Source organism: Geotrypetes seraphini, chromosome 9 (genome assembly GCF_902459505.1).
Source record: "Geotrypetes seraphini chromosome 9, aGeoSer1.1, whole genome shotgun sequence".
In the NCBI taxonomy this organism is placed as follows: Eukaryota; Metazoa; Chordata; class Amphibia; order Gymnophiona; family Dermophiidae; genus Geotrypetes; species Geotrypetes seraphini.
Window position 1 is genome coordinate 173,599,623 of NC_047092.1, and position 849,968 is coordinate 174,449,590.

The window sequence follows — 849,968 nt, forward strand, 5'->3', positions numbered from 1 at the left end:
TTGAGTGGTTTTAGGTTATACATTTTTACTATAGCCAGAAAATGGCTGTTTTCCATTTTTCCCATTGATATGATCCAGGTCAGTGTGTATTCACTCTGCTCAGTATCTCTCCTCTCTCTCCACACTCCCCACACCCAGGCACTTCACTCATTGGATAAGACTCTTATCTGTACCCTTCTCCTCTACAGCCAACTGCAGAGACTCCGTCCCTTCTACTTTGCTGCACCGTATGCCTGGAACAAACTGCCTGACTCGATAGGCCAAGCTCTGTCTCTGGCGGTATTCAAATCCAGACTCAAAGACCACTTCTTTGAAGATGGTTTCAATTTCAGACACCAACCTACCTGCTAAGCACCAATATCTGTCTTATCATTCCCTCTGTAATTCCCCCACCCTGAGCACTATGTATAGATGTACCTTCTTGTCCAGTTTGTCTGTCTTGACTAGATTGTAAGCTCCTTAGAGCAGGGACTGCCTCTACTGTGTTTTGCTGTACAGCACTGAATATGTCTAGTTGTGCTAGAGAAAGGATTAGTAGTGGTAATATTGCAACCAAAAATGGCCTATTTTCCAGGGTGACGGGACGAAAGCGCACGAGACTTCAGCGTGCCGACATTGGAGTTCAAAAAATTTGGCACAAGACCCAGCGCGCTGCCAAAAAACTTACTTTTAAAGAGCTCTGGGGGTGTGGGTGTGGGGGAGACCCCCACATTACTTCATAGTCTTTGCGCTGTCGTTGGGGGGAGGAGTGTGTGAGGGGGGGGGGCAACCCCCCACATTATAGAGAAAACTTAACTTTTTCCTAAAAAATCAGGGAAAAATTAAGTTTACTCTATAATGGAGGGTTCCAACCCCCCCCCCCCACAACAGCAGCACGAAGAGTATGAAGTAAACTGGGGGGGGAGGGGGTGCCCCACTCACACCCCGCGTCGTAGCTCTTTAAAAGTAAGTTTTTCGGCGGTGCGCTGGGGTCTTACGCCGAATTGTCTGCACTCCAATGTCGGCGCGCTGAAGTCTCGCGGTCAGATTTCCCAAGACATGTCTTCCTTTTGAGGACATGTACGGGGGTCCGGACGGCTTTTCAAAACCCGTCAGTTTGTCCGGGTTTTAAAAAGCATCCGACATCAGGACGACATCCGCGCGCGTGTACACGGATGCCATCCCAACACACGAACAGGTTTACGGGGGTGGGGCTGGGGGGGGGGGTGACATGGGCGGAACCCTATATATATCCATACACATCCCCGACTAATTTTGGTGAAAGGAAAGTGGTGGGAGGTGAGAGGTCACAGCCACCGATGCCACCCTTTGAGCCCCCGTGAAATGAAATGTAAGATGCCAGCGATGAGCTACACCGCACTCTGCAAAACTGTGGACCGTGTCGTCTGCGGGTTCCTCCTCTCTTCGGTTAAAGAGAGCAAAGAATGCTTTCATCTGGAACAAAGAAGTGCTGTTTCTAAGTGTACAGTAGTCCAAAGGATGTGATGTCAGTTGACAGAAAAACAGGTAAGTCAGGAAGCAGGATGCAAATTGCTCAGAACAGAGACTAGGTATAATGTTACAGCTCTACAGCAGGGCTTCAGAAGGTCAAGAGCTGTGCTGGGGAGATTATTTCTTTTTGTTCCTCTCAATGAAGTAAACATGGGAGAAAATGAAGCTGTCTCATTGCAAGGTAAGGCACTGACAACGTGCGAAAATGGGTTTTGAGTTTCTAAACAAGGGTCGTCTTCGAACCTGGTCTGCAAATCTTTCATACTGCTTAGACCAGCCTGGTGTGTTGGGGGAAAGGAGGGAGGTGGGGGGGGGGAGGAGGGAAGTGGGGGGGGGGACCAGTCGGTGTCATTGCTTTCTCCAGGTTCAGGGCTGGCTTGCAAGCAGTAATAACTGACAACACCAATATCTCTGCAGGGCTAGCCAGAAAAATATGCCTAAAGCTAGAACAGTTTCCTGACATGTATGCTGCAGCGAAGTGAGAATTTAATAGCACTGGAGGGTTGCCATTGTTGATATCCCATGTTTACCTTTCAGTCAATGTTCCTGAGTTTGTTCTTGTACCTGTCAAGGCACTATTCGTTGTTTCAAAGAGGAGGGTTTGGGGGTTTTGCTTTTCAGAGTGGCTCGATCTTGCTGGGAATTTTAGGAGCTGTGCTCTTGGTGAAAGAGCAACGTTTTATTGGTGTGTACAAAGAAAAGAAAAAGTTGGCTCCTTTTCAGATTTTTCAGTCTGTTTTTGGCCAATCCATGAACTTAGGCCATTTTAGCAGTGAAGGCACGTACGAATCTTCTGATGCTTGCTATATACCAGCTTTCAATTCGTAAATTTTGAAATGTTATGCGCGAAACGTCGATTACAAAAGATACCTGAACAGAACTCTAGCCTTCCAAGCAGGTCATCTAAATGATTGGCTGAGCAATATTTTCTCGCGCTCCTCATCCCACCTAAACTGCAGAAAATTATTAAAAACTAATCTATTTAACCGATTTGTAGCCTAAGACACCTTACCCTACCCTTGCTCCCCAAGACCTCTCTCCGTACCGTCTTTCCCGATCTCCTTTCTTTGACCCTTATTGTACCAGTTGCTTGCTTACATATATTAATTGTATCTGTATCTGCTGATTATACCCATTCACTGATTGTCCAGCCCTTCTTTATTGTAAACCGCCTACAACTATTACAGCTTTGGCGGTATATAAGAAATAAATTATTATTATTAATATTATTACATGCATAAAATTTCCCTGACCAAATATGCAAACCAAATGTGCTTCCTAAGAAATTTTAGAAATGAGGATGCAGGGCCCAACTCCTAACCTTCTAATATTTTCGATTGTGACTAAGGGGCCTTTATACTAAACAGTTAGTACATGAGACAGCATATGATAACTGTTATATATAATGCGTACCTTATAGAGGATCTTGCTAAGTACTGTTATGATCGGTGCCAATTTTATATGCATGATATATAGAGTCAATCCCTCGGCCCTAGTAAATTTTCAAGGAGGTTGAATTTCAGACCCATTGTTTTTAGTTTAAGTTTTACTTATGTGTTTACAAGGGGTTGCTGAAATGTTCTCAGCCTAACCAACCAACTTCCTAAATTCTGAAAAGAGTTTTATCTTATTTCGTAAAGTGCCAATTTACAGAAACAAAATTCTATGTTTTTGACATTGTTTCAGATCATTGATTGAACCATAACCACGTCATTCTCTTCTTGGTTGGGCTGAGAACTTTTCAGCACTCCCTCATAGCAGCATTCCACCTCATAGCAGCATTCCAGAGCTGAGATTGTGATGTCATAATGCCTCATTCCACCAATAAGAGCCAACTTCCAAAGTGATGTCACAATGGTTTGATTGTCCTATACTTGGCTCACTGTTATTACATATGAGGGGGTGCTGAAAAGTTCTCAGCCCACCCAGCCAACTCCCTAAATTCTGAGCGTTACTTTTCCACTGTAGCTGAAAAGAGTGTTATCTTAGTTCGTAAAGTGTCAATTTACAGAAACAAAATTCTATGTTTTGACATTGCTTAAGATCATTGATTAAACCATATCGACCTCATTCTCTTCTCAGTTGTGCTGAGAACTTTTCAGCACCCCCTCGTATCTATCAAAGAAGTCTAATGGAGCTCTGTGCATTTTTTGGCTCTGTCATCATGTAATGTTGTGGCCCACTAGGGATAGCATTTGCATTCATACAACCGTTTGTGTATAAAGGTTGCCCATGCCTCTTCAAGCTCTATTAGAACCATTCTCTTGTTCAGGCTATGACATTTTCTATCCTCCACAACTAGTCCACTTATGGCAGTAATATGACAATAAAGCCATCTCCCAAGCTAAAACGTTTCTAGATAGAATGTTATCATTCCAGGCAGCTAGGCTGAACACATGGCTTGGAAAACCCATACTTAAGGCCACTACATACGCTGACTTTAGAAAATCCCTGAAAACACGATTGTTTCTAAATTCTAAATTCCCAACCCACCTCATCCTCTCTACAGCCCTCTTCTCTACCTTGCCTCCTTCCCAATTCAAGATTTGAGACTACATTTCCCATAATCGCAATTTTTTTTCTGGGGAGGGGAAAATAAAAAAAAACATATTTTTTACCTCCCTGCCGCCTTCCCGGCCTTACCTGGTGGTCTAGCGGGTTTTCGGGGCAGGAGCGATCTTCCTACGCTCCTGCCCCGTGCAGATCGCCATGAGGAAATGGCTGTAGGGAGTTCCCGTCATAGTCTCGAGAGACTACGGGAACTCACAGCAGCCATTTCCTCATGGCGATCAGCACAGGGCAAGAGCGTAGGAAGATCGCTCCTGCCCCGAAAGCCCACTAGACCACCAGGTAAGGCCGGGAAGGCGGTAGGGAGGTGGGGGTGGGTCAGAGCCGGATAATCGCGGTTTTTTGCCATTCGCGGTCCGGCTCTGCCCATATCCCCCGCGAATAACAAGGGAGAAGTATAACTTATACTCTCTTTCCACCTTGTATCCCATGTACTGACAAAATGTATCTTTATTGTAAACCGCTTTGAACTTCACGGTATAGCGGTATATAAGAAATAAATTATTATTATTATTATATGTAGGGTTACCAGACATCCGGATTTCCCCGGGGACCTGTCCGGGGGTCCGGATGGCTTTTCAAAACCCGGCACTTTGTCCAGGGTTTTGAAAAGCTTTCCTTCAGGCAGAAGGGCATCTGCACATGCGTGGATACGTTGAGATGATGTCACACACGCATGTGATGTAATGGTGTCGCATCCGTGCATGCACGGATGTGCTGCCTGATGAGAGCAGGCAGCAGGGGGTGGGATTGGAGGTGAGGGCTGGGGCAGGATTGGGGGCATGACAGAGATGGGGAGGGCCTGGGGGGGGGTCTAGGGGTCCGGATTTTCCAGATGGAAAATCTGGTAACCCCATGGGAAACTCCGGTCCTCGAGAGCCATATTCCAGTCGGGTTTTCAGGATTTCCTCAATGAATTTGCATTGAAAGCAGTGCATGCACATAGATCTCATGCATATTCGTTGGGGAAATCCTGAAAACCCAACTGGATTGCAGCCCTCAAGGAGGGACTTTGAGACCCCCTGATTTATAGGGACTAGACTGCAGACATGGGAAACTCCGGTCCTCGAGAGCCGTATTCCAGTCGGGTTTTCAGGATTTCCTCAATGAATTTGCATTGAAAGCAGTGCATGCATATTCATTGGGGAAATCCTGAAAACCCGACTGGATTGCGGCCCTCGAGGAGGGACTTTGAGACCAATGCCCTATATGTATCCAGGGAACCCACATTTTTATTCTGTATATTTGTTTGCCCTCTACTACTGACTAAACCAAGGCTTTCCTGATCTGTCCTGGAGACTTCAAACTCACTGGCATTTAAAGGATATTGAAATGAATATGCATGTCCTTGTCTCCAATGTATGTAAATTTATCCCAGGAGTCAGTGATAGAGGGATACCTTGGAAAAGCTCTGTGATAAAGGAGGAGAGTGTGACACAGTGGTTAGCGCTACAGCCTCAGCACCCTGAGGTTATGGGTTCAAACCCTGTGCTCCTCCCAGTGACACTGGGCAAGTCACCACCTCCCCAGGTCTTTGCGCTGTCGTTGGGGGGGAGTGTGGGGGGTGCAACCCCCCACATTATAGAGAAAACTTAACTTTTTCCTAAAAAATTGGGGAAAAATAAAGTTTACTCTATAATGGAGGGTTCCAACCCCCCCCCCCCCAAATGGCAGCACGAAGAGTATGAAGTAAACTGGGGGGGGGGGGGGGTGCCCCACTCACACCCCGCATCGTTGCTTTTTAAAAGTAAGGTGTTTTTTTTTTTTTGTGAGCCCACCAGGACAGATAGGGAAGATGACTAAAGTACCTGTATGTAGGTAAACCACTTTGAGTGTGGTCGTAAGACTACAAAAAGGCAGTATACAAGTCCCAATCCCTTTCCCTGTCTCCAGAAAGAGAAAAATGACTGGCCTTCCCGTGTCAAGAAAGTCTTTCAACAGCTGTGCAGTTGCACTAGAGCAGTGTTTTTCAACCTTTTTACACCTATGGACCGGCAGAAATAAAAGAATTATTCTGTGGCCCGGCATCGGTCTGTGGACCGGTGGTTGAAGAACACTGGGCTAAGTCGTGGGCCAGACCCTGCCCATTTCTACCCAATCTCCACCCCAGACCCCACCCCATAATAGTACTAATTGCACCTTGCACGTCCCGTGCCTCATCTGGAAGCCTTCCCTCTGACGTTGCAACGTCAGAGAGAAGGCTTCCGGTTCAGGCGCAGGATGCCCATAGGAGCCACTGCCCATGGCTTTGTGCACTGAATCAGTGAGGAAGAGGGAGCTGGCTCGAAGATAACGCCGCATCGGTCGAACCGTGGACCAGAGGTTGAAGTACACTGTTTTGGGCCTGATGCACATGCTGGCCCTGTGGGGCTGGCAGGAAATTTCTGTGGACCAGTACTGGTCCATGGACCGGTGGTTGAAGAACACTGCACTAGAGACCTCAGTAGGCTTATCTACCGAATGTTGCCGAAATATTTACATTTTCATGCTGGATGTGTTTGATCCTCCAGTGCAGGGTGTGAGTGCAAAATAGGTAAAAGTAAACAGACTACAATAGACCTTTGGCTGTTTAAAATGAGTGTAACAGGGAGGTGCTTCCTCTTCACTTGTAACTGTTTCTGCAAAAGAGGCCAGGTCAACACTTTGGTTCGATTTCTGTCTTGGATGTGAAACAACATATGATCCATAAGTTTTCTTTAAATTCAACATAAAAGCTCTTAATTTCTAAAACTCAAAAGGGCAGTACTTGGACGCCCAGCTGCTACATGGACATAAACAGATGATTTGTCCACATACAGATGTTCATACCTGATGGTCACTGACCTGCCCTTTTAGATAGGGCTACTGGATATGTGGTCCTGAACTTAAATGGATAACTTATGCATTCAAGGTAGGATTGCAATTTGTGCAGCCCGTCTACATGAATAAAAACTTAAGAGTTGCCATACTGGGTCAGATCAAAGCTCCATCAAGTTCACTATCTTGTTTCCAACAGTGGCCATCACAGGTCCCAAGTACCTGGCAGAAACCAAAAGACTAGCAAATTGTGATGTCATAATGCCTCATCCCAGCAATGCCTAAGAGCCAACTCATCAGTGATGTCACAATGGCTTGATTGTCCTATACTTTTTGGGACAGACTGAAGGTCCATCAAGCCCAGTACCCTGTTTCCAACAGTGGCCAAACCAGGTCCCAAGTACCTGGCAGAAACTCAAAGAGTAGCAACATTTCAGAGCTGAGATTGTGATGTCATAATGCCTCATTCCACCAATGCCTAAGAGACAAACTCATCAGTGATGTCACAATGGTTGAACTGTTCTATACTTGGCTCACATAAGAACATAAGAATTGCTGTACTGGGACAGACCAAAGGTCCATCAAGCCCAGTATCCTGTTTCCAACAGTGGCCAATCCAAGTCACAAGTACCTGGCAAGATCCCAAGAAGAAAAACAGATTTTGGGCTCCTTTTACAAAGGCACGTTAGGGACTTAACGTGCAGAATAGCACGCTAGCCGCTACCACTTCCTCTTGAGCAGGCGGTAGTTTTTCGGCTAGCGCATGCTCTAAAAACGCTAGCGTACCTTCGTAAAAGGAGCCCTTTATGTTGCTTATCCTAGGAAGAAGCAGTGAATTTCCCCAAGCCATCTTAATAATGGCTTATGGACTTCTCTTTTAGGAAACTATCCAAACCTTTTTTAAACCCTGCTAAGCTTGTTGCTTTCATCTCATTCTCCAGCAATGAATTCCAGAGTTTAATTACACATTGAGTGAAGAAATATTTTTTCCTGTTTGTTTTAAATCTTCTACTTAGTAGCTTCATCGTATGCCCCCTAGTCCTAGTATTTTTGGAAAGCGTAAACAAGCGATTCACATCTACCCTTTCCACTCCACTCAGTAGTTTATAAACCTCTGTCATATCTCCCCTGAGCCATCTCTTCTCCAGGCTGAAAAGCCCTATCCATTTTAGCCTTTCCTCATAGGGAAGCATTTATTTTGCCTGCTCGTATGTTATAAGATCTGGGGCAGGACTTGACGGGTATTGCAGTGACACGTATTTTGATTGTTGTGTTTGCTTAGGTTGCTTGTGTTGATATGTTTATTTTATTATGTGTATCACTTATGAACCGCCTAGGTATTTAGGTAATGTATAATTTTTTAAAATAAATGAATAAATAAAGATGCCCCATCCCATGTACCATTTTCATCACCCTTCTCTATACCTTTTCTAATTCCGATATATCTTTTTTTGAGATGTGACACCCATAATTAAATACAGTATTCGAGGTGCATTCACACCATAGAGCAATATAAGAGCACTAGTATTTAAGCCCGTTACATTAACGGGTGCTAGAATAGATGTGTCTGTCTGTCTTTCTCTCTCTCCTTGGCCGCTATCTGTCTGTCTGTCTTTTTTTTTTCTCTATCTCTCTCTCTCCTTGGCCACTGGCTGTCTTGTCTTTCTTTATTTCTGTCTCTCTCCTTGGCCGCTATCTATATGTCTTTTTTTTTGTCTCTCTCTCTTCTTGGCCGCTGTCTATCTGTCTTTCTCTCTCTCATTGGCCGCTATCTGTCTGTCTGTCTTTTTTTTTTCCTATCTCTCTCTCTCTCCTTGGCCACTGGCTGTCTATCTGTCTCTCTCCTTGGCCGCTATCTATCTGTCTTTTTTTCTGTCTGTCTCTCTCTCTCCTTGGCCGCTGTCTACCTGTCTTTATTTCTGTCTCTCTCCTTGGCCGCCATCTGTCTGCTGTCTCTCTTTTTGGCCGCTATCTGTCTGATTCTCGTGCCCCTTCTCCCACCTACCTTTCTTTATTTCTGTCTGTCTGTCTATCTCCCTGCCCCCCTGCCTGTCTGTTTCTCGTACCCCTTCTCCCACGTACCTATTTCTTTTTTTTTTAGAGTGCAAAGGGCAACCGGCGCAGGCTCGAGATGTAGGAAGTGCAGGAAAGCGCCACACACGCTGAAATCCGCCACACGCATGCGCCACTTCTACCATGTCTCTGCCATGGAGCTACGGATCACGGAGGCAGGGATCATGGCGGTGGAAGTGTGCATGTGCGCTTAGGGTTTTATTTTTATTGATTATAACATTCTTTGTATGCCGTTCTTGACCGCCGCTGCACAGTGAGCTGAGGGTGTCAACATATCCTCAACCATGACACCTAGATCTTTTTCCTGGATGGTGACCTCTAACGTGGAGCCCTGTATCACATAATTATAATTCAGGTTCCTGTTTCACCCATGCATCATTCTATTCAATAACTAGTTTCAAAACATAAAAAGGTTTTTGAAGTGCCTACAATGAATGCAGAAAGGTGTATTTTAAGCAAAATTACTTTCTAATTATCCTCATCAAAATTATAGAATACAGAGTGCAAACTTTCCTTGTGAAAGTGCATAGCAATTTGAAAGAACATTAACAGATAGTGTTACCAGGTTTTATCTTAAAAAGAAGTTTCAGCCGTGAAGTCCGGTCACTTCTAGTTCTTAGTTTGAGTGTGCAGTAGAGCTTTTCAGAAACCCGTGATCTCTTTTGCAATATTTTTGTTTTACACATGCTTTGAATGTCCGAACTGATTTATTGCAAGCAAACTCAGATCCACACTCACACCCACTCAGAAACATATTGTATGGAATTAAAACAAAACAAAAAAATAGAGCTTATAGTACATCCAGTGTATTAAACTGATACAAGGGCTGTCAGAGTCAGTATAATAGAGGGAGTAAAGCTGTGAACCTGGAGATCTCGCATTAATCTCCCCATTTAGTGACCCTTTGATCTGGCCCTGCGGAAGTGTTCAAAGCATCATTCACAGTAGTAAGTCTATGAGGGGCAAAGCATTATATCTTCTAAGCTGACCTGACTATCTTTTTTTTTGCACAATGAAACACAATGCGTCAAGCTGTGTGTCTCCAGATACCTGGCCATTTATGAGGTATATTTGAAAGCAATCTCAAACAAGGAAGGCTTTTGAACCAGCCCCTTGAGCTTTTTTTTATAGTTCTCTACACCGACATGCAAGATACCTACGTTTGATTCACAGGTAAGATTTCTGTCCCCAGGGGCAGATGCAACTTAGAATCATAGTGAGACTCTAAGCAAAAACTATATGCCAGACTTACTGTCCGCTTGAACCGAGTTCTGGAGGGAGCTGCAATGTGTGGCTCCCAGCCAAAGGCTATTGATTTCTCACTTTTTTTTTTTTTATTTGATTGCTCATCTTTGCAAACCCAAGACTGAGGTGAACTGTGTTCGGGTGCACTTGGTATTTCCATGCCCCAGAAAGCTTCCAGGCTCAGAGACTGATATATAGTCAACTGTGTGATTGGAAATGAAAGGTTAGAAACATAGAAACATAGAAATAGACGGCAGATAAGGGCCACGGCCCACCAAGTCTGCCCACCCTCTCGGTGAAGAAGTATTTCCTGGTGTCACCGTGTAGTTTCCCACCCCTGATTTTCCACGGATGCCCTCTTGTTGCCGTGGGGCCTTTGAAAAAGAAGATGTCCTCTTCCACCTCGATACGGCCCGTGAGATATTTGAACGTCTCGATCATGTCTCCCCTCTCTCTGCGTTCCTCGAGTGTGTATAGCTGCAATTTTTTCAGCCTTTCCTCATACGGGAGATCCTTGAGACCCAAGACCATCCGGGTGGCCATACGCTGGACCGACTCAAGTCTCAGCACATCTTTGCTGAGACTCGAGTTAGTCATTGTGGGCTGAAAGAGACTAATTCCAATTGAGCTGGAAGGCTAAAGGAACAGGAGGAAATATTGACACCTCACCCCCAGGGCCGGATTAATGGGTAGGCCCAGTAGGCACATGCCTAGGGCTCGAACTTCTGAAGGAGGGCAAAAAGACGACTCAGCAATTTTTTATTTATTTATTTTTTTTCAAACGGCGGCAGGGCATGGTGGGACGGGGTAGGGGGCCCAGTGGACTTGTGTGCCTAAGGGCCCTTGACGAATTAATCCTGCCCTGCTCATCCCCCTCCCATATAAAGGTAGGCAATCGTGGGAGGATTTGAATTGGTGACTGATATTTGATCACAAGTAATAAACAGTTTCCAATTAAGAGTTGGGGGAAATGGTGTGGTGGCCGTGTTAGTCCACTTTCCAAGGCAGTATACAGAAATAAAACAAAAAAAATCAAAGGAAATAAGATGATACCTTTTGTCAGTTGGACTAACTCATTGCATTTTATGATGAGTTTCCGAAGGAAACCCTTCTTCTTCAGATCAGAAATAAGCAAATGTTGAAAGTATTGGTATATATAAGGAAAACATGAAAGCATTTCAGGGGTAGGAAGAGGGAGAGGTGGGTGGGCAGGAGTCAGAAAGGTGGCAGGGCAGTTTTAAATGTGTTTATAGTGGGAAATAAAGCCCAGATCTCTATTAGATCCTGTCTAGTAGGTGTCAAAATACCTTATTTGGATTTCAAAGATTTTACGTTCTTGGATTGTCTTAAAGTTCCCTTTTAGTATTCTCACCATAAAATCATTGGTGCAGTGGTTCATAGACAACGGCGCGAAAGACAAAGGCGCGCCCGGACAATTGAACGCAGCGCGGAGGCGCGTGCCGCTCAGAATTACAGTTTTTAGGGGCTCCGACGGGGGGGTTTTGTTGGGGAACCCCCCCACTTTACTTAATAGACATCGCGCCGGCGTTATGGGGAGCTTGGGGGGGTTGTAACCCTCCACATTTTACAGTAAACTTAACTTTTTCCCTAAAAACAGGGAAAAAGTGACGTTTTCAGTAAAATGTGGGGGGTTACAACCCCCCAAGCCCCCCACAACGCCCCCACAACGAGGCGCAATGTCTATTAAGTAAAGTGGGGGGTTCCCCCCCATGCCCCCCCGTCAGAGCCCTAAAAACAGTAATTTTGAGCGGTGCTGCGCTCAATTGTCTGGGCGCGCCTTTGTCCCGGCACGCTTTTGACCTGACAACGGTGCAGTGGTCAGTTTTTCCAATATGTAGTCCGAGAATACTAAAAGGGAACTTTAAGACAATCCAAGCATGTAAAACCTTTGAAATCAAAATGCTATTTAAGAGGTTCCACTTGCCTGGTTAGCTCTGTAGACTCTGGCACTGATTATCTCCTGGCTTCTCCCAGAGTCCATCCTCAAACTGGCCACTAGTGTCCAGACAGTGGAATGGTCTGGTTAAGTGTCACGCATATCCTCTCCTGAGCTGCTCAACACAATTTATTCAGGTGGGAACTTTTGCTACCCGGATAAATTGTTAGCTTAGCGGGGTGTAAAAAAAGACTTGGATAATTTCCTAAAAGTCAATAGGCCATTATTAAGTTGGCTTGGGGGAAATCCACTGCTTATTCCTAGGATAAGCAGCCTAAAATCTGTTTTACTATTTGGGATCTAGCTAGGTACTTGGGACCTGGGTTGGCCATTGTCGGAAACAGGATACTGGACTTGTTGAACCTTCGATCTGTCCCATTATGGCAATGCTTTTCCCTCATCAGTTGGATTATTGCAAGAAATAAATTGCAAGAAATAGTTTCTTTCTACAACAAGACTACCTTTCTACAGTTTCAAAAATCTTGTAGTGCTTTCTGTGTCTTTCTACTTGTGTCTCTCTGACATATATTTGTTCCAGTAGCCCTGGGACATCAATTACAGTAGTTAACGATGAACAAGTATTAAGGTTATTTGCCTACAGTATTTTAGAATTGTTCAAGTAGCATTTTTTTAAAAATCAAACTGAGTCCCAGAAGAAGAGGTTAGAACTCCCGTACCTAAAGAGCATGTCCTATAAACTAACACAGTGGTTCTTAACCTGGGTTCGACCGAACCCCAGGGGTTCGGTGAGTCAGTCTCGCGGGTTCGGCGGAGGTCAAAACACACCTCCGACTCCTATAGCGCTTCAGTCACGTTCATTCATCTATCAGTTATTCAGTGATTTTGATCAAGACTGATCGTGCTCTCGGTTTCTTGATCTATCAATCTGTAACTAACGCCTTATAGACATCAATCAATTCCTGATCAAAATTTGTGATTTAACTGATAGATGATTGAACGTGACCGAAGCGCTTATGATTCGTGATGATACGCCTCGCTTGTCCATAATTGGCTGCAGGTGATCACGCAACATCGCTTGGCCTATCTGCGCTGCAGGGGATTTGATGCGCACAGTAGTCGAATTGTAACTGTTGTGATGGTACGTCGTGTGATACCTATCTTAATATTTTAATCCCTTACTAACTATGTCGAGCAAAATACGAAAGTGGTCGGACGAATATGTACAATATGGATTCACATGTATAACGGAACGTGATGGGAGTCGGCGTCCTAATTGCATGACCTATGTTTTGAATTTGTAAAAATCATATTTTATTTTTCCAATAAAGAAAGGTTCGGTGAACACGCATATGAAACTGGTGGGGTTCAGTACCTCCAACAAGGTTAAGAACCACTGAACTAACATATCCAAATATTTTAGAATCTGGAGGGTGAATAGAAGGAAAAAAAAAAAAAAATTTTTTAATTCCATGTACTTTTGAAAGGTTTTGTAAACACAGATATTTGTGAGATACTAGGCAACGGAAAAGAAACTGTTTGGAAAGGTATTCAGAGCATGCATGAGGAAGTCTGTTCCAAATGCTTTTGTGTCAGCCCACAGACATGCTCTGAAACCCTCAAGTGCTTATGTACCTTTCATTCACCTCAGAGTGAACAAAGTGAGACCGAGGTCTTCTAACTATCTATACAGCATGGTACCTCATTTATATCATAGGATTTAGGACCTAAGCATTGTCAAACTGACTCAGACTAAAAGTCTGTCTAACCGCAGTGTCCTGCTTCAAACAGAGGCCAAGTCAGGTCACAAGTATTTGGAAGTATCCCAGAAGTAGCAATGTTCTGTCCTACCTATCCTCAGGTGTACCTTGATAATGTTTTATGGAATTTACCTCCAGAAATCTGTATGAGGTTTTTTTTTTTTTAAATTTTTTTTAATTTTTTTAAACCCAGCTACGCTAACTGCTTTTACAACATTGTCTGGCAATGAGTTCCAGAACTTAACTATGCACTGAGGCCCAAACTGTATATGAACTGACCAAAATTGTGCACATAGCTGGTTTGCATGCACAACCTAATTGTTTAACAAGCCAATTGGCAAGTAACACCTAATCATTGACTCTGGCACTAATTAGAAGTTAAGCGCACAATTTCATAGGCACTTTCTATAAAGTGCTGCCTGTCACTTCGAGTGTGCAAATCGAAAAACGGGGCATGGTCAGGTGTGGAGCACAGATGGATTGTTGGCAGTGGTGTGGTAGGGGGGGGCGAGGGGACTGGTAAGCTCCTGGCGCTGTTGGTGGGGGCGCTGGCACCCCTCCATGCGCATGCCCCTATACCTCTAGCTGAAATTGTTGCTCACGGCGGTCAATATCATGCTCTTCGTGACCCCGTCGGCTCTCCCACTGACATCACCCCTCTCCCCGCCCCCTTCCCAATGTCTCCACTGCCTTGGAAGAGATGGTATTATAGGGGGCCCTCTTAATATTTCAACCTGGGGTCCATTTGGTCCCAGCTATGCAATTGATTTCCTTAATGTTTCTTAAAATCAACTCCATAACTTGCGGCAAAACTAATCATTGAACCAAGGTGACCTTGTTGGATATATTTGTACAAGATTGTTATGTTATTTTATGTTTTACATTTATCTGATTGCACTGGCAACAATTCAAGCGAACTTCCGATATCAGTCAGCAACTTTCAAAAGCCAGTCATTTGCAAGAATCAATCCCGATGTAATCTGATTTGCCAATTGAAACTATTCTAATAATGAAAGGGAAGGAAAAAAAGATACTTTATGGGGTTGCTGAGGAAAACTGATAACGGTTAACAAAGATTGGCTGATGAGCATAAAGAGATAATGTGGACCTCTTTCTTGCAACATTATACAATATATATATTTATATCTTGCCCTTACAGTTTCTATACATTAAAACAAATAATAATAAAAATTGTAAATCCACCTCATTCTCTTCTTGGTTGGCCTGAGAACTTTTCAGCATCCTCTCGTAACCAGAGCTGAGATTGTGATGTCATAATGCCTCATTCCACCAATAAGAGCCAACCTCATCAGTGATGTCACAATGGCTTGATTGTCTTATACTTGGCTCACTTTTATTACATATGAGGGAATGGTGAAAAGTTTTCAACCCAACCAACCAACTTCCTAAAGTCTGAGTATTATTTTACCACTGTATCTTTTTTTTCTCATTAAGTGCCAATTTGCAGAAACAAAATTCTATGTTTTGACATTGTCTCAGATTGAACCATATTCGTGTCTTTCTCTTCTCGGTTGGCCTGAGAACTTTTCAGCAACCCCCTGATCCTCTGTTTCCTGTCTTTTAGTAAGTTTCTGATACAGAAGAGGGCGCTGTCTCCTAGCCCATGACTTTTTAGGTTTCCAGACTAATCTCCCATGGGGGACTTTCTTAAATCTAATCTAAAGATTTTAAAAAAGAAGTGAATGAAATTTAGCCTAGCCTTGCACAAAATGGGCTCATCCCTGCCGGGACAGACAGGGCAAAAATACTTCAGTACCTGAATAAATTCATGTAAACCGTTCTGAGCTCACTTGGGAGAATGGTATAGAAAATTAAATAAATAAATAAAAAGTCCTCTGGGCAGGCTATTTAAATATTGTGAATATAACAAGGTTTTCAGAGTTTTCCAAACAGTTGAAAAGAGCCTGTTCTAATAGAACAAGGAATTGCCTTCCAGATCTCTGTTAACCTAAAAGTATAAGATTTATCAAGTTTCCCAGCCAATTTAATTCCCTTAAAAGAAGGGAACGAGAGTTTATACTTCAGGCCATGGAGACACTTGAGAGGGTTCAGAGAAGAGCGACAAGAATGATAAAAGGTATGGAAAACCTTTCATATGCAGACAGGCTAGAAAGGCTGGGGCTCTTCACCCTGGAGAAGCGGAGACTCAGAGGAGACATGATAGAGACTTAAAAGATCATGAAGGGAATAGAGAAGGTAGAAAGTGACAGATTCTTCAGCCTATTGGGAACTACAAGAACAAGGGGGCACTCGGAGAAATTGAAAGGGGACAGGTTTAGAACCAATGCGAGGAAATTTGTCTTCACTCAGAGGGTGGTGGACACCTGGAATGCGCTACCGGAGGATGTGATAGGACAGAGTACATTAAGGGGATTCAAAGAGGGATTGGACAAGTTCCTGAAGGATACGGGGATTGAAGGATATAGACAGAGGTAGAGATAGGATCATGAAGGGGTATAGATAGAAGAAAAATGGGGATTAAAGAGTTTTAGACAAAGGATCACTTATAGGTCATGGCCTGATGGGCCGCCGCGGGAGCGGACTGCTGGGCGCGATGGATCCCTGGTCTGACCCGGCAGAGGCAACTTCTTATGTTCTTATCAATAACATGACCTTTGAGCATTCCAGTGTAACGGAATCAGTGATTTGAAGATTCCATTTAAATTGGATCCTAAAATAGATGGGGAGCCAATGAAGTTTTCTCAACAAGGGCTAAACATGATCAAACTTTCGTTTCCCGACAATCAATTTCGCCGCAGCATTTTGTATCGGCTGGAGACGCTGTAAACTGCTCTGCTTAAGGCCCAAATAAACAGAACTGCAAATCCAAATGCCCTATATGAATTGCTTAACCTTTGTCCATGTCTGTTTATGTCTTCCAAAGAATTGGAATCAATCTGTAAGGTAAGGCTTCCTTTGCCAAACCTTGTCAAGTTCTTCGGACTCAGCTGCGTCAATGAATGGGACCAAGTTTTCTCTGTATTTTTTTTACTTTTTTGGGTCACTTATTTTCAAATCCTCATTATCTTCTTTGCTCCACTTATTTCTATGAAGTGAAGTTCAACTATGCAAAAGACATAAATATATAAAATTATATATATGTCATTATGAAGACACGTCTGACAGTGCTCTTAACAATGTTTTGCTGATGCAAATGGTTTTTCCCCTTCACTGTTCCTGGCTTACTAAATTACATGCAATAGCTATAAAATCCTTTATATTATCCATAAACATAATAAAAAAATGCTAGGCCACATAACTTTGCTTTAGTCGATAATTCTAGGCCTAGCCTCTGGGTTGAAAAGAGAATAATTCTTGTTGCACATTTTAATTGTGCCATAAACTTTGGGAAACAGCTATTGATCTCGAGCATCTGGCATCTGAAAAGTTGCTTTCTTTTCGTCTTACTGCATAGCTAAAACTCTTGCGCATGAGATTAAAACGATAGAAGAAAACTGAACAGTAGATATAACAAACACAAGTCAGTAAAATTATCTTTTCAATTTGCTTTTTAACCACAGAAAACTTTTTTTTCTAATTGCAGAAGACCATTCATTTTCCACAGTGGTTGCACATTTTAAATCCACTTGACAGAACTAAATATGAGAAATCTTGTTCTTTGTTTTTTTTTGTTTTTTTTAACTAGATGTTGGAAATAATCTGTATTACAAAGATTTGATCACAGCTAAAATGACAGATGTCAAAATAATTGAAAACTAAGAAAAAACTGTAGGCAATATGTACAAAATTCAGGCTATGTTTCTTATATCAAATGCGGTCAATAATACCACCTTTTTACAAACCAAGGGACCCGACACGGTCCGTGTTTCGGTAAACACGCCTTCCTCAGGGGTCCATGGTTGATAAGGTTTTAAGACAAACTGCAATTTAAATTGATAATGAACAAAAGCCAATGCAATCAATGGACGCGAGCCGACAGTTCCAACACAAAATGGATACCGGAGCAAAACATACGTCTAAGGCCAATTTGGGGGTATGGCGTTTGCTCCGGTATCCATTTTGTGTTGGAACTGTCGGCTCGTGTCCATTGATTGCAGTTCATTATCAATTTAAATTGCGGTTTGTCTTAAAACCTTATCAACCATGGACCCCTGAGGAAGGCGTGTTTACCGAAACACGGACTGTGTCGGGTCCCTTGGTTTGTAAAAAGGTGGTATTATTGACTGCATTTAATATTTACATTACATTAGGGATTTCTATTCCGCCATTACCTTGCAGTTCAAGGCGGATTACAAAAGAATTATCCAAGATGTGTTACAACAAGAACTTACAAAAAATAAAAATAAAAAAATTGGCCTTTTTCAAAAAGAGTAAGAAATGGGTAAGGTTATTTGTTTGGGGTAGTTGGCTTTAGTGAGAGGTGGAGTTTGAGACTTGCGGTATTATTTCTTTTTTCAGAGTTTTCTTGAAGGGTATGAACATAGCCTGCATTTTGTACATATTGTCTGCAGTTTTTTCTTGTTTTTTGTTGGTTGTACTGCAGTCTCCGTTGGATTTTCCTTTTGTTTGCCAGATGTCAAAATAATTACATCCTTGGCTAAACATTTATCTGAGGTTTTATACCAGGAATGGTGAGCTTCGTTTCTTCATTTTTCTTTTCTGTAGCTAGCTGGTGCGGGTGGTTGTAGGCACCGGGAGGCGAGCGGAGAGGAGAGAGGAGCAGCGTGGGCGAGGGCAGGCAAGTCAGAAAGACAGGCGGACAGCGTGGGGTAGCGGCGAGAGGAAGCTCCGCCCACCCCGCAGCGTCGGCAAGCCCAGACTCCCCCTTAAAAGGGAGGAAAAGGCTGAGCCTGGGAAGCTTCGTTTCTTCATTTTGACCTGACACCGGGAAAACAGCTTTGATGACTACAAATAGTACAGAATACTGCAGTTAAATTTCTATCTACAGCAAAAAAAATTTGATCATGTAACTCCTCTTTTGATTTGCTGCTCACTGATAACCGATTACTCAGCACGACACTAACATAACATAAGAGTTGCCATACCGGGACAGACTGAAGTTCTATCAAGCCCAGTGTCCTGTTTCCAACAGTGACCAACCCAGGTCAGAAGTACCTGGAAAGATCCCAAAAGAGTAAAACAGATTTTATGCTGCTTATCCTAGAAATATGCAGTGGATTTTCCCAAGACCATCTTAATAATGACTTATGGATGTGTAGAAATTATCCAAACCTTTTTTAAACCCTGCTAAACTAACTGCTAAGTTACTGTTTTATAATAGTAGTGCACAAATCACACTTACATTTAGGTGCCAAGGTTATAGAATTTAGAGAATATAGATTATTGTGATTAATAATAATAATAATAATAGTAATAATAACTTTATTCTTCTATACCGCCATAGTGAGATGACTTCTAGTCATATTTACCCTTTTAGGGGGGCCCTAACGCAGCTTAAAATGGTGTACTGTGAGACACACTCAGGCTTCCTGAGGTAATTGCCAAATGTGTGCTGCAAAAAGAATAGAAATAAAGTGTCCCCACTGTAATTTTTAAAACTATCTTTGCACTAATGGCTAACTTAGCATTAACCCCCTCTTCTATTAAACTGCGCTAGCGGTTTTAGCACGGGGAGCTGTGCTGAATGGCCCACGCTGGCTCCCGACGTTCCAGATTTCTTCCACTCTCTGGGTGAAGAAGAACTTCCTTACGTTCGTACGGAATCTATCCCCTTTCAACTTTAGCGAGTGCCCTCTCGTGCTCTCTACCTTGGAGAGGGTGAACAACCTGTCCTTATCTACTAAGTCTATTCCTTTCATTATCTTGAATGTTTCAATCATGTCCCCTCTCAGTCTCCTCTTTTCAAGGGAGAAGAGGCCCAGTTTCTCTAATCTCTCGCTGTACGGCAACTCCTCCAGCCCCTTAACCATTTTTGTTGCTAGGCTGACCTACAGCGCCTGTCGGAGAATAATTAAAACCGTACTGTTTGACAGATTCATCTCCTAAACAGAAGCCACACTAAATTCATAAATTTATATTTTCCTTCTGTCTATTTCTTGTGTAATATGTTGTACCCTCACTTTTTGCATTCTGTAATTCGCTGATGGTCCAGCCCTCTTTGATGTGAACCGCCTAGAAGTCATCTGACTATGGCGGTATAGAATAATAAAGTTATTATTATTATTATTATTCACTGGACCCTTTCAATTAGTACTATGTCCTTTTTCATGTACGGCGACCAGTGTTGGAGTTAGTACTCCAGGTGGGGGCGCACCATGGCTCGGTACAGCGGCATGATAACCTTCTCCGATCCGTTCATGATCCCCTTCTTAATCATTCCTAGCATTTTATTGCACTGCTTTATGAACTAATAAACATATTGCATTGGGTTAGATTTAGACATCTCACTTGCCTCTCTTAGTTTATTCTATAGTGACACCTCTGCAATTGATATTGCATAAACCTTTGTGTTTTCAAAATGTGCTTGTGAAAACCCATTTAGGGGTCCTTTTACTAAGGTGTGCTAACCGATTTAGGGCGTGCTAATTGATTTAGCGTCTGCTAACGATTAGTGCACACTAAATGCTAATATGTAATGTAATGTAATGTAATTTATTTCTTATATACCGCTAAACTCCGTTAGGATTCTAAGCGGTTTACAGAAAATAGACAATAGTATGCATTAAAATTATAAGTAATATAGGTTTACAGAGAAAATATACATTAAAGGATACAATAAAAATAAGATGAATAAATAAAGATAAATAAATAAAGAATAGGTACTTAGAACTTCCCTTACTGTCCCGAAGGCTCACAATCTAACTGAAGTACCTGGAAAATTAACAATTAGTTGAGTAATAAAAGTAAGAAATAGAAATAGAAGAAAAAAATAAGAAAATAAAAATTCCAACAAGACTACATTGATCCAAGGACTTTGAAAGGTAGAAAAGAAGAGAGATAGGAATAGCTGCAGAAAGGGGGAACCATTGAGCAATAGAATTCTGGAGAAATTCAAATGTTAAAAAATAAAACAAAACAAGGGGCAAATCAATGAATGAAATTAACAATGAAACATAAACTGGAAAAAAAGTGACAAATAAAAAATCAGAACAGTCGTATTAAAGTCCAGATTGAGATGACTTCACTGTTAGGCCGCCAAATTTCACCAGGTATCATCCAATTCTTGCCAACACATCGGAAGCCCCAAATCCAGTGTCTCTGCTTTTCGAACTCGACCGAGAAGTTCACATCCTCCTCCTGCATGCCAAACCTGATGAATTTGTCTCTTTTTGTCCATATGTCCATCAATAATAATAAAACCCTAAGCACGCGTAGGTCCGTGGCAGGTAGGAGTGCCCATGCGTGCTTAGGGTTCTATTAGCTTGGGAGGAAATGCCCGGGGCATCCGGAACACAGAGGGATGGCAGTGATGCCCAAAGCTTTGGGATGCCCAAAGCTTCCCTCTGACGCAGCTTCCTGTTTCCACCTGGGCGCATGGTGGGGCGGGGCAGAGGGCCCAGTGTACTTGTGCCTAGGGGCCCTCGACGAATTAATCCTGCCCTGGCTCATGCTTATCAGTAACCTTATTATTGAATTCACTCTCCTAAATCAGACATGAGGAAACACAGGCCTGCAATGTTACATTGTCACTGGACTCTGCTTGGCAATTCACTGAATTACCCTAAATATTTTACATTCTCAGCTTTTCAAAGCTTATCCATAGAAAATCTCAAGCAAATGAAGGTATAAGTGTGGCAATTGATGGAAAATAATAGCTGGCACAGGGAAAGCGTAATCATCAGTCGTCAGTCTAAATCCCGTACAACCATCTTCAAAATTACCTTCAAATGAATCCCATTCTTTTGAAAACCTCGTTTCATGGTTATAGCTAATCTATTTCACAGAAAGAAACGTTCTCCGTTAAGTGATTGATTATACGGCCTTTCCCAAGCTTCTTTCAGCATCACCTATCCACAGCGCAGTCAGGCTGTCAGTCCAGCGGTGGGATGAAGAATACACTAAAGTTGACAGATGAAATCCACCAGGGACTTCCTCTGGTGTCGGAGAGACACAATGATTGTCATCTTAAAACCTTAAGAAATAAGACACCATTGAAGCCATCACCCCACCTCAGTGTAGGGCACCGTTCTTATCTGCCCAACCACCTGGGTTCTAACTGTATTAGTATTCTGGTCCAGTGCTCTCTTGTCAAATGGTACCCAGAATAAATATTTAACTGCATGTCTGTTTTATTAATAATACACTGCTAAAAGCCTAATAGCTGTGTTTTATTTGTTTATTCAAATCAACAGTAATTCTTCAAAATGGAAGGCTTGAAAACGTGTGCTGCAACAATATTTATCTATTTTGGTAAATAGAAATAATTATATTTAATTGATTATTTAGGGGTCCTTTTATTAAGGCGTGCTAACTGATTTAGCGCATGCGAACCAATTTAGCATGTACTAACTGATTTAGCGTCTGCTAAAGATTAGCGTGCACTATAAATGCTAAGGCACCCATTGAATATAATGGATGCCTTAGCATTTAGCGCGTGCTAATCTTTAGCATGCGCTAAATCGGTTAGCGTGCACAAAATTAGCACACTTTAATAAAAGGATCCCTTATTTATTTAAAAGATTTATTATCTGTCTAAAATCCACAATCGCTCATCTATCGTTCTAAGCATAATACAATCAACACATAATCATCTTATGTTTAAGTCAAAACTTACTGATTGCCAGTGGTGTAGTAAGACAGGGTTGGGGCGGACCACCCTGGGTGCTGGCTTGGTGGGAGCAATGGCACCTTTACACCCCCCACTCCTACCCTGCCATGCATGAGCCTTCACTTCCCCCACCACCACTACCGTACCTCTAGCTCTTAGCTCCAACCTGCTGCTCATGCCAGCCTTTTCAGTTAGAGTGATAGGATTCATCCCCCCCCCCTATGAAATAAAGTGCACTTGGCCTGACTTTAAGAGTTTTGCAGGCCTCTCTCTGACTTACTACTCCCCAAAGTATCAAAAAGGTCCTAAAGAGATCAAAGAAGTCTTTTAGTTAAGAGCTCTCTCCTTAAGCAAATATATGCAAATTATATAGGTAGTTCTTTAATGCTGAGCCTTTACAAACTCTTCCTTAGAACCTGGCTTACTAGGCCAACATTCCTCCCCTCAAGGGCCACCTGTGGAGTCTGATCTCTAAGAAAGTCCTCAGAATTCAATCTGCCTGTGGACCTCGAGAATTGGAATTGAGTAGCCCTGTCATAAACCATTTGGCCTTGATGCAGAGAGTTATGTTGACTTAAGGTGTGTGTGTGTGTGTGTGTGTGTGTGTGTGTGTGTGTTAGGTGCCTTCAAGTCGAGTTCAAGTCTTAATGACTTAATGAGATAAAGATCTAAAAAGAGGTTGGTCTAGTGCTAGTCCGACAAGATCTTCCAGTGTCATCTCCATGGTTGTTGTCAACGTGTCCAGTCACCTAGTTGCAAGTTGCCCTCTTCACCTTGTTCCTTCTTATCTTTCAGGAAGGCTCTGAAAACAGTCTTGTTCGCCAGACATCTTGGAAATTAATTATTCTATCTTTTCCAAATTAGATTTCTTTTCCTCTGTTCTTTTGTATTACTCTATTCTTAATGTTAACCGAGTCGAGCTCCAAATTGGTTGATGACCCAGTGTATAGTTTTAGTTTAGTTTTCCTTTGATCTTCCAAAATATGATGTCCTTTTCCAATGATCTCTCTCTTCTAATGATGTGACCAAAATAAGACCGTCATAACTTCATCATTGGAGTGATATAGCCAGTTCGATCTCTTCCAGAACTGATTTGTTAATTCTTCTGGCAGTTCATGGCTCACACAAAATCCTTCTCCAGCACCGAAGTTCAAATGAGTCCATCTTCTTTCTATCTTGCTTCCGTAATGTCCAACTTTCATATCCATAATTGACCACTGAGAAAATGGACCAGCCTAGTCTTCGTTTTAAGTGCTATTTCTTTGCTTTTAAATACTTTGTCAAAAGCCTTCATTATAGTGTGACCAATCGCTATTCTGCAGCGTATTTCTTCCCTAGTAGTGGCTCACCAATAATGAGATGTCAATTTAAACACCTTGCCAACTCTGCCTTCCTCCCCGTGGCCAGCCAGTTCAAGCCCAGCTAACAGACCCATAACAATTCTGTATATTTTCTTGGATGTTAGAAATTATTTCCATCGTTGGAAGTCCTTGATTCCAGTTTTATTTTAAGTACAGTGGACTTGTGTATATAGATTAATCAATGCTGCTATTTCTTCTGCTGCTTTTGTAAAACTGGATCTATTACTTCATTCGATAGTCTTTAATCAGGAAGAACAGCTGAGTTTATAGCACAGGTACTGTAAGTGCTCAAACATCTATTAAACCACTATGATGAACATGTCATTTCCAAATACTTTATATATTTCTTCCTGTATAATTAACTCATAAGGGAATTTGAAAAAGAGCCTTTTAAAGCAGATTGATCATTTCAGAATATTTTATGGTTCTGGAATAAAAGGACACGGGAATCCCACTATCTGACTGCATGACACTGCCGCATAATTTAATTTTCAAAAAGTCAATAAACTTTCCTTTGACGGATATAAGAACTGTAAATAAATGTATTCAGAGTGAAAACACATTAAGCAATTATTTACTATAATTAAGTCTCCTGAATAGATGGTTTTGCAGCGGTTATTGCATCTGTGGTGTAACAGGTATCTTGCACATCTGAGAACAAAATACTTCTTGAACTCAGAATTTTGAAACAGGCCAAATCTGGGGGCGTGGCTTGGCGCTGAAGCGGAATGGATGCAGCGGAATGGAAGGAAACAGCTCTAACATCTCAAATACCCTCCTTCCTCCCTCTTCCTGCCACACAGAAGCTACCTGATCTTCTCTTTACCTTCTCTAGAAGCGACCAATGATCTTCCATTGTAACCCTCCATTTATAACTCTTTTGTAATCCGCCTTGAACCGCAAGGTAATGACGGAATAGAAATCTCTAATGTAATGTAATTTAACGGCTCTCTCCCTTCGCTTTTTATTTGTCCTAATTGAAAGGAACTGCATATACTTATCTTTTGTTTTATTTCCCGCTAGTAAGAAGTTTGGAATAAAATACAATGTACGTATATTGGAGGTTCATATACCTTTCTCATATGGCACGGTGATATGTGGAACACACATTGCTTCAGTAACCTTATTGTCGGGAGTGGCGTTGCAGTTAATAGTCAAAAACTGGAAAGATTTCACTTTTTTGAACTTTCATTTTTGGTGGGAAACAGTATGCCTTTATTGTCGATATGAAACTAATTTAGCTGAAAGATCTGGGAATGTGGTCCCCTTTGTAGAAATTTGGGGCCCTTTAGAGGGTTTTGTTAAGCAATGTGTGTGATTGTGTGAATGACCTGCCAGAGAAATGGGAGGGAGGTAGGGTGCGGGGTTTGGGTAAAGGAGGGATGGGTGGACAAGTTGTTGATGTGTTTTTGCTAGGATTTTCTTAATGCATGTATACCATATTTTCACGCTTATAACGCGCGTGCTATACAAGATTTTGCAAATACGGAATAACCATGCGCATTATATCCATGATCGCGTTATACATTTTTTTTTTTTACATTGCCACTCTGTCGCTAGAGAAGGGAAGAGGCAGCCACGTCAGCCAACCAGGCAGGCAGCCTTGCGCGCCGCTCTGCTGCTACGGAGGCAGCTGGAGACAGCGAGTCCTGCTTCCCACACGAACATCATCTTCCCCGTGGGCCAGACACAAGCAGCAGCCTTCGGAACTGGAAGCCGCTGAGAGTCCCGGCATGGCGGCCCTGACAAGAGAGTTAGCAGGTAGCGGCAAGGCAACAGTGGCAGCAGCGGCTAGTTCCAGCCTCCCGCTCTCCTCCCTCCTTTCCCCCATGGCAGCGCTGGGTGGCACATTCGGGCTTCAGCCGCCTTGCCGCTCCTCTGACTCCCTTCGCCTCAGCCCCCGCAGCAGGCAGGACATGGAGGAACAGGCCTGTCAAGCTGCGCTGGAGGAACTAAAATAAGGTACAGGGGAGAGGAGCGTGGTATATGCATGTGCGCGCTATAACGAAATTTTCTTACATAAATGCCTTGTTCCCACGCGCTATACCCGTGTGCGCGTTTTACACATGTGCGCGTTATATGCATGAAAATATGGTACATAGGTTATGATCTATGTGAACTGCATCATTCTGTAAAGATGTTTAAATTTAATAAAGATTGAACTTAAAAAATAGAACAAGAGAAAGAAACAGACTAATTAGATGTTTCCCCATCTCTCTCTCCTGAGCAATGATCTGTAAATTGCAGTCGTATGACCTACAAGTGAGAATCCAAAAGGCAAAATGAACTACAAGTTACTGTAACTTGTAATATATTACACAATAACCAATTTTTTTTTTTTTTTTTTTGCGACTCCGATGCGGATGGCGTCCTGCTTGCTTCCCAGTGTCTTGGAAGATGGTTGCCACAGGCATCACAAGTGACGTTAGCGTCGGGGGCAGATCGATTTTCCCATGCCAGGCCTGACTCCGCTCCTCCATTGCTTTTTGGGCCAATGCAGTTGTTTTGGAGGCTTCATCGGGTGGCTCCTGGTGGGTGAGGGCTGCCCCGATATCCTGCCTACTTCCCAGTGTCCTGGAAGGTGATTTGTCATGGGCATCACAAGTAACACCAGCATTGAGGGGTAGAATGATTCTAACTCATTTCTCAAATTTGTTTAAGAACTTTTGAAGTTGGCACAAACTCATTGAAAAACATCTTCCTGCACTGGATACTTTAAATCACGTTAATTATCTCCTAAGGGGAGAGCCTCAGATCCCCGTGCGTTGCCAGATTTTTACAACTGCACTAGAAAGGGAATGAATCCTCACTGGCTCTTGATCCGGTGACGGGACTAAATCGCGCGAGACAACGGCGCGCCGACAACTGAGCGCAGACAACTGAGCGCAAGGTTGACGGCGCGCCGAAGAAAAGCACTATTTTAAAAGGCTCCGACGGGAGGTGTGGGGGGGGGGAACGCCCCCCCCCCCCACTTTACTTAACAGACATTGCGCTGGCGTTGTGGGGGGTTTGGGGGGTTGTAACCCCCCCCACATTATACTTAAAACTGAACTTTTTCCCTAAAAAACAGGCAAAAAGTTTGGTTTCAAGTATAATGAGGGGGGTTACAACCCCCCAAACCCCCCATAACGCCAGCGCGATGTCTATTAAGTAAAATAGGGGGGTTTCCCACCAACATCCCCCGTCGAAACCCTTTAAAATAGTGCTTTTCTTCGGCGCGCCATCAACCTAGTGCTCAGTTGTCTGCGCGCCGTTGTCTCGCGCGATTTTGTCTATGAACCCTTGATCCCCCTCCTGTCCTGCGGAATAAGAATTTTTCTTCAAAATTCAATCTTTCTTCAAAGTACAATTTAGAACATCAAAAAAAAAAATCAAGCAACTTAGCTTCATCAGCAAGGCAGGGTAAATCGTTAATGATTATTGAATGTCACTGCATCCCTACCAGTCCTCGCCGACGTCAAGCTAGCTGCCGTTTTGCCCACAAGCTGCGTCAGGGCTCCGGACCAATAATTGAGGCTTGACGCCAGCGAGGGCTGGTGGGGATGCAGTGACTTCCTCGTAGAAGTGCTCCCCGATTGGTGGATGTGCAGAGCTCTCCCAGTAGTGAGCTTTTGACGTGAGACCTCCCCTCAAGAATCTCATTGGCTCAGGCCTGCCACCACTCACTGCGGCTATGCAGAGGAGCGCGGGAGAGACTGGGCAGCATAACTGTGCAGCTCCGGAGCCAGACTACCTTGCAATAAACTGCTTCAGCCCAGCAGGTGCCAACATTAAATATGTAACTTAAAAAAAAAAAGGGCAGAGGGGGAGAGAATTGTTGCACCGGGCATCTTCTTTCTCTTTGTCAAATTCTGCCTTAAATCTACTTCTTTGGGATAGCATTTTGTTGATATGCCAACCCCCACCTGACTGGGGAGAGGGAGGAAGAAGGGGTGTTGGGTTTCATGCCTGTTCTGGCAGATGTCTGACTTTGTTTTGAATTTTCTTTAAAACTCAATTACATAGTAACATAGTAACATAGTAGATGACGGCCGATAAAGACCCGAATGGTCCATCCAGTCTGCCCAACCTGATTCAATTTAAATTTTTTTTTTTTAATTTTTTCTTCTTAGCTATTTCTGGGCAAGAATCCAAAGCTTTACCCGGTACTGTGCTTGGGTTCCAACTGCCGAAATCTCTGTTAAGACTTACTCCAGCCCATCTACACCCTCCCAGCCATTGAAGCCCTCCCCTGCCCATCCTCCACCAAACGGCCATATACAGACACAGACCATGCAAGTCTGCCCAGTAACTGGCATAGATCAATATTCAATATTTAATATTATTTTCTGATTCTAAATCTTCTGTGTTCATCCCACGCTTCTTTGAACTCAGTCACCATTTTCCTCCCTACCATCTCTCTCGGGAGCGCATTCCAAGCATCCACCACCCTCTCCGTAAAATAGAATTTCCTAACATTGCCCCTGAATCTACCACCCCTCAGCCTCAAATTATGTCCTCTGGTTTTACCATTTTCCTTTCTCTGGAAAAGATTTTGTTCTACGTTAATACCCTTCAAGTATTTGAACGTCTGAATCATATCTCCCCTGTCTCTCCTTTCCTCTAGGGTATACATATTCAGGACTTCCAGTCTCTCCTCATACGTCTTCTGGCGCAAGCCTCCTATCATTTTCGTCGCCCTCCTCTGGACCGCCGAAAATGATAGGAGGCTAAACTAAAATCAAAACTGTCTGAAGTAATTGCTGCTTTTTATGGGGGCAGGTAATTTTTATGGGGGGGACGGAGGGGATTCCTTGCGGGGGCCGGGTGGGGCCGGAGGAGATACTGGTGGGAAGGGGCGGGGATGGGCGGATTTCTGGCGGGGACAGGCAGGATTCTGGCGGGGACGGGTGGGATTTCTGTCCCTGCACAACTCTCTAATGAGAAGCTTTCCCTTTGTTGCCCTCTGCTCTCTGTGCCTGATCTTTGCTTCAGTGGATTTTGGTGAACAAACAGAGGCTCTAGCCATCATTCATTTCCTGATAGGGGCATTTTCTGCCGGGTGTTGTTAGTGTTCTAGTTAGTGAAATTTACTGATGGATGCTCCTAGTTCTTAATTGCAAACTACCACACTAACCACTTAACTCAGGGCACTGCAAATGCCCGCACTGGGGAAAATAGTCCATGCATTCTAACTTAGGGAACATAAATGTGTTTTCCTCTCAAAATAAAAGCTGACTCTTGATGTTAACAGCTGGAGTTCCCTTCTTTTTAAAAAAAATTAAAAAAAATTGTTTCTTCCTTGAACTTTATAGCTCGAGGCAATAAGGTACTCAGTTTTTATGAAATCATTGCATCACTAGTTTTACTGCTTGGTATATTTTTATTGGTTGTTCGGAGGTGTTTTAATTATTAGTTGTTGGTATTCTGAAGCATGTTGGCCAATAAACTATAAGTAGTTCTTGATATTCCCAAGTATAGCAAGCATCCAAGGTAAAATGTTAATCCTATATAATAAAAGGCTAACTCGCGCATGTGCACTCCTATTTGCGTGCTTCCATGATCTGTAGTTCCGTGGCCGCATGGGTGCGCATGCGTGAGTCCCCAGCCTTCTTCCCAGCCTACCTTGGCCGTCAGCAGCGGCGGCTCATCTCCTGTGGGGACCTGATGTGTGCTGTGTCCGTCCGTGACCGCGGCCAGTTAGGTGCATCGGGCGACAGGAGCAGCGCTGGCGGCGGATGGCGGGAGGAGGGCTCATGGTCCTGCCGCCGCTGCCACTCCTGTTCATAGCGGCCTGCATGTCGCTGACTCCCCCCCTTCCCGCAACAACCGCTACAGCTCCTGTTCAAAGCGGCCTGCTGAGCTTTGCGGCCGGCTGTAACGAACCTCGCAGGCTGCTCTCCACATGGTAGCACGTTCCCTCTGACGCGATTGCGTCAGAGGGAACATGCTACCGAGTTGGAGAGCGGCCTGCGAGGTTCTTTACAGCCGGCCGCGAACCTCAGCAGGCCGCTTTGAACCGGAGGATCAGCCACCACGGGGATCGTGAGAAGAGCCGCCGAAAAAAAACCTTCAGCCGCAGCAGGCCAGCACGCGGGAAGGGAAGGGGGAGGGGCCGAACGGAGCAGGGCAGCTCACGGTAAGAGAAGGGAATGGGGAGTGGGGGAAAATGCTTCTACTGCTTCAGCAGGGACCTGGAGGGGAAGGGAAATAACGCTGCTGCTTCTGCAAAGGAAAGTGGTGGGGGGGAGAGAAGGGAATGGGGATTGGGGGGGGAAATGCTGCTACTACTTCACAGGGATCTGGAGGGGAAGGGAAATATCACTGCTGCTTCTGCAAAGGAAAGTGGGGGGGGGGGAGAGAAGGGAATGGGGGGGTGGGAGAAAATGCTGCTACAGCTTCAGCAGGGACCTGGAGGGGAAGGGAAATACCGCTGCTGCTTCTGTAAAGGAAAGTGGTGGGGGGGGGGGAGAGAAGGGAATGGGGGGTGGGTGGGAGAAAATGCTGCTACTACTTCACAGGGATCTGGAGGGGAAGGGAAATATCACTGCTGCTTCTGCAAAGGAAAGTGTGGGGGGGGGGAGAGACAGAAATAAATACAGACAGACAAAGGAGGCTAGGGAGAGAGACAGACAGAAATAAAGACAGACAGGGGACCAGAGAGAGACAGAAAGAAAGACAGACAGACAAAGGGTGCCAGAGAGAGAGAGAGAGAAAAATTGCAGGAGGGAGAGAGACAGAAAGAAAGGAAGAAAGAGACAGGAGCAGGGAGAGAGACATAAATAAAGAAAGACAGCCAGCCATATATTCTAGCACCCGTTAATGTAACGGGCTTAAACACTAGTATTAAATATATATATATATATTTTTTTTTTTTTTTAAATACCACATGCAGAACTGATGAATTTCATACATGTTCAATTTGCATGTTCTGTTTACTAGTCAAAATAGGCCAGTATCAATATTATCTTATAAATCAAATAACGTGGTCGCTTTTCAGAGTTACCAGGTACTTAGTTCAACCACAGCCCCTGGAGCTTTTCCTTAGAAGGAGTCAGTCGATCATACATTCAAGGACTGGGGGATGCTTTGGTGACAGTAGTGGGGAGGGGGGTGTCATGCTTTGGAATAGCTTGACTGGAACCTTGCGGTTTTGTGTACCCAGACTGGGCTTTAAGAAACTATTGAAAACCTATTTGTTTGTCAACGCATTTATGTAATGGAATGCAAATGCAATCAGGAAGTAAAGCCGTGTGCATGGTTAAGGATTTGATTTATGCCTTTTGATGGTATTTTATGACGTGTAGGATTTGTTTTAATAATAATTATGTTTGTATTGTCAAATTTTATGTATGTTACTCACGTAACATATGCAGTATATACATTTTTTTTAAATAAATGTAAATAAATAAAAATGTACTAGCAAACGCTCTGCAAATACAAACATACACATAGATAATGCACTTGGCTTGAAGAGTGCAATGTATGGGCCAAAACCTGACATATACCCCTGGATTCTATATATGGCCTCTTTGAACTACACGTGCACATTTGGGCAGAGGCCCGCTTTTTGTGCAAAACTGAATTGAATAATGAGCCAATTAGCGCTAATTGGCATCTTAATAAGCAATTAGTGTTAATGGGACATTGACACTAAATTGCACTAGTATTCTATAATGTAACTTACCCTCTCTTCTATAAAGCCACGCGGTAACGGCCCCGAAGCCCATAGAGATATAAAGGGCTTCGGGACTGTTGCCACGCGGCTTTGTAGAATAGACTACTATCTATAATAATAAAATGGTAAGCGCGCATGCGCACTCTAAAGCCGTGTTCCCTGATCCGTCGCGATGTGGCCACAAGAATGCGCATGCGCGCTTACCACGCATCAGGCTTACCATCGCCCCAGCCAGCCGCCGATCGTCGCCTCGAGCGAAGTGAGGAGCCGGCCTGGGCGGCGCAAGGTCCATGCCCGACCCCGGCAATGTCTATATTCTGCCGTTGCTGCCCGGCCTCCCCAACATCCCGCGAGCCTCGGCCTCGGCAATGAGTGCGCATGCGCGCTAAGGCAAAGGCAGTGTGGAGCAATGGCTGCCAGGAGGAGGCGGGCTTGAGGCGCCTGCAGGCCACGGCGGCCCTTCCCGGTCTCCTGAGCCGCGTACTCATGCCCCGATTGCCGGCGGTGCTGTACACTGAATGTTCTGTGTTGCAGGCTTTTATGATGAGCCATCTTCAGGGCACGACCAATTCGAGCTGTCCAACTCATGAAAAAAGTGGTCCGCGTTGGGACCCAGGACCCTGAAATCTTCACAAGATAAGTGTACTACAACAGGGGTTGATGGACAGGGGAAGAGGTGCTGAAGGACAGGGGGGTGGGGGAAGAAAAAAGAAGGGAGGCCTACTGCTGGAGCAGGAAAGAGGTGATGATGGACAGGGGGAGGTAAAACAAAGGGAGAAGGGCTGCTGCTGGAGAAAGGGAGCAGAGAAGGGAGGTGGTGGAGGACAGCCAAGGAAAAAAAAAGACAGAAAGAAAGAAAGACAGACAGAAATACAGAAAGCGGCTAAGGAGAGAGAGAGAGAGAGAGAAAAAAAATGAAATAAAGACAGACACAGACACATATATTCTAGCACCCGTTAATGTAACGGGCTATAAGACTAGTATGTATATATTTTTTTCTCTTTTATATGCAATTTATTGATTAAACCAATACAAAAAATGGTTCAGGGTGATTTACAAAAAATAAATTGCTATACAACTAAGGGAAATTTACAAAGGCAAGTATCAATATCAATAACCATAACCTAACATTAACTAAAATTCCATGTCAAAATTAGTAAAGCAATATACTAATTCATACCATACAAAAAGGTTTTCAACAGCAAACTAACACAATGCTTTAGAGCAGTGATTCCCAACCCTGTCCTGGAAGACCACCAGGCCATTTGGGTTTTTGGAATAGCCCTAATGAATATGCATGAGAGAGATCTGCATATAATGGAGGTGACATGCATGCAAATCTGCCCCATGCATATTCATTAGGGCTATCCCCAAAACCCGACTGGCCTGGTGGTCCTCCAGGACAGGGTTGGGAACCACTGCTTTAGAGCATCCCACATTAGGCAAATTTTGCTATGATGGGACCACGCAAGCCCCCAACACAGCTTAGTAAAAGGGTTCTTTATTTTGATATCTTGTCCTTTCTCTTTAAAACAGTGATAAACTTGTAGCTCCTTTATGTCCAGTGGCATTATATAATGTTTTAAATATTATTATGAAGTAAAATAGACATCTTGCAATGTAAAACAGATCCATTCTACAGCATCAATTAAAACTTAATGTCATATAAATAGAACAAATGTGATCTATGCAGATGCTCGTTAATACAACTGGCACATTATTTTTTTAATTACGCTAAATTGTACTGAAATTACATGGCATCTCAGAATATGTGTAGGTATTGTTTTACATTTAAGCAAAAGCTCTGCTAGGGTGAGATAACTCAAGTACTGTGTAATGTGTCAGTTGCTAAGGAAACTATGTGTTGTTTTTCGGGATAGCAGATCCAATTAGCTGAATAAAACGTATGTAAATTCTGAACGCAGAAATGAATGCTGTTTTGTGGCTACGGTGGTTATTTGCCTACTGTTAACTCTTGCGGAAGTCAAGATTTTTCGACTTGGTTGACAGGTTAGGACAAATGATGACAGCTGGGAACCTGCAGGATTGGAAGGACTCAGAATTGGCAGATGCAAAACAGTGACTGGGATATGTGTCTGATTTCAAGAAAGCCTGGGATAGTCACATGGGATCTCTTAGGGAGAGGAACAGATAATGGCTAATACGGATGGACAGACTGGATGGGCCATTTGGCCTTTTATCTGCCATCATGTTACAAAGTTTCTGTAACCATCAAGTTCTGTGACATCACAATGCAGGTGTAAAGAGCCTTAGCCAATAGGGAGAGGAGGAGATAGTGTATGCTGCGGATGGGCCATTTGGCCTTTATCTACCATCATGTTACAAAGTTTCTGTAACCATCAAGTTCTGTGACATCACAATGCAGGTGTAAAGAGCCTTAGCCAATAGGGATAGGAGGAGATAGTGGATGCTGCGGATGGGCCATTTGGCCTTTATTTGCCATCATGTTACAATGTTTCTATAACCATAAAGCCCTATGACATCACAGTGCAGGTGTAAAGAGCCTTAGCCAATAGGCAGAGGAGATGCAAATGTTAAGAGCCTTAGCTAATAGGGAGAGGAGGAGATAGTGGATGCTGCGGATGGGCCATTTGGCCTTTTATCTGCCATCATGTTACAAAGTTTCTGTAACCATCAAGTTCTGTGACATCACAATGCAGGTGTAAAGAGCCTTAGCCAATAGGGAGAGGAGGAGATAGTGGATGCTGCGGATGGGCCATTTAGCCTTTATCTGCTATCATGTTTCTATGCTTATACATGTCCATAGAACCATAATCTCCTACAGTTGTCTCTCTCCAATTAAAACTCTAAAAACAAAATACCACAATGTGGCATGCTATTTATTCCTTGAAAGAAAACCACGCAATTGCATGCAATGAGCGAGCAACAGAATTACAAAAAGTGTGTGACTTTCCAAGTTCATCTCAGTGGGTTAAGGACCGTCAGGGGAAGCTGTAGCGAGGAGGCTCAAAAGGAGTTTGTGAAAATACTATTTTTATGGAGAGCGTGGTGGACACACGTGAAAGACATCCAGCGGCGACTGTTTTGCGTCAAACCGTGACAGAATTCCACCAAGCGTGGTGTTTGATCGAGGGAGCACAGGGGTACTAGGAGGACGAAGATAACCAAAGACCTTTGACAGCAGGGTAGGCTGATGCCTAGTACACAACTTCTAGAATAGTGATTAAGAGCAGCTGCGCACACAGTGGCGGACCTAGGATATGTGACAATCGGGGCCAATCATTTTTTAACCCCTCCCCCCATATAAAAAAATTATTTGTAATAATTTTCTTTATTTTTATATCCCATCATCCCTCTGTACAGGTTACAGTTTAACATTCACAGTGTTACAATATAACATTACATAGGGTTACAACCTCTCCAACCCCACACCGGTGCTGTGGTATAAACAAAATAAACACAAAAGACTTTTCCTCTCTCTTTTAGGTCCTAACTCATGCTTGCTGTCTAACGCTAGCTCTGACAGGACACACATTTCAAATCTGACATATTGTAATAATAATAATAATAATAACTTTATTCTTTTATACCGCCATAACCAAAAGTTCTAGGCAGTTTACACTAAAAAGAACTGGACAATCAGCGAAATACAATAATACAATAAAAAATACAAATATTTGTAAAATAGAATTTCAATAATAAAACTCACTAAGTAATAAACTTATCAAGCAAAGTGGTCTTAATTAATTTCCGAAAACTGCAATAGGATAACATAGCTTGCTGAATACATTTACCTAACCAAGATTGTTGCCTACCAGCTTGAAACGCTAGCGCTAGGGTCCTATCTAAGAAGGTCTTATATCTACACCCATTAATTTTTGGATAAGCAAATTAGTAGAAGTTTCTAGTTTCTCTTGATGGTCTATGCAACACAAAATGAGAAAAAAGGTAAGTAGGAGACAATCCTGATATCAGCTTAAATCACAAAATCTAATATAATAAAACGCTAGGCCGCGCATGCGCAATTCCATCGCGTGCGTCCGTTTTCCGTGAGATGTACAGCATCTCAGACCGAAACCCTCTCTCTCCTCCCCCGAGACGGATGTCGGACATGGCGGCTGTCGGCTCCTGCTGTTTTTTGATCTGCCCTGCTCCTTGCCTGAAGTCCTCTCTCCTCCACCGAGGCTGATGTCGGACGCGGCGGCTGTCTCCCCCGAGGCGGATGATCTTATGGGAATCAATGTTCTTCGCTCTGCCCTGCTCCTTGCCTTACTATATTTTTAAGTTGAAAGAACAGGTAGCGGCTCCTCTCAGGATCCCCACCTGCGTCGGAAGTCCAATGCAGTCGGGGATCTTGAGAGGAGCCGCCGCCGCCATGTCTTTCAACTTAAAAATATACTAAGGCAAGGAGCAGGGCAGAACGATCTTCAAAATGGTGGCAACTCGATCTCCGTTCCTCCGGGGGGGGGGGGGTCTGGGAGGAGAGGGATCGTGGCCACTCAGCGCCCCCACCGAGGAGCCCAGCAACTTTAGGCTGTCCGGGACCCGACTCATTTGCCGTCCCCCCTCTTCCCTTACCGCGGGCCCGACTGGCGATTTAAGCAGCGTGTCAGCAGTCTTCACACGCTGCTTCGGGCCCTTCTACTGCCCTGATTTACTCTGGCACGTCCGGAGCAAATCAGGGCAGTAGAAGGGCCCGAAACAGCGTGTGAAGAGTGCTGCACACGCTGCTTGAATCGCCATGTGTAGTCGGGCCCGCGGGAAGGGAAGGGGGGGTGGCAAAGGACTCGGGCCCGCGTTTGTAGTCGCGACTGTGGGAAGGGAAAGAGGGTAGAGGAAACGCTAATGCAGGCACAGGGAACTGGTGTGGGGGGAGGGAATGGAAGGGGGAGGGAATGCAACTTTGCACAGACAGACAGAGGGAGGAAGGGAGACAGAAAGAAAAGAAGAAAGACACAGGGGCAGGGAGATATACAAGAAGAAAGACACAGGGGCAGGGAGATATACAGAAGGACAAACAGACAAAGGGGGCCAGGGACAGAGACAGAAAGAAAGACAGCAGGAGTCGCGTCAGGAGGGGTGCGGGATGCCACAGAGGGAACTTTTCCAATGGGTGCAACTGGGCGGCTGTCGGGAGCCTCTGATCAGAGGCAGAGCAAGGTAAGTGTATCATAGGGATAAGAAGGAGGAGGGGGGGGAGAAAAAGGAAGGGACGCCTACTGCTGGACAGGGGGAGAAGGAAAGAGGTGCTGATGGACAGGGGGGGTGAAGAAAAAGGAATGGAGGCCTAATGTTGGACAGGGGGAGAAGGAAGGTGCTGCTGGACAGGGGGAGGTAAAACAAAGGGAGAAGGAGACCTGTGAAGGGGTGGAGGTGGACACAGGGGAGGTAAAAGGAAGGGAGAATGGACAGGGGGAGCAGGCAAGGGGTGGTGATGGACAGCCAAGGAATAAGAAAGACAGAAAGAAAGAAAGCGGCTAAGGAGAGAGAGAGAGAGAAAGAAATAAAGAGAGATACACACACACATATATTCTAGCACCCGTTAATGTAACGGGCTATAAGACTAGTAGAAAATAAAATTATTATTTCTACCTTTTGTTGTCTGGTCATTTTATTATTCAAATCATGTTGGTCCCAGGCTCTGGTTTCAGTTTGTCTTCTGTTAACTTGCTCACCAGGGTCTCCTGCCACTTTGACGTTTTCTTCTTTCTCTGTGCTCACCAATTTCTATTTCTTTCCCACTGTCTACCATCTCTCTCTCTCTCTCTCTCTCTCTCTCTCTGCCTTGTGCCCTTGGTCAGACCTCTCTATTTCTCTCCATGTAGCATCTCTCCCTTTCTCCCCTCCATTATCATGTGCAACATTTCTTTCCCTCTCTCCATGCACCATCTCTCCATGCCCTCCACCCAATGCCCAACATTTCTCCTTTCTCTCTACTCTATGCATGTCTCCCTCCCTCCACATATAGAGAATTTCTCCCTTCCTTCCATTCTACTTCTTTGTTGCATCTCCCTTCCTTTTCTCCAGCTCATGTCCAACAATTCTTCCACTCTCATTTCTCACCCCCCCCCCCAAGTGCACCAGCTTTCTATCCCTCCCTCCTATCCCTCTGTGCAGCAGCTTTTCATCCTTCCATCCCCCTGTTTAGCATCACCGGACCTGACCTCCCCCCACCAATCCCATCTCACCATGAGATTTTTTTGCAGTCTGTTCCACCAGGGCTTCTCTCTGCCGTCTCATCGGTGATGTCATCAGTGATGCACCAGAGGGAAGGCTCCGGTGGGCCATAAGAAATCTGTTCAGAGCGTTCTCTCATTGTTGGCAGCCTTAACTCACTGCTCTGCCTCCATCGGGCCTTTCTCCTGCTTCCACAAAGGCAGGACCAGGCAGAGAGGATGGCCCTATGTTCACAGACCATAACGCTGTCCTCCGGGAGCACTAGGGGTGGCCCCCTGCCCTCCCTTGGCACACCACTGCACACACAAACACTACTAGGGGCCAGTTATCACCAGTTAATACCAATTTAAGCAAAAAGCTGGCTATTAACTCCAATTAGCAGCCAGTGATTAAATTAAGTTGCACACATAACTGCCCATATTCTACTATATATGTGCACAAGTTTGCATGCTAAATCACCACTGTATTCCCCAATGCTGAAATTGTTTATCATTAATACCTGTGTATTCTATATATTTTCATCACCACTCATTTCGTAATAAATATTTTAAAATTGGTATTTATTAAAATATTTATTACGATATGAGTGGTGATGAAAATATATAGAATACACAGATATGAATGATAAACAATTTTGGCATTGGGGAATACAGTGGTGATTTAGATTTACTCCCCTTTTGCAAACTTTTATGCAAAATTGAGCCATCACAAGTTTGCATGCTAAGCATACATTTGGGCTCCCAATTATATAGAATCCAGGGGTACAATGTAGAGAGTTGCGCGGGGACAGAAATCCCACCCGTCCCCACCCATCCCCGCCAGGATCCTCTCCGTCCCCACCCGTCCCCACCAGGATCCTCTCTGTCCCCACCTGTCCCTGTCAGGATTCTCTCCATCCCCACCCATCCCCGCAAGGAATTACCTCCATCTCCGCCTATCCCTATAAAAAGCAGCAATTACTTCTGACAGGATCATCAATTCCACAGTTTCTTTTGCCGTTTTCTTTTTGGAATCTCTTTGGTGGAACCCTTTTTTTGTTTTCTGTTCGGGTAATTAACTTATAAACCCCCTCTTTTACTAAGGCTGACGTGTCCATTATATTATATGGCCGAACCCTGCTTCCAAAGCCTTCCATCCCCATGGGAGTCCCGTGGGTTAGGGGGGGATTCCCGTGGGACCCCCGCGATCCCCGTTCCCATGCAGACCTCTAGTTCAATGCACGACTAGGCACATGGAACGGCTACCACACAAGCTATCTGCAGTGGCTTAGGGATTAGTATGCACAAATTCACGCTTTAAACCCCCCCCATCCCCCATCTGTATATGTCGCCTCAAGTTACGTGTGCATAGCCGATCTGCGTGCACAACTTGATTACCAAGCCTAATGAGCACCAATAATTGGCTATTAACAACTCATAACTGATGCCACTTGGCACTAAATAGGAGTTACACGCCCAGCTTAGTAGGCACATTCTATAAAGCGGTGTGCGTCGGTTCTAGCGCGCAAATCTGAAAAGGGGCATGGGCATTAATAAAACCTATGCACACTCTTATAGCACATGCCCGATAGATGCATAGGTGAGGCACAAATATTTAGGCCTCCTTTTTCCATGGCCTAAATGGTGCACCTAAAAGTTACGACACACCCTGGCGCTTAGCAGAATTTTATCAAGTTTCAAGTTTATTAAAACATAGTAACATAGTAGATGACGGCAGATAAAGACCCGAATGGTCCATCCAGTCTGCCCAACCTGATTCAATTTAAATTTTTTAATTTTTTCTTCTTAGCTATTTCTGGGCAAGAATCCAAAGCTTTACCCGGTACTGTGCTTGGGTTCCAACTGCCGAAATCTCTGTTAAGACTTACTCCAGCCCATCTACACCCTCCCAGCCATTGAAGCCCTCCCCAGCCCATCCTCCACCAAATGGCCATACACAGACACAGACCGTGCAAGTCTGCCCAGTAACTGGCCTAGTTCAATATTTAATATTATTTTCTGATTCTAAATCTTCTGTGTTCATCCCACGCTTCTTTGAACTCAGTCACAGTTTTACTCTCCACCACCTCTCTCGGGAGCGCATTCCAGGCATCCACTACCCTCTCCTTAAAGTAGAATTTCCTAACATTTCCCCTGAATCTACCACCCCTCAACCTCAAATTATGTCCTCTGGTTTTACCATTTTCCTTTCTCTGGAAAAGATTTTGTTCTACGTTAATACCCTTTAAGTATTTGAACGTCTGAATCGTATCTCCCCTGTCCCTCCTTTCCTCTAGGGTATATATATTCAGGGCTTCCATTCTCTCCTCATACGTCTTCTGGCGCAAGCCTCCTATCATTTTCGTCACCCTCCTCTGGACCGCCTCAAGTCTTCTTACGTCCTTTGCCACTACCGCTTATTCAGGTTTCTAAGCGGTTTACAATATAAAATTACATAAAAACACGTTAAAACAAGGGATATTAAATAACATCAAAGTCTGACTTTAAACTCTGTTAAAACGTACGGACCTACATCCAAACAATAGGGTAGTGGGGAAGAACTACAATTATTATAGGAAAGGTGCCACATAGAAGGAAACAATAGGAATCTTGGAATAAAATGTTTTTTTAACTTTGCTTTAAATTCTTTTAAATCGGACTCGCTACGTAGGTGGTTAGGTAGTGAGTTCCATCAAGTAGGGGCGGTAACGGCAAAATTATTAAAGCGCAACGTATTAATTGATTTCAGGGAGGGAATAGTAAGGAGATTCTGAGATATAGACCGGAGAGATTTTGATGAGTTACAGGGAATTAAAAGTCTATGAATGAAATCTGGTTGGTTATTTGATTTTGTAGTGAATGTTAAACAAGAAATAGACTGGACTCTAAGGGGAAAAAAAACCCTCCAAAGTGTCTCAAGCCTCCCCTTCCCGCTCCCACAACCGCCAATACAAATAGCCCTGTCAATTTTTCCTACCCTTCTCAGTCCTCCCTTCACTCAGGACCCGATCAGATCTAACTAACTTAACTAAAACTTACCCCCTCTTTTACTAAGGTGCCCTCTGCTTTTTAGCGCATGGTAAATATTAGCATGTGCTAAACACCAACGCGTGCATGGTAATCCTAGGGATGCGTTGGCGGTTAGCGCATGCGTTGCTAAAACGCTTAGCGTACCTTAGTAAAAGAGGGCCTTAGTTTTATAGACCGGGTCATCAACCAAAAGGAGCTCGACTCGGGTAACAGTAATGTAATACATTACACATAGACTTGACAAGGGAAAGTAGACTAGAGTAGCTAGTTTCCAACAATCAACTTCCTTAGTTACCTCCTAGCAACCTAACTTGTGCTCCCACACTAGTAATTCTGCCCTTTCCTCGTCAACGCCAAACCCCTTCTCGCCCACACCCCCACCGCTTCATCCTTCCCAGTTTCCACCCTCATCCTTCGTGGCTTCGTCTTGGCCAACGTCAACAGTCACCCAGTTTAGCCTGGGTGGCCCTCTAATTTTCTTTCTTTATAATAATGTGGTTATTTTAACCGGGTTAGGTGCTGAGGCCTTTTCCAAACAATGCAATCACGTCTACTTTAAAATGCATCATAACTGCTTGCCCAGCAAGTATCTTAAAGAACACAATTAAATATTAGTCCGGGGAGTCCAGTCACCGCAGAAGGGAGTTTACAGGGCTCAGTTAAAAAGCGGAGTCTCAGACTGCGGCTTTGTGGGTTTTATTTTATCCAATTTATAGGCGCAATCTGAATATGACCTTCCTCTCAGAATAGCAATTTCGTCTTTAAATGCTGATCAAGGTAAGGCACAGTAATACTGCAATATGGATTTCTTTTTATTCCCAGGGCAGTGCTAGTCGCTTTTTTCAAGGACAGACATGACAGAATACGGTACTCCTGTTTCATTATTCTTGCAATATAGGTCAGAGCTAATGAGTATAACTTTCATTTTTTTTCTCTTCCATGGTTTGTGAGTTCTCAGTGTAAACTTTTAGATCATACACGCCTCCTTTTATGAAACTGTGATAGCAGTTTCTAGCGCAGAGAGCCACGCTGAATGGCCCGCGCTGCTCCCGATGCTCATAGGAACTCTATGAGCGTCGGGAGCAGCGCGGGCCATTCAGCGTGGCTCTCTGCGCTAGAAACTGCTATTGCAATTTCGTAAAAGGTTGGGGGGATAGTTTCAAGTTTTATTTAAAATTTGATTCCATCGCTTATCAAGACTTCTAAGCGAGTTACAGGTAAGAAAAAAAGGATTGAATAAACATCATTAAAATACAAATAATTATAACATAAGCATTTTAAAACAACGTTTAAAACAAATGACTTAACATGAGGCAAGTCTAACTTAACTAACATGCAACGGAAGGTAAGTGGGGAAGAACCATTAAGGAAAGTACAAAAGGTACTGGGATGCTGAAAGTTGTTTCTTATGGAAGTTAAGGAGAGATGGAAAAAAGTATCAGAGTCAAGTTTTGAACGCTTCTTTAAATAAACGACTCTTGAGAAGGCCTTTGATGCGGTCTAGGTTTTTTCTTCTCTCAAAGTTTTCGACATAGAGTTTTCAGCCTCGTATTAGCTTGTTCTGGAAAGGCCAACTAGGGTGGAGCTCAGCTTGAACACACTAGCCTATAATGTCACTGCTAAACGGAGCATCTGGATTATTTGATAAAGATCGCTCTATGTCAGTATGTTCAAATGTTTTACTGATTTTCATTTAACAGTGACTTATATTATCTCCGCAGCAATAAGGAACTCCTACAACTATTCTATTAGAAAACTCAATGTGAAATGGCTGGCTGAATAACTTAACTGATGGTTGCAATGAGCCGGGACTGAAAAATAAAACAACAACTTTCCAGAAAGAAAATCACAGTATTGTTTGAGTTTGATAGGGTAGAGGGAGTTAACTCAGTAGGTTCACTGTGTTTCTCTGAGTTTACAGCTCAGTTGGAATTGGCATTTTTTTAGGATGTGGCACTAGGAGTCTTCATTTGCAACTGTCACATTTTCCCCCGTTTCTTGCCATTTCCACATCTCATTCCAGCCAATGCATAAATCCTCAGCCAGCAGGCATGGGACCATTTACTGGGCTTCCGTTTGGAACCCTGCAATCATGAGTAGGGTTACCAGACATCTGGGAAAACCAGGACATACCCTCTTTTTAGAAGACAAGTCCGGGTGCCCGGATGGAATTTCCAAATCTGGCAGTTTGTCTGGGTTTTGGAAAGCCCCACCGTGTCTGGAGGGCGTCTGAACATGCGTGGATTGTATCACACGCATTCATGTATGCTCAGAGGCCTCCAGACCTGGGAGGAAAGAAGAGACAAGGCTGTTAGGGGGGCAGAGCTGGGGGTGAAATGGGATGGGGTTTGAGGCAGAACAGGGCGAGGCCATGCATAAATATGGTAACCCTAATCATGGGCCCTGTATCTGGCTACCAAATGTCACCAATTCAGTAATGATTATGGTTCCCTCTACTAGGGCCAGAGACATTCCTATGACATTCCCAGCCTGAACCAAATTGAGAAGGGGAAGATCTGATGCAATGATCAAACCAGAGATGTTTGATGTGGTTGTGCAAAGCACTTGGTACTTGAGCCACGGGGCCAGCCCTATATGTAGCCTTCTTACTTTAGCAATCTGGGATCTAATCTAATCTAATCTTCTATTTATGCATCACTCATACATATACATGCTCAAGGTGACTTAAGAGAAGAGGGGAGGGGAGAGAAAGAGAGGGACGGGAGGAGAGGGGAGAGGGTAGGGAAGAGGGGGGGAGGGAAAAAGTGGGAGGGGAAGGGGAGGAGGAGAGGATACAGAAGCTTATGTGTTGAACAGATGGGTTTTCAGTTTTCTACGGAAGATGAGATTGCAGCCTGTAGGAGCCTGAGTGGGTTTAAGGCTATATACATACAGTATGACACACTTCCAAGGAACAATAATGTCTTTATTAATTACAAACCTGAGCCTGTTACTTCAGAGACTCAGAGGAAGCAAAATATTCTTTCAGTTCCAATGCAATTTCCTATAAAGCCTTGTGGCTTAGAAGACCCCAGATCTGGTCATGGCTATTAGTTTCTATGCTCCAAATACTATGTGCAACAGTCTAGTCAATATACTCGGTCAAGGATGGCTTATTTTAGCCAAGCAGAGAGTGCCCGTCTCTCCTTTACATTCTCTCTTCTACTCCCTTGAATCAGTTCACTTTCCAGGGCTCTACCTTAGCCCCCAGCTAGGGATTATCTCTTCTAAGGAAGACCTCTTGTTTCGGAGCCCTTTTCTCTGGAAGTCTCTGGCTGTGGGTCCACTCTGACTGACTTTCCTCTGGGGCATATGAATTCTTCCTTGTCTGAGTCATGACTCAGCATGGTTGCTCTACCTTCCCTAAGGTAGCTTACTCTTAGTCTAGCACCAACTGCTATCCAAAGGTATAATTGCAGTATCATTGAGGGAGTGTCCCTCACTCTCTCACACAACCCAACAAACATTGCCCGTAATGAACAATTCTGATTTGTAACAACATCAAGATTCTAGATCAGTTTTTGAGGCAATCTCTGCTGTCTATCCAACAGTGTAGAAATATTCTGTTTCCTTCATATACAGCAGCAACGGGTCTATTTTTCAAGATTCCCGGAATTAATATAGCGATATCGGCAGGCAATGTTTTTTCCCTGACTTGAAGAGAAAATAAATCCTAAAAGATAATCATAGGTGTATTAAATTAGTGCAGTTAAAAACAAATTACTTCACTTGTTTTTTAGATTGCCCTTTTCATTTAAATCCTGTCTTTATGGGGAGTCATGTGATGGCAGCTACCTGAGCAGACGTCCGCTGTACTCTTTCCCTTCCTAGCCCTGCTATAACTGCATTTTTCTATGAACCATTTAGCAAGATGGACCACTGGTCTGACCCAGCAGCGGCAATTCTTATGCTCTTATGTCTCACCTCATATTTGTGCTACCGATGCTGCGGGAACAAATTTTGGTGCTGGTTGCGATGCAGGAAGCACTTGGCAGTCAGTGCTATGGCTGCTCAGACACCGCGGCCAAGCAGGCAGAAGGGCAAGGCAGCATCCGGCAAAATGGCGTAGAGCCGCTCATCTTCCCCTGCGGATCCTGCTCACCCGGCAGTGGCGTTTCAGCAAGAGGCCATCTCAGAAATATCCAGAAGCATGGGTTATAGTGGACCGCGGCAGCAGGTGAAGACAGGTGGCAGTTGGAGGCAGCAGCAGCCGAAGGGAGATATTTTTTAAGAGCGTGCTCTATAATCAGCGAATGGCATTTGTCACAAACAGCCCATTCCTACCCAGCTGCCAGTCACAGATTGTGATGGACTGCAAATGCTCTCTCCCTATTCAGACGGTAATCAACAGCACAAATAATCTCTAGCTTCAGATATTCTTATATATCATTAAACCATGTATCTCCAGTAAGCACATACATAAAATATCCAAAGCTTATTCAATTTTTTCAAAAACCTCAGAACACCACTCCAGGCTCACTTTGCTCATAGCCTTAAGCTTGACGTGTACGTTCCTCACCGGTTCAGATTTTAAAGTGCATCACTTATAAAGATTCAAATTTGTTTAAATAGTTAAATTTTCATTCTTTCAAAGAGCTTGTAAATATACTTAGCTTTTGGAATGTGGTCCAATAAATTGGGATTATCTTGCCGACATGTTTCGCCGGAGCTTTTTCAAAGGCATAATCCCTACAAAGTTAAGTTGTAAAAAGTAGCACCCCAGTATAACAAAACTAAACGCACCTCTTATTTCTACCGTCAACTTTTTAGACCACTTCTGTTCATCAAAAGATGGTGACGGCGTTTGAAGAAACAATTAAAAAACCCAACTCCCTAATCATCTGACTGTTGCTTCAGAATCCTAGCGTATCCTTAGCAGAAGGAAAGGGTAAAACCTTAAAGATATTAATTTATTCCTAGAATTTGCAAGTTGTTCCTTCTGGTACGATTGTTTGCGTCTTCAAATTCTTGTTCAAGGAAGTTCAATTTTTTAAATTTGTTTTTGAAGTTGCTTTACATTTTCGTTTGTCACATCAGTTTGTCCTATATAAGTTCCATCATCTCTCTCAGCTACTCAAGGATTTCAGAGCTGGTGCCATTTTCAGCAATTGACAGAGGAGTTTTTGATGGGGATTTTGGATCGGGCTTCTGCCTCTTACCGTATTTTTCGCTTCATAAGACACACTTTTTTCCCACCCAAAATTGGGTGAAAATTTCAGTGCGTCTTATGAAGTGAAGGTAACTTTTATTAAACACCCCCACCCTCCCCGGTGTACCTTATTAAAATGACCCACTCATTAGGGGTACGTGGGCTGACTGCTGCCCGCCTCCGCTGCCCCTGCTCCCTGCGCACCGCCGCTGTGCCGCAACTCAAAGAAGGGAAGGGAAGGGCCAGCATATAATGAAGGCTTGTGGGCTGGCGACGTGCAATTGTTGCACACTGGCCCTTCCCTTCTTTGAGTTGTGGCACAGTGGCAGTGTACCGGGGCTAGAGGAGGAGGAATCGGCAGAGGGTAGGCAGGTTTCAGCATGCAAGGAGGGAGGAAGGCAGTTTCTGGTGCGGTGGCGGTGGACCAGGGCCAGAGGAGGAGGAATCGATGGAGGGTGGGCAGGTTTCAGCGCGCAGGGGGGGAAAGAAGGCAGTTTCCGGCGCAGCAAGGAGGACGAAGGCCAAAGGCTGGAAGGCAGTGAAGGCAAGGAGGCACAAACTCGGGACATGGGAGGGAGGAAGAATGAAGGACAAAGGCTAGAAGGAAGTGAAGGGGCATGAACTCAGGACATGGGAGGGAAGTAGGTCAAAGAACAAAGGCTGGAAGGCAGTGAGTGGGAGGGAGCACGAACTTGGGACATGGGAGGGAGGGAATAGAAAGGGACAATTCTTGGGCCTGAGTGAAGGAAGGAAGGAAACTCATGAAATCACCAGACAACAAAAGTAGGAAAAATTATTTTACTTTCAATTTAGTGATCAAAATGTGTCAGTTTTGATAATTGATATCTGCTGTGTATATTGTATGTATATGAAAAATAAAATTAACAGCCTGGCAGGTAAGGGGGAGACAGAGTGCCTGGTATATATTAGTACACAATTTGGTTCAGAATGGTTTTTTTTCTGGTTTTCCTACTCTAAATCTAGGGTACGTCTTATGGTCCGGTGCGTCTTATGGAGTGAAAAATACGGAACTCGTTTTAACAGAAGCCATCTCACTCATTGAAAAGTAGATTAAGTTAGGACTTATGATGCTGATGTATGGCTTGTCCATATCCTGTCTTGTTAACATTTGTGTACTTTTGTACTTATTGATAAAATCAATAAAAAATGTTTGAACTAAAAAAGATATTAAGTTATTTTTCACCTAGCTTATTTTAGAAAGAAAATACATCCCCCTTCAGGACATTACTGTATTTCTCTCTCCCCGGAGACTCAGGCTATGCCACTATTCTGAGAAGATGAAAATAGAGGACCCCCTTTTAACTCTTCTGCATCTCACCTTTATCATGCCAAAATATAAGTCCTAATATACTACTTGGATGGGGTTTTGAATCAATGGTTCTCCTCTGCCTCTATAAATAATTTCAAGATTGAATTCTTGGCGTAGTTTTAATGATCATTTTCGTTAAATAAATGTGCTGTGACATATCTGTGTAAGTGGGAGATTATGTGGAGTTAGCAAATCTCATATTATAAAGTGTGTTACCCAGGTTTTCATTAGGTACAACAGACTATAGATCTGACTTTGAAGCAACATTTGCTTTATTCTCTTTCACTTGTTCTAGGTGGTTAATGTCATCCATGCCGATTAACTTTACATTAATCATAATAATTAGAGGCATATTTACAGAGCGTCAGAGCAATATTTCAATCACATAAACAATTAGGCAAGTCACCTTTAATATAAATGAAGCGAATTAGGTCCCTGACGTTATAAAGAAAATGAGATAGCTTCAGGAACTTGCATTGACACACCCCAAAATTCATTAGAACAATTAGGCCCTGCTGGTCATTACAATTGGTTTTTAAAATTTCCTTGGTCAAGTGGTAGCATTTTAACACATTTATTAGGTAGCAAAATTAAATTATAAAGGTAAACAGCTACAGATTTTCATGAGGATGCTTTTGCAAATGAGAAGTGTGATCACTTGCTAAATGGGGCTTTTCTGTCAGAAACAGCCTGCGTTTTAAAAAAAGATACGTATTTCATATATATATATTTTTTAATTTATAGAGGTTTGTTAAGGTTTTCATCACAATATATCAAAGGCTAGAACAAACATAAATCACATCAGTCAATGCAAGACCAGTAAAAATAAACAGGTGCATAAAAGCATCAATATATATCTATTCACCTCAGCTTTACAGTTTTTCTTTCCCTCCCTTCCCCCCTCCCCCTCCCCAGACTCCTGCATTTATACCAAGATTACCAGGAAGGACTGCCATATTTCTCTCCCATTTGGCCATGGTTCTGGTTTTCCAAGCAAATAAACATTCCATTTCACATGCGAAGCAAAGAAATGTCAGCCATCTTGTTATGTTATGTTGTGATATAGGACTTATAGTCTGCCAAATCCCAATATAAGCTGTAAGAAACTCAATTACAACAGGCAATGACGGCAAGATAATTTGCCTAACATCAGACATTAAACAAAAGTAGATCTTCAACAATTTTCTGAATAAGTTGTGCTCTCTCGTCCCTACATCGTTCCTATTCTCTCTCGTCCTCTACCGTGGCTTAGTAAAAAGGGGAGGGTTTAACTTCTTGTTAAGATACTTTTTTCCCCAAGCCAGCTTCCTTTCTGTCTTACTGCCATCACTCTCCATTCTTCACTACTCCCATCAACACAGAGCTGGATATATAGGCTTGGCACTGTCCAACTGGAACATGGTTGTCTTTGCTCTGGTTGGCTGTTACAACAATCAGAGGCTATGACTTGTGGTCAGATTGAAAGATAAAAGGGGTAGATTCCGTACAAATGTAAGGAAGTTCTTCACCCAGAGTGTTGGAAAACTGGAACGCTCTTCCGGAGGCTGTTTTAGGGGAAAACACCCTCCAGGGATTCAAGATAAAGTTAGACAAGTTCCTGCTGAACCAGAACGTACGCAGGTAAAGCTAGTCTCAGTTAGGGCACTGGTTTTTGACCTAAGGGCCGCCACGTGAGCGGACTGCTGTGCACGATGGACCACTGGTCTGACCTAGCGGCAATTCTTATATTCTTATTTAAACTGGGCACCATCTGGAATATATTAGAAATTGAGATTTATTATCCATTTGATGACACCTTCAACCAAAGCAAAAGTTTTAAATGTGAATGTGTTAGGGTTGGAGACACTGTTCCCTCTGTGTTGAGTGGGAGTCTGCCACCCACAATCCTTCCAGTAGGGGGTGCTGTTTCATTACCACATTTTCAGTAGTGAGGTACAGGCAGGCTCTGCAGGACTCCAGGAACCCCTTCCTATCCCTAACGAATGAAAGCACAATATCAAAGCATCAGCTCATTCTGACAGTAACTGCAGTTGTCGGATTCCTGCTCAGCTTAGAGGGAACAGTGGTAAGAAGACTGAACGGTGAAAGGAATAAGGTAGTGGAAACTGACTTGGAGAAAAAATAATCTTCGTACAACGTTGAATGGTTTGGACGTTTGCGATTATATTTTGATGAAATCAAATTTAGATTGAGCACCCCCTTATCCTAAGCTGCGGTAGAGGTTTCTACCACGGCCGATTGCGTTAAAAGCCCTGATGCTGCTCTGTCACTCGTTGAATTCCTATGAGCTCCCTTAAGGACACCATGATCCGCTGATCAAAATCTCTTGACCGTTCCCTCTTTGCAAATCATCAGTGCAAGAAGAGCAGAAATTTTTCCCGTAACCGCGCCGCAAATATGGAACCATTTGCCATCCTTTATTAGAGCAGAAACACGATTAGATAAATTCAAAAGCTCTCTCAAAAGTTTTCTTTGTAATGACGCATTCGAGAGCTGACGTTAGAGACAAACATTAGATCCGTCAAAATAATTAATATTTCCACAGTTATAACCAGCCTTTTCTAGGCAAGTTTCAAGTTTTATTTAAATTTGATGAATCGCTTATTATGTACTAAGCGAGTAACAATAAAATATAAGATCAACATATAATTTGATGTACAGCATTAAAATGGGTTAGACAGACTGACAGATAGACAAAAGGGAGGAAATTACAAAATTAATATTTTTCATTATTAAAAAAGATCAGAAAAAGTCAAAAATGGAAAGAACATAAGGAGGGGTGTTAGGTATGTCATTTAAAGATTAAAAGCGTCTCTAAAAAGAAAAGTTTTCAGGTTGTTTTTAAATCTGTTAAGATCTTTTTCTTCTCTTATATATAGTGGTAGGGCGTTCCAGGTCTGAGGGGCCACCACTGAATAAATATCATGGTGTCTAGTTCCAATAATTTTCAAAGACGGGACCGTTAACAGCCCCTGGGCTGTGGAGCGGAGAGAGCGTGACGTATTATATGGGATAAGCATCTGATTTATAAATTGAGGTTCATTAGTAGTCAGTGTTTTAAATACTAGAAGCAGGGTTTTATAGATTATGCGTTGATTAACGGGGAGCCAGGCTACCATTCAACCCTCCTTTACATGTTTACCTATTAAATGTTACTTTTCTATTTGTAGTTCTCCCCGCCTTCCCTTTTGTTCCTGTCTTGTTGTGGTCTGCTATGATTTAAGTGTTTTTACCCTGGTTCTTTTAATTGTAAATCACTTATAAATGTTTATAAAGCGTTTTATCAAATTTTAAAATCAAACTTGGAGACTTGGAAACTTTGGTGCTTCGTGCTACCATGGAGGACCAAAGAGAATGATCCCATCTTTTGTGGAAATTATATGCTCATGTGAAATGCTAGTGCATGCTGCCATGTTAACATCTAACAGGGCTTCGCAAATAGATCTCTAAAGCAGACATAAAATAGGGACTTTATTTTAGATGTAGTGGTTAGAGCTACAGCCTCAGCACCCTGAGGTTGTGGGTTCAATTCCTGCACTGCTCCTTGTGAATCTGGGCAAGTCACTTAATCCTCCACTACCCAAGTAACACTAAATTGTCAGCCCATAGGGACAGATAGGGAAAATGTGTGAGTACCTGATTTGTAACCTGTTCTGAGCTCCTTTGGAGAGAGGGGCCAAAAATTCAAATAAATAAATCAATGTCCTGTGTTTCAAAGTAAAACGTATCACTATGACTTCACATCCTGGTCTATTCTTTCTTAGTTACAGCATTCTCTTTCCAATGACTGAGGGCTCCTTTTACTAAGCTGCGTTAGCGTTTTTAGCGCCCGCAGCATTTTGGCATGCGGTAAACCCGCGCTACGCAGCTAGAACTAATGCCAGCTCAATGCTGGCATTAGCGTCTAGTGCGCGCGGCAATTTAGGGCTCCTTTTATCAAGGTGCGCTACGGGGGTTAGCGCGTTGGACATGTCATCACGTGCTAACCCCCGCGGCAAGCCCAGAAACTACCGCCTCGTCAATGGAGGCGTTAGCGACTAGCGCGGCAGGTGGTTGAATGCGCGGTATTCCGCGCGTTAACTGCCTACCGCACCTTGATAAAAGTGCACGCTATTATGCTTGTTAATGCCCTAACGCGGCTTAGTAAAAGGAGCCCTGAGTTTTTAAATGAATTTTTCGTACACCATTTCATACTCCTTATACAAACAAAGAGGACCCTAGTAATCGTCCATGCTTTCCGTATTAAAAGGCACAGTGCAGCCTAAGCATTCTTCAGCGGAGATTTTTGTTTAAAAATTTATCATCTAAAATTTTTCATAAATATTAAAGCAACGCATTGTGCTATTTTTCTAGCATAACAAAGAAGGAAATTATTACTCCATTCTGTGACTGGAAACCTTTCCATTTAACATTATGTGAAGTCGAGTCACAGGATATACTGTACATTTGGTTCTGCTTTTATAGATAAATTGTATATTTTTCTCATCAGTTTTCCCGATGGGGATCTATTTGATAAAGCAAGTTGAGTTTCTGTGTTTAGTTAACATGAACTTTCACAGAGACCTGCTATGTTAAATTGACATTAGCGTCCTTACGTTAAAGTTAATGCAAAGAATATAATTCAGAGACGATGGGCTATGCAGTGTTCCTACTTATTGCCCCTAGTCATTAAGTTTCTGAGTAAATGAGTCGTAAGTGCAAAGCTAAGTGCAGAATATTCACAACCAGCTCCCATCTCTATCGGGACAATAAACACTTTTGATAGCCACTCCGTGGCAGTGGTATCCTTCCAGTGTGTCCATGTGGGAGGCTGGGGAACAGAAGGAGTAGGGTTGCCATATTTTATGGCTGCAAAATCTGGACACCCTAGACCCACCCCCAGTCCCGCCCTAGCTCTGCGCCCCGCTGCCTGCTTTGGTCGGGCAGGAGGCAATCCATGCATGTGTGGTAGAGAGTTGTGCGGAGATAGAAATCCCACCCATCCCCGCCCATCCCAGCCAGGATCCTCTCCGTCCCCACCCGTCCCTGTCAGAATCCTCTCCGTCCCCATCCATCCCCACAAGGAATTACCTCCATCTCCGCCCATCCCCATAAAAAGCAGCAATTACTTCTGACAGGATCATCAATTCCATAGTTTCTTTTGTGTTTGCGCTGCTGTTTTCCTTGTGGAATCTCTTTGGTGGAACCCTTTTTTTGTTTTCTGTTCAGGTAATTAACTTATAAACCCCCTCTTTTACTAAGGCTGACGTGTCCATTATATTATATGGACGAACCCTGCTTCCAAAACCTTCCATCCCCGTGGGGGTCCCGTTGGCTAGAGGAGGGGTCCCCGTGGGAGTCCCATGGGCCAGAGAGGGGTCCCCGTAGGAGTCCCGTGGGTTAGGGGGGATTCCCACAGGACCCTTGTGGGACTCGCGGGATTCCCGTGATCCCCGTTCCCGTGCAGACCTCTAATGTGTGGATTGCCTCCTGCCCGACACGATTGAGAGGAGGCTTTTTAAATCCCGGACAAAGTGCCAGGTTTTAAAAAGCCGTCCGGACCCCTGGGGAAATCCAGATATCTGGTAACCCTAAGAAGGAGCCTCAGAGGTGTCTTTAGAGTTTGATATCACTCTCAGCCCAGAATTGTGATTTCCTCTGGAGAAACCACAAGGATAGTTTCCAGCATAAAAACTGTAGCAGTGCTGGTAGCTCTGCACACTGCTTACTTTGATGTAGTCTCTCCCATTTGACAAGAAGGATTGGCGGTAAGAGGGTTAGGTGGATCAGTCAGACATGAAGGAAGAACAGTTAGAAACAGAGAAAAAAAATGAAGGCAGATAAAGACCATCGGGTTTATATTCAGACTGTGAACGATCACCAGCAATCTTGCACAGTTGGCCGTGATTCTGGAAATTCAACGCCGGCTCCATATCTGGTCACCGGCATTAAATTTCTGGTCTACTTTTGGCAGGCAGAGACAAAGCAAGCTGTGCCAATATTCACTGGCTATTTAGCTGGCCAGGAGCCATCCCTGTCTGACTAAATAATGCTGAATATCGGACCCCATATGGTCGATCTAATCTGCCTATCCATTCTATCTTCTTCATCTCCCGTAGCGATCCAATGTACTTGTCCCAAAATTTATTGAATTCAAACACAATTTTTGTCTCCACCACCTCCACCAGGAGTCCAATCCATACATTCCCCATCCTTTCCATGAAAAAGTATTTTCTGAGGTTACTTCTGAATCTATCCCCTTTCACCATCATCCTGTGTTCCCTTATTACAGAGCTTCCTTTCAATTGAAAGAGACTCAACTCAAGTGCATTTGTAGATATTTAAATGTCTCTTATCATATCTCCTTTTTCCCACCTTTTCTCTAAAGTACAGTATATATATTGAAATCTTGAGTCTGTCTCCATATGCTTTATAGAAATCCAAACTCCTCTAAGCACAATGGTTTAAAAGGACTATCCTCTTACAAAAAATGCCTACACACGTTGTAGTATCCTAAATAAATTATCTCACGGGTAGGGAAAAAGACTTCAAGTGCTCACAGGTACTGCACATTAGATTGAACTAATGCAGTCCCTTAAATGTGAGCTGTCATTAGTCTTAACACCCCTTCCACTCCGTTTACTTCTTTTTTACTCCTGTTTCATTATTCTTGCAATATAGTTTCAGAGCTAATGAGTATACTTTCATTTTTTTCTCTTCCATGGTTTGTGAGTTCTCAGTGTAAACTTTTAGATTATACACGCCTCCTTTTATGAAACTGTGATAGCAGTTTCTAGCGTGGGGAGCTGCGCTGAATGGAAAATTTTTCTTTTCACACTATTTTTTTATTATTATTATTATTATTACAGTACTCCCCCAAAATTCATGGGGGTTCCGTTCCAAGAACACCCGTGAATTTCAAAAAACCACAAATGTGGTTTTGAGTCTGTAAAAAGGCAGGAGAGGGCAGCTGGGGCACTGGCAGATGCAGTAAATCATACCTGGTAGGCTCCGGTGGGGGGGGGGGGGGAGGGAGAGGAGTAGGAATCGGCTGTTCAGAAGGCTGATTGGCTGACTTGCGGGAGAGGAAGAATCGGCTGTACAGAAGGCTGATTGGCTAACTGAGGGGGGGGGAGGAGGAGGAATCAGCTGTGCAGAAGGCTGATTGGCTGACTGAGGGGGGGAGGAGGAATCAGCTGTGCAGAAAGCTGATTCGCAGACTCATTCCCTGTATTTTCTGACCAGAAGAGGCAGTCAGAAAATACCGCGAATAACTGAGTCCGCGAATCGTGAAATCGCAGGGGAACACTGTACATTTATATTTAATTAAAGCACTTAGCTCAAAATGAAGACTGTGTCAAAGGTTTTGCCAAAATCTAAATCTACCATATCTAGTGCCCTCCCTCTATCCAACTCTCTGGTCACCCAGTCAAAGAAAATGATCAGATTTGTCTTACAAGACCAATCTCTAGTGAAACCATATTGCCTTGGATCCTGTAATTCATTGGATTCCAGAAACTTCATTATTCTCTATTTTAAAAGGGTTTCCATTAATTTACTTATCACAGAAGTCACACTTACTCTCCTATAGTTCCATACCTCTTCCAATTCAATGGAAGCATTGAATAGATCAACCAGTAGAACTTCCCTAAGTTCCTTCAGTACCCTCAGATATATGCCATCCAAACCCATTGCTTTGTCCACCTTTAGTTTAGTAGCTTTTCATAAACAGAATCCTCTGAAAATTGTCCAGAGTCTACCACACCTCCATTCCTATTTGCATTTGTCTTCTGTGGCTCTGCTCCCAGCCCTTCAACTATGAACACAGAACAGAAATTTTTGATAAGCAATTCAGCCTTATCTTTATCAACTTCTGCATATTCCTCCCATTCATAAGAGCATAAGAATTGCCGCTGCTGGGTCAGACCCGTGGTCCATCGTGCCCAGCAGTCCGCTCACGCGGTGGCCCTCTGGTCAAAGACCAGCGCCCTAACTGAGACTAGCCCTACCAGCGTACGTTTTGGCTCAGCAGGAACTTGTCTAACTTTGTCTTGAATCCCTAGAGGGTGTTTTCCCCTATGACAGACTCCGGAAGAGCGTTCCAGTTTTCTACCATTCTCTGGGTGAAGAACTTCCTTATGTTCTTACAGAATCTATCCCCTTTCAATTTTAGAGTACCCTCTCGTTCTCCCTACCTTGGAGAGGGTGAACAACCTGCCCTTTTTAGGAGTCTCACAATGACACTTTTGCACTTCCTCCTATCACTAACATATTTTTTTTAAATGTCTTGTTTTATCATGTTGGTTATTTTTTTCTTCCATTTGCATTTTTGCTTTCCTGACTATTCTTCCAGCTTCTCATAACTTTTCCAGATATTTTTCCTGTCTTCCTCTTTCTGCAGTCGTTTTTAGTTTCTGCAATTTCAAGTGTTCCTATCATTGTGATTTATGCTACTATATTTTGTCATTTCAATTAAGTTAATTTCATGTGGATATCAGTAGATATCTCTTCATTATTCTCTATTTATATTATTTAATATAACTTATTCAAAACCAAGTGAACCCTGAAATTTATTTTCTAGTCTTTATAATTTGTGAAAAACTGCCAACAGTAAAATCTTACAAATCATAATGTGGCATGGAAGCCAATTTGAGAAAGCAGTAGAAAAAAAAATGTGCATGGGGAAAGAGAATGAGATATTGTGTTCTAAGCTCTTATGATCTCATTAATTTACATTTCAGATTTATTGCTCATTGCATAAAATATTTTTAATAGCAAAGGACTGAATGAATCTTATTTCAAAACGCTTATGTATTTTTAGATAGTAGTTTTAATTCATTAGAATCTTTTTAAAATTGCATCTTAAAAGCAGAGTAGAGGAATAGACTACGGTACTAGTTAGAACAGTGGGTTAAGAATCAGTGACTCATCAGTTCAGGTCCCTCTAATTCACCTTCTAATTTTAGGCAAGTTTCTTAACACCCGGTGACTTAGCTATAAACCTAGGGGACAGTTTACTAAAATGTGGTAAGCAGTTACCACATGAATTAGTAATCAGTAAGTTACTGCATGGTTGTGTTAGCAGTTATTGCAAGGACTTGATACTAACTGCATGCAAATGGTTGTGGTAACAGTTATTGCATGGACTTGCATGATACTAACAGTTATTGCATGAACTTGCTACTAACTGCATGCAAATGGTTGTGGTAACAGTGATTGCATGGCCTTGATACTAACTGCATGCATTGGCTTGCATGATACTAACAGTTATTTCATGGACTTGATACTAACTGCATGCAAATGGTTGTGGTAACAGTTATTGCATGGACTTGCATGATACTAACAGTTATTGCATGAACTTGCTACTAACTGCATGCAAATAGTTGTGGTAACAGTGATTGCATGGCCTTGATACTAACTGCATGCATTGGCTTGCATGATACTAACAGTTATTGCATGGACTTGATACTAATTGCATGGTCTTGATACTAACTGCATGCATGGACTTGCATGATACTAACTGTTATTGCATGGACTTGGTACTAACTACATGCAAATAAATGTGGTAACATGGGAAAGAGATGGCCATTGGGTGGGTTATGGTCAAGGATATCACCTTTCAGTTAGCACATAGCAAGTTATCCTGCACTGTCACTTACCAAGGACTACACCTGAAACACAACTATTCCACTTGGACCTTCTCGTCATCTATCACAATACCCTCACACCCCAACAGAATCCCGGAAATCCATAACATTAACTTGGAACCCCCAATTGCTGTTACTAAGGGTTCTGTGTTCTCTCACAAGACACCAGAGAACCCACAATAAGGGTTCCTTTTACTAATCCGCATTAGGGCTTTAACGCGCGAAATAGCGCACACTAGACCTTAATGCCAGCATTGAGCTGGAATTAGTTCTAGAAGCGTAGCACGCGGTAATTTCCTTAGTAAAAAGAGCCCTAAGTGGTTTGACACCTAATTACCATTACCTAATTACAAGATCTAGACGTTCATTGTGTATTGCATCTATATTTGCATTTCTTTCTGTAAAAGACTGCTTATTTAAACAATATTTTCACTGTTTTCATTTCCAGCAACTAGTTGGGACATCAACTTCTGCCAATTTAGATAATTCAAACTCTTATTTGCATTTTAGAGAACTACGGAAAACTTTTCTATGTGTTAAATTCTTGGCAAACCGATAATTTGATTTACTCAGTCTTCTTTCATTTTGTTAATTGCATGGATCTGAAAGGAATTATGAAATATATATAAATTTTTATGTTATGTTATGCAAGGAGCTGTCAGGGTGAGAGGTTAATATTATGGCTATTGGGTAGGTACATGCTAGGCTTGGCAAAATAAAGAAGAATCTCAGCTAACTGGCATTCAATTAACCAACACTCTCAACCAACCAGCAAAAAAATTGCTGGGCAAAAAAAAAAAAAAAAAAAAAGTCTCCCGCATTCTTCAGACAGCTTCCAAACAATCCCCCCTCCCTCCCTCCCTCCAGCCCTTGAAGCAGCAAGCAGCCACAAATCTCCCTCCCTCTCTCTATCTAGCCCTCGAAGCAGCAGCGGCAGTTGTCCTGACAACTCCCCTCCCTCCAGGCCTGAGGCAGCAGCAGCAGCCAATCCTGACAACCCGCCCCAGCAGCAGCACCAGCAGGTCCTGACAACCCCATCCCTCACGCCCTACCTCCCTCCCTTACTGAAGCAGTAGCAGCAGCCAGTGAACATAAGTGCCTTAAACAGGCTGCTTCCGGCCAGCCCCGGCAGGGCCTTTCCTCTGCCACATAACTTCTGACAAAGCAGAAGAAAGTCCCTGCCAGAGCTGGCCGGAAGCAGCCTGTTTACGGCACTTCTTTTGTTAACCGGCTGCTGCTACTGTTTCAGTAAGGGAGGGAGGGAGGGAGGGGGGTTGTCAGGACTGGCTCTGATGCTTAGGAGGCAGGAGGGAGGGAGGGTTGTTGTCAAGAACAGCTGCCTGTTGTTACAATATTATTTTACAGTAACTCTTGAGCAACCAGAAAAAGAGTCATCCGGCATCCACCAATCCCCTTGGGTGCCATATAGCTGCTGTACAGTATATTACAATTCTCAGGGAAATCCGGGAGTGGGAAGAGATGCAACAGAAGTGATCTTTTAATGCAGTTGAGGTATAACAGATATTTGCCTTGTGTGTAATTGCATGGGCAGATGCTGGGCATGCCCCCAACATTTATGACACGGGCTATGCAATTACCGTTGATCAGTTTTTCCAACTAATGTCCAGTAATTGCAAACCTTTACCGCATTTTTAGCACGCAGGCCCCTTAGATTGTTTATCCTCTGAGAGGTAGGGAAATTTAGCATAAATATGCCTCGTCTCGAGCTATGGTTTAAAAGGTGTGAAGTAAATCCAAATTTAAAAATATGAAATAACTGTAGTGCATTTGCCAGCTGAATCTTCATGCAATTTGCACATAAGCATTCATTTCAAAATCTTTTTTTTTTTTTTTTTTATGAAGTTAAATCCAATAAGAAATGTTTCAATACCAGGTCGGAGTGTGTGAACCTTTGTTCAAACAATCACATGCACTAACTGAGAAAAATGGGACCAGTTCAACTGCAACGATAAAGCAAATGAGTCATTTGTAGAGCTTGTTGATGGTGCTGGATGAAAGTGTGTAAACTTTCTATATTGTACTCCAAGACAGAATATCAAATAATTATTTTTTATTTATTAAAAAATTTATATACCCCCTATTCACGCGATTTACAGATTACATACAAATCAACTGACACCCTCTTAAACTAAGAAGGTGTGCTAACCGATTAGCACACGCTAATTGATTTAGTGAGCACTAAATGCTAATGCGTACATGTTAGTCTATGGACGCGTTAGCGCACCTTAGGAAAAGAGGGGGGATTAGGCTCCATATAAAGGCGATAATAAAATAGATAACAGAAATGACACGGGAAGGCATTAATGGTCGGAAGCATTTTTAACATACTCTTGGAATTCATCCTCCCCACAGTGTATCACAAAATTCCAAGAAAACACAAACAAACAATAACGGATCAGGTTTCAACAGGTTTAAAACGGGAAGACATTAATAGTCGGATACATTTTCAACATGTCATCCTCCCGGCGCAATATCATAATATTCCAGGAAAGCATTAACAAACGCAAAAAGGAAATTACTGGAACCTACCTACTGGAACAACAGACTAACTCTATCCACCTCAACCAGACACAGGAGAACCAAACGCCAACCAAAAATGTCAAACGAAGAAAAATGTATGACAACCTACTGGCCACCAGAGCAGCGAAAATAGACCGACAACTCACCAATTTGCTGACTTTGACCACAGACTACAAACCTTCCAAAAAGAAACAAAAACCCTACTCTTCAAAAAATACATAAAACCAACTTGCAATACCAACTACTCATGAGCAAACCAAAAAATGTTCAAACTATTCCCTAAATACGTCTTACCACCTTAATCGATATGTACTTCTTAATACCTTACTCAATTCTTATGTAATCCGCCTTGAACCGCAGGGTAAAGGCGGAATAGAAATCACTAATGTAATGTAATTACTAGAAGAAGACATTAGCACAGGAAGGCATTAACAAATAGTTACGTTTTCAAGATTTTCTTGAAATTAATCCTTCCAGCACAAAGTCGCAGAATACCAGGCACTGGCGGTGCATTCCAGACATCAATGTTGCCCAAATCCTAACAAGAGAAATTAAGATCTTACCCTCGAAACTCAATTTCATGCTATTTAACGTTCTCAAACATTTTCTGGGTTGGTATCTTTCTAAACACCCCTGTAATACCATCGGAGAAACATGATATGCAATCTGATGTATGATTGAGAGAATCTTTAAATGTACTCTTTCCTGCATGGCTAACCAATGCAATTGTTTCAGCACTGGAGTTATACGAGTCATTCTTGAAACTCCAGTAATCAATCTAGCAACAGAGTTAATTAACATCTCCAGCACTGATTTTTTTTTTTTTTTAATTCCCCCTTTTACAAAAGTGTGGAAGAGGTTTTTAGTGCTGGCCGGCATGCAGAATGCCACTCTGATGGTCAGCGTTCCTATGAGCGTTGGAGCAGCAAAGAGCATTCAGCATATTGACCGGCACTAAAATCCTCTTCCGCGCTTTTGTAAAAGGGGAGGGGTTGGGAGGTATTTTTATTTGCATATTATTATTTTTTTTTTTACGTTATCCAGTTCTAATCTAATCTAATCTAATCTAATCCTTAGGTTTGTATACCGCATCATCTCCACGTTTGTAGAGCTCGACGCGGTTTACAGTAGGAGAAATGGGAAGGAACTACAACAGAGGGTTAGAGGTAGAAGTGTGAAGAAAATTTAGAGGGCTTGGGATGCCAAGATATAAGAGTTTCCTTGAAGGGAGACTTACATTTTTTTTAGAAAAGCCAGGTTTTCAGATGTTTGCGGAAAACTTGGAGAGAGCTCAAGTTCCGAAGAGGGGAGGTAAGGTTGTTCCAGAGCTCAGTGATTTTCAAGTGGAGGGAGGTCCCTAGCTTTCCTGTGTTCTGTTCATATTTAGTTCTGTTCAAAAAGGGCCATCTTTAGGTATGAGGATTAGGAAAATGCTTCATCTTCCATACAATTCGATTTTTGCTATCTCTGATGGGGCTGCCAAATCAGGTACCAATTACTGTGATGACTTAAATGATAACGAAATTACATCTACGGGGATACAGAGTAGAACCAGCAGCTCATTTCACGGAAATGGCTGCTGGATGGTAATAATAACTTTTAGTCAGCATCGATCTGAACTGGTCACCTAGAGGTGAAAGTTGTACAGGTTTGTTCTTTTTCATGGCGCCTCCTAAGGTCTTTTGACAGAAATAGATTTAAGGTGGTCTATCTTTCTCTGCAGAGGTGTTCTCGTCAAAGATAAAATGCTTACACAGAGCACAAAATAATTAACTTGTGTCCCTGGACCTTGATGAATACATAAAGGACTTATTTTTCAAGAAAATAAACTTCTAAACTAACATTGTAAAGAGACTACTCTCGTGAAAAAAAAATAAAGAAAGGTAAATTGTAAAGCTGTTTATTCTAGGATTAACATATTCCTGGAAGCTTTATAATTTGCAAGGAAAAGTACAGTGTGCCTTAGCAAATATGCAAATAATCATGAAGGGCCCGAATCTCTATATGCCACCTAAAAACTGGTGTCTAGGGCAGTGCTAAGCATGATTCTATAAAAGTTATTCCACACTGTATAGAATATGATCAAAGTCTACAAAATCCAGAGTGGTGTAGAACAGCTACAAGTAGACCAATGTTTTTACTGCATCAACATTTACAAAGACTAGGGGACACTCGAAGTTACAAAGTAATACTTTTAAAACCAATAGATAGGAGGAAATAGTTTTTCCCTCAGAGAATAGTTAAGCTCAGGAATGCATTGCCAGAGGATGTGGTAAGGGCAGTTAATGTAGCTGGTTTAAGGAAAGGTTTGGATAAGTTCCTGGAGGAAAAGTCCATAGTCTGCTGTTGAAGCAGACATGGGGGAAGCCACTGCTTGCCCTGGATAGGTAGCAAGGAATGCTGCTGTAATTTGGGTTTTTACCAAATACTTGTGACTTGGATTGGCCGCCATGAAGATGGAATACTGGGCTAGATGGACCATTGGTTAGAACAGTGTTAAGAACCACTGGTTTAGATGTTAATGCTCGTAAAATGCATGTTCCCATCACTTTCTTTCCTGAATATATTTTAGAACGTGACATATTCTGACCCGGACATCTCAATTCTGATTTGGATGTTCTGTTTAAAATGTGTTACAAAATAATAAAAATGATGATAAATGGGTAAATCATATTTAATATAAATATATATCTCTGCTCTTCCCTAAGTGAAACACAGTCTCTATTTCCTCCCTTGCCAGGAGAGAAAGACAAAATACCACAGCCATGAAATTTCCTAAAGGAATGTTGTTTATCCAGCAATGGTACCTCATTCTTCTTCCTTTTGATAAAGCTATGTCAGAGACCAGATTTTGTGTTTTCCCAACATATAAAAGGTTAGAGAGACACCACATTACATAAATTGAATTGTTAGAATTATAATTAGAGAATGTTTTCAAAGGAAAAACCTCTCAAGTAACGGGATGCTCAAAGGTTTTGATGACAGCAGCCTGTGGGCATTTGCTATAGTTACTGAATTAGAAATGTCCTACAGCTAGTGACTGGGGATGAGGCCTTTTTGCATTAAGGTACATGACACAAGACAGATTTGAAGGTTTCTATCCCCTTGTCTACACAGTGGTGAGGTTTTGTTTATTAAATCAATTATGGCTTGTACGAGTGCCAGTGTTTTCCAATCTTTAAAACTGTATGAGCCATCTGCGAATCTGAGGGTTACAAACTAGCTTAAATGTATTAACATAAGAACATAAGAATTGGCATACTGGGACAGACTGAAGGTCCATCAAGTCCAGTATCCTGTTTCCAACAGTGGCCAACCCAGGTCACAAGTACCTGGCAGAAACTCAAAGTGTAGCAACATTCCAGAGCTGAGATTGTAATGTCATGATGCCTGATTCCACCAATGCCCAACAGCCAACCTCATCAGTGATGTCACAATGGCTTAATTGTTCTATACTTGGCTCACATAAGAGTATAAGAATTCCTGTACTGGGACAGACCAAAGGTCCATCAAGCCCAGTATCCTGTTTCCAATAGTGGCCAACCCAGGTCTCAAGCACCTACCTAGATCCTAAGTAGAAAAACAGAAGGAATGAGAAGAACAAAAGTTGGAGGGGGAGCGAATATTTATAAAATTGTCAAAGGTTCTAATGCTTACAGAACCAATGGCAGAGATGATTATTTTACTTGTTAATTGATCCCAGGGACTTATGCATGTTGGGTAAACAACTAGGCCAACATATACGACTCATATTAACTCCTTATCTTTCTCATCTCTCTTGATTTTCTTTCTTTTTTTGTTGTATATTTTTCTTTAAATATGTCTTGTATTTTTCCACTTTATTATTAAAGTCACCAATAGCTTCCCAAAACAATTATTTTGATTACCTTATTTCTACCTTGATCCCATCAGATTTGTGTTTTGATGTGTCTTTCAGCTAGAAAGCTCCAAGGAATACTCTAGAAAATGACATGGGGACAAATTTTTCCCCATCCCCGTGGGAACTTATTTTCCCGTTCATCCCGGTGAGTTCTTTTCCTGTCCCTGCCCCATTCTTGCAAGCTACCTGTCCTCATCTGCACAAGCCTCAAATGCTTTAAAATCATAAGCAGCAACATTCTAGAGCTCAGATTGTGATGTCATAATGCCTCATTCCACCAATCCCTAAGCTCCGTCCTAACCTGCACAAGCTTCAAATACTTTAACATAACTGTTCGAGGTTTGTGTGGTTAAGGCAGAGCTTACAGGAATGGAGCAGGGACAGCGACAAAACTTGCAGGGACGGGACAGGGAAATTGAGTTCCTGCGGGGATGTGGAAAAATTTGTCCCCGTTCTCTCTAGAATATTCTTCACTCCAGTGGTTCCCAACCCTGTCCTGGAGGAACACCAGGCCAATTGGGTTTTCAGGCTAGCCCTAATGAATATGCATGAAGCAAATTTGCATGCCTATCACTTCCATCATATGCAAATCTCTCTCATGCATATTCATTAGGGCGATCCTGAAAACCCGACTGGCCTGGTGGTCCTCCAGGACAGGGTTGGGGACCACTGGTCTATGTCATCATTTGTCCATGCAAAAAATGGTATGTTGGAAAATCTATCAGATCGTGAAAGACGAGAATTATTGAATACAAATCCAACATTAAATGCATGAGAAGTACAGCACCCATAGTAGAACATTGCAATCAGTTACAACAGTGGTTCCCAACCCTGTCCTGGAGGAACACCAGGCCAATTGGGTTTTCAGGCTAGCCCTAATGAATATGCATGAAGCAAATTTGCATGCCTATCACTTTCATCATATGCAAATCTCTCTCATGCATATTCATTAGGGCTAGCCTGAAAACCCGATTGGCCTGGTGTTCCTCCAGGACAGGGTTGGGAATCACTGCTTCACTCTAAAGAAAAGCCATATGAGAATGGACCTTCACTTATGTCACCCTTACAGGTTATTCTAAAGTGAAGGGGATTCCTCAAGGGCTTTTGATTGTTAAGGAGCCTCAACCTAAGATGTTTGATGAGCATAAATACATTCTCAAAAATTAGAACACTATCCCCCCTTTTACAAAGGCACAGTGGCGGCTACCGTGCGGCAAACACGCCAATGCCCATTAAATCCCTATGAGCATTGAAGCGATTATGTAGTACAGCCACTACCGCGGCTATGCAAAAGGAGTCTGATATTAAATAAATGTTCCTTGGATTTAATGATCTTGCTCATAGATACATTTTTTAATCTTAAATACTGTGAGTTTAGTGTTCCCTTTGGAGTGGGGGGTTGTGTTATTTTGTCTTTTCTGTCACTTTTATCATATAATGTTATGCTTTATATTTTTGAATTTTTATTATAATAAAACTTTTACTTTTGCATATTTTATGCACTGTACTTTTATTTCTGTATTTTACCCTCCCTTTTACAAAGCCATGCTAGGTTTTTTATCGCCAGCCATGGCGGTATTAGCCCGACGTTCACAGGAGTTCTATGAGTGTCAGACCTTTTACTGCCAGGGCTGGCACTATAAAAACCATGTACACACTGGTAGCCAGCGTAGTTTTTGCAGGAAGGGTGTGAAGTGGTCACATTGTTTGCAGCCTTCTGAATTAGTTGGAGCTGGCTCTTTACAGTTTGTACAGGGCATTACAGTAGTCTAGTTTAGTGCTATCATGGCGAGACTTGTCTTTTCAACATATGGAAAGAAATTTCGCAGCTGCCGCAGGGGAGAGAGACGGTTTTAAAGGAGGTACGAATTTGCGGGATCAAAGTGAGTGATGAGTCGAGCAATATCCCACGATTCCTAACCTGTGTTTTCTTCTAATACAACAAGAGCTCCTCTAGTCTACGACCAATATCTAGAGAAACAGCCTTGTTTTATAAAAAAAGAATGTCGGATCATTTTGCCAACCAATTGTGTGGCACTGTTGCTTTATTTTTAATGTAAACAAAACATACATTTTCTGCCATATCTTCTCTGCAGATCTAATAATGAGATTGCATTTGACTTTATAGTGTTTTTCTAAAATTAAAATTCTGTACAAAAATTCTCTCTCAGTGCCATTTGTATTTTACACATGAAGAGCTCTATTTACATATTATTAATTTAAATTCACCTTTTAAAACCTTCCAATGCACCCTGAAGATTAATGCAGGTAATCTACTCGTTGTCGCAAATGCATCGCTTCACTGCCTTGTAGAAAAGAAATGTAAATTGCAAACCTTAAACAAGTGAAACAAATAACAAGTTCACTGCTTTAGGCAATTAATGAATTCCAGGAAGACCCGTAGACTGCGGTGATGAGCTGGCAATTCATTTTAAGAATTTGTCCTACAACACAAATCCTAGGTCTTTTACATAGAACACATCGTATAACAGTGTAATGCAAACTACACAACACGTCTTCAATGCCATGTCTAACACATAACTTTGTACAGATAAGATGTCCATATAAATGTTGATGGATAGCGACACTGAGCCACTATGAAGGGCCCTGAAATACCTTGTGCATGTATCTCTGCATAGAAAGGTTCAATTTGTTCAAGCCATGTGTTCAATAAAATCACATGGATGGGAAAGTAAGACAGTGAAAAAGCAAGGCAGGAAGAAACTGATGTCTTCGAATTATGGTGCTGGAGAAGAATACGGAGAACAAATAGTGAACGAGACTGGCGTTCAATGCCTTTTATTGGATGTCAAGACTTGACATCCAATAAAAGGCATTGAACACTAGAGTCTGCTTCGCTGTTTGTTCTCCACTTTCATAAGAGCATAAGAATTGCCGCTGCTGGATCAGACCAGTGGTCCATCCTGCCCAGCAGTCCGCTCACGTGGCGGCCCCCAGGTCAAGTTTTTGGGAAGTTGGTATCTCCTGCTTTGGGCTGCCTGAAGAACAAATCAGTTGGTACTGGAGGAAATCAAACCTAAGATTTCCTTGGAAACCCAAATGACAAGACATCGACTTTCGTACTTAGTTTTATATTCCATCCTCCCCAGAGAGCTCAGAACGGGTTACAATGTAACATTCATAGTGTTACAATATAACATTACATAGGGTAACAATTTAACATTGCATCGGGTTACAACTCGCACTCAAGTACACTTCCCCCTCCGTATTCGTGGTGGTTAGGGGCAGAGCCATCCCGTGAATATTTTTAAAAAACGCGAATAGTATTCGGGCCGGTTCTGCCCCTAACCCCCACTTCCATCCAGCTATTTTTAGCTTGTAAGTCCCCCTCAAGCCTTTATCTGGTGGTCTAGTGGGTTTTTTGGGCAGGAGCGATCTTGCCACGCTCCTGCCCCGTGCAGATCACTCACAGGAAATGACTGCCTTGAGCTCCCGTCGTAGTCTTGAGAGATGACGGGAGCTCAGGGCAGCCATTTCCTATGAGCAATCTGCACGGGGCAGGAGCATGGGAAGATTGCTCCTGGCCCGAAAACCCACTAGATCACTAGGTAAGGCTTAAGGTGTGTGTGTGTGGGGGGGGGGGGGGTGCTTACAGGGCTTAAAATAGCCCCAAAAATGAAAATGCATTTTTAAAATTTAAAACTGCGAATAAGCGAATCCATAGATATGGAAACCGTGAATAAGGAGGGGGAAGTATAGATGTTGCTTGGTCGAAACACCAGCGGTGGCCAGCGTTTCACATAATGCTGCCTCAGGGTGTATCCCCTTTTCTAGTAGGACAATGTCCAATCCTTTCTCGAACCCCAATACCGTACTCTGCCCTATTACGTCCTCTGGAAGTGCATTCCAGGTGTCCACCACACGTTGAGTAAAGAAGAACTTCCTAGCATTTGTTTTGAATCTGTCCCCTTTTAAGTTCTCCGAATGCACAAAAAGATGCTGCCCAAAACATCTAACTTTTGACCACTTGTTATTCACTCACTTTGCACAACACAGAGCCTTACGAGGCCCCATGGGAGGTGTTTTGCCAATGAGGTTCTCCGCTTGAACACCTTATGCCACAGCCATGGCAGTGGGAGGGCTTCGTCTGAGGTTTTATCCTCTCAGTGGTGGTACATTTGACTTGTGTTATAGCTATTATATCCTTGCACGATCTATGTGAATGTGTTTTATATACAGTGTGTGGGCAGCATTTATACAAGTATCAAATAAGTTAGCCGCGATCTATAAAGGATTCTGCAGAGGCAATTACAGAGGAAGAGGGCAAAGAGAGTTTGAGGCTGAGTAGATAGGACTAGACAAAGAGGTAGAAAGCCATCATGCTTGGCAAGGTAGTAAGTCAACGCAAAAGAGGAATAATTGTTATGGATGCCATTCTATCAACAATTATTAGCTACCTGACTGAACAGGGCAACTGTTCAGAGGGTGACCTTGAATTGATGCCAACTTGATGACACTTAACCACAACCAAAAAAATAGAGGGGACCAATGATCTGCAGACAACATAGAACAGGGGTGCCCAAAAGGTCGATTGCGATCGACCAGTAGATCGCGAAGGCAACGCGAGTCAATCAAGGAGCCCATCCCGGACTCCATGCCTTCCGTTCTATCTGCTTCCCGACCCTATAAAGAGAACGCTGAAGCACCGGGCCGACCAACCTTCCTCACCAGACGTCAATTCTGACATCGGAGAGGAAGTTCTGGGCCAGCCAATCGCTGTCTGGGGAAGATGGGGAAAGTTGGTCAGCCCGGTGCTTCAGCATCATCTTTACAGTAGTAGCCTGTTCTCCGATTGTGGCGGCGGTGGCTTGGGGGAGGGAAGGGAGAAAGAAAGAAAGGGGAGGGCAGGGAGAAAGAAAGACAGGGAGACAGAAAGAAAGGGGGTATGGAGAGAAAAAGAAAGGGGCATGGAGAGAGACAGACATACAGAAAGAAAGGGGGGCAGGGAGACCGAAAGAAAGACAGACAGAAAGAAAGGGGAGGGAAGCAGGGAGAGAGGAAGAAAAAGTTGGGGGAGGTAATGAGGTCTGGAGGAGAGGAAGCATGTAGGAGGCTGAAGGAAGGGAAAAATATTGGATGCACAGTTAGAAGAAAAAAGTGCAACCAGAGACTCATGAAATCACCAGACAACAACGGTAGGAAAAATGATTTTATTTTCAATTTGGTGATCAAAATGTGTCCGTTTTGAAAATTTATATCTGCTGTCTATATTTTGCACTATGGCCCCCTTTTACTAAACTGCAATCGCGTTTTTTAACGCAGGGAGCCTATGAGCATCGAAAGCAGCACAGGGCATTCAGTGCAGCTCCCTGCGCTAAAAACCACTATTACGGTTCAGTAAAAAGGGGGGGGGGTATATTTGTCTATTTTTGTATAGTTGTTACTGAGGTGGCATTGCATAAAGTCATCTGCCTTGACCTCGTTGAAAAATACCCAGAATACAAATGATAATTAACATTTTCTCTGCGTACAGTGTGCTTTGTGTTTTTTTAAAATTTTATTGTTGGTAGATCATTTTGGCTTGGTCATTTTAAAAGTAGCTCGCAAGCTCAGAAACATAGAGTGTAGACAGAGGGGCAGATCACACATTAGAGAGAAGAGATCTTTCCAATTTCTGAATAAATGAATTTTATCTTCTCTGATGTGAGATCTGCTTCCTCAGTCTACAGTTAATTTAAACAATTATCAATGAAAATATGCATGTGCTAATGGTGAATATTACTTGATTGTTTACAGTACAGTATTTATATGCCACTTCTTCCAAAGTGGCTTCCAATAAAAACATACATAATGAAAACACTTGCTATTTATGTATCTGCACTCAGGCCTCCTTTTACGAAACTGTGATAGCAGTTTCTAGTGCGGGGAGCAACGCTGCTCCTGACGCTCATAGAGTTCCTATGAGCATCGGGAGCAGCGCGGAGGCCATTCAGCGCGGCTCTCTACGCTAGAAACTGCTCTCGCAGTTTCGTAAAAGAGGGGGTTAGACATGTGGCAAGTAACTCTATGGAGCCACTTAAAGTGGGCAGCATGTATGCATGCAAATGCTGATCGTCTAATCATTTCATGCGTATGGGAACACATATACCATAGACCCTATATAACGTAGCTCAATATAACGCGGGGCCACTTACAACGCAGTCAAGGGGTGGACCACTTTTATTCATTTGGCCACGAGGGGGTGCTCTCAGCCCAACCAAGAAGGGAATGACGTGGAGCCATGAAACTTACAAGTTATTCCACATATTTAGGCCCCCCCCCCAAGTTCAACACACTTGGCACATCATGTCTTAAGTTTCTGTAACCATTCCAAAGAAATATTTCCCCCCTCCGTATTCGCGGGGATTTAGGGCACAGCCGGCTCGCGAATATGAAAAAATCATGAATAATATTTGGGCCGGTTCTGCCCCTAACCCCCGCTTCCCTTGGCTATTTTAAGCCCTGTAAGCCCCCCCCCCCCTTTAAGCCTTACCTGGTGGTCTAACGGGTTTTCAGATAGGAGCAATCTTGCCACACTCCTGCCCCGTGCAGATCGCTCACAGGAAATGGCTGCCTTGAGCTCCCGTAGTTTCTCGAGCCATTTCCTGTGAGCGATCTGCACAGGGCAGGAGTGTGGCAAGATCGCTCCTGCCTGAAAACCCGTTAGACCACCAGGTAAGGCTTAAGGGGGGGGGGGGAGCTTATAGGGCTTAAAATAGCACAAAAAATGAAAGTGATTTTTTTTTGTTTTGTTTAAAACTGCGAATAAGCGAATCCGTAGATACGGAATTCGCGAATACAGAGGGGGAAGTGTACTCTGATGTCTGGTCACTGAAATACTGCTCCGCTGCTTCAATCACCCCAAAATTGTCAAAAATCACTAATATTCTTTATTATTCTTTGGACCCCCATGTGGATTTACTTATTATTCTTTCCATAAACTACCTTAGAAGAACCTCTTCATAGAAATAGTTAACAAATCCCAATAAATAAATAGATAACATAAGAATTTAAGAACAAAAGAATTGCCACTGCTGGGTCAGACCAGTGGTTCATCGTGCCCAGCAGACCGCTCATGCGGCGACCCTTAGGTCAAAGATCAGGGCCCTATTTGAGTCAAGCCTTACCTGCGGACGTTCTGGTTCAGCAGGAACTTATCTAACTCTTTCTTGAATCCCCTGGAGGGTGTTTTCCCCTATAACAGCCTCCGGAAGAGCGTTCCAGTTTTCTACCACTCTCTGGGTGAAGAAAAACTTCCTTACGTTTGTACGGAATCTATCCCCTTTTAACTTTAGAGAGTGCCCTCTCGTTCTCTTAAAAAATCAACAACAACAAAAAAAAAATTCCTTCAATGAATCAGAAGGAAAAATTCCTGGGATAACAAACCCCCTCCCTTCCCTTTTACAAAACGACAGCGCGGTTTTTAGTGCCGGCCGTGAAAGTAACAGCTCTGATGTTTATAGAATTCCTATCAATGTCAGAGCCAAAGAGGGGGGGGGGGCAATGGATTCACTTTTTCTCTGAACCCTCATTTAATGTGGATTCACTTATAACACCATGAGCATCTTCTCTCACATCAAGCAGCTCTATGGGGTAAAGACCTAAAACAACTCCTATTGCCCACCACTTATGAGGTATTCAGGAAACGCCTCAAAACTCACCTATTCCTGAAATACCTAGACCCACTTCCCTCCTTCCCCTCTCTTGCCCTTTCTCTCCATTGTTCCCACATCCCTTAAGTTAACTCAACTTGTACGTCAACTCAACTTGTACTTCACTAATCTTTTGTAAACCGCATAGAACTTAACGGTACTGCGGTATATAAACTGTTATTATTATTATTACAATGCGGTCAAACGCCTTGCACCCCCAGCATCAGCATTATATGAGATCTATAGCGTACGTGCATAAGTAAGAGCAATCTGGCTACATACTATTCTGTAAGTACATAATTATCTTTGATAGCACTTACCTTTACAGATGGGCGTTCACATGGACTGGGTGCACAGTCGCAACACATAATTTATAGAACGCTATCTCCCCCTCTTTTACCAAGGTGCGCTATGCTTTTTAGCGCGTGGTAAATATTAGCGCGCGCTAATCAAGCGCTAAACGCTAACGCGTGTGTTTTATCTTATGGACGCATTCGCGGTTAGCACCCGCATTGATTTAGCCGCGCTAAAACGCTTAGCGCACCTTTGTAAAAGAGGGCCTCTAATTTAAGTGTGCACCTACTGGATCTACGGCAGGTGTGAACGTTTTCATCAGTTCTACGTCTGGCATAAGTGTTCATATCTAAATGCATGCGCATGTATATACCTGGTTATGCTAACATTCTATAAAGGAAGCTGGGTGCCCTAATAGGCCCCCCCTTTATACAATTGCCCTTATGAAGGGTAATTTATAACAGGGTGCCCACTAAAGTCACTGGTTATAAAAGCTTACTTCTTTTTACGGTGTCAGGTCAAAAGCACGCCGGGACAAAGGTGCGCACAGACAACTGAGTGCAATGTGGAGGCGCGCGCCGACGAAAATGACTGTTTTAAAGGGCTCTGACAGGGGGGGGGGTTGGGGGGAACACCCCCCACTTTACTTTATACAGATCGTGTCGCGTTGTGGGGGCGTTGTGGGGGGGTTTGGGGGATTGTAACCCTCCACATTTTATTGAAAACTTCACTTTTTCCCTAAAAAACAGGGAAACAGTTAAGTTTCCAGTATAATGAGGGCGGTTACAATCCCCCAACCCCCCCAAAACGCCGCCGCAATCTGTATTAAATAAAGTGGGGGGGGGGTTCCCCAACAAAACCCCCCATCGGAGCCCCTAAAAAACTCTTTTTCTTCGGCGTGCGCTTCCGTCTTGCGCTCAGTTGTTGGCGTGCGCCTTTGTCTTCGGCGGTTTTGTCTATGAACCCTCTTTACATAATAGCAGCAGAAACGGCCGAAAATGTTTGTACATAAGACCTGTTTGCATCAGACCTTTGACTACTGCAAATGCTTTCACCTAAATGTTAGCATGGAAGGGGGACAGGAAAAGAGTTATTAATATGCAGTAAAAGGAGTCACAAATCTATAGTAATGAATTGCTTGTAAGCCACCTTCCCTGGAAAAGCGGAGACTTAGAGGGGACATGATAGAGACTTACAAGATCAGGAAGGGCATGGAGAAAGTGGAGAGGGGCAGATTCTTCAAACGTTCGAAAACTACAAGAACGAGAGGGCATTCGGAAAAATTAAGAGGGGGACAGATTCAGAACCAATGCTAGGAAGTTCTTCTTCACCCAAAGGGTGGTGGACACCTGGAATGCGCTTCCAGAGGGAGTGATAAGACAGAGTACGGTATTGGGGTTCAAGAGGGGATTGGATGATTTCCTGAAGGAAAAGGGGATAGAAGGGTACATAGTAACATAGTAACATAGTAGATGACGGCAGATAAAGACCCGAATGGTCCATCCAGTCTGCCCAACCTGATTAAATTAAAAATTTTTTTTTTTTTCTTCTTAGCTATTTCTGGGCAAGAATCCAAAGCTCTACCCGGTACTGTGCTTGGGTTCCAACTGCCGAAATCTCTGTTAAAACCTACTCCAGCCCATTTACACCCTCCCAGCCATTGAAGCCCTCCCCTGCCCATCCTTCACCAAACGGCCATACACAGACACAGACCGTACAAGTCTGCCCAGTAACTGGCCTAGTTCAATCTTTAATATTATTTTCTGATTCTAAATCTTCTGTGTTCATCCCACGCTTCTTTGAACTCAGTCACCGTTTTACTCTCCACCACCTCTCTCGGGAGCGCATTCCAGGCATCCACCACCCTCTCCATAAAGTAGAATTTCCTAACATTGCCCCTGAATCTACCACCCCTCAACCTCAAATTATGTCCTCTGGTTTTACCATTTTCCTTTCTCTGGAAAAGATTTTGGATTACTATACAGGTCCTGGACCTGATGGGCCACCGCGTAAGCGGACTGCTGGGCAAGATGGACCCCTGATCTGACCCAGCAGAGGCACTGCTTATGTTTCTTATGTTGTCAACAACTTTAGTCCATTGTTTTTATGTATTACTTGTGTAGTTAATAGTGCATTTTATGCAGTATTATATGTTCAATTAATTGTATTGCACCGTCAAAGTTTGAAAATCAATAAAGATTAAAAAGAAAAAACAAAACATTGGCCCAGGAGCGTCAAGGCAAGGCCCGATGCTGCAAAGCTATCTCTTAAAGGAACAGTAGCTATGGTAATAGTGCACCATGGGTATAATTTCTGACAATGATCTTTCTGAACTTGGGTGTGCATTCCCCTTCTGAAATAGGGCGAGTGTTGTGTTTTTCAACTTACCCTTAACACTAAAGTTGATGCTGAATAAACTGGCATCTCCCCCCAAAACCCGCTTTTCCATGGCTTCCTACATCCCAGCTGGGAGAGAGAGAGAGAGAAGTGCTCCAAAGGTATTGGGTGCTGGGGTGAATAGTTGTTTTTAGTTTTGGGGGAAGGAGAGTCAGAAAAGATATAGAAAAAGAAAACATAGACGAGGACATGGTTATGTTAAAACTTTCTGCAATGCGCTCTATTTTTTAATAAAAGGCTTTGGTTTGCATGTTAAGCTTTAACGCCTAGGCCTTTGTATTTTGTTCAGAATCAGCATAGGATTAGGTCATCTGAGGATAAAAAGAGAGAAGCAGATTGATTTTATTTCATACAATTCAAAGATTGCATTTGTCGAGAGCAATGGAAGATCTATCTCCAAGGGAATATGCAAACATTCTCTTCATACAATCCTAGGCAAGCGGAGTTCATTAGCGCGGGAACAAAATGACTGCATTTGCCTTTTGTGTGAGCTAGAAAAGGCTTCTTTTTTTTTTTTTTCCCCACATCCTATAGACAAATTAGAAAACAACCATAATCTCTGGCAATTCTACTGATGCGAAGAGGTTTATTGTATCCCTTTGTTTTGTCGTGGATTCACAGTTTTGCTAGAACAGTGACAAGCAGAATAAAGAGATTTGATTATTTAGGGTTGTGGGTTTTTGTGTGTGTGTGTTTTTTATCGTCTGATGCAGAATCATTGTTCCCTGTGATGGGAACCTGAGCAGCTATCAAGTTTACTTGAAAAGTATTAGACTGCGTGCCCAAAGAGTACTAAAGATTAGCATATCTTTAATGACGATCATTCAAAAATCCTTAAATTTTTCAAAGAATAGCCACTTGATTGGTGCCATCTACTGCATTGTGCTCTGTTATTGCAACATTTTCCGACTAACAAGGGATTTAATTGCACGAAGATTTATTTACAGAATACTAAACACATTAGTAAACTAAGCACCCAGAGTATTATCAGCTAATTAGGCACTGGAAGTGCTTATGTAATGTTACTTGAGCAATAGTCACCCTTCTGACACAGGCATTTTTCAATATTAACATTACTATTGTTGTGACTTAGGTTCGTAAGTATAACCTTGCTCTGCATTTCCCTTTATTTCAAATCTCCTTGGAAAGTTCTTTGAAAGAGGGCAATTATCATTTGCATGCTAGCTTTTTTTTTATTTAGAAAATATTTTAATTCTCATTTTCTTAGCTCCTGCGGGATTCAAAATGGGGTGCTGCTTTGACTTTGTACATAAAGAGGGGACCCAACGGGAAAATGCTGTAGTTATGATTTGGTTATATTTTTCTTTACATTATTTTGTTGTTGGTTTTTTTTTTTTGGCATTCATATATGATGGTGGCAGGACAGAGCAGCCTAGTCAGGGCAGGCCTTCCTTGCATCATTGAAATGAGGGAGTTAATTAAAAGAAAGGGGAAGGGGTTAGGCTACCACCTGCGTCTATGGCTTGGGTGTACTCCTATTAGTTATATAGGCCAAAGTCTGAATGAGATAGGGAGGTCCAACCATTACCTAGATAAGGACATAAGAATAGCCTTACTGGGTCAAACCAAAGGTCCCAGACCAGTAGCCCGTTCTCACAGTGGCCAATCCAGGTCCCTAATACCTGGCCCAAACCCAAAGAGTAGCAACATTCCATTATCTCAGAGTAAGATTCCGGAACCTCAAATAGTAGCAACATTCCATGCAGAATCCCCAAAGAGTAGCAAGATTCTAGAACCCTAAAGAGTAGCAAGATTCTAGAATCCCAAAGAGGAGCAACATTCAGTGCTACTGATCTAGGGCAAGCAGTGGATTAACCCATGTCTTTCTCAATAACAGACTATGGACCTGATTCTAGAACACAGATGGGGCCTCTTTACCTTTGGAACATATAGGCCAAATTTTAATAAGGGTGACTTGATGGGGCCTTCTTACTTTCTGATAGCAATATGTCATTACCAGTGGCATAGTAAGGAGTTTTGCGGGGGGGGGGGCAGTCCATCCCAGGTGTGGTCTTCCTAAGGGCATGGCACCCCTCCACCCCCCCCCCCTTCCTTGCTGCACATGCATGAGATTGCTGCCTGGATCGGCAACGGTGTCTATGTGTGATTGAAATATGGCCAGCGCCATTTTTTTAGGTGCTGGCCCCTTTTTGGAATCAGCCCCTTTGTCTGTAAGCTCTTCTTATCAAAAATTAGAAATATGAAGCCCAATTAAGTCTGCGTACTTGATTTAGTCCAATCCTTAGTCCAAACAATGTTGAAAAACACCAATACAGTTCAATTACTAACAAGTCAATATTCAGCTTCATCCATCCAGTAGCAATGCCAGTGCTGAAAGGGCTCCCGTTTTGCAGTATAAAACTGCTGCATCAGGGGAAAAGAATCATTGCTTCAATCTCACAGGTTTTCATTCACCGGACCACCATCCACTGCAAACGCCAACTGCTAAAAGGCCTGCCTTCCAGTCGGCACACATCTCTTTGTTGCAAACAATTTCTGGCTTTTTTTGAATACCTTCTTCCTATCTCGGATCTATTCCCATGCCATACCTTCCATTCTTAATGTTTTCTCCTTATTTTTGGCTCGGTTTTAGCCACACAATGCGTCTTAGGTCTCTGCAGGCCAAAATTGTCTATTTTGTTTAGATTTCCATGTCATTTATGGGGGTTTTCATTTTGTTCAGAAAAATTTGAAAATTTTTAGTTTTTTTCCCCATCGTCCTTGGTTAAAAACAATAGGAAATTATATGTTTCAAGTTTCAAGTTTATTAGTGTTTTTGATTAATCGCTTAATCACATTTCAAAGCGATGAACATAAATAATAAACATTAAAAATTACAATATTAAGGAGTAATACAATGTTTAACATAGACTTAAAATCAAACCAGACTATCAACAAACTTCACAAACAAGAAAAAAGGGAAAAAGGGAATTGAACTACAAAATATTATAAATAGAATAGTCAGGGGAAAAAACACAAGGTAGGGGATATAAAATTCCATAATCAAAATCAACACAATTAATAAATCCAAGAGGGAGAACTGTATGTCAGTGAATTATATGGGAAGGAGGGAATTTGGTAAATAGCATTCAAAATCCTGTGCTCCAAAAAATTGGCCCTAACACGATTCTATAAAGGGTGAATCCTTTTTAGACACAGGACTAAAAACAGCTCCTAATAGGCATGGATCAACCTAATTCTATAATTAAGGATAAGCAGCATAAAATCTGTTTTACTACCTGGGATCTAGCTAGGTACTTGAGAACTGGGTTGACAACTGTTGGAAACAGGATACTGGACTTGGTGGACCTTTGATCTGTCCTAGTATGGCAATTCTTATGTTTTTATAAGAACATATGAATAGCCTTACCAAGTCAGACCAATGGTCCATCTAGCTCAGTGGCCAACCCAGTTCACAAGTACCTGGCAACCCCCCCCCCAAAAAAAAATAAAAAAAAGTAGCAACATTCTGGAACCCAAAGAATATCAAGATTCCATATAGAATTTCAAAGAGTGACAAGATTCTGGAACCCTAAAGAGTAGTAACATTCCATGCTACCAATCCCAGAGGAAGCTGTGGCATCCCCCATGTCTGTCTCAGTAGCAGACTATGGTCTTTTCCTCGAGGAACTTCTCCAAATGTTTCTTAAAACCAACTACATTAACTGCTCTTACCAAATCCTCTGCCAATGCATTCTAGAGCTTAACTATTCTCTGAGTGAAAAAATATGTCCTCCTATTGGTTTTACAAGCATTTTCCTGTAACTTCATCGAGTGTCCCCTAGTTTTTGTAATTTTTGATGGAGTAATCAATCAGTCCACTTTTACCCATTCTATGCCACTCAAGATTTTGTAGACTTCAATCATATCTCCCCTCAGCCATCTCTTTTCCCAAGTGAAGAGCCGTTACCTGTTTAGTCTTCCCTTATACAAGAGGAGAGCCATCCCCTTTATCATCTTAGTCACTCTTCTTCGAAACTTTTCTAGTTTTTTTTTTAGATGAGGCGAATCAGAAAATAATATTAAAGATTGAACTAGGCCAGTTACTGGGCAGACTTGTACGGTCTGCGTCTGTGTATGGCCGTTTGGAGGAGGATGGGCTGGGGAGGGCTTCAATGGCTGGGAGGGTGTAGATGGGCTGGAGTAAGTCTTAACAGAGATTTCGGCAGTTGGAACCCAAGCACAGTACTGGGTAAAGCTTTGGATTCTCACCCAGAAATAGCTAAGAAGAAAAAAAAAAAAAAAAAATTTAAATTGAATCAGGTTGGGCAGACTGGATGGACCATTCGGGTCTTTATCTGCCATCATCTACTATGTTATGTTAGACTATGTCAGAATTGAATGCAATTCTGTGTGCAACTTTTAGGAATGCCTCTAATGCATGCCCCCTTTTCAGATATGTGCTATAAAAGCTGCTTGAGAATTTTTAAGTGGCAATTAAAAGATTGAAGGATGATCACCAAATTGGAGGTCCTTAGCTGAAAATATTATGTTTATTAAAATCTTTATATACTGCATATACAGCCCAAAAAGGATCAAAGCAGTTTACATTACATTACATTAGTGATTTCTATTCCGCTTGTACCTTGCAGTTCTAAGCGGATTACAGTATAAGATATCTGGACATTTCCAGGAAGTTACAATTTGGTGGACGCTTACACAGTAGATGCAGGGGAATTACAATTTAATAATAATAATAAATAATAATAATTTTATTCTTATATTCCGCCATACCCAGCGAGTTCTAGGCGGTTTACATCAGTTAGATTAGGATCTGCATAGACAAGCAGATTTACAACTATTTATCAGAATTACAGCTTTAATCGAACTGGACAGAGGATATGGAAAGTAGGGAAAAAGGGATGGCATCGTGAAGGAGGAGAAGTGGAGGGGGGGCGAGGTGTTATTGTTGGAGGGGGGGACAATTAGGGTCTTGTTTGCTGAATAGGTAGGTTTTAAGTAATTTTCTGAAGCCGAGGTAAGTGGGGGCCTCAAGTATCATTTGGGCTAGCCATGGGTTCAGCTTAGCTGCTTGGAAGGCGAAAGTTTTGTCCAGGAATCTTTTGAGGTGACAAAGTTTGAGCGAAGGGAAGGCGAACAGCTGAATTCGACGGGATTTCTTGTTGGTGCAATAGAGGTTAAAGTGGGGGACACTTGCACAGTAGATGCAGGGGAATTACAATTAAGGGAACGTTAAGTAGTGGAGGCAGAGGGGGATATTGAGGAAGGGAGGAAAAAATTGAGGATTACTAGTAGGGAGGAAGAAATTTGGGTTAGGATACTTGATAGGGTCATTGGGGAGATATTAGTAGAGTGGTAGGAGGTCAGCTGGTAGTTTGCGTTTACAATATAATTCAATCAAAATTATGAAAAGAACTCCATTGAAATAGAAAAGAAAAGGAAAAGAAGAACAAAAAGTAACATTTCTAATACATGACATTATATAACAATCTAAAATTTATAAAATAAAATAATTAATTAATTAATGAAAATAAAAAAATATAAGAATATATAAATGTAGATTGAAGTCCCAAATTCATATCCCATCAGTTTTAAAAGGCTAGTTGGGAAAAAAAAACCCGTGCCTTTAAATGTCTTTTAAAATTTTGGAAAGATTCTTCCTTTCTCAATTCTACAGGCAAACTATTTCATAAAATTGGAACTACATTAAAAAAATGCACAATTTCTGGTTGACAATCATCCCATGACAACCAATTATGCCTATACAAAATATAGAAATAATAGAAAATACTGCAATAAAAATAATTACTAAAAAGAAAAAACTTGATCATGTTACTCCTTTTTTTAAGAAAGCTCATTGGTTACCTATAAATCACAGAGTCATTAGCACTAGTGACACATAAAACATTAATGAACAAAACTCCCGCATTCGTAGAAAGACTCCTGATTCCATATGTTACTAATAGATCCCTAAGATCTGAGGAGAAATCGCTCCTTTCAGTCCATTCCCTAAGATTCATTTATATGTGGAGGGACACAATTTTCTCGTTACGGCACCACACACTTGGAATTCACTTCCGATACATATAGGGAAGAAAAATTGCTTAATAAGTTCAAAGATCTTTAAAAAAGCTGGCTCTTCAAGGATGCTTCAAATGAGTTGCTCGAACTCTATAGAACTCAAATGTTCCTCAGTGAGCTAACATCCTCTAAATGAAAATTAAGTGGGTAACAATTCCCTATCCTAATGTTCAAACCCTATGAGAGGCATAATCGAAAGGGACGTCTAAGTCCGTTTACGTCCATCTCCCAAGTCGTCCAAAGTTAAAAAGAGCCTAAGACACATTTTCGAAAGATACGTCCAACTTTTTTTTACTTTCAAAAATTGTCTAATTATACGTCCTGCCGATCTGATCGTCCAAGCCACTAAATCGTCCATCTTTATACCGCATTTCCGTCCAACTTTTGTCCAAGTCCAAAATGCCTAGAACAAGCCCTGTTGGACGTGGGAGGGGTCTGCAAAGTGATGGACTGAATACCCAGACATGCCACCTAAATAGTGGGGTACCTTACAGGGCACTGCTGTGAACTTCACAAAAAGGGTGCCATGGCTTCTCCTCACTACAGCTCCCTTATAGGTGATGATGAGCCCCCCAAACCACCTCCAGAATCCCCTAGACCCACTTATCTACCACCCCAATAGCCCTTATGACTGCAGGAGCCACTTATATGCCAGTACAAAAGGGTTTTGGGGTGTATAGGGGAGTGCAGATGTTGCAGTATCAATGCAGTGATTACAGGGGCTTATGGGCATGGGTCCTCTTCTCTATGGGTCCCTAACCCACCCCCCAAGACGACTTAAGCCGCCTCTGGGCTAGACGACTAGGCTTTTCTTATGCCAGGCGGTCAGGTGATGATGGTCTGGAGCCTGAAATTTAAAGTTGTGAATAAAATTTTTATGGGGGTTGGGGGAGATTGGTGATCACTGGGGTAGTGTGTGGGGGTCTGTGTTATGTGTTTGCAGTGCTTATCTGGTGAGTTTAGGTGGGTTTTTTTTGTGACTTAGACCATGTTTTACATGGTCTAAGTCACAACGTCCAAATTCCGTCTAGGCTCTGTTGTTAAACTTTTGGTTATACATGCTGTACGACTAAGTCTAAGCTGGCCCACGTCCCGTCCAACTCCCACCCTCGACACGCCTCCCGAAACGCCCCATTTAGCTTTGGACGTTGAGTGGCACTATGAAGGCCTAGGTCGTTTAGAAATACATCCAAAACCCGTTTTTATTTTCGGCGCTTGGACGTTTTTGAGAAATGTTTGTCCAAGTGCCGACTTAGGCCGGTTTTTGGACGTTTTTCACTTTCGATTATGAGCCCCTATATGTTCTCTCTTCTCCTAAAACATTGTAGTTCAATCTGCTTTCCTCCTGTTTCATGTATTGTTATAGTCTTAGAGTGTGTGTCTTTTTTTTTTTTTTTTAACTAAAATCGCATTGGATCGCGATATTGCGATCAAGTCAAATTTTATAATTCTTTATTCATTTTGAAACTTAAAATAGCGCATACATGAATATATTACAGAATATATTAAAAAATAGCACTTACAACTTTCAATAAAATATATGGTAAATAATATTTTCACCCCCCCCCCCCCACTTCTGTTTCCATATAATCAAGAAAACAATCCCAATATAATATCTCCCTCCCTGGATGTGTAAATTCTAATCAGAAGTAAAGGGAAATATCATTCAAGTTAGTCAATGGACTCCATACCCTTTTAAACCATTTATTACCTCCTTGCATAAATATCATTTTTTCGTATCTATAAACTAAACATAATGAGTGCCACCAAAAATTAAAATTCAGACGATCAAAATTTTTCCAATTTTTTGTGACCATTTGGGTGGCTACCCCAGTCATAATACCCAATAGTCTGTTTTTATGTTTATCTATTGGTGGCTTAAGGGATAATAATGCCCCACGGATTACTGTTTCATAAGATAACGGAATCACCGTCTCTAAAATCAAGTTAATATGTCCCCAAATAGATTTCCAGAAGGTAAGTATTAAAGGACAATAGAATAGTAGCTGATCCAGTGTCCCTATGTCCAGATGTATGTACAGGACGTTTGTGTTTGAAATTACTATTTCAAGAAGTCTCGGCAGTTTCAGGGGGGGGGGGTTTAGTGCAAGAATGAATGAATTTTCTTATGTGGACTCTTTACTCCTTATACAAGATTTGTGAGACTCCTGAGGCAGGCCCTTTTGGCTGAAACATGTAAATATCGAGTCGTTGAATGTTTTATTGAAGAAATAAAGGATGTTTGTGAAACACATTCAGTTCACCAAGTCTTCTTTGGACTTTTCCACTCCTTAGCGTTTACAGATGACAGTGCCAACATCTATTGGATTTTGAACTATCTAATTTTAAATAAACTTAAAACTTGAAAACTGTGGAAATACCAGTCGAAAAACAACCAGCAGGCATGGTATTTCCTAGATGTTTCACAATGGCCAGATTTGCCTTTTCTGTTGCCTGATGGTGGTGAAGGGATACCTTTATCTCCATACCTTTATCTCCGAAAGGGACACCAGCTATTTTTACCATATGGACATGTGCCATGACTGAGGCAAGACTGCCACTAGCAATATTCTGTTCAAACAATGAAGCCAGAAACAGATTTTCATATGGTATTCCATAAATCAAGCCTTAAGTGAAAAGAAACTCATAAAAAATGTATATGTTCGAAGACTAATACAATATTTCAACTCCTTTACCTTCCCCAAGTGTATAGATATGAATACAATTAGGAAAATGCAATGGAACTTGAGTTCTGAGAACAGTAATGAAACCAGACATTTTCTATGGGAAGTTTTGAGCAGTCACTATATTAGGGCATGCAAAAATTATTGGAAAATCTTGTCAAAATCTGCAATTCTTTAAAAGTCCATAGCATAAGAGGGTGACAAAAAAGTAGCATTCCCCATAGCAAAAACAGTTAACATTCTACTGTGACTGTGCATCCATTTTTCCTAATATTTAAACACCTACTTACTGTAACACAAAAAGCAATTTTCTGTAGCTCTCCTAGGTGGACCTATTGCCATCCATGTGCAGCTGCCTAGAATTTGCCCTGGATTTTCAGACATCTCCAGTATGAGTCGCGTTCTAAAAATCTCACTGTCTTTGCTCACAAAGGTTTAGAAATTGTGAACGCCTGGTTAATTTTGCAAGGCTGGAATCAAAAAGTACACATCCTATTGTATATACAGTATATGATCATATTGAGTTCAGTAACATAGTAAATGACGGCAGATAAAGACCTGAACGGTCCATCCAGTCTGCCCATTAGTTATACCCTTTAAAAAACACATGATTAGGTTCCAAATGCTGAAGTTGCCGTCCAAACTCACTCCAGCCTATCCAACCATCCTGTTTGCAGGATGTCTACCATAAAGTCTGGCTAGTAACATCCTCATTTTTCAAGTTAATGGAGTTCCCATTGATGCCCTCCCCAGACCGTACTAAACTAATGCATCACATATGGGACACAGACCGGCCTTAGTGCTTTAATTTACATCCTTCGTTTTCTAATTAGAGATCCTCTATGTTTATCCCAACCTTTTTTGAATTCCATCACCGTTTTCCTCTCCACCACTTCCCTCGGGAGGGCATTCCAGGCATCCACCTCCCTCTCCGTGAAAAAATAATTTCCTAACATTGCTCCTTAGACTTCCTCCCTGCAACCTTAAATTATGTTCTCTAGTTTGAACATTTTATTTTCTCTGTAAAAGATTTGGTTCTATATTAATACCTTCCAAGTATTTAAACATCTGTATTATATCTCCTCAGTCCCTCTTCTCCCCCAGAGTATACATATGGCAATAAAACAGAAGATAAGAGGGAAGCATATGGCAATAAACACCAGGTAATGCTAAATAAAGCTATCATGGCCAGTGATGATAAAAGCAACAATCTTAGTCTAGAATGGATAAAGTATATATAAAAAAATCATTGAGAGCATCCTACATTATACATTGCCTTGAATGTGCAAAATAAATCCTAATTTGATTGAGTATATTGTGTCTAACTTTGTCTTGAATCCCTGGAGGGTGTTTTCCCCTATGACAGACTCCGGAAGAGCGTTCCAGTTTTCCACCACTCTCTGGGTGAAGAAGAACTTCCTTACGTTCGTACGGAATCTATCCCCTTTCAACTGTAGAGAGTTCCCTCTTGTTCTCCCTACCTTAGAGAGGGTGAGCAACCTGCCCTTATCTAGTAAGTCTGTCCCCTTCAGTACCTTCAATGTTTCGATCATGTCCCCTCTCAATCTCCTCTGTTTGAGGAAGAAAAGGCCCAGTTTCTCTAATCCTTCACTGTGCGGCAACTCTTCCAGCCCCTTAACCATCTTAGTCGATCTTCTCTGGACCCTTTCGAGTACTGTGTCCTTCTTCATGTACAGCAACTAGTGCTGGATGCAGTATTCCAGGTGAAGGCGCTCCATGCAGCATGATAACTTTCTCCGATCTGTTGGTGATCCCCTTCTTTATCATTCCTATCATTCTGTTCGCCCTTTTCGCCGCCGCTGCACATTGCGTGGACGTTCTATTTGAGTTTGGTTGAGTAAAGTTAAGGATAGTCATAAGTGTACAGTTTGGGAAAAGATTTAGGGAACATTATGGCCGATAAAGATTGAGTGGGGTTTTTTTTTGGAATAGAGTCTTTCTATTATGCAGCACACCTGGCCCATTGGACTACTTATAACATAACATTTTATTTGTATGCCGAAAAATGCCGTGAAGTTCGATGCGGTAAACAGGAATTAAGTAGAAGACCAGGTGTTTAAATTGTTCAAGAATGGGCCTGGTTTGTGATGGATGCCAATTCAAAAGATTCCTCGATAGGACACTTTCCTTGCAAGCAGGCTTTTAGAACAACTCCCTAAGTAACCTCTTCCTGAATTCATCGACATACCGATCTTTCAGAAAAGCAATGAAAACCCACCTATTCGACACATTCGCTTGAACTCCCTTCCTTCAGAAACCTGACTCTCTCTCTCCTCCAACTTCTCCATATTCTCCTCTCTTACATCCCCCTCTATTTTCCCACCCAAACCCTTGCTATCATATCCTAATACTCATGTTCTAGCTACAAACCTGTAGTTATAGCTCTGTCTGTGCCTTGTAATCGCTTTGTTCACTGCTATACTGTATACCAGGGGCGTCCAACCTGCGGCCCCGTGAAATATTTTGTGCGGCCCCGTTCAAGGGCAATGCAGGGTTTTCCTCAGCTGCTCCCGGGTGTTTACCGTCTTGCCTGCTCCCTCCTCTTGTCTTGCTGCAGCGTTTAGGCGGCCCCAGAAACATTTTTTTCGGCCAATGCGGCCCAGGGAAGCCAAAAGGTTGGACACCCTTGCTGTATACCGTTTTGAACTGAAAAGGTATGACGGGATATAAATAAAGCCATTATTATTATTATTAGACACACGTTGCTTGCATGTTCCAATCTGCACTGCCTTTGGCGTTTGGTTTGGAGGAGAGTTCAGGGCATTTTTAAAATTTCAGATTCCGCTCACGTATAAGATTGTAATTTTGAGGCCGGTATTTTGCATGCAGGTGAAGCTCATTTGTTTGATGTATTAATGGGGATGGCATTACAACATATCTTAGCAGAATGGAAAATTAGTTCTGAATTAATTGTGCGTGTCGGTGGAATGTGGCTTGTATGATACGGAAGTTTGAAGAAGTAGCTGCTGATTAGATTGTAAGCTCTACCGAGCAGGGACTGTCTCTTGAATGTTTTAATGTATGGCATATTTTAAACAGGTTAGGGGTATATTGAATGTTTTTTTTTGTCAAATTGATGAATAAGTTCTATTGGGTGTCAGCCATTGTTAATAACCTGTCGAGATTTGTTTTTCTTATTTGTTATTGGTCAATGTGAATAAATAATTTGAACTAGAAATCAAAGGACGTGAAGAATCTGAAGAATGAAACTGACATTACATTAAAGAAAATGTTTTGGTTTACGACGATTGCTAAATACACTTTCCTAACCTATTTATGTTCTCATAATTCTAAGCCTCGGAGGATTTCAGAAAAATGTTTTGCAATTTCAGCAAATAATTGACAAAACGGAGGGTTTGTACTGTTCTCTATGCAATCAAAATTATGGAACAGAAAGCGCAAAAAATGTTCTACATTTCTGGAGACAATTGCTACAGATAATGAAGCTATTAGTCGATACTAGAAGCCATATTTTCATGGTTTCAGTGTCTTTTATTCGTAATAAGCTGTCAACAAGTTGAGATGACTGAGAAAATGATATGGTCTACAGTAGAATGGGTGACGGTGGATTTCAGAGTAACAGTAACATATACTGTAAATATATATTTCAGGACAATGGTTAGAGGGAGAGATTCATTGAGGCATAAACATTGAATACGTTTCAGAATCTACAGCAGCTTCTATTATTTTTTGTTTATTTTCAGGGGAAAAATTGCCCAGACTTGTTGGCTGTCCCTCATTTTTTATGAGTTGAGATTTTAAACTATAGAGTCCTCTAAGTCCTTTGACCATTAATAGGAACAAAGAAACATGATGGCAGAGAAAGACCAAACGGCCCATCCAGTCTGCCCATTCGCTGCATCCACTATCTCCTCCTCTCCCTATTGGCTAAGGGGCTCGTAATCGAAACAGAAATATGTCGAAAAACCGACTACGCACTATTCTATTAGGCTTGGCACCTAACTCTCACAGCATGTATCTGAAAAGAGGGCATGGCTAGGGGGCATGTCGGGGCATTTCAAAAACGTGTTCATGAAATGATAGATTTGTCTGAAGTGTGGTGAGAGCAGTTAATGCAGCTGGTTTTAAAAAAAAGGTTTGGACAAGTTCCTGGAGGAAAAGCCCATAGTCCGCTGTTGAGACAGATATGGGACTGTAGCATGGAATGCTGCTACTATTTGGGTTTTTGTCAGGTACTTGTGACTTGGATTGGCCTCCGTGAATATGGGATACTGGGCTAGATGGACCATTGGTCTGATCCAGTAAGGCTATTCTTAGGTTCTTACGTGAATCCAGTATAGGACAATTAAGCCATTGTAACATCACTGATGAGGTTGGCTCTGAGGCACTGTGGAATGAGGCTTTGTGACATCACAATCTCAGCTCTGGAATGTTGCTGTCATTGGGGTTCCAGAATCTTACTATTCTTTGAGATTCTGGAATGTTGCTACTCTTTGGGTTTTGGCCAGGTACTTAATTTAATTTAATTTCTTATATACCGCTATACCGTGAGGTTCAAAGCGGTTTACAATAAAGATGCATTAAAGATACAATAAAATAAAAATAAATAAAGATAGGTACTTGGAAGTTCTCTAACTGTCCCGAAGGCTCACAATCTAACTAAAGTACCTGAGAAAACAATTATTAAAAATGGTAAAGATAGAAAAGATAAAAAACAGAGATAGAGACAAGATATGAACATCCCAACTAGTATTCAGTGAATAAATTAAATTAGGATTAAAAAACAAATAAAATGTATGAAATTAAAGTAAATTCCAGTCAGACAATAGGATCTGATGTTAGAAGTTCATAAAGACGACATGCCAAGGAGTGAAAGCTGGTATGCTCCTTGAGTCCTGAAATATGAAGCCCAACCACCAAACAATTGCTGATACAGCTTACAGAATTGAGGTTCAGAATACAATACATAGGAAAATTAATTCTGGATACGTTACATAGGAAATTATTTCTGGTTACATTACATAGGAAATTACATTACATAGTACTTGTGACTTGGATTGGCCTCCATGAAGATGGGATACTGGGCTTGATGGGACCATTGGTCTGACCCAGTAAGGCTATTCTTATGTTCTTATGTGAGCTGAGTATAGGACAATCAAGCCATCACTGATGAGGTTGGCTCTTAGGCATTGGTGGAATGAGTCATTATGACATCACAATCTCAGCTCTGGAATGTTGCTCTCTTTGGGGTTCCGGAATCGTGCTATTCTTTGAGATGCTGGAATGTTACTACTATTTGAGGTTTTGCCAGATACTTGTGACTTGAATTGATCTCCGTGAAGATGGGATTCTGGGCTTGATGGACCATTGGTCTGACCCAGTAAGGCTATTCTTATGTGAGCTGAGTATAGGACAATCAAGCCATCACTGATGAGGTTGGCTCTTAGGCATTGGTGGAATGAGTCATTATGACATCACAATCTCAGCCCTGGAATGTTGCTCTCGGAATCGTGCTATTCTTTGAGATGCTGGAATGTTACTACTATTTGAGGTTTTGCCAGATACTTGTGACTTGAATTGATCTCCGTGAAGATGGGATTCTGGGCTTGATGGACCATTGGTCTGACCCAGTAAGGCTGTTCTTATGTTTTTATGTTCCTAAGTTGGGTGCTGGCATTTATACTTGCGTTTAGCAGACGTCGTATAGCACCAAAAGTTAGGCACCAGAGCCGCGCTGAATGCTACTCTATAAAGTGAGCGCTAAATTTCCACTGCCTTTATTGAATTTCCTTCTAAATGATTTTGGCCCGTACCTTATAGAATGCTACCTAGCGCTTATCCATATAAACGCCAATTGGCGCCAATGCTAGTATTCCATAACCTATGCGCCCTTCACGTATGTGTTTTTGTATTCTAACTATATCTTTTGTGGAAGAGTACGGTGTGTTCTATGCAGATTGAAAATTAGCAGTTCCTCCAGTGCTAAAACCTTGACATTGAACATAATTGAGGAGGTTAGTGTCATCGTGTTCATAAGTTTTACCTGTCATTTGAAGTATGACAGTACTGTAACGGCAAGACCTTGGGGATATTTGTATATTGACACTGCCAGCTGACTGTCTTGGAACGTGCCAGACAGCCTTCTTACAGACTCCGACCCTGAGATAATTAACATGGCCCTGGAGGCTTCTGTCTTTTGCTTTTCCACGGTGGTTGTTTAATAAGATACTTGCCGCTGCCTCTGATTCAGTGGAATGTCTTCGGGAGGGGGGGGGGGGGAGAAAGGTTCTTCAGAATCTTCGAAGAGATTGGATATAGGCGCTGCATTTTCTCCGGCAGTTTCTCGACTTTTCTAGCCATGGAAGTGTGCACGAAGTTACCTTTAAAACTTGGAAGGTGCCTGTTTTTATTTTCCGACAAATATCACTTTGGGGCGTGTTTACTAAAGTGCGCTAAGCAGTTAGGACTAAGGGCTCCTTTTGCGATGCCGCGTTAGTGGTTGAACACGAGTAATACTTTGCCGGCCGCGCTAGCCTTACCGGTAGTTTTTCGGCTAGCGCGGGAGATAGCGCGTGCTAAAAATGTACGTGCGATAAAGCCGCTGACGCGGCTTCGACAAAAGGAGCCCTAAATTATATATAGGGCACTCAAAAAATTGGCACCAGAAAAAGGGCTATTCTGTAAGCTTTACTTAAAACTTAGGCGCGGTTTATAGAATTAGCATTTATGCCTGGGAACTGTGACTAACCCCCCCTTTTACTAAGGTGCGCTAACCGATTAGCGCACGCTAATCGAATTAGTGTGCGCTAACGCTAACACATGCATGTTAGTCTATGGATGCGTTAGCGTTTAGCACGCGATAATTTGAGTAGCTTGCGCTAATCGGTTAGCGCACCTTAGTAAAAAAAAGGGGGTAAATTTAGGCGTGGCCATATGCGCCATGGAAAACGGGCCTACGTTTAGGCTCAGATGCCCTTATTCTAAAATTACACGTTTCCCGCCCAGTTCCACGCTCCTTTTTTCATTCAGATCCCGTGCCTAATTTTACGCGCGCAACTTGACATCGATTAGTACCAATAATTGATTGTTAAAAAGCCAGTTATTGGCATTAATTAGATTGGTATTCAGCTAAGTCGTGTGCACCAGTTTTGGCAATTTTTATAGAGTTTGGGAGTTAGTGTAAGGTTTACCAGACATCCGGGAAAATCCGGACTTTCTTATGATTTTGGGTTTCAAGATGGGATTGGATAAGTTCCTGGAGGAAAAAGGGATTTAAGGGTATAGTTAGAGGGATACTACTGTCTATACAGGACAAAATGTTTTAAGAAAAAGATCACTTACAAGTCATTGACCTGGGGGGCCGCCGCGGCAGAGACGATGTTTATGTTCTCTTTTTAGAGGACTGTACAGGTGCCCGGACAGACTTTCCAAAACCCGGCAGTTTGTCCGGGTTTTGAAAAGCCCCAGCGAGCTCCGGCCATATCTGGAGGGCCTCTGAGCATGTGTGGATGACATCACACACATCCGCGCATGCTCCAGGACCTCCAGACGCAGGGGTAGCTTGTTGGGGAAGAAGAGAGAAGGTTTGCAGGGGAGGGGGTGGGGCTGGAGGCTGAACTGGGAGAGGCTGGGTAGAATGGGTGGAGCTGGAGGTAGAGCAGGGCGGAGCCAAAGGCAGAATAGGGCAGGGCCATGTGTCCGTAGTTTTGCAGCCTGAAATATGGTAAGCCTAGGTTAGTGTAGACCAGGTCCTTGAGGGCATGGAGAAATCATTGGCCCACGTTCCTGAGGGCTCATGATGGTACCACATATAATAATCCAAACCCCAAATGTACCATTTAATGGGGAATGGCTACTGAATTCTCTCTTGCAACAAAAACTACCATGCCCCATTTCCCCAATTCCAGCAAGCCCACCAACAAACCCACACACCATCAGGGAAGGAGGGTGGGTTGCAACCTTCCCAGCGCCTGGACTCCCACACTTATTCTGTCAGCCTATCTAAACTTCCATTGCTTCAGCTCCGATTGGTGCTCTGCCTAAGGATAGCACACCCCAATCACAGTCACTTACCATCTGTTGCCAACTCTCCGCCCCATATCCACCCTGCACCCCACCTTTCCTCCCACCACATGAAATAAGCCTTGCTAATTAACCTCTCCCCCCCTTTACAAAACAGTGAAAGTGGTTTTTAGCATTCAGTGCACCAGCTGGCGCTAAAAACCGCTTTCGCGGTTTTGTAAAAAGGGGAGTAATTTAACTAATAAATTAATCATCAGGGGAAAAATTGGCTCAGTCAAGTTATGGCACCCTCACTTTAATCGTGAAGGTGCCGACTGCATTGTGGTTTTGTTCTAGATCAGGGATAGGTAATTCTGGTCCTCGAGAGCCGCAGGCATATGAGGTTTTCAGGATATCCACAATGAATATGTATGAGATGGATTTGCATGCACTTGCCTCCTTGAGATGCAGATCTTATCTCACGCATATTTATTGTGGATGTCCTGAAAACCTGACCTGCCTGCGGCTCTAGGGGACCGGAATTGGCTACCCCTGTTCTAGATAAGGCATTGTGAATAAAAAAATAATCTAAACCACTGCTTAGTGTCTGACTAATTCCGTGCTTCTAATACCATGTAAATTATACCACAAATTAGGAGCCACAGACTAGAACAGAAATACAGTTTCCCAGTTAAGCAAATACTCCACTGGTTTATCCTAAAAAATCAATAAAGTTAGGTCACATTACAAAACAGTGAAAGTGGTTTTTAGCATTCAGTGCACCAGCTGGCGCTAAAAACCGCTTTCGCGGTTTTGTAAAAAGGGGAGTAATTTAACTAATAAATTAATCATCAGGGGAAAAATTGGCTCAGTCAAGTTATGGCACCCTCACTTTAATCGTGAAGGTGCCGACTGCATTGTGGTTTTGTTCTAGATCAGGGATAGGTAATTCTGGTCCTCGAGAGCCGCAGGCATATGAGGTTTTCAGGATATCCACAATGAATATGTATGAGATGGATTTGCATGCACTTGCCTCCTTGAGATGCAGATCTTATCTCACGCATATTTATTGTGGATGTCCTGAAAACCTGACCTGCCTGCGGCTCTAGGGGACCGGAATTGGCTACCCCTGTTCTAGATAAGGCATTGTGAATAAAAAAATAATCTAAACCACTGCTTAGTGCCTGACTAATTCCGTGCTTCTAATACCATGTAAATTATACCACAAATTAGGAGCCACAGACTAGAACAGAAATACAGTTTCCCAGTTAAGCAAATACTCCACTGGTTTATCCTACAAAAATCAATACAGTTAGGTCACATTATCTAAGAACTAAGGGAATTAAAAAAAGACAAATCAATAAAGTTCTCCACAGAAATCCCTTTAAATCTATGCTCCTTCTTGAGAGCATTATGCAAGCTGGGGAAGGAAAAATGGAGAGGAAAAAATTGGCAGTGTCCAGTTTGAACATTAAAGATGGGTCTGCGGAAGGATACAGTAACGATTACTATAGAAAGGTTGTGAGCCTTGTAGGGACACTGAGACGAACGTTTAATTATACTAACTAAAGGAGCAAATGCATTACTCATTTGGGATGCTGCGTTCAATACTGAATGTGAAAGTATGGCATTAGAAATGCTACTTCGTGTAATTGCGCTTTGCCAATAATCTATATCTCTGACTAGCCCTCTGCAAAGCAGGGAGCCTGAGATAATGAGTGAAATGCTCGATACTTGATTCTCCACTCAGAGGTTCGTAAGTATGGTGGTTTCATCAAAGATCTTTATCTTTTATTATTCTAACCAAATGTACTGAGCAGTAAAAAAAGAAAAAAAAAAAAAAGACAGCTCTACAGAAATGCTGAAAAACGTGCATTTTGGGCCAGATTCTATAAGATCCGCCAAAATCACCGCTTGCCTGATTCTATAAAAGGTAGGTGCCTAAAATGTTTTGGGGGTTCTGACAGAGATAGGCGCAATTCCCGAAAGAGGGCAAATTCTATAAGAAGCGCCCGGTTCATAGACAAAACCGCCGAAGACAAAGGCGCGTGCCGACAACTGAGCGCAAGACGGAAGCGCGCGCCGAAGAAAAAGAGTGTTTTTAGGGGCTACGATGGGGGGTTTTGTTGGGGAACCCTCCCACTTTACTTAATACAGATCGCGGCGGCGTTGTGGGGGGTTTGGGGGGTTGTAACCGCCCTCATTATACTGGAAACTTAACTGTTTCCCTGTTTTTTAGGGAAAAAGTGAAGTTTTCAGTAAAATGTGGGGGGTTACAACTCCCAAACCCCCCACAACGCCCCCACAACGTGGCGCGATCTGTATAAAGTAAAGTGTGGGGGGGGTTCCCCCCACACACACCCCGTCGGAGCCCTTTAAAACAGTCACCTGGGAGTGATGGTAGACACAACATTGAAGGCGTCAGCGCAGTGCGCCACAGCCTCAAGGAGAGCAAACAAAATGTTGGGCATCATTAAGAAAGGTATCACGACCAGGACGAAGGAAGTCATCCTGCCACTGTATCGTGCTATGGTGCGCCCGCATCTAGAATACTGTGTCCAGTACTGGTCGCCATACCTCAAGAAGGACATGGCAGTGCTGGAGGGAGTCCAGAGAAGAGCAACAAAGCTAATAAAGGGTATGGAAAACCTCTCATATCCTGACAGGCTGAAAGAGCTGGGGCTGTTCTCCCTGGAGAAGCGGAGACTTAGAGGAGACATGATAGAAACCTTCAAGATCATGAAGGGCATAGAAAGAGTAGACAGGGACAGATTTTTCAAATTATGGGGGACCACGAGTACAAGGGGGCACTCGGAGAAGTTGAAAGGAGACAGGTTTAGAACAAACGCTAGGAAGTTTTTTTTCACCCAGAGAGTGGTGGATACATGGAACGCGCTTCCGGAGGCTGTGATAGGCCGAAGCACGTTGCAGGGCTTCAAAGAAGGTTTGGATAGGTTCCTAGAGGACAAAGGGATTGAGGGGTACAGATAAGAGTAGAGGAAGATTATAGGGATAGGAGTGAGAGGCAATTTATAGAAATAGTCGGGACCACTGATCAGGCAAATGGGCCTGATGGGCCGCCGCGGGAGCGGACCGCTGGGCGAGATGGACCTCTGGTCTGCCTCAACGGAGGCAACTTCTTATGTTCTTATTTTCTTTGGCGCGCGCCTCCGCTTTGCGCTCGGTTGTCTGTGTGCGCCTTTGTCAAGGTGTGCTTTTGACTTGACACCGAAGTGCCCAAAAGTTAGGCGCCTAATTAGGCACTGTTCAGCGCAATTCAAGTAAAATTGGGGTGCTGTTTAATGAATCGCGCTGAGCGGAACCTGTTTGGGAGGCGCCCAAGACATAGGCCAGCTCTAGGCACAACTAAAAGTTAGGCAGTGAGCGCTTAAGCACGCTTAAAAGCAGCGATTCTGCAACCAGGCGCCTGACATGTAGCCACGCCCACGCCTAACACGCATAGCACCTATTTTTTTGAAGGCCGCCTAAACTTTTAGAGGCGTCTTGTAACAGAATGGCGCTTTTTTCCTTTTTTTTTTTTTTTTTTTTTTCCTCCTACACCCCTGTTTTATGTTTTTTCCTAATATATGTTTTTTTTCACCAATAGAAAATATGTAACTTTTCCCCCCTTTCCTCCCTTTTCATGTTTGTTTTTAATGTATTATTTAATTTAATTATTTAACAAATATGTGTTTTATTGGTTTTTGTTTTTTTAATGTTTTTTTTACTAATATGACTGAATGTTCTTTTATAACTTGTTTTTAAGTGTACATCGCTTAGAATGTTTTAAATAGGCGATTCATCAAAAATAAAGTGAACTTGAACTTGAACTTGAACTTGAACTTTCCTCGATAGGCGCCTACGTTTCAGTTCTGATTTAAAAGCTTAATTGGGCTTGTTATTCAATCTAGATAGGCGCCTATCTAGTTGGGCGCTTCCGAAATACGGGGCCTAACATTAGGCGCTGGTTACAGAATTTGGGCCTACGTGACTCAGCTGGGATCACAAGTGGCAGTGCTGGGATTCAATCCCACAACCTCAGGGCGCTCAGCGCTGCCACTAGGCCACTCCTCGCCTAAGTTTTAGTTGCGCCTAGAGCTGGCCTATTTATCGGGCGCCTCCGCTCAGCGCGATTCACTAAACAGCGCCCGATTGAGCTTGAATCGCGCTGAACGGTGTCTAACTTTTGGGCGCTTCTTATAGAAGTTGCCCCTTAATCCTCCATTGCTCATCACTTTGAATGTGTAACCACAAAAAGGGGGTGTGCAAGTCGCATTTCTTTTTCCCCGTTATTCCAATTTCGTTGTCAAAAGCGACACGCTTTTTCCAGTTCCCCCCATTACCTCCTTTACCGTTCTCTACCCCATTCACTTTCCATTAGCCACTCTTCTCCCTTTGCGATGATGCAACAAGAAGATGAGTCGTACATCAAACCACTTCCTCCTGTTTCACTGTTCTTTGGCAGGACAGCAGAGGGAGGGGGGATGGATGCAGAGCCTAGAAGAGCAGGGAGGGAGGGGGAACAGGGTGCAGAGCCTGGCAGGACAAGGCTAGGTACTGCATTTGAATATTAATCCCCGCCCCTTGGTTTATATTCGAGTCAACCTTTTTTTCTTCTTTTCTATGGGGAAAAGGTTACCTCTGTTTATATTTGGCTCAGTTTATATTTGAGTATATATGGTCGATTTTAATTGATTTTAAACAACATGGTCAAATACTGTACTTGTTATCACCAATTAAAACAAGTTAGGTGATGGTAGTGCTCCTATCGGCAGCATGGAATGTTGCTACCCTTTGGGTTTTCGCCAGGTACTAGGAACCTGGTTTGGTCACTGTGAGAACAGGCTACTGGGCTTGATGGACCGTTGGTCTGACCCATTAAGGCTATTCTTATGTTCTTACGTGAGCCAAGTATAGGGCAATCAAGCCATTGTAACATCACTGATGAGGTTGGCTCTGAGGTGCTGTGGAATGAGGCATTATGACATCACAATCTTAGCTCTGGAATGTTGCTCTCATTGGGGTTCTGGAATCTTGCTATTCTTTGAGATGCTGGAATGTTGCTACTCTTTGGGTTTTGGCCAGGTACTAGGGACCTGGATTGACCACCGTGAGAACGGGCTACTGGGCTTGATGGACCTTTGGTCTGACCCATTAAGGCTATTCTTATGTTCTTACGTGAGCCAAGTATAGGGCAATCAAGCCATTGTATCATCACTGATGAGGTTGGCTCTGAGGTACTGTGGAATGAGGCATTATGACATCACAATCTCAGCTCTGGAATGTTGCTCTCATTGGGGTTCTGGAATCTTGCTATTCTTTGAGATGCTGGAATGTTGCTACTCTTTGGGTTTTGGCCAGGTACTAGGGACCTGGTTTGGCCACTGTGAGAACAGGCTACTGGGCTTGATGGACCTTTGGTCTGACCCAGTAAGGCTATTCTTAGGTTCTTGTGCATGGCAGATAAAAGTCAGCTGTCTATCTTGATGTGAAGAAGGGGGGTTATGAGTTACTGAGGCCATGACAGCAATCCGAGGTTTTGAGGACTTCATGGAACAGCCAAGGGAAAGATATGGTTGGCCCGGCCAATAGAACTGCTGTTTATAAGCAGGACAGGTATTCATGGAATGCTGGCACGCGGCTCTGGAGAAGGTGCGGCTCTTTGTTTCAGAGAGGAGAGAACTAGAGAAACAGTCGATTGGTTTCTGAATTAGCTCCTCTGATTCATTCACAAAGACACGTTTTGTATGTGTCGGAGGATCTCTCTAAGTTTCAGCCGTTATGCATGACTTGCTGAGTTATGTAAGAGCACACTGACCTAAAGGTAACAAGAACAAATAGTAACTTTAATAGGAAGAGCATTTCTAATGGAATGGAAAGTACTGTACTTATTTGACTCTAAAGTAATTAAATAGATAAGGTTAAGTATTTTGATTTCATTACTGAGAATGCACTACATTCATTTCATGCCCCCCTCCGATATCTGCTTTAATAAGAGAATTACCGTGTGCTGTTAAAAACCATTGCATTCACTTTTAGCGGGTAGTAATTCCTGTATTAAACTTCTAATCCAGATTAATCAATAGACTCCGCAGCCTTCTTGAAAAAGTGTGTTTTTCACACTCTGGCAAGCTTCTTTTAAGCTTCATTCTCTCTTAAACTATTTTATTGAAACTTTGCATCTAATTTGCCAGGGCTTATACTCATTTTTATTTTCATTGGGCTCTATTTTCCATTTTTTTAAATCGTCATTTGAGCATTAAAAGCGCCTTTCACCTCAACATTTATCCATGCTAGCAGTTCTTTGGCGTTCATTTTGCAGAGACAACATATTGGGTGGAATGCATCTACTCTAAGCTTCCAAAATGTTGTTTCTAAAGGATGCACAAAAAGGCAAATAGGTCAAAGGTTCCCAAGAGTGGTAGTGAAACAGTGTCCCCAGCAAAGGTTAAATCAATAACCAACACAATAATGTGTATAAGATAAATAACTGTCAGAATTTTACAAGACTTAGGTACCCTCAGTGCGTAGGGACAGCGACGGGAGCGTAGCTCCAACGCTTCATGCATCAAGGTGGCGCCGGGAAGGCGTACACCTACACACCATCATAGGGTACCAGAGTGTGTGTTTTTAAATCAAAATGACACTTAACACCAACAAAAGCAGTGCAAAATAAACACAGGGCACTATTACAGCAACCACTCAGGGAACCCCCCAGCCAACTCCCAAAAAATGAAAAAGCAAAACTTATCTTCAAAAGATTTTCATCCAATGTCCAAGGGAAGTGAGACAGGGCAGATAGAACGCCAGAAGACCAGGTTCAACCAGCCTGGTTTCGGGAACAAGTCCCTTCCTCAGGAACCCATAATTGAACAAATCAATCAATGGCAGTCCTCCAGGAGAGCTGGGAAGAAAGGTGTTATAAGGTGGTATTTTCAACTGCATAAAATATTTGGTATAATAAACATTGCCTGCATCTCGTACATAGGAGTCTGCAGTTTGTTTTTTGTTTTTGCTTTGGCTGGTGATACTGCGGTTTTCGTTTGATTCCTTTGTGTTGTTTCTAAAGGATGCCAATAGATCAGCCAAGGGTGTATTGTTCTAGAAAACCACTTTATTGATGAAAATTGCCTCAAGGGCTCAATAGACTCGACACTTGCAGTGTTTCAGTGTCTGTGCCTTTATCAAGAGTCTGGCTTGAAGGTGGCACTGTACATACATGCACTCGAGTAGATGTGCTGTGAAGGTGTCGATTGAAGCAAAAAATAAGTGTCCAAAGTGCTTAAATTAGATGGAAGCTAGGGAAGAGTGGACCCCTTACTGCTGAGGTCTCTCAGGCACTGTACTATTGTTTGCCATGCTACGCATCAATCCCACCCTGTCCTAGTCTTCAATGGTTGGAATGCAAGATGGTTGGTGATTAAGTTTAAGGGCTGCTGGAGGGAGGTTTAGGTCAACCCCTCTTTTCCCATTTCTTTATCTTCCCCTTATTTCTTCAGGCACTAAAAGGTCTGTATAGTATAATAATAATAATAATAGTTTATATACCGCAGTACCGTGAAGTTCTATGCGGTTTACAAAAGAATAAAAGAAGGTACAAATTGATTGAACTTAAAAGAGGTGAAAGCAAGTGGTTGATAGGTCAAGAGAACCGTTATTGAGGAGAGAGAGATGTGTGGGTCAGCTGTCTAGATACTTCAGGAACAGATAGTATAGTAAAAGCAAGCACCACAAAAAAGACAAAAACCTTAGGAGCAGAAGAATTAATGGAGCAAGATGCACATGAAGTGATGTGCAAATGTATACTCCAAACAAAAAAGGAAAACTTCAGTTTGTTTAAGAGAATCAAAATTACAAAAGTACAAAAAAAAAAAAACTTCTAAAGAATATAACCAACTTCTCCCACAAGACCTCATGCACCCAAGGCACTACTTAAACTTTTGTTCGTGCCCTTACTGGGACGGTGTATTCATCATTGGTTTTTAAGGAATATACTTGATTGGTAATAATTTTTAATGGCAGGCTATAAACAACAGTGTGTGATAAAGTGTAAAGGAAAAGCACTTAACTTTTGCCTGAAGGTTACCCAACTGTTTCACTATGTAGTTTCCTCAGGGCTGTGCTACTTCGATCCTTTGTATTTTCAACTACTCCACACAGCCACCTTCGTTTTTATTTGCTTTCTGCAAACTTACGGACATAAGAAGAATCGTCCGTAAGTCAAATTCTGAGAGCTATTTTGCTACTGTAAGTGAAACCAATGTAATTTTATTTTCCAAAGTACCAATTGCAGAATCATAATCCTATGTTTTGACATTGTTTCAAATCATGGGTTGACCCATGTCAGCGAAAAATATGGAATTTTCAAGTGTGGAACTCCAAGATGTCATGAAGTTCCTATTCCTACAGAAGAAAATGCCAAAGGAAAGTCATGAATATATGATGCAAACATTGAGTGACAAATGCCTATCTTACGAATAATCCACAGTGAAGAAGTGGTGTGCAAACTTTCTGCATGGGAATTTTGAGACCAAAGATGCAGCAACATCTGGGAGGCCTCAGCCGTTATCAGCTCATGAAATTGTTGACCATGTCCACGACCTGATTTGGGCATACGTATCGGCAAATATCAGCTAAAACAATTAACGAGACACAACAGATATCCAGAAAATGTGTTAGGTGTATAATCCATGAGCCGCTGGGTATGCAGAAGCTCCTGTCAGCTAAGTGGGTGCTCAAATGCTGACAAGAAATGACTTAGAGTGGACACTTCCAGGTTGATTTTGCAGCATTTTTAGTGAGCTGGTGCCAACTTTATGGAACGACTCGTTACTGTTGATGAAACATGGTTACTCCACTATGATCCTGAGACAAAACAACAGTCCTTGCAAAGGTGGCACTCAGGTTCTTCAAGGCCAAGGACATTCAAGGCCCAAAAGTCAGCAGGGAAAGGTCATGGCCACAGTGTTTTGGGATCAAGAAGGTGTTGTAATGACTGACTATCTTCCAAGGGGCCAAACAATTAATGCAGAATACTACTGTAACTTGCTATGCCAATTGAAGGAGGGTTTGAAAGAAAAAAGGAGAGGGAAGCTGAGGAAAAGAGTTCTCTTTTTGCAAGACAGTGCACCCAGAGGTGTGGCGAGAGTAGGAGTCACCCGGGGTGATGGTGCCCCACCCCTGTGCCCTCCTCTTCACCATCTGCTCCTCCATGCCCCTCACTCCTTCCCCACCCCCAAGCCAAACTCGTGTCCTCCCTTCCCCTCATTAAATCTTTGCCAACGCAAACAGCTTTTCCAGCCTGCTGCTTGTGCCAGTGTTGGCTTTCCCTCTGATGTCACTTCCTGGCCCTGCGACTCGGAAGTGATTTCAGAGGGGATCCAGGCCAGCACGAGCAGCAGGCCTGACAAAGATTTAAATAGGTACGGGTAGGGGGAAGGGAGGGCATGAGCGTGGCATGGGGTGGTGGTGGAAAGGTGCCAGCACCCCCACCAAGACAGCACCCAGGGTGGTCTTCCCCTCCTTACTACATCACTGAATGTATCTGCTCACAAGGCTTGCAAAATGATGGATGTTCTGATGCAGTTGGGAGTTTCGGTGTATTGACCATCCACCCTACTCACCAGATCTTGCTCCATCTATTTTCTGTTTCCAACACCTTAAAAAGAGTTTGAAAGGGTGACAATTTTTGAGTGATTTGGAGATGATTGCAGCAGTGGAGCAGTATTTCAGTGACCAGACATCAGATTTTTTTTTTTTTTTTGAAGGGTTATACGTGATCAGATCCTGCGTCATACTCAAGGATAGTATAACGCAGGATCTGATTACGTTGGAAAACTGGTCCTCGACATGGCAACTGGGCTTCAATGCTAAAAAATGTAAGGTCATGTATCTCGGCAGCGGAAATCCATACAGAACATACTCCTTGAATGGAGAAACGCTAGCTAGGACTTCAGAGGAACGGGACTTGGGGATAATCATCAGTTCAGACATGAAGGCTGCCAAACAAGTAGAGAAGGCCTCATCTAAGGCAAGGCAAATGATAGGATGTATCAATAGAAGCTTCGTCAGCCGTAAACCTGAAGTCATAATGCCACTCTACAGAACCATGGTGAGACCTCATCTGGAATACTGTGTGCAATTCTGGAGGTCACATTACTGGAAAGATGTGCTTCGAGCTGAGTCGGTCCAGCGGATGGCCACTAGGATGGTCACGGGACTCAAAGGTCTCTCATACGAAGAAAGACTGGGCAAACTGCAGCTCTATACCCTAGAGGAGCGCAGGGAAAGGGGTGACATGATTGAGACATTTAAGTACGTCTCGGGTCGTGTCGAGGTGGAAAACGATATATTCTTTCCCAAGGGACCCTCGGTCACAAGGGGGCACCCACTCAAACTCAGAGGAGGGAGATTTGGTGGTGACACCAGGAAGTATTTCTTCACAGAAAGGGTGGTAGATCACTGGAACAAACTTCCGGTGCAGGTGATCAAGGCCACCAGCGTGCTCGACTTTAAGAATAAATGGGACATCCAGTGGGATTCCTATGAGGGTCAAGTTAAGGAACTAGGTCATTAGCATTCAGACTTAATGGGGTGGGTCAATAGAGTGGGCAGACTTGATGGGCTGTAGCCTTTTTCTGCCGTCATCTTTCTATGTTTCTATGTTTCTATAGTAACTTCAGTCACAATTTGCAAAGTGTATTGAACTTAAGGGTAAATATGTGGAATAACTTGTAAGTTTCATGGCTCCATGTCATTCTCTTCTTGATTGGGCTGAGAACTTTTCAGTGGCCCCTCCTATTGTGATGTCATAATGCCTCATTCCACCAATGCCTAAGAGCCAGCCTCATCGGTGATGTCACAATGGCTTGGTTTCCCTCAACTTGGGCCCATTTACTACATGCATTTGCTTCCTTGATATGAAAAGTGTCAAGAAAAGTGTGGAATAACTTGTAGGTTTCATGGCTCCACATCATTCTCTTGGTTGGGCTGAGAACTTCACTGGCTCCTGCTATTGTGATGTCATAATGCCTCATTCCACCAATGCCTAAGAGCCAGCCTCATCGGTGATATCACAATGGCTTGGTTTCCCTCTACTTGGGCCCATTTACTACATGCATTTGCTTCGTTGATACGAAAAGTGTCAAGAAAAGTGTGGAATAACTTGTAGGTTTCATGGCTCCACATCATTCTCTTGGTTGGGCTGAGAACTTTTCACTGGCCCCTGCTATTGTGATGTCATAATGCCTCATTCCACCAATGCCTAAGAGCCAGCCTCATCGGTGATGTCACAATGGCTTGGTTTCCCTATACTTGGGCCCATTTACTACATGCATTTGCTTCGTTGATACGAAAAGTGTCAAGAAAAGTGTGGAATAACTTGTAGGTTTCATGGCTCCACATCATTCTCTTGGTTGGGCTGAGAACTTTTCACTGGCCCCTGCTATTGTGATGTCATAATGCCTCATTCCACCAATGCCTAAGAGCCAGCCTCATCGGTGATGTCACAATGGCTTGGTTTCCCTATACTTGGGCCCATTTACTACATGCATTTGCTTCGTTGATACGAAAAGTGTCAAGAAAAGTGTGGAATAACTTGTAGGTTTCATGGCTCCACATCATTCTCTTGGTTGGGCTGAGAACTTTTCAGCAACCCCCTCATATATAATTTACCTTGCTTACCATCTGATTTAAGGTTCCTGACATAGAAGCCGATGTACTAAAATACATTAGTGTCAGCTGTTAGCGCACATTAATAAGCTTGTGTTAATGGCCCCTCTTAATGAAATTCAAATGAGTTTAGTATTAATTTAAAAGCTTTAAAGTTGGCATGGTCGTGTGAATAGCCTCATAAAAGCAGCTACATTTCCCTGAGGTGTAGTTAAGTATTTTGTCTTAATAAGTCTGTGTTCCCTCTTTTGTATTTCTGCATGATAATGGATAACGAGTTGTTTTTTTCCCCCCTAATTTTACATATCATTATCTCATAATAATAGGATTGTGCATTAAAATTATTATGGACTTTAATTATCAAACATTGAAAGCTTTGTCTATGCACAAACTAATTTGTGCATGCAGATAGCGATTTTAATATTTGTGAATGCTTAAAAGAGCATTAGCACAATTTTGTACATTGGAATCATAGAGAACAGCTAATACAGTATATATTATTTAAAACGGAATAAGTTTCAAGTTTTATTAGTGCTTGATAAATCGCTTATTGAATATCTAAGCGATGTACAATTCAAATAAAATAGAAAGACATATACAATGACTTTAAATAAAAACATCCTGCCTCCTCTTATCCCACTGTCTTTCAACTCCTCCAGTCCCGACTCCTCCAGAACTGCCCAAAGGCTTAAACTAGCCTTCCCCTCTCCACGCGGCATCCACTATGCAGGCAAACTGGGAAAATCCCTTCTCTTCAAAATCACAGGTCTTTGGAACGACCTCACCACCCCGCTGCGGAACCTGAGCTCCCTTCAGTTATTCCGCAAACAACTGAAAACCTGGCTTTTCAGCAAATTGTAGCTCTATCCTTCCCCCCTTTCTCTCCCCCCTTCTACACATAAGTTCATGTCATCCTTTTTCTTCTTCTCTACCCACTATTTTAAGTTCTTGTAAACCGTGTCGAGCTCCATTCTCATGGAGATGATGCTCCATTCTCATGCTCCATTCTCATGGAGATGATGTAAACCGTGTCGAGCTCCATTCTCATAGATTAGATTAGATTAACATACATGAGTCGTGAGGAATGGGGGGGAAAGTTACAATATGTTTGTAGAAGAAAAAATACATTAAAGGGAAAATAACTCAAGGAAGGGAAAAAAAAAAAATTTTCGATGTCAAGCCTAGGGACAAAAAATTCTAAGTCCGGGGGTCATATATTAAAAGCATCCTTGAAAAAATAAGTTTTTAAAGCTCTTTTAAAAGAAAAGAGGTCCTTTATGTCTCTTATGTACTGGGGCATAGAGTTCCACAAAAGAGGGGCAATAATTGAAAACATGTCTTGTCTTCTAGTTCCAATAACAGTTTGCTTATTGGCGTTTATTCTTGCATTAGCCAAACGAATTGGCATACTGGCACATACCAAAGGTCCATCAAGCCCAGCATCCTGTTTCTAGCAGTGGCCGACCCAGGTCACAAGTACCTAACAAAATCCCAAGTAATAAAACAGATTCCATGTTGCTTATCCTACGGATAAAGATACGGATACTTGAGAGGGTCCAGAGGAGAGCAACTAGGATGATAAAAGGAATGGAGAACCTTTCATATGCCGAAAGGTTAGACAAACTGGGGCTCTTTACCCTGGAAAAGCGGAGACTGAGAGGAGACATGATACAGACGTCTAAAATCATGAGAGGCATAGAGAGGGTGGAGAGGGACAGATTCTTCTGACTAGCAGGGACAACAAAAACAAGAGGTCACTCGGAAAAACTGAGAGGGGACGGATTCAAAACGAATGCAAGGAAGTTTTTCTTCACTCAAAGGGTGGTGGACCCCTAGAACGCGTTCCATATGAGGTAATAGGACGGAGTACAATACTGGGGTTCAAAAAGGGACTGAAGGGGATTGCAGGGTATAGATAGAAGGTTACTCTACAGGACAAAATCGAAAAGCGTATGAGAGTTTTAGGGTAGGAGCACTATCAGGTCCTGGACCTGAGGGGCCGCCGCGGGAGCGGACTGCCGGGCACGATGGACCTCCAGTCTGACCCGACAGAGGCAAGTCTTATGTTCTTATGATTTCCTCAAGCCATCCTGATAATGCCTATGGTCTTCCCTATTAGAAATTTCCTAACCACAAAGCTGCTATAAAAATATCAACAGTAATGTTTATACACAATCAAATAATGTTTATAAATATCATTTATTTCAGTATACCCTCGAACCAAGGGCTCCTCTTACAAAGGTGCGTTAGCGGTTTTAGCGCACGCTAAAATGCCGCTTGCACAGGCCGCTACCACCTCCTTTTAAGCAGGCGGTATTTTTTTGGCTAGCGCGCGCTAAAAACGCTAGCGCTCCTTTGTAAAAAGAGACCCAAAAGTATCTCTGAGTGAGAACTAGTTTAGCTATATCTAATAAAAATTGTCTTGAGATTCTCTAATGGCCTATCTAACCCCCCCTCTTTTACGAACGTGTAGCGTGGGTTTTAGCGCCGGCAGCAACTACTCCGACGCTTATAGGAATTCTATGAGCGTCGGGGCCGTTACTGCCGCTGTTGGCGCAAAAATCCATGCTACGCGTTCGTAAAACAGGGAGTAATGTTGCAAAGCAAGATTTATAGCTTCAGTGGAAGAATATATATATATATATTTTAAATACTGTTTGGCTGTTTATAAGCCACGTGATGTCAATAAGAAAGTCTGAAAATATGGACCAATGAAGAGTGGAGTGAGTGCTCATACAATATACAGTGGTACCTCGGTTTGCGAGTAACCCGGTTTGCAAGTGTTTTGCAAGACAAGCAAAATACTCAGCCAACTTTTGACTCGCAAACCGAGCACTGCCCCGATCAACGAGCACTTACAGGGGATTCCTCTTCCATTTTCCGGCCTGCCTTCTACATTGGGTGCCTTCCTCAGGTTGGAGGACCTCTGTCTGGGCCTGCGCGGCTGGGTGCTGTCCCGCTTGCACGTTGCGTGTGACATGCACAGTGTCAATCGGTCGTGTCGTGCGCAGCGTGCAGGTGGGGCGGCGATTGGTTGCGTGGGCTCGGGTGGGGGCTCTCCAGCATGCGAGGGGCATCCGACTTGGAGGGTTGGCCGGCGGATGGAGGAGGCATCCCTCTGAAGGCACTGCGAGGCTCTACAGCGGCTGCCATCCCCCCCCCAAAGCGGCACTGTGGGGTTCTCCAGCGGCTGGCATCCCCCCCCCCCCGAAGTGGCACTATGGGGTTCTTCTTCAGATGACCGACGGAGGAGGCAGACGGAGAAGATGGCACTGCAGCACCCGGCACCCGACAGGTATAGACCCCGGGTTCTAGAACGAATCGTTGCTGTTGCCACTATTTTCTATGGGGAACTTTGTTTTGATAAACGAGCATTTTGGATTATGAGCATGCTCCTGGAACGGATTATGCTCGTAATCCAAGGTACCACTGTAATTTGAAATCAGCTCACCTTCTGAAGGGGCACAACAATTTCTTGATAAGGTTTGTGATCCTTATAGATTTTGATTAGTCCATGTTAAATTGTTTGGGAACTAGTGGATTGTGAATTGTTATGGCATAAATTTATAAAAGGCAATTTCATATAACAATATTGATAAATATAATATGAGACACATCTTTATTGAGAACAATTTATTATTATTATTTTTTTTAATCTTTATTGATTTTTAATCTAAAAGTGTCATACAATTGATCAAAACAATAGGTATTACATACATTACACTAATATCTGTACAGGTAACATATATATCTTTCAAGATTTTAAATAATCCTTCATCTAATAATTACATAATATAACATAATATATAATATAAATGAAGAATAAAGTTACCAAGATGTCCCCATCAATATTTATTCCCCTCCCTCCAAACCCCACCCCCCCATGGATGTGTAAAGGTAAATGAACAAAGTAAAGATAAGATAAATATAAATTACTAGTCTTATAGCCCGTTACATTAACAGGTGCTAGAATATATGTGTGTGTGTGTGTGTCTTTATTTCTTTCTCTCTTTCTCCTTAGCCGCTTTCTGTATTTCTGTCTTTCTTTCTTTTTCTTTGGCTGTCCACTACCATCCCGCACCCCTCCTGACGCGACTCCCGCTGTCTTTCTTTCTGTCTGTCTCTGTCCCTGGCCCCCTTTGTCTTTCTGTATATCTCCCTGCCCCTGTGTCTTTCTTCTTTTCTTTCTGTCTCCCTTCCTCCCTCTGTCTGTCTGTCCAAAGCAGCATTCCCTCCCCCTCCATTTCCCTCCCCCCACACCAGTTCCCTGTGCACCTGCCCCCGTGTCTTTCTGTCTCCCTTCCTCCCTCTGTCTGTCTGTCCAAAGCAGCATTCCCTCCCCCCACACCAGTTCCCTGTGCAGCAGCATTAGCGTTTCCTCTACCCCCTTTCCCTTCCCACAGTGGCGACTACAAATGCGGGCCTGAGTCCTTTGCTACTCCCCCCCTTCCCTTCCCTTCCCTTCCCTTGGGCCCGACTACACATGGCGATTCAAGCAGCGTGTGCCGCAGTCTTCACACGCTGCTTCGGGTTCTTCTACTGCCCTGATTTACTCTGGCATGTCCAGAGCAAATCAGGGCAGTAGAAGGGCCCGAAGCAGCGTGTGAAGACTGTTGCACACGCTGCTTAAATCGCCAGTCGGGCCCACGGGAAGGGAAGGGGGAGGCGGCAAATGACTCGGGTCCCGGGCAGCGGAAAGTTGCTGGGCTCCGCAGGCCTCCCCACCCCACCATCCTAACGTCAAACTGATACCTGAGGGCGCCCACCACCACCACCACTTCCGCAGCTTGCTCGCGCTTCGGCCGGTAGGGCCGTATTGTGAAGTGGAGAGCATGGAAGCTTTTGTGATGCGCGAACACGCGGCGCGAGTGCGCATGTCTTTCAACAGGGAGCAGGACAGATCGTAAGCCGCGCATGCGCACTTCCTATGTGTCGCTACAGCTCACGGAAAACCGGCGCACACTTAGGAAGTGCACATGCGCAGCCTAGCGTTTTATTATATTAGATTATAATTTTACAACTTTAGTCAATGGGCTCCAAACTTTATTAAATACATCACTAAATCCCCTACGCTCTGTATTAATTTTTTCATATTTTTGATATTGAGAACAATTTATTAATCCTGTCTGTCAGTGTTATTGGTCACCGTTATCATTCTGTCACTTGGGATGATTGACAGACGAATGATGCCACAACTGAGAACCCATCAATTGTCTTATCTGCCAACATAATGTATCGCTGGATTCCAGGTCAGGTCAGAGAGATGCACAAATGAATGCTTTTCCCAAGAAATGAAAGAAAAAGGAAAGCTGGATGATTAGAGGATATCTGATATTTCCTATACTTGTGAATGTAGCAAATATTTTATGATACTTATGAAATGGTATTTCTTTAAAGCATGCAGCCAGGACAGATTTAATATCAACTGCTTGTCTCTTCCAGTCAGACTTCTTGCACTTTCACATAAAGAGGCCGTATTGTGCTCTAAAACATCCGTACTACCTCTGAGTTCTCTGGATAATGGAATATTCATTGGGTTTATTTTTACAACTTCTGCTCTCTGTAGCTCACCGTGATATGCAAGGGTTCTTAACATTGTAAATCGCCTTGATCCTTTACAGACATTGAGCAATCTAGAAATCCTAGATTATATCTAATATAATAAAAAGGTAAGCCGCGCATGCGCAGTTCCTAAGTGCACGCCGCTTTTCTGTGAGCTGTAGCGACACATAGGAAGTGCGCATGCGCGGCTTACGGTTCTTTGAAAGACACGGCGGTGGCTCCTCTCACGATCCCCGCCTGCGTCGGACTTCTGACGCAGGTGGGGATCATGAGAGGAGCCACCGCCGCGTCTTTCAACTAAAAAAAAAAAAAAAAAGTCAAGACCGAAGTTTTTTTCAATTTCAGAGACGCTGCAGCGGCTCGCTCTCTCTCTCCGGTCGTCGGCGTCGTCTTCGTTCCTCTCCCCGGCACATCCGAACCCCTGTTCAACCTCCCATCCGACCCTACCTCCGGCTCCCTTAGTTCCTTGCCGCCGCTCCTCTTCTCTTCCCGCCCCGCGGTCCCAACAAACGTCCTTACTCCAGCAGGGGCCGCAGCACTCTAAACACGCTGCTTCGCGGCCTGCTACTGCCCTGATTTGCTCTGCCCGTGTCGGGCAGAGCAAATCAGGGCAGTAGCAGGCCGCCAAGCAGCGTGTTTAGAGTGCTGCGGCCCCTGCTGGAGTAAGGACGTTTGTTGGGACCGCGGGAAGGGGGCGGCAAGGGACTAAGTTAGCCGGTAGTGCTGTTTTTCTGTGATGGAGGAACACGCGAAAAGAAAACAAAATAAAGAAAACGTTGGCCCCTGCCGAAGAAGTGGAAGGTGGAGGAGGGGTGCGAGGAGCCGGAGAGCTGTATGTAAGTGTGTGTGTGCGCGCGTGTGTATAGCCGAGGAGGAAGTGCAGCAGGAGCAAGGAGGTGGGGAGAGTGGATTTCCCCTACTTGGATGTCAGGCATCAAGAGGATTGGAGTAAAAGCTTTGGTCCTGTGATCCTCACTCTTTTCCTGGGGCTACATAAACTTCTCATCCCCCAATGTTCATCTCGTACTCTGAGATTCACAAATCAAAATCTTCTTCTGATTCCCTCTATTAAAAATTTTTATTACACACGGAAAATAAATTTCTCTGTCACTGCTCCAACACTATGGAATTCTTTACCACAACCTCTTCGTGACGAACAACAACTGGATAAATTTAAGATAGGCCTAAAGACTTTTCTATTCCGTGATGCATTTATTTCAGTTTAGTATCTATTTCTCAGTTATTTTTAATTATTTAACTTCAAAAAATAATTTCAAAGACTTTTCCCCACCCAAATGTTTTTTTCCCATCCCCTCTTTCTCCCTTTTCTCTCAACATTGTAATTTTACCCTACCATCAACCTCTTCCCTCACAATCAAGTTTGTCTAGTCTATGTTTTAATATACACTGTCTGTCCTCTAAATATTGAATATATTAACTCCTCTTCCTTTTTTATATTTTTATTGTAATGTACACCGGCCAGATATTTATTTGATGGTCGGTATATTAAAACCTAATAAACTTGAAACTTGAAACTTGACAGGGGGGGGAGCAGGACATAAAGGAGAAGAGCTACTGCTGGACAGGGGGAGGAGGGAATGGGAGGGGTGCTGCTGGACAGGGGGAGATAAAAGGAGAAGGGCTACTGCTATATGGGGGGAGCAGGGAAAGGGGGAGAGGTGTTGCTGGACAGGGAGGAGGTAAAAATAAGGGAGAAGGGCTGCTAGCACCCGTTAATGTAACGGGCTAAACAACTAGTTAGATTAATATTGCAGTAATATACTCATATTCCTAATACTATTGCATATATAAGCAAGATTCTATCCACTTGAAAAATGCTAAAGACCTTTCTCTTCTCTGCGTGATTCACAAGTTGCCTATCCACTTATGTTGTCTATAATCCTAATGCAATCCACGGATTACATTGCATTAGAGACTTTTATGCCGCCTTAACCTTGCAGTTCTAGGCAGATTACAAAAGAGGTAAACTGGACCTTTCCAGAATTACAGGATCAGGTACGAGACTGTGACTTACTCAGAAATGTACATCAGGGATAAATTAACAGCATTAGTTTGTCTTGACAAATTTCCTGAATAGTATCAGTAAGTAGGTGGTCTAGTTTCACTGCCTGAGTTCTTGGTAGACCATCGTACATCTCGTGCTTTGTGCCTTTGATTGGGGGATAGGTAAATGGAGTCTGAGTTCTCCTTGGCCTGGTTGAGTTGTTCCAGAGAAGGCAATCATTCAGGTAGGTAGGGGTAGCACCATTCAGGGTTTTGACTAGTAGACAATAAAATTTGAACAATATTCATGCTTGCGTAGGCATGAGGTAGTGATGTGATCATATTTGCTTAGCGAATCTAAAAAGAAATCGGTTTTGTGCCAGTCCGGAAAGGTCCTCCAGCGTCGTCCCCAGGGCTGCTTTCAACGTGTCCAGCCATCGGATTGCAGGTCGCCCCCTCCGCCTGGTTCCTTCGATCTTCCCAAACATGATGTTCTTCTCCAGCGATCTCTCTCTTCTGATGGTGTGACCAAAATAAGGCAGTCGTAACTTCATCATTTGGTCTTCGAGTGACATAACCGGTTTGATTAGTAATTATTTGGTAGTAAGATAGCTGAGAAGTCTCATGTTCCTACATATTTATTCTACAAATGACAATTACAGAAAACATAAGAATGATGTCATAGAAACATAGAAAGATGACGGCAGAAAAGGGCCATAGCCCATCAAGTCTGTCCACTCTACTGACCCCCCCCCCTAAGTCTACTCTCCTAGAGATCCCACACCTAATGACCCAATTCCTTAACTCGATCCTCGTAGGGATCCCACACAGGCATCCCATTTATTCTTAAAATCTGGCACGCTGTTGGCCTCGATCGCCTGTACTGGAAGCTCGTCCCAATGATCAACCACTCTTTCGGTGAAGAAATACTTCCTGGTGTCACCATGAAATTTCCCGCCCCTGAGTTTGAGCGGATGCCCTCTTGTGGCCGAGGGTCCTTTGAGAAAGAAAATATCATCTTCCACCTCGACACGTCCAGTGATGTATTTAAATGTCATTCTGTTTTAGCGGCGGTTGCACTTTCATTTACACACAAAGGACTGTATTCTATAAACAACACACTAACACACCCCCACACACCCCCCACACACACCCCCACACACACACCCACCCCCACACACCCACACCCACATACACACCCACACCCACCCACACACACCCACACCCACCCACACACACACCCACACCCACACACCCACCCACACACACACACACACCCACCCCCACACCCCCACACACACACACCCATCCCCACACACACCCCACACCCACACACACACCCGCACGCACACACCCACACACACACACCCGCACGCACACACCCACACCCACACACACCCATACACACACCCACACCCACACACACCTTTTACGAAGCCACATTAGGCTTTCTTTATCAGAGTCAGTGGTGGTATTAGCTCTGATTCTCATGAGTGTCGGAGCTAATACTGCCACAGTCAGCGATAAAAAAAAAGCCTAATGTGGCTTCATAAAAGGAGTCTTAAATTAGGCAGTGGTAGGCACTTAACTTAATTATCTTTAATCAGAGCAGTAGTTGACCTCGCTGTTTTAAAACCGATTAAAAACTCATTTAAAAAGTAGGCCCCGTTATCGTGTCTACAGCAGGGCATCTAATGGCGTCTTAGGCCTAAGTAGGGGCTAGATTCACCAACCTGCCCGATCGGGCCCGATTTAGACAGGTCCGACAAATTCTGCAAGCAAAAATATGCAGATGGGGGCGATCGGAGGAACGCCCTCATCTGCCTGCCCGGATCGCTCGATAGCGATCCCAGCGCATGCGCAGACCATCTGTAGATGGTGTGCGCATGCGTTAGACCTCCGGGCCCGACATAGATTTTTTTTTTTTTCCTTTTTTTTACTGAGCATTTAGATGAGGCAGAGCCGCCATTCGCGCAAACGGGGGTGGGTTTTTTTTTTTTTTTTTGCCACATCCCACAGAATGGTCCCGGGGAAGAGAAACGATTCGCCAGATCCTTTGGGCCTACAGAGGGGATTTTCTGGTTATTAGAACCCTAGATCAGGGCCAATTAGAAAGAAAACTGTCAGTCAAGGGTAAATTGCTACATGATTAGCGAAAGGAGCCCATGGTTTTAACCCGCTTAAAGCCCGCGGGCTTGCACTGTGGGGAAGGGTGGGAGAGTTAGGGGGCAGGCAGTTGTTCGGGGCAGTTTTGGAAATCAAGAACACTTGATTCAATGTATGAAAGTTCCTATTGTCTAACTATAAAGCGTTACAGCGATTGATGAATTCTACTGGGAGGTTGATCTTGGGAATCTCACGCACAGAACATATTACCCCTGTGCTAAAACACTTTCCCTGGCTTCCAGTGTCACAAAGGGCTGGTTATAAAATGTTGTCAGTGGTACATCAGAGTACGTATGGATCTGTTCCTTTGAACTTTCAATCTTTGTGGGAGGTGCATCAGCTGAGGAGGAACTTAAGGTCTGAGGGTATTATGCGATTCACCTCTGAAATGGAGAAAACTGCCCGGTATGTTGAATCCACATTACCACATTACCAAATCTGGAGACCACATTACCAAAAAGATGTGCTGAGAGTTGAGTCGGTACAACGAATGGCCACCAGGATGGTCTTGGGACTCAAAGATCTCCCGTATGAGGAAAGGCTGAATAAATTGCAGCTATACTCGCTCGAGGAACGTAGAGAGAGAGGAGACATGATAGAGACGTTTAAATATATCACGGGCCGTATCGAGGTGGAAGATGATATCTTCTTTCTTAAAGGGCCCTCGGCCACAAGAGGGCATCCACTGAAAATCAAGGGTAGGAAATTTCATGGCGACACCAGGAAGTGTTTCTTCACCGAAAGGGTGGTTGATCATTGGAATGAACTTCCACTTCAGGTGATTGAGGCCAGCAGTGTGCCGGATTTTAAAAGGAAATGGGATACACACGTGGGTTCTCTAAGGAGGTAAAATCAAGGGGGGTAGGTCAATAGAGTGGGCAGACTTGTTGGGCTATGGCCCTTTTCTGCCGTCATCTTCTATGTTTCTATGTTTCTAATCCAGAGTGGCAATGTTATCCGTAGCAGGGGTCAAATTTTGGAATTCTCTCTCTGGTATCCTGAGGACCTGTTTCGACCGCTTACAATTTAGAAAGATGTTGAAGACGCAACTGTTTATGGAGGCTTTTTTTTTTTTTAAATATAAACAACTTGGTAGATTTATCTTAAAGGCTCCTTTTACGAAGCTGCACTAGCGGTTTTATCGCACGCACCTTTTTAGCGCTTGCTAATCCCCGCTCTAGCCGAAAAACTACCGCCTGCTCAAGAGGAGGCGGTGGTGGCTAGTGCGGCCGGAAAATTAGTGTGCGCTATTATGCGCGTTCAACTGCTAACGCGGCTTCATAAAAGAAGCCCTAAGAATTCTAAGCTGTGGTAATTGCATTTTATACACAGCGACGGCTAATGTGTACGATATTTTGAGCTCTCGGAATTATTTTGAGGGGGGATGATATTGCTATGTAATTGTAGTGTTATTTGAACGCGTTTTGTAAATGTATTGTGTACGAATTATTGTGAATGTTTTTCACTTGTTAACCGCCTAGGGCTCCTTTTCCGAAGATGCGCTAGCATTTTTAATGCACGTACTGGATTAGCGACCGCTATAGTGCACGCTAGCCGAAAAACTACCGCCTGCTCAAGAGGAGGCGTAGTGGCTAGCGTGTGCGGCATTTTAGCACGCGCTATTCCGCGCGTTAAGGCCCTAACGCGCCATCGTAAAAGGAGCTCTTAGTTTTAGGTTGTCTAGAAATATTAGACACAAATAATGCCTAATTGAATGAAGGGATCGAAGGACACGGAAACCCTTTCTCATAATCTCTGAAATCTGTTCATTAAAGGTAACAAATTATTTGTCCCCAAAATGAAAACATTTAAAAAAACAAAACAAAAATGAAAAAAAAAAAAAAAAGACAGAAAACAACATAGGAAACTAAACAAAATGAAAGTGTCTGCCCTGTACGCCCCTTGTTTCACGCCAGATGGTCGACAAGTTGAAAATAATGAATACAATTTTTTCACTTAGTAGAAATATTTCCTTAGAAAATGGGCAGAAAAGCGAGCTTTGTTAAAGAAAAAAATACATTCAGATCTTGGATTTGCAACCAGAAAACATAACTGAGCGAGCTCTTCCTTAATGTTGCACATCTGTTCCGTGATAGCTTTTGTAATGATGTCTCAACTCCCCAGTACATCTTGTTCCTGGTTTGTTATGCTTTTAAAAATCTCTTTCTGGGGTGTCTTTCAGAATGCTGCATTATATTTTCCAGTACTAGAAATGCACTTTTCAGTGGTTTGGTGTCATGGCTTCATTTATTAAGAGTCACTGAGCTGCACAAACAAGGCACGCGTATGTTATTAATGGTGCCTCTCCAGCTGTTTTGCATCTGATAGAAAGCCCTTCGCATCTGCGAATCCTTTAAAAGGCAAACATACAGCAAGCAAGTGCAGGGTCCTTTCAATGTCCCCCTCTTTTACTAAGCTGCGCTGGCTGATTTAGCGCACTAGTGCACGCTAAATGCTAACGTGTCCATAGAATATAATGAACGCGTTAGCGTTTAGCGCGTGTGCCTTAGTAAAAGGACCCCTTTATGTAGTACAAAAGAAGAATAGGGAGCATGCGTGATCACCAGTTAAACATGCAATTCTAAATCCTTATAAGGAACTGTGGGCTCCTTTTACTAAGCTGCGATAACCTTTTTAGCGCACGGTAAACCCACGCTACGTGGCTAGAACTAATGCCAGCTCAGGTGTTAGCATTTAGTGCGCATGGCATTTTAGCGCGCGCTATTTCACGCGTTAATGCCCTAATGCAGCGTAGTGGAAAACTCCAATTATCCTTATTTATTTATTTATTTAATTAATTCGTTTTCGATACCATTGTCCCCAAAGAGCTCAGAACGGGTTACAGGTTAAACATTCATAATTTCAGTACAAGTTTTTTTTTCTAATTTGACGCACAGACAGGTTAGATTTGCCATAGTTGCAGTGCAAGATTTTACAATACAAGTACCAATATACATTTGTTTGTAGTTCATCATTCAAGGGCAGAGGGTTAAGTGACGAGGTATGTTTTTATTGCTTTCCTAAAGTTAGAAACATAGAAACAGACGGCAGATAAGGGCCACGGCCCATCAAGTCTGCCCACCCCAATAACCCTCCCCTATCTTTCTCTGTGAAGAGATCCCACGTGACGATCCCATTTTGTCTTAAAATCAGGCACGCTGTTGGCCTCGATTACCTATAGTGGAAGATTATTCCAGCGATCAACCACCCTTTCGGTGAAGAAGTATTTCCTGGTGTCACCGTGTAGTTTCCCGCCCCTGATTTTCCACGGATGCCCTCTTGTTGCCGTGGGGCCTTTGAAAAAGAACATATCCTCTTCCACCTCGATACAGCCCGTGAGATATTTGAACGTCTCGATCATGTCTCCCCTCTCTCTGCAATTTTTTCAGCCGTTCCTCATACGGGAGATCCTTGAGTCCCGAGACCATCCGGGTGGCCATTCGCTGGACTGACTCAAGTCTCAGCACATCTTTGCAGTAATGCGGCCTCCAGAATTGTACACAGTATTCCAGGCAGTTGATTCCAGTGGCTTGGTATGAAGTTGGGAGTAGGACCGTCGGTTGGCGTTTTGCAGCTGAAGGGCATGACCAGGGGGCGTTTTGAGGTGTATTTCGTCCCAGGAGCGGAGGGACTGCTTTGGCATGTATGGAGGAAGCTTAGTCGTCACGTAGCATGGTGTCATGTCATGTAAGGATTTGAACGCTAGCATCAGGCCCTTGAAGATACGTTTGGCTACAGGCAGCCAGTGAGCTGACACTAGAGCCTGGGGGGGGGGGGGGTGCAGGGTCACGGACACTAAGGTTTCTTAGAAGCCTGATCGCCGTGTTTTGAGCATGCTGGAGACATTGAACATTATCGTGTCGAGTCCACTCCAATAAAAGAGGCTGAATACCAATGGGTCACCTTTGTTGTTGTGTTTGCTGTTCACTGGTGTGAAGGCAGTTTCTCCTGTTTGTTTCCAAGAATCATAGCTGGGCACCATTTGTAGAATCGCACCCAGCGACACCTAAATTGACTTAAGCCAGAGATTTCTTGGCCTAATATACTGCCACCTAAGCTGGTGCGTGCCTCGATCCACACCCAAACTCCAATCCTAACCATGCCTACTTACCAGTAGATGCCTTCGTCAAAAGTGTAGGTGCCTACCCAGTTAGGCATCTACCACCCAATTAATTTTTTAAAATTGATTTTTAATGGCACTTTCAATTATCAGCGCCAATTCAAAAAATATTAAGTTAGGCACCTAGATCAGTAGTTATCTTAGGCATCTAACTAACGAGTGGCAGTTAAGAGGTCACGAGCTCATGGCAAAATTGCTCATTTTGTCTACACCTCAGCAGCGAGATGACATTCAATACGGCGATAATATGGGCCACTGTCTCGTCTGCACATTTCCTTCGTATCCACGTTGGCTTTTATATTTTTTTTGAACAAAAGCCTCGAGGCCCCTGAGGAAGATGTTCTTTTCGAAACACGGACCATGTTGGGTCCCGTAAAACAAAAGTGGATTTGAAGCATCCAAAACGTATGTGAACTGCCTAAAACATATGTGGATTTGAACTGCTGATCGCCATTATACGACCTTTTCATTTGATTGAATAAAGGGCCTGCATCAAGTACATCAATTCTGCAGTTGCCTTTTGGGGGTTTTTTTCCATGGCAAAATTAGCGCATGGCCATAAATATCAAAAATAGGAATTTTGGCTATTGTACCCCAGCATTAAGAATGGTCTTAGCAGGAATGACCTTTGTAAGAGTGCACTAAGGCCACGTTTTATTGCTTGGTTAAAGGGCCACTATATATAAAGGAAAACATACTTTCACAACAGTTATGAACTAGTCCACATCTAGGGACGAAAGCACTATTCCTCTAAGCTGAGTGGGAGTCCACCTTCAGTTCTGCCAGTAGGGGGTGATGTTTCACCATCACATTTTCAGTAGTGAGGGAGAAGCAAGCTCTATCAGACTCTAGGGAACCTGCTGGTCCCTAGCAATTAGGGTGACCAGGTTACCCATTCCAGAAGGGAGACTTTTTTGGCCAGTCCTAGTTTTAAAATTTCATCCCAAAGCAGTGTAGCGTTTGCAGTCCATGGTTCTATCTATTGAAATCAGTGCTGCAGGTCCCATAATGCACCAGGATGAGGTTGATAGAAATCCAGGACTGGCCAAAAAGTCTCCCTTCGTGAATGAGTAACCTGGTCACCCTACTAGCAATTGAAAACACAATATTGATGCATCGCCCCCTAATCTATGAAATGTCTATAGAATATTACATTGTATTTATAGACCGGAAAACCTCGCGGATCAATGCGGTTCAAAAATAGAAAACTGGGCATTCCCAGTGAACTACAAATTAGACATCAATCAATTCAATGTTCTAAAAATTTTACAAACAAGGCTGATTTCAGGAACTCTTTGTAATGTATATAAGAACAGGACCTGCCAAATAAAGAATGTAACTCCCTATTCTTGTTAGATGAGATTGTAATGCTACAAATGTGACTTATATTGTAAATCTATGGGCTCCTTTTATCAAGCTGTGGTAGGCGGTTAATGCGCGGAATACCCTGCGTTCAACCGCCTGCCGCGCTAGTCGCTAACGCCTCCATTGACGATGCGTTAGTTTTTTGGTGTGCCGCAGGGGTTAGCGCTTGATGAAATGTCCGATGCGCTAATCCCCTTGATAAAAGGAGCCCTATGATTGCAAACTGTAACCTGTTCTGAGCTCTTTGGTGTGGATGGGTTATAAAATAATAATAATAATAATAATAATTTATTTTCTTATATACCGCCCCACCAGCAGTTCTGGGCGGTTCACAACAAGAATAAAACTGAGGACTTCAGCAAATAATATACAATTCAACAGTGGTAATACATCGTAAACAATCAATACAGCAATAGCTAATATACAATTTAAAATCCTATAATCTAAAGAAATGGATGCATAATATTAAAAAAACAGCCTGCAAAAAATTCTACTAAAAAATGGATCAGCTCTAGTTAAAAAAAAAAACAATTTAGAAAAGATTTAAAATTTAAAGGTTAAAAAATACTAATTAAACACATCACAGTTATAATCATCATTCTAGTTTTTCAAATAAATGTGTTTTTAAAAATTTTCAAAATGTAAAATAGGAGTAGGTTTCAGTGATCAGCGGGTGTAACCAGGAATTCAACTTCCCGGCCTGATACGTCAATGTCCTGCCTAGAAAAGTTTTATAACGGCAGGACCTTGGGGCAGGGAAGACAAAAATGCCTGAATTTCTGGTGTCTTTTGCTGAGCGAGACAATTTCAAATATGGAACCAAATAAGATGGCAATGCTCCAAAAAGTGCCTTGTAACATATACACCAGTGGTCTCAAACTCAAAGCCTTTGCAGGGCCACATTTTGGATTTGAAGGTATTTGGAGGGCCGCAGAAAAAATAGTTAATGTCTTATTAAAGAAATGACAATTTTGCTTGAGGTAAAACTCTTTATAGTTTATAAATCTTCCCGTTCCCCCCCCCCCCCCCGAAGGCCTGCATGTTCCCCCCTTCTTTGCAGCATCCTCCAGCTTCCCCCCTAGCCTCACGGTCTTAGTTTCAGCTAATTATCGCAGCCTGCAGAGAGGATCACTGGTGCCGTAGTGTTCCTTGCAGGCTGCCATCGGCTTCCGCAGCACATTCCCTCTGCCACGGTCCTGCCCCTCCTCTCACGTCAGGGGCAGGATCGCGGCGGAGGGAACATGCTGCTGAGAACGACGGCAGCCTGCAAGGATCACTACAGCACCAGCAATCCTCTCTGTAGGCTGCGGTAATTATCTGAAGGTAAGAGCGGGAGGCCAGGGGGGAGGCCAGAGGATGTTGCAAAGAGCGGGCAGCACTAGTACAGACAGTACTAGTACAGGCCATGGGCCGCAAAATAGTACCTGGTGGGCCACATGTGGCCCCCGGGCCGCGAGTTTGAGACCACTGATATACACCCAAACTTGAAGAACACTCTGGCCCCAAATGGCAACCAGTGCAATTTAGCATAGAAAGGGCTAACAATGTCATTTTTCTTAAGTCCAAAAATCAAACGCATAACAGCATTCTGGACCAATCGAAGTCTTTGTAAAGTCTTCTTCGGTAGTCCCAAATAAACTATATTGTAATAGTCCAATATTGATGGTACCAAAGACTGAACCAATAACCGAAAGGATTCCCCGTCAAAAAACTTCTTGATGACCCTTAATTTCCATAGTACAGCATAACTTTTTAAAATTAATAAATCAAATATATATAAACTAGTATTTTAGCCCGTTACATTAACGGGTGCTAGAAGTCTGATCGGCTCTCGTAGTCCCTTGCCACCGCCCCCCCCCCCCTTCCCTTCCCGCGGTCCCGACTCCAGCAGCGTCTGCAGCACTGTACACACGCTGCTTCGGGGCCTTCTACGGCCCCAAAGCAGCGTGTGTAGAGTGATGCAGACGCTGCTGGAGTCGGCAGGTTTGGAGTCGGGACCGCGGGAAGGGAAGAGAGGGGTGGCGGCAAGGCGAAGAACTTACTTTTACCAGAGCAGGGAGTCCAGCGCTGGCGGCCAGTCCTGCCGGCGAGTGTAGTTAGGTGCTGTAAGGCTGGGGACCCGCGCAGGCGCTCTCCTGCCACCACGGACCTACATCTCACGGAACAGGGAAAATGGAACACGCAGGTAGGAGTGCGCCTGTGCGGCTAGTGTTTTTATTATATAGGATACTGGTAGCAATGCGGCTGGAGCTTAGAAAGAACAGTGGACAAACGAGAAAAATATCATTAAATAGGTCTAATAAAGAAATTCAAAAGAGCTGCAAAAACCTACCCTTAACATATTGACAGTATTAACGCAATAACTCCACTAACCCCTCTGCTCATCCTCTTATCGCAAAGCACGATCAGATCAGGAAAGGATCCCAAAACACAAAGCTATTCTGCTGATAAGAAATTAAACATTTACAGGGAAATAAGTGATAATTTATTAATATACACAGAAGATAATGGACAGAGCAAACCTAGAGCTTTTCAAGATGCTTTCAATCAAGTTTTGTTGGAAAAGTAGAAAATCAATCTTTTTCATCAGTTTCTTCTAATGGATGAGTCCCTCAGCAAAGAGAGTGAAAATGGCCTCTATACACTGCTGACTGTTCAATACTTCAAAACGTTCTTAAAATCTATGAAAGTTTAAGAACTTCTTGGTGGCCTTTAGGGCTCCTATTACTAAGGTACGCTAGCGGTTTTAGCGCGCGCTAGACGCCAACGTCTCCATAGAGCTTGCGTTAGTATTTTTCATTTAGCGCGTGGTTTGCACGCGAGCGCACTTTTGTATAAGGAGCCCTTAAGGTTGTCTACAGCTCATCAGCGAGATGACGTTCAATACGGCGATAAACCCGTTGCTCAATAATATGGGCCACTGTCTCGTCTGCACATTTCCTCCGTCTCCCCGTTGGCTTTTATGTTTTTGTTGAACAAAAACCTCGAGGCCCCTGAGGAAGATGTTCTTTTCGAAACACGGACCATGTTGGGTCCCGTAAAACAAAAGTGGATTTGAAGCGTCCAGAACGTATGTGAACTGTCTAAAACATATGTGGGTTTGAACTGTTGATCGCCATTATACGACCTTTTCATTTGATTGAATAAAGGGCCTGCGTCAAGTACATCAATTCTGCAGTAGCCTTTTGTTTTTTTTTTCAAATGGCAAAATTAGCACATGGCCATAAATATCAAAAATATCCCAGGGCAAGCAGCAGCTTCCCCCATGTCTGTCTCAATAGCAGACTATGGACTTTTCCTCCAGGAACTTGTCCAAACCTATTTTAAGCCCAGCCACACTATCATGTATTTTTTAATGAGTATAACATATGGGCATACTGGATGGACCGTTCAGGTCTTTATCTGCCGTCAATTACTAGGGGAGTGAGCGACGAGATGGCAGATGAAGTTCAATGTAGAGAAATGCAAAGTCTTACACATAGGAAACAGAAACCCGAGGTGCAGCTACACAATGGGAGAGCTGTTATTGAGTGAGATTTCCCAAGAAAGGGACTTGGGGGTAATAGTGGACATGACAATGAAGCCATCGGCACAATGCGCAGCGGCTGCTAAGAATGCAAATAGAATGCTAGGAATAATCAAGAAGGGTATTACAAGCAGAACGAAAGAAGTTATCCTGCCGTTGTATCGAGCGATGGTGCGCCCGCATCTGGAGTACTGCGTCCAATATTGGTCACCGTACCTAAAGAAGGATATGGTGATACTCGAGAATGTTCAGAAGAGAGCGACGCGTTTGATAAAAGGTATGGAAAACCTTTCATGCACTGAAAGATTAGAGAGACTGGGGCTTTTTTCGCTGGAGAAGCAGAGACTTAGAGGGGACATGATAGAGACTTACAAGATCACGAAGGGCATAGAGAAAGTGGAGAGGGATAGATTCTTCAAATTTTCGACAACTACAAGAACGAGAGGGCATTCCGAAAAATTAAAAGGGGACAGATTCAAAACCAATGCTAGGAAGTTCTTCTTCACCCAATGGGTGGTGGACACCTGGAACGCGCTTCCACAGGGAGTGATAGGACAGGGTACGGTATTGGAGTTCAAGAAGGGATTGGACAATTTTCTGAAGGAAAAGGGGATAGAAGGGGCTAGAGGGCTAGTATACAGGTCCTGGACCTGATGGGCCGCAGCGTGAGCGGACTGCTGGGCATGAGGGACCTCGAGTCTGACCCAGCGGAAGCACGGCTTATGTTCTTATGTTCTTTTACAAAGGCGTGCTGGCCGATTTAGCGTGCTTTAAATATTAGCGCGTGCTAAATGCTAACGCATCCATTATATTCTATGAACGCGTTAACGTTTAGTGCACGCTAATATTTTGTACGCACCAAAACGGCTAGCGCGCCTTAGTAAAAGGACCCCTATGTTACTATGTTACCACATCCTCTGGCATCAAGTTCCAGACCTTAACTATTCATTGAGTGAAAAAAAAAATATATCCTCCTCTTTGTTCATTTTATTTATTTTAATTCTTTATTGATTTTCAAATTTTGACAGTGCAATACAAATATATTAAACATGAGCGTTATCCATAACGCACTTAAAATACACAAAATTAATACATTACCAATCTTTTCTCCCTCCCTCACATAACTATTACACTGCACATGCATATATTATTACAATATTATAGATAAATACCTTTAGCAAACCCAAATACCTTCCCCTCCCCCCCTCTCCCGCCCCGCCTCCATCCCGGATGTGTAAGGAATCTGTAAAAAGGGAGATACCTGACATTCATTGCAATTCAACATATGCAATCAATGGGCTCCACACCTTATTGAATGTCCTACTAGACCCCAAACACTCCGCATTTGTTCACTCTTTGTTCGTTTTAAATGATTTTCCACGTAATTTCATTGGGAATCCCCTGGTCTTTGCTCTACATACTTCTGTGCTGCATTACCTGTGGAAAAGCAATGCAAAGGTATTGAGCCAATTTTGTAGTCTGGAAGAGATAAAATTGAGTTAGGGACGGTGAGAAAGTGTTAGTTCAAATGATTTAGAAAGACCCTACATTAATAATTATACCCCTGATGTTTAGAAGCCAAGCACAAGGCAGTTCTAACAGACTGCCAATATTCTATCCTTGCTCTACACTTATAACCTTTTTGCTATCTCTCCGGTGTTTCTCAGCGAGTGTTCATGCGCTTTGATTAACTTCCTTCATATAGAGAGCGGTTTGATCTGGGGACCACTATTTCCTGCTAATGGAAATTAATTTTGTAGAGCACAGCCACCGCCATAACTCTGGTATTATTACAGGTTCCAATTCCCAATGTAGCCACTTATGAGTAACTCTGTCATAATACTATATGGTTGTTGTTAAAATCATATTTTGTATTTAACTTATTTTTAATATTTTTCCCTTCTGAAAAATGTTTACAAGTAAAAATTCATAAAAGGAGGTTGGTTGGGGGGCCAGTGTTTTAAATAACTGGCAGTGCTTGCTTCCCCATGGCATTTTGAGCCAGGTGCAAAAAAAATACGATTGACTTGCATGAATTTTCTCTCCCCTGACAACAGTTTACCCGGACCCACTATTTTTTTCCATCGTGGGTAATAATGCCCACACACTAGGGGGTCTTTCGCAAAGCTGCAGTAAGCAATATGCAAGTGCGAACCACGTTACTATAAAAAGAACATATTTTTCCACTGAAGGAGCATGTCTGGGGGAGAAAGTGGGTGTTTCTGCGCTACTCAGCGCATCTGCTTTCCTGTGCGCCATCTGATTAGCATATTAGTCCTTACCACCACTTAGGCCCTCTTATACTAAGGTGCAGTAAGCGTTTTAGTGCGCGTTTAGCACTTGCTAAATCAACGCATGCGCCAACCACTAACGCGTCCGTAGGATAACATGCATGCCTTAGCGTTTAGTGTGTGATTAGCGCGCGTTAATATTTACCGCGCGCTAAAAAGCTTAGCGCACCTTAGTAAAAGAGGGGGTTAATCTTTTCTAACCCCCACGCTATGCAGAAAATACTAACGCCAGCTCTATCGAGGCTTTAGCGTGTAGCGCACGCTAAGTGTGCATTAAAACCGCTAGCACAGCTTAGTAAAAGGAGCCTGTTAGTGTTTCACATGTGAAATAACAAGTTATGAATTCAGAAGTGCCAAATTCTACTCAAGGCTGACACAAGTGGCCAAGCAGTTTATTACAGCAGAGTTTCCGAGTTTATTAAACATTTGTTATACCGCTAAATCAAACTTCTTGGCAGTTTACAAAATATTAAAAAGGTATAACATAAAATGGTAATTAGCAAGGCTAAAAACAGAGTAAAACCAGCTAATTAGTAACAAAACAAGCAAAATCACAAAACAAAACTGGAATAAAAGGAATTAAGGTAGAACTACACAATTGATAGGAAAGAACAGAGAAGGGGAATCACAATAGGGATGGGAGACGTAAATTCTTTTGAAAAGTAAGAGAATCAAAGTCGGTACTGAATGAAAAATAAAGACAGAGGGAAAAAGTCAAAGGTTACTAAGCGCATTACTATTGTACTCTCTCTCTCCCCATTACCAGTTACGAAACTTACAGAAGTCTAGCTTTTTATATCATTTGAAATATATATTTCGAGTCCTAGAGGAAATGGTTGTGACCTCTGGTAGCTGTTGTGAATTCCGGTGATTTGTTTTTTAAGCCCTGGTAGTTTTCAGCTGTATTTGCCCTGACAACTTATACATTTGTGACCCATCATTATATGTTCATCCAGATAGTATGCTGTTAGAAAAGATATATGAAGTTCTTAAAGGTGTGCAAATAATCTGAACAAGGAATTTATTTGGATTTTGCTCGTAATTTTTTTTTGGGGGTAGCTCAATATGACACTATCTCCAAATACCTCCACAAACTTCACAGGCTACCCGTAAACGCACGTATCACTTTCATGATATCCCACATCATGTTCCATACCTTCCAGGCCAACTCCCCAGAACAAATAATACAACTCCTCTCCAAATTCCAATTCATTTCTACCAGGATCCATGCCAAGAACCTACTAATGCTCCCACCAACCAAAGGAGTCAAATTCAAATAAAGTCATAACTCCCAATTCACCTACATAGCCACCAAAATCTGGAATAGCCTCCCAATGACCATTAGGACTGACCCAAACTACCTCAGATATATCTCAGCAACGTACTACTCAACCCCCTTCGTAAATTCCACGATAACATTGTCACATTCTTTGTCTCTGAACTTTCACTAACCCCCCCCCCCTCCCTTTACAAAACTGTAGCACAGTCAAAACTATTGCCGGTTAAGTTTAGTGGGAGAATTGGCCCACCTAAATAACTCATAGCAGTCAGTGGAGAATTTCAACTTAACCTACTAAGTTATAGACGATGAAACAGTGGTTTTTAAGGTTTTGCAAACGATCCGAAGAGATAAACACGATCTAATTTGAAGAGGTACTCCATTACATATTGTGATATGCAAGGTATGCCTGCTAGGGCTGTTCCTAATATAAAGCCCATTGCTAGAGCAGATAGTGCCCATCCAGCTCTGCTAAAACCTCAGAGTAAACTTTTTTCCTGCCAATACTCCTGTGGCCAGTAGGGGGAGTACTAGTGCCAGACTGCAGGTTTCCCTTCCCCTTTGGCAATTTAAATAGCCTGATATATAGTTTTTTTAAATCATTTTTCAAAATATATGAATAAGGAAGTTATGCATTGGTTACCCGGCAACCAACACATAACCCCCGCTGAATATCAAGTCCTTTGTGTATCTCAGTAAACTATACTTATTACAAAAAAAAACAGTTGGTGTATTATGCTGGGCAACGTACTGTAGATTTGGGGGAAAAAAAACCAGCATTTAAGAAAGGCCAGAAAATATGTATACTAAATGAAAGCACGAATGCTTGTAGATATACATAGTAACATAGTAGATGACGGCAGATAAAGACCCGAATGGTCCATCCAGTCTGCCCAACCTGATTCAATTTAAATTTATTTTTTTTTTTCTTCTTAGCTATTTCTGGGCGAGAATCCAAAGCTTTACCCGGTACTGTGCTTGGGTTCCAACTGCCGAAATCTCTGTTAAGACTTACTCCAGCCCATCTACACCCTCCCAGCCATTGAAGACCTCCCCTGCCCATCCTCCTCCAAACGGCCATGCACAGACACAGACCGTACAAGTCTGCCCAGTAACTGGCCTAGTTCAATCTTTAATATTATTTTCTGATTCTAAATCTTCTGTGTTCATCCCACGCTTCTTTGAACTCAGTCACAGTTTTACTCTCCACCACCTCTCTCGGGAGCGCATTCCAGGCATCCACCACCCTCTCCATAAAGTAGAATTTCCTAACATTGCCCCTGAATCTACCACCCCTCAACCTCAAATTATGTCCTCTGGTTTTACCATTTTCCTTTCTCTGGAAAAGATTTTGTTCTACGTTAATACCCTTTAAGTATTTGAACGTCTGAATCATATCTCCCCTGTCTCTCCTTTCCTCTAGGGTATACATATTCAGAGCTTCCAGTCTCTCCTCATACGTAATTAGTTTCTACTGTTAAAGACAATCATGCTCAGTACTTTAGAATTTTTATAATTTATTCACCTGCTTTTTTTTCCAGATTATCTAGCAAAACAACACCAATCGTATGGCTCAGAACATACTCTGTAGAAGATGAATCTTAAATGACAAGGAAGACCTTTCAATATAGAATCAAGAAATAATGATAACAGTTAATATGGGTATCGGGCAGGTATCCTTTGCCTCGAGGAGTTAATATCTATATCGCCATTTCCATCTAATTGATGGATCTGTCTAATGTTTGAAAAGCGTAAAATTGCTGATGCTCAAATGATAGAATACCTGTTGTCAAAGTAGGGGTGAAAGCCGGGCCTTATCACTTGCTTTCAGTTTTAAAAAATGATTTATGGTAAATTGACTTTGAATGTTTGCATCGGAGGTCATAGTTCTACTCAGAAAGTTCATACTGCTCTATTGCTTGCTATTTTGAACATATGATTTCGTCAAAAATGTCAACTTCAAATCAGCCTTGATTCATGAAATGGCTAAAACAATGTTCTAGTTTAGACTTCTTTCTACATCTTTTTATCTTTTTTTTTTAATATCCTTTATTCGTTTTTGACATCAAAATACATTGTGCAAACATACGAACAATCAAGTAATATAACATACTGCACTCTATTTCCAACAAATAATATAAAGCTTTCTTCATCTTTTTAAATTTTTCTGTTTTATTAACTATTTTAGATATTTTAGGATTTCTTTTACTAAGCTGCGGTAAATATTTGCATTAGCAGGCCCTTTAGCAGGCAGCGAAAAGGACGAACAGAATGCTAGGAATGATAAAGAAGGGGATCACCAACAGATCGGAGAAGGTTATCATGTCGCTGTACCGGGCCATGGTGCGCCCTCACCTGGAGTACTGCGTCCAGCACTGGTCGCCGTACACGAAGAAGGACACGGTACTACTCTAAAGGGTCCAGAGAAGAGCGACTAAGATGGTTAAGGGGCTGGAGGAGTTGCCGTACAGCGATGGATTAGAGAAACTGGGCCTCTTCTCCCTCGAACATCTTTCTTCTTTGGACAATTCCATTTTGGTTTCTTAGCGTTGAAAGAGGGGCACTTTACCGTCAAATTTTGCTTCTATAGGTTACGCTATAGGATTCGCTTGATCTCTAAGTTTCTCGAGCCAAAATCATTAAACATTCTAATCCATTCCCTAATTATCGCTAAACTTGATTACTGTAATTCATTATTAATAAACATCACACAAAAAGAAAAGAAGCGCCTTCAAATAATACAGAACACAGACGTCAAACTTATTCATAGCGGTAAAAAATACGATCATGTTACTCCTTTTCTGATCAATTCACACTGGCTTCCAATCAACCACCGAATCACCTTTAAAACATTACTCCTAGTATTTAAAACCCTTTCCACTAATGAACCACAATTTATTAATAGAATGCTTATTCCTTATAATACACCGCGTTCTCTTCGGACTACTAACCAAAAGCTTATAGTAGTCCTCTCCTTGAAAGTTATCAAAACTCGACGACATGATGGCCCCGCAACTTTGGAACACTTTGCCTCAATATATAAGAGAGGAAAATGATCTTAGCCATTTTAAAAATAGCTTAAAAAGTTTTCTTTTTAAAGATGCCTTTAATCTTTAAATTATACTTAAATCTTAAAGTAGTTACCCTTCAGGTTTATACTACTCCCTTCCTAATGTTTTTTTCCACCTATGGCTCTTTTTTTCTACTTTAAAACACTGAATTGTAACTTTATTCCTCCATCCCTTGTGTATCGATCAGTTTGTAGGTTCATAGTCAGTGGCGCGCAAGACGCCAGCGTGCTGACAATCCAGTGCCGACAATTTGGTACAAGACAGAAGCGCGCAGGGGAAAAAGTAATTTTTAAAGAGCTTCGATGGGGGGGGGGTTTGGGGTGGCAACCCCCCCACTTTATTGGTTAGTGTTCACGCTGCTGTTGGAGGAGGGTTCGGGGGGGTTGGAAACCTCCATTAGAGCGAAAATTGAACTTTTTCTGATTTGTTTTGGGAAAAGTTCCATTTTCTCTATAATGTGGGGGGTTTCACCCCCCACCCCCCCCCCCCGCAACGGCAGCGCGAACACTAACCAATAAAGTGGGGGGGTTGCCACCCCAAACCCCCAGTCGGAGCTCTTTAAAAATTATTTTTTTCCCCCGCTCGCTTCTGTCTTGCGCTGGATTGTCTGTGCACTGGCGTGTGATGTGCGATTATCCCGTCACCAGTTTGTAAGTCTGTCGGTCAACCCATCATTTTTAAATTTATACCTTTTTTATTGTAACTCGCTTAGTAAATTTGAATAAGCAATTCATCAAATCAAAATAAAACTTGAAACTTGAATAAAGCAATTAGCTACAAAATTGAGCTGTGATTGATTGGAAGTATTCCTTAATGTTGAACAAAACATAAAGTTAGCAGATGTAAATTTGGAAAACACAACAACAAAATAACAATCATTGCTTTACAAATTAACAAATAACACCCCCCCCCCTCAACACACACACACACATTTTTATGAAGCTGTGTTAGGGGTTTTATTGCAGGCCACGGCGGTTATAGCTCCAGCGCTCAAAGAGTTCCTATGAGCGTCGGCGCTAATATTGCCATGGCTGGCGATGAAAAAGCCTAATGCAGCTTCATAAAAGGGAGCCAAAAAGGAGAGGGGAATAAAAACAAAAATGGGAAATAAACCCCCCTCTTTTACTAAAGGGCACTAACCGATTAGCGCACGCTAAACGCCAACGCGACCATAGACTAACATGTACACGTTAGTGTTTACCACACGCTAAATCAATGCCTAACCATGAAAGACCAGGTAGACTCCTTAATCAGAAAGGGTTTCTTCACTCTCTGGAAACTCAGATCCATTAAAGCTTATTTCAATATGTCGGCATTCAGAACCCTGGTCCAATCCCTCGTACTAAGTCAACTCGACTACTGTAACATCGCCTACTTAGCTATTTCCTAAAAAAAAATATGCGACGTGTACAACTAATGCAAAATGCAGCGGTCAGATTAATCTTCGGACTAAAGAAATTCGATCATACATCACCCTACTACCGGCAGTTGCATTGGCTACCGATGGAAGCACGCATAAGGTTTAAATTCGCCTGCTTCTGCTTTAAAGCGCTAAACGGACTTGCCCCTAAATACATAATTGACCTTTTCTCCTTCTCTGCCAACAGACACAAGAGAAGCTCTCATTCCTACTTCGTTTCCCCCCCCCAGTTAGAGGTTGTAAACTGAAAAAACACCATGAACACCTTCTTTCACATCAAGCAGCACTGTGGGGTAAAGACCTAGATCAACTGCTTTCGCCCACTACTTATGAGGAATTCAGAAAACGTCTAAAAACTCACCTGTTCCTAAAGTATCTAGACAACTGACCCCCTCATCTTCTTTCTCCTCCATAGTGATTCCTCTGTCCTATTAATCTCTTTCTCCTCAACAACGCATTTCCGGTCCTATTAACTCTCCTCTTTCCCCCCTCTTAAATTCAATCAATTTGTACCTCGCTTAATCTATTGTAAATCTATGGATTCCTGAGGGATAAAGGGATCGTGGGATACTGAGAAAGCTAACCAGAAAATAAATGGTGTAACCCAACCAGGTCGTGCAGGTGCAAGACCGGAGGGCTAGGACTTTGATAGGAAGATAGGACTCAATTAGGAAACCAAGGAGGCATGGGGGCCCCTTCTGGTGATTTAGACAGGTCGTGAACTGTTTGGGCCGCCGCGGGAGCGGACTGCTGGGCAGGATGGACCTATGGTCTGACCCGGCGGAGGCACTGCTTATGTTCTTATGTTCTTAAACCGCATAGAACTTAACGGTATTGCGGTATATAAACTGTTATTATTAAATCAATTAGCACGCGCTAATCAGTTAGCGCACCTTAGTACAGGAGGGCCAATGTGATACCATTTTATTGGACTAATACATTTTTCAATTCGCTTTCGGAGGCCAGAACCTCTTTTCTCAGGTCAGTAAAATATACTGCTGTTACGGTATCCTGTCCTGACCTGAGAAAGGGGATTTTGGTCTCTGAATTAGTCAAAAGTGTATTAAAATTAGTCCAATGAATACATCACCTGATTTTCCATTTTCTATTTATAAATAGCTATCAACGCAGCTACTTTATCCTAAAGCAAATAGAAAGGCGGTATACAAGTCCCAATCCCTTTCCCTGATGTCATAATGCCTCATTCTGTCAATAAGAGCCAACCTCATCAGTGATGTCACAATGGCTTCGTTGTTCTATACTTGACTCACTTCTGATATCGTATTGGAGGAGAGGGTGGCATAGTGGTTAGAGCTACAGCCTCAGCACCCTGAGGTTGTGGGTTCAAACCCCACGCTGTTACTTGTGACCCTGGGCAAGTCACTTAATCCTCCACTGCCCCAGGACTGTGAGCTCATCAGGACAGATAGAAAAAAATGCTTGAAGTACCTGTATGTAAACCGATTTGAGTTTGGTTGTCTAACTACTAAAAAGGTGGTATGGAAGTCCCAATCCCTCTCAATATTTCTGTATAATGGGTTTGCATATTTTGTAAGCTCTACCCATGCTCTTGACTATGAAATATGTTGTCTTCCTCAATGTGTCGTCATCCCCCCCCCCCAACTTTCCCCTGCTGAATAAATGTTCACTCAATGATACCATGCAAATCTTAGAAAAGAAGGTAGATAAGACAATGGGCATGTCCCTTACCTGTTAACATGAAGTAGGTAAGAATGCCAAAAAATATCTGTCTACACTTTAGGCAAAAGGAACATTTTTCTAGATTTTCTTCCGAGGTAGGGACATTGATGGACTATGAAAGATTGGGGGTCAATGTTCAAAATGAATTAGCTATGAAGGAGAGGTCCAGTCCAGTTAAATCGCTTATGCAGGCTATCCAGGTATCTAACCTCCTAATCCAAAACTGGCTATGTTGTGGGTGATCCAGGGATGGAGTTAGCACTTAGCTGGTTAAATGTCAATATTCGGCATTTAACCAGACAGGTTAACCAATCAAATTGGACCACATTAAACTCAGTCCTGTTGTCCGAATGAACACATCCAGTTAAGTGCTGAATATTGACCATTAACCACATAAGTGCTGGCTATCTGCAAATACTTGGACATTCGGGTTCTAGATTCTATAAAAGGCGCCGTTGTCGGCAGCTGCCTAAAAAATGGCCACCAATTGCATGCCCATCATGCAACGTGCCGTTTCTAGAATTGTGGCTTCATAAACGCTAGGTGATGGAAATGTAGGCCGGGATTTGAAAGGTCTAAATTTCCAGTGCTTACCTTTCACAAGAATTGAAGCTTTGAAGGCGTTGTACGATGCCTAATGCCACGTATGGTGTTAGCCACGCCTAAAGTGACAGGCGTCGTCAAGCGCCTCTGTAGATGGCAGAATGGTGGCCATTTTGGAGGTTCCCTTAGGCGCATCCATTTTTTAAATCAGTTTTTCATTTTCTAAGTATGGTTTTAAACAATGCGGTCAATTACCACGCCATTTATCACCAATTAAAGCAATTAAGTGAGGCGGCAGTAGTGCCTAACTTAGAGTATCGTTACTGGAATTAGGGCCTCAGTGCCAATTCCTGGGCATGGTCCAGCATTGACTACCTGGGCATAAAGCTAGCAGCAATGATGAACTTGTTCACTACTACCTGCTAAATGTTTTCATATATTAATACAAGTATCTATCCATCTAATTTGTTGGTTCTCTTGAACAGGGTCAAACACAGCCCATCCAAAAGTACATTTGGACCGCAGAATGACTGCACATACAGAGTATTTAGACGGCAGTGAACTGCATTCAACAGCACTGGAAGAGTGGGACATGGAAACTGAGTTGGAAGATCTCGGATCTGATCATTTCCAGTCAGATAATTCATTTCATCAACCCTTTGGAAAGTCAGAAAATACAGACTTGAGCTTCAGATCATTTGAACCATCAGTTTCACCCAAAGGGAGATTCCAGCGTCTTCAAGATGACCCAGACTACCTTTTACACTGTTCAAGGCCTGTACCAAAGAAGAATAACTTAAGCTTTTGTCAGATATGTAAAATAAGTTTCTCTGCTATATTTTTATTTATTACTGGACTTTTGATAGGCTATTATGCAAAGAAAGATGACCATACTTACCTTCCAGCTAATCAGACAACTTTAGAACCTCCTCTTGTTCCACATGACATTCATAGTGACCAGACTATTCTACAAAGTATAAAAGAAGAGGAAATTAAAAAGATATTCAGGTATGTATGCATTTTCAAACGTTTTCTAACAGGGGATTTAATATTCCTCCTCCTTTGTCACTGATTGCAATGCAATTGTGTCTTTAGTGGGGTCAGGTGGCTGGATGTTTATCCCTTTTGCCTTTATCCTCCCATTCCTGCATATTAAAGAGGTCTTCAGTCTCAGTCAATAGATCAAGGGATTGCCTTCAGCTCATAACTTAGACGTGGAGGATCTTTTTCGATAGGACGTTTAAGTCTGAGTTTGGACGCTTTGGGAAAGACGTCCAGGAATCCAGTAAAGAAAATGTCCATTTTCAAAACAGCAAGATGTACAGTATATCTTTTATTTTGGGGAGGCCCTTAGTACATCTGTCTTTTTTGGCCATTCTCAAATATAAAGACATCCACATGAAAAATGCAGAAAAGAAAGCTTTTTAGCATCAAAGCAGCCAGCATTCTTAGCAAACTGTTCACAGAGAGCTGAAAACAACAGAGAGGCAGTCTAGGGGGTACTGCAGTGAATGTCACATTTCAAAGTCCCAGGTAAACAAGTCACTGTAAACTGTTTATATTGTATGGTGAGCCCTCCAAAACCCACCCAAAACTTACTGTACCCATCTGTAAACCACAACAATAGTCCTTATGTCTGCAGGTGTCATCTTTATGTAGATACTATAGGTTTTGAACTGGGCTCACCATACAATATAAGCAAGTTGTAGTGACATCTGACCTGGGACTTTGAAATGTGACGTTCACTGCAGTACCCCCTAGAGCGCCCCTCTGCTCTGCTATCCTGGGCTCAGATGTCTGTGTGAAAATCTGAAGCTGTACAAAAGGGTGCTGAAAAGTTCTCAGCCCAAGAAGAGAATGACGTGGATATGGTTCAATCAATGATATGAAACAATGTCAAAAACATAGAATTTGGCACTTTACGAAATAAGATAACACTCTTTTCAGAATGTAGGAAGTTGATTGGGTGGGCTGAGAACTTTTCAGCACCCCCCTCATATGCAATAAAAGTGAGCCAGGTATAGGACAATCGAGCCGTTGTGACATCACGAGTCTGGCTCTTACTGGTGGAATGAGGCATTATGACATCACAATCTCAGCTCTGGAATGTTGCTATGAGGGGGTGCTGAAAAGTTCTCAGCCCAAGAAGAGAATGACGTGGATATGGTTCAATCAATGATCTGAAACAATGTCAAAATCATAGAATTTTGTTTCTGTAAATTGGCACTTAATGAAATAAGCTAATCCTCTTTTCTGCTATAGTGGCAAATTGACGCTCATAATTTAGGAAGTTGGTTGGTTGGGCTGAGAACTTTTCATCACTCCCGCATAATACAGGCTAGAATGCACTGGGGTTTTTTCACACGACAGCCATGACACGTAGCATGATAGAACCTAGCACTATAGACATGGAATGACAAACATTGTGTAGCAGACATAGCCTGAGAAATTGTAGCATGGTAGACATAGTTTGGCAGATATAGTGTGGAAGATACGACATATACTGTAGCAAAGTAAGAGAGAAATGGTGATAGTATGACAAAACATGGCATGGTTAGAAATTTGGGTTGGTGCCCTCTCATGGCGGGTCAAGGGAAGAGGTGAGATTTTATTACCTTCCTGAAGTTCAGTAAACCTAATGATCTTATGTGGGTAGGTGGTTTGTTCCAGAAGAACGGTAGGTAGTGCGGAGAGGGTTATCATGCCGCTGTACCGGACCATGGTGCGCCCTCACCTGGAGTACTGCATCCAGCACTGGTCGCTGCACATGAAGAAGGACATGGTACTACTCGAAAGGGTCCAGAAAAGAGCAACTAAGATGGTTAAGGGACTGGAGGAGTTGCCGCACAGTGAAAGAGAAGAGAAACTGGGCTTTTTCTCCCTCGAACAGAGGAGATTGAGAGGGGACATGATCGAACCATTGAAGGTACTGAAGGGCATAGACTTAGTAGATAAGGACAGGTTGTTCACCCTCTCCAAGGTAGGGCGAACGAGAGGGAACTCTCTAAAGTTGAAAGGGGATAGATTCCGTACAAAGTTCTTCTTCACCCAGAGAGTGGTGGAAAACTGGAACGCTCTCCCGGAGGCTATCATAGGGGAAAACACCCTCCAGGGATTCAAGACAAAGTTAGAGAAGTTCCTGCTGAACAAGAACATGCACAGGTAGGGCTAGTCTCAGTTAGGGCACTGGTCTTTGACCAGAGGGCCACCACGTGAGTGGACTTCTGGGTACGATGGACCCAACAGCGGCAATTCTTATGTTCTTATGTTTTCTGGGCAGTCTCAAGATAGAAGACATGTCCTGAGGGCGTGTGTAATTGGTTTTCTTCTTGCGAGCGAAGCGGTCAATCTGGGGCATAGGGCGGAAGTTTGGAGGCCCTTACTAGGCTTTTGAATATACATCGTTTGTTGATCAGTAGCCAGTGGGCAGCACTGGGGTAATCGGGTCTCATATGTGAAGATTCTTTAGGAGTCAGATGGCAGCATTTTGTCAACATATAATCAATAATACTCTTTCATTTGTTCAAAAATCTGTGTAATAGAAGCCATATATATATATATATTGAAAAGTAGAGCAGAAAGTGCTGACCCTTGGGGTACTCCATATGAGATTTTCACCTCACAGGATACCTCACCTCTAAATGATCTATTTTGTAAATATGATTGAAACCATGCATAGCCCAGATAATCCTAGGGAGATTTCTTAAAGGGGATGGTGCTGAATTTATAGTGACTTCCCGCCCCTAGTCTCAGACCCTTTCCCATGAAGAGACCACTCTACAGCCATGCCCTGTCATACATGCATCTGTTCTACTTTTTCCAGCTCAAACGTCAAAACGCCCTTCCCTCCAGCATTGGCTTTTTGCCTTTCTGGTAAGGCATTCTCACTTCCCTCCTCCTCCTCCTCCTTGCCCCTTCCCACTTGGTTCAGCATCTCTCACTCACTTCCCTCCTGCCCCCTTCCCTGGAGTCCTTTAAGCTTGCCCTCAATCAGTGAGCTTCCTTACCAGTTGCAAAGCCTTCTCTCTACCACTGCCAGACCTTTTGAGGGGGTAGAGACGTGAGAAATTAGCAAATTGCTGGGGGGTGGGGGTGGGGAGCAAGGAAAGGGAGCGAGAGATAAATGATGTGGGACCTGGGGGTGTAGCCAGCCCTCCAATTTGGGGGCACTTATGGGGTAGACTGGAGGTAGCGAATCATTCCTCCCCCCAAGCATATACACTAAACATAAGAGCATAAGAACTGCCGCTGCTGGGTCAGATCAGTGGTCCATTGTGCCCAGCAGTCCGCTCACGCGGCAACCCTCTGGTCAAAGACCTGTGCCCTAACTGAGACTAGCCCTACCTGCGTACGTTCCGGTTCAGCAGGAACTTGTCTAACTTTGTCTTGAGTCCCTGGAGGGTGTTTTCCCCTATAACAGACTCCGGAAGAGCGTTCCAGTTTTCTACCACTCTCTGGGTGAAGAAGAACTTCCTTACATTTGTACGGAATCTGTCCCCTCTCGTTCTCCCTACTTTGGAGAGGGTGAGCAACCTGTCCTTTGCTGGTGGAATGCTGAGTCAAATAAATTTAGCACACAAGATATTCACCGCCTTTTTGTGCTGCTTCCTTAACGTAGAAGTCAGCGGTGTGCCTTCAGCCATCTATGCTGGGACGGTTCACACAAACTTAGCTAAGAATGTGCGAGAAGTCCTGGCGGGCAGGCTGACATATAAACAGAGACCGTGCTCTCCTTCATTCATATTAGTTGACTTTCACTATTAGTTATCAAGGCTAAACTAAAGCTTAACTTTATATACACAAGAGCGCCGGTTTTCCGTGAGCTGTAGCGACACATAGGAAGTGCGCATGCTCGCCTTACGGTCTGTCCTGCTCCCTGTTGAAAGACGCAGCGGTCGCCGCCTCTCCGCTCTCTCTCTTCCTCCCCCTCCCAGGCAGATGTCGACCGTGGCAATCAAACCCGGAAAACATTTTAAGGTAACCCTTCCGGGTTTTAAGTTGGACAATGCTTCTCCTGCGGCGCGGCAGCCCGAGTCGGATGTCGGCCGCCTCCTTCCCTCCCCCACAACCCGGCCAGAGGCGCAGCCAACAAACCTACCCGGAGCCGGAAACGAAACGTCGAGGTCATCTAGCTGTGGGAGGGGCGGATGGGAGGGTCTATGGGGTCGGATGCACGGTGGCGGAGGCGGGGGAAGATGGAAACAGGCTGATCACCGGTTCTACTACACAGGGGGGATGGAAGGGGGGGTACAAATTTAAAGATGCTGCTCATTGGGTCTACTACACGGGGGGATGGGAGGGAGGCAGGCAGGCTGGCTTCGGGGGTGGGGTTGAGTCAAAGTCTGGAAGGCAGTGAGGGGGACATAGGAAGGAGGCACTGAGGGCACTAAGGACACAGGACGGATGCACTGGGATCACTAAGGACATGGGAAGGAAGAACTGGGGGCACTAAGGACATGGGAAGGAAGAACTGGGCTACTAAGGACATAGGATGGGACAGTATGGACATAGGAAGGGGGCCACTGAGAGACAGGCAGGCATGGCACAACAGAGAAATACAGAGACAGAAAGAAAGATAGACAGGGGGCCAGGGAGAGACACAGACAGAAAGAATGACAGACAGACATCATCCAAGGAGAAAGAGACAAAGAAAAAACAACAACCCCAAAATAGATGTCTACTCTAGCACCCGTTAATGTAACGGGCTAAAATACTAGTGTATTTAATAAAACTGCAATCTTATTCATTTCCATCGCCAAAACATGTTTAATCTATTGTGTGTGAATTATGGGTTGGGCCGGGTCATTGGTGCACTGGTTCCTTGTCTAAGCCTGGGGCTCTGACTTCTGTCAATTGTAATTTCATTTTTATGACATTTGCATTTCCCATTTTATAAATATTTAATTTAACTGGCATCACAATGCATAATGTTATCACCAAATATATTACATTTCTTTCATGGAATGTATGTCTCTATTATAAGCATTAATAATCATTAAAATGATGGGGCCTGAAAATAAGCAGTCACATATTATTTATATTTGATGTTTTAAGTACATTTCACTTGATTTTTTTTTTCCCAAGGAGGCAAATTCTCTTCATTGTTGCTCACACTGATATTCATTTTCAAGTAAATCAGTGGAGCAATTTAAAAAAAAAATTACACAATTAATTTTGCATTATGTAGAGTTCTTTTTTTAAAAAAAGTTATAAATTTATTTATTTGTTACATGATATAACAACTTCAAGCAAAGAAAATGCTTCAAACTAAAATTTTTTTTATCAAGCCCACGTTATATGGGGGCTGATTATCCTGAAGGAGTCACCAAGAAATTAACGGCTCCTTTTACTAAGGTGCCCTAGCGTTTTTAGCTCAATGCTGGCGTTAGCGTCTAGCGCGTGCGGCATTTCTGCGCGCGCTAAAAACGCTATCGCAGCATAGTAAAAGGAGCCCAAAAGGAATAGAAAAGAAAAGCAATATTTCACAATCTTCAAGTCAGGCAAGAAACAAAACTTCTATTTTCACTCAATCTCAACCTCTGCGTTAGTTACAGGCAATGGGGCTCGTAATCGAAAGAGAAATACGTCCAAAAACCGGCCTAAGTCGGCACTTGGATGAACATTTCCCAAATACATCCAAGTGCCGATACCAAAAACGGGTTTTGGACGTATTTCTGAACGACCTTGGCCTTCATAGTGCCGCTGAACGACCAAAGCTAAACGGGGCATTTCGGGAGGAGTGTCGAGGGTGGGAGTCGGGCGGGACGTGGGCCGGCTTAGACTTAGTCAACAGCATGTATAACCCAAAGTTATACAGGCCGCGATCGACGGAACTTGGACGTTGTAAAACATGGTCTAAGTCACAAAAACCCACCTAAAGTCACCAGATAAACACTGCAAACACATAAAACAGACCTCCACACACTACCCCAGTGATCCCTGACCCCCACAACCCCATAAAAATATTATTCCCACCTTTAAAATTAAGCCTCCAGACCATCATCACCTGGCAGCCTGGCATAGGAAAGCTTAGTCGTCCAGCACAGAGGCAGCTTAAGTCGTCTTGGGGGTGGGTTAGGGACCCGTGGAGAGAAGGACCCCCATACCCATAAGCCCCTGTAATCACTGCATTGATACTTAAACATGTGCACTCTCCTATACATCCCCAAAACCCTTTTGTACTGGCATATAAGTGGCTCCTGCAGCCATAAGGGCTATTGGGGTGGTAGATAGGTGGGTCTAGGGGATTTTAGAGGTGGTTTGGGGGACTCACTATTATCTATAAGGGAGCTGTAGTGAGATGAAGACATGGCACCCTTTTTGTGAAGTTCACAGCAATGCCCTGTAAGGTACCCCACTGTTTAGGTGGCATGTCTGGGTGTTCGGTCCATCACTTTGCAGACCCCTCCCATGTACAACAGGGCTTGTTCTAGGCGATTTGGACTTGGACGATGTGGTATAAAGAGGGACAATTTAGCGACTTGGACGATCAGATCGGCAGGACGTATAATTAGACGATTTTCGAAATGGAAAAAAAAGTTGGACGTATTTTTCGAAAATGTGTCTTAAGCTTTGGACGACTTTGAACGACTTGTGAGTTGAACTTAAACGGACTTAGACGTCCCTTTCGATTATACCCCTCTACATGTCTAATTTAGGTTTATCTTGAAGAAAAATTTCTAAAGAGTTCTTATACCAAGCGGTAGTAAGCACTTAAGACATGTTTTACTACAACTTAAAATGACTTTGCACAGAGCACACTCATGCCTCACGTGATAATTTTGGCATTGGCACTACCCATGCACTCAAAGTAGATTTTATTTTGTAGTGCTGGGGGTGAAGAGTAGGCGCGTTCGGCACAGCAAAATTACCATGCGCTAACAGATTAGCTTGGCGTTTGAGCCCTTAGGCCCATATTGTATAAATGGCACCTATCATCCAATTAATATTAATGTAAGCCAATTATGAGGTACTAATTGCTTGCTATCAACACTGATTAAGCTTTTAAAATAATTAAACCCACCCACCCCACCTTTTACAAAACTGAGATAGCGTTATTTAGCGCAGTCCGGCGCACTGAATGCTCTGCACTGCTCCCGACACTCAGAGATTTTATGAGCGTCAGGAGCAGCGCAGAATATTCAGTGTGCCAGTGTTCCGCCACTTATTTCTGTCAAATGGGATGATCAGTGACACTCAGAAAAGCACACAGACAATATAAAAGCATAGACAATAACCCTTTAATATATATATATATATATATATATATATATATATATATATATATATATATATATATATATATATATATATGAATATAAGAATAAAATAGCTTCACTGTGATCCCAGGCAACTACCATCCTTCACAATTGGGAATCCCTGCAATTGATAGGTGGGTGGACCAAAGGACTGTCCCATGATTGCAACGTCTTGGATTCTAATGTTAGGGGCAGAGTCCCGTTCTTATATAGGGTGAAAACTGCTGAGTTCATAGTTATACAGCTGATCCTGCAGTAACCAGCGTCCTTCACTACAATTCAGGCACACCCGGTCCTGGTCTTTTGTACTTTGTTTTGGCAGCACCCAGGTCACGGAGGTCAGGATAGCAGATAAGCAGACTTGTTGCAGAAACCAGCTTTCCATCTGGTTTTACTGTCCTTTTGTTGTTGTTTTGGAAGCACCCAGGTCACGGAGGTCAGGATAGCAGATAAGCAGACTTGTTGCAGAAACCAGCTTTCCATCTGGTTTTACTGTCCTTTTGTTCTCTGTTTTGGCAACACCCATGTCACTGAGGTCAGAAGGTCAGATAAGCAGACTTGAGGAGACATGTCACGTAGTATGCTGAGTTTCAGTTACCCCCTGGCCATAGGCATAACAGCCAGCCTGCACTAAAAACAGTTTTGTAAAGGGGGGGGGGGGGGTGAGTTAGGCATCTAGATTGGCTAGGCATGTAATCTAGGTGCCTAACTTTAGGCATCATTTTTACAATCTGCCAGTTAGCGCCTCCTAAGTAGAAGATGTTAATTTTTTACAGGTCTTGCCCACTAATGATTTAGAAGTGATTAAAAGAGATACATAGTGGAGGGGTTGGAAATAGAGAATGACACGGGGACAAATTTGTCCCCGTCCCCACAGGAACTCAATTTCCCCAACCAGTCCCCGCGAGTTTTGTCACTGTCCCTATCCCTGCCTCATTCCTGTACAAGCTTTAAACACTTAAGATTATAAAGCATTTGAGGCTTGTGCAGATGAGGACGGAGCTTAGGCATTGGTGGAATGAGGCATTATGACATCACAATCTGAGCTCTAGAGTGTTGCTACTTGTAGCTTGTGCAGATGAGGACGGAGCTTAGGCATTGGTGGAATGAGGCATTATGACATCACAATCTGAGCTCTAGAATGTTGCTCCTTATGATTTTAAAGGGTTTGAGGCTTGTGCAGATGAGGACGGAGCTTAGGCATTGGTGGAATGAGGCATTATGACATCACAATCTGAGCTCTAGAGTGTTGCTACTTGTAGCTTGTGCAGATGAGGACGGAGCTTAGGCATTGGTGGAATGAGGCATTATGACATCACAATCTGAGCTCTAGAATGTTGCTCCTTATGATTTTAAAGGGTTTGAGGCTTGTGCAGATGAGGACGGAGCTTGTAGGAATGGGGCAGGGACAGGAAAAGAACTCATGGGGATGGGACTGGAAAATGAGTTCCCACAGGGAGGGGGAAAAATTTGTCCCCCATGTCATTCTCTAGTAGGGATGTCACACACACAATACACGATAACCTAATAATTTCGGTTTCTCTGAAGAAAGCAGCTAAGAAAAATGTTTTTAAAAGACATTTTAAAGTCAACATTTTTCTAAAGAATGATTGGACCAGCCTTATGTCAAGGGAGATTTTATACATATTCTCTTATGTTTTCATTTAAAATATTCATTAGGCTTGTACTGTACAGTAATAACTTTAGTGACTATTCAGTGTATTGCATTTCAGAATGTATTATTATTTTCTGTAATCTGTAATTTCAGTTTTGATACATTTTAGATAACCACATTTGTTTTGCCAATTAAACAAATACATTCTATTCAGAGCATTACTAAAATTAATTTAACATCACATAGGGATTTTACTTTCACTAATAACATTTTTTTCTAATTACATTTATTTTGCTTATTATTGGAAGGCAAAATATTATTCAAGTATCCTGTTACTGTCTATTAAAGCTTTGTTTGTTTTAGTTGTAAGGTATCAGGGTGATTGGTGAATCCGAGCTTTTACTATTTGAAAACATTATGCATATTTGAATTATATAAATTCTGTTAGGCTTGCTCATATCGTACTAGAGGTCATTTACAAAGTCATGAAACGTAAAACAATGCAGCTTTATTTAGGAGGGAATTCAAAGGGGATTGTGTGGTGCAGTGGTTAGAGCTACAGCCTCAGCACCCTGAGGTTGTGGGTTCAAATCCCATGTCGCTCCTTGTGAGCCTAGGCAAGTCACTTAATCCCCTTATTACCCCAGGCATATTAGATAGATCATGAGCCCATGGGGACAGACAGGAAAAAATGCTTTAGTACCTGAAAAAAAATTCATGTAAAGCATTCTGAGTTCTCCTGGGAGAACAGTATAGAAGATTGAATAAATAAATAGTGTGAAAAGCTTCAGCCTCTGATAACCAGAGCTGGTATTGTGACATCATAATGCCTCCTTCCACCAATAAGAGCCAACCTCCTCAGTGATGTCACAATGGCTTGATTGTCCTATACTTGGCTCACTTTTACTACATTTTGATTTCTAGAGTGGTGCAGTGGTTAAAGCTACAGCCTCAGCACCCTGAGGTTATGGGTTCAAATCCACGCTGCTCCTTGTGACCCTGGGCAAATTCTATAAGAAGCGTCCAAAAGTAAGACGCTGAATTAGGCTCTTTTCAGTGCGATTCAAGTAAAATTGGGTGCTGTTTAGTGAATCGCCCTGAGCGGTACCTATTTTGGAATCGCCCAATAAATAGGCCAGCTCTAGGCACAACTAAAAGTTAGGCGCCCATGCGAACGCTTAAGCACGCTTAAGAGCAGTGATTCTGCAACAAGGCACCTAACACGTTGCCACGCCCAGGCCTAACGTGCATAGCGCCTATTTTTTTGAAGGCCGCCTAAATTTTTAGAGGCCCCTTGTTACAGAATCGCTCTTTCATGATAGGCGCCTAGGTTTCAATTATTGCTGATTAAAAAGCTTAATTGAGCTTGTTAATCAATTTACATAAGCGCTTATCTAGATGGGCGCCTCTGAAATAGGTGCCTAACATTAGGCGCCGGATACAGAATATGGGCCTTAATCCCCCCCCCCCCATTGCACCAGGTATATTAGATAGGTTGAGAGCTCACCAGGACAGACAGGGACAAATGCTTGAGTACCTGAATGTAAACCACTTAGGCTATAATTGGTATATAAATGCTAAAAATAAATAAAGAAACATAAAGCATGATGGCAGAAAAGGGCCGACGACCCAAAAAGTCTGCCCACTCAAGAACCCTCCCTCCCTCGAGAATCCATCTATTAAGCTTCCCTCCCTCCCTCGAGAATCCATCTATTCAATCCATCTATTAAGCTTCCCTCCCTCCCTTGAAAATCCATCTATTAAGCTTCCCTCCCTCCCTCGAGAATCCATCTATTAAGCTTCTCTCCCTCTCTTGAGAATCCATCTATTAAGAGAGAAAAAAAGAGAGGAAGAGAGAAAAAAGAGAAGAGAGAGAGAGAGAGAGAGAGAGAGAGAGTAAAGAGAGGAAGAGACACTAAACTAAACCTTAAGTTTGTATATTGCATCATCTCCATAAAGATAGAGCTTGGCACGGTTTACAGGTAAATTCAATAAATGAGGGAAGGACATAATAAGAAATTAGAGGTTAAGAAGAGGATAGCTAGCATTACATTTTAAATAGATAGCTTTACGTTTTGGAGAAAAGACAGGTTTTTTTAAAGATGCTTTCAGAATAATTGGAATGAGCCTAGGTTCCGCAGTGGGGCAGGGAGATTATTCCAAATCTCAGTGAATTTGAAGAAAAGGGATTTCCCTAATTTACCTGCATACATGATGCCTTTTAATGAGAATGAGAAAGAGAAAGAGAGAAAAAAAGAGAAGAGAGAGAGAGAAAAGAGAGGGAGAGAAACTAAACTAAACCTTGAGTTTGTATACTGCATCATCTCCATAAAGATAGAGCTCGACATGGTTTACAGATAAATTCAATAAATGAGGGAAGGACATAATAAGAAATTAGAGGTTATGAAGAGGATTAGAGGTTATGAAGGGGCAGGGAGATTATTCCAAAGCTCTGTGAATTTGAAGAAAAGGGATGTCCCTAATTTACCTGCATACATGACGCCTTTTAATGAGGGGAAAGATAGTTTGAGTTTGTGGGCGGATCTGGTAGTGTCAGGTCTCGAAGAATTCCAGGATAGTGGGATTAGGGGAGGAAGAATGCCATGTAGGATCTTGAAAATTAGGCAGGTCCATTTAAAGTGAATCCTAGAATCTAGGTGTCTGCCGATGACTAACTTTTGGCAGCTTTTCAAGAATCCGGTGACTAGACCGCCCCTAACAGCGACTAACTTAAGGGTTTTAATTGGTTGTGCGAGCGAACGATTAGCATGCCCTAAATGCTGACACCTATAGAAATATAATGGGCATGTTAGCATTTAGAACGTGCTGAATCGGTTAGCTGTTCATGATGGATTCCCCCCTCAGAGGCTCTTTAAGGCATGGTTAGGTGCAAATAGTCTACTGCGGAAACGCATTAAATGATGTTGCTTTGCAGTACTTTGCCTGGTTGCACGGGCTAACCTGTGCGTTACTTATTATTAGACGACACAGGAGTACAAAGAGGTAGAAATGAGGTATAACTGGTACTGGAATCCTTGCAATGGTAAGGACAACCATAGCAAATCATCCACATTATTTTCATACAGCGACCAATGTTTTCTTTATATGTCATTACGAGAAAAAAAAAAGCAGCCAAAAGTATACTGAACTACAGAAGCCTTCGTTTTGCTAAGATTGCTGAAGACTCTAAGCTGCTGATAGCATATCAGTTTTAGTGAAAAGAAGGCCTCCATCATGTGTGATTGAACTAAGAATTCTTCTGGCTGCTTTTTTTTTTGTAATGACATATAAAGGAAAAATATGGATAAGTGTATGAAAATGATTTGAATGGCATTTTGAATACTTTATTGAAGAGATCGGAGAGAAGGTTTTTTTTTTTTTTTTTTTTAGGACTTATGAATGAAAAACAGGCGAGATTTTCCAACATGGTTTTTGGTCCGAGGTCCTTTTATTCCTCGAAACCAGCGTCTCTCAAACTGTGTTCCAAGGCACAGTGGTGTGCCTCAAAGAGATTCTGGGCATGCCATGAGAGATTCCAGAATTTTACTTTATTTTTAAAATTCCCTGCATAAGTGTTCACTAGAATAGATGACGTGTACGTCACATACGCAAGAGTCTGTCAATGTTATGAGTGTTTGCGTGCGTAAGGATGCAACCGCCCAAACGATCATCATTCTTTGGCATGACTGATCCTTGAAAACTAACGGCAAAACATTTTTATTTGATCTTTATTTTAATTTTTTTTAATGTAGCAGTTATCCTAACTTGAGCAACAAAGCAATCAAGAGTTTGTCACCGTTTGGATCGTCTTATCTTTGCGAGCTTAGATTTTCAGCTCTGACATAAATGAAATTGAAAAAAAAAAAAAAAAAAGAGAACGACTGCAGATGGTGGATGATGAAATGCGTGTTTCCTTGTCGACTGTCAAGTCACGTTTTGAGTTAATTTGCACTCAAAAACAAGCACATCCATCGCATTGATTAGCAATTCTATTCTATCAACTTTAGTTTCACTGTAGTTAAAATTACAGCTCTCCCTCTGGATTCGCAGTTTCCATATTTGCGAATTTGATTATTTGCGATTTTTTTTACATCTAATTTTTCTTCTATTTTTAGGCTGTCCGAACCTCCCCGGACCTCACCTGGTGATCTAGTGGTGACGCGAGGCAGGAGCGATCGTCCTATGCTCATGCCCCGTGCAGAGCCATCATCAAAATGGCTGCTTTGACTGTTGTAAACTGGTGCTCTTAGGAATAGCAGGCTCAACTTTATGTGCTCTGCAGGTTGCCCAGAACTCGGTTGATAGGACGCTCTTTAAACTGGGAAAGCGTGAACATGTGTCAGAATGCTAAATCAAATTGTATTGGTTGAAATTAGATTACCGGATAAGTTACAAACTGCTGGTTATGATATACTTGTGTATACATGGGCTGAGGCCAAGGTATCTGGTCGATAGTATTCTACCATATGTTCCGCTCCTGAAACTCCATTTTGTGAAACGTGCTGGCTTGTTTGGTCCACTTGTTAAGCAATTGCGCTTGAAAGTGTCTAGGGCAGGGGTGGGCAAACTTTTTGATTCTTAAATTTGACAGAGGGGCCGGACTAAGAGCTTTATACAAAGCGGGTTTCAACTAGTGCATACTGTACCCGGCAGCCTCAGGGCAAGGTGTCTTGGGCTACCGGTACAAGAAAAACCTCTTGTGAGCCGCTGCGGGCAGCACAAGGAAAAATAATAAAGTGTTTAGTTAAGGACACCACCGCACCAGGTAAGTTCTTTTTCAAAATAAACTTGAGCTTTATTCCTCAAAGTAAAAATAAACATAAAGCTTTGTCAGGATGTTTCTGCTTATAACTGAGACTCAATGTCCATATGGCAAAAACTAAATAAGTTGCTAAAGTCCATCAGCATGTATCCCAAGAGAAAAGAAAAAAACTCAAAAACTCAAAACACACAAGCTTCAGAACTGTATCAATTCAATACAAGTCAGTGCAATTACACTGGCTTCTTCAGCAGCAGAGTGCTGGCCAGACAGTGTGCTCCGTGTGGTGTTAATCTGCCATAAAATTGGCCCTCTATCCCACCACTATGAACACAGGGCTAACCCCACTGTCCGGGACTGAACAGTTCACTTTCCCCACCAGGGAAAGAACCATAAACTTCCAAAAAGAAAATAAGTTCCAAAAATACAGTCCAAAAGAAAACTTCTTTAACTTTTCAGCTGGTTTAAAGATATCCAGCACAGGCAAGTAATTAGAAAAAAAAACTTTCAAAATCATTATAATAAAGTCAGTCACTTGCCTCTCACACAGCATATCTCCATGGGCTGGGCTTCACTAGGCAATTCAGTAATTGTCTCAGCATTGGCTTCCAGGTCCATATCCTGTGGCTCATCCAACAGACCAAGAGGCATGTCCTCACCAGCCTCTATTAACTCCATAGACTCTGGAGTTTGGCTGACATTCAGAACTCTCAACCCTGAGCGCTGTGACCTGTCCTCTCCAAGTTCCCGCTGCTTCTGACTCTCAAGGAACTGGGTTCTCAGATTAAGGAGTCTGCAGCCCCGCCCCAAACCCTCAGGAGGAATTGATTTCCTGTTAATCACTCTAGGCTTCCGTGGGGGATGGGAATCCTGCAGTTCTGCTCTCCCACTCCCTCTACAGGACACAGAAGGAAATTCATTCAATGACTGAAATTGTGCTTTAAAAGGGGGTAATTGCGTGGAGCCTGAACTTGACTTGTGCACTGCTCTTGGGACATTCCTAGCAGGCATAGTCTGCATACCACAATACGTAATTAAAACAAGAGTCTAGGGCAAGCATGTTCTCCTGCATAGGCCCACAGGCATGGAATGAGTTCCCTAATTATATCCGGGAGCAGGGAAATTTGTATAATTTAAAGCTATGATTGAAGAAGCTCCTCTTTTGTAAGATGAAATATGAGAATTACGTTTTTATGATAACTGTAAGCACCGGTCGCTGATGGGTTCTGATTATGCTTATGTTTATTTAAGATTTGATCTACCGCTCCTGCATTTTACTGACCTAAGTGGTTTACAATGTATCAAACTAAAATGTAATTAGGTACTTAAGAAAAACTGCCCTATTTGTCCCGAAGGCTCACAATCTAGCTAAAGTACCCGATTAAAACAAAAATATGTAATCTATTTCCAAGATCAAAAATCAAAGAAATAGAAATAATGAAAGAAGATTAAAAAATTAGAAATAAAATAAAACATATTTAAGAGATAGAAAAGTCTCTGAGATAGCTTGATAGTAAGTTCAGTCTGCAGAACCAGGTCAACCGGCCGCCACCAAAGAAGCAGGACCAGGAATCACGCCAATGAAGACCACCTTGACACCAGTCACCACTGCCTTGGAACACAGTTTGAGAGATGCTGGTTTCGAGGAATAAAAGGACCTCAGACCAAAAACCGTGTACAAGTCCGCCAAGGAGAGGGGGGGGGGGGGAGAGAGGGTAGGCCACAGGAGATCCTCTGACGCCGGCTTCGGTCTACCACTGGTGACCGCATCAGGGCCTTGCTACATCATGCTGATGGCTTCCCCCTTCTGCTGTTGGACAAGAGCCCGGACAGGGAAAGCTGTATTGAACCAGCTGACAGAATCCCCAGGAAGAGCAGGAGAGATGAAAACATTATCTGATTTGTTTGTATTGCATGTGAAGTTGTTTTAATTATGAATGAACTAGTCGTAGCCCGCTTTGTATAAAGCGGGATATAAGTCAATAAACCATAACAAGGTGGAATCAACACTTTGTAAACTTGCAGCTTGTGTTAAGCTTCTTACAAAAATGCTAAATATCTTTCTCTAGGGAAAGTGAATTGCAAAGTAAAACACCTGGAATAGACAGGACATAAGCTTGTCTAATGGTCTTACGTACCACATCTTCTGAAGGAAGATTTAATTGGCTAGAGCATAAAGATTGTATTGGCTCGTAATCCTGAATTAAATTAGACAATTCTGTCTTTGTTTCCCCCAGAAGTAATTTATGAAATGTACAAAGAGATTTAAATTGTGAAGGCCAATTCACTGATAATCGGTGACGTTCTTAGAAATATGTCTTTTTTTTGTTGCTGTTTTAAGGCCAAATATCACACGGGCAGTTGCGTTTTGCAATATTTTCAAAGGACGAAGTTAAATGTTAAGAAGCCCTAGGTAAATACTGTTGCTAGTCAATATAGGGTTGTATCAAAGTCCTCTAAGCATAAGCAATTTTTAAGTCAACACGTCAATCCTAGGGATCGTTTTGCTAAGCTGTGGTAACAAACAGCCTTTAAAGCATCCTTACGTGATTTTTTTCCCATTCACTAAGGCCATTCACTGCAGCTGTAAATTGACCGATTTTCTGGTTTTGGTATTGATGGCAATGCAGAAATATCTTAGTTAAATGAGGCATTATGATGTCACAATACCAGCACACAACCAATCTAATGTACCTGGGGCAATGGGGGGATTACGTGACTTGCCCAGGGTCACAAGGAGCAGCATGGATTTGAACCCACAACCTCAGGGTGCTGAGGCTGTAGCTTTAACCACTGCGCCACTCTAGAAATCAAAATGTAGTAAAAGTGAGCCAAGTACAGTGGTGCCTCACACAACGAACTTAATTGGTTCCAGGAGCAAGTTTGTTATGTGAAACGTTCGTTATGTGAAACACGTTTTCCCATAGGAATACATGTAAAAAAAAATAATTCGTTCAGCAGCATAAAATATGCTAAGATGACATAAAAAAGATAAATTTTTTGTTATTATTTTTATTTAGATACATCTAAAAACATACATCTCCCTGTCCTTTTACTTCCACTATCTTCCTATCCCATCTCTATTCCCTTTTGTCCCTCTCCCCATGATCAATCATCTCACCACCTCTCTCTGCCCTCACCCTCAGGGTTCAAGATTGCTTCCACTCTTTTTCCTGTTGTTCTCTCTGCCTGTCACCCTATGATTTAGCATCCCTTCTGCCCTTGTCCAATATTTCCCCTTCTCTCCCTCCCTCTCATCCCCTGCTCCAACATGTGCTTTCAGCGGCCTTCTCCCCCCTTAAGCGTCTTTTCTTCTCCACTCCACCTTTCCTCCCTCCCTGCCTCCACCTTTGTGGCGCTTTTGCACCCGACCGACAAAAGAACAGGCCCGGTCGGACAAATCTCCCTGTCCTGTAGCCGCGAATCTAAATTACCTTCTTACAGCAGCTGGATTATTGAAGCTGCTGTAAGAGGTAATTTAGATTCGCGGCTACAGGGCAGGGAGGTTTGTCGGCCGGGCCTGTTGTCGGTCGATCGGGGGACCTGACCAGCTGTGCACATTCTTCGGGGCGGACCGCCCCCTCCCCCCTCTTTCGTTCGCCATTGCCTTCTTCCTACCTGCCCTGCCGCAGCCGCACACAGCCGAACGGAAGTCTTCCTGATGTCAGCGCTGACGTCGGAGGAAGGGAGGGCTTTGCTTAAGCCCTCCCTCCGACGTCAGCGCTAACATCGGGAAGATTTCCGTTCGGCTGTGTGCTGCGACAGGGCAGGTAAGGAGAAGGGGACTACCCTCGCGGCTCGACCAACCCCGCTGCGATCCAACCCCGCAGGAACCCCGGACTTCGTTGTGTGAAACGAGGTCCGTTGTACGAATCAAGACATAAAGTTCGTTGTGCGCAGCGTTCGCTGTGCGAGGCGTTCGCTGTGCGAGGCACCACTGTATAGGACAATCAAGCCATTGTGACATCACTGAGGAGGTTGGCTCTTATTGGTGGAAGGAGGCATTATGATGTCACAATACCAGCTCTGGTTATCAGAGGCTGAAGCTTTTCACACTATTCAATTTTCTATACCGTTCTCCCAGGGGAGCTCAGAACGGTTTACATGAATTTATTCAGGTACTCAAGCATTTTCCTTCTCTGTCTCAGTGGGCTCACAATCTATCTAATGTACCTGGGGCAATGGGGGGATTAAGTGACTTGCCCAGGGTCATAAGGAGCAGCGTGGATTTGAACCCACAACCTCAGGGTGCTGAGGCTGTAGCTTTAATCACTGCGTCACTCTTTTTTGAAACTGAAGGAGATCCAAAGCCCCCAAATCCATGATTTCTTTTCTATCAAGAGCATTTGTTGGTTTGGCATTTTCAAAAACACTTTCTAAAAGAATTTTCTCTATGAAAATTATTGTAGGTATCAGGTCTCTGAAGACCTGCAAACTGCCCCCGGGTGTTTAGAATGGAGCTCTTCTGCAATACAACACTAACGGCTTGGTTTACAAAGCCTTTTGCTATGAATAGGAAAATGCTTCAGGAGGAAAGTCGCCTTGGGCTCTTCAAATAGAAATGGTTAGATAAATGTGGATAAAATAGATCATAAAGGCCTTTTATGTGCATAAAACTATGGGAATGATTTGCTTTATAACTGCCAGAACTATAGATGGGTGGAAGCATGTGTATAATGTCATTTCTTGTACATTTGAACCTATGGTGAGCAGAGACATTTACAGCAGAGAGAGAGCTGAGGCAAACTTTGGCAAGGTACTAGTGACCTGGATTGGCCACCGTGAGAACGGGCTACTGGGCTTGATTTACCATTGGTCTGACCCAGTATGGCTGTTCTTATGTTCTTACGTGAACCAAGTATAGGACAATGAAGCCATTGTAACGTCACTGATGAGGTTGGCTCTGAAGCATTGTGGAATGAGGCATTATGACATCACAATCTCAGCTCTGGAATGTTGCTCTCACTGGGGTTCCGGAATCTTGCTATTCTTTGAGATGCTGGAATCTTGCTACTCCTTGGGTTTTGGCCAGGTACTAGGGACCTGGATTGGCCACCGTGAGAATGAGCTACTGAGCTTGTTGGATCATTGGTCTGACCTAGTATGGCTATTCTTATGTTCTAATGTGAGCCATCTATAGGACAATCAACATCACTGATGAGGCTGGCTCTGAGGCACTGTGGAATGAGGCATTATGACATCACAATCTCAGCTCTGGAATGTTGCTCTCACTGGGGTTCCGGAATCTTGCTATTCTTTGAGATGCTGGAATGTTGCTACTCCTTGGGTTTTGGCCAGGTACTAGGGACCTGGATTGGCCACCATGAGAATGGGCTACTGGGCTTGATGGACCATTGGTCTTGACCCAAAAAGGCTATTCTTATGTTTTTATGTAAGCTTTGAGCTTTTATTGCATATTTTTTTGATTTTTTTTCACAAGTATACACACGGATTTTCCAAAGTTATACACTTGCTAAAGAGTAGACATAGGGGCAGCTCGTATATCTAATATAATAAAATGGTAAGCCGCGTATGCGCACTTCCTATGCATGCGTCCTTCCTATGCATGCGTCCATTTTCCGTGAGCTGTAGCACACATAGGAAGTGCGCATGCGCGGATTACGGTCTGGCCTCACGTGAGGCAAGACAAGTGGCATGCGCGCCCTTCCCTGCTCTCCACCGCTGCCGGCCGCTAGCACCCCCTGCCCTCTCCATCGCCTCCTGGCTCCAGCGGCGTAGGCAGCACTTTAAACACGCTACTTTGCGCCCTTCTCTGCCGATTTCCTGTGCCGCGTCTCTGATGACATCATCGGAGACAGACGCGGCAGAGGAAATCGCCAGTAGAAGGCCGCGAAGCAGCGTGTTTAAAGTGCTGCCTACGCAGCTGGAGTCCCAAGGTTTGTCGGCAGTGGGAGGGTCAGGAGCAGGCCGGATCGACAACGGCAGTAAAAGAAGGGGGAGGAGCCGAACGGAGCAAGGAAGATAAGGTAAGAAAAGGGAAAGGGGGAGTGGGGGAAAATGCTGCTACTGCTTCTACACAGGAAAGGGGGGATAGGAGGGAAATGCTGTTGCTGCTGCAAAGGGAAGTGGGATGGAAATGCTGCTGCACAGGGAAATGAGGAAAAATGACAGACAGACAGTGGGAGGGAGGGAGACAGAAAGAAAGAAAGAAAGAAAGACATAGGGCCAGGGAGAGGGACAGAAAGACAGACAGAGAAAGGGGGCCAGAGAGAGAGAGTCAGCGGGAGAGGGAAAGGGGGCTGCTTTGGGGGGAGGGGGTGTGCTTGGGGCAAACAGCTTTGCTCTGGGGGGGAAGACAGAAGGAGCCATGGAGAGACAGGGAGAGGGATAGGGGGCTGCTTTGGGGGGAGGGGTGTGCTGGGGGAGACAGAAGGGGCCATGGAGAGATAGGGAAAGGGGACAGACAGCTTTGCTCTGGGGGGGAAGACAGAAGAGGGCTATGGAGAGACATTTGGGGGGGAGGTGGGTGCTGGGGGCAGACAGCTTTGCTCGGGGAGGGAGGGGGAGACAGAAGGATACAGACAGCGGCCAAGGAGAGAGAGATAAAGAAACACAGACAGACAGACACATCTATTCTAGCACCCGTTAATGTAACGGGCTTAAAGACTAGTGAGTGAGATATTAGCGTAATTGGGTATCAGCTTAAGCATTATTTAAGCATCTGCAGCCGTAGACCTGACGTAACCGCGATCATGTGGTGAAAAATCAAGGAGCAAATAAGTTGCTCAGGACGTACTGTCCAAAGTGAACGTCTTGTGCTGTGCTGTGGTCCAAACAGTAATGCTTAGTAAAAGTGGGAATCAAGGACCAGGTTGCCGCTTTGTAGATGTCTTGTATCGGGATCGATTGGAAGTTTGCCACTGAAGAAACCGTAGCACGTAATCCGTGTGCACCAATCCTTCCAGGATGAGGTGTAGTGTAGCAGGATTTGATGCAATGGTAAATTCAAATACAGATGGTTCGTTTAGAGGCTGGTTGACCCGGAGCGTCTGGGTTGCAGGTGATGAAAAGCTGATTTGGATGATGTAAGTCTTCACTTTCTTGGAGGAAAACAATAGTGATTTCCTGCAGGGTATATAGTCATAGTTCCCCTGGTGAGGTATGCGGAGGAGGGAAGAATAATGATAGAACTATATTTTGATTGTGGTGGAAATCTGAAACCACCTTAGGTAGGAATTTGGGGGGGGGGGGGGCGTGAGTAGCTGAAACGGCACTGAATAGCGCTTAACTGATTAAATGTGCATATTCGGTGCAAGATAACCAGTTATCTCCGCTGAATATTCACAGTTGGTAGCTTGAGGATGGAGAATACTGTTCGGTATGCTAAATCAAGAATAATAATGATGTCCGTGGCAGGAGTAAAATTATGGAATCTCCTCCCTGGCATTCTGAGGACCTGTTTAGATCGGTCACAGTTTAAGAAAGTGTTAAAAACACAATTATATGTAGAGGCTTTCCTTTGAAGTTATGCTGAAGGGAGATGCCTAAAGGGAAATCTTATTATGGCCTATGTCTTAGATTTATTGAGAATTGATGATATTGAATTTTATTACTGTTTTGTTTTTTTTGCAATTTTTAGTGAGCTAAGCGTAGCGTATTGAAAATATTGTTGTCTTCTGAATTATTGTATTGTATTGAAAGTATTGTTATGCATGTTATCCTCTGAGCCATTGTGAATGTTTTAAATTGTAAACTGCCTAATTATAGGCGGTTAAGAAATTTTAGACATAAATAAGTTAGAAATAACATTAACTGGCTATATTGCGTGATAATCAGCAATTTTCACTGCTGAGGGACTAAGGGCTCCTTTTACTAAGGTACGCTAGCGTTTTTAACGTACGCAGGATATTACCGCACGCTACGCGGCTAGAACTAACGCCAGCTCAATGCTGGCATTAAGGTCTAGCGCGCTGTCACCGGCAGCCTTAGGTCCTGGGACACCGGTGGCAAGGGAAAACTCTTGTGAACCGCTGCGGGCAGCACAAGGAAGAAAAAAAGAAATGTTAACCGAAGGGAACACCACCACAGAAAACGCGGGGCAAACCCCACTGCCTGGGACTGGAACAGCCCTTACCCACCCAGGGGAAACAGAAAAACTCAAAACAAGCCTTTCACAGTTCTCAGAGGTGCCTCCAAGCACCCCCCCCCCCCCAATCAGGGCTACCAAAAAGAGAACTTTGAATCAGCTTAGTTAAGCAAGGTTGCAGTTATTACTTAAGCCAGGGGTGTCCAATGTCGGTCCTCGAGGGCCGCAATCCAGTCGGGTTTTCAGGATTTCTCCAATGAATATGCATGAGATCTATTTGCATGCACTGCTTTCAATGCATATTCATTGGGGAAATCCTGAAAACCCGACTGGATTGTGGCCCTCGAGGACCGACATTGGACACCCCTGACTTAAGCAGTTTCAACTACTTGCCTCTGGACCAGCAAACTTCCATGGGCAGGGCTCCATTCTGTAGCTCAGCATATGGCTCTGGCTCCAACTCCATGTCCTGAGAATCTTCAGACATGCAGGGAGGTGGTTCCACTCCAGCCTCAGTCAGCTCCATGCTTTCCATATGCTCGCATCCCTTCGGAGCTCTCAACCCTGAGCGCCGCTGCCCGTCCTCTAGCTGCTCCTTCTCCTTCTGTTTCTGCTTCTGCTTTTGCCTCTCTAACAGCTCAGCTCTCTGGGTTAACAGTCTGCAGCCACGCCCCAAACCCTCAGGTGAAAAGGATTTCTTAGGAACTAACCTAGGGCTGTGTGGTGGATGGGAAACCTGCACCTCTGCTCTCCCGCTCCCTCTATAGGTCAAAGAAGGAAAGTCATCCAACTTGTCAGTTTGGGGTTTAAATGGGACTGTTTGTGTAGTGTCTGCTCCTGAACTGTGTACTGCGCATAGGCTGCATACCACAGCGCGCGTGTGTTAAAGCCCTAACGCAGCTTTGTAAAAAGAGCCCTAAGTTTAGTGGCCAAATCGCACCACGTAAATAACAGCCCTGTCTTTGGCCGTTACAAACTTAACTTTTTAGCAGCCAAAGAAAAACCCAGAAATTAAATGCCAGTCTCTGTAAACGGCCCATAATTGAATATCCAAAGTCAACACTGACCGCGGAAGCTATCCGGACTATCTCCTGGCAGCTGAATATCGGGCCCAGGATGTTATAAGTTACATATTTAAGTGAGAGATTAGTCTGTGTCCCATGTATGCCCCACCCATTTATACACAATTTACATGCTAGGCAGAAATTCAATAAGCGGCGTTCAGAGTTAGGTGCCGGGAAGAATCTGTACCATGCGCTATTTTATAAAGATCACTCCGGGCTGATTGCCCTTTACAGAGGAGCACTTAGGGCTCCTTTTACGAAGGTGCGCTAGAGGTTTTAGGGCACGCTTAGCGCGTGCTACAATGCCACGCACGCTAGACGCTAACGCCTCCATAGAGCTGGCATTAGTATTTTCCGTGTGGCGCAGGGTTAGCGCGCGCTAAAAACGCTAGCGCACCTTTGCAAAAGGAGCCCTTAGTGTGGTTTTCCTCACCTGACTTTGCTCATGAGGAATTATGCCTGGTGTAAATCCTGGCACCCAATCAATGAAAGTGGGGTACATGACTGACCCTGTTCTATAACACCGTAACTAAATTTTGGGAACACCCCTGAACCATCCCTGTCCTTCCCAAGACACTTTAGATGAGCAGTATTATGGCAGTTCCGTGCACAAATCTTAATCCATGCCAATTAATATCAATGATTGTTAATGGCTTGTTAATTAATTACTTAGGATCCACACCCAAATTTGGACGGCCTTTATAGAATCTGGGGATAAGCCACTTAAAAGCTCCATTACAGAAGAGTGCTCAGATACCCTGCTAGTAAGGGGGGCTGAAGGGGCAGTCCGCCCTAGTCTTGGTAGGGGCTCTGGCACCTGTCCTCCTCTTTGCCCCTCCCCCTGCTGTTTATTTGCCTTCCCCCCCACCATGCACATGTGCCCTTTCCTTTCCCGCATACCTTTTTAATTTTCCCTGCATGAGCAGCATTACGAACTTGTTGCCCACATCGGTGTCGCCTCTCTCTGACATCACTTCAGGGCCCCCCGCCTAGGAAGTGGCATAATTGAAAATTAAAAAGATACAGAGGAAGGGAAGGAGGACGTGTGCGCATTGTGTGTGTGTGTGTGTGGGGGGGGGGGTTGGGAAGGAGCAGAGGGTGGGGGAGGGGCATTACCACCCTGGGTGCCATTCACCCTTGCTGCGCCACTGCTGACATACAGCCTGTTTCAGCATGGGCTTGCAGGGGAGAATGATGTTTCAGCATTACAGATCTTCCTGTCCAAGTCCCATAATCACATTAGCAAAGTAGGAACACGCAATGTGCTTCCTGTAGTATGGTGGCTCTCTTTGTGGCTCTCTATACTCTCATTGCTCCATGATTTTGTGTTGCTGTTTCCTTCTGATTGGCTTATTAGAAATAACTTCCTGGAGGAAAAGTCCATAGTCTGCTATTGAGATAGGCATGGGGGAAGCCACTGCTTGCCCTGGGATCGGTAGTATGGACTGTAGCTTTTCTTTGGGATTCTAGAATCTTGTTACTCTCTGGGATTCCAGAATCTTGCTATTCTTTGAGATTCTGTATGGAATGTTGCGTCTCTTTGGGATTCCAGAATCTTGTTAAGAACATAAGAACATAAGCGGTGCCTCTGCTGGGTCAGACCAGAGGTCCATCATGCCCAGCAGTCCGCCCATGTGGTGGCCCATCAGGTCCAGGACCTGTATAGTAATCCTCTATCTATACCCTTCAATCCCCTTTTCCTTCAGGAAATCATCTAATCCCTTCTTGAAACCCAATACCATACTCTGGTCCTATCACACCTTCTGGAAGCGCATTCCAGGTGTCCACCATCCTTTGGGTGAAGAAGAACTTCCTAGCACTGGTTCTGAATCTGTCCCCTTTTAATTTTTCCGAATACCCTCTCATTCTTGTAGTTTTCGAAAGTTTGAAGAATCTGTCCCTCTCCACTTTCTCTATGCCTTTCATGATCTTGTAAGTCTCTATTATGTCCCCTCTAAGTCTCCACTTCTCCAGGTAAAAAAGCTGCAGTTTCTCCAATCTTTCAGCGTATGAAAGGTTTTCCATACCTTTTATCAATCTTGTCGCTCTTTTCTGGACCCTCTCAAGTATCGCCTTATCCTTCTTAAGATACGGCGACCAATATTGGATTCTCTGGGATTCCGGAATCTTGCTATTCTTTGAGATTCTGTATGGAATGTTGCTTCTCTTTGGGATTCCAGAATCTTGTTAATCTCTGGGATTCCGGAATCTTGCTATTCTTTGAGGTTCTCTATGGAATGTTGCTTCTCTTTGGGATTCCAGAATTTTGCTACTCTTTGGTGTTCTGGAATCTCGCTGCTGTTTGGGTTTCTGCCAGGGACTTGTGACCTGGATTGGCCACTGTGGAAACAGGAAGCTGGGCCACATGGACCATTGGTTTGACCCAGCATGGCTATTCTTACGTTGTAACTTACCCTGCTGTAAAATTTTGCCTGTGTGCATATTTATCTATCTCCAAGAAAACCATAACATTGCAAATAATCTTTCACTGTTTCTCTACTTACAGTATAGAATAGCTTTATATTACGTTGTGGCATTGATTTATCTGATATACCTGATACAAGCACCGGCGTTCTTTCATCTTACTTGACCTCTGTTTTTTGACATCCTCTGTTTGACAACTTTCTTCATACTATGTTAATAATAATAATAAATAATAACTTTATTTTTGTATACCGCAGTACCAGAATAGTTCAGAGCGGTTTACATGACAAGAGACTGTACATCTACAGCGAAATTTACAAATCAATCAATCAATCAATCAATATAACTTAGCGAGTCGGGAGCAGGCAAGAAGGAGATGGGTTATAAACAAGTCAATCGGCGTGGCTTAGGAAGTCGGGTGCAGGTAGGTGGGAGGTGCAGGTAGGGAGAAGGCAGGTAGGTGGGAGGTGCAGGAAGGTGGGAGGTACAAGGCATAGTTAAAAGTAGAGTTACAAGGAGGGCAGGAGTCAGAGATATGTTCTAAATATACGTCCTGTCTAATAAGGGAGAAGTCACATTGCACATGCTCATTTAATCAACTTCTTGATCTGTTTCAGAATGATTTTTTTTTAAAAATATATCATCATTGTGCACAATCTTTTTTTATATACAAAGTGATTTGTTTTTATCATTCTACAGTGAACTTTGTGCTACGAAGAAAAACAAAACAAAACCCTGAACTATGGTTGAGTGACTTATTCATTTGAAGAACTATGCATATATTTTCTGTATGCTCCTTGCTTTATACAACACACTTTTCATTTACGAATCACACAAATAATTCAGGCTCTCATGTTTAAAGTGTTTTCCTTCAAATTGGGTAGGAAGGGGGTATCATCAGTTGCCATAACAACAAATGTAGCTCCTGAGAAATACTGGCCATTATTTTCTATCATGCTATCTTGTGCATTCTTTGCAAGTAGATCAGCTCGTATTCTTTCTAGTCAAGATAAAGGTTAAAAATAAAAATTAGAGACAGACGAAACAAAGCGATGATATAAACTCCACTGGAGATGGCACATCACTTATCGAGGCCATCTCCTCTTCGTGTGTTCGAATGACTGCGGTGGTGTATTTGAAATATTATGTGGCTGAAATCCACCTGCTTAAGTATTAATCGGATGAACTCTGGATGTTGGCCAGAATTCTGCTCTGCTGATACTACTTGCTTACTTGTTTGACAGCAACATCTGGTAGCACAGATGCTGAGTTCTGGAGAGCCATAATTATTATGAGAAGAGGGAGAACCTGTCACATGCACTTACTATCATGCTCCTATCACAGGTATTGGAATGAAGGGAATGATTTTGTTCTATACTGACAGCATATGTTTGGTTGGTTTTTTGTTGGGGGTTTTTTGTTGGGTTTTTTTTTTGGGGGGGGTATCCCAGCTTTGATGACAAGATGTCTAGATGGCATATAATATGCAGATTAAGAAAAATTATACAGTTGTAGATAGGAAGGTGAATAGAGAATTGGAAATGTGAATAGAAATATTTTATTATTTTTTTTTTTAATGTGGCAGTTTAATAACTATTGTAGGACAGCCAAAGTGAGGTGGATTAATCCTTTACAAAACTGATGATGGTCGACACTGTTTCACACCATATTCTAGAGACACTTATAAATTAGACGTTTGGATGTTGTGTGTTGGAAGCTGGTTATCTTGGCTTGCATTGTAACTATTGAGATACTCGTATAATATTCTTCAGTACCTCAGACCAATTATTATTTTGATGATTTGTCCCTCTTTTGTACTGTTTTCAGTACTGGGTATGTGAATATACTGTGAACTAGACGGTATAGAAATTTAAAAAATAAATAAATATTACTGGAAAATATGTATTTTTTAGCCCTTTTATGCTGGATATTATGACAGCATATTATCTTTTGAGTAAAACTCCAATTTACTAATATTTTGTTACCAGTGACCAACGCAAAAATATTAACAAATGGGCCACAAAGCTCCAGAAGGGGTCCATACACACAAGAAAGGATCAACTTCTCCACAAAGTCCCAAGTATTCTCATTGTCTCCATTGTTTGTGTAGGAATATGGAACCAAAGATGGTAGGCCATAGGACTGAATTTGGAAAGAAAGAATGTTGTATTTAAAGGGAATATAATATGTGATAGGAAGGACGTTTTCTGCTCTCAGTAGAGGAATAATGTGATCAAACTTGGAATGGCGATAAAGGAGTCTGACTGCAGTGTTCTGCATGAGCTGTAAATGGCAAAGTTGGTAGTTTGGGAGACCAATAAGAATGAAATTGCAGTAGTCAATTTTAAAGAGAACTAAGGAATGTAGAAGTATACGAAGGGAACCCATGGAGAGAAGTGAACAAATAGAGCAAATGCAATGAAGAGCAATGAAAGAGGAAGAAACCACCTTTGAAATGTGGGTGTTAAAAGATAAGGTATTGACTGCTACTACTCCAAGAATCTTACTATTTGCTATAAAAGAAAGGGTAGCACCCTTCATGGTGAAACTGGGCTGGTTTGGGAAAGATCATAACTGTTGTTTTCTGTGAGTTGCTTTTTAATTTGTTTGTTGTTAACCAGTCAGCAACCATATCTAATTTTTAAGAAATGAGAGAATGACAGCTGTGAGCATGTGAATCGAGTGGAAGAAGGAGCTGAATATCATCTGCATAGATACATAAAACATACATAGTACCATAGTAGATGATGGCAGATAAAGACCCAAATGGTCCATCTAGTCTGCCCAACCTGATTCAATCTAAACATTTTTTTTTTTTTCTTCTTAGCTATTTCTGGGCAAGAATCCAAAGCTCTGCCCGGTACTGTTCTTAGGTTCCAACTACTGACGTCTCCGTCAAAACTCACTGCAGTCCATCTACACCCTCCCACCTGGAATGCGCTTCCAGAGGGCGTGATAGGACAAAGTATTAGGGTTCAAGAAGGGATTGGACAATTTTCTGAAGGAAAAGGGGATAGAAGGGTATAGATAGAGGACTACTACACAGGTCCTGGACTGCAGGGCACGATGGATCTCTGGTCTGACCCAGCAGAGGCACTTCTTATGTTCTTATGTTCATTGAAGCTAGAGATATGATAAGAGACTTTTAGAATACTAAAAGGAATTGATAAAATCCAGCAAGATGCATCGTTATTCACGTTATCAAATGTGACTCGGACGAGAGGTCATGGACTGAAATTGAGAGGCGACGGGCCCAGGACAAATGTCAGGAAGTTCTATTTCACACAGCGAGTGGTGGGCACTTGGAACGCTCTCCTGGAGGAGGTTGTGACGGAGACCTCCATTATAGGATTCAAGGGCAAGTTGGATGCACACCTCCTTGCAAATCACATTGAGGGATATGGGAAAATAAGGTCTCATCTGGGAACACCTAGGTCTTCATCAGGAAGCACCTAGTTAAGCCTCCGCGTGTGCAGGTCACCAGACTAGATGGACCTAGAGTCTGATTCGGTGAAGGCATTTCTTATGTTCTTATGTAGCCCGCCCCAGCCCATCCCCACCAAACGGCCATATACAGACACAGACCGTGCAAGTCTGCCCAGTACTGGCCTTAGTTCTTCAATATTTACTATTATTTTCTGATTCTAGATCCTCTGTGATTGATGCAAAAGAGTCAGTGGGGCCGGAAAGATATTGAAAAGTTTGGGTCCAAGAACAGATTCAGAAAGAGCACCAGCATGACGAACAACATAATAGGGGTCTGATAGATAAGAATAGAACCACTGAAGGGGTGCGCTTGTGACTTGTAGATCTTTCAAGTGGTTCGGAGGGACAGTGTGGTCCACTAAGTCAAAGGTTGCTGACATATCGAGGGGAAAAGGAGCAGCATCACGGTTACTGTTGAAACTTTCAGCTCCTTTTACAAAGGCGCACTAAGCGTTTTCACGCGTGCTAAATATTAGCGTGCGCTAAAATGCTAATGCATGCATGTTAGCGCGCACATAGATTTAGGGCTCCTTTTATCAAGCCACGCTAGCGGGGTTAACGTGCACGACCCTTCATCGCGCGCTAACCCCTGCGCTGGCCAAAAACTACTGCCTGCTCAAGAGGAGGCGGTAGCGGCTAGCGCGGCCGGCGGTTTAATGCTCGCTATTACATGCGTTAAACCGCTAGCGCGGCTTGATAAGAGGAGCCCTTAGTGCGTGCTAAAAATTCTTAGCGCACCTTTGTAAAAGAAGGGCTTTGCCTGATGTGTTAAGGAATGATAGGGGATGAAAACCATTTTGATGCAGATGAAGTGCATTTGTACTTGATCGAAAATCAGAGAGTTGGATTGCACTGTAAGGGACCATCAGCTTGAATGTAAAGGGGGGGTCGTAGGACTCTTAGGGGTCCTTTTATTAAGGTGCGTTAACTGATTTAGCGTGATCCAAATGCTAAAGTGCCCACAGAATATAATGGATGCCTTAGCATTTAGGGCTCCTTTTACGAAGGCGCCTTAGGGCCGTAACGCGCGGAATAGCGCACGCCAGCGGCTACCGCCTCCTCTTGAGCAGGCGGTAATTTTTCGGCTAGCACGCACTAATCCGGTACGTGCACTAAAAACGCTAGCCCATCTTCGTAAAAGGAGCCCTAAGCGTGCGCTAATTTAAATAAAACGACCTCTTATAGCCCTAGATATTTCAAGCCCAGACTTCAATCAATTTAAAAAAAATAAAATAAAACTTGTTATCCCCCCCACTAGTAAAGTGATATCCATCCGTAAACTGTGCAAACATTCATTAATTCTTCAATTTCTTTTCAATCTTCAGATTATAACAAAAGAAAAAAAAAAAAAAAAAAGCTGTGAATACGTATTTTGTTTAGAACAGGGGTCTCAAAGTCCCTCCTTGAGGCCCGCAATCCAGTCGGGTTTTCAGGATTTCCCCAATGAATATGCATGAGATCTATGTGCATGCACTGCTTTCAATGCATATTCATTGGGGAAATCCTGAAACCCCAATTGGATTCCGGTCCTCGAGGACCGGAGTTTCCCATGTCTGCAATCTAGTCCCTATAAATCAGGGGTCTCAAAGTCCCTCCTTGAGGGCCGCAATCCAGTCGGGTTTTCAGGATTTCCCCAATGCATATGCATGAGATCTATGTGCGTGCACTGCTTTCAATGCATATTCATTGGGGAAATCCTGAAAACCCGACTGGATTGTGGCCCTCGAGGAGGGACTTTGAGACCCCTGGTTTAGAACTTCCTCAGCACTGAGCCGTTCAAATTACTGAGTTACTTTTGCCAAAGGCCCTTAGGGAAGAATGCAATAGACAAATACCTTAGCCAGCCACTACAAAAATACTTAAATATTTCTAAACAATAGGCTCCCAGAAGACAAAGGTCTTGATTGCTACTGATGTTGATATTGTGGTAAACAACCAGAGACCTGAAACTGGGCTGAGCCTCGAAAGCTTCTTTAAGCCGACCCATTGATGTGACTTGAATGGAGAGCATTTTTGTGAGCTTTGGGGGAGCAGCAGATTTTTGTGCTAACTTTATATGATAGTTCTCTTAGGTTTCCGTGGCTGGAGTCATGATTGTTGCTGTTTTCTGGGTCTTGCCGCCACTGAGTAGATAGAACCGACGTTTCAGCCATCATGCTGTGGCTTTCTTCAGGATATGCTAAAGAATGCCACAGCATGATGGCTGAAACGTCAGTTCTACCTACCCAGATGTGGCGATATCCGGAATACAGCAACAATCATTAAATGTTGGTTCTTTTCTGAGCCAGTTCAGTCAGATGTCCTCCTGGATCTCTTTGAATGTTCTCTTCTGTTCATAACCACCACCTTTCATATCACTCTTTAAACATCTCGACAGATACCAAAGTCTGATGGTCATACCAGTTTTCTTCTCTCCTTTGAGCTCCTCACCTGGCACTTCATTGTTATCCAGGGGTAATCTATGGGTGGAGCTAGGGCAGATCCAGAGGATCGGTACCATGGAATGTTGCTGCTTTTTGGGTTTTGTCCAGGTACTAGGGACTTGAATTGGCTACCGTGAGAACGGGCTACTGGGCTTGATGGATCATTGGTCTGACCCAGTAAGGCTGTTCTTATATTCTTACGTGAACCAAGTATAGGACAAAGAAGCCATTGTAACATCACTGCTGAGGATGTCTCTGAGGCACTGTGAAATGAGGCATTATGACATCACAATCTCAGCTCTAGAATGTTGCTCTCATTGGGGTTCCGGAATCTTGCTATTCTTTGAGATGCTGTAATGTTGCTACTCCTTGGGTTTTGGCCAGGTACTAGGGACCTGGATTGGCCACCGTGAAAACGAGCTACTGGGCTTGATGGACTTTTGGTCTGACCCAGTAAGGCTATTCTTATGTTCTTACGTGAGCCAAGTATAGGACAATTAAGCCATTGTAACATCACTGCTGAGGTTGGCTCTGAGGCACTATGGAATGAGGCATTATGGCATCACAATCTCAGCCCTGGATTTTTGCTCTCATTGGGGTTCCGGAATCTTACTATTCTTTGAGATGCTGGAATGTTGCTACTCCTTGGGTTTTGGCCAGGTACTAGGGACCTGGATTGGCCACTATGAGAATGTGCTACTGGACTTGATGGACCTTTGGTCTGAACCAGTATAGCTGTTCTTATTTATGCTCTTACGTGTGCCAAGTATATGGCAAGTATGAAGCCATGGTAATATCACCAATGAGGTTGACTCTGAGGCACTGTGGAATGAGGCATTATGACATCACAATCTCAGCTCTGGAATGTTGCTCTCACTGGGGTTCCGGAATCTTGCTATTCTTTGAGATGCTGGAATGTTGCTACTCCTTGGGTTTTGGCCAGGTATATGTGACCTGGATTGGCCACCGTGAGAACGGGCTACTGGGCTTGATGGACCATTGGTCTGACCCAATAAGGCTATTCTTATGTTCTGTTAGCAGCTGTATTCAGACCTTTAACTGGATAACAATCCAGATAGCATTAGGACAGCAAAATGGCTGCCTTAGCTGTATCCTGGTAACTACTGTATCTAGTTAGTTGTCTGAACATGACCACTAACCACTTCTGGGCCAGCGTTGACATCAGATATTCAGCACTAGACAATCTAAGGGTACAAGTGGCGAACGTTCAGCTTCATTTTAACTATGGCGGCTGGTGTTTTACTTAACTTCTGGCTTCCACAATTAAATACTGAGCCCGTTAAGTTTAGCATTTAGCTGGCCATTTCATTTTCCCCTCTGGAAACATTACCCACACTATCTAGCCAACGTATTTTTTTAGTTTCTATTAGGAAAGTACATGGGCAAAAACTTTTCTGTTTTTTTCAAATGAAATTTTCCACAAATATTCCACAAATTTTCAAAATTTTTCAGTTTTAATGAGCATTAGAACTTTTTTTTTAAACGCCCGCAAATCAATTCTATGTGTTTTAATTTATAGGTTAATATGCATTTAGGCCCAAATTCTGTAACCGGCGCCTAATGTTAGGCACCTATACAGAGCCATGGTGAGGCCTCACTTGGAATACTGTGTTCAGTTTTGGAGACCACACTACCGAAAGGACGTGCTGAGGATTGAGTCGGTTCAGCGAACGGCCACCAGGATGGTCTTGGGGCTCAAGGATCTCACGTATGAAGAAATACTAAAAAAATTACGGCTGTACTCACTTGAGGAAAGAAGAAAACGGGGAGATATGATTGAAACATATAAGTACATCACGGGAAGCATCGAGTCAGAAGATGATATCTTCTGGCTCATGGGACCCTCGACCACCAGAGGGCATCCGCTGAAAATCAGGGGAGGGAAGTTTCATGGCGACTCCAGGAAGTACTTCTTCACTGAAAGTGGTGGATCATTGGAACAGACTCCCACTCCAGGTGATAAAGGCCAGCAGCGTGACGGATTTTAAGAGAAAATGGGATACTCACGTGGGATCTTTAAGGGAGTAAATTCAGGGGAGGAGATACTTGGAATGGGCAGACTTGGTGGGCTATAGCCCTTTTCTGCTGCTTTTTTCTATGTTTCTATGTTTCTATTTCATAGGCGCCCATCTAGATAGACGCCTATCAAGGAAAGCGCAATTCTGTAACAAAGCGCCTCTAAAAATTTAGGCGGCCTTCAAATAAATAGGCGCTATGCCCATTAGGCATGGGCGTGGCTACGTGTTAGGTGCCTTGTTGCAGAACCGCTGCTCTTGAGCGCGCTTAAGCGCTCGCCTGGCCGCCTAACTTTTAGTTGTGCCTAGAGCTGGCCTATTTATTGGGCGCCTCCAAGAGAGGTGCCACTCAGCCTGATTCCTTAAACTACCCAATTTTACTTGAATTGCGCTGAACAGCGACTAATTCAGCGCCTCATTTTTGGGCGCTTCTTATAGAATTTGCTCCTTAAATACATTTTGTGTGCGCTGAGGGGTTCTTTTACTAAGCGGCAGTAAGTTCTAGGGTGCGTTAACCACATCTTAAAATACCATTGCATATACTGGGTCTTTGATGGCTATTTATCTCATTCATACTCTGGATAACCTGAAAACCTGACCGACTGTAGGGATCCGAAAGGGAAAAAGGAGCCAAAAGAATCAGCCAAAGATTGACAAGTGAAAGAATTTTATTAAAAGAACAATTTGTACAAAATAAAAATATGCTTATATTGTTCTACCATTTGCTCATGTTAGTAGAAGCCCATTTCGGCAGTGGACTGCCGGCATCGGGGGAACATTTGACCCTTGCCATAGGAGCATATAATACATCTTCTCGTAAAATAGGACGCACAGGCCTGGATTCTATAAATCACACCATGATTGGCAGCTGCCCATAAGAGAAGCGTCTAGCGTGCGTCAATCATGTGACGGTGCAGTTTATAGAATTGAAGCCATGTCACAGAAATGTAGGCCAGGGTTTTCAAGACCTACGTCTCCGGCACCTACCTGTGATGAAAATCGTGATTACAGAGGCACCTAATGACACCTATGGTGTGTTAACCATGCCTATTTTACCCATAAGTGCCTCCATAGTGGCAGGTCTGGCACCATTTGTGAAGGCGCCATCTTTTTTTAAGTGACGTTTTAACTGTTTTATCAATTATCACGTTGATTAAATGCAATTAAACCAATTAAGTTAGACAACTGTAGGGAAGTTACCACCGCCTAACTTTTGGCAGCTGATGTAGAATCTGGCCTGCAGAGCGTAAAGTTTGCTTGCCCTGGACTGAAGAATGACACGGGGACAAATTTGTCCCCGCAGAAACTCGTTTTCCCATCCCGTCCCTGTGAGTTCTTTTCTTGTCCCTGCCCCATTCCTGCAGACTCTGTCCTCATCTGCACAAGCCTGAAACACTTTCAAATCCTAAGTAGCAACATTCTAGAGCTCAGATTGTGATGTCATAATGCCTCATTCCACCAATGTCTAAGCTCCGTCCTCATCTGCATAAGCCTCAAACACTTTCAAATCCTAAGTAGCAACATTCTAGAGCTCAGATTGTGATGTCATAATGCCTCATTCCACCAATGTCTAAGCTCCGTCCTCATCTGCACAAGCCTCAAACACTTTCAAATCCTAAGTAGCAACATTCTAGAGCTCAGATTGTGATGTCATAATGCCTCATTCCACCAATGTCTAAGCTCCGTCCTCATCTGCATAAGCCTCGAACACTTTAAAATCCTAAGTAGCAACATTCTAGAGCTCAGATTGTGATGTCATAATGCCTCATTCCACCAATGCCTAAGCTCCATCCTCATCTGCACAAGCCTCAAACACTGCATAATCAGAAGTGTCCAAGACTTGTGTGGTTAAGGCACAGCTTACAGGAATGGAATAGGGACAGTGACAAAACTCACGGGGAAGGGAAAATAGAGTTCCTTCAGGGACGGGGGGAAATTTGTCCCTGTGCCATTCTCTGCTCTAGACTTCTTGATGGCAAATTGAGTGGCTCAGAAATCTATTTTTTTTAAAAATGCATATACTGAGTCCTTGATATCTATCAATTTAATTCATCCTTACCCTGGATATCCCAAAAAGCTGACTGAGTGTAGAGATCTCCAGAATATATCTGGCTCCCGTTTTTACAAATGGGGCACAGTTAGAGATTTGCAAATAGATTACAAAGATCAACCTCAAGACATATTTAACAAGCTTTCTTCTAAGCTTAAAAAAAAACAAAACCAACTAGATTTCTTAAATTTCTCCACCATTCCTTTTCTTCTTTTGTCGAGGTATAATGTCTCCTAAGCAGAGTACTGTCAAGTATTTTTCATGGAATAATAAAGGCTTAATTTATCCCTGTCAAATGAAAAGAAAAAGATCTTATTCTTTAGAAAGAAAAGTTACAGGTTGTTCTTATGCAAGAGACATAATTTCTAGTTTTTAAAATATTTTCCCGATTCCAAAAAAAAAAAAAAAAAAGCCAAGTGTGAGAGACGGTCTCGGCTGTCTGTAATAACAAGAGTGAAAAGCTGAGTGCTTTTCTACAGTAATAAATAATGCTTGTATATATTCTAAATGGTAATCAAGGTCACTACCTGGTCCCTGTTTCAAAAGGTTTTCGTTCCATTAGCACACAGTGGAAGAAAAATTCAAGAATAAAGCCCATACCTTTTCAAATCGTTTCTAATCCATTTAAATCAAAATAAATGCTAGGAAATTCTGAAGTTTCCTGCATGATTGCTTTTGAAAGTGTATTATGCTTAAATAGTGACCACATATGTTCAGTAGTAAAAACCTGTTTCTTTAAATTACGTATCATCCGTTCACTTAGTTCAATTTTAAATACCGACTCGATTACTATCCTAATTCACTCCTTAGTCATTTCCCACTTAGATTACTGTAACTCTCTTTTAAATGGACTACCCCAAAAACAACTTCGACGTTTACAACTCGTACAAAATACAGCAATTAAACTCATCTACAAAATAGGTAAATTTGAACACGTCACCCCTCTTCTAAAAGAAGGCTCATTGGCTCCCTGTCACCCACCGTATAATTTATAAAATTATTCTGCTTTCTTTTAAAATCAAACACTCCCACTTACCCTTATTTCTTGATAAATTATTAATACCCCAAAGTTCTCCTCGTTCCTTAAGATCTACTGACCAAAAACTTATTTTTATTCCATCCTTAAAAGAATCCTACTATACTAGGAAAACTAATTTCGCTATAACTGCCCCCACCTTATGGAATTCTCTCCCTCAATTTCTCCGCGATGAACTTCATTTCCCAAAATTCAAGACCAATCTCAAAACCTTCCTATTTCAAGATGCTTTTGACAAATTTTAATCTCCAATTATTAATTTTTTTTTGTTTGTTTTTTCTCTCCTTCTCTTTATTTTTTGGTCAGTTTACCTGTAATTCATAAATCTAACTTTCCTTCAGCGCATATCACTTTACCATGTACCCTTATAAGAACATAAGAACATAAGAATTGCCATCTCCGGATCAGACCCACGGTCCATCGAGTCCGGCGATCCGCACACGCGGAGGCCCAGTCAGGTATACACCTGATTGTTCTAATCACCCATATCCCTCTATGCCTCTCATAAGGAGATGTGCATCTAATTTGCCTTTGAATCCTAGCACAGTGGATTCCTTAATAATCTCCTGTGGAAGAGCATTCCATGCGTCCACCACTCGCTGCGTAAAGCAGAACTTCCTGACATTTGTCCTGGTCTTGTCACCCCTTAGCTTCAAACCATGTCCTCTTGTCCGTGTCACATTGGACAATGTAAATAATTTGTTTTTCTGCTCTATTTTATCGATGCCTTTCAGTATTTTGAACGTCTCGATCATGTCCCCTCACAGCCTCCTTTTCTCAAGGGAGAACAGTCCTAGTTTCTTGAGTCGTTCCTCATATTCCAAGTTCTCCATACCTCTTATTAGCTTCGTTGCTCGTCTCTGCACCCTCTCCAGCAGTTTTATATCCTTCTTTAGGTTGGGAGACCAATGTTGGACACAGTATTCCAAGTGTGGTCTGACCATTGCTCTATAAAGCGGCATTATGACTTTCTCCGATCTACTCGTGATTCCTCATGTTCTACCCCTTTCCCTCTATCTCATTTTCTCTAATATTATGTAACTTCTCCTCACCTCCCCACTTATCCTCACCTTCTAGTTTGTCTGTATATGTTATATATGTTTACTCTAAATATTCAATACACCTAACTATTCTCCCTTTTACCTATTTTAAATTTTATTGTTAACCGGTCAGATATTCGTTTTATGATCGGGATATTAAAAACTAATGAAACTTGAAACTTGACCAGAGAAAAAGGATGGGATTTGATAGACTGCTTTTCTCTGGTTCCATCAAAGCGGTTTACATATGCACGAGGTTACTGAGGCGCGCTAACTGATTTAGTGCGCACTAATGATTAGCATGCACTTAATGCGTCCATAGAATATAATGGTTAGCGCGCGCTAAATCAGCTAGCTAGCTAGAGGGGGACGGTATTCGGGCCCTTATTTTGTAACTGGGGGCCATGGCGAGTGAAGTCACAGGGAGCTATAGTGAGAACTGAACTTGATTGCCATGGCTCTCAGTCCACTGCACTGACCATCAGGCTACGCCTTCACTCTAGGCTTGACCATAGAGGAGTGTGGCCCCTAAGGCAATTCGGCTCCACCTCCTTCCCCAAAGGTTTAGGCGTAAGTGGGGGGGGGGGGGGAGAGGGAGTCTTCCAAGACTGGAGGGTGGAGGAGGCCGTCTGAACCACCTGCTCTTGTACCTCCTTCTTGCCGCTGCGCAAGTCACTTTTTAGTGCTGGGGTGTGTTTAGGGGTGGAGAGTAGGCATGCTCAGTGCTAATTGGTTAGCACAGCTGCATCACCACACACTAACCAATTAGCACAGCTGCATCACCACACATTAACCAATTAGCACACGGCTAATTTGTTAGCACAGCCTACATCACTACACATTAACCAATTAGCACAGCTGCATCACCACACATTAACCAATTAGCACAGCTGCATCACCACACATTAACCAATTAGCACATGGCTAATTTGTTAGCAAGCCTACATCACCACAACTAACCAATTAGCACAGCCTGCATCACCACACATTAACCAATTAGCACAGCTGCATCACCACACACTAACCAATTAGCACACGGCTAATTGGTTGGCACGCCTACATCACAACACACTAACCAATTAGCACAGCTGCATCACCACACACTAACCAATTAGCACATGGCTAATTAGTTAGCAAGCCTACATCACCACACACTAACCAATTAGCACACGGCTAATTGGTTGGCATGCCTACATCACAACACACTAACCAATTAGCACACCTGCATCACCACACACTAACCAATTAGCACATGGTTAGCAAAGTAATCTTCACCACCTAGAAAAAAGATTTTAGTAAGGGCTCCCAGGCTGATGCCACATGCTTATGCAACTGAAGGGAGGGTTCCTCATGGTTCCCCACTCTCCCTGATACTTTTTAAAACTTGTATTTTCATTCTGTGGCACAGACAATGTTCTTTAGGTTTTAAACAATTTTTGTTAATGGATGATGTGCAGATTTTGCAACCTTTGATTAATCCTGTAATAGAAACTCAGAAGGCATAGGCGATTAGTGACTTGGATGTTGGGGGAGGTTAAAGTGGGGTGGGGGTTCAGCATGGCAGTACGGGGTGTGGGGTTCCAAGTTAAAATCCTTGGGATATGTTGCCCCTCTCACTCTCTTCCCTCCAATAGTCCTCTTTCCTTCCTCCTACAAGTCCCATCCCTCACCATCAGCCCCTCTCATTCCTTCACCCCCTTAATTGCCCCATCTCTCCCTCCCCTCCCCCTTCACTAATTCACAGATAATTCCGTCAGGCCTGAGTCTGCAGCAGGAAGAACAAAAAGGAAGGGAAATCTTCCAGTACCTGTGCCCACAGGGATCTGGCCTGGCACATTATTTAATTTTCTTTGCAGTCTCCAAATTCAGAGAGATAGCGGAAGGGAAGATCACCCCTCCTATAAGCTCTTCCAGCCACGGAGGCTTCCCCTATTCTTGAAATCTTCACAACAGGTTTTTTTTTTTCCTTCCAAGCTTTTATCTGTCTTTCTTTAAGGCTTGCAGGTTAGCTAAAAAAAAACAAAAAACACTTTCTTTTCAGTACATATTTCAAGCCTCTGGAAAACATTGCTTGATTAAATTAGGAATATAGTTTCAAGTTTATTAATTTTACTATACCGACCATCGCCGAGCACCTGGCCGGTTTACAATGTTAAAAATGAAAGGTTAAAATAAATTATTATAAGGGGAGGGGAAATGTGAACATTAAATGGACAAACTACAAATACGAACATGAGCTTGAGGGGGAAGGGGGAAGGAAAAGTTAATAATTACATCATTAAAAACAAATTAAAAAGAGGAAGAGAGGGGGAGGATATAACATCAGGAAAGGAGATTGCTTCTTAAAAGCAGTTCATTATTAGTTTGCTATCTGGTGGAGAAGAAATATTTAAATGCTATGGTATGTGTCTTGGAATAAAAATGTTTTTAGCTTAATCTTGAATTTGTCGAGTAAATTTTCAAGGCGGAGTTGAGGTGGCATGACGTTCCATAAAGTTGGAGCTACAACGGAAAAATGAGTTTTTCTAGTGTGATAGAATTCTTTGATGGAAGCTATGGTCAGTAAATTCTGATCAGCCAATCTAAGAGTCCGGGAAGGGCAAAAAGGGATGATGAGTTTATCGAGAAAAGATGGGAGACGCGAAAGTTTGATTTTGTAGACCAGCATTAAAGTTTTATAGGTGATATGGTGGGTAATGGATAGCCAGTGAGCTTCTCGCAGAAGAGGAGTGGCATGATCATATTTCCCAACCTTATAGATAAATTTAATTGCCGTGTTTTGAATGAGCTGTAGACGAGTAGTTCCGTTATATAGAGAGTTGCAGTAATCTAAATGAGAAATGACCAATGAGTGATTATCTTCCTTTTAGAAATTCATGGAAATATCGGGGCTGCTAACTGGACTAAGGGCTTCTTTTACTAAGGTGTGCTATGCTTTTTAGCGCACGCTAAACATTAGTGCGCGCTAACCAGGTGCTAAACGCTAACACGTGCATGTTAGTCTATGGACGCGTTAACGGTTAGCGTGTGTGTAGATTTAGCGTGCGCTAAACGCGCTAAAACGCATAGCGCACCTTAGTAAAACAGGCGGGTAAGTCAGCAAAAAAGTATATTCAGTGGCACAACTTGATACAGCTGCTACATACGTACCCTAACTGCCTCCACAACATCTGGACAGAGCTAGTGGTCATACCGAGACAGCAAAAAGGCTTTCAGAACTTTATCCAGTCCTGAAACTGGCCAGTATCCAGGTATCACCTGGAGTACTTCGTCTGGCACTGGTTGCCGTACATGAAGAAGGACACGGTACTACTCAAAAGGGTCCGGAGAAGAGCGACTAAGATGGTTAAGGGGCTGGAGCAGCTTGAGAGGGGACATGATCGAAACATTCAAGGTACTGAAGGGGATAGACTTAGTAGATAAGGACAGGTTGTTCACCCTCTCCAAGGTAGGGAGAACGAGAGGGCACTCTCTAAAGTTCAAAGGGGATAGATTCCGTACAAACGTAAGGAAGTTCTTCTTCACCCAGAGAGTGGTAGAAAACTGGAACGCTCTTCTGGAGGCTGTTATAGGGGAAAACACCCTCCAGGGATTCAAGACAAAGTTAGACAAGTTCCTGCTAAACTGGAACGTACACAGGTAGGGTTGGTCTCATTTAGAGCACTGGTGTTTGACCTGGGGGCTGCCACGTGAGCGGACTGCTGGGCAAAATGGACCACTAGTCTGACCCAGCAGCGGCAGCTCTTATGTTCTTATGGATCGATGCTGATAATTTATTTATCGATGATTTATTTTGACCGTAGTGGCCCATGTTTTGCTTGTCCGTTGGCTGCCACTGTTAAATATCGGCAACCTGGGGGATTTTTTTTTACTACCTTATTTTAGAAATGTGAAGGATAAATATTGGCCAGCTAATGATTTATCCAACAAAGTTGATGGAACACTGATGGTATATATAATGTGGTTTAAATCAAGGGAAAAAAGACCTCAAAATACCCCAATAGTGTGATCAATGAAGTCACAACTGTTTCGGGGTTGGGTATCATCACAGGTCAAAAACCCTTGAATTTTAATGTTTTTAATTTTAATTGTTTTTTAAAAAAAAAAAAAATTTCTTTTGTGATAAATATAGTGTATATCAGTTTTCTATCAATATTTTCTTCTTTATGAGTGAGCATCAAATGACCAGCAACTATTACCGTATTTGCCGGCGTATAAGACGACTTTTCAGTACCTTAAAATCCTCCCCAAAGTCGGGGGTCGTCTTATACGCCGGGTACTGTTTACATGCCCTTACTTTACATGCCCTAACATCTCCTTCCTTACCTCCTTACGGTGCTTACGGTACTAGTAAACCTGCCGGGACATCAGCGGGGCCATGGCGGGACATCAGTGTGACAAGGGTGCCAGCTCCTTCATCCTGCGCAGCGGGAAGCAGCGGCGCTCTGGCCCCACCCCTTTTCTCTTTACTACGTCTCTCGCACATGCGGCCGTGTGTGGAGTCTAGCCCTTAAGGAAGTTGCAGGGGCGAGCAGGAGGCGTGCCGCTGTGTATGGCTGTGTAGGGCTGGCACTCCTGTCCCATTGATGTCCTGCAATTTTACAGTTTACATTAAAGGCAGTGTGTAATAAAATACATAGTGCAACTATTTGTTGTGCAGAAGGTGTGCGGAAGAAGGGGTAGTCTTATACGGCGAGTATATAACAAACTCTATATTTTAACTGTAAAAGTTGGGGGGTCGTCTTATACGCCCAGTCGTCTTATACGCCGGCAAATACGGTAATTCAATTCCATAATTATCGTCATACTTATATTTAGAAAATATTAAGCACGTATCTTAATAACCCAACGGAGACCCGGTCCGTTTCGCACCAATGGGCTTCTTCAGGGGTAACGAAAAGGCTTATCGACTTGCCAGTTGAACTTCAATTTTGCTCAAAGATAATGGTGTTTACCGCTGGTGAAATCGTTGCTCGATCAAAAAAGCATGCAGAGTGCATGAATGTCTTAGCTAAGTTGTTAGGTTTCCCGCTTTGGATTTTAATTTTCATATGCAGGAGATATGCTCAGAGCCCTAATAAAAATTTAATGTCACCAGTCCTCATTTTTCAGGAGATGCCGCTCTACCCTCAAAGGCCTTCCCACAGGAAATCACTGTTGGATTTTACAGCTTACTATACCAAAAATAGAATACCATAGTGTGAATGAAATCTGGAATGCCTTGGTACCATTAGATCAGATGGTGGATAGTCTGTGTTTGTTGGAAATGGGAAAACATATTGCATTAAGCATCTGGATATTTATTCCTTGGTGCTTTGCTTTGCATTCCAAGATAAACATATGACAAGATTTAATAAAGAAAATTAATTATAAAGTACTAAATGCAAAGATCAGGTGATCTGATTTATCCATTATTGTATACTCTTAAAATGTGATTTATAATCTATAATAATAAAACCGTAAGCGCACATGCACACTCCTACTTGCATGTTCCCTGATCCCTGATCTGTAAATCTGTGGCCGCAGGAGTGCGCATGCGCGCTTAGAGCTTTTTTTCCCCTGAAAGACAGTTTGTCTTCGTCGGCGACGTCTTTACCCCCCCCCCACCCCCCTACCCACCACACCCGAACCCCCGTTCAGCCTCCCATCTGACCCTCCCACCGTGGTCTGACTCTTCCATCCAACCCTCCCTTCCCACGGTCTGGCCGGCTCCCTTAGTCCCTTGCCGCCACCCCTCTTCCCTTCCTGCGGTCCCAACAAACCTCCCGACTCCAGCAGCAGCCGCAGCACACTAAACACGCTGCTTCGCGGCCTTCTACCGCCCTGATTTGCTCTGCCTGTCTCTGATGATGTCATCAGGGACACTGCAGAGCAAATCAGGTGGTAAGGGTTTAAGAAAATTCCGCCCACTAAGGGCTGAATATCAACTCATGCAAGTTTTGCAAATCAATTCTCCTCAGTGAGTGTCTGCTAGAAAACTATTTGTGTTCTTTGTTCACACTAATTGTTTGCTTTGCTCAGCACCCCAGTTAGGTGGAGACTTGGCAAGTTGATTAATTTTGACATTTTTTTTTTTAATTGCAATATTTTCCACACTTTTTAAAAAATAATCCTTTGGTGTTTTCTCCATTTACACATAAAGTATTTGGAACCTGTGGCAAATCTATAATTACAGTTCAGCGTCTTTTCTAATTGATACAGTTTCACCGGACTGCATACAAATTGCAGTTAGATTATTCCATTCTGTTAACTCAATAGTTTTGCATTTTATCCCAAGCATTTACAAGCTAATTAATGTGTATTCAGAACAAAATACTAGTTTCACCCACTCTACCAACATTTTGCTTCAAATATTTTCTCCATTTGATCAAAGATCTTCCCACCTGATTATGGCTCCTTAAGGGTCAATTTAGAATGTTGGATGCAAAAACAGTGATCGCGTTCCAAAAAAGAATAGGATAAACCTAGAGGATCCCATAAGGGCCGGAGGATTTATTTTTAATAATTTATATTCTGCAATAACCTACAATTCTATGCGGATTCCAAATTATTCAGGTACTGGAGCATTTTCCTCTATCTGTCCCGGTGGGCTCCCACTCTATCTAATGTACCTGGGGCAATGGGGATTAAAGGGAAAATTCTAGAAGAAGAGCCCAAAAGTTCAGCACCTAATTAGGCACAGTTCAGCGCAATTCAAGTAAAATCGGGGTGCTGTTTAATGAATCACGCGGAGCGGAACCCATTTTGGAGGCGCCCAAGAAATAGACCAGCTCTAGGCACAATTAAAAGTTAGGTACCTCTGTGAGTGCTTAATAATAATAATAATAATAATAACTTTATTCTTGTATACCGCATTACCATGGAAGTTCTATGCCAGTGTTCTTCAACCACCGGTCTGTGGACCGGTGCCGGTCCGCAGAAATTTCCTGCCGGTCCATAGGGCCAGCATGTGCATTGGGCCCCAGACAGTGCTCTTCAGCTGCCAGTCCACGGTGCGATCGATGTGGCTTTGACTTCAGGCCTGTTCCTTCTTCCTCAGTGCCGCAGTGCACAAAGCTGTGGGCAGAGGCTCCTATGTGTGTCCTACACCTGAATCGGAAGCCTTCCCTCTGACGTTGCTGAACCGGAATGAACGCAGGTAGGGTTGGTCTCGGTTAGCATACAGGTCTTTTGATCTGGGGGCCGCTGTGTGAGCGGACCGCTGGGCGTGATGGACCACCGGTCTGACCCAGCAGCGGCAATTCTTATGTTCTTATATTGTGTGTGTATATATGAAAAATGAATTGGAAAAAATGGTGTTACAACTAGTACTATTATGGGGATGGGGTCTGGGGTGGAGATGGACAGGGTCTGGCCTACGACTTAGCCCAGTGTTCTTCAACCGCTGGTCCACAAAATAATTATTTTTTTTCCCGCCGGTCCATAGGTGTCAAAAGGTTGAAGAACACTGTTCTATGCGGTTAACAGATGAACAGACTGTACATTTACAGCAAAGTTACATTTTCAGCGATGCTACATTTACAGTGAAGTTATTATTACAGCAAAGTTACATTTGAAATGAAGATACATTTGCTGTGAGTTACATACAGCGGTGATACATAAGGCAGTGTTACATATGGCGATGCTACATACAGCGATGTCCAATAAGGTAGAGCAGAGGCATTTAGAATGAGGAGTAGCGAAGACGGGATGGTTAGCTGGATTGAGTGATCCATATTGCGAAGCCATTCAGTGGCTAAAATGATTGGGGGAGTCGGAGAGACTGGGGTAAGTTGGGGTTAGAGGAGGTGGCAGGGAAGAGGGGGGGGGAAATTAGAGGAATTTGTCAAAGAGGTAAGTTTTGATTGACTTCCTGAACATTTGATAGGTGGGGGAATTGGAGATGAGTAAGGCATTTGTTCCATCTGAAAACTTGGCTTTTCTCCAAAATGTAACTCCCTCCCTCTCCATTATTCTAAGTCCCCCATTTCCTTTCTGTTTACCAACTCTCTTCCTCTTTCCATTGGAGTCCCCTTCTTGTTTTAATTCCTGTAAACCGTGTCAAGCTCCACTCCTGTGGAGATGACGCGGTATATAAACTTAAGGTTTAGTTTAGTTCCATTTGCCCGCTTGGAATGCGAGGGATCTATCGAGGAATTTCTTGTAGAGGCAGCCCTTCAGGGAAGGAAAGGAAAACAGGTAAGTGTTTCGTGTACGAGAGGGGCCTGCAATTTCGAGATGCTCAGATAGGTAGATTGGTGAAGAGCCTGCTAGGGTTTTGAAGCAGAGGCAGGTGAATTTGAAGGTGATCCTTGCCTCCACCGGCAGCCAGTGGAGTTTGGTGTAAGCGTGATTAAGAGCGCCGATTCTGCGACAAGGGGCCTAACATGTAGCCACGCCCACCCCTAACATGCATAGCGCCAATTTTTTTTTGAAGGCCACCTAAATTTTTAGAGGTGCCTTGTTACAGAATCGCTCTTTCTTGATCGGTGCCTACGTTTCAATTCTCACCGATTAAAAAAAATTAATTGAGCTTGTTGCTCGATTTAGATGGGCACCTCTGAAATAGGTGCCTAACATTAGGCTCTGGCTACAGAATTTGGGCCTAAGTGACTTGCCCAGGGTCACAAGGAACAGTGCAGGATTCGAACCCACAACCTCAGGGTGCTGAAGTTCTAGCTCTAACCACTGCACCACACACTCCCACAGGATGGAAACACGGCGCTGGACGGCCCCTTATGCCTAATGTTCCAGCTCAGCCCAGTAGAGCAGTGGCGGATATACAGTACCAAATTACATGCATTTGGGTTTCTTCTCCAGCTCACATATACCACATCCCTTTTCCAACATATTAGCAGCTGCCAGCTCTCCACCCCCACGGACTGTCTGTCCCATCTTCTAATTTTTCCTCTGGCCTTGTGAGGCATCTCGCTGCCACACCCTCACCCCTACCCCACCAGAAGATCATAAATCTTCCCGGTAAAGCCACCAGTATCAACACTACACTATCTTCATTTGGTACAGGCACCCACATTCTCTGATGCAACAGAAGTGTGGTTTCTTCGTCTGTGATTTCAGAGAAGGAAGAAAAATGAGCGGTAGTTAATGGAAGGTCAAGAGGGTGGGACCAGGCAAGGGGAGCTTCCTGAGTTGTTTGAGTGAAGGAAGAAGGGTTAGGGTTAGGGTTAGGGTTGAGCTTGAAGGTCAGGAGAGTGGACAGTGGATAGAGAAGGAGGAAGTGACTTTGCAGTGAATTCAAGGGAGATCCTGTGACCCTTGTCATGGAAGTATTCAGCATCATTTGATGAGAGAGAGACGGAAGGGTTGGGGGGAGGGGGGGAGACGTTTTAAGGAGGGAGTTCAGTGTGGCAAAGAGATGGTGGGGGTTAGAAGAAAGGAAGCTAGTTAGCTGGATGTAGTAGTCTTGCTTTACTAGTGTAAGGCAGAGGAATCAGTGCCTTCACTCGCTAAGATAGCGTGGCTTTCCTGCTGGTGGCTGCACTGCTCGGGAAGGTTTGAGATCTGTCAGGGAGCAAGAGAGGTCTTGCTGGGCAGGGGAGCAGGGCAATGGGGAGAACGTGAGAGACGCTGGCCGCAGGAAGGGAGAAGAGATGTGGGGGACTTTATAGTGGAAGGCTTTTGTTTGTTTTTTTCCAGGGGAGCTGCAAGCAGGCATCAGGTAGGTTAGAGGAGGTAGGTTACTGTGGGAGGCTTTTGGGATGGAGGCTTTTCTGGGAGAGCACTGGTACAGCATGATTTACAGTAAATCATGTTGCATCTTTTTGGGAAGCAGCACCTTGCAATGCCAACTTATCTGAGCTCTGAGTTCCTGCCCTCAAGGTCCACAAGCAGGTGTGTTTTCAAAAATATTCAATGAATACTCATCCAATGTATTTGAAAACATGTTTCTATAATCAAAGTTAATTGCATAAAAACAGACCTTATGTGACCCTCAAGGATATGGAATTGAGTAGCCCCCTTTTACCTGTGCTGTAGACCCTGTAGAACACAGTTCAATATAACACAGCATTACGTATAACACAATCAAGGGTTGGATCTCTTTTTGTGAATTATTGCCATATACATTATAAATCTGATATAATGCATCAAAGATCTCGGACTCTCAACATACACCTTATTAAGCTTACAGCACATTTCTTTGTAATATTAAGGCCACCCTTTAAAATCAGAGGCTCGGGGCACTAGTTGTGATGGCATTTCAGCCATAATTTTGACACATAAGAACATAAGAATAGCCTTACTGGGTTAGACCAATGGTCCATCAAGTCTAGTAGCCCGTTCTCACAGTGGCCAATCCAGGTCCCTAGTACCTGGCCAAAACCCAAGAAATAGCAATATTCCATGCTACCAATCCAGGGAAAGCAATGGCTTCTCCCCTGTGTTTCTCAATAACAGTCTATGGACTTTTCCTCCAGGAACTTGTCTAAACCTTCCTTAAAACCAGCTATGTTATCCGCTCTTACCACAACCTCTAGCAATGCGTTCCAGAACTTAACTATTCTCTGAATGGAAAAATATTTCTTCCTATTGTTTTTTTAAAGTATTTCCTTGTAACTTCATTGAGTATCCCCTAGTCTTTGTAACTGATGGAGTGAAAAATCGATCCACTTGTACCCATTCTACTCCATTCATGAGTTTGTAGACTTCAATCATATTTCCCCTCAGCTGTCTCTTTTCCAAGCTGAAGAGCCCTAACCTTTCAAGTCTTTCCTCATACAAGAGAAGTTCCATCCCTTTTATCATCTTGGTCATTCTTTTTTGAACCTTTTCTAGTGCCGCTATATCTTTCTTGAGCTATAGAGACCAGAATTGAACGCAATACTCCAGGTGAGATCGCACCATAGAGCAAGAGGCATTATAAAATTCTTAGTTTTGTTAACCATCCCTTTTTTAATCATTCCTAGCATCCTGTTTGCTTTATTGGCCGCTGCCACAGATTGGGTGGGAAATTTCATCCCCAGATCCTTTTCGTGGGTGCTAACCCCCAAGGTGGACCCTAGCATCCAGTAACCGTGATTCAGGTTATTCTTCCCAATGTGCATCACTTTGCATTTGTTCACATTAAATTTCATCTGCCACTTGGACGTCCAGTCTTCTAATTTCCTAAGGTCTGCCTGCAATTTTTCACAATCTGCGTGCGTTTTAACAACTTTGAACAGTTTAGTGTCATCTGAAAATGTAATCACCTCATTCGTTGTTCCAATTTCCTTATCATTTATAAATAAGTTAAATAGCACCGGTCCCAGTACAGACCCCTGTGGCACTCCACTGTTTACTCTCCTCCATTGAGAAAAATAACTCTACCTTCTTTTCCTTTTTTTTTTAATATATTTTTATTTATATTTGTTACCTAATTTGTTAAATTATATACATCAAAGAAATATTCAGAAGAAACAAGTTAAAATACAACTATATCACTGATCTAGTCCACATTAATGGAGCTGACTAGCACCTAACACAAGGATAAGAAGAAATAAATGTATCGAAAAAGTTATTGAAAAGAATTTTATCAAAAAGCAATATCACCAGCAGGCAAAAAGGCCTAAACTAGAATGTCATTTATTTTCATCAACCACTGGAATAGTTTCTGGGAACCTTGTCAGGTAGAACTTTATCTTTTAGAAAACTCTCTAATTGAGATGGATCCACAAATGTGTATTTATCTTTTCCATAAGATATCAAGCATTTACATGGAAACTCTTCCCTCTTTTCCACCTTTCTCAGGAGACTCTCATGAGGAACTTTATCAAAGGCTTTCTGAAAATCTAGATACACTAAGAACATAAGAATTTGCCTCCGCTGGGTCAGACCAGAGGTCCATCGCGCCCAGCAGTCCGCACCCGCGGCGGCCCATCAGGTCCATGACCTGTCATGTTTATTTGATTTAGCCCTATAGCCCCCTTGTTTTTATCTTTACTCTTTCCAGACTCTTATCTACCTTATCTGTATCCCTCAATCCCCCTATCCTTCAGGAATCCATCCAATCCCTCTTTGAATCCCCGTAGCGTACTCTGCCCGACCACTTCCTCCGGGAGCGCGTTCCATGTGTCCACAACCCTCTGTGTGAAGAAGAACCTCCTTGCATTGGTTCTAGACTTGTCCCCTTCCAGTTTCTCCGAGTGCCCTCTTGTGCCTGTGGTTCCCCGTAGTTTGAAGAATCTATCCCTGTCTACTTCAACCGGCTCACCTTTATCCACATGTTTATTTACACCTTCAAAGAAGTCAATCAAAATGTGTGAGGCAAGTCCTCCCTCGGCTGAACCCAGGCTGACGCTGTCTCATTAAATCATATTTGTCTACGTGTTCCACAATTTTATTTTCTATAATTGTTTCCACCATTTTGCCCGGTACGGAAGTCAGGATTAATTTCCCCTGGCACCAAGGATGTGCATTCAGACATACCAAGTCACACGCATTCAGCCCCAGACTCCACCTCGCACCAAAGCCCCCTCCTCTCATGTTATTAATGGTCATGCGCTAATTTTGCCATTAAAAACAATTATCTTAGAAACATGATGTTAAAGCCCAAATGGCCCTTCCAGTCTTCTGTCCTTCTGCAAAATCCACTATCTCTTTCTCTCCCTAAGAGATCCCATGTGTCTGTCCCAGCTTTCTTTAATTCAGACACAGTCTTTGTCTCCACCACCTCTACCAGGAGACTCATGTGAACCATTTAGTTCTTAAGAGGTATAGAAAAATTTTAAATAAATAAAATAAAATATTTCATGCATCTACCACCCTTTCTGTAAAGAAGTATTTCCTAAGATTACTCCTTAGCCTATCACCTTTTAACTTCATCCCATGCCCTCTTATTCTGTAGCTTCCTTTCAAATGAAAGAGACTTGCTTCATGTGCACTTATGCCATGAAAGTATTTAAATGTCTCTATCATATCTTCCCTCCAAAGTATACACATTGATATCTTTAAGTCTGTCCCCATATACCTTATGACAAAGACCACACACCATTTTAGTAGCCTTCCTCTGGACTGACTCCATCCTGTTTATATTTTTTTGAAGATGTGGCCTCCAGAATTGGTCATAATATTCTAAATGTTCAGTTTTGGAGACCGTATCTGGCGAAAGACGTAAGAAGACTTGAGGCGGTCCAGAGGAGGGCGACGAAAATGATAGGAGGCTTGCACCAGAAGACGTATGAGGAGAGACTGGAAGCCCTGAATATGTATACCCTAGAGGAAAGGAGAGACAGGGGAAATATGATTCAGATGTTCAAATACTTGAAGGGTATTAAGGTAGAACAAAATCTTTTCCAGAGAAAGGAAAATGGTAAAACCAGAGGACATAATTTGAGGTTGAGGGGTGGTAGATTCAGGGGCAATGTTAGGAAATTCTACTTTACGGAGAGGGTGGTGGATGCCTGGAATGCGCTCCCGAGAGAGGTGGTGGAGAGTAAAACTGTGACTGAGTTCAAAGAAGCGTGGGATGAACACAGAAGATTTAGAATCAGAAAATAATATTAAAGATTGAACTAGGCCAGTTACTGGGCAGACTTGCACGGTCTGTGTCTGCATATGGCCGTTTGGTGGAGGATGGGCTGGGGAGGGCTTCAATGGCTGGGAGGGTGTAGATGGTCTGGAGTAAGTCTTAACAGAGATTTCGGCAGTTGGAACCCAAGCACAGTACCGGGTAAAGCTTTGGATTCTCGCCCAGAAATAGCTAAGAAGAAAAAAAAAAAAAATTTAAATTGAATCAGGTTGGGCAGACTGGATGGACCATTCGGGTCTTTATCTGCCGTCATCTACTATGTTACTATGTTACTATGTAAATGAGATCTCACCAAAGTCTTATACAGGGGCATCAATACCTCCTTTTTCCTACTGACCATACCTCTCCCTATAACACCCTAGCATCCTTCTAGCTTTCGCTGTTGCCTTCTCAACCTGTTTGGCCACCTTAAGATCATCACATACAATCACACCCAAGTCCTGTTCCTCTTACATGCACAAAAGTTCTTCACCCCCTAAACTATACTGTTCCTTCGGGTTTTTGCAGCCCAAATGCATGACCTTGCATTAAATCTTAGCTGTTAAATTTTAAACCATTCTTCAAGTTTCACTAGGTTCTTCATCATGATATTCACAACATCAAGGGTGTCTACTCTGTTGCAGATTTTGGTATGCTCTGCAAAGAGGCAAATCTTACCTGACAGCCCTTCAGCAATATTGCTTACAAAAGTGTTAAAAAGAACAGGCCCAAGAAACAAACACTGATGCACACCACTGGTAACATCCCTTTCCAAAGAGCGATCTCCATCGACGATTACCCTCTGTTGTCTTCCACTCAGCCATCAGTTTGTGGCCTATACTGAGGGCACTCAGTTTATTTATTAGCCACCTGTGTGGAACGCTGTCAAAAGCTTTGCTAAAATCTAAATACACCACATCTAGCATAGTCCCTCTGTCTAATTGTCTGGTCACCCAGTCAAAGAAATTAATCAGATTTGTCTGACAAGACCTGCCTCTAATGAATCCATGTTGCCCCAGGTCCTGTAATCCACTGGATTCCAGAAATGTCATTATTCTCTTTTTTAAAAGTGTTTCCATTAATTTACTTACCACAGAATCAAACTTACTGGTCTGCAGTTTCCTACTTCTTCCTTACTTCCACTTTTGCGGAGAGAGATCCCACATGCCCTTCTTCAGTCCTGTGGTACCATTCCCGACTCTAGAGAAGCATTGAAAAGTTTAGCCATCGGAGCTGCCAGAACTTCCCTAAGTTCCTTCAGTACCCTCGGATTTACACCATCTAGCCTCATCGCTTTGTCCACCTTTAGCTAGTCGTTCATGGACACAGTCCTCTGAAAATTGACCAGGATCTACCACACCTCCATCCCAATTTGCATTTGTCTTCTGCGGTCCTACTCCTGGCGCTTCGGCTGTGAACACAGAACAAAACTATTAAGCAATTCGGCCTTTTCTTTATCAGCTTCAACATATTTCTCCCCTTCACCTTTGAGTCTCATGATACCACTTTTGCACTTCTTCCTATCACTAATATATCTTTAAAAAAAAATGTCTTGAACCCCTATTTTACCGTGTCGACTATTTTTTTTCTTCCATTTGCATCTTTGCTTTCCTGACTACTCAACAAGCTTTTCTTAACTTTTCCAGATTTTTTTTTTGTCTGTTTTCCTCTTTCTGTGATCTTCGGTAGTTTATGAAAGCTAACCTCTTTTCCCATACCTTCTCCCTTACTGCCGCCCATGGTAATATACATCCCTTCAACAAAAAAAACAACAACATATATTTTAGCGGGTAGGTAGTACACACAAGTTTGGGACTTACCACAGGACATCTTACTGCATCCCATAGCAAGACCTTTTAAGCAACAGTAAGCAGGTTCTAGCACTTACCACAGCTTTATAAAAAGAAGCCTAGGAAATCAGAGTCCCAGAGACGTTAGATCTCAAGTTTGGAATTACTGCATTTGAATGATTTTGGAGCACGTTAAGATCAACCAAAGCTTTTCCTGTGAACTGCTAAAAGACAGTTTTAGAATCGGCGCTTAGAAAACTACTTGTGCCCTGCAGGCCTCATCATCAGATTCCTTCATCAACCCCACTGGAATGATTTCTAATCCAGCCAATTCTACTGTAGTGACTCATTGGGCTCGAAAAGGTCATGAGAGAGATTTTGTAGTATTAAAGAAGATGTCACATTTGTGTTAAATAGAAGCCATTGGAGCCTTTGTGATGTGAAAGATGAGTGTGTTTAATTCATGGATCTGTAACCTTGTCACAACATAGTATAACAGATTCGACATTACCTTGTTTCTAGACAAAGCCCCACAGCTTCCTTTGCACTTCATTAGCTCAAACCACTTTTCGGAAGAATTCTTTAAGTAAATGAAGAGCTTGCAGATGTTATAAATATTTTCTCAGGAGAAATGAAGTTTTGATTACAACATCAACTTGAATAAATTAAATTATAAATTAAAGTTTATAACTTTTTTCTTGGAATAAATGTGAAGCTTTGGACTAAACTATGCTAAACTAAACTAAACCTTAAGTTTATATACCGCATCCTGTCCATAATTATAGAGCTCAGCACGGTTTACAAGAGCTTAATATCGGAAGGAATAACATAGTGGGAGGATTGATACTCAAAGTACAATGCGGGGTATTCAAAGCCATCACCCTTCCCCCAAAGCAAACAAGTAACATAGCATCTTTGGCATAACAAGGCTGCAATTATATTAACACACTCGTACATCAAAACAATAATGATAATTATACAAACAGGCTCTCCCATTTTGACCAAAATACACGGTAACCCTATGAATCCAAAACAACATGGTGACCAAGTGGTAGTCAAAATGTAAGTATGACATCTCCGTGGTGACACTGGGTTTTGCGAGTCCAAGGATCTCTCAGATTTTGACACATGGCACTCGAGAGACTTCTCAAGCCGTAGCGCAAGAGAACTTAAAACCATGGTCAAGTTCAATGTCCATAGTCCTTTGGCTGGGGCTGTTATGGGCCAAGTTGCGACAAACTATCCCTACCTCTCCCCCCCCCCTCCCCGAGCCTGTCTAAAAATAAGGGAGGGAAGGTAGGGAAAAGACCTTCCCTTGAACACAGGAAAAGGCTGCCTTCCCACCACATCACCATGCTTTCCATTGGCTCCAAGCACAACCAATCGCCTTATCCCCTGCTGAGAAATTATAAATATGGGAGAAGACTGGTAACCTTACCTAGCCCCACGTTATCCAGCCCCAGGGCTTCTTTCTTATGTCATCAGCAATGACTGCTGATCACATGAGTTTTTTTACTTGAAATTTCCTGGGCTAATGAACAAATTTGTCTCTTTAAACTAATAAACAACTAAAATTTATCTCTATGAGCTAAAGAGAGGCTACCTGCATTCTAGGGGCAGGTCCAAATGTCATGCAGATAGCAGTGATATTTGGCAGTTATCTGGATGGTTTTATCTATATAAAGTGAACTGAATAAACAGCAGTCCTAACCTATGCAGTAAGTTTGGTCCATACGTTCAGTGGTTCTGACATAGGTTGACTGAATATGTATATAAATATATCCATATATCTTTGGCCACTCATCTGGATGTTGTTCTCTATTACATTTAATCATTACAGACTGTATTGACAGTAAATTGAGTTTTTACAGTTACCAATCCATTTACAAATTACTGAACAAAAACATTTAACTTGAACAAGTTCATCTACCTTTAAATAGAAATCCTATTCACGACGGGGTCAATTTTATAATGCGTTTTCCTCATATCTTCTTTTTAGAAGTCTGTTATAGTAACATAGTAAATGACGGCAGATAAAGACCTGAACGGTCCATCCAGTCTACCCATTAGTTCTACCCATTAAAAACACATGATTAAATTAACTTGTCTCTTCTTTGATATTTCTGGGTTGTAGACTGTAAAGTCCACCTGGTGTTGTCCCAGGTTCCAAATGCTGAAGTTGCTGTCCAAGCTCTTTCTAGCCTATCCAACCATCCTGTTTTGCAGGATATCAACCATAAAGTCTGGCCAGTAACATCCTCAAGTTCCAAGTTAGTGGCGTTCCCATTGATGCCCTCTCCAGCCCATCCACTACCAACGCACCACATATGGGACACAGACCGTGCAAGTCTGTCCAGTACCAGCCTCAGTTCTTTAATTTACATTCTTTGTTTTCTAATTGGAGATCCTCTATGTTTATCCCACGCTTTTTTGAATTCCATCACCGTTTTCCTCTCCACTTCTTCCTTCGGGATGGCATTCCAGGCCTCTACCACCCTCTCCGTAAAAAAAATAATTTCCTAACGTTGCTCCTGAGTCTTCCTCCTCGCAACCTCAAATTATGCCCTCTAGTTTTACCATTTTCCAAGTTTATTTACATTTTAATATACCGACCATCATCATGTGTCTGAAAAAGATTTGGTTCTATATTAATATCTTTCAAGTATTCAAACGTCTATATCGTATCTCCTTTGTCCCTCCTCTCCGCCAGAATATACATATTTAGATCTTCCAGTCTCTTCTCATACATCTTTTTGTTCAAACTTCTTACCATTTTCATCGCCTTCTTCTGGACCGCTTCAGTCTTTTTATATCCTTCACCAGATACGGCCTCCAAAACTGAACACAATACTCCAAGTGCGGCCTCACCAACGATCTATACAGGGGCATCAACCCCTCCCTTCTTCTGCTGATTATTCCTCTTTCTATACAGCTTAGCATCCTTCTGGCTACAGACGCCGCCGTATCACATGGTTTAGATGCCTTTAGATCCTCAGACACAGTCGCCCCAAGGTCCCTCTCTCTGTCAGTGCATATCAGTCTATCACCTCCCAACACATATGGTTCCCTCGGATTTCTACCCCCCAAATGCATCACGTTCGGACGGCTTTTCAAAACCTGGCACTTTGTCCAGGTTTTGAAAAGCCGTTGAGATTGCGACCGAGTCTGGAGTTCATCTGCGCTTGCGCAGATGCGAAGCAGTGACAGCACACATATGCATGCGACGTCATCACGTCACATCTTCATGTGTGAAAATACACTCCTAACTTGGCCCCGATGAGATAACTCATACATGTTTGTGTGATTGGTCCAGGAGGGGGCACTAGCCAACTGTCTCCTCTATGGGCTAGATTCACGAACCTGCCCGATCGGGACTGACCTGTGCCCGATAGGTTCAATGGATTCTCGAAACTCAAATATGAAATGGGGGCAATTTTCTCTGTAAATGCTTGGAATCAGCGATTTCTCTTTGCAAGCTGATGTAATTTTGGGGGAGGAGCCAGCAAGCTAAAAACCGTGAATAATCGAAACCGTGAATGCTGAAACCGCGAATACGGAGGGAGAAGTGTAACAGAATTAGAAAAGGTACAGAGAAGGGTGACAAAAATGATAAAAGGGATGGATGGGACGAATTCCCTATGAGGAAATGCTATAGCAGCTAGAGCTCTTCAGCTTGGAAAAGAGATGACTGGGGTGATATGATAGAGGTCTATAAAATACCGAATGGAGTGGAAAGGGTAGATGTGAATACTAGGAGTAGGGGTGCCTGCGATGGAGCTGCTAAGTAATAGATTTAAAACAAACAAAAGAAAATATTTCTTCACATAAATTGTAATTACACTCTGGAATTTGTTGTCCGAGAATGTAGTGAAATCAGTTAGCTTAGCAGGGTTTAAAAAAAGCTTGGCCAGTTTCCTAAAAGAGAAGTCCATAGGTCATCATTAGACGGCTTGGAGAAATCCACTGTTTATTCCTAGGATAAACAGCATAAAATTTGTTTTACTATTTGGGATTGAGCTGGGAACTTGGGACCTGGGTCGGCCACTGTTGGAATATGATAATTCTTATGTTCTTATGCTTGACTAACATTAGGAACACCCATTTAGACCATTGAAAACTATTCTATTTTATAACAATAAACTTTTAGGAACGTCCGTGATCCACTCCTCCTTTTCAGATTTGCGTACCACTTTATAGAATGCGCTTACAAACAGTGGCGTAGCCAGACAGTCAGTTTTGGGTGGGCCTGAGCCCAAACTGAGTGGGCCTTTCTTTCCCTCCTTTATCACTACAAATATGTATCATTTCTATTGCAGCGCTAAACGTCCGCAGCGCAGTCCATTAAACATTCAAGGTGTTATTTCTATTCAGTCCAATCAAAGATTTACGTGCTGGTGCAAATGTTTTAAGCTTCAGATTTGGGTGAACTAAGGTCCTAAATGACAAAGAATTATATCTGGTCAAAATCCATTGGTAGTTAGTACTTTCAATTGACCAGTTCTATTTCACTAAGCAAACAACCTAAGCTTTAATAAGTCTAAAGAGCCTGGTTTTCTTAGGAACAACGATCAAAACTTTGAGTGATTTGCTTGAAGGAGTGATCTTTTGGGGAGTGTGTAGATTTGTAACAGAGTAGACACCGAAGAGGGAGTGGAAAATATGAAAAAGGATCTGTAAAAGTTAGAGGAATGGTCTAATGCCTGGCAACTAAAATTCAATGCAAAGAAATGCAGAGTAATGCATTTGGGGATTAATAGTAGGAAGGAACCGTATATGCTAGGAGGAGAGAAGCTGATATGCACGGACGGGGAGAGGGACCTTGGGGTGATAGTGTCCGAAGATCTAAAGGCGAAAAAACAGTGTGACAAGGCAGTGGCTGCTGCCAGAAGGATGCTGGGCTGTATAAAGAGAGGCGTAGCCAGTAGAAGGAAGAAGGTGTTGATGCCCCTGTACAGGTCATTGCTAAGGCCCCACTTGGAGTATTATGTTCAGTTTTGGAGAACGTATCTGGCGAAGGACATAAGAAGACTTGAAGTGGTCCAGAGGAGGGCGACGTAAATGATAGGAGGCCTGCACCAGAAAACGTATGAGGAGAGACTGGAAGCCCTGGAGGGACAGGGGAGATATGATTCAGACGTTCAAATACTTGAAGGGTATTAACGTAGAACAAAATCTTTTCCAGAGAAAGGAAAATGGTAAAACCAGAGGACATAATTTGAGGTTGAGGGGTGGTAGATTCAGGGGCAATGTTAGGAAATTCTACTTTACGGAGAGGGTGGTGGATGCCTGGAATGCGCTCCCGAGAGAGGTGGTGGAGAGTAAAACTGTGACTGAGTTCAAAGAAGCGTGGGATGAACACAGAAGATTTAGAATCAGAAAATAATATTAAAGATTGAACTAGGCCAGTTACTGGGCAGACTTGCACGGTCTGTGTCTGTGTATGGCCGTTTGGTGGAGGATGGGCTGGGGAGGGCTTCAATGGCTGGGAGGGTGTAGATGGGCTGGAGTAAGTCTTAACAGAGATTTCGGCAGTTGGAACCCAAGCACAGTACCGGGTAAAGCTTTGGATTCTTGCCCAGAAATAGCTAAGAAGAAAAAAAAAAAAAATTTAAATTGAATCAGGTTGGGCAGACTGGATGGACCATTCGGGTCTTTATCTGCCGCCATCTACTATGTTACTATGTGGTTAGAGCCACAGCCTCAGCAGCCTGAGGGTGTGGGTTCCAATCCCATGCTGCTCCTTCTGACCCTGGGAAAGTCACTTAATCCCCCATTGCTCCAGGTCCATTGGATAAAGTATGAACCCACTAGGACAGATAGGGAAAAATGCTTGAGTTCCTGAATGTAACCCACTTGACTCTAAATGGTGTTTAAATACATAAGTAAACCCAATAGGGCTGTGCAAAGTTCATGGTATCCCATGGCAGATTTTTCAAGGTTCTACAGCAGAGTTTGCAAAATCGATGGCAATTATATGACAAGTTTTTTTGTGGGTTTTTTTTTTAAATAAATGTGTATATTAAGACATTTCTTTTGTGACCAGTTACTTCATGTGCGCCTTTTAGGGGAAAAGGGACCTTAGCAATTGATGCTGGAAAAGGAGGAAGGGGATAGAGAACAGGGAAAGGAGAAAAGGTTTGGAGAATGGGAAAAGAGGGGAAGATCTCGGCAGAGTGAGAGTGGATCTCAGAAGGAGTTGCAGGAAAGAGGGAGAGGAAGATAGAAAGAATCAGGGGGAAGGCAGACAAAGCGGAGGGAAGAGTGATGGGATAGGAGGGGCCAGAAGGGATCCAAAATCAGAAAGTTCTGCGTGTAACTTCCAACTATGCCAATTACTACTTGTTAATTGCTATTTATCAGAGCTGATTAGCTTAAGTTGCACACACAAATTGACAGTGCGCAGTGATTTGCGTGCCCAAATTTGGTTGCAATGTACAGAATCTGGCCCCCTATCCTATTAGGTATCTCAGTGCTGTAGGGGAATGTCTATAATGGCATCTAGGTGCCCAGATTCCAGACAGGATATGAGCAATCTAATTGGGCCAAATGACCTATGAGTAATCAATGGTTACTAAAGGAGAGAGATTAATTCATATTTTCATTTGTCTCAATTACAGAATCTATGCTGTTATATATGGAACTTCATGCTTCCAAGTGGAACCTTTGTTGTAAAAAGCTACACAGAGCGCCATCTGGTGGCAAAACTGTATTTTCTACAAGGATGGAAATTTAATTTAGCATTTTAAATACTTTCCACGTTAATAGTAAGATAGTTTTGGCCAATATTGTCCTTTAACATAACTAAGGGCTAGATTCACTAAGCTCACCAATCAACTTCCGACCACTTAGCAACCCCTTTACGACCCGATTTTCCTCGGACCCGCGCATGCAAATGAGGGGGAATGGCATTCAAATGTAGGCACTAAAATAAAAAAGCAACACTGACTGGGCTGACCGATCCAAAAATAAGCGACTGCTTAGAACCAGTCGCTGAGGTCCTTTCTGACTGCCCTGCCTTCTGCCGTCCTGCTCTCTGCCCTGTTTTTCTGCTTTCAGCCCCAGTCTCCTGCCTGCCCCGGACTCCTGCTCTCAGCCCCGATCTCCTGCCTGCCCCATCTCCTGCTCTCACCCTGAATATCTCCTGCCACCCCAACTCACCGCCCTGCTCTCACCCTGAATCTCTCCTGCCGCCCCGACTCTCCTGCCCTTCCCCGCAGTGCAAGCCCGTGGTTTTAACCCGGGTTAAAACCACAGGCTTAGGATGAAAAAAAAAGAAAGAAAATAAATTTTTTGCTCTGCCGGACACGGAGGGCCAGCACATGTGCAGACCATCTACAGATGGTCTGCGCATGCTCAAGGATCGCTGTTCAGGAATCCAATTCAGTCAGTTGAGGGCGTGATTTCGATCGCCCTCATTTATATGAGGGTGATTCATGAATCAGCCCCCTGGAAACGGATCTAATCCGATCCGTGCCCTTAGTGAATTTAAGTTGCATGCCCAACTCTGCGAGTGGTGTGCAAATTGTGTGCAGAGTTTATAGAATAGAGTAGGTGACATGCCTAACTTAATTAACTAATGATGTGCTAATTGGTGTTAATTGGCAGTAACTAAGTTACACAGAACTACCCCTAATTGATATTCCATAACAAGTGTGTGTAAATTCCAACCTGCTGCTGGGAAATAAGGACCTGGGTGAGTCTGGGGCATGTCTAGAGGTTACACATGTGGGTTATTGAATTCTTGCAGCTATGGGCCTAAAGTTAGACTCATAAAAACAGACTTACGCTAGAATTCTATCGCAGCGAGTGCACGTACACAATTGCAATTATAGAATCCGCACTTTGTACGCAGCATCCTGGCACCCAGCTTTCAGCAAAACTTTGCAGAATCACCCCTTATGGAGGCAATTGTTTATCTGAGCGTTACTGTTCCCTCTGAGCTGAGCGGGAGTCCTCCAGCTCCATTGCTGCCAGTGGGGCGCGGTGCTTCAATATTGTGCTTTCGGTTGCTAGAGGCAGGCAGGTTCCTTGGAGGCCTGCAAAGCTTGCCTATCCCTAACTATTGGGCACGTGATAGTGAAACAGCACCCTCTGCTGGCAGGACTCTATAGGGCGGACTTCTGCTCAGCTTACGGGGAACAGTGCTGGGCCTCACAGTTTAGGCTTCTAGCCGTCACATGCTGAGGGCTAATTTTATTGCAACATCTGAGCACCAAGCTTGTTTTAGAATGACTAATGCAAATTGGCATCAACTCACTTATATGTAAGCATGACCACTTATACCAGTTCTATGGCTGGTGTAAATCTGTGCGTAGCATACATGAGCTGATGCCATGAAAATCGGTACATAACATACACACATAAGTTGGTGCTTGGCCCAGGGTCAACCCAACTGCATCCACATGTAGACCCCCTCCCCCTCAATAGAATGGTAATGGTTAAATTTGTATTTGATATAAGGCCTTTCCGCCACAGATATCAAAGGGGTTTATAATACATTGAGTAGAAACCAGGTGTGCTAAGCTTTTTAGTGCGTGCTTAGCGCGCATTAAATTTACACGCGTGCTAAATGCTAATGCATCCATAGACTAACATGCCTGCGTCACGTGATTAGCGTGCACTAAAATGCTTAGCGCACCTTAGTAAAAGGAGCCCTTAGTGTGTCCTGTGGTAAGCCTTTTTTGGCACACTAAGCCCGTGATGGGGCTTAGTGCACTTAATTAAAGGCCTCAGTGTTTTTTAACCGCATATAGCATGTGATAATTCTATAGCACGCTTTAGTATTTCTAGTCCATAGAAGAGCTGTTGCATTGTAAAAAAATTTTTACCACGCTTTTTTCTCGTGTGCTTAAAAGTCAAAGAAGAATTGATCATTAATTGAAGATATTGCTTGCACTGTTACATCATCGCTATCGACAGCAGCAGGAAAATAATTTAAAGAGAATGGGAAATGTGTGCTTCAAATCTGAGAATTTAATTCTAAAAGTATCCCAAGGGAGCTCCGAATGCCATTGAGCTGCTGAAGATTACAGCAATATGTCACATCGATGTTTTAATTGAATGTACATCACCAAACCCTTGAAAGGCTGCAGAGAGAGAGAGAGCGGAGACTTAAAACCAGGTCTCTGAACGTTGCTGCAGATTTATCGCTACATTAAAAACCATAATGCATTTGTGTGATAAAAAAATATATATATATTAAAATGTTCTAAATGAAACATGTTGGCACTAGATATAAACACTTTGGGCCAGATTCTGTAAACAGCGCCTGAATCGGCAGCTGAGCGCAAAAAAAGGCATTGGTCGCATGTCAATCATGCTTAGATTCACAGCAAAAAGATAGCGCATACGTCACACACAACGGTTTGAGTTTGGACTGTCAGAGGTATTCAAAGTATAAAGTTCAACTTAACGTATTGCTTGGACCTTAGCTCTTCATCAGTCCATATTTTAAATCTTTGTTTGCTTTTTAACTTTTTAAACATTGTTTACTCTATATTAAGACTATAAATATTCAGCGTTTAGCGCACTTTTGAAAAAAGGACCCCTATATTGCACTATATTGCCTATCTAGTCTGCTCATCCATGCCATCGTGCTCCATACTTGTCTATGGTTAACCCTACAGTATACAGTATGTACCATCATTGTTGAGCTCACAGCCTACATAATTACCCTCTTTCTTTCTTTTTTTTTTACAAAACAACGCAAGAGGTTTTTAGTGCCAACCAGATATAAGCAGTTCCTTCGTTTATAAATCTTTATTCATTTTCAAACTTACAATAAGTGTGACAGTAAGTTAAAACATTTAAACATGAAATATATCACTTAATATTCAGCATTAATACAAATCATATAACTGAACTTCCTCATTTCCCACCCTTTCATAACAAATACTTTTATATGATATAATAAAAATGATCCCCCCCCCTTGAATATTAAACTTATAAATTTAAGGGAAAAAATGGCATCTATTCATTACAATATTTTGTTAACGGCTCCCACACAACTTGAAATTTCCTTAAATACCCCTGCTGTGTAGCTATTACTCTTTCCATTTTATATATATGCAGGGCAGGATTAACCAATAGGCCAAGTAGGCACGTGCCTAGGGCCCGAAATGGTCAGGGGGGCCCGATGAAGGAGGGCATCAACATTGTTTTTTCCAAACAGCAATGGGCCCCTCCAGCATCGATCGGCAACGCGGGCCCTCCCGATCGGCAACGCGGGCCCCACCCCGATAGGCACCCCCCCCCCCCCCATCGACGGAAAGTAAGACAAGCAAGCAACGCGGGTAAGAAAGGCAACGGGAACTGTAATTGTGCAAGCGGTGCTGCTTGCCCAAAGCTTCCCTCTGACGCAGCTTCCTGTTTCCGCCTGGGCGCATGGTTTGGTGGGGCGGGGCAGGGAGCCCAGTGTACTTGCGTGCCTAGGGGCCCTCGACGAATTAATCCTGCCCTGTATATATGACACAATGAGTTCCACCAAAAATTATAATTCAGTCTACTCCAGTTCTTCCAGTTACAAGTAATTTGTTGTATGGCAACCCCTGTCATTATAAGCAAAAGCTTATTGTTATTTGGAGATATCTGACACTTTGCCCTCATTGACATGACAAATAATATAGTATCATAGGTCAATGCCACCGGGTTTTCTAATAAATAATTAATTTGGCCCCAAATTGATTTCCAAAAAGCTATAATTAATGGGAGTTCCTTAATAGAACGAATTTATCTAAAGCAATCCTTCTCTTTCTATTCCAGCAATAAATAATAGTCCCATTAAGGGCTCCTCTAACAAAGGAGCACTAGTGGGTTTAGCGCGCACGCTAGCCGGTACCGCCTCCTTTTAAGCAGGCAGCAATTTTTTGGCTCGCGCGTGCTAATCTTGTGCGTGCGCTAAAAACGCCAGCGCACCTTAGTAAAGGGAGCCCTAAGCCTAATGAGAAAATTTTGTTGGTTGGGTCGAGAACTTTTCAGCAGCCCCTCGCATGCCTGTCTTGAAAAACTGAGAGTTGGGTTTTGTTTTTTTTTCCTAAGGAAATCCCCCAAAAGATGAATTCATCTACCCTGTAGAGCAGTCTAATGTGTCGTTTCCCTTAACAGAGAAGGTCGCAGCGGCTAAAAACCGCTTCCAAGCTTTCTCCAAGGCTTTGGTGAATGACATTGAGTGTGGAATGCTTTGTAGCTCAAGGAGCAAGATTGTTCTAGCCAGCTCTCACGAGGTTCATGCTTCATCTAGCAGAAGACAACTTGAGCTACAGCTGGGCATGTCCACGGGTAAAGAAGACAGGTTTTGCTCCAGACATCTTGTTCGCTTGCTGTCATGAGGGGCTTCATTTTGGTCTTTTAGTGCTTTCTGGAATCTGCGCTAAATGCCCAGCGCTGCTCTTGACGCTCATAGGCTCCCTGCACTAAAAAACACTATTGCGATTTAGTAAAAGGGGGGCCATAGTGCAAAATATAGACAGCATATATAAATTCAGACACATTTTGATCACTAAATTGAAAATAAAATCATTTTCCTACCTTTGTTTGGTAATTTCATCTGGTTGCACTTTATTCTTTTGACTGTGCATCCAATATTTCTTCCCTTCTTTCAGCCTCCTGTATGCTTCCTCTCCTCCAGACCTCATTCCCTCCCCCAACTTTTTCTTTCTTTCTCTGTCTGTCTTTCTCTGATTCCGTGCCCCATTTTTTGCTTTGTTTCTGGTTCCCTGTCCTCCCCCCCTTCTTTCTTTCTTCCTTCCTTCCTCCGTGCCCCATTTTTTGCTTTTTTTTTCTGGCTCCCTGTCCCCCCATTCTTTCTTTCTTCCTGCCTCCCCCATGCCACCACCACCGCGGAATAGGCTGCTGCCGCTGCCGCAATCTTCTGCACGGGGCCGATCAACTCTCATCGCCTGACGTCAATTCTAACGTCGGAAAGGACGTTCCGGGCAGCCAGGCAGCGATTGGCTAGCCAGAACGTCCTCTCGATGTCAGAATTGACGTCGGGCCGCCACGAGAGTTGGTCGGCTCCGCAGGGAAGAGAAGCAGGGAGATCAAAGACACGGTGCTGGCCTGATCCCGATGGCAGCAGTGAGAAGGGAAGGGAAGCAGGTTGGGCACCACTGCTCTAGACGAGCCGCACGCTAAGGAGAACAGTTGACCGCCCCCCCTTGGTACGCCACTGGAGCAGCAGCGTGTCTGGCCGGCTCATTCGTTCAAAGCCGCGGGTGGCAGCTCCTTGCGAGATCCGCGCCTGCATCTGAAGCCTCTCTGATGGTGTGACATCAGAGAGGCTTCCGATGCAGGAGTGGATAGCGCAAGGAGCCGCCAACCCGCGGCTTTGAACGCAACGAACCGGCCAGACCCGCTGCTGCTCCAAAAGGAAGGAATTATCCAGTCCAGACCGCGGGCCGCAAATAAAACTTGGAGAGCCACATGCGGGCCGCGTGTTTGAGACCGCTGCCTTAGAGGGAACACTGCCTAGGACCCTGGGGGAGCCCGGGCCCCCTGTCAGCTCCAGGCCCCTGAATGCAGGACTGGTAGTACTGCCCTGATGGCGGCCCTGTATGAATCCCTGGAGAGTGTTTTCCCCTATAACAGACTCCGGAAGAGCGTTCCAGTTTTCTACCACTCTCTGGGTGAAGAAGAACTTCCTTGCGTTTGTATGGAATCTATCCCTTTTCAACTTTAGAGAGTGCCTTCTCGTTCTCCCTACCTTGGAGAGGGTGAACAACCTGTCTTTATCTGCTAAGTCTATTCCCTTCAACATTTTGAATGTTTTGATCATGTCCCCTCTCAGTCTCCTCTTTTCAAGGGAGAAGAGGCCCAGTTTCTCCAATCTCTCACTATACGGCAACTCCTCCAGCCCCTTGACCATATTAGTCACTCTTCTCTAGACCCTTTCGAGTAGTACCGTGTCCTTCTTCATGTATGGCGACCAATGCTGGACGCAGTACTCCAGGTGAGGGCGTATCATGGCCCAGCATGATAATCTTCTCCAATCTGTTTGTGATCCACTTCTTTATCATTCCTAGCATTTTGTTCGCCCTTTTCGCCGCTGCCACGCATTGCGCGGACGGCTTCATTGGCTTGTCGACCAGTATTCCCAAGCCTCTTTCCTGGGAGGTCTTTCCAAGTACCGCCCCGGACATCCTGTATTCGTGCATGAGATTTTTGTTACCGACATGCATCACTTTACACTTATCCACGTTGAACCTCATCTGCCATGTCGATGCCCATTTCTCGAGCATGATTATGTCACGTTGCCGATCTTCGCAATCCCCCTGTGTCTTCACTACTCTGAATAACTTCATATCGTCCGCAAATTTAATCACCTCGCTCGTCGTACCGATGTCCAGATCATTTATAAAGATGTTGAAGAGCACGGGTCCAAGCACCAAAGCCCTGTGGCACCCCACTGGTGACTCTCTTCCAGTCCAAGTATTGTCCATTGTCCCCCACTCTCTGCTTCCTATGCTCCAGCCAGTTTTTAATCTACCTGAGTATTTCACCCTCGATCCCATGGCTCGCAATTTTCCAAAGTAGTCTTCAATGAAGGCACGACGGTGTCTCCACAGAAGCATCAAGCTGCCATCTTGAATAAGCTCTGCCCCTCCCTCTCTCCTTTGACACCAACTTTATTTTATTTTAACATGCAATGGAGCCTCTTAATGCGCCAATTAGCTGTGTGTGTGTTAATTTGTAGAAATGGAAAAATTACACAGATTTTGTGAACAAGCCTTTTTTTTTTTTTAGGAACACTATGAAAACAAATGCATGTCCTTAATAGGAAATAAAGTCCAACAGTGACTGAAAACAAAGAAAATGATTAAAAATGGTCAGATTTTCAAACGGAGCGAGGTTGAAAGAGATGTTTCAGAAATCTTTGCTGTCTGGAACCAGGGCCGCTTAAATTATTCATTAATGATCTGAAACAGGGAACAATGAGTGAGGTGAGCAAATTTACAGATGGCACAAAATTATTCAAACCTGTTAAAACATGAATAGACTGCCAGGAATTGCAGGAAGACCTGAGTATTTATTTGACAAATGAAATTTAAACCAGACAAGTGCAAAGTGCTACACACAGTGGGAAAGTAATCCAGCTCTGATGCGTGTTAGTATTAATGCATTAAGGGCAATATACATTATTTAAGGTACCATAAAAAAAAAATAATCTCAGTGAGAGAACAAACATGCTAATGAGGTGTATGACATGCAAATTTATGGTAAAAAAAACAAACCAAAAAACAGCGAGAATAGGGAATTAAAGTACGCACAAAACAGTGGTCCAGAAAAAGCACCAAGGGCCTCACAGATTGCGAAAGTAGAGTTCACTTTATTGAATGACCCAACACGGGCTGTGTTTCGGTAAAGCGGCCTGCATCAGGGGTCCTTGCAATTTTAATTTGATGGTCAATTTGACACATTGGGCTCGTTTTACGAAGGCGCGGCCTTAACGCGCGGAATAGCGCACGCTAAAATGACACACATGCTAACCGCTCCCGCCTCCTCTTGAGCAGGCAGTAGATTTTCTTCTACTGCGCACTATAGCACATGCTAATCCAGTGCGTGGGCTAAAAACGCTAGCGCACCTTCGTAAAAGGAGCCCATTGTGTGAACTCTCAGAACAATCGCCACAAACATTTGGAATACAAACGCAATGTGAACTAACTTGTACTTCACCTAAACTCAGACAGCGTTCCGTGTCGGGTCATTCAATAAAGTGAACCGTGCAAATGTATGGAAAATATCTAATTAATACTGAAAAGGTTAATGCAAATTATATTGATGCATGCAGTTTGCATTAACTATTTCATTAAGGCACGAATATAATTATCCTTTAAGGCACAGTTAACATTTTGCAAAGCTATTGATAGGCTACATTGTCTTCTCCAGATCTCTTTAAAGGTCTTCTAGAAGCCAAAACTGTCCCTACTTCAAAGTGAATAAAGGCCATTATAGGCTTTTTATTCAACTGGGAGCTTACTTTGGGCTACTGTAGGCCTCTCATGCCTGCCCCCTTCCTCCATATTCTTCACCTCTGAGTTCAGTAAGCACTCTGAACCCTGATATGCCTATCCCTACCGAGATTAACAGGTCATCTGGTGCCATTTTCAAATTCAGTATGAGGGGAGAAGGGTATGAACTGTCTTCTGCCCTCAACAGCCAACCTGTAGCATCTGATCAAGCAGGCATGAAATAGGGTGTGAAGTCCTACTAAAGTCTTATGGGGACATCAAGGCTAGAGAATGACACGGTGACAAAATTCATCACCATTCCCGTCCCCGCGGATAACCGCGGGAAACCATCTTCATGTCATTCTTTAAGGAGAGAGGGAAGAATCAGAGTAGGAATGGTCACAACCACTGACCTGCAAGCTTTGCTTTGAAGAATGCTGAGATTGAGCAGCTACATTCCAGAGCAGATATTGTGATGTCATAATGCCTCATTCCACCAGTGCCTAAGAACCAATCACATCAGTGATATCACAATGGCTTCATTATCCTTGGCTCACATAAGAATCAGTGTATGAATGGCCACAACCACTGACCCCCAAGCTTTGCTCTGAAGAATGCTGGTGTAGAAGGACTGAGGCTGAAATAGACACTAAAAAATGACATGGGATTATTTCCCGCGGTTTTCCGTGGGGACGGGAACGGTGATGAATTTTGTCACCGTGTCATTCTCTAATCAAGGCCCAGAGTCCTTTCAAAATTTCAAGGAGGAAGAATGACCTGCTCTGTCAAAACACTGGGACTTTATTTAGCCAGGGGTGGGGTTATTTGGGGCTAATGTGGTCTTTATAGACACATCGGAGAGGAATTGCTTTGAGCCACAGGTGGTCATTTAAGCATATAGAAAGGGCCAGGCTGGGCTACTTTGGCTGTTGTAGGCCCTTTAAACACTGAGTAGTCTGCTTAAAATTTGGTGCTGACTAGTACGGCGCAAAACACGATTCTATAAAAGTTAGACACACTGTATTGCATCACGCTTGGAACAATTAGGCGTCCTAATTTTAGGTGCGCCTAATTTATGCCAGGGCTTTCTTTGACTAAATACCTGTCCCTAACTCACAGAGGTACCTAAGTCGAAAACACACCCATGATCCAACTCTAACCATTTTGGACTAGGCGTCTACTTTTTATAGAATTGTGCTTTATGAATTGGGTGACTAGGTTTGAATTCACCCCCCCTTTTTTCAGCTCCTCTCTTCCACGTCTTCAACAACCTCCCCCATCCTCGGTCAATTTCAGTTTTTACTTGTTACTGAACTGTTTTATTTTATTTGTTTGTAAATCTGCTGGATAACGTAGATCCTTTTGAATTGATGTAAACCGCCTAGAACTCGCTGGGTATGGCGGTATATAAAAAATAAAATTATTATTTATTATTATTATTATTAAATTATTAAAGCCAATTATGAGGAGTTAAGTGCCAATTATTGGTGCTGATTAAGTCTATTAATCATAAGGTGTCTACATCGGCAAGGTATGTTGATGTAAGCATCTAACTTTAGGCGGATTATATAGAATTTGGTAGTACACTTCCCCCTCCCCATTCGCGGTTTCCGCACTCGGGATTTCACATAAACGTGATTTTTTGGGGGGAGGGGGAAACCCCCCCATATTTTTGCCTTCCCCCCCCCCAGCATCCCGGTCTTACCTAGTGATCTAGCGGGCTTTCGAGGCAGGAGTGATCTTCCTACACTCCTGCCCCGTGTAGATTGCCAATAGGAAATGGCTGCCATGAGCTCCCGCCGTAGTCTCGATAGACTATGGGAACTCACGGCCGTCATTTCCTATTGGCGATCTACACGGGGCACGGGGTAGGAAGATCGCTCCTGCCCCGAAAGCACGCTAGACCACCAGGTAAGGCTGGGATGCTGGGGGAAGACAAAAATATGGGGGTGAGGTTTCCCCCTCCCCCAAAAAAAATTGCATTTATGTGAAATCGCGAGTGCGGAAACCGCAAATGGGAAAGGGGTAAGTGTACTACCAAATTCTATATAATCCGCCTAAAGTTAGATGCTTACATCAGTACACCTCGCCGATGTAGATGCCTTACGATTAATAGACTTAATAGACCACCAGGTAAGGCCAGAATGCCGGGGGAAGGCGGGAGGGAGGCGGGGGTGGGTCAGAGCTGGATATTCGCAGTCCGGCTCTGCCCCTACCCCCGCGCATAACGAGGGAGATGTGTATATGCAGAAATATTGCGCAGCTCCCAGAAATACATATGGTACTTGCACATAACAGGGCTAAAGAAAAAAAGAACAAGGGCCACATATTAAATGCAAATGTTCTATACATTGAGCCATATGGGGTAATTGTATATTTATTTAAAAGTTTTCTCAACTGCCTGTTTCTTCTCTTTGGAACAGTATTCCAAACTACTTACGCGAAAAACTTACACTAACAGACATCTCTTTTGCTTTTGCTACCTGATAGTCCTTTTAAGGACATCCTAGCACTTAGAAGGAGTCTTAATACCTGTTCCCCTTCCTATTGTTCTTCTCCTTTACATGTTTTCTTTTTCTTTACATATTGTAGTTCCAGCCCTCCTTTCCTTCTTATCTCTGTTTGTTAATTTTTTTGTTAGTTTATTAGTCCTTAAAAGCTAGTATTTGCCTTAGTGTTGTGTGTTTTTAAACTGTATTTTAGTTAGTAGATGGTTTTTAACATTTTTGTACACTGCCTAGAAGGTTTGATGAAGCGGTATAAGACATTTTAAATAAACCTGAAACTTGAATTATCAAAAAGCTCATTCAGTCACTGGTCTAAAAATACTCTACTTCTTCAGAGTAAAAATGAAAAGGAGACTAAATCTGCAACCCAATAATAGAATGAAGTGAAATAACAGTCTCTAAATATAGATCATAAAAAAAATGCAACTTATCTTCAACAGTAGTGTCAAAAAGTCAAGATCTGAAGACTGAGTAAATTGCGACAGGGGCCTTTTGTTTCGCAAAGTCACTGCATCAGAGGGGGGAAAAAAAGTCACTTCTCTGCTATTTTGAAAATGTTTCCAAAAAGTATCATAAAAAGTATCAAAGTATCCATTTTGAGGCGATAGGCGGTTGAATGCGTATTGGCAAGAATGGTGTAGTTCCCCCCCCCCACCCGAAGAAGATTGCGTTGATTGAAACGCTCTTGCGATTGCAGGCTGAGCGGAAGCACTGGAGTCTGAACGAGACAAATAAGATGTGTTGCTCATTGGTTTAACTCAGTGGATCATTACATGGATTGTGATAAAGTTTTACTAAATTACTAAACATTTTGGACCATCTATAGACTTTGGGTTCTACACAGATTTTGTAATTGATTTTTTTTTTTTTCAAATTGATTTAAGACAGGTGGAGGTGAGATATGATTAGGCATTGATTCTCAGGAATGGGATCTGATATAACTGGGCATTATAAGAGGTCCTATAAATTGACCAAAAACTGACCTTCCATGACCACATTAGAAATGTTGTTAAAACTACCTTTTACAGGCTGCATCAAATTCGTTCACTCTCACAATTCCTATGTCCAAAATCTCTCAATATTCTCAATCATTCTTTGGTGATCTTGATTATTGTAATGCCCTTTTTAAGGGCATTTCTCTAAATGAAATAAAACGTTTACAAATTATTCAAAATGCCTCCATTAAACTTATAACTAAAACTAGGAAATTCAATCATGTAACTGCTCTTCTTTGGAAAGCACATTGGCTCCCTATAGCTCACCGGATAACATATAAATTATGCATACTTATTTTTAAATCCCTATTTTATAAAACTCCAGCATTCATTTATAAATTATTAATCCCGTATATTCCAAATAGAACACTGAGATCCAATGAACAAAATCTATTGACAATCCCTTCTCTTAGGGTTATTAATATAAAACGGCAATTCATTTTTTCAGTCACCGCTCCTCAAATTTGGAATTCTCTCCCTATTTACTTAAGGGAAGAACGTAATCTGGAGATATTTAAGAGTAATTTAAAAACTTTTCTTTTTAGGGATGCTTTTGATAATTAGTTAACAGTCCGCTGATTAAAATTTTTATTTTATTGTTTAATATTATGATTTATGTTTTCCCTGCCTTTCGTTTTTTACCCTGATTGTCTTACTTTTCTTTAAGGAATTTGTATTTCTTTCTCCGTTTTCCTTGTGTTTACTGTTTGTTAAGTATGTCTTTTAGTCCGCTCGTATGTAAAAATTGTTAAAGTATTGTATTGTTTCCCAAATACTGTAATTTTTTTAAAATGTTCATCGCTTAGAAATGTGATTAAGCGATTAATCAAAAATTTTATTAAACTTGAAACTTGATCTGCTCCTTGAATAACTAAGATATCCTACCTATTTGAATAATTATTTTTAAGTCAACTCAGTAATGGTCTTTAAGAAAATTTAATAGTTGTGAAAATTGAGCTTTACCCAGCTATCTCTAAATAAACAAGTGACAAGTATAGAACATCCATAATTCCTTCGCACCCCTCAGATACTGTTGGTTGCCTAGTAGGACCCCCCTCCCTCCCCATTCCTGCCCCACAGCTGTGATCTCCCCCAAACCTACAAATAAATAGGTGACAAAACCTCAAAAAATCTCCTCTCATATCCCGAACAAATCATACCTCCCAAAATCATCTCTCTTCCCTCCTAACCATCCAAATTTCAGGGCAAGTCACTTAATCCTCCATCGACCCAGGTACATTAGATAGATTGTGAGTCCACTGGGACAGACAGGGAAAATGGTTGAAGTACCTGTGTGTAAATCACTTTGAGTGTGGTTATATAACTACAAAAAAAGGCAGTACAGTGTTCCCACGCGAATTCACGGTTCACGAATCGTGGACTCGCTCATTCAAGGTCTGCTCCGACAGCCTCTTCCTGTAGTAGAGTCGGGCTACACCAATCAGGAGCTGCGTGTCAAAGCAGCTCCTGATTGGTGTAGCCCGACTTTACTACAGGAAGAGGCGGTCGGAGCAGACTGTGAGTGATTTTCTTCACCCGCCGGCGCTCCAGCTGCCCTCTCCTGCCTCCCTTGCCCTTTTTTTTTTTTAAAATTCTGGAACGGAACCCCCATGTATTTCGGAGGAGTACTTTATACACATCCCAATTTTCTTCTCCTCTTCCCCCCCCTTATAATGTATTTGCATGTGCTTGTTATGTTTTTCGCTGCTTTCATCATTATTGGTTGTATGTTCCCGTTACAATTGCTAATAAAGATACTTTAAAAAAAAAATGCATTAGGGTTCTCAGTGGCTGCTACCATGATTTGTAGAAGCCCTCCAGAACCTTTTTGAGCATCAGAAGATGAGCTGCTTTACAAAGCATGACTGGCTACAACCAGTCTTCCTTCCAAGGCAAGCTCTTGAGTATCTCCCCCATTCAAATAGATTCCATTTAAAATGTCAAATGCATTTGAGCAATGATCAACTATTTAAATTTTATAGATAAATGCTGTCCACCTTCTGGCATTAAGCTTCCCAAACCTTGCAGATGGCCACAAAAACTGGGTGTGCTAAAAAAAGAAAATTTTAAAGAAGGAACGTGCAATCTGAGTTAACTTCTTGGTCACCCTAACAATTTGTTTTCGAATTAGTGGCTAACACAGGTCGATGTTGACTTTTAAAGGGGTTATTTATCAAGGAACTCTGAGAACCAGTAATTAGGCTACAGAATTTTAGCTGCAGGTGATGTAGTCCATTAAAGAGTTCATTATAGATGACCGCTTGTTAATGGAATATGACATCTCTTGAACATAGTAGCAGATGCTGAATGAAATTCTACACTTAATTAAACGGTTTGTTAACATTTGGTGATGTATGTTTCACTATACGTGATGCAGATTTCCTGTTTCTTCGAGTCGCCACAAATAAGCACAACCATAAACAGGGCAGACTTCAGATTGCTGTGATTTTTTTCCTAGGTTCTGGGTCATTTGTTTAAAAAAAAAATCAGTTAATCAATACTGTTAATCATAGTGCAAAAGTTCTTCCAACAAAATCTGTTCTGTGCTAATAAGGAACTAGCAGAAGGTTGTGGCTAGTAATTTTGGAGACCTGTCTGGTGTTAAGCTGCAGATTTGTAGGAGGACTGCTGGTCCAGTCATTTCTAATCGAATCAGGACTTCCAGTACAGGTTCAATGCAATTTACAGGCTAAGAGGTCCATGAAGAAAACATGGGGTATCTCTGGGAGGAAAACATGGGGTATCTCTGGGGGAAAACATGGGGTATCTCTGGGGGAAAACATGGGGTATCTCTGGGGGAAAACATGGGGTATCTCCGGGAGGAAAACATGGGGTATCTCTGGGGAAAAACATGGGGTATCTCCGGGAGGAAATACCAATGGACAGATTTAAAACTAACCTAGTTTAGTTTAGTTAAAAACCAATAGGCAGAAATTAGGCCAGGGTTTTCTTGACCTAAAATACCGGCATCTAACTCATTCCACATCCAAACTCTATCCCAACTATGCCTACTTTTTGGATAGGTGTGGGTAGGTGCCTCGTTGTACATGCCTACAGAGTTAGACACCTCCCCAAATGTTTTCATTTGGTTTATAATGCCTTTGTTCAATTAACGAGACCGGCTGAACAAATTAAAAAATTAAGCTAGGCCCCTAGATCAGCTAGGCGTGCGGATCTAGGTACCTGGATTAGCTAGGTGCACTGATCCAGACATCTCACTGCGGGCATCTTTTATAGAACCAGGCCCCTAATGCCGAACTTCTCAGGCGTCCATTTCTGAGCGCCATTTAAAGAATTCCCTCCTATCTGGATAGTGCCCCAGATTATCCTTAGAAACCACCTCAGTAAGGTTATTCCGATCAGAGAGCGAGCGGAGCCAGAATGGAGTTGAAACTTATCATGTATTGCAAGTGCAAAACTTGTAGCTGAATTGAAGATTTGAAAAAAGTGAAGTGAAATGAAACAGACAATCCGGTGTGGCAGCTGTCTTGGCTTTTCTAGGAGAGGCCAGCAGATAATTAAACACAATGGCATATGAGTAAATGTGGGTTGGTTAGTTTTTTTTATTTAGGTTTGCCTCACACATTACTTAGCCAAACATTTTGGCTTACCTCAGTTAAAATGGTGCTTCTACTCAGATCATCTCCTTTGGGATCTATCTCTCACTGAGTCAGGTCTGGGCAGAAATACTCCTCCCTGAGTCCCGCCCCTCTGACTCAGCACTGAGCCAAGCAGGGCACTCTGGGACCTGTAGTCTTTTGCACTTGTCCAGTACCCTCTGCTGCCCGGGGGCATAATAACAGTCCTATGTAGGGGGGAAAAAAACCTCACTCTGCTACATGAAACTCACCAATTATCAAATTTTCACTCACACTTGAGTTACTGGTCTTCACTTATCAATTTGTTGATATTCTCCTGCTGCTCTGGATCCATTCAGAAAAAATAAAAAAAGAAAAGAAAAAACAATTCAAGCAATCTGAGTAAAAACAAAAATGCCCTTTTGCTTTGCACATTATGATATGTATATGCAAGCTAATGTGATGTTTAGTTCGTAGACGCGACTAATGAATAGGAAATAAAAGGAGCAGAAAACCACCAGCTGAGCTAAAAGGTTAAACTATCTATTTTCCCCAGATTTTCTGCGCAAAGTGCTTTGTTGCTATTTGAATATAGCTCACAGATTAACAGCTCACGGTGGCCAATGCAGAAAACTACCCTGGGCAGCTGTGTGCAGTTAATGAGAGCTTTACGCAAGCTTTAGTGGGCAAATGAAGCAGAAACGGATTCAGCGCGGGCGTTAGCTCTTGTGATATACATGAGCGCACTGTGCATTAAGGGGTCCTTTTACAAAGGCGCGCTAAGCATCTTAGCTCATGCTAACTGATTTACCAAGCGTTAAACGCTAACGCGTCCATAGATTATAATGGGCATGTTAGTGTTTAGCGTGCACTAAATCAGTTAACGCACGCTAAAATGCTTAGCGCGCCTTTGTAAAAGAGGGATAAGATAAATGTTATAAATGATATGAGCTATTCTGACCCAATGCAGAGAAGTTTTAGAAGGAACAGAATGAGAGCATAACCCGAGAAAATTACCTCCAGGTCTGAGGTAATGTTAGAAGGGTTATCTTGCCATTTACTTATTTCCTCAATAAAATGTTATAAAGTAAAAGGTAGTATACAAGTCCCAATCCCTTTCCCTGATGTCATAATGCCTCATTCAACCAATAAGAGCCATCCTCATCAGTGTTGTCACAATGGCGAACAGAATGCTAGGAATGATAAAGAAGGGGATCACAAACAGATCGGAGAAGGTTATCATGCCGCTGTACCGGGCCATGGTGCGTCCTCACCTGGAGTACTGCGTACAGCACAGGTTGGCGTACATGAAGAAAGGCACGGTACTATTCGAGAGGGTCCAGAGAATAGCGACTAAGATGGCTATGGGGTTGGAGGAGCTGCCATACAGCGAAAGATTGGAGAAACTGGGCCTCTTCTCCCTCGAACAGAGGAGATTAAGAGGGGACATGGTCGAAACATTCAAGGTACTGAAGGGAATAAACTTGGTAGATAAGGACAGGCTGTTCACCCTCTCCAAGGTAGGAAGAACGAGAGGGCACCCTTTAAAGTTGAAAGGGGATAGATTCCGTTCAAATGTAAGGAAGTTCTTCTTCACCCAGAGAGTGGTAGAAAACTGGAACGCTCTCCCGGAGGCTGTCATAGGGGAAAACACCCTCTAGGGATTCAAGACAAAGTTAGACAAGTTCCTGCTGAACCAGAACGTACGCAGGTAAGGCTGGTCTCAGTTAGGGCACTGGTCTTTGACCAGAGGGCCGCCGCGTGAGCGGATTGCTGGGCACGATGGACCACTGGTCTGACCCAGCAGCGGCAACTCTTATGTTCTTATGTTCTATACTTGGCTCATTTCTGATATTGTATTGGAGGAGAGGGTGGCACAGTGGTTAGAGCTGCAACTTCGGCACCCTGAGGTTTGAGAAGGGAGGAGAGAGAGAGAGACCGCGAGAGTCCTGTACAGGTTACAGGTGAAGAGCCTACCCTGAAATCCCCTAACGTATTAGGCCAATAAACACAACTAAAGGCCTAAGATAGCTGAGAATGCTCTGACTAAAACTGTCAAGCCTTTGCACAATCTATGCTTGCTGAAATCAGCAAGCCAAGCGAAAAATGAGCGAGTGAAACGAAACTTATTCTTTTACATGGCAACTGGTGTCACATCTGCTGTAATGCCAGGGAAGTGGATCTGAGAAGGATGAGAACATGTCTTAACCAAGAATATAAAAATACATTATTTTGCAAGAATATCCTGTGATGGGCAGGCTTTTACTGGACGATGGCTTGAAGTTGCTGATGTGGTAGATTAAAGGGGCATATGCGGGAAAAGATAGATTTTCTGGTAAACAGGACATGCATATGGTATGATACAGATATTATGAACCAATTAATGAATTAACAAATGTAATGACGTGTAAGAAATAACCAATAAAGATTTATCATGTGATTTAGACCAATGTGGTGCTGGCCACCAAGAAATGTATAAAAATAGGCCTTTAAGAAGAAGTAAGCCGAACAGACATCAAAGGATCCTCAGGCCTGAAGATCACATTCTGTTACTCTATATGCTGAATGATTTATTCTTGTAAGCTGTTACTGATTTGTTAATAAATATACTTATTGATTGATACCAGTATATAGAGTGTGAGGTCTCTATCTCGGGGTAGGCCTAGACAGCTGGCCGATCTCAGGTAGTGGATTCAAACCCCACCCTGTTCCCTGTGACCCTGGGTAAATCACTTAATCCTCCACTGCCCCAGGTACATTAGATAGATTGGGAGCCCACCAGAAGAGATAGGGAAAATGCTTGAAGTACCTGTGTGTAAACCGCTATGAGTGTGGTTGTAAAGCTACAAAAATGCAGCATACAAGTCTCTTTCCCTATGCTATTTTCTTGTACATTAGATTGTTATGTTATTTTAATCTCATTTAATTTATAGTGATCGCTCACTTTAGCCCAAATCTCCTTGGAATTTGCACTATATTTTAAAAATGAGAAATCAGATCTTGTGTCCAGAAACAAAAAACAAGCAACCGAAATTCCCACACGGTTTTTCTCTGTCAATAATTACGATTTTGTTGTTGGAAAATGTCAGAATCGCTATGATGATGTTATAAAGGTTAAGGCATAGTGCTCTTGACAAATAGTGAATCAATGTTGGTTTTGTTGTTGTTTTTTTTTTATTTTTTTGTGGAGAATGTGAACAGAGCTAAAGTATATAAAATAATAATTGAACAAGTTTTCCAGCCGATCATGTTCATATCATACCATACGAGTCCATTCAGAGAAATAAAAGATGCATATTTTTAACCTTTCCTAATGTATAGAAATTTCAAAGCAATTTTAAATGATACATACCAAAGATATATTTATAACACGTAGGGCTCCTTTTACGAAGGTGCGCTAGAGGTTTTAGCGTGCGCTACACGCTAATGCCTCCATAGAGCTGACGTTGGTGTTTTCTGTGTAGCATGGGGTTGGCGCGAGCAGCATTGTAGTGCGTGCTAAAAACGCTAGCGCACCTTCATAAAAGGAGCCCATAATTCCAGGTTGCTTACAGAGCATACTACTACGGCTACTATTTACTATTTCTATAGCGCTGAAAGGCGTAGGCAGCGCTGTACATTTTAACATACAGTAGGCAGTCCCTGCTCAGAAGAGCCTACAATCTAATTTAGACAGGACATTTCAGGGTTGGGGAGGTTATAGTGGATGTAGGTATCTGACTGCATAAATTAAATGTTTGGGGCATGCGTGCGAAAGGGTGGGGATCCTGTTATTAAAAGCTTCCTTTACGAAGCCAAGCTAACGAGTGCCAAGCGGCAAAAGCCTTGGAATCCTTTAAATCCCTATGGGCTTGGGGGCAGTTCCCACAGCGGCCCACCCTAATCAGCTTCGTAAAAGAGGCCCTACATGCACTAATGGTTTAGCATATGCTAATGAATTAGTGTGCGTTGACCCCCTAAATTCTGTATGTGGCTAATGAATTAGTGTGCGTTGACCCCCTAAATTCTGTATGTGGCTCGCACAGCTGATTTGTTGGCACAACTTAATTGTTTAGCAATTGGCGCCGGTAATTGGCAATTAACAATTCATAGTTGACACGAATTGGGCACTATTTAGAACTTACACGCACAGCTTGGTTGGTGCATTCTATAAAGTGGTGTGCATCGGTTCTAGTGTGCAAATCTAAGAGGGGGTGTGGCTAGGGGGACAAGCATGGGCGAATCAGAGGCATTCCTACAAGTTAAGTGCACTGATGTAGACTATGCCCAATCTGTGCACAATTTAGGAAGAGGTATTTAGGCCTGGTTTGATTTTCAGATTGAAAAAAAATCAGATCGTGTAATGCCTTATTATAGAAAACTGCCCTGTTGAAAGCCAGAGTGTTTTTTAAAGCTAGGATGTCTGTGTTATAAAGTCTTACATGGTTTGGCTCCTGCTTATTTGATAGAACATTTTAAATTTCCAAATTCTAGATGTTCCTTCCGCATTTCAACATTATTTGAATTCCCCTCAGTCAGGGGTTGTCAATATAAAAGATATCAAAATTGATTGCTATCATATCAAGCATAGTATGGCATAGTAGTGGGGAGGAGCAGCTGCCCTGGGCGCTGTTATGGTGAGGGCAGAGGCACCCGTCCTCCTTTCCATGCCCCTTCCCCCCTCCCCACTGCTGCGCATGTGCACTGCTTTCCTTCCCCCATCCCTCTGTAACATTCCTAGCGAGCAGCAACTCCCCCCACCCACTGCTGTGCGTTTGCACTGCTTTCCTTCTCCGTCCCTCTGTAACATTTCTGGCAACAGCAACCCCCCCAAACTGTTGTCACGCCAGTGTCGGCTCGTCCTCTGACATCACTTCCTGGACCCGCCCCCAGGAAGTGATGTCAGAGGAAGAGCCGACACTGGCGCGACTGAACTTTGGGAGTTGCTGCTCATGCCAGGAATGTTACAGAGGGACAGGGGAAAGGAAGCAGCGCGCATGGCAGGGAAGGAGCGTGTGGAGGTGAGGGACGGAGAAGAGGGTGGGGGTGAGGGGCGCCCCCGCCCCCGGAAGCCTCTCACCCTTGCTACGCCACTGAAGCAGCTATCTAGGATTTTGATTTTCACCAGTTATTTTCCACTTCTACATCCTGTATGAATTTTACGAAATCAGTAAAATCTTATCCGTATAAAAAGTTATTACAAAATTATTTACATGTGAAGTTTTGTAAAGATTAACCTGTAGCTCACTGTTGATGAGGTGGGAGGTGAGAGGCTGATATGCACAGATAGGTAGAAGGACCTTGGGGTGATAGTGTCCGAAGATCTAAAGGTGGAAAAACAGTGTGACAAGGCGGCGGCTGCTGCCAGAAGGATGCTGGGCTGTATAAAGATAGGCATAAGCAGCAGAAGAATGAAGGTGTCAATGCCCCTGTACAAGTCTTTGGTGAGGCCCCACTTCGAGTATTGTGTTCAGTTTTGGAGACCATATCTGGCAAAGAACACAAAAAGACTTGAAGCGGTCCAGAGGAGGGCGACAAAAATGATAGGAGGTTTGCGCCAAAAGACATATGTGGAGCGACTGGAAGCCCTGAATATGTATACCTTAGAGCAGGGGTGCCCACACTTTTTGGGCTTGCGAGCTACTTTTAAAATGACCAAGTCAAAATAATCTACCAACAATAAAATTTTTAAAAAACACAAAGCACACTGTACGCATAGAAAATGTTAATTATCATTCCTATTCCAGGGTTTTCCAAAGAGGTCAAAGCAAATGACTCTATGCACTATCACCTCTGTAACAACCATACAAAAATAGACAAATATACCCCCCTCCCTTTTTACTAAACCACAATAGCAGTTTTTAGCGCAGGGAGCTGCGCTGAATGCCCAGCGCTGCTCTCGACGCTCATAGGCTCCCTGCGCTAAAACACTCTATTGTGGTTTAGTAAAAGGGGACCTTAGTGTAAAATATAGACAGCAGATATAAATTCAGACACATTTTGATCACTAAATTTAAAATAAAATCATTTTTCCTACCTTGTCTGGTGATTTCATGAGTCTCTGGTTGCACTTTCTTCTTCTGACTGTGTATCCAATCTTTCTTCCCTTTTTTTAGCCTGTATGCTTCCTCTCCTCCAGACCTCATTCCCTCTCCCAACTTTTCCTTCCTCTCTCCCTGCCCTTTCTTTCTCTCTGCCTCCCTTTCTTTTTTTCTGTTTCTCTTCTTTCCTTCTGTCTCCCTGCCTGCCCTTTTTCTTTCTTTCTCCCTGCCCTCCCCCAAGCCACTGCCACTGCCATTGGGGACCAGGACCCAAACCGCCACCAATAACAGGCCCGAAAGCTGATGCCGCCCCAAGCTCTCCCTGCTTCGGCCGACAAGCATTCCTCTCCCCGACGTCAATTCTGCCATCGGGGAGAGGAAGGCTGATTGGCCCAAGATCGCAATTGACCTATTGGGGGAAATGCTGCCGGGTCCTGCCTTCGCGGAAACAGAAAGTAGGCAGGACCCGGCAGCAAGAAGAGCAAATGCTTCACTAACCTGTCTCCCTCCTTAGCCCATAGCGAACGCTTGCTTCAGGGCTCTCAACATGTGCGTGCCGGCTTCCCTTCTCCCTCCCCCCCCCCGGACATAACTTCCGGTTTCGGAGGGAAGAGAAGGGAAGCCGGCATGCACACGTTAGAGCCACGGAGCATAAGTTCGCTACGGGCTGAAATCTCCAGTTTTTTTTTTTTTTTAAATGTTCAGCAGCGGCGGCAGCAGCAGATGACAGCTGGGCGGACCGCCCAGCTAAAAGGCCCTAGAGAGAACACTGGAGAGGAAGGCTGATCGGCCCGGTAGATCAGGACGGCAACACGAGTCTATCACGGAGCCCGGGATGGGCTCCGCGATCGACTCGCGTTGCCTTCCTGAGCTACTGATCAATCGCGATCGACGTGTTGGGCACCCCTGCCTTAGAGGAAAGTAGAGACAGGGGAGATATGATTTAGAGTTCAAATACTTGAAAGCTATTAACGTAGATCAAAATCTTTTCCAGAGAAAGGAAAATGGTAAAACCAGAGGACATAATTTGAGGTTAAGGAGTGGTAGATTCAAGAGCAATGTTAGGAAATTCAACTTTACGGAGAGGGTGGTGGATGCCTGGAATGCGCTCCCGAGAGAGGTGGTGGAGAGGAAAATGGTGACGGAGTTCAAAGAAGCGTGGGATGAACACAGAGGATCTAGAATCAGAAAATAATAGTAAATATGGAAGAACTAGTACACTGAAAACTCCCGTTGTCCTTTCCGTTTTCACTGTTCGGGAGTTTTCACACCCCCACTCAACGGGAGCTCGAGGACTTGTAAATGTAATGGAGGGGTTCCCCCCCCCTCCTCACAGCGCTAGCGGAAAGACTTAAAAGCGGCGGAAGCAGTGGCGTGCATATGTCCTGCGTGCAAATGTTGCTGTGGGATTGTCGGCACGCCAAAGACCGGTGTGCTTTTGACGGGTCACCTATATCTCATATCACATTCACCCTATGCCTATCTCCACAGCCCCTCTCAAACCATATATAAACCAAACTAAAATCTAACTATAAATATAGAATATACTGTATGTATCTAATGAAAAAACAAAAAAAAAAAACAAAGCCACTATTCCTAGAATAATAATATCTTTCACCTTTTAGAATCTGGCTTTGTGCCAAGCGCAGTGTTTTCTTAAAACCTTCAAACGGTGCAATTATTTTATTGTTTCAACATGCTTTCAAAGCAAGAAAAAGGTTTCAGGCTTTTGATCAATACCCCTTAGCTTCAATCAATTCAGCAGAGCCGTGTTGCACATCTTTGCATTTGAAGGAGAGGTTTTGCATATGTGCTGTCCACTTCTTGGTCCCATTATCTGCTTGAGAGGGCTTCAACGGAGAAACCCAGCAAATTTGTGAGTAGGAGATAGTCTAAACCGCCTGTTTGAAAATGATGTATCAGTAGCACATAAGACATTTCATCTCGATTTTTCACTGCTCAGCTCTAGTAAACAGGATAATTTAGTTATATAAGGGAAAAATACCTCTGGTGACCTCTCACTGTTTATCATGATTGATTCTGAAGGGAGGTCATCAAACTATTATTGAGATGTTATTACATATTGGAAGAATGTATTTCCTTTGAAGGGGCCCTTTTAGCAAAAAGTAGCTTTAGCACATGCTTACGTGGGTCTTTCCCGCTCGCTAAGAACATTTTTATTAATTAATTTATTAATTTATCCCGTCCTCCCAAAAGAGCCGCTGACGGGTTACATGGGTACATACACAGTATAGTCGAGACAAATGTGGACAAGATGTATTCGGGAAGCAAGTGGTACAATGATCGAGTTAGTGTTTCTCCGACAATCTCTATTTTGCCATACGTAACTATAATAATAAAAATAATAACTTTATTCTTCTATACCGCCACAATCTTGCGACTTCTAGGCGGTTTACAATCAAGAGTGCTGGACATTCAGCGAAATACAATAAGTAGATATTCAGAGGAAATACAGAGATCAGAGACCTCAGGAGGCAATAGTATAGAAATACAATTTGCTGAGCGAAAATGTAATATGTACATTTTAGTAGGTAATGTCCGACAGGACCTGTTGGGGATAAATAGCAACGTAGAGTTACGATAAGATGAAGATAACAGATTATATTTATAACAGTGCTGTAAGTTCAGGTGGAATAGGGAGGGGGGAGGGAGAGGGAGAGCGGGTCAATTGTTTAGGTATTTCTGGAACAGGTATGTTTTTAGGCGTTTCCTGAATTCCCCGTATGTAGTGGGCGAAAGCAGTTGGTCTAGGTCTTTACACGTGCCATAAAATGCCAAGAAATATTAATTAACTAAGGAGGCCAATTTAACACACGCTAAATGGTAAGGCGCATTTTAATAAAAGGACCCCTATACTTGCTATTGTAGATATAGACATCCGAGATACCCTAATTTTACCGTTGAGATAAAACAGACAAATATTTTATTTTTTGCCTCAATGGCCACATTCTTATTTTCAGGATACAACCCTCCCCCCCCCCCCCCCCCACATACATACACACAGTGGATCAGAATAGTGGGTCAAAACAACAATGACAAGTTTCAAGTTTAATATAAATTTGATTGATCGCTTATTTGAAGTTCTAAGCGATGTACAAATCGGTAAAATTACAATTTGGGGACAACAAAACAAACGACACAAACTAAATCTTGTAAGACATCTTAAAAACGAATATTATAAACATATTAAACAAAAGGGAAGAGAAATACAAGTTGTTTGATAGTAAGTAAGACATATATGGGAAGCTATACTGGGACAAATTTATTTACCACATAAACTCATAAATACATAATTCCTCAACCCTCCCCTCCCCCTTTTACTAAGCCATGGTAAAGGTTTCTTCTGTGGCCCAGAACGCTAAATGCTCCGACGCAGCTCTGACATTCATATGAGCGTCAGATCATTTAGCGCTCTGGGCCGCAGTGGAAACCTCTACAGCGGCTTCGTGAAAGGGAGTCTAAATAATTAAAAGGCCGACATGGCCATGTTTCACCCTCATAAGCTCTGGAATGCGTTGCCAGAGGATGTTGCAAGAGCAGTTAATGTAGCTGGCTTTAAAAAACAGGTCTGGACAAGTTCCTGGAAGAAAAGTCCATAGTCTGCTGTTGAGACAGACATAGGGCGGTAGCATGGAATGTTGCTACTATTTGGGTTTTTGCCAGGTACTAGTGACTTGGATTGGCCTCCGCGAAGATGAGATACTGGGCTAGATGGACCGTTGATCTGACCCAGGAAGGATATTCTTATGTTCTTATCAATTTAAGACAGGGAGTGTTTTGCAATCCATGGCTCTGTCGATGATCGATTTTTGTAATTCTCTGTTGGTAGGCCTTCAATTAGCCCTCCACAAGTTATTCAAAATGCTGTTGCTAGATTACTTACTAGCTGTTCAACTCATGAAAATAGTTTGCATCGTCAAGTTCATGATGTTGCTCATCGCTATCGTGGACTGGCTTTCAATCAGTATTTTGTTCTGCGTGCCCACTTCTTACTAGTTGTTTCTGCTAAGAAACAAATTCAATTTTCTGACACTCATGGAGTCTGGAGGTCATGGACTGGCAAGACAGTCACGGTTGCAGCGGTTCCTCTCTACTGCTGCTCGGGTCAGTGCCTCCTCCCAAATGGTGCCTGAACCTAGCGGTCATCTTCTTGTACTATCTCTTGAGGGACACCCTTCCTTATATGGCTAGATGATCCCTATCAGTAGGACCACTAGATTACCGCTATAGGACAGATGCCATTTTGGAGATGGGCCAACCTGGTCGCAGTGGAGAATGACCACTGCTGCTGTGAAAATGGCTTACCAGGTGTCTAGACCAGTGGGTAGGTACTGGAGGAGCTGAGGGGAAGGTAGAGAAGGAGGTAGGCTTTCTGTGATGGCGATGGGCTTTCTAGGGTAGGGGGTTGGCTTTCTGTGGCAGTGAGTGGGCCTGTTGTGACAGTGCATGGGCTTAGACTGGGAGGGTTTATGTCAGGGATTTGGGGGATGTCTGAGAGGGCCCTGGATTTGTGATGTGGGTTTAAGGGGATCTTGACTGGGGTCGGGATGTGAATTGGAGCATGGGGGAGGGGGTCAGACTTGGGAATGCTGGCTCTTGTGTCAAGGCTCAGGATCAGGGTGGTGGTAGGCTGATATGAGAAGGAAATCAGGAGGGAGGGGGGAACACCACCATGGTGCTTTCATTCTTTTTAGTCTGGGTCTGCACTATTGGCATGGCATGTAACTCGGTGACCTTCTACCCTCTGCGGTAAATGCAGGTCAGATGGTGACCACACTTCCCTACATTTACCACAGAGCATTTGTGCTTAGGGCCAGATTCTCTAAACGGCGCCCCTAGTGACGGCCACATAGAAAAGTGACAACTATGTATGTCAATCACGTGAGAGCGCCGTTGAGAGAACTGCTGCCATGTTGAATGAAGGCACCGGAAATGTAGGCCAGGGTTTTATGGGACTACATTTCCGGTGCTTATTTGCAATGAGAATTGCGTCATAGTGGCACCGACCAGCGCCTACATCAACTTCTGGTGCATACCAGAGGATGTGGTAAGAGCGGATAGTATAGCTGGTTTTAAGAAAGGTTTGGACAAGTTCCTGGAGGAAAAGTCCATAGTCTGTTATTGAGGAAGACATAGGGGAAGCCACTGCTTCCCCTGGATCGGTAGCATAGAATGTTGCCACTCCTTGGGGTTCTGGAATCTTGCTGTTCTTTAGGATTCTGAATGGAATGTTGCTACTCCTTTGGATTCAGGATTTTTGCTATTCTTTCAGATGCTGGAATGTTGTTACTCCTTGAGTTTTGGCCAGGTACTTGTGACCTGGATTGGCCACTGTGAGAACGGGCTACTGGGCTTGATGGACCATTGGTCTGACCCAGTATGGCTGTTCTTATCCTCTTACGTGTGCCAAGTAAGGACAATCAAGCCATTGTAGCATCACTGATGAGGTTGGCTCTGAAGCACTGTGGAATGAGGCATTATGACATCACAATCTCAGCTCTGGAATGTTGCTCTCATTGGGGTTCCAGAATCTTGCTATTCTTTGAGATTTTGTATGGAATGTTGCTACTCCACAGACTCCAGCGGATCCAAAATGCCGCGGCCAAGCTTATCTTTGCAAAAAGTAAATTCGATCACATCTCACCACTCCTTTCCAAGCTTCACTGGCTTCCAATAATTTCCAGAGTCCACTTCAAATGCATCTGCCTAACTTTCAAGATCCTCCACGGCATCCTTCCTCCATTAATCCCACTGTCTTGGAATTCCCCGAATCTTAGTACCACCAGACCTACCCAAAAATCAAAACTATCCTTCCCCTCATTAAAAGGCATTTCCCATCCAGGAAAACTGGGGACTTCCCTCCTCTTCAGACTCACTGAGCTCTGGAATAACCTTACCTCCCCTCTTCAGAAACTGAGTGCTCTCCAACCCTTCCGCAAACATCTTAAAACTTGGCTTTTCTCTAAAACTTAATCACTCCCTCCTCATCTGACATCCCAGCTCTTTAACATTCCTCTTTCCTCCGATCTTCATCTAACCCTTTTCTTTGTAGTTCCTTTCCCTTCACAATCCCTGTAAACCGTGCCGAGCTCTATGACCATGGAGATGGCGCAGTATACAAACCTAAGATTTAGTTTAGTTTAGTTTACTCTTTGGGATTCCGGAATTTTGTTATTCTTTGAGATTCTGAATGGAATGTTGCTACTCTTTGGGATTCCGGAGTCTTGCTATTCCTTGGGATTCTGTATGGAATGATGCTACTCCTTGGGTTTTGGCCAGGTACTAGTGACATGGGTTGGCCACCATGAGAACGGGCTACTGAGCTTGATGGACCATTGGTCTGACCCAGTAAGGCTAGTCTTATGTTCTTACTTTAGACGTAGACACCGGTAGGCGCCTCTGTGTAAGGAAGTTAGCCACCGTCATTTGTAGGCATTTGCAAGCACCTACATTTTTTTTCAAAATTAGATTTTAATTGGTTTTAAACGATAAGGTCAATTACCGCGTTATCACTAATTAAACCAGTTAAGTTAAGCGGTGATAGGACGCAAAACTTAAGGTGTGGATTGCACAACTTTGAGACATTGGGCCCTACCATACAATATGTGTTGTGTTAACTTGTGATAAATGCAAATCTTACTGTTAAGTAGAAGGAACCATATACATATGATACATATGTTTTATATTTGCTATGGAAGGGTGGGAGGGAAGGAGATAAGTTATATGATTTGGACTATTGTTGATTATTAAGTGTTTCATTTAATGTTAAAATGTTTTAACTCACTGTCACACTTATTGTAAGTTTTAAAACGAATAAAGATTTTATTAAAATAATAAATAAATAAGTAGAAGGGGCCCTAAATAGCTTATTAAAAGTTTACGCCCAGCAGTTAGTCCGGCAACAAAACTTATTAGAAAATAAATCATTCTTTATGCTGAATCACGTTATGTGACCCAGCAGATGTAAGCCCGACCAAAGCTCTAGAGAAAGTAAAAACCTCCAGGGTTAAACTAGAAACCCGGCAGGGAAAGTCCAGGATCTGGAAAGATGAAGGTGAGGAAGATAATATAAATCACCACCAGGGGAGCTCTAGAGGTCCCTGGTCGTCAGCTGACACTGCTAGGTCAGGCCACGCCCCGAGAGTAGAAAAGCCAACAGTGGCTTTCAAACAAAGCAACAGGTTGGGGAGGAAGTTTGAGCCTTGCCTCCCTAGGGTTCTTCCCAAGCCAAACAGGGTCAATTGTCCTGTCCCTATGGAATGGAGTGAGACTGACACAGCCGAGGACTTATCCAGGCTCAGTGAAGAGCCTATGGAGTTTGAAGAAGTCTGTGCTGATTTGGGAATTGATTACCCTGAAAGAATGCAGGTGGACTTAGCCGGTTGCCACAAACTGTGAGTGAGATTTCCAGTGAAATGTTTGGGTAGTGTTTTGGTTTTGTTCACTAAATCACTAGTTGGAATTATTGTGGAAAAGCTTGGAGAAGCAGGGAGAGGTTTTGCTTCCAGCTGGGAGGGAAATTTGTAAAGCTGTTTTTTTGGCTTTAAATTGCAAAACCTAGTGCTTTCTCCCTATTTCCTGGCAGTTGTCACAAACCTGCCAGAGGCTTGATTTTTGTTTGAAGCACTGTAGTATTGTTAAACAGTGCATGGGACTGTGTTTTGGTCTACTACCCAAATGACTTGAGTGAATTTTGAGACTGACCAAGAGAAGCTGAATTATCAGCCTGAGTTTATGTTGAACTTTATTTTGTCTTATTGGTTTGGACCCTTTTTCCTGGACTGTTCTTTTGGCTGCTGACATTGATATCACTGCTGATGAACTGCTTACCTGTATATTGAACCATAGTAAAGCTGAATGTTGTTTCACCCGTTTGGTTAAGGTTTTTTTTTTATTTTGAATATTAACTCCAGTCCAGCCTGCAGGATGACTCCATGTCGGGTCACACGAAAAGTGAACTGTGTTTGTAGTCACCTGTATCTTTGCCTAGCCTATGCTAGGTTAAAGTGGTGACCACAGTATAGATGAACTAAAATCCCAATTTTCCACAGAATGTGGAGAATCAGCTTTATGCCAGCAAACTAAGGGGGTCATTCGTATTCATTCCATGCAGCTCATTTCCACCTCCAAAATGAAACCAAGCTAAAATTGCAGTCTGACTCCTTAATTGGCAGCACTAACAAGTGTAATGCTGGCTTTTGCAAAGCTGTGGTAGAGGTTTTTACCATGGGCGTCAAAGCAATTACCTTGCTGGCCCGCGGTAGAAACCGCTTTCATGGCTTTGTACAAGGAGCCCTAAGTTTGCAAAATGGAGCGGCAGACTGCAGAAGAGAATGTAGCGCAGTGCTTAAAGCTATAGCTTCAGCATCCTGAGGTTGTGGGTTCAAACCCATCCTGCTCTTTGTGAGCCCAGGAGGACAGACAAGGAAAAATGCTTGAGTTCCTGAATAATTTCATGTAAACTTTTCTGAGGTCCCCTGGGAGAACAGTATAGAAAATTGAATAACTAAATAGCGCGAAAAGCTTCAGCCTCTGATCAGAGCTGGTATTGTGACATCATAATGCCTCTTTCCACCAATGCCTAAGAGCCAACCTCATCGGTGATGTCACAATGGCTTGATTGTCCTTTACTTGGCTCACTTTTACTACATTTTGATTTCTAGAGTGGCGCAGTGGTTAAAGCTACAGCCTCAGCACCCTGAGGTTGTGGGTTCAAACCCACGCTGCTCCTTGTGACCCTGGGCAAGTCACTTAATCCCCCCATTGCCCCAGGTACATTACATAGATTGTGAGCCTTCAGGGACAGACAGGGATGTAAACTGCTCTGAGCTCCCCTAGGAGAACAGTATAGAAAATTGAATAAATAAATACTTATACATGTAAGAGCCGGCTCCTCTTTGTAGAAGCTGCCGGGTTCATGTTGTTTATTTTTAAGTGTGTGTAGTTATGAAATGGCCACTTCCACTGCCTGTGCCAGGAAATATGTATGTATGTATCCTATTTTTATTTTATTTAATAATTTCTTAGATACTGCCTGCAAGCCTGAAGGCTAGTGCGGTATTGTACATTCAGGTTCTGTAGGTTCATGATTCTGTCCCTGGCGGACTTACAATCTAAATTATAAGAAAGCTCTGCTTCAGCATCTCTGGATTAACAGAAGCTTTTTTGAAATATTACTGGAACCAGAGAGTTTCACATAGATCAGGGGTAGGGAACTCCGGTCCTCGAGAGCTGTATTCCAGTCGGGTTTTCAGGATTTCCCCAATGAATATGCATTGAAAGCAGTGTGTGCACATAGATCTCATGCAGATTCGTTGGGGAAATCCTGAAAACCCGACTGGAATACGGCTCTCGAGGACCGGAGTTCCCTACCCCTGCAGTATGGCAACTCTTATGTATTTTATGTGAGCCAAATATAGGACAATCAAACCATTGTGACATCACTGATGAGGTTGGCTCTTAGGCATTGGTGGAATGAGGCATTATGACATCACAGTCTCGGCTCCTTGGGTTTCTGCCAGGTACTTAAGTCGGGACCTGGGTTGGCCACTGTTGGAAACAGGATGCTGGGCTTTGATGGACCTTCGGTCTGTCCCAGTATGGCAGGGGTAGGGAACTCCGGTCCTCGAGAGCCGTATTCCAGTCGGGTTTTCAGGATTTCCACAATGAATATGCCTTGAAAGCAGTGCGTGCACATAGATCTCATGCATATTCATTGGGGAAATCCTGAAAACCCGACTGGAATACGGCTCTCGAGCACCGGAGTTCTCTACCCCTGACTTAGATCAAGGAAACTGAGGAGCCCTTTGACTAAGCTGCAGTAAAGAGAAAAAAAAAAAGGGGGCTTGGCCCTTCCTAATGTGGACTTTCCCCACGCGCTAAGTCCATTTGTACCACAACAATAAAATAAGACATTTTCTAGTTTTAGTTTTGCAGGTCCCACCCTAGTTTTTCAATTAGAGCACGGGACTTGCAAAAATATAACAACTTTGCACTTGCCGCCTTCTATTTAGGAAGTGTTAAGGGATCTCGCATTAAGTCCGTGTTCTCCAGCTAGTGTGTTGTAATGCGAGCATGCCATTCAAGGGGGAGGCATAAAGTTTATGGAAGGTGAATAGAAGGAGAGAAGATGCCATATAGAAGGGGCAGAGAGAGGGTAGACAGTGGATTAAAGGAAGAGAGTGAGAAGAAGATGAGGAAAGCAGAAACCAGAGAAGACAAGGTAGAAAAAAATTCTATTTATTTAATTTTTTTTTGCTTTAGGGGAGATGCATTGCTGTTTCTGTGGTGTTGCAATGTATGCAAAGTCCAGCTTCTTGGTGCTTCAGTTTAATCTTTGTCTATGTATTTTTATTCTATCTCCCCATTTACAAAACTGTAGAGCGTTTTTAAGCGTTGGCATCTGAGCTGTTACCACCATGGCTAAAAACCACACTACAGTTTTGTAAAAGGGGGAGGGGTTAGTTTGTGATTACATACTAGGCGAAGGTGTTTTCTGTGTTCTGTGTGTTCGAAAAGACATGGTTTTCTGTTAGGATTGACTGTGTATGATTGATCTGTACTTGTCTGGCTTGTTTAGTTTTACAATGGGTTTATTGATGTACTGCTCACTGCAGTATGTAAGATGCTGCCTTTTCCTAGGTACACTCTTGTGTGAAGTGTGGATTGTTACTAAAAATCATGTTTTTCATACAGATGGTGGGGGTGTCAAAAAATGATGGGTCCCGGGTACCACAGAAGGCAATCCAGAGTGAACTTCATATCCCGTTTCCTACACCTTGATGAGAAAGCTACTTGATAACAACCTAGCTGTTTGGCATCTTGCCCTGTGAAGGCCTGCAGTGCCATCACTTGTAGGGGGCTCGTACCCAAGCTTAAAATTCCAATACCCCTTCTTAATTTCAACATCCTGTTTTACAGCCACATCTGGTTTTGACTGCCCCCATCCTCTGCTCTTCCCAACTTAATAAACCAAAGCACCCCTGCCAGAGCGGGTAAAATTCTCCATGAAACCTACCTGTTCCTTAACCTTCCCACCACATCTTCCACCTAGAATGTCTACAGCCTGTCAAAAATTCCCTATCAGGGCAACTTGCTCTTATACCCATCCGTCTCTGCTCCCTGCAATCAATCCTGCTACTGAATATTAAGCATAGTACTAGTCTACCTGCTCCTCCCCTTCCCCTTTATCCTGTCATTGCTTCATGGATGTGGTCTCAGCCATGTTATAATGCCCTTAGAAAAGGTTGAGGGCACTTCTAATCCATTCAGTGCCCACCTTTATCTTGAAATATACACCTATTGGTACAGGAAGTTGACAGCAGGAAGTGGGCGGATGAAGCAAGTATGATTGACAGACTCCTAAATCCTGCCAACCCATTTATGTTAATTGTGAGCCGCTTTGGCTAAAATTCTGCAGCCCCACTCATCCAACTCTTCTCAATAGCATAGTCTACTTCCTGCAGAACCCTCAACCGTATGCTACTAAATCTCCCATCCACTAAAGATCTTCTCTATAAACGAGTTTTCCACTCCATGCTCATCTTTCTAGAAGTCAAAACTTGGAATGGCCTTACAGAAAGGACCAGAACTGAACTTTGCCACATCATCTTCCGAAGAAAACTGAAAACCCATCTGTTCGATACTTAATCTCCTTTACCCTCTCTTCTCTCCCTTTCCCTTCCTCCTCTCTCTCTTCTTTTTCTCTCCCCTTCCTCTCCTTCCTCCTTATCCACCTCCTCTCTCTCTCTCCTCTTTCTCTCTCCTTTACCCTCTCCTCTCTCCTTCCTCCTCTCTCCCCTCTTATTCTCTCCCTCCTCCTTATCCACCTCCTCTCTCTCCCTCCTCTTTCTCTCTCCTTTACCCTCTCCTATCTCTTTCCTCCCTTCTTCCTCTCTTCCCTTCCTCCTTCCCTCCTCTCTCTCTGCTTTACCCTCTCCTCTCTCCCTTTCTCTTTTCTCCCTTCCTCCTCTCTCCCCTTCCTCTCCCTCTTACCTATCCACCTCCTCTCTCTCCCTCCTCTTTATCTCCCCTTTTACCTCCCTTTACAGTCGCCTTGAGCCTGTATAGGTATGAACGACGCACAAATAGAAGATTAGATTAGATAAATTAATAAATGTCATATAGGACAACCATTGACTTATAGCTTATTTTTAAAAATATAATTGAGCAGTATTCAGCTGCACCTTAATAAATTCTAGAAATCCGGTGTGCTGCTGATCCTCTGAAACCGAATGCTTCAGCATAAATCAATCTGTAAAGAGACAAAATTCGGCTTGCAGAGCCTCATCAAGTTAAGAATTTAATGGCTTGTGAATTACTTGAGCAGAATCAGAAATTAGGCCAGAGCATCTTGTAGTTGTAAACAAAGCTCTTAAAATGCATTTGGAGCACTGACAGCCTCAGTTAATGTATACAATCCGAGAAGACAGGATGGATTTCAGTATCTCTTTTGACAGGATTCACAGCAGGGCCATTTTGCTTTTCTTGTAAAAGTTTTATATCTCGTTTTTAACAAAGCAGCCTTGGAGCTCTTTATCTTTCAAAAGTATGAAGTCTGGGATTAAAAGTGTTGTTTTTGCACAAATGTCTGTAATAGATATATCTATATCTCTATATTTTTTTTGATGGATTGGCCTTGCACCCTCTTACCTACAATCTCACTTCATCCTACACAACCCCACCCAAACAACCAGAAACAAAAACATCTTTGCATACCCAAAGATTACAGGCTGCAGATACAAATCATACCTGGACAGAACCTTTAAGTTCCGAGCGAACAGACAGCAAGCTTGGCTGAAAAACTACATAAACGAACCCAATCTGACATACAGTGCATTCCGAAAAGCGATCAAAACCGCCCTCTTCGCTAAATTCATTGACTAAAACTGTCCCCTCCCTCACTAGGACTTCCCCGCTGTAAACGCCTTTTCTTTCTCTCAAGAAGCTCCTTTCATGTATTCAGGTATTCTCTACACATAGAACTCCAATTAATACGTTAGTATCAAAGCATTCAGGTACTCACTATCCATAGAACTCCAATTAATACGTAAGTTTCCCTTCTAGATTATTGTTTAATATTTAGACTCATTGTATGGTATTGTACTTAGACTTATTGTATTGTATTGTATTGAGACTCATTGTACGGTATTGTAAGTAGACTTATTGTATTGTATTGTATTTAGACTCATTGTAATGTATTGTATTTAGACTCATTGTAATGTATTGTATTGTATTGAGACTCATTGTACGGTATTGTAAGTAGACTTATTGTATTGTATTGTATTTAGACTCATTGTAATGTATTGTATTTAGACTCATTGTAATGTATTGTATTTAGACTCATTGTAATGTATTGTATTGTATTGAGACTCATTGTACGGTATTGTAAGTAGACTTATTGTATTGTATTGTATTTAGACTCATTGTAATGTATTGTATTTAGACTCATTGTAATGTATTGTATTGTATTGAGACTCATTGTACGGTATTGTAAGTAGACTTATTGTATTGTATTGTATTTAGACTCATTGTAATGTATTGTATTGTATTGAGACTCATTGTACGGTATTGTATTTAGACTTATTGTATTGTATTGTATTTAGACTCATTGTAATGTATTGTATTGTATTGAGACTCATTGTATGGCATTGTACTTAGACTTATTGTATTGTATTGTATTTAGACTCATTGTAATGTATTGTATTGTATTGAGACTCATTGTATGGTATTGTACTTAGACTTACTGTATTGTATTGTATTGAGACTCATTGTAATGTATTGTATTGTATTGAGACTCATTGTACGGTATTGTAAGTAGACTTATTGTATTGTATTGTATTTAGACTCATTGTAATGTATTGTATTTAGACTCATTGTAATGTATTGTATTGTATTGAGACTCATTGTACGGTATTGTATTTAGACTCATTGTATTGTATTGTATTTAGACTCATTGTAATGTATTGTATTGTATTGAGACTCATTGTATGGCATTGTACTTAGACTTATTGTATTGTATTGTATTTAGACTCATTGTAATGTATTGTATTGTATTGAGACTCATTGTATGGCATTGTACTTAGACTTACTGTATTGTATTGTATTTAGACTCATTGTAATGTATTGTATTGTATTGAGACTCATTGTATGGCATTGTACTTAGACTTACTGTATTGTATTGTATTTAGACTCATTGTAATGTATTGTATTGTATTGAGACTCATTGTACGGTATTGTAAGTAGACTTATTGTATTGTATTAAGACCTTTTGTTATTCGCTGAATGTCCAGCCTTCTTACAATGTAAACCGCCTAGAAGTCGCCTGACTATGGCGGTATAGAAAAATAAAGTTATTATTGCACTGCTTTCCCTAGATCAGAGCTAAGATCTTCCTAAGTCACCTGAATAACCAGCGAACTAAGGCCGGGGCGGTAGTTCTACCATTGTAATTCTGTGATAAGATTTGGTGTAATATTTCTAGTACTTTTCCCCTATTCTAACAGCTTAACACATATGTCAGCACATAGCACAGCGTGACTGGCCTCGTCTCTTTCGCTAACACTCTAGACAGGTTATTCCTAAAATAAGGGAAATGAATTGAGAAAGATTCTGAGAACTGAAGCTGCAGCTGGGTACTACAGATTAAGTACTCTTATAGATTCGCAAATTTACTACGGCGTAGTATCACCAGCAGGGCAGGATTAACCAATAGGCCAAGTAGGCACGTGCCTAGGGCCCGAAATGGTCAGGAGGGTCTGATGAAGGAGGGCATCAACATTGTTTTTTCCAAACGGTGATGGGCCCTTCCAGCATCGCTCGGCAACGCAGGCCCCCCCGATCGGCAACCCGCCCCCACCCCCCCCCATCGAAGGAAAGTAAGACAAGCAAGCAACGCGGGTAAGAAAGGCAACGGGAACTGTAATTGTGCAAGCGGTGCTGCTTGCCCAAAACTTCCCTCTGACGCAGCTTCCTGTTTCCGTCTGGGCACATGGTGGGGTGGGACAGGACAGGGGGCCCAGTGTACTTGTGTGTCTAGGGGCCCTTGACGAATTAATCCTGCCCTGATCACCAGCTTACAGGAGGGATTGCTATCACAGACCAGAACTGCATGAAAAATAGACATGCTGTAATACCGGCTTCGGTAAATGGTGTCCAAATTTGAATGCCTTCCCCCCCACACCCCCCGTCGGAGCCCTTTAAAATAGTGCTTTTCTTCGGCGCGCCGTCAACCTTGCGCTCAGTTGTCGGCGCGCCGTTGTCTCGCGCGATTTAGTCCCGTCACCTTCTAGAAATGGCCTAAAACTCTCTCTTACAACATAGCAAATGGCTCTGCAAGCCGACGCAGCAATTCGTATTGGAAAAACCTGGCCGCGTATCTGAAACCGCACTTTTCCTCCACGGGAGCAAAACATTGAACGAGTAAAAGTACGGTTTCAGATACACGGCCAAGTTTTTCCTATACAAATTGCTGCGTCGGCTTGCAGAGCCATTTGCGACGTTGTAATAGAGCGTTTTGGGCCATTTCTAGGACGATATTAGACGTTACATCATTCTAATAATAGACTCTGAAGCAGGCCCTGTTGGGCCGAAACATGACATATTAATACAAGACAATGAGCACCGGAGTCTTCCTTTGCTGTTTTTTGTACTTTCCAAGTTTTGGGAAGCAGCCATCTCCTGTTTTCTTGTGGTTATTCTATAAATCTGCATGAAATGTTTTGAAGTGTTCCTGCCCTGCTGTCCCTAGTCAGACCGCCTTTTCATTTGTGCTAAATATCACCCCCCTCCTTGTTTTCACTGAGTATCGTTCAGTCTCCCTACTGACTTTTTAAAAAGTATATTGCAAACGATTGTTAACAGAAAACTATGCTTTATGCATATTAATTCTGCAAGATGATTTCATTTATAACTCTACTGTGCCTATCTTTTCCTCTTTTCTGGTTCCAGGAATTTTACCCAGTCGTCCAGCTCTAAAAATGAAACAGACTTTGCAAAGGAACTCATGGCTGCATGGAGTTTACTTGGTCTGACAGAAGTGCAGATGCTGAATTATTCTGTCCTGCTTGAACTGCCGGGCTCTTCTCCAAATACGATCACCGAAACAAAAAGTGGCCAGTGTTTTTATCCCAGTGGACGTCAGTGTGATACAGAGTCCAAAGATCAGTCTAACCAGGATCTGCTGCATTCCTACGCTGCCTACTCCGCCAAAGGGTCCCTTGAAGTAAGACGGCCATTTTATCATGAATTCTAGCTCGAAAATCAAATAGTTTATCTAGACTTAAGAGATAAGTAGTTTGCCTGTTTACATTTCCTTCCGCTAAATTATGTTGTTACAAAAGATTTCGGTTCGTAGACAACGGCGCGAAAGACAAAGGCGCGCCCAGACAATTGAGCGCAGCGCGGAGGCGCGCGCCACTCAAAATTACTGTTTTTAGGGGCTCCGACGGGGGTTTTTGTTGGGGAACCCCCCCACTTTACTTAATAGACATCGCGCCGGCGTTATGAGGGGTTTGGGGGGTTGTAACCCTCCACATTTTACTGTAAACTTAACTTTTTCCCTAAAAACAGGGAAAAAGTGAAGTTTTCAGTAAAATGTGGGGGGTTACAACCCCCCACGCGGCGCGATGTCTATTAAGTAAAGTGGGGGGGTTCCCCCCCACGCCCCCCCCCGTCGGAGCCCTAAAAACATTAATTTTGAGCGGCACACGCCTCCGCGCTGTGCTCAATTGTCTGGGCGCGCCTTTGTCCCGGCGCACTTTTGACCTGACACCAAGATTTCTGGAGAGAACTCTCTCTTTTCAAGCTGCCGAATTGAATGATTGGTTTGGTAAAATTATGCTAGGATCCTCTTTTTATCTTGATTTTAGAAAAATATTGAAGATGCAATTGTTTGAAAAATTTGTATCCTAACTGGTTGTTTTGTTTAATAATACTATACTTCCGTCATGCAATATATCTTCTTTTAAATTGTACTTTTACTGTATGGTCGGTTCTTATTTGTTGTAATCTGCTTAGAACCATTCTTATAAGCACATAAGCAGTGCCTCCGCTGGGTTAGACCAGAGGTCCATCATGCCCAGCAGTCCGCACACGCGGAGGCCCATCAGGTCCAGGACCTGTGTAGTAGTCCTCTATCCGTACTCTTCTATCCCCTTTTCTTCAGAAAGTTGCCCAATCCCTTCTTGAACCCCAATACTGTACTAGAAACGCCTTCACCGGATCAGACTATAGGTCCATCTATTCCTGCGACCCGCACACGCGGAGGCCAAGCCAGGTGCTCCCAGATGGAGACCCTGATTACCCATATCCCTCAATGTGATTTGCAAGGAGGTGTGCATCCAACTTACGCTTGAAACCCAGAATGGTAGTCTCCGTCACCACCTCCTCTGGGAGAGCATTCCAAGCGTCCACCACTCGCTGTGTGAAATAGAACTTCCTGACATTTGTCCTGAGCCTGCTGCCCCTCAGCCTCAGTCCATGACCTCTTGCATTTTTCTTTTAAATCATATTTTCTACTGTAGGACCAATTCTTATTCATTGCATTTTGTTTTGAATTGTTTTTTCCTTTTAAATTGTACTCTCCACTGTATGACTTCTGCTTATTTGTTATAAACCGCCTAGAACCATTTTTGGTTAGGCGGTATATAAAAAATAAAATTATTATTATTAGTTGTGCTCAGAACATTTGGAGTAGTTCATTCATATTTAATCACCACGTCGGTATTAACGTACAGTTCGGGGCAGATTTTTTTAAAAAGAGTCAAAACTTTGCTGCTAAAAGCAGCGATATTGCGCAAAGTTGCCCATTTCTGAAGAGATCATGAGTTGGCATCCATGCGCCTAAGTTTAGGCGAAAAGTCACACCTCTTGCCGGGTCACTGGGTTCTTAACATAAGAACATAAGCAATGCCTCTGCTGGGTCAGACCTGAGGTCCATCGTGCCCAGCAGTCCACTCACGCGGCGGCCCAACAGGTCCAGGACCTGTGCAGTGATCCTCTATCTATACCCCTCTATCCCCTTTTCCAGCAGGAAATTGTCCAATCCTTTCTTGAACCCCAGTACCGTACTCTGCCCTATTACATCCCCTGGAAGCGCATTCCAGGTGTCCACCATACGTTGGGTACAGAAGAACTTCCTAGCATTGGTTTTGAATCTGTCCCCTTTCAACTTTTCCGAATGCCCTCTTGTTCTTTTATTTTTTGAAAGTTTGAAGAATCTGTCCCTCTCTACTCTCTCTATGCCCTTCATGATCTTGTAAGTCTCTATCATAACCCCTCTAAGTCTCCTCTTCTCCAGGAAAAGAGTCCCAGTTTCTCCAATCTTTCTCTATCTATCTATCTATCTATCTCTATTTCTGTCTCTCTCCCTTTCTCTCTCTCTCTATGCTCTTCATGATCTTGTAAGTCTCTATCATATCCCCTCTAAGTCTCCTCTTCTCCAGGGAAAAGAGCCCCAATCTCTCCAATCTTTCTCTATCTATCTATCTCTATTTCTGTCTCTCTCCCTTTCTTTCTTTCTATCTTTCTCTATCTATCTATCTCTATTTCTGTCTCTCTCCCTTTCTTTCTTTCTATCTCTCTCTCTCTATTTCTCTCTGTCTCCCTTTCTCTCTCTCTTTCTGTCCCTTTCTACTCTCTCTATGCCCTTCATGATCTTGAAGTCTCTTATATCCCCTCTAAGTTTCCTCTTCTCCAGGGAAAAGAGCCCTAATTTCTCCAATCTTTCTCTATCTATCTCTCTCTATTTCTGCCTCTCTCCCTTTCTCTCTCTCTTTCTTTCTCTCTCTCTGTCTCTTTCTATTTCTCTCTGTCTCCCTTTCTCTCTCTCTTTCTGTCCCTCTCTACTCTCTCTATGCCTTTCATGATCTTGTAAGTCTCTATCATATCCCCTCTAAGTCTCCTCTTCTCCAAGGAAAGAAGAGACTTAGAGGGATAAGCTTCGACTTCCTTCTCATGGCGTCACATTTCTAAGAGGTCAAGTTACAGCTAAGCCGCTGCCGTGGCTTAGCTGCAAGTGTCAACCTCAGCGCGTCGCAAACGTTTAAAGCTGCTGGCACACTAATCTCAGGGCTGCGGCTGAAGGGCGCCCATAAATGCACAGCTGTCAATGCAATGACATCACGCGTATTTGTGACATCATCACATTGACATCTACGTATGCACAGATGGCCTCCAGCTGTGGCCCTGAACCTCCTATTACCGCCGGTGGGGAGGGGGGTGGTGCTGCAGGAGGAGAGGCGCTGGCGCTGGCTGACTGACTATAGGACGTGTCTCGTCGCGAGAGGCGCGTCCTGTAAGCAGTCAGCCGATGCCTCTCCTCCTCGCCGGCATCTCGGAGCACACCTGAAATCCTCCAGGACACAGTGTGATTCATTTTTCTACTACTACTACTACTATTTATTATTTCTTTAGGGCTGAAAGGCGTACGCAGTGTTGTACATTCTAACACACAATAGACAGTCTCTGCTCAGAAGAGCTTACAATCTGATTTAGACAGGACATTTCAGGGTTGGGGAGATTATCGTGGGTCTAGGTATCTGACATCAGTGAGTGGGAGTTAAGAGTTGAAAGTTTCAAAAAAGTGAGCCTTTAGCTTGGATTCGAACACTGCCAGGGACGGAACATGACGTATTGATTCAGTACGGAAAAGGAAAAAAATAGGAAGGGAGGAAGGAGGGTACAAATTTAGATATTATTTAGGCCTTAGAACAGAGGTGGGCAACTCCAGTACTCAAGGGCCGGAATTCAGTCGGGTTTTCAGGATTTCCCCCATGAATGTGCATTGAAAGCAGTGCATGCAAATAGATCGCATGCATATTTATTGGGGAAATCCTGAAAAAAATGACTGGATTCCGGCCCACGAGGACCAGAGTTGCCCACCCCTGCCTTAGAAGGACCGTTAAGAGTCCAAAAGCATCAGCGAAGAGGAAAGCTTTAAGTTTGGACTTAAAACGGTTTAGAGGCATCTCTTCTCTTAAATCTCTTCGGTAATGGGCGGTGTGCTTATCCCGCTATGCTTCCACAATTGGCAGAACAACTCTGCCAAGGAATTCGCCCTGACCACCTTGTCACTGTTTCAGGCATACAGCGCCGCAAGAAAGAAGGGACAGAGTTTGGAGTTGGCAGTGGAAGATAAGAGGGCCTTGCCCGATGAGTGGAGATCACGGTGGGAGGGGTAGCATAGGGGGAGATGAGCGAGGAGAGATATCGGGTAGCTTCAGAGCGAACGCACTTGTAAGTCAGCTTGTCAAATCCTGGGTTTGGTTCCTTACACAGAACATAAGGTGTTATTTTCAGTTTGACCAACCCTTCACTCATTTAATTTTCAAATTCCAGTCGTTTGCTCGTGCTACGCACATCTTTTGTGTAGTGAATTTCTATGCCTGAGTAGGCTGCTTTTATGGCAACAAGATAATATTCGTTGCTTTTCCAAGCGCATTTTTATTTAGCGGATCTTCAAGTAGACAGGAACATTAAAGAATGCTTCTGTTATTGCAAAATGACAGTAAGAACCACTATAGTATACTTTTTGGGGTTTGACAAGGTCATTTGTTGGCTAACTGCATTCGCCTTCCTTAAGGCCTATCGGGCCCATTCATCATACGACCGCTTTATATGAGCTTTCCAATTCGTGCTTTCTGGTAACAGTTTAAACGGCATTTGTGATATCTAAAATCTGCTTTGAAAATCTACTTAGTGCCAGTGTGATGGATGGTGTGTTTCGGAACCTTTTTTTTTTTTTTGTAACGCACTGTGCATTGGGAACACGATGCTGCCGACCTCATCACAGTGACAAGGTGGTCAGGGCGAATTCCTTGGCGGGAGTTATGCAAATAATGTAGCACAAGTCAGGTCAGTGGCGGAGGACAGATGGTGTGACCCATGAGCTGTTTGAAATATACCTTTGAAAGGTAAAGAATCATAATTTTCCGTGGCTAAGCACACCGCGCATTACTGAAGAGATTTAAGAGAAGAGATGCCTCTAAACCGTTTTAAGTCCAAACTTAAAGCTTTCAAGTTTCAAGTTTCAAGTTTATTATTTTTCTTAATTAATCGCTTAATCAAATTCAAAGCGATGTACATATTAAAACGATAGTCAATAAAAAACAAACAGTACAAACTATAAATAATTACGTTGGGAAATACATATTTACATTACATAAGGTAAGAAGGGTATTGAAATACATTTGTTAAGGAAAAGCAACACAAAGGAAAAACACAATAGGGAAAACATTTAAGTAGTAAGATGTAAACTATTAAAATTACTGATTTTAAGAAATAATTAAATTAAGTATTAAAAGCATCATTAAAAATTAATGTTTTTAAATTACTTTCCTCTTCGCTGATGCTTTTGGACTCTTAACGGTCCTTCTAAGGCAGGGGTGGGCAACTCTGGTCCTCGTGGGCCGGAATCCAGTCGTTTTTTTCAGGATTTTCCCAATAAATATGCATGCGATCTATTTGCATGCACTGCTTTCAATGCACATTCATTGGGGAAATCCTGAAAACCCGACTGGATTCCGGCCCTTGAGGACCGGAGTTGCCCACCCCTGTTCTAAGGCCTAAATAATATCTAAATTTGTACCCTCCTTCCTCCCTTCCTATTTTTTTTCCTTTTCCGTACTTTACTATCAAGATTGTAGTTCCTCCTTTTTCCTTCTGTTCCAGTTTATCCTAATTAATGTGTTTGTTAACTAATTACACTTGTGATGTTTGTTTTTAGTTAGTTTACATATACTTAATGTAATGTCTGATTTTATTAATACTACTAGCTGATCATAAGAATTGCCGCTGCTGGGTCAGACCAGTGGTTCATCGTGCCCAGCAGTCCGCTCCCGCGGCGGCCCCTGGGTCAAAGACCAGTGCTCTAAATGAATCCAGCCTCACCTGTGTACGTTCCGGTTTAGCAGGAACTTGTCTAACTTTGTCTTGAATCCCTGGAGGGTGTTTTCCCCTATGACAGACTCCGGAAGAGCGTTCCAGTTTTCTACCACTCTCTGGGTGAAGAAGAACTTCCTTACGTTCGTACGGAATCAATCCCCATTCAATTTTAGAGAGTGCTTTCTCGTTCTCGCTACCTTGGAGAGGGTGAACAACCTGTCCTTATCACCCGGTCTTGCCTGGATATTTATTTATCCCGTTCTTACGGTATTGATAGACTTGTATTCAGTGATTACGGCTGGAACTTGGACTTAAACGGCATTGGGAGTGTCATCTCAGTGAGCCCGAAAACTTGGATTAGACACTCCCTTCCCACTCCCACAGTAATTTTTCCCAGATAGTAAGTCATATGTGTTCCAAGTTTGGTTGAAATCTCTCCATGTGTTTATGGATTAGACAGTAATATCTGTTGTTTTTGATAATTTTCCCAGCCCCACAGCCACTTTGAAAATTGTCCACTCCGGTATTCCACGCATTTCTAATTAATTATTGTTGATGATGGATGGGCTGCATATTTTTCAAATAAATAAACTTCAGAAAATGTTTACTGAGAAATATATTTGATTTTAACAGTTGTTTGTATAGGAGGCTAATATGTGACATATGTTAAACTATGCAGTCCATCTGTTGTGTGTGATTATCGCATTATATAAGTTTGTTAAGAATATCAAGGCCCTTTAGAATCTGCATTTAGCACTTCTTAATTTGGGCACTGGTCTTTGACCTAAGGGCCGCCGCATGAGTGGACTGCTGGGCACGATGGACCTCTGGTCTGATCCAGCAGTGGCAAATCTTACGTTCTCACACTAAGCCCAGATTCAATAAGGTATTCACTGTTCCCTCTAAGCTGAGCGGGAGTCCTCCCACTGCATTGCAGCCAGTAGAGGGCAGTGCTTCAATATTGTGTTTTCAATCACTAGAAACAGACAGGTTCCCCAGAGTCCTGCATAAGGACGTCGGTGGAATATAAGCCATGCAATAGTGTTCTGAACAGATTGAAGGGGAGAGATATGGCTGTGAGAAGCAAGTTGTAAGAAACTCTCCAAGCCCTATATGTCCTGTCTGCCTATCCAATTAGATTGAAAGCTCTTCTGAGCAGGGACTATTAGCAGTAGCAGAATGATAACCTGAGCACTGTACAGAAAATAATGCATCTTTGTTTTTCCATTGAAGCAAGTTTCGTATATGCGTGCAGTCTTTATTGACCATGATTGCACGGTCTTTACAATCATGTGTCATAAAGAAACAAAACAAAATTCAGTGAAATGCAGAAAAAATTGTGTGTCAAAACTGGAGTGAACCTGAGCGAGGCGAGGAAAACATAAGCGCAAATAAAAATGGAGCATGCTTAAAATTAAACGTGGCAGTTCATAAGGATTAGGATTGAAACATATTAGTTTTTGACATAGCTTGACAAATCGTTGCTGATGTGTTACCCCTTGACAATTTTGCCCATCTTTTTGCGAGAGGCCGGTGGTCATGGTTTGTGATTTAATATTAAGGGGAACGACGGATTTGCTGTCAGGCAGTCTAAACAAAGAACACTGTGTAATAGCCGCACGTTTGAAAAGGTCTCCACTTTCTTGTTTTCCTGGTAGCCCTAGAAGTTTCTGTTTTTACGGGTTTGAGCAAAACAACATTTGTTCTAACTTCCCTGACAGCATGAAAAATGTCGGTACAAACCTCATCTATTTATTTATTTAAAAGGATTTATATTCTCTCTTTCCAAGATGAAGATCAAAGAGGCTCACAATAAAAGCAGAAATACAATTCTAATCTTACAGAGTGCAATTTTAAGAGCCATTTCTGTTCATAAAGCAGTGTGTTTTATGCACAAGAGTGTCTTGTAAAACTCTGTCCAATGTGTACATACAGTGTTAACGTGCATGGCCACACCTTAACCCTTTCAGGACCATAAGGATCGTAGGCCAATTTTTGTGGTTTTGACGACATTTTTATGGTAAAAAGGGCTTGCAGATGCCAAAAAATTGATTTTTTTTTGTGAAATATCATTATTTTTTTTTAAAAAAATCAAACTTCTGGCTTATGGACAGTGTGGCAAGTGAATCTTCTCGTCAATCTGGCAACGACGCTAATGAATGAATGTCGGAACCAGTTTGTTTACATAAAGGCAGTATCATATGGAATCCGTACATATCAAATTTAGAACTGTAGACTATCCCAATCAAAATTTATAGGATTTTAAAGTTATGGGACAAATATGTCCCTTGGTCCTGAAAGGGTTAACCGAGAAGGGGTATTCTAATCTCAGTGGTGGGGCTCAGGGAAGGCTTTACTTTGAAAGGATGAATTTTATAAAAGGATGCATATGACAAATTTGGGAAAAGGCATTCGTTTTATAAACACAAGAAAGGGACTTGTGAACTGAGCCCCACTGCTGCGCCTTGTGATTCTGAGCTAGAGAATGACATGGAGACAAATTTGTCCCCGTTCCCGCAGGAACTCAATTTCTCCGTCCCGTCCTCACATGTTTTGTCGCTGTCCCTGCCCCATTCCTACAAGCTCTGCCTTAACTTAGGATTTTAAAGGGTTTGAGGCTTGTGCAGATGAGGATGGAGCTTAGGCATTGGTGGAATGAGGCATTATGACATCACAATCTGAGCTCTAGAATGTTGTTACTTATGATTTTAAAGGGTTTGAGGCTTGTGCAGATGAGAACGGAGATTAGGCATTGGTGGAATGAGGCATTATGACATCACAATCTGAGCTCTAGAATGTTGTTACTTATGATTTTAAAGGGTTTGAGGCTTGTGCAGATGAGGACGGAGCTTAGGCATTGGTGGAATGAGGCATTATGACATCACAATCTGAGCTCTAGAATTTTGCTACTTATGATTTTAAAGTGTTTGAGGCTTGTGCAAATGAGGATAGAGCCTAGGCATTAGTGGAATGAGGCATTATGACATCACAATCTGAGCTCTAGAATGTTGTTACTTATGATTTTAAAGGGTTTGAGGCTTGTGCAGATGAGGACGGAGCTTAGGCATTGGTGGAATGAGGCATTATGACATCACAATCTGAGCTCTAGAATTTTGCTACTTATGATTTTAAAGTGTTTGAGGCTTGTGCAAATGAGGATAGAGCCTAGGCATTAGTGGAATGAGGCATTATGACATCACAATCTGAGCTCTAGAATGTTGTTACTTAGGATTTTAAAGGGTTTGAGGCTTGTGCAGATGAGGACGGAGCTTAGGCATTGGTGGAATGAGGCATTATGACATCACAATCTGAGCTCTAGAATGTTGTTACTTATGATTTTAAAGGGTTTGAGGCTTGTGCAGATGAGGACGGAGCTTAGGCATTGGTGGAATGAGGCATTATGACATCACAATCTGAGCTCTAGAATTTTGCTACTTATGATTTTAAAGTGTTTGAGGCTTGTGCAAATGAGGATAGAGCCTAGGCATTAGTGGAATGAGGCATTATGACATCACAATCTGAGCTCTAGAATGTTGCTACTTAGGATTTTAAAGGGTTTGAGGCTTGTGCAGATGAGGACGGAGCTTAGGCATTGGTGGAGTGAGGCATTATGACATCACAATCTGAGCTCTAGAATGTTGCTACTTAGGATTTTAAAGGGTTTGAGGCTTGTGCAGATGAGGACGGAGCTTAGGCATTGGTGGAATGAGGCATTATGACATCACAATCTGAGCTCTAGAATGTTGCTACTTAGGATTTTAAAGGGTTTGGGGCTTGTGCAGACGAGGACGGAGCTTAGGCATTGGTGGAATGAGGCATTATGACATCACAATCTGAGCTCTAGAATGTTGCTACTTAGGATTTTAAAGGGTTTGAGGCTTGTGCAGATGAGGACAGGGCTTAGGCATTATGACATCACAATAAGAGGGGCCAATGAAAAGTTCTCAGCCCGACCAAGAAGAGAATGATGCGGAGCCATGAAACTTACAAGTTATTCCATACTATTCTTGACACTTTTCAGAAAAATGCAGGAATAGATCTCACAACCTGTAAAAGTATCCCATAGGCTCCTGTCATCTATCTGACTAATATCATGAAACAAAAAGTATCCAGAAAAATGTGGAATAACTTGGACGTTTCATGGCTCCACATCATTCATTGGTTGGGCTGAGAACTTTTCAGCGGCCCCTCGTACTTTTCCTAGAAGCAGCATCTGTTACCTGGATAATTAACTTTGAATATCAGACCCCTAGAGTGGACAAGCCGAGAGCGTGGTGTGGTGGTTAGAGCTATAGCCTCAGCACCCTGGGGTTGTGGGTTCAAATCCCTTGCTGCTCCTTGTGACCCTGGGCAAATCACTTTATCCTCCACTGCCCCAGGTACATTAGATAGATTTTGAGCCCACAGGGACAGACAAGGAAAATACTTGAAGTACCTGTTGTAAAACCATTTTGAGTGTTGTTGAAAACCACAAAAAGGCAGCATAACATAGAGAATGACACCGAGAAAAAATTTCCCCCGTCCCCGCGGGAACTCATTTTCCCATCCCGTCCTCACAAGTTCTTTTCCTATCCTTGCCCCATTCCTGCAAGCTCTATCCTCATCTGCACAAGCCTCAAACCCTTTAAAATCCTAAGTAGCAACATTCCAGAGCTCAGATTGTGATGTCATAATGCCTCATTCCACCAATGCCTAAGCTCCGTCCTCATCTGCACAAGCCTCAAACCCTTTAAAATCCTAAGTAGCAACATTCCAGAGCTCAGATTGTGATGTCATAATGCCTCATTCCACCAATGCCTAAGCTCCGCCCTCATCTGCACAAGCCTCGAACCCTTTAAAATCCTAAGTAGCAACATTCCAGAGCTCAGATTGTGATGTCATAATGCCTCATTCCACCAATGCCTAAGCTCCGCCCTCATCTGCACAAGCCTCAAACCCTTTAAAATCCTAAGTAGCAACATTCTAGAGCTCAGATTGTGATGTCATAATGCCTCATTCCACCAATGCCTAAGCTCCGCCCTCATCTGCACAAGCCTCAAACCCTTTAAAATCCTAAGCAGCAACATTCCAGAGCTCAGATTCTGATGTCATAATGCCTCATTCCACCAATGCCTAAGCTCCGCCCTCATCTGCACAAGCCTCAAACCCTTTAAAATCCTAAGTAGCAACATTCCAGAGCTCAGATTGTGATGTCATAATGCCTCATTCCACCAATGCCTAAGCTCCGTCCTTATCTGCACAAGCCCCAAACACTTTGAAATCATACGTGTTGGAGGCTTGTGCGGCTAAGGCAGAGTTTACAGGAATGGGACAGGGACAGTGACAAAACTTGTGGCGAAATTGTCCCCATGTCATTCTGTAGTATACAGAAGCAAACTTCTGTCCTTACTAAGAGCCGCTACTTTCTCAATTAATATCGGCATATGCTTCCGATCATCTCCAGATTGGAAGACTACCGCAATGCTCTACTAAGAATATTCATTATTTACCCATTCTAATGACCTGGATGCCTTGGCATGAATTTATTCACATTTTACTGTCATTGCCAGTCTGGTGATTTTCACACAATTACAGAGCACCCAGATGTGTTTGTAATTATGATTTGATTGTGTTTGTACATCCCTCAATTTTTATATCATCTGAACAGATTGAAAAACCCCCCAAAACAAACCTTGCTGGGGGAAGGGGGCATATTACATCATTCTTCAGTGTGTAACGACAGCAAATTCATCGAGTACATTGGAATAATGATATGAAGAGCTGTAGTCTGATAACTAGGGATTACTGTGGCAGCAGCGGTTTGGATAACAGTAGCCTGCAGGTCGAAAGCAGGGATTCCACATCCTGTCCGGAGGCATATTTAGCTTGCTCAGTTATCAGGGAATTAGGAACACATAGGGCTCCTTTTACTAAGGTGCGCTAACGTTTTTAGCGTACGCACAAAATTGCCGTGCGCTAAACCGTGCGGTATGCTTCTAGAATAACGCCAGCTCAATGCTGGCGTTAAGGTCTAGTGCGCAGGGCAATTTAGTGCGTGTTATTCCGCGCATTAAGGCCCTAACGCACCTTAGTAAAGGGAGCCCATGTTGTATGCAATCTACCTGTACTTCAGAAACGGTGATTGAGCGCTGAGGTCAGAAGGTGTACGACGCTGCTTTCACAATTCTAGTTCAAACACTACTTCTGAATATACTGGACTGTTGTACTATTGTATATTTGACAAGTACAGCGGAACTTCGGTTTGCAAGTCACGCGGTGTGCGAGTGTTTTGCAAGGCGAGAAAAAAGTATTTCCTCAGATTACTCCGGAGCCTATCACCTCGGAACTTCATCCTATGTCCTCTCATTGCAGATTTTCCTTTCAAATGAAAGAGACTCTGCAAAGAGAGGGCATAGGAAGTTTGTTTAATGAGTAGATCAGTCTGAGGGCTGTGTTTTGTACATCCCAATCATTTTCTGATTTGTTTGGTTTCAAGATTTTGTTTTTTTCTTTGATATGAATATCATTAAGAACCTGCGCTATTTGCTCATTGTTCATGCGTTCTTAAAGAATGACCATGCACTGTTTAAGTTTGGTTGCACCAGTTTTAAAGTACTGTTTGGTATGGCTCCTAATTACTTGTCTATGTGTTTTGAGAGATATAAACCTAAAAGAATAACTCGGAGGGCAATACTTATTTGTTTACTCCATTATTAAGCCTTGTCGTTACAAGAGATTCTTTGATAAATTGCTTAGTTTTCTGGCAGGTAAAATGGATTCATGGCTAAGTTCTATTATTTCTCAGGCCCATTCATACATGTCTTTTAGGAAGCTATTGAAAACTGATTTATTCGAAAAGTTTGTTGATTGGTGTTTCAGAATATGGATTGGAAATTTACACATTGACTTTGCAGTTGAACTTTTTAAGGAATATCTATCTGTTTTCACAAATGCATTTTATTTAATTATTATATAATTTTAGCTGTTTTTAGATCTCGTATTTTTATTCACTGTTTGTATATTTTTAGTACTGCATGTGAACCGCCTAGAACTGTGTGGTAAGGCGGTATATAAAAATAAAATTATTATTATTATTACTAGTCATTAAGCCTGTTACATTAACGGGTGCTAGAATACTGTTCACCCTCTATGTTGCCCCTTCCATTCACTGCCCTCTCTTCTCTTTCCATCCAGTGTGCGCCCCCTCTCTCTCTGTCCCATATGGCCTCTCTCCATCTCCTCTTTCCTTTTCCCTTGGTCTGGCATACCTTCCTCCTTCCCTCCATGCCCTGCCATCTGTTCTTCCCTCCAAGCCACTCTCCCCTGTGCTCACTTTCCTCCTTCAACTACTTCATCAGGCAACAGCAGCATTCACAATTAATTGCTGTTGCTGGCTTCAGGTATTCCTCTCTGGCGGGTCCTGTGTTCATGAAGTAGGCAGGACCCGCCAGAGAGGAAGGCCTGAAGCCGCAACAGCAACGAATTGTAAACGCTGCTGCTGCCTGAAGCACCCGAGGCAGACGGTTCTCTCCCCTCCCAGCCCAACCCCCGCTGACTTTGCGACCCTCCCGGCGAGATGACTTTAATAGCAAACCTCCCTCCAGCGTTGGCAGCCGCAGCATGCTAAACAGGCTGGTTTGCGGCTTTCTTCTGCCGTTGAGTCTATCTGTTGCATCATTGATGACATCATTAGTGACGCAGCAGAGGGACTCAACTGCAGGAGAAAGTCGCGAAGCAGCCTGTTTAGCGTGCTGCGGCTGCCAACGCTGGAGGGAGGTTTGTGTAGAAGCGATATGTGTCTATGTGTCTTCTATGTGTCTCTTCCCCTGCAGTACCTTTGCAGCACTTTGCTGCGGCGCATCCTCCCATCCTGAGTCTGTTTCTCCCGCTTTGTGTAGCCGCCGCATACGCACTCTGGCCACGGACCTACGGATCAGGGATTACAGATCACGCAGGTCTGAGTGCGCATGCGCGGCTAGCGTTTTATTATATAGGATTATTATACAACATGCTGTATTTAAGAAAACCATGCATGTATGCAAATACATGTGCACTCTTACCTGTGAACTACAATTTCAGAATGACTGCAAGATTTAAATGTTCTAGAAATTAAGTTTAAAGCATAGAGCACTTCAGCATTTGCCATGTTTTACTGCTGAGCAGATACGAGAGGGAGGGGGGATATACGAACAGAATGGAGGGGGAGGAAAAATAAAGGAACTGAAGAGATGTGGGAGTTAGGCAGAAGGGACAGGAAAATATGTTGAAAAGAAGAACAGATGGCGAGGAAGAATATTTCAAAGTTGCTGTGCAGTACTTGTACAGCCATATATGAAGTGGACGATTGTGTATGAGATGAGAGAAAATATTTTTTATATATACCAGGTCTTTTTATTGTGAGCATCCGTACCGCTACTAATGACTGGGGAGTCAATTCAGAGCAGTTTGCATGAGCTTCTGTAAAAGGTGATACAATGCATGAGCTTCTAGTACATGGGCTCTATACAGAGTTAAAGGGGCTTCTGTAGCAGTGTTACAAAGACCGGCATAATCAATCATCCTTCTTACACTTTGAAATCCTAAGTAGCAACAATCTAGAGCTCAGATTGTGATGTCATAATGCCTCATTCCACCAATGCCTAAGCTCCGTCCTCATCTGCACAAGCCTCAAACACTTTAAAATCATAAGTAGCAACATTCTAGAGCTCAGATTGTGATGTCATAATGCCTCATTCCACCAATGCCTAAGCTCTGTCCTCATCTGCACAAACCTCAAACCCTTTAAAATCATAAGTAGCCACATTCTAGAGCTCAGATGGTGATGTCATAATGCCTCATTCCACCAATGCCTAAGCTCCGTCCTCATCTGCACAAGCCTCGAACCCTTTAAAATCATAAGCAGCAACATTCTAGAGCTCAGATTGTGATGTCATAATGCCTCATTCCACCAATGCCTAAGCTCCGTCCTCATCTGCACAAACCTCAAAGACTTTAATATCATCGTTTACTGTTTGTTGCTTATTGTGAGCGTCTATGCCACTACTATTGACTGGGGAGTCAATTCGGAGCGGGTTTCATGAGCTTCTGTAAAGGTGTTACAATAGATGAGTTACAGTACAGAGTTACAAAGATCTTCTGTGAGGTGATACAATACATGGGCTCTGTACAAGGGCTCTATACAGTGTTACAATACATTGTTATTAAGAACCGGCATAATTATGCCATAATCAATCATCCCATTTATGTTACTGGAACATTGATCATCCTACTTATATGCATATGTTTATACCAAAGCAATCGTCCTACGTATATTCACATATAATACTAAGGGCTCCTTTTACAAAGGTGCATTAGGGCCTTAATGCGTGGAATAGCGTGCGCTAAAATGCCGCTCGCGCTAACCACTATCGCCTCCTCTTGAGCAGGAAGTAGTTTTTTGGGTAGTGCGCACTATAGCGTACGCTAATCCAGTGCATGCGCTCAAAACGCTAGCGCACCTTTGTAAAAGGAGCCCTAAGTTTGGTATTGCAGCTAAGTATATTAGTTGCACACCTCCTAAGGAGTTTGGCCAATTCAACTAAATATAATCTATGTACACATATCTGTATTGTGTTATATGTTTCTCTTTAAAATATTAAATAGAGCGACTAAAATGGTTAAGGGGCTGGAGGAATTGCCGTATAGTGAGAGATAAGAACATAAGAATTGCCGCTGCAGGGTCAGACCTGTGGTCCATCGTGCCCAGCAGTCCGCTCACGCAGCGGCCCTCTGGTCAAAGACCAGCGCCCTAACTGAGACTAGCCCTACCTGCGTACGTTCCGGTTCAGCAGGAACTTGTCTAACTTTGTCTTGAATCTCTGGAAGGTGTTTTCCCCTATGACAGTCTCCGGAAGAACGTTCCAGTTTTCCACCACTCTCTGGGCGAAGAAGAACTTCCTTGCATTCGTACCGAATCTATCCCCTTTCAATTTTAGAGAGTGCAAAAAAGTATATTCAGTGGCACCACTTGATACAGCTGCTACAAACGTACCCTAACTGCCTCCACAACATCTGGACAGAGCTAGTGGTCATACCGAGACAGCAAAAAGGTTTTAAGAACTTTATCCAGCCCTGAAACTGGCCAGTATCCAGGTATCACCTGGAGTACTGCATCCGGCACTGGCCATCGTACATGAAGAAGGACACGGTACTACTCTAAAGGGTCCAGAGAAGAGCGACTAAGATGGTTAAGGGATTGGAGGAGCTGCCATACAGTGAAAGATTAGAGAAACTAGGCCTCTTCTCCCTTGAAAAGAGGAGACTGAGAAGGGACATAATTGAAACATTCAAGATAATGAAGGGAATAGACTTAGTAGATAAAGACAGGTTGTTCACCCTCTCCAAGGTCACCTCCAACAGATATTCCACCAGGAATCTTTACCACTTAAAACTCCTAGCATGCAATAAAATAAAGTCTATCAGACAATTTACCTTATGCATCCAATATCAATTAGCAAAGTGCTGGAACCAACTACTGCTTACACTACGATCTTGTGACCACTATCTCGGCTTCAGAAAGCATTTCTATACTAGGACAGGATGCCAATCCTGAAATAACTGAAATGGTAATTGTAAAAGCCCATTTCTAAACTGCCTAATACAACTCCTGGGACATACTATGTATTTGTAACTATTACATTACATTAGAGATTTCTATTCCGCCTGTGCTTTGCGGTTCTAAGTGGATTACAAAATTGGGTGAAAACTGGACATTTCCAGGGAGTTTACATATCAGATATATAACATATACCTAACAAGTTTACATAACAATAGCAATACATACAAATTAGGAAGATTATTACATAACGTTGAGGGACGGAATATTCTGGTTACAGATGGAGGTTGTTTACATAGTGATAGGGGAAGCAATATTCTGATCCCGGGTGGAGGTTGTATTTTTAGGTTTCTGAGTATGATTTTGGCGAAGGTTTGAAGAATTTGGCTAGGGGATACTGTAGGGGTGGTGTTTATGAAGGGGTATGCGTGTGCGTGTAGGTTAGAATGATGGAAGGTGTTTTTTGAATAGAAGAGTTTTGATTTCTTTTCGGAAAAGTTTGATGTCTGTTGTTTTGGTCAGCAGTTTGGAGACGGTTGGGTCAATTTTCGCAACCTGTGTCGCTAGAAGGTTGTCGTAAAGTTTCTTGCATCGAGTACCATTGAGTGGTGGGTGTATGAATAGGCTTTGAGTTGTCCTTGTTCTGTGTGTGAGGTTGCGGTATAGACGGTTGTTAAGGTAACTTGGTGCATCTAACTGTATCAATAGCTGTACTCTATGAAATGTCCATGTTGAACTGTCCATTGGGTAACTGGCCCAATCTCTTGTAATAATCCAATCTTGAACTGAATAGGTAAAGGCGGAATAGAAAACCTGATTAGCATAACATATATAGAATATACCTATGAAGGTATAGTTCTAAAAAGATTTTTATTTCTTTGTTTTTAGACTGAGGTCATTGACGTGAAGTATGGAACTGTGGATGATTTAAAGAAGGCGCAAACAATTGCAAATGTGACCAACAAAATTGCATTAATGAAACTGGGCTTTTTGCCATTAATCTACAAGGTAAGTTAGAAGATTGGCGCATCAAAGGTTCATTTGTATAATTTGTTTCAAAATATACTAGCACACAAATTGACAATTAACATGCTTAAAAACATAAGAAGTTGCCTCTGCTAGGTCAGACACGAGGTCCATCGTGCCCAGCAGTTCGCACCCGCGGCGGCCCATCAGGCCCCTGACCTGTAATGTGATCCTTCTCTAATCCCTTTTATCCTTCTATCTATACTCTGTCTAAAACCTATCTTTACCCCTATTTGTATCCTTCAATCCCCCTATCGTTCAGGAATTTATCCAAACCTTCCTTGAACCCCCGTAGTGTACTCTGTCCTATCACAACCTCCGGAAGCGCATTCCAGGTGTCCACCACCCTCTGCGTAAAGAAGAACTTCCTAGCATTGGTTCTAAAATTGTCCCCTTTCAGCTTCTCTGAGTGCCCCCTGGTGCTTGTGGTTCCCAATAATCTGAAGAACCTGCCCCTTTCCACCCTCTCTATGCCCTTCATGATCTCGAAAGTCTCTATCATGTCTCCTCTGAGCCTCCTCTTTTCAAGGGAGAAGAGCCCCAGCCTTCCCAGCCTGTCTGCGTATGAAAGGTTTTCCATACCTGTTATCATTTTCGTCGCTCTTCTCTGGACCCTTTCAAGTATCGCCCTGTCCTTCTCGAGGTACGGTGGCCAATACTGGACACAGTACTCCAGATGCGGACGCACCATCGCACGATACAGCGGCATGATGACTTCCTTCTTCCTGGTCGTAATGCCCTTCTTAATAATACCCAGCATTCTGTTTGCTTTCTTGGAGGCCGCTGCACATTGCTTAGCTAGAAAATATGCAGCGATGTCTGGTACTATTATGTTAACCAGAAGCCGCTGTTCTCACAGGATTTATGAATTTCTCTGTGTATATAAAAGAAGAAATGGAGATACTGGGTTCTTCGCTCATTTAACATAGTAACATAGTAACATAGTAGCATAGTAACATAGTAACATACATAGTAACATAGTAACATAGTAACATAGTAACATACATAGTAACATAGTAACATAGTAGATGACGGCAGATAAAGACCCGGATGGTCCATCCAGTCTGCCCAACCTGATTCAATTTAATTTTTTTTTTTTTTTTTTAATTTTTTTTAATTTGCAGACTTAGAAGGCCTGATTCTGTACAGGACGCTCAGTCTCAGCAGCCGCCTAAACGGCTTTTGAGTATCACCCGCGAGCGTCCTATACAAAATTGCATCTGTCCTAACAGACACTGAACCACCCCGATTCTCTAACCAACGTCTATGTCTGAAGCTTTTCACGCTATTTCTTCAATGTTCTATACCAGACATGGGCAACTCCGGTCCTCAAGGGCCGGAAGCCAATCGGGTTTTCAGGATTTCCCCCCAATGAATATGCATTGAAAGCAGTGCATGCAAATAGATCTCCTGCATATTCATTGGGGAAATCCTGAAAACCCGATTGGATTAAGGCCCTCGAGGACCGGAGTTGCCCATGTCTGTTCTATACCGTTCTCCTAGGGGAGCTCAAAACAGTTTACAATGAATTTACTCAAGTGCTCAAGCATTTTCCCCTGTCTGTCCTGGTGCGCTCACAATCTATCTAATGTACCTGGGGCAATGGGGGAGGAGCTGTAGGCAGAACAGTGCGGGGTTATATTTTCGAGGTTTTCTTTTTCAAAATATGGTAACCCTATTGGAAGCCCTCTTAACTGGCTATGTATCTTCTGTTGAAAATTGGCCCGAACAAAGGGCTTGTGCTGCATCTTTTCAAAATCTTTCCATGCTTTTATTATAAAAAAATATATATCATTTATAAGAAATTGGATTAAGCAGCAGGATAGTAGCCATTTTCATTTCTGAAGGCTGTCCACTGTTATGATAGTATCAATGATGTATGAAAAGATATGTTAGTGTATGGAAAGTTAAGCAATAATGCATTGAAATGTTAAACAATGGCGAATGGAATGTTAATCCAGACAATGTTAAGTCTTGGAAGTGAGATCATTGATGCAGTAACTTGTATTGGAAGCCTCAAAATCTTATGAAGAAGAAAAAAGATGATTGAATGTTTCTGCTAAGACGTAGGATGGAATCGTCAAACAACTCCCCTCTGGTCGTGCTCTTACTTTACACCAATTTTCAGTGAACAGAATGAATGGGTTTCTAGGCCATAAAATATCCCTTCCTTCTCTGCTACATCATGAAACAGCTCAAATTAATATTAGATCCCTGAAGAATAGAAGAAATTTCATTTGAAACTGAGTCAGTCGTAGCAGGCGACTATAGAAACGCAAAGAAAACAGTGAAGGTGACCTTAGGTGCTCAATTTCTTTATTTTCTTTACTAGTGTTTAAGCCCGTTACATTAACGGGTGCTAGAATATATGTCTATCTGTCTTTCTTTCTTTCTGTGTCTATCCCTGTCCCTGACTCTGGCTGGCTGTCTTTTTTCTTTGTCTCTCTCTCTCTTTGGCCGCTTTCTGTCTGCCTGTTTGTTTGTTTTTTTCTTTCTCTCTCTCTCCTTGGCTGCTGTCTGTCTGGGGTTTGGTTTTTTTTTTCTTTTTCTCTCTCTCCTTGGCCGCTGTCTGTCTGTCTGTTTTTCTTTGTTTCTCTCTCACTGGCCGCTGTTTGTCTGTCTTTTTTTCTTTGTCTCTCTCTCCTTGGCCGCTGTCTGTCTGTCTGTCTTTCTGTCTGTCTCTCTGGCCCCTGTCTGACTGTCATTCTTGCTGTCTGTGTCTCTCCCTGGCCCCCTGTCTGTCTTTCTTTCTGTCTGTCTCTCTCCCTGGCCCCCTGCCTGCCTGCCTGTATTTCTCTGTTGCGCTATGCCTCCCTGTTTCTCCATGGCCCCCTTCTATTCCCCCCCCCCCCGAGCAAAGCATGATTGCTGTCTGCAACCCAGCACACCCTTCCCCCCCAAAGCAGCCCCCTTTCCCTCTCCTCCTCCACTTACCAGCATGGGACACCTCGCAGTCGTTGCTGACACAAACTGCCACTGAATTCACTGCACCCGCCCCAAGCTGCACATGCCGCAAGCCACCCCACGCACTGCAAGTCACCCCATACGCCTCAAATGGAATTTGGCACGGAGGCACACATCACGGCGGCAGGGATCATGGCCTCCTAAGTGCGCATGCGCGCTTAGGGCTTTATTATAGAGGATTGAGACTCGACACCACTGTGTTTTGGCCAAAAAGGTCTGCCTCAGGAGTCTGGCAATGTATAAAGAAATATCGAAGGCTATAACGGTAATCAACAAGATTCTCGATCATAAGTGTGCTTAAGGAAAAGAGCTTTAGTGTAATCATTAGTTGACACAATAGGTGATGGTAGGGCAGTGATCGCCAACACGCAGGCCCCTGAAGTCCTCCATTGCGGCACTCAAACAATTGACTGAAATGTTCTTCAAATCCTGTAAGTGCGTTAATTTCAATCTGCCCACAGAATATAGTAACTGCAGACATTTATGGAATTTGCTATGGTTGACAATCTAAAGTAAAGTGAATTTTCAAATATATCCTTGAAGTGTTGTAGAATCAATTAGCGTTCATTTTTAATATTTAATATCCAGTCTGAAGAAGCAGGACTGGGCGGTTTACAAAATTAGAAGTATTGTTTATCGCTTATTTATATAGGCCCTCTTTTACTAAGGTGCGCTAATCGATTTAGCACGTGCTAAATGCTAATGCGTGCATGTTAGTCTATGGATGCGTTAGCGTTTAGCGCGCGCTAATTTGGTTAGCGCACCTTAGTCTGCAATTTAGGTTTACAAAGTACAAACATACCCCCACCTTTCCTAACGCGTAGTGTGGTTTATAGCGCCGGCAGCGGCGGTAACTGCTCCGATGCTCATGGGAATTCTATGAGTGTCTGAGCCGGTACCACCACTGCCAGCGCTAAAACCCACACTATGCGTTAGTAAAAGAGGGGGATAATTATCAGAAAACATAGAAATAAACAAAACAAACTCACCTAAAATGCGCATAATTAGCATCCCAGCCTACTTAATTCGAAGCTTCCATAAATAAAGTTGTTTTCAAAACCTTCTTAAATTTCTGGATATTGGAAAGTAACCTCAATGGTCCTGTCAAATTATTCCATAACTAGTCTTTAAGCCCATTACATTAACGGGTGCTAAAATATATGTCTGTCTGTATTTCTTTCTGTCTCTCTCCCTACCCCTGTCTTTTTTTTTCTGTCTCTCTCCCTGGCCCCCTTTGTCTGTCTTTCTGTCTCTCTCCCTGCCCCTGTGTCTTTCTTCCTTTCTTTCTGTCTCCCTCCCCACTTCCCTGTGCAGCAGCCGTAGCATTCCCTCTCCCTCCATTTCCCTGTGCAGCAGCATTTTTTCCCTCCCCCTCCCACTTCCCTGTGCAGAAACCAAAACAGCATTCCCTCCCTCTCCATTTCCCTGTGCAGCAGCATTTTTTTCCCTCCCCCTCCCCACTTCCTTGTGCAGAAGCCAAAGCAGCGTTCCCTCCCCGACGCAGGTGGGGATCGTGAGAGGAGCCACCGCCATGTCTTTGAACTTAAAAATACACTATGGCAAGGTACTAAGGGAGCAGGCCAGGCTGAACAACAGCACCTTGAGGTCCGCAAGTGTGCTTACAGGAAAACAGCTTCCTTAAACACAAACACATCCTCCTCCCTCCCTTCCCTTCCTTCCCGCTGTCTGGCCGGAACTTAAAAATACACTACGGCAAGGCAGTAAGATAGCAGGTAGCAGGCCAGACCGAACAACAGCACCTTGAGGTCCGCGAATGTGCTTACAGGAAAACAGAACCCTAAGTGTGCATGCGCACTCCTACCTGCCGGGGACCTACTGATCACGGAAAACGGAACACGCAAGTAGGAGTGCGCATGCGCGCTTAGGGTTTTATTATAGTAGATTGTGCGCCTGCAACTGATAGCATCGCCCCCCTGGAAGTTTTATTGTGTATGCTAAACTGATCTGAAAAGGCTTTTTATTTGCATTCCTAAAAAAAAAAATATTTATCAAAAAATATCTTTGGAAAGGAAAAATCATAAACTCCAAAACACAGACATAGGAATTAAGGAAAGTCAATTGCGGAGGCCGTTTCACGCTAAGGATGTAAAAAGACTTGCCCCCTCTTTTATGAACGCAGAGCGGTTTTTAGTGCGGCGGTTAACTGCTCTGACGCTCATAGAATTCCTATGAGTTACCGCCGCACTAAAACCCGCATTATGCATTCGTAAAAGAGGGGATTGAAGCAGTTCAGAGAAAAGGGATTTGGGCCACAAGATGTATGAGGAGAGACTTGATGACCTGAAGACGTCCTGGAGGAAAGGAGAAATATTCCTATCGTGGCTTTAAAAAATCAGGATTGGACATCTCTGCAATATGGGTGTCTAAATGCCAGTTTTCAGACATCTAAAAGATGAACAGAATTCCTAAACTAAAGAAGTCTTGTTTAAAAAAATAATGATATAATTTTATATATATTTTAGGGGCGTAATTATCAATGTGAACTACTTGTTAAGATGTAATGCTATCATTTGTAATAATGTTACAAGTATCTTTTTAGTGATTACTGTAGGATGGTAATTATGTTATTTTTAAAAAATTTTTTTTAACTTTTTTCTAAGTCAGTTTGACATTTTGGGCTCCTTTTACGAAGCCGCGTTAGTGGCTTTATCGCACCGTGATGTTTTATCGCGTGCTAACCCCCGCGCTAGCCGAAAAACTACCGCCTGCTCAAGAGGAGGCGGTAGCGGCTAGCGCGGCCGGCAGTTTAGCGCGCGCTATTACGCGCATTAAACCGCTAACGTGGCTTCGTAAAAGGAGCCCTTTATATCAATACACAATAGTAAACAAACAAATTGATAGCGGCGAACCGGTGGATATTATATACAGTGGTGCCTCGCATAACGAACGCCTCGCACAGCGAACGCTGCACACAACGAACTTCATGTCATGATTCATACAACGAACTTCGTTTCACACAACGAAGTCGCCCGAGCTTCCACGATCGCTGCCGATGTATTGAATCCTTCCGCGCAGGCACTGCAGGCAGTCATTAGTCACTGCGCTTAACGCGTTTCACATAACGAACTTTTCGCATAACAAACTTGCTCCTGGAACGAATTAAGTTCGTTGTGTGAGGCACCACTGTACTTGGATTTCCAGAAAGCGTTCGACAAGGTTCCACATGTAAGACTCCTCAGGAAACTGCAAGGCCATGGAATAGAAGGAGACATATTAAGAAGGATAGGCAAATGGCTGGAGAACAGAAGGCAGAGAATGGGCATAAATGGGAAGTTCTCAGACTGGGAGAAGGTGACTAGCGGTGTGCCCCAGGGCTCGGTACTTGGGCCCATCTTATTTAATATCTGGAGGATGGAACATCCAGTGAGATCATCAAGTTCGCAGACGACACAAAGCTATGCCGGGCAATCAAATCGCAGAAGGACAGCGAGGAACTCCAGAGCGACTTGAGCCGATTGGAAAATTGGGCAGATAAATGGCAGATGAAGTTTAATGTGGAAAAAGGCAAAGCCATGCACTTAGGAAGAAAAAATAAGGAACACAAATACAGTATGTCAGGTGCAACTCTGGGAAAAACCGAACAGGAAAGGGACCTGGGCGTATTCATCGATAGGACCCTGAAGCCGTTGGCAGCGAAAAAAGCGAATAGAATGCTAGGCATGATAAAGCAGGGAATCACGAGTAGATCGGAGAAAGTAATACTACCGCTTTATAGAGCGATGGTCAGACCACACTTGGAATACTGCATCCAACATTGGTCCCCATACCTAAAGAAGGATTTAAAAGTACTCGAGGGGGTGCAGAGACGAGCAACGAAGCTAATAAAGGGCATGGAGAACTTGAAATATGAGGAACGACTTAAGAGACTGGGATTGTTCTCCCTTGAGAAGAGGAGACTGCGAGGGGATATGATCGAGACTTTCAAAATACTGAAAGGAATCGACCAAATAGAGCAGGATAAAAAACTATTTACAATGTCCAATGTGACAAGGACACGAGGACATGGACTAAAGCTAAGGGGAGACAGGTTCAGGACAAATATCAGGAAGTTCTGCTTCACGCAACGAGGGGTGGACACCTGGAATGCTCTCCCAGAGGAGGTAATTGCGGAATCCACCGTTCTAGGATTTAAGGGTAAGTTAGATGTACATCTCCTTATGAGTGGCTTAAGGTGACATAGGTAAGGGTAAGCCAGATGCGCATCTCTTATGAGAAGCTTAGAGTGATATGGGGACTAATACTATGCCAGGGTACACCTGGCGGGGCCTCTGCGTGTGCGGATCGCCGGACTTGATGGACCTAGAGTTTGTTCCGGAGATGGCACTTCTTATGTTCTTATAGTATTTTATTTTGTAGAGAGAGAGAGAGAGAATATTAGTAGCAAATGGCATGAAATACGATCAAGTTTTCTACCGTTTGTCCAATTATGTATAAATGCACAAGAAACATTTATGAATAAAGGTTAAAAAAAAAATCTGGTTTTAGAAATGAGCAATTGAATGAATTAGTAACATTCACATGTTTTTCTCATTTGTAAGCTGTATTAGTATGACTTTGGAATAGGAAATAGTGAAGGTCAGTGTGTTTTAATGCAGCAGATAATTCACTGTGTTCTCCTTTACTCACACTTGAAAGGTCACAGTTCATTGGGTTGAAATCTTTTTAACTTGCCTGACATTCATCTCCACCTAGTAATGCAGAGGAAGGCCATGGTAGGAAAAAAGAAAAAAGAATTTCTTGCCTAGCCTCGTATGATGATCAACTTGGAATCTTAACTACAGTATAAGGTCAAACCACCTCTATGCTCGGTGCAAATAAGGAATAATTTTACTGGTGACTTTTTTTTTTTTTTTACTAAGCTGCAGTAAGCAGTAGCATGTGCATACCATGGGACTAGAGAATGACATGGGGGCAAATTTGTTCCCGTCCCTGCAGGAAATCAATTTCCCCGTCCCATCTCCGTGAGTTTTGTCACAGTCCCTGCCCCATCCCTATAGGCTCTGCCTTAACCGCACAAGCATCGAACACTTAGGATTTTAAAGGGTTTGAGGCTTGTGCAGATGAGGACGGAGCTTAGGCATTGGTGGAATGAGGCATTATGACATCACAATCTGAGCTCTGGAATGTTGCTACTTAGGATTTTAAAGGGTTTGAGGCTTGTGCAGATGAGGGCGGAGCTTAGGCATTGGTGGAATGAGGCATTATGACATCACAATCTGAGCTCTGGAATGTTGCTACTTAGGATTTTAAAGGGTTTGAGGCTTGTGCAGATGAGGACGGAGCTTAGGCATTGGTGGAATGAGGCATTATGACATCACAGTCTGAGCTCTAGAATGTTGCTACTTAGGATTTTAAAGCGTTTGAGGCTTGTGCAGATAAGGACAGAGCTTGCAGGAACGGGGCAGGGACAGGAAAAGAACCTGCGAGGACAGGATGGGAAAATGAGTTCCCGTGGGGATGTGGAAAAATTTGGCCCCATGTCGTTCTCTACATGGGATATACTGAGGCATCTTGCGGTAAAAGCCCAAAGTGCATGCACAAAATGCATGCTAATAATTTTTTTTCTCAGGGGAGCATCTGGTGCAGTAGAGTAGTAAAGGGGTGAGTGGGGTAGGTCTGCCCTGGGCACCGTCTTAGTGAGGGCCCAGACAACCATCCTCCTTTCTGCCCTGCTCCTCCTCCACCCCCTACTGCCTCGCATGCACGCAACTTCCCTTCCCCCCGTACCTCTGTAACATTCCTGGCGTGAGCAGCTACCCCCATCCTGCTGTCATGCCAGCATCGACTCATCCTCTGACGTCACTTCCTGGACCCGTGCCTAGGAAGTGTTGTCAGAGGAACAGCCGATGCTGGCACGATAGGAGCTTGGGATTTGCTGCACGCACCAGGAACATTACAGAGGTACAGGGGAAGTGAGGTGGCGTGCACGGCAGGAGGGGGGGCAGGAAAGGAGTTTGTGGAAGTGGGGAGGGCAGAGAAGAGGGCAGGGGAAGGATGCCACCACCCTGGTTGCCTCTCACCCTCGCTATGCCACTGTTTATTGTCTAACATCACAGTTGTGTGATACATTTCAGCAAATGATAGACTTGTAGGAGATATATTTAGTGCATGTGTGGGTGAGTGATATGTAGAAGAATGACATGGGATATTAGGAAATGATAATGAGAGTCAGCCATATTGCATAGAAGTTGACAGTTTGTTATATGATTAAGGGTCCTTTTACTAAGGCGTGCTAATTGATTTAGTGCACGCTAATCGATTGAGATTAATAATAATAATAATTTTATTTCTTACATACCGCTATACCCTAAGTTCGAAGCGGTTTACAATGAGAGTCGTGTTTAGAGAGAGTACAGTGTTAACAATAGGATACAGGATCGTACAGAGTGAGCAGGTACTGGGGTGTTTACAATAAGGTACAGGATATTAACAAGTGAATAGGTACAGGATGTTTACAATAAGATACAGGATGTTACACTAAGATATAGGATGATACAATATGAACAGTATACAAGAGATCAATGCTGTTTACAGCTAGATATATACAATCTGCGTAAGAGAGGTGTACAGCATTAAGCGTTGGGGGAAGGGAAAAGGAAGGGGAAGGACTTTCAAGGGGGATTATAATTAGTAGGGGGGGAGAGCTTAGGTGGTGTTGAAGAGATTAGCGCATGCTAAATGCTAAAGTGCCCATTATAGCATTTAGTGTGCGCTAAATCAGTTACATAACATAACTTTATTTTTCTATACCGCCTTAATCAAAAGAATTCTAGGCGGTTTCCACAAAAGAGAAAAACTGGACAGTCAGTGAAATACAAAATAGTAAAAAATGAATACAGCTTGTTGTGTAAAAGACATTAAAAATTAAAAATTGTATTTTTGTCCATTTATATTAACATTTTGGAAATCCATATGGGGACAAATTAATCTAGTTTTAGATTCAAATATTCCATTAACATATGAGGCTATAATTTGTGGAACAATTTTACATGTTAAACCCACTTTAGATAAGTATAAAAGTCGTCTATTTTTAGTTCTTACAGGTATAGCCATTCAATTGATTACAAGTAATTGGAAGAATCATGATAGAATAAATTATACTTTCTGGTGGGTGAATGTGTGTACTATATACAAATATGAAAGAATTAATGCGGAGTATAGGGGACTTAGTGGAATATTCAACAAAATTTGGTGCCCATTGACTACATTTGTACAAATATAATACTGTATTTTGTCTTACTTTTTTCTTGGTTTATTTATCTTTACACATCCAGGGAGGTTGGGGGGTTGGGAGGAAATATTGATAATGATATTTTAGGTAACTTGGTTTCATATTATATTTACTTGGTTCTTATGTTATTACTATATGCAAAATAATGTAATTATTGAATGATAGTTCTGTTATCTATATAGATATTAGTGTTATGACTGAATGCAATAATATACTGTTCTTTTATTTATATAACACTGTTTTTGTTTAAAAATCAATAAAGAATTATTTAAAAAAAAAAAAATTAAAAATTGATAGGATAAGATTAGTTATGTTTAAAAAGTCAAGATAAAAGCACAGATTAAGAGATGAATTTATCAAATAATATTGTCTTGATTTCTTTTCTAAAAGCGCCATAGGACAACATGGCTCCGCTGATATAGTTACCCAACCAGGACTGTTGTTTGCCTGCTTGGAAAGCAAGCATCCTATCTAAATAAGACCTGAGGTTACAGCCTAAAATCTTCGGGTAAGCAAATGCAGTTCCTGGTTATCCGCTAGCGCACCTTTTCCTAAGGTGCGCTAGCGGTTTTAGCGGCTACATTGCCACGTGCGACACACGCTAACGCCTCCATAGAGCTTGCGTTAGCATTTTCCATTTAGCTCGGGGTTAGCGCACGCGGCATTGTAGTGCGCGCTAAAAATGCTAGTGCACCTTAGTAAAAGGAGCCCTTAGTCAAAGGACCCCACTAATTGCTAGCATGTGTTAAATCGGTTAACACACCTTAGTAAACGGACCCTCGATTGTTTTGCCTGAAAGTCTATCCAAAGGGTATGAGTGGTGTGATATACACCTAAGGGATCCTTTTATCAAGCCGCGCAGGCGTTAGCGGCTAGCGCGGCAGGCGGTTTAACGCGCGGTATTACGTGCGTTAAACCCCTACCGCAGCTTGATAAAAGGACCCCTAAGTGGTGTGATACACCTAAGTCAGGGATCTCAAAGTCCCTCCTTGAGAGCCGCAATCCAGTCGGGTTTTCAGGATTTCCCCAATGAATATGCTTTCAGTGCATATTCATTGGGGAAATTCTGAAAACCCGATTGGATTGCGGCCCTCAAGGAGGGACTTTGAGATCCGTGATCTAAGTGGTGTAATCATTTGTATTTATTGAAGTAACTTGGGTCAACTTTAATGTTTTTTTTTTTCACTCGGACATTTTTCTGAATAATTAGAACATGAAAAGGATTTTACCACTGTGATCACCTATTCTCAAGCTTGTTGAGTAAGGAAATTTTGTCAAAAGTAGAAATGAAATGTTAGTTATAAATTTAAAGCTCGCTCATTCTTATCTATCAAATTAGATGTAAAAGTGATAAACAACAAATAGGTGAGCTAAAAGGGATTGGAATAAGTGTAATCAAATACCCAGAGGCTGTAAAATCACTGATCAAATCTTTGCAGTGAGCGCGCATGTATAATAATGCGATAAAGGAGACGTTAATTCTTGTAGATTTATGGGGTAATAAGTGTTCAAACCAAATGAAATGATAGGAAATAGATCAAGGAGGCTAACAGAAAGGGAAGCATTCTCTATAATGACATTAGAGACAGCAGTGCCAATATGGCTCCATGGAAAAGGCAGCTTCGTGACATTTTTTATGAAGAGAAACTGGAAGAAATAAGTTGGAATTAATATAGCCACATTTAAATGGAATTTTTGTGTTTAAATGCATTGGTTTGGGCTCTCTAAGTATAACAAACAGTACATGGCATTATGGGAGGATTATAGCAGGGCGCTTGTGTTAATAGGGCAGGAGGAAGCTTACATTTATTTATCACTGTAACATAATATTACAAGATAAGCTCTTGTTACAGCAAAATTAGGAAATAAAGTCAACAGGAAAATATATATATACTTCCTTAGACCACAAATTTGCTAGAACCTGAAAATTTTAAATGAGGAATACATTTCTCCCTCCGTATTCGCGGTAGATGCGTTCTGGCATCAAGCGCGGATATGGAAAAACCGCAAATAACTTTTTAATATGTTATTTGCGGTTTGGGGAATGCGCCGTTGTTTTTGCTTTTGAAACCGCGAATAACCGTTCAACGGATATTCGCGGTTTCTGAGCAGCCAGACAGCGATTGAAGGAGGAAAGGCAACCCCCCTCCCCCAGAGAATGAAGGAAGCAGAAATAAATAAGACAGAGGGAAATTCTGTCTACTTGGGGCACTCGGGCTCAGATGCTGCATTCTAAAGGAGTCCCTCCCACCGAGTAGAATTAGATAGGGCACTATTACCTATTATCTGTTTCCTCCGGTGTCGGGTCAAAAGCGTGCCGGGACAAAGGCGCGCCCAGACAATTGAGCGCAGTGCGGAGGTGCGCGCTGCTGTCACCAACCCTCCACAGAGTAGGGCTGCCGGGTGACAAACACAGGGATTCTGGCGTGTCCCCTCCAACCAGGGGTACCTTCAGGACTTTTTCAGGTGGCCCTGGGCAATTGCCCGGGCCTAAGAGATGCAAGGTAAGTAACAAGGTTTCACCATATCACCAGTCAACACAAGTTCTTTAGGAAAGAATAAGTTGTTTATTCTGACCCACAGGTCAAAAGTATGCAACAGAAAACAAACATCACTTTTGCAGGTCATTCAACCAAAAATAGTAGATTTGCAAAAATAAAGCTTTACTGCAAATTCAAAATAAATCAAAACTCCTTAGGCAAACATAGCCACAGCAAACTCTGGTAACAGTTCAGCTTTTCTCTCAGCTCCCACATGCAGGCCAAAATCACACAGCTGAGACAGATAATCTAATTAGCTTCAAGAATGGGAGTCACAGCAGGATTTCTAAAGTTCCAAAAACCAAACTTAACTATGTCAGTTTGAGCTTCAGGTTCATAAACTTGCTTTTAAATCCATTCCTCAGTTTGAAGCAAGTATTATTCTTACTCTCAAAATACTTATAAAGTTCAAACATATCTTAACTTCTTCAGGCATAGTTTGCACAGCAGAAACAAACCAAACATCAGCAAAAGAAAGAAAGAAACACAAACCACTAATGGTTTCTCAGTTGCTGCATTCTTTCATGCAACTTCCATACCTTCCGTCTGGCTTTCTAACATAGGGCCAGCCAGTTCTATCTCCATGCCTTCCACACGATCTAGAACCTGGTAGTTTGAAGTAGGCAGGATTTCCTCCAAATCCTGCATGGGATAATCCAGCACGTTTTCCTCTCCTGCTCTGTTCCACAGCTCTTCACCTGCCTTGAGCTGTGGGAGTGACTCGCCCTGGTCACTCGCTCCTCCTCCTCCTGCTTGACTCAGCCTGCTTTTAAACAGATCAGAGCCAATCCCCTTCAGCCTGTAGCGGGGGATGGGTTTTGGCTCTACAGCAGCTTTTCTCTGCCTAGGTTTTTCTACTGCAGCTACCTTCCTCGTGGCTTCTCTAGCTGCTCTAAAGCCAGGAGGCTGCTGTTGCCAATCTGCCTGCCTCTGTTCCAGCTCATTATCTCCTTGGTTATGGGGGCAAGGGAGGTCAGCCTCAAGGTGAGTGCCAGAATCGATCTGGTCTGCTCTTCTGCATCCGATCCTATCAGGGACCGGACTAGTGCTGGTGCTGGGTTTGTCACACTGCTCTAAATTACTGTTTTTAGGGCTCCAACGGGGGGCGTGGGGGGGAACCCCCCTACTTTACTTAATAGACATCGCGCTGCATTGTGGGGGGTTTGGGGGGTTGTAACCCCCCACATTTTACTGAAAACTTCACTTTTTCCCTGTTTTTAGGGAAAAAGTTAAGTTTACAGTAAAATGTGGAGGGTTACAACCCCCCAAACCCCCCATAACGCCGGCGCGATGTCTATTAAGTAAAGTGGGGGTTCCCCCCCACGCCCCCCCCGTCGTAGCCCTAAAAACAGTAATTTAGAGCGGCGCACGCCTCCGCGCTGCGCTCAATTGTCCGGGCGCGCCTTTGTCTTTCGCGCCGTTGTCTATGAACCGTTTCCTCCTGACAAAAGTCTCCCACAGTTTTTTGAGCGGTATTCACTGTTCAACTAGTGAGTATTCGAGCTTCAGTCTGGTAGCGTTCCGGCTACGTCTCTGGGTATTCCAAGCCTCATTCTAGTTGCCTCTCTTACTGCTTTCTAAGCATCATCCTTGAATCACCAGAGATTTTGACTACAATCCCACAGGAATCCTGCAGCAACTTTCTTCCACAATCCCTATTCCTGTGGAGCTTAAGTGATGATGTTTTTTGAGGGGGCGGAGTCAGCCGACACCTATGGACCGGCAGAAATAAAAGAATTATTCTGTAGACCGGCAGTTGAAGAACACTGGGCTAAGTCGTGGGCCAGACCACGCCCATCTCTACCCAATCTCCACCCCAGACCCCGCCTCCATAATAGAACTAATTGCATCTTGCACGTCCTATGCCTCATCTGGAAGCCTTCCCTCTGACGTTGCAATGTCAGAGAGAAGGCTTCCGGTTCAGGCGCAGGATGCCCGTAGGAGCCACTGCCCGCGGCTTTGTGCACTGAATCAGTTAGGAAGAGGGAGCTGGCTCGAAGATAACGCCGCATCGATTGCACCGTGGACCGGTGGTAGAAGAACACTGTTTTGGGCCTGATGCACGTGCTGTCCCTATGGACCGGCAGGAAATTCTGTGGACCGGCACTGGATTAGACAACCATCAGTCTGCCCCAGTATGGCTACAGTACTCCCCCGAAATTCGGTTTTTCGCCTGTCAAAAGGCAGGAGAGGGCAGCTGGGGACGCTGGCGGATGTAGAAAATCACTCGCGGTCTGCTCCGGCCGCCGCTTCCTGATTGGTGTAACCATGACTTTAGTATGAGGAAGTGGCGATCGGAAAATACCGCGAAATACTGAGTCTGCAATACGCGAGCTGCAAATTCACAGGGGTTTACTGCATTCTTATGTTCTTATGCCAGTTTTCAGACATCTAAAACAAGAATAGACCTTCTAAAATAACGTTCCTACTTTTCTGGGGAGGCGGTCTTGGTAGGGGTGCTGGCACCTGTCCTCTTCCCTCCCCTCCCTGCTCCTTTCCAACCCTCCTACACCACGCGTTTAACCCTTCCCTCTTGAATTTTCTCTGCGCGAGCAGCATTACAAACTTGCTGCCCTTGCCAGTGTCACCTCTCTCTGATGTCACTTCCTGGGCTAGCGTGGGTGGCATTTTAGCATGCACTATTCCGTGCGTTAAGGCCCTAACGTGCCTTCATAAAAGGAGCCCTATATATTGAAAGCGTCTTGAAACACAAAAGTTTTTAGGCCTGATTTGAATTTAGACAGACAGCGTTCTTGTCTCAGATTTATAGGAAGGGAGTTCCACAGTGTTGGAACAACGATGGAGAAAATGGTTTTACATGTAGTATCGTGCACAATTTAGCGCATAGATGGGATTGCAAGGAGAGATTGCCGAGATGAACGGAGCGTCCTTGAGGTGGTATTACATTACATTACATTAGAGATTTCTATTCCGCCATTACCTTGCAGTTCAAGGCGGATGAGGAGTCGGAAATCTGTCGATGAAAGTGGGCGAGTGAACGGATTGAACTTTAAAGGCTCCTTTTACAAAGCCACGCTAGGGTCTTAATACATGGAATAGCGCACGCTAATTTGCCGCTACCGCCTCCTTTTGAGCAGGCGGTAGATTTTCAGCTAGCGCACGCTAATACAGTGCGTGCGTTAAAACCGCTGGCGCAGCTTAGTAGAAGGAGCCTTAAATGCCATGAATAATGTTTCAAAGGTGATCCTATGTGCCACCGGAAGCCAGTGAGCGTCTTTCAAAACGGATGCTACAAGGTCGTATTTCTTTGCTCTATACTTCTGAGTCCTTGGACTTAAAAAGGATAAAAGGTTAAAGGCGAAATTAAATTAAAGATACTTATAATACATAAACATGAAAAGATTGGCATTCTACCTTTCTGCATGGGTGCAAGCTTAAATTACTATTATTTATACTCTCATCAAAAATAAGCACTACCACTCAAACCATTTTTTCCCCTTCAGGTGCTTAAGAATGCTTAGACACATGCTTCAATTCTCCAACAGTAAAGCGGGTATCCAGTGGGCTATAATTTTTGGAACGGTTTAACAGCTAATTTGAATGCCTGCTTTGTTCCACTGGATTAAAGAAAAGCAATAAAAACAGCACATACTTCATATTAACCCAGAGGGAAAAAAATTGTTGCCAGAAATCAAGCAGCCATTATTATAAAAAAAAAAAAAATAGAAACCAGCACCATGGGGTTCAATTCACTCAAGTTTGGTTTATGGAAAAAGTTATTTGCTTGCTTCTCTGAATCAAAATAATCACAGAGCTCACAATCCATAGTTCTCTCCATGTGCCCTTTCAGACTGACCACTAGGTGTCGACATTGTTTATGGAGAATGAGTGCTTTTACCTGGTCTGGGAACTGTATAGATCAGGGGTCCCCAAAGTCCCTCCTTGAGGGCCGCAATCCAGTCGGGTTTTTAGGATTTCCCCAATGAATATGCATGAGATCTATTAGCATACAATGAAAGCAGTGCATGCAAATAGATCTCATGAATATTCATTGGGGAAATCCTGAAACCCGACTGGATTCCGGCCCTCCAGGACCGGAGTTGCCCACCCCTGCTCTAGAGCCTCTAGGTCAGGGGTGTCTAAGTCCCTCCTTGAGGGCCACAATCCAGTCGGGCTTTCAGGATTTCCCCAATGAATATGCATGAGATCTATGTGCATGCACTGCTTTCAATGCATATTCATTGGGGAAATCCTGAAAACCCGACTGGATTGCGGCCCTCAAGGAGGGACTTTGGGGACCCCTGGTATAGATGCTAATATGCCTTATCACCCCACATTACATTATACATTATTAGTATCATTATAATATGCATAATAATTATCGCTTTCCTGATAGGCGGAATAACTCAACTGATGCTTCTAACATCTTGAGTTGACCACAACAAACACAACATGCTATATCTTGGCAAAACAATAACTAGTTCAACATGCCTTCCATCCCCTATTCTCCACTTTGCCTCTTTCTAGAAGGTTTAATAGTACTTATGCTGCTCAACATCTTAGCAATCAGTGGAGAAAGTGTGGTGTTCAAATGTAAGAATATAAGAATTGTCCTTCAAGACCAGTATCCTGTTTCCAATAGTTTCCAACCCAGGTTCCAAGTACCTAGCTAGATCCCAAGTAGTAAAACATGTTTTATGTTGCTTATCCTAGGAATAAGCAGTGGATTTCCCCAATCCATCTCAATAATGGCCAATGGACGTCTATCTTTTAAGAAATTATCCAAGCCTTTTTTTAAACCCCGCTAAGCTAACTGATTTCACCGCATTTTCTGGCAATGAATTCCAGAGTTTAATTAGACATTGTGTGAAGAAATATTTTCTCTGGTTTGTTTCAAAATCAAATCTACTTCTTAGGGCTCTTTTTCCAAAGGCGCGCTAGTGGTTTTAGCGCACGTGCTAGCCGCTACCGCCTCCTTACAAGCAGGCAGTAATTTTTCAGCTAGCGCACGCTATAGCATGCGCTAATCATGTGTGTGTGCTAAAAACGCTAGTGCACCTTAGTAAAAGGAGCCCTTAGTAGCTTCATTGCATGTCCCCTAGTCCTAGTATTTTTTGAAAGAGTAAATAAGCGATTCACATACTCCACTCATTATTTTACCCCGAGCCATCTTTTTTCATAGCTGAAGAGCCCCGGGTGCCTCATAGGGAAGTTGTCCCATCCTTTTTATCATTTTTGCCGCCCTTCTCTTACCTTTTCTAATTCCACTATATCTTTTTTGAGATATGGTGACCAGAACTGCGCACAGTATTCGCGGTGCGGCCGTACCATAGAGCGATACAAGGACAGTATAACATTTTCATCTTTGTTTTCCATTCCTCTTATCTATTGCAGATTGAATGGGCTAGGAGACAGAGAAAGGAATTTATATAGATAGGAAGGAACTTGTAAGAATCCTATCCTCTTATGATTTAGCCTGTTGCTTCCTCAAGCCAGCATCATGGGCCCTGGGAGCTGTATTGATGGACATATTCTACTGCTAAGTGGTAGACCAGGTACAATAGTCCCCATTCATCACCCATAGGCCCTTATATGGCAGCTTGACCCCTAGTTGTAGTACCTCGAGACTAATTCGAGGGATCATGGGTGTCATTTTGAACCCTGGCCAGGAACAACTAGGGATTTTTTTTCTGCCCTATTAGCACCTGGATTTCCAGAGAATGCATAAAGTAGGCCTGGGGGGCACTTTGGCGCGGTTTTTAAATGGGTTTTTGAATGGGGGTCATGGGGGGTTCTATGGGTGTATCTTGGAGGGGAAGGTCTTTGAATGGGGTGCCAATGGGGGTAAGGTGGGAGATATGTGTCTCTGGAGAGTATCTTTGAGGGGTAAGTTTTTGTAGATAGAAAGGGGGAGAAGGGAGTCCGGACCCCTGCACTACGCTTTATTTTGTGCACATGTCCTTTTAAGTAAATGTTCCTGTATGTATCATGCTGTGGGCTATAAAACAAATAGCAGCAGTGAATGTAACGTAGACGTTAAAAATATATTTCCCAAAAGTTTGGTTTTCAAAGATCTTTGTACAGACGGAAATATATGATTCGAACTTGTTGAAAAAGTTAAACTGAAATATATTCACAGTTTAGGAACAAATCTGCCGCAGCCCTTATTTCAAACCCCCGTTATTTTCTCTGGTGCTTTCTGAAAAGTGGGGGCAGGGAAATCTCTTGAAAGAGAAAGACAGGTGCCATTTTTTTTGCTATTCAAAATAAAAAAAACTTCTGACATATGAGTTAATTAGATAAAATTGCAATGCACTCAAAATCGACATAATTGCTTTTCTTACAAAGCAAAAGACTTCAGTCTAAGTTAAAACTAAAAAATAATAATAATTCTACAGTTATTGATGAATAACTGAGGTGTGTTCCTGCCACTAAACTAAACCTTAGGTTTGTATACCGTACCTTCTCCGCAATCGTGGAGTTCGGCACGGTTTACAGGGCTGAGATAGAAAGGAACTCCAATGGAGGGTTATAGGATTAAGTGTAAAGAAGATATAGCGGGTTTTAGGATGCCAGAGAGGGGGTAGTGTTACATTTTTGAGAAAAGCCAAGTTTTCAGATGTTTACGGAAGAGTTGGAGGGAACTCGAATTTCGGAGTGGGGATATAAGGTTGTTCCAGAGCACAGTGATTCTAAAGGGGAGGGATGTCCCTAGTTTTCCAGCATGGGATATACCTTTTATAGAAGGGAAGGATAGTTTTAATTGTTGGGAGGATCTGGTGGAATTAGGATTTGAGGAATTCCAAGATAGTGGACTAACGGCAGGAAGGATGCCGTGTAGGATCTTGAAAGTTAAGCAGGCACATTTGAAGTGGACCCTGGAGATTACTGGGAGCCAGTGAAGCTTGGACAGGAGTGGTGAGACATGGTCAAATTTACTTTATGCGAAAATAAGCTTAGGCGCGGCATTCTGAATCTGCTGGAGTCTATGGAGGCTTTTCTTAGTTAGTCTTAAGTAGATAGAGTTGCAATAGTCTAATCTGGAGAGGATGATGGATTGTACAAGGACGGCAAAGTGCTTTTGTACTGCATGAATTGTAAATACCTCAAAAATACAATTTATCCACCCCTTTTTTTTTTTTTTTTTACTAAGCCACGGTAGAGGTTTCTACCGCAGCTGGGAGTGCTAAATGCTCCGACGCTCATAGAATTCTATGAGTGTCGGAGAAGCGTCGGAGCATTTAAGGGCAAATTCTATAAGAAGCGCCCAAAAGTTAGGCGCTGAATTAGGCACCATTCAGCGTGATTCAAGTAAAATCGGGTGCTGTTTAGTGAATCGCACTGAGCGGCACCTATTTTGGAGGCGCCTAATCAATAGGCCAGCTCAAGGCACAACTAAAAATTTGGTGGCCGTGCGAGCGCTTAAGCACGCTTGAGAGCAGCGATTCTGTAACGAGGCGTCTAACATGAGGCTACGCCTATTTTTTTGAAGGCCGCCTAAATTTTTAGAGGCGCCTTGTTACAGAATCGCTATTTCTTGATAGCGCCTACATTTCAATTAGTGCTGATTAAAAAGCTTAATTGAGCTTGTTATTCAGTTTAGATAGGCGCCTATCTAGTTGGGCGCCTCCAAAATAGGCGCTGATTAAAGAATTTGGGCCTAAGTGCCCCAGGCTATGGTAGAAACTTCCATCGCGGCTTAGTAAAAGAGGGCATTAATGAAGATACCAAAACAGATTTGCAATACTAGTTTTATAATTTTAATTGTACTTAATTATAAATTACCTTGAATTTAGCAAAAGTGAAATGTATTTGGTGCTATTATTAAGGTAAACAGAGAATTGCATTTGCCATTCATCTCTTTCTAATTAACATGCACCAGTGGAATAAATATAAAAATAATATAATAATAATAATAATATAATATAATAATAATAGTTTTATATACCGCAAGGCCATAAATTTCTATGCGGTTTACAATAGTTAAAAAAAAAAACCAACAAAAGAAGTTGAATAGAACTAAAAAAGTTAAAAGACAATAATTAGAGACACTAAAATGATCAAAATAGTGCATAATAAAATTTTTACAAATTAGCTTCCCAAATACTTCGAAAACAGATATATTTTTAGATGTGTCCTAAATTCCCCATAAGTGTCAGTAAGCAAAAGCAATTGTTCTAAATCCTGACCCCATAACGCTACTTGATATGAAAAAAGATTTTGATGATGTTTTTGAAGTTTACAATATTGACCTGATTCTGTAAATGGCACCTTTTACAAAGGTGCGTTATGTTTTTTAGTGCGCGATAAATATTGCGCGCTAAACCACTCGCTAAACGCTAACTTGTGCGTGTTAGCCTATGGACATGTTAGCAATTAGTGCACGCGTTGATTTAGCGTGCACTAAACACGCGCTACAATGCTTAGCGTGCCTTTGTAAAAGAGGGCCTTAGGCACCAGTAATGTAGACCAGGGTTTTACTGGACCAAAAGCAACTGCTATTGAAAACTCTGATCTGACCCTGTCCTGGAATTCTTCTTCTCACTCTTAATAAAAGTACATCCTAACAAATTACTAAGGCGTACTATCCGATTTAGCGTGCGTTAATCATTAGTGCATGCTAAATGTTAAGGCGACCATTATTATTCTATGAATTTAGCATTTAGCGCGCACTAGTCGTTAGCACGCGCTAACTCGATTAGCATGTGCTAAATCAGTTAGAGCGCGCTAAATTGGTTAGCGCACCTTAGTAAAAGGACCTCTTATTGAGTATTATTTAAATTCTCTTGGCTCTGTTTCAAATCAATCTTCGGTTTGGCCCCTATGTACCTGGTCTCCCACTTCAATTTGAGTTGCTCTATTAGACCCACATGTAAATTCCACATATTTACCCAGCCAACAAAAAAGGCCTGAACATAAGAACATAAGAAGTTGCCTCCACCGGGATCAGACCAGAGGTCCATCGCACCCAGCGGTCCGCACCTGCGGCCTGCCGTTACAAAAGATTCCTGGCAGAACTCTAGCCTTCCCGGCAGGTAAACTGAACGACTGGCTGGGTAACATTATCATGCTCTCCTCATCCTATCAAGGTTTTAGAAAATTAGTAAAAACGAAACTGTTCAACCGATTTGTCACCTAAGAATTTGTTGTTCATTATCTCTAATTCTGTATACTAAATTCATTGCTTCTGTAACTATGTCACTGACTGTCCAGTAGAGAGTTGCAAGGGGACAGATATCCCATCCCATCCCGCCCGTCCCCGCCAAGATCCTCTCCATCCCCACAAGGAATTACCTCCATCCCCACCCGTCCCCATAAAAAACAGCAATTATTTCTGACAGGATCATCAATTCCACAGTTTCTTTTGCCGTTTTCCTTGTGGAATCTCTTTGGTGGAACCCTTTTTTGTTTTCTGTTCGGGTAATTAACTTATAAACCCCCTCTTTTACTAAGGCGGACGTGTCCATTATATTATATGGACGAACCCTGCTTCCAAAGCCTTCCATCCCCGTGGGAGTCCCGTGGGCCAGAGGGGGGGGGGTCCCCGTAGGAGTCCCGTGGGTTAGGGGGGATTCCCGCGGGATTCCTGCGATCCCCGTTCCCATGCAGACCTCTACTGTCCAGCTCTTCTTATTTGTACTTGCATTCAATGTACTTGTATTCATTAATTCTATATTGTAACTATATTGCTGACTGTCCAGCTCCTCTTATTGTAAACTGCCTCGAACTACCATGGCTTTGGCGGTATAAAAGAAATAAATTATTATTATTATTATTATCTCATTTCAGTGGGTAAATGCTTTTTTTTTTTTTTTTCAGTTCTGGAAATAGTTTTTAAAAGTCTCTTCTGAATGAGCACATCTATTTTCCAAGAGGCTCAAAGAATATTGTTTTTACCACAAGGAAATTGTATTATCTTTGTTTACAGAATATGAAGACAAGGTTAAAATGGAGTTGACATTAAGTAGACTTTCTCTAACTAGAAATGTAATGGATGTGCTCATTTATTTTCTTTATAAATGTTTTCATACACTGTAACGTTGTCTATATTAGGGAAATCTCATTAGAAACGGGCCAAATTGCTGAAAGTTAATCTAATTCTTTCTGAGCTAATAGAGGTTGAATGAATGTTATCCAGAATTGAACTGGAAGGGATGATATTTGAAAACATGAAATGCAAATCATCAGCTTGATCTGTTTTACATTTTTTGGGCTAAGAAATATCCAGCTTGCACTACCGGATCTTCCAGTATATCCATAGTTCAGATTCACTAAGCAAAACCAATTGTGTACCGATCGGTTTACGAGCCCTTTGCAATCCGATTTTGCTCTGACCCGATTCATTAATCTCTGTCCCGATCATCTGCCGATCCACGCATGCAAATGAGGGGGAACGGCATTCAAATGCAGGCAGGAAGCGATTCACTAAAATAAAAAAAAGCAACACCGACTGGGCTGACCGATCCAAAAATAAGCGACTGCTGAGGACCAGTCGCTGAGGTCCTTTCCGACAGCCCTGCCTTCTGCCGCCCTGCTCTCTGCCCCGATCTGCTGCCTTATCTCAGCCCCGATCTCCTGCTGTCTCATGCCTGCCTCGATCTTGTGCTCTCGCCCCGAATCTGTCCTGCCTGCTGCCCCGACTCACCGGCCTGCCCCCGCCTCGAATCTCTCCTGCCCTTCCCCGCACTGCGAGCCTGTGGTTTAACCCGTGGGTTTAAAGCAGGTTAAAACCACGGGCTCACTGGGCTAAAAAAGTAAAAAAAAAATTGTGCCTCTTAGACGCATGCCCTCCCTTCCTCTTCTCTTCTCCCACCCTTCCTCTTCTCTTCCCCTTCTCTTCCCCTTCTCTTCCTCTTCTCTTCCCTCTCCCTTCCCTTCCCCCTCCCTTCCTCTTCTCTTCTCCATTTAAACATTTATTTGATATCCCCATGCCACAAGCTCCTCCAGTTTTCTTGCCAAGCTATAACTTTTTGGGTTGCCAGTACTTCCATTTTCTAGGTGATGAGCTTGGCCTCCTCAAAATTCTACTGCTTTTCTCACCTTATTCTTCAAATAGCGGGGACTGGCTCCCTGCTATTTTGTATTCACTGCTCTTCCTCCCTTTCTAATAAACATGTTCCTACCAGTGGATAGACAAATAGATGGATGGACTAACCTTACACAATAAACACACATTTTTTTACGTTACGGCCTAAAAATTATTGCATTTTAGCAGACCACACTACTATCAGGTTAGCTCAACTGGTTAGTAGCCAATCACAAACTATTTGAACATATATTACAATAAGTATAAACTTTCTGTAAATACGAACTTTAGTCTGATTTAGGGAGAGGAGGAAATGAATTCATATGTTCCAGAAAGGATTTGGGTTGTCAAGATTGAAGGGCGTGCAAAACATATTCCACAAAGGTGCTCCAGATTGCCTGTCTAGAGATCTGTGAAATATTTATCCCTACTGACCTACTTAACTGCTAAAACTCCAAACGTCATCAGTGGCCACCGATCGTGTATCAATCATGCGACGGCGCCGTTTAGAGAATCACACCTCCAGCAAAAGGTAGGCGCTGGAAATGTAGGGCCAGGATTTTCAAGGCCTACATTTCTGGTGCATACCTTTTGATGTGAATCTCGCCTACGAAAGCACCTAACTCCACTTCCGGCGTTAACTACGCCTACAGGGGCATTAGGTGCGATTCCAGTTCCGTTTTTCAGGCACCGGTAGACACCCAGGAATCTCTTTTAAAAGACCTCTTAAATGGTGTTTCCCTCTTAACAGGCGCTAGTAGGGGAGGGGTCCGGTCCGCCCTGGTTGCGGTCTTGGTAGGAGCACCAGCGCCCATCCTCCTCTCTGCCCTCCACCCCGCTCCTTTCCGACCTCCCCTGCCACGCAAGTGCACCCGTTCCTTCCCTCGTACCTCTTTAATTTTCCCAGGCGCAAGCAGCATTGTGAACTTGCTGCCTGCATCGGTTTCGCCTCTCTCTGACATCACTTCCGGGCCCCGCACCTAAGGAGTGACATCCGCGGGATAGCCAACTCGATGCGGGCAGCATGTTCGTGATGCTGCTCGCGCCGTGGAAATTAAAAAGGTACGGGAGAAGGGAAGGGGAGCATGTGTGCATCGAGGGAGGGGGTGTGTGTGTGGAGAAGAAGACGGGGAGGGGCACCACTAACCCTCGCTACGCCACTGCTTCCTGGCACCTAAGTTAAGGTGCAGTTTATCAAATAAGGGCCTTTGTTTTTTTCATTTATCGATGTATTTTCTCACAGACAAAAACAATGGAACATCGTCCTTGTTCAATCCACCATCCTCTCTAGACTGGATTATTGCAACTCCATCTATTTAAGCCTAACTAAAAAAAAAAACTCCATAGACTTCAGCTAATCCAGAACGCCGCAGCCAAGCTTATTTTCGCAAAAGGCAAGTTCGACCACGTCTCCCCACTCCTGTCCAAACTTCACTGGCTCCCAGTTCACTCCAGAGTCCTCTTTAAATGTGCCTGTTTAGCCTTCAAGATCCTACATGGCATCCTCCCTCCCGTTATCCCACTCTTCTGGAATTCCTCTAACCCTAATTCCACTAGATCCTCCCAAAAATTGAAACTATCATTCCCCTCTATAAAAGGTATATCCCGTGTAGGAAAACTAGGAACATCCCTCCCCTTTAGAACCACAGAACTCTGGAACAACCTCACATCCCCACTCAGAATTTCAAGCTCCCTCCAATCCTTTCGCAAACACCTGAAAACTTGGCTCTTTTCAAAAATCTAACACCTCCCGCTCTTTGGTTCTTTATCTTCCTAGCTCCTTTCCTATAACCCTTCATTGTAGCTCCTTTTCAACCTAACCCTATAAACCGTGCCGAGCTCTACGCTTGTGGAGATGGCGCAGTATACAAACCTAAGGTTTAGTTTAGTTTTAGTTTAGTTTAGTAATGTCAGAATAATTTGATTTTCCTGCTTTCCGTCACTGACTATATTGACTTGGCTTTCTCCTAGCATTCTCTCTTTTAGTGGCTTCCAACACTGAAAGCAGAACATATTGCCATCCAGATGATGTATTTGTCAGTTGCAGGGCCAGGTGTTCCACTGCTGAATATTCCTTCTGTTATGGAATTAGGCCATGATCACTCTTCTACAGATCCTGTTTCCTCACAAATGCCGCTATCCTTTGACTAAAGCACACTTATTACATACTTCAATTTTTGATGAGTTTGTTAACGATTTCAGCTAGCAACACACAGATATATAACGTTGAATAATGGAATGGGGACCGCAATCTGCCTTAATTTGTATTCATTTGTACTGATTCGTGTTGATTTGGGTTTATTTATTTCATATAACAGTTTTAGTGATATGTTTTAGAAATGTTCATTTCTTTGATGCTCTCAATCTCTGACAGTGACGGATCTGTGAAGCTGTTTTAAGACCTGCACTAAAATATGACTGTTTGCTATCAGGCTGCTTCAGAGACTTTTCTATCTCTTAAATTTGTTTTTTTTTATTTTTAATTTTTTATCTTCTTTCATTCTTTTTATTTTCTATCTCTTTGATTTATGATCTTGGAAATGTATTACATATATTTTTTTAAATAAATCTTTGTTGATTTTCAAACTTTGACAGTGCAAAACAATTAATTGAACATAAAATACTGCATAAAACGCACTATTAATACATGAAACAATCATTTTCCTCCCCTCTCCTCCCAATTATTAATACAATAAGACATATTATGTGAATACAATTATAATTAAGTAATTTTTAATACTCAAAATACATTTCCCTCCCCTCCCCCCTCCCCCCGGATGTGTAAGGAAATCTAAGAAAAGGAGAGATACATGGCCCTTATTGCGAGGTAACAAATGTATTCAATGGGCTCCACATACTTTATTAAATGAACTATTAAACCCCATACATTCCGCATTCATTCTCTCATATTTATATGTGGTACACACATTTGTCCACCAAAATGTGTAATTAAGTCTGTCATGGCTCTTCCAGTTGCGTGTAACCACTTGGATAGCTATTCCCGTCATGATCAAGAAAAGACGGCTTTTATATTTATCCAAAGTGGGCTTAACGTGTAATAAAGTACCACAAATTATGGCTTCATAAGTTAAGGGAATAGATGATTCAAGAATAAGATTGATTTGTCCCCAAATTGACCTCCAGAAATTAAGTATCAATGGACAAAAAATATTTTTATTTTAATCAGGTACTTTAGCTGGATTGTGAGCCTTCGGGACAGACAGGGTCGTTTTTCTCAAGCTCTCGCAGAATAACTCTCTTTAATTACCCATCCCTGAAATCATGTCTTTACAAGAAGTTCCTAGACAGAATGTTATCATTCCAGGCAGGCAAACTGAACACATGGCTCGTAAAACCCATTCTCAAGGCCACTTCTTACGCCGACTTCAGAAAATCACCGAAGACCCGTCTCTTTAACAAATTCTAATTCCAAATTCTTGCCCAATCCCCCTCAGCTATCCTCATCCCAATCCCCAATTCTCTTGATTTTAGATTAATTCATCCTTCTTCCCATTTGTAAAGGTATTCCACCCAAATTGTTTTCCCCTGCACCCCAATCTCTGACTAGATGCTTCCTTTTGATTCAAACCATCTTGGTTCTCTTCCATTTGCATTTTGTATCCCAGAAAGTACTTTTTCTGTTCCCCTTACATCTCATACACTCATTGTATGTATCTTGTTGTAAACATCTCTTACTTCTTGTTGTAAACATCTCTTACTCTCATTGTATGTAACTTGTTGTAAACCGTTTTGAACTTATGGTATAGCGGTATATTTTATTTCTTATATACCGCTATACCATAAGTTCATTATTATTATTATTACCTAATTTCATTTTAGTTTGATACTTTGTAAACCGCTTAGGTTCAGTAAAATGCAGAAGCGGTAGATCAAATCCTAAATAAGCATCAACATACCACCTCTTTTACTAAGGCGCGCTAACCAATTACCGCTCGCTAATCAATTTAGCGTGCGCTAAACGTTAATGCGTGCATGTTAGTCTATGGATACGTTAGCGTTTAGCGGGCGCTAATCCTTTAGCGCACCTTAGGGCTCCTTTTAAGAAGGTGCGCTAGCGGATTTAGCGCATGCTGAGCGCATGCTACATTTGCTGCGCATGCTACACGCTAACGCCTCCATGGAGCTTACATGAGTATTTTTCGTGTAGCGCGAGGTTAGCGTGCGCTAAAACCGCTAGCGCACCTTAGTAAAAGGAGCCCTTAGTAAAAAAGAGGGGATAATATTGATACGTCAATGGAAGTCCGTGAAGACTTGTTTGCCACATGAGAGATATAAGAACATAAGAAGTTGCCTCTGCTGGGTCAGACCATAGGTCCATCGTGCCCAGCAGTCCGCTCCTGCGGCGGCCCATCAGGTCCATGACCTGTAAGATGATCCTTTGCCTAAAACCCTTCAATCCCCTTTATCCCTCATCTATACCCTTACATAATCCTCTCTATACCTTTGCTGCTTTGCTGTTTGTATTTAAGTGCTTATTTGTTACTAGTATTTTAGTCCGTTACATTAACAGGTGCTAGAATATATGTCTGTGTGTCTTTATTTCTGTCTCTCTCTCCCTCCTGCTGTCTGTCTCTCTCCTTGGCCCGTCTGTCTTTCTGTGTCTCTCCCTGCCCCTGTGTCTTTCTTCTTTTCTTTCTAGCTATCTGTCTCTCTTCCTGCCTCCTATGCAGCAGCATTTCTCTCCCACCACTTCCCTGTGCAGCAGCCACAGCAGCATTCCCTCCCCCTCCATTTCCCTCCCCCCACACCACTTCCCTGTGCAGCAGCAGCGTTTCCCTTACCCCCCTTTCCCTTTCCGCGGTCTGGCCAGCTCCCTTAGTCCCTTACCGCTGCCCCCCCTTCCCTTCCCGCAGTCCCGACAAACCTGCCGATTCCAGCAGCGTCTGCAGCACTCTACACACTGCTGCTTCGGGGCCTTCTAATGCCCAGCAAATCAGGGCAGTAGAAGGCCCCGAAGCAGCATGTGTAGAGTGCTGCAGACACTGCTTGAATCGGAAGGTTTCAGGACCTGTATGCCTTGCCGGACCCGAAGCGAGCTCTGGGGGTTTTTGGTTTTTTTACATGGGCCCAGCCGGAGCAGGAGGCAGGAATTAAAGTCCGTTCTGGCCTCCGCTGACGTCGCCCTGGCCAGTTCACATCCTTCAGACAGCAAGAGCCGCCACGGCCGACAGGCTCCACGCCGCTGCGCGCATGCGCACTCCTACCTGCGGGTCCCTACAGCGCACGGAAAACGGGAGCACGCAGGTGGGAGTGCGCACGCTAATCTTGTGCGTGTGCTAAAAACGCAAGCGCACCTTCGTAAAAGGAGCCCTATGTGTACAGTACTCATAAGAATATAAGAACATAAGCAATGCCTCTGCTGGGTCAGGCCTGAGGTCCATCTTGCCCAGCAGTTCGCTCATACGGCAGCCCAACAGGTCCAAGACCTGAGCAGTAATCCTCTATTTATACCCTTCTATTCCCTTTTCCAGCAGGAAATTGTCCAATCCTTTCTTAAATCCCAGTACCGTACTCTGCCTTATAACGTCCTCTGGAAGCGCTTTCCAGGTGTCCACCACACGTTGGGTAAAGAAGAACTTCCTAGCATTCGTTTTGAATCTGTCCCCTTTCAACTTTTCCGAATGCCCTCTTGTTCTTTTATTTTTTGAACGTTTGAAGAATCTGTCCCTCTCTACTCTCTCTATGCCAGGAACCCCCCGAATCTTGAAAAACCGTGAATACGGTTTTTCATGGGGGAGACTGGAGAGGGCAGCAGGAGAGGCAGGAGAGAGCAGCCGGAGCGCTGGCGAGTGCAGGAAATCACTCACTGTATGCTCCAACCGCCTCTTCCTGCACTATGTCATGCCTTACCAATCAGGAGCTGCGTGTCAAAACAGCTCTTGATTGGATAAGGCCCGACTTAGTGCAGGAAGAAGCAGTCGAAACATACAGCGAGTGATTTCTTGCACTCGCCAGCGCTCCGGCTGCTCTTTCCTGGCTCTCCCGCTGCCCTCTCCTTGTCAGCGGTTCGTGGTCGGAAAATATAGCGAATGACCGGGACTGCAAACCACCGACTGCGAACGACCGGGAGAACACTGTATATATGTCTGTAAAGATATAGAGCTTTTTGTTGAACCTTAGTTCTTCAGTTCTCAAATGTATGCATTTTTGTCTGCCCTGTTAGCAGTTCAATTATTTTGTTTCTGAAATAAATTAAGCAAGGCTTATTGAATCCAGTCAAGCTCCTGTTTCCAGGGAATTGTTGTTCAATTCTGTTTTTAATTAGAATTGAACTTTCTGGATTTCTTTACACTAGTAAGCAAGATCTGGCAATAAAACATAAACTCCCCTTCTGTGTAAAAAGTTTCTGAAGTATATTACCTCTTTGTAGCCAGGTAATATATCTCGTTCATATTTGACTCTTCAAGCTCAGCAATAGTTTCAGCAAAAATTGTGAACTTAATTTTGAACAGAATTCAATATAAATCAAATATACAGAGACGGAAAGGGTGTGGAAGGATGGCATTTTTTTTTAATAAGGCTCAAAGATATTACTTATGTCCTTTTATTATTCCTTGCTTTATCCGTGCATCTTTCTATTTTTTTTTTTTTTTCTGTATAGATATCTTATAAAATTCTGCATTCAATAAAAATGTATCCTATTACCGTATTTCCCCATATATAGGCCGCAACTTATACATAGATTTTTCAAACCAGCCTAGTGGATGCGGCTTGCTTAAATGTGGCGGCCTATACATGGAGCAATACATCATCCCCCCCCCCCCCCCGCAAGAACTGACAGCAGCCAATCAGGAAGGGTGCGGGACGAGGCTTGAGATCGCAAACATCGCTCCTGCCCTGCACAGCGTGTAGAGGGGAGGCAGGCATGGCTGTCCAAGAGGTATTTAAGGGGGGGGGAACGATGTATAGGCTGTGTTAGCAGTTTTAGCACGCGCTTAGCGTGTGCTGCATTGCCGCATGCTAGACGCTAATGCCAGCATTGAGCTGGCGTTAATTCTTGGTGCTTAGCGCGGGGTTAAGGCGCGCTAAAAACACTAGCACACCTTAATAAAAGGAGCCCATAGTAAACGATGGCAGATAAAAACCTGCCCAACAGTCACGCTCATTATTAATTTGTAGATTAAATTATCTCTCTTTGTCATTTCTGGGACGAAGACTGTAGAAGTACAGAAAAGGGTGACAAAAATGATAAAAGGGATGAGTCGACTTCCCTATGAGGAGAGGCTAAAGCGGCTAGGGCCCTTCAGCTCGGAGAAGAGACGGCTCAGGGGGTGATATGATAGAGGTCTATAAAATAATGAGTGGAGCGGGAAAGGGTAGATGTGAATCACTTGTTTACTCTTTCCAAAAATACTTGAACTAGGGAACATGCGATGAAGCTACTAAATAGTAGAACCACCTCTCAAATCTGCGGACCACGACGCCCAACTACAAGACATTCAGGAAAGAACTGAAAACCGTACTATTCAAGGAATTTGTCAAATGATCCAACCAAGCCGTATAGACCATTCCCAGATCCCGACGCATACTATAGCTATCACCCTTGTAATCTCCCTGGGAATGTCCGGGCTAATTTCTTGTTGTAAACAGCCTTGAACTGGAAGGTATTGGCGGGATAGAAGACATCAGTGTAATGTAATGCAATTTAAAACAAACCAGAGAAAATATTTCTTCACACAACGGGTAATTAAACTCTGGAATTTGTTGCCAGAGATTATGGTGAAATCAGTTAGCTTAGCGGGGTTTAAAAAAAGGTTTGAATAATTTCCTAAAAGAGAAGTCCATAGGCCATTATTGAGATAGCTTGGGCAAATCCACTGCTTAATCCTAGGATAAGCAGCACAGAATCTGTTTTGCTACTTGGGATCTAGCTAGATACTTGGGAATTGAGTTGGCTACTGTTGGAAACAGGATACTGGGCTTGATGGACCTTTGGTCTGTCCCAGTATGGCAATTCTTATGTTCTTATGTGAGCCAAGTATAGGACAGTCCAGCCATTGTGACATCACTGATGAGTTTGGCTCTTAGGCATTGGTGGAATGAGGCATTATGACATCACAATCTCAGCTCTGGAATGTTGATACTATTTGGGTTTCTGCCAGGTACTTATGACCTGGGATACTGGGCTTGATGGACCTTTGGTCTGTACCAGTATGGCAAGGTTTTTGAGGTATATAAACTTTTATGTTATGGGTTTTTTTACGTTAAATTCTAAAACCCATTTTATACCCAAGGGTTATAGCGTTAAATGCGTTCTAATTCCCTTAACACATGTTAAGATGCATTTAACCTTAATGTGGTTTGAGAAAGTCTCCCTATAGTGTTTTCTCAATAAGGTAATGAAAATTTCTGTGCTGGAATTGCAAAGAACATGCTGTGCATGCCCTTAGCCGTTACCACATTGCCTTTGCACATACGGCGCTATATGTTTTACTGTTATGGCACGGTAACTTAGCACACTTTAATAAAGACTCCCTCCCCCCACCACCTACCACCCCAGACTTGCAAATATGTCCCAAACATTGTGTTTCCTAAACCATTTCTGTAGTCAGTGAGGGAGAGAATAGAGTTGGGGGAAAGGAGTGGATTTTTAAATAGAAGGATTGCCTGAGGATGAAACTCCTGGATTTCTCTGGAAAATTATTTTTAAATATTAGCCTCTTTCCGTTTTCTATTTTTGATATTAAAGTTTGACAATCGTGAACATTTATTGTATATTTTATAAATATACTATTCAGTGGCGTAGCAAGGGTAGAAGGTGCCCGGGGTGTTGGCACTCCCCTGCACTCTCCTCTCCTCCCCTTCACTCCTTCCAGGGGCCCCTGCCCCTTCTCACCCACCCCCACTCCACATTCGTGCTCTCCCTTCCCCCCCCCCCCCGGTACCTCTGTAAATCTCCACCAGCACAAATGACTCCTCCAGCATGTCGCTAGTGCCAGTGCTGGGTTTATCTCTGATGTCACTTCCTGGTTCCGCGACCCAGAAGTGATTCAGAGGGGAGCCAGGCTGGCGCAAGCAGCAGGCAGGAGAAGTTGCTCGCACTGACGAAGACCTACAGAGGTACGAGGTGGGAGGAGGGGGTGGCACAAGCAGGGCGTGGCAGGGCAGAGAGGTAATGTTAATTTAATTGTAGCATTAGCCTGCTTGGCAATCGTGCAGTTGTAGAATATGCAACTTGGACAGCTCATACATTTTGTGGATGGTCTGCGTATACTATACGGTACAGAAAGCATTTTCATGTACCATCATCATTTATAATGATGTACTCAAATTCACTTCAATGTTCCTGTTCAGTTCAGACACACCGAGGAAAGTGATAATTAACTAAAACGTTCATATTTAATCTTTTGGCAATCCACTGCAATCAATCCATAAGGAATGTGTCAGGCATGTAAAGTTTCCTTGGCCCTGGTAGGTAAATAAAATATATTTGTTTGGATCCTCTGAAAGCAGTCTAGACTTAATGGAACATAATAGTGTGATTTTTCTTTCCCTTAGTAGAAGGGGAATTACTCTGAGAGAGAGTCGATATATTGCCTTAAATTGATAGGTTCATTCATTGGGAGAATGAGAGATGCAAAGGACTGAAGTAAACAAGGAAGGGCCATGTGAGCATCTTTCCAATCCAAATAAATAGCTCAATATTCTGGCAAGGTAGAACAATTAAGTAATGCAAAAAAAATAAAGAAAGAAATAAAATCACAGAATAATAAAGTATGCAAAATATATGACTCCATTAAAGAGATACAGCCAGGCATCAAAATGAAATGAACCACGAAAGAAAAATGCCTCAGACAAAAGGAGACACTCTACCACCCAAGCATCATAGGCAAAAAAGACCCCCCACGTTCGTATGTAGCTGATGAGAACTTTAGAAAAACATTAGTTAGCAAAATAAAGTTTTGGAGGCTGTTCTAGGGGAAAACATCCTCCAGGGATTCAAATAGGGGAAAACACCCTCCAGGGATTCAAATAGGGGAAAACACCCTCCAGGGATTCAAATAGGGGAAAACACCCTCCAGGGATTCAAATAGGGGAAATCACCCTCCAGGGATTCAAATAGGGGAAAACACCCTCCAGGGATTCAAATAGGGGAAAACACCCTCCAGGGATTCAAGACAAAGTTAGACAAGTTCCTGCTGAACCGGAACGTACACAGGTAGGGCTAGTCTCAGTTAGGGCGCTGGTCTTTGACCAGAGGGCCGCCACTTGAGCCGACTGCTGGGCACGATGGACCACCGGTCTGACCCAGCAGCGGCAACTCTTACGTTCTTATGTTCATACTGAAAAAGCCGACGACTGTTTCGTGGCTAAATCGCCACTGCCTCAGGGCCTTAATTGAAATCCAAGCGAACCTAGAAACACAAAACGAAAATTATGTCGGTAAAGTACTCAAAAGCAACGATTATATATGAAAACAGAACAAACTTCCCTTTACTCACTGTTAGGAGATAAATCCCTCTACGTGCTGCCACAGAGAAGCCGATGCACAGTTGCGGCGGTTAGCTTGGATTTCAATTAAGGCCCTGGGGCTGTGGCGATTTAGCCACGAAACGATCAATAGGAAACCCAGGGCTCCTTTTACTAAGCTGCGCTAGTGTTTTTAAGCAAATTCGACCACGTCTCACCACTTTTGTCCAAGCTCCACTGGCTTCCGACAATCTCCAGAGTCCACTTCAAATGTGCCTGCCTTACTTTCAAGGTCCTACACGGCATCCTCCCCCCTTTTATTTCTCTTTCCTGGAATTCCTCTAACCCCAATTCCACCAGAGCTACCCAAAAACTGAAACTTTCCCTCTCGAAAAGGCGTTTCCCTTGTAGGAAAACTAGGTTCCTCCCTCCCTTTCAGAATCACTGAGCTCTGGAACAACCTTACCTCCCCTCTTAGGAATCTGAGCTCCCTCCAACTCTTCCGTAAACATCTGAAAACCTGGTTATTTTCAAAAATGTAACTCTTCCTCTCTCTAGTTACTCTGTCCTAAATTTTCTCTTCATTTTGTCTTTTCCCTTCACTGGAGTTCCTTTCTACCCTAACCCTTGTTAACCGTGTCGAGCTTTGCGAATGTAGAGATGATGCGGTATACAAAACCCAAGGTTTAGTTTAGTTTAGTTTAGTTTGCACTGCAGATTAGCGTCTGCTAACTCCAGCGCTACATGGAAAAACTAATGCCAGCTAAAAGCGTTAGCACAGCTTAGTAAAAGGAGCCCCTAGTCTTACATGTGTACCTACATAGGACAACTAATTTGGTATAAACATGTGCATTTAAGTAGGATGATGAATTATTGGCATAACCATGCCAGTATTAATAACTTTGTAACACCACCACAGAGCTCTATGTATTCCAGTATAGAGGCCATGCATTGTAACACCTCACAACTCCTTATGGTAACATCTCTACAGAAGCTAATGCATCGTATCACCTTTACAGAAGCTCATGTATTTTAGCGCCTTTGCGGAGGCTCCTGAATTGACTCCCCAGTAGAGAATGACACGGTGACAAAATTCATCACCGTTCCCGTCCCCGCGGATAACTGCGGGAAATAATCCCATGTCATTTTCTAGTGTCTATTTCAACCTCGGTCCTTCTACACCAGCATTCTTCAAAGCAAAGCTTGCGGGTCAGTGGTTGTGGCCATTCATACTCTGATTCTTATGTGAGCCAAGGATAATGAAGCCATTGTGATATCACTGATGTGATTGGCTCTTAGGCACTGGTGGAATGAGGCATTATGACATCACAATATCTGCTCTGGATACCAGAGACTGTCATTCTGTAGTGTCTATTTCAATCTCAATCCTTCTACACCAGCATTCTTCAAAGCAAAGCTTGTGGGTCAATGGTTGTGTCCAATTATACTCTGATTCTTCCCTCTCTCCTTAAAGAATGACATGAATATGGTTTCCCACAGTTATCCACGGGGACGGGAAAAGTGATGAATTTTGTCACTGTGTCATTCTCTACTCCCCAGTCATTGGTAGCGGTATAGAAGCTCTCAATAATCATAATCGTATTCTTTGTTCTACAAATTAATCTGTTGATCTGCAGTCTCACCTAGAAAAATTGAAGCCGTACGGGGGTCTCGTTATTTATTTATAACATTCTTTGCCTGCCATATGATATATCCTGGTGTATGCCAGAGATACCAGTCTGTGAAGTAGCACATTAATATGCCGTTGTCCATTAAATATTTATCATTGCTGACCACTACAGCACTTTTAAAGAAGAGGTGCATAGCCTATTAATGCTAATAGAATACATCCTTGGTCTACTGAAATGTTAATGCTATTTATCTTAATCAGAGATAATAAAATTGCATATTATTAATTTCAAAAGACAAAACGTATTATGCATTCAAATATTCATGTGCACATTGCAACTTTAAAGCTAAAGAGTTGCTTGGATGAGTACATTAGATAAATTGTGAGCCCACCAGACAGATAGAGAAAATGCTTGAAGTATCTGTGTGTAAACCGCTTTGAGTGTGATTGTAAAACCACAAAAAGGTGGTGTACAAGTCCCTTTCTCTGATGTCATAATGCCTCATTCCACCACTGCCTAAGAGCCAACCTCATCAATGATGTCACAGTACTTGCTCGCCATGGATTTACATTGTGAAGAAATACCTAAGCGAAGTAAGACAAGCGCGCGAAAGGGGAGGTGGGAGGTTACAACTGCACTGACACCTGAAAACACCAAGAGGCAACTATACAGCACAAATGAAATTCAAGAAATGAAATGTGACATTTACTGCGAGAGTGTTGCGCTGCCGATTCTTGCAGTACAGGCAACTGAGGAAATCGAGGAACACCGCGGGAAAAGCCACCCGATAAAGACACTATAGCGGTGATGTAAGAGCGCCGATGTGGTGAGAAAACGCTGTGTATGAAGGACGTACTATGTGGAAAAATTAAAAAAAATTAATCAGAATAAAAATAAAGTAGGTTGAAAAATATGTATGAAAACGATAATACTGAAGTATAAAAATAAAAAAATGGGGGTGGATGAAAAATAAACAGAAAAGCTGGGGATATGAAATGAGAAAGATATCCGTCACAAAGAAAACAAGGAGGAAAAATCTTAAGGTGATTTATAGCGACGATGGAAAAAAAAGGTATAAAGCTGAAACATGCCCCCTCTTTTACTAAGGCGCACTAGCCGATTTAGCGTGTGCTAATTATTAACGCAGGCTAAATGATAACGTGTCCATAATATTAAGCGCACAAGCTAAATCGGCTAGCGCACCTTAGTAAAAGGACCCCATGGCGAATAGATGATACTAGTGAAGTGACATTTTAATTTACCTCTCACTCACAATATATCTCATCCGTCTTTTTCAATTTCTCTGTACTTCTTATATGCATATTCTTACGTTCTTATATTCCTATAGGACCCCAGAACGCGGACCGTGTCGGGTCCATACCGCAACACTCCTACTGTGTATCATTGGATTGTTTTATCGAACTGCACCATTTATGGTGAAGACTATTTATTGGGATAACTTTTTAATAAACCAATTATAGAATCAAGGTAATCAAGCCCACAGTTTTCGTCCTTTGTACTTGGTACACAAGTCCCAATCAATTTCCCCTTTCCCATTTCCACCTACAGTTTGAAATACTGGAGGATGCCTCCATCCGCTACAAATTGCATACAGCTGTCATTCAGATCAAAAAATGCCCCACTAAGAGCCAATTATTTATTGTTCATCAACTTTCAGTATGTTTTCAATGTTGTCTCTATAGGCACCCAGTATTAGAGGTTTTTTTTTGGGGGGGGGGAAGTTCAGCCTTCTCTAACACCAGGCTTGCAAAGAAGAACAGGAACTGGATCACATTTGGGCTGAGAAAAATGCAGATCCTGGGACCAAGACTTGGCCAGAAAGCTAGAGAAAACTTGAAGCTGGAGCAGATAACTCCCATCCTCTCGTCTCTGATTGGCCAGCAAAAAGAACCAATCAGCAGCCAGAGACGGGGAAACACTTTCTCCAAGGTCTCCTCTACAAAATGGAAGGAGTAGAAGCATAGAGAGAGTAGTGTAAGGGATTTGTATGTATAATCATACTTGTTTTTATTTTGGTTTGAGGTCTTGAGCTTTGTTAGGTAGTTCTCTGTATTTCTCATCTGTTTTCCTTATAGTCCTTAGCCATTCAGGTTTTAAATTTTCCAGAATCATTTTACTGTTGTTGGTGCTACTGGTGACTGGTGCATTTAGAGAGATAGGGGCCCTAACATTAGATATCCAGGACAAGGTTTGGCAGCTCACACATAACCATTCAAGACAATTTTCTTCAGCTGGCAGGCTAAGGCAAAATGCCCAAAGATAGACCCAAATATCGGCAGATAGCCGACCAAGCAGGACTTATTGTAGTTAGCCGGGAATCATTCCAGATGGCAAATTCCTGCTGAATATCTGGGATACAGAAAATGGCTGTGTCATGAAAATTGAAGCACTTGGTTCTTTTTTTTTGTGGGGGTAAGAATTTGTTGCTTCCAAAAACTCGGTACCAAAAACAGTGCTATTCTAGTATAAGCCATGCTTAAAGTTAAGCAAGGTTTATAGGCTGGCTTAGGAACTGCAACTAAATTTAGGTGTGTCCATTTGCAACATGGAAAATATGGTGCAAATACCTGTGGTGGTGGAGACAGACTCTGAATTCAAGAAAGCCAGGGATAGGCACTTGGGATCTCTTAGAGAGAGGAAGAGATAATGGTTACTGTGGATGGGCCGACTGGATGGGCCATTTGGCCTTTATCTGCTGTCATGTTACAATGCTTCTATAACCATTAAATTATATGACATCACAATGCAGGTGTAAAGAGTCTTAGCCAATAGGAAGAGGAGGAGATAGTGGATGCTGCAGATGGGCCGTTTGGCCTTTATCTGCCATCATGTTTCTATGTCCTTGTACAATACCTGCCTGTTGCTTAATGCTTTACATTTCAAATTACTGTAATCAAGTGATATGTCTGTACCACAGTAAACTGTGAATGTAAATACCATATTTGCACCAATGATTTAGATCATTTCTGTTAAAAATAAAAGCTGATTTTGACACTCTTATGGTAAATGATCTCACGATGTGTTAACAAGGGAAAATGAGAGACGCTATAATCAAAGTAATTAAGGAAATTTGGATTTCTTTGTTCCAGGTTCTTTTCCATAGTAATTATGCACTATGTTGAATTATCATAAATGTTTAGATTAAAAGCATCCATCCTTTTGCTTTCTCCCCAGCTTTCTCTGTTAGAAGAAGCGGGCTTTGGAGGAGTGCTTCTATATGTTGATCCATGTGACTTGCCAAAGACCTCAGATGCCGAAAGTAAATCATTTTTAGTTGCTCTAAATAGCGGGGGTGATCCAACTACACCTGGGTATTCCAGTGTTGGTAAGTTGCATTAGGTTTATTTGGTTGCCTAAAAAATTTAAGGGACCCCTTTACTAAAGTGCAGTGGGTTTCTGCTCCCTAAATGCAAAAATTATGGTCCAGGAAATGCAAAGCCTGTTCAGGAAAATGCAGGGACCTTGCTCAGCGTCTGCCTGCATGGGACGGCTATTTCTGTAATAGAGCGCTTATATTTACGAACGTGCTATGCCTTTGCATGGATTGAATACTGGCACTGACGAGCGAATGTGCAGACATACATATGGATAGAGTTACCAGACATCCAGATGTACTGGTGTAGGATCATGAAATGGTTAACTGTTGTTTAAAATATTGCTCTGGCCTACATAGCTGAAAACAGTGTACAATCTATTGACTTCATCTGCCTAAAATGTATGTCCCTGCCTTACCACATTGTAAGCTGAATAGATAAGAGTTTGAGCCATGATGTACCCTGCCCTTCTGTACATTTAACATTTAGAACTGTAAGAGTTAGATAAGTGACCTGCTAGTGTGAGCTTAGGACCAATAATAATTGTAGAAAAGTTATAGAAGTAACAAATGAAAATTGTAGTTTTTGCATATATTAGTTTGCAAAAAGGGCATAAAAGTCCGTGTATTTCCTGTTTCTGACACTCTAGTAGGCAGGCTATTAACTGCACTAGAGTCTGATATACCGTAATAAATTTCTTGTACTTTCTTCACGCCTCTGACTTTGTGTGTCCAAGTGACCTTTCACTGGGACATGTCTTCTTTTTAGAGGGCATGCTCGGTTGTCCGGGTTTTGAAAAGCAAATTGCGTCGGGAGGAGCATCCGCGCATGCACGGATGCGAAGCGGTAATGTCACATGCACGTGCACTGGGGAGCACCCTGGGGGGGGGAGGATGGGGAGTGGTGTAGGCGTAACAGGGCTGGAATGGGTGGAGCTGAATGGGCCTGGGGATGGATCTAGGAGGGTCCGGATTTTACATACATACAATCTGGTAACCCTACATACAGACAATGGCGTAGTAAGGGTGAGCAGCACCTGGGGCGGTGGCATGCCTCCCCCACCCCCTTCCCTGCCCCCCTTTCATGCATGCCCCCCCTTCCCTTCCCGTTCCCCATTCCTTTTTCATTCTCCGGCATGAGCAACGTGCCCACGTCAGGGTCAGCTCACCCTTTAATGTCACTTCCTAGGGGCGGGTCCCAGAAGTGATATCAGGGAGAGCGCTGATGGCCCAATGCCGATGCGGGCATCAACCTCGTGCCAAGGAAGTAAAAAAGGTATGGGAGAAGGCAAGGGATGTGTGCATGCGGCAAGGAGAAGAGCGGGAGGGCGGAAAGGAGGAGGGGAGTCGCGCCCTTAGCGAGATGGTGCCCAGGGCGGACACCTTACTGCACCGCTGCATACAGAAATGTGGGAAGAGCGGATAGCGTAGCTGCTTTTAAGAAAGATTTGGACAAGTTCCTGGAGGAAAAGTCCATTGTCTGTTATTGAGAAAGACATGGGGGAAGCCACGGCTTACCCTGGATCGGTAGCATGGAATGGTTCTGGTATTTGGAATTCTAGAATCTTGTTACTCTCTGGGATTCCGGAATCTTGCTATTCTTTGAGATTCCATATGGAATGTTGCTACTCTTTGAGATTCTGGAATGTTGCAACTCTTTGGGTTTTGGTCAGGTACAAGTGTCCTGGGTTGGCCACCGTGAGAAGGGGCTACTGGGCTTGATGGACCATTGATCTGACCCAGTAAAGCTATTCTTATGTTCTTAATAGTCTGCTACTGTGCACCTAACAGCATGTACCATATATAAGTGACTACACTGCCCCCTCCCCATTCGCGGTTTCAGTAATCGCAATTTCACATATTCACGACTTTTTGGGGAGGGGGAAAAAAGAAAAAAAAAACATCGTTAAGTCTTCCCCCGGCATCCCGGCCTTACCTGGTGGTCTAACGGGATTTCGGGGCAGGAGTGATCCTAAGCTCCTGCCCCGTGCAGATCGCCATTAGGAAATAGCTGTAGGGAGTTCCCGTCGTAGTCTTGAGAGACTACGGGAACTCACAGCAGCCATTTCCTAATGGCGATCTGCACGGGGCAGGAGCGTAGGAAGATCGCTCCTGCCCCGAAAGCCCGCTAGACTACCAGGTAAGGTCGGGAAGGCGGGAGAGAGGCGGGGGTGGGTCAGAGCTGGATATTCACGGTTTTTCGCCATTCGCGGTCTGGCTCTGCCCCTATCCCCTCGAATCCGGAGGGAGAAGTGTATAAGTCACTCATGTATAAATCAAGGGCAGTTTTGAGACTAAAAATTGCCAAAATTGATGTGACCCATGTATAAGATGAGGCCATACACACAGGCAAATTTGATCCTCCTCCAACCAAAAGGTCTTTGTCCCTGACACACACACTTCTCCCTACCTCACTCTCATCCCTCCCCAGCCATCATGTTGTTCTCCCACCACATAGATCCATCATGCTCTCTCTGCTACCCCTTCCTCATACACATGGTATATACTGTATTTATCTCTCAGTGATCAATTTCTCACTCTAAACTTTGGCTGGTTTACTAAAGCAAAATGTATTTTCATAAATCATTCGCCCTTCCTATCCAAGGAGAATGTTTTATTCAGGACTCCGTATTTCTCAGCACACATACATTCTCCAGCTTTTCATTTACCAAAAAAAAAAAGCTATTAGAATTTCAGTCGCCAACGCTTTCTACATGTCTCAGCTAAACTTCCTCTTTGAAAAAACTGTTTGCGCCATCAGCAAATCAAATGGTTTTGGGTGCCTCCAGGACTTCTGGTTATTATCATGCAAATTTCCTGCAGGCATGCCCTCCTCTCAATGTAGTGTTCAGAACAACTTTCAACCAGCCAGAATATTTTAAACAATCACCACTACTGGTATTCATGTTTATCACTTCCCAGTCTCACTTTCATACCTCGTCCAAACTGCTTCTCTTTAATTTGAACCTTCTACCTACTCACCCTGATTTAACAGTTCTCCCCATACCAGGGACATATATAGCACTGGCTCTGTCCTTTAATGTGAGTTCTATACAGCCATATTGTTTACCCTGCTTCTATAAAGCGAACAATAACAAAAGCACGATGAAAACATACCACTCATAGATAAATGGACCCTGGTTTATTCATGGGATTTTGGAAGTCAAAATTTCTCAACCTATTGTGGCTGTATAGAGAGGTGTGACTCCAGCATTTGTATGTAGGTAGCCATTAGGCTAGTGGTATAATTGGAGGTGCTGAAATGATAGGGGTGCTCAGATTTCACCAGTATTATATAACACAGGGGTTCCCAACCCCCGGTCTGTGGCCCACTAGGGGGCTGTGGCCATCTGACATCTTTCCATCCCTCCTTCCCATCCTACACAGCAAAACCCCACCGACCTTCCCACCGTGAGGCCGACATGCCTCCATTCCAAACAGCAGCAGCAGCAGCACTGAACAGGCTACTTTGCTACCTTCCCTCTGCCACCGCATCACCGATGTTCCTGCCCCATTCCTGTAAGCTCTGCCTTAACCGCACAAGCCTCAAACACTTATGATTTTAAAGCATTTGAGGCTTGTGCAGATGAGGACGGAGCTTAGACATCGGTGGAATGAGGCATTATGACATCACAATATGAGCTCTAGAATGTTGCTACTTAGGATTTTAAAGGGTTTGAGGCTCATGCAGATGAGGTCGGAGCTTAGGCATTGGTGGAATGAGGCATTATGACATCACAATCTGAGCTCTAGAATGTTGCTACTTAGGATTTTAAAGGGTTTGAGGTTTGTACAGATGAGGACGGAGCTTAAGCATTGGTGGAATGAGGCATTATGACATCACAATCTGAGCTCTAGAATGTTGCTACTTAGGATTTTAAAGGGTTTGAGGCTTGTGCAGATGAGGACAGAGCTTAGGCATTGGTGGAATGAGGCATTATGACATCACAATCTGAGCTCTAGAATGTTGCTACTTATGATTTTAAAGGGTTTGAGGCTTGTGCAGATGAGGACGGAGCTTAGGCATTGGTGGAATGAGGCATTATGACATCACAATCTGAGCTCTAGAATGTTGCTACTTAGGATTTTAAAGGGTTTGAGGCTTGTGCAGATGAGGACAGAGCTTAGGCATTGGTGGAATGAGGCATTATGACATCACAATCTGAGCTCTAGAATGTGGCTACTTAGGATTTTAAAGGGTTTGAGGCTTGTGCAGATGAGGATAGAGCTTGCAGGGATAGGGCAGAAACAGGATAAGAACTCGCAGGGACAGGACTGGAAAATGAGTTCCCGCAGGGACAGGGAAAAATTTGTCTCAAGTTTCAAGTTTATTTAAAATTTCTTATACCGCCTAATCAAACCTTCTAGGCGGTGTACAAAAATGTTTAAACCGTCTATTAACTAAAATACAGTTTAAAAACACACAGCAACACTAGGAAAAATACTAACTTTAAAAGACTAAAAAAAAAAAAAAGATTTGACAACAAACCTACAACATTGGAAGCTGCACTAAGTCCCTTTAAATATTGTCCAATTAGGTTAATGGTGCCTCACCCTATCAAAATGCACATTTAAGTAATGATATTATTTCTTTGCTCTTTTTTTATGGTCTGCTGTAGAAAAACGAGCTTAATGTTTTGAATGTATGATGTTACCTTAAAACCATTATTGCAGTAAATCATTGTTTCTATAATAGTCAGTTCTGAAGCGTGTTTTGAAATATTAGCAAATGCTTCAGAAAAGAGATGATATAATTTAGTCATTTAAAAAATATATTACTATTATTGGGTATCATTGATTTTTGACATTCTTGCTGGATTTATTTTTTTTACCACTATTATAAAAGAACACCAGGAGCTGAAAAAAGGCAATGAATTAAAATAATACAGATTGTCAGGTCTAAATGTACAGTTCTATTCCCTTTATTTCGAGAGAAATAATTCAGCCTTAAAAAGGATTTTTTTCAGAGGACGGGGGATTAGAAAACATTTATGGAACATTTTCGATGTGCAGTCACTTGATTGTGTAATATTGTGTAACATTTTTCATAAAAAGGTCAGAGCAAGCTCTTGTCCTTCACAGAGAGTCTGACATATAAGAATATGAATGCTATATTCTTAGAACATAAATTAACTATAGTAAAAAGGCTAGCCTCCGTTGGTATTTCTAACCAAACCCTTGCATGGCTCACTTCCTACTTTACAGACCGCACCTCCACGGTAGCGTTCAATAACTCCACGTCTGCAGCTTACAAAAGTAACTTCGGCATTCCCCAAGGTTCTATAGTTTCCCCCTTACTGTTCAACATCTAACTGGCCCCTCTACTGACTCTTTGTCAATCCATTTGCTTTACTGCTTATGCATAAGCCGACGACATACAGCTCATTCACCCCCATTGATCCTTCCAACACCTCCGACATTAGCAGTATCAATTCAGAACTAGATAGAATTAGGCTATGGTTAAATGAAAACATGCTTTCCCTCAGTATTTCTAAAACTAATTGTATTCTATTACTTGGAAAGAGAATATTCATCTCACAGCTCCTTTGGCCATCAACAATACTTCAATCAAACTAGTGAGTTCAATGAAAATCTTAGGTGTTATTATAGATAATAAGTTAACTTGTTGCCCACAAATTTCTGCAGTAGTCAAAAACTGTTTCTACAAGTTACGAATGATAAGATCCCTGGCAACTATCCTGGACCAACAATCTTTAAATATTCTTATTCACTCTCTCATTTCAAAAATAGACTACTGCAACTCACTATACAAAGGTTTATGCCAGAAAGTTATCAGCCGCCTTTAGTTAATCCAAAACACTGCCATTAAAATCATAACTAATTCCAAGAAATATAACCATGTCACCCATCTATTAAAAAAAGCCCATTGGTTTCCAATTCCCCATAGAATCACTTACAAAATAGCCATCGTCACATTCAAAACTCTAAAATTCAATGAACCTGCTTTCATTGACAGAATCCTTATCCTCTATGATCCTCCCAGAGCTCTGAGATCCACCTCTCAACATCTCCTTCACATCCCCTCATTAAAAATGATCGGCACTCGTCAAACCATCTCTTTCTCAGTTACAACCCCCACAATCTGGAATTCCCTACCAAATACCCTGAGGGCCAAGAAAAACTTAGATAAATTTAAAGGTGGACTAAAGTGTTTCCTCTTCAAAGATGCCTTTGAGTAATAACCTCTTCCTTTTACCTCTTATTTTTTTCTACACTCTCTCCACTTCCAGCATCTTTTTTTCATAGAGGACCTTCTCTTTATCAAAGAGGACCTTCTCCCTCCCTCTCCTCGTGTTTCTTCCCTTTTTATGTCTGCTTTTCCTGTAAATATTGTATTTCACCAAAACTTACCTATTGTTTTTCTTTTAAATCCTTAATTTGTCTTGTCGATATGTCCTTGTATGTCCCAGTAACATTGTAAAAAGGTTAAAATTCATGATAGGCGTTTCAACAAATTTTAATAAAACTCAGAAACTTGGAAACTTTACTTTCTAAAATAACTCCTCTATATATACAGTATGGCCCTGATTGTGGTCTAGCGGTCTTTCAGGGCAGGAGCCATCTTCCTACGCTCCTGCCCCATGCAGATTGCTCATTCAAAATGGCTGCCGTGAGTTCCCGTTGTAGTCTCAAAAGACTACGGGAACTCACGGCAGCCATTTTGGATGAGTGATCAGCACGGGGCAGGAGCGTAGGAAGACCGCTTCTGCCCCGAAAGACCGCTAGACCACCAGGTAAGGTCCGAGGAGGTCCAGGAGGTAGAAGGGAGGTGGAGGTGATTCCGTTTTTAGGAAATCATGAATAATTGAAATTGCAAGTCCTAAAACCGCAAATCGGGGGGAAGTGTGGTATAATTCCCACTGATGCAGCTCCGTTCAAGAAAATCTTATTCTGTTCACAGGCGTTTCAGTATAACTTCTTTATGTAAAACGTAGGCTGTAGAATATACATTTCGTACTAAAGACAACATTTCAGTTTGACTTGAAAAGAGGTGTTTTTTTTTTCCATTGCTAAGCGCTTCAAGTCAAAAGAGGGGAAGCATAAAAGAACGTGCTAAAGGGAAAATTCACAACGTTTCTTTGAAAGATTCCACTGCATGATGTTTATGAAGTTCAGCCTTGTGAAAGGAATTCCAATTTATTTTCTAAATTTCCTTCTACATGAAGGTTTGGGGTAGAATTTCAAAAAGGTATAGGATTGAAACAATTTTTATTGATAATACAAAATACAACCAGGAAAACAATTAAGTTTCAAAAAGGTTTAATGGATTCATGTCATACAATTCAGCTTGGAGAAGGATGACTCAGGAGTGATACGATAGAGGTCTATAAAATACTGAGTGGCGTGGAAAGGGTAGATGTGAATCACTTGTTTATTCTTTCCAAAATTACTAGGACTAGGGGGCTTGCAATGAAGCTACTAAGTAGTAGTTTATTTTAAAAATGGAGAAAATATTTCTTCACGCAATGTGTAATTAAGGGCTCCTTTTACGAAGGTGCGCTAAGCGTTTTAGCGCACGCACCGGCTTAGTGCACGCTATAGCACGCGCTAGCTGAAAATCTACTGCCTGCTCAAAAGGAGGCGGTAGCTGCTAGTGTGTGCGGCAATATAGTGCGTGCTATTCCGTGCGTTAAGGCCCTAATGCGCCTTCGTAAAAGGAGCCCTAAATTGTGGAATATGTTACCGGAGAATGAGGTGAAATCAGTTAGCTTAGCAAGGTTTGAAAAAGGTTTGGATAATTTCCCGAAAGAGACGTCCCTAGGCCATTATTGAAATGGCTTGGGGAAATCCACTGCTTATTCCTAGGATAAGCAGCATAAAATCTGTTTTACTACTTGGGATCTAGCTAGGTACTTGGGACCTGGTTTGGTCACTGTTGAAAATAGCAACTTGGGCTTGATGGACTTTCAGTCTGTCCCACTAGGGCAATTCTTAGGTTCTTATATGAGCCAAGTGTAGGACAATTAAGCCACTGTGACATCACTGATGAGGTTGGCTCTTAGGCATTGGTGGAATGAAGCATTATGACATCACAATCTGTACTCTGGAATAGAAACATAGAAACAAGCAGCAGAAAAGGGCTATAGCCCCCCAAGTCTGCCCATTCCAAGTATCCCCTCCCCTGAATTTACTCCCTTAAAGATCCCACGTGAGTATCCCATTTTCTCTTAAAATCCGTCACGCTGCTGGCCTTTATCACCTGGAGTGGGAGTCTGTTCCAATGATCCACTACTCTTTCGGTGAAGAATTACTTCCTGGAGTCACCATGAAACTTCCCTCCCCTGATCTTCAGCGGATGCCCTCTGGTGGTCGAGGGTCCCATGAGCCAGAAGATATCATCTTCTGACTCGATGCGTCCCGTGATGTACTTATATGTTTCAATCATATCTCCCCGTTCTCTTCTTTCCTCGAGTGAGTACAGTCGCAATTTCTTTAGTCTTTCTTCATACGTGAGATCCTTGAGCCCCAAGACCATCCTGGTGGCCGTTCGCTGAACCGACTCGATCCTCAGCACGTCCTTTCGGTAGTGTGGTCTCCAAAACTGAACACAGTTCTCCAAGTGAGGCCTCACCATGGCTCTGTACAACGGCATCATAACTTCAGGTCTCCTGCTGACGAAACCTCTGCGGATACACCCCATCATTTGTCTTGCCCTGGAGGAAGCCTTCTCCACTTGATTGGCAACCTTCATGTCCTCACTAATGATCACCCCTAGGTCGCGTTCCACCGTGGTCCTAACCAAGGTCTCACCATTTAGTACATAAGTTCTACGCAGGTTTCTCTTACCCAGGTGCATTATCTTGCATTTTTTAGCATTGAAGCCTAGCTGCCAAGTAGTTGACCATTGTTCCAGCAACAGTAGATCGTGTGTCATATTATCAGGTAATAAGTTTTTGCCTACTATGTTGCAAAGTTTGGCGTCGTCGGCGAACAGTGATACCCTTCCTCTAAGTCCTTGCGTCATATCTCTTATGAATAAGTTAAATAGAATCGGGCCCAGGACCGAGCCCTGCGGCACTCCACTGATCACGTCCGATGCTTCTGATGGGGTACCGTTCACCACCACCTTCTGAAGTCTACCGCTCAGCCAATCCCCAACCCATGTAGTTAGAGTGTCTCCTAATCCTATCGATTTCAGCTTGTTCAGTAATCTTCGATGAGGGACGCTATCAAATGCTTTACTGAAGTCCAAATATACCACGTCCAGTGACTCTCCGGCGTCCAGTTGTCTAGTAACCCAGTCAAAAAAGCTAATCAGATTAGATTGGCAGGATCTACCCTGGGTGAACCCGTGTTGGTGTGGATCACGCAGTTTTTCTTCGTCTAGGATTGTGTCAAGATTCTGTTTGATCAGTGTTTCCATGAGTTTACACACTATAGACGTGAGACTCACTGGTCTGTAGTTTGCTGTCTCTGTCCTGCAGCCCTTTTTGTGGAGTGGGATTACGTTGGCGGTTTTCCAGTCCAAGGGGACCCTTCCTGTGCTTAGGGAAAGATTGAAAAGAACAGATAATGGTTCTGCCAGGACTTCCCTTAACTCCCTGAGCATTCTGGGGTGTAGGTTATCCGGTCCCATGGCTTTGTTTACTTTGAGTCTTGATAGTTCGTCATAGACGCTACTGGGCGTAAATTCGAAATCTTGAAACGGGTCTTTCTGGTTATCTCCTGTCTGCAGCTGTGGACCAGCTCCCGGCGCTTCGCGGGTGAACACTGAACAGAAGTATTTGTTTAGTAGTTCTGCCTTCTCAGAATCTGATTCCGCAAAGTTACCGTCCGATTGCTTCAGGCGTACTATCCCATCTTTGTTTCTTTTTCTGTCACTAATATAGCTGAAGAAAGATTTATCCCCTTTCTTAATTTTCCGTGCTAGCTCTTCCTCCATTCGGAGTTTGGCTTCTCTGACTGCTGTTTTGACAGCTTTAGATCTGTCTAGATAGTCCTCTTTCGCCCCCTCTCTGCCTAAATGTTTGTAGGTGATAAATGCGTCTTTTTTCTGTTTAACTAGGTCTGAAATTTCTTTACTGAACCATTGGGGTCTTTTGTTTCTCCTGCGTTTACTTACTGTCTTTATGTATCGGTCTGTTGCTTCGTGAAGGATGGACTTCAGAGACGACCACATATCTTCCACATTGTCAGATATTGCTTGTTTATGTAGCTCCTGATGGACAAAATCTCCCATGCGGTTGAAGTCTGTGCCTCTAAAGTTGAGAACCCTTGTTGCTGTGTTTGTCTTAGGAAAACCTTTCTTGAGGTTGAGCCATACCATATTATGGTCGCTGGAGGCCAGTGTGTCTCCTACTGAGACTTCCGTGACGCTATCTCCGTTGGTGAGAACTAGGTCTAGTAACGCCTGGTCCCTGGTGGGCTCCAATACCAATTGCTTGAGACGTGCACCCTTTATGGAGGTTAATATTCTTTTGCTGCTACCCGTAGTCGCGGAGAGTGTGTTCCAATCTGCATCTGGCATGTTGAAGTCTCCTAGCATTACTGTGTCCCCGCGCAGTGTGATGTTCTCTATGTCCTCGATTAATTCCATGTCTTTGTCCTCCTGTTGCCTGGGAGGTCTATATATCACCCCAAGGTATAGGCATTTTTCATTCCCTCTGGCCAGGTTCACCCAGAGGGATTCCCCGGTGTATCTAACATCTGTGATTCTGGTGGTTTTGATGCTTTCCTTAGTGTATAGCGCTACTTCTCCTCCCAATTTACCCTCTCGGTCGCAACGAAGTAGGTTGTACCCTGGGATAACCATATCCCACCCATGCGATTCCGTGAACCAGGTTTCGGATATCGCTATCACGTCAAGATCGGCGTTTGTTATCTCAGTCTCTAATGCTAGAATTTTATTGCCCAAGCTGTGTGCATTAACATACATAGCCCTCCATATCTGTGAAGAGATTCCTTTACGAGCTAGTGTGGCTCCTAAATTATCAGTGATATTTCTCTCTGAATTATTGTGGATATCATTGGTACTTACCTTAGACTTGGTAGTGTGAGTGTGACTTGCCTCCTCAAGGTGGTTTCTTACTGCTCTGGGATATAAGTATGTACCCTCCCCCAACTTACCTAGTTTAAAGCCCTATGGAGTAGGCGGGCCAATCGATGTCCAAATACGTTTCTACCTCTTCTGGTTAGGTGGAGTCCGTCTGGTCCTTGTAGTCCATGGAGCGTCTCGCCGTGGTTTAGGAATCCAAAGTTAATTTCTATGCACCATTCTCGGAGCCATTCGTTAGTCCATTGAATACGCTCTTCTCTAGCTCTGCCTTTGTTTCTTACTGGAAGAATTGATGAAAAGACCACCTGTGCTCCTATCTGCTTCAACTTCTTTCCCAGCGCTCCAAAATCTCTGAGGATGTTCTCTGTGGCATTCCTAGCAGTGTCGTTTGTGCCTACATGGATGAGAAACATGGGAAAATGATCATTAGGTTTTAGAATTTTGTCTAGGCTAGTGGTAATATCCTGGATCCTGGCTCCAGGAAGACAGCAGACCTCTCTTGACTGCAAATTAGGCCTGCAAATTGGTCCCTCGGTGCCCCTTAGCATGGAGTCACCAATGACTACCACTCGTCGTTCCTTCCGAGGGGGCCGGTCTGCGTGCTCTGGATTTGACGTTGTGAGCTGGGTATCCTCATGAGTCCCTTCTGTTATTTCCTCGGTGGTTCCATCCTGTAAGATCTGAAATCTATTTCTGAGAGTTAGCTGTGGTATTGATGAATGGCTATCCTGTTGAAGAGAAAAAGAAGAAGAAGAAGAGAGTGAGAATGAGGTGGGTTTACTTCGCTTGCCCGTAGAGGATGTTACTAGTTGCCAGGGGCCAGCATTTCCAATCATCTCCTTTACTCCAATCGTTGTGTTTAGTGCTGTAGGTTTGGGTGTGTCGTGGATGAACCTGTCTTGGGTTCTCTCTGTGATGTGTGACAGTTCCAGGATGGCGTCGTCGATGAAGGCCTCGTCATCCCTGATGCTCCTCTGGCGCTTTACCTCCTCCCTGAGGCTCAGTACTTCCTGCAAGATATCCTCGCCTAAGTTTCCTAGCTCCTCTGTCTGCGTAGAGACTGTAGTGCACTTTGGGAGGGGGGGGGGAAGGTCTCGGTCTGCATTAAGACCTCTGCCCTCTGATCCATGTCGCCCTCTGCCTTTTGTGTACAGACCTTGACCATCCCCTGGGTCCCTCCGGATGCTGGAGTGTCGATCTTGATTGTAGCTTTGGTACTCCGTGTCCTCCCTGCCATTTCCAAGTTAGAGGGATTTATTTCTGTAAAGAGAAAGGTTGAGATGTCAGAGAGTATGCAAGTTAGAGAGATTTATTTCTGTAAAGAGAAAGGTTGAGATGTCAGAGAGTATGCAAGGAGAAAGAGGAAGATAGAGATACTAGAGAGTTTGGGAGTGTGTTTGGCTGTATATGAGAATGAAAAGTTTAGATTAGGCCTTGTACAAGGCCCTTCTCAAGGCTTTTGCTTCTCTTTGGGTTTCTGCCAGGTACTTGGGACCCGGGTCAGCCACTGTTGGAGACAGGATACTGGGCTTGATGGACCTTGGGTCTGTCCCAATAGTGCAATTCTTAGGTTCTTATATGAGCCAAGTGTAGGATAATTAAGCCACTGTGACATCACTGATGAGGTTGGCTCTTAGGCATTGGTGGAATGAAGCATTATGACATCACAATCTGTACTCTGGAATGTTGCTCTCTTTGGGGTTCTGCCAGGTACTTGGGATCCGGGTCAGCCACTGTTGGAGACAGGATACTGGGCTTGATGGACCTTGGGTCTGTCCCAATAGTGCAATTCTTAGGTTCTTATATGAGCCAAGTGTAGGATAATTAAGCCACTGTGACATCACTGATGAGGTTGGCTCTTAGGCATTGGTGGAATGAAGCATTATGACATCACAATCTGTACTCTGGAATGTTGCTCTCTTTGGGGTTCTGCCAGGTACTTGGGATCCGGGTCAGCCACTGTTGGAGACAGGATACTGGGCTTGATGGACCTTGGGTCTGTCCCAATAGTGCAATTCTTAGGTTCTTATATGAGCCAAGTGTAGGATAATTAAGCCACTGTGACATCACTGATGAGGTTGGCTCTTAGGCATTGGTGGAATGAAGCATTATGACATCACAATCTGTACTCTGGAATGTTGCTCTCTTTGGGTTTCTGCCAGGTACTTGGGATCCGGGTCAGCCACTGTTGGAGACAGGATACTGGGCTTGATGGACCTTGGGTCTGTCCCAATAGTGCAATTCTTAGGTTCTTATATGAGCCAAGTGTAGGATAATTAAGCCACTGTGACATTACTGATGAGGTTGGCTCTTAGGCATTGGTGGAATGAAGCATTATGACATCACAATCTGTACTCTGGAATGTTGCTTCTCTTTGGGTTTCTGCCAGGCACTTGGGACCTGGGTTAGCCACTGCTGGGAACAGGATACTGGACTTGATGGACTTTCGATCTGCTCTAGTATATCAATTCTTATGTTCTTAAGCCATTGTCACACACTCAACACCTTTTCCTGAAACACACAGCTGAATTGGCAAACGTGAATAGGTTAATACTTAGCAAACACTAAACATACCCTTGATTTTTTTTTTTTTTGTTTGTTTCTTTTCATTTTCATGTGATCCACACGGAAAGCTAGATTTATTTATTTTTTTCAATTATTTCTTCAACTTCTAACTACCTCTTCTTCAAAATAGGAGAATCTCATTCCATTTTGCAATATTTCTGTCGCTTAAAATACTGTTCTGGCTTTTTGATTTTGTTATGGTAGTTAGTCTTGCTTGTGCAGAGATAATGTGCTTGTAAGATGTGAATGCCAAATTATTTTGGCTCTGGTCATGTTCGTGTAGCCTTAGACTGTCTCATTTACAGCTGACTGTCACAGTGAGGAATGTGGGAATAAATTCAATGTTGAACTCGAACCAGGCAAATTTCAGCCTGGTTTACGTTTAGCAGAGAATCCAAATTCCTCAAAATCCACATTTCCTTATTTTGCTCTCCAGAAACATCTCGGGGGGCCATTCCTTGAAAATATTTTTATAATCTTGACCTTCAATTGCAATATACATAGAAACCTGATGGCAGATAAAGGCCAAATGGTCCATCCAGTCTGCCCATCCACAGTAACCATTATCTCTTTCTCTCTCCGAGAGACCCCACGTGCCTATCCCAGGCCCTCTTGAATTCAGACACAGTCTCTGCCTCCACCACCTCTTTTGGGAGACTTTTCCATGCATCTACCACCCTTTCCGTAAAAAAGTATTTCCTTAGATTACTCCGGAGCCTGTCACCTCTTAACTTCATCCTACGCTCTCTCATTCCAGAGCTTCCTTTCAAAAGAAAGAGACTCGCCTCATGTGTATTTTTACACCACATAGGTATTTAAACGTCTCTCTCATTTCTCCTTCCTCTCCCGCCTTTCCTCCAAAGTATACAGATTGAGATCTTTAAGGCTGTCCCCATACGCCTTATGACAAATACCACACACCATTTTAGTAGCCTTCCTCTGGACCGACTCCATCCTTTTGATATCTCCAGAATTGTACACAATATTCTAAATGAGGCATCAATACCTCCTTTTTCCTACTGGCCATGCCTCTCGGGGCCACCGTAGCACAGGGAGATGAAGCGATGGGGATTGAGGCCGGCGCCGGACCACGTGGCACCGCACTCGCTCCTTCGTGGACGCCACCCCCTCCCGGGATGAGGGATCGAACTACGGGGCGGCGAAAACAAAGGGTTTTGGTGGCCGCGAGTGCAGCGGTTTCCCCATCTGCCTGCTCCTCGCACACTTACCGGCTCTTGAGTGCACAGAGAGGCGGATCAGCTGGCGTCTCGATGGGCCTGGGTTCTCGGCCGCACACTGATGCTGGTCACGCCGCGAAGCAGAAGATGAGCTGTGTAGTCAGAGGAGAGGTGAAGTCACTGGAGGTGGGCTGCTGCCGAGTACCGAAGGAAAATTATTATTATTTTTTTTTTGCAGGTAAGAAAGTCGCGTCGGTCTCCCTGGATCGCCATCGGGAAAAGGGGCGACCTCCCTTCCGCTTCCCCTTCTTCTCCTAACCCCCTCCCTTACCCTCGGCTTCCCTCGCTGATTGGTGTTTCCTACTCCTCTTCCCTTCCCCCTCCCCCCTCCCATCTTCTCGCTCCGACTTCAGCCGATTTGGCCTCGCTCCTCCCTGTACGGGATCGGAGCTTGTTCTTTTCCTACTGGCCAGGCCTCTCCCTATGCAACCTAGCAGTCCTCGTCCATATCATCCTACGACCAACAGAGTGCAAATTATAAGCCCTTCCTTAACATAGTTCTCTGCTGTTGTATATTACACATGAATACATTAATTAGGCTCATGATCGATAACTGTCTGTGCTGGTATTTTATAATGACACATTTGAGAGAAAAATATAACAGTTTTCTTAGAAGAGTTTCATCCGAGAGTGGATCAGAGTTTCTTTTTTTTTTTTTTTAACTTTAAAAGCACAACTGGAAATTGTTTTCTTTCTTCGCTCTGAGTCATTTTCTGAGTGTACCAGCCTACTTCAGAGGATGAGCTGAAGGATTTAGACACAGTTCTGTCATGCTGATAGCACTTGACCGTTGCACTTGTGTTTTCCACCAGCACACCCATGGCACGCATTGAAATCCTTTAATACACCTTCTGTTCCCAGTTGTTCCTTCTGCAGTTAATGTTTCTGATTCTCTGCATTCTCAACAATAGCTGTATTATATTCTCTAGTTCCGTGTAGTTTGCATGCCGGTTTTCAAGGCAAACAGCAGATGCCTGAACTTTGCCGATGTTTTGGAGCTTATAAACTCTGCTGGAAGTAATTCCAGATGTCTTCCATCTTTTTAGTGCAGTGTTTTGCCACATTTTTTTTCCATTTCACATTTTTTTATTTTGTATCTTTCAGTTTCGTATCATGACCCCTTGATTCTAAACTTCCCATTCTATGGAAACGCGCTCGTCCTTCTCCCAGGCACGTACCCTCAACGTCGCATTCTTTCTTCCTCCCAGGGAGGATAAAAATCAATGATTTTTTAAAAAATAAAATAAAATCATAATTTTTTAAAATTTAAATTGGATTTTTTTTTGTTTTTAGTTATTTTTTTAAATTAAATTATTTTATGAGGAAAAATCTATCTAAAGATAGTTTTCTATTTATGATACATTATAGTCCAAAAGTTATTCATCATGAAATATGGATTTGTTTTTAATTATGTAGCATGCAATGTTTAAGGGCTCCTTTTACTAAGGTGTGCTAACGTTTTTAGCACGCGCTGCATTGCTTTGTGCCAAAAACTAACGCCAGCTCAATGCTGGTGTTAGCGTCTAGCGTGTGCTAAAACCACTAGCGCAGCTTTGTAAAAGGAGCCCTAAATTTTGGGGGTAAATGAATTCCATTAATCCATTTATAATGTCACAGACAATTTTTAAAAAAAAATCTAGCGATATTATCACAGATCCTTGGTTTTGCATTTCTCAACACTGTGAATTTCAAGTTTCAAGTTTTATTTAAATTTGATAATCGCTTATATATAAGTTACTAAGCGAGTTACAATAAAATATAAAATAAACATACAATTTAACGTACAACTTAAAATGGGTTAGACGGACAGACATATAAACAAACTTGAGAACATAAGGAGAAAAGGGAGAAAGTTACAAAATTAATGATTTTCATTTTTAAAAGAAAAGAAGAAGCCATGGATGGAAGGTACATGAGGAAAGGTAAAATTGTTTGTTTGTTTTTTAATATAAATGGTGTTTGGTACGTTGGATATAAGTCATTTAAAGATTAAAAGCGTCTCTAAAAAGGAAAGTTTTCAGGTTGTTTTTAAATCTATTAAGATCTTTTTCTTCTCTTATATCAGTGGTTCTTAACCTGGGTTCGACTGAACCCCAGGGGTTCGGTGAGTCAGTCTCGCGGGTTCGGCGGAGGTCAAAACACATCTCTGACTCATATAGCGCTTCGGTCACGTTCAATCATCTATCAGTTATTCAGTGATTTTGATCAAGACTGATCGTGTACTCGGTTTCTTGATCTATCAATCAACAGCAGAAGTCACACTGATTTGCAGTAAATTTCATTATTATGTTATTAATATTCTAAATATAGGAGAACTTTTTTGTTTTCAAAATTGATATTATTTTTTCCCTCACTGTATACCTATGTTTTGAATTTGTAAAAATCATATTTTATTTTTCCAATAAAAAAGGGTTCGGTGAACACGCATATGAAACTGGTGGGGTTCAGTACCTCCAACAAGGTTAAGAACCACTGTCTTATATGTTGTGGTAGGTTATTTCAGGTCTGAGGGGCCATTACTGAATATATGTCATGGCTTTAAAATAACTTTTAAAGAAGGGACCGCAGAGATAACATGCTTCTTTTACAGAGCAAAAAAAATGTTATAAAATATACAGAGTTGAGAAAAAGACCTTAGCCTCATTGTCCCTTTGCAAATCGATGTACACAGAATCAACCCCTTATCTCTTTAGTGTTAAGTTTATATATTTGCACAAGGAATTTAGGCCCTCTTTTACTAAGGTGCGCTAACCGATTAGTGCACCTTAGTAAAAGAGGGGGTAAGCGTGAGGAAGGAGGGGCAAGCAGTAAAAATGAAGGTAAAACTTTTTGAGCAGAATATTCCACAAGTCATGGGATCTTGGTGTGTATAGCCTGAGGTTTATTATATTCTCTCCTTGGAGGAGAAAACCTATAACATGGCAGCAGGCCATAAAAGAAACACCCCCCCTCTTTTACAAAGGTGCACTAAGCTTTTTAGCGTGCGTTAAACATGCGCTAAATGCTAACGCGTGCATGTTATCCTATGGATGCGTTGGCGATTAGCGCATGCGTTAATTAAGCATGTGCTAAATCCATGCCAAAACGCTTAGCGCGCCTTTGGGAATATCTTAATGAAGTTCCTTTACCTATGAGAAAGGCAGGCATGCGTGTAAAATGCAAACATTGCAACAAGGAAATGCAAGGTCTAGTAGCCCAAATGAAACATCGTGAAACGTGCTTTGATGAATATGATAAAAGGAACATGTTTAAACAAGCAGAATCATCAGGTTAGTAAATGTTTTAATATAATCATATTTCTTGAAGACTGCCTTGCAGAATTGTCATGTTTGAGCAAAAGTTTATTTGTTACTATTACTGCATGTTACCATCATTATGATACAGTTGTTATGAAGAAATAAAGAGTTGAAGCAAACAAATATTCCTTTTTTGGGCAGTACTAAGTGGCAGTGAATACAATGAGGGATACTAAATAAGCAGAAATAGTTACTTATAGGTAGTTTATTTGATATACTTTTTTTCTTAACAAGTGTTGTCAAATCAAGGCGGTTAACAAAGTTAAAAGCAATGGGTTCAAAATAATAAAAACTAAAACCAAAAAAAACAACAACAGGGAAATTCAGGCAAACTGGGAAATAAGTAACACTAAGGCCCTGATTCTATAAAGTCCGCCTTGATTTTATAAAAACTAGGTGCCTATCTCCTGGATCATGGCCATGTTTTCAAGTTAGGCACCTATTTGTGAATCAGGTTCTGTTAGGCTCTGATATCGGCACCTAACTTTAGACCTAGAAAACCAGATATCATTGCCTAACTTTAGGCGGACTTTATAGAATCAGGGCCTATATGCTTAGAACGTCCCTATCTGTCCTAAAGGCTCACAATCTGACTAAAGCACCTGAATAAACATTTATTAACAAACTAAAGGTATAACATCAATAATAAAATGGCATTAATAATAAAATTATAGCACTGACTTTTGTTTAAGGGACTCTGTCATCAACCTAAAGGATTCTGGAAACTACCCACTTTTGAGATCACCATTTTGTTCTACAGTTTCAGAGTAATCTGTGCGGAATGGTGTTTTAGTCATATAATATACATCACATATCCACAGTGTATCCACCTAAGAAAGAAAAAAATCCAACCATCCAAGAACCACCATAGATAAGTTTTTAATAAAAACCAGCAGATTTTTTTTAAAAGAGGTAATTGATTAAAAAAAATATTGCCCTATTTGTTTATATAACAAGCTCTTCTTTCCATCTGTTAATCATTTTGATTTCAAAGGTCTTAGGTTCCTGGATTGTTTAAAATGTCCTTTCAGTTTTCTCAAAATACTAATTATCACAGTTATTATGGCTTTAAATAAATATAAATTTATAATCGTGATGTGCTCAGACCTTAAACCCTTTAAATAGTGAAGTCACTACTTAGAGTTTAACAGGGGGACCATCATAGCACTCACTAGTCCCCGACCCCTCCCTCCATGAGCATATTCAGATACTTGGTGGTACTTATCTGAATGGAGAGGTGTCTGTTGTTAGGTTTAATCCTGTTAAATCTCGGTAGTGGCTGTGTCCTAACTCATAAGGTGCCTCTTAAAATCCTGAGGTGATTGTTATAGAAATATTAGCTTCATTTCCCGTCCCCCCGACTCGAGTTTCGCCTTCTTCGTCGGGGAGGGACACTAGAAATGTAATTACAATTCGAAGGTTAAATATTTTAAATATTTTATTATTGTTTTTTAAAATCTCTATTCAATTGTAAATATATGCAAAATAGTCCAAGCATAATTGGTCAATTCACATTCAAACTGATATAGAATAAATAGAAATACCTGATACTGGCTCATTGAACCAGACTCGTTCAAAATCTGCTGGCCATCTGACTAGCTCTGTTACAGCAGTGCGTATTTAAGGGATCCTGAAACCGGAAGAGGCAGTGCCTAGAGACCCCGGATGATAACAACGCCAGGGACTTACATTCTATAGGGCCAGCCATTCAATATCGGCGTTTAAGCCTTTTGGGTGCAGGGTCTGCCAGTTATAAATAAAACGCTGTTCTTTTTGAACCAGCGTTTTAGATATATCACCTTCGGTGCTATGTATCTGAGTTAGCACAGTGTATCTAAGATCTAGCAGATCATGTGATTTATCCATCCAATGGGATACCAGGGGGGCGGATACTCTATTTCTTCTAATATTGCTCATATGTTCAATGATTCGTGTTTTAATCATACGAATCGTTTGCCCTATGTATAGTTTGTTGCAAGGACATTGTATACAGTAGATGACCTTTTTAGATTCACAGTCTGTCCCTATAGAATGGCCCTATAGAATGTAAGTCCCTGGCGTTGTTATCATCCGGGGTCTCTAGGCACTGCCTCTTCCGGTTTCAGGATCCCTTAAATACGCACTGCTGTAACAGAGCTAGTCAGATGGCCAGCAGATTTTGAACGAGTCTGGTTCAATGAGCCAGTATCAGGTATTTCTATTTATTCTATATCAGTTTGAATGTGAATTGACCAATTATGCTTGGACTATTTTGCATATATTTACAATTGAATAGAGATTTTAAAAAACAATAATAAAATATTTAAAATATTTAACCTTCGAATTGTAATTACATTTCTAGTGTCCCTCCCCGACGAAGAAGGCGAAACTCGAGTCGGGGGGACGGGAAATGAAGCTAATATTTCTATAACAATCACCTCAGGATTTTAAGAGGCACCTTATGAGTTAGGACACAGCCACTACCGAGATTTAACAGGATTAAACCTAACAACAGACACCTCTCCATTCAGATAAGTACCACCAAGTATCTGAATATGCTCATGGAGGGAGGGGTCGGGGACTAGTGAGTGCTATGATGGTCCCCCTGTTAAACTCTAAGTAGTGACTTCACTATTTAAAGGGTTTAAGGTCTGAGCACATCACGATTATAAATTTATATTTATTTAAAGCCATAATAACTGTGATAATTAGTATTTTGCCAATTAACAGAATCACAGATTAACATTGTATATTTCCCTATTTGTTTAAGTACTTTCAGTTTTCTCACCATAAAATCATTGATGCAATGTTCTGGTTTGTCGAAGTGAGAACGGGCTACTGGGCTTGATGGACCATTGGTCTGACCCAGTAAGGCTATTCTTATGTTCTTACATGAGCCAAGTATAGGACAATCAAGCCATGTAACATCACTGATGAAGTTGGCTCTGAGGCACTGTGGAATGAGGCATTATGACATCACAATCTCAGCTCTGGAATGTTGCTCTCATTGGGATTCCGGAATCTTGCTATTCTTTGAGATGCTGGAATGTTACCACTCTTTGGGTTTTGGCCAGGTACTAGTGAACTGGATTGGCCACCATAAGAACGGGCTACTGGGCTTGATGGACCTTTGGTCTGACCCAGTAAGGCTATTCTTATATTCTTATGACCTTTATCTGCTATCATTTGCTATGTTTCACTCTTTGCATTTCTGGGTGTTATTGAGTGGAGACCCAGGAAAAGGGGACTGAGTGAAAAGAGGGAGAGAGGTCCTGGATGAACTTGGCATGAGAAAGGGCAAGTGGACTTGATGGACCATTGGTCTGACCCAGTATGGCTGTTCTTATGTTCTTACGTGAGCCAAGTATAGGACAATCAAGCCTTTGTAACATCACTGATGAGGTTGGCTCTGAGGCACTGTGGAATGAGGCATTATGACATCACAATCTCAGCTCTGGAATGTTGCTCTCATTGGGGTTCCGGAATCTTGTTATTCTTTGAGATGCTAGAATGTTGCTACTCCTTGGGTTTTGGCCAGGTACTAGTGATCTGCATTGGCTACCGTGAGAACGGGCTACTGGGCTTGATGGATCTTTGGTCTGAACCCAGTAAGGCTATTCTTATGTTCTTAGTCTTAGAATGTCATGGCCTATCATGTGGGTGTCAAAACAGTTAATCATTTTGATTTCAAAGGTCTTGGGTTCCTGGATTGCTTTAAAATGTCCGTTCAGTATTCTCGAAGGCAGAACAGAACACCTCGCCTTCGAGAAAGGACAGTCAAACAAAAAAGGCAAGGGTGGTATCTTTTCAACCGGTAATAAAGTCTTTATTAAACTATTAAAAGTCCCAACAAGGATCCCTGTTTCGGCATATAAAAACACCTTCCTCAGGGCAGTCAAATAGCAGGCATACGAAATCTCAAAGATTGGTGTTCTCTCGTGGTTCAGGCTCTCCTACCCACTTCATGGTGTTCTAATTTTAAATCTTCGTGCAGCTGCCCCATCAATGAGGAAGCCTGCCCCGGAAGTAGCTCACTGACGCTGCGCAGTGGCTGCCTGAAGACTTACAATTACAATGCCAGGTGGAGGTGGGTAGGGAGTCAGGAGATGGGGAGAGGCTGCATCTGCCCTGTAGGGTTCCACCGGGGCTAGGGCGGAGCTCCTGGACCCCCCCAAACCATGCAGCGTTCTGACGTCTCTGCCTCAGATAAGCTCCTCTTAGCTGTACTCTTCCAGTGCCAATTCCTAGCAGAAAGTGGATTGTTTACTGTATTTTCACGCATATAACGCGCGCGTTATACACGATTTTACAAACCGTGCATAACCATGCGCGTTATACGTGTGAGCGCGTTTTACAATTTTTTTTTTACATTCTGATCCGGCATTCCCCCTGCGAACCGGCATCCTCCCCCCCCTGCTCGCATCACCCCCCCACCCGCGATCCTACATCCCCCCCAGCACCGCAAAGACAACTCTTACCCAATTGGGCACCGGCACCGGCACCAGCACCAATGCACAGCATGTGCCAGTGCCAGTGCCTGAAGATCCTCCCTCGTTGGTTTGGGCTGGGCTGGGCCGGGCGGTGCGAGAGAGATCCTCCTTCTTCCTCTGCCGGGCTGGACTAGGCTTTGAGCATTTGCGCATGCTCAAAGCCTTCTGGTCTCACTCTCGCCCAAACCAACGAAGGAGGATCTTCGGGCACTGGCACATGCTGTGCATTGGTGCTGGTGCCGGTGCCGGTGCCCAATCGGGTAAGAGTTGTCTTTGCGGTGCTGGGGGGGATGTAGGATCGCGGGGGAGGGTGGGTGACGCGAGCAGGGGGGGTGAGGATGTCGGTTCGCAGGGGGAATGCCGGATCAGATTATCTCGGATCAGAGGGGGAGGGGGAGTGATGCGAGCGGGGGGGAGGATGCCGGTTCGGAGTAGGCGGGAGGAGGTTTTAGCATGCGCGGTATACGCGTGTGCGCGCTATATTAACATTTTATTACATAAATTTGTGTTCCCCGTGTGGTATACCCGTGTGCGCGTTTTACACGGGTGCGCGGTATATGCGTGAAAATACGGTAGTTGATTTTTTAAAAAAAATATTCCCTCAAGGTAGGCAAGGCAAGGTATACTTAAAACTGAACTTTTTCCCTAAAAAACAGGCAAAAAGTTTGGTTTCAAGTATAATGAGGGGGTTACAACCCCCCAAACCCCCACAACGCCAGCGCGATGTCTGTTAAGTAAAATAGGGGGGTTCCCCACCAACACCCCACGTCGGAACCCTTTAAAATAGTGCTTTTCTTCGGCACGCCGTCAACCTTGCGCTCAGTTGTCAGCGCGCCGTTGTCTCGCGCGATTTTGTCTATGAACCTAGGCAGAGACGTCGGAACGCTGCATTGTTTGGGGGGTCCAGGAGCTCCGCCCTAGCCCCGGTGGAACCCTACAGGGCAGATGCAGCCTCTCCCCAGCTCCTGACTCCCTACCCACCTCCACCTGGCATTGTAATTCTACAGGCAAACTATTCCATAAAATTGGAACTAAAGGTTCCTTTTACTAAGCTGTGGTAGCGTTTTTAGTGCATGCTGCAGATTACCACGCGCTAACCCTCGCGCTATGTGAAAAAACTAACGCCAGCTCTATGGAGGTGTTAATGTCTAGCGCGCAATGCACGCTAAAACCACTAGCGCAGCTTAATAAAAGGAGCCCTAATTTTTTTTTTTTTAACATCTTTATTCATTTTGAAGCCATAACTAAGTGCAACATATAATACAATCATATTACACTATAAAAGCACTTAAATACAATTAAAATTGTAATTTATGACAAATAGATATATCACCCCCCTCCCCATAATTATATCCAAAAAGTACACTCAAATTAAGAAATTAAAAATATGTTCCAACCCACCCTGGACGTGTATGACCAAAGGGCAAAATCATCAATCACTCTTTGCAAAATTTTGTCAATGGCTCCCAAATCTTCAGAAACTTTTTGTAATGTCCCTGTTGTATAGCCATAATACGTTCCATTTTAAAAACGTGACACAGAGACTCCCACCAAAAGGTATAGTTCAATCTATCCTAAATTTTTTAAAAAATGCACAATTTCTAGTTGAGGCAAGATGAGCCTTTAGAATATTGGATTCCAATATTTGGCCACTGGTCCAAGATGTGCAAAATCACCACTTTTGGTCTATATCCTGTTTAGTTTTGTTAAATCACACTATTTTCCTTATCTCATATACCCTCTCTTTTACTAAGGGTGACGGGACAAAAGCGCGCTGGACAAAGCCGCGCTGATATTTCGGCCCTGACAATTGCACGCAAGACTCCAGTGCGCAGCTGTAAAAGTTAATTTTAAAGAGCTCCAACAGGGGATGTGGGGGGTAACCCCGCCCCCACTTTACTAAATACTGTTTGCGCTGCCATTGGGGGTGTGGGGGGTGCAACCCCCACATTATACAGAAAACTTAACTTTTTCCTAAAAAATCGGGAAAAAGTTGTTTCCTCTATAATGGGGGCTCCAATCCCCCAACCCCCCCCAACGGCAGCGCGAACACTATTAAGTAAACGGGGGGGTTCCCCCCTCACCCCCCCATCGGAGATCTTTAAAATTAAATTTTCCAGTGGCGCCCTGGATTCTTGTGCCCAATTGTCTGGGCTCAAATGGCAGCGCGGCTTTGTCCCACACGCAAATGACTGCGCACCTTTACTAAGACGCATTAGCCAATTTAACACATGCTAAACGCTAACGTGTCTGTAGAATATAATGGACGTGTTAGCATTTAGCGAGCGTTAATATTTAGCACGTGCTAAATTGGCTAGCTCGCCTTAGTAAAAGGACCCTATATTTAGCTAGAACGTGTTCTTTTCTATTTTCTAATTTCATATTCAGCAGAAATGGATCTTGAGTCTAGTAATTACTGTCCAGAGGGAGTCCAGAGAAGAGCAACTAAGCTGATAAAGGGTATGGAAAATCTCTCATATACTGACAGATTGAAACAGTTAGGACTGTTCTCCCTGGAGAAGCGGAGACTTAGGGGAGACATGATAGAAACCTTCAAGATCCTGAAAGGCATAGAGAAAGTAGACAGGGACAGATTTTTCAAACTAAGGGGAACCACAAGTACAAGAGGGCACTCGGAGAAATTGAAAGGGGACAGGTTTAGAACAAACGCTAGGAAGTTCTTTTTCACCCAGAGGGTGGTGGATACCTGGAATGAGCTTCCAGAGGCTGTGGTGGACAGGAGCACTGTACGGGCTTCAAAGAAGGTTTGGAAAGGTTCCTAGAGGACAAAGGGATTGAGGGGTGTAGATAGGTGTAGAGATGGGTTATAGGGATAGGAGTAGAGGTAAGTTATAGGAATAAGAGTAGAGACAGGTTATAGAGCTAGTCAGGGACCACTGCTCGGGCAGTGGGCCTGATGGGCTGCCGCGGGAGCGGACCACTGGGCAAGATGGACCTCTGGTCTGCCTCAGCAGATGCAACTTCTTATGTTCTTATGTTAACAAATATTGATTATGCTACATTTTTGTAGAGATTTTGAAAGACTATCACCTCACAGGCTAGAATGTGATTTTTTTTTTTTTTTTTCAAAATGCTAACGTGCTTCCAGATCTAAAGCTCCATGCCACATCAACATTATCTACACCCCTTACATAAAACTTGATCAGTTAATATATCACAAAGCTCTTTAAAATTCAGCAGATAACATTTGAAACTGAAAATCACTCATCATTCCTGGAATATACGATACCTGGAAGATCCTTTCGACCTTTAAAATACTGAGCGTGCACAAAAATACGGCTTCTCTTTTCAGCTTTAGAATGAATGAAATGTTAAAGTTAATTCTTAAATGTGTATTTTGAGTCTCGCTGTCTTGAACTGTATTTGACGAAACTGATCTTTTAAAATCAATGCTTCCAAAGTCAGCACAGGGAAGAGAAATACTCGAGTACCTGTACAGTGGTACCTTAGATTACGAGCATAATCCGTTCCAGGAGCATGCTCGTAATCCAAAATGCTCGTTTATCAAAGCGAGTTTCCCCATAGGAAATAAGGGAAACTCGCTTTGCTACGTTCCCACCCCCCCCACCCCCGATAACCAGCATCGCTCCCCCCCCCGCTCTCAAAGGCCCCCTCGCTCCAACCGGCCCCCCCCCCCGCCAATACAACTTAAATTTACCCACCTCCCCGTCTAGCACCAGCACCGGCACCAGCACGCAGGCACAGCTCGTGTGCCTAGAAGATCTTCCGGCTTCGGTTCATAGACAAAGCACGCCTTTGTCCCGGCGCGCTTTTGACCTGACACCTCCAGCTTCTGCCTGCCTTGAGCATGCATCTGCGCATGCTCAAGGACTTCTATTCTCCCTCTGGCCAAGATTCTCGGCGAGAGGGAGAATAGAAGTCCTTGAGCATGCGCAGATGCATGCTCAAGGCAGGCAGGCAGAAGCCGGAGGTGTCAGGTCAAAAGCGGGCCGGGACAAAGGCGTGCTTTGTCTATGAACTGAAGCTGGAAGATCTTCTAGGCACACGAGCTGTGCCTGCGTGCCGGTGCCGGTGCTGGTGCTAGACTGGGAAGTGGGTAAATTTAAGTTGTACTGGCGGGGGGGGGGGGGTGGGGGGGTGTGCCGGTTGGAGCGAGGGGGCCTTTGCGAGCGGGGGAGAAGCGATGCCGGTTATCGGGGGGGGGTGCTCGCAAATCGAGTCAACACTCGGTTTGCGAGTCAAAAGTTTGCTGAGTGTTTTGCTCATCTTGCAAAACACTCGCAAACAGGGTTACTCGCAAACCGAGGTTTGACTGTAAAACTAGTCTTCTGTTTCATGAAAACAGAGCATTCTTACCATCTGAGATACAGTAATTCCCTTTATTCAAAATTACTGTTTATTTTTTTTAGCATGTAAAAGCAGAAGCAGGAAAAGAAATCACATTGGTAGAAGAACAGAATTAACGGCAAAAGTGAAAAAAGAGACAAAGTATGGAGGGGAAAGATAGAGGGAGAGAGACTTGGGGGAGATATGATTGAAGTCTACAAAATCCCGAGTGGAGTAGAATGGGTACAAGCGGATTGATTTTTCACTCTGTCAAAAATTACAAAGACTAGGGGACACTCGATGAAGTTACAGGAAAATACTTTCAAAATCAATAGGAGGAAAATTTTTCACTCAGAGAATAGTTAAGCTCTGGAACGTGTTGCCAGCGGTTGTGGTAAGAGCGGATAGCGTAGCTGGTTTTAAGAAAGGTTTGGACAAGTTCCTAGAGGAAAGGTCCATTCTCTGTTATTGAGAAAGACACGGGGGAAGACGCTGCTTGGCCTGGATCAGTAGCATGGAATGTTGCTGCTCTTTGGGATTCTGGAATGTTGCTATTATTTAGGATTCTGAATGGAATGTTGCTGCTCTTTGGGATTCTAGAATGTTGTTACTCCTGGGATTCCGGAATCTTGCTTTTATTTAATATTCTGAATGGAATGTTGCTACTGTTTGAGTTTTGCCCAGGTACTAGTGACTTGGATTGGCTACTATGAGAACGGGCTACTGGGCTTGTCCATTGGTCTGGTCCAGTGAGGCTATTCTTATGTTCTTATGGAAGACCTTGTTCCTGTTCCTGATGTAAGTCAGCTACATAGTTTCCCGTTTTTGTGGGTTAACTGCGGGATGCTGTGATTCACCACGGGAACCCTTCACTGTGTCATTCTCTACCTTCAACACAGACCTCAAGGGGCTGGAACCCTCAATCCCACTAGCTCCTTACACGTCCTTGGGGGGGAAGGAAGGTAGCCAGCACCTATTATAGTCCACTGGACCAATGCGGGGTCAATCAGCCTGCATTCAAGCACCTGACAAAATTTAGGGTGAGCTGCGTTTCCAGGGGAATTCTCCCCAAGCTGACCGAAAGTCAGGTCGGCCAGGCAGGTGCCCTGAAGGGTTGACCCCCCCCCCCCCTCCAGCTACAGTCCACTGAACCAGAAACCATCCTCTCACATCAGTCCCAGGTTCTCAGGAACCTCTATAGCACCAGGAAGCCTTGATTGGATAACCCCCCTCCCCCCCCCTAATAAAACAGACGCAGAGCAGAAAAAGACACCTTTTCAACTCGTTTTCAGAAGAAAAGACTGAGGGGCACTGCACATGACACAAGGAGGAAGAGTTGAAAATGTAGACTTCTTCTGCAATCCTTTTGGGTAAACAGGAAGAACCCATTAGTCAGGACTCCTGTCCCTCCTACACTGGAATTGAAAGGGGACAGGTTTAGAACAAACGCTAGGAAGTTCTTTTTCACCCAGAGAGTGGTGGATACATGGAACGCGCTTCCGGAGGCTGTGATAGGCCGAAGCACATTGCAGGGCTTCAAAGAAGGTTTGGATAGGTTCCTAGAGGACAAAGGGATTGAGGGGTACAGATAGGAGTAGAGGAAGGTTATAGGGATAGGAGTGAGAGGCAATCTATAGGAATAGTCGGGACCACTGATCAGGCAAATGGGCCTGATGGGCTGCCGCGGGAGCAGACCGCTGGGCGAGATGGACCTCTGGTCTGCCTCAGCAGAGGCATCTTCTTATGTTCTTATGACTTGCACGGGAAACCAGTATCATTTCAACAGCCACAGATTTATCAACCAAAAGATCATTTTTCCACCTTTAAGATGCTTTCTACTGTAAAAAAAAAAAAATAAAGTACTAATTCAGATTTAATTGTAGAGAAAATCCTGATAGGTTTTTGCTTTATTTGAGGATTGTAATATCAATGCCTAAAAGATTGGAGGTTTTTTATCAATGGGGATTTTTTTTTTTTTTTTTTTTTTTTTACTAGCCATCTGCCACAGATTCCATTTTACTCCTATGGGCCCTGTTGCAGATGAAATGAGTTAATCTTTAGTAAAAGACCACCTAAGTTTGCAGATAGGATTAGTTACATTTATAATGTGGTGTTTTCCTTCGGCTTACTGTGCCGCTCAATTCTTCCTGCTGTTTTCAGTCACTTGCGTAATTGATTGTTACTGAATCCGACAAACTCTGATTAACATTTAGCCAAAATGGTTACGTTACTACCCCATGCCTCACGAGGAAGGAGTAGCGTCGCGGTTAGAGCTACAGCCTCAGCACTCCGAGGTTGTGGGTTCAATTCCCACACTGCTCCTTGTGGGCCTGGGCAAGTCACTCAATCCTCCATTGACCCCAGATACATTAGATTGATTCTGAGCCCATCAGGACAAATAGGGAAAAAGCTTGAGTAGCTGATTGTAAACCGCTTAAATAACTTTGATAGGTGGTATATAAATACCTAAAAAAAAGGGGGGGGCAGACTGTCTGGGTGCCGTCTTTGCAGGGCGTGCTAGCATCTCTCCTCATCTTCCCCCCCTGCATACCTCACCCCCCTCTTGTGTAAAGCACACTGGCTATCCGTTCCTCACCGTATCACCCACAAAACACTTCTACTAGCATACAAAACCAAACAGTGCAATTCACCAGCTCCTACCCGCAGGGCAGGATTAATTCGTCGAGGGCCCCTAGGCCCCCCTGCCCAGCCCCACTCCACCATGCGCCCAGGCGGAAACAGGAAGCTGGGTCAGAGGGAAGCTTTGGGCGAGCAGCACCGCTTGCACAATTACAGTTCCCGTTGCCTTTCTTACCCGCGTTGCTTGCTTGTCTTACTTTCTGTCGATGGGGGGGGGGGGGGAGGGGCGCATTGCCGATCGGGGTGGGGCCCGTGTTGCTGATTGATGCTGGAGGGGCCCATCACCGTTTGGAAAAAACAATGTTGATGCCATCCTTCATCGGGCCCCCCTGACCATTTTGGGCCCTAGGCACGTGCCTACTTGGCTATTGGTTAATCCTGCCCTGCCTACCCGGAATCTCCGATCCATCACTCAAAATCTATTTACAGTCCCGTCTATACGTGAATTATTTCTCGACACAACCCGTAAAACTCTCTTCTCTGCCATTGCCCCTACTCTATGGAACGCCCTTCCGTCGGACCTTAGACTAGAAACATCTCTTGAAAAATTAAAGTCTAAACTAAAAACATTCCTCTTGTGGCCCTAAGTCGCCCTAGTGGGGGGTGCACGGTATGGGGATGCCAGGCACCACCGCCCTTACTATGCAACTGGCGGAGATGAGGCAAAGAGCAAGAGGTTAAAAGCCCTTTGGCAGAACAGAACGGGGAGGCCCCAAGTAAGAATCCTCCCAGGGTGTTTTGGCTTGACTGCAGGTCCTGAAGGAAGCTCCAGGGAAGAGACGCGGCCCTAGCTCAGATGCTTCTACCCTGTGTTTGGAAGAAGCCCTTAATTGAATGTCTCCAGCATTACATATGAGGTCACTAAAGACTGCTAAGGTAGGCCAGTTATTCCTTGGCTACTGGATTTGTGATTAGGCTTGAGACAGTGATTAAATAGTGATTTGTGGAGCCTGTCAGGGACAGGACTGAAGAAGGAATGTATAGATGTGGGAATTGTTACATTTACCTTACTTACAGCCCTTGAAGTGAACCAGTTACTTATCCTGCTGACGTATGGAAATAAAAATGTTCTATATCTGTCTGAGTTTGTGAAAGCTACACTCTTCTTAATGGTAACTGACGTTGATAACTTTGCACATTGTCCAAATGGCTGTGTGTCTTTCTCAGTCGAAAGCATGTTTTCAATCTAAGCTGAGCTGTTGCCATCAATGTTCTGCCACAGTGCAAAACAGAAGTTCCCAAACAGGTCCAGCGCTGAATAGGTTTAAAATTTAATAATCTGGTGGCAATCAGCATTTAAAGAGACTCTGCAATTCATTGCCAGAGAATGTGGTGAAATCATTTAGCTTAGCGGGGTTTAAAAAAGGTTTGGATAATTTCCTAAAAGAGAAGTCTATATTCGTGTAATACAGATGCTGGTAATATAGACCTTTAAAACCATGGTCTACTTTACCAGTGCCAATGTTAGATGTAAGCTGCGATTCTGCAAATAGCGCCATTGTATGATTGATACATGATCGGTGCCGCTTTTGGGGATGGCTGCTGATCGCAGTGTTGTTTGCAGAATCTGGCCCTTAAAAACACATAAGAATATGCTAAGGCCACTTTATCCCACAGCTTCGTAAAGGGGCTCTATGTGTTTTTATCAAATAGGCGTGAAATAGATGCCTACTTGGCCAAGTGATAAAATTACCGGTATTCTTGTAAATGGCATATGCCATTAAGAACATAAGAAGTTGCCTCCGCTGAGGCAGACCAGAGGTCCATCTTGCCCAGCAGTCCGCACCCGCGGCGGCCCTTCAGGCCTAGTTGCCTGAACAGTGTCCCTGACTAATTTTGTAATTGTCTCTAGTCCTCTAATCCTATCCCTATAATCTACCTCTACTCCTATCTGTACCCCTCAATCCCTTTGTCCTCCAGATACCTATCCAATCCTTCTTTGAAGCCCTGTAGCGTACTCCTGCTTATCACATCCTCCAGTAGCGCGTTCCATGTATCCACCACCCTCTGGGTGAAAAAGAACTTCCTGGTGTTTGTTCTAAACCTTCCCCCTTTCAATTTCTCTGAGTGCCCCCTAGTACTTGTGGTTCCCCATAATTTAAAAAATCTGTCCCTGTCTACTCTTTCTATGCCCTTCATGATCTTGAAGGTTTCTATCATGTTGTAGGCTGCATAAAACAGCTAATCTATGTTTGAATTGAAAACAGGATCACCTAAGAATTGCTGAAAGCTAGTTTGAATATTACATAGTAAGATTTATTGAAGTGTTTTTAAAAGATTGCTATTTAAGAACAGAGAAAATGAGTGTGTGGACAAGTCTGATCTTCGTCTGGAGTGTCACCTCCTTGCCTTTGAATACTTTGTCGAAAGCCTTCATTGAAGATCAACCAAGTGATATTCCATGGAGTGCTTCCTCCCTGCTAGTTGCTTCTTTGTTACGGATGTGAAAGCTGGACACTACGGAAACAAGGCAGAAGAAGATTGACTCATTTGAGCTTTAATGTTGGAGAAGGATTTTAGGCGTGCCATGGACCACCAGAAGAACTAACAAATCGATGCTGGAAGAGATCAAACCGGTAATGTCACTCGAAGCCCAAATGATGAAGTTACGACTGTCTTATTTTGGTCATACCATCAGAAGAGAGAAATCACTGGAGAAGGACATCATGTTTGGGAAGATCGAAGGAACCAGGTGAAGAGGACGAACTGCAATCCGATGGCTGGACAGGTTGAAAATAACCATGGGGATGACGCTTGAGGACCTTGCTGGACTAGCACAAAACCGATTTCCTTTTAGATTTGCATTTCATCAAGTCGCCAGGACTCGAAAACGAGTCAATGGCACCTAAAAACAACAACAACAAACTGATTGAGTGAGTAACAAAATGTGTTCTCTGAAATGATTTTTATGACCAATGATTAAACGAGGCTTAGAGCCATTTAGAAGCAATTTGTTTGGAAGTGACTGTTTTCACTTATTTTAATGGCTCTCACTTTTCTGAGATCTTTTTCATCCCATTAAAAGAACAAATGTGAAAGAAAATCCAAAATAAAAATTTAAATTTAAAAACATTTAAATATTTACTAGTAGGGAAAAGTAAAATTGTTGATAGGAATGGAGAAATACCATATTTTTCACTCCATAAGACACACTTTTTCCTCCCTCAAAAAGGGGGGTGGAAAAATGGGTGCATCTTATGGAGCGAATACACCTCCCCCCTCCCCCCGGTACCTTTTTAAAGTTGCAGTGGTCCAGTGCACTCTCCAACTGCATGGCTGGCTTTGGTAGCAGAGTGAGAACAAAAAGGCAACCGAGTCACATCAAGGTTTGTGTAAGGGACGCTCAGGACGCCAAAATAGGCTCACAACTTACAAGCCAAAATGGAGAAATGTATATAATGAACGATATATAATTATATATTATACATTATATTATGTTATAGGGTGCTCTCAGTGTGAACCCTCAGTGATAGGAGCACAGCTCCGACACTTCACCTCTGGGTCAAGGCGGTAAGCCTCCACCCACACACCATCATCGAGCACCCCAAGTGTGCTGAAATCAAACAAATCAACCAATCAAAAGTGAGTAAATCAAACTCAACACAAACAACTTGAACGACCCCCACACAAACCCTGCCAGCCAGACCCCCCAAGAACGCACAACAAGATCAAAAAACCATACAAAAACTATCAAAAACTATAAAAAAAACACAGACTGAAAAACGCCAACAACCGCACCAAGAGGAAAGGTTCAACCGCGCTGGTTTCGGGAGGAGCCCTTCTTCAGGAACCTGACCCCCGACGGAACACGAACAAAGAGGTCGACTGGAGGGCGGGGTGCCCGAACAGAAGAGCACGCCGCCTAAAACGGATCTACAGGTGACGTCATGCACAAACCAACCAATCATACAACCCAACCAATCAACCAATCACACACAAGGGCGATAACCCACCCATCCATACTCAACATACAAACTAAACCAATTAAAAAGCCTCAGCCAAAGAACCCCCCCACACGCACAACACAAACACACACTGAAACCCAAAACCCGAATGAAATCCAAATGGCCCTGTTAAACAATGGTATTCCATTCCACGCCTTCATTAAGGCCGTTGGGATAGACAGATTGTAATTGGAAAATCCAATATTGTTCCCTGAGATTCAAATGGGCCTGTCTATCCCCCCTGAAATCCCAAGGAACTTGCTCAAGCACGAACCAAGACAGATCAGTGAATTTGGTAGCAGAGTGGCACGATACAGGAGCGCAACCTTTGCGTTTTCTGCCTGGTTCCGCGCCGCTCATTGATTGAAATCTAGTTAAAGGCAACCCATCAACATGTGTCAACCAAAATTGCTCCTAATCCCTACTAGAGAATGACACAGAGACAAATTTGTTCCTGTCCCTGCAGGAACTCAATTTTCCCACCCCTTCCCGCAAGTTTTGTCTTTGTCCCTGTCCCATTCCTATAAGCTCTCCCTTAACCTCACAAGCCTCGAACATTTATGATTTTAAAGGGTTTGAGGCTTGTGCAGATGAGGACGGAGCTTAGGCATTGGTGGAATGAGGCATTATGACATCACAATCTGAGCTCTAGAATTTTGCTACATATGGTTTTAAAGTGTTTCAGGCTTGTGCAGTCCTCATCAAGGTTGACACTCTGAGCAAAAAAACCTGAAACACTGATTTCCCAGAAGGTCTCCGCAGGTGAGAGAGTTTATATCTAAGAGTGTTCTTTAAATAACTGTAACCAGTGATCATGCAGCCAGCTGCATTTGTAATTATCTATAGTATGTGAAGTAGTGAATTTAGAAGTCGTAGACAGAATTAAAATAGTTTACCCCTGGAAGCACAAGTCTTTCCCTAGCAGATCTAACATCTTGAGAAGAAACTTTTTTTTCAGTTGACGCACCATTTACAGTTTATTAAAATTGTGGTCTTTGATGTATCTTCTGCATCGTACCAAGTTTCCAAGTAATATTTAAAATTTGATAATTAGCTTGTCAGTTTTCTAAGTGGCGTACATTGTTAAAATAATTAAGGATACATTAAACAAAACAGACACGGATGTACAGAAAATGTAGGGTGGGAGGGACGAACTACATCTTAGATAGGAAAGGAAGACATAAAAGGGTTTAAAAAAACAATAGGGGTGGGGCCCATCTGAAATAAAAATTACTTTTCAAATCTATAAAAAGGCATTATTAAATATAAAGGTTTTTAGATTAGATTTAAATCGTTCTAGTTTGGTTTCCGCGCATATTCTGCAGGAATGCGTTCCATGAGAAACCAAAGAAACACGGTGGAGAAGCGAAGTTCCTGATATGGACTTTATTAAAACATTAACATAGCTTTTGGCGTGCATTCCAGAGCATAGGAGCTATAACCAAAAAGATGTGTCGGAACGTGTCGGACTGAGTTGTCTCACTGAAGGAATAGATAACAGATGTTGATGCTATTCAGTGAGCAAAGTGCACAGAGAGACAATTCATACGCCTGGAATAGACTTCCTGAGTTGGTACATCAGCTCTACCTTTCATTTGAAGTGAAACTCTGCAATGAGAGGGCGTAGGATGAAGTTAAGAGGTGATAGGCTCAGGAGTAATCTGAGGAAATACTTTTTTTACAGAACATAAGAACATAAGAATTGGCACTGTTGGGTCAGACCAGTGGTCCATTGTGCCCAGCAGTCTGCTCACATGGCAGCCCTTGGTCAAAGACCAGCACCCTAACTGAGACTAGCCCTACCTGTGTATGTTCTGGTTCAGCAGGAACTTGTCTAATTTTGTCTTGAATCCCTGGAGGGTTTTTTCCCCTACGACAGCCTCTGGAAGAGCGTTCCAGTTTTCTACCTCTCTCTGAGTGAAGAAGAACTTTCTTACATTCGTACGGAATCTATCCCCTTTCAATTTTAGAGGGTGGCAGATGCATGGAACAGTCTCCCGTAAGAGGTGGTGGAGACAGAGACTGGGTCTGAATTCAAGAAGGCCTGGGATAGGCACGTGGGATCTCTCGGAGAGAGAAAGAGATAATGATTACTGTGGATGGGCAGCTCTATGACCTCACAATGCAGGTGCACAGAGCCTTAGCCTATAGGAAGAAGAGATGCAAATGTTAAGAGCCTTAGCCAATAGGGAGAGGAGGAGATAATGGTTACTGCGGATGGGCGGGCTAGATGGGCCATTTGGCCTTTATCTGCCATCATGTTTCTATGTATCTCTGGCCATATTCAAATCAAGGCTAAGAGCCCACCTTTTTGAGGCTGCTTTTAACTCTTAACCCCGTAATCACCTGTTGAGTACCCATGTTTGCTTTAAATATTCCCACAATGACAACTCCTTAATTCCTTATTTTTTTGCCTGTGTTGAAGGGATTGTAAGCTCTGTCCAGCAAGGATTGTGTGTTTTGTGTACAGTGCTGCAAATATCTAGCATCACTACGGAAAGTATAAATAGTAGTAACCAAGGTGAAACACGGGATAATAGGGCATCAATGTGTTAGGCATAATTGGACAGTGCTTTTTGGGCCAACAATTGGGAGAAAAATTAAGAAAAAGAAAAAAGTAACTAGGAATGAGAACAAAAGGTGGAAAAAAAAAATCTAATTAAAGAAAAACAAAGGGAAGAGGCATCACCACCTCCAACCTATCCATGCGCCATCTTAGAAAAAAAAAAAAAAAAAAGACATCCTAGAACCCTAAAACCATCGGCTCAATGCGCGGCGGCGGCGAGGAAAGCAAACAGGATGTTGGGCATGATTAAGAAGGGGATCATGAGTAGATCGGAAGACGTCATAATGCCACTGTACAGAGCAATGGTCAGACCACACTTAGAATACTGTGTCCAACACTGGTCTCCATACCTTAAGAAGGATATAACTCTGCTGGAGAATGTGCAGAGGCGAGCCACGAAACTTGTCAGAGGCTTGGAGAATTTGAGCTACAAAGAACGCCTCAAAAAACTGGGACTGTTCACCCTCGAAAAGAGAAGACTGCGAGGAGATTTGATAGAGACTTTTAAAATATTAAAAGGATTTGATAAAATTGACCAGGAAGCAGCTTTACTGACATTTTCAGATGTGACACGGACAAGAGGTCATAGCCTGAAACTGAGCGGCAGCAGGTTCAGGACAAATGTCGGGAAGTTCTGTTTCACACAACGAGTGGTGGGTGCATGGAATGCTCTCCCGGAGGAGGTGGTGGCGGAGACTACTGTTCTGGGTTTCAAGCGCAAGTTGGATTCACACCTTCTTGCAAATCACATCGGGGGATACGGGAAATCCGGGTCTTCAATAAGGAGCACCTAACTGGGCCTCCGCGTGTGCGGATCGCCGGACTAGATGGACCTAGGTCTGATCCGGCGAAGGCGTTTCTTATGTTCTGTAATGCATTCCTTTTACTATTTGGTTATCCTCATGGGGAATGTGATTATCTTCAATGTACTATTTTCATTCAGAAATGTGCTACAATACATCTGAGCTTCTGAACACGACTGCCTGCGATGCGCTTTCCACTTTCCTGAAGTCAGTAACGTAGCTTCCATCAAAATCCTCATTTAATATTTTCTTTTTAAGAGAGTGTCTCACTGACATTCAGACCCAAAACAGCGTAATTATAAGAGGGTTTTCTCTGGAAATGTCATTGAAATAATAATTTGCTAAGGTTTTCTTTCAAGTGATTATAGAGGAGTCTTGTTACAATGGTGGAGTGCACCAGGTTGTAATGTCGGAGCCTAATAGGATAATTAAAGTAAATAACAGATTTAGCTATGTTGACTATTTTCTCCCAAAGAAAATCCATTGACAACAGGAGTTTTCATATTCAGTTTATAATATTATAGATGTACTAATAATATTTGGATACATTCAAGGTAAACATTCAAGGAACTATTTCTAGATTCCAGCATGAATATTAAATCATTCTCTTGTAAATCTTCAATGCAGATTAAGAGCCTAGAGTGTAAGGCAGTAATATTCACAGATGGGTCTCAAGGAGCATGAACAAGTTAGGCTTTAAGGATACACCTAATGAATATGCATGAGAGAGATTTGCATGAATACTACCACAATTGTATACAAATCTATCTCATGTTTATTTAAACTAGCTGATTTCCTGGCTTTGCCCGGGTATTTATTTATTCTAATCTTCTATTAGACAGGAAAAGGAATAAAATTGACCTCACGCTGCTGTACTGTCTCTGAAGCTCTAGATGTAGCAGCTCTCTCTTTCATATACCTGGACTATTTCTGAAGCTTTAGATGTAACAGCTCTGTTGCGCATGTCTTGTATTCCTTTCCTCGGGATTTTCTTGTGTACACTGGTGTTTCATTTTTTTAGCCTTTGATTGCACTTGGCCAATTGCCTTACGTTTCCTTGGATGCATTGTTACAGCAATGACAGCACAGCACAGCTGCACTTCTTTGTGACATCATTCCACAATTGGTCAAAGCAGCTCCATCTATATAAAACAAATGTCACACATGTCACCTGCTTCCCACCCCCACAGTATTTTTCCCCAGATAGTAAGTGATATATATATACCAAGTTTGGTTGAAATCTGTCCATGCGTTTCAGAGTTATGCTGAAACATACATACATACATACATACACACATGCACACATACATCTGATTTTATATATATAGATACAATATAATTTCTTATATCCCACAATTTTCAACAGGGAATCATTGTGGCTTACAGCAAGAGGATTACATTTGAGGTGAGGTGATAGAGGCATGCAAGATTAATTAAGAGAGGGGGAAGTCTATTGGGGGAAGAGATATGTTTTTAGTCTTTTTCCTGAACTGGCAGTGTGTAGGTAGTTGTCACAGATCAGCAGGTAGGCTGTTCCAGATATGGGGTTCTAGGAACTCTTAGGTGGAGTTGAACATCCTCTTCCTCCGTACTCCATGGGAGAATGGAAACGGTATTTTAAAGTGCTTTGTGGTCCTTGAGCTAAGGAAGGTGTGTGAGACCGGTATGCTGGCCACTAGTCGGCTGGAGTTTTCCACGAAGAAGGATTTGGGAATCATGCAGGCTAACTTATAATGGATTCTTTTTTTCACAGGTAGCCAGTGTAGCTTGAGTAGCAATGGGCTAGCCCTTTCGAAGCGGTGTGATTGGAAGATCAGTCTTGCTGCTGTGTTTTGGAGTACCTTTGTAGTTCTTTTTCTGTGGTTCCATAGTATAGATAGTTGCAATAGTTTAGTTGGGTAGTAGAATGGCTTGTGCCACCTTCCTAAAGTTGCTTTGAGACAGGGTTGGCCTGATTGTTTTCAATTGTCTCAGTCTGAAGAAAAATTTCTTAGCCAGAGAGGCGATCTGGCTTTTGAACGATAATAAGGAACTCCTTATAAGGATAATAAGTGCAACTCCTAGCACCTTTGTGGAGTTCTCTATCTCAAGCATCTTACCTATGGGTAGTACTAGTTCCTTGCATATTGCATATTAAATCTCATTTCTAAAAGGTTAAGAAAATAAAAAGAGAAACCCTACTCACAATGGCTGTGGTTCAGAGCAAGTGGACATGTCTGATGCACAATTTTGACATCATTGTGACATCATCAATATGCACCTAGATGGCAGAATGTCATAAAAAAATAATAGGAACCCCTGTCTAAAAAGAAGTGCCTGTGGCTCAGTGGTTAAAGGCACTTCTTCCATAGGTTATGGGCTCAAGTCCACATAACCTCCCCCCCCCCCCCCCCCTCCAGTATCCTTAGAAGCTTCTTTTTGGTCTCATAAGAGAGTATGGATTGTGGATTTACCATTTACATGTGCACTCTTCTCATTCCAGGGTCCAGAGGAAAACTTATTTTTTACCCTGAGATGGCTATTGATGGGGCATAAATAGTTTGACATTAGATGGAGGATAATAGATTCTATGACAGTAGGGTGGGAGGGTGGTAATATACAGAAAGCTTTAGCTGTTAAAGAACAAAAATGAATATACAAACTTAAAGCCTTAGTCCCCTCAGGTTTAAATGAGGAGATTGAATGGTTGTCAATTCTTTGAATTTCCCTGCGCCGTTCGCTTTGGGGCCGGCTGAGGCTGTGCCGCGCACAGTTGCGTTGATGACATCATACGCTTCACGATGTGCGTCTGGCCAGCTGTATTTAATAGCTAAGTTTACAAGCCGCAGCCATGTTTGCAACCCGTGATAGCCCCCACATATGGTAAGCTTTTCTGTTTTCTGTGCTCAACAAATTAAGTGAATAGAGGCAGGTTATGTCAGTCTCTTATGAGAAAGTAAGGCTTAGAGATTTCAGATTTTGTTTTACAGTTTCCCTCGACCCTGAAGAAAGTTTCATTCTGATACATGCATGTTGGGAGAGGAGAATATAGGATCAACTCACTATAAGTTAAGTGAGGTCCCTTTAAATTTTATACTAAAAGAAAAATAAGATATATAAAAATAATGTATTAATAAAGATTGGACCGATGTAGAGTTTAAGCAACAGGCTTTGCTTGCCTGATTGCTGTCTGAAGGCCCATACAAAAATGATCTGCAATGAAAAAGCATTAATAATGAAGAGAAAATAAATGACAAATTGGATAGCCAGCCTTTGGTATGATAGTGTTCAAAATCTAGACAACTATTCCTATGATTTAATTGATGGTATAATAGCAGTGACATTTCTTTTCTTTTTAATATATGTTTATTGAAGGAACATCAGACATGTCTACTTGCTCTGAGCCACATCCATTGTGAGTTGGGTTTCTCTTCTTATTTTCTTAAACTTTGGTAGTGAGGTTTAGTATGCAATACATTTTATCATGTATTTTTCTATTATTATGAAAGAGGAGTCATCTTTACATCAAAAAATAGAAGGTTTAGTTTCAAGTTTCAAGTTTAATTTTATTTGATGTATCGCTTATTACAAACTAAGCGATTAACAAAGTATAACAATCATCGTTAAATTATATAATATTGAACACTAAAGGGGTAAAATGACAATATTATAATATTTCTTAACTAAGAGGAATTTGACACACAAAACAATATTGACAGACTATGACACATATGGAATGAACATGAAGATTTAAAGTTACAAAAATATTTTCCCTAAAAAGGGAGAAAGAGAGGTCTGAAAGGGGAGGGAAAAAAACAATGGGGAGGGATTGAAGGTTCTCAAAAAGAAATTGGCAATGAAGTGAGTTTAGAGGTCAAAAGAAATTTTAAAAAGAAATGTTTTTAAATTAGTTTTGAATTGGTTTAAATTCTTATGTTTTCTGATATATAAAGGAAGAGAATTCCAAGTAAGAGGAGCCACTACAGAGAAAATATCGTGGCATTTTGTCCCTACTATTTTTAGAGAGGGAACCATTAATAATTCTTGGGATTCGGAACGTAAAGAGCGATTTGAAGAATGGGGTATTAATAAACAATACATGTGCTTTGCTTAAGTAATGCATTATTAAACATAATTTCCATTATTATTAAAGAGGAGTCCTCTATGCCCCCCAAAATAGAAGCCCTGTTCACCTATATGTGAACACCTCCGGCACGCCTAAGTCACAAGTCCACCTAACTCACGCCCAACTAATGCTCAAAAGTAGACCTGGTTTTGCAAAGGAGTTCTCTTTACACCAAAAAAAATAGAAGATTTAGTATGCAATATATATAGATATATATAATTTTTTTTTCATGTGCTTTGATTGAGGAACACAGAGGCCAAAAGAGGAAATGGACAAGTGTTGAAAGTACGTTTGATTTATCCTAGAGAAATGACTGCTTATGAATCAAGGGGATATGAGTTTGGCTTTTGAACTGACATGTGGTTTAATATCTGAGTGTGTGTGCTGTAGTGGTTAAAGCTATAGTCTTAGGTTGTGGGTTCAAACCCTTCACTGCTCCTTGTGACCCAGAGCAAGTCACTCAATCCCTTTGAGCCCACTGCTTCAGGGCCTCAAGAAAGAACAGGCTATCTGTTCAGCAGTTTCTTCCTCTGCAAACTTGCAGTGTTATCCACATAAAAACATTTTTTGTTTATTAGAGTGCAAAGTTTTTCACCTGTTGTTTTTCTAACCACAATAGTGAAAGCTTTTTCTACCAATGATGTGAGGGTGGTAGAGTGTGGGTTCACATCCCCAACACTCTGAGACTTTTTCTTTCGCTGGGTAAGCAATGCTTAGTAGACAGGTGGTATCATTAATGGAGTGATTTTGTTGTTTACTTTCTTTAATAAATTAAGCCCAAATATGTTTCAGAAGAAAAAAAAAATATCCAGCTGAGAAAGATCTCAAAATATATAACCATTTCCATCTATAGTTATCATACATTTGCAGAGAAACCTTAAAAAGAAAGAACTCTTACATCCTAGAGGCAAAACCTTAGGCCTAAGATGAAGGAAGGTTTTTCTTCTCTTTGGGTTGACCTGGCTACATCTGGGAACATAGATATTGTCTGCAAAGTACAATTTCAAAAATAGCCATCTTTTGATCTTCCGAAATGAAAGCTCATTAACTTCGCAGCTCTCCTAGTAATTATCTCCTGAGAGGATTCTAAAAATCTAGAAATATCTGGACAATCTGGAGAAGTCAGTAAATAGTAATATGTATATAATTTAGTAATGCAAAATTTTCTGTAATTTAAGATAGTTAATTAAGTTCTAATGTTAGATTCTACACCTGCACTTCTGTTTCAGATATGATAAATTGTTGAGACATTCTGGGGCTGTAATTTTCTGTTGACACGGACTTGGATTTGAAGTTTGTGTTTCTTTTGGAATTTCTAATTTCTTAATATTTGGTCTTTGCATGAATGTATAGTCAAAAAAATAAAAGTAAAAAAAAACAACAATAATAAATCAAGCTCAAAACATTTTTGGAAGAGCTCAAATTATCTTATGCACTGTGTACATAGATAGCTCGATGCTGTATTAGTTTTTTGTATTTGTTACAGAATAAACATACTGCTTTGTGGTGATCATTAATTGCTGACTGTTATTCTTCAATGCAAGCTGAGATATTTCAGTAACACTGGCTCGTAATCAATTGAAGCATTGATCAGAGCATACCCTTTGATCTGCTAAATCACCAATTATTTTTATCTAAGATGACCTCAGATGGACCACTTTTAACTGCACTAAGACTAGTTCTCTGATCAATGAAATAATTAAGCACAAATTGCTCTGTGGCATTGTAGAAAATACCCTAGCAATTTGGAAGCTAGCAATTGTAGAAGCCATTTTAGAAATAACTATTACAGTATTCTATGGATCCCTGTGATTATCCAATTTTAAAGTGTGTGGATTCAGTCTACAGAGATCCTTACTTTAGAAGTCCTATTCATAATGTATACATATAAATGCTGGCATATGAGAGTGGGGCGCAGTGGTTAAACCTATAGCCTCAGCACTCTGAGGTTGTGGGTTCGAACCCATGCTGCTCCTTGTGACCCTGGGCAAGTCGCTTAATCTCCCCTTTGCCCCAGGTACATTAGATAGATTGTGAGCCCACCAGGATAGACAGGGAAAATGCTTGAGTACCTAAATAAATTCATGTAAACTGTTCTGAGCTCCCCTGGGAGAACAGTATAGAAAATTGAATAAATAAATAGTGTGAAAAGCTTCAGCCTCTGATAACCAGAGCTGCTATTGTGACATCATAATGCCTCATTCCACCAATGCCTAAGAGCCAACCTCATCAGTGATGTCACCAATGGCTTGATTATCCTTTTCTTGGCTCACTTTTGATTTCTAGAGTGGGGTACAGTAGTAAAGCGACAGCCTAAGCACCCTGAGGTTGTGGGTTCAAACCCATGCTGCTCCTTGTGACTCTGGGCTAGTCACTTAATCCCCCTACTGCCCCAGGTATATTAGATAGATTGTGAGCCCACCAGGACAGACAGGGAAAATGCTTGTAAATTCATGTAAACTGTTCTGAGCGCCATTGGGAAAACTGTATAGAAAACTGAATAAATAAATTAATGTGGTATTTACATGTGCATGTTAGAAAAGCTGATGTTAACATGTAAATCTCCACTATTCCCTTGGTTGTATATATGGCATCCAAATTTAGGCATGCTTCCAAGTTGCAAACGCAACTTATATGTCTAATGGGTTGGAGAGCTTGTAACCCTATACTTCTACTAAGACTAGTGCGCGCTAAATTGGTTATCGTGCCTTAATAAAAGGACCCTTAAGTATCTTAATAAAATATTTGGCCCACGACTTAAGCCTATGTTTTAGATTTCAGCCCCTTATGTTTGATACCCCTGATTTAAAGGTAGTGCTGCAGGAACAGTAGCTATTTTCACGGCATTGCCACAGTAATGGGGAATATCTGCCACTACTACTGCTACTGTTTATCCTCTCACCTGACGCTGACACTGACCCTGCCACTGCCGCAACCGCTGCTGCTTCTCTAGACAAAACCAAGAAAAACCCGTCGCAATGTCCTTTCTCATCCTCCACGCGGCTACCGGACCTGCCTCCCTCTGATGTCACTTCAGGTTCTGGAGCAGAGCGGGTAGCCACGAGGAGGAAGAGAAAGGACTCGCAGCATTTTGTTTATTTGTTTTTGTCTCTACTCTTTCTGCTGTTAGACTAGAGAAGCGACAATGTGTGCGGCGGAGCTGACAGCATCAGGTGAGAGGGATGCAGGAGGGGAGAGAGGGGAAAAGACACACTGGATGGAAGGAGAGGTAGACAGACATGCTGGATAAGGGAGGCAGGGGGACAGCCATGTGCCAATCAGGGCCTTAGACCTTAAGCCCCTTCTTGGTGCATCCTCGAATGCACTGGGAGGGGCCTAAGACTCTGATTGGGAGGGGCCTTAGGTGACTGAACCAATCAGAATCTTAGGACCCTCCTGTAGGTAGATTTATGGGTATAACAAAGTTACGTGCATAGCTTGTTGCTAGGCAACCCATAAACACCTCCTCGGATTCTGTATTTTTGTCAGTTTATACTAAGAATAGAGACCAGGTCTATATGAAATATTTTATTATAGAAATATAAAAATATAATTCACAAGCCAGCAGTAAATAATAACTAATTATTGTTCACAATGTCTCTGTACATACATATATACATAATTATTACACAATAATCCCTAAGTAAATGAGCAAATATAACTATTTCTTACACACTAGGTAATTCCTTGTAATAATAATTCCTGAATAGCAGCAATCTAAAATAGCTTATCACCACGGAGCTTAACTTTCCTTATCCCAAAGACAATAGAATTCTCTCTAGCCCCACTGGAAGAAAATATAATTCTTTTCTCTCACCCTCAGATTAGGCCTTAGCAGAATCAGGGAAACGGAATCCTTCTTCTTGTCAGCGCAGCAGCGGATAGAATTCTTTAGCAGCGGATAGAATTCTTTTGATCAAGAACAGTCTGTTAGTCACTGGAAAAGCTGTAAATTAGGTTTGCCTCTCAGTAACAGTTTCCTCATGTGAAGTGAAAACCAGGTCTGTTTCAAAAGCAGTTCTTTGTTTCTTCACTCTTTTGTAGAGCTAATCACAAGAGGTAACTTATCAGATTTTATTATTATAGAAGGTGTGCAGAGAGACATATGCTAAGATCCAAGCTTCCTTACACCTCAGCACAGACTAATATTAATTAGGCACCTTCTCCTAGTTCTCATCAGATGACCTCCCTCTGACCAATCCAGAAACAATCCCAATTAGCAGCCTTTTCCCAATTAGTAGCCTTTCTGTATATACGTGTACCAGCCTTCAGAGTGAGGTGCTTCAGTAGATAAGAGAGAGACACATACCGATCATGGAAGCTAATTCCTCTACAACTTTCTCAGGAGCTGAGCCGGGCAGATGTCCTTGACTGAAGAAACACAGAGTTCTTGTAAACAAGTCCAGAATGCACCTGGCAGGCAGCAGGCAACAAAGATGATTTCTTCTTTCCTCTTCTTGCAAAAGATGGTTCAGGCTTTGTGACATCATAGAGGCCTAACCCTCAGGTGTGAGAAGAAGGAACAACCCCTACACTCTCAGTGCATCCTGGGATGCACTGGGAAGAGGAAGTCTGACATTTTGAAGAGTCAGGCCTGCCGGCAGGAGGCAATTGGCCTCCCTCCTGCTTGTTATCTGAATTGGGTACGAGGGGATGGGGTGTGAGGGGGTATGGGTGACTAAGGCAGAAGGGAGTGGGCATTCTTACTGCCAAATTTTTTTTAAAGTTCAGATGGGGAAGTGTGTTGTCATTGGGGGGGGAGGTCCCAGCATGACCTTTTTTTTTAATGAACACATGCGTGTGTAACACACACACACACACACATCTGTGCACATTAAAAAAAATACGTACTACTTTTCCTGCCCCAAAGAGCTGAGCTGCAGGAGGCTGCTTTGGTGCTTGCTCTGCCACTCAGCTGTTTGTGACTTCTCCTGCCAGCTCTGTGCATGTGTCAGTTGCTTTCTCCAACAACTGATCAGATGGAATTATGGCAGACCTCCATGAAATTCATTCGCATGCAAAAGTGTTTCAATGTCGATTGCCATATTCAAATCGAATAATTTACCGGCACCACAGCAATCCATGGGATTTTAACGGCAGTTTTAGACCATCCGGTCCTTAGTCCAGTGAGTTTCCAGTTTTGTTTTGTTTTTTCCTCTCGTAGGAAAAATAGGTTTTGTCAAACTCTGCAAAAATGCTCATTGATGGCATTGATGATTTTAATGGACTGTGGCACCATTTCAAGGAAATTTACCAAACTTTTCAAGCCACCCTGGTAGAAGAATGGTTCCGATTTTTGTTGGAAAAGAAACACATATACCACTTTCATCTAGAGAATCAGTAGGAACTAGCTCAGGTATGCTCCTCACGTTCAAGAAATTGTTGAAAAATAGATCATCCTTATGTAAGCATAACTTTACTCGAGTCAACTTGAAACCTGTATAGATTTATCTGTCAAGCACGCATCCTCCAGAGAATCATCAACTTGTGTCCTTGACTTTTTAATCACTTCCTTCATTCTCTCTGCATAAACCTGAATTTCTTGTTAAGCACAATTCTTAATCTATCTTTTTCCATTTCCCAGTTGGGTTTCCCTGGCCTGTCCTAACCTCCCTGTGGTGAATAATACTCGCCAACTTCTGATATTTCCCACGACAATGGCCATTTGCCCAAGCTAACGGTGTACGCAGACTATCATTCAAAGTGTGGGGCTTCCTTTAAGAATACGGCACGTGGGACTAATATTTCCATCTAGTTGCTTTCTTCTGAAAAACTAATTACAAAACGGCCAGTGCTGCACTTTCCTACAATGCATATTTCTTTACCAATAACCCAATAAGTGCTAGAAAATAAATGTTATTTATAAGATTGCATCCCATTGTGTACATTGAATTTTAATATACTGTAGTAATTTTAAGTATATAATTAACAAGAGGGAGATACAAACATGAAAGCAGACAAATTTCTTCAGCTCATTCGTCGGTTTTATAGCACACTTTGCTTTAATAAATTAGAGTTTGATTTACCGTCTTCCCTGTTTTTATGACTAATATCACTACTTTTTATAGCTTTGTTCTATTGATGAAAGCTTTTGCTAAACAAGACCTCAATTCTGATAAAGTAGATGGCTCTTAAATCAAAAATTCTGGGTGGGGGGGAAAAAAACTTTTTTAAGAGTAGGTTTCTTGCTAGGTAGATAATAAATCACTAGATTTTATCACCTCCCATTCAACTGGATAATACTTCTCCTTTATAAATTGCCGCTGGGGATAGCAGTTATTAAAATAGGTAGAAAGAGGCAAGCATCAGCAAATAGGATTGTATTTTCTCCTTCAAATCCCAGAGCAAATTATGCCCTCTTTTGAGCAGCAAACAATTTAGACGTGTAGCTACATTTATCGGCTGCGTTTGAAATTTGCTTTGAATTTTTAGTGCCTGAAACATTGGGCTCCAGCGTTTTTAGCGCGCGCATAACGCTAATGCCTCCATTGAGCTTGCGTTAGTATTTTTCATTTAGCGCGGGGTTTGCGTGCGCTAATCTTCAGCGCGCGCTAAAAACGCTAGCGTACCTTAGTAAAAGGTGCCCATTATCTTTTTAAGTTTCTAGTATGTTCTATATGCCAGAAAGAACATTATCAGATAATGGACTTGGATAATGTTGCCCATAGTCATTCAAAAATTGTACACCGGGGTTAAACATAAATGGATTACAACCATGGGAGGAGTGGAAAGGCCTTACTACATGCAGAACAGGATTAAGGCATAGGCAAACTAAGCATGTGCCTAGAGGCTCTCTCACATATGCAAAACGCGAGACAGCCAATTAGAATTAGCCAATGGCTAGAGCTGAGAACCAAGGGAGCCGGGTTCAAATCCCACAGAGGCGTCTTGTGATCTTGGGCTATTCGCTCAGGACTAGATTCAGTAAATGGCGGTCAAATTGTGACGCGGAAAAAAAAAAATGCGCACCGGGGCCTAGATTCTGTTATCCGGTGCCTGCAAACATAGTGCCGGCCACATGTCAATCATGCCTAGGCGCCCGTTAGCAGAACCGTAGCTACTGGCACCTAAGAAAAAACTTACTCCCCTCTTCTACTAAGGACCACAACTTAACCACTGCCTAACTTTGGGACGCTGTTCCTGGAACGCGGGCCTAAATGTCCAATTCTATGTTGAAACCAAATGAGCTTATTTTAGGGGGGGGGGAAAGAAGTGAAGCTTTATTTTAACAAAGTAAATGGTTAGGGTTATACTTTAATATCAGGGTGTACAAAAATTCTGCACCTTCTCCCACCGAAGCTTTAAAAATACAAACAGTAAATCTTAAACGTATATCTAGTGAAAAACCACCAGCCAGTGAAAATCATGCAAAATGAGTCATTCGAGCTGTAAGCACCATCTGAGACACCAAATGAGCTGCTGCATTTTGGATTAAGTGAAGACAATGAAGGTACTTGTGAGGTAATCAGGCCCTTAAGAATGACAGATCTGGGTAAGGACTATTGCCTGAACAGTCTGGCCTAGCCCAGTCTGATGAAAGAAATGTTGATTCTGATGATCCACGCTCAGACAGTAGCAGGGACTGAAAGGGGGGGGGGGAATAGTCATATCTGAGGAGCCTTAGAGAGTTTTCTTCGAAGATAACAAGTTTCAAGTTTTATTAAAAATTGTTATACCACCTAATCAGACTTCAAGGCAGTTTACAAAGGTAAAAAATACATACAGAAACACATAAAATGCATAATCAAATGAACAGGGAACAATGTCGTAATAATCCACAGACACGACAGAGACAATAGGATAAAAGGAAGAACGATGTATAAAGAAAAAAAGAAGTAGGGAGAAACGTAAGGGAGGAAGGACAGAACAACCAGCAGACGTTCAAAATTAAAATGCATCCAAGATGCATCTAAGATGTCCTTAAAAAGACATAAGAACATAAGAATAGCCTTACTGGGTCAGACCAATGGTCCATCAAGCCAGTAGCCCAATCCAGGTCCTTAGTACCTGGCCCAAACCCAATGAGTAGCAACATTCCATTCAGAATCCTAAAGAACAGCAAGATTCCGGAGTTCTAAAGAGTAACAAAAGATTCCGGAACCACAAGAGTAGCAACTTTCCATGCTACCGATCCAGGGCAAGCAGTGGCTTCCCCCATGTCTTTCTCAATAACAGACAATGGACTTTTCCTCCAGGAATTGTCCAAACCTTTCTTAAAACCAGCTACGCTATCCGCTCTTACTACATCCTCTGGCAACGCGTTCCAGAGCTTAACTATTCTCTGAGTGAAAATAGATGTCCTCCAATTGGTTTTAAAAGTATTTCCCTGTCACTTCATCGAGTGTCCCCTAGCCTTTGTAATTTTTGACGGAGTGAAAAATCGATCCACTTGTACCCGTTATACTCTGCTCGGGATTTTGTAGTCCAAAGGCATCTTTGAACAGGAAAGTTTTTAAGCTGATCTTAAAGGCATTTAAAGATTTCTCCTCTCTTAGGTGGTTAGGAGCTGAATTCCAAAGCGTTGGGGCTGCTACAGAAAAAATTGTTAGTTTGCATTGTGTTGATATGTTTCGTGAGGGAACTGAAAGTAAATTTTGAGTATCCGAAGAGCCAAATGCGATGCCTTCCAGATGACATATCCCAAGACCGTCATAACCCACAAGAATCTGATTAAATTATCCATTTCATCCCAACTCCAAAAAGTCCTCTTTCTGGCATTTTCTGTAATAATGAATTCTAAGTAAGCCGCTCTTATTACCTTTAAACAGTCAATCACTTGACAGCAATTGCTGGATCACTTTCAAGAGAAATGTACAATTGAAAATTGTTGGCATAGAAACAAATTGACATCTGGCGTGCATGCATAATTTATCCCAATGGCGACTGATAAATATTTTAAAATTAGAGGGAAAGATAATGGAGCCTTGAGGCACCTCTTTGCTTACTGGTAGTGTTTCAGACTAAAAATGTTCCTTATGCACAAACTCAATATACTCAAACAGGAATTATGAACATATAAGAACATAAGAATTTGCCTCTGCTGGGTCAGACCAGAGGTCCATCGCACCCAGCGGTCCGCTTCCGTGGCGGCCCATCAGGTCCATGACCTGTAAAGTGATCTTTTGTCTAGAACCTGTTCTTCCCTAATACTTTATATCCTTCAAACCCTTTTCTTTTTTATCTATACCCTTTCTTTCTTTCTCCTTTATCTGTAACCTTCAATCCCCTTATCCTTCAGGAATTTATCTAGTCCCTCTTTGAAACCCCATAATGTAGTCTGACCTATTACACCCTCCGGAAGCGCATTCCAGGTATCCACCACCCTCTGTGTGAAGAAGAATTTCCTAGCATTGGTTCTAAACCTGTCCCCTTTCAATTTCTCCAGATGTCCTCTTGTTCTTGTAGTTCCCATTATGCTAAAGAACCTGTCCCTCTCCACCCTCTCTATGCCTCTCCACCCTCTCTATGCCTTTCATAATCTTGTACGTCTCTATCATGTCTCCTCTGAGTCTGAGTTTCTCCAAACTCAATAGATTTTAAAGAACAAAGCAAAATTGAATGATCAACCATCTCAAAATCATTTCCTTATCTTAATCTGGCCTCAAATCAATCAGCTTCACAACTGGGCTCCTCAAAGTAGATTTTCTGAAGGCCTAAAATTACTAAGATTAGGGTTACCGTATTTTACAAAGGAAAACCCTGGACACATAACCCTGCCCTGTTCCGCATCTAGCCCAGCCCCATTCCGCACCAGCCCCGCCCCCCAGCAACCCTCCTCTCTTCTGTGAAGAGCTCCGGTCACGTCTGGAGGGCCTGGAGCATGCATGGATGTGTGTGATGTCATCCACACATGCTCAGAGGCCCTCCATATGTGACCGGAGTTCATCGGGGCTTTCCAAAAGCCGGACAAATGGCAGATTTTGAAAAGCTCATTAGTCATCAGTTCTTTTCTTTTCTTTTCCTTTTCTTTCTTAGCTGTATTTAGCACACTCAAGGGGGAGGGTGGAGTTGGGGAGTAATTTTATAAGATATGTTATATTATGTTATATAACATGCGTATATTCTATTTTAGTTGAAAATGTGATGAAGAGTGGGTGGATGGGTGGGGGTTATTACACTGTTAGATTTTATGTGTTAGATATTATAGTGCTATATTGGAATTACTTGTATGATGTATTTTTGTGCACTTGTTGTTTTGATTTGAAAATGAATAAAGATTTTTTTTTTTTTAAAAAGAAAAGCTCATCCAGGAACCCAGACTGTCCTCTAAAAAGAAGACATGTCTGGGTTTTTCCAGACGTCTGGCAACCCTAACTAAGACCCACCAAATTCAGAACAGCTTTCTCAAAGAGGCAATAGAGAGTAGCACCTTTCAACCTGCAGGGGAAAATTCCAATTCAAAACAACTTCCTGTATCCCTACGTTGGTTTGACCAGCAAATGTAGAGATGCTTTTGCTCACAGTGGTACAACTTTCAAGTGCTTTCCCAAGGATCAGTTCCAGTCAGATCAAACTCCACTATTCGTGTTTATAATCTGCCACTTTACTCTGAGGCTTTTTTCTCCTCCCGGTTTACTTCCTGTCAACAGTTCCCAATTTTGGGTCCATTTACTGAAATGAGTCCTATATGATGTAGCAGTAACTGCAAATTCTTCAAGCAAGCAAGAATGATATTTTCCCTTTTTTTATAGTACATGTGCCTGATATATACAGTATACTACTTCTATTAATTACTTCTGTAGTGCAGCGCAGTACAGAGTCGCAAAGAAGACAGTCCCTGCTCGAAAGAGCTTACAATCTAAACAGACAAGACAGACAAACAGGATGACATGGATACAGTTAAGGGAAACGGTTAATCAGCTGGCTGGGTTGGAGGGCAGAGAAGAGTCCAGGACAATGAAGCCATTGTGACATCACTGAGGAGGTTGGCTCTTATTGGTGGAATGAAGCATTATAATAATAATAATAATAATAATTTATTTTTGTATACCGCCATACCCAGGGAGTTCTAGGCGGTTCACAACAAATAGATGAGTTACATACAGTGCAGTTGAAAAAGAAGAACATAACAAGACAATCGAAGGGTCAAACTAGTTTACATTGACAATTTAAGTAAGGAAGGACTAATACAGAGCATAAACGGTATTTACCGTAAAAGAGTACAATTGAATTTGTGAGAAGGGGGAGCAAAGCATATTGTATGAGTGGAGGGGGCAGGGATCATTGGGAGGGGGGGAGAAGAGGGAAAAAGTAAAGAAAGGTGGGCCGTGTTGAGGGGGGGGAGAGAAGGAATTGGTCTGATGCAGAGAAGAGAGTTCGATCTGTTTACTAATGAGGAGAGGGGGAGCGTTAAGGCGGAAGAGGGGAGCATTAAGGATTTGGTCCATTGACATCACAATCTCAGCTCTGCTTCCCAAAGACTGAAACTCTTCACACTATTACTATAAACTATTTCTATAGCGCTACAGAGTCACAAAGAAGACAGTCCCTGCTCGAAAGAGCTTACAATCTAAACAGACAAGACAGACAAACAGGATGACATGGATACAGTTAAGGGGAACGGTTAATCAGCTGGCTGGGTTGGAGGGCAGAGAGGAGTCCAGGACAATGAAGCCATTGTGACATCACTGAGGAGGTTGGCTCTTATTGGTGGAATGAAGCATTATGACATCACAATCTCAGCTCTGCTTCCCAAAGACTGAAACTCTTCACACTATTACTATAAACTATTTCTATAGCGCTACAGAGTCACAAAGAAGACAGTCCCTGCTCGAAAGAGCTTACAATCTAAACAGACAAGACAGACAAACAGGATGGCATGGATACAGTTAAGGGAAAGGGTTAATCTGCTGGCTGGGTTGGTGGGCATAGGAGAAGGGTTATGGATTGAATGCTATGTCAAAAAGGTGGGTTTTCAGTCTACTTTTAAACAAGGGAAGGGGCTTGGCGGACAGACTCGGGTAATTTATTCCATAAATAGGGGGCACCTAGATGAAAGGAACGAAGTCTGGAATTGGCAGTGGAGGAGAAGGGTACAGCTAAGAGTGGCTTATCTGGGGAACGGAGTTCTCTGGGAGGTGTATAAGGAGAGAGAAGAGAGGAGAGATATGGAGGGGCAGTAGAATGAATACACTGATGTCTAACAAACATTCTTTCAATCATATTTATGGAGAATACATGCAGGGCAGGATTAACCAATAGGCCCAGTAGGCACGTGCCTAGGGCCCGAAATGGTCAGGGGGGCCCGATGAAGGAGGGCATCAACATTGTTTTTTCTAAACGGCGATGGGCCCCTCCAGCATTGATCGGCAACTCGGGCCCCCCCAGATCGGCAACGCGGGGCCCCGCCCCCCGATCAGCAGCGCGGCCCCCCCATCGACAGAAAGTTAGACAACGTGGGTAAGAAAGGCAACAGGAACTGTAATTTTGCAAGCGGTGCTGCTTACCCAAAGTTTCCCTCTGACGCAGCTTCCTGTTTCCGCCTGGGCGCATGGAGGGGTGGAACAGGAGGCCCAGTGTACTTGTGTGCCTAGGGGCCCTCGATGAATTAATCCTGCCCTGTATACATGTAAAGAAATTTGGAGCAAACCACAAGGGTATTCATACCTAATAGAAGGAGAAGCAAAGTTATTAGTAGAGTTTTCTTTCATGCTCTTATTTTTTCAGTTATTTCTTGTATAGGTGGTAGCGGTTTAGTATCCTCTAATTAAAACAGAGGCATGTCTCTCTTAATTCATCTCTGTTCATTTCTTCCCTAAAGTTAATTGAATAGTAGCAGCTTGCTGGCTAATTTATTAGATGGTACTAAAGATGGTCAGAAGTAAAGAGGAATCAACACCATCGTACTCCAAATGTCTTTTTCAAGTACAGTATAATCAGTCGAAGCAACAAATACAGATTGATGCCAGCCGCGTTACACCATATAATGCAAACTGAAAATAAAGGGGCCCTTTCACCTTTAGGCAAGTCTTTCCCACGCACTAAGATGATTTTTACCACAGCCGTAAAATGGCCAAAATCCTATTTTCTGTATTAATGCCCATGCAGTAATTTCCCCATTAGTGTGAGAGCATCTATTGCCACCTATTTTGTAAATGATATGGGCTCCTTGCACTAACCCTGCTCTGCCAATAGTAGTAGAAATCTGGAACGCTCTTCCAGAGGCTGTTCTAGGGGAAAACACCCTCCAGGGATTCAAGTCAAGGTTGGACAAGTTCCTGCTGAACCAGAACGTACGCAGGTCAGGCTAGACTCAGTTAGGGCACTGGTCTTTTACCTAAGGGCCGCCGCGGGAGCGGACTGCTGGGCACAATGAACCGCTGGTCTGACCCAGCAGCGGCAAATCTTATGTTCTTATTGAGAAAGACATGGGGAAGCCACTGCTTGCCCTATATTGGTAGCATGGAATGTTGCTGCTCTTTGGGGTTCTAGAATCTTACTACTCTTTTGAATTCCGGAATGTTGCTACTCTGAGGATTCTCCTTGGAATGTTGCTTCTATTTGGGGTTCCGGAATCTTACTTACTCTCAGATAATGGAATGTTGCTACTCCTTGGGTTTTGGCCAGGTACTAGGGACCTGGATTGGCCACTGTGAGAACTGTTCTTGATGGACCATTGGTCTGACCCAGTAAGGCTCTTCTTATGTTCTTATGTTAGTTATGGCGTTCCATTGGACCGAAACGAAGCTTGGACAGGAACTTATTTCATTTATACCATTTCCTCTAATTTTGCTGTTTGTTTAACTTCTGCTTTTTTCTGTTATACGACTATTTTCTTTTTGTTTTCAGTTCGTTTTATTATTATTATTTGTAATTGTACATTTTACTTATTTTATTAGATCTAATGTTCCAATATTCCGATGTTTTCCCTTCTAATTTATCTTTCATACAAATGATGTCTTTCTCCACTTTAGTTTAGATCGTCAGCCCATTTGGGACAGTGAGGGAAGTTACCCCCTGTTTTACTAAGGTGCGCTATGCTTTTTAGCACGCGACAAGTATTATCGCGTGCTAAACAGGCGCTAAACGCTATCGCGTGCATGTTATCCTATGGATGCGTTAGCGGTTAGTGCACGTATTAATTTAGCACATGCTAAACACGCGCTAAACGCTACCGCGTGCATGTTATCCTATGGATGCGTTAGCGGTTAGGGCACGCGTTAATTTAGCACACGCTAAACAGGCGCTAAACGCTATCGCGTGCATGTTATCCTATGGATGCGTTAGCGGTTAGGGCACGCATTCATTTAGCACATGCTAAACAGGCGCTAAACGCTATCGCGTGCATGCTATCCTAATGGGCTATAAGACTAGTATAATAATAATAATTGTATTCTTATATACCGTCAAAGCCATAATAGTTTGAGGCGGTTTGCAATAAGAAGAGCTGGACAATCAGCGATGGTAGGCACAATGAAAAGTCAATTGAATACATGTAAGCAGGATACAGAGATAAAAGGAACTGGAACAACCAGCGCATGATCAGCGAAAATAGGCACATGTAAGCAGATATTTTTTTTTCCTCTAACTCTACTTTTCACTTCTCTATTACCCTCCAGGTACTTTAGTTAGATTGTGAGCCTTCGGGACAGTAAGGGAATTTTTCAAGTACCTTTCTTATTTCTAATCTTAATGTATATTTTCTGTAAACCGCTTAGAACCTAACGGATGTAGCGGTATATAAGAAATAAATTACATTACATTACATTACATTACAGAGTACTAAGAAGGCGTTGAGAGTTCTTGGCTAGAAATCGGTTGGAGTATAAAGAGAAAGGGCTTTAAGAGATCTTAGGTTACAAATTTGTTGTACAAGTTTGTTTTTACTAGTTTTCTAAAAACTTAAATAGGATGAGGAGTGCGTAATAATGTTACCAAGCCAATTGTTCAGATGACCTGCTTGGAAGGCGAGTGTTCTGTCCAAGAATCTTCTATATCGGCAGGCCTTTATAGATGGATGGATAAACATGTGGATTCTGCGTGTAGGCCTAATGGAACAATTCAAGCTGAAATGAGAGAGCAAGAATAGATTTGAAACAAAGACAGGCGAATTTGAACAGAACTCTTGCCTCCAGGGGCAGCCAATGCAGTTTAAGTTTCAAGTTTATTAGGATTTTATATACCGCCTATCAAGCTTATCTAAGCGGTTTTACAATCAGGTACTCCAGCATTTTCCCTATCTGTCCCGGTGGGCTCACAATTTATCTAACGTACCTGGGGCTATGGAGGATTAAGCGACTTGCCCAGGGTCACAAGGAGCAGCGTGGGATTTGAACTCACAACCCCAGGGTGCAGAGGCTGTAGCTTCAACCACCGCGCCACACACTCCTCCTCAGTTCTTGATAGTAGCGGGTAATGTGATCCCATTTTTTTAATACCAAAAATCAATCGTACTGCTGAGTTTTGAATATGGTAGTGTGTGGCTTTGGTAGAATTCTAGTCTTTATATATATATATATATCTTTATTAATTTTCAAGTATGAACAGTGCAATACATATATATAAGAACATAAGAACATAAGAAGTTGCCTCCACTGGGTCAGACCGAGGTCCATCTCGCCCAGCGGTCCGCTCCCGCGGCGGCCCATCAGGTCCGCGACCTGTGAAGTGGTTTCTGCCTATTTCTATAAACTACCTCTAGTTATATCTGTACCCCTCTATCTCCTTATCCTCCAGGAACCTATCCAAACCCTCCTTGAACCCCTGTACAGAGTTCTGGCCTATCACATTCTCTGGAAGCGCGTTCCATGTGTCCACCACCCTCTGGGTAAAAAAGAACTTCCTAGCATTTGTTTTAAGCATTTATATCTTTAAATACACAACAGAACAGGAAAAAAAAGCACCTTCTATCTTACAGAATTTAAAGTCAGCATTTCCCCCCATCCCTTTACTAAACAATGATGTAAACATAGTTTTTCATAGTACTATGAAATCTCCCCCCCCCCCCCCCCCACAAACACACCCATCCTGGATATGCATGTATATGCAAACCTATATTAAAGAGAGATATCGATTATATAGATGCAATAAAAGCTGCCAACGGGCCTCACACTAATTTAAATGCCCTATTATTCTGCGTTCATTTTTTCATATTTGTACCTAGAGCATAAGTTTCTAATAACTAGAACTACAAATGTATTTTCTAAGATGGATCCTTTTTCCAGTTCCACAACACTAAGGTACCAATTCATCATTGTTTGGTTCATCCTTTCATTTCAGGCAATTTACATTAACAGACCAAAGAGTACAACCTTCCCATATGCTTGGATAGGTTGTGCAGAAGTGCTAGAAAGCGTTAATTATGTGGCATTTCCTTAGTAGGCTTCAATACCAAATGCTAATTATATGGTGAGCAGTAGAAGTGTGAAAGACATACAGATGTAAGCAACTAATCCGTTAACTCTAGTACATTAATCATCGCAGGGATAATTAACAAGCATTGCAACAATGTAATTGTTATAAAGATTTTTGCTAAACATATATGATTAGAAGACTGATTAATCAATTATCGGCCTGGTGGGTAATTGACATCTTTGGTGGTGAGCTCATCTCCACATTCTTTGATACATGGACTGTACAAAGGGGACTTATTATAGTTCACATTCTTTCGGAGTAATGTACTAACGTGATTTAACTCATTTAGAAAGAACATTGCATTACTCATTTAACTTGACATTTATATGAAAAATTTATAAAATAATTTGAAAATGTAGATTCAGTTGGTTGACTTTGCAAATTATAATAACCAAGCCTTATTAGTTTCATGCATTTCTCTATCTGTATATATTGAAATTAATATACTTTCAGAAAAAGAAAAATGACTATACGGAGAAAAAGATGGCCCATGCCAAGTTTCCTTTCTTTTGCAAATCTGTTGATCTGGTTGTTGGGGGGGGAGTTTCCTTCACTTTTTCAGAATGAAAAATTCTATGTGTATTCCATATTTTTTTTTGACATTCTGGGGTCAATTTTCAAAGTAATTTAACTAGCCAGAAAAGGCTAGTTAAATTGCTATAGCAGGACTATCTACAGATTTTCATCACAGCCAGCTCAAAATTAAAGCCAGCCATTTTTGTGGGCTGCCCAGGATGGAGTTGACATCTGTTCAAGTGCCGAAATTCGGTACTTAACCGTCTAAGTTTAGCATTAAATCAGACTGCATAAAAGTCTGTCCTGACTCTAGGCACTTAACACCAAAAAAGATAGCTGGTTGCATAAACCATAATATTCATCTCCAGTGCCTGGGCATGACAAAGCATTGAATATCCAGGCGGTGGTATATGAAGAAGAGTGGCAGGGGCGGACCACCCTGGTCGCAGTCTTTGCATGGGGCTCCGACACTTCTCCTCTCCGCCTCTCCACGTACCACTTTAACTGCTCACCGGCACGAGCGCCATCTTCCACTTGTGGCTTGCACCAGCGTTGGCTCCCTTCTGATGTCACTTCCTGGCACAAGGGAACTGAAGCGGGTGAGAGCAGCTGGTGGAAGGTACTGCTTGTGTCGATGAACATTTCAAGAGGTATGCGGGGAGGGGGGGCAGGGGTGATCATCACCTCCTGCTTACATCACATCCAAGTTACATCAATATATCCCTGCCTGCCCCCTCTGCTCTAAAACAGGAAGTTGACTATGTATCCTCCTAGGAAGATCTCTCCAAATGGAAACTGCATGTAAACGCTCGTGCAACCATGTCATCGCTCGGCTATGGATCCAACTACCTGCACAAATAAGATCTCAGGACTCGTTGATGGCCTTCTGAAAAGCAATGACATGAAACTTGAAGAATTACATATGTAAATCTTCAAGAAAAGGAAAGGGAGGGGGAGTTGACTTAAAGTCAAATATCTGAATAGGGTAAATACTTCGAATGTCTCATTGGGAAAGAAACTGTAGAAAAGTGGTCTTCATATGAGATTCTGAGGTGTCAATTCAAGCATAGCAGTAGAAAATATTTATTCACATAAAGGCCTGTGGATGCACGATATCACTGCCCAGTAGAGAAAGAAAAAGAAAAAAATAACAACAGAGGGGCAGGTATTCAGCTGGCGACGGTAATTTTTTAGCTGTTGCCGGCGTTATTCCTGGATACAGTGGCATAGCGAGGGAGGTTGGTGCCCGGGATGGTGGTGCCCAGCACCGTCATGCCGTACACCCTCCCCCACCACTTAAGCACCCCCTCTATACTCTTTCCACCACTTATTTATTTAATTTGATTTCTAGCCCATCCTGGAGCTCAGAATGGGTTATATAAGGACACTCACAATACATTACAAAGACATTTCGAGATCATAAGCACATAGATGATTGCAGAAGGATATTCACAGTAGCTTAAAGGAAGTCACAGAGATTAAGAAAAGGCTGGTTGCAGAACAAGGTGATCATTGGAAGAAGGGAATATGGGGGGGGGGGTGTCTGGTTGTTGGTGGCAACTCAGTTGAAGGGGAAGGTCACTTATCTTAACAGTAGCCCACACTGAAAATATCCCTTCTTAAATCCCTTCACATATTTGTTTAGACCTCAGTTTTAAAGAAGTAGACTTCTCAGGACAAAACCCACAGTAGATATTTCAAACCTGCTTTCAATTTCCATGGATCCGTTATGCATTTTCTTGGATTTTCCAGAGACCAATCGCAATAAGAAAGTAAAGAGAAGACAATTAGGATTCTCCTTCAGCATTACCATAATGTTTCTCCTGGAAATCGGAGGAATTTGCCAAATTTGAATGAGGCTGGAAATCTAACTAGTTCAACTTCAGCTCAGGCTTGTTTGCTCACCATTAAATGTGAGCAAGAGTCTAGAGCAATGCGTTGTTGCATATGATTGCCTAAAAAGAAATTGATATTGTGCTAGTCCGGAAAGGTCCTCCAGCTTCTTCCCCATGGTTGTTTTCAACGTGTCCAGCCATCGGATTGCAGGTCGGCCTCTTCACCTGGTTCCTTCAATCTTCCTAAACACGATGTCCTGCTCCAGTGATCTCTCTCTCTTCTGATGCTGTGACCAAAATAAGACGGTCGTAACTTCATCATTTGGGCTTCGAATGACGTGCCTTAATAAAAGTCAACATTGACTAGTGCGGTGAAAGTTCTATAAAAGTTAGGCGCACAGCAACGCCTAAGCCAAAAACAGATACCAAACTCAAATACACGCCCACATTCTGCCTCCTAACCACTCCTACTTTTAACTGCGCGCTAGAATCAGAAAATAATATTAAATATTGAACTAAGGCCAGCACTGGGCAGACTTGCACGGTCTGTGTCTGAATATGGCCGTTTGGTGGGGGATGGGCTGGGGAGGGCTTCAATGGCTGGGAGGGTGTAGATGGGCTGGAGTAAGTCTTAACGGAGATTTCGGCAGTTGGAACCCAAGAAATAGCTAAGAAGAAAAAAAAAAAAATTTAAATTGAATCAGGTTGGGCAGACTGGATGGACCATTCGGGTCTTTATCTGCCGTCATCTACTATGTTATGTTACTATGAATCTACCACCTTGTGGTAAGTGCCGACCCATTTAGATGCCTAATATTCAATTAAGGCCAATTAAGCCTTAATTTATATCTGCTAGGTGTTCCAACTTTAGGAGGGATTTGTAGAATTTGGGTCTTTATGAAGAATGTTTTTATTTGCATAAGAGATATCCAATAAAATTTTAGCAGGGATTATGTTCACAAAGGTATGTGTATCAGCAAAAGCCTCAGGGGCTAGTCCCCCTCCCCACTTCCACCACCACCACTGCCACAACCACCACCACCACCATACACACACACACACAGTTTGGGCTCAAGTTCCCTTGCTTTAATGACTGGCGGGGATGCCCAAGGCCTGCCAGTCAAAGAGGTCTCTTGCATGAGTCCTTGCCCATGCTTTGTAGCCCTTATCATTATAATTAACAATTCCTATTTTTATGGTGCAGATATTTCTGACACATGAATAATCATTCAGTTCACCTGTTAATTGTTATTTATCCTGTTTCTCTGTTTCTTAGAGATGTTAGTATTTATAGACATCTCACAAATAACTCATCTTGGAGCATGAAGCAGAAAGTTAATGTGAAAAAGCATATGACTGAGCAAAGTGGTCTGATCATAAAAATAATTGTTGACGTTATCCCGTTATTTATAGAAACCATTTCTTATGAAGACAAGAAGCAGAAAGAAAATGTAGAGTTAGTCATGATACCCCCTTAACTTCTGTGGTTCATTTGCGTGATAGTTAACAAAAAAGAAAGAACGAGAGAGAGAGACCCACTGATCCAAAATTAATTACGCTAATATAATAGCTCAAGGAAGCACTCTAGGATTGACTTCTGACACTATGCTTCTCGAACCTGTCCTGGGGACAACCTACCAGTTGGGGGTTCAGGATATCTCTAATGAATATGCATGAGAGACATTTGCATGTAATAGAGGTGACAGGTATGCAAATCATTCTCATGCGCATTCATTAGGGATATCCTGTAAACCCGAATGGCTGGCGGTCCACCAGGACAGATTTGAGAACCCCTGCTCTAGGTCACAGGATCTTCTTGGTTATCCATACTAAGGGCTCCTTTTACGAAGCCGCGTTAACGGATTCAGCGCGCGTGACTTTTCATCCTACGCTAACCCCCCACGCTAGCCGAAAAACCATCGCCTGCTCAAGAGGAGGCGGTAGCAGCTAGCACGGCCGGCGGATTAGCACGCGGAATTATGCACGTTAAACCACTACTACGCCTTCGTAAAAGGAGCCCTAAGTCTCAGGTATCTTCAGAATGCTGGAGATCTTGTGTTTTCTCACTGATCACTCCAAAAATGTGGAAAAAGCTACCTCTGATTTTGAGAGGTAAGACCATTTTATCAGCATTTCACAAACAACTAATCACATTCTTATTTTTGACTAGAAAGGTTAGAGCTTTTCAGCTTGGAAAAGAGACGGCTGAGGGGAGATACGATTCAAGTCAACAAAATCCTGAGTGGAGTAGAATGGGTACAAGTGGATCGATTTGTCACGCCGTCAAAAATTACAAAGACTAGGGGACACTCGATGAAGTAACAGGAAATACTTCTAAAACCAATAGGAGGAAATATTTTTTTCAGTCAGAGAATAGTTAAGCACTGGAACACATTGCCAGAGGTTGTGGTAAGAGCAGATAACATAGCCGGTTTTAAGAAAGGTTTGGAGAATTTCCTGGAGAAAAAGTCCATAGTCAGCTATTGAGAAAGTCATGGAGTAAGCCACTGCTTGCCCTGGATCAGTAGCATGGAATGTTGCTAGTATTTGGAATTCTAGAATCTTGTTACTCCTGGGATTCCAGAATCTTGCTTTTCTTTGAGATTCTCTATGCAATGTTGCTACTCCTTGGGTTTTGGCCAGGTACTAGTGACCTGGATTGGCCACCGTGAGAATGGGCTACTGGGTTTGAAGGACCATTGGTCTGACCCAGTAAGGCTATTCTTCTGTTCTTATTGCTTGTGAAAAAAATTAAGATATTATTTTTTCTTTTGCTTTCTCATTTAAAATAAGAGGTGGAGGAGTTGCACGTTCTATTTATTTTGCTCTTGGTATGTTTTGTATATGTTGTCTGTCTAAATTTTGTATTTTTTATGATTAATTAATAAATTACATTGATTGATTCCATAGTAATAAATCAGTTGCATATTAATAAAGTTGAAAAAGCATTAGTGAAGTACTGGAAATTGCATATGTTCTTTATTATAATCACATCTAAGTTTTTAATTAACAGACTCAGTTGGCTACTGAAATGATCAAGAAATTCACCAATAGCAAGATAGACACATTGGCAACATGGCTTGTTTTCCAGTATTCTACAGCAATAGTTCCCAACCCTGTCCTGGAGGACCACCAGGCCAATCGGGTTTTCAGGCTAGCCTTAATGAATATGCATGAGAGAGATTTCCATATAATCTGCTCCATGCATATTCATTAGGGCTATCCTTATAGTCCTCCAGCACAGGGTTGGTAACCACTGGTCTATAGCATCTGTTGGATTTTAACAGAAATCATTGTCTTTAATGAACGCAATAACTTCCAGTCAAAATGATTTATGTCACATCCAATCTTACATCCAATACGAAAACACATTTGCAAATAAGCTTAGTTGCCATTGCAGGTTACAATTGGATTCATCATCTATTGCTGAACAATATACATAGTAACATAGTACTGCTATTACTATTAATTATTTCTAGAGCGCTACCAGACGCACACAGCGCTGTACAGAGTCACAAAGGGTAAGAAGACAGTCCCTGCTCGCATGAGCTTACAATCTAAACAGGCAAGACAAACAAACAGGATGTCATGCATATACACTTCTCCCTCCGGATTCGCGGGGGATAGGGGCAGAGCCGGACCGCGAATGGCGAAAAATCGCGGATATCCAGCTCTGACCCACCCCCACCTCCCTCCCACCTTCCCAGCCTTACCTGGTGGTCTAGCGGGCTTTCGGGGCAAGAGCAATCTTCCTGCGCTCCTGCCCCGTGCAGATCGCCATTAGGAAATGGCTGCTGTGAGTTCCCGTAGCCTCTTGCGACTACGACGGGAACTTCCTATAGTTATTTCCTAATAGCGATCTGCACGGGGCAGGAGCGTAGGAAGATCGCTCCTGCCCCGAAAGCCCCCTAGACCACCAGGTAAGACCGGGATGCCGGGGGGAAGTCTTAATGATGGGGTTTTTTTTTCTTTCACCCCCCCGCAAAAAAAATCACGAATATGTGAAATTGCGATTACCGAAACCGTGAATGGGGAGGGGAAAGTGTAGTTAAGAGGTAACGGTTAATCTGCTGGCTGGGTTGGAGGGCAGAGGAGTAGGGTTAAGGATTGAAAGCTATATCAAAAGGTGGGTTTTCAGTCTGCTTTTAAACAAGGGAAGGGGTTTGACGGACAAACTTGGGTAATTTATTCCAGGCATAGTAACATCGTAAATGATGGCAGATAAAAATTCGAGTGGTCCATCCAGTTTGCCCATTCATACATGATCCTTAAATTAATTATTTAGTTTAAATCAGTGATCTCAAACACGCGGCCCGGGGGCCACATGCGGCCCGCCAGGTACTATTTTGAGGCCCTCGGTATGTTTATCATAATCACAAAAGTAAAATAAAACCGTTTCTTGATCATATGTCTCTTTAGCTATAAATTACAATATTATTATTAAGACTTAGCTAAAAGGAAAGATTTGATGAGTTTGACCTCATGCAAAATTGTCATTTCTTTAATAAGACATTAACTATTTTTTTTTTCTGAGGCCCTCCAAGCACCTACAAATCCAAAATGTGGCCCTGCAAAGGGTTTGAGTTTGAGACCACTGGTTTAAATGGTCCTTTTTCTTAGATATTTCTGGGCCAGAAACCCAGAGCTCTGCCTGGTAGTTTGCTTAGGTTCCATCTACTGGAGTCTCCATCAAGCTCACTCCAGTCCATCTTAAACATCCCAGCCATATTCCATGGCAGTATTGTATTTTTGTATTCTACATACGTATATAATGGCAAATGCTTACGGTGTTCCCTAGTGATGTTGGAAAAACCATGGGAACAAGTCAATCATTATTTCTGACACATTTCTATAAGAAATGTCATGCGTCATCCTCCAGTGTCATAACAATCAAACAGTTCTTTTACTTTTATTACCTGGTTACCTGCATTGAACTTGCCTTTCTGCCAGTGTCAATCAAAATGATGGGACCTGACAATGAACAAAAACATTCATCTTTGTGTGCATAAAATGTGGGTTAGAACTGTGAAGCCTTTCTTCCACCATAATTTTAGACACACAAATCATAGGTAAAAATATATGCTCAGGCTTTGGCGTGGGGGGGGGGGAAATTCCATAAATGGTGCTTAGCTTAGGGCCCTAATCATGAACGCCTAGCAATTCATAACTACAATCCGTGCACATTTTTTAAAATGAGCTCAATTGGAGTGGTAATTGATCATGCCATTAAAAACCAATTTAAAAAAATTGCTTAATTAGGATTGTGCATGGAATACCGTGCGACGCCTAATGACGTCTAAGATGAGGTACCTACCAGTGCCCATCACAAGGATGCCTAGCGATAGCTAGACACCGGTAAACATGATTCTATAAATGGCGCCTTGCAAGTTGATTGACAACCGCGCTGACTGGCACCTACAAGTTAGGCATGGCTAGGCACTATTAATATAATCAGGCACTTTGGGCTTACGTCAAATCCATTCTTGGCATAAAAAACCTTCCCTCTCCCTTAGATAATTAATTATAGCAATCAGCTTATTGTTTTATCAAAAAAAATGGAGGTAAGCTTCAATTAAAAAAGGAAATGTACTTCTCACAAGGAAACAAAACATCCCCCTTTTTTAAATAAAAATAAAAAAAGAAGAAGAAACCAAACAAGTGCATTTATCTCAATGTCTGTTTCCCTTAACTCTGTAATTTTTTATTGTACATCGCTTAGAATTTTGAATAGGCGTTAAATCAAATTTTATAATAAATTTGGAAACTTGGAATGTTGGTATGGTCCTCAATGAAGACTCTCAATGAAGTATTCAACGGCAAGGAGGTAACACTCCAAACGAAGATCAGACTTGTCCACACACTCATTTTTTTAGTGGTCAGTTACGGATACAAAAACTGGACACTACGGAAACAAGACAGAAAGAAGATTAACTCATTTGAACTTTGGTGCTAGAGAAGGATTTTAGACGTACCGTGAACCACCAGATGAACAAATCGATTCTGGAAGAGATCAAACTGGCTTGAAGCCCAAATGATAAAGTTATGACTGTCTTGTTTTGGTTACACCATCAGAAGAGATAAATCACTGTAGAAGGACGTCAAGTTTGGGAAGATCACAGGAACCAGGCGAAGAGGGCAGCCTGCAATCAGATGGCTAGACACGTTGAACACAACCATGGGGATGACACTGGAGGATCTTTCCAGACTAGCACAACACAGATTTTTTTTTTTAGATCTGCATTTCATCAAGTTACTAAGACTCGTGCTCAAGTCTTAGTAACTATCCTTGTAGCTTCTTTATGAAAAATGGTGTCCTTCATGCTCCCGGTGGTAGTGGCATGGCAGTAAGGCTACCACGTAAAGAAGCCACCCTATTTTTTTTTTTTTTTAATTAAAAGGAATGGGAGTAGGGGAGATTTGATTTTCTAGAAAGATCAAGGTGAGGGGTACTGGGTGGTCAATGACGATTTTCTAAGGGGATCAGGTGATAGGAGAAAAAATTTTTTTACTGTGTGGCCTAGCCCTTTAATAGGGGGCTCAATAGTGTCTGTTATTGAACTGTTGTGGCCCAGATCATGTCCTATTACCAAATGCAGCAATGCAAAAATAAATCTACTGTTTTAGACAAACATAACATCATGCAGGTTAGTTCGTAGGACCTTAAAAATAATTTAAAAAAAAAAAAATTTGTTGCATTGTGTTTCTCTGCTACTGTATTCAACGTGAAACCAGTACTTCTTTAAGTGTATGCCTACAATAACGTACTCTATAACCTTCCTGCTAGGATTTTGCATTTATATCTCCATTTAAAGATTTCTAAGTTTAGCTCTATAGTTTTAGATAAAAGATGAAGCAGGTTGCCATAGCAACAAAAACGCCTTCAGAATAATAATACCTTATCAATGTCTAAATTACATAGAAGAGACTGTTAAGTACAGTACTCCGAAACAAACATTTTCCTGGCTTGCCAAACTAAGGATGGCACGGTAGAATAATAAGCCATCATTGATTTTGAGATAAGAAATTTCATTATAAATATATAAACTTATAAAGTGTTCTGAAACGTTCAATATCAGATTCATATTGGAGGCTATTTACTAAGCTGCATTCGTTGTTCGTCACGGGAATTATAAAGCACATTCTAACAGTTAATACAGCACCTCGACAGCATGCGATAATGCCAAAGCGGACGTCCAGTTCAGAATATGGACATCAAAGTCTGTACGTCAGACACGGACATCCATGTCTTGTGTATTTTAGAACCGGATCTGACATACAGCCTGTTCAAAAATTCATGAGAAATGGGCATCCAAATGCTGCCTTAATTCAGCGCGAACATCTGCGAGGAGTCGTCAAAAAGTTTCCCCACTTTTATTTTTTTTAAAACACTATTTATTATTATTAAATTTATTTTAGTACGTTTTTATTTGAATTTGTATTTTTTGTTGGTCTCATTTTAAGTACGTTCATTTGTAATCCGCCTAGTTGGTATAGAAATGTTTAAAATAAACAGAGAAATAAATAATAAATATCTCAAAAGCAAATCACATCACTTTTCCACATAATCACTCTGCTTTGTGATACACTTTTCCCAGTGTCCTATTAACAGGCCCTCTTACCACATATCCCGCCCCAACCATTTCCCGTGAAAATATGAAAGTGCTGCAACTTTTTGAAGAACCCTGGTATTTTACAAACCGAAAGGTCCAAACTATGAATAGGGTAAAACAAGGGACGTGGATGTTTTTGTGATATTATAAAATGGCCACCGAGACTTCTGTGTGGAGGAGGCACCTAATGGTTAGAGCAGCCAACAGAGCACAGAATAAGGGGACCAGGTTCAAATCTCACTGTAGCTGTTTCTAATTTTCTTTTTTAATTGTGAGGCCTCCAGGAACATAAAAATATCTACTGTGACTTCCTTTACTCCCTCCAGTGAAGAACTGTTCAATTGGAGCACCTTTCTTTAACCTGGATGTGCCAAGAAGCAGGTCTAAACGCCAACATCAATCTTTTTGAACATGGATACAGGGCCGCCATCAGGGCAGTACCACCAGTCCTGCATTCAGAGGCCCGGAGCTGACAGGGGGCCCGGGCTCCTCCAGGGTCCTAGGCCACAGTCTAGGGGGAGAGGCGGTCCGCCCCACGTGGACAGGAGAGAGCTGGACGGGGGACCCACGGATTTCAATATATCTCGAGCCGCGAGGCTCGTCTTCTGTTCCTGCCTGCCCTGCTTCTCACATATAGTCGATCGCAAGTGTTCCCCGAAGTCAGCGCTGACGTCGGAGGGAGGGCTTAAGCAAAGCCTGCCCTCCGACGTCAGCGCTGACGTCGGAGAATACTTCCGGTCGGCTATTTGTGCGCGGCAGGGCAGGCAGGAAATAGAAGACAAACCTCGCGGCTCGAGCTCCATTTTGCTGAGAAAGTTGCTAAGATGGGCTGGGAGGCAAACGCGGAACACAAAATGGGGGAGGGAGTGCGTTTTGGACACAAGGCATGAACTTGGGAGAGAGGAAGGGAGGGAAAGAGATGCTGAGGTGGGGGAGGGAATGGGTTTTTGGACACAGAAGGCATGGACTTGGGAGAGAGGAAGGGAGGGAAAGAGATGGTTGTGTACACGGGGAATAGAAGAAAGGAGAATTTTTGGTCATAGGGAGGGAATGAGGTACAGAAAGTGGCATACCAGGGTGGGGGGGGCGGTCCGCCCCACCCCGGGTTTACGTCCCAAGGAGGTAAACCCTCCAGTGTTCTCCCTAGGCCGGCAAACTGCGGCTCTTTAGCCACTTGAGTGCCACCGCCGCCATCAGGAACAGGCCGGCGCCAAGTTCTCCTTGCTTTTCCTTGTGGGGCCGGCCAACTCTCGCCACTCGCGTCAATTCTGACGTCGGAGAGGACATTCTGGGCCAGCCAATCGCTGCCTGGCTGGCCTAGAACGTCCTCTCCGACGTTAGAATTGACGTCGGGTGGCGAGAGTTGGTCGGCCCCGCGGGGAAGAGAAGCAGGGCGAACTCGGCGCCGGCCTGTTCCCGATGGCGGCAGTGGCAGCCTATTCCCCAGTGGCGGTGGCAGCATTTTCCCAATGGTGGTGGCATAGGGGAGGGCAGGGAGAAAGAAAGGGGGGACAGGAAGCCAGAAAGAAAGAAAGGGGGCAGGGTGAAACAAAGAAAAATGGGGCACGGAAAGAGAGAGAGAGAAAGACAGACATACAGAACGAAAGAGGGTGTGGAGAGAGAAAGAAGGGGGCAGGGTGAGAGAGAAAAACAGACATACAGAAAGAAAGGGGGTATGGAGAGAGAAAAAGAAAGAAGGGGCAGGGTGAAACAAAGAAAAAGTTTGGGGAGGGATTGAGGTCTGGAGGAGAGGAAGCATACAGGAGGCTGAAAGAAGGGAAGAAATATTGGATGCACAGTCAGAAGAATAAAATGCAACCAGAGACTGATGAAATTACCAAAGGTAGGAAAAATGGTTTTATTTTCAATTTAGTGATCAAAATGTGTCTGCTTTGAGAATTTATATATGCTGTCTATATTTTGCACTATGACCCCCTTTTACTAAACCGCAATAGCGTTTTTTAGCGCAGGGAGCCTATGAGCGTTGAGGGCAGCGTGGGGCATTCAGCGCAGCTCCCTGCGCTAAAAACCGCTATCACGTTTTAGTAAAAAGGGAGGAGGAATATTTGTCTATTTTTGTATAGTTGTTACTGAGGTGACATTGCATAAAGTCATCTGCCTTGACCTCTTTGAAAACCCGCGGAATATAAATGATAATTAACATTTTCTCTGCGTACAGCGTGCTTTGTGTTTTAAAAATTTTATTGTTGGTAGATCATTTTGACTTGGCCACAAAGGTAAGGGGGAGGGAGGGAGGGGAACTGCTGAAAGACATCTAGTAATCCTTGAAGGCTTGACTGTGCAGGGAATTATTTTTGTAAAATCATGTTTTGTTATGTGACTGGCATTATTTAGACTTTAATTTCTATGAATTAATAGAATGAAAATGATATAAATTACTTGCTTGTTTTTATGTGCGTGTGCTGAAGGAAAGTGGAGAGAGAGTGGGCTAAGGACGCTGAAGGGAAATGGGGAAGAGAGAATGGGGAGAAGACGCTGATTTATAAATTGACAATTGTACAGAATATTGTTTCTTTTTTATATTCATCCATAGCTGCATGTTAATGATGTGCTCATATGCACTTATTTATCATCATAACATATACATCATCATTAACATGCAGCTGTGGATGTGTAAGGACAAGCTGAGGAGGATGGATGGGAAGGAAGGAAGGTGCACATATCAACATATCGTACATTTTTAACATGCATGATGCAGCTATAGGCAAGCAGAGGAGGATGGGATCATACAGATGTGTATGTTCAGATATGCGCTCAGATGTGTAGTTTTTTCTGATATATTTATTAAGCTTACAGTATTTATAAAAACACATTTAATACTTGTTACAAAAAATATTGTGCAATTGTGATCTACTTCTGGCCTATAAAGGTCAAAAGAAATCCTTAACTGAGATTTTACATTCAAAAGTGAATTATAGCTACTAGCACTATTATTTATTAGTTATTTATTATGCAGATGTTTGTTAGTTTGTTATTAGTTCAGTATTAGACATATGTTAGTTTAGAATAGATAGGTATAGATTAGTTTAGTTTAGGTTAGGTTAGGGCCCTGCTGAAAGAGTCTACCTTGACGTGGTTGCAGGCTTACAAATCTTTTGGTCAAAGAGTGCGGCGACAGAGAAAAGTATGTGTGTATTCGGCCCATGGAAGAAGGGGGGGTCGGGGGGGGGAAGGGGTGCATGGGGGGCCCAATAGGATTGCTCAGTAAGGGGCCCAGAAATTTCTGATGGCGGCCCTGCATGGATAGACCCTTCCCCTTCTGCAATCAAAGTTCGATGTCCATCTTTTGTCCCTTTCTTAGTCCTGCCCAAAACATGTCCTCCTGCCATTTGGACATATTGCAGTATTAGACTCTAGACCAGGGATCTCAAAGTCCCTCCTTGAGGGCCGCAATCCAGTCGGGTTTTCAGGATTTCTCCAATGAATATGCATTGAAAGCAGTGCCTGCAAATAGATCTCATGCATATTCATTGGGGAAATCCTGAAAACCCGACTGGATTGCATCCCTCCAGGAAGGACTTTGAGACCCTGCTCTAGACCTAGTTTTATAAAATTGGGATTCGGATGTACATGCAATAGGGGCATCTAAATGCCAATTTTCAAATGTTCGAAAAGGAAACAGAGCTTCAAAATTAACTAATGTGTTAAACGTGATATGGAAAGAGGGGTACACTGGTGGGAAGAGGCAAAGATTGTGCCTTACAGTCAATGCAGAGGTCGTTAATATGTTTTAACTATTAATCCAGCAGATAATACAGTAAAGTTATGGGGCAAGTCTATAAAGTGGGCGTTAGCGTTTACACACCAAACGGATAACCTGAAATGTTATCACCAGCACCTTAACCCCAAATGGATAACCTGAAATATTATCACCAGCACCTTAACCCCAAATGGATAACCTGAAATGTTATCACCAGCACCTTAACCCCAAATGGATAACCTGAAATGTTATCACCAGCACCTTAACCCCAAATGGATAACCTGAAATATTATCACCAGCACCTTAACTCCAAATGGATAACCTGAAATATTATCACCAGCACCTTAACTCCAAATGGATAACCTTAAATGTTATCACCAGCACCTTAACTCCAAATGGATAACCTGAAATATTATCACCAGCACCTTAACCCCAAATGGATAACCTGAAATATTATCACCAGCACCTTAACTCCAAATGGATAACCTTAAATGTTATCACCAGCACCTTAACTCCAAATGGATAACCTGAAATATTATCACCAGCACCTTAACCCCAAATGGATAACCTGAAATATTATCACCAGCACCTTAACCCCAAATGGATAACCTGAAATATTATCACCAGCACCTTAACCCCAAATGGATAACCTGAAATGTTATCACCAGCACCTTAACCCCAAATGGATAACCTGAAATATTATCACCAGCACCTTAACCCCAAATGGATAACCTGAAATATTATCACCAGCACCTTAACTCCAAATGGATAACCTTAAATGTTATCACCAGCACCTTAACCCCAAATGGATAACCTGAAATATTATCACCAGCACCTTAACCCCAAATGGATAACCTGAAATATTATCACCAGCACCTTAACCCCAAATGGATAACCTGAAATATTATCACCAGCACCTTAACTCCAAATGGATAACCTTAAATGTTATCACCAGCACCTTAACTCCAAATGGATAACCTGAAATATTATCACCAGCACCTTAACCCCAAATGGATAACCTGAAATATTATCACCAGCACCTTAACCCCAAATGGATAACCTGAAATGTTATCACTAGCACCTTAACCTCAAATGGATAACCTGAAATATTATCACCAGCACCTTAAATATAATTGCGCACTTAACAGGCAGCCGGTGCAGTCGATTCAACAAAAGAGTGGTGATTGAATGGTCCTCCAGGTTGTGATTATAAATGCTATAAATACTGTATATGAAGTTGGAGTTGAGCACACTTTGTCTGGCACCTGTTCTTTGGTTTCACTATCACTTTAGAGTCAATATTCAAAGCGATTTAAATGACCAGGAGAGGATCCAGCCCATTTAAACCACTTGTCCAGGGCTTATTGGGTATATATATTGGGCATATCCTACAATTCTATGCGGGATTACAAATTATTCAGATACTCAGCGGCACTTAACCAGACTATGAAGTACCCTTGTTTTAAGGTTGCCACAACAGGCAGACACGAGCGGGCATCACGTCTGCCCATTTCCCCACTGGACCCCCAGTCAAATGGGCAGGTAAGCCTCATGGCATTGGGAGTGGCTGGCATTTCTAAGGGGCTGATGGTGAGGGGAGGCAAGGGAATCCAGTAGGGGTGGGGCTCTGCTGTTGCTTCCATGAGGTGATGGGAGTGGGCATCAGAAGGAGGTCCATATACTTTTTTTTTTTTTTTTTAATTCTTTATTTATATAATTTTACATTTTCAACAAGCATTACAATCTTGACAAAAGATCAGAATATACATAGGAAATAAAAATTAACATATGCATATGCACAAATGTATATGAAATACAAAACAATTATTTAGTCCACAAATAATGGATTCAAGACATGGAAATAAAAAATAATACATTCCACTGTAATAAGAAAATTAACCTAAATAGAGTAACAGCTCTGGTTATCCACGCTACAGCAGATGGTCAGGTCATAAATCAATGGACTAAGCAGACCCTTCCTTTGGACCCAAAAAATCTATTAATTGTTTAGGCTCAAAAAAAAGAAATTTTTTACTTTGATAGGATATAAAACATTTCGCTGGAAACTTTAACAAAAAAGTAGCTCCGAGGGCTAGGGTTCTGGGCCGCAAGGCCAAGAACTCCTTCCTACGCCTCTGAGTTTTTTGTGATAGATCAGGAAAAATCCTAACATTTGAACCCAAAAATGTATCATTTAAATGACGAAAGTATAAACGTATATTCCCTATCACTTTCCAGAGCTAGAGTCAGCAAAAGAGTAGATCTATCTGTAACCACCTCAAGAGAACTTTCCAAAAATAAAGACAAATCTACATTATCCTTAGATATTTCCTTAGGGGTCGACTCCCCTTGAGGTCGCTTTATATCCAGGTAATAAGCCCTAACTATTGGAGGTAAATTTTCCACCGGAATGGCTAGGATTTCACGAAAATATTTTCTTGCCATCTCCACTGGGGATATGACTGGACATTTGGGAAAATTCAAGAGTCTCAAATTATTTTTTCTAAGAATTTGAGGTCCATATACTTATGCAAGTCTCAAATTAAAATTAGCCAGGGACCGCTAAGCTCCAGCCGCTATCACATGCTAAACTAGTCCTGCCTTGAACCTATCTAGGCACAGAGTGACTTACAAATCATAGTTTAGATTAGAAGTTTCTGTCAGATATCTTTACAAGCGGAATTTGGGACCACAAGATTTATATCAGTCTGTTCCTCTCTTCAATGGTACCTATTCAGAATCAATTCTGCATTTGCTGGTAGCTTAGTAAACTAGCCTGTTAGTGAATTGCAAGATGCTTCTGCTCTATATCTTTTCACCAAATACTGAGACAATTTTCTGTTCCTATTTTATGACTAAACAGCCTGTAATCCAGATTAAATCTTCTTTTCAACCCAATTCTTCTTCCTTTTAGCTTCTTTGTCTTAATGAGGCTTGTGCATGCGTCACATCCACCATATTTCCTGACCAAGACAAAATCCAAAAACACATCCTAATTAGATAGCAAAGGAAACCGTTCTAATTTGAAGGGAATCGTCAGAAAAGAAATAACTGGTGACTCTAATTGGCTTCATTGAGTTATCAAGTGAAACTGGGCATTTTTTTTAAACAAATGGAATATTTTTAAAAGAAAAGAAACTCACAGGAAGATATTCAACAGAAAAGTGGCCAACCCAGGTCCCAAGTACCTGGCAGAAACCCAAAGAGAAGCAACATTCCAAAGCTGAGATTGTGATGTCATAATTAGAGAATGACACGGTGACGGTTTACCCGCAGCCACCGCATTTAAGCCGCGGGTCACCGCCGAAAACGGGGAAGAAAACTAGCAGTCGCTGCGGTGACGGGGACAAGGCCATTCACCGACCGCGGAAACGGTGAACAGGTTTGTCCCCGCGGGCCAATGTACCCCCTTCTAGGAACCGCTATTTACCTGTGTTTCACCGTGCTCCTCATTTGTCAGATCAACCCTTCCTGCCAATCGCAGCAGAAGGGTACCCAACCCCTCCTGCCAGTCCTCCCAATGGCCTCCCCTAAGATCGCCGGCAGGAGGGTACCCAACCCCTCCTGCTGGACCCCCCCCCAACGAACCCTCCCACCCCGGAACCCCCTTAGTCTTACTTTCCAAGTTGGACCGGACAGCTCCTCGCTCGTCTGGCCAGCAGGCCTGCCTCCGTCCAAATGAGGCGGGCCCGCCCCTCCCCTCCCCTGCCTCCCAATGGCCTCCCCTAAGATCGCCGGCAGGAGGGTACCCAACCCCTCCTGCTGGACCCCCCCCCCCCCAACGAACCCTCCCACCCCGGAACCCCCTTAGTCTTACTTTCCAAGTTGGACCGGACAGCTCCTCGCTCATCTGGCCAGCAGGCCTGCCTCCGTCCAAATGAGGCGGGCCCGCCCCTCCCCTCCCCTGCCTAACCCACAGGATCCTAGGGCCTGATTGGCCCCTCCTATAGCGGGAGTGGCTTTAGGTGCCTAGACCAATCAGGCCCTAGGATCCTGTGGGTTGGGCAGGGTAGGGGCGGGCCCGCCTCATTTGGACGGAGGCAAGCCTGCTGGCCATACGTGTGAGGAGCCGTCCGGTCCAACTTGGAAAGTAAGACTAAGGGGGTTCCGGGGTGGGAGGGTTCGTTGGGGGGGGGGTCCAGCAGGAGGGGTTGGGTACCCTCCTGCCGGCGATCTTAGGGGAGGCCATTGGGAGGACCGGCAGGAGGGGTTGGGTACCCTTCTGCTGCAATTGTCGGGAGGGCCGTTGGGGGGGGTCTACAGGAGGGGTTGGGTGCCCTCCTGCCGTGATCGCTGGGGGGAGGGGAGACTTGCAGCCGTAGCCGCGGTCACTATGCTAATCACGGCAGCATTTAAAGTACATGTCGTGTTTGTTTTTGCATTGCTAGCCCCAGGGGTGGTGGAAGATTAGTGATTGAAAAACTGTATGAAAAATAACTATTTTAAATTTAGTGATCAAAATGTGTCAGTTTTGAGAATTTTTATTAATTAATTTTTTCTCTGCGTGTTTTGTTTTTGTATAGTTATTAACTAATATTTAACTAAGTTTTAAAGTTTTAAAGAATGTTTCCTTTATACGTAAATAAAGAAAAGTGAATGGGATTGCAGTGGCGGTGACGGGGCGGTGAATGGGGTGGCAGTGGCGGTGACGGGGCGGTGAAGAGGATGGTGAGACGGGGACGGGGCGGTGACGGGGATGGTGAGACGGGGACGGGGCGGTGACGGGGATGGTGAGACGGGGACGGGGCGGTGACGGGGACCAATTTTTTCACCGTGTCATTCTCTAGTCATAATGCTTCATTCCACCAATGCCTAAGAGCTAACTTCATCAGTGATGTCACAATGGCTTCATTGTCCTATACTTGGCTCACATAAGAACATAAGAATTGTTGTACTGGGATAGACCAAAGGTCCATTTAGCCCAGTATCCTGGTTCCAACAGTGGCCAACCCAGGTCACAAGTGCCTGGCAGAAGCCCAAAGAGTAGCAACATTCCAGAGCTGAGATTGTGATGTCATAATGCCTCATCCCACCAATGCCTAGGAGCCAACCTCATCAGTGATGTCACAATGGCTTGATTATGTCTATACAGGCAGTCCCCAGGTTAGGAACAAGTTAGGTTTTTAAAGCTGTTCTTAAGTCAGATTTGTATGGAACGCAGAACTTGAAGATTTTAAGATTCTTGCTGCTCCCATCTGACAAAAGGGCCAACTGTCCCTACCATTTCAAATCTGACATATTGTAATCACAAAACAGAAAATAAAATTATTTTTTCTACCTTTTGTTGTCTGGTCATTATTCAGATCATATTGGGGTCCCAGGCTCTGATAACTCGCTTGCCAGGACCCCTTCTTTCTTCTTCCCTCCCTCCATCCTCCAGCTGAAGACAAGCACCTCCCCCCAGCAGTCTGAGACAGGAGGGAGCATCCACAAAGTGCAGATACTGAGGCAGGAGAGGGCCTGATGCCAAAGAGGAGCCCAACAGCGCACAACCACCGTTCCTTCCCTCTCTCCATCAGGTGCAGTGCGGCTCCGCCAATGTTAAAAGGAGCCACGTCGAAATCGGAGCCCTGCCGCTGCCGTAGCACGTTCCCTCTGCCTCGGTCCCGCCTCTCCTCTGACATATTAGTGGTTATTGTATTTCTGGAATTATATGTATAAATATATATTTTTAATTATTACCAGTTAAAGGAAAGGGGGGAGAAAATGATATATTTTAAAATATTTGTATGTTTAAAGTGCTTTTTCTGAATTGATTGTGATAATTTATTGTAGTGCACTGTTATTATTTAAAAATCAATAAAGAATTTTAAAAAAATGCTTATGTTTAATTGGGGAAGAAAACAATGAGTGACGTGTGTGTACTTTTTGAAATATGGCCTAGCTGTGAATGAGGTTTGGTTTTTTTTTAATGTCGTAAGCATGCACTGAATTTCCATAAGAACGATGAATTATTTTTCAAGTTGCTTTTTAATGGTACTATATGATGCAGCCTCTCCAATAAAGACCCACATGGATTACTACAAGCATAAAAACACCAAATAAAAGTCTCTCATATTTCATATTTAAACTGCATCTATAGAGCGGGTGATAATAGGGAGCTGCTCCTTAAACATACAGGCTCTGGTCTGCCTTTACGCCATAATTTAATCTTCCTGGTGTGCTCTGAAATCTTACTTTGAGTGACTATTCTTGGCCTAGCACTGTTTGTCAAATTTCCATTAAGCTTAAGGTGAAAAATTAATGAGCCGTTCAGTCGAGATATTTCAGAGCTAATACCATTCTCCCAGCAATGCAGCAGAAAGCCAAAGCTCTGGCGAGGCATAATTATAGTTCAGTGTTCAGTCAGATCCAACCTTTTTAATGCTGGAAAATCTTAAAATGACATTTTAGGGCATAAAGGGAATTGCTTTAATTGTGTCAATGAAAGAATCAATCATAAGGTATTCATGCTCATTCATTTTCACCTGTGGTATGCAAAGGTAACCAAAAAGGGTCTTGTGAAGGGTGACAGCCTACCGCGGTATACCGCCTGGTGCCTTGTGCATTCTTATCATTAGCACAGTAAAACAAGAGGAAAGGGATTTGGGAGTTCTGATCGACAAGTCGATGAAGCCGTCTGCGCAATGTGCGGTGGCGGCGGCGAAAAGGGCGAACAGAATGCTAGGAATGATAAAGAAGGGGATCACGAACAGATCGGAGAAGGTTATCATGCCGCTGTACCGGGCCATGGTGCGCCCTCACCTGGAGTACTGCGTCCAGCACTGGGCGCCGTACACGAAGAAGGACACGGTACTATTCGAAAGGGTCCAGAGAAGAGCGACTAAGATGGTTAAGGGGCTGGAGGAGTTGCTGTACAGCGAGAGATTAGAGAAACTGGGTCTCTTCTCTCTCGAAAAGAGGGGATTGAGAGGGAATATGATTGAAACATTCAAGATACTGAAGGGAATGGACTTAGTAGATAAAGACAGGTTGTTCACCCTCTCCAAGGTAGGGAGAACGAGAGGACACTCTCTAAAGTTGAAAGGGGAAAGATTCCGTACGAACATAAGGAAGTTCTTCTTCACCCAGAGAGCGATAGAAAACTGGAATGCTCTCCCAGAGTCTGTCGTAAGGCAAAACACCCTCCAGGGATTCAAGACAAAGTTGGACAAGTTCCTGCTCAACTGGAAAGTACGCAGATGAGGCTGGGCTCATTTAGAGCACTGGTCTTTGACCTAGGGGCCACCGCGTGAGCGGACTGCTGGGTACCATGGACCACTGGTCTGACCCAGCAGCGTCAATTCTTATGTTCTTATGTTCAATAGAAAACTGACCTGCTAAAAGTGGACTTTAAGGAGTTTTTGTATTTGTGAAACATTGTTGGTGTATTTCTTGCAAGTATATTTATCTATTTGGTATTTTAAATCCCGTCCTCTCAGGAGAGCTCGGAATGGGTTACGGTACAAGTTTACATACATATTAAAGTGAATCAATGTGAGTTGATGGCAAACATGGCATAAGAACACAAGAATAGCCATACTGGATCAGACCAAAGGTCCATCTATCCCGGTATCCCGCCTTCACGGAGGCCAATCCAAGTCACAAGTACCTGGCAAAACCCCAAAGAGTAGCAGCATTCCATGCCACCAATCCAGGGAAAGCAATGGCTTCTCCCATGTCTGTCTCAACAGCAGTTTATGGACTTTTTCTCCAGGAACTTGTCCAAACCTTTCTTAAAACCAGCTGCGCTATCCGCTCTTACCACATCCTCTGGCAACGCGTTCCACAGCTTAACTATTCTCTGAGTGGAAAAAAATATTTCCTCCTCTTGATTTTAAAAGCATTTCCCTGTAACTTCATTGAGTGTCCCCTGGTCTTTGTCATTTTTGACGGAGTGAAAAATCGACCCGCTTGTACCCGTTCTACTCCAGTCAGGATTTTGTAGACTTCAATCCTATCTCCCCTCAGCCGCCTCTTTTCCAAGCTGAAGAGCCCTAACCTCTTTAGAGCTCCTTTCACGAAGGCGTGTTAGGGCCTTAACAGGCGGAATAGCATGCGCGCTAGCCGCTAATGCCTCCTCTTGAGCAGGCGGTAGTTTTGTGGCTAGCGCACGCTAATCAGGTGCGTGCGCTAAAACCGTTAGTGCACCTTCGTAAAAGGAGCCATAGCTTTTCCTCATATGAGAGGAGTTCCAACCCCTTTATCATCTCGGTCGCTTGAGAGGACATTGTTTGGCAAAGATGGTAAAACAGTTAACAAAGCATGGTAAAGCATAACAAGACAAACATGGCGTGGCGACACATAGCATGACGCGCGTTGTGTATGACAAACGCAGTATTTATACGTGTGGCTAACATAGCATGACGACCATAGTTTGATAGATCTACAAGCATAGCATGGCAAACGCTGGGGGTCCATTTTTTCTAAGGCGTGTTAGCCGTTTCAACGGTCGCTAAACACTAACGCGTCCACAAACTATAATGGACACGTTAGCGATTAGCGGGCACTAATATGTAGTGCATGCTAAAATGACCAGCGCGCCTTCGTAAAAGGACCCCATAGTCTCTAATCTCCATTGTTTTTTGTTTTTTATATATATCATGTTTATTGAGGTCAACCAAAGCAACAAAGGGCATACAGGAAATACAAATCTAACTGGGAAATACAGATGCAAACAAATACAAGCGGCTGGGAAGAGTGCAAAAAGTGTAGGGCACGGAGTTAGCTTATGAGATGTTTACAGTAAAGTCCTGTTTTCCTACCAAATCCATGTGCGTCTAGTATTAATTTGGAACTTACGATACCACCTGAACTGACCAAGCAGGGCAAGATGGTTTACGGACTAAATACAATAGTAGGAAAGAACTACAGTTTTGATAGTGTCTAGTAATGAAAAACTTGTATCGAAAACATGTCCTGAAATTGTGGCTAATCTAGTGTAAATTGTAACCTGTTAACTATATACTATGGGGCTCATAATCGAAACAGAAATACGTCTAAAAACCGGCCTAAACTGGCACTTGGACGATCAGTAACACAAGTCGCCCAAGTGCCGATAATCGAACAGGGTTTAACACGTATTTAAGAACGACTTAGGCCTTCACAATGCTGCTGAACGGCCAGAGCTAAAAGGGGCATTTCAGGAGGAGTGTCAAGGGCGGGATTTGGGCAGGACGTGGGCCGTCCTAGACTTAGTCGTACCGCATGTATAACCGAACGTTTTACACCACTGCCTAGGTCGGAACTTGGAAGTTGTGACTTAGGCCTTCTAAATCCAGGTCTAAGTCCACAGAAGGTATCCAAAGTGACCAGATAAGTGCAGACACAAAGTACAGACCCCCACACACTGCCCCAGTGATCACTGACCCCCCACCCCCATAAAAATTGTAATACCAACTTTACATATCTGCCTCTAGAACATCAGCACCTGGCTGCCTGGCATAGGAAAGCCTAGTAGAGTTGCACAGAGGTGGCTTAAGTGGTCTTGGGAGTGGGTTAGTGAACCATAGAGAGGAGGACCCAGGCCCATAAGCCACTCTAATTACTGCATTCATGGTGAAAAATGTGCACCCCCAAACCCTTTTATACTGCCATATAAGTGGCTCCTGCAGCCATAAGGGCTATTGGGGTGATAGATAGGTAGGTCTAGTAGGTTCTGGGGGTGTTTTGGGGGGCTCACCATGACCTATAAGGGAGCTGTAGTGAAATGTTTATGTTGCACCCTTTTTGTGAAATTCACAGCAGTGCCCTGTAAAGTACCCCACTACTATGGTGCCATGTCTGGGTGTCCAGTCCATCACTTTTCTGGCCCTCCCACGCCCAAAAGGTCATTTTCTAAGCATTTGTAACTTGGACAAATTTTTGGACAAAAATGGGGTATAAAGGTGGACACTTAGCAGTCTGGACAATCCACAGCTGGACGTACAGTTGGACGATTTAAAAAAATATATATATATATATATATTGGACGTATTTTTCAAAAATGGACCTTTTTTTGTGTCTGACTTTGGGCGACTTGCGACTTAGGTCCAAAATGGACTTAGACATTTCTTATGATTATGCCCCTCTATGTATGTTAAACCTGTAACCCGTTCTGGGCTCTTTGGGGACAATGGGATAGAAATAGAAATAAATAAAAAAGTAAAGATAGAACTTATACCAACAGAAGACAGAATTAGAACAGGTACAGAGAAGAGCGACAAAAATGATAAAAGGAATGGGATGACTTCCTTATGAAGAGAGGCTAAAGCAGCTAGGGCTCTTCAACTTGGCTTAAGGATGATATGATAGAGGTCTATAAAATACTGAGTGGAGTGGAAAGGGTAGATGTGAAATGCTTGTTCACTCTTTCCAAAAATATTAGGACTAGGGGGCATATGTTGAAGCTACTAAGTAGTAGATTTAAAACAAACCAGAGAAAATATTTCTTGACACAACATGGAATTGAACCTGGAATTTGTTGCCAGAGAATGTGGTGAAATCAGTTAGCTTCGCGGGGTTTTAAAAAAAGTTTGGATAATTTCCTAAAAGAGAGGTCCATAGGCCATTATTGTGATGGCTTGTTGAAATGCATTGTTTTACTACTTGGGGGTCTAGCTAGGTACTTGAAGGACCTGGTTTGGCCACTTTTGGAAACAGGATACTGGGCTTGATGGACCTTCGGTCTGTCCCAGTGTGGGTGTCTGTCCCTGTGTGGGTGCCTGAGGGAACAGGAAACCGTCTACATTTCTTCTGAGAAACTGAGGAAAGGAAAGACTGGACTATGTGTTTAATTTCCAGGACAGTGACCTGGGCTTTTTCTACGTACTGGTGATTTGGGAACATGCAGGACTGACTCAACCTGTTGACCAGGTAAGGTATTGACTCAGACCACCAAAATCCCAGTCTAACATCTCTTCCTCTCTTTCTCTTCCCTTCCCTCCCCCTCCCATATTTTGATATTTATAGGATGAGGGGAAGGGAAGGAAAGGAAAGAAAGAGGAAGAAATTTTTTTTTTTTTTTTTAAATAGGATTTTGGTGCCCATTATCACTAGTGGGGGTGGGAGATGGAGAGATGTTAGGTTGTAAAGGGAGAGGTGTGCCGATGCAAAAGCTGGCATAGTTCCTTGAGTTGAGCTTGGGAACATGTATTGAGCCATTAGAATCTACTTCTTCTGAATCCATGTACTTCTTAGGCAGCGCTCAGCATCCTAACATTTAGGTGTTCCCAATATATGCCAGGGTTTTCTTTGCCTAAAATTAAGCGCCGATATCAGAGCCTATCAGTAGCTGATTTTGAGTTGCCTAACTCAAAAACACATCCATGATCCGCCATTAACCACACCCACTTTCAGTGTAGGCGCCTTGGGCTACACGCCTACTTTTTTTATAGAACCAAGATTTTGGAGTTAGGCGTCTAACCTTTAATTACGTCCAATTAAAGCCAATTGTGAAGTGTTGAGTGTCAGCACAGATTAAGCCTAGCACTCGATTGTAGCAGGGGCTGATACTGGTGCCTAACTGTAGGCGGACTTTATAGACTCGGGACCTCAGTGGACAGAGCCATTGTGAGAGTGGGGAAGATTTGAGAGAATGTTGCTATCTGAAAATGTTCTCCTGGTGAATATTGGTCCCAGTCCCGGTCCCAAATCAATAAATACTGTAGGGTAGAGAATGACACAGGGACAAATTTTTCCTTGTCCCCGCGGGAACTCATTTTCCTGTCCCGTCCCAGCAAGTTCTTTTCCTTTCCCTGCCCCATTCCTGCTAGCTCCGTCCTCATCTGCACAAGCCTCAAACCCTTTAAAATCCTAAGTAGCAACATTGTAGAGCTCAGATTGTGATGTCATAATGCCTCATTCCACCAATGCCTAAGCTCCGTCTTCATCTGCACAAGCTTCAAACACTTTAAAATCATAAGTAGCAACATTCTAGAGCTCAGATTGTGATGTCATAATGCCTCATTCTACCAATGCCTAAGCTCCGTCCTCATCTGCACAAGCCTCAAACACTTTAAAATCCTAAGTAGCAACATTCTAGAGCTCAGATTGTGATGTCATAATGCCTCATTCTACCAATGCCTAAGCTCCGTCCTCATCTGCACAAGCTTCAAATACTTTAAAATCATGTTTTTAAGGCTTGTGCAGTTAAGGCAGAGCTTACAGGAATGGGGCAGGGATAGCGATAAAACTCATGGGTCGGGACAGAGACATTGAGTTTCTGTGGGGATAGGGACAAATTTGTCCCCGCGTTATTCTCTACACTGCACTACTCTAGAAATCAAAATTTAGTAAAAGCGAGCCAAGTATAGGACAATCAAGCCTTTGTGACATCACTGAGGAGGTTGGCTCTTATTGGTGGAAGGAGGCATTATGATGTCACAATAGCAGCTCTGGTTATCAGAGGCTGAAGCTTTTCACACTTTGTTTATTCATTTTTCTATACCGTTCTCCAGTGTAGGGGGTCACCATTACTATCTAGGCATACACCACGGCACCCAGCTACACAAGCTGAAATTTGTAAATTAAATTTTAAAAAAATGTAGTATACTTATGCACTGGAGAATAAACCGTAGACTGACTAGAGAACATTCTCAATCATTCTGTTTGCAGACTGAATTCAATTTTAATAGGCACAGAAGTGTGGCATGTGAAGGCAGGCCAGGATCTTAAGATCTCTTCAGTCTTCCCGGTTTATTCCCTTCTGCAGTGCCACAGACCCCCAGTTGTTGTTTCCAAGAAAATGAAATGGAAACCAATCAAATATGCTCCAGGCTTTCTTCAATAAGCAATGATTCCTTAAAGCACAACAGTGGATTTTGTACGGATACAATGTTGCATTTTTCTGGTACAACAGCTGTGGACTTTTATATATCTATATATATAAAATCGGAGGTATGTATGTGTGTATGTATGTGTGTGTGTATGTGCCGCGATCACGCAAAAACGGCTTGACCGATTTGAACGAACCTTGGTATGCAGAGCCCTCACTACCTGGGGTGATATGTTCTGGGGGTCTCGCGGCCCACCTGCACACGTGGGCGGAGCTACAAACAGAAAATCATATTTCACCCATTCATGTCAATGCAAAAAATGTAAACAGCTGCCATTCTCACAGTAAATCAAAAACGGCTTGACCGATTTGAACGAAACTTGGTATGCAGATCCCTCACTACCTGGGGTGATATGTTCTGGGGGTCTCTTCACCCAAGAATTTATATGTTCTTGCTCCTGGAGGTGAAACTAAATATGTTGTTTCTAATCAAGTTTTGTGTTTGTTGTATTGTATTCGTTTTGTCAAATATTTCACATTATAATTTGAATATTGTACTTTTCATAAAGCTGTAAAAAAATAATTTCATTCACCACTATAAAGTATCTTTATTTGAATCCATTTACAGTGTTATTGCTATAATTAAATACCCATGCAACGCCGGGGCATCAGCTACTATATATATATATATATGTATATATATATATATATATAAACATGAATCATAAATGGGATTTAGGTTAACCCACTGCACTACTTATTACCAAATTATGCTAAAATAATACTTTGGGAAGTGGTTATTAAGGTTTAGTATGGCTCTAACACATGTTAATTAAAGTTATGGAATGCATAGTAAACAGGCAAGTGGGTTATCTTGGAGTGAGATGCTATGTTACAGCATTCCTGCGATGTACTTTGTTGATTTTGGAGTGGAATATACTCTCCCCTTTTACAAAACTACGAAAGAGGGTTTGGGGAGTTTTTGTTTTTTGGGTTTTTTTTTTTTTTGCAATAAATAAATAAAACAATTGCATGCAAAATACCTTTTTACTATGTAAATCGAATAATGCAACTTATGGTAAATACTAGAAACTGTGCTACTCCTGGCCAAGTACAAGCTGCAATATTTTTGGAGAAATATTCACATTCTGTTTGTAGACTGAATTTGACTTAACTAAGCATAAAAACGTGGATTTTAAAGACCAGTCTGTCCCCTTTTCCAGTGCCATAGGCCTTGATATCTCAGTCCTGCAGGGTAGTGAGTCCCGTGATACATGAATAAAAAGGCTGAGTATAAGTTTGTCCCCCTACTCTCAATGCCGTCCTGGTTTTCTGGCTTTCTACAGCTGATGTTTTGATTTATTGAAATTGCTGAAGGTACTAATTTGGTTGTCATATGGTAATAGTTACTAAATTGCTTCTTTTTTAAAATTTATTTAGATGGAATTTACAGACAAAATCAATCGAACCTCACTTCCTTGCTTGTGCAACCTATCTCTCTACTATTGGTCAAAACACTGTTTTCCTTATCGAACAACGACAGCGGACATGAATGTTTATCCCTTGATGTATCCAGGACAGGTAAAACCCTCTACATAAAGTTTTATTCGAAAGAATGTCTGTATGATAAACCGCAATAATATAGGCCCTCTTTTACAAAGGTGCGCTAAGTGTTTTAGCACGGATTTAGTGCATGTGCTAACTGCTAATGCGTCCATAGGATTACATGCACGCGTTAGCATTTAGTGCGTGTTTAGCGCGCACTACAAAGCTTAGCACACCTTTGTAAAAGAGGGGGATAGTGACATTATCTCATGTGCATATCCCCAAGACTTTAGTGAAGCATTATCAAAACCATTTGAGCGCACTTTATCGAGGCAGGTGGTCCACAAGCAGTGATATAGTAAGAGTAGGAGGTGCCCCTCGCACCCTCCTGTCCCTTCCCCCATTCCATCCCGCCTCCCATGTCACACTTGTGCTCTCCCTGCCCCTGCGCCTCTTAATCTTCACCAATGCGAGCGGCTTCTGCAAGTATGCTCCTCGCACCAGCGTTGGATTCCCCTCTGACGTTATTTCCTGGCCCTGTGACCCAGAAGTGATTCAGAGGGGACCCAGGCTGGTGTGAGAAACAGGCAGGAGTCGCTCGCGCTAGTGATGAGAATAAGGAGGGATGGGGTGTGAGGGAGGGATGGCCATGAGGGTGGTATAGTATTGTAGGGCGGGGCATAGAGGTGCCAGCGCCATCACCGACTTGGCCCCTGAGGCGGTCCGCACACCCTTTCCTATGCCACTGTCCATAAGAATCTAGTTTTGTTTGGGGAGTGAAGATTTTTGATCATGGGGTGAGAACTTAAGACTACCTGTCTCTTTAAGGATCAAGGCCTGAAGCTATGATAGTGCATGACTCTTGGGCCCTCTTTTACTAAAGTGCACTAAGTGTTTTAGCATGCGTTTAGCGTGTGCTAAATCAACGCTTGCGCTAATGCATCCATAGGATAACATGCATGCATTAGCTAAAAAGCATAGTGCACCTTAGAAAAAGAGGGGGTTGGTCATGATCATATATTACCAGGGCTGAGAAAACAAAGACTTTCTTGGCCCACCAAAATGTGCTTCCCTATAGGGTTTACTAATCTGTGGTACGCACTGCAATTAAATTAATCCTCAGGAGATAACTCGTGTTAAAATGGTGAGTTAACACAACGATTTAAAACAGGTTAGTAAATAGGCTCCTTGTTGTCGCTCTGTAGCTGCCTAACTGTTCTCTATGTTGCTGGTCAAGCATATCCTCGTGATTCTTCATAGTTCCTGTAGGTGGCGCTATCCATTGTAGTACAGTAAAACCTTGGAATTTGCCAGTGGTTTGCAAGTGTTTTGCAAGACAAGCAAAACATTTGTTTAAATTTTAACTTGATATACAAGCAAGGTCTTGCAAGACAAGTACATACAGTATACACACATCACAACTGAGCCGATGGTTCTCTCTCTGACGCTGCGGGAGTGTAGTGACTTGTTCTAAATGAGCGAGGTCTTGCAATATAAGTACGCAGAGTATTTTGTATTAAAGTTTTTGGGTTGTGGAATGAATCGTCTGAGTTTCCATTATTTCCTATGGGGAAATTTGTTTTGATATACGAGTCTTTTGGGATTACAAGCACGCTTCTAGAACGAATTATGCTCGCAAACCAAGGTTTGACTGTATTTTTTTTCTCTTGCTGTGCATCTATGCAGTGGATTTTCACTCCTATGTGTGATATTTTGCATGCCTCCATATTTCACAAAATAGAAGTCAATGCGTAAAACTACATAGACATTATTTCATTTTTAGCACTTTTATAGGCTTTTATTTCATTTTTATTATTCTATGTATCACAAATTTAATTTATAACATTTCTACCCCCACAGCCTTATTCTCTGCTGTTTACATCCATAAAATCAAATATAACAAAACATACATAAATAGGCAGCACTTAATATACTGAAAATAAAACAAGGCAATAAATAAGACACAAATAGACAATCATTACAGAGTAAACCTGAAAGCAATAGATTAGGTGCATTTAATTTATCTTTTAATAGCATATTTGGATAGCAAAGAGTAATTTATAATGGTTTAGTATTTTCATTGGCATTCATATTATGTACCTTTATATTTACTATGGGGCATCATTAGACACAGGTTATAAAGCCTATGCCCTGGATCTTTATGAATTTCCCAAATTTAGGGCTGTTGAACATGGTCTCTGTCTCCCATGATCTCCTCTGCTATATCGCATATATCACTAGTTCCAGAACGTGCCCTAAATTCTGTCCTCATCACCTTTCTGTCTCTATTCATAACTAGTGAAATAGACCCATCAGATTTTACATGAATAGACAACTGTGAGAAGTGAAATTTGAAACAACATTAATAAGGTTCTAATTGATGTTTTTTTTAAAAAAAAATTATTTTATTTAAAACACTTATATTCCGCAAATCACAAGAGTGTAATAACCCATAAATTCCTGTAGAGGGAGTTTATTTAACACTGTGTGCATAAGAACATAAGATTTGCCGCTGCTGGGTCAGACCAGCGGGCCATCATGCCCAGTAGTCCATTCACGTGGCAGCCCTTAGGTTAAAGACCAGTGCCCTATTTGAGTCTGGCCTTACCTGCATATGTTCTAGTCCAGAAGAAACTTATCTAACCTTTTCTTGAATCCCTGAAGGGTGCTTTCCCCTGTAACTGCCTCTGGAAGAGCGTTCCAGATTTCTACTACTCTTTGGGTGAAGAAGAACTTCCTTATGTTTGTACAGAATCTATCCCCTTTTAACTTTAGCTAGTGCCCTCTCGTTCTCTCCACCTTGGAGAGGGTGAACAATCTCTCTTTCTCAACTAAGCCAATTCCCTTCAATATCTTGAATGTTTCGATCATGTCCCCTCTCAGTCTCCTCTTTTCAAGGGAGAAGAGGCCCAGTTTCCCTAGCCTCTCATTGTATGGCAACTCCTCCAGTCCCTTAACCATTTTTGTCGCTCTTCTCTGGACCCTTTCGAGTAGTACTATGTCCTTTTTCATGAACGGCGACCAGTGTTGGATTCAGTATTCCAGGTGGGGGCGTACCATGGCCCAGTACAGTGACATGATCACCTTCTCAGATCTGTTTGTAATCCCCTTTTAATCATTCCTAGTATTCTGTTTGCTCTTTTCGCCGCCGCCGCACATTGCACAGACGGTTTCATTGACTTGTCTTCAAGTAGTCCCAAGTCTCTTTCCTGGGGGCTCTCTCCGAGTATAGCACCGGACTTCCTGTATTTGTGCATATAGCAGTAAGAATTACTGATGAATCGGGAAAATGGAGGGGGGCATTCCATATAGTATTTGATACTGTATGAACACACAATGCCTACAGTCAAGAGAAATACAATATCTGATGGCTCGGCATAACTAACCACAGGGGCTATTGTTCAAGTAACCAGCCCGAGTATGTAACATGAGGGGTGAGCATGTGAGGAGAGGAGTAAGTGCTCACATATGAGCAACTGTAAATAGAGTTGGAGGTCTGAGGAATAAGAGTAATGGGAGAAGTAATTAGGGGCGGAGAAACAGCAAGTAGAAAGGAGCTGATAGGTTGTGAACTGCACTCGCTCCATCCAATGAGCGAGCAGGCAGGTAGGAGGGACTAAGAAATGTATAAAACCAATGGATGTGTAGAACTTTGTGGGCCTACTCTGTCATTCTTTTGATGCAAATTGGACACCCTTTGAGACCAGGAAGAAAATAAACACTTCTCTGTTTTACCAAAGACTTCTGGAGTTTTCATTGTGATTGGGTTTATTACACAACCTTCCCACATGAGGCCAGATCTGTCTCCCCTTCTTATCTCCTACAGGAGCGCAGCCCCTCCATAGCAGTGCCCATGCAGCTTCAGAGTGCAGCGGTTTACGTTCTGTAGACTAACCTCGTGGGCAAACCCACCACAGCTGACTGTGGGAGGGCATCGTCTGTCGGTCGCCTGTGTGTTTTCAGTCCCTATTTGAGAATCTCAATTACCCATAGTGCAGTGGTCAAAGGTGTTCCGTCATATTTATCTTCTTCACTAGTTCCATACAGGCAGGTCCTCTCATCTTTTGCTTTTCCAAATGAATTTCTCCTTTCTGTTCCTTGGAATATCACAGGCCCAGCTAGATTTTACTCATCATATAACATTTTTCTTTTTAGCGCTGACCCTGTCGAATTCCCTACCTAAATCCTTATATGCTGTAGAACTAGCCCCCTGTTTTGCTAAGGCGCTCTATTAGCGCACGCTAACTGCTAATGCGTCCATAGACTAACATGCACGTGTTAGCATTTAGCGCGTGGTTAGTGCACGCTAAAACACTAACGCACCTTAGTAAAAGGAGCCCTAAGTTTGGGTTTGCTTTTTTCCCCTTGACAAATATGTTTACTGGGATCTACATGGCATGGGTTTATACCTGGTTGTCCTGTTGCCGCGGTTGTTTATCTCCTGCGTGCTTTACTCACTCGCTTGGCTTACTTTTATGCTTCCCTGTCTTTTTTGATTATGGAATTCCATTTCTATTCTTTAAAGATTTTTTTTTTTTTCCCTTCAAGTTTGTAAACCACTTTGATGTGACTTGCTAAAGTCAGAATAGAAAATACCAAATAAACTATAAACCATGTCCACACGCATACACAAGGGAGTCTTCAACAAACCCTGAACTCAGAAACCAAATTACTCGTTTTATATAAAGTGATTACCCAAGAGATTCTGTCAGTACTGCAGTTCAGTTTGTTAATCCTTATTGGACAACCGAGGAATATGATTGTAGAATGAATTTAAACTGCTACTGACCATAGTAAAGCTATGAATTGGGAGGGAGGAGGGGTTATGTTTGTTTCCTATACCTACTATTTTTTATTTTTTTTTAAACTCCAATACTCTATTCAGTCTTTAAGGGCTGCTTTTACGAATCCACGGTAGCGGCTTTAACGTGCGCAACATTTAATCACGCACTACCCCCGCGTTAGCCGAAAAACTACCGCCTGCTCAAGAGGAGGCGGTAACGGCTAGCGCGTCCGGCGGTTTAGCATGCGCTATTACGCGCGTTAAACCGCAGCTTCGTAAAAGGAGCCCTAAGTTATACTAGGTTACCCGGTATAGAAATTCTGAGGGCAAGATTCTCAAAACTTTAACGCCGTCGCTAAACTGTTTTTCCGGCGGTGTAGCCTGCACGCATTTTAGCGGCGGATTATCCAAACAGATTATTTCTGTCTTTAGTGAGGTTTCTAGCAGTCTCCGACGATGGCATGCAAATGGGCTCTTTAACATTGAAACAAGCCTTCCAGTGGATTCTTAAAAAAATTGCCGAGGCATTTTCAAAGAGCGGCGTCTGCTTTTGGCAGCAAAAAGCGGGGACTGGTCCCAGGGTGCCATTACAGTGCCAGCACTGTGGCTAATGAAAAAAAAAATGTATATCTATATATTTTTAGTGGAGGGTAGTAAAATCAGGCTTCTTTTGAGTTTTGGGGAGAGACAGGCATGTTTCGTGCGCGCTTGTTAAAAGCCAACGTTTCTTCTTGAGCACTTGCATGATACCCTTGTCTTGTGTGTTTCTGGCTGTGGGTCTTGATTAAATTTTATATTAAAAACAAATGACAAGATTTACCTGAATTACAATAGTTTTTTGGGAGAGAAAGGCATGTTTTATGCCTGACTGAAAAAAATCGACGTTGCTTCTCCCTTCCATTTTTGCAGCAGGAGAGTGTGGTTTGGGTTTTTTTGGCGGCGTTTTTCTTCGCATGTGCCCATCAGCGATGGCCACATGCAAACGGAGGAAATCTTTGCTGCTATTCACCAATCTTATTTGCATGCACAATTTTTTAAGAATGTCTGGGGTTTTTAGATTCAGTATCAAAACAGCTGCGATAGCAGACTGTCGCTTTTTAACATGGGTTTTTGAAAATCCCGGCCTGGGAATGTGATTAGGTCAGAACCTACTTGCAAGATCTTTTCAGTGTGCTCGAGATTCCATTGCCTTTGTTCAACATCAAAAGCTTAAAAAACAGGGGAATGCAGAAAGGAAACCTGGATAAACTCAGAACTGCATTCTAGATCAGTGGTTCCCAACACTGTCCTGGGGGACCCCCAGCCAGTCAGGTTTTCAAGATATCCCTAAGATTTGCATATAATGGAAGTGACAGGTATGCAAATCTCTCTCATGCATATTCATTAGGGATATCTTGAAAACCTGACTGGCTGGGGGTCCCCCAGGACAGGTTTGGGAACCACTGCTATAGATCATCTAAGGCAGTGGTTCCCAACCCTGTCCTGGAGGACCACCAGGCCAATCGGGTTTTCAAGCTAGCCCTAATAAATATGCATGAGAGAGATTTGCATACCTGTCACTTCCATTATTCCATTCATTAGGGATATCTTGAAAACCCGACTGGCTGGGGGTCCCCCAGGACAGTGTTGGGAACCACTGTTCTAGATGATATCTCAAAGATCAGTTACTTCTAGATCAGGGGTTCCCAACCCAGTCCTTGGAATGCACCGAGCCAGCCTGGTTTTCAAGATATCTGCAATGAATATGCATGAGGTGAATTTGCAAGTACTGCCTCCATGGTATGCAAATTTATCTCATTTATATTCATTGTGGGTATCCTAAAAAAAAAAAATCTGATTGGCTTGAAAACTTGTGGTCTAGACCAGTAGTTCCCCAACCCTGTCCTGGAGGACCACCAGGTCAGTCGGGTTTTCAGGATAGCCCTAATGAATATGCATGAGAGAGACCTGCATATAATGGAGGCGCCAGGCATACAAATCTGCTCCATTCATATTCATTAGGGCTGTCCTGAAAACCCGACTGGCCTGGTGGTCCTCGAGGACAGGGATGGGAACCACTGGTCGAGACCATTTCTGTCACATAGATTATCTTTATGAGGAGAAAATAGTTAGCAATGTAAACAATGGCCGCTGGTTCCCATGACATTGGACTGGGCTTCTGCTCTCTCTTCCTCTTTCCTGTTTGTACATTGTAGTTCCTTTCCTCCTTCTACTTCTGATTGGTTTTCAGTGAAGGGCAGTAAATTAACCCCCCCCCCCTGTTTTACAAAACTGTAGAGCAGGGGTAGAGAACTCCGGTCCTCGAGAGCCGTATTCCAGTCGGGTTTTCAGGATTTCCCCAATGAATATGCATTGAAAGCAGTGCATGCAAATAGATCTCATGCATATTCATTGGGGAAATCCTGAAAACCCGACTGGCATACGGCTCTCGAGGATCGGAGTTCCCTACCCCTGCTGTAGAGCATTTTTTTTTTGCGCTGGCCACATTTGTAACAGCTCCGACACTCATAGGAATTCTACGAACGTCGGAGCTGTTACCGCCACAGCGGGCACTAAAAAAAAAAAACACACTACATATTTAAGAAATTAAAGCTGACGCGGTCTAGCCAATGCAATTTTCTGAATCAGCGCCCCAAATAATCTCAGGAACGGGTCAAAAACCCAAGACACCAAGAAAATTTTTGTTGTCGTTGCTGCTGGTCTGTGTAATACAGGGGGGATTATTATTTTTTTTTTTTGGTCATGTTGATTAAAAACAACATGAAAGGCAAACGCCATGGATATCTTTTTCAAAGGATGGCTTGGTATGTAGCTTTTGAATGCAAGAACCAGCTGCTACTGGCAGCGGCAGAGGCTTGAGATCATTTATGGGGGGGTGGGGGGGGGCGGCGAAAAGTTCTCAGCCCGGCCAACAAACTTGGGACAGCCTCTACCTAGGGCTATGTACTTAGTCCAACGTTTTTCATTCCGTCGGAGCACAAAAAGTGGAAAATCACTGGGTTCCCCTCCCCCCCCTCCCATTTCACTAAACCCGCGATAGCGATTATTAGCGCAGGGAGCCGCACGGCTCCCGATGCTCATAGAGTTCCTATGAGCGTCAGGAGCAGTGCGGAGTATTCAGCGTGGCTCCCTGCGTTAATAACCGCTATCATGGTTTAGTAAAAGGGGGTAAGTGTATAGACCCTCAATGGAGACTGCCCCCCAGTTTGTTGGTTGGGCTGAGGACTTTTCACCGGCCCCTCGTATTCTTACTTTTGTAAGGGGTCCCTTTTTTAAGGCGCGCTAAATCCATTGAATATAATGGATGCCTTAGCATTTAGCCCGCGCTAATCTGTAGCGCGCCTTCATAAAAAGGACTCCTATGTGTGTCACTGTGTTCATGACCCTGTTTTTCCAATAAACGGGTGAATCTGGTCAGACGGTGCTGTCTCTGTTTCACGTCTTCTTGGACATCTCATATCTTTTTTTTGCCATTTTCAATGCTCTAGGATAACAGTTGCTATTGTTATTGTCTTTTAAATGTAATAGGTTTACAGTAATCATAAAAACTCATTTTGATCTGCCATCCTATTATTTTGGGGTTCTTTACATTACATTACATTAGGGATTTCTATTCCGCCATTACCTTGCAGTTCAAGGCGGATTACAAAAGAATTATCCAAGATGTATTGCAACAAGAACTTTAAAAAAATAAAAATAAAAATTGGTCATTTTCAAAAAGAGTAAGAAATGGGTAAGGTTATTTGTTGGGGTAGTTGGCTTTAGTGAGAGGTGGAGTTTGAGACTTGCAGTATTATTTCTTTTTTCAGAGTTTTCTTGAAGAGTATGGTCTTTATTTCTTTTCTAAAAGTCTTGTAGTCGAGGGATGCCGTCAGTAGATTGGCGATTTGGTTGTCTAGTTTGGCTGCTTGAGTGGCCAGGAGGTCATCATATAGTTTTTTTCCGTTTGACCTCCTTAATTGGGGGGTATGAGAATGGGGTGTGAGTTTTCCTATGTCTGGTTGCGGTGTTGTGGATGAGGCGGTTATTCAGGTAGCTTGGACTGTCTCCGTATAAAGTCTTAAATAGTAGGCAGTAGAATTTAAATTGTATTCTTGCTGGGATCGGAAGCCAGTGCGATTGGAGATATGTGATCATGTTTCTTTAATGAGTAGATGAGTCTTAGTGCTATGTTTTGGATAGTTTGTAGTTGTTTTGTTATGGTTGTAGGGCATGGGAAGTAATTCAATAGTGGATTGTCCTAGGGGAATAATTTTTGGTAAAGCATCAGTTTGTGGGGTTTTTGGCCAACTAAAATGTTTTTTATTTCAGAAAACCTGTATGATTGGGCATAAATGTATTATGCAATTTTGGTTGCAGAAAGAATCTCCAAGTTTTTGGCATTGGAGGAATCAATTACATCGCTTATTTTTATTTGAGAGTTGGGAGGTTCAATGTTCGCCTAAAAAAACTCATCTTTTTATGGAGGTTTGGGATCCTTATATTCAGAATCTTTCACCAAAAATATGAAGTTTGGTTATCAATGATTTATTATGAAAATTAGGTTTACTAATTACATTCCAGTTATTTATTTTAATTCTTTATTTTTGTCAACTTTCATCCAGGGGGAGGGATTTCATTTAGGGGAAGATAGTGGGTAGGGGATGGAATTAAGGGGGGTGTAGATAAGATTGAATTAATTCATATGGAAATTAAATTTGAAAGAATGATTTAAATTTGTATGAAATATGTATTTTTGTATTATCCTATTGTACTGATTATTTGATTATTTCAATAAAAATTGTTATATATAAAAACACATTTCTATGGAAACACAAATAATCCTGGGGCAATTTCAATGGACAACTTTTTTTGTGGCTAGATGGTGTGCCATCGGCTGTTGCGCTCACTTCTGGACGGCTGGACGGGCGAGTAGTTACTCAGTCCCACGAGCCTCGAAATAATAGTGAGAACGGTCCAAGGCTTAGGGCTCCTTTTACGAAGGTGCGCTAGGGCCTTAATGCGTGCAATAGCGCGCGTTAAATTCCCGAGCGCACTAGCCACTACTGCCTCCTTTTCAGCAGGCGGTAGATTTTCGGCTAGCGCGCGGTAATTTTGTGCGTACGCTAAAAACCCTAGCACACCTTCATAAAAGGAGCCCTTAAATTCAGCCAATTTTTTTATTTCACTTGCAACCCCCCCTCTCCAAACTTGACCACAAACAGTGCTGTGGGGATTGCCCGCAATCATTTACACTCTAAAATAAACATCTTCCGCTTCAAGTAGGACAAAATAATCGCTTTTCAACCCAAACAGTTTGTGGAGGGGGGGGGAACCCTCTTCTCTAGGGCAAACTGGAACATGTGCAGTAAACACTCTCCCCTGGCACCAGCCCCCCTGCCTATTTTTATATATATATATACTAGTCTTATAGCCCATTACATTAACGGGTGCTAGAATATACGTGTGTGTGTCTGTCTTTATTTTTTTTTCTCTCTCCTTAGCCGCTTTCTGTATTTGTCTGTCTTTTTTTTTATTCCCTTGGCTGTCCACTACCACCCCTTGCCTGCTCCCCCTGTCCATTCTCCCTTCCTTTTACCTCCCCTGTGTCCTCCACCACCCCATCACTGCTCACCTTATCCAGCAGAAGCCCTTCTCCCTTTGTTTTACCTCCCCCTGTCCTTCATCACCTCCTTCCTGCTCCCCCTGTCCAGCAGTAGGCCTGTCTTCATTTTTCTGACCCCCCTCCCTGTTCATCAGCACCTCTTCCCCTGTCCATCAACACCTTTTCTGCGCCTCCATTTCCGTGTGTTGCAGCATTTCCCTCCCACCCCACTTCCTTGTGCAGTATCTTCCTCCCCCCATACCTTCCTCCTGAACTCCATGTTAAAATGCTTTCTGGGTTTGGCTGCCGCAGCCTGCAGCCGCCGACAGCCGCCGCGGCCAGCAGCCACCGCGGCCGACATCTGACTCGGGCCGCCGCGGCCAACATCTGACTCGGGCCGCCGCGGTCGACATCCGCCTCGGGGGGGGGGGGGAGGAAGAGAGAGAGTGGAGAGAGTTGGGTGCGCAAGGGAACGACGGCGGCGGGGACGGCCAACTTACAGGAAGGGAGCTGCGTCTTTCAACAGGGAGCAGGCCAGACCGTAAGCCGCGCATGCGCACTTCCTATGGGTCGCTACAGCTCACGGAAAACCGGCGCACACATAGGAAGTGCGCATGCGCGGCCTAGCGTTTTATTATATTAGATATATATATATATATATATATATATATCTTTATTAATTTTCATTCTAAACACAGTGCATAAAGGAATACATATAAATAATTTGACAAACAGCATTTACATCCATCAATAAATACATGAGAAGCCATTTTCTCCCCCCCTCCCAACCATCCTAATTCCAATGTATACAATAAAACCATACAACAGTACATACATGTAATTAATAAACAAATCCTAATATAATATCCCTCTCCCTCCCCCCTTCCCTGGATGTGCAAATCAAACCGGTAATAGGACAATAATCCATTGGGATTTTCCCCTTGAAAATCGGTTTATAGGCCCATAGGAGAACGAAATGTGCTCTCATTGTAGTTTCATGCGAATTAATTTTATTTTGCATTAGGTACGTTCGTATGTTTAATCCTCACTGTGCTTCATCTCTCACAATAAATTTGACTTGCAGCCTTTAAGTACTCGCTTCTTTCAAAACCACCACCCACAAGCGAACAGCTCATGCATAGAGCCTAATGAATATTCATGAAAACCAAAACGACACGGTGCAAGCTTCCAGGGTCCCATGTTCTACTGAAGACCAATTCACATCATATCAGACAAATAAAGCTTCACCACTGTGAGGCCAAACGTGTCTGACAGTCACAAGCGAGCAACGCTCTGTCTTTCCTGAGCAGGGGAACCTGGGATTTAAACGAGGGGTTCCTTTTATTAAAATTTTATAGACTCTTCTGTGGTACAACCAGAGTGATTTACAAATTACAAACAGGTTCTTTCTCTATTCCTAGTGGACTCACAATTTAACTCTCCCTCCCCCCCCCTTTTACAAAACTATTGCACAGTTTTTAGCGCATATGAGCATCGGAGCTGTTACCTCTGTGGCCGGAGCTAAAAAGTGCGTTATGGTTTTATAAAGGGGGGGGGTAAGTGCATTGGATTTTGTACTTATCACAAGTTAACAGCAACAGTTTAATATTCGGTAAGGGAAAAATCTTTCTGCGTAAATTCAGAAGCTGTGCCATGCATCTGTTGTGCATTTGCTATAGAGAGAAGATAGCGCACAGACACACACCACATGGCACGCCTAGGTTGATGGTATGGGCCTCCGTGCTATTGGCTCGCTGTGTACAGCGGTGCCGGTTGATTATCTTGCAACAGTTCACAGTGAGGCTACCTGCACCTGGGCCCCTCCCTTGATCACCACTCGATCAGCTCTCCTCCTCAATCCTCCCATCCTTAATTATAAGATCCTAAACGCTCACGCCCCTTCACCAAGTGCCAAAGCCTCCACCTCCCCACCCAATTATAAAGTCCAACAACCCCGGCCAAGCCCTTCCTACTACACCTTTTCCCCACCCATGATCCCCTCCCCCCCAAAAAAACTCCCATCCGCCTCTAGAGTGTATCCAAATGCAAGGCCTGGTAATAAAAATTGAATTATGATACTCCTCTGAGGGCACTTTCAACAATGCTATATATTATTCAATCTCAGAGCGCTGAGTGGTTAATAAAACTTTAGTGTAGAGGCAATGACCTCAGAAACAAACCCATTTAAGACTTTAAAAATTGAAACTAAAGTTTAAAATGTTATTCTTTGTTCGACCAGTGCAATTGTTGTGTACCTGACCCGACCAAACTTCATGCAATCCGTTTTAGGTCCACATGAAACACTTTTAAGCATGTTTTAGATATCCCCATTAATAACCCATTGAAATAGTTGAAACAAGGCATTACCACTCTATAATGTTCACACCTTGGATTACCACTCTATAATTTTTCTAATGTTAAGTTAATTTTCTTGTCTATCTGAGTCTAGGAAGAAGCCTAATTATCTTGTGTACTTGAAGCTTCATAGTTAGCCCAGAGTCTAGAGTTGCATCTAAACTATGAAGCTGTTCTACCACTAAGATAGATTCATCATGTACTGTAATGCTCGAAGGAACATCTATAGAGGAATATCCTGACAATAGCATAATCCTAGTCTTAGCCACACTTAAATTTAAGTGATTTCCAGACATTCATTGGGCACTAGATTGTAAGCGTAATTTTAAAAATCTAAGAGCAACATCAATTCCCCATCTATGTTTATCAAAAATTGAATGTCATCGGCATAAGGTTCAAACTGAAGGCCTAAACAGCCTATCATCCTGCACAATGACACCAAAACCTTGGAATCCGAACTTAATCCGTTCCAGAACCACGTTCGAGTTCCAAGACAATTTTTCCCATTGAAGAGAAAAAAAACTGGATTAATCCGTTCCTTGGTCCCACAAACTCTGCAAGATCGGGCCTACCTGGAGAGAAACGGCAAGATCGGGACCCCCAGCAGCAGAGGCAGCAAGATCGGGATCCCCAGCGGCAAGACAGCGCGATCGGCAACGGCAGCTGCAAGTGGTGTTCAGCCCAAAGCTTCCCTCCCAGGCGGAAACAAGAAGATGCGTCAGAGGGGAAGCTTTGGGCTGAGCACTGCTTGCAGTTCGGATTCCAAAGCAGGGTTCAGATTCCGGGACAAAATTAAGAAAAAAAAAAAGTTCGGATTCCAAATCGTTCAAGTTCTGGGGTGTTCGGATTCCGAGGTACCACTAGACATGAACATTGAGGTACATCTGAGTCACATTCAATAACTGTGGACTTCTTCCCAGTCTGAAATGCATAATACAGTGGTACCTTGGTTTACGAGTGCACCGGTTTGCGAGTGTTTTGCAAGACGAGCAAAACATTCGCAAATTTGGTGCCTCGTAAACCGAGCTTGCCTCGCTGTACGAGCGCCCCCCCGCGAACCGGCACCCTCCCCCCCACGATCCAGCACCCCCCGCAGCCATCGGGCACCCCTCTGCCGCCACCTGAGATCCCCCAACCCACCCGAACCCTCTTCTTACTTCCAGTGTAGCCTCCGCATTGGCACCAGCATGTTAGGCCCGGCACAGGAAGCAGATTTTCGGGCACAGGACATGCTGATGCCGGCGATGACGATGCGGAGGCTACACTGGAAGTAAGAAGAGGGTTCGGGTGGGTTGGGGGATCTCAGGTGGCGGCGGGGGGGTGCCGGTGGCGGCGGGGGGGTGCTGGATCACGGGGGGGAGGGTGCCCATTCTCGGGGGGGCCTTCGGGGGGAGCAATGCCGGTTCTCGTGGGGGGGGGGGAGCAGCGCTGGTGGCCTCGGGGGGGGAAGGTTTGGGGTGGGAACATATCAAAGCAAGTTTCCCTTACTTCCTATGGGGAAACTTGCTTTGATATACGAGCATTTTGGATTACGAGCATGCTCCTGGAACGGATTATGCTCGTAATCCAAGGTACCACTGTATTTCCTTTCAGTCAAAGAGGAACCTAACCATCGAAGAACCATCCCACTTAACCCAATTGACTTTGACTGATTCAATAAAATGTGATGATCCATTGCATCGAGAGCTGCTGTTATATGCAGTGTTACTAATAAATACCTCTTCCCTTTATCAAAACCTGTTATCATTAGATCTGTTAAGGAAATCAATAATGTTTCTTTGTCATGATTCTCTCTAAAACCAAATTGGTTATTATCCAGTACAAAAAAATCTAACAAGTGGTCATATATGACCTTTTCTATCAGCTTTGACGAAAAAGCCAAAGATGAAACTGGCCGATAATTGGAAACAACTGTTATGTCGAAAGAGGAATTTTTAATCATAGGTTTTCACACCAGCTATTTTCAAGAATTCAGGCCATCAGTGATTTATTAATAATCCCGGCTGATACTACAATTCCTGGTCTATGCCTGGTCTACAAGGTTGATTGTTTATCTCTGAAAAACATTTCTCAACCTAATAGCTGCAGTGACGTAGCCAGACAGACAATTTTGGGCGAGCCTGAGCCCATAGAGGGCGGGCATCTCTCTCTCTTTCCCTCCCTTCCCCCTTCCAGCCTGTCTAACAGCCTCTCTCTTTCCCTTCCTTCCCACCCACCCCCAGTCTGTGTAGTATTTCAGTTTTTGTTCAGTTCACCAGCAGTAATTCCTACATGCTGCCAGCGGCTGACCCAGAAGCCTTCACGCATCAGAGGGAAGGCTTCTGGGTCAACCACTACTAGCATGTAGGAACTGCTACTGGTGGCCTGTGGTTGCTAGGTGGGCAAGCCTGAGCCCAAACCAGGTAGGCCAGACCTTCCCAGGTCTCCCCCATAGCCAAGCCCCTGACTAGCTGAAACTGAGTCCTTACATGCTCATCCTGTCTTAACCGTAAGGAGGTTTTATCAAACTGATTCACCACCTGTAACACTTTTTGGGAAAACCCTAATGCAAAATCTTCACTGTCTTTGTTTTATTCTCTATTCCTTTCCTAATAATCCCTGATTACTTTTTTGGCTGCTGCCACAGACTGTACCTAAGATTTCAATATATTGTACATGATGACATCTAGATCTTTTTTCTAGATGGTGATTCTTAGAGTTGCCAGATTTCCCTAGCCCCACCCCCAGGCCCACCTGGTTCCACCCATCCCCGCCCTAATCCCGCCCCCAGTCCTGCCCTAGCCCCATGCACCGTTGCCTGCTCATCGGGCAGGAAGGACATCTGTGTGTGTGCGGATGCCACGTGATGGCGTCCGGGCATGCAAGGTCTTCCTCCCTGACCCAAAGTGCCGGGATTTGAAAAGCCGTCTTGACCCCTGGACATGTCTTCAAAAGGAGGACATGCCCAGGGAAATCTATATGTCTGGTAACCCTAGTGATTCTTAATGTGGAACCTAGCATCATGTAGCTATAATTTAGGTCAGTGGTTCCCAACCCCGTCCTGGAGGATCCCTAGGCCAGTCGGGTTTTCAGGATAGCCCTAATGAATATGCATGAGAGAGATCCGAATATAATGGAAGTGCCAGGCATGCAAATCTGCTCCATGTATATTCATTAGGGTTATCCTGAAAACCCGACTGGCCTGGGGAGGAGACCTCCAGGACAGGGTTGGGAACCACTGATCTAGGCTATGAGTTTGTCTCGTAGTGAAGTTCTCTAACATTTAAGGCCTGCTGAGAGAATTATTTTCTCTCCCACTGAGATGATTCTTTGTCTCTCTGTTTTATTTGACTTCAGCACAATAGCACAAGACGGTTATAAGCAAACCGTTGTTTTACTGGTAGAGGTTATTTCATGATTTCACTGTACACTTTAATGTGTTGCCCCCCCCCCCCCCCCATGCAATTCAATTTGGAGAGAATAACTTTCTGAGAAAGAATTCAACCCCTGAGACCAATAACAAAATGATTAGTCTTATAAAAGTTGAGATCGATAGGGATCTCAACCAGTGGTCTCCTTCTGGAGAATGGAACATTGGAAATGAGTCCCAGTGGAAAGCGAATAACCCAGCTCATGAGATGCAATGTAGCAGAGGCCTAATTGATTAAATATACATAAAATGTATCTAAATCATCTCAACATACAAGTGTGATTTCAATGCCAATTTTTCAAAGGTTTTGCAAGTTGTTTATGGAAATTATATTGTACTTACATTATAGTATATCATATATTGGTGGTCTCAAACTCCAACCCTTTGCGGGGCCACATTTTGGATTTGTAGGTACTTGGAGGGCCTTAGAAAAAATATTTAATGTCTTATCAAAGAAATGACCATTTTGCATGAGGTAAAACTCTTTATAGTTTATCAATCTTTCCTTTGGCTAAGTCTTAATAATAATATTGTCATTCATAGCTAAAGAGACATATGATCAAGAAACTGTTTTATTTTACTTTTGTGATTATGATAAACATACCGAGGGCCTCAAAATAGTACCTGGCGGGCCGCCAGTTTGGACCACTGAGTTAAGGGGAACAGTTAATCTGCTGGCTGGGTTGGAGGGCAGAGGGGAGAACAGGACAATCAAGCCATTGTGACATCACTGATGAGGTTAGCTCTTATTGGTGGAATGAGGCATTATGACATCACAATTTCAGCTCTGCTTCCCAAAGACAAACAGGATGTCATGGTTACAATTAAGTCAGTGGTCTCCAACTCAAACCCTTTGCAGGGCCACATTTTGGATTTGTAGGTACTTGGAGGGCCTCAGAAAAAATAGTTAATGTCTTATCAAAGAAATGACAATTTTGCATGAGGTAAAACTCTTTATAGTTTCTAAATCTTTCCTTTGGCTAAGTCTTAGTAATAATATTGTCATTTATAGCTGAAAAGACACATGATCAAGAAACTTTTATTTTCCTTTGGTGATTTAGGATAAACATACCGAGAGCCTCATAATAGTCCTGGCAGGCCATATATGGCTCCCCCCCCCCCTGGCCGTGAGTTTGAGACCACTGTCATATATGCTTTATCATTAAGTCCCTCCTTTACATACTAATGTTTTTAGTGCTGGCTGCCACAGTAAGGACGCCAACGCTCCTAGAATTCCTATGAGCGCTGACATTCTTACCGCCACAGCTGGTGCTAAAAACGCTAGCACGGCTTATATACCGAAATCAAACAGTCTAGAATAACATTTTGTATACTTTATTTTTTATTAGAAAAGATTCAAATGACAGTTCAGACAGTCCCAGTCTACAAGACAATTTCTAACATTGTCGGTTATTTAAAAGGATCTATTTTTCCTGGTAAGTATGTATTTAGCTACTTCCTTTTCAGTGTTTAATGCTCAAAATGTATATTTTTATATATATATTTTGTTATATATTTTAATTTATAACATTTTATTGAAGGAATCAAAAAAATATACAATAATATAAAAAGATATTCATTACAATTAGATTCAGAATTATAATTTTTCCATATATATTTCTATCATTCCTCCAAAATATATTTCTATAAGACCTATTTCATTCCTCTATACACCCCCCATTCCCTTCCCCTCCTTCCCCTTTCCCCTTCCCTCCCCCCCCCCATTCTTTTAAATTCCAATTATAACATTGTAATGAAGGAATTAAGCAAATATACAATTCAAGTATTTCCATGCAAATTACTATCATCCTTCCTATTCCCTCCCCTTCCCTGGAATGGAAGGTGACACAAATTACCAGGTGTTGGAATGCAATGAATGTTTCCAAAGCTTCAGTGTAAAACATTAAGAATCATACTTCGTGCTCTAGAGGAAAGATTTTGAACATAGGGGTCCCAAATTTTCAAAAAGAGGCAAGTTCGTCTAGGAAATGGATGAATCTCCCAAACCTCAAATAAAATTAAACGATGGAGTTGGTTCCTCCAATGCCCAAGACTAGGAGGATCTTTCTGTAACCAATATTGCAAAATGCATTTATGACCAATCATACATGCCTTTTAAAATAATATGTTTCTTCCTTGTCCCAAAACCCCACAAGCAGCAGCTTTACCAAATAACACCCCTTGGAGAATCCACTAGTTGACTATTCCATAATGAACCTAAAAATAATAGGATGGTAGACCAGAATGACTTGATAAGAGGACATTGCCACAAAGCATGAGAAAGTGTATTAAGAGCTTTATTACATTTAATACAATTGGGAGAATTAACTAATCCCGCATGGAATGCTTGCGCTTGTGAGAAGTATGCCCTATGTAGCATTCTATATGTACATTCCTTCCAAACATAACCCTTAATAATTGTAGGCAATCGATGGATAGCTTGACTAAAATTGTCCAATGATATTTGAATCCCTAACTCATCACACCATTTTTGTAAAATACTATCATAAGTTCTATTGGGAACTAAACTCCACCACCTTTTATGTAACAAAGATACAGAAATTGGGACATCCTTGCATTGGTTAAAAAAATCTAGAAGCCTTTCACAAACCCCACAAGAAAGACCCAGTCTTTGTATATGAGTAACATAATGTTCTAATTACATATATATATATATATATATATATTTTAATCTTTTTTAAAAATCTTTTTAAAATCTTTGTTCTAGCATTGTGAAAATATTCAAAACTTGAGAAAGATAAGCCCTCAGAACTTTTTCTCACTTCCGAGCTCAGGACTTCCAAAACCCAGACTAACTGCTGAGATTTGGAAATCCCTTGGGGCGCCCGGACCTGTCCTCTAAAAAAAAGGACAGGTCCGGGTGTTCCCGGATGTCCTGTAACCCTAGCTTTTTTCCTCCTTTTGTGAGAAATTCCATCACTGAATGGTGCTCCAAATCTAGCAGTTTCTTACTTGATTTTGCATGAGGATTCTCCTGACATCCTGTCTCCCGGAATGTTAGACTCGCACTGAGCTGCAATTGTGCATGAGTAACCTTAAGATGTCGTAACATGCACAGACTTGTTTCAACACGCTTGCTACTTTCGTTTATACTCAGGTAGATCAATTATTGAATGCCCTTCTTTGAGGGGCATTCAATAATTGATCTACCTGAGTATAAAAGATACTATTAGATTTCAAACTCAGTGCTCTGTCCACTAGGCCAGGAGTAAGCAATTCCAGTCCTCGAAAGCCAGAGCCAGGTCAGGTTTTCAGGATATCCACAATAAATATGCATGAGATAGATTTGCATCTCAAGGAGGTAGTGAATACAGATCCATCTCATACATATTCATTGTGGATATCCTGAAAACCTGACCTGGATACGGCTCTTGAGGACTGGAATTGGCCTACTCCTGCACTAGGCTGATCCTCTACAGCAGGGGTGTCAAAGTCCCTCCTCGAGGGCCACAATCTAGTTGGGTTTTCAGGATTTCCCCAATGAATATGCATGAGATCTATTAGCATACAATGAAAGCAGTGAATGAAAATAGATCTCATGCATATTCATTGGGGAAATCCTGAAAACCCGACTGGATTGCGGCCTTCGAGGAGGGACTTTGCCACCCCTGCTCTACAGAATACTGTAAGATTCACATTTAGGCAGCTGAAATTATATTAGGTCTATGGCTGGAATATCTGTGGACATCTAAATGTAAGGCCCACCAGTGCTGGCTTCCTCATATGTATTGGGTTACCATGTGGCTCCAGAAAAAGGAGGACAGATTGAGATATCCGGGTTTTAATGGAAGTAAAACCTGGATGTCTCAATCCATCCTCCTTTTTCTGGAGCCATATGGTAACCCTACATATGTAAGAATCTATAATCAAATCTGAGTGCCCATCTGCCATTCAACAATAATCTCTCACCACAAGTCATTAAGGTGCTTTGAAAGAATCATTAATTTATAGGATTTCTCCCTTTATATGCATAACTGAATGATTATGCAAGAATATTTTGTACAAAAACACTCTTGTGTACATGCGATTTAAGTATACAGGACCTGTTTGTTTAAGATGGCGTAGAAGAGATTAGCATTTCTGTTCTGCAAAACTACTTGTTCTTTGACTAGTCCAATATCCGTGTTATGCGCTCAGCTCATATGGTTTTATTTTTATATTTAGAATTAAAGATATTCCGTTTGCTCAAGGTTTGACCTCTTTGGAAAGTCACTCATTTGCTCCCCATCTAAATTTTCCAAATTAGAGGGCATCGTGATTTATTTTTTTTTATAATTAGTCATCACACTTGCATGAATTTTCACAAACCTATTGCAGAGTTATTTAATAAAATGCTGAAGAACAACATGCTCTTGCATCGTTGGGTTATTTTTTTTTCCTCAATACATTATTTCCGATATTTACAACTAAGAAAAAGAATGTTGCTATTCCTTCGGTTTTGGCCAGGTACTAGGGACCTGGATTGGCCACCATGCGAGCAGGCTACTGGGCTTGATGGACCATTGGTCTGACCCAGTAAGGCTAGTCTTAGGTTCTTACGTGAACCAAGTATAGGACAATTAAGCCACTGTAACATCACTGATGAGGTTGGCTCTGAGGCACAGTGGAATGAGGCATTATGACATCACAATCGCAGCTCTAGAATGTTGCTCTCATTGGGGTTTCGAAATCTTGCTATTCTTTGAGATACTGGAATGTTGCTACTCCTTGGGTTTTGGCCAAATATTAGTGACCTGGATTGGCCACCAAGAGAACGGGCTACTGGGATTGATGGACCATTGGTCTGACCCAGTAAGGCTATTCTTATGTACTTATCTTATGTTCTTATGGCCCACCACCTTTATTTTGTTTTGCAGACAAATATGTCATAGTGGGTAGCCGCCACAACACTTTGAACACTTATGGTGGACAAGACTGGGCCAGCAGTACTGCAATAATTACAGCGTTTCTGCAAGCCATGCTGCTACAGGTTAAAAAAGGATGGCGCCCGGACCGGACAATTGTTTTCTGCTCATGGGGAGGAACAGCATTTGGAAACATCGGTTCCTATGAATGGGCAGAGGTACATTCATAAATAATGATAATTGATAAAACTGTAATGGTTGGGTAGGAAGGCTGGTTCACAAAAGAGTCTCCTGGAAGAGGTGGTAGAGACAGAGACTGTCTGAATTCAAGAGGGCCTGGGATAGGCACGTGGGATCTCTCGGAGAGAGAAAGAGATAATGGTTACTGCGGATGGGCAGCTCTATGACCTCACAATGCAGGTGCACAGTGCCTTAGCCTATAGGAAGAGGAGATGCAAATGTTAAGAGACTTAGCCAATAGGGAGAGGAGGAGATGGATGCTGTGGAGGGCTATTTGGCCTTTATCTGCCATCATGTTACAATGTTTCTATAATCATAAAGCTCTCTGACCTCACAATGCAGGTGCACAGAGCCTTAGCAGATAAAGACCCGAATGGTCTATCCAGTCTGCCCAACCTGATTCAATTTAAATTTTTTTAAAAAAATTTTCTTCTTAGCTACTTCTGGGCAAGAATCCAAAGCTCTACCCGGTACTGCGCTTGGGTTCCAACTGCCGAAATCTCTGTTAAGACTTACTCCAGCCCATCTACACCCTCCCTGCCATTGAAGCCTTCCCCAGCCCATCCTCCACCAAACGGCCATATATAGACACAGACCGTGCAAGTCTGCCCAGTACTGGCCTTACTTCTTAAATATTTACTATTCTGCATACATGTTAGTAACATAGTAACATAGTAGATGACGGCAGATAAAGACCCGAATGGTCCATCCAGTCTGCCCAACCTGATTCAATTTAAATTTTTTTTAAAATTTTTTCTTCTTAGCTATTTCTGGGCAAGAATCCAAAGCTCTACCCGGTACTGCGCTTGGGTTCCAACTGCCAAAATCTCTGTTAAGACTTACTCCAGCCCATCTACACCCTCCCTGCCATTGAAGCCCTCCCCAGCCCATCCTCCACCAAACGGCCATACACAGACACAGACCGTGCAAGTCTGCCCAGTAACTGGCCTAGTTCAATATTTAATATTATTTTCTGATTCTAAATCTTCTGTGTTCATCCCACGCTTCTTTGAACTCAGTCACAGTTTTACTCTCCACCACCTCTCTCGGGAGCGCATTCCAGGCGTCCACCACCCTCTCCGTAAAGTATTATAAAGTATTATAAAGTACTGTTTCTACTTTTACTCAAGTACAGTAAACCCCTCCTCCCCCACCCCGCAAATTCACAGTTCGCCAATCGCGGACTCAGTAATTTGCGGTATTTTCCGTCCGCCTCTTCCTGGTACTAAACTCATGGTTACACCAATCAGGAGCTGCTTTGACACGCTATCCGGCGTATCAAAGCAGCTCCTGATTGGTGAAGCCATGACTTTAGGAAGAGGCGGTCGGAAAATGTGCCCGGCTCCATAAGTACAATGTAAGCGCCGGCCGGCGCCTCAGCTGCCCTCTCCTGCCTTCGATCAGCTGAAAAACCGTATTCACGGTTTTTCAAAATTCGCGGGGGTGCCTGCAAAGGAACCCCCGTGAATTTCAGGGGAGTGCTGCGCTTTGAACAGCACGGCCAAGAAAAGGCATCCATGGTGAAAATGTAGAGTTGCCAAATGAACGCGAGGTCCCAGTTTTAAAAATAAGTCATTTAAACTGTTGCATAAGGATTAGAAGTTCAGATTTTATCAGACATGTGCCTGCCAGTCTTTGATTCTACTTGGCCTGTCTGCATTTTCGGAATATCAGCCCAAATCATTTTGTGTTTCCTTAAGGGTATTTCTTCTTAATTTTCATTAAACCCCTTTTTTTTTTTTTTACAAAACCGTAACGTGGTTTTTATCATCGGCCTCGGCGGCAGCAGCTCCGACGCTCACAGAATTCCTATGAGCGTCGGAGCTGTTACCGCCACGGCCAGCGCTATAAAGCACATTATGGTTTTGTAAAAATGGGGGGAGGGGGGTAAATGAGCCTGAGAAATGAAAATAAAATTGTAGAACTGTATTTAATTCTTGGATATCATTAAAAAAAATTTGCCCTGATGCAAATAGCACAATTCACAGATAGTTACTTTATGCAAGACAATTATATTTATTTATTTATTACTAGTCTTTAAACCCGTTACATTAACGGGTGCTAGATATGTCTGTCTGTCTGGGGTTTTTTTCTTTGTCTCTCTTTCCTTGGATGCTGTCTGTCTGTCATTCATTCTGTCTGTGTCTCTCCCTGGCCCCCTGCCTACCTGAATTTCTCTGTTGCACCATGCCTGCCTGTATCTCTGTGGCCCCCTTCTGTGTCCCCCCTTCCCAGAGCAAAGCATGATTGTTTTGTGCCCCCCAGCACACCCCTCCACCCCAGCAGCCCCCTTTCCCTCATGCCTGCATGTTCCGTGGCCCCCTTCTGTTCCTCCCCCGATGATTGCTGTCTGCCCCCAGCACACCCCTCCCCCCAAATCAGCCCCCTTTCCCTCTCCCCTGGTCCCCTGTTCTACCATGCCTGCATGCTCCGTGGCCCCCTTCCCCCCAAAGCATCCCCCTTTCCTCTCCCCCTGGTCCCCTGTTGTGCAATGTCTGCCTACTCCGTGGCCCCCTTCCATTTCCACCCCCTCCCTCCCATTCTTACCCTTCCTCCATGCCTCCAACTGGAGCTGGTCCTCTCAGCCCAGATCGTCGTGCAGCAGGCCCGGCGTCCTGCCCCGGTACTGCTCGCCATCGGGAAGGTGGAGAGCGGCCTGCAAGGTTCGCTACAGCGGCTGGCGAACCTCAGCAGGCCGCTTTGAAGAGGAGCGGCAGCGGTAGGGAGGAGTCGCTGGCACACGCGCCTCCAGCTAGCGCAGGCGCCGTGAGGACTGCCAGAGAAGCACACCTCACGGCACCAGCACTCACGCAGGTTCAGCAGTGCATGTGCACTTAGGGTTTTATATATAGAGATTAGTATTATGTAAATCTTTATTAAATTTCCAAACTACCATAGTGCAAACAAACAATTTCAATATACATAAAGGCCGTGCATAATAAAATATCACTGCTTTGATTGTGTTCTAGGGTCTCAAAAGAGTCCTGCAGAGAAATGCTGTGGCTTATGTCAATCTTCATAATCCTGTGAGGGGTACCTCAGTCCTGCATCCTATAGCGTCACCCTCTCTTCAGCAGCTGGCCACAGAGGTTAGAAACGTACCACAAATGATCTGATATCTGAAATTACCTCATTTGGAAGCTTCACCAGAACCAGGAGCAACGGAAGACTAGGGGGTCCAGAGGTGCCATTTTGAAGCAGCCTGTGAGGCAGGAGAGACTAGAGTTTGATCCTGTCCATCCAGTAGATACCAGGGATTAGGGTTGCCAGATTTTATTTTAGTATAATTCGGGCCCCTAGACCCGCCCACCCCAGGCCCACCAAGTTCTACCCATCCCCGCTCCATTATACCCCAGTCCCGGCCCCAATCCCATCCTAGCCCCTCCCCCGCCGCTTGTTCTCGCCCGACACCATTTTGAGGAAGCTTTTCAAAACCTGGACATAGCACTGGGTTTTGAAAAGCTGTCTGGACCCCCGGACATAACCTTGAAAAGGAGGACATCTCCGGGGAAATCCAGACATCTGATAACCCTACTAGGGATGCCCACAATAGATGCCGGGAGAAATGAAGATGGAGGTCTTCTTGGTTTGGGAGGTCTGTTCATTATATTCTATGGACACCTTAGCATTTAGCACGTGATAATCTTTAGCGCGCCTTAGTTAAAAGGACCCCTAAGTCTTTCGCTAGGGGTGTCTTTTGCCCTTTTGAACCTAGTGCTGGCTGGAGCAGGAGCAGCTGGGGCTCATTCCAGCTTGATCACACTAGGGATCAGGGAAATTGAAAGGTAGGCGTGAAGGAAGTCATCTGGAGGGGGAGGGGGTGGAACTTGAAGCGAGGGACTGATAACTGTGGTAGGGAGCACTTTACATGGGGGAAACTAGACTTGGTGGATTCTTCAGCTTCAGCTGTGGAAAGTTGTACTGGAGGGGGCCTCGAGCGGGGGTTTGCGCTTTAACTTACATTCCAGAAATATCTTTAGAGCTTGATGTCCCTGGGAGGATAAAATAACCCCAACTCTGTGCTGGGGTTATTTTTCCAGCTACAATGTGGTTTGTGGTAATAATGAGTTGCTTCTGCAATGCATTTGCACGTTTTGAATCTCAAATAGCCAGGGTTCTCGCCACACTGCAGCTTGATAACTTCCCACCTTAAAGCAGAACCATTTATCATTCGGTAAGCTTCGGGCTTTCCGTTTCATCGTATGATTTTGGAAGTGTTTAGGATGACATTTACAAGAGAAAGTGCCAAGCTGCTTACAGCTAATGAAAATAGAGCCTGTTCAGTGCAAAATGAGTGACCTTTACATTATATTACACAAAGTCCAATATCTCTAGAATTTAATTGGGACATCAAGTAAAATAAAATGGGTTTGAATTTATCAACTGTTTCCCCAAAGGCATAGGAAGACCTAAAAGCTGTAGACAAATCAAGTCCAAAAATTAGCATAGCACATTGGGTAAATTATTACCATAAGAACATAAGAAAAGCCTTACTGGGTCAGACCAATGGTCCATCAAGTCCAGTAGCCCGTTCTCTCGGTGGCCAATCTAGGTCCCTAGTACCTGGCCAAAACCCAAGGAGTAGCAACATTCCAGCATCTCAAAGAATAGCAAGATTCCGGAACCCCAGTGAGAGCAACATTCCAGAGCTGAGATTGTGATGTCATAATGCCTCATTCCACAGTGCCTCAGAGCCAACCTCATCAGTGATGCTACAATGGCTTGATTGTCCTTACTTGGCACACGTAAGAGGATAAGAACAGCCATACTGGATCAGACCAATGGTCCATCAAGCCCAGTAGCCCGTTCTCACAGTGGCCAATCCGGGTCACTAGTACCTGGCCAAAACCCAAGGAGTAGCAACATTCCAGCATCTCAAAGAATAGCAAGATTCTGAAACCCCAGTGAGAGCAACATTCAAGAGCTGAGATTGTGATGTCATAATGCCTCATTCCACAGTGCCTCAGAGCCAACCTCATCAGTGATGCTACAATGCTTGATTGTCCTATACTTAGCTCACGTAAGAACATAAGAATAGTCTTACTGTGTCAGACCAAAGATCCATCAAGCCCAGGAGCCCATTCTCATGGTGGCCAATCCAGTGAGCTAGGTTGAGAGCCACCTGGGGCAGTAGCACCCCTCCGCACTCTTTTCTCTACCCCCACCTTCACATGCTCCTTCCCTGCCCTGCGCATGCTGCTTCCCTTCCCCTATACCTCAGTAACATTCCTGGCATGAGCAGAAAACCCCAAGCTGCTGTCGTGCCAGCATCGGCTCTTCCTCTGGCATCACTTCCTAGGTGCGGGTTCGGGAAGTGATGTCAGAGGAAGAGCTGACGCTGTCATGACAGCAGATTGCTGTTTGCACTAGGAACATTAAAGAGGTGTGGGGGAAGGGAAGTATTGCACACGTGCTACAGTCGGGGAGGGGGGGGCAGGGAAAGAGTGCACCTTTGTAAAAGAGGGGGTATATCTTTTAGGCCAGAATTTGATCTTTTATGATTGATTTGAAAAGAAGGATCATTCGTAAATTTCTAAAATAAATGTCTTTAGTATGTTACGAAAAGTGGGTAGATGAGAGAGAACTCTAATTATAGAAGGAAGGTCATTCCAAACTTTTACGAATAAAAAAGAAAATGATCGACAAAAATTGGCCATGGTTTTTCTTCCTTTAACAGTGGGAAAGCCAAGTTTATATTTCTCAGATCTCCTAGAATTAGAGATTTCTTGTGAATTAAATGAGCACAAAGCAACAAAGCCAAAAGGCAAAAAAGGGGGGGGGGGGGTCCAACGATGTCTGCAGTAAAAAAACCAACCAGGAGCAAACAAACCAAAACTGCAGATATGTACAACGATGTAGGCAAACTTTATTGTGACAACCAAAGTATAATTAAAAACCTTTTTACCAAACAAGGGACCCAACATGGTCTGTGTTTCGGACAACCTTCATCAGGGGTCCTATTGAGTACAAATATAACATAAAAAAACAATATAATAATAAAAGGTAAAAAGATAAAAGTAAAAACGATCATCTTGTCGTTTTTACTTTTATCTTTTTACCTTTTATTATTATATTGTTTTACATGTTTTTAATATTGTATTTTATGTTATATTTGTACTCAATAGGACCCCTGATGAAGGTTGTCCGAAACACGGACCGTGTTGGGTCCCTTGTTTGGTAAAAAGGTTTTTAATTATACTTTGGTTGTCACAATAAAGTTTGCCTACATCGTTGTACATATCTGCAGTTTTGGTTTGTTTGCTTGTGAATTAAATGAGACAGAAACCAAAGGAGAAAAAAATACCATAGAAGATTTTGAAAATTACAGTTGCACATTTAAATTGGATTCTCCAGTAGACAGGAAGCCTGTGAAGGGATCTCAGTAAAGGTGGGACATGATCATATTTATGTTTACCAAATATCAATTTAACCACCGTATTCTGGACACGCAGCTCCTGATTGGTAAGGCCCGACTTAGGGCAGGAAGAGGTGGTTGGAGCATACAGTGAGTGATTTCCTGCACTCGCTGGCGCTCCGGCTGCTCTCTCCTGCCTCTCCCGCTGCCCTCTCCAGTCTCCCCCATGAAAAACCGTATTCACGGTTTTTCGAAATTCACGGGGGTTCTTGGAACGGAACCCCCGTGAATATCGGGGGAGTACTGTACTAGCATATGAGGTCTGACAAGTTCATGAACTCACCCTAGAAAAAATGCTACATACCTCATTGCTGAATATCACTGCAGTCACCTTCGAAGTCCTCCATCATATACAGTATGTCCACTTATGCACAGTGAGTTCCCAGCGAGGGATATACTGAGCAGGTTATGGGGGGGGAGGGATATCCAAGGCCTAGGATTGTCATCTATTTAAAGGCCTCAATCACACAAATCTGTTTCCTCTATTGGAAACCAGCTGATCATTTTCAAATCACATTCTCTCAAAACAATTTTATGACCTTGACAGAGGCCCGAGCTTGCTAAAGTGAGCATCCAATTTTCAAAGGATGAGCCAGGCAGATTGGTCGGAAATGGGACCCTTGTGCTCGTTCTCTTTTAATGCCTTGCTGCATAGCGAAGTATCTTTTGAAATTGTGCAAATTAACTCATTAGAATGTTTTAATTATGCATTAGACCACGTTACGATGTCACACACTACAGCACTGGGTAAATTCTAAAAGTGCTACATCAAACATGCAATCATCGCAAGCAAATGTTATCTGTTTGAACTTTCATAGAACAGGGGCTTAAAATTGATAATCACGCTCAAATTACATTAACCCCTTCTTTTACTAAGGTGCGCTAATCGAATTAGCGCATGCTAAACGCTAACGCATCCATAGACTAACATGCACGCGTTAGCATTCAGAGCACGCTAATCGGTTAGCGCACCTTAGTAAAAGAGGTCCTATGTAACATGATTTTTATCCTGGTCCGTAAATGTAATTTCCTAATTACTCCTACCTAAAAAGTATAGAAAACGTCTGTTATTTCCATAAAACTTTTGCTTTTGTGACCAGGATGGTCTAATTTTGCAATTTATCTATTTAAAATGTGAAAACGCCAAATTTTCATCTTTTCATTCTTGTAAAGTTAGGTTGTTTTTTGCTTAAAGGTACTATTTGGGTTAGCCCCTAAATTCATAACTGACCTTTTCTCTTTTTCAACCAATAGACATAAGAGAAGCTCACATTTGAATTTTGTCTCTCCACCGACTAGAACAGTGTTTTTTCAACCTTTTTACACCTGTGGACCAGCAGAAATAAAATAATTATTCTGTGGACCGGCGGTTGAAGAGCACTGGGCTAAGTCGTGGGCCAGACCCCGCCCATCTCCACCCAATCTCCACCCCAGACCCCGCCCCCATAATAGTACTAATTGCACCTTGCACGTCCCGTGCCTCATCTGGAAACCTTCCCTCTGACGTTGCGACGTCAAAGAGAAGGCTTCCGGTTCAGGCGCAGGACGCGCGTAGGAGCCGCTGCCCGTGGCTTTGTGCACCAAATCAGTTAGGAAGAGAGAGCTGGCTCGAAGATAACGCCGCATCGATCGCACCGTGGACCGGCGGTTGAAGAACACTGTTTTGTGCCCGATGCACATGCTGGCCCTGTGGACCGACAGGAAATTTCTGTGGACCGGCACTGGTCCATGGACTGGTGGTTGAAGAACACTGGACTGGAAGATGTAAATTTAAAATACGTCATCAACATTGTCTTTCATATCAGTAAGCATTATTGGGTAAAGATCTGGAACAATTGCTTTTGCTTACTAACACTAATGGGGAATTTAGGAGACACCTGATGTACTTAGCTAGCTGATTTGTTTAATCTTATTACACAATAATTGATCTTTAGGGCTTTCAGTTACTAGTAGCATTTTTAACGATTGTAAACCGCATAGAACTTTACGATCCTGCGATACATAAACTGTTAGCATTCTTATAAAGTCATAAAAAGCAAAATATGAGTCACAATTAACATGTATTTATGTTGACGTTATACAAAGATGAACACAGAAGATTTAGAAGTCAGTAGTTTTTCAAGATTTTCAATACTGTATATTGTATGTCACTTTCATGAATCAGCCCCCGAATGTAGTCTCCCATCATGTTCTCATTATATTGTCCTTGGTAGCGGCGTTCAGAGTCCAGTCTATCCTGGTGGAAGCGCTCACCTTGCTCCTTTGAGTATTTCTCATGTTCTCCTTGAATGCAGTGGTGCAGTAAGTGGGGGGCGGCGATGCAGTCCGCCCTGGACGCCGTCTTTGTGAGGGCAAAGACACCCATCCTCCTCTCCACACCCCTTTCTCCTTCCCTGCCCCCACAACTGCCATGTGTGCATGCCACTTCCCTTCCGCGTACCTCTGTAACGTTCATGGCGTGAGCAGCAACCCCCAACCTGCTCTTCTTTTGATGTCACTTCCTGAACCCGGCCTAGGACATGACATCAGAGGAAGAGCTGACGCTGGAGCCACAGCAGGTTCTGGGTTGCTGCTCACGCCAGAAAAGTTAGAAGTATGGGGGAAGGGAAGCGGTGTCCGCATGGCAGGAGGGGGTGGGGAAGGAGTGTTTGGAGCAGAGGGGAGGGGCGGGGCACCACCACCCAGGCACCTTTCACCCTCACTACGCCACTGCTCGAATGTGTCAAGATGAGCATCAAGGACATGGACTTACATCCTACAGCCCATGTTACTATAATTCTTCCCCAGATTCTCAACCAATGCCACATAGTTTTCAGCCTTGTGATTGTCCAGGAAGACCTGAACCACTGCAACAAAGCTGTTCCAAGCCGCTTTTTCCTTCCAATTCTTTGCACTCCAGGATCTTCTTTATCTGTGGTCCGACGAAGACACCAGCTTTGACCTTTACCTCAGACAGACTAGGGAAGACGTCTTGAAGGTACTGCCAACTCCTTTTCTAGAGCTCTGACAAATCATTCCATTAGGCCCAATTTGATGTGCAGTGGTGGCATCAGCATTTTCCGAGGGTCCACCAGTGATTCCCATTTGATATTGTTTCTCCCCATAGAGAAATCGGTTCGCTGTGGCCAATCCTGCCTTTGTTATACACTTTTGTGTCCCTGTTGTCCTAAAAGCAGAGATAGCGGGGAAACTTGGTAAAAATCGCCTTGGAAACCCATTAGACGTGCCACTATTTTGAAGTCTCCAATGACCTCCCAACCATACTCATCATACTTCAAGGCACCTAGTAAGGTCTTGATGCTGTTGCAATTCTCGTTGAGGTGCAATGAGTGAGCCAGTGGAAGAGACAGATACTTGTTCCCGTTATGGAGCAGCATGGCTTTGATGCTGCCAAAGAAGAGATGTGAATGTTTCGCCTTACAATTGCTCCAATTGCTTCAAACAGACTTGTGTCATTGTGGCAGAAGCACAGCCCCGTCTTGATGAGTGAAGAAGGTGAAAAAAGCTTGGTGACGCTTCCTCGGATCCGTGACTTCCACACTTTTTGTCCAAGTTCCACTGCTTGAACCTAGATCTCAAAAGCTCATCGCTGGACTTTGTGAGACCAAAATCTCTGTTAAAGTCATTGAGGTCTTTGCGGTTTGGATAGCATGGCGTTAAGGCCTAGCGTGCACGGCAATTCAGCATGCGCTATTCCGTGCGGTTAAAGCCCTAACGCAGCTTTGTAAAAGGAGCCCAAAACTGTAATCCGTGAAAATGGCTCTCATATACACGGCGTGCGGACCTGTCCATTCAGCAGCAGCTTCGCAGCCCTGAAAGCAGTTGGACCGCACCATTTCTCTTTCCTCCTGTTGAGTTAATGGTGATTTATAGAAACAGAAAAAGGTCAACATGCCACACACATTGGCAAAGCTTTACTTTTATTCTTCTTAATTGAAATAAAATATGTGTCCCATGTAATAAAGAATAGATTGTGCTTTCACTTTGACAGGCCCGAGCTATGAAATCATTCAGATCTCACTTGAAAAGTAATAGAAGTTATTTGTCACTCCTTAATTACACGGAAATGTCACGGAATTGTCATAAATCAAATTTACAAGGCACCTTCACATTATCTTATAAACAGCCACCTGCCCAGCTGAAATGCCGCTATCCTGCTATGCTAATATATTTAACAACAAGGGTGCCGGGGAACCAATTACATTTCTTGCTATGATATTTGAAGGCGTCAGAAAGTTATGGAGCGCAATTGGCTAGAAGTGTTTAAACTATTGGAGCCAAAGATTATCCCAATATCTTTTAAATATTAGCATTAACAAAGAGAAGAAAAAAAACCACCTGCTTTTTGCTTCATTTTTTAATCAAAATATTTTATTTAAAATGTAAATACTGTGTTTCCCCGAAAATAAGACCTACCCTGAAAATAAGCCCTAGCCCTGAAAATAAGCCCTAGTCGCCGGCAGAAGCAGCGCTTCCTTCCGCCACCACCACGTACCCAGATTTCCCACCGCCGCGCACCCTCCCCCCCTCCGCTGACCCATCTCTCCCTCCCATTTGAACCGCAAGACAGGACTACCTTATAACAAACCGGCAGCATTGGCACTTGGCAGCAATCTACACAGGCTGCTTCGCGGCCTATCTCCTGGGCGTTCCTCTGCTGATGATGTCATCAGCATGCTGAATGCCGACGCTGCCGATTTGTTATAAGGTATTCCTGTCTCACGGCTCAGATGGGAGGGAGAGATGGGTCAGCGGGCGGAGTGGGGAGGTGCATGGCGGGGGGATAGAAAGATGCTACACGGGGGATGGGAGGAAGAGAGGGATAGAAACTTCAAGGGTTCAGCTGCACAATGGATGGGAGGGAGGGCTAGAAAGATACTGCACAAGGGGATGGGGGAGAAGGGAGGAAAGATGCTGCACATGTGGGGGACAGAAAGGAAATAGGAAGAATTGGGGTGGAAGAGAGGAAGGGAGAGATGATCATTGTACACGAAAAAATAAGACCTCCCTGAAAATAAGACCTAGTGCTTTTTTGAGGCCCAAATTAATATAAGACACGGGGAAACATGGTATATGACTATACAGTAAATCGCTGTTATGTGCTAAGTGGAAATTTGTGCATGCTGTCATCAATCTGCTATTCTTTTTTGAATATACTCAAAAAACTTGGGGGGGGAATTCATCAAAGGCACTACTAGATTAATGCATTCTAATTGAGATAGCGCATGCTAATTGAGCACAGGTTAATTGAGCATACTAATTAAGATGGATTAGCACATGCTAATTGAGGTAGCGCATGCTAATTGAGCACATGTTAATTGAGCATACTAATTAAGATGGATTAGGGCATGGTAATTGAGGTAGCGCATGCTAATTGAGCACATGTTAATTGAGCATACTAATTAAGATGGATTAGGGCATGGTAATTGAGGTAGTGCATGCTAATTGAGCACATGTTAATTGAGCATACTAATTAAGATGGATTAGCGCATGCTAATTGAGGTAGTGCATGCTAATTGAGCACACGTTAATTGAGCATACTAATTAAGATGGATTAGCGCATGCTAATTGAGGTAGCACATGCTAATTGAGGTAGCGCATGCTAATTGAGCACATGTTAATTGAGCATATTAATTAAGATGGATTAGCGCATGCTAATTGAGGTAGCGCATGCTAATTGAGCACATGTTAATTGAGCATACTAATTAAGATGGATTAGCGCATGCTAATTGAGGTAGCACATGCTAATTGAGGTAGCGCATGCTAATTGAGCACATGTTAATTGAGCATGCTAATTAAGATGGATTAGAGCATGCTAATTGAGGTAGCGCATGCTAATTGAGGTAGTGCATGCTAATTGAGCACATGTTAATTGAGCATACTAATTAAGATGGATTAGCGCATGCCAATTGAGGTAGCGCATGCTAAATGCTAAAATCAGTAGTGCCCTTTGATGAATTCCCCCCCAAAACAACACTAACACCCACCCCCCCTTTTTACTAAACCGCGATAGCGGTTATTAGCGCAGGGAGCCACACCGAATGCTCCTCCTTGCGGGGGGCACTGGTACCCGTCCTCCTCTCTGCCCTCCCACTCCTTCCACACCCCTCCACTACTGCACACGCGCTCCCCTTCAAGTTTCAAGTTTATTTTTGTCTTATTGAATCGCTTAATTTAATTTGCTAAGCGATTTACAGATAAAAAATAGATACATCAGATTAATTATAAAAGGATACATAAATTTAACACATTATCATACAGAATAATAAATAAAGTCATACAAACTAACAGACACATGAGGAAAGAAAGGGTAGAACTACAATCTTATATATTAAAGAAAACATAAATGGTAAAAATACAACAGGTAGGGGAAATAAAAAGGTAAAAAAGAAAAAAATTAATAATAATCCTTAATTAAGCTCACACATTAAACGCATCTTTAAAAAGGAAACTCTTTAAGCTGCTTTTAAACTGTTTCAGATCATTTTCTACTCTAAGATACTGGGGCAAACTGTTCCATAATTGTGGGGATATTACAGAAAAAATCTCAGTGCGACGAGTTCCAATGACTTTTAGTGATGGAACTGTTAGAAGTTTTTGATCAGTGGATCTTAAAGAGCGTCATGTACTATATGGAATGAGTAATCTATTGATGAATTGGGGTTCATTTGTAGTCAATGTTTTAAAAACTAAAAGTAAGATTTTAAAAGTAATGCGATGGGCAATAGGAAGCCAATGTGACTCAATCAAGAGCGGTGTAACATGGTCAAATTTTTTGCGGTTGTGTATTAATTTGATAGCCGTATTTTGAACTATCTGAAGACGGTTTTTCTCTTTTTGGGTGACATTTATTAATAAAGAGTTACAGTAATCAAGTTTTGAAATAATTAATGAATGAATCAGTATGTTTAGTGATTTTGGCTCTAAAAATTTGGCAATTGATCGGATCATACGCAATTTGAAGAAACATGTTCTGACAGTATTAGTAATGTGTTTATGGAAAGATAACCTATCATCTATTGTAACACCTAATATTTTTAGGGATCTTACTGAATTCAATTGAACGTTATCTAGAGTAAACAGAGCATTCCACCGGGGCATGCGCACATCAGGAGGGGGCGGTGAAGGACCGGACGAGGGTGGGGGATGGAGAAGAGGGCAGGAGAGGTACACCGCCATCTCCGGTGCCTCTCACCCTCGCTACGCAACTGGTTGGAAACTAAGGTCTGTACTAGGTAGACTTCTAAGGTCTGTGGCCCAAAAAGACATTTTAATTTAATCCTGGAACTGTGATTACAGGACAGACTGGATGGATGATTTTCAAAGGATGTGCTAGGCATATTGGTCTGAAATACCATCATTTACTATGTTATTATGTATTGTCCAAGATCAGAAAGAAAGGGATCACAAAAGTGCAATATTAAACAGAACAAAAACCCAAAAAGCACAAACGGCTCAAAGAACAGTGACAATTGAAGTGACCAAACAGCCCATGTTTCGGCGTAAAGCTTGCATCAGGGGTCTATAGATAAAACAGTCCCTTCTTGCTTCAAATGCTTAGATGGCAGCAAAGTCTCACAAATCAGGTATTCGCTATTTCTTAATTCCACCACTTCAAAAAATTTGCAACGCTTACAGTGTCTCTATGTTATCAACATTTAGAAAAACAAAAACACCAGCCATGTGCTATGTTTATAAGAGACTTTGGGCTAAATTCATTAACCTGCCCAATCGTGTCCGATTCGTGTGTGATCTGTGGCAGGCCGACTGATCCATAACGGGTCCTTATTCAAATGAGGGCGATCAGAGGAACGCCCTCACCTACTGACCACACGCGATCCTGACACATGCGCAGACCATCTTCTTTGCCTGTAGATGGTCTGCGCATACGCTGGCCCTCCATGCCTGGCAGAGCTGGAAACTTTTTTTTTTTTCTTTGCTTTAAACCCGCACTGCGGGGGCGAGCAGGAGAGTCAGGGGCAGAGAGCGAGGTAGCCGAGAGCAGGATAATCGGAGCAGAAAGCAGGGCGGCTGAGAGCAGGAGAATTGGGGCAGTGAGCAGGGGGTTTTGCACAAGCGACTGCAGTCACTTGTTTTTTGATCGGGCAGCCGAGTCGGTGTTCCTGGAATTGTTTTGTGAATCGCGTCCTTCCTACATCGCATGCCGTTCCCCCTCATTTGCATGCCTGGATCGGATCAGGAGTAAGGTTAGTAAATCGGATTGGGGTTGCAAAGTGGTCAAGACACAATCGGTGTCCTTAGTGAATCAAGGGACTGTTTTATCTATGGACCCCTGATGCAGGCTTTACGCCGAAACACAGGCCATGCCGGGTCACTTCAATTAAAGTCATCTTTGTCTCTATTCTTCAAGCCGTTTGTGCTTTGGTTACTGAACAGAAAAGTTCTTTACTGCACCCTAAAAAGGTAATTCTGCATAGGTTTCCTAGGGCTGTCTAGATACCCCCTAAACTAGTGTTTTTCAACCTTTTTACACCTATGGACTGGCAGAAATAAAATAATTATTCTGTGGACTGGCATCGGTCCATGGACCGGCGGTTGAAGAACACTGGGCTAAGTCATGGGCCAGACCCCGCCCATCTCCACCCCAGACCCCGCCCCCATAATAGTACTAATTGCACCTTGCACGTCCCGTGCCTCATCTGGAAGTCTTCCCTCTGACGTTGCAATGTCAGAGAGATGGCTTCCAGTTCAGGCGCAGGATGCCTGTAGGAGCCACTGTCCGTGGGTTTGTGCACTGAATCAGTTTAGAAGAGGGAGCTGGCTCGAAGATAACGCCACATCGATAGGACCATGGACCGGCGGTTGAAGAACACTCTTTTGGGCCTGATGCACATGCTGGCCCTGTGGACCGGCAGGAAATTTATGTGGACCGGCACTGGTCCATGGACCGGTGGTTGAAGAACACTGCCCTAAACTGTACCGTTCCTTTGGGTTTTTGCAGCCCAAATGCATCACCTTTTCCTACTTTATTTATTTAAAGCCGACATATAAATCTCACTGAGTTAACACGAGAAAGAAAGGGTTTATTTAGTTACAGCAGAAAAAAAAGTGATGTTTTCCTTAAAACATGGTTTTTGTTGTTGTTTTTCTTTTTTTTTAATAAAAGCTTCCACTTGAATTATTTATTTGAATGTATTCCACATGGAAAGCAAGTTCAAAATCCCTTCAATCCTTTAAGATGAAAATTCTCTGTCACTTGAATGCATAACTGTTTTCCTCTTTGCAGGGAATGCTCCACTCTAAGCTTTTTGGTTTTTTTTTTATTTTTTTTGTAACTCCTTTTAGCTCAGCACGATTGGTTCCAGTTGCGACCTGCACTTTAGTGTTTTGAGTAGTCAATCAGCCCGTACTAAGTGTGTTCAAATGAAACCTTCCAAGTGGGATTTGCATCTGTGAGAGACAGGCTGGAATTCATCTGCATTCTCCGTTTTTTGATCATTGTCTTTAAAAAGCCTTTAAAAGAGAAAACGATTTCAAGCAATAAGATGTTCCAAAACACAGAATAGATTTGCCATTCAATGTCATTCGGTATGAAGGTTGACATGCTGGCAGTGGAAATTAATTATAAATGTTGTTAGTTTTGACAAAATGTAGGTGCTTATAAATACAAAAAAAAAAATACCAACAAACCCTACACACCAATGATCTTTGCTGCCTCTATGGCATTTTAGTTTAATTTACATGACATCAATGGGTGAAAATAGTGGAACGAGCAAGCGATAGATGGAGAATTCAATCATTGTTGCCCTATTGTTTTGTATATTTTAAAACTTTCAATAAAGATGATTGAACTAAAAAAAAAAAAAAAAGGCTGGCCACATTTTTTTTTCCCCCACTATTGCAAATAATTAGCAAATTGTCATGTGTGAGTGAATACCACGACAGCAGGCATCAATCTTTCTGAATTTGGCAGCCTTAACTCTGTGGATTGTAAGAAAGTAAAGCACACAGGTTGCCATTTAGATTAACAGCTTTGCATGCTGTTTTCGAAAGACATTTGAGCGGAAACGTTAGATCAATACCAAGAGAGATGAGGAGTGTGGAAGCCGTTATACTGCAGTGCAGACTTCTGGGGTTACCAAATGGGAACAATTTTTGAAAGGGAGATTGTAGCAGACATCCCTATCTCTACCCATTGCCCTGCCTCGACCCCACTGTCATACTATCAAATACCTTTCTTACATCGGTGACAACAGGGATGGATGAACTACAGAAAACCATTTCACTATTCTTCCTATAAATTCCTCTCTTCCCTATCAGTCACTTTCTTGTCTTAGAATGTGAAACAATACTTTAAATATTATACCAGGCCTCAGATGGAAACGTAGAAACTAGGCAGCAGATAAAGGCCAAATGGCCCATCCACAGCATCCACTATCTCCTCCTCTCCCTATTGGCTAAGGCTCTTAACATTTGCATCTCCGCTTTCTATAGGCTAAGGCTCTTTACACCTGCATTGTGATGTCAAAGAACTTTATGGTTATAGAAACATGATGGCAGATAAAGGCCAAATGGCCCATCCGCAGCATCCACTTTCTCCTCCTCTCCCTATTGGCTAAGGCCTTTTACGCCTGCATTGTGATGTCATAGAACGGTATGGTTATAGAAACATTGTAACATGATGGCAGATAAAGGCCAAATGGCCAATCCAGTCTGCCCGTCCGCAGCATCCACTTTCTCCTCCTCTCCCTATTGGCTAAGGCTCTTTACATTACATTACATAAATTCTTATATACTTCAGCTACCTTGTGGTTCAGTGCGGTTAACAGCTAAGAGATACTAACTATATAATAATAATAATAACTTTATTCTTGTATCCCGCAATACCATGGAAGTTCAATGCGGTTAACAATATAGAAACAATATAGAAATACTATATGTAGTATGATCATAATAAATTAATAAAAATATTTACCAAGCAAGTGTGTTTTCATCAATTTTCTAAAGACTGGGTAAGAGGTCGAGATAAAAGTACAGTACTCCCTCGAAATTCGCGGGGGTTCCATTCCAGGAACCCCCGCGAATCTTGAAAAACTGCGAATATGGTTTTTTTGTGGGGGGGCGACTGGAGAGGGCAGTGGGAGAGGCAGGAGAGAGCAGCCGGAGCGCCGGCGAGTGAAGGAAATCACTCGCTGTATGCTCCGACTGCCTCTTCCTGCACTAAAGTCGGGCCTTACCAATCAACAGCTCACGGCAGCCATTTCCTATGAGTGATCTGCAGGGGGCAGAAGCGTAGGAAGATTGCTCCTGCCCTGAAAACCCGCTAGATCAGTGTTCTTCAACCTTTTTACACCCGTGGACCGGCAGAAATAAAAGAATTATTTTGTGGACCGGCAAACTAATAGGACTAAAATTTATAAACCCCGTTTACGCTCCATCTCCGCAAGCTCAGTTCCCGCAAACCATCTGATCCCATCTGCACAAGCCGCAATTATGATTTTATATTGAACGTATTTTATTAAAGTATAAAAAGAAACAATATTCTGAACAATTGTGATTTTATAAATACAAATATACAGAGCACGGACCAACAAAACCCCTGTCTCCCCTCCCCTTCACATATATCCCCTCTACTATCAAGAAAACTGAACAAGCCAAGTTCATAGAAATATCATGCTAACAGAATACTGCAGTCCCCAGTTATGTCTCTAGCAGGATATATATTTCAAATCTGATATATTCTAATCACAAAATAGAAATAAAATTATTTGTTTCTACCTTTTGTTGTCTCTGGTTTCTGCTTTCATCTTCTTTTCACTCTCTTCCTTCCAGCATCTGCCCTCTCTGTCTCTTCAATCCAGCATCTGCCCCTTCCATCTACTGTCTGACATCTCCCCCTTCCATATGGTATTTGTCTTCTTTCTATGCCCCTCTCCCCTTTCCATCCAGCCTATGCCCCTCTCTCCTTTTTACACAATTCACTTCAGCTTCACTGCTCTCTTCATTTTTATCTCTCCTACACCAGATCTAGCATCTTTGTCCCTCTCAATTTTTCTGCTGACCCTCCTTCCCATCTCATTCCTATCTCTCCCCTTCCCTTCCTCTAATCTCCCTGCAAGCTGTTTCCTTCCTTTTTTCTTCTCCCTTCCCTCCTCCCCCTGTCCAGCAGTAACTCTCTTCATTTTCCTTTCCCTCCTCCCCTCCCAGCAGCATCTCTCCTTCTCCCTCCCTCCAGGTCCAGTAGCAGCTGTCCCTTTCCCCCCCTTGCCCAGCAGCTTCCCAGACTCCTTTCCCTCCTCTCCTCCCAGCAGCATCTCTCCTTCTCCCTCTCCAGGTCCAGTAGCAGCTGTCCCTTTTTCCCCCTTACCCAGCAGCTTCCCAGACTACTTTTCCTCCCCCCTCCCAGCAGCATCTCTCCTTCTCCCTATCCAGGTCCAGTAGCAGCTGTCCCTTTTTCCCCTTGCCCAGCAGCTTCCCAGACTCCTTTCCCTCCTCCCCTCCCAGCAGCATCTCTCCTTCTCCCTCTCCAGGTCCATTAGCAGCTGTCAATTTTTCCCCCTTACCCAGCAGCTTCCCAGACTCCTTTCCCTCACCCCTCCCAGCAGCATCTCTCCTTCTCCTTATCCAGGTCCAGTAGCAGCTGTCCCTTTTTCCCCTTGCCCAGCAGCTTCCCAGACTCCTTTCCCTCCTCCCCTCCCAGCAGCATCTCTCCTTCTCCCTCTCCAGGTCCAGTAGCAGCTGTCCCTTTTTCCACTTGCCCAGCAGCTTCCCAGACTCCTTTCCCTCCTCCCCTCCCAGCAGCATCTCTCCTTATCCAGGTCCAGTAGCAGCTGTCCCTTTTTCCCCTTTCCCAGCAGCTTCCCAGACTCCTTTCTCTCCCCCCTCCCAGCAGCATCTCTCCTTCTCCCTCTCCAGATCCAGTAGCAGCTGTCCCTTTTTTTTCACCATGCCCAGCAGCTTTCTCCCCTCTCAGCAACTCTCCTTACTTGCCAGCGCTGCGATTCAGTAAGGCAGCCTCGGGTCCTTTGTTGGGTCGCACCGCCTCTGAGGAAAGCGGAAGTTGCATCATCAGAGGCGGCCCGACTCAGCAAAAGCTCCAGGGCTTCCTTCCTGAATCGCTGCGCTTGTAAGGAGAGCCGCTGGGAGGGAAGAATGCACAGTCTGAGGCTCCCCATTATCTCTCCGGCCCTGCGCTCCTCGATCTTGCCGGTCCTGCGCGGACCGGCAGGAAATTGAAGAAGTTGATCTCGCCGGTCCTGCGCGGCGAGGAATTTTCTGCAGACCGGCACCGGTCCGCGGACCAGCAGTTGAAGAACTGTGCGCTAGACCACCAGGTAAGGCTTAAGGGGGGTCTAAGAGGGCTTAAAAATAACCCCAAAAATGAAAATGGATCTAAAAAAAAAAATTTCGAATAAGCGAATCCGCAGATGCTGAAACCACGTTTTTGGAGGGAGAAGTGTATATCTAGAGTTATTTATCTTCTTTTTGTTACTTTGGCCCGCTGAAAAGTGCTGAAGTACCCAATGTGGCCCTCGTGGTGAAAATTTTGGATGTCCCCGCTCTAATACAATAGAATTTGTACTTAGTGACCAATATTTTGGTGCCTAACCTTTGGTGCAGTTTATAAAATTGCCCGTGTGAGTATCTGAAATAAATGTACATCTTTGTAGAGCAGGTGTCAATTTGTGCGCCTCTATTTGTGTGTTTTGGGGCTAGACTGAGGCGCTCTTTGTAGTAAAAATCTAATATATTTCAATAACTAAAGTTATATTCTGTGATAGTTGTGCCGAGCTGAGCTTTCCTTGCATTTGCCATAAGATGTATTTAGCATATTCTCAATTCTAGTAATGCTCAGTCAAGCATTACATAAGTGGCAACATTAAGAAATTTGTGGATATCATAAGCTGGAATGTATTGAGGTGTTTGCCGGATACATTGCAATGATATGCGAACCGTGTACAGTAAATGCATCATTACTGTGAAAATTGAATAAAGCGGCCTGTGGTAAACACAGCAAGCTGCATTATTCCTGGGAAAATAAGACCAGCATAACATTGGTGTCATTTTTTTCTGGCTGGGAGTTTCGGGCTTCTATGCCACGGCCAAATGCTCCTAAAGTGCTTTTTGAAAGAGCTGACATGCAAATTCTGCAATTCCCTTTCTACTCCTTTCCCCTGATGGACCACCAATCATATACCCCCCTTTGCGATGTCCCTCGTTAAGCGAAACCATCTCTCTTGGAAGACCCTCCCTCCCAATAACCAAAACTGCCTACCCCTACCCTCAGACCTACTGTGATTTAGTAAGTTAAGGCATGATTGAACCCCATTCTCTCCTGCCCTTCCTGGTACAAGATTTTAAATGACACCAGTAACCCCAACAGAAGCCTGTCCCCTACAGGTAGTATGGTGGAACTACTGCTAGGGGAGTCACCTGGCTATTTTGAACCTAGTATTATAAGGGGTAGGTACACCTGGAGTTCACTCGTGCCCTAACCTCAGTAAATCTCAGGGATTTTGCTTGGTAGGCCTGGGGTTGGTGATTAGGGGGATTTTTAGGAAAAGTGATTTCATAGGGGGATTTTGGAGGGAGGTATATAGGATTGCCAGATTTTCCAAACGGAATAGAACATGTTATTGCCTTTTAACAAGCTTAAGGAGCAAATAACGCCCTTTAATAACTAGCCTCCAAAATGCCTTTTTAAAAATGAACATCCAGCCTTTATGCTTTGTAGTTGGTTTTGGAGTTGGCTATCTTTTAAAATTAATTTTAGACCATAAAATGTATAGCATGACAGAGCTTGGTGGGTAGCACATACCTCATTATAATCTGAATTTTATGCTCCTAAACGGAAAACACCATTGAAATGTTTTTGATCTGAGCCTTGTAGCTGTCGTACTGTGATCTTGAATTGTTTCACAGAATGTCATTAAAATATATATTATAAGCAGAAAAGCAGGAAATGTACAGACGGAGCCAGGGTTATTCGAAACTAGTCTTTCTGTACAAGTGTATGGCTAAGACAATGAGGGGCATTTATAATATAACATCTAAGTATGTATGTGGACATTTTGGGAAAAGGTCCAAAAATCCAGTTGAGAAAATGACCGTTTTCAAGGTGGAAAAAGCCTAAATTTTTGTTTCAAAAATGACTATTTTCTAGATGTTTTTGAGCATGTATCATTTTTGAAAAAAAAAAAAAGAAAAAAGTCCAAAAGAAAAATGCTAAGGGCTCCTTTCACTACTACTACTACTAATATAACAGTTTATATACCGCAGGACCGTGAAGTAAGATGCGGTAGCATTTTTAGCGCTCGCTAACCACGTGCTAAATGAACAATACTAATGCAAGCTCTATGGAGGCGTTAGCGTTTAGCGCGTGCTAGGTGCGTGCTAAAATTGCTAGCGCACCTTAGTAAAAGGAGCCCTAAGTGCGTCTATCATTTTTTGGAAAAAAAAAATCCAAAAGAAAAATGCAAACAGCCAGAATTCTTAGCAAACTGGCCACATAGCCATCTGAGCTAAGCAGAGGGGCACCCTAAGGGGTACTGCAGTGAACGACATGTAAAAAGTTCAACATAGCCCGTTTATATTGTATGGTGAACACGGCAAAACCCACCCAAAATTTACTGTATCCACCTGTACACCACTACATAGCTCTTATGCCTACAGGTACGCACAGTAGTTTATGGCTGGGTTTTGGAGGGCTCGCCATACAATATAAGCAGGATATGGTGAAATGTATACCTGGAACTTTTTTTTTTAAGTTCAAAAAGTTTTATTTATTTTAGCAAAAACAGTAATAACATAGTGGATATACGTGCAATTAACTTAGAAAAACATGGGTGTCAGGTCAAAAGTGCTCCAGGACAAAGGCGCGCGCCGCAGAAAATTACTGTTTTTAGGGTCCGACGGGGGTGTGTGGGGGGGAACCCCCCCACTTTACTTAATAGAGATTGTGCCGCGTTGTGGGGGTGTTGTGCGGGGTTTGGAGGGTTGTAACCCTCCACATTTTACTGAAAACTTCACTTTTTCCCTGTTTTTAGGGAAAAACAGTTACAGGGTTACAACCCCCCAAACCCCCCACAACGCCGGTGCGATCTCTATTAAGTAAACTGAGGGGGCTCCCCAACAAAAAACCCCGTCGGAGCCTCTAAAAACTGTAATTTTCTTTGGTGCGCGCCTCCGTCTTGCGCTCACTTGTCGGCGCGTGCCTTTGTCTTTCGCGGGGTTGTCTATGAACCAAAACATGGAGTAAAGTTGTACATCAGTATGCAGAGCGGCCTGGACGCCGATCTTATTGAACAAGATCAGTTCTTCCTCATCCAAGTGTTGGTCGTGTGATACCTGGAACTTTTAATGTGGCGTTCGCTGCTGTACCCCCTAGGGTGCCCCTCTGCTCTGCTCAGATGTCTGTGTGGCCATCTGAAGCTATCATACAGACTGGTATGTACTGTTTCTTTCTCATCTTTCGGTGGTGGGAAGGGGTCAGTGACCACAGGGCGGGAGTAAGGGGGGGTCATGCCTTAATTCCTCCAGTGGTCATCTGATCAGTTTGAGCGCCTTTTTAGCCCTTATTGATTTTTTTTTTTAAAAAGTCTAGCGCCGAACGACTAAATGGTGCCCTGGACGTTTTGTCAAAAATTTGATTTATCACTGGAAACGTCCAAGTCCTAAGCCCGCCCAAAACACACCTTCAACACGCCCCCTTTGAATTTAGATGAACAGCCTAGAAAAACATCTAAAATATGGGTTTTGAAAATAGCGATTTGGATGTTTTTAGTAAGAAGAGCGTGCTTTGTGACATTTTTCGGATGTTTTTCTTTTTTGAACATGAGCCCCCAATATCTCTGTTGCTCCAGTTTCATCTGTGATAGCAAATATTATTTTTCAGTATTAATGTATTTGTTTGCAGAATTAGAAAACATAATATCTGAATGAATGAGAATTTAGGGATTTTAATGCACCTGGGGCCAAATTCTGTAAAGTAAACCCTATTTAGATGGCGTCTAGACTCACTGAGCGCAATTCTCTATAGTGCATCTATGTATTATAGAATCGTGCTCAGCTGGATGTCTAAATGATGCATAAATGTAGGCGTCCTTTACAGAATTTACCCCCTGGTGTGGAATGTCATCACCTTTCATTCACATACACGGCCTAATTCTACCAGGTTTCTTCAATAAGTTTCCACACTTTCATATTTTTATGGGAAATGGTTGAGGGGGGAAAAGTGGTAATGGGCGTGTCGTAGAATGTCATGTGACTAATCAGTCAGGCAAGCTGGCTCACCTTGCAGGTAATGATGTAATCTACTTTTGAGATATTTAATAAATACTGTTTTTAAAAAAAATAAAAGTGCGGAAGCTTTTTGAAGATCACTCAAATATATGGCGCTTAAAATTGCATGCGGAAATTTGAATAACAAGCCAATTAGCACGGAAAACTGGGTGCTAATAATCTATTCTCAGCGCTTATTGGCATTAATTAAAATTTACATGTCACTTTTAGGCAATGGAATAATGTGTGGATCCAAAAGGGGGATGTGGCCATGAAAGGGGCATAAGAAGATTGGATGTGTTCCTGGAATTTACACACAATCTTGTGGAATAAGGGAGATTTACGTGTAATTTAGACTAGAGAATGACACGGGAACAAATTTTTCCCCATCCCCACGGGAACTCCGCTGAGTTCTTTTCCTGTTCCTGCCCCATTTCTGAAAACTCTGTCCTTATCTGCACAAGCCTCAAACACTTTATATAATCATAAGTAGCAACATTCTAGAGCTCAGATTGTGATGTCATAATGCCTCATTCCACCAATGCCTAAGCTCCGTCCTCATCTGCACAAGCCTCAAACGCTTTAACATCCTAAGTAGCAACATTCTAGAGCTCAGATTGTGATGTCATAATGCCTCATTCCACCAGTGCCTAAGCTCCGCCCTCATCTGCACAAGCCTCAAACACTTTAAAATCCTAAGTAGCCACATTCTAGAGCTCAGATTGTGATGCCATAATGCCTCATTCAACCAATGCCTATGCTCTGTCCTCATCTGCACAAGCTTCAAACACTTTAAAATCATAAGTGTTCTGATTTTGTTAGGTTTGTGTGGTTAAAATTCTCCAGGATTTGAATGTTTATTTACTCTATTCTATCCACGTATTCATGGAGAAAATACTAATCTTCATAACTTCCTTAATAATTTAATTTTAGTGATAGTGATAGCATATATAAATATTTTTTCCAGATTCTAAACTTCAGTTGTATGAAGGCATTGAAATGTGAAGAAAGCAATGTCAGTTCTGTCCAGATGCAAGGTGACGCTGACTACTTTATCAACCATCTTGGAATTCCAACTGTGGAGTTTGTATACGAGGACAACACAGCATCAGAGGTATTTGTGAACTATAAAACAGTAAGGGAAGTTATCAGTATGAGCACCATCATGATGTGCAGTTTTACTGTTAATCCCAGTAATTAGAAATTAGATCCCAGTAATTAGTAACTAGATCTCACTGCCTAAAATGGGACGTATGCTAAAATAGCATGAGTTAGTGGTTAAATAATATGCCTTACCAAAAGCCTATACTGATACTAAGCCCATAATTTGGAAGAGAATACAGATAGCTGGGATGCATCAAACACCCTTCCTTACACCAAGCAAAGCAAAGCAGAAAGCTCTTGTCTGATAACATAGAAACATAGAAATAGACGGCAGATAAGGGCCACGGCCCACCAAGTCTGCCCACCCCAATAACCCTCCCCTACCTCTCTCTGTGAAGAGATCCCACGTGGCGATCCCATTTTGACTTAAAATCAGGCACGCTCCTGGCCTCAACCACCTGCAGTGGAAGATCATTCCAGTGATCAACCACCCTCTCAGTGAAGAAGTATTTCCTGGTGTCACCGTGTAGTTTCCCTCCCCTGATTTTCCACGGATGCCCTTTTGTTGCCGTGGGGCCTTTGAAAAAGAAGATGTCCTCTTCCACCTCGATACGGCCCGTGAGATATTTGAACGTCTCGATCATGTCCCCCCTCTCTCTGCGTTCCTCGAGTGAGTATAGCTGCAATTTTTTCAGCCTTTCCTCATACGGGAGATTCTTGAGTCCCGAGACCATCCTTGTGGCCATACGCTGGACCGACTTAAGTCTCAGCACATCTTTGCGGTAATGCGGCCTCCAAAATTGTACACAGTACTCCAGATGGGGTCTCACCATGGATCTATACAGAGCCTCACAAGGTATATGAATGTTGGGTTGACATCAAAGTAAATACTAGAAGGATGTTGAAGATGAAATTGTGAGGCAAACTGGAAACAACCACAACGAATGAACACCTCACTATTTTGGGTTCAATCACAAGATGGCGGAAGCCTTCGGTATCATTCGCAACAAAATATGTGTATGTCCACTTTAGGCTCTCCTCATAGCCTCCTGATGTTAAATTGCATATTTAATTACTGCTATTTGACTTTCTATTCTTTTTTGAAAATAAATAAAGACTATACAACAGTAAAGGTTTTTTTTTTACTTATCCTTTTAATGCAGTGTCTCTAGCATGCCCCGACGGGACTCGTTTCGCCCAAAAAGGGCTTTTTCAAGGGTTCATATGGGAGCTCTTTCTCAGCGTCCTTATTCTTTTGGGGCAGATTACCTCTAGCGGATTACCTGAGTCGGCCCAGCGGATGGCCACTAGGATGGTCGCCGGACTCAAGGGTCTCTCATACGAAGAAAGACTGGGCAAACTGCAGCTCCATACCCTAGAGGAGCGCAGGGAAAGGGGTGACATGATTGAGACATTTAAGTACGTCACAGGTCGTGTCGAAGTGGAAAACGACATATTCTTTCCCAAGGGACCCTCGGTCACAAGGGGGCACCCGCTCAAACTCAGAGGAGGGAGATTTAGTGGTGACACCAGGAAGTATTTCTTCACGGAAAGGGTGGTAGATCACTGGAACAAACTTCCGGTGCAGGTGATCAAGGCCACCAGCGTGCTCGACTTTAAGAATAAATGGGACATCCACGTGGGATCCCTACGAGGGTCGTGTTAAGGAACTAGGTCACTAGCACTCAGACTCAATGGGGTGGGTCAATAGAGTGGGCAGACTTGATGGGCTGTGGCCCTTTTCTGCCGTCATCTTTCTATGTTTCTATAGAATAAGGACATTGTGAATGAGACTGAAGGCTTCTGCCATCCTTTGATTGAACCCAAAATAGCGAGGTGTTCATTCGTTGTGGTTGGCATCAAAGTCCAATATCCAGTTTCCACCATTCACAAAAATAAACAGAGCATTGAACAAGTTTATTTGCACATATCTTAGGGGGGGAAAAGCTGGTTCCTCATTCAAGTATTTTCTAATTTTCTGCAGTTTGATTTAGATTTCCATATTGTGACGGGGTGTCCGGAGGACTGCCCGGGTGTCCGGAGGGATTTCCAAAACCCAGCAGTTTGTCCAGGTTTTGGGAAGTCCTCAACCTCAGGGCCGCCTCTGGAGGGCATGTGCGGGCATTGATGCAATGATGTCATATGCATGCATGCATATGACATCATTGTGTCAATGCCCGCACATGCGCAGACACGGTCCTGAGCTCAGGGAGGTTTGTGTGGCGGTAGGGCTGGGGGCAGAGGTAGAGGCGGAACGGGGCAGGGCTGGGGCTGAACAGGACGAGATCAGGTGTCCTTGTTTTTTTTTATAGAGGAAATCTGTCAACTGTAGATTAGGAGCCTTCTGGCCCAGAATTATACTGTCCCTAGCATCCCCACCCACTGCGTAGGGGAAACAATGGAATGGAAGTGATTTTCCATCCGATTAAGTGCCAATTTACGAGCACCATAACTGGCTCTATTCCATAACAGGGCCTATTCTAGGTGCCATTTATAGAGTTTGGGGGACAGTGCACGGTAGAGGCCTGCGCTTTGATACCCACCTTTGCCGTCATCCAATAGCTATTTTGTGGTTTCCATTTACATGCAGCCAGTTTAGGGTTACCAGTATTTCCTTCGGGAAAATCCGGACCATGGTCACGCCTTCAGGACCGTCCAATTTTGCCTACGTAATGCCCTGTTCCACTCCCCCAAAGACCCATCCCCAGATGGCATCCACGCATGCGCGGACACGATGCAATGACATCCCCGTGCCGCGCACGCGCGGATGCTCCTTCCCAACGTGATTTTGTTGGGAAGCGCCGGGAAGCTTTTCAAAACCCAAAGTGCCGGATTTTGAAAAGCCATCTGAACCCCCGGACATGTCTTCAAAAGGAGGACATTTCCGTGGAAATCCGGACATCTGGTAACCCTAACCCAGTTTAACCTCCAATATAATATAGAGACAAAGACTATGACTAGTGATTAGACTCATCTAAGCCCAGTTTGGTTCCTGGTACAGTGCCATTAGAGCAGGGGTAGGCAATTCCGTTCCTTGAGAGCCGTAGCCAGGTCAGGTTATCAGGATCTCCACAATAAATATGCATGAGATAGAGTTGCATCTCAAGGAGGCAGTGCATGCAAATCCATCTCATACATATTCATGGTGGAGATCCTGAAAACCTGACCTGGCTACAGCTCTCGAGGACCGGAATTGCCTACCCTTGCATTAGAGGAACCAAAAAAGAAGAAGCAAAGCCTTGAAATACAATGAGAAAAAAATAGGAAGGAGAGGCACTGGAGACGTCACAACCAGAAAATAGAATCAGAAAATAATATTAAATATTGAACTAAGGCCAGTACTGGGCAGACTTGTGTCTGTATATGGCCATTTGGATTAATATATCCAGATAGATCTTAGTTACATTTTGATAATTGAATTTGGAACATTTTTTTTTTTAATCCCAAAAGAACTCTCCACAGAAGCAAATATTTGTATTGCCAAAGATTAAATCTCCCTTCATGAATTACTGATGAGTTTTTTTGAACACTTAATGTGAGGACGTTGCCCTCTGCGTGTCCCATTGGTTTGCTTTAATTGGTTTCAGTATCACGTATTATCTTTCGACACTTCAAGTCAAAGAATTGTTCTAAAAAAACAAAAAGAAATCTTGCATTTTCTTAGCTTTAAGCTTCACAGTTGCTGTTACACCTAGGAAATAATAAGAATTCATTGGACGGGCATACTGGCATGGGTTAGGGAAAAGCATATTCACTCCCAGTAATTAAACTGAGATCCTCCTAATTTTTCCTTGTGAAAAGCCCATGAGCTATTCATTGTGTAAAATCTACCTGCTACTATATTCATTCTAATTTCCATCTGAAAACGGGTTTAATGGTTCACACAGTGTACAGTAACCTGTCACATTAGAACAGTAAGTTTTCCTCAAGGTTGCAAGCACATATGTTGCATTTTGGGCTCCTTTTACTAGCGTGCAATAAAGTTTTGCATTTACCTTCAAATTCCATACATGGCATCTAAGGCTTTGCATACACATTGGTGCATGTAGCTGATGTCCACGCACAACTTAATTGATTAATTGGCACTGATAATTGGTAATTAACACTTTATAATTGACTCTAATTGGTACAAATTAAAATTTATACACACAATTTGTAAAGCACAATTCTATAAAAAGTATGCACCAGCTGATATGGGTGTGAGTGGTCTTGGGGGGGGGTACGGGTGGACTCCTTTTCTGGGTGGGGGGGTCCGACAGGAGGGACTGGGCATCCCTCCTGCTGATGATCTTTGGGGGTGGGTTGGGGGGTTCTGACAGGAGGGATTGGGCATTCCTCCTGCCGACGATATTTGGCGGGGGTAGGGATGGGGTTCCATCAGGAGGGACTGGGCATCCCTCCTGCTGAAAATCTTCGAGAGGTGGGGGTTAAGGCAGGAGGAACTGGGCATCCCTCCTGCCGGCTATTTTTGCAGGGGATGTGGGGTATCCGGCAGGAGGGACTGGGCATCCCTCCTGCTAACGATCTTTGCAGGGATGGGGGGGGGTTGGCAGGAGGGATTGGGCATCCTTCCTGCCGATGATCTTTGCAGGGGGAGTGCGGGGGTTTCCGGCAGGAAGGACTAGGCATCCCTCCTGCCAGTAGTCTTCGCAAGGGAGGGGGGGATGGGTTGCCGCGACCGCTCAACTTAACGAAACAGGGATATCCCTTTGCCTATAATTGTAGACAGCCTGCCCGGGATGAATTTTTTTTTTTTTTTAAATGTGCTTCCTAAAATCAGGACGCCATTTATAGAATTTACCCCTATATATAGAATTTGCATGGTTGTATAGTGCTTTGATATTTGTGTTGGAGAGCATTTTGCTAAAACAGATCTTAATGGTCACTCCCTGAATGATGTCATTTTGAAAAGAGGGACTAAAAGAAAACAGGAAAGTTGTACCCCATGCCGTAAATGCACAAGCAGAAAAAGGTGAGGATGAAAGGCTAGTCCTTCCTTAGGAGCACACAATCTTTATTGGAGAATCACATAAAATGGATTACAGCTCAGCTCGACATGGCCAGCGTTTCGACACATAAGCAATGTGTTTTCATCAGGAGTCGTTATGAATCCTCTCAAAGGCATGAGATTGACAAACAGCCGGCAGTAATCCACAAACTGAGCAATTCGCCAGAGCATTAATAACAACTCCTGATGAAGACACTTTGTTTATGTGTCAAAAAGCTGGCCATTAAAGACTGTGTGCTCCTAAGGAAGGACTAGCCTTTCATCCTCACTTTTTTCTGCTTCTGCATTTTGAAAAGAGTGTTCATCCAGTTTTACAGCATCTTGCAGTAACACCTGCCAAATAGTAATAATTTTTTTAATAATAGCACATTTGTGGTTGGGTTACTTGGAAAAATGTTGACATCCATTTTTTCCCCCAGATACAATGTATCACTTTCAAACTATCATGTATAATGTTCCAAATTCTATACGCAAAACCGCAGAGCCACTCGTAAATGTATTTATCAATTCCAGTCAATATCAACTAGAAAACTGGAGTCACTTCAACTATTCCTTCCATATCCCATATAAACGTGCATACGACTCACTATTTACTTATCTTGGTATCAAGACCCTGAACAACATAAGAACATAAGAATTGCTGCTGCTGGGTCAGACCAGTGGTCCATCATGCCCAGCAGTCTGCTCCCGTGGTGGCTCTTAAGTCAAAGACCAGTGCGCTAACCGAGTCTAGCCTTGCCTGCGTACGTTCTGGTTCAGCAGGAACTTGTCTAACTTTGTCTTGAATCCCTAGAGGGAGTTTTCCCCTATGACAGACTCAGGAAGAGCGTTCCAGTTTTCTACCACTCTCTGGATGAAGAACTTCCTTACGTTCATGCAGAATCTATCCCCTTTTAACTTTAGAGAGTGCCCTCTCGTTCTCTCTACCTTGGAGAGGGTGAACAACCTGTCTTTATCTACTAACTTTATTCCCTTCATTATCTTGAATGTTTCAATCATGTCCCCTCTGTCTCCTCTTTTCAAGGGTGAAGAGGCCCAGTTTCTCTAATTTTCTCACTGTACGGCAACTTCAGCCCCTTAACCATTTTAGTCGCTCTTTTCCGGACCCTTTCGAGTAGTACCATGTCCTTCTTCATGTACGGCGACCAGCGTTGGATGCAGTATTCCAGGTGGGGGCATACCATAGCCTGGTACAGCGGCATGATAACCTTCTCCAATCTGTTCGTGATCCCCTTCTTAATCATTACTAGCATTCTGTTCACCCTTTTTGCCGCCGTCGCTCTGAAATTAGGTTAGAAACATTCTACAACAGATTTTTTAAAAACCCTAAAAACTTTCCTCCTTGAAAGCACACACTAAATCCCATACTCAACTCAAATGTTAAACCAGCGCAGTAATGGAACCTCAAACCTCTTTCCCCATTAATCTGTTCATAACGAGGTCCTCCTCGAACAGCTATAATTCCTTCTCTAATTCCTTATATTGTAAATCGCCTTGAATCTATTTAGGCATACCGCAACTCAGAAATACTGGATTAGATTGGATTAGTTTAACTAGTACCATGCCTTTTTTTTTTTTTTAAGAGGAACTATCTAGATTTTTGCTAAGTGAAATCTACAAACACATTATAATTAAAGGCAAATATGATCATGTTACCCCGCTTCTGAAAGAAGCACATTGGCTCCCTATCACACATCGTATCACCTATGAAATCATCCTGCTGACCTTTAAAATAAAACTCTCTCATCAGCCTTCATATCTTGATAAGCTTCTCATTCCTCAATGCCCAACATGTACTCTGAGGTCAACAGATCAAAAACTCCTGCTAATTCCTTCCATAAAAGACTTATTTTACACCCGGAAAATAAATTTTGCAGTAGAATGCTCTGCCACAGCAATTCCGAGATGAACAACATCTAGATAAATTCAAGATAAGCCTGAAGACTTTTTTATTTCGTGACGCCTTTACTTGTGTTTAGAGTTTTTTTCTCTTTTTTTTTTTCTTCTTTTCTCTCTCCTTCTCTTTTCTGTTCCTCTCTTACTCAACCAACCGCTTTAAAAAAGCGACCCCACCCAATATGTTTTACCCCACTCCCACTTTCTCCTTCTCTTCTCAAAATATGTAACTTTTCCCCTCCTTTCCCTTTTTACCCTCACTTTCAAGTCTGTCTAGTTAATGTCTTTGATGTTCACTCTCATCATTTTTAAATATCTATTATTTTTTCTTCTTTTTAAAATTTTATTGTTAACCGGCCAGATACTTGTTGATGGTCGGTATATTAAAAGTTAATAAACTTGAAACTTGAAACTTGGTTCTTGTATTATCAGTCAAAATGACACAAGAAGGAACAGCGGGAGAGGGGAGATTTGATAGAGACATTTAAATCCAAAATTTGAAAAAAATGTCACTCTCCAGCAGCGGGTCCAATTTCTCAGATCCAACATTCACATAAAGAAGGTGGAGAAGAAGCCTCAGTTATATATCACGTGGCAATCATTGATGATTTTTAGGCTAGTGTTGTTTTTATCATTGACAAAAAACTCACACCAAAAAGAATGCAGGGATCCAGAGAGCATCAAAACCACTACTGTGCACAGTAGAAAAAAACTTTTTATATATATTTTCATAAATCTAATATAATAAAACGCTAGGCCGCACATGCGCACTTCCTATGTGTGCGCCGGTTTTCCGTGAGCTGTAGCGACACATAGGAAGTGCACATGCGCACCTTACGGTCTGTCCTGCTCCCTGTTGAAAGACGCAGCGGTCGCCGCCTCTCCGCTCTCTCTCTTCCTCCCCCCCCCCAGGCGGATGTCGACCGCGGCAGCCAAACCCGGAAAACATTTTAAGGTAACCCTTCCGGGTTTTAAGTTGGACACTGCTTCTCCTGCGGCGCGGCGGCCTGAGTCGGATGTCGGCCGCCTCCTTCCCTCCCCCACAACCCGGCCAGAGGCGCAGCCGACAAACCTACCCGGAGCCGGAAACGAAACGCCGAGGTCATCTAGCTGTGGGAGGGGCGGATGGGAGAGTCAATGGGGTCGGATGCACGGTGGCAGAGGCGGGGGAAGATGGAAACAGGCTGATCACCGGTTCTACTGCACAGGGGGGACGGGAGGGGGGTACAAATTTAAAGATGCTGCTTATTGGGTCTGCTACACAGGGGGATGGGAGGAAGGCAGGCTGGCTTCGGGGGTGGGGTTGGGTCAAAGTCTGGAAGGCAGTGTGAGGGACATAGGAAGGAGGCACTGGGGGGCACTAAGGACATAGGAAGGGGCACTGAGGGCACTAAGGACACAAGACAGAGGCACTGGGGGCACTAAGGACACGGGAAGGAGGCACTGGGGGCACTAAGGACACAGGAAGGATGCACTGGGGGCACTAAGGACATGGGAAGGAGGCACTGAGGGCACTAAGGACATAGGATGGGACAGTATGGACATAGGAAAGGGGCCACTGAGAGACAGGCAGGCATGGCACAACAGAGAAATACAGAGACAGAAAGAAAGATAGACGGGGGCCAGGGAGAGACACAGACAGAAAGAATGACAGACAGACAGCATCCAAGGAGAAAGAGACAAAGAAAAAAACCAACCCCAAAATAGATGTCTACTCTAGCACCCGTTAATGTAACGGGCTAAAATACTAGTATTTTTATAAATATCAAAAGAGGCCTAAACTCATAAAGACATTTTATATCAAGGCGAGTCAATATTTAAAAGGCATTCAATTAACAGATGAAAACTAGAGAGAAAAAAACTTAGCTCTGACGCCAGAACCTTGCTGTCATAACCAAACTTCGCCGATAGCAGACATCTTCAATTAAATGGCGTTTGAAGGTTGCAGCAGTAACACGACGACAGGCCAACAATTCCTACAAGATTTTGGGGTCCTTTTACAAAGGCGCGGTAGCGGTTTAACGCGCGGAATACCGCGCGTTAAACCGCCTGCCGCGCTAGCACCTAACGCCTCCATTGACGAGGCGTTAGGATTATAGGCTGCCGCGGGGGTTAGCACGTCCGACGCGCTATCCCCCGTAGCACGCCTTGATAAAAGGAGCCCTTTGTTTCACCACCCGTCCGATGGTTTCTTCAGGGACTCACAATTAATAACAACTTCCATCTGAGCAGCGTTTATTCCTAGTGTGCACAAAGGCACAGGAGAGCAAAGCACAAATAGCGAGAACCAGCAATTCTTCCGGTGTGAGTTTTTTTGCCAATGATAAAAACAACGCTAGCCTAAAAATCATCAATGATTGCTACATGATTTATAACTAAGGCTTTTTCTCCACCTTTTAATATGAGATCTGAGATATTGGACCCGCTGCTGGTGAGTGACATTTTTTCAAATTTTGGGTTTTACTGTCACTTCGATTTCTATTTGTAAGAAGGTAATTTAGATTCGCGGCTACAGGGCAGGGAGGATTGTCAGACCGGGGCTGTTGTCGGTCGGTCGGGGAAGCGCCACAAAAGTAAGGGGACCTGGCCGGCTGTGCTGCATCCAGGGTGGACCGCCCCCTCCCTTGGTAGCCACTCGAACTGCGAGGCTACTCTCCGTCTCCTTACCTGCCCTGCCTGCAGCACAGAGCCGAATGGAAGTCTTCCCGATGTCAGCGCTGATGTCGGAGGGAGGGAGGGCTTTGTTTAAGCCCTCCCTCCCCTCCGACGTCAGCACTGACGTCGGGAAGACTTCCGTTCGGCTCTGCGCTGCAAGCAGAGCAGGTAGAGAGAAGAAGAGCCATGCGACTGAGTACATCCAGCCCCACAGGAACCCCGCGACCCTCGGAGGCGTCCCCACGGGATCCCTGCGACCCTAGGGGGCATTCCCACGGGATTCCCGTGACCCTAGGGGGCGTCCCCATGGGATCCCTGTGACCCGAAGGGGGAACCCGCGGGTCCCACGGGATTCCCGTTGTCCCCGTTCCCGTGCAGCTCTCTACCTGGGATAGGCACATGGGATCTTTCAGAGAGAGGAAGAGATAATGGTTACTGTGGATGGGCAGACTGGATGGGCCATTTGGTCTTTATCTGCCATCACGTTTCTATGTTTCTATGTATAAAAATTACCTGTCATAGTATTCATGTCCAAAGCAAGACACAATAATATCATGGCCAACTAAGCTAATTTCACATAGAAAATGAAAAGACATATTTTTAGGATGGCATTTATATGTAGAGTAGTTTAGAATTCTGACAGTGTGACATTGTATCCTCTTTAGAGAGAATGCATAATGATTTTTATTTCTTTTGAAATATGCATTACTTTTGTGAAGATAACTTTGAACTTTCATTAGAGCTCTCTCAAGGCATTTTTTCCCCATTAGTGCATGAAATGTTTTTTGGTTGTTTTTTTTTTCTCTTTTTAGATTTAAAGCACTACTTGATTTATTAATTTATAGAATTATTCTTTCCATATGATTAGATTTTTTTTTTAATGTCTGTTAATATCAAAGAGAAAACTTCTTGGTACATAAAAGAGAAATGCAGCTCACTTTTGTGAAAATGGACTTCATGCAGCAGTAAAGTTGCATGTCTTTTCTTGTGTGTAAATTATTTTTGTTTTGCCTTCGTTTGAGTTTTTCTAATGTATTACATGTGCCTCTTTTTAGGCTTCATAAGAACATAAGAGCTGCGGATCAGACCTTAGGTCCATCAAGTCTGGCGATCCGCACACGCGAAGGCCCCGCCAGGTGTACCCTGGCATAATTTTAGTCACCCATATTACTCTATGCCTCTCATAAAGAGATGTGCATCTACCGTATTTTCACGTAGATAATGTGCACCCGTGTAAAACACGCACACGGGTATAGCGCGCGGGGAACACAAATCTATATAAAAAAAATTTAATATAGCGCGCACACACGTATACCACGCATGCTAAAACCTCCTCCCGCCTACTCCGAACCGGCATCCTCCCCCCCGCTCACTTACCCTCATTTTACAACTTTTTTTTTTAAATCCGATCCGGCATCCCCCCTACGAACCGGCATCCTCCCCCCCGCTCGCTTACCCGTGTTTTACAACTTTTTTTTTCAATCCGATCCGGCATCCCCCCTACGAACCGGCATCCTCCCCCCCCCCGCTCGCTTACCCGCGTTTTACAACTTTTTTTTTTCAATCCGATCCGGCATCCCCCCTACGAACCGGCATCCTCCCCCCCCCCGCTCACGTCAAACCCCCTCCCCAGTGATCCTACATCCCTCCCCAGCACCGCAAAACATGTCTTACCCGATTGGGCACCGGCACCAGCACCAATGCACAGGATGTGCCAGTGCCAGTGCCCGAAGATCCTCCCTTGTTGGTTTGGGTTGGTTTGGGCTGGGCGGTGCGGTGCAGGAGAGGTCCTCCTTCTTCCTGCGCCGGGCTGGACTAGGCTTTGAGCATTTGCGCATGCTCAGAGCCTTCTGGTCTCGCTCTCTCTGCGAGACCAGAAGGTTTTGAGCATGCGCAAATGCTCAAAGCCTAGTCCAGCCCGGCGCAGGAAGAAGGAGGATCTCTCCTGCACCGCACCGCCTAGCTCAGCCCAGCCCAAACCAACCCAAACCAACGAGGGAGGATCTTCGGGCACTGGCACTGGCACATCCTGTGCATTGGTGCTGGTGCCGGTGCCAGTGCCCAATCGGGTAAGACATGTTTTGCGGTGCTGGGGGGGGGATGTAGGATCGCGGGGGAGGGGGGTGACGTGAGCGGGGGGAGGATGCCGGTTCGCAGGGGGATGCCGATCGGATTGAAAAAAAAAAGTTGTAAAACGCGCTCACACATATAACACGCACGGTTATGCATGGTTTGTAAAATCGTGTATAACGCGCGCGTTATATGCTTGAAAATACGGTAGTTTACCTTTAAATCCTAAAACGGTGGATTCCACAATAACCTCCTCTAGGAGAGCATTCCAGGTGTCCACCACTCGCTGCGTGAAACAGAACTTCCTGATATTTGTCCTGGACTTGTCCCCCTTAGCTTCAGTCCATGCCCTCTTGTCCGTGTCACATTGGACATTGGAAATAACTGTTTTTCCTGCTCTAATTTGTCGATTCCTTTCAGAATTTTGAAAGTCTCGATCAGATCCCCTTGCAGTCTCCTCTTCCCAAGGGAGAACAACCCCAGTCTCTTAAGTCGATCCTCGTATTCCAGGTTCTCCATCCCTTTTACTAGTTTTGTTGCTCGTCTCTGCACCCTCTCCAGCAGTTTTATATCCTTCCTTAGGTTGGGAGACCAATGTTGGACACAGTATTCCAAGTGTGGTCTGACCATCGCTCTATAAAGCGGCATTATTACTTTCTCCGATCTACTCGTGATTCCCTTCTTTATCATGCCTAGCATTCTATTTGCTTTCTTCGCCGCCGCTGCGCATTGTGCTGACGGTTTCAGGATCCTATCTTATCAGTACACCCAGGTCCTTTTCTTGTTCGCTCTTACACAGAGTTGCACCTGACGTTCTATACTCGAGTTCCTTGTTCTTTCTGCCTAAATGCATCACTTTGCACTTTTCCACATTAAACTTCATCTGCCATTTCTCTGCCCATGTCTTCAATCGACACAAGTCGCTCTGGAGTTCCTCGCTATCCTTCTGCGATCTGATTGCCCGGCATAGCTTTGTGTCGTCTGCAAACTTGATGATCTCACTGGATGTTCCTTCTTCTAGGTCACTGACGAAAATATTAAATAAGATGGGCCCAAGTACGAGCCCTGGGGCACACTGCTAGTCACATTCTCCCAGTCCGACAACTTCCCATTTATGCCCACTCTCTGTTTTCTGTTCTCCAGCCATTTGCCTATCCATCTTACTATATCTCCCTCTATTCCATGGCTTTGTAGTTTCCTGAGAAGTCTTTCATGTGGAACCTTGTCGAACGCTTTCTGGAAGTCCAACTTCCTGAGACAACATGGTAGGAGCCTATTTGTAATTGGGAGAACAAATTTTAAGACAGCTGTCTGCGAACTAACTCCCCCCCCCCCCCGCCTCCCCTTTTACAAAGTCATGGTAGCTGCTATATAGCAATATAACTTAGCGCTCCTTTTACTAAGATGCGCTAGCGTTTTTAAGCGCACGCTAACCATGCGCTAAATGAAAAATTCTAATGCAAGCTCCATGGAGGTGTTAGCATTTTGCACGCGCAGCATTGTAGGGTGCGCTAAAACCACTAGCGCACCTTAGTAAAAGGACCTTTTACTAAGGTGCGCTAGCGTATTTAGCGCGCGCTAACCATGCGCTAAATGAAAAATGCTAATGCAAGCTCCATGGAGGTGTTAGCATTTTGCACGCGCGGCACTGTAGCGTGCGCTAAAACCACTAGCGCACCTTAGTAAAAGGACCCCTTAGTTCTCAAAATTTTCATACAGTTTATCACACAGTTTTTTTCAAAGTGCAAACTCTTTTTTGCCAATAATTGTGCAAACTTGTTTATGTTCAACCCTGGGGGGTCTTCAGAATGCCGGCTGGGCTCCTCATTAGTCCCGTTGGTTGGTTTGTTATATACACTTATATACACTTCAAATCATTTGTTTCATCTCCTTATTACCTAATTTTTCATTGTTCAATTGATCAATAAAACATCTAAATGCACCCAATTTTAACCACCGTGTACTTAGCTTGCTTAGCAGAAACACCTCTCCGACGGAGTATCCGTTTCAAGCCTTTCTTCAGGGAGCAGGTGAGCTTTTTAAAGCAGATTGCGGGTAAACGCTGCCTCAAACATATTGCACAATTATTGACAAAAAAAAGTTTGCACTTTGAAAAAACCGTGTGATAAACTGTATGAAAATTTAGCCTTACCTGCGTACGTTCCGGTCCAGCAGGAACTTGTCTAACTTTGTCTTGAGTCCCTGGAGGGTGTTTTCCCCTATGACAGCCTCCAGAAGAGCATTCCAGTTCTCTACCACTCTCTGGGTGAAGAAGAGCTTCCTCACGTTTGTACGGAATCTATCCCCTTTTAACTTTTAGAGAGTGCCCTCTCGTTCTCCCTACCTTGGAGAGGGTGAACAACCTGTCTTTCTCTGCTAAGTCTATTCCCTTCGTTATCTTGAATGTTTCGATCATGTCCCCTCTCAGTCTCCTCTTTTCAAGGGAGAAGAGGCCCACTTTCTCTAATCTCTGTAACACGATGAATCCTTAATTCACAGTTAAAGCCCAGCACAGCTGCAGTTTCAACAAGGCCTGCTGTGTATGTAAAAGCCCATTTTGGAAACTTCTACTTGGCTGCATCTGCATCTCGGCTCAAGGACTTTAAAACCGCCGCCGCATGTTTTGCTTTTAGCGCTGTGCTGGAAAGAAATGGGTCATTCAATTCAGTCACTCTCATATATGCATCTGAAGTTATTGTTTTTAAAGAAAGTGGCTTTTCAGAGACTGGCGATTGCTTGACCATAATTCTATTCTCCAATTAATGGATTTACGAAAGCACGTTAGGGTGCTGCACATTCGGTGTGGCAGTAGCCCAGTCTATAGTGCAGGAAGTGCAAAGACAGTGCAGTAGATAGAAGGGGTTTGCCCCGCATCTGCCCTGCATTTGGTGCACTTTCCATACAGGCAGGTAAACTTAGAAACATGATGGCGGATAAAGGCCAAATGGCCCATCTAGTTTGCCCATCTGCAGTAACCATTATCTCCTCCTCTCCCTATTGGCTAAAGCTCTTAACATTTGCATCTCTTCTTCCTATAGGCTAAGGGTCTGTGACCTGCATTGTGAGGTCATAGAGCTGCCCATTCGCAGTAACTATTATCTCTTTCTCTCTCCAAGAGATCCCACGTGCCTATCCCAGGCCCTCTTGAATTCAGACAAAGTCTCTGTCTCCACCACCTCTTCCGGGAGACTGTTCCACGCATCTCCACCCTTTCTGTAAAAAAGTATTTCCTTAGATTACTCCTGAGCCTGTCACCTCTTAACTTCATCTTATCATGCCAGAGCTTCCTTTCAAATGAAAGAGACTCGACTCGTGCGCATTTACATTACGTAGGTATTTATATGTCTCTCTCATATCTCCCCTCTCCCGCCTTTCCTCCAACGTATACAGATTGAGATCTTTAAGTCTGTCCCCATACGCCTTATGACAAATACCACGCACCATTTTAATAGCTTCCTCTGGACCGACTCAATCCTTTTTATATCTTTTTGAAGGTGCTGCCTCTAGAATTATACACAATATTCTAAATGAGGTCTCACCAAAGTCTTATACAGGGGCATCAATACCCCTTGATGCCTTCTACTTAGGGCAGTGTATCACAAACTGTGTGCCGTGGCACACCAGTGTGTCTCCTGAGATTTCAGGTGTGCCGCGGCTCACTGGGGAGGAGGAGAGGCACCAGTGCCAGCTGATGGCCTACAGGATGTGCCTCTCCCTGAAAGGGGAAATGAGACCAAAATTCTGAAGAATGCAGTAATACTATGGAATAGCTTTTAATGCTATCCGTACACTAATACAGTCAAGACGAGTGTTGGCTCGATTTGCAAGCACTCCCCTCCCCCCGATAACTGGCATCGCTCCGCCCCCATTCGCAAAGGCCCCCCTGCTCGAACTAGCAACCCCCCCCCCGCGTGAATCGTCACCCCCCACCTGAACAACTTTAACTTACCTCCCTGTCTGAGAATCTCGGCGAGAGGGAGAATTAGAAGGCCTTGAGCATGCGCAGATGCATGCTCAAGGCCTGCAGAAGCAGGAAGATCTTCTAGCGGCACTGGCACGTCCTGTGGGCTGCGTGTCGGTGCCAGACCGGGGGGGGGGGAGGGGTAAGTTTAAGTTGCTCGGGCCGGGGGTGCCGGTTCACGCAGAGGGGTGTCTTTGTGAGTGGAAGGGGGGTCTTTGCGAGCGGGGGGGAGGGGAGCAGCGCCACTGGCCTCGGGGGGGAACGTATCAAAGTGAGTTTCCATTATTTCCTATGGAGAAACTGGCTTTGATATACGAGTATTTTGGTTTCTGGAACAAATTATGCTCATAAACCAAGGTTCCACTGTATTCTCTTTTTAGTTGTGTTATTTTTATGTCCAGCTGAAGGAGTGTTACAAAAAATATAAAAATAATCTTGCAAATCAAATCAGCAACAAATAAACTTCTTGCTCCATCCATTAATGTGCGGAACAGCATGTGCTAAATTGCCATGCGCGCTAGACCTTAACGCCAGCTTTGAGCTGGAGTTAGTTCTAGCCGCGTAGTGCGGGTTTAGTGCGCACTAAAATGCCCTAAGTCTTAATAATAATTTAGTAATTTATAGCTGAAGAAACATATGATTAAGAAACGATTTTATTTTACTTTTGTGATTATGATAAACATACCGAGGGCCTTAAAATAGTACCTGGCGGGCTGCGAGTTTGAGACCACTGAGTTAAGGGCAACAGTTAATCTGCTGGCTGGGTTGGAGGGCAGAGGGGAGAACAGGACAATCAAGCCATTGTGACATCACTGATGAGGTTGGCTTTTATTGGTGGAATGAGGCATTATGACATCACAATTTCAGCTCTGCTTCCCAAAGACAAACAGGATGTCATGGTTACAGTTAAGTCAGTGGTCTCAAACTCCAACCCTTTGCAGGGCCACATTTTGGATTTGTAGGTACTTGGAGGGCCTCAGAAAAAATAGTTAATGTCTTATTAAAGAAATGACAATTTTGTATGAGGTAAAAGTCTTTATAGTTTATAAATCTTTCCTTTAGGCTGTCCTAATAATAATATTGTCATTTATAGCTAAAGAGACATGTGATCAAGAAACTGTTTTATTTTACTTTTGTGATTATGATAAACATATCGAGAGCCTCAAAATAGTACTTGGCATGTGGCCCCTGGGCCACAAGTTTGAGACCACTGCCCTATAGCGTGTAGCCTGTCTCTTCCTGTGGGATCCATTAAATATACTCTTTGAAGTTGCGCCACAATTCTTAATCCATTGAAGTATTAAGAGGAGGGGAGAGATGAGGGGTGATATATCCTGTGAATTACCTTTTTTTTGGGAATGGGACTACGTATTAGTAGGTCAAAATACCACGTATGCCAGTAAACCAGTAAACATATAGTAGAAACCCCCCACATAGGTAGGAGAATAATTTTCTTCAATTGAATTTCCACACTCCCTGCTTCCATTTCAGCTCCTGATGAGTCTATATGGGAGCTGATGCTAGAGCATGACATAAAGTGCTAGTCTAGGAAACTGGAACACCATTGAGATGAAACGTTAGAATTGTTGTAGCCAAGCCCTAAATGGTGATAGGGGGTGGAGGGAAGCAGAAAGCTTAGATTCAACTACACAGCTTTCTAAATCTAAGCTGAAGATGAGTTGCCACTCCTGTAGGGGACGAGTATGACGCAGTGGTTAAAGCTACAGCCTCGGCACACTGAGATTGTGGGTTCAAACCCGCAATGCTCCTTGTGACCGTAGACATGTCACTTAATCCCTCCATTGGCCTAGGTACATTAGATAGATTGTGAGCCCACCAGGATATACAGGGAAAAATGCTTGAGTACCTGAATAAATTCATGTAAACTGTTCTGAGCTTCCCTGAGAGAACATTGAATAAATAAATAGTGTGAAAAGCTTCAGCCTCTGATAACCAGAGCTGCTATTGTGACATCATAATGCCTCATTCCACCAATGCCTAAGAGCCAACCTCCTCAGTGATGTCACAATGGCTTCCCTGTTCTATACTTGACTCACTTTTACTACTCTTGATTTCTAGAGTGATACAGTGGTTAGAGGTACAGCCTTAGCACCCTGAGGTTGTGGGTTCAAACCCATGCTGCTCCTTGTGACCCTGGACAAGTCACTTAATCCCCTGTTGCCCCAGGTACATTAGATAGATTGTGAGCCCACCGGAAGAAACAGGGAAAATGCTCAAGTACCTGAATAAATTCATGTAAACAGTTCTGTGCTCCCTTGGGAGAACAATATAGAAAATTCAATAAAATATAACATAACATAAGAACATAAGCAGTGCCTCCGCCGGGTCAGACCATAGGTCCATCCTGCCCGGCAGTCCGCTCCCGCGGCGGCCCAAACAGGTCACGACCTGTCTGAATAACCAAAGGGGCCCCCTTGCCACCTTGGTTTCCCATTGAAGTCCTATCTTCCCATCGAAGTCCTAACCCTCCGGTCTTGCACATGCACGACCTGTTGGGTTTCTATACTTATTACCTGGTTAGCTTTCTATACCTGTGTTACATCCCAGCACCTCTCTCAGTATCCCACGATCCCTTTATCCCTCAGGAATCCGTCCAATCCCTGTTTCCCTGTATACTATAGTTATTGTCCTGCCCAGGAAGCTCCGCAATCTAAAACTGTACCTGAAGCAATAAAAAGAGAAGCAAAGTCTGAATTCCATCTTTGCTGAACCACAGCCCGTGGTTCTGTACTCTTCCTCCCCAGAGTGCGGCATTATAAACTCTCATACGCAGAAATCTTGCAGCTGTACCCACTTCAATAGCAATTCAATGCAAACAACTTTTTACAGTCATCGAAGCTGAAGTACCGTATCTCTTCCTTTTAGCATTTTTCGGATGTCATTAATGAAGGGCTTCATTGGTTGTGAATAATGCATAACATTTCCCAAATTTATTTTTTTTTAATGCAATCAAGCTTTTATTTCAATGATTCAGAATTCCCATGTTCTTCTGATAAGTTCAATGAGATGCTGCAATAAGTGGAAGGAATCTAATCAAAATAAATAGGTTGAAAGCTTCTAGAAACACTTACCAAAAAAAGAAAAAACAGACCCCCAATGTGTCAGAATTCATCAATTTATGTGTGTGTTTTCTTTAAGGAATACACAAGCGATTGAGCATAGCAAATACAGTAAATTATAGCAGCATCCACACGAAGGCTTATTCAAGTCGTTTCGTATTTGATCGGGGTTAGTCATCCGCCCGCACAGTTCCTGGCCTGGAGATAGGGAGGCTGTCAGTCTATATAATTCAATAGATTCAAAACCTTTCGCAAGCATTAACCATCCGAACTGAAAATCAGATAGAGCAGTGGTCTCAAACTCATGGCCCGGGGGCCACATGCGGCCCGCCAGGTACTATTTTGAGGCCCTCAGTATGTTTATCATAATCACAAAAGTAAAATAAAACAGTTTCTTGATCATATGTCTCTTTAGCCATAAATGACAATATTATTATTAAGACTTAGTCAAAAGGAAAGATTTATAAACTATAAAGAGTTTTTCCTCATGCAAAATTGTCATTTCTTTAATAAGACATTAACTATTTTTTCTGAGGCCCTCCAAGTACCTACAAATCCAAAATGTGGCCCTGCAAAGGGTTGGAGTTTGAGACCACTGACTTAATTGTAACCATGACATCCTGTTTGTCTTTGGGAAGCAGAGCTGAAATTGTGATGTCATAATGCCTCATTCCACCAATAAGAGCCAACCTCATCAGTGATGTCACAATGGCTTGATTGTCCTGTTCTCCCCTCTGCCCTCCAACCCAGCCAGCAGATTAACTGTTCCCCTTAACTCAGTGGTCCAAACTGGCAGCCCGCCAGGTACTATTTTGAGGCCCTCGGTATGTTTATCATAATCACAAAAGTAAAATAAAACCGTTTCTTGATCATATGTCTCTTTAGCTATGAATGACAATATTATTATTAAGACTTAGCCAAAAGGAAAGGTTTATAAACTATAAAGAGTTTTACCTCATGCAAAATGGTTATTTCTTTAATAAGACATTAACTATTTTTTTCTGCGACCCTCCAAGTACCGACATCCAAAATGTGGCCCTGCAAAGGGTTGGAGTTTGAGACCACTGAGATAGAGGGTATCATTTGCAAAAGGCTTCCTCATTCTTCAGTTGTGGGAAAGAAACTTAGGCCCTCTTTTATTAAAGTTTTAGTGCGCATTTATGACGCACTAAATCAACACGCGTGCTAAACGCTAATGCGTCCATTGGATAACATGCATGCATTAGCGTTTAGCATAGAAATATTATATCCTACACATGCATTCTCTTTATGAAATGGGGAATGTATGTGTACATATTTAATGCACCCAGATCATGCCGACCATACCCTCTTACAATGCTACCTCATATTTCCAAATAGATGCCATTTCCAATTTCCATGTGAAAATCCTATATAATAAAACGCTAGCCGCGCATGCGCACTCAGACCTGCGTGATCTGTAATCCCTGATCCGTAGGTCCGTGGCCAGAGTGCGTATGCGGCGGCCAGATCGGGAAAGCACAGCACAGCTGGCGACTACCCCCTCCCGCCCTCACTCACTGCCAAAACCACCACCTCCTCCTTCTCGCCGGCTCACCCGCGTTTAAATGGAGAGAACAGCGCTGCACTGCTGTTTTCCTTCTGATTTGGTTTCCTTGCTGACTCGGACTGCTGCTTCTTCACGTCATCACCAGTGTTGCTGTCACTATCACTGTCCTGCCCTTTTTCCATCTGTTCTCCAGAACTGCCACACGTGCCATAAACTGCCACAGGCTCCACGACTGTACGCATCGCAGAAGCAGCATTGAGAGAAAAGCGTTGCACCGCGCTACCGCTGGCTTCGGCGTCTTCTATCCACTGCGGCCAACCCTAGCGGAAAAAGGAAGTAGTCAGAGAGGGCGGGCCGCAGGGGACAGAAGACGGCAAAGCCAGCGGTAGCGCGGTGCAGCGCTTTTCTCTCAATGCTGCTTCTGCGATGCGTACAGTGGTGGAGCCTGTGGCAGTTTATGGCACGTGTGGCAGTTCCGGAGAACAGATGGAAAAAGGGCAGGACAGTGATAGTGACAGCAACACTGGTGATGATGTGAAGAAGCAGCAGTCCAAGTCAGCAAGGAAACCAAATCAGAAGGAAAACAAAGCCCGTGCTGAGGGGGCCACTTCAGAAAACAAACAAAAACAGCATGATGAACGTTGAGAAGCTAACAGGAGAGGAAGCTACGAATGAGACAGAGAGGAAGGAGCCCTGTACAGATGTTTCTGCCCCAGTGAATGGCGAATTTGCAGCCCAGCAGAATGAGAATGGTGAAGACAAGAACCGGGAAGAAGACCACAGTTTGGGTAGTGTAAAGCAAGAGGTGCCGACTGAATATACACACAATGACACACACATTGATGCTAAGATGGAAAAGTTAGGCAGTGACAGAGAGAGAGAGAGACAGATAGAAAGAAAGACAGAAAGCTGCCAAGGAGAGAGAGAAAGAAAGAAAGAAAGAAAGACAGACAGACAGACAGTGGCCAAGGAGAGTGAGAGAGAGAGACAGAAAGAAAGAAAGAAAAACAGACAGACAGTGGCCAAGGAGAGATAGAGAAAGAAAGACAGAAGGCGACCAAGAATAGAGACAGAAAGAAAGAAAGAACGACAGTGGCCAAGGAGAGAGAGAGACAGAAATAAAAAAAGACAGACAGACAGGCAGTGGCCAAGGAGAGAGAGAGAAAGAAAGAAAGACAGACAGCAGCCAAGGAGAGAGACAGAAAGAAAGACAGACACATCTATTCTAGCACCCGTTAATGTAACGGGCTTAAAAACTAGTTGCAAATAATGTTTTTAAAATGAGCCCTTCTTCTTTGAGGGTGTGTCAGTCACCCTGATAGCAAAACCTAGAACACTGTGGAGGGAATGTAGCAAATGGTGCCAGAGGTGAGAGGCCAGGATGATCGGCAGTAAGCTAGTTTTTTGCAAAAGATCTTTACAGCATGCATTTTGCACCTAGCATTGTAAATGCTGGTGCCCAACCAGTGAAAGTTAGGTGCCCAAATGACAGTATTCTACAGTATTGTTTCTAAAATCTGGGAATGCCCCCCTCGATGGACACGCTGTCTTTTGAGTCGCGCGTATGAAAATTAGACATGTATGTTATACAATAGGGTGAAGGGTAGATGCATGCATAAATCAAATTAGTGTCAATTAATTTAAGTTTAAGTTTATTTCAGGTTTCAAGTTTCAGTTTATTTAAAAATTTGATTTGATCGCAAAATCATAATCCAATGCGATTTACAAATGACAATAAAATCAGGGTAAGAAAAAGAAAAACAAATTGATTAAACCAGACAATTAATATAACTTTTCATAAAACAGACATGAGGCAAAAAAAAAAAAAAGAATTAAATACAATTCATAAACAAGTAAAAAGGACATATAGGTAATGAAACAAGAAAATATGCATAGGGGTAAAAAACCTCCGCTTGGTTAATTTCCCAGTAACTCATCTGTTATTGCCAGAAATATTGTTAAGAAAGTATTTCAAGGAGATACTTGGGAATACCCAACGCGGATAGCTTTCCAATAAACAACTATTATTATATTCCCCAGAAGAAAAAGGAAACTGTACAGGATGTGGACCATCTGGTAACAGATGATGTTAACTTAACAGAATTTTTAGAAGATTCTGAAGATGTTATTCAGACTCAATCCACAATGATCTTAACATGTATGAGTGAGACAGATAAAATGTTGTTAATGAAACTTAACTTTAAAAATAGACTGACCAAGTTCTGTGGGGATTTGGTTAGTATATTTCCAGATGTCTCAAGAGCTACTCAGTTTAGAAGGAAAGAATTTTTGAAATTGAAAAATAGAGTATTAGCACTTGAAGCATCATTTTACTTAAAGTTTCCTTGTAAATGTAAGATACAAGATACTGAATTTGTTTTTTGGGATCCCATTCAATTGCAAAAATTTTTGTTAGCTCGTGAACAGAAGTGAGATTTCTTTTTCTTTGTCTTTTTCTTTTTCATTCTTTCTTTATTGAGAAAATAGGGTAGGCAAGTCCATGTCCTAAATTTAGTAGGGAATGATTTGGGTTCCTCGGAATTCAATTCATTTCTTTGTTTTTTCCTTAAATTTAGTTGATAAAGAGCAACAAGTTTCCCCTTTTTAGTGGGCTTGTAAAGGATTGTTTGTTGTATGATTTGCTATTGAAATATTTGTATGGAAACCTTTTTTCCTTGATATCTTTATGATATTGTAAATGTATTAAACTCAAATTTAAAAAAAAAAAAAAAAAAAGGTAATGAAACAATAGAATGGGAAAAGGTTACTCGCTCAATTGTCATAAGAACATAAGAAATGCCTGCACCGGATCAGACCTTGGGTCCATCTAGTCCGGCGATCCGCACACGCGGAGGCCCAGCCAGGCCTACCCTGGCGAATACCTTGGCTACTCGTATCCCTCAATGTGTCTTTCAAGAAGATGTGCATCCAACTTGCCCTTAAATCCTTGAATGTTAGTCTGCTGTTAGTCTCCTGATTATATAGAATTTCCTGATTATATAGAATTTGAATAACTCAGTTAAAAACGTCCTTAAAAAGCCAGCTTTTCAGAAGATTTTTAAACTTACTAAGTAATTTGTCTTCCCTTATCTTGATTGGGAGCGAATTCCAGATTTGAGGGGCCGTGACAGAAATTGATTATCTAATATAATAAAGCTCTAGCCGCGCATGCGCACTCCCACCTGCGTGCGCCGGTTTTCCGTGAGCTGTAGGTCTCTTGCAGGTAGGAGTGCGCATGCGCGCCTAGCTGTGCCAGTGGCCTGCCTGCTCTCCACCTCGCGCAGTCTGGAGTTTATTTTAAAAGAACACGCCACGATGGCTCCTCCCACGAGCCGCTCCTGCGTAGGAGAAGGCTTCCGACACAGGCGCGATCGTGAGAGAAGACACCGGGCACCCTCAAACCCAAAAATGTATCAACGGGACTGCGGGAAGGGAAGGAGGGGCGGGGGGGTGGGCCAGCAAGGGACGAAGGGAGCCACGGCGCTATCCTGTCGGCTCCCACACACAACCTACTCCTCCCGCGGCCCGGACAACGAACTCCACAGATGCAGTGTGGCCAAACCAGCTCCCCGTGGCCCAGCAGAGGCCCCGCGCCAGAGTGCGTCGGCAAACGATGCAGAAGCCAGCCCCCCCCGGAGCCCAAATCCCAACAGCGCAAGGTAAAGGGGAAATGGGATCTTGAATATGGTTAGGTAAAAGCAAGGGAGAAGGGCTACTGCTGGACAGGGGGAGCCCAAGTCAGCGGCACTTAGCAGCAATGTGCGAAAATTTTAAGACAACTGGAATTCTCTCAACATTTGAGCAAATCTACTAAGGGCTCCTTTTTACGAAGGTGCGCTAGCGTTTTTAGCGCACGCACCGGATTAGCACACGCTCTAGCGCACGCCACCCAAAAAACTACCGCCTGCTCAAGAGGGGGGCAGTAGCGGCTAGGTCGCGCGGCATTTTAGCGTGCGTTATTCCGTGCGTTAAGGCCCCAACGCACTTTCGTAAAAGGAGCCCTAAATGTTTGAAGAGCAAACTCCAAATTCTGAAAGACCTCTCTTTCTCCTTTGCTGCAGAAGCCGAGTTTCCTCTCTGAGGCTATTTTTCCAGTAGATACTCTAGAAACTGAAAAATTGGATCCCTCCTTCATGCTCCATACGACCATTGCCAAGGTAGGCGTACCAAAGATTCTCATGCTATGTAGATGGTAATTTATTTTTTTTTTTAGGAAAAGTTGCAAAATGTTGGGCTCAATGTGGAGTGAGAGAAAATGCAGGATTGTGTTTGAAAATTTTCTGCTTGAAAGGCAAATGAATTCAACACGTATGCTCTTGGCTTCATCCAGCTAATTCATTTCGAGTAAATTTATATACCTACGAATATAACATAGGCACTTGTATCCATTGTATTGCCCACCCGCAGTGGCACCAGGTTAATGCTCTGCTAGGAACTTATTGAACAGGTGTGTTTTTAAGCTTCGCTTAAAATACGGTTCATAGACAACGGCGCGAAAGACAAAAGCGCGCGCCGACAATTGAGCGCAGCGCGCGCCGCCGCGCCGCTCTAAATTACAGTTTTTAGGGGCTCCGACGGGGGTTTTTGCTGGGGAATCCCCCCAGTTTACTTAATAGACATCGCGCCGGCGTTATGCGGGGTTTGGGGGGTTGTAACCCTCCACATTTTACTGTAAACTGAACTTTTTCCCTAAAAACAGGGAAAAAGTGAAGTTTTCAGTAAAATGTGGGGAGTTACAACCCCACACACCCCCCACAACGCGGCGCAATGTCTATTAAGTAAAGTGAGGGGTTCCCCCCACACACCCCCGTCGGAGCGCTAAAAACAGTAATTTAGAGTGGCGTGGCGGAGCGCGCTGCGCTCAATTGTCTGGGCGCGCCTTTGTCCCGGCGCGCTTTTGACCTGACACCACCTCACATCCCCGCTCAGAAATTCTAGCTCCCTCCAATCCTTCCGCAAACACCTGAAAACTTGGCACTTATCAAAAATCTAACACCTCCCGCTCTCTGGTACCCTTGTCCCTCCCTATCTTCTTAGTTCCTTTCCTATAACCCTTCATTGTAGTTCCTTTTTATCTTAACTCTGTAAACCGTGCCGAGCTCTACACTTGCGGAGATGGCGCGGTATACAAACCTAAGGTTTAGTTTAGTTTAGTTAAAATACTGCAAAATATCTGCTGATTAGGAGAGAACCACCTCAGCACACGACCACTGAAGTACGTGTTGCTTTGAAATCTTATTTTTATTCTAATTAAAGTGCTGTATATTTAGCTTCCAGCATAAACTCATGAAACTGCTGATGCTTCTCAGAATCATTAAAATCTATACATTTTAATAAAGTAAAAAACCGGCAACGCTGGATTACAGTAATAACATGCCGCGTCTCCTGAGGTTTCATTTTCCATCCCATTCTTTTGAAGAGAAGAATTTTTTTTTCAGTGAAGCAAAACACCGAGAAAACCACCTTTTCATCAGGTCCTTTGAATTTCAAAGCCAAGACTCGCATTTATAATTTCAGTATACTGTTCTTTTTCAATCGTTTCCCCAAGGATCAGAGATGGCTTGATATAACTAAAATGTTAAAACGATTAGACAAGATCGCTGACAAAGCTTTTACGAAGATGTGCCTTTTGGGTTAAAAGAAGTTAAGAATTTATTTCCAATTAATACAATAGGATACAGTTTTTATTTGTATACTGCCAGTACCTCCATGAAGTTCCCAACCGGTTTACATAAGTAATTATGGTGATACAAATTAAAAATTAGTGTTACAATATTTAGGAAGCATTAGTAACAAATTCACGAAATACATAGAGGGGCATAATCAAAAAAAAAGTCTAAGTCCCCTTTTGGCCTAAGTCCTTAAACGTTCAAAGCAGAAGCAGGGAAAGTGTCCATAACCAAAACAAACGTCCTTGTTTTGATTATGGCCTGCCTCTACTAAACGCCCAGATCACCACTACGTCTACAAGTACACCCCCATGACGTCTACACTTTTTGCCCATAATGAAACAAAAAAACGCCTAAGCCCCAAACGTCCAACAGAAGGGCTTTTAGGCGAAGGAGGAGAACTGATCGCGCCAGCGGCCATCAGCTCAGCGGGCCCCTTTTTCTGCACTTAGACCTGGTTTGACTTCGTCTAAGTCAAAAAGGTCTAAGTGCCAACTAGGCAACCTGTAAATGTTTTGGTTATACCTGTTCTACGCCTAGGTGTAGGTCGGCCCACCTCTCGCCCACTGCCCGCCTTTTCCCCTCCTCTAAACACGCCTCTTTTCTCTCTGTGCGTCTAGAGGCAGGGGAAAGGCCTAAGCTGGTTTTAGATACGTCTAAAAACCAGCTTTGGTTATGGGTACTTGAACAATCAAGCTTTTTGATTGTCCAAGTAGCCATTTAGGACACTTTTTAGACCTTTTTTTTATTATGAACCCCATAGGTCTTTAGGCCCCCCTGCTTTGGAACTCTTCAGCAATAGATTTAAGGGAAGAAACATCTTTAGTTAAGTTGAAATCAAAATTAAAGGCCTTCTTATTTAAGGACACCTTCGGTTTATAACCGTCCTATTAGGGACGCTCTGAGATTTAACTTTTACTCTTATTGAATGAAATATCAGGGGCTGTAAGGCTTTGCTAGAGATGTGTTGCAGTTTAGAAAATTGCTAAAAACCACATTTCTTTGTTTAAGCCTTCCGTTGATACAATGGATGGTTATATTTACTCTGGGAGATGGAATTCATCCTTGATAAGAAAGTAAGATCAAGATTTGTAATGCTGTTTTATTTTTTGGTATTTTTATCTTGTTTTATATAATTGAGAGAGATGTTATGTTTTTTTTTTAATATTACGGAGCTAATTTTCAAAAAAGATAGACGTCCAAAAGACAGCGTAAACCAGCACTTGGACATCTTACTGGACAATACGTTCAAGTGGGCATTCTCAACGCTAACTTTCTGGACGTCTAGCAGGACTTCTAACCCACTGTGTGTTCAGAGTATAAATGGGTTTGTTGGGAGGCGGGGAATGGGTGGGATTTGGGCAGGCTTAGACTTGGAAGTCCTGCAGCTATAATCAAACCTTTCCCTGGATGTCCTGGATGGAACTCAAGACGTTTTCAACTAGATCTGTTTGAGAAGCATGTAAGTGCAAAAGGGTACTCAAACTGACCAGATGACCACTGGAGAGATTAAATAATGACCCCCTCACACTCCCCCAGTGGTAATTAACCCCCTCCCACCCCAAAAAATTTGAATAAAACAGTACATACTTGGCTCTAGAACAGCAGTATGGGTTAGCCTAGTAGAGCATCACACAAGTGTCTTAAGTAGTCAGGTGGGTGGGCTAGTGAACCACAGAGAGGAGAAGCCAGGCCCATAATCCACTCTTAACTTCTACATTTATGTTGGACAGTGTGAGCCCACCAAAACCCTACAATACTGCTGTATGGGTGATACCTACAGCCATAAGGGCTATTGGGGTGGTGGACAAGTGGGTGTAGTAAGTTTTAGGGGAGTTTCACTGGGCTCACCATACATTATAAGGGGGTTATGGTGAGATGGACTTCTGGCTCGGAACTTCGTCTCCGACATCAGAATTGACATCAAGGGGGGGGGGAAGGCTTGTGCAGTCGTTGCACGCACCTGATCTGTTGCTGCGTCGCGTTGGGGAAGCAGATCACCTGTCCCGTTATCCACACACACATCTTTGGGACGCCGTTTCTGAAAACGGGATATTTCAGCGTCCCGAAGCTGTACGTGGGGACAACGGGATAGGCGATCTCAAAACGGGACGTATGGTCACATTAGGTATTACACAAAGTTCTATTCACTTGATTTTTTTTAAAAAAAATTCTATTTTTTTAATTTTGCAATTCAAGTGCAACACTTATTAAAGAAAACATAGACCATATATAAAAATTCAAAGAAATAAACAAAACCATATATATAATGTAAGTATCTATTACAAAAAAACAAAACCAAAAACAATTTAAAGAAATAATTAGAGCCAGGGGGAGATAAGATTACAGCAAAGATAGGGGTCTAAAATAGGAAAAGCATAAGTATTCCAAATAAGTTTATAGGAAAATTCTTAATAGAACTTAAGTGGGGTTCCTATTCATTTTCTCATGTCGCTCAGTGGAATCTGTCTTGATAAGAGAAAATTTATCAAATGTTCTGGGTCATGAAAAACATGTCTTTTCAGCAATCTTAATAATACATTTACATGGAAAATGAAGGAAATAAGTCCCTTTAAGGGCTAGAACTTGAGATTTAAAAGCTAAAAAAGCCTTTCTTCTCAATTGTGTGGCCCTTTTTAGGTCAAGAAAAATCAAAACCGAATGTCCCAGAAATTTAAAATCTTTGAAACGAAAGTGCATATGAACAATTCAATTTCTATCATATTTCAGGGCAAAAGAAGCTAAAAGGGTCGCCTTAGTCACTACAGGCCTAGAATCTTCAAGGAAGTCAGTAAGATCAAAACTGGCTCCTTCACTCCTTCCCTTAGTTAATTGTGTACCTGGACTTCCTGAATTAACATAGAAAGCTTTATTGATCGATGGTATTGTTTCATCCAGAATCTGCAGATTTTCTTTCAAATATTTTTTAACCATCTCCAGTGGTGAGAGGACGGGAGACTGAGGAAAGTTTAGAAATCTTAGAATGAATCTAAATTCATGAGTCTCCAGAAATACTAATTTCTGATGAATATTCATATTTTCTCTCACTAAAACTGATTGAACAGATCTACTCGCTTGCTAAGGAAGCTTCAAACTACACAAAATACAGCTATGTGTTTGATTTACTCCCTTGGGAAGTCTTTTAGGATTACACCAAGCTACATTAAGCTTCGTTTGTTACCAATCGAAGCAAGAATCTATTTTAAGATATTCTGTCTTGCTTTTAAGATAATACGTGGTCTTGCTCCTTTGTATATGGTAGGATTGCTTAAAACACTAATTATGGCACTCGAAAGAGAACTAATATTGCCATCAAGTAAAGGTGTAAAGTTAAAGAGAGTTTTTTCAGCTACTTTTTCATACAGAATAGGGGCGTACTACCAGTTAAGCACACAAGGGCTAATTAGTTCTTGTTATTGGCATTTATCTCCAATTAAATGCCAATTTAATCCCAATTAGCTAATTACGGGCTCCTTTTACTAAACGGCAGTAGATTCTTCTACCACGAGCCGACAAGGCAAATGCTCCCACGCTCCTAGCAATTCTATGAGCATCAGATCATTTAATTCACTGGCCTGCGGTAGAAACCTCTACCCCCCATTTAGTAAAATCCAGCATATGTTATGGGACTCAAAATCAAAACATTAAAACGTCCAAAAACCAGCCTAAGTCAGCTATTGGACGTCCTGATAGAAGGGACGTCCAAGTGCCGATAATCAAAACCAATTTTCTGGATTTGAGGCAGCACTTCTAAGCTGCTGTGTGTCCACAGATCAAAGAAGTGTGTTGGGAGGTGTGTTATGGGCGGGCTTCAACCTGGACATATCCCAGCCATAATCAAAGCTTTTCTAGAGGGAATTTAGACACCAGCACTTAGACCTGTTTGAGTTGCGTCTAAGTTCCACAAAGAAGGCCACTGAAGGATTTAAGGCATGACCCCCCCCCTTATTCCCGCAGTGGTCACGACCTCCTCCTATCACCCGAAGAGTGGTAAAAAACCAAAAACCCTTAGGCTTCCCATCAGCTGATCATGGCAGAGGAATCCCCATCAACTGAGCCAGTTTTGGGGATTCTTGACAGCTCAGCTGATGGGGATTCTCCCTGTTAGGATCAGCAGAGCCGCGGAGCCCTACACCCCTCTCCCTGACATCCCCCTGACATCTCTGCCCTACCCACATCCTCCCAATATTCCTGGGCCCCCCTCCCACATCCCCAGACCCCTCCTCCCTGTATCTTTGGATGAGAAAATGGCAGGAGGGAAGCACACACCCTCCTGCCTTTAGGACTACATGCTGCAAATGACGGGGCTTCTCCCTCCCAATGCATCTTAGGATGCAGTGGGAAGTCAGGGGGAGGTCTGCGGATGTCAGGGGGATGTGAGGGGGAGGGGTGTAGGGCTCCGCAGCTCTACTGAACCTGGCAGAGGGAATTTCATCAGCTGAGCTGCGAGGAATCCCCAAAACTGGCTCAGCTGATGGAGATTCCTCTGCCGCAATCAGACAAGGTAGTTGGGTGCGTCTACAAAACTTGTGTATGTATATTTTTTCACATGGACGTTTTTATTTTTGAAAATGGGCAAAAAAGGTAGACGTCCTAAGGACCAAAACTTATACCTAGCTCATTTTCAAAAATAAAAGATAGACGTTTGGCAGCTTTGAAAATGGACATTTTTCCTACTGGATTTGAGGGTGTCTTGCACAAAATGTCCAACTCAGGCTAACTTCTTTGACTAGAAAATAAAAGATATCAGATCAAACCTAGGACAATCCATACCCTTACAGTCTCTGGATTCTTCAGACCAGACAAATCTTTTATCCTTCAGCACTCTTTCTAATCTTAAACCTCCTTCCTTACCAGACCTACTCAAAGTCTTCCAATCGATAAACGCCCTTAATAACCCAACTTCCCAACCCAGCATCCCTCCTTCAATTCTAAAAAAATTCTTCCCTATTTTTGACCCATTCATTTTGGAAATGATAACAAAAAGTCTTACTTCTAATTTTGTTCCAAAAGCTTGGAAATCTGCTCTAGTTTTCCCAATACTAAAAAAACCTAAATCTAGATGAAACACATCCAGCAAACTTTTGTCCTATCGTCAACCTTCCTCTCATCTCTAAACTCACAGAAAAAGTAGTACTGAACCAGCTCCTAGAATTTCTCGACAGAACCAACATGCTTCACCCATACCAAACCGACTTCCGCTCCAACTACTCCACAGAATTATCCCTACTTGGTCTCACCTCTACTATACATTACATCCATGATCATCGAAAATCCGTCCTTATCTCTCTAAACTTGTCAGCTGCCTTCAACACTGTCGACCACTGTCAACACTGCTCTGCCCTCTTAAGGTTCACTTTCTACTTCAAAGACTGTAATTTCAAAGTCCACTCAAAATAGAAAATCTCATCTCTTATTACTCAGACTTTCAGCGTTCCTCAAGGCTCTATTCTTTCTCCTTTACTATTCAATTATTTTCTTGCCCCTCTTTTCACTCTAGCTCAGTCCATTGGCTTCACTATCTTTGCTTATGCAGATGACATCCAACTTCTTCACCCTGCTGATCCTTCAAATATTTGCGAAATACAAGAAATAAACACCAAATTTGACAAAATCAGTGACTGGCTCCGCATAAATAAACTTTCCCTCAACATCAATAAATCCTGCGGTATACTCTTCCCGATTAGGAACAATGAAATGATAAATGGACAAATCTCTATTAAAACTTGCCCAGTAAAAATGGAATCAAAACTAAAATTGCTCTGAGTTATTCTAGACAAAGATATAACCTTCCATGACCAGATAAACTCCGTCGTAAAAAACTGTTTCCTCAAACTTTGGCTTATTCGTTCTTTAACCTCAATTCTTGAAACTGATGCAATCACAACCCTCATTCACTCACTGGTCATTTCTCATTTAGATTACTGCAACTCTCTATATAATGGAATTACTCAAAAAGAATTACGTTGTCTGCAGCTCATTCAAAATACGGCAATCAAACTTATCTATAAGCTTGGGAAATATGATCATATCACTCCTCTTCTGCGAGAAGCTCATTGGCTACCCATCACCCGTCGCATCACCTATAAAACTTTAATGCTGGTCTTTAAAATCAAACTTTCGCGTCTCCCATCTTTTCTTGATAAACTCATCATCCCCTTTTGCTCTTCCCGGACCCTTAGATCGGCTGATTAGAATTTACTGACCATACCTTCCATCAAAGAATTTTACTAATTTTTCCGTTGTAGCTCCAACTTTATGGAGCACCATGCCACCTCAACTCCGCCTCGAAAATTCAGTTGACAAATTCAAGACTAAACTAAAAACGTTCTTATACCAAGACGCATACCATAGCATCTGAATATTTCCTTTCCAACAGCTAGCAGTATAAACATGAACCACTTTTAAGAAGTGGTCCCCATTCCTGGTATTTTATCCCCCCCTCTTCCCTTTAATTAATTTGTTTTTAATGATGTAATTATTAACTTTCCCTCCCCCTTTCCCCTCAAGCTCATGTTCGTATTTGTCATTTGTCTATTTAATGTTCAAATTTCCCCCTAATACCCCCTACAAAAATTTATTTTAACCTTTTTTTTTTTAGCATTGTAAACCAGCCAGGTGCACGTCGACGGTCGGTATATTAAAATTAATTAAACTTGAAACTTAGGCACACTTTTGATTATGCCCCTCCATTCTAACTGGGTGCGCAATTGTGTGCCTATCTGTAAGTGCCATTTATAGATTTGTGGGCCTTAGGATTGCAATCTGCTTGTCCATATTTTTTTCCTTTTCTTACTAAGTACACTTAAACAGTGAAAAACGCAATTCCCACTGCAAGTCAGAAAGCTACCAGAGCCTAAGTGTCACCAAGGCTTTGTACTGCCCTTAAAGAGTGCATTTGATAGCTACTTATGCGAGAGAAATACTTTTTAAATTACACTCTTGACTCTTTTAGCAACTGGCTTCGACTTGATTTGAATTATGCAGTATCTCTTGGAAGATTCACAGTAATTGGTATTTTAGTGAATATATTCCTTGAAACCAGAGTAGCTTTCTCATATCAAATTGAGATTTAGAAACTGAGAAAAATGTTAAACTCTCAGTAAAAAGCATGCTTATGTTGAAATGTGATTATCATAAAAGCAATATTTACTTTACTGAATCAGGATTTATTTATTCAGTCCCGGCTGAGAGGATGCTTTACGTGTGAAACACCCTACAAAGTAAACGTTAAAAGAATATTATAAATGGCACAGGCTAAATAAGTAGGGATGTGGGTAATTTTTATTAATACAAGCAAAACTAGTGACTGAATATCCTGACATTTGGCATTATGTTTTGTAAGTAATTGAAAGTGTTTTTGTTTAGGCATTTTGGGTTTTTTTTTGTTTTTTATGAAATGTCTTTTAGATGTGTTTTAGAACATAAGAACATAAGAAATGCCTGCACCGGATCAGACCATGGGTCCATCTAGTCCGGCGATCCGCACACGCGGAGGCCCAGCCAGGTCTACCCTGGCGAATATCTTAGTTACTCAATGTGTCTTTCAAGAAGATATGCATCCAACTTGCCTTAAATCCTGGAATGGTGGTTTCCTCCACAACCTCTTCCGGGAGAGCGTTCCAGGCATTCACCACTCGCTGTGTGAAGCAGAACTTTCTGACATTTGTCCTGGCCCTGTCTCCCCACAGCTTCAGTCCATGACCTCTTGTCCGAGTCACCTTCGACAATGTGAATAAAGGTGTTTCCTGTTCTATTTTGTCGAATCCTTTCAGTATTTTAAAAGTCTCGATCAGATCCCCTCGTAAATGTTCATTTGTAATGTAACTAGGATTGTAAAGAAGGCAGAATATGAATGAACGAATTATAACAATAATAACAACCATGCTTTTGATATTGCAATATCACATATCACACCTTGTGGAAATTAAGAATATTAGAGCATATTTTAATATAAATTCTTTCAGACTTCTTGTGCATTCCCTGGTTTTGAGCCATCTTAACCGCTGTAATATTGTGCATCTTGCCAGAGCTCAAAAAAATCTTCAAAGATTGCGCATCGTACAGGACGCTGCTGTTCGATTGATCTATAATCTGAAGAAGTATGACCATGTCGCACCTTTCTATCGAGGTTAAGTTCAAATTTGGATGTACAGTAAAACCTTGGTTTGTGAGCATAATTCGTTCCAGAAGCATGCTTGTATTCCAAAGCACTCGTACATCAAAGCAAATTTACCCATAAGAAATAATGGAAACTCAGACGATTCGTTCCACAACCCAAAAACTTTAATACGTACTTGGATTGCAAGACCTCGCTCGTTTAGAACAGTCACTACACTCTTGCAGCGTCAGAGAGAGAAGAACCATCGGCTCAGTTGTGATGTATGTATAATGCATGTACTTGTATTGCAAGACCTTGCTTGTATATCAAGTTAAAATTTAATAAAATGTTTTGCTTGTCTTGGAAAACGCTTGCAAACCAAGTTACTTGCAATCCAAGGTTTTACTGTATTTGCTTTAAGGCAACTGTCGGCTTAATACAGGAATATCTTTGGGATTCATTCACATTTACTAGTTGAAAACAATCCAGAAAATCTCATGTGTTATTCACTTTTCCGTCTGCCAATTTAGAAGATTTCATCAGCGTCTTCTGTCCTTTCAAGCAGTATTATGGAACAAGGATCTGAATCATTTAATTATGTCTTCTGACTCTTACCAACAATTTTGGCATGCTTTAAAAACATATCTTTTTATTAAATCTTTTGGAAATTAGGTAATCTTGCTTATTGTATTCACCTTGTAAATTCTTAATCTTTTGTGAACCGCATAGAATTTAACAATTTTGTGGTATAAAAGTGAGTTTTAGGTTATGTTATATCACCATCATGATAGAACTTTAATACTGTATATAAGCATGCATTATTCCACATATAAAAGGATTTTTCTTGTTCTTTTTATGGGTATGATTTGAAAGATCATAAATATTCAAGTCGGACTGATATCAAGCCTCTTCAATCATTCCGTAGATAGTAGATATGGAGGGTCATTTACGATATGCTGTCTAAATCCGAGTTTGGACCCTTTGCAGAAGATACACAAAAATCCAATACCAAACATGCCCATTTTCAAACCCGCAAAACGTCTATCTTGTTTTGTTTTTGTTTTTTTAAACGGACATGTTTCAAATGTGTATCTATCCTTTTGAGCCATTTAAAAAACAAACAAACAAAAAAAAACCCATGTCCAAAAGAAAAACACACAAAACAAGCCATTGGAATGTAGGAGGGGCCGGCATTTTGAATAGACTGGGCACACAGGCATTCCAGCAGAGCTTTGGGGCAACTTATGGGACAATGCAGTGAACTTCACATCAAAAGGTCCAGATACATATCTCATCATAACACCTTAAAGTGTATGATGAGCCCTCCAAAGCCCACCCAAAACCTACTAGACCCAACTGTACACCACCCACAATAGCTCTTATGCCTGCAGAAATCTAGGTGGGTTTTGGAGGGCTCACGTGTTCCACCATAGGTGTAGTAGTTAGAGCGGAGTATGGGCCTGAGTCCCCCATCTCTACGGTTGAGTACACCACCCACCAGGCTACTCCAGAGACCTACTTGTTCCTCTACCAGGACTGGCCATAACACCTGAAGCTATCATTAGTCAGGTATGTACTGTTTCATTCACATCTTTGGGGTCGGGAGGAGGTGTCTGGGACAGTTGATCATGGCTGTTTCATCACAGCCAGTTCATCATGGCCATTTCAGCATCATTGCGTCATGTCCGCGCATGCACGGATGCCATATGGGGCTGGGGGGTGGAATGGGGCACGATACAGGCTGAATGGGGCAGAACTGGATGAACCTGGGGGCGTGGCCATGGGTCTGGATTTTCCTTCGGGAAAATCTGGTAACCCTATGCCTTGAGTATAGGAAAAGCTGGTTCTGACAGTTTTCCCAACCCTTTTTGTCTTAGGGCCTCTTCTACAAAGCCACAGCGGCGATGATGCCATGCCATGGTACATGCACCAAAGTCCATTCAGTTCCTTATGGGCTTCAGTGCATCTACCGCAGCTTTGTAAAAGGGGTCCTTAATTAGCACATGACCCACTTTTAAAACTACTGTCACCCATTATGTAGGTGGTAAGGACTCAGATGTTATTCCTGCGCTAACCAGCTAGTATGTGCTAATATAAATATACTAACTGTGTAGCGGAGGAATCCCCTGAAGCAATAAAAACTTTTTTAATGTGTAGTTAGTGTAGGAAGCCTGAGCGAGGCCCACAGAGTGCCATTTTAAGCTGTGTCAGGCACATGTTAGTGCTTTACATAGCTTAGGGATGGTTAACAAGACTAAGAATGTTATAATGCCCCTGTATCGCTCCATGGTATGACCTCATCTGGAGTATTGCGACCAGGATGATAAAGGGGATGGAACTCCTCTCGTATGAGGAAAGACTAAAGAGGTTAGGGCTCTTCAGTTTGGTAAAGAGACGGCTGAGGAGGAGATATGATCGAAGTCTGCAAAATCCTGAGTGGAGTAGAACGGGTACAAGTGGATCGATTTTTCACTCCGTCAAACATTACAAAGACTAGGGGACACTCGATGAAGTTGCAGGGAAATACTTTTAAAACCAATAGGAGGAAAATGTTTTTCACAGAACAGTTACACTCTGGAACGCGTTGCCAGAGGTTGTGGTATGAGCGGATAGCGTAGCTGGTTTTAAGAAAGGTTTGGACAAGTTCCTGTAGGAAAAGTTCATAGTCTGTTATTGAGAAAGACATGGGGGAAGCCACTGCTTGCCCTGGATTGGTAGCATGGAATGTTGAGGATTCCGCATGGAATGTTGCTACTATTTGGGGCTCCGGATTCTTTTGTTACTCTTTGGGGTTCCGGAATCTTGCTATTCTTTGAGATGCTGGGATGTTGCTACTCCTTGGGGTTTGGCCAGGTACTAGGGACCTGGATTGGCCACCATGAGAATGGGCTAATGGGCTTGATGGACCATGGTCTGACCCAGTAAGGCTATTCTTATGTTCTTATGTAGTTAAAAGGACTCCTAAACCTTTTATGCTTTCCTCCACCCCCACCTCCTCAAATTTAGAAGCAATGACTATTTGACCTGCTACCTAGTTACTGCCTTTGCACAAAAAAAAAAAAAAAAAAGGAAATAGACCAAATACATTTGAACATACTGACAAAAAAACAAGAGAATTGAATGCTATCAAAGGTTCTGCGAACAAGAAAATGGTATATTATCTTTACTGAATCAGGGCCTTATTGATTTTTTTTGAGGAACTGCTTTGCCAGAGCTTCCTGAGAACTGTTGTCCCACTCTCATTAGCATTCTTCTGACGAGAAGGATTTAGGCAAAAGAGGACATGAAACGGCAAAGCTCGTCTAGTAAGCGACATCCCTGCTTCTACAATAAATGTCACTTGCAGCAGTTAAGGGTTGCACCAAAGTAATACCTAGCAATAAGAAACAAAATGTTGATGCTGGAACAAAGGGATCAATTTGCAGCAGCACTTTAAAAAATCCTGAACACTAAATTTTGTGACTCGTCGAACTGCAATGCTATTTAGCCGACACGGCTGAAGCTAGAGATTTAGGGCCTGTGTATTAAAGATCCACAGGCACGTTCAGGGTCTTTTCTGCATCCTAAAAATAGGTAGCAATGCAGTAAGAGGACCTCACCGGACTAGCACAAAGCCCATTTATTTTTAGATTTGTAATTCATCAAATCGCTAGGACTTCAAACATGAGTCGACGGCAGTAAGAATGCTTAGTGTTCCCTCTAAGCTGAGCAGGAGTCCTCCACCCACAGTCTCACCAACAGAGGGTGTTGTTTTACTGTCACATTTTCAATTGTGAGAGACAGGCAAGTTCTGCAGGACTCCAGGGAACATACCTGTCCTTAGCGACTGAAAATATTCCACCCCCTAGTGGTAGCAATGCAGCTGGAGGACACCTGCTCAGCTTAGAGGGAACAGCACTGTCCTGATGTTCCCAGACATGTCCTTCTTTTGAGGACATGTCCGGGCGTCCGGAGGGCTTTTCAAAACCCGGCACTTTGTCCGGGTTTTGAAAAGCCGCTTTCTCATGCGCGGACTTCCTCTCTGCCTGACAAGAGCAGGCATCGGGAGCGAGGCTAGGGCGGGACTGGGGGGGGGGGATTAGGGCGTTACAGGGCAGAACTGAGTGGGCCTGGAAGACGGGTCTAGGGGTCTGGATTTTCCGACTGGAAAATCTGGCAACCCTAATTTGAATGGTTCCTCAAGATGGCGTCTACAGCACACTAACAAGAGCTTGGGCCAGAAGTCTAATGCAGTTGAAATGATTTCATTCTGTGGCAATCTTGCATATCACAATGGCATCTTCCATTTCACCTCATCCTGGACCTCTCAAGTTGGATTTCGGGGTCTGAATTAGGAATCTATGTGGAAGTTATTTTAAGATTCAGTACTTTTCATGTTTAGGTTTAGGTTTTGTTAACATTTGATATCCCACTTAAGCATATTACAGATCTAAGCGGTTTAGAATAAAATCCAGGTACTTAGAACTTCCCTATCACAATTGAGCTAAAGTACCCGAGTAAGCAATTATTAAAATAGAAAAGATATAACAAAATTCCAAGAATGGTGACGGAAAGGTACAATTCAAATAATAAAAAAAGAAAGATAAAAGAAATAAAAAGAATAAAATTAAAATAATTAAGAGATTGGAGATTGAGCAAAATAAATTCCAATCTGGTGCTAAGTCCAATCATCAATCCGGTCCAATGGAGCTCCACATCTGCAAGGAAGTATCGACACAGAGAAGTGATGGTGGGCTGTGGGGCCATCCCTGCCAGGGGTGAAGGAATCAACGGCCGCAATCTGGGCCCATGAGCAGAAGGCAAAGAAACCAGGAAGAGGCAGGCCACGAAAGGTCATCCGACACTGTCACCAACCCACTGCACACCATCCAGGCAGGCTCCACCGATGCAAGCCAACAACACAGCCTCCGTCAACTGTCCTTGGTCCCGGCCCGCCGGAAAAGTGGTGCACAACAGTCTCCGGCGCCGGAATGAAGGAGCCAACAGCGCAGCCATCAGGTTCAACGCCATTCCCGCCAGCACGAAAGGGAAGCTGCGGTCCCCAAGAACCGCTCTAACTCAGTGCCCGATGCAAGCAGCGGCATCCACAGTGCGGCCAACAAGCGGAAGACGAGAAGAGAGAGCGCAGGGCAGAACTGGGCCCAAACAAAGCAGCCGCTCCACTCATGTGGGTTTAGAATACTTTTTACATTCCTAACGTCAGCCTTACCTTTGTGTCATTTACTATTTCTGAAACAGAATTCATGTGTCACACAAAACATGAAATTCATGGACCTTGAGGAGGTGGTGAAATCAGTCAACATGCCATGCATTATAATCTTGTCCCACCTTTGCTCAAATGTAAGAAATTGCAAAGCAAAAAGAAAATATTTGAAAACAGACCATAAGTCACACAAATTCTACTGACACAAGCCGGATTTCTTAAATAAGAACCTAAGAATTGCCATTCTGGGACATACCAAAGGTCCATCAAGGCCAGTATCCTGTTTCCAATAGTGGCCAACCCAGGTCGCAAGTACCTAGCTAGATCCCAAGTAGTAAAATAAATTCTATGCTGCAAATCCCAGGAACAAGCAGTGGATTTCCTCAAGCCATCTCAATAATGATTTAAGAACTTTTGTTTTTGTTTTTTAAACCCTGCTAAGCTGATTTCACCACATTCTCCGGCAATGAATTTCAAAGTTTAATTACACGTTGAGTAAAGAAATATTCTTATAGAAATCTGGAAATGTCTACCAGCTTGTACTAAGGTAGGCACACCGATTGGGCTTGAATTTAAACCCCCTATGACAGGGATCTCAAAGTCGCAATCCAGTTGGGTTTTCAGGATTTCACCAATGAATATGCATTGAAAGCAGTGCATGCACATAGATCTCATGCATATTCATTGCGGAAATCCTGAAAACCCGAATGGATTGCGGCCCTCAAGGAGGGACTTTGAGACCCCTGCCCTACGAAGATGTGTATGTATGAATTAATTAGTAGAATTAATGGGTTTTCTGTAGTCTAGGGTGGGCTATTAATGGAGGAAAAATTTTCTTTCCTCTTCCCTGTTCCCCCTGCAGCAATCAGCATTACTGTCCTCCACTCTCCCCCCCCCCCCCCCACCCCCCTTGAAATCACTGGATGTCTTTCCTTGCCCATTTTCATGGTTCTGGCTCTTTGCTGATGTAGGTCCTCAATGAAGTTCTGCCTTCAGTGGTATCCCCTTAGGTAACATCCTGACACTACAATGCCTTGTTAGGGCACAAAATCCTGGGTGAAAAATATGCCGTGCATTCGTAGTACAGCCGAAATTCTCAAAGTCACAGGTTGATATTACTAGTCTCATGCCTTGCAAGATCAATTTGGCCAACCAATAAACATTTTTGAAACTACTGAAGTGCTGGCAGTGCTACCAGTGGGACATCGAATTTTATACAAGTTATCTTTACTCACCTTTAAATCTTTATCATCCAAAACTCCATCATTCATTTATAAAGTTCTAATTCCATACACTTCTCAAAAAACCTTACGATCCAATCAGCAACTTTTATTAGTTGTTCCTTCTCTCAAAATCATAAATACCAGAAGACAGTATATTTTCTCAGTTACAGCACCACAAACATGGAATTCTCTCCCACTTTATTTAAGGGAGGAGAAAAACCTCGACAAATTCAAAAGCCAACTTAAGAGTTTTCTTTTTATAGACGCTTTTAATCCTTAATTGAATTGCTATTTACTCTGTACAACTCCCTTTTACTTCAGTCAGCTACATATTTATTTTGTTTTCCCATCCATTCTGTGTATTTATATTACCCCTTCTTTCCTATTATAAATTGTATTTCTTCCCCCTCTTTCCCAATGTTTCCTGTCTAGATTTGTCTGGTTTGTTTTAAATTGATTTTAATATTTTATTATATTATTGTTAATTTTTTATTATGTATTTTCTGTAAATGTAAATCGCTTAGTAGTTACGATAGGCGATTAATCAAATATTGAATAAACCTTGATTGTTGAGTGAGAAGACAGCCAAATGCAATGTGTTCACACATGACAATGTTACCAGCCCCTGGTCCAAATAATCAGTTTTATTTGGTCAGGTTTTGAACTAGTTCAGATTAATCTATGCCGCTTGCAGCTCGATCATTATACATCTGGGCAGCTTCATGGTTTAACTCCGCTCTTAATATTGACCCTATTGAGATGTCGTTAACCCCGTTCAAAGGCAAATCTTAGCAGATTCACACTTACACTCAAACATCTGCTCTGCCATCAAAACATTGTGCATATATCTGAACCAAGCAGAAGACAAGGAGGCTTCAGACAAAGCTGGATTTTATTATCCAGCAAATTATATGTTCACAAAACCAAACCTAAATTTGAAATGGGTCAGAGAAGTTTCAGTCATTTTTACCTCTCTCAAATATACCTGTGTCAAATATTTAAGCACCTGCAAACCATTTTTTTAAAAATTTAACATCTTAGGGCTCCTTTTGCAAACTTGCGATAGCGTTTTTAGTGAACGCAGAATTTTAGCGCGCGCTATGCGACTAGAACTAACGCCAGCTCAATGTTGGCGTTAGCGTCTAGCATGCGTGGCAAATTAGCGTGCGCTAAAACCTCTACCACAGCTTTGTAAAAGGAGCCCTAAGTTTTACTATTGATGCATGTTGTATAAATTTCAATTATTGTACACTGCCTGGAAGTCTGATTAGGTGGTATAAGAAATTTTAAATAAACTTGAAAACTTTATAGTCATTTTATTGTCTGGAACACTTCTACTAAGATGCAGTAAAAAGTGGTCTTAGCACACCTGCTGTTCTTCTTAAGCTGAGCACGAGTCCTCCACCTATAGTCCTGCCAATAGGAGGAGCTGTTTCACTATCACATTTTCAATAGTGAGAGACAGGCAAGTTCTGCCTATCCATAGCGATTAAAAACACACCATTCCCTACTGGTAAAAATGCGGTTGAAGGATACCCGCTCAGCATGGAGGGAACAGTGAGCACCTCCTTATGCAGGTCTTTCCCACATACTAAAGTAGGGTTACCAGATGTATTTATTTTTAAAAAAATTATATTCCGCATATCCTGGAATTCTAAGACATCAAATGAGAAATAACAAATTACCGTATTTCCACATATATAGGCCGCGGCCTATATATGGGTTTTACAAACCCATGTATGGGGCGCGGCCCAGTTATGTGGGGCGGCCTATATAAAAATTTTTAAACATCCCCACCCCGGTACCTTTTTTCGAGCCTCCTGGACGGCGGACGGCGAATCTCCAGCGGTGCAGGGCAGCCGCGATCTCTTCGACATCTGGCCTGCCCCGCATCGCTTGCTGAGTGACTGACATCAGTTCTCGTGAGTCCCATGGCTTTTTTCTTCGTATGATCTGCTTCTTGTCTTCTGTTCCACGTTGGAAAGAGTAGATTGTTTGGAAGTTACTGCAGGATGCCTAACACAACTTAGCCAAAGGGTCCCTTTGTGCTTAATAACACGAAAGGGGTAAGTCAAGGGACCTAAATGCTAAGATGGCCATTATATTCCTCTGGGCATCTTAGAATTTAGCGCCCCTCGATGAATTCCCCCTTGAATTATTAGCGACATGGGGCTAGATTCACTAACCTGCATTTCGTTCACGATCCGTGGCCGATCCGTGCAGACCCGACAAAATTCCCAAAACAGAAACATTTACATGAGAGCGATTGGATGAATTTCCCCCTCCAACTCCACGGATCGCTAGTGTGCGATCCTGATGCACGTGCAGACATCTGTAGATGGTCTGCGCGTGCGTCTAGCCGTGAGCCGCGACTTTAAAAAAAACAAAAACTTTTACTTTACTTTAGCCCAGCGAGCCCGTGGTTTTAACCCGCTTTAAACTCGCGGGTTAAAACCATGGGCTCGCAGTGCGGGGAAGGGCAGGAGAGATTTGGGGTGGCAGGCAGTACCGGGATCAATCCCACTTTGCTCCAGAGCATGCTTTTTCTTGGATCACAATAAAAAAAAAAAAAAGTCAGATTTGCATTTAGCTTTTGCATTTTTCCTCCCCTCTTCCCAAATCGACAAGAACATTTGTTGTAATTGCCAGAGGGGGGACCCGAGGCTTCCATTCCGCCAGTAGTCGCTTAAAAAATCTGTTTTAAGGGGTCGGGATGGTTAATATTTGCAGATCAGGAAGTTACTGCGATAGCCTAAGGCAGGGGTGTCCAATTTCGGTCCTCGAGGGCCGCAGTCCAGTCGGATTTTCAGGATTTCCCCAATGAATATACATGAGGTCTATTTGCATGCACTGCTTTCATTGTATGCTAATAGATCTCATGCATATTCATTGGGGAAATCCTGAAAACCCGACTGGATTGCGGCCCTCGAGGACCGACATTGGACACCCCTGGCCTAAGGGGTCAAATGGCGTCTGGTTTAAATTAGTCCTTCAAATGCTCCTGCAGCATGAAGGAGCCATCTGACTGCTGCTGATGCTCTGAGAACGGGAGATCGGACCAGAGAAACAAGGCAGAGAGCAGGGTGGCAGGCAGAGAGCAGGATTTTAGCACAAGCGGCTGGTCTTCACCAGCCGCTTGGTTTTTGATCGGCCAGCCAGTCAGAAAGTGTAGTGAATCACGTCCTTCCTGCTTTGCATGACGATTCCCCTCATTTGCCAGCCAGATTGGAGGATGATCGGGGCACAAGTTAGTGAATGGGGTCGGAGGGAAATCGGGTCGCAAAGGGCTCGAAAATCCGATCGGTACACGATCGGTTTGCTTAGTGAATCTAGCCCATGGTCATGAGGTTTCTATGACATGCATAAAGAAGGACTTAGCAGAACATTGCTTTCCTCTGAAGATCTCTTTCCAAGAGACTTTTTTTTCACCCTAATACGCTTTCATTTCTTCTTATCCACTCTTGCGTGCGCGTCTGCTTATTATTACATGTACTGTTTAAAGCCTCGGAAATGCAGTCAGAGCTATGGGCCTGATTATGATCTATCAAGTGTTTTTCCCATCGGCACCGAACGGAGGAAAACACTCGAGAAATCAGGCCGTAAGTGTTTTAAAGCCCACAACATTTAAAATATAAATTCAGTTTATAAGACCCAGAATTTCTGGCTTAGCCTGTAGTGATGTAAATGACTAATTCTTCATCTTGTTAAATCTAAACGCTTAGATTTCTCTGTAGCACTTAAGTATCTGAATAATATGCAAAGCTATGGCACGGCCTACTCAGAGGCATTAATTTAAAATTTTGATTACATAGGATATTATACGTAAATTCAGAATCAGATAGTTAAAAGGTTTCCAGTCACACAAAACATTAGATTTATCAAAAGTCAACCTGCAGTTAATATTTAGCTTTGAATTATGCTTCTGAGTAAATTGATCCATTTCAGATTTTGTTACTTATCAACTGGTTCTACCGTATGTAAGCTCCAAATTGCAATTTCCTGTTGATATGATTCCGAGGTAGAATGTTTAGATTAGAGAATGACACGGTGACAAAATTCATCACCATTCCCGTCCCCGCGGATAACCGCGGGAAACCATCTTCATGTCATTCTTTAAGGAGAGAGGGAAGAATCAGAGTATGAATGGCCACAACCACTGACCCGCAAGCTTTGCTTTGAAGAATGCTGAGATTGAGCAGCAACATTCCAGAGCAGATATTGTGATGTCATAATGCCTCATTCCACCAGTGCCTAAGAGCCAATCACATCAGTGATGTCACAATGGCTTCATTATCCTTGGCTCCCATAAGAATCAGAGTATGAATGGCCACAACCACTGACCCGCGAGTTTTGCTTTGAAGAATGCTGGCGTAGAAGGACTGAGGTTGAAATAGACACTAGAAAATGACATGGGATTATTTCCCGCGGTTATCCGCGGGGACGGGAACGGTGATGAATTTTGTCACCGTGTCATTCTCTAGTTTAGATCAAATTGCCCTGTTGAAATTATATACTTGCCGACATAAGGGCCGGATTCTGCATAGCACGCCCGGTGGCTTTTGAGAATCGCACACGGGCATCCAACTAGAATCGCATCTGTCCTCATGGTCAGATGCCTAAACCTGTCTAACACCTCAATTTTCTAACCGGCGTCCACGTCCATGAGTTGACTGCAGCAAGGGAATCTCCCTGCCGCGATCGGTTTAGCATCTGTGGCAGGGAACCCGTCCTCCCCAGTGAAGACTACCTGCAGGAGAGATGCCCAATCCCTATTGCTGCAACCCCGAATGTCCACACCACCGACTCCCAAATGTCTGCAGCAGGAGGGGCACCCATTTCCTCCTGCCTCCAACCCCAAGACATCCCCCAGCAGGAGGGGTGCCCAGTCCCTCCTGCCACCACCCCCAAGACATCCACCGGCAGGGGGAATGCCCAATCCCTCCTAACCGAACCCCCCCCCCCTGAGATATCTCCTGGAAGGAGAATTGCCCAGTCCCTCCTAACAGAACCCCCCCCCACCAAAGGCATGCTCCCGACCCCAACAATGCCCACCAGGACCCCACAGTACCTTTTTTAAGTTTGCTGGCAAGAGGGATGCTTCCTCCTTCCGGTCAGAAGGCCCACCTCCACTGAATGGTGGGCCTGCCCCTTCCCAGTGCATCATTGGATGCATCAGGGGGGGGGCCTAGGGCCCTGGTTGGCCCAGGCGCTTAAGGCACCTCCCATAAGAGGGGCTTTAGGCACCTGGGCCAACTGGAATCTTAGGCCTCTCTTCCAGTGCATTCTGGGATGTGACCTAAGACTCAAGATTGGCCAGATCCCTTAGGCCACTCCTTTAGGGAGCTGACCAATCATCTGGATGCACGTTTACAGAATCAAGCCCAAATACTCTGCCCCATGGTTCTTGGAGGATTTGAGAATCCTAAAACAATCCCTTAGAAAAAAAATAACATGACTGGTATAAATTTCCAGACTCGTATCATATGTCTGAATGTAAAACATTCTCATATTTACAGACTTATCAACTGGAAACATTGAAAGCTAAAAAGCTTTATTATGATGATGTAATTTCCAATTTGTCTCATGAATTATTCAAGATAGTAAAATGTTTAAAGTCTTTGCTTTCTACGGTATTGTATTGTGGTATATCAAGTCAAGAGTTTGCTGATTTCTGTATTAAAAAAAAAAGGTTGATGATATTCTGGGGTCTTTTGGTAATCCTACATTGCCCTTTGAACAGCCTAGTCATTGAGAGGCTAATTGAATGAGTTTTTCCAGAGGTGGCTCAGGAGCAAGTGAAGTCTGTAATGTTAAAAGTGAATTCCTCACATTGTCCATTATAAGTACTCCTGAGATTATTAAAAGCATGAAGGATTATTTATTGGCTCCATTGACTCCTATTATTAATAAATGGTTTGAATAAAACACAAACACAAAGGAAAAAATAATACCTTTTTTTATTGGACTAACTCATCCCCACCCCCCTTAAATGAAGCCGTGTTAGCATTTTTTATCACCCGGCACAGTGGCAAAGCTCAGACACTGTTAGAATTCCTATGAGCGTTGGAACTTTTTTTTAGTTCAAAAAGTTTTATTGATTTTATAAAAGATGAAATACAAAGCCAACAATATGCTCCATGGCCGATGATTTAAAAAAACGCTAATGCGGCTTCATAAAAGGGGGGTTAATGCAGCTTTCGAAGGTAGCCCCTTCTTCTTCTTCAGATAGCATGCATTTAATAATAACCAATAAATCAACTGAAAAACTCCAATAGAAACAATGCTCTGACAACACCTCTAGTATATTAATAAGGAGGAAAAGCCTCAGCCCCGACATACTGCTCTCACAGTGCTCAGGTGTCTTCTAATTGTCAGCATAAAAGCCTCCTTAAATTTTAGCGAAATGATCAAGAAATCAATATTACCATATTCTCTCTAATAATGGCCCACCCCTCTGTTTCTCCAATAATAGCTCACCCCCTAGAAGTTGCAGTAACCTGCATTGCTCTCCTCCATACCCCCTCACAATAATTGGATCCCTCTTTTTACCTTTTCTCACAGATCTAGAGCTGGGTCATTGTGGGGCATTCGGGCATGCACTGCTACTCAAAGCTTTGAACATGCGCAAGTGCTCAAGGACCTGCATCAGCAAAGAGCCAGAACCATGAAAATGGACAAGGAAAGACATCCAGTGATTTCAAGGGGGGGGGGGGGAGAGAGTGGAGGACAGTAATGCTGATTGCTGCAGGGGAGCAGGGAAGCGGAGAGAAAATTTTGCCTCCATTAATAGCCCACCCTAGACTTCAGAAAACCCACTAATTCTACTAATAGCCTGGGCAACTATTAGAGAGAATATGGTTCTTTGAAATGTACGTATCTTACTCATGCACAGTGGTGAAATATTTTCCTATTTTGAAAGATTACATTTAGAGAAGTAGAGGAGTTTTTTTTGCCTATGATACAGATTAAGAACGGCTAAAAAACTCTTTGGGTTGCAGTCTGCATATAAAACTAGTTGAGGCTTTTTTCTCCACTTTACTTAAATGGTTTTTCAAAGGATATTTCCACCACTTGGCTTATAACATTGTTGCAACATTTTTTGCTGCAGTTATTTATCTATTTAAATGTCTCTGTCATATCTCCCCTCTCCCGCCTTTCCTTCAAAGTATACAGATTGAGATCTTTAAGTCTGTCCCCATACGCCAGGGGTGTCCAGTGTCGGTCCTCGAGGGCCACAGTCCAGTCGGGTTTTCAGGATTTCCCCAGTGAATATGCATGAGATCTATTAGCATACAATGAAAGCAGTGCATGCAAATAGACCTCATGCATATTCATTGGGGAAATCCTGAAAACCCGACTGGACTGCGGCCCTCGAGGACCGACACTGGACACCCCTGCCATACGCCTTATCACGAAGGCCACACATCTTGCGGATCGCCTACCCTGTTGCTTTTTTGGGTTGTTGTGAACCGCCTAGAACAGAGCTGCCCAAGTCCGGTCCTCGAGATCTACTGGCAGGCCAGGTTTTCAGGATATCCCCAATGAATATGCATGAGAGAGAGATGTGCATACCAAGAAGGCAGCGCAGGCAAATCTCTCTCATGCATATTCATTGGGGATATGCTGAAAACCTGGCCTGCCAGTAGATCTCGAGGACCGGACTTGGGCAGCCCTGGCCTAGAACGTGGATAGTGCGGTATATAAGCTACGCAATAAATAAAAAATAAACCACATTTAGGTGAACCCTCTTAGGCTACGGAAAACCAGTCCTAAATCCCTGCGCCTAAGTTCTGCGTAGATCGGGCGTAATGCACATAACTTTTGGGAACGCCCATGATCTGCCGCTGCTCCTCCCATGGACACGCCCCTTTTCAGTTTTGCACACTAGAAGTGATGCGTAACACTTTGTACACTACGCCTAACTTCTAATTAGTGCCAACTAATATCAGTTAGTGTGTGTTTTAGATGTTAGCGCTAATTAGGCTTGTCAAATAATTAGGCTGTGCCAATTATGCTATACGCCATATACGAAATTTGGTCCTTAGTGTATACAAACAGGCCGTGTACGGTAAAATGCTGTAATCTAGTTTGCGGTACCTTGTATTTCATTCACTAAGCATGCATTAGGTCTTAACGCCCTTTAGCTAAAAGGGTTCCTCTAGTTAAAACCTTTTGTAGCTGGTTTTAAGAAAGGTTTGGACAAGTTCCTGGAGGAAAAGTCCATAGTCTGTTATTGAGAAAGACATGGGGGAAGCCACGGTTTGCCCTGGATCAGTAGCAAGGAGTGGTGCTAGTATTTGGGATTCTAGAATCTTGTTACTCTCTGCGATTCCGGAATGTTGCTACTCTTTGAGATTCTAGAATGTTGCTACTCTTTGGGTTTTGGCCAGGTCCTAGTGGCCTGGATTGGCCACCGTGAGAACGGGCTACTAGGCCCGATGGACCATTGGTCTGACCCAGTAAGGCTATTCTTAGGTTCTTCTCTTGTTAGTGGAAGAAAACTCTGCAAAATGAAAATACGCATTCTTAATTTGCGGGGTGCTAGAGACTAATTTGGGATTCCACTGTGGTTTTATAATATTTAGAGGTTGCAGCGAAGGCACCCGAAAAAGTGGTGCAAGTTAATTTACAAGTTTTTTGTAGTGAAGCTTTGTTATGAGTGTTAATATATCACACAGCCATACCATTTTAATCAAGTGAGCTATGGCGCAGTGGTGATCTAGTTTGTCACAATATTCCGTGAAACAGCTTTTAAATGAACTCTTTCCTTCTTTAATCACATAAATCTAATATGTAGAGCCATTTGTATTCCTGTGCTGTATATCTTCCTGGAGGCTCTAGTTAGCTTGTTTTTGTTCCTTCACAAGATATATGATTTACTGTAAATCAGATAGCGTTGCGTAACTTCTGGGTATGTGATTTCACCCTCTTGATTTATGCATGAGTTCTTCTGTATAATAAATTGCAAGTTAATCTCTTTTACTCTTCTGGGAAGCAAGCGTGTGTTAGGAATGGGCCTCTTTCCTGGGTGGCTTTTTGATAAACAAAAGGGCAGGCAAACCGAACAAAGACCATGAAGGCCTTTAGGGACAGGCCTCTACAAACTATTGGCACCTGATCGTGGCCTTCATTTTAAGCCTGAGACGAAAAATTAAGAATAGCCCTAGCGTTAATAGTACTAATTAAAAAATAATGTCTTGATTTTATGCTTTTATATTACTAGGTATAAGCAAGGATTTTTTGTGTGTGTGCAAGAAAGGCATCGCGCCCATTGTCTCTCTCTACTGCGGCCTTCCTCTCTAATGCACTTCCTCTTTCCTCAGAGGCAGGTTGTGATGGAGAGAAGAGGCCGGGCCAGCAACGGGGCTGTGTTTGGAAAGGTTCATAGACAACAACGCGGAAGAGAAAGGCGCGCGCCGACAACTGAGTGCAAGACGGAGGCACGCGCCGAAGAAACTTACTGTTTTTAGGGTCTCTGACGGGGGGTTTTGTTGGGGAGCACCCCCAGTTTACTTAATACAAATCGCGCCGGTGTTGTGGGGGGTTTGGGGGGTTGTAACCCCCCCACATTTTACTGTAAACTTAACTTTTTCCCTAAAAACAGGGAAAAAGTGAAGTTTTCAGTAAAATTTGGGGGGTTACAACCCCCAAACCCCCCACAACGCCCCCACAACGCGGCCCCGTTGGAGCCCTAAAAACAGTAATTTTCTTCGGCATGCGCCTCTGCGCTGCGCTCAATTGTTCGCTCGCACCTTTGTCCCGGCACGCTTTTGACCTGACACTGTTTGGAAACTGCTGCCGCTGCTGACTTTTGAAACACCAAGATGACAGTTAGACTCGGGGTTGAGGATGTTAGGGGGGGGAGATACCAGACTACGGCTAGGTTAGGGGGAGAGAGAGAGAGAGAGAGGATTAGGGGGAGAGAGAGAGAGAGAGAGGAAGGGAATGAGATCAGGAGGCAAAAGGGAGAGATGTTGGACTCTGTAGGGGTGGGAAGCTAGAAGGGGGGGAGGTGAGATAGTCTCTGGATAGAAGGGAGAAAAGGATGGAAGGGAGGGAGAGGGTGTGGCTACTGAAGGGGAGGAGTCATAGTGACCCTGCCCCTAAGGTTGCCCAGTATCAGTACTGGTACCTTTTTTCCTACAATAAAAAGTGCTGGGTATTCGTACAGGATATCTACAGAGCATTTGATCAATTTGTACTACACATATGTTACATTGCTCTTTACATGCCTTTTGATTGAATTAAAGCATGAATTAGAAATTAATCAGCTGGACAGAGTTCAAGTTGTGCAAAATCTGACTTACTGAAATAACTCTCAGCTAATAAATGTTCCTACCATAGGGTTGATATTCAAAATATTTTATCTGGGTAATAATGGGAGTTACTGGTTAAAGTTTTTGCTGTCAGTATTCCAGACCACTTAACAAATATACAGTAAAACCTTGGATTGCAAGTAACTTGATTTGCAACTGTTTTGCAAGCCAAGCAAAACATTTTATTAAATGTTAACTTGATATACAAGCAATGTCTTGCAATACAAGTACATATAGCATTTTGTATTAAAGATTTTGGGTTGTGGAACGAATCATCTGAGTTTCCATTATTTTCTATGGGGAAATTTGCTTTGATATACAAGTGCTTTGGTTCCCTTTATCCCTCTTTCTTGGAATTCCTCAAACCCTAATACCACCAGATCCTCCCACAAATTAAAACTATCCTTCCCCTCGCTAAAAGGCATTTCCCATACAGGAAAGCTAGGGACCTCCCTCCACTTCAAAATCACTGAGCTCTGGAACAACCTTACCTCCCCTCTTCGGAACTTGAGCTCTCTCCAAGTTTTCCGCAAACATCTGAAAACCTGGCTTTTCTCTAAAAATGTAAGTCTCCCTCCAATTTAGGAATCAAGGAAACTCTTATATCTTGGCATCCCAAGTCCTCTAAATTTTCTTCACACTTCTACCTCTAACCCTCTGTTGTAGTTCCTTCCTATTTCTCCTACTGTAAACCGCGTCGAGCTCTACGAACGTGGAGATGATGCGGTATACAAACCTAAGGATTAGATTAGATTAGATTATAAGCATGCTTCTGGAACAAATTATGCTCACAAACCAAGGTTTGACTGTATTTTGTTCAGGCATCAGGATGTTTTGGCCAAACGTGATCCATTTAAATGAGGAGTCCAAAACAATGCAGAAGCAAGTTTACCCCTTGGCCAGATATCAGAGATATTTGCCCACATCTAAAATTAATAGGGATGATCACTCAGAATCAATTACAAATTATATGTAGGCATGAGTCAAAAAAGGAGGTATGGAAACGGGTGAATTGGGGGCATTCCATTAAGTCACGCACTTACAGTCCATTCTTGTTATTCGCACGTTCCCAAAGCACGATTTTGCATATCTGCGGTTGCATCTACTGTGACCAATATTCCCATTGGTGCCGCTGTGTTCACATATTCGCTGACCTGCTCTAAAAAAAACCCAGTTTTCTTTGCTTTCATTTTCGCTTCACATCTTGCGTTCACGTCCAGATATGGCCCAAATGTCTAGAGCAGTGGTTCCCAACCCTGTCCTGGAGGAACACCAGGCCAATTGGGTTTTCAGGCTAGCCCTAATGAATATGCATGAAGCAAATTTGCATGCCTATCACTTCCATCATATGCAAATCTCTCTCATGCATATTCATTAGGGCTAGCCTGAAAACCCGATTGGCCTGGTGTTCCTCCAGGACAGGGTTGGGAATCACTGGTCTAGAGAGTGAAATACAAGCAACTGCAGTGATGGCCCATGCAGGAAGGCATCTGTAGCACATCTAAGGAGACACATAGAGAGGCTTGAGCATGCCCAAGGTGGGGCACGGACATGCTTAAGCATCCCTACGCATCTCCGTTGACACGAGACAAATGCCATAAATGTAGGCCTGAAAAAGTCGTCTGTTCAGGAATGGAGATGCGATTCTATAAAGGACGCCGATGCGTGATTGACCTGTGATCGGAGACCGCTTCTTAGGCGGCCACCGATATCGGCATCTTTTACGGAATCAGTCACTAAGAGCCTGATTCTATTTATGTCACCTAAAAACTTGTCGCCCCCCAAAAATCCATGCTTGGTGCTAGTCTATAAATTGCACTCCGAGTCAGGCAGGGTTTGTAGAATACACGCAGTGCCCATCTGTGCGACTAAAATCTAGGCAAGGCCATTTATGCCAACTAAAACCTGGCATAAATGTCTGTGCTCAAATGTTGCGTGGATCGGGTGTATTCTATAACCCTATGCTTAACCTTTAGGAATGCCCTTGACCCATCCATGCTCCCTCTGCTGGCTATGTCCCTGTTTAAGATCTACACACCTCTTAATAGAATTTGCTAGAAATTTGTGTGTGTAAATTCTAATTATTGGTCAAAAATTGCTTTTTACTAGGCAATTATCAATGCAGATTGGCTTCTAAGCTAATTAAGCTGTGCATGCAAATTGGCAGTGCTCACAGGTTTGCACCCACAACATTAGTCGTGGTATATGGAATCTGGGGATTAATGCACAGCTGTCAGGGGGCTTACACATGGGAATGTCATGGTTTTTTGCTGAACAGACGCCATCATGCCGATCGCAGGAAAGCAGTGAAGCCGTTTCTGCCCCCGATGAAGGACCAAAATAGAGCTGTGTCGGGCAGTTTCACCAGCTTATTGATATATGTTTTTCCTGCCATCCCACTGAAATTTGATGTATATTTTGATTTGAACATGGATTTGGACTCTTCAATAGTGGGGTTGCCTGCACAGACTGCTTCCCAGCACTTTAAAGCAAACAAATAGATCTATCCTTCATTTCATATGATTATTTCAATTTTGAATGTTTCTCAAGGCACTAGAGAGGTTTTTGTTTTACACATTAAAAAATCTGAAAAAAATCAAGAGAGATGTTATGATATATTGAACGTGTTCATTCAGGCACCAAACACATTGCTACCACATTTGAGAAACAGTCAGGATAAGAACATAAGAATAGCCTTACTGGGTCAGACCAAAGGTCCATTAAGCCCAGTAGCTCGTTCTCACGGTGGCCAGTCCAGGTCACTAGTACTTGGCCAAAACCCAAAGAGTAGCAACATTCCATGCAGAATCTCAAAGAATAGCAAGATTCCGGAATCCCAGAGAGTAACAAGATTCTAGAATCCCAAAGAGTAGCAACATTCCATGCAGAATCTCAAAGAATAGCAAGATTCCGGAATCCCAGAGAGTAACAAGATTCTAGAACCTCAAAGAGTAGCAACATTCCATACAGAATCTCAAAGAATAGCAAGATTCCGGAATCCCAGAGAGTAACAAGATTCTAGAATCCCAAAGAGTAGCAACATTCCATACAGAATCTCAAAGAATAGCAAGATTCTAGAATACCAAAGAGTAGCAACATTCCATGCAGAATCTTAAAGTCACGAGTCTTCTTAAAGTTTGTGACTTTAAGAAGAAGTACATGCTTAGCAAACCAGAGTTTTTCAAATCTATGTGACTTCACCTCCAGCTTTAAGTTAGCTGTCTTGTCAGTTCCCTGACGCAGCAAGGAAACGTGGCACGTCGGAACCAGTCACACTTTTTTCAAAGTTAAGTTTATTGTTGAACACATTTTATACTTATTACAGTGTTAGCATAGCAATTTTGGGCTAACACTTAAGTTATTGAATGTTCACATTTTCAGAGTCAGTTTTTTCTGAACACTGCAATGATTGGGTGGTGAGGCGGAGTAATCAGCCTTCATGTCTCTGAGCAGAGTTCAAAAAAGAAAAAATTGTCAATAAGTTATTTTTGAATTTACATTGTCTTGATGGCGTTGTAGTGACTTTTTCAAGTATCACTTTATCTCTTTGGTCACTCTACAATTACAACGTTGTAGTCTGAAGTATTTACCCCTGATACCTTTTGGTGACTTAGTCTCCAAATTTTTCATCTATGCAGATGACATCACAATAATCATCCCTCTAGTCTATCCCAGGAACTTCTCGCCTACATCACAAGCATACTCATTCAGATAGAACTCTGGATGCTTTCCTTCAGACTAAAACTAAACCCTGACAAAACAAAATTCTTCCTGGCCCCCAAAGACAAAATCAAAGACACCACAATCCAAGTGAAAGGATTGGTTTTCCCACTTGAACAAACATTAAAAATACTGGGAGTCACGCTAGACAAACATCTATCCCTAGAAAATCACACTGATCTCACTGTCAAGAAAAGCTTCTCGGTGCTCTGGAAGCTTCGCACCATAAAAAAATACTTTGATGACACCACATTCCGCCTACTAGTACAATCCTCTATTCTTAGCATACTAGATTACTGCAATATCATTTACCTGAGCTCCACGAAGAAAACCACCAGAAGACTAAAATTGATTCAAAACAAAGCCGTCCGCCTTATTTTTGGCCTGAACAAATGGGAACACATCACTCCTTTCTACCACCAGCTACATTGGCTACCTTTCGAATCCAGAGTCCTTTTCAAATTCGCCTGCTTCTGCTACAAAACAGTTTTTGGTCTATCACCAAGATACCTCTTTCCCCACTTCACTATGAATTGCACCAATAAGAAATCCCGCAGAATTCAGCTGTTCGCCTTCCCCCCCCTAAAATTATGTCAGCTCAAAACATTTCCTCGACAAAACCTTCGCCTTCCAGGCGGCTAAGCTGAACCCTTGGCTAGCCCAAATGATGCTCGAGGCCCCAACCTACCTCGACTTCAGAAAACTACTCAAAACGTACCTATTCCGCAAACAGGACCCTTAACCCTCATTCCCCTGCAATAAACTAACTCCTGCCCTCTCCCCCCTCCTTCTACTCTTCCCCTTCCCTCCCTCCCCTCCTTTGGTTCTCTCTCTCTCCCTCTTCCTTCCAATCCAACCTTCGTCGTTGCTTGTAACTCTGATAAATTTCTGTTAAAATGTTCCAACATATCCTTCCTCGTTGCTTGTAACTCCGATAAAATGTTGTAAATCCGTGTTCAGATCGGATCTTAATTAATTGATGTGAACCGCCTAGAACTCATTGGGTATGGCGGTATACAAGAACATAATAATAATAATATATTGGAGTTTGTATTAAATTTGAATAATCCTTGCCTCAAGATCATTGATTTCCACAGTTCCTTTGGATTTCCTTTTCTGACTGTGAAACACTGGGGCGTTTGTTGTTTATTCTTGCAAATTGTAGTAAACTATCAGTCGACCATGTTGCATGATGTGCTTAGGCACACACACAGGCGTTGGAACGGGGGAGGCCACATGGGGCCATGGCCTCCCCAAGAATTGGCAGTTGATGGTTGGTGTCCACCCTCCCACCCGTTTCCCGATGTTGTACTTTATATCTTCGGGGAAGCCGACATGCAGCGTCAACGAGCAGGCCTGCCTCGGAGCCCTTCATTCTATTTCCGAGGGCAGGCCTGCTCATTGACGCTGCGCGGCAGCTGCCCCAAAGATTTAAAGTACAACGCCGAGAGGAGGCAGGAGGTGGAGCTGGGAGCTGGTGGCGGGCCGTGCTGCAGTATTCCGCTGGAGCTTGGGCAGAGCTCCTGGCCCCTCACCCCATCAACCAAATAGCATTCCGCTGCCTATGGGCACAGGTATTTTCCTATTGTAAGTGGGTATGCTTACCTTTTGGCATAACATTGCTGCTTACGCAAGTTTCCTATAACGGCTTGGGCACACCCTTAAGCCATTATAGATTTGCCACTAAGCCCAACCTTTGTTGGTGCTTAAAATGAGGTGCCAACTTATAGACTTGCCGCTTTGGTGAAATTTTGAATACAAGTTTAGGCACTCAGCCCTAGTACATTTTCAAAGAGTTCAATTTGGGAGCATAACTCTCAAAGTTGGAAGCAGAAATCCTTTAAATATTGGGCCGCAAATGATTAAGATGCTTTGTTATGCAATATAATGAGTTGAAAACACAATTCAAAGCATTCCGTTTCAATTATCTTATTTCTGTTCTCCGTTACCTAATGTTTAAGCTCTGACTGGAAGCATTGTAGATCTGATGAGCCCACGGCATGCTTACAGCATGTGGTGATAATTAGTACATGGTAGGGTAGGTCCCTGAATTACTCCCAATTTGTTTTTCTGACAAAACACCTTTTTTTTTAGCTTTATTACATTGCAGTTTGGGATGCATTTTTATGTAGATTGCCCTGCTGGCAGGCAAGATTTGTATTACTTTTCTACTAATTCCTTTGGTTAAAACCAGCTCTTGTTGGACACAAACAATTAATCCTTTGACTAATTGCGCTACCCTTTACAAATTTTGATAGAATTCTCAACAGTAAGGTTTCTAGCTCCCATGTGTTCAGATTCAAATGTGCACATGTGAAATACAAATACAAATGTCATGACATTTAGTATTTAAGTAATATAATCAAACAGGGCATCGTTCCTATGGTATATGAAGATTCGCAGCAATCAGTGGCGTACCTAGCATATGCGACACCCGGGGCCCATCAGTTTTTTGACACCCCCCCCCCCATCTGTACGAAAAACATGATTTCTAGTAATAAGCCACATGTCACACATGAGTACCTAGGAAAAGGCAGCATTTTACAAACTGCAGTGAGCAGTACAACATCAATACACCCATTGTAAAACTAAACAAGCCAGACTAGTACAGATCAATCCTGCAGTCAATCCTAACAAAAAACCATGTCTTTTGAACACACAGAACACAGAAAACACCTTCGCCTAGTATGGAATATGTCATCACAAACTAACCCCTCCCCCTTTTACAAAACTGTAGTGTGAATTTTAGCCATGGTGGTAACAGCTCTGACGCTTATAGAATTCTGAGCATCAGAGCTGCTACCACCACGGCTGGCGCTAAAGAACGCTCCACAGTTTTGTAAAAGGGGGGATAAAATAGAAATACATAGACAAAGGTTAAAACTGAACCAGTAAGAAGCTGGACTCTGCATACAGTGCACCACAGAAACAGTGACACGTCTCCTAAAGCAATAAATAAATAGAAAATTTTTTTCTACCATTGTCTTCTGTGGTTTCTGCTTTCCTCATCTTCTTGTAACTCTCTTCCTTCCATCCACTGTCTGCTGTCTCTCTTCCCCTATATGGCATCTTCTCTCCTTCTATGCCCCTTCCAGAAACTGTATGCCTCCCCCTTCCATCTCTCCTTTCACACCCATTGGTCTGGCATCTCTCTCCTCTCCTTCCCTCTCCCACACCTCTCCTCTGCAATCCCTTTCCCTTTTTTCCCTCATTTTCCTTTTTAATTTATTTTCTGCATCTGTCTAGAGTACGTTCTTACTACCCTCTCATCAATGTCCTTTTTTACTGTCTACCTAAAGCTTGCCACCTCTTTCCCTCACCCCTCCAGTGTTTCCCTAACTCAATTCTTTTCTCCCCATCATGTGCCCTCCTTTTATTTATCCCCTCCTTCCATCATGTACCTTCTTTCTCCAACTCTTCTATCTAGTATCTTCTCCTCTCTCTGTCCACTTCCATCCAACGTCTGCTCCCCTCTTTCTCTCCTCCCATTTCCTTCCTGCATTTGCTCCCTTATCTCTCCCATCTGCACTTCCATCCAGCATAGGCTCACTACCATCCAATGTCTGCCCTTTCTCTCGCCATCCACCCCTCTTCAATCAGCATCTGCCCCCTTTCTCTCCCTCCAATATCCTTCCCCCTTATGTCTCTTCCCTTTCTCTGTACATCAATTCTATCAGCACCACCCTTCCATACCACCCTGCCCCCTTTCTTTCCCTCTACCACTCTTCCATTCCAGCAATCCTGCTCCTTTCTCTTCCTTCATGCAGCAAGGTCCTACAATGATTGCAGCTGCCAGCTGCCAGTCCACCCCACTCCAACGTACTTGATCTGGAGCGGACTCAGCAGCCGCATGCTGGAAGGTCCCGTGATGACTCGTCTGCGTGACAGCAGTGGGGGGATAGAAAGATGCTACACAGGGGATGGGAGGAAGGGAAGGATAGAAGCTGCAAGGGTTCTGCCGCATAAGGGATGGGGAGAGAGGGATAAAAAGATACTGCACAAGGGGTTGGGTGAGAGGGGAGGAAAGATGCTGCACATGTGGGGAGGGAGAAAGGAAATAGGAAGAAATGGGGTGGAGGAGAGGAAGGGAGAAATGATCATTGTACATGAAAAAAATAAGACATCCCTGAAAATAAGACCTAGGGCTCCTTTTACTAAGCCGCATTAGTTTTTCAAGTTTTCAAGTTTTTTTATTTATTCTTGATTAATCGCTTTCTCTAATTCAAAGCGATGTACAAATCCAAATTTAGTTAAAAGAGAGCAAACAAACAGACAAACCAAACATAGGGATTTACAATTCTTACAGGGGTTAAAACTTATTAAACTACATTGGGTAAAAATAGGGTTGTGAAATACATTCGTTATATAAAAGATTAAACATAGGAAAACACATTAGGAAAAATAATAACTAAAAAGTCAGGAATTAAAAGCATCATTAAATCAGGAATTAAAAGCATCATTAAATCAGGAATTAAAAGCATCATTAAAAAGAAATGTTTTTAATAATGATTTAAATTTTACTAAATCTTGTTCGTTCCGTATAAAAATTGGAAGAGCATTCCAGGTTTGAGGGGCTGTTATGGAAAATATAAATTGTCGCCTTGTGTTGATCAATTTCAATGAAGGTATTGTTAATAAATTTTGATCAGTAGATCTTAATGTTCTAGTAGGATGGTAAGGTATTAAAAGTTTATGAATAAAAGCAGGAGTCTTATATAATAGTGTTTTAAATGTAAGTAAACAGATTTTATAAGTTATTCTATGGATGACAGGTAGCCAATGTGCTTTTTCAAGTAGGGGAGTAACATGATCAAATTTTTTAGATTTTGTAATGAGTTTTATAGAGACATTCTGTATAATTTGTAAACGTTTGATTTCATTTAAAGCAATACCTCTAAAGAGAGAATTACAATAATCTATTTTTGATATGATTAATGAGTGGATAAGAATGTTTAAAGATTGTGCATTCAGAAATTTTGAAATGGATCTAATTTGTCGTAATCTGTAAAATGAAGTTTTAACAATATAACTTATATGGTCATGAAAGTTTAATTTGGAATCAATAATTACTCCTAATATTTTCGTTTTATTGACTATCTGTAAAGGAATATTTCTTATAGTAATAGGAGTGACAAGTGTGGGATTATCCTTCCAAGGAAAAATCATCAAATTTGTTTTTTTTATATTAAGGGCCAGTTTATTAGTATTCAGCCAATCCTGAACTTGATCGAGTTTCTTACTAATCTCATGTATATCTGAAATATTATCCGTATCTACAGGGCTTTAACGCACGGAATAGCGCGCGCTACATTGCCGCACATGTTAGACCTTAACGCCAGCATCGAGCTGGCGTTAGTTCTTGAAGCGAAGCGCGCGGTAATTTCCTGCGTGCGCTAAAAATGCTAGCGCACCTTAGTAAAAGGAGGCCCTAGTGCCTTTTTGGGGCCCAAAATTAATATAAGACAGTGTCTTATTTTCGGGGAAACACGGTATATATTAATGTGTTGGGAGAATGTCTTAACATGCACATTAACCGTCAGATTCTATATAGGTTTCCTAAATCAATTATTGTAGTTAACAAGCACTAAATTGGCAATAATTAGGAGTTATGTGCAGATCTATCCAGTGGCATAATAAGAGGGGGTGGAGCGCCTCAGGTGCCTTCTTGGTAGGGACGCCAGCACTTCTCAAACCTCCCCCCCCCCCCAAGCCAGGCTCATGCCCTCTCCCTCCCTTACCTCTTTAAATCTTTGTCAGTGCGAGCAACTTCACTGGCCTGCTGCTCGCGCTGTCCTGGCTCTCCCCCTGAAATCATTTCCGGGTCGCGGAGACAGGAAGTGACCCTCAGAGGGAAAGCCGATGCTGGCGTGAGCGGCCGCCCGAAAAAACTGCTCACATTGGCGAAGATTTAAAGAGGTGCAAGGGAAGGGAGGGTGCAAGTGTGGCGTGGGGGGGGCAGGGAAGGATGCAAAAGGAAAGGGGGGTCATGGGGATGCCACCATCTCAGGTGCCTCCTAGATCTGCCCTATTCCCTATCGCACGCAGACCTACATTTCATAGCATGCGACTCAAAGGGAGCATGGCCTTGGCAGCTACGAATCAGGGTTGTTCCCAGAAATTAGGCGTGATCTTGAATGCCTGCATTTACACGCCTAACTGCTTTTGCGGGCGTAGATCCTTGCGCCCAAACTTAGGTGTGAAATGCACGCTAAGCTAGTAGTCTGTTAATGGATGTTCTGTGCAGAGTACCCTTTACAGGATCCTACTTTGGCGTGGATCATCCTGGTACCTAAATTTGCCCATCATGTTTGAGTCTAGCTTTAAGGTTTTAGTCCACACCACACTATTTCTAATATTCACAAAAGACTCTCACAAAGCATGTTGAGCCTTTATTGCACAGGCTTCTGTATCGCAAATGAAAGACAACACAATCCATTTTAATTTAGCAAAACTTTCCATTTGTTACCTCTGATAATGATGTGTCACGCTCTGTGAGACTGCTCGGAGGACTTTATTTGTCTTTTTATGATATCAGAACCGTTTACCTTCGCTTTACAGATCTTGGCCATTCCAGACTTTTCCAGATAAGACAGCACTAACTAAGATTCTTCTCTGACATGGCAATTTCCTCCTGTTTCTTTGCACTTCCAGCTTAGTTAAAATCAAGGCTGAAATCTGGCATCATGAGCCTTAATTTGCAGTTAGCTGGGGAGTTCTCCACTTTTCCAATGTACCAAGGTTTCAAGGTTTTATTAAAATGTGATTTAATCGCTTATCTAATTTCTAAGCGAGTTTACAATATATAAAAAAAAAGAGCATGAACATAATAAAAATGCCATTAATAATGCCATTAAAACTTACAAAAAGAAAACAATTACAAAGAAACATCAACTAATAATTGGCATATTAAAAAGGGATAAATGAGACAGACAGACGGAAGACAAAAGGAAATAGGGTTAGAAATACAATTTGGATAGGAACGAAAGACAAATAAGGAAAAAAACAAAAGGAAAGGGCTCATTGCTGCTTAATTCCTTAAGGGAGTTTAAAAAGGATATTGTAAAATTTAAATCAAATGTTAAAAGCTTCTTTAAATAAATGACTTTTGAGTAGGCTTTTGAAATGTTCGAGATTAGCTTCTTCTCTAACAAGAGTTGGTAGGGTATTCCAAAGTTGAGGGGCTACGACTGAGAAAACGTCATGGTTTTTGGTTCCTATTATACGAAGGGAGGGGACCGTCAGAAATTTACGATTAGATGATCTAAGACTGCGGGGTGGGTCATATGGGATAAGATATTTATCAATAAATTGGGGCAGTTTAGAATGAATTGTTTAAAATGTTATGAGAGAGATTTTGTAAGAAATTCTTTGATTAATTGGCAGCCAATGGCCATTTCGAAGTAGGTAACATGGTCGTAGTTTCTAGATTTTGTTATTAATTTTATTGCGGCATTTTGAATTCTTTGTAAATGTTTTAATTCTTTCTGGGATACTCCTGTAAATAAGTTATTACAGTAATCTAATTTCACAATGATTAATGAATGTACCAGAATGTTAATGGATTTTGGTTCTAAGAATTTAGAGATTAAGTGAATCAGTCGCAGCTTGAAAAAACACATGATTTAATTACAGAACTTATATGGTTATGGAAGGTCTTGTCCAGGGTTGGGGGGCACTGTTCTGTCTTTGCTGAGTAGGTGTCCCCCACATGCAATCATGTCAGTGGGGAGTGCTGTTTCACTATTACATTTACGATATCGAGGGGCAGGCGAGCTCTTCAGGACTTTCCAGGGAACCTGCCTGTCCTTAGTAATTGGAAACACAATCTAGAACAGAGATCTCAAAGTCCCTCCTTGAGGGCCACAATCCAGTCGGTGTTTTCAGGATTTCCTCAATGAATATGTATTGCAAGCAGTGCAGGCAAATACACTGGGGAAATCCTGGAACCCCGACTGGATTTGGCCTCGAGGACCGGAGTTGTTCAGGCCTGGTCTAGGGGGTCCGGATTTTCCGATTGGAAAATCTATCAACCCTAGCTGGGGGTCATGTACCAGGTCTCATTTTGAGCCCACAATTATGGATCCTGAATCCTATCAGTCACTAGCCAGGGAGAACAGAAGGCCTGATTTGGGGTTCAAACCTGGAAATGTCTACTGGGATTGCTCAGGGATGAAATAGAAAAAAAGCTTTGAATGTTGACGTGTATGGAAATATTGCATCTTTTTAATACCCCCCATATAAAAAAAATATATTTTTAGTAATAATTCATGAGTCACACAACAAGGGTGCACCTAGGAAAAGGCAACATCACTGTTTTCCCTAATTTTGTTTTCCTTTTTTCTTTTTACATAGTCCTAGATTTTAAGGCAATCCATAGTGATTGTAATGACTCTGCTTATCATGCAGAGTTCTTTGCAATTCAGTTAAGCTAGGCGAGCGATTCAAAATTAACGCTGGCTTTTACAAAACTTTGGTAGAGGTTTCTACTGTGGGCCGGTGAGGTAAATGCGCCAGTGCTCATAGAATTCCTATAAGCTTCGGAGAATGTACCTCGCCGGCCTGCGGCTTGAAACAAGGAGCCCTAAATTTCTTTCCTTTATTTACCGTATATTTTTTATAAAGTTAGGAGAATACTTGAAGTGCCTGGATTATATTGTACCTCAAAAGAACAAATATGTGAAGAAGACTGTGATAATTAAGATCCTTTAAAAAACCGTTTTATTCTTAGGGGTAATTTTTATAACAAGTTACTTAAGCACAGAGGCGCTTATGGGGCTCATTTTTGAAACAGAAATCTGTCAAAAAGATGGCATAAAGTGGCAGATGGACTTTTTTTTTTTAAACAAAAATCCAGATCACGATTTTCAAAACTCGTATTTGGGATGTTTCTCTATGTAATTCATCAAATTGCAAAGGAGTGTGTTCGAGGCATGGTTTGGATAGAATTAGGGCAGGCTTTTTTGGGGATGTTTTTCTGTGGAAATGAACATGGACAAAAACATCCAGGCCAAAAAAATTTTTGTCTTGACCTGTTTTAATAATGACTAGGTGCTAAAAAAGGTGTCTAAACTGACTAGATGGCCATTGGAGGGATGAAGGCATGACCCCCCAATCTCCGGTGTTCACTGACCCCCTCCAGTCTACCCCCTAAGGGGTGAAATTGATAGTACATACCAGGCTCTGTGACAGCAGCAGATATAAGGGGCATTCCTCTCAGAACAGCAAGCAAACAGGTCTCTGGAGTAGCCCAGTGGTCATCTACAACCTAATCTCCATATGTAGTGGTATACCAAGGGGTGGCAGGCCCATAAGGGAGTACTCTGAAAGCTGGCATTGTAAACTTCTTAAGACAGCAGCAGCAGCATTCACAATTTGCTGCTCTGCCAGAGAGGAAGGCCTGGAATGAGCAGTGAGTTGTGAAGGCTGTGCTGGCAAATGGAGGGAGGGAGGAAGAGAGGAGAAGGGGAAAGAAATGCTGCACCCAGTTGAGGGGGGAGGAGGGAAAAGGAAGACCAGGAAAGGGAGAAGAAAGAGAGATGCCAGACCATGAGGAAGGGAGGGAGGGAAATGAAAGAAAGGAGATGCCAGGCCATGAGGGAGAGGAAAAGATGCCAGGACATGGGGGGAGGAAAGGGAAGGAGACAGAGTTATGATATAACATAACTTTATTTTTCTATACCGCCAACAATCAAACGACTTCTAGGTGGTTCACACAGAAGAGAAACTGGACAATCAGCAAAGTACAAAGTATTGAGAATCAAAGTACAACATGTTATCTAAAGTATAGACAGTTTAAAGTTATTGTTAAAAATAAAACTTCAGCTAGGAAATGAATTTATCAAATAGTAATTGGCAGACCAGGGTGAAAGGAAGGCAGGAGGGAGGAAAAAGAAGGAGAGGAGATGGCAGAGCTTGTAGGGAGAGAGGGAAGGGAAGGAGAGGAGAGAGATGCCAGGGCATTAGAACATATTTGTTATTTGAATGTTCTCGTGTGTGCTTATTCATGTGTTTCATTTGTATTTTGCTGACATTGTATTGTATCTATTATATCAATGTTCTTTCATGTTGCCTGTTATGCTGTATAGAGGGGTAATGGGTTTAATATGCTGCCTTTCTGTGGTATAGCTAAAGTGGTTTACATATAGAGTATTATATATCGGTGCTTTCTCTGTCTCCAGAGAGTTCACAAACCCAGGTTTTTGTACCTGGGGCAAAGGAGGGTTTAGTGATTTGCCCAAGGTCACAAGGACCTGAAATAGGGATCATACCCCACTCCCCAAATTCTCATCCCACTGCACTAACCATTAGGCTACTCCTCCATTTATAGTCTTCTAAAATGTGATTGTTGTACTGCGCTGTTTGTATAGTGTATCGTGATGATCCTATAATGAAGATTCAATTTGCCATCTCCACATTTACCTCATTGATTGCATTTATGATCATGTACGGTCATTTAAAAATTGTTAATGATCTTAACCAAAGTGGGTTTGTTTGGTTTTTAAACAAGTTGTACCTGGTGCACACCGCCTTAAGTAGATCTCTTCATAAAAGCTATTGATAACTCCCATTACATAAATAAAGCAATTGCCACCGTTAACAAACCCACTGAAACACTATCCAAGTCTCTTGCATCGACAGATAGCTTGAAAAGTACCTTTACATTTATCCAAAGTAGGCTCAGCTTGTAGTAAAGTACCACAAATTATGGCTTCATAAGTTAAGGGAATAGATGACTCAAGAATAAGCCTACTTTGGATAAATATAAAAGCCGTCTTTTCTTGATCACGACTAGAATAGCTATCGAAATGGTCACACGTAACTGGAAGAGCCACGACAAACTTAATTACACATTTTGGTGGGCAAATGTGTGTGCCACATATAAATATGAGAGAATGAATGCGGAATGTTTGGGGTTTAATAATTCATTTAATAAACTGTGGAGCCCATTGACTGCATTTGTTACCTCACAATAAGGGTCATATATCTCTCCTTTTCTTAGATTTCCTTACACATCCAGGATGGGTGGGTGGGGGGAGGGAAATGTATTTTGAAGATTTAAAATTACTTAATTATAATATTGTAATCATATCATATATCTTATTGTATTAATAATTGGGAGGAGGGTAGGAGAAAATGATTGTTTTATGTATTACTTGTGTAGTTAATAGTGCGTTTTATGCAGCGTTTTATGTTCAATTAATTGTATTGCACTGTCAAAGTTTGGAAATCAATAAAGATTTTCTTAAAAAAAAAAAGAAAAGTACCTTTACATCCTCAATATATGTTATCATTCGTGACAACCTAGGGATCTTGATAGTATTAGATTAAATAGGTGTTCAAAATTAGTGCCTTAAATTAATGGAATTTGCAACCTTGTAAAATTGTGCTGAGAATGCTTCAGCCAGCACTCAGCTTTAAATTAGTTTCTGCAGAACTCTTGACATTAGGTCAAAATGTTGTGATGTGGGTGTTCCTCTAAGGAATTACCGTATTTGTACAGTACATGTATATTGACCTCGCAGATTCATTTCAAACCAAAATTTCCAAACACTCTTGCAATCACATTTCTGCACTCTTCCACGAGACAGCAATGTTTCTAAAATCTTTGGGGGTGGCCGGCATCCATTGTTGTAGATGTTTTGTTTTTGTTTTTTTTAATAAATTTTTATTCATTTTTATACGTGCAATAAGTGTGATAATACATAAACACATTTGCACATTGAGAATATCACTTAATATTCAGCAATAATACCAGTCATAAAATCTTATCTCCCTCCCTTCCCACCACTTCATAGCAAGTATTTAAATTACTTTATATAAGATGCTATAGTTAAAATCGCCCCCCTCCCCCTGAAAAATGAACTTTAAGAATTAAGGAAAAAAAACATCTAATCATTACAAAATTTTGTTAATGGCTCTCACACATCTTTGTTAAAGATCTACATTGTTGTAGATGTTGATTTAGCCGTCGTTTACAGAGTCCGTCCCTAAGTGCCATGTTGCACATACGTATAAATAAGGATGCGGAGCATTTAGTAATGTGCTAAATTTTAGGGGGGAAAAACTCTTAAGTAGTACAATTAAAGAAATTTGGAGAAAATATTATTTCCCTCAATGCATAAATCCAGACAAATAAATAGATACATTCTTAAACTAGGAGGTATGGAACCTTTTATGAAGCCACATTAGCGGTTTTTATCACCAGCCATGGCGGTGAAAGTTCCAACGCTCATAGGAATTCTATGAGTATCAAAGTTTTTACTGCGGCAATAAAAAACCTTAACATGGCTTCATAAAAGGGGGGAAGGGGGTTATTATTTGTTTTGATATTTTTTTTAGAGATTGCAATATATAAGAAAATTAAAATAAATAAAATTAAAATATTTCTTTAAAGAAAACTATGAGCCATATTCAATGAAGATTTTATTTTCCAAAGGCTCAGATTGACAGCATTTTCTTAATAACACCCTGCGCCTGTTATTCAGAGATGACACATTATTAATCTTCTATTAAAATGATGACAATCCTATGCAAAGAGTGAACGAAGGAAAAAAAGACATGCTTGACGGCATCAAGCCCCTCTTTAATTGCTAATCTCCAGGCATTAAAATGCCTACATGGCGAATTCTGTTTTTATTTACTGCCTTTTGGCCGTGATTCTTGCTTTTATAACTGCCACGAAGAAGTAAATGTGAATTATTTGATTTCAACATAAAACCTTCAAAGAAGAGAAAAATTATATGTTCAAATATCATAGAAAAGAATAATTCAAAATCTAAGATGGGCAATAAAAATGTAAATATGAATTAAATTTGTATACATTTCATGAGTTTTGGGTGTATGCATTCAATCCTTTTATAAAGACATGCTGAACTTTCAAAATGATAACAAGTAATGCTTAGAAAACATAAATCTGCAACTTAAAAAAAATCTTTTGAAAAATCTTTCAGAGAATTCTAGAAGAACTTGGCATTTCACATTGTTTATAAAGTATTTTTATGTAGACCAAGTTGGGAAAAAGCCCTTTGGAAATTGCTGAAGAGAAGTTGGCCATGCTTGAAAGTATAGACCTGTCAGTATAACTTTTTCCTTTTCCTATGAGGTGGAGGAAGGAAGAGATGTGGAGGGGCATAATCGAAATGGACGTCTAAGTCCATTTACGTCCAACTCGCAAGTCGTCCAAAGTAAAAAAAACAGCCTAAGACACATTTTCGAAAAATACGTCCAAAGTTTTTTGTGTTTTGAAAATCGTCTAATTATATTTCCTGCCGATCTGATCGTCCAAGTCGCTAAATCGTCCATCTTTATACCACATTTTCGTCCAACTTTTCGTCCAAGTCCATAACGCCTAGAACAAGCCCTGTTGGACATGGGAGGGGGTCTGCAAAGTGATGGACTGCACACCCAGACATGCCACCTAAATAGTGGGGTACCTTAAAGGGCACTGCTGTGAACTTCACAAAAAGGGTGCCATGGCTTATCCTCCCTACAGCTCCCTTATAGGTTATGATGAGCCTCCCAAACCACCTCCAGAATCCACTAGACCCACTACCAGAATCCACTAGATCCACTAGATCCACTGCCACCCCCAATAGCCCTTACGGCTGCAGGAGCCACTTATATGCCAGTAAAAAAGGGTTTTGGGGGTGTATAGGGGAGTGCACATGTTTAAGTATCAATGCAGTGATTACAGGGGCTTATAGGCATGGGTCCTCCTCTTTATGCGTCCCTAACCCACTTCAAGACGACTTAAGCCGCCTCTCTGCTGGACGACTAGGCTTTCCTATGCCAGGCGGCCAGACGATGATGCTCTGGAGGCTGAATTTTAAAGGTGTGATTAATATTTTTATGGGGGTGGGGGGTCGGTGATCACTGGGATAGTGTGTGGGGGTCTGTTTTATGTGTTTGCAGTGCTTATCTGGTGAGTTTAGGTGGGTTTTTGTGACTTAGACCATGTTTTACATGGTCTAAGTCACAACGTCCATGTTCCGTCAATCGTGGGCTGTATAACTTTTGGTTATACATGCTGTACGACTGAGTCTAAGCCAGCCCAAGTCCTGCCCAACTCCCACCCTCGACACTCCTCCCAAATTGCCCCATTTAGCTTTGGTCGTTCAGCGGCACTATGAAGGCCTAGGTCATTTAGAAATACTTTAGATGTATTTCTTTTTCGATAATGAGCCCCATAGGGTACTACTCTAGACCTAACTGTTGTCTGTCCAGTACCGGCCTTAGCTCTTTAATTTACATTCTTCATTTTCTAATTAGAGATCCTCTTTGTTTATCCCACGCTTTTTTGAATTTCATCACCGTTTTCCTCTCCACCATTTCCCTTGGGAGGGCATTCCAGGCATCTACCACTCTCTCCATGAAAAATAATTTCCTAACATTGCTCCTGAGTCTTCCTCCCCGCAACCTCAAATTATGCCCTCTAGTTTTACCATTTTCTCTACTCTGGAAAAGATTTGGTTCTATATTAATGCCTTTCAAGTATAAAACAAGCTCCGATCCCAGATAGGGAGGAGCGCAGCCAAATCGGCCGAAGCCTTGTGCGAGGGGAATGGGGGGGGGAGGGAGGCCAGAGAAGGATAGGGTAAGGAGGAAGAAGGCCAATCGTCAAAGAGTAGGCTGGGGGGGGAGGAGGAGACAGACTAGGGTTGAGTGGAAGGAGGGTCGCCCCTTTTCAATCCGGCTATCATAGGAGGCAGACGCGAGTTTCTCCCTTACCTTTAACGAGCACTCCTGCGGAGAAAAAGTGGCAGCCGTCGGCAGCTTCAGCGGCTCTCAGCCACCATTGTGCACTCCCCTGCAACAGAGGCGCGCACAACGTGAGGCGTCAGGAATCCGGCGTCTGGCTTGCACTCTCCGACGGAGGCACGCACAGCGCGAGTCCCAGTGGTTAAACAAAGGGGCAGGTCACCTTGCTTGGACGGCGGGGAAGCCAGGCCATGATATTCACAGCAACGTTCTGCTGATGAGAGGACCCATCCTTGAACGGGATGGGTCCGGTGAGCAGGGGAAGCTTGTACGGCAGCCCACATTGTGAATGGATGGAGAGGCATATGCTGTGCACCTGATCATGTGGTTATATGTTGCATAGTACTAATAAGTTATATAGACATGGAGTGTTATGTCATGTTCATATGTTCAGTTTCGATATACAATTGATCACAGTTCATGAGTTGTTATTCTGCTCAGTTGATGACAGTTTGTGATGTAAATTATTGTGCTGTTATGGCTGCGGCCAAAATAAATTCCACTCTAGTTGATGAACGCCTGAGTCTCGTCATTGTCTCACGATGGACAGTGGGGGGTGGGGAGGGTGTGGAATAGAGCAACAAAAGTGCTGAGTGTATGATTTGTTAAACGTCTATTAGAGAATGACACGGTGACAAAATTCATCACCGTTCCCATCCCCACGGATAACCGCGGGAAATAATCCCATGTCATTTTCTAGTGTCTGTTTCAACCTCAGTCCTTCTACACCAGCATTCTTCAAAGCAAAGCTTGCGGGTCAGTGGTTGTGGCCATTCATACTCTGATTCTTATGTGAGCCAAGGATAATGAAGCCATTGTGACATCACTGATGTGATTGGTTCTTAGGCACTGGTGGAATGAGCCATTATGACATCACAATATCTGCTCTGGATACCAGAGACTGTCATTCTGTAGTGTCTGTTTCAACCTCAGTCCTTCTACACCAGCATTCTTCATAGCAAAGCTTGTGGGTCAGTGGTTGTGGCCATTCATACTCTGATTCTTATGTGAGCCAAGGATAATGAAGCCATTGTGACATCACTGATGTGATTGGTTCTTAGGCACTGGTGGAATGAGCCATTATGACATCACAATATCTGCTCTGGATACCAGAGACTGTCATTCTGTAGTGTCTGTTTCAACCTCAGTCCTTCTACACCAGCATTCTTCAAAGCAAAGCTTGCGGGTCAGTGGTTGTGGCCATTCATACTCTGATTCTTATGTGAGCCAAGGATAATGAAGCCATTGTGACATCACTGATGTGATTGGTTCTTAGGCACTGGTGGAATGAGCCATTATGACATCACAATATCTGCTCTGGATACCAGAGACTGTCATTCTGTAGTGTCTATTTCAACCTCGGTCCTTTTACACCAGCATTCTTCAAAGCAAAGCTTGCGGGTCAGTGGTTGTGACCATTCCTACTCTGATTCTTCCCTCTCTCCTTAAAGAATGACATGAAGATGATTTCCCGCAGTTATCCGCGGGGACGGGAACGGTGATGAATTTGGTCACCGTGTCATTCTCTAACGTCTATCTCTCCTCCAGAGTATATATATTTAGGTCTTCCAGTCTCTTCTTTTGCTTCAAACCCCTTACCATTCGTCGCCTTCCTCTGGGCTGCTTCTAGTGTTTTCATATCCTTCACCAGATACGGCCTCCAAAATAAATTTCTGTATATTTGCTGAAAACAAAAAAACCCAAGCAACTGTTTTACACTGGAATGTGTTGCGATGTACTTTCTAAGCAGTAATAAAACTCACCAACCGAAAAGAAATTGCAAATGATCATAATTACAGTATGTTAAAAAAATGTAATTTTCTTTTCTGTGTCCTAGCCGTGCCCCACGTAGCATCACATAAACATTCCTCAAAAATGAAAATATTAATTTGAAAGAGATAAGTTCTGATTCAAATACTGCAAACTGGAGTGTGATATGGTGCAAATGTGAATGTAATATTAATCTGTAAGTATACATTATGTTGATTGGATTATAGTGGTAGGTTTTCTCATTTTTTATTCAACAATCTGTTTTGTTTTGAATTTTTTTTTTTAAATACTGAAATAGCTATGTTCTAACTGTTACTGCTATGAAAAATCATTATTTAACACTTAGGGCTCCTTTTATCAAGCCGCGTTAGCGGGGTTAACACGCGCGACTTTTCATCCCGCTTAACCCCTGCGCTGGCCAAAAAAAACTACCGCCTGCTCAAGAGAAGGCGGTAGCGTCTAGCGCAGCCGACGGTTTAGCGTATGCTCTTACGTGCGTTAAACCGCTAGCGCGGCTTGATAAAAGGAGCCCTTAGCAGCGTATAATCGATGTAGCGTATGTAGTGCAATGGGCAGCCATGTAAACGCTGTCTAAGGGCTCCTTTGACTAAGCCGCATTAGGGCATTAACGCGCGGAATAGCGCGCGCTAAATTGCCCCGTGCGCTAGACGCTAACGCCAGCATTGAGCTGGCGTTAGTTCTAGCCACGTAGCGCGGGTTTAGCCCACGCTAAAACGCTGCATGCGCTAAAAACGCTAACGCAGCTTAGTAAAAGGAGCCCTAAATAACTGAGCTGTTCAGTAAAAAGAAGGAGCCATGTGCAGCTGCTCCAAGATAGGCTGAGTTTGATATCCTTCTCTGAGGGCTCTTCTGAAGCTGTCACAGGGAGTACCTTGGAATTGATGCCACTGATAGCATAAAACAGGGCTAATCAGTAATTGGGTGCCTAAAAGATGGGCGTCTAAAGAGGCAATCACATTTAGGTGCCCATTACAGAATCGTGCCTACCTAAAATGTAGGTGCCTAATGGCGCCTAAGTCCTTCTTCGCCCCTAAACATGCCTAGGACAAGGATAATTCGATCTGTTTTACTATTAGGTACTTGGGACCTGGGTTGGCCACTGTTGGAAACAAGATACTGAGCTTCATGGACCTTCAGTCTGTCCCAGTACAGCGATTCTTATGTTCTTATGTGAGCCAAGTATAGGACAATCAAGCCAAGTTTCCAAATTTCCAAGTTTAATTCAGTTTTGATTAATCGCTTTATCTTAATTCAAAGCGATGTACATTATAAAAATTACAATATAACATAGTAATACATTGAAGATTGTTGACTGAACTTAAGACAAAATGACAATACTAGAAACATATGGGAAAGAAATGGGCAAGAAGTTACAATATAAAAATAAAGATGGGGATAACATTTAGGGAAGGTACACGAGGAAGGGGTAAAGCTTGATCTTGAAATTGATTTATGATGAAATTATTGTTAATTTATAAAGGCATCATTAAATAGAAAGGTTTTCAGGTTACTTTTGAATTTCTCTAGATTGACTTCTTGTCTCAAGTGGTAAGGTAAAGAATTCCAGGTTTGGGGCGCAGTAACGGAAAAAATATATTGGCGTCTTGTGTTTATGATTTTAAGGGACGGAATTGTCAGTAGATGTTGGTCGGTAGATCTTAATGTTCTATTCGTGGTGTAAGGGATTAATGATTTATATATGAAAGCCGGAGTTTTAAGAGAAAGAGATTTGAAAGTAAGCAAGCTGAGTTTATATATGATTCTGTGAGTAACGGGAAGCCAATGGGCTTCCTTAAGAAGTGGAGTGACATGGTCGAATTTTTTGGCTTTAAAGATAAGCTTGACCGAAGTATTCTGTATGATCTGTAATCGTTTGATTTCATTTTGAGCTATGCCTTTAAAGAGAGCATTACAGTAATCTATTTTGGATAAAACGAGAGAGTGGATGAGAATATTAAGTGAATTATTGTTAAGAAATTGTGACATCACTGATGAGGTTGGCTCTGAGGCACTGTGGAATGAGGCATTATGACATCACAATCTCAGATCTGGAATGTTGCTCTCACTGGGGTTCCGGAATCTTGCTATTCTTTGAGATGCTAGAATGTTGCTACTCCTTGGGTTTTGGCCAGGTACTAGTGACCTGGATTGGCCACTGTGAGAACGGGCTACTGTGCTTGATGGACCATTGGTCTGACCCAGTATGGCTGTTCTTATCCTCTTACGTGTGCCAAGTAAGGACAATCAAGCCATTGTAGCATCACTGATGAGGTTGGCTCTGAGGTACTGTGGAATGAGGCATTATGACATCACAATCTCAGCTCTAGAATGTTGCTCTCATTGGGGTTCTGGAATCTTGCTATTCTTTGAGATGCTGAAATGTTGCTACTCTTTGGGTTTCAGCCAGGTACTAGTGACCTGCATTGGCCACCGTGAGAACGGGCTACTGGGCTTGATGGACCATTGGTCTGACCCAGTAAGGCTATTCTTATGGTCTTATGTGAGCCAAGTATAGGACAATCAAGCCATTGTGACATCACTGATGAGGTTGGCTTTTAGGCACTTGTGGAATGAGGCATTATGACATCACAATCTGAGCTCTGGAATGTTGCTGCTATTTGGGTTTCAGGAAGGAGCAGGGGGTGGAGAAGAGGAGGGGGAAGGGGCTTCACCACCCCAAGCACCACTCACCCTCTGTACGCCACTCCTCATAATAACTTTAACCCCATTCCCATCTACATGAATCATTGTTACCAATTTTGATGTCCTTTTTGCTTTCTCCCCCTCCCCCCACCCCCCACACAACAGACATTTTTATCCCTAACTCTTTCTCCAAGTCTATTTCCCACTGTCCCCTATACTTGAATTCCCTGCTTTATCTTTTATTTAATAAAACATAAATCCACATTACCAGCTGCCAGCAAGTTTTGATTCATAATAAACGGAAAAACTCACTTGACTGGAAAGAAATGATCCAAATAATTCAGCTTCTGGAAATGAAACAAACTGGAATTTTTCCCCCAAGCACATTCCTTCAAAATAAACGGCAAAGCCAGATACTGTATAGTTTAGGATGTGCAATAGCGCACTAGGCGCGTAATCTGAGATAATTTGAGTAATAAAAGACCCTATAAGCACGTTTTGCTGTCCTTTGAGCATTTCTTCTCCATTCAACAGATTTCCAAAGTTTGGAATAGATTTAGACTGTGTGAGATGTTTTCTTTTCGGGAGAATGCATGCAATATTTATGACACTTCAGGATATGATTAATATATTTTTCTCCTCTGAAACAGCAATCTGTTCTAAATTATTATGCTCTAGTTCATTTATTATAGCTTTTGAATTATCACACTCCTCTGTCAGAGAGCCCTCTACTGACCTAAAATGCATGCTGTCAGACAGCAGGCGTGCTGATTTGGTGGCTAGAATATACAAATGTATCTCACACTAATCTCTAACTGCCTTTTATGTTTCAAATGCTAAACCTTGGGTATAGAGAGGGTGAAATTAACTCTTTTGGTATCTACTTCAGTAGAATTTGTGAAAATTCTTGGTCTATATACGTAGACTGTTTTCCAAAAATCTCAATTTTATTTTTGATTAATTATAAGTTTCTAACCCCCCTCTTCTACGATAGCAGTTTCTAGCGCGGGGAGCCGCGCTGAATGGCCCGCGCTGCTCCCGACGCTCGTAGGCCCTCTTTTACTAAGGTGTGCTAAGCGATTAGCACGCACTAAACGCTAACGCATGCATGTTAGTCTATGGATGTGTTAGTGTTTAGCGCACCCTAATTTGATTAGCTATAGGAAGAGGAGTTGCAAATTTTAAGAGCCCTAGCCAATAGGGAGAGGAGGAGATAGTGGATGCTGCGGATGAGCCATTTGGCCTTTATCTGCTATCATCTTACAATGTTTCTAAAATCATAAAGTTCTATGACATCACAATGCAGGTGTTAAGAGCCTTAGCCTATAAGAAGAGGAGATGCAAATGTTAAGAGCCTTAGCCAATAGGGAGAGGAGGAGATAGTGGATGCTGCGGATGAGCCATTTGGCCTTTATCTGCTATCATCTTACAATGTTTCTAAAATCATAAAGTTCTATGACATCACAATGCAGGTGTTAAGAGCCTTAGCCTATAAGAAGAGGAGATGCAAATGTTAAGAGCCTTAGCCAATAGGGAGAGGAGGAGATAGTGGATGCTGCGGATGAGCCATTTGGTCTTTATCTGCCATCATATTTCTATGTTTCTATGTTTGGGAAGATCAAAGGAGCCAGGCGAGGAGGGCGACCTATAATCAGATGGCTGGATATGTTGAAAACAACCATGGGGATGACGCTGGAGGAACTTTCCAGACTAGCACAAAACCGATTTCTTTTTAGATCCGCAATTCATCAAGTGGCTAAGACTCAAGCACGAGTTGAAGGCACAACAACAAAGCATAAAATAAAAAAAGCGATGAAGGGTTATTCTGCAAGGCTGTGCGTAAGTTGTGTAGCAATAAATGCAAGGGGACATTCTCACTGACGGAGCAGAAAAGAGGGGCGAGCGGTGCTGCCACTTCTGGACTCAGGTTACAGGATACTGTACATTATATGCAACCTTGTCACATTTAGGTATCCACAGTTACACCAGCTCTACGGCTGGTATAAATGCAGGTGGGTTGACTTAAGGTGCGCTGATACTATCTTTCACTAGTATTTAGGTAAATGGAAGTCATTATTTCTTTCATAGGTACTATAGTTAGATTGTAAGCCCGTTGGAAGAGAGAGGGAAATTCAAAGTACGTGATTAGATTTTGGGCCATTACTTAAGTCAATTTAATTGTTTTGTAAACCACTTAAGAACATAAGAAGTTGCCTCCACTGAGACAGACCAGAGGTCCATCCTGCCCAGCGGTCTGCTCCCGCGGCGGCCCATCAGGCCTGAGCAGTGGTCCCTATTTACCTCTTGCTCCTATCCTTTGGGAGTGTGTGACACAGTGGTTAAAGCTACAGCCTCATCACCTGAGGTTGTGAGTTCAAACCCACGCTGCTCCCTGTGACCCTGGACAAGTCACTTAATCCCCCCCCCCCCCTCATTTACCTCAGGTACATTATATAGATTGTGAGCCCACCAGGACAGACCGAGAAAAATGCTTGAGTACCTGAATAACTTCATGTAAACCGTTCTGAGCTCCCTTGGGAGAACAGTATAGAAAACTGAATAAATTAATTAGGCGCCTAATTATAGATCTGCCCTCGTAAAGATGGTCAGTTAGGTAGTGAGGCCACAATCTTTATTTTTATCCACTTTGGAGATGGAAATTAGAGAATGACACGGTGCCAAAATTCATCACCGTCCCCGTCCCCGCGGATAACCGCGGGAAACCATCTTCATGCCATTCTTTAAGGAGAGAGGGAAGAATCAGAGTATGAATGGCCACAACCCGCAAGCTTTGCTTTGAAGAATGCTGGTGTAGAGGGACTGAGGTTGAAACAGACACTACAGAATGACAGTCTCTGGTATCCAGAGCAGATATTGTGATGTCATAATGCCTCATTCCACCAATGCCTAAGAACCAATCACATCAGTGATGTCACAATGGCTTCATTATCCTTGGCTCACATAAGAATCAGAGTATGAATGGCCACAACCACTGACCCGCAAGCTTTGCTTTGAAGAATGCTGGTGTAGAAGGACCGAGGTTGAAATAGACACTAGAAAATGACATAGGATTATTTCCCATGGTTATCCGCGGGGACGGGAACGGTGATGAATTTTGTCACCGTGTCATTCTCTAATGGAAATTATCAATGGAGATTAAGAAGAATGATGCTCTTAATCTAGGGTTACCGTATGGCTCCAGAAAAAAGAGGACGGATTGAGACATCCAGGTTTACTCTTTTCTGGTGCCATATGGAAACCCTGTCTTAATCCTTTATGAGAAGCCCTGGCCATAATATACACTTAGCTTGTCTAAAAACCCAGTGTCGAATGGTTTTTTTTCCAATAAATGTGTATTTCCTTTGACATACACACAGGTTTTTTTCAGACCCAGGGGGCATCCGTGGAAAATCAGGGGCGGGAAACTGCACGGGGACACCAGGAAATTCTTTTTCATTGAAAGGGTGGTTGATCGCTGGAATAGTCTTCCACTTCAGGTTATTGAGGCCAGCAGCGTGCCTGATTTTAAGGCCAAATGGGATAGACACGTGGGATCTATTCACAGAGAAAGGTAGGGGAGGGTCATTGGGGTGGGCAGACTAGATGGGCCGTGGCCCTTATCTGCCGTCTATTTCTATGTTTCTAAGGAACATCCAAACCATGATCTCAGCCTGCCTCTTTGAAATCTCTACATGTTAGGGATCTCCATATGTAAATAACAGTTTTCTGACATCACCATTTACATACAAATATGTTTCTAAAATAAACCCCTATGTTTTCTCCACATGAAGCCAATATCTTTGACTGACATTCATTACTCTTAAGCGTGCTCGGAAATGATCCAATGACAGTAGACTGAGTTGACTTACAGATCTATAAGTATCATTCTTAGATAGCATCCTGGGATTTTTAATGGGGTAATTTTTTTTTTAGTGTTTATTAAATCACATACGTGATCAGTTAACCCAAAGAAATCAATCACTGGAGAGATAGATTAGAACATTGATTTAAGCCTTGTAAGTAATAATGCTATAGGAACATACATCAAGACAGAGTAATGTAGCAAGACAGGAGAGGCCACTGATTTCTTATTTATGGTCTTCGTTTTGGGTATTCCATCCCAAGAGACCTATATTGAATTTACGTGCAAATTAAAGAAGCACTTTTCCCTTCTTAGGCTCACTCCTGAATTATTAAATATAAACATAAAGGCCAACGAATGCTTTGCTCTACACATCCAACATTCAGCTAAAAGAACATTATTGATGCAACAACAAAACACAAAATCCTGTTTAAAGTTTATATGGAAACTGATAAACTGATTGCAATTCATAATGAAAATGAACCTGCCATATGCAAAACATCTGTAATACTTGCTTTTCATATCGCCAAATATTAATATTTGTAGCAAAGTGTGAACTAATTTTGGAAAAAGATTCACTAAGGGGTAATTAGTGACCGCTGGGTTTTCCCATGCGTGGAGGCCATTTTTATCACTGTCAGAATATGGCTGATTTTCTCAAGTTTCCTATTAACCCTTTAATTGGCAGATGGTGAAACGGCCGCTTTAAGTAACTTGATGTTGAACGACAGCTACGGTGGCCAAGAGGCATTTGGAGCCATAGAAGACACGTGTTGCTTCGGAGCAACAATGCCAAATAAAGGGTTAATAATCGCACACTACTGTCTCCCTTTTCATGCAGCCAAAAAGAATTATCAATTACGCACTTACTGACACCTATTTTGTGGTCAGAAAGGCCTGTTTCGAAAAGGGGCAACTACCGATTTAGGCGCCTAACTTGATTTTCTTTAATTAGCTTAATTGGCGCTGATAATTGAAAGCACCATTAAAAAACAATTTTAAAGATTAATTAGCTAGTAAGGCCCTGATTCTTTAAAGTTTGCCTAAAGTTACGCACCACTATTGGCACCTAATTTAATGGTATGCCGTCAAAAGCATGGAGGTCAAAGGTGCGCTGACAATGCCGCGCCAACGTTTGAGCACAGGAGAAAAGCATGCCATTGCTTCCGCTGCTTGAGGCATTGCATTTTAGGGGGTATGTGGAGGGAACCCCTGACTACACTTAGAAGTCCTTGTGCTCCCGTTAGGGGGGGGTTAGGGGAACCCCCCAGTACACTGACCCCCCTTCCCCCTCCTTCCCGTTTTCAATCTTCGGGAGTTTTCAGTGCAGTGGGGGGGGGTCCCCCCCCACACCATTAGAGCGCAAAAGGGAAGGTCTCAAAGCGGCAGCGCGCTTTTCTCCTGTGCTCAAATGTCAGCACGGTGTTGTCGGCACGCCATTGTCCTCCGTGGTTTTGAGGCGTCTCCAATTTAATTGAGCAATAGACATAATCGGTGTTGATATTGGCACTCAACACTTCACAATCAGTTTGAATTGGACATCAGTGAAAATGAAGTGCCAACTCAAAAAAACGATTCTATAAAATATAGGCACCTTTCCCAAAGCGCCTACACTAAAAGTGAACATGGTTAGGGGTGTGTTTTGCCTCTTTGTGAATCAGGTGCCATTAGGCCCTGATATTGACACCTACCTTTAGGCAAAGAAAACCCTGGCATAAATTGGAGACACACAGCGATAATTTCAACTAGATACTTCCTGCAGCTGTTAATTGGTCTTTTGACCACTGGACACGTTTTGAATGTAGTCCCTATTCAGAGAACCAGAAACATCCAGCTCAAGATGGCAGTTACGGCTCCTGTGTTTTTCCTCTATATGCTTTCCGGATATGATAATGCGTACATTTCTACAAATGAGTCATTTCTTGGGGAAAAAAGGTTAAACCAGGATGTCACCTTTGATGGCTGGTGTTCCATGTGGGAGGCCTGCAATAAAGTTATGTGTATATTTTAATTAACAACTAAGGGCTCCTTTTAACAAGCCGCGCTAGCGGGGTTAACACGCGTGACTTTTCATCACGTGTTAACCCCCGTGCTGGCCTAAAAACTACCGCCTGCTCAAGGGAGGCATTAGCGGCTAGCGATTTATCGTGTGGTATGTGCGTTAAACCGCTAGCGCAGCTTGAGAAAAGGAGCCCCAAGCTTAAATATACCACAAGGACACCAACAGAATGCCCAAAGATCAGTTTTGTGCTTTTAGATTTCTGTCATAGCTTTCAGATGCTCCTGGCTGTTCCCTGACGTCCTGCGCAGCGGCCGCTAAGAAAGCGAATAGAATGCTAGGAATAATCAAGAAGGGTATTACAAGCAGAACGAAAAAAGTTATCCTACCATTGTATCGGGCGATGGTGCACCCGCATCTGGAGTACTGCGTCCAATATTGGTCGCCGTACCTAAAGAAGGATATGGCGATACTCGAGAGGGTTCAGAAGAGAGCGACGCGTTTGATAAAAGGTATGGAAAACCTTTCGTACGCTGAAAGATTAGAGATACTGGGGCTTTTATCGCTGGAGAAGCGGAGACTTAGAGGGGACATGATAGAGACTTACAAGATCACGAAGGGCATAGAGAAAGTGGAGAGGGACAGAAAGAGAGAGAGAAAGGGAGACAGAGAGAGAAAGAGATAGAAAGAAAGAGAGCGAGAGAAAGGGAGAGAGACAGAAATAGAGAGAGATAGATAGAGAAAGATTGGAGAAACTGGGACTCTTTTCCCTGGAGAAGAGGAGACTTAGAGGGGATATGATAGAGACTTACAAAGTTATGAAGGGCATAGAGAGAGTAGAGAGGGACAGAAAGAGAGAGAGAAAGGGAAACAGAGGGAAATAGAGAGAGATAGATAGAGAAAGATTGGAGAAACTGGGACTTTTTTCCCTGGAGAAGCGGAGACTTAGAGGGGACATGATAGAGACTTACAAGATCACGAAGGGCATAGAGAAAGTGGAGAGGGATAGTTTCTTCAAGCTTTCGAAAACTACAAGAATGAGAGGGCATTCGGAAAAGTTGAAAGGGGACAGATTCAGAACCAATGCTAGGAAGTTCTTCTTCACCCAACGGGTGGTGGACACCTGGAATGCGCTTCCAGAGGGAGTGATAAGACAGAGTACGGTATTGGAGTTCAAGAAGGAATTGGACAATTTTCTGAAGGAAAAGGGGATAGAAGGGTATAGATAGAGGGCTACTATACAGGTCCTGGACCTGATGGGCCGCTGCATGAGCGGACTGCTGGGCATGATGGACCTCTGGTCTGACCCAGCAGAGGCACTGGTTATGTTCTTATGTTATCTCACTGCTTTGTTTGCTTCTATCTGGAAAAAAAAAAGTTTTAAATGTGGCTTTGACATAGGATTGAGGATTGTTTTAATCGTGAATGGCATAGGGATCCTCTGGATTTCCTTAACCTTTCCAAATTGAAATAAAAACATCTCTGTTTATTGGCCAGTTTTTAGCTACAGCATTCCAGATTTTCCAGTGAAAAACCCTCTTTCATATCACTTGACTTCCATTTCCAATACAGTAAAACCTTGGTTTGTGAGCATAATTCATTCCGAAACCATGCTTGTAATCCAAAACACTCGTATATCAAAGTGAATTTCCCCATAAGAAATAACGGAAACTCAGATGATTCATTCCACAACCCCAAAATTTTCATATAAAATATTGTATGTACTCATATTGCAAGACCTTGGCTCGTTTAGAAAAGTCACTACACTCTTGCAGCATCGGAGAGAGAAGAACCATCGTCTCAGTTGTGACAATGTGACACGTGTATACTCGTATTGCAAGACTGCTCATTTAGAACAGTCAATACACTCCCGCAGCGTCGGAGAGAGAAGAACCATCGTCTCAGTTGTGACAATGTGACACGTGTATACTCGTATTGCAAGACTGCTCATTTAGAACAGTCAATACACTCCCGCAGCGTCGGAGAGAGAAGAACCATCGGCTCAGTTGTGACAATGTGACACGTGTATACTCGTATTGCAAGACTGCTCATTTAGAACAGTCAATACACTCCCGCAGCGTTGGAGAGAGAAGAACCATCGGCTCAGTTGTGACAATGTGACACGTGTATACTCGTATTGCAAGACTGCTCATTTAGAACAGTCAATACACTCCCGCAGCGTCAGAGAGAGAAGAACCATCGGCTCAGTTGTGACAATGTGACACGTGTATACTCGTATTGCAAGACTGCTCATTTAGAACAGTCAATACACTCCCGCAGCGTCGGAGAGAGAAGAACCATCGGCTCAGTTGTGACAATGTGACACGTGTATACTCGTATTGCAAGACTGCTCATTTAGAACAGTCAATACACTCCCGCAGCGTCAGAGAGAGAAGAACCATCGGCTCAGTTGTGACAATGTGACACGTGTATACTCGTATTGCAAGACTGCTCATTTAGAACAGTCAATACACTCCCGCAGCGTCAGAGAGAGAAGAACCATCGGCTCAGTTGTGACAATGTGACACGTGTATACTCGTATTGCAAGACTGCTCATTTAGAACAGTCAATACACTCCCGCAGCGTCAGAGAGAGAAGAACCATCGGCTCAGTTGTGACAATGTGACACGTGTATACTCGTATTGCAAGACTGCTCATTTAGAACAGTCAATACACTCCCGCAGCGTCGGAGAGAGAAGAACCATCGGCTCAGTTGTGACAATGTGACACGTGTATACTCGTATTGCAAGACTGCTCATTTAGAACAGTCAATACACTCCCGCAGCGTCAGAGAGAGAAGAACCATCGGCTCAGTTGTGACAATGTGACACGTGTATACTCGTATTGCAAGACTGCTCATTTAGAACAGTCAATACACTCCCGCAGCGTCAGAGAGAGAAGAACCATCGGCTCAGTTGTGACAATGTGACACGTGTATACTCGTATTGCAAGACTGCTCATTTAGAACAGTCAATACACTCCCGCAGCGTCAGAGAGAGAAGAACCATCGGCTCAGTTGTGACAATGTGACACGTGTATACTCGTATTGCAAGACTGCTCATTTAGAACAGTCAATACACTCCCGCAGCGTCGGAGAGAGAAGAACCATCGTCTCAGTTGTGACAATGTGACACGTGTATACTCGTATTGCAAGACTGCTCATTTAGAACAGTCAATACACTCCCGCAGCGTCGGAGAGAGAAGAACCATCGGCTCAGTTGTGACAATGTGACACGTGTATACTCGTATTGCAAGACTGCTCATTTAGAACAGTCAATACACTCCCGCAGCGTCGGAGAGAGAAGAACCATCGGCTCAGTTGTGACAATGTGACACGTGTATACTCGTATTGCAAGACTGCTCATTTAGAACAGTCAATACACTCCCGCAGCGTCGGAGAGAGAAGAACCATCGGCTCAGTTGTGACAATGTGACACGTGTATACTCGTATTGCAAGACTGCTCATTTAGAACAGTCAATACACTCCCGCAGCGTCAGAGAGAGAAGAACCATCGGCTCAGTTGTGACAATGTGACACGTGTATACTCGTATTGCAAGACTGCTCATTTAGAACAGTCAATACACTCCCGCAGCGTCAGAGAGAGAAGAACCATCGGCTCAGTTGTGACAATGTGACACGTGTATACTCGTATTGCAAGACTGCTCATTTAGAACAGTCAATACACTCCCGCAGCGTCGGAGAGAGAAGAACCATCGGCTCAGTTGTGACAATGTGACACGTGTATACTCGTATTGCAAGACTGCTCATTTAGAACAGTCAATACACTCCCGCAGCGTCAGAGAGAGAAGAACCATCGGCTCAGTTGTGACAATGTGACACGTGTATACTCGTATTGCAAGACTGCTCATTTAGAACAGTCAATACACTCCCGCAGCGTCAGAGAGAGAAGAACCATCGGCTCAGTTGTGACAATGTGACACGTGTATACTCGTATTGCAAGACTGCTCATTTAGAACAGTCAATACACTCCCGCAGCGTCAGAGAGAGAAGAACCATCGGCTCAGTTGTGACAATGTGACACGTGTATACTCGTATTGCAAGACTGCTCATTTAGAACAGTCAATACACTCCCGCAGCGTCAGAGAGAGAAGAACCATCGGCTCAGTTGTGACAATGTGACACGTGTATACTCGTATTGCAAGACTGCTCATTTAGAACAGTCAATACACTCCCGCAGCGTCGGAGAGAGAAGAACCATCGGCTCAGTTGTGACAATGTGACACGTGTATACTCGTATTGCAAGACTGCTCATTTAGAACAGTCAATACACTCCCGCAGCGTCAGAGAGAGAAGAACCATCGGCTCAGTTGTGACAATGTGACACGTGTATACTCGTATTGCAAGACTGCTCATTTAGAACAGTCAATACACTCCCGCAGCGTCAGAGAGAGAAGAACCATCGGCTCAGTTGTGACAATGTGACACGTGTATACTCGTATTGCAAGACTGCTCATTTAGAACAGTCAATACACTCCCGCAGCGTCGGAGAGAGAAGAACCATCGGCTCAGTTGTGACAATGTGACACGTGTATACTCGTATTGCAAGACTGCTCATTTAGAACAGTCAATACACTCCCGCAGCGTCGGAGAGAGAAGAACCATCGGCTCAGTTGTGACAATGTGACACGTGTATACTCGTATTGCAAGACTGCTCATTTAGAACAGTCAATACACTCCCGCAGCGTCAGAGAGAGAAGAACCATCGGCTCAGTTGTGACAATGTGACACGTGTATACTCGTATTGCAAGACTGCTCATTTAGAACAGTCAATACACTCCCGCAGCGTCAGAGAGAGAAGAACCATCGGCTCAGTTGTGACAATGTGACACGTGTATACTCGTATTGCAAGACTGCTCATTTAGAACAGTCAATACACTCCCGCAGCGTCAGAGAGAGAAGAACCATCGGCTCAGTTGTGACAATGTGACACGTGTATACTCGTATTGCAAGACTGCTCATTTAGAACAGTCAATACACTCCCGCAGCGTCGGAGAGAGAAGAACCATCGGCTCAGTTGTGACAATGTGACACGTGTATACTCGTATTGCAAGACTGCTCATTTAGAACAGTCAATACACTCCTGCAGCGTCAGAGAGAGAAGAACCATCGTCTCAGTTGTGACAATGTGACACGTGTATACTCGTATTGCAAGACTGCTCATTTAGAACAGCCAATACACTCCCGCAGCGTCAGAGAGAGAAGAACCATCGGCTCAGTTGTGATGCGTGTATACTGTATGTACTTGTATTGCAAGACATTGCTTGCATATTAAGTTAAAATTTAATAAAATGTTTTACTTGTCTTGCAAAACACTTGCCTATCAAGTTACTTGCAATCCAAGGTTTTACTGTATTAGATATAGTCAACAATTCACAGTCAAAACTGAACCAGATATTCCATGACATCCCATAATATTATAATATTAACCTTGGGGGGAAGGGTCTTTTTTTGTGAGGATCCCCCAGCGACTTGTGTACCATTTTGTGCTTTCGGAACTTTATAAAATTATAACACACTACCTCTGCAGAAATTGTTGGCGTGTTGCGATGTGCTTGCGTGCCCTTCCTTTTCCTGGCAACTACCATCATCAGATTTGCCAGTGTCCCCATCACACTTGTCACATGAGTTGAGACACCTCCTATCATGACTCCCAAACTCATTAGTAACACTGTGATCAGGAAAGAGATGGTCAGCTGTTTTGTCTGTTCTGATTGCTGTCTGGGCATCCTAGAAGCTACAGTTTTCCTTGCCAAATACTGTGAAACAAAACTGCTGGGATGATTGGAATGCACAACTTTCGATGCTGAAATGCAGCCATCATCAGATTCCAAGAATTCTCTCCAGCAACCAGATGTGGAAAGAATCCAGGCTTTTATCTTTCCTCACTGTTAACCTTTCTAGCATTGAAAGGGCTGAAAAGACATTCATTTTTTATAATTTCTATTTTTTTAATTTTTTTTTTTTAATTATATGGATGTACAAACATTGGCCATCTTTCAGTATCCCTAAATGTGTTATTAAATACTCAGATAACAGAGGCGGTTTTGTCGTATGGCGGTTCTACTTAGGCCATTGTATTCATTTTTTAAATAAAATATTGTCATTCCTGTGGAAAATTCATAGACCACTGATTTATTTGTTGGGATTTATTAACCGCCTTGATGAAGAGATTCACCCAAGCTAGTCTACAACAGGTGTAATATGACATTAACAACTTATACTGTGTTAACGGCGTAATAACAGAATATATAGAAATGATGCATTTTTGTAAACTTGTCATAGGCTTGCGTGATTGAGTTGCTAACAAATATGTATTACCAAGGCATAGGGGCCCTTTTATTAAACTGTAGCTTTGCTACGGCTGTGCATTAGTTGAAAAATGGAATACATGGTTACTGCAGAGTTTCTGGATTCATTTTTGGGAGTGTGCCTCCCACCTTCCAATAGAGTTAAGCAAGAAATATGCACTTATCATGCATTAAGGAGCTAGTCCGTAAGTAGGTGCCTCCATTTAGGTGTGCCAGTGCTGTGCGATGAGAGCCTATTTTCTTAACATCAACGGGGCACCCAAATTCCAGTACAGAATGCTAGTGTTACACAGTATCTGTGCACCTTTCATTTACACACTTGCTGTTACATCAGCCATAGATCTGGTATAACAGCGAGGATGTAACTTACAGTATTCAATAAGTTATGCATGGAAATAGGAGCTCGACCCACGCTTTGCCCGTGCTTACGCCCCCTTGCATTTATGCATTGTGAGGGATTAAGGGGTTTTCCCCCACTAAGAGTGCAATTTTGCCATTGGGCAGTAGGGGGCCTCAGAAAAATTGGGGGAAACGACCTGTCTGAGAATACCCTGAGCTTTGCAGCTCTGAGATCCGTTTTGAAGTGATATAGCCCTGTTAAATCAGGGGGACGGCACTTAGGCAGAGAGGAATACTTCTGCCCCAGACTGGAATCATTAGGATAGGTCCCTGAGAGAGGAGGTTCTGAGAAAGAGACTTTCACTAGAGAACCCTTCCCTGGCTGTGGGTTAAGGAGAACCCTGGGAAGCAAAGGGATTCTTATGAGACTGAGAGAGAGAGAAATCTTCCATAGCCATGGGCTGAGGAAAAGCCCTGGGAAGTCAAGAAATCTGGCAAGGACTGTTAGAAGAGCTGACAGTGTGAGATTTTTTGGTACATGGCTGAACAAAGTAAATCAGCCTTGTTATACTGAGAATTGTGGACTATGTGTGGGTCTGGCTGGAACCGAGTCCTTGACCCTTGCTCAAGAAAAATTGTTTATCCTTGAGCTAAGCAAGGATTTTACCAACCAGAGCCTGTGAGTTAACAGGTTCTGGTCTGTACTTAATTTTTGTAAAAAAATCTATTATACCTGCAAGAGTGTCCAGGTTGTTTGGATGAGTTGGCAAAGGGGTCAGGAAAATCTGAACTGGACTTGGTCACATGCACTATCACCATTACAAAATAGTGCTTAGGAGCTCTGCTGACACTTCCATGGATAAGTGTGTACTTTTGCATGTGTTGCTGGTATTCTGTAAATGTATGCATACAAGGTATAAACAAATGCAGGAATTGGTTATCAGATAGAAAACAGAGGGTAGGGTTAGATGGTCATTTTTCTCAATAGAGGAGAGTAAACAGTGGAGTGCCGCAGGGGTCTGTACTGGGACCGGTGCTATTTAACTTATTTATAAATGATCTGAAAATTGGAACGACGAGTGAGGTGATGAAATTTGCAGATGACACTAAACTGTTCAAAGTTGTTGAAACACATGCGGATTGTGAAAAATTGCAGGCGGACCTTAGGAAATTGGAAGACTGGGTGTCCAAGTGGCAGATGAAATTTAATTTGAACAAATGCAAAGAATAATCCGAATCACAGTTACCAGATGCGAAGGGTCCACCTTGGGGTATAGCGCCCGAGAAAAGGATCTGGGTGTCATCGTAGACAATACGATGAAACCTTCCGCCCAATGTGTGGCGGCAGCCAAAAATAGCAAACAGGATGCTAGGAATTATTAAAAAAGGGATGGTTAACAAGTCTAAGAATGTTATAATGCCCCTGTATCGCTCCATGATGTGACCTAATCTGGAGTATTGCATTCAATTCTGGTCTCCTTATATCAAGAAAGATATAGTGGCACTAGAAAAAGTTCAAAGAAGAGCGACCAAGATGATAAAGGGGATGGAACTCCTCTTGAATGAGGAAAGTCTAAAAAGGTTAGGGCTCTTGAGCTTGGAATAGAGACGGCTGAGGGGAGATATGACTGAAGTCTACAAAATCCTGAATGCAGTAGAATGTGTATAAGTGGATCGATTTTTCACTTTGTCAAAAATTACAAAGACTAGGGGGACACTTGATAAAGTTACAGGGAAATATTTTTAAAACCAATAGGAGGATATTTTTTTCCACTCAGAGAATAGTTTAGCTCTGGAACGCATGGCTAGAGGTTGTGGAAAGAGCGGATAGCGTAGCTGGTTTTAAAAAAGGTTTGGACAAGTTCCTGGAGGAGAAGTCCATAGGCTGTTATTCAGAAAGACATGAGGGAAGCCAGTGCTTGCTCTGGATCAGTAGCAAGGAATATAGCTACTCTTTGGGTTTTGGCCAGGTACTAGGGACCTAGATTGACTACCATGAGAACGGGAGTCTGACCATGTCTCCCCACTCCTAGCCAAACTTCACTGGCTCCCAGTGATTTCCAGAATCCATTTCAAATGCTCCTGCCTGGCTTTTAAGATCATTCACGGCATCCTTCCTCCCCTAATCCCACTGTCGTATAACTCCTCGAGTCCTGACTCTACCAGACCCGCCCAAAGGTATAAACTATCCTTCCCCTCTCTACACGGTATTCGCTATGCAGGCAAACTGGGAAAATCCTTTCTCTTCAGAATCACAGGTCTTTGGAACGACCTTACTACCCCGCTGCGGAACCTGGGCTCCCTCCAATTATTCCGCAAGCAACTGAAAACCTGGCTTTTCACTAAAATGTAATTCTATCCCCCCTTACTCTTCTATATATAAGTTCATGTAAACCTTTTTTTTCCTTCTCTTCCTATATTTTAAGTTCTTGTAAACCGTGCCGAGCTCCACAACATCCATGGAGATGATAGGGTATATAAACTTAAGGTTTAGTTTAGTTTAGGGATACTGGGTTTGATGGACCATTGGTCTGACCCAACAAGGCTATTCTTATGTTTTTATGTCCTTATACCATATTTCAACAGGTGTAAGCTTGACTTCCAAAATTAGACACAGAAATTGATGCTACATGCCCTTTGTAGAAAGTGCATAGTGCTGATTTTTGTTTTTGTGCCCATTTCTTAGTTGTTAGCATAGGTGTGCAGGTATCATTGCATAAAACGGGAACCAGTGGTAAAATAACCCATCTCACGGTAGCCACGTTAATAACTTCCTCTCTAATCTGCTTACTGGTTCTGAGTGGTTTATGAATGAAATGAAATTCTAGACGTAACTTAGGGCGAACCTCTCTGCTAGGTTCACTTCTTGCTCTGAACTTTGCCCTGCATCTGTACGTAGTATATGAAAAGCTTGATAAAGCTTATTTTCAATAAATGAAATGATCATAAATTAAGGACCCGCTTTACAAAGCTGCATTAGTGATTCTCCTGCAGAAAATGCACCAAAGCCCATAGGAATTTAATGGCTTTGGTGCATTTGCTGTGGAGGAATCGCTTCCACAGCTTTGTAAAAGGAGCCCTAAATTATTGTATCTGCAGATGGTAAGATACATATATTGCAAGTAACATAGCTAACAGTACTTAATAAATTAAATGAACTATGCTTTTATTTTCAGCTAACTGCTGCAGTAGTTTTGAAGATTGCAAATGAACCAGTTCTGCCATTTAATGCCCTGGATATAGGACTGGAAGTTCAGACCAACCTTCTAGGTAACTTTGATAGAGGCCTGGTAATTTTGTCAAATGTAATGGATTTTGAATACCACATCTTTAATTTCATTAGCAATTTTGCATTTTGCCACAGCCAGCCATGAGCCCTGTGGCGTAGCGAGGGAGGGTAGCACCCGGGGAGGTGGGGCCTGGCATCGCCCCACTTCCTATTTTCCCCCACCGCTTGAGCCCCTCCCTGCACACCTCTTGAAATGTTCGCCGGTGCTCGTGCCGGCCTCAGCTCCCTTCTGATGTCACGTCCTGGTCCCATAATCAGGAAGTGATGTCAGAAGGGAGCCGAGGCCGGAGCAAGCAGGAGGTGGAAGATGCTGCCTGTGCCAGTGAACTTTTCAAGATTGATTATATTGTGTTCAATATATTTACTATGATTTGATCTCACGTCTGGCCAGGTTTTCTGGTTATAGTTATGTGTTTTGTTTTTGTAATACTATTTCTTCTGTTACGTACTGGGGCATTGATGTCCATTTTATGTATATCACTACTGTTGTATCCAACATATGACATCCTTGCCCTTAGATTGTATATTTCAAATACTAATAAAGATGATTGAACTAAAAAAAAGAGTATGGGAGGCGCTGGTGCCACCTCCAAGAAGGCATCTGGTGCGGTCCTCACCCTGCCCTTTACTGCGCCACTGTATGAGTCCAATATGTTAAAGAACATTTGCAATTAATGGCAATTTATGCAACTCTTTTCATAGGAAATATTCCATAAAATTTGGTTATGGGACTCACTTGAATCCATAGCAAAATTTGCATAGCATCACCATTTCTCCTTGGGAAACTCTGCCTATTATTTCATTGCTGTCACCATCTTTAAAATGCTAAATTTTATTTCCCCTCCTGTAGCCCATGCTGCTGACATTCTACTGGATAATTTTAATAAAATAAAAGACAGAATGTCAAAAGGAACTTGGATCAATGACAAAACACACAAGGCAAAAGAGATCTGTAGGAAAATGGTAAAGCATAACATTTAAAGATAAATCAATTTACCACCATCAGCAATTTATTACAAGAGAACAGTGTGGGGGTGCTAAATATTTTGGGGTGGGGATTTAAATCATTTTTCTACAGATCTCATCTTTTTTTTTCTCGGATCTTGCTAGAAGCACAGTGGAAGGGCTGAGGAAAAATGGAGAACCTCAAACGAAGGTAATGGTTGATGCACAGCATTCTTTCCAGGTATATCAATCTGATAAAATGATTATCTCGCGCTTGCCTAAGGGCTGTGTCAGAGTCGGCTCTTTTGATCGATGAGCAAGCAGGCAAGTGCCAGTAAATCCAAAAGTTAGCCAGATGTGGTCTGGAGATTTGTTGCAGACCGCTATTTTTCATATTAATAGCTCCACACGGTGTCAGGTCAAAAGCGCGCCGGGACAAAGGCGCGCCCAGACAATTGAGCGCAGCGCGCGCCGCCGCACCGCTCTAAATTACTGTTTTTAGTGCTCCGACGGGGGGGGGGCATGGGGGGAACCCCCCACTTTACTTAATAGACATCGCGCCGCGTTGTGGGGGCATTGTGGGGGGTTGTAACCCCCACATTTTATTGAAAACTTCACTTTTTCCCTGTTTTTAGGGAAAAAGTTCAGTTTACAGTAAAATGTGGAGGGTTACAACCCCCCAAACCCCCCATAACGCCGGCGCGATGTCTATTAAGTAAACTGGGGGGTTCCCCAACAAAAACCCCCGTCGGAGCACCTAAAAACTGTAATTTAGAACGGCGCGGCGGCGCGCGCTGCGCTCAATTGTCAGCACGCGCTTTTGTCTTTCGCGCCGTTGTCTATGAACCGCTGCACACTAGTGAGTGAGCCTCCTATCATAACCTATTTTGTAGGTGGTAGAGACTCATGCGCTAAATCTTGTGATGACCATGTGCTAACTGATTAGTACAGAACATACCCACTTCCTGCCTCCAGATTTGTCCCCAGAGCTAAAAAAAAAATACATTTTGGGGCAAATTCTATAAATGGCGCCGTAGGCGCCCTAATAGAGCCTAAGTTAAGAGGCAAAAGCCATTTGAAACGCAACTTAAGAGGCAAATTCAAAGCACCTACCTGCGCCTAAACAAACGGCGCCAGAATCACGCCTTCCAGCACCTAACACCACGACAGGCATGGCAAACGCCAAAAGTTTATTATTTATCAAAAGCTTCTATACCGCTGCTAATGACTGGGGGAGTCAATTCATAGCGGTGTATATGAGCTTCTGTAAAGGTGTTACAATACAGAGTTAGTGTTTCCTGAGTTGGTTCTCAATACAGCCCTTTTAAACCATAATCAAACCTCTTTCTTATTTCCGCCTATAATATATAATCAATCGACCTGCTTATACATACCTAAGTGGTGTTAGGCGCCATAAAGCACCTAGAGAGAGTGATTGATCCTTGGAACGAGCTCCCGGTGCAGGTGATCGAGGCAAACAGCGTGCAAGAATTTAAGAGCAAATGGGATGCCCATGTGGGATCCCTTAGACTGCAGGGGTGTCCAATGTCGGTCCTCGAGGGCCGCAATCCAGTCGGGTTTTCAGGATTTCCCCAATGAATATGCATTGAAAGCAGTGCATGCAAATAGATCTCATGCATATTCATTGGGGAAAACCTGAAAACCCGACTGGATTGCGGCCCTCGAGGACCGACATTGGACACCCCTGCCTTAGAGGGTTAAGCCAAGGGAACCTGTCACCAGGAGTGGGATCCCTAGGACTTGGGGGTGGGTCAGTAGAGTGGGCAGACCTGATGGGCTATGGCCCTTATCTGCTGTCATCTTCTATGTTTCTATGTTTCTACGTAGGCGCAATTCATTTCAAAGCTTAGCACTGGAAATGTAGGCCTTGATAACCCAGTGCCTATCCTTGCCGGAGGCGCAATTCTCTATCATGCAGATAGATCTCATGCAGATTCATTGGGGAAATCCTGAAAACCCGACTGGATTGCGGCCCTTGAGCACCGACTTTGACACCCCTGCGAGTTAATCATTGATTCTCTAAACGGTGATTGACATACTGTCAGCAGCCACTTTTAAGGCGGCCACCGACAACGGTGACGGTTAGAAAATCCAGGTCTTTATTTTTAGCACATAGGTAGCGTGCACACATATCCCCAAATGACTGTGGAGTGCCTCAGCATACTCCACGGTAAACCATTTTATGCTGCGATAAGCATGCATTCGTGCCTAGCCCAGCTTTGTAAAAGGACCCCTTACTTGGTTAGCAGGTCTTGTGAGAGAGGTTTTCAGTGGCACTAACCAGATGGGGCCTCTGAATATGTCCTCTAACTGCCTTGACGCTATCCAAACAAGTCCATGGGTGGAGCTTGGGCGGCGCCAAAGATTATCCCAAAATGATAATGTTTATGAACGTAACAGAATAACTCTTTAGATAAACCTCCCCTCCTTTTACAAAACCGTACTATCATATTTTGTGCCAGCCACATCGGTAACATCTCCGACGCTCATGGGCCAACGAGCTGTTTTGGCTACAGTATGTGGCAGCTGCAAAAGACTGGAATAGGCACTATGGACTCTTTGTGGGACGCTATGCAGATACTTATCACCACTTTAGTTTCTGTGGTAAAAGTTGTGGAAGAGTTATCTAAGTCTAAAGAAATGGTGGAAACCCAATCCCATGAATTGTCAAAAAGCTTTAAAGATTAGCTCTCATGAAAATAAAATAGAAGATCTTCGGGAGCTGAATAATAATTTGTTGAAGGATAAGGGATTTCTTCATAGGAAGATGGAATATTTGGAGAATCAAATCTGTAAAAATTCTTTGCGGTTTTTCCATTTCCCCAAGTCACCGTTGGCATCACCTGTGGATTTGCTGCACAAGTGTACAGTATGATTGAAGTTTAGAAAATTCCCTCTGAATCCCTACTTCCAGTTATAAGGGCTCAATATTTGAATCTTCCATCTAGCTCTGATTCAACTTTTGTACGGAGTAAGGCTCAATCTGTTCTTAATTTGGCTGAATTTCTTTAATCATCATTAGAAGTTGTGACTCCGAGAACTATTTTAAGAGCAACATTTGCTCTGGAACTGGAACCATACACTTATTTCCAAGTGATGGATGAGAAGTTTTTTTGAGTCCAAACTAAGGATATTTCCAGATTTAGCTAGAAGTACCCAAAAGTGGCACCAAGAATTCTTGGCCCTTTGGCCTAGAGCTCTGGCGTTGGGGATGAAATTTATATTGAGCTTTCCTTGTATGTGTGTTATACATTTTGAGAATAAATCTTTTATGTTTTTTGAACCCAAACAGATAGTTGGGGTTTTTTTGGTGTTTAGAGAGGAAGTTAAGGTTCATTTAGCAGTTTCACCATCCACTGAAGTCATCTAGATGGGAGACTATTGTTGGTTCTTGCAAAGAGAGACAAATATACAGTACAAGCGTAAAAGCAAGTGTCTCAAAACATTTCTGAACATGTGTTAAAAGAGGCGTAAATATATGCTGTGACATGTCTCCCTGTTGTCTTTGTGTTTGTTTTCAGGGTAAACTCCTTAACACAAGTTTGGTGGGACACAGTTCATATTCGCAATATCGTGCCGATATGGCAAACTGTCTAAAAAATATGTAACGTGTATCTCAGAAGCCTGATGTGCTAGCTGAATTTCAATTACAGATCTGAAACCAGCGTCATTAAATTAACTAAGAACACTTCTTAAGTTCTCAGTAGCAAAGAAAAACTTTTTTTTGGTTGACCAGTGATTAGAGAAATGGCACAGAAATGATGTCCTTAGGATATTTTTTTCATATTTAATGTTAGTTTTCCAATCCTATGAACTTGGTGCAGCTACTAGAATGACCCTCAGATCTTTATTTTGTATTTAGGAGACAGTCTAGCCAACAATCACATGTTGGCAATGGCTAGAAGCTTAAGAGACAGCGCACAGTTATTCCAGTCAAATGAGATGCGACCAGCTAATAATCCCAAGGAGAGAGACCCCATCCGGGTTAGAATGCTGAATGATGTGCTACAACATCTGGAAAAAAACTTTTTGACAAAAGAAGCTCCTCTGGGATTTTACAGGTACATCTTTAAATATGATCAAAATTCCTGTCAGGATTCCAAAGAGTTAATATAGTGCTAGACGTCTGCAATCATGCCCTTTCTAGTAAAAAAAACTGGAGCATTCATTTATTGATTTGCTTCACCAGGCACCCTAGAGGGAGGACAATGTTTTTTTTGTTTATTTTAGTATTTATATACCACTTGTAGCCTAAGAGGTTTACATTCAGGTACTCAGACATTTTTCTCTGTCTGTCCTGGTGAGCTCACAATCTATCTAATGTACCTGGGACAATGGGGGGATTAAGTGACTTGCTCAGGGTCACAAGGAGCAGTGTGGGTTTAAACTCACAACCTCAGGGTGCCAAGGCTGTAGCTCTAACCACTGCTCCACACACTCCCCCTGCCTTTGTTGCATGTGTCCCCCCAATGTCAGTCTGGTCACTCATAGAGGCTGTGATTAGCCATAGGGAAGCACTGGAATATAAACAGGGATGGGATATTGAGAGAGGATAAGGGAAGAAGGCCAGGGAATGACATCTGATCTTTTCCTCCTCTCGCCTATCTTAGCTATCACAGTGAGTTAATTGGGTCAACTATTGAGTCCCAGAAGGAAGTGCCACCATTAAGGCCAGTCCAAACCCAGGGAGATGCAGCAGCCCATATCTAAGCAGAGGCATAGCTGGTGCTGGATATACGATTCCAGGTGGAGAATCACTGCCATTGTTCATCTGCAGAAAGACCACATGTTTATTGCAGGCTCTCGTGGGCTTCTTTAGTGGGCTTTATCCTCATACTATTGTCATCCAGATGCAGTTACCAATACAGATGCTGCTTCTTTTGTCTCTTGCACCTGGTGGTGGTGGTTGGAGTAGTGTGGCTTTTGAGAATTGGCCTGGAATGGCATGTTCCTATTGAGGTCATACCACTGCCCATATCTGAAGCATTATTATTATCCTACAAAATTTGTTAGTATGCATAGCTTATATAGATGCTGGAGGTCCAATACAACAAATAGTGAATGATAAATCTAATTTTCGTTGATATGAGCAGTCTTATATGTGTACGCATGGAGCTGACATTGGCTCATCCAGTCCCTTTTGATATTGTAGCTCTTTTTCTTCAGGATCAGTGCTTCAAGTACTCCCATCTTCCGTATGATGGTCACCACCTTACCATGCAGTTCCTCGTGTTACTAGAACCCACGTCTTATGGTATAGAGTGCTCTTTGTCAGTTGTGGTGCCAGTATATCAGTAGACGTGAGGGCAAGCTAAGATTAACAGGCAAGTGAGAAAGTCCTCATAGTACACCAGAAACCGTCACCTCAAGCCCCATTAGATGCTCATTGATTGTATAGACTTGAACAGGCCATATAATTGCCATTAGTCAAGATTTAGGACAAAGAATCCAAAGAAGGTATTGGGGGCTGTTCAGTTATAGAGTTTCCATCTAGAGTAGTCATAGCTTTTAGAATGGAGTTTGGTTATGTGCTACCCAATCGCAATGGTGGCATTCTCCAGCTTTGAGTTTTAGTTGTGGGAGAGAGTCTTATTTGTTCTTAACAGGGGATTCCTATAGCATAACTGCAATCTACCATCTGGACCATCTTGGCCCTGGTGTAGTGACAGACCCACAACCCCAGCCTTAGCTGAAAGGGGTAAGTCCACCCAAAATCACCCGGCCATGAACTGTTTGCCAGAGAAGACTGCAGTCTTGTTTGCATGACATAGGCTGATGGCTCTGGAAGTTATTATTCTGCATACACCCCCTATCTTATCTTCTAACCCATTTCTATCTCCTTACTGAAGCATGGGAGGAGGGGGTCTGGATTTATATGTGATATATACAAATAATTTGAAAGATGGGAGGTCTTGGATACCTAGGCTAGATTCCCTTGTCAGATCATTAATAAAACCATGGCCTTATCTTTATGCTCACTATGATTAAGGCTTAAGAACATAAGAATAGCCTTACTGGGTCAGACTAGTGGTCCATCTAGCCTAGTATCCTATCTTCATGGAGGCCAATCCAAGTCACAAGTACCTGACAAAAACCCCAAATAGTAGCAGCATTGTATTGTGTCATGGTGAAGAGTTGTGGGGGGGCATCCCTCCTGCCAGGGATGTTGAGGGGTTGCCGTCAGGAGGGAGTGGGCATCCCTCCTGCCAGGGATTGTTTCGGGGTTTGTGGCAGGGGACAGTGGGCATCCCTTCTACCGCAGACGGTGTGTGTGTGTGTGGGGGGGGGGGGTTGGGGTGGCAGTGGGAGTGGGAGTGAGTGAGCATCCCTCCTGCCAGCTGGCTTGCAGTGGGGTTCGGGGGTTCCCTGAGATTTCCTTGCAGCAATCAGTTTAGTGGCCACGTCTATTTGAAATGTAGGCCAGCATTTCAATGGCCTACATTTCAGGTGCCCATACGTATTTACCCCTTTATATCCTTATATATATTTTACAAAAAGCCATGCATTCAGAAAAGCCTTCTGTAAAATACTGCCAGAGTTGAGCATCGATCTGAACATTTGAATTCTGATCTCAGTGTTCTATGTAAAACAGACCTTCACACGTTTAAGAAATATCCATCTCAACGTGATTTAGGTAGACTAAGGGCCTCTTCTGCTGAACTGCGCTAGCGGTTTTAGCACTGGGAGCTGCGCTGAATGACCCGCGCTCCTAAGAACTCCTAAGAACTCTATGAGCGTTGGGAGCAGCGCGGACCATTCAGCATGGCTCCCCACACTAAAACCACTAGCGCAGTTTAGAAGAGGGGGTAAGAGTAGCCATCAGTGAAGCTGACAGAATCTGAGATACTCATTCATATTCTAGGTCACTCATGATGAGGTGAGGATAACTATAATCAGACCTTTATAATCAATCATGTTCTTATGGTACAGATAGGAGTAGAGGTAGGTTATAAAAATGTCAGGAACTACTTCACAGGTCATAGACCTGATGGGCCGCCGCGGGAGCGGACCGCTGGGCGCGATGGACCTCTGGTCTGACCCAGTGGAGGCAACTTCTTATGTTCTTATCTTCATTTATATAGATAGAGGAATCAATAAACTTGGAGAGACCATTCTTTTTTTTTTTTTAATGATCTGTGCTTTGCATACTTTTACAACGTGGAAAATTTGAGTGACTTCATCTTAGATGTTTCTGCAACACACCTTTTTTATTGCTGATAATAAATACTACATAAGAAACCATCGATATAAAGCAAAATGACACTGCAGATGTATTTTAATATAGATGAATTGGAGATTTAAGAGTTATGAATTAAACAGTCAAAGTAATCAATAAAATAAAGAATAGATTAAGGATGGGTTCAAGCCGGTGATGTAAGTAGGAGTAAGAGAAAAGAACTGTTTTTCTCTTTGAGAAATCCCTGAATGGGTGAAGCTCCATAATCTGAGGCTTGTTCCCATTTATATAATAATAAGAACATAAGAACATAAGAAGTTGCCTCCGCTGAGGCAGACCAGAGGTCCATCTTGCCCAGCGGTCCGCTCCCGTGGCGGCCCTTCAGGCCTAATTGCCTGAACAGTGTCCCTGACTAATTTTGTAACTGCCTCTAATCCTCTACTCCTATCTGTACCCCTCAATCCCTTTGTCTTCCAGGTACTTATCCAAACCTTCTTTGAAGCCCTGTAGCGTGCTCCTGCTTATCACATCCTCCAGTAGCGCGTTCAATGTATCCACCACCCTCTGGGTGAAAAAGAACTTCCTGGCGTTTGTTCTAAACCTTCCCCCTTTCAATTTCTCTGAGTGCCCCCTTGTACTTGTGGTTCCCCATAATTTGAAAAATCTGTCCCTGTCTACTCTTTCTATGCCCTTCATGATCTTGAAGGTTTCTATCATGTCTCCTCTAAGTCTCCACTTTTCCAGGGAGAAAAGCCCCAGCTTTTTCAGTCTGTCAGTATATGAGAGGTCCTCCATACCCTTTATTAGCTTAGTTGCTCTTCTCCCTCTTCCCTCTTCTAAGAGGGAAAAATCCACCTGCAGTGTCATTTTGCTTTATATCGGTGGTTTCTTATGTTGTATCTAATTGATAGGTAACCACCAGGTTTTCTTTAGTTTTTTTGATAATAAATACTTCCACAAATTCTCCTCCAAGTAACAAGTCATCCTTTGGTTGTAATATGTATTTCCATCTCATCCATAAGTGATTACACTGCGCAACAAATTTTAACTTTTTTTCTGCGGCAAGAAGAAGATGAGATTTGCTGAATAGAATTTGACATCCTGTGTATGAAAATAGCCTCAGGTTTCTCCTATCATGTATAGTTTTTGAGCAAATCACAAATGTTTATAGCATGAGAAGTCATAATGTAATGCGTTGCATCGATTTTAACTAAGAAGCGAAACCCTGATACAAAATCAATGATTGAATCTCAGCTGTGCTGATAAAGCTTCAAAATTGCTGATGATGCAATACAGTGCATTTCTGATGATGCAACAGGCCTACACAGAACTGCATATCCTATAGCACATTATTACATCATCATTAAAATTAATACTTTAGCTTAAAAATCTAATTTGAGGCAAACTGTTTTAATATTTCATTTACTCCACACATTAGAAAATATAGCGAAAATGTTAATTTTTGCATTATAATACTCTTTTTCCAAAAATAAGAAGGTTATACTGAAAAATGAAGGTCAGTTTTGAATTCAGCGACCCCCAAATCACTATAGAACACCCACTACAATTCATACCCCAAAACCTCTGTTGCACAATGTAACTAGAGCTGATATTGTGACATCATAATGCCTCATTCCACTAATGCCTAAGAGCCAACCTCATCAGTGATGTCACAATGGCTTGATTGTCCTATACTTGGCTCATTTTTACTACATTTTGATTTCTAGAGTGGCGCAGTGGTTAAAGCTACAGCCTCAGCACCCAGAGGGTTATACCGAAAAATGAAGGTCAGTTTTGAATTCAGCTACCCCCAAATCACTATAGAACACCCACTACAATTCATACCCCAAAACCTCTATTGCACAGTGTTATCAGAAATCAGCAGTGTATTTCCCAGGTCTCCAAAGGTCTTGATTACTGTAACGCTATCTACCTCGGCATTACAAAAATTTGTCTTCATAGATTACAATTAATTCAGAATACTGCTGCGAAGCTGATCTTTGGAAAACATAAATATGACCATGTGACCTCTTTGTTTCAGAGTCTTCATTGGCTCCCAGTTTATTTTAGAATTCAATTTAAATGCGCTTGTATTTCTTTTAAAATTTTACGTGGTATCTTTAATCCTCTTATTCCTTTATTTTGGAACGTTTACCGATTCTCCTTTGCAAGAGGTATCCAACAATTTAAACTCTCCCTTCCTTCTAAAAAAGAGATTAAAGGAGTCAAGATCTTCAGTCAATCTTTGGTTTTTAAATTCTCTCAACTCTGGAATGAGCTCCTCTTTTTTTTTTTTTTTTTTTTTTTTTTTAAGGAGTTCCAGTTTGTTTCAATTTTTCCGTAAATCTTTAAAAACTACTCTATTTGCCAAACATTTTGAAAATTAATTCTTTTGAAATTTTGCTATTATCTTCTATTTATCATTTGTAAATTATTCCTTGTTTATTTAATTTCTGTAAACCAAGTCGAGCCTTCTCAGAATGATGACTCGGTAGACAAAGTTAAGCTTTAGTTTAGTTTAGTTTAGTGAGACTAAGTGCAGGGTTCTCATATTTTCTAAACATGATTTCATAATAACATGGTTGTATACTTAGTCAAGGAAATGGCCATAAGTACTAGCTATTAGAAAATAATATTGGGTGATAGATTTTTTTTTTTTTTTTTTAAATCTACCTCTATTGATTTTTATGTATAGACTTTATGCCTCGCAGAATTATTACAGTAAGCATAGTTTAATACACAGGGCTGCGAGGGAAAGATGAAACTTAATTATGATCCATTGTTCAAACCCTGAAGTTCAAATCTAACAGCATAAACCTGCGGTGGCCAGCATTTGATGCATCCTCCTTCCCGTTCATTAAGCTCTGCTTGCCATGCTTAAAATTCATCCTGCATTTCTGCTAAAGCTTGATAATGTCTTCTAATCAGCATTTCGGTCCTAGATTAGATTTGTTTTATTAAATATGGTAAGCTGAGCAGACAATTAATTTTTTTTTTTTTAATAAGAACACATATGAACTTTAGACAACTTGTGGTCGCAATTAGGAAAACAGCAGCATTCGCGGGAATTATTATTAGTTTGTCTGCCCATGACAAATTCAGATTTCAATTTCAACTGAATGACAATGGAGGCTTGGTTTTGAATTTGCAATTTGCTAATATGAGTTATGATTAGTACAGAAATGAGCACAGTAAAGGAGAATAAAACAAATGCTTTGTGAAAAGAAGCTTTTAGGAGAGTGGAGCATTCATCTGCTTTCATGCCAAGTGTCTTCAAAGAAATCCCTTACCTTCTTTATCTTAGGGTTTGCAGACTTGCTTGTAATTTCCAGGAATGCCATTAGATTTCCTTCTTCATATTCTGCATGTCCAGAGAAGATAATTCAGAGAAATATGCAAAAAAAATAAGGAAACAGAGACTAAGAAGACATATCTATTTATTCAATTTTCTATATCGTTCTCAGAATGGTTTACATCAGGGGTGTCCAACCTTTTGGCTTCCCTGGGCCGCATTGGCCCAAAAAAATGTTTCTGGGGCCGCACAAACGTGCAAACGCTGAAACAAGACAGAGGAGGGAGCCAGCAAGACGGTAAACACCCAGGGGCAGCAGAGGAAAACACTGCATCGCCCTTGACCGGGGCCGCACAGAATACCTCACTGGGCCGCATGCGGCCCTCGGGCCACAGATTGGACACCCCTGGTTTACATGAATTTATTCAGGTACTCGAGCATTTTTCCCTGTCTGTCCTGTTGGGCTCACAATCATTTAATGTACCAGGAGCAATGGGGGGATTAAGTGACTTGCCCAGGTTCACAAGGAGCAGCGTAGGTTTGAACCCATAACCTCAGGGTGCTGAGGCTGTAGCTTTAACCACTGCGCCATTCTAGAAATCAAAATGTAGTAAAAGTGAGCCAAGTATAAAACAATCAAGCCATTGTGACATCACTGATGAAGTTGGCTCTTATTGGTGGAATGAGGCATTATGATGTCACAATACCAGCTCTGGTTATCAGAGGCTGAAGCTTTTCACACTATTGATTCAATTTTCTGTACTGTTCTCCCTGGGAAACTCAGAGCAGTTTACATGAATTTATTCAGGTACTCAAGCATTTTTCCCTGTCTGTACTGGCTATCTCATAATCTATCTAATGTACCTGAGGCAATTAGGGGGATTACGTGACTTGCCCAGGGTCACAAGGAGCAGCATGTGTTTGAACCCACAACCTCAGGATACCAAGGTTGTAGTTCTAACCACTGCACCCTACACTCCCTTTTCTCGTGCGTGCCTTAGTTAAAAAGACCCCTTATTGCATTACTGATTTAATCCAGTATAAACATAAAAAACCTCCTCTTTCCAATTAAGTGTTCAAGGCAAACAGCACACACAGTTCAAAACTGAATAATAATACAAATGTGCTTATCTCATATAGCAAAGTCCCCCTGACGAAGGCCAACATTTCACTGGATGCTCAATTAGGTCTTTATGTCTTGACGAAGTGGATTTGTGTTTTTTTTAAACCACAAAACATTGGCCTTCTTCAGTAGGCCTTGCTCTATGATGTAAGCAAATTTATATTAATATCTAGTTTGGGACTATGTGTGCTGTTTACCTTGAACACGTCTCACCACTTTTGTCCAAGCTCCACTGGCTTCCGACAATCTCCACTTCAAATGTGCCTGCCTTACTTTCAAGATCCTACACGGCATTCTCCCCCCTTTTATTCCTCTTTCTTGGAATTCCTCTAACCCCAATTCTACCAGAGCTACCCAAAAACTGAAACTTTCCCTCTCGAAAAGGCGTTTCCCTTGTAGGAAAACTAGGTTCCTCCCTCCCTTTCAGAATCACTGAGATCTGGAACAACCTTACCTCCCCTCTTAGGAATCTGAGCTCCCTCCAACTCTTCCGTAAACATCTGAAAACCTGGTTATTTTCAAAAATGTAACTCTTCCTCTCTCTAGTTACTCTGTCCTAAATTTTCTCTTCATTTTGTCTTTTCCCTTCACTGGAGTTCCCTTCTACTCTAACCCTTGTTAACCGTGTCGAGCTTTGCGAATGTAGAGATGATGCGGTATACAAACCTAAGGTTTAGTTTAGTTTAGTTTAGGAAAGAGGAGATTTTTTTTTAATGTCTATGATGGATTAAATCAGTAGCATGATAAGTTAGTACCTATATATCAGGGATCTCAGTCCCTCTTTGAGGGCCGCGATCCAGTCGGGTTTTCAGGATTTCCCCAATGAATATGCATTGAAAGCAGTGCATGCACATAGATCTCATGCATATTCATTGGGGAAATCCTGAAAACCCGACTGAATTGCAGCCCTCAAGGAGGGACTTTGAGATCCCTGCTATATATGGTCTGATGCTTTCTGCCATTGAGGTTATATTTATAATTTACATTTTAAATAGTATACAAGTCATCCCCGCACTCCGCTCTTGGGAATGCCAACTTTATACATAATCAAATCATATATGGAATTGCTCTCCACGTATATTTTTATATGAGTTTATGGTTGGAAATTTTGTATAAAGTGTTTTCTATAATCATTCTCCTCCATGTACTAATTTAAAAATCCTATGAGTAGTATAATGTGATGATCCAAAACCAGTATCAACATGTAAAATCATTATGGGCTCCTTTTTACAAAATATAACCAAACAGGAGAAAATCAATCTCTAATGATTTATAGATTTTTCAATTAATAAATATCAAAATCCGTAAAAAATTCCACACGGGAATTGTTCGTGTGATTTTGTGAAAAGGAGAATCTCACTCTGGCCCTGTTTTACTAAGGTGCGCTAACCGATTAACGCACGCTAATCAGATTAGCATGCGCTAAACGCTAACACGTGCTTGTTAGTCTATGGACGTGTTAGCATTTAGCACGTGCTAATCGGTTAGCGTACCTTAGTAAAACAGGGGGTATAGTTTAATAAATAAAATGATATGTAAAGTGCTCAGTATGATATACACCAGCCAAGTAAGCAGTGGTATACAGTCACCGGTTTACGAGTGCACCGGTTTGCAAGTGTTTTGCAAGACGAGCAAAACATTCTCAAAATCGGCACCTCGGAAATTGAGTTTGACTTGATTTATGAGCGCCACCCCCTGTGATTCGGCATCCTCCCCCCCCCCCCCCGTGATCCTACATCCCCCCCCCCCCGAGCACCAAAACGAAATCCCTTACCGCGATTGGGCACCGGCACCAGCACCAACGCATAGGACATGCCGGTGACCGAAGATCCTCCCTCTTCTGGGCTGGACGGTGCGTCGGAGATCCTCCCTCTTGCCTGTTCTGAATCTGAGAATCTCCGAGAGAGCGAGACCAGAAGGCCTTGAGCATGCGCAAATGCTCAAGGCCCAGTCCAGCCCAGCACAGGCAAGAGGGAGGATCTCCGACACACCGTCCAGCCCAGAAGAGGGATTATCTTCAGGCACCAGCATGTCCTATGCATTGGTGCTGGTGCCGGTGCCCAATCGGGGTAAGGGATTTCATTTCGGTGCTCGGGGAGGGATGTAGAATCGCGGGGGAGGGGGGGCAACGTGAGTGGGGGGGAGGATGCCGGTTCGCAGGGGGGGATGCCGGATCGCGGGAGGGGGGTATGGAGCAGCATCGGTGGCCTCAAGGGGGGGGGAATGGAGCAGCGCCTGTAGCCTCGGGGGGGAGGGGGGAGGAGGTGGAACGGATCAAAGCGAGTTTCCCTTACTTCCTTTGGGGAAACTCGCTTTGATATACAAGCAATTTGGTTTACAAGCATACTTCTGGAACGAATTATGCTCGTAAACCAAGGTTCCACTGTATTTAGAACATCATTGCACCAGTGACCCTCCTGACCAAATATACTACTACTTACTGAGCACTTTACATATCATTTTATTTATTAAAATATACCCCCTGTTTTACTAAAGTGCGCTAACCGCGCTAAATGCTAACGCCTCTATAGACTAAGATGCACGCGTTAGTGTTTAGCGCATGCTAATTCGATTAGCACGCGTCAATCGGTTAGCGTACCTTAGTAAAACAGGGCCAGAGTTAGATTCTCCTTTTTACAAAGCCACACGAGCAATTCCCGCACGGCCAACGCGACGAAGCCCATTCAATTCCTATGAGCTTCATTGCATTGGCCGTGCGGGAATCGCTAGCGCTGCTTTGTAAAAAGATCCCTGTATTTGTGACTGGTGCGGCCATTGATGGAGACTCGTAAAAACCATCGGATAATTTTTCTTAAAACTCATTTTGCATGTCCCCCATGCCTTCGTATAGTAAGACTAATTTGTCAGTTAGATGAAGATGCTTTACCTCCTTCAACAGGGCTGCCTAGAGAAATTAATTAGGTTTCCTAGTTTGGCACTGCACTTCTCAGGTCACTGTGAGGTGTCATTGAGACAGACCCATTCAGATGAGTGATGTGTGTTGTAATTTCATTAGTGTCTTCAATAATGGATCGCACTTTCCTTTTAGCAGACTCTCTCTGTTGCGTGTGGGTCAGACTGCCTATATGAATTATATTTCTAAGATCAAAACAGTTAAAGATGAAGGAGGATATTTAACCAGATAGGCAAGGGGTGGAAATAATGTTATTTTAAAGATGCAGGCCACAGAAAAATATTTCAATTAGAGCATAATCTAAGTGTCAGAAATTTATACAGCGGTAGCCCTGAAAGGTGTAAATAGAGATTCACGGTGCTTAGGAAGGAATATGCCAGGAGGCAATTAGGGGAAACTTCATATTTTCATAAGCACTAAATATTTATTGATTTATTCATTTGTTTATGTCTCCTGAATAGGAACATATGATCTTCATAAAATCATATTTCTTAAAGGATGTCTATACAGTATCTAAATTATATCTGTGTAATGAAAACAAGAGGGGAAAGCATGAAGGGCTATGATTTTGAGAATGCCTTCCAATATAGATTTGTGAAAAGGATATGCGTTTCCATGTGGCAGGTGGTTGGCACACACGCGAATGGATGGGGGATTTAGCATGTGTTTTTAGGCAAAGGGGACTGTGGCAGTAAGCTGGGTTGGCCACTGTTGGAAACAGGATACTGGACTTGATGGGCCTTCGGTCTGTCCCAGTATGGCAATTCTCATGTTCTTAGGTTCTTATGAAAGGCTGCTGCCAGATCAAGAGAGACTGCAAACACTAAAAAATAGCCATTGTGTAAGATTTCCAGGGTTTCACCAAGGAACAACACATGCTGTGACCTGCACAAAAACCCTGCCTAACTAGGACCCAATACTAATCTAATCTAATCCTTAGGTTTGTATACCGCATCATCTCCACGTTCGTAGAGCGCGACGCGGTTTACAGTAGGAGAAATAGGAAGGAACTACAACAGAGGGTTAGAGGTAGAAGTGTGAAGAAAATTTAGAGGACTTGGGATGCCAAGATATAAGAGTTTCCTTGATTCCTAAGTTGGAGGGAGACTTACATTTTTTGAGAAAAGCCAGGTTTTCAGATGTTTGCGGAAAACTTGGAGAGAGCTCTAGTTCCGAAGTGGGGAGGTAAGGTTGTTTTTTTTCCACCAATTGTTCGCAAACAAGTTGCTCTATCACCTTACTGGGGAAACAGAGGTTTGAAATAGGCCGGTAATTTTGTGGAACAGAAGGATCCTAGTTTATTGGATTTTAGAACTGGCAAAAATCATTGAATGTTTCCGTGATGCAAGAAAGAAAATCCCTTGTTCCAGACTCTTGCTTTGCACTTCAGAGTTACTGTTGCATTTGATTGTACTGAAAAGAATCTTTTCAAGTTAAGGACAATTTTAATTAGAAAGTTTAAGATTGCCATTATAGATCAGTGTGACAAAGAAACCTGTTATCCTGCAATCTTCAACCTGCGAGAACGAGGCCGATTATGGAAATATTTATAGTGTTGGCATCGGATTCAGCATGTTTTGAATTATGTATGACTTCTACTGCACATTATTAAATATCACCTCCTTGCTGAATCTATAAGCAATAGATTAAGGGTGATTTTACAACCTAATATGCAGCTTAAGGGGATAATTGGGTGCCTACTTAGGAACCATTTTATAAAGGCAAGTAGGTTATTTCTTCTCTTTATAAAATACTAAGAGGCCCTTTAGCTAAGCTGCGCTAAAATGTGGCTTGCGCTATGATTCAAATTATCGCTGTAGACAAACCCCCCTCTTCTATGAAACCGCCCTCTTCCCCACCCCCGCCGCTTGCACGGCTTCTTCCCTTTCCCCATACCTCTTTTAACTTCTCCTGAGTGAGCAGCACGCCCACGTTGGTGTCTGCTCGCCCTTTGTCATCCCTTTCTCGGCGCGGGTCCCGGAAGTATTCTCAGAGAGAGCGCCGATGCCAACGTGGGCAGCAACCTTGTGGCAGGGAAGAAAAAAAGGTACGGGGGAAGGCAAGGGGTGCGCACGCACAGCGAGGAGAGAAGGTCGGAGAGGAGGAGGTGTTTTGAGCCCTTAGCGAGACTGTGCCCGGGGCAAGCCGTCCCCTGGCACCCCTTTCCTACACCACCGGGCACCAGTAGGTGAAAGCAATCTCACGGATGGTATGACGCAGGATCTGATCAAGTTGGAAAACTGGTCCTCGACATGGCAGCTGGGCTTCAACGCTAAGAAGTGTAAGATGATGCATCTCGGCAGCAGAAATCCATGCAGAAAATACACCTTGAATGGAGAAACACTAGCTAGGACTTCAGAAGAACGGGACTTGGGAGTAATCATCAGTGCAGACATGAAGGCTGCCAAACAAGTAGAGAAGACCTCATCCAAGGCAAGGCGAATGATGGGACGTATCAATAGAAGCTTCGTCAACCGTAAACCTGAAGTCATAATGCCACTGTACAGAACCATGGTGAGACCTCATTTGGAGTACTGTGTGCAATTCTGGAGGCCACATTACCGTAAAGATGTGCTTCGAGCTGAGTCAGTCCAGCGAATGGCCACTATGATGGTCTCCGGACTTAAGGGTCTCTCATACGAGGAAAGACTGGGCAAGTTGCAGCTCTACTCTCTAGAGGAGCGCAGGGAGAGGGGTGACATGATTGAGACATTTAAGTACGTCACAGGTCGTGTCGAGGTGGAAAACGACATATTCTTTCCTAAGGGACCTTCAGTCACAAGGGGGCACCCGCTCAAACTCAGAGGAGGGAAATTTAGTGGTGACACCAGGAAGTATTTCTTCACAGAAAGGGTGGTAGATCACTGGAACAAACTTCCGGTGCAGGTGATCAAGGCCACCAGCGTGCTCGACTTTAAGAATAAATGGGACATCCACGTGGGATCCCTACGTGGGTCGAGCAGCACTCAGACTTAATGGGGTGGGTCAGTAGAGTGGGCAGACTTGATGGGCTGTAGCCCTTTTCAGCCGTCATCTTTCTATGTTTCTATGTTTACCAGTGTCAAACTCAAATGCCTTTATTTTCTATCCTTAACCATCATGAGATGCTGCACAGATATCCATGTGCAAACGAAACCGATCACTTTAAAATTTGTTTTGGGGTTTGTTTGTTTTTAATTATTCATTTATTAATTTTCAAATTCCGAGTACACAAGCATCCACTTGTTACGGCAATATGGAAATGATCATATAAAAAAATATAATAAATGCAAACAAATAGAGGGGCATAAGCAAAAGAAACGTCTACGTCCGATCCAGACGAATGAAGCTAGGCGCCCAAAGTCAGCAGTGGTAAAATGTCCATTCTAGAAAAATACATCTAGAATCATTTTGTTTTTGAAAATCGTCTATTTGGATGTCCAAGCCATGGATCTTCCAGACCATCAGAACGTCTATCTTTATGCCACATTATCGATCAAAAATTTGTCTAAGTCCCAAACGCCCAGAACAAGACCATTTGAACGTAGGAGGGGCCAGCAACGTGATGGACTGGCCACCCAGACTTAGCAACGGAGCAGTGGGGGCACCTTAAAGGGCACTTCTGTGAACTTCACAAAAAGGGTGCAACATAAACATCTCACCAGAACTCCCTTATAGGATACGGTGAGACCACCAAAACCCACTAAACCCACCTGCCTATAACCCCAATAGCCCTTATAATAATAATAATAACAGTTTATATACCGCAGGACCGTGAAGTTCTATGCGGTTTACAATGATTAGAAAGATGCTACAAATTGAATGGAACATTCATAGTTAGAGATTAGTGGCTAACAGTTTACGGGATCAGATTTAGGGGAGAGATTGTGATGGGAGCAATTGTACAGATTCGTTACCTAGGTAATTAAAGAACAGGTATGTTTTTAGGTGTTTCCTAAATTCGCCATAGTTATTTGCGTGTATAATTATTTTTTCCAGGTCTTTGCCCCATAAGGCTGCTTGATATGATAAAAGATGTTGATGGTGTCTCTTAAATTTACATTCTCTAGCCGATGGGGAGACGAACTTCAGGTGTGTACTTCTCTTAAGTCTGTTGGTTGAGAAGGAGAAGAGGTCACTTATATATTTAGCGGCTAGACCAGATAGTACCTTGAAGTAGAAACATCCCAGCTTGAACTTCGCACGTGCCTCCATTGGCAGCCAGTGCAGGAGTTGGTAGGAAGGGGTTATGTGATCGGACTTCTTCAACCCAAAGATCAACCTGACTGCCGCATTTTGTACCAGTTGTAGTCTCTGCATGTTCTTCTGGGAGATTGCCAGATGGGCAATGTTACAATAATCGCGATGGCTTAGTATTAGGGATTGTACCAGTATTCTGAATGATGAAGCGTCGAAGTATGCTTTAATGGACCTAAGTTTCCAGAGAGTAAAAAACCCCTTTCTGACTAGGGAGTCTACTTGGTCTTTCATGGTTAGGCCTTGGTCCAGTATTACCCCCAGAACCTTCATTGTAGGTTGAATAGGGTAGCTGAGATTGTTGATGCGCAGTGGTGTTGTAGTGACAGGTGGGTGAGGTGAGGCTATGAAGAATTTAGTTTTTTCTGAGTTAAGCTTCAGTCTGAATTCTGTGGTCCATTGTTCCATTAGGTTTAGTGCTTCTGTTGCCATGGGGGTGGTTTCAGAGGGAGAAGTAGTGAACGGGATAATGATTGTAAAGTCATCTGCATAACTGAATGATTTTATACCCCGCTGGGCCAGCTGCACGCCTAGTGATGACATGTAGACGTTGAAGAGCAATGGGGATAATGGAGACCCCTGTGGAACGCCAGATGGGTTTCTCCAGGTTTTAGAGAAGTTGTAATTGAAACGTACTTGATAGGTGCGGGACGTAAGGAATCCTCGGAACCAATCAAATACCTCTCCTCTGATGCCGATTGCGTCTAAGCATTGTAGCAATTTCTCATGATCCACCAAGTCAAAGGCCGAGCTCATGTCAAATTGCATGATTAGGGCGTTATGGCCCTTGCTGAATAAGGAGCGTAAGTAATCTAGGGTCGCCGCAATCACTGTCTCAGTGCTAAACAGAGGTCTGAAGCCAGATTGGGTTTCATGTAGTAGAGAGAACTGGTCGAGGTAGTCCATCAACTGGGTATGTACTAAACTTTCCATTATTTTAACGAAGAATGGAGTGGATGCTACCGGTCTGTAGTTGGTTACTGATGTTAGGGATTGTTTACGATTTTTTGGAATTGGGGTGATTATAATGTGACCGTTATTAGTTAGGAATTTTCCATTTTTGAAATTATTGGTCATATAGCTTCACAGTGTTAGTTTAAAGTCTAATGGGGCTGCTTTTATAATGTCAGGGAGACAGTGATCTAGAATGCAGTGAGATTTAGTATAGTACTTGTTATAGAGTTTGATGAAGTTATTCCATTCTAGATCCTGAAAGGAGTTCCAAATCATATCCACTGGTATTTCATTTCCGTGTATGTTGGCTATTTGATGTGCATGTATGTTGTTTGTCGGACAGTTGTTCCTTAGGTTTATAATTTTTGAGTCAAAATGCTGTGCTAGATCGTTTGCTGACGGTAGTTTCGTATCATGCATGGATTGATTGTGGTGTGTGGGGTCAAATAAATTTGTAACCAAGTTGAACAGTTCTTTAGTGTTGATTCCTTTCGAACTCGTATTGGATGTATTAATTTTGGATGAGTAGAATGCTTTTCGTTTTTCTTTTATCAATTGTTTGTAGTTCTTTATGTTGGATCTCCAATTGTTCCGGTCTGATATTTCTCCTGTTTTATTCCAGATCCTTTCTAGTCGTCTTACTAATTGTTTCGTTTTTAATAGTTCAGAGTCGAACCATTTATTATATTTATTTGAGCAGTTTTTACTGTTTCATTTAGGGGCAATTTTATCTAAAATGGATGTGCTTGTTTTCGTCCACTGTTCCCAGAAATCATCCCCTTCTATTTCCTCACGTAATTCATAATGTGCCCAGTATTCCTCTGGATTGATATTGCCCCTTGTGAGATGTTCTTTTTTTATCTTTGGGTGAGTTTTTGCTTTTGGTTGATTCCAGATTAAGTTAAAGTAGTAGGTGAAATGGTCGGACCAGATATCGTGGCACCAGATACCGTTGGATAAAGAAATAGAAGGATTTAGGATCCTTTGTAGACAGAGCTACCAAATCTAACTGATGGCCTTTTTCATGTGTTTGTGTGGATAAAGGGAGATTGTAATTGAGTGAGGATAGGAAGTTTTTAAAATCTTTCACGTTTGGATTGTCCTCATTCTCTAAATGTAGGTTTAACCCTCCTGCTATAATATTATAAGATGGAGTAATTGAATTATGTAGAATGAATTCGTAGAAGTCCTCTCTGGCTTTTGACCAGCTTTTTGGCGGAACATAAAATAGAATGCAGGAGAGGGAATCTATAGGTAGCACCTATATTGCAGTACAATAGGGTTTGGGAGGAGAGCGCACATGTTCCACTATAAATGTAGTGGTGAGAGTGGCTTATGGGCCTGGGTCCTCCTCTCTATGGTTCACTAGCCCACCCCCAGGCTATTTAAGACACTTGTGTGCAGCTCTACTAGGCTTTCCTATACCAGGTGCTGATGCTCTGATCTTTGTGGGGGTTTGAGGGGGTCAGTGAACACTGGGGGAGCATGTGGGGGTCTTTGTCTCTGCAGTGGTTGTCTGGTCACTTCGAATAACTTTTGGGCACTTATACCTCTTTTATATCATCTATGTCTCAACGTATAAGTTCCGTCCATGAAGTCTCATAAAACCTTCGATTATCCCTGCAGGATGACTAATATATAAGTCTAGGTCGGCCCACATCCCGCCCACATCCCATCCTAACCACTCCTCCAGATACGCCCCTTTTAGCTCTGGGCGCAGAGCAGCATTCAGAGGTCTAAAAAAGCCCCTGGACACATCCAAAATATAGGTTTGATTATCAGCACTTGGACGGCCTGTCTTTCAGGTCGGCCAAGTGCTGACTTGGGTGGATTTTTAGACGTGTTTAAGTTTCGATTATGAGCCCCATAATCTTTACAGATCCGGAAAAATGATTAATCACTGAATTAGACCACAATAAATCAAGAGGGGGAGTAAGACAAAAAGGCTAAGGAAGCCATAAGAAGAATTTATGTACTATTTTTTTTAATGTATATGTCACTGATTGTATAGTTCTTCTTTGTTAACCGCCCGGAACCTCACGGATGGGCGGTATACAAGAATAAACTTATTATTATTATTATTATTATATTGGAAAAAGGTCTCATTCTTTTCTTTAGGTAGCCTAGCTCTTTTTGTATGGGGCTGACTCCACCTCCTACCGGCGGCACACAGCGTCAATGAGCAGGCCTGTTCCTGGAAGTAGAATGAAGGGTTCCGGGGCAGGCCTGCTCATTGACATTGTGCTGCGGCTGCCCCAAAGATTTAAAGTACAACACCAAGAAATGGGTGGAAGGGCAAGCACCAACCAGTTTTGGGAGAAGCCACGGCCCCTGTGGCCTTGCCCGTTCTGGCGCCTATGGCTGGAGGGTTTTTAGTCTTGACATAAGAACATAGGAATTGCCACTGCTTAGTCAGACCAGTGGTCCATCGTGCCCAGCAGTCCGCTTCCGCGGTGGCCCCCAGGTCAAAGACCAGTGCCCTAACTGAGGTCAGCCCTACCTGCGTACGTTCCAGTTCAGCAGGAACTTGTCTAACTTTGTCTTGAATCCCTGGAGGGTGTTTTCCCCTATAACCGCCTCCGGAAGAATGTTCCAGTTTTCTACCACTCTCTGGGTGAAGAAGAACTTCCTTACGTTTGTACAGAATCTATCCCCTTTTAACTTTAGAGAGTGCCCTCTTGTTCTCTCTACCTTGGAGAGGGTGAACAACCTGTCCTTATCTACTAAGTCTATTCCCTTCAGTATATTGAACGTTTCAATCATGTCCCCTCTGTCTCCTCTTTTCAAGGGAGAAGAGGCCTAGTTTCTCTAATCTCTCGCTGTACGGCAACTCCTCCAGCCCCTTAACCATTTTAATCGCTCTTCTCTGGACCCTTTCGAGTAGTACCGTGTCCTTCTTCATGCACAGTGACCAGTCCTGGATGCAGTATTTCAGGTGAGGGCGTACCATGGCACGGTACAGCAGCATGATAACCTTCTCCGATCTGTTCGTGGTCCCCTTCTTAATCATTCCTAGCATCCTATTCATGCCGCCGCTGCACATTGCATGAATGGCTTCATCGACCTGTCGACCAGCACTCCCAAGTCTCTTTCATGGGAGGTCTCTCCAAGTAATGCCCCGGACATCCTGTATTCGTATATAAAGTTTTTGTCACAATGGAGAGTTAAATGACTTGCCCAAGATCACAAGGAGTGGCCCTGGGATTTCAACTCTGGCTTCTTTAGTTCTCAGTCTGCTGCTCTAGCCCTTAGGCTTTTCCTCCTCCAACTTAGTGCATATATACATAGTAACATAGTAAATGACAGCACATAAAGACCACTTGCACAACAGGAAGAGGAAGGGATTTGTTTTGAATTTTTTGGCTTCTTGCCAGAAGTATGGATGGAAGCTGCACATGAGCCTCATAACTGAGTTATTTGTTTAAGAAGGAGATGTGTGCCCTCAGTGGTGTGAAGTAGAGAATGACACGGTGACAAAATTCATCACCGTCCCCGGCCCCAAGGATAACCGCGGGAAATCATCTTCATGTCATTCTTTAAGGAGAGAGGGAAGAATCAGAGTATGAATGGCCACAACCACTGACCTGCAAGCTTTGCTTTGAAGAATGCTGGTGTAGAAGGACTGAGGTTGAGAATGACAGTCTCTGATATCCAGAGCAGATATTGTGATGTCATAATGCCTCATTCCACCAGTGCCTAAGAACCAATCACATCAGTGATATCACAATGGCTTCATTATCCTTGGCTCACATAAGAATCAGAGTATGAATGGCCACAACCACTGACCCACAAGCTTTGCTTTGAAGAATGTTGGTGTAGAAGGATTAAGATTGAAATAGACACTACAGAATGACAGTCTCTGGTATACAGAGCAGATATTGTGATGTCATAATGCCTCATTCCACCAGTGCCTAAGAGCCAATCACATCAGTGATGTCACAATGGCTTCATTATCCTTGGCTCCCATAAGAATCAGAGTATGAATGGCAACAACCACTGACCCACAAGCTTTGCTCTGAAGAATGCTGGTGTAGAAGGACTAAGGTTGAAATAGACACTAGAAAATGACATGGGATTATTTCCCGCGGTTATCCGCGGGCACGGGAACGGTGATGAATTTTGTCACCATGTCATTCTCTAGTGTGAAGCCTTCCAGGGATCTATGAACTGTGAATCTCTTTGTTTAAAGAGAGACGCTGGAGATTTGCAACTGTGAACTGTGAACTATGATCAAAAGGAGATAACGTGAGTGTTTGCAGAACTGCTGTGTGAAAACTTTGGTTCTGTTGAAGTCCCGGGACTGAGCAGCTAAGTACTTGGCTTGTCTATGTGTTTGTTTTGTTAAGTGTATGTTCTTTCTATTACCACATTCTTAGACACTGGAGAATTTAGTGCTTTTTGGGTTTGATTTTGTCTCTACAGCTAGCAATACCTTAGGTTTTTTTCTCCCATGGGTGGAATTTTTTCCTGGGTAAGTGCTGGCTGTAAGAGGAGCCGATGATTATAGCATGTCAGTTGTATAGCTGAATACAGAGGCTCTGGCGTTCCTGGCCAGGCCTGTAGCTCTGAGGCTCGTTTTGGATAAAAGGTTTGTTTAAGTTAGGTGAAGCCTATTCTCCCGAGTGTCTAAGTTATTTTGTCAGAGTAAGCACATAAAGACCAACCATACATTTTTCTTAGATATTTCTGGGCCAGAATCCCAGAGCCATGCCCTGTGGTGTGCTTAGGTTCCATCTTCTGGAGTCTCCATCAAAGCTCACTCCAGCCTATCTTAACCATCCCAGCCATCGAAACCCTCCCCAGCCTGTCCTCAACTGAATGTCCATACACGGGACACAGGCCGTGCAAGCCTGCCCAGGACTGGCCTTGGTTCCTTCAATGCTGTTTGCAAATTATTGTGGCAAGCTTCAAATGAGTATTGTCCCTTTTATATGATTATAGAAACATAGAAACATAGAAGATGACGGCAGAAAAGGGCTACAGCCCATCAAGTCTGCCCACTCTGCTTACCCACCCCCTGTCTATGCCCTAATGACCCAATTTCCTTATCTTGACACTCGTAGGGATCCCACATGGGTATCCCATTTATTCTTAAAGTCTGGCACGCTGTCTGCCTCGATCACCTGCACTGGAAGCTTGTTCCAATGATCAACACTCTCTCCTCCTCTCCCTATTGGCTAAGGCTCTTAACATTTGCATCTCCTCTTCCTATAGGCTAAGGCTCTTTACACCTGCATTGTGATGTCATAGAACTTTCTGATTATAGAAACATAGAAACATGATGGCAGATAAAGGCCAAATGACCCATCATAGAAACATAGAAGATGACGGCAGAAAAGGGCTACAGCCCATCAAGTCTGCCCACTCTGCTTACCCACCCCCTGTCTATGCCCTAATGACCCAATTTCCTTATCTTGACCCTCATAGGGATCCCACATGGGTATCCCATTTATTCTTAAAGTCTGGCACGCTGTCTGCCTCGATCACCTGCACTGGAAGCTTGTTCCAATGATCAACCACTCTCTCTGTGAAGAAATACTTTCTGATGTCGCCATGAAATTTTCCGCCCCTGAGTTTGAGCGGGTGCCCTCTTGTGGCCGAGGGTCCCTTGAGAAAGAAAATATCATCTTCCACTTCGACACGTCCCGTGAGGTACTTAAATGTTTCGATCATGTCTCCCCTCTCCCTACGTTCCTCGAGAGTGTAGAGCTGCAATTTGTTCAGTCTCTCTTCGTACGAGAGACCCTTGAGCCCCGAGATCATCCTGGTGGCCGTCCGTTGAACCGATTCAATTCTGCGCACATCTTTACTGTAATGTGGCCTCCAGAATTGCAGTAATCTTTTAGGGACAACTTTAGATAAGACCTTGTTGGTATGCAATCTGTCAGCTATATGCGAGAATGCTCCTTACTGATACCTGATTGGAAATGCTATATTCTATCTTGTTTTTAAAACTCCTCAAGTGCAAAAGTATTGAAATTGTCCATATTCTTATCATTTTTTTTTTTTTCTTTCAGAAACATTCTATACAGGCTGGATGAAAAGACAACCCAGTTTTCAATACTGATGGAAGCCCAGGAGCACTGGAAGCTCCAGCAGTCAAATGAGATCCATCAAGCAGCCTTGTCAAAGGTGCTGAACACTATCCATTCGGCTCAGGTTTATTTCAAAGCTGGGTTTGATGTGTTTGAGACGGCCTTAGACAGAAAGCACTGAGAAAACTTTTAGCATTTTAACAGACTCGTTTACCATTCAGTAAGCACAGCTGTCAGACCAGAATTTCTCCGAGGTCATTTTTTTTGTTTTGTTTTTAATTGGTACCTCGTACAATGACATTTAAAGGGACAGTGTCAGATTTGGTATTTGAAAATCGTTGAGACATTCATCTTGTTATCCCAGCGTTATTTGGTTACTGTCTATTTAGAAGAATCTGACATTGTTTTGGTCATATGACTGGTCTTTTATCATAGTTCAGGGCAAACGGGGAAGGAGGCCACCCACTGCCCAATCATGGATGCTTGTTGTCAACGAGAAGATAGTAAGTTGAAGCAGAAAAAAATTAACACTAGTATAATGAACACCGGTTCCGTAAAATAGTCTCTCTTCAAGATCTTTTCATGCCGTTCCTAGCTTACCTTTTTGCATTCACGGAGCTGAACATCAAGGGGACAAACCCATGCACACAAACATAAAAGGAGACAGAAATTCTGCACAAAGTACCAAAAAAGATAAATGAAGAAGAGATGACCAAGCTGTCCAACTATAATGATGTCAACATAGTAAGTATATTTATTAAAAGTGAAATATGTGCGTTATACCCAAAAAGAGCCCGACATAGGCTGTGTTTCAGCATGCCTGCATTACAGTTCTGCTGGATGTTTCTGGTAGATATGTAATCACATAGAACTCTTATTAACATTTTATCAGAAATCCGTGTTCATGTTATTGTTTATGTATATTAATTAGAAGACCACACTGTGCATGCACATCTTCAGAATCTGGTTGAGCCTTGATGCAGGCAGATACGCTGAAACAAGGCCTGTGTTGGGTCCTTTTGGGTATAATGTACATGTTTTACTTTTAATAAATACAATGTTAACATCATCATAGTTGGACATTTTGGTCATCAATGCTTCCTGTCTTTATACTAGGCCTTGCATGTTATAGATTAAAATAAGGGCAAATTCATCCTTGTCATTAATAAAAATGTAGCGTTTGTGGGTGGGTGAGGGAATAACTCTAGGCAAGATTGTGATTCTCAGATTATTTTTCCAGCCTTAACAGTTGTGTTGAATGTCTGCATTTTTTTCCCCAGTGCAGACTATCTCAGATATCTATGAAAAAAATTACTACTTGTGTTTTACATGTGTATACTCTCTTCAAGACTGAACACACAAATGAACAATATTTGTACTGAGAGATCCATCAGACACAAGAAAAAAACAAAGAATGGATACCAGACTTTTGTAAATACAATTGAATTTTTATCATTTTATCTTTGAGACCTCAGTTACTGCAAAGGGTTTATTTGTGAACTAAAAGTATTTATATTTTTTTAAGCTAATACTTTACAAAAAAGAGCTACATTTTCTATAAAATACACTGCTTACAAGATGACAGACATTTTCATTAACTTAGCATGAGATAAACACGGAGGGATATGACTGACAAGAGTATGAAGAAGATTAAAGACCAAGAAAGATCCCCAACACAGCACAGCAGGAAGGCACAAGTGGGCAGCCTTGGTAGATTAACAAGTCATCTTCTGCGCTGCTTCTGATGCTCATAGGAACTCTATGAGTGTCGGGGGCAGCGCTGAGCATTCAACGCGCTGGCCTGCACTAAAAACCGCTTCCGTGGTTTTGTAAAAGGAAGTGTGTGTGGGGGGGATAATTTAGGTAAAAAAAAAAATTATTAACATAAATGTGTGAGACAAATTGAACAAAACATCCAAAAAGTGAAACAAATGCTAAATAAACTGAAATTTTTTTCTTATGTATTAGGGCCTTGTTTAATCCAACAGGAATTAAGAAAGATTTGATTAGATGATTCAGATTTATATAATAATGGTGTGTTGTTGTTTTTTAATGAAATGCTGTTTTTAAGCTAATATTATCTTTGTCAATAGGTGTAAATAAAATTATATTTCAATAAATAAATGCTGTTTCCTTTTTATGTGTAGATAACATTATATTCCATGTTTCATGAATATTTTATGCCATATTTGTATTTTGGTCAAACAGTTCCAGACAAAATAGAGCATATGGAAATCAGTTCAAAAGATCATTTAGTTATAAATGAGAAGAGAGATTTTAAGCTCTCGTGTCCTCTGGAGCATAACATCCTACTATATATATATAATGTGATAGGCACCATAGAAATGGCAATGATATAAAATCCTTTGAGTATGTATTAAAACATACAATAAGCAGAAAATTAACAGTAAGTTTTAGTGGCAGTCTCGGTATTTCTCATTTTCTGTCAGTGCACGGTGGGCAGGCTTATTTTTATGCAAAGGATGCTGGTGGCCTGAGTTAATATGAGGATTTTAAAGAAAATTGATCTGACTCTCCCTTAATACTCGAGCTTTTGATTTCATTTCATTTATTAAAATTATAAACCACCCTATACCAAGGCAGTGTACAGATGTACATACACAATTTAAAATTTGCAGAAGACCGTATCAAACTGACTAACAATAGCAGAGTGCAAAGCTCAAGACCCCATCATTCTCTGTCCCATGTAAGCAGAGAAAAGCCACTTAAACTGGCTCATACTCTTTTATCGACATAATCCCACTGCTAACATATTCCAAGCAGTAGGAACTGCCATTGACAAGCTTCCCGTACGAGTAAGTTCATGACGTACCTCTTGACCTGATGTTATTACTAGGTTTACCAGATGTCTGGGACAGTTTTTGAAAAATGGAGGAGTCTGTTCTGGTTTAGCCGGCTCTCCTGACTCCCCCACCTACCTCCTCCCTGGGCTCAGTCGCTGTAATTGAATCTTTGGGCAGCCAACATTAGCAATGAGGTAAGCCGGCTGCCGCCAGCCTGCCCCGGAAGCTGCTTCTCCGCAGCGACTTCCTGTTCCCACGTAGAGGGGACTTGCAGAGAGGCGGCTTCCTGAAGATTCAGTTACAGCGGCCGACCTGGGGAAGAGATGGGTGGTGGAGTTGGGACTAAAGAGCATCATTGGAGGAGGGAAGGGAGGGGGGCTGGAGAAACAGCATGAAGGGAAAGGGGAGGGACTGAAGAAACAGCAAGGGGGGAGGTTGGAGAAACAGCATGAAGGAAATGGAGGGGAGGGACTAGAAAAATGGCACAGAGGAAGGGGGTAGGCTGGAGAAACAGCATGAAGGGAAAGGTTGGGAGGGACTGGAAAAATGGCACGTGGAAGGCTGGAGAAACAGCATGAAGGGGCTGGAGAAACAGCATGAAGGGAATGGAGGGGAGGGACAGGAGAAATGGCACAGGGAAGGCTGGAGAAACGGCATGAAGGGAAAGGAGGAGAAGGACTGGAGAAACGGCACAGAGGGGGAGATGGCTGGAGAAACAGCATGGATGGAAGGAGAGGAGGAGGGAGAAACAGCATGAAGGGAAGGAGGAGAGCTGGAGATGCATTAAGGAAAGGAGAGCATGCTAGAGAAAAGAGCATGGAGTAAGGTAGTGCTGGATGGGAAGGGATAGAAACAGCAAGAGACAAGGTTGGAAGGAGAGAAAGAAAGGTTACAGAGGATGGGACGGTGGACAAAAGAAATGGTGGAGTGTGGGCGGGGCTGTGGGTGGAGTGTAGGCAGGGTTATGTGTCCTCTTTATTGTCTTCACAAACATAGTTGCCCTAGATGTTACTAGCTGACATGCGTCTTCAGAACAGAGAGATCTCCTTGGAACATACCAGTGAGTCTATGAGTCAGCAAAATATTTACACTGGCATGGAGAACTTGGAATATGAGGAACGACTTAAGAGACTGGGATTGTTCTCCCTTGAGAAGAGGAGACTGCGAGGGGATATGATCGAGACTTTCAAAATACTGAAAGGAATCGACCAAATAGAGCAGGATAAAAAACTATTTACAATGTCCAATGTGACAAGGACACGAGGACATGGACTAAAGCTAAGGGGAGACAGGTTCAGGACAAATATCAGGAAGTTCTGCTTCACGCAACGAGGGGTGGACATCTGGAATGCTCTCCCAGAAGAGATAATTGCGGAATCCACCGTTCTAGGGTTTAAGGGTAAGTTAGATGTACACCTCCTTATGAGTGGCTGAAGGTGACATAGGTAAGGGTAAGCCAGATGCGCATCTCTTATGAGAAGCTTAGAGTGATATGGGGACTAATACTATGCCAGGGTACACCTGGCGGGGCCTCCGCGTGTGGCACTTATGTATTATGTTTATACCATGGAAGACAATAGTCTGAGATACCGCAGGTTGGTGACTGCTATGATATATCAAGATATAGTATAAGCACAAGTTTACCGCACTTGATAACTTCCCCTCTAAATCGTATGCTTTAGCTGGTAGATCTGCCAGAGGGTGGTGCTATTTCATGATCACATGTTCAATAGTGAGGGACAGGCAAGCTCTGCAGGACTCCAGGGAACCTGCCTGCCTGCCTAGTGACTAAAAACACAATATTGAAGTACCGCACCCTTCTGGCAGCAATGCAGTTGGAGAACTCCCGCTCAGGGCGCCTTTTACTAAAGCTGCGCTAAATTGCCCCGCACGCTAGACCCTAACGCCATCATTGAGCTGGTGTTAGTGTTTGGCATGTAGCGTGGGGTTTGTGCACGCGCTAAAAAAATGCTAGCTCGCCTTAGTAAAAGGCGCCCTCAGTTTTGTGGGAACAGAGTCCATGGCTGATAATTTTTCCCTTATTCCTCCCTGTTAAAGGACTCGTACTTTTTAAGCACTGGTTTCATTCTCCAGTTTGCTTGTTTGGTCAATGATTTGTGCTAGCCTGTTCCACTTTCTTCTACTCCTAGATATTTATGTTCACTTTCCTGTTCCAGCTCGTTATAGTGCCGTTTTCACGCAGAAAAAAAAATGTTTTCAGCTTTGCTTAGTTGCTCTTTATGAAAGATGACTTTGACGCATTCATCCAGGCCAAATGTCATCTTGATGCCTCCCGAGTGTACATAGAAGAGTTACTGTATGAGGATGCTTTGAAAAGTTTAGTAAAAAAGCAAGTTAAACAACGTACTGTAGTCTCCATCGAGGGTTATACACTTAGGGCTAGATTCACTAAACCCACCGATCAAGTTCCCACCCCTTTGTGACCCGATTTCCCTCCGACCCGATTCACTAACCTCTGTCCCGATCATCCTCCGATCCGCGCATGCAAATGAGGGGGAATGGCATTCAAATGTAGGTAGGCAACGCTTCACTAAAAAAAAACAAAAAACTGAAGGACACTGACTGGGCTGACCAATCCAAAAATAAGCAACTACAGAGGACCAGTCACTCAGGTCCTTTCTGACTGCCCTGCCTTCTGCCCCGACGTTCTTGCCCTTCACTACAGTGCAAGCCCTGGTTTTAACCTGCAGGTTTAAAGCTGGTTAAAACCAAGGACTTGCGAAGAAAAAAAAAAGGTAAAGTTTTCTGCTCTGCCGGGCACGGCGCGCCAGATGGTCTGCACAAGCGTTGGGATCGCTGTAGAGCGATCCGGGCGGTCAGTTGGGGGTGTGATTCCGATCGCCCTCATTTGCATGAGGGCGATTCATGAATCAGTCCCCCGGTTACGGATCAGATCGGATCGCCTACGGATCGGATCGGATCCGTGGCCCTGGTGAATCTGGGCCTTAGTCCAGCGAGTTTCTAGTTTGTTTGTTTTTTTTTGTATTGTAGGAAAAATAGCTTGCGAAAAAACTGGAACCTTGCTGGTGCGCTATGCTTTTTAGCGCATGCTAAATATTATCAAGCGCTAAACACTCGCTAAACGCTAGCACGTGCGTTAGTGGTTAGCGCACGCGTTGATTCAGTGCGTGCTAAATCCCCGCTAAAATGCTTAGCGTGCCTTTATAAAACAAGTCCTAAGTGTATAGCCCTCGAAGGATATGGCGTTGTTTAGCTTGATTTTTTTTACTAATTTTTCAAACCACCCTCGTACACTTACATGGGGAAAAGATGATGTCTTTTGTAAGGAGGATGGAAAAGAAATGTCCTCCGATGATGGACAGGCTGAATTAGGGGTGGTGTTGCACTCTTTCATTCTATTGATTTCTGGTTCTTCTTTTTTATGGAAATTGGAATAGGACGACCATGGGACTAAAACAGGATTGATTGTCTATCCACTATGACATACAGAATGCTGCCAGTTCTGTTGATAAAATATCAAGAACACCCTTCCCTATGTAAGAATAGCATACATTTGTGTACAAATTGTCTAGACCAGGGGTGTCCAATGTCGGTCCTCGAGGGCCGCAGTCCAGTCGGGTTTTCAGGATTTCCCCAATGAATATGCATTGAAAGCAGTGCATGCAAATAGATCTCATGCATATTCATTGGGGAAATCCTGAAAACCTGACTGGACTGCGGCCCTCGAGGACCGACATTGGACACCCCTGGTCTAGACAATCCTAAGATAATTGGCAATATTTCAATGTTAAGACAGAAACTTTTACATAGTACAGGCCTGCAAGATGATTTTGAAAGAGAAAGTCCCATAGAGTTTGCCTTTAAAAAGTCTACTGGATAGCTGGTGTTCTGGCAGTCTCTACCCCAACCGACTTTCCGGATCCAAAGTAGAGAGTTGCACGGGGACAGAAATCCCACTCATCCCCGCCCATCCTTGCCAGGATCCTCTCTGTCCCCGCCCATCCCCGCCAGGATCCTCTCTGTCCCCACCCATCACCACAAGGAATTACCTCCATCCCCGCCCGTCCCCATAAAAAGCAGCAATTACTTCTGACAAGATCATCAATTCCACAGTTTCTTTTGTGTTTGCGCTGCTGTTTTCCTTGTGGAATCTCTTTGGTGGAACCCTTTTTTTGTTTTCTGTTCAGGTAATTAACTTATAAACCCCCTCTTTTACTAAGGCTGACGTGTCCATTATATTATATGGACGAACCCTGCTTCCAAAGCCTTCCATCCCTGTGGGAGTCCCGTGGGCCAGAGGGGGGTCCCCGTGGGAGTCCCGTGGGTTAGGGGGGGATTCCCGCGATCCCCGTTCCCGTGAAGACCTCTAATCCAAAGTATTCAGAGTAAAGAAAATACCATAATGAAATCCCAGTGTCTATTTTAGTCTTAACACCCTGGTCCATCTAGTGTTATCAGATTTTTCCAAATCTGGACCCCTAGACCAGGCCCTCCCATCCCCGTTCCATTACACTCAAGCCCCACCCTAGCCCCACCCCCCGCTGTCTGCTGTCATCAGAGAGTAGGTTTGGGCCAGCCAAGCAGCGATTGGCTGTCCCGGAACTTTCTCTCCGACGTCAGAACTGACAAGGGGAAGGCTTGTGGGCCAGCGGCGTGCAATCACTGCCCGCACCTGGCTCTTCCCTGCCCAGAGTGGTGGCGGCAGCGGGGGATATTTAAATGGAGCTGGTGGGTGGCAGCGGGCGTGTGGCAGCGGCGCGGGGTGGCAGGGAGGAATCAGCGGTCAGCCCGCGTACCCCCAACAGGCGGTCCGCGTACCACAGGTTGAGAAACACTGTTCTACATTAAATACTTAAGACAGTCCCTTTTTGAATTATGAATTCATTTCACCACATATCAACACATTTTCTGCAATTTTCTGCCCGAATTATTGCAAGCCTTCGCCTGAACCAGGAATCTTGCTCTCATCAAGTTTCAAGTTTATTGACTTTTAATATACCGACCATCAACAAGTATCTGGCCGGTTTACAATAAAAATTTAAAAAAGATAAATAATTTAAAAATAATGAAAGTGAACACCAAGGACGTTAACTGGACAGACTTGAAAGTGAGGGAAAAAAGGAAAAGGGGGGGGGGGGGAAGTTACATGTTAGAAGAAGAAAGGAGAAAGAGGGAAGAGGGTAAAACATATGGGGTGGGATCGCTTTATAAAAGCGGTTGGCTGAATAAGAGAAGAAGGAAAAAGAGAAGAATGAAAAGAAGAAGAAAAAAAAAAAATACTCTAAAGACAGGAAAAGGCGTCGCTAAATAAGAAAGTCTTCAGGCTTATCTTAAATTTATCAAGTTGTTGCTCGAATCGGAGTTGCTGTGGCAGAGCATGTACCTCATGTACCTCTGTGAAGAAACAGCAATGATAAACAGACCGAGGAAAGAAAGATCAGTTGTCAAGCGGCTCCACTGCCTCTCGTCAGGAATTATCTGTTGTTTCAATGGCAGAGCTGGGCATTCTAAGCAAGGGTGTAAACAGATGCCAGTCACGTGCATTTTATCAACCCTGACAGTGTTCTTTTAAACCAGGGGTCTCGAAGTCCCTCCTCGAGGGCCGTAATCCAGTCGGGTTTTCAGGATTTCCCCAATGAATATGCATGAGATCTATGTGCATGCACTGCTTTCAATGCATATTCATTGAGGAAATCCTGAAAACCCGACTGGATTGCGGCCCCCAAGGAGGGACTTTGAGATCCCTGCTTTAAACTGACTGCACACCACGCTTTGGCTCGGCGGACGACAAGAATTCTCAACACTGCATGCGCTGCACATACCTACATTCTGCTTCCTCTAATAAGTCGGCGAAAGGTGCTGTGAATTTAATTTAATTTGTATGCGGTTTATAAACCTGCTTTGTGTGGTTAAGTGTCTACGGTTATTATAGGTATGGCCAGCTAATAGAAAATATTTAAAATAGCATTCTGTGCACTACGAATCAGAAATACAAGGCACATATTTAATACTTCAGGGCTAGGAAGCCTGTGAGTAACTGCATTTTCTTCACCGTCCTTGTGGCCAGGACTTTGCATCCATCTGTATGCATGAGAAGCAGCTCGGGTATTTTCTCCGGGAGAGACGATGTCCTACAGAGCTCCACAGCCATCAGCTCTTTATAAGAATAATCTGGGTAGGCACTACAGGTATAATTCTTTTACAGAACTGTAAGAAAGAAAAGGGAAAGGTGACCATCCATTATCAAAAGAGAATTGTAAAAAACGTATATGTCCAAAGATGAGAAAGTCGTCTACATGCTAATAGGGCAACGCCGTGAGCAAAACACACTCGGGCTGTAATGGTGCTTGATCCTGCCTGACACACTCGAAGTGCTTTTCTCAGACATATTATTAGCTTGGCAGGTAAAAGACAAGTCTGATAACAAATTAATGATTCGTTTGGACGTGACCCTAGAGGCCTAGACAGAACAAAGAGAAGACATCGGAATGATACGTTCAGAAAGGGAAAGAAAGCCATTCCAGAGGATCAATCTTCCATGTTACTTCCGTGCTGCTGGTAACCTCCATGACTGTGGTATTGGCTTTCAGCCACTGTTGACAAGCCACGTCACGCTGTGGTTATTTTTCAGTATTCAAGACATTTGCTGTTGACTTCCATGGCAACATATGTTGTGGGTTTTTTTTAATTTATCTTTATTCATTTTAAAACTTTTAATAAGTGTGATAAAATATACAATCAATTTTCATTTAATATTACTTAAAGCTCTTACAGTACTTCAAAACAAATACCCTCCCTCCTCTCACATCAGTTTTTCACTCAAAAGACCTTAAATATTCCCCCTTCCTCCTCCCCTGCCCCCCCCCCCCTGGATATGTACAATCAACAGAGGAAAAGAAAAATATTATCAATCTTTAGAGTATTTTTCTAATGGTTCCCAAACCATCCTAAATTTCTTTAAATGCCCCTGCTGTATGGCCAGAACACGTTCCATTTTGTAAATGTGACATAAAGAATTCCACCAAAAGGTATCATTTAGACCAGTGGTCTCAAACTCAAACCCTTTGCGGGGCCACATTTTGGATTTGTAGGTACTTGGAGGGCCTCAGAAAAAAATAGTTAATGTCTTATTAAAGAAATGACAATTTTGCATGAGGTCAAACTCATCAAATCTTTCCTTTTAGCTAAGTCTTAATAATAATATTGTAATTTATAGCTAAAGAGACATATGATCAAGAAATGGTTTTATTTTACTTTTGTGATTATGATAAACATACCGAGGGCCTCAAAATAGTACCTGGCGGGCCGCATGTGGCCCCCGGGCCATGAGTTTGAGACCCCTGATTTAGACGATCCCAGTTTTTCCAATCTTTTGTAATATGTCATAATGAGTAAGAGTTTATTATTATTTGATGATATTTGACTCTTAACTCTCATCGACATACCGAACAAAACAGTATCATATGACAATGCCACCAGATTTTCCAATAAATGATTAATTTGGTTCCATATGGATTTCTAAAAATTGAGTATTAAAGGACAACAGAATAGAAGATGGCAAAATATTTTAAAAACAACAAAAGTAGAATTCTCCTTTTATCAATGGTGCACTAAGCACCAAAATGCTTATTGCCAATGAAAGAAAACACCTCAGGTTAATGAAACATAGAAAACATAATGGCAGATAAAGGCCAAATGGCCCATCCAGTCTGCCCATCCACAATAACCATTATCTCTTCCTCTCTCTAAGAGATCCCACGCACCTATCCCACGCTCTACCAATTCTACATCACAGGTATAAAAAACTTTAATCAGTAGTGCTGAATATGCAATATTAGTAAACCTTTTGTGGCAAAAAACACCACTTCAACAAAGAAAAATGGGGAGAATCAACGATCCAAGTGAAAACAATCCACCAATGAAAACAAAAAACTGTGGATACAGATGTTCTGGAGATAATTTATTATACACTGACATATAAAAACATGAAAATTCAATTTAAAAAATACAATGATAAAAAAATACTGTGATAAAAATCCAACCGGACCCTACACAGTCCGTGTTTCGGCGAACACGCCTTCCTCAGGGGTCCAATGGTTTGCAAACTCACATATAAAGAATTGGACTGAAAACAGTCTATTGTCTTTAAACCTGTGAGCAAAGAACACCGCAGACAAGCTGAAGTAGCAAAAAAAAAAAAAAAACCCAAAAAAAACGCTTCTGAATCACTGAACCTTTACAGCTAATAGACAATTAAATAGTTACTTCCTCTGCTTACCATTGGTCTGACCCAGTATGGCTGTTCTTGTGTTCTTATTAGAGAGTGACACAGTAACTGTTACCGCGGTAATTCCCACAGTAATGGAAAAACATTACCAAAATTTGCCCAGTATGACTGCAGTAGTGGTTGGCAGGTCCCTAGTAGGCCATGGGAAACAGGAACCCCTGCCAGGGTAATACCGTGGCAATGGGGACCCCCAAGCCTACATTTTTACACCCCTAGTGGTCTAGTGGCTTCTCGGGGGCAGGAAAGAGCTCAACTCTTTCCTGCCCCTGATGGTGCTAGACCCACCATCCATCTCTCTTTCCCCTATCCCTGCAAGCCACACCCCTCCCACCTACTCCTTCCCCCACCCTCGTGGTGTAATCCTGTTGCAGACCCATTCCCCACATCCACCTTATCATGCAAATTTTATTCTGTTCAATATTTTGAGGGTTTTTAAATATATATAATTCCCTGGAGTGCATAATCAGTAAAAGAAGTTTATAAAGAGTGGTGCTCATGAGGGAGCAGTATTCTTTTTATGCTGCACTAAACATCCAGTATCTGAATTTTATTCAAAGCAGCTATAAACTACATGTGAATAAGCAGGGAAAGCATGCAGAGTATGACATTCTTTCCAACTTCCCTGTGAGTGTTTATACACTCCTCCCTCAATATTCACGGGGGTTAGGGGTAGAGCCGGCCCACGAATATTGAAAATTTGCGAATAACTTTTGGGCTGGCTCTGACCCACCCCGCCTCCCTCCCGCCTTCCCCCCAGCATCCCAGACCTTACCTGGTGGTCTAGCGGTCTTTCGGGGCAGGAGCGATCTTCCTACATTCCTGCCCTGTGCAGCTCACTCATACAAAATGGCTGCCGTGATTTCCCATAGTCTCTGGAGACTACAATGGGAACTCACGGCAGCCATTTTGGATGAGTGATCTGCACTGGGCAGGAGCATAGGAAGATCGCTCCTGCCCCGAAAGACCGCTAGACCACCAGGTAAGGTCTGGGGAGGTCTGGGAGGTGGAGGTGATTCTGGTTTTAGGAAATCACGAATAATTGAAATCGCGAGACCTAAAACCGTGAATCGGTAGGGGAAAGTGTATATATAAATAGGTTTAAAATGTTTATTTGCAATACCCTAGGCTTATAAAATTGCATAAAATCATGTTTCTGCTTTGAGCGGGAAGACGCAGGGAAGAAAATTAAGACTGCAGAGTCGAGGATGAAAATGAGGGGACGGGGAGGGGAAGAATTTTTGTCCCAGCGTTGCTCTCTAGTTCATATATAGAATTCCATCCATAATGTCTGTCCTGCCACAGTAAAGATCCAATTAGACTGATCTACGTGTCTCTTATAGTGGAAATCAGAATCTTGGGAAAGAAGTGTAGGGCGTTGACCTTATCTTTCCTTCTATTATTCTTAGTAGACCTTAAATCTATGAATTCTCCCCTTTTGCATGGAACACTCAAACTTATGAGTTGGGGCCTGAGGTCAGCTGCTGACCCATGGTGCTGACATCCAATTAGCATTTGGATGCAATAATAAATTGTACTGGTGAGCCAGTTTATGTGGTGGCACACAGATGTACACCGCTGACAGCATAATGCCTCCAAAGTCGACTCTATTGTAACCCGACCGCATTGCCTGTGGTATTTAAATGCATATTAACAAAAGCCCATATTTAATATCCATATTCTGCCCCAGGAGTATAAATTAACAAGCACTAGGTCCTATTTAATGAAGAATTTCTTTTTTTAAAGTTGAATGAATCATCAAGTAGAAGCCTGGCAGAAGTTCAAAGCCATTTCCTGACCTTCTCGTATTTTGGCGTCCATGAATTTTTAACGAGATGCAATATATCTGGGAAGTCTCTTAAAATTTCTCCCCATGAAATCAATCTTTGTTTTAAATCAAGCTACTGAAGAAAAAAGAATGTGTACTAATTATAACGGCAAAGAAATGTTTAATTTATATAAATGGAATGAAAAGTAGATATCCTAGTTATCAAAACCTTATGCGTTGCTTTGAAATATTAATGGTGACAGGCAGTGATCACTTCTGAAGATGGCATTCATTTTAACATAGGAAGCATGACTTTTTCTTCTATCTCTTTTGCGTTGGATGAACACAGAGGATCTAGAATCAGAAAATAATAGTAAATATTGAAGAACTAAGGCCAGTACTGGGCAGACTTGCACGGTCTGTGTCTGTATATGGCCGTTTGGTGGAGGATGGGCTGGGGAGGGCATCAATGGCTGGGAGGGTGTAGAAGATGGACTGGAGTGAGCTTTGACAGAGACATCAGAAGTTGGAACCTAAGAACAGTACCGGGTAGAGCTTTGGATTCTTGCCCAGAAATAGCTAAGAAGAAGAAGAAAAAAACAACCCAACAAATTTTTAGATTGAATCAGATTGGGCAGACTGGATAGACCATTCGGGTCTTTATCTGCCGTCATCTCCTCTTATTCCTTTATCTTGGAATCTTTTTAGATTCTCTTTTGCAAGAGGCAACCAACAATTTAAACTATATCTTCCTTCCAGAAAAGGGATTAAAGGAATCAAGATTTGTAGTCAATCTTTGATTTTTAAGTTTTCTCAACTTTGGAATGATTTTCCGTTTCTTTTAAGGAGTTCTGGTTCACTTCAGTTCTTTCGTAATTTGTATCGGGCGATGGTGCATCCGCATTTGGAGTACTGCGTACAATATTGGTTGCCGTACCTTAAGAAGGATATGGTGATACTCGAGAGGGTGCAAAGGAGAGCGACACGTCTGATAAAAGGTATGGAAAACCTTTCATACGCTGAGAGATCAGAGAAACTCGGGCTCTTTTCCCTGGAAAAGAGAAGACTTAGAGGGGATATGATAGCAACCTACAAGATCATGAAGGGCATAGAGAAAGTGGAGAGGTACAGATTCTTCAAACTTTTGAAAAATACAACAACGGGAGGGCATTCGGAGAAGTTGAAAGGGGACAGCTTCAAAACAAATGCTAGGAAGTTTTTCTTCACCCAACGTGTGATGGACACCTGAAATGCGCTTCCAGAGGGCGTGATAGGACAGAGTACGGTATTGGGGTTCAAGAAGGGATTGGACAATTTTCTGTTGGAAAAAGGGATAGAGGGGTATAGATAGAGGACCTACTGCACAGATCTTGGACCTGTTGGGCCACCGCGTGAGCGGACTGCTGGGCACGATGAACCCAGCGGAGGCACGTCTTATGTTCTTATGTTCTCCTTAAAAGAAACAGATCATTCCAAAGTTGAGAAAACTTAACAATCAAACATACTGGATGTTTAGTGCAACTTAAAAAGAATACTGCTCCCCCATGTACGAGCACCACTCTTTATAAACTTCTGTTACTGATTATGCACTCCAGGGAATTATATATATATATATATAATCCCTCAACATATTGAACAGAATAAAATTTGCATGATAAGATGGGTGGGGGGAATGGGTCTGCGACAGGGTCTTGATGCATCTGGTTAGGTAGAACCAATGTTGCCGTTATATATAAAGACAAACCGCAGACCTCACAGCACACCTTGAAGAAATCAGGACAGCTGAAACGTTGCATCTACCTACCCAGATGCGTTGATACACAGAAAACCGAAACAAGTATAGTGTGCTGTTATTTATTATTTAGTATTTACTGGTATATACCATTTATAACCTAAGTGGTTTACATTCAGATACTCAAGCATTTTTACCTGTCTGTCCCGGCGGGCTCACAATCTATCTAAAGTACCTGGGGCAATGGGGGGATTAAGTGACTTGCCCAGGATCACAAGGAACAGCAAAGGATTTGAACCCACAACCTCAGGGTGCTGAGGCTGTAGCGTTAACCACTGCGCCACTCTAAAAATCAAAATGTAGTAAAAGTGAGCCAAGTATAGGACAAAGAAGCCATTGTGACATCACTGATGAGGTTGGCTCTTAGGCATTGGTGGAATGAGGCATTATGATGTCACAATACCAGCTCTGATTATCAGAGGCTGAAGCTTTTCACACTATTTATTTATTCAGTGTTTTATACCATTCTGCCGGGGGAGCTCAGAACAGTTTACATGAATTTATTCCCTCCTCTTCAGGATCACCGAGCTATGGAACAGCTTTACTGCCTATCTTCGGAGTTCGACCTCCCTCCAACACTTCAGAAAACATCTGAAAACTTGGCTTTTCTCCAAAATGTAACTACTCCCTCCCTCTCCATTATTCTAAGTCCCCTCTTTCCTTCCTGTTTACCAAGCCCTTCTTCCTCCCATTGGAGTTCCTTTCTTTTTTTAATTCCTGTAAACCGTGTCGAGCTCCACTTCCGTGGAGATAACGCGGTATATAAACTTAAGGTTTAGTTTGGTTTAGTTTAGTACTCAAGCATTTTTCCTTTCTGTCTTTTCGGGCTCACAATCTATCCAATGGACCTGGGGCAATGGGGGGATTGAGTGACTTGCCCAGGGTCAGCGTGGGTTTGAACCCACAACCTCAGGGTGCTGAGGCTGTAGCTTTAACCACTGCGCCACACTCTCCAGATATTGCTGTATTCACTAGAATACCATGACTATGTGTCATATCTAAAAAAAAAAAAATTGGCATGAATATCTGAATTAATTTATAATCACTTTACCAGTGGGGACAACATTCTATTATCAAGTACTGAATGTGATGTTGGCCCCTTCTTTCCTTTGCTGTGCCAAATATCATTTAACAATAGCAAGAACATTTCAGCTTGCTAAATATTCATTTATGATTTAGACAATAATTAAAGAGTGTCACATCATACATAGAGAAATGCAGATACCAAGAAACTAATAGGGAGTGCAGCATCCCAAACCAAGTTTTATGATTTTTGGCTCTTCCGTCTGACAGACGTATCCTCCCAGGATATAGTGAACTTTGAACGCCGCTACCAAGGACAATATAATGAGAACATGATGGGAGACCACATCCGGGAACTGATTCGTGAAAGTGACATGCCATATATACAGTAATTGCAAATCTTGGAAAAACTACTGACTTCTAAATCTTCTGTGGTGATCTTTGTATAACGTCAACATAAATACATGTTAATTGTGACTCATATTTTGCTTTTTATGACTTTATAAGAATGAAAAGATGAAAATTCAGCATTTTCACGTTTTAAATAGGTAAATTGCAAAATTAGACCATCCTGGCCACAAAAGCAAAATGTTATGGAAATAACAGACATTTTCTGTACCTTCTCGGCATGAGCAATTAGGAAATTATACTTTCTCTTCAACACATAAGTCTGCCTTTTATGTACCTGTTCCCAGTTTATGTGATTCGCGCTGAGCTCTCTTACGTAAAATTCAGGTCATTGGTTAAAACTCATCTTTTTGGTCTACCAATATTCCATGCTACCGATCCAGGGCAAGCAGTGGCTTCCTCCATGTCTTTCTCAATAACAGATTAGGGACTTTTCCTCCAGGAATTTGTCCAAACCTTTCTTAAAACCAGATAAGCTATTCGCTCTTACCACAACCTCTGGCAATGCGTTCCAGAGCTTAGCTAAGTGAAAAATTTCCTCCTATTGGTTTTAACAGTATTTCCCTGCAGTTTCATCAAGTGTCCCCTAGTTTTGTAATTTTTGACAGAGTGAAAAATCGATCCACTTGTACCTGTTCTACTCCACTCAGGATTTTGTAGACTTCAATCATATCTCCCCTCAGCCGTGAATTGTATTCAGTTATGCAGCCGAATTCTGAATGGATCGGAAGGGAGCAAAATGGCTAAGCGGAAGGCATGAGAGTAGCGAGTTGCAGTAGTCTAAGTGTGAGGTGATGAGGGTGTGGATAAGTGTTTTGGTAGTGTGCTCTGAGAGGAAGGATTAGATTTTAGTAATATTATAGACATAGAAGCAACAGGTTTTAGCACTGATCTGGGATCCCAATTATGATCGCCTAAATTGGGGCAACCTTTATAGAATCCAGAAGTATATGTATACTTGTGTATTTTATAAGATAAAATAACAAGAAAAAAAGCACAAATGGCCTCAGCGAACAAGGACTTGTTTTTATTTACCCAGACTTGTCTTTGTTGACCCAATGTAAGCTATGTTTCAGTGTACAACTCCTGCATCAGGGGTCAGCCACAGCACAAAATGTTATTAACTCAGGAATCAGACTCAGTCCTTAAGCCAGAGCTCAGAAAGCATCCATGTCCTGTTCTTGCATTTTGTGCTTTGGCTGACCCCTGATGCAGGCTTTGTACATCGAAACACGGCTCGTATTGCGTCAGTAAAGACAAGTCCGGTCAATAAAGACAAGTCCTTGTTCACTGAGGCCCTTTGCATCTTTTTTTACTGCATTGTGTTTGCTGTACTCTGTCCCTCTCTGCACCTAATCTAACCTAATCTTTGGTTTATATACCGGTCATCTCCCAGTGGAGCTCAACTCGGTTCACATATAATTAAGACTAGAGTACACAGCAGAAACCATAGGAGAAGGAAGAACTAATTAAAAACTAAAGTATATAAGAAAAGCATAAGAAAAAAAACTATAATATCATTTCGTTGAGGCTGTAGTTAAACCATTTAAAAATTGCGAGAAGAACAAAGTTTTCAGGAATTTACAAAATAATTGCAGCTGGCCTAAAAGCCTAATGGAGTCGGGAAGTTCATTCCAGATCACTACAAACTTGAAAACAAAAGATCGACTGAGCTTCCCAGCAGATTTAATTCCCTAAAGTAGGGGTGTCCAATGTCGGTCCTCGAGGGCCGCAATCCAGTCGGGGTTTCAGGATTTCCCCAATGAATATGCATGAGATCTATTAGCATACATTTGCAGTGCATGCAAATCTATTAGCATCTATTTGCAGTGCATGCAAATAGATCTGATGCATATTCATTGGGGAAATCCTGAAAATCCGACTGGACTGCGGCCCTCGAGGACCGACATTGGACACCCCTGCCCTAAAGGAAGGGAAGGCTAACTTATATCTTTGTGTGTTTCTCAAATGGCAAAGTTTAAGGGTATTCCAACATAAGGGGACAAACACTCTTCCAGTGGCTTCAGATAAGATAAGCACACACTTCACAACTCTGGGTCTGCTCTATCTACACTATGCACCTGGCAATGTTAACATGCAGATCACATAAATGTCCAGATCCCGATCCAGATGTGCCCTTGAGTTGAATCATGGAGGGTTAAGTGACTTGCCCAAGGCTACAAGAAGCAGCCAAAGGATTTGAACCTGAGCTCCCCAAATTTTAACCCACATAAAAGTAGGCATACATAGTGGCACATATACTTATCTTTGACATATTTATCATTCGTTGTATTTATATGTATTTATTTATTTGATTGGCCTCTGGTATTGATTTATTTGTATGGCTTATGAACATTTTTTTATTTTTATATGATGTGATTTAATATGTTGTGTTGTGGTTTTTATGTTTAGTGACCCCTGATGCAGGCATTCCTCAGACACCGAAACACAGTGCTGTGTTGGGTCCACAGCTTCTGCTTGGGTGCTTTTCTGAAATAAACAAATTGGTTTTACATCGGTGATCTTCAGTGGAGTGTTCATTGTTCGTTCCCAATTCCTTTTGTACTGTTTTATACCCATGGGTTCTCTGTCCTGTTAGACTTTTTGGTGTTTACTTAGGTTGAAAAGATAGGCGACTCGGAACCTTTGTAACTGATGGAAAGTAAAAACATAAGAAATATCAGTTTTGGTTTGCCGATGTTTTGCTTTGTGGTTTCTCTTTTGTTCAGGGGAGTACTGAGGTTCCTTGCTTATTGTGGCTCAGTTAAGGATGCCATATATAGAATCCTGGCGATCAGACGTTATTGCTGATCAAGTTTCAAGTTTTATGAAAATTTTTTATACCGCTCAATCAAACTTCTAAGAGGTGTATAAATAATGAAAAAATGGTCACATTGTTGTATTATGCAAAGTTCTTTAACTATACAGGTCTTGTTCATTTACGACAGTTACGTCAGCGACGTCATGAGATTTGAAGGGCGGGCAGTCCGAAATAAAGACGACGCCATTCAAATTCGCCATTAGAATCATTTCTGCACCGGGAGAATAACATAGAAACATAGAAGATTACGGCAGATAAGGGCCATAGCCCATCAGGTCCGCCCACTCTACTGACCCACCCCCAAGTCTACTATCCTAGGGATCCCACTCCTGGTGACAGGTTCCCTTGGCTTAACCCTCTAAGGGATCCCACATGGGCATCCCATTTGCTCTTAAATTCTTGCACGCTGTTTGCCTCGATCACCTGCACCGGGAGCTCGTTCCAAGGATCAACCACTCTCTCGGTGAAGAAATATTTCCTGCTGTCGCCATGAAATTTCCCGCCCCTGAGTTTGTTTCCTGCCCCTGAATAACAACGCTTCCGGGCTGCTTGGACATTACCATTGTTGGCGGAAAAAAAAAAAGGCTTCCAATACTGGCAAATCAGCCTAAATAAGCGAGTATTGATGCACTCCTGATGAAGCTCTTGGTAGAGTGAAAGGGGGCGCTCCGTTGAGCGCATTAACACAACGCCTCATAACACAGGAGGAAGCTGTTATTTGTCAGCTTTATGTAAAGCCGGGAGAAGATTATATTTTCAATCTACGGGGGAGACAAAGCTAAGTATAGTACTTAATCAGTACTAAACTATATATGCCCCTGTAAGACTATTCTAGAAGAAACAGTAAATTAGGACGCAGGCCCTCTTTAACAAAGGTGCGCCACGTGTTTTAGTGTGGATTTAGCGCATGTTAAATCAATGCGTGCGCTAACCGCTAACGCATCCATAAGATAACATGCACGCATAGCGCACCTTTAGAAAAGAGAGGGGAAAGTGTTGAATATAAAATAGTTATTATTAAGCAAACATAAAAAAAGATAGAAAAAACAAAAGGGAACATATTAAGGATTAATGGTAGCTTTCACTAGGCTGTTATGACAAGACTTGATCTAAAATCATAGAGCCGCAAGCACTTAAGGTCACCTTTTCCCTATAAAATGTGTATAGTATCATCATCAATATACACAGTGTCAAAGAAGTCGTGTAAGACCAACTATTTCAGAAGATTACACCATCCTATAGTGTCCATCAGATAGGTTAAGGGTGATTACTCATTTATTTAGGATCAGGGTTTTAACCCTTTAATTGTCAGATGGTGAAAGGGTTGCTTTACGTAACTTGACGTTGAACGAGAGCATTTGGAGATGCAGATTTCCCATAGAAAACGGCACGCCGACAAATCCGCGCACGACAATTGCGCCCCGTGAAATGCGCACACCAATATGAATCTGCCATAGGTGGATATCTGGAAGGCCCTGATTTGCTCAGACTCTTCAGGCCCCGTCCCTTGGGAGGGGCCTGAGGCACCTCAAGCCCCTCCCAAGGGACGGGGCCTGAGGAGTCTGAGCAAATCAGGGCCTTCCAGATATCCACGAATGTAAAGGGTTCCCATAATCATCATCTAAACCTTACCCTAACACTAGATACCAAGTGAATATTTTAAGTGTAGTGGGGGGGTTTCCCCTCAAAAAAAGAGGGTTACTTTGTAACCCTCAAAAAGACAAAATAGTATCCGCTGTGGATTGTGATCGGGGAGCGCAATTGTCAGAGCGCATTTGACGAGTCGCTTAGAAAACACATGTTGCTTCTGAGCAACAATGCCAAATAAAGGGTTAAACTCTTTAAACTTTAAAACAGCTCGTGAGGGAATAACCACCAGATTTGTGCACTATGCAAGCGGATGCAATGAGCAGTGACGTTGGTCCTACAGAGAACAAAGCATTTGAAGCTGAGGACGAGGCGAGCAGCTAGGCGCGGGAGCATGAAATGACTTGAGAAACAAGAAAATGATCTGTCTGAAATTTTGGGTCCGAGAGCTAGGTAAATATATAGCGCTAGCTGTACTATGTACAGCATTCACGGCATGATGAGGATAATAAGACCCTCCGAGGCAATAATTGCTTCACTGTGGGGGAGCCTTCTGCATCTCAAATTGCTCAGCATATGGGCTTTAAATCATTTGTACTCCCGTTGGATACGACTGCCAGTAAAACAGGCAGGCAGATGAGTATTTTCAGACGTCCCCGGCATGTGACTGCAGTTAGAACTCTGCAAGCTATAGGGAGACATAACCCAACAAAGGGTAAAAAGAATCATGAACCAGAAACCTTGCAATGATGCCTTAATAGAATTCAGCTGTTAACTTGTTGGGTTGTTTGGGGGTTTTTTTCTTCTTCTTCTTTTTAAATTTGCTTGATTATAAAAAAGAGTATTTCATTTCTTTTGTGGTTTCGTTTATTGTAAACAAACGCAGTCTGGTGTGTCGCAGTGTTCTGCGGAGAACATATCAGATTCTCCAGTGTTTCTGATTCTGAACACTGAACAGAAAGAAGCAGTTAATGTGGTCTGCTGAAAATAATGAGGGAAAGCACTTAAGTGTTAAAGAGAAATTGGAATCAGTTGGCAAGCTAGGGGGAATGATGGATATGGCGGATGTTATCTTTAACTAATCTTTTCTATTGCCTCATCGGGATGCTTGCAAAATATGCATTTTGTCTAAATGAGACTACCCAGAGAGACAAATCTTTAACAAATATATTTTTTAAAATGATTGCAAATTGCCTGAGATCAGGACCTGCACTTTAATTATTCTTTTTTTGCCATTTGACAAGGTGAAACAGTCATTGTAGAGGAATGCAAGGAGGAGAGGAAAAAAAAAAAATGATCAAAGTCACCGACAAATGTTCAATAAAGTATTTGGCCTTCTTTGGAAAAAGGAATACATGGTACTTATAAGGTCTAGAATGCACTAGAGCAGTGTTCTCCAATGCAAGGTCCAGGGGCTAACGGCGGCCTCTGGAAACTTCTGGGACAGCCCTCGTCATTCTGGTGCTCTCTGACTCTCTACCCAAGCTTATAGAAGAGCCGAATGCTTGAAGGAAGGGAATGTATTTGGAATGCCCACCTCCTTGCGGACAAAATGTTTGAAGACCAGCTAGTAGGATGGATGTAATTAACACACTAATTAGAGGTGTTTAGGCCTCACGTGGTGGCTCTACTTCAGCTCATTTGGATCCAAAGTTGCCCCAACTTAAAAATTAGTGAAGACCACTGCCCTAGAGTGATAAGGTTCTTCCTCATACTATATAGGGTTTTCTGCACACAGATTAGTAAATAATTATTTACATATACAGTAAAACCTTGGATTGCAAGTAACTTGGTTTGCAAGTGTTTTGCAAGACAAGCAAAACATTTGATTAAATTTTAACTTGCAATGTCTTACAATACAAGTACATACAATATACAAGCAACACAACTGAGCCGATGGTTCTTCTCTCTCTGACGTTGCAAGAATGTAGTGATTGTTCTAAACAAGCAAACTCTTACAATACGAGTACATACATTATACGTGCATCACATCATCACAACTGAGCCGATGGTTCTTCTCTCTCTGACACTGCAAAAGTGTGGTGACTGTTCTAAATGAGCGAGGTCTTGCAATTCAAGTACGTATAGTATTTTGGATAAATGTTTTGGATTGTGGAACGAATCATCTCCGTTTCCATTATTTCCTATGGGGAAATTCACTTTGATATACGAGTGCTTTGGATTATAAGCAGGCTTCTGAAATGAATTATGCTCGCAAACCAAGGTTTTACTGTATTAGGAAAGGAAAAGCTGCTAAAAAAAAAAACGCTTGTAGAGATATGCAACTACCACATGTTATAGTCAGCCACAGGGATAGTCAACTCAGGCCTTGTAGAGATATGTAACCACCACATGTTAAAGTCAACCATAGGGATAGTCAACTCAGGCCTTGTACAGATATGTAACCACTACATGTTAAAGTCAACCATAGGGATAGTCAACTCAGGCCTTGTACAGATATGTAACCACCACATGTTAAAGTCAACCATAGGGATAGTCAACTCAGGCCTTGTACAGATATGTAACCACCACATGTTAAAGTCAACCATAGGGATAGTCAACTCAGGCCTTGTACAGATATGTAACCACCACATGTTAAAGTCAACCATAGGGATAGTCAACTCAGGCCTTCTACAGATATGTAACCACCACATGTTAAAGTCAACCATAGGGATAGTCAACTCAGGCCTTGTACAGATATGTAACCACCACATGTTAAAGTCAACCATAGGGATAGTCAACTCAGGCCTTGTACAGATATGTAACCACCACATGTTAAAGTCAACCATAGGGATAGTCAACTCAGGCCTTGTACAGATATGTAACCACCACATGTTAAAGTCAACCATAGGGATAGTCAACTCAGGCCTTGTACAGATATGTAACCACCACATGTTTGATAAAAATGTATATCATGGTTGTTATTGCTGTTGTATTTACTGTTGCTTAATAAAATAGATTTGAACGTAAAGTCAACCATAGGGATAGACAACTCAGGCTTTGTACAGATATGTAACCACCACATGTTAAAGTCAACCATAGGGATAGACAACTCAGGCCTTATACAGATATGTAACCACCACATGTTAAAGTCAACCATAGGGATAGACAACTCAGGCTTTGTACTGATATGTAACCACCACATGTTAAAGTCAACCTGATCTTACTGTTTCTGCCACGTGGGCCCGATCTTGCTGCCTTTGCCAGGGGGACCCGATCTTGCTGTCTCTATCAAATCCAGTGTGTTTATTGTTAAATTTATTGGAAAATGTGAGTTTGTGGGACCAAGGAACAGATTAATCAAGTTTTTATTATTTTCAATGGGAAAAATTATCTTGGAACTCGAACAGGGTTCTGGAACGGATTAAGTTCGGATTCCAAGGTACCACTGTCCGAGTACATACATACATACTGTGTAGTAGAAAATGGCCATTTACATGTGTAAGTGTTCATATTTGCGCCTAAACGATTAAGATTCTAGGTAGTTCCTTAAAGAATTATCCCCCGAGTGTTCACGCTGAGTGACTTTGCAAATTCAAGAGCAGTTGGTAGGACTGGAGTGTTTTTATGAACATTGCTTTCATTTTAACAGCAAGGATGTCACGCTGATATCAAGTGCTCACACTTAATTGGACTCAACTTTGTCTTTTTTTTTTTTTTTTTTGATTGCCATGTTAAGGATTGGCACTAAGCTGAAATTTAATGTTTAAAGGAGAGTGGTTTTGACCTGTCTGCAGCATAAAAGCGTGTCGTTCTGATATTCATATTCAGACCTGAGGTCTTTTTTCCTTCTTTCTAGATATCGCTTCAATTTATGAGTATTTTAATTTAAAACTTTTTATTGAAGGAATCAAATAAATCTAATATAATAAAACCCTAAGCCGCGCATGCGCACTCTTACCTGCGTGCTCCTGTATTCCGTGCGCTGTAGGTCCCCGCAGGTAGGAGTGTGCATGCGCGGCTTAGGGTTTTGTCGGCTTCAGGCGGAGCGGAGGCTGTCAGTCGTGGCGGCTGTTGGTGTCTGCAGGCCGCGGGGGCTGTTGGCGCCTGCAGGCTGCGGCGGCTGTCGGCAGCTGTCGGCGGAAGGCAGACACAAGGTAAGGGTTGCCGCTGGGCAGGGGAAGAGATGGGGGAGAAAAAGGAAGGGAGGCCTATTGCTGGATGGGGGAGCAGGAAAGAGGTGCTAGGGGGGAAGAAAAAGGAAGGGAGGCCTACTGCTGGACGGGGGAGCAGGAAAGAGGTGCTGATGGACAGGGGAAGAGACAGGGGGGAAAAAAAGGAAGGAAGGCCTTAACTCCCGCAAAGATGGTACAGACAGATCACAATGCTTAATTGAGCGGAACGGTTGAACCAGTTCACGCAGCAAGAAACCAATGGAAGTAAAACCCAGATGTCTCAATCCGTCCTTTTTCTGGAACCATACGGTAACCCTACCCAACTTGCCATCATAAACAGAGCCCCCTGATAACTCATAATTTACCAAGGGCATCACCTGATCCACTCCTGTCTTCCTCATGGGCTCCATGTCTCAACTATCAGCATCACCCCCTCCCTCCTACCAGAGAGGCAGTCGACCCCTCCCCCCGCACTTATCAAGACCATAGTTGGCGGTTTAGTGTCAGGGCAGGAATGATCCCATTTGCTCCCTGCCCTGTTGCCACCTAAATTCAATGTGGCAGTTATGAACCCTAGTAACAGTGTGACGGTACTACCTCTAGGGCTTCAAGCTGTCAAATTAGGAAGGTATTTAGAATTTCTGTAACCAGAGTCTGTGAATTCAGCCTTGGATTCATGGAACGTGGATTGCGGGGGTGCGGGGAGGGCGGTCCGCCCCAGGCACGGTCTTTGTAAAGGGCCTCCTTCCTGAGCCCCCTGCCTTGCCCAGGCACTCCTTCCCTTGTACCTTTTTAATTTTTCCTGCACGAGCCGCATTACTAACTTGCTGCCTGTGTCGGTGTCGCCTCTCTCTGATGTCACTTCCGAGCCCCGCTCCTAGGAAGTGACGTCAGAGGGATAGCCGACACGACGCGGGCAGCAAGTTCATTCTATTGCTCTCGCCTGGAAAATTCAAAAGGTACAGGGAAGGGGGCATGCACGTGCAGCCGGGGGGGGAGGGGTCAGGAAGGAGCAGAGGGGCAGAAAAGAGGGAGGGGGAGGGGCGTCACTTGCCCTTGCTACGCCACTGGATTCAGGAATGCAGAATCACTTGAATCCAGGGGCGGAATCATGTAAACTGGAGCCTCAGGAGCCAGACTCTAGCCCAGTGGTTCCCAACCCTGTCCTGGAGGACCAACAGGCCAGTCGGGTTTTCGGGATAGCCCTAATGAGTATGCATGAGAGAGATCAGCATATAATGGAAGTACCAGGCATGCAAATCTACTCCATGCATATTCATTAGGCTATCCTGAAAACCCGACTGGCCTAGTGGTCCTCCAAGGCAGGGTTGGGAATCACTGCTCTAGCACCAAAGCAGAATCAACCATGGGTTCTCTGGAGGTGGCCTTTCTGGTGTCGAGGCAGGAACAACCAGAACCAGAGTCTCTGGAACTGGAGTCTGCAGAATGATAGCCTCTGAAACCATGGCTGGAATGCCAGGATCTGGAGCCTTGACAGCAGGAGGCACCGAAGGAAAGGTACTTGCAAAGCTTTGGGCACTTCATGCAGAGATGTAAAGTAACCCAGTTCCAGGAGGTAGACGTGTTGGCCAATCCTGGTTTTCCAATTTACACCCTTAAGCATTATGGGATTAATAGTGCCCCTAAATCACTAGATCTAAGGATCAGGGTCAGCCTATACCATTCTTTACACTCAATATCAGAACCCTATATGAAAAATGATCTAAGCTCTGCAACACTACAAGGCCTTAATCGTATACACATTCATCCATGCAGTCAACCTCACAAAGGGGACACAACCAGGAAAAAGAAAAAGAAGTGGAGAGAAAGGCCTCAGTTCAGCTTCATTTGGACAAAAAAACTCCACTCCTTCAATAACTTCTCCTGCATGGAAACAAAGAATGTCTCTAAGAAAAAAAGCAACTCAAGTAGCCTGCAAAGCAGTATCAGTTAGCACGCCTCCAAAAGGAAGATGATGATATCAGTGGGTAAATCGAGCAAAAGCACTATAATCCGGCTCATAACATCAGACGCAAAAACTAGCAAAGAACATAGCTGCTACTGGCTCTTTCACCAAGGCCGGGCAGCCACTGCACCCAAAGGGGAACCCTCCGTTTCGCGTCGTCTCGCTGCGTCAGGGGTGATGATTCCGCTGCTTCACATCCAAGTGTTCCAGACCCACCGTGCTCCTCAAGCTCTCATACCACTTCACCACTTGCTACTGCTCGATTTACCCACTGATATCATCATCTTCTTTTTGGAGGCGTGCTTACTGATACTGCTTTGCAGGCTACTTGAGTTGCTTTTTTTCTTAGAGACATTCTTTGTTTCCATGCAGGAGAAGTTATTGAAGGAGTGGAGTTTTTTTGTCCAAATGAAGCTGAACTGAGGCCTTTCTCTCCACTTCTTTTTCTTTTTCCTGGTTGTGTCCCCTTTGTGAGGTTGACTGCATGGATGAATGTGTATACGATTAAGGCCTTGTAGTGTTGCAGAGCTTAGATCATTTTTCATATAGGGTTCTGATATTGAATGTAAAGAAAGATTTATAGTGCCCCCCAGTTCTACCCATTGAAATTCATGCAGCAGATCCCAGGCACCCTCTTGGAACATCAGGCCCACAGAGACGCCAAACTTGAAATCAAAACATTTCTGCCATTAGCACCTGCTTCTTACCTCTGGATGCTGAGTCAAGCTTCCTTGTTTTCTTCTCTAGAGCTAATTTGGGGTTATTTTCAGGTTGACTGGGCTGTTTGAGCAGTCTACTGCCATTTAGACTTTGAGATGTTCCTGTCACTTTTCAGCGGCTAATGGAGTTAGCACCGTATGATTATATTTTTGACATCTTATTGTTATATTTAAATGGCATTCTGGTATTTCCCAGAGATGATGAGCCATCTATGAAGTGCAGCACAACAAAGAAAAATGGGGAGACCCAATGATCCACAGTGAAAACAAAAACAAAAACTGTGGATACAGATGTTCTGGAGATAATTTATTAAACACTGACATATAAAACCATGAAAATTCAATTAAAAAAGTACAATGATAAAATATACTGTGATAAAAATCCAACCGGACCCTACATGGTCCGTGTTTCGGCGAACACGCCTTCCTCAGGGGTCCAATGGTTTGCAAAATCACTTATAAAGAATTGGACTGAAAACAGTCTATTGTCTTTAAACCTGTGAGCAAAGAACACCACAGACAAGCTGAAGGAGCAAAAAAATGCCCATCTGCAGTAACCGTTATCTCTCTCCTTATTGGCTAAGGCTCTTAACATTTGCATCTCCTCTTCCTATAGGATAAGGCTCTTTACACCTGCATTGTGAGGTCATAGGGCTTTATGGTTATAGAAACATTGTAACATGATGGCAGATAAAGGCCAAATGGCTCATCTAGTCTGCCCAACAAAGAAAAATGGGGAGACCCGATGATCCACAGTGAAAACAATCCACCAATGAAAACAAAAACAAAAACTATTTATTTAACAATGGCATATAAAACCATGAAAATTCAATTAAAAAAGTACAATGATAAAAAATACTGTGATAAAAATCCAATGAATATGTATGAGATGGATTTGCATGCACTGCCTCCTTGAGATGCAAATCTATCTCATGCATATTTATTATGGATATCCTGAAAACCTGGCCTGGCTCCGGCTCTCGAGGACCGGAATTGCCTACCCCTGCCCTAAGCGGTTCACAAAATACATACACAGTTATTAAAAACAATTCAACGAATATTTAAAAAAAAAAAAAAAAATCATACCTCTCCAACAGTATTATTTAGGGCAGTGGTTCCCAACCCTGTCCTGGAGGAACACCAGGCCAATTGGGTTTTCAGGCTAGCCCTAATGAATATGCATGAAGCAAATTTGCATGCCTATCACTTCCATCATATGCAAATCTCTCTCATGCATATTCATTAGGGCTAGCCTGAAAACCCGATTGGCCTGGTGTTCCTCCAGGACAGGGTTGGGAATCACTGATTTAGGGAAGTTCTTTTTTTTATCTCTGTCCCCCGCTTAGATTTGAGGATAAGCGGATTATAAATAATTTTAAATAAATAAAGTAAACAGCTTTCAAGGAAAGGCCTCTAAAAATAGTCATTTCTAAACCCCTTTTTAAATCTCTGAATGTCCGAGAGCATCCTAAATGACCCTGTCAGATTATTCCATAGTAGCACCCCTGCCACTGAGATTACAGAAGCCCTCATTTTTGCATAATGTACGCTTGTCAGCCCTTCACTAACTACCCGTAGTGAACCCTCTGACCTCAGGGCTCGACCTGGTCGATATGCTTCCAGCACCTGAGTCAGATACCAGGGGATATCACTTTGAAAATCAACAAAAGAACTTTATAAACACTCCGATATTTCACTGGTAACCAATGAAGTGCCCTGGTTACAGGTAAAATGAGCACTTCAGGGCAGGGGTCTCAAAGTCCCTCTTTGAGGGCCGGAATCCAGTCGGGTTTTCAGGATTTCCCCAATGAATATGCATGAGATCTAGGTGCATGCACTGCTTTCAATGTATATTCATTGGGGGATTCCTGAAAACCCGACTGGATTGCGGCCCTCATGGAGTGACTTTGAGATCCCTGCTTCAGGGCAATAGCCAGGGCTGCAAAATGCCATAGGGAAGAAGGCTTTAAAATTTGCTAGCAATTACCAAAGATTTGTGTGTGGTTTCAGTCTAAATAGCATCATGTTTACAGTCTGCTAAATCAAAGGCAACAACTGGTTTGGATTAGACAATGGTGGTTCAGAGCGCGTTCATGTTATCCTATGGACGCATTAGCGGTTAGCGCATGCGTTTCATTTGCCCGTGCTCAACGCGCGCTAAAACACTCAGCGCAACCTCTGTAAAAGAGGGCCTAAGTGTCAGAAATGTAGGCCAGGGTTTCACAGGCTTACCTTTCCAGCGCCTACGGTCCCGTCAGAATCTCAGCCGGCGGCGCAGAGTGTTGCTGAAATCCGGCACTGCCCCCTGACCACGCCCACCTCTGGGCTTCAGCGTCACTATGTGCTGCTAGCCGCCACAGACCTAGGTGCTGGTCCCAGAGGCCATGTAGCAGCACCTTTTTTAAAATTACTCTCTAATTGGTTTTAAGTGACACAATCAATTACTGAGTCGTTTAGCACCAATTAAAAGAGTAGGAGGGGGGGAAAAGAGGAAGGCAGGCAGGTATAAGCCCTCAAAGAGTGTCTGAGTGACTAGGAGAGTCCCTGGAGGCTGAGGGGCCAGTGTCAACAGAGAGTGACAGCTTTCACCTGCAAAATGAGAGTGACTAATGGCAGGAAGGTCTGCAGGACCTGTGCACCAGTAGGGCCAGAGTGACTGGTGGCAAGTTAAAGCAGCTGAGCCAGTATACAGCAGGGTGGCCAGACCACTTGGAAGGCCTGAGGGACATAGAGGGAAGCACAGTCTACACTTTTGGGTAGGCAGCGGGAAGCTAAGGGAGCCAGCTGGACCAAAGTGCCTAAAGGACCTGGGGTGACCCCAGGGTAAATGGGGGGCATATTCAAATCTTGAGTTTGAATGGCTAGTTCCAAAGTTAGCTGGACAAAGCCTCTGAACATTAACATAGTAGATGACAGCAGATAAAGACCCGAATGGTCCATCCAGTCTGCCCAACCTGATTCAATTTAAATTTTTTCTTCTTAGCTATTTATGGGCAAGAATCCAAAGCTCTACCCAGTACTGTGCTTGGGTTCCAACTGCCGAAATCTCCGTTAAAACCTACTCCAGCCCATCTATACCCTCCCAGCCATTGAAGCCCTCCCCAGCCCATCCTCCCCCAAACGGCCATATACAGACACAGAACGTGCAAGTCTGCCCAGTACTGGCCTTAGTTCAATATTTAATATCATTTTCTGATTCTAGATCCTCTGTGTTCATCCCACGCTTCTTTGAACTCAGCCACCGTTTTCCTCTCCACCACCTCTCTCGGGAGCGCATTCCAGGCATCCACCACCCTCTCCGTAAAGTACAATTTCCTAACATTGCTCTTGAATCTACCACAGTGCTTTCCCTCTATTCATTTTATACACACATGCTATGATCATATGGCAAAAATATGGTAAAAAATAAAATTTCACCACTACATTTTAGCTATGCAAATTTATTTCCATGTAGCAGATGATAAACTATGCTTCAATATATGGAAGCCCAAAAATTTTTTTAAAAAAGTTATTGTAACCAAAACATGTTTGCTACAAATTTCCCACAATATAATTCAATATAATGGGGCTGGAAAATGGTTAATGGAAATTAAAGTTTTGCTGCAGTGTTGCATCGTTGCCAAAAAGACCTCCAAGCTGCCAACGAAAATCCCAGCGTTTGCAGTGGGGGGACAAAGCCAGAATGAAAGCGACACAAGCCCAGAACATAATGATGATAAATATGTCCTGGTATTTTTAATTGCAAAGCAATCTCAGTTCCATTAGGACTGGTTTCACTGGGTTAAACTATGGTTAGCCACAATAGCCTTTTTGCATTCCTTAATTGTAAGATTTGTGGAATATGGATTCTACTGAAAACTACAGCTGGCTGCAGCCCTGCTGCTGTGTAAAAAAAAAAAAAAAAATATTTCAAGACCTACTTACCGTGAATGAGTTCAAAATGTCAATGATTGCAGTATCAGAGCCATCATTATTATTGAATTACTGTGTACGTATCGTATTCTACAAACTTCCTTTGGCAGTATGAATCTATAAAAGCTTCGAGCAGTACCGTCAAATGATTCACCAAATGAAGGTAATGGCATTCGAAACAAGACAGAGCAGAACCTGAATTAATTTCAATGAGTCGGACTTCAACATGATGGATACTGCATCAAAACAATGGCTGCTCACATCAGAGCCCTCATTATATAGTGCTGGCATCACTTGCAGCCTAGTTCGAGAGAAAGCTTGGCCTTTTAGAGGGCTGGAAAGCGATAGGGGGGGGGGGGGGAGGATGAGGGGCATAGAAGAAAACACCAGGGAGAAAACTAGAAGGTTTGCGGACCTGTCTTATCTTTATGAAATGTTTTACCTTCACCATGGAGCATATTTACCAAAGTGTGATAAGCTGTTAGGCATGGATTCTTTAAACGGCGCCTAGAGATAAGAACATAAGAATAGCCTTACTGGGTCAGACCAATGGTCCATCAAGCCCAGTGGCCAATCCAGGTCCCTAGTACTTGGGCAAAACCCAAGGAGTAGCAACATTCCATTCAGAATCCTAAAGAATAGCAAGATTCCGGAATTCTAAAGAGTAACAAAAGATTCCGGAACCACAAGGAGTAGCACCATTCCATGCTACCGATCCAGGGCAAGCAGTGGCTTCCCCCACGTCTTTCTCAATAACAGACTATGGACTTTTCCTCCAGGAACTTGTCCAAACCTTTCTTAAAACCAGCTACGCTATCCGCTCTTACCACAACCTCTGGTAACGCGTTCCAGAGCTTAACTATTCTTGGCGCAGTTGTCAATCAGCTGCTAGGTGCTGTTTATAGAATCACGCCTAACAGCGCCTTAGATGTCACTAGGCATCCTAGATAGAGGCACCACTCCGCTCCAGAATTCTTCAACCTTGCTCACCTGCTGTGCTGCTCACCTGTTCACCTGCTGTGGCCTGCTTTTGTGCTTCCATCTCTACCTGGCAATGTGGATGAGCGTGCGGAGGACTTGAGACGTACAGTGTGCCGGGAGCTCCTTCTGGTCTCCTCCACTTCTCCCTTGTTGGTGGCTGTTTCTCAGGTGCACAGCGTCGTGCCATGCCCTTGCACGCTGGGCGGGGTCTGCTTCGGTGGCATCCCGATGGCCTGTTCCACTGCTGATGCTGAGGTGTTGTCGGAGAAGGGTCTGCTGCCAACGTTATGCCTTGCCGTGAGGATCCCGAGCCTGGATGCTTGCAAGGAGTGCACTATTGGGATACTCTTCGGAATCGAATCAAATTGAATATGAATATTCAGTACAATCCTACTTGAAATATCCACAAAAGTTTCTTTAATAATCAAAAAAGGGAGAAAGTCTGAATTGTCAAACAGGGGGGGGGGGGAAATCCACCTGACATTGCTGCATTTCAGTGCTTTGAGCATCTGCCACGAGGATCAATACAATCACCGTTCCATCCAGAAATCATCCCACGTGACACCAGAAACACATCTGGGCAGATCATTAGCAAGAGTTCTCCAGGATTAAAATTACTTTAAGGGTATTTTCATCCATAAAGAGTATAGGAATGGCACTGAAGATTATTAACTCATGTCAGTGCACTAAAGCTGAGTGATGCTCCTATCAAAATACAACATCATTTTCCCATTAATTGCAGTGAAAGCGCTATTAACAGTTTTTCTTCAAAAGCTGTAATGGGAACATTTAACATTTATATTTAATCATAAGTGCATGTCTCTTAGACAGAAAATTTTACTTACAATCATTTCCTCCTAAAATGCAGAATTTACCAAATGTCGCTTCAGTATAATACCCAAAATGACTCAGATATCATGAAAAGTCAATAATAACATATAATAACCCTTTCAATTACAATTGATGCTTGATGTCCAATGGTGTAAGTAATGTAAGGACAGCATAGACTTTATATCAGATTCAAACTGAAGGAAAAAGCCTCAGACAAGGGCCCTCCCACCTCCACAAAAGTGGTTTCTTAAAGGTGGCAGAGCGGTCACCTCATTGGCAAAAAGCCTTCAACAAAAGTGAAAAAAGCTCTATACTTCACACACAAATATCTCAGGATTTGCTTTGTTTTTTCTTATATTTATGTCTGGATTTCAGCAGTGCTACTTACGGCTCAGATACCGTGTTTCCCCGAATATAATACACTGTCTTATATTAATTTTGGGCCAAAAAAGGCACTAGGACTTCTTTTCGGGGAGGTCTTATATTTTTCATGTACAATGATCATCTCTTCCTTCCTCTCCTCCACCCCAATTCTTCCTATTACCTTTCTCTCCCCCACTTGTGCAGCATCTTTCCTCCCCTCACCCATCCACTTGTGCAGTATCTTTCTATTCCTCCCCTTCCCTCCCATCCTACTGTGCAGCAGAACCCATGCAGCTTCTATCCCCCCCGCCGCCGTCACACACCCCCTCCCCTGCCAACTCATCTCTCCCTCCCATCTGAACCGCGAGACAGAAATAAATACCTTATAACAAACCGGCAGTGTCGGCAGCAATTTAGATAGGCTGCTTCCCCACCTTCTATCGCCCGGCCATTCCTCTGCCGCATCACTGATGATGTCATCAGCAACGTGGCAAAAGAATGGCCCAGGCCACGAAGCAGCCTGTCCAGATGGTCGCTGATGCTGCCGGTTTGTTGTAAGGTATATTTATTTCTGTCTCGTGGTTCGGATGGGACGGAGAGATGGGTCGGTGGAGGGGGGGGAGGGTGAAGCGCTGCTGCTGCTACCGGCGACTAGGGCTGATTTTCAGGGAAACACGGTATTTCTCATAGCCCTAAGCTTTATGCACCATCATCATTAGTCCACTCTATCACTTTGATATATATTTCAACATTTACTTACTATGTTTATCTTTTCCCCTTTTTTTTACAAAACCGTAGTGCGGTATGTAGCGCCGGCCACAGCGGTAACAGTTCTGATGCTCATAGAATTCCTATGAGCGTCGGAACTGTTACCACCATGGCCAGCACTAAAAACTGCGCTACGGTTTTATAAAATGGGGGAATTAATTAACACAGGTGCGCTAACCGATTTAGAGCACGCTATCCAATTTAACGCATGCTAATCAATTTAGCGTGCACTAATGATTAGCACACGCTAAATGCTAACGTGCCCACGGAATATGTATATGCCTTCATAAAAGAGGGGATTAGTGGCGAGCAGCGCCAAGTTCCTCCCATGGCTGCTGAAGCTCGCCGCTTTGGCCAAAGCTTCTGTCGGTGGCCCCTCCAGTTCTGATCATGGGTATGCAACTCGCTCCCCTCCCCCATGTGGGATTTGACATCTTCCCTTCCCTTCATAATCTCCCCTTGCTGGTCAGCAGCAGCAGCAGCAGTGTTGCACGTACGCTGCTTGTGGCTTGCTCTGAAGCTTTCCCTTTGGCCCATCCCACCCATGCAGAAACAGGAAGTGGTGTCAGAGGAGGTGGGATGGATCAGAGGGGAAGGTTCGTACCAAGGTGCAGGCAACATATGTGCAGTGCTGCTGCTGGGAGCCAACAAAGATTAGGGGGACACTCTAGGGGGAAATACTTTTAAAACCAATAGGAGGACATTTTTTTTTCATTGACAGAATAGTTAAGCTCTGGAACACATTGCAAGAGATTGTGGTAAGAGCGGATAGCGTAACTAGTTTTAAGAAAGGTTTGGACAATTTCCTGGAGGAAAAGTCCATAGTCTGTTATTGAGAAAGACACGGGGGGAAGCCACTGCTTATCCTGGATCGGTAACATGGAATATTGCTATTCCTTGGGTTTTGGCCAAGTACTAGGGACCAGGATTGGCCACCGTGAGAACGGGCTACTGGGCTTGATGGACCATTGGTCTGACCCAGTAAGACTATTCTTATGTTCTTACGTGAGCCAAGTATAGGACAATGAAGCCATTGTAACATCACTGATGAGGTTGGCTCTGAGGCACTGTGGAATGAGGCAATATGACATCACAATCTCAGCTCTGGAATGTTGCTCTCACCGGGGTTCCGGAATCTTGCTATTCTTTGAGATGCTGGAATGTTGCTACTCCTTGGGTTTTGGCCAGGTACTAGGGACCTTGATTGGCCATCGTGAGAATGGGCTACTGGACTTGATGGACCATTGGTCTGACCCAGTAAAGCTATTCTTATGTTCTTATGTTCAGGGTAGACCGCTGCAGGGGGTGATGTTGAATCATGGGTGGGGGGAATGATGCCAGATCATGCCAAGGACAGAGGTTGGGAGTAGAAGTGAGCAGAAAGGATGTGTGGAAGGGATAGGAGATGTTAGATAACATGATTCATTTTCTTAATTGCAATTAATTTTTAAAATCACAATTAATAATGAATGCAGTAATTACAAGATTAACTGCAATTCATTTGCAGCCCCACTCTTAACATCTAATGGCATCAAATATATTTATCTGCTGCCTTCATCCTGTCTTAAGCCTTACACCTATTCCTGACTGATAACTAGAGGAATTGGAGGCCCTGAATTATTAGCTACCAAAGAACTGATTTAACAAGGCATTGTTTTCCATTCTGTCTACCTAAAGCCCCAAAAAACAAAACAAAACAAAAAAAACCAACGTAGTAGATCAGAGCTTAAATCTAATATATCAATCTTCATTTTAGCCTACAGAAGAATTTACAATTTATCCAATAGTCCACAAAAATTAACATCTATATTGTTTGACAAGCAAAAATGATTTTATGTTCTTGTCTGTCTTGTTGACAGACTAACCCTAGTGAAATTACATTCTGCTGACAAAAAAATAAGGTTTAATACAGTTAGGTGACAAGTTTGAAATGAGAACCTTTGACAGTGGGCATTTTTTTAGATGTTTCAAAGCAAAATGCAACGAAGATTATTTGGATTGAACAAGCTAAACAGTACATTATGATCCATTCATCTTAATCTATAACTGCACATGAACTCGAAACTGACAGGACACCATAAGGTACATTTTTATCAAGGTTTCCAAAGCCTAAAGTATGCATTTACTTTTCAAACATCACAAAGAAAAAAAAACCCCAAAACCCGCCAATTTTCAAACACAGCAGCTCATAATCCGCCTCCTTTACAAAGTCACGCTAGTGTTTTTAGTGCCGGCCGATAGAAGCTGCAAGGGTTCTGCTGCACAGGGGGATGGGAGGGAGGGGGAGGAATAGAAAGATGCTGCACAAGTGGGGGGGAGAAAGGAAATAGGAAGAATTGGGGTGGAGGAGAGGAAAGGAGAGATGATCATTGTACATGAAAAAAAATAAGACCTCCCCGAAAATAAGACCTAGTGCCTTTTTTGGCCCCAAGTTAATATAAGGCCATCTGACGCTCATAGAAATCCTATGTCATGTATTCACTGTGTGTCATGGACCCGACACAGTCCGTGTTTCGGCTTGGAAGCCTGCCTCAGGGGTACAATCGACATCTGACAGCGCTCTCGTGTGGTCAGAAACAGCTATGGCAGTAAAACCGGAACAATTCGATCGCTCAACAGTTTGTCCCTCCATACGCTTTTCTAGTAGAGCACCTAACGCTGTCCACTTCATCGGAGGGACATACTTTCAAGCTAGCGGAGTTGCCATTGAAGCTGACTCCAGCCTGTCCAAACCTTCTCCATTGCTGGATTTGGACTGTGAAAGTTTGCTCATTTATATTCTAATGAGCGATCCTCTCTGTTCAATCCCATGCTTTTTTGAATTCCATCACAGTTTTCCTCTCCACCGCCTCCCTCGGGAGGACATTCCAGGCACCCTTATAGACCCGCCTCAGGGTTTATGACGATAATCCAATAGATGGCGCTCACGCAGTCCGAAAACAAATGTCTGACAATACCATGTATCAAAATATAAGTAATATCTCTCAAGTAATAATATGACCTCTCGCTCGAAAACTCCGTGGCTATGCGTCCACGAACATCAGACCCCCATTAAGGGGCTTTGTGACATTTTTGCAAATCGCATGTTAAGCACTTTTTGTCATGGTGGAGAATGAGCATGGGAAGCGTTTCGTAGCTTAGCGCTTTGATTTGTGCATATTAGATGCTTCATAAGTATTAGGTCTCCCTTTTAGTATGTATTATATCTCTCTCATTTAAATTTCAGTGCTGTTAATAAGTTACGGTATATATTTGGAACTGTTTCACGGAAGTCCTGTTATTAAGTTTCAATTTACTGATTTTATCTTTACCTCGTTCATCATATTTATGCTTATATTTGATCTTTTTACTACTGTTATGCTGTTAACAAAATAGTGGGTTTTAATGTTAAATTATACCTGCTGTACACCGCCTTCATAAAGGCGGTTAATAAATCCCAATAAATCCCACGCGCTAATTGGCACTTTTGCAGCTAGCGTGGGACTGCTTACTGCCTGCTAAGAGCTTCATCGAAATACGTGCTTGCAGGATTGTTCAAAACCTTATATACCACCAAGACCATTGTGCTCTCCAAAAGAATTACATTTGGAAGCAATGAGGGGGGACCACATTTGCTTGTGCGGGTCCAGTAGGATGGAACAAACTTGTCTCTACAGCATCAAAAAGACTTGCGTCTTTATTGGTGTCAGGTCAAAAGCGCGCCAGGACAAAGGCGCGCCCAGACAATTGAGCGCAGCGCGCGCTGCCGCACCGCTCTAAATTACTGTTTTTAGCGCTCCGACGGGGGGGCGTGGGGGGAACCCCCCCACACACTTTACTTAATACACATCGCGCCGCATTGTGGGGGATGTGGGGGGTTGTAACTGAAAACTTCACTTTTTCCCTGTTTTTAGGGAAAAAGTTCAGTTTACAGTAAAATGTGGAGGGTTACAACCCCCCAAACCCCCCATAACGCCGGCGAGATGTCTATTAAGTAAACTGGGGGGGTTCCCCAACAAAACCCCCCGTCGTCGGAGCCCCTAAAAACTGTAATTTAGAGCGGCGCGCGCTGCGCTCAATTGTCGGCGCGCGCTTTTGTCTTTCGCGCCGTTGTCTATGAACCGTCTTTATTTCCTATTTGATCTGCACATCCAGGGAGGGGGGGTAATATATTTTGTTGTATTCATTGATCGATTGTAAGTGCTGTCTATGACGTTAATTGTATGTATATATTTAAGGCACTGTTCTCGAATTGAAAATTAATAAAGATTTATTAAAAAAAAAAAAAAAAAAGAAAGACGTGTGTCAATTTTATTTAAAAAACACTTGACGTGTCAACTTTTTTTGCCACATGAACTACGTGCTCTAATGTTTGTGGTGCTTGAGTTGTTTTGAGGCCTTACTTATGCATGTTTTACCGTAATCTGCTTTGAATAAAAGCGGAATATGAATAATAAGCTGTAAGGGCCATATTCTATAAATGGCGCTATAAACCTTCGCTTTACAGAACCGCAGGGCGTTTTTTAGCGTCGGCCGTGGCGGTAACAGCTACGATGCTCATAGGAATTCCATGAGCGTCAGAGCTGTTATCGCCTTGGCTGGTGCTAAAAACCGTGCTACGGGGGTAATTTAAGCCAGGGCTTTGCAGGCCTACATTACTGGCACCTATGTTTGATGAGAATCATGTCTTTACTTTTTGATCTTCCCTCGTAGAATTCCCCCTTTGCAAAATCATAAAGGGTAAAGGGAACGGGACTTGATCCATTGCTTTCTCTGGGTTGTTACATACAATCAGAGAACTTTAAATATTTTATACAGGCATTTCTCGTATTTTGAACCTGGGGCAATGAAGTGAATTAAGTGAGTTGCCCAGAGTCACACAGAGCTACAGTAGGACTTGAACTCCCAATCTCAGGGCGCTGAGCAGCTGTTCTAACCACTATGCCACTCCTCTGCTCCCATGAGGCCCATTGTCTAGGGCAGGGGTGTCAAAGTCCCTCCTGGAGGGCCGCAATCCAGTCGGGTTTTCAGGATTTCCCCAATGAATATGCATGAGATCTATTTGCATGCACTGCTTTCATGGTATGTTAATAGATCTCATGCATATTCATTGGGGAAATCCTGCAAACCCGACTGGATTGCGGCCCTGAAGGAGGGACTTTGAGATCCCTGACTCAGAGGGACTCTCTTCTCTCTACAAAGGTCATTCATATTCTTCTAGGACAGGGGTGTCAAAGTCCCTCCTCGAGGGCCACAATCCAGTCGGGTTTTCAGGATTTCCCCAATGAATGTGCATGAGATCTATGTGCATGCACTGCTTTCAATACATATTCATTGGGGAAATCCTGAAAACCCGACTGGATTGTGGCCCTCAAGGAGAGACTTTGAAACCCTGGTCTAGCGTTACCAGGCGTCTGGATTTCCCCTGAGGGAGACTAAGGAGCAAAACCTTCATAAGAATGAAGGTGAAGACCCCCATGAGACCCCAGAAGAAATACTTAAGAGAAATATTGTGCTGCTGAATTGAACTTGCACAAGACTGATGAACAATGCAAAAAAATCATATCTCTCCTTGTCAGCACAATTAATATGCTTTTTTGACAAGTTTATCTTTGACCCAGAGACAGGCAAATATTTGCTGATGGTGACAGCATTGGATATTTCGGGACTTTCCAAGAAATGCTTGGGCCACATATCCAGGGGTCCGGACGGCTTTTCAAAACCCGGCACTTTGTCTGGGTTTTGAAAAGCTGTGTCGGGTAGGGAGGAAGTCCGCGCAGGCAGCAGGGGTGGGGCAAAGGCAGGCTTGGGGGCGGGATTAGGGCGGGGTAGGCATAACTAGGCAAGGGAGCAGGGCTAGAGGTCCTGATTTTCCGAAAGGAAAATCTGGCAACCCCTACCATTGTCTACCCATAAATAGTTTCCAAAATCACAACAGTCTGGGAAGTTTTGATTTTTTTTTTTTCCATATGCATTGAATTGAAAAGTCACCCCCCCAACACACACACACACCTTAATTTACAGTTTGTTGGATTGTTTTAGGGCCAGCTAGTTTCTTTCCTCACAAATGGACTCTTTAACTTTTGTGAACTTCTCCTTTAATCTAAATCTGTCTCCTGAAGCATAAACAATCTTCCCTGAGAGACTTGTTTGACAAGTGCACTCGTACATTTTTACCTGGCACTAATGGATTCTGTCTGGCACAATGTAGTGCAACGTAGCACAACTACAAGCAGAGATGAGAAAAGACATCTCAAAAAACTATGAGATTATATCGATTCTCTCTCAGTGAACAATATGTCTGAGGTGCGATAGTGAGGCAGGAAAGCGAGTGAGTGAAAGAGAAAGAAAAGGTGATTAGTTTTCTTAGGGTCTGCTTTCAATCTGTAGTGTTAGGTTGCTGTTTCTGTACCTGTTTTGATGAAATAAGACGGATTCTTACAAAAGGTCTTTTAAAGGCCACTCATTGGATCAAATATTTTTCTAAGGTCACTGTGTATTCTTGAATATAAATCAAGATTGGGGGGCCAAAAAAACGGCCCCAAAATGGGGTCAGTCACCACTGGCGCCATCAGTGGCGCAGCGAGGGTGTGTGGCGCCCGGGACGCGGCCCCTTCCCCGCCCTCTTCTCCACTCCAACTCCTATCTGACCCCCTTGCCACGCGCACGCCCCCCTTCCCTTCCCCCGTACCTTTTTTAATTTTACAGACGCGAACAACAGCATGAACTTGCTGCCCGCGTCGTGTCGGCTATCCCTGTGAAGTTCGTAATGCTGCTCGCACAGGGGAAATTAAAGAGGGACAAGGGAAGGGGCTCACGCGAACGCAGGGGGGGGTTCAGGAAGGAGCGGGGGGTGTTGATGAGGATGGGTGCCTGCACCCCTTACAAAGACCGCGCCCGGGGCAGACCACCCCCCTTATTATGCCACTGCATGCCATCATCCCTCTAGTGGTCGTCTGCTCAGTTTGGGCACCTTTTCGTCACTTATTCGTCGTTAAAAACAGATCTAGCCTCAAATGGCTAGATTGTGCCCCGGACGTTTGCTAAATGTTTGATTATTGCAGGAAAAACATGCAAATCATAAGCCCCCCCCCTAGCCCCACCCAAATCACTCCTCTACCACGCCCCCTTGAGATTTAGACGCACTGCAAATAAGCACCATAGCAATCCGTCTACAAGATACGTTTTGATAATAGCGAATAGGAAGGGTTTCGCGACTGAAACCTCCATCTGCCCCTTCATGCCACATTTAAGATTTTTTTTTTCTTTTCTGAAAATGAACCCCCGAACGATATTAGGTTTTCCTAAGGCAGCCAAACCGAAACCTAATGCATCTTTTTCAGTAACTTTATCAGGTCAAGGACCTAGGATTTGGAATGTGTTGCCTATTGCTGTCTACTTACCCCACCTTCCCCCTCCCCCCACTCTTTTACAAAACCACAATGCGGTTTTTAGCACCGGCCGTGACGGTGACAGCGCCGACGCTCATAGAATTCCTATGAGCGTCGGAGTTGTTACCACCGCGGCTGACACTAAAAACTGTAGTACGGTTTTGTAAAGAGGGTTTAACCTCTAACTATATGACCTTTAGAGGGGCGCTAAAACATTCATGTTCCATAATGTTCCGGTTAATAGAGGAGAATCTTTTGCCCTTGATAAAGTCATTAGAAACTGAAGACGAACGATTAATGCATGACTAACCTTTCACCTAGAGCAAGAAGTTTAATCCTCAATGATTTACGTTGAAACTAAGGTTGTCTAAATTACATTCTAGATCTTTATTTTTGTCACCTTTCATCCAGGGAGGGGGAATTGGGATGGAGGGGAGGGAAATGGGATGGAAGGAGGGGGGAAAGGAAAATGAAAAGATTTGGAAGGAGGGGGTGGGGGGAGGAAGGGTGGGGAAAGGGGAGGGCGGGGTAGGGAAGGGGAGAGAAGGGGGTGATGAGGGAATTATGGTTTATTATATAAAATTTTTGGAGGAATGATAGAATTTTATAGAATACTAGCTGATGCCCCGGCGTTGCACGGGTATTTAATTATAGCAATAACACTGTAAATGGATTCAAATAAAGATACTTTATAGTGGTGAATGAAAGTATTGTTTTACAGCTTAATAAAAAGTACAATATTCAAATTATAATGTGAAATATTTGACAAAATGAATACAATACAACTAACGCAAAACGTGATTATAAACAACATTTTTAGTTTCACCTCCTGGAGCAAGAACATATAAATTCTTGGGTGAACCCACCCTTGAGCAAGCAACATAGAGTTGTGGGCCGCGAGACCCCCAGAACATATCACCCCAGATAGTGAGGGATCTGCATACCAAGTTTCGTTCAAATCGGTCAAGCCGTTTTTGAATTACTGTGAGAATGGCAGCTTTTTACATTTTTTCCATTGACATGAATGGGTGAAATCTGATTTTCTGTTTGTAGCTCCGCCCACGTGTGCAGGTGGGCCGCGAGACCCCCAGAACATATCACCCCAGGTAGTGAGGGATCTGCATACCAAGTTTTGTTCAAATCGGTCAAGCCGTTTTTGAATTACAGTGAGAATGGCAGCTTTTTACATTTTTTCCATTGACATGAATGGGTGAAATCTGATTTTATGTTTGTAGCTCCGCCCACGTGTGCAGGTGGGCCGCGAGACCCCCAGAACATATCATCCCAGGTAGTGAGGGATCTGCATACCAAGTTTCGTTCAAATCGGTCAAGCCGTTTTTGCGTGATCGCAGCACATACACACACACATACATACATACCTCCGATTTTATATATATAGATAAAGAGTTTAACCTCATGCAAAATTGTCATTTCTTTAATAAGACATTAACTATTTTTTTCTGCGGCCCTCCAAGTACCTACAAATCCAAAATGTGGCCCCACAAAGGGTTTGAGTTTGAGACCACTGCCCTAGATAATACGTAAATGGAATTTTTAAAATAATTTTAGCATGCATTGATATATATATACAGTACAAAGAAAACCACAAAAAAACTGTGGAGTGACAATGTTCCTAAATGGACTTTATTTGAAAGTGTCAAAGTTCCAAAGGTACACTGAAATCATCCACATAAAATAATTCCATCCACATAAAAGCCTTAAAGGACCTAGTCCGCTAGGGATACAGGACCCAACACCCCTTTCTATTGCAAATGCAAGCAGTGTCTCATTTCCGGTTCACCACACAATTGTTTCCCACGTATTCACCTTTATAGGACCCCCAGGGACCCCTGAAGAAGACTTTTTGTCGAAATGCGGACCGTGTTGGGTCCTGTATCTCTAGCGGACTAGGTCCTTTAAGGCTCTTATGTGGATGATTTACTTTTATGTGGATGGAATTATTTTATGTGGATGATTTCAGTGTACCTTTGGAACTTTGACACTTTCAAATAAAGTCCATTTAGGAACATCGTCAATCCACAGTTTTTTGGATTTTCTCTGGATTTTCTTCTTTGTGGATATTTTGGGGTCAATTCCTTTAGTTTTATGTATATATACAGTACATGCATTTACATATATATATTGCTGACAAATTACCCACCCCCCACTCCCTTTTACAAAACCATAGAGCATTTTTTAGCGCTGGCCATGGCAATAACAGCTCTGATGCCACGGACGGCGCTAAAAAGCGGGCTATGGTTTTGTAAAAGGTGGGGGGGGGGGTAGTAATTTGGATCACTTTTATTAATCTATGTAATAATGAACTTGTTTGCAAAATCAGAAAACTGATAAGCCTGAAAACAGAAAATTGATGCTTAAAAATGTTTCCTAAATTCTTTACTTATGAAGCCACTTTGAAAGTACAGATGAAAGTAATCCCACCTCTCGAACGTTTAAATACGTTTAATAAAAAGCCACATAAAATTTTCAGAGCCCCTGAAAAATGCTGAACTTTTGTGAGGCCCCTTCAGGAAGAGATAGTGGATGAAGCAGGTGGGCAGACTGGATGGGCCATTTGGCCTTTATCTGCTGTCATGTTTCTATGCTTCTAAGTGGATGGCAAGTCCAATAGAAAAATCACTCTTTAAGCAATTCCAAATGTTTGATAATCTTTTTGGTGGGTCTTTTTCTAATAGCCATGATCAGTTTTTAAGCAGTTATAAGTCAATTTTTTAAAAAATTTCATTACAAGTAAAGCATTCATTCATTTAATTGTATATTTCAGAGACTACATCGCCCGAATTTAAAAAATCTTTTTTGAAATGCACTGTAGGTTCCCTGAAGCAGTACCGAAACGTGTCATGTTGGAACCCGCTAAGTTTGCCATTTATTTTCAATCTACGAGTGCATAGAGTACACCTTATAGCCTGTGTGGCATTTCAAGTTAAACATTTAACAAACATGACCATCAACTTAAAATCGTTTTGAACATGCGATGATTGGGTGGTGAGGCAGTAGTGTTGGCGTTCTCCCTTGTTATTGCCTTCATGTCTCTGAGCATAAGTTCTATCAGCGGTTGATGCACATTTGAAATGGCCTATTTTGAATGGCTTAAAGAGTGATTTTTCTATTGGACTTGATACACTTTCTTTAATCACTCAGTTCTTAGAAATATTGAGTTAATCGCCCCCATTTATATTCACTTGTCTAAGTGGATGGCGGCAGAAGATAGTGGTAAAAGGAACTCACCCTAGGGAAACAGATGTTGCCAATGATGTGCAGTATGGTTAGGTTCAAAGGCCTGTTCTTTTTAACGTTTTGTAAGCAATATTGCTGAAAGGTTGTCTGGTACGGTTTGCCTCTTTGTGGTTGATATCAAAATCTCCAATAGGGTAGACCCCCCTTGATGGTGTGAATAATATGAGGAAGGACCTAGGAAAGTATGAAGAATGGTCCAATATCTGGCAGCTAAGATTTAATGCTAAGAAATGCTGGGTCATGCATTTAGGCTGCAAAATCCGGAGGGAGAGGCGTAGTTAAGGGCTGAAGAACTTTTGTGCACAAAAGAGGAGTGGGATGGAGTGGGATCATATGTGATGGTCTTAAAGTGGCCAAACAGGTAGAAAAGGTGACAGCAAAAGTGAGAAAGATGCTTGTGTGCAGAGAGAGAGGCGCAGTGGTTAAAGCTACAGCCTCAGCACCCTGGGGTTTTGAGTTCAAAACCAAGCTACTCCTTGTGGCTCTGGGCAAGTCACTTAATCCCCCCCCCCCCCCATTGCCCCAGATACATTATTAGATAGATTGTGAGACCAACAGGACAGTCAGGGAAAAATGCTTGAGTACCTGAGTAAATTCATGTAAACCGTTCTGAGCTCTCTTCGGAGAACGGCATATAAAAATTGAATAAATAAATAGCCAGTAGGAAAAGGAGGCAATAATTCCCCTGTAGAAGACTCTGGTGAGACCACATGTAGAACATTGTGTTCAATTCTGGAGACTGCACCTTTAAAAAAAAAATACGCACATGCGCCACATGCTGCAACATTTCTCTGCCGACCACGGAGCTACGGACGCACGGAGCCACAAAGATTGAAGTGCATATGCGCGCTAAGGGTATTATTACATAGGATATACAAAAATGCAAATATAAAGAAAACCAACTTCTAAAATATAACTAGCTTCTTTCACAAGATCTCATACAATTTTAGGCTGTGATATAAATGAGCATATGTAATAAAGTGTATAAGGCCAGCACTTAGCTTCTGCCTGACAGTTACCCAACCGTTTCACTGTGCAGTTTCCTCTCTGAAAGACCAATAATGAATGCACCACCCCAGTAAGGGCACGAAAGAAGTTTCGGTAGTGCCTTGGGTATATGAGATCTTGTGAAAGAAGCTAGTTATATTTTACAAGTTGGTTTTTTTAATATTTGCTTTCTAACGCTTGTAACATGACGCATATTTCTCAGTATGTACACATTCCATTCTGTATACCTAATGCTTTTCATCCCTTATCTTTTAATTGGCTTAACAAGTTCTTTAATTTGAGGTTCCATCAATCTAGTATTTCAAGTCCAGGACTCTAGACAATGTATGATTTGTAATCTTTGATGAAACTTGATGGGTGAAGTGGAGAAAAAGGCTTGCGACTCCTTGCTTCATTGTTATTTTAATCTGACTTGCTGCAAAGTTGGACGATTCATTTTCCTTACGCTTAGTTTCTCAGTACAAAGAGTACATGGTGACTTTTCTGCAATTGTCCCTGAACGTAGTCAGTTCTCAAGGTACAAATAATTTCTCTAACACGCTGTCATGTTAAAAGCAAGGGGAAAATGAAATACATTGTATCCACTGCAAAATGAATCACTTGTGGAGAAAGCCATGCTCCTAAATTTATTTTGTTAAATTCACTTTAAGTTCTCTACATTTCTATTAGACAAAAAAGAAAAAAAAAAAAAAATTGTTGACTAGTTTTAACAAAGAGACATTAGTATGAGCCTAGCAAAAGATTTTTGCGGGTTGTCTAATTGTTATTCTCCGTGCTGTTTTCACATGATTGTTTTGCTAGCTGGATAGTTGAGGAAAAGGTACATTTCTTATCAAAGCAGATGGTGCCTTGTTAGCAATATTTGATAACTATTGAGAACAATAACCCCACGCATAGAAATGCAAACTGATTTGGATGACAGAAAGTTTCTTGTTATTTATTCATGCTAAAATATCTTCATCAAAATGCCTCTTGACTCTTCATGTCAAGGTTCAAGCAAATGTCGTACGCCAACAAAGGCCGGATTCTGTAACCCGGCGCCGTTACCATAGTAACATAGTAGATGATGGCAGATAAAGACCCGAATGGTCCATCCAGTCTGCCCAACCTGATTCAATTTACATTTTTTTAAATTTTTTTTCTTCTTAGCTATTTCTGGGCAAGAATCCAAAGCTCTACCCGGTACTGTGCTTGGGTTCCAACTGCCGAAATCTCTGTTAAAACCTACTCCAGCCCATCTACACCCTCCCAGCCATTGAAGCCCTCCCCGGCCCATCCCCCACCAAACGGCCATATACAGACACAGACCGTGCAAGTCTGCCCAGTAACTGGCCTAGTTCAATATTTAATATTATTTTCTGATTCTAGATCCTCTGTGTTCATCCCATGCTTCTTTGAACTCAGCCACCGTTTTCCTCTCCATCACTTCTCTCGGGAGCGCATTCCAGGCATCCACCACCCTCTCCGTAAAGCAGAATTTCCTAACATTGCCTTTGAATCTACCACCCCTCAACCTCAAATTATGTCCTCTGGTTTTACCATTTTCCTTTCTCTGGAAAAGATTTTGTTCTACGTTAATACCCTTCAAGTATTTGAACGTCTGAATCATATCTCCCCTGTCTCTCCTTTCCTCTAGGGTAGACATGTTCAGGGCTTCCAGTCTCTCCTCATACGTCTGCTGGCGCAAGCCTCCTATCATTTTCGTCGCCCTCCTCTGGACCACGTCAGTCGTTTCAGAATCGCGCCTATGGGAAAGCCAGGCACCAGAAATGTAGGCCAGGGTTATCTGGGGCGACATATTCGGCGTCTGTCTTTGCATGAATCACACCTCCATAGGTGCTGTAGGCTGCGTAATGCCACTTCCGGCATTGCCCAAGCCTGCTTTGGCACTCAGGAGCCAAAAGCACCTACATAGGCGCGATTCTAGCTCGTTTGATTTAAGCACCATTTTAATGGCGCCGGTTTAAGAATTTTCCCCCAAAATCTCAATCTCTAAATTTTCTGTTCAAGCAGATAACAAGATATTGAGGGTCACCTCTTAATTTTTTCGCATCAGGGTTGTTCTTTCAGAATCTCTAAATACTAGGAGGCACATTTTCATAAGAGAAAAACGTCCCCAAAATGGCAGATGTCGTGCAGGACATTCACCCTCCAGGATGTCTAAATGTTAAGGCGGCCTGTACGAGGTACGTTCTGGGTGGGATTTCGACGGGCTTAATACTCTGACGTCTCACAAGGATAATCAAAGACGTCCAGGGTGTCATTTAGACCAGTGTTTTTCAACCTTTTTACACCTATGGACCGGCAGAAATAAAAGAATTATTCTGTGGACCGACATCGGTCCGTGGACCGGCAGTTGAAGAACACTGGACTAAGTCGTGGGTCAGACCCCGCCCATCTCTACCCAAGCTCCACCCTAGACCCCACCCCCATAATAGCACTAATTGCACCTTGCACATCCCACGCCTCATCTGGAAACCTTCCCTTTGACGTTGCAACGTCAGAGAGAAGGCTTCCGGTTCAGGCGCAGGATGCCCTTAGGAGCCGCTGCCCGTGGCTTTGTGCACTGAATCAGTTAGGAAGAGGGAGCTGGCTCGAAGATAATGCCGCATCGATCGCACCGTGGACCGGCGGTTGAAAAACACGGGGCTAAGTCGTGGGCCAGACCCCGCCCCCATAATAGTACTAATTGCACCTTGCATGTCCCTTGCCTCATCTGGAAGGCTTCCCTCTGACGTTGCAACTAGAGAATGACACGGTGAAAAAATTGGTCCCCGTCACCGCCCCGTCCCCGTCTCACCATCCCCGTCACCGCCCCGTCCCCGTCTCACCATCCCCGTCACCGCCCCGTCCCCGTCTCACCATCCTCTTCACCGCCCCGTCACCGCCACTGCCACCCCATTCACCGCCCCGTCACCGCCACTGCAATCCCATTCACTTTTCTTTATTTACATATAAAGGAAACATTCTTTAAAACTTTAAAACTTTAAAACTTAGTTAAATATTAGTTAATAACTATACAAAAACAAAACACGCAGAGAAAAAATTAATTAATATAAATTCTCAAAACTGACACATTTTGATCACTAAATTTAAAATAGTTATTTTTCATACAGTTTTTCAATCACTAATCTTCCACCACCCCTGGGGCTAGCAATGCAAAAACAAACACGACATGTACTTTAAATGCTTACAATGTTAGCCTATATGGTAAGTAGACGCGGCCGCTGTACCTAATCGCGGCAAAGATCTCCCTGCCGTGATTAGCATAGTGACCGCGGCTACGGCTGCAAGTCTCCCCTCCCCCCAGCGATCACGGCAGGAGGGCACCCAACCCCTCCTGTAGACCCCCCCAACGGCCCTCCCGACAATCGCAGCAGAAGGGTACCCAACCCCTCCTGCCGGTCCTCCCAATGGCCTCCCCTAAGATCGCCGGCAGGAGGGTACCCAACCCCTCCTGCTGGACCCCCCCCCCCATGAACCCTCCCACCCCGGAACCCCCTTAGTCTTACTTTCCAAGTTGGACCGGACGGCTCCTCACACGTATGGCCAGCAGGCTTGCCTCCGTCCAAATGAGGCGGGCCCGCCCCTACCCTGCCCAACCCACAGGATCCTAGGGCCTGATTGGTCTAGGCACCTAAAGCCACTCCCGCTATAGGAGGGGCCTTAGGTGCTTGGGCCAATCAGGCCCTAGGATCCTGTGGGTTAGGCAGGGGAGGGGAGGGGCGGGCCCGCCTCATTTGGACGGAGGCAGGCCTGCTGGCCAGATGAGCGAGGAGCTGTCCGGTCCAACTTGGAAAGTAAGACTAAGGGTGGTATTTCGGGATGGCGGGGTTTGTTGGGGGAGGGACCGGCAGGAGGGGTTGGGCACCCTCCTATTGGCGATATAGGGGGCCGTTGGGGGTGCCGGCAGGAGGGGTTGGGCACCCTCCTACCAGTGAGGGCGATCGTCGGGGGGGGGGGGCGGGTTCTATTGGCAGGAAGGGTTGATCTGACAAATGAGGAGCACGGTGAAAACACAGGTAAATTGCGGTTCCTAGAGGGGGGGACATTGGCCTGCGGGGACAAATCTATTCACCGTTTTTGCGGTCGGTGAAAGGATTTGTCCCCGCGTCTGCGGCGATTTGCTAATGAGGTCACCATAACCCGCAGCCAAACCGCAGCCACGCAGTGGTTCGCTGCGGGGATCGCTCCCCGTGTCATTCTCTAGTTGCAACGTCAGAGAGAAGGCTTCCGGTTCAGGCGCAGGATGCCCGTAGGAGCCGCTGACCGTGGCTTTGTGCCCTGAATCAGTTAGGAAGAGGAAGCTGGCTCAAAGATAACGCCGCATTGATCGCACCGTAGACCGGCGATTGAAGAACACTGTTTTGGGCCTGATGTACGTGCTGGCCCTGTGGACCGGCAGGAAATTTCTGTGGACCGGCACTGGTCCATGGACCAGTGGTTGAAGAACACTGATTTAGACATTTCAAGTTAGACCTTTGATCGTAAAACCGTGAATAACCGAAACCACGGACCTCGAAACCATGAATGCGGAGGGGGGAAGTATACAAAGGTTGTTGACCAACGTCAACAACATTTGGCCTATCTCATCCTGAATACATTTGCAATAAGCCCACACTCGTGCAGGTCACCTCACCTCGATGATGTCACTTCACGACCTGGTTCTACGACTGTTATGATGTTCTCTTCCCCGTGAGCTATGAACTGATTGGGCCCTGCCACTTCCTGACTGGCAGTAAGCTGAGCCTGTTTCTCGCAGTTCTTCAAAACATGTTCTATGCTTACCCTCTGCCACCTCTTTTCTGGAAACTCTTGCACCAAGATCCATAACCTTTCTACAGACAGAAATTGTTTTTATAACGATCAGATCCTCCTGATTGAAAACCATGGTAACCGCGTGTATCAAGATTAGAATCGTCATTTCGGTGAAGGGGTAGGTGTGAGTGTTCACTTATTGCAAGACTGTGGAAAGATCTGCGTAAGGTTTCACAGTTAAGAACATAAGAACATAAGAACATGAGCAGTGCCTCCGCCGGGTCAGACCATAGGTCCATCCTGCCCAGCAGTCCGCTCCCGCGGCGGCCCAAACAGGTCACGACCTGTCTGAATAACCAGAAGGGGCCCCCTTGCCACCTTGGTTTCCCATTGAAGTCCTATCTTCCCATCGAAGTCCTAACCCTCCGGTCTTGCACATTCACGACTTGGTTGGGTTTCCATACTTATTACCTGGTTAGCTTTCTATACTTGTATTACATCCCAGCACCTCTCTCAATATCCCACGATCCCTTTATCCCTCAGAAATCCGTCCAATCCCTGTTTGAATCCCTGTACCGTACTCTGCCTGATCACTTCCTCCGGTAGCGCATTCCAAGTGTCCACGACCCTTTGTGAGAAAAAAAACTTCCTTGCATTTGTTTTGAACCTATCTCCCTTCAGTTTCTCCGAATGCCCCCTCGTACCTGTTGTCCCCTTCAGTCTGAAGAATCTGTCCCTATCCACCCTCTCTATGCCCCTCATGATCTTGAAGGTCTCTATCATATCTCCCCTGAGCCTCCTTTTTTCCAGAGAGTTGAAGGAGATTTGTTTCACTGTTGCATTGTTGTCATTTTTTTAAATGTATCATATTATCATGTTTATTTTTACTTACAGATCATAAAAGAAATCAAAACAAATGCTACGGTGTCTGCTTTGCACATCTATCACCGTCTGGTAAAAAAGAAAAGGTCTGAATTACTGTAGGAAATGAGCCCTGAAACCTTCTCAAACTAAACACAAACCTTCTTTTCCTGCATTGAAACTCAAATATTGAATGTTTCATATCAAGAGTTTGTTTTTAACCTTACCAAAATAATTGATGATTAGAGAATGACATAGGGACAAATTTTTCCTCGTCCCATCACCGTGAGTTTGGTCGCTCTCCCTGTCTCTGCTCCATTCCTGTAAGCTCTGCCTTAACCGCACAAGCCTCGAACACTTATGATTTTAAAGTGCTTGAGGCTTGTGCAGATGAGGACGGAGCTTAGGCATTGGTGGAATGAAGCATTATGACATCACAGTCTGAGCTCTAGAATGTTGCTACTTAGGATTTTAAAGGGTTTGAGTCTTGTGCAGATGAGGACAGAGCTTAGGCATTGGTGGAATGAGGCATTATGACATCACAGTCTGAGCTCTAGAATGTTGCTACTTAGGATTTTAAAGGGTTTGAGTCTTGTGCAGATGAGGAATGGGGGCAGGGACAGGAAAAGAACTCATGGGGTTAGGGAAAAATTTGTCCTCGTGTCATTCTCTAGTGATGATGTTAGTGTCAAAAGAGCATATCTGAGACTTGTACAACTTTCCTAATCAATAGCCCTGTGAAGAGCAATTGTATAGAGAGGTGTCTATCTGTAAGCATATAAATTGTACTTGTTTGGGATCTAAACTAAACTAAACCTTAAGTTTATATACCGCATCCTCTCCAGCTCAGCACAGTTTACAAAAGTTTAATAAAGGAAGAGAATAGCACATTGAGTTTGGTGGATTGAGAATAGGGGGGGGGGGGGGAGAGCGTTACATTTTTGTGAAAAGATGCTTACGGAATACAGTAGTTGGAAGGAGACCTGAGTCCGCAGTGGTGTAGTAAGGTTATTCCAAAGCCCTGTAATTCTGAAAAAGAGAGATTTTCCCAATTTTCCCGCTTAGAGGATGCCTTTTAGTGAGGGGAAGGAAAGTTTAAGTTTTTGGGTGGGCCTGGTATTGTCGAGACTCGAGGAGTTCCAAGATAGAGGGATTAGAGGAGGGAGGATGCCGTGTAGGATTTTAAAAGCTAGGCAAGAGCATTTAAAATGAATCCTGGCGATTATTGGGAGCCAGTGGAGTTTGGACAAAAATGGAGCGACATGGTCAAATTTACGTTTGGCCGCAGTGTTCTGAATTAGTTGAAGTCTATGAAGACTCTTTTTTGTTAGACAAAGGTAGATGGAATTGCAGTAATCTAGTTTAGAAAGGATGATGGATTGAACAAGGATGGCAAAATGTTGTTGGTGGAAGCAGGATCTCACTTTCCTCAGCATGTGGAGGCTGAAAAAGCATGATTTTACCAGGGAGTTGAGGTGGTCATTGAAGGAAAGAGAAGAGTCAATGATGATGCCTAGAACTTTGCTTGAGAACTCAAGCTGCAGCGTGGCTCCAGAGGGCAGTGCGAAGATGGTGGGCAACTGTTCTAATTTTGGACCGAGCCAGAGAAGTTTCGTTTTGGACTCGTTCAGTTTCATTTGAACAGAGAGGGACCAGGATTGGAGTCTATAAAAGAAAGTAGGTGCCCAGATGGGTGGTACATCGTTAGTCAAACATCTCCGCTGAAACCTGTCCACCTTGGGAGGCCCTTATAGAATTTCCTCCCGAGTATACTGATCTCTAGCGGTAGACTACCAAGATGCAATACTACTGCTATGGGTGTTATTTGAAGGATGGCTCCCTGAGTGGCCGGGAGTGACTGAGAATTGCTTCTGTCTAAAGGAGACAGATAAAAGATGAACACCTCGCCTTGGAATATAAACAGTCTTGAAGAAGGTAAGGGAGACGTCTTTTCAACCAATGGTAAAGTCTTTAATGCCAAACTGTGGTCCCAACAAAAATCCAAGTTTCAGCGTGTACAAGACGCCTTCTTAAGGGGGGTCACTCGTGCAAGGAAGTACGCTGCAGTAAAAACGCTCTTGAAGTGACATGAAGCAACGCTCAAGCGTAACACTTGTCGGGACCCCAGTTTGGAAATAAAGACTTTATCATTGGTTGAAAAGACGTCTCCCCTGCCTTCTGCTATTCTGCCTAAAGGACTCACAGATCATCCCCAGAACCCAGACCACTGCCTATTCAAAGTAGCCATTATGGGGGCATGGACAGGCCTTGGGGAGGCCTTACATCAGGGAAAAAGTTAAGGGAGGGAGGGGCTCAGAGCTGCAGGCTGCGTCTTGGTGGTTCAATGCTCCCAGACAGCAAAATAACCCCAGTAAAAAGCTGAGGTTATTTTATTGTGCTTTGGAGGCCATAATATGACTTGCAGTGTATCCCTGCAAGTCATGTTAGGCTATTTGCATAGTAATGATATGCAAAATATGCATTTGCATGTTATGCACCTCCTTACTTATTAACATGTGGTGACTTAAATATCACTGTGCTAGTTTTAGAAAAGTGATGTTAGGGCTGTTTAAGTCGCATTAAGGGCCAATTAGCGTGACTTAAAACCCTAATGCCACTTAATGAATATTTTTATATATAAACTAGTTGTTTAGCCAGTTACATTAACGGGTGCTAGCAGCCCTTCTCCCTTACTTTTACCTCCTCCCTGTCCAGCAGCACCCCCACCCATTCCCTGCTCCCCCTATATAGCAGTAGCCCTTCTCCTTTTATCTCCCCCTGTTCAGCATCACCCCATTTCCAGCTCCCCATATCCAGCAGTAGCTCTTCTCCTTTGCAGGAGCCCTTCTCCCTTCCTTTTACCTCCTCCCCCCCCCGTCTAGCAGCACCTCTTCCCTGCTCCCCCTATATAGCAGTAGCCCTTCTCCTTTTATCTCCCCCTGTTCAGCATCACCCCATTTCCAGCTCCCCATATCCAGCAGTAGCTCTTCTCCTTTGCAGGAGCCCTTCTCCCTTCCTTTTACCTCCCCCTCCCCCCCTCCCCCATCTAGCAGCACCTCTTCCCTGCTTCCCCTATCCAGCAGTAGGCCTCCCTTCCTGTTACCTCCCCCCCTGTCCAGAATCACCTCTTCCCTGCTCCTCCTGTACTGCAGCACCCCCTTACCTGCTCCCCCTGTCCAGTCCGGTGATCTCCAGCCATCAGGCTGGCTCCTGCAGGGAGTCTAGTTCCTGTCCGGTCCCCGCCAGGCGTGCGAGCCTGCTCCGCCCCCTCCCGACCTGCGGGGGGTATTTAAATTATACCCTATGGTTCCTGTTGAGGGAAGCACTCCTCACCGGACTCAGCGGTGAACTCCAGCCATCGGGCCGACATCCGCCTTGGTTTATTTTTTTTTTTAAGTTGAAAGACGCGGCGGTGGCTCCTCTCATGATCCCCGCCTGCGTCGGAAGTCCGACGCAGGCGGGGATCGTGAGAGTAGCCACCGCCGCGTCTTTCAAAGAATCGTAAGCCGCGCATGCGCACTTCCTATGTGTCGCTACAGCTCACAGAAAACTGGCACACACTTAGGAAGTGCGCATGCGCGGCTTACCATTTTATTATATTAGATGTTCTTGTGAAGGATCACCAATCAAACTCTCACCAAGATATATATTAAGCTCAATATATACCTCAAACTCCTCACCTCTAATGGATAATCTCGAGCTCCTCAGAAGTACCACCTGGGCTCAAAAGCTTTCACAGCCCTAGGCTTTATGTACGACCTCCTCACTGGAGCCGTTATCAATTTTTACTCACAAACTTTTTTTAAAAATTTTATTTAACAACCCTTCTAGCATATTTCAAGGGTACTTAGCTTTTAATTGGGGTCCCTTGAAATATGCTAGTGAGGAGGTCGTACATAAAGCCTAGGGCTGTGAAAGCTTTTGAGCCCAGGTGGTACTTCTGAGGAGCTCGGGATTATCCATTAGAGGTGAGGAGTTTGAGGTATATATTGACTTACTGAATATTGGCATTTAACCAGCTATGAGCCAACCCTCCCCCAGAAAGCCCCCAAAACAGCCAGTTTTAGCTTGGGTGCTAATAGGGCATTTTCAACTGCTCAGCCCTGGATGGGTAATTTAAACACCCAGGAGACTCTTTGCTAGGCATTAAAAATGTTTTGAATGTCAGGCCAGTGTTTCACTGAAATCGTGTCACCTTAAAAGATTCCTCGAACGAACCTTCTCTTTCCAAGCGGCCAAACTAAACTCATGGCTCGCCCAAATCATACTTGACAGCTATTCATACCTCCCCTTCAGAAAAAAGCTCAAAACTCTACTTTTTAACGGACCAAATCCCTAACGCTCCCCTCTTCCGCCGTAACGTTACCCCCTCTCCACCTTAGAAAACTGATGAAACCCCTCCTTTGCAACAGACCTATCCCTTAGCCCCCCCTTCCCCCATCTAAACCCTCCTCTCCCCTCTCCCCCCCCCCTTACTTTCCCACCCCCCCTCCAAGTTGGTTGCCCCCCCCCTTTTTCCATCTAATATGCTCTTATCTAATTTCCTCTCTTAAACTCTATTGTATCCTACTGCAGCACACTGTATGTATCCCGTATTTAGCCCTTCCCCCTCCTAAATCGTTTATGTAAACGAGTTTGTCCCCACGATTGCCTTGTTATGTTCTTCTTTTTTTCGAATCGCACTGTATGTAATTCATCTACCTGTTGTGAACCGCCTTGAACTCCCTGGGTATGGCGGTATACAAAATAAAATATTATTATTATTATTATTAAATGTTGCCACCATACCACGCACACAGATTTATTCCATATAATTCATTTATGACAGATGCAATATGCAGCTTATTAACTCTGCCATTGTTTTCCATTAATATATTTTGTGAATCAACAGTATTGATTCAAAGAGGACCACTTTGCAAGATATTCACTCATTTGCTTCTCTTTTTCTCTCCAGATATATTGCAATCTTATGAGCCTATCATTATTCAAATGATTCTGGTATCCATAAAATTCCTTATGCTCCCTCTGGGTGCTGTATTTTTTTGAAGAATGTCTTCTATTATCATTATGATGATGATACCCGGTGTTCCTGTGATTTTCAAAGGGAGGTGGCTGAAAAAGTAAGGGCAACTGATTACCATTCAAAAGGTGTAAGGGTTCTCGTAACAAGGACAGGAAAGAAACAGCCAGAAGCTCTAAAAGAGGCAAGGAAGGCAGTCAAGATCGCAAAGGTGCAAGCAGAAGGAAAAATTGGTGTGGCTACGAAGTATGGAGTCAAGGGTGTTTTTAAAGTTAATAAATCAGTGATGTCATAATGGCTTCATTGTCCTATACTTGGCTCATGTAAGAGCATAAGAGCTGCCTTACTGGAACAGATCACGGTCCATTTAGCTTAGTATCCTGTTTCTACAGTGGCCAACCCAGGTCACAAGATCCCAAAAGAATAAAACAGATTTTATGCTGCTTATCCTAGGAATAAGCATTGGATTTCCCCAAGTTCATCTTAATAATGGCTTATGGTCTTTAGTTTTAGAAAATTAGCCAAACTTTTTTTTTTAAACCCTGTTAAGCTAACTGCTTTTACTACATTCTCAGATTTTATGTATAAACAATTTTACTGATGACCAGATAGTAGATAAACAGAAATAACAAACATTACCAATAAGGTCAGGTCAAAAGCGCGCCGGGACAAAGGCGCGCGCAGACAATTGAGCACAGCGCGGAGGTGCGCGCCGCAGAAAATTACTGTTTTTAGGGCTCCGACGGGGGGCGTGGGGGGGAAACCCCCCCCACTTTACTTAATAGAGATCGTGCCGCGTTGTGGGGGCATTGTGGGGGGTTTGGGAAAAAGTTAAGTTTACAGTAAAATGTGGACGGTTACAACCCCCAAAACCCCCCATAACGCCGGCGCGATCTCTATTAAGTAAACTGGGGGGGCTCCACAACAAAACCCCCCGTCGGAGCCCCTAAAAACTGTAATTTTCTTCGGCGCGCGCCTCCGTCTTGCGCTCAGTTGTCGGCGCGCGCCTTTGTCTTTCGCGGGGTTGTCTATGAACCGTCAGGAAGAACCACTGAACTTGGAATATGTAATGCCTGCAGAAGGCTGTATCCGTTCAAAAAGTTTTGCTGAGGATTAGGAGATGAACATTACCAGTGAGACAAAACAATTATACGTGGGATGTATCTGTTGCTGGAACTGATACGTCTGAATGGCATGAAACCCAGACATGAATTGATATAAGGGCTTAGCCAATTAAGTCTCATGCGGTATCATTTTAGTCAGATACTGTATATGAAATCCTCAGATAGATTAATGACTCCTTAGGAGCCCAAACTGACATAGCTGTTACCCAAAAAAAGAAATACAATGTGAAAACCTGTCTCAAGACTTGGCAGAACAGAGACAGGAGTCAGCAAAGCGCTGTGATCTCAGATTAAGGGAAAGAGTTCAGAGCATAAAGGCGAGAAACTTGAAATAAGCAAGCGGGAAATTTGACAGCAATTAGGAAGAGTAAAATGAAGGACAAAGAAACCTAGAACATTCTGAGGAAAGACATCAGAAATGCCAAGCCGAGCTAGCACAGGAAAAGAGAAAGAGATGAAGGAAATGTTAAAAGTGGAAAGAAAGAAGGAATTGACAGAGATACGAGGAAAAGAGGGATGATAAGACAGAAATGCACTACACACAATAATGGTAAACAGAGACTGAAAAACAAGAGAAAAGCCAAATAGGAAAAAAAAAAATCTCAGGAAAAAGACAAATTTGGTATATGAGAGGATAGAACTCTCGTATGAGGAAAGACTAAAACGGTTAGGGCTCTTCAGCTTGGAAAAGAGACAGCTGAGGGGAGACATGATTGAAGTCTACAAAATCCTGAGTGGGGTAGAACGGGTACAAGTGGATCGATTTTTCACTCCGTCAAAAATGACAAAGACTAGGGGACACTCGAAGTTACAGGGAAATACTTTTAAAACCAATAGGAGGAAATTTTTTTTTCACTCAGAGAATAGTTAAGCTCTGGAACGCATTGCCAGAGGGTGTGGTAAGAGCGGATAGCGTAGCTGGTTTTGAGAAAAGTTTGGACAAGTTCCTGGAGGAAAAGTCCACAGTCTGTTATTGAGAAAGACATGGGGGAAGCCACTGCTTGCCCTGGATCGGTAGCATGGAATGGTGCTGGTATTTGGGATTCTAGAATCGTTACTCTTGGGATTCCAGAATCTCGCTATTCTTTGAGATTCTGTATGGAATGTTGCTACTCTTTGGGTTTTGGCCAGGTACTAGTGACCTGGATTGGCCACCATGAGAACAGGCTACTGGGCTTGATGGACCATTGGTCTGACCCAGTAAGGCTATTCTTATGTTCTTATTTATTTAATTTATTTACTTTTAAAATTTCTATACCGCTTTATGATCAAATAGAAACAATAAACCAAACCATAGGCACACAAAAATAATGATTTATTCGAATTGGAAAGGGGTTGGGACTTGTATACTGCCTTTTTGTAGTTTTACACACGGGTGCTTCAAGCATCTCCCTCTATCTGTCCTGATGAGCTCACAATCTATCTAATGTACCTGGGGCAGTTGAGGATTAAGTGACTTGCTCGGGGTTCACAGAAAGCAGTGTAGGGTTTGAACCCAAAACCTCAGGGTGCTGAGACTGTAGCTCTAACCACCGCGCCACAGTCTCCTCATTGCTCACATTTTTAAGCCACCCACACCTATTTGGAGGAACTTGAGCTCTGAGGGGCAGATTCTGGGAGCGGCACCTGCTGCAGCAAGCACCTACAAAATGGGTGGCTGCCGCGTGTTTGAGGCTTGTGCGGTTAAGGCGGAGCTTATAGGAATGAGGCAAGGAAAGGGACTGTGACAGGACTTGCGGGGATGGGGAAAAATTTGTCCCCGTGTCATTCTCTACACTGCACCACTCTAGAAATCAAAATGTAGTAAAAGTGAGCCAAGTATAGGACAATCAAGCCATTGTGACATCACTGATGAGGTTGGCTCTTATTGGTGGAATGAGGCATTATGATGTCACAATACCAGCTCTGGTTATCAGAGGCTGAAGCTTTTCATACTATTTTTTTATTCAATTTCCTATACTGTTCTCCCAAGTAGAGAATGACACGGGGACAAATTTTTCCCCGTCCCCACGGGAACTCATTTCCCTGTCCCGTCCCGGCGAGTTCTTTTCCTGTCCCTGCCCCATTCCTGCAAGCTCCGTCCTCATCTGCACAAGCCTCAAACACTTTAAAACGTGGTGACGGGACTAAATCGTGTGAGACAACGGTGTGCCGACAACTAAGCGCAAGGTTGATGGCGCGCCGAAGAAAACCACTATTTTAAAGGGCTCTGACGGGGTTGTGGGGGGGAACCCCCCCCACTTTACTTAACAGACATTGCGCTGGCGTTGTGGGGGATTTGGGGGGGTGGAACCCCCCCACGTTAGACTTAAAACTGAACTTTTTCCCTAAAAAACAAAAGTTTGGTTTCAAATATAATGAGGGGGGTTACAACCCCCCAAACCCCCCCCCCCACAACGCCAGCGCGATGTCTGTTAAGTAAAATAGGGGGGTTCCCCACCAACACCCCCCGTCGGAACCCTTTAAAATAGTGCTTTTCTTTGGCGCGCCGTCAACCTTGCGCTCAGTTGTCGACGCACCGTTGTCTTGCGCGATTTTGTCTATGAACCTGAAACGTAAGTGTTCGAGGCGTGTGCGGTTAAGGCTGAGCTTTCAGGAATGAAGCAGGGACAGGGAGAGCAACAAAAGTTGTGCGAATGGGGACGGGAAAATTGAGTTCCCCCTGGGATGGGTAAAAATTTGTCCCCGTGTCATTCTCTAAGGCACTGCCTGCAATTGGGACACCATTTTTAGAATCAGGCCGTCAATGCACTTGTATATTGCCTTTGGAATTGGTAACTTGTTTGAGAATTGAGTTCTCTTTATTGCTGAAAAGTGATTTTCTTTTTTCAAGTGCTATTACAATAATTGATTTCCAGGCCATGCATTTCAGTTGAACAGTTGCCTTAAACTTTTACAGAGAACATAACTTATTAGAATGCAAAGTTTATTAGTTACTGTGAATATAAACTCTTCTCTTTAATGAGTAGCTGCTACTGCAATATACTATTCTAGAGACAGTTATATAATATTCTACTAAAACCTCGCAATTTCTATTTAGCATTCCTACGGAGAGATGGGACCGTCAGTGCCTTTATGCAAAATCATAAGGCAGATGAGCTTTGAAAGATAATAGACAGCGGCCATGTGTCTGAACCTGTGTTTTGTTTCCATGGGAACTAGCAATAAAAGCGAATGCCTTTAAGATACCTCATCGTTCAACAATGGAAAATAAAGCACGATGACTTCTATACATCGTGTCCTTTAAATGGACCTGATCATCAACACCACCCCCGCAAAAAAAACAACCAAAAAACAACAAAGCCTTTAACTCCGTAAGAGCAAGGTTTATACGCCATAGCAGTCTACTAAACAATTTGTTTAACTCTGAAAGCCTTAATCATTGACGGTAGCGGTGTCAAATAAATGCAAGTCAGTTGAGTACCTTAAGACGTTCTCTTGTGCAACCCCGCTGGCCCCTCACCACAAATGACAGCAACGCCATTCAATAGTTAAGAACATAAGAACATAAGAAGTTGCCTCCGCTGAGGCAGACCAGAGGTCCATCTCGCCCAGCGGTCCGCTCCCGCGGCGGCCCATCAGGCCTATTGCCTGAGCAGTGGTCCCTGACTATTTCTATAGCTTGCCTCTTACTCCTATCCCTATAACCTACCCCTATTCCTAGCTGTACCCTTCAATCCCTTTGTCCTCTAGGAACCTATCCAAACCTTCTTTGAAGCCCTGTAACGTGTTCCTGCTTATCACAGCCTCCGGAAGCGCGTTTCATGTATCCACCACCCTCTGGGTGAAAAAGAACTTCCTAGCGTTTGTTCTAAACCTGCTTGCCTGTTTGACCTGGTTCAATCGGAAGATTCTTTGGGGAGTTAGCAGCTAATATGGATGGGCAAACTGCATAGAATACCCTGTTTCCCCGAAAATAAGACCTATCCCGAAAATAAGCCCTAGCATGATTTTTAAAGATGCTCCTAATATAAGCCCTAACCCAAATATAAGCCCTAGTTAAGATCAGCCCCTGAAGCCCCCCTCCCTCCGAATGTCCCGAACACTCCTTGACTCCATCCCTGCCTGATTCGCTGAAAAAAATCAGATTCGTTGATTCAGCGACCCCCCCCCCACCCAGGTAAGACCTGACATACCTCCGCTCTGAGGCCTCCTAAAGCAGCAGCGGCGGCAGCGCTCTGAACGGACTGCTTCACGGACCTTCCCCGCTGCAGCCTTCCCTCTGCCACATCTCCGAGCGCTGCCGCCGCTGATTGCCAGTGGATGCGCGTGTGAAGTTTAAATTGGGTTGTTTTTGTTTCAAAGTTTTGCTTGGACTTTCTCCCAAATACCTGACTGACCTCTTTACTTTTGCAAATAAGAAACATAGGAGAAATGCGCACCTGAACTTTGTCTTCCCGCCTGTTAAAGATTGCAAATTTAAAAAAACATCATCATTATCTGTTGTCCTATCAGGCAGCATTATGGGGCAAGGATTTGGAAAATCTAATCATGTCTTTGAGTTCTTATGTGAAATTTAGAAGAAATTTAAGGACATAATTGTTTCTTAAATATTTGGGTAATTAATTTTCATGTTACTATATACTTTAGTAATCTATTCTGTGAGTCTTTAACTTATATAATTTTCAATTTATTCAATTGTATAAGCTTTTGTTAACCGCATAGAACTTTACGGTCCTGCGGTATATAAGTTGATTGTTATGTTATGTTTTGGGAGGCCTCGGAGCGGAGGTATGCCAGTCTCACAGTGAGAGGATCGGTGGGGTTCTGCTGCACAGGGGGTTGGCAGGGGGGGGATAGAAAGATACTGCATAAGGAGATGGGTGAGAAGGGGGGAAAGATACTGCACATACGGGGGGAGAAAAGAAAGAGGAAGAATTGGGGTGGGGTAGAGGATAGGAAGGGAGAGATGATTGTTGTACATGAAAAAAAACAAGACATCCCTGAAAATAAGCTCTAATGCATTTTTTGGACTCTAAATTAATATAAGACACTGTCTTATTTTCAGGGAAACAGGTAAGGCCTTTATCTGTCATCTTTATCTTTCTATCTCTTCACTCCTCCCTTCCCGTCTTCATCTAGAATACAATTCTAATGCATGCCATTATCCAAATGCCAAGTCTTTGCTCCTCCCACCTACAAATACTCAGGTTATCCCTTAGTCCTTGCCTCCCCACATTTTTTTTTTTAAGTTCTTTTGCCGTATTACTTCTGCCTCCTGGGAACTCCCTCCCTCCCTCCCCCTCCCCCTTTATCTCTATTTCTTTCTCCCTTCTCACCTTCCACAATTTGAAGTTTCTGCCCCCTCTCCTACCCTTCTCTAATTCTATTTCTCTCTCCCTCTCACTGTCTTCCCAAACTTTTCCTTTTCTCCATTCACTTTCCATCACCCCAGTGGCATATAAGGGGGATGCGGGGGGTGCGGACCGTCCCGGGCGCCAAGCCATGGGGGGTGCTGGCACCTCCCTGACACCTTCGTGCTGTCCCTACCCCCTGTACTTCCATATTATCTTCACTAACACGAGCAACTTCTGCCTGTTGCTTGCGCCAGCCTGGTTCCCCTCTGAATCACTTCCGGGTCACAGGGACAGGAAGTGACGTCAGAGGGAAATCCAACACTGGTGTGAGGAGCATGCTTGTAGAAGCCACTCGTTCTGGTGAAGATTAAGAGGTACGGGGTAGAGGGAGAGCACAAGTATAGAAAGGGGGGCGGGAAGGAGCGGGGAATGGTGCAAAGAGGAGGGCATGGGGGCACTGAGGGGGGGACATCATCACCTCCTACCTTTACTATGCCACTACATCACCTTATATAAAGGCCCTCTTTGACAAAGGCACGATAAGCATTTTAGTGTGGATTTAGCGTGCACTAAATCAACACGTGCGCTAACCGCTAACACGTCCATAGGATAACATGCACACGTTAGCATTTAGCGCATGTTTAGCGCACGCTAAAAAGCTTAGCGCACCTACGTAAAAGAGGGGGGAAATCTTTTCATTGTATCCTGTTTCTCCTTTCTCCCCTTATTTTTTCCTCCCCCGTCTATCCTCTCTCTTCACGCTGAAATTTTCTCTCCCTGCTTTTTATTCCTTGTCCTCACTCTCTTTCTCTATTGTAACCTCCAGATCGGTTTTCCCTTTCCTCCTTATCTTGTGTCACACAGTCTCCATTCCCTGATTCCAGTGACATGGCTTTCCATTTCCCAAATCTCTTCTGCCATGAACTCCTGATCCTTTCTCTCTCTCTGTATTTTTTTTATTTTTATTTATGCAATTCAAGATACGGTACTCCCCCGAAATTCACGGGGGTTCCATTCCAAGAACCCCTGTGAATCTTGAAAAACCGCGAATACGGTTTTTCATGGGGGAGACTGGAGAGGGCAACAGGAGAGCAGCCGGAGCGTCGGCGAGTGAAGGAAATCACTCGCTGTATGCTCCGACCGCCTCTTCCTGCACTAAAGTCGGGCCTTACCAATCAGGAGCTGCTTTGACACGAAGCTCCTGATTGGTGAGGCCCGACTTTAGTGCAGGAAAAGGCGGTCGGAGCATACAGCGAGTGATTTCCTTCACTCGCCGGTGCTCCGGCTGCTCTCTCCTGCCTCTCCAGCTGTCCTCTTCGGGTTGGCGGTCGTAGTCGGAAAATACCGTAAACCGCCAACCGCAAATGACTGGCGGAACACTGTATACAAATCAAGCAAAATACTTGTTCCAAAAAATAGAAATGCAGCAATAACACATACAAGAAAGTAGTGAACTGAATCTCCCTCCCTCTCACGCTCTTTCTTTTTTTTTTTTTTTTAGCAATTTTAAGGCCCTAATCCAGCTTTTAGCCTATGCAAAACACATAATCACAGATTCTAGGACTGTTTGAATGTAGTTGATAGTCTGGAGATCATCTGCTTGGCCTTTCCAATTACTTTGGAAATCCAGATGTTTAAATGTTAATTGCCAAGGCAAAAAGAGGAGAGAAAGAAGCTCCGTGGAACTGTTCATTTTTTAAAATATGAATTTGTTCAGAGACAAACTATCACAAATACACACTTGGATGCCAAAGCAAAAGCCCACAACATTAGAAACCATCAGTACTTGAATATGTCCGAGTTATAAGAGAAAACTAAGGCAGAGTATTAACAGCTTACATCTGTTTCTTTGTATATTCAAGGGCATAATCATAATTCAGATAAGAATGGCTTTTTGAGGGCAGTTCTTTAACGGGGCAACCATGTAGGCAACATCTACTTTCCTTTATAGAATACTAGTATAACTGGGAAAATGCACGCCTAGAATTTAGGTATGAGAAGAGCGACCAAGATGGTAAAGAGGATGGAACTCCTCTCGTATGAGGAAAGATTAAAACGGTTAGGGCTCTTCAGCTTGGAAAAGAGACGGCTGAGGGGAGACATGATTGAAGTCTACAAAATCCTGAGTGGGGTAGAACGGGTACAAGTGGATCGATTTTTCACTCCGTCAAAAATGAGAAAGACTAGGGGACACTCGATGAAGTTACAGGGAAATACTTTTAAAACCAACAGGAGGAAATTTTTTTCACTCAGAGAATAGTTAAGCTCTGGAACGCATTGCCAGAGGATGTGGTAAGAGCGGAGAATGTAGCTGGTTTTAAGAAAGATTTGGACAAGTTCTTGGAGGAAAAGTCCATAGTCTGTTATTGACAAAGACAGGGGGGAAGCCACTGCTTGCCCTGGATCGATAGCATGGAATAGTGTTATTATTTGGGATTCTAGAATCTTGTTACTCTCTGGGATTCCGGAATTTTGCTATTCTTTGAGATCCTGTATGGAATGTTGCTACTCTTTGGGGTTCCGGAATTTGCTTACTTTGATATAATGGAATGTTGTTACTCTTTGGGTTTTGGCCAGGTACTAGTGACCTGGATTGGCCACTGTGAGAACGGGCTACTGGGCTCGATGGACCATTGGTCTGACCCAGTAAGGCTATTCTTATGTATGAGTACATAACTACATCAACAGAACCAAAAGAAAGAGGGGTCCAACCTTATCTGCAGTGGGAAAACCAATCAGGAACAAACAAACCAAAACTGCAGATGTGTACAACTTTAGCGAGATCCCTATTACATTTAGTGATTCTCGGTGCGACGATTCATTTGTTTGGTTTTATTGCATTTTTCAACATTTTTTGTGACACATGTTTTTTCCTTTTTCTACCATGGACCCCTGATGAAGGTTGTCCGAAACACGGACCATGTTGGGTCCCTTGTTTGGTAAAAAGGTTTTAATATATTTTGGTTGTCACAATAAATTTTGCCTACATCGTTGTATATATCTGCAGTTTTGGTTTGTTTGTACATAACTACATCAGTCATAGAGCTGGCATAAGTGATCATGTCTAAATGCTGGAAACACCCATGTAATTTAGAGCATTATAGAAGTTACATGTACGTATGAATTCTATCCATATTCCACCCATATACACATACCTGTAAAATGTTCTCCAAGTTAGTTATTCAAGGGCGAATCAAAAATTAAAGTCAATTGTTAAATTATGTGATAAACGGAACAGACCTAGCGAAATGCAGCATACGTACTCGTACGTTGTCTGTTGGATAGTTCGTCCTCGAGCGCAGCGCTCAACCTTTAGTCATACGGCAACCACAAAGTCAGAAACATGGACGCTCCATGGCAAGATTGCACCATCGAAGGACAACATGCAGTAGTGCGCTTTCTGGGGGCCGAGGGAGCGGAAATTCGCCGTCGAGTATTGACTCAGTATGGACATAGCGCCATGAATCAACAAAAGTGGGTGAAAAGGTTTAAAGTAGGAAGAACAGGGGTAACCGATGAAAAAAATCATTACAGCTATCTTTTTTGAATTTAGGAGCAGCTTATTTCTCATTAGCCAGTCAGCAACGTGGTAAAGTTTTTCTGAGAATGAGGACTAACTTCTATCTCCTACCACATTTCGTATTACACAGCCCCACATGGTCAACCAGAAACTGTAACATATGGTTCATAGACAACTCGGCGAAAGACAAAGGCGCGCACTGACAACTGAGCGCAAGACGGAGGCGCGCGCCGAAGAAAATTACAGTTTTTAGGGGCTCCGACGGGGGGTTTTGTTGGGGAGCCCCCCCCCAGTTTACTTAATAGAGATCGCGCCGGCGTTGTGTGGGGCTTGGGGGGTTGTAACCCTCCACATTTTACTGTAAACTTAACTTTTTCCCTAAAAACAGGGAAAAAGTTAAGTTTTCAGTAAAATGTGGGGGGTTACAACCCCCCACACCCCCCACAATGCGGCGCAATCTCTATTAAGTAAAGTGGGGGGGTTCCCCCCCATGCCCCCCCCCCCCGTCGGAGCTGTAAAAACTGTAATTTTCTTTGGCGCGCGCCTCCGCGCTGCGCTCAATTGTCTGCGCGCGCCTTTGTCCCGGTGCGCTTTTGACCTGCCACCGTAACATATTTGCATACCCAAGGATCACCGGCTGTAAATACAAATCCTTTTGGGACAGATCTTTCATGTTTCAAGCAAGCAAAAAGCAGTCCTGGCTGGGTAACTGCATCAATGGAGCCAGGCTGACCTAGGCGCATTTCGGAGACTAGTCTAAACTAAACTAAACCTTAAGTTTATATACCGCATCATCTCCACAAAAGTGGAGCTCGACACGGTTTACAGGAATTAATATAGAAAGGAACTCCAATGGAAAGGAGAAGGGCTTAGTAAAAAGAAAGAAAGAGGGGACTTAGCATAATGGAGAGGGAGGGAGTAGTTACATTTTAGCGAAAAGCCAAGTTTTCAAATGTTTTCGGAAGCGTTGGAGGGAGGTCGAACTCCGAAGAGGGGCAGTGAAGCTGTTCCACAGCTCGGTGATCCTGAAGAGGAGGGATGTCCCAAGTTTTCCTGTACGGGATATGCCTTTTAAAGAGGGGAAGGATAGTTTGAATTTTTGAGTGGATCTGGTGGAGGTAGGATTCGAGGAGAGCCAAGATAGTGGAAACAGGGGAGGAAGGATGCCGTGTAGAGATTTGAAGGCTAGACAGGCGCATTTGTAGTGAACCCTGAGGATAACTGGGAGCCACTGAAGCTTAGACAGAAGCGGGGAGACGTGGTCGAATTTGCTCTTAGCGAAAGATTAGTTTAGCCGCGGTGTTCTGAATCCGCTGAAGTCTGTGAAGACTTTTCTTTGTTAGGCTTAAGTAGATGGAGTTGCAGTAATCCAGTCTGGATAGAATAATGGATTGAACGAGGACAAAACCATACTGTTTGACAGATTCATCTCCTAAACAGAAGCCACACTAAATTCATAAATTTATATTTTCCTTCTGTCTATTTCTTGTGTAATATGTTGTACCCTCACTTTTTGCATTCTGTAATTCGCTGATTGTCCAGCCCTCTTCGATGTTAACCGCCTAGAAGTCATCTGACTATGGCGGTATAGAAGAATAAAGTTATTATTATTAAAAGGATGGACAAGTTGAATGTCGCCTGCATAGATTTTAAAAAAGTGAATCTAAGTGACTGAAGCAGAAGGGGAGCGAGACAGATGTTAAACAGTCTAGGGCAGGGGTGCCCAAATGGTCGATCGCGATCGACCAGTAGATCGCAAAGGCAACGCGAGTCGATCGCATTGCCTTAGCGGTCTTTTTCTCTCTGCTGCTTCCTCAAGCCAGGCCTGGCGCGTACAAGCGCTGGACTTACAAAACTTCACCTCCGACGTCAATTCTGACGTCGGAGAGGAAGTTTTGGGCCAGCCAATCGCTGCCTGGGTGGCCTGGAACTTCCTCTCCAACGTTAGAATTGACGTCGGAAGTGAAGTCTTGTGGGCCTGGCGCTTGTACGCGCCAGGCCTGGCTCAGGGAAGCAGCAGGGAGAAATCACGTTGGTGGCTTGGGGGTAGGGAAAGAATCGGGGAAGTGGAGAAATCGGCACGATGGCTTGGGGGGGGGCAGGAGCAGAAAGAAAGAAAGGCAGAAAAAAAGAAGGGGGGGCAGGGGGAGAGAGAAAGAAAGAAATGTTGGCTTTACAGAAGAAAAAAGTGCAACCAGAGACTCATGAAATCACCAGACAAAAAGGTAGGAAAAATGATTTTATTTTCAATTTAGTGATCAAAATGTGTCAGTTTTGAGAATTTATATCTGCTGTCTATATTTTGCACTATGGCCCCCTTTTACTAAACCGCAATAGGGGTTTTTAGCGCAGGGAGCCTATGAGCATCGAGAGCAGCGCAGGGCATTCAGCGCAGCTTCCTGCGCTAAAAACCGCTTTTGCGGTTTAGTAAAAGGGGAAGGGGTATATTTGTCTATTTTTGTATAGTTGTTACTGAGGTGACATTGTGTATTTTAAAGTCATCTGCCTTGACCTCTTTGGAAAAAAACCTGAATACAAATGATAATTAACATTTTCTCTGCGTCCAGTGTGCTTTGTATTTTTTTAAAATTTTATTGTTGGTAGATCATTTTGACTAGGTCATTTTAAAAGTAGCTCGCAAGCCAAAAAAGTGTGGGCACCCCTGTTCTAGGGCTAAGTACTAACCCCTGAGGGAAGCGGTGTGGGTAGTGAGAATGAGCCTGAGTTAAAAAAAAAAAGACTAGGACTGGCCCGTCAGATATGAATGGAACCATTGACAAGCACAGGGATCTCAAAGTCCCTCCTTGAGGGCCGCAATCCAGTCGGGTTTTCAGGATTTCCCCAATGAATATGCATTGAAAGCAGTGCATGCACATAGATCGCATGCATATTCATTGGGGAAATCCTGAAAACCCGACTGGATTGCGGCCCTCAAGGAGGGACTTTGACACCCCTGGACAAACACGATCAGTAGCATGTAAGTCATTTAGACCAGTGGTTCCCATCCCTGTCCTGGAGGACCACCAGGCCAATCGGGTTTTCAGGTTAACCCTAATGAATATGCATGAGAGAGATTTGCATATAATGGAAGTGACAGGCATGCAAATCTGCTCCATGCATATTCATTAGGGCTAGCCTGAAAACCTGAATGGCCTGGTGGTCCTCCAGGATAGGATTGGGAACCACTGATTTAGACGCTCAAGGAGACTGCCATGATCCACTAAGTCAAAAGCAGCTGCCATAGTGAGAGAAAAAAAGCACAACCAACCTCACAATTGCTATCTAGGATCATTGTTACATAGTTTGTTAGACATAATAAAGTATGTTCCGTGGAATGTTGAGGTCAAAATCCAGTTCGGCATGGAGAGGAGCAATAGAATCTGAAAGTCGATTAGCTACTACCTTTTCAGTGATTTGAGAAAGAAAGGGAAGATTAGAGATGGGTCTGTAGTTGGTTACTTAGAGTGGGGTCAGATTTGGAATCTTTAAGTATAGTATAGGGCAGGGGTGGGCAACTCCGGTCCTCGAGGGCCGGAATCCAGTCAGGTTTTCAGGATTTCCCCAATGAATATGCATGAGATCTATTTGCATGCACAGCTCTCAATGCATATTCATTGGGGAAATCCTGAAAACCCGACTGGACTCCGGCCCTCGAGGACCGGAGTTGCCCACCCCTACCCACCTCTAGTATAGGGGTTACTATTGCCCATTTCAATTAAGGAGGAAAAAGCACTGGAGGTTAAACTTGATCAACATTAGGGGGGAAATGAGTGGGTCTAAGTCAAGTGTGCCACGAGAAAGGCAGGGGTACAGTCAGTTGGAGGTGACAAAGGTTTTAAGAGCATTAATGATTTGCTTCAATGATGTGATAGAAGGAAGGTTGTATTGATTATATTTTTGTATTATCCTATTGTATTGATTATTTGATTCTTTCAATAAAAATTGTTATAAAATAAAATTTAAAAAAAAAAAAAAAAAAAGAAGGAAAGCCAGCCTGTAGGCACTAGAGAAGAAGAAGAGGCCCATCCAGTCTGTCAATCCGCAGTAACCATTATCTCCTCCTCTCCCTATTGGCTAAGGCTCTTAGCATTTGCATCTCCTCTTCCTATAGGCTAAGGCACTGTGCACCTGCATTGTGAAGTCATAGAGCTGCCCATCCGCAGTAACCATTATCTCCTCCTCTCCCTATTGGCTAAGGCTCTTAACATTTGCATCTCCTCTTCCTATAGGCTAAGGCACTGTGCACCTGCATTGTGAAGTCATAGAGCTGCCCATCCGCAGTAACCATTATCTCCTCCTCTCCCTATTGGCTAAGGCTCTTAACATTTGCATCTCCTCTTCCTATAGGCTAAGGCACTATGCACCTGCATTGTGAGGTCATCCGCAGTAACCATTATCTCTTCCTCTCTCTAAGAGATCCCATGTGCCTATCCCAGGCTTTCTTGAATTTAAACGCAGTCTCTTTTTCTACCACCTCTTCCGGGAGACTGTTCCACGCATCTACCACCCTTTCTGTAAAAAAGTATTTCCTTAGATCACTCCTGACCCTATCACCTCTTAACTTCATCCTATGTCCCCTCATTCCAGAACTTCTTTTCAAATGAAAGAGACTCGACTCATGCAAAGAAGAAAACTTCTGACATTTACAGTCTTAACCACATGACATCTAAAACTAACAAAAGCAGACAGCAAATAATGAAGAGTGTTTGTTTTCAGAACTTTTTCTGATTCTGACTTTCGGCTTCTACTTGAGACTTGCTAGCGTGGGATCGGCTTCACATAGATGTCACTGTCAAATGGTTTGTTGGAAGAAAAATAAAAGTCAGTCAACAAAAGAATATATGGTTAGCCCATTTTGTTGGGCTGGCAATCTGTTTCTTTATCAGCTCTTGGAACTTTCATGCTTTTCATCGGGTCAAATCAACATGGGCAGGTCAATAGAACGCTGGAACACAAAGAGCTTCTGAAATACTAAGTGGCCTGTACATCAAAGCCTGGGATGTAAAAAAGTTAGTGTGACCTCACAAAATATTTAGCAAGCATGTTAGACTGACTCTCAACAAACTGTGTATGACATCAGCAAAAAGAAATCCTGTGATTCAAAAGTGCTATAAACTCAAAAACACTGGCATCCGCTATAATAAAACCCTTAGCGCGCATGCGTAGTTGAAACTTCATGCGGCCATGATCTCTGATCCGTGGCTCCGTATCGCCGCATGCGCAGTAGGAGTCTTCGGCGGTTTGCAACGCGTGTGGTGGTTTCCCCAGCAACGTTCCTGCCCCGATCTCCCACGCTGGCTGACTTCTGACGACGCCTCTCCTTCTCACCCCGGGACCAGCAGCGGCAGCAGCCGCGGGGCATTTGCTAGGCCGGCCCACTTCGATAATGCGAAGCGGGCCGGCCTAGCAAAAGCCCCGAGGCTGCCCAGCCTAGCGGATGCTGGACAGTGAGCAGGTAAGGGAGAAGGGGTACTACTGGACAGGGGGAGGTAAAAGGAACGGAGAAGGGCTACTGCTGGACAGGGGAAGGGATGCTGCTGGACATGGGGGAGGGAAAAGTAAGGGAGAAGAGAAAACAGACAGGGGGCAGAGCGAAAGAAAGAAAAAAAGACAGACAGACAGACAAGGGGCAGAGAAAAAGAAAGAAAGAAATGCCTAAGTCTAAGTTAATGTAACAGGCTAAATATGGAGTCTTGTACCCAATTCGGATTCTGCCATGAAAATCTTTCACTTACTTCCATCCCCCCTCCTTACACACACTGATTTTATTATTTTAAATATATATTTTTTATTTTCAGCCTTTAAGTTTTCTTTATTAGATAAGTGTTTTCAAATTTTTTTTCTAAAATGGTAGATTCCTTAATCTCGTGTTTCAGCCTAAACGTCTCAACCCACTGATTTTCACTCGTAATGCTGGTTCACCCAACAGATTATTTCAGTAAAGAATCGACAAGACTAGTGCAGAGCATAATTCAAAAACTTGTGGTGACTACTCCCATCGTTTACATCATCAATTTAATGGAACGGTACTTAACTTAAACAACGCTGAATTATCTCTAAGGAGGGGGATGGAAGCCTGTGACATGAGCAGGAGTAAGTGAAAGATTTTCACGATAGAACCCGATTTGGGTACATGACTCCATATTTTGAGGCTTACCAACCTCTATAGAGAATACTTACATCTTTAAAGAATAACCCTACAGCATCTTATGAGGTTCTAGGCTTATACATATTATGCAGGCTCTGTCTCAAGCACCGCTATGCACCATCATAGGCGTGCATGTGTGTTTTAAATTATACAGTGCTAAATACACAAAAAGTGTCCATGCTCTGTGTAAATCATCTAACTTATTCTTGCTCGCTTGTTGCCTACCTAGCAAGATTAAGTGCTCAAGTCCTCAAAAAAACCCCAAAAGATTAAGTGCTCAAAAACTGGCGTAAATTGCGATACCTATCTCAGGCGTTTCCCGATTTTTTTCATTTTCAGTTACAGAAATTCCTTATGCTGGCAACACCATCATTTCATAGTGAAGATCCTAGCTTCTAATTTTCCAGGTTACTAGGCTCCTATGCCTGTGCGCCTACGATGGTGCATAACGATGTTTGAAACAGAGCCTGCATAATATGTATAAGCCTGGAACCCTGGTTAATTTTCCAGGGCCCCGTTAGCTTTCATAGACACACTGAGGGTACACTTAATATAATAGAAAGAATGTATGCAATTCTGGAGGTCACATTACAGTAAAGATGTGCGCAGAATTGAATCGGTTCAGCGGACGGCCACCAGGATGATCTCGGGGCTCAAGGGTCTCTCGTATGAAGAGAGACTGAACAAATCGCAACTCTACACTCTCGAGGAACGTAGGGAGAGGGGAGACATGATCGAAACATTTAAGTACCTCACGGGACGTGTTGAAGTGGAAGATGATATTTTCTTTCTCAAGGGACCCTCGGCCACAAGAGGGCACCCGCTCAAACTCAGGGGTGGAAAATTTCATGGCGACACCAGAAAGTATTTCTTCACAGAGAGAGTGGTTGATCATTGGAACAAGCTTCCAGTGCAGGTGATCGAGGCAGACAGCGGGCCAGACTTTAAGAATAAATGGGATGCCCATGTGGGATCCCTACGAGGGTCAAGATAAGGAAATTGGGTCATTAGGGCATAGACAGGGGGTGGGTAAGCAGAGTGGGCAGACTTGATGGGCTGTAGCCCTTTTCTGCCGTCATCTTCTATGTTTCTATGTTTCTATGATGGGTCATTTGGCCTTTATCTGCCATCATGTTTCTATAATCAGAAAGTTCTATGACATCACAATGCAGGTGTAAAGAGCCTTAGCCTATAGGAAGAGGAGATGCAAATGTTAAGAGCCTTAGCCAATAGGGAGAGGAGGAGAGAGTGTTGATCATTGGAACAAGCTTCCAGTGCAGGTGATCGAGGCAGACAGCGTGCCAGACTTTAAGAATAAATGGGATACCCATGTGGGATCCCTACGAGGGTCAAGATAAGGAAATTGGGTCATTAGGGCATAGACAGGGGGTGGGTAAGCAGAGTGGGCAGACTTGATGGGCTGTAGCCCTTTTCTGCCGTCATCTTCTATGTTTCTATGTTTCTATGTAATGTATAATTTTGGGATTATTTCGCAAGGGACAATTTGGTACACGTGTATTAGTGAGTCCCATATTGGGTTGACATATAGGGCTCCTTTTACGAAGTTGCATTAGGGCATTAACGCGCGGAATAGCGCACGCTACATTGCCGCCAGTGTTCCCGCTAAGCTGCGTTGGCCTGCGCACGCGCACAAAATATTACATCGCAGCGCAAAGTTTCTCTTCACAGCGCACACACGCGTCGGTAAGGTAAGGGGACGCATTGGGGGGATTGCACTTCCCCACAATTGCCATGCTTCGGTTCCTCTTCTTCCTTCCTTCCTCCCCCCCCCCGCGGGACCCTGCGGCACCATCAACTCTTACTCCCTCTAATGTCGGCCCTGCAGCTCCAGACTTCCTCGCACCTTCTCCCCTCCCCCTTTGGATCGCTATTATTTTAAATGTTATAGCCGCGGAGCTGTATCCATCAGTGGAGATGTCTAACCTCGGCCTGCCCCGGAACTCTTACTGCAACAGTGACTTCCTGTTCCTGCCTAGACGGGCGGCTGCTGCAGTAAGAGTTCCGGGGCAGGCCGAGGTTAGACATCTCCACTGATGGATACAGCTCCGCGGCTATAACATTTAAAATAATAGCGATCCAAAGGGGGAGGGGAGAAGGTGCGAGGAAGTCTGGAGCTGCAGGGCCGACATTAGAGGGAGTAAGAGTTGATGGTGCCGCAGGGTCCCGCGGGGGGGGGGGGGGGAGGAAGGAAGGAAGAAGAGGAACCGAAGCATGGCAATTGTGGGGAAGTGCAGAGCTGCAGGGAAGAGTGTTGCGGTACCCAGCTGGAGGGAGAAGGAAGATGAGGGAGGGAATTAAAGGAGATGCCAGGGCTTGGAGCGTAGGAGGAAGGTATGCCAGTCTAAGGGAAAAGGAAGGGGGAGATGTGAGAGCATGGAGGGGGAGCGAAAGATGGAAGAAAAGGAAAGGAGAGAGATGCCAGAGAATCAGGGAAGGGGAGATACCAGACTATGAGGAGAGGTGTGGGAGAGGGAAGGCGAGGAGAGAGATGCCAGACCAATGGGGTGAAAGGAGAGATGGAAGGGGGAGGCATACAGTTTCTGGAAGGGGCATAGAAGGAGAGAAGATGCCATATAGGGGAAGAGAGACGGCAGACAGTGGATGGAAGGAAGAGAGTTACAAGAAGATGAGGAAAGGAGAAACCACAGAAGACAAAGGTAGAAAAAAATTTCTATTTATTTATTGCTTTAGGAGACATGTGTCACTGTTTCTGTGAAGCATTGTATGCAGAGTCCAGCTTCTTGCTGGTTCAATTTAACCTTTGTCTATGTATTTTTATTTTATCCCCCCTTTTACAAAACTGTGAAGCGTTTTTAGCACCAGCCTTGGTGGTAGCAGCTCTGATGCTCAGAATTTTATGAGCATCAGAGCTGTTACCTCCGTAGCTAAAATCCACACTACAGTTTTGTAAAAGAGGGAGGGGTTAGTTTGTGATTACATATTCCTTACTAGGCGAAGGTGTTTTCTGTGTTCTGTGTGTTCGAAAGACATGGTTTTCTGTTAGGATTGACGGTATAGGATTGATCTGTGCTGGTCTGGCTTGTTTAGTTTTACAATGGGTGTATTGATGTACTGCTCACTGCAATATGTAAGATGCTGCCTTTTCCTAGGTACTCATGTGTGACGTGTGGTTTGTTACTAAAAATCATGTTTTTCTTACAGATGGGGGGGGGTGCCAAAAAATGATGGGCCCCGGATGTTACATATGCTAGGTACGCCACTGTATGTAAAGATACCAGAAAGCTGGCGTAGCAAAAACTTCTAAGTTTTGAGTATTTAACCCTCCCACAATCTCACGGGCACTCGTTTCAAGTTTATTGAGATTTTGATTTAAACGCAATATCAAATATTTTCAATGCGTATAACAAAAATAAATTTGGGGAAATAAATAAAACCATTTGAACCAGTGTTCCCGCTAAGCTGCGCTGGCGTGCGCTGGCGCACAAAATATTACATCGCAGCGCACACGTTTCTCGTCACAGCGCACGATCGGAAGAGGCGTACGGCAGATGGCAGGGCGGCGAGAGGAGAATCGGGCGAGTTGGCTCATAACTTGCTGGCGCCCGATATTTTTGGCTCACGGTGAAAAAAGTTTGCTCACAACACCCGCCCGCTTAGAGGGAACACTGATTGCCGCACGTGCTAGACGCTAACGCCAGCATTGAGCTAGTGTTAGTTCTAGCCGCCTAGCGTGCGGTAATATCCTGCGTGCGCTAAAAAAACGCTAGCGCACCTTAGCAAAAGGAGCCCATAGTGTGAAACATATACGGTAACTAGCAAAACATATACCCATGGCAAGTACATGGACAGGAAAGCTTCAAATCTACAGTACTTGTTTAATTCGACCCCTCCCCCCCCCGCCCCCGAGTGAGACGTCGCAGGATTCCTATTCTCTTGAATGATAAGAACTGAAATTACCAAGCCAGATTTTCTTTTTTTATTATTATTATTATTTATTGATTGATTTTAAATTTTTCCAAGAAAACGTCTTGTACAGAATATTGAGAAAGAAACAGAAATAATTGTAAACAAAATATAGATAGCAATTAGAAAATACAAATCTTAATCAATATTTTAAATCCCAAATATTAGATCCAAGATTCTTATTGAGTGAACAAATAGAAACATAGAAACATAGAAATAGACGGCAGATAAGGGCCAAGGCCCATCTAGTCTGCCCACCCTAATGTCCCTCCCCTACCTTCGCCCTGTGAATAGATCCCATGTGACGATCCCATTTGGCCTTAAAATCAGGCACGCTGCTGGCCTCGATCACATGCAGTGGAAGACTATTCCAGCGATCAACCACCCTTTCTGTGAAAAAGAATTTCCTGGTGTCAGCTCGTAGTTTCCCTCCCCTAATTTTCCACGGATGCCCTCTTGTTGTCGTGGGACCCTTGAAAAGGAAGATATCTTCCTCCGTCTCTATGCGGCCCGAGAGATACGTAACATTTAATAGGAATTTCGAGGATCTAACTGCAGTTGTAGGAGTCTTCTATTAACTTAGTTAGAGATGTTATTCTTTCCCCCTTCAAAGCTTTTCATAGAGAGGAAGCTTGTTAACTGAGAAGGTTCGAAGAATACATAAGTATTAGTTTTATATCTAACAATACATTTACAGGGATATCGCAAAATAAAAACACCCCCCCCCATCATTGTTATTCCTGGCTTAAGAAGATGAAATTGTTGTCTACGTTTTTGGGTGTCCTTAGTCACATCCGGGAACATTTGTATCTTTAATCCCATAAATTCTTTATGTCTATTTTTGAAAAACATCTTCAATAACCAGTCTTTATCAGGCAATAAAGCCACTGTTAGTATAAGTGTTGCAGGTTTTACTATATCCTTCAATGATGTTTCCAAGATTGCAGTAGTATCCATTTGCAAATCCTGTTTTTCCAAGTTTCCAAGTTTATTATATAATTTGATTAATCGCCTATTCAAAGTTCTAGGCGATGTACAAGTTGTTAAAAAATCTAAAATATAGGTAACAAATTACACAAACATACAGCTTAACAAATTAAATTGCAAATATAGACATTCATATACAAAGTTTAAATCATTTAAGTTAAATAATTTATACATACAACATCAAAACAAAAGGAAAATTATTTAGGGGTTACAATCAATGTTAAATTCAATATATTAAGGTAAAAACATTGGGAGGGGAGACAAAAATGATTAGAGATGAAATATTAGATGAAGAGAGACAAAAGAATTATGTTTATTCACTAAAAGCATCTTTAAAGAGAAAACTTTTAAGTTTGGTCTTGAATTTGTCTAAATTCTTTTCCTCTCTTCTTCTTGTTCTTTCGTTGGCATATAAAATATTTGTACAAAAGGAGGAAGTATATCTTCCGAGATGTTAAATAGTTCCATAAGATATTTTTTCACCAAGCCAGATTTCCACCCCTGAGAAAGAATAGGAATGAAACATTGTGATAACCTAATGAGAAGGATGAGTAGGAAAAAAGTCTGTTTCGTTTTCTTCCCATCGGCCTCTAAAAAAAAAAAAAACCCAACGCCACCAGTGTATTCAAAGAGATACTGATGAAATCAGAGTTTAATTTTCTCAGCTGCCTAATGAGAAATTTGACACAGTGAATGAGTTCAGTCAGCTAATATTCCAAACACCATCACAATGTGACTCCAAATGAAAGAGAGAGAGAGAGAGACTGGTGGAGACAGAAAAGACATACTAAAGCTTGGCACATTAACAAGCCACCAGGGGCTATTAATATATTTATGGCAGGCTGACCTGGTCATTCAGTGGCACTGCTGTGTGCTGCTTAAGAATCAGGATCCAAGTTCTAAGCCCAGTTAGGGCTGCGATGTTGTAGCAGGATGACAGGATGACCCAGCCACTTCAGCGTAGTCAATATTTAGCCAGCGGAAGTGAGCATTTTACCATGGAATTATTTCTGTATATTCAAAGCCGAGCCCTGTCTGGGCTTTGGCTTTGGCTATCAACACATAGCCACTCAAGTCGATATTCAGCACTTCAGCAGCCATTGGTTAGCACATAAAAACAGAATAGATTTTTATGTGGTCCCATTTATGTACCAACCCTAGCTAGGTACTTGGGACCCTGGGAAACAGTTTGACAACTCTTATTTTCTTATGTGAGCCGAGTATAGGACAATCAAGCCATTGTGACGTCACTGATGAGGTTGGCTCTTAGGCATTGGTGGAATGAGGCATTATGACGTCACAATCTCAGCTCTGGAATGTTGCTTCTCTTTGGGTTTCTGCCAGGTACTTGGGACCTGGGTTGACCACTGTTGGAAACCAGATACTGAGCTTGATGGACCTTCGGTGTGTCCCAGTATGGCAATTCTTATGTGAGTCAAGTATAGAACAATCAAGCCATTGTGACATCACTGATGAGGTTGGCTCTTAGGCATTGGTGGAATGAGGCATTATGACATCACAATCTCAGCTCTGGAATGTTGCTTCTCTTTGGGTTTCTGCCAGGTACTTGGGACCTGGGTTGGCCACTGTTGGAAACAGGATGCTGAGCTTGATGGACCTTTGGTGTGTCCCAGTATGACAATTCTTATGTTCTTAAGTGCTGAATATCAACCCTTAAGTGGCCAGGTACTAACACTGCCTCTGGAACACCCCCAACATAGCCGACTGAGTTAGGCGCTAACCACAAATTTCAGCAGCGCTTAGCCAGTTAAGTCTGTCAAAAATTAGTGGCTTGCTCCAACCAAGTGATTTAAACAGTTAATAGCCAGCAAAATTGCTTTGAATAATATCAGCTGGTTTATGATCAGTCCCAAAGTTCATATGCCAGGTGCTAATTGGAGCCTTAGTCTGTGGCCCATGGTGACAGGTTGGGTTGTTGATTGCGATATTAGATCCTGTCGTCTTTACTCATTTACCCCACTGGAAGCATATTTTTTAGAATGATTTGGCAGGTCGGGTGAGGGGTGGAGTTTGCAGTTGATGGATTCCAGCATCATAGCTCCAGTATGAGCTGGTTCTCATTGAGTTTGAAACCTAAAAGAGCAGATGGGGGTCATAGGTTTATGCTTTGCTTGACTGGTGATTATTTTAGAAGCACTCATATGTCCAAAAGGCTGCCTCTGAACATCTCCTATTACTACTACAGTGTCCCTCGCGAATTTGTGCTTTGCAAATCGCGGACTCACTCATTCATGGTCTGCTCTGACCGCCTCTTCCTGTAGTAAAGTTGGACTACACCAATCAGGAGCTGCGTGTCAAAGCAGCTCCTGATTGGTGTAGCCCGACTTTACTACAGGAAGAGGAGGTCGGAGCAGACCGCGAGTGATTTTCTTCACCCTCCGGTGCTCCGGCTGGCCTCTCCTGCTTCCCCTGCCTTTTGACAGGCGAAAAAACCCACATTTGCAGTTTTTCAAAATTCGCGGAGGTTCCTGAAATGGAACCCCCGTGAATTTCAGGGGAGTACTGTACTGCCATCAGTATTTGCAGAGCGCTACCAGACATGCACAGTGCTGTAAAGAGTCATGAAGGAGACATTCCCTGCAAAGGCGTAGTAAGGGAGTGGCACTTCACCCCAGGTGTCATCTTGGTGGGGGCACCATCAGCCATCCTTCTCTCTGCTCCCCCTGCTCCTTCCCTGCCCCCCCCCCCACTACCGCACATGTGCGCTTCACCCCTGTACTTCTTTAACTATAGGGACATGCCTGGATTCCTGCTTGGGATAGACAGCCCTGGCTTCACCGGTCTCTATCCTTTTGTGTGCCTGACCTTTTCTGCTTGCGGCCAGTGCAGCTGCTCTGTCCTCGTGTGCGACAGGGCCGACTCCAGGGTCAGAAATGTCACAATGTTCAATTGCTCACAGTTCCTTCAATTACAGCGGTTAAATTACATTAGTGATTTCTATTCCGCCATTACCTTGCGGTTCAAGGCGGATTACATCCAAACTAAAACAAAAATTACATTCAAAATTTGAAGGAATAGAATAAGCGATGACATAGAATTTTTAAGGTAATATATGTTGGGAAAAGAGTTGCCAAAGGGAAGTGGAGGTCTTTAGGAGATAAGAATAGGGTGAAATTATGGGTTTTAGATAACGTTTGGTAGATAAAAGAGTGTTAGAGAGATCTAAGGGTAAATAGAGTGTTGGATATTGGGTTGGGATTGGTTGTGCAGGATAGGTTTTATGTGTTTTTTGAAGAGTATGGTTTTGAATTCTCTCCTGAAGGTTTTGTAGTTGGACGTTGTGATCAGCGGGTTGGAGACAAGGTGGTCTAGTTTTGCTGCTCGGGTGGCCATCATACACTTTCCCTCGTATAACAGGGTGCTTATATGAGAAGTCCGAAAAGGGCCTTATTTTGTAAAGGCAGCAAAGAGTCCTATGTGATTTTATTAAATAGGTCCTCAGAACCCCCCACCCCCCAATAGCACCTCATAAAATCAGACCTAGTAAGAGGAAGGCAGTTAAAAAAAAGAAAAAAAGAACTTATGTGTGAGGTACTTTATCAAATGTAAAGTGCCTTTTGAAAATTGACCTCAGCAAATCTTTTAGGGCTCCTTTTACGAAGCCGCGTCCATGGTTTAACGCGCGTAATAGCGTGCGCTAAACTGCCGGATGCGCTATCCGCTACCGCCTCCTCTTAAGCAGGCGGTAGTTTTTCAGCTCTCGCGGGGGCTAGCGCGTGATTAAAAGTCGCGCGCGCGCTAAAGCCGCTAACGCGGCTTCATAAAAGGAGCCCTTAGTGGCCCACACAGGTCTTTTTAGGACCAGTTTCAAATTAGGCAAAATCATTAAAATCCAAGAGGTCCTTTTAGTAAGTTGCGCTAACATCCATCTTAGCATTTAGTGCACGCTAAATCGGTCAACGCACAAGTTAGCTATTCATTGAAATTTCACCTTCCATATTTTCCCATCCCTGTATTTTATATACTACTAGCTTTATAGCCCGTTACATTAACGGGTGCTAGAATATATGTGTGTGTCTGTCTTCATTTCTTTCTCTCTCTGTCTCCTTAGCCGCTTTTTCCTGTCCATTCTCCCTTCTTTTTACTTCCCCTGTGTCCACCACCACCCCTTCACTGCTCCCCTTATCCAGCAGCAGCCCTTCTCCCTTTGTTTTACCTCCCCCCTATCCATCAGCACCTCTTCCTGCTCCCCCTGTCCAGCAGTAGGCCTCCCTTCATTTCCCCCCCCCGTGTCCATCATCACCTCTTCCTGCTCCCCCTGTCCAGCAGTAGGCCTCCCTTCATTCCCCCCCCCTGTGTCCATCATCACCTCTTCCTGCTCCCCCTGTGCAGCAGGCCTCCCTTCATTTCCCCCCCCCCTGTCCATCAGCACCTCTTCCTGTTCCCCCTGTCCAGCAATAAGCCTCCCTTCCTTTTTTCCCCCCTGTCCATCATCACCTCTTCCTGCTCGCATTTCCCTCCCCCTCCAGGTCCCTGTGCAGCAGTAGCAGCATTTTCCTCCACCCCCTTCCCTACTCTTACCACGATGTGGCCTGCTCCTTTTGGCCCCTCCGCCTTCCATTCCCATTACTTGGTGTCGTCTCATACGCTTTTTTTTTTTTTTTTTTTTTACACTGAACGTTTTCACAGCTGTTTCTCCCTTTTCGACGGCTTTATTCATTGTTAGTACAGGTTTTCCATTAGTCTTGATTCATCAGCTAGTGCTCCCTAATAGGTTTGTAAGTTTCAAGCGTACCAAGAGGAACCAGAAGCCATGGCGGAGGAGCGACCTCAGCTCTTAAGGGCTTTCATGTGCCATTCATTGTATCATTTCTACGTTCTGGAGTTGTCTGAGTCACAGGTTTAGTTCTTGTGAAGTGCAGCTTTCCTTGACTTGAGCTTTATAACCATTTCTTTTATTTTCAAGGCATCAGCAGATTGCATAACCTTGAGGTTAGCCGCTGCATGAGTTACCGTGTCTAATCTGTAAATGTAGTGTTTTGTAATACAGACATTGTGTATCTAAAATGTCTTACCAAATAGATGGCACTAAGTTGCACAGAAGATGAAATATTGTTTCCTGGGACTTACATAAAAGCTTATTGAATCCTTAAGGGCGTTTCATTTATGCTTGCTTTTGTCACTTCTGGTCAAATTTTTTTACAAACAAACTGCAAAAAAAAAGGGTGGGGGGGGGGAATATTGGGCAAAACCAGTCTGATAAAACTAAAGAATAAAATTGTTATCGATGCAATCCATGAGAATATGGCTCTGAACCTTCAGAAGCATTCGCGATGGATTGAGGGTATAAGAGACAATGTTTCAACACCATCGGGGTGCTAAACCCAGTGGAAATTACTCCTCCCTGGATTTTGGGGTGCTCAAGCACCCACAGAATTGGCTCCTAGGATTGAAGAGACTATGTAGATTGTGGGTTGCTGTTTTCTCGGGCTCCTTTTACGAAGGCGCGCTAAGGTTTTTTAGCGCACGCGCAAAATTACTGCACGCTATAGCGCGCGGTAGCTGAAAATCTAGCGTTCTCAGGAATTTAACGAGCGTTAAGGCCCTAGCGCACTTTTGTAAAAAGAGCTCTTAATGTTTATGCTTCTTGAAAGCTTCTATGCCGCTACTAATTTCAAGTTTATTCGGTTTTCATATACCACTAATCAAGGTTATCTAAGCGTTTTTTTACACTCAGGTACTCAAGCATTTTTCCGTATCTGTCCCGGCGGGCTCACACTCTATCTAACCTACCTGATTGGGGAGTCAATTCAGAGCAGTTTGCATGAGCTTCTGTAATGGTGTTACAATACAGAGTTAGCATTTTATTGAGATGGTTTTCAGTACAGACACATTTATACAATAGTCAATCATCTTACGTATATACACATAATACTAGTATCATACAAGCCCTTTCTGGAAACGTCAATCGCTCCTCCTAAACTTACTTGCTCCACTTCATCACTGACGCTGAAACCGTGGATTGAAGACAAAGTTTTATTTTATTTTTCTTTCCAGCTTATGATTTATCTTTAATCTTATCTATTGTTTTGCCTTTTGTCTTTGTTTTGTTCTATTTCTATCATTTAAATTTCTCCAGAATTCTACTGTTCAACGGCTCCCCCTTCTGCTTCTATTCCTTTCTCTCCTCTCTTCTACCTTCCAAAGTATTTAGATCAATGCTGTCTTGTTAAAATGTTTATTTTATTTTTATTTTTCCTCTAACTCTACTTTTCACTTCTCTATTACCCTCCAGGTACTTTAGTTAGATTGTGAGCCTTCGGGACAGTAAGGGAATTTTTCAAGTACCTTTCTTATTTCTAATCTTAATGTATATTTTCTGTAAACCGCTTAGAACCTAACGGATGTAGCGGTATATAAGAAATAAATTACATTACATTACATTACATATCATGTACTAAGTTCATACTAAATCCTACTTATTTGCACACACAATACCTGTATCGTGTTCTGTGTTGTATTCCTAATGGAGAATATGATAAATGTGATCAATCTATACTGTACATATGTACATTGAACCCATTTGTCTATGCATTATGTATGTTTGCTTCCTGTACTCTTGTAATCCATTCCAGACAGATATCTTGGTCTTGTGTTATATCTTACTTATGGTTCTACCATGCATATGCACAAGATAGACTTTGAGCTTCAATAGTCATTATCCCACCTCAGATTTTTTTTTTTTTCTCCCTAGATTCCAGTGTCAGCTGCAGTTCGCCTTCAGCTCAAGTTTAAATTTGTATTCCTAACTTGAGCTTTCCAGTTGTAAAATAGAAATGACTCATATCTTCTGACTGCAGCTGATGGTGCATGTAGAGCATCGACAAAGGAAACGCAGTTGAGAAATAATTGAATGCATGAAGCGGGGAGTCCTGATTGTTTTGTTCCATTTATTTGTACTCATCCATCATTCATCTTATTTCAGTATGTTGATCTGCTTGAAGTTAGAACTGGATTCACTCAAACTTGGGACTAGAGAATGACACGGGGACAAATTTGTCCCCGTCCCTGTAGGAACTCGATTTCACCATCCCGTCCCCGCGGGTTTTGTCACTTTCCCTGTCCCTGCCCCATTCCTGTAAACTCTGCCTTAACTGCACAAGCCTCGAACACTTATGATTTTAAAGTGTTTCAGGCTTGTGCAGATGAGGACGGAGCTTAGGCATTGGTGGAATGAGGCATTATGACATCACAGTCTGAGCTCTAGAATGCTGCTACTTAGGATTTTAAAGTGTTTGAGGCTTGTGCAGATGAGGACGGAGCTTAGGCATTGGTGGAATGAGGCATTATGACATCACAATCTGAGCTCTGCAATGTTGCTACTTATGATTTTAAAGAGTTTGAGGCTTGTGCAGATGAGGACAGAGCTTGCAGTAATGGGGCAAGGGCAGGAAAAGAACTCTTGGGGACAGGAAAATGAGTTCCCGCAGGGATGGAGAAAAATTTGTCCTTGTGTCATTCTCTACTTGGGAGAACAGTATAGAAAATTGAATAAACAGTGTGAAGAGTTTCAGCATCTGATAACCTGAGCTGTATTGTGACATCATAATGCCTCATTCCACCAATGCCTAAGAGCCACCTCATTAGTGATGTCACAATGGCTTAATTGTCCTTTACTTGGCTCACTTTTACTACATTTTGATTTCTAGAGTGGTACAGTATAGAGAATAACACGGGAACTCAGGGAAAATAGAAACATAACTTGTGTACTAACATTTACTGCATATGTAGTTCTTTTATTGGTTTTAAGTCCCATGTAGAGAATGACACGTGGACACTTGAATTATTCTAGCAGCTGTATTTTGAATAAAATGCATCCTAGTAAGCTGTATTTGGGTAATACCCATGTATAACAAATTACAGTAGTCTAATTGAGACAATAATTAGTAACTGCACCAGAATCTTAAAATGACCAGGAAGGAAATAATTTGCTTCCACTGTCTCAAATTCAAGCTCCTGAGTGTCCATGTGTACTATATTGCATTTCAAAAAGTCCCAAGGATGGCATGAGTTCACCTGAATATAGCTTCAGTTTGGTGCTACTTGGCTGCAGGGATGCCCTTGATCTCAACCTCATGTTTTCTTTTAGTCATATTGGAATTCAAATGCAAATTAATGATTATAAACTAATACTGTTGATTCAGCACATTGTTTATAAGGTTGTTTTTGGTTTTTTTTTGGGGGGAGTGTTCTAAGGCATTCTTTAATTTTACAGAGCTCGTTCAATCTTAGTTTTTGGTCATTTAATGCCAGAGCACTCTTTTGAGAAATTTGCATCAGTGCTGAGCATGTCTGCATCATTTGACGCTGATATCTCTTCCAATGTATATATACTTTTTGCTTCCTGTTTGATAGACACACACAAATTGATTTTGGCCACCTAGAGCCAGATTAAAATTGCCCAGTATGCCAAATAAGAAATTTAAACTTAATAATCCACTCAGTATCCCAGATGACTCCTAGAGGGGCATTTTCAGTACATCTAAGTCCAACTTTGGACGTTTCCTGCAAGACGGTCAGAGTTGGAGGCGGGAAAAATGGCCATCTTTGAAACAGGCAACACCACAAGACATCCAATTTTTTTTTTGTCTACTTAGACATCTTTGCTACCAGGACATCCAGCCTTAGGATGTCCAACTTTATTCACCATTTTTGACCGCAAAACTGTTCAAGTTTGAAACGTCCTAATCCAGACCACTTGAATGTGGAAGGGACCAGCATTGTAATGAACTGGCCATATAGACATACCAATAAAGCAGTGGAGCACTGCACATAAAGGATGCTAGAAGTGCATCTCACCGTAAACCCAAAACCTACTATACCCACCTATCACTCCAATAGCTCTTATGGTTGCAAGTGGCACCTATATAGCAGTATGGTAGGATTTTGGTGGGCTAACACTTTTCACCATAAATATAGAGGTTAGAATGACTTATGGGCCTGGGTCCAACTCTCTATGGCTCACTAGCCCACCCACCAGGCTACTAAAGATACCTAATGATACTCTACTAGGTTTTCTATACCAGATGCTGCTGTTCTAGAGACAGGTATGTACTATTTCATTCAGATTTTTAGGGGGTGGGAAGGGGTTAGTGACCACTGGAGGAATGTGGGGGTATCATATCTAAATCCCTCCAGTGGTCATCTGGTCAGTGTGGCACTTAAATGATCAAACAACAGGTCTAGCTCCATCGAGGACATCTTGGGAAAGGTTTGATTATTACCACAAGGTGTCCAAGTCTAAGTCTGCCCAAAGCCTGCCCAGAACTCACCTCCAACACACACCCTTGTAGTCTTGGATGTACAGTGGGTACAACGCCTCACAAGGCATCCATAAAGATGGTTTCAAAATTCGGCACTTGGACGTCCTGGCGATTAGGAAGTGCCAATTTATGCCATTTTTTTTTTTGGTGGGGGGACATCTTAAGAGTCTTGAAAATGCCCCTCCTAATGTGTTATTTTGAACTAAGAATTGACCTGGTTTAAAGTCACTTAAAACAGCAACCGTGCCAAAGGCAACAAGAAAGAAGCAACAAGTTCCAAACTATTTCCAAATCCCCCCCCCCCCCCCCCGGTACTTCACCCCTGTTTATGCGGACCTGGGGCCACATGTTAGAGACTACTGTCCTAGATCAATTCCTTAAGGGAAATTCTCCTCTTATATTTGCATTATTTAATTCTGGGACGGACACCTATCCATTCATATGTCTACTAATTATTCTACATTTTTATCAATATGAAACACTGTTTCATTATTTACAGCTCAGGGTGTCCTTTCTTATTCAGAGGCCCGCTGTGTTGCAGCAGGAAACTTATTTAAACGTTAAGGTGGCAGCTTATTCCTTTTGTCTATTTACACTCATAATTTGGGATTGTTTAGGTCATATTATTCATAATAAATCTTTTCAAATCAATGTTTTAATCCTCCTCAGCTGGGGGCGCTCATTAGAGCATCCTCCATCCCTTTTTTTCTTTTTCGCCTTTGTTCAATACTGACTTCCTGAATTTATCTGGAAGTTGTCTTCTTTCTTTCTCTCTCTTTGGCATTATAATTATGGTAATCCCTCCGGAAAGTGTTAATTGTTATAAGGCACAGACTTTCTATTGATCGGCATAGAAATAACAGTCATAGGCAGTTAGCCCATGAGTCACATTGGAATTCAAATGCACATTAATGATTATAAACTAATAGTGTTGATTCAGCAAATTGTTTATAAGGTTGTTGGTTTTTGGTTTTTTTTTGGGAGGGGGTTGTAAGGCATTCTGTAATTTTACTTGTAATACCACAAAATATTTTACTTAGGGGGGTCCTTTCACTAAGGCGCGCTAACTGATTTAGCACGTGCGAAATGCTAATGCATCCATAGAATATAATGGGCGCGTTAGCATTGAGCGCGTGCTAATTGTTAGCGCGTGCTAAATCAGCTAGCGTGCCTTAGTGAAAGAGGGGGGGGGTTAATGCATTCCCCTTCTCAACTGAAATTAGAGCGGACTGAAGAAATGTTAAACCAATGCTTTATATCAGGGGTAGGGAACTCCGGTCCTCGAGAGCTGTATTCCAGTCGGGTTTTCAGAATATCCCCCAATGAATATGCATGAGATCTATTTGCATGCACTGCTTTCAATGCATATTGATTGGGGAAATCCTGAAAACCCGACTGGAATATGGCTCTCGAGGACCGGAGTTCCCTACCCCTGCTTTAGGGCCTGTAGATGGGAGGGACTTTATCCCCTGTCCCTTGGTGTTTGAAATGCTCTCCCTCCTTTTATTCTCACATTGCCTCCTTTTCTACTTGCCAAATCAAGGTGTGACCCTTCCCCCCCCCCCCCCCCCGGTCATAGAGACAGCAGCAAGGGTGTCAGGCACTCTAGGCCAGGGGTAGGGAACTCCGGTCCTCGAGAGCTGTATTCCATTCGGGTTTTCAGGATTTCCCCCAATGAATATGCATGAGATCTATTTGCATGCACTGCTTTCAATGCATATTCATTGGGGAAATCCTGAAAACCCGACTGGAATACGGCTCTCGAGGACCGGAGTTCCCTACCCCTGCTAAATATTGACCTAGAAGTGACTGTGCTATTGTGCTCATGGTGTCTGTCTGTCCATGGTCCTCAGTACCACTTTGTCTTCTTGGGTGCATCTATTCATGGCTGAATCAGGGATCCAGCTTCTAATGAACTCCATCCCTTACCTATGCATCTCATTTGGCTCCTATCATTGCCACAACATATACTAGTGCAGGGGTGGTGGGTCTTAAGCGTGCGAGACAAACGCGCACCGACAAACGAGCGCTGACAATTCAGCGCAGGACTTCATCGCGCCGAAGAAAAACCTTCTTTTAAAGGGCTCCGATGGGGGGTGTGGGAGGAACCCACCCACTCTACTTAATAGGGATCGTGCTGGTGCTGGGGGGATATGGGGGGTGTAACCCCACACATTATGCTGAAAACTTAGCTTTTTCCCTAAAAAATAGAGAAAAAGTTAAGTTTACAGTATAATGTAGGGTTACAACCCCCCAAACCCCCCCAACGCCAGCACGATCTCTATTAAGTAGAGTGGGGGGTACCCCACCAAGACCCCCCGTCGGAGCCCTTTAAATGAAGGTTTTTCTTCAGCGCGATGAAGTCCTGCCCTGAATTGTCAGCGCTCGTTTGTTGGCGTGCGTCTGTCTCGCACGCTTAAAACTATGAACCATATTTGAGAGTTGGGAGGTTCGAGGTTCGCCTAAAAAAACTCATCTTTTTATGGAGGTTTGGGATCCTTATATTCAGAATCTTTCACCAAAATACGAAGTTTGGTTATCAATGATTTATTATGAAAATTAGGTTTACTAATTACATTCCAGTTATATTTTTTAATTTTTGTCAACTTTCATCCAGGGGGAGGGATTTCATTTAGGGGAAGATAGTGGGTAGGGGATGGAATTAAGGGGGGTGTAGATAAGATTGAATTAATTCATATGGAAATTCAATTTGAAAGAATGATTTAAATTTGTATGAAATTTTATTGTAATTCTTATTGTATTGAATGTATTTTTGTATAAAAATTGTTATACATAAAACTATGAACCAGTGCAGGGGTAGGCAATTCCGGTCCTCGAGAGCCGGAGCCAGGTCAGGTTTTCAGGATCTCCACCATGAATAGGTATGAGATGGATTTGCATGCACTGCCTCCTTGAGATGCAAATCTATCTCATGCCTATTTATGGTGGATATCCTGAAAATCTGACCTGGCTCCGACTCTCGAGGACCGGAATTGCCTACCCCTATACTAGTGGAACATATGGATAATGCAGTTCCCAAAAGTCCGGTGCTGTTCTTTTATGTTTATTTAAATTTGATATACTGCTGAATCTTACAGTGTTCTCAGCGGTTTACATGTCTTTTACAGGTACTTCAAGCATTTTCCCTATCTGTCCCGGTGGGATCACAATCTATCTAATGTACCCGGGGCAGTGGAGGATTAAGTGACTTGCCTGCGTTCACAAGGAGCAACGAGGGATTTGAACCCACAACCTCAGGGTGTCAAATGTGCAATTAATACAAGTTCACCTAATGCTACCTCAATAGGTAGTGTTAGATGCACCAAAAGGCAAGGTGTGCTAGTGTACGTCTAGCAGCCCTATAGAAACGAGAAATAGTAGTATTTTATTAGTTTATTAGTTACCTGATATTCCGTCTATCCAGAAAATCAAACAGTTTACAATGCAGTTAAAAAATTAAAAACAGTTGTATATTAAAAAAAAAAAGGGGGACTAGAATAGACAAAATGAAACTGACATGATACAGGGGGGAAAGGGGCACAAAATTACATCGAGATTAAAAAAAAAAAAATACAACGAGAGAAAGGGAAGAGGGGAATCACGATAGGAAGGGGAAAGCTCCTTTGGAAGGATTAATCATCCTCGACTGAAACTTTCACTGACATGAAGACTGGCAATCAAGTGGAGAAAGCTTCTTCCAGGGCTAGACAAATCATGGGCTGTATCCGTAGAAGTTTCGTCAGCCGTAAGCCCGAGGTCATAATGCCGTTGTACAGATCCATGGTGAGACCCCATCTGGAATACTGTGTACAATTCTGGAGGCCGCATGACCAAAAAGATGTGCGGAGAGTTGAGTCGGATCAGCGAATGGCCACCAGGATGGTCTCAGGACTCAAGGATCTCCCGTATGAGGAACGACTGGGTAAGCTGCAGCTGTACTCACTCGAGGAACGCAGAGAGAGGGGAGACATGATCGAGACGTTCAAATATGTCACAGGCCGTATCGAGGTGGAAGAGGATCTCTTTTTCCTTAAAGGACTCACGGCAACAAGAGGGCATCCGTTGAAAATCAGGGGTGGGAAATTTCATGGCGACACCAGAAAATATTTCTTCACCGAAAGGGTGGTTGATCGCTGAAATAATCTTCCACAACAGGTAATTGAGGCCAGCAGCGTGCCAGATTTTAAGAAAAGATGGGATTGGCATGTGGGATCTCTTCATGGAGGTAGTTAGGAGGTGGGCCATTAGTGTGGGCAGACTAGATGGGCCTTGGCCCTTTTCTGCCCTCATGTTCTATGTTTCTATGTTTCTAAGCGTCTTTAAATAGGAATGTCTTAAGTTTGGATCTGAATTTTTCCAAGGAGGATTCTAATCTGAGGTCAAGGGACATAGCATTCCAAAGTGACTGAAAACATTGTCTTACTGGCAGTGGCGTACCTAGGGGGGGGGGGGGGGGGGGCGGGCCGCCCCGGGTACCAGCCCTGAGGGGGTGTTCCCGGCCTTGCCGCTCAGTCCCCCCCCACGCCCGAAGGACCGCTCGCCCCACTGACCTTCCAGCACACCTATGAAGCAGCCCGCAGCAGGATCGCGCCGTCAGCAATCCCTCAGCTGCTTGGGCGCTGCTTCCTGCGCCGCGGTCCCGTCCCTCCTCTGACGTCAGAGGAGGGGGCGGGACCGCGGCGCAGGAAGCAGCGCCCAAGCAGCTGAGGGATTGCTGACGGCGCGATCCTGCTGCGGGCTGCTTCATAGGTGTGCTGGAAGGTCAGTGGGGCGAGCGGTCCTTCGGGCGTGGGGGGGGCAGTAGCTTAAGGTAGCCCGGCGCAGGAAGCAGCTCCTAAGCAGCGCAAAGATAGCTGACGTCGCGATCCTGCTGCGGCTGCTTCATAGGTAGTGCGGGGAGGCCAGGGGGGCGAATGGTCCTTCGGGGTGGGTCGGGGCATCAGGCCTTCAGGGTGGGGCGGGCGGGCGGGCAGGCAGACTTTCAAGGGGGAGGGGGGTGACAGGCAGGCAGGCAGGCCTTCAAGGGGGGGTGCAGGTCTTCGGGGGGGGGGTGCAGACCTTCAAGGGGGTGCAGGCCTTCAAGGGGGGGACAGGCAGGCAGGCCTTCAAGTGGGGGGACAGGCCTTCGGGGGGGTGCAGGCCTTCGGGGGGGGTGCAGACCTTCAAGGGGGTGCAGGCCTTCAAGGGGGGGACAGGCAGGCAGGCCTTCAAGGGGGGGGACAGGCCTACAAGGGGGTGGGACAGGCCTTCAAGGGGGTGCAGGCCTTTGGGGGGGTGCCAACCTTCAAGGGGGGGGTGCAGGCCTTCAAGGGGGGGGGACAGGCCTTCAAGGGGGGACAAGCAGGCAGGCCTTCAAGGGGGGGGACAGGCCTACAAGGGGGTGGGACAGGCCTTCAAGGGGGTGCAGGCCTTTGGGGGGGTGCCAACCTTCAAGGGGGGGTGCAGGCCTTCAAGGGGGGGGGACAGGCCTTCAAGGGGGGACAAGCAGGCAGGCCTTCAAGGGGGGGACAGGCCTACAAGGGGGTGGGACAGGCCTTCAAGGGGGTGCAGGCCTTTGGGGGGGTGCCAACCTTCAAGGGGGGGGACAGGCCTTCAAGGGGGGACAAGCAGGCAGGCCTTCAAGGGGGGGTCAGGCGTTCAAGGGGGGGACAGGCCTACAAGGGGGTGGGACAGGCAGACCTTTAAGGGGGGACAGGCCTACAAGGGGGTGGGACAGGCAGACCTTTAAGGGGGGATAGGCCTTCAAGGGGGGACAAGCAGGCAGGCCTTCAAGGGGGGGTCAGGCCTTCAAGGGGGGGGGGGACAGGCCTTCGGGGTGGGTGCAGGCCTTCGGGGTGGGTGCAGGCATTCGGGGTGGGTGCAGGCCTTCGGGATGGGTGCAGGCCTTCAGGGGGGGACAGACCTTCGGGTGGGGGGTACAATCCTTCGGGGAGGGTGCAGGCCTTCAGGGGTGGGGTTTAGGCGTTCAGAGGGGGACAGACCTTCGGGTGGGAGGTAAAGTCCTTCGGGGGGTGCAGGTCTTCAGGGGTGGGGTGTAGCCCTTCTGAGGGGGGACAGACCTTCGGGGGAGGGGGGTCCTGGTGTAAAAGTACACAGAGGGAGAGAGGGAAGGGGGGGTTCAAAGATACGTGCATATGCCAGACTTTGGGGGTTAGAAATAATGGGTCTAAAAACAGAGGAGTGGGAGAGAGATGGTGCATAATGGGATTTAGGGAGGGAAGGAACAGAAAGGGAGAGAACTTGGAAACAGGGGATGGTGTGGAGGGGGGATAGAGATACTGGATAGGAGGATAGTTGGGAACAGAAAGGGAGAGATGGTGGATCCTGGGGTGGTGGGGAGTTGAGAAAAGGTGAATCTGTGGATGGAGACAAAAAAAAGGAAAGATGCCAGATCTCCGGGAGAGGGAAGGGAAACGGAAGGGGAGAACAGAGATGGCAGACGGATGGTTAGCACGGAGAAAGGAGACCCTGGCAAGCAAGACAACAAGAGCCTGGGACCAACAAGATTTGAATATTGATCAGAGAACAAAAGGTAGAAAAAATAATTTTATTTTCTGTTTTGTGATTACAATATGTTAGATTTGAAAAGTGTACATGAGACAGCTTGAAATGGGAACTTTTCTATTTTTGTGAATGGCAAGGCTGAGTTCAGTTAAAATATATGCTTTATAAGAAAATATAATAATGTGTTTTATAAAGTTTATAAGCATTGCTGGCATACTCGGTGAGGTGTTCCTAGTGTTGGTGGTGGTGGTAGCATGTCAGTGTGTTGAGAGGAAGAGGTAGTCTGGGAAATTCTGCTGAGCAAACTCTGGGCCCATTTCCACCCCCAGTTAGTCCACTCCACTCAACTGGTTCACACACTGAGTGGGTCTTTGGGTGTTATTTCTGGGTAGTTGTTTTAGAATCTCTTCCAGTGGTTTGTCAGTATCTCCTTCTGGTCCAAGGAAGGAAACTTTGTCAACCTTAGCATTGACCTTCAGAATATGTTTGTAACAGCGCTGCTTGTGTGGCATTAGGCTATGTAGTGATCGAAAGAAAAAAACAGACCTTTGCACATTTTTGCACTATATGGTGGGTGTATGAGGAGATTCACATTTCCTGCACAGCTAAGTCCATGTGAAGTTACCTTGTGCTGTATTTGACATCTAGCAAGGTCTCTGTTTGAAAGGAAAGATCTAAACTTAAAAATGAAGTGGCCAGAAGTTATGGTAAAAGCAGATAGTGTAGCTGGTTTTAAGAAAGATTTGGACAAATTCCTGGAGGAAAAGTCCATAATCTGTTATTAAGACATGGGGGAAGTGTCTGCTTGCCCTGGATTGGTAGCATGGAATGTTGCTACTCTTTGGGTTTTGACCAGGTATTAGTGTCCTGGATTGGCTACCATGAGAATGGGCTACTGGGCATGATGGACCATTGGTCTGACCCAGTTAGGCTATTCTTATGTTATGTTCTCATCTGTAGGGGCCTTTGTTTTCACTTCTTATTTTAATGTATTTTTTTCCTGGGAACTTATCAGTGTTTTTTTATAATGGGAACAAAAATGGAAGAGAATTAATGTGTGTGGAATGGGGGGGTAACTAATTTCTTCAGCTAAATAATTCAATCCACCTCAACCAGACATAGGAGAACTCACGCACCATTCACACACCCTCCAACCAAAAACGTCAAAAGAAAAAAACTGTTCGACAACCTCCTAGCCATTCGAGCTGCAACACTTGACCCCCAACTCTACAACCTATTGACCTCGACCACAAACTACAAAACCTTAAAAAAAGAAATAAAAACCCTTCTATTCAAAAAACACATAAAACCAAACTAACATAATCAGAACTGTCCCAAGCATCACCTGCAACTACTCCATATGTACTTCTGATGTCATGACAATTCCGACATAATTTATGTTATGTTATGTTTGGAATAATGGTTACATAAATGAGGTTCAATAAAAGAAAATTTTCACTGCCTGTTTCTATTCTGACCATTTATTCCATTTCATGGTTATTGCAAAAAAAAAAAAAAAAAATTTTTCCATGAGGGGGGGGGGGGGGTGTCAAAAAATGATGGGCCCCGGGTGCCACATACCCTAGGTACGCCACTGCTTACTGGTAGTATCGTAGACAATTTTGCAGACAGAGGGTATTGCTAATAGGTTCTGAGTATTTGATCTCAATGTCCTTGAAGGGATGTAAGGGGTAAGAAATGTATTGAGAAATGCTGGGGTGTTTATGAGTCTAGCTTTAAATGTGAGAAGAAGTCATTTATAAGTTATACGGTGTGGAATTGGCAGCCAATGGGGATGACGGGACAAAAGCGCACGAGATATCAGCGTGCCGACATTTTAGCGCCGACAATTCGGTGCAAGCCACCAGCGCGCTGCCTAAAAAGTGACTGTTAAAGAGCTCCGATGGGGGTGTGGGAGGGAAGCCCCCCACTTTACTTCAGACTGTTCGCGCTGCCGTTGGGGGGGGGTGTGGGGGTGCAATCCCTCCACATTATAGAGAAAACTTAACTTTTTCCTAAAAAATCAGGAAAAAGTTAAGTTTACTCTATAATGGAGGGTTCCAACCCCTCCCCCCCCAACGTCAGCGCAAAGAATATGAAGTAAACTGGGGGGGGGTTCCCCACTCACAACCCACGTCGGAGCTCTTTAAAAGTCACTTTTTAGGCGGCACGCTGGTGTCTTGTGCCGAATTGTGGGCGCTGTAATGTCGGGGCGCTGAAGTCTCACGCGTGAATGACTATGAACCGCCAATGGGCATCGTGGAGTAAGGGAGTTGCATGGTCAAATTTTTTTAGCTCTGTGAATGGGTTTTGTAGCTGTGTTCTGGACAATTTGGCGTCAGTGTATTTCCTTCTGTGCTATACCTTGGTATAACAAATTGCAGTAATCGAGGTGAGAGACTACCAGAGAGTGAATCAGAAAGTTAGGAGAAGGAGAAAAGATATTGAACGTATTAGCTTTAATTTGTAAAAGCATTTCTGAATGTCTGCACTTATCTGTTCATGAAAAGTAAGGTTTTGTTTTGGGTTGTGGGTTTTTTTTTTTTGTCAAGGATGACTTCCAGTAGTTTCACCTTGGTGTCTATTTGTACTGGGGTTGATTCAGTACAGATAGGCATGGTTAGATCGACCTTGCCTGTGCATGGAAACAGAACACCTTTTGTTTCTGAAATGTTTCATGCAAGCTTGTTTTGACTGAGTTTACGATTCATTTCTTGAACTTCATCTGTAGCGGTAGGGCCCAAAGAAGGTTGAAGCTGAATGTTGTCTGTGTAGGCGAAGGCAGTGAAACCTATGGATTGAGCGAGAGTCAATAGATGGGCTAAGAATAGAATAAAGAGTATTGGAGAGAGGATAGAGCCCTGTGGAACTCCATGTTTTTTTTGTATAAGAACATAAGCAATGTCTATGCTGGGTCAGATCTGAGGTCCATCGTGCCCGCGGTGGCCCAACAGGTGCAGTAATCCTCTATTTATACCCTTCTATCCCCTTTTCCAGCAGGAGATTGTCCAATCCTTTCTTAAACCCCAATACTATACTCTGCCCTATTACGTCCTCTGGAAGCGCATTCCAGGTGTCCACCACACGTTGGGTAAAGAAGAACTTCCTAGCATTCGTTTTGAATCTGTCCCCTTTCAACTTTTCTGAATGCCCTCTTGTTCTTTTATTTTCTGAAAGTTTGAAGAATCTGTCCCTCTCCACTCTCTCTATGCCCTTCATGATCTTGTAAGTCTCTATCATAATCCCTCTAAGTTTCCTCTTCTCCAGGGAAAAGAGACCCAGTTTCTTCAATCTCTCAGCGTATGAGAGGTTTTCCATACCTTTTATCAGACGTGTCGCTCTCCTCTGAACCCTCTCGAGTAACGCCATATCCTTCTTAAGGTACGGCGACCAATATTGGACTGTGTGGAAACTGTAGGAGGAACTTTAGCTACGAGCGCTTAAGCTAGCTCAAAGGCTGGTGTAAATGTTCTGCCTGACTACTGGCAGTCAGATGCGTGGAAGTGCTCCACACTCCACTGGCTCACCCATGCCTCTCCTATGTTCATGCCCCCTTTGCAGTTACATACATAAGGGCTAATTAGTGCCAATTAAAGGGGGGATTCATCAAGCTGCAGTAAAGGTTTGCCCTTTACACCATCTTGATGCCCCACAGGATTCAGCGAGCTTACAGGAATAATGCTGCTTGCGAGCCACCTTGCAAGTAGCATCGCCCCTGTGGCCCAGGAGCAATGGGCTACGCAAAGCCGCGGTCTGATGCTCCCGGGCTGCAGCGCTGAGTTCCCCCCCCCCCCCCCCCCAGTGAATGGCCTCCTTCAGGCTCACTCACCCCCCTCGCAGCTATCAGACACATCATTGGTGGTCCAGGTGGATCTTCTGGGGTCCAGGAAACTCCGTTGAGCTCTTCACCCAGAAGCGATGCCTAATTACTCTTTGCCACTCTGGCGCTGACCTCAAAATGGTGCCCCTAGCAGCAGTCTCACCTGATTACCACTAGAGGGCACATTTCCTATAATGAGAATCTTGCTCTGGATAGGTGGCATGGACTGCTGCTACTATTTCAGATTTTGCCAGGTACTCGTGACTTGAATTGGAAGACGGAATACTGGGCTAGATGAACCATTGGTCTGACCCAGTAAAGCTATTCTTATGTTTACTGAAAGCTTCTGTATCGCTTCTAATAACTGGGGAGTCAATTCAGAATGATTTACATGAGCTTCTGTAAATGTGTTACAGTACAGAGTTAATGTTTTTTGAGATGGTTTTCAAAACAGACACTTGCATATTTTGCATCTAAGTAAGCTGCTCTGTTATGCTTGTCCAGGAAGTGTGGAATATCAAGCTTAAAAAAAAAAAAACCACACATACACACATAAAACATTTTAACAGCTGTTAAGAGGATCCAAGTGCTTCTAATAACTGAAAGGTTGAGCTCTAAATAGCTACTTAGGACTCATAATAGAGAGAATTCAAAAAACAACATCAATGCAATATAAACTTTAATCCAATCAAATTGGGGAGAGTGGGGCGCAGTGGTTAAAGCTACAGCCTCAGCACCCTGAGGTTGTGGGTTCAAATCCACGCTGCTCCTTGTGACCCTGGGCAAGTCACTTAATCCCCCCCCCCTCCATTACCCCGAGTACATTAGAGAGATTGTGAGCCCACCGGGACAGACAGGGAAAAATGCTTGAGTACCTGAATAAATTCATGTAAACTGTTCTGAACTCCTTCCTTGGGAGAACAGTATAGAACATTGAATAAATAAATAGTGTGAAAAGCCTCAGCCTCTCATAACCAGAGCTGGTATTGTGACATCATAATGCCTCATTCCACCAATGCCTAAGAGCCAACTTCATCAGTGATGTCACAATGGCTTAATTGTCCCATACTTGACTCACTTATACTACATTTTGATGTCTAGAGTGGTGTAGTGGGTAAAGCTAAAGCCTCAGCACCCTGAGGTTGTGGGTTCAAACCCATACTGCTCCTTGTCACTTAATCCCCCCATTGCCCCAGGTACATTAGATAGATTGTGAGCCCACCAGGACAGACAGGGAAAAATGCTTGAGTACCTGAATAAATTCATGTAAACTGTTCTGAGCTTCCCTGAGAGAACATTGAATAAATAAATAGTGTGAAAAGCTTCAGCCTCTGATAACCAGAGCTGCTATTGTGACATCATAATGCCTCATTCCACCAATGCCTAAGAACCAGCCTCCTCAGTGATGTCACAATGGCTTCCCTGTTCTATACTTGACTCACTTTTACTACTCTTCATTTCTAGAGTGGTACAGTGGTTAGAGGTACAGCCTTAGCACCCTGAGGTTGTGGGTTCAAACCCACGCTGCTCCTTGTGACCCTGGGCAAGTCACTTAATCCCCCTCCCCATTACCCCAGGGACAGACAGGGGAAAATGGTTGAGTACCTGAATAAATTAATGTAAACAGTTCTGAGCTCCCTTGGGAGAACAGTATAGAAAATTTAATAAATTAAAATGCAAACATAAAAGCCCATACATCAACAGAGGCAGAATCAGTTGGATTTAGCACCTTCTAGTGCTTCAGTTTCCATGGCTTTATTGCACTTCTATGATTATACACAAAAGGCAATTTTTACCAAATCCGAGCATGCTTTTTATTCATGTAGAGCAAAAAAAAAACCACCCTTTTGTTTCTTTTAATGCAGGATGACCTATAGCCTTGTCTCTGCTTGCCTCTGGGATGCCATTGTGTCAATGTCACTGCTTTCAGCAAACTTGTATAATATCTTGAGCATCTCGAATATGAAAGGTTTCTTAAGTTTTTAAAGACCATCATTATTCTCTAAAACTGTCCTTCGAGCCCAGCCTTCACTTTATGTCTCTAAGGAATATGGTGAGGTGTTTATATCATCTACCGGATTTTTATTATCCCATTAAAACCGATAGCATCAAGACATATCTTCCTTCTGGCTCAGAGGCGTTTTGATCATATTCCTTCTTATCGGACATGATCCTCTAGGGTAAGTCTCTCTAGTAATCAAAATTTCACTGGGATCAATATTCTCTCAATTGAGGAATTAGAGGTAGTCATTTCGAAATACCACCTTGTCAGCACTTGCTGCGCTCAGCCTAGTTTTAAATCCTTTCAGTTAATTGCTAACTGCAAAGTGATTTAATTATCTACTGCAGCCCAAACCATTTTTAATGAAAGGTGAAACAGTTTAGAAGTAATAATAATAATAATAATAACTTTATTTTTGTATACCGCATTACCATGGAAGTTCTATGCGGTTAACAGATGAAGAGACTGTACATTACAGCGAAGTTAGACTTTTTTTTTTTTTTTTGGCATAGCTACATTTACATTTTCGGCGACGCTACATTTGCGGTAAAGTTATTTTTCAGGTCGGTTACTATTGCAGAGAAGTTACATTTGTTGTAAGTTGCATATATATAGCGGAGTTCATACGGTAGTGTTACGTACAGCGGTGAATATACTGCGGTGTTCGATAAAGCCGAGCAGAGGCATTAAGTAAGGGGGGTAAAGAAGAAGGGGTGATTAGTTGGATAGGGTGATCCATTTTGTTAAGCCGTTTGGTGGCAGACAGAATTGGAAGAGTCGAGAGACTGAGGTAAGTCAAGGTCCGAGGAGCAGGCAAGGAAGAGGGGGGGAGAAGTTAGAGGAATTTATCAAAAAGGTAGGTTTTGATTGTCTTCCTGAACATTTGGTAGGGGGGGGGGAATTGGAGATGAGTGCTGTGAGGCATTTGTTCCATTTGCCCGCTTGGAATGCGAGGGATCTGTCGAGAAATTTCTTGTAGAGGCAGCCTTTCAGGGAAGGAAAGGAGAACAGGTAGGTGTTTCGTGTACGAGAGGGGCCAGCGATTTCAAGGTGCTCGGATAGGTAGATTGGGGAAGAGCCTGCTAGGGTTTTGAAGCAGAGGCAGGCGAATTTGAAGATGATCAGTATTTAGGGAATTTTTCACTGAGAAAACAAATGTGGATATTCCACCCAAAGGAACCAGAGAAATTTGCTGACTCAGACATAAAAATTGACCAAGGTGTTGAGTGATTCACATTGTACAGGACTCGTCTCTCCCTTCCTCTCCTCCACCCCATTCTGCCTCTTTCCTTTCTCCCCCCTCCCCCATGTGCAGCATCTTTCCTCCCCTCTCACCCATCCCCTTATGCAGAATCTTTCTATCCCTCCCTCCCACCCCCCTGTGTAGCAGGACCCCACCGACCATCCCACCGTGAGACTGACATACCTCCTCTCTGAGGCCTGCTAAAGCAGCAGGGGTGGGGGTTGCTTAATCGACGAGTCCAATTTTTTTACAAATCAGGCAGCACTAGTGTCAAGGATGGAGTCAGGTAGTGTCGGGAACATTCAGGGGTCGATCTTAACTAGGGCTTATTTTTGGGGTAGGGCTTATATTAGGAGCATCAAGTCCAGCGATCCGCACACGCGGAGGCCCCGCCAGGTGTACCCTGACATAGTTTTGGTCCCCATATCGCTCCAAGCTTCTCGTAAAGAAAAGTGCATCTAGCCTACCCCTACCCATGTCACTTCATGCCACTCATAAGGAGATGTACATCTAACTTACCCTTAAATCCTAGAATGGTGGATTCCGCAATTACCTCTTCTGGGAGAGCATTCCAGGTGTCCACCACTCGTTGCGTAAAGCAGAACTTCCTGATATTTGTCTTGAACTTGTCCCCCCCTTAGCTTCAGCCCATGTCCTCTTGTCCGTGCCACATTGGACATTGTAAATAACGTTTTTTCCTGCTCTATTTTGTCGATTCCTTTCAGTATTTTGAATGTCTCGATCATATCCCCTCGTAGTCTCCTCTTCTCAAGGGAGAACAACCCCAGTCTCTTAAGTCTTTCCTCGTAATCCAGGTTCTCCATACCTTTCACCGGCTTTGTTGCTCGTCTCTTCACCCTCTCTAGCAGTATGATATCCTTCTTTAGGTATGGAGACCAATGCTGGACGCAGTATTCCAAGTGTGGTCTGACCATCGCTCTATAAAGCGGCATTATGACTTTTTCCGATCTACTCGTGATTCCCTTCTTTATCATGCCTAGCATTCTATTTGCGTTCTTCGCTACCGCCGCACATTGCACCGACGGCTTCAGTGTCCTATCGATTAATACTCCCAGGTCCTTTTCCTGTTCAGATTTTCCCAGAGTTGCACCTGACATACTATACTTGTGTTCCTTATTTTTTCTGCCTAAGTGCATCACTTTGCATTTTTCCACATTAAACTTCATCTGCCATTTATCTGCCCAATTCTCCAATCGGCTCAAGTCACTCTGGAGTTCTTCACTGTCCTTCTGCGATTTGATGGCCCGGCATAGCTTTGTGTCATCTGCAAACTTGATGATCTCACTGGATGTTCCATCCTAGGTCATTGATGAAGATATTAAATAAGATGGGCCCAAGTACTGAGCCCTGGGGCACACTGCTATATATATATATATATATATAATTTTAGTTTTTTTGCCTTCCTGCAGGAATAATGAAAATGTTTATTTTAGTAATATTTCTTTTCCCATTAAAGCAAGAGACAGTCCCAATAATGTGGGCTACAATTAATGGATGTTACTTACGTTTATTCTTTTCTTGATTCTTTTGTTATGTTATGTAACAGATAGATAAAATCATTTAAAATAATAAAAAAAAAAGACTAGAGGTACAGACTGAGTAATTTGTATACTTAAAAAGGCACACATCCACGCTTTTTTTGTCTAAAGTTTCAATGCCTTGACAATAGCTATGAATAATAAACATGTTGTTTATCGAAACTGATGACCTTGGAGTAACTCAGAATTCACCACTCCGCAAGCGCCTGCAGTGTGCATTCGGTTATTACGGTGTATTTTTTTTTTTGCTAATTATAATCCTCTGATCTACAACCCCTGCAAAGAAATAACAGCTAAGAGCAAGCATGAGATAATGAAGCTGAACTAGAAGCTATCTTCACAATAGTTTGTGAAATCGTTACTGTTTTAACACCATAGTTCCAGGATTCCGGATTCCATACTTGCATTTTTTTTTTTTTTTTAACTAACTCCCTCTTTTACAAAGGTGCACTATGCTTTTTAGCGCGCGCTAAATATTACCACGCATTAGCGGTTAGCGCACGCGTTGATTCAGCATGCGCTTTATCCACGCTAAAACGCTTAGTGCGCCTTTGTAAAAGAGGGCCTAAGCCCTGATTTAAGGCTTTTAACCACACAGGTTTAGCAAATAGCTTCCATGCTGGGAAAAATCCACACTAAAAGCCAGATTCTCTAAAGGCGCCTAAGTTAAGTGCCGCTAGGCCTCTAGACTGGTGGCAACTAGCAACGCCTAAAGTGAAATTTGCGTGGAAGTTAATTTGTTTTAATTGACACTGATGTTCTAATTGAAAATGCCATTAAAACTCATTTTAAAAATGATGAAAAAACATTACAGTTCCATGTGAATTTCAGTTAGGCACTTGGGTGATGCCTAAATCCGGTTCATAGACAAAACCGCCGAAGACAAAGGTGTGCGCTGACAACTGAGTGCAAGATGGAAGCGCGCGCCGAAGAAAAAGAGTTTTTAGGGGCTCTGACGGGGGGTTTTGTTGGGGAACCCCCCCCCACTTTACTTAATACAGATTGCGGCGGCGTTGTGGGGGGGTTTGGGGGGTTTTAACCCCCTTCATTATACTGGAAACTTAACTGTTTCCCTGTTTTTTAGGGAAAAAGTGAAGTTTTCAGTAACCCCCACAACGCCCCCACAACACGGCGCGATCTGTATAAAGTAAAGTGGGGGGTTTTTCCCCCCACACCCCCCGTCGGAGCCCTTTAAAACAGTCATTTTCTTCGGCGTGCGCCTCCGCGTTGCGCTCAGTTGTCCGTGCGCGCCTTTGTCCCAGCGCGCTTTTGACCTGACACCCTAAATCCAGGCCCTAGCCATACCTAACGACGCCTAAGTGAAAAGTAGGTGTGATTAACAACAGAGTATAGGCGTGGTTTGAGTTAGGTCAGGGGTGGGCAACTCCGGTCCTCGAGGGCCGGAATCCAGTCAGGTTTTCAGGATTTCCCCAGTGAATATGCATTGAAAGCAGTGCGTGCAAATAGATTTCATGCATATTCATTGGGGAAATCCTGAAAACCCGACTGGATTCCGGCCCTCGAGGACCGGAATTGCCCACCCCTGGGTTAGGTGCTAATAGGTGCCTGTATTATAGACCAGAAAACCCCTTGCTTACATTACAGACACCTATATTGTAGGCGCTTACGGCACCTAGCTTAAATTTTTACCGCCTTAAATTTTTACAGTCCTGAAATAATGATAACAAATCAGTAAAAACCACCTTTTTATACATAACATCGTAGGGACGTCTATCTGGCGTCTATATGGGTTTTCGGGAACGCATGCCTAATAGATGCCTACGATATGCGTGTTGTATTAGAGACCTAAATAGTGCTTAAATAACGCTGATTGCCACTTGCGCCACATGAACGTCTAAACCACGCCTAAAGTTAGGCGCACTTTACAGAATCTAGGCCATACAGTATACCCTCGCGAATTCACGTTCCCGAATTCGCGGACTCAGTAATTTGCGGTTTTTCCCTCAACCAACTTCTTTTCCTGACCAGGATTGAGCGCCGGTTTCTGTTCTGTTTATGACTGGAAGCGACAGCTAAGGATGAGCGATTCTGTGGGCAGGTGCACGTGTGTGGGAGAGAGAGGAGAGAGCCTCGCGATAATATCCAAAGGCGGGCACTTCAGCTGAAGAGGGAGAAAGAACTGCATTCGTTTGGTTGAAGCAGAAGTCTGCAGTTTTGGACCAAGCAAATAATATGTTAGAGAATCCAGTGGCTTTATCTTATGATACTATTTTATTTGGAACTCTTATGAGAGCTAAAAGCCAATTATCAATGAGAAATAACAAGCTTCTATTAGTGATGACAGGGGCTGCCAATGCCATGCAGCTTATTTTAAGAAATTGGAAAAACTGGGATAGGTTAAACTACACATTCTGGTGGGAATCCCTGTGTTATACATAAAAATGGAGCGTTGCATGGCCATACAACAGGGACACTTTAAGAATTTTATGGATGTTTAGGAGCCATTGGCTAAATCCTGTAAAGAGAAATAATTGATTTTATTTTATTGACAAGTAAACATACACATCCTGGGGTGGGGGGGGTAAGGGAAGGGAGTGGAATTGGAATTGATCCAGGGATTTTATGAATAGTTTCATGAAGGTTTTGATATATTTGTTTATTAGCTGGGAGGGGGGGGGGGAATTCCTTTGTGCAGTAATATTTGTAAGTTTGTTGAGCTTATTATATAAGGTACAAAAATGTGAATCATTTATTGCGCATTTGTGGTTTGAAAATCAATAAAGAATTTTTTTTAAAAAAAGAAGCAGTAGTCTGTCTTGTATCAGCGCGCACCTACATACATACAAGCGCCAGGCCCACAAGACTTCACCTCCGACGTCAATTCTAATGTCAGGGAGGAAGTTCCAGGTCAGCCAGGCAGCGATTGGCTGGCCCAGAACTTCCTCTCCGACGTCAGAATTGACGTCGGAGGTGAAGTCTTGTGAGTCCAGCGCTTGTACGCGCCAGGCCTGGCTTGAGGAAGCAGCAGAGAGAAAAAGATCGCTAAGGCAATGCGATCAACTCGCGTTGCTTTTGCGATCTACTGATCAATCGCGATCGACCATTTGGGCACCCCTGCTTTAAAGCTTTGAATGGACTTCTATCCATTTATCTTCTTGAACACTTTAAATTTATAAGCAGAAAATATTTACACAAAGTACGATTCTTTGACTTTCCATCAGTAAAGGAACATGTCTATAAGCGATTTTTTGGTAAAACTTTGGCTTATCAGGCGGTTGTGTGGGAAAAAGAAGTTAGTACTTCTATATCATTTTCTACTTCTCATTTGGCCTTCAGAAGAATGTTAAACATATTTGTCCGGCAAATATTTTGATTCATTTGCTGTGTTCATACCAGGGGTCTCCAAAGTCCCTCCTTGAGGGCCGAATCCAGTCGGGTTTTCAGGATTTCCCCAATGAATATACATTGAAAGCAGTGCATGCACATAGATCTCATCTAATCTAATCTAATCTAATCCTTAGGTTTGTATACCGCATCATCTCCACGTTCGTAGAGCTCGACGCGGTTTACAGTAGGAGAAATAGGAAGGAACTACAACAGAGGGTTAGAGGTAGAAGTGTGAAGAAAATTTAGAGGACTTGGGATGCCAAGATATAAGAGTTTCCTTGATTCCTAAATTGGAGGGAGACTTACATTTTTAGAGAAAAGCCAGGTTTTCAGATGTTTGCGGAAAACTTGGAGAGAGCTCAAGTTCCGAAGAGGGGAGGTAAGGTTGTTCCAGAGCTCAGTGATTTTGAAGTGGAGGGAGGTCCCTAGCTTTCCTGTGTGGGAAATGCCTTTTAGCGAGGGGAAGGATAGTTTTAATTTGTGGGAGGATCTGGTGGTATTAGGGTTTGAGGAATTCCAAGAAAGAGGGATAAAGGGAGGGAGGATACCATATAGGATTTTAAACAGGCGCATTTGTAGTGGATATTCATGCATATTCATTGGGGAAATCCTGAAAACCCGACTGGATTCGGCCCTCAAGGAGGCCCCTGGTTCATACTATGATTGATTAGCATTCCCTGGCTTGTGAACCACACAGAACCGCGAGGTAGCTGTAATATATAAGAATTCATGTTATGTTATGGTTATTGCGAATGGGCAGACTGGATGGGCTATTTGGCCTTTATCTGCCATCATGTTTCTATATTCTTAAGTCCCAGATATGGAACAGTCTAGTGGAATAATTGTGATGATGAAGAAATTAGCAAATTAGCATGAAGAAATTAGCAAATTAGCAATCTTAGCATGATTAGTACTAGGTATTCTAGAGGCTTGATTTATTCATTCATTTATAAAATTTATATTCCGCTCAATCTACAGTTCTCAGTGGAGTACAAAATCTGTGTACTGAAAAGTTCCCCGGAATGCTAATGCAAACAATGATTCGAAAATATGTCCTTTTTCCACATATGCTCAGAAGTGTAGGGGGTGTAAGGTGTGGGGTTGCTTTTTTTTTTTTTTTTATTATCTCTTATCCATTACCCTACCCTCCCTTATGTACTCTCCTTTTATGTCCTTCTATACTTTTATTATAATGTAAATTCCCCCCATAAATTCCTTATGTTTCCAGTATTGTCGTATTTGTCTTAAGTCAAGATTGTTTTATTTATTGTTGTAAAATTTTTAACAAATTAATTTTATTAACATGTACATCGCTTTGAATTCAGATAAAGCGATTAATCAAATCTTTTATTAAACTTGAAACTTGAAAACTTGAAACTTGACTTTGGCACTAAAAGGGAGTGGGCATCCCTCCTGCCGATCTTCAATTTGGGTTGGGTTGGGGAGGTTTGTGCATTTATTCTGCACATGGGCCGATTGCTACCACCAGCGAAGGGCACATGCAAATTTAGCGAACCTTCACTACTCTCCGCCAACCTCATTTGCATGCGTGCTTTTTGGAGAACGACTCTCTTTTTTTTTTTTTTTTTTTAGAAATTGCTGCAATAACGGAGGCAGCAGCGGGCCCGTCAGTTTTATAACGCAAAGCTATGGGAATCCAGCCCTTCATCCTCCATTGCCCCAAGTACAAAAGTTAGATTGTGAGTCAACTAGTCACAGATTAAGTACCTGGAAAAACTAGAGTTAAGAAAATAAACTCACCCACATCGACGTTAAACGTGCCTTTAAAAACGGGACAAAAGAATACCAAGACTCTCTGGATATATGTCAGTTATTGACCCTTCTCCCTAGCATCCATTTTTGGTCGTTCGTCCCACTCCCACTGACAAATGGCAAGGGGAATAAATAGAGTATTGCCTAAGGGCTCCTTTTACTAAGGAGCGCTATGCGTCTTAGCGTATGCTAAATATTAGCACGCACTAACCGCGCGCTAAATGCTAATGGGTGCATATTAGTCTATGGACGCATTAGCAGTTAGCACACGCGTATATTTAGCGCGCGCGCTAAACGCGGACTAAAACGCATAGCGCACCTTAGTAAAACAGGGGGTAAGTCTTTATACCACGGCAAAAAGTGAGCATGAATTCAAGCCAGCTTTCTAACACTCCTAAGCTGCGCTAGTGGTTTTAGCACACGCTTAGCGCGCGCTGAATTGCCGCGCGCTAAACCCTAATGCCAGCATTGAGCTGGCATTAGTTCTAGCCGCGTAGCATGGATTTAGCGCACGCTAAAATTCTGCGTGCGCTAAAAATGCTGTCGCAGCTTAGTAAAGCAGGGAATAAGTCTTTATACCATGGCAAAAAGTGAGCATGAAATCAAGCCAGCTTGCTAACACTCCTAAGGGCTCCTTTTACTAAGGTGCGCTATATGTTTTAGCGCAAGCTAAATATTGGCGTGCACTAACCAGGCGCTAAATGCTAACGCATGAATGTTAGTCTATGGACGCATTAGCAGTTAGCACATGCGTATGTTTAGCGCACACTAAACGCGCACTAAAATGCATAGCACACCTTAGTAAAACAGGGAGTAAGTCTTTATACCACGGCAAAATGTGAGCATGAAATCAAGCCAGCTTGCTAACAGTCCTAAGGGCTCCTTTTACTGAGGTGCGCTATGCATTTTAGCGCATGCTAAATATTAGCATGCACTAACCAGGCGCTAAATGCTAACGCGTGCAGGTTAGTCTATGGACGCATTAGCAGTTAGCACATGCGTATATTTAGCGCGCGCTAAATGCGCACTAAAACGCATAGCACACCTTAGTAAAAAGGGAGTAAGCCTTTATACCACGGCAAAATGTGAGAATGATATCAAACCAGCTTGCTAACACTCCTAAAGGCTCCTTTTACTAAGGTGCGCTATACGTTTTAGCGCAAGCTAAATATTAGCGTGCACTAACCAGGCGCTAAATGCTAACGAGTGCATGTTAGTTTATGGACACATTAGCAGTTAGCACACGTGTTTGTTTAGCGCACGCTAAACGCGCACTAAAACGTATAGCACACCTTAGTAAAACAGGGAGTAAGTCTTTATACCACGGCAAAAAGTGAGCATGAAATCAAGCCAGCTTGCTAACACTCCTAAGGGCTCCAGCTGCGATAGCGTTTTTTAGCGCACGCTAAGCGCGTGCTGAATTGCCGTGCGCTAGACCCTAACGCCAACATTGAGCTGGCGCTAGTTCTAGCCACGTAGCGCAGGTTTAGCGCGCGCTAAAAACGCTATTGCAGCTTAGTAAAAGGATCCCTAAGTCTTTTGCAAATGTGTTAACAATTTGATCTGGGTGTTATTGCATTGGGAACATGACAGATTTTTGCCTGGTAATGCTGTGCTCGAGGCTTCTCTGAGAGTTAGGTGTGTGTTTTTTAGCATCAGGGTCTAATTACCAAAATGTGCTAACTCATCTTAACCTGTGTATTCATGCGTTAAAGTATGTTCTTAGTAAACAGGCCCCATTAATCTCAACAGGACCTGTTTACTAACTTAACACATTAAATTAGATTACTGCGTTTTTGAAAAACAAAAACCGAAGTCCCGTTGACGGCAATGCTCACGGATTGCATTTGCTAAAACTTGAGAAGAGCGTGCACATTTTATTAACTGTGAGTTATGCTAATTCAATTTATACTTGATAATTACACCTGCAATGAATTTACTCATTCGGTGCTAATGCAGTTCTTGTAGCCTTTGTCTTTTTTCATCCATAAATAATCCCTAATTATTCACATCTGAAGGACAACCATTAATTTTTATACTAATTCAAAAAAAAAAAAAAATCCATTCCCCTGCTCATTACAGGTTCAGTATGCCAATAGAAAACTTCACCATAATAGTATTTTAAATTACAGCTATTTATAAGATATTAATGATATTCTCAGTATCAGTTAATGTTTGCAGGGAATATTAGAGACGGATGCAGCATGAACGCACGGGTAATTAAAATGAAGCATAATGTTGGAATATTCTATCCTTGCAGGGTGATGTACTGGGTACAAGAAAGTCCATTTCCCTCTGCTCAAATCTTGGACCTGCTAGATTGTTGGTTAGAAATGTTATCTATCGAAAGTTGCATTGGCTTCAGGTAGACGCGAGAATAATTTTTAAGTTGGCCTGTATTTGTTATAAAACGTTATGGGCTCCTTTTACGAAGGTGCGCTAAGCGTTTTAGCGTAATCACCGGATTAGCGCACGCTAGCTGAAAATCTACCGCCTGCTCAAAAGGAGGCGGTAGCGGCCAGCGCGCGTGGCAATGTAGCGTGCGCTATTCCGTGCGTTAAGGCCCTAGCGCGGCTTTGTAAAAGGAGCCCTATATGGTCTTATACCAAGTTACCTTTTAGATCACTCTGAGCTAGTAGAAACCAGACGCTCTTCACGAGACACAACCTTATTCCGTCCTCACTCCCTCCCCCCCCCCCAATAAAAGGTTGTATATACAAAAGATTTCTTAATAGAACCCTCTCCTTTCAGGCAGGACTTTGGAACAAAAGTTTCAGTGGTTTGATCTTAAATTCTTCTTACCAGACCTTTAGAAGATCGTTAAAAACGTACCGGGGGAGAGTGGTTTCAGTTATAGCCTCAGCACCTTGAGGTTGTGGGTTCAAGCCCAAGCTGCTCCTTGTGACCCCCCATTACTCCAGGTACCTTAGATATATTGTGAGCCCACCAGGACAGACAGGGAAACATGCTTGAGTACCTGAATAAATTCATATAAACCGTTCTGAGCTCCCCTGGGAAAACGGTATAGAAAATTGAATAAAGGAGGCATGTCGATCCAAGATGGCTGCTGATGCGTGTTACTGAGCAGACGCTGGAGCGGATTCCTCCTGATAGCTCATATCGCAGCAATTACTTGGCCTTATTTACCTTGAAATGCCGAAAAGAAGGGGTAGGAGCGCCGTTGTAGCCTCACGGCGCTCCAGAACAGCAACCTCCGGCAATACTGAAGAATTGCTAAGGCGAATGCAGGGCATCATGACGCCTTCGGGGACACCGTCACTTGAGACACTCCAGTCAAGCGGAATGGAGGTGTCTCGGTGAAGTTTGGAGACCACGCTGAGTCCCGACGTTAGACCTCCTCCCTAGCATCCTCGAGCTACCAGCTCCCCAGAGGTTGAGAACCTACCGGAGGTCGGGATGTGTTCTCTCCCGGATGCTACATGGAGCTGTGTGGAGAAAGCCGACTCAGGCTCACAGGCTCTGCAGGAGAGCCTGAGTATGGACGAGGTTGCCATAGCAACAGAACTTGGACCTACCCTGGCTAATGGAAGTGGAGGAGAGCTATTGGCTGGTGAGCAAAGTTTTTTACATACACACTTGCAATGTCCTATCATAGTTAAGCCCCAAGAAGTCACCTTAGATGCTTTGTGGGATCTGGTGGCCAATTTGGTGAAAACAGTGAATATCCAACACAAGCGAGTGGAGGGGAAAATAAAAGATCAAGAAAAGGAAATTATCCAGATAAAACGAGATATTGGAGATTCTAAGATATCTTTAGACAGTATGAAAAATGAATTAAAATCTTCCAAATAACTTCAAGAAACTTTAATGAAAGATAACGTGAATTTAAGAAGGAAGATTGAGACATTTGAAAACTTCTCAAGAAGAAACAATATCAGACTGATTAATTTTCCACGAATTACAACAATCGCTCCTTGTGAAATGTTAAAACTATATCTGGTGGAAATATTGGAAGTGCCTGAGGACTCATTACCTCCATTTACACAGGTTTACTATTTACCCAAGAAAAATCAAAATCAACAACAAGAAAAAAGTCAAGGACCAATAGATGTATCAGCTTTATTGGAATTATCAGATAGAGAAATGGCCACTTCGGCAACATTGGTGTCAACTTTAGGCCTGACGTTGGATAAAAATTGGATTTTGAGACTTTTCTTTAAAAATAGAGTTAAAGAATTCTTCGGATTTAAGATACAAATGTTCCCCAACTTGGCTAGAGATACACAAAGGCGAAGAAAATAATTTCTTATGTTCAAAAAGCAGGAATTATATCTCTTGGAGCAACTTTTTATCTTCGTTACCCTTGCAAGTGTATTATACAATATAATTCTCAAAAATATGTTTTCTTTGAGCCCTTCCAGCTGATTACTTTCCTCTCTATATCCCGGCTTGAGAAGGAAAAGAAAGGAGTATAGATTATAATCATACCCTCCCTTTTCTTGCGCGTGAAGCGGAAATATAAACATACCTGTAAATGAAGGAATGTGGACGTTCGCTCTCACCAGAGGCGAGAAAAATCCGCGCAAGACAAATATTCGTTATAGATCAAGTACTAGCAAAACCAGATCTTTACCTATAACGGACACGGTCAGGCAACGAAAGGAAGGCGGGCTGTTCGGAGGACATATATAATGTGGAAACGTAACCATGGTAACGAAAATGCATTCGCGTGACTTATGTTGAAAACGCAAAGAGTCAAGGGAATCATACTGAACACGCGTTGACGTGATGACGTGTTCACGTGCTGTACGTGCGTGTGTCCTTCGATGGGCAAGCGGCCTCTAGTGGCGCGCTGAATTGTCATGGCGCTGAGTTATCTTGCGCTAAATTGTCTTGCGCTGAGTTGTCGCTGCGCTCAGTTGTCTTGCGCTCAAATGTCTTACGCTGGATTGTCTTTGCGCTTACTTGTCATGCGCTCAATTGTCTTTGCGCTGAGTTGTCTGCGTGATTTTGTCTGCGCGCGATTGTCTTGGCGCGCTTTTGGCCTGTCACCATAGATTATATTAGATGCCCATATCAGTTAACTCGCATCACTTTTCCTAAGTTAGTTTTTCCCTGATTTCCCTTTTATATATTACATTTTGGATCTTTTGTGGACTTGAGCTGATTTAAATAAAATCTGATACTCTTGAAGTGTTGTCCTATTTTTAGATTTCCTGACTTAAAAAGCTTTCTGTACAAGTTTATCTTGAATTGTATTTTTTGAAAATGAATAAATAAATAAAAGAAAATTGAATAAAAATAAATATCTATCATCTAGATAAGTTAATAATTTATTAATGTTATATATCCTATATAATAAAACCCTAAGCGCGTCAGATGGAACGTGCTACCGAGTTGGAGAGCAGCCTGTGAGGTTCGCTAAAGCCGGCCACCACGATCACAAGCTGCTTTGAAGAGGAACAGGCCAGAAGACACCGGGATGGAGGAAAGGTAAGAAGCGGATCAATACCATGTGCCAGGGGGAGAGGAAAAGGGAAAGGGGGCTGCTTTGGGGGGAGGTGTGCTGGGGACAGACAGCTTTGCTCTGGGGGGAAGACAGAAGGGGCCATGGAGAGGCAGGGAGAGGGAAAGGGGGCTGCTTTGGGGGGAGGGGTGTGCTGGGGGAGACAGAAGGGGCCATGGAGAGATAGGGGGAGGGAAAGGGGTCTGCTTCGGGGGGAAGTGTGTGCTGGGGCAGACAGCTTTGCTCGGGGGGGGGGAGGGGGGGAGGTGAAAGACAGAAGGACACAGACAGCGGCCAAGGAGAGAGAGATAAAGAAACACATCTATTCTAGCACCCGTTAATGTAACGGGCTTAAAGACTAGTATATATATATAATGCACTGTGTTTTGTGGTGTAATTTGCTGTGTTTTTACAGTTCTTGCCTCTTATTGTAAACAGCACTGAACCGTGAGGTATTGTGGTATATAAATAAATGTAGTAGTATATATTTGGTTTAACTTTTAAACAATATTCTCTGCCAGAACGGTTTTGATATTACAATTTAATGATTCTCACAGACAGGCAGCTTTCTGAAGCATAGGGTCCTGTCTCCTGAAGTGTGAAATAATTTCACCAAAGTGAACTGTACATGTAAAATACGGTAGTACAAAAAGCCTCAAAACATGAACAATGCCGATGTCCAGACGGTTTCTGATATTTTCACACAGTGCTAAACTTTCTTTATAATTCTTTATTTTCATTTTATAGTATTGACATAATATTAGTCAAGACAAAGAAAAAATACAATACCAGTTCAGACTTTTAAGATGAGACAATAATCAATAAGAAAAGTGTACATTAGAAAAACAAAAAAAACAACAAGAGGTTCCTTTTCTCATCATAGAGGCAAAGTATTAAACCAAAATACAAAATTTACTAGATTGTAACATTAGACCTCAATTAAAAGGGGAGAAAGCAATACAATAGCTGAATCCTTTATCAAACAATACAAGATAATAAAAAAAAAGATGGTAGCGAGGGAGAACAAGAACCGTATTAATGAGCTGTATTGAAACAAAAATTCTCTCAAGTATTCTAAGTTTGAAATGGGCTGTGCAAGAAAGTTTGTGCAGATTTGGCATTGGTGAGCTACTGATGCAAAATCTTGGAGAGATCCTTATAAATCAACACATAAGAGAACACAAAAAGGAATGTGTGAGACGAGCTTTGTGGACTTTTTTTTTCACTGAAAACATAAGCGCCGCTCAAGAATTAGGCCCTGTTTTGCTAAGGTGCGCTAAGGGTTGTAGCGTGGGACGAGCGCACTAAATCAATGCTTGCGCTAACCGCTAACATGTCCATGTCTTGCGCAATGTTTATTGTGCAAGACGTCCGTGTCTAACCCACCCTTGAGACCGCCCAAAGCACGCCCGTAACACGCCTCTACCACACCCATCTCGTGCTCTGAACGTACAGAGGCTGGAACACCTCACTAGACGTACAGAAAGACGGTTTTGATTATCGGCACGTGGACATCCTGGCAATTAGGTCATCCGAGTGCTTTTTGGACGTCTATGTTTTTTGATTAATTCTGACGGTGACATAACTAATTTTATCATATCTAAGAAAAAAATGCAAATTATTGCATATTCTTCTGTATTAATATTATCAGATGTAGACTGCATGGTATGAGATGTATACTGCTATACTCTTTAATTCATTGTACGTAAAGCTTCTCTTTATTGTATTTACATTTTCTTTTATTGTATTCACAATCTCTTTTACTGTAAACCGCCTAGAAGTCGCAAGATAGCTGGCGGTATATAAAAATAAACTTATTATTATTATTATTATTTTCATTTTGATTTTCTTCTGTTCTGCTCAGACAGAACGCTCGCATTTGTATTCTGCTTCCCATTCTTACCGAAATATCAATTAACATAAATAGCCTACGATGTGTTCAAGCTGTGTGGGGCTTTGACCGTTGCAGATAAAGATCTTGCAGATAATATTTGCCTTCCCTTTCATTTTGAAAGGACACGAAATCCGGCCAGCTTTTTCCCTGCTGCGAATGACAAAAGCGTAAGATAGTTATATTCTGACACAAAGCGCACTCCTGTGCCGCTCTCTGAAATGTCATCGCATAGGTAGCCTGCTGGGCTCAGCTCAGAGCTGCAGTGCCAAGACCGCTAATAAAAAAAAAAAAAAAAAAGGAGGAAAGGTTAATGAAGGTGTTGGGGTTATTTATTATCTTGAATGGAAAGATCTAATTCTATCCATAAGACTTATTCAAGGATAAGCTTTTGACTATGATTTTTAATACTTTATTTTTCACCTCCTAGAATTTTGGATTTGGAAACACTAATACACATACGCTATATCGTGCTTGTGTATGTATATTGACATTAGGGAGAAACACTTAGGGCTCCTTTTTACGAAGCCGCGCTAGCGGTTTAATGCGCGTAATAGCATGCGCTAAACTGCCGGACGCGCTAGCCGCTACCGCCTCCTCTTGAGCAGGCGGTAGTTTTTCGGCTAGCGCATGATGAAAAGTCCCGTGCGATAAAGCCGCTAACGCGGCTTCGTAAAAGGAGCCCTTAGAAACAGGTGGGTCAATATTCAGGGGAGATATGATAGAGGTCTATAAAATACCGAGTGGAGCGGAATGGGTAGGCGTGAATTGCTCGTTTACTCTGTCCAAAAATACAAAGACTAGGGGACATGCAATGAATCTACTAAGCAGCAAATTTAAAACAAATTTAAGAAAATATTTCTTCACTCAATGAGTAATTCTTGTAAACTCTGGAATTCATTGACCGAGAAGGTGGTAAAGGCAGTTAGATTAGCAGGGTTTAAAAAATGGGTTTGACAACTTCCATAATTTACTCATGAAACACAAGATATCCACAAAAAGACAAAGCTGCACCCATTATAATCAGAAGATAACAACCAAAAAGTGGAACTGATACTGAAAATCATATCATTCAAATTCAAAACATCCTCAAGGTAGGAATTATTCCTAGTTCAAAAATAGCACTGGTGGCCCCTAGAGGTAGGCTCGTGGTACTGCCACTAGATATTAAGCTGCTGTATAAAGTCAAATTTCACTAGGCCCAAATCTTAGCCTGCTTGACTAACATTGCCACCTGGGTATTCCACAGCCATTTCTCTCTTCCCATTTTCTCTGTTTCTGTGAATTACATTGCCATCCTTCTAGGCTCTTCAGGTTATAATCTTGGTCATTTTTACTTCACTTTCTCTCTCTACTTATCCAACAGACTACAAAATAATTGCCTGATTTATAAGGTATATAATCAAGTTGAAATAAATAATAAGTAAAATCAACATTTCTTTCTGAACTAACTACCAAAACTCTAATCTTCCCATCGCCTCATACTTTAGACCAGTGTTTTTCAACCTTTTTACACCTATGGACCAGCAGAAATAAAAGAATTATTCTGTGGACCGGCATCGGTCCGTGGACCCGCGGTTGAAGAATACTGGGTTAAGTCGTGGGCCGGACCCCGCCCATCTCTACCCAATCTCCACCCCAGACCCCGCCCCCATAATAGTACTAATTGCAGCTTGCACGTCCCGTGCCTCATCTAGAAGCCTTCCCTCTGACGTTGCAACATCAGAGAGAAGGCTTCCGGTTCAGGCGCAGGATGCCCGTGGGAGCCACTGCCCGTGGCTTTGTGCACTGAATCAGTTAGGAAGTTGGAGCTGGCTCGAAGATAACGCCACATCGATCGCACTGTGGACCGGCGGTTGAAGAACACTGTTTTGGGCCTGATGCATGTGTTGGCTCTGTGGACCGGCAGGAAATTTCTGTGGACCTGAAAGGTCACTTGGACACACAATGTCAGAGGCGTGAAGAAAGTACAAGAAATTTTATTCACAGCATGCCGGGACCCTAGTGCAGTTAATAGCCTGCCTACTAGAGTGTCAGAAACAGGAAATACACGGACTTTTATGCCCTTTTCGCAAACTAATATATGCAAAAACTACAATTTTCATTTGTTACTTCTATAACTTTCTACAATTATTATTGGTCCTAAGCCAGCACTTATGATAGGTTCAGGGGTACAACTTATAGTCCTATAGGAAACTAGCTCATTTCTCTGCTTATCTAAATCTTACAGGTCTAAATGCTACATGTACAGAAGGGCAGGGCACATCATGGCTCAAACTCTTATCTATTCAGCTTACAATGTGGTAAGGTAGGGACATACATTTTAGGCAGATGAAGTCAATAGATTGTAAACTTTCTTCAGCTATGTAGACCAGAGCAATATTTTAAACAACAGTTAACTATTTCATGACCCTACATTCCCCCCTTTCAGGCTGGCGTACCTAAGGAGCCAAGCCTGACAAAATAAAGTTAGGGGTCAGGAAAGTCGGGGTTCCCAGTGGGTAAGGGACGATACTGGGAGAGGGCCAATGCAGCAGTGGAACGTTTGACAGCAGAGTCCATAGTTCAGTGGAGCAGCTTTATGGCTATGGGGACCATACAGGGCAGGCAGCAAAGGAGCAGAGAAGACAGGGCGGCAACCAGCAAGATGATATTCAGTGCTGAACCAGAGGGCAACCAGGAGCTGAAGGTACCAGAGATCCAGTCTGCAGTAAGATCACGTCAGGTCTGGTCAGGAACATGAGCCAGTTTGGTGATACGATCCACATCGTTCTCAATCACTTTACTCAAGTTCAAGGCAGCAGTTGGAGAGGTTGAATTTATCACAGGCACAGCAGCTAGTAAATAGTCCAAAGCTAGACGATTCTGATAAATAGCAGTGCACATTTTAGCATTCGCTCTGCCAATGGTACTCAAAGCTCGGGAGGTCTCATTGGTTATCAGTTCGAGTACAGCTTGTAGACAAATAATGCAGTTCAGCATATAGATTGGGGTCTGATAGCCCCAGGTGTCATCCTCGGTCCATGTGGCAGGTCCATAAGCAGCAATGATCCGTTCTGCAGGCCAGTCATCACCCCATTCACCTATTTTAAGGGAATTGGTGGAAGTAGACCGCTTTTGGCGACCTCTGGTGTTGAATACAGGGGCTCCCAGGTGTTCACCATCGGGAAGAAGCTGGGACGAATCATGCAAAGCACACATGTACCAGTCTAGTTAGCAGGCAATCAAGAGTAGGCAAACAGATCACAGAGCCAGTATCAACTATCAGGAGCTGACCATCATTCATAGGAAGTTCCATTAAGCAGTGTCTGAAGGGCTGAAGACAGTGGGAAGCAACAATGGAGGTTCACAAGGCCCATCGTGAAGGTCGTGGACCTGACGTAAAAGTGAGGGTCTGTGAAGTCAGGTTTAACATGTCCAGCTGCATTGCCTCCCATAGCCACTGTTCTCCCATACCAGTCCCTCCTCATACAAAATAATTGCTAACATTAAGAGTCTGACCTATAGTTTCAGCAAACTATATAAACAGATTTCTAGTGATTACAGGATATTAGTATCTACTTTCATAATTTCATAAAACTGGGGAAACACCACAGAGTGATAGACAGGAGCACATGAGTGGGATACAATTCGGACATATACATCAGTACCTGAGTCTCACCTTTTACCATCAATATACAATGCCATGCAGTCTCTGGCCTTCTGGACTTGGACATTGGCATTCCAGTTATATGGGTCAGTGATAGTGAAAACCATGGGATTACAGTAGCCTGTAGTACACAAGGGGCCGGAGCTAGGACCTATAGTAAGGGAGGCAGACGGGGTATTCTTTCTCATAAAGGACAGGCTCCACCATTAGTGAAGGTTTCCTCATAGGGGCAGTTCTTAAAGGCATCAGGTTATACAGACCTATATACTTAGCACATTTGGTATAATAACGCTGTCAATCTAGGGAGCCACACAAAACTGTATTAGGGGTAGTACCATGACCTTGAGAAACATCAAATAGTACACATGTATCACAATACAAAGACACCGGGTGAGTGGGGTCTACAATAAGAGCCTAGTTGATAAGTGGACCCTCAACATTATAAATGCAGATTTCCGTCCACTTTTAAACTTCATCACCAGTAGGTTGGAAACAGAAAATACTCTCTGATGTTTGACACTTTCTGTACTTAACTCCTTCATGCAAACAAACATCAGGCAAAGGGGCTGCACTTGTTAAGTACAATAGGAAAGAAATACAGAAGAAAGAAGCATAAGTGAGGGCAACACAAATATCAGATATAAATATACTAACATAGGAAGCTCATTTTTCTTTCAGGCACAACTTAGAAAACTTCAAACAGTTAAACTCAAGACACTTGCTAAAAGCAGTGGTGAACCACAGGCAGTCAATTAAACTCAAACACTTATAAAGAATTATATTCAGAACACCTGCTAAGTACAGTGGTAAATATTCAGAACTTTTGAGGTCTTAGAAAGCTTCAGCTGAAGATCCGTGTTGTAGTGGAACCAAGTTTCATGTCCGGACACCTTTGACAACTGTAAGAGAAGAAATTATTACAGTAAAAGGACCTATCCACCTAAGTTTCAGGGGGTCTGACTTCCAAGTTTTAGCCATACTGTATTTACAGGGACATACCCATGAACTTGTGTAGCTATCGATAGTGGGGCCCTTTCCAGGACCCATTTGTGGAGCTCTTGAAGGGCTTTAGCTAAAGACTGGACCTGACTCTGGAGGATATCTGATCCCAGAGTAGCAAAGGAACCAGGATCTGGGCTCACAATGGGTGGTTGCCGGCCGAACATGAGCTCAAATGGGGCTTAGATGGGGTGCATCTAATCTGAAAAAGAACAGCAGGCAGCAGGACAGGCCAGGATAGATTAGTTTCTTCAATTCATTTTGTGAGAAGGGTCTTAAGAGTTCTGTTTATTCTTTCGACCTGACCAGAGCTCTCAGGATAGTAAGCAGCATATAATTTCTATTCAATTTGGAGGGCCTGAGCAATTTGTTGGACAACATTGACAATGAAAGCAGGGCCATTGTCACTGCTTATAGAAACAGGGAGACCAAAGCACGGAATTATTCAGGAGGTGTTTGGTTACGTCTCTGGCGCGTTCAGTGCAAGTAAGGAAGGCTTTGACCCATCTAGTCAGGGTGTCTGTGAAGACTAGGAAGTGACTGAGGGAACGGAAATGGGCATGTGGGTAAAATCTACAGACAGAACCTGCATCGGATATGTTCCAATAGGTTGGTATCCAAGAGGTGGCAGTCATCTGATTGGGAATTTTATTCTAGAACCGACAACACACTGTCGGACCATATTCCGGACTAGCTGATCAAGGTAATTGATAAAGAAATGTCTCTTGAGAGTAAATTTTCATAGCGGGTTCTCCAGAGTGTGCCAGATCATGGCATCTTTTGACAATTGTGAGGGCCAGGTGTTGAGGAATGAATATGAGGGTACCCGCTGTGCTTGCGTTTGAAGTATCAGTGTGTGGGTCTGGATTGGCACTTGAATTGGCGCATTTTGTATCCACCCCCCTTTCAGGACAGACTGGCCCAAAATAATGCATGCCCAAGTCTGTTCCTGAGAAGCGTACTGGGGTGTAAGGGAATCCAGAAAAGGAATGATTGTATACAGAGGAGCCGAAAGAGGGGGCAGAGACTGGCAGCTCGGGCTGTGTGGTCGGCAAGGGCATTGCCACGAGAGACAAGGTCCATCACGCGTCTGTAAGCATGGCAGTGCATAACAGAAACACGTGAGGGTAGTTGTACGGCCTCAAGAAGGTCAAGAATGAGGGGAGCATAATGGATCAGGCGGCCGGAGGCTATAATGAAACCTCGATGTTTCCAGATGGCCCTATGGGAATGCAAGTTAAGGAAAGCATATTTGGAGTCAGTATATATATATTGCAAGACTGAGAGGCAGAGTGGCGCAGGGCAGAAGTGAGGGCATAAAGCTCAGCTTCTTGGGCAGAAGGGCCAGAAGGCAGGGGCCTGAGTCAGAAGTTTTTGGAGGCAGCGAAAAGACCGCTCCTGAAGTTGGGTCCAGACAAAAGGGGCTGAGTCAGCGCCTTTGGTGGAATCATACAGAGGACGAGCAATAGTGGAGAAATCAGGGATCCAGATGGGACAGTATCCTGCAATACTGAGAAAGGTGCTCAGAGCCTTGCAGTTATCAGGGACAGGGAGACTACAGACAGCCTGGACACGGGTGTAGGAAGGGACCTGGTACCCTTGGAGATTTGAAAGCCAAGGTAGGTGACACGAGGAAGGCATACTTGAAATCAATGTAAATATGGCCACAGGAAAATTTAAAAGGCAGACCCACTATCTGAAAGACTCAGATAAATAATAATAATAACAGTTTATATACCGCAATACCGTGAAGAGCTATGTGGTTTACAAAAGATTAGAGAAGGTACAAAATAATTGAACTTAAGATGTGTACTAACACATAAGAATTGTTCTCAATCCCTATTCTATATCAGGTTCCTACCCCAAAGAGCTGACTTATAAAATTAAGCTAAATGCAGTTCTGGATCCACCCACTAAGCAGGGTAGTCTGACACAAGCGCTCTCTAAAGCAGCAGTCCCTTCACTATCAGCTGACTGGCAAAAATATTTACTTCAATACAAAAGCATTCCTAAAAATTACATTGTTATACCTAAACTTACATTTTTTATATACAGAAATACAAAACAAAGTTTGGAATATACAGTAAAACTTTGGATTGCAAATAACTTGGTTTGCAAGTGTTCTATAAGACAAGCAATGATTAAATTTTAACTTGCTATACCAGTAACGTCTTGCAATACACATACATACAGTATAGAAGCATCACATTTTCACAACTGAGCCAATGGTTCCTCTCTATATGACGCTGCAGGAATGCAGTGACTGTTCCAAACGAGCAAGGGCTTGCAATACAAGTATGTATATTTTTGTACACGAGTGCCCTGGAATACAAGCATACTTCTGGAACAAATTATGCTCCCAAACCAAAGTTTTACTGTACTCACAAGTTTAAACATTGTTCATTTTTTTTTTTTTTTACAATCAACATGGGTCTCAGTAGAGACTTACTCCCCCTTCCTACAGAATTTCACAAAGGAGAGAGAGTTGCTTAAAGATCAAAGAGATCAAATTACAGATGTAGTCCTTTTCAGAACTTTTAAATTTAGACAAATAACTACTAAATTTGGACAAAGAACTTCTTTTTAGCATGGAATATAAGTTCCAGAAATCATATTTTTCATTTATATGCATTTCTGAATATGCATATACAGTTTATAACATAGCCAAAAACTTCAAATGCAAAACCACTTATCTGTTTCAGGAGAAACCACATTGGAAGTGCTACACACTTCATGGCCCTTATCAGCACAAAAGGAAAAGTACTCTCCTCTCATGCTGTGAACAACTGACAGTTTAAACTTCACTAATACATTTGGACAGACAGAACTCATAAAAAAACCCGGGATACTGCAGGACTTGGGAATCAGATGAAGGGAAGAATTTGGCAAGGTCTGAAGCAAGGACGGTGAAGGATTTTCCAATTGGAATGCAAAATAGGCTGACTGGAAGAGGAACCGACAGCAAACGAATGCATAAAAACTTGACGGGTTATGTCCTCTTCCAGGGAGCCAGAGGGGGCCAGCCCACACCAAATATCGGCCATTCTAACTGGCACAGACAAATAAGGGTTGATTTGTTAAGTATAATCAAAGACAAATTCCTTTTTTTAAAATTAGCTAACATATCAAGGGATCCCCACAAGTAGACAGACATCCCCCCATTGTGCAATGGAGGACAAAAACACTTCCCTGAATTCCTGGCCCCGCCCATCTCTGGACTAGGGAAACGCAGTACTAACAGGTCCACACTCGCTTCGTCCTCAAGGACGTCTCAGACACTCTCAAACACACAAAACACAACAGATTTCAGTTCAGTTACTCAACCAGAAAATAACAGTTCCTAGAATCCCTTTCCCACGACTTCAGCGACAGATCACGTGGCTTACTAGGCAGGAGACGAGAGACAGGATAGGGATGATCAATCCCCACTTACCAGATAGTGGCCACTCCAGGTACAGATACAGATACAGATACAGATTCTTGTACTTTAAACTGAGACTAGATAAGTCAGTTGAAGCGGTCCAACGTCCTGAGGTCTGCCAACCCCCCAAAAGGAAGGCAGCCGGCTAAGCAGACATATCAGCCGTAGGACCAGAAACAAGTGACCAATCGAGTAACCAGTGGTCAAGAGACCTTCAAGTCCCTGTTCGGAAGCCAAATGAAAGGTCACTTGGACACACAATGTCAGAGGCGTGAAGAAAGTACAAGAAATTTTATTCACAGCATGCCGGGACCCTAGTGCAGTTAATAGCCTGCCTACTAGAGTGTCAGAAACAGGAAATACACGGACTTTTATGCCCTTTTCGCAAACTAATATATGCAAAAACTACAATTTTCATTTGTTACTTCTATAACTTTCTACAATTATTATTGGTCCTAAGCCAGCACTTATGATAGGTTCAGGGGTACAACTTATAGTCCTATAGGAAACTAGCTCATTTCTCTGCTTATCTAAATCTTACAGGTCTAAATGCTACATGTACAGAAGGGCAGGGCACATCATGGCTCAAACTCTTATCTATTCAGCTTACAATGTGGTAAGGTAGGGACATACATTTTAGGCAGATGAAGTCAATAGATTGTAAACTTTCTTCAGCTATGTAGACCAGAGCAATATTTTAAACAACAGTTAACTATTTCATGACCCTACAGACCGGCACTGGTCCATGGACCGGGGGTTGAAGAACACTGCTTTAGACTAATGTAACCTGCCTTGGAACCATTTGCAAAGTTATATTCTGCTAGTGTTCCTATGCTTACATATCTCCTCGGGTCACTTTATTGATTCCCTGTCTGCTCCAGCATTCTCTTAACACGAAACACATGTATTTTACAGTTCCTTGTTACTTCTCTCATCTCTCCCTAGCTGTTCCTCAGGAACTCTTACACTGGACAACAAAGTTTTTGCTTCTTCAACACTTTGGGGTGTATCTTACAGATTTTTGGCTGCTGATCACGAAAATCACATTTTGAAATTACGTATCATAACTCTTTAAAAAAAAAAAGTACATTTTTACGATTTCTTGTTATACTTTCAGGCTAAGGAAGCCATTTTTGTCGGTCCACAGATCAGACACATCATCAATGATGAGAGATTTGAAGATCTGTTCGCTGGGCCAGAGAAAATCACCTGGAAAGCATTCAAGGATGTCGTTGAGAATTTTCTTGGCAGTTTCAGAGCATCAGATTATGTTCAACTGGTTGACAAACTTCTTAGACTAGAGCATACAAAACCGTAAAGCGTTAATATGTCGCTGAAGATACACTTTCTGCATTCACACTCAAGGCTTCTTCCCCACAAATCTTGGTGCAGTCGGTGAAGAACATGGTGAAAGGTTTCACCAGGACATTGCCACTATGGAAAAAAGATGTTAAGGCAACTGGAATCCATCAATGCTGGCTGACTATTGTTGGACATTGCAACGAGATACACCAGACACTGAATGCAAACGAAAATCGACAGGAAAATACTTTTAGCCATGGCGAACTATCATAGTGTATCAGAAACTTTGTACATTAAAACATGTTATAATCAATTAAAGATACTATTATGTTTCTCAAAATTCCTATGTGATACAGTCAGTGGGAAATTATATTTGTGTTTATTTTGAAGAGGTCTATCATAATCGCCAGTTTGTTTTAAGGAAGCAAAATGTTTGGAAAAATTTGTTGTCCAGTCTTATCTGTGCCCTTTTTCTCCACCGTGGTATAAAATATGCAAATTAGCGACTGATCCATCCTTGGCATTGTCAGGGCTCAGGCCGTAAATAAGTCTGCCCTGCATGTGGCCCTACTTCCCAGCTACTGAGATGCCATCAAAACCTACTCCAGCTCATTCCCGATCTGTCCTGGAATCAGCTTCACTTCCCCACTGCTAGAGCTACCATCAAAGCTATCTCCAGCCCATCCTGAAGAACTCTTTATATTCAGTTCATAAAGTTCCTCAAAATTGGACATGAGTGACCTCATTTTTATGTCTATGCAACCTAAATTCCAAGCCTAAACAAACATTATCTAAAACATGGTCTGGAGATTGGGGATCTCAACCACACAAAACACTTTGATGTCTTTCCTGGTATACACTGTCTTAAGACATGCCAATCCTCCACTGTGCTTCCAATCCCCATATTTTGCTCCCCACCAGATTAAACTGCACCAGTAGACATGCACAGAGCTGGATTTTTTTCCCCCCCATCTCTTGGTCCTGCTCCTTAGCTATTGGCACGCCTAAAGGTATGATGAACAGTATATGCCCTCTACCAACTCTGTACTGGGAACAAGTAGGGCAGAGAACATAACAACATAAGAAATGCCTTCACCGGATCAGACCGAGGTCCATCAAGTCCGGCGATCCGCTCACGCGGCGGCCCATTTAGGTTCTCTTATTATGAAAACCTGAAATTACCGTATCCCTCAATATGATTTGCAAGAAGGTGTATATCCAACTTGTGCTTGAAACCCCGAAGAGTAGGCTCCGCCACAACATCCTCAGGAAGAGAATTCCAAGCGCCCACCACTCGTTGTGAGAAACAGAACTTCCTGGCATTCATGTTGAACCTGCTGCCACCCAGTTTCAGGCTGTGGACCTCTTGTCCGTGTCACATCTGAAAATGTTAGTAATGCTGCTTCTTGGTCTATTTCATCAAATCCTTTTAATATTTTAAAAGTCTCTATCAAATCGCCTCTCAGTCTTCTCCTCTCGAGTGTGAACAGTCCCAGTTTCCTGAGGCGTTCTTCATAGCTCAAATTTTTCATTCCTTTGACTAGTTTCGTGGCTCGCCTTTGCACCTTCTCCAACAGAGTTATGTCCTTCTTAAGGTAAGGAGACCAGTGTTGGACACAGTACTCCAAGTGTGGTCTGACCATTGCTCTATAAAGTGGCATTATGACTTCTTCCGATCTATTTATTTATTTATTTAGATTTATATCCCGTCCTCCCAGTAGCTCAGAACGGTCTACAAGTAAACATACACAATGGAAGTAATTAGACAAATAAGATGTACAATAGGTTTAGATGCTTGGACATACAAGACTGTGCAGTGATCTACTCGTGATCCCGTTCTTAATTATGCCCAACATCCTCCATCCATTACTTAATATAAAATGCACATGAACATTCATGGAAGACAAATCTATTTATGGCAGAATAGGGACCACTTATTCACTCGCTTCCCAAGAGCACTATTCCGTAAGCTCATATCTAAATGGCACAGTGAGCAAATGAAATGTGGCATACTGTTCATATTGGATGAGCACGATCAGGATATGGGAGTGTCAAACATCACATCAATATGTACCTCTATATCAGATGTGCATGTTGATTGACAGATCTAGGTGGGCCAGGATGTCCTGCCATTCTCTCCACACTACAGCAGTGATTCTCTAGTGCTGCTTGTGGCTTCCCTGGTGCTGATTCTCTGCCACTGTCCACCCAAGCGGAAACAGGAAGTTGTGTCAGAGGGACAGCACCAAGGAGTCCTTGAGCAGCACTAAAGAATCGCTGCCACACCGATGGCTACTTTGCATTTTAAAAGGTGAGGGAGGCTTCAGAAAAGGGTGGGGAGGAGGGAAGGACATCCCAGCCAACAAGAGTCCCCTAAAGCAGCTGAAGGGAGGGATGCAGGATGGGAGGGCATGTGGTAGACTTGGGAGGGGGAGGGAGGAGGAAGGGAGAGATGTTGGATGGGGAAGGGAGGAGGAAGGGAGAGATGCTGGATGGGAAGGTGGGGAAGGGAGGAGGAAGGGAGAGATGCTGGATGGGAAGGTGAGGAAGGGAGGAGGAAGGGAGAGATGCTGGATGGGAAGTTGGGGAAGGGAGAGATGCTGGATGGGAAGGTGGGGGAAGGGAGGAGGAAGGGAGAGATGCTGGATGGGAAGGTATTTGGTGAGTGGGGAAATTGGTACACCAATATAGGTTTGTACTAGTTCTGTAACAGTATCAGGACCCTCGAATACCATTTATAGAATTGGAGCTCCCCACACTATATCAGGACACCAAAAAGGAGGCGTCACCCACGTTCAAGTGCCAGTTGTAAAGTCACCACCATGGCAACCATATAGGCAGTGAAAAATGATGAGGACAATATGTGATTAGAACTATGACTCCAAATAATGCTGGCACGATTCAATTTACCAGTCAAAATGCCTTCCCTTCCCCTCTAAGCTGCTCCAAACTCTATATACTGATCTAACACACTGAAGTTGTCGAAACTTTCACTTGTTTCTTGCCTTTTGCGGGACACAGAGCGTAGAAGTCTGTCTGACATCAGCCTCAGTTTCCTCCCTGTGTTTTTGTTTGTTTTTAAAGATTAATGTTATTTCTGTGCGTTTGAGAGAAACAATTCATAATGCAGACAAAGTAAATCATTACTACCAGAAAATAGAGATGTGCTGAAGGAATGCAAGAACATATGTAAATGAAGCATGTCATATCCTCACTGCAAGGTGAAATAGATAATGTACAGAGTTTAATGAGCTATAACAAGATTACTTCACATACAACAGCAATAAGAAATACGTAGGTGGACATGATACTAAAACAGGGTAATGGAAATCAAAATTCATTGTTAATTCGCAACAACCTATCATGCAGCAAAGTTGTCCTACTGGGACGTTTCTTTTTTCTTAGTAATTTTCATTCAATGTAATACACAAAGCAAAGAATATGGAACAATCAAATAATAGCATTATACACTTCTCTCTCAGTATTCACGGGGGATAGGGGCAGAGCCGGACCGCGAAGTGTGAAAAACCGCAAATAACTTCTCGTCCAGCTCTGACCCGCCCCCGGCTCCCTCCCGCCTTCCCCCCGGCATCCCAGCCTTACCTGGTGGTCTAACGGGCTTTCGGGGCAGGTAGAATGAGGCATTATGACATCCATTTGATTTTGTATTCTTTTACGTTTCCCTATTTTTATTTTTGTAAACCGCAGAAATGGGGCAGGGACGGTGCAGGAAATTGAGATCCAGCTTAGTAAAAGGACCCCTTTAGTGTTTCATCATATAAATATATGTTATCCATAAATGCATGGCTTTGAGTCTATGATCATCTTTTACAGGACCGAAAGGCTTGCATTTAATTATTAAGTGAGATATGACAGGGTCTTGTAATGAAAAACCATACAAGTGAGAAGACCGGCAAACTGTTCACGATGGATTTCTTGGAGAGCTTGTCAGATAGCATGCTGGCCCAATGGTGCTGTTTAAACAATCATTAGCGGCAAACAGCCAACATTGGAAATCAATCTCCCAAAAAGCGTACTGTAAAGAATAATATTCTCCTTTGTGCCTGCTGGCTCAGAAGAGAATCATTGTAATGTATGTCCTGCTACCCACATCAAAGACACAAGATGAACTCCAGAAGACCTTCCAGTATTCAACTACTGTATTTGAGATACCTGCGGAACTCATTCAGCATGTCAGACTTCCAAAAAAAAAAAAAATGCCTAACTTATGAAAGCATAAAAATACCTCTCAGAGATGCTCCCTGCATAAGGCCTCATACAATAGTTAATGACTGAATGAATTTTACTTTCCATATACACTGCAATGGGGGGGGGGGAGGAGGGGAGGAGCCACAAGTGTCATGGCACCATAAAATATTGAACACGCAATCTGGCATCTGACCCCTGGACTTCTTAGCAGTTTTGCCTGCTACAACTCCTGCTCTTTACTTTTATCAAAAAAAACTCCAGGGGTTGCTGTGTGACTGAGGGTTCTCCCGTTAAAAAATCAAAATTTTAATACACAGTTGGCCAGTTTGAGCAATCAGCAGACCTCATCTCTTTCCCTTAATCATTTTGCCTTCTTGGGGTGAGGGAGGGCTTTAGATTTTTGTGTACTTACACCTCCACTCTTTATAGGGTTCCATTTTTGTTCTTTACTTTTATCAAGCAGTAGGTCAAGAATAGGGTTACCAGATTTTATATCCGGACCCCCCTGGGTGGAGAAAGGGTTGGGGGTGGAGTTTGGGCACCCCCAAACAAAAATACTTTTCACTATCCCTGTATTTCAGAAGTAATTAGGCCACAGGTTTTTGCAGATTCAAGAACATGGAACTTGTAGCAAGAGTGTGTGATTGTGGATGTCTCATTAGCATATCATGTTTTAGAAAATTGAGATATTTCTAGAAAAATTAGGAAGTCAAGTTTCAAAGTGCTGAGGTTTTAGATGCCTAAATCAGCCCCTTTAAATACTGTCTAGGGCCCGGCCCAATACTAAAATTAGTTTAGATAGATAACTACTAGTGTTCTATAATCTTAGCCTGAAAAAGTTGCTTACATTTAGGCCCCCGGGTTTTAGAATTACAAGGTTAGTGGACTGAACATTATTACCAAATTACTCCGGGACCAACCCTTGCTCCATCCATAGGCTGCTCAAGTTCAATCCACATGAACATAAAAACATAAGACTAGCCTTACTGGGTCAAACCAATGGTCCATCAAGCCCAGTAGCCCGTTCTCACGGTGGCCAATCCAGGTCCCTAGGACCTGGCCAAAACCCAAAGAGAAGCAACATTCCAGCATCTCAAAGAATAGCAAGATTCCGGAACCCCAGTGAGAGCAACATTCCAGAGCTGAGTGTGTGATGTCATAATGCCTCATTCCACAGTGCCTCAGAGCCAACCTCATCAGTGATGCTACAATGGCTTGATTGTCCTTACTTGGCACACGTAAGAGGATAAGAACAGCCATACTGGGTCAGACCAATGGTCAATCAAGCCCAGTAGCCCGTTCTCACGGTGGCCAATCCAGGTCACTAGTACCTGGCCAAAACCCAAGGAGTAGCAACATTCCATACAGAATCTCAAAAAATAGCAAGATTCCGGAACCCCAAAGATAGCAACATTCCTGATTGTGATATCATAATTCAAGTTTATTATGTGATTTGATTAATCGCCTAATCTACATTCTAGGCGATTCCACAGTGCCTCAGAGCCAGCCTCATCAGTGATGTTGATTGTCCTATAGATGGCTCACAGAACATAAGAATAGCCATACTAGGTCAAACCAATGGTCCATAAAGCCCAGTAGCCCATTCTCACAGTGGCCAATCCAGGTCACTAGTACCTGGCCAAAACCCAAGGAGCAGCAATATTCCATGGCATCAGGGCAGTCTATAATAATTTCCTATAACATTATCCAGATAATGTATCTGAATATCGCAGATTGTTCCTCTCTACCCACTCTGTCCATCCAGTTTTTGACTCCCCCCTCCCTTTCTTCCTAACTCTTATGTTAAGATTGTAAACTGCTCAGATATACCACTTGATATGCAGGATAGCAAATGCTTAATAAACTTGGAAGCTTAATCAGATAGATGTGTTTGCATATCAGGCCACAGAATGTAGCCAGCATGAACCAGGCCTGCATCAGCTTCTCCTGAAAATTCCGAGTAAGCTATTTATAAGTTGCCGTACATATATGGATAGAGTTACTAGACGTCCGAAATTCCCCGGACATGTCCTCCTTTTGGGGACTTTTCCGGGGGTCCAGATGGCTTTTCAAAACCTGGCACTTTGTCAAGGTTTGAGGAGTAGTGGCTCGTGGCCAGTAGGGGGTGATGTTTATGGGACGGTAATGGAATGGATATCAGAACATGATGGTGCAGTATTTTTGTGGAGTTTTTCTATAAAAGTGCCTGTTTTTCATATGATTCTGGGTACTTCTAGTTAGATACAAGCATATGTGTTAGTTAAGGCCACACCCAATAGAAGCGTACGACAAACTGGTGAATAAAAATCTGAATATAAATGAAGCTAAAGCCAGAAAAACACACTACAGATTAATATAAGGGAAAGTATAATAATATTTTTTATGTACTTTGCTGTTGGGCCAGATCATGAAGGAAACCAGGGTTACATGGAATCCATTTTGGGTCTCTGTCTTTTCTATATCTTCTCAGTCTTTGGAATCCATTTTGTTTTCCAAGTCTTTGTTCTCAGTATCGTGGTGTTAATTTGATACCACATGTGCCTTAGACTGGTTAGGAAGATAATGTGTCCCAAACTAAGATATAACAGGAATTAAATATAGTTATGAATTAAAATTATGAATGAATGCTTGGCCAAGCAAGTATGAATGAAGCAAATATGATTGTGTGACTGTATTGAACAAAAGCATAGGTTTTGAAAAAACATATGATTTATCTTTGCAACCTAAAGAAATCCTAAAGCAACATCTGGAAAAAATTAAGAGTCAGACACTGTGTGTGAGACTGTCAGCTCTGGGGAAGGCCAGCCCCTCCTCCTCCCTTTTCCAGGCTAAAGCTTCTGTGTGCAGATCCATAACCTGTCAGTTTAGGGAGAGCTTCTCTTTTCCTCTAAGGCTGAGAACTTTTCAGCATCTTTTTAACAAATAATGTTCTTAATATACTTTTGTGAAAATTATGATTTATATTCTGAAACTTGAATATAAGCAAACAAATGTACTTTTCTAAAACTTTTTTCTTTGTCTAATTTTAAACACCTCCTTTATTGATCTTTATTGGTTGAGAGACTGATGATGTCACAATGAGCCAAAAGTATATAATAGAGGGTCATGAGATCCTGAGGAGAGCTCATTATTAGAAGGCCAGCATTTGGCAACTATAACGATCTCCCACTAATGTAATGGCTAATGCATTTATGCTGTATTCTTTTGGTGTGCCATGATTGGAGAAAAAAACCAATAAAATTACTGGTAACTTTACATTAGTGAAATTTTGCATGTTTTACTATTTTTCACACCTCTGAGCTTATGGCGTCAATGTCCCTTGCTCAGGTTTTGAAAAGCTTCCCCCAAAATTGTGTTGGGCAAGAGGGCAACCACGCTTGCGTGGAAGCCCTCCTGCCTGACCAGAGCAAGCAGTGGGGGCGGGGCTTGGGCAGGATTAGGGGCGGGCCTGGGGCGTAATAGGGCAGGAATGTGCAGGATTGGGTGTGGATCTAGGGGTCCAGATTTTATGAATGTAAAATATAGCAACCCTATATATGGCTATAATATAATTTGAATAAGTTCTTTAATAGTCTTATGCAGTATATTGAGATAAATGGCCATTTGAATGATGCTCTTGAAAGTATGGCAAATACAAAGCCCATGAAGCACGAAACTAGAACGTTCCCCAAAAAGTAGTTTGCAGTGCTAGGAAGGATGACTTTTACAGCTATGGAAGTAAAAGAAATTCATGCTAAATCAAATACAGAAAAACCTTGGTTTGTGAGCATAATTCGTTCCAAAACCATGCTTGTAATCCAAAACACTTGTATATCAAAGCAAATTTCCCCATAAGAAATAATGGAAACTCAGACGATTCATTCCACAACCCAAAAACTTTCATACAAAATAATGTATGTACTCGTATTGCAAGTCCTCGCTCGTTTAGAACAGTCGCCACAGTCCCGCAGCGTCAGAGAGAGAAGAACCATCGGCCCAATTGTGATGACGTGACGCGTGTATACTGTATGTACTCGTATTGCAAGACCTCGCTCGTTTAGAACAGTCGCCACAGTCCCGCAGCGTCAGAGAGAGAAGAACCATCGGCCCAATTGTGATGACGTGACGCGTGTATACTGTATGTACTCGTATTGCAAGACCTCGCTCGTTTAGAACAGTCACCACACTCCCCCAGCGTCAGAGAGAAGAACCATCGGCCCAATTGTGATGACGTGACGCATGTATACTGTATGTACTCGTATTGCAAGACCTCGCTCGTTTAGAACAGTCACCACACTCCCCCAGCGTCAGAGAGAGAAGAACCATCGGCCCAATTGTGATGACGTGACGCGTGTATACTGTATGTACTCGTATTGCAAGACCTCGCTCGTTTAGAACAGTCACCACACTCCCCCAGCGTCAGAGAGAGAAGAACCATCGGCCCTATTGTGATGACGTGACGCGTGTATACTGTATGTACTCGTATTGCAAGACATTGCTTGTTTATCAAGTTAGATTTAATAAAACGTTTTGCATGTCTTGCAAACCACTTGCAAACCAAGGTTTTACTGTATTTTGTGAGTTAGCTACCCTGAATAAACAGATTGTGGAGCTGCACTTCAGGAGAGGAATGATCACAGTTAAGGGGTCTGAGAGAGGATCTTACAGTAATGGTTCAAAGCAGATTCGGTAGGCCTGACTAATGGGAACGGCTTAAAATGAAGTGGGGAGAAATTGTGGTTAAGATGAAGGATCTCATTATTTACAGTAAAGCTGATAAGGCTCTAGAAGAGTCTGTCGCTTTAAGAATGCAGGTATGCTGATTGGTTTTTAAGAGTAGATTAGACGCTGAGTGCTCCTGACGGCTGAAAGCGTTAATGGTTTTAACGTAAGAGCAGCGAAATCTTGTCAGCATAATCCTTCCCTGGCAAATGTCTGAAACGCTAAAGCAGGGAGCAATGAGTTCATGCAATCAAAATATTTCTCTGCTGATTTTTATATTTTTTTTTTTTTGTGCCTGATCACGTGTCCATCGAAGACCTGATTTTGCTAAGGCTTTTTCTTCCATTGAGGGCTCCTTTTACTAAGGTGGGCTAGTGTTTCTAGCGCACGCTGGAAATTTACCCCACGCTACGTTTCTAGAACTAACGCCAGCTCAATGCTGGCACTAAGGTCTAGCGCGCGCTATTCCACGCTTTAAAGCCCTAACGCGGCCTAGTAAAAGGAGCCCTGAGTTAGGGATTGCAGTTCCTATTCCTTTATCTGTTTCTGTACAAGAAGGTTCTCGAAAAGACGCTGGACAGCAAAGTTCACTTTTTCACGTTTTCTTTACCCAGATTTTCAACGCTTGTACCTGAACATTGAGCTTAACCTAACTGCGCCTTGGGAATGCATTTAAGACGTGTATTTGTGTGGCATGGCTCTATCCCAAGATTTTTCAAGGGTCCGTCAGCCACAAGAGGACATCCGCTGAGAATCAGAGGCGGGAAATTTCATGGGGATACCAGGAAGTACTTCTTCACAGAAAGAGTGGTAGACCATTGGAACAAATTCCCAGAGCAGGTGATCGCGGCCAGCAGCATACAAGATTTTAAGAATAAATGGGATGCCCACGTCAGATCTTTACGAGGGCAGTATAGAGGTGATACCACCTGTGAGCAACCCCTTAGGAGTTGTTAGGGGAGGGTTAATGGAGTGGGCAGACTTGATGGGCTATGGCCCTTTTCTGCCGTCATCTTCTATGTTTCTATGTCGCCTAGAGCTGGGCACTGGAATTTTGTTTCCAGACCTCAGATTAATTGTTGCTAATAATCAATTGGCGTTGTTCAAAAGCATTAGTTAAAACCATTTAGGGGGGTCCAACTGTTCTCGCATGCCTCCCAAATAGGGATGTGCCCTTGGGAAGGGCGTGAGCAGGTCAGCGGCAGCCCAAGAAGATGCAAAATGATGTGGGGAATTACAAAACGTCCTGCGCGGGATTGCGTGCGATTGTCGGCGCATTTTTGGCCGGCGTGGGAATGACGGGCCACCCTTCTGCACTGAAGTCCTGCTTCTATAAACTGCACCTAAGTTATAGGCAGCATTAGTTGCCCTTTATAGAATCATTGCTAGCAGCGTCTTAAGCATTCTTAAGTGCTGATAGGCATTGAATCCTATTTAGAGCATTGAGATTAAGCATGAAATTACTGCATCTCAATGGCCACGAATTTGGTCTTGGAGGATGAAATGTACGTTGTCAGCATCTATGAGACAAACTTGGTTTTTTCTGTTGCATAGAGCGTTGTGGACCCCTGTTAGGTTACAAAAATTAGATAGTTCTTTGTCTAATAGATGTTGGCATTGTCATCTAGAAGTAGGAACTTTAGATCATTTATTGTTTCATTGCCCATGTATTATGAATTTTTGGAAATCAATTTGGGACCAAATTAATAATTTATTAGATAACCCAGTGGCATTATCCTATGATACTGTGATATTTGGTATGGAAATGAGAGCAAAAAGTCAGATTTCTGCGAATAACAATAAATTACTACTTATAATGACTGGTGTTGCCATTCAGCAAATTACATATAATTGGAAGGATTGGAGGAGATTAAATTACAACTTCTGGTGGAATTCTTTATGCCATATCTATAAAATGGAAAGGTTTATTGCATTACAACGGGGATATTTTAAGAAGTTTCAGGATGTGTGGAAACCATTGACAAAGTACTGTATTGTAAACATTAATTTGAATTTGTTTCCCTTATATTTATCAACTTAAGGTATAGGGAGGGGGGGTAGTTTATTATTATATGTTTTATATGATAATGGAATATATGGGATGGAGGGATGGGAAAGGGGAAGGGATAAGAATTTATGAAATATATCAATGATTGTTTGTAAGTGATGAATTTATTGTTAATATGAATGAATATATTTAACACTTAATGTATTTTTGAAAATGAATAAAGAATTAATTAAAAAAAAAAAAAATGAATCCTATTTAGGCTGGGATTGTCTTAGCCTGCACCTAAGGTAGGTGCCTAAGTCAGTCCTAAGTCAATCCATGCTCATACTCCACCCCGTAATTGGCCCTAACCACGCCTACTTGCTGGTAGGTGCCTCGGTGTAGACACCTACCGAGATAGATGACTACCGGCTAATTAATTTTATAAAATCATTTTTAATTGATTTTTAATGGCACTTTCAATTATGAGCAGCAATTAAGAAAATGAAGTCAAGTGCTTAGATTGGCTAGGGGGCGCTGATCTAATGCCTAACTATAGGCATCTCTGATAGAATCAGGGTGTGAACCCAAGTGTCCTGTATAGAATAGGGGCTTAACGTAGATCCTTTCAGCGCCATATGTAGAATTCAACCCTAGGTAAACACAGCCATTTAATAATTGTTAGTATATATAGGGCAGGGGTGTCAAAGTCCCTCCTTGAGGGCCGCAATCCAGTCGGGTTTTCAGGATTTCCCCAATGAATCTGCATGAGATCTATTAGCATACAATGAAAGTAGTGCATGCAAATAGATCTCATGGATATTCATTGGGGAAATCCTGAAAACCCGACTGGATTGCGGCCCTCAAGGAGGGACTTTGAGATCCCTGTCCTAGAGGATAGGTGCCTTTATATTAAGCCAGGTTTTACTGGACCTAATTTACGGGCGTATAAGATGCCTAGTGACGCCTAAGTCAACCATGCCTATTCTCTAACTATGGAGACCCATCAAAATTGTGCAGGACGTTGGCGCACCAATAATTCCACTCCCAACATTTGTGCACAAGACAAATGCGCACTGTTGCTTCTGCCACTTTCAGGCCTTTCCCTTTGCGCTCTGAGGGGGGCTTGGGGGGAGAACCTCCCCACTACACTTACAACTCCTCATGCTCCCGCTGGTGGGTGTGGAGGGGAAACCCCCCCACACACACACTACACTGAAAACTTCCAAAGAGCAAAAATGGGAAGGAGAGCGAGAGTTTTCAGTGTACTGAGGGGTTCCTCCCAGCAAGAGTACGAGGAGTTGTAAGTGTAGTGGGGGGGGGGGGGGGAACTCCTGTATCGGTAGCATGGAATATTGCTACTCCTTGAGTTTTGGCTGGTGACCTGGATTGGCCACCGTGAGAATGGACTACTGGGCTTGAGTTCCATTGGTCTGGCCCAGTAAGGCTACTCTTATGTTCTTATCCTACTAATCCCTTGCCCCCTTTACAAAACCGCGATATCGGTTTTTAGTGTAGGCCGGCGCGCTGAATACTCTGCGCTGTTCCCAAACTCTGAGTGTCGGGAGTAGTGCGGAGCATTCAGCACGCCGGCCTGCGCTAAAAATCGCTATCGCAGTTTTGTTAAAGGGGGGGGGGTGGAATATATAAATTAAAATTGTATTACAAGCTATGGACAAAGGAGTTTGCTGATTCAGAACCATTCTTTCTAAATTTCTTACTACCAAAATAGAACATTTTGATATGGAAATGGCCATATCTTCTCATTAAAATTATATAGATATAGATATATGAGCTAAAGGCAATATAATAAATAAAACGTAATCCTATTATTTTCTTTTTGAATGACTGTTTGTTTTTCCCACTGAAAGTCTTAGCTATGATTGATATATGCTTTATTTATATTGATGGATAATACTCTTGAAGAATGTTGACAATGATAGACAGACATCTGTTTTGAAAAGCCGGAATAGAAAGAATAAATGCATGTGGCAGGTGTTATGATGAATTAACCCCGGTAACAAGCACAACTTCAGAGATAAATTAGGTGCATACATAGACCTGCACACAGACAAAAGTTCCCTCTCTGAAATTTTTAAAGAAAGTTACCTCCCTCACTCCTCCCTTTTTTTTTTTTTACAAAACCATAGCTATAAAACTCATAAAAAAAGCAAAAAAATTTGATCATGTTACTCCACTACTCAGGGAAGCACATTGGCTCCCTGTAGCCCATCGAATAACCTACAAATTAAACTTATTAGTCTTTAAAAGTCTTCTATGTAAATCTCCCTCTTTTATTTACAGAGTTTTGATCCCCTATACTCCACTTAGATTGCTTAGATCTATTGATCAACATCTTCTGACAGTTCCTTCTTTAAAAATTATCAATCCATGGCGAAACTCAATCTTTTCCGTCACAGCACCTCAAACCTGGAATTTACTTCCAATCAATATTCGAGAAGTATTAGATTTGATTAGATTTAAAAGTAAGCTCAAATGCTTTCTTTTTAAAGATGCATTTGACAGCTGAGATAACCAGAACGTACGACCCGACTAAAGTTTTTTATAGATCTCATTATATTTACTACTCTTGCCTCCCTTCGTTTTTCCTTCCTATTGTTGTTTACCATATATGTTTTCTTTAACCTTCTCAAAATTGTATTTCTTCCCCTTCTCCTTTCCCTTTGTTTCCCATGTTTGTCTTAAGTTTTTTTTAATTGAATTGTCAGTCTCCCTCTATTAACTTATGTTTATTATCATACTATGTACATCGCTTAGATTAGAATGTTAAATAAGCGATTAATCAAATATTGAATAAACTTGGAAACTTTTTAGCGCCGGCCAAGGCGGTAACAGCGATGACGCTCATAGAATTCCTATGAGCGTCAGAGCTGCTACCGCTGCGGCCAGCACTAAAAAGGGGGGAAGGGAGTGAATCCTTAGACTGAGCATTATTCAAAAAACCTGTTTGCTGAGTCTGCACTGTTTTCAAATAATATATACCAGTACTGTGATATATTTTTTTTAATGTTAGGAATGTAAGCATCGGTTTTCTTTATTAATTCTGATAAAATTATATTCAAAAAATGCTTGACATAAGTACCAACTATCCCCCCCCCCCAAAAAAAAAAAAGGAAAAAAACAACCCCATGTAGGAATTGTAATCTCGAAAGAGTGGGGAAGGGACACAATCGACCAATTATGAGAATAAACAATTTATTGAAAGTACAACACATATAGCATATACAAAAAATATATGTAGTAAGGCCTAAAAATGTCTTTAAATCCTCTGTTTCCTGGATCCCAACAAGGTCCGTGTTTCGGCTGAAACGGCCTTCCTCAGGAGTGCGTTAATAAAGCCCAGTAGATGGCGCCAATGTAAAAGCAATCAAACCAAAAGCTGAAAAGCTCCCAAACAGTTTGTCAAGGCCTGTTTCTCACACTAAAACCAAAGATTTGCTGCAAAAAACACTGCTGCAGACATTAGCACCATCTACTGGGCTTCATTAACACCACCTCCCCTCCCCCCCCCCCCCCGAGGAAGGCTGTTTCAGCTGAAACACAGACCATGTTGGGGTCCAGGAAACAGAGGATTTAAAGACTTTTTTAGGCCTTGCTACATATATTTTTTGTATATGCTATTTGTGTTGTACTTTCAATAAATTGTTTATTCTCATAGTTGGTTGATTGTGTCCCTTCCTCGCTCTTTCTTTCAAGATGACAAAGTTATCTATTTATTCATTTTTTACATTCTGGGCCAACCGCCATTTTTAAGGTTGTCAACGGGTCCACTTTTCAGGACAGGTTAATGTAGTCCGGTGCAGTGGCATGATGCAAGAAGACGGAGCTTGGGTGGGAAACAGTGGCAGGCGTAGAAATGATAGAATACCATAATCCACACGCTTTCTTGTACACACCTTAGTATGGGCATTTACACAAGCTAGAGGGTTGGTGTAAGTGATTGTGCTTTAAATGACCGTGGAGAAATTGTCCACTTCCACTAATATTCTATATGAGGGGACGCTGAAAAGTTCTCAGTCCACCCAACGAAGCTGGGGGTAGTCTCCATCGAGGGCTATACAATCAGTCCAGCGATTTTCCCTTTTTTTTTTTTTTTTTTCATTCCGTCGTGCAAATACGAAACGAAAAAAAGTGGAAAATTGCCGGACTAAGGGCGCCTTTTACAAAGGTGCGTTAGGGCTTTAACGCACGGAAGAGTGCACACTGAATTGCCGCATGGTTGGGCTGGCGTTAGTTCTAGAAGCGTAGCGCGGGTTTAGCGCGTGCTGAAATCCTGCGTGCGTTAAAAACGCTAATGCACCTTATAAAAGTACAACACATATAGCATATAGCCCTGGATGGAGGCTGCCCCTACTTTTCAGCGGCCCCTCGTAAAGATAAAAAGAGGCCTTCTAGGCGTGAAGTGAGCACTATAAGCAGTGCTTTTAGAAGACACCCTGTAATAGACTTATTCTCAATGTGTCATAACATTAAACTTGAGTTCTTAAAGAAGGACTTTTTGAAGAAGGTAAAATGCATTATGGAAATTCACAGCACATAATGCAATACATTTTTAAACAAGTGCCAATCTCACCTAACTGCTCTTTGGAAGACTTGTTAGAAAGGATATGGCAGTATTTCTTTTACAATACGATGATAGCTAAAACATTGTGGAGAATAAATTGCCCATTTTAGGAAGGAGTCGGTGAGTAATTACGCAGAGCTCTCTAAAATCAATGTACATAGCTCAACGCATTTCTAATTTAGCTATTAAATGTATATGAACGCTTTATACATTTTTTATTCTTACAAGCAATACACTGGTACAGCTGTTTGAATGTGTTCCTTCTAATCTGGAATCAGTAGTTATTAACAGCAGTATTAACAAAACTTTCACTGGCAGTCTAAGCAAGCTCTTCTTAAGCCTTTTAAACGTACGACAACGGCTGGTGTTAAGAAACGGGAACTCTGTATTTCCCATGGGATTGACATTCATGGAAATACCTTTAAAACAAAGAGGAGGAAATATTTGTGTACTCAATGAATAGGCAAGCTCCGGAACACGTTGCCAGAGAATGTGGTAACAGCGGTTAGTGTAGCTGGGTTTAAAAAAGGTTTGGACAAGTTCCTGGAGGAAAACTCCATAATCTGCTATTGAGAGAGACATGGAGGAAGCCATTGCTTGCCTTGGGATTGGTAGGATGGAATGTTGTTGCCCTTTGAGATTCCGGAATCTTGCTACTCTTAGGGTTCTAACAGGTACTTGTGACCTGGATTGGCCACTGTTGGAACAGGATATTGGGCTAGATGGCCCACTGATCAGTGACGGTGACGGGACTAAATCGCGCGAGACAACAGCGCGCCGACAACTGAGCACAGACAAGTGAGCGCAAGGTTGACGGCGCGCCGAAGAAAAGCACTATTTTAAAGGGCTCCGATGGGGGGTGGGGGGGAACCCCCCCACACACTTTACTTAACAGACATTGCGCTGGCGTTGTGGGAGGTTTGGGGGGTTGTAACCCCCCACATTATACTTAATCCTGAACTTTTTCCCTAAAAAACAGGCAAAAAGTTTGGTTTCAAGTATAATGAGGGGGGTTACAACCCCCCAAACTCCCCACAACGCCAGCGCGATGTCTGTTAAGTAAAATAGGGGGGTTCCCCACCAACACCCCACGTCGGAACCCTTTAAAATAGTGCTTTTCTTCGGCGCGCCGTCAACCTTGCGCTCAGTTGTCGGCGCGCCGTTGTCTCGCGCGATTTTGTCTATGAACCATCAGTGACACAGTATGGCTATTCTTATGTTTTTAGCTACCACTGGTGTTATTCAATGCCAGGCCTTGTATTCTATAAGTTAGGTATGTTGCCTGCCTATTCTCCGCCTGAGTGTATGCTCCCTTTGCCGGTACACATTAATCAAATTAATTTCTAAAACAACATTTAGCACTTGGAGTTTATATGTCAATGTACATTCTAGTTGGTGAAAAAATGCTTCTTCATCCTGTGGAAGTTGCGTCCCATCAAACCTTAGTTTGAACCTATGGCATTCAGACTCCTTATCCAATCCCTAATACTTAGCACTTTAGATTACTGCAATTCAGTTCCTATTGCGGGACATCAAACCAATATACTACAAAGGCGTTCTAAGCGTTTTAGCTCTAAATCAGCATGTGCGCTAACCACTAACGCATCCATAGGATAAAATGCCCATGTTAGTGTTTAGCGCATGTTTAGCGTGTAAAAGAGGGGGTTAGACTTAAAAGAATGCAAAATGTCGCAGTACGCTGGATTTTTGATTCGAAAAAATCAGATCATATTACATTTTACTACAGAGACCTTCATTGGCTTCCGTTTGAGGCTTGTGTGTTATTCAAACTGGGCACTTAAAACAAGCTGGACTTCAGTCTAGACATTTTATGAATTATTTTTTAATTTCATTCATTGTTTTGCCCCTTTTTTTGTTTTTACTTTATTATTTAAATTTCCCCAGAATTCTATTGTTTAACGGTTCCACCCTTCTGCATCTATCCCTTTTTTTTTCAACCTTTCAAAGTCCTTTAGATTATTGTAGTCTTATTAGAATGTTTATTTTCTTATTTTTTTCTCATCTATTCTCTATTTTATTTCTTCATTACTCTACTAATTGTCATTTTTACAGGTACTTTAGTTAGATTGTGAGCCTTCAGGACAGTAAGGGAATTTCTAAGTACCTATTTTACTTATAATTTTAATGCACCCTTTTGTCTATTTTCTGTAAACCGCTTAGAATCCTAACGGAGTTTAGCGGTGTATAAATTACATTACAAATTACATTACATTACACTCTCTGCTATAAAGTCTTACGGCCAGGCGCTGGAGTATTTACTAGAATTATTTACTCTGTTTACACCAAACGTTCTTTACGCAACTCTACTCTATATGTCCTCCCCCCAGCGCGAGATTGTACTCAAAAAAGATTCCAGCAGCGTCTGCTTGCTTATCAGGCAGCGAGCTGGGACTCTTTATTCACAAAGTCTTGTTCCTATTTACCTTATACAAAACTACTAAAATCAATATTATTTACAAAATTTCTAGCGCACTAATACGATTTTATGACAAGTTTTATAGATCACTGGAAATGTCCAGTTTGTATCTTTTTGTGAACCGCATCGATCCGTAAGGTTTTGCGGTCTAGAAATGTAAATGTGATGTAATGTAGTATTCTATATCCTAAGCACATGGTTGGCATTTAACTCTAGAAGACAGTGTATAGAATTGCACTTATTATATAGTCCATGCCCATTCGCCATTCATGGGGACCTTGGGGTGATGGTGTCTGAGGATCTCAAGTTGATGAAACAATGTGACAAGGTGGTGGCCATAGCCAAAAGGATATTAGGCTGCCCAGAGAAGTGTATAACCAGCAGAAGAAAGGATGTGTTAATGCCCTGTACAAGTCATTGGTAAGGCCACACTTGGAGTACTATATTTCGCTTTTTAGGTCTGTATTTTACCGATGTAGCAAAAAAAGTGGAAAATAACTGGACTAAGTGTATAGCCCTCGAAGGAGACTGCCCCAAGGTCCCTCGTATGTGGAGGTCCCTCATATGTGGAGGACCTTATAAGAAATTGAATTACCGTATTTTTCACTCCATAAAGATACACTTTTTTCCCCAAAAAGTGGGTGGAAATAAGGGTGCGTCTTATGAAGCGAATATACTCCCCTCCCCACCCACGGGCTGTACCTTTAAATTATGGAGGTTGGTGGGCGGCTACCTGCTGATTATCAGGGCCCACGGCACACAAGCACACTAATGCCTGGACCCACGACACTTCCTAATTGTGCCGGTCGCTGGTGCTTCACTGAACGGCTTCCTGCTGTTTACCGGCATGTTGGGGCCAGCGGTGCACAAGCGTGTTGTTGTGTGGGCATGCACCACTTCTAAATGGCTGCCTCAGTTCTCGCTAGCTCTTCAGAAGAACTGAGGCAGCCATTCAGAAGTGGCGTGCACCCACACAGCAGCGTACTTGTGCGCTACTGGCCCCAACATGCCGGTAAACAGAAGGCAGCCATCCGGCGAAGCACCAGCGGAATTTAAAGGTGCTGAGGAGTATGTAAAAGTGATGATTGATTGGGGGACGGAACGGAATTTAAAGGTGTCGGGTATATGTTAGTATACAATTTGGTTCAGAATGGGTTTTTTTCTTGTTTTCCTTCTCTAAATCTGGGGTGCGTCTTATGGTGAGGTGCGTCTTATGGAGCGAAAAATATGGTATGTTTATTTTGTAATGGTAAAAATTGCCTTTTGTATTTTTTTCATGATCTCTTTCTCAAGGCGATTCTTGTAAAATGATTTGTAAAATGAGGAGTATGTAAAAGTGATGATTGATTGGGGGACGGAACGGAATTTAAAGGTGTCGGGTATATGTTAGTATACAATTTGGTTCAGAATGGGTTTTTTTCTTGTTTTCCTTCTCTAAATCTGGGGTGCGTCTTATGGTGAGGTGCGTCTTATGGAGCGAAAAATATGGTATGTTTATTTTGTAATGGTAAAAATTGCCTTTTGTATTTTTTTCATGATCTCTTTCTCAAGGCGATTCTTGTAAAATGATTTGGAATTGCATAAATATTTTTTTCCAAGCATGCCCTACATGAACAAAAACCAAAAGTTTGAGAAAACAGACATTGATCAACTTCAAATGTGACGAGAAAATCTGTGAACTCTAGGCGTTAGTAAAAGAGACCTATTACTTTGTGTTGGTCTACAAATATTCTTAGCATCCGCATGAAACTCAAGAGTTTTGATTAATTATCTTTCAAATTACAAGTGCTTAATTAAATCCCATAGATAAGTTCAGGGAAAAGTCACCCATGCAACTCATTCTGGTATTGTCTAATTAACACCAATCTATTTAGTTATCCAAACACAGAGACAATTATTTGATTTCAATAAAACATCCAGCTAAACTGGGACACAATCATCGATGAGCAATTAGAAAACCTTTGTGCATTTTAAAAGCATACATAAAGCTATGGCCAGAGATTTCACTACTAGCTGGTTCCCTGGACATAATCGCTCGAGGTTACTTTATTTCTCTTATGAAATCAAATATTTTGAAATGACAGCATAAGAAAACAATCTCCCTGATGTTTCTAGTAAAGGTATGCTAAACAGATGTAATAGGACAGAGTACGGTACCGGGGTTTAAGAAAGGATTGGACAATTTCCTGCTGAAAAAGGGGATAGAAGGGTATAGATAGAGGATTACTACACAGGTCCTGGACCTGTTGGGCCACCGCGTGAGCGGGCTGCTGGGCACGATGGACCTCAGGTCTGACCCAGCGGAGGCATTTGCTTATGTTCTTATATTATCGAGAGAAAATATTTCAAGAACTTAGCCAAACGATTAAAGATTTGTTGTCTTTAGGTTTGGATTTTTCATTAGTGGATTTTCCAGGATTATGCATGAGGATTAAATTATGCTTATTGAAATGAGCAAAAATAGAGTCTATTTCTATGGTAAAACATTGTGTTATCTGGAAAATACCTTATTTCCTTAGTAGATAAAGACAGGTTGTTCACCCTCTCCAAGGTAGGGAGAATGAGAGGACACTTTCTAAAGTTAAAAGGGGATAGATTCTGTACAAACGTAAGGAAGTTCTTCTTCACCCAGAGAGTGGTAGGAATCTGGAACGCTCTTCCGGAGGCTGTTATAGGAGAAAACACCCTCCAGGGACTCAAGACAAAGTTAAGGAAGTTCTTCTTCACCCAGAGAGTGGTGGAAAACTGGAACGTTCTGCCGGAGTCTGTCATAGGGGAAAATACCCTCCAGGGATTCAAAACAAAGTTAGACAAGTTCCTGCTGAACCAGAACATATGGAGGTAGGGCTGGTCTCAGTTAGGGCACTGGTCTTTGACCTAATGGCCGCCGCGTGAGCGGACTGCTGGGCACGATGGACCACCGGTCTGACCCAGCAGCGTCAATTCTTATGTTCTTATATATTACCACAAATAGGCAAGTAAGCTGCACTACAGTTTTCACATATTCCTTGCTTTTAGGAATTAATTTTTTCCTTATTTAGGGCCCCATTTATCACACTGCGCTGGTGTGGTAAATGTTCATACGCTTGATAAAAAAAGGGGGGAGGGGGTTAGTGTCAAATCTTTGCATAAATATTGTATTAAAAAAATCTTGCACTGTAACTATGCCGAATTTAGACAGTAATCTGTATATTATGTATATTGGTATTAGACCCCTAGTATGGGTCAAATTAGGATAAAAACTTGTATCGTAAATTAGTATTATTATTATGATTTTATATACCGCCTATCAAGGTTATCTAAGCGGTTTTTACAATCAGGTACTTAAGCATTTTCCCTCTCTGTCCCGGTGGGCTAACAATCTATTTAACGTACCTGGGGCTATGGAGGATTAAGTGACTTGCCCAGGGTCACAAGGAGCAGTGCGGGGTTTGAACCCACAACCCCAGGGTGCTGAGGCTGTAGATCCAACCACTGCGCCACACACTCCTCCTTCTGAGCTCTTTGGGGAAAACGGGATAGAAAATGAATGTAATAAAGAAATAAAATACTTTCGATTACACTGCGCAACAAATTTTAACTATTCTTTCTGGGGCAAGAAGAAAATGAATTTGACCTCCTGTGTATGGAAATAGCCGCAGTTTTCTCCTATCGCGTATAGTTTTTGAGCAGATCGCAAATATTTGTAGCATGAGAAGTCAAAATGCAACGCATTGCGCCAATGTAAGAGTTCCTATAAATATTATTTTCTAGAATCGGTTTGCTGTTGAAGTGCGTTTGTAAACGAGATTAGGAGCATCTCTATCTAATGTCCAACAATAGTCGGCCAGCATTGATGAATTCCATCTGCCCTGATATCATTTCTCCGTTGTAGCAATGTCCTGGTGAAACCTTTCCCCGTGCTCGTCACTAACACTACGAAGATTATCGGGGCAAAAAAAAAATCTAGTTTGAGGCAAACTTTTAATATTTCACTGATTGTTATAATATTTACTCCAAGCATTAGAAAATATAGCGAAAATGTTAATTTTTGCATTATAATGCTCTTTTGCCAAATATCAGAGGGATATACCGAAAAATGAAGGTCAGTTTTGAATTCAGCGACCCCCAAATCACTATAGAACACCCACTATAAGTCATGCTCCACTCTAAGTCATGTAACCAGAGCTGGTATTATGACATCATACTGCCTCATTCCACCAGTGCCTAAGAGCCAACCTCATCAGTGATGTCACAATGGCTTGACTGTCCTTTACTTGGCTCAGTTTTACTACATTTTGATTTCTGGAGTGGCGCAATGGTTAAAGCTACAGCCTCAGCACCCAGAGGGTTATACCGAAAAATGAAGGTCAGTTTTGAATTCAGCGACCCCCCCTCCCCCCAAATCACTACAGAACACCCACTATAAGTCATGCCCCACTATAAGTCATGTAACCAGAGCTGGTATTATGACATCATAATGCCTCATTCCACCAATGCCTAAGAGCCAACCTCATCAGTGATGTCACAATGGCTTGACTGTCCTTTACTTGGCTCAGTTTTACTACATTTTGATTTCTGGAGTGGCGCAATGGTTAAAGCTATAGCCTCAGCACCCAGAGGGTTATACCGAAAAATGAAGGTCAGTTTTGAATTCAGCGACCCCCCCCCAAATCACTACAGAACACCCACTATAAGTCATGCCCCACTATAAGTCATGTAACCAGAGCTGGTATTATGACATCATAATGCCTCATTCCACCAATGCCTAAGAGCCAACCTCATCAGTGATGTCACAATGGCTTGACTGTCCTTTACTTGGCTCAGTTTTACTACATTTTGATTTCTGGAGTGGCGCAATGGTTAAAGCTATAGCCTCAGCACCCAGAGGGTTATACCGAAAAATGAAGGTCAGTTTTGAATTCAGCGACCCCCCCCCCCAAATCACTACAGAACACGCACTACAATTCATGCCCCAAAACCTCTATTGCACAGTGTTATTACCGCCCCTCCCCCCACACGCACACACACTTTTACCTGAATCACCGTTTTGACATGAATAACTGAGCTAAAAGGAAAAAAATAAACTCCTTTCAAATGTGTTCAAAATCTGTTTTCTACTGCAAGAAGCAAATAATTCTACCCAAGGCGAGTCTCGCCTCGACCTAAAGCGCTGAGCAGACAGGCCAATTTTGATAGACTTTAATGAGATGCAAAACAGCTCTTTTAGCTTCCATGAATAATTAGGGTCTAAGAATATTAGTAAACTTCAGAAGCTGTAAGGAAGTAGGATGACGAGATAATAGGATGTGAAATAAGAATTGTTTAATATGTGTATTCAACAAAAGTGCTTTAATATTTAACAGGGAGTGAATGTACGACACTCAGGGCAGCTTGATATTCTTGGGTGCTTGCATTTAAATAGTCCATTAAGCCACTTCCTCTACTACCATCTATCAGTAATAATAATTAAAGGAGATTTCAAGAAGTTGGACATCAGTGCGTATAAATAATTGAGCAGATATAATATGATTTTCAAAACCTAATTTGTAAAAGAAACATTTTCCTTCCATATGTAATGATTTCTCACAGTTTAAACGGCAGTACATTAGGGTTCTTTTACTCTGTCAACAGACTGTAGAATTGCAATAGAAATTTCAATTATTTTGGATTTAAAATGCAGATGCCTTCCTACAGAATCCATCCTGAGGATGGATAGATAGATAAATTAAATAAGTACCTTAGGTTTTCGATTTTTTTTCAAATAGAGTGAATGTGGGAAAATTACTTTCACATATTTAACCCACAAAGGAGTCCCAAATAGGGATTTGTTTTTTTTACCAAACGGCAATAAAATCTGGCCTTAGCACACCCTTAATGTGGGTTTTCCCCATGGTCTAAGGCCATTTTTACCCAACTTTAAAATGGCCAATTTTCTATTTTATTGGATTAATGACCACGCGTGGATGTTTATCGGTAATTTATTTTCACATTTACGCCTAAAGATTTTGGCAAGCAGTGTCTCACTTCCGGCTCACCACACAATTGTTTCCCATGTACTCACCTTTATAGGACCCCCAGGGACCCCTGAAGAAGACTTTTTGTCGAAACGCGGACCGTGTTGGGTCCTGTATCCCTAGCGGACTAGGTCCTTTAAGGCTTTTATGTGGATGATTTCAGTGGACCTTTGGAACTTTGATACTTTCAAATAAAGTCCATTTAGGAACATCGTCACTCCACAGAGTTTTTTTGGTTTTCTCTGGATTTTCTTCTTTGTGGATATTTTGGGGTCAGTTCCTTTTGATTTTTGCTACTTAGGATTTTAAAGTGTCTGAGGCTTGCGCAGATGAGGACGGAGCTTAGGCATTGGTGGAATGAGGCATTATGACATCACAGTCTGAGCTCTAGAATGTTGCAAACACAAGCAGTGTTTCACTTCCGGCTCACCACACAATTGTTTCCCACGTACTCACCTTTATAGGACCCCCAGGGACCCCTGAAGAAGACTTTTTTGTCGAAACGCGGACCGTGTTGGGTCCTGTATCCCTAGCGGACTAGGTCCTTTAAGACTTATGTAGATGGGATTATTTTATGTGGATGATTTCAGTGGACCTTTGGAACTTTGACACTTTCAAATAAAGTCCATTTAGGAGCATCGTCACTCCACAGAGATTTTTTGGTTTTCTCTGGATTTTCTTTGTGGATATTTTGGGGTCAATTCCTTTTGTTTTTTGGTCTAAAATTCAAGGCAAAGATATTGCAAGCAGTGTCTCGCTTCCGGCTCACCACACAATTGTTTCCCACATATTCACCTTAATAGGACCCCCAGGGACCCCTGAAGAAGACTTTTTGTCGAAACGCGGACCGTGTTGGGTCCTGTATCCCTAGCGGACTAGGTCCTTTAAGGCTTTTATGTGGATGATTTATTTTTATGTGGATGAAATTATTTTATGTGGATGATTTCAGTGTACCTTTGGAACTTTGACACTTTCAAATAAAGTCCATTTAGGAATATCGTCACTCCATAGAGTTTTTTTGGTTTTCTCTGGATTTTCTTCTTTGTGGATATTTTGGGGTCAGTTCCTTTTGTTTTTTCTACTTAGGATTTTAAAGTGTTTGAGGCTTGCGCAGATGAGGACGGAGCTTAGGCATTGGTGGAATGAGGCATTATGACATCACAGTCTGAGCTCTAGAATGTTGCAAACACAAGCAGTGTCTCACTTCCAGCTCACCACTCAATTGTTTCCCACGTACTCACCTTTATAGGACCCCCAGGGACCCCTGAAGAAGACTTTTTGTCGAAACGCGGACCGTGTTGGGTCCTGTATCCCTAGCGGACTAGGTCCTTTAAGGCTCTTATGTGGATGATTTACTTTTATGTGGATGGAATTATTTTATGTGGATGATTTTAGTGTACCTTTGGAACTTTGACACTTTCAAATAAAGTCCATTTAGGAACATCGTCACTCCACAGAGTTTTTTTGGTTTTCCCCTTTTATGAAGCCATGTTAGGGTTTTCTATCACCAGCTGCTGTGGTACAAGCTCCGACGCTCATAGATTGCCTATGAGCATTGGAGGTTTTACCGCAGCGGCCAGTGATAAAAAACCTTAACACAGCTTCATAAAAGGGGGCCTTTTATTATTATTATCATTAGAGGGGAGGAATGGCCTAGTGGTTAAGGATGCAGTCTCAGCACCCTGAGGTTGCAGGTTTAAGTCCAGCGCTGCTCCTTGTGCTGAATGGTCCGTGCCGCGTCCGACGCTCATAGGAACGCAATGAGCATCGGGAGCAGCGTGGGCCATTCAGCGCGGCTCTCTGTGCTCTCTCTGCGCTAAAAACCGCTAGCGCAGTTTCATAGAAGAGAGGGCATATCAACCAGCTCCCCTTTATCCACCTGTTTATTTACACCTTCAAAGAAGTCAAACAAATTGGTGAGGCACGATCTCCCGTGGTTGAACCCATGCTGACTCCGTCTCATTAAATCCTATTTGTCCACATGTTCCACAATTTTATTTTTTTATAATCATTTCTACCATTTTGCCCGGCACTGAAGTGAGGCTTACCGGTCTGTAATTTCCCAGATCTGCCCTGGAGCCCTTTTTAAAAATCGGCATAACATTAGCCACCCTCCAATCTTCAGGTACCAAAGACTATTTTAGCGACAGGTTACATATCACTAACAGCGGGTCAGCAATTTCATGTTTGAGTTCGTTTAGTAGCCTGGGATGTATACCATCCGGTCCTGGCGATTTACCACTTTTTAATTTGTCGATTTAGCTTAGTACATCTTCCGGATTCACCAAGATTTCTTTCAGTTCCTCCGCATCATCACCCTTGAAAACCATTTCCGGTTCAGGTACATCTCTTACATCTTCTTCCGTAAAGACCGAAGCAAAGCAGTGTGGAGGAGTGTGTGGCGCAGTGGTTGAAGCTACAGCCTCGGCACCCTGGGGTTGTGGGTTCAAACCCTGCCCTGCTCCTTGTGACCCTGGGCAAGTCACTCAGTCCTCCATAGCCTCAGGTGCGCTAGATAGATTGTGAGCCCACTGGGACAGGTAGGGTACCTGAGTACCTGATTGTAAAACCGCTTAGATAATCTTGATAGGCGGTATATAAAAACCTAATAAACTTGGAAGGTCCATCAAGCCCAGTATCCTGTTTCCAACGGAGGCAACTCAGGTCAGATCCCTAAGAGTAAAACAGATTTTATGCTGCTTATCCTAGGAACAAGCAGAGGATTTTCCCAAGTCCATCTTAATAATGGCTTATGGATTTCTTGTTTATGAAATTATCAAAACCTTTTTTAAACCTTGCTAAGCTAACTGCTTTCACTATATTTTCTGGCAACACATTCCAGAGTTTAATTACATGGTTAGTGAAGAAACATTGTAGTAACTTCATTGCTTGCCCCTAGTTCTAGTATTTTGGGAAAGAGTAAACAAGCAATTCACATCTCAGTATTTTATAGACCTCTATCATATCTCCTCTGAACTGTTTCTTCACCAAGTTGAAGAGCCTAGCTGCTTTACCTTAAGAAAACTGAATCGGTCCTATGTAAAAGTAACACTCTGTTTTCAGTTATATTCCAGAAATGTGGCCGGTTAAGTCAGATAATTCAATGCCGTGGACTTTTTCCATCTTTTCTTTATCTTGAACATCAGTTAAATGTACACATCAGTCATTTCTATTGCTGGCAGAACCGAGTTAGAAATTTACAGCTGAGTTTCCCAAATAATATATTATGGTATTTCAGCATTCTTCATAACCTCGTTTAGGTCTCGGTGTCAGATTTGTTTTATTGTACGTCTTTTCTCTGAATGTCATTTGCTCAGAAAGGACAGTATATACATTTTGAGAAACAAAGAAGTAAATAGCTTTCCCCATTTCAATGGTCGCCCTATTCATTCTTTATCCTTGTTATCTGGCCTACTGCAATTTTTTATCTTGTTTCAACCTATCTTTAATGTAATATAATTTAATAAATATAATCCCTCCCCTTTTTACTAAACCACAATAGCGATTATTAGCGCAGGGAGCCACACTGATTGCTCCGCGCTTCTCCCGACGCTCATAGAGTTCTTATGAGGGTCGGAAGCAGTGTGGCGCATTCAACGTGGCTTCCTACGCTAATAACCGCTATCGCAATTTAGTAAAAGGTGGGGAGAATACTTATTTATAAGCCGATTAACCAAACAACGCTCGAGGCAAATTGCAGCACAGATTAATCATAGACATTTAACCAAAAAAGTACATTTTTACAATTTCTTGTTATACTTTCAGGCTAAGGAAGGCATTTTTGTCGGTCTTCAGATCAATGATGAGAGATTTGAAGATCTCATAGGCGGGCCAGAGAAAATCGCCTGGAAAGCATTCAAGGATGTCGATGTGAATTTTCATGGCAGTTACAGAGCGCCAAGTTTAACTTCCTGGTGTTCTTTCCCACATCTCATGTGAGGTCTGTTTGTCAATAACCCCTCCCCCCCCCCTTTCTTTATTTTATAATACAATCCTTTTGATCTTATGTTTATTTTATAAAACTTACTGTAAACCATTTAGCCAATATTTGATAGACGGTATATCAAAAATCAACAAACTTGGAAACTTACCACAGAAAGTTGTGGCAGCCATTTTGACTGTGAAGCTGACATTGGCAGGAGCAACTTGGGTTCACTTTGCTGCCCTGAGAAAACCGCTAGACCACCAGGGTTTTTAAGGTAGACTTGTTTTTGTTCAGGGGACATATTTCTGTTCAAGGGGGGAGGGGAGGAGTGAAATCGGAGTGGGTCCCGCCTTTGTTTAGGGGACTTTAGCTTTAGCTGAAAGCACACTGTGAATTTCAGCTGCAGATTCAGTTTCGGCCGAAACTGAAACAACCGATCAGAAGGTTTAAAATAGCTTTAAAGACTTATTATTTCAAACTAGTCGTTAAGCCCGTTACATTAACGGGTGCTAGAATATATGTGTGTCTGTCTGTGTTTCTTTATCTCTCTCTCCTTGGCCGCTGTCTGTGTCCTTCTGTCTGCCCCCCCCCCCACCCCGAGCAAAGCTGTCTGCCTCCAGAACACCCCTCCCCCCAAAGCAGCCCCCTTTCCCTCTCTCTAACTGTCTCTCCATGGCCCTCTTCTGTCTTCCCCCCAGAGCAAAACTGTCTGTCCCCAGCACACCCCTCCCCCAAAGTAGCCCCCTTTCCCTCTCCCTGTCTCTCCATGGTCCCTTCTGTGTTCCACCCAGAGCAAACCTGTCTGTCCCCAGCACACCTCCCCCCCAAAGCAGCCCCCTTTTCCCTCTCCCTATCTCTCCATGGCCCCTTCTGTCTCCCCCAGCACACCCCTCCCCCAAAGCAGCCCCCTTTCCCTCTCCCTGTCTCTCCATGGCCCCCTGTATTGATTCCCCTGCTTACCCTCCCTGCATCCCGGCGTCTTCTGGCCTGCTCCAGGCCACGATTGAGGTGGCTGGCCCCAGCGAACCTTACAGGCTGCTCCCCAACCCGGAAGCACGCTCCCTCCCGACGCGATCCCCTGCGTCAGAGGGAACATGCCACCGAGGCTGGAAACCGGTCCGTGAGGCCCGCCAAAGCCGGCCACGATCGCAGGCTGCCCCGAAGAGAAGGATCAGTGGCAGCAGCAGCAGTGAGCGAGGGCGGGAGATGAGGTGCTTGCTTCCGGTTGGTGAGGAGCTTGCTTCGGATTGGTGAGTGAGGAGGGGAGTGGCCAGAGTGATCCCTGGCCACCTTCTAAAATGGAACGCGGCCACGGATCAGAAAACACGGCACCAGGGATCACGATTTTTCAAGAGCACATGCGCGCTCTAGAGTTTTATTATATAGGATTGTCCTTTAATTATGACTAATCCATTTAAATCACTACTTCATAAGTTAAAGGAATCTCAGAATCTAAAATATTATTATGTCCCCAAATCGACTTCCAAAAGCGTACCTTAATAAAAGGACCGCTATGTCCCTCATTTTGTTGTGTTAAATCTCCTAGATATTACCTAAATATATCAAATGAAATAGAATTAAATTAAATTATGCATACTAATTTAAATGCTGGTGCCAGCATCTAAATTAATCCTCTTGCTTCTGCTACTAAATATATCAGCCCCTTAGTACAGTATTTGCCATATGAGCAACCTCACTTTTAAATATATAATCCCACCATATATTTATTGGGGGGGTTAGCTCCCAGCTGAAGGCCAGATAAATAAACAAGCAGAACACATGTTTTGAGAGAGCGGGTGGACGTGCGGAAGAGAACCTGCCTCCCTGAAACTGCAGACTTTGTCATTATAAGTGATGTGAGGTGGCTTTTCTCATTTAAAGCAGCCCCGTTACACAGTGACTGTGCTGTTGACACTAATAGCAGTCCATTATTCCTGGATGCCAGCCAGGTGGAGAGGTGAAGTTTGTGATTCTGAAAGCCTCTCTCTTCATAGATCATGGCCCAAAGCGGTTGCAAATCAGAGTTCACGGTCTCTAGACCTTATGGCGATGCATTAGTTTTGCAATTATCTCACTAGTCCTCAATCATTATTCAGTGTAGGTTGTCTCCCTTGCTGTTAGTAGATCACGAGCCCTCTAGTGATCTGAATTAGATTTAATTCTGTTCCCTTTTGTTTTCAAATCGCTTGCCATCTGTTGATCGTTCAAACTGAAACTTAGGTTGGAGCAATGCTATGGAACAAACATGAAATCCTTATTTCCTCTGTCTCGGGGTATCTCATTATGATGGTTTGTTGTGTCCTCGCATTTGGGTCCTGGTTCACTTATTGCATTGAATGTTCTTGCTCTTGCATAAACTAATGACATCAACATTGACTTAAAGCAACTCATTCATCAACCTAATGGATGTAGAAGTCCTTCTAAATGTATTTTCAACTATGCATCAAAGAATTATGAAATATGATGATCTTTCCAGAAGACTAGGTGAAGTCAAAATCCATGTTCCAGAGCTCCAAAAATACACACTTAGGCTCAGATTCTGTATAGGACGCCCAGTCTCAAAAGTTGTCTAAGCGGCGTATGAGAATCGCACACAGGCGTCCTATAGAGAATCGCACCTAAGCCCGCCTAAGAACCCAATTCTCTAACCGACCTCCATGTTACAGGTGGGGGGTTTGCAGGGTGTCAGCAGGAGAGATTGGGCATCCCTCCTGCTGTGATCATTTGGGAGGGAGGCTGGGGGGGGGTTCCAGCAGAAGGGATTGGGCATCCCTCCTGTTAGCGATGTACAGGGGGGATGGGTAACCGCTAAACTTATCACGGCAGGGAGATCCCTTGCCGCGATAAGCTCAGAGGCCATGTCTGCTTACAATGTAGGCCAGCCGAATACTTAAATCTCTTAATCAAAATCGGTTAGTACCGTAGTTCCACCATTCAGAGAGATATTTCTTGACCATTCACATAATTCCATTGTTTCAGTGGAGGGCTCCGAGCTATGGAACCTTCTTCTCAGCGATCTGAGACTGCAGACCCTCACTTAATATTTTTAAGAAAGATCTGAAGACTTTTCTATTCAGAGATATGATCTCCTAGGCAATTGATACTTTAAAATGCAGTGTAATCTCGTTATAACGGACTTCAAGGGATCTGGCAAAACAGTCCGTTATATCCAGAGTTGCATTTTTTTAAAACTTTATTTAGGTCAACTTGAAACAACGTACAATCAATGAACAACAGTCACTGCACAAGCATGTCAGCAAAATCAAGAGTGAAACTCGGCAAAACATTGGGGTGGCATGAAATGATTGCAAAACCAGAACCCTAAAAAATGTTCTAAAGCATTATGTCGTACTGTACTGGAAAGAAAAATACTCTGTCATTTTCTTCTGGGCTGCATTTTGATACTGTATCACAGGCACGCCACGCGCCTTGTAGGTGGAGCCTGCATGTCCATTATAGCCAAACAAAACTACAGCTAAAAGCGGCTCTGGGGACCAAATTGGTTGTCCGTTATATGTGAAATTCCGTTATATGCGAGTCCGCTATATGCGGTGCTTTTCTACATGTTCGTAAAGGCACATGGCCGGGACCAGCGGACCTCGTCCGCTATAGACAATATTCCATTATAAGCAAGTCCGTTATAACGAGATTATACTGTAATGTAATATGAGATACCTTATGTGTCTTCCTCCCCCTTTCTTTTTTGTCACAAATTGGAGTTCTTCCCTTGTACCTTTGTGTATTGTATGTTGTTTTTATTTTTATTATTACTATTTTTGTTAAATGGTGTTAATTTTATTGTACGTTGATACTAATTTTAATGTACGCCGCTTAGTGATTTGCGGGATATCAAAAAATAATAAAAACTTGAATGGGTAAAAGTGAATTGCTTGTTTACTCTTTCCAAAAAAACTAGGACTAGGGGGCATGTAATGAAGCTACTAAGTAGTAGATTAAAAACAAACTGGAGAAAATATTTATTCATTCAATGTGTAATTAAGGTCTGGCATTTGCCAGATATTATGGTGAAAGCAGTTTGCTTAGCAGGGTTTAAAAAAGGTTTGGGTCATTTCCTATAAGAAAAGCCCATAAGCCATTATTAAGATGAACCTGGTGAAATCCATTGCTTATTCCTAAAATAAGCAGCATAAAATCTAGTTTACTTTTTGGAATCTTGTCAGGTACTTGTGACCTGGGTTGGCTACTGTTGGAAACTGATTCGATCTGTCCCAGTATGGTTTATATGTACTATAATGTGGATATTCTTATGCTGCTAGGTATGTCCTAAAATCTCCCTCTCAAAAATTCCCCCTCCCCCACCATGACAGTTGTGCTTACAAAAGAATAAAATCTGCAGTCATGTAATTCTCCATATATGAAGCTTCTGGTTATTGTTTATTATATAAATTGATAGTGCAGGAAAAGGTTATCTGTTGGGGAGGTAAAAAAAATTACAGGTAAAGGATAGGAAGTGGAAGGAGACCCAGGCCCACAGAGTGTAGCTAGGCAGAACTGTACTCATTCAAGGGAGCTCTACTGTATATGATCTGATCTGAATTATACAATTCTATATATGTAATGCCCCCTTGTGGGCAACCCTGGTACTGGGGCTAACTTGCCTAGAGTCTCCCTCTGGCAGGCCCTGTAATAATTGGCACCTGGGGAAGAAAGGTGTCAGCGCATAGGATTTCCTTCCTTCCCCCCCCCCCAGGAAATTCAAAAGAAAGACCACTGTGACCAATGTTAGTTGAAATATTCAACACTTTATTGTACTGTTTACAATTACTGCTATATAAAAACATTGGAAAACTGGCGATAATCAACTTATTAACCCTTCTGAGTGATAATTCAATGAACAATCTAATAAACAGAGCAGTGATTCTTAAACCTGTCCTAGGGAGACCCCCCAGTCAGTCGGGTTTTCAAGATACCCCTAACGAATATGCATGAGCGAGATTTGCCTATAATGTAGGTAGTAGGCGTGCAGATTTCTTTCATGCATATTCATTAGGGGTATCTTGAAAACCCGACTGACTGGGGGTCGCCCAGGACAGGTTTAGGAATCACTGGGTTAGAGAGATTGTTGCAAACAAACGTTAATGTTAGAGGATGATAGTAATAAGGAACTAGAAGTCAGGTGCATTTTAGGTTCTTGCTGTATGTGATCTTGCAGAATTATCGCATCCACAGAGAAGGCGTGTAGTGATACAGATGGCTCTTCAAGCGCCGGAGACTGCTGTTTCAGTAACCCGATAGGTTCCAACTGTAGAGGAATGAATGCCAAAAAAAAGTGTTACAGTCTGGATAAAATGGTTTAACACTGCATGCCATCTGTACAACATCCGTAATTCCTGCAGCTTTCTCGATCGTTCCATGTAGTTCACCCTGGGACAATTTGTACTTGGCATAGGATAAAAATCTGACTGTTTGCAGATCATCCTGACTTTCACCTTGTCTGAGTAACTCTAACCCCCCTCTTTTACAAAGGTGCGCCAAGCTTTTTCGTGCGCTAAATGCTAATGCGTGCATGTTATCCTATGGACACGTTTGCGCAGGGGTAGGGAACTCCGGTCCTCGAGAGCCGTATTCCAGTCAGGTTTTCAGGATTTCCCCAATGTATATGCATGAGATCTATTTGCATGCACTGCTTTCAATGCATATTCATTGGGGAAATCCTGAAAACCCCACTAGAATACGGCTCTCGAGGACCGGAGTTCCCTACCCCTGCATTAGCACGCTAAATCCACACTAAGGGCTTCTTTTACTAAGCTGTGCTAGCGGTTTTCGGGCACACTACAATGCCACGCGCGCTAGACACTAACGCCTCCATAGAGAACATAAGCAGCGCCTCTGCTGAGTCAGACCAGAGGTCCATCACGTCCAGCAGTCCGCTCACGCGGCGGCCCATCAGGTCCAGGACCTGTATAGTAATCCTCTATCTATCCCCTTCTATCCCCTTATCCTTCAGGAAATCATCCAATCCCCTCTTGAACCCCAAAAGCGTACTCTGTCCTATCACGCCCTCCGGAAGCGCACTCCAGGCGTCCACCACCCTCTGGGTGAAGAAGAACTTCCTAGCATTGGTTCTGAATCTGTCGTTAGTTTTTCCACGTAGCGCGGGGGTTAGCGCACACTAATCTTCAGCGCGCGCTAAAAATGCTACCGCAGCTTAGTAAAAGGAACCCTAAATCTGCGCTAAAATACGCTAAATCCGCACTAAAATGCGTTACTGCTTAGCGTGTGTTTAGCGCGTGCTAAAAAGCTTAGCGCACCTTTGTAAAAGGGGGGTAAGAGACAAGACTCGCACTACAACATGTCAACTGTAGAAATTGCATGTCAGCTTTTCTTATTTTACTAGTCTTTAAGCCCGTTACATTAACGGGTGCTAGAATACTGTTCACCCTCTATGTTGCCCCTTCCATTCACTGCCCTCTCTTCTCTTTCCATCTCTCTCTTTCTCTCCCATATGGCCTCTCTCCATCTCCTCCTTCCTTTTGCCTTGGTCTGGCATACCTTCCTCCTTCCCTCCAAGCCATTCTCTCCCCCTCTGCTCCCTTTCCTCATTTAACTACTTCATTGGTCAGCAGCAGCATTCACAATTCATTGCTGTTGCTGGCTTCAGGTCTTTCTCTCTGGCCGGTCCTGTCTTCATGAAAAAAGGAAGTAGGCAGGACCGGCCAGAGAGGAAGACCTGAAGCCAGCAACAGCAGCGAATTGTAAACGCTGCTGCTGCCTGAAGCACCCGAGGCAGACGCTTCTCTCCCCTCCCAGTCCAACCCCCGCTGACTCTGCGACCCTCCCAGCAAGATGACTTTAATATCAAACCTCCCTCCAGCGTTGGCAGCCGTAGCACGCTAAACAGGCTGCTTCGCGGCTTTCTTCTGCCGTTGAGTTTCTTTGTCGCATCATTGATGACGTCATCAGTGACGCGGCAAAGGGATTCAACTGCAGGAGAAAGCCCGAAGCAGCCTGTTTAACGTGCAGCGAGTGCCAACGCTGGAGGGATGTTTGTACCGGTGCAGAAGCAATATGTCTCTCCCCCTCCAGTACCTGTGCAGCACTTTGCTGCGGCGCATCCTCCCATGGGGGGGGGGTTTGCATAGTGGGAGCCGGGTGAGAGCGGCGATTTCCAGTTGGGTTTTTGTTTTGTTTTTTTAAAGTTGAAAGCCGGCGCTGCAGCTCCTCTCTCGATCCTGGTGCAGTTCGAGAGAGGAGCCGGTACCATTCACGGTGAGGAAGGCCGCCGCAGCTGTGTAATTTTTTTTTAATTATTTGAAAGCCGCCGCGAGCAAGTGGTGATGTAAAACCCGTGCATGCGCAACCGTGTTTTCGCAGGGAACACGCAGGGAACACGATTTTTTAGTGCGCATGCGCGGCCTAGCATTTTATTATATTAGATGCCTGATATCAGATGTTAAGGGGGAGGAGCTGATATTCAAATATTACCCAATTAAAACCCGCATTTAAGGGCCTTCTTTACAAAGCCGCGCTAGCGTTTTTAGCGCCAGCTGCAGCGGTAACAGCTTGGATGCCCATAGGAATTCTATGAGTGTCAGAGCTGTTACTGCAGCAGCAGGCGCTAAAAACGTTAGCCATTTTGAAAATCCTCCGCTAAAATACCTGAACGCTAGAGACCACGTTAAAGTTTTGAGAATCTTCCCCTAAGTGCTAAGGGCATAGGATGAAGTTAAAAGGTGATAGGCGCCGGAGTAATCTAAGGAAATACTTTTTTTTTACAGAAAGGATGATAGATACGTGGAACAGTCTCCCGGAAGAGATGGTGGAGACAGAGACTGTGTTTGATTTCAAGAAAGCCTGGGATAGGCGCGTGGGATCTCTTAGAGAGAGGAAGAGTTAATGGTTACTGCGAATGGGCAGCTCTATGACCTCACAATGCAGGTGCACAGAGCCTTAGCCTATAGGAAGTGGAGATGCAAATGTTAAGAGCTTTAGCCAATAGGGAGAGAAAGAGATAATGGTTACTGCAGATGGGCAAACTAGATGGGTCATTTGGCCTTTATCTACCATCATGTTTCTATAACCATAAAGCTCTATGACATCACAATGCAGGTGTAAAGAGCCTTAGCCTATAGTAGGAGTTCCAACCTGTGGCCCGAGGGCCTCATGTGGCCCCATGAAGTATTTTGTGTGGCCCCTGTCGAGGGCGATGCAGTGTTTTCCTCTTCTGCCCTGGGTGTTTACCGTCTTGCCGGCTCCCTCCTCTGTCTTGCTGCAGCGTTTGCGTGTTTGTGCGGCCCCAGAAATTTTTTTTCCAGCCAAAAGGTTGGACACCCCTGGCTTGTAGGAAGAGGAGATGCAAATGTTAAGAGCCTTAGCCAATAGGGAGAGGAGGAGATAGTGGATGCTCTGGATGGGCCATTTGGCCTTTATCTGCCATCATGCAATATTGCTTTACCAGTTACTTTAAAACATCTAAGCGATTATAGGATTTTATAGAAGGATTATAGAAGTTTCATAAGCATCTGAAGACGTTCATATTTTAGAAATGTGTTCTTGCTAGATCAGAGGTTGTTTTGGAAGCTATGTACCGTATTTTCACTCATATACCGCGCACCCGTGTAAAACACGCACACGGGTATAGCGCGCGGGAAACTGTAATGTATGTAAAGAAATTTTTATATACCACGCACACCTGTATACCACGCATGCCGCCCCGACTCTCCCGTCGCTGCCCGACTCTCCTTTCGCCCGCCCCGACTCTCCTCTGGCCGCCCCTTGACTCTCCTTTCACCCGCCCCGACTCTTCTCTCCCCCTTGAAGTCCTGTCCCCCCTTGAAGTCCTGTTCCCACCCTGAAAGCCTGATGCCCCCCCGACGTCGATTCACCCCCCCCCCCGCAGGACCACTCGCACCCCCCGAAGGACTGCTCACGCTCGCACACGCACCCGCACCCGCACCCCCACCCCGAAGGACCGCTCGCACCCCCACAACCTCCCCACCCCCCCCCCATTATGTAGAAGCTGCCTACTGTCGTCCTGCTGCTTCCTCTGCCGGCGGTCCTGCCCCTTCTCTTAGCCCTGCGTCTACGCTGCTTCCTCTTCTGGCGGTCCCGTCCTTTCTCTGACATCAGAGAAAGGGCGGGACCACCGGAAGAGGAAGCAGCGTAGACGCAGGGCTAAGAGAAGGGGCAGGACCGCCGGCAGAGGAAGCAGCAGGACAACGGTAGGCAGCTTCTACATGATGGGGGGGGAGGCTGTGGGGGTGCGAGCGGTCCTTCGGGGTGGGGGTGCGGGTGCGTGTGCGAGCGCGAGCGGTCCTTTGGGGTGGGGGTGCGAGCGGTCCTGCGGGGTGAATCGGACGTCGGGGGGGAACTATGTAAAAAAAAAAGGAGATAACGCGCTCACGAATATAACGCACATGGTTATACTCGGTTTGTAAAATCGTGTATAACGCGCGCGTTATATGTGTGAAAATACGGTATACGTACAGTTTTTCAAGAGAACCCTTTTGAGGCTATGGCAAGTTATAAATACCACAGTATATGTATTGAAATGTAATAATATTCAATTCCATCTGGATAAATGTGTGTAGTCAACTCTATCCCAACAAATAGCATGCCAAATCTACTGGCATAAGTTGATATAGACAAGATATTCAGTGCAAATATCGAGCCCTTAGCCAAGTTAAAATTCTAAATATGACTCTTGCAACAATCCAAAATTTCTCTTTTGCTTAGGTGAATGCTATCTTGTGGAAATGCCTGTGAAAAATAGATTTGGGGCCAATTTCTTTTTTCATATAACTAGTGCAGTTATAAAGTAAGAAGTTCCATATTTTAAGCCTGAAGAATTAGCTATAACTCTGCAGCTATTGTAAACCTTTGCTAGGGTTACCAGAAATCTGGGAAAACCCGGACAGGTCCAGGGGGGATTTCCAAAACCCAGCAGCGATAGTAAACCTTTGCTAGGGTTACCAGAAATCCGGGAAAACCCTGACATGCCCAGGGGGATTTCCAAAACCCGGCAGTTTGTCCACGTTTTGAAAGGCCCTGAACTCGGAGCCATGTCTGGAGGGCCTCCGAGCACGAATAGATGCATTGCATTCGTGTATGTTCGGAGGCCCTCCAGACGCGGTCCCAAGCTCAGGGAAGAAGAGACAAAGTTCAGATGGGGCGGGGCTGGGGCAGAACAGGGCGGAGCTACATGTCCTCTTTCTTTTTTTTTTACCGACAATATCTGGTTACCCTAGAAAGAATATACAAGAGAGGGTCAATTGTAGAGAAATGATAGGGAGAAATTTAATTTCCGATAGGATAGTTAGATGCGCTGTTATAGAATATGCCTGAAATGAGCATTTAAGCCTGGTATTAATTAGCATAAAGGTATGGAGAACCTGGTCTATGAGGAACGACTTAGGAGACTGGGGTTGTTCTCCCTTGAGAAGAGGAGACTGCGAGGGGATCTGATCGAGACTTTCAAAATACTGAAAGGATTTGACAAAATGGAGCAGGGGAAGCAGTTATTTACAATGTCCAATGTGACACGGGCAAGAGGACATGGACTGAAGCTGAGGGGGGACAGGTCCAGGACGAATATCAGGAAGTTCTGTTTCATGCAGCCGAGTGGTGGACACCTGGAATTCTCTCCCAGAGGAAGTAATTGCAGAATCCACCGTTCTAGGATTTAAGGGTAAACTAGATGCACATCTCCTTAAGAGTGGCATAGAGTGATACGGGTAAGGGTAAACTAGATGCACATCTCCTTAAGAGTGGCATAGAGTGATACGGGTAAGGGTAAATTAGATGCACATCTCCTTTAAGAGTGGCATAGAGTGATACGGGTAAGGGTAGATTAGATGCACATCTCCCTTGAGAAGCATACAGTGGATATGGGGACTAAAACTATGCCAGGGTACACCTGGCGGGGCCTCCGTGTGTGCGGATCACCGGACTTGATGGACCCAGGGTCTGATCCGGAGATGGCAATTCTTATGTTCTTATAAATGTTCTTATAAATGCCTGCACCTCAATATCAGTCAGGAGAATGGGTGTTACACGTGATTCTATCAACTGCGCCAAACTCCAGAGGCGGTTTATAGAAACACATCTAGCGCCGACCTTTTTGGCACCAATTATTTAGGCAACATATATAGAATTTGGGCCACTAAGCTAGTAATCTGTAAAGTTGTTCCCACACAGAGCACCCTTTCCAGACTACTGTCTTAGCACAGTGCCTAACATAGGCGCCATTTGTAGAATTAGGGCCATAGGGAGAAGCTCAATAAATGGCAGCCATACTTGAAGGCATCATTGAGAGCGATTGTCAATCATCAGCTTGGTGACGCTTATAGAATTAGGCCTAGTTACACCTAAGCCATTCATAGCCATTTGGGCCAGGGTTTCTTTCTTGGCCTAAATGAGTACCTAATTTAGGCGCCTACTAACGCCTAAGTCAAACCACAGCCAAAATCCACCCGCAATCCGCCCCCTAACCACACCTACTTTCTGGTAGGCCCCTCGGGGTAGACATCTACCTCAAAGTAGTAGGCGTCAACCAACTCGGGCACCTACCAGATAACTCATTTTTAATCAGTTGTTTAATTACTTTTTAATAGCGCTTTTCAATTATCAACGCTGATTAAGCTAATTAAAAAACTTAAGGCCCTCTTTTACTAAGCCGCGGTAGAGGCCTTGGGCGCTAAATGCTCCAACACTACTCCGAAACTCATAGGACTTCATTGGAGCAGCGTGGGAGGTGCTCCGGACTACAGTAGAAACTCTATCGCGGCTTAGTTAAAGGGGGGGGGAGGGGGAAAGTTAGTCACCTAGATTAGCTAAACATGCCAATCTAGGCGCCTGACTTTTAGGCGTCTTGTATAGAATTAGGGCCTATTGCTCACATTCAATTTGCCTTTTCATGTAAATTATAACGATCACAAAAAAGCCAAAGGGCTCCATTGACTAAGCCGCGTTAGGGCTTTAACGTCAAACTGCCGCCCGCGCTAGGCCTTAACGCCAGCATTGAGCTGGCGTTAGTTCTAGCCGCGTAGGGCAGGTTTAGCGTGCGCTAAAATGCCGGGTCCGCTAAAACCGCTAACGCAGCTTAGTAAAAGGAGCCCAAAGTGTTTTGGAAGCCCCTGGAGTTTCACGCTTTCGTAGGCTTCCAACAGCAGAGAAATTAGGCTTAATGAAAACAGTCAATCACCTTTTGCCTCTTATCTAAGCTATAAAAAAAATAGTTTCCCCAAATTTAGAAACTTTGTCAGGCCTGCTGACGGCTCCTGAATCTATTGAAACGTCAACCTAATGATTTTTTTTCTCATACATGTTAATGCATTCAAAGAAGAAAAAGGAAACAAATTTTAAACTAGATTAAAATTCAATACATGGAAATGTTATTAGGTTTATATTTTTTAGAACTGCCTCATCTGACCTGTAGAATAACATACTGCATCTCTTTTGCATTATTATACCTAATTATTTTCCGCTTTCTGGTAGCCATAACGTTAAAAAAACACATTTTTTTCTAAATATCTGATGGGAAGTTGAATCATTTTTTGTACATTAAAATCCTCATCGTCGAGCGCATAACCCAATCTTCCAGCTACTGTAGTTGGTTGCTAATAGCAGCAAGAAGTACTCGTACACCTAACACGTTCCCTGGGTATCTGTGCTGTCTCGGCAATTGTTTTAGCTGAAATTAGATCACGGATAGAGTCAACAATTTCAGGAGTTGACACCATTTGAGGCCGCCTAGACCTTGCCGCATCTTCGGTCTCGAAACCTCCACGCTGAAAGTTTGCCCACCACTTCTTCACTGTGGCGCATGATAAGACACTTATTTTATTCATTGTTTTGCCACTTGTTTTGTTTTGTTCTCTTTTTATCATTTAAATTTCTCCAGAATCCTATTGTTCAACGGTTCCTCCTTCTGCATCTATTCCTTTCTCTCCTCTCTTCTACCTTCCAAAGTACTTAGATCAATGCAGTCTTGTTAGAATGTTTATTTTCTTATTTTTTCCTCTATCTCTATTTTTCATAGTAACATATACATAGTAATATAGTAGATGATGGCAGATAAAGACCCAAATGGTCCATCCAGTCTGCCCAACCTGATTCAATTTAAATTTTTTTCTTCTTCTTAGCTATTTCTTTATTACTCTCCAGGTACTTTAGTTAGATTGTGAGCCTTTGGGACAGTAAGGGAATTTTTAAGTACCTTTTCTTACTTATAATTTTAATGTATATTTTCTGTAAACCGCTTAGAACCTAACGGATTAGCGGTATATAAGAAATAAATTACATTACATTACATTACACTTGTCGCTCAATGTCTGCATCATACATTCATGGATTTACTTGGGAGTTTTCTTCTGCAAGAATAGGAACTTCATGACAGCTCACAGTTCCACAGTTGAAAATTCCAAACTTTTCGTTGGCGTGGTTCAATCAGTGATCTCAAACAATGTCAAAACATAGCATTACGATTCTGCAAATTGGCACTTTGCAAAATAAAATAGCACTTTTCAGTTACAGTGTCAAAATAACGCTCAGAATGTAGGAAGTTGGTTGGGCTGAGAAGTTTACAGCACCCTAAATATTAGTGTTCGCTAAACGCTAACACCTCCATAGAATATAATGGACGCATTAACGCATGCTAAAATGGCTAGTGCGCCTTCGAAAAAGGACCCCAATATTTGGCTGTTCTGTTTGCTAAAACGTACAAACCGCCATTTTTGAAACCTATTTTCCAGACGTATTTCTATTCTGTTCTTTTGCAGGTCCTCTAAATTTCAAGGGGACGTTCTGGAAGCGTGGTGTGGGTGGGACTAGGGCAGTCTTACGATCTGGACATTTTTCTACAATAATTAAACATTGTAGAAAACGTCCAGGTCGTAATTTGGACTTTTTGGGGGGGCTAGACCTGTGTTAACAATGAATAAGTGTCAAAAGGTTGTCCCAACTGACCACTGGAGGGATGAAGGCATGACCTCCCCACAATCCCCCAGTGGTCTCTGAACCCCTCCCAAAAGTGTGGACGAAGCAGTACATACAGTATCTGCCCTTACGACAGCTTCAGATGTTATAGCCAGTCTTATTGGAGCAGCAAGCAAGTATCTGGGGTAGCCTGGTGGTCAGTGCAAAGACCTGCAGGGAAGGGGACCCAGGCTCATATCCCACTCTAACTAGTAAACTTGTGGTGGACAGTGTGAGGCCACCAAAACCCATTAAAAACCTATTGTACTGGCATATAGGTGACACCTGCAGGCATAAGGACTATTGGGGAGGTATACAGTTGAGTAGAGTAGGTTTCGGAGGGCTCACCATACAATATACGAGGGTTATGGTGAGATGTATATCTAAGACCTCTTATGTGAAGTTCACTGCAGGTTCCCCTAGGGTGCACCACTGTTCTGCTAGGATGTCTTTGTGGCTAGTCTGCTACGAATGCTGACCCCTCCCAATGGTTGGCTTTTGTGTGTTGGTGGGGGGGGGGGCTGAAAATGGTTCAAAAAGATAGACACACTGAGGATAAACACATCTTGACTGGAGTTTTGGACATTTTTCCCAAAACATCTAAACTCAAGTTTCAAGTTTATGTAAAATATTTGATATAATCGCAATATCCAAATCCAATGCGATTTACAAAATTAAAAATAGAAAAAATAAAAAAATCTCAAACGAACAGGACATTAAAAACAATTATGACGTAAAAACACTGATGAAGAGGAGGGGGGGGGAAAAAGAAAAAAAATGGATTAAATACAATTCAAAAATAAATAAAAAGGAAGAGTAAGGAAACAAAAGGTTGGGGAACGATACCCACTTAATTTCTACTTAACAGTGTTCCTTGTCCAGATAAGTTTCAGGGAATGAGATAATGTGATTATGAGAAGGGTCAGTTAAAGGCGTCCTTAAACAGCCCCTCAACAGGTCTTCCACTTTCAGCGTCACCCCTATATACATCCTAAGAGCTCACAGTTGTACTGCAGTTGTTTTGGGGGCTCAGAGATATCCAGCAGGTGTATTTCCTTCTGGTCATCAGGAGCAGTTACGGAGTCTCATTTTTAGAATATCCATCTATATATATAAAACCCCTAGCCGCGCATGCGCACTCAACTGCGTGCTTCCGTGATCTCTGATCTGTGAGATGTAGGTCCTTGGCCGCAGGAGTGCGCATGCGCGAGTCCCCAGCCTTACTGCTTCCCAGCCGCCAGCGTTGGACTCCCTGCTCTCCAGATCCCGGTGTCGGCTCCTCTCATGAGCCGCACCAGCGTCGGAGAAGGCTTCTGACGCTGGCGGGGATCGAGAGGAGCCCTGCCACACTCGCCCAGAGCAGGCCAGACCGCGGGTCGGGCAGGGAAGCGCCAAAAGGGACTCCAGCTGCGAGCTGCTCAGTCGGACCAGGCAGGCAGCCACGTGAGGGAGGGAAACAGAAAAAAAAAAGGGTACGTGCAGGGAGAAGCTGGGCCTGCCTGTGGGAAACACGATAAGGGAAGGTGGGGGGGGGGCCTTGGAGCAGGCTACACTGCGGGAGGGAAGGGGGAGGGGCCAAAAGGAGCAGGCCACATTGTGCTAAGAGTAGGGAAGGGAGGTGGGGGAAAATGCTGATACTGCTGCACAGGGACTTGGAGGGGAAGGGAAATACCTGGAGGAAAGACACAGGGAGAGGGACAGAAAGACAGAGAAAGGGGGCTCCTTTCCCATGGAAAGACAACTTTCATGATCATATTAGTACTATAGTTAAATCTACATTCTACAGATTACGTAGGATACGATCTATTGCAAAATTTCTATGCCCTAAATCAATAAACATTCTCATTCACTCTTTAGTGATTTCTAAATTAGACTACTGTAATGCTCTTTTTAAGGGGATATCACTAAACGAAATTAAACGTCTTCAAATTATCCAGAATGTATCCATCAAACTCATCACTAAGACTAGAAAATATGACCATGTTACACCCCTTTTGATAGATGCACATTGGCTCCCAGTTATCCATCGGATAACTTATAAACTCTGTTTGCTTGTTTTTAAGTCTCTTCTCTACAAGACTTCTGCATTCATATTTAAACATTTAATACCATATCATCCATGCAGAACCTTGAGATCTAATGAGCAAAATTTATTGACCATTCCATCACTCAAGGTTATTAATACTAGACGTCAGTTTATTTTCTCTGTAACTGCTCCTCAAACTTGGAACGCTCTCCCCATTTATTTACGGAATGAGCAGGATCTGGGAAAATTTAAAAGTAATCTAAAAACATTTCTTTTTAAAGATGCTTTTAATATTTAATTAAACAGTTCTTAAACCAGCGATTTTATTTTATTGTATTATGCTCTGGTTATTTATTTCCCTATTGTTTTTTTCCTTTGTTTTGCTTTTCTTTATTAATTGTATTTCAAACCCTTATCTTACCTTATGTAATGAGTATAATGTATAATGTATTAGTTATCTACCCAATGTTATTATTTAAAGTCTGTAATGTTTTGTCTCCATTTGACTATATTTTAATATGTTCATCGCTTAGAATTTGATTAAGCGATTAATCAAGAAAAATAATAAACTTGAAACTTGAGAGAGAGAGAGAGAGAGACAGTGGAAGGGAGAGAGACAGAAAGACAGACATACATATATTCTAGCACCCGTTTATGTAACGGGCTTAATGACTAGTAATGAATATTCATCACATATATCAGGACACCTTTGATGCAAGAAGCCGGCAACCTGCACCTCCGTAAAATATTTTGGTGTTAATGAATTACCAAACTTACAATTAACCCAAACATGCAAAGCCACGTTAAATGGAAAAGTCTCATGAAAAGAACCGAACTGGGGAATTATTGCACACATTACATATTTATCACATTGACAAATTCAATAAACAAGGTCAGGCTTCTGAAAGGAGTGGAACATAATTTGATGCAGATAAATGCCAAATCAATACACTTTTTAATCATTGTTATTGCAATTAAAAAAAAAAAAAATTAAAGACAGAGAAGCCGTTGTCATGGCTTGCTTACTGTTTCTAAAGTATCTCAATATCAAAATTGGATTATTGCAACTCACTTTACAAAGGCATCGCACAGAAAGAAATTAGAAGATTACAAATAATTTTTATTGTAGTATTTTTGTATTATCACAGGAAAAAGAAAATGTGATCATGTCACACCTTTGGACTTTAGACGTCGTGTACCTGGACTTCAGTAAAGCTTTTGACAGCGTCCCACACCGCAGGCTGCTAAGCAAGATGAAATCGATGGGGTTGGGAGAGACAATAACTGCATGGGTCAAAGATTGGCTAAGTGGCAGACTTCAGAGAGTGGTGGTTAACAGTACCCCCTCTAAAACATCGGAGGTGACCAGCGGAGTGCTGGGTCCACTCCTTTTCAACATATTCATAGGGGATCTGACTCAGGGGCTTCAAAGTAAAATCACATTATTCGCCGATGACGCCAAACTATGTAATATAGTAAGTGAATGCAATTTACACAATAATATGGCGCAGGACCTGCTTGCTTTGGAAAGTTGGTCCTCAACCTGGCAGCTAGGCTTCAGCGCTAAGAAATGCACCTCGGAAGTGGAAATCCATGTAGGACGTACTCCTTAAATGGAGAAACTTTAACTAGGACTTCAGCAGAACGAGATTTAGGAGTGATCATCAGTGCAGACATGAAAACTGCCAATCAAGTGAAGAAGGCTTCATCTAAGGCAAGGCAGATGATGGGTTGTATCAATAGAAGTTTCATCAGCCGGAAGCCTGAAATCATAATGCCATTGTACAGGGCCATGGTGAGACCTCATCTGGAATACTGTGTGGAATTCTGGAGGCCACATTACCGTAAAGATGTGTGCAGAGTTGAATCGGTTCAGCGGATGGCCACCAGGATGATTGCAGGGCTCAAGAGTCTCTCGTACGAAGAGAGACTGAACAAGTTGCAGGTCTACACTCTCGAGGAGCATAGGGAGAGGGGAGACATGATTGAAATGTTTAAATATATCACGGGACGTGTCGAGGTAGAAGATGATATTTTCTTTCTCAAAGGTCCCTCGGCCACAAGAGGACATCCGCTCAAACTCAGGGGCAGGAAATTTAATGGCGAATCCAGAAAGTACTTCTTCACAGAGAGAGTGGTGGATCATTGGAACAAGCTTCCAGTGCAGGTGATCGAGACAAGCAGCATGCCAGACTAAGAATAAATGGGATACCTATGTTGGATCCCTACGAGGGTTGAGTTAAAGAATTGGGTCATAGACTAAGGGGGTGGGTCAGTAGAGTGGGCAGGCTTGATGGACTATAGCCCTTTTCTGCCATCATCTTTCTATGTTTCTATGTTTATTAAAGAATGCGCATTGGCTCCCTATCAATCATAGAATAACCTTTAAACAGGCACTAATTACATTTAAAGTTCTATTACTCAAAGCTCCGCTATTTCTTGCCAATCATCATCCCATACAATCCTTTCCGTTCTCTATGATCAGAGGATAAAAACCTGCTCACTATTCCATCCTTACGTATTATAAATACTAGGCGTAACACACTTTTTTCCGTCACAGCCCCCCCAAGCCTGGAACCTACTACCAGCCCTGGTAAGGGAAGAAAGAACCCTCAAAGTTCAAATCAAAATTAAAAAGCTACCTATATAGGGACACCTTTAATTAATTTGCCTTTGGAATCCATTCAATATTCCCACTCAAAGCAGGCAAGCATTGATCAAATAAATGTCCTTCTCTTTCATCCCTTCTCTGTTCATGTTTCTATGTTTATATAATCATAAAGCTCTATGACCTCACAATGCAGGTGTAAAGAGCCTTAGCCTATAGGAAGAGGAGATGCAAATGTTAAGAGCCTTAGCCAATAGGGAGAGGAAGAAATAGTGGATGCTGCGGATGGACCATTTGGCCTTTATCTGCCATCATGTTTCTGTGTTTCTATAATCATAAAGTTCTATGACATCACAATGCAGGTGTAAAGAGCCTTAGCCTATGGGAAGAGGAGATGCAAATTTTAAGAGCCTTAGCCAATAGGGAGAGGAGGAGATAGTGGATGCTGCGGATGGGTCATTTGGCCTTTATCTGCCATAATGCTTCTATGTTCTCTTTCCTATACCAAGTTGTAGTTCCTCCCTCCATTTCCCTCTCGTCGAAAGTTCATCTGTGATTCCCCCAAAATTGTTTGTCTCCCCCATTTTTACTTTTTATTGTCCATCGCTTTGTAATCTATGAAAAAAGCGATTTTATCAAATCTCAATTAAACTTGAAACTCATATGAGCTTTTCACATTGGGTGTGCATTGGGGCACAAAAACCTATTTCATTGTGTTGTTTTAGTGGAAGAGCGAGAAATTTGTTTCCTAGGACTGAAACACAGGTATTATGCATATGACGACCTTCATTATTGAATCGTGCATTTCAATTAGTTTTCTTTTCCTTTCAATAAATGTCACTTGTCATGGTTACATTGTTTCTTTCAGCCTTCCAAGGGAACACACTGGTAACATTAATTTAAGCCCTGCCTGTTTAGTTTCTTAATTTGTAAATTATGCTCAATAGCATATTTTAAAGGGAGATGGGTTGCTCAATGATTTAATCTTTGCATATTCACGTATATGTAGAATCAGCTCCCTGCAGTCTAAAGTACACCTAAAGTTAGACGCTGGTATCGGCATCAGTTCTAGAAAACTCAGGTGCCCCGAGTGGAGTAGAACGGGTGCAAGTGGATCGATTTTTCACTCCGTCAGAAATTGCACTCGATGAAGTTACAGGGAAATACTTTTAAAACCAATAGGAGGAAACCTTTTTTCACTCAGAGAATAGTTAAGCTCTGGAACGCATTGCCAGAGATTGTGGTAAGAGTGGATAGCGTAGCTGGTTTTAAGAAAGGTTTGGACAAGTTCCTGGAGGAAAAGTCCATAGTCTGTTATTGAGAAAGACATGTAGAAGCCACTGCTTGCTCTGGATCAGTAGCATGGAATGTTGCTACTATTTTGGGTTCCGGAACCTTGCTACTCTTTAGGTTTTTGTCAAGTACTGGTGACCTGGATGGGCCACCATGAGGACAGGCTACTGGGCTTGATGGACCATTGCTCTGACCCAATAAGGCTATTCTTATGATAATAACAAGATATGAAAAATCCAATAAAAGTCCCAAAAATCACAATCTAACATCAAGCAGCTAAAATACAGTTCAACTTAGCTGAATCCTCGTAGGTTCATGTTGAACTGTATTTTAGCTGTTTGATGTTAGATTGTGATTTTGGGGATTTTTCCTTTATTGGATTTTTCATATTTTGTATATTCCTGTTTTTGATTAGGTTTGACTTTCGGGGACTTAAAGCACCTTATAGGCATTTCCCCCCCTTTTTTAAATGCACACCTGCACTTTATATTTATTTGCACTAAAAAAAATTTTGGAAATAGGGGAACTTATGATGTATGGGGCAGTGTTTATTTAGTCATTATAAACACTTGCCTGGGGCTAACTATGATTCGAAGGGTTGACTGAACCCGTACTGAAACCCCGTTATTATTAGGGTCATCTAATTTTTGCAATATTTGAGCTGTGGGTGTTTTTCTTATTGGGCGGTAAAGGCTTTTACCAATTGTTTTGGACTACTTATTCTAAAACTACACGCGTAACTTAAACGAACACCCCCGATCTGCCGATGACCCACTTATTTCTGCGTTCCCTTTCATAACTCCAGCATAAAATTTACCCGAGCCATTCCAGCCGGGATCATGGCTTAATTTTCACATGCAATTTTCAGCACTTTTTATAGAATTAGGGGGTTAATACCATTTGCAACAATCCAACTTCTTGTATCCCACAATTTTCAACAGAGAATCAATGCAGCTCCCAGCCAGAGGATTTTACATTATTGATTCAGGTTAGAGATAAGCAAATTTATCATTCATAGATGTGATGGGTGGTTCATTCTGCTGTCCCTCAATGTCTCTCCTCTCTTCTCTCTCCTTATACACCTCCCAGAGAACTCTGTTCCTCGGATAAGCTGCTCTTCACTCCACTGCCAATTCCAGTCTTTGTTGCTTTCATCTAGCTGCCCCCTATGCCTGGAATAAATTACTCGAGTTTGTCCACCAAGCCCTTTATCTTACCTTGTTTAAAAGCAGACTGAAAACCTACTTTTTTGATATAGCCCTCAATCCATAACCCAACTCCCCCACTGCCCACCAACCCAGCCAGCTGATTAACCCTTCCCTTTAACTGTATCCATGACATCCTGTTTGTCTTTGGGAAGCAGAGCTGAGATTGTGATGTCATAATGCCTCATTCCACCAATAAGAGCCAACCTCATCAGTGATGTCACAATGACTTGATTGTCCTGGACTCCCCTCTGTCCTCCAACCCAGCCCACTGATTAACCATTCCCCTTAACTGTATCCATGACATCCTGTTTGTCTTTGGGAAGCAGAGCTGAGATTGTGATGTCATAATGCCTCATTCCACCAATAAGAGCCAACCTCATCAGTGATGTCACAATGACTTGATTGTCCTGGACTCCCCTCTGTCCTCCAACCCAGCCCACTGATTAACCATTCCCCTTAACTGTATCCATGACATCCTGTTTGTCCGTCTTGGCTGTTTAGATTGTAAGCTCTTTCGAGCAGGGACTGTTTTCTTACGCTTTGTGACTCTGTACAGCGCTGCGTGCGTCTGATAGTGCTATAGAAATAGTTCGTAGTAGTAATATTCTATAACGACATATAACTTTTAGGTGCACTCATTCATGCCAAAGAAAACTAGGCCTAAGTAACCATGTCTAACTTGTACATGCATAAATTTTAGGAACACCCGCGATCCTCCCGTGCTCCTCCCCTGGCCATGCCCCCTTTTCAGATTCATGCACTAGGACTGGTGCTCAGCGCTTTATAGAATGCGCCAACCAAATTGTGTGCGTAGCCTTTTCATTGGTTCCATTTAGCATCAATTATTGGTGCCAATTAGACCTGTTAATGAGTTGTGTGCAAAAGTTTGATGCACAACTTAAGGCGCCCTATAAAGAATTCAGGGATATGCGATTTGGGCGCTAAGGGCCAGATTCTATCAACAGCGTCTAGGTCAGGGGTGGGCAACGAGGGCCGCAGTCCCAGTAGAGTTTTCAGGATTTCCCCAATGAATATGCATGAGATCTATTTGCATGCACTGCTTTCAATGCATATTCATTGGGGAAATCCTGAAAACCCGACTGGATTGCGGCCCTCGTTGCCCACCCCTGGTCTAGGTGCACCTACATTGTAGGCACCGCTCGGCATGGCTGTCAATCAACCGCTAGGCGCTCCTTATACCACCTAGTGGTACCTAGGCATGCTTAGGCCTCCTCCAGGTAAGCACTGGTATATTAGGCCGTGTTTTACTTGGCCTAATATACCAGTGACTAACTTGGATATCAACCACGCCTATTCTCTACCCCTAATCTTGCCTACTTTTTTAAGTAATTATCATTGGGCATCGGAGGGCACCTCCCCGTAGGCATCACTAGTAGAGAATGACACGGGGAAAAATTCTGTCCCCGTCACCGTCCCGTCCCCGGACCACCATCCTCTGCACCGTCCCGTCCTGCTGGTCCTTTCTTCGCCCTGTCCCCATCTCTGCCGCCCCCTTCACCGTCCCCGCTGTCTCTTTCACCGCCCTGGCCCCGTCCCCATCTTCAGCATCTTCTCCTCTCCATCCCCCCCATCCCCAGCACCCTTCACGCGGTCCAGCAGCTCCCTCCCGCCGGCCAGCCGTGCATTTCCCTCCCTCCCTCCTTTTCCCTTACCTTTTCTTCTTGAAACTGGCAATTTCTATAAGGCTACGAGCTATATTACAGCCAAGCGTCGGGTTGCCTGCTTGAAAAGTCTCCTCCGATGCAACCGGAAGCAGGAAGTTGTATCGGAGGAGACTTTTTCCAGCAGGCAACGCGACGCGACTTCAAGGCTCCGGCTGTAAAACAGCTCGTAGCCTTATAGAAATCGCCAGTTTCAAGAAGAAAAGGTAAGGGAAAAGGAGGGAGGGAGATGCATGGACGGCCGGCGGGAGAGAATGGGTTGCCGGATCAAACGCTTGTTCACCGCGCATTCACTACTTGTTCACCCCCTGTGCTACCATTCACCGCTCCACGGGGCGGTGAATGGCCTTGTCCCCGAACTCGCGGTGACCTTTTTTTTTTGGTCACCGTTTTGGCGGGTTACCCACGGCTAGCCGCGGGTAACAGCCACCGTGTCATTCTCTAATCACTAGTCATCCTAAGAGTTCTGCTTTGAACTCTTAATTGGGTTGTTAGGGGGGGTTTGATTGGATGAAAACTGGCGTGGTTAATTACCAAACCAATTAAGCCAACTGAAAGAAAAATTGAGCCTGGATTCCGACGTTAGGCGTTGCTAGGTGTTCTCGCTTAGGGCGCCTAGCGACACCTAAAAAAGGCATCCTATACAGAATCTGGCCCTAAGGGTTATAGAATAGCGCACACCCAGATGATCGGGATGGCTGTTATTGGACTGACCTAAGGATTAGGATGCAGTGGCGGAGGTTCTATTGATAGCGCAAGAAGTCCGACCTTCGATGCAAGAACTGTTGCAAGAGAAAAGTGAACAGGAAATAGCAAACAATGATGTGCAGCTGGATATTAAACGTATCTCATAAAAATTAAATTGTGATCCTTTTACTACCACATTTCTCACCTTCTAATTAACTCTCACAACCCTTTCACGTTGCTAAAAAGTCTCCTGTGGGCCTTGAAGATTACAAAGGATTTGTTATTTCTGTCTCACCGAAGCCATTAATAACTAGCAACATGCACCAACTCACAATCTGGCATTTATGCCCATATGACTTCTTCCACGAATGTGGGAAACTATGCCAGGCTCTTGTGACTCGTCTTTAAACCATACAAATTGACACTTCTTCTGTACTCGTAGTTCTAATTCCCATCTATTCTTAGCAGGCCCCCGACCAATCCCGGTGGGGAAGGAGCAGAGCTTATCTAATTATTTCTCGAGCCGGTAGGCGGCCTGGACAACGGTGGTGTTTTCAGAGCTGAAACTTAGTAACTTCCTTAGACGTGCTACAAAAGCAGGCAACGTTCTCCGAAGGTGAAAAAGGCAACATTATTTTGCTCTGTGCAGGGACTGAAAAGCAATAGGTCTGAGAACTCTCCGCTCCAAACAGTTTTAAAAACTATTATCAATACAACACCAGTTTTTATTCATGTTTATAACAGTAATATCTCTTAATTTATAGGTCATCTTTAACACAAGATTCTGCAGGATCAAATATTTTCTCACTATATAAGCATGAGAACATTTTAAAAAATGACCTATAAACCTCTAAATTGTTACCAGTATGCTTTTGCTTCTAAAAGAAGAGCCGAAGGTCCATCAAGCTCAGTATCTGGTTTCCAACAGTGGCCAACCCAGGTCCCAAGTACCTGGCAGAAACCCAAAGAGTAGCGACATTCCAGAGCTGAGATTGTGATGTCATAATGCCTCTTTCCACCAATGCCTAAGAGCCAACCTCATCAGTGATGTCACAATGCCTTGCTTGCATATACCCTACTTGGCTCACATAAGAACTGCCATACTGGGACAGACCGAAGGTCCATCAAGCCCAGTATCCTGTTTCCAACAGTGGCCAACCCAGGTCCCAAGTACCTGGCAGAAACCCAAAGAGAACCAACATTCCAGAGCTGAGATTGTGATGTCATAATGCCTCATTCTACCAATGCCTAAGAGCCAACCTCATCAGTGATGTCACAATGGTTTGATTATCCTATACTTTGCTCACATAAGAACATAAGAATTGCTGTACTAGGACAGACCGAAGGTCCATCAAGCCCAGGATCCTGTTTCCAACAGTGACCAACCCAGGTCCTAAATACCTGGCAGAAACCCAAAGAGTAGCAACATTCCAGAGCCGAGATTGTGATGTCATAATGCCTCATTCCACCAATGCCTTTGAGACAAACTCATCAGTGATGTCACAATGGTTTTATACTTGGCTCACGTAAGAACATAAGAATTGCTGTACTGGGACAGACCAAAGGTCCATCAAGCCCAATATCCTGTTTCCAACAGAGGTCAACCCAGGTCTCAAGTACCTAGCTAGGTCCATTTTGTAGCAAACTGTCTGATCAGTATAATTATACTTCACCCTTTCCCTGCAGGCATTTTTTTAATGAGTGTCTCTCTCCCTGCCCCTTTATGCCATTGCTACTATTACTCAACATGTAATTAAACTCTGGAATTCATTGCCAGAGAATGTGATGAAATCATTTAGCTTAGCAGGGTTTAAAAAAGGCTTGGATAATTTCTTAAAAGAGAAGTCCATAGGCCATTATTAAGTTAGCTTGGGGAAATCCACTGCTTATTCCTAGGATAAGCAGCATAAAATCTGTTTTACCGCTTGGGATTTTGCTAGGTACTTGGGACCTGGGTTGGCCACTGTTGGAAACAGGATACAGTCCCTGCTTGAAAGACTGAAAGACCTTATAATCTAAACGGTCAAGACAGACAAACAGGATGCCAGGGTAGAAAATACAGTTAGGGGGATGGTTAAACTCCTGGCTAGGGTGGTGAGGAGTGGGCAGTGGGGCGTAGGGTTAAGAACTGAAAGCGATATAAAAAAGGTAGGTTTAAACAAGGGAAGGGCCATGATGGACAAACTCAGGTAGTTTATTCCATGCACACGGGGAAGCTAGATGAAAGGAATGAAGGCTGGAATTGGCAGCGGAGGAGAAGGGAACAGATAAATGCAACTTATCTGAGGAACGGAGTTGTCACCCATGCTCTTCAATCTTTACATTTCCTCCCTCGGTACCCTGTTAGACAAACTCAAAGTAACTTCATTCAGCTATGCAGACAATATCACCATACTCCTCCCCTTTGACACACAAGACCCCACCAAATCAGGCATCCTGGAAAAAACTCTAGAAGCGGTGGAAAAATGGATGACAGAACACAAACTGAAGCTCAACCCAGATAAAACTAAATTTCTACTGCTTGAAAAGGACAAAACCCCTTCTATAACTGAGCTAGAAATAAAAACCACCAAATATCCCTTACAGCCCACTCTCAAACTCCTTGGAGTAACAGTAGACAGAGGTTGCACTCTTCAGATGCAAATTAACAAAATCACACAAAAAGCATTCTTCACCATGCGCAACCTTCGCAAAATCTGAAAATTCTTTGAAAAAGAACAATTCAGACTCATAGTCCAATACCTAGTCCTAAGTCTATTGGATTATTGCAATATCCTCTACCTTTCCTGTCCCACCTACCTAATAAAACAATTACAGACAGTGCAGAGCACTGCCCTCAGAATGATCTATTCCCTTGGAAAATTTGACCACATCACCAATGCCTTCCTAGACTCACACTGGCTTCCAATACAAGCCCGCATCCAATTCAAACTATACTGCATGTTATTCAAAACATTAAACGGAATGGCACCCACCCACCTAAACAACCGTCTAAACAGGAACCTCTCAACCAGACAGAGGAGAACCCAATCCCCTTTCTCCTACCCCCCTTTTAAAGGAACTAAACGCAAAAAGATGTATGACAACTTACTAGCAACACATGCAGCTAAACTGGATCCCACCATCACCAACCTACTGACAGCTTCAACTGACCTCAAGGCTTTCCGCAAAGAAATCAAGACCCTACTATTCAAGAAATTCACCCAAACGTCCTAATCCCTCCCGTTTCCCCTCTCACCCCCTCTTAGAATCATCTCATCAAAATTGCTTTAGACCTTACGCCTTCAATTGTATTCCTTTACTGGAAAAGTCCAGCTATCTTTTTTGTTGTACTAGGACCAACTTCTTTAATTGTATTTCTCTTCCTGGAAATGTCCAGCTATCTTTCTGATGTAATCCGCTTAGAACTGCAAGGTACAGGCGGAATATAAGCATGTAATGTAATGTATAAAAGTAAGAGGAGAGATACTGAGGGGGGCTGCGGCATGAGCACACTTGTAGGTTAGTAATAGGAGCTTGAACTGCATGTGAAGGCAGATAGGAAGCCAGTGAAGCGATTTGAGGGGAGAGGATAAGCGATTTGAGGGGAGAGGATAAGCGATTTGAGGGGAGAGGATAAGCGATTTGAGGGGAGAGGATAAGCGATTTGAGGGGAGAGGATAAGCGATTTGAGGGGAGAGGTAAAGTGAGTGTAGCGAGGTTGGAAGAAGATAAGCGGGCAGCTGAGTTTTGCACAGATTGCAGGGGGCGAGGAGAGGTGGCTCCGTGGGAGACCTGTTAGAAGTATATTGCAGTAGTCTAAGCATGAGATTACAAGAGGGGTGGGACAAGGGTCCGGGCAGTGTTCTCGGAGAGGAAGGGGCGAATTTGGGCAATGTAAAGATAGAAGCGACAGGCATCGGCAGTCTGGTTCCCTTCTTCAGAGTCGTTCCCCAGGCCTGGTTTTATTCCACCCCTGCATGGGCAGGCAGGTCTGATCACCCCATTGATTTCCACAAGAAAAGCAAGACAAGGCCACATAGAGGAAGTGTGTGACACAGTGATTCGAGCTACAGCCCTGAGGCTGTGGGTTCAAATCCCACACTGCTCCTTGTGACCTTGAGCAAGTCACTTAATCCCCCATTGCCCTAGGTACATTAGATAGAGTGTGAGCCCACCGGGACAGATAGGGGAAAATGCATGATCACCTGAATGTAATGTAATGTAATGTAATTTATTTCTTATATACCGCTCCATCCGTTAGGTTCTAAGCGGTTTACAGAAAATATACATTAAGATTAGAAATAAGAAAGGTACTTGAAAAATTCCCTTACTGTCCCGAAGGCTCACAATCTAACTAAAGTACCTGGAGGGTAGTAGAGAAGTGAAAAGTAGAGTTAGAGGAAAAATAAAAATAAAAGAAACATTTTAACAAGACAGCATTGATCTAAATATTTTGGAAGGTAGAAGAGAGGAGAGAAAGGAATAGAAGCATGATGAAGTGATGAAGTGGAGCAAGTAAGTGTAGGAGGAGTGTAAACTACTTAGGCTATAAGTGGTATATAAATGCTTAAATAGATGGTGGATGATAATCTGAAGCTGGAAGCAACCCCAATAAAGCAATAAATCTATTCAATTACCCTTCTCCCAAATCTTGTCAATACAAGAAGTTTTTCGACAGAATTTTGTCATTCCAGGCCGCCAAACCGAATGCATGGCTTGGAAAACTTATACTTGAGGCCACTTCTTACAGTGGTGCCTCGCATAACGAACGCCTCGCACAACGAACGCTGCACACAACGAACTTCATGTCTTGATTCACACAACGAACTTCGTTTCACACAACGAACTTCGTTTCACACAACGAAGTCGCCCGAGCTGCCGATGTATTGCATCCTTCCGCGCAGGCACTGCAGGCAGTCGTTAGTCACTGCGCTTAACTGCCCTCTCTCACTGTATACAGTCGTCCTTTTAAGATAAACTCAATATTTTTTATAGATCATGGCTTCTAAAAAAAGCAGGAAGGTGATTTCTGTTGAAATGAAACGGGAAATAATTAGAAGGAGTGAATGTGGGGTCAAACAGTGTGACCTCGTCAAAGAGTTTGGCCTCAGCAAGACCACCATTTTCACCATTTTGACAAATTTATCTTTTTTTATGTCATCTTAGCATATTTTATGCTGCAGAACGAATTATTTTTTTTAACATGTATTGTTATGGGAAAACGCGTTTCCCATAACGAACTTTTCGCATAACAAACTTGCTCCTGGAACGAATTAAGTTCGTTGTGTGAGGCACCACTGTATTTCCGTTTGACATGTTTACATCTTAGAGGCGCGAATCCTGTTTAAGTTCTCCTGTCTGTGTTACAAATCAATATTTGGCCTAGCCTCCACTTACCTGGTTTCCCACTTCAATCTGGCAAGTTATCGGTTCATAGACAAAACCGCCGAAGACAAAGGCGCGCACCGACAACTGAGCACAAGACGGAAGCGCGCGCCAAAGAAAAAGATTGTTTTTAGGGGCTCCGACGGGGGTTTTTGTTGGGGAACCCTCCCCCCACTTTACTTAATACAGATCACGGCGGCATTGTGAAGAGTTTGGGGGGTTGTAACACCCCTCATTATACTGGAAACTTAACTGTTTCCCTGTTTTTAGGGAAAAAGTGAAGTTTTCAGTTAAATGTGGGGGGTTACAACCCCCCAAATCCCCCACAACGTCCCCACAACGCGGCGTGATCTGTATAAAGTAAAGTGGGGGGGGGGTTCCCCCCCACCCCCCCGTCAGAGCTCTTTAAAACAGTCATTTTCTTCGGCGCGCGCTTCTTTATTGCGCTCAGTTGTCTGCGCGCACCTTTGTCCCGGCGCGCTTTTGAGCCCTGACACCAAGTTATCTCAGGCCCACACGAAGAACTCATCTGTTCACCTATCCGACAATAAAAGCCTGCCACTACAAAAGATTCTTGGACAGAACTCTTGCCTTCCAGGCAGGCAAATGGAACGATTGGCTTAGTAACGTTTTCGCCCTCTCATCATCCTACTTCAATTTTAGAAAACTGGTAAAAACGAGCTTGTTCAATCAATTTGTTAACTAAGAATCTTCTCAGCTCTGCTTACTCAACCAGTAACCCTAATGAACTACATAGCTTTCATATTCCTTCATTATGTAAGATTGTATTGCTGACTTTGACTGTAACCTCTTCGCTGATTGTCCAGCGCTTCTTGCTGTGAACCGCCTCGAACTTCTATGGCTTTGGCGGTATATAAGAATAAGAATAAATTATTATTAGTTGTGTTACTGTTTTTAACTTCTCCTTGTTTTTTAACAGATGTACAGTGGTGCCTCACACAACGAACTTAATTGGTTCCAGGAGCAAGTTTGTTATGCGAAAAGTTCGTTATGGGAAACGCGTTTTCCCATAACAATACATGTTAAAAAAAATAATTCGTTCTGCAGCATAAAATATGCTAAGATGACATAAAAAAAGATAAATTTGTCAAAATGGTGAAAATGGTGGTCTTGCTGAGGCCAAACTCTTTGACGTGGTCACACTGTTTTACCCCACATTCACTCCTTCTAATTATTTCCCGTTTCATTTCAACAGAAATCACCTTCCTGCTTTTTTTAGAAGCCATGATATATAAAAAATATTGAGTTTATCTTAAAAGGACGACTGTATACAGTGAGAGAGGGCAGAGTCTCAGCGTCAAAAACTGGGACTTAACTTTTCTTTTTTTTTTTTTTCTAGCATCGGGGAAGCGGCGAGAGTAGCTCCGCCCCCCCAACGCATCAGCAGTAGGCGCCGGGCCCCTCCATAAAAGGAGGCGAGCCGACGGTCCGCCACTGCACAGGGAGCCAGGCGAAGGGCTGTGAGAGAGGGCAGTTAAGCGCAGTGAGTAACGCAGCTCGGGCGACTTCGTTGTGTGAAACGAAGTTCGTTGTATGAAACAAGACATGAAGTTCGTTGTGTGCAGCGTTCGCTGTGCGAGGCGTTCGTTATGCGAGGCACCACTGTATTCTCTTATTGATTGTTTTATTATGTATCTTACATATATTGATTGTATGCATTGCTGCTGTTGTGAACCGCTTTGAAGTTTTGGTATAGCGGTATACAAAAAAGTAAATTATTATTATTCTTCCTCGCACGCGTGCGGCAATTTCTTCACTGCCCACACATCACTTTCCTTCCTGCGTAAATGAACACCTGTCAAAATATCCTTTTTTTTAAAACCCCAAATCCAAATGTCGTTAAGCCCCACAAAACGAATTAACTCACCCAGTGGTCCCACACACACATTGAACAGCAGACGTAAAACGGACCCTTTTCAGTTAATTACAGGCTGTATTTTCAACGGAGTCAGTCAAGATCGTCACTGAATTATGCCAAGCTTCCATTATACAAAACTAAATGACATTTTGCCACAGCAAGGCTGGACTGATATGCCCATCACCGATTGCCAAATAAGCAAATTAATATAAATGCAGTTTAAACAGCAATTTATTTACAAATTTACCATACAAGCAACAATTAGTGTATTTTGTAATTGATCCTACAATAGAATTGCCTCTTTGTATATTTTTAAGATATACCCAAAACAAACCTACAGTAGAACATGCCCTTTTTTTAATCTTTATTCTTTTTTTTTTTTTAACTCACAATAAATATAACAGTGAACCAGCGATTGAAGAACACTGTTTTGGGCCTGATGCACGTGCTGGCCCTGTGGACCGGCAGGAAATTTCTGTGGACCGGCACTGGTCCATGGACCGGTGGTTGAAGACCACTGGACTAGATGGACCATTTGGGTCTTTATCTGCCGTCATCTACTATGTTACTATAGGGATGTTCCAGAAAGTTGGTTTTGAAAATCAGCACTCAAATGTTCCGGCTATTAGGCGGGTTTTTGAACCTCTGGAAGTTTTGATTATGAGCCCCTCTAGGTAGATTCCAAAGAAACATAAATTAATATAAAACAGGAAACAATAAAACCAAACATTACACATTCATAAAAATCTCATAATGGGACTAATTTATTCATCCAGTTGTTCCTAAAAAAAATATCACCAAAGACCTTCTGCAAAGCAACATGCCTTTAAGGAGTTTCAAAACAAAACAGGATCAGCTTTATTTCCTGGATTAAAAAGCAACCGTCACTGCTTTACAAAACCCAGAACTGTTGAGCGTCAATGAAAACGCAATCATGGCCGGGCTATTTGGAGTGAACAAGGCTGTACGTTATCCCATAATTGCATGGCTAGTAGCATCTCCTGCCACTATAGTATTAAATCAATGTTATCATCTTCAAGGTCCTGCCCAATAAAACTGCTGGAAATGAGGAATTAGTCTCTTCCCATCGTAACAATGAACAGTCAATCAGCAGTCATTCAAGTAAGACATTTTTTTTGCCCCTTAGCTATTTCTTTCCACGCATCAACCTTCTGAAAATCTTGAGAGTTTATAGAAAGGGTCAAATTGTAGAGCGACCCACTTCAAATCAAAATTCCGCCGACACTAAAACAGTTCACCGGGAAAGATTACAGGTCAGAGTAAAGGTTGCAAAAGTAGGTGTAAATAAGTTGCAAGATGCAAACAGAGTCTAAAAGACACCAGCTCCTTACCATGCATGAACACACGCTATTGCACATTATTTAACGCAGGTCTCGTTTTATGCAATTAGCATGCGCTAGTGCAATAGGGCAGTTTCATAAATTTAGAATGTGGCACCTTCCTCTGTTCACAGACTTCAGCATGTCTGTATGAGGAATTCAACAGGAAGAGATATTTGGGCACTTCATACATTTATATGTAATTTACTGAGCATGCTCTTAGAAACCTACTTAGGAACCTTTTACCAAGCTGCGGTAAGCACTAAAACGCGCTTACTACGGATTAAAATGACATGCTACTCATCAGGCGTGCCCAACTTCGGCCCTCGCCAGGCCAGGTTTTCAGGATTTCCTAATTCTCTGACCGCGCAGTGTTCTCTTACCCACATCCGCTCTGCAATTCGCTGATTGTATAGTGCTACTTAATGTGATTCTTGTAATTCACTGACCCTGTATCTCACCTTGTACTCTCATTGACCGTCCAATGTACTCTTATCTACCTTACCCTGTAATTCGCTGTTTGTACAGCTTTTCTTCATTGTGAACCGCCTCGAAGTCATAAGATTATGGCGGTATAGAAAAATAAAGTTATTATTATTATTATATGAATATGCATGAGATCAATTTGCATACAATGGAAGCAGTGCAGGCAAATAGATCTCATGCAAATTCACTGGGGAAATCCTGAAAACCCAACTGGATTCAGCCCTCAAGGGCCGGAGTTGTGTAGGCCTGAGGCATCCTGCAGTACTTTTGAGATGTGCACACACCACCGGCAAGCTAAAAAAAATTTTCACCAAGGGGGATAAGAACAGCCTTACTGGATCAGATCAATGTCCATCTAGCCCAGTATCCCATCTTCACGGAGGCCAATCCAAGTCACAAGTACCTGGCAAAAACCCAAAGAGTTGCTGCATTCCATGCCACCGATCCAGGGCAAGCAGCGGCTTCTCCCATGTCTGGAGAGGGGGGAGTGTCTATAGAATAAAAACACGCTTTAAATATTGGCACATGCTAAACGCTAAAGCGTAAATGTTATCCTATGGACGTGTTAGCGGTTAGCGCACGCGTTGATTTAGCGCACGCTAAATCCGCGCTAAAACACTTAGCGTGCCTTTGTAAAAGAGGGCCTTAGAGCTATGCTATAATCCATGCCAAAAGTTAGACACAGTCTATAGAATATGCGTCATTAACTATGACCGATCACATAAACTCGGTGACAAAAAAATGCTTCTCCACTCTTTGGAAACTGAAAACCATAAAAAATTATTTCGACCCTCTATCCTTCAGATTACTGGTTCAGTCGCTGATTCTATCCACCCTGGACTATTGTAACATCATCTACTTGGGGGATACCTAAAAAAACCGTAAGAAAACTGCGAATAATTCAAAACACGGCCGTCCGCTTAATATTCGGACTAAAGAAAAGTGATCACGTTAATCCCTTTTAGAAACGACTACACTGGTTACCACTCGAAGAAAGAATTCTATTCAAGTTCCCCTGCTTTTGCTATAAATTAATCTGGGGAATGGCCCCCAATTACCGCCTACCTCACTTTGAATTCTATTCCCCCATTAGATCTACCAGAAACCACAACCTGTTTGCATACCCGAAAATCGCTGGCTGCAGATATCGAACCTTCCTGGACAGAACTTTCATGTTTCAAGCTGGTAGACAGCAATCATGGCTAGGCTATCTCATCGATACCGCTAGGTTGACCTACAGCATCTTCCGGAAAGAACTAAAGACCACTTTGTTTAATTCTTGTCCTAGCCAGACACTCTCCCGCGAACATAACTTTAACACCTTATCCTGAATTTATTCCTCACACTAGGTATCCACATTCCCTGTCTGCTAAAATTCCCTCTTCATAATTGTATCCTGATATTCGCTGGTGTTTTAAACTATTTTAAATTGTAAGATGTAAAATAGTTATTTATACATTACTTGTTGGAATATTCATTTCTATCTCTATCTCTACCTCTGTCTTTTTATTTTTATCTTTACTTTTCATAAATTGTTTCTTCAGGTACTTTAGTTAGATTGTGAGCCTTTGGGACAGTTAGGAAAATTTCCAAGTACCTATCTTATTTATTTTTATCTATTGTATCTTTTTAATGCATCATTTTTGTAAACCGCTTAGAAATCTCACGGTTATTAGCGGTATATAAGAATTAAATTAAAATTAATGGCCACTCCCAGAACTAAAATTTAGGCATGACCATTTATGCCGACTAAAACCTGGTGTAAACGCCCCACACCAAAATTCTGCGTGGTTTGGATATATTCTGTAACAGAGCGCGTATTTTTTAGGAACACCCATGTACCCGATGGACACACCCTTTTTGAGATCCATGCATTGGAATTTACATTCATCACTATATAGTGTACACTTAGAAATTTGAATGCGTAAATTCTAATTAGTGATAACAATTGTTCATTAGTGGACAATTATCTGCACCGATTGGCTTGTTAAACAATTAAATTGTGTGTGCGTCTTTGTTTATGCTTTATGTTTATTAAAAGTCTTTATATACCGCTTAATTTGCCAAGCAAGATCAAAGCAGTTAACGAAACAATTCGGAAATTGAGAAGAACTCCTTAAAAAGAGAAAAGAACAAAAAAGAACAAAAGAAAAAAATCACAATATGCAAAATAACATAACTCTAACTTACTTACAATGCATCAATATACTGTATAAATAAAATCATAAAAAAGAATAATATAGTATAATACAGATTGAAACACTGAATTTAAGTCCCATCATTATAAAGAAAAGGCCAACTGAGAATAATAGGCCTTTAAATGTATTTTAAAATTTACTTATGACTCTTCTTTCCTCAACTCCATTGGTAAACTCTTCCATAAACCTGGAACCCAAAAGAAAAAATGCAGTTTCTAGTTAAAACAAGATGGGCTCTAGATTCACAGCATTTGTCCGGGTTTGGAAAGCACCAACAAACTCCTGTCAGGCACATCCACGAATGCTCCAGGCCCTCCAGACGCGACCAGAGCTTGTCGCAGAAGAGAGGAGTCTTGCTGGAGGCAGGAGAGGGCAGGACTGGAGGCGGAACGGGGCAGGGCTATGTCTGGGGTTTTCCTTTATAAAATATGACAACCCTACATCTAGTCTTTCCGTAATATTGCGCAAAGATATTGGACAGATGGTGTCAAGGACTCAAGGATGATTAATGCTACTAAAAGCACTGGTTTTCCATATATGACTGAAATGTGTCCATCTGAAAGCTGTAGCAGCAGAATAAGATGAAACGTTCTTATTTTATATCTATGACTAGCTGATGACCCGGCGTTGCACGGGTATTTAATTATAGCAATAACACTGTAAATGGATTCAAATAAAGATACTTTATAGTGGTGAATGAAATTATTGTTTTACAGCTTAATAAAAAGTACAATATTCAAATTATAATGTTAAATATTTGACAAAATGAATACAATACAACTAACGCAAAACGTGATTATAAACAACATTTTTAGTTTCACCTCCTGGAGCAAGAACATATAAATTGTTGGGTGAACCCACCCTTGAGCAAGCAACATAGAGTTGTGGGCCGCGAGACCCCCAGAACATATCACCCCAGGTAGTGAGGGATCTGCATACCAAGTTTCGTTCAAATCGGTCAAGCCGTTTGTGAATTACTGTGAGAATGGCAGCTTTTTACATTTTTTCCATTGACATGAATGGGTGAAATCTGATTTTATGTTTGTAGCTCCGCCCATGTGTGCAGGTGGGTCGCGAGACCCCCAGAACATATCACCCCAGGTAGTGAGGGATCTGCATACCAAGTTTCGTTCAAATCGGTCAAGCCGTTTTTGAATTACTGTGAGAATGGCAGCTTTTTACATTTTTTCCATTGACATGAATGGGTGAAATCTGATTTTATGTTTGTAGCTCCGCCCATGTGTGCAGGTGGGTCGCGAGACCCCCAGAACATATCACCCCAGGTAGTGAGGGATCTGCATACCAAGTTTCGTTCAAATCGGTCAAGCCGTTTTTGAATTACTGTGAGAATGGCAGCTTTTTACATTTTTTCCATTGACATGAATGGGTGAAATCTGATTTTATGTTTGTAGCTCCGCCCATGTGTGCAGGTGGGTCGCGAGACCCTCAGAACATATCACCCCAGGTAGTGAGGGATCTGCATACCAAGTTTCGTTCAAATCGGGCAAGCCGTTTTTGCGTTGGCAGCTTTTTACATTTTTTCCATTGACATGAATGGGTGAAATCTGATTTTATGTTTGTAGCTCCGCCCACATGTGCAGGTGGGCCGTGAGACCCCCAGAACATATCACCCCAGGTAGTGAGGGATCTGCATACCAAGTTTCGTTCAAATCGGTCAAGCCGTTTTTGCGTTGGCAGCTCTTTACATTTTTTCCATTGACATGAATGGGTGAAATACGATTATCTGTTTGTAGCTCCGCCCACGTGTGCAGGTGGGCCGCGAGACCCCCAGAACATATCATCCTGGGTAGTGAGGGATCTGCATACCAAGTTTCGTTCAAATCGGTCAAGCCGTTTTTGCGTGATCGCGGCACATACATACATACATCCGATTTTATATATATATAGATTACTGCTTGCTCTTTCATGCCTATGAAACTGGATTCCAAAATAAACAACGTTATTTATTAATTTATATCATGCTTTTATCCAAAGTGCTTTATAAGATCAAAACATTTACCAACAGTACAATTAATCACGCTCGAAAAGGCTGAAATCAGAAACAGGAACCATGAGGTAATATTATCGGAAAAGGCTGTGAATAGCAGGCAACACTGCATATGATTTTCCGAACAGGGACAGTCCGGGAATTGAGGGAATATCTATCGCTGTCTGATCCCACCAGGGCATCGCAATAAGACTAAACGAGAAGAAAGGATGCCAAAGAGATACGGAGTTTGTCTGCAACAGGAACTCAAAAGCACAAGGCAGGGCATCAAAAGACTACAGTTAAAACTTTCAAGGCCAAAGACAGGGATAAGAACATAAGAACATAAGAAGTTGCCTCCACTGGGTCAGACCGAGGTCCATCTCGCCCAGCGGTCTGCTCCCGCGGCGGCCCATCAGGTCCGCGACCTGTGAAGTGGTTTCTGCCTACTTCTATAACCTACCTCAAGTTCTATCTGTACCCCTCTATCCCCTTATCCTCCAGGAACCTATCCAAACCCTCCTTGAACCCCTGTACAGAGTTCTGGCCTATCACATTCTCCGGAAGCGCGTTCCATGTGTCCACCACCCTCTGGGTAAAAAAGAACTTCCTAGCATTTGTTCTAAACCTGTCCCCTTTCAATTTCTCCGAGTCACCCCTAGTGCTTGTGGCTCCCCACAGTTTGAAAAATCTGTCACAGCGGAGAGATGACCAGGAGCTTGATGTAAACTGCAGAAGGTTTCCAAGAAACTTAACAAACTGCTCTTCCACAAACATTATCTAAGCAGTGTACAATCCAGGGTAAATAAAAGTATAAATCAAAGGGAATGCCAGTTGATGATAGGACAACACACAAGACATTTCGTACCTATTCAAACATTCCAATTAGAAAGGATCAAGGTTTCAAGGTTTATTAAATATTTGATGAATCGCTAAATCTGATTACAAAGCGATGTACATAATTATAAAATTGGATAGAATTAAAAATAAATAAAAATTAAGATTAAGACAGGACAGACATTAGTTGGAGGGGAAGGAGGGTAAAAAGTTACAACTGTTATATCAAGAAAACATATAAGGGAAAAACAAAAGGAAACTAGGTAATATTAAAAGGAAAAAATCATAAAATCAAGAAAGTTTAAACGTTAAAAGCATCTTTAAAAAGGTATGTTTTCAGGGATTTTTTAAAAGAAGGGATATCTTTTTCGTTTTTGATATGTTGGGGATAAAATACACACCAAGTCTGTCTCACGTTATATACCAAACTCAATAAAATTTCTTGAACTTAAAAAAAAATATTTATCATACTAATAGACATATTCAGGTTCATGTCCTCTTCATGCCTACCCTCTGGAGAGCGAGACTGCAAAAACCTGCTGAAAAAAAGGGTTTTAGTGCTCTCCTGAAATGCAGATGGGACCGCTTGACACAGAGCTCTTTTGGTAAGGTGTTTCATCATACCGGCACTCAATCGAAGAAAGTCCCTTTGTACGTCACCTCTAATTGGTCTTTCTAAACTGCTGGAAACCGAAGTAGTGCGACAAAAGGAAAAAAAACTGCAGAGACGATGTACAAAGTGTCAGGATATTTTATTAAAAATAAATCAGTTATGGTAATCTCGATAATGGTTCTCTTATGTGACGGGCAGGACCCGACATGGGCCGTGTTTCGGAGAAACGCTCCTTCCTCAGGGGTCTGGCTGAAATAGGATCACAATTATGGAGAACCGTGGGTTTTGAGAAATTTCTAATCTTCCTGAATATAGCACAGCGTCTACAGCCACGCAGTTTCTCCATAATTGTGATCCTATTTCATCCGGACCCCTGAGGAAGAGCGTTTCTCCGAAACAAGGCCTGTGTTGGGTTCTGCACTTCACATAAAAGAACCGCTATTGAGATTTCTATACTTGATTTATTTTTAATAAAATAACCTGACACTTTGTACATCTTCTCTGCAGTTTTTTTCCTTTTGTCATTCTTCGCTTAACTGTTCACTGCAGATAGGTTGGATTGTTTTTTTAGTTTTAACCGAAGTATTGAATCACCTTTATCCCTCCTTTCCCCTAGTGTCTACATGTTCAGGTCATCAAGTCTTATATTATTACAAGCTTAATGAAAATAATGTGGTGATCTCTACTTCTTGACCATCAAATTAAGAGGTTGACATATACTGACGTGTCCCCGGACGTTGTGTAGGGGTGTTTCCTTTTTTGCACCTGAAGGTTAGGCCTCTCTGACATCATCAAGCCTGAACCACTGTTTGCAAGAAATCATTTCAGCCTAAACCTAGCAAGAAGAGAAAGAAGAAAACATCTTTGCTGTTTCTGCCTGATGCATTCTGGGTATGTACCAGAACTGTATTCTAGTCAAGGACATCCAGCTATGCCTACATGCTCAGCCTGTGTAAATCTTGGGGGAGTTATGGCTCATGTGCTGGTCTTATCTAATGAAGGCGCCTCAGTTTCACGGCCTGAGCAAGACTATACAGAAAGGCTATTCATCTAAGTTCTGTTTCTGGATTGGTCCGGAGATGTCTTCTGACGAGATCCAAGTGAAATGTGCTAATGATTAATTTAGTCTATGCTGGGATGTGAGTGAACTTGCATCTTATCATAGGTTTCTCTGTGTATCTTCTATAATAATTAAGACCTGAAAATTTACCTCTTGTGACTCTCTGCCTGAGAGAGAGAGAACTGGATTCCATCACATAAAGGAAACCTTTGCTGCCATCCTAATTTACAGCTGTTCCAGTGATTAACGGACTCTTTACTGTACCAGAAGAATTCTTATCTTCAGTGCTGAGTAGAGGATGTCTTCCCTTTCACCTGATTTTGTGCCATGGCCTAATCGGATGGTGAGAATATGGAATTCTATTATCTTATCAGCTGGGGTTAGGTAAATGAATCCTATTGTGGTTCGGGATAAGGAAAAGTGAAGCATCTTGGTTATAAACTGTAATAGATTGCTGCTAATCAGGTATTATTATTATAAGGAATTATTTAGAGTGTAAGAATTAGTTTTACTTATTTATCTAACAAGTGTGGTGTGATAATTATGTACTCCCTCTCCCCCCCCTCCTCTAGTTTCCCACTCCCCTCCATCTTATCGTCCAACCCAACTATGATAAACCTGCGCCTCCTTCTGCGCTACCTGCAATTCCGATAAAAAAAATTTTTTGTAAATCCGGGTTCAGACCGGATCCTAATGTAACGAATGTAAACCGCCTAGAACTCTTTGGGTATGGCGGGATATAAGAACCTAATAATAATAATAATAATAATATGTATTTGGATATTATGTGAACAATAATTAGTTATTGCTGCTAGCTTATGAATTATATTTTTCTATTTTCTTAATAAAAGTATTTCTCATTAGCCTGGGTCTCTGTGTTGTGTAAGTAAGCAAAGCTAGCTGAACCTGGATGAAATATTATGGTTTCCCCTAGAAAATTAACAGGCACGTATTTGTTTATGTAACTGATTAGTCATCCATGAATCTTTCTACAGTTGACATACACAAAAGGAGGACACGTCCGGGGAAATCCGGATATATGGTAACCCTATTAATATACAGACATTTTCTACCAGAGTCTGCAAAGTGGTAGAACTAGAGGACATGGACTGATGTTGCAAGGGGGCTGACTTTGGAGTAACACCAGGAAGTAGTTTTTCATGAAGAGTGTGGTAAATGTCTGCAATTCCCTCCTACAGGAGATGGTGGACAGAAAATGGTAGCAGAATTCAAAAATGCAGGGGATAAACACAAAGGATTCTATATGGAATCAAAAGAAACTTAGGGGTCCTTTTACTAATGCGCGCTAACCGATTTAGCGCATGTTAACAATTAGCGTGCGCTAAATGCTAACGAGTCCATAGAATATAATGGTTAGTGTGCCTTAGTAAAAGGACCCCTTAGTACAGGGGTAGGGAACTCCGGTCCTCGAGAGCCATATTCCAGTCGGGTTTTCAGGATTTCCCCAATGAATATGCATGAGATCTATTTGCATGCACTGCTTTCAATGCATATTCATTGGGGTAATCCTGAAAACTCGACTGGAATACGGCTCTCCAGGACCAGAGTTCCCTACCCCTGCCTTAGTAGTACTTAGACAGCAACTCCAATAACTGGGAAATAAGACTAGTGGCGAATAGACTTCTACAATCTGTGCCCCACTTATTGCTAGACAGATCCAGATGGGAATTGAACTCACAACCCTAGGATGCTGAGGCTGCTCCTATATCCACTAGGCCTGCATGTCCAAGCTGGATTTAAAGTTAACTGATGCCTAAACTGCAGTATTGGGGTAAATCTACCAACATATTTCATATTTTGTATGCCAGTCTCTAATCCCCCCTATATATCCCAGTCAGTGGCACTTAATCCGGACAGCAGGTGTTGCTATGCAAATAATTGCTTTAAAAACTCAGGCACCAAATTACCTACAAGCCAGTTTTTTATTTGATGAATGTTCAGAAAACTAGATTTTTTAATAACTAGATTTCCTCTTTATTTTCAAGGAGCAATAATGTTGAAAACTGAGACAAAGGTTGATAATCAAGTAAGTAACTGCTTGGGATCGTGTTGAGCTGGAACTCGTGCACTGGAAAATTTTTACCATAATCAAATCAGAATTTATTCCCTCTCTCTCCCCCCCCCCCCCCCACGATTACAGCTTTGCTTTTCATTAGGGAAGATGAAAAAAAATAGGTATAAAATCCAGTTAAATTCTCAAACCAAATCGCTGGTGAAGTGACTGGCTGGATACCAGCCACAAATCCCGACCAACACATGACCTTGTGTGTTGCACAAGTCATGAAAATGCAGCATACAATCATCGGATGCAAAATGAAGTCAAAGATGGCTGGTTCCAGATCATAATATCCTGAGTTATAAATTAAACATTTCCACTGCAAAACGAGGGCTACATCTTTTAAACATGGCTGTAATCAAATATTCATTGCCTTGATTATTTAAAATAATTGGGAATTTTTATCAGTTTGCTTGAGAAGCTCAAGAATAAAAAAAAATAATAATAATAAAGCCCTGCAAAGGGTTCTTAATTCATAATATGCCGTCCTCAACAGTCAGCTTTGTATAATAAGTTTCACAGCATGAAAATTCCTGTTGTAAAGAGTGGCTAGCAAGCACGACAGAAGACAGGTTGCAAACAAATAATGAGATAGAGTCCTGGGGTCTTGCTTTCTCTGCAGACATTTTTTTGTAATTTTCAATATCACATTCAGTTTATGCGTCTGGTAGCGCTATAGAAATAATTAATAGTAGTAGTTCATAATTAAAAATGGGATTTTTTTTAAAAAAGCCTATAATGGCTAACCGCAAGGACAACAAAGGAGACCAGATGGTGCTCGATCCTTTAATTTTATAACAGACTCGACACGATCGTGTTTCGGCCCCAAAAGGTCTGCCTCAGGAGTCATATTGATCTATATGTTCATGTTTTGCAATTGATTCTCTTGAAAAACACGGGGAAAGGGAAGGGGTTCCGTGCGCAGCAGGGGGGTGGGGAAGAGGGTGGGGTGGGGTGGGGCACACCGGGCGCCGCTCATCCTTACTACGCCACTGGCTCCACTGTGTGGCCAGTCTACTAAAAATGCTGGCTCCTCCCACATCCCAATGGCCTCTTCTGTACATTTTTGTTTCGGACATGTTTTTTTCTGAAATGGCTCAAAAAGATAGTCTGTTACCAAGGCGTGTGGGAGAATTAGAAGTCACAGCCAAAAAAGAGGACGTAGACATCATCGGAATCACGGAAACATGGTGGATTGAGAATAACAAATGGGACGTAGTACTGCCAGGGTACAAACTATATAGAAGGGACAGGACTCACAAGAAGGGAGGAGGAATAGCACTATACATAAAAGACACCATTCCCTCGTCCGGAGTGGATATGGACATAAAGGCGGACAGATTGGAGTCATTATGGGTTAAATTACCGGGAAGAAATGGCCTCGACATCTAATTAGGGCTGTACTATCGTCTGCCTTGACAATCGGAAGCAAACGACAAAGAACTGGCAGCAGAATTGAGGAGGGAAGGCAGAAACAGGAGCGTGATGGTAATGGGGGATTTTAACTACCCCGGGATAGACTGGAATTTTGGAAACTCGAACTGTACGAGGGAAGCAGATTTCTTAGAGGCTGTGAGGGCCTGCTTTATGGAACAGCTCGTCAAGGAACCAACGAGAGAAAATGCCACTCTCGACCTAATCCTCAACGGACTAGGGAGACCTGCAAAGGAAGTGGAGGTAGTAGGACCACAAGGGAACAGTGATCACAACATGATCCAGTACAAACTATAAGTAGGAACAGCAAAAGGGAAGAGAACCACGGTGACAACGTTCAATTTCAAGAAAGGGAACTATGATGCTATGAGAGCAATGATGAGGAAAAAACTCAGAAACAGCGCAGGGAAAATAGAAACCGCAGAGCAAGCCTGGTCTTTATTCAAGGGCACAGTGCAAGAAGCACAACATAAGTACATTCCTAGATTTAGAAAAGGGTGCAAAAAAAAACTGAACAAAGGACCCAGCATGGATAACAAATGAAGTGAAGAAAGCGATAGGAGACAAAAAAAAAACGTTCCGGACATGGAAAAAGGACCAAACCGGGGAAAACTGGAAGGAACACAGGAACTGCCAAAAAGAATGTCATTGAGTGGTTAGGAGAGCGAAAAGGGAATACGAAGAGAGGCTAGCCAGGGAGGCAAAAAATTTCAAATCGTTCTTCAGATATGTTAAAGGGAAGCAACCGGCAAGGGAGGAAGTAGGACAGTTGGATGATGGAGACAGAAAGGGAGTGGTAAAGGAGGAAAAAGAGGTAGCCGATAGGTTAAACAAGTTCTTCTCGTCAGTCTTCACAAGCGAGGACACATCCAGTGTACCAGAACCAGAAAAGATCTTCAAGGGACGCCAAGAAGAAAAACTGTTGACAATAGAGGTGAGCCAAGAGGACGTCCTTCAATAGATAGATTGAAAAGCGACAAATCACCAGGCCCAGATGGAATCCACCATAGGTTACTAAAAGAATTAAGAAATGAGATAGCAGAAATACTCTGAGTTTTCAACCTATCCTTGAAAACTGGCAAGATCCCGGAGGACTGGAGGATAGCAAATGTTACACCAATCTTCAAAAAGGGTTCGAGAGGAGACCCGGGAAACTACAGGCCAGTAAGTTTGACGTCGGTTCCAGGCAAGATGGTACAGGCAGGGCCGGATTTTCCTATAGGCTAACTAGGCTTCAGTCTAGGGCCTCAAGATCAAGAGGGGCCTACATTCAAATTGTTAGCAAAATTAAAATTACACTATTCTAAAAACAGTGAACACTGAACCGAAAATAAGGAGAAATTCTACGCTTCGGGATCGGAACCGGAACCGGCTCCAGCCGCAACAGGGCACCGACTCGGCTTCTCCCTTTCTTTTTCTTGCCCTGGGAGGAGGATCGGGGAGGTAAAGACGTCAGTCCGGAAACAGCTGGGCAAAGCCAAAACGTGGATCCGTCAGGACAGGGCGGCCCAGACTGGCATCGGAGGGGGGGTGGGGGATTTAATGGAAGGCAGGTAGGCAGGATGGCATGGGGGGGGGTCAATGGAAGGGGGATGGGAGGCAGGCGGCCCTTGGAGGAGGGGTGAGGTGAGGAAGGACGCACTGGGGGCACTATGGACATAGGAAGGGCCAATGTTGTGTGTTATGTTTGATTAGTTATTGTTACAAGTACTATATATGGTGCTGAGAATAAATGTCCAAATAAGTGTTCTCGACTTTTTTTTAATTTATTATCCGTGTCACATTTTTTATAAAGGTTAGTACCAATAACAACATGTTTCATTTAACATATTGATATATATCACAGTAATGATGTATTTTATTATCTCTCATGTAATTTACAAACTTAAAAATGGGAGGTGAAAGGGCCTCATAAGTGGAATAGCCTAGGGCCTCTTTTTATCTAAATCCGGCCCTGCATCCAGTAGTTAATTATGTAACGCAATGGGTAGAATTTTGATAGTATTTTAATTTTCCACTCTGTTTCACCCCCAACGCCCACGGATTTAGCTCACGCCACTGCTAAATGAACAGTTCATTTTCCCCGTAAGTAGCATGAATCAAATTCCCCGTATGACAACATGCATACGGATAAGGCATTACGTGCAAAAGCAACTCATTTATTTTCTGTTCGATCTTCAAATTGTGGTCTGTGTTTCCCTGCCAAATGAAAGCACTCAGGTGGTGCCTGTTTAGCTCGTCTGTAGTATAAGGTACTGACAGTTGTTTCCCCCCATGTCGGTAGGATATCTTCTGGTCCCTTAGCTTGGGTACTGATTGTAATCAGATGTTAGTGTTGCAGAACTGCCGTGCACTTTTCCCAAAGACTTCAATATTTGCAGGCAGCAGTGTGAAAAGCAATGTGGCTCATTAGCCAGCATTCTCAGTGACAGATGTAGCCTATGTTTAGGTTTTTATTGTGCATTGTCTTGTGGTTTGGGGGGGGGGGAAGAGGGGAGGTCTTGGCAATACTTTCATGCTCCATTGGGTTTGTTGCTCCCCATTTTATATCCCTCCCATATCAATTATCCCAGTCATTGCAACAACAGACATCTTGGTGGGTGGGCTAGGAGGGAACAAGCTGCTCCACCCCTCCCCTGATTCTTATCTCCCTTCCTTCCTACCTACTCTCCCACCCCCACCACTACCACCACCACCAAAGAGAAAAAATAGACCCAACAAGACCTCAGCCCATCACTTCAACTCCTGTAGACCCCCTGGATCTACCTTTATTATCCCTAGTGACCTAGGGTGCCCACTCGTTCCTGCCCATCACAGATCCAGCCTCAAAATGGTCACTGCACCTTCTGTTGGCAATTTCATTGAACTAGCTGTGAGATTGTCACTAAAGACAAGGTGGCCATTTTGAGGCCAGAGCCACAATGGACAGGAGCAAGTAGGCATCACCCCTACCCTTAGGACACAAAGGCCATGAGGAATAACGAAGCTAGGCTAGGGATTAGGAGTGGGGGGGGGTCTGTTGGCCTATTTCTACTTTTTGGAGGGCTTAAGAACTAAAGGAGAAGGGATCAGAATCAGGGGAGATGAGAAGGAAGAAGGGGGTTCTGAATTGGAGGAAGAAGTGAAGGAGGGAGGAAGATCTGAATCAGAAGGTACCATTGTTCTAGGAAGAGTCACAAGAGAGAGTGACCCGAAGATCCTTCAGGCCACTACTCAGAAGTTAACCAGACTCCGGCCAATTTTCAAACCAGTGCCCTGTTAGCTTTATACGGATAACATAGTCTGTACAAAATTAAGCAGTACCTACACCCCTGAAAATCACTTCCAGTATGTTTTACTGAAAAACTGTTTAAAGTCCAAGCTGCTTATGTACTATCACTGGCAAAAAAAACTCCACCACCACTGAAATGTAATTATCAAAAGGGTAATATACCCTTCACCGTGCACAGGAAAAGCAAAAAAAAGTTTTACTTAGCTTGGGACCATGGTCTGAAACGCCGTGCTGTGCTGGTAGAAAATGTCTGGCCAGACTGTAGATGAAAACACCATGGCACCATTTAGATGTGCAGTCCAGAATCCAAGCCCAATCCTCCGACAAGTGCCTTGTTTCGCCTCTCAAAGGGTTCCTCAGGGAATGTATCAGCTGGAAAACTTCATTCTTCTTCCGTGCACACCGGCACAAGAAATGCCCATTGCTAAAAAGGAACTACAGGATCCAACTTCCTGTAGCACTTCCGGGTTACAGCGTCATAGCAGCAGCCAAAAACGGCTGCCATTCGTCCATACAACTGCCATTCATTCTTCAAACTGTCACTCATCCAAAGAATGCCACCCACTCCACCAGCTGATTAAGGCCATTAGGCCAAATAGTATCCAAAAAGAAAATCCAGCGCTGGTGAAATTGCGCTCTTTTACAACATGCGAAACAAAAGGAGTGGTGTATGGGATGACGTGCCCTTGCGGGTTAACCTACATTGGTCACACTGCCAGATGTTTCAAGACTCGGTTATTTGAACACCGGTCCAATATCGGTCAAAAAAAAGAAGTTGACATTAGAGAATGACACGGTGACAAAATTAATCACCGTTCCCGTCCCCGCGGATAACCGCGGTAAACAATATTCATGTCATTCTTTAAGGAGAGAGGGAAGAATCAGAGTATGAATGGCCACAACTACTGATCCGCAAGCTTTGCTTTGAAGAATGCTGGTGTAGAAGGACTGAGGTTGAAACAGACACTACAGAATGGCAGTCTCTGGTATCCAGAGCAGATATTGTGATGTCATAATGCCTCATTCCACCAGTGCCTAAGAGCCAATCACATCAGTGATGTCACAATAGCTTCATTATCCTTGGCTCACATAAAAATCAGAGTATGAATGGCCACAACCACTGACCCTCAAGCTTTGCTCTGAAGAATGCTGGTGTAGAAGGACTGAGGTTGAAACAGACACTACAGAATGACAGTCTCTGGTATCCAGAGCAGATATTGTGATGTCATAATGCCTCATTCCACCAATGCCTAAGAGCCAATCACATCAGTGATGTCACAATGGCTTCATTATCCTTGGCTCACATAAGAATCAGAGTATGAATGGCCACAACCACTGACCCGCAAGCTTTGCTTTGTGCTGAGATTGAGCAGCAACATTCCAGAGCAGATATTGTGATGTCATAATGCCTCATTCCAAAAGTGCCTAACAGCCAATCACATCAGTGATGTCACAATGGCTTCAATATCCTTGGCTCACATAAGAATCAGAGTATGAATGGCCACAACCACAGACCCGCAAGCTTTGCTTTGAAGAATGCTGGTGTAGAAGGACTGAGGCTGAAACAGACACTAAAAAATGAGATGGGATTATTTCCCGCGGTTATCCGCGGGGACGGGGACGGTGATGAATTTTGTCACCGTGTCATTCTCTAGTTGACATCCTGACCCGCCATTGTGCCAAAGAACGGCATGATTTTGATGATTTTGTGTGTTTTGTGTTAGAACACAATCCTGTTACCCCCACGGAGGGACAATGTGAAGAGGCTTTTGTACCAGCATGATCAGCGCTGGATTTTCTTTTTGGATACTATTTGGCCAAATGGCCTTAATCAGCGGTTTGTAAAATGGTTATCGGGGGAGTGTAACCCATCTCTGGTGAGTAATACTTTGTAGTTAAATTTTGGGATTTAAACGTCTCTATCATATCTCCCCTCTCCCACCTTTCCTCCAAAGTATACAGATTGAGATCTTTAAGTCTGTCCCCATACGCCTTATGATGAAGACCTCGCACCATTTTAGTAGCCTTCCTCTGGACCAACTCCATCCTTTTTATATCTTTTTTAAGGTTGGGCCTCCAGAATTATACACAATATTGTAAATGAGGTCTCACCAAAGTCTTATACAGGGGCATCAATACCTCCTTTTTCCTACTGGTCATACCTCTCCCTATGGAACATAGCATCCTTCTAGCTTTCGCCGTCACCTTTTCAACCTATTGGCCACCTTAAGATCATCACATACAATCACACCCAAGTCCCACTCTTCTGTCATGCACATAAGGTCTTCACCCTCTAAACCATACTGTCCTCTCGCGTTTTGCAGCCCAAATGCGTGAACTTGCATTTCTCGTTCAGGTTGAATTTGGAAGGGGAAGGTGAAGAGCGAGCATGTTGGTTTTACATTCAAGCACCTAGGTAACTGTCCAGAAAAAAATGAGATAGGGTTCGAGTCAAGACAAACACGATCAGTCACGTTCAAGCAGGGAAAAACATACATCCAGAGAAGAGAAGATAGAATAGAGTCAGAAAAAAGTATGCAGAATTATTTTTATGCATATAAGACATATTATTATTATTATATTTAAAGAAAAGGGAGATTTATTCAAGTCAGATTGGGGGAGAGAGGGAAAGGATGAGAGTGCTAGGTTTGGTCTGAGCCAGGGTGGAAGAACCCATGTGTTGGGAATAGAGAGTTGCATGGGGACAGAAATCCTACCCATCCCTGCTCATCCCCACAAGGAATTACCTCCATCCCCGCCCGTCCCCATAAAAAGCAGCAATCACTTCTAACAGGATCATCAATTCCACAGTTTCTTTTGTGTTTGTGCTACTGTTTTCCTTGTGGAACCCTTTTTTTGTTTTCTGTTCAGGTAATTCACTTATAAACCCCCTCTTTTACTAAGGCGGATGTGTCCATTATATTATATGGACGAACCCTGCTTCCAAAGCCTTCCATCCCCGTGGGAGTCCCGTGGGTCAGAGGGGGGTCCCCGTGGGAGTCCCGTGGGTTAGGGGGGATTCCCATGGGACCCCCGCGATCCCCGTTCCCGTGCAGACCTCTAGTTGGGAACAGCATTGATGGTATCAGATATGACAGGGGCAAGGGGAATGAAAAGACTCAGGTAAGTTTCGCTGGATGTCTGCTAGTTTTATATATTTTTTTCTTTTTGCACATTAAATATTTTCTTACAATATTTAATGTAAATGTCAATTTAATTTCAAATGCTGGATAGATGGATGTTGAAATGTTCTCAGCCCAACCAAGAAGAGAATGGCATGGCTATGGTTCAAACAATGATCTGAAACAAAAGAATTTTGTATCCGCAAATCGGCACTTAATGAAATAAAATAACAGTTTTCAGCTACACAGTGGCAAAGTAACACTCAGAATTTAGGAAGTTGGTTGGTTGGGCTGAGGACGTTTCAGCACCTCCTTGTATGTAATAAAAGTGAGCCAAGTACAGGCCAATCAAGCCATTGTGACATCACTGATGAGTCTGGCTCTTATTGGTAGAATGAGGCATTATGACATCACAATCTCAATTCTGGTTGCCAGAGACTGAAACTCCACACTACGAGGGGATGCTGAAAATTTCCCAGCCCAACCAAGAAGAGAATGACGTGGATATGGTTGAATCAATTATCCGAAACAATGTCAAGACACAGAATTTCGTTTCTACAAATTGGCACTTAACGAAATAAGATAATACGCTTTTCAACTACAGTGGCAAAATGACGCTCAGAATTTAGGAAGTTGGTTTGTTGGACTGAGAACATTTCAACTCCCCCCCCCCTCCCCTCTTCATATACAGAGTCTATCCATGGTCTCAGACATATTTTACTAAGAAATGGCATTGTTAATTCATTTTTTTAGGCACTTTAATGCTGTTCATGAAATTCATTACCCAGCACGTTAGTTATATGGACAGAATTGTTTTTTGCTTCTCTGGGCAAATCCTTCTCACCCTGGCAAAGCCAAGAGCTACAGTAACCAATCGTTCATTTTTGTAGAAAAAACATTGTTGTCTACAACTCCGACACTCAAGAGGTTACATTAATATATCACAGTTATGTTATTAAACTCTTCTCATGGTTTACATAAATACCATTTACCTTGGGTATTATTGATTTCCTTTATGGCACAGAAGATTAGCAAGTAAGAATATGTTATTGATTTAGGCCACAGCTCATAAAGATTCAAAGCAAATGACTGACCACTGAATTATATATATATATATATATTTTTTTTTTTTTTTTTTTTACTGTCACATCCGTTAACTGTACAAGTTATCGAGTGTCTACATTTTAATTTGCTCTTCATTGTGAAGCAAACTTAAATGGGATGTGTCAGCGGACGGAAGAAACACGAATCCATCCCGTGTGTGATCAATAGCTGTTAAATCAAATTCAGCATTGGTCAGCTGTTAGAAAATGAAACCGTTTAAGAGTTAAATTGTTAAAAATAAAGGTTACTTTGAACCAGCTCCGTACATTTGTGACATCTAAAATTCCACGCTTATGTGGTTTACAGATATTGGCTAAATATAAAACACCACGAGAGACTCTGAGAAACTTTTTGGTATCTATTTTAAAGATTCCGGAAATTAATATTCCACCTTTTCAAAACGTTTATTATCTTAATAAGACGTTAAAAGATAGAAATGAGGCTCCTCAACAACAAGGTTTGTCTGTGGTTTTGGAAACATCAGAGATTGAAACAGTTGGGAGAGCCACACTGATTGCCTCATGTGTTCTCATCAAGATAACAACTATATTTTGAAACTAAACTAAACCTTAAGCTTATTTTTGGGGTATGCACATGATCATCTCTCCCTTCCTCTCCTTCACCCCAATTCTTCCTCTTTCCTTTCTCTCCCCCACATGTGCATATTTCCTCCCCTCCCTCCCTCCCATCCCCCTGTGCAGCAGAAGTTTGCCCAGCTTCTATCCTTCCCTCCCTCCTTCCCATCCCTTATGCAGCAGAACCTTTGCCCAGCTTCTATTCATCCGTACCTCCCTCCCTCCCTCCCATCCCTTGTGCAGCAGAATCCTTAAGCACCCCCCCCCCACCTCCACCACGCAGCTGAACCCCTGCTGACCCTCCATCCTTCTCTCCCTGCCAACCCTGAGCGAGTCCTACCTTCAACCAAAGCAGCGTCGGGCCGGCAGCACTCTAAACAGGCTGCTTGGCCTTGCCCGTCGGGGATTTCACTCTGCCGCGTTACTGATGACGTCAGTAACGCAGCAGAGTGAAATCCACGATGGACAAGGCCACAGAGGTGGAGGACCCAGGCCCATAAGCCACTCTAACCACTGCATTCATGGTGAAAAATGTGAGTCCACCAACCCCACCCCAACCCTAGTATACTGCTATATTGGTGCCACCTGCAGCCATAAGGGCTATTGGGGTAGTAGACAGGTGGGTATAGTAGGTTTGGGGGGGGGGGGAGGATTCACCATGACCTGCAAGGGAGTTGTGGTGAGATGTTTATGTGGCACCCTTTTTGTGACGTTCACAGCAGTGCCCTATAAGGTGCCCCACTATAGTTTATAGTTTATTCAGTTTTTGATTAAACGCTTTTTCGATTCTACAAAGCGTTGTACAAAGTAAAAACATTAACATTTAAACAAAAATAACAATTAAACATACTTTCCTATAAAAACTACAGGACTACCAACCGTACAAACTGGGTAGATATTGACCCGTAGGTCATAGATACATGTGGGAAGGGGGGAGCAATACAATTGTAATAGAAAAGTGAGGAACGTATAAGGGAAAAACACTTAGGAACTGGGGAACAGTATAAAATTAATAGTTAAAAGACAGTAGTTCAGTTAAAAGCATCTTTAAAAAGAAAGCACTTTAAATTGCTTTTAAAATTTTTTAGGTTTTTTTCCATTTTTAGATATAAAGGGAGAACATTCCAGATTGTAGGGGCTGTTACAGAAAACTACTCTGTTGCCACTGCTGGATGTCCAGTCCATCACTTTGCTGGCCCCTCCCACATCCAAAAGGTCTTTTTCTAGGCGTTTTTGACTTGGATGATTTTTTTGATCGAGAATGGCGGTCTGGACAATCAAATGGCTGGACGTATATTTAGACGATTCTCTAAAAAGTATATTTTGGACCTGTTTTTTGAGGGTGGACTTTGGACGCTGCCATCTTTGGGCAACTAGCACTCTAGGTCCAAAACAGACTTAGACGGGGGGTTTTTCATTATGCCACGCCTCGAGTCCAAAGTCAAATCTTACATTAGCCATAAAGCTGCTGGAAAAGTAAAGATTTTAGGCCCTTTTTAAAAGTTTTTAAATTATGCTCCCATACCTGGCCAGTTTAACAGTTTCGAATATCGGGCCCACTATGTCTTGGACCTTTTATTGCAGGCTTGAAAATGCATACAAATGTCGAATGGCTGCAAAATTAAGAAATACACAGTAACTACAGGATACCTAGCAAGTTAGCTTAGCTTTGACAAAATTGTGACTTACTGTGTTCTGGTTTTCCAGGGCAGATGGCTGTCATAAGTGCTCAGACTTAACCACTTACATTGGAGCTGTTACCACCGTGGCCAGCAATAAAAACCAGGCTACGGTTTTGTAAAAAAAGGGGGTTAAGTTAGGCACCGGTAGGTACCCTACGGCAGTGCTGCCCAAGTCCGGTCCTCGAGATCTATTGGCAGGCCAGGTTTTCAGGATATCCACAATGAACATGCATGAGAGAGATTTGCCCGCACTGCCGTCTTGGTATGCAAATCTCTCTCATGCATATTCATTGCGGATTTCCTAAAAACCTGGCCTGCCAGTAGATCTCGAGGACCGGACTTGGGAAGCCCTGCCCTATGGTGTCTAACTTAAGTGAAAACAGCCATTTAAACAGGATTTAAATGGTTTAAAAAAAAAAAATGTAGATGCCTACTGATGCCTAGAAAAATAATGCCTTCGTCACAGCTATGGAGGTACTTTACGATGCCTAACACCACTTTCGGTGTTAGCCACGCCTACAAAGTGCTTCCGTAGCAGCCATTCACATGAAACATAGGGGATGGAAAGGTGGGTCTTTAAAACCCTGCCCTACGTTTCTGGTGCCTACCTTTCACGAAGCCGCGATTCTAGAAACAGTGCAGTTGCGTGATTGATAAGCGGTCAGCGGCCTTTTTTCAGGCGGACGCCACTTGTGGCACCATTTATAGAATCTGGCCCTTAGGGATTATGTATGCGTATCGTACATGTAAAAAAAAATGTGATTGTACCCGCAGAAAAGCAGTAGAGTAAAACCTTGGATGCAAGTAACTTGATACGCAAGTATTTTGCAAAACATTTTATTAAATTTTAACTTGATAAACAAGCAAGGTCTTGCAATACAAGCATACACACATCATATTTGAGCCGATGGTTCTTCTCTCTCTGACGCTGCAGAAGTGTGGTGACTGTTCTAAATGAGCAAGGTCTTGCGATATGAGTACATACAGTATACACGTGTCACATCATCACAGCTGAGCCGGTGGTTCTTCTCTCTCTGACGCTGCAGAAGTGTGGTGACTGTTCTAAATGAGCAAGGTCTTGCGATATGAGTACATACAGTATACACGTGTCACATCATCACAGCTGAGCCGGTGGTTCTTCTCTCTGTGACGCTGCGGAAATGTAGCGACTGTTCTAAATATGTGAGGTCTTGCAATACGAGTACATACAGTATACATACGTCACATCATCACAACTGAGCCGATGGTTCTTCTCTCTCTGACGCTGTGGAAGTGTGGTGACTGTTTTAAATGAGCGAAGTCTTGCAATATGAGTACATACAGTATACACGTGTCACATCATCACAACTGGGGTTCAAGAAGGGATTAGATAATTTCCTAAAGAAAAAGGGAATAGAAGTGTATAGATAGAGGATTACTATACAGGTCCTGGACCTGATGGACCGCTGCGTGAGCGGACTGCTGGGCATGATGGACCTCTGGTCTGACCCAGCAGAGGCACTGTTTATGTTCTTATGAGCCGATGGTTCTTCTCTCTCTGACGCCGCGGGAGTGTAGTGACTGTTCTAAACGAGCGAGGTCTTGCAATACAAGTACGTATAGTTTTGGGGTTGTGGAACAAATTGTCTGAGTTTCTATTATTTCTTATGGGGCAATTTGCTTTGATATATACGAGTGTTTTGGATTACATGCATGTTTTCGGAACAAATTATGCTCGCAAACCAAGGTTTTACTGTATATCAAAATTCATTCCCATCCTAAATATATCCATAGTGTTGCATTTTTAAACCGGTTACAAATGCACACGCTATGGAACTGAGCACTTCCATTGGAAGAGGCTTTGAAAATTGTTCTCAGAGACTTTTCTGTTAAAGATCTTATAAAAGAAAAATCCCTTTGAAGAAAAATGTGAGCTCTACAGGGGTGGTTCTCTTCATGCTCCTTGACTGACAGTATTATTTGATTGTGTTACTGTCTGGATTTCAGCATGCAAAATTCCCCTTCTGAAAATTGTCAAAGAAGATTAGCTGTGGAAAAAAAAAAAAGAGAGCAGATCCTTGTTTCTAAAGCCCAGCAGGTCTCCTTCTGCATCTGCCTGCTCTCAGGTGCCAGATGCTGAGAAAACAAATCAAGCATGCAGCAACAAGAGCAGAGATAATTTGATTTAAAAATGAAAATATTAGTAAACAAAGAATCGAAAATGAGAAACTGTGATTAGCAACAACAACAACAAAAAAAAAAAAGCATAGTATCTGAGCGATAGTTGAAGCTGTTTTATCAATCCAGTATTAGAGGAACGCATCTAATCATTCTAGCTCTGAGAACGTTTACAAAGAGAATTCGCGTTGACTCATGAATATTCATGAAAGGAATTCTGAAAACCAGGACGGTTAGGTGTGCCTCAAGGAAGGGACTGAGAAGTAGAGAATGACACGGTGGCAAAATTCATCACCGTCCCCGTCCCCGCGGATAACCGCGGGAAATAATCCCATGTCATTTTCTAGTGTCTGTTTCAACCTCAGTCCTTCTACACCAGCATTCTTCAAAGCAAAGCTCGCGGGTCAGTGGTTGTGGCCATTCATACTCTGATTCTTATGTGAGCCAAGGATAATGAAGCCATTGTGACATCACTGATGTGATTGGCTCTTAGGCACTGGTGGAATGAGGCATTATGACATCACAATATCTGCTCTGGATACCAGAGACTGTCATTCTGTAGTGTCTGTTTCAGCCTCAGTCCTTCTACACCAGCATTCTTCAAAGCAAAGCTTGCGGGTCAGTGGTTGTGGCCACTCATACTCTGATTCTTCCCTCTCTCCTTAAAGAATGACATGAAGATTGTTTACCGCGGTTATCCACGGGGACGGGAACGGTGATTAATTTTGTCACCATGTCATCTCCCACCCCTGAGTTTCAATGGATGTCCTCTTGTCCCCATAGGTTCTTTAAAAAAAAAGATATCCTCTTCTACCTCAATACGGCCCGTGACATATTTGAACGTCTCATTCATGTCTCCCCTCTCTCTACACTCCTCGAGTGAGTATAGCTGCAACTTACCCAGCCTTTCCTCATACGGAAGATCCTTGAGTTATAGTAAAGGGTCAGGGGTGGAGGGCAGCCCAACCCAAGCACCACTTTGGCGGGGATGCGGATGTTGGCACTTCCCCTCTCCTCTCCCTCTGTACCTCCTCAGATCTTTGCCAGATGGAAGCAGCTTGTGTCAGCCTCATCCCTTCTACTGCTATCACTTCCTGTTCACAGGGACCAGGAAGTGACATCAGAGGGAAGGATGAGGCCGGCGTGAGCAGCGGGTAGGAGATTCTTTATGCGGCTAGTGAAGATTTGAAGAAGTATGGGAGGATGGGGAGGGCACTGGGGTAGGGTATATTGGGGGTGCTGGATGGATCCCGGGAGTACACGGTGCAGCAATGCCAGGTGCTCCCAACTGAGGCACAAACTTCCCTTGTTATGCCACTACCTGTAAGACAAATAGGCAGTTAGGGACATAGATTCGGAATCAGATAATTTTATTGGCATGACAATTTTGCATGTATTATCAGAGCTTAATACATTTACTGGTAGCAGATAAAGAGAAAAAAAAAAACAACCAACCCAGACTGAGATAATGTATAAAGTTATTTAGAGAGAGTTAGTAGAATCAGTAACCAAGAACAAGCTCCAGATTCTGGATCTGATCTGCATTGTCCCTGGTCAGGTCACATTTCTTGCATGGTGACAGGAATCAACATATTTTGCTGTCACGGCTGCTGTTTCTCCTCTTTCCCCCAGGATTTGAAGCAATTTGTCCTGCTCATTCTTTTGTGAGAAAACTTAGATTTTCTCTGTTAGTTTGGGGACATGTGTATCTCTGATGTCTTTCTATTTGCCACAGTGCGATAGGAAATGTGTTTCTGTTTCCATTCCTCCTATATATTGCGCTGCATGGAATATCTGGCTTCTTGGGTTTCCATTTCAGGATTTGACTGCCTTTTTTTCTGTTTGTAGTCTGTGTGGTCACTTACTCTGTATTTGGTGAGAGGTTGTCTGTGTTTGGTACGTGTGATGAAGGTCATGGATATTTCTGTATAATTTATTTGCAGGGATCTGTAGAAGTCCGATATGTTTCGTTTTTTGATCTGTAAATAATAGTAAAATCGCTCCACTTATTTATTTATTCATTCAATTTTCTCTACCGTTCTTCCAAGGGAGCTCAGAACGGTTTATATTAATTTATTAAGGTACTCAAGCATTTTTCCCTGTCTGTTCCGGTGAGCTCACAATTAGAGAATGACACGGTAACAAAATTCATCACCGTCCCCGTCCCCGCGGATAACCGTGGGAAATAAACCCATGTCATTTTCTAGTGTCTATTTCATCCTCTGTCCTTCTACACGAGCATTATTCAAAGCAAAGCTTGAGGGTCAGTGGTTGTGGCCATTCATACTCTGATTCTTATGTGAGCCAAGGATAATGAAGCCATTGTGACATCACTGATGTGATCGGCTCTTAGGCACTGGTGGAATGAGGCATTATGACATCACAATATCTGCTCTGGATACCAGAGACTGTCATTCTGTAGTGTCTGTTTCAACCTCAGTCCTTCTACACCAGCATTCTTCAAAGCAAAGCTTGTGGGTCAGTGGTTGTGGCCATTCATACTCTGATTCTTATATGAGCCAAGGATAATGAAGCCATTGTGACATCACTAATGTGATTGGTTCTTAGGCACTTTTGGAATGAGGCATTGTGACATCACAATATCTGCTCTGGATACCAGAGACTGTCATTCTGTAGTGTCTATTTCAGCCTCAGTCCTTCTACACCAGCATTCTTCAAAGCAAAGCTTGCGGGCCAGTGGTTGTGGCCATTCATACTCTGATTCTTCCCTCTTTCCTTAAAGAATGACATGAAGATGGTTTCCCGCGGTTATCCACGGGGACGGGAACGGTGATGAATTTTGTCACTGTGTCATTCTCTACTCACAATCTCTCTAATGTACCCAGGGCAATGGGGAGATAAGTGACTTGTTCTATAAATCAAATGCAGGAGATTTTTTTACTTTTACTTAGAAGTTTTTTACTTTTTCTTTGAAGTCTTTATGAACAGCTGATGCCGTGTCATCATTGATTCTGACGCCATAGGCTATTTAATTGAGGCTGCGCTGCCCTGCGGCTATCTTTGCCGCAGATTGAGCATTCAGTTTGATGCCGATTTGCAGTAAGTTACATTGGTCTGCACTCTGTCTGTAGTGAAAGTGGCATTCTGGCTTATTTTGATTTATTTTTTGCAGATCACGTCCTGCCCCCCTGACGCAGCTTTGAGCGAAACGCTGGTTACCATCGGCGGAGGAGGAAGGCTGAAGGGACGCTCACATAGCCCCGAACAAACGGTCCAGCACAGCTGTTTCAAAAGATAAGTTGCTGTAGCTGTATTTATAAGCCTGTTGAAAAAGTGTTTGCTGGGCTGTGTACTTTTACCACAATTTAGTGGACTTTAACGTTTATACCACTTCATTCAAAATTTAACAAGCATTTATCAACGCTGTTTAAGGAGGCTTTTTTATAAGCCAGTGAGGTATTTAGCCTTTCCAGTCTTTCAGCAAGATTTCATCTGTCTGAAGACAGGGTTAGAAACATAGAAAGTGACGGCAGATAAGGGCCCAGGCCCATCAAGTCTGCCCACACCAATGACCCTCCCCTACCTCCCTTTGTGAAGAGATCCCACCTTTTGATCCCATTTAGCTTTAAAATCAGGCACACTGCTGGCCTCAATTACCTGTATCGGAAGACCATTCCATCGGGTTCTGAGGCTTTTTTTCCTCCTTATATTAAATTCAGTAGTTGCAGTATTTCATAAAATGATTTTCAAAAAATCTTTTTAGAGTTGAGTGGGGATTAAGTGACTTGCCCAGGGTCACAAGGAGCAGCATGGGTTTGAACCCATAACCTTGGGGTGCTGAGGCTGTAGCTTTAACCACTGCACCACTCTAGAAATCAAAATGGAGCAAAGTAAAGGGCATTCAAGCCATTGTGACATCACTGATGAGGTTGGCTCTTATTGGTGGAATGAGGCATTATGATGTCCCAATACCAGATCTGGTTATAAAAGGCTGAAACTTTTCATACTATATTCATTCATTTTTCTAAACCGTTCTCCCAAGGGCGCCCAGAAGGGTTTACATGAATTTATTCAGGTCCTCAAGCATTTTCCCTGTCTGTCCCAGTGGGCTCACAATCTATCTAATATACCTGGGGTCAATGGGGGGATTAAGTGACTTGCCCAGGGTCACAAGGAGCAGCGTGAGTTTGAACCCACAACCTCAGGATGCTGAGGCTGTAGCCTCACTCGCACAGTTTGAACGTTTGCTCGCACGACGCTGGTGAGATCGCGTGAGCAAACGTTCAACCCGTGCGAAGATAGTGAGCGTCTAAAAGCCCTGAAGAAACGGTTCAGCACCGTGAAACGTTCGCTATAAATAAGGACATCACTTCAATCATATAGCACAGTGATTAGTTTTTCAGCTTAACAGCTCAGTCCTTTTTAGCCCACGCTAACCTCCGCACTAGCCGAGAAACTACCGCCTGCTCAAGAGGAGGCGGGAGCCGCTAGCGGGGCCGGCAAGTTAGCGCACGCTATTAAGCGCGTTAAACCGCTAACACGGCTTCGTAAAAGGAGCCCTAAAATTAGTTTAGTAGCAATCATTTATTCTATACGGAAGCCTTTTCTAGCCGATGATGTGGGTGGAAGTGGTTTGAGCATTTATGCTCTGCCAGAACAAACCTGAGGCTTTTTCTTCCGTTAGAATAATACTTTTAGCCTTATAAGTGGAGCAATTTTACTATTGTTTTTATCTTTGCCTCTTAATAGTTATATTGGTACCTTGGATTACGAGCATAATCCGTTCCAGGAGCATGCTCGTAATCCAAAATGCTTATTTACCAAAACAAAGTTCCCCATTGGGGATAATGGAAACTCAAATGATTCGTTCTAGAACCCGGGGTCTATACCTGTCGGGTGCCGGGTGCTGCAGCGCCATCTCCTCCGTCTGCCTCCTCCGTGGGTCATCTGACGAAGAACCCCACAGTGCCGCTTCGGGTGGGGGGGGAGGATGCCAGCCGCCGGCCAGTCCTCCATGTCGGATGCCCCTCGCATGCTGGAGAGCCCCCACCCGAGCCCACACAGCCGAGCGCCGCCCCACCCGCACGACGCGCACAACGCCGATGATTGACGCTGTGTGCGTCACACGCAACGTGCAGGTGGGACAGCACTCGGCCGCGCAGGCCCAGACAGAGGTCCTGCAACCTGCGGAAGGCACCCGATATAAAAGGCTGGCCAGAAGACGGAAAAGGCATCCCCTGTAAGTGCTCGTTGATCGGGGCAGTGCTCGGTCTGCGAGTCAAAAATTTGCTGAGTGTTTTGCTTGTCTTGCAAAACACTCGCAAACCGGGTTACTCGCAAACCGAGGTACCACTGTATATTGGTACGCTAGGGCAGTGGGACCACCAGCCAGTCAGGTTTTCAAGATATTCGTAATGAATATATGCACGAGAGATTTTATTTTTTGTTCTAGGCCACTTGTGGGCAAAGAGATATTGTTTTAATGAGGCAGCGTGACAAACCCTAACACATGCATTGTTCATAACCCGACTGCGAACAGAGGAAGGCTACAAATATGTGGTAAGTCTGTTCTTTTCCACAAAATGTTATGTTCTTATTGTATAGTGTAAACAAATCGGAACGCAGACTCGCTCAATTCTGATAGCAGAGATATACTCGTGCTGAGACAAGTTGAGTAAAAGCAGCTATACTGATATCACTCTTCAAGGAGCCTGTGAATTTCAAACACCCAGGCAGGCGGATGCCTAAAGGGGTTTGAATATCATCGCTAATTCAAAGAGAACCCAAATGGAAGAGATCTTCTTTCTTTTAAAAAAATCTTTAAAAACTCACCTTTTTAAAGATGCTTTTAATACTCAAAATTAAAAAAAATTTTAGTTTTTAATTTTTTTACCTATCCCCGTGTCCTTATGTTTTTTCTCGTATTTGTTTTTCTAGATATCACAGATGTAATCTTTGCCCTTCTTTCCTTCCCATTTCAAGTCTGTCTTGTCTTAAATTGGATGTTAATGACTTTTAATTTGTATCTCTATAATTTTATGCTTTTTTTACTTCTGTACATCGCTTTGTAAACAGATTCAGCGATACATCAAATATTAATAAACCTTGAACCTTTAATATAACATGCTGGAAACATCAAAATAATCAGACTTAAGAAAAAAAGCACTTAGCTTAACCCAACGGGAGCTCTGCCGTTTCACTCGCCGTAGCTTCCTCAGGGGTACACGAGCTCGTATAGTCTGATGTCAGCATTGCCAACGCCTGTGCCTAACTCTGGTATGCCCGCTTTCGCACAAACCTCATTGACTATGAACAGAGGCTAGACCTGCTTTAACAATGAATAAGTGCCAAAAAGATGCCCAAACTGACCACATGACTACTTGATGGATGAAGGCATGACCCCCCCCCCCCCCCCACACACACACACACACATACTCCTTTAGTGGTCATTGACCCCCCTCCCACCACGATTTACATAAAATCAAACATGCATAATGCTTAAAGCAATACAAAGAGACAAGCAAAACATCGGGATTTAAATTCACAATAAATCTTTGATCAAGGTGTGTCAGACCCGGTTCATAGACAACCCCGCGAAAGACAAAGGCGCGCGCCGACAACTGAGTGCAAGACGGAGGCGCGCGCCGAAGAAAATTACAGTTTTTAGGGGCTCCGATGGGGGGTTTTGTTGGTGAGCCCCCCCAGTTTACTTAATAGAGATCGCGCCGGCGTTGTGGGGGGGTTTGGGGGGATGTAACCCTCCACATTTTACTGTAAACTTAACTTTTTCCCTAAAACAGGGAAAAAGTGAAGTTTTCAGTAAAATGGGGAGGTTACAACCCCCCAAACCCCACACAACGCCCCCACAACGCGGCGCGATCTCTATTAAGTAAAGTGGGGGGGATTCCCCCCACGACCCCGTCAGAGCCCTAAAAACAGTAATTTTCTGCGGCGCGCGCCTCCGCACTGCGCTCAATTGTCTGCGCGCGCCTTTGTCCCGGTGCGCTTTTGACCTGACACCGTCAGACCCTATTAAAAAAGCAGGTCTCTCTGTGGGCACATTTCCTTAACTGTCCTACCAGCAAATTCCATAGCTTTACCCCAGCACAACAAAAGGTCATTGCACAAGTTTCTGCCTATTTCGGATTAACGTTGCCCCTCAGCAAAGCTGAATTTTCAAAGCGCAAAGATCTTTCGGGGTAATAAACACTCATCCTATCCTTGAAGTACGCTGGAATTGTCCCATATAAAAATTGATGACAAATCATCACAATCTTATATTGCACTTCTAAACGTCACAGGCAGCCAGCGCAATTGTCGAAGATAAGGTATAATATGAGCATGTTTTGGTGCTCCTGTGATCGGTGTTAGGTCAAAAGCGCGCCGGGACAAAGGCGCGAGCAGACAACTGAGCGCAGCGCGGAGGTGCGCGCCGAAGAAAAAGACTGGTTTTAGGAGCTACGATGGGAGGTGTGGGGGGGAACCCCCCCACACTTTACTTTATACAGATCGCGCTGCGTTGTGGGGGGTTTGGGGGTTTGTAACCCCCCACATTTTACTGAAAACTTAACTTTTTCCCTGTTTTTAGGGAAAAAGTTACATTTTCACTAAAATGAGGGGGGTTACAACCCCCCCCCCAAACCCCCACAACGCCGCCGCGATCTGTATTAAGTAAAGTGGGGGGGGGGCTCCCCATCAAAACCCCCCGTCGCAGCCCCTAAAAACAGTCTTTTTCTTCGGCGCGCACCTCCGTCTTGCGCTCAGTTGTCGGCGCGCACCTTTGTCTTCCGCGTTACTGTCTATGAACCCCTGTGATCAATCTGGCTGCAGCATTTTGTACCATAGTCAACATTACTAGATCCCTTGTGAATAAATAAATTCAATTATGTCTACAAGTATCTACCTATGTATCTAGAAAGAGAGGGAGATAAAGGCAGTCCCTGAGTTACAGACGCCTGACTTAAGTACGGCTCATACTTAAGAACGCAGTTGTGGCTTCATTTGATTTCACTGAGTAGTATTTCGAGTGGCCTAGACTCCTCCACCTCTCCTGCAGCAGATTCAGGAATGATGCCTGGCCACATTAAGAACAGTGTGTGGTTGTGCATGTTGTACCTTAGAGGGAACACTGGCTAGGACAGTTGGCTCCTTTGTCAGCTGGAAGCAGCAAGAATCTTAAAATCTTCAAGTTCTGCGTTCCATACAAATCCGACTTAAGAACAGCTTTAAAAACCTAACTCGTTCCTAACCCGGGGACTGCCTGTCTATACATAATCAAAAATCTTCGTTCGTCCCCTATATCTTTATCATAGTCATATTTTAATACTTTTTTGCGTTCATTTTTTTATATATATAAATGCACTTTTCAACTATTCATAATAAGTTATATAGAAAAAATAACTTAGCTTCTTTCAATTAATTGTTTGGATCATGTTGTTTTGAATATGCTTTCTCCAGCGTCATCGCTGGATGAATAGTTGAAAAGTGCATTTATATATATAAAAAAATGAACGCAAAAAAAGTATTAAAATATGACTATGATAAAGATATAGGGGACGAATGAAGATTTGATAGACCTTTGAGGTGCTTTTCACTTCAAGCGGTCAATCTGACACCCCCTATTTAGTACATTCCATATCACTGGAATTTTGTTATTTTGGTGATTTCGTCTTTGTTTCACATCTAAGATTTGTAAGAATATACATAATCAAGCCATTGTGACATTACTGATGAGGTTAGCTCTTAGGCATTGGTGGGATGAGGCATTATGACATCACAATCTCAGCTCTGGAATGTTGCTACTCTTTGGGCTTCTGCCAGGCACTTGTGACCTGGGTTGGCCACTGTTGGAAACAGGATACTGGGCTAAATGGACCTTTGGTTTATCCCAGTACGACAATTCTTATGTTCTTATGTGAGCCAAGTATAGGACAATGAAGCCATTGTGACATCACTGATGAAGTTAGCTCTTAGGCATTGGTGTACCTTAGAGGGAACACTGGTAGGGACAGTTGGCTCCTTTGTCAGCTGGAAGCAGCAAGAATCTTAAAATCTTCAAGTTCTGCGTTCCATACAAATCCGACTTAAGAACAGCTTTAAAAACCTAACTCGTTCCTAACCCGGGGACTGCCTGTCTATACATAATCAAAAATCTTCGTTCGTCCCCTATATCTTTATCATAGTCATATTTTAATACTTTTTTGCGTTCATTTTTTTATATATATAAATGCACTTTTCAACTATTCATAATAAGTCATCGCTGGATGAATAGTTGAAAAGTGCATTTATATATATAAAAAAATGAACGCAAAAAAAGTATTAAAATATGACTATGATAAAGATATAGGGGACGAATGAAGATTTGATAGACCTTTGAGGTGCTTTTCACTTCAAGCGGTCAATCTGACACCCCCTATTTAGTTCATTCCATATCACTGGAATTTTGTTATTTTGGTGATTTCGTCTTTGTTTCACATCTAAGATTTGTAAGAATATACATAATCAAGCCATTGTGACATTACTGATGAGGTTAGCTCTTAGGCATTGGTGGGATGAGGCATTATGACATCACAATCTCAGCTCTGGAATGTTGCTACTCTTTGGGCTTCTGCCAGGCACTTGTGTCCTGAGTTGGCCACTGTTATGTGAGTCAAGTACAGCCAGTCCCCAAGTTACAGATGCCTGACTTAAGTATGAGCATAGACTCCTACACTTCAGGAATGACGCATGGCCGCATTAAGAACAGTGTGTGGTTGTGCATGCTGTACCTTAGAGGGAACACAGGTAGGGACAGTTGGGAGCAGAGGTAAGCAGCAAGAATCTTGAAATCTACAAGTTCTGAGTTACATACAAATCTGACTTAAGAACAGCTTTAAAAACGTACCTCGTTCTTAACCCGGGGACTGCCTATATTGGGATTACAATTACAGCCAGATTTTCATTATCCCATTTTCCCCTGCATTAGTAATTGAGCAATGCATTTGTTAACAAGCTGAAAGACTCTTTGGTTCAGAGCTGGCTTAGCGCATGTGCTCTCTCTGTGAGCTCTGATCAGAGTCCTGTCATTATTCTTCAAGCCACAGAGTGTAATTTACTCAATGAGCACATGAAAATGTTATGTATAAGTTGAAAGGAGAGACGGAGTCCCTTAGAATTAAGTCATCTGCTAAAATCGTCCACCTGTAGCATTTGATTAATAAAACCAGTCTGGAAGGGTTAAGAGAACACCTCTTACCGATTGCTTGCTCCGCACATAAGTACAACGGTGTTGATAAAAAGCTTATTAAAACATTATATGAGGCTTCTGCCAACAGCTAATTGGTCAATATTGTTGCAGACACGTGAAACAAAAACAAATTTGCTTTTCATTTACTGCTGATGAATAAACATTATTGCTAGCCTACCTCGGTAATTTACGCACCCATGATATCTTAAACTAATTTGCGTGCTGTTACCATGTCTGAAATGCCTCTCATCTGTAATTATGTTTGGCATGAAGCAAGATGGTAATGTGGTGCCCTAGCAGGATGTGCTTTATCTGAAAATTAGATAAAATACCATTCTAACTGAATGCATAACAAAAGATTTGAACGTTGCTGTGTCTTAATCAAATTCCAGGCATCATTAAAGGAAGGAAAGGAGAGGCGGAAAGAAACTTTAGATTACCAGATTATGAGAAACAGTTTTCGCCAACTCAAGAGTGGACAATCTCAACTAATTACAACTCCTGGCCTTTCAAACAAAATGAAGGTACACGATCAGTGTGCCCAAAATTCAAAGAATTTTCTACTTTCTAGTAGGTTCTATAGGCATAATTCACATACTTGGGTATTTTCAGTACTTCTCTGAATAAAACGGTGTCATTTAACTCACTATGGAGGCCATTTTAGAAGCCCTGTGTAGCATTTCTAAATGTAAACAATATCACGTACAAGTAGATATTAGCAGGCGGTATTCTGTATCAGCTGGAGTCTCTGCAGACTAGTCTTGGATAAGCCCACGTACATTGAATTGCAGTAGTCTAGATGTGCTAGAATGACTGACTGAACCAAGATGGAGAAATGCTGTTGATGAAAAAGCACTCGAACTTTCCGCAAAACATGGAGACTGAAAAAACTTTTTTTTTTTGTACAAGAGAATTATCTTGATCCTTAAATGTGAGTGAGGAATCAATGAGAACGCCTAATACTGAAGAGGAAAACTACTACTATTTATCACTTATAAAGCGCTAAAAGGCATACACAGCACTGTACATTTTGACATTTAATAGACAGTCCCTGCTCAGAAGAGCTTACAATCTATTTTGAACAGACAGACATGACATATGGGGTTAGGGATGTAGAACCCAAGGTGAGAGAATTAGGAGTTGAAAGCAGTCTCAAAGAGGTGGACTTTGAACTTGGCCTTGAACACTACCAGAGACAGAGCCTGCCATAGGGATTTGGGCAGCTTGTTCTAAGCATATGGCACAGCAAGATAGAAGGGACGGAGTCTGGAGTTGGCAGAGGAAGAGAAGGGCACAGATACGAGGGACTTACCAGCTGAGCGAAACTCTCGGGGGTTGGAGGGGGACATAAGGGGAGAGAAGTGAAGAGAGAAGTGAGGACCAGTTGAGTGAATGCATTTGTCAGGCAGTAAGAAGAGTTTGAATTGTATCCGGAAATGGATGGGAAGCCAATGAAGTTACTTTAGAAGAGGGGTAACGCGAGTATAGTGGTTCTCACAGAATATGAGTTGCACAGCCGAATTCTGGATGGATTGGATGAGAGAGAAAAAGAGAGGAAAAGAGAGAGAGAGAAAAAAGATAGAGAGAGAAAAGAGAGAGGAAGAGAGAGAGAAAAAAAGGAGAGAGAAAAAAAGAGAGAGAGAGAAAAAAAGGGAGGAAGAGAGAGAGAGAGAGAGAGAAAAAAAAAGAGAGGAAGAGAGAGAGAGAGAGGAAGAGAAACTAAACTAAACCTTAAGTTTGTATAGCGCATCATCTCCATAAAGATAGAGCTCAGCACAGTTTACAGGTAAATTCAATAAATAAAGGAAGGACATAATAAGAAATTAGAGGTTAAGAAGAGGATAGCTAGCATTACATTTTCAATAGATAGCTTTACGTTTTGGAGAAAAGCCAGGTTTTTAGATGCTTTCGGAATAATTGGAATGAGCCTTGTTTCAGCAGCGGGGCAGGGAGGTTATTCCAAAGCTCAGTGAATTTGAAGAAAAGGGATTTCCCTAATTTACCTGCATACATGACGCCTTTTAATGAGAAAGAGAATGAGACAAAAAAAGAAGAGAGAGAGAGAAAAAAAAGAGAGGAAGAGAGAGAAAAAAAAAAGGAGAGAGAGAAAAGAAGAGAGAGAGAGAGAGAAAAGAGAGAGGAAGAGAGAGAGAGAAAAGAGAGGAAGAGAGAGAGAGAAAAGAGAGGAAGAGAGAGAGAGAAAAGAGAGGAAGAGAAACTAAACTAAACCTTAAGTTTGTATACTGCATCATCTCCATAAAGATATAGCTCGGCACGGTTTACAGGTAAATTCAATAAATGAGGGAAGGACATAATAAGAAATTAGAGGTTAAGAAGAGGATAGCTAGCTTTACATTTTAAATAGATAGCTTTACGTTTTGGAGAAAAGCCAGGTTTTCAGATGCTTTCGGAATAATTGGAATGAGCCTAGGTTCCGCAGCGGGGCAGGGAGGTTATTCCAAAGCTCAGTGAATTTGAAGAAAAGGGATGTCCCTAATACACCTTTTAACGAGGGGAAAGATAGTTTGAGTATGTGGGCGGATCTGGTAGTGTCAGGTCTCGAAGAATTCCATGATAGTGGAATTAGGGGAGGAAGAATGCCATGTAGGATCTTGAAAATCAGGCAGGTACATTTAAAGTGAATCCTAGAAATCACTGGAAGCCAGTGAAGTTTTGACAGAAGCAGGGAAACATGGTCGAATTTGCTTTTTGCGAAGATCAACCTAGCCGCAGTGTTCTGGATCCGCTGAAGTCTTTGAAGATTTTTATTGGTTAGACTTAGATAGATGGAATTACAATAGTCCAGTCTGGAAAGAATGATTGATTGTACAAGGACAGCAAAATGTTGTTGGCGGAAGCAGGATCTCACTTTCCTCAACATGTGAATATTTCATGTTTTTATTTGCATTTTGCCTGGTTTAAGCTACATTAACACCAGTGTTCTTCAACCACCGGTCCATGGACCGGTGCAGGTCCACAGGGCCAGCACGTGCATCAGGCCCAAAACAGTGTTCTTCAACCGCCGGTCCACGGTGCGATCGATGTGGCGTTATCTTCGAGCCAGCTCCCTTTTCCTAACTGATTCAGTGCACAAAGCCACGGGCAGTGGTTCCTACAGGCATCCTGCGCCTGAACCGGAAGCCTTCTCTCTGACGTTGCAACGTCAGAGGGAAGGCTTCCAGATGAGGCACGGGACGTGCAAGGTGCAATTAGTACTATTATGGGGGAGGGGTCTGGGGTGGAGATTGGGTAGAGATGGGCGGGGTCTGGCCCACGACTTAGCCCAGTGTTCTTCAACCACTGGTCTACGGACCAATGCCGGTCCACAGAATAATTCTTTTATTTCTGCCGGTCCATAGGTGTAAAATGGTTGAAAAACACTGGTCTAGATCAGTGTTCTTCAACCGCTGGTCCACGGTGCGATCGATGCGGCGTTATCTTCAAGCCAGCTCCCTCTTCCTAACTGATTCGGTGCACAAAGCCACGGGCAGTGGCTCGTACGGGCATCCTGTGCCTGAACCGGAAGCCTCTCTGATGTTCCAACGTCAGAGGGAAGGGCTTCCAGATGAGGTACAGGACATGCAAGGTGCAATTAGTACTATTATAGGGGCGGGGTCTAGGGTAGAGATTGGGTAGAGATGGGCGGGGTCTGGCCCACGACTTAGCCCAGTGTTCTTCAACCGCCGGTCCACAGAATAATTCTTTTATTTCTGCCGGTCCATAGGTGTTAAAAGGTTGAAAAACACTGAACTACACCATGTTTTAAGATATTGCGTATGAAAAATGCAAAGCAAAATTGTATTGTGTCAGGTGGTAAAAGAGGAAAACATAAATAAGTTAAAATGGGCCATCGGTGGCATCTTTAGAAGACGTACGGTGTAGGCAAGTACACACATTGAATGCTCTAGAGACTTACAATATAGTTAATAAATTTAACTGACTGCTCTAAAGTTTTAGAAAAGAAATAATAGAAATTTATCACATGTATTGCCAGTTCCGTTCACGCAGATCACTTTAAGAGCTGTTTTTGTTTTAAAAGAGCTGATTAATTACATAAACAGTTTAAATGGGATGAAATAAGATCGGACCTGATTAGAACTCAGTCCGCTGTGGTAAAAGCTCCGACACTCCTAGAATTCCTATGAACGCTGGAGCTTTTACTGCAGGGGCGGGCATTCTCTAATGCCGATGCTGCAGTGGGAACGCTTATGCTGGGGGATGCTGAACCCACTTTTTTCTGTGTACTGCAGTGGGCAGTGCTATGTCAGGACTAAGCCCCTCTTGGTTTTGATGGGGCGAGAGAAGCTGGGGGTAGCTGAGCCTTACTTGTTGCATGGCCCATTGACTGAATCCTCTACTTAAATGTCATCACGTGCCACGGAATGCTCCATATGAAGTCTCATCAATGCCCTATAGAATGCTATTATCGCTCCCCTTTTCCAATGATTTTTTTACACAAATTATGCATTCATTAAAGAACCAATAAAACAGCTCAACAATGCTCAAGTACTACAAGAGATCAAACCCGCTACGTCACTTGATGCACCAAAGGATGGAGTTATGACTGTGTTATTTTGGTCACATCGTCAGAAGAGAGAGATCATTGGAGAAGAACATCATGTTTGGGAAGAACGAAGGTACCAGGCGACGAGGGCGACCTGCATTCCGAAGGCCGGACACATTGAAAACAACCCTAGGGTTGACGCTGGAGGACCTTTCAGGACTAGCACAAAACTGATTTTTTTTTTTTTTTAGATCTGCAATTCATCAGGTCGCTAAGACTCAAACACGAGTCGATAGCACCTAACACGTCGGCATTATGATATCTTGTATCTAACCTAGTAGACGAATAACCTATATGCATCCTTAAATATCCCAAGTCTAAGGTTTTATTCTATCATGATAAATTTTTTTGGGGGAGTTGAATTATAGGTTGACTATGTTAACAATACAGGAAATCAAGCAGTCCTTAAATTTTTTTTTTTAAAGTTTGAATCCTTCATGGGGGTTCTTATCATTGCTGTGTAAAATTATTTTTCAAAGACATATCTCTAATTATTCATCAAGTGCATGTGAGAAAAAAAAACAAACCAACGAAAGCAATGACATTAGGAGGCAAATGAAGTCACTGAGTTCTCCACAGCTGTCAAACCGAAGACCTTCACTGAGATTCCGCAGGTTAGCAGCTCTACGGATAATGACGTTGGCGGATGGGGCCGCATGCTCATTTCCAACCAGTTATTAATTCCCAGGGCATAAAAGCGCTACCGATATTATTTTTATTATTTGGGATATTACTCTTATACTGGATATTTCAGCATGCAATTTAAGAGTCTGCATGCTAGGAACTCTGACACATATCTACACTTATTTAACACCAAAGTAGAGCTAATTTTAAATATTCTTTATTATTTTAATATATAGCAAGCCCTTTATTATTCTTTTATTTGAAGAATCTGTTTTATGCTTTTTCCATATAATCTTTGTATTAATTGCGCTACAATGAATACAGGAATATGTTCTCTGTCTATATTTTAAAATAAATATCAGTCAATCCCAACCCAACCCCCCCTCCCATTTTTCTGTTTGACCTTGTACCAATTCTCTATCCAATTTGACCAGAAACATCAAGAAACTCCTTCTCATCCTTCCATCACCTAAAGGAATAAATTACAAACATACATTCAGCAAACGAATCACCTACCTCAGTGCAAAAACTTGGAACTGCCTCCCGAAAGCTCTCAAAACCGAACCCAGCTATCTCAAGTTTCGGAAAAAATGGAAGACTCTTCTCTTCGGGGCATCACACTCCATTGACAATCAGTAGCCTGCATGGACTGAGACTTCGATTTCTTCTATGTACAATGTTCCGCTAATTCTCCTCCCTCTACTTCTCAGCCTTTACTTGAATTGTACATCGCCTTGGACCTATTTAGACTCACAAATTGTAGATTAGATTAGATATTGTTTCATTGCCCATATATTATGAATTTTTGGAAATCAATTTGGGACCAAATTAATAATTTATTAGATGACCCAGTGGCATTATCCTATGATACTGTGATTTTTGGTATGGAAATGAGAGCAAAAAGTCAGATTTCTGCGAACAACAATAAATTGTTACTTATAATGACTGGGGCTGCCATTCAGCAAATTACATATAATTGGAAGGATTGGAGGAGATTAAACTATAACTTTTGGTGGAATTCTTTGTGCCATATTTATAAAATGGAAAGATTTATTGCAGTACAAAGAGGGTATTTCAAGAAATATCAGGATGTTTGGAAACCATTAGCAAAATTTTGTAAGGATTAGTTGAAAATGTTTCCCTTTAATGTATCAATTAATTTGGGTAGGGTGAGGGATATTTTATTAATATGTTTTTTTTATAAGATTATGGAATATATGGTAGGGAGGGGTGGGAAGGGGGAGGGATAAAAATTTATGTACTGTACAAATGAAAGAAGGTAAAATTATATATTTATTGTTAATGTTTGAATATATATATTCATTTAATGTAATTTTGAAAATGAATAAAGAATTTATAAAATGATTAGATATTGGGTTTATTTATTTATTATGTATTGTTTCAAGCTTGTGTTTCTGTGTTTTTATCATTTGTTTCGTAGCTTCCCCTGAGGAAGGCACTTTGATGTGCTAAAGCTAGGATCTTGGTCGGGACTTTTTCACACGCTCTTCATTTTAAGTGACTTTTATTATTAAAGATTATACCGTTCGGAATTGACATCTTGCTTGCCTTTTTGTTTGTTTAGTGCCCTTTAGCGCGCAATACGAGTTACGAGTAAATAACATGATTAAGCTTGATAACTTCCCTCCTAAATAGTTATTCTATCAGGAAAATATCTGCATACAATATATATAAACCACAGAAAGGCTGTATTTCAAAGCCATGACCCTTTACCCTTCATGAGATCATCCATCCACACTGACTTACTCATCCCAATAAAATTACATCTGCACGTTCTGCCTGATGTGGTTGATATTAACATTCAAAGAAAAGAAATGCGTAACCCCATGGATATAATCTTACATGAAAAATTCTAACGACCTGTTAATGACTGTACTTCTACAAAGTGACCTTCGTTTTCCAATCTAACTCTAGACACAGCCTTTTTGGGAAGCTGGACCATTTATTCCGATGGAATATAATACGAGGACCAAGCAGGTTATTTCAATCTTGGTATCTTCTGGGTTTTTTTATCTTGCAAGAATGATACCACTGTAACCTCATGTCCCATAAGTTGAGGTGCAGCACAACAAAGAAAAATGGGGAGACCCAATGATCCACAGTGAAGACAATCCACCAATGAAAACAAAAACAAAAACTGTGGATAGTTTCAAGTTTATTAGCATTTGATGAATCGCTTATACAATATTTCTAAGCGATGTACAAGTTAAAAACCGCCAGGTGGTGGTCTCACATATATATTATACAAATTAATCATAAAACAAACAATTGACTTTTAAACAGTAGGGATAGAGACAAATATGAATACGTAGGAAAGGGGGGATACAGATGTTCTGGAGATAATTTATTAAACACTGACATATAAAACCATAAAAATTCAAATAAAAAAGTACAATGATAAAAAATACTGTGATAAAAATCCAACCGGACCTTACACAGTCCGTGTTTCGGCGAACACGCCTTCCTCAGGGGTCCAATAGTTTGCAAACACATATAAAGAATTGGACTGAAAACAATTTATTGTCTTTAAACATGTGAGCAACCCGGCCCATATGCTTAAGGACCATGTGCCTAAGGCTCCCGGGCCTATTCTGGTTGGCCCAAGCACCTCAGGCCCCACCTGTGGGCGGGGTTTGAGCCACCTGGGCCAATCCAGTCCCATTCCAGAGCCGGCTGGCCTGCCAGACGGGCAGGCTTGGCACCTGTCCGTCCGGCCAACGTTTTCAAGGTATGGGGGGTGGTCGTGGGGTCAGCTGGGGGAGTCGCAGGTCGGCAGGGGGGGGCCGATCAGGGGTTCGATGGGCGGTCATGGGGGTGGTCGATTCAAGGGTAGGAGGGCCTGGGATCCCTCCTGCCCGTATTTTAGTGGGGGTGGATGGTAAGGGGTCCACCTGGGAAGGAGGGGTTGGGCTTCCTCCTGCCCGATCTTGTAGGGGGGGGGGGTCACGTAGCCAGGAGGGCTTGGGCTCCCTCCTGGCCGGATCGTGGAGGGGAGGGGGGTTGGAATGCGCAGGGCCAGGAGGGCTTGGGCTCCCTCTTGCCCCGATCGAGTTGGAAAGGTTCAGGGTGCCGCGGGGCAAGAGGGCTTGGGCTCCCTCTTGCCCCGATCATTGTCGGTGGGGCCAGGAGGGCTTGGGCTCTCTCCTGGCCCGATTGTTGTAGTGGAGGGGGGGTGGATTTTGTAACCGGTGTTGTTTTTGACAGACACCGGTTATAGAATCCAGCTTTTAGGCGAAGGACTGGCTCCTCCTTTGCCTAAAAGCCCTTGTTTTGGATGTTTGGGGCTTAGGCTTTTTTTAGGTTGATTATAGGGTATAAGTTTAGACGTAGTGGTGGTCTGGGCGTTTAAACAGCTGAACGTAGAGACAGGCCATTATTTTTAAAAAACCTCCTTTTGGACTTTTTTTTTGATAATAGACATTTTCCCTGCTTCTACTTTCAACGTTTAAGGCCTTAGCCATAAGGGGACTTAGACGTTTTTTTTTTTATTATGCCCCTCTAATTGTATAAAATGGTGTAATCTCTGTAATATTTTTCTGTATTCAATCAAATGTACTACACTGTTGTAGTTTTTAAAATAATTTTTTTTTTATTTTTTTTTAAATGAATCCTTCCATAAAAATGTAAATACTGATACTATAATGGTGTTTCTCCTCACTCTCTCTCTCTCTCTCTCTGCAATTTGCAACAATTCAAATATTCATAGAAACATGATGGCAGATAAAGGCCAAATGGCCCATCCAGTCTGCCCATCCGCAGCATCCACTATCTCCTCCTCTCCCCATAGGCTAAGGCACTTTATACCTGCATTGTGAGGTCATAGAGCTGTATGATTATAGAAACATAACGGCAGATAAAGGCCAAATGGCCCATCTGCAGCGTCCAATATCTCCTGCTCTCCCTATTGGCTAAGGCTCTTAACATTTGCATGTCCTCTTCCTATAGGCTAAGGCTCTTTACACCTGCATTGTGAGGTCAGAGAGCTTTATGATTATAGATTAATAAAGCTTAATACCAAGAATACCCCTTCTTACCTTCCCTTCCCCAACCCCTGATCCTACTTATCCCTCTCTTGGAAACCTTCTCTGATCTAACGTTGTAACCCTTCTTCCATAACTCTTTTTGTAATCTGCTTTGAACCGAAAGGTAATGGCGGGATAGAAATCTGTAATGTAATGATGGCAGATAAAGGCCAAATGGCCCATCCAATCGGCCCCTCTGCAGCACCCTCTATCTCCTTCTCTCCCTAAGAGATCACAGTAATATCCCAAAGACAGCGGAAGCTCTTATTTTAGATATACAGATGTGTATCTGGTAGGAAAAAAAAGTAATTCTATTGATCCTTCAGCAAAGCGTAATACAGCAGTAGATTACTACTGCCACCCTCTGGTGATTAAACTATTATTTTTCCAAAACGTGGTCTGAGCAATCGTGTGTTCAACAGCCCCTGATAACTTACATCCTAAATAAGCAATAAAGACTGAAGAGCACTTATAAAGCATTTGTATGAGGAGAGGGGTTTTACTGTAATACCCTGTAGATGGTATTGTAGCAGACCAATGTTGCTTTTGCTCTATTAGGCCCTCCTTTACAAAGCTGGTGTTTTTAGCGTCAGCCGCTGTAGTAACAGCTCAGATGCGTCCGCGGCAGCCAGTGCTAAAAACGCTAGCACGGCTTTGTAAAGGAGGGGGTTAATTTTGCTATTTAGCACAATTTGGAATGTTACAACTTTTTCACTTACGGTGATTTGATAAATATTATTCTATACAAAGCGGATTCCAAAAACACATCCATATTAACCCCCCCCCAAAAAAAAAAAATACACACATTAGAAAAAAACACATACATGCCAGCGCAGACTTGTCTTAACTGCCTTGTCCTATATAAAATACACATCAAAAAACAAACCACCCTACACTTACATACAATACTTACTCCCGTGCCCTGTCTCTTTATATCATTTATATCAGTTTATCTCAAACTGTGTGCCTCCCGAGATCCCAAGTGTGCCGTGGCACACTGAGGAAGAGAGGCGCCTGCCAGTTGACTTCCCTACGCGGTACAGCACCACCACTGCCCGATTCGCCGAAGGCCTGCATGTTTCCCCCTTCTCTCTAGTGTCCTACAGTTCCCCCCCTGGCCGCCCGGTCTCACCTTTAAAGCTAATTACAGCAGCCTGCAGAGGATCACCAGTAGGTAAAATGATTTAATTTTCAACATAGTGATTGAAATGTGTCAGTTTTGAGAATTGATATCTGCTGTGAATATTGTGTGTATATGAAAAATGAATGGAAAAAATTGCATTACAATTAGTAAAGAGGATGGGATCTGGGGCAGAGCTTGAATGGGTCTAGGGAGGTCTGTTGTTGGGGTACTCAGTTGATATTTGTTAGACTTAGGGGGTACTTAGCTTGAAGTAATTGAGAAACACTGCTGTAGGCAATCAGCTGGCGCCAGGGTCTCTCCTCTGGCCCTCTTCCCTGCTGGCATCTCAGGGCCCATCTGAAGGGCCTTTGCACATGCGCAGATGTTGATGAGATGATGTAATGCATATGCGTGATGTCATCACAGTGACGTCTGCGCACCTCTGGGTGCCTCAAGCCGTGGCCACTACCTTTAGTGTGCCTCGGCTCATGAAAGTTTGAGAGACACTGGTTTATACACTCAAGTTGTAAAACATTTTCTTCTCTCTGCTCTCTTAAGATGGAAAAGAAACCCAAATATTACCAAAGATTCAAAAACAAGTGGTTTCTAAAAACAATATGCTTATGTTTTTATTTATTTGTATGCCACCTTTCCCAAAGCGGGTCACAACAAAATACGTACACCGTCCAAACACATACAAAACAATAATCTCAATAATCACAACACCTACTTAATAATGATATCAAACATAATAAATATCTTTTTTAAAAAAAGGTGTCCAGCGCCTATGCCCAAGCATATAATTCAGTTCCCATATTTCATCTTACAAAAAAGATGTCTTTTTTAAACAATTTTTTGAAACTACTTAAGCATGTCTGTTGACGTACGTATCGAGGAAGATTATTCCACTCTTGGGGACCTACACAAGAAAACATGCTGACTCTAGCCTAGACACTTTCAACCTCAGCTGTTTCACTGCCGAGATGTATAAATCAGCATGAGTCACTGAACACAACATGCACTGTGGCTCATATGGCAGAAAGCTATCCACTAGATATTTCGGTGCCCGACTGTGTATACACAGATACACCAAAGTTTACACTGAGTATGCATTTTCCTTATGAGGGAGGAAAAAAGATATCAGAAACCTGCTCAGGAATTTATGGCCAAGGAATAACTCCGAGACTTAAAAGTTCCAGATTCCAATCATTGATCCTCAAAAACCCTCTCTCGTGTGTTTTACTTAAACGTGAGATAAGGGGGAAGCCACTGCTTGTCCTGGATCGGTAGCATGGAATAGTGCTAGTATTTGGGATTCTAGAATCTTGTTACTCTCTGGGATTCCGGAATCTTGCTATTCTTTGGGATTCTGAATGGAATGTTGCTACTCTTTTGGGTTCCGGAATCTTTTGTTACTCTTTGAGATTCCGGAATCTTGCTATTCTTTGAGATTCTGTATGGAATGTTGCTACTCTTTTGGGTTCCGGAATCTTTTGTTACTCTTTGGGATTCCGGAATCTTGCTATTCTTTGAGATTCTGTATGGAACGTTGCTACTCCTTGGGTTTTGGCCAGGTACTAGTGACCTGGATTGGCCACCGTGAGAATGGGATGCTGAGCTTGATGGACCATTGGTCTGACCCAGTAAGGCTGTTCTTATGTGAGTCCTTATATACCCTGAAACATGAACTATATCTTAAGAAAACTACACATGGTGTATCTAAGAAAAAAAAAAAAATCAAGTGTCTCATCAATCTTAGTGTCTGTGTAATATCCATACTAAATGGTTTACTTTGTAGGTTATACTTGTGCAAATTCCAACATTAATACAGCAACAATTTACTGGCTGATTGTTCATCTAAATCAGTGGTTCCCAAACCTGTCCTGGGGGACCCCCAGCCAGTCAGGTTTTCTAGATATTCCGAATGAATATGCATGAGAGAGATTTGCATACCTGTCACTTCCATTATATGCAAATCTCTCTCATGCATATTCATTAGGGATATCTTGAAAACCCGACTGGCTGGTGGTCCCCCAGGACAGGTATGGGAACCACTGATCTAAATGGTTATATTAACCTAAATACTATGATACATATTAACCTAAATACTATGATACATATTAACCTAAATACTGTGATAAATATTCCCATGGAAACTGAAGTGCTCTGCTACCAGGTCTATCGTGCATAGGTATTGTACCAAGGAAAGGTCATCTTGCTTCTTAGGAAGTTATGACATACAGCTGTACCATTTGTAGGCTGCCAGAAGAAATAATGGCTAGTTTTTTGACATCTAAGAATGCTGATGGCTAAATGCAGTTCCAGACGTAATCTATCCTTTCAGTCCAACAGCATGAAGGAGAATAAATGTCTTTCATTTACTTTACACTGTTTCTTTAGTCATTCTTCTTTACCACATTCTCTTTTTCTTCTTTCACGGAGCATCAATTACAGCTCTAATGCCTTAATGGGCAGGTTGGATGGGCAATTTCAGTCTTTATCTGTTGTCATCTACTATGTTACAAGATGAGCTTTTTCTTCTGCAGCCTGGCTATTTAGTTTCAAGCTTCATTTGAAGTTTAGCTTGCAAACAAGCGGGAAGGGGTAAAACGCGAACCTCGCAAATCTAAAACCGCACGTCCTTAAAAATCTGAGGTCCGTGCCACTTGTAGTCTCTGGCTCTGACAGACCTCGGTGACATTGTAGCGCCGACGGATCCTAATACTTTTCCCTCCCTATGCTGACACGGATCCGTCAGAGCTAAATTGTCATCGAGGTCTGTCAGAGCCAGAGACTACAAGTGGCACGGACCTCAGATTTTTAAGGACGTGCGGTTTTAGATCCGCAAGGTCCGTCAGGTCCGCGTTTTACCCCTTCCCCAAACAAGTGTCTTTCTACTTCCAAGCTCTGTATGAGAAGAAACAATGTTTCCATGCAGCTGCGGCTGTAAGTCTCCCCTCCTGTCTCCCCTCCTGAGGGCCACAGGTTCAATTTCCATTAACTTTAATAGACAGAACTGCCCTGGGAAGGGACAAGGCTAAAGCAGAGGTCACTTGCCTCATCATGTTTTAAGTTGGCCTTAGATCCTATTGGGAAAGTGGCATTCCTTTGGGTCAGATGATTAGGGGCTCAGTAGCTTAGGTCTAGCTAAGGGAAATAGATCTACACTTTGTGATCTACCACCTACTATCAGTTCAGGAAACTGTTGACGACATCTCTCTTATAAGAACATAAGAAGAGTGACCAAGACGATAAAGGGGATGAAACTCCTCTCATATGAGGAAAGACTGAAACGGGTAGGACTCTTCAGCTTGGAAAAGAGATGGCTGAGGGAAGATATGATTGAAGTCTACAAAATCCTGAGTGGAGTAGAACGGGTACAAGTGGATTGATTTTTCACTCCGTCATAAATTGCAAAGACCTAGGGGGACACTCGAAGTTACATGGAAATACTTTTAAAACCAATAGGAGGAAATATTTTTTCACTCAGAGCATAGTTAAGCTCTGGAACGCATTGCCAGAGGTTGTGGTAAGAGCAGATAGTGTAGCTGGTTTTAGGAAAGGTTTGGGCAATTTCCTGGAGGAAAAGTCCATAGACTGTTATTGAGAAAGACATGGGGCAGGTCACTGCTTGGAATGGTAGCATGGAATGGTGCTACTCTTTAGGGTTCCGGAATGTTGGAACTCTTTGGGGATTCCACATGGAATGTTGCTACTCTTTGGGTTCTTGCCAGGTACTAGTGACCTGTATTGGCCAATGTGAGAACGGGCTACTGGGCTTGATGGACCTTTGGTCTGACCCAGTAAGGCTATTCTTATGTTCTCATGATCTGCCACCTACTATCAATTCAGGAAACTGGTGAAGACATCTCTCTTCTCGCTGTGATTCTAATGGCTTATCCTCTTATTGCAACTTCAATGAATGCTCAGAATTCTTATCATAAGCTGCAATGAATCCTTGTTGAAAATTGTGGGATATCGGCACCATTCAGAAAATCTGGGCCTTTGTTTTTATTCTGGTTTTGTTGTTTTTCTATTCTTTCTTTTGTTTCATTTATTTAAAACTAGCTGATTACCTGACGTTGCCCGGATATTTATTTATCCCAATCATGTCGTTTTCGATAATCCCTGTGGGTGTTGGAGAGATTACCAAGGCCCACCATGGTAATCACCTATGAAAAAGGGGGCCAATTTTAAGTTCTTTGCTCTGACCAAAGGAAAAGGAAGAGATCTTGCCTCCGATATGTACTGGAACAACAAAAGAGGCAAGAGATGTCTTAAAACCAACCCACAGTTACATTTATTGAAACTAGACAAGTGAACGGACTGTAAAAGGACCCCACAGAGAGGTATAATCTGCGTGGAGTGGCAGGTGCAACCCTAAACAAAGGCACAGAGCAGGATAGCCTGAATGTACTCCGTAGAGCGTCAGATCCAACTGTAGCAACCTTAGTGGGTTGACTAGAACGGCCATTCTGTTCTTTATCTGCCTTCTGTTCCTATGGGTTCCTTATACAAATTCACAGCAGAGGTTTGTACCATAGGCTGGTGAGGTAAATGCTCTGATGCCAGTGGCATAGTAAGGGAGGGGGGGGGTGGTCTGCCCCAGGCACAGTCTTTGTAAGGGGTGCAGGCACCTGTCCTCCTCTCTGCCCCCACTCTTTCCCAACCCTCCTGTCACGCACGTGGGTACCTTGTCTTCTCTTGTAACTCTTTAATTTCCCCTGCGCAATCAGCATTACAAACTTGCCCGCGTCGGTGTCACCTCTCTCTGATGTCACTTTTGGGCCCGGTGCGTAGAAAGTTACATCAGAGGAATAGCCAACATGGCATGGACAGCATAAGAACATAACAACATAAGAATAGCCAATGGTCCAACAAGCCCAGTAGCCTGTTCTCATGGTGGTCAATCCAGGTCACTAGTACCTGGCCAGAACCCAAGGAGTAGCAACATTTCATGGAACCCGTTCTAGGGAAGGAAGGAAGATTCCGGAATCCCAAATGCTAGCAACATTCCATACAGAAATCGGAAAGAATAGCAAGATTCTGGAATCCCAGAGAGTAACAAGATTCTAGAATCCCAAATACCAGCACCATTCCATGCTACTGATCCAGAGCAAGCAGTGGTTTCCCCCATGTCTGTCTCAAAAACAGACTATGGACTTTTCCTTCAGGAACTTGTCCAAACCTTTCTTAAAACCAGCTACGCTATCCGCTCTTACCACAACCTCTGGCAATGCGTTCCACAGCTTAACTATTCTCTGAGTGAAAAAATATTTCCTTCTATTGGTTTTAAAAGTATTTCCCTGTAACTTTGAGTGTCCCCTTAGTCTTTGTCATTTTTGACGGAGTGAAAAATCGATCTACGTGTACCCCATTCTACTCTACTCAGGATTTTGTAGACTTCAATCGTATCTCCCCTCAACCGTCTCACGCCTAGAAAATTAGAAAGGTGCATGGGAAGGGAAGGGGAGGGCACGCACGGCTATGCCACAATCAATGCTCATAGGAATTCTAAGAATTCTAAGAAAGGAATTCGACTGAAATGGGTTTTGTATGTTGTAGGGAGTTTGTATGTTGTAGGGAGCGTAAAGTTTAAATTTGCCTGCTTCTGCTTCAAAGCACTACACGGACTTGCCCCTAAATATATAACTGACCTTTTCGTCTTCTCAGCCAACAGACACCAAGAGAAGCTCACGTTCCAACTTCGTTCTCCCCCCCCCCCAGTGAGAGGTTGTAAACTGAAAAAACACCATGAACATCTTCTCTCGCACCAAGCAGCATCGTGGGGTAAAGACCTAGAACAATTGCTTTCGCCCACTACTTATGAGGAATTTAGGAAACGTCTGAAAACACACCTGTTCCTAAAGTTATCTAGACAACTGATCCTCTCTTCTCTCTCCCCTCTATAGCGATTAACTTGTTCTATTGATCACTCTCTCCTCAAAAATGGATTTCCTGTCCTATTAACCCTCTTTCTTCCTCCCCTCTTAAAGTCAATCAATTTGTACCTTTGCTTAATCTTTGTAAACCGCATAGAACTTCACGGTATTGCGGTATATAAGCTGTTATTATTATGATTATTATTATTATTCCTTGACATAGCCTCAGCAAAACATGTTGGACTCCACATCTCCCGGGTCGTAATTAAGGAAGCTATAAAGCTAAGTAAAAGTTTCAAAAACCCACTTCTTTCTAGATATTTAATGAAATAAGTTATTACTAAAAGTATGGCAATTTGATAAAAAAAAAAAAAAAAACCAGTGAAGATTCATCACCAAAACTCCCAGCGAAGCATTTGATGCAGCAGCGGAGGGGGTGTAACTGAGGCTTTTTTTTTATTAAATAAAAGTTTTCAAAACCATTATAAGTACATATTACTGCTCATAGAAATTTTGGATGGTGTATGCATAAAATTAATCATTATAATAGAACATAGGAAATCTAAGAGTATCAGAGCATTTACTTCGCCAGAAAGCAGTAGAAGCCTCTTCCGCAGCTTTGTAAAAGCCAGTGTACGTTACTGTGTAAGCATTAACATTTTGATACTGTGTTTGATAGTGCAATCTTGGGAAAGACACTCAGATATATCAACACTTCATTTCAGCAATCAGGAAGGGGGGAAAAAAATGCCTCTTAGTAGAATTGACTGTACTATCTCCCAAGACCCATATAGCGGGATTATACTCAGTGGCTTACAAGCTATTGATCTCTTTGAACTTCCTCACGAGTGCTGCATTCATTTTAACATTGATCTTCATTTCATTACACCACTGTATCATCTACTCGCAGTGTCATCCCAGTGTCCCGCTATAAAACCTTAAATGATTTCTGTTACTGCATAAAAAAACAACAAAAAAAAAATGCACCGCGCTGGGTATATTTCAGAGTCCAAATCAAATATGCTCCGCACATTTAGCATAGAGTTCAATGAGCAGAAAAGTTAGTGTTCATAAATCGCCAAGACCAACTCCGTATGATCTGGTCATGAAGGTTAGCAGCAATGCATGCAAATATTATTTGGGATCCCAAACCGAGATAGATGCATTGGTGAATAATGTTTTCTTTTATTTCATAGACATTTTCTGGAGTGCTTGCATTTATATATTTTTTTCATACAAAACATGCATATTTTGACTGTCTTCCAAGACAGTTGGGGGGGGGGGGGTCCCCCTTTACTTTGCACTATTTCTTTTCATACAACATTCATAAAACATAAAAACATAAGAATTGCCGCTGCTGGGTTAGACCACTGGTCCATCGTGCCCAGCAATCCGCTCATGCAGGGGCTCTCTGGTCAAAGACCAGCGCCATGAGACTAACCCTACCTGCGTACGTTCCGGTTCAGCAGGAACTTGTCTAACTTTGTCTTGAATCCCTGGAGAGTGTTTTCCTCTATAACAGCCTCCGGAAGAGTGTTCCAGTTTTCTACCACTCTCTGGATGAAGAACTTCCTTACATTTGTACAGAATCTATCCCCTTTTAACTTTAGAGAGTGCCCTCTCGTCCTCTCTACCTTGGAGAGGGTGAACAACCTGTCCTTATCTACTAAGTCTATTCCCTTCAGTATCGATTTGTCCCCTCTCAGTCTCCTCTTTTCAAGGGAGAAGAGGCCCAGTTTCTCCAATCTCTCACTGTACGGCAACTCCTCCAGCCCCTTAACCATATTAGTCGCTCTTTTCTGGACCCTTTCAAGTAGTACCGTGTCCTTCATCATGTACAGCGACCAGTGCTAGATGCAGTACTCCATGGCTTTATCATTCCTAGCATTCTGTTCGCCCTTTTCACTGCCACCGCACATTGTGTGGATGGCTTCATCAACTTGTCGATCAGAACTCCCAAGTCCCTGTCATGGGAGGTCTCTCCAAGTACCGCCCTGGACATCCTGTATTCATTTATGAGATTTTTGTTACCGACATGCATCACTTTACACTTATCCACGTTGAACCTCATCTGCCATGGTGATGCCCATTCCTCGAGCCCATTCACATTGCAGATCTTCGCAATCCCCAAATTCTATACATGACGCCAAAAGTTGTGTGTGTACATAGGTGCACGTAGCCAATGAACACATATAGCTTAATTGATTAATAGGCACTGTTGGCATAGTAAGTGGGGGCAAGAGGGGGGTCTGCCCCGGGCACCGCCTGTCTAAGGACACGGCGCCCCTTCCTCCTTTCCACCTCCCTCTCTTCTCTTTGCTGCGCAAATATGCCCCTTGCCTTCCCCCGTATCTTTTTTTACTTCCCTGGTGCAAGGTTGCTGTTTGTGTCAGCATTGGCGCTCTCCCTGACGTCACTTCTGGGGCCCGCGCCTAGTAAGCGACATCAAATGGCAAACCGACACTGATGTGGGCACTGGAAAAGTTAAGGTACGGGGAAAGGGAAGGGGGCGCGCAGCAGGGTGCCAGGGGAGGGAGGTGGGGGTGGAGAGGAGGGAGGGTGCCACAACTTCAACATGTTCCACATGACCGCCTCAACTCTCTCTCCGATGTAATTTCCTGTGGCAGCACCCGGACGCGGTGTCAGCGGCAGCCGATGCGGTCGCAAGGAGCACATGGAAGTTGTTGCTCGTGGCGGTGAGCAACCAGAGCTACGTGGGAAGGGGCACACGTGCGGCGGGGGAGGAGGGGTGCCGGTGCCCCACCATGATGGCGCCTGGGGTGGACCGCCCCTCCCCCCTTACTACACCACTGGGTGTTCCTACACGTTAAGACCACTTAGGCAGCACTAAGGGCTCCTTTTACGAAGCCGCGTGTGACTTTTAATCACGCGCTAACCCCCGCGCTAGCTGGAAAACTACCACCTGCTCAAGAGGAGCAGGCAGGTTAGCGTGCGCTATTACACACGTTAAACCGCTACCACGGCTTCATAAAAGGAGCCCTAAGTGTGATTCTGTACATTGCACCTAACTTTCACGGCGTCGATTTTTTTTAGATGACATATATACAGTATATCTTCAATCATTTTTTAACCATTTTTAGATCCTTAGAAGTGCCAGGATTAGCCAAGTGTTTCAATGGCTAAAATACTTTTTCAGCACTTGCCTCCTCATTGGACCCGTCTTGTATTTTCTGTAAAGTGTTTTTTAAGTGCTTAAAGTGCTCCGCGTTGAAATCAAAACGTTTTCATGGCAACGTAAACATTTTAACTTACCTCTTTATTTTTTTAGCTTTGTTGTTTTATATTCATATCGGGAAGGGGCCTGTCACTCCGACATGATTCGCCCGAGGACTGTATCAAGGAAAGTCCCCCCTGTTATTTTCATTCTGCACCATCCCGATCGATAACTTCCTGCCTACAAAACAGGTGGCAATAAGAGCTCGCGCTCTAATTTTATGTCAATGGCCACACGCTAATGGCAAACACTGAGAAGATCCAAATAATAGGGGGGAGGGTTTGTGCCTTGAAACAGCAATTTGCGAATCATGAACTCGTGGCAGTGAAGACTCCCCTTCATGATGTCTTGAGATACATAAGTTCAATTTAAAAGATTTTCATGACCGACATTCTGACAAAGTTCAAGTTTAACAATACTCAATAAGTTGAGCATGAAATATATATACTTTTTTTTAAAATGGACTGATGACGAGTCAGTGGTGAATCAACGCTCATGATACAGCTATGGGAAGCTCACCTCTGATGGTCCAAGATATAAAACAAACCTGTTTGAGATTCTTAATAGGGGTCTAGGGTGATTCATCGTGGCCATTTCATCGCAGCCGTGCTGAAACGTCCTATAATGAAATGGCTGAGATGAATCATCCCATTCCATCTTAATAATGTGTTATTGATTGATGAGTATCCTTATTGTATATAATTGATATATGAGATAGTACATTTCAACATTAGCTCATGGCCATTAATTCAGAAAATTGAATATCAGTCATTTCCCGTCAACCACAAGAATGGCCTTGACACGCAGGAAAGACTCATGTAAGGGCACACTAAGGCCACCCTCTACCGCAGCCTTGAAGAAGGACCCCTGAGCCCTGCTCAGTACCATAATGTTTCATAGAAACAAATGGGGAACTGCAAAAATTAAACATCAGATTTAATCGTCACATAATTCAAGTTTCGGAAACGATAATATATTCACCTTAGGGCAAACGGTTTCTCTTCCTAAAGAACCCTAATTTGTCTTTATCATTTTTTATTAAACCTCTGAAAATGTACAATTTTTCAGAGGTTTCAGGAACACTGCCAAGTTTTTTAAGAGCTGAGTGTGCTCCTTGGGGGTAATGTGTACGAAACTGACTGATTGCAAAATGCCTCGAAACAGAATACCTGGTTCCAAAGCACACTTTCTTGTAGGCTATTTATCTGTAAAATAGTATCTGGGGCCCAACGTAATAAAGAACTGAATCCCTGCTAGACCAAAATAAACACATACCTACTTAAATTAAGTAATAAAATGATGTCCAAGTTATTATTGGATTCATTCATTACACTGTCCTAAGAGGTTTCACTGGTATTAGGGTCCACATCAATTAAAGTTAAATATGGCCTTAGGTGTTGCATTATTTTAAAAGAATTAAAGTTATCTGAAATTACTGTAGCAGAACACATGGGAAAACCATGATTCTGGTCTTTGGCAGATTTTCCACACTGTCTCTTTTCTGAGTTCTTTTGCATATATCTTGGTGCCTTCCCTCTAGGTCTCAAACGTCCATCTTAGTATCTGTGAACCAAGAACTATCACATTGAAGACTGTCTATCTAATAAATGGCATACAACCTAAGCCTGGTAAGATTTCACTGTGGTAATGACATGCCGGGATCTATATAATTTACAGGCCAGTTTTGTATAGGAACATAAGAATTGCCGCTGCTGGGTCAGACCAATGATCCATCCTGCCCAGCAGCTCGCTCACACGGCAGCCCCAAGGTCAAGACCAGTGTTCCAAATTATTCCAGTCTCACCAGTTTAGCATGAACTTGTCCAACTTTGTCTTGAAACCCTGGAGGGTGTTTTCCCCTATAACAGGCTCCGGAAGAGCGTTCCAGTTTTCTACCACTCTCTGGGTGAAGAAGAACTTCCTTACGTTTGTAGGATGTCTAGGGGGAAATGCTTGAGTACCTGAATGTAAAACCACTTAGGTTATAAGTGGCATATAAATTAATTCATTAATTTAAAAAAAAGGTCAGGAAAGGGATGTCCAAATCAGAATGATGATAATGTGGCCTATGGGCTTCTCTTTTAGCAAATTATCCACTCGAAAAACAGGTTTTGCGTGCAGAAATAGTGGACTTCAAGAAATGGAGCCCAAAATTAGACAATCCAACAGTGGAGGAGATGAACACCAACTCGGTCAATGGCGTATATAAAGATGAATATATTATATAGTAAAAGGCCGACTCAGCACGATTTGTGTTTCGGCCCCAAGGCCTACATCTGGACTCGACGTGGAATTGATTGATTAAAAACAAACAAACAAGATGATATTGGACAAATCAAAACATATAAAAACATCCTATTACCTCTGAAACATAGCGCTTAGGGCTCCTTTTTTGAAGGTGCGCTAAGGGTTTTACCGCATGCACCAGATTAGCATGCACTATAGTGCACGCTAGCCAAAAATCTACCGCCTGCTCAAAAGGAGGCGGTAGCAGCTAACGCATGTGGAATTTTTGCGCACGCTATTCCGCGCGTTAAGGCCCTAGTGCGCCTTTTTAAAAGGGGCCCTTAGTTTCTTAATAAATATTCAATGTGAATGCTCCACTGTTTAAATTAGAGAGCCACTGTCAACGGAAGAAAAAGCCTCAGGTTTTCTTTAGGTAGGGCATAAATGCTCAAACCTCCTCCACCAACATCATCGGCCCTTAATTTCTTATCATTTGATGTTTCAGAGTAAGACCAATGCCAGGCCAGATTCCTATGGACTGGATCCCGTAAAAGGCAAAAAACAGATCAGGATCAAGGTTGGAGTGGGCTTTGGTGGCAACTCCTGTAGTTGGGACGTAGGACCAGTGCTGGGCAGACTACTACGGTCTGTGTCCCAAAATTTGCAGGGAGAGACAGAGATTAAGTATGAATCCTGAAAACACGGAAACTGTGCAGAGCCAGATTCAATTCTGATCACCTCGATGGGCATACTGGATGAACCGTGCAGGTCTTTATCGGCCGACGTTTACTATGTTATGTGTAACTATTGGTGGAAGCATTCACACCTGCCACAGGATGGTGTAAATCAGTGGTTCCCAATGGGGCGCTACCGCCCACCGGTGGACACTGAGAAGTCTATGGGGAGCATTTTGTGTCCAAGTCATATTGAAGGGGCATTGAGGACCAGCAGCCGCCCGCTTGAGCAATTGGCAAATCCAACGGCCACTGATGGCAGCACTGTCGTCTTTGTTCCGATTCTTCAACTTTTGACGCTTCAACTTTTTGCCACCATGGCAATGTTCTCACCAAGTCCAGTGCGACTGCCCCAAAGCTTCTCCTCTGCTGCAAGCTTCCCTGGCAGAAACAGGAAGTGTGTCAGAAGAAAAGCTTTAGAGCAGTCACACGGACTTGGTGAGAACGTTGCCTCATGCGGACACCTCAGAAAGAGAACACTATAAAGAGCGCCCGCGAAGGTGAGGGGGAAGGGAGGAAGGTGGCCCGATGAAGGGAAGAGATTGAGAGGCGCTGAAGGGAAGAGGAGGGAGATAGGGGAAAGGAAAACAGACGCTGTAGGGAAGTGGAGAGAGAGGAAGGAGCAGACGCTGGATGGAAGTTTCATCAGATCAAGCTCAGCTCTCACTAATAATATTATATTCATTTTTTAATAACATATATTTTTTAAATCATATTGTGAGCAATACATCAATAATGTTATTATCTTCTAATAAAATAATTTTAAAAATTTGTCCTTCTTTTTTCAATATATACTATGTATAATATAGTTTACCCAAGGAGGGCGCTATCGAATCATTCACTGAAAAAGTGGGCTAGGATTGAAAAAAGGTTGGGAGCCTATGGTGTAAATCAGGGGTGTCAAAGTCCCTCCTCGAGGGCCGCAATCCAGTCGGGTTTCAGGATTTCCCCAATGAATATGCATGAGATCTATTTGCATGCACTGCTTTCATTGTATGCTAATAGATCTCATGCATATTCATTGGGGAAAGCCTGAAAACCCGACTGGATTGCGGCCCTCGAGGAGGGACTTTGACACCCCTGGTGTACATGGTCGCACCTAAGTAATGGCAGTTGGGCAGACAAATGTATGTAAGTAGTCTGTTACACGAACACAGGAGATTCTACCTCCTCAAGGTAGAACAAAAAAAGACAAAAGAGGCGACCTGTGATGCTCAGTCTGTTTATTCACTGTTAAGACCCGAAATGTACGACATATGCGATAAATTGTACTTCATTGGAAACATGACCCCTGAGGCAGTCCTTATGGCCAAAACACCTATGTGTCGGGCCTTAACAGTGAATAAACAGGCTGAGTGTCACAGGTCACCTCTTTTTTTTCTTCTTTTGTAAGTAGTCTGTAACATAACACCTAAGTTCTAGGAATGCCCTTGACCCACCCATGCCCCTCTGGTGGCCTCGCCCCCTTTGAAGTTGCACACTATGAAACTTAGGCCTGCGTGTTATAGAATAGGGCATGGGCAGATCCGCACATAACTCCTAATTGCTGCAAATTAAGTGCTTGGGAATGCCAACTATTGCTTATCATCTATTAACCATTCCCTCGTTAAAAATCATTAATACAAGACGTCTCACTATTTTTTCGGTGACAGCCCCTCAATCCTGGAATGATCTCCCAATATATATAAGAGAAGAAAAGAACCTCGAAAAATTTAAGATTAAGCTCAAAAGTTTCCTTTTTAATGAAGCTTTTAGTGAATAGTGATCTTTTATTATTTTTATCTATTTTTTTTATTGTTTTTCTCCCCCCTTATGTTTTTACCTTTGTATCTTGAATTTTAATATAGAATGTAACCATTAATGAATTTTCCCATTGTTTCGATATAATTAGTACCAACTTAATTTTTTTAATTGTGTTTGTTTTTTGTAATATTGTCCATTTATATAATATTTTACCTATGTTTATATAATTTTTTACCTTTGTTTGTAATTATTTGTTTTATCTTGTACATCGCCTTGAATGTAGAGTAGGCGATTAATCTAATCATTTAATAAACTTGGATAAAAACTTGGATCACCTAATTAGTTAACTAGTTCATGCGAAGATCCGTAATCTAGGGCCAACTGAATGTAAAACTGCCTAGATGGTATTATCATCCATAGAGCGGGATAAGAACCTAAGACTAGCCTTACTGGGTCAGACCAATGGTCCATCAAGCCCAGTAGCTCGTTCTCATGGTGGCCAATCCAGGTCACTAGTACCTGGCCGAAACCCAAGGTGAAGTAATATTCCATGCTATCGATCCAGGTAAGACTCACTTTAAACAGTTTCTGAAAATAGCTTTAGATTCAGCATGCAAAACTGCATAATTTGGTCACTAGTAGTTTGTAAAGTTTAAATGTTTTCATCGCTTTGTAGGCTATAACTCCAGTGAATGATAATGGATCTTTCTTTGTGATCTAATTATGTAAACCAAATTGAGCTCCTATTTTTAGGAGATGATTCAAGTTTCAAGTTTATTATAGAATTAATCGCCTATTCCAAATTCTAGGCGATGTACAAATCGATAAAAATGACAGAGTTAGGGGAAACAAACGTAACTAACAAAAAAAACTAAATCTACTAAACATAATAAAAAAACAACTTATACAAACATGATAAAACACAAGGAAAGGCTAGGAAAGAAATACAATCTGATTAGAAAGAAAAACAATTAAGGTTAAAAACAATAGGAAAGAGAAAGAGAAAACTATCAAAAGATAAAATGAGGGCCATAAGCAATTCATTTAGGCATTGAATGCTTCTTTAAAAAGAAAACCCTTGAGTTTGCTCTTAAATTTTTCCAATTTTTTTTTCCTCTCTTAAATAAATTGGAAGGACATTCCATGTTTGAGGAACTGTAATGGAAAAGATAGATTGCCGCCGTGTGTTAATAATTTTAAGAGACGGAATGACCAATAAGTACATAAGACTAAGAATTAGATTAGATGTCCTTCAAACAAGTCCTCAATCACCAGCATTGGTAGCAGCAATAGCATTGAGAACAGCCTGCCTGTGGCCACCCCATGGGGCATTCTTTCTGCTGGTTCTACCTCCTCTGATTCTATTTCCTGTTTCCAGAGGGGAGGAGCGAGAGGAAAGGAGCTGTCATTACAGAATACTACCTTAAGCCTGCATTTTCTCACCTTTCATTTCTGTATAACTGCAACTAAATTCTGGACCGACCCTTGACCTGCCCATGCTCTTGGCCAAGCTTCCTTTGGAGTTGCGTGCTACAGAATTTAGGTGCAATCATTATAGAATAAGGGCTTAGAATAGTTACACATGTAATTATCTAATATAATAAAACGTTAAGCCGCGCATGCGCACTTCCTATGCGTGCGCCGGTTTTCCGTGAGCTGTAGTGACCCATAGGAAGTGCGCATGCGCGGCTTACGGTCTGGCCTCATGCGAGGCAAGACAAGTGCGCATGCGGGCCCTTCCCTGCTCTCCACCTGCGGAGCGGCAGCTGCCGGCCGCTAGCACCCCCCTGCCCTCTCCGTCGCCTCCAGCGGCGTAGGCAGCACTATAAACATGCTGCTTCGCGCCCTTCTCTACCGATTTCCTCTGCCGCGTCTCTGATGACATCATCGGAGACAGATGCGGCAGTAGAAGGCCGCAAAGCAGCGTGTTTAAAGTGCTGCCTATGCGGCTGGAGCCCCGAGGTTTGTCGGCGGTGGGAGGGTCAGGAGCAGGCCAGATCGACAACGGCAGTAAAAAAAGGGGGAGGGGCCGAACGGAGCACGGAAGAGAAGGTAAGAGAAGGGAATGGGGGGGGGGAAAATGCTGCTACTGCTTCTGCACAGGAAAGGGGGGGGATAGGAGGGAAATGCTGTTGCTGCTGCATAGGGAAGTGGGATGGAAATGCTGCTGCACAAGGAACTGAGGAAAAATGACAGAAAAAAAGAAAGACACAGGGGCAGGGAGAGGGACAGAAAGACAGAAAGAGAAAGGGGGCCAAAGAGAGAGTCAGCGGGAGAGGGAAAGGGGGCTGCTTAAAAATATATATATGCTAGGCCCTTCTCTGTACTACCCGAGCAAGCTAGGGAAGTCAGATCCAGTCATCCTGTTTCTTGAGTACTATCTGCAAAAACATTTATGGACTAACAATTATCCATTTTCCACCAGGAGATTATTGTTTTTCTGTGTGTCATCTTGCAGTGATTCCAGTTGAGCTGAGCTTGAAATGTACTTGGGCTTAGATTAGATACAGTACATTCAGTGTTCCTGTAAAACAATTTTAACATCACCAGGTACTTATGAAATAATCATTTAGAAGATGGAAACATTCTTGACCGATGTTACTGCAAAATCTTTTAGAGTCCAGAGGACCAAACGTTTCAATTATGACCTCAAGCTTCATTGGGTACAGCCAAAATTATTAACAAGTAAGAGCCTGGCTAACTTGTTAATGAATTATTTTCTAATTTCTTCCTAATTACCCTTTACTAGAGGGTTAGTACTGCGCAATTGAAGAAGCTAATGAGTCTCAGTAAGAAATCAGAGAGCAGTCATAGCAGATTCAGGTAAAAATATCTACTGAGTTTTCTCTAAACTATTTTAAAGAGTTGTAATTGTATATAATTTTTCTTATTTCCTACTATTCTTTCCTTTGCATTTTAACCAGGGATGGGCGATGATTAAAAATTTTAGTCGCACAAATAATCGCGCTTAATCACAGCATGTGAAGGCAAAATAGCATTGAGACCGCCGTGCTTCCAGTTGAGCCGTGCGTCTCATCTTTGGTCTGAAGAAATGGGAACATATCACCCCGTTCTACCACCAACTTCACTGGCTGCCATTCGAATCCAGAGTTCTTTTCAAGTTCGCATGCTTCTGCTACAAATCGGTATTTGGTGCATCGCCAAGATACATCAGTCCTCATTTTAACCTTTATTGCACCAATAAGAAATCCCACAGAATTCAGCTGTTCGCCTTCCCTTCGCTAAAACTCTGTCATCTCAAAAGAATCCTAGACAAAACCTTCGCCTTCCAAGCAGCTAAGATGAACCCATGGCTAGCCCAAATGATACTCGAGGCCCCTACTTACCTCGGCTTCAGAAAATTACTCAAAACTTACCTATTCAGCGAACAAGACCCTTAACCGTCCCCCCCTCCTGCAATAACACCTCGCCCCTCGCACTGTTCTTCTCCTCCTTCATGATATCTTCTCTCTCCCCTTCCTTCTATCCTCTTCCTTCCTCATCTTTCAAGTTCTGATAAATTGTTGTAAATCCGATAAATTGTTGTAAATCTGCATGTCAACGCGGATCCTAATTTAATTGATGTGAACCGCCTAGAACTCGCTGGGTATGGCGGTATACAAGAATAAAATTATTATTATTATTATTAAAATAGGAAGTTGTGCCAGGAGAGGCAAGACAGTGTGTAGGAATTGCACCCCCTATGAAGAGCCATACCTTACAGGTTAGGGGTGAAGTTTACCCTAAAGTGGGGAGGTGGGAGAAGAGATGCTGGACCTCAGAATAGGCAAGAAGAGAGAAAGCAATGCTGGACAACAGAGAGAAGGTGTTGATGCCCCTGTACAGGTCATTGGTGAGGCCCCACTTGGAGTATTGTGTTCAATTTGGAGACCGTATCTGGCGAAAGACGTAAGAAGACTTGAGGCGGTCCAGAGGAGGGCGACGAAAATGATAGGAGGCTTGTGCCAGAAGACGTATGAGGAGAGACTGGAAGCCTGAATATGTATACCCTAGAGGAAAGGAGAGACAGGGGAGATATGATTCAGACGTTCAAATACTTGAAGGGTATTAACGTAGAACAAAATCTTTTTCAGAGAAAAAGGAAAATGGTAAAACCAGAGGACATAATTTGAGGTTGAGGGGTGGTAGATTCAGGGGCAATGTTAGGAAATTCTACTTTACGGAGAGGGTAGTGGATGCCTGGAATGCACTCCCGAGAGAGGTGGTGGAGAGTAAAACTGTGACTGAGTTCAAAGAAACGTGGGATGAACACAAAGGGTCTAGAATCAGAAAATAAGATTAAATATTGAACTAAGGCTAGTACTGGGCAGACTTGCACGGTCTGTGTCTGTATATGGCCGTTTGGTGGAGGATGGGCTGGGGAGGGCTTCAATGGCTGGGCTGGAGTAAGTCTTAACAGAGATTTCGGCAGTTGGAATCCAAGCACAGTACAGGGTAAAGCTTTGGATTCTTGCCCAGAAATAGCTAAGAAGGAAAAAAAAAAATTTAAATTGAATCAGGTTGGGCAGACTGGATGGACCATTCGGGTCTTTATTATTATTATTATTATTATTATTAGGTTCTTATATCCCGCCATACCCAAAGAGTTCTAGGCGGTTTACATTCGTTACATTAGGATCCGGTCTGAACCCGGATTTACAAAAATTTTATCGAATTGCAGGTAGCGCGGAAGGAGGCACAGGTTTATCGTAGTTGGGTTAGAGGATAAAATGGAGGGAGTGGGAAACCAGAAGAGGGGGGGGGAGAGGGAGGTGGGGGTGGGGGGGGTTGGAGTGTATGCGGGGAGTAAGGACTAAGGGTCTTGTTCGCGGAAGAGGTGTGTTTTGAGAAGTTTTCTGAAGTCTAGGTAGGTCGGGGCCTCTAGCATCATTTGGGCTAGCCAAGGGTTCAGCTTGGCCGCCTGGAAGGCGAAGGTTTTGTCGATGAATCTTTTGAGCTGGCATGATTTTATGGAGGGGAAGGTAAACAACTGGATTCTGCGGGATTTCTTGTTGGTGCAATACATATTGAAATGTGGGGAGAGGTATTTTGGTATCTGCCGTCATCTACTATGTTACTATGTTAGAGAGGAGTTAAAAATTTTGTTCCGAGTTTTAAAAAAAATGTAATCGTAGTTAACGTTTTAACAAATTAAGAACCCCTTTTATCAAGTCGCCTTAGGGTTTTTTATTGCCAGCCGTTGTGGAAAAAGCTCCGACGCTCATAGGAATTCTATGAGCGTCCGTGCTTTTACCGCAGTGCCCGGTGATTAAAGGGGGCCTAATCGAGTTACTAGGGCACAAAGGCCCTGGTTCTATAAAATATGCCTGAAGTTAGGGACCTTGATCGGCGCATTTAGCCAATCTAAGCACCTAATTAATTTTCTTAATTGGCTTAAGCGGCACCATTAATTGAAAGCACCATTTAAAAAACGATTTTAAACAGTTTTAAAAGATTAATTAGCTGATAGGTGCCTAACTTGACAGGCATCTACTCTGAGACACCGGTGTCAGGTCAAAAGCGCGCCGGGACAAAGGCGTGCGCAGACAACTGAGCGCAAAGCGGAGCCATGCGCCAAAGATAATGACTGTTTTAAAGGGCTCCGACAGGGGGGGTGGGGGGCACCACGTTGGGGGGGGCTTGGGGGGTTGTAACATCCCACATTTTACTGAAAACTTCACTTTTTCCCTAAAAAACAGGGAAACAGTTAAGTTTCCAGTATAATGAGGGGGGTTACAACCCCCCAAACCCCCCACAACGCCGCTGCGATCTGTATTAAGTGGGGGGATTCCCCAACAAAACCCCTCGTCGGAGCCCCTAAAAACGCTCTTTTTCTTCGGCGCGCGCTTCCATCTTGCGCTCAGTTGTCGGCGCGCGCCTTTGTCTTCGGCGGTTTTGTCTATGAACCGAGACACCTACCAGCAAGTGGGCATGGTTAGGGTTGGATTCAGGGTGCATTTTGGGCGTGGTTTGACTTAGGCATTGGTAGACACCTAATGTAGGCACACTCGTGTAGACCAAGAAAAACCTGGCCTAAATGGCAGTGAAATCCCAGGGCTCTGTTTGCTTTCAGGCCCCCATTCACTCTATGTCAGTGTTTCTCAACTTCAAGCCAAGTACCTTCTAGGTCTAACAAATCGCAACCTTAGAATTACAGGGTTCTAAGTGATAATCTTCAATATTTTTAACTCCGATGACTTCCGGGTTCTATCTGACATGTAGATGTTACAACACTCACGAGGATTTATTGCAACTTAACCGTTCCTTCATTTCATAAGAAATTACCGTATTTGCCGGCGTATAAGATGACTTTTCAGTACCTTAAAATCCTCCCCAAAGTCGGGGGTCGTCTTATACGCCGGGTACTGTTTACGTGCCGGTCCGCAGAAAATTCCTGCCAGTCCGCACAGGACCGGCGAGATGGACCCGTTAAATTTTCTGCCCCGATGGTGTTTGCAGAAATCTTCTGTTCCTCCCAGCCTCGGGCGATCAAGACAGGCGGTCATTCCCTCTGTGAGTCTCGCCTATGCGGAAACAGGAAGTTGAAACAAAATAGGCGGGACTCAGAGAGGGAAGGTCCCGACGTTTGCAGCCTGTCTTGATCGCTGCCCCTGCTGAGTCACCGAAGAGGGCCGCGGGGAAAGTGCAGGCAGAGAGAAGATGGTCAGCGTGCGCGGGGAGGTCAGCGTGTCGATTGGGGCCATCAGCAGCGTTTGTGGTGAGTCTGCCCACGTGCAGGATGCGGCGGGTAGGGGCCTCCGACTCGTCTTGGGCGGCTAGGCCTGCGGTGCAAAGCTGTTTTTGCCGGCTTGGGGGGGGGTCGCGAATCGGAAGAAGGGGTAGTCTTATACGGCGAGTATATAACAAACTCTATATTTTAACGGCAAATACGGTACATGGTAAATCCTCACATGTCATTGAACACCAAATTGCCCCACAAACCTCCACTTCAAACTCCTGAGAATGACTTTCGGTACAGTTAGACCCATGTAATTCTAAGGTCGCGAAATATCAACCGAGTACCTCTGCCCAAACTCTACCCCAGACCCGCCCAGGTTCCGCCCCTAACCCCACCCCCAAATTGTAATGTAATTTCTTCCATCCATTTTTCATATACACACAATATAATTTTATTAATGCATAATGGTAATCACAAAATTTTTTTAAAAAACCAGCTACATGCCGTATGTGAACCGCTGCCGGCTGCATGTCCCCCCAACAAGCCGCTGAAGGCAGAAGGAGTGAGTGCAGCAAGGAGGTAACTGGGAACCTCCCCTCCCCCTCCCCCTCGGCTGACCCAGAAGGCTTTCCGCTGACATCAGCTCTTTTGTTCAGAGGGAAGGCCTGTGGGTTGGCTTCGGAAGGGAGGGAGAAGAGGCGTGGTCAGGGATCCCCAGCGGCAGCTTCAGCGGGTGGGGCGGGCAGCAAGGAGAGATCCCCAGCAGCGGCAGCGAGACTTCAACGGGCGGGTGGGGAATATTCTCCATAGTGGCCATGTCGCATACCCTCAACAAGTGGCCCATGTACCCCCAAGGGTACGCGTACCGCGTGTTGAGAAACACTGCTCTACGTAATGTAGATTTCAAGCATGTCCCTCTCTGCAGAAATAAAAGAAAAAAATGTATGTATAAATGATTAATAAATGGAGTTGCATAAAGTCTTCCATTACAATGCTGCTTTTTTATAGATCTGCATGCATAAGGTTGGAATTTTTTTTTTGTATCAAAGTAGGTCAGTTTGACACAAAGCTTCTAGCACTGTGGCCTAGATTCTTAAATTATTGGAAATATTGAAACAGCTGTTAAGTAGGGCCTCGTGCTTTTCGTACTATTTAGCTTGTGAAAACATTTGCACTCTTATTACCCTGAAACATTTGCATTATTTGACTGAGAAATATGTCATATTCTAAAAGTAAGTGATAAGCATGCAGATAAACAGCCAATTACTGCTTAACACATGTGTTTCCTTATGTTCCTCTACCAATATTTATAAAAAGAAGAAGGGACTTGGAAAAAAAAAAACTTAGTTTACTCCCCTCCCCCAACGCCATGTGAACTATTTTCTTAATAAACAATATCTAATTTAGGTACCTATGAAAAGAGCAATAATGTGAAGCATGGATTTGCTAAGAGAGAGAGAAAACCAATGAATCTATTTTCCCCCCTTTTACAAAGCCGTAGCACGGTTTCTAAGCGCCGGCTGCGGCGGTAACAGTTCCGATGCTCAAAGAATTCCTATGAGCGTCGGAGCTGTTATCACCGCAGCCAGCGCTACGGTTTTGTAAAAGTGGGGGGGGGGGTTATTGCTTAGTTTACACGATCTTAGTTTTATAATGTGTTTGTTAATTTGATTATGGGACTCATTTTCAAAAGAAAAACGACCAAAAAAGTGGCATAAAGGATGTCTCCTTGCTTGGACGGCGGGAAGGCCAGGCCATGGTATTCACGACAAAGTAGAGCATATGGAATGGACCCATCCTTGAACGGGCTGGGTCAGGGTGAGCAGTGGGAAGCTTCTACGGCACCCCACAATGTGAGCTGATGGAGAGGCATATGCTGTGCACCTCCTCCTCTGGTTGTTACATTGCATACTAGTAACAGGTCATAATCGATGATAAACTACTGTTCCACGAACATATCAATAATATAGTCAAAATATGTTTTGATAAATTGCGTTTAATACGATCAATCGCCAAATTTCTTGAGCCCAAATCGATTAATATTCTGATACATTCACTGATTATAGCTAAAATGGATTACTGCAACTCACTACTACTTAACATCTCCCAAAAAGAAAAAAGAAGACTTCAACTTATCCAAAATACAGCTATTAAACTAATATATAACGCTAAGAAATATGACCATGTCACGCCATTATTGATCGATTCTCACTGGCTCCCTATCAATCATCGCATCCTTTTTAAGCTCATGCTGCTAATATTTAAAACCCTAACCTATAATGAACCTCAATTCATAGCCAGAATGTTAATACCCCATAAAACAATACATCCACTCAGGTCATCCTTCCAAAATCTCTTATCTATACCCTCTTTGAAAATAGTAGGCACGAGAAGATCCGATATGTTCTCTGTAATGGGCCCCCAATGGTGGAATTCATTACCACATTATATTAAAAATGAAAAAGACCTCTCCTCCTTTAAAAAATCGTTAAAATCTTATCTTTTTAAAGATGCTTATAATACTTGAACTTTAGATTTGCTTAATATTTTTAAATTTTAACTATCCCATTTCCTTTTGTTCTTTTCCTTTTTTGTTTTTCTTCTAAATAGAATTGTAACTTCCCCCCCTTCCTCCCAACTCAAGTATGTCTTGTCTCTAAGAATTTTGTCATTTGGTTTGTCCTTTTTGTAATTCACACTTTTCTTTTAATAATTTTGTACATCGCTTAGCAAACCGATTAAGCGATCCATCAAATTCTAATAAACTTGTAACTTGTATGTACATAGAATGGTATGTTATGTGCATATGTACATAGAGTGGTATGTATATGATCAGTCTTGAAATAAGTTGATTACAGTTCATGATTTGTTGTATTGTCCAGTTGATTACTGTTCATGATTTATTGTATCGTGCAGTTATGGCTGCGGCCAAATAAAATTCCACACTTGTTGACGAGCACGGTAGTATTGTCTCGTGATTGACGGGGTTGGGGTGCACGATTTGGGAGCCCTTTGTGTACGGACCGCACTACCGAAAGGACGTGCTGAGGATCGAGTCAGTTCAGCGAACGGCCACCAGGATGGTCTTGGGGCTCAAGGGTCTCACGTATGAAGAAAGATTTAAAAAATTGCGGCTGTACTCACTTGAGGAAAGAAGAGAACGGGGAGATATGATTGAAACATATAAGTACATCACGGGACGCATCGAGTCAGAAGATGATATCTTCTGGCTCATGGGACCCTCAACCACCAGAGGGCATCCGCTGAAGATCAGGGGAGGGAAGTTTCATGGCGACTCCAGGAAGTAATTCTTCACCGAAAGAGTAGTGGATCATTGGAACAGACTCCCACTCCAGGTGATAAAGGCCAGCAGCGTGACGGATTTTAAGAGAAAATGGGATACTCACGTGGGATCCTTAAGGGAGTAAATTCAGGGGAGGGGATACTTGGAATGGGCAGACTTGGTGGGCTATAGCCCTTTTCTGCCGTTTGTTTCTATGTTTCTATATAAAATACTTGAGTAGACTAGAATAGAGCCATCTAAATTCAGATGTAGATATCCTACCGAAAATGGCCCTCCAGGTATGCTAAATTGTAAAACGCTGTGATCATTGGAGTGAATGGGCTTTAACTTTTGTACTGCAATCTTACATTGAGAAACATGCCTGTGTCATGCTGTGTTCCCTTTTGATGTGAAATTTTTTGCACATGAAAATAAACATTGTACTGTATACTTCACCAGACCAAAAAAAAAAAAAAAAAAAACAGGAAAAGAAGAGAAGCAATATATCTCCTTCGTTCTTCCTGTAATTTTCTTTAAAAGAGAATTCTTCCCTCACTTGTTCAAATTAAACAGCGGGCGACGCAGTTTGAAAACACCTGAGTCAAAGCACAGCATCACAACATAACGACTGCCAGGAGGCTATGATAAATGTGTGCAATTGTCTGTTCTCATTACAATCTTTGTCACATAAATGAGTTATCACAGAATTTTAATGTCTAATATGTTCTCATTATAATGTGTTCTCAGTCGAATGACAAGAATTATGCCGAGAATAGAAAATGGACAAAATGAATCCATTTGTATGACAGAAAAAACTGTGCAGAATTAACTCGTTCTGAAGGCGGTCTTATGATTGCCATCCTATGGCCTTACTCCTTTTAGGAAAACACATTTGAGGTAATCTAATGTAAATGGCAGAAGCAGAAATAATGAAAATTGCATTAGAGAAAGCTTGTCAACATGCATAGTAATGGAAGATGATGGCGAATAAACATCGACTGGCTCTCTGAATATATTTCAGCCTCCAGCTGTAGCAATTTCATCACTGTTGTCTCCTCTGTCATCTTCAAAAGACGAGAACTTCTATTCTTGTGTCCTGTAAGTTTCCTTTCGGGCAAAACTTCCCAACCCTGACGATATCAATCTACTCTATAACTGTTCCAAGCAGACTTGAATTCTGTCACAGTGCTCTTTTTTGGACATCTGACGGTAGGTTGTTCCATCTTCTCAGCAAAAGGTATTTTACTCAAGTTGCCTCTAACCCTTCTTCCAGCTTCAACTCAAGACCTCTCGCCCTTACAATTATTTTTCACAGAAAATTTAGCCTTCCTACAACTTATTGAAGCCTATCAAAGAGGTAAAGATTTCTATCATGTCCCCATCTATTCTCCTGTGACTATATTTCGAGTGTACTGTGTCTTTCATCATAGAGCTTCTATCGCAGGCCTTGTGTCGTTTTAAGAACCCTTCCCTTTAATCATATGGACCCTTTCAGCAAACTGCGGTAAAAAGTGGCCTTAGTGCAACTTTCGCAGATCATTCCCAACACTAAGGCCATTTTTCAGCCAGGGTAAAATGGCTGATTTTTCTGTTTTCCCTATTAATTTCCACGTGTTAATTTTCCCATTAGCCTGTGAGCCACAGTAAGAGCCAAACTCTTTAAATAGCGTCCTGATTGTAGGCGGCAGTAAGCGTTCTACTACTGTCTACCCAGCCAATCAGAACACATGTTTGTTTTTAAACACCCCGAGGCAGGTTGCCTACATTGTAGGCATTTTCATGAGCCTAGGGAGACGCATAGAGCCGCTTAAACTTCCCCAAAGCTAGGCGTAGGCATGGTTTCATCTGGAAGTGATCTTAGGCAGTCCTAGGCATCTCCCTAGGGCTGTGATAGGTGCCTGAAATGTAGGCCAGCAAAATGCCGCAACGGCGAACCCTTCCAACACAGTCAAACCCCACCAAACACTCCCAAACTCCACCCCTGACACTCCTGGACACCCCAACATCCCCCTGACACTCTCCGACTCCACCTGGACATCTCCCTGACACCATCCACTCCATCCCGACACCCTCAAGATTCCCCTGCTACTTCCTGACTCCACCCCAAAATCCCCCTGACACTCTGCCTGGACAATTTCCTGACACCCCCAAGGCCCCCCTGCCACCCTCCAAATGCCTCCCATACCTTTATCTGATGGCCATCAAGAGGGATGCTCACACCCTCTTGCCAGCAGGCTTGCCACTGCAAAATGGCGGGCCTTCCCCTTCCCAGTGCATTCTGGGATGCACCAGGGAGGGGCCTAAGGCCCTGATTGGCTCAGATGCCTAAGGCCTCTTCAATAGGAAGGGCCTTAGGTATCTGGACCAACTGGAGTCTTAGGCCTCCTTAATGCATCCTGGATACCTAAAGCCTCTCCCATGGGAAGGAGGCCTAAGACTCTGGTTGGCCCTTTTGTGAGCTGGGAGCAGAGGTAAGCCGCAAGAATCTTAAAATCTACCAGTTATGAGTTACATACAAATCCGACTTAACAGCTTTAAAAATGTAACTCTTTCTTAACCCGAGCACTGCCTGCAATTACAAAAATGAACTGGCCGTGACAGGTCTCTGAGACACAGCATTCAGAGGACATGCTCTGTTCCAATCCTATGTTGACTCTTCTTAGCTGGCAATTTTAAAATATTTGTATATTGGATTAAAGTGCTGATATTGTAGATGAACTTTAGTGATACACAGCTTTCATCCTGAGATTTTAATTCATCTGAAATTGTTTTTATATTTAATTCCAATTTTCTTATTGGAGTTTATTAGAAAAATTATGCAAACCAGAAACAAACCAATACAGTTGATAATGCCACGGGTTGAATGCTTACGTCGACTCACAAACAATCGTATTATAGGTTCCTGAGGAAGAACATATTATTGTTTAGGATTTCTTTACCACCTTTTTCGAGGAATTCGCTCAAGGCAGTGCAAGGATAATTCAAACATAAGCAATAGACAATTATAGCAGTAAAAATATTCAAATAATGCAAGATTTGGTATAGCATGAGGAGGGTGCTGAGAAGTTCTCAATCCAACAAAGAAAAGAATGACATGGATATGGTTTAATCAATGATCTGAAACAATGTCAAAACATAGAATTTTGTTTCTGCAGATTGTCACTTTATGAAATAAGATAACACTCTTGGATCTTTTCCAGATAAGCCCCGCCAAAGAGTTAACCCCCGCCACCCAAAAAAGATTATAAAAAAGAGGCGCGATCTGTATAAAGTAAAGTGGGGGGGTTCCCCCCCACGCCCCCCCCCCCCCGTTGGAGCCCTTAAAAAAATGGCCGACAGTTTATCCTCTTTTTTATAATGTTAAGTTTCATATCCTCTTTTTTATAATCTTTTTTGGGTGCTCCGACGGGGGTGTGTGTGGGGGGGAACCCCACCCCCACTTTACTTTATACACATCGCGCCGCGTTGTGGGGGCGTTGTGCTGAGAACTTCACTGGTTAAGGTTGCGTGCGCTGGCAAAAGGTGGCGGGGCTTAACTTTCGGCGCGTGCACTTTTTCCATTAGTGGCGGGGCTTATCTGGAAAAGATCCACACTCTTTTCAGCTACAGAGGCAAAAGAAAAGCTCAGAATATAGGAAGTTGGCAGGTTGGGCTGAGAACATTTCAGCACCCTGGTGGAGGATGGGCAGGGGAGGGCTTCAATGGCTGGGAGGGTGTAGATGGGCTGGAGTAAGTCTTAACAGAGATTTCGGCAGTTGGAACCCAAGCACAGTACCGGGTAAAGCTTTGGATTCTTGCCCAGAAATAGCTAAGAAGAAAAAATAATAATTAAAAAAAAAAAAAAATTGAATTCAGTCGGGTTGGGCACACTGGATGGACCATTCGGGTCTTTATCTGCCGTCATCTACTATGTTATGTTACTATGTTATGTTACTCTCATAGGTTACATTACAATTAGAGAATGATATTGCGCCAAAGAGAAGGGCCCGAGGCAATGGGTCAACCCATTCCTAGTTTATACGATCCAAAATGGGATGAAAATGTCCAAAACGCACGCTTACCAAACCCTCATATATGAACTACCAGATATGTTGGTACTAAGAATATCTGAACATAGCTCTGACTGCACACAGTAGACTTGTCTGACACTTAATTTAACAGAAGATCTTTATTATAGTAATTAATTCAGCTGTATTCACACTCGCAGACTATTTCTATAAACACAGCAAATTTGATGATTAAATTAGTCCCAGAATAATACACCTGACTTTAAATCCAGCTACGCAACTCTCCATAGCCAGCGGCTTCCGCTACCTTCTTCTCTGCAAAGTTATTATTTGCATAAGGTTTAAAATGACTGCAATATTGTTTTCTTATTTACAACTCAAATGCAGATAAACTAGATCTGGAGGTCCGTTATAATAAATCACCAAATTCTAAAGCCATAGACTGTATAATAAAATTAAATGAATTTATAAGGATCAATAGCACAATTAATAGTGTAGCAAGATATTCCTCCAGTGCAGACTTGGATTCAATCCAAGACTCCTAAATGGTATTGTGAGTTACAAGGTCTCAATTAAAATTTCTGGTTTGTAAGATTGGAAAAACCTTCATCTGCTTCATACATACACAGCGAGATCCATACATTAACGTACATACTTTAATTTTAATCCATGATCAGCATCCACTATAGACGAACCAATGATGATCAACCGGCATCAACTGAGGACTACTTGTTAAATATAGTCTAGTCTATAAGCAAAAGGATTCAGTTGTACTGTATACAGTTACACAGAAAATATAATATATCAATAAGAAGCACTGGGGGTCTCTATACTAAATGAAGTTTAACCCCATCGTCATACATTAAACTGACTTACAATGGGATACCAGCTTTATGCAGTGGATGAGTGGCCTATTGGTTAGAGAACCTGCCTTAGCACCCCGAGGTTGTGAGTAGAGAATGACACAGTGACAAAATTTATCACCGTTCCTGTCCCTGCGGATAATCGCGGGAAATAATCCCATGTCATTTTTTAGTGTCTGTTTCAGCCTCAGTCCTTCTACACCAGCATTCTTCAAAGCAAAGCTTGCGGGTCAGTGGTTGTGGCCATTCATACTCTGATTCTTATGTGAGCCAAGGATAATGAAGCCATTGTGACATCACTGATGTGATTGGCTCTTAGGCACTGGTGGAATGAGCCATTATGACATCACAATATCTGCTCTGGAATGTTGCTGCTCAATCTCAGCATTCTTCAAAGCAAAGCTTGCGGGTCAGTGGTTGTGGCCATTCATATTCTGATTCTTCCCTCTCTCCTTAAAGAATGACATGAAGATGGTTTCCCGCGGTTATCCGCGGGGACGGGAACGGTGATTAATTTTGTCACCGTGTCATTCTCTAGTTGTGAGTTCAATTCCCACTTCATTGCTCCAGGTACAGAATAAGTTAGGTTAGGTGCCATCGACTCATGTTCGAGTCTTAGCGACTTAATAATATCAAGTTTTCATGGCAGAATACAGAAGTAGATTGCCGGGCCTTTCTTCTGCACAGTGTAAATTCGATGTTGTCACCGTTGTCGCATCAAACGCAATCCTCCGCCTCCAACACTGCCCAGATGGGTGGTACATCGTTAGTCTGACATGTCTGCTGAAACCTGTCCGCCTGCTGGTAGTGAAACTACCGATGGCATGGCTTTAAGCTTCACAGATGCGCACAAGCCCCGGTGGCCCGACAAGCCCATGAACCATGACTGTCTAAAACAGGGGTGCCCACACTTTTTTGACTCGCGAGCTACTTTTAAAATGACCAAGTCAAAATGATCTACCAACAATAAAATTTAAAAAAAAACACAACGCACACTGTACGCATAGAAAATGTTAATTATCATTCCTATTCCGGGGTTTTTTCAAAAAGGTCAAAGCAGATGACTCTATGCACTGTCACCTCAGTAACAACCATACAAAAATAGACAAATACCCCCCCCCTCCCTTTTTACTAAACCACAATAGCAGTTTTTAGCGCAGGGAGCTGCGCTGAATGCCCAGCGCTGCTCTCGACGCTCATAGGCTCCCTGCGCTACAAACTGCTATTGCGGTTTAGTAAAAGGGGACCATATTGTAAAATATAGACAGCAGATATAAATTCAGACACATTTTGATCACTAAATTTAAAATAAAATCATTTTTCCTGCCTTGTCTGGTGAATTCATGAGTCTCTGGTTGCACTTTCATCTTCTGACGGTGCATCCAATCTTTATTTCAACCTGTATGCTTCCTCTCCTCCAAACCTCATTCCCTCCCCGCCCTTTCTTTCTTTCTCTCTTCATGCCCCCTTTCTTTTTTTCCTGTTTCTCTTCTTTCTTTCTGTCTCCCTGCCTGCGCCCCTTTCTTTCTTTCTCCCTGCCCTACCCCAAGCCACTGCCACTGCCGCTGCCATCGGGGAACAGGACCCAAACCGCCACCAATGGATAACAGGCCCCAAAGCCGACGCCACCCCAAGCTCTCCCTGCTTCGGGCCGACCAGCATTCCTCTCCCCGACGTCAATTCTGCCGTCGGAGAAGAAGTTCCGCCCAGGCGGGCAGCGATTGGAAGCTTCCTCTCCGACGGCAGAATTGATGTTGGGGAAAGGAAGACTGATCGGCCCGAGAGATCGCCAAGGCAAAGTGAGTCCTGGGCGATTGACTCACTTTGCCTTGGTGAGCTACCGGTCGATCGCGATCGACCTATTGGGCACCCCTGGTCTAAAATATGTAAACTGCTATGATTATAAACCACGTAGAAAAAGTGCTATATTAAGACCCATCCCCCTATAGGGATCATGAACTAAATCATTGGTTTCCTCATGGGAAATGATCGTGTGCGGCATCTCGTAATTATGGCTACTATTCACGTGAATAAAAAAGTTTGCATGAAAAAGAATTCCCACAATAGGCATTAAAACCCAATAAAGTGTGCAACAACTGATGTGAAATATGAGCATCAGAAAGGTTTTTGACACCTGCAGGAAAGAGAAAATGAGAGACTGCATTAGCCTTAGAAAGCCACATTTGAAAGGTTGCTTTCTTGGCTACCCTAAAGCTTGTTATTTCAACAAGAATAACCTTACTGGGTCAGCCCAATGGTCCATCCAGCCCAGTATCCCATCTTCACGGAGGCCAATCCAAGTCGCAAGTACCTGGCAAAACCCAAATAGTAGCAGCATTCCAGAGCTGAGATTGTGATGTCATAATGCCTCATTCCACCAATGCCTGTGAACCAACCTCATCAGTGATGTCACAATAGTTCATTGTCCTACATTTGACTCACATAATAACATAAGAATAGGCATGCTGGGTCATACCAATGGTCCATCTAGCCCAGTATCCCATCTTCACAGAGGCCAGTCCAAGTCGCAAGTACCTGGCAGAAACCCAAGGAGTAGCATCATTCCATGCTACTGATCCAGGGCAAACAGTGGCTTCTCCCATGTCTGTCTCAACAGCAGTTTATAGACTTTTCCCCCAGAAACTTGTCCAAACCTTTTTTTAAACCAGCTACATTAACCACTTATTGTGTAAGAATATTCTACTGCGATTGCTTGTATACCACTTGGTCTGCATGCCTTCAGATCTTAGATGCATTTTACCGTTTGTTAAAATTCCAGATATGATGAGACATCACTGTAAGCCCTTCCGACAATGGCCATCTCATAAAGAAAAGATTTAACGCATGTGGTAACGTAGTGTGGTCCTATTTGGATGTCCTATGATACGCCACTGCAGCGGGATCCCTTTCCAGTCTTCAAGAGCTGCAAACTTTGGGCTTTCATGATATTTCTAATGAATATGTATGAGACCGATACGCATACAATGCATGCAAGCAAATATATCTCATGCATATTCCAGCAAGGTAAATGCTCCAACTTTCATAGGAATATAAGCGTCGGAGCATTTACTTCGCCAGCCTGCAGTTTGATAAAAGGTACCCTAAGAGGATTATACCCTTATCTACTACCACTACTACTTATCACTTATATAGCACTGAAAGGGGTTCATAGACAATGACGCGAAAGACAAAAGCGCGCGCCGACAATTGAGTGCAGCGCGCGCCACCGCACCGCTCTAAATTACAGTTTATAGGGGCTCCAACGGGGGGGTTTGTTGGGGAACCCCCCCAGTTTACTTAATAGACATTGCGCCGGCGTTATGGGGGGTTTGGGGGCTTGTAACCCTCCACATTTTACTGTAAACTGAACTTGTTCCCTAAAAACAGGGAAAAAGTGAAGTTTTCAGTAAAATGTGGGGGGTTACAACCCCCCACACCCCCCCCACAACGCCCCCCACAACGCGGCGCGATGTCTATTAAGTAAAGTGGGGGGGTTCCCGCCACACCCCCCCGTCGGAGCACTAAAAACAGTAATTTAGAACGGCGCGGCGGTGCGCGCTGCGCTCAATTGTCTGGGCGCGCCTTTGTCCCGGCGCGCTTTTGACCTGACACCCTGAAAGGTGTACATAGCACTGTACATTTTGACATTTATAGATGGTCTCTGCTCAGAAGAGCTTACAATCTAACTTGGACAGACATACATGACATAGAGGATTGAGGGGATGCAGAATCCAGGTGAGAGGAGTTAGGAGTGAAAGCACACCATGGGCCTTATCACACTATGTACTCCTATGTTGTTCTGACACAGTAAACCATCTGAATAGTTTCAAATACTTTGGGGCAGTTACATCAATTCTATTTTTTTCTGTCAGTTGTTGTTCCCAGCACTATAGTTTTAGAAGGAACAGGGCAGAGATCTAACGCAATAAGCTCTAGTAAATTGCATAGTGGAAGTCACAGTGCCCAAACTTGTCCAAAACACAAAATAGCTGCATACATATCAGTTCATTATTAGAACTCCAGGAGACAAGTGAACTGCGCAAGGTGTTAATTAATTTCACATTTTCAAGGTTCAGGAATAATTCCAAGGGAGGTGGACACCTGCATGAGGAAAAGAAAACAATTATCTGCACAAAGAGATTTGGTATAAGGGGAAAAGGTGCTTTTACTCAGACGTCAATGGAGGGTTGGGGGGGGGGGGTCAAACAGTTGCATTTCCATTAGCATCAATCTCTTTTGTCAAAGCAAGGTATCTGTGACAACCTGCCTTGCAGAAAACATGGAGGATCTATTTGGAACAACCGTCTATTGTCAAAAATGATGACTGTGATTTCCAAATACTACAAGTAACCCTCGAAGATTCAACAGCAATAATCTATCTCCTGGCAGTAAAATGAAGCAATCAACAGGAACAAAAAAAAAAAAAGGTTAAGTGGATATGCAGAAGTAGAAATCGAGAGTGTCTTGTGAACGTCAAAAAACAAAAAGCTCATGTAACTCTTTCTGTTCTTTCTACAAAAAGACAAAGCTAAATGCTATCTCTACAGTATTATTACAGTATTTAGCATTTTAAGATATAAGAACATAAGAAATGTCTTCACCGGATCAGACCTTAGGTCCATCTAGACCAGCGACCCGCGCACGCGGAAGCTAAGCTAGGTGTTCCCTGATGAATCCCTTGTTTACCTGTATCCCTCAATGTGATTTGCAAGAAGGTGTGCATCCAACTTGCCCTTGAATCCCCGAATGGTGGTCTCAACCTCCTCTGGGAGAGCATTCCAAGCGTCCACCACTCGCTGTGTGAAACAGAACTTCCTGACATTTGACCTGGGCCTGTTGCCCCTCAGTTTCAGTCCATGACCTCTCGTCCGTGTCACATTTAACAATGTGAATAACTACGTTTCTTGCTCTATTTTGTCGAATCCGTTTAGTATTTTAAAAGTCTCTATCATATCCCCTCGCAGTCTTCTCTTCTCGAGGGTGAACAATCTGAGTTTTCCGAGGCGTTCTTTGTAGCTCAAATTCTCCATGCCTTTTACTAGCTTCGTTGCTCGCCTCTGCACCCTCTCCAGCAGGGTTATATCTTTCTTTAGGTAGGGAGACCAGTGTTGGATACAGTACTCCAAGTGTGGTCTGACCATTGCTATGTAAAGCGGCATTATGACGTCCGCCGATCTACTCACGATTCCCTTCTTTATCATGCCCAACATCCTGTTCACTTTCTTTGCCGCCGCTGCGCATTGAGCCGACGGCTTCAGGGTCCTGTCTATGTGAATGATTGACATATCAGCCAAGCACCAAAAACACTGGACAACAAAGTTTGAGCTTCTTCAACACTTTAGGGGGTTTCTTACACATTTTTGGCTGCTGATCATGAACATCACTTTTAAAATTATGTCTCAAGTACCGTTTTAACAAAGAAGTACATTCTAATAGCCTAATTCTTAATAAAAGACTGTTGCTCACGTTATCCTTGCTGGATATAGTGTGGGCATGTCCAGGCCTTACATTCAGGGCAGGTTGGAAATGATGCAATCTGGGCATGGTTGGGCATTCTTGTACAAGGGCTTAGTTGACCAACTTCTTAGAGCATACAAAACCATGAAGTGCAACATGTCACTGAAGATGCAATTTCTACATTCACACTTGGACGTCTTCCTTGCAAATCATGGTGCAGTCGGCGACAAACATGGCTAAAGGTTTCACCAGGACATCGCCACTATGGAAAAAGATAACAGGGCAACTGGAATCCATCAATGCTGGCCAACTATTGTTGGACACTGCAATGAGATGCACTGAGTACAAATGAAAATCATCAGGAAAACACTTTTAGCCAGGGTGAACTATCACAGCGTATCAGAAACTTTGTACATTAAAACATGTTATTGTCAATTAAAGATTTCATCGTGTTTCTCAAAATTCCTACATGAAACAATCAGTGGGAAATTATATTTGTGTTTATTTTGAAGGGATCTATCGTAATCACCAGTTTGTTTTAAGGAAGCAAATCGTTTGGGAAAATGTGTTGTCCAGTGAAATCAGGAAGAACTTGGCAAAATTCACATATTGGTTAATCAAACTAACCAGTCCAAGGCTTCTTTGCCCAGATAGGTCATCCAAAGTTGGCTGCTCGCATCAGCTTTGGCGCTGTCTGACGTCATTTCCTAGGCGCTGTTCACGCCAAAGAGGCATGCAGCAGGGGGGCAGAGATCAGGAGGGGTGCCAGTGCCCCGAGGAGACCATGCCCGTAGCGGACCCCCCTTACCACACGCCACCGAGCCCCACCACTGTGTCCCTCCAAAAGGCAGCCCTGGATTAACCATTAAGCAAAATACACGCATGTTTAAAGCATCAAAAGAATAATGGCACCACAGAGGTTTTGCTCCTAGTTATCATGCCCTTAACTCTTTCACTGCCATCTGCCCCACCCATTATTCAACATGAATTTCAGTGTTTTTCTAATCATTATACATATATCTGATGTTTTGTTTCATACAATAATGATATTTCTCAGCATTTACTGCATTTTTATATCTTTTCAGTCGAGCAATGAAATGGCCAAGGGGCGCCATTGTTAGGCTGTTCTTAAGGCATCAGTTGGACTTAATTTGGCCCTGCCAATAAGCTGGATTGAACTTGAAAAGACTGAAGCCAAAATTGCTGCCATTTGATGTGCAATGTTAATATTATTCACAGAAAACTGCTGTGAATTGGATATTTTGCAATTAACTGTCTCCTCTTAATAAACAGACCTAGAGCCAACGCTAAAGTCTTGGTTTTAACCATCATTTCCACCACGGTTTAACAATCATTTAATAATCACGGTTTAACAATCATTTCCACCATGGTTTCCTTGTAGTTATCAGCAGCCAATGTAGTTTCATATAGTAGGGTTGTAGATGCTCCAATTTCCATAGTCCATATGTATATGGACTGGCTGGTATCCTCATGGTAAATCCACAAAAGATGCACCTGATTCTGCCCATATCTTACCCCATCAAATCCCCAGTCGATTCTGTCCTGCTGGCCTTGTTTTTCAATATGGTGCCAGCTGATACACCTGGCAGCAGCATCAGAGCTCAGGATCCTCAACATAGTGCGAGGTCACAGTACATGGCTGGAGGGGTGGGTCCAAACATGCATGCCTTGACCCTTGGGAGCCCCTTGGAGAACCATCAGAGTAAAGGAGCAGTGGAGAAGATCCAGCTGTGAATTTGTTTCATTAAGACTCTGTTCACCCAAAGTGGTGAACTGGATTAGAAGCTGGATGACGGAGAGATGCCAGAGGGTGGTGGTTAATGGAATTCACTCAGGAGGAAAGGTAAGTAGTGGAGTGCCTCAGGGATCTGTGCTGGGACTGAATCTGTTCAATATGTTTGTAAGCGACATTGCCGAAGGGTTAGAGGGTAAGGTTAGCCTTTTTGTGGATGATACCAAGATTTGTAAAAGAGTGGACACCCCAGAAGGAGTGGAAGGAACATGAAAAAAGATCTGCAAAAGTTAGAAGACTGGTCTAACATCTGGCAACTAAAATTCAATGCAAAGAAGTGCAGAGTAATGCATTTGGGGGGTAGAAATCCAAGGGAAATGTATGTGCTGGGAGGTGAGAGGCTGATAAGCGCAGATGGAGAGATGGACCTTAAGGTGATTGTGTCTGAGGATCTAAAGGCATCTAAACAGTGTGATAAGGCGGTGGCTGTAGCCAGAAGAATGCTAGGCCAAATAGAAAAAGGAATAACCAGCAGAAGGGAGGTGTTGATGCCCCTATATAGCTCATTGGTGAGGCCGCACTTGGAATATTGTGTTCAATTTTGGAGGCCATATCTGGTGAAGGATATAAAAAGACTTGAAGCAGTCCAGAGGAAGGTGACAAAAACGGTAAGGGGTTTGAACCATAAGAAGTTTGAGAAGAGCCTGGAAGATCTAAATATGTATACTCTAGAGGAGAGGAGGGATAGGGGAGATATGATATAGATATTTAAATACATGAAAGGTATAATATAGAACCAAATATTTTCCAGAGAAGAGAAAATGGTAAAACTAGAGAGCATAATTTGCAGGGAGGAAGACTCAGGAGCAATGTTAAGAAATTAATTTTTATGTAGAGAGTGCTAGATGCCTGGAATGCCCTGCCAAGGAAAGTGGTGGAGAAGAAAATGGTGATGGAATTCACAAAAGCGTGGGATAAACATAGAGGATCTAGAAAACAAGTTTCAAGTTTCAAGTTTATTCAATATTTGATTGATCGCCTATCATAATTACTAAGCGATTTACATATACAGAAAAATACAGGATAAAACCATAACAATAATATAAATAAAAACATAAAAATCATTAAAATACTAGACAAATTACTACAGGAAACACTAGGATTGAGGGACAAGAAATACAATTTATAATAGAAAAGGAGAGAACATTGAGGGTAAATTACAAAAGGATGGGGAAAAACGAAATAAATTTATAAAAGAAATCTTCAAGTGACTGGAATGAATGGAAGTAATAAAGAGCAATTAGCATTTCAATTAAGTATTGAAAGCGTCTTTAAAAAGAAAGCTCTTAAGTTGGCTTTTGAATTTTTCAAGATTTTTCTCTACCCTTAAATATAGTGGGAGAGAATTCCATGTTTGTGGTGCAGTAACGGTGAAGATATATTGTCTTCGAGTATTTATGAATTTTAGAGAAGGAATAACCAATAACAGTTGTTCATTAGATCGTAAAGTTTTTTGAGAAGAGTAAGGAACAAAGGATGTAAATTAAAGAACTGAGACTGGTACTAGACAGAACTGCATGGTCTGTGTCCCATATGTGGTGATCTGGTGTAGGAAGGGCTGGGGAGGGCATCAATTTGAACTCCACTAACTTGGAATATGATGTTACTGGCCAGACTTTATGGTAGATATCCTGCAAACAGGATGGTTGGATAGGCTGGAGTGAGCATGGATGGCAACTTCAGCATTTGGAACCTAGGACAATACTAAGTGGACTTTACAATCTGTGACCCTGAACTATCAAAGAAGAGACAAGTTCATTTAATCATGTGTTTTTAATGGGTACAACTAATGGGCAGACTGGATGGACCGTTCAGGTCTTTATCTGATGTCGTTTACTATGTTAACATAGAGAAACGGAAAGCTAAAACTAAACCTAGCACTACGATTGTAAATGACCACATGAATAAACATTTGTTCTTCATTGGAACCCCTAGAGAATAACATGGCGGCAGAATTTGTCATTGTCCCCATCCCTGTGGATGACCACAGGAAACCAACCCCATGTCATTCTTTAGGGAGATAGGGAAGAACCAGAGTATGAATCTGCATAGCCGCTGGCCCTCAAGCGTTGCATTGAAGAACGCTGGTGTAGAAGGACTGAGGTTGAGATAGATGCTAAAGAATGACATGGGATGGCTTCCCGCGGGAAAGGGGACAGTGACAAATTCTGCCACCATGTCATTCTCCAATAGGAGTTTCTTTGAGCTCCACTGAGCACACTCCTCCTTTCTCTCCATTAATTGGCCATTGTGGTTTGTCTGATGGCTTGTAATTAGTCATCTCTTCACCCTTGGGCATAAGTAATCTGGGAAGTAAACTCTCTGCTACATTATTGACTTCTAATAGTTTGCCTAAGGTATTACCTTCTAAAGGAGCTCAGTTTCCAGTACCTGAGGGGAGGAAACAAGATATTACTTCAAAAGATGTGTACTTAGGAGTTACTAAATGGAAATAGGTTTAGATCTATGACGTCCCAAACTGCTGTTTTTTTCTCAAGAGACTGTGGATACAGTTACCAAAATGGATGCTAATGTTTCTTTATTAGATAATTGTTTGTTATTTGTTGAATCACTAGTTTCTTCTGTGCAAACTACTTCAGTGTCTGCAATAAAGGACTCTATTAATATTTATTTCAAATTGGAAGTACTTGAGAATGCTAATAGAGCTGGAAACGTGCTTCATGAATTTTCCGTATGTTGAGCATCTTTATCTATTCAGTTCAAGGTTGGATTACATTAAAAGAGGTTGGGTCAGTTACCCAGGAAGTTACAGTGGACAGATTGACATGGACATCCAATAGGGTTGCTAGTACAGGTAGATCAGTAGTAATAATAATAATAACTTTATTTTTGTATACCGCAGTACCATAACAGTTCAGAGCATACAATGAAAGCAGTGCATGCAAATAGATCTCATGCATATTCATTGGGGAAATCCTGAAAAACCCGACTGGATCGCGGCCCTCAAGGAGGGACTTTGACACTCCTGTTTTAAAACAAAGAACCAGCATTATATTGCAGTGGTCTGGTTAAGATGAGATTAAGGATTGCACTAAAATTTGGAAAGCCTCTATTTTGAAGTATTTTCTGATGGATCTTAGCTTTCTCATTACGACAAAAGATTGTTTTATTATCGATATGGGGCTTTTCATGGATAGATGGTTATCTATTTCTACTCCTAAGATTAGGGATTGTAGCTGTAATTGAAAGTCTGTGTCATCTACTGTGATCCTTAGAGCAGAGCTTAGGTCAGTCGAGAGTCCTAGACAAAGGAATTTGGTTTTGTTTAGTTTGAGGCAGTGTGTCGAGGCCCAGTTTTCTATGACCTGGACACATTTTTTGATAGGTGGTAAGGGTATTGACTAATGCGACCATTACAGGAAGTATGATCGCTATGTTGTCCGCATAGGTGAAATGATCATATACAGCAGATAATTTAGGAGACATTTTAATTGCTAGGTTTATTGGTTCCTGACTGAATTTTCTTTATCGTATTCTTGTTTTGAAATCACTGACCTCCTCTTAATGTGGGCTTAACGATGGCCTTTGTTATTGGGATGTGCGTTGTAATTTGCTCTTATTTCCTCACCTTTGTTTTAGAATTGTGAATTTCAAAATCCTAATAAAAATTTAAAAAAGAAAGAAAAGTCATCCCAACTATTGTTGGCCCCAAGAAGTTGTTTCCCGATATTGCCGTTAATGGTTCTCATTGTAACATGGGAAGCGGAATCCCTTAAACTCTACTAGGATGGATCTCTTCTGAGCAAGGGGCTACACTATTGTTAGATAAATACTGTAATTTATAGCTCGTGTCCTTATAGCATTAAAACTGAAAGAAACAACACCATGGTAACAATTTAAAACTCTCTGGTTCTGCTGAGAGGAAAAAGTAGTACCAGCTGCGTAGGGCCGTGAAATTGGAATTTTGTCCATCAGTCTATTCAAGTCAGGCATGATGGGCCATGAGACTTTGGTATTCAAGTTGTAGATTTCTGAAACATTTAAAAAATACATGAACAGCAGTAGACAAGTAACTGTTTGAAAGCATGTGTTATAGATAACAAAGTAAATGATTGCTTTTTAAGCAAAATGTATTCCTTATCCCTCCTATTTAAGCTTAAAAGAAACCTGTAATGAGACCATTCAAATATGATCAATTGGCTACATCATCCTAATCCAGGGGTGGGCAATGAGGGCCAGAATCCAGTCAGGTTTTCAGGATTTCCCCAATGAATATGCATGAGATCTATTTGCATGCACTGCCTCCCATTGTATGCAAATGGATCTCATACATATATGTTGGGGAAATCCTAAAAACCCGACTGAATTCCGGCCCTCGTTGCCCACCCCTGTCCTAATCAGTGGTGTAGTAAGTGTAAGAGGCACCCGGGGTGGTGGATTCCCCCCTCCCTCACTGTGCTTCCACTCCTTCTGTGTCCCCCCCCCCCCTCTCCTTCCCGCTCCCCACACCACACTTTCCCTCTCCCCGTTCCTCTAAATCTTTGCCAGTGCAAGTGGTTCTGCAGCATGCTCCTCACACCAGCGTTGGATGTCCCTCTGATGTAACTTCCTGGCCCCATGACCTGGAAGTGATTCAGAGGGAAACCAGGCTGATGCGAGCAACAGGTAGAAGTTGCTCGCTCTAGTGAAGAGCTACAGAGGTATGGGATGGGGGAGGGACAGTACGAGCGTGGCGGGGTGCGGCAGAGAGGTGCCAGCGTCCCACTGACATGATGTCCATGGCGGTCCGCACCCCCCCCCCCCTTTCTATGCCATTGATCATAATAATTGTGGTCAAACCTTATTTCAATAATCTAGTTTTTCTTGTCACATATGTAAAAACTTAAGGCCCAGTTTAGCAAGAGGACACTTTAAAGTCTTAATTAAAGAGCCAAAATCAGCCATCGAGGCATCTCTTCCCCAAAATTTCTAAGTCCTTCTAAACAATGGAATAAGGTGAGGTATTCCACCCACACTTTGTCTGTAATGCCACAAGAAAGATGTTCAGGACAGAGCAGGGAATATTTGTCTCTAGCCCAAAGAGATTAAGTCCTGTCATGCAAATGAAAGGGACCAGCAGAGGCACTTCACATAAGCCCAGGCCTCTTAACATGATACAGAAACAATTCTGTGAAAATCCCCGGAGCCTACATCCTGCAGTGCACGTACTTACTGAATGAATAAATCTACTCCTGCCTCAAGCAGGAATAAATCTTTTTTTGCTGCTGTTTGCAATCAGAATCAGCTCCGATCCCCATAGGGAGGAGCGATGGCAAATCGGCCGAAAGCCGTTGCCACTAGTAGGGGTGGGTGGGGGGCGGAGGGGGGGGGTAGATAAGAGAGGAGTGGGAGGGGGGTCGCACCCCTTTTCGGCGACGCAAGAGCTTAGAGAAGGAGGCAGCATCTCCTGCTCAGTATGGCTCCACCGCCACTCAGCTTCCTTAAAAAATAAATAAATAAGTAAATTTGTTGAACAAACTGCTACTCAATAAATATACTGACCAACTATCTAGGTAAGAATTTTCGTTTTGTTGCGGCCACGCGGCAGCGGGCCACATTCGGCGTCACGGGCCTCGCGGCTCCAGTCCCAGATGGGTCGACGCCCTATGCTTGCTTTTCGGCCCTGCGTTGGGGGACCTCGTGGGGCTCGTCGTCGGTTCCGACCGCCGCGGCGGGAGGGGGAGAGGGGCGCGTCGCCCCAGCTAGTGCTTGCCGCCCTCGCGTTCGTGCGGCTTTCTCTCCGGCTCCCGATGTAGGGGAGGTCGGAGGTGGGCGGTCCACCCTGCACGGGCGTACGGGTCCTGCCTGGGAGCGTCGCGCCTTCCTTGTGCTCTGCTTCCTGCCCTCGGCGGGTTTGGAGTTGGGGCCGGCTATAAATCGTTTTTTTGCTGCTGTTTGCAATCATACAGTTCTCGTTTCTTCTTATTCATGTTCTCTCCCATTGAACACCTTAGGCTGGATTCTATAAATGGCACCTGCATTTTAAGTGTAGCAGCATCTAAGCGGACTTAGGCATCGATAGGCGTCACTCCTTTAGGCCAGCTTTTCCCTCTCCCAGTTTGGCATCGCTTAGGTCGGCTGCCTAACTCAACCACGCCTATTCTTGTCCCCTAACAATGCCTACTTTTTCAGATAGGCGTTCTTAGGCGTGGGAGGGCACCTCTACGTAGACGTCGCTAAGAGTTCGTCGCTAAACTCTTAAATTGATTATTTTTCTTTTTTTTTTTTATTCACTGAAAACCAGCACAGTCAATTACCATGCCTATTAAATCAATTTTTTTTTTCAATGGTGTGAATCCAAACTTAGACGTCGCTAGGCAGCTGCAATTAGCAGCACCTAAAATAGGCATCCTATATAGAATCAGGGCCCTTCTTCCCTCCTCCTCTCCCATACTAAATTCCCAAACTTCACCTCGATCACTGCAGCACATGGTAATTATGTAACTGAGCTCCTCCATTTAGGTTTGGACATATGGCCTTCTAGAGAGGACCTCACTCTCTCCTCCATTTAGGTTTGGACATATGGCCTTCTAGAGAGGACCTCACTCTCTCCTCCATTTAGGTTTGGACATATGGCCTTCTAGAGAGGACCTCACTCTCTCCTCCATTTAGGTTTGGACATATGGCCTTCTAGAGAGGACCTCACTCTCTCCTCCATTTAGGTTTGGACATATGGCCTTCTAGAGAGGACCTCACTCTCTCCTCCATTTAGGTTTGGACATATGGCTTTCTAGAGAGGACCTCACTCTCTCCTTCTTCAGCTCCTCCCAGGTAGGGTTACCAGATATCCCTGGACATGTCCTCCTTTTGAAGATAAGTCTAGGGGGTCCAGACGGCTTTTCAAAACCCAGCACTTTGTTCAGGTTTTGAAAAGCCTCCTCTCAATCGTGTCAGGCAAAGCAGGCAGCGGGAGGATGGAGCTAGGGCGGGACTGGGGTGGAGATGGGCGGGCCTGGGGGCAACCCTACTCCCAGGGACTCTTTTTTTTTTTCTCTTAGTCACCTTTATTTGCTCCGTTCTGTGTCCTTTAATGGTAGCACCAAGTGGAATTGCTGTTGTGAAATACGCATGCCATTGCAGCCACAGTCCCTATATTTTTCCTCATACACGTCTGGACAGTCTGGAAAAAGAATGAGCGTTTCGAAAAGATCCACTTAGCAATTTTTTCGAATAATAATTTAGGGGCCTTTCACTAAGCACCAATGCCTTACCTCAGGGCACGCTCAGGAGTCCCGCAATAATTATACCATTTGTTCATACTTTATTAAAATCTATTTTAATTTTTAGTGCTGGGGTGGGTCGGGATGGAGAGTAGGTGTACACTAAATCGATTAGCGCATAAACTCTTTCCACCTATAAAATAGATGGTAGTAACGGCTCACGCATCGATTTGCCAGACGTCCGGATTCCCCGGACATGTCCTCCTCTTGAGGCATGTCCAGGGGTCCGGACAGCTTTTCAAAACCAGGTACTTTGTCCGGGTTTTGAAAAGCTTTCCTTCGTGCAGGATGGCATCTGCGCATGCGCATGTGACATCGCTGAGTCTCATCCATGCATGCGCGGATGTGCTGCCCGACAGGAACAGATAGCGGGGGCAGGCTGGGGCAAGATTGGAGGCGGGACTGGGGTGGGATCAGGGTGGGGATGGGTGGGTCTAAGGGTCCAGATTTTCCAGATGGAAAAATCTGGCAATCCTACTCATGCGCTAATTAGGAAATTAGCAAGTGGCCATAATTGGAAAATTAGAAGCGCTAAAAGTAGCTTCATGGATACTAAAAATGTTTTTTTAAGAACAAAAATAAGGAATTTTTGGGTTTGAAAATTCAAATATTTCCAGATGTTAGTAGAGAAACTCAGAACCGTAGATGTCAATTTCTTCTGATGAAAGCAGGAGTTGCACAGCTGGGTGGCATTTTCTTTTTACATTTCCCATGTAAATGTATAATAAGGTATCGAGATAATAAATATGTGTTTTTTGAACCGGCTCAACTTACAGCTTTCTTGACGCTGAAACGTTTGGAGAAGGAAGGAACAACAATATAATAGCAACAACTAATGGACTTAATTAACAGAATATAAGCTCCTTAATCCAGTCACTAGATACCTTTTTCTTGTATAGAATTTATTAATTGATTTCCTTAAAGTTCACTCATAAATTCTTGGATCATCTTTTTGAGGACTTGAGATTGTTAGATTAGAGATTTTAGTACTATGGAAATTACTTTTCTTTATTTTTGTGTATGATCAGACAATCTTTCTGTACAAAATGTTTGATTTTGTTAAAAATTTAAAATGATAAATAAAGAATTAAAAAAAAAAATAAAATAAAATAAATAAAAGTAGCTTCATTGCATGGGGAAAGACCCAGGTTGGGGCTACCAGAGCACTGCTTGGTAAAAGGACCCCTTATTTTTGGAGATTGGTAATGAAAAAGCTTAAGAAATTACCCGGTCAATGAAGTCCAACCAGCTAAAGAGTCTTCTCCAGATCCTCTCTAAACTACTCTCCAGGGCATTCGGTGGCATGCTTCCAGCCACTGGTACTGAGACCCCCTTCCTCTCCCCATGCATGCTCAGTTTATGTTTCAGCTATCATGCGCTCCGAGACTAGCCCTACCTGCATACGTTCCGGTTCAGCAGGAACTTGTCTAACTTTGTCTTGAATCCCTGGAGGGTGTTTTCCCCTATGACAGACTCCGGAACAGCGTTCCAGTTTTCTACCACTCTCTGGGTGAAGAAGAACTTCCTTACTTTTGTATGGAATCTATCCCCTTTCAACTTTAGAGAGTGCCCTCTTGTTCTCCCTACCTTGGAGAGGGTGAACAACCTGTCCTTATCTACTAAGTCTATCCCCTTCAGTACCTTGAATGTTTCGATCATGTCCCCTCTCAATCTCCGCTGTAAGGGGGCACCAAAATTGGTGCTTAGGGCATCTAAGGGTCTTAATCCGGCCCCGAGTGAGGCCAACTGCCATGGTGTTTAGATGGTCTTGGTGTTCCAACAAAGGATGCATTCAGTTGGCAGGGCAGGGGGATTCCTGCAAGCCAACGTATTCATTTTAACATTTTGTAGGTGGGTAGACAGGCGTGGAGAGGAAATTTGTCCCACCCATTCAACTTATTCCACCCATGGATCCACTCAGAAATTGCCTTCAGGCCATGTGGAGTAGACATTTCCCTGCCTCCACACCCGAATACAAAGTTGGAGGCTGAAATGATTGCAAAGGTTACAAGCAACGGCAGTTGGAGAACAAGGATTTGAGCCCTGGCTTTCCTGATTCTCCGTGCAGTGTTCTAACCTAGCCTTAACTTTCTTTGGAAGATAAAGCAGGTAGACTTCAAAATAGAGTTCATGCACATTATTTTCTAACCTTGCACAAAATACGCTCCCAGGAGTCCCTCCTTAAGTACAGCTAAAAGTAGATATGTTGTGGAACAAGGCACATAGTTTTAGTTATGGACGAAAGGCAAATTTTCAGAGAGTCATTGCATGACTAGATGTCTTTGAAAATCGCCCTGATGATCCATTTGCTCTCCATAGCCAGCTCTTGACGTGGCTTTCTGAACTACTGTATGAAATGATCCTATTTGATATTGTACAGAGATAATTTATTGATATTGATAATCCCTGAAAGACTCAAAAGCCTTAGCACGTTTGAGTGAGCACAGCAAAATTGGGCCATGCGGATGCTGCATAGTCTAACATCTTCCTGACAGCTAAAAAAAAATAACACTTTTAATGAATAATAATGAGATTCAGGCAACTTCCTGTAATTGCAAAGAGCGGTAGCAGCTTCCTTAACAGTCTGTACTAAACATTTGCCATTAACACAGAAAGTGCAAGAAATCTAACGAGCATATGGAGAGACTCAAGCTATTGGCACCTCTGATAAGAGAGGTTCTAAAAGAATCAGCACAACATCGAAACAAAGGCAAAAATAAAGATGTTTGGGTACAAGCCGAGTATGGCAAAGCTTCTTCTACGTTGCAATCCATGAGCTTTGGCGTTTGGGGCACAAAGATCTCAAGAATGAGAGAAGGGGAAAATGGCTCAAGGAAGGAATCAAACTCAATGGGAAATGAAGGTGGGAACTTACCAGCTAGTCAATAAATTACACCTATCTAGAGAGATAGTGTATTGAATAAGTGAAGGAATGGATATCAAAGGAAGAAAATGAGCGAGGCCGATAGAAAAGGGTTGAAACCTACAAAGGAGGAGTGAGTAGCAACCTCGCACCAATGCCAAAGCAACTAGGCAGGCACATGAGAGGAATAATGTCCATGACAGAGGACAGCAAATGAAGTAGAGTCTTCAGGGACATTCCAAAAGGGTTGTGGGTGGATTTATAGAATTTACCTGAAGTGCGCCTAAGTTGGGCGTTAATTACACCACTCAAAAGTTAGGTGTAGTATCTGCACTGAACACTTCTCTAGAAAGCAGTGTCTTGCAAACTTTCTGGCCAGTGGCACATTAAATCCAGTCCCCCAGCCAGAAGGCACCCAGAAGTGCGCAGGCGTCAATGCAATGACATCACGCACATGCATGACATCACCACATCGATGGCCATGCACGTGCAGAGGCCCATCTGGCCGCGGTGGAGGGATCCGGGAGGTGCAGGGAGAGGAGGAGAGATGCCATCCAGGCTGACTTCTTACAGTACCTGCCTCTTGCCATGAGAGGCACATGTGGGGCAATGTTAGGAAATTCTACTTTACGGAGAGGGTAGTGGATGCCTGGAATGCGCTCCCGAGAGAGGTGGTGGAGAGTAAAACTGTGACTGAGTTCAAAGAAGCGTGGGATGAACACAGAAGATTTAGAATCAGAAAATAATATTAAATATTGAACTAAGGCCAGTACTGGGCAGACTTGCACGGTCTGTGTCTGTGTATGGCCGTTTGGTGGAGGATGGGCAGGGGAGGGCTTCAATGGCTGGGAGGGTGTAGATGGGCTGGAGTAAGTCTTAACAGAGATTTTGGCAGTTGGAACCCAAGCACAGTACCGGGTAGAGCTTTGGATTCTTGCCCAGAAATAGCTATGAAGAAAAAATTTAAATTGAATCAGGTTGGGCAGACTGGATGGACCATTCGGGTCTTTATCTGCCGTCATCTACTATGTTACTATCCTATAGGCAGGCAGCCAGCTTGGATGACTCTCCTCCTCGCCAGCGTGTTGCGGCACACCAGAAATCTCAGGAGGTACACAATTTGCGATACACTGCTATAAAGAGTAGGCAACCTTTAGAGAGCAGAGTTTAGAGCTCAAGTTTTTTGACGCCATATTTCCGGCATCATTTACTGAAGTCCCTCTTTTCTGGATATCCCGAAAACTTGACTGGGTTGAGGACTGCTGGTTCAGATGTGTTTGTCATTTGTTCATAAAAATTATGAGTCCCATTTACAAAGCTGCAGTATGCAAGCCCTGGCATGGCAAATGCGATACAGCCCATAGGAACTGAATGGGCTGTATCACATTTGCCATGCAGGAATCGCTACCGTGGCTTTCTAAAAGAGGCCCTGTATCAATTTCCTGTAGGAGCAGCATCATTTTTAAGCACACAAGTCATGTGAACAAAATAGATCAGCGGCTCGCGAACCTTTCCCAGCATAGCACACTAAATTCAGAGCCATGTCTAGAGGGCCTCTGAGCATACACGGACGTCGACCGATGACATCACATGTATGAGCGTGATGTCATCGCGCCGACGTCCACGCATGCTCAGAGGTCCTCCAGCGGCAGCCCCGAGCTTGGGGGCCTTCCAGAACCCAGACAAACTGCTGGGTTTTGGAAATCCCTCCATCACTGGGAGAAGGAGAGGCGCCAGCGCCCGTGCCGTCAGCGACAGCCTCTTACCTTGCCCTGGCACACCTGCAATCTCGCCATGGCAGCACACAGTTTGCAATTCCCTGAAATAGATGGTAATTATCACAAGTCAATTCTCATCCTGTTGTAACATTGGCATGCATTTTTACACTTCTAAAAAAATGAAACCTGAAAACTTGCCCGAATCAAATTTATTTTGGACATGAAATCTTTCTCAGTAATGGTTCTATAATTTAGCCCCGCTCTGTGGAGACTGAACCATCCCCTCCCCCCATTCGAATCTGGCGATTGAGGGGGAATTGTACTACTGTGGATTCAGATGTATAGTGAATGGAACAATTAAATGATAGTTATACATCTCATTAAATCAACTACAACAGATAAATATACACGTGTCAGATGAGCAGATTAGATTAGCTCATGTCATGCTTCGGTGATGTTACCGATTATGCTTCTACCCACGAACACTACTTGGATCCATCTAGCAGCATTTATGCAGAGAAAGTCCTTCCAGCAGGGATTGCGATATGGCTTTTGAAAAGAAACAATAAAGCGGAAAAAGATCAAATCGATGACGTGGTAGAATGCAGGAATATTTTCCTTGCCATTTATATTTGGTGAAAGGACAGCGCTATCTTTGCGGCCGCAGCTGTTCTGCCTTTGACAGTGCAAGCTATAATACCAGGGTTCATATTAATCTCAAAAATCCTGATCTCTCCTCTCTAATTCAATTACCCTCCTTCAGACGACGTTTTCTTAAAATGCTAAGTGCAATCTTATCTGTCATCAGTAGTACAAAGGGCTCTTGAAGCTGGTTTTCTAATGAATCTATAATTGTGAATTTGAATGTGGCTAAAAGTTAATTTTTATTTTCTATTTATTTAATTTTATTTAAAATATTTCTAATCCGCTTAATAAACTAAGCGGCTCACAACATCGCATTAGGCAAAAGTCCGTTCATCAGACTTTACAAAGCCACGCTTAAAATTGTAGCCCTCCTACAAAGAAATCAGAATTCTACACTAACCCCTCCCTCTTTACAAAGCCACGATAGCGGTTGTTAGCGCAGGCTGGTGCGCTGAATGCTTTGTGCTTCTCCCGACGCTCATAAGAACTCTATGAGCGTCAAGAGCAGCGCAGAGCATTCAGTGCATCGGCCTGCACTAAAAACGGCAATCGTGGTTTTGTAAAAGTGGGGGGGTGCTAAATTTTCTTCGCCCATCTCACTTCTAGGCATAGATTACTAATATCAATTAAAAGCCTGGACAAAGAAGTATATTTTAAGTAATTTCCTGAACTGTAAAACATTTTCACGGAATCGTATTGCTCCAGGTATTTCATTCCATAAAACTGGACCTGCAACTGAAAAACAGGACTTTCGAGTATTGGCATATTTCACTTCGTCCCTTTTTCGTACATCGAATAGCATGTAATTTTCCGATCTTAACGCTCTGCCCGGTCTATACATTATCAAACATTTTCTCAAATAGTCAGGTATAGTTTTGTAAATCTCTTGTTGAATTATTCTCAAAATTGTAAATTGAATTCGAAATATAAGTGGGATCCAATGCAGTTTCTTTAAAACTGGAGTAATGGGCTCAAAGCGGGATTTTCCCATCAGAACTCAAGCTGCTGAGTTCTGCACAAACTGCAGTACCTTCAATCGAACAGAAGGAAGCCCTGGATAGATTCCATTACAAAAGTCAAGCTTTGACATTGTGAATGTGAATGTGACTAAAAGTTAATTTTGTTAAAAATTAAAAAAAAAAAACCCACAAGCAAACAGCTGTAAAAGTGAATAGCGTACCTGGCTTTAAAAAAGGTTTGAACAAATTCCCAGAGGAAAAGTCCATAGTTTGTTATTAAGACATGAGGGAAGCCTCTGCTTGCCCTCGATCGGTAACATGGAATGTTGCTATTCCTTGGGTTTTGGCCAGGTACTAGTGACCTGGATTGGCCACTGTGAGAACAGGCTACTGAGCTTGATGGACCTTTGATCTGACCCAGTAAGGTTATTCTTATGTTCTTACATGAGCCAAATATAGGACAATCAAGCCACTGTAACATCACTGATGAGGTTGGCTCTGAGGCACTGTGGAATGAAATCTCAGCTCTGGAATGTTGCTCTCATTGGGGTTCCGGAATCTTGCCATTCGTTGAGATGCTGGAATGTTGCTACTCCTTGGGTTTTGGCCAGGTACTAGTGACCTGGATTGGCCACTGTGAGAACGAACTACTGGGCTTGATTGACCTTGGTCTGACCCAGTAAGGCTATTCTTATGTTCTTACATGAGCCAAGTATAGGACAATCAAGCCCCTGTAACATGAGGTTGGCTCTGAGGCACTGTGGAATAAGTCATTACGACATCATACTCTCAGCTCTGGAATGTTGCTCTCATTGGGGTTCCGGAATCTTGCCATTCGTTGAGATGCTGGAATGTTGCTACTCCTTGGGTTTTGGCCAGGTACTAGTGACCTGGATTGGCCACTGTGAGAACGAACTACTGGGCTTGATTGACCTTGGTCTGACCCAGTAAGGCTATTCTTATGTTCTTACATGAGCCAAGTATAGGACAATCAAGCCCCTGTAACATGAGGTTGGCTCTGAGGCACTGTGGAATGAGTCATTACGACATCATACTCTCAGCTCTGGAATGTTGCTCTCATTGGGGTTCCAGAATCTTGCCATTCGTTGAGATGCTGGAATGTTGCTACTCTTCGGGTTTTGGCCGGGTACTAGGGATCAGGATTGGCCACCGTGAGAACGAACTATTGGGCTTGATTGACCTTGGTCTGACCCAGTAAGGCTATTCTTATGTTCTTATGAACATGTATATGCGTGAGATATGAGGACCAGTGGTGTAGCCAGAAGTCTGTTTTAGGGGAAGTGAATGGGCACATGTTTCCTCTCAGCTCTACCGCCTCCTCCTTTACAATTTGCAGTAATCCCTTTTTTTGTTGTTGTTGCATTAACCGTGATATGGCTTAATGCGTTGTTAGGTGCCGTTGACTCATGTTCTAATCCTAGCGACATGATGAACCATCTTCAAGTTTTCATGGCAGAATACAGATGTAGATTGCCGGACCTTTCTTCTGCGCGGTATAAATTCAACGTTGTTGCCGTTGTCGCATCAAACGCGATCTTCCGCCTCCAAAACTGCCCATCTGCTGCTGCACAGATGGGTGGTACATCGTTAGTCTGGCATCTCTGCTGAAACCTGTCTGACTTGGGAGACCCTGCTGGTAGTGAAACTGCCGACGGCTCAGACGTTGTCACAAATTTTTACTCAAAATTCCACTAAACTCTTAAATTTAGGAGCACAAGAGAGTGGGGGGCAGCAGGGGGTGGATACATTTAAAGCTGAGTCAAAAATCTTCTATTCAACGATGCATTTAGTCATTCCCCCTCCTTTACTCATTGAGGTCCTTTTCCTCTTTCTCTCAAGACACTCGGGGGGGGAGGGGCACCGGCTTGGATAGTCAGTTCCCCTCTTTCCTATCAATCATTGTATTTCTGTCTTTGATCCCCTTCTTTGCTCCTATTTTTCAGTCCCTGTTGATAGTTCCTCTTTCTGTTGATTGCTGTTTTGTACACCGCCCAGACGTTCCTCGTTAGACGGTATATCAAATTTCAATACTGGAAACTTGGTGAGGAAAAGAAGTTAGGAATGTAGGACTGATTTTCAGGACTAGGCTCATAATCTAGGCAAATGTAAGGTAGCCTTAAATTTACGAACATAGGCCCGGATTCTGTAACCAGCGCCGTTGCTGGTGGCTGCCTTAAAAGCCAATCACGAGACGGCGATGGGTACAGAATCGTGCCTCCAGAAAAGGTAGGTGCCGGAAATATAGGCCAGGGTTTTCCTGGTTTACATTTCTGGCGCCCACGTACAGTGGCGTACCTAGGGTAAGTGGCACCCGGGGCCCACCATTTTTTGACACCCCCCCATCTATATGAAAAATATGACTTTTAGTAACAATCCACATATCGCACAGAGTGTACCTAGGAAAAGGCAGCATCTTAAACACTGCAGTGAGCACTAGAACACCAGCACATACATTGTAAAACTAAACAAGCCAGATCCCGCACAGTCAATTGATTCTGTAGTCAATGCCAACTGAAAACTATGTTCTTTTCATACACACAGAACAGAGATACACCCTCGCCCAATATGGAATAATCACAAACTAAAAATAGAAATATGTAGACAAAAGTTAAACTGAACCGCCAAGAAACCAGACTCTGGATACAATGCAACACCACAACACCACAAAAACAGTGACACATGTCCCCTAATACTGTGCAAAATATAAAGTCAGTAGATATAAATTTGAAAAAACTGATACAAAACAATCACCACTTTACAAATTAACAAATAAAAATAAAACAAATAATGAGAAATAAGAAAATACCATTTTATTGGACTAATCCCCGTAAGCTCGGTCCCCATCCCTGCAAACCACCTGATTCCATCCACACAAACTTTGAATTGTTTATATTAAAATATAAAAAGAAACAATATTCTGTACAATTGTAAATTTATAAATCAGCGTCTTCTCCCCACTCTCTCTTCTCCATTTCCCTTCAGCGTCCTCAGCCCACTCTCTCTCCACTTTCCTTCAGTGCACGCACATAAAAACAAGCAATTTCATTCTATTCATTCATAGAAATTAAAGTCTAAATAATGCCAGTCACATAACAAAACATGATTTTACAAAAATAATTCCCTGCACAGTCAAGCCTGAAAGGATTACTAGATGTCTTTCAGCAGCTCCCCTCCCTCCCCCTTACCTTTGTGGCCAAGTCAAAATGATCTATCAACAATAAAATTTTAAAAACACAAAGCACGCTGTACGCAGAGAAAATGTTAATTATCATTTATATTCCGCAAGTTTTCAAAGAGGTCAAGGCAGATGACTTTATGCAATGTCACCTCAGTAACAACTATACAAAAATATACTTTTTACTAAACCGCGATAGTGGTTTTTAGCGCAGGGAGCTGCGCTGAATGCCCCACGCTGCTCTCGATACTCATAGGCTCCCTGCGCTAAAAAACGCTATTGTGGTTTAGTAAAAGGGGGCCAAAGTGCAAAATATAGACAGCATATATAAATTCTCAAAACGGACACATTTTGATCACTAAATTGAAAATAAAATCATTTTTCCTACCTTTGGTAATTTCATGAGTCTCTGGTTGCACTTTTTTCTTCTGACTGTGCATACAATCTTTCTTTCAGCCTGTATGCTTCCTCTCCTCCACACCTCATTCCCTCCCCCAACTTTTTCTTCCTCTCTCCCTGACTTTTCTTTCTTTCTCTCTTCATGCCCCCTTTCTTTTTTTCTGTTTCTCTTCTTTCCTTCTGTCTCCCTGCCTGCCCCTTTCTTTCTTTCTCCCTGCCCTTCCCCAAGCCACTGCCTCTGCCATTGGAGAACAGGACCCAAACCGCCATCAATGGATAACAGGCCCCAAAGCCGATGCCGACACCGCCCCATGCTCTCCCTGCTTCGGGCTGAACAGCCTTCCTCTCCCCGACGTCAATTCTGCCGTCGGAGAGGAAGTTCCGCCCAGCCAGGCAGTGATTGGCTGGCCCGAACTTCCTCTCCGACGGCAGAATTGATGTTGGGGAGAGGAAGACTGATCAGCCCGATAGATCGCCAAGGCAAAGTGAGTCCTGGGTGATTGACTCACTTTGCCTTGGCGAGCTACCCGTCGATCGCGATCGACCTATTGGGCACCCCTGCCCTAGGGAGAACACTCAGCTCTCTCCTGTGCACCCCCTTGGGGCATGCACCCGGGGCGGATCACCCCCCCCCCCTAGGTACGCTACTGCCCACGTAGGATATGAATTGTGCCTCCATAGATATTTTAGGATGCCTAATGTAGGGTTACCAATTGTCCAGATTTACCCGAACATGTCCTCTTTTCAGAGGACATGTCCGGGTGGCTTTTCAAAACCCAGAACTTTGTAAAAGGGACCCTAAGTTATCTCTAGAGAAGGAACTGGAGTAGCCCTAACCTAAGGATGGGGTTCTTCGGAGTCATGCAAACAGGATTTGTATACCAGACGGTAACTGGAGCGCTCTGTGAATCTCCCTGTCTTCTCTTAAACTCTCCCCTCCCCTATTAATGAAGAAATTGAGAGAGCTTTAATAGCCGCTGCTCCAGACTTTCAGTTTAACACCTAGATCCAAAGAAAATGTGTCCAGGCCTGCCACAGCAACTACAACAAAATCCTTCAGGCTTACTGCTATGGCTATTTTCAGCTGAACACAGAAAAATGGAAAGGATGAAATGAAAAGCAATCCTCCTGTTTGGGAGGAATTTCATTTCTTGCTATCGCAAGAACATTTCCTGGCATGCATTAACATTTTCTCTCCATCTGGCAATCTTCAAAGCAGTGTAAACGTTGGCCTTCGCCTACTGTACTTGAACGGGTTCCAGAGTTTTCTGCACAGCTTCACTAGACTTTCAGTATGTTGCTGTTTTTCTCATCTGTCGACCAGAACCGTTCTAAACCCACCGTCTCCACTGGTCAAGTGGATCAAACACTGATCGGTTCTAAGGTCCTCGTTCATCCTGTAGTAACGTTGCTACTGTTTGTTTCCTGAAAATTAATGTGGAGGATGTGATGGCACATATACAATGAGAAACTGACGTTTCAAGATGCCTGGTTGACATGTCATTGACTCTTGTGCTGTAGTCTCATGATATTTTGTGACAGATTTTCCAGCTTAACATTTTCTCTGCTTTGTGTGTGCCAGGATTTTTAATAACCAAGCAGGAACAGTGGCTACAGTACAAAAGATATTTTCAAAATGTTCTTGCCACTCATTGTAAAAGAAAGAGTTGTTGTTTTCCTTAATATCAAAAGAACATATTGGTTCAGACCAATGGTCCATCAGGCCCAGTATCCTTTTTACCCGAGTGGCCAATCCAGGTCACAAGTACCTGGCAGAAACTCAAATAGGAGCAACAATCCATGCTACTGATCCCAGGGCAAATAGTGGCTTCCACAACACACAAGGTAACTTATGTCAGCTAAATAAACTGCATCAAAAACCTACTCTGACAAAATAACTTAGACACTCGGGAGAGTAGGCTTCGCCTAAGTTATCCAAAATGAGCCTCAGCGCTACAGGCCCGGCCAGGAACGCCAGAGCCTCTGTATTCAGCTGTATTCAGTTTGGTTTGATTTTGTCTCTACAGCTAGCAATACCTTAGGTTTTTTTCTCCCGTGGGTGGAGTTTATTTCCTGGGTAAGTGCTGGCTGTAAGAGGAACCGATGATTATAGCATGTCAGCTGTAGAGCTGAATACAGAGGCTCTGGCGTTCCTGGCCGGGCCTGTAGCTCTGAGGCTCGTTTTGGATAAAAGGTTTGTTTAACTTAGGTGAAGCCTACTCTCCCAAGTGTCTAAGTTATTTTATCAGAGTAGGTTTATGAAGTAGTGACTTCCCCCATGTCTGTCTCAAGAGCACACTATGGACTTTTCCTCCAAGAACTTGTCCAAACCTTTTTCAAACCCAGCTATGCTAACTACTGTTGCCACATCCTCTGACAACTCAGCCAGCTGATTAATGGTTCCCCTTGACTGTATCCATGACATCCTGTTTGTCTTTGGGAAGGAGGGCTGAGATTGTGATGTCATAATGCCTCATTCCACCAATAAGAGCCAACCTCATCAGTGATGTCACAATGGCTTGATTGTCCTGTACTCCCCTCTGCCTACCAACCCAGCCAGCAGATTAACCGTTCCCCTTAACTGTATCCACGCCATCCTGTTTGTCTGTCTTGGCTGTTTAGATTGTAAGCTCTTTTGAGCAGGGACTGTTTTCATACTCTTTGTGACTCCGAACAGCGCTGCGTGCGTCTGGTAGCTCTATAGAAATAATGAGTAGTGGTAATAGGCAAAGTAAGATAAAATATTTGCTTTTTAATCAAAAAACTCAGGTACTGAGAGACGAAACTAGGAAAATGGAAGCCACCATTTTGCTGGCATATCCATGCAAGTGTGTGGTTAAGTATTTAGGTTTAAGATATGTTTATTTTTTTCCCTGGCAGAACATCTTAGGTCGTTTTTAGATCTTAAGAAGCTAACTATTGGTGGTACATGAAGTTTAATTATTGGAATTAAGCCAGGATATTTCTGTTTAAGCTTTTTTTCTTTCTGATGTTTATTTGTAGAATTTCGTTTTCTCCTCCCTGGCTTTAATAGTGGTCTAAGGAAGAGCTAGCATTTCATTAATTTTTTTTTTATTTCGCTTTTTATTTCTCCTAAAGTATAATTGATGTGAAAGCAAGCACTGTGTTTCTTGAACAAGAGATGTAACTTGTAATTATATGTTAAATCAATAAAAAAATTAAAATAATAATAAAAAACCTCAGGTACTGTTTGCTCATTTTAGCATCAATTATCCCCAGGTTGCTAATATTACTTGCAACAAAAAATCACTTCAGAATGAGTCCTATGATAGTTACTCATTGATCCTGTGAAATACATATAGATAAGGAGGTGCATTTTCAATATGATATCCAAATCAGATTTTGGGCATTTTGCAAAACAAATGTTGAAAAATTCAAAGCCAAAGATGGTCATTTTCAAGCCAGAAAAACATCTCTCTTTTTGGTTCAAAAATCACCTTATGTTAGATGGTTTTGTGCATCTTTCTTTAAGGCCCATTTTCATACAAGAAACATCCAACCAGCAGTCTTACTAGACTGACCACACAGACATCCCAGCAGAACAATGGAGCAATAGCCTAGGGAACACTGCAGTGAGCTTCACATAAGGATTCCAGGTATACATCACATCATAGCCCCCTTATATTGTAAGGTGAGCCCTCCAGAAATAGAAAGAATACGACAACTAAAATGATATACGGTAAACATAAAAATGATCATCACACCTTTACTGAGATCCCTTCACTGGCTTCCTGTCTACTGGAGGGTCCAATTTAAATGTGCAACTGTAATTTTCAAAATCCTCTATGGTATTTTTTCTCCTTTGGGTCCTGTCTCATTTAATTCACAAGAAATCTCTAATTCTAGGAGATCTGAGAAATATAAACTTGGCTTTCCCACTGTTGAAGGAATAAAAACTATGGCCAATTTTTGTTGATCATTCTCTTTTTTTATTTGTAAAAGTTTGGAATGACCTTCCTTCTATAATTAGAGTTCTCTCTCATCTACTCACTTTTCGTAAAGTACTGAAGACATATTTATTTCAGAAATGTACTAATGATCCTTCTTTTTCAAATAATCAATCATGAAAGATAAAATTCTGGCCTAAAAGATATAGGTTGCGCTCTAATCTCCTGTACAATTTTATTAATATTTTGTTAACCGAGTCGAGCCCTTCCGTTGGGATGAATCGGTATTTTTAAAAAATCAAAGATTAAATTAGCAAAATATTTACTGTACCAACTGTACACCAGTACAATAGTCCTTATGGTTTGGGGGACACTCACACTCTCTACCACAAGTATATCAGTTAGAGTGGGATATGGGTCTGGGTCCCCTTCTCTACAGTCCATTGTACAAACCACTTGGCTACTCTATGGACCTTCTCGTTGATCTAAGAGGAATTCCCAATATATCTCTAGCTATCATAAAGCCTGGTACGTACTGTCACTTTCACCTCTTAGGAGTGTGAGTGGGGGGGTAAGTGACTACTGAGGGGTTAGGGGGAGATCACGCTTTTACCCTTTCAGTGGTCATTTGATCAGTTCGGGCACCTTTTTGACACTTAGGGCTCCTTTTACTAAGGTGCGCTTGCGTTTGTAGCGCAACGCACAAGATTTAGCGCGCGCTAGCTGAAAAATTACCGCCTGCTTAAAAGAAGGCTGTAGTGGCTAGCGCACGCTAAAACCGCTAGCTCACCTTTGTAAAAAGAGCCCTTAGTTGTTAGTGAAATAAGTCTAACTAAAAGCGTCCTATATTTTGCCCTACGCATTCCTACAATAGCTCATTATTGCAGAAAAATGTTCAAATCGTGAGCCTGTCCTAGTCCCACCAAAAGACATCCATTTGAGATTTAGATGAACTGCATAGAAAAATGAATTAAAAATGAGTTTCAGACATTTTTGCAAAAAAAAAAAAAATATGTCCATCTGCTACTTTGTGTCATTTTATGGACATTTTTCTGTTTCTAAATTGACCCAGAAGGGGACAATTCCAGAACAGGTAACTTCCATTTAGGTGGTCTGAGGTAGAGAGTTGGGTGGAGACAGAAATACCGCCCATCCCGCCCGTCCCCGCCAGGATCCTCTCCATCCCCACCCATCCCTGCCAGGATCTTCTCCATCCCCACCCATCCCCGCAAGGAATTACCTCCATTCCCACCCGTCCCCATAAAAAGCAGCAATTACTTCTGACAGGATCATCAATTCCACCGTTTCCTTGTGGAATCTCTTTGGTGGAACCCTTTTTTTGTTTTTTGCTCAGGTAATCTAATATAATAAAAGCCTAAGCCGCGCATGCGCATTCCCATCGCATGTTCCGTTTTCCGTGCGCTGTAGGGCACCGCAGATAGGAGTGCGCATGCGCTCGAAAAACTCTCTCTCTCTCTCTCCCCCCCCACCCCCCCGAGGCGGATGTAGGCCGCGGCGGCTGTCGGCGGCCCGAGGTGGATGTCGGAGAACACCCATAGCTTCCTGGGAGATGCGAGTGACGCAATGATGCTGACCAATCATAAGAAGAGGGGGAAGGACCCTAGAAAATCTACAAAGTAACCCGCCGACCGTTTGGAGGAGTGGCGCGAGGGCGCAGACCAATTGTAGAGAGAGAACTAACAGGGCAACCCGCCTACAATTGGAGGCTTGGCTGGGAGTGACGGGACAGGGCGGTGGACAATGACGACAGACTAAAGGTGGGGTTAAGGAACGGCAAAGGAACACAGCCACAGTTCTTGCTCGAATGCAGTATTGTATAGCAAAAATCTCCTTGGTGGAACACATGTACAGTATAGCTCGGGGGGTGTCATGGGATGATCCCTCAGGCAATCAGCCAATCACAAAAAAGGGGGAGGGATCTAGAGGTATTGTACACATGAAGTACGTGCCCAGTTGAGGATGGATAGTGGGAACGGTATAACCTCTTAGGAAAAAAAAACTAACCGGAAAGAGTGAATAGCCGGGCAGAACCAAGGCCGCGGCGGCTGTCGGCGGTTGCAGGCCGCCGCGGCTGTCGGCGGTTGCAGGCCGCGGTGGCTGTCGACGGCTGCAGGTCGCGGTGGCCGAGCACGGACGGCATGACAGCAGTGGGATGGAATGGGGGATGGAAAAGGAGATGCTGGCTACCGTGGGGGGGATGAGAGGAAGGGGAGATGCTAGCTACCTTCTAGCACCCATTCATTTAACGGGCTAAGCAACTAGTTAACTTATAAACCCCCCTCTTTTACTAAGGCTGACGTGTCCATTATATTATATGGACGAACCCTGCTTCCAAAGCCTTCCATCCCCGTGGGAGTCCCATGGGCCAGAGGGGGGGTCCCCGTGGGAGTCCCATGAGTTAGGGGGGGATTCCCGCGGGATTCCCGCAATCCCTGTTCCCGTGCAGATCTCTAGTCCGAGGCCGCTTGATGTATGCCTAGTCTACAGGGCTTCATTTGTATGCCAAAAGGAAGTGGAACTAGGGGCGGGGCCAGGGCAGAAAGTGAATTAGTCCTACATACACAATCTTTCATTTGTGGATAAAAAGGAAACTGGTATATACATATACTTGGAAAATGTATATGCCGGTATTTAATTTAAGGTCTCCTTTTATGAAGCCGCATTAGCAGCTTTATTGCACACGACCTTTTATCATGCGCTAACCCCTGCGCTAGCCGAAAAACTGCTGCCTGCTCAAGAGGAGGCGGTAGCGGCTAGCGCGGCCGGCAATTTAGAGCGCGTTAAACCGCTAACGCGGCTTCGTAAAAGGAGCCCTAAAACGTTTTATTAAAGAATATCACCCACAGTAGTACAAATTTGCAACATTATCAGCAGCATTTTGGTCTAATCGACTTGGTTTTAGGGTGCTTGCTGTTTCAAATGGGGTTCCCCAATTAACTTAGGCGCCGTTAGAATAGCCCTCTTAGAATACACACGTAGATTTACACCCACTTTTTTTTTTTTTAACATTCCTTTTTTTTTTGTTTTTTTTTGGAATAAATTTTTATTAGAAAAGCAGCCAACACCATAACAAGGAATCATAGGCTACAACACAACAGTATATGGGTCTTTGAGAGGATGCCACTTATTTAAATCTAATCTAAAAACTTTCCTTTTTAAAACTTCTTTTAATATTTAAAACCTTCTCACTTAGTATTATTTTTGAATCCTTTTTTTTTTTTTTTTTTCTTTTTCTTCAGCAATTTTAAATAATTTCTATTTCTTTTTTTCTCAACTTCTCTCAATATGACTTTTTAAACCCCCAACCCTAATGTTTTTTCCTCTTTCATATTTTCCATTTCTTCTCCTCTGAGAAACGCAATATGTAACTTTAACCCACTTTATCCCTTCCCATTGTTTCTCAAGTTTGTCAGTATTGTCTGTCTGAAGTTTTTATGTACCTCTTTTAAAACTATGTATAGTATTTCTTTTTTAATTGTTGCTCGCTTAGTACAAAATAGGCGATTTATCAAAATCAATAAAACTTGAAACTTGTTCTCATTGCCAGAAGGCCATGGGTACCCTGGTCCATATGTTCTTGGATTGCCCTCACATGGCCGTTTGGCTTCGGGTTCTCCCCTTTTTGGATGACTTGGTCGGACGGCGAGTGCCCTGGGATTATGGCCTGCAGCTACTGGGGGATCAGGGGATGCTCCTGCAGAAGGGGTTTGCTTTCCCACACAGGAAGTTTCTATACACTGCGATTTTGCTGACGAAAAAAACTTTTCTTTCAGCACTGGGTGAGTCAGACGCCAGCCTCCTTTCTGCAATGGATCCAGCGGATGAGGGAGCTTTGCCTCCTTTGAGATATACACCAACTTCTGAGCAGGTATAAATGTGTGCACTGGCATTTGAGTGCTATCAGAACTGGTTCTGGATGATAAATTATAAAGACGGAGAGGAGAGGAGGTTTAAAACAGGCACCATATTGGCCTTCTCATACAGGTGCAATATGTGGGGAAACTCAACAGAATTTGAACTAGTCATAGTTGACTTGCTCATATGCTATATGTAGAGTTTAACAAATGACTTGAGTTGTGACCATAAAATCTGGATCAAGCAGAAAACAGATTTATTTATTAGTTCACTTATCACGTTCTCCCCCAACGAACCCAGAACGGGTTACAGGTTAACATACATACAAAATAGTCATGACAGGTTAACATACGTAGAATGAAGGCAAGACAGGTTACAGTTTATGTATTTACAACAATATGATTTCCTGAATTGGTCTAGACCAGGGGTGCCCACACTTTTTGGGTTTGCGAACTACTTTTAAAATGACCAAGTCAAAATGATCTACCTTTTCAAAGAGGTCAAGGCAGATGACTTTAAAATACGCAATGTCACCTCAGTAACAACTATACAAAAATAGACAAAAATACCCCCTCCCTTTTTACTAAACTATGAAAGCCCCGCGCTGCTCTCGACACTCATAGACTCCCTGCGCTAAAAAACACTATTGTGGTTTAGTAAAAGGGGGCCACAGTGCAAAAGTATAGACAGCAGATATAAATTCTCAAAATGGACACATTTTGATCACTAAATTGAAAATAAAATCATTTTTCCTACCTTTGTTGTCTGGTGATTTCATGAGGCTCTGGTTGCACTTTTTTCTTCTGACTGTGCATCCAATATTTCTTCCCTTCTTTCAGCCTCCTATATGCTTCCTCTCCTCCAGACCTCATTCCCTCCCCCAACCTTTTCTTCCTCTCTCCCTGCCCCTCTCCCCTTTCTTTCTTTCTCCCTGCCCCCTTCTTTCTTTCTGTTTGTCTGTCTTTTCCGTCTCCCTGCCCCTCTTTCTTTCTGTCTGTCTTTTTCTCTCCATACCCCCTTTCTCTCTTTGTCTCCTTGTCACCCCTTTCTTTCTGTCTCCCTGCCCCCCTTTCTTTCTGTCTCCCTGCCTGCCCCCTTTCTTTCTTTGTCTTTCTCCCTGCCCTCCCCCAAGCCGCCATCATCGAGGAACAGGCCCCCAAGCCACTACTGCCAAGTTCTGAGCTCTCCCTGCTTCCTGACGCAGAAGTGCCGGGCCGACCAGCCCCCCCCCCCCTCCCCGACGTCACTTCTGACATTAGAGAGGAAGTTCCGGGCTAGCCAGGCAGGTAGAATGCAAAGGCAACGCGAGTCTATCACAGAGCCCAGGTTGGGCTTCATGATCGAATCACGTTGCCTTCACGTTCTACTGGTTGATCGTGATCGACCTTTTCAGCACCCCTGGTCTACACAGAGGATCTAGTTGTACTATACATTTCTTCTTGATTGTTATTTAAGGGAACAGTGCATCTTTTCTTCATTGCGCTAAGCAGGGGATTGGCTGAAGAGGTACGTGCTTTCCTAACTTTAGGAGTCCTTCGATGGATCTGATTTGTGGGGGTAGTTGATTCCAATAGCTTGGTAGAAATCGGGAGTAGGATCGTCTTCTGGTGTTTTGTAGAAGGAGAGCACGACCAGGAGGATGGGTGCCCCAGATACATGCTTGAGGGTGGTCTGTAAGAGCTACATTTACTTTCTAGCACAGCGCTGGAACTTCATGGGGAAGCTAGAATTAAAACAGTGACTATCGCTCCTAAAGTCATGCCAAAGATGTCATACAGAGATGTTTGGTCTGCTCACTGGCTGAATATGAATATTGTGAACAACAATATAATTGATACATAACATAACAAGATGCTTATATACATATTACAGAGTTTACAGAGTAAATCCATTAGTTATTAAATTTACCAAACAAGTATGTTTCTAACAATTTTTTTTTTTTTTTTTTAGTTCAATAATTTTATTGAATATTATAAGAATTATAAACAGAAAGCAGTTCAAACACATAGAATCATAATAAAAATCATGTATCAAATATTCGTATCTACAATCGTTTGAATAGAACTAGATTAATGAAAAGGATCCAGAGTATCTGGAACTGCTTAGAAAAGGAACAGAAAAAGACAGAGAAGCAGGAGGGATAAGAGAAAGAGAGAGAAAGATAAAGGAAGAGAGAGAGAAAGAGAAATAGAGAGAGATAGAGAGAGAGAGAGAGAGAGAGAGGCAGAAGTGTCTATAAAGCAGAACGAACATATGAATCTAAGAATGACCAAGGTGATTTGTTTCGTGTCAAGTTTGTGGAGGATCGAGAAAACAATTTCTTCTCATATGCATAAGATTCAAATTTGTGGTACATACTTAAAGAGTTCCACCAGAAGGTGTAATCTAGTAATGAGGATGATTTCCAGTTTTTCAGAATATGCATTAGAGCTGTCACAAACATGGTGTCAATGAGTTTAGGCGGGCAGTTTGATTGTGCAAAACATGGGTGTTGAGAACAATTTTCTAAATGCCAGATAGGTGTTGGAACTTAATATACAATTACCAAGATGTTTATCCCATATACTGGCCTGATAAGAGAGAATTCTGCCAAAGAATCGTTGGTAAACACATCCCTTAATGGATGGAAAGTCAAATATCCGCGAACCCTGTGTAGGGCATTTTCTATTAACAAATTCAAAGTGGTCAAGAAAATAGCCAGGTAAGAGACCATGTAAAGACTTAAAACATACACAACCGAACAGACAATATTCTCGCCTCAATTGGAGCCAGTGCAATTTTTGGTAATATTTGGTCACATGGTGGAATTTTTCAGAGCGCATATCAAACGATCAGCGGTATTTTGAATAACTTGCAACCTCTTGGTGTTTTTCTTACAGACTGACCAACCATAAGCAATGAATACCTGGGGCAAAAAAATTAAATAAAGACCGACCCCCCTCGATCACTAAACCGCACTAGCGGTTTAAGCGCGGGGAGCCGCGCCGAATGGCCCGCGCTGCTCCCGATGCTCATAGGAACTCAATGAGTGTCGGGTGCAGCGCAGGCCATTCAGCGCAGCTCCCCGTGCTAAAACTGCTAGCGCAGTGTAGTAGAAGAGGCCCTAAGCATATTGATGTAAAATACGCTTTAAAAGGATCGTGCTTTACTTTCTTTTTTTTTAATAAATCTTTATTCATTTTTAAAACTTTCAACAAGTGTAACATAAGATACAATCATTTTATACTTTAACATCACTTAGGGCTCCTTTTATCAAGCCACGCTAGCGGGATTAACGCGCGTGACATTTCATCACGCGCTAAACCCCGCGCTGGCCAAAAACTACCGCCTGCTCAAGAGGAGGCAGTGGCAGCTAGTGCGGCCGGCGGTTTAACGCACGCTATTACGTGCGTTTAACCGCTAGCGTGGCATGATAAAAAGAGCCCTTAATATACCATCAAATATCTCCCTCCCTTATACCCAACAATTGTTCTTAAGGATAATAAATCAGAAAATATTCCCTCCCCCCCCCCCCACCCTGACGTGTATGAACAAAGGGAAAAAAGTAATATTCATTCTGTACAATATTTTGTTAATGGCTCCCAAATATCCCTAAATTTCTTCAAATATCCTTTCAGTACAAACAATGTCAGGCTTAGGTATTTCTCTCTAACAAACGGTACCTTCAGAATGGTGCAACCAGACTCTGCATTAATGTTGCTTTAAAACATGGCGTCCATTTGCTTTTTCTTCCAGCAGTGTAACATTGCCATCTGCAGGGGATGAAATAAAATATTCAAGACTAGTTAAAGGCTGATTTGTAATCAAGATGCAGTAGAAAGAAAGGAAAAAATAAAAAATAAAAAAACCCTGAAGTAAAAAATGAACTTGTCAAAAATTAGTAATGGTAGAATAACCTGATAAACTGCATCACTTACAAAATGATCCAGTAATCTCATGGTTCACCAGTAAAGATAATATGTTAAATCCAGTGCTTGCTACTGTATCAGTCTACATTCCCTGGAGTTATCATCTCCAGATTAAAGGAATTTCTTTCAAATGTTCTATGATGATTAAAGGTTGGGGAGGTGAAATAGTATCGGAGTGATCGCGGCTGATATTGTCATCTAGGGGTCTTTTTACTAAGGCACGCTAACCGATTTAGCGTGCGCTAACGATGTGCACGCGCTAAATGCTAAGGCACCCATTCTATTCTATGGGCGCTTTAGCATTTAGCATGTGCTAAATTGGTTAACGCACCTTAATAAAAGGACCTCTGAGGCCCTCTTTTACAAAGGCACGCTAAGCATTTTAGCACACGCTAAATCAACGTGTGCGCTAACCGCTAACGCATCCATAGGATAACATGCACGCGATAGCATTTAGCACGTGTGTAGCGTGCACTAATATTTAGCATGCGCTATAAAGCTTTGTAAAAGAGGGGGTTAGTTGCATCATCACGATCAAATCGCTGTGTTTTTGTGGGGGAATGCATTAGGTTTGTACCACAGGAATTAGAAGGCTTTTTCCCTAAAATACAACATAAAAAAATATTTATTTTTTTTTATTTATTGAATTTATTAACCGTAACACCCCTTCTCAATATAGCGCACTGGCTTCCAGTTGCTCACCGGATAACATATAAACTATGTTTGCTCACATTCAAATCCCTTCTTTACAAAACTCCAGCTTTCATTTATAAATTATTAATTCCATATACTTCCAATAGAACGTTAAGATCTACTGAACAGCACTTGCTGACGATTCTCTCTCTTAGAATTATTAATACTAGACGGCAATTGATTTTTTCTGCCCCAGCTCCCCAAACTTGGAACTCACTTCCTATTCACTTGAGGGAAGAACACAACTTAGAAAAATTCAAAAGTAAACTAAAGAGCTTTCTTTTTAAAGACGCCTTTGAAAATTAGCCATTTAGTCTTCCAACCAACTTTACTTTTTCTCTCTAATTTTATTGAAGTAATTTTTAACTTCCCTTTCCTTCTGTATCTCCCTTATATGTCTCTTTAACTTTTAAATAATTTGTAGTTCTTATCCCTCTCTTCCCTTATGTTCTTAGTTTTGTTAAGTTTGTCAATAGTCTTGTTAGACCTGGTTTTTGTTTGTTTTTTGTTACTCATTGTATTGTTCCCCATATTTTGTAATTTTATTATTATTACTAGTCGTTAAGCCCGTTACATTAACGGGTGCTAGAATATATGTGTGTCTGTATGTCTGTGTTTATTTATCTCTCTCTCCTTGGCTGCTGTATGTGTCCTTCTGTCTCCCCCCCCCCCAGCAAAGCTGTCTGTCTCCAACACACTCCTCCCCCCAAAGCAGCCCCCTTTCTCCCTGTCTCTCCATGGCCCCTTCTGTCTTCCCCCCAGTGCAAAACTGTCTGTCCCCAGCACACCTCCCCCCCCAAAGCAGCCCCCTTTCCCTCTCCCTATCTCCCTATGGCCCCTTCTGTCTCCCCCCAGCACACCCCTCCCCCCCAAAGCAGCCCCCTTTCCCTCTTTCTCTGGCCCCTTGTATTGATTCCCCTGCTTACCCTCCCTGCATCCCGGCGTCTTCTGGCCTGCTCCAGGCCGCGATCATGGTGGCTGGCCCCAGCGAACCTCACAGGCCGCTCCCTAACCCGGAAGCACGCTCCCTCCCGACGCGATCCCGTGAGTCAGAGGGAACGTGCCACCGAGGTCGGAAAGCGGCCCGTGAGGCCCTCCAAAGCCGGCCACGATCGCAGGCTGCCCCGAAGAGAAGAATCAGCGGCAGCGGCAGCGATGAGCGAGGGCGGGAGGTGAGGTGCTTGCTTCCGGTTGGTGAGGAGCTTGCTTCGGGTTGGTGAGTGAGGAGGGGAGTGGCCAGAGTGATCCCTGGCCGCGTTCTAAAATGGAACGCGGCCACGGATCAGAAAACACGGCACCAGGGATCATGATTTTTCAAAAGCGCATGCGCGCTCTAGGGTTTTATTATATAGGATGTACATCGCTTAGAATTATGATTAAGCGATTAATCAAATCTCCATTAAACTTGAAACTTGACTTGAAACTTTATGAAGAGATTCACCCAAGGCGGTATACAACAGGTATAGATTAAAATAAAGGCCCTCTTTTACTAAACTACGGTAGAGGTTTCTACCAAGACCCTGTGGCCCAAATTCTGTAACCGGCGCCTATAATTAGGCACCTATTTTGGAGGCGCCCAACTAGATAAGCGCCTATCTAAATTGAAGAACAAGCTCAATTAAGCTTTTTAATCAGCACTAATTGAAACGTAGGCGCCTATCAAGAAAGAGCGATTCTGTAACAAGGCGCCTCTAAAAATTTAGGCGACCTTCCAAAAAATAGGCGCTATGCACGTTAGGCATGGGCGTGGCTTCATGTTAGGCGCCTTGTTACAGAATCGCTGCTCGTAAGCGTGCTTAAACGCTCGAATGGCCACCTAACTTTTAGTTGTGCCTAGAGCTGGCCTATTTATTGGGCGCCTCCAAAATAGGTGCCGCTCAGCGCGATTCACTAAACAGCGCCCAATTTTTATTTGAATGTCACTGAACGCCCCTAACTTTTGGGCGCTTCTTATAGAATTTGCCCTGTAGCGCTCCGGTGCACAGTAGAAACCTCTACTGTAACAATAGTATAATGACCAAAATATCAAAGAGCCAAATATCAAATGACCAAATGGGCAAATCCATAAGGTTACTTGAATTCAGCAAAATGAAACCTAGTTCCGCAGAATCTCAGTTAACCGGCACCCACAGGGACTCATAGATGCTGGATAAATGAAGTTTCTGGTTGCTTGAGAGTTACTATAAAACTGGCCTAATACTATACTTCCCCATCCTCATTCGCGGTTTCTGCACTCGCGATTTCACATAATCGCGATTTTTTTCTGGGGAGGGGGAAAATTTTTGTAAAAAAACATATTTTTTTACCTCCCTGCCGCCTTCCCGGCCTTACCTGGTGGTCTAGCGGGCTTTTGGGGCAGGAGTGATCTTCCTACGCTCCTGCCCCATGCAGATCGCCATGAGGAAATGGCTGTAGGGAGTTCCCGTCGTAGTCTCGAGAGACTATGGGAACTCACAGCAGCCATTTCCTCATGGTGATCTGCTCAGGGCAGGAGCGTAGGAAGATCGCTCCTGCCCTGAAAGCCCTCTATACCTATGAAATACCTAAAAAACACACATTAGAACATTCAAACAGAGATATGATGTTAAAACTTTTCTACTATATAGCTCAGGGTCTGAATGAGATATTCGAGGGGCCGCTGAAAAGTTCTCAGCCCAACCAAGAAGAGAATGATGTGGCACACAAGTTATTCCATACTTTTCTTGACACTTTTTGTTTCAATGATATGAAATTAAGTTAAACGTGCGGAATAACTTGTACATTTCCTGGCTCCACATCATGCTCTTCTTGGTCGGGCTGAAAACTTTTCAACGGCCCCTCCTATTGTGATGTCATAATGCCTCATTCCACCAATGCCTAAGAGCCAACCTCGTCGGTGATGTCACAATGGCTTGGTTTTTCTACACTTGGGCCCATTTACTAGATGCATTTGCCTCGTTGAAATGAAAAGCGTGGAATAACTTGTACATTTCATGGCTCCACATCAATCATAGATGAGGACAGAATGAATGGTCCAGAGTTTGTTGAGATAAATGGATGGGTGGCTGAAATCAAGGCAAATTGTTTGTACAAGATAAAAGGAACTGATCTAAGTTACAGTGTGTTAACAAGCAGGTCCAGGTGCAGAAGGAGTGTAGTCTTTGTATTAAAGGCTTGGGAGAAGAGCCAGGATTTCACCTTTTACTGTGCAGTCACTAATAAATGTTGCTTGCCTACTAAAATAGCACTTAACTGGCGATGCACTAAAGCGCTTTGTACAATGGAGTCCTTTTACTAAACTGTAGTATTAACAGTGGCCTAGTGAGGGCAGTAGCGCCCCCTCCACTCCCTCTCCACCTCCACGGTGCACATGTGCCTTCTCTTACCCCATGCCTCTTTAAATCTTCGTCAACACGAGCAGCTTCTCCTGCCTGCTGCTCACACCAGAGTTGGCGTTCACTCTGGCATCACTGCCTGGCCCCGCGACCAGGAAATGATGTCAAAGAGGAGCCATTCCGGCACAAGCAGCAGGCCAGAGAAGTTGCTCGCGCTGGCAAAGGTTTAAAGAGGGGGGGGAGGGAAGGGGGGGAGTGTGGCATGGGGGAGTGGAAAGGTGCCTGTGCCCCCACCAAGACAGCATTTGGGGTGGTCTGCCCCTCCTCACTACACCACCGAGTATAAAGTAGAGGTCTGCACGGGAATGGGGATTGCGGGAATCCCGCGGGTCCCGCAGGACTCCCGCAGGGATCCGCCCCCCCAGGTCTACGGGACTCCTGCGGGGATCCCCCCCAGGTCTATGGGACTCCTGCGGGGATCCCCCCAGGTCTACGGGACTCCCGTGGGGATCCCCCCCCCCAGGCTCACGGGACTCCTGCGGGGATGGAACCGGGGTTCCCGAGACCTGGAAAGAGAATTAGTAGAAGATAGACAAAAGCAGAAACGGATCAAGATGATGGAAGAACAAAATGTCCCACCAGCTACAGCAAGGGAGATGTTCAATTTCAGGGTGGCTAAGCTCAAAGTGGGAGGCCCAGCCCCCTCTCATGGTTATGCCACCAATTGTGTTTAGTACAGAATGAAGTACTTGCTGAGTTTGTTTTGGGGGTTTCCAGTTCAGTTTTGGCACATTTTTCTTAGGCAACCATTGTCCTGAAAAGTTCCTCTCTCAATTCTGCTTTAAATGATTTTGATACTATATTCTTTACTCGTTTCATTCTTTACTCGTTGATGCATTAAAAACCATTTGTGGATCTTGAGGGGACCTCTCACAAGCTACCTTTGGCAGATAGTGGAACCAGATTTGTTTGCTCTACAGATATGAACTTTTTATTGCCAAAAAATCCAACTCTTTTAACAAGAAATGGTCGACCTAATGTCTATTCTAAATCTTTCTGGTGATGTATGCATCTCTTATTTCTGTTCACTGTTATTTGTTTATATTGTATTTTATTGTTGGTTTAAATAAACTAAGACTTTAAAAAAATCAGAACTGTCAGAAGTAATTGCTGCTTTTTATAGGGGGGACGGGCGGGAACAGAGGAGATTCCTCACAGGGACGGGCGGGGACAGAGGGGATTCCTTATGGGGACGGGCAGGGATGGAGGGGATTCTGGCGGGGACAGGCGGGGATGAAGGGGATTCTTGTGGGGATGGGCAGGATACTGTTGGGGACGGGCGGGATTTTTGTCTCCGCGCAACTCTCTAGTGTAAAGTGGCCTTTGCATGCCTTCACACAGGCTTTTCCAGTGTGTTAAGGCCATTTAAACCGCAGCAGTAAAATGGTCAATTTTTCTTTTTTTTTTTTTTTTGCACCAGTTTAAAATACTGCCTTACAGTGTTAGCGCTTACAAAAACCTATTTTGCAGCTGGTAAGGGCTCACGCAGTAATCCTGCACTAATCAGCGTGCGGTATTGTTGCTGCATTAACTGATTAGCGCAAGAATTCCCCACTCTCCACCTGACATGCCCCTTCTGCACCAAAATAAGAAAATATTTGCTTTTTTGGACATTTCACTTAGACGCTCTAGTTATAAATTAAGCCCTTTGGATTGTAATACCTTTTCATTGTCCTTTGCCTCGGGTAAGGGAATGACATGTTGAACGAGTGGCACGAACGGAAGGGGAGTGGCATGGACAGAGAGTGGACAGGGAAGCAGTTAATGCAGGAAAACTTACCCCCTCTTTTGCAAAGGTGTGCTAAATGCTAACGCGTGCATGTTATCCTATGAACGCATTAGCGGTTAGCGAATGCGTTGATTTAGCACATGCTAAAACGCTTAGCACGCCTTTGTAAAAGAGGGCCTTAGGGGCTAATTCAATAAATGTTGCCATAACTTAGGCGCCGGTAGGCGCCCTATCAGCGCCTAAGTGAAGAGGGAAACGCCATTTGTCACGCAACTTAAGTGAAAATTCGAAGCGCCTACCAGCACCAGAATCGCACCTCTGGAGGCGCCTACCATTGCCCAACGCCATTATAGGCATGGATAGTGTCGGAAGTGGCGTTAGGCGCCGTAAAGCATACCGCTTAGGTGAAATTCACATCAAGGATAGGCAGCGGAATTGCAGGCCAGGGTTTTCCTCTCTGCCGGCGGCGTGAATTTCTAAACGGTGCTCTTACGTCAGGGGTGTCCAATGTCGGTCCTCGAGGGCCGCAATCCAGTCGGGTTTTCAGGATTTCCTCAATGAATATGCATTGAAAGCAGTGCATGCAAATAGATCTCATGCATATTCATTGGGGAAATCCTGAAAACCCGACTGGACTGCGGCCCTCGAGGACCGACATTGGACACCCCTGTCTTACGTTATTGACACGCGATCGGCAGCCGCCGACAACGGCACCAGTTGGAGAATCGGGGCCTTAGTACTTCCTAAATAGGGGGTGGTCTAATGCCTCATGATTCTATTAACACAGGGGTAGGGAACTCCGGTCCTCGAGAGCCGTAGTCCAGTCGGGTTTTCAGGATTTCCCCAATGAATATGCGTTGAAAGTAGTGCATGCAAATAGATCTCATGCAGATTCATTGGGGGAAATCCTGAAAACCCGACTGGAATAAGGCTCTCGAGGACCGAAGTTCCCTACCCCTGTGTTAACACATGACCTACAATTAAAAAAAAAAATAAAAATAGATAGAGCCCCTGCCCTCCCCCAAAAAGGTGATTCATCAAATAACTAACACATGCTCGGTTGCTATTAGTATACAGCCATTAAAGCAATTGGTGCGTGTTCAACCAATTTGTGACCAAGGATTCCTAAAGTCTTCACTGCTTATCCCATGCTGTATGACCAGCCCTTCTTACATAGTAACATAGTAGATGACGGCAGATAAAGACCCGAATGGTCCATCTAGTCTGCCCAACCTGATTCAATTTAAATATTTTTAATTTTTTCTTCTTAGCTATTTCTGGGCAAGAATCCAAAGCTCTACCAAGTACTGTGCTTGGGTTCCAACTGCCGAAATCTCTGTTAAGACTTACTCCAGCCCATCTACACCCTCCCAGCCATTGAAGCCCTCCCCAGCCCATCCTCCCCCCAAACGGCCATATACAGACACAGACCATGCAAATCTGCCCAGTACTGGCCTTAGTTCAATATTTAATCTTATTTTCTGATTCTAAATCCTCTGTGTTCATCCCACGTTTCTTTGAACTCAGCCACCGTTTTCCTCTCCACCACCTCTCTCGGGAGCGCATTCCAGGCATCCACCACCCTCTCCGTAAAGTAGAATTTCCTAACATTGCCTAACATTCTTATTGTAAACCCGCCCCTACAATGTAACCTTACTCTGTACAGATATTGATGTACTCAATGACTTCATTGTTTTTTTCGCTGAATGTCCAGCTCTTCTTTATTGTAAACCGCCTCGAACTACTTTGGCGGTATATAAACAATAAATGATTATTATTATTATTTATTATTATATTAATATAGGGACTTTGGATCATCTGTTTTATTTTTGTCCACTGATACTTAGTTTCTGGAAGACAATTTGGGGACAAATAAATCTCATTCTTGGGTCATCTATCCCCTTATCCTATGAGGCGGTAATGCGCGGTACGTTACTTCATGTTAAGCCTACTCATGACAGGAATAGGTGTTCAACTGATCACACATAATTGGAAGAACCATGACAGGATTAATTATACTTTTTGGTGGGTAAATGTGTGCACCACATATAAGTATGAAAGAACATTTGGGGACTAGTAAGTCCTTTAATGATGTCTGGAGTCCATTGACTACTTTGGTTGCATTACAGTAAGGGTCATGTTTCTTCCCTTTTCATTAGATTTCTTTACACATCCAGGGAGGGTGGGTGGGGGAAGGGAAATGTACGTTGAGGTGTTAAATTATTTAATTCTATTATTGTAATCACATCATATGTAATATTGTATTAATAATTAATGGAATTGTTTAATGGATTGTTTAATGGAATAACTGTATAGTTATTAGTGCGTTCTATGCAGTATTTTATGATTTACCAATTGTATTGCGCTATCAAAGTTTGAAAATCAATAAATATTTAAACAAAACAATTAGTGCGTGCACGCTCCCCAGCACCTACTTTTTAGGCGGTAAGGGCGCGCACACGAATTCTATGCTAACTAGTTAATGTGTGGTAATATAGCACAGAAGCACCTACTCTCTGCCCCCAATTGTGTCCCCTGCAACCAAAATGTAAAAATGTTTTTTTAATGCCGTCTACATTACCACTCTATTATGTGGATAAGATTGCATTCTACAAATATTTAATACACAGTTTGATATTGTTTCTCCATGTGGGTGGATTTGTACTTTATGCAAACTTAACTCTACAGTAGCATCAAGATCATCAATTCCACAGTCATAAGAACATAAGAATTGCCATCTCCGGATCAGACACTGGGTCCATCAAGTCCGGTGATCCGCACACACGGAGGCTCCGCCAGGTCTACCCTGGCATAGTTTTAGTCCCCATATCACTGTATGCTTCTCAAGGGAGATGTGCATCTAATTTACCCTTTCTATGTTTCTATAACCATAAGGCTCTATGACATCATAATGCAGGTGTAAAGAGCCTTAGCCTTTAGGGAGAGGACATGCAAATATTAAGAACCTTAACCAATAGGGAGAGGAGGAGATAGTGGATGCTGCAGATGGGAATACTGGATGGTCCATTTGGCCTTTAGCTGCCATCATGTTTCTATAACCATAAGGCTCTATGACATCATAATGCAGGTGTAAAGAGCCTTAGCCTATAGGGAGAGGACATGCAAATATTAAGAACATAAGAATTGCCATCTCCGGATCAGACCCTGGGTCCATCAAGTCCGGTGATCCGCACACGCGGAGGCCCCGCCAGGTGTACTCTGGCATAGTTTTAGTCCCCATATCACTGTATGCTTCTCAAGGGAGATGTGCATCTAATTTACCCTTACCCGTTTCACTCTATGCCACTCTTAAGTTCTTCAGAATGGCACCTCTCTGTTTATTCTATTCAATTTCCCATGTTAAGTCTTATTCTTAGTCTTTTTGTTTATTTGGGACTCCAACTTTACCGTGGAATAATGGGGGGGGGGGGAGGAAGTTGGATACTGCTTTTAGTGCACAGTTAGCATACACCAATTTCAAACAGCAAAGGGCGCCTGAGCACATCCCGCAGTAAGCCAGACAAAATGGACTGTCGAGACCTCATCAAAAAAAATTGTATGCTGCACTATCTGCCAGCGAGCCTTCTCAAGAGTAGCCCCCGCGCTCTGGAATGTCGTCCCAACAGAGCTACACCTAACTCCAGATTAGCTCTACTTCAGGAAGAAGGTGAAAGACTGGCTCTTCACCCAAGCCTTTAATACATAATGTGATTGACTATACACTCGTTCTATGCCAGGACTATCTTGCCACACACACTAAATAAATCAGTTCCTAATACATAAGAACAGACTTATTGGGTCAGACCAATGGTCCATTAAGCCCAGTAGCCCATTCTCACGGTGGCCAATCCAGGTCCCTAGTACCTGGTCAAAACCCAAGGAGTAGCAACATTCCTAGCAGAATCCTCAAAAGAGTAGCAACATTCCAGAACCCCAAAGAGTAGCAACATTCCTAGCAGAATCCTCAAAAAGTAGCAACATTCCAGAACCCCAAAGAGTAGCAACATTCTAAGCAGAATCCTCAAAGAGTAGCAAGATTCCATAAAGAATCTCAAAGAGTAACAAGATTCTAGAACCCCCAAAAGTAGCAACATTCCATTATCTCAGAGTAAGCAAGATTCCAGAACCCCCAAAGGGTGCAACATTCCATGAGGAATCCTCAGAGAGTAGCACCATTCCATGCTACCGATCCAGGGCAAGCAGTGGCTTCCCCCATGTCTTTCTCAATAACAGACTATGGACTTTTCCTGCAGGAAATTGTCCAAACCTTTCTTAAAACCAGCTACGCTACCCGCTCTTACCACAACCTCTAGTACTTTAACCATATAAACAACTTGCCTTGAGTTTAGCCTCCCTTCTGTTAATCCCAACGCACTCTGGACCACCCATCTTGTCCCCATCTAATACCTGCATTTGATCCCTCAGCTATAGGATAAGCTGTATTATAGAAAAGCATTAGCGTAATATCTGAATGATCTGATTTGTGCTTATCTGATGTTGTGTCTTCCTACTAGTATGTCCTATATCTCATTTGAATTTCAGCGCTGTTATCAGTATTTTTTTTTAAACTGTTTCATGGTAGTTCTATTATTAACCCCCCCCCCCTCTTTTACTAAGGTGCGCAATGCTTTTTAGCACGCGATAAATATTAGCACGCGCTAATCATGCGCTAAATGCTAACGCGTGCATGTTATCCTATGGACGCATTAGCGGTTAGCGCACTCGTTGATTTAGCACGCGCTAAACACACGATAATACGCTTATCGCACCTTCGTAAAAGAGGGCCTAAGTTTCAATTTACAGATTTTAACTCTACCTCGTCAATTGTATTTATGTTTATATCTGGTCTTTTTACTACTGTTAATAAAATTGTAAGTTTTATGTTGAATTATACCTGCTGGACACCACCTTGGGTGAATCTCTTCAAAAAGGCAGCTCATAAATCTCAATAAATAGATAAAGCCGTGGTAAGCGTACACTAGAGTCACCACAACTTAGTGAAAGGGCCCCAAAGGTAGATGTTCTAGATTTGTTGAAAATCAGCTGGATGGTCCTATGTTCCCTACAAAATGAGACAAAAATAGAAATGATTAGTTATAAGAACATAAGAAGTTGCCTCTGCTAAGGCAGACCAGAGGTCCATCTCGCCTAGCGGTCCGCTCTCGCAGCGGCCCATCAGGCCCACTGCCTGAATAGTGGTCTCTGACTAATTTTACTATTTACCTCTAATCCTATCCCTATAACCTTACCTCTACTCTTATCTGTACCCCTCAATCCCTTTGTCCTCCAGGTACCTGTCCAGACCTTCTTTGAAATGATCTGTTTTTATTCCCATTTAAAACAGCTTTATAAAGGAACCACAACAAAATATTATGCCCTGAGACAATGACACTTCTGTAGAATACTAAAATATTCACTTATAATTGCCAGGAAGGAGAGAAAGTTTGAAAAGAAACACCTTCCAAGACACATTACATGAATTAATTCTATTCCTCTTTTTTTTTTAACCGTTTATAGCAATGAAGCACATGAGATCTGCAATACAGTCCAAAGACAACTATTTTTGGTATGTAGGACCGGTTCTAGAGGGTTCTAGGGGTTCTCAACCCAGATCCCAGGACACACCCAACCAGTTAGGGTTTCAGGACATCCACCACGAATATGCAAGAGATAAATTTGCATACCATGGAAGTAGTGCAGGCAAATTTATCTCACGCATATTCATTGTGGATATCCTGAAAACCTGGCTGAGGACCAAGTCAAGAGCCATTGTTCAAGACGAAAGTGATTCTTCTCTATTCCTTATAGATGTGAAATGTGGTCATGTCAAGCGCATTATCCCCCTCACTGCAATAAATCTTATATGTAGCCGCTCTGGTCTTTTTTTTTTTGTGATCTGCTGTCTTTCTTACGCGTTAAAGCACTGTAGATCCTTGTCACCTTTTTATTACTACCACTCATCAGTTATATAGCGCTGAAAGGCGTTCGCAGCGATGTACATTTTGACATTTATGGATGGTCCCTGCTCCAAAGAGCTTACAATCTAACTTGGACAGACATGACATATAGGGTTGGGGATGCAGAACCCAAGGCGAGAGGAGTTATAAGTCAAAAGCACTCTCAAAGAGATGGGCTGACAGTTATAAATGGTCCCTGCTCGGAAGAGCTTACACTCTAAATTGGACAGACAGACATGGCATATAGGGTTGGGGATGCAGAACCCAAGGCGAGAGGAGTTATAAGTCAAAAGCACTCTCAAAGAGATGGGCTGACATTTATAAACGGTCCCTGCTCGGAAGAGCTTACACTCTAAATTGGATAGACAGACATGGCATATAGGGTTGGGGATGCAGAACCCAAGGCGAGAGGAGTTATAAGTCAAAAGCACTCTCAAAGAGATGGGCTGACATTTATAAACGGTCCCTGCTCGGAAGAGCTTACACTCTAAATTGGACAGACATGGCATATAGGGTTGGGGATGCAGAACCCAAGGCGAGAGGAGTTATAAGTCAAAAGCACTCTCAAAGAGATGGGCTGACATTTATAAACGGTCCCTGCTCAGAAGAGCTTACACTCTAAATTGGACAGACAGACATGGCATATAGGGTTGGGGATGCAGAATCCAAGGCGAGAGGAGTTATAAGTCAAAAACACTCTCAAAGAGATGGGCTGACATTTATAAACGGTCCCTGCTCGGAAGAGCTTACACTTTAAATTGGACAGACAGACACGGCATATAGGGTTGGGGATGCAGAACCCAAGGTGAGAGGAGTTAGGAGTCGAAAACACTCTCAAAGAATTGGGATTTTAACTGGTCCTTGAACACTGCCAGAGACGGAGCCTTCTGTAGGGATTCGGGCAGCTTGTTCCAAGCATAAGGCGCATTTTCTCTGTTTCCATGGTAGGATGTATTCAATGAACTGATTCTACCACAAGACCTCTCCTTTCCTGACGGCTGATGTGCTGACAGCTAAAACACAATTTTTATAGGCAGTCAGAAGTCTCTTGCTTTTCAATAAAAGCGGACGACATTATTTGGCTATGCTGAAAGGTGCAATAGATTACAGTTAAATCATAATGTCAGACTGCAGCAAAAATCAGATCACTGCTGGCGGTGCAAGAGACAGATCCCCGCAAATGAAGCGCTCAAACAAATCTCCAAACTGCCGCCACGGTGGAACGTTTTTTGATGAGACACTGAAGTCTTTAGAAGTGAACTGTATAGCAGCAAAATCAAGCCGATTGTTTTGAAAATGTCAATCTGAGCACGAATCGTGTCCTATTAAATTGAAAGCCCAGCAGACAAAGCGCAGAATTACTTTTTCATAGTGCATTGACCCTAAATATCATTGTTCAATTGATGTAAGAAAGAGGCTCATACAAATCATGTTTCCCCCCCTCCTCCCCTTTAAGAATTGTGACATTTATGTCAAGAAAGAAACTGGGATAGAGCAATGAGAGGATAATTTTCAAATCTATTTAACCTGGGTAACATGGCTTGTTCCGAAAAATTGTAAATATACAGTTAAATATAAGTGAAAATTAAATACACACCATGAACAACAGAAAGATCCCCATTCTACAATGGTGCTCTCTGTGCAGAGTCAGTATCTACAATTATAACAGAGATTCTAAAAAGCTTCCAAATTTAAAACCCTTATTTGTGACTGAAGGGGAGGTTCTCTAAGCCATTGACTGTGTGGGGTTCTTGTCATTTATTTTTTAAATCAATTTATATTCCACTCTATTGCCAAGTTCTAGGTCAGGGGTCTCAAAGTCCCTCCTTGAGGGCCGCAATCCGGTCGGGTTTTCAGGATTTCCCCAATGCATATGCATGAGATCTATGTGCATGCAGTGCTTTCAATGCATATGCATTGGGGAAATCCTGAAGACCCGACTGGATTTGGCCCTCAAGGACCGGAGTTTCCCATGTCTGCAGTCTAGTCCCTATAAATCAGGGGTCTCAAAGTCCCTCCTTGAGGGCCGCAATCCAGTCGGGTTTTCAGGATTTCCCCAATGAATATGCATGAGATCTATGTGCATGCAGTGCTTTCAATGCATATTCATTGGGGAAATCCTGAAGACCCGACTGGATTTGGCCCTCAAGGACCGGAGTTTCCCATGTCTGCAGTCTAGTCCCTATAAATCAGGGGTCTCAAAGTCCCTCCTTGAGGGCCGCAATCCAGTCGGGTTTTCAGGATTTCCCCAATGAATATGCATGAGATCTATGTGCATGCAGTGCTTTCAATGCATATTCATTGGGGAAATCCTGAAGACCCGACTGGATTTGGCCCTCAAGGACCGGAGTTTCCCATGTCTGCAGTCTAGTCCCTATAAATCAGGGGTCTCAAAGTCCCTCCTTGAGGGCCGCAATCCAGTCGGGTTTTCAGGATTTCCCCAATGCATATGCATGAGATCTATGTGCATGCAGTGCTTTCAATGCATATGCATTGGGGAAATCCTGAAAACCCGACTGGATTGCGACCCTCAAGGAGGGACTTTGAGATCCCTGTTTTAGGTGGATTACATTTAGGGCCTGTTTTACAAAGCCACGCAGCAACAGCCCCGAAGCCCTTTAAATCTCTATGGGCTTCGGGGCCGTTACCGCGCAGCAGCCGCTACTGCGGCTTTGTAAAACAGGCCCTTAGTAGTAAGAAAGCAAGGCTATTTATTTAATCATTCAATTTTTTATACCATTCTCCCAAGGGAGTGCAGAACGGTTTACGTGAAGTTATTCAGGTACTCAAGCATTTTTCCCTGTCTATCCCGGTGGGCTCACAATCTATAATAATAATAATAATAATAACAGCTTATATACCGCAGTACCGTGAAGTTCTATGCGGTTTACAAAAGATTAAGCAAAGGTACGAATTGATTGACTTCAAGAGAGGTAGAAGAAAGAATTAATATGACAGGAAATTCATTGTTGAAGAAAAAGTGATCAATAGGACAAGTTAAACGCTATTGGGGGGAGAGAGATGAGTGGATCAGTTGTGTAGATACTTTAGGAACAGGTGTGTTTTCAGACGTTTCCTAAATTCCTCATAAGTAGTGGGCGAAAGCAATTGTTCTAGGTCTTTACCCCATGATCCTGCTTGGTGCGAGAGAAGATGTTCATGGTGTTTTTTCAGTTTGCAACCTCTCACTGGGGGGGGGGGGGCAACGAAGTTGGAACGAGAGCTTCTCTTGTGTCTGTTGGCTGAGAAGACGAAAAGGTCAGTAATGTATTTAGGGGCAAGTCCGTGTAGTGCTTTGAAGCAGAAGCAGGCAAATTTAAACTTTACGCGTGCCTTCATCGGCAGCCAATGCAGCTGCCGGTAGTAAGGTGTCACATGGTCAAATTTCTTTAGTCCAAAGATTAGTCTAACTGCTGCATTTTGCATCAGTTGTAGGCGTCGCATATTCTTTTGGGAAATTGCTAAATAGGCGATGTTACAGTAGTCAAGCAGGCTTAGTACGAGGGATTTGGCTAGGGTTCTGAAAGCCGATGTATCGAAATGGATCTGAGTTTCCAGAGAGTAAAGAATCCCTTTCTGATTATGGAGTCTACCTGGTCTTTCATGGTTAGGCATCGATCCAGAGTTACACCTAGTATCTTTATGGAGGGCTGGATAGGGTAACTAAGGTTATTGATACATCTATCTAATGTTCCTGGGGCAATGGAGGGATTAAGTGACTTGCCCAAGGTCACAAGGAGCAGCGTGGGTTTGAACCCGCAACCTCAGGGTGCTGAGGTTGTAGCTTTAACCATTGTGCCAATCTACTAGATCCAATGTGGCAAGTAGAAAAGAAGCAGACCATATATAAAATAAAATTATGTACCGTATTAATTCAGCATAACAGAGTGTGTAAGTGTTCGGTGTCCCAATGGCAAGTTATGCTAATATTCTGTAAAGGCATCTTGGCACTTCCCACCACCCCCAGATTTCATAAATGGCACCTGAATTAGTTAATGGGCTCCAAGGATTTAAACATTGGAACCCACAAGCACTTGATTGGCACTAAGTAAGATTTGGGTGCCAATCTGGCTGCATGATGTTCTGTAACAATGGGCACCTACTTTGGATCAAACACAACTATTAATACACGAGGGCATTTCATCTTTTCCGTTACAGCTCCTCAAACATGGAATTCTCTTCCAATTTACTTAAGAGAGGAACAAAACTTGGAGAAATTTAAGAGCAAACTCAAAAGCTTTTTTTTAAAAGATGCATTTAATGACTAAAAGAACTGTCTAGGAGTTTCATTTTATCTTCATATCTTTTGAGATTCTTTGTTCTTTCCCTTCCTATTGTTTTTAACCTTACTTGTCTTTTTTTTTCTATTAATTAGTTTGTATTTCTTTTCCCAGTCTTTCCTCATGTTTAATTATGTTTTTAAATATAGTCTTTATTATGTTTTGGAAGATTTCGTTTTTGGTTAGTTATGTTTGTCCCCCAATTTTGTAATTTTATTGATTTGTTCATCGCTTAGAATTTGGAATAAACTTAAAACTTGAAACTTGAGGGTACAGGCCAGTCAGAAAATTCACAAAAAAATGCACACAGTGTTAGAGTGACCGGGATCCGCATCCAACTTGCATGCCAGGATTTACACCAGGTTTCAGCTGGAATCAGTCCCTGCGCCCACTCGATGCTGTTCTTCAAAGAACACTCATAGAAACATAAAAACGTGCTGGTAGGTTAAAGACCAAATGGCCCATCCTCAGCATCCACTATCTCGCCCTCTCCCTATTGGCTAAGGCTCTTTACACCTGCATTGTGAGGTCATAGAGCTTTATGGCTATAGAAACAGAGATTATATAGGGCAGACCTCTAGACAATTTAAAACTAGAATTATTGAACACAGGTCTTGTTTGACCTGTGGTAAAACAGAGGCACCTATGGTGCAGCACTGCTTGGATACCAATCATAAATTTTCAGAAATGCGCTGCTGGATTATAGAAAAGCTATATCCTTCAAATAAAGGTGGTGATTTTAAAGCATACCTCAGACAAAGAGAACAAAAATGGATATTTAGATTAAAGACGTATACTCCATATGGTTTAAATGTTAGGATTGAGTGGCGTGCGTTTTTTTGAAAGAAACTCGGAAGTCATGACGATTGGCTATGGCTCCGTGTTTCTCAGTTGCTGATTGGTGCGGTGCTGCTCCTTATCTCTCTTTATAAACCCAGAAGTACGCCGAGCCGCCATTTCGTTGAGAGAGAATCATTGAAGCAGTGGCTCGTAATTGAAAGTAGGTAGTTTTTAAATTAAGGTTTGTACTAGAAATATGTATCTCTGTAAACCAATCGATGCATTCTGTCTTTTTTAGATAATCCCCTGATGCAGCCGTAGGGCGAAACAGGGCCTGTTGGGATTTCTATATGAATCAGTCTGAATTGAAATTATTCAAGATCGATGTATCGATACCGCGTTAAATCTTAAACGGCAACTGCGGTGGTTTTGCACTGTTGGAAGGAAACAAGATAAGTGCTCACTTTTTCATAAAATCTTAAATAACGACATCAAACAGTTAAAAAGTACAGCAAAAAGTAAAAAAGTAAAAAATTAAACGGTAGAACATAAGACCAAGGATATATTTCTCTATGACAGTATTATTACTGGCATAGATGGTTTCACAGGATTTATCCTGAGAAACACTGAGGTCTTTTACCGTTTTCATAAATTGAAAGGTGTATAGCACTTGATTTCTGACAGTATAATTTTATGAATATCAATTTGGTGTGGTTATAAATTTTGAAGATATTCAGCTTGTATTGTGAATAAGTAATTATAGAAACAGAGAAACATGACAGCAAATAAAGGCCAAATGGCCAATCCAGAGCATCCATTATCTCCTCCTCTCCCTATTGGCTAAGGCTCTTAACATTTGCATCTCCTCTTCCTATTGGATAAGGCTCTTTACACCTGCATTGTGAGATCATAGAGCTTTATGGCTATAGAAACAGAGAAACATGACAGCAAATAAAGGCCAAATGGCCCATCCAGTCTGACCATCCGCAGCATACACTATCTCCTCTTCTCCCTTTGAGATCCCACGTTTTCTTGAATTCAGACACAGTCTTTGTCTCCACCGCCTCTACTGAGAGACAGTTCCATGCATCTACCACCCTTTTTGTAAAAAGTAGATTAGATTACTCCTGAGCCTATCACCTCTTCACCTCATTCTATGCCCTCTCACTCTGGAGCTTCCTTTCAAATGAAAGAGACTCGCCTTAAGTGCATTTATGCCATTGGTATCATAAATGGGTAGACTGGATTGGCCATTTGGCCTTTATCTACCATCATATTTCTATGTTTTTATAACCATAAAGTTCTATTACCTCACAATGAAACTATTAAGAGCCTTAAGTTATAACAACTTGAATATAATGGGTTACAGGATCTAAGGCAACATGGCTTTATAAAAGGTAAATCATGCCAAACGAACCTGATTGAATTTTTTGATTGGGTGACCAGAGAGCTGGATCGAGGACATATGCTAGATATAATTTACTTAGATTTCAGCAAAGCCTTTGATACAGTTCCTCGAAGGAGGCTGTTGAACAAACTTGAAAGGGTGAAGTTAGGACCCAAAGTGGTGAACTGGATCAGAAACTGGCTGTCGGACAGACGCCAGAGGGTGGTGGTTAATGGAAGTCGCTCGAAGGAAGGAAAGGTGACTAGTGGAGTCCCTCAGGGTTCGGTGCTGGGGCCAATCCTGTTCAATATGTATGTAAGTGACATTGCTGAAGGGTTAGAAGGAAAAGTGTGCCTCTTTGCAGATGATACCAAGATTTGTAACAGAGTAGACACCGAAGAGGGAGTGGAAAATATGAAAAAGGATCTGCAAAAGTTAGAGGAATGGTCTAATGCCTGGCAACTAAAATTCAATGCAGAGTAATGCATTTGGGGATTAATAATAGGAAGGAACCGTATATGCTGGGAGGAGAGAAGTTGATATGGACGGGGAGAGGGACCTTGGGGTGATAGTGTCCGAAGATCTAAAGGCGAAAAAACAGTGTGACAAGGCAGTGGCTGCTGCCAGAAGGATGCTGGGCTGTATAAAGAGAGGCGTAGCCAGTAGAAGGAAGAAGGTGTTGATGCCCCTGTACAGGTCATTGGTAAGGCCCCACTTGGAGTATTGTGTTCAGTTTTGGAGACCGAAATCTGGCGAAGGACGTAAGAAGACTTGAGGCGGTCCAGAGGAGGGCGACGAAAATGATAGGAGGCTTGCGCCAGAAGACATATGAGGAGAGACTGGAAGCCCTGAATATGTATACCCTAGAGGAAAGGAGAGACAGGGGAGAAATGATTCAGATGTTCAAATACTTGAAGGGTATTAACGTAGAACAAAATCTTTTCCAGAGAAATGAAAATGGTAAAACCAGAGGACATAATTTGAGGTTGAGGGGTGGTAGATTCAAAGGCAATGTTAAGAATTTCTACTTTACGGAGAGGGTGGTGGATGCCTGGAATGCGCTCCCGAGAGAGGTGGTGGAGAGTAAAACTGTGACTGAGTTCAAAGAAGCGTGGGATGAACACAGAAGATTTAGAATCAGAAAATAATATTAAATATTGAACTAAGGCCAGTTACTGGGCAGACTTGCACGGTCTGTGTCTGTGTATGGCCGTTTGGTGGAGGATGGGCTAGGGAGGGCTTCAATGGCTGGGAGGGTGTAGATGGGCTGGAGTAAGTCTTAACAGAGATTTCGGCAGTTGGAACCCAAGCACAGTATCGGGTAGAGCTTTGGATTCTTGCCCAGAAATAGCTAAGAAGAAAAAATGAAAAAATTTAAATTGAATCAGGTTGGGCAGACTGGATGGACCATTCGGGTCTTTATCTGCCATCATCTACTATGTTACTATGTAACAATAATTCTCTATGACATCACAATGCAAGTGTTAAGAGCCTTAGCCTATAGGGAGAGGAGATAGTGGATGCTGCAGATGGACCATTTGGCTTTTATCTGCCGTCATGTTTTTAAGTGTATGAAGAAAATGTTCCATGTTAGCTTTCACACCTAATCAATGGCACATTCTGAATACATTTTATTAAAAATCAAAACAAAAAGCCAAGCATGAACAAGAAATCTATGCGACAAAACTGTTGAAAAAGTTTGTGCTGCATATACGCTAGACCAGTGGTTCCCAACCCTGTCCTGGAGGAACACCAGGCCAATTGGGTTTTCAGGCTAGCCCTAATGAATATGCATGAAGCAAATTTGCATGCCTATCACTTCCATCATATGCAAATCTCTCTCATGCATATTCATTAGGGCTAGCCTGAAAACCCGATTGGCCTGGTGTTCCTCCAGGACAGGGTTGGGAATCACTGCGCTAGACAATTTCTAAATTTGAAATTATATTTGCTACCATATCTTTGGCCTCAATGGAATATTGAGAGACAATTGTTCTCATTTCAAGAGAGACTAAGCAGCGAGTAATAATGAGACAGGCACAAAACCATTTCTTCATCTGTGGCATTTAGCATCAGGTAACGGCATTCAGCATCTTGATGATACCCTATGCCGTGCAACACAATGAATGCACTATCCAGATAACAAGAGAGCGCTTGTCACCGTGTCATGCAATCCCATCTGACATTAAGTATGGAATAACATGTGCAGCACCAGGTTTGATAGACAAGCAGATGAGGCAGAGATGATCAAAACTCTTGCCTGGATGACAAAGAAACTTGTAATTTTACAACTTGTGAATAGTTATTATAAAGAAGGTATTCATTAGACTTGTTCTTAATGCATACATGAATTGCTTAGGTTATGCCATAAGATTTGTTTTTTGAATCTCTGTGGAGGTGTTCAATTTCGCTGAAAGTGTCTCTGAGGGACAAAGGAAATCACATAAAAGATGGCATTAAATAGGGCAAAGATAGAACATTTTCCTACAACCTGACTAAAACAAAATGTATGTATATATATATATATTTATATTTATTTATTTATTTTTTTTACATAAAGCAGGAAGAAAAATTAGGTTGACATTTACTGTAGGATCCTTATGTTGTTTGCATGGAATCAGTCAACCAGGATGCAAGATCCATTACTCTAACACACATAAGACACTTAACACACTATTTTAAAAATGTTCTACAGAAATATTTTTGAAAATAGTATCCATGTGAGGGTTCTTTTTAATCAATATAGGTTCAAATAACATTTTCCTTTTGAAAATGCAAACATTTGTTGTAAAGGTTGTATAGCTGGCTAAATCTGGTAAGGAATGAATTTCTGCTTTGAAGTGACAAAGAAACATACTGGACACAGCTTCCACGATTTTCATTAGTGAATATCACAAATCACCTGGACCAGATGGTATACATCCCAGAGGGTTGATAGAATTGAAAAATGAACTTGCAGAGCAAAAATAAATTGCTAATTTGTAATTTTTCTCTAAAATCCAGCATAGTACTGGAAGACTGGAGGGTGGCCAACATGATGTCGATTTTTAAGAAAGGTTTCAGAGGTGATCCAGGAAATTATAGATTGGGTAGTGACGTCAGTGCTGGGCTAAATGGTAGAGACTATTATAACAAAATGACAGAACATATACATAAGCATAAATTAATGAGAGAAAGCCAACATTGATTTAGTCAAGGGAAACCTTGCCTCACCATTCTACTGTAGTTCTTTGAAAGGGTGAATGAATGTATAGATAAAGGTGAGCCTGTTTCTGGTCAGTTATATCACCGACTATCAACCCCTAAATATTTATTTTTATTTCCAGTGCTCAATAAACCACATGGGGTCCATTAAAGCAACTATGTAGTTTACAATAAAACAAAATTAATATGGCAAGATAATAGGGGGTGGAGGAGAAAATTAGATAGAAGCTCTTGAACCAAATTCTTCCGAGGAGTTGAGTCTTGAGCAAGGACTTGAATTTTGTATAAGAAGGTTCCAGATGAATGTGAGGTGGAAGGGCATTCCACAGTGTAGGGCCAAGGTAGCTAAAGGAGGTTAGTAGTGGGAGAGCAGAGAGTGACGAGAACATGTAGGAAATAAGCACGGAGTTATGGTAAGCAAGGGCAGAGGGAAGACATGCTTTGAGAGCCAGGGATCGAATTTTATATTTTACATGGGCTGAGTCTGAGAACTGATTTTTCAGGTGAAGAGGATAAGTGACCTGGTCAAAGTGGTGAAACATTCCAGAAAAAAACTGAAAACCTTCCTCTATGACAGCTGAACCTACTTGACTTCTCAGAAATGAATCTTTCCACCTCTTTCGCTAGATGAGCTCCTAGACAACTATGATTCTTGCCCCTCTTACCCTCCCCCCCTTCAAGGCCCCTTTTAGTCTCTCCTCCTGATCCCCTTTCAACCCCTAGAGCCTGAATAGGTATGTGCGACACACAAATAGAAGATTAGATTAGATTAGAAAGATCTGAAGAAGTTTGACTGTCATCAATTATATGAATTGGAAGCACTTAACTGATTAAAGGGCCGCCGCGTGAGCAGACTGCTAGGCACGATGGACCACTGGTCTGACCCAGCAGCGGCAATTCTTATGTTCTTATGACTGGCATAATGGGAGTTACAGTAGTCAAGTTTGAGAGATGACTATAGAGAGAAGGAGCAAGTGAATCAAGGATTGGTTGAGAAGAGGACATAGAACGCGCCTACACTGTAGTGCAAATGCTGCAGAATGAACCACTGAGTCAATCTAGTGCTTAAAAGTCAACTTGGAATCAAAGATAACACCCAGAATATTAATCTAATCTGAGAAGGGGAGTAGAGAGTAAGCTGGGATTGGAGAAGATGATAGCTTTGCATTTTGAGGCATTCAAAAACATACGGTTGATCTTAAGCCACATGAAAACTTGGTGGAGACAATTCAGCATGGATAAACAGAAGGGTCGATGAGCTCAAAGAGTATCTGGATTGATATCATCCCTGTAACAGAAAGGGATGCAATCCTTTGGAACAACAATTCAGTATGTTGTTTTCATTGATTTTAATATCCAACAGGATCAATAAGTGAATTTCATAACCAGGGGCCCTGAAGGTTATTCCACATCATTCAATGGACAAGAACAAGTCAGGGATACACAAGTGAAATAAAGATCAAAGCAGATAGAAGACCTAAGACATCTGCTCACACAAGAATAAGCAAAAGCCTTAATTGTTGAAAATGTTTCACAAGCGGTGCTGTGCCTTTGACAGCTGGCAAGACAAAATGAGGTTACAGAATGAAAGTTTGCATGTATTTTAGTGCACTGAAACAGATGTATAACCCCAGGAAGACCTTGCCAGAGGGGACAATGCAGACTGTTCAACATAATGGTGTCCTAATCACCTGTGCATGTAGACTGGAAGATCAAAATTAAAAATATCAAAGAAGCTGCTGTCAAAACAAGAACAGATATCAATGTCTATGCCTCTTTGCCTGCTCCTTGGGGAGGCCACACTGCATTTGCAATGCAAATGCATTTCAAGAATCAATATTCTCACTAAGACCTACAGGTTCAAGAGGAGACCTATATAAATGTAGAGCCTGTTCCATCCTTTGTTCAGGTGCAGGTTCTCTTTAGGGAACTCAGGGACCATGAAACAACACTTGCTCTTAGGTCTCTTCCCAGCAGTCTTTCAAGGCTCATAGGACTGTAAAAGTTTGAAGGTATCGCCCAGTAAACCACCTTCCCCTCTTCCCCATCTCCTGCAAAAAAAAACCCCAATATAAAACCCCACTCACTTCAGGTTGTTGACAAACTATAGAGTATATTTATGTGTAATGCAATCCATACAGAGAATTGGAGCTCAATACAGTCTACATATTACAGTCAAGGAACTAAGTTTCTTCATCAACTACACCCAAGGAAAGTTTTTGGAGGACTTTTGCACGTTCGTTCAATAGGTAACATAACATAATATAAATTTTTATTTATATACCACAAAAGCCTTTCGGTACTATGTGGTTTACAAAAGAGATGGGCTGACCATTGTCAGTGAGCTACAATAGATAGAACATTGGCATCAATAAGTTAACAATACTTTCACATCAATATGCTGTTTTCAAGGGATTACAAGAATTTTGAGAACAGATGGGGTTTTAATAGCTTTCTAAAATGCATATATGAGGTTGATATTCTAACCATTTGGCCCAACACATCTCCGTCAAACTGAAGAAATAAGGGACTAAAACTCCTTTCACTTTTCAAGTGCTCTTGGTTCATCCACCTCAGGAATCACTTTCCAATTGCTGGATTCTCAACTAGAACAAAGAAATAGAGAGAGAAGAACGAGACCCAAAGGAGATGAATGTTATAGAAACTCTCTTTAGACAACACAACTTACTGAGGATGTCCGAGATACAAAACATTCTTCTCTGACCTCCAGAGATACTTTGCGAAACAGTGTCACAACCATATTACATTGCTGTAGCAATGAAATTATTTACCATCTCTGCCTAGTTTTTGGAAAGCCTTTCAAGTTCAAGTTCAAGTTTATTATTTGATGAATCGCCTATATAAAACATTCTAAGCGATGAACAATTTAAAAAAAAATGACTTATTAGGAAACAAACAATTTTAAAACAACATTTTAGAGGACAAATATTATTAAGACACAAGTAAAAAGTTAAAATACTTATAACACATTATAAATTTCTTTATACATGTGGCTTAGTGACAAACATGATATAGAAGGGAAAAGGGGAAAAAGTTACAATTTTCTCAGGCAGAAGAACATAAAAGAGGTAAGAACACGAGGAAGGGGGGAAAAAGGGGAAAAAAAGAAAAAAAAAAATTAAAAAATTTATGCAAGTCTATGTTGGCTTAATCGTTTAATTAATAAATTCATTAAATAAATTCATTAAATAAAAAAGTTTTTAAAAGTTTTTTTAAAAGAGATGAGATCCTTTTCTTTTCTGATATAAAGCGGCAAAGCGTTCCAAGTTTGTGGAGCTATAACGGAAAACATTTCATTTCTCCTTGTACCCACAATTTTTAAAGAAGGAACAGTTAGTAGGTCTTGAGATGATGATCGGAGAGAACGAGGTGCATAATATGGAGTGATCATTCTAGACAGGTAGAGAAGAAAAAGACAAAAAAACAGATCGTCTTTAATGAAATGTTGAACAAAGGAAAAATTAGCCAATGATGATATCAAATTTCCAAGACAAGGGAGGATACCCTCAACTACTGGCCATGCTAAATGTTTCAATCTTTACCTATCCAACTTTATAAAACTAAATAAATAAAACAAGAAAAATAAAGAGATTATGTACTTAATCTGATCCAGTAGACAGGTGAGACATTCGAGTTATTTTCTCATAGCCGGTGCTGCAGCAGAAGGTATCCACTCCAGATTTTTCACTCTGCCTTTGTTGTACTTCACTCGGCTTTTTAGCTCCACCTTCAGTTCGTACCCAAGCCCGTAGAGCTACCCAATACACGTGAAGCAGAGGCACCTATAGCAACAGGCTTAAACAAATTGTTCTGCTCAAAAGTAACTAAACAGTACTGTTAACCACCAACACTGGCTTCAAAGGAGCTCAGAAACTACTCCCAATAAATTGAAACATATATACAAATTCTTCGCAGCCTACAAGGGTTGATAGGCATCCAAGAATCAGCTTGAAGGGGCATAAACAGACTGAAAATTGTAAGCAGGCACAGAAAGAAGGGGGAGGGAGTCTAGAATGTCTCACCTATCTACTGGAAAAGCAGCTTACCAGGGTAAGTCCATAATCTCTTTTTCCAGTGCAATAAGCGAGACATTCTAGACAGTAGGGATGTATTAAAGCAGTACCCAAAAAAGCTAGGGTGGGCTTTCTGTGCTGACTCTTAAGACCAAGGACGGAGTCCTGTCTTGCTGCTACATCCACTCCGTAGAACTTGGCAAATGTGTGAAGAGAAGACCATGTCGCTGGTCTGCAAATCTCCTCAGGAGAAACAGATCTAGCTTTGGCCCACGAAGAAGCCGCATTCCTGGTAGAATGCACCTTGATGGAAACAGAATACTGTTTCCCAGAAAGAATGTACGGTAAGCTGACAAAATGGCTCTACGGATCCATCTAGAAATCATGGCCTTGGAAGCAGGAGCACTCCGCTTAACTTAAGTCAGTCGTCCAAGTAAGGGTGAACCTGGAGACCCATCTTTCGCAGATAAGCCACCACTACCAGCATCACCTTGGTGATGCCAGCCCAGAGGGCAGTGCCGAGAACTGGTAATGCTGCTCCAGAACAGGAAACCGCAAAAATTTGTGGTGAG

The 849,968-nt window shown here is 42.9% G+C and overlaps 1 protein-coding gene across 3 annotated transcripts; it reads left to right on the plus strand.

Annotated features, from left to right (window-relative positions):
* The first annotated feature begins 1,576 nt into the window (after positions 1-1,576).
* NAALADL2 (N-acetylated alpha-linked acidic dipeptidase like 2) lies at positions 1,577-534,772 on the plus strand. 3 transcript variants are annotated; one of them, XM_033959140.1, is made up of 14 exons: positions 1,577-1,672; positions 131,546-132,068; positions 228,586-228,859; positions 245,981-246,100; positions 285,119-285,269; positions 370,417-370,557; positions 388,002-388,088; positions 391,530-391,735; positions 394,727-394,846; positions 416,381-416,527; positions 440,777-440,872; positions 505,845-505,938; positions 510,786-510,984; positions 532,637-534,772. In XM_033959140.1, exons 1-14 carry the CDS (start codon positions 1,642-1,644, stop codon positions 532,833-532,835), a joined length of 2,388 nt encoding a protein of 795 aa, XP_033815031.1. In that variant the 5' UTR covers positions 1,577-1,641; the 3' UTR covers positions 532,836-534,772. The 3 variants fall into 3 exon arrangements, with proteins under 3 accessions (XP_033815031.1, XP_033815032.1, XP_033815033.1); XM_033959141.1 differs by lacking the exon at positions 245,981-246,100; XM_033959142.1 differs by lacking the exons at positions 505,845-505,938; positions 510,786-510,984; positions 532,637-534,772 and adding an exon at positions 449,795-449,852.
* The last annotated feature ends 315,196 nt before the right edge of the window (positions 534,773-849,968 follow it).

Excerpts from the sequence above, each read along its gene's own strand:
- NAALADL2 (XM_033959140.1), top strand. The coding sequence starts at position 1,642 with ATGGGAGAAAATGAAGCTGTCTCATTGCAAG. Across the intron at positions 505,939-510,785 it reads AGTTCAGACCAACCTTCTAG|GAGACAGTCTAGCCAACAAT; the intron begins GTAACTTTGATA and ends TTTTGTATTTAG. Across the intron at positions 510,985-532,636 it reads GCTCCTCTGGGATTTTACAG|AAACATTCTATACAGGCTGG; the intron begins GTACATCTTTAA and ends TTTTTCTTTCAG.